The sequence below is a fragment of the Myotis myotis genome, unplaced genomic scaffold (genome assembly GCF_014108235.1).
Source record: "Myotis myotis isolate mMyoMyo1 unplaced genomic scaffold, mMyoMyo1.p scaffold_m19_p_9, whole genome shotgun sequence".
Classification (NCBI taxonomy): Eukaryota; Metazoa; Chordata; class Mammalia; order Chiroptera; family Vespertilionidae; genus Myotis; species Myotis myotis.
The window spans coordinates 7,618,699-8,772,131 of NW_023416401.1; the positions used below are offsets into that span (position 1 = coordinate 7,618,699).

A 1,153,433-nucleotide genomic window follows, 5' to 3' on the forward strand; every position below is an offset into this window, starting at 1 on the left:
GCATCACGTTCCAACTAGCAAAATTCTTAGCTTCTAGGATGATACCCAGATGTGTTCCTGCACAACAGTAGCTCCCTTTTAACACTGGGTAACTCAGCTGTTTTCCCACCTACTTACTATATCAACACAGTCTCCCTTTACGGAAAGATAGGCAGAATAAAATAGAAACTTCCCTATTAAATAATCAAGGGAACATAGAACACCTGGAAATGCATAGTCATTCATATACTAGAGGCCCGGTGCATGAAATTCATGCATGGGTAGGGTCCCTAGGCCTGGCCAGTGATCAGGGCCGATCAGGGGCCTTCCTTCGTTCTGTGCTGCCCCCTGGTGGTCAGCGCACATCAGAGAGATTGATTGAACTCCTGGTCTCTGGGTTGAACTCACAAGGGGACACTTTGCATATTAGCCTTTTATATATATAGATACATACTACAGACATGTAGATTAAAAAAAAAAAATCTTCGTTACTTTTTATTTAGTACTGTTCTAGAACTTTCTTCTCCAAACATGATTAAGCTTGTTGGCTGTCTGAGATGCATCACTGGGGAAGCAAGTCGCTGTTTCCTTGCATCCCGAATAACCCTGGAGGACCAGGCCATGTCTGTGTCCAGTCACCTGAGATGTCGGAAAGCCCTGCTGCACAGCGGCTGCTTAAAGCTTTCTTGATGACAAGTTAATTCTACATTTGAAATATGTGCATTGACAGTTTAAATGGAGAGTTTAATAGACATCCTTGTATAAAATTTTAGCTGGTGACCATGCTGCACGAAGTGGTGTGAGTCTTTTTGACTTCCCAATGTTGTGCTGCCTGCTATTGATGGAACCAACACAGTTTCCACCCGGGAGCAGCCTGCTGCTCCTCCCTCATTGATTTTTGGCTGGTACTGATCACCAGGGAGTCATTGTTAGATTCTCCCGTGGAACAGGGAGAGCGTGCAAGCCCAGTGTTCAGACAGCTTTCATCGCTGAGTAACTTACAGAACCTTTCCACAACCTAATTACACCATGACTCAAGGAAAGAGGATATTTAGTTTGTCTAGCCAGAAAGGAAAATGTACTGAACAAGGCTCCAAAATTGCAACACCAAATGTTTAGACAGGGGTGGGCAAAGTAGCTTGACAGCTGTGAGTTCACAAAACACAGTTTATTTTGTATTATTAATTATTGTATTATTCTCCATATGGCCAACTATAAACCTACCTTTGCCTACCCCTGTATATTCTTATAGATTAGTGTTTTTATGCAATATTTTATTTTATTACATTTATCAGGGTGACATTGGTTAATAAATCAGATGGAAAAAATCAATAAATACATGATTTCACTCATGTGGGATATAAAACTAGATTAGTGTGTTTTTTTAATTGAAAAGTGCTATAGTGATATGGTAAACAGTATAAGAACATGTACAATGAAAATCAAGAGCCCCTTCCACCATGGGACCCCTAACATTTATCCTTAGCGGCGACCACACTGAACAGTTAGTTCCTTGTACACTGCCAGGAATGTTTTATATGCATGTATAAGCATGCATCATTGTGTGAATTTTATGATATATAGTACAGATATCACACATATATAAACAAATACAGAGACAGGCCTGTAATACACACCCTTGTGCAAATATGTTTTAGATCTATATTTAATTTATACATGGTAAAATGTACTCTTTTTGATGTGCACATCCATGAGTTTGAGCAATGCATGGAGTCACGGAAACATCATAATCAAAGTTCAGAACAATTTAATCACTCCGCTCCCTAAAAATTATTCCCACATGCTATCTCTTGTGGTCAAGTTTTCCCTCTACCATTAAGTTCTAGTGCTCACTAATCTGTTTTTCTCCCTATTGCTTTGCCTTTTCCAGAATCCTATATAATAAAGAGGTAATATGCAAATTGACCATCACTCCAACACACAAGATGGCTGCCCCCATGTGGCACAACATGGCCACCAAAAGATGGCCAGCAGGGGAGGGCAGTTGGGAGGGACCAGGCCTGCAGGGGAGAGCAGTTGGGAGGGACCAGGCCTGCAGGGGAGGGCAGTTCGGGGGGAACAGGCCTGCAGGGGAGGGCTGTTAGAGGTGACCAGGCCAGCAGGGGAGGGCAGTTAGGGGCAATCGGGCCAGCAGGGGAGCAGTTATGCATCGATCAGGCCAGCAGGGGAGTGGTTAGGAGGTGATCAGGCTGGCAGGCAGGCGAGCAGTTGGGAGCCAGCAGTCCAGGATTGTGAGAGGGATGTCCGATTGCCCGTTTAGGTGGGATGAAGCCTAAACAGGCAGTCAGACATCCCTTGAGGGATCCCAGATGAGAGAGGGTGCAGGCTGGACTGAGGGACACCCCCGCCCCCTTGGCACAAATTTCGTGCACTAGGCCTCTAGTGTCATATAAATGGAATCATAGCATGTAATCTTTTCAGTCTGACTTGTTTCATTTCACAATATGTATTTGAGATTCATCCATGCTGTACATCTTGGCAGTTTGTTTCTTTTTATTGCTAAATAGTATTTTATTGTATGGCTGTACCACAGTTTATCCATTTCCGAGTTGAGGGGCATCTGGGTTGTTTCCAGTTTTGGTTATGAAGAACAGAGCTGCTACAAATATTCCATGGATAGGTTTTTGTAGAAACAACAGTTTTTATTTCCCTTGGACAAATACTTAGGGGTGGATGCATATTGCTTTTAACCTGATATATTTTGAATATTATTTAATATTAGCATTAAAAACACATGCAACATATATACCTTACAAACCTGCTTCTCTGGAGAGGATGTACTGGTATCGCAGGCTCTCGCTCATCTGTCATTGCCCAGAAATATCCTTGGCATTGAGAGGTGTGAGTTCAATTTTTCTTCTTTCTTTTCTAATTTCCTAAAATGAACAACTATGTATTTTCTATCTAATAATGGGGAAACAACAACAACCTGTGGGTCCAATTTTGAAAGTGAATTTATAAAAGTTATGCTGGCTTAATGTTTTTCAACTCTTTTAAGATTTTGTAACTAAATTCAAGCAGCAGTTTCTTAAGTCTGAGTTGATAAACACAAGCTGCCTAAGGAGCATTTCATTTAAGGTTTTTGCTAATACTGTTGCTCCATGTTGATATAAAAAAAATTCACTTATAAACAAGCTTGGCAAATGTCTCTGACTTGACTGGTTATAGCAATCTGAAAGCATTTCATGCAGTGAAATAATTGGTTATGTGGATGAACGACAGGAAATAACTAACTGGGTGTTTAAACCGTGTGTAAATAGCCATCGTGTGATTTCCCAAGAAGAAAGATAATAACAAACACAGACGGAAGTGTAAATTCAGGAAACTTAATACAAGTTTATAAAGTTCCTTAGCACCCAACTCTGTCAGACTGCTCCCCCTATAAATATACCTGTGGGTGTCTCAAGGCATCTGGCCTCTGATTTATAGGCAATAGCAGAGTAATGAGATTAATTTGAGGCATTTACCATATAAAGTCCCATCATGTTTTTACTTTTGGGAGTTAGAGGGTCCTTGTTAAAGAAAATCCCTGGCATATATTGCCTTGTGTTATGGGCGGAGTGGTGTCCCCCCAAATCCATGTGTTGAAGCCCTAACCCTAGATCCCTAGGATTCTGCTCAGACAGAGCAGCTCTTCCTCGTTTACTCTATGCTTAGCTATCCTTTCATTAAGGGTCATTTTCAGCCCTTATTGGACCATGTGTAGAATTCTCATCTATCTTATGCGTCCTGCTCATGCTGCCCTCTATTTCCAGAGCTTGATCTCTCCTTAGAATTTTGAGAAACTTTCCCATTGATCATCTCTTTCACATTTTCTCAGAGGATATCTTTTATTAGCAAATATGAGGTGGCAAATAATTTTTAGTTCTGACAATAATGGCTTGGTTTCACATTTTATTATTTTGTGTTTGTAGTTTTTAATAAGCACTTGTCTCAACTATTGGAATACCCAACGCCTATAATGTATTATAACTATTAAGGTATATAGAAGCAATGTCTTTGTTCAATTTTTAAAATATTGTTTCCGTTTTTATAGAGTATCAATGAACTCTATAATATCTTGTGTTGTCAGATATTATAGACTTTGGCAGGGAATAGAGTCTAATAAATACTTCTTCATTAATTATAAGGGTGAATAATAAGTTAATAAATGGGAATTAGTGTTAAGGTTTAAATTAAAAGGAAAAAATGCCTTAGAACCACCACTGAAATTACATATACAAATATTGACAATGATGTTATTAATGATCTGATTCTTGGATGTGTGTGTGTGTTACCATAAGCCAGGGTGATCAATCATTTAAGAGTGGAGAGAGATTGGAAGACTTTGACAAGTGGCAGATGTAGTCTGTAAATGTAGTTCTCTGGTAAGTGATCAAAGAAAAATAGAACTATTTTACTCAACCAAAATGGTCATGAAAATCTCCTCTAAAGAGGCAATATTTGAGCTGAGATTTGAAGGATAAGCAGGAGCTATTTCAGCAAAGTAGGAGAAGGGGCTGGCATATACACATTCCAGACTGTTGAGAGAGTTTGGTGAACACATGGGCTGGAGGTAAGCCAGAGACCTGTGGAGATATGGCAGTGGCATGTGGGTAAGACCAGACAGGGCAGGAGGCCACAGTTATGGGGAAGTTCATGCAGGGATCCTGCCTCTATCCTGAATGCAGTGGAAAGTCATCCAAGAGTTTTAATCAGGGAATGAAGATGGTAATTACTGTGGGACTTGGAGAGGAACCAGAGTAGATGAAAATAAATGTGTGCTATAGACTAGTCAAGCAAAAGATGGTGGTAGCTTAGACCAGCACGATGATGAAAAGATGGAGAGGTCTGGGTGGATTAAAGAAATCTATAGGAGATGAAACTCATACAGCTGGGTGAGGAAGGATGTGAGAGACGCCAATGAAGACTCCTCCATTTCTGCTTTGAATGACGGGAATTGTGGTGAGCCATTGACTCTGATGGGAAGCTAGAAGAGAGTCAGGTTCAGGGAAGATCAGGAGGTTTGGTTGTGACCTTGTCTACTTTGACATTTCTATGAGTTACTTAAAAAGAATCAAGTTGGCATTTGGATATGCAGGTCTGTAGCTAAGAAAAGGAGTTTAGGATAAAAATAGGTATTTCTCTATGAGTCTTCTGAAAAAGAGCAGTAAATAAAGCTACAGTTACAAATGAGCTTTTCCAAGGACAGAGCATTGGGTGAGAAGATATGAGAACTCAGGCTGAGTCTTGAAGAACGCTATTATTTGTTGGTGTAAGCAGAAGAGAAAAACTTGGATATTTGGTCAATACACTCAGAGAGGTAGGGGAAAAATCTGGAGAATACTTATAAATGAATCCTCTGAGAGGTAATTTATTTACAAGGGAGTATCAATAAATTTGAATATTATTACAAGTAAGGTAAGATGAATACTAGGGAAAATCTGCAGGCTTTAATGACATGGAGATAGTTGGTGCTGGGGAGATACATAAGCAAAGAGCCAGACTGAAAGTGATTGGCAGTGCACAGAAAGTGAGAAATTAAAAAATAGAGAATAGATGACGGTTTTGAGAAATATGGTTGTGAAAAGGAAGAGAGTCAATTACTAAAAAGGGTTGAAATATTGAGGGATTTTTGCTTTATTGTTTATTTGTTTTAATAGGACAGATTGAGAGCATTTAATAACAGTGTGAAGTTGAATTATAAGAGTAACAGTGTATGTTCCCCAGAAGGAAATAAGTCGACCTTGGATAGGAGCAAGTTGTCCTTGTTCAAAGCAGGAGAGAGAACAGAATGGCTGCTGATGAAATAGGTTTGTATGTTTGGTCTCAGGGAAATGGACATGCTCCTAGCTGAGAGCTTCTATTTTTTTAAGTTAACCTATTAAATGGGTGTTAGAAAGAGAATTTTAAGATTTGCAGTAGACATGTGAAGAGTTTAGTGGGAGAGGTGAGTTGGCCAGACAAACCTAATAGGATTTCTAGATAAAGTGATTGCTTCAATTAAGGATGCTGGGGATTTTTTTTTTTTAAATCTCCCCCTACCCAGGCATTCTAACCTTGTTTTGTGTAATTTTATTAAAGCTCAGCTGTTCAGAGCATAGAGTTGAACCCACCCAGGGTTGGAAGAGAAAAGAAAGTTAGGAATGTACAAGAATATTAGCAACACAAAATAGCAGATCCTCTATAAAATCAACAATCTTAAGAATCATTCCCTCCCCCCACAACCAATGCCTATTTAAAATTTTTCCTCTCCCTTCAAAGTTCTAATTTTTCTCTTCCTTCCATTACCTTCTCAGAATCTGAAAGCCACTCCTACTTTATAGAGAAAACTAGAGGCCCGGTGCATGAAATTCATGCTGGGGAGGGGGTAGTCCCTCAGCTTGGCCTGTATCCTCTCACAGTCCGGGAGCCCTTGGGGATTTCCAACTGATGGCTCCCCATGGGGAGTGGGCCTAAGCCATCAGTTGGACATCCTTACCGCTGCTGCAGAGGCGGGAGAGGCTCCCGCCACCACTGCAGCGCTCACCAGCTGTGAGCCCGGTTTCTGGCTGAGTGGCGCTCCCTCTGTGGGAGTGCACTGACCACCAGGGGGAAGCTCCTGCATTGAACGTCTGCCCCCTCATGGTCAGTGCGCATCATAGCAACTGGTTGTTTCACCATTCGGTCAATTTGCATATTAGCCTTTTATTTTATAGGATAGAAGTGGTCTGACAGAAATTTACCTATTTCCTGAGATCAAACTTTCAAATTTGTGATTAACATGCAACCTGAACTTTATGTAGAAGAGAGTGAAGAAATGAGAGGGGCTGATGAATTGGTGGTCCCTTTCTCCACTTGTTTTTACATAAATATTAATAATCTAATCAAGTTTCTAAAATTCCTTTTAACATAGATTTGCTATTGTTTCAAATAATTAGAAAATTCTCCCACTAATATTTCTACTTATTTTATTTGATCTTTCACTTTCTTATTTTAATGAGTTTTCATGGTAAAAAAAAAAAAAAAAAGAAATGCTTTCAAATAGCTACTATGGATATATGGTTTGGAGACTCCTCTCATGTCCTTGAGTTATGACAGTGACTGCTTAGCTAAGATTTTTAAAGTTGATGCTAATGAGGCCAGGCCTATTTAGTGTCACTCTCCTCCCTGGCTTCTGACTGGCCTTTCTCCTCCAGCTCTAGTCAACTCTCCCTTGTAAACAGACCATCAGTCTCACAGAGGGGTGGAGGAGAGTGGAGCAAATGAGACTAAAAATACATCAACGCTGTAGAAAGAAAATGCAGCTCCCTCAATGTGCTGTTCTTTTTGAAAGAATAAAATATCTTCATAAGTGGTTTAGTGTTTTCAATGTAGCTTCACATCTGTTTTCTGCCAATTTTGAGGTAGAGAAAAGACCATTATTTTTTCCACTGTTCAGATGTGAAATCTGAGATTCAGTGATGTCCAAGGGCTTACCCATCAAAGTCGTATTAATCATGTCTTTAATGTTTGGTATTTCTGATGCTTTGACATCTGGGGCCTTGCTGACCCTGGAAAGACCACCCCTCTCAGGGCTGGACAATTCCTAGAGATAGTAAACAACTCATCTGTGACTGTATTTTCAAATACAAACCAACCCATCCAGAGCCCATACTCCAACTACCACCAGCTTCAGGCTCTCACACTTCACCTACTGAGGGCCAAGTACAAGACACTAGGACAGCTCATCTGCTCCTGGCCTGCTGAAATGATTCATACAAGCCAACCCTAAACCTACTTACTCTTCCTCCCCCATTCCTTCTGGAAGAAAGCACAATAAAGCTCTTGCCTATAGCTTTTCCCGCTCTCTCCCTCTGCCTCCTGACCAACCCTGGTGCTTCTCCTTTGGCTCCCATGTGGCATGTTATGCCCCTCCTCTCAGGAACAAGGGGTCATTTCTAGCAATGCACTATACTTTAAAGTAGTTGTGTGACTTGAAAGTGGTGAAGCCAGACTTAGAATCAAGGTTTTAGATTCTTTACATTTTTACCATTCTACTGAACGTGGGGTGGTGTTGGGGTTGGGGGCAGGGAGGAACCATGTCTACTATTTATTAGATTCATTCATACATTTAAATATTTATATTGGGAAAACCCATAAAATGCTAGGCTGTTGCAAGAAATGAGTATATTATAAAAATCCAGTGGCCCTAACGCTATAAGGACCAAAGACCGGTCACCAGGAGGCTGTGTGCGCAGCGAAGCTTGCGCGGATGGGTGGGGACTTGACTGGGTCTCAGGGCGCAGTGGGACTTGGGGGAGTCCCGCGGTACAGTGGGGTCTGGGGTCCTGGGTCTCGCGCAATTTCCCATGGGTCTGGGTCTCATGCGATTTCATGTGCTGGGTCACTAGTATATTGATAAACTATAATAGACAAAGGGGGGAGGGACAGAAAACAAACAAGTAGATCAACATATGAATATATAATATATAATTACAAATTGTGAGAAGTGCTATAGGTGGAAAGGAGCACTCTAATAATGTATGGTTGTCTGCTTAGATGGGAGGTCAGAGATTTTTTGAGGAGCTAATATCTCACCTATGATTTAGAGGAAATGAAGATCCAGCCAAGCAAAAATAGGATAACACAAAAGCTCAAAAGCCCTTAGAGAAAGATGATATTGGTTTCTCAGAAAATGGAAAGAAAACCAGGGTAGATATAGCACAAGGGAGAATAATGGAATGTGAGACTGAGGAAGTAAGGAGAAGTGAGATCATTTCAGGGTCTTGGGGGATATGGAGTTTGAATTGTTTTGGGTGGACATTGGGAGCTATGGGAGGGTTGTAAGCAAGCGAGTGCCATGATTCCTTCATGTATGTAAAGTTCACATTGACAGCTGTGGAGAATGGATCCAAGAGAAGAGGAAGGCAGGAGACCAGTTAGGAGGCTATTTATATAGATCAGAAAAGATGTGTTGATGGTGACTAGGTCTGAGGTGATGGCTGTAAAGACAGACAGAACGAGATAGATTTAAAATATATTTTTGTGAGGGATTGATTGTGTGTGTGAGGGTGAAGTGAGGAAATCAGAAGGGCCGGGAGTAACTGGAAGGGTCCTGGCTTAAGTAATTAGTCAGATGATGATGATACCATGTGCTCATATGGAGAAGACTGAGAGAGCAAAGTGTGTGTGTGTGTGTGTGTGTGTGTGTGTGTGTGTGTGTGTGTGGTTATAGATGTAATATGGGGGGATGAAGTAGAAATTTAGAATTCTGTTTCAAAAACACATGTCAAGTTTTTGGCATATCTCTGAGCTCTTTCAGTGGAATAGTAATAGTTGCCTATGAATCTGCATTTAAGATATCAGAAGGCTGAGCTAAAATATATTTTGGAAATGAAAGCATAGAGCTAGCATTTCACAATGTAAGAAAGAATAGTTTATCTGGGGCCATGTATAGAGAGAGAAATAAAAAAATTCATAACTGATACTTGAGAAGCTATAACATTTTAAGGTAAAGTTAAGGGGAAAATATAGAAAGGAAGAAATAGAAGTTGCCAGGGATAAATGAAGAAACCAAAAGGTGGACCACTTTGTAAGGTAGGAATTAGCGTTACTTAAAAGACTCAGAAGCTAATCCAACAAGTGATAGAATCAGGATTCAAACTCCGTTTGTCTGAGTTCAAAGTTTCTATTCTGATTGTTCTACCAAGCCTTCTTTTCGAAAACAAAGATAATATTTGATGATTATATATTCTCAATGTTTTCCAAACTTCCAGGTTGTAAAGTATCTCCTGGAATTCTCATTTAAAAAGATTTTCTAATCCCTCTCCTTCTGATTAAAGAAAATTCCCTTTTTAAAAAATCCTGTAGACATAGGTAATTATAGGTTGATAGAAAGATGAAATAATTTAATATAGTTTTGTCCAAACTTGCTGCAATCAGAGAGGTTAAATGACCTGCCAAGGTCACATAGCTAGAAAGAGTTGGCATTTGAACTCAGATCAATCTCATGAATAATAAAGAAATTATCCTCACTAATGCTTTTAATAATATATTCATACCAGAGGCCGGATGCATAAAATTTGTGCAAGGGACTCGGCCCTCACAGTCATGACTTCATCCGGAAGGTCGTTTGGCTGACTGGTCTAATTAGCATATTATGCTTTTATCATTATAGATTAATGCATTTATATATTAATAATTTATTAGTGGTTAAGGCTTTAAAAAAATAAAAACAGATCTCAAATTATGAGTTACATGTTATAAGAAGAATAATACTTTTGTAAAGCATTTGAGGGAAAAAATAAAGTTAAACTATAGAATCAACCAACCAAGAAAAAATAGATTTTCAGTGACATTACATAGAGATATAATTAGACTAAGATAGAAAATGCATTGGAGTAAATACTTTTGTCATTTTTCTTTGACTTGCAAAGTGTGTTAAATTAATAGGAAAAAGAGAAAAAGAGAATAAACAATTTTGTTCTGTTACCTATCAACTAAAACTTGTTTTAACCAAAAGAGTGATTATTTTTATTTGTATTATGTACTGTATTATGTATTGTAGACAATGTACTGTATTAAGTAGACAATGATGCTGATTGTTAAAGCCTAATATGACTAGTAAATGCAGGGTTGGGCAAAAGGAGGTTTACAGTCATGAGCACACAGAATGCAGAGTTTATTCTTGTATTGTGGAAAACCATCCTAAAACAGAGGACAGCCATATGATTGTAATGCCTGTATTTGTATTTATGATCATGATGAAACTTTTAATTGATTAATTTGTCATCATTAGAGAGGTGCATCTAATAATATTTAATGACTCACTAAGTGAATTCCATAGTAAAAAGGTTTTGCAATAAATTGAACAGGAAATCTTTTTAAATGAGCCATCTGATGGTACAACATAGAATAAACAAGTCAAACCTAAATTATTCTACACACATTCTCACAACAGTCACATTGTAAATGGTGATATAGATACAGCCTCGCATTGTGTATAACATTAAATTATTGTCATTAATATTATTTTTATCAGTTTTTTAGCTCTATTGGTTTGTTTTCAATTTATAAATTTGTTTTGAATTTATAGTTACATGAAAATTACAAACATGTTTTTAATGTTTGTACATATTTAACCAATTAATTCCAACATTAGAAGTCCATTATATTTTTCCTCTTACAAGGGGTACCTGTACAATCAGATTTGAGAAATATATATCTATACATATATAATATATATCTTTAATGTGGTTTTATGTCACATTCTTAATTCATAATATCTTGTTTTCCATTTTATATTCATAAAATATTTTACTCAAGGTATTTTCTAAATTGCATTTTCAGACATTTAATGTGTAGGCTTTACAGACCTGTGTTTTTGCAGATAAAGCAAAAAGAAAAGGAATAGTTATTTAATTCTACATTCCCATAGATGTCAAGTCAATACATTCATCATGTGGCTGTTAGCTTTTATTTCACACCCATGCATACTGTCACATGGCCCACAAATCCATAATACAATGGGCCATTGGGAAAGATGAAAAGCATTTTCTTGAGTTCAGCTATTATGGATTCAAAAATCTCAGTTATAGCCAAATTTGTGATTGCTTGTAAATTCAGTGAAGAGATAATTCTTTAGAGATGAAGTTATCTGTCATCTATTCAAATAAAAATGTGAGAAGCCCATAGGATATATTATGTTTAAATGAGAGGTGAAGGAAAGGCAAGAAGTGCTTAAATTATGCTTTAGATAGAATTTGTTATTCTCACCCTTGCATTGTCCCTCAGTAATATAATTCTTTATTAGGGCTTAAAGGAAAAATGTTATTACGTGTTTATTTTCCATTTTTATGTATATTCCTATTCTTGTCCTTTTCTGCTAAAAAAAAAATAATAAAAATCCCATTTTAAATGATGGGAACTACTGAGGAAAGTTGTCCTTGAATCATAATCAGGACTTATATGTGCCCTCTAAGTAGCCCTAATCCTAGTGACAATAGTTCTGCAAATGAGTCTTTTTTCAAGATACTTACCTTTATTGAGGGTAAGAAAGGATATTTTGACCAATTCAGGTAGCATGATTCCAGGATTGTATCCTAACTAGAGGCCCAGTACACGAATTTGTGCATGGGTGGGGTCTGGCTGGCCCGATTGGAGAAGATTGGGGCTGGGTCTGTCTGGAGGAGGAGATGGTGGAAGGTTGGCTGGCTGCCCTGCCCTGATCAGGGCCCAATCAGGGCCAGGCTGGCTGGAGAAAAGGGGCTGCGGGTGATTGGCCAGCGGCCCCTGACCCTGATTGGGGTGGGGGACCCGATTGGGGGTGGGTCTGGCCATGGAGAGGGGCTGTGGGCAATGGGCCAGCCAGCCCTGCCCCTGATTGGTGTTGGGGGGCCGATCTGGGGCAGGGCCATCCAGGGGGAGGGGCCACAGGTGGTAGCTGCTGGCCTTTCCTCTGATTGGAGTGGGGGGGCCATCAGGGTTGGAGTTGGCTGAGGGGAGGGGCTGTGGGCTGATTGGGGTGGTGTGGGCTGACCGGGAGTGGGACCAGCCATGGGGAGGGGCCACAGGCAGTTGGCCAGCCTTCCCTGCCCCTAATCAGGGTCAGGGGCCAATCTTGGGCGGGGCTGGGTATGGGGAGAGGCTGCAGGAGGTTGGCCAGCCTGCCCCACCCCCTATTGGGGTGGGGAGGGCGTTTGGGGGTGGGGAATGCTGGGGGAAGGGGCTGTGGGGGTGTTGGCTGGCCACCCCACCCTTGTTCGGGATAGGACAGGCTGATTGGGAGTGGATCCCGCCAGGGGGAGGGGCCGTGGGAGGTTGGCCAACTGGCCTCACCCCTCATCAGGCCAGTTCACTGGCCGCAGAGGGTGTCATAGTGACTGGTTGTTCTGGTAGTTACAGCATTCCAGTCGCTGACTTTTTATATATATAGATATCTCAGTCATCAGACATTGACCCACTGAATATTACATAGGCAGGAAGTAATAAGTGCTCTCTTCAAGAAACACTTTTCAGTGGTTGCCATGCTAGACTTGCAAATGGATTCCTAAACACAAGAGCAAAAAACTCATCTCAAGGAACACATCCGAGCTGTCACTTTAGATCTCAAAAGCTCAATTCTCTGTTGACCACATTCACTAGGTAGGCCATCTGTAACTGGTTCCTATCTCTTTCTAGTTTCATCTGGCCAGTTAATGTGTCTTTGGCCTGATGCTCCAAGAGCCCTCAGTGCATATAAAAAAACAAACTAGGGGCCCGGTGCATGAAATTTGTGCACTGGGGGGGGGGTGTCCCTCAGCCCAGCCTGCCCCCTCTCACATACTGGGAGCCCTCAGGGGATGTCCTACTGACGGCTTAGGCCCGCTCCCTGCTCCCCTTGGGGAGCGGGCCTAAGCCGCAGTCTGGCCTCCCTGTGAGGCGACCGGGCTGATCAGGGGAAGGCATCACCCAGCTGCTACAGCCACTGCCAGTCACCGCAGCCACCAAGGTGTTTTCATCAACATGGACTCCAGTCCCTTCACCATGAAAAAATGACAACTTTCTTTAGGCATTTTCAAGATGTGTCTTTCATAGGATATGACATTTCTTTATCATTTTTTTTTTTATCCTCACCTGAGGATATGTTTCCATTGATTTTTAGAGAATGTGGAAGAGAAAGGGAAAGACAGAGAGAAACATCAAAGTGAGAGGAACACTTTGATTGGTTGCTTCCTGCACGAGCACTGACCTGGGCCCCATCCAGGGAAGAGCTTGCAACCTAGGTACATGCCCTTGGTCAGAATTGAACCCAGACCCTGTGGTAGGCAGGCCGAGGCATTATCCACTGAGCTAACCCGGCTAGGGCAGGATATGATGTTTCTCAGCCCCTCCAGCTGCAGACCCTCGTTTTTTTCTCCAGGAGTGAGGTAGAAAAACCCTACATCACCTTCTTGGATTCTTATTACCAAGTTACTAAGAATATTACCAGTGGCATACAGGGACCTTAGCCAATAAGCGGTCAGAAAAGGTGTTTTCTCTATAGTTCACACTGATCCCCGGCTTGGCCCCTGCCCAGGCCTAAGGCCTTAGGCCGGGCATTAGGCCTGGCAGGGGACCCCCAGCCCCGTGTGATCACTGGTTCCACCCCTGCCCAGGCCTCAGGCCTCTGGCTAGGGCATTAGGCCTGGGAAGGGGACCCCCAGTCTGCTCCAATCGCCTGCCCAGGCCTAAGGCCTCTGGCCAGGGCCTTAGGCCTGGGCAGGGGACCCCCAGCCCCAGGCGATCGCCGGCTACGCCCATGCCCAGGCCTCAGGCCTCTGGCCAGGGCATTGGGCCTGGACAGGAAACCCCCAGCTTGCTCTGATAGCAGGCTCCACCCCTGCCCAGGCCTCAGGCTTCTGGCCGGGGCAATTGCCAGCTCCGCCTCCCCGGGTGGTGTCTGGCGTTTCCTACCCTGCCTCCCTGGTCCCTGATCTGCGGCCTGGATCCCACGGGCGGTGTCTGGCGCTGCCCGCCCCACCTGCAGTATGCAAATTTAACACCCATCTTTTTTGGGTTAATTTGCATACTCTTCTGATTGGCTGGTGGGTGTAACAAAGGTATGGTCAATTAGCATCTTTGTCTTTTATTAGTGTAGATTGATAATTTTGATTGAGCTGATGGAGAATAATTGCTCTTTTAGATACATTGCAAGTTTAACAAAAATAGTGGGGCTTCAACAGGATGAAAGACATTATATATTTTATACCATGAATGAAACATTTTCTCAGCTGTGTTCATTCAATAGAAAATTATGTATAACCCATTTCAGATGGTGTCCACACACTATACCCATCCAATTGATATCTGGTTTCATTTACCGATTGAGGAAGAGTACAGCAGAAACTCCCCTCACCTGCTCATCTTAGGAAGAAAATCTGAGACACAAAAAGCAATTCAGTATTTTTCCCCTTTATATGAAGTTTTTGACTTGTGAATTCTAGTAAGAGCCCCATCAGAACACAACAATTCAAAGGAACTCGTCCTTGGGCACTTTTTGATTGCTACCTACTTAGATTAAATAAGTGGACACTTCTAGGAAATCTATTTCCGTTTAGTGCTATAGGACTCACACTATATTATGAGATAAAGAGGACTATTTTGAGAAATATAAACTGCAATGACAGAGACGATTTGTTGAACTTAGCAGAGAAAAAAGATTCTTTAAAATGTAAAAGTAGAAAATACACTGTTTGGATTCAATTTTTTTTAATATACAGCTTTCAAGTAGAATTATTTAAAAAAGAATTAAAATATGAGGCCATTCTGTCATATCTTGAATGAGGTGGTTCTGAATTCTTTTCTTGCAGGAACTTTTCTTATTTAACCCTCTTGACTTGCCTCAATTTCCTGCTCATAATACTGATCAATATTATGACCATTGGCTTTTGTTGTGTCCCTGTTGAATGAATTCCTTGCTTTCCTAAGATTTTGGCTTAATTGCTTCCACAAGATTGATGGGTCTTTAAAGATCATTGACTTTCATTTTCAGAGGGCCTTAGAAAGTGTTATCCAGGAATCAGGAGGTTTACGTTTGTGTTTATGTAGCAATAAAAGTTTTGTATCTGCTGTCAGCTTGGTTAGTCACCTGACTTCCTTGAGTTTATGGGTCATTATCCTTATCTCATGGGAGTATGGGGAGCTGTTTCCCACTTCAAGGATTCACCTGTAAATATATTTTTCTTTAACTCTAATATCAGTATTAATAATTTTATACAACTTAATAAATAGTATAATGATACTATAATTACATATTATCTATCTTATATATAAAATTCTGATCAGAACCGGATCAAGCAGGCATTGCCTTGATTGCCAGGGGCAGAGCTGTTGATCTTCAAGTGGTAGGATGAGCTGGCCTCCCCTTTAGCACAGTTTCTAGTTTCTCTTCTCCCGAAAGGCACTTGCTCTATGCTATCAGGCAGTGAATTTACTTCTGAACTCACTCCTTCTTTTCAAAACTTACACTACAGTGTAAATGACCTATGGGCTCCCAGTGCTCTTTTTTCTATGGCATCTAGGGTCTATTAATAGCAGGCAAAATTAAAGAAATTAGAGAATGAGTTAAAATGTTGAATTTCAGACATTAAGACTAGATAACAGATAAGAGGCTTTTCAAGGCCCCTAACCCAACTCCTACTGGTGACGTTTCTCTCTTGATGTTAGCTAACCAGGAGAGCCTTTCTTTTACCGTCCCATTCCAGAGACTTCTAGCTCTGTATTCCATGGAAATGCAGGCCTACCACACCTAACCTGAAACCTTGGAACCCTATGTTTTTCAGAATTATTTATTTCTTTAATCCTCACACAAGGATATTTTTTTTTTTTCCATTGCTTTCTAGAGAGAGTGGAAGGGAGGGATGGGGAGAGAAAGAAACATTGATGTGAGAGAGACACATTGATTGGTTGCCTCCTGCATGAGCCCAGACCCCCAGACTGAGGCCAGGGATGGAACCTGCAACCCAGGTACATGCCCTTGACTGGGAATTGAACCCGTGACCATTGGGAGTGGGGGCCTACTCTCTAACCTCTGAGAAACACAGGCCAAGGCCAGAATTAGTTTTTTTAAAAAAGGTAATACAATGAGTAGGAGGAGTAGAGAGAATTTTTAAGGTAGTGAATCTTCTCTGTATGATTCTCTTATGCTAAAGACATGTCATTATACATTTGTCTAAACCCATAGATTATATAACACCAAGCGTGAACCCTATGAAACTGTGGACTTTGGGAAAAGATGATGGGTCAATGTAAGTTCATTGATTGCAACAACTGTACTGCCCTGGTGTCAGATGTTGACGATGGGGAGGCTATGCATGTGTGGGGCAGGGAGTTTATGGGAAATCACTGCACCTTCTTCTCAATTTTGCTGTGGACCTAAAACTGCTCTAAAAAAGTAAAGTCTATTTTGTAGAAAAGGTAATACAATATATAAGGCATGTATATTAAAAGATCACTAGTAGGGTCTGAAGTAATACCCAGTAATCAAAATAATATCTTTGCAGTGAAAAATATGCTCATTTATGTTAAGTAGGATAAAATAGCTTATAAGTTGCCTCAAGTCAATTCAGGCCAGATTTTGCTGCAAATGAGTTTGCATAAAAGTTACCATAGATGTAGTAGTAATAATAATTGGATTTCTGAGGTTTTTGGATTTTATTGTTATACTCTCACTTTTTAGCTCTTATCTATTTATTGTGAAAGAGAATGCTTACAAATGTACCTTCTTTTTAAAAAATATATATTTTTTTTATTTGAGAGAGGAAGGGAGAGGGAGATGGGATAGAAACATCAATGATGAGAGAGAATCATTAATTGGCTGCCTCCTGCATGCCTCACACTGAGGATTGAGCCTGTAGCTTGGGCATGTGCCCTGACTGGGAATCAAACCATAACCTCCTGGTTCACAGGTCAACAATCAATCCCTGAGCCATGCTGGCTGGGCAGCCTTCTTTCATGAAAAAGTTAGCTTGTCTCATTAAGAGAGTAATTTTTTAAAATGTAAGTATACCTGAGGAGTATGCTACTCCCACAAATCCCTCAGTGTTTTTTCTTTCTTTCTTTCTTTCTTTCTTTCTTTCTTTCTTTCTTTCTTTCTTTCTTTCTTTCTTTCTTTCTTTCTTTCTTCCTTCCTTCCTTCCTTCCTTCCTTCCTTCCTTCCTTCCTTCCTTCCTTCCTTTCTTTCTTTCTTTCTTTCTTTTTTTTTTTTAAGTAACTAATGTCAGTTTAACATTTATGTGCACTGCAGAGGAAAAAGTGTTAGGCCGGGAATCCAGAGACAGGTCTGACTTCTAGTCACAATAGTTACTTCTAGTAACTATTCATTTCATCTGAGAAAAGGTATCTTTTTCACGCATAAAATAAGGATGTTGAATTCAAGCCTATCTCTAAAGTATGTGCTCATAACCTGGGCTTCAGTGTGGCTTCAGGAAGTCTGTGCAACCATTGCTAATTAAAAGCATGTGCATGTGTGTTGGGGTGTGCGTATGTGCCTTAGGGTGAAAGCATTGTAGCCTTCATGAAATTCGAAAAAGAATGCATTCATTTTGTTTCTTAAATTTTTTATGATTTGATAAGATTGAATTTTCATATATCACATTTGCTTGAAACTACTTATATTTGCAAATTATGGCAGCCTTACATGGATGTTTGGTTATTGAGTCAGTGGGGTCCTAGTAATAAAGATATTTCTGTGTTGTAATGGCTGTTAAAATAAAAAGAGAGAAAACAACAACAATTAAGTGACATACTCAGGGTAGTTTGAGGAATGTTTAACAAGGAACTACTTACAAATGTTTATAAAAACAATATATTCTGTAATATATTATGAAAGAAAAAGGATTAATGCCGCATCCAGGGACTGGTAATGGGGGAGAAGGGGTCATTACCACTCTTAGGCCTAAGAGGTAAGGAAGGGGGCCATTACTACAGCCCAAGGAGAGTCATGATCTTGACAGGAGCCATGGCTTCTGGTCTAGGGTTGCAGCTGTTCTTATGTGACCCTTCAGAAAGAGAGCTGGGAAATTAAATGCTCCAGCTGTCATCTCTTCCCTCCCTGGGATTTCTCTCCAGTGCCCTGCAGTAGCCAAACGCCAATGAAGGATGGAGGGAAGGGAATTGGGGGTGTAGGTCAGCTTCCCTAGGCAGAGGAAAGTGGATCTGGATGGGCAAATGGAAGCTGTCCAGCGAAGCGGTGTAGAGTGGATTAGATGCAAACAGCAGGAGCCTGGCGACAGAATCAGTCTTGTCCTTGCTGTGTGACCCAGACCTTCCCTGTGGCTGTTTCCTCATCTATCATCTAAGGGTGATGATACCAATGTACCTGGGAGAGTTGTTTTCCAAATGACTAATAAAAATGAATATAAAACACTGTGCAGATAAAAAGTGCCATATGGATGCTTCACATTCGTGGTTATCGGTTTTTAAGTTCTGTAGGAGGAATGCCAAAAGGAGGGGTGGCTTGTGCCCTGGTCTGAATGGCCCTGAGGCTCCAGCCGGGACTGAGCCAGCTGTGGAGAAGACATTGGCAGCTTCAGGGACATCCCTGCAGGGTGAGATCTGTCCTTTACAGGCCGCGCATAATATGGCGATGGGATACTAGAACGACACTAAATGACCCAACGACAATATCCATCAAAGACTGGTGGAATCAGCTACTCACTTATCCCAATTTTAAATCATGCATTTTTAACCGACTGTGTATGCTACTAGTGATTGCCACGCCAAATACAGATTGCCAAGCCACAGCCTGGGAGACTCTGACTCTGCTTGTGACGCACGGATCCTAGTGTCTCTACAACAAGCTCCCTGGGTGATTTTTATGACCAGGTTGGTTTAGGGATACATGATGAAGACGAACAGGAAAGGCCTTACTGTATCCATTCATTCCTCTCTCACTGAAGGGAATGGTCTGGAGAGAAGAAGCAACGTGTGGGGAGGTAGTTGGTTTATTTCTTATTAAACTGATTCAATTTTCGAATCTAGTGAACATGGGCTGTGTACCATTTGAAGGAGCTAAAAGACTCTGCTTGAAAAGGCCTCTTTTATTTCTCCTGTTCAAAGCCCCCACATCTCACATGACTCATTCTTTTGCATTAGGCCATGGAAGCCTCTTGTTCCAATGCAGTCATTATCTATGAACCAACATCACAGCTTGGACAGGTCACTGGACTGGGAGTTATTGTATTTCTCACCTCTGGTGACCTATCTGTGATTTATTGTATTTCTCACCTTTCATTACCGACCTCTACGGCTCCTGGAACCTCATGTTCTTGCTTTAAAAAAAGGAAACGGATGAGATTATAGTGGCTTTTGGGGGGCTATTTACTTAGTGAAAGTCTTTTGTCAAATGAAAGCTTGTGAAAGACTAGGGTATGTCAAATAAATAAAAGTTTAGTTATTTTAATTAAAAGGAGGGCAGCGGACTTATAAAGAAGTCTATTCTACTTCTTCTCTTGCCCCCTCATTGTTCCCATTGTGTTGCCTCCCCAGAATCTAAGATTCTACCACTCACATTTAGAAAATCATTGCAAAAATGAAATCTAAATTCTGTTCACGTTTAATTTTTCAAGGTTCATTTGGATATATATTAAACTATGAACAACAGTTTTATTTTGAGCCATCAATTCAAAGTAGTTTCTCGTACAACTTAATCATGTAAAATATCCAGATAAACTAGCCAGTAAATAAATATATTTTGATGAAACCTGGGAAATAGGAAAGGAAAATCAGGGTATAAAGAGAAAGACCTGAGCAGGGAGCTGGATGGAAGAGGCTGAGATGCCCTGAAAAGAGTGGAATATAAAGGTAATGGGTTCATTGACAGAGGGAAGGAACTCTAAGGGGGAAATGGGAGTAAATAATACAGTAAAAATAACATCACTGATTATGTAATTTTGTGGATTCCTAAACCATTCACATTCTTTCCCCTTTTGTCTTCAAAACAACTCCTCAATATAGTCATTGCAAGTTAAATTTCAATCTCTTTATCAGAGTGTCCTAATATCAGCACTAGTGACACTTGGGGTCAGAGCATTCTTTGTTGTGGGGCTGACTTGTGTATAGAAGATGTTTATCAGCATCACTAGATGCCAGTAGCAGCTTCTCTCCCAAACTGTGATAACAAAAATGCCTCCAGACATTGCCAAGGGTCCCCTTAAGGGAACACTGCTTCCGGATGAAAACCACTGGTCTACATAAAGTAATCAGGATGCACAGAAGCTATGAGACTTGACTGAAATGACTCTGATGTTTAGGTAGGCCATTTGTTCCCAACCTTTGTTTATTTCCTGTGCAATGTTGTTTGAAAAAACCATTTCTTCTTTTCCTATTTTGCTTACTCTTATATCTGATCGTGATAACAATGATCTCTCCCAACCTTCCATACCCCTTCCAGAAAACACACTCCTGAGACGTATTCTTTTCTAAAAAGAGAAAGCCCTGACTGGAGGGGCAAATTTAGGGCAAGGATGGGGTCAGGCATGTGGTATGCACACCTAGCACTTCTTGCTTGGAGGAATATTTGCTAAGGAATTCAGCCCAGGGCTTTCGAGAGATGCTGGTCTTGACAGTTGATAGATCTATAAAAGAGATTCTTTGGTCTACTATTGATGCAGCTGTCTCGATGCCTCTGTATGTTCCTTCTTTAATATTTTCTGTTGAAACTTTAATAACCATTTAGAGAAATTAGCCATTAGTTTACAAAAGCTCATTATGGTAATGAATTTCTCTACCCAGACACTGATATCGTGGTCTATAATTTTGAACCTTGATTGGACTAGTATTGGAAAAGGAATTTATTGCTTTGAAGAGCTATAGGATCAATATGCTTGGAATAATGTGTTGGGTAACCATGCCAACACAACTTACGTACAAGACTGGAGGGTAAAGTGGTTTTAAAATAATTGACAGAAAGATAATTAAATGTAGTTGTGACAAGACATAAGATAAACGATGATTCACTTGAAGCCCCCTGGTATTTCTTTAGCTGAAAAAAATAACAGGCTAGCATAGCATACATTAAATCTAATAAATGATTCTCAAACAAGGTTTCCTAGAGTATTTCTCTAAGAGGAGAATTTCCCCTTATTTTATACTAGGGGCCCAGTGCACGAATTCATGCACCTTGAAAGGAACTGTGGGCTGTGAGGCTGCGGTAGGCACAGGGGTGGGTCTCGGCCCATCTTCCACACCCCTGCCAGCCCCTCCTGCCATGGCCCCTGGTCCCCTATCTGCTGGCAGCTCTGCTCCCGCTGCCGCTCCCATGCGCTGATGGTGCCAGTCCCGCTCAAACCTTCTGATGGTGTGGAGTGATTGGGGCCAGTGCCAGCTGCGGGTGCGAGCGGGGCTGGTACAGTCAGCGGGTGCTGCCCCGATTGTCCCTCAAGAGCAGGGGGAGGTGGAGAAGCTGTTGGGGGCGATTAGGGCCAGAAGCCACTGCTCACACCCACTGATGGCGCTGTGTGATCTGGACTGGCACCAGGCACCAGCAGCAGGTATGAGCACCGGGTGGGACTGTGGCGTGCAGGAACAAAAAAATTTCAGTAACCACCAGAGGCTCACCCCGATGACAGCGACTGGCGCCTTGGTCTGCTACCCCCAGGCACCTGCTCTACCATCCCATTGCGGCCAATGCCTGCCATGTTCTGCACATGCCCCTTGGTGGTCAGCGCACGTCATAGCGACTGGTTGTTCGGTTGTTCTGCCTTTCGGTCTATTTTCATATTAGCCCTTTATTGTATAGGATTTCCTCTTTTACATTTGGGCTCATCTCATCCATTCTTTTCTCAAGGACTGCAAGGAACTCATTTATTTCCTGATTAAGAGAACAACATGAATAAGCATGCAGGAAGGTCATGGCACTCAGGGTCAGACCCTCAGCATGGTAAGACCATGCTGATTGTTGAACTTTCATTGGTGGACATTCCTCCTGTTCAGTACCTCTCTCCTTTCTGAATAATTTTGTATTTAACAAGATGTTCAACTAGTATCAACCACTTCCAGCAAAGAATTTCCAGAATGCTTTCCTAGGTTGTACCCTATGTGAAAAGTTCAAGCTTAAGGACTCCTATCTCTGGAAGTATATGAAAACCATTTTGGGGTACCCTGGCATGATAATATTAAGTGAATCAATTTCCACTTGCATTCTTTCCTAAAATTGATTTGACTAAGGCATCTGCAATTGAGATGTCAATCAAATTTTCTTTTCCACATTTCTTATCTCCTTCCATCTCACCCATCAGAATCTTACTATGCTTTATTGCCCCTATATGCAAAAACATAAAATAAAAAGGCACAAGATAAAGGAAAAATTTGAAATATTGGTGCCCAGGATATCTCCTTTAATCATTTCCACCAATATCATTAAGAAAAACATTTCCAGTCCTATTTTTGAGTTAAAAACTATTATGCATTTATTTGTTTAGAATAATTGTATACTAACAATAATAATAAAACTCAATCCAGATGAATTTTTGATAACACTATGGAGCTTTAGTGTCAGAGAAAAAAAATATAGCTGTTACAAAGAAATATAATGGGTGCTCAATAAAACTCAAATATAAATAAATATCCTATATAATAAAACCCTAATATACAAATCAACCAAACAGCAGAATGACTTGTCGCTATGACGTGCACTGACCACCAGGGGCCAGACCCTCAATGCAGGAGCTGCCCCCAAGCAAGAGGGAGGTTACTGGCAGCAGCAGCAGAGCGGGGGTGGGGGGGGGGGGGTGGGGGGGTGGGGAGGGTAGGGGGGGGGATGGGGAGGGCTGGCCAGCGGGTGGCGCCAGGCTGCCAGCCAAGGTGGGTGCCAGTGGGGCCCCCCTCCTCGATCACCCCACCTGCCAGTCACCCTACAGTTCGGCCCTGATCACTGGCCAGGCCTAGGGACCCAACCCTATATATTGGGAACAGTTTCTTAGATTTAAAAATTAAAACCTGGCAAGGCTACTCTAACACTGAAAAAACAGGATGATGCAGCGATGACATGCATGGACTCTGGCTTGCACATTTTGTAGTCAGCCCTGATTCTGACACTTATATCTATGTGACAAAGCCAATTACTTAACTTCTCTCTGCTTCAGTTTTTTTCACCCATAAGATGGGGAAAACGGTACTACTGCCTCAGAAGGATCATGTTATGTACTACTTTTTATAATCAGGGCAAAAAAATGTAGCTGCCCATACAACAGCAAGATGCCTTTCACCTGTATGAAAAGTATGGTCACTGGTGCATGTAGCGTCCCGGATTCTGAGAGGGATGTTTGACTGCCGGTTTAGGCCAGATTGGGCCTAAACCGGCAGTTGGACATCCCCCAAGGTGCAGGCTGGGCTGAGGGCGCCCCTGCACAAACTTCGTGTACCAGGTCTCTAGTTGCATTGTAATAAAATGTTGTGGAAGAAATAAAATGAAAATATGATTCTGAGGTATACTGATACAATGTAAAATTGTTAATAAAAATGCATTTATCTAAAATGGTGGTGAGTATCAAATTACTATTGTATTTACATGCTATTGAATATATTTAGAGGAGTGATCTATTACTTTAAAACATTAATAACTACAATATGCTGAAAATTACATCTTCCTTATGATGTATTTGAGCAAAATATTTCAAGCCTATTACTGTATACCATGGACTGCTTCTCCTTTCAAAGCCTTTCTAGTACCCCAGGGATGGACACACTGTTTTCTTAATTAATATCAACTAAAATATTAATTATAGATAAAATGTAACATATTATGACACCATTTGGCTGTTGAGTAGAGTGGGCATTTGCTACTCTTCATATTACATATAATTAGCTTACTCCTCTGCCAATCCTCAAAATTGTCTTTAATAAATCAAATGATTCCTTAGAGAATGTGTCACCTAATTCTTATTTTTTAATTTTAGGTGTTAGTTTTTTACTTTTACTTTTCAGGATTTCAAAAAGGTATAGATTTTATTATTTGAGTGAAGTAAGGCAAAAAGATATCCTCCAATTCTGTTTTTGTTTTTATTTCTTTTCTGTTTCTTTAAAGTCTGAAAGAACTCTATACTTAACAGGACTTTTGTAGAATGAAGACAGTGGGAGATTATGAATTTAAATGTTTTTGGGAAACATTTTAAATTTCAAGGGTCTTAAATGTGACCAAGCAACATGGAAAAAATAATCCTTTCTAAGCATAACTGGGAGTTCTAAGCCACTTCTTAAATATAGCCATGGCTTCATCTATGTAATGACCAATCAGATTACTGATATAATGAAGAGGGCCATAAACATTTTTTCTGTCCTCTCAAGATGTTTTACCTTTATGTGGAAAGGAATAGATGTCTTTAATTTTATGTGCAGCAATAAATTTTCCCTCTTTTCTTTAATTGTGGCCATGAACGATCAAAATTGTGACTGGACTGTGTTTAAATAACATTTTCTATGAGTTCTCTGAGCATTTACTCTTGGGTATGTATGAAATATGGCGGTCTTATATAAATAACCCAGTAGACACTGAGCTACCTGAAGAAAGGCAGCATCTTATAAATCTTTGTATTCCTGGTGCTTCACTCAGCAGCAATATCATAGTAGGCAATAAATAAAATTGTGTTCAATTTCCTGAAGCAACATCTTAACTCCCAGGAAAAAATTTAATATAGCAAATTCATGTCTACCAAAACAAAACTACCCAAATAATTGATGAAAACCATCAGAATCAGTCATATAATTGCTCCAGGATCCATTTTTCAGTTTTACTATATAGACTCACCCCCAAGTTCAAGATGATTGCAAGGACAACTTACAGCTCCCTTTGAAAAAGTACTTGGTGACATACTAGTATATAGCTCAGCTGCTTAAAAGTATTATATTTATCCAAACTGGCAAATAATTCACAGCCAAGGACAATAAAAGTAATCAAAAAGGTTTTAATCCTCACCATTCTCCCTGGCACCCTTCGAAATGAGTCTGTGGCCCCAGAAAGATTGAAGCAAATATATATACATACACATATATCTCCCGTCTGTCTTAGTTCTGCTTGTTCTGAGTAAAGACAAATGTTGTCAACTCTGACCAAATCTAAACTTTGAAAGGGGAGGAAACACTGTAAAATATTTGTATTCTACTGAGGAGAGAGATCTTGTTTGGATCTGCTTATTTTTCCCCCCATAAGATTTTTGTTTGTCAAAACATATTTTCTTGAGTGGCCATAAATTATACTATATAATAGTTTTGGTCCCAAATCCAATCTGTCAGCAGTATGCTCACAGCTGGTGGATCTGTTACATTTTGCTTTTGGCTTGCAGTGTTTCACTTTATTTAAGAGTAACATCAACTCAGATCTGGCACTGGGGCACAGACTTAAGAAACTTGGTGCACCTACGTCCTTCACCCTGCAACCTGGATCTGCTAACTAGATGTGTTGAGTTCTGAGTTTTGCCCCAACTCCCCTCCTCATCCTTCCTCTCTCCCCACTACACACACTTTTTCTTTCTCTCAAATGGCCGTATAATGGGCAGAGCTGGCTGTTACAACTTAATGTTAGTCCACACTCTCGGAAATCTGAGCTTGATGTATGTTCTTCTTATTTAAAAAAGCACACTGCGCCCAGCTGGTGTGGCTCAGTGGCTGAGCATCAGCCTGTGAACCAGGAGGTCACAGTTAGATTCCTGGTCAGGGCACATGTCTGAGTTGTGGGCTAGATCCCCAGTAGAGGGCATGCAGGAGGCAGCCAATCAATGATTCTCTGTCATCATTAATGTTTCTTTCTATCTCTCCCTCTTCCTTCCTCTCTGAAATCAATAAAAAATGTATTTTTAGAAAAGCACACTGCATTCTGCACAGTGTTATGTTGTAAGCAACAATTGCAACCACCACCACAACAAAAATCCCATATAAGGAAGTTCTCTTTTATGCTGAGGGAACCAAAATGAGCAGTCTGGACAAGAGTCTCAGTCCTCAAGAACTAGAATCCAGAAGCTCAAAACCATACTCAGGAGCCAGGCTGGACTAGTGTTCTGAGAAGAAAGGGGCTCTGAGTTTATTTCTCCAATGACACCCGAAGTCATTACTGTTAAATGAAGTTTAAATTCTCTTATAGTTCCAAAAGATCCTGGTAACTTAAGATCTACAATTTGGTGTGGTCAGTGTAGCCATGTCCATGAGTGGACACTTGGTTAGAAAGAACACATCTAGAAAGGTCTCCTCCCTTCTGGTGGCTGAACTGAATGAGTCTCCGCTGAGGAATTTCACCCAACATGGACTGTTCACAGGCATCCGGTGTGGGCACTGACCAGGAATAGAAACAGAAAAGAAATCCTTATGAATTGTCAAAGGGGCTATAGCAGGTAAACGAGCATGCACTTTTGTGATGCCTTAGGATGAGAACTAGATCATTGGTTGATAATCCAGAAATTATTTGTTTAGCCCTGTGATAGCTACTTATACAGAAATATGAAATTTCATCTATTCAGTATTGTTTGGTACAATACATTCATTCCTCCTCTAAATCCAAATAATCTGACTTTATTTTTATATATAAGAAGGTTGTCAATTCTATAGACACTACAAATTTACAATGTACTTGTATTTACAGTGGAGCAGGCAGTAAAATAATTTTTATTCCCATCTTATATGTGAAGAGACTAAATAATGTGTCTGAAGCCACAACATGTCTCATCAAATGCGAAGCTAACACTGGGTGAAGCCTGCACTTATGCCCTCTTTCTTCTCTTCAGGCAGCTTTTCTCAAGGGCTGAATCCCATCGTGCTCAGTTGTACTTGCAGATCCGGACTAGGGCTTGCCCGGATGGTGAAGTGGAGAGCTGACACTTGACGCCATGAATTCCCTTTTTGGTGTGCTCCGCAGGATAAGGCAGGGCCAGGTGTGTTTTTCTGCTTGTAAAGGGCTGTTTGGTCATAAAGACCTATTTTTGGTTCCTTTTTATTTTAATTATTGGTGATCATTCACATTCTTTTCATTTCACGCATGAAAAGTGGTGATAGTTTTCTGTTGACGTCCCTTGAATGGAAAACCCCCTAATGAGCTCTGGCCCTGGGAGGGCAGAGCTGGCTTTGTTTGCTTCCCAGAATCCTTTGCCCCAGTGGAGCTTTCTAGGCTCATTGCTCTTTTAAAGGAGCTGTTAGTGGAGCCTGAGGGCTCTTGAACTTTTGATTCCCGTGGATAGTGAGACGCTTTCTCAGCTTAGCAGGTTCTTTCCACAATTGCTAGACTGTATTTGTTTTTCAATACTAGCAGGCTGGGATATCCAGAGGGGATCTTTGTGTATAATTCAGAAGACAAGTTTTTTTTTTTTCTTTTTTCTTTTTTTCTGCTTGTTGTTTTAGTCCTGTTGCCTTTTTTTTTTTTTTTTTTTTCCCTTTCTCATTTCAATTTGCAGCTATCTTTGCATAAAACACTTGGTGTGTGTAGCTAATGTCTCAGAATGAAAACAAAATGAATGTCTTCAGTTTTTTGTCTCCTTGACAGAACATGATTTCCAGACCAAGAATTCTGCAGTGAGGGGAGATAAGAGTTCATCTTTGTATCTGCTTCACTCCATTCTAATATCCACTTATTACACACTCCTACTTTGAGTGTTTGTGTGCGTGTCCACTATTCTCTACTTTCATAGGCTAAGATCATTGATTCAATTATAGTTTTCATATTTAAGGCAGTAGCTGCTTAAGAAAATAAAATTTCTCTTTTAAAGTTAAATAAATTAAATTTAAAAGTCATTAACTCTATCAGTATACGTAAAATTATTTTTTGGCAAAAGAGGTCATTTCTTCTCTGTTGTTCTGCCAAGCAGTATAAAGAATAGAGTGCTTTTATAAGGGAAGTAGTTGACAAGGAGCATATGCTTGTATGTAAAGGGAGAGACTATTTATTGATAATTTTTGTTTTAAATCACAGTGTCTATACTATAAAGTGAAATGGAGAGGACAGGAAATAAGAGATTGAGGGAGAAGAGAGAGGAAATGTTTTAAAACATAGGCATTAATAACAAATTTGAGGGCTAGTAGGTCCAACAGATCAGAAAATGACTGCCATTGAAAAGATAGTTTGTTGGTCACAGTTCCCAAGAAGTAAGGGGGTGGTGGGAAACATCAGAGTTGATTGGGAGGTGCAGGAAAAGGAAGCAACTGTTGGCAAGAGCCTTCGTCATGGGCAAATAGGGTAGACAGGTTTAGGGTTAGATGGTATAAATCATTTTGGTGGGTTCTGGGGCACCTAGCCCTACTTGTTTGGTACCTAGCCCTGGGGTGATTAAGGTGGGTAGATAGTGGCCCTGAGTATGACAGCCTGATAGATAGGGCAGCTCAGTGTGAGCTCTGGATTGGTTATTTATATTTCAAAAAACAACCCAGTTTTGAGTAAGTTGTTTCCTATGTCTAGGACTTGGCTAGCCCTGGAAAGGGTAGTCCCTTAGGGTAAGCAAGGTCCAAGATTCAAAACAGGAGAATATGGACAATAAAATACCAGGCTCATACAGGGAAAAAGAGCAGGAAGGCTGAAGATAAAAAGGGAAGACACACAAAATCCCCTCTAACATATAAAGATGTTTTAGGAACTTAATATCATAGTGCCAATGAAGAGATCAAGGTTTTCCCTGACATATCCAAGTTTTAAGCATTCCCTCTTCTTGGCCTTCACAGAGCATTTTAAAGTTTTTAGTATAACAACACTTATCATAGTGCTTTATTTCTAATTATTTCTTGGATATCTATGATTTCCATTGAGAAGCTCTGGAAGCTGGTACTTGATCATCTCTGCTATGTAGCAGTTCTAGCACTTTCTGCATCTTTTCAGATGTTTGAAGAAGGAAGGGGAAGGAAAACAAGAGAAATGGAAAGGGAAAAGTAAAGTGATAAAGTTCCGAGGATGGCTAATGTAAGAAGGGACTTGGGACTGAATCTCTAGGGAAACATAAATGACAGAATTATTTTGTAGGGAGGAGGCAAATGGCATGAGTATTGTACAAGTACACAATTTAAATCACCAACGCCATCCAGCTTGGATGATACCTGTGTCACTAACCTTACCTTGTGATCGGTCCTCACCTGACAGTAATTGTAAGACTGGAAAACAAAGATGAAGAGCTCACCATGAGCCAAACTGATCATAGTCTTGAATAATAGGTAGGAATAATGATATTTGAGAATTAAAAATGAGAATGGAAAGCATAATTATGTGTTGAGTTGCAATACTATAATATCAAGAAAGGGATACAAACATGAGTACCCAATGAATCAAGACAGATATCTATGTTTTTCTCTGTTTAGGAGACAGGCTGTGATGCACTGTGCTGAAGACAGACTTTATCAGCAGAGTAATGACAAGGGGCTGACTATGGTAATATCTGCCAACATCAGACACAGTCTGACTGCAGTTTGAAAGAAAGACAGATATGAAAGGAAAATACAAAATCAGAAATTGAGTGGTTTTAGAGGAGGTGGCCTCCTATTGTGAGAAAATAAATAGTACAGGTGTTGACATTGTCCAATTTGCCCACTTAACATCACTTGAGTTCTTGCGATTTCAATTTTCCTATAGACTCAAAGACCCCCGCAGGAGCCTCTCAGGGATCAGGAATAAGTGTTGGGACAACCAAATGAACCCAGCCAAGAGTGATGGGAAGCCAATAAAAAGCTGTTCATGGAAGCATAGACAATAGAACTTATATCCTTTCCCAGTCTGGTGTTTGATCTACTGGTTCTTTTTAGCTTCTGATCTCCGCGGTAGAATCAATAATTGATAACCTATGCCATTGGTGGCAAATAAGTTTATACTTGCCTGTCAACTCCAATGGATTGGTAGAAGCTGCCTGGAGCCTTGCATTAAGTGATATTCTGAGAGCACATTTCAGCTGAGTAGGAAAGAACATTGAGCATCATCTACCATGGACATCGCCATTTTTGATGAGTATTTATCATCCATTTCTGGATACACTCTCCTATATCTTGGGTAGTTACAGTGTTATTTCAGGTGGAAGAATGGGTTTAATGTCTTCTCATAAAATTCCTATGAGAGTTGTAATTCTATTTGATAATAATCCTAGCTAATAAAAGGGTAATATGCAAATTAACCATCACTACATCACAAAGATGGCAGCACCCATAGCCACAAGATGGCAGTGCCCAGTCCTCTCACCCTGCCGGAGTCCTCCAGTCCTGGGGCGAGGAGGCGGGGGCGGCCGCTGAGAGGGGGCAGCGTGAGTGGCCTGGCGGAATGTGTGCTTTGTCGCTGTGGCAAGGCAAGCGTTCCACCCTGGCCGCAGAGGGCCTCTGGCCAGGCCGGCCTTGAAACACTTGCATCATTGCAAGCTGGGCTGAGGGCCCCCCTCCACGCCCTATGCATGAATTTCATGCACCGGGCCTCTAGCAATAATATAAAACATATAAAATTTACCCAGAACTCTTTATACATTTTAAAATAATAGACGAACAGGATCTATGAGTCACATGAAAAATACTTAAAGGTTACTATAGCCTCACTTAAGACCTAAAAATCTACCTGGACAGCCATATAAACTATGTAATTATAATTCCCAATTTCCCTCACTTTTCTGCCTCACTCCACTGACACAAAAATGTTCAAATCAATTCTATATTAATGTAAATTAGTCATTTAAAGAGACAAAATAATTTTTTGAACATAATCTATGTATACTTTTCTGTATAAAATAATATTTCAAAATATATTTTGGCCTTTTTCTAAGTCAATCCAGCTTTCATTCATTTTAGTTGTTTTAGATTTTATCCTTGAAGCTATCAGATAAAGTATGAATAGGTGGAGTTCATACATATCATATAGTGGAACAAAAGAAACATTCATCCAACTGAAAAAATAAACCAATACATGGAAGTAGTGATAAAAGTGAAGATAAGAAATAGACCATTGGGAGAAACCAAGATGGCGGCATAGGTAAAAACCGGAAATTGCTGCGTCCCACAACAACTTCAAAAATACAACGAAAAGACAAAACGGACATCATCCAGAACTACAGGAAGGCTGGCTGAGTGGAAATTCTACAACTAGAAGGAAAGAGAAAAGCACACGTAGACTCAGAGGAGGTGCAGAAGTAAAGTGCAGAGGTACGGAGACTCGAGCGAGCGGAAAGGGGCTGGCACCTGAGGACGCGGCTGTCTTTCTGAATTGGGAGGGAGTCACAAGCTCCCGACTGCTCTGAACTCCGGTTCCAGGAAGTCTCTGGGGACCCAGGACTCATACGGGGAGAAACTGGACTGTCTGTCAGCAGGCAGAACTCCGAACTTGAGGGCGGCTTTCCCTCAGAGGTGCTTGCAGCAATTACCAGGACACTGAGACATGCAGCCCCTTAGGGCAGGGCTGAGGATCCGCCATAGCTGCTGGCCCTGCCCTTTGATTCCCTGAGACCCCGCCCCACCCAGGCTGCGGCAGAGGCTTTTGCATATGAATGCCCCGGCCCTTTGCAACCTGAAAATTACCTAACAAATTGCAGCTGGGCCAGATAGACCCAGAACTTCCAAGAGAAGGCCCAAGGCCCCACATCAGCTTGCATTGCTTCACAGCTGGGCCTCATCTGGGCACCTCCAAACTCCAAAAAAGGAAGGGGAATCTGCAGTTCTCTTCGTAGCTCCTGCTGTGTAACCTCAGGCAGAGGCTAAATTAGCACCTCCTTAGATGCAAGAGCCAGTGTACCCAGTGGTCAGAGTGGGACCATCCAGATTACAACTCCTCAGATCCATAAGGGACACACTCAGGGTGCAGACTCAGTGAGCCCAAAGCCCCATTGAAGCAAGTCTTGCCCCAGAAGGGTGTCTTCAGCACAGAAGTTCTCCCACTTCAGACACAGCTGATTCTCACTGCCAATTGGCCTGGAGGTCAATTCCTCCCAGTGATCCTACAACAATCAAGGCATAACTACAATAAGACTGTGCACAAAGCCCACAAGGGGGTGCACCAAGAGTGTCCACCTCAGGTAACTGGGGAGGATGAGCCACTGGGCCCTACGGGACACCTAGCACACAAAGCCACTCTACCAACACAGGGAAGCATAAAAAATGTGGAGACAAAGAAACAGGTCACAAATGACAGAAATGGAGGAAAGCAAATGACTGTATATAGAGTTCAAGGCCACGTTTATAAGGTTTTTCAAGAATTTTATGGAAACCGCTGATAAATTTAGTGAGACCCTGGAGGATATGAAAAAAGACCAACTAGAAATTAAGCATACACTGACTGAAATAAAGAATAATATACAGAGATCTAACAGCAGACAAGAGGATCCCAAGAATCAAGTCAAAGATTTGAAATACGAAGAAACAAAAAAGACCCAACCGAAAAAGAAAAAAGAAAAAAGATTCCAAAAGTATGAAGATAGTGTAAGGAGCCTCTGGGACAACTTCAAGCGTACCAACATCAGAATTATAGGGGTACCAGAAGAAGAGAGAGGGCAAGATATTGAAAACCTATTTGAAGAAATAATGACAGAAAACTTCCCCTACCTGGTGAAAGAAATAGACTTACAAGTCCAGGAAGCGCAGAGAACCCCAAACAAAAGGAACCCAAAGAGGACCACACCAAGACACATCATAATTAAAATGCCAATAGCAAAAGACAAAGAGAGAATCTTAAAAGCAGCAAGAGAAAGACAGTCAGTTACCTACAAGGGAGTACCCATACAACTGTCAGCTGATTTCTCAACAGAAACCATGCAGGCCAGAAGAGAGTGGCAAGAAATATTCAAAATGATGAACAGCAAGAACCTACAACCAAGGTTACTTTATCCAGCAAAGCTATCATTCAGAATTGAAGGCCAGATAAAGAGCTTCACAGATAAGAAAAAGCTAAAGGAGTTCATCACCACCAAACCAGCATTATATGAAATGCTGAAAGGTATTCTTTAAGAAGAGGAAGAAGAAAAAGGAACTCTTACCATTTGCCACAGCATGGATGGAACTGGAGAGCATTATGCTAAGTGAAATAAGCCAGTCAGAGAAGGATAAACACCACATGATCTCACTCATTTGTGGAATATAATGAACAACATAAACTGATGAACAAGGACTGATCCAGAGACGGAGAGGCATTGATTGGACTGTCAGGCCTTGGAGGGAAGGTAGGGGAGGGTGGGGGTAAGGGGGAAAGATCAACCAAAGGACTTATATGCAAGCATATAGGCCTAACCAATGGACATGGACAACAGGGGTGTGAGGGCATGAGCAGGGGAGGGGGGTAGGGGGTAACGTGGGGATAAGGACACATATGTAATATCTTAATCAATAATATATAAATATATATATATATATATATATATATATATATATATATATATATCTCATTAATATGTCACTACATTTTTTTTGGTGTTATTAGAAAATATCCAAAAATGAGTGACATTTAACACAATAAACCCTCCTGTAGTAATTGGGTACTGTGGGCACATTTGTGCCATTCCTCTACATTATCCACATTCTATCATGATAGGAAATTACTGTAGAATTTTGTGTGTGTGTTTCAATAGAAAACTATACACTGTCTGCAGCATTCACTTCCAAGTTGATTCTAGCCCTGTTCTTTGTCTTTGAACTGTTTTGCAATTATTTATCAATTATGGGTAATGAATGAATATATAAATGCTGCCCTGTTTGGTAGTGATGTTAATTGATTTCCTTCCTTCTGGAAAATCAAGTTTTGTCCCCATTTCCTTATTCCCAATTTATCTTGACATTCCTCTACTCCATATAAATGTTGTGCTCTTTTTATTTTTTCTTTGAACCATTAATAACATCTGCTTGGTTCCTTCATAACAAATGAGTAAAATAAAATCTTTAACACCTGTTCATTTTTATATCTTCACAAAAGTCATGATTTACCATGTTCTGAAAACTACCTTTTAATACCACATTTAGAGGAATAATAGTACCTTCTAGTTTTACTTTTGATCAATTATAAATGAGGTAAAAATTATTGCAAAGATGACAAGTCATTTAAAAATATTTTAAAATTTATTTTAAATAGACTACTACTTCTTCTCCACTTTCTCACCCTCCTTTTCTTCTTCTTTATCAACAGAATCAGTTAAGTTGGACATATGCTTTTTAATGTTAGAATCACAGAGAATTTTTTTGTATAAAGTTAAGGCACTATAAATATTCAAAAAACTTTAAGTCTCTGTTGATTCACGACAGTAAAGGACATTTTACATTGTAAAGTTAACTGTAATCTCGGGGATAGAGTAAAGTGCTAAATTATCTTGACAGATGAATAGTCTGCCAGCTTTGCATTTTGGGTCCCTTTCCAGCCTTCCAGTGACTGCTCATCTCTCTTGGGAGAAACTAAACAGAAGATTTCTCACAAAAGAGAGAAAAAATTCTGAATTCAATTTTAAAATAATGCTAGGGAAAAAAGAAAATGAAATGCCTACACAGCAATCGAGAATAGACAGAAAGACATTAAATTAACAAAAATACCAAGACAAAAAAGAAAGACCAGGCCACTTTCTTTCTGTCCCATTTCCTCACAGAACAAATACGGGATCATACTTGGCATTGGATTCCCACAATGCGGTGTCAAAGGCGAGGAAATACGAGCAAGGCTTGTTTTGTTTTTGTTTCTTTAAAAGCTTTGCTATTTCTCCTTTCCCCACCTGTTCCCTTTAAGTATTAGGGATTCAGGTGGTTCTAACTTTTCTCAAAGTTGATTGGTTTTCTTTTTTTTACATTTAAATTTGTTATTCTTTAAAGTATTACATAAATCTCCTTTTTTTCCCCATTGACCTCTCACCCAGCACATGCCCTCACCACTGCCCCCCCCCCCATCTGTGCCCATTGGTTATGCTCATATGCATGCATACAAGTCATTTGGTTTCAAAATTAAAAAATATATATGTATATTTTCAAGTTAATTTTGATTTCTATAGTTACTTTATATTAAACTCACTATATTTATTTTCTCCCCTCCCCATCTCCTTGGGCCATAATATGAAAAAATTAAGCTTGAACATATTGATTTAATAGACCAATTATTTTCCCCCCAAAGTTGTGTATAGTCAGAAAACTACTTTTAAAGTTGATATTCATAATTAAATTTACCAAACTTTTATTCAACATATATTACAAACTGTTTGGGCCTGAGAACATAGAGTAAAAGTTGCAAGGCCCTTAAGGAGGCATAAACCACTAGCCATAATTCCAACAAAAGGATTGGAGCCACAGGAGGGTTTGAGTCTTTTTTCTTTTAATTTTAATTGTATTCAAAATTTCTTGAATTTGTGACTCCATACTGGGGAAGTAATATCTTTTTAAATAAAATCTTCTGATAAAAAGAATGATTAGATTATCATAAACCTGATCCAAGTAAAAAGAGAGCTCAGAAGAGTGATACTGATAACAGAGAATAATATTCAGAAAAAGAAAATCACAACTTATATAGGTATAAAAATAGTTTAACTCCTATGACATGATATTTTACTCATGATATGAGGGAACTAGAAAAATGTTTAACCTGTTCCAAGGAAAAGTCAATGGAGCACACATTTAGATGGAATAAAGGAATGTTGAGATGAATTGCAATTGGAGACAAAACTGGATTTCCACAGAGTTGGAGGAAGTCCATTAAAATCACTATCAACTGCCTATGACTGAAAAGAATGAACGAATGAAATAATGAACAAAGACAATAAGGACAGCTAGAAACTGATAACTGAGAAGGATGCACTGTAGAGGAAGCATAGTTTTCCATTGAAACACATTTTTTTCCTCTATAGAGGGAAAAGAAGATTATACTAGAACAACATATTAAAACAAATTAATTTCTGCAAATCATTTCTCCTATAGGCTCAGAGTGTCATGTCCATGTAGAAGTGGATACATATAAAGAAACATGGTCAAAGGCAACACAGAGCACAGGAAGCACCTTGGTACATTTGCCCTGCCCAGGTGATATCCCTCCTCTGAAAAATTCCCTCTTCCCACAAGGTATCCAGCATTAACTGTGACCCTGGCATCTTGATCACAGGTGGTAGACCAGATGTCCGCTATTGTCCCCAGCTAAGTCAATTAGATCCTCTCCCAAGAAACATACATGTTGAACTTGATGCCAGATTCTGTTTGGGTTATCTACTTGAATGTAGGACATGCCAACTTGTGGGCTCTATTGTGATGATGTTTAACCACATGCCTAGTGAAGCAATGAAAACTAGTCTCAGAAAAAATGAAGGCAGGAGATTCTCAGAAAGAAGCAGAACAGAGAGACATTTCTGGGTTCCTAATGAACTCCCAGTTCTTGGTCCTAGTCCCTTATGAAGTCCAATGTTGACATATAAGAGAGAAAATAAGTCATCCAAAATGGAAGGTACCTTGACAAAGAGAGTTAGCTTTTAAGCAAAGGGGGGCTATCACATTTTTTAGACCTCAAAATAATTTGTTCAGGTACTCTGCTGTATCCCATTTTTGGTCTGATAAGAAAATTGAGTTTATGACCAAGTAAACTGTAGTGAGTAGGTCAATCAGGATAAAATCAAGGTTTTAAGTAAGGTTACATTTGGCTGTGCTGTGTTGATCATAACTACAGATTTCTGCAATGCCTTCCTTTTTTCTTTATAAAGAAACAAAGATGTTATTTTTGACAAATTGTCTTACTCAGAGATTGTTTTGACCCCTTTTTATTTTATTTTATTTTTAAAACATATTTTATTGATTTTTTACAGAGAGAAAGGGGGAGAGATAGAGTTAGAAACATCGATGAGAGAGAAACATCGATCAGCTGCCTCCTGCACATCTCCCACTGGGGATGTGCCCGCAACCCAGGTACATGCCCTTGACCGGAATCGAACCTGGGACCTTTCAGTCCACAGGCCAACGCTCTATCCATTGAGCCAAACCGGTTTCGGCTTGACCCCTTTTAAATAGTAAATCTATTTACGAAGTCAGAATTTGTGAGACTTTACTAGATAATTATGAAAAATCACAAACGGGGCTAGTTTGAGGGGGTAGTGATCATTCATGAGTAATTTTTAATACCAGTCACTTGAGATTTAACTGAACCTAGAATTCAACTGCTCTTCATTTTGATGATCTTTCTAGTTTTTCCATTCCAGTTGGTCCAGTCCATGATTCTTAGGTATATTCCCACAAAAGGTGACTCTGTCTGAGTAAGCAGAAAAGAATTTTTATTAAAAACATGGACACTTCTGGCTCTCATGGAAGCTGTAGAAAGCCAAGAAGAGCATGGCCTCCAATGAACCACCAAAAGACAGAGAATCTACAATAACAAAACTTTTCTTGCACCCGTTAAAAGCTGAGGATGCGGTGCAACTAACGAGCCTGAGTTCTTGGGAAAGATGAGCATCTCCGAGGACAAACAGGATGTGAGCTCCATGTCTCTGTGGCAGTTGGAGGAAGGCAGGGCCTTCATGCAAATTGTATGAGGAAACTCTGATAGAAAAATTTTCAGTTGATCTAGATGAAAAGTAGTTTTCAGTTGATCTGATTACTGGGAAACCTAGAAATTTCAGTTCAGTAGTTCATTCTGTAGGAGATTGGGAATGAGGTGTAGAGATGATGTTCAATGTTAATGAAAGGTAATACTAGCAATAGACTTGGCTTTGATGGGCTCACATGACCATGTGCATATGTGGAAGTGGAGGGCTATATTCATGGACTTTATTAAGCTAGTAGTTATTATATGCCCCATTCTAATGATTATTTTATTTTTAATTATGGTAAAATATACAAAATATAAAATTTCCCACTTAATAATTTAGGTGTACAGTGCAGTTAATTACATTCATGTTGTGCAACCACCAATCTCCAGAATGATTCCCCTCTTGGAAAACTGAAACTGTCTACACTCATTAAGAGTGACCATTCTAATTATTTTAGAACTTTATTCTCTTGAATTGCTTGATAAAGGGCATCAGAAACAATATATCCTATGCCTTGTGTTCATGCAAATCTGTAATTCTTAGATTACAAAGACAGGCAACGGGCACCAGGTTCAAGGTGTTTGTACCCAATTTGACACAATGTGCTTAATTATTAAAAGGATTCTGATGACAACAGTGATATATATGCAAATATTAAAACCTGACCTCATATTTGACTTCAGGACCAAATTGGAGTTGACTTAGTTAATTTTTCTGTTTGATGAAATAATAACAATAATAGTAATAATAATGATTAGGACTTTGACTTCATGGAGCAACTGGTTTGGATAGGTGCTCCTTATCACATGCTAAGGTTTATGAGCACTGACCTCCCCACTTACTTTTGGGTGATAAACGTGGACTCTCAGATTCACCTAGAGATGCCCATTATTGATTCTTCTGTGCAGGAGACTTTGGGTGACGTTTCCCACATGACATATTCTTGTATGGCAATAAAAAAAATTTCCAAGTTCATTTTCATGCCTACTTTAAGCAATTGTAAAAAACAAAACAAAACAGGTCTCTTTTTCTGCTGCCTTTCCAACTTTAACACTCCAAAGAATGTGGGGTTAAATCAGTTTCACAAAACAGCAACCTGTTGCGAAGGAAATCCTCCAGAAGTGCAAATGGCAAAGGCTTTTTGCTGTTACTCTTCTTAGGCCTAGAAAAGCAATGGGAATAACAAAATTAAGCACCATTGATCATATAATCTTTCTCATCCTTCATCAACTCATGAGACTCTGAAGTTTTAATAGAGGTAAACAAAGTCCCATGTTACTTGCAAGATGAAAATAAACATGTGATAAGAGATGCATATATTCCTCTCATGCTAGAGCAGCAGGAAAGCTGGAGGGGTTTTAATAGATGCTGCTTCTCATGGCATGACATGGATTATTATTCCCATTATCATTTCCTCTTTCATCAGAGGACAACAGGCGGCACTGTCACAGTAGGAGAAAAAGAAGGAAGCAATAAAAATGAATGTTCTTCCTCAGATGACAAGAATTTATCTTGTGCCCTAGCTAGTTTGGCTCAGTGGCTAGAGTGTTGGCCTGTGAACTAAAGGGTCCCGGGTTCAATTCCGGTCAAGGGCACATGCCTGGGTTGGGGGTTTGACCCCCAGTAGGGGGCATGCAGGAGGCAGCTGATCAATAATTCTCTCTCATCATTGATGTTTCTATCTCTCTCTTCCTCTCCCTTCCTTCGTGAAATCAATAAAAATATATTTAAAAAAAGAATTTATCTTGCAAAGTTTGAAATACTATTTGGGTAGAGTAAAAACAAACAAACAAACAAACAAACAAACAAACAAACAAACAAAAACACCAGAAAAAAACACACCAAGGCATTTCCCTGAGAGCATCAAATTAGTTGCATTGCTCCGTAGACACCTTTATGGAAAAACAGTTGAATGTAAAATATTTGGGGCTTTGGTAGGAATGATTTAAACTAGCATTTATTCTTAATTAAATCACACTAATATGCTGAAAATAAGATGGCATAAAGTTGTGTGAATTTCACTGGAAAATGAATGGCTTTGACTGCATAAAAAAGGAGTTGTGCCAAACATTTATTGAAAATAAACAATTAGATGGCAGTAAGTATTTGGAATAAGCAAATCAAACAAATTTGCTACTGGTTCCAATTTCCAATCACATTTGTTAATCCATTCATTTTATACCTTTATATGCAATGCATTGAAATAAGGGTACTTGATGAATGTATATGCAAAAAGCAGGAACAAATGCTTTAACATTCATGGAGAGCTGTGAAATGAATTTGATACCACTCAGGCTTTGTGATAATATTATTCATGCCAAGAGATTTAGAAATTAGCTGGTATGATTCAGTCAAGCCATGGAAATAAAAACCAGCCACATGAAAATAAGCAAATATTGCTCTGAGTTTGCTCTAGCAGGAGAGTTGGCTGTAGTTGTTGGTGTCGTGGCAGAGGCTTGAAGGCAGGCAGAGGGGTAGGAAAGCTTAGTAGTGGAAAAAGGAAAGGCTTCGGGTGCACCCTGATGGGAAGCTGTTGGCCTGGGGAAAGTGGGCCAACCAGAAGCAGGACATCTTGTGTGACTAGAGATGCATATTTGACTTTCCTTGTTGGTCCTAAGTTGGAAGCAGGGACAAAAAACGGAAAGGAAGCTGACTGTTAATTTATCAAGTCCTGGTCATTTGGGGCCAATAGCTACAGGAGTTCTTGATTGGCTTCCTGAATTGTGTCTAGCAGCAACAGCAGGCTGGCTTCCTATGAGTCTGAGTCTGACTTACAGCAGGCTGACTTTCTGGGCTGTTATTATAGATAATGGGTTGGTTTCTGGGGCAGGTTACTCCAAGTTATGGGTCAGAGTTCCATTTTTATGTGGGGTCTGTTCATTGTCCATTTGTACATTCAGTCTCAAAACAAACCAGTATGAAAGACAAAAGGCACAGAGCAAATAAAGTGATGACTTTATTTAGGCTATTACAATGCGGGGGTGGGGGGGGGGCAGGGAGGCATTCATTAGAAAGCAATGCCTCAAAGAAGAGAGAGGAAGCCGGAGCTTTATAAAGGCAAGTAAATAACAGGGTCATTAAGAAGGACGGGACTGCATCTCATTTGAGTTACTGAGAAAGGATGGAGATTGGTCTTATCTTGCAATATGCTAGGGCAGATGGTCCTTTGCTCTTTGCTTCCAGAATACAAGGGAGCAGGGAAATTCATCAACCTTTGTTGCCTTCCAGGGGCACATGGATCTTTAATATCATCACCAGTAAACAGTAGATTGTTGGAAATAATTTAAATGCTTATAAATAATTAGTTGCTTGATCGAATGCTCCCATTTCCCACTTGCCATTGCCTATCTGTTATGTGCTGGTCTTGCCGGAACAAATCCCATAATGTGTTTGTGCTAGAACTGAGAAGAACCCCATCACTTCTGATAGGAGCGACTTGGCCAGGCTCACTTGCACATGTGCACACCTGAACTGGACTTTAACGGATGGCTAGAATGTCGCTAGGTACTGCAGGTGAATAAAATGGAACGCAACACAATTCAAAGCGTAGAGAAGTAGGAAAGCCTTAAGGCTTATTGGGTGGATTGCCAATATGTCATGCCTTTTAAGGATTTTGTGTAAAAAATTTGGCTGAGTTAATCCGGAAAAGTAAAGGGGAAGACAGATTATAGAGGGCCTGAGGAATTTGGATATCAGTTAGCAGACAATGGGGAGCTAGAGAAGATTTGGGGGCAAGGGAGTGGTTCAAATAGGGAGATCGGTTTCAGGCAATGTAGAGGCTCTATTCTTAGAGAGAGACTGATGAGAATTTAGGAAATGTCAAAAAATACTTTGGCCCACAGAAGATAGAGGAGAAATAGTGGCTTTTGAGAGGAAAATGAGGACAACTTCTATTTCTTGCTTATCCAGTTTGCATTCCACTTTCCTCTATTAATAGAACATCAAGTATACTCTTTCTTTTGATGAATCTTCCCTCTCACACTTTCTGGTAAAGTTTAAACTTACTTATTTTGAGGCACCTGTGGGATAAGCACATGGGGATAGATGTCCAGAAGATAGTTTGGTATTTATGTTGAAAACTTATATTTTTGGCCTCAAACTTGCCCTCATTGCCAATTTTCCCTGTCAGTGAAAGGTGCCAGCATATCAAGGTGCCACTTAGAATCCTAGATAATGTTCTTAACTCCTTTCTCTCACAAATCAAATCAATAAAGATGCCTTATTCATTCTACTCAGTAAATAAGATCTGAATCTATCCTTTCTATCGCAACTATCACTTTCAGCCCACCCCCTCATAATCTCTTGAATAAACTTCTGAATCCTCTCTAGATGCTCCACATCCCTCCCTCTTCCCCTCCATCCAATCCCTTCATTAACATTAAGATTTTATTAAAAATACTAGAGGCCCGGTGCACAAACATTTGTGCACTCAGGGGGGGTCCCTCAGCCCAGCCTGTGCCCTCTCGCAGTCTGGGACCCATCAGGGGATAACCACCTGCTGGCTTATCCACAGGAGGCCCGGATGGTGGCAGGGTGGGCAGTGGCTCACTCTATCCCACCCTGCCGCCCTAGGTCACACTCAGGAGGTGTGGATGGCGGCTCACGCTGTCCCGCCCCACCTGCAGTATGCAAATTTAATGGCCATCTTTGTTGGGTTAATTTGCATACTCTTCTGATTGGCTGAGGGGTGTAGCGAAGGTACAGTCAATTAGCATCTTTGTCTTTTATTAGTGTAGATAGATATGATCATGAAATTCCTTTGACCCTAATTTCTCTTATTTTTATTTATTTTTTTAATTTTGTTTTATTGCTTAAAGTATTACAAAGAGTATGTCTCCTCTTTTTTTTCTCCCCTTGACCTTCCCCCGGCCTCCCCTACCCGCCAATGTCTTGTGTCCATTGGTTATATGCATGCATACAAGTTCTTTGGTTGATCTCTTAACTCCCTCTTCCCAACCCTCCCCAGCCTCCCCGCTGTAGTTTGACCCTTGGAATAAAGTCCAAACTCCTTTACACGGATTACAAAGCCTCATATGACCTAGCTCTTCTATAGCACCATCCAGATTTCTCATGTATACCCTTTTCTATCTCTGCTTCATTTATTTCTTTGGATAGGCCTTTTTTTATTGCCAATCTTTTCAATATTATTTTCTATCTTCTAATAATGTTTTTTTCCTCTCCAGATATCCTTCCATCCACATTTCATGACTAATTCTTATTTATCTTTTAAATATTATCTCATATTTTATTCCATTCATGAGGAAAATGAGCCTACAACTTGCGAAGAGGTCAGGGCTAGAGGTATGTAGGCAACAAGGAAAACTCAAAATAGATGGGACTTCTCCAGAAGAGGTTGTGAGGAAAAATAGAAAATTTGCAAAGGTGGCTCCTTGGAGAGTAACAATACTTACTTAATGGAGAGGTAGAACAACACAAAAAGTTGAGGGTAGATGATACGTGATGAGGTATAAGACAAAGCTAGTAATCAACAGAATTAGGTGCATCACTGAGGTATGTTAGGGTTAAGATCTGAGAACTTTGTTCTTCGGATTTGCCAATTAGGAATTGATTGTGATCTTAAAAGAGTAGTATTATCATAATACTTAGGATAAAAGTCAGATGGCAATGAGTTAAAGAGTAAAAATGTGGCAAAGAAGGAGCAATAATGAGTAAAATAATCTTTTGAGAATAAAACTTGACAAAGAATGGGAAGAAAAGAAATACTAGCATTGTATTTTTAGGGGGATGAACATAGGACAAGGATTTGTATATGTGTTGTGAACTAGAGGTAACTTCAATAGGAGCCAGGGAAAAACAGAAGATTAATTTCTTGCGACATGCTCGTACATGGTCTTAGAGTGGTATCTTAAGGCATATAAAACGTGGAAGTCTGAAAGTACAATATGGCTAGTCACAGATGGTGTCTATAATAACCTTTGATATTGGTTTTGGAAAAGAGGCTTCTTTAATATTAATTAAATGGTTGTTTGTGCTATCATGAAAATTTTATTTACTCTGTGATTGTCCCAAAGGTTTGGGCTTTTATTTGTCAAAACAATCTAAATAGGAAATGGTCCATTTCCCTACTTAAATGCTCTCAACTCCTTTTTGCAATTCACCGTAGGCTGGGAAAGGAGAATTAGTATACCAGACTGATATGAAAACATAGCTAAAGCACAGTTACTATTTCTTCTTTCTGGAGTAAGGAAGGACTTGGCCCAAAGATAGAATAGGTTGCCCCAGGAAGTAGTGAGTTCCACATTACTGGGATTGTTCAAGCTTCTGAGAGTCCTTCAGACTGATGATAGGCATAGGTGATTTTTAAAGGCTCTTTCATCCACAGCAGTTTATGAATTTCACATTTCTAAATGACTTTAGTGCTTGAATGCAAGCTACACGCCAAGTTAAGAGTAAATATATGTGAGCTGTTAACAAAATGAGCAGTGAGGTGGAATATTGTCCTTGCAGGCAAGATTTGCCGAGGATAATCTACTCTAAGAGAACTAAGCGTTGATTCTGCTAATGCTTATTATTGCTCTTTTTAGACAGATTTTCATCTTGTGCTTAACTTCTGAATTATATTTTCAAGGAGAATAAGAATATAGGATGAGAGCCTAGTGTTATGGTGTCTGTCTAGATTCTGAATAGTAAATAAAGCTTTATATTCATGGAACATTTCAAAGAAATTGGCTGGGTTCACGTTCCTCGATCTGTATATGGTTGGCCTATGTTGTCATCTCTCCCCATCATTTCCTTGACCCCCTTTTATTTATTTATTCCCTTTTATTTACTTATTTATTTGTCTTTTTTTTTTTTTTTTGGTGCCCTTGACAGGGAATCGAACTGTGACCTCCTGGTTCATAGGTCGACGTTCAACCACCGAGGCATGCTGGCCGGGATCCTTGACCCCCTTTTAAAAATTGATTTTAGAGAGAGGAAAAGGGAAGGTAGAGAGAGGGAGGGAGGAAGGGAAGGAGAGAGAGAAAGAAACATTGATGAGAGCGAAGCATCGATTGGCTGCCTCCTGCATACCCCCAACCTGGGAATGGAACCGGCAACAAGGGATAGCACTCAACCAATTGAGCAACACCAGACAGGCTCCTTGTCCCTTTTGTCATCCACCTCTTTTTAGTTGAGGAAACTGAGTTAGAGTAACATGAATGGTCCAAGGTCATGGAGGGAATCACTGGCAAGAAATCACCTTATACATCAGGAGAAACCATCAATAACACTATAATCAATGATGACTCATCAAGATCCTGTCTTGATGCTGACATTTGGCCTTATGCTCAGTGTTTCTGCATGCCCAGCAGTCTAGGCATATTTTCTACTCAGTACAAATTGAATTACTGCTGATGCCTATACATTATTACTTACAGAATAACTAAACAAATATCACAAGTAATAAAAATCAAGTTTGTGTTTAGAAGGCTCATTTCTCCTTATAAAAAATCAGAATGTTGCCTCTTCTAATAATGAATTCCTTAATATTTTTGTTATACAGAAAAAAGTCTGGTAAATGAGAAAGAACCATGAATTTGAAAAAAAAAAAGTCTCAAATATTTTCTCAGCTTTGTGCCTCATGAAAGTTCACAAAAGGAGCCACAACAAAGAGACACAATTTTTCAGTGAGGTTTATGTATCTAACAGAAAAAAATCAACAAAACCACTCAATAATTTATTTCATCAGTGCAAATATTGGAAAAATATCATCTAATTTGACTTAGGTTTTATCCAGCTGGTTCTATTTTCACTTCCTTTTCTGAAGTAAAAATAGCTTTAAATTTTTACTCTAGGCAACTAAGTTCATTTTAAAGTGAGGTACTTGAACATAATCAAATGCTTAATTAGATATAATATGTTTCTCTCAAGTAAATGGGCATGATAGCGTAGAAAGTTCTATTCTGTTTCCCATCCCTGATCTGAGGAGAAGTCAATGGAATTTAACTTAACAAATATGTATTGAATGCCTACTCTAGCTTCAAACACTAGGCATTCAATGTACAGAAATGGAAGATATAGTCACTGTCTTTAAGGACAACTGTCTCAGGGAGGAATACACAGTCTTGTGAGACAGTGTTTCTTAAAACTCTGAGCCTCACCGATTCTCATTTTTAAAGGAATTTCTTTTCCAAAATTGCATTAATTTTGTTTTGATCTTGGTTGAAAGATCTTGCCAGTTCTGCTTTCTCAGTTTTCATAGAATAACATAAAAGATGGGATCTGAAAATGACTTCATGAGAAACCATGGCAATATGTGCCATAAATGCTCAGTTGTTTATGTTATACTTCGAAACCTCTTAGTGGAACAGCCTTTCTCAACTTAATGTATTTGCATACATTTTGAAGGAAGTCTTATTTCTGAGTGAGTCCACATCTTTTCTTATAAATAATATACATCAGAATATCAGAATGATCAACAGGAAGATGAGAACAAAGATTTTAAATTCCAAGTTTCTAGTATTTTTTTTTAACAGTCCTTGTGAAAATTGGCTGTAGATCTGGGAACAACAGAAAAAGCTGATGAATTTGCATGAAATAAATAAAAATTAGAAGGTTTCTAGAAAAAAGATGGCAAGTTTCCCCTACTATTAGAAGAGATCGTGTCAGGTAGTTGGATATTGACTCTTTCCCAAGACCCGGAAATCAGTATTTACTATATTGCAAATCAGTTCAGTGGTGTTTACTGCACAGCAATAAAACCAAAGATACAAAACTATTTGATGTAGTGCCCTTAAGAAAAAAATGAATTGCTGGGTGGAACTAGCATAAATATCCAAAGTGAAGATTGTTTTGGCTTTTCAAATTCTCTTCCCCTTTGTGTTCTTGCCTTTTCACATGTGGTATTCACGGTGCCCTCTATGGCCCACCAGAGTGTTGGAAGGAGTGAGGAAGCCAAGGGCAAGGTGGCAGAAGACAGCACTTATATCTGTGGGTCCTCAGAGTGAATCTGCCAGCAATTCAGGAGGATGGTAGCCTGGCCTGACCCTTGGATGCTATGCCACAGGCTGACCTCTGGGTCACTGGCTCTCTTGCCATTATACTCAGATGGGTTACTAGGCTCTCACTTCAACAACCACTAAGCCCTTTAGAGTCTAAATAGCAATATGACAAGTCTCCATTCAATTTATAACGTTTTTATGGTGGCCTGTGGCAGCAAAGGATTTACCTAAGGTGGAACTCCCAAATGACCACAACCAACTCCAATGTGAAGGCCAATTTAAAGCCAGTGTTTACAAACTACAAAATGCTTGAAAACAAAATCAAGAAAGATTGATTCTTTGGTTATGAATTTAGTTAGTCCTTACACACTAAATGTATGGATTTTTAAATAGCCACATGGCTTAAACAAAATAAAGCAAGAGAATCCTCTCCCACCAAATCACATAGAAGAGAAATGCCTGGCTTGAAATACCTTCCTTAGGGTTATTCAAATAGTAAGTTTCCAAGTCCATTATTTTTCAAAGGCAGTCTTTCGCGGCAAACTTCTATTTGAAATCTGCCAATGCTCTAGTGGTTTCTTTAATGGTTTTCCACACTGAAAACTGGGGAGTGAGTACTGCCGATGATGCCTGTGTTTTGAGCTATGGTCTCTGAACAAAAATCAGTTACTTCACTGTCTGCTCATCCTGCCTGGAGAATTCTTGCTTCTCTCATTACCAGCTGTGGCAAAGCACACCTATAGCCAACAGTACTTGTTCCACTTTCAGGGGCCACTGGGGAAAGAGTTTCCATCAAGCCATGGCTCAGAAAAACAAAAGTGAGTTATTATTGAATCACAGTTAAGCGTCTTACACTGATACATACCTCCCCTAGAGTTAGGGGATCTTAGAATTTCAGGGCTGGAAAAAACACAAGAAGTGCACAAAATCACAAAGTTTCCTCTTGAATGAGAATTACATGGAGAGCTTGGGAGCAATCTGCATTATGGGAAAAAATATCCCTGGAGCCCAGATGCCTAAACTCAAGGGTGAAAGATCTGTTCGACTTGACTGGGCAGAATGACCCTGGCCATCGCTGGATTCTAGCTCGGTCCACTCCTAGGTCAGCTGCTACCGGGAGGCCACAGCTGGTGGAATGATTAGAATGGTACTTTCTAGAAATGCCTGTTGTCTCACTGGGAACAATGAGCCTTTCCCTAGATTTCCCTTAGTAAGAGATTCTTGTAGGCATGGAGCAAGGCATATTTAGGTTGCAGCATTGGTGTTCTACACATTTGTTCTTTAACAAATGTTACTGAATTCCTATTATGCTAAGTTTTTTTCCAGTCGCTGGGAACACAGCAGTTGACAAAAGAGACAATCCCTGTCCCATGCAACTATTGCAGTAAGAGGAGATAGATGAGTAACAGAATAAATAGTAAGGGATGTAATGTATTAGAAGGTGAAGTATACCAGGTCTAAAGAAAAGAAGAACAGGAATGGTAAAAAGGAAATTGCACAGCGTGGTTGGAGGATCCGCTGCCCCAGATCACGGGAGAGCATGTGGGAATACAGAATCCAGGCTCCACCCCGGCCCTGGTTCTGCATCAATGGCAGTTTTTAAAAAGGTGGTCCAGAGGCCTCCCTGAGAAGGTGTTAGTTTAACAAGACTTGAAGGAAGTGAGAGAAGATGGTATCTGAGGGAAGCCTGTTCCTGGGACAGGGTACAGGATGGCAAAAGGCCCAGAGGTGGGAGCAGGCCTGACCATTGAAGGAACAGTAAGGACACCAATGTCCCTGGAGCTGGGTTAGGGACAGAGAGCAGGGGGAGAGATCAGGGACGATGAGGAGGCTGGGTCACAGAAACCTTGTGGGCCCCTGTTGGGGCTTATGTCTGTCTTCTCAGTGCAGAGACCTTTTAGGTTTTGTGCGTAGGAAAGACATGGATTGACTTATGCTTTAAGAGGTTTCTGATTCTGTGAGAATAGATTGAAATAGATAAGAATGAAAACAAGGAGACCCGATACGAGGCCACCGTACTAATACAGCTGAGACGAGGCGATAGCTTGGAAAATGATAAGAAATTGTCAAAATTGGATGTATTTTAAGGTAAAATTAAGAAATTTACTGATGCACTGGATGTTGGGGACAATTAGAAGAGTCGAAAATGATTCCAAGATTTTGGGCTTGACAATTAATTGCACAGATATTTTTTGCCTATGTAATTACCAAAACAGTTGGGAAAGACTGCAGGCAGGTCAATGGTTGTGGAAGAACAATTGAAAAGCCTCTTAGACATGTTAAGTTTGAAATTAGACATTTAGTTGAAGTTTAAGAGGAACTTGGCTGTTTAAGGATGGAGTTCAAGAGAAAAGTCAGTGCTATAGACACTAATTGGAGGTCTGCTGGGAGCCGGCCCATCCTTGCTGTTTCAAGGGACCTGGCATATATGGCATACTGTTCTTAATATGTTTGCTCACCTTCTTGGCACTATGTGTTTTAACCAAGGTCTCCTCTCTGAGAAAGGTTGTTTCCCCAGGTAGGGATTTTCCCCTGAAGTTAGGGAGGGAATGAAACCTCTTAACTGGGTGCCAGGTGGGTGATTAATCACTTTGACTACGAACAATCATGCTTAAGCTACATAATCTTTATTCCCTGGAATGGAGATAAGAAACACCCTAACCTTTGAAATAGAGATTGATAGGATTGGAATCAACTGGTATAAACACAGAACTAAGAAGACAGAACCTGGAGGCACAGAACCTACACAGAACGTTCTCTAGAGACAGAAGAACTTTGCTGGGGAGAACATGGCAAAAGATCCTGGACTGAACCTGACTACAGAAATTGGCAAGAGAACCTGACTAGAACCTGGTAACTGAACCTGGCTGGAGAACCTGGTGACTGAACCTGGCTGGAGAACCTAGCAAGAGAACATGGACACAGAACCTGGCTGGAGATCCGAAGCAGAACCTCTCTGGAGATCCAGACCAGAACTTGGCTGGAGATCCTGGCTGGAGATCCTGGCTAGGCTGCTGATCAACTGAACACTGTCTCTGTGTCCTTCCTTCTTCGCCAACTCCATCTACACCTTTGGGGACCCCTGGACCCGCTGGGGTTGGACCCCGGCATATGGCGCCCGAACAGGGACCCCTAGGTAAGCCCCACTCTCGGGATGGATAGGACTCCACCATAGGAAGAGGGTGGATAGTCTTTGCCGACTCCATCCACACCTTTGGGGACCCCTGGACCTGCTGGGGTTGGACTCCGGCAGAGGTCCAATCTGAGGGATCAATAAATGTTAATTTTTAAATGTGACCTTTTGGCTTCAACTGAGTAGCATAAGTATTTTAAGACTTTTATCTTTTGGAAAGCAAATCTGTTTCTACCTTCATATTTATTTGTGCTTTCACTCATCACATATTTAAGCATTGCATGTATCTGGCAATGTACTTGTAGGTGCTTTGATTAATGTGCTAGGAGGGGCTATGTTTTCATAGGGTTCAAGGTGGGACAGAGTGAAAAAGAGCCAGAGCCAGAGCCTCATAACACTTGGTGTCAAGTGCATGGTATGGGCTACAGAATAACTTGTAATTGTAGAAAGTGGTGGCACTTTGCACAGTTAACGAGTCAGGGAAAGCTTCTTGGAAGAAATTATATATTGAGATCTTAAGGAAATAGAAATGTAAAGATAGAGGGGAAAACTATACTAGGAAGATAAGAATAATCTAGGGAGAGCTTAGAATTGAGACAGAGTACATTGTATTTATAAAATATAAAATGTTCAGTTTGCTTGGACATAGAGTACAAGGTTGGAGAGTGGTGAGCTAGGGACTGAAAATATAAAGGACCATATTAAGGAATTTGGACTTTATCTTAAGAGTAAAAATAAAGATAAAAGCAACAACAACTTCAAAGCAACTAGTGTTTGTTTTATACATTCAATGTCCAATGCTCAATCTGTGTATGTTTCTCCTCACTAAAATTGGGTTCACCATGTTTCTCATTTTGAAGGAATTTCCCATCAGATCAATATTGATTTTATTATTTTTTATTACCCATGATATGCATATTTATTTCTGTTAAAGTGTCTGGTTGTTTCACTCAGTTGCTGACCTTCAGTTCGGGTGTTGATGCACATGCAGAGATATTTATGAGGATCTGCAAAAGTCAAACTCACTTGTTCCAAATGCTGTGAAATCAGTCCTCTGCTGTTTCAGATAGTTGCAAAATTTGAAGAAACAAATAGAGCCAAGAACAGAAAGGTAGAGACATAAAGCATTATACATATGGAGTTGGAAGATGAAATCAGGTTTAAAAATTCCAGACAACCCAGTTTTCTACCACCTGTTAGCAGCAATTATTGGAACACAGTGTCAAGTCTACTGTCCAGAAACTCAATGGCCATTTATGATACCTCAGGAAGTCTTTTGCCAGAAGTGTGTGGAATGGAGTCACTTGAGATGCCAACAAGTGGGATGAATGAGGAGACATGACTGATAATAAAGCCATGAGAAGAGGCACGTGTGGATGTTAATGCCACATCTGTGGTAGAAAAGGGAGATGAGAAGAGAGAAAGTTGACAGACAGCCTTTAATCTAAGGTCAAGAGGTGAAATTTGCTCTCAGAAGCAATCTGGTCCCAGAAGAGAGGTTGCCAAGGTGAAATTAAATAGTTTAGACTAGTTTTCAAACCAAATTTGGCAGGATCCCTTTATACTGTGCCATGTGCATAGGCAAGTATCACACACAGTGACAAGCTACTAATGTCTTTCTAGACAACTCAAGGTTTCAGGATGCTTGTAGGTAGTGAAATGTAGTGAGTACAATTCTGTCCTTCTTGAATTCACTAACACAGTGTGGGTGCAATCTCAAAACCAGCTGTAGGTAAGAAAAATGGCTTAATCTCATTCAACCTAAGAGTGAGTTTTCTTCTCAATCTTAAAGATAGTTAATATATAAATATACAACTTTTATGTTATAACATTAAAGTGTGAAAATGGCATTAAAAGCAATTAACTTATTCAGTGTACGCTACTTGTTATGTCTTCTTTTTTAAAAAAATTGAATGTATTGGGGTGACATTGGTTGACATGATCATATAGGTTTCAGGTGTGGATTTCTATGTTACAAAAGTCAAATCTTCTCCTGCCATATATTAGGACTCCCTTCTCCCCCAACCCCTTTCCCTTTGGCAACCACCACACTGCTGTTTGTAGTCACGAGTTTCAGTTTTATATCCCACATATGAATGAGGTCATATGGTTCTTAGCTTTTTCTGACTGACTTATTTCACTTAGCACAATGTCCTTAAGGTCCAGTCATGTTGTTGCAAATGGCAGTATTTTTCTAAGTTTTAGCACCCTATCTTTATATTAGTTTCTGTTGCGCATTTTAACAAATGGTCTCTAGAGAGTTTCAGGAGAATTTAAGGAAGTAATAAACGAAAATGACAGTTCCTTTCTGTGGGTCAAGATGGTCTGAGATTTGTAATTTCCCATGAGAATTGTGAAGTTTCTTATCAAGGCCAAAGATGCTAAAAACGCCCATTTATCTAAAAGGGTCAAAATAGCTATCTAATAAGGAAATAGAACATAAAATGTGGGCAGCCTTACATTTAAAAAAATATTGTTTTTGTGTGTGTTTTTACCCTTTGGATTCCCAAATTGACAAAGGTTGGGTAATAGTCAACTCAGCCATAGGAAGCAGAGATAATGTCAGACCTCTCTAATTTTCTTTTATGATGGAGGGACCAGCTTTGTAGATTGGAAAAAGCAATAGGTATAATATATCTTTCCTTCAGGAAGGCTTTGACTTTTCGCCTCAAGATATACTCATAAAGAAGCCAGAAAAAAAACATTGTTCTTTATTGATGTCAGATGTGTGGAGGTCCAAGAGACTAGTTATCAATGATTCAGAGTCAACACAACAGAGCATGTGGAGGGGCTCAGCTCTCCAAATTGGGTTAAAGTTCAAAATGTAGAACAATAGCACCTTATCTTTCCTTAGAAGTTAGGACAATTTGCTTATGACTTAGTGAAATGATGGACCTGAACCTCAATGGAAGAAGTTTGAGTAGGATGCATTCAGTTATTTTTGGAATGATAGCTTTACAAGGCTAGAGAAGAGCAGCTATTTTAGGAAGGAGGATGGAGAGAAATAGATTACTCTTATAAGTAGAATTATGTTACCCAAAAAGAGAAGCTGATGACCTAAACCACAGTATCTTATTTAGCATAGCTTTGTGGATGTAATCAAGTTAAGATAAGGTCCTCAGAGTGAATCCTAATCCAAAATGACCATTGTCCTTATATGAAGAGGACAATGCCATGTGAAGATAGAGACACAAAGGGGGAAAGCTATGTGTGATAGACTGGAAAGATACAGCTGCAAGCCAAGGACTACCAAGGATTTAAGGCCAACACCAGGAGCAAGGATGAGGCAAGGAAGGATTCTACCCAGAGTCTCCAAGAGAATATGGCCCTGCTAATATCTTGATTTCAGACTTCTGGTCTCTAGAATTGTAGAAGAATAATTCTTGTTTTAAGTGACTCATGATGTGGTGTTTCATTATAGCAGTCCTAAGAAATTAATACAGTGACCAACAGCAGATGTTCTGCAAAAGAAAGTCACGGATAGAGGATACCAGAGTACCAACTGGACAACAGAGCTGTAGGGGTCATTCAGAAGTAGTTACCTATTAGCTATGACAAGTAAATCACTTCACTCATTTGGGCCTTAGTTTCCTAAACTTTATAAAGGAGAAATGCTGATGTAGAATGCAATTTGATCAGACTTTTCTAAATAGTATTCTGCTAGGCACATTGTTTAAGGGGATGGGGAGTGCATACTATTTTTTAAAAATTTTGCATAATATTTTCAGGATTTCATAGACCTCTTGCAGCCCAGCACATGGTACCCAGTTTATATCCCTCACTTTAATCAATTCTGTCCCTCTAAAAGCAAGCCTCATGGTTTTTGTTTGTTTTTGCCAAACCATCTTATTTATTGTGAGATTACTATCTTATTACAAAAATAATATTAACTCTAATTCTTCCCTTTAGCTGATTATAATTCTTTCCTTTAGCTGATTATATATATATATATTTTACTTATTTTCCACTTTGAATATACTTCATTAACTTTTTCTTCTTCCAATTGACCTTGAAACAGGCATATTTTCAGTTGCTTTTTATTTATTTATTTTTTAAAATGTATTACATTTATGCAAGCCACTTTAAGATGATACCTTCCATCACCATATCATGGTCATGATGACAATTTCAATCAGCCAGCAGTCTAAAGGGAAGAAACAGAGTCTTTAATGTATTTGATCTTTTGTCTTCTGCCATCCATCTACCTACTCATTCTCCAAGTTCCTGCACAAGGTCACCACTGCCACAGAAATTCTCTTTGCACTTTTTTTTTTTTTTTGCTGCCTCTCCCAGCAGCTATCATCAGAGCTTCAGGTATAACACTTGATCACTTGTATTTTTAGCAACTATTAAAATGTTTCCCATGCCTTTGCAAATGGGTTGTAAAATAATGCTGCTGTTTTGGAAAGGATAAAAAAAAAGGTGAGATTGCCATTCACCATGGCAACTACTGCTGAGGATTTTAATTCCAGCCTCAGTTTTCCTATATGTCACCCCTGGCAGGTGGTGGTAGTATTTCCTGTCTTCCATTCTCTGGAATGAGAAGTCAAGTGTAGGGAAGGAGGGAGAAAAGAAAGAGAAGAGGGAGCTTGTTGCATATTGTGGTCAGTTACTATTAGTAATCTCCAAATCAACAGGAAGGTGTGGTAAAATGCTATAGGGCAGCGGTTCTCAACCTTGGCTGCACATTAGAATCACCTGGGAATCTTTTTAAAATCCTAAGTTCTGGGCCTCATCCTCCGGAAATTCTGTTTCTTTGTTATGAGGAGGCCACAACATTAGTAACAAAGAAACAGAATTTCCAGAGATGAGGCCCAGAAATCAGGATTTTAAAAAGATTACCAGGTGATTCTAATGTGCAGCAAAGGTTGAGAACCACTGCCTTAGACCGAAGGACGAAGGTCATTTGCTGTCCCGGTTAGTGTGAGAGAAGATTCTAAGGCTAATGTCCCAGTCCATCTATTTGAGAGCACTCATTTATTTACTTTGGGGGTTGTTTTTGTTTCTGTTTTGAAATAGGATAAGATCTCTTCTTATATGCAAGATTTCCTGTTGTTGCATCCTACTCAGAAAGAAAAATAGGGGGAATACACCTTCTAAACCCCACAAGTCTTTCTCCTAGAAGGGCCAGATCCCCTTTCCAGTACCATTTTGGTGACCTGAAATTGGACTTTCTTTCCTGAGCCTTTGCCCAGCTGACTCACTTGCAGTGACTTGGATTGTTGTATTGTGATGTAAATGGCAGGATTCCAGAGAGGAGCCCACCCAAGACCACCTTGTAGACCAGGACCCATGCTAGGTACCAGCAGGGGCCCTTCATTGGCATTAGGAGAACTTGGGTGAGTTTCCTTGGAATTTCAGACACCCCTGTTGTTATCAGAGGCTGATTTTCTTTGATCTGTCTTTTTAAAAAATTCCTCAAGTTAGAGCTAAAGGTTAAGGTTGTGAAAAAGCCAGGCTGAGGCAGAACAGGAAGAGAGAATGAATGGCTGGTTTTTAACTTTGTTTTTTCAATTGAAGTTGTTCTGTGGGAGTCTGAATGTGAGCCTAGCTCCTTTGGTTTCCTTGATGTTGGGGGAGCTTACTCCCTCTTGTTGTCCACAGCAAAATGTCTTCCGCAAAGAGGAAGGCCTTTTCGTTGATTGTATCAGGCCCCTCCTTCTTAACATCAACTGATAATAAGCTGTTAGTCACATCTACAGAGTTCCTTCACATCAACACCTAGTTTGGTGCTTGATTAAATGACTAGGGACTGTAGCCTAGCCAGGCTGACATAACAAAAGGACCATCAAAATGTCTATCCTATGTCCTCAGTGATACACCAAATTTGATTAACTTTTTCATGAATCAAACGTGACAATTCCAAGAGATCAAGTCGAAAAGGAGACCTTTTTTCAGTTATCCAGAAAATGTATGAAAAATAAAGTGTGGGTGGTAGAGAAAACATTCTCAGAGAAACATGGTCCCCACTTTGAAAATAAACATCCCTGCTTTGCCTTTTTTTTGTGGTGTTTGAAAATACTTCTGTCTTTATCTCAGCATTAATCTAAGAGCAGGTGGCCATTATCCTGCACAAATGTTCTATTTCACTGACATTATCTTTAAATGATCATCCCAGGATAGACCTCAGAATGAGTTCTAAACTACCGCGTTTCTCCCTCTGTTCCAGAGCCCTTGGAAATTTTATTGGAGTATGTCAGAGGGGATTAATGAAAGCTGTTTCTATTATATTACATTTAAACACAGAGACATGATGGAGGAGTAAACTAACTCATGATAAATAGTGTGTGCTAAGACTTTAATCTGAATTTAAAATGGTGGTTTTCTAATAAATTTATCATGGGCCAGTGTTTTATTGGTCAAGAGGGGATATTATACTGTATATACAAAAAGATAGCATTCCTCCCTGGGTCTAATAAATTTTATTCATTTCAGACATTCATGCGGCCAAATGATGCAAATTTTTTGAGTAAATCAGGTCAGCAAATAAAGATGACAACGAGCTAGTGCTTTTTACCATCTTCTGAAATCAGACTGACTGGCGTATTGGAGGTTGTTCAGGTCTGGTTGCGCTGCGGCAACGCAGCCATTTCATGTATTATTTTCTAATGACTAGAAAGCATAAAATTTTCATTTTTATTCATGTGGATGGCTTGACAAATTTGTACACTCCACAGAAGCTCTTTCCCAGTTTACAGCAAATATTACAATCGCCTGTTAGGAATGTACGGTGCCTCTGCAGGGCGGCATCATGTCTCTCCTTTTGTTTTTGTTTTCTTATTTGTATTCCATGATATAACCACAAAACCAACAGTTCGGAAAGAGTGTTAGCTACCACTTATCGAATACCTATTATTTGCCATTTATCATGCTAAGGGTTTTATAGTCATGTCTCCTCATCCGTTACCATCATTTCTGCATTGTAATTTCCATTTCAGAGATAAAAACATGAAAGCTTAGGGAAGTGCCATCCCTGGCTTCAGATCACACAGCTTCCTGGTAATGGAGGTGGTATTTCAGCTGATAACTGTTAACAAACCCAAATTCTTCTCTTCTGAAATCAGACTTCTCTAGCATCCCATCTGTCAATTTAATTTGTTATTGACAATATGTAAAAATGTACCTTCCAAGGGGAATGGTGATTCCTGAGTCAGGGAACCTTAAGTCATTGTTTCTGAATAGACTTATACCTCAAATTGTGGCAGGATACTAAGAAGCTAGGAAAGTTCCTGGGCAGGTGAAAGGGAAAACTGAGACAAGAAAATCAAACAAGGCCAACCAGTTTGGGGAGCTTGCAGCCAGCTTGTAAATTCCAAGACCTTATCTTCCCCAAACAAGGACACTTGAAAGTAAATGGTTAATACTTCTGCTTAATCAGAGAATACACAACTTAATCAACCTGGCCTGGGAAAATGGAGAACAAAGACCCCAGCTAAACCCAAGGAAAAATTTCACTTGGGGGATATTAGGGCAGGAGGAGGGAAGGGGGAAGGAAAAAGAGGCAAGTTTTATCTTTCTTGCTAAACAAAGAAGTCAGCAGTCTTGGGACTTGCCAAGATAAAATTGCCAGATAGTTCCATAAATTCTTGGAGAAGCCACAACAAAGTAAAAGGGGGGGATATTGAAATCTAGTCTGTTGCCCAAGATATCCGGCAGAAGAACCTTAAAGCCCGTGGACAGAAAAGTATAAAATCCTTAAACCATCCCCAGGTGGGGTACTCAGATTAGCTGGCTGTCCCGCTTGTGCTATATACAAAGTATATACAAAGTATATTTTTAATACATTTGCTTGCCTTAATAAATTTGCTTGCTTTGCTAACAATGCTATTTGGCTGTCACTTGTCCAAAATCTTTCTTACAAGATTGACAGAGGCCAAAGAGGGGGCAGCTCTCTCCCTCAGACCCAGGGGTCTGTGTGCTAACAGTGTAACTGTCTTTATATAACTTAGGCAGAAATACCAAGAACAATCAGAATCACCTTGAGCCTCTTTATGTATTTATTTTTAAAATATACTTTTATTGATTTCAGAGAAGAAGGGAGAGGGAGAGTGATATAGAAACATTAATGATGACAGAGAATCATTGATTGGCTGCCTCCTGTACGCCCCACACTGGGGATCGAGGCCGCAACCCAGGCAGGTGCTCTGACTGGGAATCGAACTGTCACCTTCTGGTTCATAGATCAACGCTCAACCACAGAGCCACACTGTCTGGGCACCTTGAGCCTCTTTAATTTTGACTTTATATTTTGAAATCTAGAACTATTGTGTATTGGTATGGAGGATGTCATTTAAATGATAAGAAATTCACCTTTACACTACATTCACATCAAATGCATTTAAAATCAAATGATATCTAAACAAATTAATTGTGCAATTAATATTGCAGGGCAAATGTTTAGATTACTTTAAAGGACTGTTGATTTTAAGTACTTTAGAAGTAATATATATATATATATATATATATATATATATATATATACACATATTTTAGCTGTGCTCCTTTGAAAGTGGTCTCCTTATTACCCGTCATTAGGCCTATCATCAAAGACTTCTGCTCCACAACTTGTTGACCTTCTTCAAGTTACTACATTTACCTAAAAGTCATTAACTCACCCTCTTTGAAAAAGTCTACAAATGCTTTGGTTTCATACTAATCATGATGATAGTTTCCTCCAAAAGGTTCTAATCAGTGAAGATTTTTCTACATATAGATTACTTAGGTCATAGACAGTGGAGTTTTTTTCTTCACCTCAAAAAACCTTATTTGGAGATCTAGACAGAAATAAAGTCTTGGACTGCATTCAGAAATGACCACTGGACAGATATTTTGATTAATTTCATTTAGTGACATGAGGATTTCTGGATATAAGACCCTGCAGCCACACAACTATTTAAAGACAGCATAATCCAGTCAATGGTGATTATCTTAGGGCACTGTCATTGCCCTCATGACACCAAGAGCATGGAATCATGTGGGAGGTTTACAGTGGGACAGCTCACACCCATCTCAAAAGTCTGCATTAACATAAAACACACACACACACACACACACACACACAAACTTAGTGTTTTGGGTTTCTTTGGATAAATTCCCAGAAGTGGAATTGCTGGGAAAATAAATAAATAAATAAATAAATAAATAAATAAATAAATAAATAACTGAACAGCTTAATTGGTTCATAACAACCATCTTACTTTAACCCATGTTTCATAACCTGTTTCCAAATCCTGTCTTGCAACTTCAAAACTGGTGTACATTTCATCCCATGGTAACGGAAAAGGACAGAGGAAGAAGACAAATATTATAAGAGAGAATAATAGTAAGAAAACATCCCCATAAGTTAGGTAATATTTGTTCTCAAAAGACACATTTTCTTCCTTATGTAATCTTTGAAAATGTATCCACAGGAAGGGAAGAATATCTCAATTACAAAGGCAGTTTTTGGGTCCTTCCTCCTGCCCAGATACACTTCAAAATTACATAGATTTTATATATTAACTATCGATTTTATATATTAAAGATGAAAATAACTTTACAATGATATAACAGGGCAGTAACCCAGTTTGACACATAGGAAAACACAAGCTTTATATTACTGCTTAGTATAAGTTACCAGGGAGATGAAACAGCACCTTGCCAGAAGAACACGGAAGGAGAAATTCTTAACCAGAGGGTATTTAATGCCATGTAGGCACAGATGTGAGAATAACTACATGATTCTACAGGATTTGGAAACAGATTATTTTTCTCTAATAGAATAAACTTTTTATTCCCTCCCAAACTGGAATTTTAATGTAGCTATTTCCAGAAGTACCTAGATATTCATTATGTTCATATGTATTTGGTGGGACATTTAGTCTATAATAATACCCTGCTTTGAACTACACTCCAATGAGATGGAAGAGAAATTGCTATCTTGCACTGTAACTTCTATGCTTTTTGCTGACTGCTATTGCCATTGAGTATCTCAGCTTCATTTCCTAAGTAAATAACTTCGGACTTGTTACTGCTAATTATCTCTCTGCATCTATTAAGTATCCATATTGTGTATTGGTTTTTGACATGAGGGTGTAGTTTGGTTTCCCTTTATGTTTCACAAATATGTCACGGGAAGATTAGCTCAGAGAAAAGACCTGTCATGAGCTATAGAAAAGATGGATGAGTGTGTACATTGACTAGAAAATTCTCAGCTATAGAATTGTCTTATAAAATGAAACTAGATTACCTGTCTATAAGTGCGAACCATTTTGTTTAAAGTTCATAAGACAGCAAAAGAAATTATAGCCAGTTAACTGACTTTTTTTTTATTGCTTAAAGTATTACAAAGGGTATTACATATGTGTCCTTTTTTTTTTTTTTTTTTTCCCCGCCCTTGACAATCCCCTGGCCTCCCCTACCCTCCAGTGTCTTATGTCCATTGGTTATGTGCTGGGAGCCAGTCCATTCTTGCTGTTTCAAGGGACCTGGCATATATGGCATACTGTTCTTAATATGTTTGCTCACCTTCTTGGCGCTGTGTTTTAACCAAGGTCACCTCTCCGAGAAAGGTTCAATCCCCAGGTAGGGATTTTCCCCTGAAGTTAGGGAGGGAATAAAACCTCTTAACTAAGTGCCAGGCAGGTAATTAATCATTTTAACTATGAACAATCATGCTTAAGCTACATAATCTTTACTCCCTGGAATGGAGATAAGAAACGCCCTAACCTTTGGAATAGAGATTGATAGGATTGGAATCAACTGGTATAAATACAGATGTAAGAAGACAGAACTTAGAAGACAGAACTTGGAAGACAGAACTAAGAAGACAGAACCTACACAGAACCTAGAGACAGAAGAACTTCGCTGGAGAGAACATGGCAAAAGATCCTGGACAGAAACTGGCCTCAGAACCTAGAGACAGAACCTAGCGAGAGAACATGGCAAAAGATCCTGGACTGAACCTGACTACAGAAATTGGCAAGAGAACCTGACTAGAACCTGGTGACTGAACCTGGCTGGAGAACCTGGACAGAACCTGGCTGGAGAACCTAGTGAGGGAACATGACTACAGAACCTGGCTGGAGAACCTGGAGAACCTAGCAAGAGAACATGGACACAGAACCTGGCTGGAGATCCGAACCAGAACCTGGCTGGAGATCCAGACCAGAACTTGGCTGGAGATCCTGGCTGGAGATCCTGGCTAGACTGCTGATCAACTGAACACTGCCTCCGTGTCATTCCTTCTTCGCCGACTCCATCCATGCCTTTGAGGACCCCTGGACCTACTGGGGTTGGACCCCAGCAGTTATGCTTATATGCATGCATACAAGTCCTTTGGTTGATCTCTTACCCCCCTCCCTCCTGCCCCCCAACCCTCCCCGGCCTTCCCGCTGCAGTTTGACAATCTGTTTGAGGCAGCTCTGCCTCTGTATCTATTATTCTTCAAAAGTTTATAGTGGTCTCTATTATCCATGAATGAGTGAGATCATGTGGTATTTTTCCTTCATTGACTGGCTTATTTCACTTAGCATAATGCTCTCCAGTTCCATCCATGCCGTTGCAAATGGTAAGAGTTCCTTCTTTTTTAGAGCAGCATAGTATTCCATTGTGTAGATGTACCACAGTTTTCTAATCCATTCATCTACTCATGGACACTTAGGCTGTTTCCAGATCTTAGCTATGGTGAATTGTGCTGCTATGAACATAGGGGTGCATATATCCTTTCTGATTGGTGTTTCTGGTTTCTTGGGATATATTCCTAGAAGTGGGATCACAGGGTCAAATGGGAGTTCCATTTTTAGTTTTTTGAGGAAACTCCATACTGTCTTCCATAGTGGCTGCACCAGTCTGCATTCCCACCAGCAGTGCACGAGTGTTCCTTTTTCTCCACATCCTCTCCAGCACTTGTCGTTTGTTGATTTGTTGATGATAGCCAGTCTGACAGGGGTGAGATGGTACCTCATTGTTGTTTTGATTTGCATCTCTCGGATAATTAGTGACTTTGAGCATGTTTTCATATGTCTCTTGGCTCAGTTAACTGACTTTTTAAGAAGAAATCACATCAACTAACAGCCCCTCCCCCATTTATTCTTGATGGAATGGCTAAACTTAAAGAGATGGACAGTATCCAGTATTGGTAAAGAGATGAAACAACCAGAATTCACACACACTGCTGGTAGGAATATAAGAGTCCTGCTGGTGTGGCTTAGTGGTTGAGCATTGACCTATGAACCAGGAGGTCAGGGTTCAATTCCCGGTCAGGGCACATGCTTGAGTTGCAGGCATGATCCCCAGTGTGGGGTGTGCAGGAGGCAGCCGATCAATGATTCTGTCTCATCAATGATTCTGTCTCATCTATCTCCTCTCCCTCTTCCTTCCTATTTGAAATAAAAAAAAATATTTAAAAATAATAAAAGAGTACAGCTATTTTGGAAAACAGTCTGGCAGTTTCTCATAAAGTTAAACATATAAGTGCCATTTGACCCATATATCTTATGTTCCTAGGTACTTTGTAAGAGAAATGAAAACATATGTCTGCACAAAACCTTGCGTTCAAATGTTTATAGCAGCTTTATTCATAATTGCCCAGACTAGAAAGAATCCAAATATTCAACAACAGGTGAAAAGATAAACAAATTGTGATATTTCCTTTTAATGTAATACTACTCAGCAATAAAAACAAATTACTTATACACACACCAGGCCAGGCCTCAAAATCATTGTGCTCAATGAAAGAGGTTAGACACAAAAAGTACTATGTGTTGCCATTTATATGATATTCCAGAGTAAACCTAATTGCAGAATGCAACCAGAACCTTTCTGAGGCTGTGTGTGTGTGCATGTGTGTGTGTGTGTGGGGGGGTGGGGGGTGGGGGTAGGGTCGGGGGGGGGTGAGAGGGGTGGGATGGGACAGGGCAAATGGATCCTCGTTAGGCTCATAGAAATAGTCTATATCTCAATTGTGGTGGTGCTTACATGGTGTAAAGGTTTGTCAGAACCCATTGGACGGCACACGTAAAAGTTGTGCATTGTATTTTATGCAATTGTACTGGTTTCCTAGGGCTGCCATTACAAAGCACCACAAACTGGTGGCTTACAACAACAGAAACTGACTCTCTCACAGCTCTGGAGGCCAGAGGCTTAAACCAGGGTGAGGGTACCGCCCTGCTTCCTCTGAAGTCTACAGAAGAATTCTTCTCCCTGGGTTCTTCCTAGCTTCCAGCGTGGGGGCCATCCGTGGCTTCCCTTGGCTGTGGCACCGTTACTCCAGCCTACCTACAAAGCTGCCTAGGCTTTTCCTCTGCCCCAATTTCCCTCTTCTTCAAAGGACACCCGCCTTTAGGGCTGGGAACCCCATTTTAACTTAATTATACCTGCATGTACCCTATTTCCAGATAAAGCATCTTCTGTGTTGCTGGGAAGATGTCAATTTTGGGGGACACTATTTTGGGGATACTGTCCACCCCGTACAGCAATTATACCTCATCAAAACTGATTAAGAATACGTAGGGAGCAAAGAGATCTTCTTGAAATCTATTAGTACTTTTGGAAAAGTCAACACTGCCCCAGAATTGTAGACACCACTGGGCACACACCCCAGCTTCCACAATGGAGGCATTCTTTTCCTTAAGGCCTTAATGTCAACGCTCACGGGAAAATCACCTGTGGATCCTTGAATTATTAATTACACTGCCCGATTTTGTTATTAACAAAAATCATTTTTAATAACAGCCACAAGTTTTCTGAAAGCCCAGTAGCTCTGCAGGTTCAAATCCACCTTCTCAGTGCTGTGAATGGCAGCTCTGATTGTCCCCCGCAGACCTCCTGATCGCATCTCAATCCACAGCACAGATAGGGTCAGAGTCACTGGGTGAGTTAACAGCCTTTTCTTCAGCTGAGAAACATTAGAGGGACAGTCAAGGGAAGGTCAAGTAGGGCCGTAGCAACAAAGTTAATGGGAAATTTAATAGCGCCCCATGGTGTCTTCCTCTGCTTCCTGGCACAGGCTCAGTCCTCTCCCTCTCCCCACTGTGTATGTGACCCCACGGAGAAGCTCTGCCCTAGTCATTTGGCACATGTTCACCTAGCAGACGGCATGAGGCAGGAGCACAGTCTTTCAAATCCCAGGGTGCAGGGTACTTGCGTGATGAGCTGGTAGGGGGCTGATAAGGCCGGCAGAACACCCTGAGGAGCTACTGTGAAGAGAATGGTGGAAGTAGTTTTAATGACTTCCTTTTGCTTAAGTAAGAGATAGGAGACAGATCTCTTATGCATAAGCACCATACCAGCGATGTGTATAGCATTCTATAGCTTAGAAAATGATATAAATGTATTTTTTAAATAAGAGATTCTTGCAATAAGATCATGAGGTGAGCAGCTGTTATTGGCCATGTTTTGTGGAGAAGGGCAGGGCATTCATTGACTCATCCAAGCTAGTGATGAAACATCTGGGACTCATGCTTCTGACATGCCTATTGCTACCTTGACTGTTATTGCTTAGATTATGATAGTATTCCTGCAGCCTCATATGGTGCCTCACACAGAGGAGCTGCTCAAGAAATATTTGTGAAGTAAGGAGATGAACTGTCTGCAATGTTCATAATATTTTATGTCCATCTTGAACAAAACAGCACCCTGATATAGGAAACCCTGAGTCGATAAATCCAGCTTTATTCCTAAGTGCCATATGGATGAGGCTCAGGATGGAGGTTGAGCAAATGCTTATTAAATGAGTGAATGGACATTTTTCAAGTGCCCATCTTTTAGAAAAATACATTTCAAGGGTTAAGAATATATAAACAATTCTGTCCCATATGTGCTGCCATGCTTTCCTCTAGGGCCAAACCTATGTGATGTATCACGTTTATTGATTTGCAAATATTGTACCAGCCTTGCATCCCTGGAGTAAATCCCACTTGGTCCTGGCGTATGATCTTTTTAATATATTGCTGGATCCGATTTGTTAGAATTTTGTTGAAGATTTTAGCATCTATGTTCATAAGAGATATTCTCTTTCTTTGTAGTGTCTTCATCTGGTTTTGGAATTAGGATAATGCTGGCCTCATAAACAGAGCTGGGAAGTGTTCCTTCCTCTTGGAGATTTTGGAATTGTTTGAGGAGTATAGGTGTTAGTTCTTCTTTGAATGTTTGGTAAAATGCCTCTGTGGAGCCTTCTGAACCCAGGCCTCTGCTTGCTGGGAGTTTTTTTGGTTACTGCTTCTGTTTCATCAGTAGTTATTGGTCTATTCAGGTTCTCTGATTCTTCCTGATTCAGTGTTGGGAGATTGCATTTTTGTAGGAATTTATCCATTTCATCCACATTGTCCAGCTTGTGGCCATATAGTTGTTTGTAGTATTTTCTTACAATTCTAGAGCCAAATCTCAACACAGCCCTGGAGATTCACCAAATTGGCCAACACTGATGTGCTTCAGTGTTTCTTTTCTCTCCTGTGTGAGGGAGCGCCAGGCCTCACGCAGGGGGAGAGTGACAGGTTCCAGCTTACAGGGAACGCCTCCCTGCAAAGCCCTCTTCACTCTGTGAGTCTGGGCCCCCACCCAGTAAACAGAAGCCACATGCATCCAGGACAGCATCTGTCTCAGGTGCTCAAGCATTCCGAGAGCACGTAGTGGACCATCATGAATGAGTTCTCAAAAGGATGCTAATACGTGAAACTGTGCATGGGATTGAAATTGTGAGCACAGCACACTTCTGACAGTAGCCTTGATCAGAAAGTTCTGAAGTCAAACTGTTCCTCTACTGGCATTTGACATTCAAATACTGAAGAATTCGTGAGCACAAAGCTTCAATACACTTTTATATTTTTCATGGTAGATGATGCTCATTTTGAAGGAGATTTGGAAGATTTTAGCACTCTGGGAAATGCCAATGCCTAAAACTGGGACATTTCCCAGAAAACCAAAAAAAGACATTTTAGGACAAATCTCTGGATGTTTAAGACTCTTCAGTCACTTTAATAATGCCAAGAATGTTCTAGATAGAAACATTTTGGCATCAGTGTCCCCAAATTTTTAAATATAAACAACTTTCTAATCATTTTGCTCTTGCTACTGCCAAATGTGCAGACTCAAATTTTTCCAAATATCTCCTATATTACATGTATGGTTTCATACACTTAAATGTATATTTTTAATTTTTTTCTTCTTTACTCTCACAAGATTTTTTGGTATTTTTATGATATAAATTAGACGTTAATGCATAAAATGCTGAAGTTGACAATGCTGAGATTTTTTTCTACTCCAGACTATTTTCTTCTAGAAAGAGCATTTCCTTCTAGAAAAAGTAACTTGTCAGCCATTTCTCTCTCTCCATCTGCATTCCTTCTCCTTCCTTTCTTTCCAATAGCCCCACCCCCCAACTATGCTGCTTTGGTTGTAGCTGTCTAGCACAAGGCCTTCTTTCCAGGCATAGGTGTGGTCCCTTAGCCCAGAGTGCACCAATCACATTACTCAATCTACCTGCCTGCAGAGGTTGGTCCAAGTAAGGGCACTTCATCAAAGTAGGTCAGAGAGCTCTTCCCAGGGATCTCATTAACAAGACCTGGTGCTCTGGTCTGAGGGTACAACCCAACATTAGCTGCAGATATATTCCTGTCTTGTGGGAACAGCTAACCTAAGGGAGCAGTGTTTGTACTAGGGTCCCTGATGTGTTCTCTAATGTTCTTGAACATTAGCTTATGGGAACCAATACATTTCCCATTATTGCTCAAGTACAGTTTTGATCCCTAGAAACTGAAGAGACCCCACTGGAGTGTTAGAAGTCTTAAAGTTCAAATCAAATATCGATGGATATTCTTGAAGGTTGGTCTAGCAGAGCTTGGTGTCACTTCTAATTTATTCCCTTCTATTGCCCTTTAAATATCATGTCTTGAGGGTCAGGGTTTACGTTTCTATTTTCCTTATTTTTTGATTACCTTCATGTTTTGGATGATAAAATTATTTTGTGTAATTCTGCACAACAGAAGGAGAAAATCTGAAAGATGTTTAAAAGTGTGGAATGGCCCAACCAGTGTGGCTCAGTAGTTGAGTGTGGACCCAAGAACCAGGAGGTTGCGGTTGATTTCTGGTCAGGGCACATGCCTGGGTTTCCGGTCTGATCCCCAGTAGGGGGTGTATAAGAGGCAGCCAATCGGTGATTCTCTCTCATCATTGATGTTTGTATTTTTCCCTCCCTCTTCCTTCTTCTCTCTGAAACCAATAAAAACATATTTTTAAAAAAGAGTAGAATGGCTGTTCTGTGCCACAAACACTTTTTGTATATCCAAAGTTCAAAAGTAACTGCAAATAGCTATTATTTTCTAACCTTTTTACATGAAGAAAGTGATGTTCAGGGGCCCTATTTTTAGAGGCTTACACTCTGAGGTTCATCTATGTTCAAAGTAATTACCTGAAATACTCTCTCTAGTTCACTCTTTTCATCTGTGAAAATATAAGCTAGAGAAGGAGGGAAATTATGGAACTGGGGCATTCTGCATACCTACATATACATATATTTATAGTACATATTTGTAGCAGTGTATTAGTTACTATTCTTTAGGTAACGTTTATCAATATTTAATTATATCTATACTAATAAAAGAGTAATATGCTAATTTGACCAGATATCTTCCAGATTCCTTCTGGACATCCTTCTGGACAAATCTGCAGTGGCTGTGAGGGTCGAGGAGGGTCAGCAGCCTCAGTGGCCAGCAGTGGCAGCAGCAGCAGGATGATGGGGGTGGTGCCTTCCTCTGATTAGCTGGTTGCCTCAGTAGGACATCCCCTGAGGGCTCCTGGACTGTGACAGGGAGCAGGCCAGGCTGAGGGACCCTCCCCAGTGCATGAATTTTCGTGCACCGGGCCTCTAGTATTTATATAAAAAGGCATTTGTAGAAAGGATTAACATAAATTATTCTCCTAGATGAGATACCTTGAGGTGATTTCCAAAACCCTCTGTTTTTATTCTACACCTGATTTTGTTAAGATTTGAAGAAAAATGTTAATTGATAATTAGCTTTTCTCAACATGTGCAAATTAATGTTCCCTTAATGTTTGATGAACCTCCATAAGTGCAAAGTAGATTTGAAGAGCAAGGAGCAGATTAGACAACAGCCATTTCTAAAAGAAGAATAGAACAATAGAGAAAAATAATGTATATCATTGTATGTATAATAATAACATAGAACAATAATAATGACTGATCTTTTTTTTTCAGGACTTAGAACTTCTGAGATAAATACTCTGATACACTTAAATTTTTGAAATGCAATTATAGGTAAAGAAGTTGCAGAAATCAAATTGGTTCCTTTTGGGTTGTTATATAAACACACTAGAGGCCCAGTGCACAAAAATTTGTGCACTCAGGGGAGGGGGGGGCGTGCCTCAGCCCTGCCTATGCCCTCTTGCAGTCTGGGACCCCTCAGAGGATGTCCACCTGCGGGCTTAGGCCCGCTCCCTGGGGGATCGGGCCCAAGCTGGAAGTCAGACATCCCTCTGGCAGCCCGGCAGCCCGGCAGCCCTTGGGGGATGTCCACTTACCAGCAGGGAGCAGACCTAAGCTGCAGTCGGACGTCCTTAGCGCTGCTAAGGAGGCGGGAGAGGCTCCCATCACCACCACTGTGCTGGCAGCCATCAGCCTGGCTTGTGGCTGAGCAGAGCTCCCCCTGTGAGACCACACTGACCATCAGGGGACAGCTCCTGCATTGAGCATCTGCCCCCTGGTGGTCAGTGTGTGTCATAGTGACCAGTCATTCCCAGTCATTCTGCTGTTAGGGAAAATTTGCATATTACCCTTTTATTATATAGGATAGAGGCCTGGTGCACGAGGGGGGGCCAGCTGGTTTGCCCTGAAGGGAGTCCCAGATCAGGGTGGGGGTCCCACTGGGGTGCCTGGCCAGCCTGGGTGAGGGGCTGATGGCTATTTTCAGGCTGGCCACACACCCTTTAGGGTGGGGGGGTCCCCACTGGGGTGCCTGGCCAGTCTGGGTGAGGGGCTGAGGGCCATTTTCAGGCTGGTCAAGCCCCCTGGCGATGGAAGCTCCCAGCCTCTCCTTTTTTTCTTTTTTGTTTTAATTCTGGGATTTATTTACCTTCTATAATTGAAGCTTTGTAACCTTGAGTGGAGCTCAGAGCCAGCCGTGGCAGGCGGGAAGCTTGGCTTCCTCCATCACCAGGGGCAACCCAAGACTCCTGCTTGCTCCAGCTCCGTGGCCACCGCCGGCTGAAAGCAGGTATCTGGGTTTATTTATCTTCTGTAATTGAAACTTTGTTGCCTTGAGTGGAGCTCAGAGCCGGCTGCAGCAGGCGGGAAGCTTGGCTTTCTCCATCAGTGGGGCAACCAAACCTCCTGCTTGCTCCAGCACCGTGGCTGCGGGCCGCCATCTTGGTTGGGTTAATTTGCATATAGTCGCTCTGATTGGCTGGTGGATGTGGCTTAAGGCATAGCGAAGGTATGGTCAATTTGCATGTTTGTCTTTTATTAGTGTAGATGATTTTGAAATCTAATACATCCTTTGGGATCAAAAGTGTCACTAAGAAACCATTTATCTATAAGAAATATCAGCTAGAAAGCACTGAATCCAGATGGTTATAAAGTTTCATTTTAGGAAATATTCAGTGTTAAAGTATATCCATTTTTAAGTGAGTTGCAAATAGGCAGTAAAGCTATTTCATCTTAATTTAATAGTGAACATTTTCCTTCTTGAAACAGAAGCAAAAACTCCAAGAAAAGATCACTTTTTAATTTAACATGAATCAAGTAAGCTCTACAAAAATATAGAAGTATGTCTAAAAATTTTAAGTAAAAGAGAATTATGTACAACGAGAAAGCTCAGTTCAGTCCATTTCCCCATGTCCCCTCCTCCTGGATTGGAGAAGCCTATTTGCCTAAGCATTCAGTTGACCCTTGAACCATTATGCCTGGGTAATGCCAACTCCTGCAGTCAACAGCCCTTGAATAACTTTTGATTTCCCTCAAACTTAACTACAGTTGTCCTTCAGAATACTCAGGTGATTAGTTCCAGGCCTTTCAGTGGCTACCAAGATTGCTGGATGCCCAAACTCCTTTCAGTGGTTCTCAACCTGTGGGTCGTGACCCCTTTGGCGGTCGAATGACCCTTTCACAGGGGTTGCCTAAGACCATCTTGCATATAAGGTATTTACATTACAATTCATAACAGTAGCAACATTACAGTTATGAAGTAGCAACGAAAATAATTTTATGGTTGGGTCACAACATGAGGAACTGTATTTAAAGGGCCAGAAGGTTGAGAACCACTGCCTTATATAAAATGACATAAAAACAAGGAATACAGTCGCCCTCTGTGTCTGCAGACTTTCAACCACAGATCAAAAGCACTGATTTCCATCCTCAGTTGGTTGAGTCACTGGATGGGAAACCTGGGGATACTGAATGGTGACTGTATATTTCTTGAAAAGAATTTGCCTATAAGTGGACACACACATCTACACGTATGCTAAACATTTTACCTATGAAGTTAGAACCACACCCACACTACAAATTTGCTAAATTCCCATCTATATTTTAAAACACGTATATATATATATATATATATATATATATATATATATATATATATATATGTTCACAAATGTCAAGGGGGATTAAGTATAGAGACAAAAAGAACAGAAGTAGCATTCATTAAGCTTTTGGCAAGTATTAGACATTGTACTAGGAGTTTTATATATATTGTGTAATTTAAGCCCACATATACCTATAAAGTAAATGTTATAGCTAATTTTTTGAAACATCCTCTTTAGGGGAGAAATAGGAACAATTTATGACAAATAAGGTGTCACATCTACAAAATTAAAATGCTACTATTGTTAAGATATTTTTTCACCAGAGAACAGTTTTTGCTTGAATAAAAAGAAAAGAAAAGAAGCTGAGGGAATCCATCACATATTCAAAGACTAGTACAAGAATTAAATCCTCAAGAAATATTAAGAAGGTGAGAAATTGTTCTACTGAGGGGTATTTTGTCAAATTCACATAAAGAGTCAGAATAGAAATTAGCTAAGACAGGGACATTAAAGAACTGTCAGTAATTTATGAAGAAGAATGTTAATTAAAACCTGAGAGGAATCTGGGAAAAATAACCTCTGTTATTTATTCCAAGAAATCTTTTGAACTGCTAATGAGAACATTTGGATTATCTCAGGAATAATTGCCTTAGTATTTATTGTGTCAAATTATGAGTTCTAAAGTTAAGGCAAAGGAGAGAGATTAGTCACAAATGAAAGGAAAAGGAATATAGCAATATGGAAATAAGAAATTGCTAAGTAAAAGGTATGTTAGGCTTTGACTTAGGTACATAAAAAGTCGGATAAAACATTGGCTTAGGTAAATAAAACATAGAATAAAACTTGGGTGCTTTAAAAAATATATAGGATTCAGTAATTACCGCACCATCCAGAAAGTTGCTCCTAACAGTCTATCCAAATTTCCCATTTTTATATCTATAGACTCAAAAAAATACACTGGGATAAGAAGGAGGAGGGGGGAAGGGGAGAAAAAGAGCATTATTACCGAAATCTCTTGGCACAATTCAGAAAAAATTTTTTTTACTAACTATATGGTCAATAAAACTTTAAGAAAATGCAATAGATGGACCATCCTCACTATATCGCCAGTAGCTTATGCAAAATTACCTTCAGCTCACAACTAAAATGTTTATGTCAACCAAATATTGAGGCTACTATCACCCTGGCTGCCTCAAAAAGCATCAGGCACACACCTGTTATTTATTTCTTGCTCTAAACTCTCTCTCTCTCCTACACTCATTCATTTACTATAAACTGTCAGAACAGAACTGGAGAGAAAGGGTAAGAGAGGAACTATGAGTGTGGGTACCTTCCCATCTTTCCAGCATTGCAGGCAGAGGAAGAGAAGAGATTGGACATCTGTTTACTCTTGAGCTCTGCTCTGTTTCAGATACTCCACTTGGCAATCAGAGGGCCAGGTAGAAGAAAGCGAGGACATGCTATCAATTTAGCAGTTATACTAGACCAGCCGTGGGCAAACTACAGCCTGCGGGCTGGATCCGGCCCGTTTGAAATGAATAAAACTAAAAAAAAAAAGACCGTACCCTTTTATGTAATGATGTTTACTTTGAATTTATATTAGTTCACACAAACACTCCACCCATGCTTTTGTTCCGGCCCTCCGGTCCAGTTTAAGAACCCATTGTGGCCCTCGAGTCAAAAAGTTTGCCCACCCCTGCACTAGATGAAAGCCAGAGAGATGGCGGGAACGTGGCTGGGATGTGTGCAGGGTAACTGACAGAACACAAGGGGTCAGGAAATGGGCAGCGAGCGATTCCAAAGTACTAGGACTGACACACATTGATCTGAAGAGATCTTCCATTTCAGAGGAAAAGAATAAATTAAAAATACTACCTAAATACAAAATAAAGATAAGACATAACAGGCTCCCAGGATAATTCTTTTACAAAACCAAAAGGAGGCTATTTCATAGGAAACTGGCATTTTTAGATGTTTAAAGTACAATCAACTCTATGAAAGAGAATTGTAATATGATGAAGAGAGAACACGATGGTATAAAAAAGACAACATAAGGAAATGAAGGAGATGGGTAAGAAAAGGAAGAATTGCAAGAAAATTGATGATGCAAGTGCAAAATTAAAACAGTTATTGGAGGCAGAAGAAGACTGAACTTAAAAAAAAAAAGTAGACGCAGTAATATGGCTGACTAACCTGAGGGGATACACAGAATATCTAGAAAAAAAGAGTAATCCCCTTGGCCAGTCTGCCAACCCTGCCCACTAAACTAAAGGGCCCCAGGTTAGACTTCTGGTCAGGGGCATGCACCTGGGTTGCAGGTTTGATCCTTGCCCCAGCCAAGATGTGCTTGTGGGAGGCAACCAATTGATGTGTCTCTCTCACATTGATGTTTCAGTCTCCTCCTCTCTTTCTTGTGAGAATTAACAACCAAAAGGAGTAATCAATGAAAAATTGAAGTTTAAAGATAGAATGAAAATCAGGAAGTATTTTTTTAGCAGTTTAAATTTAAACAATAATTTTCTTCTGTTTGCTGATACCACGGGTCAGAATTTCCAGAGTGGGAGTGATTTGTCGGCTCTGTGATGTCTGGACTCTCAGCGCCTAAAGGCTGCTGCTGATTGACAGCTGGGGCTGGCATCATCCAGAGTTCCATTCACTCACCTGCCTCTTTCGGGGTGGGGATGACTCAAAGGCTGGGATTGCTAAGCAGAGGGCATGCCTGAGGCTGGGCTATGTGCTACACATGGCGGCCTCAGAATTGTCCAATTTCCTCAGAATTGTCAGATGGCCAGGGCTCCAACAGTGAATGTTCCAGCAAACAAGGCAGAGTGTGGCCTTTTATGAAAATTCCTCAGAAGCCATACAGTGTCACTTTGGGATAGATTCATGCAAAAACCCCAGAAAACTAGACCACCTTCTTACACAAGAATAAATGCAAACTAAAGATTTAATGCAGTGGTTCTCAACCTTGGCTGCACATTAGAATCACCTGGGAATCTTTTTAAAAATCCTGATTTCTGGGCCTCATCCTCTGGAAATTCTGTTTCTTTGTTACTAATGTTGTGGCCCTTCCCCATAACAAAGAAACAGAATTTCCAGAGGATGAGGCCCAGAAATCAGGATTTTAGAAAGATTCCCAGGTGATTCTAATGTGCAGCCAAGGTTGAGAACCACTGCTTTAGAAGGACGCCTCTGCCTCACCCAGATGAAATCTCCACTTTCACAGTCAGGGGTTGTGGGGGACTCCTCTTCCAGCCACTGGGGGCCCTCCCTCCCCAGTCCCTTCCCTTCCCAGCCCCTGGCAACTACTGTTCTACTTTCTGTGTCTAAAAATATTCCTCCTGGCCTGTTTCACAGTCTCAGCGTGGCTCTTCTCCACTCCCTAAGTTACAGGTGCCCTGTTCAGGCAGCCTTCAGGTGTTTCTTAAGAGTGGTGGTTCTATAATTAGTTGTAATTTAGTGTGGTCTTGGGAGGAGACAAGCACATCGCTAACCTCAATCAGGAAGTACTTTTAAGAAGTATAGATACACCTTTAAAACACATTAAAAAATGGAACAGATGCATTATCAATGAATTGAAGAAAATTCTATGAAACACCGGCAATGTTAGCCTTTTTGTATTCTAGCTCTGGGTAAATCTCTGAGTATCCACGTTCTTTCAGATCAATTAAATTCACCTGTAATGTGATTTAATACTAATCTCGTTCTTCATTGTAGCATCATAGGATATTTAAGGTAGAGAGCATATTACTCTTTGGCCTCTCCAAACTCCTTCCCATAAAAATATTTGCACTGGAGAGAGTAGTTTAACCCTTCACCTACTCCTCTTTGGGTCAGACCCTGGTAATTCATTTTATTTTTCTTCTAATAAGAAGGTTTCCATGGATAGAATTTTTTATATAAATTGAATATGGGAGTATAATATGTGTGAGATAAAATAGACTGTGGTAAATATGTTGCTTTTATTTCCTGCATATCAATCTTCTTAAATATTTTGGTGTTAACATATTTATATTTCAAGAGTCAGAATAAAATGTTAGCATTTATAGAAGTTGATTCTTGAATATCCCTATATGGAAATTTAAAAAAAATCATGGTAAAACATACATAGCCTAAGGTTTACCATTTTAACCATTTTTAAGTGTCCAGTCCAGTCGAATAGCATTAAGTACATTCCTATTGTTGGACGACCATCACCACCATCCATCTCCAGAATCTGTTTCATCTTCCCAAACTGAGACATACCTAGTAAGCAATTACTCCCCATCCCCTTATCTTCCCAGCGCCTGGCAACTACCGTTCTACTTTCTGGGTCTAAAAATTTGTCTACTCTTGGTACCTCATCTGAGTGGAATCATACACTGTTTGTTCATTGGTTATGGGCTTATTTCATTTAGCATAATGTCTTCAATACACCAACACCAAATAAATGTAATAGTGTAGCATGTGTCAGAGTCGCATTCTCTTTTAAGAGGAAGGCCACCTGTTGTTGGCACAGTCATCCATCTGTGGTGGGAGTAAGAGACCGCACCATGTGTTAGGCCAGTGGGGCCAATCCAGACCTGGGTTTAGCAACCTCGGTACTTGAGTTGTGTCTAGGTAAGAATTCAGAGGCAAGACTCAAACTACAAGAGCGTATTTATTTAGAAAACCACAGAGGTTGCAGTAATTCAGAGAAAAAACGGGCTGGGGAAACGAGCTCTCTTGGAGCTCAGAAGTGAGGAAGGTAAAGGTGAAGCACCTGGGGGTGGGGGTGGAGAAAGCAAAGGGAAAGGCAGGGGTGTGCTTCCAGGAGGTCCCAGGGCACTGGTTCTCAACCTTGGCTGCACATTAGAATCACCTGGGAATCTTTTTTTAAAATCCTGATTTCTGGACCTCATCCTCCGGAAATTCTGTTTCTTTGTTATGGGGTGGGGCCACAACATTAGTAACAAAGAAACAGAATGTCCGGAGGATGAGGCCCAGAAATCAGGATTTTAAAAAGATTCCTAGGCGATTCTAATGTGCAGCCAAGGTTGAGAACCACTGTCCCAGGGGAAGATCTCAATAGGCTATCCACCAGCTTTCCAGGTGTGACCGTTCAGGAGCTGAGTGAACGGTCAGCTCCAGGGCAGGGGTCATAATTCGGTGCGGCTGGCCCTGAGGTCAGCCGTGGCATTGCTGATCTGGTTTTGTTGCTTTTCTGAGCCAGGAGCTGAAATGTAACTGAGGCCTAGATGTTATTTCTGGGAGGAAAGGTAGGGAGGCCAAACTGAATGGCCAGCGATATGGTAGGGGAGGAAAGGTCACCCTGGGGGCCAGGCCCCACTCTACAATTGTCCTTTGCCAGGCACCCCAGGCTTTCCGCCTTCTGTACATGGCCCATCACCCCTGCTCTGCTCATGTCTTACTGCCTATAACAGTAGGCAGTTGGATTATACCTCAGATTGTCTTCATCAGGGGCAAAGGCGCTGGAGTAATTATCAGCTATGGGTAAGATGTGATCAGGCATCGCCAGCTCCCCCGTGCATGTGGGCAAAGCAAGTTCTGGAAGCTTAAGGCTGCTCTCCAACAAAAGGACATGGGCATTGGCTGTTGGGGTTGAAGCATACTGAGCATGTGCATAAAACTGGTCTAAGGATCCAAGCAGAGCTTCTGCCACATGTCAAAAAAGGTAGTATGTATCCTGCGGATAAGAACAGACAGGCTGGGGTAAGGGTCAGGTGAGTTTGTGTCAACCATTTAATATAAAAATACCCCCACACATGACAAAAGAACTTTATATCAAAACTTTATTTATTAAACAAAAAATGCACCATTGGAATACCATTTCTATAAAAAATGAATATGAGACTGTTCTACAGTGATTACAAAACCCCTTTTCCTCGAGTAGTAGTATACAAGATCTTGTAGAAACAGTCATTGTTTTAAACTGTAAGCAAGTCTCCTTTCTCATAGAACAAGATTTACACTTAAATATTGCAATCACTAGTCTAATTTGGTTAACAATGCTAGAGTCTGACAATTTAAAGAAATTCTTTGTAGGCTCAAAATACCTTCTTTCTTTTTTTTCAAAGGTGTTTTGTTGCAACAAAAATTTTCTTTTTCTACGAAGGCTAGTTAAAGCTGTAGTATACCCATTTCTACCACATAAACCTACCGCTAGCACATTAACAATTTGCTTGAATTGCAAAGCCCTTAGTGAGGATGAGTAGCATCGGTCTGGGAAATGCTATCAGCATATTCCGGGTGTGGTGCTGTCTTGTTTGAATGACCCTGGAAAGGGAGGAGGCGGAGATGACGGAGCTTCGGTGGAGGCTTTGCCTGCGCTATCCTCATACTCAGCAGGTGGACAATTCATTCCAAACTGGTCCCTCTAAGACACGGAACACTGCAGCTTTAACAGCTTTATCTACATCCCAACCAGATCTCCTTTTTTTTTCCCCCCCATAAATTATCCAAAAAGAAGCCACTCTAAATAATAAATTAAATATTACTTATAAAAAGTACACCCCATACCCAACCCACCCGGCCCCCAAACAAGCTGACAATTCATAAAGTTCAGAATTGTCAGGTTTCCCCTATAATAATAAAAAACAGCATTTCTCCTCCTCCTCAACATTCCTTTCTTGCCTCTGAAAATACTTTCAACACAGGGAGATCCCTTGGCCCATGCGTCTGTGTTTCTGACATCTTGCAGAGCTTTGCTGCTGTTCTCCTACCAACCCCAAATCATAGGATGACAATGTACGAAGGCTGTCGACTGAGGGCAGGAGGAGAAAGCCTTCAGAGAGTGCCCTCGAAGCACGCCACATGAGCGTTACCCGCAGCAGCCTGGGCAGGGCAGAGGCGACATTCGCTGTTGCTGTGGGCGTGGTGTTGGTCTCCTCCGTCATCACCTCACTGACCAGGAAACACTCAGGCATTTCTCTTCCGAATCAATACCTTTTGGAAACAGCTCGTTGGACGGCAAGTTACACTGAGACATGGGGGCGCCTACTTTTCAATAGAATGGACTATCATCCAAAACTCCTATCTGTGACTTCCCCAGGCATCCAATTTCCTTTAAAACATCAGAATCCAGGGGCAGGCTCTTCTGTCCACTCTTAAAGTGATTTCTGAAAGTTGCTAGAGCAATAGGAATTGTGAGTAAAGTGCTGCTTTGGAATAATTTTTAAAAAGAGAGACTGCAGGTGTGAGTGTAGGAGAGCTTCCGTCGCTCCAGAATGCGGTGGGCTCGGTGCTGGGATACTAACCTGGCCTCTCGGGTGGTCTGCGGTTGCATGAAGCAAACGGTAAGAGGGAGGAAAAGCAATCTTGTCCCATAGCTGTTGCAAAGTTCAGATGATTTTGTTTTCTAAAAACACATCTAAAATTAGGGAATTTTTGTTTTTTTTTTTCAAGACTGAAAAGAGACACTAAAATTATAAGAAATCGGAGTCTGGTCTACAATTTATCTAAAATGGAAAGGTGACTTCTTTATAGAGGACTTTTTTTTGGTCATAATTACAGTCCAACTGCCATGTGTGAGACACTCTATTAAAAGTAGAGAAAACCTGTCCTAGCTGGTTTAGCTCAGTGGATAGAGCATCAGCCTGTGGACTGAAGGGTCCCGGGTTTGATTTTGGTCAGGGGCACATGCCTGGGTTGTGGGCTCGATCCCCAGCAGGGGGCGTGCAGGAAGCAGCTGATCAATGATTCACTCTCATCATTGATGTTTCTCTCTCTCTCCCTCTCCCTTCCTCTCTGAGATCAATAAAAATATATTTAAAAAAAAGTAGAGAAGACCTGAAGATGCTTCTTTAAACAAAGTCAACAGACAGATAAATCCAAAGGGTGGAGAGCCCTGGCTGGTGTGGCTCAGTTGGTTGGGCATCCTCCTGTGCACCAAAGGCTGCTGGTTCAATTCTCAGTCAGGTCACATGACTGGGTTGTAGGCTAAGTCCCAGTAGGGGGCATACAGGCAGCAGCCTATTGATGTTATGCTCTCACATTGATGCTTCTCCCTCTCCCTTCCTCCCTGTCTCTAAAAGAGCAATAAACTATAAAAAAAGGGGGAGGGGATAAAAATGAGGAACCGTCTTCAAGCACAGACTACAAAAGCTTCTGGAAAGACCTGTACTTAGAGATTATTTATTGGAAAAGCCAGTGAGTGCCAAAGCTTGATATGCTTATTTTTTTTCCAGATTGCTCAATTGAATGTGTATTTTATAACACCCAAATGTAAAGTCCCATTATTTAAATATTCTAGAAGCTTCTAACTCTGTTCTACAAGGAGGTAGCTATGACTGGTTTCTTACTGAATGTGAATCACTGAGAAATACTTAACTTTTGGCTAGAGCATCATCCAAACATGCCTTATGCCTTTTGAACTACCTATGAGCTTTATCAGAAAGAAATGCAAAATAAAAATGCTGAAAGCTTTCCAGAGGCGGCTCTTGCCTGACAGGTCAGCACAGGGCAGGGGAGGCCCGAGCATGCTCTGCCAAGGTTTACGGGCTTCTTTTGCAGGGAGAAGGGAGTCCTGGCGGGAGCATTGCTGGATGGCTGTCACGCATCGCCCTATGGGAATCAGATTTAGGAGCTTCAAGGGCCCTGTATGTCATGGGCTAGACTCAGAGTAGGAGCAAAATGGAGGCAATCTTGCAGTATTTCCAGATTTCCTCTTGTCAAGAGATCAGAGGATTGGGAAGTTTAAAAGTCACCTGTAAACTTGGTTAGGCAGTTGGACACAGATGTGAGCTATTTGAGTGGGGAACAGAGTTGTATGGGAGTTGTGGTGAACTCATTGTATATTGAAACCACTGGGTAAATCACACAATAGTCTCGAGATAATTTAAATGGATACTTCCATACATTCACTGCATGGAGCTGAGGCATATTAGCATTGCCGATAATTACTAAAATGAGCCATTATATTTGTTTTGAGAGTATGCATCAGAAATATACCCCCCCACTGAAAACAATGTGCATTTTCGTGTATTTAAAAAAAATGTTATTTCCTAAGGTCAATGACTTTGATTTGAAGAGTCTAGAATTTTGTAAATATGATAGTTGTCTTGATTGTCCAGATACAGCCTACAGATTGAAGATGGGACTCAACCCCTTAAGTCTGAGGTTGGCAGTCTATTACAAACTGAGCATCCAGGGTGCCCTTTCTTGCATGCCAAGTGCCTTGAGTGTTGTGAATATTAGAAAGGGGAAGCCATTCGAGGACCCCAAGAAGGTAAGACTAGCCTACTGAACATTTTCTCTTTTGAAGTAATGAATTCTTTCTGGAGATTCAATATGAAATGCCTTGTTCCAGGTCAGTGGGTCCTACTAAGCGCCCAGATGTTAAATAAGAGTAATATAGCCCACAGAATAACGTCATGTAGCTCTTCAGAAGGACTTCAAGAAAGTCTTAGTAAATGAACAAGCACTCTTGTTGAAGGAACGATTTCACCAATGGACCGGACTTCCTAATGAACAATTTGAACAAGCCCTCTCTCTCTCTCTGACACCAGATCTCCTTCCTGACATAAAACTGTAAAAAAATAATCTGAATTATTACTTCTGTTACAGTGCCATTTTGCTCAAAATAGTTCATTCAGGGATTTGTATATAATTACCCACCTAATAAAAGGAGCTATTAGGTTGTAAAGATTCTATCCTTCCATGCTCTTTTAAAATTATGACCTACTCAAGCTTGAAATCAAAGGCAGAGCTGAAAGGAATAATTCAGCGGAAACTCTCCTATTGGGTTTTCAAGTTGCCTAACTGATAAATATGCAAACTAGCTCTCTTTTGGCGATTCAGCTGCATAAACAGGGATTAATTCCAAATGCAGCTGAAAACTCAGAAACTAAAAGGTTGCACTCAAAATGTTCTTAATTTCACGTAGTTCCAAATGGTTGATAAACATGGCAATAAAAGCTTAAGAATCTAGCTCACAATGAATGCAGCTTTGACAAGCAGCTACCAGAATTAGGAGGTGTCAGAGGTGTCCAGTGGCTTCTTACCCTCTGCTCCTCTCTGACTCTGGGAAGCTGGGAGTGCTGGGTGGGAACTGGGGTGGGGATAGGAGGTTCCCTTGACAACAGGGCCCGTTGGTTGCCACTTACCAATACTGCCCACTCTAAGCCAGTGAGAACTCTGTTGGTGGAAGTGACATCAAGTCACGTGATATTTGAAACTGCCTTCCATCTTCCTTCCCTTCCTCAGGGCCTGTTCTCAAGGAGTCTGTCATTTCTGTAGAAGGTTACATGGACCTTGATCAGGAGGCCATGTGATGTGTGGAGCTGGCCCCCTGGCCCAAGGCTGGCTGCCAAGGAGAACTCAGGGAGGGGCGGGGAGGACGGGGGAACTCTTTCAGCCAGACTCCTGAGGAATATGGCCTTGGTGCATCTTTGAAATGTCATCACAGTGTGGTATGGCCTAAAAGCCACCCAAATCGAAGAGTGTCCTATTACGGCCTTAATCACATAATTACCGTGTGTCTGAGAAGACTGCATTTTTTATCCTCTTACAGGAAATGGACTGCTGCTGTGGGTGCAGACTTTTATGTCCCTGTTCTCCAGACGTAATGGTAAGTGTTAACCACGGGTGGATTTAAGAATACTCGCTAAAAATGGGTGAGTGTTACAGCCACTTGCTAATACCCACCACCTGGGCAAGAGGAATGACCAAGTTACAAAACACAAGCATTTGCTGTCTTTTGTTTGTTTACTTATTGACTTTTTGTGCTGTCAGGAAAACTTCCAATCCTTTGGTGCTATGTCGAGAGAATTCCTGGGGGTGCTTTGAACTTGTAAGTTGCAAATGAAAGAATGACCTCGCACTGGTTTGCCATGGCAGGGTACGGGCTTAAGTAATGCACTTGCATTTTGTAAGACTAGACCTACACGTAAGGAGATGACAGGCCTGGATGAAGGAAACATAAGCATTAGTTGTGGCAGTGAGATCACTGCGGCGGGAAAGACCCAGGACTATTCTTGCAGCTTCAGCTCCGACAGTGCGGTGAGGACGTGTCCTTGTGTTTGTGGAGGGAGCCCATTGCCATCATATTTGAATTCCTGATGCCTGCGCCAGAAGGGATGATTACTCCTCCTCCTGCACTGCTTCAGGTTCTTCTGGAACTGAGTGGTCCTGACGGTTGGCCTGTGCACTGGTGGGAGTTCTTGGACACAGGTGTGCTGTTGATGGGTCATTGATATGCTGCAAAGTTCCCGGAAAATTCACCCCATCTGCCCGGCAAGAGGTGTTAGAAGGCCGAGCCTGTGATGGCATTAAGTTGCTTCATTAGCCCTTCCAAACTTGCCATTTGTTCACTCAAGTCATCCTGTTCGTACACCTGCAGAAAGAATGAGAGAGCAAAGGGTTAGTATAGGTCAGTGGTCAGCAAACTGCGGCCCCTTGAGTGTGGCTCTTCCACAAAATACCACGTGTGGGCACGCACGTACAGTGCGATTGAAACTTCGTGGCCACACTCAAGGGGCCAAAGAGCCGCATGTGGCTCGCGAGCTGCAGTTTGCCGACCACTGGTATAGGTGAATAGCCACACATTCTTTTGTGAAGACAGGGGCCATGTCTAGCTGGTTCACTCTGTATTCTCAAGGGAGACACAGTGGCCCATAATCAGGGGCTGTGCTCAAAATATAATCATTGATGGGGATACTAGTCAAAGGTGGTGATGAATGATTGCAGACTCTTTCACCAGCTTCATCCCTGTAGTGAGGAAAAAGCTTTAGAGTGAAAAAATACCTTGTTTCAAATCAAGATCTAACAATCAATAGCTGTGTGGTCTTGGACAAGTTAGGGGACCTCTCTGATGTATATTAGTATATAGTTTTCTGCTATAAAAGGATGATAATGGCATCTAATTTTATAGGCTCTTCTGAGCATCTTGTGGCATGTTCAGTGCCTTTCATAGTGTGGCACAAGGTACATATTCAGTACATTGGCTCCTTTCCTTTCCAGAGGCCACCATGGGGATCCGAGCAGAATTACACCCCCAGGTTTCTTTTCTTTGTAACACAACCGAGGCACCCTTTTGTGTGGGAACTTGATGGGCTTTGCCTTGACCAATGAAAAGTCTGAGGATTATGGCATCAGTTTATATGTGGGAAAAAAGAATTCTCACCATAAACAGAGTTGGCTATATGCATAGTTGTAAAGGTAGCCTTATGGCAGGATTTTATTGGTGGATAAAATGAAGAGTCTAGACTGCAGGACTCTTAGTGAACATACTCGCCATAGCTGTCACTCACTGTGAGTTACTAGCACCACATCATTAGTAATACCGGAGTATCAGCTATCAGGGATTTGATTCAGTAGGTCTACAAAGGCTTAGAATCTCTCAATCTCCTCTCTCTCGCAGCGTATCTCATATGTTAGTTCCTTGGCCTTCTTTTAAATGTTTTCTCTTGAATTATATTCAGAAACACTCTAGAGTTTTCTAAACTGCTGCCTTTAGGCAACACCTTTTAAAATACTTTCGTAGTACATTTTTGGAAAAAAATGTTGTTCTCTCAAAACTTAGATTATTTTGTCTGCATTGATTTTTCTTTCTGAGTTTTCTAATTTGATTACTTTTTAGCTACTTCATTTTTATGTGTGATTTCTTCTTCTCAATTCCACATTTCTATTGATGATTTTAAGTGAAATCACACACACACAGTAAGTCTTCACTTAATGTCATTGATGAGTTCTGAAACTTTAAGAGAAATCACATATGAAGAAACCAATTTTACTATAGGCTAATTGATATAAACAAGAGTTCAATTCCTATGGCATCTCATCAACATTATAACGAAACAACACTGAAAAAAATGATATTTGAGGACCTGGTATACATATTATATATAAAAATATAATAACATACAAACACACATATATACACTGAGTGGCCAGATTATTATGACCACCCCATCAGTACAATGAAGTGAATTAGTTATGCAAATAATAATAATAATAATAATAAAACCTTGAGAGTATTTGCTTAGGAAGTTTTCAATATTCAGTATTTTTGGAAGTGTCAGTGAAATACTGATGGGGTGGTCATAATAATCAGGCCACTCAGTGTAGATAGCTATTATATAGGTGTGTATGTAAAGTCACACATTCTGTAGCTACCTGCTTGTATTTGTAGGATTGCCTTTAAGTACCAGCAATTTTTAAATTTAATTAAATCCCACATACAATCTTCCCTTAGAGTTCAAACTCTTCATGTTCAAGTGCATGAAAACAGAACAAAACAACAGTCAGAGCAACGATGGGTGCGGTTAATGGAGAGTTCTGGTTGGGTTAGGCTCAATTGCACAGCCTTAGTTCCTGCTTCACGTGACGCAGCGGGAATTTCGGGGGGCAGGTGCCCTTACATTGGCTGGATCCTCTGTTGGTTTGTGGCTCTCCTCAGACACTTCAGGGGCCGTTGGCACAGACACAGGAAGCAAAGGAGACCTTGCCTTCCCAGCCAGCCCAAGAGAGGCCGTCTTCACATGAGTCTTAGGAAGAGCAGGCCCTGGAAGAGAAAACACAGTGACGAAAGTAATGGGTGAAGCAGCCTGGCCATCAATCTCTCAAGCATGTAAGCCCAATCCAGAGGGTGGGCATTGATCTTAGGCTATTGTGCATTCTGTAGTTCACAGATGAATTCTGACACAGAGAGTGGGCTCATTTCATTACTACTAAATGCACGACAGATTCTGATTAGGCGCCTCCCGATGAAGCTCCAATGTCTCATGTAATCTCAAGTGGATTTCAAATCACACTACGAAAGGTTGCCTGGGAGCTTGGGCTGGGCAGCACACCCTAGAAAGTGTCAGGCAAGCTCGTGTGGTGCCAGTCTCAGCTTTGGGCCAGAAAGCCCGGTATAAACCACCTATACAAGCCCCAAGGTGTCTAATAGTACCAGAGAATATGTGTGCAGTTTAAAGAAATCCTTGCTTTGGCCTATAAATGAGTATTACATATTATAGTAAAAAAAAAAAAAAAGTCCTTCATGGCTAACCCGATAGAATCTCATTACTAATTATCTTTAGGAAAAAAGCAAAATATTGTTCTGTCCTGATCATACAGTTTCTCTCAATAAAATACATACCAATGTTCATGCAAATTGTTTGAGGAACTGCTGAGCTACTTCTAGATGACATTTCTGTTTACTGTGAGCAATGGCTACTTTTCTCTTTTGAGTCTGAAATCTGCCTTATGAACCCTGCTTAGCTTATCGCAAGAATATCACCCTGTCCCTATAGCCTAAATAAAAAGTTTACAAGGGCTAGTATACCTCATGTACCTGAGAATTCTCTTTCTTAACACTGTAACCAAGACCTAAGCATAGAAGATATTGAACTAAATCATTAAAAGAAGTTTGCCTCGCCCTGGCTGGTTTGACTCAGTAGACAGAGCATCAGCACACAGACTGAAAGGTCCCAGGTTCGATTCCAGTCAAGGGCACATACCTTGGTTATAGGTTCAATCCCTGGCCCTGGTCAGGGTGCATGCAGGAGGCAACCAATCAATGTGTCTCTCTCATGCTCTTCCCCTCCTTTCCATTCTCTAAAAACCAATGGAAAAATATCCTCGGGGGAGGATTAAAAAAATTTTTTTGCCTCATTTCTATCATCAGTGATGATATTTGAATTCTAATGATTCCAATGGCATTTTCTATATTTAAGGGGGAAAAGTTGTAAGTTGTTTTGGCCATATTTGGGAATGTAATTCCAGTTAATAAAGCTCAAAAATTATTCTATAATCAGAGAAATAGGGGGCATTTGCTTCTTGGGAAAGAAAAAATGCAAACAGCTGGGCCGGCATGGCACAGTGCTTGAACATCAATCTATGAACCAGGAGGTCACAGTTCGATTCCCTGTCAGGGCACATGCCCAGGTTTCGGGCTTGATCCCCAATAGGGGGTGTGCAAGAGGCAGCCAATCAATGATTCTCATCATTGATGTTTTTGTCTCTCTCTTCCTCTCCCTTCCTCTCTGAAATCAATAAAAATATATATTTTAAAAGAAATAATGCGAACAGTCTAGTAGGCTGGCAGTTTTCTATATGCTAGGCAAAATAAATGATAAGTCCTAACAAAAGCACTTTTCTCAGACCATGGCCTACCAAGTAATTCCTTCATATTTACATCCTTTCACTCTTTTCTTCAACTTCAAGGATCAAAAGTCTGCAGTTGGAATGATTTATCACTAGAGGGTGATCTATACACCCTCCAAGTCCTATCCCAACAGAATAATTTGAATAAACATCATTGATTTAATGTGATAAATGCGGTTGTTGGGCTAAAAAAAGACAGCCACATAAATCTGATACTGACTGCTATGTCACAAGACATTTTGGATTTGTCACATATGCTCAGTTTTCACTACCAGTTTTCTCCAGTTGAATAATAGACAAACCTGCATTCTTCCAGAGACTAATGCCAGCTGGTCTTCACTGGATGTGAACTAACCACTTGTATTTTAAGCCTACCTCTATCCTTTTCTCTTTAGTCTCTGACTATAAACATACTGTTCCCGTGTGTTTATAGTCCCAAGCTGTAAACCCAAATACAAAGGCAGGCACTAAAATCCTGGCAGGGATGATAAGAAAGGGACCTCCAGATGCTCTAACATATGCAGTCACATTAATATTGTAGGTGATTAGTTAAGTCTAAGGGTTAAGAATTTAAAGGGGAATTTTCAGAGAGCATTGGGGAGGCTTGAGAATGTATCTATGGAACTCCCACTGTGAGTTGCATTCTCTGATTGACTTTTATATTTCCTTCTAGAATGTTCACAGTGTTCTGCTTACACCTGAGTTTAGTTTTATTGCCATGGAAAGATGCTCCTCCTAGCACACTCCAGAATCACCTCTTCCTTCCCTGTGTTTCATAGGACAGCTGCATTTTAACAACACTTCCTGTGCATGTCTTTTCTATTCATTGTGTTTGCTACAATTTGGACTCAGGGTTCCTGGATGGTGAAGCCCACTTATTTTATTTATTTTTAAAATTTTTAACTAAACAAAACTATTGCTGAAAAAAATATAATTTAACTCTTAACCAAACACATGGACTGTGTGTTTAACATATATTGCAAATCAATTCATTTAACCTAGATATATACAAAGAGAGTGACACAAGCAAATGGCATGAGCATAGCTGATTATATAGAAAATTCAAATTCTGTGCCTTATTTTATACCAGGAAATGTATAAGAATAAAGTTTCTTTTAGACTTCACCAGACTGTTCTAAATAAATTCCTAATATTTATTTGACTACTTTTTTTGTAGTTCTTATTATAAAAATATATTCTGATGATATATTTTCTGTCCAGGATCCTAAACACTTGTGTAGGTTCACAGTGCATATACTGTGCATATGCAGGTTATGCCTTAAGAGCACCATAACTCTAACCCAGTAAAAAGAAGATCATTATAATAATTGATTGTCTCTAGTGTCCAGGCAACAATTATACTTTAAGAAGCTGCTGAGTGTTGAACAATGTACAAGACACAGTGCGTTTTGCAAAAGGAATTGAAGACATTGTCTTGGCTCAAAGACCACACAATGTGTTTAAACCTCAAGTGACTGCCTTTTCTCAAGTAACATTCACACATTCAAAGAAATTTAGAATGCTGAAACCTCGCGGGCTCTTTATTTTGTTGAAGAGAACACGGAGGGCCCTGGAGATCAAGAGATCAAGGTAGAATAAATTTCAATTAAATTCCAGTACAGGAGGAGAATTTAAACACTCTTAGAGCTCATTATTAGCAAGGTTTTTCTAATGTACTATATGCCCTTAAATATTTTTCTTTCCTTTTAATGAATGGAAGTCAAAGAAAAGACTACAAGGAAACTTTCCCAGGAGATATTATTATCAACAGCCAATAAGACAACCTAGGTCTCAAAATGACCTTTTAGTAGAAGGGAACGGACGTTTTAAAACAAAGTTTCTCTTGAAATCATCCTGTGTTGGGAAGCTGACACCAGGACTTGGCTCTTGGGTGAGCACTCACTCTGACCTACACTATGGAGTTATACTGGTATTTGAGTAGCTTCAGCATTTTCTATTCTGAACCCCAGAAGCTTTAAGCTTGGACACTGGCAAAGCCTAGGTCCTTACAAGCCCACCAAGCTGTGCTCTTTCCTTCACTTATGTACAGTAGTTCACCATGTGTTACTGGCCCCTGTCCTGATTTCTGTTCTCCCACTGGTCTGTGAGACATGCCTTTAATCCTTCACCTCATGCCCGAGACCTTATCAGTGGCCTTTCCAAAAGGCTAAATTCTGAACCCATTTTCTACACTATTGAAACCAAACAAATATATATATATATATATATATATATATATATATATATATATATGATAAATGTTCTTCCCATTGTCTGACCGGTCGCTATGATGCACACTCACCACCAGGGGGCAGACGCTCAATGTAGGAGCTGCCTTGATGCACACTTGCCATTTATAGAGAAATGGCAGCTTTAACCTGGCCAACAAAGCAATACTCGGCTTCCCCCAAGTGGGACACAGGCCCTGCCACCACCCTGGAGCAACAGCCCTCTGAATCCCAGCAGAGGCTGCCGAGACTCATGGCCAGCCCAGAAATGGTGGCTGTGGGCACCAGATAATGACATCACATAGCAACTCCCGGCTTCCTCTGCCTAACAACTAGCCTCCTTGCAGTTTCTTTAGCCCAGGAACATGACTTGCTTTATAGCCAGGTGCAAACATTTTACACTTTAACCAAATGTCTGGAAGCTTTTTTTCTGTGCCTCATCTCATTTGATCCTCATTGAAGTCCTGGAGTAGGTAGATAGGAGACTCAGTAGAATACTATTTTCTTTTCATTAGCTGGAAAACGGAGATTTAGAAAGTTTAGAAACTTGACCCTACTGAAAAGAAGTAAGAAATGGTGGACCTTGAAAATGACTTCAGGTTTTCTCATTGCAGAATATAGTCAAACACTGCTGCAGTTAAATATTTTACCCTTTGTTCTTCCTGCGTGATCTACAATAATAATCTGCTTTGTGTTGATATTTACTGTTGTGTTGCTGAAAATTACCTGAAAGAGAAGTTGGGGTGCTTCACTGGGCTGGAAGAAGTTTAGCTAAATCAGAAAGCAGGTCTAATTAAGTAAGTTTATCTATATATATAAAGCTCTCGCTGGCACCAATTACACTTGTGTGTTTCGATCTGTCATTGATCGTGAAATTGGTTGACACTTCTATTGTATAGAGAAAGGGTGAATAGCGATATTAAAATATTTCTTCTAATTAATTTCAATGTGTACAAATTTCGTGCACCGGGCCACTAGTCTTTATATAAAATAACCAGTCTCATGTCGTGGACTAAATTTAAGTGAGAAAGCAGTTTAATCACCTGTCATTTGGAAAAGTAAGTGGTGGCTGGAAGCTTGGTCCAATCTGAAGAGGACATTGGGAATATTCTTGCTGCCCCTCACCTGCTGATGAAGTGCAACTATGGGGAGACCCCTTATCCTGAGTCCATTCCTCTACTGCAACTTCCTGGATTTCAGTTGCACTGGGGCTTGCTTTGTCCCACTTCCTCCATTGCTATTTGGCCTTTTTTACCCTGCCCTCAGAAGTGCATTTAAAAGCCACTTTGTTCTGGAGCCCTGCTCTCCCTTTCTTTGTGTTCTTCTTCTTCATGATGGGCTCTTTTAAGGAATGGTAGCTTTTGCCATACCTGGTGGTGTTTTGATACACTTGAAGAGAGCCATGAAATGAAAACTGTAGCAATTAGAAAAATAACCAAAACGTTTTCTTTAGGGTATTAAATGCTGGTTCTTTGAAGTCAAGAAGTACTAGAATTTTTGACAGCTTCTTGTATTTTTTTTTTTAGATCTAGGGAGTAGCCTACAGAGAAGACTTTGTATATTGACTTCTTTGCTTTGGAAAATGACACTGACATTGATAATTGGTCTAAACATGAATAAGTTAAATGAAACTTCTATCAACTTCAGAGAAATACATCAAAGCAAAAGAAAAGGAAAGACAAAAATTAAAAGAATCCTTTCCATGGAGCCCAACTGCTAATTTAATATAATTTTAGCCTGGCCATCAAGAGTCTCTGTAGTCACTCTCAACTATGAAGACTGACTTCCAAAAGGTGAGCAAGAAAAGCCATGTCACTTTCAGAGTAGAAGGTAAGCAAATGAAAGAGGAGGGATTCCCAATCCAGAAGACCAACTGGTCTTCATGATAAAAGGTTTGTGACTTCCTATATTATTTAGTTTTTCCCCATGATAGCATGATGTGTGTGATCTACACAATACATTCCAAGGAGAGAATGAGTACTCAGGTAAACATCCAAATGTCAGGCAGAGTCCTAGCCTGGGACTGAGGAGATCCAGTCTTACTTTTGTGACTTTGGCCCAGTAGTCTTATTTTTTTGGGTCTCATTTTTTTTATATATCTATAAAGGTTAAACAATTTTTTTTCTTTAAGCTATTAGCTATTAAAATTATATGAGGAAGGAGAATATAGCTATTCTACCTAAACTGAACTTTACTTTAGGATTTCTCTGCTCTCCTAGAGATTAAGGAAACATTAGTTAGTCTATTGGTAAAAATGAATTCAAAGAAATCTCCAGCAAGTGAATCCTTAACTCATAAATTACAATAATTGGATTTTAAAATGGTGTTTTCTAGAAAAAAAGTTCTATAATGTTCTCTTAACATTATTAATGAAAAACCGTATCAACTATGGCTATTTTGCATTCTTATTTCAAACTAACAACCGTGGCCTTCCCAAAAGGCTAAATTCAGTCTTAATATAAACAAGCAGTATTAAATCACTATGAGTATAAATGATCCGTGAGTCATTGAAAAATTTAAATTTACAAATGCTCAATCTGAAAGTGCTATAGAGGTCCCCCTACCCAGCGTGCATATCGAAGATGTGTTACAGGTGACCCTGAGGTGAAACACATAACGTTGATAGGCTAAATAAATGGATTGACACCGATACACAACTAACTGAGCATCGTTTTGGATTCAATGTTATTTTTTCTCAGCAGGACCCCCTAAGGGGGGGATATGAATGATGCTGGAGTTCTGAGCTGGCCAGCAGTTTGCCTCTGAGGTGGATGAGCAGCCTCAGCAGGAATTTACTGTCTTAAGCTTTATTTTCACAGCACAGTTATTAAACACGTCATTTGCTCATTAGGTGCGTAATCCATGGTTGCCAGGTGCACACTCCTGCTAGTCTCCCTGCAGAGGGTTTTCCCTAGTAAACGATTCTTGGTGAGAAACATTAGATTAACCTGCAGTGGGAATGGAGTGAACAGACTCACCGGCATCAAACCCGAGGCCAGTGTGTAGCATGATTTTGTTTTCAATATGAATTCTCTGATCCTTGCCTACATTTTCCTATTTCCTATCTCATTTTCCATTCCTTCGCCCTTAAGAATACAATCAACATGGGTAACTTGGAGGAGGCCTGGATTCTCCTCTCCACTCTGACCTATTCTGTGATGCCTGACAAAGGAAACAGCCTCTCTAGGTCTAGTTTCTATAGAAACTATACTCTTATTCTGACATGTTTTTGTGATTGAGTACCTACTCTCTGTTCAGGCTGTCTGTGGGCATATGGAAGTGTCAGGTAGTTGTGAAGACTTCTCACATGTGAGAAGCTTTTGAGATCCTGAAAGAAATAAGACATGTATAGAGAAAAATTTGTAATACTCTCTACCTTTTCATCGGCACAGGCATTGAACAAAAAGATAGTAGCTGTGTTAAACTAGATACAGTAGCCTCAGGCATTCCTCCTAAGTGAATTTCAAACATAAGTTTTGGCATCAATCTTAAAGCATTTACTCTCCTGTGTGAAGTATATTGTAAGGGTAATAAGTGTATTTAAATGGCAGTTCTGGGAACAGAAGCTTTTGTATTTCATCTGACCTTCCCATTTCTCCTCAAAGACAAAGGGAACACGGAGGATGTATTACTGTGGTGCTCCTGCCCATCTCCTCTCCCTTTCTACTCTTCCCCAGGTGAGGCGTAAGATGTGAGACTGGACTACTCTGGGTGACAAGTAAGGTGACTTTCATTGTGCCATCTCTCTGTGAAGGTGGGAGAGTAGAATTAATGTGCAAAGTTGGTCCCTAAGCAAGTTCTTAAACCTGTCTGCCCTGCGATATAGAAGCCCCCCCAACTCTCTGGCCTTGAACTTTCTGAAGGCTGCATTTCTTAAACACACAAGGCAAGGCCTGACTCCAACAGAGCAAGTCTCTACTCTCTGTTCCAACTCCCAGCGGGTAAGCCCATAGTCCTAACTTCAGGGAAGAGGCCTCCAGCGGCTCCTACCCAGTTCTTCCCGAGGGCCATGATTCTCTTGGGTCCTTGATTCCATTTGGTTATCAGCCCCTTTTTCCTATTATTTCCATGAGCTGGAACTCAGAGAGAAAAAGGGTAAAACTTGCATATCCCGTCCTTTTCCCACAGGTACAATGAACTACAATAAAACATCTTTGCCTACATTGTCCTGTATGTTCTTTCAAACAGGCCTTTTGAAACATATCCTGATGCTCACATCTTGAGATGGAAAAGTCAAAGTTCAAAAAAGATAAGCAACTTGCTCAAAGCCACTCAGCTGGTAAGTGGGGTTTGACTACTTACATTGTTAAAGTAGATGTTCTTCCTTAGACAAAAACAAATGAAAATAAATCTACAACATAGGCATTGATGAAAAGCAAAGGGAAGTGCACAGGACATTCTTAGTGCTTGGAAAGGGAAGGAAAGAGTAAGAGAAGACAACAGTGACAGTGTAGAATGGTGGAGGTGAGTGACAGAATAGAGGTAGAGGAAAAAATCAACATATCGCTGCTCACTTCTCTATCTCGATCTCAGCTAGACTTGTTTCCATCTAAGTGGTGAACCAATGCAAATATAAATGTCATCATATCACAGAAGTGAAGACTTCTGACATCTTGGGAAAGAATAATATAGTACATAGTTTTATAGTTTACCTTTGTTTGACTACTACAAAGGATGAACATTGTGTTCAAATATCTTCCCTTCTTCCTTTTGAGATACTTTCCTGCCCACACTGTTCCCCATTACCTTCTTTTTGCATATACCCCACATGAGATACCTTTCCCACACCCGTGATATAAAATGATATAATAACATAACCTGTGACAAACTCTTAGTACCTTATCATCTTTCCCTTCTTGGATTTGTTTAAAATTTTAAAAATAAATGATAGAAAGGGCCATATAAGAAATGCTTTTCTACAAATGAGTCTTTAGACACAGTTGCACCTGGGTAAAGAAAATGCTCTTGCTTCTTGGGACACCTCTAAAATCTGATGCTGATATTTTTAACATCTTCTTTTTGCTCTAGGCTACAAGTCACCCAGCCTCCCCTCTTGAACAATTATAATCCAATAAGTAATTAAGTTCCTCTCCTGAAGTCATTATAAGATCGAGCAGCCCCAATGATAAAGCCACGACCTTTCTTAGTTCTACCTATTTGTGGTTTGTTGTACCTTCATACCTTTTGGAGTAGGAATCCAAGTTCTTAATGCACTGGGCACATCAGAAGCTACCCAATGGTAACTGAAGAAAATAACAGTTACCAAAATACTGAAGGGGAGGTAGTGACAACTGTATTGGAAACACGAGTTTAATACTATCCCAGATGGCTTTGAATCCATACAAATCCTGTACGCAAAAGGGTGTTTATTTTGCATTTTATAACGAGTAAGAAGAGTCTTAATTAAAGAAGGATTTAAAAAGTGCTAGAACTGATCAATAGTCATCCATGAAATTCATGTTGGGAAAGAATGACTAAGCAAAGGATGAATAAGAGACCCTTCAGAACAAAAACATTGTTTAATGTGTCTTTTTGTCCTTAGGACCGACCACGCCAGTGCCTAATTCATACAGAGCAGAGCTGACATCATACTTTGTGAATTTGTTCTTGGAAATGAGACGGAGGCAGACAAAAGTCACAACAAGCAGATGAGCCTGCAGAACCCTAGCACTCGTAACTCTGCCCGTTCCTGCTGCTTCTTGATTTAGAAACCTCATAGAAGAAGAAAAGTTTCAGGAAAACCACCAACACTCATGAGAAATGAACTCATCAGGACAGTTCTGCATTTCTCCCTTTTTTCTGATGCTTCTCTGGGGTTCCTACACCACATATTAAAAACACCCAAAACAAACCAAAAGCAAAACCACAAACTCAACACTCAACATCTGTTTTGCTTATTGGGAGGCTCCCATAATTAAAGGTAAAAATAAGATTCCATATTATTTCTATTGCTCACTTTAAGAGGTCTACTTTGACTTCCTGTATTTTTTTTTTTTTTTTTTTTTTTTTTTTTTTTTGCATAGGATGTCAAAACCCAGGGGTCTCTCAGTTAATTTCATGGATATTCAAAATCATTTTTAGATAGTTTGTTATAAAAGAGACATTTATATCTTCTGGCCAACTTTATTCTTTAATTTTCTTTCTAACGTTTTCTACCCTGTTTGCAACAAGAAGCAACAAGCTTAAGTACTTATTTACAGTTACTGCAATTCAGATGTTTTGTGCTCCAGGAAGGAAAATTGTCAATCCCATTCTTTATGAAAAATAGGCTTACAACCCCTCCTTTATTATCTTATTTTTGATGATATCCTATTGATCAAACTTCAGAGAAAAACCAGACTCTCAAAGCTTAAAAAGACATATGACACTGCATAAAGTTTCCATATTATCATGAAAACATCAGAAAAATGAAGAAACAGTGTAAATATCCACACTTCAGTTTTCCATGATTTTTAAAATTATGTACTCTGTGTAGAATGTCATCATAGCCTAAATTCAGCCACGTTAGTATGCAATAGAATATATTTTTGGTAAATATTTCATATGCTAGTTATATGTAATAATTTCCACTTTAAAAAATCTATTTTATAAACATCAGAAATATTTCCCTTTATAAAGACAATTTGATCACCACAGAGGATTCTGTTTTTATAGTAAAGCCTTTATTACTCAGAGCCAGATTTTTTAATATCCTGAAATAATTTATTTTTTTCTCTGGTTTGATCTTTAATAGAGGTCATCAAATTGTACACACACTCATATAGGTATAATGACTAACCAGAAATATAACTTCCAGATTACATTCTGAGGTTAGTACATTACCAATTTAACCCCAACTCTTCCAACTTTTACATGTGTATCTGTCACACTGACCAAAGCACAACATGAATAGTATTTTCAAGGCACAAGAGCACTTTAAAAAGCTCAAAGAAACTTAGTCAATGAGTTATGATCATATTATTTTAAATTATTTTCAACTGTGAGAGTTAAACACCATCACCACTTCCGCCCCAAAGGAAACCAATGCCACTGAGGAAAATAGCCAAGAGAGCATTAGCATTTTTAGCACTGACCAACTTCTTTTCTGTAATCTGCTGCCATACTTCTAGGGGTAATCTGCACTTGCATATTGACTATTAGTTTACTCACCATCACTCTCTCGCCACCTGGCTTTTGCTCTCAACCATGTATGTAAATGTCAGATACAAAGGTCATAAATACTCTCATAACCTTTCAGCCTAATGAGTATCTGCCCTATTAACCTCTCTATGGGATTTGTTAGTAATTACGTCTCTTCAGCTCTAAGATTCACAGCAATGTCACTGAAATTGAGATGCTTCTTACAAGTGATTTTGTACAATTACTATAGTTAACTTTTAACATTATACAACAAGATCATCGGTAGACTCCAAAGGCAATGGCATCTTTATATACTTGCTGAAGTGTTTAGAGGTAACGTGAACGGATGTCCACAGTTTTATTTGAAATGCATTAAACATTAAGGTAGGATAGATGAGTAAATATGTGGCAAATAAAATACACAAATTGTTAATTATAGAATGTAGGTGGTGGATATATAGGAGTTCACTGTACAATTTTCCTGAGCATTTGATATTTTTATAATAAAACATTAGAAGCAAAAAAATCGAAGCCATCTTTGAATCAAGGAACTATTATATTTAAAACTTTCCTTTCCTTTAAGTACTCTCCTTTTTTACCTTCTAAAAAATTATACTGTCATTGTTCTCTTATCTCTAGTACCTGGTCTTTACTCCCTCATAAAAATAAAGATTTACCTTAAATTTCAGTTTTCCAATTTCTTATTTTACTTCAAATTCTGTCCCTGGGAGTTGTGATCTAATTCTGTCTACCATATGCCAAAACTCGTACCCCAAACTACTCTTCAGCTGTGACTTCCTTCTTGAGTTCTTAACACTTTACCATATAAACTGTACATTTCCACTTTGATGTCCAACTGACCCAGCATACTTCACTGTCTCCCATTCTCCCATTTCTTTTAAAGAGTAACTTCTCAACTCACTTCCCTCTTTCTGTGTGTTTATAACCATGCTCCCAAAGACAACAACACAGTCACCTTGGACTTCACCTTGTCCCTCACTCTTCATGTCCAATTATTCACTCAGCCGCCTGCTTCTTCTTCTGAAAGATAACCATTACGGCTGTCTCTTCCATCTATTCTCACTGCCATAAATCCGCATCACACAGCTTCTAGCTCAGTCTTGGTTTACCACTGGATCCTCCCACTGCTATGTTTTCACTCACTGTATCCTGCCCTTGGCCAGCGCATTATCTCATAATTACTCTATAAATCACCCTCCCTAGCAAGGCCGCTTTACCTACAGACTCTGAAAACATCTTGTACTTTCTCATCTCTGAGTTTTTACTTACTCTGTCCTTCTTGGTACACTTTTGTGATTCTCCAGCAATCAGGTAAAATAATAAATATTATAACAATGCAGAAGAAGACTTCTATCTTGCCCCTGCCCTTAATAACTGTGACCTTGAAGATGTTATTCAATGCTTCTGTACTCTGGGTTCAGGCCCTATAATTGACTTGACCTACATTATAGAGATAGTGTGGGATTTAAGGAAAAGACATATGCAAAATGGCATTCTCCCAGTCCTTAGTTTATACATAACATAGATTTGGCAACTGATAAACATTTATGCATTATAAAATGATTTCTATTTTGCTCTGAGCTGTCCAGAAATGCAATTTCCTGAAAATAGTCCATTCCCTAAAGATACTAGTTAACTGAGATTTTATTTTTCTTTATCTGCAGTGGAACTAAACGCCAATGAAAAAATCTGACTAATTCTGTCACGCTGGACCAAGAAGAAGAGCTCTTCGAGCCCACATATGGGAAATTATTTATGAGAACAACATGTTTCTATGCAATGCTTCATACTCTTCAATATTCAACATATTTGCAGCAATGAAGTTTCTGAATATTTCACATCTACAAAATGATTGGAAGCTAGTTCTGGAAAAATAGGCTGTAGGCTATCTTATATTGGGGTTAGAAATAAGCCCACATTATCTTTCGGCTTTTGACAATATGTAGATATTTATGCTAGGTATTTATTCTAGAATAAATCTGAAATAAAACTTTCCCCAGTTGGATATGTTGGGCCAACTCAAATATGAAAAAAACATGTGATCAATAGATATTTGGAAAGGAAACTAAAAAATTTTGTCAAAATTAAAACAAATTTTTGGCTGGTAGCTCAATTTTGAAAATGAAATGTATTTCAATAAATACCACTTTTATTCAAAGTGTGTGTATACATTTTTTTGGAACACCCTATATTCTCTTTAAATGTCAGCAATGTCTCACACGTGTTCAATAAGGAATAACCTCTTTTCCCCACTTTCAACAGCTCACTTCCTGCTCCTCACTTCTTACTCTTCTTTGCCCTGCTATTCTCTTTGCAGAAGGTTCGTGCTGGGGACAGCTAAGTGGAAAGTTAATGCTGAGCTCTAGGAAATTCCATAGACTTTGGACACATTAAATTGGCTCATGGTGAGAAGCAATTCAGAAGATGCAGTATTTATGAGAGGGAGTCAGGCATGTTGCCATCAAACCTGTGACCCTATAGGATGTAAATCCTTATTGGGCTTGCGGAGCAAACATGCATAACAGTTGGTGGAGACACAGATGAAGACACTGGAAGGGACAGGCGATTTAATGCAGTTTGATCATTTAAAGCTGCTGGTAGAAGATTGTTTCCTGGCTGCCGGATAAATGTATGATTTGAAAAAGACACGTCCAATTGGAAGAGGCCACGGCTTGCTGGAGACTCAGGAAACAATGCTCAGACCGCTCTGAGCAGCTGTCCTGCTCTCCTCTGCTCACCATGTTGTCTGTCTTGCAAGGGCCCAGGTCATTGGCTCCCTTTCTCTGGTACATGTGCTTGTGATGAAATACAATGCTCAGGAGTTAGACCTTGTTTATACATGGCTCAACACAGCCATGGAACCATTAACATTTACTTTAACCTCCTTCCTCCTGACCTCACTGCTCTTTAATATAAGGCATTGGAGACTCACTGGGCCAAATGTATACAGTCATGTGGTTCCTGATCATATCAAATCAGGACCTCCTGAATTCAGTGCTAACATCGTTAGCCTAATTCAGTGATGGCGAACCTATGACACGCGTGTCAGAGGTGACACACGAACTCTTTTGGTTGATTTTTCATTGTTAAATGGCATTTAAATATATAAAATAAATATCAAAAATATAAATCTATGGTTGCAAATATCAAAAAATTTCTATAAGTGACACGGCACCAGAGTTAAGTTAGGGTTTTTCAAAATGCTGACACGCCGAGCTCAAAAGGTTCGCCATCACTGGCCTAATTCATGGTCACAATCTTTTACTCCTCCTTAAAAAAGATGAAACCAACCCTTTCCAGACTAGATTTTACTTTCCCCATTGATAGTTGTGGGAAATTGCAGCACGAAGAGGTCAAATGACTGACTCGAGGCTGACCCAGCCGATAACCAGGGAGTCGGGCCCTTGGGGAGTCTCATAGTTCTCCTCGGGGGGGTAAGTGCTCTTTCAGTCACAGGTTGCTCTGCCAGAGAAGAGGCCTGGAAAGTGGGCGGAGCTCTCCCTGCCACACTGCAACGCCGCCCTGCCTTTCACCCGCACTGTGGTGAGCATCAGCTCAGACCCGTGTGCACAGGCAGCCCGTCTCTCTCACCCGACTGAGGTACCTCTCCAAAGAGGAGCCAAAAAGGAAAATAAACAGATCACTATGATTTTAAATGCAACACCAACGGAAGCTATAGGTAAAATTAGCAATCTTGGGCTTTAAAGGCTAACACACTACTGTAGTGTAAACTATGCCATTTCTAGTAAAAATCCTGACGCTGGTGATCGCAGAGGTAGAAAGATACAAACAACTGGGGAAGGAAACAGAAAATGTGAAAGAATGTTGAAGAGGGCAATTTGGAGGAGATATGGAAAGAGCAGTCATTTGAAGTTCCATTATCCTTATAAGTCTCTAATATGCAATTATGTCATAATATGTCTCTCATTTTGAAATCAATTAGGCTTACTTATCATTGTTTTTCACACACACACAAAAAGAAGCTTGTTAAAATCCCTTTACCACAAATGATAAAGGCATTCTCTTTGGAGAGCCTTGATGTTCCAGTAAATAGATTCTGGCAATAAGAAAATCAGTCCTGCAAGCCTACGATAATAGTCAACGCTGTAAAACACACAAGATGTTTAACATGGCACTTGAATTCTTTGTTCAGTTTTGCCAGTAGGATCAAAGTTATACACATCCAGAAGGGCAGCTTTAACTGTTCTTACACATTCTTTTAGATGTTATAGGTCATATCTTTAGAAATACTTTGCTGATGGTTAAGTTCTCACTTGATTTTCATATCACAGATTTTTGGTTTTCATTGTGTTAGATTTCTCACAACACATTTTCAATGGTCCATTAACACAGAGCTTTATGTGGACATGTTTTATTTGTTTCTTTCAAAATTTCTCCTTGTTTCCAAGGAGAAATTGGGAAACTATAAAGCCTGACATTAATTGATAAACTATAAAGAACCCTGTCAACTGCTTAAAATCTTTATTCAAATAAAAATCTTTCTTTTATATTATTTCACAAAGCAAAGAAAAATCACAGAGAGAATATCCACTCTTACTTCTGCAACAATTAAGACTGTTAGAGTTCAGTATCTTCTAAAGAGGAAAGACTAATTTCACAGATGAGAATAATCAGGATTGAGGGGAGTAAAATCAATTCCCCGACTGGCATAATGAAGAGATTAATCCTCAAGACTCCATTTCCACGGAGCTGCACACCCTGCTTTTAAGAACAAAGTGGATGCTACTCTTCTCCATTTTACTATGGATGTCATCGCATCTGTTTATTTTCACAAAGTTAAATTATTAAATAGAATTTCCAGGGATGGTGCTTTCATATTGCTTTTCCACCCCATGCAATTTACTTTCACTTTAGCCTGAGGTGTTAGTTATCATTAGGGACACTTAGCATTTTCTAATCAACTGGTCATGGGTCTGGAAATCAATTTATCTTACCTGCATCCATCATCAATATCTAAACTTTTTACTGACTCTCAGGTTGCCTTGTTTCACGTATAATCATCATTAGACTTAAAATTGAAACTTGAATTCAATTTTTGGCTCTTACCTTCATTATTCTATTCTGGAAAACTACACAAATATTGACTGATTCCATTATGTGTGTTTGTATAAAGGTCCCAAGAGTAATGATACATGATTCTGGAACAGTTACGAGCTATTCAACCCCTCTGAATATCTATCTACCTCTGCAGCTATACTAGTGATATTAGTTAAGCCTCAGGTAGGCATGAATTTACTCAGAAATGACCTCAATTAACTATAAAAGGTGACAAAATTAAAGCATCAACCTTATTAATTTCATCTAAGCTGGTTTTTAAAAAGACATTTTGACCCTCAAGGTATTTCATAAATAACAAAATCTATACAGCAGTAGTTAACCATGTGACTTACCAGGTTAGGAAATGGGAAAGGAATATTTTCTCCTTTGAAACAACCTTTTGCTCCCCTTTCCCCTCACCATTCTCTGCTACTTACAAGTCACCACAGTATAACCCAAGGACATTCTTCTTAAATGATATAGTTCAAATTATGGAGCCTACTAAGTAACAAAGTTTTGAAAGATTTTTTGAAAAATTTATTTTATGATTACCTAGATGGCAACTCAATACTTTAACCTTTGAGTTTAATTGTCTATTAAGTTCCTAATTAGCCTCAATTATATAGCCTATATAATAAAAGCCTAATATGCAAATCGACCGAATAGCAGAATGACCGATCGCTGTGACACACACTGACCACCAGGGGGCAGACGCTCAACACAGGAGTTGCCCCCAGCCTGCAGGCCCCAGGCCAGCCAAGGCGGGTGCCAGCGGGGGTCCCCCCCCCATTGCTCCACCAGTCTCCCCGCAGAGGGAGGCTACTGGTGGCAGTGGCAGAGCTGGCTGGCGAGTGGGCAGTGATGGGGGGTGGGGCCGCCCCCTGATCACCCCGCCAGTTGCCCCACAGATCGGCCCTGATCACTGGCCAGGCTTCGGGACCCTACCCATGCATGAATTTTGTGCACCGGGCCTCAAGTATATATATAACCTAGTAATTCTTGGGGTAATATTTTCTTTTATTTTTTAATTGGGCAAAAATTTGATCAAAAGAATTCAAATTGTGACTCAATTGTAGTCATCCAGTCCCTCCTCCCAAAAGCTTTCCTCAATTCTAAAAAATACCAGCCATTCATTTAAAAAATCTCCTTGGCCCTCACATTCTAAGCACAATCTGATAATATTCTCATGTGTCTTAACTTATTTTCACTTTATACTTCCTTCTGCTCATCTTTACTTTTATTATTGGACTCCAAAGCCTTGGCTACCCATAGTGTCTGGTACTGAAAGCAACAAATATCAACTCCCTTACTCCCTACCTTCCTGTGAAGAACTGTGCAGGTTGGTCAGGTGAATTTACGAACATAGGCGCTATTCCAGAGGACTTGGCTAGTCCCAACTCTTGCTATAATGTCTTCACTCCATGTAGTCTCCATGAAGGACTAAAACATTTACTCAAATACTAAACTACATGAACCTACCTGCCACAAGACAGTTCTTGTTGAGGAATATTTAATTAGGATCATTCAAGAAGTCTACTTGTAGAGGAAAAAAAAAAGTCAATTCAAGAATGAGTGTTCACATCACGAAGAAAGTTAAATAAGATCCTTTGTTTCCCTTCAATGTTACATTGTTTTGAGTTCTTTAAATTTTAGCCATTAGCTCAGTTGTTGACCTTGGGCAAGCTGCTTTGCTTTCCAGGCCTCAGCTTTGTTACCTATAAATGAGGCAACAGACGCGTGGCTTCCGCATAAAGAATTCTCTCGAGTTGTTTCTCTCTGAGATTATTAGCAGACTCTTTCCTACATATGGAATGCCATCACAGAGGAAACAGGAATTAATTAAAATACCAAGTAGGTTCCAGAGTCACAAATATTGGTGACATATAAGGCAACTTTAACTTAAATACTTTTTTACCAAGGGATAATTTAGGATGACTAGACCAAAGCAATCACATTTCATCTATGAAAAATATCACTCAGGGATGAGAAGAGGCCAATTTCAAGGAGCTACTAAAACAAAACAAACAAAAAAACCCCACACAGATGAGCTTACACATAAGATGGAATTTGAAAAGGCAGTAGTTTAATTTTCCACCCTAGAATGGATTAGTGTTATTGGTTCCAATACTGCCAGATCAATATACCCCTCGTGCTTAGCTGTGCCAATGATTGATTTGATCTGACGGGCCCGAAAAGTGACCCTCTTGTTTCACTCACTAGAGGATGTCTGATCTCTTGTGACCTCATCCTCTGAGTGAGGTCAGCAGAACAGAACACGCATGGGGCATCCTTGCTGAACACCCCGGACGGTGGCCTACAAGTGGCCCAGGAAAAGCAATTGTATTAATGCATTCAGGTAATTTATTGGCGGTTTTGTGTGATAGCATATTTACTGAAACGAGGCCTGTCATAAAGATCAGGTTGGAGCAGGAACACACGATTTCCCGACCAGCCAGATAAGATAAATCAAGTGCCTTTTCTGTCCCCTGCAGCCACCTCCACCCACTCCGTGTCCTCCGTGCTCAGACAAATTGAAGCGCATGCCACAATTTGCAGAGGGAAAATCAAACTCAATTTCGCAGGACAATGAAGTGAGTTTTGGTCTTGTCATGTCCACTGACATATTGATCCTTAGAAGATTGAAAAGATGAGAATGTTCTAGGGTCTGGCTTTTACAAATAAAAATGGATAGAAATGCAATGTGTACATGAAGGACAATAGAGCATTTATGCAGCTTTGCAAAGATGCAAGAACTCGGGGGCTCATGTTGCAAGACGGCGCACGGTGTAAAAGTCCCTCTCGAAAGGGTCAGCTTTTATGTCCCTTTAGAATTACAGCCCGGAAGACAAATGGTCCCCTAATCCAGGTTCATTTAAAGTGCAGCTGATCATTTCAGCGCTAAAAGGAATTTTCACTGGTGAAGAAAAAAGCCCCACCTTTCCTTGGCCTTTTGTTGAATATGTGTCAGATCTACAGTGCCCTCAGCCCAGCGCTCCATCAAACATTTTCCATTTAGCCTGAAAGGGACGGAGCCAAATCCCTTACATGCCCACCCTGTGATCGGCGAAGTGCTGTGACTGCGGCCTCCCTGAGTTGCATGAAGAGCGCACGGTTATTCACGTCTGTGGAGGAAGCATTAAGAAAGGGAACCACGCCCTTGCCGGTTTGGTTACCCAGATGGAGCCTTGACCTACAGACTGAAGAAGTGTCCCAGGTTCTATTTGGGTCAAGGGCTGCGGGCTCGATCCCCACTAGGAGGCGTGCAGGAGGCAGCCGATCAATGGTTCCCCCTTACCATTGATGTTCCTATTCTTTCTCCATCTCCCTTCCTCTCTGCAATATATATTTTAAAAAGAAACAGAACCGCTTTATTATGAGGTGATGATGAAATTGTAAGAAACACAATGAAACACCCCAGAGTCTAGTAAGCGAAATTTCCAAATCAGCAGGTGAAAGGAAAACAAACAAACGAATAAAACCAAAGGGATGGATCTGTGTTTCCGGGCAGACAGGCTTCAGACTCTATGAAAACAGGGTGGCCTCCTAACTCCCACGTGCTGTGGAAACCCTGCACAGTCCCCTGCCACGCCGTGGACACCATTACTGCGCAATGGGTGCTGCCCTGCGCCTCATATGTAAGTGCTGCAAACAGCTGCGTGTCTGAGTGGAAAGCAACCAGGTCAATGACGCCCGCGAAAAGCCACGCGTGGGAAGGGCAGGGGGAAGGAGCATCTTCATCGATCCTCATTTTCAGGTTTCAAAGCAGAAAGAGCTTCTTATCAGGCAGGATCTTTAAAACATTATAGCGCCGGCCCCACTCGAGAGGAATTACTTGTGTTAAGTAAAGATACATTCATTAGTAATTACGCGGCCTTTTATTGTGAAACGCAGAGAAAATTTCTTTGAGATGTATTTTTTTTTCAGCCGACAAGAGAATGACCTCACTTCATCAATCAGTTTGACTAAAGTAATGATTTTCTTTGAATTAAAATTGGTTGAAAGCTCTAAGTATTTCATTTTTTAGGCTGAGACACATGTAGTTAATGTCACAGCTAATACATTTGTCAGTCAGCTAATTTTCTTTTTCTATTAGAATAAGTAAACATCAGCGCTTTCTTAAAAGCACACTATTTACCATGTGTCAGGCGCAATGCAGGGAGAACTTATTTGAAAATCACGAGGTAGGACATTATGAAATGAACTGGAATCGCAGGCAGACAATGCAGGGGAAGCGTGAAAGGAAAAGGCATTTAACGATTCCAAAGTGCTGGCGGGTGTGCCTCGAGGTGAGTGGGGGAGGGGGCGCTTAGAGGGAAAAGATGAAAACTATAAAATCAAGCCCAAAACGCAGGACACGGAAACTGGAAAATATGAAAGAAGCTATGGCTTTTACGAAAGTTCAAATAAAAACAAGAATGAGAGTGAAACAAAAGAGAGCTCATAAAAGTACGACGAGGATAAAAAGAAAATGAGATCTTGCCCACATGACGTAAGATCAGAGAATGGTTCTTCTTAGATGCTTGTGATTTGGGAGAACAGGTGTAGAGATTGAAGAACAAACTCTATTTCAAAGCTTTTGAAGACATTATATACCCGCTCGTGCTACAGGGTGTCAGATTTTGTTTACGGCAGCTGTAGTATTTTCATAACTAGAAGAAAACAATACCTAGTCAGTAACAATGGCGTTACTTTGTCCTGTCTACTGGCAGGTGCGCTTTCTAAAATTAGAGTTCTTTGGGGTCATTTGTTATCATAGATCTCTGGAGCATGAGGTGATGTCCAAACTGCGTGTTCCAAACCAAACGTGACCACCGCCGGAAAATGTTCATGTAAAATGGACTTCCGAGTATCATTTTAGCTTTTTTTTCCTCTCTGTATAACATAGCTACTAAAAACCCCCACTTTACTTGCAAGTAGAGAGAATAGTTAACAGTACAAAGCGCTATAGCACTTTAGTTTTTGCAATAAAATTATGTTCTTCAGCATAGGATAGTTAAATCTCTTATGTTTCCTTTTAAAATGTGAGTGAAGAAGCCAAAAATAGTAATAATACTGTGAAAAGTTTGTATGGTGACAGATGATTACTAGAATTAGCGGGATGATCACATTAGAAAGTGTAAAAATGTCAAATCATGTACTATATTGTACACCTGAAACTAATCTAATACTGTGTACCAACTATGCTTTCAAAAAGGCTTGTGAAGAAACGGTATTCCTTAACTCAGGATTATTTCAGATGTTTCCAATTTCCTCCTTTTTATCAGTTTTGGAATAATTTAATCTGATAGATTTTTAAATTTTTCTTTTTTTTTAAATGAACACAAACTGAGAGCTACAAATGAGTTCCTAACATTTCAGAACCCGTGTTTTCTGCAAAGAGTAGGAAAGGGTGCATCAACACTCCCTGGCTGAGGAGCCTTAAACATGCTACTTCAATGCCCCGTGTCCCAGCTTCCATATCCGTGAGGTGGGGCTAAGAAAGTAGCTACTCACGAAATTGTTTTGAGGATCGAATGCAGCAGTTAACCTGTGGGTCGCGACCCCTTTGGGGGTTGAACGACCCTTTCACAGGGGTCGCCTAAGACCATCGGAAAACACATATATAATTACATATTGTTTTTGTGATTATTCACTGTTTTAATTATGTTCAATTTGTAACAATGAAAATACATCCTGCGTATCAGATATGTACATGACGATTCGTAACAGTAGCAACATTACAGTTATGAAGTATCAACGAAAATAATTGTATGGTTGGGGGTCACCGCAACATGAGGAACTCTATTAAAGGGTCGCGGCATTAGGAAGGCTGAGAACCACTGCCCTACAGCGAGGAAGTTGGATTCCACACCGGTTCTGACACTCTTTCTGGCCCTGGAAGTCTGCAGTAAGAATCCCCAAAGATGACTATTGACAGGCACCGAGCAGAACTATGAGAGCAGGCGCTGCGCCCTGAAAGGTGGTCTGCAGACTCTCCTGCCTCTAACTCCAGCTTTGGAGTCTAGCCTTAAATGCTGGGACCCACGTGGCAAACGGGAGAATCAGGAACCTTCCCAACATTCCCTAGTGGGCAGACCCACGGCCTGTCTTAAAAGTACTCACCGGGCCTTCAGGATTAGTGACCAACTTTGCACAGGAAGGAAGGGCACGACAAGCCAGCTGCTTTGAAGCCAGCTATGTAAGAGCTGCACCTCACACACCAGTGCCAGGCACGGGCACGTGATCACTGTTGGGAACATACGCTGCATCCGGCCTTCTCAGGAACCCTCATGGACACAGGTAGAGGCACCAAAGATAACACTCTGCAGTGTGACAAACGGGCACTTTACCTGGCTGCGACAGGAGCGGCGTGTAAGGGACTTTCGGTTCGATTGCACTCATTGGCGGAGGTAGCAAGGGGTTAGCAAAGCTGCGGAGCGGGTGCGTTGGCCGGACACAGGCTGTGGGGATGGTCCTGCTTGGCGCCTCCTCGCTGCTGGGATGCTCAGGCTGCGCTGGGGGCAACATGGGTGGAGGTTGGGTGGTTGGTCCTTCGTTCACTGCTGCAATGAAGAAGTGAAAATCCATTCATCATTCCAGGACAAAGCTTGCTTCCTTCCCCTATCCGTGGTCGGCAAACTCGTTAGTCAACAGAGCCAAATATCAACAGTACAACGATTGAAATTTCTTTTGAGAGCCAAATTTTTTAAACTTAAACTATGTAGGTAGGTACATTGTTATTAACTTAATTAGGGTACTCCTAAGGCAGTGATGGCGAACCTTTTGAGCTCGGCGTGTCAGCATTTTGAAAAACCCTAACTTAACTCTGGTGCCGTGTCACATATAGAAATTTTTTGATATTTGCAACCATAGGAAAACAAAGATTTATATTTTTGATATTTATTTTATATACTTAAATGCCATTTAACAAAGAAAAATCAACCCAAAAAATGAGTTCGCGTGTCACCTCTGACACGCGTGTCATAGGTTCACCATCACTGTCCTAAGGCTTAGGAAGAGCCACACTCAAGGGGCCAAAGAGCCGCATGTGGCTCGCCAGCCGCAGTTTGCCGACCACGGCCATAGGTCATCTGAGAGCCCCTGGATCAATGCAGAATGATCTGCGAAGATCTGGCCAGCCTCTTCTTCATGTTACGAGCATCCCCATTCTTCTTGGTATATTCGTGGGATATGATAGCACTGCCCCTTTAAACAACAGGAATAGATCCAGCGAGAAAGGCCTCTATTTTTCAGGAATAGTAGTAAAATATGTACGGCACACACTACATTGCCTGAACTGTCTGGGCGCTGTAATCATAAGTGATGAAGCGAGAAAAAAGAGTTATTTCTCTCTTCATAAGTGGCAATGTCAGTGAAATTCAATGTACCAAACCCAGCTACAGCTGCATTATTATCCAGCAGCCAATATGCCAATTCTTCTGTGATTTACACATGCTATGCCAACTATCAAACACATCCGTTACCGGGTGTTAAAGGCGTTGCTAATAAAATGACATAAATAATACCCCTAGCATTATCTTCCATAACAAAACAGAAGTACATCCAACTAAGAAGTTACACGAGGGACGACTCTGCGGGAACAAGCTGAATGAAGAATGATAATTTTTTCTCTTTTGTAGCAAACCTCGTAATTTGCCGTTAGATTCCTATAGTTGAAGAGGTTTCGCATAGTCATCTGTGACAGCCGTTGGGTATTTGGACAGTTTTGCATAAGGAAACACACCTTTCCCCCCAGAGAACACAGTTGAATGGACTTAAACATTGGCAAGGCAGTGCCCCATGCTGAGGACATGTGACTTGCCTTTATTCATTCAGAGGCAAAGCCAATAGGTCCAAGTGAAACCACACAGGAAAAGAGCTACATGGTAAGTAGAAGTGTTGATAAAGTAAGAGTATTTCTGATTATTTATTTCTTAAGAAAGTTCTATTGGGTAAGTTGAAAAAAAATGCAGTAATAGAAGATAATATCTCACTTCTGAAAAATAAATTTTAACCAGGAACTATTTCAAGATAATTATTTTGTGAGATAATTTTGAGGCAACTCTCTGGGAGGCTCAGTGAGGTCAGCCAAGGGCAGAAGAGATAGAAAGAAAATCTGATAATGCTGAAGGGAGTAGAGATTAAGATAGCAAAGAACAAGACACGCTATTAAAGATATGCAAAAGTGAAATGTGCCTTCAGAGGGGATATGATATTAAAACTCATTTTTCTATATTCAGAAAGGGTTAGAGGTCCTCTGGGTCACTGAGAAGACTCAGGCTCACCCCACGCAAAGATGAGGATGAGGAGATAAAGGGTTGGCTGAGGACAGGATGTAGCAACATAGCAACCAGAGCCAAAAACAGATAAACACTTGAAAACAACAGCAATAACAAAAAAGAGTTCTTCAAAGAAGAAAAATGCAGCCAAGAGAGCAAAGTAGATAGGACTCTGGGGGCAAGAGGAGTTTGAACTGAAGGGCCTCATCCCTAGGCCAGGAAGCCCTGTTAAAAGTGGAGAGAGGGGCACATGCGTACAAAATGGCAAGAGCTGCAGGGAAAACATTAAGGCACATTCTTGTGGTTCTCAGGTAAGAACAGAAGGGATGGGTCTTCAGGTAGGCATTATAGGAGCTACATTCTACATGCCTGCTAGAATGTAAAGGGGAGAGGAACATGTGTGCTTATGTTCAGTCAAGATTGTGTAACCTGTAGGATGAAAATACAGTATTAGAGATAAAGACAATTATAAAGGTTTTAGTCTGGACTGTTATTCAGTCTAAAGGAGAAAATTACCAATGCTCTATTGTCCAAGTGAAAAAAAAAATGTCTCCACTGTAGGTCAGAGAGAAGCAGTGGCTCGGACCTATATGTAGGTCCCTCCTCTTCATTATCAATGGGCTGTTTTTTAAATATATATATATATTTATTGATTTCAGAGAGGAAAAAGGAAGAGAGAGAGAGAGAGAGAGAGAGAGAGAGAGAGAGAGAGAGAGAAAGAAACATCAATGATAAGAAGGAATCATTGATCGGCTGCCTCTTGCACGCTCCCTACTGGGGACCGAGCCCACAATTCGGGCATGTGCGCTTGACCAGGATTGAAACTGGGACCTTTGAGTCTGTAGGCCAATGCCCTATCCACTGAACAAAACTGGCCAGGGCAATGGGCTGGTTTTTGTTAAAGGGTCCATATTATCATATTAAAATATACCTCTCTAGGGAAAGAAAGTTTGGAATTTCCCTCAGAAACCTGCCTTAAGTAATTCCCTCGATCAAAGACGGATTGCAATTAATTCATACCATATTTTAAAAATGGCTTTTTAGCCATTAAGAAAGTATTTCATGAGTTTTTCTTTTCTTTATTCCTGTCATCATATTTTTCTCATCTCTCCTACATTTTTTAAATGAAAGAGATCTATGTTAAAATATTATTGCGGTCATAGCTTTAACAAAATTTACATGCACATTTTTAGTCTGAAATTTAGTTTTTTAAAAACCTCAAGCTTCACATTAATTCTGATGATGTCGCTGAATTTTGGGGGCTGCTCCCATCCTCGTTCTCTTTAACGGCATTCTCATCAGCATCTGATACATAAAGATTCTCTGTGTGCCCAGTCCTCCATGCGCAGGTGTTTGCCTGGCCACCATGATTCCCATCGGAACCACCACGATGCGGCTCTTGACTTTGAGGGGAGGAATGGACAGGATGTAGCAACATAGAAACCAGAGGGACCTGTTCTTTAGTGAAATCAATCCCTACCACCACACATAGGGAAGAGGAACATGCCTAATCTAATCTGCTAGGTGGGGAATGGAAGGGCCCATCCTCCTGACTAAATGTATCAGTGATTCATAAGGAACTGTTTTTGTTTTGTTCAATATGACAATTTTGCTTAATACCTAATACAATGGACAAGGTACAGGATTCCATAGACAAATCACAACTTTTATATTTTTATATGGAGCAAAAGGAATGCTGTTCAGACCTGGCTGACAGGTAAGGCAGGGAGAACACTTAAACAAACACAGTATCATCTGCTCCACTGGAGGGAGGCCCTCATTTTAGATGAGCCCCTTCGGCCAGTCCAGGCACCAGCTCCAGGACGCCTATGTGAAGCAGATTGGCTCACGACAGGACATTAGCTGTGCTAAGAGCTCTGAAAGCAAAGAAAACCTCCATTCGCCCACAAAGTGCAGCCTCCCTGTAATTCAGAGAGTAAAGCAAGAATCAAACATGCCCCAGCAAGGCACTTGTTTGCAAAGGAAGAAATGTTAGAAATACATTGTACAAATAGCACACAATTACACAACGGAGTCAAATCTCAGGGCACTTTATAAAAATTTATGTCAACACATAAATCACTGCAACAGAATAACTGCCAAATATATTGCAAAAATTCAAATGAGGATTTTTCTTTTGTCTGAAATAGCAACATTTGAAAGAAATAAAGCATACCCATGACTCTAGGCAAAGACACTTTGAGACATAAACACCTTTAGGAATGTGCTTCACTCATCAATCTCAGAACAGCATCAGGCAATATTTCTGAGTAACCCCAGCTCCTCACAGCCTAGATTTTTTATAGGAACCTAGAGAAAAATCTATTAACTCCCTTGCACTCCTGGTATTATCTAGATCAAGCCCCATTGTAAGTTAATTTCCAATTTGGGGTAGAGCTGGAGCAGAAAAATAACATAGCAAAAGTTGACCAGCCTTCTAAGACAATGCTCAACTTGAAAGGAACAATGGACATCACCTGACTTTCTCTACTCCTGCTTCAAAGATGAAGAAGTGGGGGTACCAATTTTGTCATGACTTGGCCCCAGGACTATCTATTGGTTGAAGTTTTTTAAAGATAGCACTGCTCCATCTTTTCCACGGACAACTCATTTGCCTATTGAGGCTAAGGTCAAACCTGCAGTGTATTGGTAGGAAAAGAAAATATCTGTCTATCAAAACTGCACAAATTCTGTCGATAGATCACCAAATGCGTGTAATGCGAATACATTATATATTTTCCCCCCCTTACAGTAGGAGAGGCATGCAGCTGTATTTGTGACTTCAGAAAGCAGTGTGTCTCTGGGGGCCGGGTTTCAGTGATTTATTTCTTGTAAAACTCAAAGGTCTTTTGGGTCACTTTGGAGGAAGAGGAGCCTGCGCTTGCACACATTTTTCTTTTCCTATGTGTGCCTTTCGCTGTTCCTCAAGGTGACTAATAAGACATCTCTAGCCAGAGTCATGAGGTGTTTTCTGCTTGAGAGAGAACAGGGATGTTTAGAGTTCTCCAAGGCATTTAGAAACCAATACTGAATGGCTGGGAGTTAACTGTTTCTGACAGTGATTCAGAGAATATTTAGTTTCCTAGAAAAGAGGGTACTTATTTTTTTCTAAGCAATCACTTGGAAACACACATTTGTTCCCATTCCTTTGGCACTGCACATAGCTCTGCTCAAAAGTCCTTGACGAATGACTGAAGACATATTTTTAAAATCCATGACATCTAGGAATAGAAGAATGTCTATGCGTTTGATTTTAGATGAGGTTCAAAAGCACTCTATCAAGAATCCTTTATTTATATAACTTTATATAATTGTTATATATTTTATTATATATTATTTAAAAGTTATATAACTACCTTTTCAATTATATCTACTTTTAAACAAATTAACAAAATAAAATCTACACACGGACTAAAGTTTTTTTTCCTTCCTTTTTTTGTTCCTTCCTTTCTTTCCTTACTAATTTCTCCCTTTCTTAATAAAGCTTATTTTTTAGAGCAGTTTTAGATCCACAGCAAAATTGAATGGCAGACACAGAGGTATCTCTGCTTCCACATATGCGCAGCTTCCCACACTATCCGAGTCCTGCACCAGGGTGGCTCATGAGACTCTAACCACCGACAAAAACAAATTGTGCACTAGTTCTTTTATTGCTTTCTTTTTCATTGAACTCTCACTTTTGGAGTCATTTCCCCCGTGATTCAATGCGACAGTTTTGCATGTTGTACCAAATCAAGAGAGAAGGAAAAGAAGAAATGGGTTACTGGATTTTCCAAAGGAGGCTATGCCTTTAACTAAGGAAAAGAAATTATAGGAATACACTATGAATAAATAAGGTTAATTTTTAATTTAAAAAAAGTAGTAAACTTTGGCTTATACCCGTCTTGCTGGAGTGAACAGATAAAGGTCATTCTATACATCCTTACTACACAAAGTGAGAGAACATAAATGAAATCAAAAGAAAGTAGTAGGAAATGATCCAAAGAGAAAACTAAACTAAAACTAACTCTCTTTTCTGCTGGGGAGAGGACATTTTAAAAGTTGAAAAGGGGACTTGTGGTTCTGAATTCTTTGACTGAAATTACCTTCCTAATTATCCTGGGTTTTAGAAATTTTTAGTTATGGGACTTCCCACATTTTTCTCATTTAATTCCCTCCAACATGGTTTGAGGGACTATTTTTTCTCAAGTTTTCTGCACACAACTCTATTCTGTAGATATGATGTGCAGTGAGAAAAGGGAAAATAAACCCAATTCTCTCTTGGCAGATTTTTGATGCCTTTTAATTCTAACCTTCCTGCATCTAACAATTTATGATTTGTCAGAGATATAGCTTACTTCACAAATATATTTTATTGCTGTTACCATCTTCTCTATTACAAAACATCCTATTTCACATGAGCTGCTGAGTCACCTGTTCTTAACTAAGAGAAGAAAGCCATAAAATCGATTTTAAAATGTGCTTGAAGGGAAAAAAGTCAAATGGTACAGGAAAAATCATCAGGGTATATATAATAGCTTGAGAGTCTCTCCATTCCCACCTTTCTTCAAACAAATGAAATACTACTACCAGGATACAAAATCAATAGCCCCAAATTAATTGCATTTCCATACATCCACACAAATTCTCAGAAAAAATTAAGAATATAATCTCATTTAAGGTAGCATCAAAATAAATGCTTAGGAACAAATTTAGTTAAAAAGGGAAATATCTATACATTGAAAACTATAAGACATTGATAGAAGACATTGAAGAAGATACAAACAAATGGAAAGCTAATCTGTGCTCATCAATTAAAAGAATTAATATTGTTAAAATGTCCATACTAGCCAAGGTGATCTACAGATTCAATGATATTTTTCACACAAATAAAAAAAATTCCTAAAAACTATAGACTCAAACAGCCAAATAAACCTTAAGAAAGAACAACAAAACTGGAGACATCACACTTCCTGATTTCAAACTATATTACAAAGCTATGGTGACCAAAATAGTATGGTGTGGGCATAAAATATAAATCAATGGTATAGAATAGGGAGTTCAGAAATAAGCCCATGCATATATGGCCAATTAATTTGTGACAAAGGAGCCAAGATTATACAGGGTGGGACAAAATTAGGTTTAGAGTTGTTCATATGAAAAATAATACAATAATTAATAAATAATACAAAATAAACTGTATTTTGTATATTCACAATTATAAACCTACTTTTGCTTCCAACCTGTACAATATAAAAAGACTACTATCTTTAATAAATGGTGCTGAGGAAACAAAATTGTCACATAAAAAAATAAAACCAGACCCCTATCTTACACCAAACACTAAAACAACTCATAAAGGATTAAGGCCTTAAATTTAAGACCTGAAGCTATAAAACTCCTAAAAGAATATATAAGGGTAAGCTCCTTGACCTTGGTCTTAGCAATGGTTATTTAGATTTGACACTAAATGTAAAGGCACCAACAATAAGCAAATGAGGAACCACACCAAATTTCAAAGCTCCAATACAGCAAAGGAAACCATGAACAAAATGAAAAGGCAATGTAAGGGGTGGTAGAAAATATTTGGACACCATTTATCTGATAAGGGGTGAATATTCAAAATATATTTAAGAACTCATAAGAACTTGTATGCATGCATATTAGCATAACCAATGGACACAGACCCGGGGGTGGGGGTGAGGGTATGCGGGGGAGTGGGGGGCAATGGGGAGGATAAGGACACATATGTAATACCTTAATCAATAAAGAAAAAAAAAACCAAAACAAAACTATAAAACTACCAATTGTTAAAAGACAAAACAAACAACAAAACTCATGAAACTCAAAAGCAAAAATAATCCATTCAATAATATTTAAAAAGTGGACAGAGGCACTGAATGGACATTTTCCCAAAGAAGACACACAAACGGGCAACCGGTACATGACAAGGTGCTTGGCATCACCAATCATCAGGGAGATGCAAATCAAAACCACAATGAGATATCACTTCACACCTTTTAGAATGGGTCTCATCCGAAAGACAAAAGATGACACATGTTGGTGATGGTGCACTGCTGGTGGGAATGTAAACTGGTGTAAATACTATGGAAAACAGTATGGAGTTTCCTAAAAAATTAAAAATAGAACTACCAGTGGACCCAGCAATCCCACTTCTGGAAATACTTTATCCAATGGAAACAAATATCTATCTCATAGAGATAGCTGCACTCCCTTGTTCATCATAGCATCATTCACAATTGCCAAGATGTAAAATCAAGCTAAGTGTCCATCAATGGATGAATGAATAAAGAAGATGTGGTACTATATGTATTCAGCCTTGAGAAAGAAGGATGCACTGCCCTTTGTGACAACATGGATGGACCATGAGGACATTGTGCTAAATAAAATTCTAAGCACCCACCAAAGCGTCACTTTCCTGAAACATTGAACCTTTGCTTCCCATCATTCCTTATATTGTCAGTTAAGTGTACTGTGGAAAGAGATCCTAGAAAATCAGTCCAAAAGCACGAAGTAGGATCCAAAAGGAATGACTATGTTGGAAAAAAATTCTCCTACCCAGGTCATGGGTAAGTCAATCTTTCTAAGAGATAAGAACATCAAAATGCTACACCTTTGACAAGATACCCGATGGTAGTATTCATTGGTTCCCATTCAAAAACAAAAACAAAATCAAGAGGAAATACATTATACTGACTTTTTCCTGTTCCGAAACCTCGGTCCACTGACAGCGTTGGGAATGGCACAGGCCGGAGTGTGAACTGTGGGTGGGGGTATCCACACGTGGGAGACGGAAGGATTCCTGGGTACTGGGCACTTTCTAGGGTTGGCACAGGAATGGCACTCACGACAGCTGCAACACAAAGATATTAATTTTTTAATCCTATGTATTCACATGACTGGCCATGGAAGTGGCTATATTTTCACATCATTAAACCCATGCATGCTCTTCACAGTATCGTGTAGGTTCTTTACTTGCCTCTTTCCATGAACTCCTTCGCTAGTAATTTTAGAAAAGACAGCCCACTCCTCCAGCCTCTGACTACTAAGACGCATTATCCTGAAGTTTAAAACTTCCCAGGGTTTCAAACAAAGGCATGATAATCAAGCCACCACAGGACCACCTTAAGGCTCCCTGGGTTTTGTTTAACTTTCTTTTCTTATTTTTTCTCATAAGCCAGAACAATGGCATTAAAAATGTTGGGTTGCTCAGAAACTGAATCTATTGTATAGAGTGGGCTGAAGAAATGAGAATTTTCTGTTAATTCTGTGAAAGAACTTAACGCTTTTGAGGGAGAGTCTGGAAACCAAGGCTCTAAGAGTCAGAACCCCAAACCTGTGCTGGGTCTATTCATTGCACTGTTGCCTCATGTTGGCACCTCAAGCTCTGAATTGCTCTGTGACTATAAAAACAAACCTTCTCTTTTTCATAGAGTCTTACTCGACGTGAACGGTGGCCCTAACATGACTAGTAATTTATTTATTTTTATTATCTTAAAAATTATAATATAATGCATGTATATGATTTTAAACATATATATCTTTGAAGTTACTTTGTCACATAAATTCTTTGTTATCTCCAAGCCTGTGTTGGTGAAGTTTTATTCAACAAAAGGAAATGACTTCAACATATAATTAAAGTTGATTTTAACATAAACATTTAAGCTTCTTGATAAATAAAATAGGCCTTTTGCAACTGATGTGATTGATAAGGCCCTAAATAACTGTGCTGATCAAACTGTAAATGTGTATCTTGGCAGGGTTGTGATTTCATGCAGTCATGTGGCAGATATTTAGCAAGCACTCATTCTGTGCTAGGTATTGAGCCATACAGTGTGTGAATATGAAGATGAATTAGGTAATTTGTTCCCTCTCATGTACTTCACAACCTGTTAGAGGAGGGATGATTTGGACTTGATTACCTAAGAAGATGGGGCAGAGCTTGTATACCATAATTAATGCCACAAAAGTGGTATAAAAGTGTTATTCAAATATGAGAAAAGAAACGATCATTTCTGAATGAGGTAATCAGAAAAGAGAGAATCTATGAGATCTGGAATCAGTACCTGCTCTAGTCTTTGAAAGATGCACAGAATTTTGTTAGGTAGCGTTAGGCACTGGGTCATTCCAAGAGGAAAAATGTGTTCAGAAGGAAAAGCAAATTAAAGGCAATGGATATTAGTGGACTGGCAATTAGTCTAGCTCAGTAAGAGACTAGGGTATGCATAACAGAGAAGGGCAGAGCCACAGGAACCTAGGAATGTAGACTCAAACCTGATATGCTGAGGAGTTTGTACTTGTTTATCTTGGTAGACACTGGGGAGCCATGGGGGAGATGTATGGGATGGAATGTCATGTTTAAGTCGTTTTAGGAAGAAACCTGGTAAGAGGGATGCAAAAGTGTCTGGAAGACACACTAGAGATAGGAAGAGTAATTATGAAGCTGTTTGGACAGTTCAGGTGTGAGGCCATGATGAATAGAATAAAAATATGACTGTTGGGAATGGGAAGGTAACCAGGGATTCAAAAGCTATTGTGGAAGGAAAGTCAATGGGAATAGGAACTTACTGGATGTGAAAGTTATATGTGGGACAGAAAGGTGCACAAAGATTCTGAGACACAATGATTTTTGAAAAGAAAGCTAAGTTAGATTGGCACTGATAGAACTCAGTGACAAGAGGAAAGTGACTGGAGGGAGAAAAAATAGGGGCAGCTACATGTACACAGTCTCTCATTGTAGTGAAATGAATGGGAAAAAAGAACAATGGCTTCACAGAATATGACAGCTGGGAGCATAATGATTACAGTGTAGTACTCTGCAGCCAGACCTCTGTGTCCAAAGTCTGGCTCTGACACTCACTCACTGTGTGAATGCAAGCTATGTTCTTAAACTCTCCAAACCTCTGTTTGCTTATCAGTAAAACAGGAATAATAATACTGTCTACCCCATGAGTTGAACACTTGGCATTCGTTATAAATTCCATATATGTTTTTGCACTTACTATGGTACAATGAGAGATATGATATATAGAAGAGATATGATGTATAACAAATAGAAAGAAGCAACCATTAATTCATTCACTTGAGTGAATTGTATCAATTGTGTGCCTACCATGTGCCAGGCTCCGTTCTGGTTATTGAGGACACAAAGTAATCAGAACAGGCAAAATCTCTGCTCTCATATAGATTGCATTAAGATATGGAAAAAAAATAATAAATAAACACAAACATGTAAGCAGGATGGTCATACACAATAAAGGAAAATGAAGCAGAATGACCAAAGGCGCTATGTCAGGCAATGGTCAGGGAAGTCCTGTTTGTAGTAGTGGCAGTTGAATACAGACTTGAACGATATGAGGGAATAACCATATAAATATCTACGAAAAGAGATTCCAAGCAAAGAGAACAGCAAGTGAAAAACCCGAGTTGGAAGGTGCATTATTGTCCAAAAAACAAAGAAGAGGACTATGTGGCTGAAATGGATTACAGACAGGAGTAGCAGGAGATGAAGTGAGGGGTAAGGCCAGAGGGTGAATCACATGGTACCTTGTAAGACATGGTAAAAACGTAGGATTTTGTTCTATATGTGATGGAAGTCAAGAAGGGTAACACAAGGAATACCTTTCAATGTTTGTATATTGAAAGGCTATTGAGAAGTCAACTTACTGTAGGCTCAAGAGCTAAAGGGAAGAAAGTAGTTACAAGCTTATAGCTATAGTCTGTTATCTTTAATAGATAGTGGTGTGTAGGATATGGGCAGAGCAGTGAAAATGGAAAGCAGTGGTCAGATCTGGGACAAGTTTTGAAAGCAAGAACTAAAGATTAAATTTGGAGTGTGAGAAAATCAAAATGAAACTAAAGTTGAATGAGAGTAAATGAATCAATAGTGGTACCATGTATTAAATGGGGAAAATAGTAGGAGGATTGAGTTTGGAGGTGGGGAGAGGAATTATGGAAGAGCAAGGTTTTCATTTTGAACATAGATGGCTTATTAGATAGCCATTTGGAGGTGTTGAGCGAGCATTTGTATAGAAGTTGATGTGGATTCTGGGAAGAGATTAAGCTGGTGATGACATTTGGGATTCATGCGCATTTACATGGCGTTAAGGCCATTGGTACTGGATCATCTGAGAAGCTAGTGTAGATAGACGAGAGAAGCTTGAAGACCAAGCCCTAGTGCACACTCTGACTCTTGGGATTGGGAAGAAGAGGGGGAACAAGTGAAGGATACTGAGAAGGAGCAGCCAGTGGGAGAGGTAGGAAAGCAGGAGCATTTAGTATACTACAACTCAACTCAAAACATATTTCAGAACAAAGAGTGAGAAGCTGTGTCCAATTTTCCTGAGCATCTGAGAATTGATCATTTGATCAATGTGGAAATTATTGATAACCTTGGCAACCATGTTTCAATGGAGAGGGACTGGAAAAAAGGCCTTAAAATGAATAAGGAAGATTAAAAGAGGACAAAAGAAAGTATAGACAACTTTAAAGGAGCTTTTCAAGCAAGGAGAGGAGTGGAGCTTCAGGTGGAGGGGAAAGTGGTATCAAGGGAGGGTGCTATGTAAAACAGGAGTTGTGAGACAATATTTGTATGCTTATTGGAGTTATCATTTGGAGGAGAAACTGATGCTACAGAAAAGGGAGGGAGGGACAGAAGAGTCCCTAAGAGGGTAAGAAAGGGATATCCACAAGAGAAAGAGCCAGCCTTAGGTAAAAGTACAAATAGATTGACTCAATTTGATGGAAAGATAAGGATAGGATTTCTGAATGCTTCTCTTTTCTTACTGAAATAAGAACCAAGGAAATAGGTATCGGGAGTCTGAAAAGTGAGAAAAGATATAAGACATTCATCTTACAAAGTGAGACAATGAATGACTACAGAAACGCAGTGGCATTTCCAAATAGATGGCAACTCACCTTGGATTTGTGGCCATAAATACCCAGTAAGCAGGGTATGATTTTTTTTTTTCTAGAGTCAGCTATTAGGGTATGTAGTAAGAGTTGGCAGAGAAGCTGATTTAACCAGGGTTGTGTTTTTTCAGGTGACACAATCGGGAAGGAGGACCAAAGGAGATGAGGGTGTTTGCAAAGGACTAAAAATAATAAATGATGATGGATTAGAAACCGAGTTTGGATGAAAATGAGGACATGATGTGATGAGGTACACTGGAAACATGGCAAAGTTAATGGATTGGAGGTCACAGTGAAATTGAAGAATTGTTGGCAAGGGGGAAATCAAATAAGTGAGCAAGAAAGTAATAAGGTACTGGAAAAACAGATGATAGAAACTGACATTTTGTAGGGGGTGTGATTATTGCTTTAGTGTGTGACATGGGATTGATATGTTGCAGTGGGAGAGAACCAATATCATTGCAGGTAACATAAGGGAACTAACGGTCTAGGGCACTGGATGGATTGTCTGCATGGGTATTGTAATTACCAAGATTGATCATAGAGGTAATTGAAAGGAAGGGGTCCCCAGATACTAATATCTTCAATAAATATGGGAGTATGACAGAAAACTTCAACAAGAAGGGGATAGTGAATGAGTATCTCTCAATACTTGCTTCAAGGGTGCTAGATTATTTAAGTTTAAAAATTGTACTTACTACATAATTTAAAAAACCTATGAAGGTAATCATTAGAATAAGTTCAATAATATTGACATAAATTTTAACTCTTTTTATGTCTATATATATATATATATATACACACACACACACACATACACACACACATATATATGTGTGTGTGTACACACACACACACCACATATATATATATATATATATATATATATATATGGCAAACAACCCGCTACATATTTAAGAAATTGTAAATATATATACATATATATACACATATATGTACACATATATGTATATATGTATATGTATGTGTATATATATGTATATATATATATTTACAATTTCTTAAATATGTAGCTGGTTGTTTGCCAGAACATTTCATTGTATATAACAAATGCAATAACAGAGTGAAAATTCTGACTTCTAATTATAAATAATACGGTTTTAGTCATTCTTCATGAAGTCCATTTACCCAGAAAGATCAGAGAAAACGTTAATCACTTTTTGATAATTGATATAGAAAAGATACAAAAAGAAACCACTTCATTTCCTCGGTGTGGCACCCATCTTGACTCACCAGGATTGTTGGACTGGGCATCCATAGGAATCATGAGTTTTGCCCGGGTGGCTCGGCGTGCAGCCAGTGACCTCTCCAGCGTGGACATGGAGCTCCCTGCTTCTTCAGTGTCCTGACCTAAAAGAACAATAATGCTCCTGAGAGAGACACTTTCTTCAATGAGTCAACTTTTTACATCATTTCTAGCCAGGCACACCAATGCCTTTTTCATTTTAATGTATTAAGTTGTAACATCTAATGTCTTGTGACCCAAGCAATATACCCTCATTAATAAAATTCACCTTAACCTCATTACCCAGAAAATAACATAGCCAGGACGAAGAGATAAGTAGGAGGAATAGGTAAATGTGTGTCTGAAATAGACTGTCCCACTCTAATCACTCAATCTCACTACGATGCTAGAGGATTAAAGAACAAATTATGACCTCAGCCTTGAGAGCCGAAAGTCTAGCTGGCCACAAGGAGGAATCTTCAAGTGTCACACTGTAGTGCTTAAGGGAACTAAAATGCATTTAATAACTGAATGTGACAGCAAAGTTAGAGACTCTGTGCGAGATATTATTTAAGGTCTAGAAAAGGAATACTCAAAAACTTATCATTGAAAATCAGTAACTGAAGTCCTTGTTAGACAGTCCAAAGTCGAGAAAGTATAGTTATTCAGTTACACATTTAAACAACTACAATATTTTTATTTGGTTTAAAAACCATAGCTACTCATTCTACAAACATATCATGAGTAGACGAAGAGCTTTTCTGATGAGAGCACTTGTTAATTATTCAACTTCCCATAAGCATTTCAAAAACATGAGGACCCACAGAAAGTGAAATACCTTACCACCAACTCTCTAGATTTCTCAGTTATACCTGAACACGGATTGTTCTGTATCATTTTATTAAACATTGGGGGTTTTCTTAAGATCACTTTGTACACCTACAGAGCCTTCAAATAGACTTCATCGAACTAGGCTAGTGATCATATCACATGATTGCATGGGGATGAGAGTTGATCTTCATGGTAATCGAGGCAAAGAAATAGAATTGTCAATGTTTTCACATTTCAAGTGTCCTTGATGTGATTTTTTAAAGCAAGGAATTGACAGCAAATTTATAATCAACTTCCAATTACCCACAGACACAGGGAACTAAGAAGTGTACAATAGCTTCAGCTTTTATTGCCTTGACAAACGTTTTGTTCAAGATTTAACAAAAAGCAATCAATTCATTGAAGCTTCACATTTCAATGTTTCCCAATGGTATCACCTCCTACCTCTTAGAAGTTTCAAATAGCATGGCAATCATAAAAAGCAGGCAACAGGATGATGGGATAGAAAGTAAACCAGGTTAATCAACCACATGTATATCAGATTATTTGAACTATTGGTAAATAACTGTGAATTAGTGGGAAGGTTACCTCCACAAAAGAGGGAGTGGAGAACACCCTGAGGGGTTCTTTTTCTGACGGCAGAGGAGAGAATTACCTGAATGAGAGGTGCTTTTGCTCCCCATTTGGGTTTCTGACTGGCTGTGACTGACTGGTGTGAGCTCTTGGCAACTTTGGATGGGGGTGTCCCTCCCGGTAGGGTCGGTGCCTGATGGCTTCTCGATGTTTTTCATCTCCATCTCCTCATGATGGATCCAAAGATCAGGGGGCCGCAGGTCCTTCTGGCTGCCCTTCCTTTTGCCAACACTGTGGGTGGCCCGTTTCCTATGGAACAGAATTAGAAGGCCAACGTGAGTGCCTCACCTCAATGGCCCTCTCTCTTCTCTGTCAATTCAAGTTAGAAGCCGGGGAAGGAAACAGAAGCACTCCCAGGAGGAAACCTGTGAAAGCCAGGAATTGGCAGGCTTGTGTTGGCCGCCTTTCCCCCTTTCCCAGGAGCGTCACCACGTGGCAGGAGATGTGCTGCTGAATCCCCAGGGTCTCGGGGGCCTGCCAGGGAGCACCTCCCTTCAGCTTCCCCAGCTGCAAATCCGAGCCCAAGCTGACAATGGGTTCGATGGAGCCATATGCCAGTCTTTGGAGTGAGGCATAAGGGAACTGACTGCAGCATCTGCTTAGGAGATAAAGGAAGGAACTGCTTTGAAAAGGCAAATAGAAATAAAAAGGCCAGAGTCTGTGCCAACAGCCAAGGTAGAAGCTTAGATAGAAGGAGGTCTACACCTCCGCTGTATAATTTAACATGCGATCCGGAAGCTTGCTCTTTGTGGACAAAAGATCACATGGGGACGTTCTTAAGAGAAGAAAACGCTTTCCCCTTAGAGCCACTGAGTGTCTGGATTGAAACTCAGTAAGACCCATCCTTCTGAGAAGAGAAGAACACCCTTGGAAGTGTGATTCAAATGCCTCTTATTTGACTCAATAAGAATTTTGGCCCAGCCGGCATGGCTCAGTGGTTGAGCATCATCCTATGAACTGGGAGGTCATGGTTTGATTCCCAGTCAGGGCACATGCCCAGGTTGAGGGCTCAATCCCCAGTGTGCATCTTGCAGGAGGCAGCCAATCGATGATTCTCTTTCATCATTGATGTTTCTCTCTCTCTCCCCCTTCCTCTCTGAAATCAATAAAAAATATATTTAAAAAAAGAATTTTGCAATTGTAAGTTTATTTTTTCAGTGGCTGTCTCTCCTTGAGAGATTCAAATATTCTCTGCATGCTAAGGAAAGTGGCAGGATGCTCATGCTGGCCATTCTCTGCAGCAGGGGTGAGTAAACGATGGCCTGGAGGCAGACCTGCCCACTGCCTGCTCTTGTAAATAAAGTTTTATTGGAACCCTGCGGAGCTCACTTCGCAGTGTAGTGTTGAATAGGTGCAACAAAGACCACAGGTCCCGCCAAGCCTAAAATATGTACTATTTGGGCCTTTTCCAGAAAGTTTTCAACCTCTGTTCTACAGCTTTATATTTTTTAAAAATCTCCACTTGTCGGTTCTCCTACTTTTAAAATAATAATATCTCTTCATAAGGCAAACTTCAGACAGTTAAAATCTAACTTTGGTCACAAGCCCAGAGAAGTACCTCCTTCTCACATCCTTCACTCGCAGGGCTTTGCAAGAATAACTGTTTTTATCATCGCTAAACGGGTCAGACAAACCACTCTCAGGGAAAACTCTTTGTAACCTTGCAAGGCCACGGGGAGTGGCTCTGTTTTCCCAACTACTGAATAAGATGCTTGCCCGTATTAGGTAATTAATAAATGTTTAATGGGGTGATCGGTTACATTTTCCTTAATAGTCTTTCCTTTGTCTTTCTCGAAGCATGCTGATGAGTGTAAAACACAATATCTACCTAGTAGTTTATGAGAAAGACAAGGCAGTGTTTCCTGCTCCAATATTTCCCCCCAAAGCACCTGCATTTTGCTGACTTCCTGGCAGCAAGGTCATACCAACTCCAGAAAATTGCCCCTCTTTGACTATGTGTCAAGAACTCTGCTAAGTACTGGAAATGCAAAGATAGATGAGACATTGGGAGCATAATAAATGTATGAAGAATGGCATGGCTCCTGGGAATTTCTGTGTTTGTGGACTAAGGAGCCTGCACTGGGACATGGTAGGTAGGAAAGCTGAAAAAGCAGAGGGGGCCAAATCACAGGAGGCTGTGCCTTCAATAGGAACATTTTTTAATAATAAAAGTAAGTCTGTGGGGACCTGCAGAAGGAGTTATAGCTCAGGACTCAACATTAGTCAGATGTTACTTTGTATGATGCAGATCACATACTCAGCACATAGTAATTACTTGAATTAAATAATAAGAATTTTTATTATTGACAAAAGTATTTCTTAAGATTTTTAAAAATTGATTTTTAGAGAGAGAGGAAAGGAGATAGAGAGAGAAAAATATCAATGTGAGAGTGAAACATCCACTGGGGATCGAGTCAGCAACTGGGGCACGTGCCCTGAGTGGGAACTGAATCGGCAACCTTTGGGTGCAAGGAACAACACCCAAACAACTGAGCCACACGGGTCAGGGCTTAAAAATATTTTTTGCTAGGCTCTTCCTTGATTCTTTATTGGCTCACCCTGCATATAACCGATTATTACTAAAGGGGTTTCTCTTCTTTTCACTTTTAATCGGTATGCTGGGGAAGTGAATAGGTAAGAACCAACAATGATTGAGTATACATTTTATTTGAATGTGCCCTTCCAAGAAATACAAGACTAATATCATTTCAGAGGTCCTTTTGCCACATTATAATGAATTAGTAAGTTCAAGTTCCCATTCTGTGCTTAGGAATCCTTTGCTCAAATTGTTCACAAGAGGTAGTCATAGAGCTCTGTACTAATTCTCTTGGACACACAGCCATGTATCCAAGATCTGAAAGGAGATTGAGGTGGGAACACTGACCACTGGGAATTTAGGGAGGGCTGTGGGCAGAAAGAAGACCTGAACGGAGGTGAAAAATGATTATAGTTTAAGTAGGAAGAATATGTTGGGAAGTATAAACACCTGACCTGAACCCTCCATCCAAATCCTGCCCAAAGGTTTCTAATTCTCTATAGAGATTATTTTTATTCTACTAACTGCTATTAAAAACAAAAAATGTATTAGAAACCAAGGGAAAATGTGCCTTAGATTCTCAAATAAACCTGGATTTTCTGAGATGGAATTAAGATATTTTGGGGTGCTAAGTGGTTGAGAGTTAAAAATCTCTGTGTGGTAGATACTGAAAATGACAAAAATGTTAAAACTTTGAAAATCAGTGCAAATGACCTAGAGTAGTTAAGATAGAGTAGATTTCCTTTAAGAGTTTAAACATTTGATCCTGAGTAATGAAAGTAATTATTTTGGTCAAGATTTGAATGCATGCTAATATGGAAAACTTGCTGTGTGCCTGACAAATTAAATAGGAGGTGTTAAATTTTATTTACATATTCAAATTTAATGTATTCGGACAAATTGTTGATCATCTACATATGTGATAACTATGTGCCTTGGATTCCCAGGATATTCTCAATGTCAAATATATTGTCTTTAGTACCTATGGATACATTATGACTTGTCAAACCATGTTGTATATTTTGGCCAGAAAAATGTTATGGCTTTAATAAGAACACAGAACACCCCATATCAAGTAAAGCTTTCATAAAATACTTTTTCTATGTTATGACATTCTATAATCTCACTGATTCTAAATGTGTAAAAGGAATCTCTTCAAAGTAGCACACCATTTTAAATTAATAACTAAGAAGAAATAAAAAATTATTTTTATTTCATACTTGTTTGAAGCTAAATGCTGCTATGTGTTTCTATAATATAGTAGTATCTCATGGGGAATTTCAGTTTTTATAGGTAGAGGGGATGATAAAAAGTATTTAGTCCTATTTCTCATTTGAGGAAACTAAGAGGAATTAGCTCTGCCCTTAGGTTTAATTAAATACCATTGATTTAATTACATGAGTGGTAGAATCAGAACTAGATCTTGGGTTCTAACTTCTGTTAGTTATTTTATATCATAACAAATAAAATCTTACAAACTAGAATGTGAGTCAATCAGATAACAGACCTCATTATTATATATGAGGTCTATATGATAAACTATATGAATATGATTAACCATGAATAAAATGCATAGGCATTGACTTGAATGAGATATTACTGATAGTATACACACATATGTTTCAAATCAATTTGAATGTAATTCACGTCCTCCAAGAAAACTTACATTCTCAACACTTCCAGATAGAGAGATAATGAAGGAGTCCATGAATTGGTTCCCTATCTCACCTTATTAATTACATTAAACTCCCATTTTTTTTTTTTTTTTTTTTTTCCTGAGAGCCCTATAAGGGGCAATATTTCTGTTTCAAATTGGAATTGATTTTGCTTTCATCTGCATTACTTAATTTGTTCTAAAAGGCTCAATGGTGGTGGGGTAGGAGTCCTCAATGAAATCAAGAAAAACTAATTTAAAACTCAGAAATATCTAGATGGAGAAACTTTTTTCTCCCTTTCCTGTTAACATATACAAAGAGACAAAAATGAACGGCAATGGTCTGTGACTGAAGAAAGGTATATGCATAAACATGGTGAAAATGTGCCAAATAAATACCGAGAGACTTTGGGAGGAAAAGGAGGCAGCAAGTGCAGGAACTCACAATTTACTTTCTTTGGGTTTTCAGTTATTAATGGAATGGTTTGTTCTTTTGTTCATTCCCTAATTTTAAAAACAAGTCATATACAGAGCTCAGCCTCTACTCATTCTAAATAAAATCTTTAAGTTCTTACCAAGGTGCTTAGTGTGGAATTTAAGATAATTTGAGAGTTTCTCTAAATAGTATCAAATCCCACTTTTGCACATTGAGAAGACTGCCATTTTCTCTCCGCATGAACAAAATATGTCCAGTATTCCAGTTCATTAGGTCAATATCACCCTCAAATATCCTTCTTGCAATGATAAAAATGGAAAACAACACAAAATACCGTGCTACAGATGTTTGAGCTAGCAAATTTAATTTTGCGAATTCACTGATGTTTTTAAAACTATCATGACACAGGCTAAGTTGGGTATGGTACCCTCCCCACTTCCCCTATTGTGGCTCTTCCTCCGCTCTGCCTCAGATGCCCGATGCCACGATGTCCCACCAATCTACACTTGCACAACCCCTTTCTCAGGAATGCTGGACCAAGAGATTGTTTAATGTTTTATTCAAGTACCTTTCTCCCCCCTCCACCCCCACCCCAGAGCCTTACTAAGTGCCCAGCACTCTGGAAACTCTGTGGGTGACCATCAATTCCCAGAATGCTCATGTATAAGACTGGTCTTATTAAGCTCAATTTTCTGATTTCTTGTTTGGACACAATGCACCAGCACACCAGTTTCAAGATAATCAGTGAGATGGATGGAGCTAGATACCAAATTTTCCCTGCATAGATATAAATTAAATACAAAGACTGCATCTATATCCTCCTATGTAACATTCTTCAATATGTACATATTCCTTATCCTGTTTCTAATCACCTCACTTCAAGATGCTGGAAGAGTCACTACAGATCAACAAGTACAGTCACAGGATTTGTCCAGAGAGAAAGGATGAGTTATTAGCAAGGGAAGAGGGAAAATTATTTGCTAGAGAATCTCTCTTAAAACTTTGAAAATCAGTGCAGTGACCTATATATAGTAGTTAAAGTGGAGTAGACTTCATTTAGGAGGCTAAACATTTGCTCCTCAGTACAGAAAAATGCCATGCCAGAAAAAAAAAAATAACAAGGGAAGAGCCTACGATAGCCAATCCAGTAAGACAGTCAGGTGAAAAAGTACTAAATTGGCAAGGATGCAGAGAACAACCAGGAGGTTACTGCTGACTCCCACAATGGACTGGCTGGCACCAGGTTAATATGCTGGTTAGGGGGCATTGCTAGAAGGGGAAAAGTGGAATGAAAACAACCTTTCCACTCCACACTCTGTACTTTGATGTCTCAAGCTCTCCTTGTGCTAGAACCTAGAGCTGCATAATATGAAAATGCTTTAAAACCCTTCAATTATTACTATTTTCTGGAATCAGCATAGCCAGGAAATAGGAACCGTCTTGAATTCCTGACTCTCTCCTCCTCCCTAACTTCTGCCTCCAAAATAAACACTCTCTAGTATTGCAACTGCATTGTGTTTGGTATTCTGCAGATAGTTATTCATGCGATAAGCATTGATTAACTGCCTACCGGCCTCCTTGCCAAAAGTGATAAACACTTTTAGAGGAACACACATCTTCACCCCTTTATAGATAATTGCAGAGAGGGCCATAAGTAGGGACATGGTGAAGCCCATTCTCTAAGTGCGACTTCAGGAACACCTGCTGTCACTTGAAAGAAAGAATCTGGCCTCAAGAAGTAAAATAAAACAGAAATGCAAAGCGGGTCTGCAGGATTCTACTATTCAGTCTGCAAGTCTAGCCCTCACCCAGTTCAGTTAATGGGCCTGGACTGGACAAAAGGCAAGGTCTTGCCCAGGCCAGGAGATAAGGAACATGTGTGAATTATGAAAGAGCAAGGAAGAGAGCCTTCAAAAATAGAACTCAAAAGGATGGTAGTTGGGTCAAGCGTGGACTTCTCTCCCTTTGGGAACCAGCTGTTACCTACTTTCTCTGCTGGGCTGAAGAGCGCCGGGTGCAAGTCACGGCCACGATCGCCACCACCAGCACCGTGATGATGCCAACGGTGACCACAATGATCACCAGCAGGTTGCTGTTCTTCTGAGGAGTGACGCTGCCATGAGGGGGGTGCATCTGGCCAATGGGTGGTTCTGGGAAAAGACAGGCAAATGGAGATCAGGTTTAGGGAGACATGGCAGCCGAGTGTTTATCCATCTCTGTTAAGGATGTGAAGAGTTCCTGTTGTTCTGGGTATGGCTTAAACTGAGAACAAAGCAATGAAAACGGAGAAGAAAGATCTAAATTATCTACCCAAGATAAATGAAAGCTATGCCCACACAAAATCTTATACAATAGCTTTCAGAGTGACATTATTCAAAACAGCCAAAAGTGGGAACCCAAATGCCCATCAACTGATGAATGGATAAACAGGTGTGGTCTATCCACACAATGGAACACTATCCAGCCATAAAAAAGGAAGGAAGTACTGATACATGGTACAACATGCATGTACCTTGAAAACATCATGCTAAGTGAGAGAAGCCAGACACAAAAGGCCACATGTTGTATAATTCCACTTATATGAAATATCTAGATAGGCCAATCTATAGAGAGGAAAGCAGATTAGAATTTGGCAGCAGGTAGTGGGAGAAGTGAATAGGGAAATACTGGGAATGGGTACAGGTTTCCCTTTGGGGCAATGAAAATGTTCTGGAATTACATGGTGGTGGTGGTACCACCTGTGAATATAACGAAAAAGTACTGAACTGTGCATTTTAAAAGGGAGGATTTAAGTTATATGAATTTTATCTGAATTTTAAAAAAGCATTTCGCTATCATCTTGACTAGAAAGAGGGAGGGGAGGAGGAATGCTGCTTAGTTCTATAAGAATTCCAGTGGGACAGGAACCAGAGAAAGCTATGCTTTATAAAAAAGGCGATTTATTTGGTACTATGAAAGATGAACCGTTTGGCACCTATCACTCACGATTTACCTCCATTCCCTTTAAGAAGCTATCTATAAAGCACACTTAATTTTCAACCTGTCGAGAGTGTATGAATCCCATTTAAAAGCAGCCCATGGTTTTGAAAGAGAGTCATAGAGTCCTGATATGAACATTGTCTTGTGTCGCAACAGTACCACATGGTAGACAATATTTAGGCAAAAAATAATAGACCAATAAGACAGTTTTGATAATTTGCTTATGTAAATAAGAATAGCTAATTGACCTTCTAAATTATTTTCTTTAAACCCAAGTCAATGATCAGTCAATCTAATGAACAAAATAGATCCAGAGACATGAAAGCATGGAACAGACTGTGGAATCTCAGAGGAAAGGCGGGTGGGGTGGGTGGGTGGGTGGGAAGAGACCAACCAATAAACTTGTATGCATATATGCATAGCCCATGGGCACGAACAATAGGGGGGTGAAGGCCTGGGGTGGGGTGTGGGGGCAGGCTATAAGGGGTCAATGGGAGAAAACAGGGGACATAATGTAATACGTTCAATAAAGATTTATAAAAAAGAAATACCATGTTCTATGTCATGTTTATCATTTAAAGCTACACATTTATAAAAAATAAATATTAGACTACAACTTTATTTATAAATTAATTTAGAAAGTTGCAGAAAGCAATGACTTTGGATATTTTCCCAGACCTAAGTTTGAAAGTATTTCTTTAATAACCTATCTTAGCTTCCTATACCCCTTGAGCAAAATGTTTAGGCCTTTTGCACGTCAATGTTTTTTTTTCCTGTAAAATGAGAATAATACTTACTGGATACAGTTACTGTCATAATTAAAGAAAACATATACAATGTACCAAGCAACCTTTCAGTGCCTGACACAGAGTAAGTGCTTATAATATCACTAGAGGCCCAGTGGACGAAATTCATGCACTCGGGAGGGGGTCCCCCAGCCTGTGCCCTCTCACAGTGTGGGAGCCCCGTGACTGATCACCCCAAAGAGATAGGCCCTGCTCACCCATCTAGGGTCCTCAGTGGATTGCCCCAAAGAGGTAGGCCAGAGCCGCGGGCCCGCCTCCACACGGCACACGTGGTGTCAAGCCCCCGTCCACCCACGTGCACATGCAGCCCCACCCACCCGCACGTGTCCGCTGCACACGCAGCCTCCTCATGATCGCTCCTTGCGACATGAGGGCGTCTTGGCGTGAGGGCGTGATGATCACATAGGCTTTTATTAATAGAATTGTACTACTGAAATCTATATATAGACTGGTAGCTATGCTGCAAAATGATCACCAGGGGGCAGACACTCAATCCAGGAGCTGCTGAGCTGTGGTGACTTGGCAGTGGCAGTTCCCAGGTGACACACCCCAGAATTGGGCTCCCTCCTCTCTGGTTCTGGGTTGTGTCACCTGCCAGAGACCCCCGCTCACTTCAGACACCCTTCGAACCCTGGCGCTGCCCCAGCTGTGGCCGGCCAGGGAGGGACGGAAGGAGGTTGGCTCCAGGGCATGTCTGGACGACTTGCCCAGTCTGCCCCAACAGCCACCTTCTAATTAATTACCTTTCAATGTGCACGGATCTGTGCACCAGGGCACTAGTATTAAATAAAATGTTGCCTAATTAATAACATCCTATACCATTTGTGGACTTCCAAATTTCAAAATTTTTATAAATAATCCTCAATGTAAAAGATAAATGAACTAAAAAATGAATATAACCACCAACCCAATACTTGACTTAAAATCAAAACACTATCGACAAGTTATCTAAGAATCATTGCTTTTTTGAAAAGACATTCACCTATAGTTAAATAAATTATTGTTGATTCATTATTATTGGAAAAATAATTAGTGCTTGTGTTATAAATTGAACATCAGGGAGACAGGGGACTCCCCAAAAGTTTTTAATAGCACTATCTTGTTAAAAGATTCTGATTATAAATGAAAGACATAGGATTTCCTTGAAATAATTTTACATTTACTACAAAGAAATGGGGCTAGTAATGACAGGTCAGAACTTTCTGTATCATAGTTTTACTTACAACTTAAAAAGTCACTTTACAGTAGTGTCTCAATATGCCCTTTCTGTGCTCAATAAACTAATTGACTGTCATGAATTCACCTTTTATGTGAGAGTTTAGAATGGAGACAGCTGGGGATTTCATGGATTTTTGTTAGCATGGCTTAAATGTAAAGAGTTCATCATTTCTCATAAAGTTGGTTTGAGTTGTACACGGCAGTATGCCTTATGCACATTTTTAAAAACCTTGTAAACTAGAATCTTTCGAATTTCTATTCTCTTTCTCTCTATTCAGGAAGACAACATGCTTCAAGTAAAAATATAGGACTGCTGAGCATCAGAGAGATTATACTGAGATCATTTTCCTCAGAGAGTTAGGGTTCATGAGAACTTTCATATAAATCTTTCATTTCAGTCCTTAATGGCTTCTTCATAAAAGTTCCATCAGTTTAAAAGTTGGCATTTGAGGTCTTGTATTAATTTCCCAATCTCAATTCAAAAGCTGAGTAATCAGATTATCAGACATCAAACCATCAGTTAAGAAAGTCAAGTTTGATGGTGTCTCTGGATACAGCTGATCCTCATTGTTTGGGGGAGTTGTAGTTTATGAAGTTGCCACAAACACTGAATTAGAGAATACTAAGTATTGCTTGTAAAGGAAATACAGGATTAGATTCCTGTATTCCCCCTGGTTACAACATTTTTATCAACCAATTAATATAAAACCTTGTTTTATGTGTGTTTCTGTTTAAGAACACCTTATTTAATAATAATGCTGATTCATTAAATTGAACTCACAGCCAACAGCACCATAACTCATGCCTAATTGGAGTTTAATCAACACATATTTCCCCCAAAAGGCACATCACAGCGTTTTGAGCAGTAAGAGCATAGACATCATTCAGCACCACATTTAGGGGTCACTTTATACAGTAAAACCACCAACAAAAAATACAAAAGTTAACAAAATTGGCACAAAATACATACATCACGGAAAGAACCCTCATTTATGGTCTGAGCGCTGGAACAAGGCCGCGTGTCTCCTTGCCCCATATCAGCTGAGTTTGTGAGCACTGGGCTGCTCATGTATTCAACATGTTCACGAATGACCATAAAAGCATTGCAAGCATTGAATGGGGGGTTAAACATGCATTTTAGCAAGAAGGTGAATTCACAAATACAGAATCTGTGAGTAATGATGATTCACCATATATTTAAACACATCAAAAGGCTACTCCAAATTAGGAAGATTTTTGAAGTTCACAAATCTAGATTCGTGCAGTTCAGAGTTCTGGGAGACAGCCTGACTCAGAAGGGGCAAGGTGACATTTACCACCTCCCAGGCTCAGAGGGGAAGCTGCCTGGTGTGATTCGAAGGCTTGCAAATATCCTCCTGGACACTGTGATTACTTTGCAAGATAATGGATGCAACACACTGACCTCAGGCCCCGCGCAGAGAGTTGGCACTCAACAGACATCATGATGTGGCTCAGTTATTTCATTCTGTGTAAGTTTTCCAAATGAAAGAAAAAGATATTCCTCAGAGTGAAGGTAAGGGAGAGTGGGGGTAAGGGGGAGAGATCAACCAAAGGACTTATATGCAAGCATATAGGCCTAACCAATGGACACAGACACCAGGGGGGTGTGGGCATGAGTGGTGGGGATAGGGGGTAACGTGGGGATAAGGACACATATGTAATAATTTAATCAATAAAAAAAAATAAAAAAATTGAAAATAAAAAAAGGAAAAGATAGGAGACTATGCATCTATTTCTCATGTTAGCATAAGATGTGCATATCCAGGGTCTGAGTAAGCCAGATCTGACTGTTTCACTGAAAACAGTGAGAAAGGAATCCATTTTATTTTAAATCACATGAACATTCCATTTAGCTTTTACTTTCATGATGTTTGATCACCATCAGTGATTTCACACTTTTTCTATTAAATTTAATAAAAGCAAACACATATATTTTATAATCTGATGGGTTTAAAGTTTTGGTAATGATTAGGAAAATTCATTCATTTTTATAATACTTTGTAAGCTTTTAAAAATATTTTATGTTTATCATATTTGCCCTCAAAAACTCTGCCAGAAGCTCACTGGTAGACCTGTACTCTGAGTGCTTGATTCTCTTATAGAAAGCAAAGCCAAGTATTGAATCTGAGAGTCCTGGCTCCTATTTTTTTTTTTAAATATATTTTATTGATTTTTTACAGAGAGGAAGGGAGAGAGATAGAGAGCCAGAAACATCGATGAAAGAGAAACATCGATCAGTTGCCTCCTGCACATCTCCTACTGGGGATGTGCCCGCAACCCAGGTACATGCCCTTGACCGGAATCGAACCCGGGACCCTTCAGTCCGCAGGCCGACGCTCTATCCACTGAGCCAAACCGGTTTCAGCACCTGGCTCCTATTTTTGAGGACCTGGTCCCATTGCCACAATGGCTGGGCCCTAATAGCTACACACTGTCAAGAGGCAGGTAAACAATGCGAACATTAGGTTCACCTGCCCAGTTCTGAGAAGAGACGATCCAATGAGAGTTTCTAGTTCAGGACTGAACTTTTCTCCTACAGCTTCAGGCTTCCCTGGTAACAGTTTTATTATTAGAACACTTTGAACTCAATATATGTCTTAAACATTTTATTGGTCTTTGAATTTGAATTGAAATTCACATGGTATTGATTTTTTTCCGAGCATTTTCCTCTGAAATAAGTTGCCATAGAGTCATTAGCTGGAAGAGATCGCACAGATAATCTAGCTCAATGTTTTCTACAATAAACTATTAATTAGCATTATGGGGGGGAAATTTCCTTAGTCAATTAAGTTAGAAAACATATTTTTTCCTCAAATCTCAGAATTTTGAACATGCTTATCTGAACCGTGCATTGCCAGGAGAGATTGGGCAGGAATGTTAGGGAATGTATCCGATTATTCCAGAAGCAAGAATGGAAGATCCAGTTAGGTGCTGTGGGTATGATGTTGTGATCAAAACATGAAGGGACCTTGGAGGGCATTATGCTAAGAGACATAAGTCACGCAGAGAAAGACAAATGCTGTATGAATCACTCATATGTAGAATCTTAAAAAGCTGAACTCATTGAAGTAGAGACTAGAATGATAGTTACCAGGGGCTAGGGGCTTGGGGAAAATGAGGAGATGGTCAAAAAGTACAAACTTCTAGTTATAAGATGAATACATTCTGCAGACACAATGTACAGTATGGTGATTATGTGGATATATGGCATTATATACTTGAAGTTGCAAAAATAAAGAAAAATGTTGCTAAGAGACTTTAATGTTCTTATTACATAAAATGGTAATTATGTGATGTGAGGGAGGTGTTAGCTAAGCTATAGTGGTCAACATTTTGCAATATCTAAGTATATCAAATCAACACATTGTACACCTTCAATTTACACTATGTAATATATGTCAATCATACTCAATAAGCCTTGGGGTCATAAAAGTATTCAAGCATGCAAAAATAAACTATTTGAGATAAAAAGCATCTAATTTTCATGTAGCCATAGGCCTGCCTAACTAGTTGGACCAGAGAAAGAAAAAAGATGTTACATGTTAAGTGACCTGTCTTTTCGTTTCCTAAAACATGTGCCCTGTCTGGGTCACTGTGACATGAATAGCAAGTCAGGTTACTTTTCCCCTGGGATAAAAGTGGAGCTGTTAGAAAGGAGTTCTGAAAACTGTTTCTGAGCTATTTTTCTGGTAGAGTGGAGAGGGAACAACAGCCAGGCTATGGAACTATTAGTAAGTATTTGTAGGTTCACACCCATTGTTTCACAATAATTGGGGTGCCACTGTCTTTTTGTATATTGTGTGGTCTGAGAACAATTTTCAAATGAGAATATTGTGATTATTCTCCACCTACCTTCCCCCCGCAAACAAAACAAAACAAAACAAAAAACACACAAAAAAACCAGAGTCATGATTTTTTTTGACCCCACTGCGTTTACTACTTACTGGAAAAGACATAGTGAACAAATCATGAAGCAACTAAACATAAAATTACAACTGTAATTGGTGTTTAAAACAAAAGTGAAGTTTACATAGAAAGATGTAATATGAGGACAAAATGGTCATTGGAGGAGGAGGGATGAGATAAAAGGCCTCACCACAGAAGTATCATTTAGGCTGAACACAGGGCATTGCTAGGAGTTAGTTCCTATTTCTCTACAAGGGTAATGAGAGCAGGTCTGGAACGTTGGAAGCAAAAGGGAAATGACACAAAAGGAGAGTAGAACGAGAAATAGGACCCAGTTTATAGAGCTTTGTAGATCACGGTCAATTACCCTAAGTGGAATCACAGAGCATTTAAAGGTTTTCAGGAAGGAACAGACTTGATTTGTATGAAGAAGACATCTCTCCCTGCTACGTGGACCGGGGCTGGTGGTGAAAGCAGAGAGGCCAGCAGAGACAATATGGAATTTCTCCAGGTGAGAGAAGATGCTAGCTTGAACTGAGATGGTGGCCATTACAATCAGACAAAGTGGACAGTTACCCAATATAATTTGAAAGTAAATGAACAAAGCAGATTGCACGTGGGGGAGTTAAGGAAGGAAGTGTCAGCTTCAGGGTTAAGTAATAGTCCTTATGCCTGAGATGAGGGAGAGGAAGTTAGGGCAGGCTCAGTGAGGGCAGACAAATGTTCAGTCTTGAATATGTCAGGGTGGAGATCTTTAGTCATTACAAAGAGGCAGCTAGAGTTTGGCAGTTGGCACACAGATGGAATGTGAATGGAATAGATGTTGTTTTATTGACCTCAACCTTTAAAAATGACTCCACTTTTATTGCAGGGGAAAAGTAACCTGATTTGCTATTCACGCCCATAGATGGAATCCTGGGAGTGGATGCGATCACCAGAATAAAGAGTATAGGTTGAGCAGAGAAGCTCTCAGAAGACTCAGATCTAGTGCTGAAGCAGAAGGGGAGGACCTGGACAAAGAGAAATGAAAGGCCAATCTTTAGTTAACGAAGCACTTCTTTTTTCTCAGAGCTTCTCACGGGACCCGTGTACACTGGAACAACTTTTGGGGAATAGTCATCTAGATCAGTGATTTTCAACTGGGAAGATTGTGCCCCCTCCCTTTCCCCCTAAGCCAGTGGTTCTCAACCTTCCTAATGCCGTGACCCTTTAATACAGTTCCTCATGTTGTGGTGACCCCCAACCATAAAAGTATTTTCGTTGCTACTTCATAACTGTCATTTTGCTACTGTTATGAATCGTAATATAAATATCTGATATGCAGGATGTACTTTCATTGTTACAAATTGAACATAATCAAAGTATAGTGATTAATCACAAAAACAATATGTAATTATATATGTGTTTTCTGATGGTTTTAGGCGACACCTGTGAAAGGGTCGTTCGACCCCCAAAGGGGTCGCGACCCACAGGTTGAGAACTGCTGCCCTAAGGGGAAATTTGGCAATGTCCAGAGGCATTTTTGGTTGTTACCTGGAAGGGGGAAATATGACTGGCATTTAATGGATACAGGCTAGGGATGCTGCTCAACATCCTACAATGCAAATGTACAGGACAGGTCTCAGAACAAAAGATTATCCAGGCCCCAGTGGCAATAGTTTGGAGGTTGAGAAATCCTGACCAGCTTAATAGGTCCTATTTCAGATGAAAAACTGAATTCCAAAGAGTTTAAGTGACATGACTGACAGTCCTAATCCCTGGCAAAGTCAGTCCTAGAACCTGGTTTTGGGATTTGTCTGGGATCCTTAAGATCATTTGGGATAGATATTGGTGGGCAGGTCCTTTTGTAGACTAAAACCTGAGACCCTGGACCACTTCATTGATCTTTCCACAGGAAAAACAACTGTAAAATTTTATCTCTGGACCTTGCCTTTGGCATTCAGAAGTCTGTTGAATGTTTTATAAACAGCTTACCAACCTATGTTGATCATTTCATGCAAACATGGAAAGAGTTTTTGTGTGTATTTTATTTAGATTAGTTTAAGTGGTATTGAGTTCTGAAAAGAATAAAAGTTTTCTAAAACTACAGGACAAATCATGGTATTTTCTCCTAAACACAGAGTACAAGGCGTGTTTTGCAGAATATCTAATATGCTTCTGAATATTAAAAATTAATAACATTGATTTTTAAATAACATTTCACCAAAGTATCAACATAGTTTTCAGCATAATTTTAATTTAGTTTTTAAAGGTTGAGGTCAATATAACAACATTTTTTTGTTGGGTTCATAGATTTCTTAACTAAAGTTACTAATTTTTAAATTATTGGAGGAGCAACCAACAAAAATAAACTGGTGATTTATCATCCTCACTAAGAAAAACATGATGTAATTGAAGTAATTTTCACTATTCTTGTCATTCATACAAACATAAACTACAAAGTCACATTTTACAGAAGTTGAAGATGTTTCTGATTTAAAAATGGGGACTATAATTCAAAACCGAATGCCTCATAAAAATAAAATACTACCATATCACCACATATTGGCTTTGAGTCTACTTGTCATCATAAAATAATTTGGAGACCTCTTCAGTATCCTCAATTTAATTAAGCGCTTCCAACTACAACAGTAAACATGAATTATATCTTTGTTTTTCTTTGTTTGAATTCCATTTTAAAAGGGTGACATGCTGTAGGAGAAAGTAAATGATTGGCTAGGTCTAAATTTGTTTGCACCTGGCTTGAGTGTCCTGACAATAAGCCATTATTCTCTTATAAGGCATTGAAGGATGAATCCAGCAAGGTAGGGAAAGAGAAAACCTCCATAATCCCATCACTCTAAGAGGAGAGGTATGAAATTGGCATTATATGTAAGGTTCAAAAACTCAAATTTTAAAGTGTTCTCATTGATACAGCCTGCCTTTTAAAGATGGGGTGGGGTTAGAGTTTTATCAGTCAGGGTATCATTTGTCCATCTAATTGGAAAATATATCCCCTTCTTCAGACTTAAGACATTAGTAGGATTTTAATCAAAAGCTCTGGTTTTTAGATGTCTTTGCTGATTTGCTTGCAATAGCCCAAACTAAAATCAAATTGCAAATTTGCCATCATTTTTCTGCTGGCTACACAGAAAAGTAGATGAAGTTTGCCTGCCACCATCCCTGTCTCTCTGAGGTTATCAATTCACTTTAGACAAGCAGCCTGTCATAATTTGTTATTCCAGTAGGGATTCTAGAAATATTTCAGGTGCTTTGTTCATCCCATCTATTTAAGAATATCTAAAACTCCATGAGTGATGCAGAAAATTAAGAAGGAATAATGCCAATAATCTAAACTGGTTTCAAGTAACGAATACCATTCGTCTATTTTATCTCCATGACTTTCTCTGGTGAGATAATGTGATCACATTAAATTAATCATAATTACATTTACAATTATATTTCCACTAGGAATATTAAATAAAATGTAAAAAACACAACGAAAGACATTTCTCTCAATTGCTGTCATTCCCTTCATGTAAGGTCTGACTCCCATGAAAAGTTCTTGTTGACTAACCTTAACAGCAAATTTTTCCTAGGTTTCTTTTCAACCAGAGAATTTGTTTTATTTGGAAGGGCAAGTTCAAATAGTCAATACCAAGGTTTTAAACTTGATCCCAAATTAGAATTGCCACATTTAATAATTAAAAATAAAGATACAGTTATCTGAATTATTTCTAGCTTCCTATGTATGTGTACATTGAAAAAATATTACCATGGTTATCCCTTGCAATATTTTTCTTTATCTCATATTTATAGGCAATTAGAGAGGATTCAAGTTTTACTGAACTTCCTGTATGTTTAGGTACTAAGTCTGGCAATTCTATGCAAAATTAAAGTTCTTTAGGACACAGTTTAAGAGACTATAGAGTTCTGTATCTGTGGCTAACGTCTGATCCACCTTTCACACAAGTAACACTGCTCAGTAGTGGATGGAAACTGCTAGAAGATAATGGCTTTTTCCCCAATTATCTATAACAATTATTTCTTTAATTTCCTGGCACTCTGCCTCTTCAAAAAAAAAATTATTCTATAGGCATGCCTTTATCTGGGAATGAATTCCAACTTGAAATCCCCATAGACACAACAGCTCAGAATCTGTTCTGCAGGATGATTCTAAAGGGGAAAAGTTAATTCCCGTCAAATACTCCATCTCAGGGTAACAAATACTACAATTAGGTGTCCACACAATTTCAGCGACAACCTTCTTTTCCTTTCCTCACATGTCGGGGATTTTTCACACTCTCTTTCATCTTTCCTGGGTGCACTTCTCAGCTGTGTCCACCTGGGTAACCCTCCCTCTTTGTCTATTGCTCCTGCAGGGGTCTTTTTCCAATATGTCCCATGTCTCACAGCAAGTACCCTGCATGCAGTGAGGCTTTATAGCATTTCTTACTGAAATGCATGAAGGGTGTTCGGCATATTGTTGAGATTTCGGGATAAAAGTTGAAGGAAGAGAATGACACTTGCAAAGTTTGGGGGAGGGAATTCTATCTAAACCAATCTATGTAGCATGTTCATGGTCTGTTTTCAGTCCCAACACATCCTTCCTCTCATATTTCTTCTGTGAAATCTCCAAAGTGTGTCTCTGTCTATTGGAACCTGGGAACTATCAGAGCCAGGGACTAGCTATAACCGGCCCCTAAAACTCTAATACCTACAAAAGACAGGAATGCTACTAAAGTGAGGGAAGAGTATCTGTGTCAGACACAATAGAAGTGGTGAGGGCGATAGCAACCTGGATAGAATATCCTAGACATAATCTTAGAAAAGCTTGAATGGAATATATTTAGAAAATTTAAATATCAAAGATTGTACTTGTCTGGTTAAGTGATGCATTAGTGACAGGCTATGCCTGGCAACTAGAAGAGTCAACGAAATGTGTACCTGAGTCCACCACTGGCCAGGGGAGAGGGGACACTGAGCCTCTCATGGGAGCATCTGGTCTACTGCCTAGATTATACATATCCTCTTTGGGGAAAGGGATGCATTAGATTGTCATAGTCTATGATAGGAAATAATCACATAATTCACCCCTTTATTCTAATGTTATGGTCAGCAAAAAACTTTTAGATTGCAATTTTGGCTTCTTGCATGGATTTTTTAACAGAAGAACATCCAAATGGATATTTAGCTATTCATTAATCATATTTCTCATGAAAACCTGCTAAAATTGTTAAGTAAATCATTGTGTTATTTTCATAAAACATAGTACTATATAGCAGCAACGATAAATGAAGGAAAGCTATTTGCAAATACATGAATAAATCTTAAAAGCAAATTAAATAATCTCACTCATATGTGGAATCTAATGAACAAAATGAACTGTTCAACAAAATAGATCCAGAGACACAGAAGCATGGAACAGATTGTGGAATCTCAGAGGGAAGGGGGGAGTGGGTGGGTGGGAGGGAGAGAGTAACTAAAGAACTTGTATGCATATATGCATAACCCATGGACACCAACAGTAGGGGAGTGAAAGCTTGGTTCAGGGGGATAGCGGTGGGCTAGAAGGGGTCAATGGGGGAAAGAGGGGCCACATGAAATATTTTCAACAATAAAGGTCTAAGAAAAACAAAACAAACTTAAATATAAGTGCAAGCTGTAGCAGGATAGATATAGTAGGATGTCATTTCCTAAAGTTTTAAACATGTATAATATTACCACAATATTTAGTGGAACATATACACATATGAGAAATATCATATGTGGGAGAGTGGCTACAACATAGTGAGAGATGGAAGGAATGTGAGAGAAGCATGTGAGAAGGTAGAGACATATAAGAGATTTCGATTGCATTGTTGACTATTTTATAACTTAACTTAGGTGATGGGTACATGTGTTGATATCTGTATTTTGAATATACGAAATATGTTTTTAGTAAACCAAGCCAATCAACAATAGCAACAATTTTTTAAGAACCTAGAGAAGGAAGTTATCATATCTACATCGATCCCTGGGAGTTTGGCTAGTATTTATCCAACTTCCCTTAGTTTCTGCTTCAGCAAAACTCAGGACAAGATCCAGAAAACAACTCCAACAGGAGTTCTTCCAGGCAGTTCTAAGATGGCCTCCACCGGGTGATTCTCAAAACCAGGAGTACGTGAATGCTCGTTAGGACGAGCAGAACTAAATGTCTCATCTTGACCACGTGATGGGAAATCGGCTCTAAGGTGCTAGGAGATTTTGAAGAGTAAATGTACTTTAGGCAAACGTACTGGTAATGTTAATTGATGAAACGGATGCGTTTCAATTCAATCTATTGTAGGTATCATCACCTCTCTCTAATAAAATTGGAAACATTTTAAATACACATAACACTTTAAAATTTAGACATTTAAAAGTCCTCTGTCATTTATAAAATTCTCCATGCTTGGGCTTTTCTGACTCTGTTTTGTGTATTTGTCAGCTCTTTTCTGATCGAATATTCTACAGGTTTGCTAATAACTTCATGTTTCTATTATTCCCACTAAATCCCCAAGTCTGGGAATTTTGGAACTTGCAGTCAATAGAAAATGTGCTGCAGAGCTCTAGAATTAAACATTTAATTAATATAACCAATCCAATATAAACTAATTTATATACTTACCATTGAGAGTACTTCTATCAATCAAATTGGTATCAACTGGCCAATAACCTCCATCTCCATGGCGACCTATGTATTGGGAAAGCATATCAGAATGTTAGTGGCTATACAACATGAAAGCACAAAGAAAACAAAGCATACAGACAGGAATAATAAATATTTCAAAATACACCAACAATGAAACATGATTATTTTGGCTACCTCGAAGAAAGCCCGAGGTTGTTAATACCAAAATACCTTGTGAGAATGTTATTTTCTGTGTTAGAATAAAACAAACCAGCTCATGAGAATGGACTGTTAAACAAGCTAAATTCAATTCCTGTTTGAAAAGCTACCCTCCCCCCGCCCCACAATATTCTTGTTAAAAAGTCACTAAAGGTACAACAGCGGTGCTAGTCTACATGTGCTTCCCTGAACAGCTTGGGACAGAAAGGGTGCTCGCTGCTCATGGCTCCAGAGAGGCAAAGCCAAGCTCTCTTTGCTGCAGCAGGTTCTGCCTACACTGTTGCCCATGACATGACTTGGGCAAGCTATCATTATTACTTTACAAGGGACAACACATTTAATCTTATATCTGCGTTTCAGATATAATGTCAACTTGGTGCCTGGAAAGGAGCTATTATAAATGGAGAAAAGCAACCCACATGGTCTGAATATTTCTGACAAACACACCAGGAAAGGAAGAAGCATTGCATTATTGGAAACAGCGCCTCCCATTAGGTGTTCAGCAATTGAAAAATTAGTCTTTAACAGAATTGAGCCAGAAATTAACCAGATATAATTATTCTAATACCTTCATCTTTTCGTACATCTGTAGAGCTATAATTATTTGATTAGATTTTGTGTTCTAGATTTCTATTAGGTACATCATTTATGGAAAGACATTTGGGAGTTGAATTTATATGCAAACACATACAAGAATAGAATTAATTCTCTGTTTTATTTGCTTCAGGGAGTTACTTCTGAAAGTGGTTTTAATCAGGGGATGCTGAGGAAGTCAATTGGGGAGTCAGCTACAGTAATGGTTGTTTCCTCACAGGCATAGATTTTAGCTTTCTTCCAGTCCTACTCTTGAGACCTTCTTTCGCAGACCCAACACTCTTCTTACTAAAGCTTTCCCAAGATCTCATTTTATTTACAAAATAGTTGTGAAGGGCTGACTTGAATTTTGTTAACAGACTATACATTCACAATTTTAAACATTCTTTTGATATCAAGTCGGCGCTGAAGTTAGGATGGCAAGCTTCCAACAAGCAATGCATAAATTAATGCAATCACTTCATATTCTGTTTTCAGCATAACCTGGTACATTTAAAATCTGCTGGCCAATGACTGTGGGTTTATAAAGAAGTGGAGGCTCCTATGTGTGTGGAGGTGGTGGGGTTAGGGAGTGGTGAGAGAAGCAACTGAAATAAGAACCAATTATGTAAATTTTGGTGGGTTGGCTAAAATTTGGACAAGCCTAACCCTTTTCGCCAAACACCTCGCTTGTGTGGCTCAGACACATTTGCAGTTTTCAATGAGCAGAGGATAAGCTTTGCCCACCAGACATTGTAAGATCAATGTCGGAAGAAATGAAGTGAGACAGAAGTTCTGTATAAATACTAAGATGACTTTTCTCAGATCTGAAAGCAACTAGATTGCAAAGCAGTCAGGCAAAGGAGATGCTAACAGGCCCATCACTTAGGCCAGTAAAGCAATAAATGATTCCTGTGGGGAGTAATCCTGTATTGGCTGGAAATTGGGTATAGAGCCTGTGGAGGATTTTCCTTCCCCTCTAGCATCCCCACAAATGTCTTTTTAATGAAGTTTCTCATTCTCCCAGCTAGTTTGTGGGACGATGCAAAAACAAGCCCATAAGCACATCCATATGTTACTTAGGCAGAAAGCTCTATGGGTAGAGCACCCCTTAGATTTAGTGAGGCTATTAATTACATTGTGAATTTCAATACGTAGAAGAAAATCAGATGTCGGGTGGTTCAAGCTTTGAGTAAGATAAATGGACTCTCAAAATGCTTCCTAAATAAGAGGAGGCAGCTTAAAGCTTGAACTTTCTACTCATGGAATCTAGTGCATTGACATTGGTGAACTTTTGATAACTAGATTAATACCATGAAAGAAAATTAAGTAACTCTTAACATACCCAATAGAAAGTACTTTAAAGAAACGTGATATCATCAACTAGTTAGATTGGATTTATGGTAATTTAGAGTTCTTGCACCACTTCGGTAAGGAAACACAAAATTCGCCTCTTGTATATTGATGAGTCTGAGATCCTCTTTATCTAAAGACGTGAGAATCAAATATTAATTTTGTGTGCTATGTTTCTGTTCTCTAAAATGTCCTTTCAATTCCAGGAAGGCATCCTTTATGGGTAAAAAAAGTTTTTTAAAAAGTGATTCTCCCCCTGCTTTAAGGCAAGAACCAGAAAGTGTAAATGAGGAGACACTGGAGACTAAAGAGGATGCTGTTATTGCTGGCAGTAAAAAGCATTGTTAAGGGCTTTTGGCTGTGGATTGAATATTGAATGTATTTAGTTCACTTGGTTAATTTCATAAGCACTGATTTAGGCAAACTGAGGACTAATTAGACTCTAGTACATGGAAAGCCAGTTACTGAAAAGATACATAAAAAATCCCAGAGATCTTAATTTTTTTAATGGAGCATAAAACTGATAAAAATCCATTCAAAATTTATTCAGTGCCTACTGTATGCAAGGCACAGTCCTAGATCCTCAGGGGAGGGATAGTATACAATGATCAATTGGATATGGATCTAGCCATGACAGTTAGAGCTGGTTCAAGGTATCCAGGTCCTATTTAGCCTTAGTCACAATTAATATTAGCTAACTGCAGAGGCTTTTAATTTACTCTGACTTTGAAGATGTAAGAATAAGTTAATTCATCTATTACTATATTTTCATTGTGGTGAGTGCTGTGTATGTAAAATGAAACATTAATGTTTACATTAAACCCCTCCTTCCAGCACACGTGGGCAGATGGAAAATATTTCCCATGACAAAAATGGTATTACTTGCCAAAGATTAATTCAACTGAGATTTCATTTCTACAGTCTTATTTTTTCTGAGTGGATGTTTATAAGTTTAGGGAGGAATAAATGGAAAGTTAATATGCGGAGGACATTGGCAAAAGAGGATGTGGTGTTTCTAATGGACTCTTTAATCCATATTTCTGAATGGGGGTAACAGATGGTGCCCCACAATGGCACCCACATAATCAATCCCAAGAGAAAAAATATGACCCATAATCTAAGTGAAATGGACAGACTTGTCAGCTAACAAATGATCAATATAGATCTCCTCACGGATGCAGAGCACTGAGAGATCTTGATCTTAGAACTATTCTTAGAAAATAATTTGGGTGATAATGAAGAAAATTGCATTGATTTTATATCATGTATACCAGTAGATAAAAATAATCCATTAATGCCACTTGAATACAGTTTCACTGTCTAATACACAGATAATAGCGAGATATATTTAAAGCAGATGGTTTTTCAGAGGCAGGAAAATGTGTCTAAGAGATCAGTTTTTCATGTAGTTGGTAACACTGCTGACTTTGAACAAAGTCATCAGGATGTCTATAAACCAGGCAGCAAAATCATAACCCACACCTAGGATATTTCAAATATATATTAATAAAAATAACTAACAAGCTCTTCTTAATCTTTCCTAAGGTTCAACACAGCGTTTTCAAGTTAACATGAAGGAAAGTTTGTGGATTAAAAAAGAAGAGTAAGGTGGGTAAGCTTAGAAAGCCAGGCAAGGATGAAATAAGAAAACTCCCTATATGCTCTACCAAAGAGTTAGAATTTATCTTGTAGGGGGCAGAGATTCACTGAAGTATACTAAGCAGAAAAGTGACTCAATTAAATATGTATGTTAGTAAGATTATTCTGGCTGAGTTGTGAAGAGCATATTAATTAGAAGAGGCTGTTATAATAAATAGGGTGAGACTAATATTAATTACAAATCCATGAGGCATATGCTATTAGCTCCATTATATAGATGAGTAAACTGCGGTTCAGAAACACTAATTTACTCATTTTATTAAGTGGCTGAAGCTGCCTGACTCTGGTGATTATCTTATCATTATTCGGCGAATTGATAACTAAGAGAAGGAATGGTGAGAGTGTTGGACATAAATTAGAGCACTTCTTAGAGTTGATCCTGGTGTGTAAATGCGAGGGTTTAGGTGAATGGGTGTGACTGGGGGGTGGTAGGTCAATTCTCAATAGGACACACAGAGCAAAACAGACCTTGGAAGAGAAAGGAAATAGTTCAGTCTGTAACCATACAGAGCACTGGGAGAAGTAAAGGTGACACCTGACAAAAGGCATAGCAGAAGTAGACTAATACGGCGAGGAAAACTCTGAGGATGACACACTGAGGCCCTGTCCAGATCTTCCTTTCCCTGCCCCTGCCCCACACGCTCCCATCATCAGTCAATAGTGAATGGGGTTTGCAGGGCTCTGGCTCCAGGGGAGCATGCTGGTCTTCGGTGGCCAGTGTAGACAGTAGCTACTGGATGTGTTGAAAAGTTGGAAAGCCTGACTACTGCTGTGATTGAGCAGAGAAAAACAGCCAAAGCCCATTACCAAATGTGTGTTCATCACAGAGCCCTACGTTGCCCAGTGGGACCCTAGTTGTCTACTGAACGCATCCTGCAAATCTCCTTCTTTGAGAAGCTTCTTGGCCTCTTAATTTCTCCATTTTGGGTTTTCTCGAAATAAAGGTTCCAGTTATCTTTCCCTTTGTGGTCATTTGTGTTGATTCAAATTCTACTCATATATGTAGAGTCCAGCCGTGGGTTTTAAGAGTCTTCTATACTACTTACACACAGTAATTGCCCATCTCAAACCCTGTAATGTACGTATTAGATGGTACCCGCTGGTTTAGCATGTTGAGCTTGGAGTGTTTGTATATTCCTCCGAACTATGTTGCGTGTTTCTTTTCAATGGCCCGGTGGAACTGTGCTTCTTTCTTATGCTTCCTCACAAGCAGCACAGGCCTAGGCAGCGTTACCGGCAAGTTGGCAAAAGTGAGTCCCGTTCCTTTCATACTGCACATTTGACATTTCAAAACCTCATCAGCGCCCGCTGGCTCTGATTTTTCTCCTTTCTGTACTCAGAATTACAAGCAGCTGTGAAATGCAAGTCTATAATTTTCTGCTAACAAGAAATGACAGGAAGGGCGGTGGAGGTCAAGAAAAGAGCACAGGAGGTCAGAATCATCTACCATTGCCTGGATCACAGAGAACTTGTTGTTTTTCTGTTGAACTTTAATTTAACAGATGAAATTTGAAGATACGATACTTTCTCTCTACTGGAAAAATATTTCCCCATCTTTTTCATATCCCCCAAGATCCGTAACGTGTACAGTACCCACAGCCACGGACACTGTCCCTTTGGGTTCTCTGGACTATTCTTTTGATTAGATGACAAAGTCTATCTTTCCAGATGATTCCATGATTGTTTCCCAAAAGACCTGTGTCATCATAATTCAACAAAACACTTATCTGGCATCAATAAATATAATCCATTCACAATTAGAAACTGGACATTCAGGGAGGAAGGAAATGACCATGTGAATCAGACCAGTCATCTGCCATCAAGGAATTTACAACCTGGCCTAGAGTTTGAGAATATAAATAGCAAAGTATAAGAAAATGACTACATAGCAATGAATAAGTCAGATGGTAAGGGCATATAGAAGAATAAAAGACTGCAGTGTATGGATAGATTGGTCATGAGGCTAGAAGAGGGAAGCTGGGGTCAGATAGTCAGGGTCTTGATGTCAAAGAACTGACTCCATTCTGTAAGCAACAGTGAAGCATCATTTTGGAATGTTTTGGAATGAAAATTCAGGAGGTAGAGTCCAGGACTGATAGAAGTGGGCAGGGAATAAAGCTAGGAATGCGGTATTTAACTAAAGAAGGGCATTCAGCAACACAATGAGTCTTACAAAAGGACCTAATTTCAATAATCTTTTGGAGGACTTGTTAACAAAAATGTCTACCTTTCAAGTCTTAGAAAGTTAAAATTATACCATGAATTGTATCAGTTCTTGTGAGTACCGAGTATGTTGTTTTCTTTCCAAGTTACCTATTAGAACATAAAAGCCCCTGCAACATTGACTGAAGCAGCTACTTGCCCACTTGCTGGGAACACGGCTAAACACCCCAAATGCTATGTTTAAAGCACATTATTCATTTTTTTGCCTCTACTTTTCCACCAGTTGTAATTTCTAAAGTTGCAAAATTTTCAACCTGAGGAAAGCACATGTGAGAATAGCTATTTTTTCTTTTTAAAAATATATTTTATTTATTTTTTACAGAGAAGAAGGGAGAGGGATAGAGAGTTAGAAAGAGCGATGAGAGAGAAACATCGATCAGCTGCCTCCTGCAAACTCCCTACTGGGGATGTGCCCACAACCAAGGTACATGCCCTTGACCGGAATCGAACCTGGGACCCTTCAGTCTGCAGGCCAATGCTCTATCCACCGAGCCAAACCGGTTAGGGCCAGAATAGCTTTTTAAAAGGGGTGGAGCAAGCACTTAGATAATAAAGTGAATTAAAACGACACACAATAACAGGGCACAAAGAGGTTTTCACTTTCAATTAAGCATCTCCCACCAAAAGGTGATAAAGGTTTCAATTCTTCAAACAGCAGCTTGGCTACTGGGATCTAAACCCTGCAAAGTTTGGGTTATATCCACTAAATTGCAAGCTTGACTAGGCTGCTTTGGAAACAATTAACATTCTGTTTACTTATGAGATTAAAACCATGGGGGGGGGGGCGGGGGGTGTAAAATGGCAGGGGTAAGTATGTTGACTGAAAACCCTATTGAGGAAAGACAAGGCCTGTAAACCAAATGAGCTTAGTTGAGGCCATTTAGGTTTCACTTCTTGATAACAAAGTAGGAACCAATGAAGTCACTGAATTTCCAGAAATTATACAGTGGTTCAGAGAAGAAATTCTCAGGTTAGTTAGCCTGGGAATGCATCTCGGTCTAACCGTTTACATATGGTGAGAGTTTGGGCAAGTTTTAAGCTCTCTGTGTTTCATGTTCTACCTCTGTAGGGATGTTATGAGAATTAACCATAGTAGAACGTGTGCAGTGCGCCGAAGAGTGACATATCGCAGGAATGGTAAAAACATGAAGTGCTACACTATGCAAAGATGCTATGCCTTTTTTTTCTTAATTCTAATATTAATCCTAAAATTTGATCATCTTAAATCCCGAAAGAAACAAAAAGATAACTTGGGCTGAAGTCATCATTTTAGAGGTGAGGATGCTGAGAGAAGATCAGTACGTGCCCAAAGTCACACAGGACGTCCCAGTGCAGGATGGAACCTCCTGATCCCGTCCAGCTGCCCTGGACCACACACCGTGATTGCTGATGGAAAGCAGAGCATTATGGGCCATGACCAGGATCTACAGGAGAGTAATTCTCTCTCTGCAGTGGGAGGGCCCTTTCCAGCAGGCCACCTTCTTCTGGATCTACAAACTGGCCTCAGAACTTAGGTCTCTTTTTCAGGCCTGGCGTTTTAGATCAACCACTCAAGCTACGGAGAATTAAAGAAACATGAGAGGGCTCAAAGCAAGCATTTTCTTCCTAATTCATCTCAGCAATGCCACAGATTGCGTCATGAAGACTCCTGCCTCTTTAAGGTACCATGTCATGGCAGGCATCGAAACATACATGACTTGTAAATGTTTATGCTCATGGTAAGAATGAACAACTTTCACTCATGCACACTTCAAACAGGAGTCCAATATTTGCGAGTAAATAAAATATAAGGATGTAAAAACAATCTTTTAAGATTAAAAGTTTGATCAAATAATCATTTTTGAGAATTTGTTCTATTTTATGACTATCTTCACTGCAACCTCCAAACAAAAGGATTTTTAAAATACATTTGTGAGAAGCTCTAAAACAGCTCAAGCTAATTGTAGAAAAACAAAAAGCCAAATTTTTAGAAGTTCGCAATGCAAAGACTACAAACTCTGGGAGTAAGAGAGAAACATGTTTGGGTTCCAACTCTGTCCACAAGTGTATTCTCGTGACTTTGGGGAAAACATAACCTTCTGCTTTCTCATCTGGAAATCTGGGAAGACAATCAGCTTTCCTTTTGAAGGAAGATGTTATGAACTGAATTGGGTCGCCCCCAAACCCCACATTCATATGCTTGGAGATATAGGCCTTTATGGAAATAATTAAGGTTAAATGAGGTCATAAGAATGGAGCTATGATCCAATAGGTTCAGTGTCCTTATAAGAGGAAATCTGAGGAGGGTGGGCAGGATGGGGGAGGTCGGTGAGGGGGAAAGAGATCAACCAAAGAACTTGTATGGATATAAGCATAACCAATGGACACAGACAATGAGGGGGTGGGGTGGTGGTAGTGGTGGTGAAGACCAGGGCTGGGGGGCAGGGACAGAATGCGAGAGGACAATGGGAAAAGGGAATATAATTTGTAATACTTTCAACAATAAAGATTTTTTTTAAAAGGGGGGGGGGAAGATTTGAGAGAGCTTATCCTCTGTCACTTGAGGACACGTTGAGGGGGTGTCCCCAATCCAGGAGGAGAGCTCTCCTCCAGACCTTGATGTAAGGCTCCCTGCCTCCAGCCCTGGGAGAAAATCCCCTTCTGTAGTTTAACCCACCCAGTGCTCCTGTTTTGCATTAGCCTCTCAAGCTGACGAGACAGTGGAACTAGAGCCGTTCCCGTGTTTCCCAAGATAAAGAGCCTTGGGGCCCATATATACTCAGTGCTGAGGCTTCTCCCGGGCAAGGTGACGTTAACTTTGACCCAGATTGAAAGCCCTTTGCAAACTTTGTCTGAGATGACTCACAGAGTTGGGAAAAGGAAGGCCAATATTGGGGAAATATCCAAACTTTATAGAGATAGGTTAAAAGCATGTGTGTGTGTCTATGTAGACATGTAACATATATGTGATGAATATACTTGGTGGTTAAAAACAGGGTTTTTGGAACATGACGGTCTCAGTGTGAATCACGGTCTTGCTGCCTGTTAGCTGTGTGTTTATAGCTCTCTGAGCTGCAGCTTCTTCATTACCAAAGTGGAGAGGAGACAGTAATAGGGCCTGCCTAACAGTATTGGTATGAGGCTCTGAGCCAATAGAAGTCATGCTCTAGAACAGGGCGTGATAATAAGGGCTTTCAGAGGGTTCGTTTTAACATTACACATGCACATATAGACACAAACAAATTGACAGTGGTTTCACCAAAATATGGAAAAAATAAAACCTAAAGTGGAACATTGCTATACCCTTTGCCTCTACTTCACATAGGTCATACAATCTCCCTGCCCTGCCTGACCCTCCGAAAAATTAAACTGCTTAATCTCTCAAATCTCATAATTACTTTGGCCACAGATGCCTGGAAGAGATCAGAAAAAAAAATAATTAAGACATGGAACAAGAGATAAGAGCTACAAAAAGGTGGAAGTATAGAGTAGCTTGAGATTAGAGGGTTTAGCAAATAAATGCTAGATAACACCAATTTACAATTACAGAAAGGGAAAGAGTTCCATGTGAAGTCTATCATTTTAATACTGTTATAACTATCACTCAGAAGAACCCCCGCTCCCCCCCACCCTCCCAGCCAATCCACAAATGATTCGAATATAACTGACTTTTCCTTTTCACAGCAATGTTCTTCAGGCAGATTTTCTAATACAAGAAAAAGTTATTGTGACAAGAGCCTACAAAGATACTATTTTAAAACCATTCAAACAATTCTCATTTTCTCTCATATAAGATCAAGTATATTTAGGGTTCATCCTGACTGAGTTAACTTTGACCCAGGGTGCTAATTTTTTTTCTCAGAGGGAATTTTCTCTCCACAGAAATTCAGCACCTGTCATAAATGTAACACAAAATGGGACCATTTCGCTGTGGGAAGGGGCAAACTGGTCTACCAACGAGCACAGTAAAGCATATTGACTGATTTGCTATGTGCTGAGACAGTTTCTTTCCTACTGTTTTCTTCAATCTTAGGAGTATCTTTTTTTTAAAGTAATAAATCTTCTTTAAAAAATATATTTTATTGGTTTTTTTTTTTTTTTTTTTTTACACAGAGGAAGTGAGAAGGATAGAGAGTTAGGAACATCCATGAGAGAGAAACATCAATCAGCTGCCTCCAGCACACCCCCTACTGGGGATGTGCCCGCAACCAAGGTACATGCCCTTGACGGGAATCGAACTCGGGGCCCTTCAGTCCACGGGCTGATGCTCTATCCCAGCCGTGGGCAAACTACGGCCCGCGGGCCGGATCCGGCCCGTTTGAAATGAGTAAAACTAAAAAAAAAAGACCGTACCCTTTTATGTAATGATGTTTACTTTGAATTTATATTAGTTTACACAAACACTCCATCCATGCTTTTGTTCCGGCCCTCCGGTTCAGTTTAAGAACCCATTGTGGCCCTCGAGTCAAAAAGTTTGCCCACCCCTGCTCTATCCACTGAGCCAAACCAGTTAGGGCCTTAGGGGGATCTTTACATTGGGTTATTTTTCACGCACTTGGTCATCAACCCAGAAGACTAATTTTGTTTAGAAATAGTTATTTATATGCTATTTTATATGCCTTCTTCATAAGAATGTAAAGATATTCTTATTACCACTAAATTATATAACATCAGTCCAATAACATCAAATTACAAGTGATTTGAGTTTGACCTAAAATTTAGATCCTATCAATTTGACCAACTGTACACCAGCTGTGACTGAATAAGGTACCACATAGTATATGATAAGTGACAGAATCTTCCGAAGTAATGTTAGATGAAGAAAAAGAACAACTGCTGGACTATATTAACAGACTCAGTCACCGGCAGTCATCCTGGGGAATTCCTTTGTTCCTGATAATTGACCTGATTTCACTGCCAATTTGAAAATCTGAGGAAAATCCATAGGGGGTGTGTGATACAGCAACTGGGGAATAATTTATTCTCTTTTCTTTTTTTTTTTTTAAAAAAAATCCATTTACAAAATATATTTTGGTAGCTTAAGATCATATGAAAAAAAGAGTTAATTGAAAAAATAACAGCAAAAACAATTGAAAGGAATTGAGAGACAATGAAAAGGAAGCGGGAGACAATTGAAAGGAATTGAGAGACAATTGAAAGGAATTGAGAGACAATGAAAAGGAAGCGGGAGACAATTGAAAGGAATTGAGAGACAATTGAAAGGAATTGAGAGACAATGAAAAGGAAGCGGGAGACAATTGAAAGGAATTGAGAGACAATTGAAAGGAATTGAGAGACAATTGAAAGGAATTGAGAGACAATTGAAAGGAATTGAGAGACAATTGAAAGGAATTGAGAGACAATTGAAAGGAAGCGGGAGAAATGAAAGGAATTGGAGACAATGGAAAGGAAGAGAGACAATTGAAAGGAATTGGAGAGACAATTGAGAAGGAATTGAGAGACAATTGACAGGAATTGAGAGACCTTGAAAGGAATGGAGAGACAAGTGGAAAGGAAGCGGGAGACAATTGAAAGGAATTGAGAGACAATGGAAAGGAACGGGAGACTGGAAAGGAATTGAGGGAGGTGACGGGGAGACAATTGAAAGGAATTGAGAGACAATGGAAAGGAAGCGGGAGACAATGGAAAGGAATGTGGGGGACAATGGAAAGAATTGAGAGACAAGGGAAGGAAGCGGAGAATGAAATGAATTGGGAGACAATTGAAAGGAATTGGAGACCATGGAAAGGGAGGCGGGAGACAATGAAAGATTGCTAGAAATGGAAAGGAAGCGGGAGACAATGGAAAGGAAGCGGTAGACCAGTGGAAAGGGAGTGGGAGGATGGAGGGGAAAATGGAAAGGAAGCGGGAGACAATTGAAAGGAATTGAGAGACAATTGAAAGGAAGCGGGAGACAATTGAAAGGAATTGAGAGACAATGGAAAGGAAGCGGGAGACAATTGAAAGGAATTGAGAGACAATGGAAAGGAAGCGAGAGACAATTGAAAGGAATTGAGATACAATGGAAAGGAAGCGGGAGACAATTGAAAGGAATTGAGAGACAATGGAAAGGAAGCGGGAAACAATTAAGGAATTGAGAGACAATGGAAAGGAAGCGGGAGACAATGGAAAGGAATTGAGAGACAATGGAAAGGAAGCGGGAGACAATTGAAAGGAATTGAGAGACAATGGAAAGGAAGCGGGAGACAATGGAAAGGAATTGAGAGACAATGGAAAGGAATTGAGAGACAATTGAAAGGAATTGAGAGACAATGGAAAGGAAGCGGGAGACAATGGAAAGGAATTGAGAGACAATGGAAAGGAAGCGGAGACAATGGAAAGGAATTGAGAGACATGGAAAGGAAGCGGAGACAATGGAAAGGAATTGAGACAATGGAAAGGAAGCGGGAGACAATGGAAAGGAATTGGGAGACAATGGAAAGGAAGCGGGAGACAATGGAAAGGAAGCGGGAGACAATGGAAAGGAAGCGGGAGACAATGGAAATCCATTTATAGAGAAGCTTGAGCACTCCATCGCCCAAGTGGCTACGAATGTAGCATTTCACCTGGTTCAGTTACTTTAAACATTTCTCTCTCCCTAAATATAATTTCAAAAATTAGGATACATGCCTGTAGAAGTTCCAAATTCATTTAAGTTTAAAAAGCTATGAGAGATTGTTTTAATTATTTTATAACAAATAAAAATCCCTACTTCTGTTAGTAAATTATTCCAGCATTGGATTTGGCCAGCACTAATATTTACTTTACCTAAGCAAATATATGCTAACTGCTAATTACTCATCATTTGCTAAGTACTCATCATTTTACAAATATTACTATTTAGTAGATATTAATCTTAGGAAAATATTTTAAGTGGGAGCAAGCAGGTGCAGCTAGGTGATGAATGGGAAAGCTAAGTAACCCTGGTGAGCATTTCTGTGCCTTCATCACGGCTCTTCCTCCCCGTGTGGGACCCTCACCATGTTCTCCTCAGCAGAGGCATGGTATAAGGACCGGAGCTGGACCTGAATATAGGATCATTAACTAAAATACCACTCATGTAGGCAACCTCCTGTTAGTAGTCAGCCTTACCAACCACAGATGCTTAAAATTTAAAAAATATTCTTGTCGAAAAGGATATTTTCCCCAATCAACAAGATAGGACTTTCTGAGACCTGATGCTTGCAAGCAGATTGTGCTGACAGTCGCTATCCAAAGCAGAAGACAAGTCATAGGCTCTGAACCAACAAATAACGAACACAGACTATAACCAGTGGTATTTCCAAATTCTCCCTTCTTTAAAGAATGGAACATCCCCCCAAAATAAAACTCAGAAATATTATTTTGCTCCTCTAACATCCTACTAATCACTCGTAGTGAAAAAATAATGGCATCTTAATTTTTCACTCTCCGAATCATGGTATTCCCAAATTCACATCTCCCTGTGAGTTGATGGATAACTCTCATTTATCCCCATTTTCCTTTGTGTAAAACCATCCGTGTCTCTACACAAGTCAAGCTTTCAGCAAAAGAGTGGAAAGAGGATACAAACCTCCAAGTCCACCCAGCATCCTATTCAAGGAATGAAAGCTCGCTGGCTTCAAAATGAACAACAGCGACGCCCTAAAAAAGCTGACCTCACTTTGTGTTTATTAATTGCAGGAAGCTGGTGGCAGAGGACAAGCACGCATGATTTATGGCGTTTCTCCGCGGAACCGCAGAACTTTAATCCGAGCGCAGGAAAGGGTGCGAGAGCAGCTTGGAAATTATGCCGAGCTTAATTATACTTAATGTGAATTATTCAGAAGTGCACACAGAGACGAAAAATTTATTTCCTACAAAGAAGCTTGACATTTTAATTGGTCCTTCAGAATAGAGACAAAACAATTTCCTCTCAAGAAAATTTACATCTTCCCTATCAGAGCCTCAGCCCCATCCGAGCAGAACTTCATTAGCAGGATTCATTACCGCCCCAGAGTGGGCTCGGTCAGGTGTATGGCCCAGGTGAAAAGAGGAAAACAACACAGTGACTAACATCTCCGACAGACAGGACGGACTCAAGGAGGGAGAACGCGGCAGGGCGAGCCACACATACCTTGGTCGTTAGCCATTTTGTCAGGGTGTTCCACTGCGGGAAGGGGGAAAAGAAACAGTATTAGATTTTGACAGTTCCCGGCAAGAAAGCTGACATTTGAAGTCAACAGTTTCTGTGAGCAAGTTCTTATATCAAGGCCAATGCCCTATGGAAATAAAATTAATAAGGAATCAAGGTTAATGTAATTACTTCTATTAAATAATTAGAAGGAAAAATGAAAATGTTTTTGTTGTATAAACGTGTTCTTAAAAATATGTTATTTGTCACGTTGTTCTAACCATAAACTCAGAATGATCATCATACAAGTCTAATTAAAAACAGGATAACCATAAAAATGCATGTGCTTTCGCCTAGCACAGTGCTCTCTGGGTCCCTTTCTTTTATGTTAATATGTAGACATGTGAAAAGGGTAAACTAGGAAAGGTATCCTAACAAGAAGTAGACTTTCAATTCTGAATGAGTCTTTGAAAAACGCTATTCACAAGTGTTTATTATGGCAAAATTCTACAAACTTTATACAAATTTTATAAATGTCTTTGTATCTTCTCAAGATTAACATTTTTTAATTCGGCAGGCTATCTAATCTAGTAATTTCTAATCAAATCATTACAAGTTAATTTTTGTCTTGACTTTCTCTCCCATTTCTCATTGAAGACTAACGGCACCTCAAAATACATTTTATTACAGTAGTAAGGTGTTTTTGATGACAAGTGCTTTTGATAGGCAACTGAATTAACTGTACTTTATATTCAGGGCTAGAACCTTAATGCAGCTTTTAAGGATGGGCATCATGTAGGAAATGCCATGCTGGTTTTCCTAAGAATGGGGAATGATATGCCAGGATCATATGTGACCACACAATCCAGGAAGGGTAAATGTCTGGTAGCCAGAACAGACATGCTTGAGAAACTACCATACACAGTATCACATATTTAGGGGAGAACTGTTTGCAATGATATAAAACAAACAACAAACAAACAAACAAAAATTTCATCTCATTTTGATTTATCTCTCCCTTTGTCTTTAATTATATATATGCACTGTCTGTAGCTTAAGCAATTTTTAGCAAGGGACAAATAAATGTTATTGTGGACAATCTGATCTCTATTCTTATCTTCTGGATTTGCTTTATTAGCAAATCTGGGCTGAATATTACTTGGGAAACCTTGAATGACTTGAGGAAGGTTATCTACTAAAGAGTATTTCCCAATAATGACCAAATATATTCTAATAGTTACTTTTTATTAAAGGCAAATCAAGGCTTATAAGTATTGTAATTTGTACCTGGACTTTTTAATGGCTTCTGTCATTTGTCAAGAAAATAATGGATTTTGTCACAAAATTCTTTGCAGACTAAAGCTTTTTTTGTATTGTGGTACAGAGCTTTCAGTTCTGTATTTTGGATGGAAGAAGTGCACATTTCAGAATGATGGTTAAGGATCCCCGAGAATACACCATATTCTGCTGCGGAGATGACTCTGTCCTCCACAGAAATCCTCATTGTTCTATTCCATCCATCCTCCCTATGGACAGGCCAACGGGAAGAAGCTTACTTCACTGGAAGAAACAACCATGTGATAGGCAGAGATAAACATGACTCTTACTCATCCTCCGAGGGTTCAACAGTGTGTAGGTATTGTAATGGGGAGGGTCTGGGGAAGGGAGGTGGCTATTTGAAGAATCCTATGTGGTCAAGAATCAAGTTTCAGAGTCTTTTAATTAACATTTCAAGGAAAGAGTCAGATATATCCCCTATACCATGTACATAAAGGGTATAATAACTTAATCCATTTTTAATTATAAATGTCTCTTTAATTAACCAGTGATTACTAATTGAGCCTCCTGTACCTCTCTGGCTGGTGCCTAAAACCAAAAAGGGATAAAACTCTAGTCTCAAGTAGAAAATATGTCAATCTTACAAAGACTGAATATAAGCCTGAGGGCACCTGCCTAAGGGGCATGATTACAACAAAGCACTTGCCTGCTACCCAGTAGACTATCTTGAGCTGCCTCAGCTTCAGGACAATAGGCAAACCTTTCTATTTGTCAAAGTTACACCCTGATGAACAGTGGCCTTATGTTTTGAAGCAGCTTTGGAAAATGAAAATCTTAAATCAGAGAGCAATAGCGTGATTTTGTGTCTTTAGTGTCAATTTGGTTCACTTGGCTTCAAATCTCTTATGATGAGTCATTTATTTACCTTAGAACATTTGTCATCCCAAGTGACACGTAAGATGCATGCATGTGCAATATCAATTATTTAAAAAGATGGGAGATATAAATATTTCTATATAATTTCAAGTGCACTCAAGACATCTAAAACTCAGTGTACTACATATGAGCAGGATCTGCTTAAAAAAACTTTTAATTGGTTATTAATGGAGCATGCCATACCTAGGGTAGACAATATTAAACATTCCAATCAGGATATTAGAAATGATTCTTATGGAATATTATGACTTAGAGCAAATTCCTGAATTCCTTCTTAAAGCTGAAGATCATTTAATAGACGAGTTTAGGACACTGAGGGTAAACAGTACCAAATGAGACAGGGAGTTCATTACACAATCCACAGGATGATTATCCATGTGGGCATGTAAATCCTGTGATAACTCATCATTCTGCTGCTTAACACATTTGGATGCCTTAAGTCGTTTTTAAACCCTCTCTGAGATCTCCAGTTGGCATACGTTGTGAGCATGAAATTAATTTGGCACTTGTCCGCAGATAAAGATGAAGCGTTTGTGAAACATTATCGAGTTACATTTCATGCTCCCTCAAAACGAATAACCAGTTTCCTGTCAATTGCTCATTTGGAATGAAACCTGATTTAGACATGAAGTCCTAAAAACCTGGATAGACAAAGATTACCTCATTTCCTCCTCTCTCCCTCCCAACTTCGAACCTGTCATTAAGAACCGTCACAGGCTCAGGCTGAATGCTTGCTTGTGTGTTCCTGGCAAACTTTCAGATGTGCTATTACCAAATTCAGCTTTTGAATAGCTCACTCACAGAATTCAAAAGGCCACTGTTTATTAGGCTACCGTCCCTAGGAGAATTGAGAAACAGACTATACAATTTTTTCTAACTCTTCTTCAGTATGTCAAATGACTGGGTGAAAATGTGAGACACGTGTTTCTAATTTTTCAGTTGTTTGCCATCATGTAGTATCACGTTTTCAGCCAGATATAGAGGTATAATGTGGTCAGATCCAAGAGCCAAGAATCCTTCCTTAGAACAAGACACATCACTCCTTAAATATCGATCTTTAAATATCAGCTATACAACATTGAAATTATTTTCAATTAATGAATAATAGAGGCCCTTGAAATCATCTGTCCTCCAGAAAAACAATACTCTGCTTTAAAAAATGTGTATGAAGATTATTTTGATGTAGTTACTATTCCTGGGCCTGAGTATTTTTCTATCCTTAACCTGAGTGCTGAACACATAACGATCCTTAAATTGAGTGCTCATTTTCATTCTTACAAGCATGTGGGTTTTCTTCCAATCATTCTGCAAATTGTTGTCATTGTTGCTGACAATAAAAATAAACACATTCATTTTGTTTGAGGTTTTCTACTTTGCCATATCAAAATGTCCTTTACTGTATAAGGACAATTGGTCCTGAAAGAAGATATTTACATTTGGCAAGAGTATGCCATTCACATAATCCAATACTTTTTAATTTTTGTTCCCTTACATAAAAATGGCTAGAGTGTTTCATTATATTTCGAATAGAACCAACATACATGAAATCAATACAAAATTCCTAGGATTATCAGTAAAAAACGTCAAGTTGAAATGTCTGCCTTCTGTTGAAGGCAGAAAATGTGGTGATACAGTAGATCTTCCTAAGAAATGCTGGCTTAAGAAGTAAAAGATACATTTTAATTAATTATTTATTTTTCTTATTGTTTTCTAGTTACATTGAGAAATAATTGACATTTAACACTGTATAAGTTTAAGGTGTGGTGGCATGAGGGTCTTATTTATATATATGGTGAAATAATTACCATAAAAAGTTTAGTTAACATATATGCATATGCCCATGGACACAGACAACAGTGTGGTGAAGGCCATGGGGGCGAGTAGGGACTGGGTGGAGGTGGGCAAAGGGGAGGAAATAGTGTCAACAATAAAACTTTTAAAAAAGGTTTAGTTAACATAAATCATTTCATATAGATAAAATAAAAAATGAAAAAAAATTCTTGTGATGAGAACTCTTAGGATCGACTCTCAACAAAATTCCTCTATATTATACAGCAATTGTTAACTGAAGTCATTATGTTGCACCTTACATCCTTAGTACTTATTTATCTTATAACCGGAAGTTTGTACCTTTTGACTACCGTCCTCCAATTTCACTCTCTCCCTATCCCTTGACTCTCATAACTAAAAAATCTGATCTCTTTTCTATGAGTTTGGTGTGTTTTTGTTTGTTTGCTTGTCTGTTTTTAGATTCCACATGTAAGTGAAATAATAAAGTATCTGTTTTTACCTGTCTGGCTTGTTTCACTTAGCATTGTGCCTTCGAGATCTATCTATCCATTTTGTCACAAATTGTAGGAGTTCCTATTTCTTTGTGGCTGAATAATACTCCATTGTGTATGTATACCACAATTTCTTAATCCATTCAACCGCTGATGGACAGTTAGTTTGTTTCCATGTCTTGGTTATTTGAAATAATGTTCTTATGAGCATGGGGGTGTAAATAGGACATCTAGATAGTGTTTTTATTTTCTTTGAATATATTCCCGGAAGTGGAATTACTGGATGGATCACATAATGTTTTTATTTTCAATTTTTTGAGAAACCTCCATACTGTTTTCCATAGTGGCTGCACCAATTTACAATCCCACCAACAACGTACAGGATTCCCTTTTCCCCACATCATTGTCAGCATTTGTTATCTCTTGTGTTTTTGATGATGGCTATTCTAATTTTTTCTTAAAATATATATATTTTATTGATTTTTTACAGAGAGAAAGGAAGAGGGATAGAGAGTTAGAAACATCGATGAGAGAGAAACATCGATCAGCTGTTTCTGCACACCCCTACTGGGAATGTGCCCACAACCCAGGTACAGGCCCTCGACCGGAATCGAACCTGGGACCCTTCAGTCCGCAGGCTGATGTTCTGTCCACTGAGCCAAACCGGTCAGGGCTATGATGGCCATTCTAATAGGCATGAGTTAATAACTCACTGTAGCTTTAATTTGCATTTTAATGCAATTTGAATACCCATGTAGTCATGCTGCCAACAGAGATGGTAGAAGGGAATTCTTAACAATCCCACAGGAAAAGAGAGGCAATAGCAAAAAAATGATTCAAACCTTTCAGAGTCCTGAAGAGGATGGGATCAGAGAGGGGCCCCACTCCTTTTACATTTCGTGCTTGAATTCGAAAGTAATACATAGTGTCAAGGTTGAGATCCATGATCTGATGAGTAAGACGATCACCACTGATTGTTTCCATAACCCAGTCATCAATTGGTATGTTCTTGTCCAAGGTATAAAACAAGATGTAAGCTGCATAAATAGATGAATGCAAGCTCTGTTAGTAGCCTGCTCTACTACTGCTTCCAAACATCCATGTTTCCCAAGTGTAATTTTCAATAATAATTATATATCCACAATCTATAAACTACAGTTTTGGGTTTGGCAAGTAATATTTTTTTTCATATTGCAAGGATTAAATAAGTAATTGCTTCAGTGTGCAGAACCTGAAAATGGAATAAGATAGAAATAAAAAAATATATGTCATTTAAAAATGTGAAGATTCTGCTGCCTACAAATTCTAATTATTGGTTTATTCTAATATATGCATGACAAAATGTAAAACATAGATAACAACTCTGTATAATTTTTACCATATTCCAATAATGAAAACAAGGAGTATTTATCCTGGCTTATGCTTAAATAATAAAAATGCACTGAAAAGCATAACATGCCATGCTTGTTTACAGTGTCATAAAAGAAACGGTGATGTACGTTTATCGTAATAACTCTGTGAGGCTGGCGGAAGCACTGTTGCCTCCGTTCACAGATGATGAAGTTGAAAACGACCCAAGCTAGGGGTAAAAAAACTAGGATAATATCCTCTACTGTTATGCTGAAAATCCGACACTATTTCCCCTGGTCCGTCCCAACTAGGGAAAAAAAGACAATGTATTTCTGGATAATTGTAGGTTATCTAGTTACTATCTCAAATGTTAATAATCTATCACTGGATAGTATAATTTGCCCTCTGTGTTAGGGGATGTTACTTGAATACTACTAGGGTACTCTGTGGTGATAATCTAACATGCACCCAAGTAAACCCTGTAATATATTAATATTCTAACATTATATTTAGCCAATATGTAAACTAGATTTTATTTAAACACATTAACTCATAATTTTGTATTAGACTATCAGATGAAACTGTACGATAGCTCATCATAGGTGTCTTTGGTCTATGACTATAGTGCCAGCCTCCATTTCTGTTAAAATTCTGCACAGATGGCTACATCAGCTAGGCCACAAATATCCCTAGTTCTATTCTTATACACTGAATATATTCTTTATAAATCATATTTTTAAAAACAGCAGTCTTTGATTGACTGGTTCCTTCCTTTTGAGTCCTGCTTATCTTGTTAGGATTGGGACCCTCACACATAGATCTTTTGTGGTTATATCACAATGTTCTTTGACTCAGATCCACTGTCCTCCCCCAATAACCATGCACACTACCAACATGAAAACACACACACTTCCTCCTGGTGGACTGCAGTGAGGTCTCCATACTATGTTTGTTCCCACCTACCACTTATTCTTCACTCTTTCCATCCAAATTCTACCCATCCCCCAAGGTCTAGTTCAAGCTACATCTAACATATAAAACCTTCCTCTACAGTGATAAATTTTTTGTAGACTTTGCAATACACTTCAGTAAAGTAAAAGAACATTTATATAATTTTTAATCATTTGTCACTTAATACCATATTTAACCTCAATTATGCTTGGGTTTGGAGGGATGCGTTCTAAACAATGAACTGGATCTGTCTTCCTTGTGATTCTGCAGGATTAAGAATTGTTGCAAAGCCCTAACCAGTTTGGCTCAGTGGATAGAGTGTCGGCCTGTAGACTGAAGGGTCCCGGGTTCGATTCTGGTCAAGGGCATGTACCTTGGTTGCGGGCAAATCCCCAGAAGGGGATGTACAGGAGACAGCTGATCGATGCTTCTCATCGATGTTTCTAACTCTCCCTCTCCCTTCCTCTCTGTAAAAAAAATTAATAAAATATATTTTTTTAAAAATAAGAATTGTTGCAAATTCCAAGATCCAGAAATCCACTTCTCTTCAATTCAGATCAATGATAAAAACCTACATGTCTTTTGCTTTAGCTTTCACTTTTCACCAAGTTTAGTGTTTCCCAAATCTGCCTAATTATAAGAATTACCTGGTGACTGGGTATAAGTTACAAAACATAGGTCCCAAGAAAGGGCATTTTGATTGAATAGGTGTGGCAGACAGAGTCTTAGCCCCCCAAAGACTCCCATCTCCTGATAGTCACACTTTTTTGTAAGCCTTTCTGTCTGAGCATAACCAATAACACACAGCAAATATGATGAACTATCATTTCCATGATTGTGTTACATGAGACTCTAACTTCCGTCTTGCCAGCAAACTCTCTCCTATGTTGGCTTTGATGGAACAAGCTGCCAGATGGCGAGGACCACATGGCAAGGAAATGAGGATTGGCTCTGATCAATAGCCAGTAAGAAACTGAATCCTGCCAACAACCACAGGAATTGGAAGCAAATCTTTTCCCCAGTCAAGCTTCAGATGAGACATCTGTCTAGTCTAAAACCTTGACTGCTGCCTTGTATGAACCCTTCAAGCAGAGTGCTCAGCTAAGCTGTGCTTGGATTCCTGACCAACAGAAACAGTGAGATAATGAATGTGTGTTGTTTTAAGGTGCCAAGTTTGTGGTGATATTGTAATCGATAATACAATAGGTTAAATGTAATCCCAGCAATCGGCACCCCAGATGATCTCTGTGTTTAAGCAAGGTCAGGAATCACTTCTTTTGTTGATATGTGGGATCTGTATACTAGTGTATGTGTGGCATTTGTTGAGATGTTGACACTGCAGATATGAATGTCTTAAGATGCAGAGAGTTCAGGGGAAGGTAAAGGGCCAAGGTTAAGAATTCTGCAAAACTTATAAAGGTTGTGTGACTCCTCTCTCTGGTTAATATTAAAATTGGAAGATTATAATTCAAAAGGGATGATGAAGTATCATTGGATAAAATAATTGTTTCTGACTCACAAATATCCATTCATTTATAATTCAGCCCCCATAACAACATCAATAAAATCTGATATTCTTTGAGCCAGAGCATCCCCCATTCTTGTCCCCAAAGAATTATATCTATTGAATATAAGACTCTGATATTTGTAATAGTTTTTTTTTAGCTTTTATTATGTGCATGTCATATCTCTTCAAGAGAATAAAAACATTTCTTTAGTTCAGGAGCTATATCTTATATTACATTTTATTATTCAAAAGAACGAATAAAATATCTTTACATACTAGGTATTGAAACTCACTTATTGAATGAAATCCATTAGCCAGAAAGCATATAAGTTTTATATTCATGACATTTAATAAAACTGTTAAAGTTTTCATGGGATGTTTTAAATGCCCAACACATCTGAAAGTTTGAAGAACTGTGTTCCATCCCAGTCAGCTACACTTTTCCTGAATTTTCTTTATTTATCAAATGAGATTAAAATATTTGCCTTCACAATGCTTTTTTATGTAAACAGTATTCAATTTAGCATTTAGAATGACAATTCTAGAATCAAGTAAGGTTGAAGATGCAAGCATCAGGTTCCGACCATTTCATACTGTATTTGAGCAATTTCCTTATACTGGTAGGCAACTCTATTTTTTAATTTTATTTTTGTAAATTTGAGAACTAATATGGGGAATAGAAACACATTACTTTATTCAAAAGTAAAAATTGGCCAAAGAGAAAGCAAACAATTTCATTTAAATATGTGAGTTTGGTATGATCAGAGGATATTAAATCCAGTATTGAAAGTCTTACCTTATAGATTTCCATATAACCACAGAAGTTGGGATAAATTCATTGGTTTCTCACAACCTTTCTGTATATCTATATTCATTTCTCTGTGTCCAAGTGCTTGTTTTTCTTGATTGTTTCCTCTTACTTTTTTCTACTTCATTTTTGTCTCTTACCCACCACAGCTGGCTATATAATGAAGTTTCATATCCAGTCATGGGTTGTAAGAGCTGGGATTGCTAACCCATCTGAGCACTCCCACATTGGAATAACATTTGTCTAACTACATATAAAATTTAACATCATACATCTGTTAGTGTGACCCTACTTATACAAATAGGTAGTTGTAATTCCAGAAGCAAAGGGTAGAAGTGTTTAATGCCATCTCTCTCCTCTCTTCTGTCTTCTTCCATACTTCTTGTCACTTATTAGTGATTTCCCTCCAAGACTCAGGTAGACTGTGAATCACAAGGAAGACTAAGATGACCCCTACCAACAAGAAGATCTACCCAGTCAGAGCTTTTCTGCTTAAAAAATGATTCTGCTAATCTTGTATATAAACAGATACATAAGGATGGAAGAACCCATTTCTTCCTCCTTTTTGGTCAAAAATAACAGGCAATGGATTCAGGGATACCTGACCTCAAGTCACAGCTCTAACACTGACTGGCTTTGTAACCTTGAACAACTTGCTTAATCTGAGTATATCTCAATTTTATCATCTGAGAAGAAGTTGCTATGAGATAATGCATTTTAAGAACCCAATATGTGGGGATATTTCTATTAAATTACCTTCTACATACTAACTACACAGTAAATGCTCCAGCTAGTCTTCCTTCCTTCCTTTCTATCTCTCTCTTTCTTAATCTTAATACATCTTAAGGAAGTTGTCATATTTGGAAGAGCTGAACTGTTGGTTTCAAGTGAAGCAATAGATTTAATAGCAATTCAATGATTATTCTACCGACTAAATATTTATTCATTACCTACTACATGTTAAGGATATTGTTACAAGGGAGAAGGCATTGGACAAAATCTGAAACCTGCTCTTATAAAATTTTCAGCAGTGTACTATAAGCATTTGATTTTACTTCATGATTACATGTTGAGGAGATGAAAAAGAAGGAGTCAAGATGACTAAATTTCCAACTTATGCAACCAAGTGAACTGTGGAGGCTTTGGAAATGATGGTAATAAAAAAAATACAGGAAATTAAGATTTCAGTGTGAGTGCCCAGCTGGATCCACATTCTTGGATAGTCTTAAAACCTATTACTGAATATAATAGTGCATTATTTAGTTGGTTATGGTGGGTGAGAGAGAGAGAGAGAGAGAGAGAGAGAGAGAGAGAGAGAGAGAGAGAGAGAGAGAGAAAGAAGTGGAGAAAGAGGTGTTGGGGAATAGTATACAATAAGACAGACAAATGGAAATATACAATATGAGGTTTTAATATGAAATTTAAGAGACATTTGTGTTCACTGAAGCTCTTGGTATCATATAGACACTTTTGCAGAGAAAGTAACAAAGAGAATATAGAGAAGCATTGATCAGACCATCAAACCTCAGAGGGAAGGTAGGGGAGGGTGGGGGAAAGGGGGAGAGATCAACCAAAGGACTTGTATGCATGCATATAAGCCTAATGAATGGACACAGACACCAGGGAGTGGGGGCATGAGTGGGGGTGTGTTGGGGGGAAATGGGGGGATAAGGACACATATGTAATACCTTAATCAATAAAGACATTTTAAAAAAGAGAATAAAAAGATCTGAATTCTGGAAGCAACGCTTAAGGGACAGATGGAAGAAATATCTGCTAGCAAGACTAAGCTATAGCCTAGAAGTGGGAAGAAAAATGGTTAGGTGAATTTTACAAAAGTAAAGAGAGAAGAGAATTTGAAGCAACAGGAATTGGAGACACAGAAAAAGCAAGTATAACTTTCATCATTAGATACCAATAATAAGGAACAATCTCCGAAGACCTAACTCTTCCCTCTATCTATCTTGATCTCTGATCTTAAATAATGTTGGATGCTGCATGTATTTAGATCAATGTTTCACAACTAGCCATATTAAAATCACTTGGAAAATACCATGCCCAATCCTTCTTCAGAAAAATTAAATCATAAATCAATTGAAAATCACTGATTTGGACCAGTTGAATACTAAGAAGTTGAAGTACAGCATAATATAATAAGAGTAGGAGCCTGAGTTTTAAATCCTAGCTTGATTCTATCTTGAAATGCAGACTCCATCTCAGAACTAATAACCAGCTTAACTTCTGAATGAATGAACTGGCCAGATCTTTGACAGCCCCGCCCCCCACCTATTCCCTTTAGTGGACTCTGGAATGTGTACAGAGACAGCTGTCTAATCATGAAATTTTCATTAATCCTCTGGGGCAAGGCACCCTTGATTTGATCTATCTCTTGGCTCACCCTGGTGCCAGGGACTTCTGCTATCTGGCCTATTGACCGCCCCCCCCCCCGCCCCCACCCCAACACACACATTCCTTGCCTAGCACATATCTCCATCTCTAAAAAGAGGTTAGTCTAGTGCAGGGGTGGGCAACCTTTTTGTGAATGCGTGCCAAAAACAGCAAAATCTCTGACTCAAAATTCTCCTGCGTGCCAACCCTAATTTTTTGAGAACAAGTTACGCCTACTTGCTATCTCTTAAGGTGAACGTATGTGAAGAACCTTGAAGAAATAATAAAATTCATTCGAGCGACAAAAACACAGTATATGATGATGAAAAATACATTTATTTTTTAATGTATACATGTACACTGATAGTCCGACAGAAAACCTTATGACTCCGTTTGATATTATCAGTGGGACTTTTGCTGCTGCATCACTGATGACAGAGATTTTACATCAGGTTGATATTTCGTGACCTTCAGAGATATGCATCAGCTACTACTTTCATCCGTCAGGCTACTCCTATTATGAGACTTAACAAAATTCATCACTGAGAACAAAGATTCACAATTATAAATGGAAGATTATAAGAGAGGGTTTCATGTGCCAGCAAAAGTTACTGGCGTGCCATGTTTGGCATGCGTGCGAGGGGTTGCCCACCCCTGGTCTAGTGGGTGAAAGATGCGGAAATTTGACCATCCTACAGCCAGGACCAGGTTTCTGTATGTAAGTAAGTACATTCCCTATTAAACTCATTAACTGACAAGCTAGACCTGTCTGACTCATTCTTTGCCTCTTGCTCCTTTGGTATTTGGGAGCTGCTTTGTAAACACAGCCTTTTCACTGAAGACCAGCTGGCTCTGCTGCTTTGTGGTTATTTGATTTTAGGAAAGTCAGTTACCCCAGAGAAGGCCCTCGTCTCTTCATTTCAAAGTGGAATAACTGGAATATATGAACACTTATAATAGCAAAGTGCTTAGCAGAATGCCAAGCATGTAACAAATGCTTAATTCAATTTGAACCACTTTCTTCTAAAATGCCAGTCCAGATCCTTAAGCTGCCAGTTGATGATCAAGGAATTTAAGCACCAGAATTATCTAGGTCTTCTCCCTCACCCTCTTTTCGTTTGTTTAATCGTTTTTGAAGTATACATATTTACAAATTGATGAGCTGGGTACCATGCAAAGCCCATTAGCAAAGCCTCTTCCTTGAGTGGATTTCAAATAGGAATAATAATAGCTCATTTGTTTCTGTACGTACTGGGCATCAGGGACTTATCTAGGCACTTTATTATAATGATTCTACAAAAGAGGTTCTATCCCCATATATTATAGATGAGAAAGTCAGACTCTGGGAGGTTAAATCGCTTGCCTGGGCATCTCTCTCTCAGAAGCTCAGGTTTTCAGTTCTTAACCACCCTGTCCTACTGCTGTACAGATGCAGGAACTTAGGAAGACAAGGAAATAGAAATGCTGGAAGGGAGTACATTCTTCCATAGGCTCACAGGTGCCCAACACACTAGGAAAGAGCTCACATGTTCCTTTGCACTTTCATGGAAACAGAGTGTAACAAGCATGGGCCTTCTGCCTAATGGTCTTCTATTTTGAATATTTTATCATCCTATTTTCTAAAAGGAATTTGGTTGAAAGAATCAAAATATGTATAGGAAGAAGTTGTCTAATGGGCTGTGTGTGTGTGCTCTCCGTTGAATCGAGTCAAAATATCTCAAGCTGAAAATCACAACTTGGCCTTCATAAATGCATACCATTATTAGAGAATGAAGTTTTAGTTGTGGAAGCTATTATGCAACTCTACATAAAATATGTGGGCAAGGTCTCTTACACATACACTGTGATTTTGGCACACTAAATTTTTTGCTTAGATTAATTGCATTTCCCCCCATTTTTTAATCTTGAAAAGCAAAATAAAGCTTCCTTCCAGAGTTGAAAACACATTCTATTGTTTATATTGACAATTTGATGAGATTTACTTAAATAAGAGTGGAGAATTGGGTAGTATATGACTTATTTTATCCTTTAAGAAAAAAAATTCTTTCCACCAGAACTTGTTTTGATTTAGAAAAGTTCTATTTTGTTTTTTTCTTAAACTTATTATCTGTTGATTTACCATATGTTTATAAATAAGTTTGTCACACAATAAAATAGTCATCATGTAAACCAATCAAAATCTACAAAAGTACTGAAATGGAACCAATGAAAACAGATCATAAAGTTGAGTGGAAATAAGAAGAGATTAGAATGAGCCAACCTTCATTTTAAAAAACCTGGCAGAGTGACAACTGAGCATATAAGATTTAGGGAAGATGTTTGTTCCTCTTTTTCCATATTTGTCGGCTCAAATGAAAATTCTATTAGCTAGTGCACTAAGAGCAATTTCCTAGAGAAAACAAGTCTTCAACTTATATTTGCATCGCATTTGGAATTTTCACATATTACCTTCGCATTTTGTAAATTTCAGAAAGTCACTCACTTAAAGCACATGTCATCTGAACTATAATTCCCATGCTTGTCTCTGCATCACAGAATGACTGAATTACTTTGCTAATTTGTAGTAGTGCTATCCACTTCTTGTATGCAAAGAAAAAAGGAGTGACTCTTACACGTGCCCAATCCAATGGTTCAGGTTAATTAGACTATAATGTGCCCATTTTTAGTTATACAATATTTTTTTCATAATGATTATATGCTATGGAGACATCTATTAAAAGACTAGAGTGATCATTTAAATGCAAAACCCCTGGTAGAACTCCATTATATTTTTCATACTAAATTAACATTACAGGCTTCTAATGGATGCTTTAATTAGGCATTGATGTTATCAGCAATATTTGGTAAAATAAAATCTGTCACTGTGAAATATTCATTAAGTACAATTTCTGTCAGTCAACATTAAGTGTTTTCTGAACCTTAGGATTTAAATAAGAAGCTAAAAGCGGGTTTTCAAGCTAAATACATGAAAACCCGCCCAGACAAACCTCCTTTTTCCTATGTGTCACACAAAAATACATGGTCATTAGGTGTCTTTTGTGTTTTATAATTGCCAAACAACCGGCTTCTTCTCAGTCACTCATGCTCAGAGGCATCCCATTAGAAGGTTGTCTTCAGGCTGCACAGACTAAAACAACAAAAGGCCTATGCTAATTGAAGTGCACATCTTTCAGGAAGCAACTCCAATCACACGTGTGTGTGTGTGTGTGTGTGTGTGTGTGTGCGCGCGCGCGTGTGCGCCTAATTGTATGCACCAAAGAATTCCACGGTCAGTGCCCTCAGCGAGGGCAAGAAGAGACCATCAGAAAGGGTCAGGAAGTCAACCAAGATGCTAGACAGAAAACTAATACACAAAAGGCACAAGGAGCGCACTCGGGGTGAGCCATCCCGGGCCCAGCAGAGCAATGCTCAGAATGCAGCTGAGATGCTTACCCGTGATTTTCCCATTGGCTTCCAAGGGAGGCTGCCAGCTCACAATGACAGCACGGGGCTTCCCTTCCCGAGTAATGACTGTCAGATCCTTGGGAGCAGAGGTCGGGGCTGCCGGGGGAACAGAGACAAGGCCTTGTCATCAGATGTGAGAGAAAACAGACATTTATGGGACTTCTAATCACGATGTTGACACTCAGAATCTATCATGCAGTATATCATGCTGATTTTACCATTTACAATTCCTCTCAAGTATTTGGATTAAAGAAGCAAACAAACACAAATACAGAAATGGATGTGTGTTATTTTTCCCGAGGAAGTTTAGTGACTTCCAAAGGAGAAGAGAACATGTGTGAACATGGAGGAAAGACTATAACGTATTTTCAAGTGAGTGCTGCACTGAAAATGTGAGAAGCATAAGAGAACAAACAAATGTGCACATATTTGTGAGATTGACGGCTACATGTCTCCGAGGGACAGAACTCTGTTATGACTGTAGGATTTATAATTGAAACGTCACCTAAGTCTATATTTCCTTAGAAGCCCCTCCTCAAGAAGAGAATGCATTTGAAAACAGGTCAAAGCAACTTGCTTAGGTAACATACCAGTTATCTCCTAACAAGAAGGAGAAGAAATATTTGAAAATAGAGCTGGCAAGGAATCTATGGTATGAAACTAGATGGTATGGAACCCTGCCTTTCTTAGAGCTTTTCCCACCTGTTGGTGAAAGGAAGCAGAATTTGTCACCTCCAAAATATGCCTCTTTGGTATAAGTATTATTTTAGGTGGATGCAACAGCATAGAAACTTCATTTCTTTAAATGACTTTTTCTCCTTTATTTCCTTCCGATTCAAACTGGCTTCATCTAGCACCTGACTCGCCTGCCTCCTTCTCCCTTGCATGGCTTCCCCCTTAATCATAAACCCTCAGGATGAGGAGGTTCTGATCAGCATCAAATGATCTTAGGAACAAAACCTCTGGTCTGTTGACCACAGAGATAGAGTTCCAGTCAACTTAGAGATAATGTCTACACCTCAGTTGTGTTTCAGCTCCAAGCCCAGAAAAGCAGCAAAACCAGACAAAGTGACTTCATGGTTGACCTCAGGACCAGCCACACTGATCAAGGTTCCCTACCCTGGAACCAACCAACCAGTAGAGACCATGACTCTGAAAGGAACACTTGGAAAACTGTGAATGTTGGTGAATCTCTATTCACCAACATTTCCCATGTTGCTTCAGGTAAAAAAAAAAATATTTTTCTTCTCTCCTAGATTATAATTTTCTCAAAGATATAGGCTATATCATCTTTGCTTTTTATACCAAGTCCCTATCTCAGGACCTGACATTTACAAATGGACATAATTGGAAACTCATAATTAATGTCTCAGTTGACTGGACAAGTATTGCCCTATGGTTTGTCTGGTTCTCCTTTTCCCATACTTGACTGTCTTGAAGTTCATGAGTGGGAGGTAAGACTCAAGATTTAGATTTCCAGCCATGGGAATTGTACTGGCCGTTTGTTATTTGGACTGTCCAACATCCCATCCCTTCCTCCTTCGTTAAGAGAAGCACTTGGCTCCTTTCTTTGGGAACAAGCTCTTCTCTGTCATGTGAATTTCGTGACCTTCACCCCACTCTCGCCTTAGCAGTGGGATCCCCTCTTCTGGGAAACAGAATGTTAATAAGAAAGATAAACATATCGGGTCAAACCATTGTGATGGCAACACCCTGAATAGCAGTCCGATAGTGTTCTTCTCCTCTAAAGACTGGGAGTACCTCTGGTTTCTGTCCCTTCCCAAGACCCATTATTTCAGGTGTACTTGCAGTTATTTATTTTACTTAAGCTAACTAGAGTAAAGTATTCATCACCTGGGCAGAATGAAATGTTTTATTTCAAGAATCCTCCTGCCACCTTTGTCTTTATCATGAGCAATTTCAACACAAGTGCCTAGCAATGCAGCCCCTATAGTCTTTATGTTAGTGCAGAATTGGAAGGAAACCCTAGAGTCATTCCATTCACTTCATTTCCTTCTCTCAGTTATAAAACCTGCAGACACTTGTGAATTACTTCTTGCTTCTCATCATCACCTAGAGATCTCATCCACACGCTATTTACACCTTTGTCCAGATCATTATCTGTTTTGACAATCACCCTTCCTGCTAACCACATTTCTGAAAGTTAATATCTTTTTGTCTCACCATTGGAGTGCCTACAAGGTTAGGCAGTTGATGAGAAATCAATAGGGTACATTTATCAAGTCAGATGCTGGTGTGCATTTTATGTTTATGAAAGGGAAAAATGATTGAATTTTTTGCTTAAGAGGAAATTAAACTCCTTGTCTTTCACTCAGGGAAGACCAAATGTCTTAGTGGTTTATATTTCACTCCTTCATCTCATTTTCAGTAAAAAGAAAGAGCAGAACTTTTATTATTCCCATAGTACATAACTCATTAAGCTTGTCTTCGTCTTCAAAGGAAGATGTGCACACTGGCATTCAGGGAAGAATTCGAGGAGAAGGAGTTAATATATGTATACATGTAAAATAGAAGAGGATGTTGAAATTAAATCGGACAAACTAAAAAACTTTGTATAGAAAAAAGTACCCATAAAAATGTAAAAATGCAGTAAACTCTGTGAGGTAACATGGTAGCCAAAGATAAAAATTAGGACTGCAATACCATGGGACAAATTCTAATAGAAAGAGAAATTCAAATTCTCCAGAGAAGAGTTTTGTGATCATATTTAAGAAATTCCTATGATATCACAAAGCCAATCAAAAGGCAGGTGAATCCCCGGCCAGCATGGCTCAGTTAGTTGGAGCACCATCCCACACATCAAAAAGTTGTGGGTTTGATTCCCAGTCAGGGCACAGACCTAGGTTGCAGGTTTATCCCAGGTCAGGGCAAGTTTAGGAGACAACTGATGGATGTTTCTCTCTCACATCAATGTTTCCCTACTCCCCCCCCCCCCCCCCGCCCCGCCTTCCTCTCTCTCTAAAAAAAAATCAATAAAAACATATCCTGGTGTGAGGATTAAAAAAAGCATGTTAAACCTTGTATTCTTCAAATGTTGGATCCCTGTGAGCAATGAATGTCAAGTGCACTGCAGGTCTTTTAAGGTAATAAACTCAACTTTTATGATCCACAGTAAATGTGACTGGTAAAATTTATAGGGAATTGCTTTTACCCCAGGTTTGAACTACTTCAAATTGCATGAAGGTTTTCCATTTTGTTCTCTTATTTCTAAAGAATGAACATGACCACCCAAAACTGCTTCCCACATCGAGCTGAGGTTATTTAGGATAAGAATCCATGAGCCTGCAGTTATAATGCAAGGCTTTATTTTGTACCTAATTTCTTTCCCAAAAAAGTAAATCCCTACCGTGACTGTTGGTCAATGATACAAATGCTTTGGACAGAGAGTTCAATGTCTGCCTTTATGTAAATGCATGAAAAAGAAGATTTCTATTTAGATCCCTTGAGTTAATGCCTCAATTAAAACCAGATTGCTTAATCCATTAGGAATTAATTTTCTTTTTTCCTAAAATGGGGAGGAAAATATTAAATATAAAAGTTCTATGAACTATAAAACTTAAGATATTTTATGTAAAATACAGTGTAATTTAGAGCTGAAAATGCACTAGGTTCCACCTTCCACAGGACCTGGGAAGCACCTTTACCAAATGCTGAAGGTAGAAACTCTGAAGCCAGCCTTCCTTCACATACCTGCTTCGTATGTGGTGGCATGTGCCGTCATGCTCCACGTGCTCGACCTTCTGTTTTTTGTGACCATGACCGAGAACTCGTACATTGTGTTTGGTTTGAGGCCTGTTGCTGTGTAACTCAGGGATGTTGTGTCTTCTGACTATACACGTGGGAAAGAAGCAAAGAGGGGAAAAAATGAACTCTATCGACTTGGTAAATCAAGACATGTGAAAAGACTATATAAAATAAGCCAACAAAAACGGAGTCCAGGGAGCTAGGACACAGCACGGACTTTACTTCCTTCCTGTCAGCTGGTGTACACTGGCTTATTGGACAACCAAACCATGATCCACCAAATCAGGTGTTATGTTGCTTAAAGGGGCCGCAAGCTGACAAATACTCCCAAGTGAGGCAATAACCATGGCAACAAGACCAACTCTGTTTCTTCCTGTCAATTCCCTCGTGAAGGTTATCGGTACAGACTTTAACTTCAATTTATTTATAATAATAATATATATATATATATATTTAGTTTTTAATGTTATGCATTTTACATAGACCATGATAATAAGATTAATATTTATTTCCACTGGTAATAAAACTAATTTTTTAGAGTTCTGCTTATGATTTTTGCAAAGAGGCTTTATGGTGCAAACTTTTAGTGATTCAAGAATCTGACTGTTATAAAGAAAATGGACCAAAGCAATGTTGTGTCATGTGGTTTCTTTCTTGTGTGCATACTTCACATTGAACACACATTTAAATTAGGTCACTGAAGCAACTGTTCAGGAAGGGAACAACAAATTGGATAAATATTAAAACATTCCATTTGTGTTAATATTATTTGTCTTCTGAATCTGTTTTTTTGTGTCTTTTAAACAACAGGTTAAAAATATTTTAGTAGAAAGTAAATTATCTGTCTTTATTGCTTACTCAAAAGATCAAAATGATAATGCAGAAAAAAAAATAGGTCAATGCTTATTTTCCATATGATCAGGCAAATTTATGCCTCTTATAAATATCGATTTATGCTTGGTATATAAATCTTTATCTTCTTCCAGAGTTAAGTATTTACTTTGATGTTTATATTTATTATATTTGTTATATATCTATGTCTAGGGAAGTTCTCTTTCCCCACTGATGTCCTATCGATCTCCTCCCTTACTACTTTAGTGTGGCACATCTTTTTTTCTCTACAATGAATCTTTCTTAGATTATAGCTATGAAAATCCTTCATTTTATTATAAAACCAAATAAATACTTAATGGTACAAATAACATTTTCATGATGTGACCTTTCACCCTATTAAAGCGATGACCTCATAAACATCTATCAGAAGCTCTTCTTTAAAACAGCTGTAAACACACATGCCCTAAATAAATGAAAAATATGTTGTAGACTCGGGAAGATGGATCCCATCAAATAAAACACAAAATGGGCAGCCAGTGTCTGACGTGCTGATATATAACTTCCAATCTTGCCCTCCTTCCCTTTCATTGTGAAGGTCTATAAGTCTTAGAGATGGAAATAGGGGAGAGATGGGACCATGAGAAATGTTTCAGTGAGGAAGGATCACATATCATAATACTAGTCTCTTAGAGCATAGACACCAGTGGCATCTGGAAGGCCACTAAGCAATAATGTCTTTATTTGTGGTTTAGAATGACACATTAGCATTCTATAAATACTATGAAGTCACTGAATTTTCTCAGGAACCTCATGGAAAGTTGCTGCTCGGCATAAAGCGTTAGCCTAGAAGTTTTTGGGAAATCATGGCCAGTTATTTCTTTTGAGCATAGAATACCCAGGTACTGCTTGTCTGAGTATCAGTTTCCTCATTTATAAACAGAGAAAACCATAGCACTGACCTCATGGCGTTATTTAAAGTGTGTAATAAGTCAAGTGAAACATTGTCTGGCGCACGGTATGAAATAAATGTTGGCTACAATATTTCATGCATTGCTTAATGTGCTATATAATTTTAGGTATGTGTTCAATTCTGTTTTGAGTTGTCAGCATCTTGAGGGCAGAGGCAATTATGCATAACTTTGTATCTTCTGTAATACCCATGCGATGTCTGGTAAATGCTAGTTGGTACTCTAGGAATGTATTTGGAATGAAAATTTGTATAAAGCATCAGGTGATTAATCACTTTAGTAGAAAAGAAATTATAGACTCTTTCTCCATTTGATAAAGCCATTTGGAGTTTTGGACAATGACAATAGGAAAATCTGGATTATGGCTTGATTTGGGACTAAATGAGGTAGAAAGGTGCTCCTGTGAGGAAAGCCCTGAATATGGCATCTAGTCATCCTGAGTTCCAGCTCTCCTTTAATAGGGAATTTTTGCCAAGTTATACAACCTACCCAAGTCTTCATAAACACAACTACATACATGTTTAACTATGAAGAAGCTCACTTATTCTTTCTGTAGTGGGTGCGAATATCCCAATCATATAGATGAGAACAATCAGATTAAGTTAAGTGACCTGAGAGGACAGAGTGAGACCAACTCCTGAGCCCGGGTCATGTGGCTCCACGTATGTGTTTTTGCCCTCTATCTTGTGTGTGCCCTGCCTACCTTATAAAGCTGGTGAGTGAGATGAAATAATATCACGACAGTGTTTTGAAAAGTTCAAAGTGCAAAACCAAAGCATTATATGACCACTATTTATAAAATTTAAATTTATTGTATGTTCTTTCTAGTGGATCAGATATGTTCTACAGTTATCCTTGCTCTCCAGCTTACCCAGCTCTTCCTTCTAACCCTTCTTCTTGGGGTGTGGATGTAGACTGTGCATGTGTGAGAAGGGGGCTTGAATATTAGTAATTGAAAGACTTGGATCAGGGAAGATAATGTGGAGAAAAACAGTTTAAATCTTTTTATTTTTTTTATTTCCAAACTCCAACCTATGAGAGAATAGTTTTGGGGTGGGGTCTTGCTTTCCAGGCATTCTTTGTGAAACTCAGTAATTCTGTGTCTGCTGTATTAGTCTATTCATCTGAAATAATTTGCCTCACTCAAGAAATTTTGGAACTCAAACTGTTGTGCAGAGAGCAACCATTGTCCTTCAGAACATTTCACAGAATGGCAAAGTACCCATGGTATTTTTGTGAAATGAATGTAACAAAGTATAGCAATTATGATCATAAATTATTTTAAGTAGCCATTTTAAAGTAAACTTAGAATTGGGAAACCTGTATATAAAAATATTATTTTTAATGCTCTCATGTTTCATTGGTTGTCTTATCTGATAATGTTATCTCTATTCATAGCTCTGTTAAGTATTAAATCTAATACTATAAGGATGTGTATAGGATACTTACAACAATATCTTATATCAGTGACACTAAGGGCTTCCCTGGAGAGTTTTCCAAAAACCTGACCTAGCATGGAGGCAATACCAAAGAGCCCTTTCTTAAAAGAAATGGTTTCAACTAAAAACTGATTTATGATGAAATGTGAATTTTATGCCACTTAAACGTTAAATGCTAGAAGCAAATTGAGCATGGCTGCATGAAGAAAGGCTGACATGAAACTATTGGTCGGATTTTGCTTTATCTCCAGGATTTTACAGTCAGAAGTTCCCAAAGGATATTTTCATCCCCCTGATCACCACTGGATGGAGGCTGGATTAAGCAAGATGGCAGTTTGGTGGAATGAACATTGGGTAAAGTATCATGTGGTCCAAATTCTCTCTGAGAGCAACCTTAGGAAAGTAGTAAAGAGAGGGGATATAAGAAGCTGGAGCACCAGAGTTGAGTTATTGTGTACTTGGATCTTGGGGAATTTATTCTCTTGTTTTTGAAACACCTTATTTATCCCACATCACCAGCCCGTGGGCTTTATATTTTAAATATATTATCTCACTTGAATAGTTTATGAATTCTATAGAGTCTATCTATGGAGCTGAGTGTATTACTCATTCTAAAATTATAAATAATATATTAAGTAACAATGACTAAACCATGTTTAACTGCACAGTTCTAGGGACAAAGTAGGTGTTGGACTATCACTTGTGGATCTCACTTTTGTCTACATTTGTGTACTGTTTGTATATGCCAACATGGTGGCAGGCTTACGTGGTAACAAGATTGTCCTGGTTTATAATGATTTGTTGCAATTCTTGTGGCCGGCTGCCAAGGGATTTAAAATTATTAAGGACAATGCCTCAACTGTGTATCTCAAAGGAGCTCTTAGGGGCTGTGAGATGACTGAGTGATGAGGCAGGAATAAGGAGCCTTGTCTAATTCAGATTAAAGGGGGTGTACATTGTGAGTTTTCTTTATTACATAAGGGTGTTTCAAGGTTAAACAGAGGAGTAGATGCTAATGGCTGAGAGCGTTTTCCAAGGAGGCTATAAAAATCCTCCATCCACGTATCCCCAGTCAGAATCATTGTCAGAGAGATCCTCTGTAACATTAATAAAGTGGCCTTTGGTGTCAATCCAGATTCCAAATGAAAAGAAAGATAAAAATCTATCTAGACAATTAATGTGGAGCCCTGCTATTTTCAAAGGAAAATGTCATTCCTTTACACTGTATTATTTATCTATCAAAATTTTATGTCTATAAACCCAGCATCTGGTGGAATTCAAATACCATTGTGCATCATCTCTTGGCATTTTTCTACCTCGCCTTAGAATTGCTTCCCAAGACGTAATCATTCCTGTGCTACTGAGTTATTAAAATGCTTTGTTTTCCCACTTAGCAGTCACTGCAGCAAAAGGACTCAGAGTCAGGAAGCACATAGAACGATGTATTCAACAAATGACAGCTCGTTTAAAATTCCACGCTGTCAACGCGAACTTCACCTTGTATTTCGTATTTGCAGAAAAGCTGGTCCTCCACCGGACAGTGTAAAGTCGCACTTCGGACGCCTTCTGGTTCTTGGGGACAGAGTTGTCTGCCCAGCTGACCCTCACGGCCTCGTGCGTCAGAGCCACAGCCTGTACACCTACTGGTGGGAGCATGGGGGTGGAGACATCTGGGACCGAGGTGGGGAGATCATCAAGCAAAGGATAATAATCAACTGGGTCAGTGGGATCTGGGTTCCACAACCCGCCAAATGAAACAAACAGATAAATACATAAATGAAAGAGTTAAAAAATAAATACCAGTGGTAACACATCACAATGAGTTAAATGCATGGCAATAATGATGAAAGGGAACATGAGAAGAACAGAAAAAAATACAGTTAATTCAATCGGAAAACTCATCAGAAAGTGTTGCTATATTACAAAAATAACTGTTTTCTATAATGGGCTCAGCTCCTTGGAGTGGTTTTATCAATTTGGCTGCCATTTCTAGTTATATATTTAAAAAGTCCATTTCTTCTTGAAATTTTGCCCATTACTTCTCCAATGATCTGGTATAGACAGCATCAGATTTATAACTATTCAAATAACTTAAAATAACATGATAAAAAGGAGTGTCTGGCTTATATCCTCCTGCAAAAAAATCTGTCCAGCTTATTTTTTAGAATTAGTAAGAGCCCAAGTTTGGGCCTTTTATTTTATACCTCAGACATTTAAATTTGTAATATTTTACCTTTATGTCATGTAATGTGTACTCTCACTAACCAAAAACAAGACGAGCTCTCAGGCTGGGCATGTGACACCATTTGGGGAGATGGGACTTTCTAGAAGGTAGAGAATCAGAAGCAGTGCACACGCAGAATTTAAGTTTTTAAAGAGCCTCGTTCCGAGAGCAGCGGCTACTGGCTGGTTTTGATGATCACTTTGTCCACTGCATTTCACATGCATAGCCCCTACTCATCTCTCTGTTTTCCAATGAATTATTTAGCAGTGTATTGGGCTGTGGTCTTTGGAGCAAAATATAAAACCCCAAAGCAAAAACAACAAAAGGCAAGAAAAAAATAGAGAGAGAAAGAAAAATGTGTGTTTAAAATTTAATGACAGAGCCCAGGCTTTTTGTATTTCCTTTCATGTGTCCTTTTTATGCAGGGCCCCTTTAACGCCAAATGGATTTATGAAACAATGCAGGGGGAGTGCAGACACTGCAGCCTCCGGGAGGGTGCCCAGCGGTCAGCAGGCTGGAGCACAGGTGGAAGGTGCTGTTGCCAGACCGCGGTGGGTGCTGCCCCCTGCGCCTGCTTCTATTCTCAGCTGACTCTCCAAGGAGAATGTTATGCACACGGGAGGCCTACTCGAAAGTACAAACCCCCTTTTGACCAAGCTTATTCATGACTTACCCCACGTGCTGTTTCTTTGCCTAATCTAATTTTGTTGGTACATCTATATTCACTTTATAGCCTTTTGGTGAGCCCAACCGGCGTGGCTCAGTGGTTGAACGTTGACCTATGAACCAGGAGGTCAGGGTTTGATTCCCGGTCAGGGCACGTGCCTGGGATGTGGGCTTGATCCCCAGTGTGGGGTGTGCAGGAGGCAGCCGATCAATGATTCTCTCTCGTCATTGATGGTTCTATCTCTCCCTCTCCCTTCCTCTCTGAAATCAATAAAAATATATATTTTTTTGGGGAAAAAAAGAAATGGTGATACTCAGCTCTGCTATTTCTGAATGTTAGGAGAATATATTTTTTCACAACTTGTTGAGTTTCTTGAAGCCTCAGTTTCACAATGCATCCCTCAAATTCCAAGTAATGCTGTTCGGTGGCACTTATCTGTGGACTTTGATGATGCAAAAATGTCTACCCTTGGGCACATGTGTCTTGACTCTTATAGGGAATTTTTTTTTTTTAAGCATGGTTTGTCATTCTACTTGCCACCTCTTTTACAGCTGCATTGCTTAATGGTCGCTAGTTAAAGAAATAATTCAAATTTAAATTAATTAAAATTAAGTAAAATTTAAAATTCACTTCTGTTGCACTAGCCAATTGCAAGTGCTTACTGGTCACATGAGCCTGGTGCCTTCCCTATTGGACAGGACAGATGTAGAGCATTTCCAACAAAGCAGAATATTCCAGCTGGTAGCAAACACTCCTCTAGATTCATATATGCTAAATATATTGCAAATTATCCTTTTTCTCTCAGGATAGAAATGGAGTAGTCCAATTAAAAACATCTTTGTATTGCTAAAACAACTTCTTTTAATTATTTTATACTCCTGGGTGTCTTATATGCCATTTATTTTCAATGGTTATATTCAAAAGGGTAAAAAAAGTAACAAAGACAAAATATAGCTTCAAGCTTTCTGCTAAAAAGAGAACCCTACTCAATTCCTAATAGATGTTTTGGTCAGAGCCCATGCATTTTTTCAGTCGATATATTTATATTCTAAAAGAGCTATTTTTTTAAAAAAATAACACAGTTTTACATCTGGATTGTACTTCATTTAGACATTGATAAAACGGTTGAGAATAAACAAATTCAAACAACAGACCTCCTTATTCCCTGGCCCTCTCCCTTCTCTGGGCTCAAAACAGCTTGCCCTCATGACAATAGGAAATAAAAGGTTTTATAGTGAAAACGAAGCCCTACCCACCCATCTGACCTGGTGACACTTTCCTCAGCTCTCATTCTGATACATTCCCGATGGGGCGGGCTGCAGAGAGGGCCGGCATCCGTGCGCACACGCGTGCGGGAAGCACCAGGGCCTGGTACTTACTCTGGCCTGAAGCATTTATTGCCTGCGGTTTTTTACTTCTGTTATCCTGGCCTCTTCGCAGGCTGCTCATGGGAATGCTCCGCAGAAGCTCGGAGTCAGAGCATGTGTGTTCTGCAGCCATAGGACAGAGTTTCTCCCAGAACCTTAGCCTTTCCTGCTTGCTTGTCCTTTATTCTCCACGATGCGCAGAAACACAGTGAATCTGCCATGACCAGGACGAGTGCAGGCCCTTCTCTCAGAAAGGGCTGGTTTTAGTCATCCCTCTCCAGCCCCTTCCTGACTTGTCTTCAATAAGAAAATCCCCCACACCATATCTAACTTTGGGTAGCATTTCATTTCTCAGACCCATGAGGATTAGAGTCAGATCAGGGAAAAAACTGTCTCAGCGATCGCTGGTGTTTTAGAAACCACTCGGGGAATGCCATATGCTGGGAATTAAAGACTGACCACCAACACTAAGGGGAAGTGAAGTTAATTACGCCAGAACGGCTCCTTCTGAGCGGCTTCGCTTCAGTTGATTTGAACTCTACTATCTCTATGACTACCACTTGCTGCTCAAAATGTTATTTATTTATTGGTAGCCTAAGTGGCCCTTTTTTGTGGGCTTTAGTTTCGGTAAAAACAATAATAAGAGTTTTAAAAGACTGGCCACAAGTTCAGTTGCCACTTCCACAAGCAGTGGGCCAGTGTCTTTCCTCACAGGCAGGAAGAGGTGACGTACTATAGGAACATTATGGGACGCTCAGGTACAGCCAAAGCCAGCTGTGACCTCTCCAAGAACCTGGCTGCTGGACGGGCAGGAGAGTAAGGGGAAGTGGAAACTCCAGGTCCCGCCCATGAGGTTATCTTGTATTTTACGCTCTGGATCTCCATTGCCTCATCCCTCTATATGTAGGGATAATGTGTTTATTAGGAATGTTTTGAAAGTAGTAATTCTACTTCAAGAAATGCTAATACCTCAATCCTGCTATTTCTGAATATTTTTCATGACATTGAATTTTTTGGAATCTCAGTTTGAGAATGCATCCCTCAAATTTTAAGTAATGCGGTTTGTTGGTATTTACCTATGAACTTATATAACTAAAAAATGCTTCTTGCTGACCCTTCTGGGGAGTCATGAGCTTCTTTGATAACACAATGGAAAATATGTAGTGTCTCCACAGATAACTGTATAGATGGACATATACACAAATTGCACACATCACTTTCGGCAGAATATAGACCTTGAAACCAATGGCCAAAAGGTCAAAGAGACTCTGGAATAACAGCTTAGCCTACTGAATCTGAAATCAATAAAGTGATGCTATGCCCTGGAGACCATCATGTAACTGCTGTGAATCCACACAACAACTGCGTGTTCTCCATGTAGTCGACGAATGGAGCTGTTGAGTGTGGAAAACAAACTGTTTAAAGTTCACATAAATTTAGGTGGTAGCAGCAGTCACCGGCTTCTACTATTTATGTTATGATCCTTTATTCCTGCCTGCCAGGGCTCCACTCTCGGGCACTCAGTGGTTTTCCATGTCCTCTGTGCTCACTATCAAACCCTGCCCTTAGATCCTTTATTCTCATCACCTACACATCGGTGACAGGTTCACTGAGGTCTGAGGGTTGTGGATTTTGAAAGAGGTTGGGGTCAAAGTATTCACTAAAGAGATGTACATCTTGGGTTTTACTTTCAGATTTCAGACATAAGACCACTGGGGTGGTCATGTGACTTTCCGGTGTCCCTGAACAGACCACAGAGGTGTCACTTATCCTGTCGTTTAAAAAGCCCAGCCTTGCTCAGAAATAGTCTTCATAAACAGCTTGGATCTCACTTTCTTACCCATCCTTCCCTCAGTTCTTTGAGCCCAGTTTCTCTTGTGTGGGGCCTTTACAGTCCAGCTCACCTGAGAATTCCCAGAGGAGACACGCCCTGGGCGCAGCCAATCCTTTTACGGTCCAGGGGCCCTGGACACTGTTGATTGACCTGAAGGTCCAACCCAGGAAGAAGGCACTGGGGGGCTCGGCCCAGCCCCTGCACCCCCAGGAGGGCAGGCCATCCTTGTCAAGGAGCCCGAAGGACCTGCAGAGAAGCAAGGGCTCCTCCCGGCATTTGGGGGCCTTTGTGCAGAGACCCTCTCGCCAAAGTGGCATCGCTGGGAGGCACGCTCCTCGGGGGAATGAAGGGTGGTATCAGGGCACCAAAATAGGAAGCCACTCCGAGGAGAGAATGAGAGCTCTCTTTCCCTAAGTCCATGTATAGTTTATAGACTGAACTTCTCTTCCTTCCATTTGAAAACCAGAAAGATAATCAAGCTTGTGTATGCGTGTACACACACGTAGGGCTCGGAACATGACTGCATACATTTCCTGTGTTTTATTTTGCCATCACTCAAACACCGGCTGCTTGTCAGAGCGGGGTTAGCTATGGTGGCTTACCTGTCATAGACCTGGTGGTGGCACTTTCATACAGAGGAACGCCTTCTCCTGCGTTATTGAAAGCTTTTAGGGAGATTACATAATGGGAGCTTGACTCTGGAGAAAAAAACAGAAAGAATACGAACACGTTGATTTATTTAATGCGCTGAAATACGCAGGGTAAAGCAAATCCAGTATAATCTAATAAGTATACTGTGGATTAAAAACAAGTGAGTGTGATTCTGGGAAGAAGGTGGCAGCGCTGACAATGTGCGTCTCTGAGCTTCCGGAATCTTCACATTAGAAGACATTGAACCACTGGATAGAAAAGCGGAGGCATTTGATCATTTTCAGCAACACTAGGTGCTGAGGTGTACTCTCACATCCTCAACCGCAAGTGAGTACAGAGGAACCAACAACCCTCAGGCCTGCACAGTATCCGCTTCTGTGAGAGAGAAATGCAGGGAAACATCCAAGCTGAGGACACGGTGATTTCAGGTCACCAGCAGGCAATGCAGCAAGTGCAGCAGAGCAGTGTGAGGACAGTAAACATAAATCCCGAAATTAGCCCACAGTCTCCCTTTCAGGCCGAGGCTCACACTGAGGACAAACCACAGGAAATAGATTTAAAATTTGAAGCAATAGAAATGAAGGGAAGAGAAAATACATACACAAGTAGGAAAGAGGAACCACCACAAAACTTAGAAAAAAGGTGCATAATTTTTAGTGCGTATAAGGGGTTGGCCAACTTCTCTACAAAGGGCGAAGAGAAGAAATATTTTAGCTTTGTAGAGCACTCTGCCTCCGTCACATATTTGTGTTTGCTTTGTCTGCTTACACAGTACTTCAGACTTCAAATCGATGAAAACCATTCTTAGTTCAGTGGGATCCAAATAAGAACAGGACCTGGGCCAGGCTTGACCCACAGGCTCTACTGTGCTGAGCCAGGAGCCCTAGTCTAATGAAAACAACAGGCGAGGAGCTCTGTGAGTTGAGAAAAGCAAATGAACTTCTGGGAGAACAGGAAAAAGAAACACATGCAAGAAAGCATTAAAAATCTGTTGAGGTTAAATTTCATACAAAATAAAATCAGGAGAATATCATTCCTGTAGACAAGTACACACTCTCTCTCTCTCTCTCTCTCTCTCTCTCTCTCTCTCTCTCTCACACACACACACACACACACACACAGGATAAAAAATACACAAAAAATTGATCAAATCTGCAATTTACTATTTCAAAATGAGCTAACAAACATTAAGAAAATAATAAAATGCCAAAAATGCAAGATCAACATAGAATCAGAAAAAGCTCAGAAACGAATTGGCATAACTCAAAAATTATATACAAGTGAAAAAATAACTTTAGAAATAGAGGGTATCAAGAGGAACAAATAAATAAAACAAGAAGAAAACAAAATGAAAACTAAGTTACTAACTTACAAGTAATCAGGATATTGTTCCCCTGATCCTGAACACTACTAGGAAATGAGTTTTAGACATTTGAAATGACCAGGGGAGATATTGAGCTAACTGGTAAACAATACATTTAATGAATGAAGACTAAGTGAGGGTTAAGAGGGAGCTATTTTATCTTGCAGGGCTACGTATTCTGCTTTTGAAGATATATTACAACCATAGACAACATTAAGAGACAATAGGGATGGCATATGCAAAAATGTTTCAACAATTATTATTTCTGGTGATACTATTATTGTTATTATTCTGAAACTAACATAATATGGGATAAAGCAAATGTGTAATCATAAAAAATTCTAACTCTATCATCCCCTGTGTCCTCGAGAACCGGGTTCTTGATGTGGATGGAACAACATACAGATTTAAAATAGGAAAGGTTAGATAAAGTACTGTGCTCCAAAATTTTAATTAGAAAAACCAGTTTAAACTCCACAGGTATTTTATCACTTTTAGTTCTGTCCACTGAAAAGTTTAGAAACAGACTTAATAACAAAAAGTATCCCCGCACCAAGACTTGGATTTTGAAAACGTATTTCCCTCTGCAAGAAACAAGGGCTTATTGATTCTGGTCTGAGATGACTCCGGCTCATATCAGTTGAGCCTGAAACATCCTGAAGTATCAGATAGAAAGGAAACAACCAGATGAATAGGCTTATGTCAAATGGATTCACAAATCAACCTGAAGGGGCTTCCACAGACCAAAGACGAGGACACTCTGAGCTTCCATAGAGAAAAAAGTTGCAATGGATTAAAGCCCAACAAATACATATAAGTGGATAAATTCATTAAGATATATATATATATCTATATCTATATCTATCTATCTATCTATCTATCTATCTATCTATCTATCTATCTATCTATGTGTGTGTGTAATTCTTATTCAATGTATTGGGATGACATTGGTTAATAAAATTATGTAGGTTTCAAGCACACAATTCTGTAATAACATCATCTGTACATTGTATTATGTATTCAACATCCAAAGTTAAGTCTCTCTTTCTGTCACCATTTATCCCCTTTACCTTCTTCTACCTCTCCCCACCCCACTTTCCCTCTTGTAATCACCATACTGTTGTCAGTGTCTATGAGGGCTTTTGTTTTGTTTTGTTTTTGTTTTGCTTAATCCCTTTGTCACTAGTCGTCAGAGAAATGCACATTAAAACCACCATGAACCCGGTTGGTGTGGCTCAGTGATTGAGCATCGACCTATGATCCAGGAGGTCACAGTTTGATTCCTGGTCAGGGCACATGCCCAGGTTGTGGGCATGATCCCCAGTGGGAGGTGTGCAGGAGGCAGCCAATCAGTGGTTTTCTCTCATAATCAATGTTTCTATCTCTCTCTCCCTTCCTCTCTAAAATCAATAAAAAATATATTTTTAAAATATAATAAAATGGAACTGCCTTACAATCCAACGATTCCATAAAGATATTTTTAAAAATAATAAGAGTTGGTCCATTGTGAGGTTGATAGACGACCAAATTATAATCTTGAAAACTGGGTAAAAACTCAAATATTTAATGTGTCTTAAATAAACTCTGTGCAACCAACTGCATAAGAGGGAAAGCATCTCCTTATAAGTTATTCCAACTTATAAGACCAGTAATAGAATTCAAATACTGCTAGTTTGCAGCCCCAATGAGCAAAGTGGAAACATCTAGATATCATGTTCCTACCAATCAAAAAGCACATGACCCAGTAGAGCAAGCATGTCAAACTCAAAGGCTAATACGGGCCAAATAAATGAGTTTGACATGCTTGCTCTAGAAGAGTCTTGCCAAAAAGATAAAAATGACTTAGTCTGATTAAACCTCTAGATCCAAATGCCAGTTTGTAGGAAATAGAGAAAAAAAGGTTTAACTCCAACTTAAAGCAATTTAGTGAGCTATAGATTTGTTGTCTGTGGTTTTCTGTATCTGAGTTTTATTTTACAATAATAAAGCTTTTAAAATAAGTGAATTTATCTCTGACAGTGTTCTTTGAAAATTGATGAAATTTTTCTTCATAAAATTTTATGGGACCTAAATATTAGAGTTAAAGTTATTGGTATTTCAAAGCACAATAACAGAAGAGCTACAATATAGCAAACAATAAAATAAAATTACATATTATGTAACTAAAGGGGATCTAGTCAGTGAACTACTTCATGTATAAGGGATATTTATTATTTTTTGTTGTTTAAGTAGGTTATTTATAAGAGAGTAGTCAGTCAGCAAGTGTTAAATGCTCTTGGAGGTCCAGGAATGTTTGATAAAAGATGGATCTCTGTGTCAGGTTACAATCATAATTCTGGGCAGAGAAAACAAGAAAAGACTACATAAAATTGAGCAGTAAAGTGAGTGCTACCACTTATGAATACTACATGAGTTTAGAGGTCTAAAAATTAGTGAGGAATTGGGTCATCAAAGGTATGGACTTGGAACTAGGGCTTGAGGTATGAGTAGGATTTAGAGGTAGAAGAATGGTGAACATTTCCTGAAATGTTTACAATACAAGTAGGGAGGTCAACAAGGTACTTTTTTGCTAGGAAACAAGTCCTTTATAGTTATTGGAATAAAGACTTAAGTTTGCTTTGATACATAGGCTTTATCTCGACAACTATCATGCAAAACATTGGCATTAGGTTCAAGCCAAATAAAATTGCCTTTTTTTGTGTCAAACTGCATTTGATTTCACCTATTATACATATACTAAATATGTGCATTTATCTATATTTTTGTTTCTCAAGGGAGTGAGAGAGACAATTAAGAAATTCAAAATTCACATGCTTAGGAGTTAGGGTTTAATTTGTTTTTAAGAGAGAGAGAGAGAGAGAGAGAGAGAGAGAGAGAGAGAGAGAGAGAGAGAGAGAGAGAGAGAAAGAGAGAGAGAGAGAATTTGGCCTCAGTGTATGAGAAAATAGTGCAGAGAGGATGCTTGCCAGTAATTCACCCAAGGAGCAGAGCCACCTCTATTCCTTAGCATGTGGAAGGAAGGCAGTCCCAGTGTTGTCAGATTTTCTGGAAATCCAGATTTTTATGTGAAATCACCAAAATTTTTCAAATGTTGGCAAACAATTTAAATAAACAAACAAACCTGTGCTGGCAAAGTAAATATATATTTCTGGACTGAATCTAAATTCATAGCTACTAAATAGGACCTCAGATCCCTACATATTCATATTCATGCATAAAATGGAGGGGCGGGGGGACGCCTAAACTTCTTTAACCGTAGGATCAACAGCAACAAATTAGAAACTATAATGTGGCAAGGAGGGTAAATAGAAAATAAAGCAGATCTCATTAATGCAAACTGATTAGATTGCTTTCTGTGGCCCTCTCCTGTGCAGATTGGAATTCAGAATGAAGAAAGACCAACTTGATCAGAAACTCTGAACTTCCCGTTCCGTTAACAGCTGAAGAGTGAGCTGGTCAGCGTGGTCCACGAGGCATTGCATTGATGCCTTCACCTCTGCGCCCCACCTCCCACCTGCCCCGTTTATACCTCCTTAGACCACGGATTCCATCAAGGCCTCTAGCATTTCTGCACTATTGGCTTTTAGATCTTTCAGATATTGTTTCTCAGCTAAAAGAAGAAAAAAAAAAGTCCCTTGACTGGTTGATTCTCATTTTCCTGGTTTGAATTTTTGTTGTGACTGGAATTCCAGCGGGTGCACCTCAGCTATGTGCTGTCCGGCTCCTGAGCGGCAGCCACCATTTCTTCATCTCTCTCCCACAGGAAATGTGAGGCGACGGCCATTTCAATACTGACTCTTGCTAAGCCTGAAGCCCGCCCAGTCTCTCATTGTCTGAGTAATGGCAGCTTCTTCCATTGAGGTCAAGCCCTGGTCCAGGGGACCCTGGCGAAGACTGTGAAGCTTTATCATTTACTTGCTGTTGCGTTCAGGAGCTATACTAACTACTAAATTCAGGGAGACCAATTTTAAATTTAAATGAAAAGTGGTAACGGCTTAGCCCCAGGAAAGGTAAACAGATGTGCAATGGGGTGTAACTGGTAAAAGAATGCCAGGCTGGCTAGGGGTCTTGGACACCTTGTGGTCCCGTATTTTCCCGTCGTCAGTATGTAATTGAGGTTCAGGTGAGTTCATTTCTTTCTAAAGTAACACAGAGTGACATGGGAAATAAAAGGACCGGGACAGCTCCATAAGCCTTTGTTGTAGCTTTTTCAGGGTGCTTTTATTTATGCTCTTCATACTCTACCTGCTTTCTGCTCTCCCTGGCCTCAGGATTGTGCTTTTGTCAAACCGCATTTGATCTACTGAGAAAGCAAGAGGATCTTTTCATGTTGCCATAAAGCTTGATCCAGTACTGAATCAGCCTGAATGTCGGCAATAAATATATTAGTCAGTTATTGGTTAATGGTGGACGGAGGACTATATTGCTCTGATCCCCTTTTGTATTGTCATGGAGTCGTGGCACTTGAGTGTGTATTGAGGGAGAAAATGCTTTGAGTCTGTACTGAGGGGGAAAATGCTGTGAGAGTGAATGGGGAGCAAAAGAGAACGAGGGTTTTCTCCCCACACAAAAGAAGGGTGTCATTTACCAGCACACCACTAGAGAGCAATGTGGAGCTATTTTCCTGCACATGCTCAGAGCTCTTCAACTTCAAAACCAGTAAATCACAAAAGAATTGCCTAAAATCGCTCCCTCTATAGAAGCATCAAATGAGCTAAGCACACTTAATATTACCATAATGAATTCCAAATGAATTAATCATTAATTATGGTCAGAGCCCATTGTTCAGAATTAAACTTAGTGACAATTATGACAGTAAATTTATTTTTTGGATTTGCTAAAATGTTGTAGATATGTAGGCTTAAAATGTATCATTTGCCTCTGAAAAATAAAATACAGCAACATTTTATTATTTTAATGTACCCTGAATGAATCATACTGAAATAACTTTTTTTTTTAGATGTCCATGGGAATTATTTTTAATTATGGATATTCTGAGTAATTCAACAGATTTCAAATTATTGACCAGATTTTCATCATAGTCTTTCTTACATAATACACAGACTTGGGATAAAGGGAGCTAAAGAAATACTTAATTCTTTGAGCATCCAAAATAGATGGTTGCTGGCTGGTATCTTCTTTGTAGCTGGGAAGAGAGGGAGGAATAAATGTACTTTTATTGATTATAGGGGCTGTAAAGACAAGCAATAACTAATAGGGAGAATTTTTGGTTCTCCTCCCCAGAGACCTGGTAGGTGATAGGGCCATTATTCTAAGAGTGCGTGTTGAGACTTGCCTAAAGATAGTGAGATGAATGAGTTTTTTTGGGACAGAGGAATGAATCAAGAGGCCTGCAGATAGCTCCTCCAGGTCTAGACCAAGATGCTGCACTGGGTAACAAACCCAGTGAGAACATCATTATTTTTAATTAATATTTTATGTGAGTTAAATGCCACTGGCACGTGCCAGACTGACAGCCCATAGTCCTTTATTCATTACAGATTATGTACGTACTCAGCTCAGTGGCCCCGTCCATGCCAAGTGCTTGTCAGGGCCTGGTCTCCATGTCCCTGCATCTTTTGCCCTCTCTGTTGGCATCGCCAGCACATCAATTAGAGAACATTAGAGTGGTAGCTGCTTTCCTAATGCAGATGCCTGCTCGCTGCAGCGAACCTGGGCTACCACATGCACAAAGCACAGCCCACCGGATCGCCGTCAGCTGGTAAATGCTACTGAACACCTCTGACCTCACTGGATCCAAATCGTGTAATTAAGTCCAATGGGTGGATGGCAAACACAGTTGATTGCACTGATCTCTTTAAAGAATGAGCAATTACAATTCATATTCAAGAAAGATGCAAATTGGAAGCATGGAACAGAGTGTGGAGTCTCAGAGGGAAGGTGGGGGAGGGAGGGTGGGTGGGAGGTAATCAACTAAAGACCTTGCATGCATATATGCATGACCCATGGACTCAGACAGTGGGGTGGTGAGGGCCTGAGGTGGGGGGCGGGGGTGAACTGGAGGGGGCTGATGAGGGGAAAAGGGGGGTATATATAATACTTTTAACAGTAAAGATTTAAAAAAAAGAAAGATGCAATTTATGTAATACATACACTATTCAATTTTACCTCATTACATATACTCTTTTGCAAATGTAATTAGTAGCTAATCTAACTAGTACCCCTTTTTAAAATAGGAACACTGTCCAAATAATGGTCAGATTTATAACATGACTTGTTCATTAATCAATCTTGCAGGTAGTCTGTGTGAGGAAGTATTTGAGTCCAACATAAAGAACTAAGGTACATTTTTATTTAATCTACCAAGGAGGAAATCCGGTAAAAATAAACTTTACAAGAAATATTTCAGTGTTTGGCAGATAGAAGATGCTTAACAAATATTTGTTGTTTGATAAATGCATGAGACCAGAAAAGATAAATTACTTAGCAGGTGTTAAATAACACACCCCCACTCAATCTGAACCTAGAACTCAGATTTGTTGACTCCATACTGCCCATTCTGACATCTGTAGGGTCATTTAAAAATGAATCCAAAGAGATTGTGGCACATTCCCCCCTCCCACTTGCATAGTCACATTCAACTATTCTTCATTCATTCATTTGCTCATTCACTCATCCGTTATCATTGAAGATATTCTGTATGTAAGACATGGTTAGAATTTTTTTTTTAAAGCCTCACTTGCCTTGATGAATGTTTTAATGTAGAAGCTGTATTAGATTTAAAAAAAATATTAGAGCAAAGTGTTCTGAAACCAGAGAGGTTTTATGGAGAAGATGGATGTTTTTCTGACTCTTGATGAAGAAAGGTTGAGGAGAAAGAAGGGAATAAGCAGATGCAAGTGAACAGCTCAGAGTGCTGGTTAGCATCAGAACTTGGAGACCATGACAGTTCCTGTTTCTCCTCCCCCTCCTCCTTCTCCGTCTCCTAGAAGTAATAGTAACATTTGTTGGATGCTTAATTAGGTTCTTGGTTAGCGACCTCACATCCCCTGTTTCATTTAAGTCTTCCCTTAATCCAGTGTCTGGCATACAGTAAGTACTCAGTGTACATTTGATGAATGAATGAATAATTGACTTCTTAATGGTAAGAGGGGGAATTCTAATTCCCAAAGTTCTGCCTCACCCTCTGTACTACTTGCCTTTTACTGAATAAGAGCTGGTGAGTTGAAGAACATTTTGAACAAGTTTCAGACTGCACTTTTAGGGAAATGAATGCCTCAGAGCTCCGCAGCCCAGCAAAGATGGAAAAAGATGTTGAACACGAGTATGCCACAGACAGAGACTACTATAATTGTCCAGGCAAAGGTCACAAGGGCCTGGACTGAGTTGTGTAGGGCAAACGAAGAGCGAAGGACAGGTGTGAATAGCACACTCTGTCGCTCTCTTCAGAAGGACAACGGGGAGAGAAAAATATCAAGGATGACTCCTAGATTTTCAGTTTGATCGTAAGATTTTTTTCATCAGTGATTTTAGTGATGTTATAAAATTGTTAGGACAAGAACGATCATGTCCGTTTTAGAAGTGAAGGCGCTGATGCAGGTGTGATCATCTCAGCCACAGAAGACACAGGAAGAGTTGAGGGCCTTCTGTGTTCTCAGGTTTGCTCCTCCCTCCTTAGTGCCTGGACTAGACGATTTGGGGTTTCCTCTGGACCAGTCTGCAGAGCAGCCTTTGCTCACCCATTAGAACAGAAGACTCATCCCTCACCTGCTTCTGTGGTGAGGTGCTTTAGCAGAGAGCCCCTCAGAGTCAGAGAAACGACTGGGCAAATGCTTCCATTAGGGATCACTGCAGCAGCTTGCAGAGGGAGCCTCAATGAGAGGAGTCCCCAGCAAAGCCTCACATCAGGAAAGTAACGGACACAACATAACCAAACACACAGCTTTCCCCCTCCTGTCCACCTTTCCCAAAGAAAAAGTTGAATTAAATAAAAGACAAGGTGGAAATATTATATGACCACCCAAGGGCTCAATGAATAAGAAACGCAGATGCTGTTCACTTAATTAATTCAAGCAAACAGACCATTGCTTTGGTTTAAAAAGCCAGTCAAACTGACTACTTAGCATAAATAGATCACATAATAAACCATAAATAAATGAACTGTGTTGGTTAGGAACTCAAAGAGGAAGCACATCCTTCTCTTTTACAAAGGATTGCCACCCTTCCTTTTGTCCCACCACCTTCTCCTTTCCTTTTAGTTCCTGGGTCCATTCCCTTCCTTCCTCTCCACTCACTTCCTTGAGTTTCTGGGAGAGGGGGAGGGAGCAAGGAAGTAGAACAGAAAACAAGACATGAAGAGAAAGAATGATGTGAATATAAATAAAAGGGGCTGAGGAAAGAGAGGACTGGGTCCTTGTTTAGGGCCCTTGGCCTCCAACGCTGCCATGCCTTCCTTCACAGGAACCCTATGAAGTGGGCTCAACGAGGTCTACTCCACAGACCAGAAAACACAGGCTTAGTGATCATCATGGAGCTTAGTAAGTAGCAGTGCTCCAATCAAACCCAGGTCTGTCCTATTTGCAAGTCCACCCACGGGTCCTTGTAAAGTCTGAGGAAGGCCATGTGGGCAAAGGCCTAGATGTTTTATACGTTCTTTAAGTGGACCAGTAGAAATATGGCACAAGACATAAATAATTTTTTTGAATCATATATGAGCATTCATTCCAATACTGCTGGCAAGATGTGCTGGGAGCCGGTCCATCCTTGCTGTTTCAAAGGACCTGGCATATATGACATACTGTTCTTAATATGCTTGCTCACCTTCTTGGCACTATGTGTTTTAACCAAGGTCTCCTCTCTGAGAAAGGTTGTTTCCCCAGGTAGGGATTTTCCCCTGAAGTTAGGGAGGGAATAAAACCCCTCAACTAAGTGCCAGGCGGGTAATTAATCACTTTAACTACGAACAATCATGCTTAAGCTACATAATCTTTACTCCCTGGAATGGAGATAAGAAATGCCCTAACCTTTGTAATAGAGATTGATAGGATTGAATCAACTGGTATAAATACAGATGTAACAAGACAGCAAGAGACAGAACTTAGAAGACAGAACCAAGAGAGACAGAACCTACACACAGAACCTACACACAGAACCTAGAGACAGAAGAACTTTGCTGGAGAGAACATGGCAAAAGATCCTGGACAGAAACTGGCCACAGAACCTAGAGACAGAACCTAGCGAGAGAACCTGGCTGAAGAATCTAGAGACAGAACCTGACTACAGAACCTGGATAGAACATGGCAAGAGAACCTGACTAGAACCTGGTGACTGAACCTGGCTGGAGAACCTGGACAGAACCTGGCTGGAGAACCTAGTGAGGGAACATGGCTACAGAACCTGGCTGGAGAACCTGGAGAACCTGGCTGGAGAACCTAGCAAGAGAACATGGACACAGAACCTGGCAAGAGGTCCTAACCAGAACTTTGCTGGAGATCCTGACCAGAACTTGGCTGGAGATCCTGGTTGGCTGCTGATCAACTGAACGCTGTCTCCATGTCATTCCTTCTTCGCCGACTCCGTCCACACCTTTGGGGACCCCTGGACCTGCTGGGGTTGGACCCCGGCAAAGATGGGAGAGCAGCAGGTCATCCACAAAAATCTGCTCTGCCACCCCCCAAGACACAAATAATTTCGGTTCTTCACCATGCCTCACTTTAAGCAGAGCCAAAAGGGAATTTTTCACTTCTTAGTAATGTGTATCAACATCACATAGATGCCATTTAATTTTCACCTTACTTCGTGGTATACTAACATATGTCATGGTAACTATTATTTTACACTTGGATTTTACCTTTCCCTCCAGTGTCTGAGACTTTGTGTGCATGTGTCCACATGTGTGGATATCAAAGTCGCTGGATCAATCTGTCACTCAAGTTCCTGCCTTCATCTGGGCAATGTCTCTTGTTATCTGCATGGCGACCTTTAATTACCCAATATATGAAATAGATGATAGTCAGACATTCAGGTAACATGCAGCCTGCATAAATACATGTGAGTACTTACTTAAAATTATATAGTTGTCATCTCTGTATGTACTGCTGTTTCTGCTTTCTTCATTATATTCAGACTAACTCCCATTTCAGGTAACCCACAAAGTATTGTAAAACTGTTGTCCCCTGGCACTTTCTGGGATGATGTAAATGTTCCATCTCTATGCTACCCATGATGGCAGTCAGTAGCCACATTTGGCTCTTGAGCAGAGCACTGAAAGGTGAGTAGCATGAATGGTGAACTGATTTCTTTCATTTTATTTAATTGGAATATGTTTCAGTTTAAATCGCCACATGTGGATAGTGGCTCCCATGTAGGACAGCACACCTATTCAGAAGTTCTGGTTACCTTTTTCTCCCATGGTGTTGCCATAGTTACTAAAGACTTGTGGACAATGCCCAGGGCAGATGGAGTAGATTCAATATGAGGGTTCCTGTTGCTATTGTTCTCTAACAAATGTGAAACAATGCTCTATGATATCTACTATGACTCTATAGCCTGGGCCAAAGCATAATTTAATAAGTTGAATAAATATATTACTCTTGAAGTTAAAAATAAAGCATTCGCCTTGTATCTGATTCAATTTCTTATACACATATTAATTTCTATCCTCATGGCAATATGATTGCTTCAACTGATAAGACTTGAAGTACTCATGGTTTTTAATTCTGTGCTCTAAATTTTGGATTTCTCATTCAATACTCAACTCAAGAAAAGAGGTCTAGATGGAAAATAACTTTGTTAATAATGGAAAAAGATTAAATTAATGATAATTCAAAGGTGGCTGTGAACTCATTTTTAATCCACGCTTTAATAAAATATGAAAAAATGAAGTTGGAATAATTAGGTAAGAATAAAGACCCAGGGAAAATAACTACCAGTAATAAATGGTACAAGGATTACAGCATTAGGCCATTAGCTCATAAACAAATATAGCCTCTGATGTTAAGTTATCAAGAAAATCAACTAGTATTTTAGTTACCAACTCAGGTTGTCTTGGGATGAGTAGGGAGGAAAGGGAGAGGAAAAAATTAAAAAAAATCAAATGGACTTAAATGAGCTGAGCCAAGAATCAAACAAATGTCAGCATTAACAGTAATAGTCAGCGGATATATGAGAAAAGTAAAAAAAAAAAAAAAAAAAAAATGCTATCAATATCAAAAAGTCAGTGAAATAAAAAGGAAAATAGGTTTATTAGTCCCAGCAAAATAGTTTATGGAATTATAACATTCCTCATATATATTTCTGTTTTAACGGACAACTTTGTACATGATTGCTTTAAAGTGATCTAGATAGTAATACTACTGCCATGTTTGGAAAATTCGGCTGAAAGGCTGCAAGCAAAGAGAAGGAAATAATAGCAGTTTATCCATTTGTGAGGGGACAAGAATCCCAAACAATACTCTAATTATTTTGTTATTCAACAATTTTATTTTATTGGGCATACTTGAAGTAGGAGGGCTATGAACAAAGACTAAGATTTTTTTTCCCTTTGTGAACCTAAGCAATTTTTCCTGCACTGTAATTACTATAATAGAGCTCAAAGTAAAACTAATAAAGTAGTAAGTCTAATTAGAGAGATACTTAAATAATCCAGTGCTAGCTTAAAAGGTGAATAAAAGATATTTTCCAGTGATGAATGTGAACAAGTGATGTCCTTTCTGGGGTTCAAGAGAACAGATATGGTAGGAACTGTATTGGTCACAAATACAATGTATTCATTACGATACAGACCAAGCTGCGTATCATAAAGAAACCCAAATACAGCAGCTTCAGTAAAATAAACATGATAGTGTAAAAGTGACCAGTCCAGCATGGGTCATCTGGCTCTGCCAACCTGTGACTTCCTCCTCTGGGTCTCGCCCAATGTCGTCTCCAGGCCAGTGAGAAGGGGAAGGGCTCGGAGTGCTCACAGGCAAAGCCCAGGATGGCACGGCCGCATTTGCTGAAGTGCACGGGCAGATCTTACTCACACAGCCAGCCGCGATGTAAAGAAGGCCACGCCTGAAACATGCCACTCGCCGGGGGGCCGTGTGTCTTGCTGACATCAGGTAAATGAGTCTAATATCAAAATCACTGCCGTTGGAGGGAACCACGAGAGACAATCCATGGGAAGTTTCTCCAAAAGAGAATGAGATGACTCAGGATGTGTCAGAACAGTGCTCTCTCCTTTAAAGCATACATTGTCCATGGGACAGGGCCTCCTTATTCTCACCGAAGGCAGGTGCCATTTTTTATTTTTATTATTTTATACTTCCAGTGCCTTCTCATCATTTCTGGCATGCAGGAAATAAAAAAACTTTAAAAATGTTTTTTGCTGAATGAATAAAATGACTGGCTAAATGAAGGGAATGAAAGGTGAAAACTTGACATTCAAGAAGATTAAATCTCTCAGCCAAGGTCAAACCGCCGCTGGCTGGTAGCATCTGGGTCCCACCCATATCTATTGGAAGTTTCCTCCTAAGTGATTCTCCTGCGAGAAAGTTCCTGTGATAACGCCGAGTCATCTGCTTGAGAGCAGCTCTTCCTCCATAAGCGGGGACATAAAACCGGTAATGACTCCAGCTTTGTCATTCTGCTCCTTGTATTTCTTTTGTGGGACGTGAAAGATGCTCATGCGGGCCTCGTAAATTCCCCGCGCGCTCGCCCACTGTTCTCAGCCTTTGCGATGCCAGGCGACTCTGTGGTTGACTGATTCTCCAGTAATTCTCACAAGCCTCACCCCGACCGGCTGCATTTTTTGCTTATGATTATAAATGGGAAGGACAACACCTGATGAATGGGTGTTTTAACAAATACTCAATACTAGAACATGCACACATTCCCGGTCTCATCCTTTACCCGTCAGCTGGAACGATTTCTGAACCGATTCCTTCAAAACCCATCAAATCTGGTAATGGACGAAGTGGGCTCTCATCCCGGGGTTTGAGTGTTGGTGCTCACTCAGGAAAGGACACATTTACTGCAGTTTCTTTGTCCTTGAGGGTAGGATTCAGAGAGTTTGCTGACTAGTTAACATAGGACAAATCTCCACCAACATGAGGAAGATACTAGTGAGTGTGTGTCTGTGTGTGTTTATGTGCATGTGGGGGAAGCTGTGTGAGAGTTCAAAACTATGTCTAACACATATATTTTTAATTCATAAAATAATGCGTGTGGGAAATTAAGATGGTAAATCTGGAAAAATTGAGATGTTATGTCATTATTTGCACATATATGTAAAAATAGGAGGTAGGAAACAACTAACGATAATAATAAAAATATTTTCCCCTAAATCACGACCTGTATTTATTTTTACTTTATTTATGAGGAAATCTTTCAGAACAGTTGGGGTTTTTGAATTCTCCATGTCACGTTGCATTTTGTAATATGGTGGATATAGTAGGGCAAACCCTTAGTGTTTGTGATGGTTAAGTGTATGCAACTGCTTGACTGGCCACAGGGTCCCTACATAATCTCTAGGTGCGCCTAGGAGGGCATTTCTGGATGACATCAGCTGGAATGGGTGGCTGAAGCAGAATGCTCTCTCCAGTGTGGGTGAGCATCATCACCTGCCTGAAGGCCTGCATGGAACAAAAGGTAGAGGAAGCAGTAATTCACCCTTTTTTCCTGCCTTACTGCGTGAGCTGGGACATCTTACCTCTTCTTCTCATGCCCTTGGACTGGGATGTACACCATCAGCTCCCTGATTCGCAGGCTCATGAACTTGGACTGAATTACCTTGCTGGCTTTCCTAGGTCTCAAGCTTGCAGATATCTCCTATTGGTTCTGTTTCTCTGGAAATCCCTGTCTAATACAGAATTCTCCCTCTGTCCATTCTCCACTTGTTCCTCAATAAGAAAAATCCATGAAAATCTGATACTCCCATGTCTTGGTCAAATAAAGATTACATTTCCAGTTGAGCTTGCAGCTATGTGCCCATGAGAAAACAGGGATGATTCCTCTTTAAATATGAAATATGAAGTAACAATTTTATAAAAAATATTTGTTAAGTGACTTTATATATTTTCCCTAATAACCTAAAAAAATCTGTCATTCTATCTCTAATTTGGCGATGCAGAAATTGAGGCTTGGAGAGACTTATATTTTTCAATAGTCTTCAAGGTAATAAAAAGAAGGGATAATAATAGATTCAAAGTTAAGTCTATGATTCCAAGACTAGCATTCTTTCTATTCAGCCATAATTAACAATATTGTTTCTCTCTGTGGCACTGGATATATGTTGATTGAGTTGCTGATTTACATTGTTAAACCCCAAACACACTAATGCTCCAATAACTTGGTCTCATTAGCCAAGTAGACTTATCCAGGTAATTCGATCTGGCTATTATTATAATGTTAATGATCTTGAAAAATTGCTTATTATATTTGTACCTCTAATAGGTATCTCTTTAATAATAATAACTACACCTAGTCTGCTCACTGACTTTCAGGGAAACCAGGCAAAGCATTGGTGGGCTACACTCAGATGTAGGAGTAACTCGTTTATAGAGAAAATAAATTGTTCTACTTAGAAGTTATTATATGAGCCATCACTATTCAATTCAAAATATAATTTAAATTAAATATGAATTACATACATTGTCTCTATATTATGGGCAACTCTGCATGGCTGAGGTGGGGAACTTTAGCTGAAAAGTAAGAAAAAGACTTATTAGAACACTCCTAAGGTGTGTGTGTGTGTGTGTGTGTGTGTGTGCCTGTGTGTATGCGTGAGAGAGAAACTCATAGAGAGACATACAGACAAGGAAAGGTAAGGTCAGAAAAGTAAACTTTCAAACTTCTGCAGTTTTAGTGAAAAACAAACAAAAAACTCCCCAAAGAATTCTTCAAGTACTAGATGGCTATGGAGAAATAACTTAGACTTCAGAAAATTAGTTTCAAAGGGGTTGGATCCATTTGCTAGATAATGTTCAAAGATAGCTTGTGCAGGGTACTTAACCTACCAGTATTGTTATTCGGCACAGAGGTCAAGAAATGCTTGTGAGTCAGGAAGTTTGAGTCCAGGTCTGTCACTTGCAAAGAGCTTTGGTGCAAGTCATTTAACTTTTTAAAAAATATATATTTTTATTGATTTCAGAGAGGAAGGGAGAGGAAGAGACAGAAACATCAATGATGAGAGAGAATTATCGATCGGCTGCCTCCCGCATGACCCCCACTGGGGATAGAGCCCACAACCCGGGCATGCTCCCCTGACCAGAATCAAATCCGGAACCCTTCAGTCTGCAGGCTGATGCTCTATCCACTGAGCCAAACCAGCTAGGACAAGTCATTTAACGTCTTAGCCTCAGTTTAACTTTACATAGTTTGTTAATTCATCCATGGCATGCAATAATTACAGCATCTCCTCTTAGGATAACTGTGAGGATCAAATGAGATGATTCATATAAAATACATAGAGCTTGGCACATAGTAAGTGCAAAAATAAGTCATTTATTACCATTCTGATGGTCTGTTGAAGCCTTTAATTATTTGTAATGCACATATTAAGTAAGTTTCCTAAGTGTTTACCACATTCAGCATAAGCATTGATATCTTCTTGTTTTGCCTAGCTGGCGTGGCTCAGTGGTTGAGTGTGGACCTATGAACCAGGAAGGTCACAGTTCAATTCTGGTCAGGGCACATGCCAGGGTTTCGGGCTTGATCTCCAGTGTTGGGCATGCAGGAGGCAGCCAATCAGTGATTCTTGCTCATCATTGATGTTTCTATCTCTCTCTCCTTCTCCCTTCCTCTCTGAAATCAATATAAATATATTTTTTAAAAAATCTTATTTTATTGAACACTATTAATATCAATTATCCTTTTTGCTTTCTCCTAAAGTCTAATATAAAATATAGTTCATAGACAATAAAAGTATAGTGTTCACATTAAAAAAGATTTAAATGTTTATAGTAATACCCTCTTCCAGATTTTGTTTCCTAAAGTTACATGATACTTGTTTCAAAAATAACTTCTTCCTCCACTACACTGATAGAATCTCTCCTCCTCCCCTCCTCCCCAGCCCACTCACACTTGCTCTTCCCAAGACCAGGAGTGCTCATTATGCTCATGTGACAGAGTGAGGAAACCCAGACACAAACTCAAAGTAACCCGACCGGCAACAGAGAAATCGCTGTGATGTGTGCAATGTGTTTGGAACTTCAAGTCGCTTCCGCCTCCATTCAGACAAATAGAGCCACAAGAGAGACAATGTACAATTTCACCCTCCATTGCCAAGCAATGGAAACTCTTACTACCCATCAAAATTTTTTTAAACATATTCCATTTGACAATATGTGTGTCCATGCTTGTGGTTTCCATATGTCATTAAACACACCCCCCTCAATTGTCAAAATAAACAGCTCTAATGTTTCACTGCAAGTTCAAATAATAAAAGATGGTGTGGTCATAATTCAAGAGACTTGAAAAAAGAGAGCATAGCTGAGAACTGAATGATTACTCATGATCACGAGGTGACATGGTAGGAAAGGACTATGGTAGGAATAGGGTCAAGGATAAAAAGAAAATCGCCATGTTTCTGCCCTGATCCTATAACCTCTCCATCAGTACAGTTTTGCTCAGTATTTGTATAACGTTCTCTGATTTCTGCTCAGCAATGACTAACTGGTGTGTAAACCTTGTGAATTAGATTACCATAAAGCTAAAGCACTTACTTTTATTCTTGTGGGTATAATTCCTGGCTCTGTATTTTTTTTTTTTTTAAAGAATTTGATTTGTTTGCTGTAAATGTGGCTTGCTTTCAGGAAAAAAAGGGCTTCTGTGCAAATTCATTGTATTCCATCCAAGTTTCATTTCTGTCTCTTGCTGGAAAACAGAGGCCTGGCCACGTTACAGAAAAGGTAGACAGATGAGCGTGCAATTTGTATGCAGTTTCTAATTTTCTTCTGGACACTGACGTAAGAGGTATGGCTGACCAGCCAGAACACAAAGCCTTCGGATAGCTGAGGTAATATTGCTGTTGATTACGAAGTTAGAACCGTTTCATTCACCTAATTTCACTCCCAAGAATCTTTTCACGTGGCCATTCCCTGTCACTCTATTGGTTTCTTTCACCCATAGCACCGCTTTTGTGTTGGGTTCTTTTTCAATTTTTCAGTTTTTAAGATCGGTCACAATGCTTTAGAGAGTAGATGGCACTGGCTCCAGAATTTCTTTTTTTTTTTCTTTTTAAATTCAGAAGGAGATTGAGAAAAAACAATGAAGATTGAGTCACCTTTTTGTATTGTCTTTTTAGGGTTGCTGGAGCAATTTATACAAACTTGCTGACTTAAGTTTAGAAAACTATTCTCTCTCAATTCTGAAGGCTGGAAGCCTGAAACCAAGGTGGCAGGGTCCACACTGCCCTGAGGATCTAAGGGAGAAGCCTGCTGTGACATTCCTGGCTTCAGGTGGCTGTCCGCAGACCTCCTAGCTGCATCACCCAATGGCTGCCTCTATCTTCACAGGCCTCCCTTCTCTTCTCTCTCTGTCTCTCCTCTGTGTGTCTCTTATAAGGACACATCCCTTGAATTTAGGGCCTACCTAATAATCCGGGAAAATCTTATCGAGAGATACTTAACTTAATTCTACCTGCAAAAGCCCTTGTTCCAAACAAGGTTACATTCACAGGTTCTGGGCATTAGGAGGTGGACATATCTTTTCAGTCCCCTTTCAAACCACTACACCTTACAAAGAGACATAGCTAGGCAATCCATAGTTTCTAAAATGTCACTTCTCTGCTAATTATTAAGAAGGCTATGTTGACATTCACTTAAATGCTTTTAGGAAAAAAAAAAGATCCCTTAGTTTATAACACTATGACTTCTCAGAAATACTCTAGGCTGCCAACACAAATATTTAATCTCTACTAATTAAAGAAGTAGTGTACTCATGCTGTTTAAGGCGTAAAAGCCTGTTTTATTATAGTTTTGCTTTTAGTTCTTACTTACACAAATTAACATACGAAGAAGCAGCAAAAATACAACCCAACTTGCTATGTGTTCTTTCAGTGATTTGTAACATAATCAGCTAGTTCCAAACTACATGACCTTTTGTATTCTTATGAGACAGTAAAATGCTTAGTTTAGGGAGAGGTCATTCCTATTGAGCAAGTAAAATTTGAGATAGCAAATTTCCAAGTATGGTTAAAATGTTCTAAGATTTGGGCTGTGAATAACTAAGGGCCCCTCTCAAATGATGGTGTGAAATAAAGTATGTAATCAGTAAGTTACACATTGGAAATTCTACATGATAACTGATTAATATGTTTCAGGGTAGACATTGCTGGAAATAATAGATTCTATTCAATTGTCGTCTTTAATTTTGTAATTAATCTGTACTAGTCTTATGACTAACATATGTCCCTTTTTGCGATGGAATACTGAATGTTAAAACATCCCCTGCCCCTCACACCCACACCCACACACACACACATGTAGAGAACCTGAAAAACAGAGACATTTTGAGATGCACTATCTAAAGAAGTAACTTGGCATTTTTAAAGGTGGACTTCTTTAAATTCTTAACTATATACATTTTAATTATCTAAATCTTAACTATCTGTCCCACAGGCTGCTCTCCCTGTACCACCACCTTCAAAATAATTAAATGCCCAGGCACAGTCCTAAGAAGGAGAACAAAATTCGTATCTTCACAAGACACATGGCTATAGAGAGAAAGACTGGATGCAAAGACTAGATGGGGAATAAGTCAGGAGTCACTCTGATATGACTCTCCAAAGTAATCAGGGTATCAGAAGATACACTTCAAGTGTCTTTGTAAGACTATCAGGAGCTTCACCTTGAGAAATTCTAGACATGCAACAAAGCATTAAAAGAGAAGTACCAAGGTATAAGGCACAATACCCCAGTACTAGCTTGGATTAATTAAATAATGATCGGTTAGTAACTTTTCTTTTTCATGGCTTTTTAGAACAGACTGTGGTAAGAAGAAAAAGAACTTACCAATAATTATTTTACATAGATAGTCAAGTAGTGACTATCTCACATTATTAAACTGCACATTACAGGGGCCAAGTATGAACATCCAAGACTACCACAATGTAGTTTTAGCTTCCTGCTTTTACCCTGGATTCTGGTTTTCCCAGAACTTTTTAGGATACGAAACATTATTTTCTCGTAATAATGGATATTTGACAATGAGAAGAAAGGCTAGGTGGTGGGTAAGACACTGATTAGCTAAAAAATTGCACACATGTTCTCAGCATTTGGGATTCGACTAGTAACTCAACAAAATACCAATAATACACAACATGAACCCTTAGAATTATTTGGAAGTGGATGAATTCAAGAATGCTCAGAGTTTCAATTTTGTTCCATCCCAAATTATAGTCAGGTTTTCTCTATTCATTATTCCTGCAACTACCTTATATGAATTTTCACTGACAAGTTTTGTTTTTTTTACTAGACCTATGCCTGCCTTGCTTTCCATTGACTTTGTAGTCTTATACATACCACAACATGTCTTTTCCCATAAGAATAAATCCTACCCATCCTTAAAGTCAAAATTCTCTTGCCAATATTTCTACCAACCTCAAATATAGGCTACCTACCAAAGCAAATATTATCCTTGTATAAACATTTTACCTCATTTATTCTTTTCAAGAAATATTTTTATATTTATCGCATAAGACATTGGGAGCCGAGAATATGCCTTGCACTTCTTAGTAACTTTCCCGATTCTCAACATAGTATCTCACACTTAACAGGTACTCAATATGTAGGTATATACAATATAAGTAAGAAATTGAAAAGACATAATATACCAGTTGGTCTTTTAATACAAGATATTTTGTTTTGTATTAACTGTCTGCACTATGGAAAATTCACCCATTTGGTGTTTTGACTTATGTCAGTTAAATAGCCAAGGAAATTTGAAAAAGAAATTATGACTCAGATAATATACATTTTGTTATATTGAATCCATCTACACCTGTAACAGAAAAAGCATTGACACCTACTAATGTGAATTTCAAAGTGATTATGAGTTTGTGTGTGGGGGGGAGGTTGGGGGTTAATGGGGGGGATGAGGACACATTTGTAATACCTTAACTAATAATAATAATAAAAAAAATCTCATATATTTCATGAAAAAAAAAAAAAGAAGAACACATGTTGTTCTTTGGATTCCTTAGAGTTCTTATTCCATTCACAATATTGAGAATATTATAGACATTGGGAAAATAGTATTGACAGGGAGAACCATATGCAGCAAAGGTAAGAGGCATATTCAATCAAACCTGAGATAAACAACAGACATACACATGTTCACACAGAAATTCCGTTTAGAGCCCCCGCATTAAAACTGTCAGAATAAAGTTGTGTTGTAAAATTACTGATATTATCTTAAGAACAAGCAGGGGTTCCCTGTGAAAATAACAAAATTGCAAAATAATAATGAAAACAAGGTAAGTTGGCTTTCTTCTGGAAGTGCTTAAACAGCACACAATAGATGGCTTTCCAATGATCCGCTATGTCCTCCAGAAATACAGCTGGAGTTTGCGTTCACTATTGCCTCACTATAGGTGAACACTCTGAATAAGATATTTGTGAATAAATAAGGGGTAAGTGTATCCTCCCTTTTTATGTTCTTTATCATTGAATGACTTATTTCTATAGGGTTTTCTGATCAGGTTTTTCAAACTTCAGGTCAAAGATTATTTTTCATAATTCTCCTTACATCCTGCTTCAAAAACGACAAAGCAGAATTTGTTAACCAACACCTATAATGTACTTCATTTAAAGGTAATAAAATGTTCTCTACCTGGTGCTTATTCATTTTTTATTCATGAATGTCAGCTATTCTAGAGGCTGCTGAAGTGCATTGATATTTCTGATTTAAAGTGTTCGCATGTCATAAGCTCAAAACTTCTATTTTCCATGCATGATGGAATTATTTTGATGGGAGGGGTGATGCTGAGGTTAACACTGTAATTTACATTGTATTCACTGAACTCAGAATGCACTCTGGGAGATATAAAGGTTCATTTCTCCACAAGCTAGGAAACCTGTTTCTAAGAGCACTCTAGTTAAATTTATCTCCAAAAGTACAATCTGACAGTTAAGATCCATTCTTGATGAGATTGGTGACAGGCATCAGGAAATAGAAGGCAGTTTGACATCTTTGGTACTCTTGAAAAGCTAAAAGTTTTGGCATACTGAAATAATAAAATGACTGCTTAATTGTTTATTAAAGGGCTTCCCTTCTGATCAATATAGATGAAGGGGGAATCAATTTACCTCCTTCCTGGATCAATTTACAAAAACCAAACAGACAAAACATTTTTCGGATATTGGGCATCAGACAGATCAGGTCAGTGGTCTCTGGGAGAAGAGAAGCAAAGTGAACCCAGTGATTTCCCGAGCTCCTCACCTGGGGAAGTTTCCAGGCTGCAGAAGAGAAAGGGGAACCAAGGAGAGCCCAGTGGCTCTGCCACTGAGCAGATAGAGCTGGAAGTCTGAGCGAAGCAAAGCAATTGGAGTTGGAGAGGAAGAAAGCCAGAGAGCAGAGAAATGCACAAAGGGAGCGTTCTGGAGGCCTAGAGGGGCCCCTCTTGAACATTCATCTGAGTGTCTATTGGTGCCTGTTATGGGGGGATTTTCCAAGCCTGGGGAAAGAACCACGGGATATTAGCAAGAAAAAAATATTTGGTGCTCAATGATGGCCAGTAAGTGGGTTCCCAAAAGCCAGTTTTTAAAGAAGTCACATAATTTATGGGAATTTAGGTAGAATACTCAGAAGCAATGGGCTTAATAGTAGGGCAAATTAGCCTTAAGCTATTAGATGGTACCAGTGCTCTAATACCATGTAATAGCTGAAAAGCGAACCTCGAAAGGGTCAACATTTTTCCAAGTAACTTAACTGCATTCTAGAACAAAACTTGAGAACCTTTTTTTAAAAATCACAGAACTCTTCGGCATCACCAAATTAAAAAATGCAATGTCTAAAAAGCACACATGCAAAATGTAGATAATATGCAGTATGTTATACTGCATTCATCTACGTCCGAAAAAAATCAGAAAAATACAATCCATAGCAAGGAGAAATTTTAATAAAATAGATATGGACTCAAAACGACATAGATAAAAGAATCTGTAGATGAGAGCATTCTTTATGTTCAAGAAGGTAGAGGGAAATTTGAGTACATTGACTACAATGTGGACTATATAGGAAAGACCCAAACCAAACTTCTAGAGATAAAAACTGTCGTGTGTAATATGAAAAACATACCAGATGGTATTAAGATTAGAATAGCCACTTCAGGGAAAAATAAGTTGCTTTAAAGACATGATAACTATAAAAAATGAAACACAGACAAAAACGACCGAAAATAAGGAACAAAGAATCAGTGAGCTGTATGCAACCAAAAGCTCCATATGTGTAAATGAAGTCCCCAGCTGAGAGGAGTAAGAGTGGAAAAAAAAACCTACTTGAAAACTAATAGCCAAAAATTTCCCAAATTTTATAAAACCTATGAACCCAGAAATCCAAGAATCTCACTAAACTTCAAGCAGAAGAAACATAAAGAATACGACACTGAGACATCATAATAAAATTGTGTTAAAGTAGCAGCAAAGAAAAAAATCTTCAAAGCAACCACAGAAAAAAGACACACTATGTATATAGGCACAAAGATAAGAATGATTAAGCAGTTTTCTTGGAAACAAGACAATAAAAGAGATATCAAAGTAGAGTAATATCATTAAAAATAGCAAAATAAATAAAATTTATTGACCTAGAATTCCATCTCCACTGCAAATGGTAAAATGAAAACTTTTTTAGATGTACAAAAATTAAAAAATACTATCACCAACCTAACTCCATTACAAGGAAGTCATTCACAAATAAAGGAAAATGATACCAGTCCCAAATCTGGATTAGCACAAAGGAATGAAGAGCACTAAAAATGCTTAACTACATAGTTATATACACAATACATCTTTTGCTTATTATTTGCCCTTTAAAATATTTGATTATTTAAAGAAAGAATAATAGCAATGCATTATAAACTTCAATAATATTTTTTGTGAAGTCAACAGTGATATGTCAAATATACATACTATAAATTAGAAGCAAGCACTAAAGAAGCAAAAGAGTTATAGTTAATGAGCCCACAAGAATGGAACATAAATGATTAAAAATAAGTAATCCCCCCAAAATTCGGAAAGAGAAGTAAAAGGGGCATAAAGAACATATGGGACAACAGACAGAACAACAACAACAACAACAAAAAACCACACACAAATAGTAGGATGGTAGATATAAACCTACTCATATCAATATTAACATTAAATGTAAATGGCCTAAACACCTCAATTAAAATTCAGAGACTGTTAGATTGGATAAAAAAGCTAGACCCACTACATGCTGCCTACAAAAGCCCACTTAAATATAAATACATAAACAGTTTGAAGGAAAAATATGTCTCATGCGAGCCTACAAACAAAAATCAGGCTGGAGTTGTCATTAATACCAGACACAATGCAGATTACAGAGCAAAGGATATCAGCATTGATAAAGAAAAATAGTTTATAAATGATAGAGCAGTTAATTCATCTAGAGGACATGACAACCCTAAATAATTATGCACCTTATAACAGAGTCTCAAATTACACAGGGGCAGAAACTGGTGGAACTAATAGGAAAGAAAAGTATTCACAAGTATAATTGCTTAATAAAGCAAAAGCTCAGGCATCTCTTTTTCTGTTGTTTTTCTTTTCCCCTCGAAGTCAGTCCTAACCTTAGCTCACAGGATAACAATTCCCAGACCTCCATGATTAAACTCTGAGATTCATGCCTGCAGCTATAGCTGTGTTTGATCGGAAATTTTAGGACTGTGCCCTATCTCACTATAGTATTCTGCTGTTGCATTGAAGAGCTATGACTTTCCAGAAGCCCTTGTTTTTTCGTGGGGGAAGTGTGACTTCTCTGCAGTAGTGTGTGCCAGCTTCAAGTCAGGCTCAGATTCGGCCGCAGCTTCCTTTCTCGATTCCGAAAAGCCAGGTCTTTGCTGTTTCTGGCAATATTTATCTGAGTGTCTGAATGGAACATTTAACTCTCTCATTAAAAATTAGCTTTGACTTTTCTTGTTAACTTAGTTCTCTTGCTGTCTTCCCTCATTAGTAATATTGAGATGATACCTGACACTGACAAAATGTAGAGGATGAAGGAATAGACTGGTATCTGTAAAGTACATGGAAGAAATGCACTGAGCCGCTATCCTTGAACATTAAATGACATGGGTAATTAAGAAGAGATTTGGATTATTCTGACCCAACTAAAGTATTTTTTTAAAATACAGAAGATGCAGGAATCGTTTTTGATTGAATGCTTGGATTTAATGTTGGTAGAATGAATGACCACATGGTCCTTTATTTCATCAATTTGATTTTACAAGTGATAACTCAGGTTATAAAACTCAAGATGCAATGTGAAAGGGTTATTAAAAAAGGGGAAATAAAGAGGGGAGACTTTTAGGTTTTTGGTGAAAGATACATATATATTTACTCCAATGAAGCCTTTTCTCCTCTAGTTCAATAATATTATTAATCTTTGCTAAAAGATTCTTCCAAATAGCCTTAGAAAATCCACCAGGTGTAAGACAGTGTGTGTGCTTTGGACCTCGGGGAGTAGAAAATGATAAAAGAGTTACAAATAGAAGAGTATGTATTATTAATGAATCCCCCTGAGCTGTCCTTAAAGATGGCTAGAAAATGCCTGTAGGTTGAAAAGACACTAACCTAAAAAAAAATCATGAAAGATAAAACCATTCTTCCTGATCTATTCTGAGTAATGATCTTAGGAAATGACCTTTCCTCTCCCCGCTCACTCCTCCCTGGCAACCAATGCTCATGCTGAATGACTCTAACTCTCCCACTCAGGATTTTCTCCGCATTCTATTATAGCCCAAACCATTCACATTTTTTGCCTTTCACAACGAACTGAATGTCACTGTGTTGTTTATATTTTTGATTCACATTAATTTTCATAAATAAGTATTTTATATAATTCCATGCATGTGTTGAATGTTCTGAGTTTAGAAACCTAGAACCTTCAACTATGTTTTTAAAACTGTTTGACATAGTCCACTATTTTTAACTGTGTTGATTATAGTCCACTTTTAGGTAAAGAAGATAACATACTTGAATACTACAAATGTCATAGTTTATAAAAACACAATTCAAAGCCTGTATAACTATATTATATACATTTGCTAAACTGCTGATGTACAAAATGGTAAAAAAGAACAATGCCTTATTTACATGTATGTTTTACCTTTAAAAATTGCAAATAACTTGACTTTTATTATCTCAGTATATCTCATACAAATATTGTGAGGTAGCAGCATGCTATTCCACTTTACAGATGAGAAAACTGAAGCTCATAGTGTCCCACAGCCACTGTGCCACCTATGACAGTGATCCATTGATAGAGACAGAATTCAAACCCTCATTTGATACCAATGGATTCTGAACAAATTTAATCATAAATAGAACACCCATTTCCTTAATCTTTTTTTTACTAAGCAGTCTAAAATAAAAATATTTCAAATTAGTATTATAGAAAAGAGATTTTTTTCTTTTAATCTTGATTGTTAAAAGGGTTAAATAGGTCCTCTTTCCCTCCATTAACCTTTAGAAGTAGGCAATACATTTACCTTATAAAATAAATATTTTAATTAAGGCAAGACTTTAATATTTTTGCAATGACAGCAATGCAAATGTTCATACTTATATGTCTTACAAAGATTAACCTCTCCTCCTCTATTAACTCTTTTTAATATCTGTTAACTCCCTAACACCATAAAATAAAGGATCAAAGGTACTCTTTTCCCACATTTCCACTGAAATAAATCACTTTCCCAAGATTAATCATTATGGCAGAGAGAAAAGCATAGATCTAAACCCAGGCTTGAAGTGCCATCCAGTTCCACCTTTATTTACCTTTCATTATGCTTAGACTATATTTTGAAAATATGTGTCCTTTGCAACCATGCCCTCTACTAAACATCATTGAAAAGAGAATAAAAATGAACACAAATAAGAATTAAATATTCATAAAATAACTAAAAATAACTTTCTGTAAGGGGGTTAAACACTTCAAAAAAAGTGATAGTTGATCATTAAAACTCTAAAGGTTTTAATTATGCATTTTTTCTTTCATGGGGTAACATCAAATTCTAAGAACATTAGTTTACTGTATATCTCTGTGAATCCACAACAGTGTTGGTGAAATATTTTAGTGAAGTCTCCTTAAGATATGTGATAGTTTTAAATAAATTCCTAAATATCACAACTCAAGTACTATACTCAGTTGTGTAAGTAAACTAAGGCTGAGTACAATTTGAAGAGAACTTGGATTGGAGAGGAATCAGAAATATATGTAGAGAGGAGTTTGATAACTCTAAGCTACTGGCTTGACTGAAAATTTGTGTGTTTTTTTCATTTTGTTGTTTTACAGTCATAATGACATAGCCATAAAGCTTTATATATAAATGCAAAAGATAAAGGAGGCAATGTGACTAGATAATTCAAGGTTAAAGAAAATTGATAGACTATCTTCCTAGTAAGAAAAATATGTTGACTTTCATTTTATAAGAATTGTTAAGAGTAAAAGTTTCCATTGATCAGTAGAAAAAAGAAAAATGATCTGATATACATGTCATATCTTTATGACACATAAGCAAGGGCAAGGGTACCCACCCCTGTGAATAGTCCTAGATACAATTATCCAATTGAAAATTCAGAGAGGAAAAATGTGTGTGTGTGTGTGTGTGTGTGTGTGTGTGTGTGTGTGTGTTTTATGGATGGATAGCAGACAGAAAAATAGAATTGTTTTAAGAATATATGCTGCAAGCTGAAATAACATTCCAAAAAACAATTTTTCAAGAAATAAAATAATTTCAGGAAATTATTTATTTTCCTTAACAGAATAAACACCACAGGTACTCACCTAACCTCTCGATGGAATAATACCGCTGCTTACTATCCACGCGCACTGTCTCGGCATAAGGGCTTCCAACACCATAACCAATAATGTAACCTCGCACCACGATGTTGGGGTTCAAGGGAGGAGTCCAGCTCATGATGATGCAGTTGGTCTGGGGCCTCACATGAAGAGAGCTTGGCTGGTCAGGGACTTGAGACTCTAGAATTCAGAGAGAGGCATCATCAGCCTGTCTCCCAGGAGAACACACAGCATGGCACAATTCCCACTCAACCAAGACTTAGCATCCTATGCCCTAGATGCTCAGATGGTGTGTTACTTATGGCCCCAGGCCCTCCATGTTTCAGCATGTGAGACATTTTCCATGTTTGCTTTGACTTGCACAGAATTTCTTAAGCACAAGAGGCTACTGAATACTGTCCATTCTTTTTTATTCTAATAGCTTTTCTCTGGGGTTGTTTTTTAAAAATATATTTTTATTGATTTCAGAGAGGAAAGGAGAGAGAGAAAGAGAGAGACATCAATGATAAGAGAGAATCATTGATCAGCTGCCTCCTGCACACCCCTATTGGCAATCGAGCCTGCAACCCAGGCATGTACCCTGACCAGGAATTAAACCTTGACCTCCTGGTTCCAAGGTCGACACTCAACCACTGAGCCACACCCGCCGGGCAGGAGTTTATGATTTAATGGGAACTGCAGACAAGTCAAAAGGCAGTTATAATATACTATTATAAATATTTTAGTAGGTTTAATACCGACACATGTAATCCATTCTTTGATCAAGTAAATATTCTGGGAAGAAATTTAAAAATGTGCCCATCTAAACTTAATAGTCCATTAAGTGTTTTAGCACAGTTCCTAGCAATTAGTAGGTACTCAAAAATATTAGTGATTTGAACCTTATTCAAACTATTTGTGTTCATTATTTCTTTCCTAACTGAAAATGTCTAATGGTAACATTTGTCAAATTATGCAAGAGAATTTGATGATTAAAAGAAATAGTACAGTATATTTTCTCCTTGATGTAATAGCAAAAGGAGATGTGATCTCTTCCAATATTATCTATCATCAACACATACTTCTAGCTTAAGTGATATATGAAAGTGTGTCTTCTATTCAAGTTTTAAAAATAGATACTGTACTAACAGCTTCTCAAAAGATGCTACATTCTAAAGATACATCAACAGAATTTTCTAAAGATGCCTTTTTCTTCAAAGATTCCCATTCGTGAACAAAAAAGAGACACACTATTCTTTGTCCTGAAGAAGCCTGTGATGTAATATGCAAAGGCATTATAAAAAAAACCTCAAAACATGGATATAAACCTTTACAGCAAAACACAATGTCTGTGAAGGATTTTCCACTATAAACCCTAAGTAAAATAATAAGAGAAACGAAAGGGATGGTTTAATATTTAAATTAGCCAGTCAGAGAACGACAAATACCATATTCGTTTATATGTGGAATCTAATGAACAAAATACACTGACGAAGAACACAGAAACAGAGGCATGGATACATGTGTTAGAAGATGGTTCATAGCTCAAAATAGCCCATCTGTGCTCTGCTATTCACTTCTTAATATAAAGACAGAAATGAAGATTTTCCCTAGACTACTAAGTGAGTGAGTTTTCTGCAGCACAGATGATGCTAAAAAGCATGAAAACAGTTACTACTAGAATGAACTATAAAACATGGACTCAGAAAATCCGCTGTGGAAGGTGTGTGACCTGAATACTTCTGGGGGGCTGAAACTGAAATTCGCTACTCAGAAGTACATGAAAGATTTCACAAATACCTCTAGGACAATGAGTGCATATATAAGGCATAGATAAGTATTAAGGCAATTACTGAAATCACTTGAAACCAAAGAATGCATTTGGCCTGAAATATGCTAATTAATGAGGCCCAAAATTTCTACGGGAGTCTGAATTATTAAGATAAGTAGGTCAACTGCCATTCTTGATGATACAATGAAATTATGGATCCTTAGTTTAATTTGTTTCTAAAGAACATTTATTATTCTTTCAGTGGTGATTACAGATTCCCACTAATGAGTAATGTTCACATATAACACACGAGGAAATTTATCAGATTAATCCCTGTGAATTTTCAACAATTACTGTGGACTGCCTATGTGCCAGTCATAGTATTATAGGACTAGGTAGGGGGATATAATTTTGAGAAGGTAAGACCACAAAATAAAAAATGAAAGAATAAACAAGGAAATCATGAGATCTTGGTAAGTGCCAGGCTGTTGGCATAGTAACTGACTTTCCAATGAAGGTATCACCTGGTAGAGTCTAAGGTGAATGATCAGAAAGAGCTAGTCAAGCAAACAACAGGGTGGAAAGCTTTATAGGCAGAGAGAACAACTCTGGAGAAGTCTTATAACAACAGTGAGGTTGGTATGAAAGACAAAACAAGCCCGGCTGGCATGGCTCAGCGGTTGAGCATTGACCTATGAACCAGGAGGTCACGGTTCAATTCCACGTCAGGGCACATGCCTGGGGTTGCGGACTCGATCCCTGATGTGGGGTGTGCAGGAGGAGCCGATCAATCATTCTCTCTCATCATTGATGTTTCTTTCTCTCTCTCTCTTTCTCTCTCTCTCTCTTTCTCTCCCCTTCCTCTCTGAAATCAATAAAAAAAAGATAAAGAAAAAAGAAAAACAAAAAAGCAGAGGGTCATTGTACCTGGATCATAGAGGGTAAGAAGGAAAATGAAGATGAAAAGGGGGCCACCCAATGGGAATGTAAAATGGTGCAGTTACTATGAAAAATATAAAGGCAGCTCTTCAAAATATTAAAAATAGCATTACCATATGATCTTTTTAAGTGTTCAGAATGTAAAATTCCAAATTGACTGACTTTTTTAATTTCAAGCTTAGTGCTCATTGTTTTCATACCTTTGGGCCTCAAAGTGATGCTAATATAAAACCACAACACAAACCAACTGGTTTATCTTATTTCATGCAAACTGTTATTTTGGCACAAGCATGCTTCTCTTTGTCAGTGATTCTAATGACAACCAAAACATTTCTTCTGGCAACTGTATTAGTTTCCCATTGCTGCCATACCTTGTGGTTTACACAAAGAGAGAGAACTCATGACAACAATGGACAACAGTGTGGAGATTGCAGGGGGTGGAGGGGGTGAGTGGAAGTGGAAGAAGAGGACACAGAGGGGATAAACGGTGATGGAAATAATGAAATAAATAAAACTCCGCACATTTATGATGTTATGTTCCTGGAAGTCATAACTCCAGTGTCAATCTCACTCAGGGAGCTAACTCAAGGTGTCAGCAGGGCCACGCTCCTTCCTGAGGCTTTAGAGACCATGCTTTCCTGGCTCTGTCAGCTTTTTCTAGAGATTGCCCACCTGCCTTCCTGGCTCCACATTTCCAAGCTCTGCTTCTCTTGTCACATCTTCCTGTCACTCTCATCTCCCGCCTCCCTCTTATAAGGACCCTCGTGAGTCTATGGAGCCCACGTGGACAACACAGGATAATCCCCACTATCCTTAGCTTAATCACATCTGCCAAATCTCTTTTGTCATGTAAAGGAATATGTTAAAGGACATGGACATTTTGGGGGCAGCCTACCATGACTCACAATACTTCCCTCCCCTTCCCTTCCCTTCCTTCCCTTCCCTTCCTTCCCTTCTCTTCCCTTCTCTTCTCTTCCCTTCCTTCCCCTCTCCTCTCCTCCCTTCCCCTTCCCTTCCCTTTCCTACCTCCCTTCTTTCTCTTCCCTTTTCCCTCCCTCCCTCTCTTCTTTCCTTTTTTCTTTCTATTCTTCATTTTTTTCCCAAGTAGTCAAAAGCTTATTTTTTCTCATTTCTCATTCTTCTGCCAAGAGATATGCCATTTTTCTGAGTCCACTTTTTGAATGAGTTTGACAGTTTTATTGTTAGTGTTCTTTCTGGGTGGTCTCATCATCTTCGATTTTATGAGTACTGTGGAAATAGCTTTATGCATTTCTTCTCGCTTTTTAAAACGAATGAATTTGTGACAATCCCATTTCACTCAATAATTACTTGATCAGGCTAGTAGGGCTGGAAATTAGAGACGGCTCCTAGGTTCATAATTTCTGCTACATCCCATTTGTATTTTCAGGAGTCTCTGCAATGCAAATTCTTGCTAGCCAATCTCCTCCATTTCAGGGTAGAAGTTTAATTTTTAAACTACATTATGATAGATGTGCATAGCAGTTTCTATCTGCTCACTTCAAAATTAGAAAGGGGGGGGGGAAACACAGAGATTCCCCCAGCTTTATTTCCCAGAACAGTGATTTTGAACCTTTTTATCTCATGGCACAAATAAACTAATTACTGAAATTCTGTGGCACACCAAAAATATCTTTTTTGCCAACATGACAAAAAGTAGGTATAATTTTGATTAATTCATACTGGACATCTATTGTTGTATTGGCTGTTGTCACTTACTCATGTGACAATCTAAGGGAAAAAAAGTCAGTGGTCCGAAGTCAGGTATTGCATGTGGGAAGGTCTTGCCGCACCCAGGTGGAAAATCGCTGTACTAGAAGGTACTCTGCTCAACTTCATCACACATTCTCTCAAGCCATTCATTATGCAAGACATTTACGTAAGAACTTTGGGGAATTCTATCAATCTTGCCTTTTTTAAGCTGAAGTTTTGAGGCACAAATTAAATATTTTACAACTTCCCAGCTGTTAGTTATTGCAAACCTGGTTTCAGGCAAACCGGAACAAACAGTGAGGTTTATTCTATAATCACTTTGACAAAACATCCTAATTAAAGGGCAATCCATGAGGAATAGGAGTCTTTCTCTAAGTTACTGTTGATTCTCAACTGCTTAAGCCAAGCAGAGAATGCAGGAGGAAGTCCGGAAGCCACAGGAGACAGAATTGCTTTCCGCTCTCTGCACCAACCGCTGTGTCTGTGCAGCTGATTGCAGGGCTCAGAGTCACCACCTAAGGAGGGGATCACCCCGTTGGGGTTCACCAGGAGACTCCAAAGCCGTGGGGGAAGTAATGCAGCCCAAGGCGCCTAGAGAGGGCTAACACTGCAGTTCCCTTCCAATGCACTTTTTTGGCTACAGCAATGTCTCCCATTTCTGTTGGTTTTCAATCCCTTTTCCATATCCACAATTTATGAAAAATCAAGCAAGTTTAATATCAAAATTTCTGACTTTGGAATGTTTAGAGTTCAAAGCTTTCTAACATTAGCCATGAAAGATTTGGTAGAACTCATTTATATCTTATTTTATGGTTTAAACATATACATGAATAAGTTTGGATGGGATGAAGTGAATATTTTTTTAAAAAATCTCCTTAATATCCTATATAATAAAAGCATAATATGCAAATTGACTACACAGCCAAACATCGAAACGACCATCTGGACGACCCTCTGGGACCATGCTATGACACCCACTGGCGTCAGGCCAGCCAAGGCGGGTGCAATGTGATTGGTTGGGGGCCTGGCCATCACCCCATAATCGCCCCTGCAGAGAGAGGCCCAGGCCACCGACCGGTGGGCTGCGGCGGGTGGGCGGAACCTCCCTCTGTGAGGGAAGCCCGGGTCCCAGGTGCCAGAGGGAAGCTGGTGCTGGCAGCCGGGGGAAAGGAAGGCCTACTCTTGCACGAATTTCATGCATCAGTCCTCTAGTTCATATATATCTTGCAAGCCATCAGGCTGAATTTTCCTTTGGAGTTACTAGTAACCAACTCTGAAGTTGTACACTTGTCCAGATATATTAATTCCCATCAAGATTTATACTTTTTATATTTGAATAACACAGATATAAAAATGAGAGAAACAGGGTGGAGGACAAGAAATTGAAATCATTTTAGGGGAGTATCTCAGTGCAAAGAGGCCACGAGTCAATAAATTGAGAAGGCCTCAGGACCAATATGTCTGGTCCTCTTAATTTCTTACAGCAAGCAAATCATTGCTTTAGAAAGCACATGAAACACCTCTCTCCCACAATCATATTATAAAGTGCCCTGAAATGGCTATTAGGTTCCATTTTGTTTTGAAGGTGAACAATCTCAAATCATAATCATAACAGCACTATGTACAAGAAGTATCAACCCTACTCCCTATCTTCTATTAAGTTTTATTTACCTTTCTGTGATGGTACCTTGCGGGCAAGGTCAGAATTGCCTAAGCAATTATCATCCATATAGAGAAGTAGAAGAATGGGAAAAGAGATAATATTTGAAATGTGTTAAGATAATTGACTGATAACTGAGTAACACTGGAAAGAATGAGGATGCATTTTGAACCAATATTGGCAGAAATAATTTTCCTAAAGGCATTCTTTTAGAAGAATACCTCCTACGCTACCTCACACACCTTCCCTGTATACCTGGTCAACCCCTTTCCCTGAAGTTTCTAGCTCAAGTGTTATTTGTTTTCATGAGGTCTTTTCAACCAGTGCAGCCAATACCTGTTTATCCCTCAAGAGAGCTGCTCCCATCTCTTTCACATCTGTACGTCCCCCTCCCCCCTCTTGGCACACTTGAGGTTCTTAATTATATTTAATAATGACTGCATCACCACTAAATGAAGAAAGGGTGAGGAGGAATGCTGCATTCCTAAAAGGACATTATGAAGCCACGGGCTTGGAAATGTTCCAGCAAATCCAATTAAGCAGCATAGCATAGAGATTCTTCATCAAAATAGATATGTGAATTGGATTATGGTAAGATTGCACGGACATGAAAAGCACGCAGGGAAATAAAAGTTTTGTGCCATCCCGGGAGCTGTGACACTACATTTTAGTTTCACGCAGATTGTGAGTCATTCGAGTGAGGGGAAGGAGCACATGAGTCAAGTGGAGAGCCCCATCCATCCTGGGTGTTTTATGGGACCTTCAGCACCTCTGCCCCATTTGTCTCCACTCCTTCTGGTAAGAGATACAGTCCCTGGGCTTGGGGAAATGATATGACCTCATTTCTTAGAATCCTTTGCCTTGAGTCACTGTCTCCCGTTGCCCCAGGGTCAGTTCCAGAGCATTGGTGGAGGCTCTGCTCGGATAACCTGCCCTGGGCATTCACTCACAAACCTCGTCTGGAGTCTCAGCTCCACAGTTACTTACAAACTTTAAAAGTTAAATAGAAAAGTAAGGTATCTGTATAGCATATCCTAACTGTCTTTTTATTCTTTAGAGAAAACAGATCACATCCTCGTGACTTTAGGACCAGCTATCTTGGCCTCCTTGCCATATGTCTACCACCAACTGGGCTCCAATCTCAGGATGTGGTTTCTTTCTGGTCCTTCTGCCCGAAGGGCTCTTGTCTGACCTAAACACAAGGCTGCCTCCCTCACTGCCTTAAGGTCAGTGCATATAGTTTACCTGTCAAAGAGATCTTCTCAACCCCTACGGTCAAACAGTTCCTAACCACTTTCTATTCCCTCTACCATGCTTTGTTTTTCTTTAGAGCATTTATCACTATCTCTATATGAACAAAATGTATAAATATTGAGAGTAGGGACCTTATTTGTTGTCTTACCCCCATACCTAAAATAATGCCTTTTATAAATAGGCCTTCAAGAAGAAATCCATGTTGAATAAGTAAATACATAAATTAAAGTTCGCTAACCTACTAGGGAAGGGTATTGAGCTTTGTGAATTACCACTGTGTACCTCCACAACTTCTCAATTTATATTGCCTACGACAAGTTAAAGAATAAGTCTATAAACTGTAAAAGCTATTTCCCAAGTAAAACAGAAAAATAAGGCATTTGTATAGCTTAAATAACATATTCTAGGATTCAAGTTATTTTCCCATAAAGTATAATATCACCTCTAGGGTTGTCCCAACTAGATTGGCCCAAGTTTGCCTACTTCTAATACATTGTCTTTGTTTGTTTCTGCCAGAGTGATCTCATCAAAATGCACATATAATTAAGTCACTATTTTAAAAAGCCCATTAATGACTTGCTTAGGAGAAAGCATATTATTGCTTTAATGACATTCCTAGGACAGAGTTCAAGCTCCTTAATTTACTCTTGTCAGATTTAGAACTTATCTCACAAACCTCATCATATGTCATCTCTGTGTTTTAGTCTCGATGGCTTTTTTCCCCCAGGCCCTCAACAGTTCCACTGTCTGTCTTAACTTCATACCTGCATTTACCTTGCCCTCTCTTCTTCCTCCCTCAATTTCTAATGCATGCTTTGACGCAGCTAATTCCTGTTCATTCTTCAAGTCGCAGTTTAAATGCAAATCTTGATTATGTTTGTCTATTTGCTTATCAATCTACCTCTCTATCCATCCTATGTTAATATGATGGACAGGGCCAATATTCAACTGGGTTTGAACTAAAAAATGTCAATTTCCTATTACTTCACCGCGAATGTTTGTCTTTCTTTGTTATACTCTAAGATCCACAAGCAAAAGATCATGTCTTCCTTATTAATTATTATATCCTCAGTGCCTACAGCTTAGTACATTTTCTTTCAATATTCTTTGAATGAATGTGCTGTCCTGTGTCAGTGGTTACTATTATTGTGGAAACAGCATTTGTTTATTATTTTAGAGCTGTCATAATTACTTTGTATAATCTATTCAGTGACTATATTAAAATCACAAATGAGGGTAGATTATTTAGAAAGAGAAAAAAGGAAAGGTCAAAGAGGAGAACAATGAGAAGGAAGAGTTTGCGAAAGAGGAAGGTATGACAGACTTGAGAAAGGGTGATGGAAGAAGAACCAGAACAAGAATAAAAATGAGAAGGGAAGGAGGAAGAGAGAAAGAGGACAGAAAAGGGAAGGAATATAGAACTAATAGGCCTCATAGTAATTTAACTGTCAGTTACTTAGACAGTTGTCTTATGTCATCATATTTTCAATACATATGTATTTCTTATTTTAATCCTTGTCTGATGATATGTTTTTATTGATTTTAGAGAGAGAGGAATTAAGAGAGAGAAACATGAATGTGAGAGGGAAACATCCATATGTGCCCCACTGGGAATTGAACCCTCAACTTTTTGGTGTAAGGGATGATGTTCCAACCAACTGAGCCAGTAGGCCAGAGCCACATGTATTCATTCATTACCATTTTTTCATGGTCCCAGTTTTGATCATCTAGCTTTAAGTTAACAGATCACAATTTCTTTTTTCAAGTACCACTCATTTGCATGAATTTCTACCTCTTTCACTTGTAAGTTGTAATCTCTATAGTATATTCCTGTTTTATTATTTAGATGTTTTTTTCTGTTGTTTTCATTTCTTTCTCTTGATTTTTATTTTCTTATTTAGCTATATGATATTTTTATTTCATAAAACATTTCTCATCTTGCAATTTTGAAAAATTTGCTGATACTTAGTTGTGATTTTTATATGAATCACAATAACTATCAAATCAAGAAAGTAAAGTAGATTGTCCTTTATATAAGAATTAAGTGTCAAATATTAAGAACCATAACATAAACAAATAAAAAATATAAATTGCTGTTTTGCATAAGCATCATAAAACAGCAAAAAAACTATGCAAATTAATTATATTTCATATTATGAGGACTATAATTAACGCATGATTAATTTATATTTACATGGCATTGTTGAAGACTGTACTCAGTAAGGTTTTTTGGTTTTGTATCTAAAGATATAGAAAAAATAAAATATCCCCCATGATGGAGTTCATTAACTTTTTTAAAGAGAGCCTTTGAAGCTGAAGTAGCAAGGAAGATAGAAGTCAGAGTGATAATGATTGAGGAAAGGTCTTACCATCTAGATCATTCTCTGGGGTCTCCGCTGTGTGCCAGTTGGAAGCTGGTCCCGTGCCATTGACTGTCATGGCTGACACTTGAAAACTGTACTGACTTCCTTTCTCCAGTCCTAGCAAAGAGTTTTTCACAAAGAAAAAAAAAATACTGAGTAACTATTTCTAGCTGAGTTTCAAAACTTTAAGTTAAATTTTAACAACTGTAGACATGCTTTATGTTGTTTGTGATGGTTGAGGTAATTATTGTTATTTTGGCCAAAAGATCAGACATATTATAGCAAGAACTCAAATTATTTTTCATATATTCTTATTTATTTTGGTCCAGTTTATAAAAATGTATTCCTGAAAATAGCCTCAGGGTAGATGCAGAATATAAAATATGAACAATGAAGAAATAATCAGAGATAGCAAGGATCATTTTTCCTCACAGTCCGGAAGAGGCCTGCCTATAAATCAAAAACCATCAATCTAAAAATTTATGTCCTCATCATCCATCCAAGGTCAGTGATTATGTTTTATTTGGGCAAAGCAAAAAGAATCCAAAGCTACTGCACTTCAGCAAAAAATATTAGGGTTTTCGTCTCCCAAAACTGTCACAAGGCATACTTTGTTTTGCATTGCTTCCACAATAGAGCATGACACAAGTCTATCTCTATGATAATTAGTACAAATAATATTGTATACTGCAGGCTAATTTTAGAGTACAGGTAGATGAGAGAGCCCGTGGATCATTAGTGTGATATGTGTTAATTTTGTATGTAAATAATTTTCCTTTTAGCTGAATCGCTAGTAGCTCATTAACACAACAAATTACTGTAAAACAGATGACACCTGTCAAAGGAACACGTGACTTTTTTGAGATGTTGAGGACTCAGTTGAAATTGACAAGTCCTTAAATCTCAAGGTGTTGAACAACCATGGTAAAGATAAAGATATAATCCCTCTTTGCTTTTTTTCATTAATCACACATGGCACACACATTTGGTGCCAAGGTAAATTCATAAAGAAAGTACACTACTAAGGAAATGAGGCTTATGTAATGTAGAACATTATGCATTTGCAGATTTTTGCATAGGAGAATGAACACATGTTGGTATTAAGGGGAAGTATAACTTACTACTCAGAGGAGATAGTGTTTTAAGTGATGGATAGGATGGACTTCTTAATGTCAAGAGACAATTGCCATCAATAAATAGTACCATTAGAGAAGACAACTTGATTAACTCGCCCACACAAAGGTATCTATAACACAAAATGTCCTGTTAAGGACTTCTGATTTTATAAAATAGACTGAAGCTCCATGAAGACATGGCCCAAAAATGGTGTTGGTACTGTGGTTTTTGTTATTATTGGTATTTTAACTGTATATCTACAGAACCCAGCCTGACACATGAAGGGCACACACGTAAAACAACTATTGAAAGATTCACTAACACACGAAGAAACTATAATGATAAAATATAATGATAATACCCAGCATCATCAGGAAGGTGGCAAACACATACTTTTGAACATAAGATCTTTGTCATGCCTCATGGTGGCTCACTGCTCACCATGTTTTGTCCTTTGGTTATCTGCTATTTGTTAATATCTGAAACCTTCTTAATGAGCTTTAAGTGCACAATACAGTATTGTTGACTGTAGGCACTATGGTGTAACACAGACCTCTACAACTTACACAACTTGCATAATTGTCACTTTATACCCACTGAACAACTTCTCATATACTTCTCATGTCTCTCCCTTGTCCCTGGCATTCTATACTCTGCTTCTATGAGTTTGACACTTTATATACCTCATGTAAGTAGAATCATGTAGTATTTGTCCTTCTGTGACTGACTGATTTCACTTAGCATGTTTTCCATGTTGTTGCAAATGGCAGGATTTCCTTGTTTTTAAAGGCTGAAGACTATTCCATTGTATGTAGATACCACACTAAAAGACTCCTTTGTCAGTGGACATTTGGGTTATTTCTTTATCTCGGCTATTGTGAATAATGCTGCAGTGAGCCTGGACGTGCAGTATCCTTTCCAGATACGGATTTCAATTCCTTTGATGTATTCCCAGATGTGGGATTGCTGGGTCATCGGCAGTTCGAGTTTTATTTTTTTTTATTTTTTATTTTTTTAAAATACTTTTTATTGATTTCTTAAAGAGAGGAAGGGAGAGGGATAGAGAGTTAGAAACATCGATGAGAGAGAAACATCAATCAGCTGCCTCCTGCACACCCCCCATCGGGGATGTGCCCGCAACCAAGGTACATGCTCTTGACTGGAATCAAACCCAGGACCTTTCAGTTTGCAGGCCGACGCTCTATCCACTGAGCCAAACCGGTTAGGGCAGTTCAATTTTTAATCGGCAGTTCTATTTTTAATATTTTGAGGAACCTCTCTACTGTTTTCAGCATAGTTTTTGCTTTCAAAGTTAATGTTGGTATTAGTGCGTAAATGTTTGAAATATTTTAATATTAATAATCCTCTACAGTTTCATATAACAGCCAGTCATCTAGGGAGCTAAAGACAACAACATTGTATAGCACAGGCTGCATGTAACCAGGAGTCAGGACACCTGTCATTTAGTTGGGCTCATCAGTTTAACTAGTAAACAAATGTTAGCAATGTCAGGCTGTGGGCCTCTGCTACCTTTTCTGTAAAACAAGGAGAATGGGTGAGATAAATGGTATAGTTCCTGCTTTGGTTAGTTCAGGCTCCAATCTGTGTGTGTGTGTGTGTGTGTGTGTGTGTGTGTGTGTGTGTCTGCGCGCGCGCACGTGCACATGTGTTACTCAGCTGCTTCTAACTATAATTTAATTCTAAAAAAAATGTATGGTGTAGGTAGCAATTCTTTTCTTAGCTGTAACAAAATTTCACTGTCGAAAGCTGATTGCCTTCTGCCTATTTCTATCTCCAACAATACTAAGCCCCTTCAAGCTTTGTAATTCTTTTGTTCTATTTCTCATTTCTTACAGCTTATGGCAAGAGACGGTATATTATTCAAACAATATGATACCCCTTTGTTTTCCTAATGTTAACCTTGTTATAAAATGTCTATGCTATTGTTTTAGTTTTTCAGTCCTTGAAGTATCAATGTGTGTTTATCATTGTTTATTCTATCTCAGCCATGAAACACAAGAAAACTCCTGAACTCAATCCCAAACAAGCTTTTCTGAAGAGCTCTCAAAAATTAAAAACAGCATTTTAAAATATAGTTGACAGGGCTTTCCACAATAAACTCATCATTGTGGTTTAAAATCCTTGTTATAACTCGGAATTACTTTGTTATTGCAGATGTCTCATTCTTCTAGAAAAACACACAATAACAACACACACTTGTATAACACACAGAGGTTTGTACAAAAAAGTGTTTGCGTGCCTATACCTGAATATTTATTTATATCATCAAATGAAACATCTGGCATTTCCAATTTTCTAACGGCCAAATCAATAGATCCACGTGTCTTACAGGTATTGAAAATATGGGGTCAAATCCTGTACATTTTAAAGTGTTGTAGATCACCATAGAAAAATCAATTACTCTGCTTACTAGAAAGTGCGTAAGTTATTAACTATATCCTGGGGACAAGTGAAAACCACAGACAATCTACCAGTGTAAGTTCCGTGCTGACTTCTCCACGCTTTGCAGCATTGCAGATATTTCCACAACATCTAGAAATGCAGCAGGCACAAGGGAAGCCAATCCACATAGCAGAGGAAGAGAAGGCAAATGGTTTGTAAAACTTGTTTTTAATGTTTTCAGGGCACAGGGCTATTTTCTGGCTCTTTTTTTATTTCTTTGCTTCAAATTAAAACTGGCACTTGTGCGGCTTTTTTGCAATAAACATCAGTTACAGTTTTAAATATAACTGCTCAGGTGATGTTTGCATTTTATAAGTATCGAAAGGAAGAAAGAACAGTATGAATGAAGGCTTCAAATTTGGAGTCGAGATTCCTACAAAGCTATGCAAATGAAAGCAAGCATTTGTGAGCTAGTCCAGTAACAAGTTGAGCTACTTCTTTGCCGTAAGCTGGAATGATATTAAACCAGAGTGGTGATGGGTTATGTCATGTTGATGTGAAGCGCTGATTGTCACACATATTTTAGATGAATAAAACATGTGGGACTAAATTATTTATTTTTGAATAAACAACGTTTATGAGAGGATGCAATTCACAATAATTGTCCTTGAGAGAAAAATGATAGGAGGTGTCTCTGGTGAGTTGAATAGTGTCCCCCTGAACATGAGAATGTGACCTTCCTTGAAAATAGGACCCCTGCAGAGATAATAAGTTCAAGATTTCAAGGTGAGTCTCTCTGCCCCTCTCCCTTTCTCTCTTAAAAATTAAAAAGCCCTGGCTGGCGGGCTCAGTTGGTTGAGTGTCATCCCAGACATCTAAAGGTCACTGGTTCAATTCCCGGTCAGGGCACAGACCCAGGTAGCAGGTTTGATCCCAGTCGGGGGTATACAGGAGGCAACTGGTAAATGTATCTCTCTCCCTCTTCCTTCCCCTCTCTCTAAAAATCAATACAAACAGATTTAAAATATTTCAAGATGAAATCATCGTGGATTTATGGTGGGATATAGACCATGACGGGTGTCCTTATGAGAAGAGGAGAGGCCATGGAGACACACAGAGGAAGGTCTGCAGAAATGGAGGCAAATCTTTGAGCAATGCACCTATAAGCCAAAGAATGTCAAGGATTGCCAGCAACCCCTGGAGGTTAGGAGAGAAACGTGGGATGAATGCTCTCTCATCACCTGCAAAAGGAACCAATCCTGCTGATGCATTGATTTTTAACTTCTCACTTCCTGAACCGAAAGGAAAAAAAATCTGTTTTAAGCTACGACGTTTGTGGTAATTTATTATGTCAGCCTTGGGACTAATATAGGGTCTTTGGTAGTGAAAAGGCTTATGCTTGCTGTTCTCTGTATAATCATTTTTAAAAAATGATTAGCTATGGTAAATTGTGCTGCTATGAACATAGGGGTGCATATATCCTTTTTGATTGATGTTTCTGGTTTCTTGGGATATATTTCTACAAGTGGGATCACTGGGTCAAATGGGAGATCCATTTTTAGTTTTTTGAGGAAACTCCATACTGTTCTCCACAGTGGCTGCACCAGTCTGCATTCCCACCAGCGGTACACGAGGGTTCCTTTTTCTCCACATCCTCGCCAGCACTTGTCATTTGTTGCTTTGTTGATGACAGCCATTCTGACAGGTGTGAGGTGGTATTGCATCATTGTTTTGATTTGCATCTCTTGATAATTAGTGACTGTGAGCTTGTTTTTATAACTCTTGGCCTTTCTTATGTCCTCTTTCAAAAAGTATCTATTTAGTTCCGTTTCCCATTTTTTTATTGGGTCTATCTTTCTTTTGTTAAGTTGTATGAATTCCCTGTAAATGTTGGAGATTAAACTCTTATTGGTGATAACATTGGCAAATATGTTCTCCCATGCAGTGGGCTTTCTTGTTGTTTTGTTGATTGTTTCTTTTGCTGTACAGAAGCTTTTTATTTTGATGTAGTCCCATTTGTTTATTTTCTCTTTAGTTTCCATTGCCCTAGGAACTGTATTGGTGAAGATATAGCTTCGGCATATGTCTGAGATTTTGCTGCCTGTGGATTCCTCTAATATTTTTATGGTTTCCCGTCTTATGTTTAAGCCCTAAGTGCCCATCAGCAGATGAGTGGATTAAAAAACAGTGGTACATCTACACGATGGAATACTACGCTGTGGTAAAAAAAGAAGGAATTCTTACCATTTGCAACAGCCTGGATGGAACTGGAGAGCATTATGCTAAGCGAAATAAGCCAGTCAGAGAAAGATAAATATCACATGATCTCACTCATTTGTGGAATATAATGAACAACATAAACTGATGAACAAAAACAGATCCAGAGACAGAGAAGCATAGATCAGACCGTCAAACCTCAGAGGGAAGGTAGGGGTGGGTGGGGGTAAGGGGGAGAGATCAACCAAAGGACTTGTATGCATGCATATAAGCCTAACCAATGGACACAGGCACCAGGGGGGTGAGGGCATGAGTGAGGGGGGGCATGGGGGATAAGGGCACATATGTAATACCTTAATCAATAAAGAAAAAATAAAGGAAGAATAACAAGTGAAAGAAATGATTACACCTTCTGTAGAAAGAAAATCCTTTCTGTTTGTCTATCTAGGGAGTCTGAATCTTGATTTGATGTTACTGAGTTTAATGTGACACTTTCCATTTGCAAAAAACACTGCACAAATACTAAAAACGTCACAGCAGCAAGTTCTTTTGGCCATGTGGCTACTGTTCCACACTTATTTTCTGGGCCAACTCACTTCTTAGCTGTCTAGTGGGAGTACACTTGGCTATAGTGGGAGGAAATCTTCAATTTTTGTAACCAAAAGTTGCAATATGACACTAGAGTCTTGACCTTTTGTTTTACACTTTACATATGCAATTAAAAATACATATTTTATTGTTATAAAAGTTAGAAGCAATCACTATTAATATTTGATATCTATTATTCTAAATATTTTCCAATGATTTCATTTTTTTGGTTTATAAATATGGGCTTATATTAATACTGATTGAAAACTAAGTTAGTGATATGTTTTAAATATTTAATATATAATTTAGTATTTTTATATTACTTCATTTTCAATAGATGTACAATACTCCATGATATGATTATGTCCAAAATTTCTAGTTAGCTGTCTATAATTGGATGTTTAGGATCTTTTTTATGATTTGTTATTAAAGTAACAGTGCAAATAGTTAATCATTCTTAGAGTAAAAAACTTTGCCAAAAATATGATTGTTGAATTGGAACAAACTGCTAGAAGTTGGAAACCTAAAATGTATTCTTAAACACACACACACACACACACGTACATACGTATATACATCTGTATATAACATATGCACATTGCTTCCAGAAATATTCTAGAAATTTTATGTCCCACAAGCAGTATATGAAAGCTCGTATTTCTCTTATATGCTTTCCAGAAAAGGGTATCATCATTCATTTTTACCTTTATAACTTTAATCAAAGGAAAATGCTAACTCGTTTTTGTTGTAATTTATATTTCTCTACCAATAAGATTGAACATTTCATCATGCTTATTCGGCATTTATAGTTCTGTAAATTGAATATCCAACCCTTAGTTTTTCTATTGGAATGCTCATAATTAAATTAATTATTTTATAAAAAGAAGTTTATTTTTTGTATTTAATCTCTCATTTGAGGAAAAAAAGGCATTGATTAAGAAAAGTTTCAGGGCTTTAAGTGCCCATATCTATTAAAATATAAGGCTTCCATTAAATTATCCTTAGAGTATTTCTTCTGGACAAACATAAATCTTAGGAATTATACTAAAAATTTTCAGTAAGAATTTACAATTTTGTGATTTCTTCCAAAGGATACTACATGTTCTATTAAACATAATAAAGAACACATCTACCTCACTTCAACTTCAAGTATTTTTACCTACTTCTGGTCATTTCATCAGAGAAAAAGGCAGAGGACCTTGGCTTTTCCTAAGCTTTTTAAATGTACAGTAGAGTACCATGACTTCCACTTAGAGTTAACAATACCTCCCTGAGAGATTTTGTCCAGATATAAAACAAATAATACACTTTTTGGCAATCTACCTTGGAAGCGCTCTCATTATTATGCTAAAATGTTATAGGCATAAAAGCCAAACAACCTGAGGGGGAAAAACAGATTTCTATCAATTTTAAGACTGTAGGCTGAATACGATCTTAAAATGCGCGCGCGCGCGCGCGCGTGTGTGTGTGTGTGTGTGTGTGTGTGTGTGTGTGTGTGTGTATGCATGCTCATGTGGGATGTGCACCTGTACTATGATTGCAAGGGGAAATTTACCAATTACTTACCACAGAAAAGGGAATAAATAAAGGGTTACTTTCTTTCTTCTCCTCTGCAGTAACAGTTTACTTCTGCATTAGCTGTAAGTTATGGGTTTTAGTGTATATTTTGTCCTAGGCACAGTTTCTGTCCCATCTCAGATTGGCTCAACTTCACTCACCAATCCTTGCCATGAGCCACCGTGATTTGCTTTGCTTCTCAAGCTAGTAGGCAAAATTTATGCTCTCAGTGTTATCAGGGCCTGAGTATTGCTGCTACACCAGACCCATCTACCCTCACATAAGTGCTGACTGACAAGGAGAATTCCATGTTTGCACACGCCCTGGAGCTCTGGCATCCCAGGGAGCTGTGTGTAGGTCCAAAATCCAATCTGTCAGTGGATTTTGACTAATGATCAGAAAGAGAGAAACTGCTCACACTTCCCATCCAGCCATTGACTGTAAGACTCACAGTCTCTCAAGAGACACCATATGAGGCCAAGCAAGCTCTGTATTTGTCCTAAACGTGTGGCCAGCTCAATGACATGCCTCCATGATCTGATTTCCCTTCTGCCCTGGCTCCCTTCCCTTGTCCCCTCACTCTTGTTTTCCTGGGCTTGCCCCCCCCCCCCCCTCCAAAGGCCTTAGTTTTGAAAGCCTGCCTCAGCCTCTGTGTTCTAGGAAAGAAACTAGACTGGCATTGTATGACAATAGCTAAAGTAAACATATAATTATTAATTTTATTAAAAATAATCCTCTACTACCTGAAAACTGGGTCCAGTTTTCATAGAGAAGTTTGACCTATGAAGAGTTCTACCAATACTGCAATAAAAGTGAATTTACCTTGATATCTATGAAATGTAGAACAATCTATCTGTTTATTCCCCAAGCTAACCCTTCTTTCCATTTTCCAACACCATTACCACCCAGGAGATTGGGGAAGTGAGACCAAAGTGGCTTAAATTTGGAACCATTTAGTTATTAGCTAAAAGTTTAGAAGTTGCTATATTTAGGTGCTATGTTAAATCAGCAATGCTGAGAAACTAAAATAGATTTAAAAAAATATATGATACACTTATTAAGATGATGATCCAGAAATAAAATATATAGGGAAAGCATTATAGAAAATACCAAGTTCAAAATATAGAGGTTATTCTTGTTCAGACCAACAAATGTCACCTGCCAGGAAAAAAAATGTTCCCTTGAAGTGAGAATGTATTCTATTCCCAAAGCATTTAATTCATCAAAAACTTGTAAGACTACGTCGTGTGAACACTGACCTGTGAACAGGTACCAGAGGTTGTTTGGCTCCAATGTTTCCATCTCGCCCCTGCGGGTCGTCTTCCTGTGTCGAATTTTATAGCCGGTAATAAATCCATTTTGTGTTCCGGATGGAGGAGGCAGCCAGCTCACTTTGATACTCTGAAAAATAACAGATGCAAATTCAAACAGAGACAGGATGGACGACAGAACAGGGTCAAGGAAATGACCCGAACCTACCAGTAAGTATAAAGCTGAGAGGCAAGGAGTGCTGGGGGTTGCCCCTTAGAACCAGATTCAGTGCATTCGTACAATTTGGCAGTATTCCTATTTGTTTAATTTTGACAAAAATGCACTTCATTTGATTGACTACGTTCTTTGGGAGATAAACTAATGAATAAAAAATAATGATATATTGTCTGTGGCTCCCAAAGAACTCATAGCTATAAATATATACAGAATCGTCCATCCCTTATTACCCCCGCCACATTCTTGTGTGTGGACATGTTCTTTGCTCTCATGTGTTTAAGAAAACCAGATTTGATGAAGAAGTATACCTTCTATTTTTATTTTTCAGTGCTCCAAGGTAGTAATAGCAGATATTATCATTATTTAACAATTTTACAAAAAATGAAATTGAGGTACAGAGTGAAATGAATGGGGCCAGAGTCACCTTGTACCGTCATTGGAAGATTACCCAACTGTTGATTCTAACATATGTTTATCCATTCATACTAAAATAAATAATCATAGGGTGTCTACTTGCCAATTCTAATCATCTAAATTCTCCTATAAAATATTCTTGAAAGAAATAAAACTGAATTGATATTAGATTTTAAGCTATTCAATAGGCCTTCCCATAAGTAGCCCTTGGAAAATCAATAAGCATCATTTTCCAAAGATTACAAGCTTATTTTTTCGAAAAGTCAAAATGAATTTCAAATAGGAAATGAAAATACATGTGAAGAGATTAAACCTTAGATCCAGAGGTAAAACTTTATGATTACTAGTTAATGCTTTGCTATGGTGTTGCTGAGTTACCTCTCTTTTTCTCATAAATGTCCTTAATTTCAACGCATATATTGAAAAAGGGAGACTAATTATGCTTAGTATGTCTACCAAGTACTTGTAAATCACTTGATAAGCTTGAAGATCTTAATTATACTAATGATCACATGAGAAATAGTTTTTCACATAAATAATTTTTCTTTATCACATTTGGGGATTTCCAGTGATTGTATAAATTATGCACACATAGCTGATACCTCAATATCAATGCCTACAGCAACTAATTAATAGGATCAGTTATACGCTCTACATACCAAAGGGTAAAGTCTCTCAGTGTTTATTATTTATCTTTGGAAGTAATGATACTATTCATCCTCATATGTGGGTAGAAGCTAAATTTATTAACATCTTTTATGCTTTCTTACTGATTTCAAGCAAACACCAGTAGACTGCAAAACCTTTGATGCTCAAATTCTTTCTGTGCAAATTCTTCTGCACATGATATAGCTAGATGACCCAAGGAATGTTGCTTGGGGAAGTTAAATGAAAGTGTTCAGCTATTCTTTCCTATTGAATGGTCTAATGCATTTCTTTTCTGTATGAGATCTCTTCTGCTAGTGCTCAGTAGCTTACACTCATTGCCCTTCTCTCACCAAGCCACCTACAGCTGTCACTGCTATGGGGACATTCTTGTAACATGACCTAGTCTTCATGGGCCAGTCTGGTAATGATTTTTATTAAAAGTACTTAACACATGACCTTTGACTTTTGAAATATCAATTCTAGTAGCTGTGACTTGACTTTTGGTCCTTTCATTACTTGAGAGGGAGAAATTAATCCTTTTCACTGTTACAGTGAATCAAGGATTATTTTCATTTTTTTTTTCAGATTTGGAAAAACAGAAAAAAATGTAAAACTGAGTTTCTCCAAATTCCTCCATCCCCTCTTTGGTTAGTATAAAAAATGAATTCGCTTACAAATAGCATTGTGGAGAGCAGTCAGGTTTATTGATTTAAAAGGAAATGTGTCATTGGTCTTTATTCCTGTTTGAGATAGTTCCATCCAATTTGATGACACAGTGTTGTTAGGGGCAGAAAGAGAATATTGGTGACTAGCTATTATCCTATATATTAAAAGGATAATATGCAAATTGACCCTAAAGATGGAACAACTGGGAATGACTGGTTGCTATGATGCACACTGACCACCAGGGGGCAGATGCTCCACAGGAGCTGCCCCCTGGTGGTCAGTGTGCTTCCACAGGGGGAGCTCTGCTCAGCCACAAGCCAGGCTGATGGCTGCGAGCGCAGCGACAGTGGCAGGAGCCTCTCCCACCTACCTCCTTGGCAGCACTAAAGATGTCCTACTGATGGCTTAGGCTGGACATCTCCTGAGGGCTCCCAGGCTGCCAGAGGGATGTCTGACTGCCAGCTTAGGCCCGCTCCCCAGATGGATATTTCCTGAGGGGTCCTGGACTGTGAAAAGGTGCAGGCTGGGCCGAGAGACACCCTCTTCCCCCCAGCACATGAATATTCGTGCACCAGGCCTCTGGTTAAGAAATATTAACCATGCTCTATTAACTGTGATCGTTCTGTTCTGATTATAGAAAGCAAATTCTAACCTGGCTGAGAGTTATATGCCCTGGGACATGGGAGCTAACATCAGAATGCAGCCCATCCTCCTTTTCCAAGAGCTGCCCATCATTATGGAAAGAGTCACAACCACATGACTGAAACAATCTAGTCCCTGGAGGCACCCACCCTCTGCAACCCCCAGCCCCAGCCTGCATTGCTGGTTACCTGTAACCATTATACTATGCCTACTTTCCCATGCCTGTAACTCTTACTTTCCCACATAATCTTTGTCTATCTACCCAATATAAGCAGCTGGCTATGGGAAGGGGCAGAGCAGATTTTTGTGGCTGACTTCCTGCTTTCCCATCCTGCTAGCATTATTGGGATAAACGCTCATATAGGATTCAGCCCTGTCTTCGCTTAATTGGCTCAAGTGGTGACAGGCAGCCTGGACCTCTTGGTTATTTGGTTATAGTATTATCCTTTTCATGGACCACATTAATTTATTCCTTCACTCTAGGTGCATATGAGTAGTAAGAAAACAGAAAAAAACAACAACTGATAAACCCAACGCCCCATTTTTTTTTCAGGAACTACATTTCACAACCTTCTCTTTTTAATTCCACATATCCCATCGCACACTGACATTTTGCCTTACTCCCTCTAGAGCAGTGGTTCTCAACCTTCTGGCCCTTTAAATACAGTTCCTCATGTTGTAACCCAACCATAAAACTATTTTCGTTGCTACTTCATAACTGTAATGTTGCAACTGTTATGATTCGTAATGTAAATACCTGATATGCAGGATGGTCTTAGGCGACCCCTGTGAAAGGGTGGTTCGACGGCCAAAGGGGTTGCGACCCATAGTTTGAGAACCGCTGCTCTAGAGGGAACTACAGGGGAAGACAAACTCCTCTCAAAACATGTTCAGTTTCTTTGTAAAGAGCCTTTAAAAAATTTTTAAGTCGTTTTATCTGGAGAGCATTCCCCCAGAGGGAATTGGAGGGCATCATTCGAAAGAAATTCCTTATAGCAAAGAAGGATGCTGTGGCTGAAATATGGCAGGAACTGAAGGATCTTGAAACTAAATTGAAAATCAGTTTTCCACTCTTCTCCTTCTTTCTGTTCTGTACTTCCAATGACTTCTTGAATCTCAAGTAAAGTTGCTTGAAGAATGAAACATGCTTTCAACAAGGCCCTACTTTTATTAAAGAGTGCCCATCAGCACTTTGAAGAACTTTTTTTTTTACTATTATAAACCCCAGCTGTCTTTATTTACCTTCCCTCTGCCAGTGCCCTGGTTCAGGCCTTAATCATTGCTCAAAATATTGCCATACATAACTAATTGATCCGCCTGTCTCCAGTGTCTCACCCATAGCAGCTATTCTCCTTATCAGTAATGAACCACTTAAGCTCTCTAAGCCCCAAAGTTCTCATCTGCAATATGAGCTAACTAGAGGCCCAGTAGATGAAACTTGTGCACTGGGGGGAGAGGGGAAGGGGCTTCCCTCAGCCTGGCCTGCACCCTCTCGCAGTCTGGGACCCCTTGGGGGATGTCTGCCTGCCAACTTAGGCCCGCTCCTCATGGGGTTGGGGACTAAGCCAGCAGTTGGACATCCCTCTTGCAGTCCAAGACCCCTTGTTCCTTATTGCCCACCTGCTCCCTGATCCTTACTGCTTAGCTCACTGCTCCTTAGGGCTGCTGCAGAGGCGGGAGAGACTCCCACTACCGCTGCTGTGCTCGCCAGCCATGAGCCTGGGTTCTGGCTGAGCGTTGCTCCCCCTGTGAGAGTGCACTGACCACCAGGGGGCAACTCCTGCATTGAGCATCTGCCCCTGGTGGTCAGTACACATCATAGCGACCGGTCATTTTGCTGTACTGGTCAGTTAGGCTTTTATTATATAGACTAGGGGCCCAGTGCATGAATTCATGCACCTTGAAAGGAACTGTCGGCTGCGAGGCTGTTGTAGGCACAGAGGCGGGTCTCAGCCCATCCTCTGTGCCATTGCCTGGCCCCTCCCACCACGGCCCCCGGTCCTCTGTCTGCAGGCAGTCCTGCTTCCACCCCCATCACTCCCACACACTGACAGCACCGACCCCACTTGCACCCACTGATGGCGCAGAGCGATTGGGCCAACACCAGCAACAGGTGCAAGTGGTGGCTGCTGCTCCAATCATCCCTCAGGAGCAGGGTAAGATGGAGAAGCCCTCAGGGAAGATCAGGGCAGTTAGCTGCCGCTCACACCCACTGATGGCACCAAGTCACCAGGATTGGCGCCAGGCACCGGCAGCAGGTGCAAGCAGGGCTGGCGCTGGCAGTGGATGCGAGCGGTGGCTCCAGCCTTGGTCTGGTGCCCCTCCTCACCTGCTCCACCATCCCGCCGCAGCCAATGCCCACCATGTTCTGCACATGCCCCCTGATGCTCAGCGCATATCATAGCAACCAGTTGTTTGGTTGTTCAGTTGTGCCAGTTGCTCTGCCATTTGGTCAATTTGCATATTAGCCTTTTATCATATGGGATAACAGCTCTACATCAAAGGATTGTTGTGTGGATTAAAGAAGACAATGGGAGCACACTTGGAAATACCATCAGAGTGTTGATGCATAATATTTATGCAATGAATTGTAAAGACTTCAGGAAGAAAAAAAGGAAGGGAAATGAAAGAGGGTGAATGTGAGAGACCAAGGGATAAAGAGATGGGGAGGGGGTGAGTAAAAAAAGGCAAAAGTGAACAAGGGTAGAAAGAAGCAGGCAAGGCCATTGACAGTAACAACTCTCAGAATGTGGACATAATTATTTGTGTACTGACTGTGGTTTTCTTCTGTATATAAAAGGAACATTGAAAGAGAGATGCTACTCGACAACACGTTTAAAACACCCTTCCTCCCATAATTATGTATTGACCAATTTATTCTACAGAGCACTATTCACATTTCTAATTGTATCCAATAGAAAGTTCAGGCATGGGTGATAAAAAAATAAAAGAGCCAGGTGGCTCAGTTGGTTGGAGTGTTGTTCATTACACTGAAAAGCTGCAGATTCCATTCCTGGTCAGGGCACATACCTGGGTTTTGGGTTCAATCCCCGGTAATGGCTTGTACAGAAACGACCAATTACATGTTTCTCTCTTGCTCGCTCTCTTGGCCCTCGCCCTTCCCAAAAAACAGTAACACATCTACAGGCAAGGATTAAAAAAGAAAAAAAAAAAGAAGCCCTAGGATGGGGTGGAGATGAGAAAAATGCAAAAAAGTGAAGAGATCAAATATATTTTTGGAGGTAGACTTGACAGGACTTGGTGATTTATCAAATGTCAAGTGTAAGGAGGAACAATCATTAAGAATGACTCTTAAGGTTTCAGGCATAAGCAGCTCAATATATGAAAATGCATTTACTGGGACCAGACTGTCTCAAAATAATCCATTTTAAAAAAAAGTTCACTGGACCTGCTGCTGGCATCAATAAATGGCAATTCACAGAGGATGTGGAAACAAGGCAATCCATATTGATAATATTCTAGTTACTGGGGAAGGGCATTTTTTAATTTTATAATTTAAAATAAATAATATCTTAATTTCAAAATTATATAGTAGCAACAATTAATATTTAACCTTTGACATTTATTTAAGTACTTGGTAAATATTTCTATTAATCATCTGAAATCAAATTAAATTTCATCTTGGAATAGAAATTAATTTACTACTGAAACAGTAATTTAAACTCTATTATGTTTATAAACTGTGTGAACCATTTCCAAAAACTGTCTTGCCTTTTTATAAATCCATGTACTGTAAAATACTAACCAGGAATGGATTTGATAAAATGTCAGTAAGATATTATAAAGGTCTCTCTATATTTTTCCTGCAGTTTTATACTATTCTTGCAGACTTGACATATTTTTGCCTCACTATCATAAATATACAATCTCTTATGATCAGTGAAGTTAGAAATTTGGGGAGCATTCTGAAATGGGCATTCTTGAGTTCCTGTAGAACTGTTACTCAAAATGACATAAAGCTATGCTAGCAAATTTTCTGACTGGCTTCCAGACTGAAGTCTGCTAGTAATATGTAAATTTTGAGTAAAACATTTGTGTAATAATAAAATTATGGTTATATATAAACTAGAGGCCTGGTGGACAAAATCCGTGCACAGAGGGGTTCCCTCAGCCCAGCCTGCACCCTCTCCAATCTGGGACCACTTGGGGGATGTCTGACTGCTGGGAGTCGGACATCCCTCTCGCAACTCGGGACTGCTGGCTCTAAACCGCTCAACTGCCTGCCTGCCTGATCGCTCCTAACCACCTCTGCCTACTTGCCTGATTGCCCCTAACCACTCTCCCCTGCCAGCCTGATCACCCCTAGCTGCCTCTGCTTTGGCCCTGTCACCGTGGCTTTGTCCAGAAGGATGTCAGGAAGACATCCAGTTTATCTGGTTTAATTAACATATTACCCTTTATTAGTATAGATTGAGTAACATTTTATTTTAAATAAAATTTTACAAACCGGTCTTAAATTCAGACAAGGAACTGCTTTATTTTATTAAAAAAAATGAAACTGACCTGTTGTAATCTCATTTAATGTTTTTGAGATAATACAAACATTTCTTAATCAATAGGTTTGTTTAGTTTAAAAATAGGCTTCCCTTTGTCTCTGCCCTGGTGGTCTCCTGAGAGTTAGTGCAGTGGGATTCCTTTCCAGAACTTGAGTCCAACTTGACCTACTCTGGAAAAATCCTGCTCTGGTTATGTAATAAGTTAAGCCACACTGGGACAATTTCTCAAGTTGCTCGACTTCAAATCACATACTGCAGCTCTACTGTGATTTGGGGCCCCGTTTTAGTAGCTGGGTTCTCTGCTTTTGCCATGCTAATCTGCCTGTCCATTAAAGACATCTAAGACATGCAGGCCAGATTCCCTCAGAAGCTAGAGTCTTATCAGTCTCGGGCTGGCTGACTACTCTCACAATACTTAATTGCCTTCCTGAACCTAACACTCTGAACTGCCCAAAACTACTGGCCTTCTGAGTCAACACTGGGAGCCCTTTATGGCACCTCTCACCAAGCACAACTATCTATCACTCTGATCCTCTATAGACTGTGACCAGTCTTCCTAAAGGAACATCCCTAATTACCTTACTTACTCCTGGATTTGGGGCACGATTTTCCTGGCACTGGCTTTGAATGTCATACTCATTCACCTCCATAGATCTATCATCTTCAGGTCCATACAAGAGGCATATGTCATTAGAAAAAATTACACACAGTTAGAAATGTCTTCTGGAATATGCTCTGTTTCTTATATATTCCATTTTTTTTATTTGTTAGCTAACTTAAATGGGGCTAAATTTAAATTGATGCTGGGAAATTTCTCTGTGTACTGACTGTGGTTTTCTTCTGTATATAAAAGGAACATTGAAAGAGAGCTGCTATTCAAGAACACATTTGTTGAAATTCTGAGAGCTCAACATTGGCAATTCCAAGTATAAAAAGGGAAGCAAATAACATAACATAACATAACCCCCTTCATTTTAGCTGCACAGGGGACTTGAACCAGTAAATGAAGGTCAAATACCAGGTGTACCAGTTAATAATGTGGATTTTTTCAATAGATGGAGTTACACATATGTTGATATATATGCAATTTGATATGTATGCTATGTTGTTGTATTGACAGCAAGCTTCAAAACTTCCTATGTCAAATTTGCTGAAGGTGTTAACATCATAGATATTTTTACACTTAAAAATATCAATTTTGTGCCAAAAAAGGAGCATTTGAGGGAAGTTTTAATTCATTACTTTATTTTGAAGAAAAGTGCTGCTGAATACTTTGGGAAGCTTATGGTGAGCATGCTCCATCTCAAGATACTTGTGAACTCTGGTTTAAACACTTTAAAAGTGATTTTGATGTGAAAGACAAAGAATGTCCAGGTCAACCGAAAAAGTTTGAAGACCAACAATTACAAGCATTATTGGATGAAGATGCATGTCAAACTCAAAAACAACTTGCAGAAAGATTAAACGTTGCTCAGCAAACAATTTCCGATCATTTACAAGTAATGGGAAAGATTTTAAAGGAAGGAAAATGGGTGCCACATCAACTGAATGAAACACAAATGGAAAACCGAAAAGTCATTAGTAAAAAATATTGCTTCAACAACATGAAAGAAAGTCTTTTTTGCATCAAATTGTGACTGGAGATGAAAAGTGGATTTATTTTGAGAATCCGTAATGCACAAAATCATCGGTTGATCCAGGTCAACCATCAACATCAACTTCAAGGCCAAATCACTTAGTAAAGAAGACAATGCTCTGTGTTTGGTGGGATCAGGAAGGTGTGGTGTATTATGAGCTTCTAAAACCAGGTGAAACCATTAACACTGATTGCTACCAACAACAAATAATCAATTTGAACCACACTTTGATCGTGAAATGACCAGAATGTGCCAGAAAACATCATAAAGTAATTTTGCTTCATGATGACGCACCATCACACACTTCAAAACCAGTTAAAGACACATTAAAAGATCTTGCCTGGGAAGTATTAACCCACCCGCCGTATTCACCAGACCGTGCTCCTTCAGATGACCACTTGTTCCGATCGATGGCACATGCGCTTTCTGAGCAGCACTTCAAAACATATGAAGAAGTGGAAAATTGGGTCTCTGAATGGTTTGCCTCAAAACAAGAAAAGTTCTATTGGAATAGTATCCACAAATTACCTGAAAGATGGAGGAAATGTGTAGCTAGCGATGGACATTTCTTTGAATAAAGCACTTTCGATGTTTCTCTTGAAATTATTGTGTTTTCTTTGATTACAAAATCCACCATTATTAACCAGTACACCTAGTATGTTTCCAAACCTTCACTGTGAGGTCCTCAATCTATCACTGTCTATAGAGGCCAAGAGTACAATGGATACACTGACAATCTGGCATTCTACTAGGCTAGTGTTTTGCATACATATAATGTAACATTTTACAAGCATCCTTCCGTTATTTAAAGATGAGGTTCAGAGTTCTATTAGGAGAAACGTAGGAAATAGCTGAGTGGCCTGTAGAATCTTCTCTAGAGATGTGACTAATTCAACTCTGGTCCCAAACTTACATGCCCATTCTATACAATACATATTAGTTGTCGTTTAAGAATGAACTCCAAATGTTAAATAAAGCTCAAATCCTAGGCTCAGGTGCATGGAAATACACTAGGATCTCCTTAATTCTTATAGCTTTGTGCTCAGAAAATCTTATTAGATGTTCCATCTAGCATGCATCTTTGATTTGTTGTTTAGAGAGAGAACAATGTTCTGCAAATAAAAGATATTCCATAAGTACAATAAGATGGACTGCAGGAAGCATACTCTTCCACTCTCAGCTCTTCATTAACTTGCTAAGTGATGTTAGGAATTGTTTGTCTAAGGCAGAGGTTCTCAACCTGTGGGTCGCGACCCCTTTGGTGGTCGAACGACCCACCCTTTCACAGGGGTTGCCTAAGACCATCCTGCATATCAGATATTTACATTACGACTCATAAGAGTAGCAACATTAAAGTTATGAAGTAGCAACGAAAAAAATAATTTTATGGCTGGGTCACAACATGAGGAACTGTCATTAAAGGGCCAGAAGGCCCCTGACCAGTTTGGCTCAGTGGCTAGAGCGTTGGCCTGTGGACTGAAGAGTCCCAGGTTCGATTCCGGTCAAGGGCATGTACCTTGGTTTCAGGCACATCCCCAGTAGGGGGTGTGCAGGAGGCAGCTGATGGATGTTTCTCTCTCATGGATGTTTCTAACTCTCTATCCCTTTCCCTTCCTCTCTGTAAAAAATCAATAAAGTATATTTTTTTAAAAAAATGGGCCAGAAGGTTGAGAACCACTGGCTAAGGGCATCAATTGTACATGGCACCATCATCCCTAGTTGTTGAGAGATGATCAATGAGAAAAAGGATAGAAACTTCAAAACACTGCAAAAGACAAAGTTCTACACTCTTATTTTGTACTTATTTTGTACTTATTATTATTAGTAGTAGTAGAATGCACATCTGTTTTGAAGTACACAAATGGATGCTTAAAACTGAAGCAATTTTTTATGGGATTCAATACTGAAGACATAGAACTAAATAAATGAATGAGTGATTCTCATTGAGACTAACTTCATGAAACTTCATATGATCACAACTAGATTACACTTCCCCAGAAAACAACTTTCTTTGCCACTCAGAAATCCTTCATTGCAACGTGTGAACAGAAGTGGGTTCTTTATGGCAGATTTCACCATCTTTTGATGGGTGGCCCTTAGAAATAGTACTTTCTCTGTTTGTTACCAAAACTCTATTGGAGTTGATACTCCTATATGTAATTATGGATGGTCTTTATTACTTTAAGAAAAATCAATTAATCTTACCAGCTAGCCAGGCTTTCTTGGTCAAATAGGAAAAATTAACTGAATACTCTTAAACTAACCAAGAAAATCACCCTCACACACAGAGGATAGCTCATCCTAAAGCAAAATAAAGGAAACAAAAGAAAGAGGTAAAACTGGTCTGTACCTAGAATCGTTTTTTTTGGTAAATAAATTCCTGGATTTAAAATTGCATTTTTTCATGTGATAATTTGCTATGCATAGCCTCGTAGTCAGGCCTGTTTGCTTCTAGGTCCTACAAACTGAAAATGCAATTTCAAGAGGGTATTCACATTTTGACAAAATTCCATTACAATAAAGCAATTTGGTTGTTCCCTAGAGTTCATGATAAAGCGATCTTACAAGTAATACATTTCAGAATTTGTCAGTATCAATAGACTTTATTCTCCAGTGCCTAAGACATTCCCTAAATGTGAGTTAGATGTTTAGGGAGGATCATTAACTCTTTCAGATCACTAGGTCCTTTCTCAGGCTATTCATTTCTACTAAACAAAACTGCTAGAAGCGATCTAACAGCCTTGATGGAGGGGCTGAGTTAAAGCCAGCGCACAGACACATCAGGAGAGTTATATGTAAAATTACACCCTCCAAAGGCACAAGAAAATAGACGTGTATATAATTTAAGGCAGGAAATACAGTGTCCACTTATTTCCCACTTCTTTTTTGTTGTGAAATAAAAATGAGCATACTATTTGAGCAGTAGGTGAACGGCATAACTTCAGAATAATTGATTTCACCATATATAAGAACCTAAGGCAAAGAGAGGTGAGTTTAAATGCTGGTTTGTGCCTATGAAAATTCTTTCTCATATGGGGTAAAAGGCATTTATCAAAAATAACAAGGTCTCAGGGTACTGCAATAATGCACTCATTCAACATGATCATAGCACCCCAACTTGGTTGGTAAAACATTATCTTAAAAGTTGTTCAATGCTCAATAAGAGAATAAAAATGTAAGTTTTACACCACCTTATACTTGAAAAATCTCATTAGACCAATAAAACTAGGACCTTTGAAATTACTGTCACAAAACAACCTCTATCTAATATTTGATGGAAGAAATATAATTGTACCATAAATGCGTCTCATCCTATACAGAACAATTCCATTTTTTTTTGCTTTTATGTATATTGAAATGTAGGCATGTCCAATATTCAGGAGTAAACACACACATATGAGTCTTTATGATATAAGGAAATAAAATCTTATCATGAAGCTTTTTTTTTTTAAATGCAGAAGCTGCTATTTAACAGATGCCTGTCTTCAAGCGAACTGTCAAATTAGGCCCTAAATAATTAATCTGTGAAGCCAGCAGGCTTTCCATCTCAGAGCAGCCATCTCAAAGACATGACTTACCATGTAATTACATGGGACATTACAATGTATTTATGAGGTCATTTGTTACAATGTACAGTAATTACAGACTACTTACATAGCTATTTATGTCTCATAAAGTGAAGTGAGACTAAATATTTTAATTGTGCTGGAGAAATACGGGAAAATATTTGAGTTCCAAATGTCAGGTGAGATTATAGGTCAGATTCACATAACTCACGTTAACAGCTGGCCGCTTCATGACTCACAAGGGGTTTGTGGTACTTTCTTGTTGGAAATGAAGGTTTGTGGAATAATTTTTCAAGGATGAAGAGAAATTGCTCTCAGTTCTAATCTTCAGGTAATGCCAGAAGATAGCCCAATAATAGAATTTACTAATTACACTTCACATCCATACCATAAATGTCCAGGTGCCAATTGATTAAAAATAATGTCACGTACAGTAGTTGACATCCCATACAGCTAGGCAGAATAAATTAGCAGTCTTTTTGTTTTCCATTCCTGCGACTTTGTATAAAAATGGTATTTGCTCAAATTTTCAGAGCCCCAATTCTAGAATACACAGCCTAAACCCACTCTCATTTTCTAGAAAAGAGGAGTCTTCAAGTGACATTTTCAATGTGTGCTTTTCCCCCCAAATGTCTTCCTCTTATCTCAGTCTGTACTTGAAAATTCTGACTTAGTCTAACAGGTGAATTATGGCAGCCCAGCCGAGGAGGTTTTCGTGCTTCTTACATCTGAAACACCACTGACATCTGAATAATCAGGTCAGCTCAGTGGTCTCATAATTACATTGCTAATTCTTAAAATTATAATTAAAAAACTTTCTGGATTATTAATGATCTCTTCTCTTTGGATGAATGCCCAAAGCAAATCTTGCTATTATTTACTTGCCATGCTTTATTCATTTATTCATTAAACTTCCAAAATGCTTGCTGCTCTGTTCCTGGCATGGTGCAAGAAGACAGGCCTACTCACCCATTGCACTGGCCTTGAAATGCTTGGTGCTTTCCATGAGGGATTCTGGGATACTGTCGGTAGATTGGCCTTACTGAAATCTGTTCAGCTAAGTAGACATCCCATACGAAGGTCTCTTTTAGGGAGACTAAATTCCGGCTGTATACTCAGAGTTTATGCCTTTCAATTAAGGATGGTTAATATTTGATGAATCATGAAATGCAAATAATATTGCCCTCTGCTTATGCTTGCTAAGCTGCCTCCCATTGATGTGATTCAGTGATTAGAACATATGAAAGGATTTTTAGTTATGATGACATAGGCAAAATATTCCTTTCTAAGCTTTAGCCTGTCTTACGAATTTCAACAATCATTTTTCAAAAGGAATAAATGTCAAATCTTTCTTTGTCAGGTAGATATCCTAACCACCAAATTGCTATAAATATGTGAACTAATTAATTCCTGTATAGACTGATCAGCAGGTTGACAGTGATGGGGACAGCAGCCTCCTGGCAAAACAGGGCTTCTCTCAGTGTTTAATGACTGTTTCATTCCTATGTAATAGGCCCCGAATTTGCCAGATACTCAGGGCCCACAGAGCCATCTGCAGAATGCTGCCTGTTAATATGCAAATAAGCCAATTAAAATTCACAGATTCATTCATCCATTGACCATCCGTCAGGTCAATTCAGATCAACTTTACCAATGTTATTTACACCTGCAGAAAGAGGAGGTCCATTTCCCACTAAAGTCCAGAAAAGCTACTCAGACAGTACATGGCAACATGTTCTCAACACCTTATCCCCATTTTAAAACAGTAAGAGGTCGTTTGCTTTTGAAAAAATAAATGTGGGTAACTATCAATACGCCAATCAGTATTTCAATTAGATATGCAATCGTTATGGCTCTAATTGATTAACAACTAGCAGCACCTGTAGTTGGCTATAATTTTAATTACTGATGACATTATGGCTGATTTACTTAAAAAGATATCTACTAGTCTATGAGCACTACTGGATTATGAAGGGAAATTTTTAAAATTCCAGAATAATTAGTCTATTAAAATTCAGATGGAAGCCAATTCAATAAAATGTGTTTAAAGATTTTTATTTTAAGTTATGTTAGTGAATTTTCCCTAAATTGTACAATGTGGAGAGAAGCTGACCAACGATTGTTTTAATGTAACTCATCAGTTTTCCTAGAAGTTGGGGCAGGAGTTCAGAATAAGCCTTCAGCCATCAGACCATGAGAATGAGAATGAAGTTCCCAGGTAGCCATAGATGACAATAGAGTCCCATTTTAATTTGCTTTATCAAAGAGTCATGGTTTAGAAATTGAAAAGTTTGGTCATCTATTATCATAAATATCACAGTCCAATCAACAGTCATTTTCAAAAGAGATACTAGGTTATTCTTTTAAGGCCCAATGAGAACATAAATAGTCATTTCACATATAAAAGTTTTAAGTCAACTTTTAACTAGAATACCTTATGCACAAATGTTCATAGCAGCATTATTCATAGTAGCAGAAAAAAAGTGGAAACAGGCCAAATGCTCACCACCTGATGAATGGATAAGCAACATGTGGCATATCCACACAATGGAATATTATTTCACCATAAGAAGGGATGAAGTATTAGCACATGCTACAACATAGATGAACTTTGGAAACATTATACTACTTTAAAGAAGCCTCTCACAAAAGACCAAATAATATAGAATTGCATTTATATGAAATGGGCAGAATAGGCAAATCGTGGAGGCAGAAAGTAGATCAGAGATTGTCTGTGGCTGATGCAGGGGGCGGGGTAGGAGAAAAATGAAGGGTGACTGCTAAAAGGCACATGATTTCTTTCTAGGTTGACTAAAATATAAAATTAATTGTGATGATGGCTGTTTATCTTTAAGTGGGTGAATTATATGGTGTGTGGATTCTATTTAAGTAAAGATGTTACAAAAATAATTGTACCACCAAAAAATTAGAATAGTATAATGAACCCAATGTTTTCATCACTTGACTTCAAATTCTCAGTTCATTTTAGTTCTTATACATACCTACTAAACCCTCTCAACTGAGGTTTTATTTAAGAAAAGCTTATATATGTTTATAAAGTGGAGAAACATACAGCTTCTGTGGGTCTTGCTCTAAGTGTGGAGGAAGTATATTTCAGAGAGATGTGAATATAATCCTTTTTATGCTACATCATGGGCACGATGCCCTGTACATATGGTAATTACAAATGTTTGCAGATAGCGATGGTGGCAGATGGGGCTAAATATGGCCTCCAGAAGGCGGCAGTGCCTGGAGCAGCTGGGTCCCACTACACTGCTTCAGGTGCTACCTTTGAGGACATGTAGAGAGTCAGGTACAATCAGGGGCTAAGACATCTGCAAAGGGCTCAGTTGTTTAAGACCTCTAATAAACTCCTGGTTAAAAATGAATCCTACAGAACAGAACTAGATGGCAAACGTGGTTCCAGCTTTCACCGAGTGTATTTTTTTTTTTAAGAGGGGGGAGCGGGGGTACACAGGGTGGAGGCTGGTGAATTATTGCATATAAATGAGTGATTAAACTAGGTATGAAATTTAGAAAAGGACTCAGAAAACTCTTTTATATGCTTATCTATTTGCCTAAGCTCAAGAAAATGAAATGGAAATCAATGTAATATTTTCATGGGCTCTGCGCTCTTCTTGATAGTGCTTACCACAGTTCTAAGTTTCCATTTATTTGTTTGATTATTTGATTAATGTGCTTTTAGCTCCCTAGGACTTAAGATCATAAACTTTTTTTCCTCTTTCTTGCCACAGGATTCCTAGTGTCAACAATGTCTAACATTTAGAATACACTCAATAAATAGTTGGCGAATGAATTAATGGATAAGCATTTTAATGGGAATAGTTCTTGATTTAATAAAATTCTACTTTAAATCATAGTACTTTCTTTTTTTCCTTGTTACCAACATATAAATAGCATTATCGTCATGCTTAGAAGGCATTACAAGAACCTGATTTTGCCTCACCCATGCAGTGATGAAAGAAAGAAATGACAGGAGGGTGATAGCTCTTGAGGAATCTAACAAAAGTTTGAAGGGAAAAAAAAGAAGCATGCTAAAAAGTGAGAGTGTACTTGTGAGGAAGAGAGTGAGCACCTAAAATTAAATAAACTGTAGTGAAAGAAACCAAAACCCTATTTGAACTATGGTTCTCCATACCTTCCACCAGGTGACGTCCTGAGCTCCCTGGAGGAGGAACAGGGATGTGTTGGGGAGGACATGCTGAAAGGAACACGTGAACACAGTCTCAGGAGGAGGGTTGGGTAGAGTAAGCAGGTCACATGGATCTAATGTTCTCGAGCTGGATGCTTATGAAGCAAGGTGGACCTATACAGAACTTTGGCAAAACTTATACGAAAGTTAATGAATAATAAATTTAAGTAAAAGTCAAGCAAGTAATCATCATGGTACAATTTTCTTTTTTGGGGAGTTGTGAAACCACAGATTGGAAAAATATATATTTCTCACAGACACTGGTTACATACAATTGTGATACTGGTTCATGATCTAATTTTTCTTTTCAATTTCTTTTGGTGTGAAGGAAATAGTCGAGGAGAATGATAGAGGAAACATGACCTTCTGGTTATCTTCATATCCTACCTTTAATTTTTTATCTGCACTTACTATCTACTGTTTTTGCTTTCAAAATTAGCCTGAAATATTATGAAAACATCTGGATCTAATCAGCAAACACTTTCTTCCTAAACCACGGTCTTAATTGAAGACACAGAGTCGGAAGCTTACAAAAAAAAAAGGCACGTAATTCTTCCCTGGAATAAATCAGAACGCACTTTTCGGCTGCCAAGCAGATGGCACCCTTTGTTTATCATGTTGCAGACAACCTACAGGTAAACATCGCTACTCCTGAAGCTCAAGGTTGGTCTTATTCATGAATTCTGGCTGAATTATCCTTAATTGTTTTTGCTCAAGTTTTATGATTCATGTGAAATATTGAAGTGCTTGAAGAGAAATATTTCCTCACTCTTGAACTGCCTGCAGGTCACTTGTAGAAACATTCACTTTGCTATAATTAGGTCAGTGTTGGCTTTCTGATTCCTTCCTTTGTGTCTCCTTTTACCCTCCTGTTTATCAGCCAGTTCTGGCAAGATCATGTGATACAGCCACTGGGCATCACTGGGAAAGGCAAGTGACCAGAAGCCACCAGCCAACATTCTACCCGCATTGATTTTCCTTTTTCAGGATTAATGACGAGGGTCATTCAGTGCAGGCCTTTAAATTCTGTACCCGGTGGCATTTGGATAATTAGAAGTCTTTGTGGCTCCCTGAACATGGTCAATAACGAGGCTAAATACTATTGTCTGTGCATCTTATATCTTAAATTGGAAATTAAAATAGAGCTCCTACTTTGCTTTGTTGTCTCTTACTTCAAAGAATCTGAACATTTTGAAAATCAGTCTGAAAGTGGGGGATGGTAGAAAAGGTGTAGAGAGATGTTCACATGCAGAAATAATTAAATTTGAATGTTCCATATTTATATAACATGTTGGTATAATAAATTCCAAAGATAATAAATAACTTTTTTCTATTCAATTTCCTTTATAACAGGTATTTTACAAATGAAGACATCCTAGGCCCATAAAAGTTCCAAGTATGTGAATGAAAGAGCCATGAAGTTAATTATGCAGATATTTTATTATACATAATGCAAAATAGCTGCATGTTTGCATATATATATATATATATATATTGGGGCAAAGGTAGATTTACAGTTGTTCATATAGAAAATAATATAATAAATAACAAAAGAGTAAATTCTATGTTTTGCAGATTCACAACTGTAAACCTACTTTTGTCCCACCCTGTAGGCTACTTATCCCATCATACACCTGTGTGAATTTTTAGATTTTTGTTAATTCTTAATATCAGTTTACTTAAGAGAAATCCCTATTATCCTCTGATCTCCTTTTAAGGAAAAAGAATAAACAAATTACCTGCCACAGTTCCAATTATTTAAGTAAATACAGAATAATTTAACTATGAAACAAAAACCATAGTTACTATTATTTCTCAAAAAAGCAAAAAAAAAAAAAATTACAGCCAATATCCTGGTTATAATAGGCCTTTCTCTCTGCAAGACTTGCCTGGGGACTTCTCAGCAGAAAACTGCTGTCACACAGACTAGCATCGTAGCTGGTGTCTTTACAAAGTGCAGAACAACCTGGAGCCCCACCAGCTACAGCTCTGCCAGTGCGGCTGTGGATCAGCCCTGCTCTGAGGCCTGTGCTGCTAGGGTTTTCTGTAGAGAGAGGGCTTCATTCCTGCAGATGGCCAAAGGATCACCTGGGTACAGTCAATGGAAAGAGGGAAGGTTTCACTGGGAGACTAGCTCACTGATTTTGACTGCCCAGCTGTATCATCCAGCTTGCAGAGGGGAAGAGAGCTGGGGGCAGGGAAACGATTCTTTAACATCCTTGTCAGAAATTGAACGAGACAACCCATTCCACACTGTTTTCTAATTTTGTCAACATTACATATGCCGTCAAGTCAACTATTGGAATGTTGAAGCAGCAGCAACACTGCCGCGCTAGATGAATACTCAGGCCGTGTTCTCATTTGGCAAGCAAACTGGTGAATGAACAGAATAACAAGCATCAGAGCATCCTCTTCATTCAACCCAAAGGCATAGTAAATGCAACCCTATGAGATGGCCCAGTGAGGTGACTGGTGGGGAACCCCACTCTGCAGGCGATGCAGGCCAATGTGTGTCCTGCAGGCCAATGGCAGAAGCGGCTTACAGTTCCATTCCTGGTTACATTCACATTTGTCAATGGCTCAGGCTGTTGCCTGCAATGAAACGTTCCCAGTAAAATAATGATCTCTCGAGAGTTTCCAGGCCTCTGGTAGCCAACTCAGAGAGTGTGCACAGCTAACCAAATCCAGTCTAAGTGCATCAAATACAGAGGCAGCCCAAATCCCCAAAGACTGAATGGAGGTTGAGCCAATGGCCACCTGTATCCCTCAAATGTGTTTTTTGCTATTGTTCCCTTAATTCCTCAGACAGATAACTTCTTATTTGGTTCATTTATTAAAGAAAAAGCGCAGGTCTGCCAACCTCATTTCCCCTCTACCAATCTCAAGGACCTACTAAAGATGGTAAAATACAGTACCTAAAAAAATGTCTTTAGTAATTTAGAAAGGGTGATGAAATATTAATATGTAGAAATTAAAATCAATCTCGGTATCTGTGTTGAAAGTACTGTATTTCTTTGATTATACTTTCAAAGTAGTTTGCATGCACTTAGATTGTCGCGTCTTGTTTCTCTTCTTGTCGGACCGCTCTTTCTTCATGGCCCCTTCTTTTCCGAGTGCCTCGCACTGATGAAGTGGAGTTTGGCCTGAGGTCCTTTGCTCCAATCCCTCTACATATTCTCTCTAGGACCGTTTTTAAATCAGTTTCCATGGCTTCAATTCTCACAACCAATGGGTACCTAGCGAAGCTCTAGTTTGGTTTCAATGCTGATCCAGTCCCAGAATAAAAATTTGAATTGCCTTATCAACATCTTAACCTCAGCATCTCATTAGTACCTTAAATCCAAACCTTCAAAGGTCATGTTTATTCCCAGGGTAATTTCACCATCACTTTTGATGCTTTTCTCTTCCAGACTTCTCTGCACTAAAGCAGGCATGAGGTCTTATTGATTTATTTTGTAGGTATATCTTAGCCCCATCCTTCCGTTCGCCCTGCACAGTCCTCGCCTAGGTTCAGGTCCAACCATCTCTTGCTTGAGCCACACCAATAAACTCTAGCTGTTCCAGAATTTTATGAGGTCTCAAGGCATTAGGCATGTCCTAACATGGAAAGATCACTGAGGAAAAGAGAACATTTAGAGTAATTTGGTATTGCTGTTATTTTCTAAGGAATTCAGAAAACAAATTATTGTTTATTGACTCCACATAAAGCAAGGGCAATAGAGGGTGATTCAGAATTCAGGTATGATGTGTCTAAATTCAAATAGTGATATTCCAAAGTATTTAAAACATGCAAATAAGAACTAAGGGTAGATGTCATTTTTTCTCTGGGGCCTTAACAGATCTATGTAAGGGTCACTGACTTATCTATGGGAACATACTTTATTAAATTTACTGTTTAGTATTGATTAAGGGATCTTAGCTTAGTGAAGTTATAGGCTAACCTGTAGATTTCTGTCCAGTAGAAATGTGAATAATTTCTGTCCAGTGGGGAAGAAAATGTCGGTTTATGGTTTATTACCCCAATGGACATTAACCAATTTAAAAAGCCTCCTGGCAATTTTATTCTAACATTCCTTTATTAAATTGCTCATAAATACCAGGCTTGCCATCTTCCCAGGTCTGTCATTAATTAATGAGAAGAATAAAATGTTTTGGTAAGTTCATTTTGTATTTATATGGGAGTCATATTTTAATGTTTTCAAAGTTATGCTTTATCAATGGCTTTAAAATAACTGATTCTTAAGAAAACTTACATTAGTTCACAAAGACTATATTCGTTTGCATTCCTGATGTAAAGGTATACAAAGCATCATAGCTTGGTTTTGAAAATAATATTGCAGTCAGTAAAATTTGCTCACAGACATCACCAGCGATTACCCTCTAGTTAGTATCTAATATGACACTAGCTCTGGAAACACGATATGATGAAATCTTTGCCATCTCTCTTTGTCCGGCCCTGGATGTGAATTATCCATTGTTCAGCATATCCACCCTGTATCATTTAGTAGCCTTCTCAGCTATCAGATCGACTATGGCAGTGGTCGGCAAACTCATTAGTCAACAGAGCCAAATATCAACAGTACAACGATTGAAATTTCTTTTGAGATCCAAATTTTTTAAACTTAAACTATATAGGTACATTATTATTAACTTAATTAGTGTACTCTTAAGGCTTAGAAAGAGCCACACTCAAGGGGCCAAAGAGCCGCATGTGGCTCGTGAGGCACAGTTTGCCAACCACGGGACTATGGCATTGTTGCAATGCCTGTGTTTAGGTAACCCTTATTTTGCTTAATAATAGTCCCAAAGTGCAAGAGTAATGATGTTGGCAATTCAGATATGCTGTAAAGTGCTTCCTTTAAGGGAAAACGTGAGCACAGTACAATAAGATGTTTTGAGAGAAGCCCCATTCACATAACTTTTACAGCAGTACATTGTTATAATTGTTCCATTTTATTTATTTTAATATTTTATTTTTAAAATATATTTTTATTGATTTCAGGGAGTAAGGGAGAGGGAGAGAGAGAGAGAAACATCAATAATGAGAGAGAATCATTGATTAGCTGCTTCCTGCATGCCCCAAACTGGAGATCAAGCCCACAACCTGGGCGTGTGCCCTGACCAGGAATCAAACTGTGACCTCCTGGTTCATAGGTTGACGCTCAACCACTGAGCCACACCAGCTGGGCCCATTTTATATTTTTATCCTCTTTTTTTTAAAAAAAAAAAAATTAAATCTTTCTTGTTGAGAGTATTACAGATGGCCCCCTTTCCTCCCCTGCCCCTCTCCACCCAGTTCCCACCTCACCCCAGGCCTTCACCACCCTGTCTGTGTCCATAGGTGAGATCTTTGGTTATTCTCTTCCCACACCCGTCCCCCCTTCCCTCTGAGATTCATCAGTCTGTTCCATGTTTCCATGCCTCTGATTCTGATTTATTCACCAGTTTATTTTGTTTATTAGACTTCTTGTTTATTTTTATTTTTATTTATTTATTTTTTGTAAAGGAAGGAAGGAAGGAAGGAAGGAAGGAAGGAAGGAAGGAAGGAAGAAGAGGAGAGAGGAGAGAGGAGAGAGGAGAGAGGAGAGAGAGAGAGAGAGAGAGAGAGAGAGAGAGAGAGAGAGAGAGAGAGAGAGAGAGAGAAAGATAAAAGAAAGAAGAAAGGAAGAAAGAGAAAAGAAAGAAGAAAGGAAGAAAGAAAGAGGAAGGTCCTCAGTTCAGTCCTGACTATGACTTTCTGGGGCATGGCATGGCACGGCACGGCACACCCGGTCGGTCACCGCCAGTGGTGTGGTTTGTGGTCCACTTCAGTCCATCTAATATCTTTCCTGGCTGGGGAGAGTTCCTATGGATCACAAGGACAAACAAACCCAAAGGACGACAAAGTTCAGAATGCACAATTCACGTCTGCCCATTTGTACACGACAAAGCCATCCATAGTGTCTAAGTGACGTGACCTGCATTTTTCATGTCTGGAAAAGAAGTTTCCATTTGAGCTACAGGTCCTGCTTTGTGTTATTTATAATGGATGTGCCTCCATCCAAAGTGGTAGTATCTTTATTTTGATTTTTAGATTCAATTGTTGTTAGATATGTATTTGTTGCCATTTTATTGTTCATATTTTATAAATCTCTTTTTCTTCTTAAATACTACCCTTCAACATTTCATATAATACTGGTTTGGTGGTGATGTACTCCTTTGGCTTTTCCTTGTTTGTGAAGCTCTTTATCTGACCCTCAATTCTAAGTGAGAGCTTTGCTGGATAGGGTAATCTTGGCTGTAGTTCCTAACTATTCATCATTTTGGCACACAATTTAAAACTTGTGAATTGTTTATTTCTGGAATTTCCCATTTAATATTGTCAGGCTATGGTTGCCCATGGGTAACTGACATCACAGAAGAGAAACAGCGGGTAGGGGTGTATAGGTTTTCCTCCACAGCTACAGATACAGCTCAGTGTCTTGATCTCCTTCAATTAGGCTATGCAGCATCAGCAGCACCTTTGGAACATGGATTTTTGCTGGTACCACGTATAATCCCCAGTCCCACTGGAAGCATGAGACATGTGATAAAGAACAGAGATGCAAATTCTGTGACATCCTGTGTCCCACACACTTACTTCCCACCTAGAAATCATACGTAATGACAGCATATAACATTGACTACCCTCTGAGGTTTAAAGGTCCGTTCGATGCCTCTAAGTCTGTGGCAGGGGAGGGTCGGGGAGGGGGTAAGAGATCAACCAAAGAACTTGTATGCATATAAGCATAACCAATGGACACAGACAATGGGGCAGGGGTGGGGTGGGGGGGATGAAGCAGGGGCTGAGAGGCAGGGCAAGCTGGGAGAGGATAATGGGGGGAAAGGGGACATATAGACATATGTGCTACTTTCAACAATAAACAATCTTTAAGAACCACCCCCAAAACAAACAGAAACATTGACTGCCATAGCAATCTGTTCCAAAGAGTATGAAAGGTGAACTTTAAGAAGTAGAATTGTAACTTGATTGGGAGATTCTATACGACCTAGGAATAAGCACAACTATTTAATTTAGCCCCAATACATAATCCATTAGTGATATAGTAAGATTCTTCTGTAGAACCAACAGCAGCTCTCTCAAATACTGTCCTCACCAAATTATATGGGGATTTTTATTTTTTATTATTTTTAAATTTATCCTTATTATTGAAAGTATTACAGAAGTCCCCCTTTCCCCCCCCCTCCCTCAATGACCTCCTCCATCCTGTTTCCACCCCCTCCTCAGGTCTTCCCGGTACTATTGTCTGTCCATAGGTTATGCATATTTGCATATTAGTTCTTTGGTTAATCTCTTCCCGAACTCTCCTTCCCTCTGAAATACATCAGTGTGTTCCATGTTTCAATGTCTCTGGATCTTTCTTGTCCATCAGTTTATTTATTTTTTCACTCCATTCCACATATACGTGAGATCATGTCACACTTGTCTTTCCCTGGCTGGCTTATTTTGCTTAGCATAATGTATGGGGATTTTTGAATCTCTAGTATCAATTTTTATGTGTTTAATTTACCTTAAACATAAGGAAATATATGAGAGTGTGTTTGAAAAGTGAGAGCATAGTTCTCTCTTCTTTTGCCTCATCTGCTACGCCCTTTAGCATTTTAAATACATTTGGAAAAGTCCCTTTTAAACTTATCTTGCAGCTTGTCAATGATGCTTCTCTTACCCACATCCCTAATGAACTCTCTTTCTCAGACCTGCCTGGGGGCCCTATTGATTTCTCTCTCTTACACAACATCATCAGTGGAAAGGAGCTATGTCTGCATGACCATGGAGCAGATGTGCTGGTGCCTCCCAGATGTGCCAGGGCCACATGTGTGATGTGTGGACTCAATTGACCTAACTCATTTGAACAACAGGAGTGAGCCCCTAAAGTGCAGCTGAGTTGAAAAGAAGATTCATATTGAAGTAATGTTTTGTTTTGTTTTTTAAAGAGTAGCTGAAATAGATATGACCCAAGGAGATAAATTATAAGTAAAAAAGTTGTAATGTGTAGAAGAACAATATTTCCCATGGCATAAAAACCCAGTAAATCAAACCCAGAATTTGTGTGCAAGTAATTAGCTCTCAGGCAACACTTATGAAATTTAATATTTAATTTCTAGAGTGGAATTCAATATCAAATGATTTTCTTAACAGAACAAAATATTAATTGAATATTTTGAGGGTTTTTGTTGTTGTTGTTAATCGTCACCCAAGGATTAACATTTTTCCATTGATTTTTAGAGAGAGTGGAAGGCAGGGGGAAAGACAGAGAGAGAGAAACATTGATGTGAGAGAGACATATCAATTGGTTGCCTCACACACTTGCCCTGACCAGGGCCGGGGACTGAGCCTGAAACCCAGATATGTGCTCTTGACTGGAATCAAATCTGCAGGCCAACACTCTGTCTGCTGAGCCAAACCGGCTAGGGCAATATTCTTTAAATTTTAACCAGTTTATAATTTGCTAATCTTACCCATCAAGTTTCATTTGGCTAAAATACTTTAATATAGCCATTTAGTTATGAGTAATATTATATTAGATCATGGTGCAGGTTGGACAGTGCATCTGTACTGGGGACTATACCAATTACCAATGCTAAGAGCACAGAAGGGGCAACTTTCACCAACCTAAAAAGAATTCAGAGGTTCATGTATAATTTCTTATTGTAAAAAGAAATCATAAGGTGATTATTATTCATAAGAGCTCATGCTTTTGGCTCCATGGGACTAAATGAGATTATGGTATCTTAAATATAATCACAGCATCACTACATTTAATTTACAACTCCGTACCACTTGTCTGCATGTGGTTGATCTTGCTGACTCTTGAAAATTCAGGAATAATCAAGCTAAATTATTTCCATTTAGCAATGGATCATTATCCCCCTTTTACTATTTGCTACTGACTCATAATCAAGGTTCAAACCCAATCAATAATTGTGTTCTTTTCTTACTAGATTAATTTACATTCCTGTATCTGTGTTGAGTCTTCTATTTATCTGTACGTGTAGCTTAATTCTTAGAGAATCATATATCAATTTTGTTAATATTTAAATACTCTTTAAGAGGACAGCTTTTCTGAAACAATCAAAATATAACAATATTTAAACTTGCTTTCTAATGAAAATATTAAGAAATAAATTTTACCTCAATCCAGTACAAGGTACTAAATACTCTTATACATACAAAGATATCTTGAAACATACACAGAAATAGAGTTACATTGCAGTGTTTAGAACTGAGTTTGGCTCAGAGTAGGCACTAGATAAGCAATTAATAAATGAATAAATGAATGAATTCCATGAGAAAATGAAAATGACCGGAGATCTAAACAAATGTGACACAAATAGATCCATTACAAATTTATCCTACAGTCAGGGTCATTTGTAATGATAAGTAAGAGAAAAATGCATACATCTTCGAATGGCCATTTTGACAAAGAATAACAACTGATAGTTCCTTGAGAGGAGATGTGTTTTAAAACTGAAACCTGATCTCATGCTCTGATGGAAATCATCATTCATAAAGCATGATCTTACATAGAAAAATTCCATTTATAATCTGCTGTATTCCTGAAATATTTAATTCATGAATCCCATGTTTCCCCTTATTTGGGGATCTAAAAAGTGGGCTGGAGAACATCTGCTCTACTTCTCAGGCTTGTTCGACCTCACGCTGAGTGAACATGCCATCTGATTAACTCAGCTAAAGAGGCGTGTACCGAGTGGACTCAGGTCAGTCCGATCAGTTTCTTGCCTGGGCTAACTACTTGCTTAAACAAATTAACCAGTTAATTCTGCCACAATGCCAAGTCTATCTCTGTAATGAGGGAGTAGTCACTCTGAGGCAGAGAAGATTTAATTAAAGCATCTTATCACAACACAGCAAACTGGGCAGAATTGGTGTGAAGTTAGTGAAGGGTACACAGATGTTCTTTTCCTAAAAAGAAGCTCTAAGTAGAAAATAAGTTGCTGTGTCCATTCACTATGAAAAGAGACAAGGAGACAACGGATTCCCTGGCCTTCTATTAACCCATAGCAATTCTTACTTCACTGAGGCTGACAACCTCAAAAATGGAGCCCAGCGACTCCCAGCTCTTGGTATTTCCATTCTTTGAAATCTCCTCCCCTAGAGTATGGGCTGGACCTACTGACTTGCTTCCAATGAAGGAATACAGGAGAAGTGATGGTTACAAAAAGACTGGGCCCAGCTGGTGTGGCTCAGTTAGATTCCCAATCAGGACAAATGCCTGGGTTGTGGGCTCAATCCCCAGTAGGGGGTGTGCAGGAGGCACCCTATCAGTGATTCTCTCTTATCATTGATGTTCGTATCTCTCTCTCCTTCTCCTCTCCTCTCTGAAATCAATAAAAAAATATATTTTAAAAAGACTTGAGTCACCCTCCCTGGGGTTTGCTCTGAGCGAAGGCAGCTGCCATGTCATAAGCTTCCCTAAGGCGAGGTCCATGTAGTGAAGCACTGATGCCCCCGACCAATGGCCAGCGGTACCTGGGCACAGCCAACTGCCCTGCACGTGGGCTTCCAGGCAGACCCTCCCCTGTCCAGCTTGGCGATGCAACCACAGCTCCAGTCCAACCCTTGGAGACAGCCAGAGGCACTCAGCAAAGCTGTGCCTGGATGCCTGGTTCACAGAACCGGGGAGATAATACATCTGTTGCTTTAAGCCAATACATTTTGGGGTAACTTGCTATGCAGCAATAGATAAATGTCACACGTTGCTTCCTTCACTCCCTCAGTAGTGATAGAATAAGAAATCACCTTCAGCCCTGGTCGGGTAGCTCAGATGGTTGGAGCATCATCTCTTACACCAAAAGTCTGCGAGTTCAGTTCCCAAGTAGGGCACATACCTAGATAGTGCAGTTTGGTCACTGGCTGGGGCACGTATGGGAGACAACCAATTGATGTTTCTCACATCGATGTCTGTCTCTCTCTCTCTCTCTCTCAAAAAACAACTAAAAACATATCCTCAAGTGAAGATTAAAAAATCACCTTCAGATATATATTCAACTGAAATATTGAGTGCCGGGAGCCGGTCCATCCTTGCTGTTTCAAGGGACCTGGCATATATGGCATATTGTTCTTAATATGTTTGCTCACCTTCTTGGCACTATGTGTTTTAACCAAGGTCTCCTCTCTGAGAAAGGTTGTTTCCCCAGGTAGGGATTTTCCCCTGAAGTTAGGGAGGGAATAAAACCTCTTAACTAAGTGCCAGTCGGGTAATTAATCACTTTAACTATGAACAATCATGCTTAAGCTACATAATCTTTACTCCCTGGAATGGAGATAAGAAACACCCTAACCTTTGTAATAGAGATTGATAGGATTGAATCAACTGGTATAAATACAGATGTAACAAGACAGCAAGACACAGAACTTAGAACACAGAACTTAGAACACAGAACTTAGAATACAGAGCTTAGAACACAGAACTAAGAGGCACAGAACCTACAAAGAACATTCTCTAGAGACAGAAGAACTTCGCTGGGGAGAACATGGCAAAAGATCCTGGACTGAACCTGACTAGAACCTGGTGACTGAACCTGGCTGGAGAACCTGGAGAACCTAGCAAGACAACTGGCTACCGAACCTGGCAGGAGATCCAAAGCAGAACCTCTCTGGAAATCCAGACCAGAACTTGGCTGGAGATCCTGGCTAGAGGTCCTGGCTAGGCTGCTGATCAACTGAACACTGTCTCTGTGTCCTTCCTTCTTCGCCGACTCCGTCTACGCCTTTGGGAACCCCTGGACCTGCTGGGGTTGGACCCCGGCAATTGAGGAAATCTGCATTCAATAGTGACTTTCCAGGCTGGAGAAAAGCAAGCACTCATAAGTAGTAAGCAAAATACTCCAGTGTTTTATCTGGACGGACACACACACACACACACACAGGTTTAATCTATCCTTAGAGGATAACTGAGTGGTGAGCAGCAAGATCTCGAGGGCCAAATGGCCTGGATGCAACATGGAGCTCTGATATATATGATAAGTACCCTCCATTGTGCTAGTTATTAAAATATTTTGCCTCAGTTCCAGCAACAGTAAAATGGGTAATAGTACCCACCTCCCACAGTACTGTGAGAATTAAACAAATGAAACAAATGTAATGCACTTATATTTAATGTATTCACAACACCTGGCACTCATTGAGCACTGTATAGGTATCACCAGCTTATTTTGGAAAAGAAATCCCAAAGAGTATGTCTTAAAACTATTTGGTAAATTATTAAGAGTAAAGCCTTAGAAGTATGTTCATTATAAGAGAAAAAACTGAGTAAATGTCCAGAGTTTAAATATGCAGGGGTTAGGGCAATAAAAAAGTACTTAAAGGCTAACAATTGGCACCCATGTACAATATTGTATTTTGGAGTTGTTTTTTGTTTTTTTGCATCATGACACAATGGTAAGCTGTAACAAGTAGTCTTTTGTTTCAAATTTCTTCCCTTTAATCATTTTAGCTTTAATAAAGTTTCCTGGGATGTGGATCCCAGGAAGCAGGTTGGCATTCATCTCTTCAAACAAGTCTTCAAAACAGTCGTTTCGATCATAAGGTTTGCTAAATCCCAGGATGGAGACCATGTAACTAATCACATTTCATTAGGCATTTAAGGGGATTTTTAATATCCAGCTCATCTTATAAAAAAAATCTTCAACTCGACCTGTTTGGCTCAGTAAATATTGTTGATCACGGACTGAAGAGTCCTGGGTTTGATTCCTGCCAAGGGCACATAGGTACTTTGGTTGCAGGTTCCCTGGCCCTGGCGGAGGCAACCAATCATTGTGTCTCTCTCACATCAATGTTTCTCTCTGTCTGTCCCTCTGCCTTCCACTCTCCCTAAAATCCAATGGAAAAATATCCTTGAGTGAGGATTAACTAAAAAAATCAAATAAAAAAAAATCTTCAGCACTTTGTCCCTTTCCCAAATTAAAAAGCAAAGAATCACAAAACCTCCAAATGGGCAGTCTTTATTATTGGTAAGATATCGAGACCAACACTTTCAAGAAGTTATTTGCAAGAGCCTCAAAAGATGTCTCAAATCCCCTTCCGTTTGAAGGCATCTCGGAGCCACGAGCTTGCGGGTGGTACTCTTCTGGGATAAGTGGGTGGATTCTCGACACTGGGAGGGCACATGAACACGGGGATTCTGACCCCCTCCCTCTTGCTCTTCTGCCTGGCTAGAATGAGGTGCACTATGACTGAAATGCTACTTGTCCCTGCCTAGCGTGAACGACCTGTTTTTCCAGCTTGGATTTGTCATTTTCTTATGAATACACCACAGTCTTCCTTACCCCCGCTTTAAAGAAAGTTATTCTTTTATGTTTGTTTGTTAATTCTCACCTGAGGACATTTTTCAATGAATTTTTAGAGAGAGTGGGGAGGGGCAGAGGAGAGAAACATTGAAGTGAGACACTTCATTTGGTTGCCTCCTGTACACGCCCTGACTGGGGCTGGGGTGTGTACAGGAACCAAACCTGCAACCCAGGTACATATCCTTGACCAGGAATCGCACCCACCACCCTTTGGGGCACAGGCTGGTGCTCTCACCATTGCACACACTGGCTCGGCAGCAGGCTATTCTTGTTATATGCCAATTAGGCCTCAATAAAGCTGGGGTGGGGTGTTATTCTTTGCTTCTAAAAGCCTCCTTCCCTTTCATCATTCCAACCCTCAATCTATCCAACACCATCCCTTCTCCTGGCCCAAATCAAAGATGTCCATCTCTAAAACCTCTCATTTCATATGAAGGATGCCCTCTAGAGTCAAGTTAGCCATGTATGATTGTATGATTTCTAGATTTCCAGCCAGATGTGCATTTGGGACTGTTTTTAAATATTTCTCTGCTTCAGTTTCACCACCTTTAAAATAGTACTGACTCTGTGAAACTATTTTGTGAACCAAGAGTATAATACGCACAGACTACTTAGCATCGTGCCTGGCACAAAGCGGGTACTTGGGGACATTAATGATTAATGTTACTGCATTAGTATGCTCACTACTATTATTGGTAACATCCTACGCCTTTCACTCTTCCATTTCTTGCACACAAGAGAATCATCTTCTCATCTGTTTTTTCAACTGGGATGTGGGTAGAGATGGTGGAGAGGGGAAAAGCATAATTAAAACCATCTCATTGGATAGAACTTTGTGCCCAAGGATTATGACTAGATTTTGGTGTAAAATAGAACACTGCTGCCACATTTAGGACATGCAAAGGAAACCTCTGTTGTTTTGGCAAATGCAAGAATGATTAACACATGTGTATTATTAAAGTGCAACCGAGAAGATAAAAACTTCCCTTGTGATTAAAATCATTTTGTAACAAACAAATGGAAACCGCAGTAATTCTTTCATCAAACTGATCCAGCAAGTTAAATCGTTATCCCACGGGCAGGATTCAAGTGCACATACAGAGAAATGCACACATCCGCACACGTCTATCAGAATCATCAGAGATCTGGCGTTTTTGCTGTGGACCATAAACCGGAATAAAACTTGCCCCTGAGATGCCTTTACTATTGAAACCACTTGTCTACTAATGGACAATATTCTTCCCTCTGCAAACGCATTTCTAACGTCAGTGACCTGGAGACCACAGGCTCGCTGGGGCAGCTGCCCTCTATCCCAAAGGCGGGCTTTGCAGACCTGTTCCCCCTGCGCTCATCCATCCTCACCCCGCACAGCCCCTCGCCCCATGCTCTGCTCTTCCGCTGACAGTGGCCGTCCTGCCCCCCATCCTGTTCAAGGTGTCAACGTAAAGACAGAGAACACAGAATGGAAATGAGGCTTCCTGCCAGCAGCGTGACAGCACAATGACCCCTTATAAAAACACGGCTGTTTGAAACCCAAGAGGGTTCAGCAGTGATATGAATCTTGTCATTTTTTAAGGCCACGTAACAAAGGGAAGGAAAAAAGGGAGCGTGAGGGTGGCATTGCAAATGAGGAACTCGAAGGCTGGCGAGTCCTGATTAGATACACTCTTGAGAGGAGCTTATTGAATATGTAAGAACGTTTTCCTTGGAGAAAGGGAGAGAGAGTTCTTAATTTTAATCCCGTGTGCTTAATAAAGTGATAATTCTTTTGATTTTAATTTTATTCATGTGGAAGTACGTTTCCCTTCCTCCCAATATTAATGCGAGGCTACTTTAAACTCAACATATGTCTCACATGTTCTATTTATATGTGTAAATCATGTTAATTCTAATTTGAATTGCTAAAATCTTTTTTTGACAAATCTGTAAAAATCAGGATGCTTCAGGGTCTAGAAAAAATTACCCTCCACCCCATTGAGAACCCCCCTCCAAAACCTTTGAAGAAAGCCAGAGACAACACTTAATATTAACCTTGTATTTTTACTAAATTTACCTCAATAGACCTTCTACAAATTCATTTTCGTTGCCTGTGTTCAAGTGGAAATAAAATATTATAGGTACAATGGTCACTCTCAGCTACCTGTAAATAATATGTTTGCAATATGGTACTCTCAGAGGGGTCCTCAGAACGCTGACTTTCTTGTGCCTGCAAAATAATTATATCTGTGGTTATAATCTAAATGAATCATCTTCCGATGTAACGAGTCTGGGCCAGGTTTGGATTTATTAAGCATTACACTTTGGAAATCTGCTATCCACAGAGTAAATGCGTCTGAGTTATGTCCACTCAACTTGACAACTCTGAAACATACGGCACCGCCCATTCCTCATTAACAAGATGGCATGTGCACTTGGAAATAATCATTTCAAAATGCAAGATCCCAACACTGGCTGAATGGAGTGACCGATGTGAGGCAGTGTGAGATGCAGAATAGGAACATGGACCAGGAATTGTGTCCAGTCCCCGTCTAGTGTATGAGGAAATTATGTCGTTGTGTTTGGTAATAACTATAGCTGGGTTAAGGTACTTCAGAGATTAGGTGGTGAGTTTTGGACAGGAAATAAACATTTTTAAAATTCTTGTCAGGGTTTTTTAGTCTAGCTAAGGTTCTCTAAGTGAGGAATATAAGCAATAATGGCAAAACACAGGAAGCTGTTTCATAATACCCATTTCCAAAGGGGTCCGAGATACACATGTGGCTCTCCTGGGAGCTCTATTGCTCATTCTAGGGTATTAAAAGGAAAATACACAATCGGTCCAGTGAGGGAAAAGCTAGGCTTAGAAGAAAGGGCACTAAAGGCGCTCAGCATCATCAGCCATCAGGAAATGCAGATCAAAGCCACAGTTTGATAGATGCCACTTGAGGCCCACTGGGCTGGGTATAGTAAAAATGACAGCGAATATGTGTTGGCAAAGATGTGGAGAAGTTGGAACCTTCATACACTACTGGTGGGGATTTAAATGGGATCACAACTTTGGAGAGATTATCTGATAGTTCCTTAAAAGGTTAAAGTTGGAGTTATCATGCGACCCAGAAATTCTACTCTTAGGTATCTACTCAAGGAGAAACAAAACATATATTCCCACAAATAGCCACAGTGGCATTATTTATAATAGCTACGAAGTGAAAACAATCCAAATGTCCATCCTCAGAAAAATGGATAAACAAAATGTGGCTTATATCAATACAGTATTCTATTATTCAGCAATCAAAAGAAAAGCACTGCTACATGCTACAATATTACGAACTTGGAAAACATGTTAGTAAATGGAAAAAAGCCAGTCAAAACAGGTAATATATGATTCCATCCTATGTAATAAAAGGCTACTATGCAAAATGACCAAATGGAGGAATGACCTGTAGCTATGGCGTGTACTGACCACCAGGGGGCAGACGCTCAATGCAGGAGCTGTCCCCTGGTGGTCAGTGTGCCAGAAGCCGGGCTCACGAGTGGTGGTGGTGGGCGCAGCTAGTAGTAATGGTGGGAGCCTCTCCCGCCTCTGCAGCAGCACTAAAGATGTCCGACTAACGTCAGTCAGACATCCCCCAGGGGCTCCCAAACTAGACTGCTAGAGGGCTCATGCTGGGCTGAGAGACCCCCCTGAGTGCATGAATTTCATACACTGGGCCTCTATTTTTTTTTAAAAAAAATATATTTTATTGATTTTTTACAGAGAGGAAGGAAAAGGGATAGAGAGTTAGAAACATTGATGAGAGAGAAACATCGATCAGCTGCCTCCTGCCCAACTCCTACTGGGGATGTGCCCGCAACCAAGATACATGCCCTTTGACCGGAATTGAACCTAGGACCTTTCAGTCTGCAGGCAGACGCTCTATCCACTGAGCCAAACCGGTTAAGGCTGGGCCTCTAGTTTATATGAAGTGTCCAGAATAGGCAAATCCACAGAGACAGAAAGTGCATTGGTGGTAGCCTGGGGCTGGGGGCCAGCTGGGGCTGGAGAAGATGGTGACAGTCTGCTAATAGATAAATGATAAAAACTTCTAGAGTCAGACTGTGGTGATGCTTACTGAACCCCATTGAACTGCGCACTGTAAGAGAGTGACGTTTATGGTATGTGAGTTATATTTCAATAAAGCTGTTTTAAAATGGAGAAGAAACAGCATGAGAAAGAGATTGGGAACTTTGGGTTGGGTCTCAGTTTTGCGTAATCTGGAATAAGTCTCTAGTTTCATTTTACCTTTGGCATTGAAAACTAAAACCAAACCAAACAAACAACTAAAAAAATAAAAAAGATAGACTAGGTGAAATGATGTTCTCTAGTTGTTCTAAGCAATGTCTTTATAAATATTCACAGAATACATATTATGTGGCCAGTGCAATATGTGAGAAGTACAATAAAAATGTTTCAAGATAGGCTTGTAAGATTATAAAAATGAGTTGTAGAGGCACACAGAGAAGAAACAAGATAATGTGAAATCAGGTACTTGAAATGCATAGCGATGACTATAAAATAAGCAGAAATTCATAAAAATTCTACATTGGTGTGGATCTGAGGTCACCGACCAGGTGCTTGGTTAAGATTTTGATGGGTGAAAAGAAATGGAGAAGATGCCCCAGAACAGGAAAGAGTATAATTAGGGTCCAGAGGTAGAAACTTGCAAGGCATACAGAACATCCATGAATATACAGAAGCAGGTATGTCCATGAGCAAGAGGCCTAAGGTAGTGCTCAGGTGAATGAATGACGGGTAAAAAGGTGGGGCAAGCAACAAAGGGTCTTTAAAGATAAGTCTAAGCCTAGCTGGGTAGCAAAGTTGTTTAGAGCATCTCCCTGATATACCAAGGTCATGGGTTAGATCCCTAGTCAACGTACATACAAGAATCAACCAATCAATGCATAAATAAGTGGAACAACAATGAATATTTCATGTTTCTGTGTCTGTTTCTGTGTCTCTCTATCACTCTCTCTCTGTCTCTTCCCCTCTCTCTCACTAAAAATCAATCAATAATTTTTTTAAGATGAGTCCAATATATTGAACATAGAAACCTGGAAGAAGAGAAAATATATGTTTTTGTGAATAGGAGCCAATTTTGTGGGGAAGATCATTGGTTCTGGGTTTCTACTTATAAGGAGACCAATAAGCCTCTGCAAGTCCCAGGTAAAAGATCAGAGTTGAGGATGTCTATCATGCAGACTGGTGTAGCCACTATGGAAAACAGTATGGAGTTTCCCCCCAAAGTTAAAGATAGACCTTCCGTTTGACCCAGTGATCCCACTTCTAGGAATATATCCTAAGAAACCCAAAACACCAACCAAAAAGAATATATGAACCTCTGTGTTCATAGCAGTGCAATTTATAATAGCTAAGATCTGGATATAGTGCAAGTGCCCATTAGTAGACGAGTGGATAAAAAAGCTGTGGGACATTTGCACTGTGGAGTACTATGCCGCAGTAAAAAAGAAGGATCCCTTACCCTTTGAGACAGCACGGAGGGAGCAGAGAGTATTATGCTAAGTGAAATAAGCCAAACTGAGAAAGACAAGTATCACATGATCTCACTCATATGTGGAATCTAAAGTATAAAATAAACTGATGAACAGAATAAATCCAAAGACATAGAAGTATGGAACAGACTGTGGAATCTCAGAGGGAAGGCAGAGGTGGATGAGTGGGTGGGCAGAAATTAACCAAAGAACTTACATACATATATGCATAACCCATGGATACAGACAGTAGTGTGGGGAGGCTGGGGCAGGGGAGGGGTGCAGGCTAGAAGGGGTCAATGGTGAAAAAGGGAGGACATCTGTAATACTTTCAACAACAAAGAAAAATTTAAAAATAAAGTCATCAGCATATATAGCCTTGGCATATTTTTCATGATAAATTTGTTTCTAAAACTGTATAACATGTGATCATCTTTACTTTTCCCACTTCCCATTAATATTGGAAGGTCAAGGAAGTAGAAAGGTTAAACTTGCACTGGCTAAGATTCACAAAAATAAAAGTCTGTGGTCAGTTAGGAAGAAGAGAAACAAAAATTGTCTCTAAATGCTCAAAACTTTATTCTCTCTAACAGAAGAAACTTCTTTTGCTGTCAATCTTCACATCTACTTAGAATCTGATAATGATGAGTCTGCCATTTTTCTAGGTTCCCTTTATAGCCAGAGTATTTCTTCAATGCACATTACACTCTTCAGGCTGAAGTTCATCACCCAGAAATTATTTGTGACATGCAAAAATTCACCCTTACCCCTCTAATTTCTCACAGGCTGTCACTTCTATTGGTAATACTGACTCAGAATATCTAGAGCTAATGAAGCCAACGACCTAGCTTCTCATTAGTGAGCATTTGGGAAGAAAAGAAAAATACATTATTTTCCCTCGACCGTATCCCTAATGCCATCCAGTTGCTTCTGACATGAAATGTGCTTAGCTTAGAATGGATCCACTTTCCTACCAGCAAGAGTGTAGGTTTGCTTTCACAGTTCACTTCTGAGGCCATATTAGGAATTACGTGAATAGAAAACACTCAACAAACTCTTGTAAATGAAGATATAATCCTCTTTAAGTAAGAAATCTTGAAACAAAAGTTGTAAGATTTTTACACTCTAAGTATTACACAGTAGTTCTCAAGAATCTTCTCTGAAAGTAGCTATCACTTCTCTTTCAGGAGATGAAAGGAGCTCCTATCACATTGCTTGACTTGAGGGCATATTGCTCTGTCCATGCTGATATTTTCCTCCTCATTCTGTTCAGTGAAAAATGATGAGGATTATTGAGCTAAAGGTAAAGCCATCTGACAACTACTTGATAATGAGCTAAGTGCTGAGCAGCACGTCTTACTTCTGCTGAACTGAAAGGCTGACACCAGTGTTTCCAAATTTAGAAGAGAATCAGGGGTGCCATGGATTCCATCTAGGAGCCAATGGGAGAGGGCCCAACTTTACAGTTACCACTACATCTAAGCCATGGACATACCATGGGGGTTGCCTAGTAGGTACCTAGTAGGTTCTTTTTTAAAAATATATCACTTTACAACATTCTGTGTAAAAGTGTTTGCCGGTAAAAGGAATTTATGAAATATTAGGACAAAGTTAAAGAGGCTTTGCTACCATAAGACCCCTTAGAATATTTTCTATGCTGATGGGATTTGCAAATTTTAAGAGCAAAATATAATTGCTACCTCTGCTAGGGATGCTTTTCTCTTCCTTCCCTATAAGCCCAACCTCTGTTTTTCATTAGACTCATCCCATCCCTCACTTCCCTGGAAAGGCTAACCTGACCATCACAGATTCGGTGAAGATATGCGCTTCCACAGTAGCCCTATTTACCACAAGTAAAGCATACTCCATTTAAAAGAGAGAGAGAGAGAGAGAGAGAGAGAGAGAGAGAGAGAGAGAGAGAGAAATATAGAGAATAGGGTTTTCCAATTACAGTTAGCCCTTCTTTGAGTATATATTTGTGAGTTATTATATTCCAGTTAAAATCAGAGAATGTTCCTATAGAAAGTTTAAATCTTGTCATCTCCAAGTACCTCTCCCTGAAATAAATGGCTGAGGAAGTCAGGTACAGCCTGGGAACAATGCCATCCCAGAGGGAGGCCTCCCACCCTCATCTAATCCTAATGGTCTCTCTCCTAAGTCCCCACCTTCTCATACCATAGGGTTACAACCTATGAATGGAGGGAGGGCACACAAGCCTTTGGTCACCACTTTAGTGAAGGGTGACTCTGAGGCCATTGTATTCTCTCAAGTTTGCTGACTGGGTTCTCCATCTCTGGAAGGAAAAGTTATTTCAGAGCAAAGATCCACAGGAACTGGCTTGTCTCCCGGGTGATCATTTGATGCTAAGGATATTTACTTGATTAAAAAGAAATGTCTGGTCGCTCTCCCCCACACTAAGTAACCATTCATTCTCATAATGAGGGAACACTGGAAAAATCCGTTCACCCATTAGCTTTAAATTTACTCATTTTTTACTTCTGATGCTATATGACTCTTTATGCTAATATGTTTGAAGGATTTCATCTAATCAGACATTGTTTAGACACCTGCCACAGAGCTCTGATTCCTATACATCCTTCATCTCCCTGTCTCAGAAGCAGCATCAGTTTTTAAATGAACTCATTAGTCATGGAGAACAGTGTTGAATGGACAAGTCGGGGGAGGAGGGGTGATTTCTTACATCGCGGTAAATAAAAATGTCATGGATTTATAATTAGCTTCAACCTAACTCCTTAAATCTGTGTGAGAGGTTTCTTAGTCTGAGAAACTTGATCTACTTTTTTTATTTTTCTGGACAACTCCCACTAAGCTGGCTTTGAGAAAGCTGAGGATGCCTTCCCATCAAAAGAACAGTAATACAATATAATTGACATGATGGTTAATTAGCTAATTTCTTCAGAGCACTTGTCAACTCCATAGGGATGGTAATATCAATGCACAATATTGTTATAATGAGACCAAACTGATCTATACCTAATTGGAGGCAACATACAGAAGGTCTGGAGTTAAATACTCCCAAGTGAAGTTGACATTCAGAATCACCTCTAATTTAAACGCTGACTCTGCTATCTAATATCTGAGTAGCCTTGGACAAATTCTTTAATCTTGCTCTGTTTCTATATCTGCAAAATGGAGATATTAGCTATTGCTAGCTCATAGTTTTCTTTTAAGAATGAAGTAAAATAGTAATATAAAGTGCTTACAATCTGCTTGAAATATGGATAAATGTTGGCCATTAATATAGGAATTAGGGATAGATGGTAAGTTTAATAGTTGTGGTAGATTATCAAGACATTCTAGACTCATCTGTCTATGATTGAGTTAAGCTAATTTTTATATCTATTTATAAATTTGCTGGCATACAGTGGTATTTTCAATTAACAAATAGAGAAAAATCAAACATCAGTAAAATGAGTAGTGGATCAGACAACTGATTAGGAGTTGGGAAATATAAGCACTAATCCTATTAATGTCATTGGCTATGTGATTCTGTCCCTTAGTTTCCTCACCTTGTTTTGAGAAAGCAAAGAAGAGTGCTGGATGGGATAAAAAATGCCATACAATGGAAATTATTACTATATACTGAGGTTTCATATATTGAGGTGTCATCCAAGATTTACAATCAATTATGATGTCATTAACTTTTATTGAAGATTGATATAAGTGCTAACCATGTAACCACATGGCTGTATTTTTGGTAAAATATACTTAGAAAGAATCTGTCCATATATTAAATTTCTTTGAAAATTTAGTTCTATGGAAAATGTTTATTTCAATTGTTATGCTTCCTATTGTAGCATATGCAAGGAACAGCATTTATCTCACTTGCTTTACTTTTTGCCTCAGGCAGCAAGAAGCTTAGGATCAAATTTGGTAAAATAAATGAGTAATTAATTCTTCTCCAGATTTCTAGGTCAGAGATCTCCATTTTAGTTTCATCAAATCACACGTTCATTTTATCCTTAATTCCTTCATGGAATAGACTCCAAGTACCTCAAGTTTATATACATGGCCCTTTATTTCATAAATAGCTAATTATGAAAATGTCAAAAACAAATGATTCCATGGAACCTTCTAGCAACATTTAGTATGAGGCTTCTCTCAGAATGGTACCCATCAGATTACTTTAGGATACAATACACACATTGACAATTTATTTCTCTTTATTAACAGCTGATTATAATAATAATTGATCAAATAGAAGACAAACAGACTTGGTTTTACTGAGTGTTATAAGAGAATGTAATAATAGAAAAACATAATAAAACAACTCCGCAAATTGCCTAAATTCCTGAAGCTCATTGTCAACTATGGGCAACGCAACACACGTTCACATCGGGCCTGATAGGCTTCCTAAGCAAGAGAAACTCTGCAGGAAAACTGTGAAATCTCTGTGCTGCAATATTGTACATGCGAGGAATACAAACCATCTCATGAAGATGCCAAACAGAAGCAACAGCTGTCATCCCGATTTTCTATCCACAGAGGAGGGTAAAACAAGAGTGTTCAGGCAAAGGTATCATTGGTTCTGAACTGCCAAAAAACGCCTTCCCTGAAAATTCATACTCAGTTGTCAATTTTTATTGAATTATTCAGATAGTTATCTGTATTTTTATTTCATGATCATACAAGGACAAAAAGGAATATTCCCAATCCCTGCTGGATGGTGAAGGGGGGAACTTTATTTTTTTTTTAAGTCAGCGTCTAATTTTTCCAATTGGCTAGGAATTTTGTATCAGGATGAGGCTTTTGATGTTGAGTATTAGCAACCTCCCTCAAACTGGCAGAAACAGTGCGGAGGGAACTGGCTCCCAGAAGGCTTTCACATGGAATAGGACTCCAGCTCTGGCTTGTGTTCTGACTATTTCCCAGGCTTCATTTTCCTCCACGGAGAGTCTTGTGGTTTCCTTTATGGTCACAAATGAGCTGCCACCAGCCAACAACTAGGACAATGTGTATTCTTAATCACTTCCAGTGGAAGAAAGTGAAAGTGGTTTCTCACTGTTCCCTTTTAAGAACAAGGAAAATCTTTCTTAAACCCTCCCTCCTAATCCTATCCTCAAAGCTCATTGGCTAGAATATGTTCGCAGGACCTTTCTGGAGGTGGTCATTGACAAAGGGGTAGGTTTACCAAACCTGTCATAGACTAATCTGGACCCATCTCTGAAACTTGCACTGGGGTCAAGATCTCCTACACTACATGGAAAGTGTTGAAGAAAGATGCATATGTAATCAAATCCAAGGTGCAGTTAGTTAAGACAAATGGTGGAATGGATACTGGTCAGCAAACAACAATTTATGTGTTTACTCTGTATCTATGGAGCACCTAATGGCAATCCATTTGTCCATCCAGTAAATGTTTACTGAGCATCTACTCTCTCCTATCACTCTACTAAGCCAAGGGGTGCAAAGAGAAACAGTGAATGGGCTGATGTATGTGGATAAAAGGCCAGTGGGTTTGAGAAAGTCAAGAAATCATTAAGCTAGAGTACTGAGTAAAATGGCCACATGAATATTAAAGCACTAAAGTTAAGGACTAAAATGTAGGGAAAGAATTCTGTGACTGTGTTAAGAATAAAAGAAGAAGTTTTTGAAGTTCAAAATACTTTAAAGGAAGCCCTATAAAGCACAACCAAACAAAATAGGACTAATTCCCAAGCAAGAACAGTCTCAAGAGCCAGTCTCCATTAAATAATTGGACAAATAGCTTCAAACAATAAGACTTAAAAATTAATAGCTTATGAAATGATTCAACTTAACCTAATGACTATATCAAACCAGCATTGACCTTCATCTCTTTCTTATGACCCCCCTCCGCTAAAAAAAATACCCCCAAAAGTGCTGGTGTTCATATTATTATATTTCCCTTTAGTTATCTAAATTAATATTATGCTAGACAGCTTCCTATGCTCTTTCTATTTGCTAAACCAAAATATGTAAGTAGATGTAATGTAATGTCAGCTTGTAAAAATAATCTTTACTATTTATAGACACATAAAATTTTGCTGGAAATAGACACATTTGCTGCAAAAAAAAATAAATAAACAATTAAAACAAACACACACATACACACAAAGACAAAAACAAAACAAAACAAAAAACACCTTTCTTTGAAATGTCTCATCTTGTTCTCTTCTCACAGAATAAAATGTTAGATACACGGGAAGTGGAAATATATTACGTATAACCTAGTTTTTCTTCCTGATATCCCATAAATGCCACAATTCCCAGCTTCCCTTATTTAGTTAGATTGAGGGCCATTTGCCTATATTTAAAGTCTATGGAATGTGAGCAGAAGAGAGAGCTACTTCTATGTCCTAAAAATAACCCATGTCACTGCCTGATTTTCAAGGAATCTAACATTTGCCTGATCTAGGCCCAATCTGTCCTTATAGCTTCATGATCCATAATACTCCATTACATAGTCTTTCCATCAGAAAAGTGGAGGGCTCTCTTTTCTCTGAGCCTCCCAGGATCTGCCATTTCTGTGCCTATATCCTTAATGCTTCCTTTATTTAGAACATATAAGTTTCTTGGCTTGACCACCTTGTGAAAGCCACCCATCTTTTCACAGTATATATTGAACTTTCGCCTTATTTTTAAATTAACTTTAGATTCCAAGCTTTGACTGATCTCCATGAATTTGAAAATCCAGGCAGCTGTTGAATTTGTTACAAGCAAAGCACACTTTATGATATCCAGGCTTTAAGGGGTAACTCTTGTTATTCCTCCACTAGAAATGGACCAGAAGAGATCCTCCATGCCCATTCAACTTCTACTCATCATCATGACCCAGATAAAAACCCCACTTTCTCCATAAAGCTGCTATTATGTCAAGCCCCCAAATGCCCACAAAACATGGAGCAGATGCATATGCAGCTTAGCTCAGTAAATCAACAGAATCACAAGAGAAAATCAAACGGTCATTGTTTTAAGCCACTAAGTTTTTAAGTGGCTTGTTACACACCGTGTACCAAAAACTGTTCTGTCCTGGAACACTCGGTTCAAGTCCTGTAACGTTATTCTGAGGGTCACATTGAGCTAATTGGTCACAGGCACCTCCCCACTGATTCTAAGTCTAAGTCCCTGTAATCGCAGACACTAGAATTGGAACATCAACTTTTGTGTTGTATTTGAAAGGGAAATATTTTGCAAGTGCACTTTCACAAAATGAAATGGAAGTAATAAGGTATCAAACTTTCCTTTATGAGGAGAAAGTGGATTGCAAAAGGCTGTTACATCTGCAGCAGCAGAATAACCTGACTGTTCATTGATACAAAATGGTGTATAACACACAGAAGCCAAGTCCTATTTTTCATAATCATAAGGATTATCTCTTGCCTTGTGATGCTTTGCTGAGAATGTTAGGGCATTGTACTTGACAAATTAACCTCAGAGAACAGATCGTATCTTGCTCTCCTTCTCCTAACAAGCTTGCTTGAGGGTTGAATCTACTGCAGATTTCATAGAAAAGAGAAGATTTTTGGATTTTATTTTTTTTAGAGAAACCAGCTGAATCTACAGAATCAGAACATTTATTCTCACCGCTCCACCTCAGCGAGAGCGGCCATGCTATGTACATGGACGTTATCCGGCAAACACTGCATAAACATCTCATTGAAACGGAGAGCCTGAAGCCTGCTTTCAGTACTTTCCAAACTTCCAGGAGTCACAAACTTCCTTGCAGCTTCTTATACCACATGGTCTGCCAGTAAATTATGCCAACTCTTTGTTGAGAGCACAACAAACTGAACCATTATTGGATGAGTGTGCCAAGCTCACACCCTTTGATTACACTGATACGGAAGCTACCAAGAATCGTCAGAGACAGGGTGACAACTGGTCCCTGCCTCGTCCCATTTGTTCTCCTCTGGTTGCTCAGAGAATAACATGTCTCCTCAGTAGGCATTTGAAATGAGCTTCAGCACCTGGCACAAGGAGATCTTTAATACATGATTGCTAAAGATGGCAGCCAAGTGCCAACGCCTTCTTGAACTCTCAGGCTGGGGGTTGATTTGTTTCCCTGTGGTCACTGCAGAAGTGCCTTCCCCAAGCTGTGCTACACGGGGACTCTTCTTTAAGAGAGATTTTCCCCTAGAAAACCTACAACCGAGCCAGAAGCTGTCTTCACACTCCTGGTGAGGACCCAACCCCTCGGCAGCTCACGTGACATTTCCTTCAGTGCCCGGCTCTGAGCCACATTCACCAAAGCAGGACTGCTTTCCTCATCACACTGCTCTTTCTGGAATCCAGAAACACCCGCATCACAAGCGCCAGCTCTCGCCTGAGCAACATGTACACGACAGAACAAGACTCCAGTAGCGAAAATCTGTCATGATGATAAGTGGCTTAAAATGGGCTGACAAAGTGCCAACTTAAAAAAATGACTCTGATAAACTATTTTGTGAGTCTATACATTGCCTTAGAGGAAAATGAAAATCTTAATAATAACAACAACAACAATCTGTGTCTAGGGAAGGTGCACTCCCACCCCCATCCACAATTTCACTTTTGAACATTTCAGTCCAAAAATAGTAAGTGAAGATTTCAGAAATAAACAATTCATAAGTTTAAAATCGCACACTCTTCTGAGGAGCGTGATGAAGTCTTGCACTGCCAGGGGTGGGCAAACTTTTTGACTCGAGGGCCACAATGGGTTCTTAAACTGGACCGGAGGGCCGGAACAAAAGCATGGATGGAGTGTTTGTGTGAACTAATATAAATTCAAAGTAAACATCATTACATAAAAGGGTATGGTCTTTTTTTTTAGTTTTATTCATTTCAAATGGGCCGGATCCGGCCCGCGGGCCGTAGTTTGCCCACGACTGGAGCTGCATCCCACCCACCGTGTGATCACCCCTTTGTCCAGCATCTCCACACTGTGGACACTCCCACCTGTCAGTCACTTAGCCGCGTGGTGATCGACCTGTCTCGGTATGGCAGTGCTTGTGTTCTAGCAACTCTTTCTGACTTCATAATGGCCCCAAAGCACAAAAGTCCATGCTGCCAATTCGGAGGCTCCAGAGGGAAGCTGTAAATTGCTTCCTTTAAGTGAAAAGGTAAAAACTGGGTATTATCTGCAGTTTCAGGCATCAGTGGGGATGTTAAAACACATGCCCTACAGATAACGGGGACTAGTATCCTGTGCGTTTAGAGGCATTGTCGTAATTCCAACAACAATCTTATGAGAGAGAGAACCTAGTATTATCTCATTGTACAGAGATGGTTAATTAACTACAGTAACGAGACACAACAGAAGACAGGGGCTCGATACTGAGTCTGTTTGACACCAAAGCTTTGTATCACTTAAAGATCATTGCCTAATCCATTTTCTACAAATATTCCTACTTAGATTCAGTTGAATAGCTCTATTTCTGACCCTCTCAGCAATAGAACCAGGATTAGTAGCTTTTATTTCTCCACTTAACATATATAAAATTGACTATAACTATGGCAATCACAGACAATCGTTGATCCCGCAGCTGTTATAGCAGATTTTTTATATTACTCAGGGTGGGCTCAGGCCATCTCAGAAATGGGAAAATATTCAGTGTAGGAAACATTAAGGATGGAAGCTTTTCTGTTGTTTTTTATTAGTTTTTAAATATTAACTTTGGTATGTAATTTCATTTAACAACTCTTCCCTTTTTAAAAAGTTCCCAGGAAAAATTCTATATAATAAAACCCTAATATGCAAATCTACTGGATGGCAGAACCACTGGTCACTATGATGTGCACCAACCCAGGGCAGCTCCTGCATTGAGCATCTGCCCCCGAGAGGGAGGCAACTGGCAGCAGTGATCAGGGCTGGGGCCTGCCTGGTGAGCGCCCCGCCAGTTGCCCCACTTGCTGGTCACCCAACAGATGGCCCTGATCGCTGGTCAGGCTTAGGGACCCTACCCTATATATTGGGAACAGTCTCTTAGATTTAAAAATTAAAATCTGGCAAGGCTACTCTAACAATGAAAAAACAGGATGATGCAGCAATGACATGCATCGATTCTGGCTTCCACATTTTGTGGTCAGCCCTGATTCTGTGTGAGAAAGCCAATTACTTAACTTCTTTCTGCTTCAGTTTTTCCACCCATAAGATGGGGAAAATGGTACTACTGTCTCAGAAGGATCATGTTAGGTACTACTTTTTTATAATCAGGGCAAAAAAATGTAGCTGCCCATACAACAGCAAGATGCCTTTCACCTGTATGAAAAGTATGGTCACTGGTGATGCAGCATCTCAGATTGCAAGGGGACACAGGTTGGGCTGAGGGACATCCCACCCCCATGCATGAATTTTGTGCACAGGGCCTCTAGTGTCTAATATAAAAAAAAAAAAAATAAAACTCTGTTATTCATTCTCTGAAAAACAGTAGAAGCATGACTTCTGATTGTGTATTATAGGCTTGTGAGAATGTTTTTCTGATTCTAGAACCAAAATTATAGCTATCTAAATATTTTCACTTCTCTTTCTTCTCTAACAAAAGTAAAATTACAAGCATAGCCTTTCTTGCTCTGCCCTAGTTCTGATTAAAATGTGTTACCATTTTGCTTATGTAGCACTTTCACATGCTAAGATAAAAGGCATAAATTAGAGTATTATTTCATCTCTTGGGTATTGAAAATAAAAGAAATTCTGTAAATCATATGCTCATTTCCAACCTCCTTCAATGAAACCAAGAAAAACCAGAGATCTGTCATCCTAACTCTCTGATTTCTGGGGTGGAATACTAGTGTCCAAAACTTATGAATTCCTCTACCGAAGGAAGGAAATCTAGGAGGTTTTTGTTTGACATTCAGTAGCATTTTTCTTGTTAATCATGTCAAAAACTCTAATCAAGGGGTCCAACGATGTAATAATCCGCTGTGGGCCCTTCTGTAGGTGTATTTCCTCCTCACTGTTATCTCTGTTTGCGAATTCACTCACTTATCAGTACAACAGTCCTCCCTAGTCCACAGCCTCTTCCAAAATGAGCCACTACTAAAGAGCTTCGAGCACAGGACATTAAGAACCAAAAACAAGAAAGAAAACTGTCGTGATTCATGGCTATTTGAGGTTTGAAGAACCAGAAAATGATAGACCTGGGAGGAGCTTTGAAGGGTCATTTCATCTTTTCTGTTTATTGGGCTTTTCTGTCTCCCACTTTCTGCCACTGGGAAATAGAGAATAGCAGTGGGATTTTTGTGAAGGTTAAATAAGACCAGGGGTACAGAATGCACATGGAACCCCAAGGTCCTTTCAACAAATATTCACTGCGTGACTTCTCAGAGTTCACCTTCTGTAGGTAAGTGTCCCTCATAATTGTGGGGTCAGGTTCTCTTCTCTCTCAGCAAACCTCCTACCACAGCATTTTCCAAATTCAGTTTTCCATGATTGGCTGCTTGTCTCACTCCTCCTCTTGACTGTGAGTTCCTTAGTTTTATGTAAGTTTTAGTGTCCACTCCAACTAAAAGGCTCAGATGGAGTACAGAGATCCTCTGCAATGTGAGTCAGTTTGGACAAATCATCACTATCCTCTTGAGTGGAAATAGTAATATTTCAATTCCTTCAGTGTCGAACTTTTTTGTAAGGATTCAGGTGCATAATTATAAGGCTACTGCCTCACTGGTTGTTATATTTGTGAAGGCATTTCCAAAATAGTAATAATCTTATCTAATGTAAGCATGGTAGAGAAATGTAACATTTATCCTCAGAAGGCATCACATTGCATAATGGTGGGGTCCATGATTACCTAGATTTACCTAAAATACCTAGGATCCAGCATAATATATCCCCTATTATAAATTAGGATATTCATTAGAAGAGTAAAAATCAAATTGCCCTAGATACAGTACATTTCTCTATATCGTAAGTAAAAGTAGCTGTCATGAAGAAAATCATCCACAATGTACCCTAGATAGATTCAAAGAATGTAAGAAACACAATTACTTTTCACCACTGACATCTAAGAGTGCTTCCATGTGAAGGTCAAGCATAGTGCTTCATGGGGCTCTTTTAGAACCTAACTGATTTAAAGGTTTTAGACAACTTGCCTTCTCAGGTCTTCTCAGTAAGTGAGATTTAAAGGTTAAACCCAATTGCTAAGTCTTCTCTCTCAGTGGTGGCAAGATAACGATCATCCAGTTGTTTATTTAAATTGATTTTGTGACTAATGTACAATTTTGCAACTATTAGTCTTTAATGCTGTCAGTTCAGTTCATCATATTTTTTTTTTTGTGTGTGTGTGAAAAGAATGCTATTTCTGTTTGGATTTTTATAGTCAATAATGGTTTTGAAAAACCATGAGAATCAGAATTTTAGTTTTCTGGCAACCACTCCTTTTTAAATAAAGTCTTTTTGGACAGAATTTTAATGGAAGTTCTACTGAATGGTTATAGAATTATTAAAACTACGCTCTGGATTATGTGTGTATGCATTGTGATAGCTGGCTGGGAAGTATAGGCTGACTTGTGTCTCCCAGAAAATCCAGTTGTCAGACTTAATGCACACCCCCCATGTATTCAGGCAGGATGACTACTCATTGGCCATGATAGTCAAATCTTTTGAACAAATTAATTCTTTGACCCTCACGTTATTCATTTATTAATAGAGCTACTAAGAACTATCTGAGAATTAAATTTAACTGTGACAAGATCTGAAAAGAACTTTGTCAGAATGCCTAGCCAGAAAAGACATTCCAGAGAACATTAGCCCTGGTCTTGCTTTATCTCAGTCACCCACGTATGCACATATTGGGTAGAAAGTTCTTTTGTTGGCCTCACTTGCTTAATTATGCAGGATAATCAAATGATGTAGATGAACAGAAAGTAGAATAGTGGTTATCAGATCTGGAGGGGAGAAGGAAATGCGAGTTATTGTTTAATGGATATAGAGATTTTGTTTGGGATGATGCAAACTTTCAGGAGTGGTTATGATTATCCAATATATACATGTACTTAATGCCAATGAGTTGCACACGTAAAAATGGTTAAAATGATAAATTTTATATAATGTATGTTTTAGCACAATTTTTTAAAAGGCAAATAATTCTGAAAGAAGGAAGGAAGGTAAGTCCAGTTTTTGTTTATTTGTTTCTGTTCTATTAACTTATGTATGCTCTTATGGTATTGTATAGATACTTCCATACTTTTCTCATTAATCCTTTCAAAAAGAGAGAGTGGATGCTTGAAAGACATGAATCTATGGAAAGGAATGGAGACTTATATTTCTACTAGAGGCCGGGTGCACGGATTCATGCACATTGAAAGGAAATTAATTAGAAGGTGGCCATTGGGTAGGACTGGGTGAGACAGGCTGGACACGGCCTGGAATCAACCTCCCATGGTCCATGCCTGGCTGGCTACACCTGCAGCGATGTTGGGGCTCGAAGGGCATCTGCGGAGTGAGTGGGGTCCCTCTGGCAGGTGGGGTCTCTCAGCCTGGCCTTGAGGGGATCTGGCTGAAACTGGTAGTCTGACATCCCCCGAGGGATCCCAAAGTGTGAGAGGGCACTCTGCAAAGTTGCTGTCGCTTGGCAGCTCCTGTGTTGAGCGTATGCCCCCTGGTGGTCAGTGTGCATCATACCTACCAGCTTTAGCCTTTTATATATGTATATCAGTTCTTTCTCCTTGTAACTCTGTTCAGACTAAAGAAAAATAATTCCAGGTACCACATGCCACTCTAAGAGGTTTATTTTCATTAAAATGAGACAGCAGACATGTTTTCATGGAAGTAATGTGAATTTGTGCCCACATCCAGCAGGGATAATGATTCTTTTAATGACAAGTTACTGGGCCAAATTAAAGGAGACGTGATCGGCAGGCATTAGGAAACTAAGTAATAAATACTAATTGCATTTCTTCCTTTGTATTTTAAAGGGAAAACACCTGAGAAATTCTATTTGATATTCCTTACACAATGTACCCTCTATGTCATGAAGTCACTTGAAATAATGTCATTTGATGCAGTGCATCCCATAACTTTGAATAACTTCATTAACATTAAAATGAAAAGAATGGAAATAGGCTATCCAAAGGGCATCCTTCCTCATACTTATGAGGTTTGTCAAACAAAAATTATGTGACTCTCCCTTTGTTACACATATTTGTCCAGGATAATAAGATGAATATATTTATAAGGGAGAGAAGAGGACAAGAGGAGCAAACCTTATCATTATCAAAAGCTTCAGCTTTAAACCAATCAATATGAATCAAGTTATTATTTTTGAAGAGATTTAGGTACAAAAAAGCACTTAGCTCACTGAGAGTTTGTGAATGAACACCTGTGCTTTTTTTTTTTTTTTTTTTTTTTTTTTTTTCTGGTATAGAACAGAATACACACTAGCTTAGGTGGAGAGCTGACGTTGGAGTTTCAGGTCTGTTACTAAATTGCTGAGGGATTTAGACATGTCTATATTTTACATGGTTTTTAAAATGAAGGGATGACTTTTATCACTAAAGTTGTTCCAAGTATCTCGAGTCACTGTTTAAGAGAATGATGGTTATCTATAGGGTATACTTATGATTTGTGTAATACTTCTTTCTGACCAGGCTTTGTGCTTCTTTTGGAGCCACAAAGAAGAAACAAAACAAAAAAACTGGCAGGTCAATACATTTTAAGACTAGAAAGAAGAGGAAAATATTTACTTCATTTCTGTATCTAGCATTTGTGTTGACCTTTGAAACTATTCCACATACTAGTCATGAAGTTATAAGAACTGGACCAAAGATAATGTGGGAGAGTTTTAAGTAAAATCAGACGCAGTTCAGTAGAAAAACCAGGAAGTCAAGCAGGAGCACAATTTTCATCAACTCCTTTTGTTGTGGCTTTGAATGACAATATTAATAACTATATTGACCCTGAAACTAGAGAAGATAAGACAGAATAGTAACCTATAATAATTACCAAAATAAATCAGCTTCAGCTATTTTTTAAATACATAAAAAACAATTTTTTTGATATAATTTTATTTTGGATGAAAAAGGGCTAGGTCAGTGGAGTTCAATCCCTACATAATAATTGACCTTCTGAATATGGGCCACAGTGTGGATTTGGATGTAAAGCAGAATGCATGTCTGATTAATTTTCTGCATGACAGAGAAATATAGGGAAACCCAAAGGAGTGTTAGATTAATAACTGACATAATGACTATATGGAAAGAACTGGAAAATTTCAACATGATGAAAGGATTAGTCACTCTTTAGGGTCCTTCTGATCTCGTCATTTCAACCATTGTAGGATTTTTCTCTCATAATGCCCATTAATTAGTTTTACTATAGAAAAAGGTAAGGGAGTTCATAGGAGTGATAAGAGATAAATGAGAATAGTTTTAAAGTAAAACAAAACAAAATAAAAATAATCTGAGGGTACTGAATACAGTTAGTCACATGGTCATCCACACAGTCCTGTTTCAAGATAAGGTGAGATAAAGAGGGAAAATGATAAATGGGGAAATGATAAAAGGATCAAGCAGGAGTATTCATGAGGTTAGTCAGTTTATTGAGGGTGAAGACAGTAAAGATCTGAAGTGAGAGGGGAGCTTGGGATGGTTTTAGAGTCTGAGGTTTTGAATGAAAGATCCTTCAAGGGGAAGAAAACAGTTAAGGTCTGGTCTCAGTATGATGGATGAATTAGAGTGGAAGAGAAGATTGCTGGGCATGAAGAAACCAACTGAAGTTGGGTGATGCATCAAATAATTCGACCACAAAACTAGCATCTTACACACTACCTGACACATACAACCAATCTTTATTTACTGATGTTGGATACGCACATAAGGTTCAAGGAACCTTCAGAGGTTGTCATAATGGATTTAATCTGAGTCAAATTGTGATAAAGATAAAGAGGTCTTACTTGCATATGAATCATAAAAGGCTGGCATGAATAGCGTGAAAGACATGCAGTTTGTGGGCAACATTCAAGAAATACTCAAGGGTTTTAGTAGAGAACCAGCTCTATCAGTGAGTCCACAAGATAATGTCACCACTCTAATGACGGCATGAATGTGATTGGAGATTATATGAATGATACTGCCATATTTCAGATTAGAAAGGTATCCTATAGGGATGTTTAATAATCACAGGATAGCTATAAACTATGTATAGGAGGATGACATATCAAATCAGAAGCTGACAAGCAAATGAGAAACATTTGTAGAAACTCAGGATATTTAGCTTGGAGGAGAATCAATGGAGAAAAGGAGGCCTTGACAGACATCTTCAAATATTTAGATTTGTGCCATAAAGAAAGTCACTAGACTCGAAAAATTTGTTCTTTAGAGTCTCAGTAGAAATAATTATGACAAATGAGTGGAAGTTATAGGGAGATAGAGCAATTCACTTTGAATTTGAATTGAGACCTACATATGACAAAAATGGCTGCTCAGAGAGAAAAAATAGGTTCCTGTCAGCAGAACAGTTCAGGCATGAACTAGAAGAAGGTGTTCTACAGGGAACTCATGTATATCAGATGGGTGATTGGAGAACCAGGCTTTTCAGGGCTCGTCAGCATTTATTTTTTAACTAGATGCCCAGTGCACAAAAATTTGTGCACTCGGGGGGGACAGGGGGTCTCTCAGCCCGGCCTGTGCCCTCTTGCAGTCTGGGACCCCTCGGGAGATAACGACCTGCTGGCTTAGGCCCGCTCCCGGGTGGCAGAGGGCAGGCCCAATCCCTAGGTGCAGCCCCTGGTCGGGCTCAGAGCAGGGCCGATTGGGGAGTTGGGGCGCCGCCCCCTGTCATGCACAGAGCAGGGCGGATCGGGAGGTTGCGATGCCACCCCCAGTCACGCTCAGGGTAAGGCTGATTGGGGGGTTGGGGCATTGCCCCCTGTCACACTCAAGGCAGGGTCGATAGGGAGGTTGCGGCACCACCCCCTGTCATGCACAGAGCAGGGCTGATAGGAGAGTTGGGGAACCACATACTGTCACACACAGAGCAGGGCGGATCAGGGGGTTGGGGCGCCGCCACTGTCACACTCAGGGCAGGGCCGATGGGGGGGGGGAGGTTGGGGCGCCACACCCTGTCACACACAGAGCTGCAGGGTGATCGGGGGTTGGGGAACTCCCCCCTGTCACACACAGAGCAGGGCCGATCAGGGGGTTGGGGAGCTCGCCCCTGACATGCACAGAGCAGGGCCGATCAGGGGGTTGAGGAGCTCCCCCCTGTCATGAACAGAGCAGGGTGGATAGGGAGGTTGTGGCCCCGCCCCCTGTCACACACAGAGCCACAGGGGGTTTGGGCGCTGCCCCCTGTCACGCTGATCCCGGTGCTGGGAGGCATATTACCCTTTTACTATATAGGATAGAAGCCTGGTGCACGGTTGGGGGCCGGCTGGTTTGCCCTGAAGGGTGTCCTGATTCAGGGTGGGGGTCCCGCTTGGGTGCCTGGCCAGACTGGGTGAGGGGATGATGGCTGTTTGCAGCTGGTCACACACCCTTCAGGGTAGGGGTCCCACTTGGGTTCCTGGCCAGTCTGGGTGAGGGGCTGAGGGCCGTTTTCAGGCTGGCGGGTGACTGAAGCTCCCAACCTCTCCTTTTTTCCTTTTTTTAATTTTTTTTATTCTGGGCCAGCTTTAGCTCTGAGGCTCAGCTCCAGCTATGAGACCTCCGCTGCTGAAAGCAGGTTTCTGGCCTTTGTTTACCTTCTGTATTTGAAACAATGTTGCGGTCCTGCTGGCTGAAGCCTGGGGTTTTGTTTAGCTTCTATATTTGTTACAATGTTGCTTAGAGTGCAGCTGAGAGGTCGGCAATGCAGGCGGGGAAGTTTGGCTTCCTCCATCAGTGAAGCAAGCAAGCCTCCCTGTTCGGGTCAGCTGCCTGGCTGCCAGCCGCCATCTTGGCTGGCAGTTAATTTGCATATCGCCCTGATTAGCCAATGGGAAGGGTAGTGGTCGTATGCTAATTACCATGTTTCTCTTTTATTAGATAGGATTAACAGAATTAAAATTATAGGTGCGAGAAAAACTCATAGTGATTCTGTTGTGTTTTTTGTTGTTGTTGTGTATGTATGATAAAGAAGACTATAGATTAGTGAAAATTGAATAAACAAAAATTGTTAATACTAAAAGGGCCACCTAACATCATGAGGATTAAATAGATTATTTTGTAAAGCCCGCACACATTTAAACTAATTAATCATAAGTTTTAATCTAATTAATACATCAGAGTTATTTGCTGGACTCTGAAAACTTTCCATCAAAAGTAAAATTCAGAATTGAAATAAGGCTCAAGCTGCTATTTGAAAACATGTTTCCTGGACAAGAGATCTACCGAATCAAAGTGTGTGATGGAGGGTGGGAAAAGGGATTCGTATTTTAAAAGAGCACCTGGCTTAGGGGATTTTCATGTTCCTTACAGCTTGAGAACTGCAGCTCTGACCTTTTCCTCCCTAAAAATAACATCTAGGCCCATAAAAAAAGCAAAACCAGACAAGACAAGTGAAGTCCTGTCTGTCTCAGAATCAGCTACATTATAATGACCCCCTGTCTGCCGGGAGCCGGTCCATCTTTGCTGCTTGACACAGTCGCTGCAGGAAAGAAACATCTGCACAGCATATGTTTCAAGGGACCTGGCGTATATAGCATACTGTTCTTAATATGTTTGCTCCCCTTAGCGCTGTGTGTTTTAACCAAGGTCACCTCTCCAAGAAAGGTTGTTTCCCCAGGTAGGAATTTTTCCCTGAAGTCAGGGAGGGGATGCCTCTCCTAGAAAGGTTGTTTCCCCAGGTAGGAATTTTTCCCTGAAGTCAGGGAGGGGATGAAACTCCTTAACTAAGTGCCAGGCGGGTAGTTAATCACTACAAACAATCATGCTTAAGCTACATAATCTTTACTCCCTGGAATGGAGATAAGAAACGCCCTAACCTTTGTAATAGAAATTGACAGGATTAAAATCAACTGGTATAAATACGGATGTAACAAAACAATAAACAGCAGAACCTCTCTGGAGAACCAGACCAGAACTTGGCTGGAGATCCTGGCTGGAGATCCTGGCTAGGCTGCTGATCAACTGAACACTGTCTCCGTGTCCTTCCTTCTTCGCCGACTCCATCCACACCTTTGGGGAACCCCTGGACCTGCTGGGGCTGGACCCCGGCATCTGGCGCCCGAACAGGGTTCCCTTAGGTAAGTCTCCCCATATTTGGGACGGATAGGACTGCACCGTAGGGTGCTTCAGACCCCCCCCATAGAGAATAAGTAGGGTAAGCGGGTAGTTAGTACAGAACTTAGATTGACAAGATGGGTCATACTGAGTCTAAAGAAAAAAGACTCTGTATTAATCTTTTAACGCATATGCTTACTAGCAGAATTGGAGTTGAGGTTTTTCCCAGTGAGACAGAAAGTTTTATAGAAGAAGTATGTCAATGGCTTCCAGAGGATGGAACTGTTAATTTAAAAACTTGGGTTGAAGTAGGAAAGCAATTAAAGAAACACCATGAATCTGACAAGGTCCTGCCATGTTTCTTTTCCCTCTGGGATTCAATGTGTGACACCTTGGCACCAGAGGCAAAAACGGTTGAACTTTCTCAAAATTTAAATAGTCCCTTGGCTCCACCCAGAGAGGACACATCATCATTGTCTTCAGCTCAATCTAAAAGCAATTTAGCTATGCCTACTGATCGGGAGGAGAATAAATATCATAAACATGACCATTGTTCCTTTCCAGTCAGTAGAGAGGAGAATGGCCCTCCCATTCAAAACAGGCTCCCCAAATTAGAAAGGAAGCCTAAACCAGGTCCTGTGGCTCCTATGAGCTCCATGTCTAAATTTCAAAGGGCAATAAGAGAAGCTGAAGCTAATGGAGATCTTGAATTCTCACTCTGCTTCCCAGTTACATATGAGAATGAGTCTGGTGGGAATAGAAACCCCACCTTGGAGCCTATACCTTACAAAGTACTTAAAGAATTAAAATTGGCCTGCTCTGAATATGGACCTCTAGCTCCTTACACACAAACCTTGGTAGAAACCCTAGCCAGTAAATGGATGACTCCTTATGATTGGTCACAGGTTTGTAAAGCCTGTCTCTCAGGAGGCGATTACTTATTATGGAAAACTGAATATGAAGATCTTGCTAGGAAAGCTGTAGCCACTAGCGAAAAAACCAGAAAAAGAATAACCCTAGACATGATATTAGGAGAAGGTGATTTTAACACGGCTGAGGAGCAAATGAATATGCCCACAGAGGCACTTACCAAAGTAACCAGTTGTGCAGTAAGTGCCTGGAAATCCCTACCTTATACAGCAGGAAAAACCACCACCCTTACAGAGGTTAAACAGAAGGTCGAGGAACCATATCAGGATTTCCTTTCTCGCCTCATGCAGGCAGTCAAGAGAGTAATCAATAACAAAGAGGCAGCCGATATCCTAATCAAACAACTGGCTTTTGAAAATGCTAATAATACCTGTCAGGCTTTATTAAGGCCGATTCGCAGAACAGGAACTATAAATGATTTTATAAAACAGTGTGCTGATGTAAGTCCAGCATTTATACAGGGTGTAGCTATAGCTGCAGCTCTCAAAGGGGAGACATACCCTCAATATGTACAGGCTATAGGACAAGCCAGCAATACTACAGGTAATAAAAGAAATATGAACTGCTACTCTTGTGGCTTATCTGGGCACTTTAGCAGAGAATGCCCAAATAAAAATAATAATACTCAGGCCAGATGGCAAGCTCCTCGACAGCCTGGAAATACATTAGGGAATAATATTAATCCTCCAAAAACCGTTTGTCCCCGATGTCAGAAAGGATTCCATTGGGCAAAGGAATGTAGATCAAAATACCATAAAAATGGTCGGCCTTTAAACTCTACAAATAGCTCCCAAGGAGGTTATATCCCATCACCTCAATCGGGAAACTTGAGAAGGGGCCAGCCCCAGGCCCCTGCAATAATAGGGGCATCAACCTTCAACCCCTTTGCAAATTTCGATCAGTCAGTGACCTCTTCAGGGCAACCCCAGGCAGTGCAGGATTGGACCTCCACTCAACCACCCATGCAGTACTAACCCCAGACTCGCCAGTAGCAGCCATTCCTACAGGAGTGTCTGGGCCACTGCCTGAGGGAACTGTAGGTTTAATATTAGGACGGAGCTCCACCTCGTTACAGGGGATCTTAGTCATCCCAGGAGTTGTTGATGCAGACTACACAGGAGAAATACAGATTTTACTTTCCCCACCCACCACAACTATACAGATTCAGCCCAACCAGAGAATTGCCCAATTAATCCTGTTACCAATACATAAAATAGGGACAGCTGTTACCCAGGAAGCTAGAGGGGCCGGAGGCTTTGGATCTAGTGATGCAGCATTTTGGATACAAGAAATCCATGCTACTAGACCTACAAAAATTTTACAAATTCAGGGAAAACCAATTGAAGGTCTATTGGATACAGGAGCAGATGTTTCCTGCATAGCAGGGAAGGATTGGCCCTCTTCATGGCCCACGCACACCACCTCCACTTCCCTAGTAGGACTAGGCAAGGCATCTAATGTAAAAAAGAGTTCTCAGATTCTAACTTGGGCTGATGAAGATCAACATTCAGGAACATTCTGTCCCTATGTAATTACGACTATCCCCTTTACATTATGGGGAAGAGATATCTTGTCTCAAATGGGAGTTGTGTTATATAGCCCCAGTGATAGAGTAACATCACAGATGCTAGACACGAGATTTAATCCAGGAAAGGGATTAGGAAAGGAAAGTAATACCTCACACTCCTCGACAGGATCTGTAATTGGGGCCATTGCCCTTAGGACTGCTGATCCCATAGTCTGGAAATCGTCACAACCAGTATGGGTTGAGCAATGGCCCTTAACATCTGAGAAAATATCAGCAGCCCGACAATTAATTGATCAGCAACTAGCAGAGGGACATATAGAGCCATCAAATAGTCCCTGGAACACACCCATATTTGTAATAAGAAAGAAATCAGGCAAGTGGAGACTTTTGCAAGATCTAAGAGCCATAAATGCCACCATGGAAGATATGGGCTCCTTACAACCTGGATTGCCCTCCCCTGTGGCAATTCCACAGGAGTATTGTGTTGTTGTTATTGACTTACAGGATTGTTTTTTCACTATACCTCTTCACCCAGCTGATTGTCAAAGATTCGCATTCAGCATACCATCAGAAAACTTTAAACAGCCTTATCAGAGATACCAATGGAAGGTTCTCCCACAAGGGATGAAAAATAGTCCTACATTATGTCAAAAGTTTGTAGATCAGGCATTGCAAGTTATTAGAAAGAAATTTTCAGATCTATATCTTATTCATTATATGGATGATATTTTACTAGCTCATAAAGATCGGGCTACTTTACAGGAAATTCTTACTCAGACCATCCTTGCTTTAGAAGAACATGGTCTAAAAATAGCCCCAGAAAAGATTCAGACTGAACCTTCTTTTTCATACTTAGGCAGAATATTACATACCTCTACTATCACCCATCAGCCTCTACAATTAAGAAAAGATCATTTAAACACATTGAATGATTATCAGAAACTATTAGGTGATATCAACTGGGTCAGGCCATATCTAAAAATAACCACTCTTGACTTAAAACCTCTATTTGACATTTTAAAGGGAGATTCTAACCCTAAGTCTCCCCGACAATTAACTGTAGAAGGAGAAAAGGCTATAGCAAAAATAGAACAGGCCATCAATAAACAGCAACTGCAGTATCTAGATTATTCCAAATCTTGGGCCTTAATTATTCTAGCCACTAAATATACTCCTACAGGATGCTTGTGGCAGGAAGGACCATTAGAATGGATACATTTACCTGTCACTCCTAGGAAGATTGTACCACCCTATCCCTCCCTAGTGGCCACTCTCATTATCAAAGGTAGACGACGCAGTATCGAACTCTTTGGAAGAGAAGTTACTGAGATAATAATACCTTATAAAAGAGAACAATTAGACACACTATTACAATTTGAAGAAGAGTGGCAAATAGCTATAGGTAACTTCCCAGGACAAATTTTACATCATTTGCCAAGATCACCTATATTGCAATTTCTCTCCCTACATCCGTTTATATTTCCTATCAAATGTTCAAAAGAACCATTATCACCTCCTGCCTCCTTAGTATTCACAGATGGTTCCTCTAATGGTAGGGCAGTAACAATCATTGACTCAATAACCCATGTTCAACAAACTCTAGAGACGTCAGCTCAGAGAACAGAGCTTTTGGCAGTCATTTATGCTTTTGAACAATTGCAACAGGTTCCCTTTAACTTGTACACTGACTCTCAATATATAGTTAAATTATTTCCTCATATTGAGACCGCCTCTCTCCCACAAGGAAGAACAGCCATTTTCTCTTTGTTAACTCAGCTACAAACTTGCATTCACAAACGAGAAAAGGCTTTCTATATTGGACATATTAGAGCTCATTCCTGCCTACCAGGACCCTTAAGCGAAGGAAATTATCAGGCGGATTTACTAACTCGCCCAGTAGTTTGTACAGCTCTAGAAGAAGCCCGGCGGTCTCATGCCATTCACCATCAAAATGCTTCTGCTCTCCGTCTATATTATCGCATATCTAGAGAAGCTGCTCGAAGTATTGTGCGTGACTGCGGCCATTGTCCTACTCATTTTCCTAGCCCTACTACTGGAGTTAATCCAAGAGGACTTAGACCCTGTGACTTATGGCAGATGGATATTACTCATGTCCCATCTTTTGGCAAACTTTGCTATGTGCATGTTTGTATTGATACCTTTTCTCATGTTATCCTTGCTTCTGCACGTACAGGAGAAGCCTTTAAAGATGTAAGTCAACATCTATTCCAATGCTTTTCCTACCTAGGAATACCAAGGGCACTTAAAACTGACAATGGGCCTGCCTATACCTCTAGAGCTTTTAAAAACTTATGCTCTACATTCGGCATCGCACATACTACAGGAATACCCTACAATCCTCAAGGCCAAGCAATAGTAGAAAGGGCTCACCAAACTTTAAAAACACAAATTAAAAAATTACAAGAAAATGAGTTTAAATATTCCTCTCCTCATCATGTTCTACAACATGCTCAATTTGTAATTAATATACTAAATGTAGATTCTGAGGGAAATTCCCCGATGTACAGGCATTGGAACCCTGATCTAACTAAACCTAAAGCCCTCGTCAAATGGAGAGACTTGCTTACAGGAGCCTGGAAGGGACCTGATGTACTTTTAACTCGGGGGAGAGGATATGCTTGTATATTTCCACAGGACGCAGACTCACCTGTGTGGATTCCAGACCGTCTAGTCCGACCTTATGTCTCACCGCCCGCCATCTCTGCCTCATCATAGCACACCTGACCAGTGCCCGTCTGCAGCAGATGTGCAGCCCTGAGCTGGAACAATCTGTCCATTGGGAGGATCACATGTGCCTCCGTTTTGTCTTTCCACATGTCCCAGCTTTGCCCCACATCTCCTTTCCTTTTTCCTTTTTTTAAAATCTAACTACTTGTTTGCTGGTTCTTTGGCCTTTCTCCTTCTTTCCTGAACACAGCCTTTTCTAGAATCTCCCTACCCTACTGTTCCAGGAAGGGCATCTCCCTTTTATGCCGTGACTAGGGGTGTTTGGTATATGCCCCATACATGGAGTTGTCTTGGGCCAAGAGCCTGACATCCTGGGCTGAGAAAGCCCTGTTCCAGGACTCTCCTTTGTCCTGTATTGGCCCCTCTTACCCTTGTGTCAAGAGGGACCCTCTTCTTACAATCCAATTGCCCATAGCTGTTGCCTGAGCTCTCTGTTCATGCTGAGGTTGAAGCCGCATGGTGGCTGGTACCATGGATCTGTCTCTGGCCCAATGGCGTAAGCTGGGCCCTCTCTAGAGAAGAAACCTGAGTTCCCTATGATCAATGCCAGAGCCCCGCCAGCAGGCAAGGGGATCCCAAGGCAGTTGCTGGGCATGGAGGCCAGAGGGACATAGGCTATCAAGGAGACAAAACTGAACCTCACATCACCCTACTTGGCCCAGAGATGGCTGGTAGTCAACGACGGGTAAGACTCCACAGGGTGGGGCAACCTAAGACAGGCACAGTCGGGGGCCAGTAGGAGGAAACTTGGGGTGCAACAAAGGTGGGGCACAGACCCCCCTCCCCAATGGTGCAGGGGCTTGAACACTCGGCCCTTCTGAGGAAGGTCTCCTGTCCCCATGGCTGCTTCCTGCTTCCCATGCCCAGCTCAGATCAGGACCCAGGTAAAGACAGAGACTGGCTGACAGCAGCTGCCCTCTCACTGCAACAGGACTTGTTTCCCATTTCTACCTGGGACCACAGGGAAAGGGGAAGCTGAAGGAAAGGGCTGTGTCAGGATGCTGCCTTCTTCCCTTTCTTCTCCCTCTTTTTTCTAAACACTTCCATGCCTTGTAGTTCTTTTGCTTTCTCTTCTTTTTCTACTACCCTCCATTTTCCATATCAGCTGGATCCAGAGGGCACAGCTTACTCCTCCTCGGACATCGACACCACCATCAACCACGGCCCTGATGGACCCTTTGATGCAGCCCTTCAACTTGCTGACGCTTCGGGAAGCCTGTCGCCAGTGACGCCGCCCGCTAGTCAGACCAACAAAGACAACCAAACCAACAACTTGAGGACAGCTGAAATCCCTTGACTGAAGAGGCTGGCAACCTTCTACAGGAATGGGGCTCCTTCTGCGCTCCATCCACTATGCTTATAGCTATGCTCACTATCATTGCTTGCCACTCTTCTTCCCAGACTTAAATGGCCCAATCTGAGAGGTGGCCACTGATTTGCATGCGCTATCATTTAAAAAATAAAAAAGGGGGAATTTGCCGGGAGCCGGTCCATCTTTGCTGCTTGACACAGTTGCTGCAGGAAAGAAACATCTGCACAGCATATGTTTCAAGGGACCTGGCGTATATAGCATACTGTTCTTAATATGTTTGCTCCCCTTAGTGCTGTGTGTTTTAACCAAGGTCACCTCTCCAAGAAAGGTTGTTTCCCCAGGTAGGAATTTTTCCCTGAAGTCAGGGAGGGGATGCCTCTCCTAGAAAGGTTGTTTCCCCAGGTAGGAATTTTTCCCTGAAGTCAGGGAGGGGATGAAACTCCTTAACTAAGTGCCAGGCGGGTAGTTAATCACTACAAACAATCATGCTTAAGCTACATAATCTTTACTCCCTGGAATGGAGATAAGAAACGCCCTAACCTTTGTAATAGAAATTGACAGGATTAAAATCAACTGGTATAAATACGGATGTAACAAAACAATAAACAGCAGAACCTCTCTGGAGAACCAGACCAGAACTTGGCTGGAGATCCTGGCTGGAGATCCTGGCTAGGCTGCTGATCAACTGAACACTGTCTCCGTGTCCTTCCTTCTTCGCCGACTCCATCCACACCTTTGGGGAACCCCTGGACCTGCTGGGGCTGGACCCCGGCACCTGTCCTGGCACCGACCAATCAGGAAAAACCAGGAACCTGAAAGAGCTCACCTAGAATGCTGATGAATATTCTATTAAGACCCTCCCCTAAAATTTCCACCTGCAAGAAAGACATAAATACTCTCAGGACAAAGGACCCAGTGTGCATGCTCTCTCCAAGGCAATTCCCCCCAATCTCTAAGGGGCTCCATGAGACTTGCAACCAAAGGAGCAATGGGCAGTGGCAGCTCATCCAGGGCCAACCCCCTGAACCTGTCTCCAAGGCACCCTTTTCTCTGTGTAGCCCTTCCCTCTGGATGTCCCCATCTCCCATCCCCTTTTCCTTAAATAAATTCAATTTTCTTTAATCACCATCTGAGATGGCTATTTCGCCTGCCCTCCCACCACCGACTTGAACCTTTCAAGCCGAGTGCTGACTCAGCCGCACTCAGCTTCTGTTCCAGGATAGTAGGACAATGAGCTGATCAGTCCCACCTGTAGCTGAGGTTCAGCTTCCTAGAGCTGGCGCCTCATCAACTCAGAACATCGTTGAGTGTATCAAGCAAGTATAATCCAATCATGTCCCAACCACCTATAAACCATAGGCAAGCTCCCTTTATCAAAGGTAGAAAGGTTAATTTCTTTCATAACAGTGGTTCTCAACCTGTGGGTCGCGACCCCTTTGGCGGTCGAACGACCATTTCACAGGGATCGCCTAAGACCATCCTGCATATCATGTATTTACATTATGATTCACAACAGTAGCAACATTACAGTTATGGAGTAGCAACGAAAATAATTTTATGGTTGGGTCACAACATGAGGAACTGTATTTAAAGGGCCAGAAGGTTGAGAACCACTGTTTTATACGAACAGAAACTGTTCAATCTGAGGTGTTGTCATTTCTCAGAATTTCTCATTCACTGCTGTCACTCATGGATGGACGTGGGGAGGTTTCCTGACTGAGAAGCAACCCAGGAGGCTTCTCATTAAACAGGAGGAGCTGAAGTGTCTAGCTAGTGTCTGCCATAGGAATATATTCAACGAGTATGTATAGTTAAACAAACAAATGAACAAACTCATGAAAGAAGGAACCCAAGATTATGATGGAAATAATCTCTAAATTATTCATTGCCTTTTCTCAAATAAAACATTCACATTAAGAGAGCATTTGGATATGTTTTTTCAAATTGACCATGTTTCCTCTAAGAGCCATTATATTTGATTTCATCAAGAGAATTGTGTACATTCATATCTAAATAAAACACAAATATGTATTTTTCTTTCTTTGAAGTACAAAAGGAAAACTCAACTTGGAAATATTAAAATATAAACATCTCTGGAGAATTACGTGCTGATATTACAGCCAGGGACATAGACATATTCTTTGGGACATTTAGATTCATCTGTGCATAAAAGACACAAAGCTACAGTCAGCTTTAGACTTTAAAAAGATGAATTTTATTTAAAGTCGGTCTGAGGCATTTCTTCACATATAAATCCCTTTTGCGTGAGTCTATAACTTTATCCAGGTAAAACTAAAATAGACAACTACTGAAGAGCTACTGCCTCTCAGCTAACATACAACATGGTCTGTCCAGTAGATTTTTCTGAAAGATGAGAAATGTTTAGGTAGGAGGAACTTGAGTTACTACAAAGCAAACAAACAAACAGAAACACAGCATTTCTTATTATTTGCTCTGAAACAAAATTATCTGTAGAAGATACAAGCTCTCCCAATTCTATTAAGATTAGATATGTAACATGACCTTAAGTCAATTTTCTGAAAATATTAAATTGTTCTTCAATACTTTTTAACCTACTATTACATGCTTTTTGATTTTATTTTCAAAATGTAGAGCACTTTTTACATTATGTTTCAGAAACATGAAGATGATACTCTTAGATTCTGTCAGTTTCACATAGTTTTCCAGTGGACGGAGTGATGGATTAAACAGCTTTGGGAAAATAATGGGGGCTATCATTTTCTGTGTGGAAGAGCAACATATGAAATAAAACAAGAAGATTTTAATGTTGGCGTTACTGAGAGTATTCAGATTGCCTCATGTTAGTGGGCTTTTAATTAGATTAAACTAAAATGGATTCAGGGGAGATAAACTGTATTAGATTTAGTTTGGTTTCTAAAGCAGCTATATCTTAAAATAATACTCTCAGGCAGTTGCTCTATTATTATCTGGCAACACCTGCTCTATACTTCTTGTCTAATTCAAGTCCATTTAGTTTAGTTTTATTTATCATTTAAGTTAAGCATGTTTTTTAATAAAATGTATGCCCAGTTTTCTCACTTGCCTTTTTTTCTGAATCTAACCTACATTTCCTAATAGTTCCACACCACAACTGCTGAAACAATGAGAGGTTTTCTTTCTTTCTTTTTTTTTAATATTTTATTGATTTTTCACAGAGAGGAAGGGAGAGGGATAGAGAGTTAGAAACATCGATGATAGAGAAACATCGATCAGCTGCCTCCTGCACATCCCCCAGTGGGGATGTGCCCGCAACCAAGGCACATGCCCTTGACCGGAATTAATACAGCTTGTTGAGCTGTCAGTTTTTGCTCCCTTCACAAACTGTACCTCCTCTGATGTGCTGGTTAGGCTCTTGGGGAGAAATACATAGTTATGAGGGACAGAATCTCCCAAGTAGATTTACACCAGGAAAAACTGAAAAGTCAGGGAAATGTGTTTTTTTTAAATCTCCTTCTTAGCGCTCCTTTCTCAGGACTTACGCCCGTGTTTCCGTTTTCCTCTCACAGTTCTGACGTCCACTTGGTGAGTTAGTCCATCTCCTAGCTTCTGGTCTAGAACTTATTTCTGCCTGAAAAGTAATCCCATTGAGAGCGTAAACCACCTAAAGGCAAAGCTTAATCTGAATTCTTCTTAAAAAATGTTTTAAAATTGATTTTTTTTTAGAGAGAAGAGGAAGGGAGGAGAGAGAAATTGATCAGAGAGAAACATAGATCTGGGTGCTGAGCTGGCAACTGGGGCATGTGCCCCGACTAGGAAAAGAACCCTAGACCAGTATGTGCATGACACTCAACCAACTGAGCTACACCGGCCAGGGCACATTCTTATTTGTGTCACTTCCCTCCTATGGCCCTAAACATAGGGACCAATGTGGCCAAACGACCAACAGGCCAGGCTTGGGTTCCAACCTGCGGGTTCCACTTCCTCCCGGAGGCACTGGAGTACATCACCCAGACTCTCTAAGCCTCAGTATTCTTTTGGGTAAAATGGAGGTCATTTATACAATCCGCTGACCTTATCCATCGCCCAACCTCTGCCCTCCTTTTCTTCCGTAGTTTAGATTCCATGGGTCCTCTTTTTAGTTACTCCCTTGCAAAACCTCTTAACTCACTCCACCCTTTCGTCTGTGGCAAAGACCAAACAGAATAAAACTCAACTTTCTGCCTAACTTAGCCCAGCAACCAAGCAACCAAGCACAGAGAGAAAAACACACACAATTATCGTGGCTAGTTTCACATTAACTTCATGACAACAAATCTCAAATGGTCGGACCACACTGCTTGGCAACCATGACTTCACATATATTGTGATCTCTTTTCTACAATCTGAAATAACGATTTCTCATCTTTTTCCCTGTCTTCAAATCCTCCAAGACTTTGCTCTCTGACAATGACCAATTTTTTGTTGTTAATACTTACCCGAGGATATTTTTCCATTGATTTTTAGAGAGAGTGCTAGGGAGGGGGAGAGAAACATTATATGTGAAAGAGACACACTGACTGCTTGCCTCCTGCATGCACCCTGATGGAGGCGGGGAATTGTGCCTGCAACCGAGGTACATGCCCTTGCCTAGAATTGAACCTGGGACCCTTAAGTTCAAGGGCTAACACTCTGTCTACTGAGCCAGACTTGCTAGGGCTGATGACCATTTTTCATATTTCCTATCATCCCGGCTCCAAATTGCCTGACATAACTGCATCCGCACCCACTCTCTCTGCCTTTGCTCATCTTACCAAGACTGACACATCCTTTCTTTCCAGTGAATGCTGGACACCACATCTCTTGGTTTTCCCCACAATTCTTGCATCTCTTAAATGGGCAGTGTCCGAGATTCAGCCATTTCATTCCTAACTATATTCTCTCTCTGGGTGTCCCTGATCTGACAGTGAGTCCTAAATTTCCATCTCCCAGAATGGCCTGTGACCAGACCTCTAGTCTCACATACCAAGATGTCTACATTGTTGGCATTCCTCATTGTATTTCTAGTAGTTTTCTTAAGTTAAAAATATAAAAAAATAATGTATTTTTCCCATTAAACCATTCTTTTCTCCACTCATCCTCATCTCATTAAACTATCCTCAATCCAGTCAGCTATTTTTTTATAGCAAAAAAAATCTAATATGTAGTGTTGATTCTTCTCCCTTCCCTTTATAACCAACCCTTTAGCCAATCTGATTGGCTCTACATCCAACACATACCATGCTTGATTCCACTATTTTATTCATCTGCTCTGACTCCTGGATCCAGCTAAAATGATCTTATACAGAAGACTCCATTGTCTCCTAATTGGTCTTCCTGTTTGCCCTTTGTCCATTCCCAATAATTTCCCTCACACCAACTTGATCTTTTTAAAAGGTGAGGGACCAATCCTTTTTAAAAAACCCTTTTCATCATCCGCCGAAACCGGTTTGGCTCAGTGGATAGAGCGTCGGCCTGCGGACTGAATGGTCCCAGGTTCGATTCTGGTCAAGGGCATGTACCTGGGTTGCAGGCACATCCCTAGTAGGAGATGTGCAGGAGGCAGCTGATCGATGTTTCTCTCTCATCGATGTTTCTAACTCTCTCTCTCTCTCTCTCCCTTCCTCTCTGTAAAAAATCAATAAAATATATTTAAAAAACAAACAAAACCCTTTTCATCATCCACAGAATGAATCCCAATTTGTGCCACGTTCCCTAAAGCCCCACATGATCTGATCCTGACCCAGCATTCGGTAACCCATTCACATTGCTCTTACTTCAGGTTCACAATCATGTACACAGTTTCCTTCTCAAGCCTTTTGCACTACTCGTTAGCGTTACTTGAAATGATTCCCCTGAGTGTGCCCAAGCCTGGCCCCTTTTCATATTTCTGTCTCAGCTCAAGTGTCCTCTCCTTAAAAGGCCTTTCCCTGACAATGTGATTTCAACTAGGTTCTTCTCTAGCACTTGACTTAATCCTCTTGAGAGAATTTACCATTTTATTGTGTTAGTTGTTAATTTCTTTGTTTGCTTCTCAGTCTACTCTCTGTCCTTGACTGTAAGTAAGCTTCTGGAAAGAAGGACATTGGATCACCATCATGCAGCTTTCTCAGCAATAAGCACAGCTCAAGGTTGGTCTTCCAGCAATTAGTGTAATAAAGAATACTTATAAGGTTGTTATAAGCATTAAATGAAATACTGATTTAATTGCTTCTCACATTTGCTAGACACAAAATACCTAATGAAAAAGTTAGCTATTGCCATTATCATTATTATTATTATTATTATTATTATTAAGTGCTCCTTAAATATGTGTCAAGAATGTTAATTGAAATAACTTATGCTAATGTCTTAATCTTTCAGATGAAGAAGTAATTGTATTTTTAACAGTTGTTTTCAAATGTAAGCAACATTTTAAGCTACATTAGTGAATTGCATTTTCTGCCTTTAGGCAAATGTTTCCACGTCTTTGAAAACAAATCACATGGTTCGTAACTGCTTTCACTTATTGGCAGAGCTAAACCTATTCATGTCTTCTAACTAATAAAGCATCCCAACTATAAGGGAAACTCCCGTGAACTAAATTAAAATCAGGGACATTATAACTAGACCTAAGTTCATTTAATTTAGGCCCATTATTCAACTTCCTACTTTTCAAAAATGTATGACTTGAGGGAAATCTCATTAACCTTCATGGAAAGGCTACAGTGAGCTTTGCCTTCGGAACCAACCAGAAATGGAGCCATTGGAAATGTGTGTGGTGAAGTACAAACTACAGGGCGATATTTAAAACGGGTCTCAGACTCAAAAGAGAAGGTATTCTATGACATCTTTCATTCTCTTCGTCACAATTCTTTACGCAGACATACTAATAGGCTGTGACTATAATAAATTTGCAAGGGCAAAATACAATAACCTCAAAACACAAAAGAGCAAAAACTGAGGTATTTAAGTATTTGATATATGAAAATGAGAACAGTCCAGAAAGTGTTTCTCTAATCGTATTTTCATTAGGAAAAGTTCACATTGACATGGAGAGTTATTCAGGCCTCTCATTTACGCAGGTGCTGTACTATACAGCACAGGTAACTCTCAGGTCCCTCGTCTACAGCTATGCACTTCAAAGACTATAACTATATTCACTTCTAGCTTTCCATTCATTTAATTTATTCTCCCCTCTCGCTCTTTTTTAACTTAACTCTATTTGTATATCTGTTTTAAATTAATTCAGGTGAGAATATCCGATTTGGGGAGGGGAGCTTGCTCAATTCATGGACCACTTTGTTCTTGTTTGGAATATATATGATGGACTTAAGTAAGTTTGAAAAAAATATTAAAGATAGTATTTAGGGTAAAAGTCTTCTGTAGAAAGAAATAATGTGGGTATGGCATAATTAAGTTAAGTACTTCTCACAGACTTTGGTGTCTCTAATAGGGGACTTCATTGCTTGGGAAAGTACCATGAGACTTTAGGAAGAACCCCTCTAAGAATATGCATGATAGTGTGACACAAATATTTTGAATTTCCAGAGTACTCTCTTATTCAACTTATTTATGAAATGTATTTGGTATGATGCATTTATATTATTTAAAAATTTATTATCCAACTTTTTCTTGCTATCCTAAGATCCTTCCCATTCATAGTTTATCCTTATCCATTCATTGTGTTTTCACTGGAAAAAAAAAGTTGGGAACTGTTGACTTATTGCGACTTTCAAAAACAAAATCAAAAGATCACTTTAGGTGAGGAGCTTAGTCTAAATTGTGATGCGATCTGAAACTGAGGCTAATCACCTAGATCATGTTTTCAGAGTTACTCGGGGACAATCCCATGCATGCAGTTCTGGTTGCTTGTTAGTAACTATGACAATTGGCTTTAGTAGATTTAAAAAAAAATCTAAATGGGAGATGTTGGAACAAAAGTATTCTGAAAGCACTATCACTAATGGGAAGTGAGGTGTTTCTTCCTAGCCAATTAGAGCATCTGCCTATGTTTTGACCACTGTGATTCATTGCATCCTTCATTTCCCTGTGGGAGTGAAGATCTAAAATGTTAAAAGTGTTTAATTTCTCTAGTAAGATCAAATGAGCAGGCATTAAAATTGTTGCCCATGACTTTGTTTCCTCGCTCTTTTGTAAAGTCAGTCAGAATGCAGAAAGAATGGTGTGGCTGCCAGGACCAGGAGAACGGGAGGGGATGGGCTCAACAGTGAAGGACAGGAAATTTTAGTTTGAGAAGATACAAAGTTCTGGAGATGGGTAGTGCTGATTGCCACAAAACAATGTGAATATACTCATGTCACTGGACTGTACATTTAAAAATGGTCAAAATGGTAACTTTTACATACATGTTATTTTATCACAATAAAAGTTATCAATTTTTATAAATGTAAGTAGAAAGGGATATATATTAAGATGGCTCTATCCTAATTACAGACTAAATACAGTTTTATTTTTGAGGGAGTCTCATGAATTATTACATGTAGTCTGGATTTTAATATAATATAAAAATGTATATTCAGTTTATCCTAGAATTCTAGACAAAACCAGAAGACTCCATTGTAAGAACCATCAGAAAACATTGCCTTCCTTATAATTATGTTCCTATTTTTGCACCCTCCCAAAAACTGTTTCAGTCATAATTTCCTGGGTATTAGCTATGCTCAAGGAACAGTCACATAATGGATCAATGAAGGGATCAATAAAATAAACATCAGAGATCTACATCTCCTTGAACTGAATTGATGGATAACTGCTCCAGACACCATGTTCAAACAGAAATCTCTGTGTATTTTGATTGAGGACAAATACCAGCATTTGTGAGCATAAACATTATCGTATTTAAATTGTCCATCAGTAAGCAAATGCCAGTTTCTGAGTTATTGTTAAATGGAACCAATCATCTCGGGTCTCCCAGGTGTCTTCTTTATCTGCACTAAATCCATTTCAGAAACTCACTATATTTGTGACGGGAGGGCTCTGAGCTCTGGTTCCAAAAACCTCAGTCCCAAAGTGTGTTTTATAAAGGATTTAGGATGATTCAGAAAGAAATCAAATTATGGTTTTTCCCCCAGAGCTATCTGAGGCCCATGCCTCTGAATAAGATAAAACAGGAAGATGGTCATTTACAGGAAGGTTCCAGAACACCTGTGTGCAGAAATGTTTTCAGGGGGGTTATATGCAGCAGGGAGCAATGTGAATTCTGTGCCCTCTGCACAGTCAAGAGAAGACAACCCAAATTTCAGACAGGAAACCACAGAGGGCCTGCAAATTAACATCTTAACTCACATCGCCTCCTTGTTTTCCCTTCCTCCCTTTTCTCCTTCTCTTCATTTTCACACTTTTGCTCTCAGTACCTAACAAGTGGTATCCCAGATGGAGTCAAATGCAAATGACCCACTCAGCTGTTCACCTGGCTATCACTTCTGTTGAAAAGGGAAGTACCACTCGCCCAAGGACAGGAGAGAGAGGCCTCAGCGCTAAATCCACCCTGTCACACCCCATCTTCAGAAGCATGCCCTCCGAGGTTAGTTACCCCGGGATACAACATTTAGATTCCCTCTGAAATGTTAAAAATGTATATACTAGTATATGCTAAAACATCTGGGGCCAAGATGACCAGTTTGGTGTCTGGAGTTGGAATAGCTGTTTTAGTTCTCCCTTTGGGTAGTGCCTGGTTAAAGGGAATTGTATGGTCACTAAACTAATTTTCAAGTTATTTAAGCATGCCAAGTCCTGCTGACACACAGGGGAGTGAGATGCGTTGAGTCGCAGGAAGAAACCCGCCACAAAATCTACTGCTGCAGAGAAGGCGGCACACACTCCATATAATTGTCGTAAAAGAGCTTCCAGAAATGCAACACGATGACTTCCACACAGATGTTTCTGATTCTCAAGGATAAGGGTTTCAACACTAGAGAGGTGTGTGTGACATAAGGAGAGGAATCCAGTATTCTGCGCTTAAAAAATCTATACCTGTGTGATAATCCATGCCCAGTGGGGTGTGTGTGTGTGTGTGTGTGTGTGTGTGTGTGTGTGTGTGTGTGTTCTTGTTGTTGTTTAAATTTGGGTTTAATATTTTCATTCCTTACAATCACCCTATAGTGTTCAGTTGATAAATGTCTGAGTGTGTCAGTGAAGATCGGTATATTTTAGCTAATATGCTTGTTCCATTTTCTCTAATTCTGTAAAGATAAAATGATTGAGAAGCTAAAAGGTGGAAATACAGTTACTGGTGTTTGGAGCCACGAGAGATTTCAGAGGTGACCTCTCCAACTCTCTCATTTTATCAATGAGGATATAATGTCAACTTTGAAGGGTTGGAATAGGTTAAGTATGAATAGATAAAACATAAATTTTCTCACATGTTTTCCTACTAAACTGTGAGCTCCATAGAGGCAAAGCCTATTCATGGTTTTAGCATTAGACATATGCAGATACAGATATAGATAGATATAGTGTATATGTATATATATTACCTACGATTATATATAACAGTGTGAGAGAGAATCATTGATAGGCTGCTTCCTGCATGCCCCACACTGGGGATCGAGCCCACAACCTGGGCATATGACCTGACAGGGATTTGAACTGTGACCTCCTAGTTCATAAGCTGACATTCAACCACTGAGCTATGCCAGCCGGGCCATAAAAATTTTTCTTAATAAAACAATCACATTTTAAAGTCTATACTGTAAAACATTATTTTTTTCTTATAAAAATATTTGTTGTTGTAAGCAAAATTTTAGTGCAAAAAATAACCATCTTATATTATCTAAACTAGTATCTATAGTTCAAGTCCTTCCTTCAAAACCAAGTTTGTGTTCACATTTACCCTGCAGAAAGGGATCTAGTTTTACCTGTGGTTACAGCTTTATAAGGTACCCACTACACTTCCTTTTCAAGAACAAGAGCACCAAAATTTCCTTTGGTTATTTTTCCTAAATGCATAAGGTACTCTCTGTTCACATACCCTGGATCATAATTTCTTGGTTCAACTGGCTTATAGGTGGCCATAATAGTAGCAAGCAACTATAAATGTGACTTTTCAGTTCTAGCCATCTGTGTGCAAAAATATTATCACCACCAAATTTCCTCATTGCTTATCTATAAAATGGTCAATTATGTTTTATAACTGCAATTTTTAAAAATATACTTTTATTGATTTTAGAGAGGAAGGGAGAGGGAGAGAGAGAGAAACATCAATGATGAGAGAGAATCATTGATCGGCTGCCTCCTGCATGTCCCCTAATGGGGATTGAGTTCGCAACCTGGGCTTGTGTCCTTGACTGAAATCAAACCTGGGACCCTTAAGTCCACAGGATGATGCTCTATACCAGCGGTTCTCAACCTGTGGGTCGCAACCCCTTTGGCGGTTGAACGAACCTTTCACAGGGGTCGCCTAAGACCATCCTGCATATCAGATATTTACATTACGATTCATAACAGTAGCAACATTACAGTTATGAAGTAGCAACGAAAATAATTTTATGGTGGGGGGTTACCACAACATGAGGAACTGTATTTAAAGGGCCAGAAGGTTGAAAACCACTGCTCTATACACTGAGCCAAACTGGCTAGGGCATATAACTGCAAATTTGATATAGATTTACCATATAAATATAACCACAGATTTTAAAATTGGTCTGTTCCTTCTATATAACATAAAAATCCGAAGTGAAAAGAATAACCTAAAAGTCATAATTCTATTAGTCTAAAAGAATACAATACTCATTCAACAATGTTTCTTTTTAAATAAATCATGTTCCTTGAAATGGTATTAGTCAAGAGTATATATTAGTACATTTGAGAACTGTTGTTTCAAACAAAAGATGACTATCAAAATAGAATGTTGTTTTTATCTTTCTCTGCATCAAGATATTGGGAATGATAAAAGAGTGTTTAGATCATCCAGTTTCTTTTCTCTAGGCAACAATCCAAGAAAATAATTTATAATTCCTCAAAAGCTAGGAAATAAGATCACAGAGGGCGCGAGAGGAAAGGAAGAGGCATTCCAGCATCTGGCCAACTGTATTCACTCTGCAAAGCTCCAAGCAAGTTACATTTCCTAGCAGTGCAATGTTCCCAGGTAATTACAAGAGGATGGAAGCAGGAGTGTTTCCATCACATATTATAGAAGAGTATGGGCTGTGATATTTGTGTGTGTGTGTGTGTGTGTGTGTGTGTGTGTGTGTGTGTGTGTAGGTAGGTAGGTAGATGACAGATAGGAAAAAGTCAGTTTTACAATCTAGGAATTCCCTGTTCAGGAAAGTAATAAATCCATATTTAAATACAGTCATCATCCAGGGTCACTCAATAATGCCTCATTCACATTTCATAACAAGATATTCACCCATAGTTGAATAGATTTTTAAGGGATACAAGCACACATATTAAATAGCTTTATATCAATTTCTATGTTGTGTCCTCGAAGAAAGATATGAGGTGGATTAAAATGCTAATAAAAAGGAGTCATTCAAAAAAGAGGAATTACAATATGCTTTCCAAATTTCATTCAATAACAACCTATAATAATTGTAGAAATCTTTTTGACTTTACTTTGGCAATCTCTTAATCTGAGTGGTGCATCTGTAAAACATTTATTGTTGCTGCAAACGATGTCTTTGTTAGGGTGATGTTTTTTCCTGGTTATTTTCCTTTAGCTTATTTTCTCTCCCTAAATTCATTTATTTTCATCCCTTCTAATTTTAAATTTATCTCACTACTTCTTATCCAATACGCTGCCTAAAAATATAAGAGGCTAACAATTTTAAAGACATTTCATGAGCTCCAAAAATTAAATTCATACGAGAGAGGAAAATCTGGTCAAAGTCACCAAAATATGGCTGCATCAGCGATTTTTGCAAAATATGGCAAAGATTTGTACAATGATTGAAGTAATCACTATTGACATTAAGTCGGCCTATTGTATATGTTATGCTACTATTTCCTCATGATAAACCAACAAGGAAGGCATTGCTACCCATACTACACGAATAGAGAAACTGACATTTGATGAGTTTGGAAAGTTTTCTAAGATCACATACAGATACTACAAGGGAAAGCCAGGATTAAACACGCAAGTATGAGTGTCTCGAAGACCCACAGAATTCCCCTGCTGTGTCCAGAGCTCAGAGACCAGTGAGGTCAATCCCGCTCTAAGGCCAGGGGCAGTGAACACAACCAGAGCGCACACAGCAGGTCACAACAGAGTCAAGCCTGACCGATCCTTGTTTGCTTCTCTCTTCTATAGGGTTTGGACTGATTTCCAACCCTGAGACACACTTGAAATAAGATGTTTCTAGAAAACTAAAGTTTGGCAATAGGTTCTTTTTTTCAGCTATAACTAGCCTAACTTAAATCCTTTCGAAATTTATATCCACTTCCCTGGTCAGGAAACATTGGCCACTGGGTGATGTTGCTTCATAAATACAACCTTTTTGGGCCTCACGAATGCCATCACTGTCTATAGACATAAGGGAAGCATTGAGATGGCGATGAAGCATTCAATTCTAATTAATCTTTCAGCAAACAAAGACTTGCTTTATCCCTCTCTTCCAATTGTCCCATTCATTCCTATATTCAAGTGTTTCAGCTTGCATATGATGTCCTATACTTGGGAATATCAGCAAATAGAACTTTTTCTTCCTGGTGGAATAGCCTTTTATTGTTATAACACCTATAAAATTAAGTGTAAAAATATACACATTCTCCTTATAATGAATTCAAGTGTGGTCTAAGAAGATGCAGGAACAATGACACCCTTCTGGACATTTCTTTACGTGGGCACACCATTCACCCTGCACGTGGGTGAGTGAGCAAAGGTCACGTGTCCACAGGTAACAAAACAGTGAACATTTCAACAACTCACCCTCGAATTCACCACTTCCAGCGAGACGTTCTGAGGTGGGGCACTGGGCACTGAAAGGAACAAAACAAGGTGAGATGGTTACTGGCAGCGTCAGGAAAGAGGAGCTGTATCACTCAGAACGGGGTCTTTTTCACAGTTCATCCTGACAAGCAGCTAGGCTGATCCAGGTGGCACTTTCAGATTTTCCTGGAGAGGTCTAAAAAACAACACACCTACATTTGCTTATTTCTACTCGCTTGGTGGGCCAGTTATCCATCTAGGGAGCCCCAAACACTATTAGGCAAGAGAGCACCTGCCGTGACGCCAAACACCGACATTTAATTATAGCTTTCTGGCAATAACCTTCCCAGGAAACCAATAAAAACACACAGGAGGTTTCCTGGAGTGGTTTTAAAGGCTTAAGATGCTGTGCGTTTCAGCATCTGCATGGTTTTAGGATGAAATGTGTCATTCTAATGACCACTTGTGTTGCTCAATCCCTTTAATGCAACCTTTATTATCTCTTAAAAGGTGAAAAGAAGAAATACAACCCCCCCCCCCGTTTTTTTCAGCTGAACGTGATTAAACCCCTCGGTCACAGAGGCAGGTTACCAAATGGCATCTGGTGAGTCCATTCTATTAACAAAGGAGCCGTTTATTTTTCTTTGTGGATCTTCTAGGAATTTTCTTTCTCTTGCCGGCACTTTGATTGCCCCATTCATGAAATAAGGAAGAATATATACAGTTTCCTCCACAACACTTACCATGAATATTTACTATATCAAAAAAGCAAACATTCTAGCATGTGAGGAATTCAAAGACAACCATTCCCTGAACGGCTGTTCTGTGTCAGCCACTATTCTATATGTCTTAGGTGAATCATAAAAAAATAAAGCTCTCTGCCCCACAATAGAAGTAGCAGTCAATAAATGTTTAATATAGATTGATCTGTAAAATGAGGGGTACCTCTCCTTCTTCAGGATGAATAGGTGAATTTCATGGGGAAGAAATGCTCTTAGCATTTTCAATAATTTTTTGTCATGCTCCCTCTTACTTAAACATGAACGATATCTATGTTTTACTAGGTTACTTATGTTTTACCCCAAATTTAATTATTCTATACTCTGAATTTAGCTTCTGAAATATAATCAGCATAATGGTATGATATATGTATTATTATTATATCCTCTAATCTGACACCTAATAAATAACTCAATGATTAAATAAACACATGAGTACTTACTTAAATCTTAGCTCCTGGGCCTTTCTGGATAGGATGGGAATTGTAACCTCTTATTTTGTTTTAATTTTGAACTTGTGTTAGTGTTTGATAAAAGCTATAGCTAATGTAGCTTGTGATAAATTGTTCACTGGACACTTGTTTTTCATGAATTACACCAACAAGTATTTTAAAAATATATTTCATAATTAAAAATAGATGTTATTAATTTGTTTCCATTCATATGATAGTTTTCTTATCAAATATAGAATATTAACCCCACAGGGACCAGAATTTTTGTCCCTTTTGCTATTACATCCCCAGTATCAACAGGAGCCCAGCACATCAGGCACACTCAGCCAATAGGTGTTGGAGAAAAGTTGTAAGGTATTTAAAAATCTTTTTCATATTCAGGGTTTCACAACCAGCTTTTGTCTTGCAATTATTTGATGAAGTTATAGCATATGTCTAGTAAAATGCACAAGTCTTGAATGTATGACTTGGTAAGGTTGTCTGTGTGTTTCCATTTAAACACCACTGAGATGAAGAAACAGAACACTTATAGCCCCTTGGAAAGCTCCCTGGCACCTCTTCCCAGTCAGGCCACTGTTCTGACTTCTACCTCCATCATTAGTTTAGCTCGCTGTGGAGCTCACTAAAAATGAAAGCAGAGTTGTTATTTATCCAGGCTGCATCTTTTGCTCATTATCAGTTTCTTTCATGTTGCAGCATGGAGCAATAGTTTTTGTTTCTGTTGTTTGTTGTTGTTTATTTTTTATTTTTAATCTTTATCTGAGGATATTTTTCCATTGATTTTTAGAGAGAGAGTGGAAGAGAGAGGGAGAAACAGAGAGAAATATCGATGTGAGAGAACTGCATCCATTGGTTGCCTCCTGCAGGAGCTCTGACCAGGGCCCAGGTGGGGAAGGAGCCTGCAACCAAGGTACATACCCTTGACTGGAATCAAACCCAGGACCCTTCGATCCACAGGCCATTGCTCTATCCACTGAGCCAACTGGCTAGGGCTGTTGTTATTTTTATTACTCCATAGTATTACAATATAGTATATGACCATTCCGTTTTACATTTGTCCACTCTACTGACAAGTAATATTTGGACCATGCCCAGTTTGCGGCTCTAAGACTAAATCTGCTTGCTATTCTTGCACATGTCTTTGGATGGACAATTGCACTCACTTCCTTCATTATATACCAAAGAGTAGAAATACTGGCAAAAGTGCAAACCCCAATGGGGGGGTGAAACATATGCTAAGCTTCGATAGATATAAACTTTACCAAAGTGGTTGTACTAATTTACACTCCTACTAAGAATGTAGCAAAGTTCCAGGTGCTTTATATCTTTACCAACATTGGGTATTTTCAATTTTTAAAATTTTAGCCATTTGGTAGGTGTATTGTGTTTTTATTTTTATTTCATTAAATATATTGGGGTGACATTGGTTAATATTATATTCCACATGATATGGTAATATTTACATGTCATATACTAATCATGTTACACCCACTTTTTCACAATTAGTTTCAAAATATAATTTCAGTAACACTAGATGGATTTATGATAGGTGAATGAATTTTGGAGTAAGGAGAAATTTACTTAAAATTACCACACATTTTGTTCTCGGTACCGGTTAATTGATATGTAACCTTCAACTGTCATTTTAATGTAAGTTTCAAAATAGTATTTCCAGAAAGCCAAAAATTAATAAGAGAACGGATACCTATTTGCACTTCTTTTTTAATACCACACTTGATAAATATCAATATTATTTTCTGTACTGGGAATTGAAAGCCACAAAGTCTTAAAAGTGGGTTTATAACAATGGTGTTGATGTATTTTTTCTATTTTTTGGTGATATAAAAATCTCTTACTGTCCATTGATCGCACACTGGCTATTCATGCCTTAGTCAGGAAAGAAAGTAGAGAATTTGTTCTATAGTAATTTTTGTTATTAATTGAGAAAGGCACACACCCATTGGCATAGATTACATTTAGTAAATACTTAGATGCATGTCATGCTCATCTTTTTAGGTGTTTGCATGGATTAGCCCGTTTAATTTTCACATCTCCCTTTTAGTCAAGGAGAAATGAGCTGGCCTGGCGCTGGGAAGCAGGTGACCATTAAATGTGATTAAGTACATATCTATGTGGTGCACGACCTCACCGTACACAGCTTCAGTAGAGGAGAAGACGTCACGCTGAAGTGGAGAGAAGGGGGCTGGGTGGTAGGGAATGGAAGCCAAGAGTGCCGGGTTTTTGTTGGAAACATGACTTGACTGTACAGATGAATGCGGACATGTTCAGGGAGTCCGCGTCAAGAGGGTCATGCAGTTCCCGTTTTCTCCTATCAAATGTATCTGATGGAGAAAAATTGGGGTCCCTTGTACAGCGATGCTTGTTGGGTAAGGATCATGAAATCCTTTGATATAGTGACAGGCATTTTCTAACTCCTAAATTTCTACATTTCCATTATCATTAACATTTCTAAGTGATAATTCTTGGACTAATGAGTAATAATCTATCTTTCTCACTATGACATTTAAAACCTAAGTGGAAAATAAGGCCACAGTCTTACAGTTCAGAGTGTGAATGAAATCTACATAAATTATGCAAAATATTCATTTTCATTTGTTTTTCTTTTATTTTTATAATTATAAGTTGTGAAGTAATTTATTCTGCCAACAAATATTCTGTCCTGTCTTCAATAACAGAATCAGTTGGATGGGCATAAGAATTACATTAAAAATGAAGAGGTGTCACACATCGAACATTTTTTAAAATTGAAATTGCAAATGAGATTTACGCACGTGTCATTGTTGCACTACCCTTAATAGCATGGATGCCCTTCCTCATCCCTCTGATATTGTGTGAAATATAGGCCCAGATACATTCCCAGATTAAAGAATGGTGGATCGGTCAAGGAATCACAAGCTAAAGTCATTTTTTTAAATTCAAAGATTAATAATTTATAGAATTACACATACCAACATGGAAACCAGTGCTGAAAAGAAATAGTTTTGTTGCCTTTTTAATATTCATGGAGGTCACATCTTTGCATTTCTACACCTGCCCGAATTTTCACTGATCCTACATTCTATCCTCATTTGTACTTTATTTTGACTTTTTATTAAATTTCCCATTTCATTTTTATCCATTTCTTATACTAACATTTTCCTCTGCAACTTTTTGTGTAGTCTATCCTCTTTATGAAGTCTTCTTTCTCTCTTTTATGATATTTAAAAAGGTATGTGTAATCTTTCATTTGTTAGCATGGGACAATTAAATGTATATATTTTATATTCAGCTGTAATACTTTCAATGTTGGATTATTTGGCCTAAATTCTTATGCTATACTTTCAAATGAAGGTGAATATGTAGAATTGTCCATCATTTAAAATTTTAATCTACCTTTTTTAAGAATGAGAAATAAAAGCAACATGCCAATGTATATAGTGCAAATACATGTACAAATGTATTTGTGGTAAAAGAAATAAAGAAAAGTGCAAAAAAATCATTTTGAGCTCCTAGGCAGTAGTCACACTTGAAGATCACCTATGAGGCCATCCTGACTTATGAAAGTTTAAATTTGACTGTAAAAGTTTGAGTGAAGTAGCTAAAATTCTAATGTATGCTAACATATGCCATCAAGTTTTAGTTGGGAAACGCTGAAAATGAAATCTCTGACATAGACACCATATTATTTGATTCTAGTGTGAAAGTGACATAAAATATGTGTAAATATGACATAAAATAGTGACATAAAAAAGTGAGATGACAAATATGTGAGTCAAGTGTTACTGGCTGTAACTTACCATCAGAAAGCGTAACCACCGTTACGTCGTCAGTCGAGACTCCGGGCCCATAGCGATTATAAGCTAGGAATCGAAGACTGTATTCCGTGAATTTTTTCAGGCCTTCCAGCTTATAAGACAGTCCATCAACCTCTATATTCTGGAGACATAAAACAACTGTCATTCAGGAGGCACATGGAAGCCGGAATGGCAGCCATTCTGTTTAGTCAGGAACTTGGACATTAGACTGCTACTCTGAAAACCACACTCCGGCCTTAGAATGAACTGTTGTAAAATCCGCTTGTGACACTCACTCCCCCGCTGAAACCCAGCCTCTCTGCAGACTCCTGGTTAAAACAGCACCGTGCTGTTTCTACAGTCATTATGTTCCAATCTGTTTAACGCCACCTAACGCATTGAACAGAGAGGCCACACTGAGACCCTGACAGGCAGGAGGCAGCTATTAAATTCAGGGGAACAGAGCGCTGCTCCTGCACCCTAAGTGGATAGCTCCCCAGGAAACAGTAGACTTCCTTCTTCCCTAGCGGAAACAGGCTCATGTCTCTTAAAACTGACAGAGAGTTTGCCACCGTTTGTATCTGCCTGAATGCTGTGAGGTAGGCTGGGTGCTGCTGTCAGCCCTTCATAGCTGCAGAAATGAGGTGCTGAAGGTCAAGGTCACTGAGCAATCAGAGCCAATTTGCTCCAGAAGACCGATAATTTAGCTCTCTGCTAGGATCCTCTCACTCACATCTATCTTGGGTAACATCATTTTGGGATTTATTTAAATGGATTGGTGATATGCATTATTGAAGAGCTAAAATATGTAGAAAAGTGGATAGAATAGGAAGATGAAACTAAGAGCTAAAGGGCAAGCACAGAAAGTGGAATGAATGATTACATAGGAGGAACTCCTAGTGATTCTTATTTTACAACATGACTTGGGAATTAGAACTATTTCCGAATAAAACTGCTGCAAAACAGGTTTTTAAATGAAAAAACCTTTATCACACAGTTTATGGGGGAGCACGAAGACCACAGTAGGCTTCGGAAACGTCACAATGACCTCAGAACTAGGCTGTCCCAAGGTCACCTCTCTGTCTTTCCCATTTAACTACATACTTGCCTATACAACTTCTCCCACATGAAGCTGAGAATCTGGAAGTAAACATCTCAATAGTCATGAGTCTTAGCCAGTTCTGCTCAGTGGATAGAGCATCAGCCTGCGGACTGAAGGGTCCTAGGTTTGATTCTGGTCAAGGGCACGTACCTCGGTAGCAGGTTCCCCAGCCCTGATTGGAGGCAACCAATCAATGTGTCTCTCTCACATAAATGTTTCTCTGTCTCTCTTTCTCTCTCTCTCTCTCCCTTCCACTCTCTCTAAAAATCAATGGAAAAATATTCTTGGGTGAGGATTTACAACAACATATACAGTCACAAAGGAGAACTGCTGAGTCTCCCTAAGACTCAGTCACTCTTACTTTATCTGAAATCCAACTGGCCTATTTTCAGGTGTCTGTACTAATGACAGATTGGGGGGAAATGTAAGAAGGAGGCAGGTAGCCTTCTGAGTAAGGTAGACTGAAAAAAAAAGTGACAGGTGACAGTCTGATATGGGAAGAAGACAGATATACCATCAAATAGATAAGAATGAAAACAGCAACTTGGGTGATATCATTGACAGTAAGAGAAATCCTCTCTTAGGTTAAGGACTGAAAGTACAAATGCTTTCTGGGACCAGATGGGTTAATACAAATGTGGTTACACTGGCCTGGGCACCTATCTACTCACACAAAACATAGGTATCCTTTCTGATCCATCTCATTACCCATTGGCCTCTCTTAGCACCAGAATTCAATTAAATTGCATAACATTTCAAGTGACAGGTACTTTAAAACTGTTCAGCTATCCAATTAATATGCCGGACACTGGACTAGACATTGGGAGCTTACAAGCGTCTATTTCTCCAGCCCTAGAGCCAAACCAACAGGTGGCAGCAGTGGGACCCATTCCCTCGCCTACCTGTTCCTTCCCAGTGGACACCTCAGTGCAGAACAATCTGTAACCTTGAACTGGGCCATTTGCATAGGCAGGGGGTTCCCAGGTAATGAGAATTGAGGTAGGTGAGGTAGATACAGCTTGCAGGTTTTCTACTGGCCCTGGAACTTGCACTGTGTACAAGAGAAATGGATTAGTACAAGAGGGTTCTCTTTCTCCAAACAATCGGAACGACATCTTTTACAGTTTGAGGAAACTATAGCAACATGTAGTACCTTTAAAACCATACGGAATACGGATATAAAACCATAAAATACACAGTAGTAACATTTTGGAGTTATTTCTCATTTTCATATTCAGAAGAGGACTTATATGCATTTACATTTATTTCATTTTACAGTTGAAGAAGCTGGTCAAGGATAATAGGAGGAAAAGGTGGGATTCTTAATCGAAATTCGTAGTGTGGAGAAAGTTCCACTGTGTCAGCGTGCCTTTGCCTGTGTCTTGCTAATAACTGCGGAGGGGAAAAAGAAACTACCATGAGAATATCTGGACATCTTGGTTCACTCCAATAGACAGCACGGCTATGGATAATTGACCACACTCACTGTCTTTAGTCAGCATTTTAAGGTCTTGCCCAATTCTGGCTCCTTTATATTAATTGCAGGATTTAATTTTCCATTTTATTTTCTAGTATTCCATTTTCTCTCATAACTGTTAACTCAATCAAGGATAAGTAACTTCCGCATTAGAGTAGCTAGACAGCACAGGTCTACATTTACTTCAGCAAACACTGTGTCCGGATGTATTTTCAGATCCAGAAATTTTCAAATGTTAGAAAGCTAACATGGTGGGTATGCAGAGCTTTATGTAAGCTCCCTACTAGAGTCTGTGGTAGTACCCTGTTATCAAATCATGTATTTTCAGCAAATATATGATATTCACACAAACTAGAATTATTAAAGACTATCCATAGTCTAGCATAAGATCAGATCTGGGTACAAAATGCGTTAAGAAAATCCTTCAGATTCCAGCTTTGCAAATTTTGAATTGTGCCTATTTTTTTTATTTGTGCAAATATACCTAAATATGTATGGTTTGTGAATGGTAAATGGAAAATAGCCATGCTATGACAATGTAAAATAAATAAAGTCTTGGCACTGCCAGTGTAACTATGTTAACTTCACACGCCGTGTATGTTCTTGGGTACCACCTAGCTTTGGACAGCTATACATTAAAGGCCCATACTACAGTCCTGCGAGTTTGAACTTCCATAGCAAATTATCATATGAAAACGTGGCTGACATATCTAATGATACCTTTTTAGATTTGCCAGGCACCTGTGTCTCGGGATCATTTTTCAGAATTTGTTCCATGAAACCCAGCCGCCTTAAGGTATTACTGCTCACACATTCATTTGGGGGAAATAAATATATTCATGTCAGAAACACATATTTTATGTCACTTTCACATATTTTCCCACCAGTTGCCGGATCTTGAGAACCATTATTACTGACAATTGCATTCTTTTCACCTTTACAAATGACTGTTAAGAACTTCTTAAAAACTTTAGAAATTATTGTAAACCTACAGACAATTTTAACAATGAATAATACAAAGAACACCCACATTCCCTTTATCCAGATATACCCATTGTTAACACTTTGTTCTATATATTTTATCATTATCCATCTCACTAGACATATGTAGTCTTCCTTTCTATATATATCTATAGATTGCATTATCACCTATTATATATAGATTTTATGTGTAGTGATAAATGCTACCTATAATCTATATAAATACATATTGAGACTATTTATTTATTATCTCTTGATAGGTAGAAAGAATATATATCCATATCTCTCTGTTCAGATTAAGCTGTACACAGCTCTTTACCCCTATAAATTTTAGTGCATATTTCCTAAGAGCTAATGTGTACATGGATACTATAGTTATTAACTTCAGTGCATTTCACATTCATTCAATATTTTTATCTAATCTTCATCTGTATTGCAATTGTGCCAACTGACCCAATGTTGTCATTGATGTAGCATTTCTCTACCTTTCCTCAGCCAGTCTCTTTAGTCTGTTTTAAGCTGAAACAATTCCAGAGCCTTTCTTTATCTTTAAGCCATTTTTATGTTTGAAGACTATAGTCTTTTTTAATTAATAGAATGTTTCTCATTTTGGGTTTGTCTTTGTTTCTTCATGTTGAATTTAGGTTATGCATTCCAGTCAGAAATGAAACATGAAGAGATGTCCGTCCTTCTCAGGGCATCACCTCCAGAGGCACAAGACCTCTCTTAGTCACTTGGATGTGAATGTTGGGTACCTGGTCAAGGTGCTGTCAGGTTTCTCCAGGTGGAATTTACTGCCCACCCTGCACTCCCACCCCGACTCTGACCCCTGCTCCATCACTTCCAGCTAATAAGCAATCTGTGGGGAGATGACTACATCAGGACCAGGTAAATATCATGCTCTTTATCAGCTCCCCTTAGAGTGAGCATCTACTCATGGTTCTTGATGGAATCAACCTTTACCAGGGTGATTACAAAGGTGGTTATTTTTCTATTCAAGCACTTCTTCTGAATTAGCAACTTGGCACTCAGCATTCAATTATAAGCAAGAGCCCATATTTTTCTCTATGTATCTATTATTGTTATGGGGACATGGGTTCCTTCTTTATCATATTCTACAATTCATTATTGTTCTTAATTGTGAGAAAGTACAGGACTTGGTTTGAAAGTCTATAAGGAGGATTCTGCAAAAGGTCGGGTACCTTGCTGAAGGTGGCAGCCCCTACCTTGACTTGTCCAAACAAGTCTGATCCCCTGGGTGTTTTGCTGGAATCTCTATGTTTAGTCTTTAAGACCCGACCTTGCAGAAGCAGGAGCTTTCTCAAGGATACCTACCCTGTTGATTGTATCTAGAGGTTAATTTCAGTTCAAGCTGTTGTTACAATTAAAGGCTAATGAGGCAGGCAATTGGGGCTGTTTTGGTTCCTAAAGCCAAACAAGCCCCTTAGCCTTCTCTTTCACAGAAACATATGTCAGAGTAATCTACTCATCTGCTGCTCAGGGTCTGCTGGTCAGCCCCGGCACTTAACTATTTGGGTGTTTGAATTGTGCCAGATTTGGCCAGTGGAGCCCCCTTTAATCTTCTGTCCTTATGACATGCCCCATCCTTCACAGGAGCACTTCCTTTCTTCCTGGCATAATATATTACAGCTTCATCTTGATCCTGCCCCAGCTCTGGAATCACATTTCTCCAAAAGATTTCTGGTTCTTTTCTCGGGGAATGGAATCTGAGACAAAGGTCAGGGTGTTAGACTGCTCATTGCTGTTTGGCTGTCCTTGCTTCTAGATCCTTTCAGCAATCAGGAAACATATGACAGACAGTGTATATATGTATATACACAAATGCATATGTGCATATGTATACTCAAATATACAGATACATATGTATATCTCTCATGACTCTACAGAGACGCCTCCTATTCTAAGCCATCTCTACATGGTTCATTATTGTGTTCCCTGTTCTTCTTTCATGCATCCTTTCTTCCACAAGTAGACCTCTAGATCCCAAACGGTTGCACTTTGAAAGACATCGTATGAGAGCACCCCATGCTGCTATTCTTCCAGGAAGGGATCATTTGTCTGTGGAAAATCCCTTCTTACACAAAGGGGCCTTCGGTAGACAATACTGACCAACAGGGAGTCTTCCCTGTGTCAAAGCTTATAGTGACACAATTAGACTTAGATTATGATGGAGGCATTTTGCTTCATGGGGAAAAACAAACCGAAGCAAATTAAAAACTTGCCCACTGACATTTTCAACTGGATTTGCAAAGTACAATATTTGAAATAACAACATGAAAATTAAACAATTTGGATGCTTCTATAATTTCACAATGACAAAGCAAACAGCTCATGAGGGAACATTTCTGATTTGGAGTCCTGTTCTCCTAAGGAAGGTAGATGCCAAGGAAAGGAGGAGAACTGAGGCTGAGCGGCCTGCTCTGGCACATGTGAATGTGAGGATTTTGGAAGCTCACAGAGCATATCTGCGCAGCCCAGTGTCGTGGAAAGTATTAACTGAATGAGTTCCTTCTCACTACCCTGTGGATAAAATGAAAGCACACTGCTTACTACTAACATGGCTCATTCTGGGAACGAAGGCTAAAGTTTAAAAATGGCCAAACGCCAAGGCCATCATTCCTTCTGTGTGACGTAACACATTCAAGGGAGGTTTTCCAGGGTAGAAGCTTTTCCAGGAGGACTAGGAGAGAAGTGAGTGTATGGAAGGGGGGAGGGTATTTGAGGATATTCTGCTCATTTGCTTCACTGGAGCACAAGAGGGTAATGGAAAATAATTCAAATTGATTTGAATTTTTGCAGAACAAGACATCTGAGCAACTGGAAGAACGAGCTGAGAGGGTTGCCTGGCAGGGTAGGAGCCGAGGATGCAGAGCCTGCTAAACTAGGACTTGTTGGGGGCATGGGGGTCAGACAGGCCAACCTCACAACCACTTCCATCAGGCCTTGTGGGAAGAAGAGACCACAGGGACATCGACAGCTCAAGGAGCAACCCCACAAGAACAAACATGAGGCCAACTTCCTCCCTGCTGAGCCCAGCCATGGCTGCTAGGGTCTTGGCTCTTGGTTCAGAGAATGGTCAAAAACCTCCACTTAGCTTCCCAAATAATAAGATAAATGCTCTTCTCCACAGGCATAGGCACAATGCTAGGTATACAGACAGTATTTAATAGATGTGTGCCAAGTGAACGACTTTACATACAATTACCAAAGGTTACCGTAAACCACAAGCCTAAAATAAACTATGCAGTCTAACTCATTTGATGTGGTTTATTCAGCATTGTCACTGCAAGTGATCAGAAAATAGTGTTCCCTCAAGACACCTGGTGAGAACTGAAGTTGGTATGTACGCCCATGTTTGTTGTGTGCATGGAGCCTGTGTGCGCTCTGCACAAGGTGTAATTTCTTTATGTGCACATGTAGCTTAGTCACTGATGGGAAAACACCAGGCAGTAAGTCCTATAATTTGGATCCAGTTCACACTGGTAGTGCCTACTCTGATCACTTCTTAATCCACTGACATATTCTTCTCTCTGGTCATTAGATACTATCAGGAAAGAAGTGTGTCTAGGTTTCTAGAATTTCAAGCAGAAAATTTAGACATCAGAATTCAAAAAGGGCATGCAGTTTAAGTACTTTCAAACAACTGTATGGGTTTTCACCAGTTTCCATCCACATGATAACGTTCTATTGGCTGTTCCAATGTTTGCAATTATCTTTCTCTGAGAAAAGACTGCCTTTTACTACTAAATTATTTCCTACTTTAACCTTCTGTTATAAAATAAAATGAAAATATAATAACCTATGCTGTTCTGAGTAAATATAAACATCAAAACATCAAAGAATCACCATCAAATCATATTTTTATCATCTACATAATTATTTATTTTATCCAGACCCAAACACTGCCTGCCTGTGAGATATTCTTCCCCACAGCATTCATGGCTAGAACCAAGACTATTTTTTCACATAAACTATTAAATGCTTACTCTTCTTCACAATAGTGCTATAAATTCAAACTCATAAATTTCTGAACAGTTTTCCTTTGATTTATAGCTTTAATGTAGGTTTGTAGTTAGTATATTGTGTTTTATATTAATTGTGGAGGTATGTTTGTGTATGTATATATGCATGACTATACTTTCTTATTCAGATTCATATCATAAAGTATAGTTAAGAATAACACAGTTTTACATCTGATTTATTATATGCACATTAGAAAGAGAGAGAGAAAGAGAAAAAGGGAGACACAAATGTTCAACAATGGAAATTAGATGTGAAATCAATACAGTTAACGGCATCTGCCTTCCATTTCATCACATCTTAGTATGTCAGTCAAGAAAGGTAATGGGCTTAACTACTCATCATTTCCAAGATGTCTTTAATAATCACCGCTGATACCTTCCTTTGGACAATAATGTTGTGGCAAACTGCATCTAATTTCTCTCCATCTCTATTCAGGTTACCTATTTCTTCAAAGAATGGAAAGATTTCAGAATAGATGCATAATCCATGCAAGTAACTCATCAATCAATGTCAGCCTAACCAACCACCTTTTTAAATTTCAATATTGCGTTTCAGTAGAAAGTCATTATAATACCTGTACCTAAGAACAAATTAAATACGCCAAAGTAAATGAGATGTATTACATGTCACTATTTGCAAGGGGAACAGTAATTTCTGACTATATATAAATTTATAATATATCAGAGTACTTTATAATGAGATCTTATTGCATATTAATCTCTAAAATGGCATACAAACGTTAGCTGAATTTTTATTAAAGCAAGAGTTATCAGACATAGTCATATTGAAGACAAAATGTGTGTGTGTGTGTGTGTGTGTGTGTGTGTGTGTGTGTGTGTGGAGAGAGAGAGAGAGAGAAAGAGAGAATATCATTGTTTAATGAGTTCTAATTGATTAAGATTAGAGTCAGAAGCATAGTTTCTTGTCCCTAATCTACTTATTATAGGAACCAGTCGTTAACATCAACGAATCCATGGACCCCCTGAAATTGTATAAACATTTTCGAGAATGTAATATGTTTATTTTTGGAGGTGTAGGATCCATAGTTCCCATCGTTCTTCAAATGTTAGCTCCCAATGTATTAGATAATATCTCTGCTTTATTTTAGTTTTGAAAACTGGTGATTATTATCAAATCACTTGTAGTGATTGTAAATTACTTCATGATAGAAAATATGGTAATAATTTCACTTTAAAGAGACATCTTCGATTTTTAATAAAATGCTATTGGTTTCCAAAACTGAAATGTATGTGAATAGATTTTTACATTTCATTTTACATTACATTTCATTTTACAAATTACGGTCATTCAAAGACTTCTGAATTCATCTGGTTTAATTCAATAAATATTTTAGGTTTTATAAGATGTTAGGGCTTCTGAATATTAAGAAATCACATGACATATATTAATTAATACCCCCTTTCTCTTGCTCTGTTTCTATTTCAATGTATATCTATCCATCTACTTTTCTGACTTTTCTTTACTGTAATGTGATATTTGTAGAAATCAGACTAAAACCTAAATTATGATTTATCAAATATATAGTTCTAAAAATATCTTGAGAGTTTAAATAATCCCTTCCAAATAAGAATGTGAATATAAGGTATTCTTAGAAAAAGCTTTAGAAGGGTTATGCCACTGTCTTCATAATCCTGCATAAGGCTGATGTCTTTTCACCATTATGCTGATGTTTCTCAGCTGGAAGTCTGAAATGAAGACAAATGTTAGTGTCAGAGAATGTGTAGTTGAACATTTGAATATTTAAAGTCTTTTCTAAATGACTGTGCAGTATAATGTGTCCTACTGTTCCTAAATCATCAATTTAACAGTCACCAAATCCTTTGTTTTAAGAACTACTTTAGTAACAGTGCATTTAAAAATATATGTCTCATGGGTTGTCATTCAAATGACGACCTAGAATTCAGAGGTCTTCAATTCAGAACAGAATTCTGAGGGTGAGTTCACATCCTTCTGCTTTTGTTAACTTAAAAAAGGTTCTTGAGTCCACTCAAAAACACTAGATAGCCAGGGATCTAAGTAATTATCTGTAGAGATCCAAGTAGATTTATACCATGAAGCTCTCTTATTTAAGCAGCACCTTCCATTGCCAGTGATCTCCTCACTGAATCTGCTTCAAATGCGAGGCGTTGCTGAAACTATTTGCATTTATTGATAATAAAGCGCATGCTTTGATTGCCTCTTTGATTTTTTCCTCCTGTAGTTAACAGCTTTAATGATATTTCTATGAAATCTTTTTCTATTCTGCATGGGGAATGCAACATCAAAAGCCTGCAGGCAATGTAATTGTTAACATAATGAAACCCCCTTTTGACTGAACTATAGGTTGTTAGGAGATATGACAGTAATTTGGCAAGGAGAAGGACAAACTATGGGGTACGGTTTCTGTTACAAAACCACATAAATATGACAAGATTTGATTGGAGGAAGCAGTTATTGCCTAATAATTTTACTTTGGGTTTTAATAGGTGCTATCTGCTAACTCACAATATAATCAACTGTGCCATTGTGTGATTTTGTCTGTACAGGTATACCTATAAATCTACACACATATATAACATGTGTGTGATATATATGACTTAACTTACATAGTTCTTCTATAGGCACACATATCTGCATGTATGCTCATACATTGAGTGATGGATATTTTTGACAGCACAGTAGGAAAAACTTTAACAATTCTCTTTGAAGAAACAGTATTGAAAGTAGTCTTCTTGTGATTCATCCTAGAACTCGAAGCAGTTTGATAAAAAAAAGTGATTACAAGAATTGACTTCAAAATAAGGTCTTTTCATTCCACGCGGTTCCTCAGATTTTTCACTAACATAGCCAAGCAGTCATAGTCTTGGCGAAACTTGGAGAGTTCTTTTAATTGCACGTTAGAACACACAGGCACTGCCTAGAGATGTAGAGTGGGTGAAGTACATTTCTGATTTCATAATTGAGGTCTCAAACCATGTAAACTGGAGATTTCTAAGTAATGTCAAAAGCAATTGTTTTTATGATCTAGAATAATTGCTTAAAAGATATCAAACAATAGAGCTAAAAACTTAAAGTTTCAGCCAAATATGCTTAGGTTTCCATATTACTAAAGGCAGTTTGATGTCATATAAACCTCATGAATGGTACTGACATTTTTCCTTTTAAAAAATTTCTCCCCAGAATAGCTTGGGTTTGGTTACTTTCCATTATGTTTAAATTTTTAGATAAAAGTATAAGCTGATTTAAAAAAATAATCATACTTTTTATATGTTTAGCATATAATGCCATCTCCAGTACTATGAAATATTTTATTATGGCTGCCAGAGGGGAGGGGGATTGAGAAGTGGGCAAAGTGGGTGAAGGGATCCAGAGGTACAAACTTTCAGTTATAAAATAAATGTCATCGGGATGGAATGCATAACATGGTGACCAAAGTAAACACTGTCTTGCATATTTGAAAGTCACCAAGAGAGTTCATCTTAGTAGTTCCATCACAAGGAAAATAAAATTCTAAGTTCTTATGGTGACAGATGGTAACTAGATTCACTGCGGTGGTCATTTTGCAGTGGATATGAATATTGAAGCATTATGTTGAGTACCTGAAACTAATATAATGCCATATAACAACTGTGGCTCAATAAACATAGAGAACTGCAGTGATGCGCAAAGGAAGGACAGGTGAGTTCAGGTGTGAAGGGAGAATCTAGTGAGTCAGGACACATGGGTGTGCACGAGACTGATGGGTAATGGCCTTGACATTAGCCTTTCTGGAGCAGAACTTAACCAGTTGGCAAATGGAGAGAAAAACCAGTTTGGGGAAAGCTTCAGATGATAAAGCATTTAAGTAAAATATTATTTGTACTTAAATACTTTATCCTCTGAAGTATTTAATGGCACAATTAATATTATATTGGGGGAAAAACTCACAAGCATGGAATTATTTTCTTTTCTACTTTGTTAGCATTATCAAAATACCAAATAATGTTCTACCAATTTTAGAAAAATGTGATATGTGGATTTAAAACCCCCCACAAAATCTCTTCTCTAATAATAGTGTATCCTTGGGCCAAATTACTTAAACACTCAGCACACTATTTCATCTACATAAGAGGGCTATGATAAGAATCATAGGAGGCTACATAGAAAGTAAAGAGTTCCAAATAATGTGGTGGTTGATATTACTGGTTCCTGAACTTGAGTCCCTTAAACTTCTCCATATTTTGGTTCCATCATCAGACAATTGAAGGAATGAGTATTTGTTCTTGGTTCTCAAGGTTGCTAGGAGAACATAAGGAGGTGATGCATGTAAAAGGGAAATGGGAAGCACAGAATCCCGTACATGCGTAGGGCATGGTCCTGACCTGGATTACGTTTACAAACCATAAACGGCCAAGAGAGTACCTGATAAAGGAACCAAGATCTGCCTGGTGTGTCACAATATCAGATAGAAGTTAAGCCTTTTAACCTCCAAATAAATTCTCTACAGGGTGACTTTTGTTGTTGTCCAGACCATAGATTCTAATTTTTTCCATTGGAAGAGCCTAAGCAGCGAATCCCAGGAAGGGGCAGGCCTCTCACTTACTTCCCACTCATTTGAGACTTGGATATCCTTCCAGGTTGTCTTTCTGTCCACAGAAATATCACTTCTCTGTAGTATGCATCACAGAAACAGTCTTCGGCAAACTCAGTGTTCCCATGGCGATGATGTAACTTTATCCCAGCAACCTTTCTCAAGTTGGCTTGTACTATGGTCAGTGTGGGAAGAATCGATATACAATGTTTGTAGTTTTAATAGAGCAATAAAATGACGTGTAGAGACTGCTTTTATAAAAGAGTTCTGCAGCCATTTATCAGAGGAGAAGAAAGCAGTGATCTTTTTTTAGACAGTCAAGTGAGTATGTTTGTCTACATAATGTCAAAAAGATCCTACCTTAAAGATACCATCTCTTTGGGAAAGAAAATTATTGCTTTTCTATTTCTAGGCTTCAAGAGATAAGATACTGCTTTGGATAAACTGGCTCTTGGGGGAGGGACTATAAGTTAAGGAAGAAATTTAGAACTCTATTCTCCAAGTCAGAGGTCTGGGCTAGTCTGATGCAGGCAATGCCAAGGGATGCCAACTAATAAAGCTCTGGTGACAGAGACTAACAACCCGGAGTGTGGCCTCCACCATCAGAGACCCTCAGTTCAAATCCAGAACCGTCCTCGTGCAGGCGATGTGGCTGGGGTCAAGCTACTACATATCTTGGAGTTTACGTTTTTCTTCTCTTAAAAATGGGGTTAATACCAGTATCCACCTCCTGGGTTTGTTGTGGAGATTAAGGATAAACATTTGGCAAATGACATCTGGCACTATGTAAATGCTCAATACATATTAACTAATTTCTACAAGGTGCTAGGCCTTGTGAGAATTGACCGGGGAAGCAATAAAAACTCTCTTAAAATTTACAGTCTCCTGCAATTCTTTTCTTTCATTTTCCATATACAGCCAGCGGCTTTTCAGGGACATCAGCTAGTCTCCAGATTTTGTGATCATCTATTTTTTTCTCTTCCCACCTAACTTAGCGCCTCTAAACCCACATTTTGGTCTTAGTAGAAATAACTGTCCCAATGGACAGGGAAGACTGTGCTAAGGCACCTTTTGTCAGAGCATTGTGCATGGATGTTGAAGAATGATGCTCCCTTTCACTCTTGAAGCCTGAACAAAGAGGCCCAAGATAAAAAAATCTTTCGTAGCAGTGGCTGCAATAAAAATTCCAGGAACAATGAACCTGGGCACACATCTGACCTTGACAACACTGAAATTAATATTCACTGTGCGATGCCACTGACATTTATCACTGAGAAGCACCTTTAACACCCTTACACATACATGCGCGCATGGGGAAGATTGATAATCGCAAGGGGCAGAAAACCAGGCTGTCCTCTATCTCTGAGACACATCTAAAAGGCTCCCGGACTCTTGACTGAACTACCCTGAGGATTAAGTTTATTTTATTTTCAGTATTCAAAAGATAAGAAGTTTATTAACCACATGGAAGATTTAGGCTTGTTCAGAGATAGCAGCAGGAAGACAAATAGACTTCAGCAGTTAATCATCTCAGGGAAGTTGGACTATGACTTTAAGTAAATCTGAACACAGGGACACTGGTGTGCGGCTCTGCATCCAAAGAATCCTTTCTGTCCTTACCTCCATCTGTCCTGCTTTTATTTTTATTTTTTAAATATATATATATTTTATTGATTTTAGAGAAGAGAAAGGGGAGAGAGAGATAGACACATCAATGATGGGAGAGAATCACTGATTGGCTGCCTCCTGCACACTCCCTTCTGGGGACTGAGCCCCCAACCCGGGCATGTGCCCTTGACTTGAATTGAATCTGAGACCCTTCGGTCTGCAGGCTGATGCTCTATCCACAGCTAGGGCTGTTCTGCTTTTATTTTTATTGGTGCTATAAATTGTCAGACCAATAGGAAAAAAAATGTCTTTGTTGTTCAAAGGCTATTTGTATTGATGTTGGGTAAATCTGCAGTAAAATAAATTAATTGTTAAGTATAAATATATTAGGTAATTCTTGCAGATAAATTTATCTACTCTATTTCAGTAACTCTGAATCTCAATTTAATATTTGATTGACAATATCAATTTAATATCATATTAGCAATATCTGATATTTTTAATGTCTTCTTGACTGCCTTCTAGTTGGGTATAAGACATAAGGGTATATATTAAATCATCACTGTCAATATAAATATTAGTGTGAGACAAAATATTCATATGTACTTTAAAATTTCTAATAGCCACATTGAAAAAGTAAAAATTAAATAAATTTAATTTTAATAACATATTTAATCAAGTATATCTGAAATGTCATCTCTTCAAAACATAATCAATGTAAAAAATTTTAATTTAATTAAATTTATTGGGGTGACATTGGCTAATAAATTATATAGATTTCAGGTAGACAATTCTACAATACATCAGCTGTTTATTTTAGTGTATATTCACCACCCCAAGTCAGACTCCTTCCATCACCGTTATTTGCCTTCTATCCCCTTGTACTTCCCTTTGGCAATCATCATACTGTTGTGTGTGTTCATGAATCTCTTTCTTTTCTTTGCTTATTTGTTAATGTGATATTTTACACTGTTTGTACTAAGCCTTTAATATCCAGTGTAGATTTTATACTGACAGCACACCTCAATTTGGGCAAGCCATATTTCAAGTGCTCAATACCAAACATTACATCTATAGGCAATGCTACCAGGATAATTCAAGAATTCTTCAATTAGAATAGAGGAAAATTCAATATTTCTAAAGTGAGTGTAATTCAAAATTACTATAAGAACATCCTACATAATAAAAGGTTAATATGCAAATTAACCAAACGGTAGAACAACTGGTCACTATGATGTGCACTGACCACCAGAGGGTAGACGCTCAACACAGGAGCTGTCCCCTTACGATCAGTGCTCTCCCACAGAGGGAGAGCCACTCATCCAGAAGCCGGGCTCACGGCTGGCGAGAGCAGAGCGGTGGCAGGAGCCTCTTCTGCCTCTGCGGCAGCAGAAAGGATGTCGGGGAGCGGGCCAAGCTGTCAGTTGGACATCCCACAAGGGCTCCCGGGCTACGAGAGGGCACAGGCTGAGCTGAGGGGACCCCCGCCCCCAGTGCACAAATTTCGTGCACCAGGCCTCTAGTTAAATTATAAAGAAGAGATAGAACAAATCACATTCAAAGTGGTAAAATTAGCAAGATGTTGGCATAATCTAAAGTAAGTCAGTGATATGTTAAATCTATTATTACATTGTTATTTGTACTTAAGTATTATATTAAATGATAAAATACTTCATTAGAAGTAGCATCAATTTTCTCTGGGAGTCCTAAACATTTTTGAGAGGAGCTTAGACTGAACTATAAGTCAACTGGCCCCCCTGAAAAATGTAAGTAATAATTATTATTAGGTAGTAGGAGAGGGTTTTGAATCAAAACAGTGGACTGAGGGTTAGGATCAAGTTAGTGATTTATAACAAGAAGTTCAAATTATGTGCCTAGCATGTTCCTCAGCACAACAGTTAGCACAACTCACTCAGACTGGATGAAGCTCAATCATGTTGGGATTTTTTAAACCTACCCTGGCATGGCTATACTTTCTTACCTAATAAGTATTTTAACTCATTAAAGAATTGTTAAAAGGCGGTTAACTTTCAACTAATTGTTTTTTTCATTTCCCTAAAATAATCAAAGCTAATCTTAGTTTGAACATGCAAGCACACACAAATGAGCTCACCCCCGCGCCCCCCCCCCCACACACACACTTTGTCACACTTCAGCATTGTGGTAGAAATGTTATGCTAGGCTGGAATCCCCACTCTCACACTATTATCTTTTTCCCATTTAATTTTGTCACATCTAAGGTAGGCGTTGGGTTGAGCCATATTTCTTGCTCCCAGGATATTTGACAGGTGTAGGGGATTGCTATGGCAGAAGTTGAAAGAGTTTAAGGTGATGCCACATAATTACTGCTTCAGGTTGTAGCTGTTAAAATCAGAGTCAAGGTGTTGCCATCAATGTCTGGGAGGAAGTGATTATGGGGTTTTTATCAACCGAAGGTCAAACAGTAAAAATCTGAGTGTGTGGTCAGTGTCAGTAAGAGCTCTCACTGGCAGCTTCTGCAAACTCTGTTATTCAAATGATTCCTTGGGCTCCTTGGTTCCCTTAGGGTCACCTGAGCAGTTTGCAGCCCTTAATATTCAGAAAGTGCTTCGTCCTACAGCCTACAAGCTGGCATTAGAACTTCAAAGAGAAAAAAAGGTAAAAACATATCAAATATGATTTTAAGGACTTTCGGGATGCGTCTTAATACTTCTCTGCTTGAGCAACAATCTCTGAGATTATTTTAAAATGAAAAAGTTAGCTTCATAATGAAAAGTAAATAATATTTATTTTTATCATTATTTTTAAATTTCACAGTTTGCCTCAATATGATTACTTGTCATCTTACTTTAACAATATGTCTGATTGGTAGGTGGTATATGTACTAGTTTAAATAGTGTCCCCCCAAAAATTTCATATGTACCCAAAAAGATCTTTGCCTTTAATAAACTAAGATGAAGTCATATTGGATTAGCATTAAACCCAATATGATAGGTGTCTTTATTAAAACAGTGGATGGGACTCATAAACAACTCTGAATTAGGACACTGGATGTAGACCTGGGGTTCCCACCCATGTACTAACCCATCCTATGATTGGCCTTAATCTCTCTGATTTCCAAGTTTATTCCTTGTAAAATTCAGTGACTTGAATCAACAATCACAAAAGTATGTGTAGATTCAACATTATTTTTCAGATAACATTTTGGCTTCTGGATGTCCTGAGTGAATGGAGGATATAAGACTGCAAGACGGGGAAAAGGGTAGTGAAAAAGGATGTTATGAGTCCAAAGGCAAACTCCTCCTTAATTCTGCAGCCTTTGCTTAACCCTGAGCTAGGCTTCTGCCAGTAACATTCTGATGCATCTCAGAGCCATAAGGTGATTCCTCCTCTGGATCATCCCTGCATAGACATCCCATTAGAATCCAATCTCCTGTTTAATGAACACAGGCAAAGTACACACCGGGAAACAAGCTGGTTCTGAGCTAATACTTATCTTGGCACTACCTTGCCCATTTTGGAATGGTTCATTCGAAAATCTTGGCAGCTGGAAGGCTGGGCTGCCGATCTGAGGCCTCCTTTTGTCAATTCTCCTTTCTGTGGCGTTAGCCACATCAAATGATGTCGCTGGCCTGCCGGAGGCTTTCTGAGAAGGTGACTTCTCTGTGATGAATACACCTTTGAGTGTCTTCTGTGCATGGCACTGTGCATATCCCTGCGGTGCATGCCTGAGGGGCACATATGGCACAGATGTTCTACAGTTTACAGCATGGGAATTCGCCCATGTTTTCCAACAACTACTCAGTTTGACACTATTAGAAGATAATAGCAGTTTGTGGCATTTGCTTTTAGTTTTATATTCAAAATATTGGGCATCTTATGTGAGCTCATTGTCTCACTAAATTAATAAAACCTAAATCTATTTAATACTCTAACCTAAAGGAAAAAAAAAAAAAGGAGTCATTGATTTGTCCCCCATAGCACTCCCCTCCCTCACTACACACTCTCCCAGACAGCTCCTTACTCAGTATCTGACCCCAACAATGATCCCACAATTCACTCAGTTTCTGAGGCCTAAAATCATGGAGTAAATATGGCCCTTGTCTTTTCTCCCATCCCACATCCAGCAGCAAGTCTTGTCCCCATCTTCCAAAGGTATCCTGAATTCCACCAGTTCTCAACACCTCCACAGGCCCACCAAAACTTGAGCAACTAACAACTCTTGACTAAACCACATTCACTTTCTCTGGAGTCTCCTTTCTTCCACTTGAGAAATGAAAATTGGATCATGCCCCCGCTCCTGTGTAGATGCCGCTGCACGGAGAATTGAGTCAATGTTTCTTAGCATGGGTTGAAGGTTTTTCACAGCTGGGCCCTGCTGCCTGCTCACTCATGTTTCCACTCTGCCTCCTCCCCCATCCTGGGTCTTGGCTCTTGCTATTTGCTCTGTCTGAAATGTCTCTGCCTAAGATCTTTGTTGGCATGCCTCCCAAATTCACTTAGAGATCCCCTTAAATGGCCTCCTTCATAAAGACTTTCCTGCTTTTCCCTTGTGCAATCACCTCTATCCTCCTCATTCCATATCCCCTTTAGCTGCTCTATTCTTCTGCATCATTTATTTTTGTTTACTGTACCTCTCTATCACTAGAATATAACCCACTGAGGATAAATACTTTGTCTTTATTTACGGCTAGGTTCCCATTGCTGAGAAATACAGGATAGCCCATTGGGGAAACAAGGGCTATTTGTTGAATGAATGAATGACAAGGTAAGGTTCAAAATTTGGAAAGTGAAAGGTGAACTTATGCAGACTAACATATTGACCCATCTGGTGAATTAGCCAAAGGAGGCTTTCTGCTCTTAGAAATCTTAAAGTAGAATAGAAGAGCATTATGAAATAGCCTAAAGAAGGAGAAAGTTTCAAACACATGAAAAACACAGAGACAGAAATGAACAAATTACCTGCAGTGTTAAGGAACAACACAATTGCATGAGAAATAATTAGCATCCAGCAATGGAGGAATGAACAATTATAGGAGCTAGCATTTATTGAGGGCTGATAATGTACCAGAGAATACGCTAAGTATTTTACAGTAATTACCTCATTTAATCATCAGAATAAGCAGTTGAGAGTGTACTGTTGTGTCCCATTTTACAGATTTTCTCTTAGGCTTTACAACATCCCTGAAAGATAACTCCATTTTACATAGGACAACACTGTGATTTGGCAAAGCCAACTTACCCCAGCTAGCAGGTAAGTGAAAGAGGCAGAATTCAAATGCAGCTTGACTTCTGAGTCATTGTTGTGAATCCCCTTTCACTCTCCTTTCATTTGGAAGATCTGGAAAACTGATTATGAGTGTAGGTAAGGTGATAAGGGACAGGTCACTTGCATTGACCATGTCACCATGTTCTACGAGTTCCACCATTTGACATATAGTTGATTAAAAACCCCATTATCATTTTCCTCTCAGTCAATGATGGCAACCTCTGAACTCAGATTTCAAGAACTATGATCTGAAGCAGTAATTGTGTATTATCAACTGAAAGTCTTTCAATTTCAACCCAGGGCAATCCCCTGAACCTGTCCAGTGTTCTGTATTCTGAAATTCTGACCCAACTCAATGGCTATATTAGATGTGATCTGGGTTTCCCAAGGTGGGAAGATTGGGTTGAGAGAGAGAAGAGTTTTCATAGAATAGGGAATATTATGTACTTATCTCCCTAGGTATCTTCCTAATAAACAGACTTAATACCTTTATTAAAACAATATAATGATGCAGGAACATTAAAGTTAGAGGACAATAATTAAAATCACATTATTGTCCTTTTGTGTAGCACATGAGATTTACTATATGTGGCAGCATGCAGAATATAATCTGCAGTTAAAAGAATCCATAAGATAATGACATGAGTTTTACTTAATTTTTGTTGGGTATTACATTAGGTTAGTCAACTATAAATTTCTTGATGTGATAGTTCAAAAATACACTATCATATTTCATAGTAAAACATAAAAATTAACTGTCATATTTCATACTAAAACATATAACTACCCTGTACTCCTAACTTTAGGTTAAAATAAACAGAAAATCAATTTGATTCAGAACAATTTATCTTCCCGATATTTTCATCAAATATTTCATTCCTAATTTCTTTCACATTATCCTGTCTATCTCATTTTACTTTCTATCTCGTACAGCTTATAGAAGCGTTGACACTCAGTAGGTGTTCAGTAAATGCCTATGGGGTGCATAGGTAAAAAAGGGCTCTCATGATGAGAGAATGCATAAATGAATATGTGATCAAAATTCCCTTTTCCCCTCCTGTCTTTATTCACCAGTCACCTTCACCAGCTTCCCGTAAAGTCAGATGTAGCTGAGAGTGACACAGGAAAGCTCAGCTCAGCTCAGCTGTTTTGTCTTTGGAGAAGAGTTTGACTTGGCTGCCCCGCTGGATGATAATATCCCTGAAGATGCTCATGCTCTCTTTTGCTCTAATTCAGTTTAGCAAGTAACCTACTTTCATTTTTATAGGGTATAATCAAAGTAGGCATTTAAACCCAAACAAAACTACTTCTAGGACCTCTATATCCCTGGCTAGATAGCCATATTTCCCCCAAACTTCCCATTATTATGACACTTTCATGTCCTCTTTCTTTGTACTACCTGTTATCAGTGAGAAATACTTAGTTTTTTTTTCCTTTCTTTTAAAAAATATTGAATTTATTGGGGTGACACTGGTTAATGAAATAACACAGGTTTCAAGTGCATTAGCTTTTTTTACTATCTATTTCTCACCAAGCAGGCAGCTGCTCTGGGTGTTTGGTGTACCCCTGGAAGAAGCCTGAATTATGCTTGGTGCTCAGAAGAAATGAGAACAACAGTGAGACAGTAGAAACTGAGGGAACTGAACTTATGCTGTTCCACTACTTAATTCAAGCAACACGTGATCTTTGTCCTTCATCTTCGTGATTTGAAAGATCCTTTCTCTTTTTTTTTAACTAGAAAAATATCTAAGGAACTTTGCCTAACTAACCAGAGGGTCTGTTCAGACTCAGATTATCTGGTCTTTTTAAGAATAAATATTTTTATATGAATTCAATGAATAACACACTTTTCAATATCCTCAGGGGCCTCATCTGTTAAGTATGTTTCAGTGAGTTCTACTTAAAGTAGTTTCCTGGAGAGTCAGGACATTATTTGACTGTTTTATTCCCTCATTCACTAGTCCAGTGTCTGGAGCATTTCTGTCCAATAGGACTTTCTACAATGATGGACCCCTTCCCTGAGCTGTACTATATGGTAGGCAAGAGTCACATATGAACGTCTGAAATGTGCCTAAGATTAAAGAATTAAAATTTTAGTTTTCTACCTACTTAAATTTTAAGTGCTGTTTAACAGCTGAAATGCCTCTAGCATGCTTGAGATATTGAATTTTAAATTTAATTTTACTTCTTCACATTTAAATTTAAATAAATAAATGTGGCTTGTTAGTCCAAAACTTAGGTGGAATGTCAGTGCTTATCTTTATTTCTTTCTACTATCAACCTAAAGCAGCTGTAGGCAAACTACGGCCCGCGGGCCGGATCTGGTCCGTTTGAAATGAATAAAACTGAAAAATAAAAAAAAGACCGTACCCTTTTATGTAATGATGTTCACTTTGAATTTATATTAGTTCACACAAACACTCCATCCATGCTTTTGTTCCGGCCCTCCGGTCCAGTTTAAGAACCCATTGTGGCCCTCGAGTCAAAAAGTTTGCCCACCCCTGTCCTAAAGCCATGTACCAAACAACTGGACCATTGTTGGCTGGTTCACGGTCAACTTTGCTACCATAGTCACCCCAAATATTCACTCAAATCTTCAGGCAGTACAGCTAATAACTGGAAATCAGCTCAAGTGATTAAAAAGTGAGCTGGACAGAACTGTAATTTACTTGATTTGCTTAATTTATAGAATCATGATAAAATAAGTATAAATGATATTTAGTATCTCGGCCACACATTAAGTACAGATCAGATTCTACCTGCATCTTTTAACCAACCAGCTAATCATAAAAAGGCAATGCTGTGATACATTTTATGGGACAGAATGTTTTCTGATCACAAGACTGCCACATGTAGTTAGGGATGTAAAGATGTGCATTAGGTAACATTAGAATACAACCCGGTCTATAATAGCCTGCTAAATTATAGGGAGGGAATAATTAGGGGCAAAGTAATAAACATATATAAGTGGCTTATTATACTAGTATAGCAATCAAGCCAGTTCCAAACTGTCAATAGGTATTATATTAGCCTTTTTACCTTGGTGATTAGCCTGGTGAGTCACCACTATGTTTGCAAGTGCAGGACAGTTGGAATTAAATTTCCATCAACCTTGTTAGGGGCAGGGAACTTCTACTGAGTGCCTACTAGATGCAGCTAAGACTCAGGGGCTTCCCATGTCATCCCATCTCATGTCTACCTCCTGGGAGGAGGAGGAGGAGGAAGGGGAGGAGGAGTAAATAACATCTCCAATATGATGGTGAGAAAACTGGGGCCTCAAGGATTAAGCAACTTGCCCTAAGATACAAGTAGTACATTTTGGAGTCATAATATTCAAAGATGGCTTACTTCTCCCCATAACCACCATAGAGCCCTGTTAGAATGGGGAAAAAAAATCCAAGGCAAGAGGAGCCAAGTAAACATGTCCACTCCTCTAGCTAATGCGCTCTAGAGCCATTTGACTTAGGGGGCTGGCTTTCACGTATCTTTTCAGTGTAAAGAACAGAAGGGACTAAGAATATTACTTACAACTTGGAAATATAAAAAGGTTTTGTGGATAATTGGGTTGTGGCCGAGCAAATAGGCTTCCCATTCTAACTCAAGCCTCCAGCCAGCATGTGGCCCATTTTTACATCGTTCGTGATAACACTGCCGTAACAGCATCTTAAAGGACCCCGCATAATAATTCAAAAATTCTCCACATGTGGTATGAAAAGATTAGACAAGTCTTAAGCAGGCAGGGACTTAAATCCTGCTGATAATACACTGGAGAAATTATATGCCATAAAGGCAGGGGAGGGAGCAAGGGTTCAGCAAAAGGAAGATAGAATCAGGGGACACAAACCTTTCTATAAATCAAGCCGTTCTATTCTGGGTGATTATTTCATAAACTGGGTCTTGGGCTGTTGATCTCTTTAAATGATTATTACAAAATGCATGCGCTTTTGGAAAGAGTCACTGGCTGATTTGTATTTCAGACATATTTTCCATCAGTATTTATTTATTGAGAATATGGTTTTCATAATAGAGTTGATACTTTCAAATAATATGGAAAACTTGAATTCAATTTGTATAAAAGCTATGCAATTTTAGTGTAGCATTACCACATCATATTGGGGAAAACAGTGATAAAAGGAGCTACCAAATGCATACCCAGACGAGAGCCATTTTCAAAAGATAAGATCATTTTGTCAGGGAGAGAAATAATGATGGAAATGTGCCCCCATTCCTCTTGCCTCTAAATTCTGTTATTCTTGTTAAATAACAAAATCAGCCTTTTCACTTCTTCTAAAAACACAGAAAGAATTTGGGAGAGTTCTAGAAAGAGGAGGGAGGGGAATATAGAGAAAGAAGGAGGGAGAAGGAGGAGAAGAAAAAAGGAGAAGAGGATAAGGGAGGGGCCAATAGGAAGTGAACACTGGGTCTCTAGAATGTTCCATCCCCATCAGCAATTGGTGCAGAATTGAGCAAGCTTGGAGAAAATGAAGCGTACCTTAAGCTGGAAATATTTTTAAATCACCAACATGGCACTTTGTGTTAACAACAGAAGATAAAATACACATGCAATACCTATTAATCATGACCACATAATTTATTTATCCTAACGTCTGTAATAAGACAGCAAGAGAGCTGCACAGTACTCTTACTCAACATGAACTGAAGGAGCTGGCTAACTGTTTGAAGGTGTAAAGGATATTCTAACGTGCTGTTTTGGCAGAATTGTTCCTATCTACCTGTTTACTCAGCAAGAGAAGAATTTTCCAATGGCAATTCTCACTGAAGTAGAATCAGGTCACCGTACAAATGAACAATGGCTGTAAAGGAAAGAATTCTTACTCCATCCACAGTGGTATGGACAGAGATGATTTAATAACACAATGCTGGGGTGAAAGGCCAAAATAGAGTGAGCATTCTAAGGCCATTTTCACTGTCCTTAATGAAAAAAATCCAAGGCTCCTTCATGCTTCTAAAGCAGGATGCTCCATTTTCATTTTCTGGCGGAAAGATAACTTACATCAGACAACACTACCAATGAGCCCCGTATTTTATTCAGCCAGGCAGGTAGTTTTTATTTTGTGCCTTATCATCATTTATGCTAATTTTTCAGCAAAGTAAATGCTGACAGAGACCAGCGCCCAGTGGAGTCCTCTGCACAGATTCTCACACTGCGTTTTAAATGAGGAGGAATGGATGATATACCATGAGTGCGGCAGCTGTAATAAAGTGATTATTAGAGGAGGTGGGCATGATGTGATTTAGGCATAAAAAAGGAATTAGATACTATGTCTCAGCCATCACAGGTAATGGGCCCACAGCTATTCTATGCCTCAGTTGGTAATATTTCATTTAACAACTTCTTACAAGATTCCTTACTTTAGTTGTTTTGTTACATATTTAGAATATTTGCTTCCCCAAGAAGCTGCTGATATCCATTAGTGCTGTTGCTTCATTACATACATATGTGTGTGTGTGTGTTTTAATGTGCCTCAGACAGCATGGAACCGTATTAGGAACATACTAGATGTTCATTAATGTAATTATAATGATGTATGTCATTGTTTGTTTTTTATAAAGCTAAATGTGATACAAATAATCACTGACTGATTTTTTTTTAAATTAAGAATACAAAAAATGGCAGAAAAATATTATATCCTGAGTAAATTTTTTTAATGAAATAAAGCATTAAAAGTAGTCACTGCCAAAACAGAAAATACTTTCTTGTCCTTTGTCGTGGAAATTTGGCATAAAAAAATGAGATTAAAAAAAAAAATAACAACACACCACTGTTAACTGATTTCCTAAACTGGATACTTAGAAACTGGTACTTACAGAGGAACAACTAACGTTGCTCAGTATTAGAAAGCGAGGCTGACTACCTAGGATTTTTATCAGAAATGTAATCCTGGCCAGTCAGCCCTAAAAAGTGTACTGAAACCATTCTAGGCATACCATTATGGATTAGAAAGTAAAGAATTCAGAGAAACTGGGTCTTTTGAAATGGAAATGCTTTTAAGTTCTACCACTAGAAAACTAGACACAATTTTTCTTTAGAGAATTTTTGATGGGTAACAGTCTCTCTGTAGACAACATGGCATATACCATTTTTGAAAATGGATATTTTGACCTAATTCTTTTTATTTAACTTTATAGATTAAAAAGGGCAAATACTTATAAAAGTTAACGATTCCATATAGTATAAGATTTATGAAGAGTAAGTCGATAAAGAAACTGATGACACAAATAGTATGTTACCAGAGACACCGTGAAGTGGAAATGGACATTACCGAGTGATTTAAATCCAAACAGCCAACAGAACAAAGCATTCTTAAGAACAGAAACCTGGGAGTGGGACCACCTTTATAGGTACATGACCAGAGAAATTTCATGAGGACCTGAGCTCAGAGGGACCATGCCTGGAGTGTGATTTCATGTCTTGCTGCAGCTGCTTAGTCCTGCAAATTACTTAAAAGAGTTCTGCCTGCAACTCTGCATTCCCTAAAGATTGTCTGCAACCTTACCTCATTAAGGCTTGAAAGATGCTACCTGAAGTTTTATTTCTGTGAGGCAAATATTTCTAAGACTTGTGCTGCTGGCCCACCCCTCTCCCACCCCCCAACTTGTTATCATCTTGTCTTTGTAGCGGTCACCAAGTGGCAGAAAGAATGGAGATGCTGCCAAATGTAGACCATGAGACCAGCACCCTGACGATACATCTGAGCGCACCTGCTCTCTCTTCTTCAACATCTTAAGTTTTAAATAAAATAAGGCTGGCGAACTGCTCATCAGTCATCAATCTTTTCAAAATGACATTAGAAATTTAGTAGAGATCAACATTTTGTTAAGATCAGAAGTATTTTTAAAAGGTACAGCTTGGGGGCTGTTCCTTCATAAAGGGAGAGATCACTGCATGATAAGTTGGCCAAAGAACACTGAGCTACTTCACTCTGTGATCACGCAGCTCAGTAGAGTGGTTTGTTCGCAGACAGTGCGATTGCACAATAGGGATCATCTCTATACATTTCTTGAGTCTCGGTTCCCTCTTGGGAGCTTCTTGAGGGCACTGGGTGCATGTTTAAGTTCTTTACTAAGTCCCTGCATTTAGAAGTCCTATGCCATCGTTATTTTACCTTTGATGCTCCATTCTCATAGACAAACTTGGGAAATCTGAAAAAATCAGTGGAGGAGGCTGAAACCCCATATTGACCATGAAGTGCTGGCAGGTAGGGTAAGTCATTCACTCACGTAGGAAGTAAATACATAGGCTGTATGGAAGGATTAGGCTTTTGTAGTTGTTAAGTTGCCAGTAAGGAGACATGACCCAAGTGGGGAGGCCATTTTGTTAAGAGTGATCTTACCTTTAAAAATCCTTGAGTTAAATACATTGCTTCAAACATCTTCCTTCCATTTCCTCAAGAAATTTCTATGAAAGTATTCAAGGATATGGCTGGAGGAGATAAACACTTTCCAAATGCCACCCTTCCCTTTCATACTCACACTCAGGCTGAGTGGCCACTTTGATGGGTTGCGAACTCTCCCCCGGGCCCCACTCATTGTAGGCCACCACGCGGAAGGTGTACATGGCTTCTGGCTTCAGGTTCCCCACGGTGAGCTGAAGGGACCCAGGCTGGGTCGTATTCAATGCTCGTTCCCTGGGAAATCAAAGTTATAGGGAAAGATTAATCCAACACCCCTACTTTAGCCCGAACCTTAATGTTCAAGAGTAGTGAGGTAGAGAAAAGGTTGCTTCCTTATTTAATGTTGACTCTGGGACATAATCCAAGACCTCTGAGACTTACTACGGGAAACAAACTGAGGGCCTACAAATGGATGTTGCAGGATGACTGGGGATTGCGAGTTTGTGCCATTTCCACGAAACTTGCATATTAAAGTATTTTCCCTTTGACACTTTATAAATTTGAATTTAAACCTTATGACACAGAGCTATTAAAATAAGAAGAAACATCTGGAATGCATTTCATAAGCCTCCAGCTAATGACAGAAAATCAAGGTTTCAATTATTTCACAAATCAATCTTTGCCAGTAATGCCCGCAAATGCATTTCTGCATTTCCTTTCATTGTACACAAGGAAAAGGCAGAGGCTAAGTGTTGACGTGTGTGGAGCATGAGCTCCTGTGGTTATGTGAAGAGCAATTAGTAAATGGAAGTGGGTCCCCTTCTGTGCAGAAACAACAACACGTCTCCTTGCCTTGTTCTTCAAGCACCGCCTACAGGTGTCCAACTCATTTCCCAATTAAAACTTCCTCAATGGTTCCCAACAAATCTACTGATCATGCTGGGATTCATATATACATATTAAGAGAAAATAAACCCTATGGCCCTGTGCTGACATGTGAGAAACAAGAACTACTAAACTACTCTTTAAAGACACACATGATTTTAGATCTTTATACCCTCATTGGCTTCATATAATTGATTGACTGGGTGAAGAGGGAAATCCTTCTAACCTACTCAACTGTTTCTTACCGTTTCTATTTATAGATACTATCTCTTACCTCTCAGTGGAATTATATGCAGGTTTTAATTTTGCCATTTGGTTTTATTTGGTTTTGGGAGATACGGAGAATGAAACTTATTATTTTTTTCTGCCAGAGTAAATTAGGCTTCTAAAAAGAGAAAGACAAAGTTTGAAGGGAATGAATGGTGACTCCTGGGCATATATATTAACTCTAAAATCACTTTGACGGACACAGCAGAGACTGGCTGGCTCATCCTCAACCCATTTCTTCTTCATGTGCTGGACTCTACTTCCCAGCCCCCCTGAAGTCTAAATGAGGCCAAGTGACTGAGTCTAACAAATGGGTTTAAGTGTGTGTGATGTGTGCTGACTGTAAGGCTGGCCTAGAAAAACTACACATACAGGATGGGGCAAAAGTAGGTTTACAAGTGTTCATATGGGGATTAATACAATAATTAATCAATAATAATCTATAATAAAAAACATAATATGCTAATTAGACTGGACAGCTGAACGACCTTCTGGACATCATTCTGGACGTCCTTCCAGACGAAACCACCATAGTGGGGGCTGAGGCTGAGGTGGTTAGGGGCAATCAGGCAGGCAGGCAAGCAGTTAGGGGTGATCAGGCAGGCAGGCAGAGGGGTTAGGGGCAATCAGGTAGGCAGATGAATGGTTATGGGTGATCAGGCAGGCAGGCAGAGTGGTTAAGGGCAGTGAGGCAGGCAGGCAAGTGATTAGGGGTGATCAGGCAGGCAGGCATTCAGGTGAGTGGTTAGGAACCAGCAGTCCCAGATTGTGAGAGGAATGTCCGACTGCCAGTTTAGGCCTGATCCTGTGTGGGATAGGGCCTAAACCGGCAGTTGGACATCCCCTAAGGGGTCTCTGATTGCAAGAGGGTGCAGGCCGGGCTGAGCCCCCTTTCCTCCCCTGTGCACGTATTTCATGAACCAGGCCTCTAGTGCGAGGGTAAACTGTGTTTCACATGCAACTGTAAACCTACTTTTGCCTTCCCCTGTATGGCTTCCTTCATGTTCTCTTCCTACAGCTGTGGGCTTGAGGCAGGTAAGCATGGTGAGCTAGAAAGCCATATACTAATGATGGAGGAAGCAAAGTTTGCATGAATTCTGGAGAGTGTTGTGAGAAGAACTGTCTTCACTCACAAAAATCCTTTATCTATTTTATAGAATCAAAAAGTTTTGAGCCATTATTTGTTAGAGCAGTTAGCATTATTTTATCCAGTACTGCTAGTACATTAAAATATGCACTCTGGGTCATTACCAGGGATTATGGGGAGGGAGGAATGATGAGTACAAAGTTTCAATTAGGGGAGGTGATAATGTTCTGGAGATATAGGGTGGTAATCGTTGCACAAAAATGTGAATGAACTAATGCCACAGAACTCTCTACTGAAAATCATTAAAACTATAAATGTTATGTCATGTAGATTTTACCACAAAGGAAACACACACACACACACACACACACACACACACACACACACATCTTGTATGAATTTGGGTATAGCCCAAGGTTTAGATATTTCTTTTTTTCTTTTTTAAAAATAGTTGTGTGTTTTTTTTAAGTTTTAGAGAGAGAGGAAGGGAGAGGGAGAGAGAGAGAGAAGCATCAATCAGTTGCCCCCTGAACACCTCCTACTGGGCATCTAGCCCACAACCCAGGCATGTGCCCTGACTGGGAATCAAACCGGCAACATCTTGGACAACCAACTGGTCCACACTGTCCAGGACTATATATTTCTTTAGGAGTGCTGTGTTAAGTTGCTTCAAGGATGAATTGTGACATAGTGGGGGAGGGCTTGTGACTATGTGGGATTCAATATTACTCTAAAGTAGGTAAGAGTAAAATCATGAGATCATGGTTCACGTGTCACATGTCACACTGCTCTCTTCTGCCAGACCAAAATTATTTAGGACAATACGTTTCTTTGTAAAAGGAAATCCTCCCAATCAGATTGTAAGCCTTGTGGATGTGAATTTTTGCATCTTATATATTTTCTTTCAGTGGAATAAATTTTATATACATTGTCTAATATAGCCCTTTTATATAGACAGAGTGTTTTTTTTTTACTGTTATTTTGGAGATGCGATGAATTAGTCTATGATCTATTGTGGGTCATTTCCTCTTGTCTAGACCTTCCCACAACATAGTTGTCATTGAAGGTCAGATTTTCATACCAAACTTCTTGGATATCTATAAGAAAAGATGGCTTTCAGAATTGACTTTATTTTCATAACTACTAAATAATTTAGATGAAATAGCTGTGTTCTGGGACATGCTGGCAAAACCCTTTCAACAGGCAGTCTTCAAAGGAAAAAGAAGAGGCAAAAAAATTTGGGTATGCGCAGTAAAAATGCCCACGATCACAGAAGGAAAACATCACTCACACACAAAGGGGGATACCGGACTTCATGACAATGGAGGGAGTGTTAGGTGTCCTCCATCTCCAGCAGCCTCCCACCATATCCCAAATTAACAATAGTCATGAGAAAAATGACACTCACTCATACGGACAATTGATCCTCTCTCAATGTTACATAAAGCGTGAACAAAGGGTCTTTAGAAAATACTTCTTTGGGAGAGATCTGTAAGAATACAATGTAAGCCAATACAATCTGCTTTAGAGAAACATGGCTTCAGAGACAACTCCACGGGCCCTCCTCTAACCATAGGCTGTTCCTGCCCTAGACTGTCCACTAGTTTCTTCAATGTGGGCTCTTAATTTTAAATAATGATTTAACTACATGTGTCTTTTTCTTTCAGAACTCCACTTATCATATCAAAATGGGGTGGCAGCAAAATACTATGTAGACTGCAGAGTGGATTCAGGAGTCTTAATCGGGGTTTGTTGGGCTTCCTCATGAACTTATCTGAGCCTCAGATTGCTCAGATGCTAATTGTTGCCATAAAAATATTTTCCTTAGAGAGTTTCTAAAGAATAAATACAAACCACCTCAAGTAGTAGGAGTGGTGCCTGGTACTCCCTATGGCGTGTTCTCTATATGGTAGTTAGTGCTGTCATTTTTATTATTACTACAAAACACAACCATAACCTCAGAAAAAAAGAAGTGCTCTTGAGTCCAAGAAGAGAACTTTTCCACGAAGTATTCAGATATAGGACTATGAGGAAATAAATTAATAAGAGATACAATCATCATTTTAAGAAAGAAAAATAAACAGATTTAACTGAGCTGTGGGCCTGCCCCCATTTTTTTTAAAATGTTCTGTCAGATAAATTCTGCTTGCAGAGATAAGTTAAATTTTTAAAAAGAAGTGGTCATAGATATTGAACAGGTTCCAATAATGAAAACAGTAATATTTCTAAAAGTGGAGGTTTCGTTGACAGCAAACGAGAAGCTTGTTCTCAGAGTTCCACGACATAGCGGACGCCCTGTCCTATGTGATGTCTGCGCTAGTGTCAGGGTTTGCTACCAGGCTGCTTGGATGCCTCCTCAGGTCCTACTGGAGGAACATCAAACGCTAACAAGATACCAATGCATTCTGGGAAAATGGCACCTGCTGCCACCTGGCCTTTCCCAGAGTTGCCCAGTTACCAGCCCAGAAGATTCACAGGAGGCACCTGATCCCCCCTGTCAGGCTTTCATATCTGAAAGCAAAACCTCGCAAGACATTTCCCTACAAGAAAGTACAACCAGAGTTTGGGAAGGCAGCTCAATCCAGCCCCACACAGGGCAGTGCCAGCCCCTGAAGGGGTTACACATACTAGTAACATGCACATCTATGCAGCGAGGCATTAGGTTTCCCTGCTCCTCCAGGCCAGGCCTCTCTATAAATGGGCAGATAAGCGAGGAGGTTCTGAAGAACAAAGTACAGGAGATGTTAAGACTTTGCCCAATTACTGTGTTTGAGTGTCCTGCCTGTCACTGTCATTGCCCTGACAGCTCCTGGCTTTGCCGCTTCTCAGGATGTTCTCTCCGATGGCTCTGAAAACGTGATGACCCTTCAAATCCGCAGAGCTCGGGGTCACGGTGTCTACTGTCAGACAAAACTTCATTATCCCACTCCTTCCCCCAACTCAGAGTTAGCAGTGTGAGGTTCAGGCAAGTTCAAGGTAAATTGACTGAAGTACAGGGAGTAGGTCACCTGAGCTCTCTAGAATCCCTTCACATGAAATTCATTCCTTGAAAATCCACAGTGTAAGTGCACAACTTGGTCCCCTCCTGCTGGCTGAAACTCTGCAGGCAGCGTGCCCGCTGGCACCTGTACACCGAGACCAAGGGGAGGCCATCTGCAAGCACTTCTGTCCAGTGCTGAGCGCTGGGGGTCACATGGCTGAGCCTCCTTGGGAAAGAACTGCTGTGTTCTAAAAGCACACGCTGTGACCCAGTCACAGTATCGCTGCTGCTTTTCTGAGCTCAGCCTGTAAGTCTTGACCCTTGGAAGTCACGAGTGACACAGGTGGCAGGGAACGTAAACTTGCATAAGTTGTGTGGAGACCTGACCCAAGTTGGGATCCAGTCTCCTGTGCCCGGAACCAGCCCTGCTCTGGCTTGTGCTCACAATGCATTGCATTAGGACAGCTGTTCCTAGTGCTTCTTCACTGATTTCCCAGCTCTTCCTATCTTCCGTTGACAGAGATTCTCTTCTAACATACACACTCGGTTGACTCCATGCCCTCACCTTGAGCGAATTAATTATCATCATCCTATGGTTAACGCAACCTCAGCTCCTTGGCACAAGAGCCAAAGACCTTCAAGCCGTGGACTGACCCTTTACACACTCACCGGCAGTCACCAAGCCTCGCCACACCAGATCGCAGCCTCGCTCCTCTGTCCCTTGTCATCCTGTCTGGCATCAGTTTTGTTCTGTTTCATTCTGACTATCCTGGAGTTCCTTCTCCTGACTCGCAGCTCTTCTTGGGTTTGTGTTTGGCAAAAGCTTGTTCATTATTTAAATGATATCTCCTTGTCATTGGTTCCTACCATTATGTCCTCTGACTCTAGTGCATTGAGCATTCTCTCCTTTGTGCTTTTGTTGCTATTGGTTTGTACGTCTACTCTAGCACATTTCCCATTGCTTTATTAGACACGTCTGTCTCCTTGACTCAATGGTGAATTATTTTAGAAGAGAAGCCGTATTCCATTTGTATTTTATTGACACTCAGCCTATATACCCAGTGAGTCTAAAGAATGGCAATGTTGCTGGTGTTCACAATTTTTTAATTGAATGCATATATAAATGGGAAAATTTTAACAGAAGAATTGCCAGATATCCCCACAGTGTGTGATCGCATAAATGCTCACAGAGCTGGATTCTATCCACGTTCTATCCTAACTTAGTCCCACGGGTGGCCTTGGCATGCCCATCGCCTTCAGTTTCATTATGTGAAAACTGAGAGCATGGGATCTACTCAAAGAAGTCTTTCCAAGCGAATACCCTTCATGGGCAGAGAAAGTCACCCGCATGCTTTTGGTTTTGTTTTTAGCTGAATCCAGCACTTCTGTATGTACATTTCAGAAGTAAACAGAGATTAGAGATTAAGCATGATGCTGCTTTTAGTGGGTCATTTGTAACATGTCTCTAGCACACATTCTAAATAAACACATGTTGTCTTGCCTAAGTGGACCAGGGTGTTCACACTTGTTACAGCTGTGAGGTGAGCAACAAATGCTGCCTTGATGCAGAAGATGCCTAATTAGTTGCTTCAAGGGACAAGGATTCTATTTTGTCCCTTTGTAAGGAAGGAACTCTGTTACTTTTAATGGAGAGATTTTTAACATCTTCTCTTTATTTGCTCCACTTTCATTTGTACTTCCTTAGTGAGAGAAAGAATGGTGCAATGATGAGAAGATTTCAAAACTGAAATACAGAGTTTGCTAGAACAGGGAGTGTTTTTCAAGCTTTTTCATCTCACAGCACATGTAAGCTAATTACTAACAGGTGGTGGCACACCGACACATACATTTTTTGCTGACCTGACAAAAAATAGATATGCTTTTGGTTTATTCACACCGATGACTATGGTGTTGGCTGTTGTCATTTCGTCAGTAGACAATCCAAAGAAAACGAGGTCAGGTACTGCACGTTTTAAAAATCCTTGCGGCACAGCAGCTGAAAATCGCTAGAACAGGAAACAGGCTTCAAAGTGACAGCGGCAATGAAAGTGACAGCCACCCAAATGTCACCCCAGACGCACCCTTTGCAGCCGGTGCTGTCATGAAGAGGAGGAAGGTTCAGAGGTGAGTTGCCACAGACAAAGACCGTGGGGGATGGAGAGCACCCTGGTCAGAGGTATTGCCACTGCACACAGGTTAAAAACTAGGTTTTTTTTTTTCTAAGCACAGTCTGAGAAGCAGGCTTTTAAACATTTTGTTTCCATATAACCTCTGTTTCAGCATCTAGTAAACTTCTAAGAGACTAGTCACATAATAACTACTGCCACAACAAATAAGAAGTTCTTTCCTGGAAAAAAGTTTTGGGTTAAAATTATTTACTCTGTTGGATTTTGGCCAATGTCCCTGTAATAAATCTGACTCACTCTGGGTGATCTTCTAGTTCTGCATTGTTGGTTTTTTTGAGGGGGAGGGGGATGGGAGGGAATCTTATCTTTCTCCATTCCAGTTATCATCGATGTGTAGACACATTCCTGGTCTATATATCAGGCCTGGACTTCTCCTCTGAGCTCCAGGGGCCTATTTTCTGGGACCTGCTTGACAGTCCCCCTTGAATATTGTAAAGGCATGTCAAACCAACAAGCCTGAAACAGAACTGATGCCCTTTCTTCCCAAACCTGGATCTTTCCAGCATCCTTATCTCACTCAGCACATTGCCCCACCATCCACCCATTTACAGGAGCCAGAGACCTAGGAGTTATCTTGAAAAATCTCCTTTTCCTCACTGTGAATGCCCAAGCCATCACCTGGTCCTTTCAGTTTTGTTACCTAAATATCTCCAGAATCTGTTACCCGCTCCCTCTCCACCCAGCCCCCCTTAATCTGACCCAGCATCCTCTCCATCCTAGACTCCTGCAAAGCCTGCCCAATGGCTCCCCAGCACCCACCCACCGCTTCTGATCAAACTTCCACTCCGCAGCCACCATCACCCTCTCTAAATGCAAGTCTGAGTATGGCCTAGACCAGTGGTCGGCTAACTGCGGCCCCTTGAGTGTGGCTCTTCCACAAAATACCACGTGCGGGCGCACACGTACAGCGCTAATGAAACTTCGTGGCCACACTCAAGGGTGTCAAAGAGCCGCAGGCGGCTCGCGAGCCGCAGTTTGCCGACCACTGGCCTAGACAACATGCACGTGCTCCGTGACTTCGCTTACAGAAGCGTGTTCCTTCCCTTTAGCGCTCTCCACTCGGCGTACAGTCAAATAGGCATCAGTAGAATGACCCTCCCAGCACTGTGAAACTGCTTCCAAAGAGACCGCCGGCTCCTCTGTTATTTCAATCGCAGTGCTGGGCGAGTGCATAAAGGTCACTCATTCGTATATGGCATTATAAACGGCATACCTCTTTTTTTTAAATGTATTTTATTGATTTTTCACAGAGAGGAAGGGAGAGGGATAGAGAGTTAGAAACATCGATGAGAGAGAAACATCGATCAGCTGCCTCTTGCACACCCCCTACTGGGGATGTGCCCGCAACCAAGGTACATGCCCTTGACCGGAATCGAACCTGGGACCCTTCAGTCCGCAGGCCAACGCTCTATCCACTGAGCCTAACCAGTCAGGGCAAATGGCATACCTTTAAATACCTGTTCAACCCATTGGAAGAATTAAATCACAGTTTCTCATCCTAAGACCATTTTGAGGTAGAAAGGATGGGACTGACTTTCACTGAGGAGCAGAGTGACAGGAGGGCCATTCCTGCTGAGCCTTAAGCCAGGGCCAGAGTGTGGTGCTTTGGATTCGGAGACGTGCTCTCCTTCCCTCACAACCCACTCCCTTCACCATAACAAGCCTCATCAGCTGCACGGTCCTCAACTCCGCAGAGCAGGGGAAGGACATGTAAACACCATGTTGAAACTCTGCCCGGCCAGCGTGGCTCAGTGGTTGAGTGTCCACCTATGAACTAGGAGGTCACGGTTCCATTCCCAGTCAGGGCACATGCCCGGATTGCAGGCTCCTCCCCGGTGGGCGGTGTGCAGGAGGCAGCTAATCAATGATTCTCTCTCATCACTGATGTTTGGATCTCTCTCTCCTTCTCCCTTCCTCTTTGAAATAAATAAAAAAATGTATATTTTTTTAAAATGACAGAAAATCACCCTAGCTGGTTTGGCTCAGTGGATAGAGTGTTGATCTGTGGACTGAAGGGTCCCAGGTTCGATTCCAATCAAGGGCACATGCCCAGGTTGCCGGTTCAATCCCCAGTAGGAGGCAAGCAGAAGGCAGCTGATCAATGTTTCTCTCTCGTCACTGATGTTTCTCTCCCTCTCTCCCTCTTCCTTCCTCTCAGAAATCAATAGAAATATATTTAAAAAAAGAAAATCCAATGCACAGGGAATTCTAAAGTGAATCCTCCATGTCAGTCATGAAGAGCTGACCTCTACTCCCAAGCAGGGAGCAGAGGTTTCCCGGGGCAGCGTAAAGCACTGTATTGCATACAGCCCTGCACGTGGAAGACCCTGACTTTGTTCTGCCACAGAGTCAGCATGTGACCTTGAGCAAGTCGGGAGCTATCTAGGAGCCCTCCTGCTTCATTTGCAAAAGGAAGATACGAGTCACTTATCTGCCTACCTCACAGGGTCATGGTGGGGATTAAACTGAAAGATGCCCATGAAAGTGTTTTTACTTCTCTCATCTGAACTCCCGCAGTCTTTATATGTAGCACTTTTACCAAATATCTTTTACTTGTATGGTACAGCGAGGAGATCACTGGACTGGAAACCTTGCATTTAAATTCTGATTTTAATATTTACTGGTTGTGTAGCTCTTCAGGCAGTATTTTTGAGGCTTTCTGAACAGAGCAAGGCATGCTCATCTGTAATATGGAGATTATCATTCCTGCTTTATCCGAGGATCAAATGGGCTAATGTTTGTGAAAGTGATAAAGTCCTTTCTAATGATCAATTGGAGAATATCTGCATTCCACTGACGTTCATTTCTAACTGACACCATGATTTGCACATGGCACTGCTAACAAGAATGGGGTGCTTATGGGGCACCAAGCAATGGGCATCTGTCTTAGTCACTTTTTCTTAACTTCATTTAATACTCATCATAACCTGCCATGTTGGGTCAAAGATGATCCCAAGTGCAGAAAGCAAGGCACCAGTAATTGGCCCAAGGCCACACAGCTCGTCACATTCTGAGCCAGGACTGAAACCCAAGCAATTCCATTCCAGAGCCACAGGGCCTTACCCTTTCAGCTACACTGTGCCACACTCCATAAGTAACTTTAGATCACTAAGTGGGAGGTATGATGTTCTATGCATGAATTAAAAAAAGTTTGCTCCTGTAAGTTTTATATGGTAAATAAATGATGCAAATAAACTAATTCATCAAGTCAGAAAATTATTAGAAATAAGCCTACAGAGGAAATTCATGTCATAATTCTAAAAAATATCAAGAGAGCTGGGTTCTTTTCCAGGTTAATCCGTTAGGAGGAAGTTAGGTAGCCACTGAGAGCACCTGCTTTAGAGTCAGGCCTGTATTAAACCCTGGTCCCACCACGTACTAGCTGTGTCACAGAGGTGCGAACTTTTTCCTTAAGGGGGATGTTGTTGTTGTGAGGATTCGATAAGACAACTTCTGTCAGATGCTTAGTCTGGTACCTGGCACTGTAAGTGCTCAGTAAATGCCCGCTCCCGTTATCCATGCTTAAGCTGTGGGCATGATTTCAGCCTCCCCAGAGCATCCGTCTCTAAGTGTTCAAGTAGAAGGAAGTTCAAGTAGAAGGATTCAAAAGATCCCTTTCAAGTCTAATGATTTTTAGGTACTAAGAGGGGATAGATGGATATCTCTGAAGCAATTGTGTTTTGTGAATTCTGACTTTCAGGATCTAAGATTTATGCCTCTCTCTGATGTATGGAGTGAAAGCACCGAGGCGGATGAATAAAAAAATGTTTACTATGGCACTTGCATTTATTGCCACCATTACCTAATCAGGCAGATTCATGATAATCTGAGCCAGAGTAATTTGCCTGACAAAATCATTGCTAATCTGAGGTAAATGTTCAATCTAAGACTTTTAGAAAGCTATTGTGTTAAGGATTTTAGTAAATATGAGCAAACAAGCATCACAGCTCAGAAACAGGTGGTTGAGCATCATCCCAGGCACCCAGAGGTCACTGGTTCAATTCCCGGTCAGGGTACTTGCCCAGGTTTGGGTTTGATTCCCTATAGGGGGCACGCAGAAGGCAGCTGATCAATGTTTCTCTCTCCCATCCACGTTTCTTTCTCTCTCTCCCCCTTCCTCTTTCTCTAAAATCAATTTTTAATAAACATATTTTAATTAAAGAAAAACCCAACAGAGAAAGGAGTCATAAAGTGTCCATTTAGTAATGAGTGAAGGACACAGAGTTGATTCCACAGGTCTCCGAGGTCCCTGCCAAGATGTGCCTCCGCCAGTGCCCCACAGTGTACCTCTAAAGAGAGGGGTGGCTAGGCTGAATTCTCCTGGTGGGTGGCACCTACCTGTTGTCACCTTCTCTGGAGAAAAAGACGGTGAAGGTTTGAATGTTCCCTTTTGCTTCTGCGGGTGGGCGCCAGCTGAGACGGATGAACCGACTGGAAACCAGGACAGGGACCACATCTCTGGGAGCAGAAGGGAGCACACTGGAGCTTGGGATCGCTGAGGAGGAAGGAGAGGAGGTGGTCAGAGGTGTCGGTGCCATGGGCAGACAAAGGGCAGGGAAGCAAAGCAGACCCAGCAGCAAACACAGAATGGCACATCCACACAGATGCTACGGAAATGAAGACAAACCAGGAAAGAAACAGTAAACGGAATTAAAGGTATAACAGGATTCCTTGGGGTTTACGAAAAGGTGGCTAATTAACCGCATATGTAATTTGACTCATATTTCTTCAGTTTCTATTAATCATGAGATCAATGACAATAAGACTAAATATCCTATTTAAGTGTGAAGCGGGGAAACATGACCATGGACCTGCACGTATTGATAAATGCCTCAGGTAACCAAGTAGCTGTTACAGAACCTCATTCCTCTCAGAGCCTGTTTACACTGTTTTGGGTATAATTTGAGGAACTTTCCTATGCATTCCCTAAGACCACAGAAAATTTAAAGAAGCAAATTAAAATTGATGGGAGCTAACAAAAAGTAGAAACTTCTCATGGACTACCTGCTAGTAAGGGAAATGACCAGAAAAAATCCGAGGACACAAAGATAGGCAACTGCACCTATCAAAATTATCAAAATATGAACAATTGTTATTCATAGGAATAACTCAATCATTCACAATTGCAAAACTGGCTTTTTAAACTTTTGGGGCATTGCTAACCTGTATTAGAAGTTTTTGATTGTGTGTGCGTGTGTGTGTGTGTGTGTGTGTGTGTGTGTGAATTCATAACTCACCTTTGCTGGGAAGATATTTTCTTATGTGTTCAAGCCCCCAGGTCTAGGGAATGTGAGTTTCTGGCCCCAAATCACAAGAGCCCATTTTCCTACATTTAATCTTCAGACTGGCTTTTGTGCTCCATTTGTATCCACTTCTTATAAAAGGTAGTCTCCTTCCTTGCATTCTCTTTCTCCGTGGGCTGGGTGCTGGGAACTGCACCCCTGTTAGCTAGAAAACCACTTGGGGGGCGGGGACCATCTCATTTCCCAGTGGTTCCAGAAACATTATCAATTTACAGTACATACAGGTGATACAGAGGGAGAGGTTTTAAAGAACTGCAGAAAGCTTTTGAAGTGATTTCTGGCTCTGCAGCTTCTCAGCCCACATCTTTATTGGTAGAATTTCCCCTGGCTTTCTTGATCAGCACAGCATTAGAAATAAATGGGAGAGTAGCAGGGGCATAGCCAATCTTCTGTGGCAGAGTGGAGAGGGGAGGGTGGAAGGCTGATGCCTGGAAATGCAGCGCCTCTGTCCAAAACATGGGTGATATCAACCCTCTTGACAAAACCCGTTACTTGCATACACCTTGGACAGCGCCAACCAGCACAGTGAAGGGAATTCATCCCCTTCCTCCCTACTCACTGCCTGTCCCCTCCAAGGCTGCTTAACTCACTCATATCTACACTGTCCTCTCCACTGGACAGCGCGAAACCCCAATTGTGTCTCCTGTTCCCGACTCTCTCCCACTCGTCCCTTCTGGGATCCCCGCTCCTGGACAACTTACTTTATCTGCAAGGCCACACTTACAGCCACAGCATCACTCTCTCCCCAGAACTGTCAGGCTCTCCTCCAGCTCCTCTGCTTCCCCTGCCACTCCCCTCCCACACGCGTGTTCTCTGTGCAGCGTCCAGAATAAGCTTGTAAAGGACACATCTGGTCACAGCACTCCACTGTTTATTATCCTCCAGCCTACTCTTTCCCTCAGAAACGCCAAACTTCTCAGTCTGCCTGCTGGCCTGGCTCCTGTTGACCCCTTTTCTTGGTTTGGCTTCCTCCACAAAGAGTGTTAGAAAAGGCCTTCAGTGCACATGCTTTATTTGGAAGGTGATCCCAGGAAACACCCTCGGGGAGTGGGGAAGTGAGGCAGCAGGGAGAGAGCTGGCTGGCAGTTATTGCTGTGGAAACTGAAGGGAGCCCCACTGGGGACTCTGGGAGTCAGGGCGCCACAAGCCTCTGAGCGACCCACTCCTGAAGGAAGCAGGCTGGGGCATTGGCCTACCACCCTGCTCTCCTCTCTCACTGGGGAGGATTCCAGGGAGTTAGCCATCCTGCATGGTGGCCTCGTGCGTTCCTATCACCGCAAAAATACCACCCAGTGCGTTCCCATCGCCGCAAAAATACCACCCAGTGCGTTCCCATCGCCGCAAAAATACCACCCAGTGCGTTCCCATCGCCGCAAAAATACCACCCAGTGCGTTCCAATCGCCGCAAAAATACCACCCAGTGCGTTCCCATCGCCGCAAAAATACCACCCAGTGCGTTCCCATCGCCGCAAAAATACCACCCAGTGCGTTCCCGTCGCCGCAATAATACCACCCAGTGCGTTCCCTTCGCCGCAAAAATACCACCCAGTGCGTTCCCGTCGCCGCAAAAATACCACCCAGTGCGTTCCCGTCGCCGCAAAAATACCACCCAGTGCGTTCCCATCGCCGCAATAATACCACCCAGTGCGTTCCCATCGCCGCAAAAATACCACCCAGTGCGTTCCCATCGCCGCAAAAATACCACCCAGTGCGTTCCCTTCGCCGCAATAATACCACCCAGTGCGTTCCAATCGCCGCAAAAATACCACCCAGTGCGTTCCCATCGCCGCAATAATACCACGCAGTGCGTTCCCATCGCCGCAAAAATACCACCCAGTGCGTTCCCATCGCCGCAAAAATACCACCCAGTGCGTTCCAATCGCCGCAAAAATACCACCCAGTGCGTTCCCATCGCCGCAATAATACCACCCAGTGCGTTCCCTTCGCCGCAAAAATACCACCCAGTGCGTTCCCGTCGCCGCAAAAATACCACCCAGTGCGTTCCCGTCGCCGCAAAAATACCACCCAGTGCGTTCCCGTCGCCGCAATAATACCACCCAGTGCGTTCCCGTCGCCGCAAAAATACCACCCAGTGCGTTCCCATCGCCGCAAAAATACCACCCAGTGCGTTCCCATCGCCGCAAAAATACCACCCAGTGCGTTCCCTTCGCCGCAATAATACCACCCAGTGCGTTCCCATCGCCGCAAAAATACCACCCAGTGCGTTCCCATCGCCGCAATAATACCACGCAGTGCGTTCCCATCGCCGCAAAAATACCACCCAGTGCGTTCCCATCGCCGCAAAAATACCACCCAGTGCGTTCCCATCGCCGCAAAAATACCACCCAGTGCGTTCCCATCGCCGCAATAATACCACCCAGTGCGTTCCCTTCGCCGCAAAAATACCACCCAGTGCGTTCCCGTCGCCGCAAAAATACCACCCAGTGCGTTCCCATCGCCGCAAAAATACCACCCAGTGCGTTCCCGTCGCCGAAATAATACCACCCAGTGCGTTCCCGTCGCCGCAAAAATACCACCCAGTGCGTTCCCATCGCCGCAAAAATACCACCCAGTGCGTTCCCATCGCCGCAAAAATACCACCCAGTGCGTTCCCTTCGCCGCAATAATACCACCCAGTGCGTTCCCGTCGCCGCAAAAATACCACCCAGTGCGTTCCCATCGCCGCAATAATACCACCCAGTGCGTTCCCATCGCCGCAATAATACCACCCAGTGCGTTCCCATCGCCGCAATAATACCACCCAGTGCGTTCCCATCGCCGCAATAGTACCACCCAGTGCGTTCCCATCGCCGCAATAATACCACCCAGTGCGTTCCCATCGCCGCAAAAATACCACCCAGTGCGTTCCTTTCGCCGCAAAAATACCACCCAGTGCGTTCCCATCGCCGCAAAAATACCACCCAGTGCGTTCCCATCGCCGCAATAATACCACGCAGTGCGTTCCCATCGCCGCAATAGTACCACCCAGTGCGTTCCCATCGCCGCAATAATACCACCCAGTGCGTTCCCATCGCCGCAAAAATACCACCCAGTGCGTTCCTTTCGCCGCAAAAATACCACCCAGTGCGTTCCCATCGCCGCAAAAATACCACCCAGTGCGTTCCCATCGCCGCAAAAATACCACCTAGTGCGTTCCCATCGCCGAAATAATACCACCCAGTGCGTTCCCATCGCTGCAAAAATACCACCCAGTGCGTTCCTATCACCGCAAAAATACCACCCAGTGCGTTCCCATCGCCGCAAAAATACCACCCAGTGCGTTCCCATCGCCGCAATAATACCACCCAGTGCGTTCCTATCGCCGCAAAAATACCACCCAGTGCGTTCCTATCACCACAAAAATACCACCCAGTGCGTTCCCATCGCCGCAAAAATACCACCACCAAGAGGCTTGTAGGTGTCCACAGTAAGCAGCAACCATTGGCTCTATTCGTTCAGCAAATGTCCTAGAGCATCTATCCCATGTCAGCCCTTCTGCTAGGCCCGGCAGAACGTGGTCCTCGGCAGCTTGCATGGAGCTCCTGGCTCTTTGGCAGCTCTGCGGCAGAGGGCAGAGTGGAGAGGCGAGGGTGGAAGGTGCATGCTGAGCCAAGAGCAACTCCCTAGGGCCTGGGCACAGGCAGCTCCCACCCATGAGAAACCATATCAGTCACTTAACTCCCACTTTCCTCTTGACTTAGGTGCCTTTCCTTTGGCAAGATGGACCCAAAGCATTCACAAAATATGTATCTACCAGGTACTAATTCATGTCTATAAAATTATAAAGAATGTCTAAAAATCAATAAAATAACGAGGAATCTTATTTTAAAATAAGGTTCAACCTGACAAATAAATGTGCATTAAAATAAAATCTAAAAATGTCTGTCTGAATAAAGTCTATTGAAACAATCTGTCTGTACTCAGTCAGTGTGGCTTAGTGGTTGAGCATCGATCTATGAGCCAGGTGGTCACGGTTTGATTCCAGGTCAAGGCACATGCCCTAGTTTCAGGCTCAATCCCCAGTGTGGGGCGTGCAGGAGGCAGCTGATCAATGACTTTCTCATCATCAGTGATGTTTCTATTTCCCTCTCCCTCTCCATTCCTCTCTGAAATCAATAAAACATATTTAAAAAATAAAACAATCTGAGTAGCAAGACTTTAGAGAGTGTTACTACCTGGTTTTGGCCATGGAGTTCCACTCCCTTACACTCTCAGCTGAAGTCTGTGAGAGTACAGATTACAGAAGTCAATTTGGCAAAATTCTTTAAAATGAAAACTATTCATACCATTTGACTAAGCACTTTCATGTCCATAGCTTTCAAAAATAAATACCCCATTTATCAATGTGCTGATGTGAAATCATTGGACTTTTTCTCAAAATATAATGCCTGCACATTTTATCAGTTTAAAGAAAAGGGAATTCTTACGGACTATTTTTACAAAAGATTTTTTAAACACAAAAGGTGATCAGTGATGATTTTGAAAAATCTTCAGAAAATTTTCAAGTTAGAAAATAATTTTTAAAAAGAACAAGAGAGAAATTTCAAATCCTTTTTGTCCCGAAGCCCCTCCCTTAGAGATGATATCACATCGAAGTGAGTCGGGTTCCCATCCATTCAGGGACCCCAGGAAGGAGGGCAGCGGAGTCTTCTCTCCAGTTCCCCGAGTGCCTCCTCTCAGAGCTGGCCTACACTCGGAGGCACAGAGAGAGCTCAGAAAAGAATTGATCACGGACTCTTTACTTCAATTTAAATGGTCCTTATATGAAAAGGAAGGGACGCATTTTTAACAATGAAATGGCTTCTTGCTTTACACGGGGAAATTAATTTTGTTCTGACTAATCCTCCATGCTTTCTCTCAACAGTAACTTGTCTTCACAGAGGTCTCACTCAATAAGGAACCAATCAGGACTCCTTTTCTTTGCTCTTGGAGGCCTAATCTCCACTCTGGTCCTAATCTCTCTGGCCCATTACTGTTGCCATGGCTACACCCTCTGTTGTCATGGAGAAGAGGAGGCGAATTTGTCACACTCTAACATAGTCTTTTTTTTTTTTAAAGAACCTCTTAAAAAAATTATCAGCAAAATCCAGGAATAAGAGGCGATTTCTGAAGATAATATAAATGGGAAGAATAGATAGTTTTGAAGCAAAAAAACTATGAATAACATTTTTATGATGTCATTGCAATAGCCTTGCTAATAATTATATTATTGGGTTAATTTTTCCGTGAAGCTACATTTTGTCTACATACCAGAGACTTTTGTTCTGTCAAATTTTTACTATGTTATATGAGTATTATTTTATATATGTGCTATTAACAGTATCTGACCTCCACTTCTATGAGGCATATGAAAGATGATAAAATGTATTCACAAAATCACAAAAATATTTAATTTGCATTAAATATCAAACAACCAATAGGTTTTTTCTACTGTCACTCCCCATGTTGTCAACTGAAGTACTATCAGTGTAGCCACCAGGTCAGCTAGATGCATTCTTCCATGTATCTCCTTATTATCTTGAAGATTTAATAAAAATAAAATACAACCAGATAACATTAGTGATGTGACAGGAACATTTAATTGTCCTAAGAGCAAACATTTATTTATTTGCCTTTGGCGTTTTTTTCTTGTTGGTGCTCTCTTGACACCAAACTCTAGCATTTAATGGTCTAATGGAGAAGTAGATAAAATTTAAATTTTGGTTAAAGTTTTTATAGTTAAGAAATTAATTTTACAACCTTACCAAAAAGAAGTGTGGCTGTTTATATCTGAAAATAACAAAATAACATTTTTATAAAGCTTCACGTATTTTCAAATTCAGAGAATCAGGGCCTTTGAGCTAGTGTATTAAGAACCATATAAAACAAAGACAATTTAAAATTTGTGTTTAAAAAAAAGTGATTTGAAACAATATTTCATTTTAAATGAATATGGACTAGATGCTAATAAACTTCAATATTTCATTGAATCTTCCTTTTACATAAAATAATTTACTGAATTAGTATCTAAAAATGAATAACCAATTTTTATTGAATGTCTATCATGTTCCTATTATTATGCTTATAAGAATTATTATTTTTCTATTTTCTATTTTTAAATACATTTTTATTGACTTCAGAGAGGAAGGGAGAGGGAGAGAGAGATAGAAATATCAATGGTGAGAGAGAATCATTCATCAGCTGTCTCCTGCATGCCCCCTCCTGGGGATCCAGCCCACAACCCAGGCATGTGCCCTAACTGGGAATGGAACCTTAACCTTCTGGTTCACAGGTCAACACTCAACCACTGAGCCACACGGCTGGGCAAGAATTATTTCTTTTTAGACCATGTTCTTTTGCCCTGAGAGATTAGGGAACGAAATTGTTAGACAATTATGACATTTGAGACAGTCACTTACATACAAACAAGTTCCACGCCAAATTTTTGGTAGGGTGGTTGTTTAGAAATCATAACTCACTTCTAACTAAACCATTTCTATCCTATTCCCCAAAAAACTATTTATCATTTCATAAATGATCACAGTACTCACACTATGACATTGGATCCCACTTGTATGAGTATTCTGTGGTAAAATCAGTTTATGTATCCAATCACTAATCCATTCAATGCCCATGGAGGAATTATTATGTGTAAGGCACCATGGAAGGCCTGTTTTAATTCATTTCCTAATTCTTCCTGCCTCTGATTCTCCCACAAGGACCAATGTCCTCTCACCTCCAGCATTGCTCCTCCATCCCAGCTCTACTTCCCCAGCTGCCTGGAGCAGGGTGGCCTGAGAAAAATCCAGCGGGAGGTCCTGGAGGCAGGGAGCTAGGCTTGAGGGCTTCCACAGGCTTTCCTTGCTGGCTCTCAGCTCTCCACACTGAACTTGCTCGGTTCCATGATGACCTCACACATTCTTCTCTGCTGCTTCCACGTGCTGCAACCTCAGCTGGAATGCCTCCCTCCAACTGCCTGCTGCCCTGCCCTTCAGATTTCAGTTTAGCTGTCACTCACTGATCCCCACCCTGGCTTAGGTGCCTCTGTCATGGGCTGTTTTAGGACCAGGATAAGTGTCCTCTCAGGATACTTACGACCCTGCACTGTAATGGCCTACTCACTTTTGGGCACCCTTTACTAAATTATATGCTCTGTGAGAGGAGGAACCAAGACTAACCGGTTTACCACTTTAATCCCCAAGCCTAGCACAGTGTGTTTGGAAGCACCGTAGGCATCCAATATATCCTTGCAGTGTGAGCAAAATGAAAGGCTTTGCAAATTTGTGAAATTATAATGATTAGACTTTGACTAGAAAATTCCCTGCCAGAACCCTCTAAATTGGGTACTTGAGAATATGTCTGGGGAGGGACCTGAGCTATTATTGCAAGCTGGTTATGCTAATAATTATAACTCTGCTAATAAATTACATGTACATTTCAAAACTAAACTCAGAAGAAGGTTCCAAGGGAATGTAGGTATGGGGTGTGAATATTTCATTTAGGATCAAATGGAGAGGAGAAAATGTTCTGGAAAGCCAACGATACACTAAAGGATAAGTTGTGTTTAGGCAGCAATAATTCCCCAGACAAGTAATGCTTTCATTGAGAAGATTTTAAGAAAGAAAGCCTGAAACACTGGCTTGGGCTGACCTGTGCCTCCAAGAGGAAAACCTGGGGATCTGATATCAGAAGTCTGATACTTATCCCAGGACCATGCATCAAAGAGAATTGCCAGGCCCAGGCTGTATCCTAAGAAAGATTACCTATGGCCATACACAGGGACAAGGTGAAAAACAAATTCTGGATAATATTATCATATCAGCAGAGGTAGCTGCATCTCTCAGAGTATGAAGTCTTTGCAAGAGACAAAATGAGAAGACAGATATTGGGTAAACTGGTCAACCAACATATGTGTGAATGAATGCTTTTATTCAAATCTGTACATTGTATGCATATGAAAGCATACATTGTATGCTTTTAATAATTTCTTTTTTAAAAATTTATCTTTATTATTGAAAGTATTGCAGATGTCCCCTTTTTTCCCCATTCACCCTGTCTACTCCACACCGCCCCTCCCAGGCCTTCACCACACTATTGTCTGTGTCTATGGGCTATGCATATAAGTTCCCCAGTTAATGTCTCCCCACCCACCCCTGCCTTCCCTTTAAGATTCCACAGTGTGTTCCATGTTTCTATGTCTCTGGATCCATTTTGTTCATCAGTTTATTTTGTTCATTAGATCCCACATATGAGTAAGATCATGTGATACTTATCTTTCTCTGACTGGCTTATTTCACTTAGCACACTACTCTCCAGGTCCATCCATGTTGTCTCAAAGGATAAGAGATCCTTCTTTTTTACAGCTACATGGTATTCCATGGTGTAAATGTCCCACAGCTTTTTTATCCACTCATCTGCTGATGGACACTTGGCTGTTTTCAGATCTTTGCTATTATAAATGGCACTGCTATGAACATAGGGTACATATGTCCTATCTGACTAGTGTTTCAGGTTTCTTAGGATATATTCCTAGAAGTGGGATCACTGGGTCAAATGTCAGTGTCATATTTAACTTTTTGAGGAAACTCCATACTGTTTTCTATAGTGGCTGCACCAGTCTGCATTCCCATCAGCAGTGTGCTAGGGTTCCCTTTGCTCCACATCTTCACCAGCAGTTGTCATTTGTTGATGATAGCCATGCTGACAGGTGTGAGGTGATACCTCATTTCTTTATTTTCACCTTGTTTACTTAGGAAAGTACCTCTTAAAGAGCTCATCCAAGATGGAACAAAGACCACAGGAAGCTTGGGAAGGTGGCTAGTCCCTCATTTATGTAAACACAGACGGATTTGTGTAGAAAACTGTCATTAAACAGAGGGACGTTGGATCCGTTCTCTGACACTCTGCGAGTATTTGAATTGCGAAGTTATTTAGCTTCTCTGAGCTGAAAATTGATTAAAAATCGATTCAAAATATTTAACACGCATGGTTAAGTGCTGGTGAGAAACAGATTGTAAGGGCTCCCCACAGGAACTAGCATATGAGTTGTTTACAATAAATGGCTGTTACTATTTGTCTGTTTTTAGATCCAGGGAGTGGAAAGTCTGTCTTTGCTGGGCCAGTGAGATGATGTCCCGGCTGGAAATCCATAGCCCCTCCTGGAAAGGCTTTGGGAAGAATTTGGGCTAAATCGATAGGTGAAGTAAGCTGGGGACAAGGGTACTTCCTTCATACAAGGACAGGACTTGGTCACTTCAATATCTTTCCAATTTCCTGTACCAGCTGGCAGAGAAAACATCATCCTTTGTTTGCCCTTTTTGTCATCCCACATGCCTGCTCCTACAAGAATATACTTCATTTCAGGCTTCTTTTCTTTCTCTGCACTTCCTTGCTAATCATTGTACCCTTTCCATCTGTCACCATCCAAGGGTCCGTAAGGCCACCTTTAATCACCTCTCCCATCAATGTCTTTTCCTGGCGTCTTTCACCAACTGCAGGATGACTATGCTTTTCCCCAATCCCCAGATCCCTTTGTTTCCATCCTTTCCCTGGAGTTTATGCCTTTGAATTCCTAGTCATTGTTTATCTATTCTCCATGCCCAGGGACCCCAAACGCGCCATTTCAATCATCCTCCTGTCACCAGAGCTTCCTCTAGGGAGAACGGCTGACAAGCTGTGACATCTCCCCTCCCTCCCTCATATGCCTTTATCATCCTTCACCTCATCCCAGCCATATGGTGCTTTGTCCCAGCTGCCATACAACCCTATTCCGCGGCCCGTGAAGAGCATGTGAAGAACACATGCACTGCTGATTCGGATCAAGAGGCTTTAAGAAGGCCGTGCTTTCCTCTTTGGTAGCCAGACAACTACCAGAGTCAAGTAGCAACAAGCTGTGTTGTTAAGAAAAAATAACTGGGTTAGTGCTAGGGAATCTTATTATTATTATTTTGTTAAGTACCTGAATTTTTCCAGCAAGGAACTCAACTAAAGGTACGTTGAAGCCCTAACTGGTTTGGCTCAGTGGATAGAGCATCGGCCTGCAGACTGAAGGGCCCCGGGTTTGATTCCGGTCAAGGGCATGTATCTTGGTTGTGGGCACATCCCCAGGAGAGGACGTGCAGGAGGCAGCTGATCGATGTTTCTCTCTCATCAATGTTTCTAACTCTCTATCCCTCTCCCTTCCTCTCTGTGAAAATTCAATAAAATATATTAAAAAAAAATAAAGGTATGTTGAAGATAATATAAATTAAGTAAAAAGAAGCAAAGGTTTAAGCTACTCCCTTTAGTAGTATAGCACCTTTTAAGAACCACTTTTACTGTTTCAGGATTCCAAGTGACAAAATAAAGTTCCAATCACATTGATGGCTCAGTGGGTTCTCCTAATGGCAAACTTCTAACTCTGTCCATGGGACTTAACATAAAATTTAAATTTACTTACTTAAAGTTACAGCCTGTGTAGCTGTGGGAATGCTCATTGTCAGGGTAGGCTAGATCCAATGTTTGTTCCAATGAAATGTCTCTGAGAATGAGTCTCAGGATGGCAGGTGCGCCAGCGCCGTGTTTCTGATGGACAGGAGGAGAGCGGGTGTGTGCAGAGGCCCTCAGGCCAGGAGTGCATCTGCAGGGCATGGGAGTTTATGAGGCATGTGTGTGCCGTACAGTTGGCTCTCATTTCTAGCTATTCGCCCTTGAATTTTATAGCCATCAAAACAAATTAAAGAAAAATAAAAGTAAAAAACAACAATATAAGAGGGTATAAAACTCAGGTAAGTTATTACTTGTTCCAATTAAGTTTATATAAATAGAACCTATTGCTGCTGAAGCCTCTGCAAGGCGCCAGGGGGCCATAGAGGGAGCATGTATGAAGGATGCTTCCTTAGATCCTTCTTTCATTTTAGCTTTGTCCTTCTAGGTCTATAAACCCCAGGGAGAGAGAGCAGGGAGGCGGAGAGGGTGGGAGAGAGAGAGAGAGATAACAATTCCATCCTTTATGGGAATTTGGTGAACATGGACAGTTTGAAACCATGTAAGTTCATTGCATTTTCTTTTTTTAATGTACTGCAGTGAAGACAATGATAATGAAGCTATATAAACTATAAAAGAGGCTTATTGGCCTGCACCTAGCACTCACACTTCAAATCCATTAAGCAGGCAAACAAAATAACTATCAGAGATGACTTATAGGTAACAGAGACATTATATAATCATAAATTGTGGCCATGCATCCAATACCAGTATTCTCCTTGGCCACTCTAAATAAAACTAGAGTAATTCCTACAGAAAGAATGTTTTTTTAAGTCTTGTTAGAATATGTAAAAAAAAAAAAAAGATCATTAATGTGTTGATTTAACTGATGATCCACATCAATTTGAATTACAGTTGATAAATTTATAGAATAATTCAAAATGTATCATAGCACATGAGAAATTCTGAAATATATATATATTAAGTTTAATTTCTTGTTGCAATTATAGCAAAGCAAAAAATATGTTTTTCCTGTATTCACATGTTCACCCTGATCAAGAAAGAGGTATGATGGCCCTTGCCAGTGTGACTCAGTTGCTTGAGCATTGTCCTATGTACTGAAAGGTAGCCAGTTCCATTCCTGGTCAGAGCACATGGCCAGGCTGCCAGTTCAATCCATAGTCAGGGTGCTTATGGGAAACAACTGATCAATGTTTCTCTCTCACATCAATGTTTCTCTATCTCCCTCTCCCTTTCTCTATCTTTAAAATCAATAAGCACATTTTTTAAACAAAGAGGAATAATGGATGGTATTTTTTTAATATATATTTTTATTGATTTCAGAGAGGAAGGGAGAGAGAGATAGAAACATTAATGATGAGAATCATTGATCAGCTGCCTCATGCACACTCCCAACTGGGGATCAAGCCCGCAACCCAGGCATGTGCCCTTGACTGGAATCGAACCCGGGACCCTTCATTCCACAGTCCAATGCTCTATCCACTGAGCCAAACCAGTTAGGGAGGATGGTATTTTTTATGAAATAAAGAGAAAAGAATTATGAGATGATCTATATTCTCTTTCAGTTAGTAGTTGGGCAAATATCTTCCAGGGTGTAGACAGGTTAATCTCTAAACTCACTAACACTCAGGTTCTATCATGTTAGGAAGCAACAATATCTTCCATTTCTGTCTCTTTTTTTCCTCTTTTGTTGTTTTACTTGTTTCTTTTTTCTCTGAAACTGATTAATCCAAACTTTAGACAGAATTTGGAACCCGATGACAGCCTCAGTATCCAGGCCAGGCATAATAGCTGGATTGAAACATAATACAGTACAGAGGAGTTTGGAATTAGGAAGTTAAAACAATACAGTTCTATGCCAGGCTCACTACTGATTATATGACCTTATTATAATATAAATACCCACTATCTCTATACTTTTTCCAGTGTCAAAACATTGTATGAACATTCCTCTTCTTCTGCCTGACCACAAAATATAGCAGATGGTACCCATCCAATGCTGACATTTACTAAAATGGGCAAGACAGAGGCTGGTGCCTCTTAGCATTAAATTCAAGCATTAACATTCATTTCTATTCAAGCAAAAAGATAGATTGACCTTGCATAGGAAGCCTCAGTGGTGTTAAGATGAAAATTCACACGGAAATATCTCCAAATCTCCAGCAGGCAAGAGGCAGCTCTGACAGCACTGGGCAGGTCTATGGCTTCCTGAGTCCAAGCTGGGCTCTGTCAGGTACTCTCTGTGTGATACCGGGTGAGATGCTTAAAATTTCTCTGTGCCATAGTAAAGAGGGTCAGAAAAAACGTAGCCCAGAATGCAGCGTACAGGAATAAATGTTCAAAAGTCAAAAAGAAAACACCTGGAAACTGCTCAAGAAGAACCAAGGGCAATATGCTAATTAAGCTATTGAAAGGGGTGGCAGTTCTTGGAATATGACAGAAGCAACATACATGAAGAGAAATATTAAAAACATGACTGCATTTAAGCTATAATTTCTGAATGGAAAAGTATAAATGAGACTGAAATATAAATGACAAGCTGAAACAGTATTTTCTATAACACTGCAAAGGATGAACTTTTCTAATATGGAAAGAGATGTCACAAAGCAATGAAACTTACCAAGAAAATAAGATGGAAAGGCAGAGTTATAAAACATGGGCAAGCAGTTTCAGTACATGCAACTTTATTTTTGATATATTTGAAAATTCCTATCGTCATCTCCTCTTTGGAGTAATTATTAATTCCATCAAAAAGAATTATTTTACTATAATGGATGGAAACATAAAAATACAAAATACTGGGGCCTTTCCCTTCGAGAATGTAAAAAATGTGTTGCTCTGCAAATGAAAAGGAAGCCAGCATTCTCACCCCTTTGGTTGTGTGAAGCAAGGAGTACGTACTGTCCTATATTCACAAGTAAATATTTTGACAAGAGAAGAAATTACCTGGACAGAGATCAGAGGTCCATGCCACATACACACGAACATTTTTAAATTCCTAATATGTAGTTTGGGATTCTGTAGCTATTTTGTTATAAGCATGAAGATATGGTTATGGAAGTTGACTAGTTCTGGCCTCTAAGGTTTTTTTCTGACTACAGTTGTGTCTGGGAAGAGACCAAAATATGGTATTTAAATAAATTCACTTGAGGATGACTAGAAAATGAAACGAACAGAAAGGCAAGATGAACTAGAGGAGATGTTTTCCGCTCTCTGTGCCACCCACTTAGGTCATAATCCAAACACCTCAATGACCTCTTCTGGCCCTGCTGGCGTAGCTCACTTGTTTGGAGGGTTGTCCCGCATATCAGAAATGTTGTGGGTTCAATTCCTAATCAGGGCAGGAAGCACCTGATCGATGTTTCTCTCTTACACTGATGTTTCTCTCTCTCTTTCTCCCTCTTCCTGTCTCTCTCAAATCAATAATCATATCCTCAGGCGAGGATTGAGTGAATAAATAAATAACCTCTTCTGGGGTCTAATTCTGTTGGGCACAGATAGGGAATGGGAAGGCTGGGACTGTGAGGGCTTTACTGTTGACCTCTCTCTGAGTAATCAATCTGTGCTCTCAAAGGAGGAGGTCATCCCCCAGGCAGCAGCACGTGGCCACATTGCCTTCTACAGCTATCTAGACCCGTATTAGAGAATTAACAGAGAATGGGATATAATCATGCTAGTCTTAGTCATAGAGCTTATTACAGCCATTAAGAAGAGAATTCAGGAGACAATCAGGAGGCTAGATTTAGTAAGTTGCTTCCTAAGAAAAGAGTTTGGAAAGGAAAAATAGTAAATTCATGGTAAAACCCTGGCAGGCTTTCGCTACTTACCCAAGTGGTGAGGGTTATCATCCCCAATGATACCATGTGGCCATCACAGGTCCCTGATACTATGTGACAAGAAGGGCACCTGACCTCTGTGCCATTCTTTCCCCAAACTCAGAACCCCAATCTAAATCATAAAACAAGGCCCAGACAAACACAGATTGGGAGACAGTCTACAGGAAAACCAGCCAATACTCTTCAAGACAGTCAAGATCCTGAAAAACAAGGCCAGGCAAAAACCGTCACAGAAAAAGGAGACTGGTATGACATGGCAACTAAATCAGGTGGCACACCGCACAGATCCTGAGACAGAAAAATAATATTAATGGAAAAGCTGGTGAAATCCAAATAAAGTCTAGAGTCTAGTTCATAGTAATGTACCAATGTTGGTTTCTTAGTTTTGACCAATACAACTAGTTTATAGGAGCTCTGTAATATCTTTACAATTTTTCTGTAAACCCGAATTTATTCCAAAATGAAAGTAGTATATTTAGGAAAGGGAGGAGGAGCTGTTGCACTAATTACAGTTGATAAGTCAACCCTACTGCTCTTTCTGGTGTTTTTTAAAAAGCTGAGTATGGATTTCTTAATGACAAGGGATAAGGGGATGCTTATCTATTAGTAGTGAGCCATTCATTCTGAGTGGAGAATCAGAAAAAAGAAACAGTATCATGGTTTAGGATTCTCGGTGTGGTCATGACTACCATCTATCAGCCAGTATGAAAAGATTAATCGTGGAGGTTGAAAGGACGTGCACCACCCTGACTTCCAAACACAGACCTGAGAGACAAAGCATTCAGACAGCAACCATCTATCTGGGACGCGTCATCCCATCCAGGACGTGTATGATTCATGCTGATGCTTCTCTATCACCTGCTGCCAGTCTAGCTTTGTATTTTATCATGGGGAGTAATGCATTGGATTCCAACTAGATTCTTGTTTCATTCTATTTTTCAACTTTCATAGCAACTAATAGCTAGTAAAATGAAAGGTGACAGCTTGGAAAGACAGTTTTGCTGAGGTTGGCATGATGAATTCCAAGACAGCATGGACCTGGATAATCACCAAAGTTGTTTGTAACATGGGGAGAGTCACTGGGGTAAGGAGTTGGACATCTGAGAAAGACCAGACATGCCATCAAACATGGTAAGGAGATCAGAAATAATAATAGCCAAGATAATAAAATTTAAAAAATTAGGGGGGGGGGACTTCACTTTTTGTAAATGCTTACCTATGGAGAGGAGGAAAAAGTAATGAGTAGAACAGCTTGCCGAGGGAAGTCTAGAAAACAGAGTAAAATTTACTGAAGGGGAAATGGACATACCAATGACTCAGAAGAAATGACTGAATAACCAGAAGAACCCATAAAATCCAGGCAGTTAAAACAGTATTTCTACAAATTCCCATATCACAGATCATGCCGGTCTAGGTAAGAATGTCACGGATCACTAAAATCTAGGATGAACTTCCCCATAAGTTAATGGGTCCTTAAACATGGCAATTTGTGATTCCAGCAATTCTGCACACCCACTTCAGTTAGCAATCTCAAACTCTTTCTTCTCCAAGACCTTCTCTCATCTCTGACTATTAGCAGTCATGATGCATCATTTTGAATTTCACTTCACACTTGCCTTCACCTGCCCTCTGCTTTATGCATATTGGCTCAGAACATGGTCTAGTTTTGTTGTTAAGAATGCCTACCCCTACATACACTTATTCTCTTACTGTCTCATTCCTTGTATTATAATCATCTCACTATTTCCAGACAATTAAAAACAGAAAATAGCCCTGGCTGGTGTGGCTCAGTTGGTTGGAGTGTTGCCCATACACGGAAAGACCATGGGTTTGAATCCCAGTCAGGGCACACACCCAGGTTGCAGATTTGATCCCTGGTCTGGGTAGGTAGATAAGGCAACCATATAGGAGGCAGCCAATCAATTTTTCTTACATTGATACTTCTCTCCTCTTTCTCTCTCCCTTTCTCTCCTTCTGAAATAAATTTTTTTTTAAAAACCTAGAAAATATAAGTCACTTGGCACTTTCATCATAATTTGTCTCCATAATAAGCAACTCTAAAGAAATATATACATATTAACTCAAGAATCAATGAGTCTGGCAGGTTTTTTTCCAATGGAGCTTTCACCAGGGGCCATGCTGTATAGAAGTGCCGGGAGCCGGTCCATGCTTGCTGTTTCAAGGGACCTGGCATATATGGCATACTGTTCTTAATATGTTTGCTCACCTTCTTGGCACTATGTGTTTTAACCAAGGTCTCTGAGAAAGGTTGTTTCCCCAGGTAGGGATTTTCCCCTGAAGTTAGGGAGGGAATAAAACCTCTTAACTAAGTGCCAGGCGGGTAATTAATCACTTTAAATACGAACAATCATGCTTAAGCTACATAATCTTTACTCCCTGGAATGGAGATAAGAAACGCCCTAACCTTTGGAATAGAGATTGATAGGATTGGAATCAACTGGTATAAATACAGATGTAAGAAGACAGAACTTAGAAGACAGAACCAAGAGAGACAGAACCTACACACAGAACCTAGAGACAGAAGAACTTCGCTGGAGAGAACATGGCAAAAGATCCTGGACAGAAACTGGAGACAGAACCTAGAGACAGAACCTAGCAAGAGAACCTGGCTGAAGAATCTAGAGACAGAACCTGACTACAGAACCTGGATAGAACATGGCAAGAGAACCTGACTAGAACCTGGACAGAACTTGGCTGGAGAACCTAGTGAGGGAACATGGCTACAGAACCTGGCTGGAGAACCGGGAGAACCTGGCTGGAGAACCTAGCAAGAGAACATGGACACAGAACCTGGCAAGAGGTCCTAGGCAGAACCTCTCTGGAGATCCAGACCAGAACTTGGCTGGAGATCCTGGCTGGAGATCCTGGGTAGGCTGCTGATCAACTGAACACTGTCTCTGTGTCCTTCCTTCTTCGCCGACTCCATCCACACCTTTGGGGACCCCTGGACCCGCTGGGGCTGGACCCCGGCATAGAAGCATTTGATTGACCCTCATGATAGTGACTGCAAAATTGTGGGATGTGTGCAAATCTCACGTTATCTTAAGCACGTATTAGGGAGCTTCCCTTTTCACTCTGAATTTGTTATCTGCTGTGAAATATACTTAGAACTGATGCTAAAAGAACCACTTCTAAATTTTTTAAAATATGTTTTTACTGATTTCAGAGAGAAAGGGAGAGGGAGAGAGATATAGGAACATCAATGATAAGAGAGAATCATTGATCGGCTGCCTCCTGCAAGCCTCCCACTGGGGATTGAGGCTGCAACCCTGGGCATGTGCCCAGACCAGGAATCGAACTGTGACCTCCTGGTTCATAGGTTGACTTTCAAACACTGAGCCACCCGGTCAGGCCACTTCTAAATTATGAGTAGATCTTTGAGCTATAGGATACTTGAATTTATTGAATAAATCAATGGCAACACTTTATAGCCTTCTTGGTTTTATACGTTTTGTTGAAATTCCCCTCTCAGGCCTTGACTTTCCAATCTTAAAACAATAACCCACCCCCTCCATCACCACACACTGACACTTCCTCCTTTTCCTTAGTTTGTGTTAGTCTTTATATGAAAACCCATTCTCCTCTCTTGATTATATTAGTTTCCCTTCTTGAATATATCTGCCTGTCTCTTTTTTAAAGCAAATTGAATGGCCCATAGTTTTTAAAATATAAACATGCCATTATTTTTTATAATAATAAGGAAATAAAAATTCATCTACCAAATCCTTTCTATTAACTCAGCATGTTATTGATTTAAGTACTTCTATATTGAGGTATTTGTAAGACACAGGCGCCTTCAACAACCTTCAACAACCACCCCTAACCCCACACCCTCCATTCTTAATTCTGCTTCTCAGTTTGCTCCCATAAAAATGCTTCCCCTATGGAAAAGGCATGCTAATTCCTTTGAATTAGCAAAATAATTTCTGTAAAATAATTCATTTTCACTTCTACCAAATTAATCCGGGTTGAGACCTGAGCCATGCACTTAAGACTGAGCCATGCAGAAAAAGCTTGTTTAATTTAGATTTTAGCATATGTTTTTCAATATATATTTTAAAACTGAGCAAATCTCTTTCACCTAGATTGGAATAGTTTTATGTATAAAAAGCTTCTCTGAACAATCTGAAAGAGATAAAAAGACAGAAAACCTTTTATTTATCTGAATTATGCTCTGTCTTCTTAGACTAAAAGCTACTTCAAAACAAGGTATATATTTAATTCATGAATTTATCCATTCCTTCCTCTATTCACCTGATCATTTTTTCATTCAAAATATTTTGCTGAGTACCTTCCATGTATCAGGCACCATTCTAGCTGCCTTCTGGGAGTTCATGTTCTTTATTTGAATCTTTCTTGGTGACTGATTCTATGTGTTAAACAGAGTAGAAGCTCTAGTGATCACAGGGTGGGGTGGTTGGGCATTATTTCATGTGTTTTTGATCTAGGGGGCGGGGGGAAAGCCACATCTGAGAAAGAAAAGCAGCATAGGACAGTAGTTAAGTATAGATTCCAGAGCCAAATTGCTTCTGCAACATACTAGGTGTTTTCATGCAAGTTACTTTACTGCTCTGGGCCTCAGTTTCCCCACCTATACACTGTGGAAGACTTCTATTACCCGATGCCTAAGACTGCCCTGACAGTCAAATGAGTGAAAGGTCTTATAAAACACATCCAGGAATGCTTGACTCATAAGAAGCACACCATAAGCTTTTGTTAAAGAAAGGAGATGTCCAAGAGGAAAGAACAAGCACAACTAGGAATTAAGTCATGTAATGGTCCCATTAATTCCAACTTCAGCAGTGCACTGCCGTGGACAAACATTTTAATCTTCCTATGATCCTATTTCCTAATTTAAAAGACAAATATGAAAACAAAAATCCCCACTGAAATGAGTCCGAATGACGTCCTGATCTGAGAAGAAAGTGGCATCATTAAATATGAATTAAAAATTCAGAAATTAGGAAGCACTCTGCTGCTTTTTGCGCCATGACTTGTGAATCCCAGGGCAGTGGTTTAGGGGAAAAGAGGAAAGAAAAGAAAAAAGAAAAAACACACAGGCACTGGCCAGAAATGATTTAGTTTGATGAGAAATTGTATCATTACTGGTTTTTGAGTGATCCCTGTATATTAGGTATTGAGCAAATTAGTCCATGCACATTTAGTGGGTTCTACTATAATTTTGCATCATAAGAGGCTTTGAAATGCCTCCAAGGTCACCGATAAAGTGGCAGAAAATGTCTACAAATCTAAGCTCTTAGCTGCAATGATCCCATAAAGTATGCGCAAGTGCAGGAAATATTACACCAACCTCTACTGACACTATCTATAGCTGCCTTTTGGTATTAGAAAATGAATATTAAGTGCTGAGTGTTGTGTACTTGTCATGAAAAAATATGTTTGAAAAAAAGATGCTAAAAGTCATATTTATTAAAAGTCATATTTCTCAGCTTGAAATTATTGATGCATTTGCAGTATTTAGGAGCTTGTCAGAGTTGCAGTTTTATTTTGCTATAAACCCACACGCATATAGTTAGTGTCATCCTTGAAATATTCACTAATTCAATGACAGGATTGTAAATTCTTTCCAGTCTAGAAGGTATAGAACCACCTGTTATTTTGAAAACCTAAACATCATCTACTTAGTACATGATAAAATTAAGAAAGCTACTGCTGTATGAATCACAGATGCTAATTTTCTAGCATAAATATAGAATGATATATTGTGCAATCCTAGCAATTATGTCAGAAATCAGTCTGGAGTAATTCATTAACACCTTTTTCTTTAAAAGAAAAACCCACAAAAAACAGAGGAAGCTGTCATCTGTAACTAATATGATGATCTATGTTACTTTATATTATGTTTGTTTTTTTTTTGTTTTATGAGCAGTCGACAACCATAAGATAATTGAATAGCGAATTATTAAAATACTCAAATTTTTTTATTCAGTCACTGTTCAAGAATGTGGATTCATTTTGCAAATTAAAGGTCTTATCTACTGATGAGGATGAAAGAAATTAGACAATTTTAGAGAGGCACATTAACTCCTTCAGGGTGGGATGCAGCCTGTATGAACATGCCTGGATCTGCTCAAGAGCTATGGTCTGAGGATTTTCTCTAAAAATAAAAGCAACATAAATTAAATCAAGTTTTAAATGTACTCTTAACCCCATTATTTAAAACTGAATAATACACTGCTTAAATTGTTCTGAAATATATTTATAAATTCATTTAAAGATATATCTATGTATTTAGATATATTATTAAAGAATTATTCATTTCAGGAGCCTTCTATCACACAACTGTGAATATACTCTAAGGACACCCAAGTGACCTAAGGAGACTGTACTTCCTCTGGGTGCAATGGGACTTCTAGTCAACAGAATAGGACAAGCCAATTGAGACAGGTATGCCTGTACATTATATGACAAAGGTGAAGAAGCATTCACTCTCATGATTAGGTAACAGCTTGTAAAGCTCAGTGTCAGCGGACTGAAAGGAGAACTTCTGCTGGCTTTGGAAAAGCCGTGCTGTCCTAATAGAAACTGCCTGTGGGGTGGGCCACATGGCAGGACACTGTGAGTGGCCTCTATGACCTGCAGGTGGCCACTGCGTAATGGTTACTAAGAAAATGGGACCTCTGTCCTATCTCCATGGGCACAAAAGCTCTGCCAACAGCCTAGGAGGAGCTTGGTATTGGGTCATTCGCCAGTCAAGCCTCCAGATGAGTCCTCAACCTGACCAACGTCTGGATTGTACCTTGGTGAAAGCCTCAAGCAGAGAACTCAACAAAGTTAGGCTTGGACTCCTGACCCAAGGAAAGTAGGTAATAAATGTATATCATGTAAGTTGCTAAGTTTGTGGTAATTTGTTATGCAGTGATAGAAAACAAATGCAGCGACCTATGAGGTAGGTGAATATGAGAAAACCAGATCAGTTCTTGCTCTCTTCTTTCTGGGAAAGTAGAAATTATCAAGCCCAGAGGAGAAAATCTCAATTGTCTTTCGAATGACCCTTTGGATCCTTAACATTCAACATATATCATGAATATTATCAATTCAATTCCCCATAAGAATATACTGAAGCAATATGAACATTTTCTTTATATGCACAATGATTTAATATTATTAGAGACAAGGCAAATCTATAGTAATTCTCCAAATACTGTTTAAGTCATGAAGTATAGATCTCATTTTTTAAAAACAAGTTTATTGAGGTATTATTTCTATTCAATGACTTGCATCCATTTGATATACATAATTTGATGAGTTCTGACAGATGTATAAAGCCATAAAATTACCATAATCAAGAAACGAATGCTATCTATCAACCCCAAAAGTTTCCAAGTGCCTCTTTGCTGCTATCCACCGTGCCATTCCCTGTTAAACCTGTGATCTCCTTTCAGATTTGAGTTTTCTAGAATTTCACATGGGAACTCACATGTGTGTACTTTTTGTGTCTGGCTTCTTGCACTCAGTATAATGAGGATCCAGTAAATTTTCCCATCATGCTGTGAAACTGAAAACGCAGTATACTTAAAATTCAATATCCTAGAAATCCCTCTTTTGATATAATGACTATAACTGAGAGCATGGCAATGGCAAGCTGTGTCTCTGCTCACACACACATTTGTGCATGCATTATAGGGACTTTACTCTTCATGGGCACAGGATATTCATCATATCTTGTACTTATGTATATCTTAGGACCATAGATATTTCAGTTTCTGTTTGGCTCAAAATGACCAATTCACAGATCATGTTTGTAGGGGGAAAATCCATTGAAAATACAGACTACCTTCATGGTTCTTAGTAATTAACTGACATCAGATACTAGCACAGTCAGTAAGACATATGTCCATGCATAGCCTTTCTATTTCACCAACAGAGATTGCTCTCTCTGCCTCTGTCTTAGCATCAGACCAGCCTGAGCTGAAGAGCTTGGGGACGCCTTTCATAATCAATTAGTCAAGTAGAAAAATGGTGTAAAAACCTGGCTTAAAGATGGAGAACAATTTAGTCACCCTCTAGAGTTCCCTCAGGAAATGAAAGTCTGTTGTTCCATTCAGCTATCTTTGAATGCTGAACAGCATTTTCTTTCCCCATTCATGTAAAAATAACATAAATACATGTGAGAAACTTGGAACTATTTTGGTGAGAAAAGAAAACCATGAAACCTTGCCCAGTCAGAAGCAACTCTCGGCCCTCGGTGGCAGTGCTCCCAACTGTAACCACAACGGAAGAGGAAGAACATATTAAGAACTCCCAGTGGAACTCACAGAAATGGATTCCTACAACCCTGGAGAACTTCATCCAGACTTGGAATGAGGGATGTAAGCAGCAAAATAACATACTTCATTATCTTGACTTCATAAAATAAACATGATTTCTTAGCTGGTATTCTAGCCCTATGATCCTTACGCCACAAACCCTAGTGAAAATGTATCTGTATGATGAATCCTGACTTCCCAAGTTCTTATCTCAGCTCTCCTCCAACCCCCATCTCATGAGCTTAATGTTTCCGGGTTACATCATCTTTGGAAGGAACCTTCCCCAGATTTCCCACCACCATTGAAGCCCAGCTCCAGGAACCGAGAGATTGCCACAGTTTTTGCTTCCGTCATTCCAATACACTGAGAGGCAGAGGTTCAGGGAACATGCCTGGTGAGCAGATCTGGATAATCCATTACACAGGTGTGTCCTCAACAAGCAAAAACACATTCATGAGAGTTCCAGGAATTACGGTTTCCTGGTCAGAAATGTGTTCCAACCACAGAACCACAAACAACTTAGCATGGATGCCACAGAAGGGTGGTGACAGTGAGGACACTGGCGTGAGGGAGAAAGAATAAAGTGCCAGGGAGTGGGAAACAGAATGCCCAGTTTTGCCTCTGATGTTTGCAAATGTCACCTGAGCTTGCTGACGGAGAATGTCACTCTGGCTTTTGCCAGCCCAATCTCTAGCTACAGTGTCAGAAACTGGGTTCCCTATGTATTGCCCTTGAAATCTCTAGGTAAATACACAAAGTAAATCACTGTAATAATACTGACAAATGTAAAAAAAAAATAGTTTCTTTTAACTACAGTCTTCCTATCCCAGAATCAAATTCTGAATTAGGAAATGATAAGCCATTCATTGGGCCCTTAGGTCCTGACCTCCCAACAGGCTAAATAAAGTAAAAATTTGTGTATAAGAATGTGTCACTCAACATAACTCCGAGGGGCTCTGTATCTACAATGACCTGCAAACAAATCTTGTTCATATTTAAGAAAAGTATGAGGCTCTAGCCCTGTGACAGTCTTGAAAAGCACATATGTACACTATTTATATATGTTTGTACATTCTGATCGAGAGACTAATGCATAAGTATTCAGGGTCTAACACCTTCTTCATACTCAGCACATAAATGCTACTTCATTATTATTCAGTTAAATTGAGCTTAGATTTTATAAAACTATAATTACAGTAGAAAAGTTACCACTAAATGACTATAATTAAATGTATGTCCTTCTTTATTAGGAATGACTATCTGTGAAGATATTTAATATACCCTTGCCTTGTCAGCACATAGGCTGATGTTTTGACAAACTTGTGGTACAGCAAAATGTCATTCACTGTAGGTACATCTTTAAAATGCAGACACGCAAAAGAGAGAAGCAGGCTTAACTTCTCTTTTTCACAGGAGGATGACTGATTGACAGTAAATAATTTTATATAGTTCATACCTACCACCCTGCCTGACACCATTCACCTCCTGGTAGTTCATAAGAATGGTCTCTGGTTCTCTGCTGATATCCATGGCCATTTCTCTCAACCATGCTTCACATCCCAAATCACATTTGTTCCTGATATCAGCACGTGATCTCTAAATGTTATTCTCTGTATGACCTTCAGCTCTTCATCGCTGGCATTAGGGCTGCATTCCAGGCCCTGACTTTTGGCTTTATTTTTTAATCCTCACCAGAGGATATTTTTCCATTGATTTTTAGAGAGAGTGGAAGAGAGAGGGAATAACAGAGAGAAATATCAATGTGAGAGAGACACATTGATTGGTTGCCTCCTGCATGAGCCCTGACTCAGACCAGGTCCCAGGTCGGGGACGAGCCTGCAACTGAGGTACATGCCTTTGACCTGAATTAAACTCAGGGCCCTTTGGTCCGCAGGCCAATGCTCTATCCACTGAGCCAAACCGGTTAGGGCCCTGACCCTTGGCTTTATCTAGACTTCTTTTGAAAGAGAGGTTTCCTATTGGAGGAGTTTGGAGACTCATTGATAAATCTTTCAGGTCAGAGCTTTCAACCAACGTTCCCTTCTGTTCACTGTGTTCAGTGAGAGGGAAGAAAGTAGGGTCCAGCTGTAGTTAATGCATCAGGAATTTCTCTCTCATCCCTTTCACAAAGTTTATAAAATCTGTGTGGCCAATGAAAGGGTGGATGATCTTGTTGAGTGGTAGATGAAAATCCCAGAGAAGGAATGATATCCCCTGGGAGGGAACAAGATGTATATGTGCAATTCCAGAAAAGCATCTTAGAACAGAGAGCGTGAAGAGTCCGTTCCACACAGGACTCGGCCCAATTCTGTGGGCTCATTGCTGAATCCTGTAGAAAGGATTCTCAGCAAAAGAGAAGAAAAACAACTAATACAGCTCTTGAATTTTGCACTAAAAACTCAGGGATGTTGTGAATTTACAGCGATTGCATTCAATGCAATCATATTAGTGTGGTTGGTTTTGTATCTGGGATGGCTTTAAGGCCCATCTGGGTCTTCCTAGGAGCCTCCTGAGCATCAACAAACGTGGTGGCACCTGCACTTTGGCAGAGGCTCTGACACCACAGCAGCAGCCAATTCAGAAAGCCAGGGCATGACAAATGCCACATGGTAGCTAAGAGGACGAGTAGATACCCACAGATATGTGGATATTTAGTGGAAGTCAGTACATCCTAATAGAAGGTGAGTACTGCACCTTGCTTGGCTGTTGGCAAAACAGGCTTGACTCTCGCTCACTGTTTAATTACTCTGGTTCAGGTAGTTCTGGGTAAGTGCCCGCCTTGGTCAAGCCTAGTACTGGATGCCTCCCTATGGCGCAAGCACGCACGGCTTGTGAACCTCTCTATAAGGTTCCCCCCACACCTATTAAAGGAAATTAAGTATCAGGTAAATTCTGTGACCTCGGCATAGCCTTCAGAGTCCCTAATTGTAAATCAAAGGAGGACTCTGTTTTCCGAAGAGGAACCCTGGAGTGACAAGCTTGCATCAGAAGTGAGCTCATAACAGAGAGCCGCATGGCGTCCTCACTGTGCTCCGGGTCCTGACACCTCTCCCCTCCGCTCCTCGCATCTCTGCCACATGCCTGCTCAAGCAACAAGGCACTGCTGCCATCAATAACAAACTAAATTGCATCTGACAGCCTAAGCGAGCAAGGTATATATTGGGATAAAGTATCTTTGACTTTTATAATGTTGTCATCCAAGCCATCTACCTGGAAAGGAAGAATAATAGGGACCAAGAGCGGATTAGATTGGAAACAGAAGGAGTAAATGTCACATATCATCCCTCCTCACGTTTCACAGGGTGGAACCTGAAAGCCTGCTAGCCTCAGCTCGTGCTGGAATGAGCTTGTCCTAGCTCAGGACAGCCAATTGTGCTCAACTATCCCCAAGTCAGGGCTCAGCAACCTCAAGTTAACAGCTTGAAATTGGCCTTGGTGACAGTAGTCATACCCTGGAAATTGGTCAATGTTACAAATCACAGATGTTTTCCTTATCATCACATCATGGGTTAGACCCCCTTCCACTCCAGGTTCTCCTGGGGAAATTTACTTATTAAATAATACAAAAGTCAAATGTAATATTGTCTCCATATGCCAAAGTCCTCAGCTTTGGAAGTTGGTGATCATATAAGTACATAAATAGAGCAAGAAGACATACTCTCACTATAAAAGTATCTAAAAATCTACTATCTACTATTGCTATCTACTAAACAATGATGAACTCCATAAATCTTTATCTCAACCAAAATGTAAGGTAGCTAACAGGAACAAGAAGACCATGTTTTCCAAGTTCCCTTAGAGATTACAAAGTTTACACCATCCACTTTGATTCATTCTGATTTATTTTTTTTAAACTAATGGCAAATTTTATTTCTTCAATGCAGATCTCATTCTCCATCTACCTATGATTTTCTCTGTCTCTTCTGAGCTAAGGTAGTACTTGTTATCTGTACTTAATTGAAACCCAGTGCCTATTTCTTTATGACACCTAATTCTTTTGAAATCATGGGTGTGTTCATAAATCTTGATAGCCTGCCCAGTGACTAGCATGCCATAGGCTCTTCATTACATTTGCTGATTGACACATGGGGGAAATTTTCCCTCTGATCATACACATCAACAACCACACACACACACAGCCAGATCATCAAAGTGACACTTTAGGCACATACTCCCTTGGTTGCCTCCTACAATGTCAGTAATTTGCTAGCTTTTACTTTTCCTGTTGTTTCCAATAAGCTTAATTTATAATTTTTTTATTATCTTTGTCAGTGAGTAACAACTTCAGCATCATTCCAAGATACATTCTAAAAATAAGCAATTTGGCCTAGCAATCCTTAAATCTTTGAATATTCTTCTCCAATAGTATTTATTAGTTATTTTTCCTTAACAAATTCTATAATTATGGGTTTTCAAAGCCTTTCGTGAGAGGATAAAGAAAAACCATGATTGCACTTATTTTTATTTTTTTCAAAGACAGGACAAGAAAATTATGCTGATGTTGCAGTTGATTTACATTTTAAAAGGTGAATACATCATTTGTTTGAACTTTACCCTCATAACTCTTATGGTGATAAGAGATACTGGATCCCCCCACCCCCCCCCCCTTCTGAAGTTCTTTTGTGTCATTTTTCTGAAGCAGTCTTTTAAGCATTCTCGAAAATGAACTGAATGGCCCCATTAGGTTTAGCTCTTCAAAAGAAAGAACTAAATTTGCTCTTCATCAGCAAACACTACAGTTTTCCTCTAACTCAATCCCCTGCCAGCCTCAAGTACAGTGTAATTTGAAAGTCATGGGTGAAACCATGTACAACTGAAACTTAAAAACACATTAAGCTCTCAAAATATAGAAATCAAGGAACAAATAAAATATGTTTTAGGAAAGTCGGGAACATCTATAACCAAGGAGGAAAAGATGATGTGTGAAGAATGGCCCAGGACTTAGGCGAGCCCAGAGGACCGATAAACTTAAGTGTATTTGAGACACTGATTCACCCTACAGATGATTCACCCTGCAGATCGCAGGAGAGCCGAGCACCACAGAAGGCTCTGGTCAGGGCGGGGCTGAGAACAGGAGCAGGGTTTGGAATTTTGTGTTCATCACACCCGGTTCTCTCTATTCCCGCTGACACTTAGTACAGTCAAGTGACTGCTTCTCAGCCTATCTGGGCAGGAAAAAGGAGGTACAGCCCGTGGAGAAACTAAAGAAGAAAAGTTCTAGACATGAGGACACAAAATACAGAGAAGGGGAAGAGTCAAGTGTGAGACAGGAAACAGAAAGATGAAGGGAAATCTGCATACTGAACAGGAGGAACACCACACCTCTTTCTCCTACTTGGATCCAGAACCTGAGTACCAGATATACAAACCCAAAGTAGAAGATAATAGTGTTTCTCTCAGGGAAAATTGACCATCACAGAGTAAAGGCTAAAAGAAGCTACTATTTATTATTATTTATTGTGCCGAGCCAGCTCAGCCAAGGGCTCACAAGCCTGAGTGAGGGCGGTGAAGCATGAAGAAGTGACAGACAAAGAGAATAAGCTGAGTCTAGGGCAGTGATGGCGAACCTTTTGAGCTCGGCGTGTCAGCATTTTGAAAAACCTTAACTCTGGTGCCGTGTCACATATAGACATTTTTTGATATTTGCAACCATAGTAAAACAAAGACATGTTTTTGATATTTGTTTTATATATTTAAATGCCATTTAACAAAGAAAAATCAACCAAAAAAATGAGTTCGCGTGTCACCTCTGACACAGGTGTCATAGGTTCGCCATCACTGTCTAGGTGGATCTTCCTGTGCCTGGCTGAGGCCACAGAGAGAGAGAGATCCAGAGGCAAGCTGAGCCGTTATTTTATAGCCAGAGGTAAACAAGGCAGTGGTCACCATAGTTACAATGTTCTTGTGAGTTTCACTTGTTTTGGCAGCACTTGCTGCATCTTCCTCAGCCCATTAGCTTCCCAGATAAGATCTAGGGAGCGTCATAAGGTCAAACCTAATTCTGCCAAGAGGCCTGTGCCCTCTGAGCTGGGACTTGTCTGTGGCTTTGCCAACAGGTCAGTCCAAGGCTTAACCTTATAGCCGTGCCCTACAATTTATTTATTTATTTTGTTAATCCTCACCTGAGTATAGTTTTTCCATTGGTTTTTAGAGAGAGTGGAAGGGCGAGGGAGAGACAGAGAGAAACATCTATGTGAGAGAGACACATCAATTGGTTGCCTCCAGTATGCCCCCGAATAGGGCCGGTATGTGCCCTTGACTGGAATTGAACCCAGGACTCTGGTCTGCAGGCCAATTCTCTATCCACTGAGCCAAACGGGTTAGGGCAGATGCTACTATTTAGAAGATGCTCCCAAAAGACAGATGGCCATCTGATTGTCCTAGAGTGAAGCTTATCACTGGATATCCCTGCCTATAGAGTCAATGTTTAGTGGAGAACACCAAGGCAAACTGTAGGCTTGTTAGTTTGGCCAATTTCAAAAAAGTATGAGAAATAATTAAGAGTTCTACCTGAATTATCCTGATCATCATTATCAACTAGAAGCCAGTTCATTCTTTGGGGGAGCATCTCTCTTTTGACTAAATCCTTCCAGAAATTGGTTGCGGAGACTCACCTCCATCGAGCACATGTTGCATCTGAAAGCGATGAGGCACCGCCTGAAAGATTTTGGTTCCTGGAACACCTCTAAGTGTTCCTCTTTTATCCTTTCCAACCTCAATTCTTTAAAGACAGGGATGCTTGGCATAAGCTATTGGATATATAAAAAATAATTCCGAAACAGACAGCGTGATCTCAATTTATGCTCTTATTTGTAAATTTCCATGTTTGTTTTTCTTCCCAGCGATCTCTACGTGTCAGAATTATGCCTGTCAACTCAAATGCCATAGCAATGCCTTTCTTCTTTAGGATCCCATTTGACCCCAGCATCTGGATGATGCCAGCGTTACAAGAAAATGATGACAACGAAGAACGTGAATTTCAAAATGAATAGTTCTCAGTGATAGATACGAATCAGTGCTCCTTTTTATTCTCCACATATTCTGTATTTATCTGGAACAAACAGTTGGGCAAATAAGATCAGTAGGAAAATCAATGAGCAGCCCATAAGACGTGGTAAAGTCTGAAGAGATCATATTAACTGCTCCTAGCAACAGCTCAGCACAATGCCTCACATAACTGCCACAATGAATAACCCGATTTCAATGACAAATAAAAGGAGAGCACTTCCGAGCTTATAAAAGTTGCATCATCAACTAGGCCTGCCTTCCTCTACCCAGGCAGTGTATTAGCTAAGGAGAGCTGAGACGCTGTAGAAATGTTAGCTTGCCTTCTCAAAAATTCTAGCCATGAATAATATCCCAGAGACTAACACCAAGGAACTGGTCTGCAGTCAGTAACAGATACGTTGATAGTACAACACAAACAAATTCAAGAATCGTGAATTAAAAATCCCCAGTTTGTACAGAATGCGTTTTGAACACTCTGTGGTCTTTTTGGATTCACCCATACTATGGCCTCTACCTTTATGTATCTCACTTCCTCCTCTCCTGTTCACTCACATTTTCCCCTCAGGTCTCTCTAAAACATCTCCACCTCTTCAAGTTCATTGTCTGTGAAGCCCTTTTCTTGTAAGTTCACATATAATGTGTTTCTTCTTGGGCACACTCAACAACTTGCTGTTACATGACCAATGTGTCTCTCCCTCCTGCAACGTAAGCTCCCTGCTGGCAGATGCATCCAATTCCCTCTTGTCGGTGGTATGTTCTCCTATGGGGACTCATATGTCAAGTTACACAATAACAGCATGAAAGGATCATCGTGTCTGGGTGTACAATTTGGGGCTATGCTCCAAGCTGTGCTGGGCTGGGCTGGTTTGAGATGTGCTGCTTGGTGTTCAGGAACCAGAGTGTTGGGACTATAGGCAACTGCGGTACCATGAGAGCTTATCCCACTGACCCACTTGCTTGATGGAACAATTTGGGGTGGGAAATCCCTGGTGGTGGGTTGTTTGGTGGCCGTTTTGAGCCAAACATCAAATCCAGCCAACGTTGGAAGGACCTATCAAAGTGAGTACCAGTAAAGGGAAAAATGTTAGGAGAATAATAACGAGGACACACAATGCCAGGGTATGGGAAGGTGTGGTGAGGGAACCCAATGTAAGAACTTTTCAAGCGAAGAGAACACAAGTTTATTTGGCAGAACAGAGCCAAGATGAAGCTCTGAAGTGTCCTTAAGGCTTAAACAGCACTGTGACAGTCCTGGCCAGTTTTCTCAGTGGTTAGAGTGTTGGATCTAAGGATCTCAGGTTCAATTCCCAGTTAAGGGCATGCACCTCGGTTGCAGGTTCAATCCCTGGCCACCAGTCAGGATGTGAGCTGAAGGCAACCAACTGATGTGTCTCTAGCACATTGATGTTTCTCTCTCACTGTCTCTCTCTCTCTCTCCTCCCCTGTCCCTTCCAGTCTCTCTAAAAATTAACGGGAAAAAATCTCCTCCTCAAGTGAAGATGAAGAAAAAAGAGAAAGTAAACAACACTGTAACAGACAGTCAAAGACTGAGTTGCCTCACATAATGCTGATGAGAGAAGACAAGCTCCGTGGAAAAGGTAACATTTTGCAAAAGAGATAATGAAATAAAACCCCTAACATCACAGAAACTATTGTTTCAGTAAAATCCATGCATCTTTGGCAGATCAGCACTTATTTGTAAAAAGATTATGTCCCTGGAAAGTTTCAGATTACAAATTAAAATAGAGTAGCTTGCTATTCATTAAAACTTTTAGATTAAAAAAGTATCTTATAATACACAAGTGTAACTGATCAATATTAGTTAAAATCTTCAATATGTTCTATATGCTTGGATTCTTTAAAAATGGAGATGATTATGGGGAGACCACCAGCTACTCAGGGAGCTGCAAGAGGCCTAGGATAAAGGTCTAAGGACTGACTTCCCCACCCCCTTCCCCTGGACTTGCTTACAGAGATGGGTCCCTGGACAGGTAACTGCTAATCTGGAAGAATGAGCACAGCCCTTACCTCAGAGTGGTATCATGAGTTCCAAAAGGCGGGGGTTTCCACTCCTTCCCTTGCCATAGAAAGCACATTCGTGAATTTAAGGGAAGATCTTGAAGAACCCAAAAGACTGACATTGCTGATGGTCAACCTGACAGAATTTGAAACTAACTGCATAAAATAAACTATGCACACTTATTTTCATCCTTAGCTTGGAAATGCTTTTCAGAGGATATTAAATATCTACAAATTATGTTTTTAACTTGTTAAGTTTGTTTTTAATCAATCCACTGATTTGGAATCATTAACTGCCCCATTCTAGAGATTGAACCTGTGTTGCATAAAAAGGATAAATCTATATTTCTTTAATTGGACATGACGAGGCACCTTCAACAGCACATCATTTTCACCCTCATCTTATCACCTCATCCTCAGCCACACGGTGCCCTGACTGGTTATCTATCAACTCTTATCCTGAAACCCTGGCAGATGATTCTAATTCTCACCCCACTGAGCTCCCAGATGGAGATGTTTTGCTGTCCTCCTGGGTGAGCTCCCCCTGGTCCTTGCGCAGCTTATTCTTGGAATTCTCCCATCCTTCCAAATGCTAGGCATGTGATGTCCATTAACCCTCCCCGCATCACTGAGCCCTCATTGTACATACAGATATGCAGCATTCAACAGAAAACCTACCAAAGTCAGGAAGAAGAAAGCACCATAGAAAGCAATCTGTTGAGAACCAAGAAAAGAGAAAAGTGTCATCACAGGAACGGAATAAAACCAACAGCCTGGATGGAAACCTTGAGCCAACCTTTTCCTTAAAATATTTAAAACGCCGCATCCAGGGAAGGCACAGTAGCCAGGAGAGCGTCAATGAGCTGTGCGCCCGCTGGAAGTGTAATTCAGCCCAGAGCCGATCATCTGATATGTCCTGGATGCGCCTCACTGACGATTTCATCACCCAGAAAGTAAAGAAAGCAATGAGCGAAATGGCAGCTCGGGACTGGGTCCCGCCAAGGAGAAAGAACAGGGAGATGAGCTGGATGTAAGAAAATGGAGAGTAAAGGGCCGTATCACAGTGAGTGCGGTAATCACCCGTGCAAGGGCGGAGGACCTGGGCTAGACATGAAAATGGTTTTTTAAAGCCGGGAAGAAAGCAATCGGAAGAATGAAATAAAGAGAACCAACAAAAACTAGATTTGCCTTCATCGTCAGAAACTAAAGGAATGTCTTCCCAAGAAAGGGCAGTCCTATTAAAAAATCGTAATTATGCATCCTTAAATTACCTCAAGGGGAGTAAACTGATAAGAATATCATAGGGCTGGTTGCACACAGAATTTTCTAACAAGCTCAGATTTAAAGAAAATATATTATAAAGCCTTAGAGTGATTTTCATGCCTCTGAGAACTGCTTCTGCTTCTCTCTCCAACCTCCCTTTATGCCTCCATGCCCATCGCCAGCCCCCCTCCCTGCCTTGGCCTCCCTCACTACCCCGGTCCCCCTCACTGTCCCAGCCCCGCTCACTCTGTTTCAGTTCTTGAAGGTCCTGCTTTTTACCTTTGTAGGTCTTCATCCATACTGTTCCCCAGTCCTGGATCACTAGCACCTTACCCTCCTCTGCTGCCTACTTCCCCCGATTACATTCTGCGCCTCTTTCAGATCTTAGCTCAAAGGGTAATATCCCAGGAAAGTCTGTATCAGATGCCCTGGGACGTGTATTCTATCAACATCCTCCATTTTACTTTTACATTATATTCTTCCAACACCCTCCACTATATTTATATATTATATGTACATATAAATTATATGTATTTGTAGAAATTATAACAACTTGTTATACATGAGGGGTTTGTTGATTAAAATCTGTCTCCCACACTAGCATATAATCTCTGTGAGGCCAGATGCAATGTCCATTTTGCTCATCACGAGAAGTCCAGTGTCTAGCTCAGGACTCAGCACATATTATACGTGCCTTGAGTATTTGTTTTTATTGTTGTTGATTTCACACAAAAATGACTGAATACCAAAAGTAGATGAAGGGGCACTTGACAAAGATGTGTCCACAAAAGGGAGATTAAAACTGTTAGAATAATGACAAGTAGACTAAAGGTAAAAAAGACCTGATGTTTGCTAAGCATAAAATATTAATACCGGAGAAGTCCTGTGACATTCCCTCTTTAAGGTCAGACCATAGAGCAATTTAATTAAATGCTGAATTGATTCTGACAGTTAAAGGGTCCATTCTAATGGCCTAATAATAGAGCAAAGCTACAATGGTCAATTGTGTTTACTATATGCTTTTCCAAGATAAACTTCTTCTAGAATATTGAATTTTATGGAAGGAAGAACCAACAGAACAAATCTATATCTTAATAAAATTCAGTATTAAAACAACATTAAAACAACAGTTTTCCTGAGACAAAGAGAAATGGAATTGTGACAGAAAAGGTGACTTTGGGGTTAGTTGCTATATGCCTCCATTAATTTTGGTTTATATTTTTCCAGGAGATTATAATGTGTTTGTTTACACTGCTACCAGATACCATAAATCTGGAAGAAGTAAAAAGAGAAAATTCTGCCGCAATATTATGGCCAAAGCTATTTTTACTTCTATTCCAGTAAAATGAGTGCTGAGTGTCCTAACTGTGACCAATTAAAGGCAGAGCAAACAGACCAGCGGTCTTCAGTTTCACAATCTCTTAGACTGAATTTACATGAATGTCAGCTTGAAAATTGAAAAATTTGAAATCATTTACTCAACTGGTCAAAACCTGTGTAGCAATCGGATAAAAACAATTAGAGAAGAAATGATTACGTTTACTTATTACTTCCAAAAATAGGGTTTCCGTGAGGAATTCAGAAGGAAATCTTTACATTGTGTTCTCTCTCTCAAAACAGTTATTGCTGAGAGCCTCAATGTGTTCAGCACTGAGTGAATCCTTGAACTACCCAATAAATCATTTTATGAAGATGTAATAGCTTTCATTGACAGAATTGGACACAGAGTGAGTGAGATTTATAGGGAGACCAGCATTAGGCATACGGTTGGTACCTCAATGCAAGTTACTTAGTTTCTCTGGTTCATAGTTTTTCCCATCAAAAAATGTGTATGAATCACAAAATCATTTATTAAGATTATAAGAGCTAATGCATGTAAAACTATTAATCACAGTGTTGAGCACATAATAGGTGCTCAGTTAATATTTATATTGTATTACATTTTTTTAAAAAAGGAGAAAATGCATAAATTCAAAATGACAGTTTGACTTTTCAAAACAAAGTAGATTTATAAATATTATTTTAGCAGGTGAAATACTCCTAATGAATAGAGACAATGAAAGCATGACTTTAAATCAAAATCAGCCCTAACTGGTTTGGCTCAGTGGATAGAGCATCGGCCCAGGTTCAATTCCAGTCAAGGGCATGTACCTGGGTTGCGGGCACATCCCCAGTGGGGGGTGTGCAGGAGGCAACTGATCGATGTTTCTCTCTCATTGATGTTTCTAGCTCTCTATCCCTCTCCCTTCTTCTCTGTGAAAAATCAATAAAATATATTAAAAAATAAAAATAAATAAATCAAAATCACCAACGATATGCATATAACTGTAAGTTTAAATAATATGCCTGAGAGAAAGGTTCTGTGAATGCTCAGGAATCTGAGGGAGAGAACAAGAAGAATTGTGAACTTGGGTCCAAAATGCAAGTGAGTGGTAACCCATCACTAGATTTGAAATATACCATACAATTGAATGTAACTTTCACACTTAAAAAAATGTTTTTATTGATTTCAGGGAGAGGAAGGGAGAGGGAGAAACAGAAACATCTACTGGCTGCCTCCGGCACGCCCCCTACTAGGGATTGAGCCTGCAACATGGGCATGTGCATTGACCCAAAATCAAACCCTGTCACCTCCTGTTGTATGGGTGGATAATCAACCAGCTGAGCCATACTGGCCAGGGAACTTACACTCTTAAATGCAGCTCATATTATTTTACATGCAGCTTGTTCAAATAATATTTTGTATAAAAGGGGTTAAATGGCCCTTAATTAACCCGTGAAAATATATATCTCTAATAATGTATGTATAAATGTATGTGGGAAGATGGCTTTATGACATCTCACTACCCTTAAATTTTTCACCAGATTTTGCAGAAATTTACACATTTAATGAGGTGTTAAATACCCAATTCATATTTTGCTTCCTTAATAATCAAATATATTTTCTTCCTTAATATTGTCCATAGAATATAGTGAATGGCAATTCCACTAATCGTAAGAGTTTTATTCCAAATGCATTTCTAAAATTTCAGTAATTCTTCTTTGGAGTAACATTCGCGCCAAACAAAAATCTATTAATTTAAAACCAGTTTCTCTTTAAACATTCTAACTTTAACACATTTTCTCTATAGAACATTCTCCCCCCACCCAACCAAGGAGGGGGACAAATGGTGCTGATTAGGAACTGATTAGAAACTGTGATAAGAGCTTTACCATGTACAGATGTAGACTTAAAACAAGTCTATAATTATCAGCAGCATTTTAAATAATTTAGCAGCAAGATGCTTCATGGCTTATGCCTTTATTCTATAATAACATTCCAATATTCATTATTCATAATCATTACTATGCTTATTAGCAGAGCGATCTTCCCCCTGACTTCCTTGTAAATTCAGTTTTGTTGGGCATAAAGGTATGCAGAACATAGAGTTAATCTGCATCATGTAACCTTCCCATTAGTCTAGATATAGCTGCTCGTTAAAAGTTGATTCTTGTGTATATTAAAGAATAAAGCTGCCCTAGTTGGTTTGGCTCAGTGGATAGAGCGTCTGCCTGCGGATAAAGGATCTGGGTTCAATTCTGGTCAAGGGAACATGCCTGGATTGCGGGTTCAATCCCCAGTGTGGGGCATACAGGAGGCAGCCAATCAATGATTCTCTCTCATCACTGATGTTTCTATCTCTCTCTTCCTCTCCCTCCCTCTCTGAAATCATTAAAAATATGTTTTTAAAAAATCTGAATTCTTAAAAAAATAGAATAAGGCAATAGCATTTCATTCAACCAAAGACTGTCTTAACCAATTACAATTTACCTGATGCATTTATTTTGAGGGGTAAATATAATTTTACTTGATAGGGAAAGTTAGAAAAACAAAATAAGATAACATTTCTTCATGGGGCACATTGGCATTGTAAATTTGTAGGTTGGTAAGAGGCAATAAAATGCCTCAATACAGGCTTTGGTGTCAGAGAGATAGAGGCCTAATTTGGACTCTGTCAATACCAGTCATGGTTCTACTTTTCTATGAGGAGGGACAGTGACATTTATTTCATAGAGTTGTTATGAGGATTCAATGAGATGATATGGTTAAAATGCTTAGCACACTGCTCCCTGCATAGAAAGGCCTTAATGTACCATCCCCATTAATACAAGTACCACAACCCTTTAGTGAATTAGTCAACAGTTACAATGATCAGAGACTCAGTAATCCAACTTATGGAAGTCTTCTTAAAGGAATTAATCTTAACATCAAGCACTGAACAATAATCATCTTAGTGAAACAACGGAACACAGCCCAAGTGTCCAAAATTTGCTAAAAGTCAGGTATAGTGTGGAAAAGTCACTCAAATGAGGCTTCTTTAGTTCAGACACCTAAACTTATAGTTATCCTATATAATAAAGATCTAATATGCTAATTAGAAAGAACAGCAGAAAGACCGTCCAGAAAGTCATCTGGATGAAGGCAGGGCTACAAGGGTCAAGGCAGCCGGGCTGTGAGGGATGAGCCCCTTGCACGAATTTCATGCATCGGGCCTCTAGTAAAATTATAAATATTGCCGAAACCGGTTTTGCTCAGTGGATAGAGCGTTGGCCTGCGGACTGAAAGGTCCCAGGTTTGATTCCGGTCAAGGGCATGTGCCTGGGTTGCGGGCATATCCCCAGTGGGAGATGTGCAGGAGGCAGCTGATCGATGTTTCTCTCTCATCGATGTTTCTGACTCTCTATCTCTCTCCCTTCCTCTCTGTAAAAAAATCAATAAAATATATTTTAAAAAAATTATAAATATTCTCATGATGTAGTGTTATTTCTATGATAAAAGTAGTATCTAAACATATACATTATAACTGTAGTTATCCAAAAATATACATAGGATGATTTAGAAGACTATATTGCCCAACATTAATGATAATTATGTTACTGTGATAGTATTTTTAGAAGCCTTCTTTTCCTTTTCTTAGTTCAAAATAGATGTTATAATATGGTTCTACTACACTTATAATAAATGCAATTGAAGCGTTTGAGTGTGCTGACTTGCTTCATCTCAAAAACAAGTGAGGTGGTTCTGATAATGTTGGGTGACCCATATCAGAGATGGCTTGGTAAAGAATGGCCTGTGGTAAGTCCCTCTGGCCACCTGTCAGTGCAGCCTGTGAGATAGGAAGGATTTTTACATATTTAACTGGTTGGAGGAAAAAACAAATGAAGAATAATGTTTCCTGACCTGCGCCAATTACATACAATTCCAATTTCAGTGTCCATAAATAATGTTTTACTGAAACACAGGCTGGTCCATTTATTTACAAACTCTCTAAGGCTGCTTTTGCCCAACGATGACAGAGTCTGAAGTAGGTGCAACAGAGATCATATGGCTACAAAGCCTAAAATATTTCCACATGTCCTTCACAGAAGTGGTTGATGGTCCTTGCTGTAGGGATCACTTTAACTAAAAACTGGTAGAAGCCAGACACACGTAGAGGAATCCGTAGGCCCCGTCCAGTGTGGAGGTTCTCTTATTCTCTGATAGCTGTCTGCATACAAGCAGCAGGTGAGGAGCCACAGATTTAGAAACAGCAAGACAAGTTACACATCCACGGAGCCTCACAGGGCCAAGACAGGGAACCTGGCTACAAACGAGAGGGAAAACAAGAAAGGCCTGAGAGTGAAAAGCATAGACCTTGGTCCTGAAGCTTTTCTGTCCCATCTTCCTCCCTTTTTATTCTTAAAGGAGCTGAGGATGGGCAGTTTTAGTTTGAGCCAAATGGAAATGCTATTCTCTAGGTCAAAAACCATTGGATCCCGATCATTTCATTCAGCGCAAGTAAGTAAACTTTGGGGACAAAACTGCCACGGCAAATTCTGACAAAAGTGATTTGGCCACAATAACTCCCGATTTAGAAATGGATTAAATTATCTCCTATCAGCACATTTTAATGGAAGTTAGGTGCTCTAGATTGAAAATGTTTAAGAAGTTTTGTATTCCAAAGCTTCGATTAGATACTTTCTTTTGACATTTGAAGGACGTATATATGCATCTTACTGGATTGTCATTGATTATGACTTTCCATCTCACACATAGTTCAATGTGAATTTGGTTATTTAAAAGTTCACTTGATGGGCTGGTTGAAAAACTAAACTATTTTGGTCACAAGAGAAAATAAATTATTTCACTTTTTCAAAACTAACTTAATATGGGGAGGTCTGCCCTTTAGGTCTAGACACAGGAATAAGAGAAGTGGGTGAGGTAAGTGTGGACTGTTTTTAACATGTTAGTAATGTATATTAGAAATCAAGGAAATGTGAGAAGTCTTGAATTGTAATTGAAGTAGAGCCTTAGACAGATTAGATTGTTAAGAACAAAGTAACAAAAAGATGGTATTGAACAGAATATTAAGCGCCCTCCTTTACTGTCGAAGGGGGTCAGAACAGGCCTCCCCAACAGGTGGATGGATTATTTGGCATGTGGACTATTTTGAGCTGATGGCAATTGAGATGCACTTAAAATGAACTTTTACCTCTCCCATAAAGAAGTTAAATTGGGGATCTTACACATAATCAGAGTTACTACCAGAAAAATATGTTATGACCTTTCTGTATACAGGGCATATAGCTAATTACTGAACACCTCCTGGTCTTATTGCCCTGTGAATTACCTTCTCTCTTCTGAAGCCCCAGGCCTCTACCTCTTTCCTTGGCTTGATGTTGCATAGATACCTCATTTTACCGTTCTATCTTTGAACCTCTCATGCATGTGGGGTTCCAATATATACAAAATTAAATTTGATTTTCTTCTGTTAATCTGTCTCATGTCAATTTAATTATTAGTCCAGCCAAAAGAACCCTTGAGGGAAAGAACGCTGCAAATCATTTTTAATAATTCTTGATCTAAAACCCAGGAATACTTTCATGATTATGTGAAAAGTTCAATAACGAATAGCTGGAACTATGTAAAAAATAAAATATGAACCTATCCTAGTTGAGAAGAAATTAACTTTGTCAAACAGGGACAAACAAAACCGTTAACTAAGCTTAAATCATTCCATTTGTTGCAAATTTGGCTCCATTTGCATCTTTTACTAAGTAACAGATCTGCAGAATAAAATGTATGATATGTGACTTCATCCCCTGAGGACTCAACTGATCCATCAGCTTATCCTCTCTGGCTTGTTTTTCCTCCTGGAGTAAGAGTTTGTTCTTGGTGTATTACTTCTACATCTCCTACAAACTCAGAGCATGTCCCTGAGATTACTGCGGGTGAACACAATAGTAAAAACTGTCACCACAACATAAGAAGTACTAAAAAAACAGTTTTCCTCAAAGAAAAATGTGACTCTTCCCATTCAAATATCTCATAATGATGTCTAGCAAATACACAATAATTTCCACATTAATTTCAACTTTATGGTACTTTTAATGTCAAAGTACTAAATGTACATATTAAATCCTGATATGGACTTTATCATCAAAGAAAACGTCTGTCCTTTGTATGTGCAAAAGACATAAACGTCTTTATGAGTCAAATGTTCTTTGGTTATCAAAATGCTATCACCAATGTATTTATATTTTTAAGAACTACTGGCCAAATTATAATAATTAGGCAGGTGAATCAAATCTAAGCATGAGAGCCAATGGCCCAGTTTCAACACAGAATTTAGAAAGATGACTTCCAGCCATTTCATTTCACTAGTCCACTATCACAGTCCATTCCCACCCCCCAAACCAAACACACACACACACACACACACACACACACACACACACCCCAACCTTAATGTATTGGGTAAAACATGCAAAACTAGTTCTTAGAAAACTTCATAGATTTCTAGGGCTGGAAAAAATTATGTTAGGTATCATTGTGAAATATTGTCTTTAATTCACATATATTTCTTGTTAATAATATTTTTATTTCATTTTTTTGATGGTAAGATTTCACTTCATTTTACATACCTCAGAAAACCACCATTTGTGTACAACCAAGTAAGTTAGTTTGCTCTCATGGGTCCTACAACAAATTACTCATTCGAGGGCCTACCAATAACCGATGAGGGTGACTTTCAACCCTCTTTCTTGAAAAGTTTATTTCTCCAAATCACTGATGCAATAATAAATATTAAGTATTTATTTAAGGAGGTAAAACTTGAACATTCAATTGCCTACTTGAAATAAGAAAAAAACCTTGGTGTTCATTTCTAGTCGGAGCTTAGCTTGCCGGGCAGAGAGCCACGTCCCATGTTTTGGCATTAATGGCAGTGGGCCTTGATTTCCAAGTTCAAAATAATCAGTGCATTGTGGTTTTTTGTGTGTTGCAGGGAGGGGTGGGGTGAGGAATTTGTTAACCCTCACAAAAAATCCTAATAATATTTTTCCATTGATCTTTTAGAGAGTGGAAGAGTGAGGGAAGGACAAAGAGAAACATCGATGTGAGAGGAACACATCCAATGGGTGCCTCCTGCATGCGCCCCGACCTGTGAGGAGCCTGCAGCCAAGGTGCGTACCCTTGACCTGAATCAAAACTGGTACCCTTTGGTCCACAGGCTGATGCTCTATCCACTGAGTGAGACTGGCTAGGGCAAAATAATGTGTATTTGGACACATTTCTTTCATCAGGTGCATAAAAATTTCTTCATCTGTATTCCACTTGGCCCCAAATAAGTGAGCGGGCTTATTTTTATAAATTTGTGAATCCAACCATGAATGTAATCAAGAAACAAGAGCCAGCAGAAATCTAGTATAGCCCTGGCCTGGTCTTTTCAAAATGATTTGAAGTCCTGAGCTCAGTGTGGCTCATCCGCATGTAAATAAACCTGCATTTCAGTTTGCAAAGACAGAGGCCTCTCCTGCTGCTCCTTTGCCCATTGGCTCCGTGGTGCATTATACAACAGGCTTGACTTTGTGCAAATTGTAGCTTTGATTTAAAAAAAACAAACAAAATCAACCTCAAAACCCATTTCTCAATGGCACGCCAGATTTTAAAATATAATATAGCTAAAGTGGAAAAAAACATCTTTTGAGTTTGTTTTCTACACAAAATTGCTTTTCGTGTGATTTCTGTTAGCATATGCAAGTTCTGATTCTCCCCAGAGTGCATTGCGCAGTTGGCAGTCATTTTTTTCTTTTGGATGTTGTGTATCTTATACAGAAACAACGATCAACTACTTAAAAATCATTTGCATTTTTGACATTCTCTTTTCCAGTCGTTAAGATAAAAAGAGGTTTTCATTAAAAAATGAATTAAAATTTAGAAATAACACATTGCCAAGATCCAATACAAATGTGACTAACTGGTCCTGCAAATGACTACTTGGTAGGACATCATGAACATAAGCATATTATGCAGAAGTTAGGATTCTAAAGGGTCAGAGGATACTAATTTCTACAGGGATATCTATTTGTCTTTCTTTCTATAATTAGCCATTTTAAACATATCTTCAGGTCCACAATTTTAACTTTCAAAAGAAGAAAACATACTGTAAAGTTCCATTTGAAACTTCAAGAAAATTAAAATTTCAGAAAATTCAGAATGTAGAGCAGTAGAGAAAATGTAACACCAATATAGTAAAGAAATAACTCAAAAATATCATTGGCAAGATTTAGTTAAGATCTATACTAATAAAAGGGTAATATGCTAATTATACCAGATGTCTTCCGGACATTCTTCCAGACAAAGCCACGGTGGCAAGGCTGAGGCAGAGGCAGTTAGGGGTGATCAGGCCACAGGAGAGAGCAGTTAGGGGGACCAGGCTGGCAGAGGAGAGCAGTTAGGGGGATCAGGCTGGCAGGGGAGAGCAGTTAGGGCAATCAGGCCAGGAGGGGAAAGCAGTTAAGAGGATCAGGCTGGCAGGGGAGAGCAGTTTGGGGTATCAGGCTGGCAGGAGAGCAGTTAGGGGCAATCAGGCAGGCAGGCATAGTGGTTAGAGGTGACCAGGCAGGTAGGCAGGTGAGCAATTAGAAGCCAGTGGTCCCGGATTGCGAGAGGGATGTCTGACATCCCCCAAGGGGTCCTGGATTGAAGAGGGTGCAGGATGGGCTGAGGGACCCCCCTCCCCATGCACAAATTTCATGCACCAGGCCTCTAGGTACATAATAAAATGAAAGAAATAAGGCAGCATGGCTTAAAATTTAATCAGTTAAAATCAAAAGAAAGGCAAAAGACCCAGACTAGCCAACCCTATATTAAAGGAAAAGAACAAAATTGGAGGATGAATGTATAAAGCTACAGTAACCAAGACAGTGTGCTATTGGTGAAAGAATAGACAAACAGACCAACTTATCTTTACAAAGAAGCAAAGGCAGTACAATAGAGCAAAGACAGTCTTTTCAACTAATGGTTCTGAAAAACTGGACAATCGCATGCAAAACAAAGAGAATGCTTGAATGCATATTTCTAAGGGAAAGATGCTAATCAAAAGGCTGCATACTATATACCAACTACAAGACATTCTAGAAAAGGTAAAATGAGGGTGGTAGTGAAAATATTCATGGTTGTTAGGGGCTGGAGATGGAGGGACGAGTAGGCAGGGCACAGAAGATTTTTAACGGAATTAAAAATACTCTGTATGATACCATAGTGATAACTACATGTTATTATACCCTTGATCAAACCCATAGAAAGTACACCAAAAGTGAACCCTAATTAAACTATAGACTTTGGGTGATTATGATGGTCAATGGAGGTTCATCAATTCTAACAAGCATGCGACTATGGTGGGGGATATCGATAATGGGGGAGCTATGCATGTGTGGGAGCAGCGAGTATACAGGGAATCTCTGTACCTCCCTCTCAATTTCTCTGTGAACATAAAACTGCTTTACAAAAGCCTTTACAAATTAAGAAAGAAAAAGAAAGTTTAACTAGGTTGTCAGTTTAATACCTGGGACTTACTCGCAGTTTGTTGTTAGGACAAGAAAGGCATCTGCTATTGCTACATGAGATGCATCTTTTGATAAACATAAAAGGTGTTTGCATTGATAATTCTAAAAATAATCTACATTCCAAACTTTTCTTACTATAACATGTATCCATTTGACATATGTCAACGCTTACTCCCATGGAATGAAAGAATAATAGGATCTATGGTATGTGAATTATATCTCAATGAAGTTGTTGATAAAAAAAATAAACAGCCCTGGATGGTGTGGGTCAGTTGGTTAGAGTATCATCCTGTGCCCTGAGGGTCTCGGGTTCAATTCCCAGTCAGGGCACATACCCAGGTTGCTGGTTTCATTTGTATGCAACCAATCAATGGTTTTCTCTCTCTCTCTCTCTCTCTCTCTCTCCCATTTGCTAAAATCAATAAAAACATATCCTTGTGTGAGAATTTTAAATAAATGAACAGAGGGAAAGAAGAATAACAGCATGCTTTTGTTTATTTTTTAAGAAAAATGGGTCAGAGTAATAAAAACCATTATGTGGTGTTAAGCCTATGAGATTTCTAAAAGGGAAGTGAATTGGGAAAAATATAAATTTTATAAATTATCATATTAATCATAAAAGTACTCTAAGCCTCTCACTGGTATTGAAATAGAATTAATAAATTATATCTAACTATGTGAAAATGAATCTCCCCTATTCTGTATTTTATTTACTGAGCAGCCTTTGAATAAAAGATTTCCACCCACTGAATTTTCATCCCATATAAATATTTTAAAAACAATAAATATACTTTAACCTTCTCTTTTATATTGTTCTCAAAGAACACACTCTGGAATGTGTTATTTTGGTGGGTTCAGTTTAATTTTTAAAATGTCTTTTAATGGGATTTTTTGAATCACTGGAGCCCTGGAAACTAATTTAAAAGAAAACCTCTCAAAATACTGGTCCAGCATATTTTCGATTCTATAAATCAGTCATGAGCAAGAATCCAAGTCAAAGGGGATCATTTTTTAGGGGATTTTTGAAATGTAATTCACTACTCTAATTTCAATTTTGAAATTAAGTGACAGGTCACATAAGTAATAATGACAAGTATTATGCATAGCGGTTACACAGCTGGATACTGAAAGCGAAAATAGTTTCAAGGCAGTGCAAACAGAGCAGGTCACCATATTCTGTTGCTGTGTTCACTGCCCGGTGATCTTCTGAGTGTGACTAACACCCAGTCCTACCAGCAGAGTCCTGTCAATGTTGGACCTCCATGGGAAGCGGAAGAGATTTCCTTCCCATTTCCAAGGATGCCCTCTGGAACCTAAGAAGCATGTCTCGAGCGCCTTACCCTTATTAGAGGGTAGCTGAAAGCTTATAATTTATAGGTCACAATCATATGTCCATTACATGGTTCAGATAGCCCCCGATAGCCAGATCTGAGTTCAAACTCAAATGCTGCCATTGACTACCTGGGTGACTGGCAAGTTATTGTACCACTTTTAGCTTCCTTTTCTTCAACTGCACGACGGAGGCTCTCTCAGAGCAGTGCTGTGAGGACTGAAGGCGGGAAAAATGAGTAAAAGAACTCAGCAGAGTGAGCATCCACTGAATGTTCATTGCTATTGGTTTGTTCAAAACATGATGGCGAGGAGCGGACTGCTGTAGGAAAATGAGTGTTAGCACAAAAGCCAGCGTTATTTTCCTTCCTCCAGTATGACAGTATCACAATGTTCCAAAAATATTTCAAATATGTTTCTGGCATAACACCGCCAAGATGTGAGACAAGGTTTTACGTATTTGGGGAATTTTCTTCAGTGGTGGCTTCTAAACGTGGGGCTGGAGTCGCTCAGTGCAGCTCGGAAGCAGCAGTGAAAACAATCTCCAGTATCCAGTCAGAACGGGGCTCAGGCTGCGACACAAGGCGTCTCTTCCTTTTTCCCACCTAACACAGCTCAGGAAGGCCAGGAAGACAGTCAGGCACTCAGGAGCGTTTCCAGCAATTCAAACTACAAATTGCAAAACAACTCAAGGGTCTAAAGTCACCGGTGCTTGGCTGAATACCCATTTTTCTCATTTTTTTTTTCCAGATTCATTATCCTTAGAGGTTCTAGAACATTCACTGCAGTCATTCAATGAAGTCCAACAGGGTTACAGAGAAAACTTAGAAAATGGACATACGCCGAAACCGGTTTGGCTCAGTGGATAGAGCGTCGGCCTGCGGACTGAAAGGTCCCAGGTTCGATTCCGGTCAAGGGCATGTACCTGGGTTGCGGGCACATCCCCAGTAGGAGATGTGCAGGAGGCAGCTGATCGATGTCTCTCTCTCATCGATGTTTCTAACTCTCTATCCCTCTCCCTTCTTCTCTGTAAAAAATCAATAAAATATATTAAAAAAAAGAAAGAAAATGGACATACATTCATCCTCTCAGTGTAAATGCTTAGGATTAAGACGGAGGATCTAAACATCATGCAAGGAATTTTTTTCTTCCTCTTGGAAAGCCATTTCATCAAGCGTTTGTACTGTCAAAAGGTAGACCACGTAGATTGCAGAAGCCCAGTTTCTGAAGAAAGCAAACATAGCAAAGTGGGAATTTTTCTGAGTTACTGTTTGTAACTAGGAGGAGAGAGAAGGCAAACCCCAAACTGGCGGCTGATTTAGAATTTCTACTTCCCACTCTGACATCTGGACCAAAGTGGCAAGCATCCTCCTGTGTCACACTGGTCAGGTCTGAAAGTCCCAAAGATTTAAAACTTGCTGATCGCTAAGTCATCTGATTCCACTTAGCCTCCAACCTGCGTCTAAGATAAACAATGGCCTTTTAATATATCTGCATAACAGAGAGAAGGGAGAAAATGCTAACTGTGGGCTTTGTGTTCCTGTCCACACATCTAATGTAGATGATATTGACATGACAAAGAAGCTGTGCTAAATCAGCTAAGAAACTGGGGAGCTGAAAGTCACCTCACTTTATTCCAGAATTACTTTTTATTTGTTTTGTGTGTTTTTTTCCACTTTCCTTCCTGTCCCTAAATTATTGAAAAGTTGAGGTTGTGGCTGGGGGAACAGAAAGAAAACAAGAATTATAGAGGGATTATAGCCAGATACAAACATGTATGCAAACATGTATTCAGGGGAGCATGGGTATGCTTCTCTCCTGTTTAAGTATGTGAATTGGGATTACAGCACCTAAAGAAAAATGATTTGAAGTTTTCATTCAAATAAGAATGATTTGTGTGTGTGTGAAATGTAAGAATAGCTCAACATTTTCAATAGTTTATAGTGAAATATGCATTATTTCCTAGAAGAAACGTTTTCAGATTTTCCAATGATGATTTTCTCAAAGTCCCATCTGGAAATAAGTTACAAATGCATATGCAAATAAAACAAGAATTCTGCTTCCTGTCATGGTGAATTAGATCATTCAAAACAATCTCTCCATTGAGGGCCTCTAGGAATAAAGATTAAAATTTAAAAACAAGTCTGCTTGGAAGCACTGGAAAACAAACAAAAAACAGAATGAAGAATTATTGGGAAATGGAAATAAAAGAGGCAAAAGGAAGTGATTTTAGACTTTAGGACCCATTTTGCTTCACAAGAATTGCTAATTTCAAAGGGTAGTGACTAAGAAGTCCTGAGGATCATACGGCCTTGGACAGCCTTGACGGACTAAGGCTACCAAGATTTGTGTCTAGAACCAGTGAGCAGGTTGCTGAGGGAGCCCTGCTAAACCTTACTAATTTGGGATTACATATACATACTAGAGGCCTGATGCACAAAATTCATGCAAGAATAGGCCCTCCTTCCCCCGGCTGTCAGCACGGGCTTCCCTCCCAGTGCTGGCTTCATCCGGACGGTCATCCGGAAGGATGTCCAGTCTAATTAGCATATTACACTTTTATTATTATAGATATACATATATAGGATATAGATATAAATATAGACATACATGTTAAACCCAATGAATAAAAGTAAAGTACAAGTATGCAGAAGTTTGGACTGAAGATCAGCCTTTAGTAGCTTCAATATCAGCTGAAGGAGATCTATGGCAGAAGCAACGTGAATTCTCTCTGGAGAAAGATAACATCTTCCCAGGTCTCAATTTGCTTTCCTAAACATTTTTGCAGCTATGTTGTCCTGCACACAGTAAGAGCTCTTAGCAAAGTGGGAATAGTGTTTACGAGAATGTAGGCTAACAGCAACTCTCATAAACACTGGTAACCATTTTGGCAAGAGGTTGACCTTATCTCCTGAAGTTGAAAATGTGAAATTTCATATCTAGATATATACCCAACAGAAAATCATGTGCTTATGGACCAAGAGATTCATGTCCAAGTATGTTTGGATCTGCATGATGGCCATGAGCTAGAAACAGTCCACAAACCCATCATCAGTAGAATGAGTAAGTAAATTGGGACATTGATACCATAGAACATTAAAATCATGGATGACTCTCAAACATAATGTCCAGAGAAAAGGCTAGGCACAAGATAATATATATTGTCTGATTCCACTTAAATATAGAACTAAAAAAACAGAACAACTAAAACAGAACAACTAAACTATGATGTTTGGATATGCTTGCGTAGGAACTACACTCCAGTGAAAAGTACGGAAGTGGTTCAATACAATTCAGGACAGTGTCTTCCTATGGGGGAGACAGGGAAGTGATTAGGAAGGTCATAATGGGCTCCTTGGGCAGCTGGCAATGTTCTATTGTTCTATTTCTTGGTCTAAGAGAGTGTGTCTGTGTACATTATCCTGTATAAGGCTTTATTTCATAATAAAAAAGATATAAAAGAAAGCAAACAAATAAAAAGCTATTGCTATAAATTTAAAGTTTTTAAATATCTAAAAAATACTTCAGATTCTACATTTGCATTAAAGTTCATTTCTTTTTCTCTGATGCATTACTCCTCTAGCGATTATCTCCTTGAAGATAGTAAGGGGAGAAGTAAGAAACAGATAAGAAGTGAGTAAGAACCGTAAGATTAATATACATAAGCAACCCAAAATGAAAGTACAGAAGATAAAACTCAGAAATAAAAGATGAAGTAAAACAACAGATTAAACATATATTGAGCATAAATGAATCATAGGAAAATCATAACCCTCCCTCTCATCTAGATTATTATCTTCCAAGTCTACATAGTGGAGCGTGAGGCACCATTAAACTTTATGGCATCATGTCACAGAAAGTCTCTCTTAAAATATGGATATGCTATCTTTGGGAAGTAACATACGATCATCTATAAGCAGTTTAATTTCTTTATCAGATTAGCTAGTCACCTGGAAATACCTTCCCAGTAAGTTCTGATTGAGGAGGAAACATAAACTTTAGTATAAGCTCTTTGAGTTTAGACATTTTTCTCCCCCCAACCCCGCACTTCCATTTGGGATTAAAGTGTGAAGCAAAGATTATAAGGATGAGAGCATATCAATTCAAGGCTGGTCTCTCTAAGGTAGTCATTAGAACTTTTAAAGACCAGGGTTTGGTGCTGCACAAAAGTTCTCTTTAGAAAGGCCAGGACAAGAGGCCAGCTGAAGAGCACAGGAGATGGGAGAAGTGAGACGGACAGTTCTTCTACTTGTATCACATAAGACATGCAGTGGGTCAGAGGGCGCCCTGTACTTATTCTCCTACGTGCCTCAGTGTTTCCTTCTGTTCCTGGCACACTCTGTGGTCTTTAGCCAAGGTTTGAGGCATTTTCTGGAAGTCCTAGAAGGAACTGTCTCCTCTTGTTACATCTTAACTACCAGTTGGCCCAGCCATATCCAACCTACAGCCAAGTCAGCACCCACTGAACAGTTTCTTCAAGCGAGGGAATAACACACCCCAAGTTCCAGCTTACAATGAAATGCCCTGCACAGAACACCCTGCAACAGGCAAGCAAACGTGTCCTGTGAGCAAGCGAGCACCAGGCACACAGCAGACAGCAAGGAGCAGGACGCTGCCTTGCGCAGACGGCAGAATTGGCTAAGAGGCTACCTGCCATTAGCTAAGAATCTAATTTAGGCAGCAACGGGAGATAGAGGGCTTCCCTTGAGTTTTAAGCCATCAGGCTCAATTGCCAAAAAGTTCAATAGAAAGAACAGAAAACAATCTGATGTGTCAGGGATTTTATTAGCTTCCCCTAAGTGATGACTGAGGGCTCAGATATACCCATGAAACTTCCACAGTCAAAATAAAAAAATGACAGAAATCGAATAAAGCCAGGCCAGGGCTTCAAACAACCCTGCTTTGCAGATTACTCTCTCATCTCAGGTCCCAGGGAGGCGTGAAAAAAAGGTGAGCAGACAAAATACCTGCGGCGGCCCTGTGAACATGCTAAAGGGGACATTCGGAAGTTGGTCACAGTAGAGTGACTCTTTCAGGCAGGCTCGATGGCAGGACGCCAGGGTGTGAGACTACAAATTGTCAGGGACTGATAAGAAAATAATCTATTACCTGCAAAAAAAAAAACCCCCATAAAACAACCCCAACCAAAAACATTCTATTTCCCAGGCCCTGAAAATGCCTCCAGTGGTTCTCAACCTTCCTAATACTGCGGCCCTTTAATACAGTTCCTCATGTTGTGGTGACCCCCAATTTCATTGTTACAAATTGAACAAAATAAAGCATAGTGATTAATCACAAAAACTAATATGTAATTATATATGTGTTTTCCGATGGTCTTAGGCGACCCCTGTGAAAGGGTCGTTCGACCACCAAAGGGGTCGCGACCCACAGGTTGAGAACCGCTGCCTTATACAAATGGGATGTGCCGGGGGAGGAAACCAGGATAGGTGAGTGAAATCTGGTAACTTGGTTTATAAGATGCCTAGCTTGTCACTGTTTTGATGAAGTTAAAGTGTGGATAAAATCACAACCCTTTCAAAAACAATCCGCTTATCACAGATATGAGTATCCCCTTTAAACTACATCCTGCTTGTGCGGTCTGGGATCTGATTATAATGATAGACAAACAATAGCCCTCACAGCCTTCCATGTGCCAGGGCCCGTGATACAGGAAGGACCACAGGACAGAGCAAAAGTTGTGGATTCTGAGCGGGATACTCTGGGAATAGGATCAGTAGAGACAGATAAACTCAGAAAATGAATGGCCCTTAGATAACATGAGAACATGTCCATTCCCAGCTGCCCACAAGAGTAGCCTACTGCTCCTGGAATCCCACCCACGCACCCATGAGGTGCCTGGCTTTCTCTGCTGAGGAAATTCCAACTGTTTCCTAAGGAACTTCTTCTGTGGCCAGAAATAGCCTGAGAGAGAACACATTTCCCTGGGACTCAAAGCATTCTAGTTACAGCTTCCTCTCACCCCATTTGTTCAAGATCTGGGATTCTAAAAATGCCAGTTAATACATGAACATAATTAATTTACAAACCTCCAAATGATGCCATTGCTTAGTACAGTATTTAAAATGATGATTGCTAACCCATTAAATGCATCTATGAAAACCAAAATGCATTTACATAATCATAGATGGGGAATTAATGTATCTGTTCTCTGTCTACTCCCATGTGGTTCATTCATTTTGTGTTACAAGGTTAAGCTGAATTTCCTTAGCTCGTCCCCCAGGAGATTTCACAGGCAGGAGCTCTAAAGGGTAAATAAGTTATTCTTCCTGTTGAACACTCAGGCCCAGGTTGTCTGATGACTTAGCCAGAGGACTGCGCTGGGAGTCAGAACAGGAGATTCTAGGCCAAACTCCTCAGCTTACTGACTTGTTAATTGGTCCATATTTCTGAACTGCCATTTGACCTCTAAGGATACTCTGCTTCTAAGATACTCAGATTCTGTGTCTGTTAGTAGAAATCTTCTAGTGATGTATAATTTCTTCTTTAGGATCACCAGAAAATCAAGTAAAAATGTTGCTTGCTTGTTTTTTATTCTGAGGAATGGTGTAACCCATAGTTAAAACTCTATGGTTGTTATGGCACACAAGCACATCTTCTGCATCTACAGCCACTCTAGGTTGGTACTGTGCTGAGCCACACTGGAGCCGAAGCAAGAGGAAACTTAGGTAATTCAAATTCTGTCTTTTATTAAAATTTAAATATTTTGTTTGTCGTGGATTTTCCATTAATTTTAAATTTTTAAAAACTATTGCATAAAAAATGTTCTTATTTACAGAGTGTTTTTACACTTGCATTTTATACCCTCGGCAAGAGCCTCTCCTGCCTCACTCTCAGCACTGTCTCTAGATCATTCCTGTAATCCCACGTTTATTGGTCCAGCTGACACAGAGGCAAATAAATCAACACACTCAAATGCTTCATCTTCCTTTACTTGAGAATATTTGGATTCAAACTGTGGCAGAGGAAATGAACTATTTAATACGCATTTAGTCAGAACCTACTGCCTTCTAAATACTAGCAAGGCTAGATGATATAACTTCTAAAGGATCATGCATTCTATGAAAGTGGTTTTGGGGACAGCTAATTTATCAGTTATGGAAACTCAATTTTAGCACAACTATTAGCTTCAGATTTTCACAGAGAGTTAGTCATAGCATATTATTTGAATGATGTGACTATTTTGGGGTATTTCAAAAACATTCATATTCACGTCAAACAAATGCAAAATAGACTGCTTTAGATCTCACCCCGGTCCTATTCTCTCATGGCTCCCTCTTCTTCCCTGAATCCTTTTTTCATCCCTCATGCTTCTGCTATCACAGGCTGCAGAGGGCGTGTCTGTTGGTCCCATTTCCTCCTGGAAGGAGCTGAGTCCGGATGTCTAGCCCAGGTTATGCTCACACACTAGTACTGCAGGTTCTCCATCTCGTGTTCTTACATTTCAGGCAATTTATTACGGTGATATTGCTCCATAAGAAATCACTGAGCGAATGAATAAATGGAGTGAGTGAATGGATAAAAAAGTAAAAGATAATTAGCAAAACTGTGAGGGAAGCATCCCTAAGTAACCAACCCTAAGCATTACACGTTTTCCAAAATTCTCTCTGAAATTTAATTTTCTCCTTGAGCGGTAGTGATAACACAAAACAATTCAGGCAATTTGTAAAATACATAGATAACGTGGGGCATGGTGCACACAGCCTCTCTTATGCAACAATTTCATGACTTGAAATTCCTAAGGGGATCCTCATGGAATCCTTGAGTGGTCTGCTTTGTCATCACTCATTTTGAAGACCCTGAAGCAGACTAAAGAGTCTAACAGCCTGGATCAGGAAATAGGTGAAAGTGTACTGGCAAGCTGTTAGTTGGGTCAGCATTAAAGGGCTTTATCTGATGTCCATATGCCCACAGCATTGAAAAAGCCAGAGAAATAGACATGGTCTGACCTTTAGATTTCATTGCACCATGATTCACTTTAAAAATCAACTAAGCAGACTGTCTGAGGGAGCAAAGCTCCCTCCCTCATTCACTCACAAGAATACAGCTTGAATATTAGGTTGGAAACACATACACACTTTAAAAAATTATGCAGAGGCCCTTTCATATAATATGTAAAGAGCCTTATTGAGTTTGAAATTGATTCACAAATGTACAAAATCTAGATCTCAGATGCTCTAAGGAATAAAAATACATGGAATGATCTCTCATATCACTTAGAAACACTTTTAAAAAATCAGCCAAAGCCGGTTTGGCTCAGCGGATAGAGCGTCGGCCTGCGGACTGAAGGGTCCCAGGTTCGATTCCGGTCAAGGGCATGTACCTGGGTTGCAGGCACTTCCCCAGTGGGGGATGTGCAAGAGGCAGCTGACCGATGTTTCTCTCTCATCGATGTTTCTAACTCTATCTCTCTCCCTTCCTCTCTGTAAAAAATCAATAAAATATATAAAAAAAATCAGAGTGTTGTTAAAAAAATGGCTTGTGAACAACCAGCTCACTTTAAAAGATATCAAGATGCATATTAAAATGACAATGAGGTGTCACTATGGCTACAATCAACAAATAAACAAATGACAAGTGCTGGGGAGGATGTGAAGAAAAGGGAACCCTAGTACACTGATGGGGGGAATGTAGTGTGATGCAGTCATTATGGAAAACAGAATGGTGTTTCCTCAAAAAAATTAAATATAGAACTTCCATTTGACCCAGTGGTCCCACTTCTAGAAGTTTATCCTAAGAAACCTGAAACACCAATCAGAAAGAATGTATGCACCCCTATGTTCATAGCAGCACAATTTACAAAGCTAAGATCTGGAAACAGCCCAAATGCCCATCAGCAGATGAGTGGATAAAAAGGCTGTGGTATATGTACACCATAAAATACTATTCAGCAGCAAAAAAGAAGGATCCCTTACCCTTTGAGACAGTGTGGAAGGACCTGGAGAGTATAATGTTAAGTGAAATAAGCCAGTCAGAGAAAGACAAGTATCACATGATCTCACTTATATGTGGAATCTAATGAACAAAATAAACTGAAGAACAAAACAGATCCAGAGACACAGAAGCATGGAACAGACTATGGAATCTCAGAAGGAAGGCAGGATGGGTGGGTGGGTGGGAAGAGATCAATCAAAGAGCTTGTATGCATGTATGCATAACCCATGGACATAGACAATAGGGTGGAGAAGGCGTAGGGCAGGGGGTGGGTGCGGGCTAGAAAGGGTGAATGGGGAAAATAAGGGGATGTGTAATACTTTCAACAATGAAACTTTTAAAAAAAAAGAAGACAAGAAAAAAATCTTAAGGGTGAGAGATTTTAAAAAGGATATCAACATTTTGTCATTAAAAAAATAGGAAAGTACAAAAAAAGATAGGAAAGTACTCACTACATAGTGAGTACTGAAAAAGGGATGCTAGCTAGTTTTAGTAATTTTATTTTTATGTGCCTGGGTTTCAAATACGGGCATTTGGATCCATCTTTATACTGAAGCAGTGTCTGAGTCTCTGCCCAGGCCGCCACTTCTGCATCCTTCAATGATAATGAGCGTGGCCGCTATTGACGCAGAACTTGAGGAATCAAAGCTTGGGAGTCTTAAGCTCTCCTGAGAGATTTGCCTTCATGCAGGGCCTGCTTGTGTCTCTGAGTCTGTCATTCCCTGCAAGCAGAGGAGATATGCCCTTTCATTCCCTGCTCCTGGAGTAATTACAGGCGCAGGTAATGGGTCAGTGGGGCGCTTGGGACTCCTTCATGCCAAGAGAAGAGACATCGATGTCAACACTAAAGAAAACAGCCCAGTGACAGGGTCAGGACGCACTCCACTTGTCCTGGGGAATCACCAGGACCTCGATGGCCTCTCCGGTAAAAACAGTGTCTTTGAATCAAGACTCGGCATTTTATCCTCATCCTGGGAGGATGGCTACTGAACAAAGGACAGCAAACATGCCAGGGAAAAGTGAGTTGTTCTCTGTCTTTGTGGACAAGTAGCGATAGGGGAAATCAGATATTTTGAACACACACCTCTGTGTATTTATTGCTCCTAGTAAGCTGGTGTGTGGCTAGCAGTCCGGAGAATTCCTATGTAAAGGTCACCTTGCACATTATGTCAGGGCTAATCAGATTTGGGTTAGCACCGCTGCTAAAGAGTCTCACGTAGGTCTGTGGATTTAGGTCATGTGTCTCATTTTGTTTCCTGCAGCGTCTCAGGGCTCAATCATCAGGGCTAATACAACTAGCTCTTTTCCTCGGCCCCTTGCCGTTGGGACATCACAGCTTCCTTTGGCATCATAAAGGATCATCATGCTTTTCTGACCATCCGGCATTTGAAATGAAGAGACTGTCAAACATTGTTATTTCATTAGGACGGAGACTTTGGAAAATGTAAATTAATATGCATCTCTTCTGATAAACCACAGAGACTTCTTTTACTCCCTTTTAATCTTATGCTTAAGGGCTGGGGGTGGAGGGGTGGATGAAAGCTCCTAAGCTAATGTAACTAATACTCCAATGTCCTCTCACTGAAATCAGGTGAACCCTATGCTATTTCATAGATAAAGATAATTCTACTTATTTAATTCTACTCTCATTGCAATAGCATTCAATAATAACAGAATTTACATTTATTACCTTCTTGCTGTGGCTCTAAAGCCACTTTTGCTGGATTTAAAACCGCCTTCAGGAAGTTACTAGTATGATTCAAGTTCCTTAATTACTATCTATCTTGAAGGATTAAAGGACACATACACCCTGCTCACTTCATTTATCAACAAGTGCCTCACTTTACATCTTAGAATGTATTCAAGATGGAGAAAACTGAATACAGAAGACATATATTTAAACCTAAGATTGTCTACCTTAGCAAATCAACCACTTGGGCATAAAATTAATTATTAAGCAATTTATTATTGAATAAACAAATTAATATAACAACTCTTTTTTTGTACACTAAGTTTTTCTTCCTTCAACCTTGCTAGTATCATGTCGCATAAAAACCATCTGTAGCTTGTGCTTTATCTTTTCTACTTTTCTTTCTTTCTCTGGATATGTATTTCTAAATATATTATTTAACTTTGCAAATCTTTGAGAATATATTTTGTATAAAATGATCCATAGTAAATATTAATATTTTACTTTATTATAGAGTAGTTATGATATTTTTAGCATAGCAATAATGATAATGCTATCTGAGACAAGGAAAATAATAATAATAATTAGCATATCATAAACTGTAGGGCTGATTTTTAAACAATTGCTTGGGCTCTCTGCTTAATCCCTCCTTACCTTCTATCCTTCTTCCCTCTCTTCCTCTTCGTGTCTTTTGGAATAAAGTTAAAGAGGATCTAGAATCCACCATAAGCCTACAAACTTCAATAAAAAGCACAACTCCTTCAATTATATTTCTTTTGATGCCTTTAATCATTATATTGTATAGCCTATATCTTCTCTACCTTTTCATTTTGGGTTCTCCATGAAAACAATATAAGTGTTAAAGTTCTAAAAATAAAAATCATAATATAGAACTAGGTGCCAGCACGACTAGCCAACAAATGCAAATGGAATCTCCACTTTCTAGCCCCTGATACGCTCCACTGGAGATCAGACCAGGTGATTGGTAGGTTCTCCTACACGGCTCACTTGAAAGCTGTGCCTCTCCTTTTTATACAACCACAAACTCGTGAATTTTCATAATAGTATTTCTTGTATATCTCTGTGTATTCATTCTCATGTATTCATTTGAGAGATATTTGTTGAGTGACTACTCTGCACACATTTTATAAGATGAAGTTGCTTGTGTTTGTGGTCAGGCTGACTAAGGCTCTTCCTTGTCCAAATAAAGGTATCCACATGCTATCCCTGGAAAATATAGATATAAATAATTTAAGGATCTTGAGATGGGGAGATCAGCTAAATTATCCAGGTGACCTCAATGCAATCACAGGGTCTTTTTAAGAAGAGACTGTGGGGAAGCCTCAGTAGTAGGAAAACTGACAACAGAAGCAAGAGTTTGAAGTGATCAAAGAAGAGGCCATGAGCCAAGGAATGCAGGCAGACTCTACAAGCTGGAAAGCGACAATAAAACTAAAGAAATCATCCCTGCCAACACCATAACGTTAGCTCAGTTAGTCTAATTTTGGACTTCTAACCTCCAGAACCATAAGATAATACAATTGTGTTGGCTTAAGCCACTTAGTTTGTGTTCCTATGTTACAGCAACAGTTCCATTTTCTAGAACAACTCAAAAACACCATCTGAAAGCCTTTCCCCCATTTATTCTACCAGCAAAGGTAGTTGCTTCCTCCACGATGGACAGAAGATACCCAGGGCAGATAAACAGACCATCCAATCCAGCATCGTCCTGGAGATGAGCGAGCAGCCATCTCTGCATTTTGGCCTGGCACCGAGGAGTGCTCATCTCCTTCAGGCTTTGTCACATGGTTAATCAGATTTCCTGAAAGGAGCACCAGCGATGACTACTGGAATGTATTTATATTCAACCTTCAGAAAAGGCTGCACAGCAAAATGCCCATTCTAATCAGGGGCTTTACAAATAAGTAGAAGTGTCTGATATTTTATTTTCATAGGAAAAAGATAAAAAGGTTTTGTTAAATTCTGCTGCCAAGTATAATTATGATTCGTGTGATAGAAGTTAACTGTACTCTCCAATTCTGTAGCAATAACAACACAATCGTAATATAAGTAATACTAAGCTTTCATTTAATGTAGAGTATTAGAATATATTATCTAAACCAATGTTATTACATTATTAATATCTTCTATAATTTATTAAAGCCAGTAAAGTATACCAATATGCTAAGTAGCCTCAGTAAATATTAAAATGCATAGAAAATCAAGATTAGAATAAAAGAATTAGTTTTTTTATATTTTATTGATTTTTTACAGAGAGGAAGGGAGAGAGATGGAGAGTTAGAAACATCGATGAGACAGAAACATCGACCAGCTGCCTCCTGCACACCCCCTACTGGGGATATGCCCACAACCAAGGTACATGCCCTTGACCTGGAATCGAACCTGGGACCTTTCAGTCCGCAGGCCAACGCTGTATCCACTGAGCCAAACCGGTTTGGCAAGAATTAGGTTTTTTGAAGTTATTCAGCACCCACTGCAAAACTAATAAAGAACAATGAAATCATTGGGATTTCCAGAATAAAAAACAACATTTTATCTAGATACCCTGTGGTCTTTGCTGGATCTCTCTATACACCTCTTAACTGCATGCACTTTTATTAAGACATAAAGGCATCTGAAATTATTCTATAAAAATCCATCAAAGTTCCACTGAACAATTTGTGAGTTTAGTTTTCAGCGGATGTTATGAATTTCACTGCAAATTTGAGAATCCCGCAGGGGTTCTGAGGATTTTGACAACCTAGTGATGTGTTGTCAAGAAATAATACAAGGCAAGAATGCTGATGAATCTTCCACATAGGAAGGATCATAGGATTTCACTCCTATGTGGGATATAAAACTGAAACTCATGGACACAGGCAATAGTATGCTGGTTACCAGAGGAGATGGGGTGGTAAAGGGGAAAGGGGGCCAAATATATGGTGATGGAAGACTTGACTTTGGGTGGTGGGCCCACAGTGCAATATACAGATCATGCATCATAGAAATGTACACTTGAAACCTATATGACCTTATTGACCAATGTCACCCCAATAAACTTAATTAAAAATAAAATTTAAAAAGAATTAGGGCTAAATTTGACAGAATCCTAAAGGAAAATGTAATTTGTAGGTTTGTGATCTCCCAGGTCTAATGCCTTAAAAAGGCAGGCCACCCTTTCTTTCCTTAAAAAGGAAGAAAAATATAGACAGATATTTCAGGACAAAAGTCTGCCAGTCGAGATGATGTCTGTACATATTTTCTTCCACCCACTCATTCAACATCTAAACTAATACAAGTTTTATTACAAAAGTAACCTGCTTTCATCACTAATATTACATCGAATTTATGAGTTATAAGAAGACTTATAAGTCAAATGGATACTAAAAGCTTAAACACTATTCTCATGTTAGCATACCCAGGGGGAAATCTGTAAGTATTACCACAATGGGAAAAAGGTTAATAAGGAATAATAATTCACTGATGGGTTGTTTTTTGTTTAATTTCAATTTTAAGCATTCCCCGTTTATAATTCTGAGGGTGACTTTAATTTTTTGAAAAATTTTAGCACTCAATCCCTCTACCAACATATTCACCTACTAGCTATTCCCTCGGACTGACTCCCTGCTGTTGCCAGGGAAACGGCCAGAAAACAGGAGTTAAGCAGACTCTTTCATCTGGTGGGAGGATGATGGGAATGGATGCGGGAAGTTGAGCAAGGTCAGGCGTTTACCGCTGAATACAAATCTGTCATGCCTAATGGATGAAGCTCCTTAGCTTCTGCGCTGCTGAGGCTACTCCCAGCAGCCAAGGAGAAAATAAAATGCACACTCAAGCATGAATGCCAATCAGCCCTCGCTGGCAGCGCTGATGGATTTCCATGTGCCACAGCAGCTGCATGAGGCTTGGCTATGGATGAAAAGATAAATTAACTAGGTGTCAATAATTATAGGAGGTCAGAACCTAGATCCTGGGGGTATACTAGTAAGATCAGACAGATGGGATTTGGCGGCTCTATCCTGTTGACATGTCCAAGGCTCCCTTCTCTGAGGTCAGAGTTCAAAGTTTGTGACAGGCTCGAATGCATGGAGCTGGGAAGACCCTCAGTCGGTTCAATGATTACTTGCCAGGCCTGACAATCTTTTGATATTTTTTGGCAAATGTGACATGTCTAGGTTTTATTTATAGTGAGAAGATGTGTGATATAATTCTAATAGGCTCTTCAAAATATTTTATTATCAATAATGAAGACTTTATGCAAGCACACTTTATTTTAATGTTAATGTTTATACTAATATTATAGTAATGATATATGTAGTTAATAGCAATAGAGATACTCATATTAAAAATGAAATGAATCTTTAAATCTGTTCATGAAATCCAGTTGCTAGCCTAAAAAATGCCTAGATTGTGTGTGTGTGCGTGTGTGTGTGTGTGTGTGTGTGTGTGTGTTTATATACAACTGAGTAGCAATTCATTTCCTTAACAAGTATTCCAGGGTCTGTAATATATCAGATTCTGTGATGGATACATGAGGAAAATATCAAAAGAGGGATAGAGGTGTAGAGTGATAATTATAAGTAAAATAGATATTAATAGAATTTTCAATATAATCCATTCAAATAGTAGTTAAAGCCGCATTAGAATGACTTCCTAAAAGTTAGATCTTGAGGTTAATGAATTCCAACACAGGCATAAGTAGTTACAGACTCACTTTCTTTCTTATTCTGTCAAAATATCTACCTAGGAGATTTCTATTCCTAAAACATATTGTGGCAATAAAACAAAAACACAAATATTACATCAGATTTATGAGTTATAAAAAGACTTCTAAAATAATATAATGAGTGTATGATGGTATGTTTGGTTTATAATGCCCATTTTCTAATCATGTACTAATTGCTAATTCCTCTAATAATTTATTATGCATTTGCATCTCTGAGGGAGAAGTGAGAAGCAAAACAGAAATTAAGAGTAGAGAATAAAATATTTATATAGTTCAGTTGCATAAAGCATTGGTTCCAAAACTTGCTATTATAAAGTCCACTGAGTTGCTTGTTAAAAGTACAGCTTCCTGGGGATATTAAACTTCACACACACACACACACACACACACACACACACACACACACACCAGAATTCTAATGATAAATATTTTTTAAAATGTATTCTAGTTGTTAACACTAACCCCTCTAAATTTTGAAGTTTAGGAGTTACTTTAATTATCAGTATAGTAGGTCTATGAATAATGAAAATGTTACTCTATAGCTATCTACTAATATAGTAAATCTCCTAAAACTTTCAAAATTCTCATAATAAAGATAGTGCACAGAGGTCTTAACGACCTCAGCTGCCTCCTGCACACCTCCTACTGGGGATGTGCTGGCAATCAAGGTACACGCCCTTGACCAGAATCGAACCTGGGACCTTTCAGTCCGCAGGTCAATGTTGTATCCACTGAGCTAAGCTGGTTAGGGCAAATGTTACTCTCTTGAACATTACCATTCTTTCAGTATTTTAGAGAGATAAAGGGCTATCTGAAGCTTCTTGGATCTATAATACCTATATGAGTTCTAAGTACTTTGAGCATCAAATTTATTGGAAGTCTTTGATTTGCATTTTCCAATTTAACATGCACCCGCTAAGGTAGCTTTGCTCCCTTACGTTTATCCACATGCTGCAGATAGTTGGGGCTCAACTCCTGCTGAGATCGACTCCCTCGACAGATGAGTTACTGCTTCAGGATGTGGAACTGATGCTGGAATTCTGTGCCAACTCCTGACATTAGGACACAGCTGCAGTGGGTGCTGTGAACAGTATGACCCCAGGGCATATGTGGTCTCTAGAGCAAGGCTGTAAATTAATAGTGAAGCCTGACACAGTTTACCCTAAATTTTCCTCAACTCTTAGATGACCTACATAAACTGTGAAAAATCATTAAGCTTAGTGACCTGGTTGAACTGGTTAGGGTAGCCTTAGCATCAGGAAACATCACACATTCCTGAAAACACCAGATCTGGTTTCCTTTTCTGCATTGCACACAGCATGGAGATAATCTCCTGGATGCTGAAAGGGCCGTTTTCATTGTCAGACAGTAAGGGCATCACCAGCCTCATGAGCTGGTATTTAGAGTTCTATTTGCTACTTAAATATTGTCTTTAAAGAGATATGTTTGCTATTAAAAATATTTCTCCAAGTCCTTGCATTAAGGAAAAAAAAATACAGACAAATTAGTATTCCCACTGACATCACAGGTAAGTCAGAGATAACAACTTTTGTTTGAAAAATATTTTCTAAATTTTTAACACCTTCCATAAACGTGAGTGTGTGGGTCAGACCATCAATTCCAGGACGAAAGAGTATGCCAACAGTGGGAGGGAAGTGGTAAGAAACTAGAAGTCAAAGATTCTCAAAACTTACATGTTAGATGCTATTCAAGTTGGAAATTAATAGGAGATAAAGATTCAATTCCTTTGTAGTCATAACAAACGTCAATGGAAAAGAATGATTTAATTGATCAAAAATTAATTGGCACAACCTTACAGAATATGCCTCTGACATAAACATAATTTAAAAATAAAAATGATTTATTAAATAACATAAAATCTGTGTTAATGAAACAATTGGGTAACTGTCTTTATGAATCAAAAGATTTCAAGCACTTAGAAAGTTAGAGCAGAGCTAGTTCCAGGAACTGCCTTCTCCCTGAGTTCCTGAATGACGGGGAGGCTTTCAATTCCTCCCCGGGAATTCTCTTTTTATTTAGAGTAAGAATTACAAAGGGATCCCCCATTTTCATAGTTCCATAACCTTTCTTGTGAAATACCAAGACAGAGTTCTTGGCAGGGAAACTCCTGCATGTTAATAATATAAGACTGCTATTTGCTTGATGCGGTAAAATTCCTATAAGAATTATCCAAGGTGATCAGAATTTAGAGCCAAAATTAATTGCAGGGACTTTCATCCAAATGGTTTCGTGTTCTGCTGTTGCTGTAGCAAATTACCACACATTTAGTGGCTTAAAGTGGTACGTGCTTGTTATTTTATAGTTCTGCAGGCTAGAAAGCTGTCATGGTTCTCACTGTACCCAAATCCAGGTGTTGGCAGGACTGCGTTCCTCTCTGGAGGCTCAAAAGATGAATCCATCTTTTATTTTGTGTTTTTCAGAAATTCTGCCACTTTTGTTAACAGTGCCTTTTATGAAGCCTTCCCTGAGTTAAGTATGCTATTATTCATTTCCTTCTGGGACACTTGTATAATCAGACTCACATTTTAGAGCTTAGAACTTCAGTAGATAAAATTTTTTAAAGAGTTTTTAACTTTTAAAAGCAACAAGTATTGCTAGGTATGTCTTTGAAATTGGCAAAATCATCTGAGGGTGTCTCTCTTCAGCAGTCCCGCCAATAACCCATTTCCAAGACTTCTGGGCCACTTTTATTGCCTGTCCGTCTTCTGCATTGTACCAGTCAGGGTTTGATTAGAGCATTAGGGTCCTGGGGAGGTGGAAGAGGCACAGTTGATTACAGAACTTAGTATTGCACAGTTGTGAGAGCTGGTTATACAGTACAGGCAAAGCTGTTGTTTCTGAATCTGGTCATTCAGCCTGAAGTCATCAGGGCAGGAATTTGGGAAGGAAGATGGATGTAAACTACAGAAATCAAACACAAGATGGAACCTGTAACGCTTAGATGGAGCCCATCAGAACAGGCTGGGTTCCATGCCAATCTCTCATCATCCCCAGGGCAGACTTACATACACACCTGGTCCAGGTATAGAGGGAGTGGAAGCAGAGGTACCGCAGGACCTGGAGGTGCTATTGGCCAGGCTGTTGCCTTGTTTCAACAGATGAGTGAACAGATGAGGGGCAACATGTGTCCTACAGCGACCCCCAAAACAGAGAGAAGTAGGCTACTCCCTCACGTCTACATTGCCAGATCTCAGACAAAACTCCTCATGGGCCCACACTGAGCTAGAACCATGTCGGGAAGGAAATGTGGAGACGTGCTGTCCAGCCTCACTAAACTGACACAGTAGACACCCACCATGTCCATGTCTCTGCCAGTGAAAAACAGTCAACAACTATTTCTGCTTTCATCACTAGAGCCATTTATTTTCCCCTGAAGCCTCAAACATCTGGAAACATAGTAGGGAATTTGTTGACAGGACTACTCCAAATTTTTCTATCAACTCTCTACACATATGTGGACAGAGAGCTAGATTTTACATAAGATTCTCTCTAAGTAGCAACATATTATTATAAATTATTGGTATCTTTATGTCTTGAAATTTACTTTGAATAGGAAAGAAAGTTAGAATGTAGTCATTCTAAAACTACTATGCAAAGAATCTGGCCAGTTATGTATAAGACATTTGAGTCCGTAATATTTTCAGAATATGCAGTCTTCCATGGACGAATCAAATAAATAGTGAACAAAGGGGTCTTATAAATTCCTTGGGTTCTGGTATTCTTGATTGTATTACAAACTTTAGAAGAAACTGAGGGAACAGTCAGTGTACACTTTAATATTGCCAGTGCTCATTTGTGTTGCTAACTATCCCACCCATCCCGGGCTATGCTTCACGCAGCCAGGATTTTCTCACATCAGAAGTGAAGTATTTTCCAACTCGACTCATATCTAACATCTCTTGCAGTAATAACATACGGAATTTTACATGTCTATCTCATCTACTCTCATCCAAATGCCATCATCAAAATACTAATTGTCGCTCCTATTCAGGATAATTGGAAAACATAAAGAACTGAAGCTTAGGGACAGAACATTGTGTTAAAACACAGCAGAGAAAAATCAATGTGATGGTGATGATGATGATGATGATGTGTTTTTCTTTCTTTTTTTTGTCAGTGATGCTTAGGGAAAGTTATTGGAAGAAAAAGTAAAGGTGAAAAGGCTCTCAGAATTGCTCTCTAGTACAATCTGCTCCGTGAGATCAGTGCTACTGGGTAGGCAGATGCAGAGCTCAGTGAAGTGTAGAATTTAAGGATCCACAAAAGCAGATACAAAAAGGAAAATCTAGAAATGAGAGAGTGGAGACCCAGAGAGGCAGACACAAAAGCCAGATATTTCTAGTTAACTAATACCAGACCGGAAACCGGACAATAAAGCTAGGATATGTGTGGAGTTTTTTGTTTGTTTTTATTGATTTTAAAGAGAAGAAGAGAGAGGGAGAGAGAGAGAAACATCCATGATGAGAAAGAATCATGGATCAGCTGCCTCCTCCCCCCTCCCCCTATTGGGGATCAAGCCTGCAACCTGGGCATGTACCCAACCTGGAATCGGACCTGTGACCTCCTGGTTCATAAGTCGATGCTCAACCACTGAGCCATACTGGCCGGGCAGGATGTGTGTTTTTAAAGCAAAACAAACATTTTATACATATTACATAACAACTATGAGGGTGAGACATCCTTAAAGGATCTAATAAGCCAAGGCTGACAATAGAGGTAAACCAAAATATCCATTATACTAGTTCAAAATGTCCTTCATATTGCCTTTATCTAGCAGGCTGCCTAGTGATTCATTAGTGAACAAAAATAGTTACAAAGGCTTTACATATATATTTTTTCTTCTTTTTTTTAAAAATCCTCTTTCCTTGATTTTAGAGAGAGAGGAAAGGAGAAAGAAAGGAAGGCAGCGAGAGAAAAACATTGATCTGAGAGAGCAATATCAGTCAATTGCCTCCTGCACATGCCCCGACCTGGACTAAACCTGCAACTTAGGTTATGTGCCCTGACTGAGAATGGAGCCCTCAACATTTTTGGTTTAGGGGATAACACTCCAACTAACTGAGCCAGGGTGATATATACAAAATGGTTGACACTATTACAGATGTCCCCCACTTCCCCCCCTTTACCCACCTCCACCTAGCCCCCCCACCCCCCACCCCCCGCCATCACCACAGTGTTGTCTGTGTCCACGGGCTATGCATATATGTGCTTTGGCTAATCTCTTCACCTTCTTTCATTTAGTCCCTTCTACCCCTCTCCCTCTGACCTTGTCAGTCTGTTTCAAGTATCCATGCCTCTGACTCTATTTTGTTTATCAGCTTATTTTGTTCATTAGAATCCACATATGAGTGAGATCGTATGGTATTTGTCTTTCTCTGTTTGGCTTATTTCACTTAGAATAATAATCTATAGTTCCTGCAATTTTTACCCTGAAATATATATATATTCCTCCACTATGATTTGTTTTTTTTAAAAAAAAAAAAGCCAGGGTAGGCAAAGTTCTATTGTATATGAAAGTGGAAATTAAGGGAAGTAATATTAGAATATAAAATGATTATAGTGAAAGAGAGACAAGCCTGTTAGGGGGAAAAAAAGTCTCTTTGGAGAGTTAAATTTCAACCCACCAGAAGAAATGATTAATAAGAAAGCTAGATTTAGTCATAACTATATAGCAAGTTGTTGTTGCCATGTTTGCAGTCAGTTTAAGGGGTTGGTTTATCTATTATAGATGTGGATTACACTCATTACTGCATTCAGTGCTTTCTGTTTGAAAAGTGGGTTAGAGACCCACAGACCTGTGCACTGCAGAAATGGGTAAGGACAGGGTGGCTTAAAGCACACAATGGAGAGCCCCATGGAATCTTATACAAAACTAAATCCCCTTTCCTGCTGCACGGAGACCGAAGCTTCTCCTTTGACAAGGGCGGCTGTGATATTAAGCTCTCTCGGCTTATAAAGCACCATTCTCGGTAGCTGGCCTCCCTCGTCTGTGGTGCCTTAGAGAGAGGGAACCAGCTGTGGGCAAACTACGGCCCACGGGCCAGATCCGGCCCATTTGAAATGAATAAAACTAAAAAAAAAAAAAAAAACCATACCCTTTTATGTAATGATGTTTACTTTGAATTTATATTAGTTCACACAAACACTCCATCCATGCTTTTGTTCCGGCCCTCCGGTCCAGTTTAAGAACCCATTGTGGCCCTCGAGTCAAAAAGTTTGCCCACCCCTGGGATAGACAGTGAGAAAGCGTAGACTTCACCAAGGTCAACCCTTCTCTTAACCATCCCCAATCCCCACACTCAAGTTTCCATGTTTCAGGAGAAAGAATAATAATGTGGTGACGCCGTTGAATTTAAATTGGAACAAAGGACGTTATAATGATGAATCTTATTAATCATTCTTGGAATGACAGGCTGATACTCTTGTCCCCATCCAGTCACCAATGACAATTACATCACACTTGGCCACTGGAGAGGGGGAAGGTGGGGGCCTGCTAAGAGAAACCTCTCTGGCTTCATCTTCAGACTTGCAAGGAATTAAACTTCAGAACTTAGCTGCATGCCATTTAGGCTAAGTAATTAATATTTTAATAAGGTAGACATGACTTTCTTGAGAAAGGGAAAGGAGGAATGGAATTCTTTTTTTTTTCTTTTTTGTTTTTCCCCCCTTTAATCCTGTCACTCAGAGATAAGGTGTTTAGTGACTGTTTCCCCTAGAAAGGGCTGGAGATGCTAAGTCACTGTGGGGTGGTTTTTTGTTGTTTTTTTAAATAAATTTTTGTTGATTTGAGGGGTAGAGAGAGGGAGAAAGATAGATACTTCAATGATGAAAGAGAATCACTGATTGGTGCCTTCTGCATGCCCCACACTGGGGATTGAGCCCGCAACCAGGACATATGCCCTTGACTGGAATTGAACCCGGGACCCTTCAGTCCACAGCTGATGCTCCTCTATCCACTAAGCCAAACCGGCTAGGGCATGTTTTATTTTGTTTTAAACTCTAAGTTTTCAAAATATTGGGGTGACAAAATAATCATAGATTAACTTCCTTATCTTTTTTAAAAGAAAAATCCTTTCATTGTAGCAAAAGAAGTCCACACGTAAGTATGTAATTCAAACCTCAGTAAGCAGATGCTCATTTCCTAAAGCAGGCAAGCTGCAAAATCAATTTGTGAACTCGTTACATAAATCCATGTTAAACTATCTAGTCTATATTTAACACTATAACAAGGATACTCAGGGTAAATTAAACGGATTTTATTTCCAGGTGGCGAACAGCCAAAGTTATTCCTTCCACTTCTAATCTATTTCTCAGTCATAATCTGTGTCTGCCACAGACAGAAGGAGAGACAAAGAAGAGAGAGAAGAAGAAAAATGTGATCACCTTTATTCTTCTGATATTTAAGGGCTAATCAAATCAGTAAGTTCTTGGTGGTTATCTTATGATAATGCAAAATCCTTTAACTCATTATTCCAAGATGGCGGTACAATGAGTTCCTTCCTCAAAGCTGGGTACAATATGTTCAGCAAGGAGGAATCATCTCATCAGTAGGAGGAGGATTCAGTTCCATATCATCAAGGAACTTGGGATGAATAACATGACCCTGTCCTACCCTCTCTTAAGCTTGTCATTACCATCAGCAATGCCAACAATTTACAGAATTCCCCTCAGCATCAAAAGCTCCTTTTCAATTCAAATGCAAACTGCTAACCATTTCCTCTTCCATATTATTCTTTGAATTTATACTTCCCTCCATGATCAGAGTGGCACTCAGTTCAGACCATAATTATTTCCCTCTGGGAATATTACAAAATATTCCGCACTCATCTTTCCTCCTGCTTAGATCTATTGAATATGCGCAGCAGAATATTGCTTTTCAGTCAGACTATTAATTTTGCCTGCATTAGTTATAAATGTTTTACTTTCAGGCTTTGAGATCTTTTAAATATTTACCTCCTTTGCTTCATCTCTTACTATATCATAGTTTACACTCAGCATTATCGATTAACATGTAAAATCATGTACTTGCCTTTTGGGTTTCAGACCGCCTGATGAAGAGTTGAGAGTCTGCCCCTGGTAGGCCCTTCTTTCACCAAATGATTGAAATATAAAGACAGGGAGCTTTCAGTGAGCACACATCCAGGCTCTTTTGTCATAATGCACTTAAATCGCTCTTCCTGATCTCCCACCTTTTAAAAAAGTCTTACCCTCACTCAATATATGTTTCTTTTCTTATTGATTTTAGAGACAGAGGAAGGGAGGCAGGGAGGAAGGGGCGGGGGAGAGAGAAATAAGTTGCCTCCCATACGCTTGCCCACCTGGGACCAAACCCTCAACCTAAGTATGTGCCCTAACGGGGAATCAAACCCACACCCTGGTACACAGCGTGACAACCAGCTGAGCCACTGGCCAGGGCTGGTCTCCCACCTTTTGAAAGTAATGGCTTATCCATCTATTCTGTTAAATTAATAATCTAGGGATCATTCCAGATTCTTAACCCATCTGTACTTTTAATAGCAATCTCCATGTTTTGAAGAACTTCTAACATAACTATGTGTTGTAGTAGATGGCCTTATTCTCTCCTGCCTAGCCTACTGAAATACCTTTCTAGTCAATTTTGCTAGTTTCCGTCCCTCATCCTACCACTGGCCACCCAGCTATTATCCACATTGCTTCCAGAGTTGTCTTCCAAAAACGCCAATAGGAGCATGTGGATCTGTTACATCCTAGCCACTGCTATCAAACACAGCCTAGACAAAGAGTCCAATTTTCTTTGCATACTCTGAAACAAATATTCTGTAATCCAGCCCCTGCAGACCTCTCCCATCTTCCTGAGCCATGCATGCTTTCCTGAACATATACAGGATTTCTGCTTCTGTGCTGTTTTCCTAGGCTTTGGGGATCATGCTTCCTCTACCAGCCATTTCTTTGCCCTTCTGGACCACTGGGCAAAATCATATTCATACTTTGAAGTCCATCTCAGCTCAGATGCCACAGACTCAGTAATAAGTTCCTCCAACTCCCATAGAAAGAGCTGCTTAAGCCTCCAGGTGCTTACTCCTGTGTCCTGGATCACATACTCCTGGGACTCATGGCAATGATTTGTTCTTGCTCCAAACTTCCCTATTTGACTACCAGCTTAAGCCACCACTTAGCATCTATGTTATAAAATAGGAGTGGCTTCCTCCAGGATAATGCTTTATGTGCAACCAACTACATACCTGGTATGAGGTTCTATTGTTATTTTTTTGATGTAAAAAGCAAAAGTTTTTGTTTGTTTGTTTGTTTGTTTTTTTACCATTTCTATCAGTTGAATTTCCCTATGGGTCATGTTATCCTTTTCTTGGCCAGCCTGCTAAAGACCTAAACTATCTGATCAGAACTGAGCTCCAAGAGCTCAGATTAAATAATGAGAAGTAAGGCTCACATATGAAAAGAAAGCAGGTGGGCTGCTGTCCTTCTCCAATGTCAGAAATTGGATAAGGAGTCATGAGATCCAAAGGCTTATGTCTGGGCCACTGATTCTCTTATCTCATGTCTCTTTCTATTCATGAAATCAACGATGCAAGAGAAGGGTAAAAAATAAGCTACACACTATTTTTATTTCTTTTTCCTTCTATACTGTTAGGAAAAAAAACTATTTGGAGAAGAATTGTTTTCTCTGTTCAAATTAATCCATTCAACTTTTGTACATTTTCATACATATACATTCAGTTGACATCTTTCAGAACTACAGAATATTTTATGTATCAGGAATATCATTATTTAAATAGGAACTGGGACAGAAAAACATAAGGAAATTTTGGAAACGGGCTTTTCTACTGACTTTTCTTGCTGTATAAGGATGCATGCTTTATTTTGAGCATGGGTTATTTTTTTATTTCAAGTGAATTTTCTTATGTTCTACAATAATGAAATTCAGATAACATCTAAATAAATATGTTTTATCAATATTGGCAGAGGAAACTAAGAATCTACAGTTTCTTTTTTTAAAATATATTTTATTGATTTTTTACAGAGAGGAAGGGAGAGAGATAGAGAGTTAGAAACATGGATGAGAGAGAAACATCGATCAGCTGCCTCCTGCACATCTCCTACTGGGGATATGCCCACAACCCAGGTACATGCCCTTGACCGGAATCAAACCTGGGACCCTTCAGTCCGCAGGCCGACGCTCTATCCACTGAGCCAAACCGGTTTTGACTAGAATCTACAGTGTCTTGGTGGATATTAGTCAATACAAGATAACAAAGACATCTATGCATAGCACACTCTAGTTAATTAGGCTTATTAACTAACTGTGTTGTGTGTGTGTGTGTGTGTGTGTATGTGTTTAAGGAACTGCATTACAGGCTAAAAACCTATGAGTAGATACTTTGTATAAAAGAAAACTTTCCTGTTTAAAAATACTTCTTTTTGTAACCTAGAGCTTTTCACTTAAAGCTGGGAAAAAAATTAAAAAAAAATAAGTGAAAGAATATTTCAAGGCAATAGAAGCCTTGCCATTTGGAATGAAAAGAGGCAATATCGTACTCCTAAAATAGGTTTACAACAAAAAATTATACCTAGAGAACTCTGTATTAGAGTATCTGTATTAGAATTTAAGGAGTATTAATACAAGGAATTAATTTTTTTAATAGCATCTACCATCTCTAATTTGCATTTATTTTTGTGAGTCTTTATATATTCTCAGGATATTTAATAAATATGGAATAATTAATACACCAGTATAAGTAGCTCTGTCTTAATTGCACTTGATAAGATTAATTCTGTCAAACTTATTTTCATTTAAACTATAGATTCCTGGATAGCAGAGATTGTGTGAAACTCACCTTGCCACCACTAAGCAATAACGTCTACTCTAGAACAATGGGAATTTGGACAGAAATCATTTGGGTGGCAAATTTTAGAAATTTTAATTAAATTCAAGGCCTTTGCCTTTATCAATAATCCCCAAACTCATCTGACTAAACTAAAAATATCTGAAATATCATCCAGTTATCTGACTGGGCTCCATGTGGCTCACAGAATGCGGGTGGACAGTCGCATTAGGACAGAATAGCTGAGGCGTTAGGTACAAAAGTCAGACTTCCTGCTAGCTGTGGGGCCTTGATAAGTTGGGTAACTTCCCTGTTTTCTCTCCCACACAATATGTGAAAAACAATTGCATTCTCCTGAGAGGAATCAATTAATATGTGGTTACAAAGCTCTAACTCAGCCTGGTGCCCACCAGTAAAGATTCAACAGTGGTTTTCAAATCCAGCCCCACAACTTTGGCTATTTGATATTGCATGTTATCTGAACTCCATGAAGCATCGTCCCCTAATCTGTACAAAGAAAAAAATAATATAATCTGAACTGGATTGTCGTAGAAATGAATGGAAGGATGCATATAACGTGCTTAGCACAAAGTTCCTGATGCAATAAGGTTCTTGAAAATACTATTCTCGTCTGTGTTTTCTTTTCTTTTGTATTTATATAAATCTTACTCTAAATAGGACTGACTGTAGCTCTGTTGACATGTTGTTTTCCATAAGTTAAAATGGTGCTTGTTTTCTTGTGTTTCTATTTCCCATTAGATTGAAAATACAAAAGCCGTATCTCCCAAGGCTTTCTAACAGTCTCAAGGGGCAGAGAATGCTCCAAGTCATTTATTTGAGGGCTGAAGTCAAAGGCAAACTCATACATTTCTAAAACCCCTGCCATGCTTTAGAATATATTGATTGTTGTTTGATCTCTTTGTATTCATGTATTTTGATTTCTAAAATAAATATATTACAGTAGAGTTTTCATTATAAATATAGATAGATTTATATTTAAATTTTTTTAAAAAGCTAGGACTTTTAAAAGACCAAGCTGTGTTCGCTTGGTATGTAGGTGCACTCAAAGTAAATCACAACCATGCTATAGCCCCACTTAGGAATAGCTCTGAAGGACAGCAGAACAATAAGAGAACTTTTCCTAATGGGCAGAGTATTGGATACAACATGTGATCTACCCTAGATGAAAAAAGAAATGGCCTAACGTAGGAATACATATCTATATCTATATATCTATAGCTACATACAGATACACATATGCGTACACACACACACACACACACACACACACACACACACACACACACACATAGGGTGTTCCAAAAATGTAATATGCACACTTAGAATAATTATAATGGCAGAGTTTATTAAAATATATTTCATTTTCAAAATTGAGCTATCAGCTGCTAAAGTGTGTACTCTGAGGGAGGGAGGGAGGGAGGGAGGGTGGGAGGGAGGGAGGGAGAGAGAGAGAGAGACTTTGAGCAGACTTGGCTAATAGACCAGGAGTCTGCAGGGAGAGTAATCAGAAGATCAGGAACAAGGAAGTTGGGAGAAGAGAGATTGAGGATGAGGATGGGCCTCTGGGACTGAACACCAAGTGCAAAGATCTTTGAGTCACATCTAAACACCAGATTGCATCCTCTCTGAAAGAGGCACTAAATAATTCTTTAACTGGAATAATACAGCCAGTGGAATCAGCCAGGCTCCAGTGGTGATACAAAAGGTGTATTATTGAAGAGGCTAGCAGGGCAGGATGAAACCTACGCATGGCCCACCAGCATGGCTCAAACTCAGCAAAGCAGCTGTTCCTTACCAGCAGCTACCACTACTGCTGAATCTACTAGACACAGTGGCCGTGGGGGAGCAACCAATAAAACACATTCTTCGGGAGAGCAGCTAGCCCTTGGGAGCATGCTGTTTCTATTGGACTCCTTCTACTCAGGAAAGGGAGGAAATTCATCTTGATTAGAATAGACACGTACTGGCTTGTCCTGTACTCAGGACATCAGCCCCAGTACTCTCTGAGAGCTCACAAAGTGTCTGAGCCACCAAGCTGCGATCCTACATGACACTGCAGATGATCACATGACTCACTTTCCAGCAAAAGAGGCATGGGCATGACTCCATGACCCTGGATCCACGAACCCTATCACCTACTCACCACTGAGGACCTGCAGACTTGATACTGAATAAGTCCAGCTTCTTGAAAGAGCAGTTGAGGAATGATTAGAGATAATATCCTAAAGAGATAGACTGCTTTCCTCTAAGGTGCAGACTATGCTCCAAATCAATAACCAGTATATGGTGCCACATCCCCCAAGGGTAGGCTCTGTGGCCCGGGAAGTCAGAGGATGATGCTTCTGTCATTGACCTTTGAGCTATCACTGTTGCCTGACCATTTCAGGCTTCTTGTGCCAAAATAACAGCACCCAAAGCAAGCACAACTACCCAGATGATCAGGAGGAGGGGAGAAACAGGGAAGACTATGATAGGCTCCCAGGTGATCTACTGGAACATCTCCTGATACTCTTTCCCAGTTTTGATGGTAAATGGACTAGAATAGTTTCTATGACCTTCAAAGGCATAGAACTTAGCGCCGTCCACCCAATAAGCCACATAGACCAGCAGAGATATTAGTTTAGGGAGAGAGAAATCCAGAACAAGTAGTAAGAGGAAAACAAGGAGTATCGGTTCCAGCTTTGATATCAGCTGCAGTTACACTGTGTGTGTGTGGGGGGGGGGGGGGGAGGGGGGTGTAGCTTATCCTATTAACCTTCCCTTTTTCCACCCAGGGAATAAGACCAACCTGTACCCTAATATCATTATTTTAATAATACATTGCATGAAGCAAATAGATTTCAGTGGCACAAGGAGGGCCATAGTGAATAGACTGATATACCATCCAGATCTAGTATTCATTCCTCTGCCCTGGAGGGCGTGGCAGTGGCTGCTGGCTCCATCTCAGGTAATTGTCCTCGGCTACAGAGAACCACTTCAGTCAAGGTCACACTCATCTCTGGGGGCAGAGGAGCCTGAGGAGCTATCCCAACTTCAAAGCTTCCTGTGGGATCATCAGAGGCCTTTGTTGTGCATTGGAATCCATTCCTTCACACTGTGTACCTGAGAGCCATTTCACTGTACCTGTCAATGTTGATGTAATCACTCTGTAATCAGTTAAAGATATGCCTATATAATTTTAGCTCTAAATTATATGTTCCTCCTACTAATTATTGTATGGGTATTTTAAAATTCTCTAATAATATGTCAGAAGAACATATTGTGTATGTGTGTGTGTGTGTGTGTGTGTGAACACACATACCTATTACCAAATGGGTGAGTTCTAAGTAAAAGGTAAACATACAACAGGTGCAGGACTGAGTTCTTTCTAATTCTTCTTTTCTAATTCCTTACTATAAAGATTTTTTTAAGAAAGATGTAGAATAACACTCTTTGGTGTGTTTATTACCAAAGTCTGATGTGATCAATGTTTATGAATCTATCAAGTCATTCATATTGTATGAATGTATAGTTATTATGGGTTTCAGGATCTTTCATAGAACTGTAGCATTCATTTCTAATTTCAAAGTCTGCCAGACAGCCATATCCCCTCAATGAAGAACTGAGCTAGATTCCTACTTGCAGCACACCCTCAACGAAGGACAGGGTGGATGACAAGCCTTTATTAGCTGAGAAACCTCTGCCTACATTAAAATGAAATACGTAAGTCAATAAACTGGTGCCGTAAACCTTGCAAACCTCTCCACTAGCAGTCACGGTGAAAGAGACCTTGACCTTCACCTTGTCCATTGGGCTAAAAACCCTAAACTTTGAATGGATACTGTTGTTGAAATATTTATTAAATTTTTTCATGGAGGATGAAAAACTATGCTAGGAGAAAGCTATCGCTGTACCATCCCAATAAATATGCCTGCTATTTTTCTTGAGATGAAACAAAACAACAGAACACTGTAATTGTTAACATTTGTACAGTAATTTACAGCCTACAGGTCCCTTCTACATACATTTATTGCACTAAATCTTTGAGACAATTACCTACTGAATTTTACAGCTAAAGAAATGGAGACTTGGAAAGGTTAGGCAATACCATCCATGATTCTGCTCATAATATTTTCTATATTGCAGTATGTTTTTAAATCTCTATAGGTAAACTAGAGAACAATGTAGAGATTAGATGTGTCCACATCACATATACTAGATAAATATTAGATAACAAAAGATCAAATGACTGGTTTATGCCAAACTTGGGCCATCATTGACCCCTAAGGGAAAGAGTTACTTTGTCACTATTTTTCTACGGGAAAGGAGACTCTGAGGTAGAAAATATCTTTCTTTTATTTTTTTTACCTTAACCTTTGACAAGCAAAAAGCAAAATTAATTTTTCAGTGGATTTAATAAAGTCATAGCCATATTTATTAAAGTTAATAGCCATCCTACAGAAATTGGCTCTGTATCCTGTGAGCTATAGTTAATTACTAAGGGTTGTAAGGGAAACCCTTCTTGGAAAACTGATAGCTAGACATCCCTACATTGGAATTATGTTTCAGAAATACTAAATTGCACTTTTATTCATTTAGACACAATGATGGAAATCTAAAGAGAATTTCTGTAGTTTCAATGGACATCTCAGTTTATGTGAAACTGTCTAATGATTGATTTTCCAGGTTGAGTCCATCAATATACAGGCCCAGGACATGGAACTGACTCTTCTTAATTATTTACAGAACTCCAGGAACAATTTGATCTCACACTAAATACAACTGAGATCAAATTGTTTAAATCATAGTAATGCTTCTCCTATTAAGAGACAAAAATTCAACTTAATTGGCCACCAGTGACTGAGACCAGATTAAGAAGTACATCCCTTTAGCTTTAGTTACATTATTTTTTATAGTTGCTTATGTGGTAATACAATGACAAATCAAATTCTAACAGATCTTGAAGTGTTAAGACTAATTGTATAATTTTTCATTGATTCACATAATTCCACCAAGGTTATCATGTTAAGAGTCAACACTTTAGTAAGAAACACTATAATTAGGTGCAGTTAATATACAATAATTATATGGGTGTGCATACAAATATTCCTCTTGTCCATTTGGATTGCAAGGTATTTTCATATTGATAGGGAACAAGTTACAAAAACAGATGCAAATGACTTCTGATTTGATGCCTCAATGATCATGACTGAATTAAAAACACATTTGCTAATTTTAGGCTCTATGACATACTGCCTTAATAAAATGCTTAAATTCAACATCATTTTTAATCACTAATCTTTTCCAGGGAGGACAGCTCACATTTTTCTAAATGCCTAGCCAATGTATTTCTCATCCTATAGTGGGAAACTACTGTGTTACATTGCTGAAGGAAAGAAACAAAGCCAGAATTAGAAAATATTCAATATTAACATAGGAGACATAATATTTATAATAGAGTCTCTTCATTTGCAATCATATAGCCTTTTGTGCATAGTAGATATGAAAAATATACTATTTCTCCCATGAAAATTTCACCCATTTCTGTCATTAAATTAAAAATATTCCAGACTGCCCAGCCGGTGTGGCTCAGTGGTTGAGCATCGACCTATGAAGCAGGAGGTCACGAGTTCGATTCCCGGTCAGGGCACATGCTGGAGTTGTGGGCTCAATCTCCAGTGTGGGGCATGCACAAGGCAGCCAATCAATGATTCTCTCTCATTATTGATGTTTCTATCTCTTTCTCCCTCTCCTTTCCTCTCTGAAAGCAATAAAAAATATTTTAAAAAATATTCTAGACGACATATGCCACAATCATAGCTGCATTGCTAGCTCCCTGTCCCTCAACTTCCCTGCCCAACAGTTAGGTATTCTGATTACCTTACATGGCAGATGATTGCTAGGAAACGGAATGCTACTCTACAGCTAGAACCAGGAGAGCTAACTCAGAGATAACAGCTTATATTTACTGATCTTTCCTGCCTTTTCCCTTACTCTCCTCCTCCTAGCACCAGACAATTGCTAACATTTCGCCCCAGCTACCAGAGTCTTTTTAATTTAATTACCATCTCCGCCAAACCTGGCTTATTGGATGGTGACTCAGGGTAATTAATTCATTAGCATCTGCTATACCAACTAGATGCTAACTTATTGATTACCTGGCTTGGAAATCTGGCTATTGGAACTTCTTATTCTTGTGACAACATTGATTCTTGACACTTTTTGGCTGGGTTATTCATTGAATAGGGGACTGATTTGAAAAGGGGACATCTTAACCAATGGCCCCCTGCACTAAAATAGATTAACGAAAACAACAATAAAGCTTTCCTTAGTTCTTGGATGAGGTTAGTAGACAACACAAGTGATATAAATCAGTTAAACTATTTTAATTTGCATTCATCACCCCTTACAGAATATAGCAGAGCATTTTTGATGTATATGCAAAGTATACTTAAGTGTTCAGGGGCCATTCTCTGTGTGTGCAGGTGCATGTGTAGGCATATATGGAGAGACAGTAAGCCGTTTGCATCCTTATGTGGGGTTGTAGTGTTATATATATATTTGATAGAACTTCCTGTTGTGTAATATTTTTTTAAAATACCATTGAGTTTCTTTATCTGGACAGCAGGTACATAGCTCACATGTTACAGTGCACATAGTTCAATGTTTTTCCCAAACTAATTTTCTGGAGAGAAAAATAAGTCATTACTGTAATTTAATTCAGTAGATAATGTTTAGTTCCTAAATCACTAATGGCTAAAGAGAGAATCGCTAATTATACAACGAAAGGCTATACTGAAACTTCACTAGGCTTATGTAAATATCCCAACAATGGGCCCTGGCTCCCAGGGGTCACAGGGTGTGCTTCAGGGAGAAGCAGACTGTGGCGGTTGCCAAGAGTAACTCAGCCTCGAGCCTATGCACAGGCCAGAGCTGAATGGCTGGGTAGCGTGGGCCCACAATGTGTCCCAAATACACGGTGGCTGTTTATTGGTAAAGCTTAGCCAGAGAGAGCTCTGTCCTTCCCATCATGGTCAGCCTCAGGGCCGCATTTATACGAGAGCTGGCCTCTCCCATCTGTGCACGCAGCCCACCCTGCACCTCTAAGGAATCAGGGAGCTATTCTTTGAAGACCTGATTGAATAAGGCAGGAAAAAGCAACCCATCCTATATAATAAAAGCCCAATATGCAAATTGACCAAATGGCAGAACGACTGGTGGAACAACCGCTCACTATGATGTACACTGATCACCATGGGGCAGATTCTCAATGCAGGAGCTGCCCCCAGCCTACAGACCCCAGGCCAGCCAAGGCGGGTGCCAGCAGGTCCCCCCGATCATCCCACCGGTTGCTCCACAGATCGACCCTGATCACCAGCTAGTCCTAGGGACCCTACCTGTGCAAGAATTCATGCATTGGGCCTCTAGTCATTTATAAGGGGCCATGTGAGATAGTCACCATGGTGTCCTGTCACACTTTTGGATGTTTGTCTTTATTTTCTTTTACTCTCATTCTAACCCAATGCCAAGTATGAAAAACAGTGACAAAGAGTGAAGAATCTACTGACAACACTTTACCATCTAGATGGAAGAGGAATGCATTACTGAGATTTTCTGAGGCTTCCCCTAGCGAGAAGGTAAAGGATGCTCCTACCCTGGGGAGCCTCGCTCTTTTACAGTCACACAGACCAAATGAATCAGGGCCCTAGTGGAGTGCAAGATGCCACTAATAAAGGGCTGCCTGTTGGTAAGGCTGAAAGCGACACTGAATTTCTATAATTGGTCTATTGAATAAGCCAAACTACTGAAATATTATAAGCATCTACTTTCAAAGACACTTTGTCAGATCTATTTCTTACCTCTGATAGCAACTTGGGACACACACACACACACACACACACACACACACACACACACACGAGAGCTAAATCAAACATTAACCTAATGTTCACTGTAAAATTTCTTCCCATATCCCAGAGTAGGCCTGAGACCAGGAATGGGGAAGGGGTAGTGGGACTATCTGTCACCTGTTTTTTCAGTCTCTTCGATCTATTTTCCCTTCCTCTCCTTATGGCTTTTCCAGGATCAGAGAAGAGAGGACAGAATTAGAATAAAGATACAAAGGCTGTTTTTCTCAACTTGTGCTCTTAAAAATCGACCATTGCAGAAGGTTTCTGCATGCCTCTTTTCTGTGGGGCAGCTCGCCTCCACCTTAGGAATCCATCACTGGATCATTCCTTGAAACAGGCAAGGTATGGTCCAGCTGACCTTGCGCACTGGCTCCCCAGTCCAGCTCCACCTCAGACAGTGACCCTCTAGCCTTCTGGGTGGATTGGGCTCAGCGAGCAGGACCTCTTGGGCAGGGTTCCTTCAAGATGCCTGCAGCCCGGCTCTCTTCCCGTGCAGCTCACGCCTGTGTTCTTCCCACAGGGGGAAGCAGAGCTTATCCCCACAGCTGCCTCCCCCTTTCTCTACCAGCATGTTGGGACGTTCCAGAGAACTTTCACTCAGAATGAGTTGCCATTTCACATTTTTTGCTAGCACCCTAATACACACACTGTTCAAGGGGTTTTCTTAGTGTCTCTACAACTTGACTTGTGGGGGGAGAAGATAGCATGACAATCTAATCCTGTGGATTTCAGCACTTCAGAGAATCCTCATGAGCAATTGACTATAAGATGATCACTGGGACTCTGGTCAGTTCCACAAATCCTAAAAAATTGTATCTCATTCTTTTCTTTAGAAATAGGGGATTACTTACCTTGCATTTTCCTCAGCTTTATGGCCATAGCTGGACATCGATGGTAACCAGAATTTGGGACTCGAGTAGCAGCCAGTATTAACATCAAGGGGGCCCCACTGTCATTGCTAATGAGATGACGCGCAGTTTTTAAACCAGGGCCCACATTACAGACCGTGAGTTTAGAGATTCCTTTTCTCCTACTTATCCGTTACTGCTTCAGCACAAGAGCATGTACTCAGTCACACACATGAAGGCACACTGATGCTTAAAGCACAGTAAGTGGAGAGAGAAGTCTATCAGGGAAATCAGTGATCTCGAACAGAAGTTAATTATCCTTTTTCATACCTAGATAGTTCCTTTACTCACCTTTGACTGTTGCTTTTTTTGTTATAATAAGGAAAAAAGAAAAAGCCATCCTTATAAGCACTAAGAGAGTCTGAGTCTTCAGATATTTGATTAGAGATACACAAAATATAACACCTTGATAGCCACTTAAATTATAGAAACCAAAGAAAGACTATGTTGCCTGGCCAGTGCGGCTCAGTGGTTGAGCATTGACCTATAAACAGTTGGTCACAGTTCAATTCCCGGTCAGGACACATGCCCGGGTTGTGGGCTTGATACCCAGTGTGGGGCATACAAGAGTCAGTTGATCAATAATTCTCTCTCATCATTGATGTTTCTATCTCTATCTCCCTCTCCTTTCCTCTCTGAAATCAATAAAAATATTTTTTTAAAAGAAAGACTGTTTCATACATTTCAGCTACTTTCTACTAAACTCACTGCAGGAAAGATTAAGAAAAAAATATTTTTATGTTCAAGATATTTTTTGACCAACTTTTACCAACTCAAGACTATATATGTAAACATATGTATATATGTTTGTATATATATACATACACACATATATCTTACCTAATAATAGACAAACATGTAAATTAACCATCCTTCCGCTACGGTCACCAGCCAATCAGGAGAGTATGCAAATTAACCCAACAAAGATGGCAGTTAATTTGCATACACAGGGGTGAAGTAGCAGAGCGAAGACTGAAGGCTCCTTCCGGAGCTGTGAAGACTGAAGGCTCCGTCCAGAGCGAAAGCCTGGGTCCCCGGTGCCACAGGAAAATCGGTGCTGGCAGCCAGGGGAAGGGAAGGCCTATTGCACGAATCTCTTCATGCAACGGGCCTCTAGTATTTATATAAAATGCTGAAGAAAAAGGAGATTACAAAAGAGAGGGGAGAACATAGTAATTTAGTGGACATTGTCTTCACAACCAGAAGTACCTATTATTCATGATGATGACTATATCTTACTGGATGGTTATATGTAGATAAATAGATAGCTAAGATATATATCTACTTAGCTATCCATTTAACTATATACATACGTATATGTAATTTGCTAGGAAAAATATACTCTCAACACACAAATGTATAATTTAATTAACTAATTAATTATATAATTTCCAATCAACTGAGAGACAGGGAAAACCATAGGTTTGAGAAGCAGATCATGAATAACTGTAACCACAGGCACCGGAGCAGTTCTCCCTCCTCTTACCAGGCTTAGGGACGATAAGCTGTACACTGGTCTGGGCATTCCCAGCCTCATTCTCAGCCACACACTGATAAAAGCCCTCATCCGACTTGACCACTCCAAGGATCCGCAAGTTGCTTCCTCCCTAGAGAGAAGAAAAGGCAAAGTGAAATATTTTAAAAAGAAAAAAAACTCAAAGAAAAAATGAACATAAACACATTTTTTTAAAAATATATTTTATTGATATTTTACAGAGAGGAAGGGAGAGAGATAGAGAGTTAGAAACATCGATGAGAGAGAAACATCGATCAGCTGCCTCCTGCACATCTCCTACTGGGGATATGCCCGCAACCCAGGTACATGCCCTTGACCGGAATTGAACCTGGGACCTTTCAGTCTGCAGGCCGACGCTCTATCCACTGAGCCAAGCTGGTTTCGGCCATAAACACATTTTAATAAAACTTCACAGAAGAAACAAGAAGGGAGGCCATGAGCATCCCAGCCTCACAGATATGTCCTGTGTCACCTGGGACAGTCAGAGCTTCCGAATACTGTGCTGAATCCCAGGGCATCAACTTGACCTAGTTCTGCAATGAAAAATCTACTTCCCAAAATACACAGCCTCCTCCGTGTCTAAAAGAGCAGTAAACAGGAAACTCTTCTATTAGGTACAGAAGAAGCAAAGGGGAGCAACAAAAGAAATCTCATTCTTTGACTTGTTTTTGAAAGAAGCTGAGGTTCAGCAGCTACTGGAGGGGAAAAACACACACACACAAAGAAACGAAAACACCCCTCTTTGCAGCTTCTAAGGGACAAGAAATCACGGGTAGATATTTCCTAGAATTGTTTATCAAGAAAATATGTCTGAAAATCCTTTTGAAATTTTCATTGCCTTGACATGTACAATTTCGGAATTTGTAGGGGAGCTGGGTGGATATTTTATGCCCATTGCATCCTGTTATATGACTACAATGTTTCACCTTCAGTAATCAATAAATTACAGAAAGCAAGGTTATCATTTATTTCATATAAGTCGAGCCACCATCTTTTTTAAGAATGGATGGTAAAATGAACTGGAGAGAGCATTTAATTATACTAACTCAGTTTATCTTTCATATTAGTGCAAGAATTAGTTCAGTAAGTGAGACGTGTTAAATCACTTTCCCTGAAGTCATTAAGAGATAAATATTACCTCATGGGGAATTCTTAATTGTTTTTAGTCTCTTGGAGTCGGTTCTTGGCTGATTTAAAATTCTTAGATAAAGCTGACTAACTTCTAATTAAAAATTCACATGTAAGTTACTATCTGTGCTAAATGTTACCTGTACAATAGACGATGGCTCTCGGATTTCTGGAGCGATTGGGGAAATATTTTTAAGCACAATTTAATGTGAATGGGGCTCCTACTATACATTTTCTTTTCACCTTAAGAAAAGAAACACTGAAAGAGGTTGGCTGTAATGAGTCATGCTGGGAGAAAGATTATTCAAACTGTAGAAAAACATAAATGTTGCATTTTATCATGTGTCCTTAAGGGCACTCAGTAATTTCTTTTATGTGCAAGTAGCATATATTTTAGGCATAAACAACAAGTTGCCCCTTGGCAGGCCATTTTTAATTCAGTGGTAGTCGAAATAGCATCACACTTAAAGGAACTAATGGATTGGTGTGACATTCAAAAGTTAAAAATTTTCCCTTTCTTACTCTATTCCCAAGCAATTAAACAAATGCGACTAAAAGTGGGAGAAAAATAAGTGGTGATAAAAGTGACAAAAATTTGTTTATGGGTTTATCCCTTAAGAACCCTTATAGTATGGCATAATTCAGGCACGGAGAGGCCATGGAAGTTCCTGAAAGTTGACTGATCATGGCAAAGGGACCCAGCATGGAGAGCCGGGGGGAGGGAGGGGCGGGGGTTGGGGGCAGGGGCAGAAGGCCATGGAGAGGGCTTGAGCCTCAGCCCACAGGGCACCTATGTTCCAGCCCCATTCTATGAGGAGACCTGGCTTAGAAGAACACTCTTTTTTGACAGATGTGAACCCCACATACCTTTCTTTGGCTGCAAACGTTCTTTAACATTTGGAAAGTGTTTCTCATATGTGTATATGTGTGAATTCAGAACCTCCAATGCTAACCGACATCTCAAGGACAGTTTTCATAGAGCATTTACCATTGAGCAGAGAATTCTGCTGGTAACAGTCACAAGAACAACAATAGTATGGCACTGAGCTTTCACTATGAACAGGACAACAACTCAGTGACTAGGGTACCATTGCTCCTATTATCTCCCACAAGGATAGGAACCTAGTGTGTACTGAGACTTAGAGTAAATGAGAACTACTGTTCTTAGCTTTAAAATGTTCAAAATTATAACTCAATGTCAACTCTGGCTTCTCTGCCACGGCCACTACCACCATCACTGTCAGCATCACCCCTGCCCTGTGTACTCTCACGTAAGCTCAGCTGGTCCTAGCTGGAAGGGAAGCTGCCTGTATCACCCAAGTAAGACTACCGCAATCACAGTAGCACATCTAATGAAACTTCATTACAATAGGTAAGTCTCGGCAGTAACAGATAGCTGGCTTCACATAGTCCAGAGCAAGGTCCTAAACTGTTTTCCCAAGAACAGCAATGAGAATACTTGGAAATAAGTACTAAGTCCTCGTTTAAAACCTTGTCTGTTAAAAACAAAAAGGGGTGGGGGAGGCTGGCTTGTGTAGCTCAGTGGTTGGAGTATCCGCTCGCAGGCAGACCAGAGGTCTTGTGTTTGATTCACAATCAAAAGTGTTTCAATCTTTGGCCCCAGTCGGGGTATATGTGAAAGGCAACCAATCTCTCTCTCTCTCTCTCTCTCTCTCTCTCTCTCTCTCTCTCTCTCTCTCTCCATCTCCATCTCCATCTCCATCTCCATCTCTATCTCTCTCCCCCTCTCCCTCCTTTCCACCCTCTCTAAATAAGTCAATGGGGAAAATATTATTGGGTGAGGATTAACCAAAAAGGGAGGGGTCCTGTTTGATCACTCTTTTCAGCTCAAAAATTCTAAGTCCAGCATCATTTGCTTTCTTAGGAGAGTTGTTTTCAACACATCACACCAATGCCAGACAGGAACCTCCTTCCCAGGACAGGAATACACCTGAAAACATAGTCAGTGATGAGTGGGATTGGAAAGCGAATATGAGAAGGGATGTTTACCACGATCTGAAAATAATCACTAGGAATGACCACGTCTCCGTTCTTCATCCAGTTCACGGTGGGCACCGGCTTTCCCGAGACCGCGCACTCAAACTCGATGTCCATGCTTTCATAGGCGTAGAGGTTGGATGGGTGATTTAAGAACCAGGGCGGAACTGTGGAGACAGGGAACAAAAGTGAGTGGCCTGAGGTGTGAATTTGCATGCGAAGGTTTGCACTGAGTTAAAAACACTGCTCTGGGATAGGAAATATTTGTAATTCAAATAATTCCCCTAAACCCTTAGTTTGTTATATAAGAACTACTTTAGAACACATCTATTTATCTATTTCCTTCTCCTCTCACCCCCTCCCCACCACCAAATGCAGTTAAACAGTTTCAGTTCATGGTGTTTTGCCAGAAGAAAAAGAGAGAGAGAGAGAGAGAGAGAGAGAGAGAGAAAGAGGGAAAAAACACTTTTGGAAAAATAACTACACAGAATAAACATTGTGAATATCCAAGTAATGGTATCCAATTGACCTGCCCTGAAAAAGAACATAAAACTATGAAAACTATACTACTGATATAAATAAGGACATGCCGATAGGACTGAAGACAGCCCTGAGCATAGAAGCAGCAGCTTCCTGCCCCTGTAATTCCAGTTTCATTAGGATTTAGTTAATGGGGTAGACTCATGCCCTGTTGACATTGGCTGTGGTAACAGGGTACAAAAAATGACTGTCCCTCCTATGGTGGACACATTGGTATTGTCCTAGCAATTTGTATTATCATTTTCTCAGCATGGTATGTGATATCCTAGTGTGATTTAATGTTTTAATTATCATAATGCTAGTAATTCTGTAATAGAAATTTGCAGCTGAAAGAAATTTACAAATATAATGTAACACACCCTTGCTGATGAATCTCCTAGGTTTGGACCCTCAAAACTCTGCCTGAGAGAGGAAGATTTTAAAAGCAATGTTCATCCTCTTCCACTGGAATCTTAAAGTGATGTCAGAATTGAATATTCATATTGACCCAGGTTATATGCACAGCCCAGTAGCAGCCTTGATCTCCTTTCCACTGAGGACATAAATATGCATTTTTAGTAACCATATATAAAGTTAGCTTGTATTTTTTTGTCATTTTTGTTGTTATGCTCAATGAGTAAGGAGTGCTAATTTTTGCTCCTTTGAGTAACCACCATATTTTTCTCTTTATAACCACAATCAGCAAACCCCCTGATATTAAAGTGAATTTATAATCTTTGATGGGAGAGCTAGTAGGAAGCTCCCAAGATTCAAGTTCTAGTTTTTCTACTTAATGATTTTGAAAATCTCAATCACAATTCTTTCTCTCTCTCTCTCTCTCTCTCTCTCTCCCTCCCTCCGTCCCTCCCTCCCCCTCCATTCTTCCTTCCTCCCTCCTGCCATGCCTTATTTCCCTAAATTTTAATTAAATATTTGGACCTAGAGTACTGAACAACTTTTAAATTTTTAAATCTTTCTCAGTGGAAAATTAACTTAGATGACTTGGCTGGGAGGCAGTAATATTCATAAATTAAAGACATGATAAAAGGTATGTCTGAGAAATTTTCTAAAGCAAATGTATCCCCATTATACACTGGGCTAAATTTTTTCTTTATAAATGGTAATAATATTAGTATGAAACTTTTTACAGTCCCTTTACAATGATCCCAAAAGGTCAGAAATATTTCTTGAATGCCTCTGAGCAAATATATTAGTTGTTTCATTTGGATTGTGTCCTCAATTTTATATCAGATGTTGATTGTGTATTTACTAGCCAATAGTCAATTGCTGGGGTCCAACCCCAGCAGGTCCAGGGGTCCCCAAAGGTGTGGACGGAGTCGGCGAAGAAGGAATGACACGGAGACAGCGTTCAGTTGATCAACAGCCTAGCCAGGATCTCTAGCCAAGTTCTGGTCAGGATCTCCAGCTAGGTTCTGTGTCCATGTTCTCTTGCTAGGTTCTCCAGCCACGTTCTGTAGCCATGTTCCCTTGCTAGGTTCTCCAGCCAGGTTCAGTCACCAGGTTCTAGTCAGGTTCTCTTGCCATGTTCTATCCAGGTTCTGTAGCCAGGTTCTGTCTCTAGGTTCTTCAGCCAGGTTCTCTCGCTAGGTTCTGTCTCTATGTTCTGTGGCCAATTTCTGTCCAGGATCTTTTGCCATGTTCTCTCCAGCGAAGTTCTTCTGTCTCTAGGTTCTGTGTAGGTTCTGTGTCTAGGTTCTGTCTCCTGTTGTCTTGTTACATCTGTATTTATACCAGTTGATTCCAATCCTATCAATCTCTATTCCAAAGGTTAGGGCGTTTTTTATCTCCATTCCAGGGAGTAAAGATTATGTAGCTTAAGCATGATTGTTCATAGTTAAAGTGATAATTACCCACCTGGCACTTAGTTAAGGGGTTTTATTCCCTCCCTAACTTCAGGGGGAAAATCCCTACCTGGGGAAACAACCTTTCTCAGAGAGGTGACCTTGGTTAAAACACATAGTGCCAAGAAGGTGAGCAAACATATTAAGAACAGTATGCCATATATGCCAGGTCCCTTGAAACAGCAAGGATGGACCGGCTCCCGGCAGTCAATGTTTACTGAGAGCTGACCATGCCCAATTTATTAGTCTCCATACTTTTTAATTTTATATTCACTATAATTCTCTGAGGCAGGCCCTTTACTAATTCCAACTCTTTGTTCATTCTAGTTTCTCATCTTGAACTGTTTTCCCTTCCATCTTGAGTCTAGACACCCTATCTATCCTTCAAAAAGGATGTCCTGATTGTTTTTCTTGTAAATTGTTTTCTCCTTTAAGAATACCTGTGGTATTTATTTCACCTGTTTTATAGCAGTAGACGTGGTTACCTTAGCATTAGTTTGTAAGTCCTTGGGGGAAAAGGCTTTATCCCGTGAACATGAAATCAATACATGGCTTAACGTAATTTTGATCATTATGCTATTCTGATGGAGAGTGGACAAATGAAGTTTACCTGGGTTTCCTCTTCTTATTTGGTCTCTTTGTCTTTTTCTGTGATCAGCAGGTGAAGATCTATTCATCCCATTTTATGACTGCTTCCTAGTATTTAGGACCAAGGTATAATAATCACCTTACACCTTTCACAGCTCTGTGGGTCTATAATCTCAACACAAATTGAAATTGGGACTAAAGAGTGAATGTGGCTTATCAATGGCTGTGAATACCTTTCTCCAGCATTTTTCTGATTATGGATTCCTGATGGAATTGCATTCCTTAGATGATGTAATTTTTATTCATTCTCTAAGAGGAGCTCAAATACCTCCTCTTCCTTGAAATTCTGTCTTTCGTGAAGCTGACAATGGATTTTTCTGCTCTTTGTAATGCTCTCTCTGAGCTCAATTTTTATAGAACTTGTAATTTAAGATATCTTTCAAATATATCATTATTTATCAGCTAGATGGTGATTCTTAGAGGGGCCTGCAGCATATGCATTTTTTTTTTAATTCCGTTTGGATATTACATAGTTTCCTCTCTCACTCTGGCAGAAGAAATTGTTTCACTTCTTTAAACTATTTGGTCGGCAGCAACTCTTAATGAGTTAATAAAGATAAAGTTTCATGAATTCAAGTTTATCACATTGTTCAATTTACATAATATTAGGCCACTTTAGAAAATTTCTTAAGACATACAATGTTACAACAATTTCAGACAATATATTGATTTTTTAATACTTTTCTTCTTTGGATGAAATAAAATTCATGTGCATAAATAAATTATCCACATTCCCATCAGACTATGGTTTCTCATGATCTTTTCAAGTACTTATAGTGCATATATAGATCATTATTTTTATTTGGGAGCTGAGGTAAGAAGGAATAATGACTAATATGCAACAGAAATATAGAAAGAGACAATTCTGTTTTTGAATATGCTTCTTATATTTAGAATTGACTAACAGATGGAAGATGGAAGGTACTTCTATACTACAATTGTTAGATTGTACAACTAAACTCTAAATTTGGGTAAAATTTTACTGTAAATTTATTTGTTTTTCTAAGAAGTGTCAATACTGTGGCAAATGACTGGAACTTTGCAGAGTAAAGTTTCTTCTGTAATCTCAGTCCCCAAGCTTACAGGGCTTGGGAGACTCCTGCCTACACAACCTAAAGAGTATGATGGGCATCTGATCGATGCTTCTCTGTCTCTGGGGGTGGGGGGGGTGGGGGGGGGGAGAGATCAACCAAAGGACTTGTATGCATGCATATAAGCATAAGTGATGGATGTGGACAACAGGGGGTGAGGGTGAGGGCAGGATTGGGGGGATGAGGGGACATTGGGGGGATAAGGACACATTTGTAATATCTTATTCAATAAAGGAAAAAAAAAATTACAAAAAAGAGTATGATGAGTTTTATTTCACACTAGAGGCCCAGTGCACGACATTCATGCACCGGGGAGGTGGGGGGACCCCCCTCAGCCAAGCCTGCACCCTTTAGCAGTCTAGGAACCTTCAGGGGATGTCCTACCAATGGCTTAGGCCCATCAGCCAGACATCCTTAGTGCTGTCATGGAGACTGGAGAGGTTCCTGCCATTGCCACTGCACTCACCAGCCACCAGCCCTGCTTGTGGCTGAGCAGCACACCCCCTGTAGGAGTACACTGACCACCAGGGGGAAACTCCTGCATTGAGCATCTGCCTCCTGGTGGTCAGTGAGTGTCATAGCGGCCAGTCATTCCACCATTTGGTCAATTTGCATATTAGCCTTTTATTATGTAGGATAATAAATTTTAAGTAATGTCCCATACTATTCTCTAATCTTATTCAGACATGACTTTTAGTTTTTTTACCTTTAGATATGTTACTTAACAATTATTTTCCAGTTATTTAGGTGCATAAGAAATGTGGGTCAATTTTACAATAGGTCTCTAACACACATAATTAATATTCTCCATAAGACCTTAACTTTGAGACTAAGCTATACATCCTAAAGACTTATTACAGCTCTTTAAAATTGCAAAGTTATGTTTAAATTTATGCAGATGAATGAACAATAGGCAGCACAAGCCAGTCTGGTGAATGATAAAGAATCAAGCACAAGAAAAGATTGGTGAGGTTTTACTGGGGGGAATATGAAAACTGCAGGATCCTTGAGTGGCTGCATTTCTATTTTTTGAGGACCGTGAAAGGCTGGCTCCTTTCCCTGGATCCTAACACCCTTCGCTCCCTCTCCAGGCCTTTGGAGTTAGTCACTTTGTTGTTGAAATAGCGGAGCTAAGACTATTGGTCTTCTCTTGAATGCATATCTGAAGGAAGTGACCACATCAAATGCCTAGAATATGCTTATTGGCCAATTGGGCTACCTCTATATCTCAAATAAAGGTGTTCTTTTAAATTCAGTGCTGCAGCTGTATCAACAGATAATTTCACTTTAAGGAGCCATAGTTTCATATGGAATCATATTCAGATTGGTACAGAGGAAGCAATATGGAATTGAATGTATATTTAGAGAAAACATGTCATAGGATAAAAAATATTCCATATAAATTCAGGCTTCCATGTAAAACTTACCTCAACCAAACCCCAGTTTTAAGGAATTATGTTTCTAATGGACTGCTCAGTTTATAGATTTGAAATTGTTCTCTCAAGTCATAGTTTCAATTCTTTCTGCACCAACTTTTGTTTCCAAAGTATCTTTCAGCTAACTTGATCACTAAATGCATAATCCTCCTTCTCCTTTATTAATAAGGTTCCCAATCTGACACTTATCTCCAGGCTTATTCTTACGTGACAAGTAACTTGAAATCTGCTTAATATTTCTCTCTAGTTTTCTCTTTCCTACCTCCACACCTGTCCTCCCCCATAGGGTTGGTTGTTGAGATTTGCATTTCATTCTCTATTTAAATTGTCTCTCACACATATCTGTCTATACTCTCCTAAAAAAATAGGTTGGGTGAAGTTTGGTTCTAACCTCAAGTGACTAGAATGTGTTCTATATTGAAAATAAAACTACACTTGAGTCTTTTTCTATTAATATTGACTGGGGCTGCCATTATTCTGGAAAAACATGTATTTTTTAAGCTATGGATTTTATTCTTAACATTTTCTATTTATTTCCTGTCTCCAAATGAGTAATAGTTATGGAAAAGCTAAGTGAGGAACACATTAAGAACATAAGAGTTCACTTTTTCTGTTTAATTAATACTAATCACAATAATAGAATATAGAAGCATTAAACTATAAGCTCTTCTACTATAATTGGCAAAGATGATATTTTGTTCATCTTAGAATAATGAAAAATTTAGACCTTTTGATTTTATTTTCCACACCCCACTAGTACTTCTTATTATGAGCATAATAAGCCCAAATAATTTTTTTCCTCCTATGTAAAAATTATTGGCCATGTGCTATGGGGGTGAAGAATATGTGATCATCGTCAACCTTTATTTTCAAGTCTTTTATATATGCTTCAAAACTATTTGAGGTCTCTCCTCACAGTAAATGCAATTTACTGTAGCTCTTCAATGTGCATCAAAATATACACAGAAATAGCTCTGTGTATATTCATCCAGATAAATAATCCCATTAGCCTTCCTCAGTCCCTGCTCTTTCTTAATCAGGGTGGCTTTTTTTTTTTTCTAAATTCAGACTGAGTTTTCTTTTTCTCTTTTTTAATTGTGAAACCTGGAATTAGGAGAATAATGTTGTGAGGCTCAAACCAGTGATAAAAATTTCAGTAGGAATATCTCAAGGTCCTCATTCTATGTGCATATGTTGTGATTGCTATGTCTTTGGAAACTCGATTTGTGTGCTAGCAATAGCCTCCATTTGTTACTGACAACTCTCCAAAAGTTGCTTGTATGTGTGTGCATTTCTATATGTTTGTATGTAAACTGTATGATCATATAGAATACCTATATTTAAAATGCCCACATATACACATCGACACAAAAATATACATCTATACACATATAATTTAGAAACATTTTTCTTTGTCCATTTTTTAAAAAAATATATTTTATTGATTTTTTACAGAGAGGAAGGGAGAGGGATAGAGAGTTAGAAACATCGATGAGAGAGAAACATCGATCAGCTGCCTCCTGCACATCTCCTACTGGGGATGTGCCCGCAACCCAGGTACATGCCCTTGACTGGAATCGAACCTGGAACCCTTCAGTCCACAGGCCGACGCTCTATCCACTGAGCCAAACTGGTTTCGGCACTTTGTCCAATTTTTAATAGGAGCAATGAAAAGAATGAAAACATATTCAGAAAAACAAAATAAAAGTGTTAACTCGTGTGTTATATGATGACATAAATAATTACTATATAAAGGAACTTCTCCAGGTTCCAACACAACATATTGATAGAAATTTGAGAGATATTATTTCCTCTTAGTCAAATGTTTCCTACTATGCCATCTTGGTATTTGAAGTAAAAGGTACGGATATTTTAAAAGTCTAAAGAAATATTGCTGTTGTGCAGGGGAACTATTTCTGTGTATATTTTAATGTACATTGAAGAGCTACAGTAAATTGCATGAGAAAATCATTTTTTTTTTGTTTCTTGGGAATAGTAGATGTTCTCTAAGGGAACTTTTCTGCACATTGAACTGAGAAGATAATGAATTCTAACATATAACTAATTTCCCTCCCCCAATATCTAATAAAATAAAAAGGTATGTCACAGGGCACACACAGAGATACATAAAAATCAACCACGGCAACCAAAAACGAAAAAGTAAAGTCAATTGCAAAAGAAAAAAAAATCAAGACAGACATTTCTGGAGTAGAGCAGAAAGGTAGAGTAGGATTTAGTTCTTTATCTGCTTTTAAACCCAGGAAATTGTCCTGGAGTTTGGGGAAAAGGCTAAGTATTCTCATTAATACCTCCTTACCCGAAGCAATGAAGGACCTAAGACCAGCCTTATGTTTTCCCTTTTCTGAGTGAGGAGAGGCTGGAGTGGCTGCTGGGGAGACACACGGGAGATGAGGCTGACAAAGGTGAAGGCTCTGGGGCTACCATGGCAACCTGAGGACAAGCCCCTTCTCTATGGAAGAGGGTAGGAGACAGCACCTGGCAACACAGCGGGGTGTTCTCCAAGAGACTGTGCCGCTCCTGCTGACCTCGCTCCGTGACCATTCCTGCTGGTTCTTAAAAATTCATAAGCCTGAAGTGTCCAGTCTTCAAACAGGACCCCAAGGGGTCGAAGGACGGGGGGTAACTAAGTCTAGAAGGAACTTCTACCACATTGGAACAAATAGTGTCTGAACAGAGCCACCTACACCTGCCACCTACACCTGAACAAGACAAAAGACATATATCGGAATATAGAAATATACTACAGGCCAGAAATCGAGAGAGAGAGAGAGAGAGAGAGAGAGAGAGAGAGAGAGAGAGAGAGAGAGAGAGGAAAACAAAGCACGCCATCCAGAAGAAAATATAAAAGTAAAGCAGAAGGAAATTCCTCAAGTTGCTTCACACAATCCATTCATTTAATATGAAAATAAACTCAATAAAACTAGAGGTCAAAGACTAGGTGATAAAACAATAGAATAAAATGAAAAGGGAGGTAGGAGACCTAAGAAAACCAATCAGGGACCAAAGCAACGTCATTAGAGAGCCAATACATAAACTAGAAAGCACGGTAACCTAATTGACACCACTAAAAATCAAACTGCTCACACACAGGAGATGAGCTAATCAGTGGATGCAGACGAAAAGGCAATGGGACTGAAGTAATTACAGCAAAACTTGCATGGGAAGAAGACAAGCGAAGATGACCCAACATTAAGCTAACTGGCATTCTTGACGTAGCAAGCCCGCATGGGAACAGAAACTACGTTCACAGATAAAATAATAGGAAATTTTCCCTGAAAAATAAACCTCCATTTTTAGATTGCAAGACTATACCATGTTCTTGGAAAATTGAAAATATATTTATTAATAGTGAGGCATATATTTGAGCTATTGAATCTGGAGAATGACAAATTAGATGAACATTCAGACAGAAAAATCAACAGCAAAATACATCTTTGAGGGGTACATTGGGTTCCCACATAGAACAATCCAATGTCAGAAGACAATGGCGAAATATTACATATGATCGTTTAGCTACAAAGAATATTATATATTATCACTTATCTACAAAGAATATTATATATGATTGTTTATCAACAGTCATATTCTCAACTATGAAAGTGCTTAGAAAATGTAGCACTTCTTAAATATGTCTGATGAAAAAATCCCGGTAATTAACAATATCATCAAAATTAAAAGGTAGGCATTGTGAAAAAGGGGACCAAGGATGGATGCAGAATCCACTTCTATACAGAAATAAAAGTAAAGACAATGGAAACACTGGTTACTGAAGATAATTCCATTGTCAAACACCTGAACAGGCATAACTAATAACATACCTACTCAGACCAGAAGGTGGGGAAATGAGAAGATGAATGAAAATGCTAATCCCTGTTATGAAAGATGTTTTATAGTAGGAATTTCATCAATCATGCCCTTATAAATGAGACATGAACTGAAATCCACACTTGAAACATGGAATGCTGAGATTTGAGAAGATTTTTAATTCACATGGTTTATTTTCACAGAATTAATAGAGTGATTTTTCTAAAAATAACTTTTAAAAAGGACTTTGGGAAGAAATATTCTAAGATGTCACAGGGGTATGGAAGTATGGATATATCTCTTTTCTTCTTTTGTATTTTTAAAATTTCCAATGATTAAAAAGATATTTATTAAAAATCTACCTACTGGGAGGGCTCAACACTCCAGCTTTAAGTAGAAGAACCTTCTAGAAATCCTAAGAGTTTGTGTAAACTGTGCATAGATAAAAATAGAGGGTAAATAAATTTATCCTCCTTTCCCTTTTGAAAAAAAAAATCATTCTCCCCCACTGGGGCTTAGAAGGACTTCAGAGAAATGCTCGCTGCTGGCGACAGAGCACGGAAACCCTAAGGGAAATCACGCGGAGGAAAGGGCAATGCGAGGTTATCGACCACAAATTTGGAGAAGGGAGAGGACGTACAGGATGGCCTGGGCAAACCACCACATGAGAAACAGGAGACCCCTGAACTCGGACTCCTGCTTCCGATGCTACAGGAGGGCAGATTATGAACACTGAGCACCGGACTTAACTTTTATTGCCTTCTAAGTGTTTCCTTGAAAATTTAGAAGATTCATTTGGAATCCATGTGCTCATGATTCTTTGGTGCCCCTTCCTATGTCACTGGGGAGGGGACGGTTGTGATGTTACTCTCCAACCCTTCCATACCTCCAAGGAAACAAGCAGTGTGCTGACCGGCTGTATATACTGAGTTTCCATAGTAACTTACAGCTGCATAAGAACACTCTGCTGCTAAAACAAAGAAAGGAAATCGGCGCCAAGCTTTTTCCAGCTTTAAAATTCCTAGTCTAACATGAGAGTATATATGGCTAATCCAAGGCTGTTCTGCTCAAACAGTTTATATAGAGTAGATATTAAAAAGAAAACACTGGGAAAATAAAATTGTCAGTTTGCTTTTTATTCTGCCATTAAAATAATGGTTAGCTAGAATAAATGCATTGCTTAAAATAATAAATATCAACTTAAGTCTCATAAAAATCAGAAAGCCTCAAAGGCAGGTCAAGGGTAATTGGTGCAATGCCTTGCTGCAAAACGACAGTATTCCTTTCATACACACAAATTATTTATTTTTAAGATTACTTGGTGAAAGGGTACTTCCAGCACTGATTATATTCCAATTTTCAGCTCTATCTGCCTTGGGCATTCTTACTTTTTTGACCTCAAGATACTTAGCTATCACCCTATAGATAAGACCAATCTCCATGGTAATTTCACTGCTTTACAAGTACGGATTTCAGAAACCATGGAAAAGGTGTGTGTGTGTGTGTGTGTGTGTGTGTGTGTGTGTGTGTATGTTTAAGATTTATAAAATCTCTCCACATAGACAACTCATTTATAAACTTGAATGGTTCTCCTACATAGTAAATGAAAATGGCATTTGGGGGCATTTTGCCTAATACTTTAAATCCATGAAGAAATTCTTATAAAATTTGCATGTAATTCACAGCAATCAGTTAGATTTAAAAATTCAGAAGATTTGGTATCAAATTTTAAAATATAATCTATTAAGAACAATGATGAAGGCATGCATTAGATTAAAAACAGCAAAATCTACTATATATTTGACAGCAATTTACATCAAGAGAGATCTAGGAATGTTGTTGACTACTAAGAATTCCACTCTTAAACCTCTGTCCTGAGTCTTATACTTTGGAGGACCCTGCATACCATAAACAAATATATACATATATGTGCGCATGTATATGTGTGCATGCTGCCGTGTTGCGTGAGGAATATCTGGCTGCCTTTATTATTTGGGACCTAGCAGTCCATCCTGACATGGATCAAGCTGTAAACCCAAGCATTCTCTCCTCTGATTAACACTCTTCAAACCTCAGGGAAACCCTTCATCTCCCCCTCTTTGCTCACCAAGTACAAGGGCCAAAATGTAACTCTAAGAAACACTGTGATCTTATATCGTGGTCTTTGTATTTTATGGTGAAATCTTCTTACAAACCTAAGCTCATTGTCCAACTCAGACAAAGACCCTCTTGCTTTTGCTTTATACAACAAGTAATCATGGAAGGCAAAAAGGTACCAACTCCAAATTCTCCTCTGACATGTTTATTAGATGCTTCCCAGCAACCTTATTGTTGGAAGTTAGGCAACTTTCAAAATTCTCCTTTATGGTTCTTGTTCTTAAATGAAATTTTTTAAATTAATTCTTCAATGTATTCTGATATGAACAGGCAAGGATGCTAATAATAACAACAACAACAACAACAACAAGCTCTTTATGGAACATTTTTGAAGCTGTCAGGGCCATTACCTTTCATTCAGGAAAATTTCACAATTTATAGGCATTTTGTCCTGCCTACAGCTGGGCAATCACAGGCCAGGCAGCAGCCAGGTACTGGAGGGGTTAATTGCCATCATAGAATACTGAGTAGATGGGGTTCCATGGAGGAATAACAGGAGTGGATTCTCATTTATCTACACAATTAATTGTTTACTACAATTGGGTAGTGTAAAAGCATCTAATTTAGAGTTACATTAGAATAATGACACTGTTAAGGCATGCATTTTGGAAATAGACCCTCTGAAATGCAACTTTGCCACTCAGTGGTGTAACACATCCCTTTTATGAAAAGTCAACTTGATAGTTAAAAAGTTAGGCAAATCACTTTCAAAATTCTCCTTAGGAAAGAAAACTCATAAAGTGATCTGAAGTTTTTAGGCCACGCAAAAGGGCAACTTCATTGTTTATGTTAATGAGTGGTTCACTTATTCAGAGTACTATGTTTTCAAGAAGAAAATATCAAATAAGTAATCTCTCAAGTTTTGTTCCTGTCTTCTTGTTTTTTAGACTTTTTCTTAGCATTCTCACCCCCTGAACCTTTCAAATTTCACCATATTTAATCTTGACTTATCTCATGAGTTTCAAATTTATAACTAACTGGTGGCTGTGTCCAACTCCATTTCTGCCCAACACTGGCCAGCATTTCCCCTTAGGTGCTCCCCACGGCCACCCAAGCTTTTATTACAATGTGTTTCCATGGTCTATTTCTTCTTCATTGTTTTTCTCATTAGTCTAGTAGTTCCTGGAGGGAAGAAATTATGTTGTTTATTTCTATATCTGCGAGCCTGAGCCAACTTCTATAACATTACAGCAGCTTCATGAAGTTTTAGTAAATTGAATTGAAAACAATATTGATAAAGCTTTAGCTGGCATAAGCATTGCTTGGGGTGCTTTTAAGTCGGCAGAGTCTTTGCCTCCATAATGGCATGTTTGTGGTGGGGCCAAGGGATATGCATTTTAGACCACCACCTCTGCATACTTTTTGGTTTGGGGAGTTCCTAGATCACACTTGGAGAAATTCTGCTTTTGTGGAATACAGAGAAATAGCACTTCATTCAATTTCTGGCCTTACTAATTACTTAGCATTTTGATCACGTATCTCATTTGTAAAACAGGTTATTATATGGAGATTCAGTGAGATAATAAATGGGAAGCACTAAGAGGCACAGTGCTGGGCACATTGTAATTGTTCGGGAATAACATGTATTATTATTATCTCATCAAACCCACTGCTGTGCTTTATCTCTGGCACCCAGCTTATTTACAGATGGTCTCTGACTTACAATGGTTTAACCTAACGATTTTTTGAATTTAAGATGGTGCAAAAGCGATATGCATAATCAACTGCATGAGACATTCAGCAATTTTTATAAAACCGGCTTTGTGTTAGATGAGTTTGCCTAAGTGTAGGCCAATGTGAGTGTTCTGAGCACGTGTAAGCTAAGCTGAGCTAATTCAGTAGGTTAGATGTATTGAATGCATTTTCCACTTTGATATTTTCAACTTACTATAGGTTTTCCAAAATGTAATTGCAATGTAAATTGAGAAGCAACTGTACATTATCCACCCCTGACTTTTTCTTTCTTACATACCCCAAATTTAATCATTGCCAAGCTTTGGCACTCCATCTCTGTAGTGTCTGCTGCCTTTTTTTTAAATATATATTTTATTGATTTTTATAGAGATGAGGGGAGAGGGATAGAGAATTAGAAACATCGATGAGAGAGAAACATCGATCAGCTGCCTCCTGCACACCCCCTACTGGGGATGTGCCCGCAACCAAGGTACATGCTCTTGACCAGAATCGAACCTGGGAACCTTCAGTCCGCAGGCCGACGCTCTGTCCACTGAGCCAAACCAGTTAGGCTCTGCTGCCTTTTTGCTGTCTTTACTGCTATTGCCATTACTATAGTGGCAATGCAATTTAACTTAATTTAGCAAATGCTAACAAAGCATGTACATGTTAGACATTGTGTTAGACACCCAGGATATAAGAACAATATATGTGCCCTCAAGGAATGGACATTCCAATGGGGAAGAGGAAAAATATATTTTTAAAATCCACAGGTTGTTATAATAAATGAGGAGTAGCTTCATTGGGCTGTATAAGAGAAATAAGAAGGAACCACGGGATTTGATAATTTGATGTTCCTGGCGATTAGGATCTAAAATTCACTGGAGTCTCACCAAATAGGAGAAAACAGAGTGGCAGATACCCCAGGCCTGCGATGGGAAACTGTGGTGGCAAGACCCAAGGGGATGCGGCAGAAACTGCTGCCTCCTGGTTGGGACACTAGGGCAGTCATGACGCTCTTTCCAATCTCTACCACAGTGCGGACTGAGTATGATTCATTTGGGTCCTCAGCATACCTCAACCAACAAAAGCACAAATAGGAACTAATTATCCTCTCCATCCCCTTTAAGAATATAATTGGCAAAGAAAGCACAGTATGGACCTTTCCCTCTGGCCAAACTTCCTTATTGAGAATCAATGCTGAACAATATAGGGTCAATTCAAAGATGTTTTGTAGTTCTTATTTTTTGAAACCATAAAAATGGTGGAATTTGCATAAATATTCCTATTTGCATGAAAGTTACTAACTAGATATTACTTGGGGGAGGACACAATTCCCAAGTCACCCCCTTAGAACAACAGTCTTGGTATTGTCCAGAGACGTGGATGTTAAAATAGGATCTACCACTAAGAGTGTAAATAGAGGGTTTGATCAATGGGCTCTGAAGGGGAAAGGTCCCACACTGCTAGATAGAGACACCGAAACTCCCTAATAAATTTATCCAGAAGCTTCTGAGGCTAATGGGATGCATGCAAGATGGATCCGCTACAAAGCTCTGTTTTAGTGACTGCGATATTTCTTCCAGATATTTTCCCCTGAAGTGACAGCTGACTGGGTCATGAATAATTGTATCCCCAGAAATGTTATCTTTTCTAATACAAAGTCTTCTTTTTTTGCATGTTTAAATTTTTTTAAAAAATGTGTGTGTCTACTGATTTAAAGAACAGTCCTGCCTCCCCCAGCTGACTAACCTCTGTCAACATCTCGTCTGAATGATGCTTTGTGAATCTGCCTTTAACAGTGCTAACATGCACAGTGTCACACAGCTGGAAGAGCCCAAGATGAGCGATGACAAAGGCCACTGCAGGTCAGAATTCCGTCCCTGACACTTAGTGGCTATGAGACTTTTGATCAATCAATTCATCTCTCTGAGCCTTGACTTCTATCTGTCAATTGAGCACACGGATAACTATCTAACGAAGGGTTTTTTGAGGATAAGAGAAAACCCAATGAAACTCCTGCTTTAATGATAGTCTATAGATGTCCTGAGCTGAATGTTTGTGTAACCCCCTCCCCGCACCCCCCCCCCCCCCCAGTTTACATGTTGGGAACATTAGAAGGTAATTAGGTTTAGATTAGGCCACGAGCATGGGACACTTTTGATGAAATTAGTGCCCTTTAAAAAGAGGAAGACAGAGAGATCTCACTCTCTCTTCACATGCAAACACAAAGAAGAGCTCATGTGAGCACACAACCAGAAGGTAGCCATCTTCAAGTCAGGAAGAGGCTGATCCCAAGAACTTTGATCTTGAACTTCTCAGCCTCCCAAACTGTGAGATATAAGTGTCTGCTGTTTCAGATACCTAGCTTATGGTAGTTTTCTTAGAGCAGTCCAATAGAAACTGTTGTATACACAGGGTTAATACCAATAATAATCAGTATCCTAGAACATCCAAAAGGAATGGGAACTAATAGATTACTTGTGTCGATTTCCTAACTTTACAAAAGAAGGCATCTAGAACGGGGCTGGTCTGTTACTTTGTTTTATCCCTGGAGCCTAACTTGGTGCCTTATAAATAGTCACTCAAATATTTGTTGACTGGCAAATGAGTACCCGCATCAATAAAAAAATAATAGCACAAATGGTGATGATAATCTGAGGTGTATGTGTTTGCTTTTGCTGTGGGGTTGCCACGGCAATCCTGGCCATCTCTGGAGGCGGATCAGTCTCCAAAGGTGGCGCACCGACACCACGCTTTTTCCTGTTCGCCTCCATTCCCCACCTTTTCCAAGTGCCAAAGCTGTTAGAAAATGCTCGCACAAATCTATCTCATTTCATCTTTTTTAAAAGCCTCCAAAGCGATCGCATCAGTTCTGATTTTACAGGTGAATCAAGTGAGACTCATGGTGACTCAATGGTTCCTTCTATAATGCGAACCATAGTGGAGGGTCAGGACGAGGCGCAGCTCTGCTTGACTGCCAAGGTCATGCTCTCCAACAGCACCATGTGCTTTTCTTACATTATCGTAGGTTTTATTTGTTGCTACCTATTCATGGTACATTCCATACTTCCATGGCTCATTCTTTTAGAGTTGGTAAATTACAGTTCAGCATTTAAGCACCACCTTCCTATTAGCTTCTACTCAAGGCTTAGGAGAAAGACTCTTAGGAGACACTCGAGTCCCTTAAGAGATGCGAAGTGATAACAAAGCAGGCTGTGCAAATACTGTTCATGACCATAAAACAGTAAGACCACCTCTGGTTTTGGTTCTTGCCAGCCCCTCACACACAGGTACGGTGCCACGTTAAAAGGGCATTTCGCAGTCTGCCAGCCAAGTAGGCAATATATGCCGTTGGTCCCAGTTCTGGTTGTTTACTTTTATTTGTATAACTCTCGGGTTTTTTCATCAACTGCTCATTGCCAGTGTCCTTAGCCTGAAATTTGTCACAGGAGGACTTGCTGTCATTTGTACCCGAGTCTACATAAGGGTGCCAAGAAATCAAATCCAGAGATGGTTGCACTTGAAGCTTAATCTCTACCTGTCACGGGGAGCCATTCGGGCATTATTGATTGAGTTGGCAATGCTCCTTTCAGTAAAGGGTCTTTCCTGATGTCTCCAAAATTATTTGCTCGGTTTAAACAGAATGCCAGCTCCCTTGCTTGAAACCGATGAAAATAACTCTGTTTGCTGAGCACTGAAGGATTGATATGAGCGCTGTCCTACTACTGCTACTTGGAAAATGCATATCAAGTTGGAGCTAAACTTTATCTTTCTAAGGAGCTGAAGGATTCAATTATACCCAAGATGGGAAGCAATGCTTGAAAGAACTCTTTTCCCAGACTCTAAAGCATATTTTCAAACAGAGATATTCAGTTCCAATATTGCTTCCTTCAAAAGCTCTGAACACTTCCATTTCTATTTCGCTTTCTGCTGTCTCAAGTTTGCCTACTCCATGCACAATTAAGGAGCAGAAAGAGGGCTGGGACACATGAGCAGAATAACAGATTTATCAGTGCCTTCACCAGTGATTCAGAAAGTTTCTAAAATAGAATGCTACTTATCTAGGGCAGTGGTTGGCAAACTCATTAGTCAACAGAGCCAAATATCAACAGTACAACGATTGAAATTTCTTTTGAGAGCCAAATTTTTTAAATTTAAACTATATAGGTAGGTACATTGTTATTAACTTAATTAGGGTATTCATAAGGCTTAGGAAGAGCCACACTCAAGGGGCCAGAGAGCTGCATGTGGCTCGCGAGCCGCAGTTTGTCGACCACGGATCTAGGGTATTAACAAGCACACACAAACAACATCAGCGTAAATGTAACCTCTGGTTACCTCTGTTGGCTGAATTCATATCATGTATATCAGTTTCACTATCATGAGATACATTTTTTTAAAAACTGAACAATCTAATAAAGTTTCAGAAGGAGTATTATCTGAAATCAGAAAGTTGTAAAATCAGATATGAACAGTTGTGGCTCAACATGTATGATGAACTAAGGGAGCCAGCATATGTCTAGGTTCCGTATTCCTGCATGACATTGTTCAGCTGGGTGCACTTTTATATACTAGTATTCACCTCTTGCTCCTTAGAGATAAGATGAAATATACAAAAATGCAAAACTTGCACTATACTAAATTTCTTCCATGACATATCGATTTCCTTGAATAAATTCACATTTTCACAATAAGCACTATAGCAGAACTGACTAGGTATATATCCTAGTCAATTGTAGTAAAGTTTTTTTTTACAATCAGATATGGATAGGTGTGGCTCAACATCTTCTTAGAAAGTTATTACTAGTATTTGTAAAGATAATACCAAGTGTTTTTCCCCACTCGTGTCTGGCTTCAGGAATTCAAGTGCAGAGGGGGGAAAATTAGGTTTAACCAGGATTGGGTTTTGCCAGTTCAGCTCCCTCTTCCTGCTATATTGGAAGCCTTCCCCACCCACAAACTTTTTCATTTCTAAGAGGTATTATATTCCCTTTTGGGTTAAGTCAATTTGCGAGTCTTCAGAGACTTGCCCCACAAGGAGTCTAACTTCCATGGAGACTGGTTTTGTTACTGGTATAGCAGGCAGAGTGAAGCAGAGAATTCTCAACTCATTAAGAAGCCTTCTGTGAAGAACTGGGTATGCCATTCTATATTTTTTTTAGATTTTATGTGGGTTGCAGAGAAAAGTCAGACAGAGCCAGAGGGAGTTTTCTTGGGGAGTCACCATTTCCACCTCAAGTCTTACTTGAATGAAAATTTTCCTCTATTATTAACTTCCTTCCCTCCTGTCAGCTTCAATGCTCACAGTTCAGCTCAGAAAAGCATCTCAGAGTGTTCTGTGCATTCTGTACCCGGAAGCTCTCACAGTAGCCCACAGAACACTGGATCATTCCCCTGAGGGGTTACCTGTTTTCCTGACCTATTTTTCCATGTGGGTGCAAAAGTTTTCAATGTGGTAAGCTGATATTTTTCTACTTCTACCAATGTAAGTTAGGATGGTAGGTAGTAACTCCACAGACTCACAGATTCCTAACTCATGGACACATTTTTGCATAAAAGACAAGGCACCTATAACTCCAAACTTTCTTCTAAATGGATTCATGCCATGCATGCAAAATATGTTTCTCAAAATACAACCCCATCTATCATGAGAGAAGGGTTAGATCAATAAGTGCTTGTATCGTATCCAAAGAACTGACAACAGGGAATTCAAATGAGGAAAATATACACTGAGTCTGAGGTTGTGCCAGCAATTATCTTCCCCTCAAGTAAAAGGCTTCTAATATATTTTCTTTTCTCTCCCATTTTCCTGAAAATGAATTTGTACAGGGAAAATCAGAAGCAATTTTCTCTTTCTGAGGTTTGGGGGAAGGTTAGGGAGTGTGGAGGAGATTCCAAGTCTTTGCAGCATTAAAAAAAAAAGTATTCCAAAAAGACAAAGGTGTGTTTGTATCATTTCTCTGTAATAACATATTTTTTTCTGGCACCCAAACAACAGAAAAGTTTGTGGCTGACCTTCAGGGCGATGTATGAATTTTTCACAGACAAGCACTTGGTATATTTTCTAGACTATCACATTCTTATATTCCCAGAGCAGTTCCGTGAAAAACATTGAGTTGTCCTTTTTTGAAAAATAACTTAAGAGAATATTAAAATCAGTTAAAGATACACACACACACACACACACACACACACACCCCTATATACTGATTTGCAATTTTCAATATGTTTAAACCCATATTCTGAAAAGTAAAATACCCATTAGGAGCCCTTTCCATGAAAATATCTTCAGAACACTTTAACCTACTAAAAATGTCAATTCTTTAAAAATAATTTGTTTTATAAAGGAGACATATGTAATACCCTTTGTAATACTTTAAGCAATATAAAAAAATAATGTTTTATATCTAGGACATGTAATTTGGGTAAATCCTAATATTATACGCCTTGTGTCCCATTTTTTCTCAAAAATCTGTATGCTTTTTAAACTTGTTTATTCTGTTAACCTTGACTTTTCTTTCTCAACTTAAACTTGATTATTTATCCAAAATTCAAATAAACCAAATGAATCATGTCTACTGATATATATCAAAGTCGTTTCCATTTGATCCAAACCAGTGAGGACTCATAACATGAAAGAATTGTTATCGCATCTCTCACACTCCAGAGATCTGCATTTTTAGCAACTTCTAATAGTATTTCAGAGTAAACAAAAGCTACCTTTAATTATAAAAGTTGGGAAACCCTAATAAACCACACAAAAATACTTTCACAGTGTCCCTAATCTCAGAAAAATTTTATCCAGATTACAAATGATCAAGTGTCAGAAAAGGACTTCATGACCTAATACACAAGCCACGTAGCCCCATTTTCAGATGTAAGACCACCGCTCAGAGGGTGAGAGATAAAATCTAGGTCACCTGATTTCTGGTAGACCAAAATTGGCATTTCACTTCATTTTTTTTCCTGGGAAAGTATTTCAACAGATTTGCTATTGGTAGGTCTCAATGATTTGATGGGACAGGACAACAACAGAGTGCCCTGTTACAAAACATCTCCTTCAGTAATCTGGTGCCTAACAGTCTCTTCAGGAGCATCTGTCCTTTGAGTTAGAGTGGAATCTACTAAGCTTCACCGAGAAAGAAAATGCATATATTAACGTGAGGACAATTATTATAACATAGCCTCTGGCTAGTAACGAGATAGGGTAGGGATCCATAGTAATAAGTCTGAGAATAGCTAAGTTTTCTTATAATTATAGAGAATAATATTTCCAACCCAAACAGCGCCTCCTGTCATGCCTAATGCTAATCCTAAGTGCAAGGTAAAATATTAAGATGGAAATGAAGACATAGGAGCCCTTGTGCTAACAATCAGAGTCCCATTCATTGAGTATCTACTTAGAAGAATCCTCCAGCATTTGTCCTGGGTATACTAATATGGTTAGAAAAGATATCCAGATGTCAGTGTGTGCTTCTCTCCTGGTTTGGTTTTGTGTGTTTTGTTTGTTTGTTTGTTTGTTTTTGTTTTTGAGGGGGTGTTCTTTTTTGGTCTCTCTTAGTCTACAAAGATAGTCAGAACTTTGTGGTTCCTGCTTCAACGGAGGGAGAGTGGGTCTTAGTTTTTGACCAAAAGCCTAAATTCCCCCAAACCACATCCTTTCTTGTCTTTGTTTTAAATCTCAATTTGAGTGGATTGTACTAGACTTTCCAAGAGGATTGAGGAAGAAAAGGAAGTTCTTATATGGTGTGTGTCATGGGCCAATCTAAGGCCCATATTAATGAATTTCTGATTCATTAATATCAGAAAGTATCCCTCTTCAGCTCCAGGAGGATGGCAGAATCTGAAGTGAATGCCTGAAAAAAATATCTTGGCAGGCTGGGTCTAGGAGCCAAGCTTCCTAACATCAGGAAATAACCCAGTTTTCAAATTTAGCACAAAATCAAAGGAGCTACCAACCTGCAAAAGTACAGGCAAGCTAAGATCATAATTATTTGAGAGGAATAAAGGATTATAATACTTGCAGTATCTCTGACTTTGCGTGGCTACACAAAGATAAAGATGACACAGAATTAGTACCTGCCTTCAAGTTAGTCCCAATCTAGTGACAACAATTGATATAGAGGTAGATCCTTTTCATAGAGTTGGTGAAGGCTACAAATCAGGCATTTATAAGTTGGTTTGGGATCATGGAGGAGGTATGACAGACTCAGCCTCGTGCTTATTTCTACCATAATGTACCTCAAAACAGTTTTAGCAGAATGATTTGCATAGGGTAGCCAAGTGGTAAATACTGATTTTGTTCCTTTATGTTGAATTAAGGTAAGTTTCATCCTAGCCAGTTTGGCTCATTGGATAGAGCATCAGCCTGTGGACCAAAGGGTCCCAGCTTTGATTCTGGTCAAGGGCACGACATGTACCTAGGTTGCAGGCACAATCCCCAGCCCCAGGTTTGGGCCTGTGTGGGAGGCAACCAATTGATGTGTCTCTCACATGGATGTTCTCTCTCTCCCCAGCTCTGTGGCTTCCTTCCACTCTCTCTAAAAATCAATGGGAAAATATCGTGGGTGAGGATTAACCAAAAAATTAAAAGAATAAAAAATAAATTGTAAAAAATTTTAAGGCAAGTCTTAGGATCTTGTGAACAAGTGACTCTGTGATAACAAAGCACCAAAGGAGGCGTATTTTAAGCTCTGTGTACCCCACACAGGAGCATGTCCACCCCCACATCTGCATTTCCTTTCTTAACCAAGTACACATAGATGTTGTTGTTTTTAAACTATCGGCAGGTGTCTAAACACCCACATTTGGGGGGGTTTAGTTTATTTCTTTATGTATTAATTGAAAAAGACATAATTATGATTCAGATACATCCCCTCCTCCCACTATTCAGTTGAGTTATAACTTAAATGGAAGAGAAAGAAATGTGAATTTTCTTCCAGGATAAGTAATTTTTTCCAGTTCTAAAAATTCTACACTACATGGCTGAACATAAGGTTGTATAATGAGAATAAATTTGGATTTAATAGCAGTGTGATTATTGTTTGCATCACTGTAACATACTGAAATACAACAGTAGTAGCGTAAGCGTGGTGGGTCATTAGGTATATTTGAATGTCATAAACACTCCAGTGGAATTATTTATTGTTGTTTAATATTGTCTTTGCTGGAAGTTTTCACATTACACTGCAATGAGAAATGGTTAAAGATCAACTTTACAAATGACTAATAAAAGAGCTATTACGCTAAGAAATTGTGGAAGGTTTAAGTCCGCCTAAATTGCAGTAATCATTTAAGGATTTTGAGTTTTAACAACTATCTTCCGTGATTGATAATAGTTTCAGTATATTGTTTCTGACAAAGGTCCTTGAATAGTATGCATACATGGGGTGATTTCATGCAGTGGAGATGCTATTCGTATGATTGTTTCCACTTTTAGTAATTACGTGGGGGATAGAGCCAAGGACATTTAGATGGGGACAGGAGCATCATTAACTGGCAGAGAGAAAAATGTGATTGCTAAATATATTTTTAACGCGAGACTAATTTTAATAAAAGTATCAATTCTCAGGTTACAAAACAAAACACAACAGAGGAAGGGCTGCTGTTGGTGGTACCTAAGGCACACTCTGATCTGGATAACAGCACTTCCAGTTACCAGTTACTGCGCTGTTTGTCTGAGCTGACCCCGCCTGTGCAGGCACCATGAGCGAAGCATTTTCGATGATGCTATGAACTTGAACACATCGTGTATTTCCGACTGGTTACCTGCACTTTGATAAAAATGGCCATTTGCCTTCCTGACTGTTACTATGAGATTACCTTCAAATGTTTCTTAATGTGTCCTTATCGGTATGCCTAAGTATATCACCGTTCTGGCCTCCGCGCTATCTCTGCTGTGGCTAAACAGTCTCTGCCTAAACTGCAAGGCGGTGGTTTTCAACCGGGTGTGCCGCACGGATTTCTCACCCACGCGGTACCTGCCTACTCAGTCAGCGGCACTGACCTCTTTCCCCTTAGATTGCCAGATTAAAAAATGACAACAGCATCACAACAAGAGCATCTGATGTGAGTGAATCAAAATGATACCTATAATTTGGCCAAAAAAATATTTTATTTGCTGTGCCCCAGAATTTTAATAATTAGTTGATGTGCCATGAGATGAAAAGGGTTGAGAATCGCTGCTCAAAGGCCATCTGACAGTCTCATATGAAGCCAGTGGTCCCTCACTTTATAACCCTTGCTGTCTCCTCGGCCAGATTCCCCTGGGAGACTGGGATGGGAAGGGGATCTCTGTTTTTGCCATGAGTCGAAGCCATATGCAGGGGAATGCTAACAACCATAGGAAAGGGAGAAGTGAAGTTGTAAAATAAAATAAAAAGAAGAGAGGGAAGAAGAGAAGCAAACATTAAAAAAAAAAGCAAACGGTTGGTGCTGTGAGCAACTACCTCAGATATGTCCGAATATCTCCAGACGTAGACATTTTACAAAACACCGATTTTCCTGTGTTTTCTCTCCTGCAGGCCCTGAAGGCCCACGCCCTCTCCGGCCCTCTTGGTTGCCATGCAGCCATGTCCATGCATGTTGGCACCTGCCGTGCAGCCTGCTCAGTGCTAGTCCTCTGTCCCATGGACATTGCTCCCTTCCTCTCCTGCTGCCGGCCCCCCACCTTCACAGAGAAATGGCCCCCTGTCTTCAAGCCACGTTCCTTGGACTAAATCCCCCAATCCCGGCTTCAGAATGTAGCTGCATATCTTTAGTGGCCCTGGGCAGGGTTTGATTGAATTATTTCAAGTCATCACACTTGAGTCTTTTTTTTTTTAATCCTCACCTGAGGATATTTTTCCATTGATTTTTAGAGAGAGTGGAAGAGAGAGGGAAAGACAGAAATATCAGTGTGAGAGAAACACATCGATTAGCTGCCTTCTGCACGTGCCCCTAGGTACGTGGCCTTGATTGGAATCAAACCCGGGACCCTTCGGTCTGCCGGCTGACGCTCTCTCCACTGAGCCAAACTGGCCAGGGCTCACACTTGAGTCTTAAATGTGGCTCTGGCATGGACAGTGAACATTTGAGTTTTAGATATGCTACATGCCTGTTTAAGTATAAAAGCAAGAGAGCAGTCTATATACATTCTATCCTTGCAATACCTTCTCAGAGGACATACCATGTAAAATTCTCAAATGCCACTAAACCAAAACATCCCCACCAAAGTTACTCACACAGTCAGTACAAAAGGCTCACGGAGGCCAGGGCGTTAAAATGGAAGGGCAGACGGATAAACTCTGAAATAGCAGCTGATTATCCCCCCCGGCACCTCCTGATCCTTTCTGAGTTTGACTAGCGAGAGAGTGAAACATTTATTACCTCAAGGACAGGATGGTGCAGCTATTTGTAAAGGAAAGGCATGGGTGTTTCAATAAGCTAGCAACTCAGTCACGGGACGTTAGACAGAGAAAACCAAACCCAAACCCAACAGGAGTGCCCTTCTCGCACTGGCTCTGAGTAAAGATGCTCTGTTGCATTGGGAAGAGCAGAGACCTGAAGGCAGAGTGAGATAATCTTAGCCCCTGTCTGCCTGTCCTAAGCACATTGGTCAAGGTTGTGTAGTCAGTTGATCACAAGAGGCCACTAGTATATTAAAAAAGAATAATGTTGCCCAACCAGTGTGGTTCAGTGGTGAGTGCCAGCCTATGAACCAGAAAGTAACGGGTTGATTCCCAGTCAGGCCATGTGCCCAGCTTGCAGGCTCCATCCCCAGCAGGGTGCATTCAGGAGGCAGCCGATCAATGATTCTCTCTCATCCTTGATGTTTCTATCTCTACCTCCCTGTCCCTTCCTCTCTGAAATCAATAAAAAACATTTATTACAAAAGGATAAAATAGAGTTGCCTTTAGAGATGACAGTCACAGAAACAGCTAGAAATTAAGAGGTGACCTTGAGTGCTGGAATGCAGATGTGACACCACCCAGATGAGGACCCAGGCTTCCTACCCCTGGCCTAGGCAGCATGAACCTTCCCTTGTCCCCCACCACACAATACCCCAGGATTAAGAGAGATTAAGTTTCCATCTTCAATAAAATAAAGTGCAGCTAAAAATGATAATTAGGATCAGGTATAAGAAAGCAAGTTATATTTTTGCAAACCTGCGTTTGTGCACTCAGCTTTACACACGGTACATGTGTAATGATTAAGATTAATAGTTGATGGGACTTAGGGGACTGGTATAATAGTACCTGTGAGATGGGAACTGTCATTATGTTATTAGTGTGACTAGGAAAATTGAAGGTTTTAGAGCAACAGTATTTCTGAGTTCATGGGGGGGAAAATGGTTGTGTGTCATCATGAAAAAGAAGGTGAGGAGGATGAAATAGGAAGAGACCCACTTGGAAAATTCCGAGGGCTCAGTCTGAACAGGGGGTTCCAGTGCTTGGGCTGAGGTATAACTGATTACATACAGCTTCCCCTTGCTTAAAGCAAACACTTCTTATGAACACTTGTGTCCAAAAAGTGATAAAATGCGTCTTTATTTTGCAGAAAGATTTACAGCATAATATGTTAAGTAGCATGATAGTGCAGTGAATTTAAAGTATCCAGTATTTTGAAAAGAATTCATCTCCACACACTTTTTAGGTTCAAATTTATTAGAATTGTACCAAGTGATCTATTCCTGTACTCAATCTAAAAGTAAACATCATTAAATCATTCTGATGAGTGATATGGTGATAAAATACTTATACTAATTCAAATACCATTTGGTGAGATGAAAAGCTACAGAAAAAATAGTCACTTGCAATATCTTCAATTAGGATCAGCCAAGTACATTATCATTTTGGCTAACCACAGAAAGAATTTAAGTTTCCTATTGTATTACTAGGACGTGCTATGATATCTTCCCAGAAAGATAAATAGCATCTCAGTGATAAGGTCTATCTAAATGTTGGTTCATTAAGCTAAATAATAATAATGATGATATATTCAATTAACCTACTGTAACCAGTAATTTACAATTAATCAATTAGATAATTGGTACAAATTATCTTCTAATGCATATAATGCATCTTCAATTTGATGGAAAAAACTGTGTCCAAAGGTCACTTCCACTTTCTGTTGTTGCTAAAAAACAATAACATATATAAGCTACACCCATGTTTCCCAATGGTAACTGCAGCAGAAAACACAGGGTGACTCCAAATGATTATATCTTGGAGGCTCTGGAAATGATATAATATCAGGCCATTGCAATCCTGTTTCACAAGTTGATAAAATATATATTTCTATGATATAGAGGGAAGTTCAACAGACATGTGATAAGGCAATAAATTACATGCAAAATCAGAATATCAAAAACTTTCCAACTCAGAACAGATTATAGGATGCTATTATCACCACATAGGTATTTGCCGGGAGCCGGTCCATGCTTGCTGTTTCAAGGGACCTGGCATATATGGCATACTGTTCTTAATATGTTTGCTCACCTTCTTGGCACTATGTGTTTTAACCAAGGTCTCTGAGAAAGGTTGTTTCCCCAGGTAGGGATTTTCCCCTGAAGTTAGGGAGGGAATAAAACCTCTTAACTAAGTGCCAGGTGGGTAATTAATCACTTTAACTACGAACAATCATGCTTAAGCTACATAATCTTTACTCCCTGGAATGGAGATAAGAAACGCCCTAACCTTTGAAATAGAGATTGATAGGATTGGAATCAACTGGTATAAATACAGATGTAAGAAGACAGAACCAAGAGAGACAGAACCTAGGCACAGAACCTACACAGAACGTTCTCTAGAGACAGAAGAACTTCGCTGGAGAGAACATGGCAAAAGATCCTGGACAGAAACTGGCCTCAGAACCTAGAGACAGAACCTAGTGAGAGAACATGGTAAAAGATCCTGGACTGAACCTGACTTCAGAAATTGGCAAGAGAACCTGACTAGAACCTGGTGACTAAACCTAGCTGGAGAACCTGGACAGAACCTGGCTGGAGAACCTAGCGAGGGAACATGGCTACTGAACCTGCCTGGAGAACCTAGCGAGGGAACATGGCTACTGAACCTGCCTGGAGAACCTAGCGAGGGAACATGGCTACAGAACCTGGCTGGAGAACCTGGAGAACCTAGCAAGAGAACATGGACACAGAACCTGGCTGGAGATCCAAAGCAGAACTTCGCTGGAGATCCAGACCAGAACTTAGCTGGAGATCCTGGCTAGAGATCCTGGCTAGGCTGCTGATCAACTGAACGCTGTCTCTGTGTCATTCCTTCTTCGCCGACTCCATCCACACCTTTGGGGACCCCTGGACTTGCTGGGGTTGGACCCCGGCAGGTATTAAACAACCAGATGAGTCGACCACCATCCCTTTCTAATCAGTGGTGTTGCCCACCACCTCTTTTCTCCAGGAGACTAGGATTGAAAGCCTGGGCCCATGAGCACCCAGGGAAGATTCCCACTGGCCCTCAGGCACTCACCACCCATGTGCCTCAGTGAGTACAATGTGGATGGTCTCTCTTCCCACCGGGCAACGTTGTTATGAGGTCAAAATCAAATTATAAACTTACAAATATTTGAGAAATAAGGTGTTTTATCAGTCAGAGTATTGCTGTGTTGGAATTATAGATCCACTTTCTGTTTGACAATGTTTCCTCATCCAGGCTACATATGGGGCTAATTAAAAAGTCTACAGGGTTTAGCAGTGTTGTCATTTTCTCTTTGTTAGAAGACAGACTCATCAGCCTTTTCTGATCAGAGGTGGAGGGGAAGTACTGGAGGCTGAGAGTGATAGACAGTGCAGTGACAGAAAACACACAGAAAGTGTCAATTCATTTTCAGTGTTTGCTAATTAGGTGTGAGTAGCCTTATGCTGGATCACTCTCCCAGTGAATAGGCTGTAGGATAAAAAGTCATGGTACTTTTTTCCTTCTAAGTACCTAGGGAAAGATTGCTTCAGAAATGCTGAATCAATTTCTCTTTTTACAATGAAATCATCAAAACTTATCTATCTTTTGACAACCGGGTGAAAAGAAGTCAAGAGGGATCATACACAATGAAAAAGCTTCACAAATGCATTGAAGTGCTGTATAAGTAAGCATTGCTTACTAAACAGGACAAAAACACAAAACATTTGCTAATAATTCTCCCTCTTCCTTTCTCTCTCTAAAAATCAATAAAAAAATCTTTCAAAAATACAACAATGGCTTCACATTAAAAAGAAACTACACAATCATTTCAGAAGACATAAAAATACATTATTTTACATAATTTATAGTAAAGAAGAGACCAACAAAATTTTATCATGATTTTAAAAAAAATTCTTAAGTGAGTATCGAAAAAAATCTTTAGATTTAGTATTAGAAGTATTCCTGCCTGGCTGGTGTGGCTCAATGGTGGAGCGTTGATCCATGAACTCTGAGGTCAGTTTGATTCCCATCCAGGGCACATGCCCGGGGTGTGGGCTGGATCCCCATTAGGGTACACGCAGGAAGCCCATCAGTGATTCTCTCTCATCATTGATGTTTCTATCTCTCTTTCCCTCTCCCTTATTCTCTGAAATCAATAAAAAGTATTTTTTTTAAAGAAATAGTTAAAGCCATTGAATGAAAATGTCAGGGAAACTCTAGCAGGTAATGAAGTTCCTCATCATTAGAGGGATTCAAGTATTGTCTAGGAGTCTAGCTGTTAAGAAAATCAGCATCAGATGGGGGAGGTGAGGACAAAACATAAAGATAAATGTGATGTAGTATGAGCTGTGCTTTTCTGCCCCACATTGGCAGCTGTGTGGCTTTAGGCTGCACCCTGACACTCTGTGGACCCTAGCTTTCCTATCTAGAAATCACGTATATATTACGCACAATTTCAGAGTGGTTCTGAGAATAAGGTTACTTAACGCATTTAGAGCCCTTTAGAAACTGCAATGGACTATATCAATGTTTGTTGATGCTAATGGTATTGTTATTGGACTAGATGGACCTTTACAATAATTGTCATCAATATGGGTTCTCCGAGGCCTAGTCACTGCTGAGCTGTGACAGTCTTTTCCACGTTGCGTACAGTAGATTTCAGGGCCGTGTCCCTATAAAACAGAAACCAGATGTCCCATTCCCCCAGGTAAGTTTCAGGATGACTTCGTCATGCTGTACCGACTCCTGTGTGTGATCCGCCAATCATCCCAGAGTACAGTATAGTTTTCTAGGGGTTACAGTTAAGAATAAGATACATGAGAAAGACAAATAGCACTGGCTTAAGAATGCCCAGAAAACCATTGTTTGTGTCAAACTAAAAAAAAGAAGTAATGAAGGATTTGGGTAACAATCTTTTAGGTAAGCTCTGGTGACTGGAGGAGAAAAGAAAAATTCTTTTAAGGATGGGATGTCATTATAGACAGAAATTGGGAAAACCTTACAGATCTTTGTAAGAGGTTTTTGCCTTTTGTTTTTAAAGAAAGGGTGAACTGGGGTAGCATGGGATGAGGGTTGCCCAGATGGGAGTTACTAATTCAGGCCATTTATGAATTGAGAGAGGATGTTAGTAGGATAAAAGCAAGTGTTACAATGTAGGACTGAAAAAAAGAGCATCGCTCCCCAGTGAAGGAATGAAAAGCTGACAATGTTTCTTTCTTCATAACATAGCTTTTAAATGATGGCTCAGAAGGTTGTGTCCTTAGAGGGAACATGGATGAAATATAAGGGGAGCATTAAGAAATGTATTTTTATATTATAAAAGAAAGGTAGAATGTTGTATCGATGTTACAGAGTTCTTCATTCCCCCCCATTTTTCTCAATAATGTTTGAGTTCACATTAAAATGAACAGTGAAATAGCACTATCTTCATCAACATTCTATAGTAATTAAATGTATATATGTATGTCACCATAGGTTGTGAGGGCATGGGGACTTCAGAGTTTCTAATCCCTTGATATTAGTCAATTAGTCCTACGTGAATCCTGTGAAAATTCACCTGAAAAGTGATCCTCCAAGCTCAATTGGGGCATCTCATGTGATGAGAACATCATCCTATATAATAAAGAGCTAATATGCTAATTAGACTGAACAGCAGAACAACTGTCCGGACGACCTTCCGGATGAATCCAGGGCTGTGAGGGCCGAGCCCCTTGCACGAATTTCGAGCAAAGGGCCTCCAGTTCTCTAATAACAGACCTTATTCTAGTTTTGAAATGAAAACAGATATTATAAAGATTTTTCTAAACAAAATGTGTCAACGTATTATGTTATATAATAAAGGGCTAATATGCAAGTCGACCGAACGACTGGTCACTATGACACGCACTGACCACCAGGGGGCAGACGCTCAGTGCAGAAGCTGCCCCCTGATGGTCCGTGTGCACCCACAGAAGCACGGCTGGCGAGCGCAGCAGTGGTGGCGGGAGCCTCTCCTGCCTCCGTGGCAGTTGGACATCCCCTGAGGAACTCTCCCTGCCACCCCCCCACACACACACTGAGTGCACAAATTTCATGCACTGGGCCTCTAGTCATATAAATAAAATACATTTAGAGAGGGGAAGGCTATAATGATATTTCCCCCTACTACAAAGGTGGGAGATAAAAGAAAGGAAGTATAGAGTGTAAAGTGGCTTATTTTTTACAACAAAAGCAACAGCAAATTATTAGTGTTATTACTTATGAAAGATGTGCCAAGTTTTTATTAAGAAACAACTACAATCCCTTTACACACTGCAGATAAAGATTTAACATCTAGCACTTCCATATTTCACAGGGCTTAGAAAATTTAAATTGAATTGGTAATTAGAGTGTTGTTATTATTCAAAAGCTGATCAAAGGACTAGAAACCCACTGGAGACCAGTTGTTGTGGAAGAGTCCTTGGTTTAGCTGCCACGAACGGCCAGGTCTGCTTTGCTGAGTCAGTGACAGGTCCCCACTCCCTGTGATTCAGGGGTGACCCTTCTGTCCCTCTTCCTTCCTCTTAGGACATTGATGAGCTCTTTGGCTCAGAGGCGGTTTCTCTTGGCGGAGGTGTGTGGAGAGCATTTGAAAGCTGTTAAGAGCTATGCAAATATAACGTGTGAACAGTAACTACACTGATTGTTCTTATGGGATGATTCTTTGGAATTTTTGAAGGGAAATGTATTTGAGAGATTGCAAAGGAGGCAAACCAAGGTCAAATTCATGAAATCGGTTGTGCCCAGAAAGTATGACAAACCCATTTCTCCAGATACCCAAGATTTCCTGCCCACTAACTATGCTGATACTCATCTTTTATAAAACCTTTTAAACTGTTTTATGAAAAAAAAAAAATAGCCCTGGCTGGTTTGCTTAGTGGTTTGATCAACCGCCCCGGACCAAAGGGTTGCAGGTTTGATTCCTGGCCAAGGGCATGTACCTGGGTTGCAGGTTTAATCCTGAGTCCAGATCTGGGTGTCTCTCTCACACAGATGTTTCTCTCTCTCTCTCCCCCTCCTCTTCCTTCCTTCCACTCTTCCTAAAAAAAAAATATCCTCAGGTGAGAATTAAAACACTGTTTTATTAAGCAGGATAGGCTCAAATTTTGCTCTTAAATTTTTCTGGGAGTCTATCCTTTGCATTCTCAATATGTTTTGGCTCAGTTCTCCACCTTCTCCCCAATCAAGCTATGAAGTACTTGATTACACCTGTGTAATAATCAAAACATCCCTTCGAATGTACTCATCTGAACTAAAATGTATATAAATACACATTTTAGACTGAATTCACCAATAGCAGACGTGAGATAATTCCCCTAACTAGATGGCCAAGGGAAATGTGGGGCACCTGCAATCAGGACAGTAAGGGTTGCAGCCTGGATAGCAGGTTACATAGCAGTTATCAGCACAAACCACACACAAGTGAGGCCTCTGAAGTGCCAGGCACTGCGCTAAACTCTAGAGATACCGCATTCATGCCTCACAGGCTCTGTAGTATTACGGTTATACATCCATTTGGAAATTTAAAATATCAGAAAGGGCAAATAAGTTGCCAAAAGTCACTCCACTGACAAATGGCAAATCACATTTCAAATAGACTTGTGAGTAGCTCCAAGGTCCAGATTGTTAACTTGGATGCCATACTGCTGACATCTGTGGTGTCTGAGCAGGATCTTAGGGAGAAACTTTCCTTTAGAAATGATCTAGAATTAAAGATCAGCTTACTAGGGATTTTTTTTCAATATATTTTATTGAGTTTTTACAGAGAGGAAAAGAGAGAGATAGAGAGTCAGAAACATCGATGAGAGAGAAACATCGACCAGCTGCCTCCTGCACACTCCCCACTGGGGATGTGCCTGCAACCAAGGTACATGCCCTTGACCGGAATTGAACCTGGGACCTTTCAGTCCGCAGGCCAACACTCTATCCACTGACCCAAACCGACCTCGGCGGGATTTTTTTATAAATCTCTGCATATTAGAGTGGTTCCACTAACAGTGCAAAAGAACCCCAGAGAATCTTCATTCTAGTGACACATTCTCATATTTTCACCCATATCATTACAACACTTTTCTAATATATCTATGGTTTCTAGTTTTTACAAAATGTTTTACATAATCACATAAGAGTTGCTAACTTTATTTATTGAGAGCTCACTCTGTTCCAGGCACTAAGTACTTTGTAATTATTAATTTCTAGTTCTTACAACAATCTGAAGAAAGTGACTGTATGATTCTCCTCATTTTACTCATAAGGGGAGTGAGGCAGAGAGGTGAAGCAACTTACCCAAGCTCACAGAACTACTAAGGAGCAGATGGGTAGTCAAGCTCACATACTGTGATTCCAGGGCGTATGTTCTTCACATATCTTTTAATAAGAATATCTAATTTAGTTTTTACCCTTTTTAAAAAACCTTTTATTATAAATGTATATGCATGCTAACTCCTTAATATTTAATTTAGTTTCCTAAAAATATTCTCAAATGTATGCTTTGCAATAAATAAAATACTGTGAACTAAAGAAAAACAACACATTTAGACAATTAATACGTATTAATTGCACACATGGACAACACAGAATATCAACCCTATTAATATAACCTAGAAACACTGAAAAGTATAGCCTTTCCAATATTTTAATTGAAACTTAATTACTGGAACCAATTCTAGAAATTTTAGCCCAAAGAATAATATTGTATGAAGTTATATGTAGGTGAGACCAGGGCCTTTGAATAATGTCCAGATTAAGTCAAATGTAGCCAATATTCTAGAGCTTGCTTTCCCCCAAACACTAATTAAGGTTTTCCAGAACTGTGTAACACCCTTCAAGTCATCCAGGTTCATTTTCCTTGTCAGACCAGGCTACAACTAGACTTAACAGTGAAATGCTTTATTCCCTCATTTATAGGAACGTTTTCAAGATGATGATCTGATTAAAGAAATCATTTGAACTTCAAAGTAGTCAGTTGAGTTTAGTACTGGGAAGTGTTTCAATATATAACCACACAACTTCTTATCCTTTTCTCCATGGGAATCCTTCCTTCAAAGCATCGACATACAAGTTCCTTTAGAATAGCAATTGCCTGTTCAATACTCCTTCTCAGAGGATGATAGGTGTATGATGTTTCACAGTTTACAAACCTGTCACCCTCACTTTACTTCTCAGCTTGCCAGACATAATAGAACAAGATATGATAATAGTCATTAACAGACACATTTGATTCTCTCTGCACAAGTATTCACTCATAGCTCATTCAACTCAATTGCTCTATAGAAAACCTTGCAATTCATGTTCTATATTACTGTGTTTTCAGCTTTCGAAGACCTTTCCATTTTCACAAGTTACACAGAGCACTCCATGCACTGAGAGGAAGGCTTCTGAACTGAGTATTCTTTCTGTGCCTCTTCAGAGACAACCTTCACCTTCACACTCTGCTCTGTGCCCCAGGGGCTGACCTTTCTGGAGGGTCTCACAAATGGACTGACTGCCTTTCCCTCAGACTTTCAGTGGGTCCAGCAATGGGAGGAACCAACAGGAGGCAGGAGAAAGGAACGAAGGTCAGGATGTTTTTTCCCCCGTCCCTCACTTCTAAGCCGCAGCTGGTCATGATGCCTCTCTACCAAAAATCTCCTGTCAGGTGGCCAGGTTCATTACCTAAAGACGATGACAACATAAGCCGAGGGGCTCAGTATTCTCTCCTGTTCACAAAACTCTCCCCCCTTCCTTTTAAAACAGTCCTCTACTCAGTTGCCAGCTAAGGGAGCCAGGACCTGCCGTACAGATTTCCTACCCTTCCACATGAAAATGTTGTTGTCCTGAAAAGAATTTTAATACAAAGTTGCAAGAAGATACAATTTAGGTATTTGTTACAGTTCGCTCTTGGCCTCAATAGATATTGGCAGGTGTTCACCCAAAGCTAATTAGATTGCATTAACATTTACATGGAAGGCTAAGGACTAATAAGTGTGGAGCATACCATACCACATTGATTAAAAATTGCATGCAACCATTTTCTTATTATTATTACTGATTCCAAGTAACTCTTGGTGCAAGTTCAATTTTGAAGAAAAGCAGTCTTGATCAATAACACCTTTATTATATTTACATTATGTTATTTAAAGTGTTGAAAATTCTATTATAAATATTTTAAGCATGATCCATAAAAATATTTGTGATTTGCTAATATATCATTGGTGCTACAATATGGTTCAATGTTAGATTTCTAGAAATAAAAAGCTGAATTTTTTAAAGCTGCTATTACAACTGATGACCCGGGCCAAATTCAAGTTTTGTTTAGTTTTTGGCACAAATTGTCCTAAAATATGTAGTCAGTTTTTTGTTTAATTTAAAGTTTTCACATAAGACTATAAATTTCTAGCTTCTCTTGAAAAATTTGGTTTGGAATACATGGTCCACAACCCACCAAAGCAAGTTACATTGGGGCTAGGTAGGAGTTGTATTACTTAAGCAATGTCTACCATGCTCCCACAGTCCCATCATTCCTTGTTTCTTCTTACAAGTCTGATTCAGCTTTTGTTTTCCTGCATGTGGCCACAATCTGTGGTTACAATCTATGTAGTTTGTGATTCCTGGTATACAGGAAACTGCATTCTCTAATGTGTCCTTGAAAAACACGCTTAATAATTCCCTGTATCTAACCTGGGGATCAGTAAAGGCTCTTTTTCTACAAAGAACCAGATAGGAAATATTTCAGGCTTTGTAAGCCATAGTGTCTCTGATTTGCTGTTGTAGTGTAAAAGCAACCATAAATGCTATGGACACAAATGGCCATAGCTGTAATCCAACAAAAATTGATTTTAAAAATGGTGGATTACATAGTTGGCCATAGTTTTCCATCCCATGGTCTAAAAAAATAGAGAATCTGTAATATATTATTGCAAAAGATAGGATAATATATCCTATAATTTTCATTTCTAGACTTGATGTTTTATAAACAGGAAAGAGAAAGGCTTATGAGTAAGGGAGGTCACAGATCCCGGGATGAGGCTGCTGAGAGTAACCATTAAGAGTGTCTAGACCCAAGGACCCAAAAGCAATGACCTAGATTAGTAATTCAGATCCATATAACTACAAGCATTCTAAGATTGTAACAATAGAAAAGCAATGCACAGCAGTTTCCCGTTCTCTTTAGTTTTTAAGTTATAAAACTTCCTACTTTAGAGCTTATTCTCAGATCAGAAGGCTAATTCTGATGCCTTATCCAAAATTAGGAGGTATTGACTTTTAAATGCCAATGAGCCATACAGGCAAAAGAGAGAAAGTAAGCCTCGATAGCAGTTATAAAATCTATAGGTTTAAATAGATGTTAAAAAGGTAATGCGTTGTAGAGAAGATTCTGAATTTTGGAGTCAGCTATTGAAATATTGACTGCTCTTAGCTATCTTTTTTGTAAAGATGAGATTTTTTGGAAAGAATTGTGCTATACAGTAAAGGACCCATTCACTGCTAAAAGCAGCGGTCAACATTGGTAAGTTATAATTTAAAATTCAGGCATCAGAACCTCTTAGTTCAAATCAAATTGGAGCTCTCCGTGGTTCTGAACTCTAGTTTTAAACATTAGTAAGAAGAAATGGAGTTTCAACAAATAAAATATACCGAAAAAAATATTGTATGAAAAATAGACTTATGATTTAGCCACAAAATAGGATTTGCACCTATATTATATGTGAAAAGTTAAAGTTTGATTATTTTAGTTTTTGTCCTGAGCATCTCTAAAAAAATAAAGGACATACTTTGCTTATTAAACAACTATAGTTTGAATATACACAGGATTACAACATTCCCATTCATTCATACATTTGATGTTCAATAAGTAATGCTGTTTGAGCATATAGAATATTCTAGATATCATATTACTCCATTCTTTTGTATGTCAGGAGAAAAATGAATTACAGATTATGATAGAAAAAGGACATGTCTGGGGACAGTGTCTGAGGAAAAGATGTTTAAATTGGAGTATCAAGAATAAATTAAAACAGATGAAATAAAACTATAGCTGGGGAGGCAAAAGTATTCCTTAAAGAGAGAACAGAATATGTAAACACCCCGGAAAGGAAGAAAGAAAGAAAATAAATAAATAGTGGAGGCAATGAGGTTAGTGAATTATTAGCCCTTAAAGCCAGATTGGGAACAACTAGCCAATCCTTGCAGCTGCAGTTTGGGCAAAGCCAATGCAGAAGAAAGCCTGATGCTGTGGTGTCCCCTACACCCTGATGTCCGTATTCATTTCTATGCAAGTGTTGTTCAGTCAAGAGTTTGTATCATTGTGCTTAGGTAGGATAACATAATGACAGCTTTCAACCCCTTGCATATTCTTAAGCAATTTTACTAACACCAGAAAGTCACATTGAACATTAAAGATCAGCAGAATACAGCTTGTGCCCCTGCGTGAATAAATGCTGGTGGCAGACCTAGTCCCCTAAACACAAGGATTAAGAACAGGTCGTGGAAACAGACTAAAACACCACCAGGCAGGAATTCACACGGGGTAGCTCAGGCGACATGAATCTGAAGAGGTCCCTTCCGCCTGCACTAGCAACAACTCTGTGGAATCTGGAGCGAGTATGTGGCAAAAGGAGCACTGCAATTGTGTTTTGTTGTTGCTGCTGCTGCTGCTGTTGGCGTTTTCTCACACTAAGAGTCAAGAGTCAATGGTGCTACATCTACCAGCAGTAAGTGAATTTACAAGATATGCAGCCATTATATTGAATTTAATTTTTAAACATTGTATGTGTGTGAATGTGTACCTTTTCCTGGGAGTGGTAAGCCTTAGTTTTTACCAGTTCTCTATACCCTTATGGGCCATTGCTGTAAAACTATGCCTTGAATATCATGAATGTAAATAAGATTATTAGCTGTAGCCAGTAACTACAGATTTTCAATTAAGTACAGATATGAAGGAAATTCACAAACTCCTTAGTTTGTATATATCTGTTTCTAAACTGGACTTAGGTAAAATATCAATTAGATAATTGGAGATGAAAACCCTAGAAGAAATTCCACTTTAATAAAGAATGAAGTAAAGAGTTAGGCTTCCTGCCTCAATGATGTGTTCCTTTAGAATGGCTAATTCTTAATTTTAATTTTTAGAGGAAGCTGTTGATGCACAAAGTTACATGTAAATATATTTGCACTCTATGAACCATATCAGTAAAGTGAACATTTGTCCATATTAAACCATAGGACATACCATCACTATTAAATTCCACATGCCAAAACCGGTTTGGCTCAGTGGATAGAGCGTCGGCCTGCGGACTGAAAGGTCCCGGGTTCGATTCCGGTCAAGGGCATGTACCTGGGTTGCGGGCACATCCCCAGTGGGAGATGTGCAGGAGGCAGCTGATCGATGTTTCTCTCTCATCGATGTTTCTAACTTTCTATCTCTCTCCCTTCCTCTCTGTGAAAAATCAATAAAATATATTTAAAAAAAAAAAATTCCACAATGCCTCTCATAAAACCTAAGTAAGGACTTCTGTAACCCATCTTTCAACGCACTCCACAGCGCATTGACATGAGCCAAGCTTTTGGCTGAAGTTGATGAGCTACTTTTCCGTCTCTCATAGAGAAAATCCTTATCAATCAGTGAACATACTTTAGTAAAAAAGTTTGCCATAAATACTTGCCTCAAATTTTTAGTTGCCGATAAGCTCCAAATAGTAAAGGGCAGACACATGAAAAATCTTTTGAAAGCGAGTTTAGTTATCCTTTGCTCATTGCTTCTAAAAATTTGACACAGTTGCAAAACTGTGTGATTTTACTACATTTTCACTTGAAGTTTAACTTAGTCTCAATACGCTCAATACTCTGAATCCGATTATGCAATTAATCAAACAGAAGAAGCAAGTTTTTTCTATATGTTTTGTCTCACTTTGGCCGGTCATGACTTCCAAAAATATGAGGTAACATATTTCACTTCCATTACTTCCAGTGGATAATTAAATGGAAATTCCCATAACAAACATATGTTTGCAGTTTTTATTTGATATTTGATCATAATTATTAAATTATGGAACTTTTAAAGTTATAAGCCAAAGCAAAGGCAAATATTTTAAATGCATTTTTCTAACTATAATCTCAGATCTGCTTCGTCAAAGGGATGTGCCATTTGTTCTGTAGAAGTACAGCATCTTTATCAATGTTTTTAGCGAGAAATACCTGTCTCATTTCTCTGCTTGAAGAGTTTTAAATACTAAATTAAAATTTGCACAGGTTCTGAGTTAAGAGCTTACTTACAACTGCACATAAGGAGTAGTTTGGCCCCCAAACTCTCAATCCCCTCCATACATTTTTTTATTTAAAAGCATTTTTATTGATTTCAGAGAGGAAGGGAGAAAGAGAGATAGAAACATCAATGATGAGAGAGAATTATTGGATGGCTGCCTCCTGCACGCCTCCCACTGGGGATTGAACCCACAACCACCTGCTGGGCCATGCATTTTCAATTTTAATGGAGCTTGAGAACACTGAAAAAATAAGGGGAAATGTGAATAAATTTTTTCTTTTTTTTTAAAATCCTCATCTGAGGATATTTTTTTCCATTATTTTTTTTTTAAGAGAGAGTGGGAGGAGTAGAAACAGAAAGAAACATCAATGTGAGAGAGACACATTGACTCGTTGCCTCCCACACACTGGGATCCAGGTAGCAACTAAAGTATGTGCCCTTGACCGGATTGGAACTCACAACCTTTCAGTCCATGGGCAGCACTCTATCCACTGAGCCAAACTGGATAGGGCTAAATTTGCTTGTTTTTTTTGTTTTTTGTTTTTTGTGTTTTTTTTTTTAAATAGGAGATCCTCTTGAGTAACCTTTTATTTTTTTTCCCAATTAATTTATTTCCATTATTCAGTCATAGACTTAAATTTAACAGTGATAAATTTAACTCTGTGGATTCTCACTCTCAGTTAATTCCACAAGTTTTGAAAAAGTATTCCCCATATATTTTCACATGTTTTGGTGAAAAAGACATGACTTAGTAATGTGCCTGTTTTTACGAAGTATGCTAACGGTTGTAATACTTCATCTGTAGAATGTAATGGAACTTTCCTCATCTGTCATAATGCATAGGGTTGTTTAAAGTACAGCTTTATAATGAATTTTTAAAGAAAATCTGGTAATAACTTCGCAAGTGATATAAACTTAAGTTTTGACACAGTCTCTGTGGACCTCCATAATTGTTTCATAGCTATCTTAAATATGAGTGTTACAAAAGGGACATCTAAAGCCAGCAGCAACTGAAGACAACCTGGTTAAAGTTAATCTACATCAGAAAAAGTCAATAAATTGAGCTAGTGAAAATCTGATATCGCATTTATACTTAAGAGAGCATAAGATTAATGACATTCATACAAGTTGAAAGTTGTTTAATTCACTTAAGTGAATGAAGGTTATGTTCATCCTAAAACTCTTTTCCAAGGTTTTGTCTACTAGTTATATCAGAAAGAGTCCTGTTCATTCTATACTTTGGGTTCACTATACATATAATTTTATAAAGGAATTGAAAATCAGTTATGAATTAACTTTGTAGAACTTATTATTAAGAGTCATTATCCTTGAAATCAGGGCAATAATAGAGAGAAGAAACCTAGTGATACTGTAAAAGCTGAGGGTGTTGACATTCTTCCTATTTTTTATTAAATTTCTGAGGATGATAATTTTATATTTGAATGTTTTTCCCTTAGTAATTATTTATATCCTAATTTTTTATTACTTGGGGAGAAATAAACTTAAAATGTAATATATGGGGTACTCTTTTGATTCCCGAGGGAATTTAATTACATGAAGAACTCAGTTCCTCAATACTGCATTTTGCAGATTTCACCAGAAAGAAGTTTCTGAGCTTCCTTCACTCTGGTCCCCCAAGTATTTTCTCTTTCCACCTTCAGATGCTGGTGCACCTCAGCCATTCTTTTGAAAGTTCTTTGGTAATCCCTAAATCAAATCCCATAATGCTTAAACCATTTGGTTTAAACGTACAGAAACATTCTACTTAACATATCTGCAACTGAAGAGCATAAATAATTATCCAAATGGGCCCAAGACTGCTTAAACTTCAAATACAAGCTTAAGAAATTGCAGTGGCTGACATGCTGGTAAGTGATGCATCTCATTCACTGCAATGGTCTTCATGACCCAGTTTTTGGTCATGTCATCATTACACTCAGAGTATCTGGTATAAAATTAATACATTGTTAAGGATAGGTTGTCTGAAATCAGTGTACTTAAGTGTGAGGTACAGTTCCAGGACTCCCTAAAGATAAATATCATCGTCCACTTCATTATTGTTGTTCTGAACAGAAGTGAACTTGTGCATGTAATGGTACTAAGTATAATCTTGGCATATATAAATATCTGTCTACAATTCTTGTTGTTGTAGTTCATTAAAAAATACAGTAACTCAATTATATATGCAGACACTACATACAACAACTTCTGATTTGTGTATTGTTTCTGTTATTAGCAGAGTTTTTGAGTTTTGCTAGAAAGTGTATGGTGTGACTAAAACAATTCTTTTTTTTTCTTTTTTTTTTTCTGGTATTGCAAAGGTGGACATTTATTAAAGAACCAGTACAGACTCCACACAGGGAGGGGGAAGAGTCCCACAGAAAGGACTCCCACATGGGGAGAGGGAAAGGGTCCCCAACAATTCTTAAGATAGCAATGGATAAGAGTTGTATAGAAAATAAGGGTAGTTAAGCTGAAGAGGAATTAGACTCAGATGTCAACGCCTTTATGTATTTTGTTTTAGTATAATCAATATATATAAAAATATTCTAAATTGTTTCTATGTACTGATAATCAATAGTACCATGCTTCTTTTATTTCTTAAGGAATAATTTACATTTGATAAAATGTGCAAAGCTTAACAGTATAGCTCGATTAATACAGATGCGTGTGTATTTATGAGTCTGTGTATGTATATTTTAGCAAAAATAAGATATAAAACATTTCCACTCACCTAAACTTGTATTGTGCTCTTTTTTAGTAAAATTTGACCCCAGATGTAATCTGTATTCTGACTTCTTTCATGGTCACCAAGTTGGCCTTTTCTCGATCTTCATATAAATAGATTTATACAGTATATGCCTCCATTTTTACTTTTTCTCTCTCAAAAATAATGTACAGGGGTGAGCAAAAATAAGTTTACAGTTGCATTGTGACATTCTTAATGAGGCTATTGTTATAATCATAACCTGCATGTCCTTTTCCATTCAAACTGTAAACCTACTTTTGCCTACCCCTGTATTTGAGATTTATCCACGCTGTAGTGTATGACATTGTTTTCTTACTGTTGTTCAGTGTACTGTTGTTTAGCTCTAACACGATTTATTTATTTTCCTGTTTATGCACACTTGGGTTGTTTCTAGTTTTGTGCCACTATGAATAAAGCTTCTATGAATATTCTAGGAATCATTTTTTGCCTATATGCACTCATATCTCTTGGCTATATACCTAGAAGTAAAATTGCTGGGCCATAAAGAAGGCATATGTGTATTAGAAATTGTCAAATATCTTTCCAAAGTGACAGCTTCATGTTTGTGTTTCCACCAACAATATATGAATATACCAGTTCCTCCACATCCTGCAAACACTTTGCATTGTCAGTCTTTTTAATGTAAGCATTCTGGTAGGTGCAGGAGGGTATTTCATTGTTGCTTAATTTGCATTTCCATGACTAAAGATATTGAGCAGTTTTCCATATTTTTTTCTCCATAATGACAGCATCTATAGAATCCACATTATATTTTTCTTCTTTTTAAAGTTACATATGCAAATATTATGAGTATATGATATAGTCAAAACTGAGTAAATCTGTGTTATATAAATCAACATGGAAAATACGTGAAAGAATCAGAATATCTTGGTAAAAAAAATTAAGGTAGCGCCCTTGAGATTTATGAGTAGGAAGAGAGGGTTTGACCCATTCCTACTTAACTGCACAATGCCTTTAATTCAAATGAATCAAAATTTTTCCCTAAACACATGCAATTAGAAAATGTATTTCTTGATTAAAAACTGCTTTTTACATAGTAAGTTTGTTACAATTCTTTCCATTAATGTACTTTATTAGGAATAAAATTGCATTTAAAGGAATTATAAAGGAACCGATTTATAAGTCTTTAGCTATGCAAGGCTTATTTCTGAACTGAAGATATACTAGTAATCAATCCTCTTTGTAAAGTTAAAAAGATATATTCTTGGGAAGTAAAATTAAAATACTGAATTTGGATAAAAGAGAAAGAAAATATAGTCAAATCTGAAAACATATGGAAAATAAATTATGCTTTTAGAAAAGAAAAATTTTACGTATTAAAATACTTGAGAAAAATGTTCAAAGATTAATTTAAAACAGAATCCCTAAAAAGAATGCTTAAAAATTGTTTTCATTACATGCAAGCATCTCTGAGTATCATAATACTGGCTTCTTTCAATTATATGCAAATAGTTTATTGAAATGATGATCAACACTGATATACTAAAAACTATTATTTACATACTCTTATATGTGCTTTCAGTCAGAGTATTAGTAAAATGAGTTTAGAGAGACCTTTTAAAAAGTCATCTCATCAACATGTTTAATATGTAGTGTGAAATTAATATTACTATTAGTCATTTAATTAAATGTACATTTTAATATCAGTACAATTATTTAGTATCAGATTTGAACATACCCTGAGCATGAGGCCTGTTTTCTTTGAAAATGCTTGGGCTTCATCCTAATATTGTTTAATGACCTTTCAACTTTAGTTTCATTACTAAATCATTTAATTAACAAATCAACGTGAAGTAGCCATTTAAAAAACACAACCACTTTTTCTTATTGATTTCAGAGAAGAAGGGAGAGGGAGAGAGAGAGATGGAAACATCAATGCGGTGAGAGAACCACTGATCGACTGCCTTCCCCATACCCCCTACTGAGGTATGAACCCACAACCCAGGCATATGCCCAACCAGGATTTGAATGGTAACCTCCTGGTTCATAGGTTGACACCCAACCACTGAGTCACACCGGCCAGGCGATGCACAGCACTTTTTTTAAAAAATATATTTTATTGAATTTTACAGAGAGGAAGGGAGAGGGATAGAGAAAGTTAGAAACATCGATGAGCGAGAAACATCGATCAGCTGCCTCCTGCGCACCCCCCACTGGGGATGTGCCCGCAACTAAGGTACATGCCCTTGACCAGAATCGAACCCGGGACACTTCAGTCCGCAGGCCGACGCTCTATCCACTGAGCCAAACCGGTCAGGGCCACACAGCACTTTTAATTGTATTCCATGTATTGTCCACACCTAAAAATAATGTTTGCCATATAACAGAAAGGAGAAAACACCAATTTGTACAATGATGTGCAAAAGAAAAATTCGAAGAAAACCATTCATGGTTCTCTAAATTCTTCCCTACTTCTATTTTATTACTAGAGGCCCAGTGCACGATTCGTGCATGGGGCGGGGGGGTGGGGGGGAAGGTATGGCCGGCCAGCCCGCCCTGATCTCACTAGGTCAGGCCAGGCTGGCCAGGGGAGGGGCCACAGGCAGTTGGCCCACCAGTCCCGGCCCCTGGTCGAACTCCTGGTCGAACTTCTGGTCAAAGGGGCAATTTGTGTATTATCCTTTTATTATATAGGATTATGAAGGTTAATTTGATATTTAAGACTTCTAGGTGCATATCTACTAATGAATATCTCTCTTTTTCCTCAGATAATAGGCCTATCTTTTTTTCCCATTAAAATTTACAAATATTTCATTGTTTATTTGTATTGTAGATTGTATGCCTTACTTATACAGGCAATTACAACAAAAATTAATATACAACTCCTGCATACTACCTACGTCTTACACTCTAAAATAATTTTGAAAAAAATATTAACATTCCTTATTTATTTCTAAAACCCATGTGTTCTGATGACCATTAATAAATTCAAAGCGAAATTGCCATTTACTGAATTTCTCTTCTTTAGATACATATGTAATATTTCCTGTAGTCTCATTACAATGTCCAATGTAAAGGACACATTTTTATTTGCTTACCTAGAATATAATAAATACTATATTATAAATATTATAAATAATAAATTAAGATATATAGATATATGCCTAAATATATTACATACTACATATTATTTAATATAGTATATGTAATATATAAAGGTATATATTATAAATATATCTTAAATATAAACAAAAGATTTGTGTATTGCAATTGCAGATGACATAGCATTATGTACTGTATATTTTACTTTAAACATTCTTACAATGGCTTTTGAGAATACTATTTAATAAGAGACTGATCATATTTGACAAAGAGGTCTGGCTTAGATTAAAATCTGAATATGCAAATAAACATTGGTGTATCTCAAACTTGGCAAGATTAATTCTTTTGACTAATGACAGAGATAAAGAAAGAAAAACAGTGTATTCTATTCTATTAGGATGTGTAATAGTCAAAACAAATTTAGATTAAATTAATTAAAAAAGCGTGGGCATCTTAATTATATCACTGTAGAAACAAAGCAATATCAAGTTACTATTTTCAATCATGACCACAGATCAAATTAGACAGGGCATTTCGTTTCAGAATACTTACACAAACAGATCATGGCGTGAAAGAAGCTTGAGGATGAATTAGATTTTTGCAAAGATTAATTACAACATTAACTAAACTAAACCAAACCAGTATGAGGCAAGATCACAGGAGTGGGTCTAATCAATTTTGAGTGAATTTAAAATAGCAATATTTGATGCATTTGATTTTAAAAACATCTGTCACATGTATTTCCCAGAATTCCTCTTATTACTTCATTGCTGCTACCTGGAAAAGTCACTCTGGATTCAACAAAAAATTCCAGATGTGACTAAACTGATGACAACACCATTGATGTGGAGAGCTAACAGGGCAGATGTTTTGACTGAGTTAGCCTATATTTGAAGCATATTGGGAAGTCAGAACTTTTAACACTGGGTGCCCAGTTAAGAGCATAAGAAAATGTGATTGCTTTTTCAAATTTCCAAATTATCTAACCCAAAACTTTGAACAAAACCTAACAACACTAACTAAACTAAATGCAAAAGAAAATTGATTTTTATCTTGTTACAAAAATATATAGGAAGAACAGACTTACTCCAACATTGAAGACCTATATAATGCAGAAATGGTCACAGGCTCAAATCTCTAACACAGTCTAAGAGTAAGTCACCTATTTGCAAAATTTGAATTTAGATCACTTTAAGATTTCTTATTTTGACTTTATCTCTTTTTTTAAATCATAAATCAGAGCCACCAATACCATTTTACTAATCATATGATCAACATAATGGATTGTTTTGAGATATAAACACAAGTGTGATTAAGCAGAATAAAATACTAATGGTCCATGGTAAAAATGATCCATGACTCAAGTGAAATAACTCAGCAGAGTGCTGGCCATCAATACACATGAAAGTGTGCTCTAAGCCAATTGAAAGAAATTGATTAGCAGAAAACTTTAACCAAAGAATGCAAAGCACATTGCAAAAATGTTAGTATTTATTACAGGCTGATTTCTTACGTAAGGGCCCTAAAACTTCATGTGTGATTCAGATGCCTCCTTTAAGGAATACTACAAATTTTGGTGCCACTTCTTAATTTCAGAGTTGCAATAGTAAGATCTCTCTCATCTTTACATAATATATTTTTAGGTAAATTTGGTTCAAGTAATTATTTAATCATTTCTGTCTGAGTTCCTGGGGGGTCTATTGGTCAAAATCACCTGCATGTGAATTTTCCAAAAAAAGGTTTTAAAGCAGAAAACTGAATGGAAATGACTTCCCAGTATGCTGTGGTCCCTAACATTCACTACTATATAACACTGGATGCTTTTTGTTATTATTCATGTTAACTTCCTGCTTGTATAGGGATCTGAATTTGCAACTTCTGGATTTAAATTTTTTCAGGTAGAAAAAAAATAATTACTATAGATTAAATAGAAATATATAAATATAAATATGTAATTATAATATATACAGTATAACATAATACAAAGTAAATATAATATGTATTCAGAGAAAATAATGGGATCTTTGGTTTCTATTTTTTTCTATATATTTTTATTGATTTCAAAGAGGAAGGGAGAGGGCGAGAGATAGAAACATCAATGATGAGAGAGAAGCATTGACCGGCTTCCTTCTGCATGCCCCCCACCAAGGATCAAGCTCACAATCCAGGCATGTGCCCTAACCTGGAATTGAACCATGACCTCCTGGTTCATAGGTTGACACTCAGTCACTGAGCCACTCTGGTCAGAGCTTTAATTTCTATGCACAAACTTTTAACCTACCTCTGACTCTGGGAATACTTTACTTAAAACTTAATAGTTGATGATCTTGGTTCCAAATTAGATTTCTCTCTCTTATAAACACAGTTGCTACCTCAGCTCTTATTTTGTTCCAGACAATAGATTTTGATGGATTTTTACTATAAGTTGTCTGATTTTTTGCCAAGTAATGGGGCTCTCCATGGAGTTGGCAGTTCAAAGGAAACTAATTCTATTTGGAGTTTGATTGCTTATTTAATTTGCTGATACCCACGTCCAAACTTAGCATCAATTTATTATGAAATCTGTCATTGTCAACTTGGGTTTCTCTCCAACTAACCATATCTTTCTAAATTATCATAGCTGTTATAACTCAACCTCAGTGCTTTTCCAACAAAGGCTAGACATTTAAGCTCCATTGTGCCAGATGCAACTAATTTTGGTCTATATGGGAAGCATGGAGTACATACAAACAATTTAATTAGTTGCTTTATTTCAGCTAGGGATTTTAAATTTTTATTTTTTTGTATGTATATGAGTGTGTTTTTTATTTTTGTTGTTTATAAATCTCCTTGGAATTCCTACAGAGCGGGTCCATCCTCTGCTTTATAGCGATTAAAAGTTTCAGTTGATGGTATATCACATTCTGTAAAGCAATCTCCTTGGAATCCCCAGTCATTACCATTTGCAGAAAGAGGAGGCCTTGAGACATCCTGACCTTGTCATGTCCTATAGGAAGTGAATCAGCTGCAGATATTTATTGACAGGACTCAAGGCTTAAGTGCTTTACGCACCGGAACTGACAAGGTCAGAGCAGCTCTCAGGTAATGATGAAATCAATTCAAACAGCTGTACTTACATGATGGGTTGACATCTGCCTTTGCTTCCTGTCTGGCTTATATGAATGGCCAACCTCTCCAAAAGCCAAAACTAATAATGCACCATTGCACAGTTTCATGTTATCAAACTACTAGCAACATCAGCATACACTTCTGTATTCCTCCGGATTGTTGCATTCAGCATCTCCATCCACGGTGGAGGTAAGTTTATGCTTTTCTGAGGAATATCTCGGTCATAAGAACGTATCGCCAGGACATCATCAAGCTGGTGACATAGGTCACTCCTGACTCAGTCCCCTTCACAAGAACACTAACTAGCAACTATCCAGAGACAAGACACCGCTGTGAAAATCCCAGAACCCAGTGCTGAGGCTGAAGCAGCTCCTGGACCACAGAGTCCTCGAAGTCCATATTGGAAGGATCAGAGGAACAGCTACACTCTGCCACGACCCCTCCTCCGGGCTGGCCACACAGCGAGGACCTCCTGGGCTCATGGTTGCTCCAGTGGGAGAAAGAGAGCCCAAAGTAAATATCCAGTTCCCCTAAAATTGCATAACACCTCCAGGGAAGCCTGGTTAGGTCTTGCCCCACAGAGATACCTAGGGAAAGCTGTGGGGTTCGACCACTGTACAGCAGGTAGAGATGGAGACAGAGGCTGGGACTTGGCAACCAGCCCTTAGATCTTGGCAGACCAAACCTGCTTGCAGAAGCATCCACGTGAGATCCCAGCCAATGAATATGCCCATCTGCAGGGCTGAGCCAGTGGTCCCGTCTGGCCAGGAAGCTCTGCTGGCTGTTCTGCCTGATTCAGGTCTCCAGCCAGTGAGCCATACCGGCTATGGAGACTGTTCTACAGCACTGCCTGGGCAGGGGTGCAGATTCTAGCCCCACCCAACTGCAGAGTATAACCTCTAGTCCTGCCCAACCAGGAAGCCTGGACAGAGAAACCTGGCAGCTCTGAAGCCCACCCGATAGCCCCGAAGGGAGCCAAGCCAACAGCCATACCCTGGCCCTGCATAACCAGGGAGCTTGAGTAGAGAACCTGGGCAGCCTTGGAGCCCATCCCACAGGCCTGCCCTGCAGCAGACCCAGCCTGTGGCCCTGTCTAATGGGAGAGCACAGCGTGTGGCCTTCCCAGGCACGCAGCCCAGCCAATGATCCCTCCCAGTCACAGAGCACAGCCTGCAGCCCTGCCTGGCCACAGAACACAGCCAGTGTGGGTCCAGTCCGGAGCCCTGCTCAATCCTGGAGCTCAAACACTGGGCAGCACAGGGAACACAGCCTGTGGCCTGGCCTTACCAGAGCTGACTTCAGAGCCCGGCTCAATGGTAAAAAATAATAACAATCTCATTAAAAACGAACACACATTTTCCCAAAAGAATATATTCAAATCAAAACCACAATGAGCTATCACCTCTCACCGGTTGTATTTTTTAAACCTTTCATAATCACAAAAGAAACACACACTTAAAATACTCTTCTGCCACACAAAGAAGTGGTTTAAGCAGACTGCAACACACAGAGTAATTCCTAGCAACCTAAAAACTGCTGCCCAAATCTGCTGTGATAAAAAATACACACACATCACATATCATTAATTTATTAAGAAAGATTAATGACATGTTTACCTATCTGAAAATGGGTTATCTCCCCATGCTCTTTACCTATTAAGAAAGATTAATAACAGATGTTACCTCTCTGAAAATAGATTACCTCCCAATGGTCTTTGATATCAAACTATAGAGGAATAAGTTTATTTTAAACATCTGGTGGAAGCTTGAAGTGAAATGTGCTTTTGTACTTATACGTCACTCATATATTTTTGGAGGCTTTACAACCCTCTAAACCACAAGACAGACCCCTTAAAACAGCACTTAAATTAGTCAAACACATTTTTAAATGCTTTATGTTAAATCATTTCATTTTTTATAACACAATGTGTAATTAGACCCATTTTACTTATGAGGAAACTGAGGTTCAATAGGGGTAAGTGACATTTCTAAGTAATAGTAAATAACTGAGCCAATGTTCCTTTAGGACTGTCTGACACCAAACTCCTATTCTTAATCACTGTTCTCTGCTATGTCTCCATAGGTCTGCTTTACTAACCTTATTAGAATTACATTATAGTGTAATCATCAACATTCTATATTTCTGAAATTTGGACATACATTGATGATATTTATATATCATTTCAGTGTGTGTGGAACAAAAGAAGGACGCACAAAAGGAAGAAAGGACAGAAGAAAGGGAGGGAGGGGAGAAGGAAGAAAGGAAGGGAAGAAGAAAGAAAAGAGACAAGAATAATTTCTCTATACACAGTGAAATAAAATTTATGTATATACATATACACCAAGTGGCCAGATTATTATGACCACCCCATCAGTACTTCCTTGGGCCACCTTTTGCCTTCAATACTGTGGCGATTCTTCTTGGCATTGACTCCACGAGATGTTGAAAGGTGATGCGAGGAATCTGACACCATGCCTGATGAATAGCACTGTCCAGTTCTGTGAGATTTGATGGTTTGTGGAACCAGTTGCCTGATGGCTCTTTTTACTTCGTCCCACAAATGCTCAATTAGATTGAGATCTGGTGATTGTGGGGGCCACCTAAGCAAGGTAAAGTCTCCCTCATGTTCTTGAAACCACTCCTGCACAATATGAGCACCACATGACTTTTCTCCAATGCTCAACTGTCCAATCCTTGTGTTCCTGTGCGAATTGGAGACGTTTTATCTAGGTAACTGCAGACAGCAAAGGTGTTTGAACAGGTCTTCGGCTTCCATATCCCATATGATGCAGTGTATGGCTAAGTTGCCTACAAACGTCAGGTGGTCATAATAATCTGGCCACTCAGTGTGTGTGAGTGTGTGTGTGTGTGTGTGTGTGTGTGTGTGTGTGTGTGTGTGTAGTAGGACGTGAATATCAAAGAAGCGTGTGTGTGTGTGTGTGTGTGTGTGTGTGTGTGTTCTTATGGATGGTTTCTGTGATTCTTCTCTTCTAGCTTTTCAAAATCATTCATGAAAGAAAAACTTACCTCTTCCCACCTCAGACTCTAACCACATATTTGAGGCTTAAACTCAGGGTCTACAATAGACACAGAGATATGGATAGAAAGCCTTGGGCATAGCTTCCCTCTTATTCTCTTTCTAAGAAGACAAAGGGGAGTGATTTCCATCGCCAAGCATTTGATAGCTTTCATATTAATGAATCTAGACCTAGGCACACCCCGGAGGAGAGGTCAGAAGCAGCGCATGCATATGATGGGGGAGAGGTAGCTCCACCCCCCTCGCTCTCCTCGGACACACGAGCTCTACCACTGACCCCAGGGTCATGGCATTGGGCTCAGAGTGCATTATAGATCCAAGTGGAAGGGATCTCTTAGTTTAACAGCATTTTCAATCACGTATTGAGTAGTTTGCCTTCAATAATCCATTATTTAATTAAAGAGTAACGATTTCTTCCAGCATTTTAATTAGTTCTCTAAGGTCTGAGCATCTTAAAGCCCAGTTTCTGAAGAAACGGAAGAGCAAGATGCAGCGGGAAGCGTGTCCCATCACCTTCTGAACCTGCAGCCTTTACCCAGTCACGGTACGTTCTACGGCCTTGTTTTCAGCATGTTACCCATTTTGTTTTCCCTCAAGCTCTGCGTCCATGTCTCTTACAAAACACAAACACGAGATATGTCCTAAGGACCGAGTTTCCTTTTCTCCATGGAGGGCCTTGACGGGAAGCTTCTTGTGATGTTGACAGCACAAAAAGAAATGGACTCAAAGGGAACTTGACCAGTTCTATTCCGAGCTTTTATAAAGTCCATGTGCTGATGCCAGTCTTGCCCATGAACACATCAGTGCAAATCTACCTTCTGTCTCCCAACTTCTCCCATTTGTCTTTTCAAGGCAAATGCTGCTTGAAAAACAAATGCTTTTTAAACATCTGTCATGTACTGTTTGTCAGAGTTTTGAGAAAAACAAAATTTTAAAAAAGGCTGTAATGAAAGGAATAATAAGCAAACATGCTCAATAAGAAATGAGTTGCTTTTGAATCTCACCACAAGGCCAAAGTAATTTTGTCTATTGTGAATTACTTGCCCATCTCTGACATTCCTGGTCAGTTTGTCTCTGACAAGCAAAAGCTGTACAGCACGGCCATCTTAACCGGGACAGGAGGCCAGCTAGATTATCCAGAGAGGAAATCCGATTCCTGAGTTGTCAACTGAATGTGCAGCAGAAGTCGTTTATTTTAAAATGCACCATTTTGTCATCATAATGATGATGATGATCATGGCTCCTCCACCCCCTCCCCTGAGAAGACAATATCATTCAGGACAGTCTCTCATGTGGCAGCTCTCATTGTTGTTGCTCTGAAAACACTTTGCTGTATTGTGTGCAGGAGCATAGTGTCAATATATATGCCTAAGTGACCATCCGACCGTTCACCTAGTAGTTATGACGCACAATGACCACCAGGGGGCAGATACTCCAACCAGTAGAGAAGGGAGCCCAATTCCTCGCAGAATCGGCTGTAGGTTAGGTTGCTGCTGGGGCACTGTCAGTCCCAAATCTGCTTCACCCACACCCAGACCCAGAGAGAAGGGAGCCCAATTCCAGGGTGTGTCAAACGCGAACCGCCCTCTCGAAATCCAGGACCCCTTGGGGGATGTTGGAGAGTTGTTTTTGGCCAGATCCCCACAGGCCAGGCTGAGGGACCCCACTGGTGCATGAATCCATGCACAGGGCCTCTAGTATGTACATACCCTGAAAACTCAAAGACATGTTTATGGGGCTAGAGAAGCAGTATTAGCCGTGTCATTAGTTAGTTCAGCCATCTCCAAACAATAAGTGTTAACAAAAATTAACTCCATCTCAGGTCCTGGCCGGTGTAGCTAAGTTGGTTGGTGTGTCATCCTATACAACAAAAGGTCATGGGTTCAATTGCCAGTCAAGTTGCAGGTTTTGGTGGAGGTGTGTGTGAGACAATCAATGCTTCACTCTCATAACTCACTCTCTCTCTCTCTCTCTCTCTCTCTCTCTCTCTCTCTCTCTCTCTTCCTCTCCAAAATCAATAAAAAGCATTTCTTTGAGGATTAAAAATAATAATAAAATAACTGCATCTCAAGAAAAACTATCCATTTCTTTTCTATTTCAGTTATAGCAACATGAAAATAAAGCAATCATTATTTAAATTGTGTCTGTCATAGGGTGAAAGCTAGCAATATATTTTGATGCCTCTAGTAATTTTCTCAGGTTGTGATACAGTGATACAGAGTTTTTGGACAATACAGGTTAATGAAGTTAGAGAACAACCTCTGGAACAGCTGCACAGCTGCATTACATGGCCAGGCTGGTCACACTCATGGACAATCCCAGGAAAAATGACTAAAGAAAAATTAAGAATAAAGATAGGTTTTCCCCAGATCTCACCCAGATAAAATTAATTAACTCTGAATTATAGTATATTATACCTCACTGCTATTGTCTAAGGGGAAAAAAGACAATAAAAAACAAACACAAGTATATGAATTATTTCTAATAAGCTGGGCATATTTTTCCAAGTAACATAATCACACAAGAAAGTCTCTCGTAGGTTAGAGATAGTATTAAAAGGTCACCCAAGAGAAAAAGGTTATATTTTAAATGCAAAATGTGACTCATTGTTTTCATAAATTGCTACCCAGTCAGGCAAAATCTGGAATCCAAAAGGAAAATGTCTCCAGAAGATTATGAACTTTTTTACTCTTATCCATTTTAGGAGAACAACTGATTATGCTAAGTCATAAGAAAGATGGTGGCATCTTGTTCCCTTAAAATGCTGTAATTGGAGGACTGAGAACTCCTTTATATTCATAAAGGTCAGAGCTAGTCCTAAAGCACATTCTTCTGTTAACTTCCCTATAAAAATGAAGGCCCTGTTTAACTGTAAGGGCCTTCCTTCTAGTCTAGTCCATTTTAAATAATATCTCAAAGTCATGAAACCCTCAGGGGTCCAAGAGTGAGCAATGGGGCACATGTGAACTAGCGATAGGCTGGTACGTATTATCAACTATTTTGGTTGGGGGTTGAGGAGGCTAAAGTCCTCTTCAGTAGCATTTGCCAATTTCCTGGGCTTTCTGGTTTCCCGTCATGATGGATTTCAAGCTACCAACATGGAGTTGGGAAGAGATGTGTAAAGACATATCCTTATACAGAATGTCTCTCAGGCTCAATAGATGTAAATCACTTCAAGGACATGCATAATAGCATGATATAGTAAAAATAATTAGAAGATGGTAAGTTTTGAGTATTTATTACCTTGGTTTTCAAATAGTGCATTTAAATGTGAGTCTATATAATTTAACTTTCATGATGGCTTTGTTTAACAATCAGCTTGCAAACATCCTGAACATTTACCAATCGGCTTTCACAAGCTGGCAGCTGGCTGCAACACAGGACTGGTCCTGACTGAGTTTCTGTCCCTGAGTTGTTGGTCTGGCAGATTCTCGACATTAGACTAAATTCGGGCAGCTCATTCCCAACAAAGTGAATGTTCTGGACTCTCATTGTGAAAAGAGAGGGCTGTTCCGAATTTGTAAGCTCCCCGTGGGGAGTCCGATACATATTGTACATATGCAAATCCCTACCACCGATGGCTCATATTTGCAGGGGTTGCTGTTTGCCACTTCCTCACTCCAGCAGCCCCGTTTTAGTGAGCAGGCAAGTAGCCAAAGAATGGCCAACACAGCCTTTAGAGGAGAAGGGGGAATGGTGGGAGCCACATCAAGGGACACTGCCACATATTCTTACAACATTAATTTCCACTCAAGTGATTACAATAAATCTGACTTAGAAAGGAGAAACTGACTGGTTAACCCCTATGGGTATTATATTGGGTTCCCAGGGCTGCAGTCAAAAACTATCTCAAACTGGGTGGTTTAAAACAATGGAAATGTATTTCTCACAGTTCTGGAGGTCAGGAGTCTGACATGAAGGTGTCAGCAGAGCCACGCTCCTTCTGAAACTCTTGGTAGAATCCTTCTTGCCTCCCCCAAACTTCTGGTGGTGGCCACTGAGTCTTGGCATTCCTGGGCTGACAGCCTCATCACTCTAATCTCCGCCTCTGCCATCGCGTGGCATTCTCCCTGAGTGTCTGTGTACCCTCCTCTGAGTACACTGTTATACTTCATTGTGACCTTACCTTAACTAATTACATCTGCAAAAATCCTAGTTACCAACAAGGTCACATTCTGAGGTCCTAGGGTTTAGGACCTTAACATAGCTTTTTGGTGACAAAAGTCAGCCCTTAATAGATGTTAAGTTAATAATTTACTAAATTATGTTTGTTTAATGTCATGTCTCTCACTGTTTTTTAAAAATATACTTTTATTTATTTTAGAGAGAGAGGAAGGCAGAGGGATGGAATGATAGAAACATCGATGAGAGAGAATTGTCAATCGACTGCCTCCTGTACACTCCTCACGGGGGATCGAGCTCACAACCTAGGCATATGCCCTGACCAGGAATCGAACTGGTGACTTCCTAGTTCACGGGTAGATGCTGAACCACTGAACCACACCAGCCAGGCTCTCTCATTGTTTTGACAGGAAGGCTATTTCCATTTAAGAGAGGAAGAAGCTGACTCACTGATAGAAAATTGCTGCAAATCATCCAGGGCAGCAATAGAAAAGCCTACAATTTTGTCAGATTTAAAGGTAGGGCTCTGTTTAAAGCCCAAATTCACTTTCTTCCTCTTGAAGCCCTGTGTCAGGTTTTGCTCTAGCCTATTCTGTGCACGCTCCATCAGCACAGCAGCGCCTTCCAACCACGAGGAAGTGTGCACATCTCCCAGCAAATGAAGTGAAATATTCTACCCCAGAGATCATTTAACCTCATGCATAAAATAGTGCATTGTGCCCCATGTCTTCAGTTACATAAATATCATTAACCTACAAAAACATCCGCTGTTTCTCAGCTGTCTTTAATGTTTTCTGAGCCTGCGATGCTGTTTTATAGCGAGAACCATGCGGTTTTTTAACATAAAGATAAAAACACAAAAACATTACTATCGTTTCAAAACAGGAAACAAGTTTTGAAATGGCTCAGTTAATCTGCAGGATTTTCACTAAACAAATTGGAATGGGCATGAAAAGTCACACCTACAACCTTTAGTCTCTTCACAGTCAACGACATTGAATGCCTACTACGTTCAGAGCCCCAAAATATAGTTGAGTTCAATTATTTCGAAGGTAGGTGTCTAAAAATGTCTCATAAATTGGCCCCCACCACTTTTAGTCAATGATGCTGAAATCTCATTTGATATTGTTTTCTTAATTATTCTTTATTATAGTTAGTGTTTGTTTCCTGACAAACATTTAATCCCTAATTCAGTGTTGTACCTCCCAACAGGCTTCCTTAACAAACAACAACAATCTAATAGATAATTTTAGAACCATATTATATTAGTAAAAGCTATCCTAGGAAAAGACAGTGTCTACATTTGAGATATTCTAATACAAAGAAGGAATCATTGCTGGCAGGCAGTCAGGAACTGAAATGTGACAGACAGGTTGTAGTCAAAGTTTCTGAAATTCTCCACAAAATGTTCTCAAACATTGCTCATGACAATGACTGAAACTCAATTATTCTCTTCTGGCTCCAATTTCCACCCTAAAGCAAGGATCTGATGTGCTGGAGTCCTGCAAGGTGATACCTGGCTTCAGTGGAACGATCTGGGGGCCTGAGCTAAATATCTAACACGGAATCCCACTTCATTTTCCAATAGGTCTGTTGAGAGAAAGCTGCTTCTCATCATGAACTCAAGTCTGCCTCCATGCCACCCCCATATATTAGAAATTCTATTCTCATGTTTAGAGCAATACAAGTTCAGTTCGATTCTATTTTCTACATAAGCTCACCCACTATTTCTCAGTTCTGTTCAGTAGTTTACCGGCTGTCTTCCATGTACGAAGCACTAACCCCTGATAATGAGGATGTAGAGATCATGGAGAGAAAGTCTCTTCTAAGGATCTCAGTCTAGAGAGTTCTGGCCAATAGAACTTTTTACAATTATAGAAAAATTGCATCTCTGCACTGACCAACATGATAGTCATTAGCCCCATGTGGCCATTGAGCATGTGAAATGTGATAGAGCAACTGAAAACTAAGTTTTTAGTGTTATTTAATTTTAATTGCCATATGGCCCATACATTGATAAATGTAATAGTAAATATATAGTTCCAGGCAGAGAAGGTATGAATTGAGAGAATAAGTAGGGTCTGAGTTAGAATTACCCAGAGCAGGTAATGGTTGATGTGGGTCTTTGTGTTTGAACTCAGCTAGGGATAGAGGGGACAAAGAATTGTTAATTCTATATTAATTGAAATTCAAAAAGTCTCTTTCCCCTCCAACTTCCCTCATAGTCCTAAATTGGTAAAAATGTTGTAAAAGACTTGCCAAGAATCTATTTTATTCACTTCTCTCAAAGATGCTTTTTAAAAAGAATTTTCTGTCAATAAATCCAAGTGATTACAAGAGAAAGTAATGAAACTCAAAGGTCTAGATGGCTGCATTTTATAGAAAATCTGATGTGCAATATTAATTTTAACATTTGTAAGAGATTTAAGCAGTATGACTCGTTTTTATACATACTGGCTGCAGCTACCTAGGTCGAGACTTCCTTTTTGTGAACATAACTATGAGTAGATTTGTCAGTGTGGGCCACCATCACCTTGACCATCTGTGTGATAATATGTTTTTCATGTTGTAATGCCTGATCATTCAAAGACAAATGAGTTCATGTCTTTAAAAACTTGGCCTTCTTCAAGGAAACTGCATTTATCCTAATTCAAACATGATACAGAGTGGAAGGTCACATGGCAAAATCTAGGGAATTCCAAGAATGTATAAAAATGAGGACTACCAGTTACTTATTTCTACAAGTTAGATTTTTCAATACTGTCAATAAAACAAAAAAAAATATGTACCCCCAAAATGGTACTGTATGCCCAAAGATATATATAATTTCCTGAGGAGCCCAATAACTCACTTAACCCACCCTTTTATCTTGTTCTAAAGTTAAACATCCCAGATCATAACCTTTTCTGTTCCAAATTTCTATGCCAATTCAGTCACTTGTGTCAAGACTCATTTTACATGAAGAGATTATAGAACTTCAGTCTCCATTTAAATTTGATAGTAATAGCCATTATATAACACTAGAGGCCCGATGCATAAAACTCATGGAAGAATAGTCCTTCCTTCCCCCGGTTGCCGGCACCAGTTTCCCTTTGGCACCCAGGACCCAGGCTTCCCTCAGAGCCATGGCTTCGTCCGGGAGGACTTCCAGTCTAATTAGCATAGTATGCTTTATTATAGATTTGAGGTGACCATTGTTATGAAAGTAAATACTCATTCTATTTTATACAGGAACTAGAGGCCCTGTGCACGATTTCATGTCCCTCAGCTTGGCCTGAAGGGATTGGGCCAGAACCGGCTTTCCGACATCCCCTGAGGGGTCCTGGATTGCAAGAGGTCTCCCTCTTCTCTGGGTCAGGGGTGCGGGTGAAACAGAATCGGGGCCGACAGTGCCCCAGCAGCAACCTAACCCCCAGCTGATTCTGCGAGGAATCGGGCTCCCTCCTCTACTGGTCGGAGCGTCTGTCTCCGGTGGTCATTGCGCGTCACAGCTACCAGGCAAATGGTCGAATGGTCTGATGGTCGCTTAGGCTTTTATATATATACTAGAGGCCTGTTGCAGGAAGATTCCTGCAAGAATAGGGCTTCCTGAGGCCGAAGCGGAGCAGAGAAGGGAGCGAAGCCTGCCGAGGCGGGCTTCCCTCCCATCTCCGCCACCTTGGCTCCCTCCCCTCTCTGCTGCCTTGCTCCCTCCCGTGTCTGCTGCCTCGGCTCCGTTCCCTTCTCCACTGCTTCGCTCCCTTCTGCAGTGCTTGGCTTCCTTCTAGCTGTCTTCAGTCTTTGCTCCGTGCCTGTGTATGCAAATTAACTGCCATCTTTGTTGGGTTAATTTGCATATCACCATGATTGGCTGGTGAGCATAGCGAAGGGATGGTCAATTTGCATGTTTCTCTTTTATTAGTGTAGATAGATTGGAATATTTTAGAATTTCAGTGTGCTCCTCTTATACTTCCTCCCACCCTATGTCCTAGTATATCCATACTTTTGCCAAATGTTCTTGTGCACTGGTGTCAGAGCCCACTTAAAAACACTATATAAAATGGAAGCAGCAAAGTATTTTTCATATCCCGCCTGCCTTTTTTACTATCCCATCAAGCCTCACAGCAACTCTTCAACGTTTTATGGGTCTCAATAGATGTCATAAAATAATTGTCCTTTTATATCAGAGATATTTTCTAATTATTATAGCTTTATTTGCCTTACCTTTATGGAAACTGGGACAATCATGTAGACAGAAAGACACCGATTCCCAGGTTCAGTCCTCTAACAAGATACTGCACCATGCTGAGGATGGTAATGAACTCATTCCTCATGAGATATTTTAAATTAAGTCATCAGAGATAGGGTTCAGGAGAGCCACGTACCCCGAGTTGTACTGATTGATGATACGTTCGCACACTTGTCTAAAATAGCAACTCTCTGTCTCTTGAGAATTAGTAGCTTAGGGAAGCAGTATTGGGCATCTTTAAAAGAAACTATAACATTGATCCAGTCCATAGAGGGAGAGGCACTAGAAAAAGAAACTAACCATAGAAATGCAGAGTAAGAGATGTGTTGCAGGTTACTTATTTAAACATTTTACCACATGCATAAATCCTGTATCCCCACTCCCCTCCCCAAAAGGATTCAAACGGGACCTGCTTACATACCCCTTGAGATGAGACAATACATTCTATTTCTTGATAGGCTAGTTGGAAATTCTCATTTACAGTGAATTGCAATCTGCCTTCCATTTGAACACATTGCATTTAATTCTATTTACAAAATAACTATTTCGGGAGGTGGGCTCCTGTGTTTGCAGTCCTGTACTGAGTATGGTGGTGGTATCCAAAGACATACGAACCACGTGTTCTCCTTCTTCTCTCTGGCAAGGGAGCAAAGGATGCACACGGGAAAGAGGTCCATTGAGAGGCAGTGTAGTGCAGGCTCCCACCGCTCACTTGGGGAGGTATAAGAAGTCAATGTTGGTGTCATACCAAAGCTCATATATTGAAATCCTTTTCCCAGTGTGATGGTATGAGGAGATGGAGCCTTTGGTAGGTAATTAGGTCATGAGGGTGGAACTCTCACGAATGGGATTAGTGCCCTTATAAAAGAGGTCCCAGAGAGCTCCCTCATCACTTTGCCCATCTGAGGACACAGCAGGCAAGCCCTCACCAAACATGAAATCTGCTGGCATTTTGGTCTTGGACTTCCCAGCCTCCAGAATTATAAGAATAAATTTCTGTTTTTATAATCCACCCAGTCTAAGATATTTTTGTTGGCAGTATGAATGGACTAAGGCAGGTGTTTACTTAGGCAAGGTACTTGGCTTCTCAGAACCCACAGATAGTAACAGTATCACCTCATAAAGTTGTTTTAAGGATTAAATTTGCATACAAAATTGGTTAGCAAATTGTGAGACCCACAGCATGCAAATGGTGATACAGGTTACCCATTTGCTACATACCCCTGCATGGGTGATACAGTATCCCATGCAGATTTCATGCTAAAACATCCGACCTTGGGCTATAATAACTTATTAAATGTTACCTATGAAAAAATGGTGGCATTTTTTCCCCATTATATTGAACATTTGTTACAGTTCCTAGCACACAGTGTTAGGTGATGGTCTACTTAATTAATCCAAATCAACATGACTACTCTGGCATCTCACACATTGTGATGCTGCTGAATCGTGGAGGTAGTTGAGAAGCTGGGGTGTTTTACCTTAAAAATTAAATAATGCATTCACTTTTCCTGTAATTTGTTTATATATGAAGCGTACTATAGTAAGGGTCTAGAGGGCAAATGAGAGGACATGGCTGGACATTAAGTTTTGGAAGCGTTCACATAGAAAAGATGGGTGGCATCACTTAGCTCAAGAAACTTTACAGAGGAAAAAGAAGCAGTTCAACTTCAAAGCTGGGGCAACACTAGGGCACTGATGCTTGCAGAAGAAACGCCCAGAAAGCCAAGACACAGACAGCCTTACTCAACTGAATCTTACGTGGCTTACTCTCCTAAAATGCCCTTCAATCAATCAATACGTATGTGGTAGCATCTACTCTTTGCCAGCGTAACTTGGTATTTTGGTGTGTACAAGAGAAAATATAAATAAGACCCATGTTTTAAAGTTTTCAGTCTCCTCCATACACACAATTTAGTTAAAGCAAGAAACAAACAGAGAACATAGGAGACAAGTGGTACTGAGGTGTGTGACTGTATGTGCGTGATTGTCTGCTGCTCTGTGCCACAGACTCTGGAACTGCAGCAGAAGCAACAGAACAGTGTGGGTAAGGAATTGAGAAAGCGTCATGGATGAAATGGTTCTACAATTGAGCCATACATATAGATAGACTGTGACACATAAACTTCATCTTCACAAACGCAAATCATTAAATCCTATCTCCTTGGCCTAACCGGTTTGTCTCAGTGGGTAGAGCGTCAGCCTGCGGACTGAAGGGTCCCAGGTTCGATTCCGGTCAAAGGCATGTACCTTGGTTGTGCGCATATCCCCAGAAGGGGGTGTGCAGGAGGCAGCTGATCGATGCTTCTTTTTCATTGAAGTTTCTAACTCTCTATCTCTCTCCCTTCCTCTCTGTAAAAAATCAATAGCTAAGATTTAGAAACAGCCTAAGTGCCCATCAGCAGATGAATGGATTAGAAAACTGTGGTACATCTACCCAATGGAATACTATGCTGCTGTAAAAAAGAAGGAATTCTTACCATTTGCAACAGCATCGATGGAACTGGAGAGCATTATGCTAAGTGAAATAAGCCAGTCAATGAAAGAAAAATACCACATAATCTCACTCATTTATGGATAATAAAGACCATTATAAACTGATGAACAAAAATAGATGCAGAGGCAGAGCAGCATCGAACAGACTGTCAAACTACAGCGGGAAGGCCAGAAAGGGTTGGGGGCGAGGGTAAGAGATCAACTGAAGGACTTGTATGCATGCATATAAGCATAACCAATGGACACAAGACATTGGGGGGTAGGGGAGGCTGGGGTAAGGTCAAGGGAGGGGGGACGAAAATAAATAAATAAATGAAGAGGCATCTTGAAGGCTAAAAAGAAATAAATAAAATGGGCTTAAATTACAAAAAAAATCAATAAAAATATATTCAAAAAATACTTCTAAAAAATCCTATCTCCTCAGTTTACTAGCTGTATGATCTTGGGCAACTGACTTAACTTGTCTGGGCATCAACGCCCTCATCAATAAACCAGAGAAAATAGTAATTTCTATGAAAGGGATGTTATAAGAATTAAATTAATTAATATGTGACTCATGATTAGAAAAGCAATGGTACATTGAAATGTGTAATGATGTTAGTTATGCTTGTTATTACTCTATTGGCTTGAAATAGAATAATTTTACTATGAATCAGTAATATTCATATTTACTGCATGTCAATTTCTATAGGAACGTTTTCTTGTACAGGATTTAACATATATTGTCCTTCCAATTGTAGCCTCCAAAACATAAACTGATGAATAAGATAGACATTGGGAATTGCATATAGGTGGGAGAATAAAAACACAGTTTTCATTATTAACACAATCTCTTTGGTCATTTTTGCAATTGAAGAAACAAGGGGAGCTTTTAGGATTCTGAATATACTACCTCTTTTATTTAGCACATGAGCGAATGAGGTAGTCTTGAGAGAAAACCAGTATACCAGGAATTAGCATCTTTGGGTTCTAGTCTGGTCTCTACCACTAATTTGCTGTGAGACTGTGGATGAATAAGTTAAATTCTTATACTTAATTTTTTAACTGTAATGTTAGGCATTATAGTTTCTTTCATTATTGCTCAGACGACTTGTGCTGTGAAGCCAATGATGATTTAATATCGCAGAGTGGTACTAGCCCAAGTCTAGGCAGTGTCATTCTGCATCTTGGGTGCTGGGTGATCACAGATAAGCAGCTACAGACCTATCTCCACCTGTAGCATAAGTGGCCAGCTGAGCACTGGGGTTGTGGTCACAGCCCCATCTCCAGTCTCCATATGGATTTGATTGTCTGACATTGTTTTCTGCCACTCCCGTCACAGTAGCTGCCATAGAGTTATCCCAAAGCCAAAGTTGTTAAGTTATGGAAAGTTCAAGCCACATCATAACTTTTGTAATTCCCTTTATTACAAAGAAACCCAGCTTGTCAGAGATGGGAGAAGAGATACTGTGTTCATATGGGACTATATATGTGTTCCCAGAGTTTATATATTATCTATATTGGTTCTATTTTCTAGATTAGAGAAGGCTGCAAGATACAATGTCTTTACTATGTTCAGTGACTAACTTTCCCAAAACTCACAGCAGAGAAACGTTCTTGGTGGGTATATACTTCTAACAAACAAAATTATGTTCAAGGTTCTGAAAATTAAAACTATATTTTAATCAAAGGTAACTTATTTTGAGAGAGGGAAGTTGTATGAACTGAACTCTTCTCTCCCTCTCTGCATGCACTCTATTGAGAGGAAAGCATTTCTGAAGCTTTGGAACCACATTATTTTACGAGGTTCCAAACAGAAAGGATGCTCTGTTATGTGGTCTCTTTAAAAAAAAATTTTTTTCTAGGTATCCAAAGTAATATTCTTGTAGATAATTAAATAATGTCTGCTTGAGTTTTTAAAATTAATCATGTGAACCAAACAAAACAAAACTTGTATTTTCTCATTTACAAGTCAATTCAAACCTAACAGTAAATAATGCATTGCTGTGAGGCCTGACCGTGACCTGCACAGGTACAGTTTATTTTTCAACAGAGGCTGCTTTCATAACATATATACATGTTTCTGGGTTTTTCCTTATACACAATTCACACCTATCCTCTTTCTAATAGAAAGATTGAACTTTTATATGCATAATACATAAACAGGAGTAGCAATTTTTAAGCTAATAGAAACAAACATTTGAGTACAAAATGCTTTTTCATCTCCAATATTTATATCATCATGTTTTTTTTTAAAGTAATTGACTCCTAACATATTATAGATTTTACAACTGCATGTAAAATAATCAAGAACTGAATAAAAACCAAGTTAATGCACCTAATTGAGATGTTTTTCATATTTTGAATGTGTGAATTTTTCTCACAGAACCTCTCTCTCCCTTTGATATCATTTTAGTTATGTCTACAGAGGAGCAATCCTTTCATAACCAGAATAAAAATGTTGATCATTTGAATGTTTCAGTAGAAACTATATATCTCAACAACATGTGAACTTTCTGTTTTATCTTTCTGTACTAAATGTATAAAGAGTAAAGATTGATTTTTAATAATAATACCTGTAAATTTAAAGTATGAATAACATTACATAAACCTCCAGAGTCTCCCCATTTGGTAAGTTAATTTCCATCAAAATTTGTTTACATTATATAGTGCTCAGACTCTAAATCTTTACATTTTATATTCTGCAATGTTCAAGACACGTTAAATTATTTTTAGAACAAGGTAGAGTATAAATAAATAAAACCCCGAGTGCAATATTCATTAAGCAACCAGTAAACACTAAAATACAAATTACCTAAATTTCTCTACTGGCTTAAAAGGTTGTAAATATTGGCAGGTTTGCTGGTTAAATAGCTTGTGCTTTCTTGCTGGGCAATGCTGATAAGGACAGGAAACTATTATGTCGTCAGGAAAAAATGCAGTAGGTTAAGTAATAATTATATGAAATGCATTTGTTCAGATAGTTTGAAGATATTTTTCTTGTTATGTTAATAGAAACAGAATGTGATAAATCAGGAAATTCAGGAGAGACAGTGGGAAAAATGGAAAAGTTTGTGCAGATGGCCCAGTGTTTAGATACCTATGATCACAGGAATGTAGTAAGCTGTATACACAGATGGAGTCAACCAATTTTAATTGAGGACTGTTGAAACTGAACCATTGGGCCCCAGTGCCGATCCTTAGGTATAAACCCCTCTCTGCTTTACATTAACAGTGTTATAAATAGTGAGAAAACATATATGGGAATGGGTGAAGTCTAATCAAGGATCAGGAAACAGATATTTTTCCCAAGTTCCACGTTGGGGATGTTTGAGGTATAGCTTGGCTAGAGTCAACAAATGATAAGGTTACAAGGTCATGGTCTGAGATTGTATTTTATCTTTAAGCCACATTGTTTTGCCATTTTGCCTTTCCTGTTCTGACAGCCACTGTGCATGGATAGATGCAGTAAAACAGACAACAAAGCTCACTGTTCTTGTGGAAACCTGGGCTGCTTTTATGCCTTAATTAGAAGGTTGGCATAGAAAAAAAGTGTAGTAAATAGTTCTTGAGTTTTGTCTTAACTTAAAAATATTGTTTCGGGTGCAAAATACCAGATTTAAGATGTTATTTTACCTCCTTCCAAAATTAGAGGAGACAAATCAAAACAATAAATCTGTAACCATTCTAAAAAAAAAAAAAAATCAGGGATGGCTAGGTCTCAATGGAGCCACGTTTTTTGGACAGGTATCTGGAAGAGAGAAAGTGAGTGGGATCATGTAGATGCTTTACACAAAGCAGGTGAAACAGGCTTTTCAAGGCAAAGCCTGTAAGGAGGTGGAAACTATCCTTAATGACAAAGACCCAGAGATGCAGAGTAAATAAAGAAAGTGGGGCAGGAAAATTAGGGAGGTGTGTCTGATGAATTCCTATGCCAATCCCTCCCTGCCCCCACCATGGTCTGGCACCTGCTGACTCACCATTTTCAGTAACATTTCCACTAATTTCTAAAATTATAAAAATACTCTCTAGGGAAATTTAATGACTTCCATCGGGTGGTCCAAATATTAAGTAATTCGCATTTTTTGAGCTTTCTAACATATTATCCTACTACCTCACCACCCACCCTGTAGTGAAACCAGCCAGGTCACTAACCCATTTGATCAGTCCTAGTTTTCAGTGGACAGAATTTACATAATGACAGAGACATTACTCAATATGCATTTATATTTCCTTCATAAATTACCAAGAACATAGAGCAAATTAACAACACAATGCAAAAAAGAACACCAAAAAAAATTAGCCAAGAAAACAGCCAATCCTAAGAGGCATTGAGATAATATTAGGAACAGAAAAGAACTTTACTATATATTCTTGTTACTGATTTGAGAAATGGTTGCATCTATAAACAAAAACGGTATTATAATAAAGAGAAATTACGAATAAAGAGTTCTTGAAGCTAAATAATCTGTAAGAAATTAAGAAGTCTCATTTATAAAAGGTAAATGAGTTAAAACATAAGAAAAAAGGTTAACAGACATAGAGAATTAACCCAGATGCCAATATCTATCTGATAAAAGTTTTATGAAAACAAGGAATAGAAAATGTAAGGATTGAGAAAATCAAAGGTGAAATAGATGTTAAAAAAATCTCAGAGGTAAAAAAAATACAACATTTTTCAAAATAAAATGGCTATTATGTGGCTGAGTGCCCAGCAAGACACACATGTACTCAAAGCTCAATAAAATGTCTTCAAAAATTCAGAGAACACAAAAAAGCTTATAAAAGGCAAAGTTGTTTGTCTGCAAAAAAATAGACAGCAAATTGGCATTACAATTCTTATCAGCAATGCTGAATGTCATATGACAATAGAACAATGTCTTTAAAAGTATGCGGGAAAATAATTTTGAACTTCAAATTACTTTCAGTCCAATTATTAATTATGGTGGCAAATAAATGGCATTTGAGATGTACAAGGACTCAAAACTTTTACTTTCCAAAGACCTTCCAAAACATTGCTTCTGAATATCAAAAGAGAAAAAAAAAAGTAAAAAAGGAAGTCAAAGCATGAAAGAGGCAGACAGAGATTAAAACATGCAAGCACAACCAAACAATATTGGATCAAGAGTAAAAGAGAAAAAGAAAGAAATCCTGAGATGGCAATCATGGGGAAGAACTAAAAAATTATCAATACAAATTGGAACAGTAATCCAGAGAGCTTGGGGGAGGGGGGGGGGTGAGATGACCTTAAGAAAAATGCTTTTTCATTTTAATAACAGTACATTATTAAGAAATAAGTAATCTTGCCCTAGCCAGTTTGGCTCAGTGGATAGAGTGTCGGCCTGTGGACTCAAGGGTCCTAGGTTCGATTCCAGTCAAGGTTACATGCCCGGTTGTGGGCTCAGTCCCAGGCAGGGTGTGTGCGCGAGGCAACCGATTGGTGATTCCCTCTAATCATTGATATTTCTATCTCTCTCTTCCTTTCCCTTCCTCTTTGAAATCAATAAAAATATATTTTAAAAAGAAAAAAGTAATCTTATTGATGAGGTGGAGATGTGCTAATATTTTTTAAAGACTATAAATGCCATTTCAAAATTCCAGGAAAAGCAAAAAGGCAATTCATAGTCAAACTTTAAGGCAAATTAAAAGTGTTGGTGGGTAAAAGTAGAGAATTTATTTGACTTCCATGCTTGAGAGGCATATGCTTTGAGATAAAGGATTACATTTCCTCTCTGTGGATCCAATTAAAGACTTCACTGTGAACTAAATAATAGTTGTATAATCATAATATGTTGTTTAATTTTTTCAATTTTATGATTAATCTATAATTATGGTTTAAAAGAGCATGCAGTAGTACAGTCAATAGGATACCATAAAGTTGAAGTTTTAAGCAAATGTTTCAATATGCTTAATTAAATATGCAATTTTCTGAACATTATTTTCACATGACCACAATATCTTTTAAAAGCCATTATAATATACCTTTTAAAATATTGTTTTTCCTTAATGAGAAATGTATGTTTAGCTTAATTATCTGTAAATGAACCAAACACATAATGAATATGGAAAAATATGAACTATTTTCTCAAGGTCACTGTCAAACACTGGTAAATTTTCAAGTTTGCAAACGTAGGTACTCCCCACTCTTCAGAGAGACTTTCATTCTGATCACAGGGGAAAAAAACAAAGTCCACAGAGGAGAATTCTATTTCTGTAAAACTTCTTACCAATGTTCAAATTGTAGTATTTTACAGGTAAATTACATTGGTCAATAACTCTCACATAAAATACATCCCATATATCCCACATAAAATAATGTCCTTTGTGATGTTTTGAAATAAGTTATTTATATTTATAGCTAGTTGAAATACTATATTTATAGATACCACCATACCACATTTGCATACATACCCAGGCCTGTTTGAGTACATGTATTTGCATACTGACTCCACAGTGTAAAGATATTTCAATGCCAAGACACCAAAATTGTAAACATTTTGACTGGGAAAACTGTTTTCGCATAGCAAGCCTAACTCAGCTCACTGCCCTATGAAAAAAATTAAGTGCATAAGGCAGTGAAAAACGACCAGACATTTCTTTTCTCCCAGTTGATACATATCTTATTTATTCTTCCTTGTAATGTGTGAATGCTTCACCATGCCCTATTTTGTCTCCTGCCTCAATTAAAATGTAAATTTCTGCAGCCCATCTCTCTAATTCCAAACTGCTCTAGGCAGGGGGATTTAAACTGCTTTTAATAAAATCAACTACAGATGTTAAAAGAAGATTCCTTCCCAAGTCTTTGAAACCTATATATGTGTGATGATATGCTAGGACCTCTATAGTTATGTCTCGGCTGAAAACATTCAGATAAAAGAAAGCGAAGTGATCATTGCATTTTAATATCAACGCATCTGCAAACCCATAGCCAGGGGACTAACCCTCCTTTCCTTTTGGACAATTTCTAGCAATCAATTCTTTTTCTTTTGTAAAAGATAAATATTGGCCACATTTAGAATTTATAGCCTCAAAATGCCACTGACCATTTGCCAGGTAGGACAACAATTTGATAGGTAGGTACAAAATTGAAGTCAAGTTTGCAAAAATGACTTTGGGATTTTCATATTAGCCTGTTGGTCTAACTCTTCAGTTTATCCAGCTGGGTGTCTTGTCCTGTCTTGGTAACCTCTTTGCCCTTTTCCCTGGTGAACTCCTAGCGTTCTCTCAATCTGAACTCCAGTACCGTCTCCTGGAAATAGTAGCTGGGACAGCCAGAGAGGCAATTTGCCTCTTTGCCTCCTTCAACTCTAATTGTCCCTGATTGTTCTTTCACCATTCTAGTAATAATCTGTATTTGAGTAATCACATAATTTCCCATCCAGTTTAGGACACATTAGAGCAGGGATGGGGAAACTTTTTTTTCTGCCAAAGGCCATGTGGATATTTACAACATTCTCTGGCCATACAAAATTACCAACTTAAAAATTATGTTGCTATTTAAAAAAAACAAACTCCTAGATATATTGAATTTCTAGTCCAGCCTTCAGCTGTCTTGGCAGGGCCAGATCAATTGATTGGGCCCTCAGGCCAGATGTTCCCTACGCCTGCTTTAGAGCATGAAAGGGGGACTAACCAGAAAGGAATGGAGAAACAGGTGTAAACCAGGACTCTCCCAGGCAAACCAGGATATGCGGACAATCCGCCAATTACATGGACAGTCTCACATTATTGCTGGATGGCAGAGAGCAGGATGGAAGTTGGAACGTGTCAATGGAGAAGGCATTTCAACCTGTGTGGATGGCATTCGTGGCTCCCTGATGGTATGCTACGTACACAGCTCATAGTTTAGTCATGTTGGAGAGGAGAAAGAGTTTCTACTCTTTTGCCACAAATGCTTAACATTTAACAATAAAACATGTGTTTCTTTAAGCCAGTGGTTAACAACAAGGGGTGATCCCACCCCTCCCACACACACACACCTCTGGGGAGCCATCTGGCAATGTCTGGAGACATTTTTGGTTGGTAGAATTTGGGAAAGTAAGAGGCATCTAGTGGGTAGAGGGCAGGTATAGGAGAGCCTCCTAGAACAAAGAATTCTCCAGACCCAAATGTTACTAGTGCCGATGTTAAGAAATTCAGTGCTGAGCAAGTGATGGATTGTGCAGGCAAGGAGGGCAAAGAGCAAGAGCAGAGGAAATACGCAGAGTTGAGCTTACAGAGCCAACCCTGCAGCCCTGTGTGAAGAAGCCGGCTTGGTGAGGAACACCCACTTCACAACCATCCTCGTCTTGTCATCCCGGGCACTGCTCTCCTTGCTCGTCACTGATGAAATAGCTATGAATAAGAGATGACTCTATGTCTAGATCATCCTCTAAATATTTCACCAGCTACCTGACTTGAATTTCCCAGCTTCTTCCCTTTTTACATCCTTCTTCCCACTACTGCCAGGCGAGCCATCCAGAAGCACTGTGTTCACCATTTGGGTGCCCTGCTTCAACACCCTCAGCAACTAAGTTCAAAGTCCTTCAAGCAGTCTTTCTGAAGCTACCTAGAAAAGCTCTTCTTAGGAGTACCTAACTTCAGCCATACTGTTATAGTATCCATCCTCCAAATAACATTTCCAGCTTCTAACTCTCTGAAGTTTCCTGCCTGGGAATACCTTCTTGCATCCATTTTGTCCTATTTTTCTTCCAAGACTCTACTTAACTTGCACTTCCCCCAAACTCTTCTCTGCCTTGTGCCTCCACGATATGTATTTACTTCATTGCTCATTTGCTCATATTAATCATTATCTATTAATGTGCACATTCCCAGTCTTCCCTTCAAGACAGAAGATACTTAAGAAAAAATATGAATTTCCATATAAAAATGTTTTCTTCAGTAAACTTATTTATGCTAAGTCATTCATAAAGGTTTTAAGACATATTCATTGATCATCTAGGACATTAATCCTTCCACTCGTATTTATTGGTTTTCAATAAATAGATGTTGTTGACAACACTTATGGAGACATATCTATGATTAAATAAACTCCTAATGAGATCAGCTTTCAAAGAAGGCAATTTTTTTCCTGTCTGATTGGAGGGAAAAAAATAGGGCTGCCAACCCCTTGGGAAACAAGTTAGTTTTTTCCCCAGAATATATTCATTTTTTGTTGCTAATCTTCTTCTTATTGCTCAGAGCCTATAAAGATAGGAGAAACTTGGGAGTAGGATTCAGAGACTGAATTAAATATAAGGCTATAGAAAATTGGAAATGTAGCACATGTATAAAAAAGAAAAGAATTTGTTGAAAAGTCTAAAATTTTGGTTAATTGTGCATCAAGTAGTGTTTTTCAAATTGAGTCTGCAGGCATGACATTGTAGGCGCACAAGGTTTTGTGTTTTACAGTTGCTTCATTTTTCAGCCTCCATTGCAAATAGAATCTAAAATGATTTATACCTGTATAAAATAAACTTTCTATTTTGCTAAGATTATTTGCAGTTAGATGTTTCCATGCAATAAGGCTTGGAATCCTTAGCCAATATTTCTCAAAATTGAGAGAGCATATGTTACTGAGGGCCTGAGCATTTCTTTTCTTAAAGAAGCTCTGTATAAACTCAAATTTGGAAAACACTAACTTTTGATATATCTTTATGAGCCTTATTGGTCTACTTAATGAAAAATGATAGCAATATATTTGCACTCTGAAACAATTAGAAGGATTGTGATATATTAATTCAAAAATCAGCTTAGCTTAGCTTTCTTCAACTTTTGGTCTTTTGTATGGCATAGTCAATTCTTGTTCACTTCATGAGTTACCTGTTATATGAGACAAGTGAGGTAAAAGACTTCTTGTTTTATTTTATAACTAGAGGCCTGGTGCACGAATTCATGTGCCAGTGGGGTCCCTCGGCCTGGTCTGCAGGATCAGGCTGAGACCAGCTCTCTGACATCCCCCTAGGGGTCCCGGAATGCAAGAGGGTGTAGGCCAGGCCGAGGGACCCCACCAGTGCACGATCGGGCTGGGGAGGGAGGTGGGAGGTTGGCCACCTGGGGAGGGACCGTAGGAGGGCTCCAGGGCATGTCTGGCCCGTCTCACTCAGTCCCGATCAGCTGGGCCCCAGCAGCAAGCTAACTTACTGGCTGGAGTGTCTGCCCACTCAGTGCACATCAGAGTGAGCAGTTGAACAGCCTTAGCATATCATTAGTATATTACGCTTTGATTGGTTGGCCAGATGACTGCCACTTAGCATATTAGGCTTTTATTATATAGGATGTCTTCTGCAATTTTAACCTCACAATTTTTTATTGCATTGTTTCATTTGAGTCATTGCTAAAAAGAAAACACAGTAGGTGAACCACAATTCTGTTTATCTTTTTCCTCAAGATCTTGTAGAGATTCTAATCACAGTTGTTCCCTGGAACAGGCAAACAGTCATGACAGGTAAAACAAGAGGAGGAAGAGAAGTTAATCATTAGACTTTAATATAACTCTACCTGGGTAACTGAACTCTGAAAATTCTAGAATACAATAGGATCCTGTGGTGGTGGTTTTTCACATCCAAAACAAAGAAATTTTAATGTGTAAATGACATAGGTCCTTTTTAAAAAAAATACAATTATCTCAATCCAATATTTTAAAAAATCAGTTCATGTGTAGACCTGGCCATCTTGCTGCTGCAGGCAGCTGGAGCCCCATGACAACTTCCCAGAGGAAGCAGCTGGGTGAGTAAGACCTCCTCCTTCATTGAATTTCCTAATAAAGAATGCACACCTTTTGGGACTTGCAGAACCATCAACCATCACTCTCCTCCCAACCTTCCTTGTAAGGCAGACAGTTGGAGGTGGTGGGGGCAGATAATTGAATTAAATGCAGTGACTGAACATGAAAGCCGTGCCTAGGTCTCAGGGGATGTCTGTTTTCTGGGGAACTGACAACCCCTTCCCTTTCCAAGTCAGGATGACAGTGACTGGGCTGCCTGTGCGAAGTTGTTGAAGTTGCCCTTTGTAACCAGCTCTGCCTGTGAAGTGAGAGGGGGGAGAAAGTCTGCATTTGGGAATTCATTTGAAGACATTTTTCTTCCAAGGCTCTTCCTGCTTAAGTTTGAAGTGTTATTAATGCAGTTCACATGCTTTCCACAGGCAGGCAGATCCCTGCCAAGCTGACTGGATGTGTTACCCATTGGTCCGCTTCTCATTCAGCAACTGAGCGGGAGCAGCAAACTGTAAATCAATTTCAGACGCCTCATGGGTCACTCCTGACACACGCTATGCAAGAGCCTGGCTTAGGCTATTCTGTAGGGAGGTATCTTTTTACTTGGTACTGACCTGTGCCTTTACTGAGAAGAGGAAATATTAACTGAATTCAATACCTAAAACTTGAAGAATGTGCTGGCTGAGAAAGATGGCTCCATACTGAATGGGTGAGTTAGCAATATCAATGGCTGTTGGAAACGTTGGTGCACAGGAAAGAACACAGTCGAAAGGCTAGCAGACCCTACTTCTTATCTCATGAGGAATGAAAGTAGTCTGGGTAAATATGCCTTCACAACTTTTTGAGACAGATATGCTGTTATTTCTACATCCTCTCCTTTCCTCCTCTCTCCTGGAAAGAGGTAGTCAGTACTGATTCTTTCCCCCACATTCTGGTCTTCCTCCTGCCTTCATCACCATGGGACACTACCTTAACAATGTGTCTCCTATATCTCCCTCCATATTTTGTATTTTCTTGGTTATATTTGAACAGAATGTAATGATATCCAACTCATCCATTTTTAAATATAATAATACTTTTATACTAAGTCACCCTCAAGGTATCACCATAATATGCATTACTTCCCACACAGAAACTACTCAACTTAATAAAGAGATTTGGCAATGTAGCAGGATACAAAATTAACACCCAGATATTGATGGCATTTTTATACACCAATAATGAATTCTCAGAAAGAGAAATGAAACAAACAATCCATCTACCATTGTAACAAAAAATTAAGATACTTAGGAATAAAGTTAACCAAGGAGGTAAAAGACTTGTACTCAGAAAACTACAAGACGTTGAGAAAAGAGATAGAGGAAGATATAAACAAGTGGAAGAATATACTGTTTTCATGGACTAGTAGAATTAGCATCATTAAAATGTCCATACTACCCAAAGCAATCCACAGTTTCAATGCAATCCCTGTTCAAATACCAATGGCATATTTCACAGATCTAGAACAAACACTCCAAAATTTTGTAGGGAGCAAAAACAGATCCTGAATAGTTGCAGCAATTTTGAGAAAGAAGAACAAAGTTGGAGGAATCACAATAACAGATTTCAAGTTATACTACAAAGCCACTGTAATCAAAACAGCCTTGTACTGGCACAAGAACAGGCATATTGATCAATGGAACAGAACAGAGAGCCTAGAAATAGACCCAAGACATTATGCTCAATTAATATTTGACAAAGGAGGCAAAAACATACAGTGGAGTCAAGACAATCTCTTCAATAAATGGTGTTGGGAAAACTGGACAGATACATGCAAAAATTAAACTAGACCACCAACTTACACCATACACAAGAATAAATTCAAAAATGGATAAAAGACTTAAATGTAAGTCGTGAAACCATAAAAATTCTAGAAGAAACCACAGGCACAATCTCAGACATCTCTTGTAGCAATATGTTTGCAGATACATCTCCTAGAGCAAAGGAAACTATGGAGAAAATAAACACATGGGACTACATCAAAATAAAAAGCTTCTGCACAGCAACAGACACCATCAACAAAATGAAAAGCCCACTGTATGAGAGAACGTATTTGGCAATGATACATCTGCTAAAGTTTAGTATACAAAATATAATCACACAACTTAACAAAAGGAAGACAAACAGTCCAATTAAAAATCAGGCAAAGGACCTAAACAGACACTTCTCCAAAGATGACGTACATATGAACAAGAAACATATGAAAAAAATGCTCAGTCACAGATCATCAGGTAGATGCAAATTAAAATGACAATGAGGTATCACGTCACATCTGTCAGAATGGCTACCATCAACAAATCAACAAATGACAAGTGTTGGCCAGAGATGTGGAGAAATGGGAACCCTAGCACACTGCTGGTGGGAATGCAGACTGGTGCAGCCACTGTGGAAAACAGTATGGAGTTTCCTCAAAATATTAAATATGGAACTGCCATTTGACTCAGTGATCCCACTTCTAGGTATATACCCTAAGAGACCTGAAGCACCAGTTAGAAAGAATTTATGCACCCCTATGTTCAGAGCAGCACAATTTACAATAGTTAAGATCTGGAAACAGCCCAAGTGCCCATCAGTAGATGATGGATAAAAAAGTTGTGGTACATGTACACCACGGAATACTATGCAGCAGTAAAAAAGAAGGATTTATTACTCTTTGAGACAACATGGAGGGACCTGGAGAGTATCATGATAACTGAAATAAGCCAGTCAGAGAAAGACAAGTATCACATCACATGATCTCACTCATACGTGGACGCTAATGAACAAAATAAGCTGATGAACAAAATAGATCCAGAGATTATAAAGCATGGAAGAGACTGTGGAATCTCAGAGGGAAGACAGGGTGGGTGGGTAGGTGCGAAGAGATCAACCAAAGAACTTGAATATATATATGTATAACCCATGGACACAGACAATATGGTGTTGAAGACCTGGGTCAGGGAATGGGGACAGGCTAGAAGGGGTCAATGGGGGGAAAGGGGAACATATGTAATACTTTAAATAATAAAGATTTAACTTAAATACAAACAAATAAACCAGAGTGTCTGGGGTCTAAGGTACATTTTTAAAGCTCCCAGGTGATGCTAATGGATAAACAGGGTGGGAACCACTGATCCGGTCCAGCCCCTCATTTTACAGATGGACACGTAAGTCACTTGATTTCAGTTTCCTCTCATTATTTTCCTCAGCAGAAATGACTAACGCTAGCAATGAGGGCTAAGTAAAAAAGGGGGCCTGAAAAACAAACTAAAGACATAGGAAAAGAGTTTATTCTGCGTGAGAAACAGTGACAAATATTTTATCATCCAGACTAGGGCATCTTGAGCTCATTGAAGACAGAAACTACTCTCTGTTGTCACCCCAATGCCTAGAATAGTGATTGGCAAGTCATATATATTTATTTAAAATTTATAAGGAAGAATTAGTGACATTTTACTAAAACCTAAAAGAATAAACCTTAGATAAGAAAAAAGCTTAGGTGCCCTAACTGGTTTGGCTCGGTGGATAGAGTGTTGGCCTGTGGACTGAGGGATCGTAGGTTTAATTCCGGTCAAGGGCATGTATCTTGGTTGCAGGCACATCCCCAGTAGGAGGTGTGCAGGAGGCAGCTGATCGATGTTTCTCTCTCACTGATGTTTCTAACTCTATCCCTCTCCCTTCCTCTCAGTAAAAAAATCCATAAACATATTTTAAAAAAAGAATAAAGCTTAGATAAGAATAACGTGAAAAATTGTATCTCTTTCTATAACTTTTACTTGAAGAGCTATGCACCCTTTACATATAGATTCAGAGGAAAGCTTTGAGCGTTTGCATTTCTAAGACAGCAGAAGCAAGGGTGACTATTATTTCTTTCTTTTAGGAAATGGATTCTCATTTAAAATTTGAATACCAGAGTAGAATCCCCTCGGGAAAAAAATAAATAAATCTTCTTGTGGTTATTTGTTATTTTTCAACTGGAGTGAGATTGGGGGAAAACGTAAAAATATCTTTGGTGACTGAATTAATGGATTTGCAACTGAGTGGAATTTATCATTGAACATAGCTGTAAAGGTTGTTATGAGGCAAATTATATTCCCCAAAATTCATATATTAAAGTCCTAATTCACAATGTATGTAGAGAGAGGACTTTTAAAGAGGTAATTACGGTTAAATGAGGCCATAAGGGTAAAGGGTCCTAATCAAATAGGACAGGTGTCCTTAGAGAAAGAGACACCAGGCCACCCTGAGATTCCCCCGTCTGCAAATGAGAAGGCATGCCAAGCCCTTCACCTTGGATTCCAGCCTCCAGATTGTGAGAATATAATGTCTCCTTTGGACCCACTCGGGTTGTGTACTCCACTATGGCAGCCTTAGCCGACCTCATTCAAAGGTGGACTTTTGTCTTTAGGGTCCGCAATGAGATGGCATAAAGCTAATAATCCCAAACAAGTACCAAGACTCTCTCTGCTTCCAACAGAGACCGTTCCAGGGGTAAAGTGTGAAAAGGGGTAGAAATATGTGAAACAAAATTCCCTGGAAATGAAACCCTATGAACATTTTTCAAGTCCATGGTAAATGTCTGGAGTATTTTGTATGGTCTCTAACTCACAGCAAAATACAATTTCACGTAAACTCACAGCAAGTTAACTATGCTTTTTAAAGGTTACGGTTAAAGACGAGATGCCACACCACTACAATTTCCTCCCGACAGCCTTAGGTCTTCCACTGCAGTCACCACGTCTGGGTTTTGTTTTAAAATGAAAACTGAAAAAAAATTTTAACTGTCTAACCTAGCAAGTGGAAATGACAGGTGGACATATTGGATCATTTGGATTCTCCTCACCAGGCAGGCTCAGATAACACGGCTAGAGTTTATTCTCATCTATTCTCTAGGTCTCCCCGCATTAGATTCCACAGGCCACCCTCTGCCTTTTCAAGCCCAATAATCATTCTTTTTCTTATAAATTCATTTTAGCAGCACTTGTGTTTTGATTGGCTGCGAGTCCTCTGGCACTTATTAACATTCAGTGTGGTTCCGGGCAGCCTCCTGCCATGGCGGCTCCTTCAGCCAACCAAATGCACATTTTCTGTTTGACAATCAACATTTCATGAACAGCGTGTGCTAAAGCTGGAACAGACTTTAATGATGACCTCGTTCACTCCCTCCTCTCACCCAGTTCATATTAGCAACGGGTAAAAGACCCAGGTGCCCTGATTCTCAGGACATCATGCTCCACATTGAGAACATTAGCGGATGCTGTCTTACTTCTAGCTCTGCTTCCTGCCAGGCTCTGCTAAGGTCTACTAAGACCTGAATCCAACGCGGCAGGAAATGTGTGTCAGGGTTGCCCTTACCTGGACACATTTTAACACCCCAAATTCTTAAACTCTGTTGTGTGTGTGTGTGTGTGTGTGTGTGTATCTATCTATCTATCTATCTATCTATCTATCTATCTATATACTATCTAATAAAAGAGAAACATGGTAATTAGCCATACTTCCGCTACCCTTCCCATTGGCTAATCAGGGTGATATGCAAATTAACTGCCAGCCAAGATGGTGGCCGGCAGCCAGGCAGCTTGAAGCGAACATGAGGCTTGCTTGCTTCAGTGACGGAGGACTCCAACGTTCCCTGCCTGCTGCTGCCGGCCTCTGAGCTTGCAGTTTGAAACATTGTTACAAATATAGAAGCTAAACAAAACCCCAGAAACCTGCTTTCAGCCAGCCGGGATCTCAGAGCTGGAGTTGAAACAGTGTTTCGATTAAAGAACCCAAACAAACCAGATACCTGCTTTCGGCAGCGGAGGCCTAAGAGCTGGAGCCAAGCCTCAGAGCTGAAGCTGGCCCAGAATAAAAAAAGAAAAAAAGGAGCGGTTGGGAGCTTCAGTCACCCGCCAGCCTGAAAACAGCTCTCAGCCCCTCACCCAGACTGGCCAGGCACCCCAGTGGGGACCCCCGCCCTGAAGGGTGTGTGACCAGCTGCAAACAGCCATCATCCCCTCATCCAGGCTGGACAGGCACCCCAGTGGGGACCCCCACCCTGATCCAGGACACCCTTCAGGGCAAACCAGCCAGCCCCCACCCGTGCACCAGGCCTCTATCTTATATAGTAAAAGAGTAATATGCCTCCCAGCACTGGGATCAGAGGAGCCGCAAGGCCTCCCGGTATCAGGATCAGCGTGACAGGGGGCAGCGCCCAAACCCCCTGATCGCCCTGCGGCTCTGTGTGTGACAGGGGGCGGGGCCACAACTTCCCTATCTGCCCTGCTCTGTGCCTGATTGGGGGGAGCTCCCCAACCCCCTGATCACCCTGCAGCTCTGTGTGTGACAGGGTGAGGCGCCCCAACCCTCTGATTGGCCCTGCTCTGTGTGTGACAGGGTGCAGCATCCCAACACCCCCCCATGGGCCCTGTTCTGTATGTGATGGGGTAGAGCCATAACCTCCCCATTGGCCCTGCCCTGAGTGTGACAGTGTGCAGCACCCCAACCCCCTGATTGTCCCTGCTCTGTGTGTGACAGGGGGCGGTGCCCCAACTCCCCTATCGGCCTTACTCTGTGAGTGACAGGGGGGAGCTCCTCAACCCCCTGATTGGCACTGCTCTGTGTGTGACGGGGGGAGCTCCCCAACCCCCTGATGGGCCCTGCTCTGTGTGTGACAGCGGGGAGCTCCCCAACCCCCTGATCGACCCTGCTCTGTGCGTGACAGGGGGCAGCACCCCAACCCCCCAATTGGCCCTACCCTGAGGGTGACTGAGGGTGGCATTGCAACCTCCTGATCCGCCCTGCTCTGTGCATGACAGGGGGCGGTGCCCCAACTCCCCAATCAGCCCTGCTCTGAGCCTGACCAGGGGCTGCACCTAGGGATTGGGCCTGCCCTCTGCCACCCAGGAGCGGGCCTAAGCCAGCAGGTTGTTATATCCTGAGGGGTCCCAGACTGTGAGAGGGCACAGGCCGGGCTGAGGGACCTCCCTCTCCACCCTGAGTGCACAAATTTTTGTGCACCGGGCCTCTAATATATGTATATATATATATATATATATATATATATATATATATATAATAGCCTTTAGAACAGTGATGGTGAACCTATGATTCACCTCTGACACGCGAACTCATTTTTTTGGTTGATTTTTCTTTGTTAAATGGCATTTAAATATATAAAATAAATATCAAAAATATAAGTCTTTGTTTTACTATGGTTGCAAATATCAAAAAATTTCTATATGTGACACGGCACCAGAGTTAAGTTAGGGTTTTTCAAAATGCTGACACGCCGAGCTCAAAAGGTTCGCCATCACTGCTTTAGAATGTAGGGTATCTTTCAATTAAAAATACCTTTCATTGGCATCAGGAGTATTAATGCACTAACTTAATTGTTATCTATCTTCTCTACCTATTACACAGAACCATCTGTTATTAAAACACTCACCCATATACACAGCATATGGATGGGCTAATGCTCACACCAAGAAAAGACACTCAATGAATCTTTGAACCACTGAATGAATCTTTAAAACATTTGGGTTTGACACTTACAGAAATGAAAAGTAAGCAGAACTCCAATAAACCGGTTGTTAAAAAATAAAAAGAGTCCTGAAGCTCTAGCCTCCTTTCCCCTCCACTCCTACCAGGTTTTGAACCCCACAGGTTTCCTCTCCAGGCCTCCCAGGGATTGCTCCTGTTATGAGTGAAAATGGTACCTTTCTGACCAGTCAGGAAGCCAGTTCACACATCACTGAGGTCTCCTCCCAGGCTCAGCTCTATGTCTCTGTGAACTCAGAGAGCACAAAGCCCAGGGGAAGGAAGGAAATCCCTTGCTCACCTACTCAGTGATGAGTCTCAGGGTTGGAGCTCTGGGAATAAGAGGGGCAAAGAGGGAGCTATTTTCTTGTAGTCATCAGAAAAAGGGGAGGGGAAGAGCAAAAAGCTACTTTCCCAGAGCACATGTGACTCAATAAGCAAGATAGACAATCAGTATTTTATATGCCACAATTTGAAAATTACATAAAATGTAGATAGTATTATTTAGCATAAACTTGATAAGCTTAAATTGTGATTTAAAATTCACACTAATGCATGTTAGGTTAAAGAAACCTTACCATTTTTATTAATTGGAAAACACTGTCTCCTTGAAAGAAAATGATAAAACAATCATTTTCAATAAAACACCTGTTGACATAACTGTGTCTTCTATAAAGCACATTACATTGAAGATTGAGGTAAAGAAAGACCCCACTGAAGACACATAATGTATCTATTCATCATTTAGTTACCCACCCAACACACATTTATTGAGCAAACACTAGGTTCCAGAACTGTGTTAGCAGAAAACTCTGGCTAAGTGGCCAAGGAGACTATGAATGTTAAACCTGCTCTGTTCCATGTGGGAGCTGAATCAATTTCTCCAGGGCTGGATTATTACCTCCTCCCATGTGCAATGCAGTGGCTGCCTCCTACACAGCCCAGTGCACCCACATAAAATGATACAGAGAAGAGAACCATTCAAAACTATATTCAGTGATCTGTCTAGAACAATGCAAAGCAGCAATAGAGACACAGCCAGCTTAACCCTGAGCACAGAATAAATAGTATGCCTCCTCCTCATCAGCATCAAGTACCATTGAGGAGGGATGGCAGCTTCTCTATCATGAGTCCTCAAAGGTAAGCACATGTGAGCTCAAAGAGCACAGAAAAGAGAGGAAGACATGAACAAGGCAGACTTTGCTTCCTTAGTGCTGGGGATTCACAGTGTTTTGGCTCAGCATCCACATATGTGAATGCACGCATATGCATTTTATTATGTAAACATATCCACCTTGACGTGTTCTTGGAATCAAATCTATCAAAGGATTGCTTTTCAAAGAAACATGGAGAAAGTTTCATGCACACCTATGTATATATCCCTTAGTATAGAAATACGAGTGTTCCGGTGCATGGATTCGTGCACGTTGAAAGACAATTAATTAGAAGAAATATTTTAATATTGCTATTCAAATCTTGCTAATGAAAAGAAAGTAGGATTCTATTGAGTCTCCTATCTACCTACTCCAGGACTTCTGTGAGGATCAAATGAGATGAGGCACAGGAAAAGGCTTCACACACATTTGGTTAAACTGTGAAATGTTTACACCCAGCTATAAAGCTTATTTGTGAAGGCAGGATTTATAACTCAATTTATAAATATCTATACTAATAATAGAGGAATATGAAAATTGTCCAGGATGCCATCACAGTAACAGTAATGACCACACAACAGGCAATGTGGGGCGACCAGGCCAGCAGGGGGGTTAGTGAGGGACGACCAAATGACTGAACAGCAGGCTGCGTAGGATGACCATGCCAGCAGGGGGATCAGTTGGGGGCTACAAGGCTGGCAGGGGGGTCAGTTGGGGGCAACCAGGCCGGCAGGGGAGGCAGTTAGGGGTAACCAGGCAAGCAGGCAGGGGCAGTTAAGGGTGATCAGACTGGCGGGGGGGCAGTTAGGGGCAATCAGACAGGCAGGTGAGCAGTTAGGAGTCAGAGGTCCCAGATTGTGAGAGAGATGTCTGACTGCCAGTTTAGGCCCAATCCTGGGATTGGGCCTAAACTGGCAGTCAGACAACCCCCTGAGGGGTCCCGGATTGGAGAGGATGCAGGCTGGGCTGAGAGGAACCTCCCCCCATGCACTAATTTTGTGCACTGGGCCTCTAGTTGTATATAAGTATAAAGATTCTAAATATATATACTATGCTCAATATATAGATATTCTAAATATATATACTATATATAGTAAATATAAATACAAGTGACTATATATACTAGTATATGTACGTATGTGTGTGTGTGTATATATATATATATATATATATATATATATATATATTTAAATTTTTTTTCTGCTACTAATGCCAACCTATGGCTTTAAATGGGAAGGGAAATGGAAATAACTCCCCAGTCCTACAACTTCTCTTCCCGACATCCCCTAGGCTCATTAGGGTTAATCAATGGACATATTTCCTTTATGTTCATAGATTTTCTCACTGCACAGACCTTCTTTAAACCTGCATGATGCTAAGGGAGGTCTCATGTTCATTTCAAATTAACATCAGCACCTTCATGTGAATTAGTTTCTGAGCGCACCTTCATTCTGGGTACAGAGGGCAATGGGGTTCTGACATGGCCAGGGGTGCAGGCATGTTGTGGAGCACAAGGTACGGGAGGAAGTCATGCCTGGGTGGGATGGGAAGCTATGTGGATATGGGGGCTCCATACCTGGAAGAGATAAGAGGAGGGGGCGGATCTTCCTCCTGAGCATCACTGCCAGGTGTCAGCTCTGAGGAATGCTGGACTTCTCTCTGCCTAAGGAGGTGTGTTCAAGATTAAGACCTGCCTTGGCCTGGCATGGCTCAGTGGTTGAGCATCGACCTATGAGCCAGGAGGTCATGGTTTGATTCCTGGTCAGGGCACACACTCGGGTTGAGGGTTCGATCTCCAGTGGGGGGTGTGCAGGAGGCAGCTTATCAATGATTCTCTCTCATCATTGATGTTTCTATCTCTCTCTCCCTCTCCCGTCCTCTCTGAAACCAATAAAAATATATTTTGGGGGAAAAACAAAAAAAGAAGAGTGAGACCTGAGGGTAGGATCACTGAGTCACTTTAAGTGGATATTGCAGAATGCAACCGAATAAGAAGATAGAAGTGGAAGAATAAAAATTTGAAAACCACCTAGATCCCATCTCCCATCAGAGTGAGTGAGTCCCCGTCACCACCTCCCCCAATCCCACTCCTGTCTATAAGCTCCCCTGGCTGAGGTCTGGAAGACTCCATGTGCGCACACCTACCCCTGTATCTTGCAGTAGGATTGTCAACTTTGCTAAGATGTTCAGACTCCTTTCTGAAGACATTCTATTCCTATCACTTGGATGCCAATTCTACTCTACAGTCAGGGAGTTAGACTTCCGTTGCTAAACAGACCACAGTCCCAAGGGTGCTGAGCAAGCCAATTTTCTGGGCCCAGTTCCCAATGTTCAATCGGCAGCCAGGGAGCTCCAAGGCAGTAAGCTCTGATATGATGGCTAATCACTCAGAATGTAAAGCTCCTGCTCAGGGAATTCTAGGAAGAGTCCATGAGACTCTGGAAGCTGCGCTGAAGGAAAAGGAAAGGCTGGAAAAAGACTGTTTCATTTCCTCCTTGGGCTTGAACAGCTGTCATCTATCTTCAAGTAGGAATGCTTTTATTAAGTAAAAATCTCATTTACATACTATAGAAAGTCGTGGGAAATCAGCAAACAAACAAATTCAGCATCAATTCCTAGCTAATAATCATGACCTTTTCTTTTCCCGGGGAGTCTCAATTCCAAAGAACTCAAGCTTCACAACATTAGCTTTAGGCACCAGACTTTTAAACATGCTCCTGAGAGGAAATGCCGGCTCTTTCTCTGCACAGCGTGTGCTGCTGTTGTCATTCTGCCTGATCATACCCCAAGCTCCACTGGTTTCTAACTACACAGATTAATTCTAAGAGGCTTCAGATGAAGTTGTGTTCCCCAAGGTGGGTTCTACTGATGTTCAGGCTTGAGCATGCCCAAAGAAATTATGTTATTTATGTTTATTTGTTGGTGAATCCTCACCTGAGGGCATTTTTTCAATTGCTTGTCAGAGAGCATGGAAGGGAGGTTGGCAATGAGGAAGGGAGAGCAGGAGAGAGAAACATTGATGTGAGAGAGACACATCAACCGGTTGCCTCCCACATGCGGGGAGTGAACCCGAAACCCGGTGCCTGCCCTTGACCGGGAATTGAATCTGCGACCTCTGTGTGTATGGGCCTATGCTCTAACCACTGAGAAAGTCTGGCCAGCACAGAAATTCTTTTATTAATGGCAAGTAGCCCCTGCTACTCCATTTATAATTTCTTTTTATTCATACATATCATCTGGAAGGTGAAGTTAAATTTGTCACATGTGTTTAGTAAATATCAATGTTCTCTTTGAGTAGTCCTGAAACTTTATAAATGGCATTTATTTCCACCATACTCTGATATGTTTTAAGCTCACCACTTGGGAAAATCTGCATTAGCTAAATCACCGAAGAATAATGCCAACATGTATGCATTAGATATTCGTTTATATTTTGTGCTTTATTTTTTAGTTTGGGGACACTGAATGCACATCTCTAGTCTAAAAACAGGTTTCTATTTTCTCATAAATAAAAATGGTTATCACAGATAAAGAAAACGCACAGTCCTCTGAACTAAGTTTTGATGTTACAAAGGTTTAATAATGCCCCCAGTGTCATTGTAGCGCAGATTCTATTTTAATATAGTCTAAATGTTAGAAAAAATGATTAATTATTCAAAAGATCCAAACAATCAGAATGTCAACATGTACTGAATATAACAAACAGTAAAGCAGGTTGAATGTATTTAAATATTTATGTAACTGTACACCATCGTAGGGGCATTTAATGATTATATGTATTTAAATATTCATATGTACAGACACTCATACATAAATCTCACAAAATCATGGCTCTTTATTATTAATATCTGAGATACCATGTATGATATCAACTCCCTCAAATGTAAGAGCTATCTCATTAGTGTGCATTAAATATTTTCATCTCTGACAACATAATTTTACAAACAAATTTCACTCTAAAAATTCTCCCTATCATTCTCTCATTTATATGAAAAACAGTCATTGAATGCCTGCTGCCCACAAGGCATGGGGCAATGCAGAAGCCAAACCATATGTGTTCTTCTATCCTTCCGAGAAAAGACCGCAGACGCTGGCAGAGGTCAGATTCTGGAGGGTGTGATCCAAATTTAAAGTTTAGAGCACACCCGGCAGAAAATAATAAGTAGTAAACCGATTAATAAACAATAAAGAAAAATACTAGTATTCAATTTGATATTTTGGAGATGTCAGAGACATCTGATGACCTTGTGTGCATGTTTATGCACACCTGGTAACTGTGCGTGCATGTGTGCACACCTGGTAACTGTGTGTGCGTGTGTGCACATCTGGTAACTGTGTGTGTGTGCACACCTGGTAACTGTGTGTGTGTGTGCGCACCTGGTAACCTGGTAACTGTGTGTGCATGTGTGCACACCTGGTAACTGTGTGTGCGTGTGTGTGTGCCCCTGGTAACTGTGTGTGCATTTGTGCACACCTGGTAACTGTGTGTGCGTGTGTGCGCACCTCGTAACTGTGTGTGCGTGTGTGCACACCTGGTAACTGTGTATGCATAAATGTGCACATGTACACAGGGAAATGCATTGGGGGCTAATCTAGTATTCTAAATGAGATGATAAGGTAGTAAACTAGGGAGATTCCAGGAAACTTACAGAAGAGGGGGAAGATTAAGCCATGGCAGGAAGAATTATAGGGAGTAATTGTTGTCTGAAGCAATGGAGAATGGAAGGAAGGGGCAAGGATGAGTCTAGGACAGTGATGGCGAACCTATGACATGCGTGTCAGAGTTGACACGCGAACTCATTTTTTTGGTTGATTTTTCTTTGTTAAGTGGCATTTAAATATATAAAATAAATATCAAAAATATGTCTTTGTTTTACGATGGTTGCAAATATCAAAAAATTTCTATATGTGACACGGCACCAGAGTTAAGTTAGGGTTTTTCAAAATGCTGACACGCAGAGCTCAAAAGGTTCGCCATCACTGGTCTAGGATGATACCTGAGTTTCTACGTTGGTAATTTGGTTGGTGATGGTACCCTTTGTAGAAGTGAAAAATTCAAGAAAGCAGCAGTGCTGGGACAAAGATGATATCTTTATTTTGGGTTTGTGGGGTTTTAGGTGCCCATAGGAAATATCCAGTAGGTGCCGGATAAATTACTAAGATGCTTCTTCCTCTTAGTAAATTTCCATCCATTGACCCCTTGAATTTGCTCTTTGGCTATAAAATCCCCACTTTTCCTTGCATTTGGAGTTGAGCCACATCTCTTTCCCCTACTATGAAATCCCATTGTAGTGCCTGCCCCTACCTTGACTAAGGTCTTCCTTCATATTTTTTTTTTTAAATATATTCCATTGATTTTCTACAGAGAGGAAGGGAGAGAGATAGAGAGCCAGAAACATCGATGAGAGAGAAACATCGATCAGCTGCCTCCTGAACATCTCCCACTGGGGATGTGCCCGCAACCCAGGTACATGCCCTTGACCGGAATCGAACCTGGGACCCTTCAGTCCGCAGGCCGACGCTCCATCCACTGAGCCAAACCGGTTTCGGCTTCCTTCATATTTTTAACAAGTGTCAGCATGACTCACTTTTCTTAACAGTGGGGCCATGGAGAAGGGGCTCCCTGGAACAGCTGTGCGCATGGAGGACACAGCCCAATTGGAAATGGAGAAGAAAAGCCCAGCAACCCTTCCTCTGCCCGCCTACCTGTCTTCTGCAGGTGGCTCCCATCTGACAGCAGCACTAGCAGGCAGCTGCCCAGGGCACCTGTTCGATGCAGTGCCAAGTGGTCAGCCTCGGGGACACATCACGCGGCAGAGATTGTCAAAGGATGGCTTTGGCACAGAATAAACAAAGAAGAATTTGAGATTGTTCAGGCTATTAGTTCTCAAAGGTCTATGGAATGCCCGAGCAACTCAAAAACAGGACAAAATTATATTTGCCCTCTTGGGTGTTTTAAAGCGTAAATAAATAAATGCTCCTCTTCAGTGACTCATTCCTGGAAAACGAATCGTTCAAGTTGTCAGAGAGTATAAGCAATGTCTCTTTATTCGTGGCCATGGAATAGCCCTTGCTCAAACAACTTTTGCTTTAGGGAAAATTTTAGCTTCATAGTAGCAAGCAAAAAAATGTTACATAGGCTTCTGTTTTCCCGCTGGGAAACGACGGATGAATTTTGGAAAGAGTTGCTAGCAGTCAGTCTCAGGTGTTTTGAAATTCCTCAGCAATGAAGAGAAGCAGGTCTGGGTGACAAGCACGCTGTCCTTTATGACACCCCGCAGATGTGAGTGCACAGCGATTTACACAATGTACTAAGGAATGCTCCTGGCTCACAGATTAACTGGTTTGTGAAAGGAAGAGGCTCATAGGTAGTTTGTGCATTGCACTGAGATCTAAACTCAAATGCAAGTCACTGAACCAGTGCATTTAGTGGACAGAGAACTGAATTAAGAGACAGGGAACCTGGGTTTGGGAAGTGATGTTTAACTCTACCACTAAATAGTAACATGATTTCAGCCCAGAAAAGTAAAATTCTTTGTAACAAAATATATTTTCTTTGTAAAAGCCTAAGTTTATTTCCAGTATCCTTTCCAAAATAATGTAAAATATAGATCTAAATTCTAAAGGCATTCATTGAAACAACCAGATACGCTTTGAAGAATAAGTAATGCAGGAAGGGAAAAGAAGAATTACCTTTCTTTGGCTATATTTTTTTCAGGCCATATTTTAAAATCTGACTTTGGACTTCATAGTTTCAGGACCAGAAACATTAAATATATGTAATGTGTACGATCGCATCAGTTACAGGAAAGGGAGCGGAGCTTTGGCCCCGGTCATCAGAACTTTGTCTTTGATAAGATTGTGCAGTGTGGATTTTTAATTTCTTACTTGAGCGACGGAATGTTTCTTTCATGCTTTACTTTTACTTTTCTTCCTTTTTCTCCTTCCTGCCTTCTTTCCTTCCCTCCTTCTTTCCTAACGTTCAAGCATTTTTTTAATGTTTTTCTCAATCTAGCCTAGACCCCCAGTATTAGGTTTGTTTCTCCAAGAGCTTTTTCCTTATAATGATATTACCTGAGATAAGATTGACAAATCACAGCCAACCTTTAAATATTACCTTCTGTGAGAGGCTAAATAATGACACCTCCAAAGATATCCATGTCCTAATCCCTGGAATCTGTGAACAGGTTACAGTGCATTGTGAAAGGCATCAGTGTAGTAGTCGGCAAACGGCGGCTTGGGAGCCACATGCGGCTCTTTGGCCCCTTGAGGGTGGCTCGTCCACAAAATACCACGTGTGGGCGCACACGTCCAGTGCGATTGAAACTTCGTGGCCCATGCGCAGAAGTCTGTATTTTGTGGAAGAGCCACCCTCAAGGGGCCAAAGAGCCGCATGTGGTTCGTGAGCCAAAGTTTGCCAACCACTGGAGGGGTTTTGAGATGAGGAGATTGGCCTGGATTACGCAGATGGGACGAATGTAACCTCGAGGTTTAAAATAGTAAGGAGGCCTGAAGATCAGAGTCTGAGAAAGAGGAGATGTAGAGATGGAAGCAGAGGTCAGAGAGGACAGAAGATGCTACACGGTTGGCTTTGAGGTAGAGGAAGAATCACTAGCCAAGGAATGTAGGCAGCTTCTCGAAGCTGGAAAGACAGGCAACAAATTCTCCCAGAGTGTTCACGAAGCAAGGCAGCCCTGCTGACACCTTAGATTTAGCCCAGTGAAACCAGTATCTGGCTTCTGGCTTTCAGAAATGTAAAAGAATAGAATTATGGTGGTTTAAGCCACTACCTTCATGGCAATTTGTTTAAAGCAATAGTAGGAAGCGAACAGAAATTCTAAGACAATTGTAAATTGAAAGAGAAAAAACAAACAAACAAAAAAACTCCCTCCATTAGTCAAAAAATAAAAATAATTATTTAATAAATATACAATGATTTCATATCCTCTAACAGAAGGTTGTGAAGAAGTGTTTAGAAAATAGTCCCCCAGTCCCCAAACACGACTAAGTCAGCCTTGTGTTCTGTTGACTTGCAAGGTAATAAGCCCACAGATAGCCCTAAACTATGATTCTAAGAAAAAATCTGAGATTAAAAAAAGAATCACAGAGGCACACAGATAGGCAAAAGAATACAAATAACTCTTCTCTCATCATTGGCACGCACCCTCATGAATTCATAAGAATTTCTTAGCATTTCTGTTGGATTTTCTACCATTCCATTTTTTTTTTATTAATAAACATCGCTGTACAAGGCAGGAATTAATTTTTAGATTCAACAATATCAAATGTCTTTTTGTTGTTGTTCACTATAATGTTGGTGAACTATTTCTAAATCCTCCCTTCCTGAATGGAAGTGTACTCATGAAGAATTAGAAGGCAATCGGCCTGGCTCAGTGGTTGAGCATTGACCTGTGAATCAGGAGGCCACAGTTCTATTCCTGATCAGTGTGGGGAGCTGCTATATGGTTAAACCTGGGACTGACCTGTTGGCAAAGTCACAAACAAGTCCCAGCTTAGAGGGCACAGTCCTCTTAAGCATAATTAGGCTTGACCTTATGACGCTCCCTAGATCTTACCTGGGAAGCTAATGGGCTGAGGGAAGTGCAGCAAGAACAAAAACAAGTGAAACTCACAAGAATAGTGTAACTATGGAAACCACTACCTTGTTTACCTCTGACTATAAAATAAAGGCTCAGTTTGCCTCAGGATCTTTCTCTGTGGCCTCAGCCAGGCACAGGAAGATCCACGGAGACTAAAGAGAGCTAGACAGTTCTGAACGCTGTCTCCATGTAAACATTCTTCCCCGACTCCGTCCACACCTTTGGGAACCCCTGGACCCCCGGGGCTGGACCCCAGCAGATCAGGACACATGCCTGGGTTGCAGGCTCAATCCCTAGTGTGGGGTGTGCAGGAAGCAGCTGATCAATGATTCTCTCTCATCATTGATGTTTCTCTCTCTCTCTCTCTCTCTCTCTCTCTCTCTCTCTCTCTCTCTCTCTCTCTCTCCCTTCCTCTCTACCAGGCTTCTTAAATTTAGATTCCAAATAAGGTAATGTGAAATTTACTACAGATGAAAATGGCTACTTATTCACTCTATGCTCTGTTTCTGTCCATTAGAATCTAATGATTACCTTGTGAGGTTATTAAGGTTAGGGATTACTTTTATGCACCTTTTTTAAACAAAATCTCCCAAACACTAAATAAATGTTTTGGGAATTAATCCTTGCATAGACTAAAGTTATACTTGGTAGTACTCATAGGATCTGGGGAAAAAATTCCTAAAGAGAATCAGAAAGATTTGTCAATATTGAACAATGTACACTAGATAATATATGCAATGGCCCAAAGCAAAAATATCATGGTTTAAAATAGAAGTGCTTTTCTTAGGTCAAATGGTTAAGAGTTTTTCCCTTTGCATTTCCACACTTGCCCTTCCATCTGGACTTCATAATATCCCTCATCTCACTCTCTTATTCCCAGGGACCCATTCCTGGTGTGGCCTGTCTTCAAACTGCTGTGTATTTACATGCAGTTTCATTCCTGTCTCGATGATCAGATTGTCCTTGATGCACAGGGCTTTGCTCCACAGTCTAGATTTCTGCTTTTCTCATTAAAGAAATGTGTACTCACTGGTTAATATATGTGTCAATTTAATGCCATTCTCCTCGGAAATAGCTCACACTGGGGCTTTTTAAGAAACAACTTCTTAGCACACAGCATAACAAAATTCCGGAGTGTGCGGTGGTACTGTATCATAAATTTTATGTTACCAGATTGTTAAAGTGCCCTCAATTAACATAAAGCTATGTTTATGGGTAGCTTTGCTCCTGCATGTAGGAAAGTGTGAAATTTTACTGTCCTCTCTGAAGAGCCATTAAACTTCAATTTTATCATACAGTATATATATATATATATAACAGTAGTTTAGAAACTACTTTATTCTTACCACAAAAATATTATAATTGTAAAGTAATATCACTATATGACAAACTACTTACAAGCCTATCATTCACTTACTTCAACTATCAGTTAATCGATAAATTCTTGATTTCTAACACTGCCTTAGAGGTCACAGAAATTGAATGGGACTTTTCTTCTGAGAGTAACTGTGTTGGACGGATAAAAAGAGGCCAATAGAAACAGACAAATTACAGAGTTGAGTTTGTCAATGAAGTCAGTTAAGAATATGAGATGCTATTATAAAGTTGGGCACATTTCGATCCCCTATATCTGTTTTCCAAGGACAGCTGAGAATTGATAGCATTTAAATTGAATATGTCATCTGGATTTTGGAGTCAATGGATAATGAACTATGATGAAGCATGCTGTGTTTTACAGAAGATGATTGAAGAAAAACAGATGAGCTTCTCAAATGGGTAAAATAAAAAGAAGTAAAGAAAGTATGCCAATTAGTACAGTAGAGACAAAAGGCCTAAAGTAACACTAAAAATGTAGAAGTTCAAAGAAATTTGTGACAAGCCTAGAAGTCAGAAGCTGCACAACTCTAAATTTATTTTTGCTAGTAATATAAAGTGTAATGATTTCCATAATTTATTACAAATTTCAAAAAATTAATCCTGGAAATGCTTTGGGTATATTCACTTTATAGGTTTCCCCTCTTTAATCTGCCAATCTGTAACATTTTTTGGGATATGTTATATACAAAAACTAGACACATTCAAAGTTCTATGAGTATGAATCCCAGGGAAGTTTTAAGCACCTATATTAAGTCTGAGGGTATGGCAAAGGAGATTGAGTTAAGGGTGCAGATTGGGAAGAAAGACGTAGAAGAGGGTTGGACAACACCAGCTAATCTCTTGTGGTACACATTGTTCAAAATATCTATTAGGCCTTAAATCATCAAATGCCCACAGGAACACTCTGTGGAATGATTGAGATCCTCTCACCAATATTAAATGTTACATATATATCCCATGCCCGATTAAAGTCCTTGGTAGTAGGGACAATGAATTTTCATTTTTGTTGTTGTTGTTCTTTGGTAATTTCTTACATGTCCAGCATAAATTCAGCAGAGACTGGGTTAGACTCAAGAATCTGTACACATGAAACTCAAAGTTTTAGAGAAGGTATGTAGCTGCACCCAAGAATGAGAATTACTGCCCAAGTACTCCAGCTATTTTTTATCATTCAATTATCAAGAGCCTTATAAAAATAGGCTGCGGTCTCATATAAATCTTCTGAGAGCACATTAATTTCCTTTGCAAACAAGTTACGAAGAGAAGCCAACAAATATAGCTTGTTCTGCTTAGAAATCATTTTATTATTAGTGCTATTATTAATAAATATTATTTATTGTGTATCTTGAATGTTCTAGGCAGAATGATTTAAAAAATTATAGCAAGTGCTTGCAAAAATATCATAAACAGAATTTCATTTTCCATATTTAAAAGTTAAAAACACAAGCATAGAAGCCTCAACAAAACCCATCCAAGAACACACAGCAAGTGAATTCATTGGTTTAAATAACTTCCCATCTTCTGTAAAACTGGGTTACACAGGGATTTTTCTGGGGATGGCGTAATCATGGGTCTAGAAAAGCAAACCAGCTTCTACTTACTTCCCCATGACTTATTAGATTACATGCAGCCAATCACACTCCTTTTAAACTCAGTTTTTACTTTCATTTTTAGTATTTCATTCTCAACCTTCTTATGAATGTAGTCATTTCCTAGAAATCGCTTTTTATTCTGAGAATTAATGTAAACTGAAGATCTCTACTCCCTTATTCTAGCTTCAATGTTTCTCTACTCCTATGTTCTCCATTTGTGGACACTGCCCCTCTTCTTGTCAATCGAGTGAGTCATCTTTAAATCTTGATTCCCCATCCTAAATGTCGATAGCCAGCATGTCCTGTTAATTCTCTCTTTGATGTGCTTACATGTCTTCATTGTAATCATCTCTGCCCAATTCAGGTTATCAATGAGAGATTCCTAAACTTTTGAAGTATTTCCTAACTACTCTTCCTCCCTTCTGCATTTTAGTATCAATCTGTGTCTTAGCCATTTTTCAATATTCTCTTTGAAAATACAGACTTAATTACTGAAAGCTAGAGTTTATTCTTTTTACCGGTAAGATCACCTCCCCACTCCAGGGTTCTCTTACAATGCATTCCCAAGTATATATTCCCCAGTAACACAGTTCACATATCAATAATATTAATAAAAGCAGCTTACATGTGTTCAGATTTAATTGTGAAGTCTGAGATCTATGAAACAATAATTCATAAGCTGGGCTTTATTAAAACTAAAAACTTCTGCTCTATGAAAGATAGTTCAAGATAATGAGAAGACAGGTCAAGGATTGAAAGAGAAATATGCATAAGACACATGTGTTAAAAACTGTTATCTAAATGCACAAAGAGCTCTAGAAACTCACCATTAAGAAAATTAGAAACTCGATTAAAAAAAATGGGCAAAATTATAAGAAAGACACCTAACTAAAGAAGATATAAAGATATCAAGCAAGCATTTGAAAGACATTCAATATCATATATCACCAGGGAATAGCAAATGAAAACAATGAGACATCACCATACACCTATCTGAATGGCCCAAATCCAAAACACTAACACCACCAAGTGCCAGTGAGGAAGGGAACAATAGGGACTCACCCTTTGCTGATGGGGATGCAATATTGCACAGCCAATTTGGGGGACAGCGCGACAGTTTCTTATAAAGCTAAACGATTACCATGTGATCCAGCAATTGTGCTGCTTGGTATTTAGTGACCTGAAAACGTATGTCCACGCAAAACCCTGCACAAGGATTTTAATAGCCGCCCTATTCATAACTGTCAAAACTTGAAAGCAACCACGATGCCCTTCAGTAGGTGAATGGATAAATAAAATGTGGCACACCCAGACAATAGGATATTATTCAGTGCTAAAAGGGAAGGAGCTATCATGCCAAGCAAAGATATGGGAGTAATTTGAAATACATATTACTAAGTGAGAGAAGCCAATATGAAAAGATTACATATTGTATGATTCCAACTATATGACACTCTGGAAATGGCAAACTATGGAGATGTAAAAAGACTCGTGGTTTCCAGAGGTAGAGAAAAGAGAGGCTGAGCACAGAGAAGAGCAGTGAAACTTCTGTGTGGTATTACAACAGTGGATACAGGTCATTATACACTTGTCAAAACCCATAGGATGTACACCACCAGGAATAAACCTTAATGTAAACTATAGGCCTTGGGTGATAATGACATGGCAATGTCAGTTCATCACTTGTAGCAAATGCAGCACTCTGGCGGGGGAGTGTCCATAGTGGAAGTTGGTGCGTGTGTAGAGAACTTTGCAGGACAGGAGAATATGGGAACCCAATGTACTTTCTGCTCTAATTTTCTGCGACCTTAAAATTGCTCTAAAACCTAAAACTTGGTAATTAAAAAAGTAGTAATTAAAACATCCAGGCTAACTTAAGCGGTTCCTCAATTACAGGTTAATTAGAAATTAAAATTAAAGTATACAGTTCTTCCCTGGACATAATGAGTGGACTACAATAGACATAGGAATCTGAGAAAGGAACAAACTCCTTTTGCCCCATTCATGATGTTATTAAGTTAGCCCTAGTCAGTTAGGCTCAGGTCTGCCTGGGGACTGAAGGATCCTGGGGTCAATTCCAGTCAAGGGCAGGTACCTAGGTTGCAGGCTCCAAGTCCTGGCGGAGGCATGAGGGAGGCAACCAATTGATATGTCTTTCTCATATCGGTGTTTCTCTCTGTCTCTCCCTCTCTATTCCACTCTCTCTAAAAAATTCAATGGAAAAAATATCCTCTGGTGAGGATTAAAAAAAATAATCCTATATAATAAAAGCCTAATATGCTAAGTGTCCGGTCGACCAGTCTGCTGTTCAACCAATCAAAGTGCAATATGCTAATGATATGCTAAGGTTGCTCACCTGCTCGCTATGACGTGCACTGACCACCAGGGGGAAGATGCTCCGACCAATAGGTGAGCTTGCTGCTGGGGTCCAGCCAATCAGGACTGAGCAAGATGGGCTGGACACACCCTGGAGCCTTCCCACGGTTCCTCTTCAGCTGGCCAACCTTCCGTGTCACTCCCCCGCCCTGATCATGCAACATTGGGGTCCCTCGGCCTGGCCTGTGCCCTCTTGCAATCTGGAATCCCTGGGGGGATGTCGGAGAGCTGGTTTCAGCCCGATCCCGCAGGCCAGACCAAGGGACCCGCCCCCCTAATGCACGAATTCGTGTACCTGGCCTCTAGTAAGTAAGTAAATATTGTTATTAAATTAATTTAAATAATGCAGCTTTAAAAATTGCTTCTTGAGGGACCATGTGCATAAAATTTGACAATAGTCCCTTAGAAAGAATTGGGTTATTAATCTGCCTTGTAGACTGCAAAATCCGTAGGCAGTCGTCAGACCGGCCTCACATATATGTCCCTATCCTTTCCTGAAAGTGTTCTTCAGACCCACTGGCAAAATAAGTGTTTCCTGCATGAATGTAATTTTAAATGTTTGAAAACTCAGTCTTATTTATTTCATTTTGCCCCAAAAGACTCCTGACAGAACAAAAGAAGTCAGACTGAATTAAATTACATGTGTAAGAAATGGTGAAACGACAAATTAAGGGAAAAAGGGTAATTGTTATGACATTTTACAACTAATATGTTGATTACCTTATCTTCAAATGATCCTGAAAGGAACAAGTAGTAACATGATAATTATCCAGCATATCAAAAGTGGTTATATCATCTGGAATGATCGTTTTGCCACATTTCCTAGGTTTACACCACAGGATGTAGGAGCGCCCCACGGCATTTGAGTTGTGAAGATTTTTGTTGCAAGCCTAACGTTACGTTCTGAAGACAGTGTGACAGCAACTGATGAAAATGAGTAACCCCCATTTTACAGACAGAGAAGTGGGGCAGGAACACAGAGAAGATGGAGGCGATGTGAAAGCTGAAAGAAGAATTCAAGGATCACTAACTACATCACGTGACTGCTCAGGATTTATAATAACGTTTGTGCTGTGTAATTTACACAGATCAGGGCTTCTCAAGATTACTGCTATCACCACCACCAGCCATGGTGTTTTAGCCGAAACGTGCCAACACTCACGAAAGGGTCTCATTGCTTTTGCGAACCCAATAAGCAGGATGGGGGAGGAAGCAACGCCATGGTTCCTATGAAACACGGTTACCTAATGATCATTTTGGAGTCGTGCAGGCACTGTTCTATAGCCTGATGCATCTTCATCTCTTTCACAGTGTTTGAGCCCTTTAGATCCATCAGCTCAAATTTCTGCTCTGAACACACTGAAATGTTTGGTTAAGCTGACAAATTTGTGTGGTAAATACAAGTGCCTGGCAGGAAGCTTTCTGTCTGCTTTAGTCAACGCTTTGAAATAGATCCAGCCAGAACCATTTGTTCAGGAAGCTTTGAAAGTCAGTGATACAAATGGCAAGCTGTACGTTCTGTCTTCCGTGCGTATCTGAATGGCCCGGTGGGTATAGGCAGGCCCCTGCTCTGGGGGGTCCAAAGGACTCACTGGCAAACAGAACTGGCAGATGCAGGGGGAACTTGTCAGGAACCACTCAATGAGTTGTGTGCGCATTTGGACCACGTCAGAGGGACAGCAAGCCCAGAGGAGGCAGCCAGTCCATGCTGTGCATCCATGTCCTACTAGTATTTTAGGTGCCACTCTAACACCTGCCGTGGCAACTGTGGGGGAGGGAGGAGGGCGTGTGTAGACATGGCTTTAAGTCTTGTTATCTGAGTGCTGAGAATGGATGTCCATAATGACTTCGAAATACTTCCCTTACTCACCCATCTGATTATTTATTAATCCACTTATAACTTAACAAATGCTTCAAATCTGCTTTGAAAGGAATGTTGGATGCTGCTGGGGGATGTTGAGCCAGAGATACATTTAGGACCCGAAAAGGGTAAAATCACACGGAGGAGAATGGTGGTAAGAAGCCCGGGAAATGTACAATTATATTTCTATGGGATTTTAAACAAGTGAGAAATTACTCCGGTTGGTTAAGAGTGATTGTTAGTATATAAATGGCTAAATTGGTTCTGTTTATGGGAATGAAACTAAGTTCAGCAAAGACTAAGGCTAGACAGAGTAAAAGGGGTATTTGAACTTAGAAGGACAAGTTTTATACAATAAATGCAAGTGACTGAAATTTGTATGGCCTGTTAACGTCACCAATTGCTTTCACATACCCTATTTTATTTTATGGGATCATCACAACAGCCCTAGGGTATAAGTGGGGAAAATTATTAACCAATTTTACAAAGGGAAAATAAGTTTCCTGTGATATTTACTGACTGTCTTAAGGGCAGGGTAGAAAAATCATACTCTCCCTCTGGGAACCACATGGTATTTTTTCTGATCGTGTGGTTTCTAGTATAGATGGTTAAAGATGTGAGAACTCTTAAAGGTGTTTGGCCTTAGCAAATGGGAATAGGATTTTATTAGAGGGAACAAATTGAATTTAGTTGTACACATTGCTGAACTCTTTGAAGTTCTTTTTAGTAATTATATATTCCTTTTAAAAAACAATAATTAAGAGAAAATATACAAAAAAACATAAAATAAGAAAAGTAAGAACACAGACAAGTTAAGATGCAGAGAAAAGGAAAGGATATATCCATCTGGAATATAAAAAGACTACATTACATGAGCAGGTAGGTATGCCACGTTCAGGGAGAAATGGTCTGAGTAGCTTCATCGTAATATACAGATGTGATCCACTATGAAGGGGTGGATCACCTTCAATACAGGATCAAGTAAACTTCCCCCAAATAATATTCATCTGCATCTACAGTCCAGGTAAATATGCTTATCCTAATGGAAAATTTATCCCATGCCATGTGCACTAGCTGGGCATACTTGAAAAATTCACTGAAAATATCTATACTTAGATATCTTCTCTTTCTCATGAGATTAAAAATATGTGCCTATCTGCCACACTAATAGGAATAACAACACAGATTATAATGATACTTTGCAATTTAAGCGACAATGATATTACATTGAACATAATATAGTATATGATATTACATTGAACATAACATAATATAGAGATGTAAGTACATATTTGGAGAATATATGCATATTTCTAAGTATAGATTTATGTAGCTATTTTATCAATCTAGTTAATTGCCTGTAAAAATTTAATAGTGTTTCTATCTTCTGAGTTACTACAAAAATTAAAACCATAAAAAATCTATACAGTAGAAAATATAAACAAAGAAAAAAGCCAAAATGGTATTCAAATTTAAAAAGAGGTATAAAAATAAGACAGAGAAAATAATCACAACAATAATAATTTGAATGCTTACTCCGTGCCAGGCACTATACAAGTGTTTTAAATTCACTATCTAATCTAAATCTTCATACTATAATATAGCTAGATAACAATACATTATTCAAACCCAAATACTCTATTTCAAATATCTAATGACAATAATTTAAATTATGTGTGACAATAAATATGAATAAGTGAAACACTCCTTAGAAAAGGCAAAGCATTTCAAATTGGTTAGATATGGAATACTTGTGAGGTACCTATGTGCTATTAAAAAACACATCTAAAGAGTCTTTACATACCAAACAAAATAATATTAAAATGTGAAACAAAAAACATTACAAATAAAATGCCATAATTATAGAAATGTAAAATTAGAAAACTATTTAATTTCTGTGTATAATAAACCTGAATATTAAAACGAGATTTTAAAAAGTCTGTAGTCTAAACTTAGTTTGAATATTAAGCAAAAGTCCTACATACTCATAAACTGAATTTAACAGAATATTAGTATTTTCACATTATGATTTTAAAAATGCCTATATTAAATAAACAGTCTACATGGTTAATAGTACAATCCTAGAGGCAGTGAATGCTTTTTTAAAATCAGATAAATGGCCCTAGCCAGTTTGGCTCAGTGGATAGAGAGAGCGTTGGCCTGTGGACTGAAGGGTCCTGGCTTCAATTCCGGCCAAGGGCACATGCCTGGGTTGCGGGCTCAATCCCCAGTTGGGGGCATGCAGGAGGCAGCCAATCAATGATTCTCTCTTATCATTGATATTTCTATCTCTCTCTCCCTCTTTCTTCCTCTCTGAAATCAAAAAAGAAATATATATTTAAAATAAAATCAGATAAATGAAAATTACAAATAGTAAATAGTACAGTAAATATTAATAGTAGATAACTTTGGATAATGAAGCTATGTGTGACTTTTTTAAATCTACTTGTCTGTATTTTCAAATGTACTTATAATTAATGCATACATATTTTTAATAAAATATTTTATTTTAAAAGTAAATATAAATTCATAGATGTCTATGCATATGTGCGTGTGTATATGAGTGTGCAAAACTTTTTTTTTATGTGCAAAACTTTATTACTATTTCAATCTTCAGTTCCTGGACTTTATTTTTCATGAGGATGCCTAGTTTTGGATTTCCCAAAATAATGTCTCTTTTAAACATGAAGAAAATGTCCAGAATAACCTAGGCTTCTCTTTTATACAGCATTTTGAATCTCATTTTCCATAAATAAATAGTTATTTTTATTCCTTATCATATTTTTAGTTTGTAAACTCTTTCATGGGGTCTCATGGGGAACAACATCAATAAATGTACCAACAGGTATACAGGGTGGGGGCAAAAGTAGAATTACAGTTGTTTGTATGGGAAATAACACAATAATTAATAAATAGCAATACAAGAACAGACTTTGTGTTTCTCTTACTCACAACTGTATAAAGAAGTTCTACATTTTCTTTTTTATTGTCATAAAATTACCTTCAAGCTTCAAGTGAGTTCTCCTAGGTAAAGTATTCCTGAATTTGTTGAGCATGTCCATGTTCTATTACCTAATATCTTTATGGACATAAATTTGATGTCCCTTTTCACCTATCATTTTTCAGAACTGAAAATGCCTCATCTGGTCTTACTATTTAATTCCTTTGATCATTTCTGTTAACCTTTCAGGCTTCTTTGACTGTTTTATAGCCTTATTGGAATGCATGGAATAGAACTATGAACTCTACTCCAAGTACAGAAATATTAGTTCTGTTGAAAATTTTAAGACAATTTTATAATACTGGTGTGTTTTTTTTTCAATTTTATCATAGCTATCTCTGGCATTTGGTGGACCTTCTGAACTGCCACTCTACACTGGACTGTCTTCAAGGGACAGTTGACATAGATTCCGATATCATTTTTCTAGACACAGTAGCAGAGAGAATAATTCATTTTATCAGCATAGCTTGAATTATATTTCCCCAGGTACATTACCTTATACTTTCCACAGTGGAAATTTTTCCACTATTTTTTGCCTATTCACACAGCACTGGAAAATGTTCTTGCAGGACCCATCCATCTCACCCATCAGAACAGCATCTGAGTCGTCTGCAAACTTACAGACCTGTTTCAGTGCAGCCATAAAGGCCCTCCTGCCTCCCCACACTCACATTCTTTCAGTCTATAAAACTGGAGTCATGGTGAAGCATTTTTTACTCTACTTTTGGCTTAGTCCAAACTCATGTACTGATACTAATCCTGTGTACCAGACAGGGATTTCAAGAACTTGAGCAAGTGCTACAGGTGAGAAGATCAAGTCCACCTGAATGCTGTCTAGTCTTACTCTGACTCACTGCCCTGCCCTGTCATCTAACCTCGACTGTTTTTCCTTATGACCAATCCCCTCCCTACATTCCCATTTTAACAACAGCTCCACATGTTTGTGCATGGCCTGCTAACCTGACTTTTGTTTTGTGGTTTGATTTTTGAACATGAATGTCTTGCCTACTCTTGTGAATTTCCTGTTTCCTTGGCTAACTGCCAGATTGAGCTTCCTTTTCCTAATGCAGTTGGTTAAAAATTACTTTGAAGGCTTCTTTATATAGTTTCCTGGCCCCAACCCTAGAGATTCTGACCCAGTAGGTCAGGGCAAGGCCAATCATTCTGCATTTGTAACAGGCTCACAATGCCAATGCTGCTGGCACGGAGACCGCACTTTGAGGATTGCACAGCCTCCAGGATGGCCATCTGTGTGCCACTTGCTGAAAGCCATTGCTTGATGGTCCACCTTTCTGACCAGTTCATGTGTGTCATCTTGATGAGATTTTCTACATCTACGGGCCCTATTGCTTCCTCTGGCCACGGTGTGAGAAAGGCAAGCCAATTCTAGTTCTGCTTCCTGAAATCATGACGGTGACGATGATGATAATGAAAATGACAATGACAGTGATAATGCCGATGAACCTCCATTTCCTTACCTTTAAAGTGGAGATGAAAGCAGACCCCCCTTACAGATTTTTTAGGTTAGGAAATAAGAAAGCACATAAGTTGGCCCGGTGCCTGGAACATAAATGGGTGCTCAACGCATGTGGGTTCTGTAAACATCAATACCGATGATGATGGCGGCAATTTATCATTATTTGAACAGATTTATTGATTGTTTGATTAGCTTCTGGGGATGTAATATTGAACAAAACAGAGAAGATCTCAGCTTTGGTGGAGACAAAAGCATTGAATGAGTACACATAATAACGCATAGCACATTGTAATATGTACTACAAAGGAAACAATAAGTGGATGGTGGGATGGAGTCAGTGGGAGAGGCTGATTTCGTCATAACGGACAAGAACACATCGCATTAGATGTGGTGTTTGCAATATGAGTTAGGGCAAAAGATCTACAGACACATATTTTGAGATTGGAACTTGTTTGGTTTGTTCAAAAAAAAAAGGCAGGAGGCCATTACCAGTGGAGCCTGATGAACAGAGGAAGGGTGATGAAGTTAGATAAGTGAACGCAAGCTAAATCCTACAGTGGTTTAGTCTAAAAAATAAAAAGTTTGTAGTTTCTAAGAAGGAATATCCTGTATTCTGATTAACCTGTTAACAAGATCATCCTGGGTGAGAGTGGGTTATAATATGGTAAGACTGGAAGAAAGAGTTAGGTGGTTAGTTAGAGGCCTGCTCCAGGTAACAGATGAAATTATTCGAATTCAGAGTGAAGTAATTCAGGATGAAGGGAAGTCGGGAGATTTAAAATAATTCTGTAGGGCCCAGCCAGCAGGGCTCAATGAATGAGCCTCGACCTATGGACCAGGAGGTCAAGGTTTGATTCCCGGTCAGGACATATGCCTGGTTTCGGCTCAATCTTCAGTGTGGGCTGTGCAGAAGGCAGCCGATCATCATCATTGATTCTCCCTCATCATTGATGTTTCTATCTCTCTCTAACTCTCCCTTCCTCTCAGAAATCAATAAAAATATATTTTAAACAATAATTCTGGAGGTTTAACTGTAATGGATTTAATGTAAGGTATAAGAAAAAGGAGGCACAAAGCTGATGACTGGGTGTAATATATTGCAACACGGAAGCCATATTTATTCAGAAAAGCTCTATTTACTTATTTTGACATTGTTCATATGCATTATATATATAAATGACAAATATTCCTGTCTATCTGAAGCTCACTTAATTGAGAGTATTTATTTTCTGGGTGATTTTCTTAATAACTTACATCGTTAACATTTTTCATAATCTTTGGTAAAGTATAAATAATGGTAACACACTTCCTAAACTCCCTCAGGAAAACCTGTAATATATTCAGCTCAAATTAGTTTTTAAATAATAATAGCTAATCTATAATGCTTCTTATGTACCAGACCTTGGTTCACACCCACGTCCCTAGACTATTTGGTCCCACAAACCAGCACAATGTCTTCATCTCCTCTCCTTAACGTTGCTCCAGTCCCCACTTCTACAACTTTGGTTCAGTGATCCTGTAAGTTATGATAAATTTTGCTCCCCTGCTTAAGTTCTGCTATTCTCAGAGTCATCTGTAATACACGTCTTTATCACAGTATCTTTCTCCTTGAGTTTTCTTGAAATGTCAAGAGATGTCAAGAGATGGCAAGAGCTCTCTCACTGAGGACGCGATCTGAATGAGACTTGCTATTCTGAGTTTGCGCACTTAAAGAGGATGCGTGTTCATGTGCAGGTAGTAACGGTGATAACAAAGCCACTTGCTGGTATCTGCTCTGCTCCAGGCACTGTCCTGGAGCTGCACTGAACGTGTGTTATTTCTGAGTCTGATCTTCATAACAAGTCTGCGGGTTAGCTGTCATTGGTCCATTGCACAGACAATGCATAGAGATCCGAGATGTGTTCATGGCCACTTGCCAGTAACAACCGCAAGGGCAAACTGGGGTAAGTTGAAGGAGTAGAGAGAGGAGAAAGATGCGGCAGGAGGAAGTGAGGATAGGATAGAAGATGAGAGTCATAACCATACAAGTGCTCCTGCTTTTAGGGAGATGCTGATGAGCATGCAGTGTCCATAAAGAATCAAGCCTCAGTGAAGAACACCAATCAGTTTGCTGTGGAAGTGAAAACTGAGAACGACCCTGCTTCTCTCTTTCCATGGAAGAGAGTGAAGGATGGTGAGGAGAACATGGCTATCTTCTTCAGAGGCCAGAATTTCAATTATTAGTATTTTATTGTTTTAAAAGTCAAACAAGGAAAATGTTCCTCTTTTCACGCTGCCTTCCTGAATATATCTACATAATGACCTGGTGAATCTTAATTTCAGAGGTATTTTGCAAGCTAAATTAACATGCCAATGGAGAAATACAATGTTACTTGCACAACCACCACTTCCATCTGATTAACCATCCTTTAAGAATCACACACTCTCTCACACACTCACACACCACAATCCCCCAGCTCGTTTAAATTTTGTTTTCATGCACGATAAATTGGTGATAAAGTATTATTACTGAGCATTCGGCAGTTGAATTCATGAACTATTTTGTCAGTAAGAACATATGCAGGGGAAAATTGAATTATATGATTTAATCACGGGCTAATTATTTTCTTTGCTGGTCCTCTAAAGAAGCAGTGGATGCAAACTCACAAATATCACATTTATTTTTCTCAGCAGGAGGGAAGCGCTGGGCTGTGATTAAAATGGAATCATGTTTTTTCTTGCAGAATGTGTAATGGGTCCGAACTGCAAGAATAAAATATCGACTACACCCATTAACTGTGGTAGAAATCCCATTTAGTGGGGTGGCAGTTTCCATAGAAATGTATATAGTACATTGCAAATATGTATAAGCCAAATCGGTGAAGCTGTACCGATGGTACCAGGAGATTCTTCACCTGAAGCACTCTTTCAGTCTCCAGATAGATGACACTGGGTCAGAAGGAAAATACGTTTTACCTCTTCCACCTTTGTAATTGCACACAGCATTCCCCTAACATTATTAGCCTGTTTGAGATTCTGGAAAGTCCTGTCGTATGTACCTGTTTAACTCTGTTTGAGCCAATATTTCCCAAGTTGAAGGAACCACAGCAAATTTTTGTGTTGTTTGTCTTGTTTGTTTGTTTATTATCTTAGGAATACCTAGCAATAAAAACACCGTCTTGGGAATGTTGGTAAACAAAAAGGTTTATCTTTCATTTTGATGAGATTGTGTAGTTGCTCCACCTTTAATTTTGCCCACTGTGTTCATACCGAACTTGTACCCAAAATATGTTTCATAAGGAATATCTAGCAAAATATCTCTATTAAAATTTAGCACATGATGCCGCATCTTAATTGTAGTGCAGTTAAAACTTCATGCATAAAAACAGCTTTTCTGAACCACCAGAATATTGATAAAATGAGAAAGAAGGCTTAAATCTGAGCATTGTGCACAAAGATTTTTTTTGTCACAAGAAGGATGAAATAAATGACAAATTTCTTCACATACTAAAATTCAACATTCAGGATGAAAACTTAATTCTGAGAGAGAAAAATCTGCATTTTTTACATATTTCTTAAATGTTTAATTCATGCCAACTAGTATGCAGGTTACTAAAGATGTGAAAATAACTCAGATACAACCCCTTCCCTGGAGAAACCAATTTCATGTATATGCGATTACAACTGACCGTATGAATTTCTATGGAAACTGCCTTACCAATGTGTTAAGTGTTAATAGTAGAATTAACGAGAAATTGTGGAAGTGCGGGACAGAGAAAGGGTTACCTCATGGGTGCCCATAGTGTCAGACTTAATGATTAAAGAGCAGTGCGCATACATGACACAGTGTCAGCTTAAGAAAACAAAGCATGAAAAAAGTCTTTTTGAACTCAAACATTCTCACCCACGTAGCCAATGACCTCATGTTGCTTTCAGCAGTTTCTCCATGTGACATTTCACGTAGCCTGTTCCTAGGAAAGGGGTACACCTCACCCCAAACACATATGCCCATAAAAAGTCATTACAACTCAATGATAAAAGGACAAATAACCCAATTGGAAATGGGCAAAGGATCTACATTGACACTTCTTCAACAAAAATATACAAATAGCAAATAAACCCATGAGAAAGAATCAACATCATTAGTCATCCCAATCAAACCCACAATGAGATGCCACCTCTCATTCATTAGACTGGATATAATAAAATAAAGTTAGTTAATAACAAGTGTCGGTGATGATGTGGAGAAATAGAAATACTCATACTCTACTCATACCATGGAAAATGGTATTGTCAGCATAGAAAACTGGTAGGTCCTCAAATGTTTAAAGATAGTTACCACTTGATTGATCAATTCCAATTCTAAGTATATACCCAAGAGAAATGAAAATATAGGTCCACATAAAAAATTGTACACAAATGATTATGAAGAACTAGAGGCCCAGTGCACGAAATTCGTGCATGGGTAGGGTCCCTTGTGACTGCCGTCCACGGCCTCCCTTCCCCAGCTGCCAGCTGCTGGCCAAGGCCTTCCTTTGTTCCACACCGACCCCTGGTGGTCAGCACACATCATAGCAAGTGATCAAACTCCTGGTCAGTGAAACTTCTTAGGGCAGTGGTTGGCAAACTCATTAGTCAACAGAGCCAAATATCAACAGTACAATGATTGAAATTTCTTTTGAGAGCCAAATTTTTTAAACTTAAACTATATAGGTAGGTACATTGTTATTAACTTAATTAGGGTACTCCTAAGGCTTAGGAAGAGCCACACTCAAGGGGCCAAAGAGCCGCATGTAGCTCACAAGCAGCAGTTTGCCAACCACTGCCATAGGGGACACTTTGCATATTAGGCTTTTATATATATAGATTAGTCACAAGAGGCAAAAGGTGAAGATAATCCTAATTTTCAACTAATGAGTGAATACATAATACATGGTATATTTATACAATGGAATATTATTTAGCCGTAAGAAGGAATGAATTACTACAAGGATGAACCTTGACAAAAGTATGCTAAGTTAAAGAGAGATAAGTCACAAAATGGAACATATTCCATGATTTCATTCACATGAAATGCCCAGAAAAGGGAATCTACAGAGAAAGAAAGTTGATTGGTGTTTGCTGGGGGTGTTGGGTTAGGCAGGGGAGGAGGGAGAACAGGAGGATATAAGGGTGATAGCTAAAGGGTTACGTTCTGAGGTGTGAAGATGTCCTAAAATTGGCTGTGTTGAATAGAGTTGCACACATCTGTGATTATACTGAAAAACAGTAAAACATGTATTTCAAATGCAAAATTACAGTATGCAAATCACAGTAAATGGTATCTCAATAAAGTTGTTTTTTTCCACAAAGATTCAGGCAACAAAATTACTGCATTTTAAGTACATATTTGTTGAATGAGTGAATAAATGATTTAAAAATGTACAGATAGAAACTTCAAACGCTTTAACAGAGTTCACTATTTTAAGATATGTTTTCAAGCTAATTTTTTTTTTTTGCCCTTAGGGACACTACCATCAAGTGGTAGTAGGAGCCTTGCTTATATGGTATGAGTTTCCAGTGTATGAGTATCAGTTATTTCCTGCTCATATATATGATGCTATACTGCAGATGAATACATACCTTGCTATGTAAAAATAGCAAAATGATTATACCTTCACATATGAAACAATAAAACAGAAAAATGCTTAAAATGTAAATAAGGGAATGTCATACTTTGCTCTCTAGTCCTTGAGAATTAGCAAGTACAACTGACACTAACTCCTGCCAACTTTAATTAAAACACTTCTGTCTAATTGAGTTTGGTCCTATTACAGATTCAAACTCCTTCTGGGATAATGCATAGTTCTTGTACCTGAGGACAACTTTGGCATGAAATGCCCTTTGACAGCTCTCAGCAGTTTCTCTCCTTCTGTACCACCGATGGTCCATTCACCTTGCTGAGATTGTGAGGGCTAATTAAAATCATGGCCTTAGATTGCCTTTTAATGCTCTGAGTTAGTGCGTAGTCTTTGCCTTTCCCTCTGGGGCCTCTACTTCCTTCCTTGTCTATCCAAGAAAGAAAAAATAGATTCATAACCATCTCAAGGATAAATGCAAAACACTGCTCAAATTGTCTTCTCCAAGAGAAGGAGGGGGGGGGGGGAGGAGTAGAGCTCCACATAGTAGGCCTTCAAATATATTAAACTGCATATAAAACATATGTATTCAACAGAATCTTCTGAACATTATTTTGGATAGAACTTTGGCATACTCTTATGAAAGCTATAATCCCAGATGAGGAATCCTATATCATAAAAGGCCAATATGCAAATAGACCGAAAGGCAGAACCGAACAACCCATCAGTCGCTATGACATGTGCTGACCACCAGGGGGCATGCACAGAACATGGTGGGCATTGGCCACGGAAGGACGGTAGAGCAGGTGAGTGGGGGCGCCAGACCAAGGCAGGGCGCTGGTTGCTGTCATCGGGGTGAGTCTCTGATGGTTACTGAAAATTCTTTGCTCCCGCGTGCTGCGGTCTGCCCAGTGCTCGCACCCGCTGACAGCCTCGGCCCCGCTCACACCCAGTGCTGTGCCAGCCCCAATCACTCTGCGCTGTCAGCGGGTGCGAGTGGGGCCGGTGCCATCAGCACATGGGAGCAGCAGCGGGAGTAGGGCTGCCAGCAGACAGGGTACCAGGGGCCACAGCAGGAGGGGCCAGGTGGGGGCACAGAGGATGGGCCGAGACCTGCCCCTGTGCCCACCGCAGCCTCGCAGCCCACAGTTCCTTTCAAGGTGCACAAATTCGTGCACTAGGCTCCTAGTTTAACTATAATAAGAAAGCAACACAGAGATAAGAAGCAGCAGCTCATAGTTTTGAATTTATAAAATTTAATTCTGCCTTAGGTTAAGCACTTGTATCCTACATTTAGGTCATGAAAAAATTCTAAACTAATTTCAATAAGATCCATTTGGCAATTAGCTCATGAAGGATAATCAATATAAACTTACCTAAGGCACTACTTTTATGAATATGATCATTAAATGTGATGGGTGAGGGGGGTCACTGGTAATAAAGGCCAGTTACAGATAGACATGAAATTTAAGGACTGCTATTAAATCTGAAGCAATGATGTTGTAAACTCAGGAGAGCTCCATTCAAATGAAGAGTTGCACATTAGAATAGAGGGATAAATATGACCTTAATGAATATGTTTTATGATAGCTCTTTTCCATTTCTGACTAAGAATGAGCCTAACACCCAGCATAGGTGTACTCCCAGCACATTTATAAAGGAGGCCATTGAACACCTTGATGGGAAGTGGATGTACCACTTTCTCTCCAAATGGATGGGTCAGTTCACTACTTGGCCAATTACACATGCTCAAAAGTTAGCAACTAATATCATATATTTCAGTAAAAATTATTAAAACTAAAACATATATAAAAATACAAAATCACATCAATGTTTAATTATCATGTTTTCTTTCATTACTAGACACATCCTAGAGTTGATGGGGCATGAATATTTACTTCAACAAGCTTGTTGTAGTAAATTAAATTTATCTAAGAATCGATTAAGAAAAGAAACTTAATTTCCTAATAGCTAATGACATATTTACTATTAAATTGGGACATATTTAAGATGATAGGATCTAAAATGTGAGTAGTACCTGTTACTCAAAAATTACCAAGAAAGGGTGATACTGAAGAAAAGCTAAGACAGGGGAACATTAAATTTATAATCTTATAGCTACACAGAACCTCATTTATAAACCAATAATTTTTTGATTCATTGCTTTTTAAGAAGAACATTATTTTTCCAACTGCCAGGAATTTAAGATTGTCAGTACTAACGATATGTAATAAATATTACTGATATGCTTCTCCATTGTAGCTCATGTCTCTATAAAACCAATGAAGAATCTTTTTTAAAAATATATTTTTATTGATTTCAGAGAAGAAGGTAGAGAAAGAGAGACATAGAAACATCAATGATGAGAGAGAATCATTGATAGGCTGCCTCCTGCACCCCCCTCCCCCCACTGGGGATCGGGCACACAATCTGGGCATATGCTCTTGACTGGAATCAAACCCAGGACCCGTGTTCACTCAGCAGGCCAATGCTCTATCCACTGAGCCAAACAAGCTAGGGCTCAAAAATAGTTTTAACAATATAATGCATAGAACACATATTCTTTCTGTGGTTACATTAGTCTTCTTGAACCCCCATAAGAAACTCCCTGGTTCTGGGTGTCTCAGACAACATAAACTTACTGTTTAAAGTCCTGAAGGAGGTTAAGATCGTGGTCTGGCAGGTTTGGTTTCTGGTGGGACAACTCTCTCCTGGGCTTGCAGACCATGTCCTCTCTGTGTCCTCACCTGTCCTGTTTTCTGTGTGTGCGCTCTGAGAGATAGAGTGCTATGATGCCTCTTCCTCATCTTGTGAAGAAACCATTTCTATTGGATCAGTGCCCCACTCTTATGACATTTAGCCTTAATTACCTCCTTAAAGGTCCTACCTCCAATGACAGTCAAATTGGTGATTAGGGCTTCAACATGTCAATTTGGGGAGAAACAACTCCATCTATGAAAAAACCATGAGTCTCGATGAAGAGCTTGTAACATATTTTGATAGAAAGCTAGATAACTTAGACATGAGGTACATACAATGGTATTTCTTAAGTTTAAATCTCAGATGAGACAGAGAACACACCAGGGATTTGAGTGGTCAAGATAAACAAGCCATGAATGGCATCTGTTTTTAAGTTTCTTATCATCTAGTTGGGAAGAAATCATGACTAGCAGGCTGCAGAAGCACAGAGGAAAGTAAAAAATACAAAATGTTTCACAAATATGGATATCCTATATGTGCCACAAACTGCCATTTTTGTCTGTTCCTAGATTGCTGCCAAAGAAAAATCTGTGCATCACGAGGACGTCATTATATGATGTCTCCATGATCATGAGAATCATGTGTGGATAAGTTGTGGAAAACTTGGGACAAAGAGAGAGCATGAGGTGTTGTAATAGGTGGCACTTCAACTATGCTTTAGGCTTCTTGTAAGGGCTAGAAGAGCATCTTATGGTTTTTTATGTCCGGGACACCCAAAGCTGTGCCTGCTATTCTGAAATACTTCTCTCCAAATTCTGGCACCCAAGCAGACATCAAATCCTATGAAGAAATAATTATCATTCTCTATGAAAGAAAAAGAGGATTAAAGAGACAACTAGCCAAGATGAAACTGCTAATAAGGCACTACTCAAAAACTTTCCTGTGTCTTCCCATTGTCTTTAAGATAAAAATTTAGCCCAGGCAGGGGGGCTCAATGGTTGAGTATGGACCTATAAACCAGGAGGTTAAGGTTCAATTCCCGGTTAGGGCACATGCCCGATTGTAGGCTCGATTCCCAGGAGGGAACATGCATTGAATTTTCTATTTCTCACTCTCCCTTTTTCTCTGAAATCAATAAAGATATATTTTTAAAAAGATAAAAATCTAAACACATTAGGGACACATTCAGGATCTATGCCACTTTTCAGCCACCATCAGAAACTCTTCCTACCAAGATTTTCAGTCACATCAATCACTTCCCCCCCCCATCCCTTGCTTATCTCCAAACCTTTGCCCAATTATTCCTCCTGCCCTGAAAGTTCTCCCCTGCCCCTCCAACCAACCCCAACTTCCATTCTCTCATCTTTGTTGAACTCTTTATCCAGGTCCCTGGACTCCTTCTTCCCCCGACTGTTCTTTGGGTTTTGTTTTGTTTTTAAATAAATATATTTTATTGTTTTTTTTACAGAGAGGCAGGGAGAGGGATAGAGAGTTAGAAACATCGATGAGAGAGAAACATCGATCAGCTGCCTCCTGTACACTCCCTCCTGGGGATGTGCCCGCAACCAAGGTACATGCCCTTGACCGGAATCGAACGTGGGGCCCTTGAGTCCGCAGGCCGAAGCTCTATCCATTGAGCCAAACCGGTTAGGACGGGTTTTTTTTTTTACTAATTGCCCACTTCCTGTCTTTTTTCCTAAAGAGGCTTGGATCTGTGTCATATGGGCCTTTCTGTGTCCACAGAGTACTTAGCAGAGCACACAGAGGCATTCACTCATCCGTTGGTCGCAGCTTTACTACTAATGCTGAGTTTCAGTTGTGTATCTGGGACTGGAACTGTAATTGGATAATTCACTACATACTCAGCCATCCTTTTTATTATTCAAAAGCATTTTCAAAATAAAGTGAGTTACTAACGTGGACTTTTCCATCCCACTACATTAAAAAATGATAGTTTTTAACAGTTTAAACTTCTCCCATGTATCTTCATATGCTGTCTTCTTAACTCCCTTTTAAGATAATGTTCCTAAAACTTTCTGAATAGCTTGGTCTATTATAGTTACATTTTCAGAATCAGTACATTAATGATGGGTTGAGATAATGATATGCATTTAAGAGACTATGGGAATCAATTTTGAAGATACATTTTCTTAAAAATAGAAAATATATGTGAATTGTGTATATGAATGTTGATAACATGTATTATTCTAAAGACACAACCATCAGGCTTAAAGAACATACCTGTCTAAGGTGGACATGCTCAAATCAATGGGGAGAGGCCTCCTGAACACAGGCATTCAGAGAGGGGACCCATGGGAGCCGCTTTCTTAAGGAGAAATTCCTGCAGGAGGAATACCTTCCCCAAAAAGACTTCCTTGAAAAGGTGTTTACTTGGGAAAGTATAAACTCAACCACCATGTGACATGATTAGGCCCCTCACGCCATGAAGCATATGGGGAACTCTTAGATGTGGCTTCAAGTCTTTAATTATGTTCAAAGGTCTGACCCATCAGACTTATTTGTCTCCTACTGACCAGTTTGTGCCAATTAGAGCCAACATTTTTCTAGAAAGTTGATGAGGAAAATCATTGAGGAAAACTACACACAAAGATAAACTTTTTTCTTTAATTTTTTATTTTTATTGATTTCAGAGAGGAAGGGAGAGGGGAAAATAAAAACATCAATGATGAGAGAGAATCATTGAGATGAGAGAGAATCATCTATCTGCTGCCTCCTGCATACCCACTACTGGGGATGGAGCCCACAACCTGGGCATTGCCCCTCACCAGAATCTAACCCAGGACCCTTCAGTCCACAGGCCAATGCTCTATTCACTGAGCCAAACTGGCTAGGGCCAAAGGTAAACTTTCAATAGTATATTGAATAAATTGCTGCGGACCTCTTTAAAATAAATTCCAGAACCCTTTCTGGAAAGTTCAAAAATGTTTTCATTTTCTCATGGATATCAGACCTAATGGCTTCTACTGAAAAGTGGCCTTTCCACCTACCTTCTTGTGTTTGTGTACATGAACAGTGCACAGGAATTATCCAAGGTTGGGCACTTTATTGGTTAAAGATCAAATACATTTTTAACGCATGCATGTATGCATCGATTCAGACAAGGATCAATCTAGACCTAAGGCAGTGGCAAATCTCGCTGTGCATATGAATGTTTGCATGATGATGGAGGTGAGTAGATATAGGGAAAAATGAATATATTTTCAGAAATGGTAATTATAAGTCTTCAGCATAAAGTGGACTTTTTACAAATAAAAATGGACAGACTACTGCTCTGTAGCTCATTATGGAAGTAGTGATTCAAATGAAACAGAAGCTAGAACCATATCAAAGAACCTGGCTCTGCATCTTCTCCAGGACCCCCTCCTTCTCCCCCCCCACCCCCTACCCCCTTCTCCCCACCCCCACCCCCTACCCCCCTGCCAGCTTTATGCTCTGTCTTTTATGAGAATAGAGACTATCAACTCCTCATATCTTCACTGATTCCAAGTTTACATTATGAAAAAATCTTAGTCATAAGGCATTAGAGCAACTGATTGTATACATTTGTGGTGATACTAAAATCCCATTTAAGCCAGACTTCAAACCTTTGTTAGCCTTCCCAAAACCTATGTGGTGCATGTACTCAAAACTTGTTCACCAATAACATATTGATGGATATTCCAATAGGTCATAATCATTAACATAAATGGTTATTTCTTGTTGTTTTTCATCTTCCACTTAAAAGATTATTAAGTTCTATTTTCCAAATAAATTCAGCCCTGCAAGATGAACTTTATATCAGAATAGTCAAAGAATATATCAAATATTTTATTATACTGATACTTATTTTAAAGCCTGAGTAGAACAGTTAAAACAGCATTATAACCACCTCCTGAATTGAATTATGCCTTCTACAATAGTTATAAATTATACGAGAGTTGTAGGGAAATCTTTAAAATGTATACCCAGTTATTAGGAAGATTCAACACACCCCCCCAAAAAAAAAACACCCACGCCCAAAACACCCAAGATATAAACACAGTTCCATCTATTTTTAGAAATTAGTACTGCTTATAATTTACACATTCAATGCATAATCCCATCTAGATTTTTGGAAATAAGGTGATCCAATTAGAACAAAAATGTAGGTCTAAAGCCCACAAAACCAGCAGCCATAAAAAAAAAAGACTTGGTACCATATATAAAATATAATTATTTTTTAAATTTAAAAAAATGACAAAAATACACACATGGAGCATACATAGCATAGTTACTATTCTTCCTATGGAAAGAGTGCCTACAAATAAACAAAATGAAGATGACTATTTCCATAAAAGTAAAAAGGTGAAAAAATGACATTAAAACTATAAAAAGAAAGCTGAATTTAATAGAGATGCAAACTAGAATAAGAAGACTTAATTTTATAAAAATTTTAAATACGCAAATATTGGGGGCTAGGAAAGAATGTACTCATGATGACAGGCAAATTCTTTTTTAAAATATACTTTTATCGATTTCAGAGAGGAAGAGAGAGGGAGAGAGAGAGATAGAAATATCAATGATGAGAGAGAATTATTCATCAGCTGCCTCCTGCACATCCTACACTGGGGATTGAGCCTGCAACCCAGGCATGTGTCCTGACCAGGAATCAAATCATGATCTCTTGGTTCATAGGTTGATGCTCAACCACTGAGCCAGGCTGGCCTGGACGACAGGCAAATTCTTACACTGCTAGTTAGTGAGAGTATAACTGTTTCTGCTTTACTTTTCTTTAAGTTATAAGCAAATAAATAACAAAGATATACTTATAAAAATCATCATCTTAGTGTCTGTTTTTGTTAAGTTAAACTTGGAAACAAGATTATTCTCAATAATAAAGAACGGAAGGATACAAACATGCACAGGAACACACAGAGGAATGTGCATGAATGTCAACATGTGTACAGATATTTCTAGGCTAATTCTGTAGTCTCCGAAATCAGAATTTACATATTTGTCTTAGATACCAATGAGGCATTACATATTTAAATACTGTGCACTCATTTGATATATAATTTGACTTCATGCATTTGCAATTAGAGGCTTACCTATGATCATTATGAATTGTATTGCATACCATAACTGTATTTGCCTTATGATCTGTAATACACCTTACAAGATAATTTCTATGGTAGCCATTCTATGTTACTGTACTTTGATGTTACAAATATAAAATTTTTTGCTTCACCAAAAACTTCCATCTATAATAATAAAGGCATAACATGCTAATTAGACTAGATAACCTCCAGTTGAAGCCAGGGCTGCGAGGGCCGAGCCCCTTGCATGAATTTCATGCACCAAGCCTCTGGTATAAGAATAAATGAAATTGTTGTCATTTTAAAGACAGATGACATTTAAGTTAGAATAACATTACCTCCAAAACCAAAGAATGAAAGTCCTTTGCCTATTCTTAGTTTAATATTTATGGTTTGATCAAGGAATAAACAAGTCCATTGCCTCATCCATCATATGCATTATTACCCTAAATACAGATTAAAACATTTTAAAAATAAACTTTAAGCTCACAAAACAGAATGGATAGCATAATGATATTATGATATGTGCTAGCAGATATAATCAGTGTATCAAATCTTTTCCTTTTTACTGAATAAATTTTCAAGGGCCTATGATTTTTCCTGGGCTCTTTAAAAGGTAAGGAGATTTACTCCAGTGGAAAACTAATTCGAAGACTGGTAGACAATTTTTTGTTGTTACAGAAAAAATGAATTGAAATTCAAATGTTAATGTACTTTCTCCAAACTACATAATTCAAAGAAACTGTCCTAAAAACAATCTGGAGTAGAGATAAAATATGCATCCCATTTGAGTACCTACCATACATAAGAATTATTAATTTGCAATGATAGCCAGTGACCCTTCTTCTTGGAATAATATGAACCCATCTGTGGTCCTAAAATTTCTTTAAATTGGATTCTTGCCATGTAAGTTTTCTTTAGATGTATTTGATTTTTATGATTCACTTGCAAGAAAACATCTACAGTCCTTCCATCTTAACAAAGCAATTTCAGCAACACATCTGAACTTACTCTCAGATACCCTGTCATCTCAAATGACAACTGACTTTTCTATTGAGGTTCATATTTGTCATGCAATTTATCTCATTCACTTCATTTATTTTCCCCAGGTAATGTATTTTGGAATATCGCATTTATTTCTTTAACACATTTGTTAAATAATAATTTTGGTAGTTTTCAGTTGTATCACTGAAATAAAAAGACTACAGTGTGATGAATCTGGATTTTAATCAATGAGCAAGTATTCAAACACTGCATTTAACCCCTATGCAATTAATCAAAGCAGAGCAAGGCTGCAAGTGGAGTATTGAGGGGGCAATTTTCCACTAATAAAAAAAGGAAGCAATTCGGCAATAAGCAGTTGAAGCGTCATGGTGATATATTTTGAAGATTACCATGTAAACTCATTTCAAGCCATTAACTTACCCAAGACGGTAAGCTCTGCAGAAGCACTGATATTCTCGTTTTTATATGTGACAACGCAGGTGTAAGTTCCACTGTCATCATCTGTCACATTGGAGATAAGCAAGTTGCTTCCACCCAATAGTGAATACTTTTTGGACCTGTAAGACATAAGCATATGAAATTAGAGCGTTAACGAACAAACCCATCTATCAACAGGGTACTCAAAGGTTTACATGAACTCCACGAAAATTCAAATTATAAAGCTGAAAAGAAATTCTGTATCATAGGGGCTTGATGGTATGCCAGTTATTGGTGAGAAATTTCTTCAAGGTAAACCACTCCCATTGGAAGGCTGTGTGCAGTGATTGAAGAACTGAAGTAGATTAAACTTGGCACTGTTAGTGCTGCGAAGAATGTATAGATAATCTGGGCCGGTTCTTTCATTTTGGATTTGAAAGCTGCAAGGTCCTGAGAAGTTTTTCCCCACCACGGAGGTCAATGTCCTGTGGTCTCCATCCTACTTATCAGCCTTTGTACAAGGCCCTTTCACACCATACCATTTATTAAATACTAGAGGCCCAGTGCATGGGTCCATGCACGGGTGGGGTCCGACCAGCCTGCTGCAATTGGGGTGGGGTGGGGGCAATAGAGGACGCGGCCAGCCGGGGGGAGGGCCCACAGGAGATTGGCTGACCAGCCTACCCCCCTGGTCGAACTCCTGGTCGAGAGACAATTTGCATATTAGCTTTCCTTTATATAGGATTTAAAGTAAATGACATTTACAGATTAACTTATTGTCTCTGCATCTATCAAACCATAGAAAATAAATGTGTTGAAAAGGAGCATGCCAAACCTCAAAATCAATGAAATTAATTTCTTAAGTGAAACCATTCAATCAAAATGTTTCAGACTAAGTGTTCCATTCTATTTAAGAGTTTATTTTCTAACTATGCCTTAATATTAATGTCCAATGATTCAAACCTGGCCAACTCCTTTTCCTGCCTTATCTGAAATATTCGCTGTAGAGAAGAGAGTGAGAGAGACCATTGGAGCTAAGAAAAGTTACAGAAACCTACTATATTTGAATGTAATATTTTTAATTCAAGAAATGTTGGTTTCTTAAGAAATATTTCATTCTCTATATGCTTCCTTAGGATGAGACCTTTCGAGTATCTTTGCTGAAGACTCTTGGGGGAGAACTATCTCAATGACAACCTGGCTTTAAAAATTTCCTTTTAGAATTGATCTCATGAATTTTGACTATTCCTTGCCCGTTATCTAAGTGGGTAAATGTCTTTCAGATACTGTATGTCAAGGAATGTGGAAAAATATTCAATTATTATCAAAGACCCTGCCCTAACTGGTTTGGCTCAGTGGATAGAGCGTCAGCCTGCGGACTGAGGGGTCCCAGGTTCGATTCCGGTCAAGGGCATGTACCTTGGTTTCAGGCACATCCCCAAGAGAAGGTGTGCAGGAGGCAGCTGATGGATGTTTCTCTCTCATGGATGTTTCTAACTCTCTATCTCTCTCCCTTCCTCTCTGTAAAAAATCAATAAAATGTATTTTTTTTACAAAAGACCCTAATATTTGTAGGTATCTATAAACAGTAGCATATACTTCACAGAAGCCCTTAAGTTACAATACCGGAGCTGGACAACTTCCTCTCCTCGTAACCAGGTGAAGCTCGGGGGAGGGTAGCCGGACACACAGCACTCCAGGACAGCGTCCTTTCCTTCGATGGCTACCACATTGGAGGGTCTTTGCAGGAAATAAAGCTGCCTATGCAATCCTGGGTCTGTGGAGGGAAAACACAGGGTCACATTTAAAAAACAAACAAACATATTGTTATTTATTTCAGAGAGAAAGGGAGAGAGAGAGAGAGAGAGAGAGAGAGAGAGAGAGAGAGAGAGAGAGAGAGAAAGAAACATCAATGATGAGAGAGTCATTGATTGGCTGCCTCCTGCACACCCCACGCTGGGATTCAAGCCCTCAACCAGGGCATGTGTCCTGGAATCAAACCATGACCTCCTGGTTCATAGGCTGATGCTTTGATGCTTGCCGGGGCTGGGCCACAGGATCATATATTTTATGAAAAACATTGCAAAGGTAAATAATGTAGCTCAATCATTTTTGTTCCTAGCAAGATACCGTGATGGAAATGAAGGACCAAACAATGGACAGATGCCAATAAAACTTACAAAATGAATTCCTAAAAGGGTTTTTCTGCCCTTAGTTTCTAAATTATGATATTAAAATACTCTTAGCTGTTGATGACCTCATGGTATAAGGCAAAGGGAAAATCGTGAGACTACAAGGCACTCCTCTGGGCCACAGGCCTTGTTGCTTTGTCATTATTAGAGAACAAGACAAAATTATCAGTGACTGTTCTAAATGTTATGGCTCTAAACTTTCCATAGATGCAGTTTTCCTGCCTCTAATATCTCTTCCACTTCCTTCTGCTTTGTTTATTGCTTCTGTGGATTGGGAAATAAGCAAACATGTTAGAATTATGTTAAATAACACACAGGTGCAGAGAATTAGAATATAGAAGGTATGAGAAAATATCTGCTGTCTTCTCAAAGGAAGTTACACGAAAGTTTGTTTTTCATAATAATACTAGAGGCCTGGTGCACGAAATCATGCACAGGTAGGGTCCCTCCCTCATCCTGGCCAGCGATCAGGGCCAATTGGGGTGTGTGTGTGTGTGTGGGGGGGCGACTGGCCAGGGGGAGGGACCGCTGAAGGTTAGCCAGCCACAGGTGGTTGGCTGTGGAAGTGCACTCACCACTGGGGCAGCTCCTGTGTTGAGCATCTGCCCCCTGGTGGTCAGTGCACATCATAGCAACCAGTTGACCGGTCATTCAGCCGCTTAGGGTTTTATATATAGAGATGTTTGGCTCTTTCTAAGCCTTGTGTTTATTTTTAATTTTTAACAACTTTACAGAGACTGAGACTCTAAATCAATAAAGTGCTCCTGCACCCTTCCACTTCACCCAATGCACCTTCTACTACATAAGCTCTTTATGAATCTTGGGTATTCACTCCTTATCAGATGTATTATTGGCGGATATGGTCTCCCATTCAGTGGGTTGTCTTTTTATTCAGTTGATGGTTTCCTTTACTGTGCAAAAGCTTTTTAGTTTCATGGAGACCGGTTTGTTTATTTTTTCTTTGGTTTTCCTTGTCCAAGGAGGAATATCAGAAAAACTATTGCTACTAGAAATGTCTGAGATTTGACTGCCTGTTTTCTTTTAAGATTTTTATGGTTTCACGTCTAACATTTAAGCCTTTTATACATTTTGCGTTTATTCTTGTGTGTGGTGTCAGAAGAAAATGTTACCTTTGGGCAGAGAAATTTGGTTTCACTTCTCCAAAGATATTTCTCTAATCTAATAAACTATGAAAGTTTTAAGAAAAAAAAAGCTAATAGAAATGTTTTCAATAGGAAAAAGTTCATATGATTCACAACATGGTGATAGATTAACTAGAATCACAAATTGTTCAAGCCCTCCATTCCAGAATCAAAGGTCTTTCTCATGATTTAGATCTGGCCTTTGCCCTGAATCTTGCTTTGACCAATAGATGGTGGTGGGAATTACACTCTGAATTCTGGAGTCAAGGCCTCAAGAGGCCTGAAAGTTTCTTTCTTTCTTTCTTTCTAACTCATTAAATGGAATATTTGGCCCACTTAAGCTTAGTCTGTTATCTGAATTAGAGAAAACTGATCTGCAATGAGTAGGAAAATGAATAATGATGTGAAAGTAGATCTCAAACTGTATGATCTCAGTAACCATGTGTACTCTTAAAATTGATTGAGGACTCCAAACTTTGTTGCTTATGCAGGTTATACCTACACATATTTGCCATATTCAAAATGAGAAAAAAATGAGATATTTTTAAAATAGTTATTTATTAAATATGTATTTACCCATTGCCAAAAATAAGATTAAAAAACAACACCACCCTTGTTCTGGCCAGGGGGCTCAGTTGGTTGGAGCATCGTCCTATATACCAAAAAGGTTGCAGGTTTGATTCCTGGTGGGGAGCAGAAACCTGTAGATAACAGATCAATGTTTCTCTCTCACATTGATATTTCTCTTTCTCTCTCTCCCATCCTCTCTCTATAAAATCAATAATAAATTTTTAAAAACCCTCTATTTTCCAAAATAAAAAATATTAGTGAGAAGAGTGGTAGTACTTTACACAGGGTGGCACAAAAGTAGGTTCCTACATGGGTGTACACAAAACACAGAGTTTATCTTTACAATATCTATTAATCATTGTATTATTTTCCACATGAACAACTATAAACCTACTTTTGCCCTACCCTGCACTTTTGAAAATATTTAAATGAGTGGTTTAATAGGAAATACTAGTAACTAGATTTTTGTGTTACTTCCTGCACTTTGACCTGATATGTTGATTTGGTTGAATTACACTAAAATAACTGACTTCAAACAGATATGCATGGGGAAAGAGAAGTATATTTTAATAGTGTTTTCAGATAATGGTAAATTTTATCCTTTAACTCTAAAACAAAACTCAATACCTAATTTCTTGAAAGTTTATTTTTATGTGGAATCTGGCACCATATTGATAACCATTCTATGCTATCCTATCTAATAAAAGAGAAAGATGGTAATTAGCGTACGCCCGCTACCCTTCCCATTGGCTAATCAGAGAGATATGCAAATTAACTGCCAGCCAAGATGGCGGCCGGCAGCCAGGCAGCTGATTCGAACAGGGAGGCTTGCTTGCTTCAGTGACGGAGGACTCCAACGTTCCCCGCCTGACTTGCCAGCCTCTCAGCTGCAACTCTAAGCAACTATGTTGCAAATATAGAATCTAAAAAAAACCCAGAAACCTGCTTTACTCAGCCGGGCTTCAGCCAGCCGGACCACAACATTGTATCAAATACAGACGGTAAACAAAGGCCAGAAACCTGTTTTCAGCAGCCGAGGCCTCAGAGCTAAAGCTGGCCCAGAATAAAAAAAAAAAATAGGAGCGGTTGGGAGCTTCAGTCACCCGTCAGCCTGAAAACGGCCCTCAGCCCCTCAGCCAGACTGGCCAGGCACCCCAGTGGGGACTCCCACCCTGATCCAGGACACCCTTCAGGGCAAACCAGCCAGCCCCACCCATGCATCAGGCCTCTATCCTATATAGCAAAAGGGTAATATGCCTCCCAGCACCGGGATCAGTGGAGCCGAGAGGCCTCCCGGCACTGGGATCAGCATGACAGGAGGCAGCACCCAAACCCCCTGATCGCCCTGAGGCTCTGTGTGTGACAGGGTGCAGTGCCCTAAACCCCTGATCGGCCCTGCTCTGTGTGTGACAGGGTACGGAGCCCCAACCCCCCGATGGGCCCTGCTCTGTGTGTGACAGGGGGCGGTGCCCCAACTCCCCTATTGGCCCTACTCTGTGCGTGACTTAGGGTGGCATCGAAACCTCCCAATCCGCCCTGCTCTGTGCCTGACAGGGGGCGGCGCCCCAACTCCCCAATCGGCCCTGCTCTGAGCCCGACCAGGGGCTGCACCTAGGGATTGGGCCTGCCCTCTGCCACCCGGGAGCAGGCCTAAGCCAGCAGGTCGTTATCTCCCGAGGAGTCCCAGACTGCGAGAGGGCACAGGCCGGGCTGAGGGACCCCCCTCCCCTCCGAGTGCACACATTTTTGTGCACCTGGCCTCTAGTACTATATAAAAACCCACTGGTCTCTCTTGCACTTTGAAAACATCTTTTACCCATGCATGATTTTGGCACATCAATCAATAGTAATTTGCAATGGTACACTGAGTTAGACAGATCTTCCAAATGCTGAAACACTGCATCATACACTACCACAAAACCTCATCTGCTACCATCACCACCAATCCCATCAAAAGCCCTCAAAATGTTGTGAAGGTGTCAAGTTCCTAGGAGAGGACACAAGTTTTCCAAATTTCTAATTTAGCCTAAAAACTTGAATTCATCCTTGGCACCTAATACTATTTTCCTTGAACTGACTGGCCCACTTCATTCATTTTTGAGAAAATGTGTAACTAATACCCTAGTCTGCATAGCTCCAGTTTTTCTGTTGATTGTCCTCTCAAGTAAAAATGGTGTCCGTGGGAGAATAAGGCAGCTAATTCAGCTGGAAACTCAAATGTCCACAAAAGTGTTTATCCCTCAAAAACCATTGTATCTTCATAGCCTTCATGTTTTGATATGCAGACTATTAAAAAGATGTGTTTTTAAGGATGGAGATATTAATATAATTAATAAATTTTACTGCTTCATCAAAGACATTCTTAAGTCAACATAGAGAAAAACAAAACACACAAAATATTATCTTGAAAATAAGTTTCACCTCAGAGATCTGAAATCCTCTCAAGAAATGCCATAGGACCACACACTGAGAACTGATGTAGACACGTCTCAACAAATTAGCTCTTCTTCGGAGACACTCACGAAACCCATTTCCTTTCAATGTGGGGCTAGTTTTACATGTTTCAAGTAGAAATTGATAAACTAAATTTACTTCATCCTCCTCCCCTTCTTCCTCTTCCTCCTTCTCATCAAAATCAACAACATCATTATTTTTCATTTAGGCCATACAAAACTTAAGTATTCCAAGCCCTGTCTTTGAGCAATAGATTATTAAAAGGTAAGAAACATCTTAGGTCAGATTACCTGGCACATTTACCCACGCTTCACATCATACTCAGAAATAAAAATTCACTGTCTTCAGGGCCCATGTCCTAAAGAGGCCCCAGGAAGGCACACCATGAAGGCAGAGAGAGCATGTTCTGTTTAGAGGCATTTTTATCCCTGAAAACTAGTTTCCATTGGACATTACACTGGCCAAGTTCATTGAGTCTGTGAGGCTATAGCTGGCTCCTCGCTTTCACAGGGTTTCCCAAATGCCCTGGGGCCACACATTTTTGTCTTCCCTCATAGGAAGAGAACAGGATGACTGTATAAATGATCCAAGCTGGGGTATATGTTAGAGTGAAAGGTAACTATAATATTCTGAGACAGTAGGTGTGAAATGCAGGCACACCCTGCGATGACAGTGACTTTCTTTTAATGGGGCCGTGTCCCTAAATCAGCATTACTAAACTTACTTGGCTGAGTCTAAAGAATAACTGAGGCAGAGAGAAATTTAATTATGGACTGTTGGCATCTGTGTCAGCAAGAACATAATACTGGTTTGCACAGCTTAATAACTGTCTTCCTTAAAATAACCAGTACTTGCTTTTGATTCATATGCTTTCCTAACGCAAACGCTTTTTGTTTTCTGATTGGAAATGAAAGGATACTGCCCACTCCAATGGGGTATTCTCTTCGATTTCTTCCCAGGCATAAGAGTTACAAATTAATTTAACTTCGCAGACAGAGTTTCCTGGGTTTCAAGCTCACTTACTGCTTGCTCACCTTCTGGCTTCTTAGCAGCCACATGTAGTTTTCTTTTAGGAAATTCAGCAGGTGCTATGTGTCTTCACACACAAGTGGGTGCTACGTAGCATACCTTACCTGAGGTGTTGGATTTTTTACAAATTGAAGGCAAGACCCTCCAACAGCAAAAAGATTATGACTTGTTTTGTTGTGATCCTCCCTGCATTGCAGTGTTCTGGGACTGTGCTGTGTGCTCCGAGTGAAATATTCCATGAAACTCTCCTAATTCTGTTTAGAGTGTCTTTCATTAAGACCTGCCTAATCACTGGAATCAAAATTTATTTAACACCAAACAGAAACCTCCATGTGGCCAAAAGCCAAGGAGCTCTGAACAGAGTGGGGAAAGGGAGCTATTTCCCAGGAGCTGTTATTCATCGTCTATGATTCTGTTACTTTCCTTCCTCATTTACACCAATTCAGAACTAAATATGACATTCCTTGTCTGTACATACTACTACATCTGTTCATATTTCCTCTTTCTTTTTCCATGTGCTCGCGCACGCACACACGCACACATGCATACACACACATACTGCTAATTGTAGTTAGAGTTTGGAGGAAGAAAGGAGAGCATCTATTTTTATCACTGGCATATGGCCAAATCCCTTCTGTCTCACAGGCACATTTTGAGTCTGTCAGTAGCAGGCCTGAAGGAAGTGATTTTTTCATTTAGATTTTTGTTTCTAAATTTTACAGCTGACAGTTGAATCCCAGAAAACAAATGTTGCTATTGTGATGTGTCAAAATTAATTTAGAGAACCCAGAAATCTTCATAATTTATACAAATGTGTAAAATTACATTTAAAACATTCCAGAAAAGTAGATTTTTTATTCTAACTCCCTTTTTTATATAAAGAATCAATAAAGGTATGCCTGTATATCATGACACAGTGTTTTTTTGTTTATGTTTTTTTATGTTCCAGGAATAAATTGAGGTAAAACAAGACCAGAGGAGGAAGGTGCACAGGCTTGCTCATTCATCTGTGACCTCTGCATTCACTGGGTATAGGTTTGGCTTCTCCGTGCCTTCAGAGAAAGCCTCTGTGTAAGTCAGGGCGGACTGCCTGACCCTTCAGTCACCCCCTTGTCATATGTCTAGTAAATGCGGAGCTGACCATATGCCAACTTCAATAGGTTCTGGGGGAAAGACAAGCTCTCTCCTTTCTTTCTAAGAAATCTTCATTGCTACAGGTGGAGGACAATTTCAGGTATATTGTTTATGCTTGTGACCTTCAGAGAATGGGAATTAAGAGAAGATAGTATAATCAATATCTAACGTCAGTCAAGAAGGATGAAATAGAAAACCTAATGAGGTGGTGAGGGAGAGATCACTAGGGACATTAGAATTATAGCCATGCAAGAAAAATACACTAGGTCCCCCAGTAGTTCAAGTACTTTCAACTTGGAACCCTGGACATTGTTGATGTGCCCCAAAATAGCGCTGGAAAGTCTATTTGAAGACTTATTTTTTTAATTCAAACACTAAACAGAAATTATCTATTTATCCATGTAAGCCAGCTTATGTTTACTAACATATTAGATTGTTTCATCAATGTCATGTGAAACACTGGTTATCTCATGGCAGTTAAAAGACCTGACCTACAGTAATGAATTCCCACATGGCATGATTATCCATCGGCTTCTGTGCTGTGCCAGGCCCTGGTTACCAAAGGGCAAGCTAAGTTATCATCTGGGAGGAGCAAGGACACACTGTCACATGGAACTTGGTTAGCTTTTGTGTGGTCAATTGTATGCGATAAAAGGTATCCTATCTTCTTTGGGTGTGCTTTTGTGACAACATAAATCAAGTTAAAACTATTGTTTTAAAGTTAATCTAAATGTAGTACCATCTCATATCTGATGATACTCTGTTTTGATCTTTAGTTGTTATGTGTCAGCATGGCCTTCTGGTTTTCAGTATCTAGAGTTTGTCTAGCAAATTTTGAACTCTTAAACACTGGGACCATGAAGATGGATTTGGGGATGATTGTGGAATAAAACAATAAATGAGATCCTTGGTAGTGAGGCTGGTTAACAGATAAAGAAACTTAACAGTTTTAGAGGATTAGATGAATTGGTAATGCCTAATAAAGTTCAAATACCAGAAGTCTTGAATTTATCTTCTTATGCCTATTTTCAAGCCAGGCGTCTAGCGGTATTTTATATAGCAAAAGAAATGATACTGATGGAAAGTGAAGGTGGAAATCATGTAACAGTGAGTTACTAGAGAAGAAGTAGTTTCAGGAGACTCTGACTTCTAATAGATGTAAAAGGGAAATGCCTAAATTAGTACTATCGATAAATAGCATAAGTAAATACCAGTAGATAAATGAATACTTAGAGATCTAGAATCAAAATCAGGTAATTCATTATCAGAGAAATAATCTTGACAGGAGAATCAAATTCTTTTTAAAAAAATATATTTTATTGATTTTTTACAGAGAGGAAGGGAGAAGGATAGAGAGTTAGAAACATCAATGAGAGAGAAACATTAATCAGCTGCCTCCTGCACACTCCCTAGTGGGGATGTGCCCGCAACCAAGGTACATGCCCTTGACGGGAATCGAACCTGGGACCTTTCAGTCCGCAGGTTGATGCTCTATCCACTGAGCCAAACCGGTTAGGGCAAGAATCAAATTCTTTAAGACTGGAATTTCTAGAATGCCAAAGTAATTATAATAGCTACCGAGGACTTAATTCCAGGCATTGTACTTGGCCTATTAAATTAAGATTGCATAACCATCCTATAAAATGTATACTATTCTCTATATTTTACAAGATAAAGACTTAGATTAAACTACTTGCCCTAAATTGCATTAGTAGCAAGTTTTAAAACTAAGATTTGTACTGAGTCTGGTGTGAGCCTCCATGATTTTAACAACCTCTACTAATAGTTCAAATTGCGAATTTTAAATATTCATTAATTGATCAAGAATGACTTAATGTGAACTGATTTCATGAGTTATAACAGTCCAACTGCTGACCCCTTCATGCCATCTGGAGTAAATCTATGTAACATATAGGAAACGTGGGCTTCACAAAACCATCTTATCCAACTTAGATCTATAAAAAGCTAAAATACCTAGTTTATAGCATAATATAATAGTTTTCTTGCCCGACCGGCATGGCTCAGTGGTTGAGTGTCAACCTATGAACCAGCAGGTCACAGTTCCATTCCCGGTCAGGACACATGCCCGGGTTGCAGGCTCGATCCTCAGTGTGGGGCATGCAGGAGGCAGCCGATCAATGATTCTCTCTCATCACTGATGTTTCTATTTCTCTCTCTCTTCTTTCCTCTCTAAAATCAATAAAAATGTATTAAAGGAAACTAGCCTACAAAAAGAAAGTGGACAATGGGAAAATCCTTCAGCGCAGTAAAAACATTAGGTATGGTACATAAAACAAGTTAATATGTTAATCTTATTTGCTCTTCACTTTGTTGTTTCTGTTTATCCATATGCATGTTTATGGTATCCATTGCTCAAAAACCTTTAAGAACTTGCAACCGTTAATAAAATGAACAGAATTAAATCTAGTTGATTGGGATTGGATTCAAGGCTTTTCACAGAGTAGGTTCAACCTTTCCTTCTAGACTTATCATCCGCTGCCACCTTTCCGTAAATGTTTCTCCCCTGATGATCTAGAAACGTAAACATCTCTATAAAGACTTTCCAAATTTTCCACCTCAAATTTACTTATTTCTTGTCTGTGTTGATTTGGAACTAAATATGTTTTCCTGAATTTACCCTCTCCTGTCTTATATAATCATATAGCTATACAAATTAGCTAGCTGGCATGATGGTAATTTAAAAACAAAGTATGCATCATTTTTGTTGTCCCCTACAGATCATTATTCTGTAGAAACTGTAAAAACAAATGATAACAAAATAGATTTAATTTTGCAATATAAGCAATATTTAGTCAAACCAAAAAATCTTAATGCACCCATTGAATTAGTAGTCATTCTTAGTGATGACCAAAATAATGAAACTATTTTTAAGCTAAAAACCATAATTTTTCTATTTAAATAATATAATTTTGGGAATGGTTTTTGTTAAAACTTATTTCAATAAAAATATTATGGAGAAAAATTATTTGAAATATACTTTAGCCCAATTTATTCCATCAAAACCAACGACTCTAATTACACAGATATTTAGTTCATGGCTACCCAAGGCCCAGGGTCATCTAATTGTATTTAAGTGGATGAATAATATATTGAATTACAAATTGTTCAATTCAATTAGGCCATTATGAAAACTGAAATATGAGTATGGGCCAGTTATTTTATTCAACCTCGTGTCCATAGCAGATTTATATTTCAGCAATCCAATGTACTACTTGGCACTCAGGAGTAATGAGAGCTGAGTGAAGTGGACTTGACAGTCTCAATGGCCACTTCAGCCCCTCATATACTCATACAGTCTCCACCACATACAATAAGATATTTTAAAGCATCTCAGCTCTTACTGTATTGTTATCAATATTTCAAAAAAGTTCTTTGTGCTTTAATACTAACTTAATGTGCTAAAAATGTACAATTCCTCAGAAGCAAAAGTCTAACTTCTATCTTAAAACATTAATGAATAATTGAGTTTGTTACCAATTTTCCTACCATTGACTGAAACAAATATCCACTGAATCTGGAAAATATTAAGTTATGAAAAAATCTCCTTTAAAACTTTGCAATTTATTTTGTACATAATGCACCACTACCCCAATCCCAATCTCAGTGGAAATTCCACTACTCAGCTTCCATTGAGCCTGAACTCCATCCCCTCCTTTATAGATCACATCTAATATGTTTCCAAGATCTGCCCTAAAATCTCACCACCCATCTTCATTTCTGAATCCCTTGTGATATCACTTTAGCAGCAGCTTTTGGTCAAGTCTTTGAAGGATTACTGCCACATGTTCTACCATATCTTCCTTTATTCCACTTATCTTCTTTACTTGTGTTACTTGTAACTCGTCCTCCTTCAACCCTTCCTATGCCCTATGGTCATGTTAAACAGAATGTGTGCAGTTAAGTTACTCTGAAAAGTCTTTATTTCTCTTTTCTCTATGGTTTCTTATAAATGCTCTTTTATTCCTGATGTATATACATCTCTTGGCCTAGCTACCACTTGTTCTCCAAGACTGACACATTGGTGTTTTTATCTTATGTATCATAATGGCATTGTGCGTTTTAGTCTTTCATAGCACAGTCCATGCTGCTTTGTCTATGTCCCCCTCTAGACAATAGCTGTCTTAGGGCAGTCTTCCAACTTTGTCTTCCTAGCAACCAGCATCATGCCAAGTATATAAGATCCACTTAAAAGTTTTTGAATAAAGTATTTATTTATTCAGTGAATAAACCAAAATTGCTGTTGAAAGACAGCATTTCAAAACAGCTATTTGATTTTTAAAATCTTAATTCAATAGATCTCTATTACTGTGTAATATTAGACACCTGCTATATAAAAGTGGCAACTTGAAATGTATGTCATATAACTTTGAATAAGTACAATAACATATATATCATTTAGAAGTAGATAACTGTATATATACACATACATACAATTTGAATACTCTATATGAACTGTGGTAAAAACAAGTGTTGTATATGCGACTTCTAATTAGCATTTATATGTCAAACTAAAGCAATATAGTCAACTTCCTCACTCAACATGGTACTTAAATGACCATGGAAGAATACATATTTTAAAGAGTGGTAACCATTCAGGTTCCACTTTAATGCTCCTAAATCATGTTAATAATATGACAGGTTTCTGTTTTAATGGACTCTATCATAATGGATTAAGTAAGTGTTAGAATAAAGAATGGGCAATATATGTATGTAATTTATCACTCCCTCAAATTGATACTTCCTTAAATTGGAAATTGGAAGTTGATTCAGAAAAAAATAATCATGATCTTACAAATGAGAGAACCATAAGTGGCAAGTAAGAGGAGCTGGGTGGAATCATTCAGTCACTCATTCTCTTACTCATTTTTGTACTTGTGGCTCTGTATATTTGACCTCTAAATCAACTTGCAAACTTAAGAATAAATGGACAAGCATGCATCCCTTCAGCAGCCCCTTTATGTGACCAATAGAAATGAGACAACCTTATTCAAGTATGATAGTAACATGTGTGTGTGGGTGTGAATGTGGTGTGTGTGTATTTATTACCTTTGCTCATAACTCCTTTTTGAAGTTAATATTATTCAAATAAAACTTGGAGAAAAGTTCTCATTAAATGTAATGAATTCAAAAATTTTCAGTTTCCTCTCAGGTGAGAAAAAAACAGACACCTCCAAAGTATACCAACATATTCGTGATTTAGCCAAATTAACAACATGAAATTTGGCTTTACATAAACCTCCATGGATTACAATGCAAACCTGCATTGATTTACAAAGTGAACAAATAAAGGTAAATGGTGATTTAATGATAATATCTCCATGCCTTTCAAAACTTTCCATTTCAGATTTAATATTTAATTAGTCCAACTATATGCCTTCATACCACAGGGAAATAACCTCTCAGTCATATTAAGATAGTCAAACATATTCTTGCCAATTTTCTATGTAGTGTACCTAAGCCTCCCAGGTGATAGACTTAACAGATGCATTATTCAGGATATGTGAGTATAAATATTTAAAATTTGTACGTATATAATGGATACCTAAACAAACGCATGTATATTTTTGGAATAAATGCTAAATTTGCATCTTTCACTGCCTAGCAGATGGAAGGTAACAGTGTTGCTGATGGCCACTGACACATTTAAGTCAGTATTTCTGTGAATAATGGGGAAAAGATTACACAAAAGAATTAGAAGAGGTTTTAGATATGCCCTTATTAAAGAACCTGTGACTTTCATCAAATTGCCAGTTCACTTTTTAATATAAATCTTTATTGTTGAAAGTATTATATGTCCCTTTTTATTCCCCCATTGCCCTTTGCCCCCTCCCCACAAGCCTTTACCACCCTATTGTCTGTATCTATGGGCTATGCATATAAGCATATGAGTTCATTGGTTGATCTCTTCCTCCCACCACTCTCCCCTGCCTCCCTGTTTGCTTTTGGGATGACAGGAGTGTGACCTTCCACACAGCTGAAGGATTTGTGATAACTACACACAGAGAGCAGAGACAAGGGCCAACATCAATACTTAGATAGAAGTCTGTCATGGTTTCTCAAGTATGTGCCTTCCTGGTGATTCTCACAAGTCTAACTAAACCTTACAAGTGAGACTAAATGAGAAAGTAGTATTATATAGGTATTTAATAGTAGTAGTAATCGGAAGACACAAGGTCCTAGAGAATAGTCAATCCAATCTCTGATTATTTTGGAGAGGAGAATGAGCCTAGAGTTTTAGAGAGTTGCCAGAGAAGAGAAAAAGAGATAAGGAGAGAGGAACAATTTTTCTCATCATAATATCAATCACTCTTCAGTGTAATTATGTATATGTCCATGCCACCCAGAACTCCAATAAGCCAGGTTCCATGTCAGTCTTAGTCATTATATATCCCTAGTACTTAGCACAATGCTTCTCAAAAACAAGTGGATGAATGGGTGAGTAAATACATGTTTAATGTTAACTTGGGGAAGATTCTTAACCTCATTAAACATCACCTTCATGTTTAAAAAATGTTACTAGAGAAAAAATTTTAAAAATACATAAAAATGCTTAGCAATGGGCTTTGCTCAAAGAAACACTCATATATTTATGGAATGACTGAATGAATGAATGTAGCCAAATATAAGGAAAATATCTGTTTCTCTGGAAACTTCAGCTACAAGACATAGACAAATAGGAAAAGCTTTTGGCGTACCTTCATCTAATGGCTCCAAGAAGAAGCGAAAGAGAAAATATAAAACAAAACCCCAATACACAATAAGGAACTTAAAACAAATATATAAACAATTTGTTAAAGGAAAAATGGTTGTTTATTCTACGCTAGAGAATAATCCTAGAAAGAATAAAGAACACTATAAGCCCAGTCGGCAGGGCTCAGTGGTTGAGTGTAGAACTATGAACCAGGAGGTCATGGTCTGATTCCCAAGCAGACCACATGCCCGTGTTGTGGGCTCCATCCCACGTGTCGGGTGTGCAGGATTCTCTCATCATTGATGTTCCCATCTCCACTCCCTCTCCCTTCCTCTCTGAATTCATTAAGAATATATTTTTTAAAAAAAGAGAGAGAGTACTGCAGTACCTGATAAAATCCTGACTTCGGCTTCATTTCCTGTCCTTGAGCTGGCTGGATTGCGGGCTGAGCACCGGTAGATCCCCGTGTCCCCAGGCTGAAGTCTGCTGATCTGCAGTGCCCCAGAGGGCAAGACCACCACCCGGGAGTCGCCCAGGCCCGGAGCCAGGTCCTGCTGGTTTTTCTGCCAGTGGATCGTGGGCATGGGCTCCCCAATGACTTCACACTTGAGTAACACCGTGTCTCCCATGAAGGCCGTGACAGACTCTGTCTGGGAGAGAAACCTCAGAGGTCCTGTGGGAAAAACCAAGAAGGAAGGGTACAGCTTTCAGAGGAGATGAGACAGTCACCAATAGAAATAATCGCATTTGTATTGTGTATAGAAAACTGTATTTTCTCATATTTCATCTCATTTGCTCTCTCATTTTACCACAGTATGTGCCTGGCACTACAACAGTTTCTGGGGCTAAAATCCGATAATGATGCGGCCATTAATCTCTAGAAGTTCACTGTTCTGTTGTTATGGGTTAATAAAAGAGCCTTGTGAAATAAACAGAGAAGACAAGATCATACTCATTGTATACATTAGGAAATGGAGGCGCAGAAAAGTGAAATTCCATAAATAAATTCCCAGTGGTTACGTGGTAATACTGCAAATGAGACTTGCTTCTTTTTGATCCGGGTCCTGTGCTCATTCCGTCATCCCACTTTGAACAAAGAACTATTAAATATGGGATTATGATGAACTGGCCACATGGCATAACCTAGGGCAGCTTCAAGAAAAAAATGGGCGATATTAACCACGGATTATAGTAACAGAGAACAAACTGTGATGGGCTAATGGCTTAAGGCAAATACGCATCCGTATTTGTCAGTTAGGGTTGTGGTGTAGAGAAAAAATGCTAAAGCTGGGGGGGGGGGGGTCAATGAGGAAAAAGGGGGAAAATATGTAATAATTTTTACAATAAAGAATTTAAAAAAAGAAAATGTAGTGGAAAGTGGAAAAAAATAAAAAAACAAACCAATCAACCATCAGTCCCTGGGCACAAGCATTGCTAGAGAAGCCTCCTTCGTCATCGTGATGTTATAATGTGAAAAGGTAAATGATGCTGTAATCCTGCCCTCTGAAACCCCTTTTTTGAACAGATGGATAATTGTGACCCTAAAGCTTTGACCATAAGAACTATTTTTATAATTGCAAATAAACATTATTATATAGACTGTGCCATTACTGATAGATGAACTTTATTTTTAGAGTAACCTCAATTAAGTAATCCTAATTCATTGACTCATGTGCTAATCTTCACAATTATATTACAACACTTCTATTTTCATTTTAATCTTACTCAAAATTTTTTCATTGTATGTGCATTTCAGATAAAGTTTTATTCATATATCAATTTGGGGTTCACGTTCAGTTTTGCTGATCATATTTTATGTAATTTTTATTTTATAGATTTATTTTAACTAACTCAAAATTTGCTAGGTTCAAGTTTAAATTTTATTTAGTCAATGTTTAGTCTATAATAAATTCCATTATATTCTATTTTAAATACTGTTGGTTTTATTTGGGATTTATTGATTTTCACAAACCTAACTTTCCCTACAATATGATGAATATTTTGCTGGAGTGAAAAGGGCAAAGGCAAAATGGTCTAGGGCAGTGATGGCGAACCTTTTGAGCTTGGCGTGTCAGCATTTTGAAAAACCTACCTTAACTCTGGTGCCGTGTCACATACAGGCATTTTTTGATATTTGCAACCATAGTAAAACAAAGACTTATGTTTTTGACATTTATTTTATATATTTAAATGCCATTTAACAAAGAAAAATCAACCAAAAAATGAGTTTGCGTGTCACCTCTGACACACGTGTCATAGGTTCGCCATCACTGGTCTAGGTCAAGACATCATAATTTCATGTGGTCTCCATCACTAACATTTAATTTTGTAACTAATGAAATGTAGTTGGGAATAATGTACTTACATATACAAGTTACATATTTTATACAACATCGGTAAGTTATGAAAATTTCTGAATACTTTTGCATATTCAGATGTATGGTCCTATATAAGTTATGCATGTTAGATAAAACTCTAAATATCTATTTTACATCTGAATGCTGGTGGCATTCAAAATGTTCATTTGCAAATTTCTAGAAATAGAATAAAACATAAAAAGAAAGGGTAATTCAAAATTATACTCAACAATTGGTTCCTTTCTGTAAACTTCTTCTAGCTAAAAGAATCATACACGACACAAAATTGTGTATTAATATAATTAAACTTAATTATATTGATTATAAACTTAATTATAAACTTAATCAGATACTATTCTACATGCTTATTCAATATGCATTCTATGCTGATTTCAGACCTTAATAAACAGGGGTCAGAAATGCCTATTTAAAATTTATCAATGTAGCCAAAACCGGTTTGGCTCAGTGGATAGAGCGTTGGCCTGCGGACTGAAAGGTCTCAGGTTTGATTCCGGTCAGGGGCATGTGCCTGGGTTGCGGGCACTTCCCCAGTGGGGGATGTGCAGGAGGTGGCTTATTGATGTTTCTCTCTCATCGATGTTTCTAACTCTCTATCTCTCTCCCTTCCTCTCTGTAAAAAATCAATAAAATATATTTTAAAAAAAAATTATCAATGTTATGTGTGAAAACTTCAAATAATTGATTATTTAACAGAGTGAGAAATTATGATTCTGTACCTTTTTCTTTTTGTCTGTATAAAGGAAACCCTGCACATCAAAAAGCAATTCTAAGTTTATGAGGCTCTATATGGCTAGAATTAGTGCTCCCAATATTGTGCTGAATTGTAGCACTCACGTCTCCCAATGTTGTACAAACCAGCAATAGTATTAAAAGGAGAAGAAGTTACAGGCTATCAAGTTAGTACTATATTTTCAAGGCATGAGTATGAGCACCCGGTAATGAACACTAAACTCACTGTAGCTCATAAGAATGAAACGCAGTGTCGTCAGAAGAGTCACTTAATGCTCTAATGCAATGCGAACAATTCCTGGGCGTTATCCAGAAGTAGATAAAGGTATAATTTTAACTAGATCCTCATGAAAAATAGTTACCTGCTCAACAAGAGCCTGCCTGTGTATGAGAATAGCCGGGTTCAGGCTCATTGGATCTCATCTGAACCCCTGTGATCACAGCACAAATGGTCTTCCTATCTCTACTCTTTTCTTACCCCAATCCATTCAAACAACGTCAAAAAATCAGTGTTCCTACATCACCCACATTTTTGTTTCACTCAGGAAATTCTGATGCTCCAAAACATTTTTAGTATTGTCTTACACCCGTAATTCTGGTACCCAAGAATCTAGCACAATGTACCGTCTTGGCTCATCTCTACAACTCTTGCAAAATAATTCTCCAATCTAGTGGACCATCCTATGCCCTAAACATGACTTCCTCTTGACTTAATTCTCATGATACTTCCTCCAAAGAGGTATACCCTCTCTCCTAATATATCTACCTATCAAAACTGTAGTCATTCTTAAGATACTGAGTCAAAAAATGTCCATTTCCCTAGGCTTGCTACTAGAGTGCCGGGAGCCGGTCCATGCTTGCTGTTTCAAGGGACCTGGCATATATGGCATACTGTTCTTAATATGTTTGCTCACCTTCTTGGCACTATGTGTTTTAACCAAGGTCTCTGAGAAAGGTTGTTTCCCCAGGTAGGGATTTTCCCCTGAAGTTAGGGAGGAAATAAAACCTCTTAACTAGTGCCAGGTGGGTAATTAATCACTTTAACTACGAACAATCATGCTTAAGCTACATAATCTTTACTCCCTGGAATGGAGATAAGAAACGCCCTAACCTTTGTAATAGAGATTGATAGGATTGAATCAACTGGTATAAATACAGATGTAATAAGACAGCAAGACACAGAACTTAGAAGACAGAACCCACACAGAACCTACAGACAGAAGAACTTTGCTGGAGAGAACATGGCAAAAGATCCTGGACTGAACCTGACTACAGAAATTGACAAAAGAACCTGACTAGAACCTGGTGACTGAACCTGGCTGGAGAACCTGGACAGAACCTGGCTGGAGAACCTAGCAAGGGAACATGGACACAGAACCTAGCTGGAGATCCTAAGCAGAACCTCTCTGGAGATCCAGACCAGAACTTGGCTGGAGATCCTGGCTGGAGATCCTGGCTAGGCTGCTGATCAACTGAAAGCTGTCTCCATGTCCTTCCTTCTTCGCCGACTCCGTCCACACCTTTGGGGACCCCTGGACCTGCTGGGGTTGGACCCCGGCACTAGAGATCATCTCTCAACCCTTTGAATGTCTATGTCACTCACAGATAGCATGACGGAGTTGAGTGTATAAATAAAAGTCCAATAGCTATTTATATGTTTATATGTGTGTATTTTTTGGTATTTTATGTACACAGAGTATATCAAATATCTACTAAAAGAAAGAAATACTTCAATATTTACCGAGGTTCCATGTGACTCTAAATATTTAAATCGAGCATTGCAGACATGCAAATGTTGAGAATTATGTTTGAATACGTCTCCTCGCCCTCCGGCATATTTTGTGGCGTCTGGGGATGCACATTCCTAGGTGCCAGATTACCTGGGGTCACTTCCCCGCTTTACCATTTAACCAGCTGGGTGACTACGCACAAGGCCTCAGTGTTGTCTTTTCCTCTAGTCTAAGCTCCTTTGTCAACAGCCTCATTTAACCCTCACAACAGCTCTTTCAGTATTACTGTCTTCACATTACAGAGGGACTCCAGTGGGAGCAAAACTGATTCAAAGGTTTCCATTATGCATGAATGTTTAAGGAAGTAAGCTTCGGGACTGAATTATTACACTTCCTGAAACACCTTATTTCCCCAACCTAAGAGAGAATATCTCAAGAGGAATTTCTGTTATATATCAGTACCTCCCCACTCCTGCTCCAAGTATATCAGCACAGCACTGGGTAAAAACGGTTATTTAATAAGTACTTTATCTCTAGATTGTCTTATAGGCAGCTTCAGCCTGTTGCACTGTACTATTAAAAAATAGCACACAAACATGTTTTTAGTGCTTTCATGGAGGTCTTTATATTATTGATTTCAGATAGGAAGGGAGAGGAAGAGAGAAATAGAAACACCAATGATGAGAGAATCATTGATGAGTTGCCTCCTGTACAACCCCCACTGGGGTTCGAGCCTGTAACCTGGGGATGCGCCCTGACCATGAATCGAACCATGATCTCCTGGTTCATAGGTGAATGCTCAACCACTTAGCAACACCAGCCAGGCATGGAAGTCTTTCACTGTTGACCTTGTCAAAGGCTGTTTTTAAGAATGACTTGTATTCAAGGTCTCTGCCCTCACACTAGCCTGGCCCAGGATGCTATGCCTGCTTCAGATTTGGCAATGCCTGGACTTGCTGGAAGCATCCCATGTCAACCAGCTTACAGTTTACACACTATCTGCACAGCCAGGGATTAATGAGGATCGGGATCAGTTCAGGAGCCATTCACATCAAAGAACGTGCGGTTTTACATATGGGAAAGCCAGACGCACATTGCAGCTCTGTTTATCCCCCGTCCTAGAAATGATAAACACAGATACTTGTAATTCAAATTTTGTAAGTGACTAATAGTCAGTCAAAGTCTAAGCTTCAGCCTCAGGTTTTATTGATGCCAACTCTCCCGATTATAGTTGTATAGTAAGCATTAGGCGCTCTGAGAAAGCGATGTATAGCCATGATGAGCGTGTCATATAGAAATGGGTCTCACCCTGTTTATTTTGATTTCTGTAAGAGATCCTTCAGTGATTCTCCAGTACTGATTTGAACTCTAAACGGATTCATATATTAGTGTCTATTTATATATGTTATTTTTGTTAAATGTTGCTCAAGGCTTGTTAAACAGCTATAAGCACAATTCTTTTTCTAGAACATTTACTAGGAGAGAGAATATTTTATTTTCAGCTCTTCAATAACACAGTGCTTGAATACCTGGGGTTTAATAGTGCCAACACAGTATTGAAACCCTCCCTTCCTCGGAGACACGTCCTCAGACACAGACAGAACCAATTTTTCCTATATATCTCCTTTGTTGCACTTATTTCAATTGTAATCAATTAACTAGAAAATTAATTTGCTAGCTATCATCCCAGCTAATCTATAAATTTCACAAAAACAGGGCTGGGTCTATTTTATTCTGTACTGTGAATTTTATATATGGCACATAATTCTCCATCAAGTACATGTTGGGTGAAAAAATGTATTACTGGTAAATTAACTAGTTTAGGAAAATATCCCAGACCCTAAACAATGGGGGTTCTAGGAAAGATAGCCACAGGTAGGGAGGAAGAAAGAGAGGGAGAAAACAGGGATTTCTTCATGAAAAGTAAAGCAAACAGCTGAGGCTACATAAATGGCAACCCATCAAGCCTTTCATTTGAAAAGCAATGGCATGGAGAGCAAACCTATGCCTAATGCATCCATGACAATTTTATCTACTCCCATAAATTTAAACTGTGGACCAGGGATGTACATGCAGAATGAGATTTCCCCATCCTCCCTTCAAATCACTGTCCCCAGGAACAAAGTTATCAGCGTCTCAGAGGCAGCCCCCCCCCCCCCCCCCCCCCCCCCCCGCATCTGGGACAGCCTGGGCACAGGCCGCAGCCATCCATCGGGTTCTGGCCAATGCGTATTTCCTCAGGAGCAAGGGACAACCACACTGTTGGCTGTCCCTAGAGCAGTGGAAACGTTAATGACAAAAGCAGCCAACATTTTTCATTTGGGGTTTTCCTTTGTGATGCTAAACAAATGGGGCAAAAAATCACCATGGCAATGAATGAAAGCTGCTAAGTCTGCAAGGACAGCCAATGTGTTAGAATTAAAATCATGAGAACAATAGTCTCCCTCCACCCATGCACCCATGTACCACATGGACTAGGAGAAATCTTCCCATCCAATCCTGACGGTGGGAAAGTTTGACTATCCTCAACATGCACTCTGCTCTCTGAGTCACTTAATTCGAAACTATTTTGCTTTTTAAGCAGAAGTGGAAGTAAAGCATTTCACAGCCCAGGTTTACGCCAAGACTCTCCGCCTCCAGGGAGACCTCCCCTCCACCCACACACTCGAATGGGGGCCTATCCCTTCCTTGAAATTCTAATCTGGAAATGGCACATTCTTCTGCTTTGCCCTCTAGCCTCTTTGCCAGACTATCAGGATCCTCATCTCCTCCTATGGAAGGTCTAATTATTAAGGAATTAAAATTCATTTAATAAAAGGAGACTTATCAATTGGGGGACAGGCTCTGGGGTTGGAAACACGCCTGGCTTCTACACATTCAGCAATGTGGTGAGATTTTACAGCAACTGCCCCAGGGGAGCTGCTGTTAATACCTTGTTTGCTCCAAATGAAAGCCTGAGAGCTGTGTCCCTTCCAAGTCAGACCTTGTTTACCCACCTCCCATTTTCAATTCTCAAATTAGCCCCAGGAAAGAGAATAGAGCTAATCAAAGAGAAGCTCTCTAGATCTGGTGCCTCTTAGTAGCCAGAAGACCAATAAAGGATTCTGGGAATTCATTATAAGCACATTTCTGTCTCTATGTCCCTCTGAGAGTTACCATTTCCATTCTCTATTATTGAAAGGTTTTGTTTGAATTTTAGCTTTTTAATTTTCATGGGAAAATCACAGACTCCTAGGTGGTTGGCTGAAGAGCAGTGGCTCAGAAGTGGCGAGGCAAAACACATCTAGTAGGTGTGCCTGGGGGGTGGTAGCCACACTGGTCCAGTGTGCGAGCTTGTAAGAACCATCATATGGCCAATTAATTAAACATCAAAAGGACGTCATAGAAGAAGTGTGGCAGGAGGAGGAAAACTGCACATTACACAGTCCGTCTGTCTAACTCTGCAAGATTAGGGGCACTAGGAACACATAATGAACTCCTCTCATAAGCAAAAAAAAAAAAAAAAATAAATGTCAGGAAGATATGTCATCAGCTGAGTCTTTCTTAGAGTCGTCTTTGGGGTTTGTCCAATCTAAATGCTATAACGAACTGGTACTCTCCCAGATTCTTGAAGACTGATTATTGCCGGGGTCCAACCCCAGCAGGTCCAGGGGTCCCCAAAGGTGTGGACGGAGTCGGTGAAGAAGGAATGACACAGAGGCAGCGTTCAGGTGATCATCATAGCCGGGTTCTCTTGTCAGGTTCTCCAGCCAAGTTCTGTTCAGGATCTCTAGCGAAGTTCTGGTTAGGATCTCCAGCGAAGTTCTGGTTAGGATCTCCAGCCAGGTTCTGTGGCCAGTTGTCTTGCTAGGTTCTCCAGCCAGGTTCTCCAGGTTCTCCAGCCAGGTTCTGTGTCCATGTTCTCTTGCTAGGTTCTCCAGGCAGGTTCAGTAGCCATGTTCCCTCGCTAGGTTCTCCAGTCAGGTTCAGTCACCAGGTTCTAGTCAGGTTCTCTTGTCAATTTCTGTAGTCAGGTTCAGTCCAGGATCTTTTGCCATGTTCTCTCGCTAGGTTCTGTCTCTAGGTTCTGAGGCCAGTTTCTGTCCAGGATCTTTTGCCATGTTCTCTCCAGCGAAGTTCTTCTGTCTCTAGAGAACGTTCTGTGTAGGTTCTGTGCCTCCTGGTTCTGTCTTCTTCTCAGTTCTGTCTTGTTACATCTGTATTTATACCAGTTGATTCCAATCCTATCAATCTCTATTCCAAAGGTTAGGGCGTTTCTTATCTCCATTCCAGGGAGTAAAGATTATGTAGCTTAAACATGATTGTTCATAGTTAAAGTGATTAATTACCCGCCTGGCACTTAGTTGAGGGGTTTTATTCCCTCCCTAACTTCAGGGGAAAATCCCTACCTGGGGAAACAACCTTTCTCAGAGAGGAGACCTTGGTTAAAACACATAGTGCCAAGAAGGTGAGCAAACATTTTAAGAACAGTATGCCATATATGCCAGGTCCTTTGAAACAGCAAGGATGGACCGGCTCCCGGCAGATTATACCTATGACTTGGAACCAAGTGATCATTTTGGGACCCCCATAATCTCTGGGTGACCAAGTGCCAGTTTAAATGCTGGTCTGTCACAACCTCACCAAGTAGCCTCGCTAGATTTTTGGTCTTCAAGTCCATGGAGTAATTCAAGATTCTCCAAATCATCCTTTTTGATAATAGCCTCCGGGCCTCTGGTAGCCTGCATGGTGGGGAAGTACTGAGCGATCTCTACAACTGCTTTTTTCTACTGCCTGAGAGAGCCTGGGAGTTCTCTAATTTGATCAGACGACCTGTGTGCTTTGATGACACAAGTTCTACAGCTCCATGAGGGCAGCGTGGGCATGGCATCGTAGGGAATTCACATCCAGCATGTTTCCTGAATGAATCATGTCAAAGACCCACTAACAGGGAAGCCGATATCCCAAACACTTAGCAGGAGATTATCCTATTGGTTTCAATAGTCATTAAAACAAGAATCTATTGGGTTAAGATTGTTTCAAACCTTTAATTTAGCATATTATCCAAAAGGTTACATTATATTCTACCTGTCAATGTTTAAACTAAGTGCCAGCTTTTCTTATTACCCGGTAACACTGAATGAATACAGACAGAGGTTGGCAAATGTAGGTTTACAGTTGTGAGGATAAGACACGTGTTTATTCTTCTATTATTTGTTAATTATTGTATCATGTATGCGTATTGCAACTGTAAACCTACTTTTACCCAGCCTATATTGGGCACTGGGTAAGGCAGAGTATATATGGATGAAGTCTAGCCTTTGCATTGCAGTAAGGGGCACTACTGAAGTTCTCTCGCAACATTTTTTACTCTCAGTTTGTTCCAAGGACCAACATCCTCTAAAAATGAATGACTTTTTTTCTGTAGTAAATATGCACTGAGTCCTATATTTAGAATTGGTAGACAGAGACCAAAGGAAGGAGAAACCTAAATGGAGTACAGTTTCAATAGAAGGAGGCAGCAGAGAGAGTAGTGTCAGCTCAAAACCTGTATTTCAGTATATAACTGATTAAACTCAATTTGATAATAGCCAAGAGCCACATCAAATATAGCAAAAGAATTCTGTTTTTTTCCTCTCAGAATTTTAGTTTCTATTTCCTCCCCCATGAAATCAATCTGTAATATGAGAATCAAGAAATCCCAGCAGAAATAATATCTTTGATTAAAGACTTCTGGTGAATCTATTTAATTTTAATTTGGATTTGGAAGTTCCTACTGGGAGAAAATTGAAGCTAATAAAACACATTTGCATCCTATGCACTCGCACAATAAAAATGAAACACCAAAATATTTCTGCTTAACTGTTGAACTTGTGTGATTTTTGTATTCTCTTTTTATTTTATTTTTTTAATATTTTATTGACTTTTTACAGAGAGGAAGGGAGAGGGATAGAGAGTTAGAAACATTGATGAGAGAGAAACATCGGTGAGCTGTCTCCTGCACACCCTCTACTGGGGATGTGCCTGCAACCAAGGTAAATGCCCTTGACCAGAATCAAACCCGAGAACTTTCAATCCACAGGCCAATGCCCCATCCACTGAGCCAAACCAACCAGGGCATGTATTCTCTCTTTTTAGATAAATCTTGATAAAATCAAAACTTTTTAAAGAATTATGAAAATATGGGTTAGCTTGACCCAGAGTAAGCAAATATACCTGACATAATGAGGTATGTATGAGGAAAAACATTGTTTGGCCTCGAAGATCATAGTTTGGTAAGGGTTTCACACTCACCTGGCTCAATGTCCACCACAAGAGTCTGAACTAATCATTTATTCCAACTGATGTTTTTGTGTACTTGGTCCCTAGGCATTATTTTGCTGTAGAAGAATGTCAGTAAATTGGAGAAGAGTAAAGCATCCTTCATGAACATTCTTTAGTTGCGGAATCCTTCTCCTGGCCCAATTGTATTGTCTGATACTTGAAGTAAGGAGGAAGATGGAAAAGGACATGCCTGGGCAGTCAGAGATAAAACTCCCCGTGCTGCTAAGGGAGCCAGATGTGTGTTACAGGTGTATGTAGTTCGAAGTGAAATATTCCTTTAGAGTAGCTTTAAGCCTCAATATCAGAGTTCTTACACACTTTTTATAAAAGCACAAACAAAACGACTTCCAAGTTTATGATCTTATGACCTATGAATGTAAAAAGAAGTCTTAAAGTATGGAGAAGTAGTTCTTAAGAAGAAGCATGGCTCCATCGCTAGAATATAAGCTTTGAAGAGCAGTGTTTGTATATGTGTGAGTAGATGCAGATGCAGACGCATATGTAGGTATATGTGTGAATGTATAGTTATATATGCACAACTATAGTCAAATACACATACCTCTCTTTCCAGTGAATTTATGTATGCATAACACACATCTACCTCACATATATCTTTGCAGAGATATATAGTTAACTATTGAATTTGGGCAAAGCAATCATATTATCATAGTGCATTGTTCTTTGTTGCTAAAGAGTAATTTTATCTTAAATAACTCAAATAATTAACAGGAGATTTTCACCAGTATTATATATATATATGTGGTTTCCCTTTATAAAACATAACACCTTTCCTGCACGTCCTTTCCACTATACTTTTCAAGTTACCAGAGAATTTAGATCTAAAAAAATAAGCTGATTCCAGTTCCATCATTTAGAGAAATGGTTAATAGTCTTATAAATCATAAGCTTGTCCAGAATACAGAACTTTAATATGATTCAGACTCATCAGACAAGATGCCTTATTATTCACACCAAGCTGAACTGCTAATTTTCAGAGACAAATGCACCTGTGGAGAAAGAAATCATATCTTTAAATTGCATTATCCGCTGACAAGACCACATACTGTTTGTCCTTGTTCTTAATACAGAAACCAGAGGGTGTAAATCCCTTCATCTTTCTGTCAGCACTTCCGGCCAGGGTGTTAATGGCCTACAGCCAGGAAGTTGTATAGGCTTCCAGCCAATCAGCAAGGAGACCATTTAATGGGCTTTTCAAACAGGAAGCACAATTCAGGGAGGTGGGCGAGCTCAGTGCTAATGCATTTAGATGGAAACATCTTTTAAATCTCCAATTAAAACAAGGGACAAGCAATCTTAATCCTTTGTGACATAGAGTGGGGAGAAGAGACTCACTTCATTTATTAAGAGAAAGGCTAATTTTACTGATGGCAACTACATTATCAGCATCTCAGCAGATTTCTTTTCAGAGACTAAACCCAGTCTGCCCCTGCCAAGATGAAAGCACTCCGAGTTTCTCCAGAGAGAAGCATTAGACAGGTCTCCTGCTTGTTAAAACCAACACATCCAAGGGAAGACGGTTTTGTCTGGTACACAGGCTGTGAACTGTCTAATTCGGAGACAAATTGACCACATTAATGACGACCAGTAACAGTTGGCTAAGCTAGACTGTGAGGCTGTGGAAATTCACCTTTTGAAATGCTTTGGGGAAAAGGACGTCATAAAATTGAGATAAACTACTGTTTTAAATATCTTGGAAAAGATATTATTTGGTATCCTCAAGGGTTGGATTATTAGAGCAATAAAGATTATATAAGTTGTAAGCAATTTATTCAAACATGTTAATGAATGGGTGGGGAAGTGATCATTGTGGACAAGATCTAAAAATAGAAGTTTATGCAATTGTGTCTTTAAGTCTTAATTGCATAGTATTAAAACTCTGAACATCCTTTCTTTGCCTTTTGCTTGTATTAACTCTTTGAAGCTAAAATGACACATATAGAAAAAACATAATATTAAGTATTAAGCAGCACAAAAGGTAGAAAATAACATGCTTGACTCTCCATTTCTACAAAGATAGACTAATGCTAGCTTAAAAAAAGAAGCCACGGAGACATTTTTCTAAAACGTTAGGAGAAGAGATGGTAAAAGCCTAGATGGATGAGCCTGCTGAATTATGCCGACAAGTTGCAGAGTGAGAGCAGGATTTAGATAAAAGCACAAGTAATCTACAACGTCTTAATTGGAGATAAAACTTAGAGTCAGTGTTGCAACACCTGCTAGGAGCTCCTGTCTGATTCAAAATCTTGCTGTTCTTTCATTTAATCTGGGCAGATCTCCCACACTTACCATGGCCACTCTGTTTCTATCTAGGCCTGCTCAGATTGCACTAGAATAATGGTATTAGGACACCAGAACATTTGGAAGCAAAAAGTCTGTGGCACGGGTCAGCCAACTATAAATCTGTGGGCTAAATTTGGCCTATCATCTGTTTTTGTAGGTCCCGCAAGCTAAGAAGAGTTGAACAAAATAAAGACATTTCATGAAATGTGAAAATTATATGCAACTCAAATAGCAGTATCCATAAAACAAAGTTTAATTGGGACATAGACACACCTCTTTGTTTACTGATTTGTCTATGGCTGTTTCCAAGCTACCAGGACAGTTGCATAGTTGTGGCAGAGACTATATGGGTTGCAAATGTGGAAATATTTACTATCTGGTCCTTTAGAGAAGTTTGGTTCCTTGTCTATGGTAGAGTTGACTCAGGAGTTCTAGATTAACCTGTCCATTTCATGTTCATTTCAGTCAATGTGGTTGGAAGAATCACTTACCTACCTGGCATACCTGAGCTCTATGATCTATTGCACAAAAATAATCACTTTGTATCTTAACATTTCATGCAGGCAGGGCCCCAGAGGGTGCTTGCTCACTTCAAATGGAACTTTTATGAAAAGAAGTAAAAGGAAAAGAAGCAAAGGTTTATGAGACAGTTTTCTTATACTTTCTTTTAGGTCCAATTTGATTTCTACAGCAACTTAGATAGTAACAAGTGATAGAGTATTTGTTAGAGCAAAAATTGTGGAATCCCCTGAACCTAGTATTAGAGAACCTTAAGCAAAGGAGACCTTTCAGTACCCTTATCTCCAAATTGCAATCAATGCAATTTTTCAGGTTTTCTTCCCAAGCCTTCTGTTTGAAATAAATTCAAGGTAGTGTTATAAAGTGATGACTCTACTAGTATGCCCGGGTGTGTGAGTTATAGCTATGAGAGATTTTTTGTTTTGTTTTGTTTGTTTTTCTTATTATTCTTACTAATATTCCCATGGATCAAATAATTTTAAGACCAATTCCTTTTGAAGTCCTTTTAGGTGCTCCAGAACATTAATTTACTTATTCAACGTTTATTGAGCACCTAATATGTGCCAGAAACTTCTCCATTAAGAAAAAGGTAATAAATGAAAGACATAAAACACCCTCCCCTAGTAAAATCTATATACTTTTAAGAGAAATCCGACATTAAACAAATAAATCAGTAAAAATAAAGTCTGAGCGAGGGGACTGAATATCCTGGGGGAAAAACAAGTCAGGAAAGGGAGTTAAGTGTGTGGAGGTTGGGAGCGTTGGCAATTTTAAGTAAAGGAAGCTCAGGAAAAGCTTTACTTAGAACAAAGTTCTCTAAGGGGTGAAGAGGAGACCATGTCATGCTCTGTGGGACCAGACACGTCAACAGAGGCAAACTCACATGCCAAGACCTCAAGGAGGGGGCATTGGGGTCCTATGGAGAGTGCACCATTGAATAAGTCCCCAAACTACTCTAAAGGTCTGTCCAGGTGTGTGAGAGAAATAAAGTTAAGAAACATTTCAAATCTAAGGGAAAAGCATGTTGTATTGTGTACACAAGAGGCAGATAGTGAGGTGCCAGGAGAGAAGCTCATTCTTTCAAGCTCAGAAAATAAAGACGGGGTTTCTAGAAGAGACAGATTTTATAGATTGCTTGGAAGAATGGCTATGAGGCAGAGTGGAAGGAGGGCAAGGCTAGCAATGCACACAATCAGAAAACACTTGTGCAGCACCATCATTAGAGTGGTACTCATTTGGTTTGTGTTGCATGATGAAGTGGATGACAGAGAAACATTAGAAAATTTAGTGGAAAATCAAAGGGAAGAGGGATTGAAGAGGGAGAAGGTAGCTAGTGGAAGGTCAGAAGTCCTGGGGAAGAGATTGTGAGCTTAATACCACCGGCATGAAGGACAAATGTATATACTTTGTCTGCAGAAATGAGGTAAAATACTCAGGAAAGAGAATAAGCACCATTATGGATAATATAGCTTTAACATGCTAAATTGATGCATAGGTTGGGGTGATAGGACATGAGAAAACAGATTCACAGGTAGGTAAATAGGAAATATTATTTGTCTAAATGGTTCAACTGTCTCATAACTTTAACTGACCTTACTTAGTTGACTGGAAAGGACAGATGTCCAAAACTTTCCTGAAGTTTCATGTGTTGGCCTTGGTTAATCAAAGGGCTTCTGTGGACATGGCATAGCTTCATTTGGGTAAAAGATTTCACAAATGGTGGGTCACTCTTGTGCCAGCAGGTATGTTTACCTCTGCAGGCCTGCCTTTTCTGTAGGGCCCAAGCGTTCTAAGTGCTAAAGCTTTCATGCAGGTAGAATGCAGGGCTGGAGGAGTAACCTCAAACTTCCCATTCTACACTCCCCAGTGGCGAGCTGGTCTGCTGACTGATGCATCGTGCACCCAGTGAGCGTTCAATAGCTTTATGTGAATGAATGAGATGCTTTTCCCTCACCATTCTGTACACTATTTACTGCGAGATGGAGAGCAGGGCAATATTTGCAAATGTTGAGGAGACAATTTTAGAGAAAACCTTGACCCTTGAAGGCTTAGGGAATGATCTTGTTGCTTCTGTTTATATAGAAATCGTGTGCCTATTGCAGGGAGGTGGGCTTGGGTGGGACCTGTGGGAAGATGAAAATCTTTTCTTAAGAACTTAAAAGCCAGTGTGCCACGGATTCAAAGAGTAAGATTTGAACATCACAGGAAGTGTTAACATGTTATGAGTAGGCAATCAGTAGGATTAACACAGTTGATCTGGGATAATTTAGAAATTTTCAAAAGGCCGTCTTTCATTGTTCTTACAGTAAGGGCATAATAGTTCATTTCTTTTTTATAACTTTTTAATAAAAGTTCTTCTATCAAAGCATAATAGCTCATTTCTTTTTATAGTCAGTATTTCTGACTTGAAATGATCAGGAGGCCAAATAACTAATAAAGAGTGGTGAAGATTTTTTTAAGTGTCATATAATCACTGAACTCTTCCAACTGATCAAAGCGCTCTCAGCAGGAGCAGTAACCCCTATTAGACAAAATGTAATCACTAGATCAGCGCAATAATACCGGTTCATCCACTTCAGAAACACTGTGGGCATGGCCGACGGCTTTGCCTTGGGGGTTTTTACTTTATTGTATTTCATGGACATGTTGAACATCATCAATCAGGTTAGGGTTAGGCCAAGTACAGGGGTAAGCCTCCTGTTTCTTCTATGAAGCGGTTAAGCATTGGGCCAATCCCAAGTAGACCTCAACAATGGTTAAAGCGAAAGGAGAAGCAAGCCCAGCTCTCACACCAGCTTGTGATCTTGGGGGTAGCCACATCACCAGGACAGGACATTCTTAACATCTGTCCAATGTGGAAAAGAACACTGTATTCGCCCAGACTAGCTTACTGCTATCTTACTAGATTATCATGGTGATTATCCAAGATAAGGCATAGTGGTGCTCATTTGAGAATGGAAAGGAAGATACTTTAATTATGGAAAGTCCCTGGGTTTTGAACACTTGCTCCCCAAAACCTTCCTACAAGCCAGCAAGGGCCCCCTCCAAAGGCTGTGACCTTACACAGAAATCACCCAGGCAGGCTGCCATCCTCTACCGTCTTCCCTATCAGTGAACTCCCATCCGGGACACCCCTTGCCAGCAGTTTTCCAAATGGCTATTAACCTCCAACTTGATATTTAAACTCTCTTGGTCTCCAGCCTCAGAGGGGCCATGTTTCAGGGATAAGGAACTCAGCAGACCCCAAAGAGCTAGAAGAAGCCATTAAAAGGAGACCAGGGACACTGGCAGAATTTTATGCCTCTATTAAGTATTATGCCACCAGGATATGGGTAGGTCTGAGCACCCATTCACAATTACATAGACACATGCTTCTGCGTGTTCTGAGTTACAGATAAAATCTGCTCATAAACTGAGAACTGTCAAGGTCATTAAAATGGTTTTCCTCCTGATTTATGCCACCATCACTGCAGTGACTGCCAGTACTACTTATAATAATCTGCATATTGGACATGGGAACTGATATTCTTGAATTCTAATTCCAGTTCAAGAATTCATTTAAACATTGAGCAAGCCACATCCTATTAATCCAACTGTGAAATGGGTGTGGTAGCCCTACTTCCTATAGGTCATCTTCAGGAAGACTGAAAGCGATTTTTTTTGGTCTAGATTTTAGAGAGAGGAAGGGAGGGAGAGGGAGAAACATCAACCAGTTACCTTCTGTAGGCTCCCTGACCAGGGACTGAACCTGCAACCTAGGTGTGTGCCCTGACCAGGAATCGAACACCACCTCTTGGGGTATGGGACTATGCTCCAACCAACTGAGCCACACTGGCCAGGCCTGACAGTGATTATTTTATTCAGGAAACATTAAAATACTACTTGTATAGAATTGGCCCTTGCTATCTAAATATATAAAAAAGAACAATACTTATTTTCACTAGAAAATCAGAGTGAGATTCCAACAATGTACATTTGTGAAAACAAGCCAGTCATTCCAACTCCCCCTTTCCAGTAAGCTCTTTGGTATTAATTTACATCTTTTGAAAAACTCATGGCCAGCATTTAGTCTAAAAAGGAAGTTCTAATTATGAGGAGATTATTATTTTCTCATTTGCACAGATTTGGCTCATTAGAGCTGTAATCCTTTCCCTCAGCCCACAGAGTGAAAGCAACCCCTTCCTATGATTCTGAGAGTGAAATTGGCTATCTCAATAAAAGTTCAAATCACAGCGATGGGAAGACCTGGCCAATATGACCTTTAACAATAACAAGGCCCACAGAGGAGCCCAATTCTCACATTCCATTTGAGGATCTCCTTAGTAATTGTTCATGAAAGTCACTGGGCTTCATCTTGGCGCCTTCATAAAAATATGATGTTAAATTCAAATTATGCAATATAACACCATGGTGTCTACCCAGCCAAATTCAAATGACATTCAGTTTATGCTTCTCTAATCTCTCCGAGTGCTTCAGTGGGTCATTTATAGAATTGAGTCTTAATGGCTGGAAATTAAATTAGAAAGGAAATATGCATCATGCTTCTACTGCACTAAAATGAAAACTTCTTTTTCTAGTTAAGTGGCCCATTTTTTTCTCTTTTGGATATTAAACAAGAAAAAGAACGAATTTAATGGAGTGATCTTATTAATGCTACACTAGCCCTTTTATTAGCATGTGTCTTTAGAGCAAAGATAGCAAAATGTTACTCAAACATGTCTATATCCTGGAAAAGCACATCCTTCTCACACTACTTCATTAGGCAGTTACTTAGTGCCTGTTTTCTCTTAAATATGCATTTCTTAAAGTTTTCCAGTTGCATTTGACGTATGCTTAATGTGTTTGTTTTTTTCACCAATATCCAATCTGTGTAAGAAGGAATAGGCATAACATCATTTTTTACCTCCCCTCGCTCCCAAATGAAACTGTAATCCACATGTAATGGTGATAAGTCAGTTAAATCACAAAATACTTATGAAGCAGGACAATTAAAAGAGGATGTGAGTAAGTTTAAACATGTGGAAAGGAAGACCTACAATAATAGCCTGAAGAGGAAGAATTGGTAGTTGGGACCATAATTTCATCATATTCACACATAATCTGTTATATAGCTGTTATTCCTAATCTGTGGGCTAAGGAGCCAGAGTTGTTCATGCTTTAGAGTCATGGAAAGAAGTTCTTGAATCAACAAACATATCAATCACTGTTTCACAGCTACTAAGTGCATTCAGGACTATTTTCCAAGAACACAGAGATACTGATATCACCAATAAAATGATTTTTTTTATTAAATTCATAATAATAGATATTGGCACTTTTTTGTTGCTGTTGTTTTTAAATTAGTGGCTATCAAAAGAGTAATTCTATTATTTTGTTATAAAAACTCTTTAAAGTATGTCTTTATAAACCAGTGGTTCTCAACCTTCCTTAATGCCTCGACCCTTTAATACTGTTCCTCATGTTGTGGTGACCCCCAATTTCATTGTTACAAATTGAACATAATTAAAGCATAGTGATTAATCACAAAAACAATAGGTAATTACATATGTTTTCCGATGGTCTTAGGCGACCCCTGTGAAAGGGTTGTTCGACCCCCACAGGGGTGGCGACCCACAGGTTGAGAACCGCTGTTAGAAGACATACCATTTTAAGTTACACACACACACATACACATGTGTGCACTCACAACAGATGTTCCCCAACTTATGATGGAGCTCTGTCCCAATATACCCAACAAAAGTTGAAAATATCATAAATTGAAATGCATATAATACACCTGACCCACCAAACATCATAGCTTAGCCTACCTACCTTAAAGGTGCTCAGAACACCCACATTAGCCTACAGTTGAGAAAAACCACCTAAAAGCCTATGTTATGATGCTTGAATATCATACCACATCACATATCACTAGACCAGGAAAAGACAAAATTAAAAGTTCTAAGAATGATTCCTACTGGATGTGTATTGCTTTTATGTACCATTGTAAAATTGAAATTCCATAGGTCTAACCATCATAAGGTGGAGACCATCTATATTCATACATGTATGATTATATACACACATCACGCACACTATCTAATCTAATAAAAGACAAATGGGGTAATTAACCGTACCTCTGACACACTTCCCATTGGCTAATCAGGGCAATATGCAAATTTACTGCCAACCAAGATGGCGGCCAGCAGCCAGGCAGCTGAAGCGAACAGGAAGCTTGCTTGCTCCAGTGATGGAGGAAGCCAAGATTCCCCGCCTGCCGCGGCCGGGCTCTGAGCTGAACTCTAAGAAACAATGTTGCAATTATAGAAGCTAAACAAACCCCAGATACCTGCTTTCAGCAGTGGAGGCCTCAGAGCTGAAGCTGCAACAGTGTTTCAATTATAGAAGCCAAACAAACCCCAGAAACCTGCTTTCAGCAGCTGAGGCCTCAAGCTGGAGCCGGCCTCAGAGCTAAAGCCGGCTCTCAGCTCCAGTGACAGCCATAGAAAGTAAATAAATCCCAGAATTTAAAAAAAAGGAAAAAAAGGAGAGGTTGGGAGCTTCAGTCGCCCACCAGCCTGAAAATGGCCCTCAGCCCCTCACCCAGACTGGCCAGGCACCCCAATGGAACCCCCACCCTTAAGGGGGTGTGACCAGCTGCAAACAGCCATCAGCCCCTCATCCAGGCTGACCAGGCAACCAAGCGGGACCCCCACCCTGATCCAGGACACCCTTCAGGGGCAGACGCTCCTCAATGCAGGAGCTGCCCTCTGGTGGTCAGGGTGCTCTCACATGGGAGGAGCTCTGCTCAGCCACAAGCCAGGCTGATTGCTGCCAGTACGGCCGTTGTGATGGGAGCCTCTCCTGCCTCCTCAGCAGCGCTAAGGATGTCCGACTGCAGCTTAGGTCTGCTCCTCGCTGGCAAGTGGACATCCCCCGAGGCCTGCCGGACTGCCAGAGGGATGTCTGATTGCCATCTTAGGCCCAATCCCTCGGGGAGCAGGCCTAAGCCAGCAAGTGGTCATCCCCTGAGGGGTCCCAGACTGCGAGAGGGCACAGGCCGGGCAAAGGGACCCCCCCACCGAGTACACAAATTTTTGTGCACTGGACCTCTAGTCTATATATATAAAAGCCTAAGCAACTGTTACGACTGAACATCCAGAACGACTGGTTGACCAGTCACTATGATGCACACTGGCCACCAGGGGGCAGATGCTCAATGCAGGAGTGCCCCCTGGTGGTCAGTGCACTCCCACAGCCAACCTCCTGTGGCTGGCCAACCTCCCCCCAGCCAGTCAGCCCCGATAGGAACCTCCTGTGGCCCCTCCCCACCGGCTGGCCGCCAAACCTCCCGCAGCCCCTCCCCCTAGCCAGCCAACCTCCCGTGGCTTTACCCCTAACCCCCAAAAAGGCAGCCCCAATCCACCCTGATTAGGACTGGGTGAGACGCCCCGATCGTCCTGATCGCTGGCCAGGCCAAGGGACCCCACCCATGCACGAATTTGTGCACCAGGCCATTAATCTATAATATGTAATAATACATATTTAAATTAACAGCTGACAGCATGCAACTGTTGACACCAACCCAAATTTTTTTTTTTATTGATTTTTTACAGAGAGGAAGGGAGAGGGATAGAGAGTTAGAAACATCAATGAGAGAGAAACATCGATCAGCTGCCTCCTGCACACCTCCTACTGGGGATGTGCCCGCAACCAAGGTACATGCTGTTGACCGGAATCGAACCTGGGACCTTTCAGTCCACAGGCGAACACTCTATCCACTGAGCCAAACTGGTTAGGGCCAACCCAAATCTTTTAAAGACTTTTGTTGTCCTGGGCTGAATGACTCCTCTTAACTCCAACCTTCACAGGAATGTAGACTCTAATGTCATTTCAATCACCACCATCATGGCATTTTGCCAGGTTATATACATGTCCCTTTAACAGTAACATATTTCCTCCATCCCCATAACAACTCCATCCTGATAACTTGAGGTACAAGTGATTTTTCCCATTTTACAAGTAAGGAAATGGAGGCTCAAAGAGGTTCATGGAGCTTTGCCTTTGTCCACAGCAGCAAATTCCTAGTAGACTTGGAACGAAAACCTACAATTATCGATTCCCTTCTGCGTGTGGTCTTCGTACCACATCACGGTCACATCCTCACTGACAAAATAAGTTACTGAGTGAATCATTAATGAAAATAGCATTTTGAAACTTTATAAAACTTGTACACAAATAGAGCATATCATTCTATTTACTATTGCATCCGTGATTGTAAAAAGTAGAAGGAGAAAAAAAGTAAAGACAAAAACAAATTTCATTTTAGCCTCTCCAAGCCTTACTCCTCATTCGGATCAAATTATTGGAACCGCCATACTTTGTCAGGGATGCTCTTAGTAAAGATAACAGGTTGGGCCAGGAGAAAAGGTAAATAAAACCTGGAAATGGCCGAGGGAGAGATCAGGCGTGGAGCACAGTGCAGGACGGAGGGAAGTGAGCAGATGAGATGGTTGGGCTGTTTCACAGAGAAGAGCTCCATTCGGAGTGTTAGGGGAGGCCAGACACCAGAGCACGACCCTCCAGTGTCTGCCTGATTCCTAGGGGGTGAATCGCATCCTCGTGCAAACCACCTCTTCATTCCCGTCAGCAAGGAGTTGGGAGGCCGCCTAGACTGTGGGCCTGACCCCAGAAGCCACTTCTGACAGCTTCACTTACGCAACCCAGGTCCTGGCTTTCACTCCTGTGGGGGCCAATTAGCTCTGCTCCGAGAAGGAGCATCACCGCCGGCCTTTGGCAGGCCTCTCGGAAGGCATACACTTCCTTACAGGTCAGGGGAAACACCTTCAGATAGGAAGACACCAAAGATTTTTTTTCTAGCATTACACACAGCCCCGACACTGCTGGTGGGCTTCGTGGATGGATAACTAACACACAGCTTCAATAAGAGTGAGGGCCCCCAATGCAGTGCTGTGTGCTCCAGCTGATACTCAGTCACAAACAGAAGAGAATTAATGGCTGCCTGCAGGATGCCCAGGGTGCGTGAGAGCCTAGCAAGTAAACCGACTGTTTTAGGCATCGGATGCCTGGCTAATGAGTAAGTGATAGGCCTTTTCTAATACTACTCAGTTTCAAAAAATAAAAAAAAAAAAATGTTCCTAAAAGAGTAAAACATGGAAAGAATTCCATAGAAACTTACCAGCGGATTAGGACTGGTTTAGTCTTGATTTTACTTTTTAATAGGCCTAGGAAATGCTAATTCCTCTATTTTCATCTACTCCACCCCACCCCAAAGTCACACCCACCCAAACCATCAGGCCAACCACTCCAAGCGTTTGAGAGGTATTCCATGGTCTGGATATAGGTTCATGAGCACTGGATAAATGAGTGGTTGAAATTTGCCCTCATGATGCAAAATACGATCAAAAGAATCCAAATGAGCCTTGCAGACGGAGTGTTAACGGTGCTTATCCCAGGATGTGAAATCAGAGGCACAGGGAACAGCCCCAAAATCTATCAGAATTCCCTGTCTCATAGCCTGTGCCCAGTGTTCCTCCTCTACAGATGAAAACACCAGCAGAGCGAGGTCAAGGAAGGCCATTAGCTGCAAACAGGGCGGGCGATACTTTGTGTGCTGGGCACGGAGTTCCACACTCCTTACTGCTAGTGCTTTGAGTTTTTACTGTAACGCTTGCCTTGCTTCTTGTACAAAAACCCCAAAGACTGGGACTCGTGCTGCTGAGTTAGTCTGCAGGCTGCATCCGTGCATCATCACTTGCTCATGAGCCATGATACTCACCAATGATCATGTGTGCATGTTGGCCCCTCCCTACCCTGTCTGCTCATTACACCTGTGGCCTTGGTCCCTCGCTCAGGGGCAGTGAGAGCCCCATGTATTGGGATACCAGAATCTCTGCTTCTAGGCTCTGGAAATCGTGCAATTTGCTACTATTTCCTGGGTTGATCAGTCAAGTCCCTGTAGGAAAACAAAGTAAACAGAGCCCTGATGAACAGTGACGGTGTCCCTTGCTACTTCCCATAGCATCTCTGCCACATGTTAGGTCTCCCTAGTTGGCTTTCCTGCAAAATCCAGACATCTGGTTTCCCTGCTACTTACATACCTTGACAGTATATGTACTGTTTCATAAGATGGTTGTGGGATTTAATGGGCATGAGAAGTTGCTCAGTACAATATTTGGCATATAGTAAGCAGTTAGAAATGAATGTTATCTCCTGGAGGCTGATTCCTAACTATTTTAGGTCCTGATGGTACTAGACCATTTTCTTTTGTTAAGTCATTTTTTAAATATATTTTTATTGATTTAAGAGAAGAAGGGAGAGGGAGAGAGAGGTACAAACATCAATGATAAGGGAATCATCGATCAGCTGCCTCCTGCATGTCCCACACTGAGGATCAAGCCCTCAACCCAGGCAGGTGCCCTGACCCATGTGCCCTGACTGGGAAGCAAACCATAACCTCCTGGATCATAGGTCAATGCTCAACCACTGAGTCACACTGACCGGGCTTGTTCATTCATTTACTTACTCCTCTGAAACTGCTTAGAGAGGGTCTATGCTGTGCCCAGCTCTCTGCTAGGCACGGAACTCTGAACCTGACCTTCTGCTGCCTGGTCTATAAAAGCAACATGATATACCAAGCACTAGATGTACCAGCACCTGCCCTGGTCCTGCTCAACTCTGGAGTCTCCTTGCTTGTGCCTTTTGTCTCTACTCGTGTCTGTGCCCAAACTTCACATCACTACGTCTCACTGTCCCCACCCCGCCATTTGGTCCTCTGGGAGAAATTCAAAACATATAAAATCAAATTAAAGGATACAATAAAATGGGAAGTGTAAAGCCAGAAACTTTGGGGCAGAAACAAACGGAGTATTTCAAGAGGTAGAATTATTAACTGTAGTAAAACCATCACTATAACCTTGACTTACTTTTATAATCACTGACTGATTGGCTCTTATTAGACAGTAGTAATAGCACCTGCCACACTGCGTGGCTGTGTGGATCAAATGAGAATACAAATCTACAGATTCCACAGGAGTCATTCGATAAATGCCAATTTCTCAATAATTGTAACTACTAACCATAATAACTCATCGAAATATTCATATGCTGGTTATTTAAGTGACACAGAAAAGGAAAAGATGCTTACAAAATGTTTAAAAAATGACCATCTAAGCAATGAAACTGCATGAAAATATAAAAGCATGATGCCTCTTGAATTATTTGTTTAAGATAAATGTATATGTACCTAAAGGGTCTATTTAATGATAGTAGATTCAATGGATTTGATATACATACTTAACATCCCTAGAAATAAAGAAAACGTGTTTACTTTGTATTGGTTTGCCTGTTTTCATAGAATACTAGGAAATCATCCTGCATAAAGTACTGGGTGTCCACAGATGTTGTTTTGTTTTGTTTTTAGACTTCCCAAATCGTGTATTCTTGGCTTTTTAGCATATGCCATTCTTAAACAGATCGATGAAAGATGAATAATAATCTCACCTTCTTAAAGCCTACTTTTAAAAATTAATATGTAGCCCTAGCCGGTTTGGCTGAGTGGATAGAGCATTGGCCTATGTACCAAAGGGTCCCAGGTTTGATTCCAATGAAGGGCAGTCACCTCGGTGGCATGCTCCTCCCATCCCGGGCCCTGGTCGGGGCTTGTGCAGGAGGCAACCAGTCGATGTGTTTCTCTCACATCAATGTTTCTCTCTGTCTTTCCCTCTCTCTTCCACTCTCCCTAAAAATCAATGGAAAAATATCCTCGGGTGAGGATTAACAAACAAACAAACAAATAAATAAATAAACAAAGTTTTAAAAAAATGAATAATAAAGGTAAAAGTTATATTACCACAAAGCAATATGATGATGTAAAAATAGTACCAATCCTGGATATAAAGAATACAATAAATTTTATTTCTTTTTTTGTTATGCCTGCAAGCCTGATAAGATAGATTCAACATTAATTTTTATAATTCAGCCTCTTTTTCCTTGATATAAAATGTCAATTTTCAGTTAAAGTGCATTGTACCAGTACTGTGCCTGCTATTGAAAGATAAAAATTAAAATCAATCAGTTATTTCAACTACAATAGCCAAAGAAGGATATGTGTTTGTATGGAATTCAAGTTTTGTATCAAAAAAACTATATGTGATGTTTCATTTATTCTACCCACAGTATGTTAGTAAAGTATGATGATTTATCTTATAAGGCAATTATATGGTGTCTGGTTAAAATCCAATTGTAAGATTAAAGTTATAGTAAAGTTGTTTAAGCAACACATCCATTATCATTGTTCATCACTTATTTCCTACTACATGTTTTGCAATATCCAAAAACTGGAATAAGGCCTAGCACAGAATAGGTGCTCAATAATTATATGTTGAATGGATAAATGTTCAACATCTGCTATTATTCTAACATGTCCATTTAGATTCAATTGACCTTCAGCATTAGACTTGACATTGGGACCATTGTCTGGTTCCAGTTTTCCATTTATTAGGAAAGGAGAAGCAGGGTTAAGGGGTGGGGGTTGATTTGCAGAAAATGGTGAGCAGAATAAGCTAAAGTAAAACAATCATGAAAAGGTTATGAGGAGATTTGTAAGGCAGTGATCACACACTCCATATAAAGACAAAAGGGAGGGAGTGACAAAGACTATGGCTAACTGCAGTGTCAAGGGTTTGCCCAGGTCACTGCCAGGCAGAAGGCAGTGGGCTGCTTGGGAACTCCATTGCCTTGGAAATTCTACTTATGACAAACAAGATATTTCCTGGACTGTACACTTTAAGAAAATGTGTACAGTATTTAATAGGTTTGACTAAAGTTATATCAAATAATATATGAGCAAGATATATAAAAATGAAAAAACAGAGTAACATAATCTTAAAGGGGATATATATATGCCAAGCGACCAGAATGCCAGAATGACCACAACAACCAGTCGCTATGACCCACACTGCGGCAGCCAACCGTCCCGATTGGAGTCCTGATAGGCCCCCACAACCTCTCTCTCGTCCCTTTCCCCCTTCCAGCCCAGCCCCTATCGGCCCCCAACGGGGTAGGCCAGTTGAACCCCACCCATGCACGAATTCATTCACCAGGCCTCTAGTATTGTTATAAGTTTCAAATTCCACTTTTAATCCACTGTGGTAGACATTTTGGGGGGAGGCGTGTCACTGTGAGTAAAAATACAATATAGACTTTAAACTATTGATAGATTAAAAATGCACCATTATTATAATTACCTCTTTGTGGACTTCTGCAGTATTGAAATAAAAAGAACAGAAATCCTTTAAAAATCCTTTTGTATTCATTACTAAAAAAATAAGAAATGTAAAAAGAGATAATACTGAAGCTCTGAAATGCCGTAATGTGTTAATGTAGAAAAATTCAAAAGACAAGAGATACAAACTTCTAGTTATAAAATAAGTCATGGGGACATATTGTACAGCATGGTGACTATAGTCAGTAACACTGCTGCATATTTGAAAGGTGCTAAGGGAGTAAACCTTAAGTTCTCATCACAAGAAAAATATCTTTTTTGAATTATCTAAAGTGATGAGTGATAACTAGACTTATTGTGATCATTTCACAATAAGTGTGGCAGTCATTAATTTATATGGCAGAAACTGGTTGAATAGCCATCTGGAATTAGAATGTGTCCAATAACATGAAGTAAAACCTGACCCCAGAAATTACTCTACATTTTCTAACTTGGTACAAATAATATGACTCAAAATTTTTATATAATTTGTCTCATTTCCTCAAGAACGTTTACACAAGTTCTTTTGTCCACAGCATCATCACAAAATGCATATGGGTGAATATAAGGCTGCAGTTAGAGGACAACAGGTAGAGGGCCGGTTTTGTATGAAATAGATGGGAAAATACTTCCAGAGAAACATGAGCCATCCTTTTCTATTCAAGATGCTAAACAATGTTTTCCGTACATCCCAGTCAAACAATAAATCACAATTGAGGACTTAAATGCAACAGAACTTGACTGTGCTGGAAAGCCAACAATGGATTTTCCCCTCTACCACAAGAATAACCAGTGAGATAAGCATGCTTAACAACCAGACATGGTTGGAACCAATAGGTCATGGTTTGATTCCCAGTCAGGGCACATGCCAGGGTTTCAGGCTCGATCCCTGGTAAGGTGCATATAGGAGAGAGCTGACCAATGATTCTCTCATATCATTGACATTTCTATCTGTCTCTATCCCTTCCTCTCTGAAGTCAATAAAAATATATTTGCCCGGCTTGTGTGGCTCAGTGGTTGAGCATCGACCTATGAACCAGGAGGTCGTGGTTCAATTCTCGGTCAGGGCACACACCTGGTTGTGGGCTTGATCCTTAGTGTGGGGCGTGCAGGAGGCAGCAAATCAATGATTCTCTCTCTCATCATTGATGTTTCTCTCTCTCTCTCCCTCTCCCTTTCTCTCTGAAATCAATAAAAAATAAGAAAAAATATATAGTTTTTTAAAAATTTGGTTAAAAAAAGAAAGGGTAAGATTGTAATGCCTATTTTTGAAAAATGTATCTGAGAAGTTAAAGCTAATTACTGAACTAATTACACTTCTCTTGAATTTCTTATACACAAATGATGTGCTCCCAGATTAATTAACTTTACTTCAGAAGAACTGGGAGTGATTCCAAGTTTTGACTGTCTGATTATTCAACTTCCATGGAAAATATTTCTTAAAGCTCTGCCCTTGGGCACATGACATTACAGGCACTTTCATGGGGTGTAGGTAGAAATGCAGAAATAAATTTCTAACTTAGCAGCTGATCTTCCACACTTCATGACGGTGAAATAGACTTCTTTCCTTTCAACCTACATTGATTTCAAGATTCAAGAATAAACCACAACATCGATCTAAGTGCTGTAATCTACAGTTCTATTTGTGTTCAATTTTATGTGACCCAACAGCAACGCTATCTCTCATGACCTGGGATGGTGCGGTGTCCTACCAGACTGGAAACAGATGTATATTTCCTCCCCAAATCAAGTAAATAAGCTGGGAAGCACAGATACTCTCTCTGCTAAACCTCCTAAATGTGAACACTGAAATCAAAAGTTCAGTTCACTTGCTAGTACATAAGAAATCAATATCCCTTTGGCTCCTTCTTCTGTTATAAAATTCTATGCTAGATTTTCTGCCTTGAAAAAAAAAAAAGAAAAACAATCTAATTAACAATCAAGTTATAAAAGTCACTTTTTATGAGCTTTGCTGCTTAGGGACATATTCTGTTGCCAATGATGCCTTAATTTAAAAAAAAAAAAAATCTTGAGATCCTGGTTTGGGAGCAAACACAAATGATGTTACTTCACTTATGAATGTTTGTGCCCGGATCTTTCCAACACTCTCCCCACACAGGTTCGCGGTTACTGGATTTAATTTCAGCTGCTCATCCTTGATTATGAGTAAAGTTTCCCCTGTAGCGTTAGAAATACAGAGATGAAACTGGCCAGTTCCATCCACTGTTGGCCAGATTTGTAAAAATAGGACCAGCAGGGAATCAGTCTTTGTTTTAAAGAGGAGAGAGAGCCTCTAGCTTATTTCCAAGAGGAAAGGGCAACACGTAATTAACTGCGGCAGGCGTGGCCTAGGGCAGTGGGGGAACTTCATGTCTAACAAAGATTTCTCTGGGTAGGACTACTCCTCAGAATTAGGAGGGACTGAGACAGCTTTCTCAAAAAATTCTCAAAAATTCGAATTCTCCTTGAATACATACACACAATATTTGAAATGACTACAAAATATAATTCACCAGCAGGAAGAACATATAATAATGGTATGATGCAGTAATAATAGCTAATATTCTATGGGAGTTTAGAAGAGGCCAGATATTATGGTAAACTCTTTAAAGTATTATTTGACCCCACATGTGCAACATCTCTGAGGGACATGCTATCATTGCTGCCTTCTTCAGAATAAGAACATTTAATCATCAGAAAGGTGTGGCATATGCCTGAGCTCACATTGTAAGTTGCCACACAAAGTATTTGAGTGTGAATATAGAGAAAGTGAAACAGAAATAAAAGCCCCAACATAACTTGATATAAATAGGAAAATACATATAATCTCAAACCATTAGAGAAAGATGAGTAATTGCATAAATGTAGTTGGGACAACTGTGCAGCCATTTGGAAAATATTTATAAAGTCAGAGTCTGCCCACAGCCAGGAAAACATGATACATTCCAATGCATAAAAGATATAAATAGAATTGCAAATAAACGCATAAAACAACTACTAGAATAAACCAAGACTCTTCGTATAGTCTTAGAATGTAGACGGCCATTCCAAATAATACACAAAATTCTGAAGCCATTAAAGAAAATATTTATAATTTAGGTTAAATAACATTTACTTACTCATGTAAATTGACTTGGAAATGAAAACAAAAATAAAAACCATTGGAAAATTAAATCAATAAACCTCCCCCTCTTCTCCTCCCAAATAGAGTCTAGAAACTGTCTTCCTCTGCTTTACCACGTCCAGGTCATTTATAAGACAGAATAATGGGCAGATATTGGTATCAATTCATACAACTAGATTCAAAATATCTCAACTGGAGGAATCTCGGAGATTACTGCATCCTACTTTTTTAAAATATATTTTATTGATTTTTTACAGAGAGGAAGGGGGAGGGATAGAAAGTTAGAAACATCGATGAGAGAGAAACATCGATCAGCTGCCTCCTGCACACCCCCTACTGGGGATATGCCCACAACCAAGGTACATGCCCTTGACCAGAATCAAACCTGGGACCCTTCAGTCCACAGGCCGACGCTCTGTCCACTGAGCCAAACCGGCTAGGGCTGCATCCTACTTTTGTTGTAGAGATGAGAAAGTGTGGCAAGGAACCTATGCAAAGTCATGAAACTAATCAATGCTTACGTCATTCCATGGGGGTATCTGTGCTGTTACAGATTGCTTCCCATTAGCAAAGCATCGCAGAGGGAACCATCTTAATCCAATAGTTTAACCAGGGAAACAGTAATTATTAATGACAGTGTGCTATAAGCTTTTTCTACAAACCAGGTCCATGTAGATGCTTTATATACATTAACCTGTTACAAAAGCTCTATCATTATAGTCCTATGCGGAAATGGAGGCTCCTAGTCAAGATCACGACTCGCAAGCAGAACCAGGACCTGAACTCAAGCAGTTTTTGTTTTGTTTTTATGTTTTTTATTAATTTCAAAGCAGAAGAGAGAGAGAGAGAGAGAGAGAGAGAGAGAGAGAGAGAGAGAGAGAGAGAGGAACATCAATGATGAGAGAGAATCATTGATTGGCTGCCTTCTGCATGCCTCCTACTAGGGATTGAGCCTGCAGTCCAGGCATGTGCCCTTGACTGGAATCAAACCCAGGACGCTTCAGTCCACAGGCTGATGCTCTATCCTCTGAACCAAACTGGCTAGAGCAAGCAGTCTTATTCCAAACTCTACCTCATATTAGAAGCCTGTGAACAGTAGGTATGTGGAATGCTAGCTGAATGTGACCATAGCAAGTTCCATGTTAGTTCCTCACACTTCCCAGATGTCCACAAGAATCATGTTCCATATCTCAGGATACGATGCCCTTCCCTATGCCTCTCCTGACCTTGGCTAGGATCACAGCACTATTTGCTATATTCCCATTATTCTTTTATGAACAATACTCCAGCCTCTTCTCGATTGAAAGAAGACAAGGCAGGAAAACTATTGTCTCTTTGTTGGTCAAAGTTTTACTCCATTAATTTAAAAAGTAAAAGTCAACCTGAAACAGCCTTTACATGTTTGCACTTTTATTCCTCTCCTCTCTTCTTGTATTACTCTCTTGTCAAAGATTAAAGTACTAGATAGATGAGGACTAGGTTCATCATTGGAAAATTGTTCCTATTCCTTATAACCTTGTATTGTTAGTCCTGCTTGGAGCAATTGCCCAATTGGGTAGATGCATTTGGAGGAAAGAGAGAGAGGTCACAGAGATGAACTGATGACAGGGTCTTTGTATATTCATAGAATTGTCATTTGGCAAATTGATGGCTTTATAATTTTCAACTCAAAAGCTAAATTCCATGCATGATTACGGCTATCCTGTTTACTAAATACTGAAATATTTCTGTTCTGATAATCAAATAGCTAATTGCCTGAGCCCTGAAGGGTTGTGATGCCCACATGCCTCAGTGCCTCCATGAACCATCTCAAAATCCAGAAACCAATAGGTCAAGGCCATTTGAGCAGGGAGTTTCCAGATATTGCCCCAGCATAATGGCTCACATTCATTCTAAAGACATTTTGACCATACTTCTGGGTACATAAGTTCAAAGATAAGTCTAAAACCCAGATTCTATGTAGAAAGAGAATGGCTAAGTAGCAAGACTTTCAAATCAAGTCTAAAATGAGATCATAGAACATGTTTCTAGGTACATGATACAGGAGGAAATTCCATGTAAGGACTAGATGGAGAGAAAAATAGTAACAAGATAGAAGGTTCCAAATCGAAAGACCGTCTTGAGTAGAAAGTGTTCTATGTAAGAATGGAGGCATGTTACCTGTAATGTCAGGAATCTACAACATACTGCTCATGTGCTAGAGCTCATACAGGCTGACTTCTGACTACATAGTGGGTCAAAATCCACACACTATTCCCTGCATTTTCACCCTCCCACAGATTTATGTGCCCACCTCCAATCTCAGCCACCCACTTGGTACGTGGAACTCTGCTGAATATCCATCACATACATTTTCAATTCCAATGGCTATTCATCTCCCATTGGAGGTTCCCCATTCCGGTTGAAGCCCAATCATCAGCATTTTCCTACTCCTAGTGTACCACAGCAGAATAGGCGCAGCCGGTTACACCACATCTGAAAGCACCCGCCCTTTTACATGAGACCAAAAGTAGCATCTTCAGGTATATGTGCGGTGGGGGGCTGGGGATGGTTAAAGTTTTACTCTTTGAATCTCAGAGCCTCTCATTAAACTCTTTCCCTTCCACAGCACCATAGTCCACAAATAAACCCAGTGGTACTTTTCTTCAATGCATTCTTTCTGTTAAAGAAATGAGCCAGTGTAGGGATTTATTACCTGCTGAAATCAATCAAATCCCTGGAAAGGACAACTGATATTAATGCCATTACTTCAGCCATTTGCTAGTGCTTCTATTTAAGGATTTATGTTGGTGGCTTTGCCCTATGCCCAATGATGGAGGACCACCATTTTACATGGAACGTGGGCATTTTAATGGAGATTTCCCTGTGTTTGGGGGAAGTTGTGTCTTACTCGGTGCTGGAGCCAGGTTTGCAGCCTGTTTACTCCATAGTTTTGCAAGGTCTTCTTCCTGAGTGATTGAGGATGGATGGCTATGGGAATCACAATGTGATTTCAGTGGGGCCATGGCCGCATTTGGTCCATTGCTGCAGTGCATTATCATGGCTTTTACTATTCGGTCAGGAAAAATTACTGAGATCATCCATTCTATTATCTTTCTATTTCACACCTAAAACTAGTATCAATATAAAGGTCTCTTTTGGGGGTACTTTCAAGTCATGGGAAGGAGATCAATGAAGAAACTAAGTTGATGGGGCAGTTCTGTCTTCTTTAAGATGTGCTGTCTTTTCCTGGTAACTCAAGGGAATTCTGTAGGAAGCTGCTCTCAGACCTCTTCCAGTGCCCGCGTGTAAGCTTTTCTGTGCCTCTCTGTCTGTCTTTCCCCATGGGAACTGGGATGCATCTCAGTGAGCTCATTTTCACTGACACCTTGTCAAGAAGGAGGTTGGTGTTAGCACAGATGAATACCTCTTAGACAGGTCTTTTCATTGTGTTAAGCAGAAAACTACCTTTGTTTAATGGCAATTTCTTCTCTTTTCGTGGCCAAAGCATATTTCTGTAGTTACTTCATGAGATATACCACCTATAAAATACAAATCCTGAACCATTCATTCAAATTCTCTTGTTCAGAGACGCCTGATGGCCAAAATCAGAACTTCTTATCTCACAGATATCATTTGGAGGCTAACATCAAGAAAAAACCTTGCCTTTTTCCAAGTTCACAAGGACTGGACATGAATAAAAGTAGCAACACAGTATGTCTTTTTATATTAATGCATTTGAACTTTAAGCCTACATGGACTTGCTCTTTGTCTTTGGACTAATTTATATTTACTTGCTATACTTCTCTTTTTTTATGATACAGGAATATCAACACTGATCTAAATTTTCCATCATGGTTCTTGGCATATTTATTAGAAAAGTCTTAACAAAAGTTTGTTCTTCTTAGAGAGATACTGTCCATCAAATGATGCCTTTGCCTAACTGGGCATTCCTGTGGTTCAGAAATTGGTGGCACTGGATATAAAGTTAGGGGTATTCTGAGGACTTCCTCCGTTCCAAGCAATGTTCTATGAGCTTTACAACTGTTACACTGTTTAGTCCTCACAATATCCCTATAGGATTGTCACTTTATAAACCAGAAAATTGAGCAGAGAGAGATCAATTCTCTTATTCAGGGCCATATCCACACAGAAAAATCACTTCTGGAAGATGATTCAACCTGGATGCCCCTTACATGTTTTTTGTTTTGCCTCACCTATGCTAGTCCCTAAATAGTAAAAAAAAAATAGTTAAGATCTGTTCCAGCAATCTGCTTCTGGAAACTGGGTTAAATTTTGCATCATAAGCAATTGACGCAACTGAGGCTAACAGGTGTGTAATGTGGGTGGTGTTTTAATAGGCATTAAGTAATAAAAAATGTAATGTATTTTTAAATTATGTGAGACTTACTTTATCTTACTAAATACTTAACTAAAGGAAAATATAGAAATGATGTTAGAAAGCAATGGTGTTTAAGATATTCACAGTTATTGGACACACTTAAATTTAACTTTTAATGATTTTACTGTATAAATTATAAAAATTTCTTTACAATGAAGCACTTTCTTATGATCATTAAGTTTTATCTTTATAGATGGTTGTGAAAAAATTATAACTTCCAGGCTATCTTCCAACATCAATCTTTGTATTTCTCTGTTTCACAGCTCACATTTGGATGCAGGGATAGAACTGCCTTCTTGATATCTCACCAAGTTCTGCTCTCTTGGTGTCCAAATGTACGCACATATAACTATCTTCCATAAGAAACCCTCTCTAGTTAGCAGGTTAAACAGGTTATACATCCTTAAAGCCAAATCAGACTTGAATTCTTTAATTAATAATTAGCAAAATCTATTTAAGCCTTTGCATAGACACAGTACAAAGATTCATATTCTTAGTACATTTAGCTATTATTTGTTCTGGTCTACATATTTTTGGAACCAATGCAATTATTTTATACAATCTTAGAGAAATAATTCACCTCGATGTACTTTGTAAAGTTTCCAAACATGCAAAAATGAGAGGCAAAAATGAGAGGTTCTTGCTACCCTCTTTTCTTTATTTCTCCAGGATCTCTTTTTAGATCTGATTATCCATATACTGAAGGCTCTAAAATGTATGACTTCAGTCCTGACTTTTCACATGAATTCTGGTCTTTTACATTAACTACCAACATGGCATTCCCACTCAGGTATCTAATAAGTACCACAATCTTTTCTTTTTAATCCTCACCTGAGGATATTTTCGCATTGATTTTAGAGAGAGTGGGAGAGAGAGGGAAAGACAAAGAGAAACATTGATGTGAGAGAAACACATCGATTGGTTGCCTCCTGCATGAGTCCTGACCAGGGCCCAGATTGGGGAGGAGCCTGCAACCAAGGTGCATGCCCTTGACCGGAATCAAACCTAGGACCCTTTGGCCCACAGGCTGATGCTCTACCACTCAGCCAAATGGCTAGGGCAAATTCCTCAATCTTAACCAAGTTCAAAATAGAAAGCTTGATTTCTCCAAACTTGCTTCTCCCTAAGTCTTTCCCACTTCAGTTCATCGAAGTGTGTCAGGATGCTCATACCCAAAACCGAGGAGTCGCCCTCCATTCCTGTTTTCCCTAATTTCCTGTCTTTGGGTGCCTTTCCTAGTGGTGGGCCATGAAGGATTATTGTTCAAGTGACTTATTGGGCATGAGCTTTACTGCAGTGGTTCTCAACCTGAGCAGCATCAGAATTGTCTTCAAGGATTATTAAAACAGAATCTTGGACTCCCTCTGCAGAATTCCTAATTAAGAAGGTCTGGGGTGCGACCTAAGAAGTCGTAGCTCCATGTTTCCAGGTAATGTTGATGCTACTTTTCCCAAAACCATTCTTTGAATCCCACTGCTGTAGGGAGATGGTGGATGAAAGGATATGGATAAAGAATGGCAAAAAGCAAAATGTGGTCTCAGATGGAACTGGGTGATGGGCAGAGAGACAACTATAAGTTCTTGGTAGTCAACACTCCCAAAAGCATGACTCTCCAACTAGCAAAGGGTATCTGGACAGGGTACAAAGAGCATCCACCACATCTCCTAAATCCATTTCTCAGCAAGCCTTTTCAGATCCAACTCCAAAATAGGTCCTGAACCTAAGTACTTCTCACTATATCCGCTGCTACCCCCTAGTTCACTATATTATTATCAGCAGATAGCAATTCCTTCCTCAGGTAGAATGGCCTTTATAGGGTTGTATCTAGGACAAGAGCCAAATTCCTTGTATGAAATCTGGATCTGCAGGAGGAAATAATGGCCTTGAGGTTAAATAAGCTATAGCTGCAAATTCAAGGTCAATGTAAGTCAGAACTTCCCATCATTTTCCAGTGTGCTTAGAAGAAAATAAAATGCCCCTCCACCCCCCCAAGGTCAACAAGGCCTTGGGCTCTTCAGGCTCATGGCATTTGCAACTTATTGCTTCCCCTTCCTAAAAGTTTTTCCTCTACCATCACTTCAAACCTCACCACTAACCTTTACAGCACCTAACGTGTCTGAAGTTAACTGGTCTATTAACCTGTTTCCTTATTTACCGTGCCTCTCCCCATGAGAATGTGAGTCCCACAAATGCAGACGTTGATTTCCAGTTCACTGCGGTGCACCCAATTCTTGAAGCATGTTTGGCACATAGTAGGAGTTAAATAAATATCTCTAAGCACACAGATGGATACTGCACATGGTTTGGGTGAAGATGGTATTTTACGTCTTAGCTTTCAATTGCTCTATTGGCTGTAGGCCAGGTTTTTAGTTATTTACTTTCAGGGCATCCATAGAAGGATCTCAAGAATCGGTCTGATCATGACTAATCAGCGTAGTTTATATCTAAGGTCGTTTCTTTAGGACAATGAACATATCTCCGTTTTGACAGCTGGACTATTCATTAAAAAGACAGACCAAGCTGATTAGTTTGACCCACGTTACATTTAGAATGGTTCTACAAATATTGATGCCACTTAGGATTTAGGCACAGTGTTATTGCATCAGTGCCTGGATACTAGCAAGTCAGAAAACCAATCTCCGAAAATGCAATTGTAGCATTTCTCTATTTAGAGCATTGCCTGTTTGCCTCATGGATGAAGACCATGAGGTGAGGCTACAAAATCCAAAGCAAAGCAGGAAATGAAACATTTATTCAGGTACAAGTGCAAACTGTGCCCAGACAGATGTCAGAGCCTGTGGACTGGGATTCAGGAAAGCTTGCGGGGGGGGGGGGGGGGGGGACATCGAGGTACTGAATGTCTGGGCAACACAATGTAACCAATAAAAAGCCATTCTTTTAAAGTCTTTCTTCTAGGGAAATGGGTCTGATCTCCAGAGCAGCAGCACCATCAACATCAGCATTACCTGATTTACTAACACTCTTAATAAATCAGAGCCCACCCCAATAACTAAATAAGGAACCCTGGGTGTAGAACCCAGGGCTCTGTGGTCTAGCATGACCTGCTGGTGATTGTGACGTTTGCTCAAGTTTGAAAACCCACTTTCCAGGGCCAGTGCCAACCTGCTGGTGGAAGGAAGAGGTGAACCACATTCTGGTTAAAGGTACCTGCAACTGGAAGTGCAAAGTTGGAAATGAACTTAGGAGCCTGACATTGTGCTTTTAAGTGGCCAGACAGCCCTCAGGAAAATGCTTTGTCCACGGATTGTATTTTTCATGCATAAACAAGATGGAAAACCTGACCCTCAACAGCACGGCTACCGCTGTACAAACTAAAGGTGGAAAGCACACCAGAAAAGTACAGCATTCTCGGAATGGTGGGTAGCACTGCAATTGGGAGAGATCTGTTAGAACTGGCTCTCAGCATAGGTTTCTAAGCAGTCAGAACCTATTTTGCTAAGTGAAGACGCCCTCGCTGAATTGCCTTAAATACATATGTGATAGTGCACGGCAATGTTGTCAGAGAGGGCTGGTGGGGAGGAGCTGAGTTTCTGAGGAAACACCAATCAGCTCATCAGTCTGCCTCATCGTGCAGTCATTTCCTCTCATGAGGGGTCTGTGGCTGTCACTCATGACGACAGCATGTCAGTGTTGATTACTACAGGAGACAAAGATTTCTCAGGAGCAAAGTGGCACAGCTCACCATATCCAGCCTTTGCTCTCCCCGTGCCTAACTGGTTGGGTAGCTGTAACCTTCTATTGTGATAGGTGACAACTCTAACATTCACATGCAAACACAAAACACATGTGCTTGAGCATATATGGATACACAGGCACATCCGTCACCTTATTTAATAGAAAATTTTGCTTCAGTTAAAAACAAAGGCATTGTCTCACATATTATGGGGTAGTTGGATCCAGTTGTATATTTTCTCCTACTAAATAAGAGGTGTTTATGGAACTGGAATATGGTTAAGGAGATTACCAGCTTCTCCTGCCTTTTAAATCCACAAAGTGACCTCACTATAAAAAAGCCAATATATATTTTCCCATGTGATTCTTACACCTTGATTGAGCCAGGGTAACCTTGTCACTTTCAGTTAAATAAATCAAGTGCAATACCATTTTTACTCAGGCTATTTCCATTCTCAGAATCCTCTTAACACATCCCTCCCATTTCCCCAAAATTGGCCTATCTTCTAAGATCCTCTTCAAAATTCTAGCTTAAGTCCTGCTTTCTCCCAATGTGGTGATGAACTATTTTAGTTCATTTTTCCATCTCCTGAACTCTTATGTCATTTACTGTTTTCCTACAGATGGTTGGGTTTGAGGACCATGGCTTTTATCAGTGTAATAACTAGGAAGTATTTGTTTTGAAAATGCATCCCAAGTATCCATAGAAGTGAACTTGTTACATGGAGGTAATGAATGTGGACTTAGGTGCATGTAAAAGCCACGTGGCAATGAGTTTCATTTTAGTGTAATTAAATCTGAGGCACACTTTCTAGCAGTAATTAGATTCCATAATGTCTTGTCTGTTTAAACCTCACCTGGGATTGTCTCTTTTTATGAAAAATACCTTATAATTATTAAACAAGAGGCTATTTATTCTTTATGCTATGGCAGAAGGAGTATACATATGGCTGATATAAGAGTAATTTCAAATCATTTATGTATAAGTTTACAAATTTAGGAAAGAAATATAGCCCCATTTAGTAATGTTTAGGATTGCCATCTGTCTTTCAGGGGACTAATTCCATTGGACTTGCTTACTACTTTGGTAACGAAAAGATTTTATAAGCACACAAAAAATGGGAAAGTATATGAAACATGTGCCACTTGGCTAGAACTAGTTTCTGTTTGCAAAGCCAATGGCCAATAAAAGGGCAATGAAGTTGCAAATACCTTTTAATTATTCTTGGCAAGTTTCGCCATGAAATGATCATAACAGTAATAGTGGAATAACTGGATCTCATTCCTATTTGCTACTGATGTGCAATAGTGGACTGGGTGTACCAAACTTGCAATTAATTAATTTAGAAGCTGACAAAGTTTTGTGATAAATGTTTAAAAAGTAACCAAGACTACTATTAAGTTAGCAGAGCAGGGCACACTCTCTTGTTTGAGGAGTAGACAGGTAAATGCAGATTTCTTGGCAAGTCGTCTTTGTAATCCTATCACATTCTAAAAGAGGAGTTTGACCCCCAAACTAATAGCACCCGAGGTGAGTTTTCATTTATGAGATTTGTACAGACTGAGGTAAACAGACCCAGGGCGTGCAAGCCAACCGTTGCCTGTTTTGCTTCCTTGGAAGGCCTCACGACTCCATCGTGGGGCTCTTTCCCCCAAGAAACATGTTCAGCCTCCATCTCTCCTGTTACCCAGCATTCCAAGCGGTCACCACAAAGTGATGGGAGTTGTCATGTAAAGTGACACATATTCACTTTTTTTTTTTGAAAGTCTATGCGAGAGGTATAACTAAAAAAGATCAAGCTACAAAAGTAGTTAAAGGGTAGTTTCGATCTGGCTAAGTTCAAACTATTTTTATAACAGATCTTCCCTGTTATGCCAGGAGAAGTCATCAAGTCCAATTCTAAGCTATTTGAGGTTTTCCACTTTCCACATCATTTAATGAGGGTACGCAGGGATCAGGCATTGAACTTACTCTGTTCTATATTCAGATACTCCTTTGGAGACCTCCTGCTGTCTCATGGTTTTAAATACCATCATAACCTGGTGCCTCTTTCAGTTTTGTTTTCAGCCCAGACACTCCTTCCCAAGCCAGACTTATTAACTGACTGTACCATCTCCACTTAAATGTCCAAGCGTGTCCTGCCCTAAAACACAACTGAGCGCCCCCTGAATCTGCCTCTGCAAGCATCCCTCCTGTCTTGGGTGACAGTGATTTCACTCTTCTCATCTCTCGGGACTCGCCAACTGTTACTGTCATTATAGCCTCCACTCTTTCTCTCAGACCCCATATCCCATCTGCTAGAAAATCCTGCTGGGTCTACCTTCCAACCTCAAAATACAACTAGAATGTGACCATCTCTCACCACCTCTACTGTCACCTTCTTTGTCTGAGCTTTCATCATCTCTAATGTGAATTGTTGTTATTCTTAACTGGCCTCCCTGCTTACATGGCTGCCTTCCTGTATCCTAGCACATTGGCCTCCCTGCTTACATGGCTGCCCTCCTGTATCCTAGCACATTGGCCTCCCTGCTTACATGGCTGCCCTCCTGTATCCTAGCACATTGGCCTCCCTGCTTACATGGCTGCCCTCCTGTATCCTCGCACATACAGCACAGGAGCCAGAGTGATATGCTTACGTCAGATTATGGTTCTCCCTCTCTTGGCTTTTCATTTCATACGATGCAAAATCCAAAGCCCTCACAAGAGCTTTCAAGCAACTGTATGTCCTGGCTTTCACTTCCACTCATAGCTTACACCCCACGAATTCCCCACTGCCCACTCCGCTCCAGACCCACTGAGCTCCTTGCTATGCTTTGAACTTGACCATCATGCCTCTACCTTGGAGCTTTTGTACTGACTGTTGCTGGCCTCTGCTTGTTTCCTCTGCCTGGAATATTCTTCTCCCAGAAAGTCCCATGGCTAAATTGCTGACCTCTTTGCCCAGCCAGCATGGCTCCATGATTGAGCATTGACCTATGAACCAGGAGGTCACAGTTCAATTCCCAGTCAGGGCACATGCCCGGGTTGCAGGCTCAATCCCTAGTGTGGGACATGCAGGAGGCAGCCAACCAATGACTCCCTCACATCATTGATGTTTCTATTTTTCTCTCCATCTCCTTTCCTTTCTTAAATCAATAAAAATATATTTTTTTTAAAACTTCCGGGAGCAGGTCCATCCTTGCTGTTTCAAGGGACCTGGCATATATGGCATACTGTTCTTAATATGTTTGCTCACCTTCTTGGCACTATGTGTTTTAACCAAGGTCTCTGAGAAAGGTTGTTTCCCCAGGTAGGGATTTTCCCCTGAAGTTAGGGAGGGAATAAAACCTCTTAACTAGTGCCAGGTGGGTAATTAATCACTTTAACTACGAACAATCATGCTTAAGCTACATAATCTTTACTCCCTGGAATGGAGATAAGAAACACCCTAGCCTTTGTAATAGAGATTGATAGGATTGAATCAACTGGTATAAATACAGATGTAACAAGACAGCAAGATTCAGAACTTAGACACAGAGCTTAGAATACAGAACCGAGAGAGACAGAACCTAGGCACAGAACCTACACAGAACATTCTCTAGAGACAGAAGAACTTCGCTGGAGAGAACATGGCAAAAGTTCCTGGACAGAAACTGGCCTCAGAACCTAGAGACAGAACCTAGCGAGAGAACATGGCAAAAGATCCTGGACTAAACCTGACTACAGAAATGGGCAAGAGAACCTGACTAGAACCTGGCAACAGAACCTGGCTGGAGAACCTAAACAGAACCTGGCTGGAGGTCCTAAGCAGAGCCTCTCTGGAGATCCAGACCAGAACTTGGCTGAAGATCCTGGCTAGAGATCCTGGATAGGCTGGTGATCAACTGAACGCTGTCTTCGTGCCATTCCTTCTTCGCCGACTCCATCCACACCTTTGGGGACCCCTGGACCTGCTGGGGTTGGACCCCGGCCAAAAACCACATAACTTTACATTTGGCCTAACTGCTTTCCCACATAAAGCTGTATGCATTAGAAAAGTCTGTTACTGAACATGTTTTCTCATTTTGGATAGCAGATTCAAGAAAGAACTTGGAGTCAGATCACTGCACTGGTAGGAGCACCTTAGTTCTATTTTCAGTGCCGAAATGAACTGATAATGGACTTTAGATCTATTATTTACCCATCATCTCTAAAGTGAAGGACATATCATGGCCCATCACTGAAGTCTCTCTAATCTTCACTATTGCAGACATCTGTAAATTTGTGAAATGCCTCTAGAGAGAAGGGACAGTATAAATGATTTATATTGATTCACTTTGCAAGGGGGATGGCTAAGTTCAGAAGTAACAAAAAAAAAGAAGAAAAAAGACAATTATTCTATTACTAGAGGCCTGGTGCACAAATTCGTGCACCAGTGTGGTTCCTCAGCCTGGCCTGCGGGATCAGGCCGAAAGCAGCTCTCCAACATCCCCCAAGGGGTCCTGGATTGTGAGAGGGCACAGGCCAGGCCGAGGGACCCCACCAGTGCAGGATTGGAGCTGGGGAGGGACCACAGGAGGTTGCAGCCGGGGAGGGACAGCAGGAGGGCTCCAGAGTGTGTCCAGTCCATCTGGCTCAGTCCTGATGGGCTGGACCCCAGCAGCAAGCTAACCTACCAGTTGGAGCATCTGCCCCCTGGTGGTCAGTGCACATCATAGTAAGCGGTTGAGTGGCCTTAGCATATCATTAGTATATTATGCTTTGATTGGTTGAACAGATGACCAGACACTTAGCATGTTAGGCTTTTATTATATAGGATGGTTCCATAGTCTGAAGGAACCACACAACACAGATCTCAAGAAGTGCTTGGAAGCAGTTAAAATGACACTTTGAAAAGCACATGGGAATTGTGCTTAGATGTGTATATACCTACACATTCAATTATTCATTCATAAAAGTATAAATTTACCAGAATCTGTTCTAGATGCCGGGGTGTAGTAGGTACACCAGACACACACACACACACACACACACACACACACACACACACACTAAAACTGCCTTTATCGGCTTACACTTTGAGAGAGCTTGGTAAAAGAGAGATAATAAGATAATGAGGTAAAATATACTGGTTGTTAAATAAGATAATGAGGTAAAGATATATTAAAGCTATAATGAGAAGTAAAGCAGCAAATAAATGTGGGGTATCTAGAGAAGATAACTTTACTTTAAATATTGTGACCAGGCAGGTGCCCACTGAGAATATGAGATTTCAGTGCACATCTGTAGGAAGTAGGTATAAGCCATAAAAATATCTGAGGAAGGATGCCCCAGGCAGAGCCAACAGCAAGTGCAAAGTCCCAGAGGTGGACCTCCTGCTTCCTAGGTTGATGCTCAACCACTGAAGTACACCATCCAGGCTAAAAGTTATGTTTTTTTGATTTATGAGAAGTTCACTCCTGTATTTCTGAGTAAATTATTAATGAGATCAGTTTAGGAAATGGTTAAATTAAACAAGTATTTTTAAATCCAATGAATCAGACTAACCACCGTTAATCAGACTAGTACTTAATTCAACCTAATACTTTTGCTCATTAGATGAACAAATTCATCTATATTTCATCACCAGACCATAAAGATGGCTGAGATAAAAAACCAACATCATTGTGGGGTGGGAGTGGCAGAGGAGAGGTCAATAGGGGGAAAGGGAGACATATGCAATACTTTAAACAATAAGTAATTTTAAAAAAACTAACACCATCATACTTAGACAATTTTACTTTTCTTAAAACTTTACAGGGTGAACTTCATATATGAGCAAATAATTGTTTAATTCAGAAATTTTAATTATAAGTGGTTATGCATTTATATATCTTACTTATCTTCCTCACTTGAGGAGAATTTCTCTCACAAAATACTAGAGCATTAACTAAAGGAAATGGCTACCAGGGGCTCCAAGCCAAGTGGACTTCATTGCCAAGGTAGACAGAACACTAGATTTTTAATATTTGTATTACATAATTACAACTCCTCTGAGATGAGTTTTTAGTGCAATATCATTTCAGGAACAGGTCTTCCATCAGCTGAAGTCCTCATTAAAACTGGAGTGGTTTTACATCCCAGTTCTCAATGACAAGCAGGCTTATCAAGGTATATTTAGGTAAGGAGAAACTGGAGACTTTAAATACCTTCAAACCAACCATACTGATTAGATCACATTACCTAATCTATTAGTCCGCATATTCCTTTGAATGCTTTCTACTATGACATTTCCCATATCTCTATAAGACTGGGTTATAATTTCTTTGGGTAACATGTAGTTAAGAGGGACAGCAAAAATGCTGGATGGCAATCAGAAGCTAATAAGACGTCAATATTCTGGAACCACGGACCAAATAGAGATTATGCTAAACGGGAGTCAATATAATGTCTTATATTTGTTTCCAATAGCAATTTTAAAAATTCAGCATGAAGGAGACCTGGGGGTGTAGTGAAAAATATCTCAGAGGTGCATTTGGTTGTAAGTAGGATATCAACTGAAGAGTGGTGTGGTTGCCAAGACATAGATGACAGATATTCAGGCTACATGAGTTACAGAGAGCATGAGAAATGAATTATTATACAATTTTATCATACGAAAGATGGGACACAGAATTGAACACATAATTTTTGAGACCTGGTGCAAAATGAAAATGTGGGGATCCTTGTTCAAACCCTATTAGAAATTTCAAGTCAGGGAGGGCAGTGCATCAACCTACACATGGGCCTTTTTAAGGATATGAGAGTCCTGAAAGATTGCACAGGTCACGGGACCATGAAGACTCCCCACTGTGACTTATGTTAAGCCTAAGTGCTCACTACATCCCCTGAAAATTCAGAGAAGAGCAAAGAAAATGTGCAGTTTTAAATCAAGTCACATAAAGAAAGGCTGAAGGAACTAGGGATATTTTCTAGACAAGAAATTAGTAAAATGGGAGTGTCTGACATTAGACATAATAGCTGAACAGCTAATACATAGATTAGGAATCAGATTTTTTCTCCCTGACCCCAAGTATAAAATTAAAATCAATGAGTAGAAAAACATATTTTCACTCAATATAGGTATATTTGTTGTAAACAAGCCCATTTAAAAAAGTATGGAGACCTAGGCATATAATGATTTTGTGGTCACTACAGGTATTCAAACATACTTTGAGTTAGTAGTTAGGCAAGGCTCCAAGGAAGTTGCATAGGAATTCTCTAGTGCAAACTCATTAATTAATGCTAAGCATGATATAGCAAGATTACCTGACACATGTTGAAAAGCTGGTTCCTGCCCCTCTATCCAAAGACGAGGCTCAGGAATATATAGTTATTAAAAGTACTCACTAGAGAACTCTGTTCATAAATATGGGCTAGGAAACTTGGTTCTAGAAGGAATTTATATAGCAAATGACTGAGACAGATGAACTTAAAGGACCTACATAGTATCTCCTTCCTGTAATCCCTAGGTGATCACTGATTATCTCTATCTATCTATCTATCTATCTATCTATCTATCTATCTATCTATCTATCTCTATCGATCTCTAATCATCTATATCTATGTCATCTATATAAGGCATGGAGATTTTTTTTAAAAAATCCATGATGTATATCAAAAATCCAAACTCATTCTGGCTTTTTCAAAAACCATCATCTGCCCAATCCAATTTGGCTCAGTGGATAGAGCATCGGTCTGAGGACCAAAGAGTCCCAGGTTTGATTCCAGTCAAGGGCCTGTACCTTGGTTGCAAGCTCCTCACCGGCCTGGGGCCTGGTCAGGGCTCAAGCAGGAGGCAAACAACCCATGTGTTTCTCTCACATGGATGATTCTTGCTGTCTTTCCCTCCTCTCTCTTCCACTCTCCCTAAAAATCAATAGAAAAAATATCCTCAGGTGAGGATTAACAAAAAACAAAACAAACAAATAAACAACAACAAAACAAAAAAAAGAAAACCGTTATCTTGGAAAGATTAGTTCAGTTATGTTGACATTCAAGTTAATGATTAATCACATAGAATGTTAAATTCATTATATCATGGAATTGCCTCATTTTCTAAAAGTGAAAACACATTGCCCACAATAATCATTATAGATAAATAAATAGATGCAATAGACCATTTTTGAAGAAATTACTCCATCAATAACTAGATATAGATATAGATATAGATATAGATATAGATATAGATATAGATAGGTTTAGATAGCAGAAATTCAGAATGTTTACTTCCTACTTACCAAGGAGAATATTTCAAACTGTTTCAAGCTATGGGTAGTCCCTAAAATAATGAATGGCACTTTACAAGACTGGCAGTTCTTGACAAAATTGTGGTATATTTTATGAAGTTATCTTTGACTTATACGCAGGAATCTTCCAGTTTTCTTTTTCACATTTCTTAGAGATGTGAGGTTAAGCATTTTCTACAACTAACATACTAATTCTGACTTTTCTTTGTATATTGGCAATATGGAGAAGGGCACGTGCAAAGGCTGATATCTAAGACAGGAAAGACCAATCTTACAATTGACGTCACTTGTAGCAGTAAGTATAAGAGTCACCTAGCAGCAAAGAAAAGCTAAAACTGCTCTTAGGGAGAAGGGTAGGACCTATTTTCCCCAGTGTACGCATGTGGACACCTATCCTATCTCTTTGCCCTTACTGCTCTTAAAACAACTTCCTGACACCATTCTCACTTGATAAATGGCATCTGAGTCCTTTTGGCAGAAAAATAGATGATCCATGCCAGAATGAATGCAAAAAATATTGTTTGCTATTGTTTTGTACAATTGAATACAAATCATCTACAAACTTGTGGTAACATTTTTGAAATGGTAGCTTAAAATAGTATCTTCAGTAAAATGGTTTGAATATAATCACCAGAAAAACACGGGACTATACCAACACATTTTATTATTTAAAGTGCTTTTTAAAATAAAAAAGTAAAAGTCAAGGACAAGTTGTAAAAGAATTGGGAAAAAGCGTTATTTGAAACTTTTTTATAGCTTGTGATTTTCTGTAACAATACAAGGGTGGGCAAAAGTAGGTTTACAGTTTTTTGTATGTAAAAATATATGATACAAGCATAAAAAATAATGTAAGAATAAACTGGATTTACAACTGTAAACCTATCTTTGCCCACCCTCATGTTATTATTATTTTTTTTGTAGAGGAAATGTTTCAAACTATAGCTCATCACAACTTTCTCAGTATATTGGCATTTTTAACTATCCACATGACAAATGAGAAGAATGTGAGCAAGGTGCAACTTTTGTCTGAGATAGGTATTAACATTCTAGAATGTAACACTGACTTTCACTCATGGTTGTGTGGGGCAAAAGGACAATTTAGGACTTGTTCACAAGTCTCATCAAACATAAATTGACTTAAAAAACAAACCAAAACAATTATGATCATATTGTTATGGGCCTAGAATTTAGTCGTTGAAACATCATCAGAAATTTTAAGAGCAGAGATACTTCCTTGGAGCATTGCACTGTTTGTACCAATAGGGTCACTAAATTTTAAAATAAAAGCTTAAGTAATTTTCCTACACAATTAATTCTGTATACAAGTAATTATAATATACATTACATATTCTAAATTATGAATTATAATGTATAAGGTATGCATGAAAAATTTATAAAATTAATAGGATAACAAAAAAGGTAAACAAATGTGCAGCTGTTCCTCTCAGTTTTCACATGTCAGATGAAGGTTCATGTAAAATATAAAATTTAGGAGGAATATGAATTGCTTACTTTTATTATTCATAAGAATAATGTAGCACTTTTCTTTAGTAGATCCTAAGCTATTGCATACATATTACCATTTTATCTTTATAAGAACCTTAGGTAGGGTCACGTCCATTTTATTTTTAATATGTATTTTTATTGATTTTAGAGAGAGAGAAGGGGAGAGAAAGAGAAACACTGATGATAAACATCAATGAGCTGCCCCCTGCATGCCTCCTAATAGGGAAAAAAGCCACGACCCAGACCGGGAATTGAACTGATGCTCTTGGTGAATGGGACCATGCTCAACCAACTGAGCCATGCTACACTGGCTGGGCGAGTCATGTCCATTTTAAAAAGGAAGAAGCCAAAATATCGAGTGTAAATTGACCAATATCTCCCAGCTGGACAGTTAAGGTGTGATCCTAGGAGTCTAAATCCATTCTCATTATTGCCCCATAGAGCCTTTCCAGGGAGAGCAGTTCATCCTTAGAATCTTTAAATAAAAACTCACCATAAGAAGTTGCTCATTCAAATATCTTAACTCAAAATAAATATCTCTCTCTATGGTAAATGTTGAAATAGAGCTTCCAGAGAGATTTCTTGTTTCTAATTCTCCATCTAGTAACCGAGTAGCTGGGCACCATCAATAAGTCCTCTAATATTTTGCGTCTTCCATTGCTTATTGCTGAGATGGAGGGTTTTATCATCTCCAAAGCTGCAGCAGCGATAAAGACTGGGCTGAGAGTTTGTCTTTTAAGGCACAAGCATTAGAAACCTTGTAATTCCTTTTGTTTTTTCAAGACTAATATTTTTGAAGTACAACCAAACTCAAGAAACTAGCTATGAAGACACATTTAAAGCGACCAAAAGAACATTTCCCATAACTTCCCAGCAACGGGTCCAACCAGCATCCCGTGATATACATTGGGAGCCCACAGTTAGGCAGCCCTTCCAAGACATTGCTCATGCATGGAGAGAATGAAGAGACCACTTCATGTCCCTGAAGCTCTGTTTACCTTCCGTCACCATTTTTGAAATAGATCTGTCGTCATTCACAAGACATGAGGGGAACTAAAAAAACCCAAAACTTTCTAGTTCTTTTGGAGTCTGTTGGAACTTAAGTCGAGAAAGCACTTTGCCATTTTGCTTTTCATTGAAAACGCGTGTATTTGTCATCTAAATGAGGAAGGAAGTGGCCCACTTTTCCGAGTGTCAAAATCTTCTTGAAAATAAATCAAGTCAGCCAGAGAGATTCACTTAGATGGAAAGGTATCAACGAGCTATCGAGTTGCAATTTACAGCTTTTGAGAGAATGATCTCACTATTTTTTCTCACTTCCATTCTCAGTTTTAGCAAGAATGGCTCCTTATTCCATTTGGTTCCAAGCTTCTCACTCATTTCCCAGATAATACAGGTTGCACAAGTGACCTACAGACATCACACTTTTAATAGTCTGATTCTCATTTCTTTGTCATACGTGTCACTCCCTGTGTGCTGCTCTGTCCTTCTCACAGAGGCCCATTTATCCGTCCCTACGCAGGGCACCTGCTAAAAGCACTTAGGCTCATTCTCAGTAAACACAGATACCGTGGACGAAAATCTTTCAGTCATGAAGTATAATTAAAACCATGATTCTGATTCTTGAATGTTCTGGCTAACACAATTAAAAACTTACTTTCATTTTACTCTTGTTTAAAACAGTTCTTGTGAAATATCTGAGTCTGCTGTATATCACTCCTTAGTAAGTAAAATAAATGCCAGCCTCAAGACAGAATGTTTCTTTGACTTTTAAAGGATGTTGTAATTCTAGAAAAGCTTTGCTTTTCAAAGATAACTACCCAGACAGACACTGGAAGAAATTGGGCCAAACCTGTCTGATTATAGGCCACACTACAAATACATTGCTTAACAATATATTTATTTATTTTATTTTTTTAAAAATATTTTTATTGATTTCAGAGAAGGGAGAGGGAGAGAGAGATAGGAGCATCAAAGATGAGAGATAATCATTGATCAGTTGCCTCCTGCATGCCCTCCACTGGGGATAAAGCCCGCAATCCGGGCATGTGCCCTGACTGGGAATTGAACCCTGACCACTGCGCCACACGCTCCGGGCAACAATATATTTATTTTTAATACAGTATATATTTTCAGTGCATGAAGCAAAGCACCCTAACAGTTAAGACTATTGTATTCACTTATAAATTCACCCAGAATTTAGGAGAGTCCATAGGTTTTCAATAAACATTGACTCAACCTAATTGAAAGTAAAAGGATTATAGGCTCTAGTTATTGAGTTCAATTTTTCCTGTTTTGACTTATTTTCTTGAGGGGAAAAAATATTAAACATCCCAACAGTCTTTGTGTAATTACCTATATGGTTCATTAATGTCAGAACTCATCCTGTACTTAGTCAAACATCCATAAGCACATGTCTTAGGCAAACTGCTTGTGGATGAATTCTTTAAACAAACCACTAAAGGACTCCCCCAGATCTCTAACACCCATTTCACAGCCTTAATACTAAAGGCAGCATTTTTATCTAGAGAAAAAGAAGTGCCACATGGTTGAAATACCAAGTAATTTCACACACAAATTTGTGGATTCCAAAGATGCCCAGTCTCTACCCAAGGTTGTACCTGACAGTCCTGAATGCAGCATTTCAGCTGAATGGTGTCTCCCAATGCTTCGTTTCCTGTTTGCTCAGGGGGGTGAGGCAGGGTTGAAATTTGGGAGGATTTATTGTTTTGATGTATTTCTGGTGTGTTAGCTTACTTATGGTCTAGATGGGGAAAGAATCAAAAATAAGAAAAAGGCCTCCCAGCTCAGCTATCAGCTTCCTCAGAGCTATAAATAGACTTCTTGGCTGCAGCCTGGACCCAGGTGGATTATTCAGGTCAATCGCTGGACGGAGACCTATGGAATAAGTGGGGGATGACAGGGCATGGGGATGATATACTTGGGTAGTTTGCCTTGTCAGCACTTAGCTCAGTATGGAGAGGGCCCAATGCATCGCAGAGGTGTTGTTTGGGGATGAGCCTGAAAATAGGAAAGGGCTTATCCTTTCGTGGTCATAGTTTTACAAAAGCAGCTGAGATTTAGCCTTCTGTTTTCATGAGATACTAACTCAGATTAATGGCTTCTATGAATATGCTTATTTATCCTGAGTCATCTGGAAGTTGGAGCTAAGCTGTGGAGTGCAGAGGACATAGTAGATGGGTTCATTTGGAATCCATGGAAACAAAGAGATTCCAAAGCTCAGGCATCACTGTTCTGGTGCCAGAAAGAATAGCAGTAGGAAGTCTCTGACTCCCACAATCTCGGTATTATTCATAAACTCTGTGTTTATGGCTTCATGCACCTACTATTCAAATCTGTTATGCTCCAAAAATTAATTAAATGACCTAGTATTTAGCACCTAGTTTATACCAAGTACTGTTCTAGATATTGGGGATCCAATAGTCCCCGACACCAGGGATAGAAGAAGGAGAACAAGGGTTATACCACACAGTGCCCTGCTTTGATATTGTAGTGATAAAGAAAGGTAAGAGACAAGCAAAGAGGTTCATAAATAAATATACGTTTAGAGGCCTTCCAATAGAGAAGGAGTAATCAAGAGAGTCAAAGGTTTCTGAGAAGTTGGAAAAAAAAAAAAAGACAGAAATTGACCTTGTATTTATCAAGATGTAGGTCATTGATGACTTTCATGAGATTGGCCTCAATGGGGGGATGGGAGAAAAGCCTTACGGACGGGCATCAATATCAGAATAAGTGACTAAGACGGGAGACAATGGAGAAATGAAAACTACTATAGGAAATGCTTTCAAAAGAGAGAAACATAGACACAAGGTAATACCTAGAGGGGAATATGCTGTCAAGAGATTATTTTTTAATTGGAAGCTATTGTTTTTAGGCTGATGAGAATGATCCAATATGATCCAATATGTGGTGAAATAAATGACACAGGAGGGAGGCAGAGAGGGATGCACCTTGATTGGTGAGAGGGGAAATGAGGTAGAGCATCTATGGAGGCGTTGGTTAGATAGAAGCCAGGAGGGTACTAAGAGGGACACAGAATTCATGGTCATGGACACAAATTAAGTTACTAGGTTTGGCGTTGAGAGAATGAGTAAGAGCATTCTTTCCTGGTTGCTTCCCTCTTCTTGACTATTAAGAAATGAATACAGCAGTAATGCCGGGAGCCGGTCCATGCTTGCTGTTTCAAGGGACCTGGCATATATGGCATACTGTTCTTAATATGTTTGCTCACCTTCTTGGCACTATGTGTTTTAACCAAGGTCTCCTCTCTGAGAAAGGTTGTTTCCCCAGGTAGGGATTTTCCCCTGAAGTTAGGGAGGGAATAAAACCTCTTAACTAAGTGCCAGGTGGGTAATTAATCACTTTAACTATGAACAATCATGCTTAAGCTACATAATCTTTACTCCCTGGAATGGAGATAAGAAACGCCCTAACCTTTGAAATAGAGATTGATAGGATTGGAATCAACTGGTACAAATACAGATGTAAGACAGAACGAAGAGAGACAGAACCTAGGCACAGAACCTACACAGAACGTTTTCTAGAGACAGAAGAACTTCGCTGGAGAGAACATGGCAAAAGATCCTGGACTGAACCTGACTACAGAAATGGGCAAGAGAACCTGACTAGAACCTGGTGACAGAACCTGGCTGGAGAACCTGGAGAACCTAGCAAGAGAACATGGACACAGACCCTGGCAGGAGATCCTAAGCAGAACCTCCCTGGAGATCCAGACCAGAACTTGGCTGGAGATCCTGGCTGGAGATCCTGGCTAGGCTGCTGATCAACTGAACACTGTCTCCGTGTCATTCCTTCTTCGCCGACTCCGTCTACGCCCTTGGGGACCCCTGGACCCGCTGGGGTTGGACCCCAGCACAGTAAGAATGAGGAAAGAGGAAAGAACACTACAGTTTAGAGAAGAGAGAAGAAATTATGACATAATCTTGCAGAATGAGAGAGCATATTTACCTAGGATAGTGATGGCGAACCTCTGACACGCAAACTCATTTTTTTTGGTTGACTTTTCTTTGTGAAATGGCATTTAAATATATAAAATAAATATCAAAAATATACATCTTTGTTTTACTATGGTTGCAAATATCAAAAAATTTCTATATGTGACACGGCACCAGAGTTAAGTTAGGGTTTTTCCAAATGCTGACACACCGAGCTCCAAAGGTTCGCCATCACTGCCCTAGGACATAGAGAGGGATTGCTTCTCTGGGGCGGCCTTGAGAAACAGACCCGGTGTTGGTGGCTTTTCTCCAGGTAAATTCAGCTGTTCAGACCCAGCATGGACAAGGCAGAGAATGGGGCTATCCCTGAATAAAAGCAGGTGCAGATGGCTGCGTGCTCAGCTAAGGAGCTCACGGTGGCCTTTCTTCTGCATGTGCTGACTTTCCCGATGTGGTTACTGATCCCAGATGAACTTAATGCTACTTTGGACCAGAACCTCTGGCCAGCCCCAGGTTGAACATATCACGTCGCTAACTCATTTCTCCTAGGAGACTTTGCAGACCACCTGAAGGGGCAAAATTATCCCATAAAATTCAGTATAATTTTAGGACAGCTCAAAAAGATTTTAGAATTTGTGTGGAAAAAAATATAAATGTGTGGCTTGTTTACAAAAATCCTGAAAATACTTTATATTTCTGATTTAGAGTCTTTATATTTAAATATAAAAATATCTATGTTTATGTCTTAGCCAGTTTGGCTCAGTGGATAGAGCGTCAGCCTGCGGACTGAAAGGTCCCAGGTTCTATTCTGGCTAAGGGCATATGCCCAGGTTGTGGATTTGATCCCCAGTAGGGGGTGTGCAGGAGGCTGCCAATCAATGATTCTCTCTCATCATTGATGTTTCTATCTTTCTCCCCCTCCCCCTTCCTCTCTGAAATCAAGAAAGATACATTTTTAAAAATATAGATCTATGTTTAAATTTTCCAAAAATGCAATTTCAGGAAAGTTTTTATATTTATGTCTGCATGGACATTCATATTAGACAGAAATTTTAAATTTTCTTTAATTTCTGTGGGAAAGTTTCATCATCACCATCACTCATTAAGGCACTTCCTTAGAACTTGGGAACTACAATTACACATATTTTATATTTTGGTCCACTTATTAACCTTCCCACATGTCAAATGCATGGAGAAACTGCTGTGTCTGAGCATTCTTTCACAATGGAATGTCAAGTGGGGTGGTGGAACCAAATGTCTATATACACAGCAGGAAATGTGTTGCCCTATAATGATGGTCACTCCAACATAATGATGGTCACAACATCATTTATGTTGACAACATAAAATGAACGTTCACAAGTTAGTCTTCAAGGAAAATCAGGTTTACTCAGAAACATAGTAGATGAGACGATGCACTCATTAATAATTGACAGCTGAGATCAATCAAAGGGCTTGTAGCATGCATAAAAGCATAACCAATGAACACAGACATGAGGCGGGTAAGGGCATGTGCTGACGGCTGAGGATGGCCAATGAGGGAAAAGGGAGACATATGCAATTCTATCTGCAATACTTTAAACAATAAAGAATTCAAAAAAATAATTGGCAGCTGGGTTATAAGAAAGCAGGTCTTTTATCTTTTTTCCAAGATAAAAAGGTACATGGTCATCTTAGGTCAACTGCACCGTCAATGAGGTCACTTTTAAGCTTGTTTAGATGCCCGACCTCATGAGTCATTATGCTCTTTGCAGACATCATGAGATACAAATACAATAAACTTAAAATAAGCTGATAGGTTCTTTGGGGCTAACTCATGTATTATCTTGCATTTGATTCTAATTTAGACAGGAAGTCACAGATATCAAAACTTCAAGAAAAACAAAACACAGATTTTAAAACTGAAAAAAATAGTATCCACTAACTTCTTTTTCCCCTGAAAACTTAGAAAATGAAACTGTTAGGTTATCAGTGGGATTTTAGGATCCAAAGAGGGAAATCAATTGGTGAGGAGGACAGTTATTAGCTCTATTCTTATTATTTTGGTTTCTCTGCTCAGATTTAGATACTAAAATTCACAATGACCCTTCTCTTATAAATTTTAAATTATAAAATACAATGCTTCATTGCTGTATTAATTTTCCTACCTGTAAATATTTCCATATGAAGACTGTAAACTTCTCTGATGTAAGGGTTGTATCTCCTATCTCTTTTGTAATCCCTATCATATTGAAAAACTTATTTCCCTGACGTGGTAGGTGTAACTCACAAGCCTCTAATTTTCTCCATGATACATCTCTCTACATAAAAGCCTAAGCTACCAATTGCTATGACACACACTTACCAGCAGGGGCCAGACGCTCAACGCAGGAGCTGCCCCCTGGTGGTCAGTGCACTCCCACAGCAGGAGCAGTGCTCAGCTGACAGAAGGGTGCCAGATGCCACAGGGATCACAGCAGAACAGCAGCAAGCCTACTGAGCAGTGGAGGCAGGGGCAGCAGGGCTGGGATGAACGGGAGCAGCACAGTGCTCAGCCTGGGCTCAGGCTCCTCCCCAGCCGCCTGCCACTTCCTGCTTGGGGGATGTTGGATGCTGGTTTCAGCTCAATCCCCACAGGCCACGCTGAGGGACCCCACCGGTGCACGAATCCGTGCACTGGGCCTCTAGTCTTGCAATAATGTGAAGAACTGAATGATGCAAACCCTAGATATAATTGATAGAATTATTCCAATCTCTACCCAACCTTTTACGTCTGTTCTCAAAATAGTCACAGGTATGGGAGTGACAATCTTTTATCATACCAACTTGCTCTGGTGTCCATTGCCTTTTAAGGTCACCTGTGTTGTGCATTTCCTGGCATGTTGTCCCTGACCATTCTGATAGCCTGGTATGTGGTCAGTACACAAAGAATGGGAATATATAATTTAACATACGACTCTTAAAAATAATAGCAATTTTATAATCAACAAGAACCAAGTTTAACAGTATAATAACATTGTTTAAATAAAGTTGATAGGGCAATGCTAATTGTTAGAAAAGTATTGTTTTAAAAGTAAATTCCATAAATTGATCTAGGAGGATAAATTATTAAATATTCTTTTGATAAGAGACTTATCAAAATAAAAAAATAAATGCAAATAAACAAATGTGAGTATATGAGTATGTATGTTTGTATATAAATGTAGGTGTAGAGAGGGAGGGAAGAAGAGAAGGAGGGAGACAGAGATACTAAAAATCAATAAAATATTTACAAACACTATAATGAAATCATTTATAATTATTTTAGGATTATTTTATTAAGATCAATACTAAAGTACTGGTAAAGTGAAAATTACTAATAATGGAATGTCATAGTCATTAAAATCATGTTTTCAAAGAGTTTGTGAGAACTTATAAAATGTTATCAATTGTAAGAATGAAAAATAGAATGCACCAAAAATCAATGTAATGTAAATGCAGCTACTATAACAATAAAGAAATAATCATAGGACATAAATCAAGACATATATTAATACAAAAAAGATTGACTGTTCAGAAATACTAGATAATTTATATTACTACTTTGTGCATGCTAACAATATTATATAATGAGCACGTGTGGCTTTCTAATATAAAAAGGTTATTTTTAACAATGTCATCTTCAATAATTTTAAAAACATAGCATTTGGATTCAGGGAGATAAGGGTCCATTGTATGGAAAAGCTGAATTCCAACTTTAGCTAATACTTTCAGTGTAGATAAACTGGAGAATTGGGGGAAGAAGAACTAGAATGAAATTTGCGCTACACTGGCCATTAAATATGCATACTGTGTGTGGTTAAGCCGTACCCTTTGAGCTACCAGCCTCACATTCCCCACTGTAAATGGAGTGGTAACACCGAATAGTGTGATCACATGTGCAGACTCCATAAAATGCTCAGTTACCCAGAAGGACACACAGCAGAAGTTCAAGAAATGCTAGTTTTAAAACAGGAAAACAAAAGTACAGAGGTTCCAACTGGACATCTGAGCTCAGTATATTGAGGAATTTAGAAACATTGGGCACTTTGCTATAAAATGGAGTAAATAACAGTACCTTCCCCATAGGATTTCAGAATATCACTTACATGAATATACTGAGGTGCTAGGAAAATACCTGACAATGCTAGTGTTCCATAACTGTTACCACCACCATCATCATCATTCATTTATTCATATCATTCATTTATTCATTCACTCATTATTCATTAGCTAGAGGCCTGGCACACAAGATTCGTGCATGGGGGGGGGGGGGGGGGGCTCAGTCCAGATTGTGAGAGTGTGCAGAGCAGGCTGAGGGACCCCACTGGTGCATGATCAGAGCCAGGGATGGATGCAGGAGGTTGGCCAGCCAGAAACCGTGGGAGGGCTCCAGGGCATGTCTGGCCCATCTTGCTCAACCCCAATCGGCCGGATCCCAGCAGCAAGCTAACCTACTGGTTGGAGCGTCTGCCCCCTAGTGGTCAGTGCACATCATAGCGACTGTTTGACCAGTCGATTGTCTGCCTCCTGGTGGTCAGTGCATGTCATAGCGAGCGGTTGAGCAGCCTTAGCATATCATTAGCATATTACACTTTGATTGGTTGAATGGCCAACTGGACGACTGGACACTTAGCATATTAGGCTTTTATTATTAGGATTAGTTGGTTTATCTTCCTCTTACTATAGGAATGCTAATAAAGCGGCTCTGTCTTGTAAATTTGTAAACATTGGTGGCATGTAAGTAGCTCTATATCCAAATAATCCTGAAGCTAAAATCTTCTAAAGCAATTATAGCTGAAGTTGGCAATCTCTTTTCCAAAATGGACATTGTCTTCAAATATTCTTGGAAATATAACATAATTATCTAATAATGAATCATGTTATTACTTTTATTTTTCTTACATTACATTTAACTTTTGTTTTGTGCCTTAAACACAATAGTCATTTAGGAAGAGTTAAACATAATCATGTTATGTTCTAAGCATGAAAATTACTGTATTAGTCAGGCCAGGCTGCTATAACAAAATATCATTGACTGAGGGGCTGAACAGAACATTTTTTTCCTCACAGTTCTGGAGATGTGGTAGTCCAAGGTCCAATGCCAGCTGACTCAGTGGTGAGAGCCCTCCCCTGGGTTGCAGGTGGCTGTCTTTTCACTGTAGCCCTACGTGGTGGAGAGAACCCAAGCTCTGTGTCTCTTCCTCTCCTTACTAGTGCAAGAGCACCAGCTCTGCTGGGTTCGGAGCCTACCCTAATGACCGTGTTTACCTCCTTATAGGCCTACCTCAAATAGAGGTAAATTAGAAGTTAGGGCTTCAACATATGAATTGGGGCGGGGAGCACAAGTCAGTCTATAGCAATTACTTAACTTGCCATTCAATCTTACCCAAATGCTAACCCAGCCGTGGGCAAACTACGGCCCGCGGGCCGGATCCGGCCCATTTGAAATGAATAAAACTAAAAAAAAAAAGACTGTACCCTTTTATGTAATGATATTTACTTTGAATTTATATTAGTTCACACAAACACTCCACCCATGCTTTTGTTCCGGCCCTCCGGTCCAGTTTAAGAACCCATTGTGGCCCTCGAGTCAAAAAGTTTGCCCACCCCTGTGCTAACCAGTCCTCCATTTCATTATAATCATTAAGCCTGTATTTAGTTTTATCTTTTTGGATGTCACTCTCTCGCCATAAAGTCATTCATCTTCTTTGGTTCACAACAGAAACCCCTATGTGATGTCCCTAACCGAAACCATGTTTTTTCTAGTTGCCTAGTTTTACAATTTTGAAATTATCTTTGACCCATCTCCTTTATCATCCATTCCCAACGAGGCACCACATTTTATCGACTCATCCTTTGAAGCCACTGTCAGCAATATCCCTTTGTTTTTATTAACCTCGTGGCCACCTCATTCCTGGGCCCTAATCACTTGATGGATCACTGGGATAGCATCCTGACCTATCTTCCTGCCTGTGTACTCCTCCCTCCAGAGGATCATGCACAGTCAATTACTCTCTCTAATATAACCCCATTTTCATTCTATTACTTGCTGAAAAGTCTACATTTCCCACCGTCCATCATATTGAGTCTAAGAAAGTCTCCTTGGTCTTCTAAAGCCTTTGAGTTCTAATCAGTATATATTTCCAACCACTTTTCAACACAAATCTTCTATAAATTATAAAATATGAGAGAATGGTATCAGAGGTCTGGAGCAAATACTGCAGAATGTGTCCTTAGCCTACTATTATTCACTAATCTTTATTTTCTATACTGACATTTTCTTCTCTGCAGCATCTTCCCAGTAAGACTGCATTTGTCATGGTGTCATTCACAGAAGATCATCAAGTCTAGTCCAACAATGTGTGATGCAAAGATCAAGACAGCACAGAAGGGTCCCTGATGATCACTCTGGGTTTCAGAGAAAATAAGGTGGCAGGGACCAGAGGTCCCCTTCTCTCAGGGGAAAGGCTACGTCCAAGCTCAGCTGCCTGTGGCTTCCTCTCCACAGTAGACGGGATGGCAATTTCCCAAGGGTCACAAGATCCCCACGAGCTGGGCTTCTAGCATCCCAGAAAAATTCTAAGTGCAGGTCCAATGCCAGTCCAGAGTGCTGGCACCAAGCAGTTGGTCCCTTCACTGGTAAGATTGCCCCTGTATATGCCTCTTGGTGCCAGGAGAGATGGGGCAGGCAGAATTCCAGCACTGAAATACAAACCCACGATGCATGTACTGTGGCACATTTCCAGGAGAATGAAAGAATGGGTGACCTGTATATATTAGGATTATTCTGAGAAACAGAAGGTATATATTCATTGTAAGGAACTGACTCATGTAATGATGGAGCCTCGGGAGCACCGTGATGGGGAGGCCGGGGAAGTTGGAGGGAGGCTGCAGCCCAGAGCTGCAGCTTGAGACCCGAGAAGACCAATATTTCAGTCTGAGTCTGAAGACCAGAAAAACCAATGTCGCTGCAGGCAGGCTGAACTTCCTTTTACTCAATCTTTTTGTTCTGTTCGGGTCTTCAATAGATCGGATGAGGCCCATCCACATTAAGGAGGGCAATATATTTCACTCAGTCTACCAATTCAAATGTTAATCTCATTCCGAAGCACTCTCACAGACACACCGGAGTGATGTTTGGCTAAATAGCTGGGCACCTCAGGGCCCAGTCCAGTTGACACATAAAATGAACCATCACACTGCTTTCTTTTCCTTTTACTGACCTCCTATAAGGTATATCCCTTAATCCACGTACCCTCATACAGTCCTCCTTGCTAACTACTATCTTCCTGCCCTTCATTTACCCAAATACATTTACAATACGATGTTTTTTTACAAAAGTTATTGACCTGCTTCTTTTTGGAATTTTTCAATAATTGTTCCATGATTTCTATGACTTTAAAAAAAAAAAAGGAAGGTAAATTTATATCTCAAATAAACAAACAAAAAAAAACCACTCTCATAAATACCTAAGCTGAATACCTATTCCTATTTTTTTCTGTAATATTTCTATTGATTTTTAGAGAGAGAGGAAGGAAAAGGGAGAGAAACATCAATGTGAGAGTGAAACATGAATCAGCTGCCTCCCCCTACCACAGACACACACCCCCTACTGGAAATCGAGCCTACAACACTGGGGCATGCGCCCTGGAACTGAACCAAAACCCTGTGCATGAGACGATGCCCAACCAACAGAGGCACACCAGCCAGGGCACACCGTTCCTATCTTTGACTGAGTATCCATATTCAGTCTCTCTTCTTGCTCTGCTCAAATTTTTTTGGGGGGTCCTGGTCTCAAATAGGGTCTCCATGAGGTCTCTTTGCTTTGGCCATAAATATTAAATATCAGCTAGAAATTGCTGGTTACAGAAAACCACTACTTTTATATGATAGATACTGGAAAACCCTCTAAAGAAACAGGCTTTTTCCTCTCTACCACAGTGACCCAGAAAAAGATTTTCAGAAAGCCCCTCCCTCTTATTTTCTTTCAAACACATCCTTTGTCCGGAGGCCTTCTGTGTCTCACTGTAAATGATCTGATCCTTTCCTGATACATTTTCATCAAATAATTGTTCTGGGCTAGATGATTTTTGTTCTTGAGGAAGCAGTTAGCATATCTATATCTGCCAACGCTAGCAAACTCCTTCCAGCAATGGGCACTCATATTGATATGGCCACCGGTTGGGTTGAGGGCACACCCAAGCCCAAATAGGCACCTTGACATCTTAAATGTCTTAGGCTGGAGGAGTTTGAGAAAACAGCAGAAGCGGGAAGGCCACTGGTCTTCCAACCCTTCACCTTTCTTCCCTGAAACAGTTCATAAAACTCCCAAGTGAATGGTGCTCTCGCTGTCCCAGGAGGGAAGGCATTTTTATCAACAGAGAGCGGAATTTAGGACCAAGAAACCTGTACAAACAAACCTCGTTAAACCAACCCTTATCTTCCTAGTTACTCTTTACCATTTACTTCCTCTAGTCCAAACCCCTTTGTCTTGTCCCCTCTTTACAAATTTACTGCTTCTTTGACTACAAGGTATAAAAACTTCCCATTCTGGTCATTGCTTTGGCATTTCATTCTCTTATAGGCTCCCATGTACATGTAAAACATTAATAATAATTTGTAAACTTTTCTCCTATTAATCTGTCTTTGTCACTTTAATTTTCAGACCCAGCCAGGGACCCTAAAAGGGTTTATGAAAATATTTCCCTCCCCTACACAACTCATTCTCCTCAAAAGTTAACAGCTACCAAGATTAGACATTTGTGCCTAATTACACTAGAAAACCTTAAGGTGAAGCAGCAAGACTGTGCTGGAATCATATGATGTTTTATAGGGAAAAATGTTTGAGTTCAACTTCCTCTCGGAGAACCAAGGAAAGAGAACATTGTTTTATTTAAAGCAGGTACATCCTAAGCCCGTGTGCTGCCTTCATTGCAGTTTCCTAAGTTCTATGTTTCTGTTCTCTACAAAGACCGTGGTGCACTCAGTGAAGACCCTCCATGCTGTGTCATTTCAGGAGACGAGAGTTTCTGCCTTTGATTCCTGGTGATCATTGCTCACACCCACAGAATTCTGGTCAATTGCTCCCGACCTGATACTATCAAACTCTCAGCCCAACAGTGTTCAGTGGGTGTTCAGATCTGTTGAATTTTAATGGTGCTATGCCTTCCAGCACCAGAGCAGCAAGTATGCAGTGCAAGGCAGCTCAGACCTAGACTCCCATTACTGGCACCTACTTAATTAAATGGAAACTCATACGCATTATTTCAGCCTCTGAGTTTCCTGGCACTGTATGGCCTTAGGCTTTGAAAATAAACATGATCTCAGTTTTACCCAGGTTTTGACCATTATTTTTTAAGATGAAAGACTTGGACTTGGATGATACTTTCCTGCCAATTTTTTCTCTTCTCTGGGATTTCAGACCCTAGGTGAGCACAATGAGGGAATTTCTGCCTTTCCGATGTATTCCTTATGCTCTCCTTGAAGACAAACTTTAATAAAGTGAAATATTATTTGTTCTAGAGAAACTTGTCTTCTCTCTTGCCTGAAATAACAATCAGCTTTTCAACCTCAATTTAGAGAAACAGGTATATATATATATATATTTTCAATGTTTTGTACACATATTGATCATTGGGAAGAAAAATAATTTTCTAAGAAACACATGAGGAAAGAGTGCAGACAGGGAATACGTAAAATTGAGTTATTTGAACCCAGCTGCTAAAAGAATTAACATTATGAGGGTTGGGGAATGAGAAGAGATTCCATTCTTGTTCTGCGTAGCCTGGGAATGTAAACATTGTTCAATTTTCCAATCCTGTGTCCATGCCTGGATGTATACCTGGGCTTCCAGGTAACCCTCTAGTCTTACCCTGAAGGGCTCACATATCCAGGCCACCTGACGACCCCCTGCAAGACTCACCTACATGTGTACCTGACATGCATTATCCAGACCCCAGGCTACCTGGCACCCATATTCTGGGCCACCTGGCTTCCATCATCCTGATTGCCTGACTTCTGACTGATAGACATCCTGGAGCAATCCCAGGGCTAAGAAAGAGGACTGGTACTTCTCAAGAACATTTTTTACTGTAAGAACTTTTAACTTTTCGTTCTGTTTTGGAACACTTCTGAGTTTTTGCCTAGCTGTGTTCCAAGTTCGCAAAGTTCCTTGAATCAATCTCTCTCATTTATTTCTAGCAAAGCCTCCAGACCCTTCTTGAGTTGGGATGACAAGAGATATCTTATAAAAATTCTAAGTAGAATACACATAAAATATACAATAAAAGTAATATAGGGAAGGGTAACTGAGATAAGTTATAAATACTCCATTTTTAATTCCACAAATTGTAAAAAAGAAATGCTATAAACTGAATTCAATCATTTTCAGTGAGTCTCTAAAATACTGAGTGATTTTCTCCTAACTTATAAGTCTATTCAGATCTTAGGATAATCAGGCTCTTTTTCTTCTCATACCACTTCCATAGAAGTTGCTGGTTCTGAGTCCTAATCCAATGTACTAATGGCAGATTTTTAAAAGTTGCTGTTCGAAAGGATTTTGGGTTTGCTTAATTCACAAAATACAAAACAAATTAAAATTTCAAAAAGAGCTCCCAGAATGAATTAATTTGGAATTTTGGTTGGCATTCAGTTTTCTCTTTCCTCAGATTCACCAAATGTCTTTCGTTGATAAGATAAAGATAATTAAAAGAATGATTGATGTAAATTATATAAGAGAGCTAGAGCTAGGATTGCAGCAAAAGCATCTTTTAAAAAGAAAATTTGTCTATTCAGATCTTAGATAAAAATAATGAAAAACTATAAAAAAAACATGTTCTCTTGTAATTTACCATATTGTGTGTTTTTTATGCTTAATAAGATTGTGATTGTGCTGGCAGTGCTAAACTCACTTCTTTTCTAATGTAAAAATAAAAGAATCCCACTAGCTACACAATTTAATGCATGAAAATGAATTTATCTGCAAACTAAATAAAAACATTTGTTTTCCTTACTGATTATAGTAAGTTATCAGCACCTCCTCCATATAAAGTGATTTCATTTTCCAACATTAATTTCTATAAGAAAAGTTATTTGCTCAATTATATTTCTTTTAACCAAACCAGTGCTGTTGAGCATGGGCACTTTTGAATCACATCATGACAGCTTTCTTTAAAACTGATTAGTGCAGACATGCAGTTTAAACAGAGCACTGATGAATATCACCCATAATACCTGATCTGGTATTTTCACACATATTCAATACAATCAAAAGTGACAAGAAAAGAAAAGTTGCCATGTAAATGTAGATAAAATCTAGAAATAATCTTATATCACATTATTCATAGGTCAGCATTTTTATTCATAAAATCTGCAAAACACTATAGATCAGCGGTTCTCAACCTGTGGGTCGCGACCCCTTTGGGGTCGCACAACACTTTCACAGGGGTCGCCTAAGACCATCAGAAAACACATATATAATTACATATTGTTTTTGTGGTTAATCACTATGCTTTAATTATGTTCAATTTGTAACAATGAAAATACATCCTGCATATCAGATATTTACATTAAGATTCATAACAGTAGCAAAATTACAGTTATGAAGTAGCAATGAAAATAATTTTATGGTTGGGGGTCACCACAACATGAGGAGCTGTATTAAAGGGTCGCGGCATTAGGAAGGTTGAGAACCACTGCTATAAATGATAACAATTTGCCAGTTTGCAAGTACAGCTGTATGATATTTGCTGATCTCTTGTAGGTATGGGGGCTAAGGTTGTTTTTGTTTTGGGGTTTCAGTTTTTTAAGCGAACTATGCCTTTTTCTCCCCCAAAAGAAGAGCACAGCCTGAATTCTATGACTTTGCACATTTTTTAATGTATCAGCTATTTGCATGTTGCCTCGTCTGTACCCATCACAGTGCTGCCACGTGGGATTCAAGCCTCTTGCTATTTCACCTTTATCGAAGCCCATCCACCTTCCCTTTCAGGTGCTGAATCCACACGCCTCTCTGGGTTCCTCCTGTCTCTGAGCCAGCACCCCAGCACATAGCAGTTTCCCGTTGTCTGCTGGTTTCGATCCCCTTCCTACTTTAGACCTTCCACGTACAGCCTACACACCTGTTATTTCTCCTTTGTCTCTAGAATTGGGTCCATGGGGATGCTTTACTAGCTCTTGTGTCTTATGAAAATGTTAAAAATGTGGTGAATTTTGCTAAACTAAATATATCCTTTTTATCTTAATTAAAGTAAATTTCCTTTTTGGAGACTGTATTCCTTTTATTTTTTGGTTGTTAGAAAGCCCTTTTTTCTTATGAGATAATGATAATGTGTGGTAGCTCTGACTCATTTTTGCCAAGGCTTCTTACTTGACAAAATATAATAATCATAATAATTGTTAATTATTATTTTTTACTAGAATCCAAAACCTTGAATGCTCTAAGGATGTAATCATGTCCTAGCTCTCATTTTTGGCAGCACCTACTGGATCCTCTGCACCCAAACCAGGGTGATATGAGATAATTTGGTCAATGACACCAATTACTGATTAATCACACCACAATACAATTACTCATTGCTTAACATGTGGCATTCACTAGAATCAAGGATTACCAAGGCATAAGCTCTTCTAAACACAAACCTAGACTGGAAAGAAGTGGTTACATTTTTAGTCAAGCCAAGGAACTAATTGGCAAGTCAACTGGGAAGCTCTAAAATCCATGGGTCCAGACCAGCTAAAAATAAAGAAAAATTATAAAATGAGAAAAGACAAAGAATAATATAAAAATCTATAAATAAAATGAAAGAGGAAGTAACAACCAGGGCAGATTTAAGTACACCTTCACTTAGCCAGCAGTCGTCATAAGAATTTCCAAGGTACAATTGAAAGCAAGGAAACCATACAACAGGCCCAGGACCTCTTTGCCTGCTACCAGCAGGTGGCAGCAGACACTCCTTTGGTAATACTCCTATGCATTTATATGGATTTGGGAGTAATTTTCTCCTCCCTTGTCCCTTCCAAAATAGGGAGCTTTTGTTTGCGCCTTTCTGTGTCATACTGGCTTTCTTTTTCCTTTTAAAAATGATAATGTAAAATATTTATATGTTATAAAATAACTTACGGAAGTGTTTTTTCTATTTTGTACTGAAAAACAATACTAGTATATGTATAAAATTGTTTTTATTTTGCATTTTGTTATCCTCTACAAATGTTTTACTTCGGGCTAAGCTTTTGAGCCACTTTTGAAGGGACACAAGAATGCCAAGTGTGCTTGATTGAGCCAGTGAGTCAGAAGTGCAGGCTGTCCCCGCCTCGAAGGTTACCTCCGAGGTGAGTCCTCATGGTTCAGGTACGTGTCAAACCACACCACTCAGTGAAAGCCCCCCAAGGAGAGACAAGATCAACCATCAAACTAATATTCTGAGTGGAGACACCAGAATAAGACCTTTTGGACACAGCCATCCTCTGAGGCGGATGGTGCCCCAAACCTGTGCGTGTACCAGTTTTCATACAGACATCTAAGCTTCAGAAATCCCACACAAAGGGACGCTTGCTGGGGAATGAGTGACTGCAAGATGACAGCATTAGAATTGAAGTTAAGTGTGGATTTTAGCCACACAAAGCGTTAGTGGCCATAGCAACAGCAGAGCCAATGCCCTGAGCCATTGAATGTGGAATCAGTCAGTATGAACACATGAAAGGGGATTGAGGTGGATCTCGGTGGCCTGGACCAAACCGCCAGTGAATGGACTCCATTGCCCATACGTTCTGCGAGAAGATTGAAAAGGGAAGTGTGTAATTGGATATGCCTCACTCACAATAGCAAAACACAAAACCACGTTAAACTCCTAAATCTGCACGGATATTAAAACAGTGTTTTGCAAGGAGGATAAACACCTGTTTCCTGTACAGTCTGTAGAAATACCAACTGTTGTAAGATTATTATGGATCTTGTAAAAGCCAGTCCAGGGGCAACAAAAGAAGAATGTGATGGAATTGATTTATTTCAGGCTGATATTTAATGAAAAGCCAGATCCCGAGGACAGAGTCATAATCATGTTTCTCCTTCTGTTACAGCTTCCAGCATCCTCTTCCTGTGATCCATTACTACACGCATAGCTGTGCTATGGATTTTGATGTCATTATTTAAAAACAACCAGGTTTGTATTTTTGCATGTACATGTATAGCTTTCTCTTTGGAAAAAAAAGGAAAATATGAATGAATGTATTAAAATCAAGCCGAGTCAGGTCACCTGCTGGGACAGGGCTGCGTCTTATAGTTGATCAGGGATACTCGCTGAGAAGGGGCAGCTCATCATCCCATCATGCTGTTGGGCAGGTGATTCACTGGACCCGTGATGTGACAGAAGTTTGTGGATTAAAAATAAAGGAGGTTCACCAAATGTGAACCCTGGTGTAAACAATGGACTTCGGATGAAAATGACGTGTCCGTGTAGATTTATCTGCTGAAGCAAAGTACATTCCAGTAGAGGATGTTGATCGTAGGGGCAGCTGTGTGCATGTGTGATGAGGATAGTATGTGGGAATTCTCCACTCAGTTCTACTGTGAACCTAAAACTGCTTTAAAAAAAACAAACACACCCCAGTCTATTTTAAAAATAAGTAAATAAAGGCAATTCAGAAATGACCCACCATGGCTAATTCCTGGTCTAATCAGGCCAATACCATAAAGGAGGAACTCCTTCTACGTCAATGTCAACAGTTTAATACTATGTTTCACCGATGCCTAAAACTCCTTAATAATCTGCACCTTAATGTCTCTGGTTGTCCCCTCCGAATGTATCTACTCCATGCTGAACTTGGAACCATCTTTTGGTCCACCAACTTTCTTTTCAAGTGGACTTTCAATTAACTATGTAACCCCCATGCTCTCTAGGATGGCCAGTCTCTTGAGGTCACCCCAAAATTGTCTTGGGCCCTCAAGGTTCCTAAATTTCTGAGGATGTCATGGTATCTTACATTCTTGGGGTCTCTTCTATTCCCAACCATGCATTTCTGTTCTTCCTTATGGTAATCCAGATGGGACATAAAACACATTCACCAGTGGGGTAGATTTTACTGAAATTTTTTTTATTGGTAAAATTTAAATCAAATTAATGTAAATAATTTTAGATTGAAAACAGACTTCCCTGTCCGCCTATAACCTTCCATGGGAGACTACCCCCTAGCTCAGCTCACTGTCCTTACCTCACCCCAACTCCCCAGCTCTTCTCTCCCCTCCTACCTTCTCTAGCGTTCTCTTCTCTCCTCTCTTTTTGGGCACAAAACATAAACTCTTACAATTTCTTACCCAGAAACATCTAACCTTCTGTTATTATAGCTGGTTTCCTGCTGACATCTATGCCTGCAGAGTCACACCTTCCAGAAACGCTTATTGAGGTATTTTGACAAATAAGTTCCCTTCCTGAGATGAATTTTGGCGCCAGCTGTTAAGATAATATAACTTTTACTTGGTTATATAAGTTGCACTTTATCTTATTTGTCCTGAAATTACCCCCATTTGAGTTGAAAGGGATGAACAGAAAGAAAGCAAGAGATTATACATTGAATACCTAAAAAATGTTGGGCACTGGGCTAGACATGCTTGCTTATGTTTTAATGTAAATCTTGTAATATCTCTATGAGGGAACTATATTATTATACTTATTTTAGAAATGAAGCAGAGGCTCAGAGAGGCTAAGTATTTTTTTTAAAATATATTTTTAATTATTTCATAGAGGAAGGGAGAGGGAAGGAGAGATAGAAAGATCAGTGATGAGAGAGAATCATTGATCGGCCACCTCCTGCATGCCCCACACTGGGGATGGAGCCAGCAAACCAGGCATGTGCCCTGACTAGGAATTGAACTGTGACCTCCTGGTTCATAGGTCAACACTCAACCACTGAGCCACTCCAGTCCAGCTAAGCATTTTTTTTCTTTTTTTTTAATATATTTTTTATTGATTAAGATATTACATATGTGTCCTTGTCCCCACGTTGCCCTCTACCTGACCCCCCCACCCCCCCCCCGCTCATGCCCTCACCCCCATGTAGTCCGTGTCCATTGGTTAGGCCTATATGCTTGCATATAAGTCCTTTGGTTGATCTTTCCTCCTTACCCCCACCCTCCCCTACCTTCCCTCCAAGGCCCGACAGTCCAATCAATGCCTCTCCGTCTCTGGATCAGACCTTGTTCATCAGTTTATGTTGTTCATTATATTCCACAAATGAGTGAGATCCTGTGGTATTTATCCGCTCTCCAGTTCCATCCATGTTGTGGCAAATGGTAAGAGTTCCTTTTTCTTCTTCCTCTTCTTAAAGAATACCTTTCAGCATTTCATATAATGCTGGTTTGGTGGTGATGAACTCCTTTAGCTTTTTCTTATCCGTGAAGCTCTTTATCTGACCTTCTATTCTGAATGATAGCTTTGCTGGATAAAGTAATCTTGGTTGCAGGTTCTTGCTATTCATCACTTTGAATATTTCTTGCCACTCTCTTCTGGCCTGCATGGTTTCTGTTGAGAAATCAGCTGACAGTCGTATGGGTACTCCCTTATAGGTAACTGACTGTCTTTCTCTTGCTGCTTTTAAGATTCTCTCTTTATCTTTTGCTCTTGGCATTTTAATTATGGTGTGTCTTGGTGTGGTCCTCTTTGGATTCCTTTTGTTTGGGGTTCTCTGCGCTTCCTGGACTTGTAAGTCCATTTCTTTCACCAGGTGGGGGAAGTTTTCTGTCATTATTTCTTCAAAAAGGTTTTCAATATCTTGCCCTCTCTCTCCTTCTGGTACCCCTATACTTCTGATGTTGGTACGCTTGAAGTTGTCCCAGAGGTTCCTTACACTATCTTTATATTTTTGAAATCTCTTTTCTTTTTTCTTTTTCGGTTGGGTATTTTTTGTTTCTTTGTATTTCAAATCTTTGACTTGATTCTTGGGATCCTCTTGTCTGCGGTTGGATCTCTGTAAATTATTCTTTATTTCAGTCAGTGTATGCTTAATTTCTAGTTGGTCCTTTTTCATGTCCTCCATGGTCTCACTATACTTATTGAGGGATTCATTAAATTTATCAGCGGTTTCCATAAAATTCTTGAAAACCCTTATAAATGTGGCCTTGAACTCTATATCCAGTCGTTTGCTTTCCTCCATTTCTGCCATTTGTGACCTGTTTCTTTGTCTCAGCATTTTGGCAGCTTCCCTGTGTTGATAGAGTGGCCCTGCGCGCCAGGTGTCCTGTAGGGCCCAGTGGCTCAGCCTCCCCAGTTACCTGAGGTGGACACTCTTGTTGCCTTGGTTGTTGTAGGATCACTGGGAGGAATTGACCTCCAGGCCAATTGGCTGTGAGAATCAGCTGTGTCTGAAATGGGAGAACTTCTGTGCTGAAGACACCCTTCTGGGGCAAGACTTGCTTCAGTGGGGCTTTGGTGCTCAGGAGTCTGCTCCCTGAGTGTGTCCCTTATGGATCTGAGGAGTTGCAATCTGGATGCTCCTCCTCTGACCACTGGGTACAGTGGCTCCTGGATCTAAGGAGGTGCTAATTCAGCCTCTGCCTGAGGCCACACAGCAGGAGCCACGAAGAGGCTCAGCTGTGAAGCAATGCAAGCCGCTGCGGGGCCTTGGGCCTTCTCTTGGAAGTTCCGGGTCTGCCTGGCTCAGCTGCAGTTAGGTACATTCACATGCAAAAGCCTCTGCCGCAGCCTGGGTGGGGCGGGGTCTCAGGGAATCAAAGGGCGGAGAAAGCAGCTATGGCTGATTCTCCGCCCGGAGTCGCGCGTCTCAATGTCCCGGTAACGGCTGCAAGCACCTCTGAGGGAAAGCCGCCCTCAAGTTCGCCCGCTGCCCGACAGACCGGCTTCTCCCCGTATGAGTCCTGGGTCCCCAGAGACTTGCCGGAACCGGAGTTCAGAGCAGTCGGGAGCTTGTGATTCAAAAAGACAGCCGCGTCCTCAGGTGCCACCCCCTTTCCACGCGCGCGCGCGCGAGCCACCATACCTCTGCACTTCACCTCTGCAGCTCCTCTGGCTCTCAGCGTGCTTTTCTTTCCTTCTAGTTGTAGAATTTGCACTCAGCCAGCCTTCCTGTTGTTCTGGATGATGTCTGCTCTGTCCTCTGCGGTATTTTTCAATTGTTGTGGGAGGCGGCAATTTCCCTGTGTTTATCTATGCCGCCATCTTATTTTCTCTAAGCATTTTTTTTTTTAATTATACATTTGTTTAGTAGCAGAAGCTAGAATTGAAAATTCCTATGATGATTAAAAAATAAGCTTGTGTATCACATCTATTGTCACAAGAAAGAAATGTGGGCAGATAAAAAGTACTTTAATTTATTTAAAAATAGTTTCAGGTTCTGGCTAAAGAACTTATACCTATGTGAGCTTGGGGGAAATAAACAAACTTCTCAGATCCTCATATTAGTTTTTGTAAATATGTTTTTTATTGATTTTGAGAGAGAAAGGGAGGAGAGACAGAAACATCAATGATGAGAGAGAATCATTAGTGGGCTTGCCTCCTGCACTCCCCCTACTGGGGAGTGAGCTGCAACCTGGGCATGTGCCCTGACGTGGAATCCAACTATGATATCCTGGTTCTTAGATCAATGTTCAACCACTGAGCCACATGGGCCAGGCTCATCTTTCTTGCCTATAAATCTCTGATCCTTTTGATCCTGCTGAGTTGTTATATGGATTAGGTGGATTAATTAACATGAAAGTATTTTGTAAACAGGAAACAATATTTTTGGTTCAACAGTGAAGAAGAACACAGATTATGGGCATGGGTGACACTTAGTTTAAATTATTGTTAATATATCAATTACAAATGGTTTGACCTTGGTCACATTATATACCCGTGTCACTTTCTTCATATGCTAAACAGAAATAATGAGTATAAATTACTAAAGTTGTATGCACTAAATAAAATGAAGAATATAAAGTATTTAGCAAAGCCTGACACATGGTGAGATGTGAAAAAAATTAATAATTATTATTATTGTTGTTTTTATATTTTGGAAGTATTGGAGGCGATGGTAGCACTGTCTTCACCAGGGTCCTTTCAAATCATTAAAGGCAGCACCAAACAGAAATGGCAAAGAGCTGTTGAAGAGGAGTAGCTGTGCTCACTCCCATTCCAAGCCTAAATTTTGAAACTCTCCTCTCCCCATTGTCAGGAAAAAACTTTAGACAGTAGATTGTGGGGTACCCAGTCATGTAGGCGAAGATTCACAAATCTGTTCTATAAACAATGTCCTGCAAATGGTGAGTAAGCATCTGTACATTTGTCGTGTGGCCCTTTTACCTGGGAGACCAGTGGCCCAGCAGAAGTTGGGCTCTTACCAATTCACTTAGTTACTTGGATTTGGTCTGGAGGAGTCCTCCCCGGCATCTCACCTCCTAAGCAGTGAAGATTAGTCTCTTCTTTAACGTGGGAAGAAAAGCAGGTGTTACCCTACTGTGATTAGTTTTAAAAGCATATTCAAATAGAAATGATTTCATTGTTATCAGTAGTCATGGTTTTCATAAGCTTTAATGAAACCTCCTCTCTCCTGATGTGTGCTGCTTTGATCTGAGTCTTGTCTGCAATCACATTAGTTTCTCTTGACTGTACTTCTTTGAAGGACTACAATGGCCTCCCAGAGAGATACTGTAATAGCACTTGTTATCAACCTTTAAGTTGGCCACACTCAGGTGTAATCCCAATCACTGATCTAAGACTTCAAAATTATCTATAGACACGCAGAGTAGATCTAAACGGACAAAGAAGTCTTTCCTCACTTCTCTAAGGCTTAACTGCAGAACTGAGATATTAGCCTAAGAGTAAAGCTCTGGATCTGTGTGTGAAGGTTGAACATTTTGGAAACAGGAATAATGTAGGAGGAACTATGTTGCTGGACAAAGCATCAGTCTGAATTAAACTCTCACTTTGTGGGAAACAAACCCAGAACTCCTTCTTTAGGTCCATCAGTTGGCTCACCAGGTTCTTGTGTTTATCTTGCTCCCTTGGAATAACCAAAAAGGAGTATTTCCTCCCACGTCTCTATGAAAAGCTGCTGACTTGTGTGGGGTGAAAAAGTGTTGGCCATAGGGTGTATTCTGAAATGATTCCTCCATTTGAGAAACAGAATTCTCTATCCTTGGGCTATAAAAGGATTATCTGAGTCTGTGGATGTAGAGAAAAACGTTAACTTCTTTAAAATTCTACATTTACCCTGCTGGTGTGCCTTAGTGCTTGAGCATCCGACCTAGGAACCAAGAGATCACAGTTTGACTCTGGACAGGGCACATGTCTGGGTTGCAGCCTATGTCTCCAGTAGTGGGTATGCAGGGGGTGGACGATATATGATGTTTCTCTCTCATCAATGTTTCTTTCTTTTCTTTTCTTTTCTTTTCTTTCTTTCTTTCTTTCTTTCTTTCTTTCTTTCTTTCTTTCTTTCTTTCTTTCTTTCTTCTTTCCTTTCTTCCTTCCTTCCTTCCTTCCTTCCTTCCTTCCTTCCTTCCTTCCTTCTCTCTCTCTCTCTCTCTCTCTCTCTCTCTCTCTCTCTCTCTCTCTCTCAAATGAATAAAAACATATTTTTGAAAATTCTACACTTAGAGGTAACTGTTTAGAAATTTGCCACATATATAGCTCATGCCAATTGATTTATATAAAAATTAGAGGCCCAGGGCACGAAATTTGTGCACGGAGGGGGAGGTGTCCCTCAGCCCAGCCTGCACCCTCTCTAATCTGGGACCCCTTGGGGGATGTCCGACTGCCTGTATAGGCCCAACCCCTGGGACTGCTGGCTCCTAGCTGCTCACCTGCCTGCTTGCCTGCCTGCATGATTGCCCCTAACTGCTTCTGCCTGCCAGCCTGATCGCCCCCAACTGCCCTCCCTGCTGTGACCTGCCTCCTCCGCTGTGACCCACCTCCTCCGTGCTGCACAGAGCTGTAGGACCCCCAGGCCTCACTGTGCAGAGTGGCTGCCAGGCCCCGCCCCCCACTGTGCACACAGCCATCTTGTGGTGGCCATCTTGTGACGACATCGCGTGTGAGGGTGCGAGGACCACCTAGGCTTTTATTAATATAGATATATAAGTACAGATAGGCCTATTCTATTCATTCAGACATTCATTTAGTGAACATGTACTGAATGCAGTAATGTGCTAAACAAGAACAGTGAGATGGAAGAGATGAGTACTGATGGGTTGAAATAGGATAGATGGGAAATACATAATAATCACTATCACAGTTTTAGGTGCAGTGATAGCACAAAAGAGGGGAGTGATATAGACACACACACACACGTGTGTGTGTGTGTGTTTAACCACAATGAGATCCAACCTGCCTGTGGGCAAAAATGTGGTTACTTGTGTGTGAGTAACCCCATTCCTGATATAGGGTCCAGGTGCCTCACAATGTGCCTTCAGGCCAATTCTCGGTTATTTCTGGAAGTCCCCAGGACTTCCTGTCCTGCCCACATGCCTCTGGCTGCCCTGGACTGCACCCAGCCACAGCTGCTGCTGGGCTCTGATTTTATTCAAAGCCTCTGACTGTCCAACTCCTCCTCACCTCGGGCTGAAGGACAGAGATCACCCCTTTCCTTGGAATTAAGAGGTTTATTATGGCTAGATCATCTCCCAGCAGATTTCTCAGCTTTCAGGGTTTTGTACGAATTCCTTCAAGTCATGTGCCCTGTCCTAAAATAAAAATGCATTTTTTAATCTCTGGATAGTTGAATAGGAATGGGTTTAAGTTCCAAAACCCCCTTCATTCCTCTCAGCAATAAACCTCCTCTATTCACCCACATACCATTCCTCCACTAAGAATCCTTGCCCGGAAAAGCAGTGCCTACATGAATGAGGAGAGGCCAGGGCCCAGATGAGAACCACCCAGCCAACCCATGAATCACACAAACATGCTGTTCTAACCACTGGTCGGCAAACTCATTAGTCAACAGAGCCAAATATCAACAGTACTTCTTCAAAATAGACTCGCCCAGGCCAAAAACTGACTTCTGAGCATGGGCCACAAAGTTTCAATCGCACTGTATGCACGCCTGCATGTGGTATTTTGTGGAAGAGCCACACTCACGGGGCCAAAGAGCCGCATGTGGCTCGCGAGCCGCAGTTTGCCGACCACGGTTCTAAACCATTGAGTCCGGAGGTTGTTTGTGATGCAGTAAACACTAACTAATACATTAAGAAAAAAAGAAGAAAAACAAAACTTTGGTCTTTTTACTCCAGTCTGGTCTGCTTGCAGTCTCTCAGGAGCACAAAGGACTTCTGGATACAATGCGACATGTTAATGAAATGTATGTTTTGCTATTTTGAGTGGCCACTGATCCGAAAATGTACGCAGCATCTGTTTGGAGTTGAAAGTTGTATCTCATGAAGACATTTCCAAACTTATTTAAATATGCATTTAATCACACCATCAGCACCATTTTCACCTGAGGACAGCAGTCTATGTACCAAACATATCATTTTCATACTCACCTATACACCTATGCACCTAGAAATGAATCAAGGACTGAAACATACATTGCAAAGGAAAGATGCTGCTCAAACACCACTGGGAATGTCACTTCATAGAGCATCTCCTAGTATTTCTCATTTAAAAAATACACCACATAATAGTATCTTTTCTACTCCATCACTGTTCTTAAGACTGCACACAAAAATCAAATTTTTGGAATATATTTTTGTTAAATGACTCAGTTAATACATCACGTGCCATGCTGCATTTGATTCTTTTACTATAAATATAACCTTTTCTCCTTACTAACTCGCAGTGTTACCTAGGGAACACTTAGACTCACAAGTTTTGCTGATGGTCTATATCGAGTAGAACCCTTGGATGCCTTCTCTCATCAAAAACCTTGCAACACTAATTTTATTAATTCATCAAACGCCACAGGAAAATGAATACCATTGATCATGATACATGTATCATCAGGAATATCCTTTAATCTAATTCAACAAATGTTTATCGACAGTTACTATGACAGCCACTAATGATTCAAAATGAAGAACACTATCCCTGCCCTCAAAGAGTTCCCAGTGAAGTAAAAAAAAAAAACCAACAAAAACAGAGAGAAATAGAGGAGAGAGAGAGAGAGAGAGAGAGAGAGAGAGAGAGAGAGAGAGAGAGAGAGAAAGAGAGAAAATTATTGATCTGTGGAACAAGTAGAATTCAAAATTTCCACAATTCTGTCTTTATGATCAGCCAAACTAGCCATAGATCCTAAGGCTCAATTATAATAGGCACTATTTATTATTTTGGCAATTAGTAAGAGATAAAACAAAGTACCCGGTAAATCAGTAAGTTGGAGAGTTTTATTTCCTGCCCATTGTTAAGAAATGAATAGGATGCTGCAGTCCTCTGTAACAGCCATCCTAGCCCTTTGGCACCAGGACACATACGATGGTTTTTCCAGTGCTGATATGCGGGTTTCAGTTGGGTGTCATAGGAATATTTTGAAAGTAGGGTTAACTTTCCGCATTTGGGTAAAATTGCTAAACTCACTGGATAGAACCTACATTAGCTATAAAGATGCTGATTGACCCTGAGACTGATTTAGGTTCAAATTCAATTTTGCCCGGTTAGTAGCTATGCAATATTGAGAAGTCACATAACCTCGCTTCCCGTCATGTTACATGTATACATGCCTAAGAGCAAACAAGCACCACGCCACAGAGCAAGAAGTACTATTTACCTTTGATCACGTTTCTGATTTTTCTTTCATTTAGGCGTTTACCACTCCCAGGATTTCAGTGCCAAACCCCTGCAACCTGTCACAGCTGATGCAGAGCAGCAGAAACTACTCCATAGACCACAAGTATAATGAAGACCTGTGCTCCGCAAATGCTTACAAATTAAAGTGCCAGGCAGTCCTGGAGCAGCTGGTGTTTTATTCCGGCCGCTTTAGAAATATATGTCGATATTTTTTAAGCTCCACAACACAAGGACATATCATGTCAGTTTGTAATAGCAGCTCCTATTTCATTTCAAATGTTAAAAATGATAGAAAACTTCAGGTCAGGGTTCTTTAACTCTAGCTATAACCTTTTCTCCTTGCTGCTTCCTCCTTTTGTTTCTCTCTCCCCTCTATTCACCCCCTTTATTTTTACCTCCATCACTAAAAGGCTCAAGGACAGACACACACAAAATCCTTCACCTATTAGAATAGCTTCCTCCCAACTCAGAATATCTGCCGTTTCCGGAAAGCACAGCACCATTAACCCTACTTAGAAAGTGTCTGAGGTCCCTCCAAACCAGCCAAAGCTACTCCTCCAGCTGGGATGGAAACGTTTGCCAAGTCTTTGCTATCGACTGATATTAAGTCACTTTTACAAAAATGCTATTGGCCTATAAGGCAAAGTCAAATAGAACCATTAAGGGGTTTCCGTAAAGTCTGATAGTTAGAGGAGTTGGGCATTAGGACTCTTGTTAAGTGACTGTTTACCAGATGCCTGAGAGCAAGGTTTGGCTCCAGAACATCTTTTCAACATTGTATTGCCTTTAACAGAAAATACAGTAAAATACACTCAACATTTTAATGCACATAATTTAACTTTTATAAGGATTCAGGAAGAATTATAGGATCCTGGCAAGCCTCAAATCACATTATTTGCATTAATCTCCATCATATATGCCCAAGGATACCGAGACTGAAATGATGCTGCCCTGTAGGAAGTAATAGCATTTTTAGGTAATTTGAGTTTTCTTTGTGCTATAAAAGTAAAAGCAGAGTACAAATAAATTATTGGTGGTTCTGGATAAATGTAGAATTAAACAGATGTTGAGAGTAGTTGTAAAAGGAACAGGCAGGGATGTCCAACTCATTCAAATTGACAGCTTGTGTAAATTGAATTCCCTGAATAATTATTAATTCTTCACTTATATGTAAAATAGAGTCTAAAGCTTTGGCTTCTCTCTGGAAGTATCTGTAATGTAGGTCTGTTTTTCATCATGACTCACAACATATTTCTAGAAACATCTGAACACTGGGAATCAGTATGGTCTCTTGTTTTTCACTTCCTTGAATCTCACAGGGCACCATCTGTCCAAAGACATTTAAGCCTTTCACCTTTTATGCGGCACAATAAAATAGTAATGATTTACCTTCCTAGGCATATGTGTTACCTGATTCTTCTGGGTAGAGTGTCAGGTTTTAAAATTAAAATGTTTATCAGAAGAACATAATGGGGAATACATTCCCCTCAACTCTTCTGAAATTGACTTTTCTCTTAACAGAGTATTGGGGGTAAAATCCCAACTTTACATATGTTTATTTCTCTTGTCCAGTAACTTAGAGGGGAGAAGGAAGTTCAAATCAAGCCCAGCAGGAGAGAACCAGTTTTCTAGGTCTAGGAAGCCTGACCAAGAGAGGGCAGATCCAGAGATCGATCAGCAATCCAGGACACTACTACAGAGAATACACAGCGGGGAAGGCCGAGATCCGGGGCTCCTATAGTTGGATTAAATGAATGTGCTTGGCCAAAGAAAAGGGTGAAGTTAGGATCAGAGCAGAGGGTTTAGGAATGGACACGGGGCACTAGAGTACCCAAGGTCAGAAGCTGTCTGGTGGTGGGGCTGATAGAAATATAGATCAAAGGAAGGGAGAAAACAAGAAATAAAAGCTCAAATTTCCTGTTTACTTTGAAATAGGATAAAATCTCCTCTCTAAGCAACATGAGAGGTTACTTCCTATCAACCTGTGTACCAGAGCTTTCACAAGAAAATGAAACACCCCCCCTCGCTGGCATTCTCAAGAGGGTATCATCACTTCCCCAGCCTTTAGAACCCTTGCATTTGCAGAAGCCCTGCTGAACGAAACAGGGGTACTTTGCAAAGATCCTCTCTGAAGTGCACCTTCATTTGTAAAGGTCCCTTTGTTTAGGAAGCACCTTTGTGCCGAGTTCTAGAAATGCATTCACTGAAGAGGTCCTTTACTTTTCTGCTTCTGCTCAATTGTGTTTTACCTTGAGGGTCTTAACAGGAAAACAGTCCCTTTTATCATTTCGAGATTCTATTTTAACGAAGAACCCCACGTTGTTTCTTATTGCTGAAGTGTCCCCTGTGTATGAGACCGGTAATAATAGTGATTTAAAAAAGGTCATTCTGTTCAGCTAGCCAACTCTGTAACTATATCCTCATTCTATTTAAAGAACAGAGCAAGGCAAGCCTTCTTCACTCTTTCGCATATGAAGAGATGGGTACAAAAGTGTCAAATTAATGAGAGCTTTGTAGAAAAATGAATATCCATACAATTTAATTCCTAAAAGGCTAAAAAATTGTACTGCATTTTGAGTAGAAACAAAGCCCTCCACTCAGAGACCTCTGCTCTTAAACCTCATACCAGGCCAATGAGATACAATTTTGAGAAAATGAGCAATAATGGAGAGAATGCTGGGGCTTGAAGGACACGTGAAAGGTGGGTTTGAAACTGTGGCTTTGGCAGAAAGACAGTGTTGGAGCTGTTCCTTCATCCTTCCGGCTGCCATTGAGCTCCCGGGGGCAGGCAGCCCCTGGTGGCAGTGACAATGACACTTACATACAATCGGTGTTCTATGAATATTGGCTATGAAATTCAATTCGCCACAATGACTTGCATTCACCAAGATCAGAGCACAGTTTGGTGAATCCCCACCTTTCTAACGCCCAGGGCTGCTTATAGTTGACTCTATATGTGAGAAACGCTCACCTGTCCGAATTCAAATAATGGACTCAGAGACGCAAGTATGATGATATGTCCTCGAGAGTGGTTGTCCATTGGTACAGGCACACCTGGGGCAACGAGCACAGGCAATTTCTATCCTACTGTGTGAGAGCCCCTCCTCCAATTCCTCATTGGCTGAGAACTATGGAGTTTACATACTATCCCATACGTGGCCTAGGTCTTATTGTCTCCTATTGGGTTATTTTAAAAAATGGCCTGAGGCCTTTTCTAGTTGCCTCCATCTCCCTTTGTCTATGGGGAATCTTCCTGGAAAATGTGCTATCAGCCACATACACAGTTCTCATACCCTCTCCCCAGCCCCCTTCCCCACATTCTGTTTGCTCTGGGGAAATTCAATAACTCACTGGCCACACGCTGTTTTTTTTTTCTATGAAGATGAAACATAGAGGCCTATCTCCTACACAGAGACCATATATTTTGAAAGACATTATCTAACCAACAACCTTCATTTCTCATTTTTTTATAAGATGAACATAACATTTCTAAATTTTCAGATTGTAAAGTCCACAACAATACCAAGCTGAGTTATTAGAACTTAAAAGAATTGAGCTAGGTTCCTGGATTCTACCTACCTATTGAATCCCATAAAGAAAACAAGCAGATAAAAATTAAAATTACTCTTTAACGTATCAGGCACTAATACATCTGATATGCTAGTTTCAGATGCCTAACTAACTGAAAGTATGAACTTTAATACAGAAGTTATAGATTTCTGTAATGGTCTTAAAACCAGGCTCTTCCACTGAAATTGTAATTTCCTTTTGCAAAGTTTTCCCAGGAGCTGCTATTCCTTCCAGCAGACCCTGGACGAGGTGGTGGGGAGCTCTCTCCATCAGAAGTATAAAGGGTTCACGGTACTATGGCATGATATCCATAACCATACAGTCAACCCACCATCAAAGAGTTATGTCCATAGCACTCTGGACCCCAAGCAATTGACCAGTTTGCAAAGTTCATTTTCTTGGCAATGAGAATAACTGGCATACACTTGGATGTGTACTGGACCAGGAAATATTCAGGAGAAGCAAGGCAGAGCTAGGCGTAGATCGTGCACCATGACGTCAGTGTTGGAGGCGAGAGATGTGAAAGGAGACGCTAAACAATTCCTTGGACAGTTTCCATTTTCACCGAGTCTTCACCGTAAAGAAAAAACAAATACATCAGAAGACAAACAAAACAAGAACACAGAAACACTGTGATGGATCATATGCTCTGCTGGACTGAAAGCTCCTTGAAGAGAGGGTCTTATTTAATCTGAGCTCTTATCCCTTTAAATGGAGAATGCAGCCAGCTCTGACACTGACCCTAGAGACAGGCTTTTGCCCTTTGCATTAGCGTATTCTTATTAGGACCTTGCATGGTAGTTTCTTTGATGTAGTACCGTAGACATTAACTATCAGCCAAAGGGAAGGAAATGAAAGCAGAATAAATTTTCAACTCTAAACTTATTAAACCTCTCACACAAATCATCACATCACTTGTGCCATAAAGCATGGCTATCCACAGAGAGGCATTTAATCAGGCTCTTTCAGAAACAAATTGCTGGTGCCCCACAATGCACACTTCCAAACCTCTTGCTATTTTTCTCCTGATATTCATGGCTTACTGGCTGTTTTTAATCATGGAACAATGGAATATTCTTGAAAGAATAACTGTTAACATGAAGTTCTTAAACCAAGAAGTGTTCAGTATGAACGGATGAAATTACCATGTACCTAAGTGTTTGTCATTACATTTTAATAAAGAGGATCTGATAAATAATAGCTTCTAATAATAAAAAAATTCAGCTATAGTAAGTAAAAAGAAGATACCACAGCGTATATACCTACACGATGAAATACAAGTGGGGGAGGGTCATAAAGTAACAACATGGTGCTACTTTGCATAAACTTGAGACTATAAACATATTAAGCATTGGTATATTTCAGAACCACCTGGGGAGCCAGTCAAGAAAACAGCCTCATTGAAGTAGGGCAACGCCTGGTATTTTTAGCAAGTTCCTCCAAAAGATTCTGATATATCCAAATTTGAAAAGCACTGCCCTGGGGAATTAATTAAAATAAGAGAGAGAACAGTTCAATGTTACAGGAGGCTTTTGCTCTTGAAGAAATTCCCACCTCCCTCAAAGAGATACAACAGCGCAGAGAAAACTTCCTTGGAGACCTCGCTGGGACCATGTCTCCATCTCTATTCCCACATCAGTGACAGTGAGATGCTCCCAGTGTCTTTGGGTTCTGGGCCCAGCCTCGCCAGTGTTTCTATGAAGAGAAAGTGTCCAGCCATTCTGTCTACTCCTGCAGGGCAGGATAGAAACTGTGACTCCGCCCACCTTCTGGGAGGAGCCTAGCGGCCACCTAGCAGGGGAGCACTAGAGAAATCAGCAGTGCCAGCTAACCAAGGGCTTGGGCATGTTCCCTTTTAATTTGATAAATAATTAACATTTAAAGTTGAAAAGAACTGTAACATAATTAGCAATTTATTTAATATTTTGGATGTTGAATTTATTTGACGTGAACTAGAGTTTTTCCTGGCTGCATTAACAATAGCTGTGCATGGTCTGCACCTCCTGCCTGCTTCAAGGTTGGCACCAGTTCTGCTGATGGGCCGCCCCCGGGTTCAGCTCCTCCCAGATGCTGCTGATTAAATCAGGCCCACTGAGGCTTGAGAGCACACTGGGAAACACGTGAGAACTGCTTTCTGAAAGGGAAAGCAGATGATTCCTTAAACATAGAAAAGCTGAAAGCCACATGTTCCCTGTGTGCGCCCAACGGGAGGAGAGGCTGAGAACAAGGACTATCCTCCCCTCCTCCTTCTGTGGGGATCCTCTAGGGCAGTGATGGCGAACCTGTTGAGCTCGGCGTGTCAGCATTTTGAAAAACCCTAACTTAACTTTGGTGCCGTGTCACATATAGAAATGTTTTGATATCTGCAACCACAGTAAAACAAAGACTTATATTTTTGATATTTATTTTATATATTTAAATGCCATTTAACAAAGAAAAATCAACCAAAAAAGTGAGTTCGCGTGTCACCTCTGAAACGTGTGTCATAGGTTCGCCATCACTGGTCTAGAGGAACCAAAGCAAAGGGTGTGGAAGCAAGATGAGCTCTGAATCCTTTAATACTCGGGGTTTCAGATGGTTATAAAAAGCCTTGCCTACTACAGGCAGAATGTCATCTTTTCCAAATCCAAGATCCCGTGGCTCTCCAATGCCCTACTGTCCGAGTGGTTGCTGTACAGTAATAGCTAAAGTCTTTTGACTCACAATTTGATTACTTGACTCCCAGATAAACAGAGAAGTCCTGGGACCGGGGAATCAGGGGCTTGCCCTCAGTTTCATGTCCTGCAGATCTCTTTTCACTCTTTACTGGTTCAAGTTCAGTTCCTGCCCACACCCATAGTAGGGCACTAGGACACGGTAATACCATGCCCACTGTGAACACCTCAGGGAAGATGACAGACATAGCTTTCCCTGCACTGATGAAGCTTAAGTCCTAGTGGGGTAGGCAGATGCTAAAGAAATAATAAAATTCTGATCTGCAATTGTTGTAAAGAACACTTAAGGCTTGGTGCCCTAATGGTGGTTAGCAGTAAGACCTAAAACATTTAACAGATGTCCCAGAAAAAGTGACATCTAAACAGAGCTCTGAAGAATGAATAGGAATGAGCTTAACCGTGGGGTACTGGGATAAGGGTCTATAGGCGATTACTCCATTCATTGCAATGGGACTAAGAGGGAGAAGGGAGAAAGAGATGGCTGAGTTGAAATTGAAAAGGAAGTCAGATTCCTTGTTTAAACTTAAATTACTTCAAGTCCTTTGGTCCTTTCCTCTTTTTGTTTTTTTAACTGGAGGGCCAGCCTTCCTATTCTAACATTTTTTCATTGGAAAAATATAAGCCACTTGCAGGGTTAGGCATAGCATGACTCTGATAAAAATATGGAATAAAAACAAATACCTTTGTACAGATAAAGGAAAGCATAATAGCATAAAGAATATGGGAATGTGGCTTGGGGTCTGAAAGACCTGGGTTCTGAAATTGTCTTGGAGACAAACTAATTAAACTTCCTGTCCCTCAGCTTCCTATCGGGAGCCACTGCATGCTGGGTGGTTGTGAGGGGGTAAAAATGATGTTCTTAGATAACTGGCACAGAGTTTGTCCTCACACAATAAATACAAGTGTTGGAATTAAACACTGGATGCTTCTCACATTTTAACATGAATTTGATAGCTGCATAAAAATATAATGCAAGCAAGTAGAATTGGAATCATGCTGAATATATACCAGGCAGTGGTAATCTCCTAGAATTCTCTGAAACAACTTAGACCTGATACCACACCTTTTCCCGAGGGCACTCCGCTTTCTTCTACATAGCCTATGGGGGCTCTTTTTGGGAAGCAATGCTAAGTAGTCAATCCTCAAGACATTGCAAGGCCTGATGGCCAAAAGGCAGCATGTATTTTCTCTTCTGTTTCTTCTTTGTTCTTTACTCCCTCTTTTCTGATTATATTTCAAAAAGTAATTCCTTCAGAGATAACTGCAGACATTTCAAAGTGTCAAAAGGATGTCCGTCTGATTAAATAATATTGACTGAAAACCTGAGTGCTAAATATGATAGTGCGTGCGAGCGGACGCAAACGCGCGCACACACACACACACACACACACACACTCACTCACTCACAAATAAGACTTAGCAAAACCCCAGCAAGATCAAAATGGATGTGATGAAGCTTCAGCAAAAAGTCTTACACCATCCGCAAAATAAATGAATGTGAAATAAACAGCCTGGGGACTAAGAATTTTCCAGCCAATCCGGGTCTTCTCTGCAGAGATTTGGAATAAAATACTCCCTGGATAGCAGACAGTCTAGTCTAAAATGCTGTGTATAGTGCAGAGCTCTTCCTGCTTTTTGTACAATGAGGTGAGCGATTAGTGTGGATGTGAGTCTTAGGGATGAGAATCACCAGCCCGGACCTGTGTTGACCACGACTGTAGATGGTCCAGGCCACCACCACCATCGGCGACCTACCACATGTAAGCCTGCTGCCTCCAATTTCTGAGACACAGAGCCAAGTGAAAAAGTATGAAAAGGTTACTGATTACACACTGAGAAATGGATAAACTCATAATTTCTCAAACATGCGAAACACATGTTCCCCAGGTAAGACCTTGCACTTCAAATGTCAGACCAGAGTGAATTCTTAAAGCTGAGTTATAAAGCTCTGGAAATGGAGTTTATAATGAAAATGTTGACAGGCTGCGGGAGCCCTTCTAGTATGAGAAATTTAATATGTCACCGTGTTTTACAAGATTTTACTGGCATAGGAGAAAATTAAAACATTTACCACCCTTCACTTCACCAAATTGCTTGCCTCCTCCAGTGCATAATGCCATGTGGGGGGCTATTTCATTCATAAACATCCTTTTTATTGTCACTGGGCCGAACAGGCACATTCCCGGCTTCACACTCACCTTCCCTCCCCAATGCATGGCCATGATGATGGTGGCGGCATTATCTTGTAACCTTATTCACGTTTTTGAAAGACATGTTAAGTTGTACACATTCTGGTGAAGAGAGGACTGAGATTACTTACATAGCTACACAAGCAACCTAAATAATGCTGGTCATTAAAATATTTTCTGAGAGCCTTTCAAAAAGCCTTTTTTTCTGTTAAAGAGGAACACTCCTACTGTGGATATTTATACAAATTGGGGGGGGGGGGGGCAGAGACTTAGAAAAAAATAGGTGGTTGTTGGAGGAAACATTTTAAATCTCTGGCAAAATAGGATGACCACTTACATTTCTGAACAGAAGGAAGCAACAAGCATGAAATAGGGAGTAATTGTCTAAATCTATTACAAATATTCAAGATTTATATGAAAGCATAGCTGTTAATCCAAGTCAGATCATTAACATAACTCTCTTAACCTCAGTGACATTTTCTGTATCTTTAATGACCATTTACATTCATGATATGCTGAAGGTCAACTGGGGTAACTGGCCAATCTGTAGTTCACATGCCTTCCCAGAAAAAGAAGGAAGAGTCCCAAAGTTTGCTGGTCCGGAGAAAGCTCTTCAGAACCACAACAAACACTATTCAGACTTCTTCTAACTGAGAATTATAGTCAAAAATAAAACCAAATCCCTGAATATTATCCAGATACTTTTAGCGCAGTCATTATTGATCCTTCGGGAAGGGGTGTTAATCCTACAGTGTTGGTGCTAAAAGCGTTAAGCAGGCACAGAGAAACTCACATGTTAGCACGGGCCATCTGGATGTGGAAGACAAGTCTCTGGATGGGAAAGAGGCCAGACAGTCACAGAGCCTGCAGGGCATGAAGATGTATGTCCCCACCCAGGTAAAGAGGCTTCTTCATGGGATGCTCTTTTCCTGTTTGCTTACAGGGTACCTAGCTCAGGCTTCTTCTTAACTTGTAGAATTCTGATACACTTTGACTGGGCAATTACATTGTTAGGCAGATGTCTTTAATGCTACCCTAATTCTCTTATTTTTCATTTATTGAGCTGTTTCTAAGTCTCAGGCCCTCTGCTAAGCATGACTTGATTATCTTCACCAAATGCTATTTTTTTTCGCTTGTTTATTTTATTTTACTTTTTAATCCATAGGCTGCCTCCTGCACCCCCCTACTGGGGATTGAGCCTGCAACCCAGACATGTGCCCTGAATGGGAATTAAACTGGTGACCTCTTGGTGCATGGGATACCACTCAGCCAACCGAGCCACACTGGCTGGGCCCAAATGCCATTTTGATAGTACACCGTATGTAACACCTGGGGAGACTTGGTTTGGACTTAAGGGTAACATCAACCCTGAGTCATTTCATGGAGTGACACCTGCTTCTTAGAAGCCTCCTTCCACAGAAAGCAGGAAACACACATATCAGTATAGGGAAATTCTAGAACGTAGATGTTTCCTTCTAGGCTTCTATATATAAGATTCTCTCAAGTGAGGCAAGCATGGTGGCTGTTTATTAACAATGTCAACCCCTTTCAGTCCAGCGGTGGGGGGGAGAGGGGGAAGGGGGGAGGCAGTAGTGTGGCCGGACCTGCCCTCAGTCCCCCAGCCACCAAGGGCTGCCCGAGGCTCAATAACCAGGGCTGGCTGAGGCTTGCACTGCTGGCTGTGGCAGCAGCAGAGGTGTGATGGGGGCATTGCCTTCCCCTGATTGCCGGGTTGCCAACTGCCCCCGAGGGCTCTCGGACTGTGAGAGGGGGCAGGCAGAGCTGAGGGGACCTCCCCCCCTCCAGTGCATGAATTTTCATGCACCGGGCCTCTAGTTTCTTAATAAAAAACAAATAGACAAATCCCAGGTATGTGCAATGTGCATCTTTGTGCCGGGGGGCAAGTGGGGGATGGGGGTTAAAGGGGAGATTAACTTTATCTGGAGCTACATCTTCCAAACCCAGGCTCCTCCTGGGCTGATAGTCAATGAGAATAACTTTAGAGAAATAGCTACAATATTCACTCATGAAGTGCCCAATGCCCATGGGACCCAAAGGATGCCCCTGGAAGCAGTGGTTGGATCATACTAATTATGTTTTATGTCGTGTTTCTGTCTTCAGAGATGAATTCTCCTTGCAAGAGGGACCACAAAAATCCCATCCAATAAAATCAACCGTCACTGAAACTTAATGGCGAAGCTGTATCGGCTTTATTAATCTTCAACACACTTTCTTAACTAGACTCCTAGTTGGTGAAATCCTCCAGGTGAAATATCAGCAAATGAAATCTTGTGTGCAGCTTTTTTTAAGGGTGGTAAAGCTTCAGGGTTACAATAGAACCAAATTTTTTTGGTATTTTTTTTTTTTTTTTGCAATTTTTAACAATGTGTATAATATAACAAGAAAAGTAAAGGGGTTCCAAATCAAACAGTAGATTTTTATGACTGTGTTATTCTTCATCAGATTTAGGACCTAGAGGCTTAGAAAGTCATCTAAAGGAAAGGTGCGTGAGCATGTGTGTTTGCGTGTGTGCATGCTCTGTATTATGTCTAAATATCTGTGGCTGACCTAGGTTAGTTTATAGAGATAATGTAAATCCAATTGTTTGAAGATCATAATGGGAAATACGCAGACAATAGAATACAGATTCTCCTACACACACACACACACACACACACACACACACACACACACGTCTCCCACCGCTGCCTAAATCTATCACACTATTTAGATGCAATTGCTCTGACCTGAGCTCCCTAAATTCTGAGTTACACACACCACTCCAACACTTCACCACTCTCCCGAAATGAGGGCCCTATTTTGGGTTCCTGGACCCAACTCGCAAGTATGATAGAAGAGGACTCGACACCAGCACCACGCCTCTGAACACTAACTGTGTGTCCTTACAATTCAACTCAATCCTAACAACCAGCAGATCCCACAGGGTAAGGGCTCAGTCCTACGGGACTGCCTCCCCCATCAAAACCCCAGCACTCTGACCTACTGGTTCCCAGCTACTCCTTGAGTTTGATTAATTTGCTGGAGCGGATCACAGAACGCAGAGAAACATTTCACTTACTAGGTCACCGATTTATGACAAAACGATACAGCTCAGGAATAGCAGATGGAAGAGATGCAAAGAGCAAGGAATGCCCTTGGGTGCAGGCACAGTTCTCTCCCAGCGCCTCCACTGATTCATTGACAGGAAGCTCTCAGTATCCCCCCCCCACCTTTTTTTTTTGGCTTTCTTTATGGAGGCTTCATTACAAAGACATGATTAATTATATTATTGAATACTGGTGATTGATTCTACCTCCTTCCCCTTGAACCTTAATGGAGGTCATGGGGGGCCTGAAAGTTCCTGCCCTTTAATCACATGGCCGTTTCCCCTGGCAACTAGCCCCCATTCTTCAACGGGTTCCAAAAGTCACCTAATTAACAATAAGACACCTTATCACTCTCAGCACTTAAGAAATTTCAAGGGTTTTAGGAGCTCCATACCTGAGAAAGGATGAAAACCATATATGTATTTCTTATTATAAGTCATAATATTACAGCCCTGAAGCTCTATAACAGTGATTCTCAACCTTGGCTTCACATTAGAGTCACCTGGGAATCTTTTTTAAATCCTGATTTCTGGGCCTCATCCTCCGGAAATTCTGTTTCTTTGTGATGGGGAGGGGCCACAACATTAGTAACAAAGAAACAGAATTTCCGGAGGATGAGGCCCAGAAATCAGGACTTTAAAAAGATTCCCAAGTGATTCTAATGTGCAGCCAAGGTTGAGAACCACTGCTCTATAAGGTCCAGTTAGAGCAGGTGTTCCCATATCTTCGTAGCATTTAAAAACAAGCCCCAGTTAAAAATCTGTGATGGACTGTGGACACAAAAGGGCTGCTTCTAGTAGGATGCTTTGGATGGTTTTCCAATGTGACTTTGTCCTCTAGGGCTACAGCATTAGGTTTGTCTTTTAATAGAAAGTCTCCAAAGAACTTTCACTTTATTTATATATATATACATATATATATATATATATATATATATATATATATATATATATAAAAAATATAATATATATATATATCCTATATAATAAAACCCTATATGCAAATCGACTGAACCGCAGAATGGCCGGTCACTATGACGCACACTGACTACTAGGGGGCAGATTCTCAACACAGGAGCTGCCCCCTGGTGGTCATGGGCTCCCACAGGGGGACCACTGCTCAGCCAGAAGCCCTGAGCCAGGCTCACAGTTGGTGAGCACAGCGATGGTGGTGGAAGCCTCTCCCGCTTCCGTGGCAGTGCTAAGGATGTCTGACTGTCGGACATTCCCCTGAGGGCTCCCGGACTGCAAGAGGGTGCAGGCCGGGCTGGGGGACCCCTCTCCCCCCTAGTGCATGAATGTATGAATGTCCTGCCTGCACTGGGCCTCTAGTGTGTGTGTGTGTGTGTGTGTGTGTGTGTGTGTGTGTGTGTGTGTAATCATTCTTAGTACACTGTGAAATGAGGCAATAGATTTGAGACCTACTGTGATTATTTATTTGGTATCCAAAACATTTTTCATTGTTGTTTTATGCTAAACTCATGACTCAAGGTTCTTTCATACATACACATTCTAGACATTCTACATCAAGAATATTTGGCTCCTTTGTGTATCTCAATGGCTACCTATTCAGTAGGAATCAACTCTTATTTTAATTCTCACCTCTTCAGAATAATAGTATTAAAAAAATAAGCCCCAATGGAGTCATTTGTGCTAAGCCCCGAGTCAACAAACCAACACAACCAACACTTTATACCTAAAGTAATTGCAGTGTCAGCCTCTCCCAGGAATGTAACCTTTAGCCAGTGGAACGGAATTTCCTGGTCAGCAGTAGTGAGGTCATCTACCTGCTGAGGACACCCTACCTCCTCCTAAGGGAGTAGGACGTGGCCTGAAATAGTCCACTCCTTGCAGGTGGCTCCACCCTCTTCCTCTAAAATAAAAAGCCCTGCCATTTAGTGCAGCTCCTTGTTCTTTGCTAGATATGATGTTGATCCATTCTGAATCTTTCAGTGAAGCACTAGATCCTCAATTTACTAGCTATATTTTGATTTTCAACAGTAGACATATTTAATTAGCCATTATGGGAGAAATGACCAATATATTACACTGCTTATTATCAAATATATAGATATCCATTATAAGTATAAAATTAGACTATTAAAAGATAATAACTTCTTAAAGGAAGATGAGTGTTTTCACTAATGGTATTCAGTACTTTCATCTATATATACTGATCCTGACAAAAAAAGTTTTATGATATAGAGACTATAGACATGAGATTTTCCATGATTTCTTCTTGTTATGTCAGAAATCAGGCCAGCAGGAAGCGACAAGCCAAAGGCATGGGGAGGTTCAGAAAAGGACTATTTATTCAACCACTAATAGCTCAGCGGAGTCCCCTCTAGAGGCTGATGCTGAAAGTGTTGGGGTGTTGCCTTATATACTTCCCTAGGTTCTTTGTCTCCCACATGTGGCATACATACACATTCTAGACATTCTTTCTAGGCTACATGCTAAGCTTCCAGGTATTTCCTGGGCTTTCCACACCCATTGCAGTTCGCTCTGAAGGCCTGTTGCCTAAGCTACAGAGGAGGGCTGGATTCTTTATCTGTGCCTAGGGGGAAGTCTCCAGACCAGACCTTAGGCGAGTGCCATGTGAGCACGCACACAGCCCTCCTTCTCCCCAGCATCTCACTGTCCATCTGCTAAGAAGCCAGGGAGATTACAGAAGCCAGGGGTGTATTTATGGTGGTGCAGCCAAGAGGGGGGTTTTATCTGCTCTCAGACTTGCCTTCTCATTCTAACTTACTTTCTAGAATATTCCCTAAACTTGCTTTATAGGAAAATTTTGTAGGTGACACAAATATCTTGATTCAAAGGTCTTGAGGCAATATTAAACTTAAATAATAAATTTTAGCATAGACATATAAAACATGACAGGAAAAATCAGTACCAGAGACGGGTTCATAAAAGTAAAAATGAATTATTAAATTTATTACCAGTCATAATTTCATCAGAGATTTATAATTATGTCACCTGATCTATCTACTTATCCTGATTTAAGTCTTTGTTAGCCTGACACTTATAAAAAAAAATCAAGCTTTTGTATTCCAAAGGGATCTTCTAAAATTCAAGAGAGGTTTTGGTTACTCCATTGAAATGACAGTACCTGCAAAAATCACACTGTAGCTCCCTTAAGGGTTGAACAAAAGAACAGTGCTCTTAAAATACTGATTTTTTAGAGTGAATAATTAGCTATTTCCATTGCCACATAAATTAGAATTCATAACAAAGAAAAGGAAATGAAAGGTTGAAAGATTTTTTAAAAAGTTATTTTGTTGATGTTTCTACTATAAAAAGCCCTGTCAAATGCTCCTTGCAATTTTTAAAATGTAGATGATGTCTTTTCACTCTGCATTATTTTTAGGAATATATTTCTATGTATAGTATATATTTTATATGTATTTCTATGAATATATTTCTATGTATAAAATATATTTTACTGCAGAGTTAATTGACTTAGGAAGGGGGCAACTAAAGACCTACTTTTACAAATGCAATTCTTTAACTTGAGGGTGTGGGAGTGTGCAAGTAAGTGGGCATTGGGGTAATATTAGTGATTATCCCAGTTTTATTTGACAATAAAATTAAACAAAAATTATAAGATTAAGACACATACACATTACTTATAACACCCCATTTCTTTCTTACACTTTCTCCTGTTTTAACTACAAAACAATAGGAACATTTAGCAAAGTGGAGATAATTAAGAATTATGGAGACAGAACCATTTGTATTAAATTGTTAAATAAAGAACTGTTAAATTCTTGCTTATTGTTTGAGAATAAATAATATCCCTATCTGTTTAAAATGAAAAGCTCTGCTCTGTAACAGAACCTTCCCAAAACAGAAATCTGAGAATATTCAAGGGCCCTGGGATACATTTTCCAAACTGCTTCACTGGGTGAACTTGACCTTCTAGGCAAGATTCTCATATTTGTTCTTGTAGAGAAAAGGAATATGAACATTTTTCCTGCTGTTTCCTTTACACTGTATAACATTTGAGTGACCCGAGGCGGTGTAGTTTATTCTCCCTTCTCTTAATACAAGCTTGTTTTTCTGTTTCCTTTTAAGTAAAAACGTAAAGGTCAGGTTATCATTTCACAAAATGCTCCATTCTACTGAGACGATTCCAGCTTCTCTCACCATAGTGTGCTTTCACTAATTATTTCATAACTCATTTAAATGGGAGGCACTCTGGAAGGGAATACATTGAAACAACTCCTCAAGTAACTAATTATTTTTTTTAAACACGAGAGAATTTTAATTATAATGCCTGTGTTATTTAAAAGCAGAATGCGTCAATTTGCATCTTGAAACATCTACTAGTATTGTAATAGGGAAGAAAAAAAATACACTACTGAATAAAATAGCAACTCAAGGAAAGGCAATTTAGTTGGCCTTTTCTCTTCTTGATTTTCAAGAAATAAATGAAAAAATGTAAACCTGGCCTTTATTATAAAAACACAACTATAAAAGAAAATCAAAATCTTGCCTTAGAAAGCCTATGACGAGGATCAGAATTTGTTACCCCAAAATGTGCCACAGGGGCCAGTGCATTATTTTGAGCTGAAGGCAAACAAGAAAGAAGTGTACTTCTTCCTTAACCACTTGAAAGAATTTTGATAGGGCTTGTGCCCAGAAAGAGCTATAATCAGAGATAACTTTTTATCTGAATGACCTGTCTGTTTGGCAGGGCAGACATCCAATGACCAAACTTCTGCTCTTCTTATCATCTTTCCAATTACTCTCCTCACCTTTGAAGCTTCAGATCCTTATCTTATTCATTAGCATAAATGGCAAACAAGTCTCAATTGCCCCGCTATCCTGGGGTTTCAAATTTTTAGGGGGCTTCCTTACATATGAAATTAAGTTTATTGTTTCCTGTTAATCTGTATTATGTCAATTTAATTATGAGATCAGCCAAAGAACCTAGAAGAATGAAAACAAAAATTTCCTTCCCAACACCTATTTATAAGCTTATTTTAATAAGAGGTGATCTTTTCATGGGACTAAATAAATAAATAAAACCAATTATTATTATTTTTAAATTATTATGTTTATTTCCCCTTAGTTTATATTTCAGAGAGTTCCATTGATTAAAAATAAAAGACTGTGTGGGAAACTATTCAGTGTCCTTAAATCGAGTCCTTAGAGTGAGAAGCAAAATGATAAGGGATTAAGAACATGCCAGAGTTAGAGGACTTGCGTTCCGGTCTCCGCCTGTAGAATGTCATTACATACCTTATTCCAGTTTTTTCTGTCAGTTTGGATACCTATATCACAGATTTTTTGTTAACATTATGAGATAATGCATGCGACTGTACTGTGCAAAGAGGAAATTGCTATAAAAAATCAAGTCATTGGCTTTACTATTCCAGATTTAAATGCTTACAAATTAACACAAGAAGAACCTACCTAGAAAAGGAAAACAAAAAATAGGCCCTACAATGTGTCCTGCAGTCAGTTTTCCTTCACCTGAAGGAGGAGGGGATGCACCCACTCCACCCACAAGAGTGTGAAGACAAGCAGATGCAGCACTTAGGTTCCCACTGCAGTTCTCGTAGCCCTGCCGGGAAGTGGGCAGGCAAGTATCAGTGTGGATCCATGGGTGTGTTGGATGGTGAATGAGCGGTGATAAAAATGAATGAGATGGTACTTTTGAGAGGGCTAAAAAGGGCTAATTCCAATGTAACCCTGATATTTGGGGGGCTAGCAATCTGGATCTGTGCCAACAAGCTCAGTGTACATTCTTGATAACCTATAATTAAGTCATTGCCTCTTCCCCAGAAACTGGTCTTGCAGAACCTGTTACTTAAATGCTCACATTTCACAGAGGCCATAAACTGTGAACGATGCACAGCCCTGGAGGGGGGCGGGGGTTATTAGTGCTGTCGCCGTACCATCAGATATGGCCTGGAGACGCCCAACACCTGGGGCCTTCTTGCAAACCCCGTGAAAAGGACCGGAAGCATAATCCATATTTGAGGGACAAAGACCCCAGAAAGATATAAAAGAGAAGCCCTCTGCATGTTACTTTACTCAGATTTGGGAAGTTATTCTGCTGAGTCCGCTGGTGTATTAAACAGTGTAACTCCTTTTCTCTAAAAGCGTTGCTTGATTTTTCTCTGGTCTTCTGCAACACTTCCATGATTATTCAGAGGAGCTCTGAACTGATCTGGTTTTCTTAAACACTGGCATTGCCTTTTTTTTTTTTTTTTTTGTCCTGGAGGAGATTGGGTTATGTTACATTCCTAGTCTAGCCAACTAACTCCCATGACCTCAGCTTTCATAAATCATTCAGTTGAAAGGCATTAAGGAGTCCAGTTGAGAATATTTCTCAGCATTTTTTTCTGAAATGATAGCACTTGCTTGATCTAGAACTCTTGGTCTGACCAGTGCAAATTATATTGGCTCCATTATAACAGGTCAACTTGTGAAAAATAAATCTTTCAGTCAAACAAATGTTGGTACTGCTTGCCAACACACTGCATAGATTCTATTTGGAGAACTGAAGTCAGGCTTGCCAATTGTCTTCACAGATTACAAAGGCAGATATCTGAGGCAAAGTGACAATATTTGTGGTTCATGATCTGTAGCCTATATGTTTTCCTCCGAAGAAACGTTCCACACCATCACATGAAAATATTAAAAGTTGTCATTTCTGGATAAGTGTAATAACACAATAATAACTATTATTATGTCTGTTTGTACTACTGTTGTCATTGCTTGACAATCTAATCTGCTAAATTTTACAGCCTACATATTATTTAAAAACCACCACAGCCTCAGGAGGTAAGTTATTCTTATATCTGTTTTACATAAGAGAATCCAGAGGCTGAGATAGTTGGCAGTATCTGGAGGAGGGAAGATATGCTTGGCTAGATGCAAGCTCATGTTGATATTGTGAATTAGGAATTAATAGAAATTGGCACATGCCTTTTTGAAAGTAGCATATAAATATTCTAGTACAGACCATCTTCCAATTCTGAAGACCTCAATAGTTCATTAATTTGTAGACTACTGAGATATAAATTAAAGTATTCGAACTCAGTCCATGGAGATTTTGTTCAGAGGTGCATAAACAGGTAAATTTAATTTCATCAAGTTCATTCAAAAAGAAGAAGCCCTAGCCAGTTTGGCTCAGTGGATAGAGCATTGACCTGCGGACTGAAGGGTTCCAGGTTTGATTCCAGTCAAGGGCATATGCCCAGGTTGTGGGCTCAATCCCAGTGTGGGGCATTCAGAAGGCTGCCGATCAATGATTCCCAGTCATCATTAATGTTTCAATCTCTCTCTCCCTCTCCTTTCCTCTCTGAAATCAATAAAAATATATTTTAAGAAAACCAAGGAGAAGTAGAGGAGGAGGGGAGTGAGGGGGATGAAGATGACATTGATAAAAACCTCTCCATTTATGGCATATAATCCCACACCACATGTCTTCCCCGGTAGGACAGTCTGAACAACTACTAAACATTCCCCATGCCTTGCTAGGTGGACAGAGTAGAAGAAGCTTTATAAAGTCCCACCCTGCTTCTCTCCTCAGGCTGTTCTCAATCTAGAGGGCTGAACAGAGGCATCCTGGCAGAGAAATGCTGTACTATCTTAGATAAGAGCTAATTGGATACAAATAAAAGTCCCAAGTTCCAGCCAGGACTGGCCAAGTTGCTTTCATGTGAGATTTAATAGTCCTGGCATTCCTGACTGATAGAACTCAGTTACCAGGAATACCAACAGTCCATAGCCTGTTACCACCGAGATAGTTAACAAGATGTTGGATGGGGTGGAAGCCCTTCCTTTTTCTTTCCTACTCTCCCTCCCTCTTGAGCCAAGTGTTCACTCCGGTTTAAAGAGCACATGGTGGGTCCCTAGGAAATACGATGAATAGTGCATGGCAAGATCATCGCATAAAATGTGCTGATTGGCCGAAACCGGTTTGGCTCAGTGGATAGAGCGTCGGCCTGCGGACTCAAAGGTCCCAGGTTCGATTCCGGTCGAGGGCATGTACCCGGGTTGCGGGCACATCCCCAGTAGGAGATGTGCAGGAGGCAGCTGATGGATGTTTCTCTCTCATCGATGTTTCTAACTCTCTATCTCTCCCCCTTCCTCTCTGTAAAAAATCAATAAAATATATTTTAAAAAAATGTGCTGATTGATTATGAACAGATTTCATTTGCCACATTTCTTTTTATCAAAAGACACTTGGAGAGAGCAAAATGGAAGAGGGGCATTATATTAAATAGGGTCTACATTGCACCTGAAGGTACAGAACAGGTGTTATTTTTTTTTGCTTCCCCCCCACCCCCCCCACATACACCTTTTAGTGGTGACTGGTTTACTGACTGCTAATGCTTTAAAAATGAGATTAAATCAAGCCCATGGTCTTTATTATGAGGAAGATATATGCCCCTTGTGGATTCCAGCAGTTTGGCAATTTTAAGCTCGGCAGACATAACATTGATGTATGCTGTATTGCCAAACAGCACGGTAAGTGTCTAAAACACCGTGAACAGTCTTATTGCCTTGAAATGATACAATCTAATATTAGATTGTAACTCAGTGACTGAACCTGCCAGCCTATCCTTGTACAGAATATGAAAGCCGAAGCCACTTTATTTTAATATCTCACAGGGAAGAAATTGTTCTTCATTTCAGCATTGAAACAGAGAACACGTTAAAAGTAAATCTAGATTGCACAAAAACGGAAACCACAACATATCAGGCCCTTTTCATCAACAGCACAGAAGCATCAGCCTTTTGGAATAGGGCATCAAAATGCCAGTCCAATTCATTCAACGTGGAGGGTCCCCTTAGCACTGTGAGTGACTGCTGGGTGGGATCTGAGAGTCCCGGGATTCCCAAATGAGAGAAAAGCAGATGCACCCTTCCCACTGCGTTTGGAAAACTCTGGGAAGAAAGCAGCTTTTCTCTCATTCTCAGCACTGCTGGCCTTGTTCCTTTTAATCAACCATAATTCACAGAGACTCTCTCAGGCTCCTCCACACTTTCTGCTCACCGATCACATTTCAGACATCGGTCCCTCAAAGGTCCCAGGTGGCCGATAGCCTTAGTTACCATGGTCAGGATGCCACCTCTGTGTCTCCTGCGTAAAGGGGACGTTATGCACCCGTGCTTCAGCTGTCCCTGTCATAGCAGGTGGGGTATCACTAGGTAGGTTGACCTGGAATAAGGGGTTCTCAGGCATGGGACCTTCAAGTGCTAAATCCAGGTCAGTTCAGGTTAAATCAGGATGGTTAGCTACCATGTCCCTCGGTGAGGACCCTGCCCACCGGATCACCTTCACCCAAGTGCAATCTGGTTTACTAGTAACTGAATATGAAAGAGAGTTCTTTATGGGGAAAGGAAGCCACCAATGAGTAGCATGAAGCTGGATTTATGGACTGATTGTATTCTGTGAAATCTAGATTCTTATACCTGACAAAATCACCGCCTTCAGATTTCAACTTCATCACACCTTCACTAGGAGAGCATGGGGAAGGCCTGCTCCTGCCTGACAGCCCTAGTCCATGTTACTGCTGAAAATGAGTCCTCATTCTCATAAGTATTCCAGGTTATAGACTAAATGGGACCTGGGAAAGGAAACCCACGAAAAATGACCAAATAACAGCCTATTGGTTTAATTTTTTACCGATAACTAAAGATTAAGTTTAAAAGTAGCCCTTCAAACCTGTTTATCCATTTGAAGGCCTAAATTTATTTCAGTTAAGATTAATTTGCCTGGCTATATACCTCACATAATTTTTTTTTTAACCAAAGCTTAATTTTTAGCCAAATCTTTATAGAAGTGAGTAAAATTTGTTCTTTTTTCCTGTAGGTCTAACACAGCAAAGGCCAAAAGAAATAATTATGAGCTACCATCTAACCAAAATAAGAGGGACAGAAATACCAATATCCATAGATTCCAGAACATTCAGTTTGGGGTTTTGTTTGTTTTTGAGGGTCTACACCACTTTAAAATATCTAGAATAAAATTTTAAAAAAAATACCATTCATCTAATCACAGTTATTGAGTCAACACATTACCAAGCATTAAGGTATTTGGAAGCACTAATGAAAGTTTTTATATTTGGAAATCTATATGTTGTAGGTGAAGCCATCATCATTAAAATAAAATTCTGGAGGAAACACAACAACAAAACAGAAAATCTGCAAAATTTAAGCAGTAGTGAGGCTATAAAACATAATTAATTGGAAAATTATTCTTCTAATATTTTTATATTAGTAAAACGTCCTCTGGTACACATAAATAGTAAATCAATTTGAGCCTGGAATTGTTTTGGGAAAAACAACAAAGAAACCTACATTGATTGTAGAGATCCTTCTACTGCTTCCCAAATTAATTTATATTAAAAAAAAAAAAAGAAAAAAAAGGCAAGACCATGCGGGAATAAGTACATGCTTTTACATTTTTTCTTTTCTCTTAAAAATATACACCATTTCTGCCAAGATTGTTTTATTATCTCAGCAATAAGGAACGAGAAGAGATGGAGGGAGAGGAGGGGGAGAAGGAAGAATCCATTACCTGCGACTGCGACTTTGGCTGTCCGACTGGTGATGGACCCCGCGTCGCCTACGGAGGCCTCGCATTGGTAAAGGCCCTCGTCTGGCTTATGGTGCCTGGAGTGCAGGACGTTTTGTATCAACAGAGACCCGTTGGGAAGTTGCTGCTTCCTTTCGTCCACCCCCAAGGCCAGGGGGATGCCATCTTTCTTCCACTTGATGACCGGGACTCCTCGGTCGGACTCCGCGGAGCAGTTCAGGAGGACATTTCCTCCCCGCATGGTGATGGCATCCGAAGGTTCCGACAGGAAGTGCAGGGACGTGAAGCCCTTGATCTGGAAACCTGGAGCAGGAAGACCAGGGGGAGAAGTTCATTTACACAAAGAGATTTCCCGTTTACATGCCCTGCCTTTTTTGTTGCTGTCGTTAATCATCACCCCCGGGTATTTCCCCATTGATTTTTAGAAGGAGTGGAAGGGAGGGGGAGAGACAGAGAAACATCAATGTGAGAGAGACACATGGATTGGTTGCCGCCCGCATGCGCCCCAACCAGCACCAGGGACTGAGCCTGCAGCCCAGGTAGGTACCCTTGACCAGGAATTGAACCTGGGACCCTTCAGTCCCTGGGCCGATGTTCTGTCCACTAAGTCAAACTGGCTAGGGTGTCTCTGCTTTTTCTTTCTAAAACTCTTTGAAAAATGTCCCTGAATAAATTAAACTGAAAATCAAGGATTTGGTATTAAAGAAGCCAAAAAAGTACCCAATTAAAGTAACTATAATTAATGAAAGAATTGGCCCAAAGTCTAATAACATGAAAAGTTAAGAATTTATACTAATCCAGGCATGGGCCTCATCACATATCAGTCAGTACTTGAAAATTTAGGCAGAATAAACTAAAATTTTCCAAATGAATCTAGGTATTTTAAAGTAGTAATGGATAGTAGTACAGTAGCTTAGATTTGGGATACTATTCCTATCTCTTCATTCTGATTATAGTATCCATTCGTTCTAAAAAATCTACTCAGACAGGGCGTTTTATTTATAACAACAACAAAAAGACTCTGAACAGAGTGGGGAATGTCATTTAGAACAAAGCTCAGGTGGGTTTTAAAACAGGTAAGTAATCCCACCTGCAGAAACAAGTCAATAAAGCTACTGCCTAAATCACAAGTCCCTGATGTGTCCTAATTTCTAGCCAAATGTTGCTCAAAGCAGGAAAATCTAAGTGAAGATTCTAGGTGGAATCCCCCCAAAAACAGAAGTGAGCAGAAGAAATCACCAGGAGGAAGAGAAAGTCATGTACGAAGCCTGAGGGGGTGGAACAAGTATAATTAAAGAATATTCTTTTCGGCTGACAGCATGGCGTTTGGCAGAATGCTTGTTTGGCGAATCACAGACTTCGAGGGTGTTTCAAGGGGGTCACTCGGTTCACCCTTTGCTCAGACATGCATATACCTAAGTCCTTCCAGTTAAATTACTTTCCATTTCATTTTTAACCATGTCTGGAGGCAGGGGATTCTGCAGTGTCCCTTGGTAGCTTGTCTTCAATATTTAATCATTCTTAGTCTCTAACTGAATTTTCTTGATTCTATTTAATCCCATTTCCCCCCTGAATCACTTAGTGTGAAAATGCAGAGGAGCTAGACATTTCCTTGTAAGAGCTTTTTATACTTTTGAAGAAGCATTTCATTTTATTTAAAAAATACCCACTAAAATATATTTTCGTCTTCTTTTTTTTCCAGAATAACAATCCAACTTCACCAGTTTTCATAATTTTTCTATGATGGGAACAATTTTTTGTCGTGCTTTGAATAAGCTTTTTATTTTTCTATCATTTAAGACAGGCGTCTAAAGTGCTTATGATCAATACTCCCACAAGGGAGTGACCCACACTAGTTCCTTTGGACAGAAGTACTCCTCGCTTTGTGTAGCGCACTGTCCAGTGAAGATAAGCCTGGACACTTCTCACTGTTTCTCCGTGGCATGCTCTTGCCCACCAAACTTTCCTAAACCGTGTATCTGAAGGCTGTGATTGTACTCTTTCTGTTGAGCCTTTCCCAGTGAACTGCATTTTTCATCCCCATACGCTCATTGCATCCAACGAGGCCATTCACCCAAAGAAAGCAGCTGGAACTTTGGTCAAATTAACATCAACTGTAAAATAACAGTGACCATGTAAGTCTACCATCAACGATATTGGTAAATATCCCGAAAGATACAGCCTGGCTCCCTCACTGGCCAATAAGCTCCTCCTCCCCACAGACCCTGATAATGTAGCTCACCCAGGTATTACTGTCCATTCTAGTGAAAAGTAGGAAAAATAGGAGACTGAGTGTTTAGCGCTTGGTCCTGTATGTATTACTTAGAGGTCTTTGATCCAAAAATACCTTCTAAGTCCTCATAACAGCAGTTCCTTCATCTATAAAATCAGGCCTCTGAAGTGTAAATTCAGCATCCAGTGTGGAAACTTGTCAGAACCAGGCTCGGTTGAAGGCATCCATCAAATGAACCCAGCTCTAAGTTGACTGAGATGCAGGCTGAGTTTGCTGTGAATGCCTCCCCCATGTCCACATGCTATCCCCTTAATAAGAAGAGAAACAAGGTAGTAAATGCCTAGCTTGAGATACACCAAGGACAGGAAAACAGAAAGAAGTTCTAGCGTCATTGAATGTCAAGGCATTTTACTAGAGCAATGCCTGCAACTTCTGTACAAGTAGCCTTCATGAGGCAGAAGTAAATTTCGAATTCAAGACCAGGCAAATTGAAAAGCATTTACTACTCTTCTGTTCTTCCTGGGGACTATATCTTTAACAACAAGCTCATTTTGAACACCTTATTTATGTCAGAGAACACGGCATACATTTAACACAGCTGTTTATGACAGCATGGTAACGAGCATCTGTGCCCATTATCACAAATAAAAACTCCACTCCATCTGAAACAAGGAGGCTATGACAGTTTTCAGTGCTATGAGCACATAATTTAGGCAAGTAAAGTAAAGATTAACTTTTCTTCAATACAATTACCCTTGCAGTTGGCTGGTAGTATGAGCTGTGCACTCCTTACAACAATTACATCTTGAAAATATGGCTCTGGAATAAAGATACCTCGCTGCTTTGAGTGACAAGCATCACTTACTTAGTTCTTAGAAAAGATGGACCCAAACAAATAGAATCTGTTGGAGAATAACAGATGTGCCTCCAATTGTTCCCTTTTCAGAGTCCGCCCATGTTAGACACAAGCTGTCTCCACTCCTCGCTGAGGTATTTCCAAAATATCCCACTAATGATGGGGAAAATGAGACATTTTTGGGGGGCTAGCAATCTGAATCAGTGCCAGTAACCTAATGCACATTCTTGTTAGTCTATATAGTTTAGTCACTGCCCCTTTTTTAATTACAGTGGGGCCTTGACTTACGAGTTTAATTCGTTCCGGGACGGAGCTCGTAACTCAAAGTACTCGTATGTCAAATCTTAGAGTGAACGAGTGAGACACGTGATGCTGGGCTGATGTTGTGGCGTTCACTGTGACGTTCGCTGTGCCAACTAGCGGTGGGGTATCTGAAGCTGGCTCGTTACCCGAATTTTTGCTCATAACTCAGAGCAAAAAATCGGCTGAGAGACGGCTCGTATCTCGAAAAGCTCATTAGTCGGAACACTCGTAAGTCAAGGCCCCACTGTATCTGATCCTGCAAGACCTGTTTACCTAAGTACTACTCCCATTTTAGAGAGGCTGTAAACCATGAACAATACAGAACCACCAGACGGGGTTATCAGCACTGGTGCCAGGCCAGGCCTTAAGGTGTGGTCTCACAACCCCCATCCCATCACACAGGGCTTTTTGCAAAGCCCATGAAAGGTCCGGAAGTCTGATCCATATTTGGGGGACAAAGAAACCAAAGGGTATAAAGGGAAAGCTTCCTCCATATTGGCTTGCTCAGGATTTGGAGAAAAACAGTCTCCCCTGAGTCACTGTACCGGTACATGTGAAACATCTGAAAATAAATGGTTTTTTTCCTGTGTCTCCAACTACTCCTGTGTGTTCTTCTGTCGCCTGGTAAATTCTATAACACTAAAACATTACACTGACTTCAATTTAGAGTTTTCCTTGGAGGCATTTTGCCTATCAGTATACATATCTTAATATGAAATGATTTTATCAAATTGTTTCATCCAAGACCCAATCTGAAATCAACTACACTAATTTAATGTACGAACAGAGAAAGAGATGATAAAAGTGAAGATGACAAAGAAGTAAAGCTTGTAGACCAAAAAGCTGTGGCTGGAATTTGGGCATTAGTAGGGTTGATGAGGGTAGAGATCTCTTGGGAAGTGGGTGAAAAAAAAAATTTGGAAAGCAATAGAAGAATGCTTTAGAAAGGACAAAATGGAGCTACTTTACAATTTTATAGAGGATTTGACATTAGAATGACAACGGTGAGAATTTCATCCAGAAGAAGCCTTCGGGAGCAGTTTTGGTTTTGCTCTGTTTGGCTTTATTTTTAAGAGGCCAGTGGTCATTCTGTTGAACCCTCAAATAGTAACATTTCCCAGCCTTGCTTCATAAAAGAAAGGAAAAGTGTCCAATTATGATATGACACTTTATTATCTTGTTTTCCAGAATGACACAGATTTAAAAAAGATTCCTTTTCTTTGAGCCTGCTGTAAAATGACACAGGTAGTATATTCAGGGCAATATACGCAAGAGTACCAAAATCCTATCCACTAAGAGACCTGCATAACTGAGTCTGACACCAGAGTCCATGATTAGAATGAGTGAGTCTCCAGTGCCCTCACCCTCTAATCATTGTCTTGGGAAGATTTCTAAATCTTCAGTATTTAGGCACACAGTCATATATGCATTTTACTAATTGGTATCTTTTCTTAATCTGTGTCAATCTGGAAAAAAAAAAAGTATCATATCCTAATGGGAAACTTCATTTTTTTCTTCTTCTTTTTTGAAAGACAGCAGTTTAAAGGCAAGTACCACCTTACTAACCTTCACTCTTTCCTGAATGAAGATGCAGAGAAGGGCCTACTCTTGTAGGGTGACCCAAAGAAGAAATACTAACATGTGTTTGCTTTCGTGTTGTCGGACATAAGCATCAGAGATAACATTGCCAGGGATATTCCAAGTTTATATTAAGTACCCAGAGACAGAAAATATATTTAATGTATTTTAGAAACTCACCAAAATGATCAAACAACCGTTAGAAATATTTCGGCAAGCTTAATTCCCTTTGTGCTTGCTCTCCTTATGGTTCTCTAGTTAATTTCAAAGACCTTCCAGTCAGAGAGGCAGACTACGTTAGATGGTTTTTTGAAGGTCTGACATTTTATCTACAATATCAAACATTGTTAAAAATTGTGAGAAACAATGCCCCACGGAGTCAGAAATTCCTTCCCAAGTCTAAAATGTAAAAGCTTTTGGTTAAAGCAATAAAAGCTAAAACTGAAATTTACGAAAAGTAACATGAAAGTAAAAAGGAAGTTCCTGCAAAGATTTTAAGATGAAAAAATGTCATACGAATCCCCACCGAACTTGCTAGGCATAATTTTCTCTTTCAAATTACACAAACTTTCACTCGGCGCTGCTGGGAGATTTTGATGATTCCCAAGTCTTGTGAACAACCCAGAAAACTTTGCCATCATTATCTCTTCTTAGAAATAGAGGCTACTGTATCTGCTTATCTTGTGATAAAATAAAGAGATCTCCACTGAAGGAAATTTAAATTATCCTATGGATGATGGCACAGCATTCATTTTCAATTCACCGAACATCAATCACACGTGCATTGTAACGCTGGACTTCTGCCCCAGCAAAAGCCAATAATGCTTGTGAGGCTTTGCAATGAAGTGGGATGTTAAAAAACACAAAACACAAAAACATGAATAAAGAGAACTCCTAACTAGACGTCAACCTCGCAGGGTTTAGGACATCAGAATATAAATTCTGAAACAGTCATTTTCAAACGATAGTCCCCCGATGTGCAAAGCAACAAACACTACCTGGGAACTTGTTAGGAAGGCAAGGTCTCAGGCCCCACCTCAGACCAGCAACTCTGGAGGCGGGGTCCCACAAAATTAATTAGCTTTAATTAATTCATGAAGTAAGTAGCCTTCCAGGGGAGTCTGGCATTCACTGAAGCTTGAGAAGAGCTGTTCCAAAACATCCGGTGGCCTAAACCAGATCATGAGGATCCTTGAGTTCTTCAGACTACCTCGTTCTAACTTTCCAGATTTGGGGAATTTGTGAAAGATGGCTCAGTTCTCCTTCTCAGTAGGGAGATGAAGTTTGGTGTGGACGCAAAAAGGGCCAGATGCTGACTCAGGGTAGGCCTGTGTAGCAGCCTTGCAAACTCAAGAGACCTAAAGTAACCACAAAGAATGGTCTAAAATTAAAAACCTTTCATTAAAAAGCAGTTTGTGGTGGGTAGTCATGTCCTAGGCCAGTATCTTCCTGGACAAAGATCAACCTGGATCTTTACTGAGGCTCCTGCCTTTTTGCATCTAAGATAACAGGTCATTGAAATGCCAGGGTAACTTGTAACCTCCCTTCTGCCAGACCCCTTAGGGCACAACCAAATGCCCTGGCACCAGGATGAGACCACAAATGCCTTCATTGTTATTGTTATCATGTCAATTGTTGACTGTTAACTATCCTGTACCCACCTAAGTAAAAGAAGGCTGTGTTTATCATTTTACTTTTTATCCAATACAAGAGGTCCCCCCACTTTTGCTTTCTCCCGCCTCCCTAATCTATCACCAGTGGACTTCATGTGACCCACTTACGTCTCCTCCTCTGATGGTAAGGTATAAAACAAGGTGAAAACTGCCATTTCCGGAGCAGTCTCCCCCTTCATTGAGGTGCTTGCTTCCTGGCAATTGTGGACAGTTCGGCTCAAATAAACTCACAAAAATTCCTTACCGGTTTGAATGCTTTTATGCTAACAATGAAGATGATCCGGGAAGGTAACTAGTGGAACACCATTTCATATATATCTTATTGTAATTTGTTATATATTCTCTGAGAGGCTGAAGTGGAGAAAGGGCCAAGAAAGTGGGCTGTTGACAATACCTCATTTTTCCTCTACTGTAACCAGCAGTCTACTTGGACCCCCAAATAGTTGCCCTTTAAGCAAAATTAAAATGCCACAGTCTACTGGACATTTAGAAAGCTCCCAGGAATATTCTTTGTTCCTCACACAAGGAGCTATCAAAAGATTTCTTTTGATCAACTACAATAGCCACAGTCCTCTCCCAAAAGAAGCTTCAGTAAATATAGTACTTTTATTTTTCTAAGATTTTTAATTGATTTTTAGAGAGAGAGAAACAGTGATGTGAGAGTGGAACACTGATCTGCTGCCTCCTACACGCTCCCTACCGGGATTGAGCCAGCAACCCAGGGCATGTTCCCTGACCAGGAGTCAAACCAACAACCTTTCAGTGCACTGGTGGACACCCAACCAACTGAGCCACACCCACCAGGCCAGGTTTTTTTTTGGTGTTTTTTTAATATAATATTCTTTCTCAGGTTGCATTTCTCCCATTACACTTTAGCTCTGTGGTCCATTGTAGCCTCTTAAAATACTGGCACTTGAGACATTCATTCTGCTGACTTGCCCTTCAGTGCAGTTTAGGCTTTAGGTGGATAAAACCATAATAGCACTTTATGTGCTACATCTTAAAGTAAGACTTGAACTTCAGCCAGACCAGAGCGAGAAAGTGTAGCTCACCAAAGCACCAGAACTAATAACACTGGGACTTCTGTCAAGTATCAGAGTGTGTGTGTGTGCGTTTCTACTTTGATAAGAGACAGAGTAAAAATAGTTGTCAGAAGGTGTGGTCATCTCTTTAAAACACTGTGTGCATTCCAGCTCTTGCTAGAGATGAACATATTTTAAAGCTGTTACACTTTAAGACGAGTTTTTATTACTAACAAGTGGAAATCAAAAAATGAATTAGGTTTTGTGGAATTTCTTCCTGAATTTAACTGATGCAAGAAAGACTTTCTAGAAAGAAATATAGGTTTGTTTTACTATGGGAATTTATTAAGTATCATTAAAATGTAGGGAAGATTTGGATGAAAATTTTTAAATGTTCAAGTTCCTCTCCCATTACAGTTGCCAGATTTATTAAATAAAAATTAAGGACATCAGTTATATGTTAATTTCAGATAAACAACAAATAAAGTTTTAATACAATCATGTCCTACATAGTTGCATGAAATAAATATTGCATAGGACATACTTGGACTAAAACATGATTTGGTGTTTACCAGAAACTCACGTTTTACTGGGCATTCCGTGTTTCACATGGCAACCTGATGCCCCAGGAAATGGCTTCCTTCCTTCAGATCCTGGCAAAAGTAAGCATATAGTTTATGAGTTCATACTACTCCATTCAGTTCTCACAGAGAAGAGTGAGCTCTTGGGAAGTTTCCCTGATTGAATCAGGAAAAGGGATTTTCGTGTCAGGACACGTGCTGACCTGGACCAACACCACCAAATATCCACAGGTGCCGAGCCTGATAAGTTCTCGACAAAGCGATTCTTCTTTTTCTGTTCCCTTTACAAGACAGGGAGCTGACTTCAGAAATAGAAATACCATCTGCGGAGTTCAAAAAGCAGCTGCCCCCGCAGAAATCTTAGTGCGGCTCCCCATCAGACATTCTGAACACCCTGTTGTTCAGAGGAGATCTGATGTTTTTATAGGGCAAGAAATGTGCGCCCCAGGCAACTGCCTGAGTATCCTCTGGCTAAATCCAATGGAGGAGAAAATGATAAGGGCCAAGTTAGAATGGGGGAATAGCTTCCACACCCCTTTGTAGCTCTAGGAGCTAAACCTGTAACTACAGCTTGGTTTTGCTGTGTGAAACCGGACAGATTGTAATGAGATTGTTTTTCAGCTCAACAGGTAACAAAGGCAGCCTGACATCTAGATGATCACTTCCCAGGCTTCATGCAAAATTAACACTTAAAAGAGAAACTCCGAAATGCTGCTTAATCCGCCCTGGGTTTGAGCCTGCCCCCACTCTCATTTTGGTAAAATGTAAGCTGGTTTTCTCCTCCCTCTGTTTTTCAGCATCGTTCTCAACCCAGGGGGATACATGCCTTGTAATAAGTGCACAGCTGTGCACTGGGGCACTGAGAAAGGTTATCCAGAATATTCTTTAAAAGTATCATCTGAAGAATACCCACTGCACAGGACTATCTCCATCGGGATGGCAGTGAAGAGTGGACAAGCGTTGGAAATGCTGTTAATTGTGAAGAGACCAATTGACTTACTTTCAAAACCAGATTATTAATTGTTACCCATTGCTAAAGTAAGCATATAGTATACCCAAATAAGAAAATATGGACATAAAACCAAATATCATAGTAATTGCTCATAATCTTGTTCACCTGTTAATAGCCGAGAGAGACAGAGAGAGAGAGAGAGAAAAAGAGAGAGAGAATTCCTTCCCTTGCTCTCTTTCTCTTATTATAAAGATTAATCCCATCAATGGGTCCTGCTCCCTTGACCCCATCTAAACCCAATTACCTTTCAAAGGTTCTACCTCCAAACACACACCTTAATTAGATGCTTTGACTTATAAATTTTGAGGGAACACAGACATTTAGTCCATAACAGACATAGACCACAAGTACCTAGGGGACTCTGTAGGGAGACTGAAGAGTAAGTCCTAAGGTGAGAAACGTGACTGACCTTTTCCAGGAGCTGCAGGAAGGCCCGCATGGCTGGGTTAGACTGAGGGAGAGGGGGAACTCAAGGAGATAAGGTCCAGAGATTACAGGGAGGTTGTAGGACCTTGTAAACAAGCAAAATAACTTTGCTTGAACTCTGAGGAAGATGGCAACCTATTGGGAAGCTTTGCTCATATGAGTGAAAAGGTCCAACTTATGATTTAAAAGAGTGGTTCTCAAAAAGAATTGACTTTGACCCCTGGGAGACATTTGGCATTGTCTGGAGACATTTTTGCAGGTCACAATTGGGAACAAGGGTTCTGACATCTACTGGGAAGAGGCAAGGCTGCTGCACATCCTCAGACAGAATTATCCAGAACAAAACATCAATAGTGCTGAGGTTGGGAACCCCTATTTTAAAAGAATCACTCTGGTTGCTGTGCTGGGAAAAGGGGTCATTAGAAGGAGGGAAACCAGTTAGGAGGCTGGTTCCACAGTCTAAGTGAGAGATGATACAGCTTGGACAAAAACACTGCAGTAAAAGTGGTGAGAAACGGTCAGATTCAGGATCCACGTTAAAGACAGAGCCAATGGGGTGGCTGAGAAATTAGATGTGGGTTGTTCAAAAAAGAAAAGAGTTCCAGGCCATTCCAAGTAGATCAATAGAGCAATTTATGTAATTTATATGCAAAAGGGGTCACACTCTTGCCAAAGAACGCTTTCAGCATGAGGGGTCAGGAGACTTGAGTTCTTTGTCTAATGTGTCCCTCCCTGACCCTGTGAGTGTGGGCCACGCCTCTTGGGATCATGTACTCATCAATGAAACAAGGAGCTGGGTAGACAACTTCTAGGAGTCTGCAGTTGAAATATCATAGAGGTCTCTATTAACTTTTCTACTTATGGAACTACCCTCAATTTAGGAGGAAATTTGTTCTATGAAGAGATTTGCTATAATCACCTGTGATCAGTTTATCACGAACTTACACGAGACCACAAAGAGGTGTAGTTACCGAAGGTGCCCAGAGACCAAGAACCCGCCTCATTCTCCATAAAACAGACAGTCTCATCTTTTTTCTTGAAGATAAAAGACTGCAGAGGTCACTCTGGCAGCAAAGCACGAGCTGCTTATTATGATTCATGAGAAATGAAGTACTCATCCTGTGGAAACTGCTGTTACAAATATGAAGGATTAATTCCATAAAGGTCTGACAGGTCCAGGGAAAGCCTTAGATATTCAGCAAATTTCATGGCTGATATTGTGGTATCGAGTCTGATGGGGGACCCATACTGATAAAACATCTGTGTTACCAGAGTCCAATTTTCTCAAAATGGAGGGCAAACAGTGCTTTTCATTAAAATGCTGCCATTCATTTTGTCGTGATATTTACTGTATCTTGTCCCAGCAGCAAGGTGATATTTCCCTACCTAGTCCATGCGTGACATCGAGAAGGAAAACTCACAATGATAAGAGAAATATCAACTTTGGAATTGAGAGCCAGTGAGCTTTCAACTGTTCAGGAAGTCGGAATTTATTAAGGGAGCCTCACAAACAACCTGTCTTATTCAATGGTGATTTAGGTTCAGGGGGATATGGCTTGGAGAGCAAGGGTGACGTCTCTTTACCTCTAGAGCATAACGGGACTTCTTAGCTCAGTATTTGCAACATATGCACAGTCTATGTCAATGCCAGGGTGAAGGCACTATTTATGGAACTCTCACCCAGAGGAAACCAGAAGATAAAGAAAGATGTGTGCTTCTCATTCAAAAAGTGCTTACCGCATGCATGAGTTGGTTGTTTCAGTTTCTAGACATAATTCTACTTAGACCTTCCCGGGAATCCAGTGCTTATCAGGCTGGACCCACCACAGCAGCGGGAGGGAGCCAATGCTGAGGGCACTTTGTGTCCACACAGTGGTTCAGAGTGGAACATAGTGGGCCAAGGAGTAACCCTGCTATGTCTGTATTTCAAAGAGTGTATTATTCAAGTAAATAAAACCACGTTGACACCTGACTATCTGAATGGAACCTTGAAAGTTCTCTAGACTGAATATTTTTTCAAGTGTATTTTTATTGAAATCAGAGAGGAAGGGAAAGGGAGAGAGAGATAGAAACATCAATGATGAGCCCTAGCTGGTTTGGCTCAGTGGATAGAGCGTCGGCCTGCAAACTGAAAGGTCCCAGGTTCGATTCTGCTCAAGGGCACATGCCCGGGTTGTGGGCTCGATCCCCAGTGAGGGACTTGCAGGAGGCAGCCGATCTATGATTCTCTCTCATCATGGATGTTTCTACCTCTCTCTCCCTCTTCATTCCTCTCTGAAATAAATAAAAATATATTTAAAAAATAAAAAAGAAAGAAACATCCATGATGAGAGAGAGAATCATGGATCGGCTGCTTCCTGCAGGACCTCTACTGGGGATGGAGCCCACAACCCGGGCATGTGCCCTTGACTGGAATCGAACATGGGGCCCTTCAGTCCACAGGTCGATGCTCTATCCATTGAGGACTGGGCCAGACTGAATATTTAATATTTAATAAAGCCTTTGTTGGTCAAGTCCTACTACAGACATCAAACAAAGCATAGGGCAAAAGGTTCTCTGGGAGCTGTCTTCAGTACATTGCCATCTGGTGTGATTTCCAGTAATAGCTCAGAACTAGTCATAATTCTTAACCAAATTAAATAATAAACATTCATTCTCCTCAGGTTCTCCTTCTGCAAAGGGGAAACATGGGACAGAAGCCTGTGCAGAGATGGGAAGTCTCACTGAGCAGCGGTGACAGGCCGGCTCTCGGCAGGGACAGCTCTTTCTGCGCCCTCTCCCAGGGCTCTCGTCCCTGCCACACAGCAGGTTCATGGGAATTTCTTCCCTCCGACACTGCAAACTCCAGGGAGCAGAAGTGAATCCGATTTCTCTCCATACTGCTCAGCCCTTAGTGGCCTTTACCTATCTCAGAGGTACTTAATTAGCATCTATTGAATAAATAAAGGTATATACACAAAGACATGAATAATTTAGGAAAATTATCTAAGTCACAGAAAGAGAATCATAACATAGGTGGAAGAAATAGGAACCTAATTCCTCTAATTTGGCTGTGAGTGAGAGATTACTCAATATTACCATCAATATAAATAAAAATTTTCAATATCTATATTGATAATATTTCCTTGCAGGTTCTGAGATAGGGTTGGCCAACTTTTTCTGTTAAAGGAAAGAGAGTAATTATTTTTTCAGCTATGTGGGCCAAGAAGCAAATTTTGATATATTATATAGGTAGAAACCATTATTAAAGAAAAGCAGGCAGAGAGCCAAATATGGCCCTATCCTAAGAAGAGGATGCTGTGGATTCACAGTGCGGGGAATTAAGGTTTGAAGCTGCCACCTGGGCTAGACTCACTATCCCTAACACAGCATTCCTCTTGGGAATGGATTTACCACTTACAAGAGTTTCCACAAAAATATTTGATCTATAGGCTATGCCAGTGATGGCAAACCTATGACACGCATGTCAGAGGTGACACGCGGACTCATTTTTTTGGTTGATTTTTCTTTGTTAAATGGCATTTAAATATATAAAATAAATATCAAAAACATAAGTCTTTGTTTTACTATGGTTGAAAATATCAAAAAATTTCTATATGTGACACGGCACCAGAGTTAAGTTAGGATTTTTCAAAATGCTGACACGCCGAGCTCAAAAGGTTCGCCATCACTGGGCTATGCATACAGGAACTTTTTCACTATAATCTTTCATTTATTCGCACATATAATTAAACATCTATTAAATGCCTAAGTACCTCCCCAATACAGATCCCGTGTTCCTTCCAATAACTCTCTAGTTCAAGTCCACAGACCGATTATCCCATCCTCTCCTCTCCCCTAGCTGCCCCTGGGCACTCCTTGTCCTGTCTAATGTCCCCGCTGCCTGCTGTATGTATTCTGGGAGCTCAGCAGACAGAGTGGTGGGGGATGCTGTGGGGAATGTATTCTTCTCATTCCTGTGACATCCAAAACACATGCTGTTATCATAGCATCATTTACCAGAAGGCCCCAGAGAGAGGGAAAACAGTCTTATTAGCTTTCTTCACCTTGCACGCAGGGAAAGCTGTTCCTTTTGTTTTCTTATTGCAATTAAGCCGCGCAGACCAGCCCACTGGCTGCAGTGCAGCAGAGCCTCTCTCTGGCTTTGAGAAGGTGACAAAGCTCCAGTTAGATGTGATGAGGAACTGGAGGTCTCCTGCACAGCACAGTGCCTGCATTCAACAATGTGCAGTGTTTACTTAAAGGCTTGCTCTGAGGCTAGAACTTAAGTTAAATGTTTTTTAACCACAAAAATTTAGAAAAATAAAAATGGTGGATGGAATATTAAATAGTACAGCTTTTTGTATGTCAATCAGAGGTCAATAAAGTGATTTTTAAAATGGGTATCTCACAGTCCTGAAGAGCCAGGGACTTACAGCATCACTGATGGTACCTTGTGGGTTCCTGAGGTGGTTTAACCACTTTTTATCACTCCTGAATAAGCTTTTATCCAAGAACTTTTCATGCATTTATCTTATGTGACTTTCAACAGATTCCTTTCGCATTGTCTCTAATTGAAAATAAACTCAGTAAGGTTCACAGCAAATAAATGATCTTCTGTGGCATCACCTTAGAAAAGTAACAGCCCGCCATTTATCTAAATAATAAACAGCAGGTTCCCTGAATGACAGAAACTCTAATTCCACCTGAGGGTCCCAGTATTATCGTAAAACACTGAGAAGTAAATTTATACACAATTCCCAGATGAAAAACAAAACCAAGAGCAGAAAATGTGCTGAGTTTACTGAGTGTACTTCACAGGTCTTTATCTCAAATGTGGGCTTCCCCACGATTCGTCAACTGGAGACACTCCCCCCATAACCCGTGAGCCCAAATACATCTGCTTCCTCTCTTATTCTGACCGCCCCTTTGTGGTTCTCACGTAATGCCTTTTAACCTAACATCGCCTCAAGATCAGAAAAGCCAGGGGCTCAACCGATGACACAGAACATGAAAAGAGGGTTACTTTTGGTTATATAACACTTTAATATGTATGATATATAGCAGAACTGTAATTTTAAAAATCATAATTAGTATATATTTTAAATATTAACCAAACCTTTTATTATTGTTTTACATGTAATCAAATAAACTCTCTCTTCCCTTTCCAATTCTTTTTCTCTCCAGTTAAAAAGCATGAAAAAAATGTCCATGCTGTTGCCTAATGAGGGGGTGAATAATATAGACATGAAAGAAGTAACAATGGTCAAAGTCACAGGCAGATCCATTCTCTTGTGCACAGGGTGGTCTGGGGTGTGGGGCTGAGTATTATTCACCACCTTAATTCATGGGCAGTGTTGCATTAGGGTTTGCTAAAGGCTTGTGTTGCAGCCTATGGACACTGTGTAATCACTTTCTCCATTTATTTCTGCTTACGTTTTTAGTAACTTACTTAGAGTTTACGTGGCAGTCTCATTTGATTCTGTTGATCAGATGGAGACTACTAATTTTATTTATCAGCAGATAAAAGGCTCAGAGAGGTTAACCGTTTGACCAAAATCACACAGCTCAGAAGATGATACAGTAATAAAATCTAGGGTTGTCTTCCTTCTAGTCTAGGACTCATTCTTTATCACCTTTCTGCTTCTCATTCATGCCCTTTCTTTTTCTCAGACTATAGAAAATGTATAATACACAGCCAAGGGGGGCCAAACAGCTCAGAGGTGAAATCAATAAAAATGCAGAGTATTGATTAAAATAGTTGATACAGATTCCCCTCTGACTGCTGTGATTCCAGAAAATGCATCAAGCAGGGTTGTGGTGCTGAAACCTTTTGGTCATGTGAATATGTAACCTGGGAAGAGGGACAAAGGCCATAATCCTATGATATCCAAAACCACGTGGTAAAACCGATTTATATGATTATAGATTTTGTCACCCCGTCAGCCCAGAAGGATGAACCTAGAGTTAACACAATGAGTGCTGGCAGGAGAGGGGGTGCTTTCCTGGGCGGGGTCCTCAGGATACAGTCACTGCACTTCCAGCAACAAACAGAAGACCCAGAGTGCCCCGCATGGATGGGGACCAGAAAGAAGGCTGCGGGAGCAGGACCCTATTAGCAAACCTTGACAATTTTCTCCTCGGGGTTGTCCCTAAATCACACACACACACACACACACACACACACACACACACGCCTGAATTCACTCCATCTAACTGATTCTATGAACAAGGTATTTGGTTATCAGAATTTACAATGCTCATACCTCTCAAATTTTGATTTAGTCCAGAAAGTTTGTATTCCTCTAACATACATTAACATCTGAATGACTACTTTCAAAGTCAAGAACTATGCAACTATGCCTAAAATTCTGTTAAAGCTCCTTCCCTGTTTGCTCTTAGAACTGATACACACATCCTAGGTAATAGTGTAAAAAAAAAAAGTGCTCAGTGGTGTTAGTCTCAAGTTAGGAGATTATCTTGCCGTTTTTAACACGTTCCATGAATCACAGGGGAGGAAAGGAAAACGAGTGAACATTTTGAGCTTCCGTTAGTAATTCTTTTTCACTAGGTCCGAAGTTTAGTTCACTAGCTGCAGGCCTCAATTGTAAGCCCTTACTTAAGGGCAAGCGGGTCCCTAAAAATCTCTTTACCGGGCTCGGCGATTGAAGGCATTCATGGATGTGCCCCTCCAAGGTAAAAGTCAGTAGCACAGCTGGTGAAGGTCTTAAAAGTAGCTTTTATCTGGGATTACTGTTGAACTTCAGCCTGTCAATCATTTCATCATCAATGTAAAATAAAGTAAAATTTAACCAAAAAATATATATGACATGAGGACTGGCTAATTATGACATTGTGCATTTTGCTCTTGACTAATTTCAAGTTAAATCACTAGGGCGATCACAAGGATAATCATATAATGTTTTGTACAAATCAGATACTTGTAAGACTTAAGGGAACTTAATTTATAATTATGCCAGGACAAACATAAATTCAAATTGTTTCAGGTACCCTGAGATGTATGGCCTCTAACCATCACTGTTTTAAAGAGGATGCAGATGTTCACAATTGCACTATATATATATTAGAAATCTATTTATTTTTATCTGATAGTGAGAAATCTTGCCAGGTACTAGAAGCATTCAGAATTAATTATATGTAATTACACATTTCTATTTCTGAAATAGTAATACCTGAAATGCTTCTGGTTGTTAGTCAAATTTAGATTTAAAGAGAATTATTGCCTCAGTCTCATCTAAATCAGTGGTTCTCAACCTTCCTAATGCCTCGACCCTTTAATACAGTTCCTCATGCTGTGGTGACCCCCAACCGTAAAATTATTTTCACTGCTACTTCTTAACCGTAATTTTGCTGCTGTTATGAATCATAATGTAAATATCTGATATGCAGGATGTATTTTCATTGTTACAAATTGAACATAAAGCATAGTGATTAACCACAAAAACAATATGTAATTATATATGTGTTTTCTGATGGTCTTAGGCGACCCCTGTGAAAGGGTCGTTCGACCCCCAAAGGGGTCTCAACCCACAGGTTGAGAACTGCCGCTCTAAATGTTGGCTCCTCATCAAAACACATTCCTTTGGGTGGAGATAAGAGGCCAGCGTTTGTTGCTGTACCTCCTGATGGAAGTGGGAAGGCTCCTCAAACGGGCATGGAGCCAGAAATACATGAAAACCAAGTGACTGTAAATGTGATGGGTCTGAGCGAAGGGCACTGGGGACCAACAAGTATCACACCTCCTGTCAGTCTGCAAAGCGACTGTGAGACATGACACAGGACGCATGCTCGAAAGGACAGCAGCCACTTAGTGGCCACTATGAACTCCTTGGCTTTGACCAGGAAGAATAGTGGCAGAATGAGGCACGAGGGCTGGGTTCAGAGGGGAGAGAGAGCCCTGCTCCATCATGTTCAGTGATGCACAGCACTGTGCCTTTCTGCTTGATGGTGGTGGGTGCAATGCTTTGACGGAGATAAATATGTTCAGGAAACCTTGCTGACATGAGCAGCTAACAGCTTAGCATGGCCATAGCTAAAAGCAGGGACATTTATGGAAGACTGACGTGGTAATTTTGGTTGCATTAATTATTAATCTGTAAACATACATTCTAAAAATAAATTCGCATAGGGCTAATGGATCTTCCATTGACCACATCATGGCAGGGTACGGGTAACTACTAGATAACATAAACTCTAATCATATTTTTGAAACTTTTCCTTTGTAGACAGGAAGAAAAGGAGGACCAAAGCTTATCCACTGCATGATTTCACTTCAACTGCTTGGTAAAATTATCATCATTGTGTTGATTTTAGGAAGGAGAAAACTGAGATGAAATAAAATCTATGCAAATTTTGTCCAATGGATGACTTTGAATTTGAAATAATACCTTTGATTCTAACTCCATTTCTGACAGTCAGATTGGTGTCTCTATATCTGGAGTCTGCATTTTTTTTTTTTTCTGCAAAGGGTCAGATAGTAAATACTTTAGAATATGTGGAGCAGCTACTCAATTCCACCACTGCGGCAGGAAAGCAGCCATACACAGTATGGACAGAAATGAGTGTGGCCATATTTCTACCCCCACCCCCACCCTCTACTCCTAAGTAACCATCAACAATGAAAGCAACCAAACAAAAAACTAAAGAATGAATAAAATTACCTAACACACTGATACCTAAGAATATCTTATAATCGTCCTCCTATAATACCTCCAGGAAATAAATCCTGGATAGAAAACTAAATTGTTTATTTTGGCCTTCCTAACCGCTTACAAAGCCCTACCCCACCTCCCACCCACTGGGCATCCAGTGCTTTCCTGGCATCAGGACTCCCTTCTCCAAATGCCATTCAGCCCGGCCCTTCCTGGCTGAATCTTACATCCTAAACCCTTCTTTCTCTGGCTTCCCATTTTTAAAACGTATTCAAAATAGCATCACCTACTGGAGGGGATAATTAATTAATTGTTTTTGTTTGTTTTTTACCCATATTAAGGTATGGCTAGCTAAAACAACTTAATGTGGCAACCTTAATAATTATTGTAGTTTTTATAAAAAAAGTAATTGTAGTTTAATAGTGGCCTATGTTTAATTATGCTTAACTAAATACAGCAACCATTTATTAAGTCTCTGCTAGATATTGAGAGTGGGAATGTTTCTTAACAAAGAAACTGACAACTTAAGCCATAAAAATATTTAGGTTCTAGTAAATCCACTCCTAAGAAGCTACCTCCAAAAAAAAAAAAAAAAAAAAAAAAAAAAAAAAAAAAAACTGAACGCAACAAAAATTACTGTCTAGACAAAAAAAAAAGTTCATTATAACATTTGATATTAGAGCAAATCCAGCTAAAATAGGAAAATATTAACTGTCTAATATTAGGAAACTAGGTGGGTAAATCACAAAACACAAAGACAAAGGTATCTTAGGAAATAATCAAAATCATCACCATGAAGACCAGGGAGAAACATGAAAATGAGCACATGATTGTGGTAGATCAGTGGGTGATTGGTTTGGGGGTAAAATTCCTTTCCAGTTACACCTCAAATAATGTCATGAAGTCAACCACTGACTGCATAGGAAAGACTAGAAAACTGCACTAGTGCTTCAGTGCTCCGTGTCTGGCTAGATGCTGGTATGCACAGAGGAAATAGTCTGTGGCCTCCTCATCTTAAACTCTTCGCTGCGGAGGGAGACGGGGCTGCTGAGAGCACAGCACAGACAAGGCCTCTGTCACCGCATGAATACCCTTCCTGTAAATGCGAACTCTACCGCCTCCGAGAGACACAGGCATGCCACAGCTCTTGCTCATTGTGCGAGTTTTCTTTCATTTCAAAGCCCCCCCTCCCACCCACCCCCACCCCCCATTCCTCAGAGGCCAGTTAGCAATGCAATAAATTAATTTGTACTTTGGAGTGAACTCTTTAATCCTTTTTGTTCTCTCACCTCCCAATCAAACGCACACTCTCCCATTTGCATGTATTACCATAATGAAACATTAATTACGCAGCGTCTAGGATAGGACAAGCAAAGCGCTTCAATCAATCTCAATAACTCGCATCAGGAAGGTGAGGAACGCTGCGCGCCTTATCAGGACCACATAATAGACACAAGCACAGCCTCGGTGCCTGTTGTGGGTGTGATTTATAACTGGCATCTGAAAACAAAAAGCAGAAAATTACAAGGAGGCTAATCAATAACAATTATCTTAATGATAGATGGACAAATTTTATTCTTTTGTTGGGTGGTATTGCCCGGCTCGAGGTTTGTTTGCAAGAGGGGATAAAGATTAAGCAGGGAGCTCCAGCAAACCAATGAGTTTGGAAGATGCCTAATTCCTAGGGGCAGAGAGTTGTTGAATTATCTGATTTCCCTGCAGAAACCGTGAGTTCCCCTGAATGAGAGAAGAGGACCAAGGCCTCCCACACATCTGTCCCCTCACCCCTCTTGACTTTAGTTGGGCCTCCTGGCCTCTCTACACAAAGATGTGTCCCTTTCCTGAAGGCCTGCATTCTGCCAGTGCGTGCCTGGAGGGCCACACTGCATGCTGGTAGCCAGCAACAGCTCTCATGGATGGCTGTTGAGCTGTTCTAGCTAAGAGTTATACAAAAATCAATCCATGAGGGCACCATGTTTGGAACCCAGCACTAGCAGACAGCTTCAGTATCTCGCATACTTTTCAAGAGGTTTTTGCAAACATCAATCATCATTATATATGTACTTGGGCCCATAGAAACCCAGTTCTTGTTCTATTTCTTCTTAGAACCATGGAGGACTGATAAATAAAAAAGAAAAGGACAAGAGATACTATAGCTTGCCTCCAGGCCATGGTTTCTCAATGATGGACAAGTGGCATTTTGGTCTGGATAACTAGACAAATCTTTGCTTTCAGGATCTGACCTGTGCATTATAGGAAGTTGAACAGCATAGCTGGTCTCTACTCACCAGATACCAGTACTCTTGCCACTTTCCTTCCAGTCCTGACAATAAAAAAATGTCTCTGGGCATTACCAACGGCCCCGTTTCGGGGGAGGGGGGACAAGCAGTGTTCTCTAGTTGAGAGCACTGCCCAATGCTCTTCTGTACAAGAATCAGGTGTAACATTCCTTTTTTGTTTTTAAGTATCTTAAGCAAACTGCAAAAGAATGTTTATGGAAAAAATTCATTGAATTATTTTTGAAATAAGGGTTTACTTGGCATTTTAAAATATATATTTTTATTGATTTCAGAGAGGAAGGGAGAGGGAGAGAGAGGAAAACATCAATGATGAGACAGAATCATTGATCGGTTGCCTCCTGCAGGCCCCCTATTGGGGATGGAGCCTGCAACCTGGGCATGTGAACTCCTGGTTCATAGGTTGATGCTCAACCACTGAGCTATACCATCCCGGTTACTCAGCTTTTAAGTAAATACTTGAAGGCATTTATAGAACACAGAAAACCAAGAAAACTAAGTTCTATTCCTGTTGATCCCATCATGACTACATGGTCTTGGGCAATCGATCCTCTTCTTTTTACTAGATATTACTTTCTTCTTCTGCCAAGTGAGAGGCTTGGACCATGCCAGGTCTAACATCTATGCGTCTAACTGAGGAGATTGACTCACATGGATTAGCTCTTTAACCAGGACCCATCACCTGCCTCCCAAGCATCCTACCCAGTGTGGGTGGTTCTTCATTCAACCCTTCCCTCTCTAAGAGCAATAAATGTTTCTCACTGACCTTAGCATAGTGCCAAATTTGAATGCCGCAGGAAGGAAATAGTGCATGCATTAAAGGATGAATATGCAACTCAGCCAACGTGGGGACAGCTTTGTTTCTATGTATTTAAAGAGACAGAAACATCAATGGGGGCATAATTAGAGTTTCTTTAAAGACAGGTATGATCACCAAGTTAGCAAATAAACAACAAAAAAATAGACTACTAAGTCAAGCTCTAATACTAGTATATGTATTGTGCTAAAGCTCTTCCTTTTCCATCCTAACAGTTTTACTCAAGGTAGAAACTATACTTATGAGAAAAAAAATAAATACATGCAATTGTTAAAAATCCAATTTTCCTGAATTTGACCCTAGGAGCAATGAGGTCTCAGAAGCACAGGCTTTCTGATTTGTGGTTCTCAGAGCCCATTAATATTTGTAATCACTTCTCCAAATACACGCCGGTCACATAGATCCCTGGAGAGTCTAGAGACCAATCTGCCTTTCTGGCAGCTGTCGAATCCTTGTTTGCATGAAAGATGCAACAAGTCAATGAAATCACCGTTCAGGACTCTCAGCCCTGTCAACTATTGGCTATTGAGATTCATCCATCCGTAGCCCTCATTTGGCCCTTTCATAACTGATATGTTAGCTTGTGCATTCCTGCAATAGCTCATGTGAGGACAAAGTAAAACAACATGACAGAGACACAACATTATAATTCTCTACATCCAGAGACTCGAATGCCCTTCTTGCCAATATCTTATAGCATGTTCCATTTACAGTGCATTTATCTGAACAAAGTGTTGAGAAAATCATCTTCCATATAGGTTGCACCTGTGTCTCTTCACTGCCTCTCTAGAAGATGCATCAAAATCAAATGATGTTTATATTTTCATATATAACAACCTTGGGAGAAGAACGTCAAACTGCCTTGCCCTAGGAAATGGAGCAGCTACGCAGTGACACCACACAGAGAAACCTTTAGTGTGCGCACTTGGTGAGGTATCTGCCGAGTGTCACTGTACTCAGCTGCCTCTAGAAAGAAAAATAACTTTATTTCTAAGGCCACGGGCACCAAATAATTTCTGTCAGTAACAATTACGGAGTGTTTTCTCAGTAGCTTATGGTACCTTCACAATAGTTCTCCATTTTATTCATTAAAAAAGAGAGAGGGGCTGCCGGAAGCCAGTTCCAGCAGGTCAGCGGGGCTGAATCATCTGGAGGTGGCTGAGGGCATTTCCCCAAACCTGAAAAGGATGCATAAAATGATTGCTTGCTGCCAGACAGCTCAGGGCATTTCAATGTACCTGTTATTGCCTCCTACTGACCAAACACCTGAACAGCTGGAGGCATTTCCTCCAATCTGACAATGCTTCTGTATACAAACCCTGGCCTTTGATGTATATCTACCTTGCCTTAGGAAAAACTGTGTTAATAAATAGCAAGGGGTCCTGAGACAAGGAGAATTTAGTTCCTTTAGCTAAGTCTTCTCTCACTCCCCATAATGCCTTCCAAAATTATGTTTCGTCTCTGGACTCTTATTTAATTTACGCACAGCACCTTCTTCAGATTCCTGAACCCTTCTAGATGCCGGACAAGACCACCTGCATTAAGGGGCAGAACCCACAGTCACAATTACACGGGAAAGACACTTATAAATCCCAGGAACCAAGTCCTCATGCATACAATGGCTATATCATTTCATGTCTACACACCAACACTGAAAATAAAAGCCCTCTAGTCTGAGCCAAGAACCTACCAGGAGTTGGGGGAAAGATGTCTATATTAGGTGGGTAAACCGTATCACTGTAATGAAATGGGACAGTTGAGAAAATAAACAGCTAATTCATGGCAAATGCAAAACCATTCTTTCTCTACAAAATGAAAGCCACGATAAAACTGATGGGCCATGGGTTATGAACACATTGTTCTGGGTTTTTAAAACCATCCTCCAGACATAACCAGACCACATCGCATTCAGTAACCAATGTGTACATGTGGGTCCTGCCCTTCCAACCAGCACCGCCAGCGAGAGGGCCCTCCCGTGTTCCCTGACCACCTATATTCGGTTACACTTCATGAAAACTCACAGCTTCCGGATCTCATTTTCTTTTGATTCAGTGGATTTGGAAATTTCAACATAAAGAAATTAAAATTTGAAAAAAAATAAATAAAACGATCTCTGGGTCATAAACTCACCAGCTCAGCAGTTTTAATGTTTAAAATAAATGTTTAATGTCCGACAGCAGGATTAGGTGATATTACAAACGTGGATCCTCTCTCCATCTGAGGTGCACAAAGCAAACAGGAGGAGGAAAAGCAAGCACAGTAGCAGGGGCCTGGCACCGTTATTCATTACATTGCGGGCTTCCTGTTGGAAGTGCATGTCACCTTTCTAAGTCCTTATACCGATCATCTATGAGCCAACAGTAGTTTCAGACAAGCAAGGGATGTTCCCGTTGACCTCACTAAGAAACATTGCTCAGCCACAGGTATCTTCAAAAGAATCACAATCTTTTCATGACCCAGGAATCATAAGAGGCTGAAGAATATCACCTGCCCACAAATTAGAGACAAGAACATTTTAATTTCCATAGCTAAGCACTGCGGACGTTCATTTCTCCCTGTTTTCTTCTGATCGTGCAACCTGTGATGCAGCAACACACCCACTGCTTCCAGTATCATAACTAAGAGGCGGTTTCTATAAAAACAGGTGAATATGCATTTCACCTTGAGTTACATGGAAGAGGCTCCCATGCATTAGACCCTTAGGAAATCCCCAGGAATTTCCTAGGCAAGAGAAACTTGGAGTGTGGGACGTTTCCCCAAGTTGGCAACTTTCCTTTCCTAAGGATCAGCACTGCTAATGTTGATAACACTAATAGCAGTTTCTGTTGTGGAGTCATTTTTAATCTGCTACTAATTATGTGAAATATCCATTATACATTGTCTAGACCCGTGGTCGGCCAACTGCGGCTCGCGAGCCACATGCGGCTCTTTGGCCCTTGAGTATGGCTCTTCCTAAGCCTTAGGAGTACCCTAATTAAGTTAATAACAATGTACCTACCTATATAGTTTAAGTTGAAAATATTTGGCTCTCAAAAGAAATTTCAATCGTTGTACTGTGGATATTTGGCTCTGTTGACTAATGAGTTTGCCGACCAGTGGTCTAGACTATTCCTCAAATCTGACCTACGATTTAGTGGCTTCATCATCTCCATTTCACAGATGATTAACCTGTGGTTCAGAGAGGCTACAAAACTTGGCTGTCTTCATCCAGCCAGTACCAGGAAGTGGCAGAGCCAGAACTTGAATTTGAGTCTTGTTGACTCTAGAGACTGTGTTGTTGATCAAAGGGTAACATGTGGAGGTGGGAGACCTTAGTTCCAGAGCAAAACATTAACACATAATGTAAAATTTAAAAAATTGGTTATGCCTTATTTAAGATTTCCAAAATAACTAGAAAAAGAGGAGAGATTTATACAAATAATGCTGAAGGACCCAGTGTGTTGGGAGGCTGGGCAAGTGAGGTATATGGAAAATTCTTTAAGAATTATGTCTCCTGCCCTAGCTGGTTTGGCTCAGTGGATAGAGCATAGGGCAATGGACTAAAGGGTCCCGGGTTCAATTCCAGTCAAGGGCACATGCTCGGGTTTCAGGTTCAGTCCCTAGTCCTGATGCATATGGGAGGCAACCGATTGATGTTTCCCTCTCACAGCAACATTTCTCTCTCTCTCTCTCTCTCTCTCTCTCTCTCTCTCTCTCTCTCTCTCTTCTCTCCCTCATTCTACCTCTCCTTCTTCCTTTTTTCACTCTCTTCTTCCCTTCCTTTCCCTTTCTCTCTCTAAAAATTCAATACAAACATTTTAAGGAAGAATAAAAACATTTTCTGACATGCAAAGTTTAAATTCTATCCCTCCCACCAGAAAGGAAGGAATAAAGAAGACATGAGCTTCAGGTAAGCGGTGTAGCAAGGCAGAGGAGAAGAGGAGGGAATCTCAGCATGGTGGTGAAAGGAGGCCCGGGGTATAGTAGCCAGTATCTTATAGCAGCCCGGGGTATAACTGTGCCTGTGGACACAGTTAGAGAGTCTCTGGGAAGGATGCGACTTCCTCTTGAAGAGTGTGCTGTTGTCAACATATTTGAAAACTATTGTCAATAAAGTTTGCTTAAATAAAAGAGTCTCTTGGAGACAGTGCATCAGGAAGAAATGATTGACAGTTATGTCAATAATTGGGAGATTGAAGTTTGTAATGAAGAGATAAGCACATTAAAACTAATGAAACAAAACCAAAGTGTATAAAAGACAGTTGTTAACTCCTAGGGAGGAGTATTGTACTGGAAAGCAAAAGTAACCATAGTATATTCTGATTCGTCATCGTAAACACTGAATATTGAGCTATTCAACATGAAGAGATAACTTTATTAGGAATCTGGGGATGAGGACAGGGCACACACATGGTAGAGAGGAATGGGTGAAGGGGTACAAAAGAAAGTCTGTTCACTACATGTCACAGCAGGAAGTCAGTAGATGAGGCTTAAAATGGAAAAATCAAAAAGGAGCAATCTAAGTATGTACTTACAGATATAAGGAAAAAGTCCTTAAGAATCAGCTAGAGGAATTCAGTGTGGTAACTTCTGGGAAGGGAAGAAGCATTGGGGGGGGCGGGGGGCGGAGGGAAGGAGGCAAGATAACGATGCTTTTAATAACAAGTCTTGCATAACTCCAGAGTTAAGCCATGTGCATGCACAACTTTGGTACCAATGAATGCAAAATCACGACACAATTCTAAGAAGTGATGTGAGGTATTCTGAGGCCAAGGACCAGCAGACATGGAGAAGAATCAGGGTGAAGAGGCACGGATGAGGAGGATCGCTGTGATGATCTTTCCTTAGTGAAAAAGCCCCCCTGCTCGCCTTGGGACCCTGGCCAGCTCTATGCTTACAGACAACCCAGCGTTTGTGTCTCTAGGTAAGAGAGCATCTGAGAGTTAGAAGGTGATTTCACACAATGAGGACTTGTCTCCACAAAACCCAGTGCCAAGCAGATAGGTAAAAAAATGACCTGACCTTTTATACTTGGAGCCAACAGAACTGTAATCTCCCACTGTCCTGTTAAGCACAACGCTTGCTCATAATAACATTATTTTTTAGAATTTTGTGAGCTTGATGGGAAAACAGAAGGAACAGCCCAACATTAAATTATTCACTTGAATGACTTTCCAAATTGAAATCACAAAGATGGCAAGTACAGAGTTGTAACTACACAGGAGCCCATTTGAAATAATTTCAGATCCGCACATTGCCATACGGCTTTGTTGATTTCGGGGGAGGCGGCCCACTCATGTGGATAATGCTATGCAGATGGGGGCAGTGGTGCTGGGGCCCTCTGCCAAGGCCATCTCTGCCCCCATCTACCTCTGGCACCCAGATCCCTTTTTACAGAATCTGTAAGGATTATCCGCCTCTTTAATGGGGCTGGAGGAGCTCAGGTTGGAGTGGAATATGTATACATAACATTAGTTATCCTCCCGAAGAGAGGACTTCTGCTGTGAGGACCATGGGCTACATTGACAAGGTCATTGTGTGCCAAGAAAATGAACCCATTCGCTGTAGTCAGATGTCAGGCTTTTGTCAGCCAATTGCACAGGGGGGCAGGGGAACCTGTGGGAGAGCCCGCCCATGTTCAGTAGCTCAAAGTAGAGTTGTACCTTCATGGCTTCTAATAACAAATTAAATGGCCACATTATTTTCACTGAGAGGAGACATCTTTCCTTATATCTCATCTTAATCTTGCCCCTTTTCACCTGAAATCCAGGTCCTCCAGGGATGGACAGACACAAAGGCTGTTGGCTAAGGCTGCCTCCATTGAGATTTAAAAGGAGTGGGTCAGGCCGGCCGGCATGGCTCAGTGGTTGAGCGTTTACCTATGAACCAGGAGGTCATGGTTCTATTCTGATCAGGGCACACACCTGGGTTGCAGGCTATATCCCCAGCATGGGGATAGCAATGATGAGATTCTCTCTCATCATTGATGTTTCTGTCTCTGTCTCCCTCTCCCTTTCTCTCTGAAGTCAATAAAAAATATTTTTTAAATAAATCAATCAAAGGAGTGTGTCACACAACTTTCTCATAGGAAAAGGGGTGCCTGCTGGTTCAGAGCCAACATGGGCCAATGTTTCCAGGTCTGAGAGACTCGCACTTTCCTGGGAGGACCTTCCCTCCCTGCACTGAAGTCATCTCAGGGCATGGCCGTCTGCATGAGACACATTCTGGACCAATATTCCAAACTGAAATTTACTTTCAAATTTTTTTTGCAGCTCGGGAGCAGACAGACATGGTAAAATCCCCTTCGTTGAACATTTTCGATGACATTCACTCAAAAAGTATTTTCATTTCATCTCTTTAAAAAGTTGATTCTATAGAGAGGATGGAGCTGTACAGGTCTGTACTGCACTGGGCTTACCTTTCAGCCTGGAAATAATCCACTGGGAACCTGCTGGTCAGCGCCAGCAGCAGGAATAGATATGGAATCGTGTTCCCTGGACACGGGTCTCGGCTCTAGCCGCCTGTCACCTCATCCTATTCAGCCTGCTGGTGCCACGTTTTTGTCCCTATCTCGTCTCCATGCATCAACCAGGAAGATCATCCTAAAATAACATTGAGCTTGCATTCCCTGCTTAACCTTTTCTGGGCTTCCCGTTGTAGGGATACCCGATCCCGAATGTGAACCACCATGGGTGTGTGAGCGGACTCCCCACTCTTCATTCTAGGACTTGACCATCATGCCTACCCATAGTGGCCTTCTTTCTGCCCTTTGAATTTTTACCTCCCTGAAATGTTCTTTTCAGATGTATACCATGCTAATTCCCACTCACCTTTTATTTCAGCTTAAATATTATTTCCTTCAGGAAAGTTTTCCTGACAGACCTGCGAATAAAATAGCTGGACCCTCCCCACTGCACCCCCCTACGCCGATATGATTCTCTCTCATAGAATGCTGTATCCACTGCTTCCTTAACAATCAGCAGGGAGAGATATGGTTCTGTGCTTTATAGGTTAATATTAATCTCCCCTCCATGGACCATAAATGCCAGGGGGATGGCTTCTGTCTCTTTATATTCACCACTCCGCACCCAGTGCCGAGTAGAGTGCCTGCGCATGACAGGGGCTCAATGATTATTTGCTGTTCAATGAATGAGTGTATGATCTCTCTCTCTGAGCCCCTGCTTTTCTTGAGAACTGACCTAAAACTTAATTCTCTTACCCCTTTACTTTGCATCTATTGCAGGACCCGACATTTTTTAAATGTTACATTTTTCTTTTCCAGAAAGTGTATGTAGTGGGTTGAATAATATCCTTGCCAAAATTTATATCATTCTGGAACCTCAGACTGTAACTTTATTTGAAAATAGGATCTTTGCAAATGTAATTAAGGATCTTAAGGGGCCATCATCCTGGGATTCAGGTAGACCCCTACATACAGTGACTAGAGGAGAGGACTCAGAGAGACACATACACAAGGAAGAGGGTGTGTGAAGATGGAGGCAGACACTGGAAGGATGCAGCCACAAGCCAAGGAATGCTAAGGAGTGCCAGGAGCCCCCGAAGCTGGGAGAGGCAGGGAAAAGTTCTCCCCTACAGGTCTCAGAGGGGGACTGGGCCTTCCAACATCTTGATTTGGAACTTCTTGCCTCTACAACTGTAAAAAAATAAATATCTGAAGTTTTAAGACGCCCAGTGCATGGTCATTTGTAATGACAGCCTAGAGAACAAACACAGTGTTCTAACGGCAATGGTATCATTCTCTAACCTCTGTGACCTCCTTTCACAAAATTCCTGAAGGAGAAACTGACACAGAGACAAGGACCCATATTTAGTAAGCCGGTTTACAAATGCACTTGCAAACTCACAGAACACAACAGAAAGAGAACCTCGGAATTAAAGGGGTCTGTACAGGTGATGTTGTGCAGAGTCCCTACAAGACATGCACTCTGCAGAGCATCCTTTCCAGAGGGTTCCCTGACCTCTACTAGGAAGTTCACTACCCCTTAATGCTACATGCAGAGGTGGGACTTACAAGGGAAACAGTGTGCATGCCCGGAACCCACAGCAGACTGACTGACACTGCGTTGACTGCTCCAGCTGCCATGTGTCCTAGCAGCTCCAAAGAAGCAAAGCTGCTTCAAAGAGCAGCAACACTGTGATTTAAACGCTGACAAAACCTTGCCCTGTCTTCCTTAAACCGAATTCCAGTTTTGCAAGAAAGAAATAACAGAAACATTATTCAGTAACGTAATTTTCTCTCCGCCCAAATCCCCGTGGCAACTAAACAACAGAGTTCATTTTCATACTTGTGACTAACACCCCAAAGGAGATCAAATCAACTAAGACTTACTGAGCACATTGTTGGGGAGGAAGGGTTATATGTTTTCATGAAGCAAAACAAAAGCTTAGCAAAGTAGGTCAGTTATAGCAGCAAGCTCGATGAATCCTCACAAATTCCACCTGTTCGGCCTGTGGTCAGGTGAGAGCCAGCACCTCCCCAGCATCCCCGAGCTGCCCTCACATCCCCTTCCAGCCACCAATACCCCCAACTCCAGCCACTCTCACCACTTTTAACTCATTACCTTAAGTTGTGCTGTTTTTTTGTTTTGTTTTGTTTTTGTCTTCTTTTCTGTGGTAGAATATACAAAATATAAAACTTGCCATCCTCATCATTTTAAACTGTACAATTCAGGGGCATTAAAAGCTCTGCCTGTTTTGGGATTTGATATACAGGGAGTCACACAGAATGTGCTTTTGTGTATGTTTCGTCCATTTACATCATGTTGTTTCTGAAAAGACAGTAAGTACACGTCTTTTTAAGTGTGTTATCCATTGAAGGACAGCACAGTGAAATTGTCCCATGGAGGCTTAGGGTTAAGGCCCTGGAGACATTGTGTTGCTGTCCATTACACCTGAGTGTAGCGGGGGGCCTCTCGATGACTCCCTGGGCGACCACCTGCATCTGTGGCAGTTTCACGGTCTGTGGTTTCTGAGCTTTCGCTGAAGCCACTGAGGGGGGCATCGTGGCTGCCTGCTTGCTGGGCTGGAGGTTACAGAAGCCCAGATGTGGATGGGCCTTCCCTTTCTGGAACAAACAAGGTGTGGAAATCCTTAATTGAAACCAGACAAAAGTAAGGAGAGACCTGTGATCACAGTGTCGCTGAAATAAAAGCTGCCCCGTACCCTGCGCCGCTGACAGATGGGAGCTGTTCTAAATGTCATGTGACACAGCTCAATGTCCTACTAGAAAACATCTTTATGTAGCTTTATGCGCCCTGTTCTACTAAATATCGCATTGCCTGCTGTGCCCCAGGCTGTGAAATAGCCTTGCTCATTTGTTTACAAATCTGGACAGCTCTTGGCCGACCTTCAGAAGCTCCATTGACTTTTGCTCCCTGGGGCCCTCTTGTGGTCAGTTCTCACCAGGGACAGGATTCATCTCTGGTTTGACACAGAACAGGCAGCCCACACTGGGGTGGGGCCAGAAGTGTCATACTCTGGTTCTCTGTCACTTGTCATCGTGTTCAGATTCCCATCTGCGGGCCCATTCTCTGCTCTGGTTTTGATACCTTGATGCCTTCTTTAAAGAAGGTTAGAAAGCTTTGAGATGGAGAAAGGATCACCTCTGACTCACATAACAGAACGCTCTGAGAAACGGAAGGAAGTAGCATCACATCACGTGTAAAGAGGAAGATGGGGAGCTTGGACATGGTCTTTGTGAGGACTGTGCAAGCACAGAAGACATGGTGATACCTTTGCCAGAATCACCCATACCAAATCCTGTCCTCATCCCTCTTGCCGGTGCAACCTTTCCTGACAGCCATGGAGCCGCACGGACAAGGGCAATTGTGTGGGGCACTTAATTGGGCATCATACTTATTTATCTTCACCATCCGGCACACAAAGGACCTTGCCAAGCACAGGACTCCCACCCTCCATCATCAGCCGCATGTGTGACTACAGAGGTGTCACTGAGCAGCTGCCACCGCCGTGTCCCATTAGGTCTTCAGGAGCTTCCCGCCTGTCCACCAGTGATGTCAGGAGCGCTCCCACCCCCTCACTGTCCATCACAGCATGACAGGTGAGCAGGAGGACAGCATCAGATGGTGGTGCCTGAGGAAGCCCGGGTTCACAGGTGCAGCTGATTGTCAACATGACAGATTGCTTGCTTCATATGTAAAGGAGGGAGGAGAAGAGGGGCCTCCTGGGATGTCAGGGCTCTGCAGCAGGCAGGCACAGCCCGCGGGCATGGGGCAAGCGAGCCAGGGCCTCCAGGGTCCCTGTGGAGGGGTGACTCAGTAAACAGTGACCTGAGAGCAGCTGAAGGCCCCAGCCCAGCACCTGGTCTCTAGTTCTAATCAGGGATCATGGAGTCCCAGAGAGGGAAAGGATGGTGAGATGGCTATGCCACGCTTTCCTTTTCCCCGATGAGGATGCAAAGGCATTGGAGGGAAATTGACATGGATCAGGTCCAGACCTGCGTATCCCCGGGGGCTATGGGGAAAACCCAGATCAGCCGCCTCTGAAGCCAGAACTCCTTCCCCTGCACTTACAGTCTCCAGAGCCAGAAAAAGCAGCTCTCTCAAGCATGAATCAGTACAGAAAGCCAGCGGGTGGCTGGGCGGGGCAGTGGGTTGCACACGTAGACTCCAGGAAAGGGCACGGAACCTCGGCACAGCCAACATACTGGCCTACAGCAAACCCGATGGCGGAGGGCTGTTGTAATTGCGGCCGAGGATTGCAGGGGCTTTCCATGGCCTCCAAAGTGAGCCTGCACGCAGCCCTATTCCATGACGGTATCCCCCGTGATGGCAATGGTTTGTATCACCATTCACGTGGTCTAAATGTCCAACAAAATGAAGAATTAGAGGATTTCACACCAAAAAGAATTCTTACTCTTAAGAAGGGAAAGTGGAAACTGAAGGGAGAAGGGGTTAAATGATGTGTTTCTCCCTCCTATCCATCTTTGCCCCCCTCTCCACAAAAATGAAGAGAGAGAGCAATTGTGACAGAGAATGAGATAGGGAAAGTATGGAGGAAGGGGAGAGAGAATAGAATTATTAACACAGTATCAACTCGGAAAGAGTCCTTAAGTAACATGTAATCATTGAGTCCTTCTAATGGCATAACTGGGACCTAATCAGTAGTCGGTAATGCAGCAGTAGACTCAGAAATGAGAATTCAGAGGAGACTCGTACCCATTAAAGTCTTAAGTCACTCACTCGCCCTCCAGATAGTGCCATTCCTTTTCCCAACACAGTGCTTCCCTTCCAGTTCAGTACACAGCCCTCTTTCTTTTCTAAACAGGCTTCAGACATTGCGATATTCCACAAAGTGTTATGGAGCTAATCTTAAAACTTTACTCCCCTAAATCAACTGCGCTCTTCCTTGCTTGCTCCCCTTCTTGCTTTGTCTGCTCAGCTGGGTTTTATATAGTTATAAATGTGACGCTCCCTGAAATTGTCAAGATAATAATGCAATGTGGTTGAAGTCTCTCCCAGAAGTGTGTTTCCCATGAAACATGGCAGCGGTCCCCGAGGGGTTGAAGTGCTCCCTTGCCTGGACCCTGAGCTCAGACAGGTTGGTTTCGCATTTCTGCTCTGCCTCTTACCAGTAGTGTGTCCTCAGTGTTGCCATCTGGTAAGTGGGCTGGGAACAATCATGGCATTTCATTTACCAGGTCCATCCATTGCAAGGGTTACATATGACACATATAAGGTGCTTTGGACTGTGCCAGGACATAGTGGTGTTTAGAGGTAGGATTTTAGCAGACTACAAGTCCCCAGATGGCAGTTTGCAGTCCTAGAGGCCAGGCAGTCCAATCCTCTGGCCTGCTCACCTAAGTCACTGTTTTCAATTTTTCTTTCTGCGTGAACTTGCAGTGTCGGCCTGCGCTGGCGTAGAGCATGCTTCATTACGCACATCTGGCCAGCGAGAACAGTGCGCCTGCTCGCGTTGCACTCAGCACCGTGCCACATGCAATTAACAGGCTTAACACTTCCATTCTGATGATAATGATGATGACAGTAAAGCACCACTGATAATGGTGAAGAGATGAAAAATAACCTGAAATCCAGAACTTGCCAGAGGAGGGGCCCTCTCTCCCTGGCTCTGGGCCGAACACAATAAAAATATTCATCTCAATCACAGTTGCAATTAAACACTTCCCTGCAGGAAGCTGAACGCGAAAGATCCATCAAGTGCTTGGGGCTGCCCTGGGAGTATTTCCTGTCTTCTCGCTGCAGATGATGCTTCAAGATAGTAACAGGCCATTCGGCACCCAAGATCCCAGGGCTGCCCCGGTGGCCAGGGTGGTGTCTTAAAGCTTTGTCCTCTGCGCTTTAGGGGTTTTTGATGCTCTTCCTTCTGTTCTCTCTTCCTCGTGGTAATGAAAGTTCAGTTTTGAACAGGTCACTGGTTTCCAGGTTTTCCGGAGCTCCTTGGACTCCCTGGCACTTGGCTTTGAACCCGCGCCCAGAGTCTTGTTTTGTACAGCCAGCCTTGTGAGCCCTGCAAGTGGAAGCTTAGCATTCTTCTTCCCCTGCCTCGTTTCTGATGGGATCCGAGTCAGGTAAGTTACAGAGAAGGCATCCCCAGGGAAAGACCTGACCCAGAGAAGCCCAAAGACTTGGGCATCAACTCCCACCAGCCCCGGCCTCTCTGCTGACAGAGCTTCCAGAAACTTCCTGGCGAGGCACAGACATGGTGTTATGCCCCAAGGGCCTCTCTCTACCAAGTAGGAAAATTAATTCAAAAGTCAAAAAGATGGAATGGAGTGAGCTCTGTTTTCCCTTCCAGGACGAAGAATGAGAGTTGGATGAGTCAAGAACAGCCATGGAAATACATTTCAGAGGGTGACCACTTCCCTTCTGATGATGATGATGATGACAGTAACAACGTCACAGGCAAGAGTGTGACACCTGAGGAACTTTCATAGGCTCAGCACCTCATCATTCCAGCCTTCTAAACAAAAGGTCCTCACAGATCTCCCCTTTTCCTTTGCAAAGCAGTTTGCTTCCAGGTTTAAAGCAGACCAAGTAGGATATCAAATAACATATGAATGAAAGGCAACCTGGTAACACTGGAATGCTGGGGTATGAAAATGAAGGAAGCCAGTGTGAGTGTTTCAGAAAACGAAGCTCCTCACTGTGACAATTACTTCCTATGGACTGTTGCTCCCAGATCCAACCCTGGCTATTTGTGGACTACACAGGATGTGTATGGAGTATTTCAGGATTCTTACATGGAACATGGGTAGAGTAATACCTTCTTTGAGGTCAGCCCACCTGCATCGTAACAACTCACTTTTTTTCCATCTTTAAGTTGGGATGGTGACCTATATTTCCTAGGGTGATGATAAAGGCTGAGTAGGGAAGGCGTGTAAATGATTTAATATAGTGCCAGCATCAAAGTGACATTTTTTAAACAAATGATTGCTAATGATAATAAATAGAAGAACAATAAGATAAAATAAATATTATATTGCACATATGTAACAGTATGCTAAATCCCGTTATCTAACAGGGTCATTTAAAAAATTAAGTAGGTGGGAAAGTACTTTATTTGACTTGGATGCCTTAAAGATCCTCCTAGGTGTGTGCAAGACTTGCTGGCGCACTGACATTTAACTATGGTAAAACATGCTTGTATTTAGTAACTCAGACACATAGAGAAGCCAGTGATTTCCCAAACTTGGTATAAACCAAACAGCCCTGAGTGGGACACAGGCAATGCCACAAGGGGTCCCACATGTGTCCTCCAGTGGTTGGGACGGGGCACCTCCATCACCTTCTAAATAAAGGCAGCGAAACCAAAGGAGTTCTGATTCCTAGAGCCCTCCACTTCCTTCCCAGCTTCTAAACCTGCAGGAAGTTTAAAGTCTGAGGGGACACCAACTGCCTTGGTGAGTCCAGTTTAAGCTTCAAAGACTAGAGGTCAAGTCCTACAACAGATTTGTAGTGAATCTGTTATTTCATTTCCCAGTCAACAAACGTTTATCCAGAGCCTTCTGTGTGTCGGGTCATGCTCTTAGCATTGAGCAGAGAGGGAAACAGACATGCATTGGTCCTCTGTCCCCCACGGTCTAAAGAGAGAAAACAGACAACCCCAAGAAAAGAGGATTGTAACATATCTGGAAGTGCGGGGTTATATAAATTAATATAAGGTCACAGAACAGGATGGCTGGCACAGGGGTGGGAGTGTGTATTTTAGACTGGGCAGTTTTCCATCTGCAATACAATCAAGCTTTTAGCTTCCATGTGCTCACTGGCAGAATATTTGGTAATTGGGATTCTGTTAGAGACCAAAGAGTATTTCCTAACCAATCACGTAACGTCTCCTAGAGATAAGCTTCCCTCCTCTGTAAACCTTCATTCCCAGGTAACATCCTCTTCCCCCTCCTCCACCTCAGGATATTGGGGTGAGAGAGAGAAGGTGCCCCTGGGAATAAAATGCATATCTAAGTCATATCTAAGGTCACACCAAAGTAGCTTCATTTTTCCATGTGCTCAATCAAATACTTGTTTATGGGAAAAAATGTGGAAAATCATAGTAAAGTATGAAGAAGAAAATTAAAATCACAATCTCATGCAGCAAGAAGACTACAATTAAAATCTTGGTGTGATCATCAACAAATCAACAAACAACAAGTGTTGGAGAGGATGTGGAGAAAAAGGAACCCTTCTGCACTGCTGGTGGGAATGCAGACTGGTGCAGCCACTGTGGAGAACAGTATGGAGCTACCTCAGAAGACTAAAAATGGAACTCCCATTTGACCCAGTGATCCCACTACTAGGAATATATCCCAAGAAACCAGAAACGCCAATCAGAGAGGATATATGCACCCCTATGTTCATAGCAGCACAATTCACCATAGCTAAGATTTGGAAACAGCCTAAGTGCCCATCAGCAGATGAGTGGATTAGAAAACTGTGGTACATATACACAATGGAATACTATGCTGCGGTAAAAAAAAAGGAACTCTTGCCTTTTGCAACAGCATGGATGGAACTGGAGAGCATTATGCTAAGTGAAATAAGCCAGTCAGAGAAAGATAAATACCACATGATCTCACTCATTTGTGGATTATAGAGAACTACATAGACTGATGAAAAGGGACAGACTCAAAGACTGAGAAACAGCAATCAGGCTATCAATCCCCAGAAGGAAAGTAGGGGAGGGCGGGGGTAAGGGGAAGAGATCAACCGAAGGACTTGTATACATGTATATAAGCCATACCAATGGACATGGACAACAGGGGGATGGGAGCATGAGTGTGTGTGGGGGGGAGGTTGGGGGTTAATGGGGGGGATGAGGACACATTTGTAATACCTTAACTAATAATAAAAAAAAATAAATAAATAAAATAAAATAAAATCTTGGTGTGTTCCCTGCGTGTTTTGGTGGAGATCTCTCTCTCTCTCTCAAGTTCACACTGCATATGATGGATTTTATGTTACATTTGTCCACTTAACATTACATCACAAGTATATTCTCATGTACAACAAAATACTTTGAGGATATTTTAGGCACATAATGTTCTCTCATATAATTATAGCATACTTCTTTAATCAGCCAGTTCCATATGGGTGGCAACCTAGACTACTCCCAAATTCTCACTGTTGTTAAAAATGCGGCTGCAACAGCATATATATAATCATTTCACATCTTTAATTATTTCCTTAAAATAGATTCCAGTGAGAAAACTGGATCAAGGTTGAGGGTAACAAACATTTTTAAGACCTTTGATAAAATTGCCAAATTGATTTCCAGAAACTTGGCCAGGGAACAACAATCTCACGAGCCGCGTCCGAGAATGCGTGCTCCACTACATTCTCAAGAGCACACATGCATTATTCCCCTTTAATTGTTATTTCAACAGTAGAAAAAAACACCTACCTTACTGCTATTAAAAATCTTATTAATTTTTTTATTCACTGAATTGAAAAAGCCTCTATGTATTATTCATTCATATGGTTTCTTTCCTGTGAATAGTAAAATCCACATAAAATTTGACCATTTTTTAATGGAGTTTGAATTGATTTTTTCATTCATCGTGTAACAGTTTTGCTGGATAAGGGTTGTCCAGTTACTCAATGACGGTATTCATCTTGGGAACATATTTAACTGACTGATACCAGAATTTAAAATCAAGTTACCATGGTGGGCGCGTTCTGTAGAAACATTTGGATCTGGGAGAGTCAAAGTTGGTGCTGCGGGGTCACCACTGGGATGAAACTGAAGGTGAGAGCGAAGGTGGCTGTGCCTGGCACAGTGAGAGTGAAGCCAGGAGGGCTGCCTTCCTGTTGCAGGACTGGCCTTGGCCTCTGGGCCTCTGAGCCTCTGCACTCCCCTGAGCAGAACCTTCCCCTGGGACATGCCTTGATCTCTCCATTTCTCTCTTGTTGGTGCCACTCTGCTTTCCCCACCCATTCTAATTTCTATTATTACTTCTTAAACACATCTTAACTAGGTGGTGATTTGGGACTTAGACCACCAGTCTTTCTGGACGACTAGCACTCCACATTCAAACATGACCTTGGACCTGAACAGATCTCAAATAACGATTATGCGATGTACTGGGATTTCATTAGTCCCAGTGTATGTGCGCTGGGACTAGTTATTTAAACTCTCTGAGAGTGAGTTTTCCAGACCAAGTATGTACGTAAGCAAGAAACATTTGACAGAAACCCCACCCTTTCTGTGTGAATGTCATCAGCATGCGCATCACATGGACTGTTGTGTCCAGTGATGGAAACAAGTTTCACACAAGCAGCAAGAATTCTTTCCACCCAAGTCAGCTGCCTTTCAAATACAAAATCTCAAAGCCATATTTTAAAAGGATCAGAATTCCTAACCCTCCTCTAGCTCTCTAGCCTCCTTGCTTCATTTTCTCAGAAATCCATTTTGGGGTCGCTGACAACTTTAATTAACTGGTTTGCAAAGCAGGAATTTTCAGGGATCAAAATTCTCATTAAGATAGCCATCTTCATCTGAGCAACGGCTAACTGTCCACTCCTACCCCTAAGAGAGGGGCAGATATGAAAAGTCCTGAGAAAGCAATGAGACAAGTATTTATGCATGGGGTAGGAACCCCAGGCTCATCATTTTATAGTCCCACTTTGCATAGCATAATTACTTATGCGGATCCCAGGAGAGGATGCCAGGGGCACAGCTGTGGATACAAAACCCAGGATAATGTCACCACCTGGGAATCAAGTGCCCCAAAGCTTCATATTGAGATGCATGAAGGACACTAGAGGCGTGATTAGTCAAAAATTAGGGCCAGAATGGGAATGGCCAGGCTGCTACAGATCCCCCAACTCACAACAACAAAAAGACAAATGAAGAAGATTGGAAAGGCATTCCCAATGTCTTCTACAGCAATAGACACAAAGGGTGAAAAAACAGGAGTAAAACCAAGACATGTGCCTGGGGGCATTCAGGACCTGAAGAACAAGAAAGAATGTTAGTGTGACAAAGAAAGGAAGAGGGCAGCCTGTTTCACAGCACCGCCCATGGCCCTGGTCCTGCCCTGGTGGTAATGGCTGGGAGCTGTTTGCAGGTAGAGAGATCAGGGCATTGACTCCATTCCCCACTTGGCCTCAGCACCTTCCTGTGCTTCCAAAGAAGCTCAGCTCCTGAGCAGAAGCCTCAATCGCCATCCTCAGTGAATAACTTCTGCACTTTCGGGACATGAGAAGGACCTCTCTTACATGCCAAGTATAATTGGAAATGGTCTCTCTATAATTTTCTTTAAAAAGCGACTATAGAAAAATAATTGTGACTGTTGTTGAAAGCCTCAACATTCATTTGTTATGTCAGGACCCCAATTTGTAAGTAAACAAATTGTCAGCTGTTATTATATATATTTTTTACAAATGGGCTATCCATGTTATAAGGGCACAGAGCAGATAATGATCTGCGTTATGTAAAAAATAAAATGTTTCTTCATTGTTAAGGTGACAAATAATAATTACATTTGAATTTTGTCATGCACAAAGGTGGAGGGTTCATGTGGACTTGACAGAAACTTGAAATGATATCACATTATAGTTATAAAACTCTCTCTTGCCTGTGAAATACTTTAGACCTACTTTTAAAAAAAATTGTTACTGATTTCAGAGAGGAAGGGGCAGGGAGAGAGAGAGAAACATCAATGATTAGAGAGAATCCTTGATCAGCTGCCTCCTGCACGCACCCCACTGGGGATAGAGCCCACAACCCGGGCATGTGCTCTTGACCGGAATCAGAACCTGGGACTCTTCAGCCCACAGGCTGACGCTCTATCCACTGAGCCAAACTGGCTAGGGCTAGACCTACTTTTATAGGATCATAGAATATTAGCATTATAAGAGGGGACTAAACAATAAGAAATGTGGTAGGGCCCTAACCGGTTTGACTAGAGCATCGGCCGGCGGACTGAAAGGTCCCAGGTTCGATTCCGGCCAAGGGCATGTACCTTGGTTGGGGGCACATACCCAGTGGGGGGTGTGCAGGAGGCAGCTGGTCGATGTTTCTCTCTCATCGATGTTTCTAACTCTCCATCCTTCTCCCTTCCTCTCTGTAAAAAATCAATAAAATATATTTTTTTTTAAAAAAAGAAATGTGCTAGGAACATCAAAGAAAGTGCGATGGATTGAGCTGGAAAAGTTGAGATCGGCAAGAAATAATAAAGATCCGAGAAGAATAAGGCTTATGCAATCATGCTGTGCCTCCTGGCATATGGGGACTAGAAGCATGAGAAGCAGCCACTCGGAAGGCGCAGTGCTGCATCACATGGAAACCTGGAGGTGTAAAGCCTGTAGTCTCAGCAACATTCTGTAAGGATTCTTCGCTTCTCTTCCTGCCTAAGTGAAAACATGTAAGCTGGTGTGAAGAGGGAAAATGTGCTTCCTCACACATTGTGTTACCATCGTTTACTGCGGTGGCATCTACATGTTTCTGATATTGTTTACTGGGGTGGAGGAAGGCCACCTGCACAGCTTACGTGTGTATTCCTGTGTGCTGGTAGTTGTCCCCTTGAGAAGCAAGAGCAAGAAGCCCAGGGCGATGGCCTTTTAGCACAGTTAATAGAAACCCAACCATTTTCTGAGTTGTTATTTGCTCTGCACTTTCAGAACAGGTAACATTTCAGGTAGTGAGGCTACTGTAGCTCTGGCATCAGTAAGAAGCACTAGATTCTGTTAAATTAAAAAAAAAATAAAAAAGAAACTGCTAACTATATTAGCAAAGTCAAGGTGAAAACACTTGGAAAGATTTTTAAATACAATACAGATGTACATGATTGTATTGAAAAATGGATTTCCACCATCGAGATAAGTCCTTATCAGAAGTCGCCATATGTTGCTTAACTAGAAAATCTCCAGAACAATGCTAGGCATTGATCAGAGGCTATCATAGATACAACACACCATGCCCAACGAACTTTACCATGACAATATCTTTGTTATAAAGAGATGTGTACAGGTTATTTATTAAATCCCTTCGGAGCAATATATAATTATGCACCTGCAATGCTGGTCAATCAATATTATGTACTACTCAGGGTCACCATGCCTGTACTTTACGGGGCACAGCTGTGATCACAATTACTCTTTTCCTGGCAACTCCTAAAGTACTTCCATTTTCAGAATCTTTGAGCTTTCATAAGCTGATTCTGGCAGTTGGCACAGGAAGAATTCATCTATGTCTTAAGATACCAACTGTATTTCTCAGTAATTTTATATGAGAGACTCAACAACTACTCATTGAGATTGGGTAGAAAGTGATGTGTAGGATAGAAATAGTCAAGTTTATACTCTTGCTCACGGGAAAAATATATTCCTATGAAACTATATTAGACAGCCCATATCTATGAGACAATCTTTGAACATGATAGAAAAAAAAAAGCAGCAGAGGCCAGTGGGGAAAATTTTCAGGTAGAAAGTAAAGAAGGTGAGACATAAACTGGATGAAGAATAACGAAAACTTTGATTTGGAAACTATAGAGGGAAGAAATGTATATGTGCGTATATGTGTGTATCAGAAAGAGAATAACGGGAAACAGTAACTTACAGAATACTCACTATATCTGATGAGGGTTTTTTTTTGCATAAACATATTACTGTGAGGCTTAAAATTATAGACTTATCACTAAAAGGAAAACTGAAAAATAGATTTCTCCACACTTAATTTACACATGAGGAAACTCTCAAATTTATCTGAAGTGATAGAGACACTTCAAGGAACAGAATTAACAACTCTGTGAATATACTAAAAAACACTGAACTGTATATGTGAAATGGGTGACTTGTATGGTATGTGAATTATATCTCAATAAAGCTGTTCCAAAAAATAAAATAAGAGACACAACTGGGGATATGGGACTAGAATTTATCTGGTGAATTCCAAGTCAGAGAAAAAAGTAATAATATCTCAATCAAATCATGATACCAAATAGAAAAATTTTAAAACTTAAGAAACTTTTGCACTGCCTCAGACTCCAAGATGCCAAACTTTATCTCTCAGACACCACCAAATATGCGCCATTGTGTCTGCTCACAGAGTTAGAGGAATTCACCACCAACAAAAAAAGCTATATTTCATTTGTCATTTTCCCTAAACCACTGACATTTTGATTAGTGAATTTATGAATGATCAAAAATATCTAAGCACGAGTAACAATTATTTTCCAGTTCTTTCTCCTAAAGGGGCTGGGATAATTATAGTGATAACAACTGACTTGTCAGCATTGCTGCCATCACAGTCAAACCACGGGTAAGAGAAGGGTAGGATCCTGATCGTCAGCTGTCTCAGAGAAAATTACTGAGCAGAGCTCCCCGGACACATGGGATTTCCATATATGATCCCCCAGCAGGAAGCCACTCCTAGCCTGGTGGCTGCTCAGCTGGTTCATGGGTAGGTCTCCAGGACGGCTCTAGGCAGCTTGTACTCTAAGAGCTCTGAGACTCACAGCTATGAAGTTTGCCTATAAACCTCGCAGCCTGCCCTCTTCATTGAGTTTTAAAACTGACATTTCCTCATTTTATATACACACAGACAATTTCACTCAACATTACGTCCTAATTTTGTGAACTTATTTCCCTTTTATAGTTGATTCATAGGGAAGAACGTCCATTCATTTATTTATTCATTCATTTACCCAAGCACATGTAACAAACTCCACATGACTTTGGTAGAGGTCCTAAGGATGGTCATGCCACTCTATTTCCTATGTTCTGGAAGAGTTCCTTAAAGACCCTCACCTTTCATGTAGTGGATACTCTATATTTTTAAGAACCCTGGGACGATGGTAAAACAAGAGGGAGAAGAGCTGCCAGTGGAATTGGAAAAAAGGACCAACTTTGTAGACCATCATCTGATAACCAAGGTCCTCAAGAGAAAGTTGGGACCCTCATTAAATTCAAAAGAAGAAAAATGGAAAAATCTCACGTATTTCTCCTCCCCAATGGATATTCTTTCTTGCTATAGGTCAGCTCTGATGCTGATACATTCTTTAATGAGGCAGAAATAAATTAATGTACTTTCCAAAGTTAAAGAATGAAAGAGAAGTCCAGCTGGCATGGCTCAGTGGTTGAGCATAGACCTATGAACCGGGAGGTCATGGTTCAATTCCCCATGAGGGCACATACTCAGGTTGTGGACTCAGTCCCCATTATAGGGTGTACAGGAGGCAGTCAATCAATTATTCTCTCTCATCATGGATGTTTCTCTCTCTCTCTCTCTCTCTTTCTCTTTCCCTATCTCTCTGAAATAAATATATATATATATATATATATATATATAAATAAAATAATGAAAGAGCTAACAATTTCTGAGAAGCTCAACATTAATGAATCAAGTACAAATGCCAGGGGTTTTTGAACACTGAAGGTATTTCACATTGTTAAAAAGTGGGCTATTATACCTAGGCTGAAGGATTTTGAATAACTTGGTTAACTTTAGGGAGTAAGGAAATGTACTGATTCCCTAAAATAGGTATTTTTCAAATGTCTAATTGTCCTTGGGATTTGGAGAGAACTGCTAAAATTCTAGCTCAAGAAAAAATTGTAAATATTCTCTCTTGTTTTGTGTTTTGAGAAGACTGTATGCTTATACCAGAGCTATGATAAGGTCACTCATGGTTTGTTGCTGCTCAGATATAGTGCTTCCTACCTCTCAGCTGATCTTTGCCCTTGATTTCTAATCACTTTATTACTTTCTAAGGATTTCATTGGATTAATTGCTTGGTAGAACATAGTAGCAGAGCACAAGACACTCAATTCAACCCAGTCCTTTTTAAAGTTTATGAGTGGTACCTAGACCTTGATTTCTATCTTTCTTCCAAAATTAGATTTAATTTCACAGAGCTATGTAAGGTAGGCAATCTTATTGCAAGAGTGTGAATTCAAATTAAACTCAAAACAAAGAGCAGATGATACTCTTTAATTATAAGGAAGAAAAGTATAAGAAAATATAAGAAGGTGCCTGTTACATCTAAAATAGATTCTTAATCATAGTTCCAAAAATGTCTTCCAGAAGGTTTACACAGATGTTCTTCAATGAAATCTCTTGGATCAACTATTATATTTCATATTCAATTTTATGTTTAGTAGAATGGCATCTGCAATTTCCTTATTGAACAGTGCACTTATAACACTAAATACTTTTAAACCCTGTAGGCAAAATCCTTATTCTGAACACAGAATGAATATATTGGTGGTGACATGGAAGGACTTTTGGATAAAAGCTTCAAATAAATATAAAACAAAAATGCAGTATCTTGATAATACACAAACTAAAGGCTATTTACAGGTGTAACTTAAAATAATTATCAGAAATTAATAAATATGGTCTTCAAAAAGTATATACATATATCTAATAAAGAACAAAAATGTAGATTATACAGGGCCATTGGACCCCTTCTGTTTTACTATTCATCTATTTAATCTAAACAAGACAACTGCCCAGAGAATTCCTTAATATATATGGTCTATTCCTTTCCCTTTACTTCTCCTCTTCAACCAAAGCCAGACTGTGGAATATAAAACAAAAAGTAACAAATAACAAACAAAACAAACAAAAACTAGCCCACAGATACAGATAACAGGATGGTGGTTACCAGAGAGGAAGGGTGTATGGGGAGGACGAGGTGGGTAAAGGGAGTCAAATGTATGGTAATGGAAGGAAACTAGACTGTGGGTGGTGAGCACGCAATAGAGGATACAGAAGTTGAATTATGATGTTGTACACCTGCAATTTACATAATGTAGATAACCAATGTTACCCCAATAAATAACAAAAAACCTAGGCTGTCAGCTGGTAGCACAGGTGAACTGGGCTTCTGGAGCCAAGTAAGAGAGGTAAATGGAATCCATGAGTTAATCCCAAACTCAGAGCCAATGGTGAAATAGAAAGACCCAAACAACACTGTTTCAGCTCCAGAATAAAATAACACCCGTCTCTGCTCTGAAGCTACTCATCCAATAGACTCAGCACTCAGGGAGAACTGTGTGCTCTGTGGTATCGGGACTGAGCCTGCGTCGTCTCTCATGAGGGGCAAGACACCCAAGCATCTAGCAGCGGTTCTCAACCTGTGGGTCGCGGCCATCAGAAAACACATGTAGCATTCAGATATTTACATTACGATGCATAACAATAGCAAAATTACAGTTATGAAGTAGCAACGAAAATAATTGTATGGTTGGGGGTCACCACAACATGAGGAACTGTATTAAAGGGTCGCGGCATTAGGAAGGTTGAGAACCACTGAATTCTGGAGCTAAACAGAAGCCCACATGTATTCCAAGGGGATGAAGTAGGAAGACTTATTTGCAATGGAAAGAATTAGCCAAAGCTGCAAGAATGACAGGGATTTGGACTTGGCTCCTGAAATAAAAATAGCATTTATTTTTGAAGTAGGATCAGGCGGAATGATGATATCAGGTTATGAGGGCCTGCAGATGAAAGCCATATTTGAATAAAGCAGATCGCATGGGACTGTCAGGGTCCACTAATGCCAACTCATGGGTTCGCTGCATTGGAAATACTTGAGCCGCTTGAAACTTTAGCTTCTGTAACTTTCCCATTCTGTAAGTGTGGAGTGGGGCCAGGAATCTGCTGCACAGTTAGGATTGAGAATTAACCTCTAAGATAGGAATTAGGATAAATAAGGCCACATTAAAAAGTCAGTTTTCACCAGCCCAAAAAGAGTGTTGGAAGTCCACAGAATCTGGGTTTCATTGAATTAAGAATAGAGGTTCTGCCTGGCCAGCATAACTCAGTGGTTGAGCATTTTTAACCTTGAACCAGGAGGTCATAGTTCGATTCCTGGTCAGGGTACATGCCCGGGTTGTGGGTTCAGTTCCCAGTGTGGGGCATGAACGAGGCAGCCGATCAATGATTCTCTCTCATCATTGATGCTTCTCTCTCTCTCTCTCTCTCTCTCTCTCTCTCTCTCTCTCTCTCTCTCTCTCTCCCCCCCCTTCCTTTCTGAAATCAATAAAAAAATATATTTTAAAAGAATAGAGATTCTAAAAGAATAGAGATTCTTAACATTAGATTGCCCAAGGAAGTCATTTTGACTGCTTTTTAATTTCAATTAGAAAAACAATTATGTATATAAGGACACAATGTCTTAGAATTTTGTGACTTTTTGTACAACATATAAATGCGTTTATTAATAATTGTAGTTACCTCCCCCCTCCTTCATTTCCAGTATATATATATATATATATATATATATATATATATATATATATTATACCTATATTGCCCAAAAGCAGTCATTTTGACTGCTTGGGGGGAAATTTTAAATAATCAAATGACTCTTATTATTGAATTGAGTAAATTTCTTATATGACCAGTTCAGCTCTGTAATGAAATAACAGTTTTCATTTTTTTTTATTACCGTCACATAACATACAAGTACATGATAAATTGTCGATACTTGATAAGTTACAGTTGCTCAATAAGCTAAACTAGCACTTGTTATTCGAATCTTTATGCAGTGATACTTGTTCTAATAAGTTGTTTATTGTATTTCTTTTGTGCCCTAAATTCATGAAAGAAATGTCGGATAGAAGTGAGTTACTGGAAAAGCTAAGGAACAGAAGTGAAGAGTGCGCCGGTATTATTCTTTCACAATGCAGTCATTGTGACTGCTTTTGGGCAATACAGGTATATACTCAGTTTCAGTCTTTCTAGTGTTAATTAATCTATTACATGGTTTTTTGACCTTAACAAAATATTTGGTAAAGTCAGAATATCTCAACTTAGAAATATATAAAGTATTTATGACCTGGAGACATTTCAGGTTGGGCTCCAAACCATTGCAATAAAGTGAACATCACAATAAAGTGAGTTGTAAACTTTTTACTGGGGGAGAGTCTTGCCTTCAGTTTGAGAGAAAGAAAGAGAGAGAGAGAGAGAGAGAGAGAGAGAGAGAGAGAGAGAGAGAGAGAGAGAGAAAGAAAGAAAGAAAGAAACATCTATGAAGCACAATGAAATAAGGTATGCCTGTATTTCTTAAGATCCTTATCCTGAAGGACATCTAAATACCAATTTATGAACTTAGGAATGAAGACTTCTGAGTAAAAGAAGATAATATAAAGACACTCACAACCAGGAAGGTTACCATAGTAGCAAAAATGGTTGACTATTCTAATAATAATGGCTTTCGATTTCCTATCTGACAAAGATATGGTCACTCGGGGGTTGGGGTGAGTTACCTACCTAGGGGTTGAAGGAACCTAGAGGGCTCTTGTCTGTGTCACTAATGGGCAAATTACACTCTCTGCGACTCAGTTTCCTCCTATGTGAGGGCACAATAATGCCTACTGAGATCAAATGATCCGGCGAGTGTCACAAGAAAGAGTAAATCAAAGAACTCCAAAATATTACACGGCATCTGTAAAACCCAGTATATCAAAGGCATATTCAGTTAAGAGTTTCAAGGGAATACTTTCTGACTCCTGAATTCTAGGGAAATCATCCTATTTCCAACCTCATTTCAAAATATGTATTTTTAAAATATGTAAATGGGGCCAGATCCCTCCTGGGACCAGTTGCTCTGCCAGAAGCCCGAATCCCAGGGGCCTCCTGCCGTTGATCCCTCTCTTCCCATGGCCACAAAGAAGGGGGCAGATGCACGGAGGGAAGAATTGAGGGACTGAACACTGAAAACCTCATTTACGATAAAATAAGAGCACATGCCAGTGTAAAGTGTGGGCTGGAGAAGAGCCTTTGTTGAAAACCTATTAAACACAAATCCACATGTTGAAAACATTCCCAAGTTATCAATCTTCCACTAAGACTCATCGAATGCTGACTCCCCACTCCCGCGCTCCTCCTCCACTGGCTAGGCACCCCCAGGAGAAAAACCACTAGTCACTGGTACGTTCTGATTTATGAGTATAAACATGGATATATTCTGATTTAGGAATAGAATCATAAATCACATGCAGCAAACTACTGATTTAAACCCATCTCCCCAAATCTTTTAAGTTCATATTAGGAAAATTAAACCTATCCTCTTGGTGTAATTCAGGGTTTTCTCAAAGGCAGGAGTAGGGCGATTCTATTTGACTTTCTCTACCATCTGACATGAACAGACGACTGTCATCGAATACTTGATGAGCATCAAAAGGCTAGAAAAGTTCAAACAATGATCCACTTAAATAAGGAATCATATAACAAACTGCTGCCTTGGAACTGAATTTGCTCAATTCATTCTCATAAAAGTGATGCAAAGTGGTTATTTTTAATCTCCATTTTATAGCTGAAGAAATTGAGGCTCATGGAGGTTAAGTAATTTGCTTAAGATGCCACAGTTAATTTCTGGCAGTGTCAGAACTATGATCGGTAATGTCTGAAAGAAGAGGAGGCAAGAAAGACACCAGCAGAAATCATTCTTTTCACCCTGCTTTATCAAAGTTTACCGCTGATGCTCCAACTCAGTCTACATGGTTCTTGGCTCACAGAGGACCTGCTGTTCCAAGCGAATCAACCCAGGGGGGAAGCCTTTGAGTCCCCCAGCAGGTGTCACTGCGGTGTGTCAAAGAACAAGTATCTGCCCCAGAAATTACACTATTCCTCAGACTTCTCCCACTTGTAGATCTAGAGAGCTAGTAGAATTATGTACTGTTATAATTAGAAATTTAGATATTTTCCAATAGAATTTCTCAGTTTGTAGACAAAGAAATTGAGGCATAGAAATGTGACTTGCCCAATGTCCCATGCCTAGACTGTCAGGACTAGAAGGCGATTCTCCTGAGATCCACTGAGTTCTGATCCCTTTACTCAGCTCTGCCGTCTCTCATTCTTGTTCTGTGTGGCCACATGGTCCCTATCTAGAGCAAAGCCTACTGCAACTTTCTCTCTTTTTACGAATGGAAAGAACATATGTAGGAAGAAGCATTTTAAAAATAGAAAAGAGTAAAAAAAAAAAAAAAAGAACACTGAGACCTTAATTTCAACACCTCCTCTAAAGCATCTCCATAGTTAACCTTACTCCTAAAACACTAAAAAATTCTAGAGCGAGAAAGGACTGAATCATCTGACCCAATTCTTTCTTTTTCAAACTTCTAATTAAACTCCATATTTTATTCGGAGTTCACTAGTTTTTACACTAATACCCTTTTTCTACCTCAGAACCCAACTGGGGGTCTCACATTGCATTTCCTTGTCATGCCTCAACACTGACAGATTTGTTTTGTTTTTAATCCTCACCCAAGGGTGTACTTCTATTGATTTTTGAGAGAGAGAGAGAGAGAGAGAGAGGGGGGGGGGGGAGGGAGAGAGAAGAGGGACAGGAGAAGAGGAAGAGGGAGAAAAGGAGGGAGGGAGGGAGGGAGGGAGGGAGGGAGGGAGGGAGGGAGGGAGGGAGAGAGATTAATCATTGGGGATTGAACCTACAACCTAAGTATGTGCTCTGAACGGGAATCAAACCCACCACCTTTTGGTGCATGGGATGACATTCAAACCAACTGACTCACACCAGCCAGGGCAAATTTCTGTTTTTGTTTGTTTTTTTAAGCCACTTAGTTTGTGGTACTTTGTAAAGCCAGCCCTCAAAAACGAATACAGAATTGTGGAAGTATATTTCTATTTTTGGATGAGTGAATCTTGACCAGGGGGCTGGCAAGGTGATCTTTAAAGACAAAAAAAAAGCTCCAATATCCCTGCCCACCCCAAGCCTAAGCTCACTTAGTCAACTCTCTTCATCCTAAGAGCAAGGGCATCAGAAAGCGTCCTTGAATGCCTGCCTACAGGGACTGAATGGGCTAGTTTTGCCAACAGAATATTCTCAGGTGCATGGTAGTGACACTTCTCATTACAAATTAATAGATCTGTCTGCAATTTGCTAATGCCAATATCCACTTGAGAGATAGCCCTGCCTTTGCGCTAAGTCAAGTGTGGAGCTCCCAGAGCTGAGCTCCTAACTTCCCGCACTGGTACGCTCACCTCCCTGAGGAGCCTCTGGGAGACACCTGCCAGGCTTTCCGACCAACCCACCATCACACCACACTGTCTCTTCTCTACATTTCTATAGAGGTGATCTGATGTCCCTCTGACCCTTTCTCATGGCATTCTTTATTGACTGAATTAATTGTATACATCGATGTATATGCTGTACTTGTTTTCAAAGAGCCTGAGCTTCATCTCTGCTGCTTAACTACCCATGTGACCTTGTACATAATACTGAGCCCCTAAGAACCTCAGTTTTCCTACTGAAAAAATGGGTACAATAATGACAGCTCTGCCCATATCACTTGGTTCTTGAAGGATCAAATGAATATATGGAATACTGTTAAAATCAAAAGAGAAGTGTAGTTTTAGTATTGTTCTTATAACTATTAACTTGATTTTTTTTTCAATTTCTAGGATCCATTTCTGCAATTTTGTTAATGTCACCACAAAGTAGAAGAATTCATGCAAAATCTCATCATCCTCACATGCGTGAAGCACACTCTCCAAACAAAACCCAACTCCAATGTCCCCTCTGCCATGAAGCCATTCTGCTCCCTCTGCCTACTGCCTCACTTGGTGGGTATTTGTACAGTATGTGTAATTCTCTGCACTCAGCTGTTGAGACTTGAAGGTCAGGAACCAATGCCTTATCTCTATATCCCACAGCATTCAATGCCTTTCACATGCTGGTTGAGTTAATCTGTACCTTCTCCCACATTTTCCCAGAGTCAGGACTCTGAGCGTGGCTGGGCCCAGTGTTTCTGGCTCAGGCTCTCTCAGGAGGCTTCAGTCAAGTGTCAGTTGGGGCTGTAGTTATCTAAAGGCCTGACTGAGATAGACGGTCTGTTCCCTAGCTCACTCGCATGGCCATTGGCAGGGAGCCTCAGTTTCTTGCCATATGGGCCTGTCTACAAAGCGGCTCACAACTTGGCATCTGGAGTCCCTCACAAGGAGTGATGCCAGAGACTGTGTGTGTGTGTGTATGAGAGGGTGGGGAAAGAGCACACACTTCTTTTCATGAACTAATCTCCAAGTCACACGCTATCATTTTTGTTTTATTTGACTCGTTAGAAATGAGCCATAAGGTCCAGCTCACACTCAACAGGAAAGACCTGTACAAGAGTGTGAACGCCAGGAGGCGGGGAGGTAGTCACCTTGGAGGCTGGCTACCTATGGCTGGCTGATGGAAGGGGTCTGTCATGTTTGTCTTTAATTTACTTTCCACTCTGGGCATTTTTTTTTCTTCTTCCAGTCAACACATACTTGACTTCTCTTTTGCTAAAGTGTGCTCAGGAATGCAAATGCAAACCAATCATTAACCCTTGATTGACTCAGAGATGATGATACACAATAAAGAAGCCTAACGCAAAATGAATTATTCAATCACTGTGTGGTCTACCCTCACCTCCACTATTATGTATACATAAGCGATTAAATGGACTTTCACCCAAAATTAACAGAATCTTTTTAGCAAAGTGACACCAATAAAATCTTCAGTGCATGTTAACTGAAATAAGATAGCAATTGGCTTTTATATTTCCTAATTTATATTTTCCATTTCCATTTCCTACTACACCAAACCCAGGCTCCTTTGACTCTTATAGTGAAGAGCCACGCTGCATTTATTATGACCCTAAAACATGCCGGGCACTGTGCTTGAAATAGAAGGTGAGGAAGAGGCAAAAAGGTCCTGCCTTCCTCAGTTTATAAGAGAACAAGCAACACACACTGCAAGCAGTCTCTGGAATCTGATACAACGATATATCTAACCTCATTCACTACTTCACAAGACATGTTTCTCTGTTTACCCAAAGCTTCTCCACATTTTTGAAGGCTATCCAACATAGACTACCCTCCATAAAATTTTCAATGAGCCTGTGCTTTTTTGTTATTTTTAATCCTCACCAGAGGGTATTTTTCCCCCATTGTTTTTTAGAGAGAGTCTGCAGGCTGAGGCTCTGACCACTGAGCGTAACAGCTAGGGCAACCCTGTGCTTTCAATAAACTTCTGCTTCCTTTAATTTATATAGCAAATTAGCACTTAATTATAAACTACCTTGCTTCTTTTCCAAATTTCTCCAGGTGATTTAGTCATATTTCTGTAATAGATGGCGATCTCCTTACCATTCAGGCTCCCCCCAATGCTTGCCAATGGATGGCTAATAAAGATAAAGTGTTTGCTTCCACGTCCTTGACCAAAACTCTGTGCATTGGAATCTGAATAATAGCTTCTGAATTAATATTCTAGGTGCCTAAAGCTGAGTCCAATTTGAATTAAAATTTACATAAATTATTTTAATCAAAATAAATGCACAATGTCTTAATCTTTTCTGTGCTTAGAAGTTATTGAAGAGATTAATAGGTTACTATTGCTTAGTATGGAAGCTTAGCAATGGGAATGTTAAATATTTCATATTTTTCAAAACTATGCAAAGCAGCTAACTATTATTTGCAGCATTCCTTTAGCTAGATTACCTAGAAGAGCCTAAGGTCTTAGGAAGATTGGAGAGTCACACAGATCTGGCTAAGTGAAATTCTAACATTACTGTGTGGAAAATTGCAATACTGCAAGCTTCCATTTTCTCATTCATACAATGAGGATATTAATATTTGCTGTTCAGAGCTATTGGGAAGACTACAATGATGTACCTAAATCAGCTGGCCCAGGACGTAGCTGTGCCTACACCACTTCTACTCATTTTATAATTTCTTTAGGAAATATTGAAACTATATTGACTCAAGGAAGAAAATCTATTGTTAATTACCCAGTACACCAAAACAAACAAACAAAAAAACAAACAAAATTACTGACATTTTCAAACACTTCTTTATTAAACAAAGGTCCCATGGATGAGCAAATATGACAATGCACTCAGGAAATAATGGGCAATTTAGACCCACAGTTTCCTCAGATTTCAGTAGATCATAAAACAGCCTTGAGTCACAGACACTTACAAAGCAGAAAAGCTGAGGGGAAAAAAAGAATGGTCAAAGACAACTGAGGAACCATGAAAATAAAAGCATTGTTCTCTGAAGTTTTTGTTTATCATTTTTCTTTGACTGCAGTAATCCATTGTTATTCTGGATTGCCAGTCTAGTCTTTATTTGAACAGTCACATTGTTTCAACATTGGACCTCTGTTCCACATCCACAATGCCTGTAGATTTATAAAGCCATATAGATTTTAATTGTCATTGCCAATTCTCACGAAACACATTAGTAATAATATTTGGCTTTGAATTTTAGAACTACTTTTGGTTTTGAGAAGTAGTATTGAGAAGTTATCTTAAGATGTGTTTCTAAGCCCTAGCCGGTTTGTCTCAGTGGACAGAGCATTGGCCTGTGGACTGGAGGGTCCCGGGTTTGATTCCAGTCAAGGGCATGTACCTTAATTGCAGGATCACTCCCCGGTCCTGGTTGGGGTGCCTGAGAGAGGCAACCAATCAATGTTTCTCTCTTTGTATCTCTTCCCCTCCCTTTCACGCTCTCTAAAAAAAACAATGGAAAAATACCCTCAGGTTAGGATTAATAACAACAACAAAAATCTGTATTTCTAACTTGTATGTTTATATGTTCCCTAAACTCATTTGAAAAAAATCCATATATTTTAAAACTATTTATTTAATATCCAAAGAGAAAGTCAAGCTGTCTCCATATTTCTTGAGCAAATAAAAATGATTCAAAGTATATTTTAGAACCAATTTTTAGAAGAGTTTTAAAGTGAAAAGTTGTTGGGCTGAGCATCAGCAGGCATGAGTTCCAATTGAATTACAATCTAGAGACTAAGATGAATAAAGGAAGATGGTGGTCGAGCTGATGAGTAGAACCACCACTAGAAAGAAACTTGGAAGAAAATTACACAGAGAGGCAAGATGATCCATGTACTGGGTCTGATAAGAATGGCACGGAGTCACATTCCACAGGTTAGTCCAAACTCTTCTGCTCTTAGTGAGAAATTACAGAGGATTGGAAGATTGGCAGAAACACGATTAAGGGAAGTTCTCAGTGGGGAAGCTTAGAGCTAGGAACTCGGCCTCAAACAGTGGTTGATTTATCTTCAATCCTCTTAAATTTACCCAGCTAGACTCAGGACATTCTTCAAATAATGTGTCAAGGAATTCATGGATCATGTTGAACTTATTCGTTCTACTCAAGTAACTTGCATAGACAGGAAAGAACAAAGGTTGTCCTGTGGTGATAATCTGTTGATCTAATCGGCTCTAGATCTCATGGATTCTGGTAGGATTCTTCTTGGGGATCTTAACTGGGTATTTCTGGGTTTTGAACACTGTTTTTGAAAATGTTGGTGGACCAAGAAGAGGTAACATTATCTCCATTCTAAACATCTATTTGGGAAAATTCACACCTCCTAAGTGTCTCTCCTTTATTACTCACGCAGAACACTTTACATCCAACAATTCTGGCCACCATCATGTGGAGATCTATAGTTTAACTCAATTCTGAAACGATCTACCTGTTCAGAGAACCAGACTCCACAGGCTAAAGGCTCAGTCTAACAATTCTGACCCCCTCCCCACCACACTTTTCAGACACCGATCATAGTCCAGGATTGTTACCTGTGCTTCTCACTGACTAGCTTTGTATCATAGATTCCCATGACTAGATTCTTCAGGTTCAGTTAATTTGCTAGACTGGCTCACAGAACGCAGGAGAACAGTTTACGTAACTAGATTACCAGCTTATTATAAGGGGCATAACACAGGAACAGCCAGATGGAATACATACATAGGACAAGGTATCTAGAAAGGGGCACAGAACTTCCATGCTCTCTCTGAGCCCCATCTCTATGCATTCACCAACTCCGGAAGCTCTCTGGACCCCGTACTTTTGGGATATTTATGAGTGCTTCATCACATGGGCATCATGGATCATTAACTCCATTTCTAGCCCCTCTGCCCGCTCTGGAGAATGGAAATAGGGGCTGAAAATTCCAAGCTTCCAACCATGGATTGGTCTTTCTGGTGACCAGCCCTCATCCAGAAGCAGATCAAAAGAAAGACATCTATCAAGAAAAATATGAAAACTCTGCAGAAAATTAACATAAGGTGGTATGACAGAAGGTTACTTGAGATCAGAAAAGGCCTCTGATAATCTAGGACAGTGGTCGGCAAACCTCGGCTCGCGAGCCACATGCTGCTCTTTGGCCCCTTGAGTGTGGCTCTTCCACAAAATACCACGTGCAGTGCGCACACGTACAGTGCGAAGTTGACTTAAAACTTTAAGTAAAGTTTATTAAGTTAATTTTAGGGAGCGTTGTGGAGTGAAAGAAGATGAAGTGTCGAGGATTGAGAAAGGTATGTTGAGATGGTTTGGACATATAGAGAGGATGAACAAAAGGAGATAGACAAAATAAGTATACAAGACGAGTGTGGATGGGAGAATTGGAAGGGGTCGACCTCAGCAAATGTACCTCAATCAGACTGAGGATGTTTTTAGCAAAGGCCAGCTTAGGAGTACCCTAATTAAGTTAATAACAATGTACCAACCTATATAGTTTAAGTTTAAAAAATTTGGCTCTCAAAAGAAATTTCAATCGTTGTACTGTTGATATTTGGCTCTGTTGACTAATGAGTTTGCCGACCACTAATCTAGGAGAAGGGATTCCCAGACAGGGGAAACAGAAAATGTGAAGGCCCTAATGTAAAAACATCTTCCAAGTGTTCATAAAAGGACATCTAAACAAGAACAATGGGGCTGGAGAAGAGTGAAAAATGGGGAGAGTGGGGCAAGATGGGCTAGAGAAGACTGGGTAGATCATCCTTAAATGACAGTTTAACACGTTTGGATTTTATTCCCAGCTTACAGCAGGAAAAGGCACAATATAAATTATGGTTTTAAAGATTAGTGTAAATAGATTATAAAGAAAAGGTGGAGTCAAAGATGCCAGCTACAGGATTATTTCAGTAGTCCAGGGGAGAGATGACAGTGGTGTGGAGAAGGTGGTGGTAGAGAACAGAAGAGGGAACAGGCCCGAGCTGGTTTGGCTCAGTGGATAGAGCATTGGCCTGCAAACTGAATGGTCCCAGGTTCAATTCCAATCAAGGGCACATGCCAGCGTTGTGGGCTCGATCCCCCATAGGGGGCATCAGGAGGCAGCTAATCAATGATTCTCTCTCATCATTGATGTTTCTATCTCTCTCTCCTTTTCCCTTCCTCTCTGACATCAATAAAAACATATATTTTTTAAAAAGTAAGTGGGAACAGGTGCAGTGTATGTTTTGGATGTCGACCTTCTTGGACTTGCCAATATCTGGGATGGGGAAAAGAGAGCAAACAGGACAGCTTTTATGATTTGTTTTGTTTTATCCCCTGGTAGATAGAGGTGTCTGTTTACATATATGAGTAGGAATCAGGAAGGTTAAACTTGAGAGGGAAATTCACATCTTTCCCATTTTGGTTAGGTGAAACCTAATATATCTTTAAAACCAGTCCATGCTAATTAGCTAGCTGATAATAAGAGGTCAAACGTTTGTTTCAGAACTAGAGAGATCTATTTAGAGTGGCTAAAGAGGATGAATCAAAAGCTCCTTTTAGATTTGTGTTTAAAGTGACTGTCATCCCACTCACCACATCATCTTGACACTGACCTTCAAAAAAATTACCAATTAATCAAATTAATAGGTCAGGGCAAAATTATCAGTGGTAAATATTTATTGGAGGCCAAGAAACGCCTGGTCCTTATCCTGAGGAAGAGAGATGAATAAAAGAAAGGCAAGGTAAAAAACGTAAGCATGGAATAACAAATAGTAAGCTAATCCCCGGTAGCCACCTGCATATTTCATTAGTTAACCCTTTGAAGATATGGACATATTCCATTCTATTGTGTCAGAACATACAAATAATATTGTCCTAAATCAAATTGAACAAGCAAGTGTTGGAACAAAGTCTGTCTTCAGAACATAAGCAAGTTTGCATCTACATAGCAAAAAAAAAAAGTAATTGGAATCACACATCTACCTATTAGCACTTTGAGGAAAAGGTTATAGCTGCAAATGCCAGGAAAGCAGATTTAAAATTTTTGAAATCAATATTCGCTTTGCACAAAGACAATAAATTAACGTGGATTATGATTTGTATCATTAGTAGTTTAAGCAGATAAGCCACCTGCACAACTGAAGGCCTTTTCAAAGTTCTTGTTCTAATTTCCCCCCCTGAATATGTTAAGCGCTTTGGAAACTATGAACACAGCAAGCCCTGCTTAGCCTGCCTCATGCTTTCCCTTCACCCTGAGCTTCAACTGGCACCTGCCAGATGGATGAGTCTGTCCAATCATTACCAGGGACAGTTGGAACACCCTTCTTGACTGATGTTATGCAAAGTGTCAGAGACTTTTGAATCTGATCTTGGCACGACATGATGGAAACCTTCCAAATACGAAGATTGTAGAGAGCGGTACAATCACCACACAAAGGGACTGATGCGTTGCGCATGGAATTCAGGCAATGATTACATATAATTGTATCATTACCATCATTACCTAGAGTGAGATTAATGGAAGCAACTATTCAGCAAAACAAGAAAGAAATTAGCTTTGAAGTAGCATAATGAAAGATTTTAATTGTGGGAAGAATTCAGTCACATTTTAAAATTGCTGGTTGTGATTCCATCAAACTCACTAACCTCAGATCTTCATCACTGCTTCAGTGCATGTGCTTTATTTCATTTGGCCACAAAATAATCAACAAAGGTCAGATATCCATAGACCATAACCTCACTGCAAAACTAATGAACCTACCTGTCCAAAATGGTTGTTAATGAATAGGCAGAGGCAGTGAGAAGAACACCTATTGACAAAGCAAACAAATACATGGGATTTTATTTATTTACTTATTTTGAGTGCCATTAAAATCAACACCCCAGTGGTGCGACCCCTACTAGAAGCCAAACAATGGGGGTATAGATGAGAACCATATATGCTTCATATCAAGCTGAAAATTAGATTATTAGCATCTAAGTAAACAGTCCAATTTTATTCAAATGAATTTATTTACTATACATATAAGAATGCTGTTGGTTGTTTTTCTCACCAAAGTTGGTGTGCATATATTACATAAATATTCATAAGACAAGACTCTTGCTAGTTCCTGACACAGAGTAGACAAAGGGATGGTACTAGGATTCTAAACTGAAGGGGCCTAGACATGTGGAGATGCATGTTCTCTTGGAGGGTCTGAACAGGCTCGGCAGCCTGATACCTGGGAGTGGATCCAAAAACTTAGCTCGATTTCTAAACTTAGACTTGAACATAGGCCATGGTTTAGAAATTATGGAAATATAGACATCAGTTGACTTCAACGTCAACCAATATGAAATCATATGCACATGCTGCCTAAATTGCAATATATATAAAATAAATATGATGCGTTTCTTTGTATTACTTACGTGTTCACTCCAGAAACTCAGAAGAATAAAAAGCTGCATGTCCTGTAAACTGGAAAACAGTACTCATATTGTTCAACCACCCACTATAGAATAACAACTGCTTACCCTGCATATGATACAGTACTTTCCATAGTTTGTCTTTTTTATATATCTGTTCTTCACAAAAGCATAAAGAGGGTATAAAGCAGAAATATAGCTCAAGGTGAAACAGATTCAGGACTTGAAATAATTTCTTCTTATTCTTAGTTCATAACTTTCAAAACCAGCATTGTCAACTTAGAACCATGTGGGATTAAGAGCCAGCTCCAATGATGAAAACCGTCCAGCTTCAGCCACCTCCCCTATGCCTACATGGTCTGAACCACCATCATCTTCTCGCCAACTGCAGTTATTCCCTTACTGGTCCCCTGCTTCTACTCTTTCCTGTTCTCATCTTTTGTGTCCTCTACAGCCAGGTCGATCCTTTAGAATGATGCTCTGATCATGTCACCTCTCTACTTAAAACCCTTCAGTGACATAATACTTGCTCTTCAAAAGACAGAATAAGACCTTAATGTAGTCTACTTTCTTTAGATCTCTATTCAAATGTCAACCTACCCTCCGGACTACTCTCTCTAAACCAGTAACCCTTCTATCCAGTCACTTTCTATCCCTATCACCTGCTTTAGCTTTCTTCATAACACTAACCCTCTGGTATATTCTATGTTTATGGGTTTCATTGTTAATTACCTGTCTTTTCACGGATTCATCAATTTTGTTCACTTCTTTATTTCCAGAATAGTACTCATTGCAAATAGATACATTCTGTCCTTGTCTGGGCTCCTCTAACAGAATACCATGGACTGGGTGCTTATAAAAACTAGAAATGTCTTTCTACAGTTCTATAGGCTGGGAGTCTGAGATCAGAGCGCCAACATGGTCAGGTTCTGGTGAGGTTTGTCTTCCAGATTGTAGACTGCTGATCTTAGGCTGTGTCATCACATGATGAAAGGGGGCTAGGGAGTTCTGTGGGGTCTCTGTTATAAGAGCACTAATCCCATTTATGAGAGCTCCACCCTCATGACCTAGGCATCTCCCCCAGACCATACCTGCTAATACCATTTTATTGAGTATTAGGCTTTCTACATACGGATTTGGGAGTGGAGAGCACAAACAGCAAACATCTACCAGTGGTTCTCAACCTGTGGGTCGTGACCATCGGAAAACACATAGAGCATATCAGATATTTACATTACGATTCATAACAGTAGCAAAATTACAGTTATGAAGTAGCAACAAAAATAATTTTATGGTTGGGGGTCACCACAACATGAGGAACTGTATTAAAGGGTCACAGCATTGGGAAGGTTGAGAACCACTGAGAGACCAAAGCTAAGCCCTGCATGACCTAGCCACCTCCTGATTCCCTCACAGCATGCCCTCCTGCTCTTGGTTCTTCCTCTACCCTCCTTCATATTCCTTGAGTGTTGCGGATTCCTCCTACCCCATGTCTTCTTGTTAAGCACGGAATGAATTTGCATCCAATGTTTGTTTCTCCCACTTGATTATGTTTCATCGTAGCAGGATTTTGTTGTTGCTGTTGTCTTGCTCACTTTTGTGTCACCAGTAACTGGCCTATAGAGGGAATGTCACTTTGATATGATGTTCCTATTTACTTATGTCTAAGTGGGCGATGTGTTATATGGAATTACAATCCATTGATGTTTCCCATTAACCGCTTCATATGCAGAAGTGCCTTGGTAAATTGGGTAACGTTAGGCAGTCCGTAGACTGCTACAAATGCAACCCCATTAGCAGATTGCCCTCTCCATTTGTGTAGTTAGTAATGGTGAGTTTGGAGTGGCTTTCACAAAGTCAAATGCTTTTAGTGGAAATTAACTTAGTAGATTCTCAAAGCTTCTAACATAAACCAAATTGAAAGCATTTATTAACCCTCTAAATTAAAGTGAGACAAAATTAGGCTTGAGATATTTAAAGCAGCATAATTACGGGGTCTTCTTAGGAAGGGAAGGACACCATTCAAACACCATGAAAGTTACATTTGTGTGTTAGAAGCTACCAAAAAGAGCCACTTAGCCCTCCCTTCTGTTGTGACTAGAACAGTCTCCTCCAATTGTCCACTCATCAGACGGCTGAACAAGATGACTGAAAAGAAGGCTTTATTCTAACTCACCCACTACGCAACGACCTGTTCCAGCCCCAAAACAAAGTCGGAATTAGCAGCAACTTTTCAATATTTAATGTATGCTAACAAAGGGGACCAATGAGAAAGTCTTCCTGCTTTGGAGATAGCAAAGCATGACTTATCCATAAACAAACAAACAAATAAATAGATACATAGATAAATACATGGAGAATACATTTTCCACTTCTGAAACATTTTGCCTAATGCCATCCCTATGGAGAAGAAAGAATTCCATTGGTGTCAATCAAAGAGATAGATATTCTTAAGATACGTTCGTGTTTTCAATGGACCATTATCTCCCTGATATCCTGGAAATCAATTGGTATATCTGGACTCTGAAAATATTTGATATATAAAGATTAGTTTTCCGGATTCAGATAGTAAAGGCTAGAGGGTAGAGGAGTGAGGATAATGGTAGAAAAATGGCTATAACGTCAAACTGACTGGTGTTGACAATCAGTTCTGCTACTTGCTGCCTGTGAACTTGAAAACACCATTTAACTTTCTAGACATCAGTCCCCTTCATTGTAAAATGATGATAATAGAATCTTAGTTATAGTATTGTGTAGAAATTAAGTGTGATTATATAGGTTCAGGGGATAATATGAAGTTTGACATAGAGTAAGTCATTAGTAAATATCAATCCCCATCCCAAAGTAATTTATTAGGAGACTCTGGGAGGATTTCAGGCACTGTTGGGTCAATGTTAGAATTAACCAGTAATACCGTTCTCTGTGTTTTAACTATCCATAAGTCATCTAACGGGGCTTTTCCTCAAGCTATATATACTAGGACTATAGATTGTATTTGGTAGACTTAGATTCATGGTAGAATATATATGGTAGATTTAGGAAGGGTAGTGTACTAAGCCAATATTTTTTTAGGAACCTCAAAGACAGGGAATATGAGTTCAGTCACCTATATAATAAAATCAGGGAAGGCAGCTACCTAAATGATATGATCAGCAAGTCCACTCACTCATTCAACATTTACCAGGTTTGTACTATGTGCAAAGCATTGAGTTGGTCCATGGGGATGATGTGAGTACAACTGCTGTGACCCTTTCCTGAGGGAGCAAAGAGACTAAGGGTGGGTGGTACTTAAGGCTAAGTGGTACTTTGTCATACAATAATTCTGTCTCAGCAAAAATGCAAGGAAATGCAGAGGACTTCTCTCCTGTGGAGTTTTCTGCATTTCTGCTAGATCAGAGATACACACCATGGGCCCTGCTTCCCTCTTAGTATTCTGTTACCTAGCAACCTACATGTCTAGGCATTAGGAACATGGGGGCTCTATGAATATACACCCTTACTCTCTTTTAACAACAGATAGGAGGAAACGCAGTGGGGAAAGCAGCTACACATCATCATCAGCAACAAAAACTAGCTTTGAAAAGTTTTCTTGAGAATGAGCACACTATCAAACATCCAATGCTGATTTGCATATAATTTAAATATCTTCCTCAGTGCTTGCTGAAGACCATACTTCCTGTGTTCCTGGGTCTGTTTTAACATATAAAACTTAAAACAAAAGCATAGAAAGAAAAATAAAAAACAAACGAAAACAACAACAAAAAAACCTCACAAAAGTATAATAGTAAAATTAGGTTGATAATTATAATTAAAAACCCCTTCCTATCACCATTAAATAAATGTTTTTTAGAGATTGCCTTTGGTTTTATTTCCAAAAATAACATTCACTTAAGACAAATGGTCATGCCCGGTGAGAACAATATTTCCAAGCTTTCTTGCAGACTGTCAAACTTTTCCACTGAGTTTATACTCCTGGGGTCAATACAGGTCCCCACACCCCCTAATTAAAAATGGAAAAGGAAAAGAGGATGCAATAAAACAGATAATGGCAAAAGCTAAAGTAAGGAAGAAAGGTGGTTGCTATCTGACTGCCTGACGTGGTGAGGAAGAAGAGACCCCCGACCAGCTGGCAGATGTAACAATAGAATCATTGATGAAAGAATGGGCCAAAGGAGAGGGGGGATAATAGAAGAGGCAAGGAATAAAGTGTGAGCACCATGGGGTGGAAGCTGAAAGAAGAAATAATGAAGGCAGCGAGCAGAATCGGTTTCCTAGTGAAAAGGTTAATTAAATCTTTCGTGGCACGAGTTCTTAAAGAACTACTTTTCCGACTGCATGTGTATGTATTCACGTGTGTTCTTTGTAAACACACAGAGACGATAATGATTCTCTTCTAACATCCTTTCACACTGATGCTTCAGCACATGTGTTTTTCTTTTTAAAGGACAATGATTTATTTTTTTAAAGCCTCTTACATGTTGAGTGGGAAGAAATTTAACACTGCTGACCTGCTAATCAATCTTAGGAGCCAGAATTGGTTCTCATTTCATTGTTCTGATCTATTTTCTCCAAAATTTAAAACCAGCAACACAGAAAGCAAACCTCATGTCTCTATTAAAATTAATGGCCAAATGAATGAACTCCTATAAACAATAGAAGAGACGAAACCCACAGGGCTTGGGGGCTTCAGTCCTACTCCAAAGACCGCCAGGCTGACTTCTATGCTGGAGAAATGATTATAGATCATCCCAGGAGGATGCCAGCCAATAAGATGGCAGCAGCGCTATTTGTTTTCTGCCTTTTGTGTGTTTCTTGTGGTTAATCTTCATGCTGTCGCACAGATTCCGGCAGCCCCGGGCATGTTGGGACTCAGGGAGGGAGTGTGCAGTTTCTGATGTCAGTCGAAAGGGCAAACGCTGATGAGAATAATCAAGAACACAGTCCATTCAATGAAGACACGGGATCTCCACCCCTGCTACCCTTTCATGCCCATCTGCATAGTTTATACTCACTCACAGGAGAAGGTAATGCATCCACTAAGTACCTTCCTTTTGTTTGTTCTGTATTTAGCCTTAGCCTTCACTTTAAAAAGTATTTGATTTAGCTTGTTTTCAGGATCCTGGGTACTGTGTTTACAGAAATAATTGCAGTTGATCAGGCTAGCAGTTGTAGGAGCAAAAGTATTAATACACTTGCTCAACACGAAGCCAGTATTCCTAGACCCTCCTGTGCTTAAATAGAATCCTTTCATGTGGAAAATCAAAAACAACAGAGTGCGGCAGTATCTGGAGATAGAGACTTTTTTTTTTTCCTTTTTCCATTTTGTCAGAAAGCAAAGAGAGAGAGAAAGAGAGAATGAATCTGTCACAGACATTTCACTCGGCCATCTAGTCTTATAAGTTGCCAAAGGTTTCATCTCCAAAGAAAGGCATTTCTTCCTTCTTTACCAGTGACAGATGAATTCAGTTTGTCAAAACTGGCAGGATAGATGTTTTTATGAGTCGAATCAAGATGATGATGATGATGATGATGACAGTAGCAACAATAATAGGAACAGTAATAGAAGCAAGGATGGCAAAACAATGCAGCATAGAGTTGGCTACAATAATTCTTCTTGCTGTGCAGCCCATGAAAACTCTTCCAAGTCCCGTGAGCCTCAGCAGAGGCTGAAGAACAGGCACTTGAATATTTAAGTCTTTAGATTCTTATTTAATGTATGCACATTTACTTTCCCATAATTATAGGACAAAGAGTTTTAGCATTGCCCGATGAGCTCTAGTGATATTAATATATGCCCTCTGGATAAAAGGATGGGCAATAATTGTGATTAAAGAATTTATTCAAAGCCAGAAATTTAAAACCCTGGTGTTAACAGATAAGCATTAAAACCTATCTCATAAATTCAATCCATGATGTCATGCCTATCACAGAATGTTGGCTGAATTATTTGCTGTTCAATGTCACGATTTCTCAGAGCTCTTTGAGTTACAGTAAGAAACTAACTAGATCAGTGGTTCTCAACCTTCCTAATGCCGTGATCCTTTAATACAGCTCCTCATGTTGTAGTGACCCCCAATTTCATTGTTACAAATTGAACATAATTAAAGCACAGTGATTAATCACAAAAACAATATGTAATTATATATGTGCTTTCCGATGGTCTTAGGCGACCCCTGTGAAAGGGTCGTTTGACCCCCAAAGGGGTCGTGACCCACAGGTTGAGAACTGCTAAACTAGAGGATGTATTGTGCTCATGTTTCTGTAGTAAGTACTTGGGAAAAAAACAAAGATATGAAAAATGTTTCCTCCCCCCACAAGGCATCTATAAGCTAGTTAAGAAAATAAAATTGATAACCCCCAAATGATTTCAATTCAAGGCAGGAGGAAATCAACCTCTGGGAAGAGCCTGTTGAGTGAGAAAAACAGGTCCCTCTCCACGCCCTGAGCTGCGTGAACTTGCTCAGCAGCTCCCCAAAGAAACCAAAGCCTGGAAAAGGAAGGAAAAGCTAAAAACCCATCTGCCACTAGGTCTAACATTAACTTTGGACAGGACCCTGGTCATATCTAACTTCACTCCGTCTCTGGTGCCCACCACAGAACCAACACTTGTCCTGGCGTCTGTTTAGTCAACTGTAAAATGAACTTAAAATATCCCAATAAAACTCTCTCCTGGGAGCGAGGTCTGGTTTGTGAAACTTACTCAGACACAAGTCAGACACTATGGGCACAAATCATTTACAGATTAGTATAGAATACAGTCGATCGTGCTATGGGATAAAGTATGTATTTGTCTGATTTGCTGTTACTATCAATAGTGGTTATCCTAAAATAGCAGTAAACACCATTTATAAAGCACTTATCATATGATGGATTCCTTATCCAGTAATTTATCTAATTCAATTTAATCCTCTCAACCTCCATGAGGTACCTGTAACTATAACCACACACAGACAAACACAGAGTGGTTAAACCTGAAACTGCAAAGTCTGCTGGTGATAGAAGCCAGTATTTGAATCTATTTCTGCCTCTGACAAGAGGCCCCCTATTGGTAACCACCAATCTAGACTCCTCTGTTAACCATTCTATCTTGGATCTAGAGACTTATGTACCTAGCTCATCCTGCTAAACAATAAAAGTTGATAAAGATATGAATTAAAAATAAAGGACATATTACCCAGTTTTCTAGAGTTGAATCATCTTTAAAGGCCGATGAACATCCTTGGGCAAATAAATTGCTGAAGGTTACCCACGTACATAGTTAAAACTAGATATGGTACCCAGGCGGACTGATTCCTGTCCCAGTCCTCTGTTACCTCTTCAATAACTCAAAGGAAAGAATATGGTTCGCCAAATATGCTAATTATCTAAAAGATTAAACAGAAAGCTCTTTCTATGTCAATCTTGGTTACTGAAAAATCTAAACTATGAGTTAGGTTTCTTGCTTTAGAAAATAAAAGAGAAGAAAATACATTTCTTGGCTTCAATATGCTACAATGGAGATGGTACTGAAGTAGAATTTACTTGTTTTCTACTCTCAACTAGATATTTGCTGTGCAGCTGGGTATATTGTCACATGAAGGCTTCTCAAGGAGTCCCACCTCTGGCTACTCATTCCCTTGTATCAACTCTGGACTTGGATAGGATTTGCTTTGGCAAATGGTACATCAGCAAGTGTGATACAGCTAAGTTCGTGCACTGGAGACACCCATGGCTGCACTGTGAAAGCCCATTCTAATGTCACTTACCTTGAAAGCCCATAGGAGAGAGATGCCCAGCCAGCCCAGCCACTGTCATTGCAGCTGAGCTCAGTCCTCAGCTGTGGGGCCCAGAGCTTAATGAAGACACCACCAGCTGGGAATAAGATTAATAACTCAAGGTAGAAGAGTTTGCCCCATGTGGACTATCCACTTTCAAGAGGACAACGTGTCCTCTTTCATGTCTTCAGTCTTTAGTGGAAGATTAGCAGTGATTAGCTATCGCTTTTATTCATGCATCCTTCCTACCCCGTCGGGCTGCATGTCCTATGTTTCCATCAGGATGAGCGAGATTAAGTGACTCACTTCCAAAAAGTTGTGTGTGTGAAGAGAAAACTAGCAACCTAACAACAAGTACTCCCTAATCCAAGTGATGAAGGTTAACATCACCAGTGACAAGCCTTGCGGATCCATTTACCTCTCAAAGTGACGTTACAGGAAGGACACTTCATCTCTTTGATAGTCTTCCTGATGTTATGAAAACATCACATCAGTCTAAACATGGGATAAACATCAGACAGTCCTAAACTACAGGAAATTCATCAAAGACCATGACTTAACTAGTTATTTGCTGTGCAGCTCCTCAAAATCATTGAGGTCATGAAAAAGAAGAAAAGAGTGAGGAACTAGTCCTGACTAGAGATGACTAAAGTGGCACGGCAGCTAAAGGCCATGTGGCACTCTGAGTTTAACCAGAGAGAGGACATGAATGAACAAACTTGTGACATCCGAATGAAGTCTGGAGTTCAGTTTAAAAATTGGAGAGATGTTTATTGTATAACAAAATGTCATTACATCCTTCCAAGAGATTAAAAATTAAAAGATATTCTTCACTCAAAGGAGAGGATTTCTGCACATTGCCCACACTAAGTAACAAGGTCTTATTATGTATCCAGACCCAGAATATACTACATTAAGTGGAATTGTTATTGAATCAAAGTCCTTCTTCAAAGCTAGTACAAAAAGGTAAAAATTAGGGAAGGCAGGAAAAACAGAGGGAGGGAGATAAAGTGACTTTGTGCTTATATCATTTTGTTCCATCTCTCCCCCTGGACCCACTTCTCATAAAAATTGGAGTACATAGAGAAAAACCACTTATTGCAGTTAGTTGAAAGAGTCAGAGTTGGATTCTAGTTAACGGAGACTTTATCTATTGATATATAATGGTGCTAGCCTAAAATTAAAGTGTATACACTCACATATCACATTTTAATAAAATGATTTCACAGAAATAGTCATTTTTAAATGTTACTATTAAATATGGTTAGGTCCATTTTAACAAGTCACAGATCTTTTAATGTCAATAGCCTGTACTTATCCTTTGTTATCCTGAAGCAGAAACATAGCTGCAGTATTACTGCTTTCTTCCTTCACACAACTATTCATACTAGTTTATCAAAACTGATTTGTTATGACAACATGGTCTGGGATGGAGATAGATAGGATCTAAAAAACTGCACATGAATAAAAGCTTACCCTTGGACAAAGGAGCACCTGGCTCTTTAAATATTCATGAAAATTAGACCATAAGGCCTCTGCTCTGCGGGATGTTGACTCCCTTTTCAAGAGTTCAGTGCTTCAAATGTGATGGTAAAATGTTGGCATACGATATTGAATACTGTGACTGACTAATGCTATTGTGAAGGGGGAAAAGGATTCTGGTGGACAATGACATCATCTGTGCCTTTTGACTTTTTGTCCAAGCATCTTGGAAAGATTTCAGGGAGTGCCCCTTGGCAAATAGCATAAAACAGAACTGACAACGTGAAGGGACAGAGGCAGACAGCCAGGAAGAATGTGTTAATTCCAAACATGTCACCTGGAGAACTGGTCACACGCTCAGTCCTAAGACCAGGGCGATTCCCTTCCAGGGAAGGATCAGCATCCAGTGATGCACATGGTGATCTATTTACAAAACCGATCGTCCCGGATTATGAGCAAGTCATATTTGAGGCCCAAACATTATGTTGCTGAAACCCCAACTTTGAATTTAGGGACCATTATCTTAAGCTTCCCAGCAGAGGTCACTAAGCTAATGATAAATATAAGCTCTGCCATAATATGTCATCACTGTTCCCGTGGACAACATGAGAGGGAAAATATAAATAATATCAAAAATGCTGTTGAGGAAGCTTTGGATGAAAACAAAATATTTCTCAGCAAAAGTGACAGTATTTTACATAGAGATTCAAAACATAATAGGTACATTCTAATGTAATGTTTACAGAGAAGACAGTAATCTACAGCCTGCTGGCTTTAGAATTATATACACATACATTTGGTGTACTATTCAAATGTACAAAAAAGAGGCCTAATGATGAATAATTAACGGTTTTCCAACAAGGATTTTACCTAAATTTTATACTTCAACTAAAGGCCCTGTGCATGACATTTATGCACTGGGAGCGGGGTGGGGGGTCGGGGGGGAGAGTACCTCAACCTGGCCTGCACCCTCTCTCAGTCCAGGACCCCTTGGGGATGTCTGCCTACCGCAGAGGTGAGAGAGGCTCCTGCCATCACTGCAGCACTTGCCATCCATGAGCCTGACTTCTGGCTGAGCAGCACTCCCCCTGTGGGAGAGCACTGAACACCAGGGCAGCTCCTGCATTGAGTGTCTGCCCCTTGGTGGTCAGTATGCATCATAGTGGCCTGTTGTTCTGCAGTTTGGTCAATTTGCATATTAGCCTTTTATTATATAGGATAATTTGAACATAATAGAGGAAATAGCATTCTATTTAGATATACCCTGATTTCATTTAGAACTCATCACTTAAGTCAGTCTTCATCTCCAGAGAGGACATTGGTCGCCTTATTCTGGTACTATATCCCCATATGTGCTATACTCCCTGGCCCTAGAAGGGTTTGCGGCTTGAAATCAATTACATTAATATTCTAAAGAATGAAGGGCTGAGATATTTTACTTGAAAATATAGTTGACTTGAAATCAGCCCTAAATAGTTTCTAAAATGTAAAGGATGATAATGGACAAAAGGGGCTGTGTCATCTTGTCAGCCAATGAACCTGAGGTTTTGTTTTTTTATCAGGATCTAAGAAACTTTGCAAGACAGCCTCTGCTACTGCCCTCACTCTATTCTTTACACTCAATTAGTCTGGCTCCTTGATGGTGGAAGAACACACCAAGCACACTTTCCCCATAACACTCTTCCCAAAGACATTTGGGCAGACAGTTCCATCATCTCATTTCATTGCCTCCCAACTGTTATTTCTTGAGTCCCTCCCTGATCACCAGACCTAAAGAACACTCACTGCTCACATTCCTGTATCATACTTTGTTTCTTCAAAGCACTGTCAACACTTAATGTTGTCTTCTGGGTTTATTTGATATTAACTATGATCCCTGTCTAGAATAATAGATTTATAATCTATGGAGGTGGGAGTTTTAGCTGTTCTGTTTTCTGCTGAATGGTCAGCATCAAGAACTATGCCTGGCACAGTACGAACTTAACAAATATTTGCAAATAAATGAGTAAAGAAAAAGCCAGCTTATGTACCATGTACTCCTCAATCTGGAGGAGGTGAGACATGGGGCATGATCACAAGGCACTTACATCAAGTTGAAGAGACAAGAGCTGAGCACAAACTAATTTGTCAGCTCTACATCTTATTTGAACCAAACCAACTGGCAGTAGAAAGATAAACTGTCCTTAACTTACAGAAAAATAAGCCTTCAGTAAGAATCTGTGGCAACTGATCAGATATTGGTGATAATAGTTTTCATCAAATCTACCATTTTTTGAGAAATCACAGAGAAAAGGCCATATTCTGCCCGACTGTCAAAGACAGAATTTAAGGCTGGGTAGCTTACTGCTCTAAACTCACATGAAATTTCATGAAGTCTGAGGTTCTTATTTCATTTTGTTATTTATTCTTTCATCTCTAAATTCATAGCATCAGACACTTTCAAGATGAGATATCATTCTGTGAACTAACAACACTTAACTTTTCTTCTGCTTTTCTCTTTTCTAGTTATCACAAAAATATAGATATGAAAAAAGCCCTTTTTTTGTTCTTTAACTCCTATCAATAAATCATAGCTTATAATTAGAAATCTCAGTTTTTAGTCTCCTAAATTTCAAATTAAGCATTTGATCCTGCTTTATGTGGAATATAATTGGAAGTTAAAGCAAAAGGGATTGGGGAGGGAGGTGGTCTACTCAAATGTGAGATTCCTTGATAGCATCAAGAATTTTACCTGTTTTTCATTCTCTATACAACCTCTAATCCAACAATAAATATTTAATTAATGCAAATATCCTTGCTTGACTTTCCAGAAAGTTGGCAATCTTACACCTCCCTCCTGCTTTGATGGACTCATTCATTTCCCCCACCCATTCAGGAGAGAAAAATAGTGGGGGAAAACCAAGGGGTTAAAAAGACACCCCTTAATAAATGTGTTTAAGAGCTGACACGTCTTCTTTCTTTTTGCTCCATTAAACTGGCACACACTCAGCATGGCATTGTTCACTTTGAAGTGGTTTGCCATTGTTCTCCCACCAGCCTCTATCAAGGCCTACTGACAGATGACCTATCAAATGCTTCCCCCTTTGTCTTCCAGCATCCTTGCCATCCCTAATTTTTTTTTTTTTTTTTTTTGAAAAGACACAATCTGCTCACCCTCTGGCTCTTCCTCTTCCAGGGGTAGCAGTTGGTAAGCCTGGGCCCTCCCAAAGTCAGGCTGTTATGCAGAGCATGTCTGGATCCCAATGATGTGAGGGCAAGTAGTGCCTAAATCAGAAGATAGTGTTTATAACACTGTCAGGGATAAATTGTTCTTATTTCCTGAAACTGTCATAGAAAGAAGAAAAAAAGGTGCGTGTGTGTGTGTGTGGGGGGGGGGGGGGGGGGGGGGGCGGGATTCTAAGATGAGCTCTGACATCCCTATTGCTCCTTGAAGACAAAGAGCCCTGAAGGTCTCTTGCCAGGTCTGACCAAGGAATTGGCTTACAACAGATGGAACTTCTAGCAGAGCTTTAGAAAATAAAATAAATAAAATACAACTGGCATTGTGGCCAGAAAACAAGTTCCAATTAAAAATAGATAAGCCCGGCCGGCGTGGCTCAGTGGTTGAGCGTCGACCTATGAACCAGGAGGTCACGGTTCCATTCCCGGTCAGGGCACATGCCCGGGTTGCAGGCTCGATCCCCAGTGTGGGGCGTGCAGGAGGCAGCCGATCAGTGATTCTCTCTCATCACTGATGTTTCTATCTCTCTCTCCCTCTCCCTTCCTCTCTGTAAGCAATAAACATATATGTTACAAAAAAGATAAGACAACATCTATCAATAATAACAAACATCATAAATCACTGGAGTATTTGCTCTGAGGCTGCTTGGAGGACATCATATAAACGCCCCACCATTCTTTTAACATTGACTCCACAAATAACTTGTAAATTCACACGTAGCTACTGATAAACAGTCTGTTTGCTTAAAGGTTTCTAGGAACTAACCTCCAAGGAAACAGATTTAAGCCTTTCCAGTGGTTCTCAACCTGTGGGTCGTGACCCCTTTGGGGGTCGAATGACGCTTTCACAGGAGTCGCCTAAATACATCCTGCATATCAGATATTTAAATTACAAGTCATAACAGTAGCAAAATTACAGTTATGAAATAGCAACAAAAATAATTTTATGGTTGGGGGTCACCACAGCATGAGGAACTGTATTAAAGGGTCGCGGCATTAGGAAGGTTGAGAACCACTGCTTTAGGCATTTCGGCTCCAGGAGCTATGCTCACCTTTGAGGAAAACCACACCATCACTTGACCATCTCAGAGATGGTTTGGTTTTTGGAGCAGACTGCTGACTTGCACATAGCACCCTCAACAGAGCCTACAGCTCCCTCCGTTTTCCTTCACTCTTCCTTCCATAAAAATCCCCTCATAACAACCCCTGCCTGCACTGAGGTGTAGATGGTTTTTGAGACTAGAGTCCCCCATCTTCTCAGGCTGCTGGCTCTTGAATAAACCTGCTTTCTTTTCATCATACTCTATTTCCTAAGTATTGGCTTTTGAGTGGCAGAGAGCCAAACCTGCATTCAGTATCAACTATAGCATGCATACTTGACAGGAACTCCATTAACAGGTGGGGTTGAGGCACACCAGCCCCTACTCCCACCAGTTACCTTCAGGCCTGGGAGGCTGGAGTGACTAAAATAGTTTTTCAGATCCTCCTGAACAAAAGTCCTCTGAAGGTCTATCTTTAGCATGAACAGGTATCTGCTCTATTCCATACTCTACCTCGTGTCTGAAATTCCTCTATTTGCCCCTCACCCCAATTTTGACACTCAGATTAAATTTTACAGTATAGTCGCCATCATTTACATAGAAGTCAATTGTTTTCTTATTAAATGACCCACCACACAACCAAATATATAGCCATACATATATACACAGTTATCTGTGGCATAATTTTAAAGTTTTTTCATCAAAATCCTTAGGGATTATCTCTTTTAAAAAGTATTTTCTTTTATATGTTAACCTTCAAATTATAAGCATAAGTCACCCTTAAAATTAACTTCTGTAGCCCTAACCGGTTTGGCTCAGTGGATAGAGCATTGGCCTGCAGACTAAAGGTTCCCAGGTTCGATTCCGGCCAAGGGCATGTACCTTGGTTGCGGGTACATCCCCATTTGGGGGTGTGCAGGAGGCAGCTGAATCGGTGTTTCTCTCTCATCGATGTTTCTAACTCTCTATCCCTCTCCCTTCCTCTCTGAAAAATCAATAAAATATATTTTAAAAAAATAAATAACCAATATTGGAAATGTAGCTTGTATTAAAAAAAAAAATTAACTTCTGTAAAACAGATCCTCTCCAAAGGTGCTGGAAGTGACAGGTCATGATTTTTGGCTAGCGAGGTACTAACAAGTTTTTTTCCAAATTTTAATATTGAGTTGAATTGAGCAATGATACTGTTAACAGGCTATGGAATTTACATAGACAAAAATAAAATTTAAATTGCACTAAATATTTGACTGGCAAAAACATGAGTCATAAATATATATATTTTTTTCCTTTCTGCAGAGTTTCAATTTAAATGTTACTTTTCTGCCTAGCTTTACTCTAAATGGATGTACATATACAAGCAAACCTGTTAGGAGAACAAATTCCAGAACTGCTGTTTAGTGTCAGATCTGACAAGTACTAGTCACATACTGGAAAAGCCAAAGTCTACTGTTAGTCTCTATGACTATTTCCTATTCTCTTTATTTATAAACATCACCAGGTTTTCAACCAAGTTAGAGAAGTGGATGTCAGTGAAGTACATGGTCACTTTCAAACTAATGGTGACTTCATTTCAATAAGCAACCATCGAAGGAACAAGGCCTAGGATTTAACTCTGGACTCCTCTGATAATTCAGGTATTCTAAATAAAGTTTCAGCTTCTTAGCAAGGAAGGGAATGGCTCTCTCCCAATATAAACAAGAAGTGTTTGTTTCGCTGCTGCTGATTTACATGAGAAATTAGGCTTCTGACTTCCTTATATCTGGTTGATTAAATTTAAAGTTTATAGCAAGCAGTAACTACCGGAATGTCACCTAGGCATAAGCTGCTTCATCCCTGCGCTGGATAAGGCTGCATCAGTGAAAATAGGTAGCTATTGTTTTTCAATAGATGGTATACATCTGCCTCCAATCATCTAAACAGTCACAATTCACGAACTTCTGGATGACGTCCAAACTCTTCAAGCACATCTGCTCCATGCACCAGCAAAACGTACAGCAGCTAGTGCAGCACAATTCAACACAACAATTTAAATATTTTATATAATTAATGATATGTAATTAAACTTAATGTAATTACATTTGGGTTCTCTGAGGTACCTATTTTACAATTAGTGTTTCATCAACAAATAGCTTTTCTGAGGCACAGCACAGCTCTGCCTATAGTAGCAATCCATACCCAGAAGTGTCCCTGTTACTTCAACATGCTGTGGAGCAAAACCAAACATTCTAAGTCATCAGCCATCAGCCTTTGATTATGTTAGAAAGAAGTCCATGTGCCAAAACCACATATACACTTGAACACTAATGGCTTTGCCTTCAGCCTGTGAGAAGCTGAAAAGGTGACAAGAAGGCCCAACCACTAGATGACCATTCTCATAACTTTCTAAACACAGTCAATTACCAAGAGGTCCATGAAGAGACGGCTCAACATTCTACAGTCATATCTCAATGGGGCCAATAAAACTGCCTACCGGCCAGCTTTCTTACACACAGGAATTTGATGAGGTGGTAGTGGGAGTAGGGGCTGGTGTGCCTCAACCCCACCTGTTAATGGAGTTCCTGTCAAGTATGCATGCTATAGTTGATACTGAATGCAGGTTTGTCTCTCTGCCACGCAAAAGCCAATACTTAGGAAATAGAGTATGATGAAAAGAAAGCAGGTTTATTCAAGAGCCAGCAGCCTGAGAAGATGGGGGACTCTAGTCTCATATTGTTATGGTTATAATAGCAAGAGATAGAATTGCTAGAATTTTTGCTTTGCAACATTTGGACCATAGAACGTAGGTATGGAGCATGTATAGGATTTTAAAAAATATCCTCTCCCCAGAGGTGCTTGTGTGCAAAAGAATTGGAGTGAATAGGCTCCTTCTCTTACATGGAGGGATCAAGTGTGTAGCTGTCTAGACTAGCTCTCCAGATGCAGTCTTTTGAGACCCATGGCACCTCTACAGGAGTGACCAGTCAACTCTTACTGATTCTTCTCTTATTTCTTGATTTTTTATTTAAGATATTATTTGATGGCATTCTACCCAAAACAGTAACAATATAGTTGTAGTTGTTTTAACGTTGCCTCCCCACATCCAAAACATAATTGTCTTTCTTTCTCTCAGTATAGATGTAGCACAATTATATGTATGTTTATTAATACATTAATATGACATGTCCACTGTAGAGCCCCAATGATTAAATATCCTTTCTTGTACAAGTTTTTATTTTACCTAGGGTTAATGTATTTTTTTGTTTGCCTAATTAACCCCCAACTCTCCTGTTGATCTAGAACCTTTTCCCAATGGAGGTGAACACATCAGGGTTCATTTAGGGGTGCTGCTACTGCCCCACGCCACTCAGTTGTCATCTGGAAGTTCCCCCTCTAGCATCATCCTGAGCATTTTCTTTGCACCTTTCCTGCACAGGACCCTCTCTCCTGGACCACGAGGCTTCGTTGTTCTTGGTTCTTTCCCCATTTGGTAGAGTCACATTCTCATCTAGCTTCCTGTGAAGGAGTGCCTAGGAGGTTTTTTAAGACCTTAATGCTAGAAAAGACTTTACACTTGAGTTCTGGTTGCACACACAATGCTACTTTGAAAATCATTTCAGCCAATACATTGAACGCATCCCTTCATTCTCTTTATCAGTGTTGCTATGGAGAAGTTTGAGTCCACTATGATTCCTTATTCTTTGCATGTGAACTTTGCCCCCCCCCCCCGCCCCCGTCCCCTTTCTGGATATGTTTATCTTGAGGTACTTATCTCTAAAGTTCAGAAATGTCATCACTATGTCCCTTGGGGGGAGTCTTTTTCTTTTATAGTGCCAGCACTTGACATGCCCTTTCAAACTGGATATTCATGTCCTTGAATGATTTTAATAGTTATGTCCTCCCTCTCTGCTTTTTGACTTTTTGTCAGAAATTGCTCTTATTCAGATGTTGACTCTCCTAGAGCAGCATTTCTCAAGTCCATGGGCTTGCAGCATCTGCCTCAACTGAGACATTGTTAGAAACATGCATTCTCAGGTCACATCCCAGACCTTCTGAATCAGAAACCCCAGGGGTGGGCCCAGCAATCTGTACTTCAACAGCCTTCCTGGTGAGTCCGATGCAAGGCAAGTTACAGAATCACTGTCGTAGACTGATCTTCTAATTTGCTTGCTCCTACCTTTTTTTCTTATCTATTTTTCTTCAACATTATCCTCTACTCCTATTATTGTGTTTTTCTTTTCTTCTATCAGGAATACCCAATTTTAATTTTTGAGCACTTTTTCTTATTCTTTGAAAAGCTGTGCCTCTTATTTTATAACTTTCTGTTCTTGTTTATGGTTGTTTCATAGTTTCCTCTCTCAGCTGGCCTGGTGGCAGTGGGCTGGGGAGGAAGGGCATTGGTCTCCAGCAAGAGACACATTCATTTTGATGGGGAAGTGGAGCCCTGGGCAACTTGATTGTCATGGGTGCCAACAAGTCTGTGAAAATAATGTCTTCCCAATGGTCAAAGGAGCAGGTCTTATTCCCTTAGCTTGAGTGCTCGCCAAGCCACACAAACATAAATCTGAAATGTGCCAGCTAAGAAAGCCTAGGAAATACTAAATACTAAAACTTTTCTCCTTTAATATGTGGTTGTAGTCACAGCTCTGCCATCTTGACCCCAGGGATGACACTCAGATTCATTTCAGCCTCCTTTTGTTTGACTCCCAGGTACTGTGAACCTGAACCAGAGAAATGCAGCCGCACGGGTGATCTGAAAGTCAGAAGCAGTCGTGTTGCCTCCCAGAAACAGGCAATTAGATTGTGTATCTGCTTTATGTTCCTGTCCTGGTTGTGTGGACTTGAATTGATTATCACTTGGTCTCTGCATGGATTCTCCCTTTCACAACATTCAATTGCAGGAAAAGGAGGAGAGGAGGTGGGAGAGAAGCATGCACACTAGAGCAGTAGATTCATGGGAATTCCTTTTGCTGCCAGGACAATATGGATTAACTCAGCAATAGTGGGAAGAGATGAGGCAAAATAATTGCCAAGACCATCCTTCACTTCTACATTTAAACACAAGCCCACTAACATATCTAATGACCAAGTAAATATGTGGCAGGATATAGGAGAAAGAACACTGAGGCGGGCTCTAGAGAACCAAGTCCCACTTTTTTCTGCCATGGACTGGCTAGCCAAGGCTTAGAAGGCAAGATCGTCAGGATCATTTTCAAGTTCTAATTCATCCTGAAATGGTTAGACTTGGGCAAATCCCATAGTGTGTGGATTTTCGTGGTCTTACCTATAAAATGGGGATGACAGCCTACAAAATACCCGATAAATTATTCATGTGATTTTCATAATCCATATATTGATATTCCTTAGTATGCATCTCTGATCACTGCTTATGCTGACAGGGATGCAGGGGTATTGTTGCAAGCTTTGGGGTCCCCTCTCCCATCCATGCTTTTATTTTTTAACTATAATTTAACTTTAAAATTTTATTCTAAAACAAGAAGTATATTGGGTTCAGTGGTTCAAAAGCATTTGTGGAGCGTTAGTGACAATGTAAGTGAAACATAATTGGGAAGCAAAATTATTTAATGCATACCACAGTTCAGGGCGCATGTTCAACAGGCACACTTGTCTTGGCCTGGCTCATTTGCTCCCTGACTATATGAGCTCTTATCAGGATGACTTTCTAGATTAAAAATTTAAATAGCTTCACTCAGTGAAGCACTGCATAACACAAATAAAAAGAGGTGCATTCAAGAATACAAGTGAGCTTAGACACCACTGGGCTATGAGATTCAGCTCTCAGGCCTGACCTAGGAAAGGCCATTAGCAGCTTCCTCCAGGCAATGACACAGTTAGGGTACTTGCCCCCATTTCTGTCCTTTGTGTGGAGTCCTGGGGATAACATGGTATTTGGATTATCATTCACTCCACCAGTGAGATATTTATGTCTAAACCATCAACATCAATTCGTTAACTTGTAGCTGCTCCATGGACAAATCCACTAGTAGTAGCAGACTGTGGTCTGGACACTTTACTGAGTTTCATCGTCCTGGCCTTACCTTCTGACCTGGTGGCAGCGAAAGGCAGATGAAACTGCTCTGGCAGTGGTAACATTCTGGGACATTCGTCGAGAGTGAATGATGGCCACAGGCTAGAAGAGTGCCATCTCAGAGAACTTTCTCTAGTTTAGAGATTTTTATCAAGGTATTTTTTTAAATTTTCAAGCAGACACTCACTTTTGCAGGGCAAGTAATTAATTCTATTGAATAACAAATGCTGATTTAACCTCCATAGGGATCAAAGGTCTCTGGTAAAGACAATTAGAAGGAGAGTCATTTTCCAGTCTATAAACTGGTCTTGGATATTCAAATACCAACTGAAATATACTCTGAAGCAATAATTAGCCTCATCCAGAATGGGTGAGCCAGGTAACCTTTTTACCTTTCATGCCCAGTTACTATAAAGAAAACACTTGTTAAAAAAAGCAAAAAAGTCTACTTCTCACCAACTAGAATCCACTTACTTGACGATGTATAGAACTGAAGTGATGAGAGGTGCTCTTTTCAACCTTACCATGCTTCTCAGATTAATTAGGAATCAGCATATTGTAATCATGACAGTGTCTAACTAGAAGATGAAGAGAAGATCCCTTTTAAGTTCTGGGTCGCTGACACAAACGGAAAGTATTTAACCTCTAGATGTGATCACTCAGGCTTCTAAATAAGAGATGGTAAATGGGGTCCATAATGTGCCCAGGGTTATTTAGATAAAAGGCTGCATGTAACGATGGAAGAGCTGGTACAAGAGTATGATGATTTGATCATCTATTCAAAAGTATAAGCCAACGCGGCTTTTCATGAACTGGAGACCTTTTGAGAATTAATCACAACTGGAATGCAAACTCTGAAGAGGAACCTGGTCACCTTTTCTGCCCATGAGCGAGGCGGGGCGGCTGGCTGGGAGAACGATCATCTGAATGAACGTTCCCACCTCCCCCGTAAGTTGGGTGAGTGACACTAAGAATACTCAGCTTACTTCCCTTTGTGATGGATAACTCGAAATCACACTAATCACACCCTGAACATTAAAAAGTACATGGCGAGTGGCTGCTCCTCCTTATAATACAATAAGAGAGAGAAATAGATCCCTGTTTTAATTGGCTGAAACCTGAAGCTAGAGCTTCCTCCAGTCAATCAAATATCTGGAATTACAGGATGCTAATGCTGCAAATGTGATGATTAATTGGTTCTTTCATCATTTCTCACTGTAAGTGCGGAGATCTAGACAGGTTAAGGGGTATGAAAGGGATTTGAGCTAGTACAATGCAGATCATCACACACAATAATTATGAGCCTGGAACGTGTTCAGCAATAAGAAAGAAGAAGGCACAGTCCCTGCTCCTGCGGTGGTCACTATCCCACGGAGAAATTCAGGTACAAATATAGAATCCAATGCAGGCCCTCCCGCCAAGATGGGAGGATGACATGCATCTCTTGGTTTATCAGTGGCGGTTCCAACTGCCCAGCTGTCTGTAACACACTGACGAGGCCCCAAGTGGATCAGATCTGTCTGAAGCAAGACAGGCAGACTGCAGTGAACAAAAACTTCCTATCACTTCAGGCACATCGCAGGCGTCCACGAAGAATGCTGGAGCCCTGCCGATGAACAGAAAATCCCGACTATGAACATCAGACCTGATCCCCTGCACTGAGGAAGCGCTGGCCCTTGCTGAGGGGGCCTCTGCACACTCTTTCTAGCTGAGAGCTCCAGGAAACGCGTCCGGCCCACGCTGAAATGGAGCCGCTGCCACCTGGCACAGCCCAGCATCATAACTTCCAGGGCAATCCTGGGACCAAAGAAGCCAGGAGGAGGAGGGACACTGCCAATAGGAGCATTTGTGCAGCCTGGAAAATTGCACTTGGCACTCACTTCACACGCACTGTGGGGCACCACAGAGAGAGTGTGGCTCAGTGACTCAAGCGCTGGCTCAGAGAACAGCTTGGTTTTCGTCTCAGCATGGACTCAATCTTGCTGCTTTACTGGGTCACTCACGGTGTTCCCCCACACTGTAGTTCCTCCATCAGCACATAAGGGAGAGAAACTAACCCCGGTGTGACCACATGTCACCTTCTGTAAGTACGACGGGCATAGAACAGAGTGTCTAAATATCTCCCCTGAAGAGAATCACAATAGGATGGTGTGCTGTTCGAGAAATCTGAAGAGGACAGTTCTGACCCATCGTGTGTTGATTTATTTATTTTTTTCTAGTAGTCAGGATAGATTTGTACTCAGAATGTCACTCTCTAACCATCTCCTTGGGGGTCTCTTAGGGTAAATTACGGTGCTTGTCAGTAAGACAGATAGAAAAGACAAAGGAAAAAAAATAGACCTTATGTGTATCAAAGTCAAGGCCCTGTTCTTATTTATAAAATGTTTTTGTGAAGAAGGGTCCATTGGCTTGGCCGGTATGGCTCAGTGGTTGAGTGTAGACCTATGAACCAGGGGGTCACAATTCAATTCCGGGTCAGGGTGCATGCCCGGGTTGCGGGCTTGATCTCCAGTGTGAGGCATGCAGGAGGCCCCTGATCAATGATTCTCTCTCATCATTGATGTATCTCTCTCTCTCTCTCTCTCTCTCTCTCTCTCTCTCTCTCTCTTTCTCTCTCTGAAAACAATACAAATATATATATATATATATATATATATATATATATTATATTTTATTGATTTTTTTATAGAGAGGGACAGTTAGAAACATTGATCAGCTGCCTTCTGCACACCCCATATTGGGGATGTGCCCGCAACCAAGGTACATGCCCTTGACTGGAATAGAACCTGGGAGCCTTGAGTCCACAGGCTGATGCTCTACCCACTGAGAAAAACTGGCCAGGGCAATACAAATATATTTTTTAAAAAATATTCCATCATGCATGTGCCTGGAGCCCAGGATTGTGGTAAGTCTCCTTGTTGGCCTGGGTTAGAGTTAGCACTGCAAACTATCCATTTCTCTTTTCATGTGCACGGAAGGCGTTTCATTTGCCTGAAAAGGGACAGCAAAAGACCCAAGGCAGAGGCAATGCTCTCTGTGGGGACAATGTGTGTTGAAAGGGGACACCCATGGGAGGGGAACTTGCAATAGTCAAGTCTTCGTGGCAGTAGAGGATGGCTGTGAGGCAGCGACCTTATCGTCTTGATTATTAGTCTCACAAGATGAGGAAATTCACAGCAGGCACCTTGGCAAGTGGTGAGATGCCTCCCTGCAATGGCCGAGGATGTCCATGAGGAAACTGTACCACTGGGACATGAGGAACCTTGCTCCTGAAGGGGTCCGAGGTCCTTCTTGGGGAACTACAGAAATCAATGTCTTAGGGTCCTTCAGTTACACAGGTGGTAGCTACCTGCTCCCATCAACATAAATATCCCAGATATATAAAACCAAATCAGATTAAGATATGCCTTCCAAAATTGTGTTTCGTCTCTAGACTCTTTAATAATTTACCCTTTCTCCAGATTCCTGAACCCTTCTAGATGCTGGGAAAGACCCCTGACAAATTTTCAGTAAAGGGGAGGGAAGAAAGAGGAATTCTGAACCAAAAGAATAAAAGTAAGCATACATAAGTCTGAAAGAAGGGAATTAAATGTAAGAAACTATCTGTCCAAAGTGGAGGCTGCATGATGAGTACCTTTGGGAGATGAAATTGCACTTTTAGAATAATAGAATAATTAATGCTGCTCACCAGGTCATGTCCTCATTCTCCCTCCATCCTCTTGGGTATCTAATATACTGCTCTATCCAGAAATCCCGACTGACATCCTATAGACATACTAGTAGGTGAAGATGGGATATATTTCTCCTATTTTTTCACATAAGAAATTTCAGAAACAAATAAAATTAGGCCAAGACACAACTCAAGATCAAAACCCACTTGGCATTTTTGCATTCAGTTCTTGCTACCTCTGTATGAGAAATGTCCTTTCAAATGACCATAGTAAGGACTTGTGGAGCTTGGTATTGATTTCATAGTTTACTTTATCATCTTTTGAAAGAAAGCTAGTAATTAGTTTTAGTAACTTCAAATATTATTTACTATATGCATGTATAATGTGGAATATAGAAAGCATAAACACTATGTAATATACAACATGTGAAATGGTACATATATATATATATATATATATATATATATATATATATATCCTATGTTCAAAGGCTGTTAAATCACGTTGTTTACCCATATCTTCAGAAAAAAATCAATCACTGCTACTATCGTGGTAAACAACCTGCTTCCCTATTTATAATGGTCTGGTCCTCTAGCAACTTCAGCACAAAATTATAGCTAATTTGCCTACAAACGTCAGGTGGTCATAATAATCTGGCCACTCAGTGTATATTGACATATTTGGTATATATGGTATATATTGTATATATACATGTATCAATATATTACATATTTTATATAAACATATATTGAATGGAGGGTATGGGCAGGGGAGAAAAGCCTGCTTAGCACTTTTAAAGTCTATACAAAGAATTTCAGAGCTATAGCCTATTTATATTAGGGCCAAAGGGACTAAGTAAAAGTATATCAGTGAAACCTCTTGAAGAAATTTGTGTTTCATTTGTTTTAAATGGACTGTATTATTTTTCTCCAAGATAGAATTTAGATAATTTTATTAAGTTCTCACTGGAGAAACTTTTTGAGTTTTATTTGTAATACAAGTGCCTGTATTTTTTGGAGAAAAAAAAAGTATTAATATGCATATAAAAAATGTATAGGGTTATTTTTAACACCTTAAAAAACAATGGGATGCCCTGGCCAGTTTGGCTCAGTGGATAGAGCGTCAGCCTGTGGACTCAAGTGTCCCGGGTTCGATTCTGGTCAGGGGCATGTGCCTTGGTTGCGGGTCCATCCCCAGTGGGGAGTGTGCATCAATGTTTCTCTCTCATTGATGTTTCTGGCTCTCTGTCCCTCTCCCTTCATCTCTGTGGAAGGTCAATAAAATATATTTAAAAAGGAAAGGAAAAAAAAAACACAAAAAAAGGGTATTTTTGTATACTGAAAGTTTTCTATCACAGGCAAAATAAAACCGTATCATTCCTTCATGGCTTGAATAAAAAACCACACCAAATTATGCTGCAGAAACTATTCGTCCATTTGCCCAAGGTCATAGGAAAAGAGACAATCTTTTTGGTTCAAAGACTCCACTTGGATCACACCATTTTCAATGAAAGCAAGGCATGCTACAGCTTGATTATTAATTTGTCAACACATTAAATAAGATGGGTTTCACCTCCTCGTCAGACTGCCCGACTCAGTGTTCACCATGACAAGTAGGCTTAACAAGCCCCTTGTGTCTCATTGCAGCCAAGCAGAACTGTGTTTTTCATCAATAGCAACTGTGCTTGAATGAACTTTAATTTACTGTTCTGGGTCTATGTTCATGCTTCTCCCCTTTAAAATAGAAAAAAAATAGATATATACATAAAGGCTGATGGGTGTTTAAAGGTGAAGGTGATTAGTGGGTTAATGGGAAAAGTTCAAATTCAATGATCCACTATGACACACCCCCCTTTAGGAGCACTTGGGTCTCACATCTCAGCAAGGATGGCTTTGTTTCTGTAGTAGTGCCTGGAGGATTGAAGGTCGGGTGGCTTATATTTACAGCAGCTGCAGATAAACAACAAAAGCCACTGAGTGAAGCAGGGAAACAGACTCTTCTGATGGGAGGGGGCGGGGGGGGGGGTGCGGGGGCGGGTGACGGGTCCTAGGTTCTGAAGCAACATGAAGCATTTTGATGTTATTGAAGTAATGTTCACCCCTGGGAGTGTAAAGCTTGGGGTCTCTCAGACTTGGGGTTTCCAATTTAAGCCTGAAGAGAGAAGGAGGTGTGCTATGGGCTGAATGGTGCCCCTCTCGACATCCATATGTTGAAGTCCTAACCCTTAGTATCTTGGAATATGACTATCTGGAGTGAAGTCTTTACACAGGTATTAAAATGAACCACAAGGCTGGGCCCTAGTTCAATCTGACTGTTGTCAGTATAAGAAGATGAAATCTGGACACAGAGGGGACACGCCGGGGATGTGTGTGCACAGAGGAAAGAGGCGCTAGGAGATGGCAGGCTGTGCAAGGGTAAGAGCGGCCCCCAAAGAAACCACACCAGCCAGCACCGTGATCTTGGACTTCCAGCCTCCATTACTGTGAGAAGATAAATTACTGTTGTTTGCGCAGAAATTTTGTTATGGTAGCAAACTAAGATGGGGTGTATGGTGATTCTTTGCTGCTCAGTCCTGCATTACCCTAGTTCAGGGTAACTGTTCCATACTGGCTCCCAATCATTCATCGCTAAACTAAGAACTTGGATTAGTCACTGCATCTCACACCCTGTACTGCTTCATTACTGCTCTTGTGATTAGATGTTTTCTCCCTGATCAGACTGTCTACCACTCCGGCCACAATACCTTTCATGTGCTGTAGTAGCAACAATTAATTTGTACTATCTTATTAAAAATACTAGGGGCCCGGTGCATGGATTTGTGCACCAGTGGGGTCCCTTGGCCTGCCCTGTGGACATCCCCCGAGGAGTCCCAAATTGTGAGAGAGTACAGGCTAGGCAGAGGGACCCCACTGGTGCACGATCAGGGCCGTGTAGGGGCCGTGGGAGGGCTCCAGGGTGTGTCCAGCCCATCTTGCCCAGTCCTGATCGGCCGGACCCCAGCAGCAAGCTAACTTGCCAGTAGGAGCATCTGCCTCCTAGTGGTCAGTGTGCATCATAGCGACTGGTCAAATGAACAGTCGGACACTTAGCATATTAGGCTTTTATTATATAGGATGTGGCAAACTTGATACTTTAATGGTGAACACTGGGACTAATTTCAAGGATTCCAAATAAAGGAAACCTTTAGCCTCTGGAAAAGTGGAGGGATAATTCATCCAGCAGGTGGAATCCTGTAGAAGTAAGCCAGGAAAAGTGGTGGCATAAATGTATCCCTTCAAACATGCAATTTAGATTTTATCTATCACCTAAAGAAAAAGAATGCAGGCTTGAGCTCTAAACCTTAAAGAGCAGATTAAAATGCAATAAATTAAAATCTAGCTGCTCTATGTAGTCTCCTGAGCATAAAAGAGGGGTAAAGCTGCCTGGTTAGATATCTGTAGGCTTAGCCTGAGGGGCAGAAAGCAATAATCAACACTTACATTCTTACTAGTGTCAAGGTGAAGGACCTGGAGCAACTGGCATCTGGGGGAGAAGTTAAACAAGGGATAAGAAAGGCAACATTTCAATGTCTGGAATGCTCTTTCTTACCTGGAAAACTCCTACTCATACTTCAACTCCCTAGATCTTATGATCTCCTCTAGCAAATCTCCCCAAACTCTCAGCTCTCCTCCTTCTTGCCTCATCTGCACTTTCAAATCCCACCTCTCAGAGTCAATAGCTCTTTCTTTCCAACCTGACCTTGCTCTGATTCCTTCTGAACACCATTTTCTAGGTCAGTGGTCAGCAAACCGCGGCTTGCGAGCCACATGCGGCTCTTTGGCCCCTTGAGTGTAGCTCTTCCACAAAATACCACGTGCGGGCGTGCACATACAGTGCGATTGAAACTTCGTGACCCATGCTCAGAAGATGGTATTTTGTGGAAGAGCCACACTCCAGGGGCCAAAGAGCCGCATGTGGCTCGCGAGCCGCGGTTTGCCAAGCCGCACTTTGCCGACCACTGTTCTAGGCGATCTTATTTGCAAAGCCTTTACTTATGCCCCCCTTGGTTCTTCCAAACTGAAACCAGCTAATTCCTCCCCTTGTTTTCCATCTTCCTATCTTATCCACCAGCCATAGCAAGTGATCCCTGAAGTCAATTACTGACTCAGCCCCCCTTTCCTGGGACAGAATGAACACCCCATAAGCCCTTGTTGAATGCTGTTGAAAAGAATCAATCAATGAATTTGCTTCGTCATTTAGGAAATGGATAAACAAAATACATTAACTGATATGATGCAACATTCCACCACAGATAAAAGGAGTCAATAGGCTTCAAATTCATAACTTGTTATGTCATATAAAATTGATGATAATGATTGCCTGCGGCCAGGAGAAAGGATAAAATAGGAGACGGTGAGCATTTTATCTTTTCCTGTGTTTTCATTTTTTAAAAAACTGAAAATAATATACTTGTTAACTCAGGGTGATAGGAATATGTTTTTGTTACATTATTCTTTAGACTTCCTGTATTTTAAATTTTAAAGTTAAAAGAGATTTCTCTTCTCTTGAATGCATGGGGCATCTATTTTGCTAAGGTAAAAAACAAACAAAAAAAACCCACGGAACAACATTATGACCTAATTTTGGAATTCAACGGTACTTTCAGCCGGCATTGTCTTTGAGTGGATGGAACACTGCATGAAATTCTGTTTGCTCTGCATCCTCAGCTCCTATATACATAGCTGCTCAATTAAGCACTAGTTGAATAAAATCATACAGACCATCTTGTGCATCTATCAGCCTTTTAAAGATATAATTTAATTAATATAGCATTTGATTAAATGAATCTTTAGCTAAAGTTCCTCCCCTTACTTTGAACAGATTACTAATGAACTCCTGGAATTACATGCAAATGTGTTGTGCAGATAGAACGGTGTGTTTTTCTGCATAGAGACGTGGAAGTAGCAGAAAGGGTGCTGAGGAGAGGGAACAGTAAAGGGTTTCAGAAGATGCTGGTGGTGGCTGGGACAAAGGAACAGGACAAAGGGACAAGGGAACAGAACAAAGGGACAAGAAAGAGAAGGAAGGAGAAAGGAAGACAGAGGAAGGGAGGGAGGGGGAGAGAGAGAGGAATCTAGGGACAGATTTCTCTCTGAGGGAGCTCCTGGTGATGATAATCATGTTTATTATTACCATAACTATGATTCTCAAACTTCAACTATGGCCATTTTTAAGTATTATCTAATGAACTGTGCAGAGTTCTTTACATATGATGACTTCCTTATTTTTTAGTCCTCACATCAATTAGTACTCCAATATTGTATGAGTGCATAACACTCAGCGGGCTCACGTTATACAGAGTGTCAGAGAGCATCAAACCATGGTCAGCTGGGCTCCAGGCTCCAGCCCTTAGCCGCCGTATGACTGTGACACTTGACTGGCTTTTCTCTCTTCTCCCTGGTCATCAGGAATGTTTCACTGATGGCTTCCTCTATCAGCTTTATTAGATTCTCACAGCCAAATTTATAGGGCTACAGACTCAGAGGGTCAGCGGGGCGATATTAATCAATACCGTCCTGCTGTGATGTATGACCAGATATTCATTTACATTTAACTGCCCACCACTAACAGCTAGTATCTTCCAGAAGCTGCGGCTCCCAGAAGGTCAGTGCACTTTCTAAGTGCCTGGAATAGTTGTCCCTACCAGGTAAGAACTTTCCATTGTGGATTCAAAACCCAACCTGGTGTGTGAGCCTTCCTTTGGGGCTATTAGGAGTTCATCCCACCCAGCCCCATTGCTTCCTAAGCTATGATCCAAATTCCAATATTGCTAGAAACAATACAGAGATCAAAAAATATATACCTTTTCAAAGACATGGGATGGAGTGCCCCAACCCATTGCTATCTATCAGCTCAAGCTGCAAATATGAAGTCACTGAATGCCAAGCCAGAGGAGGGGAGCACAGTTGAGTGTTGCGAGCTGAGGGGGGCTGGTTCCAGCACGCCCCTGACTCCAGCTCTCTGTCAGGGACAGCACGGATATCCCTGCCTGCACATGTTCACTCACGCATTCACAGAAGCTGGAAGTCTCTCCCTTCTCTCTGCACATCTCGTTCCTACTCATAACTCAAGATGCGGCCTTAATGGCAACGCTCCCATAAACCTCCGCAGGGTCTTTTACATGGGAATCGATTCTCTCTGAATCCTATCTCCAGGTAACTCTTACTCCATTGTTTCCCTGATATTAATTGAACAAGCCTGCTTTTCCCAGCGCATGCCCTGTACTCCATCCTCTGTTGGTACACAGCCAAACCCCGTCAGCACAGCAGGAGTTGGATCACTGTTCTACCTTGAGAAACATTACAAAGTCTTATCAACAAGTACTTCCCCCCTAAACTGAGAACACCCTCAAACAGGACAGTATTCAATTCACGTTTATATTCTTAGTAAATCATTTGTGCCAGATAAAAATCTAGACCTAGAACTGAACTAGAGCAATGGTATTTGCAAAGTGGCTGATGCAGATATTAAGGACAGAATGGGGGTGGGAGGGGCCCAGCAGCATGGGGTTCCAGACCTACCTGTGTGCTTCTCCCGCTCCAGGCCAGCCTGTGAAAGCTGGGCTTGCACTGGATGTTAGATCAGCACACCAGTGAGCCTCCATTACCACTAGATGGTAAGATGGGACTTACAACATGGCCTTGAGCCATGCCCAGTCTCCTGGCGGGGAAGCTAGACCCACGGGAATGAGGACAACACCCTTTCTGGGCGCTGTAGTGGTGGGTGAGCAGAGGTAATCAGCACGCCAGCTGAACAGGCAGAAGGAATCCCCGACACATGCACAAGATGTTCGCCTCGGTGCCAAACGCTGAAAAGGCGCAGCTGGAGGCTAGAAGCCTGCGAGAACTAGGACCAAGGCCTGGCGTGCCCAAGAGGGAGGCTGAGAGGGAACGCACAAGACAGTGTCTGGCTTGACCAGGGATGACAAATTCTTTACCGTGGGAGGTTGCTATTTTGGAATGTACTTTAGAATAACATATTTTTAAATGAGTGCATGTAAATGGCACAAATTAAAGTGACCCGCCACGAAAACTTCAAAAGACACTTCAGGATGATTACCAAGCTCGCTGAGATTGTATTATAGGGATAAGGCAATGCATGCTGGGTTACTGTGTTAGCTTGATAACTAGTACCTGTTACTCAGGAAACTGAGGCTCAGAGAGGTGAGTGGCTTGCCCAGGCCAGACAAGTTATTGTGTGGCAAATCAATCCCAGGATTGTCCCAATCAAAACCCCTAGCCCCTTTCCACTATATCATCATGCAAACTAGAGCAAAAACAAGGCTCTAAACTACTTCTTTCCCTTTTCTTATGTAGCTCACATAAATCTGAAACCAATTCTGAAAGAGTATGCACCTACCTTCCAAGGTAAATACTTTGAGATATACAGTGGTTCTCAACCTTCCTAATGCCGCAACCCTTTAATACAGTTCCTCATGTTGTGGTGACCCCCAATTTCATTGTTACAAATTGAGCATAATTAAAGCAAAGTGATTAATTACAAAAACAATATATAATTATATATGTGTTTTCCGATGGTCTTAGGTGACCCCTGTGAAAGGGTCATTCGACCCTCAAAGGGGTAGCAGCCCACAGGTTGAGAACCGCTGAGATATAGCATTCATGTGGAAGTAGCTCTTGACTAAGATAAAAAAGGAAGGTCTGTTATAGTCAAGCCTCATATATTTTCAAATAGTGTTGCCATTTTAGTTATAAGTAGAACATGGTGAACTGGGATCATTTTTTCTTGCTATTGCTCTTTCTCTGTCAGGAGCTCACTGACCATGCCGATCTGTCACCTGTAGATCTAGTGCAGGACCCTCGGAGACGTATACTTAAAGTGCAAGAGTTAAAACCTGCCAACAAGCTTTAGTTTTTATTCTTCATGACTCCCATGATGCACCTGGGACTTTCCTCTCTTCTTTGAAATGGGGATAAAAATGTTATCAATGGAGAACAACCTGTTACTACATGACTTTTCATTTTGTTTGTTTGTGTGTTTACTATTGTTTTATAAATTTTCAAATCTAATGATAGCCAGTTATCTTATGCCCTTTGTGGGAGATGCTGAAGAAATCCTTCAGTATTCCTCTGGGCATATGACAAACACCACAGAAGCAAAAATTAGTTGTGAAAGCAGAACACAACTAGTTGGGCAGTTTGTGTGAAAGGGAGAATTGAAATTAATGATGCCAGAACATTCTTTATCCTTTCTGGGCTGAGAGTCAGTGTGACTCCTTCCACAGGGATCTACGCCATGTGCATTTTCCAGTCTTGGGAGCTGCAGTGAACGACTCAGATTGAAAGCTCTCTGACATGCATCACACCAGTGCCCACACGAATCTACATCAAAGTTGATCAACCCTAGTCTTATCTGTACCCACCAGAAAGAAACGCAAATACAATGTCTCAAGAAAACTCAATGAAAGTGCAAAATCAATGGGTAAATTGTCCTCTTACAAAAGCAAATGAACACACAGCAACAGCAATAACAAAATACTTCCCTTTGTTTTTTTCTAAATAGATGATAAATTGGTATTCCAAGGAGATATGGCTCCCTATGCAAACCTGCTATCTATGGAGTCAGTGCAAATACCAGGTGTACTGTTAATAATGTGGATTTTTTTTCAATAGATGGAGTTACACATATGTTGATATATATGCGATTTGATACGTATGCTATTTTGTTGTATTGACAGCAAGCTTCAAAACTTCATATGTCAAATTTGCTGAAGGTGTTCACATCATAGATATTTTTACACTTACAAATGTCGAATTGTGTGCCAAAAAAAGAGCATTTGCGGGAAGTTTTAATTCATTACTTTATTTTGAAGAAAAGTGCTGCTGAATACTTCGGGAAGCGTATGGTGAACATGCTCCATCTCAAGATACTTGTGAACTCTGGTTGAAACGCTTTGCTTAGCCGCATTATTAATCAGTACACCTGGTAAGTATGGTTTTCAGAGCAGTCTGTAAGCTCTCTCAACCACAGGCCACTAATACTTGCACTCATTTGCAAGGGACATGGCGGCTTATGTGGTTTACAGCCTCTGGCTGCACATATAAGCCTGGGAAATTGATATCAATGCAACCCATGGGGTCCGGGAACGCTCATGTGCTTGGCTGTATAACAGACACTTCTGTCTAGTACAGTGGTTCTCAACCTTGGCTGCACATTAGAATCACCTGGGATTTCTGGGCCTCATCCTCCGGAAATTCTGTTTCTTTGTTATGGGGTGAGGCCACAACATTAGTAACAAAGAAACAGAATTTCTGGAGGATGAGGCCCAGAAATCAGGATTTTTAAAAGATTCCCAGGTGATTCTAATGTGCAGCCAAGGTTAAGAGCCACAGGTCTAGTACAACCCAAATGGGCACAAGTTATGACCCTAATACAGCCTAGAGCAAATGACTTCCTGGGAACACACATTATACTATGACATATGACTTACTTCCTCACACAAACTCTGTTCTTCCCCCCTCTCCTTTGTTATGGACAAAAATATATACTTGTAGAAAATAATTAAGATATTTTCTTCACTACAAATCTCCTCTGCACGATTTTCTCTGTTTAGCACAGCAAGAGCCAAAAGTTGGAAGGCACTTCATCCTTATGAGGACAATCAAGATGGAGACTTTGGATATTCCTAGAGGTGGAATGGGGGAAAAATGCATCCTGAGAAGGAGGGCCCCTTTCCCTCCTGTCCTCACACTTTCTTTTCTGTCCTCACATTTCTTTGATCTGGTTTCAAATTTGCAAGGAGAGAAAAACTGTGGCTATGGCCATGGCCATGGCCTGCTCATTCTGCGCTTATTTTCTTATAGCTCCAAACCATCAGGAAGACTGGAGCTGGAGCCACAATTAGATGGTGACTAGGATTTTAGAAATTACAGTCTCAGGAAGAAAATGAAGATTTTAGAACAAAAATTAGGTAGGCAGGTTTCAATGAGTGTTGCTGAAAATGATGAATTACCCCTAACTCTAATATTCCATAATTTCTTCTACTCTTCTTCCTTCTGAGAATAAAATCATAGGGAAAAATGTAAGTATGGTATTTTCTGACTCAAAACCACAAACATTTCCTTGAAAAGGTCAGCTATTGTGCATCCCAGGCACCTGTGGTCACTGGGTCAATAGCCCGAAAGCTGGGAGGCAGAACATCTTCTGTCTGAACCATTTTAGCTCAGCATGCCTCCTCAAATGGCACCCGTGCTCCTTCTAAGAGGCTTCCATTCATCTATAGAACAGTCCTTTTTAATAGGAACTTTCCTTCATGTATTTCTAAAATACACTAATTTGAGGGGTTTGCCATTTTTAATTTCTCATTGAATAATCTAACTTCCCTTGTTCCCAAAGGAAAATAGTTTGAGAAAATCTCTCATGAATTTTATGAAAATTAGGATTTTTTAATTCAACTACAAAAATTGAGAACAAAATGAGCAAGAAAAATCTGGTAAGTGCCACAGTATATTACTTTGAGTTTTGGGGAAAGTGGTGTAAGACAGCAATGGTCTTTGTCCAGAGCTAGTTTGATTCTAGTTAAGAACTAGCACATGAAATATGGGAGCATCTAAGTCAAAATCTCGTTGATTTTTTTGGTAGTCAGAATGGAACATGAGTCAGAAAGAAGAACCTATATAGAAATATTTGAAGAAAAATTTGCCCTGGCTATGCAACTATGGATGGAATGGAATGAAGACAAATCTTATAGTTGACAGAAATGTGGATAACTCAATTGTACTTTTAAAAAATAATTATCCTTATAAATGTATTAAGTCTCCACTTAAAATAATTAATATTTCTTCCAATTTAAATTTTATAGTAATTTTATAGAGAGAGTGGGTGCATTTCATCTTTCTGCCTATTCAAATAGGGTGTCCTTGGGTTTAATTTTAAAAATATTTTATTTACTTCAGAGAGTAAAAATATAGGAGCGATAGAAACATCAATGATGAATCATTGATTGGTTGCCTCCTACATGCCCCGCACAGGAGATTGAGCCCACATTCTGGGCATGTGCCTTAACCAGGACCTCCAGGTTCCTGGGTTGATGCTCAGCCACTGAGCAACACCAGCCAGGTGGGTTTATAATTCTAGACAGTAAACTCAGCATTATCAGTCACTTTTTACCTATCTCAGTGCTGTGTTGGGAGAAAGTTGTTCCTTTTTTTTTAATAGCAGTCAGAATAAATTGCCCTACATCAAAGGGTTGTTGTGAAGCAATGCCTATAGAGATGTTTTAGCTTCTTAGAGAGAGGTGTTATCTGAATCAAAACCTGTGAAAAGAAGAGCTATAGCATTTTCTGACACTGAGAAACTATTTTGTTGTAAAATCGTTTCTAAAGGGAAGAGTGATCTAGATATGAGTTGTCAAATTTAGAGAAGCAGGACAAATCAAGGTGCTAGGAACCACTGGGAATAATATGATCTCCAGTAGGGTGGAGACAATAATTGATTACTAATTTCCATGGCCCCATGTTATAAGAGTGATGCCAAGAGACATTCAATAGAGCTGAATCCTTACATTTCACTGGAGAACTGAGTTACTGGAATAGCTTCCAGTCAGGACAGATAATTTTACAGGGCGCAGCGCATTCCCATTCTAAGCAAAGAGCAAGAAAAGGAGTTTAAGGTGGCTCAAAGGTCTAAAGCCCTCCTCACTACAAGGAAAGATGGAAACCTAAGATGCGAGAAAGCGTCATTTAGCAGGTCAGGAGATCAAAGAAGACACGGCAAAGTGAAATACGTTTTCCAGGTCTCTGCCACTAAATTATGCTGTTAAGTAAAACTAATCTCTCACTGTAATGTAATCTGTAATGATTGTGATTACAATTCTGAAAGTGAACATTCAATCTTTAAGGAACCATCAAAGTAACTCAAGGTTTTAATTATTTTCATGTTTGCTGTGTACTTTTCTAAGGTATTTTTCCCATGCACATGCTACTATTGTCCTGAATTTCAAATGGGAGTAGATTATTCCCATTTCCCCAACACAGGATGTACACTCTCTATGAATATTAATATTTTTCCTAATACTTTTTAAACCAGTCATTAATATGATAAGACTTTGGTAATGAATTTACCAAAATTCCCTACAAATACTACATGTGCTAATACAATAAAATGCGGCGGAAATAATATGCATAATGCATTAGGCTTTGTTACAGATGCCTGCCAAAAATAGTGTTTGGCAAACAATAGCCTGCTTGCAAAGTGCCTAACCGATTCAAATTTATTGCTGCTGATAGACCCGGGGCAAACACAGAGCGCTCTCTGCTCTCCATGCCCTGGGAGACACGGCAGTTCACTGACTGCTCAGATTATCCCTGGAAGCTTCTGGACATCACTGCAATGAAGGAAGACACTTAATGAGATGTTTAATGCCCGGGAGAGTGACTCTCCCAAACAAAGGAATCCCGCGGGTACACGCTGTCATCTCCATGGAGATGACGTCTGGCCAAAGGTCACAGCTCCAGCCAGCTGCCAGGGCAGGGCTGCTCGGGCCCTGCTCTCTGTGGCTCCGTCGGTCTTTTCACCAGGCTGTTCTTTTTGAAAGTGAGAAGCTGAGCCAGCATGAAAGCGCGCCCTTCTCTCCATCTTATTCCAGGTTTGATGTGACTTGGTGCCTCGCTGTTTGGTGACTGCACCTCCCAGCATAAGGGGCGCTCCTACTGCTGTGAGTGGTGGAGTGGTGAGAGGAGACAGGGGCCCTCCCACTGCCTGTAGTCATGGGAGGGGCGGGGAGAGGGGAGCTTTGGACACTAAATCTGCCCGTGAAACCACTGACTATTGCAGCCAATGAATCAAGGTTCACTCGATCGCAAAAAGAACACAAGCTCACCAGTTGTGTTAGGTCATTAGCCTGTGGACGGTTCTCTAAGATGCAAAAAGGGGAAGTGACTGGGCTGAGGGCACACAGCTCATCAGCGGCAGAACCAAGGTGACAGTCCATTCTTCCCAGCCCAGGCTCTTCCGCCAGTGGCACTGGCTTTGCTGCAGAAGGAGAAAGGAACTGGGCATCTGAAGTGCTGGTCTACCTCCTGTGGCACCCCCAGCACCCCTGCCCACTGCTGCTGGTGATGCCTTCCAAGAACTAGAGAACAGAGTCTTCTATGCTGAGGATAAACAGAATGAATGGGTCTGAATGATGAGCCCCAAATGAGCGAAGCTCTCAAATACGTGTTGAGATAGGTAGATGGGGCAATATTGACATTTTAAGTCCTAAAGCCCATATGGTTTCACTTATTTCTTTTTACTTGCAGAAAGATGACTAACTTCTGATTATCTGAAAAATCAAAAGCATCCCTGAAGAAGATCCTGATCAGAAATAAAGAATACGCAACAGTTCAGAAACAGCACCTCAGAAGTGAAACTAAAATCCACCTCAGCGAAAGTGTAGAAATGAGAAGGGCAACAGAGACGATTTAATTTAGTGGGAACGCAGGGAGAGGTGCCATCAATCTGAAGCTTTTAGAAATCTAAACAGCCTAGTAAAGAAGATTGGGCAAACAATAAAAATAAGTAGAAAATTACTGCAAGGTCCGTTAACAGAAAAGAACAAACAGGAGAAGCCCAGCATGCTCACAATCAGAAGGCAGGAAGTAAAGGCGTGAGAAGGCAGGATACATTCACCTGGGAGGATAACAGAAGGAGGGAGCAGCCATAATTGAAATGACTAAAGAGTTTCATTTTAGTTGACATTACATTTGCTGAAACTGTAGCTACCTGAGTGCAACAGGGATTTCAGCTTTGAGGTGGTGGATGACCAAGGTGCTCTCTCAATAGTACATCCGAAATTCGGCTGCCAGCTGCTGGATTGACACTCATGCTCTGGGGCCAGCTTCCCACTGGCTTCTTATTCAGTCCCTGTGCAAGTCAATTTTCAATGAAATACGTAGTAGGCTTTGCAACTGTAGAACATTAGATTCATTCATTCGACACCACAATTTTCAACCCTTTCATCTTGTGGCACACATAAACTAATTACTAAAGTTCTGGGGCACACCAATATATATATATATATATATATATATATATATATATATATATATATATATATATATATTTGCCAATCTGACCAAAAAATAGGTAAAATTTTTATTCATTCACACCTGATGGCTAGTGATGTATTGGCTGTTGTCATTGTTTTACTTGGACAGTCTAAAAGAAGGAGGTTAATGCGCCTGACTAAATAGTCAGGTATTGCAGGTTTTAAAAATTCTTGTGGCACACTGGTTGGAAATCGCCAAATCAACACATTTGTTGATCGCTTAATATGTGCCAAGTACTGTGCTAACCACTGAGGGTAGAGCAATGAGACAATCTGATACAGTGCCTATTTTCTTGGAGAATACACAGAAGTTGGGGAAACAGGAACAAATCCGGACAATAGCATCCTGAGGAAAGCATCCCCCAAACTGAGTAATTTGTTTTCAGAGAGGAGAGCAGCGGCATAGGCTGGGAATTTGGGAAAGACTTCTCCACAGGAATGATGCTGACACTGGAAAGATGAATGGGAGTTACATGGAGGAGTTGGCCTGGGAGATTCTTCCAGGCGCAACTGTATATGCAAAGGCCTTGAGTGAACAACTCCCTGGAGGTAGAGAGGACTTGGCCAGTCGGGAACTGTTTCCTTATCCTAATGCCATTGTCACACACTCAGCTTTCCAAGAAAGGGTGATTGAAGACAATTTAAGAAGTATCTAAAATGCACTTGACCTCACCAAGTCCTTCATTTGACCAATCAATATAGTCAGACATTTCCCCAATTGAGGTGAGAAGATCAGCAAATTTCAAAGCATAAACTAATTTGCACTGAGTTGAAAAACAAGTCACCCAACTTATCTCTCTTTCACACCAACAGTGACCAGATAGTATAATTGAACCTGAGACTGGAAGCCAGAGGGCAGACAAGCCAGGCATACCAATCCCCTGGGAAGTCTTCCTGCTCTGAGGAAATCAGCCAGCCAGACACCAGATCATGAGATTAGGCAAAAGGCTACTCTCACAATAAAGCCAGCATTCCCCACCCACAGACTGAGGACTCCCTAAGCCAGTAAGGCTGGGGAAGAAAAGAGCCATACCTTACTGGAGTATAAACTGGTGGAAACCAAGAAAGAGCCACTGGCTGTGAAAGGTGGTGTCTTTTCTGGATATTATTTATTTTGGAGACCTCTTGTCCAGATAACCAATTTTATTTCCATTTATTCATGTATCCTTCCCCTAAATTTCTTTCTTTCCTTTCTTTTTCTTCCTTTCTTCTTTCTTTTCCTTCCTTCCTTCCTTCCTTCCTTCCTTCCTTCCTTCCTTCCTTTCTTTTCTTTCTTTCTTTCTTTCTTTCTTTCTTTCTTTCTTTCTTTCTTTCTTTCTTTCTTCTTTCCTTCTCTCTCTCTCTCTCTCTCTCTCTCTCTCTCTCTCTCTCTCTCTCTCTCTCTCTCCCCCTTCTTTCCTTCCTTTCCTCCCTCCCTCCCTCCCTCTCTTTATTCTCAAGGCTGTGGCTATCCTGTTGGAATGAGGAATGTTATTTTCCCCCCAATATTCTTATTGATTTTTAGCAAGAGAAAGGAAGGAAGGAAAGGAGAGAGAGAGAGAGAGAGAGAGAGAGAGATGCATGACACATTGATTGGCTGCCTCCTGCATGCCCATTACTGGGGATTTAAGTCCAAAACCCAGGCATGTGCCCTGACCAGGAATCAAACCAGCAACCTTTCAGTGCACAGGACAATGCCCAACCAACTGAGTGATACCAACCAGTTCTGTCATGAGAAATGTTTAATATAAATATACAAATAACAACTACACATTAGCAACAGCAAATGACAGAAAAAAGTGCCCTGTGTGCATTTATTATTAAAGCATTTTATTAGAACACATATAATGCATTCTCTTTCCTCCGGTCAGACTGAGTCCTAGCTGGGTAGCTCAGTTGGTTAGAGCATCATCCTGATACACCAAGGTTATGGGTTCAATCCCATCAGGGCACATACAAGAATCAACCAATGAATGAATAAGTAGAACAATAAATCCATGTCTCCATTTCTCTGTCTCTCCTTTCCTTTCTCTAAAATGAATCAATAAATAAACTAAATTATTTTTTTTTAATTTAAGAAGAAAAAAAATGTTTAAATCCTTCAAATAAGTACAGAGAACTAATGTCCTAAAATACCTGATAGCAGTAAGAAGAGGGGAGGTCTGGGTGTGAGGGGCCTCTTCCCTAGGGTCTACACTAGGGTGGATCAGTTGAACGAACAGCTAGTACTAGCATACTAAGGACACAAAACCCAAATACACAAACGTTTCTAGGTTTCAGAAGCTCCTTCCAGGTTACTGTTTCTAGAACCCTGCCAAGGGAGCACTGTTCCATGGTTACTTGGAACACTGAGTGCGCATCCTTTTAAAGTCAGGTGTGGGTGACCTGCTATGTATAGGGTAGTCAGCTCCCATGAAACAGAGGCTAATGCTTGAGCATCACCTTCTGCAATGCCATCATCTTCTGGTCCAAGTCTTAGCTTCTTGCAGCTTCTTCCTAAAGCTACTGAGAATTAACTAAGTGAATTACAACTGTGCGCAGAGATTTACGCCAAGATTTCCCCTTCATCAAGGTCTGCCTCAAAGCCAATAAACATCAGCTTCATTCTGTTTCATCTAAGCAACACTGCATTTGAGTATATTCATTTTCTGACGTTGTGGCATCCACCACCATGTGTCAGGTACTATGATTCATAATTCCATAAGCATTACCTTAATGAAACTACATATCCACACTGTTTGTTCTCCCCATTTGCAAATGAAGGCGTTGAGGCTCAGTAAAATAAAGCTAATTGCCTAAGACTGCGTCGCCAGAGCCCAGGATCTAAGTGGAAAGACTGAGACGTTGCTTCCTAGGATCTCACACCTATATTATTTAAGTTCTAAGAAATTGGACGCCCGACCTCACAGCCTTTCCTCATCTCAGTGTAGAGCCTCTTACAGGATTAACTTCTGGACTTCCCAAGCACTCACTACGTCTCCATTCAATCATAACTGACTAGGAGTCTAAGGGATATTTGGGTAAGTGCGTTTTTATTATTGTAGAGGTTTCGCTCACATATCCCCTATTAGTTGTTAAATCAGAAATATTTACTCTGTGGTCTCCTCTCACATCATTTGTGAGACTCTCCCATCAACTCTCTGGGGTTTAGAGTTCTATCTCACCAAGACTTGGTAATGCCCACATTTCTATATGGACCTAGTGATAGTTTTCTCAGCTAGAGAAGGAGGAGGAGGAGGAAGAAGAGCAACTGAGGGAGAACAAAGAAAAGAAGACCAATAGCCATGTCAGAAACCTATTTAGCAAAGCCAAAAGATGGGTTGGTGTTTTTCTGTTTGTTTGTGCTGTTTCTTTAAATTATTTTTTTAATTAAATCTTTATTGTTCAGATTATTACATTTGTTCCTCTTTTTTCCCCCCATAACTCCCCTCCTCCCAGTTCCCACCCCACCCTCCGCCCTCACTCCCCACCCACTGTCCTCTTCCATAGGTGCACGATTTTTGTCCAGTCTCTTTCCGCATCTCCCACACCCCTTTCCCCCGCAAGAATAGTCAGTCCATTCCCTTTCTATGTCCCTGATTCTATTATGATCACCAGTTCATTCTGTTCATCAGATTATTTATTCACTTGATTCTTAGATTCACTTGTTGATAGATGCATATTTGTTGTTCATAATTTGTATCTTTACCTTTTTCTTCTTCTTCCTCTTCTTTTTTTTTTTTTTTAAATATATTTTATTGGTTTTTCACAGAGAGGAAAGGAGAGAGATAGAGAGCCAGAAACATCGATGAGAGAGAAACATCGATCAGCTGCCTCCTGCACATCTCCCACTGGGGATGTGCCCGCAACCCAGGTACATGCCCTTGACCGGAATCGAACCTGGGACCTTTCAGTCCGCAGGCCGACGCTCTATCCACTGAGCCAAACCAGTTTTGGCTTCTTCCTCTTCTTAAAGGATACCTTTCAGCATTTCATATAATACTGGTTTGGTGGTGATGAACTCCTTTAGCTTTTCCTTATCTGTGAAGCTCTTTATCTGACCTTCAGTTCTGAATGATAGCTTTGCTGGATAAAGTAATCTTGGTTGTAGGTTCTTGGTATTCATCACTTTGAATATTTCTTGCCATTCCCTTCTGGCCTGCAAAGTTTCTGTTGAGAAATCAGCTGACAGTCGTATGGGTATTCCCTTGTAGGTAACTGACTTTCTTTCTCTCTTGCTGCTTTTAGGATTCTCTCTTTGTCTTTTGCTCTTGGCATTTTACTTATGATGTGCCTTGGTGTGGTCCTCTTTGGATTCCTTTTGTTTGGGGTTCTCTGCGCTTCCTGGACCTGTAAGTCTATTTCTTTCACCAGGTAGGGGAAGTTTTCTGTCATTATTTCTTCAAATAGGTTTTTAATATCTTGCTCTCTCTCATCTTCTGGCACCCCTATAATTCTGATGTTGGTACGCTTGAAGCTGTCCCAGAGACTCCTTACACTATCTTCGTGTTTTCGGATTCTTTTTTCATTTTGCTTTTCCGGTTGGGTGTTTTTTGCTTCTTCGCATTTCGAATCTTTGACTTGATTCTTGCGCTCCTCTGGTCTGCTGTTGGGTGTCTGTATAATATTCTTTATTTCAGTCAGTGTATGCTTAATTTCTAGTTGGTTCTTTATCACAACATCAAGGTTCTCATTAGATTTCTTGAGGATCTCACTACATTTATCGGCGGTCTCACCAGTCTTTTCGAGGGCCTTACTAAGTTTATCGGCAGCTTCTAGACAGTTCTTGAGAGACCTTAAAAGTGTGGTTTTGAGCTCTATATCTTCCATTTCTGACATTTGCATCCTGTTTCTCTGTCTCCGCATTTTTATATCTTTTCTTGGTGCACCCCCTAGTGGTCTTTGTGCGCAGTCTTGTAGTTAAGCCTTGATTGTTGTTGGTAATACCAGGGGTGATTTGACCTCCAGGCTAACTGGCTATCTAAATTATTTTTATTCTGACTTTCTGACTTCTACTACAAATAAGAAGGGTGTCATGCTAAAATCAAAGCTAGAACAAAATACTGAGCAGGACATACTTGTGGACTAATTGACAGACTATGCAAGGTTCTTGCAAAGTACAAGGAATTCAAATTTCTTCCATTTCTTAAAAAGAGAGGGCTCTTTGAAACTGGGCACATTTCCTCCTACATCTCCTCTTTCTCAAATGCTATCATCATAACTGCCAATTTAATGTGTGTTGGTTTTTTTGGTGACACAATTATAAAAAACGGCTTCGGAGAGTGGAAGAAATCCTTACCCAGAATTTGGGTGGTCAAACATCGCCCATGCCTTGGCACCTGGCATCCAGTTCTCAAAGGATTAATGTCAACAACACCTGCAGCCTCATGGGCACATGTAATGGGGTGACACTGAACCCCAGACAAAAAGGCTATAGCTCAGTTTGGCTGGTCTACCAAAGAGAGACAGACTCCATTAATAACGGGGCCGTCTCCATCCTCACGCTGCTCCCTGTCAAACTGACAGGACACTTTCTTCCCCATGGGCCTCTGTTTTCCCTGTTCTTGTCCGGACTCTGAGGCTTCACTTTGGTAAATTGGGAAGCAGGGAGAGGGAGTGGTTATCATTTGGAAGAAAGGCAGATCCACAAGCTATAATGGACCTACAAGTGCACGTTATTAACAAAGTCTGTGCACTAAATGACTGTATAAAGTGACCGCACGCACAGGAAGACACATTTATAATAGGCGCACGTTTTCAGCCAGGGGCCAAGTTTATTGAGAACCAAACACTATATATCAGCATATGGCCACTGAGGCACAACATATTTCAAAGTATAAGAGGCACTGTGTGGTATCCTCTTGCACTGGTTTGCATCATAGTTTCCTAATAATGAACATATTTATGTTTGGAGTTTCATAATAAAAGGAAATTTCCAAGTACATTGCATTTTTTTAAAAAAACACAAAGCAAAGATTTTTGAAGAGTCTGCTCTCGGGGCGTGGGGAACAGTCTCCAAGGTCACCCTAATTAAAATGCTCTCATTTAGAAGGAATTCATAGCAAACGGAAAGAGTGAACCTTTTCCACAGTTGATACAAACTTAAAGGTAGAGGTGGAGCATGAGAATTGGAAAGGTTAAAGGCAAATGCTTTATCTCAGAGAGTTATATAAGCCCATCAAATATCTTACAAGGCAGAGACCTCAAATTATACAAAATGACAAAGTTTCCAGAAAGAAGATGAGAGGGTCAGAGGGAACCGGACATACAGGACACCAGAGAGGTTGCTGAAATGCAGAGAAAAACAGGGACTGAGTGGCCCAGTGCACTGGAGTGTCTCTGGTCAAAGGGAATCCAGAAAGAGTGAGTGGAATGTGTGTGTAACACCAGATGAATGATCGGGTACATTTCCAAACTCCAGCTCAAAGGCCAGGACAGTAGAAATGCACCTGAAAACTACCCTCTGTTCATTCCAAAGCAAGAACTCATTTTCCTACCTGCTCCTCAAGGAGCATTTGGTGGAATGGGATATTTTTATTTCTTCTTATTTTTTACAGAAAGAAGGAGAATGTTGTCTGAGAGGCTAAGGCGGAAAAGCTCATGTAATCCGTGATGACATCACACAACAAAATAATTTTGGTTGCTTCCTCTTTAAATATGCAACACATTATAATCCTACTAGGCCCATTTTCCATTTAAGAAATACCAGGCTCGCCCTGACTGGGTTGGCTCAGTGGATAGAACATCGGCCTGCAGACTGAGGGGTCCCAGGTTCGATTCTGGTCAAGGGCATGTACCTTGGTTGCGGGCATATCCCCAGTGGGGGGTGTGCAGGAGGCAGCTGATCGATGTTTCTCTCTCATCGATGTTTCTAACTCTCTATCCCTCTCCCTTCATCTCTGTAAAAAATCAATAAAATACATATTTTAAAAAAATACCAGGCTCAAGAAGAATTAGTAAATCCTTTGTCTGATTGTCAGTGACTGGAAGGCAGTGTTGCTGTCTCATGCATCCTTACATCCCTGAACTACAAAGGCATCTTATTCATTCCTGGTCTTCAATTTCAGGGCACTGTCCTAGGTGCTCAGAATACAGCAGTGACTAAAAAAGACCTTGTGGCCCTTAGTTCTGAAGGAACAGATGCCCAATAGTCAAATAAAATCACACAGTAATTGCATATTGTGAAAGTGCTATGAAGGACACAATGGGTCCTGTGATAGTAAATTCTTGGGGCTCTACTTAAGATAAAATAGTTAGAATAGACTTCTCTGAGTAGGTAAGATTTAAAATGGGAACTTAGTAAGAAACGACATGAAAAGCTATTCAAACAAGACAAGGACCCTGAAGTGTAAAGCAACTTGGTATTGAAGAACAGGAAAGAGGCGTGTGAGAAGGAAAGACTGAAAAATAAATGGCTAGTATTTGGGGAGGTACAGGTGGGTGCCAGGTCTATAAGGTGTTGTAGGTTTTGATATTAGCTTTCAGATGCAGTGAAAGGTTTTTAGAAGGAAATATTTAGGTTTTATAAAGATTACTCTAATTGTATGTGGAGAAAAAATGGGATTGGCCAGGGTAGGATGAAACAAGGAGAGAGTGAGCAGTTGGCATGGCTGTTGTAATCATTCAGGAGACAGATTAATAGCTTGGATCAGGGAGGGAGGCCTGTAAACAGGGAAATGGAGAGATTGGAGATATATTGTGGAGGTAAAGCTGAAAGGATGTGCTTGTGAATTAAATGTGGGGGAGAGGGAGGGGAGACAGAAGTCAAGAAGGAAGCAAAGTTTTTGGCTTTCCACCCGTGTGACACCTGTAGGAAGAACAGCTTGTGGTGAGAAATCAAGAATTGTGTTCTGGGCAGAGCTTGGGGTTTATGTATCTATGCAGAGATATCAAGGAGACAGTTTGGGAACTTCAAGACTGAGAGGAAAGGGCAGGGCTTTCAGCTTCTAAGTGGCATTTAATACCATGATTCTGACTAAGAGCATATAGAAAGAGTGAATCTACTGAGAAAAGGAGGGGCTCTGTTTATAGCAAATATGTAGGAGTCAGGTATAGGGAACCAGTAGAAATCAGGGGACAAGAATAGCAGATGAAATGAGAGATGGGAGATGGGAGTGAAGCAGTAAAGGAAGCTTTCCAAGGGTAATGTACTAAAGGATGCTGGGATATAAGGCAGATGGGAATGAGGGCTGATACTGGTGTTTAGCATGTGGAGGTTACTGAGGACCTAAGAAGACCTGCTTCCATGGAGTGATGAAGAGGAAGTCTCCTGGGACAGGTGGAGAGCGAATGAGAAAGGGAAATGGGGAAATGGAGACCAGAGGCAGCTCCTTCAAGATGCTCTCTGCGAGGCAATGTCTGTGGTGGGGGATGGAGTCAAGAGGCTGTTATTTTCACATGGAAGACACCAAAAAGCATGTCAGGATACTGATGTAGTAGAGAGGGAGAGATCAATGAAGTAGTACAGGGAGAATGGGAATTATCGGAGTGAAGTCACTGGAGAAGGCACAGGGTTTAGAACTGCAGCTTCCAAGCTGAAGATGGACCTGGATCAGTTGCAGGGTGCACGTTCCACTGTAACAGAAGGAAAGGGAGGGGATACGGGAAGGGCACATAGTGGCTACTCCATGGTTCTTGAGGGAATGAGTGAATGAAGGAATGAGTATATCTGTAATATCAAACTTCTTTCCTGAAATCTGTATGATTTTTTAAGTTTACATCATTCAAAAAATGCTGTGTATCATAGTTCACCTTTCTATGAGTTCACAGAATACTCAGCATAAGCCAGTTGTCACTTCACATGTCTCTGTGTCTTCCTAGTTATACATCTGAGCCTGTGGGTATCCCATCTCCTTAATGGGATAGTGAAGGCCAACTACACTCCTGTGCCTCCCAGCTCAGTCACCACTGCATAGCAGAAGGTCAATAGATGTCTGTTGATTAATTAGAATCTGTTTTCCAAAGTCCTGTCCTACACTACCATGAATAATATTGATGTTGCTTTTGGTTCTAATATTCTGAGATTCTCAAGCAACTGTAAACATGCACTTTAGTCACCAAACCACTAGATATGATTAGAATATCACTGAAACCACTAGCTTCTAATCCTTTAATTTACTCACAAACGTGTTCCAGCAAAAACAGACGGGCCTCAGAGAATACAAAATAACAAACCACTTCTGTTTCAGGGAGAAAAATAAACTCCCAATCACTGCTAAGATGTCTCTCCCCCCCAACCCCCCATAATTGAATGTCCACAACCTTCATTATAATATTGCTGAAGAACTAGCCATTTCTAGCAGCATGATTGGAAGGTAATGAGTCTTTCCATTTCAAAACTATGTAACAAAAGGAGACACTTCTACCAACACTCTCATTGAAGGTGAGTGCAAAAACAGATGAGAAGATCAATTTATATTTTTATTTGAATTAATTTATATCTGGAACTTTAATTACAGGATGCAAGCCTGTGATTAATTTAATTTTTGTTTCCATTTAGGAGGATGTACTTGGTTAACAGAGTGCATTTGGGGGAAAATGCTTTATTGAAGGACCTCACCTGCAGGATTTACATTATGTGCCCTTGAAGTTGAATCCATTGCAGGGTGGGGAGGTGATGCCAACACTATCATATAACCTACTGTTTCTCAGGGAAGCAGCAGATTCAAAAGAAACCTTGTTTGGCTTTCTTGTCATAAACCTCTTTCCCTGTGTATTCAAGGCACACATGTGCCTTGCTGATTAATGCTCAAATCCTTGCTGACATTATGATAAGCTTTAAAGCAATCCTGCTGTAGAGAGGAGAGAGGGCATCGCCTTTTCTTGTACAAAATCTCTTAAACCAGAGTTTTGAAGCAAAGGAAAGGAAGATGAGGCAAAAATGAAGAGGGGAAGACCTGAACATAGTTAAAGGAAACAGGACTTAAGGGGAAAGAATACTACCCAGGGAAGTACCCTTGAATAACCTTGTTTAGAAAATTGTGGAAAATAAGCTAATCTATGTAATCCTGTTAGGAACTGTTTAAGGCTGTAGTCACAGAGAAACTGTAATGAGATTAAACCACATAAGAAAACATGGTTGTCTGTTGCTTGTTGGAAGGACAAAACAAAGAAAGCAGTATAAATGGATAATTATAATATCATGCCTCTCTCCACCCACCCTTTGGAAAGAAAACAATTAGGAAGGAAGATCTCCTGATAATGTAAATGCCAAACTTCAGCCTCTCCCAGCTGCACATCTTCCAAGAGAATGCATGGCTTCCATCATTCATTACCTAAGGATCTTTTTATTATGATGGGAGAATGATGTGGATGTTTAAAGGAAAACACAAGATCTGCTGATTATTCCCTATTACCTGGAGTTTCCTTTCTTACTAAGGAAATGTTGGATGAAAATACTGCATCATCCTTTAGTACTTCTTCCTCACGCCCAACTGCAGCCTCACCCCACAGTTTTCTTTGTTAGTTGCAACTACTCAACTCTGCCATTGTAGCCACAAGCAATAAATAAATGCATGAGTGGCTGCGTGCCAATAAAACTTTACTAATAAAAACAAGTGGCCAGCCTTCAGGCTTAATTGTGCAGACCCCTGGGTTAGAAGATGAGAGAAGTGGAAACAAATGTTAGGGACACCTTAGATGAAGTTGGGGCCCCTGTGTTTTATTTTGAAATGTATTTTCTGTACATGTTCATAAAATTAAAACATGGGTCTGCCACTCATGATACTGGAATCGTGGAAGTGAGAATAATCATGAACACATATTCCTGCTCTGGTCACATTTTGTCATCTAAAATCAAATGTGTCATTGTAGAGAAAACTTGTAAAATAAGGGTGATGATGGAAAATATGAGAAAGCTTCTATCCTCCACATGGACCACAGAGCTGATGCTGGTCATGTGACTTGCTCTATTAGTAAGGAATAGTCGTTTTCATAGTTGAGCCTTGGGTCAGAGAATTGCCTGGGATCTAGTAACAACTGCAAATTCTCAGGACCCAGCAGGTAGGTGCTCCTGGAAAATACAGGAGGTGGCGTTCAGAAATCTGTTCCCAATGCCCTCCAGGTGACCTTGATGCCCGCTCATATTTTAGAATCACTTCCTCTTTCTAGAGAGTCTCCTGTTCCTCTTTGCTGCTAATATCTATGCTCAACTAGAAAAATTGTTATCGGAATCGTGGACATTCCTGTGGAGGACACATGGTCTTCAGTCGGAGAAAGTGAGAAATAACTCAAAACTGTCATCGAAAGTATGTTAAAAAGTATTATTTTGAGCCCCTGATTATAAATTATTTTTAGTCAGAGACAAATTTTGCATTCCATATGCACCTGATTTCTGATTTCTTTCTGCTTAATCTCTCGTCTGTGAGTATGTTGATGGGATGCAAATAGATTTTTATTATTAAGCAAGAATAACAGAATTTGGGAAGCAAATCTATACTACATAAAGTATGTTTTACTCTAAGTCAAAAATTAACAAGTTTGAAATTGGATATTGCTGTGGATGAACTATTTTTCACCTTTATGGCGATGCAAGTAATAATGGATACATAACATGAAGTATGAGTACCTCTTCAGAGAAAAAAAAAAAGTGTGAGAAAGCTTAATTATCAACTCCAAGACAACCCTGGACAAAAGCACAGAGACCTGTAAACATCCAAGTTCACACTGAATTGTGTCCAGATGGAAATAAGTTGCCACACTGTACACACTGTACCTCGAGATATAATAAACAGAAGCTTGTGTGTAATGGGAAATATCCTTTCTTCCTGCAAGCCGAGCAGATGGCATGATTTCCTTCATGCAAAAATGCACTCTCCTTTGCAATGACTCAGCTGCTCTGCCTCTGGCCAAACCCTAAAGCCCAGAAGGCACCTCAGAGAGTGGTTGTAAGGGTTGAGTAGAAGGGAATGCGCCCCCTGGTGTAAGTGGAGGGAGGGAGAGCAGAAAGGCAAGGTTTCCTCACTGAATTTTTATCTAGAGAGCCTTCCTGAGACCTAAACCCTGGCACAGTCCCCCTCCTTTGTCAACCTTCAGAAAGGAGGTCTAATCCTCTTTGCATGTTCATCCCCAGCATAGCTATTTCGCAGTGTGTATTAAGCATCTCACAGTATGGTGGGATGAGATCCATTTCTGCAGGACAATCCTATTAGGGGATAATCGATCAATTCAGGAGGCTAGATGTGCTGCATTTGGAACCCAGCAGTGTCTAAACATATTATCTGAAGTTAAACAAAAGAACGGCCATAGTTAACATTGCCACTTTAAGTGAGAAAGTGGCTCCAGCAGCCAGAAGCCATGCTCTATGAATTTCATCCACAGACACACCATCCCGAAGGCTTTCCGATAGAGTCCTGATCCAGGGTGGTTGTTTCTCCACCCCTTCACCCAGCCTGCTTCTGACCAACACTTGGGTGCAAAGAGCCAGGAGAGAGAAACAGTCATTCTAGGAACAGTCACCCTTGTTAGAGAAGTGTACTTTGATATTCAAAATAAGTAAGGAGCCTGCAGTATAAATGCAGAGACCCATGTAAATCCTATGCTTTAGTTAGAGTTCTCCTTACAGTAGTATTAAGATGACGACTCATTCATTTTGTACTCACAGAGGTCATATAATATAGCTATTTATTTTTATCCAAATAATCTACTTAGGACAGAGGGAAAACATGGCCAAAAGGGATCAGTAGAAAATTTTATATGACCCTAATTGAACTCAAGGTTACTATTCTGAAGAATAATGAAAAATGTTCAAATAAAGAAAAAAATAAACACCACCCCCCCCCAAAAAAAAAACACCCTAAAGTTAAAAATCTGAGCCAAGTCATGCCAGTAACAAAAATTTGGAAAAAGACATTCTCTTCATCAAAGAAACGTGCTGGTTATCTTGTTTATATAACTTTAAGTAGGCTTGTGGAGAGCCCAGCAGGTGTGGCTCAGTGGTTGAGCATCAATCTATGAACCAGGAGGTCACGGTTCGATTCCCCGTCAGGGTAATACCCAGGTTGTGGGCTAGATCCCCAGTGTGGGGCGTGCAGCAGGCAGCAATCAATGATTCCCTCTCATCATTGATGCCTCTATCTCTCTCTTCCTCTCTGAAATCAAATATATATATATATATATATATATATATATATATATATATATATATATACACACACACACACACACACACACACACACATACATACATATTTTAAAATAGGCTTATGGGGAGATTTAGCTAACCAGCAATTTTATCACAAACCCCTTCGGGTAGGTTAATTTACATAGTCAAGACATCATCATCATTTGGTAGTAACTGAGCCAGAATCTCAGGGCCCCATACAATAAGCTATCCTCTGCAGCAATACCAAAAATTTCAAGTCAAACTTTCCAATTACTGTAACTTTCCTCTCCCTTCCCTCAAGTAATAGAAAGCTGGACTTGGACTTAGACGCTTTGTTCAAAACTATCCAACCACTATACTTCATAGATAAGGAGAATAAATGCATGAGAGGTGAAGATGTCTATAAAATTAAGAGCCACGAGTAAATTCAGTCTCCAAATTTAGAGTTTTTCAAAAGAACAGTGGAATTGGGAGCCAGTCCTGGGACTGCCTTAGCCATTTAACTGATTGGTAAATCTGAAAACCAATGAGGATCTCTGTTTCTTTGCATAATATTAAGGTTCGGGGATTCCTTGGCCCTTCAGATGATTCTAGTGAGAAGTAGCCATTTGATCAAAGCATTCTCGTGCCTGGCATCTTCCTTCTAGCACATCAGGTGGAAGTTTTAATAATCAAATCCTAGGCATTAACTTAGGACTGTGGCCGATGCATTTCTCACCGAGAGGTAACTGGCTTCTCAGAGACAACAGTTGTCAGAGAGATGAGTGTGACAGCAGGTCTGCAGAAAACGGATCCACATGCTCTTTCTAGCTTCTTTGACACAGATTCCTTATTCTTAATAAAAGTAAGAATTTATGAAAGAGTAGATCAGGGAAATATTAATGTGACACACCCACCTTCATTTCTGATTTTGATTTTTGAAAGGTCTTTGACAATGTCTTAGGATATATTCCACTAATTTTTTTTTTTTAGAAAGAGGAAGGAAAAGAGGGAGGGAGAGAGGGAGGGAGAGAGAGAGAGATTGAGAATAGAGAAATACCAATCAGTTGCCTCCCTTACATGCCCCTAGCAACCCGCAACCAAGGTATCTGCCCTGACTGGGAATTGGGCCCATAAGCTTTTGGTGTATGGATGATGCTCCAATCAACTGAGCCACCCAGCCAGGGCACAGTGTCTTATTTGATAGCCTAATATTGATAACATTACAGTGCAGTTAGTTGAATTTATAAGTTGAACAACTGAATCCAAATAATATTGGTTAATGAAATCACCAATACACAAGGAGAACATTTCAAACACCGTGAGCTCCAAATGTTACAATTGAAAAGAAAAAAAAAAAAAGCAGAAATATTTTTAGTAACACAGAGCTCTGTCTTTGTCGGGTTCAAGTTCAGAATTTTTATTTTAAAAATGGTCAAATTGATGGATGGCAGAGAAAAAAAATTATGACATGGTCTCTAGCAGCTTTAGCATATCTAGCCTTGAATATTGTGTTTGGAAATTTATCTCAAACAAATTGTCAAACATATTTAGAAAAAACAAAATTGGCAAGACTATCTGTCAATAGATTAAAACACTGGACAAAAAAAAAGATAAAATACTGTAGAGATATATTAAAGACTTACTTTAAGTTAAAAAAAAATAAATTGGATAAATATAACCAAGGGAATCTTGTCTTGACTGTAGTTGAAATGAAAGCTATCTTAGGGAATTTGTTGACCTAAAGTTCTGTCTGAATTAAAAGTCTCAGGGAGCCCTAACCGGTTTGGCTCAGTGGATAGAGGGTCCGCCTGCGGACTGAAAGGTCCCAGGCTCGATTCCGGTCAAGGGCATGTACCTTGGATGCGGGATTCTCTCTCATTGATGTTTCTAACTCTCTATCTCTCTCCCTTCCTCTCTGTAAAAAATCAATAAAATATATTGTTTAAATAAATAAATAAATAAATAAACAAACAAACAAACAAACAAATAAATAAATAAAAGTCTCAGGGAGCCTTGGGAAAGAAGCTAAAACAATAGCTTGTATCAATAAAACACAACCTTGAGAATAAAACATATTACAACACAGCTGGAGAATTATGTCATTTCTGAGCATTGGACTCATATATGGAACCTGAGAGATTAAAGATGGTTCCAAGGAAGTTGACAAGGATAGTGAGAATAAGAGGGCAGTGTTGTTTGAGAAATTGTTGAAAGAAATGGTGTTGTTTAGTTTGTAAAGATAACCTGGTAAATGAGTAAGAACTCTTTACAATATTTGATGAGAAGCTTTGGGGATGATTATTAAATTGTACATATCTAAAAGGAAGCTTGAGAAGGGAGCATTTCTTGATTAAATACAACAGATATTGCTATAGATTGAAGTCTTCAACTAGGGAAGGAGTTATACAAAACCAGTAGTTTATTCTCTTTTTTTTTAATGTTTTTATTTTACCCATAGTTTATTCTGTATCACTCATGCATGGTCATGAAGGAGTGACCATGAATTAAAAAAAAAAAGTTTGATTGATTTGCCAGGAGATTGGACTCTGTGGTTTATAGTTTCTTCCATTGCAGTTTGATGATTCTATGAATAACTTTTCTAAAGAATGGTAGCAGTGGTGGAAAATTTTCCTTCTACCAGGCATCAGGCCAGTGATAATATTTGCTTACAAATGTATAGTAATAGCAAGCCTACTACTTTGGTTTTAAGAATAGTTTATTGATTTTTAGAGAGAGATGAAGGGAGAAGAGAGAAACACTGATATGAGAGTGCAACATTGATCAGCTGCCTCCTGCACCTACCAGGGACCAAGGCCAAAACCCAGGCAGGTGCCCTGATTGGGAATTGAACCGGCAACCCTTAGGTAAACAGGACAGTGCCCAACCAACTGAGCCACACCGGTCAGGGCACAAGCCTACTACTTTAATGGTTAAGGGATCTTTAATATAAAGGGTTATACAATTTTATATTTAACATAGCTATTGAAACTATTTTCCTGTAATTCTTTGCCCAATACCCTGCATGGATTTATTATTATACAATTACATTTCTTATATTAGTTATTTTGTCATACCATGGAGCCAGGCCTTAGGCTATACATAAACTGATCAGATGAATAAGAAGTTGCTTGATCTGGCAGTCAGCTTTTCAAGACCAACTTCATTACATCCTAGCGTCAGACGCTGCTTCAAACAGTAAGCAAAATAAATGCGCTTTCTTTCATGCTTCACTGGCTAACTGTAGACAATGAGGACTAGTAAGATTCACTATCCTCCTTTTTATTTTTATTTTTTGATCTCTCTTAACATCTCCTCTCTGGACTCATCTGTTTCTCCAAGCCACACAACACCGCCTGCCAGATTCCCCTCCCTGAGGCATAACTATGACCATGACATTCACTTAGTCTAATTCTGTTAAGGCCAACACACTGCCTGTGAAAAAGTCATTAGCCCAGCCTGATATTTAGAGCCCTGAATTCAACCTCTAATCAATTTACTTTTCTGGTTTATCTTACAAATCACCTTTACCCATCTGATTCTGCAGTACCCCTTCCCACCTCCAAAAATAAGCCAATGTTCCCTTGCTCCCATACTTAGAGTCATATCCCATCCACAGGCAACTTCCATTTAGAGTACTTTTTCATCATCTTTAACTTCCTCATTTTTTCCCTTCCTTTCAAGGGCAAATAACATCTTTTCCCTAATTGCTCAGCATTTACCTGTTTGTATTTTGAATTAGATGAATTTGTGTGTAATATCCTCTGAGGGATGGGCTGCTTCTGAATGTCCAATAGTCTCTCATTCAAATAGACACTAAAGCAGTGGTTCTCAACCTTCTGGCCCTTTAAATACAGTTCCTCATGTTGTGACCCAACCATAAAATTATTTTCATTGCTACTTCATAACTGTAATGTTGCTACTGTTATGAATCATAATGTAAATAGCTGATATGCAGGATGGTCTTAGGCGACCCCTGTGAAAGGGTCGTTCGACTGCCAAAGGGGTCGCAACCCACAGGTTGAGAACCGCTGCACTAAAGTGAGCCAAGGTTAACCTTGATAATCACAAACTCAAAAGACAGGAAGGCTTTGTTTAGGGGTACTTGGGGTAGCTATTATTTCTTTTTCCCTGTCTAATGAAAACACAATCGGTTTATCAAATTGGCCAAGCCAATGAGGGTACATACAGGAAAAGGCTTTATTTTTCTCCCAACAGTGCCTATTGATAAGTTGCTCTCTCACCTCCCCCTCTCCCCGCCCCCTGCCCGCCCCCAACCTCCCCTTGATGGCATCTTCATGACTTTCTGGTCACATCCAATTATAAAAACAATCTCATTCAGGTAAACGTGTATGATTCACTTTCAGGTATTAAACTATGACAGTCCAGTCTAAATAAAAGTGAGATCTTATACCTGGGCAGCACCCTCGAGGTCATAAAAAGCAGGGAAAGAATGAGAAACTGTCATAGATTGGTGAAGACTGAGGCATAACTGAGTGAAATATGGTGCTATAGTTTGAACTCTAAACAGAAAGAGTTCACTTTATTTGCTTTGGAATATTGTTAGCAGTCAAGCACCAATGCCAGTTTCCTTGTTTTGAAAAACATGTCATATATATATGTGTGAAATATTTTTTAATTAATAAAAAAACAACGGGATATTACATCCAGTTCTAAGATTCTACCCACCCTATTCAAACCTCTTGCCTGAACCACTTTTGCTATCTTTCAATAATGCATGTGGGCTCTTAGCAGGGGCTCCTTAATATTCGAAGACAGCCCATCTCTGATTGTACTCAAACTACTTTGAAAATGAAAGAAGCCCTTTCACTATCCTGTTACATATAGAAAGCGAATTGGTATATATCGAGGTTAGGGTTCACCAGTGAAGAGAGACTTTCTGATAACAAACTTACTATGATCCTAGTTACACAAAAAGATCAAGACACTGCCCTGGGGAATCTTTAAAGCAAGAGGAGCTACTGATTTGCATGACATGAGGTCAGTTCTGCCTAAAGCCAGGGAAGAATTCAACAGCTTCTCAAGGTGCCCTAATCTTTCCTCCTGTTATCTGTGAATGTCATTTTCAAAAAGGGGCATTCCACTATTTTGAATCTTGAAAGGAGAATTGCAAGTATGTCTAAATGACAGAGAAGTTAGGAATGCATGGAGACCTCAAAGGACGTGACCCTAGGGCAGGACAGAGAGAGTCATTTAAATATGGCAGTAAGTGACATCCATTCATCAGGATTTAAGGATCCTCCACAGAATTCTGGTGGTTGCCGCTTATACTCCATTCTGAAGCTCCTTTCCAGAGCGTCGGAGGTAGCTCACACCTCTTGGAAATGCTGCTTTTACTTGGGATTACTATTTTACAATGTAGTTAGTGCTTCAATGATTTGCAGCTATCGACTTTTAAGAGAGATGTGATCACACAGGAAGAACTCTGACATTTCCATGACATTTTCTGATGAAAAGGGGAGGGGAATTATTTCCCTTTCTTTCTTATTTCATTCAATGCTCAGTTACAGATGGTAAAAAAGGGAAAGAGATCATTTTGCCCACCAATAGCATTCCCTGAGTTGCTGTAACTGGACAATCAATGGGTCTGGCTGCCTGTCACTACTTGAGACAGTTAAGCAGAGACATGCGAATCATATGAGCATTTATTCCAATACTGCCGGCAGCATGGGAGAGCAGCAGGTCATCCACGAACATCTGCGCTGCCCCCCACCATAAACCAGCTGCTTGAGTAGAAGGGCAAAGATTACATGGGGAAGCAGACAAAAGGGTATGCCAAATGGGCAGTTTACAGGTGATGCGGGCTGGAGATTTGCAAAGGCCTGTGGGTATGCAAAGGCTGGGGGTCTTCAAAGGGCTGGGGGCTCTGGTTTCTGCAACAAGGTTGTTAATCTTTCCATGATAATAGGCAGCTCCCTGATGGGGAGGATGGGCCGCATTTCCAGGTGAGCTCCCAGGTCCCAGGTGCAACTCCCAGCCAGGTTAGAATGTGCCTTCTTTAATCAGAATAAAACAATCACGGCATGATTACTATTTCTTACAATTATAGCTGGTCCCCAATATTCTATTTCTGCCCCTATTTTTTGCCACTATAGATGGTATGCCCCAATATTTGTTTTTAACTTACTGTTTTCTCAAATATCTTATATTCTCCTGATACCATCATTATAGAGATACTTATGTCAACATGCTGTTAAAATTTGAGACTTTTCAGATATAATATGCTTTATATTTGAGATTTTTATTCACCATGGGACTGTCTGGCCTTGTTTTCATTACTGACAAGGAAAATGTTTGCCAGTTTTCCTTTGTCATTTTTTCCCCTCTCCCTAACATATTTAAAGGAAAATAGGGGGCTGGGGGTCACGATTTCAGGTCTGCAAGGAATGTAGAGCTGAGGTATTGTCATCAAGGTAAATGTCATAATGCATATCTTAGACAAATTGCTAGCATCACTGTCAACCTCAGAAGTAACTTCTATTTCTAGGTGCTTTTCAATGAAAATATTGGATTACTAGGTATCCCTTTCTTTATTCTAATAAAAGCAGGATGCTGACGGATGCTATGTCATCTCCTTCCTTAGAGGTCTTTAGAGAACAATACCCATCTGTTTTGAAAGTTGTACCCAAGAGTTTTGATAGAAGGCTTATGTCGCCTTCAAAGGAGACCTGAACTATTAGTAACTCCTACTACAGTACAGTTTGTCCTTCTCAGCAATTGAGAATCATTTTATTTATAATAATAAAATTAAGTTATATTTCTTAAACATACAGGGAAGTGATTCCACAGACAGGAAATCTGCCAGCCAGTGATAGGAGCAAGGGTTGCCGAAGCTTTAGAGGCTGGCAGAGAAAGAAGGGAAACCAATTTGGAAAGTGTCGGTACTGTATAATCTATTCTGGAACAGTCTGGAATCCATCTGCTCTGAGCTTAACCTTCTGGCACCAACACCAACACACTTCTCAACATTTCTGTTCTAATTGGATAACCATTCCATGTACTCTGGGAACAGCATGATGACAATGTGGGCTTCCCAGGGTTGGGTATGCAGTCATCAGTGTAGGAACCAATGTGTGTCATTCTGTTTGCTCTACACAGTCTCTCCTCCACCTGGATGTCACCATAGATTTCACTGATTAATTAAGGAAACGCGTGGTTCTTTGAAGAATAGAGAAGAAAGAATGAGAGGTTCCAATGAAAGGGTGTTCCAATCAAGCTCACAGCCTGCTTGATTCCTAGTTTGGTGTCCTCTAGATACCAACTCCAGTAAGATGCCTTAAAGGTGTCATCACATGTTTTTAAATAAAATTAAAAGAAAACATTTGAAAAGGCCTTCTTTTATATACATCACTAGAGGCCCAGTGCATGGATTCGTGCACCGGTGGGGTCCCTTGGCCTGGCCTGCGGGAATTGGGCTGAAACCAGTGCTCTGACATCCCCGAGGGATCCTGGATTGTGAAAGGGCAGTTCTCGGGTGACACACCCTGGAATCAGGCTCCCTCCTCTCTGGTTCCAGGTGTGTCACCTGAGAACTGCAGCTGCCAAGTCACCACAGCCCAGCAGCTCCTGCATTAAGCGTCTGCCCTCTGGTGGTCAGTGCACATCATAGCTACCGGCTGGTCGCTTTTGTATATATAGATAACTTTGTTGGGATCATCCCATGAGATACATTATGTGAGAACAATTTTTAAAAACCATAAAAGTGCAGCATTCTTATTACTGACATTTCCCAGAGGAGGAATCCTAGAGAGACCATGACCGGCACTGAGTCTGTCCTGTGTGTAAGGCTAGAAATAGAGAGGACAGAACAGCTCCTATCACTCAACACACTGCACAGATAGGGACCTATTTGTCTCATACTCTCTACATGCAGCAATAGCGGCAGAGTGATCGACAGGCATTGAGGAATCAGATGGGCGACGCCCTGAAACAATATACAATGCTACATGCAGAATGATTTTTAGTTTGTCAACAACAGAAGTGGTCAGCCATTGGCTCATTGAGCCCTCCAGCCAGAGCTATAAAAGAGATCACAGAAGCAAAGTGTTTAAGGTGACTACATGCACTTAGGGGGTACACTTTTAAGAGAAAGGAAATTTTCCAAGATCAAACCCATGTAAGTAACTGCTGGGCATGCAGTGCAAAAGTAACACAATTGTCAAGCTCTAGAGCCAGAAGAAATATGATTAATTCAAGTAATAAAATAAGACCAGGGTGCCTAGAATCAAGAGATCAAGGGAGAGCCATGGGTTTAGAAGAGGTTGGTTAGGGAGGCAGTGGAGGCCTAACCATGTAGGGTCTCCTAGGACAAGGAGAGAGAGAGAGAGAGAGAGAGAGAGAGAGAGAGAGATGAAAGAGACACATCCATTGGTTGCTTCCTGCACACACACCCCATACCCGACCAGGGTCGGGAATTGAGACTGCTACCAAGGTGCATGCCCTTAACCAGGAATCAAGCCTGTGACCTTTTGGTCCTTAGGCAGGTGCTCTAACCATTTAGCAAAACTGGCCAGGGCTATTTTGCCATTTTTTTATGATAAAAATTCCTTTAAAAAATAAGAGTTATTGCCGAAACCGGTTTGGCTCAGTGGATAGAGCGTCGGCCTGCGGACTTTAAGGTCCCAGGTTCGATTCCGGTCAAGGGCATGTACGTGGGTTGCGGGCACATTCCCAGTGGGAGATGTTCAGGAGGCAGCTGATTGATGTTTCTTTCTCATCGATGTTTCTAACTCTCTATCTCTCTCCCTTCCTCTCTGTAAAAAATCAATAAATATAAAAAAAAATAAGAGTTACTTTTATATAATGATGATCGCACTAGCATGCGATGAACAGAGCACTTGCTTTATGAATTGTGTTCTGGTAAAGAGATTTCAATTCATTTGAGTCATTACATCCTCCAGCATTTTTGTCCTTTATCTTCCAAATTAAAATTCAAAACACACAATGTGACAAAGGTTTTTTTCAGGTTCTTTTTCATATGTAAGAAGTGCTCAGAGCTCTATGGCATATCATTTATTGGAAATTCTAGGGCAAAGTTGTTTTAGAAGGAACAACAGAGAGGAATATTTAAAATCAGGATGCTCCCCAAACTATAGCTTGGGTGAAAGCTGATCCTGGTAGGTGCCAAGCAAAGAATTTTGGCCCTGTTCATACCAGACTTCATCCAGTGGAACTACCTGGCCTAGACCCAATTCAACATCATAGCCAAGCCAGAGATGCTTAATAAATGTTAATTACAAGCGGAGCGAGTCGTTGCTTCAGCCGCCCAGCAAATTAGATGAAAGAAGATCAAGACCACTCCTCCTCAGCACCCACATCTGACACTCCTCCAAGCCCACATGTAGAATTACCAACACAGCTAACGTCCCCCTTGGATACATCCTATTCCGCTTCCTTGCCTTTCACCCTCTGATCTGTAGTTCCTGTTTCTAATTCTCTTGTGTGATGGATTGCATTTCCCGAGTTTGTACCTTGCAAAAAAAGGCAGAGCATATTAAACATATGAATCAAATATTCCTTCCTGTCAAAAAAAACAGAAACACACACCTTTGTATTTATTTACATTTGCAGGTAATATGTCTCGATCTGTGCGTGCCCGGATTCATATTTTATTGGAATACGTTGCATTGACTCTCAGTCTGAGAGGTTTGCTTCAAACACTTGCTGGAATCCCTGGGCCTTGCCAGACGCCCAGGAATTCATAGTCAGAGGAAACATGCACCATCGCCTGGTGACAGTAATGAAGTTCTGTGAGTTGTAGGTGCATTTCAGGGCAGATGGTGACACAAAGCAGAGTTGGATTTTTATATATTTGACTCTGCAAGTTTTAGAAATTACCTCCTACGCAGGCGAATTCAATAATTTATTCTTACCCATGATGGTTCATGAGTGCAGTTTAAGGATAAAAGTAGCTACTTTCTAGAAATGCCAGAAAAGTACATCTTTCTCCCCCAGCACATGCAAGCTCCTTAACTTACACTTGATACCTTCCAATGTCAGGTTCCTAACTTCTTCTCCTCCCTGATTCTTAATTACCCACTAGTGATATCAAATCGCTGATGGGTTAACTTCCAGTGAAATCTTTCATATACCTCTATGCCTTTACTCACACAGTTCCCTCTGGTTAAAAGTTTCTATTCTTCAAGTGGCTCAGTCTTCCTCTTTCTTTTTTAAAATATATTTTTATTGATTTCAGAGAGAAAGGGAGAGAGAAATAGAAACATTAATGACGAGAGAGAATTATTAATTGGCTGCCTTTTTCATGCCTCACACTGGGGATCAAGCCTGCAACCTGGGCATTGACCTGACCAGGAATCGAATGGTGACCTCCTGGTTCATAGGTCGATGCTCAACCACTGAGCCACCCAGCCGGGCTTCCTCTTTCTTTAGGATTCCTTCAGGGATTGTCTTCTCCAGAAGGTCTCTCTGCTCTCCTTGGGAAGGCCAAGTCCTTAGTGATCTCATATACCAAACCCATGACCTCTCTGCCTTGGTCCCTCTACTAGCATCTCTAGTTTCTATGCATAGGTTGCAGCCTCCGACAAGTGCTCAAACAAGGTATGTTGTATTTATTTTCAAGTTTCCTTGCTTTGCACATATAAGATGCTCATCAATACTTGTGAGATGGAGCTCCCACTACTTGTAACAGACTATTGGAAGTCATGACTCCTGATTTAGTAAAGAGAATGGGAGGCAGATTGATACAGATCCAAAAGTTTAGAGTTGGGCATGTGGGAGGTGAGGGGGTGGGAATGCAGGAAAAGGGAAGAGATGATCCTGAGACAGAGTAGCAGAACATTCACTTTCCTATAAAGAGGTTCTCCACAAAATATATATTTTTAAATCCTTGAAAATAGGACATGGTGGCTCCAAATAGGCTCCTCAGTGGAGCATGTCACTATCATCCCTGTATTTACACCACAATACACCTGCTTGCCTAATTCTACAACATTATCACTCTTTCCCACTGCTCATCCAATTTCAGGGTCTCAGGTATGACTCCTCCTGAAAACCTGACTCCATTTCTCTGATACCTAGAAATCTAACATTTTTTTGTTTGTTTCCAATGCTTTTTGCTTAATTTTGTACATTATTTCACACTGAATTGATATCCAGTTATTGTAGATTGCAAATACCTGTCCACTATAATATTATAAACTTAAGGGAAGAGATAGCTATTTTAAACTCTATTTGTATTTTCCACAATGCTAGACAGGGTACATGTAAGTGATTTTGTTAAAATCAAAGAAATAAAATCCAAAGTAAAAATGAGATGTGAGCAACATTTTTCAGAGAAGATTCTGAGGGAGACATCTCCTTGCCCCAAGGAATTGTCTGATTTAGATTTGAACTACAACCCACTGTGTGAGTAGGTAATGAAGATTTTATTGCCAAAATGTAAAGCTGTACAAGTACTTAAGACTGCTCATTACCTCCCTGACTTGCCCAATGAGGTCTTGTAGACCCAGTCTTTTAAGTGGTACCCAGATGTGATAGGGGCTTCAAGTGGTCACTTTATGTGGCTCTCTTGTGGGATTTGGGGCATAAAAACAGATATCCTCGTCTTTACAGGTCAGAGTAAATGACATTCTGACCAACGGGCCCTGAGCAGACTTTAAATGCCTTTACTATATACACGCCCAGATGTTTCGAACGCTGAAGTACTAAAGTCATTGGTTTACTGGTAAAAGAAGGGTTTTAATCTCTTAGAAACGAGCTACCTACAGATTTAAATACTTTAGCAAATTTCACGGATTCCACTTTCCATAAACTATTTTCCTATCCTCCTCTAAATAAAACCAACTTTACATGGCAAAAATATATTTTCACTTATCAACTACTTTTTAGTTTTACCTTTTAATATCAGTCTTCATAAAAGAGACTCCACTTTTATTCATTTCCGAAGGTCAGATAAATCATGCATTATTTAGAAATAACAGATTTCAAGTGATAGTGTAAGCAGAAATAGCATGCATGTTTACTATCCAGTGTGATTGCATCTGGACTTCCTAACAAACAACTCCCATGAGAAAAATAACACATTTTTAAAAAACTGCCATCAGTGAATTAGGAATCTATCCAGTAATGCCAAGTACTTAAATCACTAAGAATAGATGTCTATGTTTCTACTATCATCATGACTACATTTCACAAACGTCTGGTTCTCTTCGGATGATGGTGCCTCCCTACACTTATGAAGTTGGTTTGGCCATTGGTCCAATCTGGGTTCACACATTAAACAGCCCATGCTCAACGTTCAAGCCTCTCCCCTGCTATAGGGATCATCGGAGCCCATGTTGAGATGGGGTGCCATAAGATCAAAGCAGACTGGTCATCCCAGCCGCCTTGAGGGACAGATGCCATGGAGAGGTGCATGGCACAAAGCAGGCACCTCATGAGTAAGTAATACATTTTGTTGTATGAAGCCATTGATACAGATGTCAAAACATACAAAACAGCAGCTGAAGTGCCAGAGACTCAGGACAGCTTAGTTTCTAGGAGATAATTGATAGTTATCCTTTCTCGATAATTTCTAATGACACATTCTAGGATAGAATTTTTGGACTACCGAAGAAGGTAATGAGAATGTTATATTCATGTGATAATGTGATTACTTAGGGTGCTTTAATATTGTTCTTAAAAATCAAGTGACAGAAAAAAAAATTGTGGAAGACATCCATGATAAGCAATATTGAAATATTGAAATATTTTCTGGAATCCTGTAGTTTAGGTGAAAATTGCATTCTTTGTATTATGAAAATATAAAAGGTCAGAATAATATAAGCTGTAACATTTTGTTCAGTTTCTTTAATTTGATATAACCGCTAGCCTCAACCACAAAGCACCCAGGTCAGGTGGTATCACTATTGATCGGACTTCAGAAGGAAGCAACTGTGGACTGAGTGCTAAATTAAGTGTAACTGCTTTCTTTATCCTTAACCAGTAACATATGTCCTAACTCAGGTAACTTTCACTCTCTGACATGCCCGTCTAATCCAGCGATTAAGTGTAGCACTGAAGAACTCTAGTAAGAATAGCAATCCCATCCGCTGCAATTAGACAAGGTGGGATCCATTCTCTATTTAGTATCTAATTAGAACACCGATGCGGTACTCTCCCCTATGTGAGGCGGATATTTTGTAAAACCCTCAGTGGATGAATGAAACTGAGGGCAATACCAAACCATATATATATATATCCATATCATGTTTTTTTTCCCTATACATATGTACCTATAATAAAATTTAAAGTACTTTCATGTTTTGGGCCCTTATTAATGAAAATAAGGGGTACTTGAACACAAGCATTGCAATACCACAACAATCAATCTGATCATCAGGACGGCCACTAAGTGACTAGTGGCAACCAGCCCATAAAGTGTGGATACCCTGGACAATGGGATGATTCGCATCCTACGCAGGATGGCGCTGGGTGGTACAGGATGTCATCGTGCTACTCAGAACAGTGCACAATTTAAAACACATGAACTGCTTATTTTTGGAATTTTTTATTTAATATTCTTGGACAAAGGTTGACTGTGGAAGGCAAAACCATGAATAAGTGGGGACTGCTGTATATTGCTGGATGCTACTGTCTACATAGAAATGTAAATTTGTCAAACTCTGGGGTTTTTTATTCCACATTGAGCAGGACTTCTGATTAGACTATTTTCTGGAGTTCTACATTTCCTGTAAAGTGCTACATCTTTTTCTGCTGCTTGCTGCTGCAATAATATCATAACAAATGGCAAGCTAATCTTGGAGACTGGAGAAGCAGTCGCGAAAGCCTAACAAATGCAATGCAGTAGCTTATTAGTTGTAATTGCTGTCTCTTTTCTGGTTTATCTGTGCCACTATAAAAGAAATGTCATCTAACAGTAGGAGAATCACTTCCACTGCCTCTTATAAACTTGTCACTTAGCCTATTTTTACTCCAGAATATTAGAAATATTCTATTAAGAATAGTGATTTTTTTGCAACCTAGGGTTTGTTTGTAATGTGCTTTCTCATGAATTTTCATGTTTATGTCTCAAACAAACCTAATAAAATAAGTTTTATTATTTTCCACCATTTTTGCAGGTAAGGAAATGAGTCTCCGAGATGTTACAGGACAAGGCAGTAACCATGATACAGCTATTAAATAGGAGATTAATGACTCAAATCCCAGTTTTTAAATATCTAAACCTCAGCTCCTCACAGCAAACCATATTGCCTAAAAGCAGATGCCAGTGTGTATTAAATACATGCCAAGAAATATTTATTAAGTGTCCACTTTGGGCTAATCCCTTTGAGGAATACAAACAGGGAACACTAACTAACCTCTGTTCATGAAAAGTATGTAACATCATTGAGGAGACACCGTAATCATGTGGAGCACATCCTATCTATTAAAAGAGAAACATGGTAATTGGCGTACGACCGCTACCCTTCCCATTGGCTAATTAGGGTGATATGCAAATTAACTGCCAGCCAAGATGGCGGCCGGCAGCCAAGCAGCTTGAAACTAACATGAGGCTTGCTTGCATCAGTGACGGAGGAAACCAACATTCCCCGCCTGCCTTGCCGGCCTCTGACCCAGCAGTTTAAGAAACATTGTAACAAATATAGAAGCTAAACAAAACCCCAGAAACCTGCTTTCAGCGAGCCTGGGATCTCAGAGCTGGAGTTGATACAGAGTTTCGATTATAGAACCGAAACAAACCAGATACCTTCTTTCAGCAGCAGAAGCCTCAGAGCTGGAGCCAGAGCTAAAGCTGGCCCAGAATAAAAAAAAAGAAAAAGAAAAAAAGGAGCAGTTGGGAGCTTCAGTCGGCCTGAAAACAGCCCTCAGCCCCTCACCCAGACTGGCCAGGCACCCTAGTGGGGACCCCCACCCTGAAGGGTGTGTGACCAGCTGCAAACAGCCATCATCCTCTCACCCAGGCTGGCCAGGCACCCCAGTGGGGACCCCCACCCTGATCCAGGACACCCTTCAGGGCAAACCAGCCAGCCCCACCCATGCACCAGGCCTCTATTCTATATAGTAAAAGGGTAATATGCCTCCCAGCACTGGGATCAGCAGAGCCGAGAGGCCTCCCGGCACCGGGAACAGCGTGACAGGGGGCAGCGCCCAAACCCCCTGATCGCCCTGCGGCTCTGTGTGTGACAAGGGGCGGGGCCACAACCTCCCTATCTGCCCTGCTCTGTGCATGACAGGGGAAGGCGCCCCAACTCCCCAATCGGCCCTGCTCTGAGCCCGACTAGGGGCTGCACCTAGGGATTGGGCCTGCCCTCTGCCACCCGGGAGCAGGCCTAAGCCAGCAGGTCGTTATCTCCCGAGGGGTCCCAGACTGCGAGAGGGCACAGGCTGGGCTGAGGGACCCCTCCCCCCCAGTGCACAAATTTTTGTGCACCGGGTCTCTAGTTACCAGTATAATAGCCCTGCATAAAAGGCAACAAAGCAAAGTTACAACAGTGACCATAAAATGGGCAATGCTTCACTATCAAGCTTCCACCGCAGCTAGACGTGATCATGGATTGTGTACTTAGATAATGTGTGATAATGTGTGGTATTTGTGATAATATAGGTGATGTATAAAATATGTCATATGGGAAAAGCCCTATAAGATGGAAGTGGAAATCTGGGAGGGGTATGTTTGGTAAAGCCTTTTTCTTACCAATCAGAAAGGACAGGCACAGATGATACAATCCTCATCCATTCCTGATCTTTCTACTTTCAACTCAGAAATGATGAGAAAATGCAAGTGCCACTCTTTGAAACATGAGCTAAAAGACATTGCTTAAATAATTCCAGTATCTCCATTCTTCCAAACTTCTTACTGGTAGGAAAAAACAACCAGTCATTGATTGAGTCCTTGCGGTTTCATACAGTAACTGACACGCATACCAATGATCAGATATTCAGCCCATTCCTGTTCAACACCTAAGAAGATTCCTGACTAGCTGATCATTGGTGATGGGACTGACTGGGTTGGGATAATGAAATTGATGAAGAATGAGACATTCGGTTGGGTTGATGAAATGAACCAAGATTCATATCCTCAAATGCCAAGATGAAACTTTTAGATCTTGAACTGCAGACTTATAAGAAGAAAACACATTCTGAGAAAAGTCATCTAGCAGTGGGGTATGAAGATTGCTAAGCTACTGTAATTAATTAATTAAGAATTTCTCTATTTATTCTTCTTTTTTTTTTTTTTTACTTTTACACATTTCCAAACACTACTGTAAGCCTAGTAATTATTGACAATGAAAGATCAGACCTGATATAAATTATGGCTGAATTTAAAAATTCAGAAGAAATCACGGTTATAATGTTTTAATTACACATACAAAAAAATGAAAGGTAAAAATGAAGAATAGGGCAATCTGCATAAATTAAAGAAAAACTTATGTTCTTTTATGCAAAACACTCTAGCTTAGTTTCTATCTTTTTTAGGTTTTGCTCTTTATTGATTTAAAAATATTATCTTCTAAGGCCTAATATTTGTAGTATTGTTTCCTTTTCTTTTTATTTAACTTTAGATATTTTTTTGCAGGTGTTGTGATATATGTAATGCTTTATCAATTTATGATTTAAGTTAGGAGAATAAATTCTGTGTATGTGTTAACTTCACTATCTTTTCAGGGTTTTGCAAAGGTTTTCATGATTTATAAAATAACATAGAAAACAACTTTTTATTTAAAACTATTTTCTTTTATTTTTTCCCTGATGGCTTTTATTAAATCTATGTTATATCTATCTAGTTTTCCCATCTTGATCGTTTTCCTACCCTCCCTCTTTTTTATTGTCTTTTAAAATGCTGTGTCTATAGAATTTTAGAGCTGGAGGCGATTTAGAGATTACATACTCTCGCTTCATGATCTAATGGATGAGAAAGCAGAGGCCCAAAGCTAGATAAATGAGTGGCCCAAGGTCCCAATTCTAGTCAGCTGGAGTGGGGCTAGCAAAACCACTACATCATAAAAGTTCTTTCCACTTAGACAGTTGTCTCACATTTTAGCATGCGTTGGTTTACCCACAGTAATCTTATCTATCTATATAAAACCCTAATATGCAAATCGACTGAATGGCGGAATGACCGATCACTATGACACGCAATGACCACCAGGGGACAGATGCTCAATGCAGGAGCTGCCACCAGCCCGCAGGCCCTGACCTGTGGTGTGGGAGGGGGTGTGGCCTGCGAGCGGGCAGCGCCAGGCCAGCCAAGGAGGGTGTGAGCAGGGGCCCCTGATTGGCCCGCCGGTCACCCCACAGATAGGCCCTGATCGCCAGCCAGGTCTAGAGACCCTTCCCATGCATGAGAAGCACTGAGCTTTGACTCATCTAAAAAAATCATTAGATGATCTTTTCTTGTCAACAAAAATATATGGCCCAGCCAGTGTGGCACGGTGGTTGAACGTTGACCCATGGACCAAAAGGTTATGGGTTCGATTCCTGGTCAGGATCCATGCTCGGGCTGCAGGCTCGATCCCCAACAGGGAGCAGGCAGGAGGCAGCCAATTGATGTTTCTCTCTCATCAGTGTTTCTATATCTCTTTCCCTTTCCCTTCCTCACTCTCTAAAATCAATAAAACATACTTTAAAAAGAGCAAAAAAGTATTACTTTTAGTATCTACTAATCAATAGGTAGGAAAAAGACCCATCTATGCTCTATAACATGTATAATGTCAGGCAGCACCCTTTCCAACTTTAGGTAACATTTCAGGTTCACTTTGACAAGCCACACTTCTTGATTATGCAAAGCAGATCTAAACAAACAGGTGTGAGGCATATGGGAGGGAGGTGCTCCTTTGTCAAGTGCTGATAGTTAAAGTAAACAAATTATGGCAAATAGTGGACAAAGGTAAGCAACATATTAAATATTATTTGTTAAAGCCTCCTTAAAAAATGTTAAATCTCTGTATTTGCAGCATATTTCCTTAGTATTAATATGAAAAAAGGCAACTCATATCAAAGACATATACTTAAAGAGTTTAACTGGTTCTCTTAGGTATATAGTTTATTTAACTTATGAGTTACTATCGGCAGGTAGAATGTGTATTCTTCCCAGGTGTCACTGATTACTATGTGACAATGACTCAAATTGTCAGCATAATGTTGAAGGGGAAAATGAGCCCTTAAAATATTTTGAAAATTAAAACCTATTTCCATTTTTACAAATCATAAGTTGCTCTTATGGGGAAATAGAAACAGACATTTGAGAAAAATTAACAATAGTTAAGAGATAAGGTAGAAGGCCCTATGTGACCGACAATATAAGTTGCGTAGAAATATACATTTACAAAATGCCCCCATCGTCTGAGTAAAACAAGGCTGTCTATTTTATCCATGGTACCTAAAAAAGCTTTCTATAACCATCGAGACTTTCAGCAAATTATCAAATATCCAAGTTAACACCTTGTGTCCACCAGGAATTAGATATCCCCTTAGGGTCATAAATATGAGGATACTTTCATCTTCAGGATAAAATATATGTTGGGTAGATTCACATGTGCACAGTTATTGCATATAAGATGTGAAACTCCCTCACCTTGCATTTCTTCGCAAAATTACAATGATGAGTATTGATCCAAGGTAAAGGACCTTCACTGAAGAGCAAGTGTTTAGTGCATGGGAGAAGTGATAACATCATAATTTGTTCTGAGGGAAGCTAGAAAGAGTATGGAAGTTACAGAGAAATTATTCACTGAGAACTTCAGGACTTAAATGTTTATCTGACTATGGAATATAGAAGTTCTAGAGTTAATTTTGGTAAGATGTAAGCAAAATAAGTACCAGAACAATAAATACAATTTATGATAATATGGAAATGAAGGAAGATCTAAGAATATAAGCCGTTATGCCACAATAATCCTCCAAGTTTTAAAATGACAACTGGTAATATATAGGGCAGGAGGCTCTGACAGTTTCTGACATGCTGTGGCAGTTTGGCAAGCTCTAATATTAGCTAAAAACCTAAGAAGTCACAAATCATTTAGAGAAGAAAAGTTCACACACATGTGGCACTAAGAGTAAGGAAAAAGATGAAATGACAAACTCCTTCAATTTGTCATTAGAGGCGTCCGAACTAGAAATCAGGATACACAGAGAAAAACTAAATAAACTTGGATTATTGTTTGCAATGGCAAGTAAGCAAAGAAATCTATAAACACTTCTCCACAGGAAAAAGCATGCTGTGAACTACAAAGTTTGATTATAATTTTAGATAAATGTCAAAAATGTGAATCTATGATATGATGACAAATTAAGTGATAAACATGTATGATAAGAGATTTATGTAGGTATGCAAATAAGTAGTCAATAATGTATACTGAGTAGCAGTTTCTTTAAAAATTACTAAGATAATCAGAATAACTTCATCAATTATCAGGACACTCTGGACTTCCTTTTTGAAATATTACTCAGAAGCAATTCTTGACTCACATGTAAAACTTCTCTTTCTGAAGTTTTATTGAACCACCTCCATTTTAATGAAAATGGGATCTCATTTCATAATTTTGATATTGCATAATTTTGGGTTATATTCAAAAATTAAACTTATCCACTGGGGGCAAGAATTTTTAACATATTGAAATTCAAAGAATGTTTTATAAGCTATGAATATTATTTCCATTTAAGTGACAAAAGCCTAATGTGAACACAGAGGGCTATATTTCATAATTTTCAAAATGTCAATTAAAAACTAAGAAGCAAATTCCCCCATTAAAAAAACTAACCATAACCAAAATTTTTTATGAAGAAAATTACGAAGTTTGTTGAAAGTGATGAAGGAAGACCTAAGATACAAAGTAACACATATAATGGTCATCTATAAGAAGACTCAATCTCATAAAGATGTTGACTGTCTTCAAATTGAACAAATCCAAAACAATTCTATTAAAAAGAACATTTAGAATATTTACACTCCCAAATAATGAGATTTCTAATTAAGCTATAATAATGTAGAAATCATGGTACTGTGAAGAGAGTATGCAAATGACCAATGCAAGAGAGAAAAACATCCAGAACTAGGTTCACATGTATATGCAAATTTGAAGTAGGACAGAAGTATAATTGTGGAACAGTGGGGAAAAGATGGTCATTTCAATAAATAGAGCCAGGAAAGTTAGTTCTCAATTAGGAGGGAAAAACAAACAAATAGCAAATCAGATTCAAATTTCACCTTGCATTCAAAACCCCATTTCAGGTCAACTGAAAGCCTAAATGTGAAGAACAAAACTTTGAAACTTTAAGGAAAGAAGTAAACTATAGGAAAACAGTTTAATAACTGTCAGAAAGAAAAAGGTTTATAAACAAAGAAGAAAAAAAAAATTTAAATAAGGTTAAAAAATAAAACTCTGTTAAATTGCTTAAAAGCTGGGCTTTAAGTACCATGAAAAGATAATGGCCTGGTTACCAGAGAAAATAGGGAAAAACAGAATAATTACTTAGGGCAGGGGCAGCAATGCGCAACACCAATGCAGTCATTGCTTATTTTCATATGGCCTGCGAGCTAAGAATGCTGCTTGTGTTTGTACATACTTGGAAAAAGTCCTAAGAAGAAAAATATTTCTTGAACATAAATATATGTGAAATTCAAATTTGGATTATTGGAAAACAGCCACACTTACTTTCATATTATCTGTGGCTGCTTTCATGCTACCATCGCAGAGTTGAGTAGCTGTGATAGAGACCATATGGCCCGCAAAGCTGAAAATATTTACTCTCTGGCGCTTCACAGAATGTTTGCTGACCCATGGTTCTGAAAAGGCCCGTACGGATACATAAACTACTCACAACATCCCTATAGTGACTACCATTTCTAATGCACTTGCTCTAGTCTTTCTCTCTTCTAATGCACCAAGCACACTACTACTCAAGTGATCCACCCAGTCCCCAATTTCATAGTCAACCATATTTAAATTGCTATGTGGGCTACACCTCACAGGAGATAGAGTCTGAGCTCTATGACATGCACAGGAGGTCCTGAGCGGACTCCCCAGGCTTATTTCTGTCCACCACTCACTGCCCACCACCCATTCTATGCTTCATATGTCAGCTGTTAAGAGCTCTGCATTCACAATTTTTTCTTCATGCATCTCCAGGCCTCTGCTCAATTCTTAGACTATATTTTCCTGGGAATGCCTTCCCCAACATATTTACCTATCTAACTCCTTTTTCTAATTCCTTTTTCAAGACTCAGCGGATCTCTTATTTCCATCAAAAATCTATATTGTGGTGCTTAAGTGGAAATATGTGGCCCTTTTCTCTCCTTCCTGAAACCGCTTTCTGCCTCTTATTGATACTTAGCCTCAACATTAACCACAGTTCTTGGCACCATAGTAAATAGAAAAAAAATACATCATAACTAAATGGTATTAATTTTTGTTTTGTTTTATCGCAAATTTACAGATATAAACAGGCCTAGAGAAGTTTAATGTCTCTTTTAAGGGCCACACAAGCTAATGAAAGTAACGAAACTGGCATTTAGGCCAGTTTCACTGAATCCAAAATTTTCACTGACACCAACATATGTGCATTCTCCAATGCCATGCTGCCTAACATGAAGCTGGTCAGACCATGTAGCTGCAAATGTCAAAAGCCAGGAAACAAAGATTTTTTTAAAGAATAAGGAGAAATTAGACTGATGAACAGAATATCCCACTGACTCAGTGTTATTAGAAATCAAACAAGTTTAGATATTCTGAAATATCTTCATGGTCCCTCAATCCTAAAAATAAGCTCACAGGCATGAAACAGAATATTGAGAAGACTCTGGCGCATCTTTCTCAACATACCACTTACAACCCACCAATGATAATGTGCTTTGAGTTCCTACAAACAGTGTCCAAAGAATCAGTTATTTCATTTGTTGCCAACGTGCAGATGAGAGGAGGGTTCACAGGTTTCTGTGGTGCCTGACTTTGATCTTGACTCCCCTAAAGATTGGGGTATTTCACCAGCTAAGCCAAGGGTTCTGCCTCTAACAATTCCCTTTCTTCCCCTTCAGTTGTAGACCAGTTTAGGCAGCTAAAAGATTGAATAGAAAACAAAAATGCTTAAACCACCTAATTGGTGTGATTGCATATTTTCTGCTTTGTGAAGAGTAGTTAGGAGCAATATTGACCCATCACTGCCAGTTGGCAGGGAGATGTCAGGACAGAGCTGCAACAATATTCTCTGTAACGAACCAGCTCTGAATACCAAGTGGAGCAGGCTGGTGGAAATGAAGTGAGAATGAAAAAGGAAAAACACTTCTGATTAACAGCCAATAGCACCAGCTGGGCAGACAGCACAGCACAAGAGGGTCAGCCCCAGCCCTGACAGGTTTGGCAAGGCAACCTCGTTAACAGCAAGATGAAACTTCATTTGCTCACAATTTCATAGGCTCTTGCAAAGACGCCTCCTGCAAATTGACTCTAGGAGATGGGAATGCATTTAGCTAGACTTTTCTGGCAAAAATAGCAAGAATTTCACCAAGTCTTTCCTGGTGTTTGCAAACCTTTGATTTAAAAGTGGAGCACTTGGAAAAACAAAATGGAAAAAACAACAACAGCAACCACCACCACCACGAAGTCCCTATGCCAGCGGTTCTCAACCTGTGGGTCCTGACCCCTTTGTGGGTTGAATGACCCTTTCACATATATAATGACATATTGTTTTTGTGATTAATCACTATGCTTTAATTATGTTCAATTTGTAACAATGAAAATACATCCTGCATATCAGATATTTACATTGCTATTCATAACAGTAGCAAAATGACAGTTATGAAGTAGCAACAAAAATAATTTTATGGTTGGGGGTTGCCACAACATGAGGAACTGTATTAAAGGGTCGCGGCATTAAGAAGGTTGAGAACCACTGCCCTATGCAAAGAGCTAGGGCCTTTAAAAAGTGGCTGAGTGTCCTTGACTAGATGCTCAATTAAATATCCAAGCAGGGAAAGTGAAGCACAAAGAGAAAAGAAAGAACATGGAAAAGGCTCATGGCATTCAGATTTGTGCAGAGGAAGCGTACTAACATCAACCCCCAAAGCAGCCACATAGGAGGAATTCGGCCATTAGCTGTTGAAAATTAAAGGATTTCATTCCTGCAAGTATAGAGAGAGCAACCTCCTTGGCAGTAGAGGGCAGCTGAAAGGGTACCAGGATTTGTTCCCATTCCGATACCATCACTAGCTAACTGGATTCTGTCTTTCTGAGTCATTTTATTGCTCCCGGCTTCAGTTTCTCAACTAGAAAAAGTTAGAGCATTGATTCCAAATCTGCATTTGACTCATGTGGAGGACTAGTTAAAACACAGCCTGCATGGTCCCACCTCCAAAGCTCCCGACTTAGTAGTAGGGCCTTAAAGTTTGCATTTCTAGCCAGCTCCTTGTGATGCCACTGCTGTTGGCCTTGGGATCACACTTTGAGAACTACTGCCTATGAGTCCCACAGTCTCCACAGGTTCAATATGCTCTCAGAACACCATTGGACTCACTGGTGAGCTGATGTAATTTAGATCAACATGTGAAATAGCAACACACAGATTGGTTTACTGCAACACATTCTATTTGAAATATGCTCCCTGGGTGAGTGTGTCTGTAAATCCATTGCAGAATGTGACTTCCATTACTTGGAAATTCTATGGGTAGAAGGCTGCCCTGGGAAGAAGCTCATTATTAGGTGAACACTGAAAATAAATGTAGTGAGCAAGAGACCGGTACCTTCTACATCTATTCCAAAAAGAAGGTCATTGCTGAGTAACCCAAATTAGAGCCAACAGTTATAAAACATACACCATTATAAAAAAGCTCTATCTAGTCTGTACAGATTACAACCCTTTTATAAATTGCCTAGGATAGATCAAAATGCTGGTATTAAATCTACTGTCTTAAGAGACAATTCAAATTATGAATTAAAGGGGAAAACATTTATTAGCTGAGATTTCTTATGGTTGAGCTTTGCATCTCAGAAGCTATAGGTCCTATATACTCCCTGCTCTTGCTAACGGATTCCTATGTATGTAAAATCCAGTGTTTTCAGAGATCCACTTCAGAAATCTGTGCCTTCACGAGTATGTGGATTGAAAAATGATCTCATCCCAACGGGGATAGGATCAATAAGATGAGATTGTAGGTAGTTATAATGAAAACACTATTAGAAACCATCATGGTAGGATAAACTGAGAATTTGTATTTAGGGGAGGCTAACTCCCAAGTACAGGGTTACTCCAGGGCACTGAGTGGAGAGGGTGGGCATGTTTAGAAGTGGATACAGCACATATGCTCAGCCAAAAGCTAGACACTATAGGGGGTGAAGAAGGTATGTAAACAAATTTCCTGGCCGCAAGATGTTGACAGTCTATGTGAGGGAATAATGCTTCTTTAATAAGTTGAATATAATTTGCATTTGTGGAGCTTCCCTGGCACTGAACATATATGCTTGTCTGAATCCTCATGTTTTCTCTGTAAGTGGGACAACTACTGAGTCTGTAGAGATCAAGTGTTGGAATTGAGATTCTTGAAATATTTAAACAGTGGTGCATCATGGGCCATCAGAATGGAAGTGGCCATCAGCAATCCACAGGGCCTTTCCAATGCCTTGAGTCTCGTGTTCCAGGCAGTAGCCCCGACATCTGTGCTAAGGACAGGGTGAATACTTGAAAAATACTTGTGCTTAATTAAGCTCTACCGAGCAAGATACACAGTGAGTCTTTGCCATTTCTCGGGGACCAAAGAGGAGTTTATAACCTAAGGGTTGCTTTTTCTCCCCTGGTTAAAACATCATTAAGCTATTAGGGTAATGGATTCTATGCTGTCGATTACAAGTAGATAAATGTCTCCAAACAGGCTGTTTCTTTAAAAATCAATAGTGAATCCAATTTAGCCAGCATTAAAAATATTCTGTAACTATATCATCAAAACATTAAAAGTTTTAGCCAAACAGCCAAAAGAAAATTTTACCTTTTCAATCATGGAAAATGTCTACCATTGTTTCAAATTAGCTGTATTAAATAAAAAGCATTGATTCTATCAAGAAACTGAACACAGTTATTACTAAGCTTCTATGACATCATAGGGTCATAAAATTTCTTTTTGTTTTTGAGACATTTATAATTTTTCCTAAAAGGCATTATATTTTCATTATAGGAAAAATTAAATGTATTTAACTTAAAAAAATAATAAAATGACCCATTTAAATACCATGCATATGTACAAGCATTTTTGTGTATAGCCTTCCATGCTTTTAATTATTATAAAATAAAACAAAATTTAAAAAACTGTGTAACTTTACAGACTTCCTTTTTTAATCAAATTTATTGGGGGTGACATTGGTCAATAAAATTATATAGGTTTCAATTGTACAGTTCTATAATACAGCTTCTATATATTGTATTGGGTGCTCACCACCCCAGGTCAAGTCTCCTTCCATCACCATTTATTCCCCCTATACCATTTCTACCTCCCTCACCCCCCTTTCCCTCTGATAATCACCATGCTATTGTCTGTGTCTATGAGTTGTTCTTTGTTTATTTGTTTTGCTTAATCCCTTTACCTTTTCACCCAGTTCTGCAAACCCCCTCCCCCTGACAGCGGTCAGTCTGCTCTCTATGAGTCTATTTTGTTTGTTTATTTTGTTCATTAGATTCCACATATGAGTGAAATGCACCCCTATGTACAGCATTACTTACAACAGCCAAGATTTGGAAGCAGCCCAAGTGCCCATCAGCAGATGAGTAGGTAAAAAGCTGGGGCACACTTACACAATGGAATACTACTCGGCCATAAAAAGGAAGGAAATCTAACTCTGTGCAACAGCATGGATGGACCTGGAGATCATTATGCTAAGTAAAATAAGCTGGTCAAACTGCCTTTTTTATTGAAGTTAAACTGACATATAATATAACGTTAATTTCAGGTACACCTCATAGTGATTTGATATTTATATACAGCGTGAAATGATCACACTAAAATCTATCACCAACTGTCACCATAAGAAGTTATTGCAATATCATTGGCTGTATTCACCATGCTGTACATTACATCTCCATGACTTGTTTATAACTGGGAGTTTGTACCTCTGAATCATTTTCACCTGTATCTTCCACTGCCCTCCTCCCTAACCCCTCTGGTCACCACCAGTTTGTTGTTTCCTATAGCTATGAGTCTTTTTCTGGTTGTTGTATTGTTTTTAGATTCCACATATAAGTAAAATCATATAGAGCAGTGGTTCTCAACCTTCTGGCCCTTTAAATACAGTTCCTCATGTTGTGACCCAACCATAAAATTATTTTCTTTGCTACTTCATAACTGTAATGTTGCTACTGTTATGAATCGTAATGTAAATATCTGATATTCAGGATGGTCTTAGGCGACCCCTGTGAAAGGGTCATTCGACTGCCAAAGGGGTCGAGACCCATAGGTTGAGAACTGCTGATATAGAGTATTTCTCTTTGTCTGAATTTTAATCAGCATAATACCCTTTAGGTTCATCCATGTTGTTGCAAATCACAAGATTCATTCTTTTTTTTATGGCTGGCCAATATTTTAGTGTGAGAGTGTGTGCGGACATCACAAGGTTTTTTTATATATTTATGTATTGGTGGACACTTAGGTTGCTTCCATACCTTGGCTATTGTACATAGTGCTGCAGTGAGCATTGTTTACCCTAATGCTTTTGAGGTCCTGAGTTATGCTTCTTTGTGATAACATAAGAGGGCATGTGCTGGGCGGGGGGAGCGGGGGGGTGGCAGTAAGGGAGGTTGGGGGAAGGTCAATTGGGGGGGGGAAAGGAGACATATGTACTACTATTTGTAATACTTTAAACAATAAAAAATAAGTAAATAAATAATACAGCTTAATTTAAAAAACGGAACCAAAAGTAGTGTTTATACAAAATAAAACATATAATATTTAAGCCAATGCATAGAAGGAAGTAATTTTTTACAAGTAGATCCTGGAACATAATATTACTTTTCATTTTTCAATAAAAGCATAATCTTTAAATTGATCTCAGAGCACTATGCTATTTTATTATAGAAAATGTATATTTTAAAAAGGCTTTGTATTTTTACCAAAAGCATGACTGTAAGTCAGGGGATCAAATTAATAAATCATCAACAAATAATTAAGGAAGGAATATGTATTTCCCTCCTATAAACTATTCCCAAATAATTTTTAAAAATTGAGCAGTATCTTACCTATGTTGGATCCACCAAGTAGAATTATACAAAGGCAGCTTGCTTTAACTCCATATATAAGTCCCTAAGAAGTTCTGTTTTCCCTAAGAGCTATTAATTCATCAGTAATTGCTCAAAGGCTCCAACTGATTGGCACTATAAACAGAGGAAGGCTTATACAGTCCTTTCATTTCTGAGCTTCCAAGACTAAGTCAAATGTTACCAGCATGTTATCAGGCAGAAAGGAGAAGACTGGACCAAGCCCACTAAAGAGGCATGACGAAACACTGGGTCGGATGGTCCCATTCTGTGTTGCAGATTGACAAGAAATGCATGAGGACTGTGAATGTGCAGCTTGAGAACATATCTAAACATGGCGCATGGACAGTCTTGCCAGAAAACATCCAAAGGCTTCTGGGAACGTAGACATATAACCCCAAGAGCTTAGAGGGATTTCATTCTTGGGAAGATTTGTTATTTGTGTCATAGAGCACCACATTCATTGTGTGATCATAAACACGAGTTTCTGCACCCATTTTATTTCTGGAATATAGTTATTGCTCAATATCTTATGAGAAGTGTTTGTAGCCCATATTTTCTCTGGAGTTTCATTCTACATATATTTTTACAATAGTTTATTTTGTCTATATGTCTCACTGACTTCCAAGCCCTATGTCCTCTATAAGTTGCTAAAAATTATATGAAGTTTGGAAAAGATATGGTTCACCAGTCACAAATACTGCGATCATTCTTGCATGAATATCCAATTTTCAAAGTCAACCCAGTGCCCAAATTGCTGTTCTGTTGGTTTATATTAACATGGGGATGAGCCAAGAATTATATCACCTGGGATTACCTAACTAATAAGTTAATTTAAAAATGTGGGTGTTTGCTAAGTAAAAGTGGTGAAGGAGATTCTGTGAGTATCTTTGATATGAAACTCTTTAATAGTCTCTCACTGCTTTGATGATAAAGACAAGGCTTCTAAAAGGCTAGAGTGACATCATCAACATGGCACAGAAAAAGAATTGTCTACCATCCTCCCCACAGAGAACACTGATTTCCACAATCCCTCATGGATGAGAGTACCTTTATGAAAGTCTTGGGAAGCTCCAGAATACCTTGGGTGGGAAAAAGAGAGAAAGAAAGAGAAAGAAAGAGAAAGAAGAGAAAGAGAAGAGAAAGAGAAAGAGAAAGAGAAAGAGAAAGAGAAAGAGAAAGAGAAAGAGAAAGAGAAAGAGAAAGAGAAAGAGAAAGAGAAAGAGAAGAGAGAGGAAGAGGGAAGAGGGAGAGAGGGAGAGAGGGAGAGAGGGAGAGAGGGAGAGAGAGAGATAGACCGACCTAAACCTTCGTGTCCTCATCTTCCTTCACCTCTGTCTGCTCTTATTGGGTCTTTATTATATAAGTTCTTCCTGCCAGGTCTTTTTGTATGGGCCTCTTCTCCTCCCTCACAATGTTATTGTGGTCTCAGTTTAAACAACACCCCCAGAAGAAATTTGTCCCTAAGTCCCCAAATATTAAGAGGTACTTATTTTCTTAAAAGATTACTTTTATTGATTTCAGAAAGGAAGGGAGAGGGAGAGAGAGATAGAAATATCAATGATATAGTTTTCCTTCGGGGAAGTAGCACTGTTTGTAACTAGTACTCACTAGTGTAATTATTTGTTTTATACCCATTTTTCCCACTAGACCAGTGGTCGGCAAACTCATTAGTCAACAGAGCCAAATATCAACAGTACAACGATTTAAATTTCTTTTGAGAGCCCAATTTTTTTAACTTAAACTATATAGGTAGGTACATTGTTATTAACTTCATTAGGTACTCCTAAGGCTTAGGAAGAGCCACACTCAAGGGGCCAAAGAGCCACATGTGGCTCTGACCACTGCACTAGACTATAAAAAAAATAAGAATAGACAGCATTTTTATTTTTGTTCACTAGTGTACACCCAGTATCCAGCATAACTACCATTCTCTACTCACTCAATAACATTTATTAGAGTACTGAATTATTGAATAAAAGAAACTTTCATTAACTTTGTGGCCTCTTATAGGCATCCTTACTTAGTGAGTTCAGGTCAAGAGGAAATAAAACCTATAGCCTTCCCGAAGGCTATAGACCCATCACTAGACTCATCAGGCCCCTGAGTAAAGCTGAAGAAATTCACTCTGAGTGGCCAGGTGCGCATGAAGTTGTAAAAACACCTTTCTGCCATTAGGTAACATGGAGAGTGATAGGAGACAGTAAGTGAACATTCACTTAGCTTTTGTCAAAGCTGTATTAGGAACATAGTGTAGAAAGCCCTCAGCATTGTGTAAGCACAACAAAACAAGACACATTTTCTAACAAATGGCTTCATCTTAAGATGAAAACTATCACGAAGGAAAGCTGGAATAGATGATGATGACAAAGAACTGTGGAACAGTTGTAAACGTGAGAGACTAGTAGACCGAGGTGGAGTGTAACCCATAGAACTTGTTTTTAGCACAGCAGAAAAAGGTCCTCTAGCCCAGTGTTCTCTCAGTCTTCCACAGACATTTTAACCCATGAAAAACAAATCCTCTTGGATAACGTTAGATCTTTAGGCATTTCCTTTAAAAATGCAAGAATGGCCTGGCCGGTGTGGCTCCATGGTGGAGTGTCAACCTATGAACCAGGGGGTCATGATTCAATTCCCGGTCAGGGCACATGCCCGGGTTGTGGGCTCGATCCTCAGTAAGGGACGTGTAGGAGGCATCTGATTAATGGTTCTCTCTCATTGATGTTTCTATTTCTCTCTTCCTCTCCCTTCTTCTCTGGAATCAATAAAAATACATTAATTTTTTTAAATGCAAGAATGGTATCGCCAAAGGCCTCTTGTGTGAGTTCGGAAGTAAAGCAGAAAGGATGTCAAGTGCCCCAGCTTTACAACAGCAGGGATCATTCATAAGCTACGCATATGTCACTACCATGTTGGTCGAAAACTGTTAACTGAGATGGCATAAAGGCCAGAGTGGCCCTACCCTGCCTTGAGTAAAAGATCTACTTAAAACATATTCATTAAAGTTGAATCCCTGCTATAAAATATGGAAGGCAAACATATATACGAGATTTAGGCTTATTACTATTCTTTACTAAGAATAGAAATATAAATCATAATAAACTAGGAGATTATTATGCTAAGTGGAATAAGCCAGAGAAAGACAAATAACACATGATCTCACTTATATGTGGAATCTAATGAACAAAATAAACTGATGAACTAAATAGAAATAGAGGCAAGGGTACATGGAACAGACTGACAGCTGTCAGGCTGGACAGGGGAGGGATGACTGGCTGAAAGAAGGGAAACAGATTTGCCAAAGAACATGTATGCATAGCCCACAGACACAGACAGCACTGTGGTGATTGGGTAGAGGTGGGCAAAAGGTGGTGGGAAGTGGAGACATCTGTAATAGCGTCAACAATAAAAATAGAGTAAAACAACAACAACAACAACAACTGGGAGATTTTTAGTTCAAATACTGTAGAAGAGTAGTATTACAATTGATAATATAAATGAAAAAAGAAAAGACTAAATCTGTTCATCGTTCTTCATTTATGCTGATATTAATTATTCAGATTCAATTGAATAGGAATATATTTCTCTACCATGTGTTGGACGCTGGTTGCCATTCTAATTGGACCACCTTAAAGCTGGTACAAGTTGTAGAGAGTAGAATACTTAGGAAGTTGATTAGGCTTTGTTTTCATGTCTACTATCAACTTTAATTATTGGGTGAGGGTGATGGGAATAACTGCCTTCAGCTTAGACCTGTATGTCCATCAAAGGGTACCGAAGTACTCACTCACTTGCCTAGCATGTCATGTCAGAGGATATCTTAGTGAACGCTTCCTACTGACACTTATTTGAAGATCTCCTTTCAACTAAGAAATAACTGGCCACTCCAATGGGGAAATAAAAAAAACACCCTACTGTGTATAATGTGTGTTAATTATGTGTACTACTCAGGCCGAGGCCTCCTTTGGCTATCTCAGCTCTGTCCGACACCCATCTTAGCGACGTGAGTTTGCTTTTTCTAAAATATAAAAAAAATGTTACAGTTGCAAATTTCTATCTGTTAGTGGGGGGAAAGATTTACTCTTACCCTTTCTGCCTGGCCATGTAAAAATACTGGGCTCTAGGGCATGGCTACATATATGAATGAGAGCTTCAACACCTGCACATTCCTGATTCTGTATGCAACTGTCTACTCAAAGCAAACACGCTTCAACTGGCAGGTCTGTGTGCTGTGTTGGTTTCCCAGAAGGCCTTGGTGAAGGTATGTTTTTAAAGCTGAGTTTCAGTGCATTCTTTAAGCATCAGAAAGTGAAGTGAATATTTTTCCAGTAAGTGTGTGCTTTGTAAATTATTCCATCTTAGTGACACTCAGCTATTCAAGACATTCTCTGGGAAAGGGACCTACTATTCTCAAATGCAATTCTGAGTGTTTAGTATGCATCGCATGCTGATGCTGAGTGCGACTGAGAACATCCCTAGGGGAATGTGACGAGCGCCACAAGCCTGGGTTCATGCCCTCGCACCGGTGAGGCACAGTCCCAGGTGACGGCAGGAGTCAGACTCCTGCCTAGAAGAGTGGCTTAGCTGGGCACTTCTGAATCAAGTTCACCTCAGTTTGGATTGCCACTCTGCGTGTATCAGCGATGTAACATCGCTTGAGTCATTAACCTTTGTAGCTCAGCATTTGCCTGCGCAAAATGGGGCATATAATAATGCCTATTTCAAGTAACAGATAATCTGCAAAGTATTTAGCAAAAAGCTTATTAGATAACAAGGACTCTATAAATCACCAACTAACATTAAAAATATATTATATGCAAGATCTAGGCTCCAGTGACCAAAAGTTACTCATTCTCCTTACGTTCTAAAGGACACAGACTATTAGGTAACCCTAAGACTATGAACGGTTTGCTATTCTTTTGCTCTAATGCATTGGATACCTACTATTATTGGGAAAATGTGTGGCAGGGCAGCCACTTACAGATATGTCCTGGACTAAGTGAGCTTACCAGCGTCACTCTGACTTTATAAAAGTGCCTATGGGCCCTAGCAGGTTTGGCTCAGTGGATAGAGGGTCAGCCTGCGGACTGAAGTGCCGCGGGTTTGATCCCAGTGAAGGACACATACCCAAATTGCTGGCTCAATCACCAGTGTGGGTTGTGCAGGAGGCAACTGATCAATGATTCTCTCCCATCATTGATGTTTCTATCTTTCCCTCTCTCTTCCTCTCTGAAATCAATAAAAATACATTAAAAAAATAAATGCCTATGGGATTAAGTTCCTTTTTTTATATACCTTATCAATTGCATTTCTTTTTTTAAATTAAGTTTTTATTGAATTTATTGAGACATTTCTATTCCTACTGTTTGATTTTTCCTGTCATACATTTATTTTTTTCTTTGATGTCACATCACTATTTGCATTGAAACTCCAGCACAGAGAACTCAACTTTAAACTTGGTGTGACTTTTACTTGTATGTGACTATATGTGTACATATGTATCTAAATACTAAAAAAAGATTGTATGGATAAAAATTTCAAATATAGGCAATTTAAAATTATCTGTTAAAAAATCCTAACTGTAACTGCTATACATACATGAGTCTTATGTCTTCATCAATAATTTATTTGCCTTCAGAAGTTTGAGAAATTCTCAGAATCTTTTATTCTGTTGTAATGTTCTTGTTCCTGCGGTATTTAATAACTTTCCTTAAATAGTAAACACCTTAACTAATAATGCTTATTAATTGACTTATTAATTTATTAATTCAAATAATTCAATCCAAAAAGAAAAAAGTAACAATAGGTGTATGCTTTGATTAGGGGGAGAGATTGCTTTGGTGGACACAGCAGGTAATGTGACCAGACAAAACAGTTGTTGGAGTTTCAGAGCTTGTGATATCCTAGAGCGGGGAGAAGGGGCAAGTCCACATGTTTTTTCTTTTAGTTTTTAGCATGAATTAGCAGACTGAGGCCGCTATGCAGGATATTAGAAGAGCAGAAGATTCTTGTTTTTTAATGACAATAAGTTAAGCCTATCAACACAAAGGAGATCAATAGGCTATTTCTAACATGCACTGCATAGTCACTGAAACCTTCGGTCTGAGTTTGGTTCAGCAAAGAGTCAAGATAACTCTTGCTCTCTATTTTCAGAAGATCCAATCACTAGTGAACAACTTAAGCCTGCAAAGAATATGCTTGTCTTAAGATGGATAAAGTAAGGAGCAGAGTTTCACCATGTTTGACATTAATTTCCCTAAAGCCTTGAGAGCTTTGGGAGTTGCAAAGCTGAGTTAACTGTGAAGTCCTCCAGTATGACTGTGTGGAATTCTAGGGAGGGAGAAAGCATATAACAGTCCTTAATCTACAAGGAGGGGCCATAGGCATGGTTTTCAGTCACCTTCCTTTTGCCCCTAGAAATACCCACAGGCTGCAAAGAACAGAGGCACAGGGTGAAATGGAGTGAGCGCAAGGGGGTTAGGCCTTGAGGTCAGCATACGCTCAAACAGCAAACTTCTTATGCAAGACTGATAAGGTGTCAAGCAAATGATTACGTTCATACCACTCTAAGAACAGGAAAACAGACCCCAAATAAAGTCGCTGATGTCAAACCCCACACCACGAACTGAGACTACTACAGTTTTGGCTCTCCCAGAAATTGAATCTTAAACCAGTGAATCAAGAATTGCCTAATCAGCACTAGTCAGGTAGCCTGCCTAATAGACACCCAGCATTTCATAAAGAAAATAACTTTGCAGTAACAACCAACCCACTTTTCTGCCTAATATAACATCCTTGATCCTGTTCCCTTCAGCCTATAAGAGTCTTTGATTTTGTACAATTCCTCAGAGCTCCTTTCTATTTGCTAGTTTGGATGCTACTAAATTCAAATAGATTTTTACTCCATCTCTTAGCATTTTTAATATGTCTCAGTTTATTTTTTAACACCTGCTAGTGTATGTCTACAAGCAATGGAGCCTGCCAACATCAACCAGGTGGACCAGACCAAGGGACTGGTTCCAACAAAGACCCCAAGGGTATGTCATATGGAAGGAAGGATAGCAGTTGTCCTTAGAAGTAAGGGGAGAACCAGACTTCCCTAAGCCCTAAGCTCGTCTTTAAAAACCTTTGGTGAACTTTGCTAAATCTCTCCCTCTTTCTGTCTCTCTCTCTGCCAACAAGGAACAACTTCTCACCCCTATCCTGCCTATTGCAAAGAGGTTCCTAAGAGTCCCAGCAAATTAAGTCATTTAACCCTAGCTGGTTTGGCTCAATGGATAGAGCACTGGCCTGCAGACCAAAGGGTCTAGGGTTTGACTCCAGTCAAGGGCACATACCTTGGTTGCAGGATCCCCCACTGCCAGGGTCCTGGTTGGGGCTCGTACAGGAGGCAACCAATCGATGTGTTTCTCTCCCATCAATGTTTCTCTCTGTCTTTCCCTCTCTCTCCCACTCTCTCTAAAAATCAATGGAAAAATATCCTCGGGTGAGGATTAACAAAACAACAGCAACAAAAAATGAACAGCCATTTGCCTTTGCTTCTGTCAGCTTGGCACTGCCCTCTCTTTTTTTCCTGATCAAGTTAATCTACTTAATATGAAAAGCTGTATCTAATATTCTGATCTGTATCTAAATCTCTCCCCAATGAACAGTCTTCCCAAGATGTGCTGGTGTGCTGATAAAACTCTGGATAGAAACAAAACCAAGTGCTGGGCTAAACGCTGTGTTCCATACCCCTTCCTGGTATTCCACTGACCTTACCTATCTTTGACCCTGTAGGATTCATCACAGGAAGAAAATGAGCCCTCATGGTAGAGCTGGTGTTTTGGCTGGAAAAACGAAACCAGATCTCTTTGTTGAACTTATTGCAATCTTTAGATACCTCGGATTGCTCAAGTTATTACAATTCAGCTACAAAAAAATGCTGCTTCAAGAAACACAAATTTTGAAAACATTCACTATTGGCTTTTCGAGAGTACCAGTAGTATGTAGGCGGGCTTTGATGAAAAATTACACTTTAAAATAACAATACAGGGATGAGAGGGAGTGAAGGAAAAGAAAGAACAAGAAAACAGTTAAGCTAATGGAAACGGGGCATCTCTATGCAAGGTGAGCTATATTTAGAGGTACCTTGCCAAGTGAAAAATATTTTTTAAAACCATTCCTCACATAAACCATATACAGTTAAACCTGAGAACTGTAACAACCACAATTAATACTAACTCCCATTAAGTATTATCCACTTTTCATTCAATTTTGTGACTTATAACTATGATCTTAAATTATCACTCAAATTATAAGGTGTAATAATTATGTTAAACCAAACTCATTAACAGTGGTAAATCTTGCCAAGAAAAGCTCACTATTCAGTCAACGTTTAGTAAGAGGTCAAATGCAAGTTATCCTTTGAAGAGAAATGAATATGCACACGTACATACACTCATCTAAATTTGTATAATTCTTTACACTTTATAAGTGAAGAAACAGAGGAGTTCTTGTTCTTGTCCGTTAGTTCGTTCCTGGTGTTTTTTGGTAAGTCTTCACATGCTTGCTAAGGGGGAGACAGACTTATTTCTGGGAATTTTGCTCCAAGTACATTTTAGAAGGAAGAAGCTGTTTTTATTGCAGAAATGAACAACACATATTTACAAGGTATCTATGTTATGCTAACTATTGTGGGCACTGGAGTGGCAAGAGAGAACAAAGCAGAGAACAAATCGTCACGTCTTCATGGATCTTACCGAAGTATTAGATCTTATTGTAATTGTCCACTTATACAAGAGGTTGTCCCAGGCCCATTTTTAGGATATGTGAGAGCCAACTGCAAAAGACCCCCTTCTGCGTTCCCCATCTCGCGCCTACTTGATGATGACTGCGATGCCATCGGTTATATTCTGAAAGCCGGTTGTTTGGAAACATGTACATGGGACTTGAATCTGATCCTTACACGGCTTCCTGGGACCATGCCACCTATAGCTCACGAGTCCCACCATGAACAACACTGTATTGAAGTGTCAAATATGTCAGGAAGAAGAGGTGTCCCTCTCTTTCTTCCCTCCTTTCTTGGAGCCACTCTAAAACGTCCTCGTCACCGCCCTCCTCTCCAGTGTCAATGTCCCTGCTGGTGCTTAGCAAGAAAAGAGAAGAGTCCCATTTGGGGAACTTGACGCAAAAGCCTGCCCTGTTCTGATTTAGTGAAGCCATCAAAAAAGTCATGTCCCTGTCCTCTCCCGTCTTGCCTTTTAAGTAGCCGCAGGGCGGTGGAGAATTGGGTAGTGAAAATGCGAAGGAAGCCAACACTCCTCCCAGGACAGGCCCCTCTCTGATGGGAAGCTGTGGAGCTCAGGCCCAGCACTGCCATGTACCTGCGTTTCATTAGCTTATTGATTTGCAGCCAAAAAATCAAGTTGCTGCCCATTTCAGCAAGAACTCCTCAGGCTACACAACCAGCAGAACAGAAAGGGGGAGTTTAAAGGTTCTAAATGCTATTAAGCCTCACAACCCATGTACTTTCCGCATTAGCCCGAGAAAACGATGCGTGCCCAGCTAACTGAGAATCAGCTCCCCGGGAAGGTGAAGGGGGACACCCCCGAGGGGCCATTGCCTAATCACACGTGGATGGTGAGACTGGGCCGATATGAGAAACATCCTTCATTAACCAGCTTCCTTTGGAAAACTGCAGACTTGGACGTGGTGGAAATTGGGCTGAAGAATTACAATTAAGCTTAAAGAAGCTAGAGTTCAGAAATGATAACGATGCTGTACTACATCACATGTGTGTATTTATGGAGAATTAATAGAGCGTTTCGATGTTGCCTTGTCTAGCAGGTTATTTACAGCACATTATCCTGATGGACTATAAAAAGGCATAAAAATCTTCACGGGGCAGAAGGTAATGGGACGAGGTGCCTTGGTTTGTACAGTGGGGCCTTGACTTACGAGTGTTCCGACTAAAGAGTTTTTTGAGATACCAGCTATCTCTCGCCAATTTTTTGCATTGAGTTGACAGAGTAACTTGAGTTAACGAGCTCCTTAACGATCTCGGTCTCGGAACGAATTAAACTCGTAAGTCAAGGCCCCACTGTATATTGTTCTCTGGTCTATATTACATACTTTAATGGCCACCAGCAGTTAATTCACCATCTTCTGCCTGGTGAGTAGTTTCTGGCCACAGGAGTACCTTGTATGGGCAAGGGCAGTTAACCTGCAGATCAGAAAGCTTTAGGGTTTCTTCCAACGACATTTCATGAATCTTGTGACTGTAAGAAACAATTTGCAAACTCTCAGTATCAACAGCCTGTTAATCTAGAAAATCACTGCTACCCCTCCAACACATCTTATGGGTTTGCAGAGACTTAGGAGTGAAGAAAAAATGAATATTAAATGCAATAGGAAAAAATGAATATTAAATGCAATAGGAAAGGTGAAGCAACAAAAGTAGAAAAGGGAAGAAAGGTAATCATGCATGGAGAGGTGGGGTGTCATCTATCTCTCTCTCTCTCTCTTTTTTTTTTTTACTAAATATTATTTAGACTTCCACTCATTCCTACACTGAATTCATTTCCTCAAATGCTATATTTATTGAGCTCCAACTACATCCAGAGCTTTAGTGCTGTGATGGGTAAAAAAATAATAATCATCTCTTATATTACAGAGAACTTTGCAGGCTGTAAAGCTCTGTTTCAGCTGTTTCAGCTTACCTAATCTCCACAGCAATATTGTGAATTGGGTATTATTTGCACCATATTTCTGATGATAGAGCTCACATATCTTGCCTAAGGTCGTACAACCAGACCTTACAGAGCGTGACACACCAATTTATGTCTCTGGATCCAACACTCACTCTTAAACAAATCAAACATGAAAATACAATTATTTTTTAAGTTACAATGGATATCCATAGTGCTCAATGAGCCTAGAGGACAGAGAGAGATTCCTTTCAGCTCGAGAGGGAAGAGATCCACGTTTCGTCAAACTGATAAAAGCTTCGGAATTAAACAAATTGAACAGATACTTGAAGAAGGGGTATGAAGTGTTCAAAAATCCCTGAGGTTCATTGGATAGATGTATTCTGATGACGATTCTTTGGCATCTGGTTCCAGTGTGGAGAGCACAGTAGTTGATAAACAGGACTTGGTCTCATCTGGAACATAACTGTACCTGCTTCAGAGTTGCTGCGAGAATTAGAGGGATAGTCCATGTGACAGCTAAAGGGCTACAGAACCATGGTGATGACAACAGTGACAATGGCAGTGATGTCGCTACTGTTTCAGGGTCTCTCCACTCAATATTGGTCAGTGTCTTCCAGGCACCTCCAATCTTACTAAGCTATGCAATAAAACCCTTTTATTTTCAAATGATAAAAAACTGTCTTAAACAACAAAATAATTGATCATTTGGCATAACTTAAAAATACTGTGGTAGAGATGGCTTCAGCTGTAGCTTAATTCAAGGATTGAAACCCAGAGCTTATCATGAAGTTTCTCTCGCCATGTCTCCTCCTCTGAGACATTCATCAGAGACACAGATGTCAGGAGCATCTCTTGTTAGTATCTAGTCTACTTCCCAGAAGTTTAAAAGCTGTCCCTTTTGTCTCTGATTCTCACTGGATCATATGCAGCCATCCCTAAATCAATCATTAGAGTGAGGAGAAGAAGATGCTGTGAGAGACTCTGGCAGATCACATGGTCTACCTGAGTGGGAATGGAGTCCAACCTGAAGCAGAGGCTGAGAGTGGGGAGGCCTGGCTTCCCCGGAGAAAAGCACAATATCTCTACCCCTCCCCCCAAAAAGAGTGAATGGTGGCTGTGAGACAACATATGCCTAATACAGTCATGTCTGTCTTGTTATCAATGAGATATTATTTTCTTTCTTTTTAAAATATTTTTATTGATTTCAGAGAGGAAGGGAGAAGGAGATTAAAATGGAAACATCAATGATGAGAATCATTGATCAGCTGTCTCCTGCATGCCCCCCACTGGGGATTGAGCCCATAACGAGGGCATGTGCCCTGACCCGGAATCAAACCATGACCTCCCGGTTCATAGGTTGACGTTTAACCACTGAGCCACTCCAGCTGGGCTCTTTTCTGACATATATTGAAAAATTGTCCACCTTCCTCTCTTTACTAATCTATAAAATTTTCCAGAATTAATCTATGTACTAAATTAATAATCTATCTATATGAAAGCCTAAGCAACCAAACAACTGAATGACCGTACAACCATTTGACCAATTGCTATGATGCACACTGACCACCAGGGGGCATATGTTCAATGCAGGAACTGTCCCCTGGTGGTCAGTGTGCTCTCACAGCAGGAGTGCCACTCAGCTCACTGACAAGTGCCAGACACCAGGCTAATGGCTGGTGAGCAAAGCTGCGGCAACGCAAGCCTCCCCCGCCTCCTCCGGCAGTGAACTACCCAGTGGTGACGGCAGGTGCAGTGGGGCTGGAATGAGCAAAGCCGTACTGTGCCCGGCCAGGGCTCAGGCTCCTCCCTGGCTGCCTGCCACCTCATGCACTGCGACATCCCTCAGGGGTCCCAGATTGCGAGAGGATGCAAGCCAGGCTGAGGGGCCCCACTGGTGCACAAATCCATGCACAGGGCCTCTAGTTTTTATATAATTTCCCCTCAGAAGAAATATTTATACTCTCTTGTGTTTGTCTCTTCTAAAGTCAGTTGTGCCTTTTAAATTTAATTGCTTCCAGTTTTAATTTACATACTTTTTCTTTTTATTACATTTATTGGGGTGACATTGGTTAATTAAATAACATAGGTTTCAGGTGCACAATTCTACAATACATCAATTGTATACTGTATTGTGTGTTCAGCACCCAAAGTCAAGTCTCCTTCCATCACCATTTACTACCCTCCCCTCCCCCCCCCCACACACACACAACCTTCTCTCCCTCTTTCCTTCTGGTAACCACCATATTTAATTTACATTTTTGATGCACAATAATTCCAAGACATGTGCATCCACAAACTCCTTAGAAGCAGCTGAATATGGAAAGGCAGTGTGTGAGTGCATTTTTACTGGAGGTTTGAGTTCAAACTATGCTCTTAATCTCAAGCCTTAGTTTCTTTGATTATAACACATGTCTAGTATTTGTTCAGCCTACTTCAACATGGTTGCAAAGATTATAAACACACAAAGATGCACACATACACATACTTATACACAACAAAATAAAAGTTAAATCACTATTATTACTGTTCTAGGAGGAAGAAGAAAGAAAAAATACTGTTCTGTTCTCTGCTCTGTAACTTATGATGCTATTTAGGTGATGCTATTCATATTTGAAAGGAGAGTTAGAAAGTAATCTTTAAGGACATTCCAGCTATGATACTCAATGGCTCACTAGTTGCATATTCCAAATGAGCCTTTTTGACAATACTTTATATATTTTTATCATAATAACTGAAATCCTCCTAGTAAAAATAATTACAAAAATAATGGGAAGTCATCATCATAACCCATACCGCACCCCTTTCCCCAGCCAGGACCCTGCCCTGAATGCCTGGGGACAGCTAGGAAGACACAGGCAAGCAGACAGGAAAGGGTAGTGGGCGGTAGGGCAATGCATAGTGACCTACCTTCCTTTCAGAGAGACCTAAGCCTACAAACTAGGTAAGCAAGGTAAAGTTCATGACAGAAACCCTTTCAAACAGGCTATGGGGCTGAAATACTCATGGAAACCAATGGGAGCATCTCATTTCCACTCATAAAATAATGATTACAGTGGCTCCACACACAAAATAAATCCATTGACCCCCTTTTTAAGGAGATGAGTGAATAATGAAATTAATTTCACCTCAAATATATGAACTGATGTTGTTACCATTACAAGATAATCTGCGCATCTATATACAGTTGCCCAAATTACCTAAAGTTCAGTTGTTTAATCACCTGACTACACTTACTTTGTTTTGCGACACACTTTTACAGTAACTCTGTCTCACAGTATACTTTAAGAGGATAGTTTCATAATGCAGGTGCCACAGACCTCTTAACCACCACAACTTAATTGACAGGAAGAAAGAACAAAAGACACTCAAAATAAAATGAAAATAGAGACAGGCATCATAGATAATAAGAGCTATGAAGGATGAGCATTTCATCCACATACAACAGCAACAAATTAAAAAAGACACTAAAAATATCTAAATTCATAATGTTCCTTATCCATCATCAGCTCCTTAATTGATCTTATTTCTGGATCCAAGTTTACGGAGTCTGAGGAATATACTCTTTGCCATGTCTGCCATGATGGTGCCCAACAAACACAACCAGAGGAGTCGCTGTTGCTTTCACCAGAGTTGTATGAACTTGTAAGGGAGAATCTGGACAGGTGAGGAGGCACTAGCATCATTACACTTTGTCCCACGTAAATACTGCCATGCATGTGTAAATAATCAGTTTGGAAGGAATCAAAAAATTGCTTTGGAAGATGGAGATCAAGCCTGAGGGATGTGTGTGAAGCATCATCCTCGTTGCCTTGGTGATAGTCTGGGATATAACGAGTTGATGGCATATAAATCATTCTAACGACATTTTTAGCACCAGTAGGTGAAATCACCTCTTTTCCCCTTACCTGTCATTATCTTCTCTACACCTGCTCAGTCAATGCCCAACTACAATTTTAATATTATGCCTGGCATCTTGAGAAGGTTCCCTCTCTTAAATTTCAAGCAGATGGCCCCACAAGAGTAATCTTTGCCAAGAATATGCCCATTTCCAGTGTAAAGTAGGAGATTCCCTAGAGCTTAGGACCAGGAATAATCTTCCTCCTTTCCTTCTATCCTTCGAGAATGCTCTAGGGACTAGACAAGTCTAGGCTCTGAATTACAAATCCAGCATTGCTTCATTTGAGGGAGTTTGTGGGAAGTAATGAATAAGAAGATAAGAAGAAAAAAAAACCTGTCAAGATGTTATCTGGAAAAGAAAAATGAAATTTCAAGGAACAAAGAAAGGTTTTCAGTGATGTGACAGTTAAAAATAACTACTGAACCATCAACTTAAGGATTCAACTTTGGGATTCTGCTTAAACTGCCTGTTACAAGTGTTAGAAGGGAAACTCTCAAGCAATATTTTATTTCTTTAAAAACAATGTTGTTTATCCAATGGAAAAATACAGCTACCATACTTGAAAGGGCATCATAAACAGCAGAAATTCTAGTTCTTGATAAGCATGTGAAAAGGTGTTCAAGCTCATTTGAGGTTAGTGAGATGCAAATTAAAAGTCACCTTGAGATATTACCCATCTGCCAAATTGGTAAAAATTTAAAATGTCTGACAATGCAGTGAGTGGCTGCTAGCAGGAGCCCCAACTGGAACTATCGTTCAGGGCCAGTGGAAATATAAATAGAAAACATTCAAGATGTACATACTCTATGCACCAGCAATGAGCCTCCTAAATATATAATCTCAAAAAATCCCACCTGAGTGCGTCTTGATTCATATCAGAAAATGCTCAGAGCAGCATTGTCCGTGGAGCGCTAAACTGGAAAACCCCAAAGCTTGCATATAGTATATCCAGAAAATGGACTATTATACAGCAGACAAAATTAAATGCAAGCACACAAAATATGGATGGAACTCACAAATGTAATGCTAAGTGACAGAAGGGCCAGGGACACATAAAGCATGGTTATAAAAACAGACAAAGATATACTATTATTTTTTCAGAGATGAACCAGAGGTAGCAAGTATATGGTGGGAGGGAACACCCGTGGTTCTGGGGCGCTGGCAGCCCTCCGTTCCTGACTGGCTGGCATTTGCATAGGTGTGCTCTTTATTCTCATCCTACGTCAGTGATGGCGAGCCCATGACACGCGTGTCAGAGGTGACACGCAAGCTCATTTGGTTGATTTCTCTTTGTTAAATGGCATTTAAATATATAAAATAAATATCAAAAATATAAGTCTTTGTTTTCCTGTGGTTGAAAATATCAAAAAATTTCTGTATGTGACACGGCACCAGAGTTAAGTTAGGGTTTTTCAAAATGCTGACATGCTAAGCTCAAAAGGTTCGCCATCACTGGCCTACGTGTATGCTGTAGTGCACAACAGAAAAGTCATGCAGCGCCCTTTGTACTTCAGCACCCTGGTTAGCGACAAAGGGCTGAGGAAACTTCCAGACCAGAACACAGCTGCCTCTTGTCCAGAGTCATTTCTAACTTCAGTGTATTTTTGGATTGTGGAGGTCTGCCCGTTCTTCTCTGTATTGCCATTTATTCTCTGTGGGAATAGTCAATAATGACTCTAGTAAGTGAAAAATGACTCCCTCCCAAATATATTCCCCCTGAACAGATTTTTCTACCATGAAGATAACCAACTAATATGTTTGAATCTTAGGTCACATAATTTTTGGACAACCACAACAGGCCAGGTTGTTAAGCCTATAAACAGTGAACACTATAATCATCCCGCCTCCATAATGAGGAAGTTCAGGAGGAAATCTTACTTAGCTTACCCATCTGGATGAAAATCATGAATGCCTCCTTTAATTACTGACTTTTAAGATATGTTTGTTGCTAGAAATATTCTCTTTGCCAGGTGTTACTACTACCGCAGCACATTTCTTCAATGAGCGACTTATCAGGGGCAAAGAGTATACAGAACCAGGGAACTAGGGTATATATAACTCTGTTCTTATATTCCTAAATATACCTAAAGAGATAAACCACAACCAAAATTCCATTTTATAGCATATTTGTGAGGACCACATAGTGTAATGCATGTGACTTACTATGAAGCCATAAATTACTTTGCTTTTCTTATTTTTATTTTACAGGTACTTACTATTATCACTATCCTCCTAAAAAAAATCACACTACAAGTGTAATTTTTCTAGAAGGGTAGGGGAAAAAAAGCAAGTGAGAAATGAATTCAAATAGTCAAAGAACAGTTAGAAATCATATGTGATGGTTTCCAAATCTGTAATTGATCTCAGGAAACAGTAAGAAAACTGCAGTGGATACGCAAACACAGTACGAATTGGGTACAAAATAGAACATTTCATTCCCAGAACTTTTGTGACCAAGTGGATGCCTCAGGGAAAGTGAATGGTCTGAACCCTTGTACTATCTTTCCTTCTTGAATGCAACATAATGCATCTCTAGCCATTAGCACCTTCTCTCTCTGTCACCTGGGTTGGCCTCTTCAATGCATGCACAATTCAAGTAAATGTGTTTTAGTAAATTAGTCTTTCAAAACACTCAGAGTTGTCTAGTAAGTTGTATGTTTCTCTAAAAAAAAATGGAGATAGCTAGAAGCTGGTTCTGGTAAAATGCAATAAAATAGAATTGGTCCAGGAAGATAGAACTCAGTAAAGCTCTCAGCCTCCCACTTTTACAACATTAGCAACAGCAGAAACTGCTAATGCCTCACATGAACAGGTTGCTAAATCCCAGGTGCCTTGGAAAGTTATGACCCTTAATGCTTATAACAACCCCACGAGGGAGGTGCTATTCTCATCCCCATTGTAGAGTCCAGAAATCAGAGCCTGGGGGACTTTAAATGACTTCCTTAAACTCACATGTATGGTAAGTGTAGTATAGCTCACCTGAATTCAGAAGGTCAAGGAGTATTTCTGAGCACATAAAATGTGCTTTATTTTTACAGAAGTCTATTAAAATCTGGAAAGCTATTGGTGTTTCCCTCCCACTCAGCTTATTCTCTTTGTTATTAGCTGATGTGCTGAACAAAACCACCAATATACAATGTTGACAGAAAGAGACAAAATGAGTGACTTCAAGACATTGAACCATGACCACCAGCACCCCAAAAAAGGCAACAGATTTATTTAGGGGAATTCAATTACTTTCAAGACTCGGCGCTATAAACATTTTCCAACTGCATTAAACCTATGATTGCATTGACTGAGCAGGTTGAACTTATTTGAGTGTAATTTCTTCTTATGCTTAAATCAGTCCAGACTTATAATTCACATCCCCCATTCTGGACTCTCCTCCTGTTGGCTCTAAAGAACTATACCATAGCTATATCCAACAGTTTTATGAAGAAGGTTATAATCTTAAGCTGCAGGGGAAAAAGTGTGTTGCTGGAAAGAAATATTGCTAATATTGATGGTGCCATAGAATTCCCACAGATGTTATGAATTCTCTCATCTCAAATACCATTGTGTCACCAATGCCAAAGTAGCACTTTTATTTTACATACACCCGAATTCACAAACACGGGGCTCCACTTTCACACAGTCCTTCTTATAAATGGTTATCCAAAACAGTTATGGGTAAAAAAAGGTCCAACATTTCACAGAGGATGGAAAACAGGGAAAGATGCTATCATCTATCTACTTTCCTACCTACCTACCTATCTGTCTATATATAATTGGGTAAAGTGACTTAAAAATGTTAAACAGCATGGTAGACATTCAAAGATTTGCTGAATGAACAAATGAATGAACGATTGATATGAAGAACACAAAATGTGAGGTAAAGCCAATTGCAGAGATATAAGACTAAACTTCCTGGTTAGCAAGTTGTTAAAGATCAGCATAATGTACTTATAAATAAGAAGCAGACAGGAGACTGAAAGAGAATATAGAAACCTGTGAGCAGAAGTACAGTGGTAGGGTGAACATCTGTTATGGTTCACCTGGCATTATGGGAATTACTGGCTAAAATTACTGGTGGGACTTTCAGAGCTAAAACTGGAATGATGCCTGGCAAACTGGAATGAGGTGATCACCTAGGAGAGAAAGATCTGGGACTCAGAATCCAGGAACCTGAGATCTGGAAACTGTGACACCAGCCTGATCTGGTTACAGATCACTTAACTAAGTGACTTGATTTCTTCATTTATAAAAGGGGAGCAGGCCTGGTTGGTTGGCTCAGTTGGTTGGAGTGTTGTCCCCAAAAGGCCGCGGGTTCAGTTCCTGGCCTGGGCACATAGCTAAGTTGAGGGTTTGATCCCTGGTCAGTGTGCATACGGGAGGCAACAGGTGGATGTCTTTCTCCCACATCAGCGTTTGTCTCTCTCTCCCCCTCCCTCTCTCTCTGAAATCAATAAGCATATCTTCCGGTGAGAATATTAAAAAGGAGGTGGGAAACCATGGGTGAGATCATCTGAAAGCCCTTCCTAAATTTAGAAAATTCTCTGATCAGATATATAAAAAGGTACTGGGCCAGGCCAAGAAATTAAACAGAGAGACACAGAAGATGATCCCACCAGAGATGAACTCAGCCTTTGTGAAAGAAGAGGGAGATATATAGATATATATAGACATATGTATCTATAGATAGATATATATTGATATACATACACAGAGCGCAAATGAAATTCCAAAATATTGAAGATTTTAAGGCATTCTCACACAATTTGATGACTGAAATTGTACTTTAATTAGGGTGTGAGAACACGATTCAAATGCATCTAGTAAGTAAAAACTGCTTATTTTTAAGTCCTTGAAACCTGTTTGCATAGTTTGACTTTAGAAGACATTTCCCTGAGAATGATGTGGCTCAGCAACTCAAACACAGAGGAAAAGACACAAACACACCTTTCTGACCCCTAATTCATCATACCCATGGTCTAGAAGTATGTACCATCATGCATTTATCAACCTTAAATTTATATTAAAAAAAAAAATTAAATATTTTTATGTGTCATTATTAATAGTTTATGTGTTTATTAATAACACCTATTTCTTACATTTATGCTTATTAGTCTATATAATAAAAGGGTAATATGTAAATAGACCGAAAAGCAGAAAGACTGGTCACTATGATGCATACTGACCACCAGGGGGCAGACACTCAACACTGCCCCCTGGTGGTCAGTGCGCTCCCATGGGGGAGCACTGCTCAGCCAGAAGCCCTGAGCCTGGTTCATGCTGGCGAGTGCAGCAGCGATGGAGCCTCTGAGGCAGCACTAAGGATGTCCGACTAACGGCTTAGGTGTGCTCCCCATGGGCCCCCGGAATGCGAGAGGGTGCAGGCCGGACTGGGGGGACCGCCCCCCCCCCCCAGTGCACAAATTCTGTGCACCCAGCCTCTAGTCTTATTATAAAATTATTTGGAGTTTTCCCCAAGGTACAGTGTAGGTGTTCATGTAAACTTTCCCAATACAAGTTCCCATTGCTTCACATACAGTTTCTGTTAAATCTGCCTTTCCTAAACCATAGAGCTTAATAGGTTTCCTGGAAGCAGACACTAAACACTTTTAAGAGGCATTTAATGTGAAGCATTTGTTTACCTGTGGATTCATTATTAATGAAAAGCCAAGCGATGCACAGTTCCAATCAGGCAGACATTAAGTGGATCCGTCACCTGCATTATTAAAATGTACTCTGGGGGACAGGGATTATTCTGCACATGCAATTATTCCTAATGGAGGGGGTTCCCCACCTATATCACTTCCCATAAGAAAGCTTGCTCTTCTTGTTGACCTGTCTAAATGTACACACGAGCCTTGATCTGCCCGGGCTCCAGGCCCCAAGGGAGAGTTGGCGGTGACACAGAGCACTGCTGAGAGGGCCTGGACCCCCCTTCACCTTAGCCTGTTTTTAAAGCAAAGCCCCATGGGTAATAGCACAGCTCAAAGCCCTTGACTTGCAGGTCCCTTGACTACAGCAGGTCTAGAAGCTCCGACACAGTGAGCCCCTGGAGTCTGTATCTACATCGCCGGGAGCTGAATTCTGTCAGGGAACACGCTTTGACTGTCAACAGCTCAGGCCTCAGAAATCAGGTAAAGACAGCCCAAGCCGCCTTGAAATCTCGATTAGGCAGAGTGGGAAAAGCAGAGCGGTGAAAAGTGACACAGGGCAATGGAAAACACCAGTTCTTCCTCTCCCTCTCTGATTTCATAACCACCAGTTCCCACAGTGCATCTCCCCACCTGGCTGATATTTACAGCTGGCTGCCCACTTGTGCTTCGGTTGATTGTCACTGTTTATTGCCAGTCAGCCCTGATGTCTAGGTGGATTGTAAAAGCCTAGAAAGCCCAAATGTTTTCTATGGATTTTCCTCCACAGGACACACACGACCTGATGTCCAGCAATTTATTATTTTCATGCTGCTAAAAATGTTAAAGCCTTCCAAAATGATGCTTTATTGTCTTTAATCATTGTATCTTCTGTGTAGCATATATGTTCTATGTGGGCTTTGACCTTGTCATTGGATTGCCCACTCAAGGGAACCAGTAAATGCATGTCACTAAATCATTTAGACACCTCAATCCTATAGGCTGTGCATGCTGCCAGGTAGGCTGTAACTGTAGACAAATGAAGGGAGTCATTAATGCTTCCATGCCGGGGTCCAACCCCAGCAGGTCCAGGGGTCCCCAAAGGTGTGGACGGAGTCGGCGAAGAAGGAAGGACACGGAGACAGTGTTCAGTTGATCAGCAGCCTAGCCAGGATCTCCAGCCAGGATCTCCAGCCAAGTTCTGGTCTGGATCTCCAGAGAGGTTCTGCTTAGGATCTCCAGCCAGGTTCTGTGTCCATGTTCTCTTGCTAGGTTCTCCAGGTTCTCCAGCCAGGTTCTGTAGCCATGTTCCCTCGCTAGGTTCTCCAGCCAGGTTCAGTCACGAGGTTCTAGTCAGGTTCCCTTGCCAATTTCTGTAGTCAGGTTCAGTCCAGGATCTTTTTCCATGTTCTCTCGCTAGGTTCTGTCTCTAGGTTCTGAGGCCAGTTTCTGTCCAGTATCTTTTGCCATGTTCTCTCCAGCGAAGTTCTTCTGTCTCTAGAGAACGTTCTGTGTAGGTTCTGTGCCTAGGTTCCGTCTCTCTTGGTTCCGTATTCTAAGTTCTGTGTCTTACTGTCTTATTACATCTGTATTTATACCAGTTGATTCAATCCTATCAATCTCTATTACAAAGGTTAGGGCGTTTCTTATCTCCATTCCAGGGAGTAAAGATTATGTAGCTTAAGCATGATTGTTCGTAGTTAAAGTGATTAATTACCCACCTGGCACTAGCTAAGAGGTTTTATTCCCTCCCTAACTTCAGGGGAAAATCCCTACCTGGGGATGCCATATATGCCAGGTCCCTTGAAACAGCAAGCATGGACCGGCTCCCGGCACTTCCAATGACAGAGGGTTCCAAAGTGATCCAGCCTGCGAGGGCTTCCCAGCATGGACCACCTTCCCAGGCTTGAAGCAGAGACTCTGGTATGAATCCACCTCAATTCACATACCTCAGCACCCTCCACTATCCCATCACCCTCTACCTGTTTTGTGCCTATGGCCACAAAGAAATGGCTGTGATGGGTACAGGACCTCTGATGGGAAAGAGAGGTCCATAGTGTCTGGAGCATGCTCACTGGGGAGTAGTTCAAAGCCTATGGAAGGCTAAAATGCTGCAATGAAAATCCAGTGTGTAGTTAGCATTCATTCTCAAGAATAAGATTGAGTGAGGGGTTCCGAGGCTCTCGATTGATTTTCTTAGGCAGGTCGGGAAATAACACCAGGAAATAAGGAGGAGATCAGGGACACTTTGTCTTCCTGTATGAGCAGGTAACCATTAACAACATGAGTACTGAGCCAGGCATGCCCTTTTCTCTGGAAATTATCTGCAATACATAAGGTGATTCCTCTGATATATTAGCTGCTCTCTGACACCTTCAACTCTCCCCACTCCTTCTCTTCTTTCTCTACCAGATTCTTCCTCCTGAACATTTTGAATGTTCAAGTGACACTCTGCACATTGAAGTTTGCGGAGCTGAGTCATGTTCCTTTCAGAGGGTTATGTTCTTCGGCTATCCCTGTGTCCTTGAAAAAAGTCTGTTTTTTACTCAAAAGAGAGAAACTTTTTTTCTGAACCTTGCGACTAATCATGACATAAAAATAAAACCAAGAGTCAACAGAAGTACAGAGAACCTGAGTTACAAGTTACGTTTCTATAGATCTCCTTATCCTGTAGATCAACTCTCAGTATAGCACAGTCCACTGAAAAATATTTAATTAGCCTTATTCCCTAATAACATTTTAATACAACAATGGCCACTGGCCTCCAAACATTTAGATGCTTACCTTGCCAAAATGCATAGTAAAGAAACAGATAGTAAAGGTAACCAGCAAGATGATGACTATTGTTTAAAAACAAAAACAAACACAAGCTCATATCTAAAAAATCTTTAAGAAACAGCAATTTTGCCCTAGCTGGTTTGGCTCAGTGGATAGAGTGCTGGCCTGCCTTCTGATCAAAGGCATGCACATTGGTTGCAGGCTCGATTCCTGGCCCTGGTTGGGGCCCGAAAGGGAGGCAACCAATCGATATTTCTCTCCCTCTCTGTCTCTCCCCCTTCATTCAACTCTCTCTCTCTCTCTCTCTTTCAAAAAAAGAAAAGGAATTTTATGTCACATATTAAATCAGACTACAGGGGACTATCTCTGTGAGTTAAGTACTGTGAGAATAAACAGTTGCTTGTGCTCAGATTTTCAAACACATTCCTAACATCGCAATGAAATCAAAATGGCTTATACAAATGTGAACATCATGTTAACCAGGTTGTTTTAACTTCTACCATGCCTTAAAATTTGTTGTTATTGCAGCATCATTACTAATAAGCCCAGGAACCATCTTATTAAACTGAATCAATGCATTTAAAATATATCCCTCTGAAACACCAAGATATGCTCTATCTAGAGCTTAACATTAAAGTTTTATGCAAAACCAACCAACTACAGAAACATTTCACAGCAAACTGACATTTTAAACTACTATTGGAAGAGGTCTTCAAAACCACCTGATCATCCGCTGGCACAGAGCTGGACGGTGCAGTTGACATTCCTTCCCCCCCGACCCCCACCCCATCCTTTGAATGTGTGCTCTCTTGCCTTTCCCTGCCTCCTGGAAGCTGTCCAAGGATTTAGCCTTGAGATAGATGCGTGGTGTTGAGACTCTCTGAACTGGGTACATGACATCACAGTTAAAGCCCCTTGTGTACATGACTGACATTAAGGTGGCTACATATATCTACTCAGCCTGCGACTCACCAGGGACAAGCTTTGTAAGTTCCCTTGTTTATTAAACCTACCAACCTGGACTGGTCTGCCTACCTCTTTAGTCTCTCCCTACCCTCCACACATGGGGACCAGTTTCAGATTTCACCCATGAAGCTCTGAGGAGGTTACAAACCAACAACCAAACATCTCCTTTGCTTCCAGTATCTAAATATTTCTATACTAATGAGAGAAATGCTTGTTTCCATGTATGCAGGCCAGTGGGGATTTTCACTTAAGTGTCCTTTAATGTTTGAGTTTTTAAAAAATATATATTTTTATTGATTTTAGAGAGGAAGGAAGAAGGAGAGAGAGACATAAATATCAATGATGAGAGAGACTTACTGATCGGCTGCCTCCCCCCCCCCCCCCCCCCCCGGGGCTGGAGCTTGCAACCTGGAATCAAACCTGGGACACTTCAGTCTGCACGCCAATGCTCTATCCACTGAGCCAAACCAGCTAGGGCTTTAATGTTTGATTTTAAGCCACCAGGCAAGCCACAGCAAATGATCCAACAGACAAAATGTGTGCAATTATGGCCAATTCAAAATACCTGCCAGATCATTGGAGGTTAGCTAGCTCTGCAAAGCATGTAATTCAAAATATTTAAATACAAATGATTAATAAGTAAAATGAAATTAGTGATGGCCAACACGTACTGCTTAGTCAATTTAGTAAAAAGTTGCTAGGACTGTCTTAATTGATAAAAATATGAACCCATGTGAGTGTATATGAGTATGTGTGGCTTAACACACATTTCCCTCTCTCTATATATATCTCTATATATAAAAGCCAAAGCAACCAAACGACCGAATTACTAAACGACTGGCTGACTGGTCACTATGATGCACACTGACCACCAGGGGGCAGACGCTCAATGCAGGAGCTGCCCCTTGGCGGTCAGTACACTCCCACAGCCAAACTCCCACAGCCAAACTCCCACAGCTGGCCAACCTCCTGCAGTCCCTTCCCTCGGCCAGCTGGGTACTCAGTGAGCTCCCACAGCCAACCTCCTGTGGCCAGCCAACCTCTCGCAGTCCCTCCCTCCGGCTGGCCGGCCCCCATCAGCCCCGATCACCAGCCAGGCCAAGGGACTCCACCCATGCACAAATTCATGCACTGGGCCTCTAATAATAATAAATAACAATATATAACATAAAATATAAATAATATATAATATATATAAACTGCATTTCATATGTGATAAATTGCATTTAATCCTGTATATTGAGATAGCAATGACAGCTAATAGATGTTGCTTCTATCTTTTTCATAGCTAGCAATTCTTTAATCAACTAGTCAACTATAACACAAATAGTTAATGTCAATCTCAGTCCCCCGTTCTTCCAAGTTCCCCCCCACACTATCTTCTTCTCTTGATTACATTTTGCTCATATTGTCTCCCTCAAGCGTGCCAGGATCATAGTCACTACTAAGACACATCTATTTCCTCCCACAGTGTGTCAGTCAGAAACCTGCATGTATTTGATGACGGAGAGGAAGCTCAACATTGTCAGTGCAGTTTAATGCAAATATCCTAGTATATATTTGATACTCCCCTTAAACAGTTTCTATATAGAAATATAGACTGTTTTTTATACCACCCTGTATTTTTTCTCTTTAAATCTCTAAGTCATGCTTTCCCAAATAATTATACATAATAATAATAACTAACATTTATGCCTGGTCCTCTGATAAACCTTTTACCTCACTCTAACTCTATGAGGATGATAATTTGTACTGTACTCATCTCATAAGTGAGGAAATTGTACAAATCCACAGACCAGGCAAGTCACAGTGCTAGAATTTGAACGCAAGTGTCTCTTACTTGAAATCCTTGCCTCAAATAGCTCCTATTCCTCTTTTATCCATCTCAGCATTCACACACATAAGTACTGGTTGGCTGTGTAGGTGGCAATGAAAGTCCAGTAAATCCTGCTATGATATAGCTTGTTATTACACAGACTTATAAATGATTCAAAACATGTTCTTCAAAATATAACAGCTCCATCATAAAAGCTTGACTTCGCACAGTCAGCACATATGGTAAATGATAGCCCTGTAGCTCCGCATCAGGTAGATATAGCACTAGTTCACATGCATAAGACAATTCCATGATAAGCATTTCTTTCAACCTTAATTGAATTTGAAACATTCATTTAAAAATTTTAAACTTGGACATTTAAAAATATCATTCTATTTTTTTTAATATATTTTTTATTGATTAAGATATTACATATGTGTCCTTGTCCCCACGTTACCCTCTACCCCCCCCCCCCCCCCGCTCATGCCCTCTCCCCCCCGTTGTCCATGTCCATTGATTAGGCCTATATGCTTGCATATAAGTCCTTTGGTTGATCTTTCCCCCTTACCCCCACCCTCCCCTACCTTCCCTCCAAGTCCCGACAGTCCAATCAATGCCTCTCCGTCTCTGGATCAATCCTTGTTCATCAGCTTATGTTATTCATTATATTCCACAAATGAGTGAGATCATGTGGTATTTATCCGCTCTCCAGTTCCATCCATGCTGTGGCAAATGGTAAGAGTTCCTTTTTCTTCTTCCTCTTCTTAAAGAATACCTTTCAGCATTTCATATAATGCTGGTTTGGTGGTGATGAACTCCTTTAGCTTTTTCTTATCCGTGAAGCTCTTTATCTGACCTTCTATTCTGAATGATAGCTTTGCTGGATAAAGTAATCTTGGTTGCAGGTTCTTGCTATTCATCACTTTGAATATTTCTTGCCACTCTCTTCTGGCCTGCATGGTTTCTGTTTTTTATTCTTTATTGATTAAAGTATTACATACGTCTCCTTTTCCCCCATTGACCTCTCCCCTGTCACTACCCCACCCCCCCCTCAGTGGCTGTGTCCATTGGTTATGCTTATATGCATGCATACAAGTTCTTTGGTTGATCTCTTACTGCCCCCCCTCCCCTCACCCTCCCCTAAAAAATATCATTCTGGAATTAAAGTTCAGGAGGTGGAGAGATCACATTTTGCATGTTCACTGCTGAATTCTAGCACTTCACCCATACTTTGTATATATGAATGTATCTTGATGAGAAGTACGCTCATACACACCTAACATATAGTACACACATGAAACATGGAATTATAAATGCTCACTAATTGTCCACCTAATTGTCCACTAATTGTCACCTCTATTTTTTGTGGTGTGGTCATTGTTGCTTCTATTAATAATTTGTTCCTTCTAATTGCTAAGGAGTATTAGACCGTATGGATGTACCATATATTTTTTTATCCACTGACTTGTTGAAGGGCATCTCGGTTGTATCTCATTTGGAGTGATTATAATTAGAGCAGCTATACACAACCGTGTACAAATTTTGTGTGAGCATACTATTTCATTCCTCCAGGGAAAATACTCAAGAGTTGGATTGCTCGCTCATACGTTAAGTGTATTTTTTTAACTTTTAATTTTAAAATACAGACTCATGGGTAATTGCAAAAACAGTACAGAGAGGTTTTGTGCCTCCTGCCTTGTGCTAACAGCTGACAGAATGATTATCAAAACACAATGTTACCCCAATCAATAAACTGACATTTGCACAATATGATCAACTACAGCCCTTACTCAGATTTTACGTTTTTGCCTGTCCCAATTTTTGTTTGTTCTTGGTGCATGTGTGCATGTAATTCTGTGACACTTTATCACATGTATAGATTTGTGGCACCACCAGCACAGTCAAGATCCAGACCTGTTCATCGCGGAAAAGGGACTCACTGCCTCACCTCTATTTTATACATGAGCGATCTGGCCCTAGCTGATTTGGCGCAGTGGATAGAGCGTTGGCCTGCAGACTAAAGGGTCCCAGGTTCAATTCCGGCCAAGGGCACATGCCCTCCTTGCGGGGCTCAATCCCCCCCAGTAGGGGCGTGCAGGAGGCAACCAATCAATGATTCTCTCTCATCATTGATGTTTCTATCTCTCTCCCTTCCTCTCTGAAATCAATAAAAAAATATGTGAAAAAAATAAACATGAGCGATCTCAAGCACAGAGATGCCCAGGAAGGTCTCAGCCTGAACTCAGGCAGCGCTCAGCGATGGAGGCGGATGTGAGTCATGGCTGTCCCTGCCCAGCATGCTCTGCGGCCCTCCCTTGGATCATTTTCACCCAAGACTACACAGCACCTACAATAACCGCTAAAAAGTGTGGCCTGGCAGAGGGTTTTATTAATAGATAAAATTATATTTATTCACTTAATAAATATTTGAGTGACTAGATTAAATTCGTTTTTAAAATACTTGTAGATAGACACTTTTAAATTTTAAAAGGGTGATTGAAACTCTCTCTGCTCTTTTAAGTAATATTAAGTGGAACCTTATGAAATTACAATTTTAAGTAAAAACACAGTGGAATATCACCATTTTAGAGGGTCCAATCTAATTATAATAACAATCCGTACGTAGGTATTACTGTCCTGGGAGTTTTATAGAAGTTAATGATATTCTTAAGCTAACATCATTACAAAAGGCAACTCCTAAATTCCAATGCGTGAAAAGCCAGTGCGCTTTCCTGCGATGCTACTACACGGATTTAGGCATTCCAGCAGTTTTATTGTACTGTTCATTTACAACTTCATCTCTTTTTATGGTAGATGGTATAATTGACAAATAGATCTAAGCCAGGTTGTATCCCAATGTACCCGGCCCTGCACAGGGAGGTCACAGCTGTAAATTCTCTTCGCTGCTACTTCACAGGACTCCCAACCTGTCTGCTTGACCTTCCTCGGGCTCACAAATGTGATTTCCCCATCCAGGCCTCATCGTGAGCTGCTATAGCTGCAATCGCATTTCTGACCAGCCCTGAATAGAGCAGAGACTGTTTTACAACAGGATTTTTTTTTTTCTGTTTTGAGAACAGATATATGTAATTCTGGGAAATGGCTAAAAGTACATAGAATTTAGCCAGGCCCAGTTTAGAAGCTAAGTCTTATACTACAGTCTCTCTAACTACTTGGGTAACTTGTGCAACTAAGTTCAGCTTAACCAGGTAAAAACTCCTTGCTCTTTATGAAATTTATATTTATCTTTTCATTCCGATATTCTTCTCTTCTTCAACCAGTGTGAGAATTCAACTGCTTAGCTTCTCCTGAACTCAGTATCATACTGAAGTCATAGCCTCAGTGACCCATCTTGACACACAGTCCCCTAAGCAATCTGTGCTCTCGTACGGGGAGATGCTCAGACTCTCTGGACTACAAGGAGCATCTCTACCTGGGACCTGGGTAGCCTTCATGGGTGCTGTGCAGTCCCTCCCATTTCACATATCTGTGTGCACATAAATTTCCCTGACTTGTGTCTAGCTGTTATGAAATGCTGAAAGAAATCCTTCACCTCAAAAATACTATAATAAAATGCCCCATACTCTAAGCACACAGATCAATGAAAGAATCATCTCAATTTGGGAGATTTTTCCTCTTGTAATTGAACTGACTGATTCTTAGAATTTCTGTTTGAAAAAAAACAAAAAACACCTCACATATAATTTTTAAAAATGTGTTTCAAAATCTGGAGGACAAAATAATGAGATTACTTCTGACTGCCTCAGTTAAAGAAGAAAAAGATGGTAATGATTAATGCATACTTAGGGATTTTGAATCTCAACAAGAAGACCATTGAAAGAGCTTTAAGAGGAGGGGATTCTTATCTCAAAAATGTATTTCAAAATCATGTCCTCTCCATGGAAAGTGCTTAGAACAGTGAGTATAAAGCAAACAGTACCGTGGATGTGTGTATCAATGAAGTATCTATTCTCCAACCCACTCTCTGCATTTCGTGTGATTTTTTCCTAGTACATTTGGAACCCTAAGTTATTTAAGGGAAAGAAGAAAAGGAGAAAACTACAGTGGATACAAAATCTATACTATTTTGTATAGAATGTGAAAAATTATTAATTTTTTTAAAAAAATTCTTTTCAATGACACTTTCAATGAAATTATTGATAAGCAGCTTTAATTTCAAGCAGGTCACAAGAAACCGAAAAGAGTGCAACAATCTCAAATGGATGAAAACTGACATGAAACACAATGATCAGTACCATGACTCTGCATTTTTTAAACTATTAGGAATATGTTGCATCAGACCATTGATCTACTCTCCTAATGACCTCCCAGAGCTTGGCTGATGCAAGTCCAATGACCAAGACAAGGTGGGCGCTCTCTGGGATTATGGCACAGAACCCTACTGGGTGACACTCAGGCTCTGGCTAAATGACAGAGAGCAGATCCCAATTAGATGTGCCAAGTGGAACCTACAAAGGAAACACTGGGAAGCAGGAAAGGACACTGCGATCTTTGGAAAAGATTATCTTAAAGATAGGCTGGAGTATAGGTACAGAGAAAAACCTAACTCAATAAAAAAAATCCATGCTCTCCTTAATGATGTAGCCCTTATTTTGTACCCACATATAAAGATGTATAGTTAGCATATCCAAGGCATATTCACCAGGGAATAACTGACATTAAACTTAGTGTTCCTAATGATTCCAAAATTTATGTGCAAAGGTCAGCTCTCCCATCCTTATATGCATATGTCTGCTTAAGAAGGAATGGCTTAATCATCCTCCTGGTGATATAAGATACCACAGGGATTACACTAATATTCGAAACCACCCCTCCTTCTGGGTTGAATAAAATGCTTGAGCAGGAACTTGGCAAACTGTCCCCAGTGGCAATTAAATTTTTTAAAGACAGGGCACATGTTCTCCTACTCATGGATTCTGACGACGTGGAGATGAAGATTTGACTTCTCAACCTACATTCATGTGAGGAGGAATAATTGAATGAGCTAACAGCCCCGATGTCTGTAATTAAAGGGAACTTAATATTTATTGTAAAGTAGAAGTTGGCGTTAAAAACCTATATTTACATGTGGTTTTGATTATGCAAATACACTCAGTTTTAGATAACTATACTTGACTTAATTTGTGCTTTGCCCTTTTTTTTCTTTTCCAATCATGCACAGATGCTTTTCAATTACTGAGGGTGCGATGAAGATTGCCACTTCTTAAATGAAGGGCGATGAGTTTCTTTTTCATAAACCGATGTTCGAGCTGGTCAACAGATGTCAGAATTCTATCCTAAAGTTTAATGTGAATCTCAGATGGACTCATAAGGCAGATGCTGACTTCAGAACTCCATTTTCCTGCTTCTGTTTCAAGAAAACGATCAACACTCTCCTTTTCTTGTTCTTTAATATAGCATGATAGAATCAAACCTTGTACTCTTTTTTGCTCGCACTTGACAACATCTATCCCTTCGCTTTTCTCCTGATCATGTTAATATATAAATCACACCATGTGACCCTCTATGTGTAGAGATGCAAAATTACTGCTCACAGAAAGGGGGGAAAAGGAACCAAAATTAACAAATCGTTACCTGGCCAGTCTTCATTCCTTAAAACTTAACAGTCACTTTTCATTTTTTGTTTTCAATTCATTTAAATAAAAGGCTGTGTGGCTAAATAAACCATGGCGATTTCAATATAAGTAATCCAATCCCTTTCCATATGAAGTAAGGGACCTGGGGCCCAGGCAATGATTTTCCTACTGTTCGCTGTCAGTAAAGCTGGCTTAGACTCGCATAGCGATACACATTTATCTCACTTAAAATTCATGTATGTTGCTTCTACAAGAGAACACTTCAGGAAAATGTGAAAAATTATTAATTTTTTTAAAAAAATTCTTTTCAATGATGCTTTCTAAACCCCCTCCCCTCTTTAGTCCAGGGCAGAATTCTAACTGGTCTATGAATCTGGTTTTGCCACATTCAGTATTTTTCTTATGAAATATTATTTGCTTTGATGTCTGTCTTCTGCATGAAATTTTAATGGAAAACTAGGGGTAACAATCACTTAATAAATTATTCTTGATTAACAATCACAAAATAAAACAAACAAAATGTATCCCTAGCCCACTGAGAGAAACCAGTGACAAAAACACGTATCCCCTGAATTAGAAATCGCTTCTGCAATAAGATGGAGAAAAATGTATTGGTTAGCTTAAGGGAAATTAAACAGATAACCCCTAATGTTTGTATAGCACTTTTCAATTTACAAAGCACTAAGCACCCACATTTTCTCATTTAATGTAAACCCCACCACCAAGTGAACATTAACATGGAATTCCATCACAGCTCTACGGATGAGATTCTTTTTTAAAATTATTTTTTCCATCCCTATTTAATCCCTCCATGCCCTCTTCCACCTCCCCCTTCCCCCACAATCACCACACTTTTGTCTGTGTCCATGAGTTCTCTCTTTTCTTCTTTTTGCTCAATATCTGCAGCACCACCATCACCACCACCCCTCCCCCCCATACACATACACATACACACACACACACACACACACACACACACACACACACACGCACATCATGACCAGAGCTCTCTGTCTGTTTGCTTTCTATCTATGAGTCCTATTTTTCCTGGTAGTTCAGTTTGTTAATTAATTCCACATATGAGTGAAATCACATAGCACTTGTATTTCTCTAACAGGCTTATTTTACTTAGCATAACGTTCTCCAGGTGCATCCATGTTGTCGAAAAGGATAAAATGTTCTTCCTTGTTATGGAAGTGTAGTATTCCATTGTATAAATGCACCATAGCCTAAGCTGTCAGTTGGACAACCCCTGAGGGCTCCTGGACTGCAAGAGGGTGCAGGCCAGGCTGAGGGGGCCCCCAGTGCACAAATTTCATGCACGGGGCCTCTAGTGAACAAAATAAAAAGGCAGACTACTCAAAGAGAGAAGACATTGTAAATAATAGATTTGATAAAAGGTTAATGTCCAACAATTATAAAGGACTGGAACAACTTGACACCCAAAACAGTACAATTAAAAAATGGGCAGAGGGCCTCAATAGACATTTCTCCCAAGAGGTCACACAGATGACCAACAGACATATGGAAAGATGCTCAAAGGAAGTAATCATCAGTGAAGTGACAATTAAAACCACAATGTGATATCACCTTCCACCTGTCAGGATGGTTATCATCAGTAAATCAACAAATAAAAAGTGTTGGTACAGATGTAGAAAAAAGGTTACCCTGATGCACTGTTGGTGGGATTGTAAATTAGTGCAGCCACATGGAAAACAGTATGGATACTCCTCAAAAATAATTGAAAATAGGGCTGCATGTGATCCAGCAATTCCTCTTCTGGGTACTTATCCGAACTAAAAAAAAAACACTAATTTGAAAATATACGTGCACCCCTATGTTCATTGCAGTATTACTAGTATTATCCAAGCTATGGAGCAACCTACATCCCATCAACAAATAGATGGATAAAAGAGATGTGAAATATCCTATATAATAAAAGGCTAATATGCAAATTGTCCCCTCGACGGAGAGTTTGACCAGGAGTTCAACCAGGGGGTGGGGCCGCTGGCCAACCACCTGCAGCCCCTTCCCCGGCCAGCCCCACCCCTGATTGGCCCCCATCAACCCGATAGGGTGCGGGGCCGGCCAACCCAACTACCCATGGCCCCTCCCGCTGTCCAGCTCTGCCAATCGGTCCCAATTGGGGTGGGCCAGCTGGACCCTAGTGCATGAATTGGTGCACAGGGCCTCTGGTATATTTATAATGGATTACATATGTGTAATGGAATAGTATTCAGCAATAACAAAGAATGAAATCTTGCCATTCCCAACAACATGGATGGACTTAGAAGGTATTATGCTAAGTGAAATGTCAGACAAAGGCAAATGCCATATGATATCACTTTTATGTGGAATCTAAAAATCACACAAAATAAATGAACAAACAGAACAGGAATAGACCCTAGTTATAGTTGCCAAAGGGAAGGTGGTGAAGGAAACAGGACTTTAAAAAAAATAGAGGAAGAGGAAAGTATACATGTAATCATGAACTAAAAACTTAAAATGTAAAACATACTCAAGATATTTCTTCCTAATCTGCCCAAGATATTGCTTAAAGTTTGACTTTCTGTAAAATATTAACTCCTAAGAAATCATAACTGGAAAAGTTAAAAGCTAACTCTGCCTATACCCATTTGATTAGCTTCATAAATAATAAGCTCCTTCTCTCTCTTTCTCTTTCTCCTCTGCAATAAGGGAAGATACTTGAGATTTATGTGGAAAGCTTTGGCAGTCTTCTAAAATTTACTAGGATGGGAAAATAAATCAAATTTGAGGCTCTCCTTTTTTTCTAAGACAAAGTTATTTGTGACCTAAATAAGTAGTGAGTTGGAGAATCAGGCTGAAATAGGAATTTCTATTATATGTATATTTGCTCTGTATGATTTACATTATTCCTTATGGCGGCAGCTTGGTTTTCACTTTTGATCACTTAATTTGATTTTGATTATCTTGTGTATTTTGTCAGCAGTATGAGCTAGGCTTTATGGCTGTCTAAATTCTTATTGCATGAGAAATGATAGAGGAAATATATTTTATACAAATCCTATCTCCAATAAATTGACGAAGATAGAATAACATATTTTTAATGTATCTCAATAATGAAGTATATTACAAAATGAGTTAAAGGGGAAAAAAGCAGAAGCTTGTTTGGGGCAGCTGAAAGGCTAGTGATCAGGAAGCTAGAACTTTGCTCCTATTTTTGCATTTACTCATTACCTGGCCTTGAGCTAACCACATCTCTCTCATCCTCTGTTTCCTCATCTACCAAACTGGAGATTGGATGAGCTGAGTTTATGTGTGATCATGAAAAATGATAATAGTAAATACGTTTAGAAAAACATTGTATAAAAAGCTCTGTAAACAACCTAAAAGACAGCAGTAAAACATATGAATATATAATATGCTCATACTTTTATTTATAAAGCAAAAACCCAATGCATACAGATATTTGAAATTATTTTCACCAGAATTTTAAAAATGATTGTTTTTAGATAGAGGCATTAGGGGTATTTTTCAAAAATAGTTTTTGTTCTTGTTCTTCTGCTTAAAAGTAATATAATCATTCTTTTTAAAAACCTAACAACAAACAGTGCAGAATTTAAAACAGTAATAACATTTCATAATGATTACATGTTAATTGTTGTTGCTTTAACATTGCCAAGCAAATAGTGTGCACTTAATTTATATTTGCTGAGTGCATTAATGAATTCTTTAAAAATATTTCCAGAGTTTCTATTTAACTGGTGAAAATAAGTTTCATACTTTCTATTTTTAAAGTACACTATCAATATTACCATTATTATTACAAAATAATTATAAGAATTCTTATGGAGCCCGGCTGGAATATTGTATAACAGCTTTTAAAAATCAGAAATTCCCGATTTTCACATTCCTGGCTTCCTTCCAGACTTGCGTCAATCACCTCCTGAATAACTCATTTCACCCAAGATCATAACTAACATAATATAAGTATATGTTACTTTACAAGACAGATTTATCTTGAAGGTTTAGATAATCTAAATGGCATTTTAAATGCATAATGAGGCTTCACATTTAAAGGAACCCTAAGCTCTTGCAACTAAAGAAGCTTCTGTGATGTGAATAATCAAACACTAACATATCTGTTTTATAAATTGCCGTCATACATTGGACTTGAGGAAGTTTATACCTGGCTTTTCCTAAGAAATGGGAGAAATTATTTATAAATATTTGGGAAGTGCTTTTTTTTCTAGTTTGACTTAACCTCTGGGAAAAAGGATAATCAACAAAAACAGCAATGGATTTTAAACTTTTAACTGATGCCAACTCAAAAAAAAAAATTATCCTTACCATGTTAAACACCTCACCCTATGACACAGTGCCAATATCTCTCAGGTTTCTAGGTCTTCTCACTAAAGGCTATTGAGCCCATCCATAATGGAACTGATTTAGTACAAGTTACCAGTGAGTGGATAAAATAGTGATGATAATGAGTCTATGGAGTTTCTTTCTGTCATAATTTGGGAATTGACAGTATCTTCTGGGACACAAGCCCAGCAACAAGAATGGAATTTTTGACCAGCCAAGGTCGAAATGGCCATATGATGTTTAGGAGTTAATATCTAGGGATTGTATCTGTATTCAATCGCTAGAGGTGGTTGCTTAAGTTCCTGCAAAATATTTCAATGAAATCTGATTCAGAATAAATTGAATATTCTTCACTCTAAGGCTATACACCAAAGGATGTAATGACTCAATGAGCTATAGATATCTCAGTATCATCACAAACATTCACAAATGATGCATAATGACTATGGGTAATGGAATGACTCCAGAGTCATCAAGAAGAATTATTAATGAATAATTATAGCACATAAACTTGAAGAGGAATAAATTATTTCTAAAAATACTAGAAATAACACAGGCTATGAGACACTCTTTAAGTAATGACTTGTTCTTTCCCATTAACGTTAAATAATTCAAAACCAGATGCTTCCCTTTTATTTGATATAATTAAATGATAATGATTTTTATATCAGTCTTCTTAGAGCCAAATTACCAAACCAGAATCTCTACTACCAGAAAGTAACCCTGAATATATCTGCTTTATATGTGCAGCACTAATAGTCAGTAACCAAAATCAAGTTTCAAGCACTCACAGTATTCTTTTCGTTGCTATATAATATAGTGTGTGCAAATGAGAAGTAAATAGATCACCTAGTTCATTCTTCTTTCAGCATATAAGGCTCTATTGGCATTGCACAAGAAAAAAAAAAACTGCTTTCTGCTGGTATGTCTATAAATAAGGAAACATCTATTGACTTCAGTGTACATGCTATTAATTCCCCCAGATCATTAATAAATGGAAAATTGAATTGACCTCAACCTTTGCTGGTAGTTTCCTGCACCACACAATCTTGGAAAGGATTTTTACTGTGGATGTTCATTTGAAACTTAGTTAGTCCTCCTTCAGTTTGTGTTAGTCTAAACCTTCTTGGACTTGCAGCTCACATTCAAAATGGTGACTTCGCTCTTAATGGCTCGCCATTTTTTCTTTATAAAATCATATTAATTATCACACAGAGATTTTCAGATATGGAAGAAACTTTAATGGCCATGTAGTTCAACTCTTCCTTGAAAATGGTTTCTTCTGTAAAGTCTTCACTTGATACAACTGGACCATGTTTGGAAGCTAACTCACTACCTCCCACCTTCCCCCTTTTGAACTCATTCGACTTAGGGCAAGCCTCCATTCTGACATTTACCATTTGGTCACTCATCATAGGTCTACCCTCAGAGTCTACCCAAGTCAATGTAAGTCCTTTTCTTCATGACCACTCTTCGTGTGTTTAAGGATAGAAACTATGTCCCCTTAGTCTCCTCCTTGTCAGATCTTAACTACATCTCAGAAATTGGAGGATTACATTCCTTCACCATTGTGACAACAATCCTGTGAATTTGGTTTAATTTGTCTATATGTTTCACTTTGAGTTTGGCATTGGAGATGTGCTCTGGCCAAAACACAGAAGCCTGAGAGCATCCCCTGTATCATTCTGTGTCTGATTCATCTTTATCTATGTAATTGAAATCACTAACTATTATAGTTGACCAACATCAAGCTTGACATCTACTAAAATCCCCAATCATTTATCTAATTTTCCTTTAATACCTATCCTCACCTCAGGCCCTGGGATGCCTATATCTCAAGAACAGTAGCAGGAATCACAGAAGAAGTTTCTGTTATAGCCACTCCTTTTCTTGGATGGAAGGTCCTTCAAGTGGCCTTGAATGATACTTCGGCTACTTTGCTGTAGCTTCCTCATTCCTATGGGTCTCTATTCTCCTAACACTGAAAGTCAAGTTTTCCTTGGTTTGACCTTTTGCACCTGTATCTACCTATTTTCATGTGCCTACCTATCAAACCACCACTCTTTGTAACTTCTATATCTGCGCGTACCCTCCTACTTGATGAGCTGGTTTCTCACTTCATTCTTTGTTTCAGTGATTTATTTCTGTAAGCCTCTGGGATATGATATGCAAAATCTCAGAAAGATCACTTTCATCTTTTCTTTCTGTGACATACATCAATATCTCTCACGTTAAACCAAACTCCCTCAGCTGCATGGTATACAGGTATATCCTACTATAATAAGAGGAAGATATAAACTTTTCTGCAGCTTTAGCATTGGGAACAGAATCTGACACCCAGGGGACATACCTATTGGGATAGTTGAGTTCCAGGGCAGGTCACCAAAGCAGACTGTCATGGCTCTTTCTACAGCTCTTCTATTCGGACTATTAATTCATGCTACAAAGTTTATGTGGGGAGGACAGGGGTTGGAAATGGAAAGGAGACTGTATGACCTTTCAAAAGTTGTTCTAACTGTCTAACATCACTTTGTGAATCTGAGTAGCTCATTCATTATGCAAGGCCTGTTTGTAAATATTGATAGCTTTAGTACTCAAAACTTAGAGCATCTGTCCCCCCCTCTTAGAAAAGAGCATTGTCTTGTCAAAGGAAAACCAAGATTTAAAAATCTGTTAAATCTTACATTGTTTAATAGCACAACTGTATGAGCCAAAGTTTAAGTGTTTTGTCAAAGATAATCATATCAATATCACAGTGTGGGATAGTGCTTCACTAAGGATTGTTTTTCCTTCTGAATTTTCTGTATCCTCTCCTAAATGCACTGCTATCCATTTCATTGACAAGCTGAAGTTCATTGCTACTATTAATATTTCAGAAGTATGATGCCACCTTGCCGCCCCTCTTTCTGTTCTGAGCTCTGCTACATAGATTGTACCCTACAGAGCTGACATTTCAATTAAGAGAACACTCCTGCCAAGTCTCTGCTCGGCCCGCTCTGTCCTGACCTCCATCATTGGCACAGTTTTAGTACTTTTGCCACTGACCACATTTTTTCTTGTTGGATAATTTCATAATACTCTTTCCTTTGACCTTGTTTTAGGATGTACTATGCAGGATTGTTTCTATATTTGAAAGAGAGGGGACTATACATGTAAATTATTTAAATTTCTTCTGCAAGAGATATTTGTCTCTTCTCCCCCACTTACTTATTCAATCATTGATTTATATCAGTGTAGACTACTGGATCACCATTCACATTTAAAAACTCACATTAGGATTCCTTACTCACATAAGGCAATTCTTTCCCTTGAAATTCAAGAGGAGATTTTTTCAGCCCTCATATTTTAATTTCTTCTTCAGATGGTATGATTAGAACTAATGCTCATACCAATTACTATATAGCTCTGAGAATTTTGAAGGACCAGGGCCCAGAGTAATTACATTTAAATTAGGAGACCACATAGTATAGAGTTAGAAGCATGGACTAACTTGCCTGAGTTCAAATTACGGGTCTGCCTTTTGGTTGGTATATGACCTTGGGTAGGTTACTTAAGCTCCCTGTACCTCAGTTTTTCATCCATAAAATGGGGATGATAGTAATAATGTGTGGGGTTGTTATGAAGTTAAATGAGATAACCTATGTAAAGCCCTAAGTGCCTGGAACAGAGTATAAAATCAACATCAGACATAAAAACCACAGTTTATATTTTACACACCAGATAATGTCATGCATGGTAAAAGGTGAAACTCCTAGTTAATAATGCTTGGTAAAATAGAAAATGCTATTAACCAAAGGTGAAGTTAGTGTAACACAGAATGCCCTGGACTAGTGGTTCTCAACCTTCCTTAATGCCTCGACCCTTTAATACTGTTCCTCATATTGTGGTGACCCCCAATTTCATTGTTACAAATTGAACATAATTAGAGCATAGTGATTCATCACAAAAACAATATGTAATTATATGTTTGTTTTCTGATGGTCGCGACCCACAGATTGAGAACTGCTGCCCTAGACCATAGTTACTTACTTATAACTCTAGTATTTCATATACTTTAGTAGGAAAGAAATGAAATCTGAGTAAAACACTCTGCAAAAGAAAAGCTATGTAGACAAAGAAGGTGCTAAAATTGGGACAGGTAGTAGATGGCCTAGATATTGTGACCCAGTCTCCCTTCCAGCCTACTCCTTCTGTTCCATCTCTCCATACATGCATTCAGAGAGAAAACTACAGCATGAAGGAAATCCAGCCGCCTGCTGGTTTCCATAAGTAATGTCTCACCAGGACATAGGCTCTCAGAGTCACTTATGGACTGTCTGTAGCTGCTAGTGCGACATGCTAGAGCTCAGTAGTTGTGTCAGAGACAGTATAATGTAAAATGCCCATTATATTTACTAAATGTTTGCCAACCACTTATTGTCCTAGTGAAACTAATTTACAGTTTCCCACAGAACCCCGCAACATCTCTGCCATTCTCTCTTTGCTCATGTTGTTTCTTCACCTTAAAATGCCCTTCCTTTTATTTTCACAAGTTTAAATTGAACAATGCCAGTGGATCTTGCAAACGTCCCTTTTCCTTGTGAAGCCTACTAAACTTCCAATTCGGAGACTGTATTCACTCGCCCTCCAAATGTCTAAATAGTTATCTCCTGATATACAGTTATTTAGGTAACTGGCTTTGTTCACCTTCACTATTAATATCTTGAGGGCAGAATTTAACTATGTATTTCTATCTCCAAAGTGCTGTATCAACAGGTACTCACTAAACAGTTGTTGAATGCAGGCACGCATGAAGAAGGAAATTGAGTCATTTGGCTAAAAACTGAAGTATGTCCAGCAGTGATCTCCAAGCATCTTCTTTTCCTGCCCTTCCCAGTTTGCAAGAATTCCATAGACAAGGCAGGGCAGGGACTTCATCACTGACAAGATCAAGAATTAAAAAACCTCAAGAAAATATCTGCTACATGTGTAAGCACCAGTGCTAGTCTTAAGGTAGCCCCGCAATTTGGCCAAGAGGGAACCGAGAAAATCAGTTTGTGCCTGCAATTAGATGTCTTGGGTAAGAACTCAAAAATACAGCCACTTCTGCATTAATGCAATGACATTTTATTATTATTATTATTATTATTATTATTATTTCACAGGAATTCTGTTTACCTAATTATTTTACCAATGAGAAACTTTAGAATGACAACATGACTCACACAAGGCAACCTAGTTAGTATCTCACACCTAATCATCTGATCCCAGACTCAGTGCTCTTTTCAATTCACTGACCTGGAAGGTCCAACTGAGCAGTAAGTATCTCTCTATCAGCTGCCCAGATCCTGGCAGACTTCTAAATCGGATCCGTTGTGAGCCATTTGGTAGAAACAAATTTCTTTTGGCTTTCTTTCCCCCAGCTACATGTAGTTCCCATCTGCTTTATAGGTTTACAGAGCCTGAGAATTGGCCAAGTAATAGCCCAAATGTCCACTGAAATAGAGAATAATAACGGTAGAGAGAGCTCCGGACAATGTCACAAGATATCTGGGTCCTGCCCCCTAATTTACAAGGTTGGCTTGTTCTGAGCAAGTCCCTTTCCTGTTCTGTGCCTCCATTTCTCTATTTGCAAAATGAGAGACCAGGCCCAGATGACTCCCACCCTCTATCCAGTGTGAACACTTCATCATAGTGTTACCGTGCTGGGAGGTGGGCACCATTCTGAGAGGTTTCCACACCAGGGGCTGCCAGGGGACTGTGGGTGTTGTCTGAGAATAGCAGGGAGATCTATGCCATCAGGTCTGGCCAACCCAGTCCTTGTTGCCCCCCATCTATGAGAATATATCTGTACCCATGTTCTCTGCAGCAATAACAGCCAACGCATGAAAAAACCCAGGTGTCCCCGGATGGGTGAATGGATAAAGAAAATGTGGTGTGTGTATGTGTCTACACACATATACACACATGCATGTATATACACGCATGTATGTGTATATATACTCATACGCATACAGAGAATAAGGAAATACTGTCATTTGGGTGACATGGATGGATCCTGAGGGAACTATGCTAAGTGAAATAAGCGAGACAGAAATGATAAATACTGCATTTTACCTGTACATAAAATCTGCAATGGAAAAAATCCCACACAAGCTCATAGAGACAGAAGACAGATTGGTGGTTGCCAGAGCCAGAGAGTTAGGGGGTGGATGAAATGGGTGAAAGTGGTCAAAAGATACAAATTTCCAGTTACAAAATGAGTCAGCCATGGAGTTGTGATGTACAACATGGTAAATATAGTGAATATTATATTGCATATCTGAAAATTGCTAAGAGAGTATATCTTAAAAGTTCTTATCACAGGGAAAATAAATTTGTAACTATGTGTGGTAACGGAGGTCAACTAAGTCTTACTGTGATCATTGTTTCACAATATACGCACATAAAATTATGTTGTATACTTGAAACTGGTGTAACATGTCAACTATGCCTCCATTTTTAAAAAAGTCACACTGCCATTGCCCCAAGACATAAAGTGACCAAGCAAACGAGACCACTGACCAGCCTCTGGGTAGCACTGCAGGGGAGTGTCAGGCAGTAAAAAGCCCGTTTCCCTTTAGCAGCTCCTCTCTCCTGGCTCACCTAGACATCCCTACATTTCCAAAAGCAATCTCAGGAATTGCCCTTCAGGTCTCCAATTCCCTACAATCCCCAGGCAGCAGCTCCCAAGCTTGACCATTATCTCACAAACCCCGATAACAAAATCCCAAAAAGTTCCTTCTCATCCAGCTATCATCTTCCCTGCATATTGGATGGGCTGCCTGCTTCCCAGAATGGTTTTTCTTTCCTCCTTCCCTGATCACATACCTCTGGACTGCTAAGCGTTCTTAAAACAGTTCTTAATTGTTCTGTCTCCAACTTGAGCTGCAAGTGCAATTGTAAAGGAATAATGCAGCATAGTATCACTCAGTAACCTAACCTTCATTAAGTTTAATGGGTGATTGCAATGGTTATAACACAGGCTGGAGAAGAAACTTGTTATCTATTGCCAACCTTTTAAGCTTTCCAGAAAACATTCAGTCAATCTGAGGGGAAAGATATTCTATAAAAGAGTGAAAATGGCTCGGCCGGCATGGCTCAGGGGTTGAGCGTGACTTATGAACCAGGTCATGGTTCCATTCCCGGCCAGGGCATATGCCTGGGTTGCAGGCTCCATCTCAGTGTGGGGAGTACAGGAGGCATCTGATCAATGATTCTCTCTCATCACTGATGTTTATCTCTTCCTCTCCCTCTCCCTTCCTCTCTGAAATCAATAAAAATATGTGTGTGTGTGTGTATGTGTGTGTGTGTGTATATTTTTTTTTAAAGAGTGAAAATACATAGTAATATGTGTATTTGCATGAGTATGTGTGTGTATGTGTATATGAATTCCTGGTGATACAGAGACTTATTTTGCAGGAGACTAAAACCCCACAAGTTTTTTTCTTTTGTTCACTCTTCTGAAAACGTGACATGCATAGAAGGGCAGAAGAGAGTGAGACCTAAGGGAGTGAACTGAAGACCCTGCCTGCTGAGCCAGTTGTTCTTGATAGAAGAGGAGACCTGTGTGCCCATGAGCATTTATCACGACAGGAAGCAGGCAGCAGGGGAGGAGCATCTTGTGATGCCACAAGTAAAGGAAAGGAAGGACATGCCAATGGAGAGGACATTAAAAATAGACCCGATGACCTGCTTGCTCCTTGGCTGGTGGCAGGACATTCAGTGCTTCAGTGTAGTTACCCCCAGGTTCTCTTCCCCCAGCCTGACAAAGTGAGGACTGCAGGGAGAGGCAGTGACAGCAGGAGAAAAATCCTCACACTCTCCAGAGAAAACACTGACTTGGCAAGATAAACAAGGTAAGCTGGTGACTCAGTTCACATCCTTGAAGTCTATTTGGGGCAGGGGAGAGAGAAGGATGTCTATGCATCACCTATGTCCCTGTTTGCTCGGCCCCCTGACACGAGAGAGTCTTCAGGAGAAATAGGGGCAACTGTTCCTGTGGCCAGGTTCCTTCCTCACAGGTTCACAGGCTCATGAGTGTCCATACTTTGAAAGGTATGGACCACTGACACTGCGAATCTTTTGACAACTTGGCCTTGACAAAAGGTTCGTGGTGTTCATCAAATTTTGAGAGGGGCCTAGGACCTGTAAGAGTTTCTGAATCACAGCTGAAGCCGGACTTAGCAGTCACTGTAGAAACTGGCTCCCAGGCCGGCCACAGGGGCCAGGAAGTGCCCAGGAGGGTCTGCAGCCCAAGGGGCAAGAGTGCATGAAATCCAGCTCTGCTCTCTCCTCAAGCTTTGCCCTGGTGTAGCTGAGGCTGAGGGGAACTTTTTGTATTTCACTTGCTCAGAGGGGCCTTCGTTTCATAATTCACATGAGTGCCGTGTGGGCTAACAGTGACTGTTACTCTTCCTCTCTTCCTCCACCATCCCCAAGGCTAAGTACCTATCCTGTCAGCCTAAACCTGTGCCATGACCCCAAAATGCCTTTGCTTGGAAAACGGTATCCATTCTGCCCCCGTGCTGTTCAAGGAAGAATATTTTGTTGAGTTGTAGCAATTCACAGTTTGTTCTTAGGCTTGCCTACTGTAAACCGCACTGTCCAAGACAGGGGGAACGGGCCACACATGGCTGTTGAGGGCTTGAATTGTCACTGGTTCAAACTGAGATAAGCTGTAAGTATAAAATGCACCCTGGATTTTAAAGAATTGGAAGGGAGAAAAATTGTACAATATATTATTAGTGATTTCATACTGATTTTATGTTAAAATTATATTTTAAAGGTACCGGGTCAAATAGAATGGTAATACAATAAACATTACCAGTGATTTTTATGTTTTAAAATATGGCCACTGGAACTTTAAAAACTATATATGTTGCTGGGCTCACGTTGTATTTCTGTTGGACAGGGCTGCTCTGAAATATTCTGTCCAGCCTTCACTTTATCCCCCTCCCCTACTCTGTTCGTTTGAAAGACCTGATCAATAAACAACCACTTTTTATGTTCAGATGAAATCTGTCTCTTTTCATTGTCTTCAGTGCTCGGTTGAACTCATGGAACTAGAGGGAGGTAGAGCCCAACCCTCTCTGGCACAGCTGCAGACACATCTCCTATCATTTCTGCAGGATAAATACCCACAACACCTTCAACTCCCTCCCCTGTTGTGTTTGAAATCTCCTTCCAGAATGCTCAATTTTCTTTGGTCTTTTGGACTAGAGTTTGAAAATATAACCTCTTGCCCCTTCAATCCATTAGAATGCTTGATAGTATTTCTTAAACAGAAATTTTGCAGAAGCTGTGGTACCACAACATAAGTGACTCTCTATAGTTATAGTTAGATGCTTTGGTTCTGTGGTTTAACTTAAATTATTTTGGCTAACATTTAATTCAATTTTTAAATTTATTCAAAGCTTCAAAGAAGCATCTATCATGTACTCTAAACATGCCCTTGTTAAATGCTTAAAACTATTTATTCTTTCAATGCTTTTGAAAAAAAATGCATTGAATTAAACATTTTTAAAGTTTTTCAAATTCAGAGGTGGCATCTAAATGAGAGCTTGATTATTCTATAATAAAAACTATTCATATTACATTTTTTTTCAGAAGCTACTTGACCACAGCAATAAAGGTCCTGATATCCATATTTGAAATATAAGGGTAATATTACAATAAAATAAAAATTCAGCTTTATAATGATAAAAATTTCCTTTTAGAAGCAAAATACTTTAAACCAGTCCCTCATCTCTAAGTTACACACTCAGAGCCTCCCAGAGAATCTGGGTACCAGAGCAGTAGGCTCATTTATAAAGAATACAAATATAGAATGATTAGGTTACAATGGATTTGAGAGCCACTGACAATATTTAACAAGAATATCAATGATGAAAGGCCATATCCTGGCTACTTAGCAAGCCTTAAGACCAAAGGAATTCCTCCCTTCTGCCCCACAAACAGAGCAAAACTCGGGTCCCAACCTAATTAAATACCAAAGTTGAAAAGATTCTAATGTTGCCCTAGCTGGTTTGGCTCAGTGGACAGGGCATCAGCCTGTGGACTGAAAGGTCCCAGGTTTGATTCCCAGTGAAGGGCACATGCCCAGGTTGCAGCTCGATCCCCAGTGTGGGGCATGCAGGAGGCAGCCAATCAATGATTCCCTCTCATCATTGATGTTTCTATCCCTCTCTCCCTCTCCCTTCCTCTCTGAAATCAATAAAAAAAAATTTTTTAAAAAAGATTCTAGTGTTTATCTATTCATGCCCTTCATTCTCCAGTTCTAAGAATAACACAAAAATAAAATGACTTTCCAAAGGTAATAGTTAGAACATAGAGGATATGAAAACAGAATTCAATCTTTCTCTTCTCAGGTTGATGAAAGCTATCTACATCACTTGTAGAAAATGAGGGTTAATGTTTTTAATCCATCCAAGAATTTTTTTTTTTTTTTTGGCACTAAAGAGAATCATCAGCAGTGTTGGGGGTAATGTGAAGATATAATTAAAATTGTCTTCACAGTTCTGAGCTCACTTGTTCTTGCTTGATAGAGCAGAAGGAGAAGACCATATGGATACTGAACAGGAATAAATTATGAGTGAGGTGGCCAAGAGTGGCAGAAAGAACACGGCACTGGAGTAATGAAGATCTAGCCCCACCTTTGGCCCCACCCCTTGGGTGCCATGTTATCAGGTTAAGTCTCATCCATAAAGTAGAGACAGTGTCATCTGCTCTGCTTGGCTCATTGGGTGACCACATGGACCAAATGAGGTAATGCCTTTGGAAAGGCATTTAGGACAATAAATATCTGCTCAAGAGTGAGTTGTTGCTTCCAAATTTCTGCTGCCCAATAACTTTCTAGAAGAAAATGCTACTAGCTCCATTTTTTTTTTTTGTGCTGAATTTCTAGGATTTCTATTCAGTTTTTACCAGAGACATTGTCCCTTAATAAATGCCCTTTCCTAGGAAAGTAGACTTCACCTCTCTTTGTAGGTCTTAGCCCTAAGACAGGTCAGCCAGCAGTTTACAAAACAGAAACATGAAGAAGAAAGAAAATTTCTCAGGGAACATGAAAACTTAAGTTGGTGCCAAATCATGACAGATAATCAATATTTAAAAATAAAAACACTCTTTCTAGCACCAAAGTTTATCTTATAACAACAACAAAAGAATCTGATGAGGATCTCCATGGAGACATCCTGATTGATGACAGGAATATTACACCAGTTTAGCTTTCCTTAAAGAAGTGCTAGTGGAACATTAATAAAATCCAATCAAATGGTGAATAATAAATTACAGTGCAGAGTTCACATGTGAATGACTAAGCTGTAGTGGTGAGGAGATGTTTTCAGATATAAACAAACTTAGGGTTAAGTTGGCTCTTGCTCACACTTTAAGCAATGTTTTTATTTATTTTGTGCCCATCAGCACTACACACACACACACACACACACACACACACACACATCCTTTCCTGAGAAATGTAACTAGAGGGAGGTAGAGCCCCACTCAGCTTATCTCAGTTTGAACCAGTGACATTTCACACACACACACACACACACACACCCTGAGAAAAGGAAAAAAATGTGATATGTTGAAAATCCAATATAATCAAGAATAATATTGGTGATATAATAGATGACAGTTTTATATGCAGGATGGTTCAAAGGATCTCTAACAGCCTAAATAGATTCTCAAGTCAAGAGCATGAAGCACAATAACATTCCCATCTTCCACAACTCATTCCTGGGTTCTTCTTTGAGTTTTTTGGAAGCCCAAAACTCAACCTGAAGTGTACCTGCCCTGCTCTCATTCTTTGACATGAGAAAGCAGGCTCCTCTTTTCCCACCACCATTCATCGTTAGCATAACAATAGTGTTCTTAATAAAAAACACAGGAGACATTGGCATAGAAACCAATTAAATTCAACTACTGTTTTCCGGAATCCCATGATAACTCCATTGTGGAAATGAGACTAACACATCTCATAAAAAGAATGAAATCAGAACAACATGTTTAATCTAATAAAGCAATTCAATTTGTAGAATTTATTGGGCTGGTAGTGGTCTAGAAGGAGTAGTTCAAAAACTCATTGTGTGCATGAGAAAACAGAAAGAGGGATGTGTGACATTGACTTGCATCAAGGAGAAGGTGGAAATACATTGTCTTATAGCCTCCCCGAAACCCCCACCTGACTCTGCTTTCCATTGATCTATCCTGCTACACTCATACCCAACCCTTCTCCTTAATATAGTTGAAAAGTGATCCAAACTTCAGGACACTTCTTCCTGCTTTTCCCCATCTTTATTTTCTCTTCCTGTTTACTTCATGCCCCAAATCAAAGGCACTGGGGTTTTGCTGAGCAATCCCTTCCTCAAATACTCAGAGGCTCTCTTCAAATGCCTGCTCCACCCCCTGCCCTCCTTCTCTCTCACACACACACTCTTGAGTTCAATCTTGGTTGCTTCTCATTTACAAAAACCGTTATCATAGTGTCTGTGAATAAAGATGACTCTAATATGTTCCAGATACTTGCTGAAGCACAGCATGAGAAATTTACCTCCAATCCCACACATTAAAGATTAGAGGCCAAGAAAGATGAACCATTACCCATATCAGGTAATGCCTATCCACACTGTAAGCATTCAAGCTCTCCACTTAAATGCAGGTATACTTTCCAAAGAACTGTACCTTTACTGTTTTACTCTAGTCCATTATTCCCAATCAAGATAGCCTTCTACCTGAACATCCTGTATAGCCATGATACCTCTTTTCTTCATAGCTTTACTTGCACCTTTCTTCTTTCTGCAATTATTTTCCTCTTCCATTCTACTTATTCAAATTCTACACTTCCTTCGAGTCTTAATGCATGTTCTTTCTCAACCATACAAATCTCCATGACTAATACAGTCGACAGTTTCCCCCAAGCATTTCACTATACACTGCCTGGTATTACTCCAGAATTGCTAAATGTATGGCCACCTACTAAAAAGGTAAGATAGTAGGGAATCATAGTTCTTACTTTTTAAAAAATATATATATGTATATATATATTTTTATTGGTTTCGGAGATGAAGGGAGAGGGAGAGAGAGTGAGATATCAATGAAGAGAATCATGTCCTCTTGCACGTCCCCCACTGAGGATCGAGTCCAGAACCTGGGCATATTATGTGCCCTTGACTGGAATTGAACCTGGGACCCCTCAGTCCACAGGCTGATGCTCTAGGCACTGAGCCAAACTGGCTAGGGCTCTTACTTTTTTTTATATTCCCCGTTTTTACCATGTGCATTTGGGTTATGGGTTAGTTTGCTTTTTAGAATAAATGCTGCTATTATTACACATTCAATTCAATTGAACAAGTCCCTGTGTTTTGGGATTAAGAAAAGACAAATGAAATATAACATCCTTGCCCTGGTACAGGTAACATTACAGTAAGGAAGGTGGCCTTTCTCAAATAATTAACCCCTAAAATTTCTTCTTAAGATAAAATATCTTCTTGCAATATTCTGTAAATCTATTAGCAACTTGTTGCCATGTAATTGTATGTGTCAGGCCACAGTATACCTCGCTCTCTCTACTAAGAGGACAAAGTTAAATACCTATAATTATTGTGAATAACTCTTCTCTTCAGAAAAAGAACCATACTTAAGACCACATGCCCTGGTGCCACCAAAATTGAAGGGCATTTAGAAAAGAAGACAAGGTAATGTCAAATGAAAAAGAATGCTATGGTTTTAAAATCCAGAGGGTCATTAGCCACCTAGTGTGTACATTTAAAGAAAATAAAGAAAACAATTGGCATTGTGATACAGGAATATTTCCACTGAGTCAGCATAATGCATGAAACATCATATGGCACAACAAAGAAGCGAATACTGTCTCTGGCATCTCAATTCCACTGGAATTACCAAGATTCCCCACTGACCTTTCCCGCTGAACTTTGAGTCAAGATTATTTTCATGGATTCACTTTGAACTTCCTCTTGGGCCTTTGCAGAGAATATTTCATTTAGGAATTCTGAGGACTTGTATCCGGGATTCATTCAACACCCACAAAATCTGGGATTAAAGAAAGAACTCAATATATATATATATATATATATATATATATATATATATATTCAGAGGCATGACTTGAAGAAATCCCCACACCAGTTTACATTCTAACATCAAAACCCCAATTACTAATTAACATATAATTGCTGAAATCAGACTCATTTCCAACTGGAAAGAACAAGAAGCTAATTTTTTACACACATGTCTGTCAAACCCAGGCCAGCCATCAGCCTTGAGGCCACACCAGCCATTATTCATTCATTCATTCATTCATTAATTCACTCAATACACTTTATTCAAAAGCTACAATGCATTTGATACTGATTAAGGCTCTAGGAGAAAACACAAAAGGAGAACAGATGGCCACTGCTACAAAGGCGTTTACAATCAAGGTTAAAAGTTTATAAGAAACTACTAGAGAGCCCTAGCTGGTTTGGCTCAGTGGATAGAGGGTCGGCCTGTGGACTGAAGGGTCCCAGGTTCAATTCCGGTCAAGGGTATGTACCTTGGTTGCAGGCACATCCCCAGTAGAGGGTAGCAGGAGGCAGCTGATCAATGTTTCTCTCTCATCGATGTTTCTAACTCTATCCCTTTCCTTTCCTCTCTGTGGAAAATCAGTAAAAATATTTACAAAAAAAGAAACTACTAGAGAGAAATGATATTAAGACAAGTCAGGAACTGCAGGGAGGAAAGCAACTCTCTGGGGAGTTAGCCTCGCAAAGCTCGTCATATGAGCTGGGCCTTTTGAAAGGGCCACTGGAGACACAAAGGTGAGGAAGATGCAGGTGGCATCCTGAAGCTCCTTCCATTCTAAGGCAACAAGAGATGAAAGGAAACAGACAAACCAACATACAAGGCAGGATTTATTATGGAGTAAAAAAATAAGCAGGCGCTCTAGCTGGTTTGGCTCAGTTGATAGAGCTGTCAGCCTGGGGACTGAAGAGTCCCAGGTTCAATTCCAGTCAAGGGCACATGCCTGGGTTGCAGGCTCGATCCCTAGTAGGGGGCATGCAGGAGGCAGCCGATCAATGATTCTCTCTCATCATTGATGTTTCTATCTCTTCTCTCCCTCTCCCTCTCTGAAATCAATAAAAATATATTTAAAAAAATAAGTAGGAGAAAATATAGCTGGAAGAGAAAAGGAAGAAACAGCTTAATTTAGGAAAGACTTCATAGGTGTTGGTGAAAGTGTATGAAAGCATATATATTTTTTATTGTAAAAGTAGTATGTGATGAGATTTAGAAAAGGAAAAGTAAAAAGGGCAGTGTTGTGGGAGAGAAGAGGATATCACCATCCATGAGATTTGAAAAGTATAACAAATGAAGAAAATAGTTCAGGTGACTCAGTCATATGAACAAGGCAGAAAGGCAGCAGGAAGGGAGGAAGTGACCAGATTTCAGGGTCCTGGGTAGTGGGATGGGAGCTGGAGGAAAGCAGCAGAGGCTGCTGAGAGAGGAGACCTCACAGGCAGGTTGGGAACAGATGTGGAGGTTTGACACTATTCCGGGGATGGAGGAATCCTGGCCAAACCCAGCTGCTGTTGAATGCTGGAAGGAATGTTCAGTTCTGTTTTAGGAAGGCCCTCCTGGTGATGGTTTATAGCCTGAATCCAGGCCAGGAAGCTTGCTCAGGTGGCCTGCACAAAAGTTAAGATTTAGACTTTCAGAAGAAAGGGGCAATCTTGCAATGATGGGCAGAAGACAGGCAATTCTAATACTCCTGGGTAAGAGCTATACTTCATCAGAGATGCAACATGGGATTGTAAGGCAGGAAGAGGGGGTACAAACATCGGGAGACCCCTGACTGGCTTTGAGGAACCAGCATGTGGCATCATCAGTTTCTCATGGGGGAAAATGTCTCTAGGAATCTACATCTTTGTTCTCCTTGTCATATCTTTAATTTTTTCCGGACAAATATTATTTGGGGAGACGAGATGGCTATAGGAGGTCCAAAAATGCATCCACGCTGGGGACCGCAGCTGCTTCCTCTACTGTCACGTTAAGCCTCCAAGTTAGAAACCCCGGGAGATATTTATACCCAGGAAGAAGATTCCAGCTAACTGTGGATTTGCCTCCAGGCAGCAGCCTCAACAGTAGCTGTGTTTACTTTCCAACATTGAATGGAAAACATCATTTAGAAAAAGCTAATTTCCAAAATCCCATCCCAATACAGCCTAATTTTAGAGCCTTTGAAAGCTAATAATTTCAAAATTCTACGCAACCGTTTCTTGTTTATCTTTTGCAGCCCAAGTCTAAATATATCATAAGGAAGATTTTAAATGCGACTAGATCTATGTGTTTACTTATTGCTGCATGCATTTCCTTATTTCCTGAAGCAAAATCACAGGAACTTCTTGCTTCCAGTTGGTGTTTGTCCTCTAGACCTGTGGTCGGCAAACTCATTAGTCAACAGAGCCAAATATCAACAGGACAACGATTGAAATTTCTTTTGAGAGCCTAATTTTTTTAAACTTAAACTATATAAGTAGGTACATTGTTATTAACTTAATTAGGGTACTCCTAAGGCTTAGGAAGAGCCACACTCAAAGGGCCAAAGAGCCACATGTGGCTTGTGAGCCACAGTTTGCCGACCACGGCTCTAGACGGAAGGTAGTTTCCCCATGATAAGATACGAACCTGGGGGAGAAACTCAGATGAAGAAAAATCAGAGTTCCCCATTATACTCCCTAGTGTAAAATGAATCAAATCCAATGACCCCTCACTCCCATGGCACAGGCGCTGCACCCTCCTACAGACAGCTTCTCTCGCTTTAAGGACGATGCACATCAGAGGCACTGCACTAAGACTACACCATTCACGAAGGAACTAATCAGACCCGGTTCTTTAAGGGAGCCTGACTGTCGGCAGCACAGAACTTTAAAGAAGAGATTGTTTTAAAAGCTGCAAACTTCTCTTGTAAAAAAAGTTTTCTCGGGAATTAAGGATTTATTTTTATTTTTTTACAAAACATTAAAATGATCCTTCAGATAAAAGCAAAGTAATACAATAAAAAAGGCATTTTAACTAGAAAGAAAGGTGACACACCCTAGGGGCTGCATAGAATTCAGGGTATTTCCAAAGTCATTTTTGAAGAGGATTCAGGTGTGTGGTTAAGTCAAACAGCAACATTCCTCTGGCCGTTCTATAAGATTGGGAGCTCTAGCAGCATTTTAGACCTTGTTTCCTGGCAATTGTCATCAGTTTTGGCCCAAATCAACTTCATAAAAATCCCCCCACCCTCCCAAAAAAAGGTTGGAGACTTTGTCAGAGATCTGGAATGGAAGCCATCTCCTCCCAAGGAATGTTCAAGCTTCAATATGATAGCCTGAGCTTTATTAAAATCCTTATATTGATAAAACAGAATCCCCTTAGCTGGGTAAGAGAAGACCATCCAGGGAAGCCCACAGCTGAAGTTAAGCTACAGTGAGGAGGAGATCTGAATCAGGAAGAACAGCCTGCTACCTTGTCCATCGGACCCAGCTTCCATTTGACTTTCTTCCACTTTCATGCTCAGAGTGCTTCTCCAAGTTCTAAGCACACCTGTGTGGCTCCTTTCCTCCTCTTTCCCATATGCCATCCGTCCTCCCACCAAGGCCCTGCCCCTTCCTCTGCTGGCCAACCACACCGACCTTCACATGCTGCTAGGAATGCCTTGCTCTTTTGTTCTCCTCTGCCCCAGTGCTTGCCTTTCCCCACTTCTTTCCATTCCCAGCTTAAAGCCACCTTTTCACGGAGGAGCCAGTGGTTCTCAACCTGTGGGTTGCGACCCCTTTGGGGGGTCGAACGACCCTTTCACAGGGGTCGCCTAAGACTGTCGGAAAACACATATATAATTACATATTGTTTTTGTGATTAATCACTGTGCTTTAATTATGTTCAATTTGTAACAATGAAAATACATCCTGTGTATCAGATATTTACATGACGATCCATAACAGTAGCAAAATGACAGTTATGAAGTAGCCACGAAAATAATTTTATGGTTGGGGGTCACCACACCATGAGGGATTGTATTAGAGGGTCGCGGCATTAGGAAGGTTGAGAACCACTGCCCTAGGGCCTTATATTATCTCCTCTGTGCTCTCAAAGCGCTTTCACAAGCTCACACAGCCCCACACTTTGCGGTGTACAATGAGAAATTAATGTTTTTCTGACACCAGGTATTTTGGGCCTATATTGTCCTTGTGCATAGTAGAGGCTCAGCAAATGCTTGTGGAATGACTGAGTCAGGAAAATCCCATGTGCCAATTTGCACAGGATATATTCCTGTCATTTCAAATAGAAAGGCTTTTGTATTATTTTTTAAATACATAATTTTATTGATTTCAGAGAGGAAGAGAGGGATAGAAACATCAATGATGAGAGAGAATCACTGACTGGCTGCCTCCTGCATGCCCCCCACTGGGGAGTGAGCCGGCAACCCAGGCATGTGCCCTGACTGGGAATCAGACCCTGACCCTGACCTCCTGGTTCATAGGTCGACGTTCAACTACTGAACAACACAGGCTGGGCAAGGCTTTGGTATTTTTTATGTTGTGTCCACTTGAACTGTTTTAGATTTTTAAAAAAGCATCCATTTTCCAATAAACCTCCCAGGCAATTTTCCCAAATTAATTCTGGTTTAACAGGGATCGTGCCTTTTATTGGACAGTATATTTTATTAGACATGTTTTCAACATGTAGTTATAAAAGCTCTGCCAACAAGCTTTTCCAAATGCATCAACTTGATTAAAGAGCTGTATTGCAACTGTACACCGGTTACAGCCGTTAGCTGTACAAGAGATGGGGTACAGCGAGGAGGAGGAGTCAGGCAACAACAGGAACAATTGTTTTCTTCTCTCACATTCAATTCGGCTCTGTTTCTAATGGTTCCCAAAGGGGGAAAGCCCAAGTGGATGGTCCACATTCCAGGCTCCCCCCTCCAAGAGCAGCCTTAGGTTAACAGCAAAGTGCCCGATGCATCCAGAAATTGGATCTTGCAATATCAGGCTTTGAATGAAACTTCCATAGTAGGAGATGATGTATGATTACTGTCAGTAGTTCTTTGATTGATTATTGATTGTAATCATATGCTCTCTCCCATGATGGAACTGGCTATAATGCATCCATGCAGTGACTAATAATGCCATGTCCCTCATTTTCAAAGGCAACGTATGCATATTGCCGCTTGAGATAAATTACTCATCAACAGTGGGGGATGGAGAAAAGTGGGAAAGGAATGATTCTAGTTTATTAGTGACTGAATGATATATTGTGTTCAATATCTGTGTTCCAGCTGTACATGATGGGGTTGGATGAAACTCAATGGGGAGCCAACATGTCAGGTAGCCTGCCTACTGGATTCATTGCCAGCAAAGTTAAATGCAATTGACAAGCTCAGTAGAAATTATGTTTCCAAATAAATATTTCACTTGTGTAAAAAAAAATTAATGATCCCTAATGAAGTACCTCAAGTTTAAAATATTTCCCTGGATTGCTTTAGTTAGGAGTCAAAGAAAATAAGTATCAATGATGAATTTTTGCTTTCAATTTGCAATGTAGCACTTAATCATTGCTTTTACTAAATTTGTGACCCTGGCTAGGTTAATTAGCCTTTTGGAATCACAGCATCTACTGTATGCCTAATGCTCAACAAATATTTGTGCAGTGAATGAATGAGTCTTGATCTCTCTATCATAGATGGCTTAGAAAGGAAGTCAGGTTTGCAAACTCAAATTTCTCATAGGCCAAGTGTGTGAATTAATCTAATGGGGTATGAGGAAGCATATAGTAGGGTCTGTAGAGAAGCGGAGGTACTCACATTTTATTTTAAAAATAGACTTAGACAAGTTAAATAAGGCTTCCTGATAGATTTGTTACTTTTTCCATAAGCTTGATTTAATATATGAGCTTCCAGTTTGCCCATCGTGACTTGGATGATATGGTTGTTATGAAATGTATGTGAAAGCCTGCATATAAAGCACTAACAGTGTTTGCTACTTTTAAAAACAGGAGCTAAACTTTAAATAGTATTTTAATATGAAGACATTAGAAAGCATTTTTCTTACTATTAAACATAGCCTTCCATTAGTTCATGAATGGATAAACAAAATGTGGGTCTATCTATACAATAGAACATTATTTGACAATAAAAAGGAATAAAATGCAATACATGCTACAATATGGATGGACCATAAAATATGCTAAGTGAAATAAGCCAATCACGAGTGCCACATAATCACTATATACCTATCAAAGTGGCTAAAATAAAATAATAATTAAAAAACTAAATGCTAGAGAAGACGCAGAGGAACTGTATTGCTCATACATTGCTGATGAGACTTTAACATGATACAGCCACTCTGGAAAATGGTTTGGCAATTTCTTATAAAACTTACATGCAATTACTATACAACCCCAAATTGCATTCACAGGCATTTATCCCAGAGAAATGAAAGCTTATATTCTTGCAAAAGTATCTGTGGAAGAATTTCATAGAAAACTTCGGAAGGCAGGGGGGGTGGTGGGAGAAGGATAAGAGATCAACCGAAAGACTTGTATGCATGCATATAAGCATAACCAATGGACACAGATACTAGCGGGGGTGAGGGCATGAGCTAAGGGTTGGGGGTGGCCAGGGAGAAGTAAATGGGGGGGGGGGAAGACATATGTAATACTTTAAACAATGAAGAATAAAAAGAGAATGTTCATAGCAGCTTTATTTATAAGAGCCAAAAACTTATAACATCACACCTGTCCATTCAGTGGGTAAATGGTTAAACAAACTGTGGTACTTACATGGAATATGGCTTAGCAATAAAAAGTTGATACATGCAGCAACTTAAGTCATCTCCAAGGAATTATGCCAAGTAGAAAAGTCCATCTCAAAAATCAATACTGTTTGATTCCAGTATTTTGAAATGACATTTTGGAAATGGAGAATAAATTAGTGGTCACAATGATTAGGGACAATTAGGGATTATCAAAGAGTAACACAGTACACAAGGATCCCTTTGGTGTTGGAATTCTTCTGCATCTTGATTGAGTAGTGGATACACACACCAACATGTGTCAAAATTGCTTAGAATTGCCCTAGCTGGTTTGGCTCAGTGGATAGAGCATCAGCCTGCAGGCTGAAGGGTCACGGGTTCTATTCTGGTCAAGGACACATGCCCCAGTTGCAGGCTCAATCCTCAGTAGGGGATCAATGATTCTCTCTCATTATTGATGTTTCTATCTCTCTCTCTCTTCCTCTCTGAAATCAATACAAAATATATTTTTAAAAAATTGCTTAGAATTAAATACATAGCCATGCACTTGCACACACACAAGTAAAACTGAGGAAATCTGAATAAGGTGAATGGCTGGTATCCACATCAGTATTCTGGTTCTGATATTCTACAATGAAGCAAGAGCTCACCATTGGAGGGGACTGGGTTAAGGACAGGTAGGACCTTTGTGTACTATTTCTTATAATGTCATGTGAATCTACAATTATCTCAAAATACCTATTAAATTTTAAAGGCCACATATTATATGATCCTATTTTTATGAAGTGTCCAGAAAGGCATATCCATAAAGACATAAAGTACAGACTAGTAGAATGGGGGCTGGAGAGATGGTGGGAAAGATGCGATTGCTAATGTGTGTGGTGTTCCCTTTACGGTGATGAAAATGTTCTGCAATTACATAGTGGTGGTGGTTGCACAGCTTTGTGACTATGCTAAAAGCCACCGACTAGTACACATTTCAAAGATGAATTTTATGTTACATGAATTATATCCCAATCACCCTTGACAGTTTGTCTCCAGGTTCTGAAAGGTAGCCCTCAGAAAAAGAAGACAATAGTACAGAATTTATAAATAACTTTCTTCTCACTCCCACCATCCCCTGGGAAAGAAACATCTTCCCTTCACCTTCATTGAATTACTCATTTGAAAGAATGGCTTCCTACACACATACCCTTCAATCAATGGCGATGCACATTTCTCATATCCCCATTGAGCAGCACCTGAACAGAAATTTCAGCTCCCAGCACATGCCTTGAAAATGCCACTCGCTTTGTTCAGAAAAAGCACTTAAATCCAAACTAGTGCTATATTGTTTTCTGCTGTACAGAATTTGCAACAATGAGTCAAGTTCTAGAACTAATCTTGGTGAAATTTAAAATGTGATCTATCCGTTTTCCATAATTTAGAGAAACAAACAAACAAAAAAGATTAATGAATGCTCAAGAGAATTAATAGATATTAACTCTTTGGTGTAAAATCCTCTTACTAATCATGACACATAATGCATATCCCGTGTGCTTTTGGACCTTATTTCATGAGTGCTAGCATGTGTATTTTCTTCCTAGAATAGAAGAAATTAGAGGATGGACATCACTTATGAATGTAGAGCAATTCTGCACACACGTCCCCAAATGCATGCATAGGCACAGAGGCCATTAGCAGATGCCCTTCATTTGATGATGGCTGTGAGGGGAACTGCGTCACTGCAGAAAGACTGAAGCGGATTCTCCACCTTTTGCGCTGAGGAGGTGAAAGAGTGGAGGTGGGTATGAAAATGACACAAGCTCACAAAAGTCATAGTTGCATAAGCTGGTGGGTTGATTTGAGGGATTTAATTTCTTCCATTAATTTAAGATCAAGAATAAAACCTGGGTCATGCCAGATTATTTCAAAATGTTTTAGGAGGGATGAGTGCAGACACTAAGCCTCCAAAAGTGGTAACAATAGGTAACAACAGGCAGGCGAAACTATAAAAGGGAGGTAGGAGTGTGGGTGCCAAGGGATGTGGTTGAAATATTCTAAGATAGCATATTATTGAGTAATTTTCACAAGCCATGAAGAGTTCAAGCAATACACACATACACACACACACACACACACACACACACACACACACACACACACACACCAGAAAACTCATTAAACTATTGGGACCAAACAGGCTATAGATCAGGGAGCGAGGAAAACGTATTTCAACTGTCTACTTTCAGAACGAGAGATGCTATGAAATATTAAACACCTCTCTAGGGAAATAAATGTGATATTTTTAAATGCCAAATCCAAACCATATTGTAATGAATATATTGCCTCACTTTAAAATACATTTATACTGGTTTATCTTTTGACTACCAAAATTTTTTTAAAATTAAAGTTGGTGTTGAAGGTTTTATTTTTGTTTTGTTTGTTTGTTTTTTTGGCAAATGTAGAAGAGAACTTCAGTGTTTTCGATTGCTTTTCAAGGATTTCTAGTAGCCCCTCTTCCTTCTGGAGACAGCCATAGAAGGACTGCCTCCTTGTAGAGAGAAGCCCTGGTTTTTTGTTGTTTATAGAGGTTACACATTTCAGAACACGTTTTCAGGATTGATATAATACCTGATGACTGTGTGGCTCATCACTTCAAAGGCAGCCCTGGAGAAAAGGAATTTCCTACAAAACAGTCCTGAAAACAGGAGGTTGGTTATAAGCAATGACTGCTCTGGAGTAGATGTTTGAACACAAGCAGGTCACCCCAAAGCTAGTCAAATTAACAGAAATTGCAGTAAATAGCAGAAGATGTTTAGAAGGCCAAGTTGTCCATCTTGTTTACATTCTCTCTTTGTGAAATTTCAGTGTTTCTTTTTTTAAGATATATTTTTTTAATTTTTTAATTGATTTCAGAGAGAGGAAGGGAGTGGGGGAGAGAGAGAAACATCAACAATGAGAGAGAATCATTGGCTGCCTCCTGCATGCCCCCGGACTGGGGATTGAGCCCACAACCTAGGCATGTGCTCTGACCAGGAATCAAACCATGACCTCCTGGTTCAGGGGCCGACACTCAACCACTAGCCAGGGCAAATTTCAATGTTTCCTAATCCTGGGACCACCTCTCTAGGTCTTCTTTCTGGAATCCTATCCTGCCTACTTTGGGGGTCATTAAAGTCAATGAAAATTAACTAGACTGATGTCCGTGGAAGCTGTAATATGCTTGCTCTCCTTCAGGCCTTTGCATCTACTGCATAGTCAGGGAATACTGTCAATACCCTGAGCATTCTTAGACACACACACGGTAAATGTTCAGGGGCAAAGACAGCCAAGATGCATCCTTTTTAGATTTAGGTAATTCATTCATTTTCTCTGAGAAAATATGTTTTGATTCTTAAAGTACGGTAGAACAGGAAGACGACTGAACATAAAGTCCAAACTTCCAGTTCTACCTGCTGAGCCCTTCCTTGGTGCCATTTATTTATTTATCTATTTATTGATTATTTCTGAAGCACTGTTTACTTGGGAGATATCATGAAATACAGATATGACTTAGTTGTACAGAATTTTCTTAATTTAATTTATTTTTCAAGTAAAGTTTAGTGCATTCTGTCTCTATTTTCATAGGAACCCTGCAACAAACAATCCTCCTTTTTCATCTGATAGAGGTGAAACTTACTGAGGAGTGTTTAGTAACTAATCCGAAGTCACACAACTAGAAAGTGGTCGAACTGGGACTTAATGCTCACACTGCTTCACTCTACCTACTGCCTTTCTTGCTGATGAACTTGGACAAATCATTTAACTGCCTCTTGTCCTTCCGTAGCTCCTCATCCATAAAGTGTCCCTGTGTGTGTTTATCAGGTGCATCACCTCTTAGGAAGAGATGATGCTTGTCCCTTCTACTAACATGTGAAAATAGTTGTGAACAGCATGATGATGCAAGTACTTGTAAATAACACACTGCTCTAAAATATAGCACATATTACAAAGCCACTGTTCTCAAAACTGCTTGGTCCTGGCACAAGAACAGACATATAGGTCAATGGAATAGAACAGAGAACCCAGAAATCGACCCGAACCAATATGCTCAATTAATATTTGACAGAGGAGGCAAGAGCATACAATGGAGTCAAGACAGTCTCTTCAATAAATGGTGTTGGGAAAATTGGACAGATTCATGCAAAAAATGAAACTAGACCACCGACTTACACCATACACAAAAATAAACTCAAAATGTATAAAAACTTTAAACATAAGATGGGAAACCATAAAAATACTAGAGTAATCCAAAGGCAACAAAATCTCAGACATATGCCGAAGCAGGATCTTCACCAACACAGCTCCTAGGCCCTAGGGCAATGGAAACTAAATAGAAAACAAACAAATGGGACTACATCAAAATAAAAAGCTTCTGTACAGCAAAAGAAACCATCAACAAAACAACAAGAAAGTCCACTGCATGGGAGAACATATTTGCCAATGTTATCACCGATAAGGGTTTAATCTCCATTTACAGGGAACTCACACAACTTAACAAAAGAAAGATAAACAATCCAATCAAAAAATGGGCAATGGACCTACTTTTCAAAAGAGGATATAAGGAAGGCAAGAGACATATGAAAACATGCTCAAAGTCACTGATCATCTGAGAGATGCAAATCAAACGACAATGCGGTACCATCTCATACCTGTCAGAATGGCTATCATCAACAAATCAACAAATGACAAGTACTGGCGAGGATGCAGAGAAAAAGGAACCCTCTTGCACTGCTGGTGGGAATGCAGACTGGTGCAGCCACTGTGGAGAACAGTATGGAGTTTCCTCCAAAAAACTAAAAACGGAACTCCCATTAGACCCAGTGATCTCACTTCTAGGAATATATCCCAAGACACTAGAAACACCAATCAGAAAGGATAGCAGCACAATTTACCATAGCTAAGATTTGGAAACAGCCTAAGTGTCCATCAGCAGATGAGTGGAATAAAAAACTGTGGTAGACCTACACATTGGAATACTATGCTGCGGTAAAAATGAAGGAATTCTTACCATTTGCAACAGCATGGATGGAACTGAAGAGCATTATGCTAAGCAAAATAAGCCAGTCAGAGAAAGACAAATATCACATGATCTCACTCATTTGTGGAATATAATGAACAACATAAACTGATGAACAGAAACAGATCCAGAGACAGGGAAGAATTGATCAGACTGTCAAACCTCAAAGAGAAGATAGGGAAGGGTAAGGGTTAGGGGGAGAGATCAACCAAAGGACTTGTACGCATGCATGTAAGTCTCAACAGTAGTCGGCAAACTCATTAGTCAACAGAGCCAAATATCAACAGTACAATGATTGAAATTTCTTTTGAGAGCCAAATTTTTTAAACTTAAACTATCTAGGTAGGTACACTGTTATTAACTTAATTAGGGTACTCCTAAGGCTTAGGAAGAGCCACACTCAAGGGGACAAAGAGCCGAATGTGGCTCACGAGCCACAGTTTGCCAGCCATGGGTAACCAATGGACACAGACACCAGGGGGGTGAGGGCATGAGTAGGGGGGAATTGGAGGTAAGGACACATTTGCAATACCTTAAGAAATATCGCATGTTAATAGTATATTTTTTAAATTTTCACTATGTAATATACACAGCATATTTTTATTTCCCTGAACTAGTATATTAGTAAGTTTTAGCTGCATTGAAACTTTAACTATAGCTTTCTTTTTTAAAAAAACATGTTTGTATTGATTTTAGAGAGAAAGGAAGAGAGAGAAAAACATGGATAAGTTGCCTCTCAAATGTACCCTGACCGGGCATTGAACCTGCAACCTGGGTATGTGCCCTGATTAGGAACAGAAACAGCAACATTTAGGTGCATGCGATGATGTTCAACCAACTGAGCCACTCTGGCCAGGGCCAACTATAGCCTTCTATAGCTACTTATTTGTTATATAAATTTGCTAAAATTTTCCATTTGATTGGAGAGGAGGATTAACCATGTTAGTTTCCCAGAAAAGTAAACCAGTTAAGAGGTACATTTGTTCCTTTCTCTGAATCACAGCACAAGAAGTCTGCCTGGAGCAGATATTATCTTTGCATGCACAAGGTGACTTTGGTAGATAAGAAGCTAGAGGTGAATGCCCCTCTTTCTAGGGATAACATATATGATAAGGAATAACTAATATCTGGAAGTCTTTGGCTGAGTGATTATATCAGATGAGCGTTTGAGACTCTGAGGAAGAGCCGATACCAATGGACTTTGAAGAAATCTGGAAAAACTCAAGGAAAAAGCCATGTGGCACTCCTGTACGTACATGCCAACAGTAATAAGAATATGACTGCTCTTCCTCTTACCTTAAGGAAAATGTACCAATCCTAAATGTTAATTAATTTTTGTTAACTATTTAATATTTTCCACTAATAATAATACAATTTAGAAAAGTAAGTTTTTTTTTTTTCTTGGAAAACCAGGCACAAAGATGAGCACTGGAATATCAGTCCACTGCTAATTATCACGGTCAACTGAGAAAACCCATTGCAGTGAGAGGCTAAGCCGCAGAATGCCCACAGCCTCTGGTGTACGCCCTAGGTGTGCATAGTTTTTTATTCATATCAACTTGGCCACAGCTGACTAATAAACATTAGGTTAGTGACCCAAACTTAGCATAGGTGCAGGCTGACCGGCGGCCTAACTGGTGAAAGCTTGTCCTAAATGGGATATTGGTGACTATACCAATCTTAAGTTGAGCAGTCCATAGACTTAATGTAGGAAGCAAAATCTATGAGGTGCTGAAAACTACCAGTAAGTAGAAAACACGAGTAGGACAAACCCAAAGATAAAAAAAAAAAAAAAAAAACTAGTGTAGCATGAGCAGTTCACTGGGGCTGATGGATCTTGAAAGGCTCCATGTCCAGTTGTGGAGTCAGGCTCCTGTCTCTCTGAAACTGCTGTTATGGGCTGGATGTTTTTGTCCCTCCTCCACCCAATTCATATGCTGAAATCTTAACAGCAAATGTGATAGTATTAGGAAGTGGGGCCTTCGGGAAGTAATTTGGTCATGAGGGTGGAACCCTCATGAATGGGATTAGTGCCCTTCTATAGAAGAAAGAGACATTAGCAGGGGTGGGCAAACTTTTTGACTTGAGGGCCACAATGGGTTCTTAAACTGGACCGGAGGGCCGGAACAAAAGCATGGATGGAGTGTTTATGTGAACTAATATAAATTCAAAGTAAACATCATTACATAAAAGGGTACGGTCTTTTTTTTTTTTTTAGTTTTATTCCTTTCAAATGGTCCGGATCTGGCCGCGGGCCGTAGTTTGCCCATGGCTGCATTACAGAGTTCCTTTCCCTCTTCCCACTAGGTCAGGAAACAATGAGCAGTCTGCTGTCTACAACACAAAGAGAACTCTCATCGGAACCAGACTATGATGGCACCATGGTCTTCACCTTCCAGCCTCCAGAACTGTGAGAAATAAACTTCTGCTGTATAAGCCACCCAGTCCCTGGTGATTTTTATAGCAGCTCATATGGACTAAAATATAGTCAGTTCCGATGAACTTGTTATTTGAAACTTGGTGGTACAGATTTTTATAGGTTCTTGGCTAAAACCCAGAAACATGGTCAATATACTTTATTAAAAAAAGTCTCCCATTTCTTAGGCCAGCTGATTAAATCTTGGTTCTTAGCAATTAAAAAAAAAAAATCTAGTGCACTGTATTTGAAATATGCTTGAAACATACTTATATGTTTTATATTTGAAGAAGAATGTCATGAATTGTGCAATAGGTATTTATTAGAGAAGTAATGAGATAAAGGAAAAATGAGAGGAAAGAAAGTTTTAGCCCATGCAGGAGGCTAGTCTACCCCATGACCAGTCCATTACCCCAGTATATTGAGAATTTTAAATCACTGTGGCATCGATCATAAAGTTTCTAACAAGATTCTACATCATCTTTAGCTCTCACAAGGAGCAACAAGATTTTAGAGTTTGAAATTCAGTGGTTTTATTTCTGCTTTGCAAAAGCAGGCGAATTTGCTTTGCTGACCCTTCCTATTAAAGGTAAAATGGGCTGCCTAGAAGCTCATTCTGTGGAAGTAAGACAAATCTCTTGGGGATCAGACTAGTTGCCTTCCCTCCTAGAACTGGCAGAGCCTGGATGCTCTTGACCTAATGCCCTACTGCATGCCAAATAGGTGTAGTCATTTCATTTTCTCGAAAATACTTTTTCCAGCCACAGACCGACCAAAATTAACCTCAGAAAAACCTGAACTTGTGATTGAAATTGAAAAGCTGAGTGTTTATCCAAAAGTAAAATAATGATGGTTGTTGGTCTGGGATTTTCTGCTGAGAGGAGATGGTCAACATCTTTGGCACGTACATATTAATGTACTAAATTGTTACATATGTAAACATTAATAAGCTCATTTAGCAGCCACTGAACTCTGCATTTTTCTAACACATTTCCTTTCATCCTTGCCCTGAAGATAAACATTTGGGGGGGAAATCCATCATTTAAGTGCAATTAAGCTTAATAATTATTCAAACTTGTCATCCATTAATCATGACCAATAAAACATTTCCAACCAATTGCTCATCGGTGGAATTACTAGCTATGCATTTATTATAACAAAAGAACCACTATTTCATGCATTCTACATAAAATCCCTTTGCTTAAAGAGTATGTTTGTTTTTTTCCTCATGATATTCCCCAGCAGACTGAATACATTATGTGAACACCATTTACTGTAGAGTTGAAAAGAGAAAAGAACAAATTGCTCTAAACCTAGTATTCTGTTCTTAAGTTATAATGTTACCTCTCAGTGGTGTTTTGTTCACAGAGAGATTAGAAGTATCTGTAACATGACTCTGTTAATCCAGGTAGATGGAACCCAGGGAAAGCCCTCATTACACATCTGGCAGAATGATGTTGCCCATGTTCAGCAATATTGAGCAAAGATTTCACTCCAGAACTTTCTTTTGCTCCCTGGATAAAAAAGGTATTGATGGGTGAGCTTGGGTCTTTAAACATCACCACCTGCAGGTAATATTCTAAAGATTTATGGCGATATTCAGAAGTTAATGAGTGGAACATAGCCATGATACTAGCACACGGAAAACATTCTACTATATACTTACTTCCATATTACCATCTTTTTCTATTTTTCCTCAATTACATTATTTCTCTGTCTTCATTGTCACCATGCTTAGTAAGAATGTTAAAAAATCTGTCTATGATAACAACTACCAATTTTTTTTTCTATTCACCATTCATTCAGCATTTATTTGTAGATATTTAATTGCTAATCAGCTACTTTTTTAAAAGTCCAGTTACCCTGTGTCAGGCAATAGATCAAGAGTTCACAAGCTTTTTCCGCAAGTGATGAAATTGTAAATCATTTCGGCTTTGTGGGCCATAAAGTCTCTATTACAACTACTCAAATCCAGCCCGAAAGCACATAGGCAGCCATACACACTATGTAAATGAATGTGCATGGTTGTAGCTCAATAAAACTTGACTTATGAAATCCGATGGGCAGCTAGACTTGGCCCGCAGGCCATAGCTTGCCGATCTCTACGACAGACTGCTCTAGATGGGTAGGGTGGACTGTGAAAAGGCTGGAAGATAATCTGAAAAAGTCAACAGTTTTTGCAAGGCCTATTTGGATGATCATATACATTTACCAAAAAGTGCAAAGCAAACCTAGCAACAAATGTAGAATATCTCATAAACATCCAAGTAAGCTAAGCGACACAGAAAGCTTTGTCTTAAATCTGTATGGCAGGGATATCTTGAATGGGGAAATGTGCATTTTTATATGTTGTCTGATTGCCTCCTAAATGCTGGCCACTGTTTCAGGCATTTATAAAGGTAATTTTGCTTTATGCTTATAACAAGCTAGTAAATAGAGCATTATAATTATTTAAATATCCCATTGGGGATCTAGCCTACAACCTAGGCATGTGCCCTGACTGGGAATCAAACCGTGACCCCCTGGTTCATAGGTCAACGTTCAACCACTAAGCCATGCCAGCTGGGCTATAATTTTTATTTTAAAGATGAGAAACAAAGACTCAGAAAAGTTATATATCTTCACACAACTAAAAACTGAGAGAACCAAGATTTAAAATTTATCTAAAACTATATTCCTGCTATGATCAAAGAATCTAAAAACCCCAATTATAACCATAGAAATAATTTGCCTCAGCCTTCCACCAGAATGTGCTATCTGGTACTAAAAATCTAACTTGAAAATGTGCTTGCTGCTTCTCCTCCTCCCGTCCCCAGCAAAGATATTAATATGAAAGGATAGCAGGCATGATCAAAGCTATGAACTCTCTTTGGTTCCACTGATTGTCACCAGAGGGATGAAGTAGGCATATCACCGAGTCAGCCTCAGTAACTGTTTTCTTGAACATAGTTGGAATGCAGTTGTCAGATGTGGTCCTTGCTATCTCTCTCTGAGAAAACAATGCCTGTGTACAGAAAAGCTGGGCCTCCACATATGAAACAATGTATTTCCAAGAAGTTGGGCATAAAATTGAGACAAATCACATTTACCTATAATAGGGCAGGAGCGTCTTCAGGGATCTACAATAATTTTTAAAGTACAGTAGAAACCATTTCAATCATATTCATAATCACCCTCTAATCGTTTTATTAGAAATTTTTTTTTTTTTTGCTATGTCAATGCTTCTCAAAATAAGCTTTATTTAAAACCCAGTGTGTTTCAATCAAAGTGCACTGGAAAGACAGAAAAATACTAAAGAATCCTTTTGGCAGGATTATTTTCACGTCTTTATAGGAATTTCTTTTGTCTTAATTTTTAAGACTATGCAGACATAAGTATACATTGTACTAAATTTTCAAAAGAGGCGTGTCAAGATGTTAATTTTCATCTTGTCTCATGAGTCCAATAGGTTAGCCTATCATTACTTGGTTATTAGAGAAAGCTGGTGTTATAATACCCTTCATTTCCATCTGCTGACAAGACAGTGACATAAGACAATCCAACAGGGCTGTAAAAACTACTAATTGAGAAGAGCAGGAGATATTTATCTTGTTAGTTTCAGGTTCAGTTGTTGTTCCTTGGGCAAGTATGCAGACATCAGAGAACTGAAGTTTGCTCCTTTTTTAATCAGGTTCAAATGACACTATCTAAACGATAATCAAAATCCCTTAATGTTCCTAATAAACAAACTTAAAAATATAATTATAAATTATTGATCCCATGCCAAAAATCTGTCACCAGTGTATAAATCAGCATGAACATATGTTAATGCATAATTCACCATTTGCGACACAGCTTTGTTAAAAAACTGATGAAAATTCATGAAAGAACCCTTCTAAATTAAGTTTCCCAATAATGAGTAACCAGAGGCATTTATAATATAGAGTTAATACAGCTTTTGAAATGAGCTTTCGTGAGTTTTGTAGGACATTTATAGGACATAGTTAAACCTCTAGGTAAACAACTTTACTGCTTTGCATCACAGATGTCTACATTTAACTACTTAACGGGAAGACATTAAGAGGTCATGTGGTTCAATGTTTCCCAAAGCGTGGTCCATGAACCACCTGCATCTGAGTCACCTGTGAGCTTATTAAAGCTGCTCTTCATCCTGACCCGTCCCAGGCTTCCAGAATCAAGAGGTCAAATGAGAGGCCTGGAAATCTGCACTTTCCCCCAAGCACCTCAGATGCTTCTTATGTATAATTCAACCATGGGGAAACTGAGGCCCAGGTCATGCGAGGTCACCTGAAAACCAGTGGCAGGTCTGGAAGGAAAATCCATTATTTCCTTACTCCTCATCCAGTGTTATTCTCCCACCTTTCAGGGAAAAGAAAGTATATATTAGAGATAAATGTGTTGCACATGAGAGCAAATAATCTGTACCAATTTCACTAGAATAGTCAGTAGCCATGGCTAACACATGCTTCCCATTGCCATATCCTATTTTTAGTACCAAAATATATCAACTGATTTAATCCTCACATCAATCCTCTGAGGTATGTACTATTTTAATATCCAATTTACAAATGAGAAACCAGGAGGCACAAAAAGGTCAAATAGGGCAGGACGAGATTAACGAATGCATTTATATGCATATATGCAAAACCCATGGGCAGAGACAATAGGGTGGGAGCAGGGTGGAAAGAGTTAATGGGGGGAAAGTGGGACATCTGTAATACTTTCAACAATAAATATAAATTTTTCAAAGAAGGTTATATAACTTGATGTAGGATTATCCCTTTTCCAGATGAGAATCAACAAGAAATACCACATCTAACCTCATCTTGGCTATTGAAACAGGATAAGGAGGTATTAATATGTTCTTGAGGTAAAACATTATAAATTATCCCTGATCAGAATGTACCTCCAGAAGACTGATCCTCTGGATAAACAAAGTTCTCTTTGAACTATAAGAATATACTTAATTTAATTACTATACACTAATCTAGCTAACAGATGTATATACCTGAGGGTGACTTTTTTTTTCCAATTAGAGTCCTGTCTTCTGAGAGGTGGATGAAAATATATACTATGATAAAGTGTCCGTTGGGATGGACTTGGAGTAGGATTTCCAGATTTAGCAAGTAAAAACTTGAGATGCCCAGTTAAATTCAAATTTCGGATAAATTACCATCAGCGCATCCCAGATATTGCAAGATTATAAATATCTCCTTATACTAAAAGTTATTTATTGTTTACTCAAAATTCAGTGTAATTATGTGGCAACCCCAGCACGAAGGAAAAAAAAAGGCTTTTGTGGAGAGAGTGGGCAGACATGAGCGGGGGCCTCACTACGGACTTTGATGAGCCCCAGGCAGTGGAAGGACACTGCACCTGGGCCACTGGAGGGCACACAGGTGACATCTCAGGACGTGGCCGTTTTGTTTAATGATGGGAGCGTCCAGCTCTGCCTAACAGCAAGACTAGACAAAAATCTCTGTGCAAACTAGTGAATAGGACAAAAATGATGCTGCGGAGACGGGAGGGCTGTGTACATGTTGGTCCTGCCATTGGAATGTCTGCGAGTATCCGTTGACCCTGTCATTATCCTAAGTAGCTGCGCACCATGCCTTGATCTTGGATCTTGCCTTTGATTGTTTAATGATTTCATTACATCTTTCTTTTATTAAATATATATTTTATTGATTTTTTACAGAGAGGAAGGGAGAGGGATAGAGAGTTAGAAACATTGATGAGAGAGAAACATCGATCAGCTGCCTCCTGCACACCCCGTACTGGGGATGTGCCTGCAACCCAGGTACATGCCCTTGATCAGAATCGAACCTGGGACCCTTCAGTCCGGAGGCTGACACTCTATCCACTGAACCAAACTGGCTAAGGGCTCATTACATCTTTCTTAATTTCCCAACAAAGCCACCAGTTTTTTGTGTTTTTTTTTTTAAATGGGGGCATTTTACTTTACCAAGTAAGCTTGTAGAGAATATGCCCTGATTCAGAGTCAGGACTGAGGGTTTTTTCCGTCTTGGTAGATTTTGCCTAAATTATTCATTTATTAATTCCTCCAACAAACATTTATTGAGTACCACCTTAAGTGTGCAACTCTCTTTGCCTGGAGAGGCACTATGAGGATGAGGGCTTGGTGCTCATCTCCTAACCGACATGAAGTTTTTTGATCCCTTTCATAAGCATAGAAGAGAAAACCGTGGTTTATTAATAAACAACCCCCCCCCCCGGGGCAAACCATTCACCTTTTTCTGTTTAGTTTTAAAAGCATGATACCTTTCTTAAAGTAATGTAACCCAAGTCTGGTATACCTTCCCCAATCTAGCACACAGTTTATTTTATTAATTTCCACTTAGCACGAAATAACGAGTTAAATCTCAAAGAAAAATCCTTATCAATCAAGTACAAGCACAGCATGGAGAGACGGTGGGGTAGGTTTCAGTGCATCATAACACAGCAAGTATCAACCCAAAGCGAGCTGTAATCTCATTGCTGGTGGAGGATCCCGTCCTCCATTTGCAAAAAACACAACACCTGTGAGACGCAGCAGGTGCCTCGCAGTCAGCAAGGTGTACCTGTTGCTTTTTGTTTTTCTTCCAAACCAGAGCACCCCAGTCTGAATGTAAGGAAAAAATGAGATTGTCTTCTAGACCGGTGATGGCGAACCTTTTGAGCTCGGCGTGTCAGCATTTTGAAAAACCCTAACTCAACTCTGGTGCCGTGTCACATATAGAAATTTTTTGATATTTGCAACCATAGCAAAACAAAGACTTCTATTTTTGATATTTATTTTATATATTTGAATGCCATTTAACAAAGAAAAATCAACCAAAAAATGAGTTCGCCTGTCACCTCTGACACGCGTGTCATAGGTTCGCCATCACTGCTCTAGCCAAACAAAGTCCCTCAGTATCAGTTTGGACCTGAAACACACCAGCGGTTAAAAAAGAAAATACAATATTTTTTTTCTCAAACAGTCCCTTTTGGTTTGCAAACTTAAATAGCACCTGAAATCCACTTGTTAGAAAAGTCTATAGCCATATTCCTAACCTGCTCGTAAGGCCAAATAGTTTATTCACAGATTTCAACCACGGCGTGAATTCTTATGCATGAAAACAGTACCAACTAAAGCAACAAAACACAAACTATTGTTGTAAGTCACTTTTAACAGGTGAGTTATAGTTATAACATGAAAAGAATATTTTGATTCCCTGATCCTAGAAATTACAAGAAAATTCTAGATTTAAAAAAGTGCCTATGTTAAAAAATGCATAGTAATAGGATAAAAATTACTTTGAACCCAACCTGCAGACCACAATTATTACAGGAGCAAGGCCACAGATAAAAAGAACTAGATCAGCAAGAAGGCTTCTCCCCAGCTCCTCACCCCCAGCCCTGCCCACCAAACACCAAACCAGGGGAGACGGGAAGAGTTTCATAAGCGTGGCCTACCCACAGATTTCTTCTCTGGGATCAGTATCCACCAACTCCCAAATTCTACAGAACTCGAGCATTTGTATCACTCCATTTAGTCATCTACCTTGGTTTCCAAACAGCCACAGAAGGCAGGGGGGTGGGGTGGGAAGAGATCAACCAATGAACTTGTATGCATATATGCATAACCCATGGACACAGACAATGGGGTGGTGAGGGCCTGGGGCGGGGGGGAGGGGTGGAAACCGGCTGGAAAAGGTTAGTGGGGGAAAAAGAAAGACCTATGTAATACTTTCAAGAATAAAGATTAAAAATTTCTTTTAAAAGTATACACATCACCCAAGAGGTTTCTGTTGGGAGGATGGGCAACAGTAAAGGAGGAAACCTTTAGGGAAATTAACATAGATTTAATGACTTGGGGAACAGCCACACATGCTGTGGCCACAGAAAGCCTGTCCCCCAGAAGCGACCTGCACAGGAAACCTCTCAAAGATTCAGAAGTCACCACTCAGCCTCGGTGCTTGTGGGAGGGTCACGGGGCCATGGCTGTGGAGGGCAGCGCGGGGGATTGTGCTTTTGAGGGTCTGAGGGTCTGAGTCCAGACCAGCGGGGGGGGGGGGGGGGGGGTGCGGGGCACTGGCTTTGGGAGGGACCTCTGGCGCCCAGGTAGGCTTGGGGTGCTGTCAACATTAAGACAAATGAATGCAGCTCCAGGCTTGGGACTGCCTCTCTGCCTCTAGTGCAGTGGTTCTCAACCTGTGGGTCACGACCCCTTTGGGAGGTCGAACGACCCTTTCACAGGGGTCGCCTAAGACCATCAGAAAACACATATATAATTACATATTGTTTTTGTGATTAATCACTATGCTTTAATTATGTTCCATTTGTAACAATGAAAATACATCCCGCATATCAGATATATTTACATGCTGATTCCTAACAGTAGCAAAATTACAGTTATGAAGTAGCAATGAAAATAATTTTATGGTTGGGGTCACCACAACATGAGGAACTGTATTAGAGGGTCGCGGCGTTAGGAAGGTTGAGAACCGCTGCTCTAGGGTTATCCTGCGTTGTTTTGCAAACCACTTGCTGGGAAGTGAGTAACCTTTGCAGTTGAGATCCAGCTGAAGGGAGAGAGGAGCAGCCCTACTTACGGCAGGCAGTCTCCTCCCTGGCCTTTGGCCCGGTTCCTGTCCTTCTCCCTCTTCGCTCCGACACATCTGCCCATCACGGCTCACTGAGGTTCTGACGGTTCTTCATCTCCAAGCAATTTCCACTCACTGTGGGCAACTCCCAATTGGAATCGCAATTAGCCAGATGTCCGCCCTCCTGCTCCCTCCTCCTCGGTTCTCCTCTATTTAGTGATCACCGCTGAGGTGGGAGGTGGAGCCCCTTAGGGCTCTACCTTTTAAACCTGCAATGACCCTGAAATCGAGCCAAAAGATTCAGCACCAAGACGCAAACATAACCAAATCCTCCCTCTTTCTATCCTTTTCTTCAAACTTCGCTTTTTCGGTTCCTGCCCTACTTGCCCCTACCCTGTCACCGGTCCCTGATTCTCATTAAACTTCCTCAGGCATCCTCAGTAGGAAAGCTGGTGCAGATGATTAAACCCCTGCGCGTGTTTTCTAAAATACAGTCTCTTTTATTCTCTGTCAGCAAAACCTGTGCATCGTGATCCACTCCTTGGATCTCCTACACCTCCCATCGGCTTCTTTTAAAAAATGGATGTGAATAAAAATACCCTCACTGCGCTGCAGTTCACATTCACAAAGGGGTCTGTTCCTTGAGGCGCGCACGGCCTCACTTTGTAAGTAAACCCCAGGCACAGGAAGCAGAAACCTGGGCAGTCATGTGGAGCGAATAAATAGAGAAGTTGTCGCTCAAAAAGATTTAATCACCCGAGGAGGAAACCTTTCCGCGTATTTTCATCTGTTACCAAAAAATATAATTAGCAAGATGGGTTTTCCGCCACCTACTGAACTGTTCCAACTCAGGGGGCAGGAGCTGAATTCCTGGCCTTCGTTCAGGGTCACAAAGTAATCAGTGCCTCCGATGCTTCCACAGGTGATTAATCTGCCTGAGAGAGAGGTAAGGCAAGAGGGTCTGCCGGCTCGCAGGCGGGGCGTGTACATATTTTCTTAAAAGCAGCTCAAACAAAAACACACTGTAGGGGCCCGTAGTTTATCTCTCCTTCGGCTCTGTTGTCAAACACGCTCAGTTTGCGAGGAAAGAATGCTTTTATAATTGCCAGCACTGTGCACTCTGCCACCTGCAGATACGTCCAGGAGAGTGAGGACTAAAATATCAATATGGATAACTATTTATTATACATCACCCGCCTCCAGTTAAACATGGCACAGTTTTGTTTTAGCTTTTCAGATACACTAAGGTAGCAGGGTTTTGGTATGATTCTTGTCTACTCACCCCGCAACTCCAGAATCTACAAGCAAAGGGATTGTTTCCACAAATTTCTTTAAGCCCCCAAGTTGGTTTTGCCGTGCCATGCCTTTTCACTCTTCTCTATCCTCCCTTATAAGAACTGTCTCAAAGCTCCACCAACTCTGAGTTCCCCCTTTCACCTGGGAAGCCTGCCCTCAACCACTCGCAGCTCCTGGCGATGCTTTGAAGGGTGAAATCACAGACTCAAAGGTGTATACTATGTTCAGTGTTCTCTCAGACTCCTGCACTGCTAGCCTATGGACTCAAACCCTGTGGCTTATCAGTCCTTATTTGTATTTTTGTACAGATTGCTTTCTATTTCTAGGACATTACTTTTATCTTTTTTCAATTTGAAGAGTCAAGAATTTATTAAGGTAATTAGTGTCAGATTTTGAGCAAAAGCAATACTACAATCTGGAATGAGAACAAATGGAGAATATGAGAATGTTCACAGCAGCACTATTCCTAACAGGCAACAAATAAAGGAAGGAAGGTCCATCTATAGATATAAAACCCTAATATGCAAATAGACCGAATGGGGGGGGGGGGGGGCAACTGAACAACCAATTGTTATGGTGTGCACTAAACACCAGGGGGCTCACATGGAACATGGTGGGCCTTGGCCTCTGTGGGATGGTAGAGCAGGTGAGCGGGGTGCCAGACCAAGGTTGGGCACTGGTCGCTGTCATCGGGGCGAGCCTCTGTTAGTTACTGAAACTTCTTTGCCTCTCAGGGCTTCTCTACCTCCCCCTGCTCCTGAGGGGTGATCGGGGCCAGCAGCCACCTCTCGCATCTGCTGCTGGCGATGGCCCCAATCACTCTGCATTGTCAGCAGGTGTGAGCAGGGCCAGTGCCATCAGTGTGTGGGAGCAGCGGTGGTGGGATCAGGGCTGCCGGCAGAAAAGGGACTGGGAGCTGTGGCGGGAAGGGCCGGGCAGGAAAAAAAAGGTACAAATTCAAATTTTAAGGAAACAAATGAACAGTCTTATGCATATAAATAAAGTAAATCACATTTCCAAGTCCCAAACTCAGTGGTTGTCAACTGGGACAAGAAATTATTATCAGGCCCTAAATATCAATAATGGTGAGGTTAAAAACCCAGCTTCAGTAATACTAAATCCTTAACAAGTTCTAAGATGACTTCATATGGAGAGAGAGATATAAAGTCATATTTTGGAACTTATGAACTATTCATATACACTTATATGGATATGTGTATATATGGAAACACGCATATATATATATATATATATATATATATATATTGTATAGTTTTATTAACAATAAATGGATACCCTATATTGATGTGATAAGAGTTAAACTCTGATGAAAGTTTTCTTCAAGGTATTAACCATAATTTTGAACTATGATCTATCTTGTGGAAGAAAGTAGTTAATCTGAGAAATCCAAAAACAAATAAAGCAGGAAGAACAAGTGATACTCATCTATCTGTATAAAACCCTAATATGCAAATCGACCAAACGGCAGAATGACTGGTCGCTATGATGCACACTGACCACCAGGGGGCAAATGCTCAATACAGGAGCTGCCCCCAGTGTGCAGGCTCCCAAGGGCGGCAGTGTGTGTGTGTGTGGGGGGGGGGGGGGGCAGCAAGTGGGTGGCACCAGTCCAGCCAAGGCGGGTGCGAGCTGGGGTCCCGATCACCCTGCAGGTAGCCCCACAGATCGGCCCTGATCACTGGCCAAGCCTAGGGACTCTACCCATGCACAAATTCCATGCATTGGATCTCTAGTAGATTATATAAACTCAAAATACTGTGAAAAAATATGATGCGATAAAATCCTATAGGTTACTTCTTGTCATTCTGACCTCTTGCTTCATCAGCTCTCTGCTCAACAAAATAAACCTCAAGGAACTTTTGTTAGACATTTGTAGAAGTGAGGAGCTAACAGGGAGCCAAACACCACAGGGTCCACCAATGGTCTCCCATATTAGCTTTTTAATTAAAATTAATTAAAAAAATGAAATTAAATATTAGTTTCTTAGTCAGTCAACTAGTCACATTTCAAGTGTTCAATAGCCACATAGGGCCAGTGGCTACTGTATGGGACAGTGAGGATTTAGACTATGTCTCTGCTTAAATAACATGATTCACTCTATAGAATAGCATCTTATTTGTTCTAAAATCTGTCATTTCAAACTTCCAGGAGAAATTTTATACATTAATATTCTATGATTAGGCAATTTTCCCCTCTTTATGAATACTTTCAAAGTTTTTGATTATATCACTTCTGAGTGTTAACATTTCCTGAATATAAATCCTCCAATCTTTTAAAGTCAATTTCCTTTTGAAATCACATAACACCCCCAATCAACTGAGTTACTGCTCTCTGAACCTTCTCCAGCTTTTTTCATATATTTTGTGTCAGTGATCAAACCTGAAAATAATATTCTAAATGTGGCCCAACATTTCCTCAATATAAAGGTGTGCTTTATAATATAAAATTGTCAATATCTAAAGAAAGGATTTATTTTTCTTCAAATAGACTGCAATTGTGAATGTTCTTAGAGAGCAATAAGCTTTAAAGGAGAATTGGATATATTAGTATTAACGATGACGTTTATAAACGTGATTTCCAATTTTGCCCAAAACATGTGCCCTACACTAAAAGAAGAAAACTTCAAGTTTAACACACTGCTGGTAGGTGAGGCATTGTCCTAAGAAGAAACACACACACACACACACACACACACACACACACACACACACACAACAAAAAATCAGTTACCCTCCTTCTCTAAACTAAGAGGGGCATTTAAAAAATACTACCCCCATAGGTTAGAATGAAATAAGCATTTAATTTTCCAATAGCAAAGGCAGACCAAAAACAATGCTTTGATACCAAAAGATGCTTAGAGCAGATTTTAATCCACACGAGAGAGTAAGGGTCTATCTATGGACACATTGCTGGACAAAAGGCCAACTTGCTGGGCCAGGTGCACTGCTGTGCCCTGGGCTGGGAACACGGGACAGATAATACTTCCCATTGCCACTCGCTTAGTTTTTGTTTTGGCAATTGATGGATTAAGTACTGAATTCAGCAGGAGAAACCACTGTCTCACTGCAAGGTGTTATTTGTTTTTTTGTTTTTTTCACAGAAAGGACTGACTACCTCTCATTTTGCTTCAGCCACTATCCTATTCAATCTCTTATCTATGATTCACGCATTAAGAATGCAAATGCTTAATATGTTCATGGCCAAGAGCGTTTTACACCAACCTTCAGGGCAATCATTTCTATACTAATATACTTACAAGCATTGCATTAATATATTTGACTCTGAGAAATTTGAAATGATTAGAAAAATAACATATCAGTGCTTTTCACCAAACTGATGCCTTTGACAAAAATTAATTAGTTCAACCTGATTGGCTCACTGTGATAATAATAATTAGAGGGAGCCAAAGAAAGCCCAGCAGAGTGAGTCTCCTAGGAAAGGTGTGAGATTCCTATTCGGCTCTGAAGGGTTAGAATCTTATCTCACATTAACAAACAGCCTTGGTATATTAGATTTTTTTTTTAACTGTTTGGTCTCCATTTTGCATCTTGCAATATATTATCTTTGAATTGATTCCAAAGCTCTCTTTTGGAATTCTTTATATAGCCACTTCTTCTTGTGAATTAATACAATCCATCACCAATTTGAACTTCAAATGTAATTATTCAAAATATCAATGATATACCTATAACCACTGTCACTTTAAATTCTCCATAAACTTTATTATTCATAATCATTTTTTCAAAAATTTCCTAAAATGAATAATTATATGTATGTCCAGCACTGACAATAGATACAATAAAGAAGCAATACAATATCCAGTAATCATAGTTTCATTAATAGCAGTGCTGAGTAATCTATACCTTGGTAAGAAGCACAGTTTCTTTCAGGGGTGGGGAAGGGTAGGAATTTACAGACTTAAATTTTTAAAAAATCACATAACATTAATCATACTGACTGATACTGAAGTATTATAGATAAACACCTTTGGCTTAATAATTTTTAATATCAGAAAAGATATATTGCTTCATTTGTCCTGAGAACATACAGCCAGAATCTACTACAAAGGTAATAATCACATTACATACTAACCATTTGGTATGGGTATGCATTTTAAGGGTTGTATGAATACCTTATATTTATTACTATATTCCACACAGTTAAACCCTATTATAACATGAATCATGTTTATATGGCTTTGTATCTTCCACAGGTCAACCTCAAACAGTTTTTAAAAAATCTAAAAGATTATAATTCTTATGCATTAAATAAAGGCTTTTATATTGAATCATGGACATTAAAAGGGTATTCCATTATAGCAGGATATTTCCAAATTTTAGCTTTGTTAATTAGTCCTAAAAATGTGTTGGCTAGTCTAGAATTACGTAAAATAATTCATCCACCAAATTATAGAAAATTACAATACTATCTGCAAAACAAAGGGGAACACAAATATTACACTAATACCTTCCTATGGGAATTTGGTATTGCAAGGGCAATAAGGAATGATGGTGCTGGAATCACATTAATAGTTTTTCACTTTTTAAAAACCCTGGCAGGCTGCTCTGTTGACATGGTAATGTAAATGTGTTTCCTTGACACCAAAAGAAATATTTCAATAAAATTGGCAGGTTTTTTGAAATTACCTTTTTAGTACAACTGGTATGCATTAACAAGTATTTCAAAAATATCAAAACTGTTTCAGGATTTCTTTGGGACAAAAACAATGACATTTTGGCAGCATCAGATTTGCCAAGAAGGGTGGTCATCATTCCAATTTCCATTTCATTATTTGTAAGATTTGAATTTTTAAAAGTAAATCCCTCCCGGGACAACTAATATGTCTGTAAGACAGACAAAATAGCTGCCTTCTTACATCTTCGTCTTTCAGGTTGGACTCAATTCTATGATGGATTAGGACAGGGGAAAAGGCAAACTGTAACAGTTTTTGTATTGTTTTAGTCATAATACCCGCTATTCTTTTTAATCCCTCCAGAAATTAGAAAGTGATTAAGTGATCTAAATTTGTACTGACATTCTATGTATAAAACTTCCTTCATGTACATTGGTGAAGATTTACTCTTTTCTTTAAATACATATTTTCTTCTAAAAATAAATGTCTTGAAGAAGAATAAAAGCCTATAGGACAAGATCTGTGTGGGAATTCTGTGTAACCCTACAGTCACGTGAAATGGGCAACTCCTTTCCATTTCTCCCTGTCTCAGGTTACGTATCCGTAACATTGTGGAGATGAATGACCTTCCTCAACCCATGGTGTTTCCTAAAAATCTAATTAGACATGAATATTACATGAAAAACATCAAATGAAGACATTTTAAGATGACAATTGGCTAGAACACTGTTTAAAACCAGATAGAGACCTAAGGAAATCAGCTATTTGTCGAATATTTCAAGAAATTTAATATGTTCAGTTTGCCTCTTATGAAAAGTTGATATATTCTCTTTTCTTTCCTCTCCCTTCTTTTCCCCCTGCAAATAAACAGACTCTTTGTAAAAACTCCTGAGTGTTTTGTGGGTTTTTTTTTAGTTATTTCTTTACATGTTTTTAGCATATTTTAAAAAATAGAAGTCACCCTGGCTAGGTTGTTCAGTTTGTTTGAGCTTTGTCCCAACCCACCAAAGTTGTGGGTTCAATCTCTGGTCAGGGCACATACAAGAAACCAATGAATGCATAAATAAGAAACAAGTCATCGTTTCTTTCTCTCTCTCTCCCTCTTTCTCTCTCTCTCTCTCTCTCTCAAATCAGATAAAAATAGGAGTGCTTTATTTTGAGTATTTCAGAGATGATTCCAATTATTTTGGAAATAAAAGTAAGGCAAATGTTCACTATTGTATAAGGTGTCAGGATAGATGTTACTGATTTCTTTAAACCGGAATTGTTAGGTTGCTGCAGACATGAGTGGGATTTAGGTAGAGAGCAGAAGAAGCAGGCTGCCATCTCCTGCAGGCCTACACTGGGGCCACTTCGGGGGAAGATGGGGAGTGGGGTGGAGCCAACAATATTGGAAGAGGAAGGATGGTAATACCCTCTGCACGTGAACTCTTTATGGTTTTGAGATCTCCCACTCCTGGCTCTTGCTTAGTTTCCTTTGTTCCACATCTCCAATGCATTTTGTCCCAGGAAAACTGAGTCAGCCCAAGCCAGGGGTGCCTAGGCCAGAGATCCCAAGCAATCAGGCATGACTCTGAGGAAAGACCCCAAAGGCTTTGTGCTTTACTCCTGGTTTAACTTAACTGTTTACTGAGGAGTCATAAAAGGTGAATTGACTTGCTTCCTGCTCTCTAGGAATTCAGGGTGGGGGTGGAACACTACAATGAAATTCTAGCCCAGGGGTCCTCAAACTACCGCCCCCGCGGGCCACATGCAAATACAAACATTGTATTTGTTCCCTTTTTGTTTTTTTACTTCAAAATAAGATATGTGCAGTGTGCATAGGAATTTGTTCATAGCTTTTTTTTAAACTATAATCCGGCCCTCCAACGGCCTGAGGGACAGTGAACTGGCCCCCTGTTTAAAAAGTTTGAGGACCCCTGTCTCTAGCCAGTTTCTGGTTACCAGTGTGTCCCCTGCCATCTCAGCCTTATCTTAGTTCTCTTACTTTTCTCTTATTTTACTCACCGCATCTCATCTTACTTGCTTTGACCTTTCCCCACATATACTGCTAGTTGCAAGGTCTCCCTTTAGAACCAAAGAATAAAGTTGTCAAATTCTTGGCTTTTATTGATGGAGGGAAGGAGCTTGGTCCACATATAAGCAGAATACTAGAAGAATAAATGATCCAGGATGTCCAGCAATCATCTCCCTTCTTCTGCCCCTGTACATACTTGGCAAAGATCCTCTGAACTTGAGGTGGGAAGGGGTGGAAAGAGAAAAGAATTAAGAGAAGGAAACAGGAAAATTAGATCTCGGAGACCGAAGTGGGCTGAAGATGTCAACATGAAGGAGGGACAAAAATCAACAAGAGATGGACCATAGATGCTTGGGTATATTTCTGGGCTCTCTATTCTGTTCCATTGATCTATATGGTTGTCTGTTTTTATGCCAATACCACACTATTTTCATTACTTTAGCTTTGTAGTATAGTTTGAAATCAAGGAGTGTAATGCCTCCGACTTTATTCTTCTTTCTCAAGGTTGCTTTGCCATTCAGGTCATAGAAATTTTAGAATTGTTTGTTCTACTTCCATAAAAAGATGCCACTGAAATTTTGATAGTGATTGCATTGAATCTGTAGATAGCTCAAGGCAATATGGAAATTTTTACAACATTATGGCATGCATTTTTATTATTTTTTTCTAAATGTTTTTTATTAATTTTTAGAGAGAGAGGAAGGGAGAGGGAAAAAGAGAAAGAAACATCAATATGAGAGAAAACAATTATTGTCTACCTCCCTCACATGCCCCAACAAGGAATCTGACCTGCAACCTGGGTATGTGCCCTGACTGGGAATCAAACAGTGACCCTTCGGTGCATGGGATGATGCCCAACCAACGGAATCACACCAGCCAGGGCAAGCATACATTTTTAGATCAGCAACATAACACACCTCTAAGAAGGGTGACTCAATTCCAACTTGCCTAAAACATGAGCAACGTGATGAACTTTCACTCTCAAAAGTATTCTAGTTTAGATGATGAATCATACAGTCATTCAACTTCTAATCTCTATTATTTTCATTGCCTTAAAAGTGGAATATTTCACTTTGGTATCAAATAGACACCGATATTCTGGTACAGATTTTTATGTATGTTTTCTTTTAATAAAAGGGAAAACGAGATAATAAAAGATATTTCTCCCCAGTTTGATTTGGCTCTTCAGCCCCTTTGGGTGAAATTGACCCCTTTAAGAAGCAAAGCAGATAACTACATTAGTTTATTTTCCTGAATCAAAATCCCAAATGGCAAGAACATGACAAATGTATGACAAAGGCAAACATTTAGCAGTACAGCACAAACTAAAGAATGCAAATAGGAGGAACTGCAAAAACACTGTTTTGGAATATTTGGAAATTCTCCCAGAGTGTCACTGAATTCACTTCCCCTTCCGATTCTGAATGTCAGATACATACAGCATAAACTCCCTCCTCGGGGCTTTTAGAATATCCCGGAAGAATTATGTAGGCTCCTGACTTGTGCTGTGTAGGCAGAAACATAGACTTTGCATGTGACAGGGCAATAAAGCAAGTACCTGTCAGCTTCCAAATTGGAACCAACAATGAATTGCCTATTTGCAACACTGCTATTTCTACAGGCATGATGCAAACATCCTTTACTCCTGGATAATGGATGGAAGGACCAATTCTGGAAGTGCAGTGGCCCAATGTATTTTATCATAAAAACCCTCCTCTCAGACAAGGATATCTCCCACCTCCACTCCTTGAAGCCAATGTACTTGCAAAATGACAAATTCTTAAAATAGTGTTGGCAATCAAGGAAATTTTAGGATACATAGCTCCAGGGGAAAGGTTGATAGAGATGGACACCACGCCATGGAAATAAAATGAGTTAAGATGTTCTTATTTATATCTCATGGTCTTGGAAATGTATTCAATATTCTTGTTCCTCCGGAGGTGAGTGAAACATTTCTCCTTCTTTGTTTTCTCTGGCATTCCTCTTCTAGATTTCAATTTCTTTAATTCTGAGTTGCTAAAACAGAAAGTCTTAGGACCAAGTTATCCACTGAAATGTCTATAAAGCAAACCATTGCTCAACATGGAGTATAAAAATCAAGTCTCTGAGGTGCTGTATCTTCTAAACCAGTGGTTCTCAACCTTCCTAATGTTGCGACCCTTTAATGCAGTTCCTCATGTTGTGGTGACCCCCGATTTCATTGTTACAAATGGAACATAATTAAAGCATAGTGATTAATCACAAAAACAATATGTCTTTATATATGTGTTTTCCGATGGTCTTAGGCAACCCCTGTGAAAGGGTCGTTCGACCCCCAGGTTGAGAACCACTGTTCTAAACATGTGAAACGTGGAGCCGTGAGTCAGGATCTCAGGGCTTCCCTGACTAAGAACTTTTGTTTAGCCATTCACTTTCCTCCAAGAATCAGTAGATGCTCAGGTAACTTTTACTGCCTAGGGAAGACATCATTCACCTCTTTGACTTTAATTACTTCATCCAGATAATCAAGGTAACCTAGACTACCCTAAGACAAAGAAGAACCATGCATAAATCAGTGGGTGAATGCTGATTAGTCTGTTTTCCATCATATGCTACAGATTAAAGAAACTATAGCATTACCTTAAGCAACAACTAATTAGGAGAGAGATGCAGCCAGACACTGTGTTAGCAACAAATTAGAGAGAAAAGAAAAGGGGCCTCAAACATGATAGGCATGGGAGTAAATGTGGCTCTTCCTTTTTCAGGAGGCACCCACACTACTTCCACTTTCTGTGACTCAGTTTCCCAGCAGTAAAAAGGCAGCTGCCATTCTCAAGAATCCTCCTCACACTGATCCTTGATGATTACATCTGCTCTCCCGTTCCCCAGTGACAGTTCAGAAGACTGAAATGCGACTGGATAGCTATTCTCTTTTTTCACATTACCTTCTGTGGCATAAACTTCTCCTTAAGAGAGACAACAAAAAGGCATTCATTTCTGTGTGATGCATGCAAATGAGGTGTGCTTAGAAGTCCATGCTTGAAACGAATAGAGAGAAAGCGATTGTACATTTCGGGGAGTGCAGTAAATTGATTCTGGCATATCATTTGTTTCACAATTTACTATACTCCAATTCTTTGCCAGATACCTGCTCCATCTTTAATAAAAGAGTCCTGCGAGTCTTTAGGAATAAACATACTGTTGCTTATCATTTCAGCAATGACGAGTAAACCATGCACTTGGCTGAACAGGAACCGATGAATAAAATCTCTAATACAAAATTAGCAACATGCAAAGATTTCCAATAAAGATGCTCTAAGAGATGACTTCTTTTTCCTCATTCCTTTCAATGTTACAGTTATTTGGTCGCATCTGTGACATATTAGAATCAGTGGCCATTAGCCTATTTGTAAAGTTCCACTTTAACTATTTGAAATAATGATGATCATCACAAATTATTGACCATCCATTATGTGCATGTGTCATTTACTTTAAGTACTTTGGAGACATTGCTTAATGCTTTCAATTCTTTAGGAAAACACATAGTTTATCCCCATCTTGCAGGTGAGAAAATTGAGGATCCAAAAGTCTAAGTCACTTGTACAAGATCATACAGAAGTATTCCAACCCTCTCTCCTTCCCGCTGGATTAAACAAAAATAATTTTTTAATCATTTCACCAGCGCTTTAGTATTAAAGAAATGATATTCAAGATCATGTATCATAATTTTAAATGACACAAGTTAATTTTTGATAGAAAATTGTTTTCATCTACAGTTTTTTTTTGCATGGAAAGAAAGGCAGAAAGAATATATCCAAGAAACTGAACTGGAGGCTAAAGAGGCATAGTTATTAGCACAAAAATAATTTCACAAAAATGGAAGCTCGTTTGGCATTGCCTGCAACAAGTATTATGTTTCTAATTATTTCCTTTTTTATTTCTTCTAAATTAGATCCTACAGGACTGCCTGCTTCCTGACGTGATAAATCTGGAATGAATGAAATATCAAAGAGGTGAATTCCTCCCTAGGAGGCCATTCCTTCTGGTTGCTAATACATGGCTTCTCCTCAAAGCACTTTTGTTCTGTGTCTTCTCTTGCCATTCATGAAATCCTTGCATGTGTCCTTACCCCTGGCTGGAGGCTACACTGTTTGTAGGCATTTTTCAAGAACTCAACTCCAGAAGGAAATGCAGGTGCAGCCACTTTGTGGTGAATGTTTGTTACATGCCAAGAATACTTGTGCCCGGTCACCTGCATTTCTCCTTGGTGTGAGCAGAAAACCTAGCAACAATTGTTTCCAGAAGAGCACTGCATGCCTAAAATCAAATAGAATCAGGGATCCTAATGCCAGCTGAACTTACTGAGGAAATAAAAGGGTAGAGGCAGGGAAGTGTTAATTCATGCCAATTTCATCTAAAAGCCAGAAAAGCAGCTGAGAAATATAGGGTTTATGCTGAAGTCATTCACTCTTCCCTCGGGCTCTAAATCGTAACTGTGGCATAGATAACCCTTGAGAGTGATTTATGGGGACTCTACACGAGTCCCCATCTGCTTGCACCATGATCCACTAATGCAAACATTTCCAAAGCAAGTGAGAGAAGCTCTATCTTGGGAGTCATTATAAAGAGATGGGGCAAAACACTAGGAAATCTACAGCAGGGAACAATACAGAATGGTGCCCTAGAGAATCAGCTCACTGTGACCTAATATTGAAGATTGATAGCCGACAATGTTGCAACATTAATAGTAAATACCATGCACTGGAAGGTCTTTGTTAAGCAAGGACCTTGTGTTAAGGATGGCTGCCAAATAGGCCCCTGATGAGGAGAGGGGTGCAGAAAAGGAGAAAGAACACTCCGTCCGAAGGCCAGGGCATGGAGTAGCTGGTCTTATTGCGTCAGAAAAGTAGGTGAAATGGTGAAGGTTACACACGGTAGGCCTGCCCTAGAGCCGAGTCCCCTCCATGTGCCAGATACTACAAAGCACTGGCTCTTCAAAATGAGCCTCTGATGCTTAGTCGCTAATCCCTCCATAAGGAAGACAGATGTACCTTCACACCTCTTCCCCAAGGTGGTGGCAATAGACTGAAAGAATGCTCAGAACCTGAAATCGCCTTCGTGACCTCCCCAAGCAGGAAAGATCGGGCTGTGCCATTTCTAGCTGGTAATCTTTAACTAGTAATCTCAACCAGCAATGGGAACTTGTGTGAGCTCCTGATCCTTGATCAGTACTGTCTGCTTCAAGGAGCTTACACTTTGGTTGAAGGAACGGGATACGTTATAATACATTTATAAGCCTTAATTTAAGTACCAAAAAGAGACTCAGTTAACAAGAGCAAGGGACATCACGGAGGGTGGAGATCATTGTGGGTGGTACGATGAGAAAAAATGGTAGCGGAAACTATGTTGGGCACTTCCATGGACTAAATAGTGTCCCCCCAAATCCATATCTTAAAGCAGTATTCCCTAATGTGGCTGTATTTAGACATAAGGTCTTTATGGAAGTAATTAAGGCTAAACGAAGTCATCAGGGTAAGACCCTGATCTAATAGGATTAATGTTCTTGTAAGAAAAGACACCGTAGTGGGGGAGGGGCAGAAGAGGGAAAGGGGGGGGGGCGGTAAATGGTGGTGGGAAGAGACTTGAATTTGGGTGGTGAGTGCACCATGCAGTATGCAGATGATGTGTTGTTGAGTTGAACACTTGAGACCTGTATGGTTTGATTGACAAGGGTCACCCCAATAGATTTTGTAAAAAAGATAAGACACCAGAGCTCGCCCTCTCCCTCTCCCTCTCCCTCTCCCTCAGCTCCCCATTCCCCTGCCCCTGCCCTCTTTCCCTCTCTCCATCCTGTGAAGACACAGTGAGAATGCTGCCCTGGCTACAAGCAGGGAGGGTGCTCTCACCAGAAACCAACCCTGTGGAACCTCCATCTGGGATTTCCAGCCCCCAGAACCATGAAAAAGTAAACTTCTGTTGTTTAAGTCCTCAGGCACAGTACTTTGATATGTTCGCCTGATAAGCTAAGAGAGGTACTGAGGATCCATAGCATTCCTAAGGAAGGAAAGCAAGGGTGTAACCTAGGTCAGGGGCCCGCACACTACGTCCAATCTGCCACCTATTCTTGTATGGCCTGTGAGCTAAGAATGGTTTACACAGTTAAATGGTTTGTGACATGCGAAAATGAGATACAATTACAATGTCAGCGTCCATAAGTAAATCTGTAATGGAGCAAGGCCTCACACATTCTCTATGCGCTGTCCAGGGCTCCTTCCAAGCTCTCACAGGAGAGCTGAGGAATGGCCACAGACTGTGTGTCCCCCCCCCCCCCCCCCCCCCGAAATCCAACATATTTACTCTCTGGCCCTTTAGAGAAAAATGTCAATCCTGGGTGGAGGGTTCCTCTTCCACTTTAATTTGCATATGTATCTCCTGGGGCTCTGGTTACAGAGAGGGTTCTCATTCCACTCTCTGGGGTGGGGCTGGAGGGGCTGCACTTCCCCCGAGCTCCTGGTGGTGGTGCTGTTACTGTACCTCGGCCACCACATGACTAGGAAGGTTCAGACCATTTTATCAAAGATTCTGCTTTTCATAGAGGAACATCTGTAATAATCTGGTTGGTTGGATAATCAGCACCGATTACTGACAGAATTATCTTGGGATTCCTCCTAAACTGTAAAAAGCAGTCCTTAACAGAGGATGGGTAGGACAAGGACAGAAAGGGAAACTCTGGTTTATGTGTTGGCAATTGAAAGCCACTGTAAAGGAGGCAAACTAAGTCGAAACGGAAAGTTAGTCGGGCCAGTGTAGCTCAGTGGTTGAGCATGGATCTATGAACCAGGAGTTCACGGTTCGATTCCCAATCAGGGCCCATGCCCAGATTGCAGGCTAGATTCCCAGTGTGTGTGTGTGTGGGGGGGGGGGGGGGGTGGAGGGGGGAGGGGGTGTGCAGGAGGCAGTGATCAATGATTCTCTCTTATCATTGATGTTTCTATCTCTCTCTCCCTCTCCTTTCCTCTCTGAAATCAATAAAAATATATATTTTTTTTTATAAAAACTGAAAATTAGAAACTTACATTAAGGTAATGATTCATTTTTTCTATTGACACTGTTCCTTTGATAATTATGTTTCATTATATGTAAAACAGCTTGTTTCCTTTATATGTTATACCCGAATATCTTTTTTTGAAGATGCAAAAAAGGCCAATTCTTTATGGTGTTAACAAGCACAGTTCTCTTTTTAACAAAAGCTGTTAGGGTCAAACATCTAACAGTGAATATTGAGATTTAAACTGATGAGAAACATATTGGACATCACCTGTCAAAGCTCCAAATGCCACAAAATAAATGGTGAGATAGCAGCAGCCTCGGCTCATTGAAATGCAGGCTGTATTCACCGTGATTTCACATGCATGTCCTCCCGCTACTGTCTCCTTAGCAGATGTCAGCAGATCAGATATACAGGGCAGGCAAGATGGAGTGCAAATACCATCACCCCAGGAGTTGCTGACACCCCAACTTGTGAACCACACAGGTGCAAGTGGTTGGGTGAAAATTCACCAGGCAGAGGCCCAACATGTCATGTCAACCACAAAGTAAAACCTGGCATTTTAAGGATTTAGTGCTAATACCTTTCTGACGTCTTAGCATATAGTGCCTCTTCAGCCCCCCTGTAAGACTAGCTATGCTATTTTGAAAAAGTACCAGATATAGAAAAACATACTGCATAGTTCGACATTATCCTGAGTATCAAAGTATGAACAATGAGCTTTACTTTTTGTTATTTTTGTTTATTTATACATTTTTTGATTGCTAATGGCAGCACCAACTCTATGTGTCATCGTTAAACAATTTTATTTGACTTGTATTTACATTATTCATATCCTGTACTTAAAAGAGTAAGGTATGAGGAATGGAACCATGGGGTGCTTCGCGACTTCACCTGAGGTCAAAACAGAGATTGGGTTGTAATCAAGATGAGTAATAACATTGTTACTCCTTGCTAAATCCTTAGTATGTGGTAGGGTGCGTAGCACATTAAAGTGAGATAATATACATAAAGTATTTCTTATAATAAAAGTAAGCAATCAATAAATATATTCTTCTTTAATCATCCTTACAAACATAGGAAGCAGGTTTATCTCTCCCCATTTAACAGCTGGTGAAAGTGAGGTGGAGAGAGACCTAGTACCTTGGTCACAGATAGTAAGCGACTCAGCCAGGGTTGGAATTCCCTGACGCCAGCTGACGATGTGTCCTGAACAATGCTTCACAAACTTCCAGATTGCTAAGAAACGTAGTCAGCCTGCAAAGCCTTTAAAACTCCCCAAACCCCCTCCTCAACTGATGTGCAAAACCCCTGCGGGTTATTTATTTTGTAAAATGGCATTGTTTCGGAATGTTTGCTTCTGTCGGTAATATGGAGTATCCGATAGCCAACCATAGGTCCTGCCAAAACAAACTAGAAACGTTGGGAAAAATACAAACAAACAAAACCTTGCTTAAACGTATCAGATTTTTGCTGAAACAATGAGAACGAAAAGGGTCAAGATTTCAGAAAAAGGAGAACTTTATAAAAGTGAGCCAATGTTCTATAGAAGCCTTTTCATGGGGCTTCTGCAATTCTTGGTGCAGGGAAAGACCCTAAGAAGTCAGGCTTTGCCTGCACAGAGGGCTATAGGTGGGGTCAGAGAACCCACGAGGACTTTTTTGGGGTCTTACGGAGACAGAAATGAAGACTGGCACAGTTAGAGTCCTACTGAGAAGAGGAACGGAAGGCTGAAACAATGTCAGTTTTCTCCTCAAGACGTATGTCAGATTCTGAAGCTTTATGGGAGGATAAAAAGCCAGTAATAAAGCTGCTAGGATGCAGAATAAAGTGTCCTGATAGCCCTTGGCTGATGAAGAGACAGGGATTAGAGTGTGAGACCCATCAGGGGAGGGGTCCCAGTGATCACACCTGGCTCTTTGTTAAAAGCCCTGAAGGACTGCATCCTAGGAATAAAAGCAAGTAAGAGAAAATGCAATTCAGTCATGATTCAGCTTCCACTCTATCTTTCTAGCAGAGAAATAAGTAAAACCTCTGGGCAGGAAGATAACAGAAAATAAATAAACTATATATATATATATATAATATCCTATATAATAAAAGCCTAATATGCTAAGTGTCTGGTTGACTGGTTGGCTGTTCAGCCAATCAAAGTGTAATATGCTAATGATACGCTAAGGTTGCTCATCTGCTCACTATGACATGCACTGACCACCACGGGGAAGACAGTTGACAGGTCGACCAGTCGCTATGACATACACTGACCACCAGGGAGCAGATGCTCAGACCAGTAGGTTAGATTGCTGCTGGGGTCTGGCTGACCAAGACTGAGTGAGACACAGGCCAGACACACCTTGGAGCCCTCCCGTGGTCCCTTCCCGGCTGGCCAACCTCCCACATCCCTCCCTGGCCCCAATTATGCACTGGTGGGGTCCCTTGGCCTAACCTGTGCCCTCTCGCAATCTGGGACCCCTCGGGGGATGTCAAAGAGCCAGTTTTGGCCTGATCTCGCAGGCCAGGCCAAGGGACCCCACTGGTGCACAAATTTGTGCACTGGGCCCCTAAAAAAAAAAAAAATATATATATATATATATATATATATATATATATATATATATATATATAATTTAGCATTTAATTAAAAAGTAATAGACATGACAAGATACAGGACAATATAACTATTTTTTTAAAAAGTTAATAGAAATAGGCCCACAGTGAACCAGGTAATTTATTTCAAAGTTGAAAAAAATAAAGAACAAGTTTCATATAACAGATGCAAAGAATGACTATTTTCACTAGAGAATTGAAATGTGTAAAGAGAATCCAATGAAAATGCTGGAACTATAAAACATAACAACTAATATTAAGAACCCAATAAAAGACTTTATCAGCCAATTAGATACTGCATAAAACAAGGCTAATAAAATGGAGAAAGTCAATAGAAAAGCTCAGCATTTTTTCTTTTAAACTGGAAAATACAGAAAAGTAAATAAAAGATGGTGGGACTCTATAAAATACATAGTACGCTGGTAACTAGAATACTATTGAGAGAGGGAAAAAGAGGCAAAAGCAGTAGCTGAAGACATAATGGCTATTTTCCAAATTGAAAGAGCATTAACTTAATGGCTGGGTTGTAATCAAGATGAGGAATAATATCGCTAAAGAATCTCCGTGAACTCCAAGAAAGACAACACCAACACACACACACACACACACACACACACACACACACACTTAATTAAATTGCCAAAAGCCAAAACCCAGAAAAACACATTAAAAACCGAGAAAACAGACATTTCTCTAAAAGAAAAAAAACAATAAATTTACTACTGGTTTCTCAACAGAAATGATAAAAGTAAAAAACAATAACAATAAAAAACTGCTAACCTAGAATCCCACACCACTCAAACATACACTTACTTAATATGTAAGTAAAGATAAAATAAACACATTTTCAGAATAACAATAAAACAAAATCTGAGTATTTGTGACTAGCAAACCTGAAACAAGCGAATTCTAAGTGGAAGGAAAGAAGGAAATATCAGGTAGAAACAGAAAGGGTAAATAGGTGGGTAACTATATTTCAATGGGGTTAATATCTTAAGGACTTCAGTGTATTTAGAATTAAAGTGCATGACAATAAACAGAGGAGATGGAGGGGCCAATGCAGTTCAACTATTGAAAGGTTCCACCATTATTGATAGCAATAATATGAATTATCATAAATCAAAGGCACACATTGATATCTTGAGGGTATCCACTAAAAAAAAGTAAATAAATATATAACTAATAAGCTATTAGAGTGAAAAATTGATCATCTATAAAATGATTAATTGTACAAAAGCATAAGAAAAGACAAAGGGAAATATCAAAATCACTGAACCAGTAGAAAAATAATGGTAAGTAAATAGATATCAAGCAAAATGCATTTAATACACCTAACCTACCAAACATTTTAGCTTAGCCTCACCTACCTTAAATGTGCTCAGAACACTTCCATTAGCCTACAGTTGGGCAAAAGCATATCGCTGCTGATGTCCAGCATCACAAGAGACTATTGTACCTTATATTGCTAGCCCAGAAAAGATCAAAATTCAAAAGTCATAAAATAGTAAGTCACAAGTCAGGGACCGTCTATATTTTGATTCTATATCTATCTCTAGCTATCACTACGTTTCTCTATTCCAGAGTTGCCTACTTCATATTTTCTCCCAAATGTTCACTACCCCTCAAGTTTCTCTATTAAGATAATCAACATGTTGTATTGCCAAATCTAGTCAACACCCATTTCCTATTCAAACATTCAGAGATATCTGTACAATCTTCCATTCCTTCATTTGTGAAATGATTTACCTCTTTGGTTTAAATAAGCTATTCTTCCCCAGACATCTTCAAATTAATAACTCTACATTGTAAACCATTGCTGAGGTGAAAATCCTATTTCCTACATCTAATATTTCAGTAAGTCTCTCTCTCTCTCTCTCTCTCTCTCTCTCTCTCTCTCTCTCTCTCTCTCTCACACACACACACACACACACACACACGCACACACATCCTGACATATATATGACATATATCCTGATATCTACATGCCCTGCCCATCCATTTCTCTTTCTCTATTGCCACCACCCCAGTCCTGAACACCTCTCATCAGTACCATTGAAACGGCCTCCTCACTGGTCTCCGCTTGAGCTCATGCCACTATATTCCACTCTCTGCAAGCATCTAGAAAATATGTTTTAACTTTTTTATTTAGAAATAATTGCAGATTTATAGGAAGCTGCAAAAATAATACAAAGAGGTTTTCATGTATCCCTCACTCAATTTCCCCAATAGTTTTTTCTTCCATAGCTACAGTAAATATCAATACCAGAAGATTAACAATGACACATAAGTGTGTACAGTTCTATGCCATCTGATCACACATCCACTCACATAACCACTACTACAGGGGAGGAATCTATTTAAAGTTAAAATGATAACAATCCTTCACTTAAAATCCTTTAACAACTTTCCGTTATAGTTAAATAAATATTCAAAATTTGGCTTTGGCCTAGGCCTGTTCCCTGCCCAGTTCTTCACCTTTTCTTGTGCCTCTGGGTCCCTCACCTCCTATGCTCCAGCTTCATGATCTACCTCCTTTCATTCCCGTAATAGGCTGACCTTGCCTGCAACTCACCCCCTTTCTCTTTATCTGAAGTTCTCTTTCCCTAGCTCACCTATTACTCCCAGATCACCCTATAAAATAACTAAGCATGTTCGCTCTCTGCGCCAGGATTTTCTTTCATAGATTACACCACAGTTTGAAATTTTATATGTATCTGTTTGCATGTTTTTGACTTCTGTATTTCTCCTCCACCAGGTGATGAATTCCATTGGGAGGATAAAATGTGGGTTATGATTATCTTCTATTGCTATTACCTGGCACCAAGCACTGACATACAACATATATATAGCAGGTGCTTCGGCTAAGGGATAAATAGAGAGCATAAAACACAACGAGGAAAAAAAGTTAGTGAAACAAAAGAAAAAATTCATGGTCTGAACCATTCTGGAGCCCTTGATGAAAGATTGGACAGGTGTTAAGCAGAACTGAAGCTGCTTGCCTCTGTAGTATGCCCCCTCCTGTGCGTACATAATTCTAATGAATGCTAATTGAATTTACATATGCATCAAGGGGCAAGTAGAGTGCTTTTTTTTGTTTTGCATACAGCTCCTGAACATCAGGCCTAAAAGGCACACAACACTCCTCAGTTTAACACAGACCCCTCCTTTCACTTTAGAGACCCCAGGGAGTCATCAGTGTTGGGCTGGGAATAAAATCCTGTCCCTGTCCTTCAAGAGAAGGTGTGGGGTCTTTAGTCCCTAGTATTTAAAGTCAAATAATCTTGTATTATGCAAACCAAATATTGTCAGTGACGTCCAGCACCAATATGGCTTAAAATATGTATTCCAGACATCACTGAAAAGGGAGGTAGTGTTGTAAAATAAAAAAGATAAAAAAGGCATGTACATAGTTTGAAGACGTGAGCATCTTAAATGAAAGATGAGGCTACCTGAATGGAAAGAGCCCTTCACTTCAAATCAGGTTTCTAGTTCCAGCTCTGCTCCTAACTAAGGCCAGGCATGTTGTCTCTTAGTTGCAGTTTTCTGGCCATTAAAAAAAGAATAGGTTCCAAACTGCAGACCTGTCTAGTCCTTACAAGGCTGAAGCTATTCTCAACCTGAAGCTGTGTTCATAAGCTGCCATATGGCCAGGAAAACAAAAAGAATGAGAAAGGAAAAAATAGACTGCTCCTTTTCTTTGAGTAGGTAATCTCTTTTGCATGAAAAAAATGTCATCTTTTTTATTTGTTGCCTCACTGTAGCAAAGAGAGATGCCATTTTTCCTACTTGTTAAAAGCTCCTATTATAGAAATTGCCAGATCTATTAGTATATCTTAATTATCGCATCTTGTGCTGCTTCTAGCCTCCAGTGGGCCAAAATTGCCATGATTTATGCTTTGCTAACAATGATATTTTTCCATTAGTAAGCAATTAAAGAGCCCAACAGCACGCCTGGGAACTTCAAAAACCAGTCTGAAGGACTGCCATCGCTTTAATTTATATCTGCTCTAATTGTGTTTACAGTAAACTTGTGAAAGAAGAAGACTCTGTCAAAATATGTACCGTGCACACAATGAATGTGGGTAAAGACAGAAGCATTGGTGCTCCACGTCGACTGTAGAAGCAACATGTGACGAGAGAGAGAATGGGCTCAGGCGAGGTCACACCGGCTGATGCGCAGCGTGGGGTCTCGGGAAACTCAGATGAAAGGGACTGTGCTCCAAGGTGCAGCTTCCCTCTCAGGGAGTCCTGTCTGGTGGCCTGACAACTGAAGCTGCTCTTAACCTGGCGCAGTGTGGAGGTGAGGAGCAGCAATCCTTTACATTGAAAGAGAGTGGGGGCCTAGTAACAGAAATGTCCATTGTGAATAAAATCGCTAAAAAGGCAAAGGTCTCCTGCCAGAGTCAGTAGAATCAAGGCCAGGAATTACTGCTTCCCGCCTCCAAGACATAGGCTATTGAGAATCAATCCATCTAATTTGACAGAAAGATTTACTTCTTGTAATTTTGAGGTCTTACCACGTAAGATTTCTCTCTCTCTTCCTTCATGTATCCACTTTTACCTTGCCCCCAGCAGCCTCTCTGTCCTCCAGGTTTACTATCAAAGCCTTACTGTATTTTTCAGAAAAAGAGTATTATATTTAATATGTAAGAATAATTACAGAAAAATTATATAAATTATGATATGAGTATTTCACTTTAAATCTTTTTGAGCCCAGCCATTTTTGCTCAGTGGTTGAGCATCGACCTATGAACCAGGAGGTCATGGTTCAATTCCAAGTCAGGGCACATACCCGGGTTGTGGACTCAATCCCCAACTGGGGGGAGGGGGAGGAAATGCAGGAGACAGCTGATCAATGATTCTCTCTCATCATTGGTGTCTCGATCTCTCTCTCCCTCTCCCTTCCTCTCTGAAACCAATAAAAATATATTTTAAAAAATTTTGACCTACCATATTAAACCCAAATGCTGGTATAAATCTAAACTCGATACTTTTCTTAGGATCACAGAGCATCAGCATCATCTGGGAGCTTGTTTGAATGCAAAATCTCTCCCTATCTCAAACCTCCTGAATCAGAATCGGCATTTTACCCAGGGGACTCCTGGGCACAGTGATGTTTGAGAAACACTGTAATTGAGGGGGAGCAGAGATGGGAGGTCCATGCATCTATCACGGAACTTTAATCATGATACCACAAGGTCCATGGCTCTAAAAACAGATAAAGAAGAAATAGAAGAGCAGGAGGAGGGAGATGAGGGGGAAGAAGAGGAAAACAGAAGAGGAGGAGAGAGGAGAAGGGTGGGAGGGGGAGCAGGTGGATGAGGACAGGACTAGGAGAAGGAGGAAGGAAACAGTGTCTTGCTGAAGTTATGTCACGAAACTCCTCTTTTCCAAATATGCTCCAAATGGAACCAGATCTCTAAGACCACGTTGACAGCAGATATCCTTTCCACATTGGGGCGTGCAGAATGTGGAATGAGCCCCTTTGACCCCAGTCTTACAGATGCCCCCCGCCTGGAAACAGCAATACAGAGCAGGTGGTTTCACTGTTGCTCACAACTTTGCATTTAAATAATCACATCCCAGGGTCTATAGAATAAGACTTGCACAGCATTTCAAAATAAACTCGGGCGGAGCCCACAGATTAAACAGCAGTGGATGACAGTTCAATGCCATTTCGCCTGAAGACTTCAAGAGAACTGAAGAAGCAGCAGTCAAATCTAGTTCATTTATGCATGTTCCTCTCTCCAGTTGTCCTACACCAATGCCATGTTGAACACACTGAATGTACTCATACCTATCCCCCCATCATGCAATTCTACATCAGATAGGAGTCTCATCACTTCCAATAGCACTTTCATATTGAAGGAAGAAAATACTACTTGCATTGACTTTGTTTCCACCTTCTTCTCAAGTACTGCTGCTTTATGAAAGTTTGAGTTTTATTTAGAAACCATTTAAATGGTTTATAAACAGCCATTTCTAATTAAAAGTTATGCTGTGAACTACAAATAATTATAGAGTACTGGAGTATCTGAAAAAATGCAGTTAAACAAAGAGTCTCAAAATAAGGTATACTTGTGAGAATGGTGGTGGAACAAACAAAGAATAAACATAAGACAGTCTTTCATTTTACTTATTTTTAGAGTTTTTTTCTTTCTTTGTTTCCTTAAGTTTATGAAAATATACTGCTGATGAAGAATTAGAGAAACATTTAGTTGGGTTGGAGACAGTTGGTCATATACACAGACATCCAGACCTTGGCCATCATCCCATTTAATGATTAAATATCTCTCATTGCAGAAGACCTCAGGTTCTGAAAGGCTATGTTAAAGGAGACTCATATCCCCACAAACCTAGCCTGGCAATCAGAGGGAAAGGTTTATGTATTTATGTAAGAGCCCTGACAGTGAGAATTTGCTTATTTTTCTAATTAATTTAGTGCTTTTGATTATTTCAACGTGTTTTCCAATATTGTTGGGCACAGCTTCCCAGGGGGACAGAACAGACAGCCAGTATTTTCTCCATTTTATAGACGTGTCAATTGAGGCACTTCTAGGTACAGAGACTCTCAATGCTAAAATGAGGACAAGAATTTAGCTCAGTCTCCCAACTTGCTGCTTAATATTTAAACCTACTAACCTTATCAGCTGCATCTACATTTTTCAATGACCACATTCCCTTTAGATGTCTCAGTCACTGATTGAAATGCTGTTGGTAGTTGCCAAATTTTGTTAAAGTCCATTGGACTGGCTTGATATTTGGAAAATCCAGAGATAAGCAGGTCTCCATCCAGGTAGCCACTAACCCTCCTACTCCATAGCGCAAGTATGGCAGCGTTCAATACAGTTATTAATTCCTATCTATTTAAGGGTTTCTGAGTGGAAACTTTTTATGCCATATCTTAGTTGCACATTCCAAGTCAAAAATTTGAAACTACATCCTGCCTAAAAGAGTTTTTCTTGTTCCCCACAGAGAACAATAGCATATGTTTCTACTGTTGGGGAGATAGTGAATAATTTACCAAATGAGAACATTCTGTAAAAGACACTGTTTTGCTTTGATGTTTTTGTGCAACTGCCACTGACTTTAATGAGAATTACACACATCTGTCATTGGGCAGAATCAAACCCATTATTTATCAAAGCTGAAACCCACCATTTGCCATAAAGTCTTCTTCTAGTCAATAATTAACAGATATAAGACTCACAGATTTGTAGTTCATACTTTATCTTTCTGATGAGTAAAACATGGTGATGAAAGAAAATGAGCCAGTGAGTGATTTTCTGAGCCTGAAAGGATTTTCCTGGTTCCCAGGACTGAATAACTAGATTTTCCATCTTTGGTGATTAAAAGGAAAACAAATAACTTCAGTGATTGTTTGTTTCTTTGGTATCACACCATCTGCCTTAGTAGATGATATAAGTTCATTTGATTTGTTGGTATAAATCAATCACTTTCTATTTTGTGGAATCAGCGGGAAGAAATAATGAGGACATGAGGTCTGGCTGACTATCTTTAGGAATCTGTGACCTTGAACTCTATTCTTGCTTCAAATAGCCAATCAGGAGACCAGATGTATTGGCATCCAATAGACCTGGTTAGAAGTGGAACCCCCGAAAGGCCTAATGGGTCAGAACTTTGGGGTGTCCCCCATTTGTGCTTTAACAAGCTGCCCAGGTGGATCTGATACTAAAGTTTGAGAACCACCCATCTTAACCATATCTACAACCTTGTAAAATAAGTCGCAAAAGAATTACCAGCTTGGAAAGAATGAAAAAGTAGTACTAGTGCTTTTATATTCTTATTTTTCTGCATGCTTCCATTTTGTACCCTAAAAATATATTAGTTATAAAATAAAATATATTTTTCAAATAAAAATTATAATCCTATTTTTTATTACAGTTGACCCTTGAAAAAACCACAAGTTTGAACTGTGCAGGTCCATTCATATACACATTTTTTCCAATAAATACTGTAAGTGTATTTTATCTTTCTTAGAATTTTTAAATAATATTTAATTTATCTTACTATACTAAGAATACATTATGTAATACATAAAATATACACAATATGTGTTAATCAACTGTTTATGTTATAGGCAAGGCTTCCAGTCACCAGTAGGCTATTAGTAGTGAAGTTTTGGGGGAGCGAAAAGTTATACACTAATTTTCAACTGTGCAGGGGTTTGGTGTCACTTACCCTGAATTGTTCAAGGGCCAGCTGTAATTGCATAGGTCATATTTACTACTGAATTATCCCTTTTGGTTTGGAGAAAGATTGATTTGCGTGTTTAAGTACATTCTCTTTCCGCCATCTAAGCAACATTTTCTGCTCTTTAAACTCTAGTTATTTGTTATACTCTAATTTATTCTGTAATTTTCATTAAAATATAATAAAATATGACCAATGAAATACTCATAATACTTGTATAATTGTTTTCCTAATTTCTCTGGCATTACCTACTCTCCGCTATTAGTAAGAACCTGCTGGAACACTCTTTCTAGGTACAAATGTTTAGTAGGAAGAGATTCTGCTCATTTTTAGTATCCCCATGTCTCCTGATACTCGACAAGAGTTGCCACTTGCTTCTAGTACTTTGTAATGAGCATTGGGTGAGTAGAAGCTATTGGTGCCGGTACACAGCCAGACAGTACATAAAAATGTCTAATGATACAATTTATCTCCGAGACCAAAATACAATTCATCGCCTGGAAGAAATAACTCTTTTTGTGCTGCATTCTCAGTGCATTCTGCATTCAAACCTCCTAAAATTCTCTCCGGCAACATTGTCCACATTGCGATGATGGATAACTGGTTTCCAACAGAGCTGTAAGTGATTAGTAATCCGTAAGCATCCGCCTGCTGAGGTAGTCCATGTTTCTTAAAAAATTAAGGACCATTTCCACACTGTCAGAGCTATTATAATCTTTCCTAAGCCTGCAATGTGAGACCTCCTGTCTATTACCATATTTCTTTATTAATTCAAGCTGACTGTCAAGACTTCTCAGCACCTACAGTCTAGTTCCAGAACCATGGAAGAAACTGCATGTCATGTAATGAAAGGGACTGTTGCTGTGATCATACATGCATCAGTTCACTAGTCACCATGGGAGGTCTCCATGCTACAAGTCTCAAAGATCAGAACAGTAGAAGGGGTATCACATCAAGTCACAGGATTTCAGAGACAAAAAGAACCTTTGACATCACCAAAACCAGTTTAAAAAATGGGGATAAAAACATGATCTCCCCCCCAAAAAGCAATCAAATGACAAGAATCTTAGAAACTTAGATGAAAAAGGCCAAAATACCCTGCTCTGTTTGGGGAGCAAAGGGGTGAGAGTTGTGTTATTTCTCTCTGCCCTTGGCAGAGATCTGCTTCTGACACCTTTATAGAATTAGCCAAGCTCAGAAATATCTAGTTTAGTACAACTCCTTATAGCTTACAGATAAGGAAATTAAGGCCAAAGGAGCTAAATCACTTGCCCTCCAACCTCAAACATTATTGATAACAGGATTTGGCCAATTTCTATATATTCTGACTTTCTGCCCATTGATTATCACCAAACAGAAATATGTGCAGATGGAAAGTTCTCCTAGAAAGTAATGCACAAAGATCAAGGATAGAAAATGCATGAAAGTACATAAGAAATTGAAACAACATTACTGAAAGTTCAACATCCAAATAATTAGGAGTCCCAGAAACAGACCAGAATGATAACTGTGCAATCAGAACAGGCTGGCTCTGGAAGAAGCTTCTTCAAAAAGATGACATAATTCATAACTTCCTGGTGTCACTAAATGCTTTAAAAAGAGGTTCAGACAATTACAGATAATTTGGGTTGAATTAGTGGCAACTATGTAAAAAATTAAGCAAATTAAGCAAATGAAAGTTTAGAATGGAAAAGTAAATAAGATTTACAAAAGGTCATAATAGGGTAAATAATGAGTGTTGATCTCATCAAAATTATGATCTAACTGTATTGGAGGGTTATGGATGAGTGTGAGTGGGTGCATGAGTGTGGTTATATGTGCGTGGGGGTGAGTATGGTGGGGCAAAGTGAGAATAAACATACTCATCTTCCATAAAACCAAGTCCCTAAAACTGAAAAAATAAATAGCAACATAAGCATGTTAACTAGAGATATGATAGTAAACATCAAAGGGATCATGGAAATAATTTGAGCCCTAGCTGGTTTGGATCACTGGATAGAGCATCAGCCTGTGGACTGAAGGGTCCCAGGTTCGATTCTGGTCAAGGGCATGTACCTTGGTTTCGGGCACATCCCCAGTAGGGGGTGTGCAGGAGGCAGCTGATCGATGTTTCTCTCTCATCGATGTTTCTAACTCTCTATCCCTCTCCCTTCCTCTCTGTAAAAAATCAATAAAATATATATTAAAAAAAGAAAAGAAAAGAAAAAAAATAATTTGGAAGTTAATTCTGAAGAATAGTAATATTTTTGTAATAATTTAATAAAAGAAATCTAATTAAATTGTTATAATATAATTCATATGGTATCACATTTCAAATAATATTTTAGGTACTTTATAAATCTTGTGGGGAAGGTACTATTATTATTATTATCCCCATTTTGCTGATAAGGACACTGAGGCAACATGGTCCCACAATAGTGTGAGAGTCAGATTTGGAACCTAAGTGGGCACCTGTAGAGTTCCTACATTAATCTCAAAATTTCCTACAAAAGAAAATGTTCATGGGGAGTTGGGCGTACAATTTAAGAAACATTGTAGAACTAGGAGACTTTTAAAATTACATAATAAACATGGAACTTTGGTTTAAAAACATAACCACTGGAAATACTTGGTGGAAGATAAAAGCTGCTTACTCTGCCATTTTGTGTGTGGGGGTTGACTCAGCCTCAGAATCAATGTGAATCTGGGGGTGCACGTGGGCAGGAGTGCAGTGACAGGCGGTGAAGGTTTCCCCGGTAAAAACTTCATCTGACCCACTCTTGGCCACTCCAAGTTGGAAAGCACGTCCCTAGCACTGCCTGTGACAGGCAGGAGGTGGGCAGATGTGTGGACCCCAGAAGAAGGGGGATCTTGGGAAGTTCTTGAAAAACAGCTTTGAGAAAACAGCCTGGTGCACAGCCCTACAGTATTTGCATTCTTGTGTCAATACTTCATTCCCATAGATTGACCCAACATCTGTTTAATCCTAAGAAAGTTTAAGAATTTGAAGAAATCAATTTGCATTAAAATGAAGCAAAATATTTAAGCCTCAATAAATATCTTTGCTTTCTTTAGTTGTGCCTGAGTTTACTTATGAAAATTATCTCCAGTCTATATGAAGTGAGTAAATGAAGATATCCTCATTAAATGTAATAGATTTTTTATTAACTTCTAACATGAAACATTGAGATAAAATCTTTGAAAGAGGAATAAGTTGCTCTCTTGGTAATTTTAAAGAGATTTTTTTCTAAATATTTGGTCAACTCAAAACAGCTATACACAAGAAGGAGGTTTTAGGGTCTGGAAATGAGAATTTTAAAAATGATATTTTTTTAAATCCTAAATACCGCAGTGAATTGGTTAATTTGGTTGGCAATGCAGAAATCCAAATGAAATTAAATGATTATCGTTTCTAAAGCTAGAGACACTTTAGATTTATAGCTGTCAAAGGGGGAATTCAGCAGTGACACTGATTGAGGCCCTAGTTGTACTTCTAGTCATTGGAACGGTCAATCCTTTGTGAGTGTTTATCAGGAATAAGGCGCTGCTCTAACTGCTCAAAAAAATATCCACTTATTCATTTCTCACAATAAGCTAAGATATTGGTATTTTTAATATCATCACTATTTTATTAAAAAATGGCATGGAGAGGTCAATTGGGACTATCAATCTGTTGATAGCTCTAGAACCTGGGATCTCCCACAGTGCATTATTGAGGAGTAGGTTTGCTTGTTAATGTAAAAATGTGGACCCCAAAAGATCTTCAGCAAAAAGTACATATAATCAAGGGACATGAGCTGGTCACTCACAGCTGTATTTCTTGTCTCACTTCATAACTTCAAGGAACATGAGAAGAATCCACATTTTAAGCCAATGAATTATTTTAATGGATACATAGCCAAAGTAGTTGCACGTTTATCTCTATTTAATAAATTGGTTAGTGGTCTTCATTTTTTCTCTTGAATATTAGGCTGATGGAGTCTTGAATAATGAGGATGGTAGAACAGAAAGAGCAAATCTTTTAGATTTAGGCTAACCTGGGTCCAAATCTCAGTTCTGATATTCACTGGCTGTGGGACTTGGGGCAAATTTCTGTTCTGAGTCTTAAGGTTAATAACAAACTTGACTGTGTTGTAAAAAGAACTATATAGAATGTATAGCACAGAGTCAGTGCTCCATTTATGTTAGCATCCTTTATGATTGGTGGGGTCTATTATAAGTATATGGTTTGCTAGCATAAATCTGAGAACAAAAATACTCAAAAATGGTTTCCTTTAGTATTGTTACAGCAGAGTTCAGAACCCAAGAGGAAGAAAGAAAAAAAACAATCCTTAGAGTTTTACTTTAGCATGATAAATCTTCATTTTCTTTCTTGATTTTTTTATATTAGTTATGTTGATACAGAAAGGTCAAATTTAACAGAAAAGTTGTCTGCATTTGTGGTCAAATTACACTTGAATGGATTAGTTCACAACCATAATTTGGAATTAATGTGTGAGGAGGGCACCACTTGAAATAAAATTCACTCAGAATAAGAGAGAGAGGGAGATAGCACATGGCAGGAAGACTGATACACAGTAAAGATGTTACAGATGTCCTAGTAGCTTTGATTGTCTAGAGACATCACCAGAATTATGTCTGAACAAATTACAGGCTACAGAGGAAAAGTTCAAGTTAAGACTAAGGGACTAAGAACAAAGTGCTTAGATTCTCTAAAATGATGAAATGGGGTTTTGATGGTGACTCTTTAAATACAAGGCAGTAACAAAAATGTATATCATAGAAAAACAGTTTGAGAGGGCAGACTAAATCCGTCTTCTTAAGCAATGATGAACTATATATGGTTTAGTGTTTGAAAGGTAAGAATCATTGCACCTTTACAATGAGTCAATTGCTGGGCTAAGCATTGTACATGTTTGTATGCATCATTTAAATCTCACAAACAAGTCTATGAGATAGTTACTATTATCCCTACCATTTTCAAAGGGAGAGACGAGGCACAGAAGTCAGGCTAGTTACCCCAGGATAATACTGCCAGGTGGCAAAGGTTGAACTTTTTAGCAATCTAACACCAGGGCCAACAAGCTTTTCTCCCACACCAGCCAAAATACATCTTCACTGACTTGGTATTGCCCACATTTTCCAGCGCAGTGCCTTCCTTGCATGCAGTAAGTGCCCAGTAAACATTGAATGTTCCTCTTACAGTTAAAGTTATGGGATACTTCTATGAAAATGCACCCATGAGTAATTACTCATAAGCCCTTAAGCAGCGGTTAAGTTATTGGATTAACCTAGTAGAAAATATGGATCTTAGGATCTAGGACAAAGGGAAAGGTAAATGTGATATACGAGAGAAAGATAATGTTCATAATTGTGGGGCACGATTATGAGATACTGGGCACCTTTGACATTCAGTCAAGAAGATAGTCATTTAGGTGGAAAAACAAGATGCTATTCTCCCCCCTATCCTTTATATTACTAGAGGGTGACTGTCCCTTGGGTATAGTTGATGGTTGTGGTACACCACACCCACCCATATCAGTATTAAACTCCTCATGTTTCTGCAAATAGAAACTATCACAATCAAGTCAGTTCCCTTCCAAAATATGAATATTTAAAATATATAAAACAGTCCTGACTGGTATAGCTTAGTTGGTTGGAATGTCATCTCATATTCTGAAAAGTTGCAGGTTCAATTCCCAGTCAGGGCACATGCCTAGGTTACAGATTCCATCCCCATCAGGGATGTATGGAAGGCAACCAATTGCTCTCTCTCACATTGATGTGTGTGTGTGTCTCTCTCCCTTGTCCTCTCTCTAAAAATCAAGAAATATATCCTCAGGTGAGGATTAAAAACAAACAAACAAATAAAATACATAAAACATGAGTCATCAACCACCATGTCTCTATACAACGCAGTGGGAAGACTCTGGTCCACAGGAGAGAAGAGGAATCCAAACTGCAGAGAGAGCCAGAGAATGAAAACACTAGAGTCACACAAAGGCCCGGTCCTCCTCCCTGAGTGCAAGATGCTGCTGGTTCTTCCCAGGGCTTGGTGTTGCTTGGACTGCCGTGGGTATCGTTGGCTCATAAGTCTATCATTTTTGCTAAACTAGTTAAAATTTGGTTTTAGTCACAGATGACTAAAATAGAGGAGCAAACCTTCATAATATCACACTTTCAGCTTGCTCCCTGTTGTTTTCCCCAAGGCATTCCTAAGTGCTGCTTTACAGGATTCTCATGCTTATGGTGCAGGTACTACATGGCCCATCTTACAACCTAAATGTGACTCGTACTTGAGTGAGAAAAATCCCTATTGTGAGTTGTTGTTGTTGTTGTTAGCAGTTATCCCCATAGTGACTATCACAGGAAGTGACTTATCCAAAGTCACACAGTTAAGTAGAAGCAGTCCTGGGACTAGAATGGAAATCTTCTTGCTTCTTCAATGCATTCTCTTCAAGACACTACATGATTTGTAACACATGTGTAAAGGTAAAAGGGAGTAATTAAACTTTATTCCCATTTAAATGAATGATTTTGACTAAGCCAGCATGCTTGCTTAAAAGGCAATGGCAGTACATGACAAATTATACAAATGAAAAGCTTGCCATAATCTGTGTGACATTAAATGAGTAAAGGAAAAGTCTTTGCCTTAGGCTCAAATAGCATTTTACATTGATTTAATTAAACACTGACAGGATCTTTCTCTCTCTCTCTCTCTCTCTCTCTCTCTCTCCTACACACACACACTCTAAGCCTAAACAATCACAAATCTAAATTGCAGGTTCCTTATGCCAACAAGCCAGGTGATTTAAAATAAAACTTCAAATGGTTTCTGTCAGGAATGGAAGAGGACAAAGGGAAAAGAGACAATGTGGCTACGATTGTGGAATATCAAGTCCGATTTCAGCCTTCAGCTGCTGTAGCTCCAAGTACATTATTTTTAGCCTTGAAATTCACAGAAGACAGATTTTGGTTCTCCTGGATCTCGTGCTACGAGGAAGGAAGCTGACTCAGTGGGACCGCTAGCTTGCATTCACCTCTAGATCTTTGCTTCAGTTGTTCTAGGGTTCAGATGTTTCAACAGGGTGCCCAAGTTCTGTCCCAAATAGTACATCCAGACATCAGCTGGAGAAACATTAATATTCTTGATGAAATTATTGCAAATGATTTTCCTTAAAATATGGAAGGCAATAATAGAGAAGGAGGCTATTGGGACTGTAGGCTAGAAACCCTGATTGAAATAAGATTCAAGGATTATACTATTTCCACATAATCTATCTGGCTAGACAAAAATATGTTGTTTTTGGAAATTCAGAATCATTACCTTTAGTTAATATTTATCCTTTGTTCTACAAACCATTCCCTAACCCTGATCACCCCATGTTTTCTTCTTCCCTCTTTTATAATCTCCACAAGCACAAAGCTCAGAAAGACAAAACAATCTCACGAATGGCTGGAATGGTAAAGCCCTTGCTTTCTTGGGTGGTTGGTTAGAAAAAGGACAGTGCTAATCACTCCCTTCCCTTTAAAGAAAAATACAACCTCATGCTACCTCTACCCTCATACTCACAGGAAAACAGCAACAACACAAACACTTAGCTCATACCTTCTGGTATCAACAACCCAATTTTTTTTTCCCCTGTTTTAAGCATAAAAGTAATTATGAGCCCAGCAACAAATATCACATTTTTTACCTTGACAGAAGTGGGAACGATACAAGGGCTTAATGTATTATTTATTATCTACCTCATACACATTATTTGCTGCCACTACCGGAGCTTTGTGTTCATTTTCTTACAAGCAGTTATTTTCATATTAGCTTTACCCTGGCAGTACCTACTGAATTTGAGTGTTTTTAGAACACATTGTATTTTCTGCCTAGACATCAGTAGAAAGGCCTTAAAACATTCCCATAAAGTTGCTTAAGTATTATCTATCTATAGGTATAAAATAAACTACAGACAATGTTTCCTAGCTTTCCACCCAGAATGTGTGCTTATATGTCAGCCTCTTTACTTGTCAACGTGAGGGGTAGGGAGTCAACACCAGAATGATGAAATTACCACCAGCTCCCTTAGAACTTCTCCATATTTTTCAAACTTAAATCAAAGACAGTCTAATGAATAGTATCAGAGGCAGAACTTAGTTTCCTAACCTTTAGACAGACACCAATTCAGGGAATGGGAAGAATTTTAAGGACAAAATGGCGAAGCCAAATAATCAGCAGAATAAATATAACCAGTTTGGGGGTGCCATGTCAATGTTTTCTAAAAAAAAGTTAGAAAGTTATCCCCCGCACTCTCTGAGACAAGAAAGCAGGAGCTACAGAAAGAAGAACCAGCTGGAGGAGTGGAGATCTGAGTTATTTTCCTGGGTCCGTGTCCATCAAGCTGTGTAGTCCCGGAGAATTTACTTACCCTCTCTGGGCCTCCATTTCTCTACACAGAAAATTCTGCAACTCCACATGCATGGCTATTTAGGATGGAGGCCACGGCCTCCTCTAGTTGCAGGTGGAGTCAGCTTCAGTGAGGCCCGTGGGTGGCGGATGTTTTCACTTTCATCCCCAGAGGAGAGCGCCCGCATGGAAAGCCCAGGTAGCCTGCCATGAGTACCCATGACTGTCACAAACGTGAGGCCGTAAGCTAATGCCTCTGACTGATTTAAAACCTGCACGTGAGACTGGGAGAAGGCAGAGAAGAAGCACGCGGAGTTGATTAATTTGGAATTCTGGATATTTTCCCTTTGACTCCCTCTCTTAGTGAGTCTTACACATCTCCTAACCTCTGGAACACCAACTCCAGCCTCCTCCTCCCACCTGCCTTCCACCTTTCAACCAGTAGGGGAGTGTTTTATAAACTGCTTCATTTTTTTCTCTGATAAGCCTATTAGAATTTAAGTTGGAGTGATTTTCTCCTGCTCAAATTGCCCGTGTAGCTTAAGGCTGGGCTGTAGCCCTCCTGAAGTTTCACCATAATTAATCCTAAAAGACCTCACAGCTATAGCAAAGTTTCTAGCAGCATTATATCAATTGATTAGGAAAAAAACAACAACAAAAACATCCAACAAAAAAATGTGGCCTGTGGGCTGAGTTCAGGGTCATTGCTGAACATGAGAAGGACAACAAAAGAATGTGGCAGGAACTTCAGTGGAATCGCCACACACCCCATCTCAAGGGTAACTGGAAGAGAGATTGAGTCTCGGCCAGAACGACTGTGCTGAGGAATAAAACAAGGGCCCTGGAGGAAGATGAGTGACCTTAAGTGAAACATAGAGAAAGGTGATGTGCTACGGGAGATGCCCAATGACTTGCCAAGTCTATCATTTGAGAGTGACTTTAGAGACCAGTGTCATCAGCCAAATGTTTAAAATCGTAGAGTTTTAACTAAGGAAGAAACACAGAAACTCACGTCGTCCTGGTCTTCCTCTACAAGGTGAGCTTCCTGGGAGCCATGGATACCTGTCTGGGGGCTTTGGGCAGCCACATACCTGGAAGCAGGGGCTGAGCCCACAGGTTCTGACTGCTAAGTGTCCTTTCCACCACATGATGGGCCCCTCACCTCAAAGCAGAAACCAGTTTCCAAAAACAACTGAGTCATCTTGTTGATTTCAGACGACACCCTACTTTAGAAACAACTTGATTTTTTGAAAACCATGTTTGCGCATTAATAATGGGCCTTCTAAACGAAACGCTCCAGAAACACAGCTTTGGGTTTTGATTGGAAAGCTTTCCTCATGTGGACAGGAATGCCTGGCCTCCCCTCACTGGAACACGGGGCCTGGGAATGAGGTGAAAAGTCATCAAATTATGAAGGGTCTGTTGTTTTCCTTCTCTTAGAACAGTTTCTGGCATAGGTGCCTCCACCCCTGTAGCCCAATTCTATGTGTACCTGGGGTTTGTCAAATACTGTCCCCGACTAAAAGGTTTATAGGATCTATCCTGTGAGGATGGGCTGCAAACCTGACTTGAGACAAGAAAATTATGGCAATTAACAGGATAGTTGGTATCAAGTTACCCTGAGAACCTTCCATTTCCTTAAAGAGTAAAAACTGCGCTCTGGAAAATGACATTCATTTGTCAGCAGGTCCATCGGATCATATTCTAAGGCAAAAGTAGAATTCAGTGTCAGGCTCCTAATCATCCCCCTCTCAATTCATCTTCCAAAGCACATCCACCGAGTCAGCTACACGGAAACCAAATTTCACAAATCTCCAGAGATATCATGTGTGAGGGAAGGCAATGGCTGTTTGGGACATTCCCAGAGGACCACTGACATGCTACATGATGACTCCTTCTGCAGGCAAATACAGAAAACATATTGTTTCAGTCATGATTTCTCCACTGTCCATATTGTAATTGAATAGCCAAAACCTGAGCCCATGGAACCTGGGTTGTGGGCTATCATAAACACAGTCAAACTAACTCTATTTTTGGATCTAAGTGTTTTGCAATCTCCTCTATTTCTCTAGACCCCAACCAGAAAGATCATTCTATTATCTCTGCCTGAACTGCTAAATACTATCTGTTCCTTTGGCTTAAGGCCATACATGGCCCTTTAAAATACAAATATGTTATCAGAGAAATAAAACATATTAAGTTCCAAAAGGTTTTGTGCATTTTGGAGGCAAATGAAAGCTCATTCCTAGAAACTAGCACAAAATAGGTTTGTAATAAGTGTTAGGGGGAAAATGAAAGGGATGAGTCTACTACAGTAATAACATTGTATATTTGTTCATGAAATTTACTTCCTTCTATAAAGCAGATCTCTGAAAGGGGCTGAGAGGAATCATTTTGATGGGATTAACGAATGGTGGGAATGATCCCCCCTAGAAGAAAAATCAGGGGAATGCAGATGGTGGGCCTGAACAGAGGAGGAAGTTGGTGTAGCCTTGAAAAATGAGGTCCAGGGTCTAGGGACTGTGCAGAAAAGAGAACAGGACAGCAGGCAGTTTTATTCATGAGGGTAAAAAGCATGTTATTCTACCTCTGACTTATTTCACCATAATGTAAAAGAATCCCTATACAAGCTATCTTGTAAAAGTCTATCATGCCTTGCTCAAAAGTCTCTTACAAATTTTCTTCTAGGCTGGACAGTTTGCATTAAGGAAATTGTGTGGATGACAATCTAGTTAATAACAACTTGGGGATACTTAGTATAACCCTACCTGGTCTCATAGCCCCCGTCCAATAGGACAGCGTCCGCAGGGCCTGGAGAAGACCTGGCCTTCCCTCCCTGCTCCCTCAGGAAGCAATGAGGTCATTCTTCTGCAGTGAAAACTGACTTCATCATCGCAGGCTTCTTTTCCGTTTTCTGCCCTTCATGTAAGACAGAATTGCGAACATTTCCGTAAGAGAGAAACAATAATGAAAATTCAAGGTTCAGCAAGGTCACACAAAGCATTCCAACACCACCGAGAATGCCAGTGTTTCATTAGTCCTTTCCATGATTAAAAAGGCTTGGTAGGGCTCCTCCGATTGCACGGCTTAGAAGTAATGTGAGAAGAACATGGTCATTATCCTGATATATAGTTGCCACAGGTTCACTTCCAATAAGCCCCATCTAATTTCTTCTTCCCCGTGCAGGACCGCGGGCTTTTCAGCACAACTCTGAGCTAAGTGCTGCTGAAGCGAGCTTTCTCAGAGGGACAGTTTCTGTTGTTGCTTTTGCTTAGTCTTATCTGGGATGATAGAATGTGATCATGCACCGATGATCAGTTTAGTCTAATCAAAATGGTCAAGCATGAATGATAATGCTTGGCAATGGCACGCACTGATGAAAACGGTCTGCGTGTATTCCCTTTAACATCACAAGAAGAAGTAAGCCAGTGGAGGGAACTGACCTTCTATTTTCAGGGTGAAAACAGTTATTAGAGTAGAGCCCATGTAACCTGCTGCCCCCACAAAAGACAAAGGACCGCCTCCGCACTTGGAGGTCAGCATTCGGGGGAGAGTCTTCTTTTCAAGAGTCTCTGGCAGATTCTGCCTATTTGTTACAAGTGGGCAGTTCTTTAACTTCTACTGTGTTTGTGACACAAAATTAGATTTGAAGACCAGAGCCCCTGCTCTACAGGAGATAAGCATCTAATTCCAGAGACAGTGAGTGTGATAGAAGGATCAGAGGATTCCTAGCTTTCTGTTGTTGTAACACTGTGAGGAAATAGGATATTGCGTCTCCAGTTGGGGAAGGTTTATGTTCTGTGCTGACACAAAGGAACACCTGTGTGGGAAATCACTGGGGTTCCTGACTAAAGTCTTGGGAAGTCTCCCATTGGCTGAGTCCCTGGAAACCCCTCTGAGTCAATGTTTTCTCTCCTTTCATGCTGGGGTCCAACCCCAGCAGGTCCAGGGGTCCCCAAAGGTGTGGACGGAGTCGGCGAAGAAGGAATGACGCAGAGACAGCGTTCAGTTGATCAGCAGCCTAGCCAGGATCTCTAGCCAGGATCTCCAGCCAAGTTCTGGTCTGGATCTCCAGCGAAGTTCTGGCTAGGATCTCCAGCCAGGTTCTGTGTCCATGTTCTCTTGCTAGGTTCTCCAGGATCTCCAGCCAAGTTCTGGTCTGGATCTCCAGAGAGGTTCTGCTTCAGATCTCCAGCCAGGTTCTGTGTCCATGTTCTCTTGCTAGGTTCTCCAGCCAGGTTCAGTCCAGGTTCTCCAGCCAGGTTCAGTCACCAGGTTCTAGTCAGGTTCTCTTGCCCATTTCTGTAGTCAGGTTCAGTCCAGGATCTTTTGCCATGTTCTCTCCAGCGAAGTTCTTCTGTCTCTAGTTCTGTGTAGGTTCTGTCTTCTTAGTTCTGTCTCTCCTGGTTCTGTCTTCTCAGTTCTGTGTTCTAAGTTCTGGGTCTTGCTGTCTTGTTACAACTGTATTTATACCAGTTGATTCAATCCTATCAATCTCTATTACAAAGGTTAGGGCGTTTCTTATCTTCATTCCAGGGAGTAAAGATTATGTAGCTTAAGCACGACTGTTCGTAGTTAAAGTGATTAATTACCCGCCTGGCACTTAGTTGAGGGGTTTTATTCCCTCCCTAACTTCAGGGGAAAATCCCTACCTGGGGAAACAATCTTTCCCAGAGAGGAGACCTTGGTTAAAACACATAGTGCCAAGAAGGTGAGCAAACATTTTAAGAACAATATGCCATATATGCCAGGTCCCTTGAAACAGCAAGGATGGACCGGCTCCCGGCACTTTCACTCTGCAATTCCACCCTCCCCCAACTCCCCTTTTAGTAGGCATTCCTCCAACACACTGCCCTGACCATCCCAGGGCATACTGATGATGTGACACACTTACATATCTTCCTTGATATGACCAGAGATTCGAAAGTCAGGTAGAAAAATCTATAATATTTCAAAGAAAGTTGTGTGTGTGTGTGTTTGTTTTTTCAGTTGCATTCTGGGTCTTCTAGGAAAAATGTTTGCAATTTGTATCTCATCTTAAATTGTCTAGAACTTAATTCCTGCAGAAGAAGAAGCTATTGTAGTCCTACTGGACATATCCTACTTTTGGACATATTTACATAACCCCACAATAGACATACAGGCAACAGAGCAGGGGGACAGTGGGGAAGAGGAGTAGCAGCTGTATGCCTACAGCGCCAGAGGCCACCAAATCCCTGGTCATATCCTGCCTCTTGTAGACAATTTTGATCATCTTCCCAACATTTTTTACGTGATTCTAAATCTTCTGTTTCTTCACGATCAAACACACATTTGACCAGCTGTGACATTGCCATATAATCATTGAATCCCCTTTCCTTTCCCCCTTGAGCACACGACCAGGTACCTCGGCAATTACCTGGGGCCAGTAACTGAAATCTATCCAAAGAAAGTGAGTAAAAGTCATGTGTATCACCTCTAGTCTCCCTGCTCCCAACTTTTCTATGTGATGTCCACCTATTCTTTCACCTGGGGTCTATCGGATGGAGGCAGGGAATCTGATTGAGGACACAAACGTCCTGAAAGCCCTACTTATGCATGGCCATAGGAAGAAGATGCCTGTGTCTCTGAATCACTACATGGACCAGAAAGAGATACACACTGCTTCATATGTGACTGTAACATGAGTCACATAACCTTTACTGCACTAATTCAGCCACTGAGATTTTTTAAAAGTATATTTTATTGATTTTTCTACAGAGAGGAAGGGAGAGCAATAGAGGGTTAGAAACATCGATGAGAGAGAAACATCCATCAGCTGCCTGCTGCACAACCCCCACTGGGGATGTGCCTGCAACCAAGGTACATGCCCTTGACTGGAATCAAACCTGGGACCTTTCAGTCCGCAGGCCAACGCTCTATCCACTGAGCCAAACCAGTCAGGGCCACTGAGATGTTGTTATAGCAGTTAGCATAACCTGATTAACACAATGGCTTAAGTTAGATGAGCATTCAATTAAAGCCATTTTGTTGAACCTGATTTTATCTGCAATTACCAAAGTTTATGAGATCATACTGCTTACCACTATTGTAATTACAAGCCTTCCATTTTTCATTCATTATTATAAAATAAGTATACCTCAATATTAAATAAACACTTCTTTATATGCAAAATTGTTATGTTGTCTAAACTAAATTGTTGTCTACCAATAGCACCTCTAGAAGATGGCACTAGAATGTTTTTATAAGGATGAAGAAAAGCCTAAATTCAGCATATATTAGGTATCTTATTGTTGTCAGTTTACACAACTGTAGGTGTTAAAACTATGCATAAAAAAATCATAGACTATGTATACTGGAAGCATGTCTAGTCCTGAAATAAGAAGATCATTTAAGTAAACACTTTGCTTTTAAAATTATGTCATTCAAAAAACTAACAAAAGTTTAATGTAGCAACATCTATGAGTTTTGTTATAGTTATACATATTTTAATCTTCAAGAATAAGACAACTGGAAGGCTACTAGTCTCCTGAGGGTTATCATACTCCAACTCTACCACTGTTAAAGTCTATTGGCTCTTTACCATGACGGTGGTTGGTTGAGGCAGTCATTTTGCATCAGTTTTATTAATGTAAAAGTTTACATTGCTAAACATATTAATTATCAATAAGCCTTCATATTGGCCTTTAAGAAAACCAAAGAGATTAATGAGAACCACATGCTACTATTTACTTGAAGTTTTGCTTGAAGGCCTGGAATAAAGTTGACCAATAAACCTGATTTTTAGAAACTAGTAATAATTAACAATTAAATGTTTTCAAATAGCCCAGAAAACTTATCCAAGGAAATTGAAAGGCTCGCTTGAGATTTATTTCACCTTCATCCTTGTCTGCGCTCCTTTCTCTCCTTCACTATATTCAGCCTTTTGGAGGGACAATCTTTATGGTTACTACATCATCTCAATTCCCCTTATGAGTTCTAAGTCCAGGTGGTATCTGTGCTCTGTCTGCCTTTTTTATAGTACATAATGTTTCATCTTGTCATTATTTGATTGTTTCACGTTGTATTTATATGCCTGTCTCCTTCACATGACTGTTAGCTACTCCAAGGAAGAGATCTTCCCTTACTCATAGCTACATCCATAGAGCCTGGCATATAGTTGGGATTCAAAAACCTTTGTTGAATGAATGAGCATAACTATATTTCTTCACTGACTATGATGGATATCTATGTATATAAAAATATCATCAAAGCTATATAACTCATCAGAAATTGCTTTATAGGACTGTTCTTAAATCACTCAGAGAGAAGAACCACATAAAGAGTAGGTTAGGACATGGGCTCAACCTCAGGTTGTCCTGGTTTGAAATCCCAGCTCTGCCCTTACTTCCTGTTGGGCAAGTTGATAATCATCTCCAAGCATCTGTTTTCTCATCTTCAAAAAGAAGATATTAATAAAGGCAACTTATAACACTTATAACTAGTGCATATAAAGTGCTTAGCTAAGTGTTTGGCATAAAGATTCAGTAAATATTAGATACATCTTGTTTTTATTATGGAAGCTCAGATGGCACATTGTACAGTGTGTTCTAATTTGAAACAAGACTAAATATAGTCTCATTTTAGCTTAAATTATGACAAAAGAAATGTCATCACTGAATTCTGTTATTTCAGTAATAAAGCCAATATTGCTACTACAGACAAGATAAATATTAGGAGCTCAATCAAGGTCAACACATCTTTTGTGAGGTACAGACTATGACACCCATGTGCAAGAGGCAGAATTGGACTAGAAACAATGGCTCCTAAATTGTTCCCTTGAAACACCCACTCAGTAATATCTCCTGATGCAGCCCACTCCCCTAAATATTTTCAGAAGTTGCCTGAGTTACATTACAATTTTATGTGAGTTTTCATACTGTATCCATGGTTGATTTAACATAAAAATAATGTAGTTATTAGAAAACCCTGTTATATTTATGTTAGATCAACCACAGACATATTAGCCAGGGTCTTCTCGGCATCCTGCTGTATATTCTTGTTCTAGAACAGTGGTTCTCAACCTTCCTAATGCCGCGACCCTTTAATACAGTTCCTTATGTTGTCACCCCCAATTTCATTGTTACAAATTGAACATAATTAAAGCATAGTGATTAATCACAAAACAATATTTAATTATATATGTGTTTTCCAATGGTCTTAGGTGACCCCTGTGAAAGGGTCTTTAGACCCCCAAAGGGGTCGCGACCCACAGGTTGAGAACCGCTGTTTTAGAAGCATGGAACCAGATTAGACAAAAGGTGTAGAGAGCAGTGTTTCTCTGGAAAAGACTTGGAGGCAAGAGACAGACTTGCAACCAACCATGCATCTAGCTTTTTATTTTGTTCAACCACATGAATATCAAATAGTAAGAAAAGACAATTCAATAATTATTTCTGGTAATGTAATTATCAACCAGCATTGAACTAATTTTTATCAACAACAAGCTCACTGGGCTTGAAGAGACAAGCACATGTTATTGTTTATAAAATGAGTATAATTGAAGCTATCTCTTTGTGTCCACAGAAGAATTGAAAGAAATACTGTTTGTGCCAGTACAAGGAGACAGGAAGAGCCATTATCAATTTAAGTTGGTGACAGGGGGTTACTGTTGTGATTGTGCTGGGTCTTGTGGTGATAGACTCTAGGGGAGATGTTTTCAGCATTATCTGAACAAGTCAAGTTACAGGACCTACACAGGATTCCTCTTTTCAAGAAATACCTTGAACAATGGGGCTGGCAATTTAAAAGGACTAAGCTAGTGGCCTAGGCCTGAATGGAACCACTTCAGGGAAAAGGCCCTCAACAGAAGCTCCTTTGTCAGGATAAGGGGCCTAAGCCTCTTTCCACACCAATTGTGATGCCTTGGCCCTGAGGGCTTCACCACAAAACTCTAGGCATGTCAGTGGCAGGAGGTGGCTATTGTGCCTCTAATGACTGTGAGACTCAAGAAAACAGAGCCACAGAGAGCATGAGGCACTTTCTGTGAAAAAGTCCCTTTGGCTTGGCTACATGAAAGGGACATTTATTGACCAAGGGAAACAGGAAGATAAAGTCAGCAGAGATGTGGGTCCTTGGCTGGGAGTTACCTTTACCAGTTCACCTAATCTTTAGGAACCTCTGCCCCACCACTGACTTCTGGAAAATATATTGTCTCAAAGGCAGACTAATTCTTAAAAAAAAAAAAAAAGCCATATTTAGCAATTTCCAGTACTTACTGGGCAGGTATGGGTCCTTCCTAATTAGTGGGTTAAAGTTATTCTAGTTTAGTGGAGGGATGTAAATGGAATGACCAGCTTTTTCTGGAATGCCTTACATTTCCCTAGTTTTAGTTCAGAAATTCCCAGGCAAAATGGCAAAGTTGGGCACCTTAGTCCCAATCAACAATTCCTTGTTGTTAACGTAATACTCAGACCAAAGATGACCACTTGTAAAATTCTAAAGATTTCTTTATATTCTCCTGAAATGATTAAGAAAGGAAAGATGCCAGCAAAAACACGCCTCCAATCATAGCTGCCTCCAAAGAACATCAGTTATGGCACAGGCAGGATTTCTGTTGCTCCAGGAGAGAGCCATTTTGCACAGCAAACTGAAGTATCAGAAATGAAATTTCCATGGGGAGAAATAAAACAGCAAAACAAACAGACAGTGGCAACTGCCTGCCGAAAGTCTCCCTCTGGTTCCACACTGCCTACTCTTTGAAACTCAAGTTGAAAGTGATGCTTTGTGCTACAGAGTTTTAGAATCACTGATGCAGGGACATCTACATGTTCACCTGTTGAATGTGTCAAGTAGATAGTTGCAAATTAAAAATCACCACTTTGTGTCACTGTCCATGTCTGGTGCAGGTCTTATGGGCAGCTCACTAATCTGTAGATACTAATGAATACACTTGCTTAATTCTATAAAACCCAGCTCTTCACACAGAGAGCTTAGTTACACCTCTTCTATTAAAATCCACCTACTGCTGACATCTGAGTATCTTGCTTAAGGCCGCAGGGGACTAAAGCACACACTTTAGATCCTAAGCTCAGATGTCTGGGTGTTCTGATTTCATGCCCAGCTCCACGGCTTTTGATAAATTACATTAGCCACTGGTACTTTCATCTTCCCATTCAAAAAGAGTGTATATAAAAAATCGTCTCCCTACCTAGATGGAATTCAGTGAGCATATATTTAGAAATTCTTTTTGAAGGGAAGAAAACTAAGAATCTTAGGGGAGTAGGCAATTAAATAAAGAGAAGGCCTTTACATTCAATAAGCTGATAATATAGCATAGTTAAGCAGGCACACACACACATCAAAAAGGCAAATTGCAAATAAAATTTCAGTAATTTCACAGAAATTGAAGTTATAAGTACAGAAGAGGACCCACTATAGAAACCTGACTGGCCATTCTGAAGGGAAGCTATGAAGACTAAACACTAAATAGCGGTAAGGCAAACACTTCCAAATGCAGCATTAGATGATCCTTATTTATATCTACATAAAAATGTCAGTCTTTGCTTCATATTGTATAATATTCTCCACCTGGTATAGATAGAAGGTGTAACACAGAAAGAATCTCTACTTCCACTGCTCTGATTATGTCCTCAGCACTTAATATAGTGCCCGGCACAGGGTATGCAACTGAAGAATATTGATTCAGTTCATCCTTCTGCAGATATCTCCAACCGGTGCTTGTGATCAAGGGCTCTGAGTTCATATTACCAGGATAAAATCCTAGAACCAGTACTGAGCAGTCAGTGTGAGACCATGAACAATTTTCTTATAGGCCACTTTCCCCTCACTGGTCAAATGGAGACAGTATTACCATCTAAAAGAGATATTGACCTCAAGCTCTTAGCACAGTCCCTAATACATAGTAAGCACTCAGTGTATGCAAACCATAATGTTTATGTCCCTAAACAAAACATGAATCTGGAGTTCAGAGAAGTGGTTTGAGCTGGAGATGAAAATAGGGATGTCTTAAGCATCTTTAAGCCATGACACTGACGAGCTCACCAAAAGAATAAACATGGCTAGAGAAGAAATCCAAGACTGAACCTTGAGCGATCAGAAAGATGAAGAGATAACAGCAATGAACTACTAAGCAACTCATTGGAAAGGAGGCCAGCTGGGAGAGTTTGGTATCCTGGAAGCCAAGAGAAGAGAGGGTACAAAGAAGGAGGGAGAGATTAGCTGGGTCAAATGAGCTAAGAGGACAATTGAGAATTGAGCATTGGGTGAGTCACTGGGAATTTTAGCACCAGCAGTTTTGATGCAAAGAATGAGGAGGCAAAACCCGACTAGGGTAGGATTGACTAAAATAATAATAAGAGGCGTTAGAGATAAAACAAACAAAACAAAACATCTTCAAGATGTTTTGAAGGACAGGGAAGCAGTGAAATAGGGCAATATCTAGATGGGGAAGCGGGATCAAAAGAGGATGGTTTCGACTATTAGCTTGGGAAAATGCCAGGAGGCTGTGTATTGATAAGAATGACCTAGTAGAAAGGGTAAGTTGATGTGAGTGATAAGAGAATTCTCTGGGTAGAGGCTGATATGAGATTTTGGTTCTATGAGCCTTCTGTAACCACAGGGTAAGTCCAGATTATGACTAATTTATGGGATGCTTCGAGGTTGGGAGTTAAAAACTCATTCACTGATGTGCAAATCTCATGGTTCAGCAGAAGTTGTTAGATCTTAACTGCCCTTTGCATTTTTTAAAGCTCAAGCAATATAATTAGTCCATCCAAAAAGCAATAGTAAAAAAAGACAATTAAATGTTTTTAGTGTTTACACTCCCTCATCCCATTCAAAAGTGAGAGTTTTTAAAATAGCACAGTAGGGTAATCTAACTCTAAGATATTCTAAGTTCTTTAATGGGGAATCTTTAAAAAATTAAAAGTATATAACAAGATGCCTATTTTGGCAAAGATTAAACACTGAGTAAGAGATAATTCAAATTTTTATGTCAGCACCTTTGATATCAAGTAGTACAGTCAAGACATTTTATTGAAGCATATTTGCTTAAATGAATCACTAGTGGTGCATCCTTAAATTATGTAAATTTGGGCCAAGAAGAGCATAGGAGAGGAAATAGGGGGAGAAAAGTATATAAGAGATCTCATAGACATTTACTGTTTCTTTAGTAATTCAAGTTGGTCACAAGGTATAAGGAGGTTCTGTTTCGATAGGAATCCTAAGGATTCTGGGAAGAAGGAAACCCAAGCTCAACAGTCTAAGACTTAATAACAGAATAGTGCACAAGGCACCGCACCTAAGATATGTTATCAGGGGAGGCTCATGAGTTTTCCCAAAATCATATACTTGTTGACAACCCTTGCTCAATATAAAAGCTGTAGGCTCATGGGAGAAAGTGTTATCAGGACACAGCTGACAATGATGGTGCCACAGAAGCAGTCATTGCCAAGGTATGACTGGGTAGGGTGGTCTCAGCTGTGGGGTTTTAAGCAGAACAAATCCTTGTGGTTTTCTGTGGAGAGCACCATGGCTCAGCCAAGATCTGGACCACTAAAGACATCACGAGTAGATATCTGTGTGATAATGTAGCAACTTGTCTCCATCAGTGGCACTGAGTGGCATCATCCAAAGGCTGTAGCGGACTGAACTGATCAGACTGTGGATCTTTCCAAAGTTAACTTTTATATCAAGACAGACCACTTCGACCTGAGTAACTCCTGTTTTCTTCACTCACTCACTCCCTTCCTCCTCCTCTTTCCCTCCTTTTTTTTAAACAGTTGAAATTATAGAGATGGACAAGATCTTTAAAAGGATAGTTAGGATGTCTAATAACAGTTTCCTGGAGACTGAATGAATAATATTCGGCATGTGTGTGTATATATATATACTGAATATACATGCACACACACACACACACACACACACACACATATATATATATATATATATATATATATATATATATACTCAAAAACATAATATTAAGTGAGTGTGATTATATTTATCTTTGAGTTGGTGAAACAAGTCATGTGATCCCTAATTAACCAAATATTTTGAATAAAGGAGTGAACTTATCAAGACCCATATTTAGAAATATTTGTTCCCTTTCTTTTCACTCTCTTTAGCTTAGGCATATTTTTAATTCAGTGCTTCTTATTTGATTATTTGGTGAGATAAACTCTGAGGGTGCTACTAATTAATAGATATTGGCACATTTACAAACACAACATAAAATTATTGTGTAATAGCTCAGAATTTAAAATAACAAAAATAATAAAAGAAGTTTGAGTATTTAAACGTTTGTATCTCCTTTTACTCTGAGTGGCTCCCTGTGCCCACCATGTCTATATTTTGCTCAGTGAATATATTGAATATATCACAAATATTTAACATGTGGCATAAAGATATTTGCTGTGTACTGTTGTATCAAGTAACACTGTATAAAAAATTGCAAAATAGGACTAAATGTGATATGTTCATTTTCCTGCTGCCTGATGAGACACACTCTAGGTAAGATGCCTCTCTTTTGTGATTTCTGTATAACTATTCTATTGCATTAAATTCCAGTCATTCCTTTCTCCTTTTCTTTTGGCACCTCATTTTAAGTCAAAGATTTTCATTGATGATTTTTTTAAAAGCACAATTCATAATTACAAATGATTTCAACTACAATAGCGAAGAGCCTTTTGTGACAAAGAGAAGCAGAAATGAAAAGTGAGTACAAAAAGCCCTCCGTGTGTTGCATCTCCATGAAGTGCAGTATAATAGGATTCTATTCACTTCAATACAAATCAGAAACAAAAATCATGTCTTTAAAAAAAAGTCTGAAAAATAAAAATGCTAGATAAATTCTCTCTGGGAGTAATATTCTTGGGAAACCATGTTGAACATCAAAAACACCTCAGAATTAGTATTAGAAAACAGGATTCTGTCCCCAGCTTTGCAACTTAAAGCTGGTCACCTATGAAATAAGGTGAAGCCAGCTCATTCTTGAGTCAAGTTAAGGTCTAAGAGTCAATGAAATCTATCTATAGGTTGTGTGTGTGTGTGTGTGTGTGTGTGTGTGTGTGTGTGTGTAGGGGGTGGGGTGTACATATATATTTTCTTCTTTAAAATACCACCATAAGCAACTTTTTAATATCCTCTATGTTGCTTAAATTGTTATCTCTTCAAATAGCAGAAAAGTTGAAAATTATGTCATATATTGAAGCCTAGTAAAAGATGAGATATTTTTTAAACCTGAATATCACTAGACATATTTAAAACTATTTTATGTTAACGTTTCAGCTCATATGTAGTTAAGTTGGTACACTACGCAAAGTTATCATAAAAATATGTGGCATTTTGAATATCTTTACTACATCTCCAATGTGTGTTGGGGAAAGAGGCTACTGTCCACCATTACTATTTTGGACAACAATGCTCTCACCAATTTCACATGAAGGCAACAGAAAAGTTGCAGTATACATGAATATACACCTAGTATATATTATAAATATTGATTGACATGAATGAAAATGCAGTATTATGTATACATGTAACTTGAAATACTACTACTAATAATACATCTTATTATGAAATTCATTTGTCATTAGTTTCCATTACCACTGGAATATAACTGATCACCCACTTAAATCTGACACCTGAGTCCTAAGGATAAATCCTCCAGGAGTATTTGAAGGTTTATCCTTAGCTAAATATGATTTCAAAAAACGAGCACCTACAATATATTTAAATAAATATAACCTGGAAATCTGTTCTCAACAGAGAACAAGGAACAGAGTGGCAATTCCCTTTAACTCTGAGACAGAAAAGATTCAGGAGGACAAGTTTCTAGAACCTCAGTACAACTTACAGAGATCCCAACTGAAGCTACTAATCTGAATCTTCTCAGGCAATTTTAATGACAAGACTATACATAAAACCCATACCAACATGTTGAAATAAATAACAAATGGTGGCCCAATTTGGGGCCCAGCACTGTGCGTGCATGTGTGTATGTGTGATTAATCTATGCATTGGTCTGTGCATGTGCACGGGTAAAAGCTCCCTCTCCATGTCACAGTACACCTGCCACTCTCCTTTATTAACAAAATGTGTAACTACCCCCAAATAAGAGATCAGCTAAGCTCTTCTAGAACATGACATATTGAGTCAGCTCAGATTTCAGTATTTCAAATTGTCCCCTGGAATTAATTCACTAAATAACCAGACAGTTAAAGCGCAGATCCATTAGGCTCCGTAGAACACATTTTTTAAATGTTAGTGCCATACAATGAATAGTTGATAAGTGCATCATTAATAAAGCTTGGTGTGACATAATTGATAGGTGGATGTTTAATGACAATGATAAATGATGTAGCACACGGCATCTCCCTGTCCCTCAGTCATCAGGCAAGTCCCCCTGCATCACGCGATGGGCACAATGGGAAAGGCAAAATCAGATCTTCATTAGTGCTATCCACACAGCTTTTCATTACAAGATAAATGATTATGGCCTATCTTTATTAGTTAAGCATGCATTTCTGCAGACCAACGCAATTGAATAAAATGGGCAGTTTTTAAATTATACAAAGTCTTAAATGTTGCAGAAATACACTCCACCTATATTTATTTCATGCATTTAACCACCTACTCTTTTGGGAATGTAAGGCAACTGAATTTAAAATCCTGCTAACCCAGCCTTGGTGGCTCAGTGGTTGAGCATGGACCTATGAACCAGGTGGTCACGGTTTGATTCCCGGTCAGGGCACATGCCCGGGTTGCGGGCTCGATCCCCAGTGTGAGATGTGAGGGAGGCAGCTAATCAATGATTCTCTCTCATCATTGATGTTTCTATCTCTCTCGTGAGCTTTCCCTTCCTCTCTGAAATCAATAAACATTTTTTTTTTTTAAATATTGCTACCTACTGACTGAACTTCACACTCAAGCATATTTTCCTCTACATCTTGCTTTGGGACTGTTGTGATAAACTGATTTGTCCTTTTTTTCAAACAATCACTTCAAATTAATCCTGAATGTATTCCCAGCCTTACAAGGGCATGGGCAGGTCAATTAGACCAGCATTGGTGCTTACAGAAATGAAGTGACTTACATCTTCAGAGAGAATTAGCGGCTACAGAGCAGGCCACTAGAAATCCTTACTTCCCTTGTCACTGAATCACGCATAGGAAAAGAACTAATCGTCCATGCTCAAATATTTGAAGTCCTCCTTTATTTGGGGGTCCGAGGATGCTTGGATGTCAGCTTTCTTTCTAGCTGTTTCCAACAGGAAAATAAGGAAGGTCACTCCAGAAAGGTCAGCTGTTTTCCGTCCCTAAGAATTGATAAAACCCTAGTACCCTCCATTCCTACCCCCCCTCCCATATATAAGGCAAAATTCTGATCTCTCCACAGAGGGACTTCTTAGATTATCAGCTTTAAAGCTTAAAAAACTACACTAAGGAAGGAATCCATGGAATTTTTTCCTTGCTATGACTTTTTCACATTTACAGTTTTCGGAGCAAAAGCTATAAAACAACATCAGTAAATTTCATAATCTTTATAAAAAAAATCATTTTCCAGATACTTTGACATATTGGAGTCCCTGAAAGCAAATAATAAAATCCAGTCAATAAGAAGACATATGTATTCTTAGTGCTCACAAAATCATCTGAGGAAAATTTTGCCAAGTAAAGCAAAATGTGTATGTATAGTATGATCCAGAATGAGGTGCCTAAGATTAATTTGATAATATGAGAGACTATTCTGTCAATGAGCCAACTTTTTCTCCATAATTCCACTATGTATTATTTTTATTTTGTGATCACTAACAGAAATAATGACATTGTTAATTCCATTTTTATTGACTATGGTCACTACAGAGTTCATCAACCCACTGTAGTAACATAAAATAGGAAGCTTGACCCTCACCTTGTCTGAAAGTCTTTTATTTGTAATGTTATCACTTGCATTTATTGGTAATGACTTTGATCCTTTATGATTATGTTATTGATTCTTCAGCATGCCTTTCAAGAGAAGCATTAACAAACATTTAGCTTTGAAGGTGATGCTTTAATTTCAGTTTCTGTTCTTTTTTAAGGACCTTGACACTAACTCTGACCATAATATTTCCAATAGCCATGAAGAGAAAACGCATTTCCATAGTTTATTGCGTGCACTTCTGTTGTAATGGCAAGGCTGCTGGTAATAGAGTATCATAGCATGCAATTCCTACGTGGACTAAAAATTCCACTGGGCTACTCAAATGACTCATTTTGCATTAGTGCAATTGTTTGCAAGTGTGCTTCATCCTAATTTATTAATCTTATTTTCTTCTCATAGCATTGGCCATTAAACTCTATATTATGAATTAAATCTATGAAGTTAAAATTCCTTTATAAAGTTAAGTCCTGCCATGATTTTTATGCTCATTTTGATTCATTTCTTAAAATTTGACTACTAATGCAGATTGAGAGAGAATTCTGATTAGGTGCATTAATTTTTGGTGTTGTATTTCAGATACAGGAATCTCCATCAATATGTTTCAGAGAATCCCTTCTCTCGCATTTCAGCTGAGCTCTCTTTGCTACTTGCCTTTATTCACATCATCTATTCTTCCTCCCTGACCATCCAAAGGCTTCAGGGCCACTGGGTCTTTATTCCACACCTACTTTGAGCTCTCTCTCTTTCTCTCCAGTTCCAAAGCAAATCCAACTCTGTCACTAACCAGCTCCATGGCTGAAGCACACATCTTTGCCTCAGTGAGTAATGGTTTATGCTTGTATAACATGATGCAGCTTGACAAGGACTTAGGGACTCTAAAAAATCAGACCTGGCCCGTGGTCTTTAATTTATAGACAGCAAGACTCATGCAAAAATGAGGACACTTGGTGGAACAGTGACGCATGGCTGTGTTGGAATGCCAACTTCTCTACTTAGTATCTCTGAGATCCTGGGCAGCTTACATAACCTCTTGCCAATGGTTGATCAACTGTAAAATGGGGTTATAAGCTCTGATTCCATAGGACAGGCTATGAAGATTAAAATGAGCAAATATGTTGGAGGTGTTGAGACAGTGAGTGGCACAGTGTAAGTAGACTCAAAGAAGGTCAGCTGTTTTCCAGTCCCTAAGAACTGATCAATCTTAGTATCCTCCACTCCTTCCCCCACTTCCATATATAAGGCAAAATGCTGATCTCTCCACAGAGTGACTTTTGGAGATGTAATTTGCAATAATGAAATATATCAAAAACTTTTTAAAAAGTTAACTTTTTATTTTCTTGTCCCAGTTTTGCTGGGCTCTGAACCAGAACTTTCTGAGCACGAGTTGTGCCATAGCAATGCCCTGTGAACCGGTGACAGGGAGCTGTGCCTCAGTGTGCCGTACCACTAGTACTAGTATAATTACCTGTGTGTGCTGTGACATGAATCACTGTTCTGACAAATTTTTAGATTCTTATTGCAAAAACTTGTATGGCAACCCAGGAAGCCCACCCACATTCGCCCATTCTTGAAACAGAGACCTTCCTCTTCAAACCTGAAAGCATTTGCCTCGGGCTGAATCTGGGTGGGGAATGAGGAGCAGAGGAGGAAATGGTGAAGGCCATGGATCAATACATCCACCCTGCAATATGAAAGAGAATACTGGAGAGAGACATGCTTATGAGTGAGCAATATAGGCTGAGAATAATGTAGAAGTTACTTTCAAATATTGGGGCGGGGGGGAGAGAAGATTGACAATGGAATAAAAATTGCATGAGCATATTAATTTATTGATATTTTATAAGAGCTATGAATTTGCCTGAGGTACATATAAGTAGGGTTTTATTTATATAATATTAGTGGAATATATTTCTACTTAAATAAAATTTCTCAGGAAACTAAACCTCATTGTGCTACATCTCAGGACTTTTGAACATTTATCTATGTTCGGATTTGTTTAGGCATCTGCCACCCCTTCAGTCCAGTCCTGGTGAACCAGCTCATCTGTAGCTTCAGCTTCATGGGTCATGGGAATCAGACCCGATAACCAATTTACTTCCTCCCTGTGTCCACAAACTAGGGCAGGAGCAGGCAATGGGTTCAGAGCTGGCAAACCAGGACATTGCCAGTGGGAAAAGATGAACAGGATAAATTCAAATGTCTTGAAATTTTACAAGAAAAAGAAGAAAAGGGGATAAGGGAGAAGCAGAAATTCAAACGGAAAAGAGGCTTTGAGAGGAGCCCAGAGGGGTGATGACAGACCAAGATGATGAAAGACCAGAATCAGATTTCATACTTAAAAAGAAAGCAGGGACCTACAAAAGAGGTGGGCACAGTGGTGAGTCCACGGGCTGACTCAGTTTCTGACCACTTTTACTTGCAGTTTCTAACCCCGAGGTGCGTGCACAGGTGCACACACACCTTGCTCGTAGAATGTGTTCAGGGGCTCTATTACTTACAAGCAAAAGAGCCCAAGTAAAACGCCAGTCTCGCTGAAATGGATTACAAACCATGTCTTCTTATTGAACAGAGCACGACAAACCTACTCGACCCTTTTCTTGATGGCCCAGGGCCATCATTACTGACAACTACAGGGAGGTGCTGTAACAGTGATGCTTTCTGGGCTGCTGGGCGTGCAAGGCTCTTTATCTCTTCTCTAAATGGCCTCGGAAATGATGCTCTTTGAATCCCTAGCCTCCTTTGTGTGGTTTTTCAATCTCTCCCATTACCATAAATCTGCTTGCCCGTAACAGCTTTCTTTCTAACTTTCTGCTTCTAATCTTCTGGAGGCTGGGAAATAAGATAACCAAGCTTGATGGACTCCGGTATAAAATAAGACTGCAGCTCATGTACCCTGGGTCACCTCTTCAAAATGTGATATCTATATACAGAAAACTCCTGAGATGGAATGAAGAAGGGAGAAGAGACATTCTCTGGATCTGGTGCTGTTCTAAGAGGCTGCTCATTACTTCCCTCAGCCACAATGTCTGATCCCTCCCTCACAACATTCCACAGTGGAATTCTAATGTCTGCATGGTTATTTCAACAATAGTTGCTGCCTCTCAAAGCTTTAGTAACTGAGAAAACAATGTGAATGTCTTTATATTGTATTTACTTAAGATTGGATTTTAAAAGCAAAGTAAGTATATTCAGATCATATTTCTAAAATAAAATTAGATAACCAAATAACTTCTTTGAATTCTTAAAATGATTTTTTATTTTTTTTGTTAATCCTCTTTCAAATGAAACCTTCTCTGCCTAAATGGGTATTGGCTATTCGTAATTCTCTAGGTAACAATAGTGGCACAATTTTCTCAAATGGTGAAATGGTGTTAGATGATTCACTAATTTATAACACATACTGTAGAATAACTACTATGTTCCAACAGTAACTTGGGCCAGGGGAGATGCCAGTGAACAAAATAGACAAGGTACCTGCCTATATGAGGTTTACATTATATTCAAAATACTAAAGGCAATTGTGCTGCAGTCCAGAGAGCTCAGGAAGGCCAGACCTAGCAGATTTTCTCTGAGGTGACATTTCCCCAAATAGTCTAATTTATAGTTCAAACCAGGACACTTATGGGAATAAAAGTGGCATTGTGAATAATTATGCAGGGTCATTAGGCACATGGCTGGACGTTCCCTGGAAAATCAGGTAGATGGTCAGGTCTATAGGTCAATACCCTGCACTTAGTAGATACTCAATAAGCATTTGCTGAATAAGTTGAAATGGTATGAATAAAAGGGGCCATACAACTAAATTATTAATGAAAAGAGCAATTATTCGTTGACTAAATTTTCATGTTCTCTGTCATCCATATAAGCAAGTTTAATAAAATCTTGGTCACTTCCTATCTAGCTTACCATAAAAATGATGAAATAATATGGCTGCTGGCCAACACCTGAAAGCTCACTTAGGAAGATTACATGGACTGAAGGCAGCTCTACTCTATTTAAGTCTTTGTTTGAGACAAGCTTGTTACTGAAATTGTTCCGCCTCACACACTTGTTTCTTTCCCTAGCTGAATATTAACCTTTTAGCTAAGTTCCTCCTAGTTATTCATTCGAATGTGTTAGATTTATCAGAGTACAGTCCCAAATAAGGCTCTAATTGAAAAATAAAGCTCACTCCCAACTGTTCTTCCTTTAACGGTTTGTCAGCCCAAATGTCATCATTTCAGTGCTATTTCCCTTCCCTTTGAACCAGGAGCAAATGCTGTACAGCTATCACTTCTACCTGGGCTTTGTAACTATAATTCAGACCTCACCTATACTAACTCACTAAGGAAACGTTACTGTAAGGGCTCTTACGTGAGCATCCATGCATGTGCATTCTGAAACTGTATGCACGGTCTTGTCTATAAGTGCATATTGTTTTCCTAAGAGAGGTTCCCTAGCTTTTCTCTACTTTTCAAAGGGCTCTGAGATTAGAACTGTCATTCTAAGGAAAGCAACATTATTTTCTCCATTTTACTTTCTATGAAACTATCCTCCAAATTTATTTTATCACATTTGGCAAATCACTGGGGGAAACTAGAGTGAAAGGAATGGATATGAGGTGGGAAGGCAAATGCACAAAGAGTTGCTCACACCATTTAGAATGACCTGGGTAGCTTATCTTCTACATAGAGACTATGTATAAGGATTATGTCCACTCCAATGCATTGCCACCATTCTGATCTGAACACACAAGGCCTCATTTGTAAAGCTCTAATGAAATATGCTGATCTCTAATGAAATGTAGATGAGATGTACGGACCTCTAATGAAATATAGTTTTCCCTTCTTCCTCCATCCACCACCACCACCCCACCCATCTACCCACTTCAATCAGCTGTGGGCAGATAAATCTTAGAAAATCTCTCTCTTTAAAGTCTTTAGAAATCTTCAGTGGATTCCATTTCCCTTGGATAAAATTCAAAATTCTTAGCCAGTCATTAAAACCTCTCCATAAGCTCATCTAACACAATTTCCTATCATGAACATTCTACTTTCTATGAAAGTATGCTCTTCATCCACAAAGAAAGTGTTATTCTACTTCCAAGATTGAACTGGCATATCCCCCAGACTCACGAGATTGAGCTAGCCCATCCTTCAGGGTCCAGATCAGTAGCCCTTCATCTGCAAAATCTGCTCCAAGCACTTAGCACACACTGCAGTCCTGTGCCTCTTGTAGAGTAACTATTTCCTGTCCCAAACCATCAGCACTTAACACATGCTGCCTTGTAGTTATGTATTTTTTTTTAATTTTATGCTCATTTTTCTCAACAATGCTGAAGATTTTTTGAAGGCAAAAGCCATCTTTAGACCACTTTGATTCCCTCACTAGTGTTAGCACTGCTTATCTGCCGATGGCGTTGTTTGAAAACAGTATCACAGGGTTAGAAGAATAAGGGTAGAATGGAACAAGGCAGGGGAATGGGATGGTGGTGTGGTCTTTATTATGAAGGAATTGTTTTGCTTCTTTGAAATCCCTCAGCACGTTAAGGTGTCCCTTGTGTCTCTTCCATCTGTAAGAGATATTTTGTTTGCACAGGAGGACTGGAGTGTTTGAGGTCCTTTTAAGAATATGGAGAAGAGAATTGCTTCAAAATTGTTCTGAGGTTATTACTGTGAACAGTGTAACTCTCTCAGAACTACTCAGACAGAACTGAGAATGGAAACTGGCAAATAGTGCTCCTGAGACTGTAACACAAAAATCAATCAATTGAATTTAAATGTCTCTCTGGGCATTATGCTGAATCTAATATAACCCCACAATTTAAAATTTGAGAGAAGGTTCTGTTCAACTCTCTGCGAAATGAACTGCTAAGGAGATAAGAAATCTCAGCAGGTTTGGCACTAGCACCCTTTTCCATCTGAACGGCAGCAATATGTAAACAGGAGAATGATTCCATGATACTCATAAGCAAATTGCCACAGTAGCATCAATACCAAAAGATAGAGGCAAGGAGGATGCCGGATGACATTATCAATGACACATGAATACAAATGAGCAATACAGATGGAATGAAAGTGTCATAGCCAGATTATGAATTCCTACAGAAAGTGTTTTTTAAAATTACCTGAAAAGAAAAGAAAAACAACATTTCAGATGTATTATGGAGAAGGGCCAATCAATTATATAAGGCCCAAGACAACAGATCTGATGTGATCTGAGGAGGTAGCTAATGGAGTTACTGAAGTTAGAAACAGAAGAAAGCTGGTAAAGCCTCTCTTCGTGTTACAGGTTCACTAGATTGTAGACTTGGGGGACCATGCAGGTTGTAAATAAGCAGTATAAACTGTTTTAAACATCCACAACATTTATGATTTTCTTTTTAATCCAAGTTAAAATGAACATGAGCCTGTTGTATAGGGATAAAAGAGATTTGATTTTATTTTTGTAATATATTTTATTGATTTTTACAGAGAGGAAGGGAGAGGGATAGAGAGTTAGAAACATTGATGAGAGAGAAACATCAATCAGGTGCCACCTGTACACCTCCTACTGGGGATGTGCCCGCAACCAAGGTACATGCCCTTGACCGGAATTGAACCTGGGACCCTTTAGTCCGCAGGCCGAAGCTCTATCCACTGAGCCAAACCGGTCAGGGCTAAAAGAGATTTTAAAGTTGCAGAAAGTGCTGAGGCGGTTACAGGCTACAGCCTTTACCTGCTTCTATTGTAGATATCTCAAGAGTTACCTTCTCTTAGCTGCCACCCTCCCCAACACACCTGCAATGCTAGATTCCCAAACTGGAGGCCAGCGACTAGAAAACCAGGGTTCTGATAACCACCTCAAGGGCTACTCTGAATTTTCATTCCTGAGCAAAGCTTCACTCTGTCTGAGTCTCTTCAGTCCTTTCATTTAATTGAAATATTCCCGACTCACATATTCAAAATCCATTCTTGCGCTAGAGAAACTGAGCATCTGAACATAGTATTACCTTAGGGACAGAATACACACAGCGACACAAGTAGAGGAGTAACAGGTAAGCAATATTTAACATTTGCATTTGAAGAGCACACAATATGTGTGAATATATAAAGTGGATATATTTTTAAAGAATTATGCAGTCTCTTGAATGTTGTTACAGTGTTTTTCTCAGTACTTGTGTCTGCAGAATGATGCTGTGAAGAGGGAGGGAAATAAGTGCAGCTGCAGGATTCTTTATGGATAACCTTCCTGGGAAATCAAATCATCAGTAATACCCCTGCCATTCCGAAACCTACAGGTTAAATCAGAGACTGTGGTAACCACTGCATTCACTGGCAATTGTTATTATTATTAGTTGTTATTAATCTCATGTTGAGTAGAATAACGATAAATTTCCTTGAAAGAAGCTGTTATTTAGGGATTGAACAAAAAAGTTATCTCCTTGCTTTTCTGTTCGTTCTCTCTCTCTCTCTCTCTCTCTCTCTCTCTCTCTCTCTCCTCACATGAGAACATGATTAGAGATAGGAAGGGTGAGAGAGAAACACTGACCACCTGCCTTCTATATGTGCCCAAAATCGAACTGACAACCTCTCAGTGCACAGGACAAGGCTCAACCAACTGAGCCACTCCAGCTGGGACTCTCTTTTTCTCTTTCTTTTTTTCTGCAATAATGTCATTATTACAATTTTTGTCTGGATCTTGCATTTGCCCCTGCCTTGTTTGTCCCACCTTCTCAAAACTCATTCATTGTTTACAACCAAAAAAGAAGAAAAAAGCTTTGTTTTTGTAAATTAAAAGAAATCAGTAGCCTGCTTATAAAATACCCACTGATCCCACTGAGGCCCATTATTTTAGAATTATACTGTGATCCACTGTGTTCATAATTGCTGGATTACAGACCAAATAACTGTCTTTGCTCTTAACCATAATTAAGGTCTACACTTATTCTAATTTGACAATATAGGTTGTCAATTGCTATCTCTCAGGTCACTCTGCCACTGAGTCTAGCTGTCCAGCTAAAGGGTTTCGATGATTTTTTCAAATACATATATTTTTTTATTTTTTTTACTGATTTCAGATTGTAAGGGAAGGGGAGAGATAGATAGAAACATCAATGATGAGAGAGAATCATTGATCAATCAGCTATCTTCTGCACAACCCCTACTGGGGAACAAGTCCACAACCCAGGCATGTGCCCTGATCAGGAATAGAACCATGACCTCCTGGTTCATAGGTTGATGCTCAATCACTGAGCCACACCAGCTAGGCTGTATGAGCTTTTGAGATGAATACTAAGAAAACACTTTAGAGAAGGAAAAGATTAGATTTCAAAACAATAAAACACAAAAGTGCGGTTTACTATCTTTCAACTTTCCCTCCTGTTCTAAATAAAGTCAATTATTCCATATTCAAATGCAAATATAAATGCCAAATAAGGTTAAGTTTGTATTTGTGAAAAGAAAATAAGACTCCTGTTTGCTTCTGCCTCAGCCTTTTAGCTCAGTGCTCATTAAACCAGCTGAGAAAGCCTGTTGGTCACGTCTGGCAGGCATTTATTGGCTTTGCTATTGTTTGTTTTTAACACTCAAATGTGTTATGCTAAAATGAAACATCAGCTAATTTTAAGCTTCTTTGCATAAACATCTTCCAATGACTGAGCTATTTCTAATAAGATTAGTATTTTTTTAATTTAGGGTGTTTGGATTTTCAACATTATATTTTGGTTTATAATTGGAAAATGTGCTAAAGAAAATTAGAAAAACACTTCATTTTAGTGATGAATTCCTCAGGCCACTGACTGGATACACAGCAGGCTGAGGCCTTCCCAACCCTGGAGCAGGCAGCCACTCTCCAGAAGCAGATCTGGGCTGAGGCCAGTATCTTCAGGCTCCTTATGCCCCTCCAGTTGGAAACGTGGGTGTCTGTTTCCTTAGTTTTTCCTTTTCCTCTCCCTTGGCCAGTCAGCAGCCAGATCCTGTGAACTCCACTGCCACAAACCCATCTTCTTCATGCTTCCAAACTACAGCCCTCATTAACTCTAACCTGGTGTATTCAATCCTGGCCCCTTTCTCCTGTCTCCATTTCTCCCCATTCCTATATGTCCTCTGACTCATTTTAGAATAAAAAGGTGATGCCCTCACCCTAGTTACTATCATTAAATACTGCCCCAGTAATTATACAATAAACTCCAAACTCCTCAGCACCGATCTGACAGTCTTTCATGGACTAACCTTTGTCTACATTTCCAGTCTAATCTCCCTTTTCGTTCCATTCTCCACATCTTCTAATCACACCAAATTATCTGAAGTTCTTTAATCAATATATGATTTTCTCCATCCCTTTCTTGTATGAGTGCTGTTCTTTTTGCCTAGAATGACCTCTTTCTTGCCTCTCTGAAAAACTCCTTTTTATTTTTTTTATTGTTTAAATATGTTTTTATTGATTTCAGAGAGGAAGGGAGAGGGAGAGAGAGATAGAAACATCAATGATGAGAGGGAATCATTGATTCGCCACCTCCTGCACATCTCCGACTGGGGATGGAGCTCATAACCTGGGCATGTGCCCTGACTGGGAATCGAACCGTGATCTCCAAGTTCATGGGTCGATGCTCCACTCCTGATCCACACCAGCCGGGCAAACTCCTATGTTTTTCACAAATCTCCCAGGAAAGTCTTTTCTGAGCTGCGCTATGCGAGTGCTATTCTTTGGTGGCTCCACAACAACTAGGTACATCTCAAGATTAGCTCTTTCCACCTTCTTGCAAATATCTCATGTGTATTTGGCTCCCTCCGTTAGAATAGAAGTCCTGGAAAGTCTGGGAATATGAGCCTTTCATAGGGTGTAGTCGATCCTAAATGGATATTTATGGAATAAGTTAATGAGGGCTTGTGAAGGAGTGTTCACAAGGGTAATAGTTGGATATACCTCATGGATCTAATCACAAGCTTGTTTTAATTTTTAGTGTTCCTGACAACACAGTATCACAACAGTGAACATACTAGTGTTCATAGTGACTAGTGACTAGCTGAATGTGACTTGTCAATGAGTTTTGTTCATCAGGATAGTAGCTTTTAATTATTATTATTATTATTATTATTGCTATTATAAAATTAAGATATTAAATTATTACAATTATTACACTAAAGTTCTAATTTTCCATCTGCTTAAAAAAATAAGTCAAGGGATCCTGGGCTTTATTTTCCTCTTACAAAGCATCACCTGAAACTTCCTAACCACTGTTCTCTTTACGTGGGGTGTAAACTTCGCGATTCACCATGCTTCCCTCCTGAGAACGCTGGCCTCTGCTGGCGTGTAGAGCAGTGTTGCTGAGGAGCCCTGCACAGCGGGGAAGTATTTGTGAAGAAGTAAAAACTTTGGGGTCTTTATAGTTGCTTAGCAATTAGAAAGTTCTGCAGTCTTATTCAAACCTATGAGTGTTTTTGGCCATTAGTATCTTAATCTGTGCAAATTACAGCAGGGGCTAGATAAGTCTGTTTCAAAGTCTCAGCAATGCCCATCAAAGGGTGGGGGAGAGTAAAGGAAAATGACAAGGCCCCCTCACTGTATCTAAATGAGAACTACTAATGCCATATATTAATTGGTTCAAAAATGGCATCCATTAAAATAAGTTAGAAAACCACTAAATTAGATAGCATCTAAAGGACATATCAGCTCAAAATCCTTGCTATAACTGTAATGTTTTTTTAAAAATATTGACCAAAAAAATCATATTCTGAAAAACAATTTCAAAATAGAAAAAGAATATAGTTTAGAGACAAAAAATTTTAATTTTTCAAAATAATATAATTATAATACCATCTCTGTATATTGGCAATATAAAATATGTTGTCACTTTATATTGATATATTGGAGGTGGCTATCATTACTTAATATACATGCTAAGAATACTTACCAAACATCGCTAAATTAAGCAGAGAAAAGTTCTAAAAAACTACAAAGGTAATTTTGTGAATCCCCAAACATTAAGATAATATCAAATAGAAAAGCAGCAATGATTAGCAGACATTTTAATAATTTTATGTTCATACACTATTTTAATACTCCAAGAGCTAACTTCTAATACAACTATTTGACCTCTTAATTCACATAATTTCTTAATGTTAACAGTATTTGGTTTTCTTTATCATTCAACAAACATCTATTGAGTTTGGACTCTGCCCAAAGACACATATAATCTTTAATGATGGCCATGGTATAGTAAGAGCTATGTGTTTTGTCTGTCTTCATTTAGGTGACACAAGTGCTCGATTTACCTTCCCTTAAAACCAACAATTACAGGTTGTAATTTTAGCTGGAACATGATTTCTTTGTAGTGTTAGCTCTATCATGAAAACTCTACACAGCTCTAACTGCTCTTGACAGGTGAGAAATAGCAGAAGGACTCATTTTATAATAAAGATTATGAATGTCACTCTGAGATGTTCATGTTAGAATAGAGTTTAGTCTTCCAAAAGGGACAGAGGCATAAAAAAAAAATCACATCCCATAACTGTATTACATTCCTTCTCTAACACTGAATGGACAATGTAATACCAAGCTCTAATAATGCTCATTTGATTGACTCTGGCCAAACAGCCTCTTATCAAGCATAAGCTACTTCCCTATGATGGATGACTATGGTTTATGGTGCACATTTCATTTGCAAACAGAGTCAGAAAATTCCCCTTCACTGACAGAATTCTGATGAAGCCTGCACCAGCATTATTGCACACTAAACTCATTAGAATAAAAAGAAGGAAGGAGTGGCTGAGGCCTAGGGATGATTTGCTAATCTTGTTGTGTGAGAATAATACATTTAATTTTCCTTTGTGGGGCCTGACCCATCTTGAACTTTTGTTTGCTATTACTTGCCAGATTCCCTTAGGTGCTTGGTGTACTTCCTTTTGTACCTTTAAGGTTAAAGGAGGGCAGTAATAAAATCAAACGCAGCTAGAAAATGCCCCTATGGATTCCAATTTTCCAAAGTGATTATGTCAGGTTGAAGAAGATGAAAATGCTGGTGTTTAAAAATTCAACTGTAAGCTCTTTGAGTAAGAGAGAAAAGCAAGAGGATTGTTAAAAGAAATAATTGTGCCTTGGATGTGTTTTTTTGAGTGGTGACTAAAATGAAGGTTAAAATAAAATAAAGAAGAGCTTATCCATAACAACATTTCATAGACAGGAGGGAGGACACCTTGAGAAGCTTGGAAGAATAAAACACAGACTGGGTACTCTTTTTCACGCACAAATCGATACAAACATTTCTCACTCCTAATACCTCAGCCACGCATCCCATTTTTGTGGGCCCCTGTTATTCTCATTCCTGATTCACTAGCACGCAAGGATTCCTGTTTCTTAAAATAAATGGTCTCAGACAAATGAACATCTCTCATGACTTTCCAGCTCCTCGAGTGTCAGTGATAAAAATCAGTGATTTCAAATTCTCCGTAATTTTCACGGGAAATGAATCATAGGAAGATATTATTGACTATTTTCTCATGTCCACAGCCTCAAGGCAAACTCAAGAAACATAAAGGTGTCCACAGATTTGCTATTAAGTCCCTATCAAGTGATTCCCAGATGGCTGTATTCGTACCCATGGTTTATGACAACAGTATATTCCAAGTAGATTTCCACTGTGCTATGAAATTACTTGTACCTTTATGGCTTGTGAATTTACATAGAACACTTATGGAGGATGATCCTCCTGTAGCTTTCCCTTTATTGTGCCCTCAATGAACTTCCTTGAAAGAAGGGTGTAGGCATAATTGCAGCCAAGTCTCATTGGTACAAATCTGTACATGAATCATCGGAAAATGACTGATTTCCCCATATAGCAATGGTGCTTAAGACTCAGAAAGTGTGAAATGAAAAACTTAATGTTCTCCTAACAGTGCAATTTAGAATAATGTCAATATACCACACACTATTTTTTCAAACCTTACATTTAAAAAATAAAATCAAATCACAATGGCGAGTTTCCATTGTGGGAGACATTTACTATGCAATATCAGTCTCTTCCAACTCATCTCTCAATTGTTGAGGGCACTGAGCAAAAGAAACCGCACCATTAAATGTCAGCCCTATAATTCACACTCAATGGGCAGGCAAACAGCCCTTTTCACAGGACTGAAAGCAATAGACGTAGAAGCACTATAAATATCAGGCTCACTTATTAAAAACAAAAAGAAAAAATAATGAAAAGAAAGAAGATCCAGCAGAATCTCACCAAGCTTCTAAGAACTTTCCTTAGAGGTTGTCGCTCTGAAGCAGGTGAGCATGAATGCCCTCTCAGGAGAGCTCTTTATACTGAGAGGGGTTATTAGTCTGAAGAAATTCTCTTGAAGATTCCATTCTTCATAACTAGCCCTGATGAAAGGCAAGGAGGTGGAAAGGATGTGTGTTTCAATTTTGGATCTACTGAGAATTTTGCTTTGAGCAGGGATAGCAACAGCCACATGAAAGAACAAAATTGGGTGCTTTTTATTCCTCGTCCCTTTGGATGTCTCATTCTCCTCTGAAATCCAACTGTGTTTATGCCCCATCTAATCTCCATGTGGTCCTTTCTTTCCTAGAAAAACATCTCTGCTCCATTCTTTAGACTTTTTCATCTTTTATTCATTTGTTCCATCATTTACTTATGGAATAACTAGTTATTTAATATGAAAATTTTTATTGAGAACTCTGTTAGATTCTGTGGATGCAGAGATGAGAAAAGTTATTCTCTGTTGATGGATCCTATCCTGTCAGGTCCCTTAGAGAGCTGTTATTTCATAGATTGAATTAATTTATGTTAAAACTTCAATTAGGCCCTTTTATCTTAAAATACCAACACCCAAACTCCAACCCCAACCTAGATCCTATGTGTCTTGCCTTTGAACCGAAATACAGTGTCTTCTCCCTGGAGTAAATGATGTGGGAACTCTGAACCTGGGGGCAAGGTCAACAATGGCCCATATGCCTCCGCTGAAATAAGGCCATTTTTCATCCTGATATATATTTGAGCCAGAGGCATGAAAACATGGGGGATGATGGAATTAAATCTATGCCCAAAACTGAACTACCACTAATGTGTCACTAAATTCCGGATACATTTTTTCACTGTGAGCTTAGATTTCCTTATTGATACATACTCTCCATCTATATTATTTAATCATTCTCATCAGAGACCACTTACATTTTGTCCTGTGATTAGAGAAACTGTACAAATATCTGTGTTTATTTGTGTGTGTGTTTTTCCCCTGTTGCACTTCCTTAGCCAAACCTGGAAGAAAATTTCTATTAATTTTTTATCTAATTTTCCTCTCTCATCTGGCTCCCACACTTTGTAGGAGCAATCTGAGCTCAATAATTATAAAGAAAATCCATTAGCCTTTGCTATAAAGAAGAATAAAAGTGTTTAGCCACTGCGCACACCTTTGCAATTGATCTTTCCAAGTCTTCCTAGTTTCTGAAGGGTGGGAGTTATGGGTCCCGTGGGCTCACTGCTGTTCAGTCAAGACCATGAGTAATTTACCCATTTACTGCATTAATACATTTTATGGCATTTCAGCAGCAGACTCTCTGCTAGGCTTAGAGGTGGAGTGTGCAGTATGATAATGAAATAGTGGTGCCACTTGGAGATCTGAAGTGCTAAGTAAATACACAGCACCACTTTATTATTGTGGCCTCGTTCTATGTAGGTGTGAAGAATATGCATTTTAATTTATAACTCAATAGAAATAGAGGGCGGGTTTTGAAAGAGATTTTTGTTTATATCAGTGCCCAAATGTGACTTTTAAAAGGTTCCATTTTCACATAATTTTAAAACTCTTGTTTGGAGCAATCGGTGCATCCTGTTTTGAGCCATATGATTAAATCTTGCAGATTCTTCCAAAGAGAAGAGAGTCGGTGAGCTAAGCAGATTATATTAATGGGAAAACTTAATAAACATCTCCTTCCTGGCTCCAGGTGGGCCATTAGAACGGAAACTATCTTTTCTACAACACTCTTAGTAGCCCAAATAACATCTGTTGCAACACCACATACAGAAAGAGTGCTCCAGAATTATCATGATTAAAGCCAAGAGACCCACCAGAGTGGCAGAAATCTACACTGCTCAAGGTCATTTCTGGGCATCACAGATATGGCACCCCAACAACTCTGTGCATGTCAAGAGCTAATGGAGCCATGGAAACTGTATGTGTATGAGGCAGGAAAGTAGGGACATGAGCAGCCAAATCACAAAGAAACTCCAGCCCCTGGGACCCGTTTTTTTGAAAATAAGGGAGAGTTAAGAGTGATGACAGTTTAATGCCATGTAATCAGTGAGTCTATTGTGTCACCATTTTACCCTAAAGCCCTCATCTTGCCATTGGCTCTTAACACTATTATTTGTGAAAATGAGCGAGAGGCTGTCTAGCTTAGAATTTGGCATCTAAATGCTCATTTAAAGCTGACCAGACAAAAATGAAAAATAGGTGACTTCCTCAGATGAGTGACTTCAGGAGGACTTGTAATTTTGCCACTCAGTGGTTAAAATTGTCCCTGAGACCACTGAAATAAGCATAAATAAAACTTATAAACCAATCTTCAGTGATATATCAACAAAATTACAACTGAAAAATAAATCTCATTGATTAATTGTCTTCCTTTTATTACCATGAACTCTAGTTAGGGCAAGTGGTAAAAGCCCTGTTCACCCCAGGTGCCCAATGTGTGTCCATATCCTCAGTCCTGCAAGGACTCTTACTTAAATGGTCTCTCTCAGGACAACAGCCTCTCCTCTGAGGCTGCCCCACAACCTTTGCACTCTTTCTGGCTCCATCTGTTGCAGCCTATTTCCAGCTGCTGTTCAGAGGAAAGGCCAAGCAATTTTGTCCTTAACACATAATTTATCTCGCGGTGGCTATCTCTGCACTGCCAGTGTGCTGAGAGCCCTGGTATGTGCTCCTTCTGGCAAGTGGCTACGAACGAACCTGAGCCAGGCATGTGCTATCTCAGCTTGCCTCCGCTCCGTCGAGTCTTTAAGGACCTCTTGTCCATAAAACTGGCTTTTCTATTTGGCACTTTGACATCTCAGAGACCAGACCATTTCCTTCCCAATATTTAAAACTGTGTTCGAAAGAAAAATAAGTAATGCTGACTTCATCATGAATACATATATACAGCATGCCCCTAAAAATGTCTACGTACTTTCACAGCAGACAGCTCAATTTTGAAAATGAATTGTATTTTAATAAACACTGCCTTTATAATTATTCAAAGTGTGTGTATACATTTTGGGGACACCCTACAGTAGTCCAAGAAGATGGTCTTTGTACAGACAAGATTCAATTTCCAGTTGACAGCAGGCAAATCTCTTCACCACTTAAGAGCATCAGTTTCCCCTTCTGTAAAATGGGGAACTTCATACTTTCTAGAGAAGATAGTTCAGAGGATTCAATGCAGTAGCAGAAAGAGTAGAGCATCTCACACTTCACTGTACACACGAGGCACCTGGGAATCTTGTTACAATGCGGATCATGACTTGGTGGATCGAAGGTGGGTCCCCAGACTGCATCTGGCACAAGCTCTCAGGCAAGACTGATGCTGGGAGCCATGGGCAGCTCACTGAGTAGCAATTATAGAAAGCACTGTGAGACGTCCCACCACAACGTGGCCCTTTGGTTCACTAGGGTCTAGAACAGCAGTTCTCAACCTGTGGGTCGCGACCCCTTGGGGTCAAACGACCCTTTCACAGGGGTCGCCTAAGACCATCGGAAAACACATATATAATTACATATTGTTTTTGTGATTAATCACAATGCTTTAATTATGTTCAATTTGCAACAATGAAAATACATCCTGCATTTCAGATATTTACATTATGATTCATAATAGTAGCAAAATTACAGTTATGAAGTAGCCACAAAAATAATTTTATGGTTGGGGGTCACCACAACATGAGGAACTGTATTAAAGGGTCGCGGCATTAGGAAGGTAGAGAACCACTGGTCTAGAAGAATCTCTCCACTACTGTGTTCATCTCTAATGTCTGTGTCAGGATGCACAGAACCAGCTGATTTCTTTGAGTTAAAAAGCAATGGTGGGAACAGGCTTTCTCGGTGGCACTATAAGTATTACTTGTACATGCTCCGTACTTAGAGATGTCCACTAGCCCTTCTCTTCTTCCTTTGGTCCAGAAGAGCTTTGAGCCACTCATGCCCAGGCTCAGTCCGTGCATTTCCTCTCGCACTAGCCCTTGTGAGAGTCTAGGAGCCGGTCAGTGGTTGTATTAACACGGATCTGAGTGGGTGGTCAGATCCCTGTGTGATGGACATCACAGAGCTCCAGACAGAAATCTGGGTTCAATGAGAAGAGAAAGGAAAGAAACATAATTTCCTGAGGAGTCTGGTTGCTGTGGGTCATCCTAGCTTTGTAAGGCCTGCCTGGTCCTGCTGGCAGGAATGAGAGCCTTTCGTGGAGGTAGAAACATCCTGAGGACTCCCTTTGGGTGGCTGCTCCCTCACTCACAGGTAGAGGCAGACGCTGGAAAAGGCAGAAGAATGACTCAGGAAGCCCATCAGCTTCCTTCCTCGCCATGGGCAGCAAGAGTGATGGTGCTCTTTCCGGGAACATGCCCACCGAGGCCAGAACACACCCCGGCACAGAAAAGGCAAGTATCAATCTCAGAGGCTGGCAACAGGGAAGGTGGCCCAGAGGGAAGGCTGGGAAGGTGGATTGCTTTTGCCGCTGAGACAAATGAGAAAGGCAGCTCCGCTCTCCCGGAGGGTGGAGAGCAAACGGCTGGAGCTCCTAAGCATCTCTGAGCAGTTCCCAGCAGTGACGAAGCTGCGGGAATTACAGAGCATTAGCGTGTGCGGTACCGTCCACCTGGGGCTGGACTGGCAGCCAGGCGGAGCAGAGGCCCTGGAGGCTCACTGCCCACTCCACCCATGAAAAAGACCACTTAGAGGTAGAAAAAGGCCATGCGGGGTACAAGAGGACCCACTGAAGGAAGGCAGAGCTCTTCTCACACACCCACACACCCACACTCACACTCACATACACACACTCACACACACACCCACACACACACTCACACACACACACTCACACACACATACTCACACTCACATACACATACTCACACACACTCACACACACACATTCACACACTTACACATACACTCACACACATACACACTCACACACTCACACACACACTCACACACACATACTCACACTCACATACACATACTCACACACACTCACACACACACATTCACACACTCACACATACACTCACACACATACACACTCACACACTCACACACACACTCACACACACATACTCACACTCACATACACATACTCACACACACTCACACACACACATTCACACACTCACACATACACTCACACACACATACACACTCATACACACACACACACACACTCTCACACACTCACACACACACACACAAGCAAATTGGGCTGGAGTTTCTTGGTGCAGAAAAGCAATCAGTAAGGTAGCAGGGAAAACTGCTGAAGGAGAAATATTATAAATGGTAAAGGCCTGACAGGTTAGCCAGGCAAGAAGGTGAGCAGATTTCACAGGGGGTTGAAAAGGCAAAAATACCAGTCCTGGGCTCCTGGGGCCAGAATCTACATACACAGAGGGAGAGCTCAGCATACCTGAAGACTAACTCCAGTTTGGAAACGGTGCGACATGACCAAATCAGCCAGTCCCCTGGGGGGGGGGGGGGGGCAAGCAAACAAAAAACTAAAATTAACAACAAACCGATGGTGAGCTAGGAGCACAAATATGTGCATGCATAGATTTATCAATAGTATAAGGAATGCACGATAAAATGTGTGGGGGAGACAATGCTATGGAAACTTAGGGGTAGGAGAATCAGAGACCCCAAGAGACGGGGGAACTGGGGAGTGGGGTTATGACTGGGTGACTGATACTTAAAAGAGTTAACATGAAAGTAATGCTCACCTCACTCCAATTTTAAGAGAAAAATTTTAGTGCTATATTTAAGATGCAGCAAATATTAACCAAAAATGTACATAAATTCTTGTGCCTTTTAAAAGTGTATCTGGCTCAGCCAGGTGGCTCAGTTCATTGAGCGTCTTCCCATACACCAAAAAGGCTGCCATCCATTTCAGGTCAGGACACATAACCGGGAATAGATTTCCAGTTGGGGTGAGAGTGGGAGGCAACCAATCTATGTTTCTCTCTCACATGGATGTTCCTCTTTCTATCTCTTTCTCTCCCACCCCCTTTCCTCTCTTTCTAAGATCAATAAACATATCATCGGGTGATGATTAAAAATAAATAAATAAAAAGTGTCTCTGGTCAGAAAAAAATTTTAATCTGCTGGTTTATTAATACTGTCGCATATGCATACAAGCATAAAGTAGAATGGAGAACTAATTTAATTATCTAAAATACCTCATGTAGCATACTACCACTGTTTTATTGTTATATTTCCTCAAAAAATGCTTCTGCAGGGAGTTCAATTTTATGAGTAATTGTAGCTACTTAATGTTTTGCCTAAATCAGGGTTTCTCAAACTGGCACTACTGACATTTTGAATGAGACCATTCTCTTTTTCTTTTTCTTGCAAAAATGTTTAATTAAAAAACAACGACATTAGTATACAGTAAAAGTGTGATGAGTTAAACCAACTGGTGTGGCTTAGTGGTTGAGCATTGACCCATGAACCAGGAGGTCAAGGTCTGATTCCCAGTCAGGGCACATGCCAGGGTTTCGGGCTCGATCCCCAGTAGGGTGTGTGCAGGAGGCAGCTGATCAATGATTATGTCTCTCATCATTGATGTTCCTATTTCTCTCTCCCTTTCCCTCCCTCTCTCTGAAATAAATGAAAACATTGTTTTTAATGTGATGAGGTAATCCTTAGTTGTGGGGCTCTGCTGTGCATTGCAGGGTGTTTAGTAGCATCTCTGGCTTCTACTCACTAGATCCCAACAGCACCCCCTAGTTGTGATAATAAAACTACTTCTAGACCTTGACAAGTGTCCCCAGGGAGGCTGAAATATTCCCATTTGAGAACCAGTAGTCTAAAGAATATCCAATGGCAGCTACTTAGCTAGCTACAGAGGTAAACTCAATGATAACAGCTATAGAGAAATAAAGGACTTCATGCATCACTTAGAAAATGGATTATTTGAATCCCAGCAACAACACAGCACTGGTAACTCTTACGCAGCCAGCTCTGGGCAGTGAACTTCCACTGGACAGAGAGGCCCTGTAGCCTCAAAGGCCAACCCCAGAACACTGCCACCCAGAGGCTGACCCACAAACTGACTCTTTGCTAAACACAAAATAAGGCAGTCTGGGAAACAAATGCGGCTTGCTTTAAAATAAGGACTGTGGTTTACAACACAGAGGAACAGTATATCGTAGGGAAACTCAACACTCTCCTGAATACCTGGCAGGTCTAAGGTGAGCCACACTGAAGAATAGAAGAACCGAAGGACCTTCACTACTGCAATATTTTTTTTTTCTTTTTTCACCTTTTAACTAAGAAACCAATTTTTTTCTTTTTTTTTCTTTTTTTTTCTTTTCTTCTTCTTCTTCTTTTTTTTTCTTCTTTTTTCCATCACCTGATTTTACCCTTTTAATTACTACCTTCTTATTTTTAACCAGTATTATTACTGCTACCATTTTACCATTTTTTTTTAAAGTGCCATTTTATTTTCTCTTTATTTTATTTTGGGATTAGTGTTCTCCATTCTATTTTCATCGTTATATTATTGGTTGTTTCTAGTTTGCATTCATCTCCAGGGAGCTGTTGCTGGAATTTGTTGGGATTAATGGCTGTTCTATAGGAGTATTCTCCTCATATAAAAAAGTCTCTTCCCCTCTTCCACTTCATTCTCTCTTTTCGCTCTTTTTTTTCTTTTCCTTTCTTTTCTCGCTTTTACTTTCCCCCCTCCTTTTTCCCAATTTCATTTTTGCACTCCTTTTTTTGGTCCCTAATTTTCTTTTCTTTTTTCTCTTTTCTCTTTTTTTCTTCCTTCTTCCTTATCCCCTAATTCTCTTAATTCAGGTGGTCACCTTTATTTGGGGTTATTAATATCGTGAATATATTTGTGTATAGTGCCTGGTACGTGGTGCCTTGTTGTGTTGTATTTTGTGCCTTTAAATCAACACAGCAGATCCAAGCAACAGCAACCTCCTGAGCACCACACCCTCTGCTGAGGAACAGCAGCTGTATGTGAAACCTCGCCCCACCAGCCAGAAGAGCCACCACAGCTGTGAACAGCACCCACCAGAGGAGTTGCTGCCAACTGAAGAGCAGCTGCTACCGCAACCGCCCGAAGAGCAACCGCAGACCAAGGAGTCACTGCCACCAAGGGAGCAGCCACTGAATGACTCAACGTCTAGATATGTCAGTGAGATCAAACATGGGTAGACAAAAAAAACCCCAAAGGAAAGAGAAGGAGGACTCTCCAGAAAAGCAGCTAAGTAATACAGAGGCATGCAACATGACAGAAAAAGAATTCAGAATAAGGGTCCTAGAGTGCATACACCGGATGGAGGAAAAAATCGACAACCTCAGCAAGAAGCAAGAAGAAACAGATGAAAAAATCGATAACATATGGAAGAAGCTAGAAGAAACAGATGAAAAAATCAACAACTTAAGTAAGACCCAAGAAGAAATGAAGAGTGATATAGCTGCAATGAAAAACTCCATTGAAAGTATCAACAGTAGACTAGGAGAAGCGGAGGACCGAATTAGTGATTTAGAAGACAAGGAAGCAAAACACACCCAAAACGTACTGCAATTGGAGAAAAAAATGAAAAGACAGGAGGAGAGCCTAAGGGAGCTTTGGGACAACATGAAACGAAACAACATATGAATAATAGGGGTACCAGAACAACAGAAGGATGAACAAGGATTAGAAAACCTATTAGAAGAAATAATATCAGAAAACTTCCCTGAGGTGGGGAAGAAAAAAGTCACACAAGCCCAGAGAGTCCCAAACAAGGTGAACCCAAAAAGACCCACACCAAGACACATCATGATTACCATGGCAAATGTTCAGAACAAAGAGAGAATCTTACAGGCTGCAAGAGAGAGACGGAAAGTTACATACAAGGGATCTCCCATTAGATTGTCAAATGATTTCTCAACAGAAACACATCAGGCCAGAAAAGAATGGGTGGAAATTTACAAAGTGATGCAAAGCAAAGGTCTGAATCCAAGAATACTCTATCCAGCAAGGCTATCATTCAAACTTGAAGGGGAAATAAGAAGCTTCACAGACAAAAAAAGGCTAAGGGAGTTTATCACCACCAAGCCAGCAATGCAAGGAATGCTAAAGGGACTGGTATAAAAATAAGAAATAAAAAGCTCAGAAAGAAAACAGCCACACAAAAACAGAAATGCCTACAAACAAGTACCTTTCAATAATAACTTTAAACGTAAACGGACTAAATGCTCCAAACAAAAGACATCGAGTGGCTGAATGGATAAAAAAACATGACCCATACATCTGCTGTCTACAAGAAACCCACCTCATTAGAAGGGACTCACACAGACTGAAAGTGAAAGGATGGAAAAATATCTTTCAGGCAAATGGAAAGGAAAAGAAAGCTGGGGTAGCAATACTTATATCGGACAAAATAGACCTCAAAGTGAAGGCCATAACAAGAGATAAGGAAGGCCACTTCATAATACTAAAGGGATCAATACAACAAGAAGATATAATCCTGGTAAACATATATGCACCCAATGCAGGAGCACCCAAATTCATAAAAAAACTCCTGGAAGATATCAAAGGAGACATCGACAACAATACAATCATAGTAGGGGACTTTAATACACCACTGACAGCACTGGATAAGTCCTCTAGACAAATAATCAGCAAAGATACAGCAATCCTAAATGACTCACTAGATCAGATGGACTTAATAGACATCTTCAGAACACTTCACCCGAAAGCCAGGGAATATACATTCTACTCAAATGCTCATAGGACATATTCAAAAATAGACCATATATTGGGTCACAAGCAAAGTATCCCCAAATTCAAGAAAATTGAAATCATAAAAAGCGTCTTCGCAGACCACGATGGCATAATATTAGAAATAAACTACAATAAAAACAACCCAAAATACTCAAACACCTGGAAGCTGAATAGCATGCTATTAAATATTGATTGGGTTACCAATGAACTCAAAGAAGAAATTCGAAACATCGTGGAAACTAATGACAATGAAAACACAACAATCCAAAACCTATGGGACACAATGAAAGCAGTCCTGAGAGGGAAGTTTATAGCTCTACAGGCCTATCTCAACAAACAAGAAAAAATGGTAGTAAATCATCTAACTCTACAACTCAAAGAATTAGAAAGAGAGCAACAAGAAAACCCCAGAGTGAGCAGAAGGAAGGAGATAATAAAGATTAGAGCAGAAATAAATGACATAGAGACCAAAAAAACAATACAGAAAATCAATGAAACCAAGAGCTGGTTCTTTGAAAGGATAAACAAGATTGAAAAACCTCTAGCCAGACTCACCAAGAAGCAAAGAGAGAGGACCCAAATAAACAAAATCAGAAACGATAGAGGCGAAATAACAACAGACCCCACAGAAATACAAATGATTGTTAAAAAATACTATGGACAGCTCTACTCCAACAAACTAGACAACCTGGAGGAAATGGACAAATTCCTAGAAAAATACAACATTCCAAAACTCAATCAGGAAGAATCTAAAAATCTCAACAGGCCAATAACTATGGAAGAAATTGAAGCAGTCATCAAAAAGCTTCCAGCAAACAAAAGCCCAGGACCAGATGGCTTCACAGGGGAGTTTTACCAAACATTCAAGGAAGAACTAAAACCTATCCTCCTCAGACTACTACAAAAAATTCAAGAGGAAGGAACACTTCCAAGCTAATTCTATGAAGCCAGCATCACCCTAATACCAAAACCAGGTAAAGACAACACAATGAAAGAGAATTACAGGCCAATATCCCTCATGAACATAGATGCCAAAATCCTCAACAAAATCTTAGCAAATCGGATCCAGCAGTACATCAGAAAGATCATACACCATGACCAAGTAGGATTTATCCCAGGGATGCGAGGATGGTACAATATCCGCAAATCAATAAACGTGATACATCACATAAACAAATTGAAAGAAAAAAACCACATGGTCATATCAATTGATGCAGAAAAAGCATTTGACAAAATCCAACACCCATTTTTGATAAAAGCTCTCAGCAAGGTGGGAGTAGAAGGATCATACCTCAACATAATAAAAGCCATATATGACAGGCCCACAGCCAACATCATACTCAATGGACAAAAACTAACACCATTTCCCCTAAGAACAGGAACAAGACAGGGATGCCCCCTCTCACCACTCCTGTTCAACATAGTACTGGAAGTGTTAGCCATTGCAATTCGGCAAGAAGAAGAAATAAAAGGCATCCAAATTGGAAAAGAGGAAGTAAAACTGTCCTTATTTGCAGACGACATGATATTATACATACAAAACCCTAGAGACTCCATCAAAAAGCTACTGGACTTAATACATGAATTTGGCAATGTAGCAGGATACAAAATTAACCCCAAGAAATCCGAGGCATTTCTATACACCAATAGTGAACTTTCAGAAAGAGAGATTATAAAAACAATCCCGTTTACCATCGCACCAAAAAAATTAAGCTACCTAGGAATAAACTTAACTAAAGAGGTAAAAGACCTCTACTCAGAAAACTACAGGACGTTGAAAAAAGATATAGAGGAAGACATAAACAGATGGAAGAACATACCGTGTTCATGGATTGGTAGAATCAACATCATTAAAATGTCCATACTACCCAAAGCAATCTATAAATTCAACGCACTTCCCATTAAAATACCAACGGCATACTTCAGAGATCTAGAACGAACTCTCCAAAAATTCATCTGGAGTAAAAAAAGACCTCGAATAGCTGCAGCAATCCTGAAAAAGACCAAAGTAGGTGGGATCTCAATACCAGATATCAAGATGTATTACAAAGCCACTGTTCTCAAAACTGCCTGGTACTGGCACAAGAATAGGCATATAGATCAATGGAATAGAATAGAGAGCCCAGAAATCGGCCCGAACCAATACGCTCAATTAATATTTGACAAAGGAGGCAAGAACATACAATGGAGCCAAGATAGTCTCTTCAATAAATGGTGCTGGGAAAATTGGACAGATATATGCAAGAAAATGAAACTAGACCACCAACTTACACCATACACAAAAATAAACTCAAAATGGATAAAGGACTTAAATGTACGACAGGAAACCATAAAAATTCTAGAAGAATCCAAAGGCAACAAAATCTCAGACATATGCCGAAGCAATTTCTTCACTGATACAGCTCCTAGGGCACTTGAAACTAAAGAGAAAATGAACAAATGGGACTACATCAAAATAAAAAGCTTCTGCACAGCAAAAGAAACCATGAACAAAACAACAAGAAAACCCACTGTGTGGGAAAACATATTTGCCAATGTCATATCTGATAAGGGCCTAATCCCCAAAATTTATAGGGAACTCATACAACTTAACAAAAGGAAGATAAACAATCCAATCAAAAAATGGGCAAAGGACCTAAATAGACACCTTTCAAAAGAGGACATTCAGAAAGCCAAGAGACATATGAAAACATGCTCAAAGTCACTAATCATCCGAGAGATGCAAATCAAAACAACAATGAGGTACCATCTCACACCTGTCAGACTGGCTATCATCAACAAATCAACAAACGACAAGTGCTGGAGAGGATGTGGAGAAAAAGGAACACTTGTGCACTGCTGGTGGGAATGCAGACTGGTGCAGCCACTATGGAAGACAGTATGGAGTTTCCTTAAAAAACTGAAAATGGAACTCCCATTTGACCCTGTGATCCCACTTCTAGGAATATATCCCAAGAAACCAGAAACACCAATCAGAAAGGATATATGCACCCCTATGTTCATAGCAGCACAATTCACCATAGCTAAGATCTGGAATCAGCCTAAGTGCCCATCAGTAGATGAATGGATTAGAAAACTGTGGTACATCTACACGATGGAATACTATGCTGCTCTAAAAAGGAAGGAACTCTTACCATTTGCAACATCATGGATGGAACTGGAGAGCATTATGCTAAGTGAAATAAGCCAGTCAATGAAGGAAAAATACCACATGATCTCACTCATTCATGGATAATAGAGACCATTATAAACTTTTGAACAATAATAGATACAGAGGCAGAGCTGCCTCAAACAGATTGTCAAACTGCAGCAGGAAGGCCGGGGAGGGTTGCGGGGCAGGAGGTAGGGGGGTAAGAGATCAACTAAAAGACTTGTATGCATGCATAGAAGCATAACCAGTGGACATAAGACATTCGGGGAAAGGGGAGGCTAGGGGACTGTCTAGGGCGGGGGGATAAAATGGACACATATGTAATACCCTTTGTAATACTTTAAGCAATAAAAAAAATAAAATAAAATAAAATAAAATAAAATAAAATAAAATTAAATTAAATTAAAAAAAAAAAAAGATTTCAACTAAACTTACATGAAGCAACTACAGGGCGTCCCAAAACAATGCATAACACTTTAACAGCTCGATTTTGAAAATGAACTGTATTTTAATAAACACGGACTTTATAATTATTCAAAAAAAAAACAAAACAAAACAGAAAATGGATTATTTAACCACTCAGACCTTTTATGGATTTTCTAAAATCCTCTGATTCTGTAAGATATTCTGCTAATCAATAATAAATAATCAAAATATATATCCCACATTTGATTAGTAGCTCCTGCTTTCCATCTCACTTGTGTCCCCTGGAGCTGCACGTGTGACATGTTTACCACCTTGATTTATGTGATTGTCATACTCAGGTTCAGCTGTCATGGCCCACATCACAGGGAACCTGATAATACTCTCTGCACATAACTATTAGCAAAGGCTACATCCTAAAATATGACAGAATTCCATTTGATCTGTTGTTGTGAAGGGACAAAAATAGGACCGACCCAGTATAAGAGTGTTAGTTATTGTTGATGACAAAATGAAACAATCGGATTTAGCAAAAGTACAGAGTTAAATTTAAAGGACAGGTTAATCTCCTGATTGTTTACAACTGACCTACAATTTTTTACTAGCTTCTTCAAGTACCAGAAAAAACACATTCTGAACTGTTATAATTCATGCAGGGTTCCCTACATGGTTTTGTTTTTGTGATGGATAAGCAGTCTTTAGTGCATCTGAGAAACATTTTTTTAACCACATTATTATGTACTGCAAGAGATGCAAAATTGGACTTGCTGTGCTATAAAGAGCATCAAATTCAGCCAAACTCAGTCCTAGCATCCACCTGACTTTGAGCCTCCATTACTTCAACTGTAATATAGAATGATTAATAACTATCCTGACTTTCTTACAGAAATGGATTCAAATGAATAAATGCATATGAAATCAACATGCATACTATACACATATCAGAAACTGATATATTCAAACACAATTCTGCAATTAGAACTCCTCTGACTCAGGTTTCAATGCAGGCAAAAGAGGTTCATTAAAAAAATATTACTGTGTGTAAAGTAAAATTTCCTATAAAATTTTAATGAATAGAATTTCCTATAAAATTTTCTAGATCTAGATCTCCCAAATATCTGGTTAAGTAAATTGAGGGTATTCAAAATGAATAAAATTCTCATATCATCCATAAACCTCATTAACAATAATGACTCAATTGATTATTCTTACCAGTAATGGTGAGTGAATAATAATACATAAATCTATGATTCTTTTGGTTTTTTTATTTATTTGCCTATCACCAGATAAGGGCCTAAATTACTGTTAGTGGCCAGATGTTAGGGAGCAGAAGGCACTGAAAGATGGACGGTCAGGGAAGAATTATGTTTGCCTGTATCCCTTTCTCAGGTCTCCAGGATGCTCGCCATCTGGTCCAGCATAATCCACAGGTGAGTTCAGAGAGCACACTGCACCTGCCACTCACAGGATGTGGTTCTGACTAGATAGCTTAAAAAAATAGACTAATAGTATATTTAATCATAATGCCCATAAGCGATTATAAGCATTAAACCTCTTTCAGAATTTGACTTGGTTTTAATCCTCAGCCAATTCTCCTTGCATTAAAGAACCATTTATGCAAATGCAACATGAGGCAAAGGGGAGCGATAAAAAGCTGCCTAAGACCTTAGGAATGCCTGCGCTCAGCCTGTCTGTATTACTTGCTTTTGTTTTTATTTCCAGTGAAATGATACTATACATTGTCGAAAGAAATGCTCCCTTACACGAATGCCATCAGAGGGAGTTTCAGCAAAAATCAGCTATGAGAAGGAGGAGGGACAATCCTTTATTTGGTTCCCCTGGAACAGAAAAGCGCACAGTGTCCATGGCATCGGAAGGAGGAAAGCACCTCAAAGCAGCTAAAAGTCCGCCGCTGAGCCCCAAATGTCCTCACACATCAGGGGCGACCCAAGCCAGCGGGTCGCACCTGAAGCTGAGCGGGCCAGACCTGGGCCCATTGGCTCCGTATCAAGAGCGAAGTCTTATTAAAGGAGCAACAAGACCCGGCCACACGTCGGAGATAAGCGCTGGTCAGTGCAACAGGGACCTGAGGACGAGGGGCAGCGACAAGAGCAGGAGTGTTGCGCAGCTTGCACAGAACAGCAACAGGAGAAAGATAAAAGTGGCAGGCCGCGCAGCAAGCCTGTGCTGGCGGTAAAGTGTGTGTGTGGTTGGGGGGAGGGTGGGGAGAGGACCCGGTGGCAGTTCTGACATTTCGGTGCTTTGCTGAAATGCCCTCAGGGTTTGAAGATGTCAGAGTCTGAGGGATGATTCCTCCAGCTGAGCTCCCGCGATCAGGAAGCCAGACGGATGAAAGGACTGGATGCTCCCCCCTTCAGCGCAAAGGGGCAGCAGGAGATGGAGCCAGTGGGCCGGATGCTTCTGGCACACGGAGCTCCTGGGTGCTGACTTGGCCCAGCGAAGAAGAGCCAGTGTCCCGGGAAGGCCGCTGTGGCCCAGGAATTTCGGGTTCAGGGTCAGGCCGAGTGGAGGCATGACTGCCCTCTCACCAGGCTGCCTGCAGGGTGCTCAGCGAGCCTGGCACTGGCCTTTGAACCCCGAGCAGTCAGTCCCCTCTACTTCTAGGAAAACACAGCGCAGTTATTCGCTTTAGGATGAACAATATTTTTTTTAAATGAAGAACACAGGAACACCGCAGTGAGTTTTCCCTGGCTCAGTGCCCGGCACTAACAAACACCTGGTGAACGGATGTGGCAAGGGATGGGCATGACTGGCGCCGCCGGGAAGAACAGCCATTCATTGGGACAAAGAGAAAGCGAGTGCTCCCTTTTGAAAACATTCCCTTCCTTTCTCCTTTTTTCATTTTTTTTTTTTTTTTTTTTTTTTTTTACCTTTGGGTCCACAGCAGTGGTCCGCAGACTTTAGCAAGTATTAAAGTGGCCTGGAGGATTTACCAAAAAATTGCAGCTTGCTGGGTCCCATCCCCAGCATGTCTGGTTTCAGATTTCCCCAGTGTAACTGCATCTCATCAATAGATTGGGGGAGGGGCCCTGGAATTAGCATTTCTAAGAAGTTCTCTACTGCACATGCTGCTGGTCCCAGCCACCCTTTGAAAACGCCTGGTCTACAGTATTAATGGCAGATCTAACTGTGTCTCTACTATGGACTTCAATACGTGTGTGTCTAACTTTTGATAGACTGATCCTCCCCGCCCCCCGCCCAGTTTTGTGGGACGCACCTACACCACTCATTCTGACCACAAACATGAATAAGGAATCTGTAAGCCCTAAAGAGTTCGGCATTCAAAGCTGACCAACACATTCCACAAGCCGTGCCTGGAAGGGCCCGGCATTGCTCTCAGCCGCAGCCTGCGTTCTTCTTAGTGAAGGTTATTTGAGTGGGTTTTCCCCATCGCTGAATTCCACTGTGTGAGTTCTTTCAGCATCGTTTCATTTATGCCTGAACAACTGTATTTCACTCTAACTAAGAAGTCCCTTCCGGCAATCGCATAACTGGGAAGCTTTAAACAGACTGGCTTATGTCACCGAGGTTTCAAATAGTTCCTCCTTGTCATCTGTGTCCTACCTTAGAGAAGCGAATCAGTGAAGAGTGTTGCTATCTTCCTCCACAGATTCCTACCGCAAACCCCATGCACCCAACCACATTCCTCATCTGCCAGGCTGGCTAGCTGTCTCCGGCAAACAGAATCATCAAGTACCTGGCTGCCACAGGCAAGAAGCTTTGAGTCACATTTCACTCTTCCTTCTCCCCGTATCTCACAAACAACTGGCCAAAGTACTTTTGTATTCTGTTTCTAAAATATGTTATAACCGCACCTTTTTTCTCCCTCGTCACTGTTGCTTTAGTCCAGAAATATGTCCTCGCTAACCGGGACACTGCGGCAACACGCTGATTAATCGCGAATCGGCAGTGTCTCTCCATTTTCATTTTACCCAGCTGTGAGCATTAGGTTTCTGAGAGGTGTGTTTCTATTGCCCTCAAGCCTACAAACCTCCCCACCATTCTTGCTACCAAGAGAACAAGGGTCAGGATTCTCTTGGGGGTTCAAAAAGCCCTTCAGGCACAGCCTGGTCCTAGCTCACCTTCTCAGGTATAACTTTCATTCTTTGTATATTTTGCATGCACTTGTTTGCCCTGCTAGATCTGCTTCATGCTCTGCACATCTTGCACCTTTTCCTCTACTTTAAATATTCTTACACACCGTACCCACTGCTCAAATCTGGCAAATTCTCCCATGCCCAGCTCAAAAGCCATTATTTCTTTTTAGCCCCAATACCCTACTGACTTCTGGACTTGATTGAGCAAAATCTGCTTTTGCTTCTACTCTATACACTTCCTACAAGCTGGAACCAGGTTTTAATTATTTAAAGGTGATTTCCAAAAGTAATGTATGCAGTAGCAGAATTAAGGCAGTTACTCGTAATAAACAAATGTTGATCTGAGTTGGAAGAATTAAATCAAGGCTTGTCATATGTGGCTCAATTTGGAAGAATGTTACTGGGATGGAGTGACAGTATTCCCAAATTAGAGAATTAAAAACACAACTATCTTGGGATTGAGATGAAGCTTAGTTGATCAAAACAAATCAGAGGAGCCGTATGTGGATGTGTGTTTTCCCGGCACACAAACACCAAGTTCAAAGAGGCCCATGGCAAACTCATTTATTATATGCAAAGCGTTCGCATGGCCAAATAAAATTCATTAAAATGCTCTTGACATTCTAATATGAAATTTTAAGATGCTTTAGCATCCCAACCAGCAGCAGATGTTTCTTAGAAAATTCCAGGGCTAACGTATACGAGCAGGAAGAGCATGCATTTTGGACCAGCATGAGGGTGTTTAGATAGAATTAAAGCACTAAAGAGATGGCAGGGGCTGGAGATGATGGCAGGAAGGGATTGGACAAAGGTTTTCATCTATCTGCATAATTTTCTCTTATAAATCATGAAAAGTTCAATTAAGGGGTGTTTCAAAGGCAGTCTATTGCTTCTGTGTTCATATGTGTGGATTCACCAGCCACAATGTTAATCCCCCATCATTTCATTAGAGCAGTGGTTCTCAACCTGTGGGTCGCAGCCCCTTTGGCGTTGGAACGACCCTTTCACAGGGGTCGCCTAAGACTATCCTGCATATCAGATATTTACATTATGATTCATCACAGTAGCAACATTACAGTTATGAAGTAGCAACGAAAATAATTTTATGGTTGAGTCCCAACATGAGGAACTGTATTTAAAGGGCCAGAAGGTTGAAAACCACTGCTTTTGCATCCCATGAAAGTTTCCACGGAGAAAAAACAAATAGAGTTGAACTAATAACACACCTAAAAATTGAAGATCCAGAATATTTTGCTTTATCTTGGTGAAGATTTTAAAAAATATAATTAATTAGAATTGTTTCATCTGTCTCCCACAAAATGCCTAGCACCAAGTTTATACTCACCAATAGTTTGGTAACAATATGGCTAATGATAACAATAATAATTTACATCAGTGGTAGTCCAATTAAAAGCATGTTTGATTAAATCATTAAGCTCTAAAAACAGGTGTTTAGTTGATTGTTGCTGGGTCTCAAGCTTCCATATTAAAGCACAAATATTCTCCGTGACAAGTGCAGCTCCCTTGAGCTCTGCCCAAGTCCATTCTTTCCTATGTCTGCTGTAAATGTCCAATTCCCCTTCTAACTGTGAAAGCACCTTGGTTACATTCTCAGCTAATCTCACTATAACACAAACACAAAAATGTATTTTGACACTTTTCCTGCCCTAACATTAACACATTCTCAGAAATCTTCATATAAAGGAGTCAGAAAATAGATTTGTGAAAATGACTTGAATTAAACACAATTCTGCTCACCTCTTGCCATGAAACAAGGCAGCGATGGACATTCTCAGAGAAAGAAACTACAGAGCTGGTAAAAATGCAGAGGCAATTCTGGTGGAGTAAAACTAAGTAACGCGGAAAGGGGTGTGGAGAAAAGATGACAAAATAAAAATGCAAGTCCATTTTAAAAAGAGAGGGGTAAGGACAGCAGCATTCCAAATGCCAGGCCCAGTGGAATGAACACATGAGCCAAGGAGCCAAGACAATTGGGTCCTAGAGACGCGATCTGGGTGAACAAGAGCGTTTTCCTCTTGGTTCCATATCATCTCTGAGAAACAATTCTTTGAGTGCCTCCCATGTTGTGAAAAAAAAAATAGTTTAAATGTTCTCTGATTTCTAGGAGGGAAAAAGGTACTGAGCTATGAGAAAATGAAGAAAGACAGAATGAACATATTGTTAAGTAAGCAGGTGACCTATGGGAATTAACTGGTAAGTGCAAATATTGTCCCTTAGAGGAATCATATCTAAAGCAGGGAATCTCTTGGAACAAGAGTATATTTCTCTTCAATAACTTCAGTCACATCCTTTGTCTGTCATGAAATTGTGTCAAAGGCCTCAAACTCACGTCCTCTATCAGGTAAACCCAAACTTTTGTTTGCTAGAACTGACTTGAATCTGAATGTTATCTATCATCCTTCCTTTCTTCCTCCCTTCTCCCCCATCTTTCTTTCATTCTTTTTCCTTCCTCCCTTGCCCCTCCTCTACCTCTCCCCCCTTTCTCTTTCCCCTTCACCCTCTCTCTGTCTTTCCTTCTACCTCCACCTCCCTTCTTGCCTCCCTTCCCTCTCTTTTTCTTAAAAAATAAATTTAAAGGGTTCTTAAACAACAAACAGAAAGTCAACAGGGATAAATAACCCTGGATGTAGAATAAGAGAAAGAGATATCTTGACCCTCAGGGGCATCATGGATATGAGTTCTCGCCCTGGGCTTGTCAGTAGGTAGCTGTGAGACTTTGGACAAATCACTTCAGCTCTCCGTGTTTTAGTTTCCTCTTCATCACAATGGGGAAATGATATTCGGTTGTCTCTAATTTCTCTTCCAGTTTTAAGTACTTAGCGAAAGGACTAAAAACTTAAATTTGGGAACTAGATCTAGATCATGCTACCAACTTCACCATTCATTTTCTGTATGATCTTGAACATGTTATGCAATTTTTGAACCTCAGTTTCCCTATCTATAAAATGCAAATAAAACAACATCTACATCATGGGATTATTGTCAGAATTAAGTGAGATAAATCATGTCAAAGTGAGATGAAGCATGTCAAGAATTTAGAAGGGTGCCTGACCCATAGTAAGTGCTCAGAAAACCTTAGTTCTAATTTTTAATCATAATTTTTTGTTACTGTGGTGAGAGATAGTTCATCATCTACAAATTCTATTTCTCTGATAGCAGGGGAGTAATGCTATATTCCAAAAGCCGCTTGAAAGAGTAGTGGACATCCAGACCTGTCCAAAACATCCACAGATTTATCTGGTCCACCCAAAAGGTTTTTGAAATTTGATGTCCAAAATGTCCAGGGAGAAATTTGGTCCATGCCAAAAGGTCCTCGATATTTAAACCCTGATCTTTTGCAAGTTGTGAGCCACAAACCACCTACCTGATCCCATATGCCATTTCCAGCTAGTCTATGGCAAGAGAGGTTATTATTGGTAATACAGCCATGGCACAAATATTGGATGAATAAAAATGATAGTATTTTATGTATTAATCCTGTAAACCAAAAATATAACCAATAGTATAGGCTTTGTGAACCCAGGAATGTTTTCTAAGTGTGGATGTTTTTGATGAGATCAAATTCAAAGACCATTTGGCATGGACCAAGTATGTTCGTGAATGTCTCAGTTGGGACCAAATTTCAGTGACCTTTTGGTATCGACCAAATGTCTCAGTGGATATTTTGGCCAGGACCAAACCTGCTTCAAGGATTTAAAAATATAATAATAATTAGCACAAGAACCAAGGTATTTGAAGATCTCTATTTATTCATATGTTGGTAACATGGATCCTCTAAGTCTAAAAAGACTAAAACATATGAACAAAAACTCCTTTCTCAAAATAACTTTTTTAAAATAATAATAATAATAAGCCTTGGATTGCGTGGTTCAGTTGGTTGAGTGTTGTCTCATGCACTAAAAGGCTGCCAGTTTGATTCTTGGTCAGGGCACATGCCCAGGTTGGGGATTTGATCCCTGGTTGGGGTGGATGCAAGAGGCAACAGATTGATGTTTCTCTCTCTCACATTGATGTTTCTTTCTCTCTCTCCCACTCCCCCTTTCTCTTCACCATAGCTAAGATCTGGAAACAGCCTAAGTGCCCATCAGTAGATGAATGGATTAGAAAACTGTGGTACATCTACATGATGGAATACTATGCTGCTGTAAAAAAGATGGAACTCTTACCATTTGCAATGGCATGGATGGAACTGGAGAGCATTATGCTAAGTGAAATAAGCCAGTCAATGAAGGAAAAATACCACATGATCTCACTCATTTATGGATAATAAAGACCATTATAAACTTATGAACAAAAATAGATACAGAGGCAGAGCTGCCTCAAACAGACTGTCAAACTGCAGCGGGAAGGCAGGGGAGGGTAGGGGGGCAGAAAGGGGGTGGGTAAGAGATCAACCAAAGGACTTATATGCATGCATATAAGCATAACCAATGGACATAAGACACTGGGGGGTAGGGGAGGCCAGGGGATTGTCAAGGGCGGGGGAAAAAAGGAAACATATGTAATACCCTTTGTAATACTTTAAGCAATAAAACTAGAAAAAAAATAAAAAATACTAAAATTTTTAAAAATTCCTTTCTCAGAACTATCAGTAGATGTTAGATATTATAAGTCCTCAAATATTTGCTGTGTGGATTTTAAAAATATATATATTTTTATTGATTTCAGAGAGGAAGATAGAGATAGAAACATCAATGATAAGAGGGAATCATTAATTGGCTGCTCCTGCACACCCTCTACTGGGGATGGAGCCTGCAATCTAGGTTAGTGCCCTTGATTGGAATCGAACCCTGGACCCTTCAGTCCACAGGCTGATGCTCTATCTACTTAGCCATACCGGCTAGGGCACTGTGGATTTTTTGTTGCTGGTTGCTGGTATGGTTATTGATTCATTTGGAAAGTTATTCACTTTTCTTTTGGGATTTATTTCTTGAAAAACATAGTCTCTTACTTGGGATAAATAAAATAGACCTTGTTTGGCATTCATCACTTCAGAGGGGAAAGGAAGATTCTCAAACAAATCAACTGGGACACAGTTTTACTTCAATCTGTCAAGCTAAAGTAAGGGATAGAGAAAAAAAGCATGGTAGTAGAACATGCTTTTGTAAGGAGCTTGGCTACTTTCTGCTCTGTTCTTGTGAGGGAAATGAGTGTTTACAATACTGGCTGGAGAATACAGCCTTTTACCAACACCACAGGGTGTTAAGTGTGATAATCAGGCTGGTATGATGCTCAAGAAAAGCTGTTTCAAAACTATATTGTAAACTTAAATCTTGTCATAGATGGCATCTAAGATGAATCTGAGAAATAGGAATTGTTGAGTGCTTCTGTATGAATATAAAAGTTAATGACAATGTCACTTAGATAACAAGTGTGAAATCTTTACTCAAATGTTTAGGATATAAACATTTGATATAAAAAATAGAAAGACACCATGAGGATTGAGGACATTAACCTTTATTGACTAAACTGTATGTGAACAGACAATAAACTTTATTAAATTCTCCCAACAACCATGGGAGATAAGTATTATCTCCATTTTCATGTATGAATACTTTGGGCATCACATGCCAAAGTCACTTAATTGCTATCCAGTGAAGTTGGAATTCAAGCTCAGTCTACCTACCTTCAAAGATTCTGCTTCTCTTTCTGGGACAGTCATAGCATTCCCAGAACTATCCATGAATTATTTTAGGTATGTTTAGTGCATGAGCAATGGAAAAATAGAACTGCCTATTGATAGTCCTTGGTATAGATGAGGCCAAAAGTATTTGCATTATAGCACTAAGTTGAAATCACTACAGACACCAACTGGAACTCTCATATTATCTCTAATTCAGGAAAAGGGCCAGTCTAATGCAGGGAGGCATGAATCACCATGGAGCTTAGGACCCTGTAACATTCAAATATCTGAGGATGATGATAAAGAAAGCTGAAAGAAAAGAGGGGCCTCAGTTTAGCCACACCTGGCTACTTATTCCATCCATACCTCATCGGGAAGATATTAACAATTAACATCAGAACTACATGCATTTTGCTATTATATTATTTTGTAACATAGTTTAAGCTACTGTGGACTATTAGCTTTCTGATACAGAAAAAATCTAGACATGGCACTACCCAACAAGTGGTGGGGAAATGGGGAACAAAATGCAGGAATAAGACAGGAAATAAGGGAGATAATGGGAGATGCATGGGAAAAAAATAGAAAAAATATGATACTTTGGCATTGATCTTAGATTTGATGCAGAGAAGGAAGCTTTCCACCTACTGCTCTATACTAAATCCCATTTAGATGATCTATTCCAGTAGTTCCAATTTTCTCATGTATCTGTGCTCACATTATAAATGAACACAGGTAACGTGGTAAGTGCTCTGCACAGTTTAGAAGCAGCGTGGCCATTTCTCGAATAGAAGGAACTAGACACATCCTATAACTTAGTCGGATTAGAAGTCATCAAGGTCCAATTGGCTCTACCACCACTATCACTCTATGTGGCTCAAATCCAGTCATTTGAATCTTAACTCAGTCATCTATATTTTATCTCATCAAGAGAAAAACTATACTCTACTCCACCGAATGAGTATTCTTCACAAATGCACTAAACATACCTAAAATAATTCATGGTTTTTTCCTGTCTGACACTAGTTCTTCCCCTACAAATCTTGTCCCTTATGGGAGAGGGGAGAGGGATTGGAAGGACTATGATTTAGTGACTGGGCATTTGCCTGTGCCCAGAGCTAGTAAGATAGCAGTGACCAGAACCAACATTTTTCTAGCTTGACCCCCTACACCCCACCCTGATCCCACTGTCTTATCTATAAATTGGTACTGATAGTACCTAGCACTATCACTACCAAAAGGGTTAGGAAAGATAATATTTAGCACACTATCTGATACAGTTAGTGCTTAGTAAATGGTAGCCTTCAATAAATACTTATAAGTGAAGCCAATTTGTCTAGAAGTAGCTCCAATGAAATTCATTGGAAACTTAAAAAAATTGGTAAACAAATTTACATACACATAAACATTCACCATCCTACACAAAGGAGCCCAGGACAAGAATCTACTGAACTCTCACCACTGACTGAGCCATACCCCTTCTAGAAAGAGTGATGAAAACACAAGTCTTGGCCCAGCCGGCATGACTTACTGGTTGAGCGTCGACCTATGAACCAGGAGGTCATGGTCCGATTCCAGGTCATGGCACATGACCAGGTTGCAGGCTGCATCCCCAGTGGGGGGTCGGGGGGCGGGTGTAGGAGGCAGCCAATCGATGATTCTCTATTCTATCCCTCTCCCTTCCTCTCTGAAATCAATAAAAATATATTTCAAGAAAAGAAATAAAGAAACAAGTCTTGGAGGGAAAGAGGTTTGAGGAAAATTTTCTTGCCCTTCACAACATTACCAGAGGGTTATTTTTTAACACACAACTATCACTGTCTTCAAAAAAGTTATCTATTTTTAAAGATTAAAAAGAAGGTCTCAATTTAAACTTGTTCAAGAAATGTGTTCAGTCCAAAAATACATTTTGCTTTAACTTCCCTGCTGTGAATTTTTTTTTTCTTTTAAAAGCAGCTCTTACTCATCAATGTCATAAACCACAACAGCTGAAGGCAGATTTCAGAAGTTTGATGTGAAAACAGTCCATGGCACATATGGATGAACAGAAACTAATTGTCATTTTCTAACCAGAATTTGTTGTCATCCCCACCCTGTTCACTGACACAATGGATTTTTTTCCTGATGGAGAAAGCAGGAGGAGCCCTGCAGATTCCATCTCGGCCATCTCACCCACTGAGTTCATGTCCCTGGGGGGTTAAGGATCTGTGTGGTCAAGAGGCCTCAAGCTGATATCCTCACCATACTAGGATAAGGGGGGGCGGGTGATCCAAATGCTCTATGACCCAGTGGTCAGATCCACCCAGAATCCCTTCCTATCTGTTGGAATTGTTGGAATCAAGGCTTAAATCCCACCATTCTATGAAGATTTTCCAGGTAGCCCAGTGTGGAAACATCTCTTCTGATGAACTCATCCAGCATTGGGTTTTGGCACTGCTTGTGTGCACAGCCTATAGAGTCCTGTAAAGATTACTTGGGCACGTTTTCAGCTTTTCTCATCAAGGATTGTTAGCCACACACAGGCAGGACTGCATCATTTATCTTCCCTTTTCCCACAGGATCTACTACAAAGTCTGGCACATATTAAATTCTATATACATGGGCCCTAGAAAAGGTTATAGGATCAAAATGAACTTTCACTTTTCTGACTCAGCTTGTTAAATAAATTAATGTCACTAGAAGACTCATCTTTTGGCTCAACTCTGTCTTATCTAACATAGGTCTACAAGTTTAAGGTCCTACTACCACATGGACAAGCACTCCAAACAATGGTTAATAGAAGCACTAGGAAGCAGAATAGCCTGGAATTAGCTGTTGACTGACTTTCCTAATTCATAATTCCCTACCTCAATTTCCTGGATTCAGCTACACTGTCTTACATAGTCCACTTCCAGGACATCCACACTGCTTCAGTTATGAACTCACCCTGTTGCCTCTTTCTCACTTCTACCTCTCCCCAAGGTTCTCTTCCAGCTTCACACAGCACTGTGTAGACTGTACATCTGATAATAACTGTGATGAGTGTGAGCAAACTTACTAGGAACTCTCATTTCAGGTTGTGCACCCTTTCTTCCTCTGGGACTATCTACAGCTTTCCCAACTACCATCTGCTGATGAAGCGTGAGGAGGAGGACAGAGGGAAAAGGGTACAGCCACCATTCTAGCCACGTTCTGGACTATGAGCCAGTGAAATAGAGTGGACAATTTTGATGTGATTTTTAAGGCCACGAGTTCCAACCACATGTAAAATATTTCCACATATAACATTATCTCAGGGCTCAGAATTATTTCTGCATATTTTATTCTTTTAAAATATATTTTTTTATTGATTTCAGAGAGGAAGGGAGAGGGTAAGAGATAGAAACATCAATGATGAAGAAGAATCATTGATAGGCTGCATCCTACAGGTCCCACCCTGCAAATGGTGCGCTCACCGGGCATGTGCCCTGAAAGGGAATCAAACCTGACCTCCTGGTTCATAAGTTGATGCTCAACCACTGAGCCATGCCAGCCATGCAGAATTATTTCTGCATCTTTTAGAGAAAATACATTAGAGTATTGTCAGCCTTAATGATATTGTTTTCTCACATTAGCCAATTAATTACCAAAACCTTCTGGAGAAGAAATCAAATATTCATTTGTAATTTGTGTCTATTCATTCATTCACTTTTATTATTGTTTATTTCTTACTTCCTTCTAACCTTACAAAAAATTAAGATTAAAATAAAAAATGTATCATATACATGTTAATGGAGATTTTCCATTTTTTTTTCTGTTTTCCAAAGTTTGCTTTAATATTTTCCAAAGTTTGCTGTAAAACTACAGCACTGAGTCTGTCTTTAATTTCTGATTTACTTATTTATTTTTTCCTGAAAAATATGATAAGAAAAATTCTTAACCTTTGATGAGATAAGATAATGCAGAATGGTTTGGAACCCTTGGCACTACCATAGGTATTAGGGCCTCCCGGGGACACCATTAAGGCCTTAGACAAGCAGGGGTTGAAGTAAGGGCATCAGAAGGAGGGCAGGGGCCATCAGGCAGTTGAGAACTAAAGAAAGAGGCACTACAAGGTTAAGTGAAAAACTGAATCATTCTGTTGATTTCCTTCTCCTGTTCTTAGCAAACACATGAGACCAACAGTCTGAGGGATTAATCAAGAATGCTTCTTGTGCCTGGACCACTCAGTAACTCTTCACAACAAATTCAATGACGCCCCACGTGCCAAGACCAGCTGATTCCCTTCCTTCTGACAAGGTGGGCTCCAAGGAAATGCAGTACATACAATGCTCGGTGCCAGGCCTCAAAAGGGCTGGGTGTGGGCACAGCAGCAGTGAGGCTGGCTTGGGGCAGTGATTACATCAAAGGGACTTTGGGTACCTGGATGCTGGGACCTCCACTGTTCTCATATTTAACAGAGGGGCTTCTAAAGGAAGGGAGCGCAAGAGCCACTGCTCATAGCGAGCTAGGGACAGCTGTCTTTGGGAATGTAACCTGCCCTCCAATCCCCTCTCCCTACCAGCAATAGGGCATTCACCCACCATCAGCCCAATTTCCCATCTTGATTGTGTGTCCAGCCTGTTGGTACACTCAACTGCATTGTTCCTGAGGGGAATGTCTGCTTTCTCCCCTTCTTTCTATTACAGGTTATCTGCTCCAGCATTTGAATTGAAAAGCTATGGTAGTTCACAGAATATAGAATTCTCGATACAGAAACAGTACAGGTTCAATAACTATTGTATGACCCCCCCCCCCCCCCAAGAGAGTCACTATTCAATAGGCCCAGCATTCTCTGTCTTCTGGGCTTGCAGGACTACAGCACTGAGTCAGTCTTTAATTTCTGATTTACTTATTTATTTTTTCCTGACTAACTTTTAATCATCTACATCACATTGTCTTGCCCATACCAGATCCCAACACTCTCTCTCTTAAACTCAATCCTCTTTAAACCTAATTTTCATCCCATCTGTCCTGGCACTCAGAGCCTCACCTTGAGGGAATCATTGATATTTTGCTTTCCAAATATAGGCAGGACTAAATGAAACCTTGTTGAAATAGATATTCATAAAATATTAGTCCTGGGTATGGGGGAAATTACAAATACTGAGTACTTACTAAGAACTAGATGGTCTTTATGTTATATTTCATGTTACATTTAATCCAATACATTTACTACAATAACCTGAGGAAATGGCTCTTATCAGTCCCATTTTCCAAATGAGAAAATGAAGATTCAGAATGGTTAGCTTGTCAAAGGTTATATAAATAGGAAATGGCTAGAGTAGGATTCAAACTTCCAAGTTCATGGCCTTTTCCATTAAAGCCACAATGAGTTTTCCCTAAGGGTTTTCATTTTAGGCCTTTTTTTCAAGAATGCTCTCACTTCTTCACTGAATAAAATTCTTCACATCTTATAAAATGTACTCTGAGCTCTTCAGCTCAAATTTATCTTTCTCTCTCCTGAATTCCTAGTGCATTATATCTGGTCCAGTCATTTCTCATATAGTATTTCTGGCCTTGTATGAGTCATTGATTTTCATGTGTTCTTTTCATCTGATGACCTAATGAGAGATTGATACTTTAGTATCCTCAAGATTCACCAAGGGAGGTTGTCCAAAATTCCATTCCAAGGTTACACAGTCAGCCCTGGAGATGGGCATTTTCAATAAGCATCTTGGTGTTCTGATGCAGGGGGACCAGGGACCACTCTTTAAGAAATGCTCACTGAGGGCCTAAGCTGTTCAAGAATGAGGATCATCTGGCCTTCCTCATGCTGAACCTGGAAGAAGCCCACACACCCTGGCAAGCACAGTCTGGGCATTCTGAACAGTGACATCACGGGACTCACCTCCTGCTTGGAGATGAAATGTTCTCACTTGTGGGGACAGGTCGGGGCCTTGCTCTATACCAGTGATGGCAAACCTTTTGAGCTTGGCATGTCAGCATTTTGAAAAACCTAACTTAACTCTGGTGCCATGTCACATATAGAAATTTTTTGATATTTGCAACCATAGTAAAACAAAGACTTATATTTTTGATATTTATTTTATATATTTAAACGCCACTTAACAAAGAAAAATCAACCAAAAAAATGAGTTCGCGTGTCACCTCTGACACACATGTCATAGGTTCACCATCACTGCTCTATACTCTGCTTCTAATGACTTCTGCCTCTAGATTGCATTCCCTAACTCAGTGGTTCTCAACCTTCTGGCCCTTTAAATACAGTTCCTCATGTTGTGGCCCAACCATTAAATTATTTTCATTGCTACTTCATAACTGTAATGTTGCTACTGTTATGAATCGTAATGTAAATATCTGATATGCAGGATGATCTTAGGCGACCCCTGTGAAAGGGTCGTTTGACCACCAAAGGGGTCGCGACCCACAAGTTGAGAACCGCTGCCCTAACCCTTGTGACATCTTCACTTTGGTGCTTAAATCAGCAGTCTGTCCTCATCAACCCAGCTTTCTGCTTCAGCTTCTTGACTCCATTTGGAAATGCCCTCCCAGATAGTCGTCCTTACATTTCCTCTTGTTCTGCTCAGCTTAACATGCCTTTTGCCCCTATGCAGCCCTAACTCACTCTAACCACAAAGACAGGACTTGTACTAGTGTAATTATCTCTACCGGACCTCCCTGAAGCAAGCATTCCCTCATCATTTCATTCATTTGTATTATTTTATCCAATGACGTCCACTAGGTAAAGGTGGAGAAGCACGACATCAGTGGAATCCTTGTGTTTTTAAAGAAGCTAATGGCAGATGAATTTGGGATTTTTTTCCCTTCTTCCTTAATCTTGCTGTGTTGTAACTGCTAGCCTATGGCGTATTTAATGAATAAAATAAAGGAAACAGACTTGGACAAGTGTGCTCAGCCTCTGACAATCTGTTTGATTATTTATTTTTAAATGTTTTTTTAGATTCTGGGACAAGCAAATTAAAGAATAGCATCTGACAGCTGCTGACCTTTTGGTTTTGTTTGTATTTTCTTAATCTATTTCCTGGGGTCTTGCAGAACCTAGCAGGGGAGAACTGAAGGTAGAAAATGCAGACAGGTTGCTACCTCTCAAGCCAGGCTTTACATTTGAAAGAGCCATTTCCACACCGCCAGCTCAGTCCTATTTCCCAGTGTGGCAGGGCCACGCCTTCTCCCTAATCGCCTCTCTCTGGATGTTCTCACTCTTCTCTCCTTTGTGCTCCCTCACATGTGTGCACTCACCAGCCTGCCTTGCATGTCATTACCATGTACAAGGACATTCCTGCTTCTAGATGACAAACTCCTTGAGGGCAAGGCGCCCGCCTCTCTCATCTCGGCACACCTCAAGTTGCAGGCACAGTGTCATGCTTATGGCACGTGCTCCATAACTGTGTGTCAAATGGAAGTCAGCACTGGCTTCTTGTATGTTGCTTATCATTTTCTCCCTTGAAGCTCAGGACTCATCACAGGAGACGGATGCTTCCCAAAGATTCTCACCAATCCTGAAATCAGAGGCGCTACACCTCTGAAGTCCGGCTTCCTCAAGCCATCACCTATGATGACTGGCAACAGCCAGACACCTTCTGCTTCTTATGCCAGATGAGATATTTGAAAAAATACATCTGACAGTTTCTGATGGCTTGTAGCAGGGCTGAAAACAACCTGACCTGTCCACAGAGGTACAAAAATGTCCTTTTTAAAACCTGGACACTGATCGTGGAGAAAACCTCAGCAACTCTGGCAGCCAGACAACGCCTTCATGAAAGCTCTCGTCAGTCTTTCAGCATATGTGGAATGTAGACTCGCAGATTTTGTTTCTCTCCCTACATGGCTGTAATTGCATTTGTAATTCACTGCTAGAGCTAACAAAAAGGCCAATTTCTTAGTACGGAATCCTCAGCAATCGCAGAAAGATGCCAACTAGTTCCCCTGTCTCTTGCAGCCCAAGATAGTGGAAGAGAGAAGCATAAACCAATTAGCTGTCAGGAGCAATTAATTTCTGCATTTCTCACGCAACACAGAATGAGGAATTTTATAGCACTCCTATAATTAAAGTGAATAAAAATGAATATAGAATTCCCCAAAGACCTATAAGTCACGCAGGTTCCTATGACCATGACATACAGATATTCTCCACTTCGCAGGAGGTTCATGGCTTCATTGGAAATGTCATCCAGACGAGGTCACTCCTTGCTTACCACAGCCACCCATGCAGTTAATCCACCGCTCTGTCCTCCCACTAAGCATCATGAGAGGAGACTCCCGCTGAATTCGTAAGAGAAAGAGGGAGCTGGCCCACCTGCTCTGGCCATGTCAGGGCCAGGAAAACAGAGGGAATTCTGTGCTCAAGGATAGCAAGTCAAGGGGATGGGGCGTAAGAAGAGCTAAAAGGGATGAAAGCTCTGAGTCAAGGAAAAGAGGAGTCATGTTAAAGTCTCTTTTCAAATCTATTTCAAGGCAGAAGAAAGGGCACAAAATCAAGGATACTGCCAGTATCTTCAAGTATTTAATAGATGAAAGGTGCATGATAAACACAAATGGGTGTTTTTAAGCATTGACATGCATGTGGGTGCAATGACTAATCCTTCCATTTGCGGAGCATGTTCCCACCAAGCAGTATGTGTCTCTGTGCCTAAATATCCAGTGTCTCCTGTATGATTATGATGCAAAGGAATAGTGGCTGCAGAGAAAAGATACTGAAACCTGCACATATTTCCCGCAGAACCTCACCAGAACCAGCTGCGAAAAAAATGTTCAAGCCCAAAAGCGTGCCTGTAATCTACACTAGTATGTGATAAAGGACCAGGGTTCTTTTTTTCCCCTTGAGGCAGACTAAGTAAAAAAGTCTCCAAAAGAGCTAAATATACTGATTTTTTAGAATTAATATACACAAAATAAACAAAACTATCAGAACAGAGGGTTCATAGAAAGGTAATATAATTACCCAAGTGCTACTATCAAAAAACAAATTTTATTAAAATTTGATGAAAATAATTCTCTCTATACATCAGAAAAAGAAATGGTAACTAGACAAAAAGAAAAATCAAGTACTTTTACAAAAATATGATCATCTCATACATGTTCTTTATATTAATTAATGTCTTAATCATTTGACATGGCTACAGGAAACAAAATAGATGCAGCTTGTACTCGTATAATTACTGGTTCGTTTCTTTTTCTTTTTAGTATATAGAGTCAGGCTAGAAATAACATCGTAAAAGCTATGAGATTTGCATATTTCTTGGGTAAGCTATTTAAAGAACATTTTTGGGTTCTCTGTGCAGTGACTTTACTAGTCATCTGGGTAGTGTGGATACCATTGTAAAACAGAGAAACCAAGGAAATGATCTTTCAGGGGAAAAAAGGAAATTATAAACCTCTAAACAAACTCAGCTTTCCTGCCAAGACCTACAGAAAGCAATAGAGATGGTAAATGTAAAAAAAATGCCATCTAGGTAAAGTCAACCTATTACCGAACTACTTAAGTTAAATAAGTTAATTGACTCTGCATAAATGCATTGTAGCAATTCTCTTTTACATAGTTAAACCTAGATGAATCAGGTTCTCTAAAATTATGTGAGATGATGCCCTGGCCGGCTTGGCTCAGTGGATAGAGCGTCGGCCTGCAGACTGAAGGGTCCCAAGTTTGATTCCGGCCAAGGGCACATGCCAGGGTTGCGGGCTCGGTCCCCAGTGGGGGGCATGCTAGAGGCAGCCGATCAATGATTCTCTCTCATCATTGATGTTTCTATCTCTCTCTCCTTCTCCCTTCCTCTCTGAAACCAATAAAGAAATATACTTTTAAAAAAATAAAATTATGTGAGACAAGTTGTACTCCAGGATACCTTGTTCCCAGAAAAACATGAACATGAAGTTATCTATTAAATGCAGGGGAAAAAAAGATTCTGCTGAAGAAACACAAAGACAAAGGTTATGGAAAATATTTTCAGTCAATAAAGTCTATCAAAGGGTGTGACAAGTTTAAGAGTGAGGCTGAAAGCTGAGGTAGCCATCAGAAGGAGAAAGCTAGCCAATTTAAATTTAGAACCATGCAGTACAGGTATAAAAATCTCAGGGCACAGCGGTGGTTCTGTTAGAATATCCAACAATGAGCTCAAATTCATTATTTAATAACTATAGCAGTTATTTGTTTTGAAATAAAATAAGTTTTTGGAAATTATCTTAGAAATTTTGCTTTTCATCAAATTGCATTTGTATGTTTGTAAATACATGTCTGTATAACTATGTATCTATGGGTGTTTACAATAGTATTAGATCTCATCCAAATGATGATTTCAGCATTTACCATAGTATATTTTTACTTAAAAAAAATCTTCATTCTATAATATTCAGTTTTTGAGATCAGGAAATATTATTCACCTTATCCCCATATAACAAGGTACATTGCACATGATAAGCTGTAATGAGTGATTAAATAAATGAGTATATAAATACATATACAAACACACAATCATAAAAATACATATATCCATGTATATACTTATTTAGCCATATAAAAGTATGATTATATACTTATTTAGGTATATATAAGTGCCATTATACATTACAATATAAGTGCTATTATGCAAAAGCTTGAGGTGTACAAAAGAGGAAGTACTTCAAGGAAGAAGTGGTATTTGAGTTGAATCCTGAAATAAGAGTCTAACTTGAACAGGCGGAGGGTGCAGGAGGGACTTCAAAGGTAATAGGACACTGCGCATGGACTGAATGCATGACTGTTTAGGGTCTGGTATGGCTACAGAATAAGAGTCACAAACAGCAGTGTGGTGGGTTCCAGAGGGAAGGAGGTAGGGGAAGTAAGGGGTCCTAATAAATGGTGACAGGAGAAGATTTGACTTTGGGTAGTGGGCATACAGTGCAATACACAGATCTTATAACATAGAAACTCACACCTCAAACCTATATGATCATATTGACCAATGTTACCCCAATACATTTAATTTTTTAATAACATATTTTTTAAAATATATTTAATTGATTTTTTACAGAGAGGAAGGAAGAGGGATAGAGAGTTAGAAACATCGATAAGAGAGAAACACCGATCAGCTGCCACCTGCACATCTCCCACTGGGGATATGCCCGCAACCAAGGCACATGCTCTTGACCAGATTCGAACCTGGGACCCTTCAGTCCACAGGCTGACTCTCTATCCACTGAGCCAAACTGATCAGGGCAATACATTTAATTTTTTTTAATATGTTTTATTGATTTCAGACAGGAAGGGAGAGGGAGAGAGAGAGAGAGAAACATCAATGATGAGAGAGAATCATTGATCTATTGATCGGCTGCCTCCTGCATACCCCTTACTGGGGATGGAGCCTGCAACCTGGGGATGTGTCCTTGACCAGAATTGAACCTGGGATCCTTCAGTTCACAGGCTGACACTCTATCCACTGAGCCAAACTGGCTAGGCCCTAATATATTGAATTAAAATAAAACAATAAGTGTTCATTTGTGCAGATGACGGGTAAGCCCAAAATTATAAGCATTTTTTCATCTATTAATCTTAGTTTCATGAAATTCCTGTCAGGTAGGTGGGCTACTGTCCTCATTTGACAGATGAATATGCAGGTGCTTTGGAAGTTGTCTGTAATCATTTAACTAACATGTGGAAGACCTGGATCCCCAACTAAGTAGTCTGATGCTGCATCCACAATGTTAAGTACTTCGCTCTTCATCAAAAGTAAATGAAAGAAGGGAAGTTCCCACAGCTACTGACCGTAGTCAGAGGTAGCCTCAGACCAGCAAGGCAGACCCCATCTTGGATTAACTCTTGTGTGAGAGAAAGCACCTGGGAACTTCTCCCCATGAACAAGAATGGAAACTAGTCAAGGCTCTATTTTTGGGTCCAGAGAACACTGGTTGCCCCAGGTAATGACAGTTTCAGGGTAACTTGCTTTCATATTATGCAGGGTCCAACCTCCTGTATCTGAAGATGACCAAGCCATCTTCATCCAGGACCAACGACTCAGAAACAAAGAAGGGCACAGTGCAGAGACCTCCTGACTGACGCCATGCTGTGTGCAGAGAGACAATAATGTCTAATTAAAGTGGGAAGTCATCCATGGGAATTCTCTTAAAGCAATCGTTGTATGAAATCCCTGAACATTGCCTGTAAGCCATAGTAACGTCTAAATCTTAGAAAATAAGTGTAATGCTCAGAATGTAAAGGAATAATTATAATATATAAGGTGGAGGGGGGTGTTGGAGAGTGCCCTGTACAAACTCCAAAGAAAATTGGCTTGCTTAGTAACTTACTCTACCTTTCCAGAAAATAGCCTAGGACCAGTCATAATATAATTTAAATGGCTGCAGGGTGCTTTAATTATAGGAAGATTAGGGATGAGACTTTTTCTAAAAGCTTTCTGCACCAAAATTTTACTGTATCCTCTATCCAACTATTTTTTCCCAGTGGTTTCTCCCAGAGTTTTGCAACTAATACATTTTTGAGGGGAAACATATATGTTGAAAGGAGTATTTTTTTAGGTATTCTACATCCTCATGACTTTACAAGGCAATGATGTAGCATTACAGAGCTGGCCTTCTGACTGACTGGGATGTCCTGGCAACACTGCTATGCTCAGTTAGAGAAGTCATCAGAGAGTACTTTTAAAAGAGAAATGGTGCCTAGAGATTTAGACTCTATGATCTCTTCGCAATGTCCTATTGATGATCAGTAATGGTATTAACAATTACTCACAGTTCAATTGTTTTTTAGCCTTTATGTATATGTTCTAGTGCTGCACCTTCATATTACCTGTGAAGAAGGCTATCTAGTAACTATCAGTCAAAAAACTGATAAATATCTCATGAATTAGATTTTTCTTTGTTCCCACATGTCACTGTCCAATCTTTAATTGGTCTGTAAAGGTCACTCGGCAGGCAAGTAGCCTTGTTGGGACGTAGACCCCGGCCTCTGTCCTAAATCCAATGTGCTTTCGACCATGATGGGTGGCCTCTCACGGTGAGTAATAAACGTGAGAGTATTAGATTGACATGAAATTTCGGTTTTGTTAGTTAAAAAATACAGTTGATTATCAACTATTTTATATGATTCAATTTGCTACTTTACAAATGTATAAAGATGTGCACACATACAAGTTAATGTGATAAATTGTGGCTGGTTAGCATCATCTATAGACCACTCTTATTCACAATGGAATCAATTGCTTTTGAATAGCATCTCCACTTACAAGGCCATGTACCATGTTGTTACTTGCCCACCTGAGTGTTTGCTCTTATGTAGTTATTCTATATCTGAGGCAGGTGCAAGGCAACGGAAACACATGATACATTCCAAAGGTCTAGGCAATGTCTTATAAGTAGATTGATTTTGCCACCATTTCCTGAAATAATGAACCAAAATATCTCTCTTCTGCAAGAAGTACTTTGTGCTGATGAGCATTCAGAATTGTCTTTGAGGTTATATCCTAAGACATGCATTTGACCTGCATAAACAAAGGTGGGCTGATTTGAGATCTACCTCATTAGAATGACATGAGCCTTATGATTCAACCTAATAAAAACAATACCAGCCCCTCAACTCCCCCAAGTCACTTTATCTGCCCTTTAAAGAGAACTTGAAAGTTTCAAATGGAAAAGGTTTTTACAGAAGCTTTTACAAACCCATTACAAAATGCACACACATTTGGGAAATAAAGGGAAATCCAAAACTTGATAAAATGATAAGTTAGGCTGAGGGATGCTTAGGGTATAAAATTATACTTTTGCTAGAGTCATGTGAAATAGTAAATTCAAAGTTGTCTAGAAGTGCTACATGCCTGATGTTTCACAGGGAATATTAAATAAAAAGCTACACATTCAAACAACATCAGTGTGCAGTCGACTTTTTCATCTGAACTGACAGTTGGAGATCCTAGGGTGTAATTAGATATAAATTAATTTGCAAGCCCCAGTTGCTTTATGGCTCACACCAGGATGTCTATTGCCAACAGGGGCTCATAAAAATATATCTCAGAGGTCTAAAATGGAATTCAAAATTTATAATTTCAGTTCTAATTCTTCATGCATCTGCATTCTACATTTGTTGATGTTCCCTAAGAAAATTCAATGAACAATTTCTCTTTTAAAGACCTTTCCCCAGGAAAAAAAAATAAAAAGATAACTAAGATATCTTCTAACTACTTTTCAATATTAAACTGGCATTGACTCTAATCTCATGTAAGATGTAAAAAAAAAAACAAACAAACAAACAAACAAAAAAACTCTGAATTTTTGACACATACCTTCTAAACTGTATGCATAAAATTTTGTTATTTAGAATATCATTTATTATATGTGATTTATAATAAATCCTAGGTGGCTTATGTATTTTTCATAAACTTACTGAGTGAACAATATTTTTTGTAAGACAGAATATTTATTAACATTTATTTCTAAAAAAAAACACAAAAAACCCAAAACACAAAAAGCAGCAAAGATTTACCCATCGATACAAAATTTACCTAAAAGTATTGGTTAGATTTAAATCTTAGCCACATTAAAATAAGAGTGCAAATAGAGAGGCTAAGGTTGAACAGAATAAAGCAAGAGGCAAACTAAAAACAAATAATCTTCTTTTAATTTACCTCATTGTTTTACAAATATAGCCCCCACCAAAGTGCAAGCACCAAGTAAATGTGGCACAAAAGATCTGAAAAGGAAAGCTGCATACAGAATACACTACTAAATAAAACAAACATTATTTTAAAGAAATTTACTGTTTTCACTTTAGAAAAAATATTTGGAATGTCTGTTTTCAAACCTAACCATTCATACATTCATTTATTCATCCACTAGAGGCCTGGTGCATGAAATTCGTGCACAGGTAGGGGCCTGGCCTGCGATCAGGGCCTATCGGGGCCTTCTGGCTGCCAGCTGGGGCCTCCCTTCCTTCATTCCATGCCACCCCCTGGTGGTCAGCACACATCATAGCGAGCGATCAAACTCTCAGTCTCCCAGTTGAACTCCTGAGGGGACACTTTGCATATTAGCCTTTTATATAGAGAGATTCCTTCAATAAGCTGCATATTGAACATGTATTGTATACATAGATATAATAAGAGAACACAAGAAAACAAATAGTTTCTGTCCTAAATTATTTTACTGCCCCACCCCCCCAATCTAATGGAAAGAGAACATACACAATTGAAACAAGTAAAGACCATTTTTGCTTTAAGGTCTTCTAGAATGTTTGGATATACTCAGAAAATCATCAAGGAAGTAACTGAAGTGTGACCAGGTTCTTAGTATAATTTGAGTTGAATCTTAAAGGAAAAATCCTTTTCCCCTGCACATCTGAAAATATATATCACACACATTTATCTCATAACAGATTCATATTACTCCATGTCACCTCACTCTTTATTTTACTATGTTTCTAGTAAAACTACCCCATATTTATCTCAGGAAAACTCTGCATCTTCAAAGTCAAGGCATAAAGCTTCTCTTTACTCTTGTTTATAAACACCATCCACTGTAGGGTAGAATCAGGATTTGTCAGTCCTAATTTCTAGGAATTGAAATGACAGTAATACTGCAGCAAAAATAATAATTGGTTGCTACTAATCAACCTCCTGGCTGTAGGAGTGACAATTATGTCAGCAAATGTTCCTAAAGGAAAAACTATGGTGAGTGATATTTGAAAAAGGCCATGGTATCAAGCTTAGCAATCCAGTAGGAGAAATCAATAAAAGATATAGCCTGGCTGGCATGTTCAGTAGTTGATTCCTGGTCAGGGCACATACCCAGGTTGCTGGCTCAATCCTCAGTAGGGGGCATGTAGGAGGCAGCCGATAGATGTCTCTCTTATCATTGATGATTCTATCTCTCTCTCCCTCTCCCTTCCTTTCTCTGAAATCAATTAAAAATATTTTTTTTTTAAAAAAAAAGAAAAGATACAAAATGGTGATTTTTTTCCCAATAGCTGAGACAATTCTAAATGAAGTTGTCCATTTGAAAACACGAATACCTTGCATATAACAGAACCACATGCAGACACACACAAACTCAAAAGGGGTTCATGAACAGAAAAATAAATAATCATAAGTTTAGTATTTTTAAAATCACAATGAACCTACCCAAGTTGATTTCTACCCCAGGAAATGCCACTAATGGTCTCAGGGGTTTCCAGGAATAAACCTGTCGGGTGATCCCAAAACTGTAAAACATTTTTTTGTTTTGGTTTAATTTTTCACAATCCCATATGATGGATGATGTATATAAACATACAAGTTATAAAGGAGAGAGTGAAAAGTGACAGGACTCTCTAACACCTTTATCAAGTCTGAATATTTGCTTTCATCCTAAGGACACAGAGTGAAGAGGATCAATCGGGAATGCATGAGAATTTGCAGTCCGTCAGCTACAGCCTAAGTAAGCAGTAATCCTGTTACAGTCTTAGAGGGAAACTCGGACAACCCCAATCTTGACTACAGACTTTAAAGTAGAAATCTATCCATTTTAACTAATCGAAGGAAAAGGGTCAGTCACATTTTTCTTCTTATCTCTACAGTGTGGTGAGAGTAATAGAATGGCACACATTTTCCATGTATGCTCTAGGAAAGGTTATTTCTTCTACCAATTGCACAGTTACACAAATATGATCTTAACATTTGTGGCATTACAGAGGTGTTCACTCTGTGAGAGGAGAGAGGGATATAGTCAAAATACATCACTTATACTCTTATGTTACCTTCCAGGGTGAGTGTCAGAGGTCTGCCATCCCAGGGGATGATGGGTCTTCACAGTCCTCACCCATCTTCTCCAACAAAAGCAGTCAGCCTGACCCATGGAAGGATGAGTTGCCTAATGAGGTCTGCGTATTTTCAATTTATTAAACCTGTACATTAGGAACATCATCATTGCCCTCCTTACTGCATGATAAATCATGTCCCCAGATTGCACAGAAATAATGAACTGACTTTACATTTTGCCTGATAAGCTCATGCATCATTGCACCTCTGCCTGCAAGGTTCCCACCTCCCACCCCTCTTAAGACTTCTGTCTAACTAGAGGACCTGGCCTGTTCAAAAATACTTTTGTTCTTCCAGAAAAAAATGACCGTTTGGAGCCCGTGAAATACACTGTAAATCACAGTGAGAATCAATGCTTACTAATTGTCCATGACTAAAGCCCCACGTAATGTCTAGTGACACCGGGAATTCCACATAATGCCCCGTGTCTCGGTGCACAACACAATAATCAAATATACATTAAAGGAGGCCGCTTTGAAAGACCATCAGGATTGGCATCAAGTGCTGCCCAGGAGGCTTTTCTCAAGTGTGAACTGTGTTATTGAATTAGCAGCAAATGCATTATTTAGGGAAGGGTTATGTTTTGAACATTGGAAAAAGCACAAAGACATTGCTTCCTCCCTCTTTAGTTGGTCTTTTATGAAGAATTTTCTGTTTCATTTTCTTCTTATACTTCTTTCATAGAATTTAGCAAACAATGTAAGGAATATAGGGGAAATTAGAAGAATCGGGGAAAATAAACAGCATTTTTCTGTTATACTGTTTCCTCTGGAAAATGGGCCCCATGCGTACTGATCTATGGCTCTTAAGGAGATATGTTAAAATAGACTCTACCCATAAATTAGAACATAATTGAGATGATAACCAGCTTTTAAAAAAATATGATTCTAGACCTTCAAGAAGCCCCAGAGTGGGCTGCCTTCCGAATGGCAGAAATAATGAAGAACTTGGAACCACTGGAATAGAAATAAGAGCATCAAGGACTGGTCAGCCTCCCCTTGGATCTGCCTCCTTTACAGGGAGACAATGCACAACAGACAAGGACGAAAGACAATCCTGGGATGTGCTAGCTGGTTTGGCCCACCTACAGACATTTCCACAATAGCGTTCTTGTGGGGACTTTAAAAGAATTAGAAAACATATTTGCCTGAGACTCTCAAAGAAAATAGTCAATTGTGTCTTCTCTATCTTCAAAACCTTTCCCAGTGTCTCATTCTTCAGAATCTAATTTCTGATCCCCAGTCAACTTTCCCTTTTACTTATGTGACACCCCAAATTCTGAGCAGTATCCAAAGCAATGGTCTCATACGATTAATGGTGTCTGTTTCCTTAACCAAACCCTTCCATTTGATGATATGGTCTTACGTCACTCCTTCTGCATGAGAAGCACATTACGTCATCAGTTTAGCCTATAACTCAGTAACTGAGCTTCTGTGTTTGCTCCAGTCTCACTTGGACACTGACTATATTGTTCAATCATAATCCTATAGGGTGATAATGAATTAGTGCTTCTTCCAACCACTTTGAAGACAAAAGGCACTATGTGAGCATTCAGGATTAAAACTCATTAGTATTCCTCCTCCTAATGGCAGTCCAAGTTTTCTCCGCTCCCCCAGATATCACTAAATTCTTTCTTGCAAACTCTTTACAAACACTAACTAATTAATGATGCTTCTAGGTGATAAGTACAGTATATAAAGGAGTGCTGTACAAAAAGGAGAGTAGGACATTATTCTCATTAGTTACACATTTCAAAATTTAAAATGCAATAGGAAAAAAGCAGCTTATTTTATAAAAGAAAGAAAGGCAGAAGTAAAAAGGAAAAACCTTTCAGTGGGAAGATTCTGGACTGCAGCCAACACTTAAAAAAGGAGGTGGAATAATGATTCCTTGAAAGTTTCAAGTCACCGCTTCATGTGTACTTCGCTGGATGCTTAAAGGATAGAGAGAACAGAAAGGAAGACAAAGAGGACATATACAAGAGGTAAAAGCAATTGGTAGAAAGGACTTCAGGGAGTTGAAATTGGGCCACAGAGACTCAAATGTGCACATCACTTACTCAAAGGCATCCGAATGTAATGTTCTGATCACCCAACACATACCAGGCCAGATGTATAGTCCCAAATATGTTCAAAATATCCAGAGGGCGCGTCATCACCCTTTCCTACCTCCAAGATAAACTCTGCCATGTATATCATTAATATCAGGTATTTACTTTCCATTAGTATGGAAGTACAAAGCCCAAGCTAAATGGATTTGTAAAGTATCCAGTTGGACATGCCCACATGCCCTGAACTGTACAGGGAACCCCTGACAAGTAACACACCTGCTTCCTAGAAGACCACTCAAGTGAATCACTTTAAGTCACATTTTATGTCCCATAATTATTCTGTTGTAACTTGGAATTTCCTTTCTGAAAAGATACTCCACTTTATAAATGTAACAGGATTGATCATGAAAATAATTGAAAACATGAGTCTATAATTTTATAGAATAGGCAAAATAATTTATGACAGAAAAGCTATGTCATAAACTTTCCCTTTTGGAAGCTCTTCAGCATGTGCCAGCTTTGTTAAGCCTTAAAATGGAAGGTAATGAAGTTTAATTGGAGAACTCTTGTTCTTTTCCTGGTAAATAGACATTATTCATGGCTTTAGGACTTGGAGTGGCATTCCAAATTAGAGCCCCAAATTATTACTGCTGAGTCTACATGCATGAATTTACCTAGGAAAACAATCTCTAAAAGACAAATGCAGAGCCCTAAAGGGTTTGGCTCAGTGGATAGAGTGTCCGCCTGTGGACTCAAGGGTCCCAGGTTTGATTCCGGTCAAGTGCATGTACCGTGGTTGCGGGCACATCCCCACCCAGTAGGGGGTGTGCAGGAGGCAGTTGATCGATGCTTCTCTCTCATCGATGTTTCTAACTCTATATCCCTCTCCCTTCCTCACTATAAAAAAATCAATAAAATATATATTTTTAAAAAATGACAAATGCAGAGGAAGGAGCTCTTTTCACTATTTGTTTGCTCTAAAGGTAGCTGTAGATAGATTCGACTAAGTCCAAAATTTCCAGGATATTTTAAGTTATAGCTTGGTTGGATGTACTTAAGAAGTTCGGATCTGCATCACCAGTTGACTCAATGAAGTTCAGCTTTGTTCAGAGTCCTTAAGGAGTCAGATGATGTATTTTATCTCATCTTCATCTGAACATTGTGAAAGGTTCCAGGTTAAGATGTAATTATCTGGGATGTGAAAATGCTTAGTAGAGGTGGAAAAATAGGAAAGTTTGATTCTGCTGCATCCTACACCAGTAATTTTCAACCTTTTTCATCTCATGGCACACATAAACTGATTACTAAAATTCTGCAGCTCACCAAGAAATATATTTGTTGCTTGTCTGACAAAGAAAATAGGCATAATTTGTTTCATTCACATAAGATGGCTATTGTGTTGGCTATTGTCACTTTTTAATTTGACAATCTAAGGTAAAAGCGGATAGTACCGCAGATTAAATAGCCAGGTGTTGCATGCCTTTAATTTATTGAGGCACACCAGTTCAAATCACTGTTCTATACCATTCAAATTCAGATAGCAATCATCATATGAATGTGGTCAGAGTTATATTCTTTGTGAAGGTGTATCAATGACATTCTGCTGAACTTTCCCAATTATATATTTTTTAATATATTTTATTGATTTTTTACAGAGAGGAAGGGAGAGAGATAGAGAGTTAGAAACATCGATGATGAGACAAACATCGATCAGCTGCCTCCTGCACATCTCCTACTGGGGATATGCATGCAACTCAGGTACATGCCCTTGACCAGAATCGACCCTGGGGCCTTTCAGTCCACAGGCCAGCGCTCTATCCACGGAGCCAAACCGGTTTCGGCCCCAATTATATTAATAACCCTTCTTTCTGAGCTCCAGAGGTTACCAGAATTTATCCACTTTATCCACTGTTTAATAAACAATATTATGCTTTGACTGATCAGATTCTATTTTCCCCCTAAAATATAATTTTGTTGCCCTGGCTGGTGTGGCTTAGTAATTAAAGTGTCAGCCCATGCACTAAAAGGTCCAGGTTCAATTGGGTCAACAAACCTAGATTGCAGATTTGATCCCAGCCATGGTCAGGCCACATGAGGGAGGCACCGATTGATGTATCTCTCTTACGTCAATGTTTCTCTCTTTCTCTTTCCTTCCCCTCCTCCCCTCTCTTCCATTCTCTCTCTAAAAAATATCGATGGAAAAAATATCCTTGGGTGAGGATTAACAAAAAGCAAATAAAATAAAACATAACTTTGATTACAAGGAGTTTTGTTTAAGAAATTATAATGCACTCAAGAAATCATGTACATTTTTTAGTGTCTGCCAAAACTATTAATTTCAAAATCACCATTTTTAGCACAATGGAGTTCTCTATTTTATATTCCTCACCCTTTTGAGTTGGAATCAGGGTTGACATTACTTGTTCTATATTTAGGTTGAAAGGTGTCAAAACAAATGAAGGTATCTTTGGCTTTAAAATTAATTTCACACATTTCGGTTGAGTTCTGAACTGCTAATAATGGGACGTGTAACTTTCAAATATATTCCCATCACAACATGAACATATGATCAAAGAAAGTACATACCATGGTATTTGGGATACTTATTATCCATTCATTTGTCCAACAAATATTTAGTGATCTGCTTTTGGGCTAGGTATTCATTCATTCATTTCTTTAATATATTAATTCATGCTTTAATTTCAAAAATGTATAGTGATACAGCCAATTAATACTTCCTTAAAAAATACTAAAGATATTAATATGGATAAGACAAGTTTCTCAACCTTGAGGAACTCAGAGTACATTGAGCATAATGACATGTAAATAAGTGAAAAAAAAGATACAGTATAATTAAAGTAACCATCTAAAGTCATTATGAAGGTACAGAAAGATATAACAAATATCTCTGTTTCTAGAAGTTAAGGAAGTCTTCTCACAGGGTTTTACCTTTGAGGTAGACCTTCACTAGGCAAGAAGAGCCAGTGACTTAGAAAACAGAATAGATCAGCTGCTGGGGTTCTTGTTCTGGCATTAAGAAGGACTCAGCAATCTGGAGAAGGGCTGTGTGTAACTTAATAAAGAGTCTAGAGATGAAGAATAATTTTGTAAGGCATTTGGGGGTCAGAGGAGCCTAGCTAAAGAAACTAAGATCTCCTGGTCTCAGGACCCCTTGCTTTTTATTAACACAATTTGTCCTAAGGCAAGGTGGAGATATACACTTCAAATGGTAAGGTTTCCTATACACAAGCATTGTCAGAATGGGGGAATTTGCCTATGGCTGTTCAGGTGTTTGACCAGGAGGAGGCAATAACATGTAGATTAAGATGCCCTGAGCTGTATAGTAGCAAGCAATCATTCCTTTTCAGGTTTGGGGAAATGCCCTCAGCCATTCCCAAAAGGTGACAACATATGTGACTCAGCCCTTGTTGAGTCCCCAAGTTCCATCAACCTTTAGATGAAACTCTTGCAGTTATGACATGCTGGAATTGGCTTCCGGCAATCAGCAACTTGGAGTATATGAGATATGATATGATGAAACAGGCAAAGGAGTTAGATAATTATGTCAGGCTTCATGATGATAGGTCTTACCCTCCCACTCTCCCATTAGAAAGTTACATGAACATGTTTAAATAAGAAAATGCATATTTTATGTAGACATGAAGATAATAAATGTGCATTCAGTACCTATTTGTAAAAGAATGTGTAATTCCAGTGGAAAAATGAAGACTTATGATTCCTATCTATATTGCTCATAATGGATGCACTGTTGTGAATGAAAGTTGTTGATTTGTGGAATTGTGGAAGAAGTACGTGTGTGTGTGTGTGTGTGTGTGTGTGTGTGTGTGTGTGTGTGTGTGTAGCTTGGCTCTACCACTGTATTGAAAATTCTTGGACTCTGAATATAAGACCATATATTCTGCTTCTTTGTATTCTTTCAGCATGAATTGTGGTGCCTTTTTTTATACATAGTAGACACTGAATAATTATGTACCAAAAGAAGAGAATAAATATGTTTGCAACCTAATTGGGGATACAGTATTAATACATATAGAAAGTTAAATAACATTACACACGATGTCACATAGCAGTATGCAAGGAAGTGCCTAATGAATGATTGAGGTAGTAATATCTAAGAAGTTGTCATAGGAGGAAAAAAACGAGAAAATAGAAATGAACTTTTCCTTGAAGAGTAAATCAAATTTTGAAAGTAGAGAAAAAATTAGCAGGTGTAAGTAGCTCTAGGATGTCTGTATGAAAATGTTCAAATGTTGTGCTCATTTAATATAACAAAAACTTTGTTTGGAGAATGTGGGTAATGGGACCAAGGCTGTAAAATCTACCTCCTATGGAACTCGATATATCCGTTAGCTCTGTCTTCTTCTATTAAATGAATGTACTCAAAGTTTAAATGTTGTGCAAAAAGGAAACCAGATGACGAGCTATTGATGAGGCTTTATAGGCCAATCCTATTACTGACAAGCAAGCCAATCATCCATTCAAAATACAGGACTTTTTATTCTCTCTTTTCATAATGAAATACTTTTTTCACATTTTTATAAGACAGAAGTTCCATGTCCAGCATAATCATTTGTATCCAGATCCATCTAGAATGAACAGACAGTTTGTAACTAGAAGCTAATACAGACAGAGTGGCTAAATTGGAAGGAAAACATTACACAAATGTAAATAAAGGTGGTGAGCTAGTCATACCATTGCAGGCTCTCATGCAATAGGTCCTGTAATTCTGACAGCCATCCTGTGTGAAGGGCCAATGAATCAGACAAACAGCTATGGTGACTGTGGGCAGCAATAGCCAACGTTAGGTTCCCAGAGAAATTAATTTATATCTGGGTCGGCCTCTAATGGCCACTTTTCATCACATGAAGTAAGCGGGAAAAAGAAGAGGTCAACAGAAAAACTGGTATGCTGCCCTTCATAGGTGAAGGGTCCCAATGAACCAAAGCCATAAGGAGCACTGTAGTGAGGGATTTATATTCACTCACACCGTCTGGAATCACTTATGTAGTCAGCAAAAGCTCCCCACGGTGCTTTCTATGGGCAAGGACCTGTGCTCTAGGGAAGAATTCACCTGTAGATGAATAAATGGAAACTGTCACAGGGGCAGTTCAGTAGATGCTATAGGCCAGCGATTTTCCACGTGTAGTACCCAGGATAGCAGCATCAGATCCCCTGAGCAAAGACATATGTGCCCCTCTGTTCATTACAGCATTATTCACAGTGGCCAAGACAAGGCAACAACAGAAGGGCTCCTCAATAGAGGATTGGAAAAAGAAGATGTGATATATACAGGGTGTCCCCAAAAATGTATACATACTTTAACAGCTGATAGCTCAATTGATGTTTCTTTCTTTTCAGATGTAACCGATTGGAATTAATAATTATTCAAAGTGTGTATACATTTTTTGGGACACCCTGAATATATATGAATACTATTATATATATGAATACTATTCAGCCATTAGAAAAGACATTTTTTGTAGATGACATGATTCTAAAGACTCCGCCAAAAACTATTAGAAATAATAAAACAAATACAATAAAGTTACAGGACATAAAATAAATGTACAAAAATCCCTTGCATTCCTATATACTAAGAACGAAATTTCAGAAAAAGAAATGAGGAGAAAAAAAAGATCTCTTTTGCAATTGCAACAAAAAGGATAAAACACCTAGCAACAAATTTAACAAAGACTGTGAAGGATCTATATACACTGAAAACTGTAAGACATTATTAGAAGACATAAAGAAATGGCAAAACATTCTGCATTCATGGATTAGAGTCTGTGCTTTATGAACTCTGCAGGTGATTCTGCTACAAGCTCAAGTTTGGGAATCTCTACTATGAGCATTTAGGAAAGGAAAAGAATATGTGCAGATAAGCCCCAGTAATCAGCACAACTGAGGTGGCCACAATGGGCAACGTGCTACATCCTTTTCTCTAAAGGAAAACACTGTTCTATGCCCTGATTAATTTATTAATGAGTGCCAACTCCATACTTGGTATTGTTGTGGACATGGGCTAAGGAAAAACAAACAAAACACAGTCCTCTCTTTGAGAATCTTAAAGTCTAGCTGGGCAATAATTAGTCTTTTTGCTCTGACTTCCTTCTGCATGTCAGGCATTAATTTAATGTGTGTTTAGTTACCGTTCATTAAACTGAGATGACCCATCAGTTAAGAAACAACTGCTTGCTTCAATGTACTGATTTTAAATGAAAATTCACTGCTGTTTGCCATTTCATTGCAATATAATAAATGCACTATTCCATTTTACTGAAACTTCTCTATAATAAAAAGGCAACCGCTCTGTTGATTAAATATTAATCCCTCTGGGAGTTGTAAGAACTATAGAAATTGATATTAAATCACAGAGCTTTTTCCTAACAAGGGATGAAGCTGCTCTGGCCATGGCAGGATTTTTTTTTTTTTTTTTTTTTTTTCAGTTGGCTCCGGTCAACTTTCAGGAACTAATAATCCTTTTTAATTAACCTCTAGATTTTCCCTGTATAAAGGTCACCAAAGAGGTTTGAAGAAACTAGCTGGCAGATCCTAATGCTGAGACAGCATCCCGCGACAGCCTGATTGTCAGAAATATTAGGGGTTGCTCCAAATGTTGAATTTTTCTGATTTGCTAGAAACCCTTGCTTCTCCAACAGCCTGGATTTTCTGCCCTTGGTACATGAACATGTTCTTCCGTGTATTTTCAGGTGATAATTGAATTTATTGGGGTGAGAATGGTTAATAAATCATATAGGTTTCAGGGGTACAATTCTATAACACATCACCTGAATATTGTATTGTGTGTTCCTCACCCCAAGTCAAGTCTCCTTCCATCATCATGTTTTCAATCACTGAAGTTGACACATCTGTAGCACTTATTGCTCCCAAACAGAAAAACATGCCTAAGTAAAGTAACATGCATTTGATGGCAGCATTTACTTTCCTTCCTGTCTTAAAGGGTATTAAATAGGGAAACCCAGGAAAGTTCTCAGTTTGCCTGGAATTGTACAATCCACCAGTCTCAATGCCGGTGCTTGCATTTGAGGGGGTCTGATTGATGGACCCACGGGGGACATCTTGTCCCTTCCTCAGAACACACTGGATGTTGGCTTCTTCATGCTCAGTAATCGATTAACTGCATTAGGGATAATGGTCCACCTAGAGATATGTCCTGTCTTGTGTGAATTTGAGGAAATGGAAATATTAACTGTTCTACGTGCGAGGCCAAAGTGTTCTGGACTGTGGAATAGGCTGCATAAGAGAAAAGTAAGAATCAGTGTAGATGATGAAAATAAAATGCCTTGGAGTTCAGGGGGAGCTGTGGCCACTAACAGAACTGATGCCCAAAATCTGAAAGAACCACTTTGGTTCTGATTTGCCAGAATGACAGGACCTTGGACCCAGAATAGGCTTGGCTTAGATAGCTGGACAGAGAACTCCCCCAAAGTCTGTCTGACTGATTTCCCAACTGGACTTCATGTCTCCTCTCCCTGCTTAGAGTTACCCAGAGAGTTTGTGCCCTGGTGATTGGGCGACTCCATTTGCAAAGTCCTCTCCTGATTGCAGTTCTGGCCTGAGTATCTGTGGCTTTCCTGAAGGCACTATGGCTGCATGTCCTCAACCCTGAAGCAACATGAAAGTCCCTGCGTCCCTTTGATGATAGCAGCAAAAGCTCAAAGCCCACTCAACCAGGCAAAAACAAAGGCCACCTACCCAGCAGGGCTGCAGGCACAGTCTGGGTCCTTTGCTTGTCTAAGGAGAATTGTGACCATAATCGCCGGGGGAATCATAGCATCATTGTTTTTTAGACAATAAAAGCCCCTTTCTTCGCCAATAGAATATTTCATCTTCGCCAATAGAATATTTCAATCTAAACATCAAAATATTCTGTTTTGGTCTGGATTTTCCTGTGCTCCTGCAGGGCCTGCCTCCCTTCAATTGCGGTGTTAGTCCTCTGGAAGCGCAAGTTGGCAACCTCAGTGAAAGCAAACAAACACAGAGGATTGTTGTGATTTAAATGCAGTGGTAGCTTGGGCTCACACTGTTGATGAATGTTAGAGGGTGTTGCTTTTCCCTCTCCTGCTTCCCTGTTTATTTTATTTCTGATGACTTAGCCACAGGCTATGTGTCTGGGAATTGGAAGGGAGGACAGTCTCTTTCTCAAAGTGAGTTGGCAATCTGTCAGACATCCTTGCAGCTCTCAAAGTTTCTCGTTAACTATTTTTCAGACAAAACTTCACTTGCAACAGCTCATTTTGGCTGCCTTCTATTTAATGCCACTGTGTCTGATCCATACCTTAGGTAAAGACCTTTTTATTATTAGGAATCCTTAATTTACCTGGAAACCAGTGTTCACTGGGAAACAGTGCCTTTTTTTATATTGTTATTGCTTTCAGAGAGGAAGGAAGAGGGAGAGAGAGATAGAAACATCAATGATGAGAGAGAATCATTGATTGGCTGCCTCCTGCATGCCCCCTATTGGAGATTGAGCCCGCAACTCAGGCATGTGCCCCCAACCAGAATTGAACCCGAGACCCTTCAGTCCCCAGGCCAATGCTCTATCCACTGAGCCAAACCAGCTAGGGCCAGTGCCAATTTGACATAGCCTAACACAGGGTTGTCATCATTAGGATGAGGGCCTGAGAAGCTGCAGGAAATAAGCCCTAAGGGCCTGGCCTCCAAAGTGTATGGCCCTCTGACTCTAGCTTTCTTAAAACTTGGAGTCAGTAAAGAGAATAATCCCAACTCTATTGCAAACAATAACCAAATAAGTGAAACCAGAAGATTAGTGTTATTTCATGGAGCAATAGAAAGATGAGGTCCATGTGCCTTGAATATAGGGTGGAGATCTATCAGGACCGACTCTCTCTAATGGAAGGGCTTAGAGATAAAGTTCTCAGCCTGCATCCTTTGTTTCTAACTCACTGTCTTCTGAAAGGTACTAGATTTAGCCAATGAGGATACATTAGATGGCTGCCAGGAACAGAACAGTAGACAGAGCTCTGTGGGCCACAGAATAAGTCTGATGTGCATTGAGAAGTACCCTCTGAATTGAGAGCTAACATACGCATTTAGGGAAATAGCACAGGTATGTGAAATCATGTGACCTGAATCTAGAAGATTCCTTAGGTTAATATGGTCCACTAATTCTCAATCCTTATGCACATTAGAATCCAGGTGACTGGACTGTGGTTGGGGTTCAACCATCAGTAATGTTTTAAAACGTCTCCAAGGATTTTAATGTATACTCAATTTTGAGAACCATTTTTCTAGAACAGGGGTTTTCTTCAACATCAACATGTTTTAGAACTTCCTTGGAAGTTGTCAAAACATCAATTTCTATACCTTGGCTACAAAGATTCTGATTAGTAGATCTTGGCCAAGGTTTGTGAATTCATATTTATAAGATGCTTATTGGTGATGCTGACCTAGAAGGACAGAGGACCACACTCCTGGTCGATATCTGGCCCAGTAGTACTCAAACTTCACTGTGGATGGAAATTAAAATAATATGTAGTTAACAAATGGATGGCTGGGCCCCACCTCCCGTTTCTGTTTCAAGAATTTGCATTCTGATAAGCTCCCAGGTGGGCCAACATTCTAAGAACCACCGACTTGGATAATTCAAGGATGGGCAAGTACACTTTATAACTATCTAAAGTGCTTTTTCGAACTACACTTGCACTCAGCTTTCTGTGTGATCCCATAAGGTCTAGGTTTAAAATCCTTGATATAGTGAATCTCTGTTATAAATGGGCATATCTTCCTCCTTTAAAAAATGTTTTTATTGATTTCTGAGAGTGAAAGGGAGAGGGCCAGAAGGGTAGAAACATCAGTGTTGAGAGAGAACCACTGATTGGCTGACTCCTGTATACCCTCTACTGGGGATTGAGCCTGCAACCCGGGTGTGTGCCCTGATTGGGAATCAAACTGTGATCTCCTGGTTCATGGGTCAGTGCTCAACCACTGATCCACACTGTCTGGGTTATTCCTCCTTTTTTAACAGATAAGGATATTGGGGTTCAGACTGGAAGTGACTCAACCACGACCATGCAGATATTGGGGGTAGACCTATGATCAGCACCTGCCACACATCCCATCTCAGAGCAAAAGCCCTTGCAAGAGCTCCCAAGACAAAAGAAAAAGGAAGACGCTGGGTGGAAGTCTAGTTTCAGTACTTCCCAGTTTTGCTAGCAGCCCTGACTTCATCACGGAGAGCTGAAGGAAAGGTATAATTATAACAGCTGTGTAAAAAATGTAAGACGATACTAAAGAGAGATGATTCCTTCTAGATCTTCATGTCTGAAGCAGATGCTATTGATATTGCATAATTTAACTCCAATCCTGAAGATTGGAAAATAGAAGTCAACTTTACTATCTTTCCATCTTATGATTTTAGGATTTGGGTCTTTCTCTATAAAAACAAACATCATTATAGCAGGGTTTTTTTGAGCAAATGGGACATACCAAGTTAAATAATGTACACCACCAAGTGCAACATGGTATCACAGACAGCGGTATCAGCAGCAGTATTGTAACAAGCTGCCCCCCAAAACACACACAAACAAAACTCTCAAACCCCTGATATTATTGAGGATCAATGGCATGCTATCTAGAACCCGTTTCCGTCAGAATTTCGTTTTTCTTCTTGTCTCATTGACTTGCACTGTGTGTACAGTGAATGTGAACTGGGTTTATACATACACGACCCATGTACTACCTATAGTCACTTTCTGTGACAATAAATCATTAGACATGACAAAACTCGCAGGCAGTTGCCCTGTCAATTAAAGCATCAACATGTAGAGATGTAGCATCCAAGCTTCCTAATTGGTTGTCATTTTATTTTTTTGATGATGATGATAGTGGCTCACGCAACTGCCACCCTTACAGCACAGATGTAGGAGTTTCTGTTATTAGGCTGTCAGGACCATATTTCAGTTTACTCAATTGCATCTCCAGGACAACTACCCTACTCCGTTCTCTTAACCATCCATCCATCTTCCACCAGGCACTTACTTAGAGCTCCAGGTTCATTCTGAAGCATAATTAATAGGCCAAGAAGGTCCTTATTCACACATAACTGAATGAGCATGTGTGCTCTAACAGGCAGGCAATCTGTATGCCTCATAAAGCAGATTTGATTTTGACTTATTGGTGTCTATGCCAAGAATGCAGGGTTCGATAGTTGACACATAGTGCCATGTTGGCAGCTTTGAAGCTGATACACAGATTTGTGTCTGACATCAGCTGTCCCTGTGGAGCAGTACCCAACACTTTGCCCGCCATGCATCTGTAAGTCACTTTGCAAAGATACAGTGAAAAAGCAGCACGACCGACCATGTGGCAGCACAAGCAGACCAAGAGTATTGCCAGTCACCCTGCCCCCACTGGATCCAGAGAGAAGCCCGAATGGAGCAGGTTGCTTAATCATGATGTTGTGCTCAATTACAATATGGTGCCCATTAAAGTTTGAGCAGTGTCCTCTGTAAATAAGCCAAGTATTTTACTCTCCTCTAATCCCCTCAAATTGGGACAGTATTTGAATCTGCGAGTCACTCTAAATATGGCAAGATGTTAACAGCCATTGACAACCAATGGTCAAAGCAGGCCAAAGGCCCTGGTAGGTTCTTGTCTTCACATCTCAATAAATAAATAAATAAAAATTAAAAAGCAAGTCTGAATTCCTCATCCTTGCCCAGTCCCTTATTCTCATGCTAAAACATCCTGCCTCTAGTCAAACAATTGCTTCAATATTTTTCAATGTGTTCAATTCACATATTCATGTTACAGGATGCAGAGTCACCAAAGGGAGGGAAAGAGATTTGGATCTGTCTTTACTGTGTGTGTGCTTGCTGGCTTTCCTTAACAATAAATACCATCTGATTTTAGATCCTGAGATCCATAGCAATGAAGCAACCTTGCAGGTTCTTATGACTGCCCATTAGCTGTGTGGCAGAGAAAAAAAAATCCCAAAAATGTCCAGTTCCAAGTTGACAATACCACTCACAAACCACTGAGGCTTGGGATTTGTAGGTTAATATCTCCAAGCTTCTGTTCCTGCATCTGCAAAATGAAAATATTACTTTATAATATTGTTTAGGGAATAAAGTAACAGCATTTGTGTACATGGAAGACTGAAGGTACTAACATACATGTACACACACGCACACACACACACGCACACACACGCATACTTTCTGTGATTTGTTGTTCTATTTTTAGTCTAAGCCAAAACCCAAGAAGATGGTAAAACTTTTTTGTCATAAAAGGGAACAAAAATCCACATAATAGGCTGTCAATTCTGATTGTTAAGATGCTAAGTGTTCATTGAGTGAGAGCCCCTGCACTCTGATGGGGAAAATATAATAATGAGAACAATTTGACAATTCCTGACTTCGGCAAGCGAGGAAATAAAGGGATAGAAGAATAACAAATGTTGTGCCTACTGTGATGAGGACTATGATTCTTCCCCAGGTAGGCAGTTGCCAGGTCTCAGGAGGCGGCTTCTTTTCAAACTTCTTCTTTGCAAACTTCTTTTCAAAATATCTTAGGGGGAAAATAGAAATCTAAGACTGCTACCAAACTGGGGTGCCTGCAGGTTGGGCCAGCCTCCCAGGGGCTCAGCACAAGCACAGCTGTGCCTCCCTTGAGCACCCCAAGGTGCTCATCAGAAGAGTGAGAGAGCAGCTTGAGAAGTTGGGGGTGTTGCCCAGCAGAGAGAGCTTCGGAAATAGATCCTTCTACCTCCAGAGTGATTTATGGTCACTGTTCACTACTGAGAAACCGGGAACGAACAGAAATAAATTCACAGAAGAAAAGTCTGTTGTGGAGCCAACAGCTTGAAAATAGGACATGGAGGCCTCACAGAGAGAACATTTGCCCTGTCGGGGATACTTCACTGCCTGGACTTTTAACACCTGGGGTCCAAGTCCCACCTCTGCCTTTACTAAGACTGTGACTTGAGTAAGGCACAGTGAAGCTTGAGCCTCTGTCTCTCCTTATGAAAAAATTTGGGATAATAATCTTTTTGTTTAGAGTGGAAGCCATATGTGTGAAGTGCTTAGCACAGATTAATTCCTCAATACAAGAAAGTCTTGCTTTATTCATTGAATCAACCCATAATCAGCATCAATTAGATATATACTGTGTATTCGACTTTTGTAAAGGGAAGAGGCTCCCTGTTTTTGTGAAATAGACCAAATGGTGGAGAACCCAGGGAGGTATACACAGTTCTCAAGATTTGGTGACTTGATCAGAGAATTAATTTTTGACTTATTATTAGTTTCTACCAAAATGACTCTGCTGCAAAGTAACTTCCACAAGAGCAGCATTTTCCTTTACAAGGCACCCAACGTGTTATGGAAAGTCATGCTGTGTTTGGAATGGCTATTCACCATGTTAGCATAAAGGTATTATGATAAGTCTTTCTTGCCCTGTGCTCTGTAGGATGTTTGGCAACATCCCTACACTCTAGTCATTAGTCCTCAAAAGTATAAGGTTGAAAGATTGAGCAAATAAAAATACAGAATATCTAGTAAAATTTAAATTTCAGGTAAGCAATGAATAATTTATTAGTATAAGTGGGTCCCATGCAACATTTGAGTGTACTTATTCTAAAAATTACTCACTGTTTATTAAAAATTCAAATTTAATGAGGAATCCTGTGTTTTATCTGGCAACCCTCACATCAGAACCTTCCCTGTTGTTACAACCAAAAATATCTCTGGACATTACCAAATGTCCCGGGGGGATGCGGAATCGCCCTCTGATTATTGCCCACTACATAAACAGATTCATCAACAAGATGAAAATGGAAACACAGAGGGACCCTTCAGGTGGGCCAGCCCCATGTGTGCACAATCAGAGGCCAAGCGCTTTTCTGAGAGCTTTCTCCCCTGCCACTTAGAGCAGAGAGCACACGAGTAACACCAGGACAGGACCCCATGTGTGACATGGCTGTCCTCACTCCTGAAATACCCTGGCCAAGAACAATCACTAGCTGTCCGTTGTGAATATTCATTGTCTAGCCAGGGGTGGGCAAACTTTTTGACTCGAGGGCCACAATGCATTCTTAAACTGGACCGGAGGGCCGGAACAAAAGCATGGATGGAGTGTTTGCGTGAACTCATATAAATTCAAACTAAACATCATTACCTAAAAGGGTATGGTCTTTTTTTTTTTTAGTTTTATTCATTTCACATGGGCCGGATCCGGCCCGTGGGCCGTAGTTTGCCCACGGCTGGCTAGACAGTCTTGCCCAAAAGACACCCAAATGCACTTACTTGGGTTTATATCCCAAAATGCCATTTCTTCTTTCCCCTTGGATCACACGTTTAGTAGGAACATAAAGCTGAAAATGCTTGGGAAACTAAAGAATGCTCACCCTTTACGTGTTGAGACGAGAGAGGCAGCTGGGAGTAGAACAAGAGGTCCTTGAAGGAGAAAAGCCCAGAGAGTACACCCTCCCTTATTTCTCCAGGTCAACTGCAGGAAGCCCACACAAGCTCAGCAGCCCCAGTGAAAGCGCTGCTGAGGGAGGCACTGTCCAAAGGGGCCGTTTTCAGCCAGGCCCAAGGGACTGGGGACAGCCGGGTGCACGGCAGTGAGTGCAAGGGCCGCCCTTGGGCAGGAAAATGCTTCTGTGGTGAGAGTTTAATTCGCAACCAGGAAACAATAATTTGGCAGACCCTAAATAAGAAGTCAAAAATCAATTTTCTTGTCAGATCGCTGAATCTTGGGAACTGTGTGCTAAGTAAGACCTTGGTTTATAAACCGTGAATACGTAGCAACCAAATGCCAGGAAGATGCACGGAGCATTGATAGAATTTTAGAGCTGGAAGGGACTTTAGAAAGTCCCTTTTCCCATGTCCACTGCCAACACATGAAAAGCTGTCTTCTCCAGACGCCTCGATCAGCTGAACAAGTATCCGCCCCAAGTCATGGAACAAGCTGGCGGCAGCCCAGGACAGGGCCTCTCAGCCGCCTCCTAGTCCACAGAGCTGGGTATTAGTGTAGGGCCGTGGTCGGCAAACTGCGGCTCGCGAGCCACACGTCGCTCTTTGGCCCCTTGAGTGTGGCTCTTCCTAAGCCTTAGGAGTACCCTAATTACGCTAATAACAATGTATCTACCTATATAGTTTAAGTTTAAAAATTTGGCTCTCAAAAGAAATTTCAATCGTTGTACTGTTGATATTTGGCTCTGTGGACTAATGAGTTTGCCGACCACTGGTGTAGGGTTCTACACGCGGCCATGTTAGTGTAGGTTTCTACACGCGGCCATGGAGGGGAGCACGGCACAGGCTGAGCTCTATGCCGCACCAGGGAGCGCCTCTGGCATAGACCACACTGTGAGCAGCGCTCCTTGGGGTGCATACCCTGTGGTGAGGCACCCACAAAGGTCCCCTGAGGAATATCCTCCGGGATTGCCAATGGGGCAGCGGAGCACGATCGGTATTAGGGAGTCAATAAAGGCATTCACTTCTCCCTCCTAAATACTGGTTGGGTTTTTACAAGCACACACTACTTTCAAATGGAAAGAAAAAAAAGAATCCTTTTGGATGTAACCTGACAGGGGTGGGCAAACTTTTTGACTCGAGGGCCACAATGGGTTCTTAAACTGGACCTGAGGGCCGGAACAAAAGCATGGATGGAGTGTTTGTGTGAACTAATATAAATTCAAAGTAAACATCATTACATAAAAGGGTACAGTCTTTTTTTTTCAATAGTTTTATTCATTTCAAATGGGCCGGATCCGCCCGCGGGCTGTAGTTTGCCCACGGCTTAGAATCTTGCCTATTGCTAGAGAATGCTTGGGAGAGGAGGGTATGCAAGGGGTATGAGAATGAAGTCAGAACAAAAGGACTCTGCATTCCACTGTGTTGGAAAAATTTAAAGGAACTTCTGCCCCTTGGTGTTTGCACTGCCCGTGATGGCTGTGCCCAAACTCACGGCAAGGCTCTGAAGGAGGAGACCCGCTGCTTTAGCTCACATGACACTGGGAATCCAAACTACCCAGAACCCTCTGTGGTTTCCCTTAATCTTCCTCCCCACAATGCCCCTCTCCCCCATCCTGATATTCATTATGTTCTCAGCACTTGCACAACTTCAAGAAGTCTTATCATAGAAAGCAGGCTGCTGGTGGACAGGGCGCGTCTCTTGTAAAACACTAAATCAGTGTTTAGTACATTAAACAAAGAGCGAACAACATGAGCAACAGTCCTTGCAATTGAAGAATCTCCCTTCATGCATCTATTTCAATTAGAAGGACTATTAAAAATTTGAAAAAGTGAGTTTCAGCTGAATGTGATATAATTTGTTACTAATGAAACAAAACATCACAAATCTAACATTAGTTACCCTTCATTTTCTGATTCATTCTGTTCTTCATAATGGAGTTAAACTACTGGGTTTTAATTAGCTGTAATTGCTATAATTTAGGGCATTAGAGCCACTCCCAAAGTGGTGTGTGTGATAGGTACTAGGCTGAAGAGATAGTTTCGACAAGGGTATTGCACATATAATGAATGGTGTGTTTTGCTATCTGATGTACAATGTGCACAACACAAACTATGCATGCATTCTTTTGATATCAGAAATTGTACATGAGACACAAAACGAGCACTGAACATTTAATTCCCCACAATTTCCTCCTATAGTTTCCAAAATCAAGTGTTGTTTCTCCTGCCGAGTACTATTTGGCTACCTTTCCCTCTGCCCCTAAACCACCTCAACCAAGATCTCCCAATACCTATTTCCGGAAATAGTGTGTGCACCTTGGGGTTTGAAAAATCACGGCTCTTCAAGCTAATTAGCTTGGTTAATTAATATATCACTCCATTTCTTTCAAAATTCATTATGTTCACAAAAGGCCTGTTGGACTAACAGAAGACAGATGAAAACAAGTGACTAGGGAACGATTACTCAAGAAAAAACATCATTTACTGACTGAAAAACTAATATGAGGATTACTAGAATCCCCTAATGACTTTCCATCACCACAGGGTCTAAATTTAAAATCCTTTCTGAAGGCAAAAATGAAAGCTATGCCTGTGCTCAGAGTTTAGAACTGGAATTAAATACAGGTCTTCGCCATGGAAAGCACCCTAAAACTGTCACTATTGTTTAGTAATGTCACATGGGAGGTAAGCCAAAATAGTGTTCAAACTGACTCGGGTTTGTGTGCTATTCTGAGAAAGCTACTTCAGCACCCCCCCCCCCCCGACACACACACACAGCCTGTTTCCTCATCTGTGAAATGGGAAAACAGGACTATTCGTGTTGGCTAATATTGAGTCCTGACCATATGCCAGGTACCCAGAAACCACCTCAATGTCTGCGGTGAGCATTAAACAAATCTATATGTGCTACGTGTGTATATAAATGTGTATACATCTATATCTATATACATGCTTAGCATGATCTCTGACACATAGTATACACCAAATAAATGCTATTTTCCAACTAGAAAGTGGCTATTAGAGCAGTAATAATATGTGAATAGGTGATAGGAAAAAGGGAAACTGTCAGCTAAATCAAGTACCACAGAATAATATGTACATATTAAAATCTGATGGGTGGGCAGAATTACAGGGAAGAAAACACACTTGTTTGGTGAGTAGCCAACTTACACTTCAGAGTAAAGTTTCTGAGTTCAAGGAATTTCCATTCTAGGAAAATACTACTGCTGCTGCTGCTGCTACTACTACTACTGCTACTACTAAGGAATTATCTAAAATCATTTATCCACTGAGTGTTTTTAAACTATGGAACTATTTTCCTGGGATGTAGGTTTCTTTGGAAGCTGAGAATGAACTAGCTGCTCTGAGATGCATAATTGCCGAATGAAGACACTGGTTATTTCATGCAACGCCTCCACTCTCTTGGGACAAGACAACAGAGCAGCCAGCCAAGTGCATTCTCCTTTAACCTTTACATTTGCTTTTTCAGGGAAATTTAACCAAAGGTTCTTCATCATTTACATTTAATTTTCCTTTGTTCTACACACTATTTAACATCCTAGAAGGGCAGCTGAGCTTCTATAAAAACCCTCTTGTTCTCAAGAGCTCTAACCTTCAGTTGTGTGTTTTACCACTGTGTTGAGAGCTGAGCCACAAAGTAATTATTTAGAGAACCCATTAATTAAATTAGTCTTCCTGTTACTGTAAACACTGGTATGTGCCTCTCTTTTCATTACCATCGCTTGTCTCTATTATAAGGAAAGTGGACTCCTTCCCTTAAGGATTGAGAAAAGTTTCAGTCAAAGGTGAATGCAGTAAAGTCATTCTGAAGTCCCATCGACAATCTGAGCATAAGCTTTTAGTTTGTTTTATAATTGCCTTTCACTTCTGCTGGTTTTCCAAATGAACTTCAGTGAGTCAATTTCTGAATTAAGCACAAAAACGGAGCTGGCAACTATAATAAAAGGCCTATGTAGTGTTTTCTGAACACTCAACTCCCCCACCTCAACCCCCACAACCCTCACTCTCTCTCATCTTCACTGACTTTACCAAAAGCTTTTAGGGCCTTCACTCAAATTATGGATTTTTGTAACTTTTAACTGCCCTGGGAGAGCCTGAGGACGCTTCCTTCACACCACAAACAATGGACTCCACACGAGACCATGCATTCACGTTTGACATCCACTTGCTCACTAGGGAACATGCTTTCTGAGGTTATTACAAACTTAAAGTATGCCTGAGACAAAGGAAAAATGATTCACACAAAGAGCTTCAGCCAAGACATGCCAGAATTCCAACCCTCCTCCAAAATGAAGTTCATTGTCAACTATAAGTCCTTAGTGTGCAGAGGTTTCTGATGATTGAAGTCATGTGGCATCAATGACTCTTAGTGCTGGGATGGAATTGAGAGTTTTAAAAACATGTGCATTATGCAGTTTACTTACAAGAACTTTATATCTAATTTAAACAAATATGTAATAAATAAAATAATATTTTTAGACATTATCATTATTTAAAAAATAATAATGCAGGAAAGCTTGTAAATAATAAAAGAAGTGATTGAGGGTGGGGAAATTTTTCCTGATCAGAAAATAATTCTTTATAAAGTGCTAGATGACAAACAAATAGGATTTGCCTAGACACACATGGAAGAATGAGTTGGTGCCATTTTTGGCTGAAGGGACACCAAGAAAAAAAAATCCTGGGATAAAATATTCTGTGCTAAACGTAGAGAACCCTGGAGAATGACTAGATGATGATGGAGTAAGATTAGGAAAGACTGGGTGATGCGGTTTGAAATTTTGTTGTATCATACACCAGCATAAACTCCATATTGAAGAGCTAACTATGAAAAATTACAGTAACCATATGAATACAAAGTAACTAGGAAAACAAAGGGATTAGAGAAGAAAAAGCAACCCTTTAATGAAGTAATATTTTCTACATATAAAATTAATGAAAGAAATCATAAACAAATAGATTTTCGCCCCATGAAAATTTAAAACTCCAATATATAAAACTGCTATAAATGAAAATAAAAGACTAGCCAGAAAAGTTAAAAAACAATTTGACACCAAAGTAGCAAAAATAATATCCTTAATGTATAAAAATAAATGCTATATAATAAACATGTAAAATACAATGAGATACAAATAGAAAAAATTTGGCAAAGTATATAATATATAGTTCACTGAAGAAGTAAAGTTGTCTAACAAACATATGAAAAATATAATGAACATAAAAACTTTAACCCCTTAATAATAAAAGACATGCAATTTAAAACATAATAGCATTTCTTGCAGGATGGTTTTTTTTTAATGGTTTATTGATTTCAGAAAGAGGAAGGGAGAGAGGGAGGGAGGGAGAGAGGGAGAGAGAGAGAGAGAGAGAGAGAGAGAGGGATGAAGGAAAAAGTCTGCAACCCCAGCATGTGCCCTAACCTGGAATTGAATTGTGACCTCCTGGTTTAAATATCAGTGCTTAACCACTGAGCAACACCAGCCGGGCATTATCAGACTGTTTCACGTGATGCCTACTAAATGGGTACTCCTATAAACTCAGAATAATTATTCAACTGGTACAACATTTCTGGAGAACCATACACTGGTATGTATCATGAGCCTTTAAGATGTTCATTTTTTAACTTAAGAATTTTATCTTTGGGAATCTATCCTAAAGAATGAATTAGGTAAAACAGGATCTGGCACAATGATGTTCATCACAGTGTCATGTTTAATAATGAAGATCTGTGAATAAACTAGGCAAAATTAAGGACGTGATTAAATACCTCATGCTATGCCTACATAATGGCAGTATATCATGGAAAATACTAAATTCTATTTGTGGAGAATATTTTATGAGAAAACTGATGTGAGAATAATGTTTTGATATAATGATGAGTGACAAACATGCTGAGTGAAGAATAAAGGCTTAGAAGTCAAAGTGCCTAATTTTCAACTCTGAATTTGCCTCCTACACAGATACCTAAATATCACATGTTGTATAAAAATAGAATGTAGTATCTGTGTCTCATTCAATTCACTCTACCTCTTGGGTTCCTCATCTCCATTAAAGTCACCATTAATCTACCCACAGACCCAAGACAGAACCCTAGATGTCATCCTGAATTTCTTAATTTCTATCATCTACCAGGTCAAACTGGTCATCATTGGTTGTGCCCAAAATATCTCTCTAATTTGTTCACCAATATCATTCCAACACAAGAATATTGGTTCACTTCCCCAAAATTTCTAACCTAAATACTTGAAATAGTCCTCAATCTGTCTCTCTGTCTCCAGTTTTATCTCAGTAAAATCTGTCTTATAAATTTTACCAGAATGTTTTCTCTGAAATGGAAATGTGATTATAGCAGCCACTTCCCTGCTTAAGGCATTTTAAAGGTTCTCTGCCATTTATAAGACTAAGTTCAAAAGGTATAGCTTGGCAAATAATGCTTTTGATATTTTGGCTCTTACCAACCCTGTCAGGCTCATCCCTTCAAAAGTAATATGTTTTTCTCTATTTTTGATTTGTATATAAATCATTTAAGTTATGAGGTTTATTATTTTAAGTGGAAAGAAGAAATTAACCTCCTTTACTAACTCTCCCCCCGCCCCCACACACACCCCTACCTGCTTCCTAGGACAGGTTCAAAAATCCAGCATCCTATCCTCCCAGATGTTTCAATCTGTAGTTTAAAATCCTAGAAACACCAATCAGAAAGGATATATGCACCCCTATGTTCATAGCAGCACAATTTACCATAGCTAAGATTTGAAAACAGCCTAAGTGCCCATCAACAGATGAGCGGATTAAAAACTGTGGTACATCTACACAATGGAATACTATGCTTATATAAAGAAGAAGAATTCTTACCATTTGTAATAGCATGGATGGACCTGGAGAGCATTATGCTAAGTGAAATAAGCCCGTCGGAGAAATATAAATATCACATGATCTCACTCATTTGTGGAATATAATGAACAATATAAACTAATAAACAAAAAAAAGAGAGAAGCATCAATAGACCGTTAAACCTCAGAGAGAAGGTAGGGGAGGGTGGGGGTAAGGGGGAGAGTCAACCAAAGGACTTATATGCATGCATATAAGCCTAACCAATAGACACAGACACCAGGGGCAGGTGAGGGGGGGATGGAGGGGGGGGCAATGGGAGGATAAGGATACATATGTAATACCTTAATCAATAAAGAAAAAAAAAAAGAAAAAATCCTTTGAAGCTTCATTAAATCAATTCATTGGTTCACATCACACACTTTAAGTGTAAATCAGAAACCAGTGGTCATTACATGTTGTTAGGGTAAATACTACTTTTAAAAACTGTTTCAATTATATGTGCATCAGAGGCCACAGAAGTTGGAAGCCACTGCTCTATTTGAAGTCCCTCAACATTTTGTAAAACTTTTATTATAGCATGTAGATCATTGTGTCTGTTGACTATCTCTTTCTTTACTAACTGTGTTGCTGAAGAGAGCAAAAAAAGACTTCCTATTCATTTATATGTCACTGAATATATGGATACATACAAAAACATCCTTAGCACAGAGTGCCACTCAGTAGGTGTCCAGGGAAAGTGTACACATACGCAGCATGGAGTTTTGTTAGTTTGGCTACTAGTGAGTCAATCTCAAATCCCATCCAAAGGCATGTACTCCAGAAGGACCACTTAAAAGACAGCATTTATTTGTATCTTTTAAAAGTTGATCCCAAAGCATGGACTAAAGAAACTGTTTTATTCCGTCAAACGATGGCCACTGGCATCAATTCAGCACCAACAGGGATCCTAATCTGGGGTGCAGTGAAGAAGGAAACTCCATTCAGTGCAAACAGCTCAACTGTGCTCCTGCACCAGCTGTGATCACAGTTCAATCGTGTCACCGCTTATACAGTCAGCCTCGGAGCCCAGCTCTTGCCTTGTCGGGTTCTTCAAGTTGCTTCTGCTCCTGCTCTGCAATGTGAACTACGTCAGTGTTCAATTTAGAGCCTGTGCCCAGTGGCATGTATCGAACTTGGCTGCCCGAAGACTTTAGCCTCAGAAACAGTGCATTTACTTGATATGGTTTTATTTTGGCATAGTAAGAGTCTACCCTTAGATCCTGAAAAAACATCCTTTCTACAAGGCTTCACCAACTCCCTTCATCACCTGCCCCTTCCATACTAGTACAGTGGGGCCTTGACTTACGAGTGTCCCGACTAACGAGTTTTTCGAGATAGGAGCCCTCTCTCTCTCTTTCTCTCTCTCTCTCTCTCTCTCTCTCTCTCTCTCTCTCTCTCTCTCTCGGCTGAATTTTTGCTGAGTTGCAAGCTAAAATTCGGGTTATGAGCCAGCTTCAGATACCCCACCGCTAGTTGGCGCAGAGAACGTCACAGTGAACGCCACAACATCAGCCCAGCATCACGTGTCTCACTCGTTCACTTTAAGATTTGACATACGAGTAATCTGAGTTACGAGCTCCATCACGGAAGGAATTAAACTCGTAAGTCAAGGCCCCACTGTATATCCTAAATGTTTAAGCCAGAAATGTCTCATTTACTGTAGGATCAAAGTGTAGTCTTCCAGAAGCCTTTGACAATTTCACAGTGATATCACTACTGTTTAAACATGATTTTATTATTTTTCTTAACGGACGCCCTTTAACTTATGAATTCAGCAACTCTAATTATGCCACTTAAGAAACAATTAGTACCCCCTGCTTCCTTGTCTAATTAATACCTATATTCAAGCTTCTAGCAAAGGTTAGAATACTAAATTGTTCTTTGTTTATAAAAAATTGATCTGAATACATTCCCTGATGGCAGGTATATAGCCTTAGAACAACTCCCTTAATGTCTGGCAAGCACTGAGATTATTTCATCAAAGCTGGAAAAGACTCAAGGAAAATCTTCCATTTCTCCTCGGCAGCAGAGTCCCTGTGCTACAGCCCGATAGCCAGGTGAGAAAGCACAGGTAGCACCATTTCACACATCGCATGTAAGAAGCGACACACAGCATAGACTCACACAATTTTAGATCTGGAATGAAGCTCATAAGTTGTTTTCATTTCATATATCTCAACGTCCTCATTTTATAGGGGTGGGAGCTGAGGCTCAAGGACAGTCTTCATAGTTTCTAAATTAATCTCAGACACTCAAAGAGACATGCAAAGTCTGTGGTTATAACGCAAAAGTCAATGTTCTCCCGCTGACTCTAAATGTCCATCTGGAATGACCACTGATTTTTTTCTTTGCTGATTTCCTATGTACTTGGTTACCATACGCTACAATTTAAAGAGGCCACTTGGTTCATTTGGCAAATGATGCCATGGAGATCGTCAAACTTGAAATTTAATTGTATCTTCTCCTGCTAATTTGCTGGATGGTTTTGAACAACGCTCATTGATCTCAGAGGTAGAAACTTGATTGATATAGGACATTACATAATGACCAAATTTGAAGATTTAAGATAGTCTCAAGTCCAGGGACACCGGGGAGAGATGCAGATGCTCTGGTGGAACTCCAAGACAAAACGCCACCTTTCTAAGCTGCTGTTGAAACAACACTGCTGCTCTTACTTTTTTAAGAGTTTACCAATAATGAACAAAACAGTAACGTGGCAGCTCGTGGTCATTACTGAAGATTCATGAGAAAAATTACTTACGGGAGCCGAAACCGGCTTGGCTCAGTGGATAGAGCGTCGGCCTGTGGACTGAAAGGTCCTAGGTTCGATTCCGGTCAAGGGCATGTACCTGGGTTGCGGGCACATCCCAGTAGGAGATGTGCAGGAGGCAGCTGATCGATGTTTCTCTCTCATCGATGTTTCTAACTCTCTATCTCTCTCCCTTCCTCTCTGTAAAAATCAATAAAATATATATTTAAAAAAAAATTACTTACGGGAATGTTACCCTGTAGAAGCTTTATAAATAAACCTCTCTGATCACAAGTTGATGTGCATTTTACTTGTCACCATGAAGAAAAGACAAACTGGGCATATCTCTAAGTGATCCATTAAAGTTTTGAATGGAAAAATACTCAGGACAGTTATGGATGCTGGCTCCTCTCTCCTGGAAAAGTCATAATTTTAACAGCACAGGAACTATTCATCAACAGCCAATTTAACATCCATGTAGATCAATTGCCGAGGGGAAAAAGATGAAGTTAAACACTTGTTTATAAAACGTCCTTAAGTAAAATTGCTCACTCAAAGAGCATTGCCATAATAATCCGTTCTTTTCCGAAAAGAATTTGATGTTGAAAGAGAGTGTCTTCTTTAAGGACACCTGCAGAGGCGAACAACAGGAGATCGGCTAGTCAGGGCAAGATACAGTTGTTGTCTAACCACCTGGATACTCCAGGCACTGTGATAATGTTCTACATTGACATTATGTTCTTAGTGTTCCCCATACTATTCATTCTCTTTCCTCAACTATTACACATCTGCACCCTGTGTAAATGCTTTGCTTATCATTTCATTTCCGCTAATAAATATTAACTGGGGATATAGCTATCTAAGGTACATGCTAAGTACTGAAGATGACAGCAAGATTCATAAATAATTGAGATGCTATATGGTAAATACTCACTAAATGGTTGCTGAGAAAGTCAATGCATGAATAAATGAATGGAGAAGACGAGAAAGGGAAGTATCCCTTGGGGAACAATCACACAGACAAAAGCACAGAGCAATCAACAAACTGTCGAGAATGTCTGGGGAGTAAAATCAGTTTGTTTTGAGCCCGGAATTTTCTCCATGTTGCCAGGGTGCACCAAGTACACTGTGTGCACCTACTCACACCAGAAACCATCCTATTATTTTTGAGAAATTGAAGTCAATCCTATCTACTCCTGACTGTGCAAATTCAAGTCTATCCTATCTACTCCTTCTCCACTATAATGTTAAAGAACTTGTCAGCTTACTGGGAAGCTCTGCACTCAGGATGAGCCGGAATGGTGTCATTTATTCATAGCTTAACACCACAGCGTGAATTTCTGCACCTTTTAATTGGTGTTTGTATGACACCATCGCAGAATGTTCTTCCAGTTGAGGAACAGAATGTCCTTTCTGAGTCAATGATGAATCTGGGATAAGGCATTAGGTTGTGACTTACAATCCAGACTTATTTTACATGTACCCCACTACGTCCATTAACAGATTGTGTCCAAGCTATCTTCTTACTGATGAAAAAATAAGAAAACTTGAGATGGGGAATTACTTGCCCCAAATCATAGCGAGGAGCCTAATAGGCTCCAGGATCTAGGACTTCCAGAATAAAATACAGTGCTATTTTCACAGTGTGTGAATGATTAGGAAATATAAACTTTTCCCTAAGTTTCTATAGCTCTGATTTAACACTGCTACAGCGGCACTGACCTCGTAAATTTTTCTCCAGTTTGGGATTTGGACCAGGTATCCCCAGGGACACTTCAGATACACCCCCCACCGCCAACCCCAGAACACCTCCATTGCTTCTAAATCCGTTGTTTTTAGCCATTAGATCTTTTTGCATTGCCCTGAATTATCCAAAAAAGGCGAGGTTAATAGACTTCTGACCACACAATGACATTTAAAATGGTGAGACAAGACTTCTATACACAAACCTCTCAAAGTTACATTTGAAGCAGGAAGAGAATGCCAATGAAAGTACAGGACTTCAGCAGTTGATGTACTGAAAAATGACACTTTTGTGTTAAGCAATTAGGAGCAAGCGGAGATTGGTTCTTACAGTCCTGTTCTGAAGCATTATTTGAAATTTCATAATGAATGCTAAGATTAATTATATGATATGTTCGGTAATGTCTCAAGAGAGCAAAATCAGGGCTAATATTTCATTATTTTCCTATATTACTAATGAAAAATTATAGAGCGGATTTGTTTGCTAATTCCTTTGATTTGGAACAAATCTTTAACAGAAGTGTTATAGTGTCACTCTTAAGACTTTTCCACATCTGCTCATATTTTTGCCCTACTCTTCATTGGCTGTGATATCTCATAGCAAAGTGGATCACACACCTACTGCCACTGACATGTAATTCTTAGTCTATGTAGAACTAAGGGTTAGATCAGTGATGGCGAACCTATGATACGCGTGTCAGAGGTGATACACGAACTCATTTTTTTGGTTGATTTTTCTTTGTTAAATGGCATTTAAATATATAAAATAAATATCAAAAGTATAAATCTTTGTTTTACTATGGTTGAAAATATCAAAAAATTTCTATATGTGACACGGCACCAGAGTTAAGTTAGGGTTTTTCAAAATGCTGACACGCCGAGCTCAAAAGGTTTGCCATCACTGGGCTAGATAGAGTTAAACATCTGGATTTATTTTTAATCAAGGTCCTATCCCACACTTCTGTCAAAAGGCAGCCACATACCTCAAAAGGGATCAGGAAGAGCTCAAAAGCCCCAAGGTTCTCTTTCAACAACTTTAAGCCTTTTATCAGATTGTTAATTCTAGGCATGGCATGACATGTAGACAATGTCAGTGTCCCAAGTGGCTAATAAATCAATATGGAGAGGATTTTTAAAAGTGTATAAAACATTTATTTCTGCCTTTCAACTTTCCTTCTCTCATACAAACCTGCCCTCAGGCTGTATGAAATTAGTGTTTTTGGTAAAAAGACATTTTGTTGCCCATCTTTCTAGAACACATGAAAGTACCAGTTCCAAGTTGAGACTCCACAGCCCAAGGAGTCTCAGGCTATTCACTTGAGGCAATTGATTAGGGTTAGCTCAGAGTTGCTGTGTTATTATTGTCTATTTTCTGTTTCTTCACACTGCAGGCTAATCATTTAATTTCTATGGCTCCAAAAGACCATCTCCAGGCTTTCTAATGATGGCCCTATCCATATTCTTAGATTCTTCCCTTGTGTCTTGCCCCTATCATTAATAATGTTTAAGTTGCAGAAATATATACAGCATTTATACTTATTCAAGTAAATATGTCATGAGTACCCAGTTCATTCCTAACACTCTTAGGTACTAACAACAATCAAAAATGAACTGAACCTGGTATCTGTCCATGTGGAGCTCCCAAGGTTTAAAGCAAAGAGTTCAATAACCATTAGCTTGTAACATGAAGTAGGAAGCAAGTCCCAATGACAAATATCCTCACTAGAAACTAAAACCCATCCCTCAGTTCTGTTCAATAAGCTCTACAAGTTTCTAAAGGATAGTCTAAATTTGGAAATGTGATATCACCAAGTGTACCACAAACAATCCCAGGTGAATGGTTCCTTATTGCAAAGTCTGCCACCTATTTGGGGGGAGAGAGAAGAATGTTTGAGAAAAAGAATGACTACAGTATTAGCATCATTCAACCTGCAAAAGCTAAGATCATGGAAGGAGATTGAGAGCCTTATTCAGATGATAAAATACAGTATGGTCCAATTCCCTAGAAAGCACTGAACAAATAGAGAAATAGAAGTTTTGTGTTATGAATAAAAAAAAAATCATATCATAGAAGAAATTCACAATTTCAAAAACATGGCCAAACTGTTCCACCAAAGTCTACAGGTGACTATGTAGAGTCATCTCATTTGCCAGCCACACTACTGTTCATAATGTGCAGCTGAACAATTGCTGATTTGCGGGCTCTATTTATTTGTGAAAGCCCTTCCCAAGGAGAACAGCACAGAACACAGGGACCTGAGACCCACATCACAAGCTCTCACAGGTGTTCAGGACTGTGCAAAACTGTGAGCTCACTCTAGCATGGTGGTTCTCAACCTTCTGGCCCTTTAAATACAGTTCCTCATGTTGGGACCCAACCATAGAATTATTTTCGTTGCTACTTCATAACTGTAATGTTGCTACTGTGATGAATCGTAATGTAAATATCTGATATGCAGGATGGTCTTAGGTGACCCCTGTGAAAGGGTCATTCGACCGCCAAAGGGGGCGCGACCCACAGGTTGAGAACCGCTGCTCTAGCAGTTGACTTTGGTTAAGGTTTATATTGTTGGAGGAGACATGCACATTTACTGGAGAAAAAACAAAAGGTCACTAAGCTGCCTCAATCCACTTTCTGAGCCAAAGTGTTGCTGATACTGAATACACGTATTTTCTCTCATGAAACTCTTTCTCTGGCTGTGTTTACATTTTTTTTTTTTTTTAAATTCAGTCTCTCTCTCTCTCTGAAAAGCAAACCTCCACTGCTGGACAGCTGAGGTCATTGATTATAAGCCACAGGTGTGTTGACAACACAAGCAAAACTGGTGTGGGAGTAGCGGTGCCTACATCTCTAACAAGATAATGGTGTTAACTACAGGTTTTTAGCAAAATGCACTGCATTTCCCACATGAACAACAAATTGTTTCCAACGGCTGCCTCTTCTTTTATCATCTCAGCCTTTGTCATTCCATCCCTTCAGTGACCCAGAAGCTGCCCTGAGCTATGCAAATTGAATGCAGTGCGTGTGCTGCAGCTGTGTTGCTGTTTTAGTTGTGTATTGTCTAACCACTTTGATGTCTGAACCCGGGGCTGAGAACTGGGATGGGAGGGGGGTAGATGAAACAAGCACCCTCATACCCATGCACACATTTACTCAAAACAAAATCTCGCAAACGTTTCATGTCTGACACCTGTGCTACTAAATATCAAAACATGTTGTGGCATACACACCACTAATACAGAGACATATATTCAGGCTCACTGCCATGTAATTAACGGTATCCAGCAGGTCCCCGAATAACTTCCATTTTATTCAACATTGTGTCATAATAATGTTGATAAGATGCTATAAAAATGTAACTCTTTTATGTATCAAGTAGCCTACAGTAAAATTGTTTTCATGATAAGCCATTTCACTTAAAGTTGCAGAACCTGTGGACAATGTTAAGTGAGGACTTATTGCATACCACTGCATAATATACCACTATAAAATTGTTCTAATCTCCACATTGAATGGCTGCTACTAACTCCAAAGGTTCAGAGGACACCCACCAACCCCTCAGTGTATAAGGAGAGCCTCGTGGAATGGGTTAGACTAGAGCTCGGCCCTAATAGCTCAGCCGATGAATAGACTCTCAAAGAGAGAATGAACTGTACCATATGAACTGGAATGATCCAATGGCACACCCAAACCCCAGAAGGCTCCTTCAGCATTAGGGGTAAACAGAGTCTAGGACTATGCAGCCATTACTTTTATGAGACAAGAAGAAGGCTCAATTAGAAACCTGGCCAGTGTGATCTGCTAGATAGTGAGCCCTTTTGGTGGTTGGAGGCAAAACAAATGAGTCTAACTGAAGTAGTTATCACCTCAGTACTTATTGGCTAAGAGCGTAGGAAATTGTCTGACATATTTCTCAAGTTTTCCATCTCTGGGTGCAGAATTTAGTAAAATGGAAAAAACAAAAACAAAACTAAGATGAGTAGAAAAAGGGGCACAATCCAGGTGTAAGGCAGTCTAATTGAGGGCCTTCCAAGCAAGTAGCCTCCTTATTCCTCAGCCTGGTCTGCATTATCATCAAAGCCTTGTCTGGCTCACACCCAAGGTGGGACTAGGCTGAGGTGAAGACAGTGAAAAATTGATGCAGACTTTCATTCCCTGGGATCTAAAACTCCACCAGGTCCCAAATATAACACTACTAGAGGCCTGGTGCATGAAATTCATGCACTGGGATGGGAGGGTGTCCCTCAGCCCGGTCTGCACCCTCACAGTCTGAGACCCCTTGGGGGGATGTCCACCTGCTGGCTTAGGCCCGATGCCCCTGGGGATCGGGCCTAAGCTGGCAGTCAGACATCCCGCTCGCAGTCCGGGGCTCTCACAGTTCGGAACCCCTCGCACCTTACTGCCCACCTGCAGTGGAGGCAGGAGAGGCTCCTGCCATCACCACTGTGCTCGCCAGCTGTGAGCCTGGCTTCTGGCTTAGCAGCGCTCCCCCTGTGGGAGCACACTAACCACCAGGGGGCAGCTCCTGCATTGAGCATCTTCCCCCTGGTGGTCAGTGTGCGTCATAGCAACTGGTTGTACCACCAGTCATTTCTCCATTCAGTTGATTTGCATATTAGGGTTTTATTATATAGGATGAGGAAACTAGTACAAAGCAGGTAGATTCATTCAAACAGTGCTTTTCAGATCAATCCTACTTTCCCATAATTCTGAGATTAATGAATTCCATACATGTTTGTGCACAGCCAGTGAGCAATGGAAAGCCAGCTTCTTGTGGAGGCTAAAAGTCAACAATTTAAGAAAGTGAAAAAGGGCAAACAATTAACATCGTTAGCAACTGAGGAGCACTTTTCTTTTTCAAAGCTCTTAGCAACCTTAATTAATTAAACTTCTTGTGTTTTTTTTTTTCAAATTAATATATATTTTAGGAGATATCTGGGATTGTTCCTCACTTAAACAAACTTAAAAAAATACAAATTACCTCTGGGATATTTAATAGGAGTCACACCGTTTAAGTATCACTTTGAATACCTCTGCTCTAGAGGCAGAAGTGTTATTCTTACTTTAGAATTGCCCCCATCCTAGTCATTCATATATGCAAAGCACCTAGGCCTTGTTCTAATTGCTGAGGACATAAAAATAAATTAATTAAAATACCAGTTTCAAGGTAATACAGTAGTTCCTCGTTATCCATGGTGGTTACACTTTCTCACTGAGTAATATCTGATCAGAGTGGAGAAAGAGGATTTAGTTGCAACCCAATTCAGAATCAGCCAATGAATCACTCCTCCCATTTTATTTCCAGTGCTCTTTCCTTCACTGCTATAGTCTCCCCTGACATTCAGACCATAACTCCCACCCTAGCAATTGTGATTCACAGCAACATTCTGTAATCTCACTGGTCCTTACTGCTCCTCATATCCCCATTTCTGGATGTTTTAAGACAGAGATGAGAATTCTTTCCTTTCAAAGATATTAGCACAATTTTAATTAAATTTTACATAATTTGATGAGTAGTCATGTGTTACTGGCTCATCTTTTTCACTAAACAGTAATCAAAGAACTTGTCTATTGCTGGCAACTACATCCCTACTGCCTCAATACTTGATAAATGAATGAATTAGTTAATGGAATACAATAATGGGAACCACCTTATGGGCAATCTCTGCTCCTCTGGATAGCACTAACACTTGACATTTGCATAGCACTCCTCTTCCAAACATTCAAGCATTGGGCATTACCATATCATTAATCTTCTCAAGACCAGATAGCAAGGAAGGTAATGAGGAATCAAGTTAAACATATATTACTAGAGGCCCGGGGAACAAAAGTCGTGCATGGAGAAGGGGGGTTAAGGAAGGAGGGGCACAGGGGGGGTCCCTCAGCCCAGCCTGTACCCTCTCCAAATCTGAGACCCCTTGGGGGATGTCCGACTGCGGGTTTAGGTCCAAACCGGCAGTTGGACATCCCTCTGGCAATCTGGGACCACTGTCTCCTAACTGCTCACCTGCCTGCCTGCCTTATCACCCCTAACCACTCGCCTGCCTGCCTGATTGCCCCTAACCATTTGTCTACCTGCCTGATCACCCCTGTAACTACTCTGCCTGCCTGCCTGATTGCCCCTAACTGCTCGCCTGCCTGCCTGATAGCCCCTAACTACCTCTGCCTCTATCTCACTGCTGCGGCTTCATCTGGAAGGATGTCTGGAATGACGTCTGGAAGGTCGTTCAGTTGTCTGGTCTAATTAGCATATTATGTTTTTATCATTATAGATGATAGTGAATTAACCTCTAGATATTTTCCAATTCAATCTATTTTCAAACACATCCTATACTTTTTCCCTAAAATGTACAGTCTCCACCAAAAGAGTATGGAATTGGTAAACTATTTCTTCAGAACTTTCAACAACTCAAAGATTTTCCAGTTTGATATAAGTCTTTGGAGAAAAGAGAAAATGGGGACAATAGGTTAAAAGGCTCACCCAAGAGACTCATGCAGGCTCATGATCACATATTATGGCTCAGCAAAGCCTCTGGTCTCTGTCATACTCAGCCAGCTCCAATACCCTACAGCCTGCCCTTTATGTTACACTTCCACCCCTTTGTGCATGCTAAGAAGGGCAAAACCAGGCTCAGTGGATAAAAGGCAGACGGAAAAAACTTAGATCAAGACTAAAGCATACTTTGCTAAAATAACTAATGATCCAAAAGTGAAGAAAAAGGTATAATAAGGCTGTGGGGCCCTGTCACTGGAGATGTCAAAGAGGAAGCTGTAGGATCTTTAAGAGAAATTTTATATAAAAGATGTTTTCCCTTGGCCAAAAGGATAAACTAATTGACTTCCAATTTCCTCAACTCAATTCTTATATATCTTAAAATTTTATAACAATAGAGAGTTAAAATTTTTAAAAGTTAGACAAATATATATATATATATATATATAACTCATTTACTGTGTGTGTGTGTGTGTGTGTATACTAGTATTTAGTATACAAAATATTCAAGTTTTAACAGTAAGTATCTAGGTCAGGTAATAATCTATATGTGTTTTTTTTCTATTTATCTTTTCTAAAGTTTTCTTCATTGAACACAATTACTTTAGTAAATAACACAAAGCAATGAACATTTTACAAATCATTCAACAAATCATAGACCCAGTCATTACATGCTATGTGATTTGTTCTAGGAAGACCCCTTGGGGGTCATAAGGGCAGTTAGTGTTTACTCCACAGAACAGAGGCAAAAAGCATACATGACTAAATCTATGACATTAGCCATCCATAGAGTGAGATTGGAGACGCAGCTGGCCTCATCTTCTCTCAGATCTGAAATCCCCATTGACAGCCACGGAAGACTGACACAGGGAACACCAACCTGCTCAGGTGTCACAGTTTCAGGGAGCCAGTGAAGCACAGGAGGAGCCCAGGGTCATTGGGGAATGGCCAGCATATGGAGGAATTGTGTGGGCAGTCTAGCTGGCAGACTGGAGGGTGCCAAGGTCTCGCAGAATCAGGTGAGGGGATACCTGGCCTTCCAAAGTTTCTGGGGAAAGTCAATATTGATATCTTAGAAGAGAGACTTTGGGGAGCTGATTGGCATAGGCACTGGCCAATCAGAATGAAGGGAGCAGGGCACATTGGAAGATCCTGGGCAGCAAATATTTAGCAACCAGTGAAGATATATTTTAATTGTTTTATAAATCTGAGCATCCATACTGGTACTTGATGATTGACTAAAAATGATTTAAATAATTTGTGTAATTCACCAATAGAACCGAAATCTCTTGCTTTTGACCTGTGCCCCTCCTTAAGTTCTATCACATGTCCTGGATCTAAAAATTACTGGGGATTGTATCTTTGCCTGAAAAATATCTCCGGTGGTAGAGTCCTCTGAATCAAAGATGACAGGCTGACGTAATGGGCAAGGAAGTTTTCTATACACAATAACTGCCAAGAATCTCTCAAAGAAGTTGTAGTCTTCATTGGTTGTGCAATATAAGAGAAAGGAGAAATAAGGGCCTTCGAAGGGTGCCCTTGTGAATCTGATTGCCACTTATATGCTCTCATTTCAAAATATAAGAGGTCTAGAAATAGAAACAGAACCAATTGATTACATAATTCCATTAATTAGTCCAAGCTGAACATGGTCTGAATACAGACTTCATGATGATCTCTGAGTCTCCTATGAGAATAAACCAGCAAAATAAATCCCTAAAAATGCATCTATAGACAAGTTAAGAAAATGTTCTTTTATTTAATGTAAGGGGCTCAAAGAACAAAGAGAAGTTTTGTTTTATTCTGTCCTCGCTCCTCAACTTGGCCATACCAACGGTCATTAGGAAAGATACAGATTTTCTTCTTGAGCATTTGATAACAATAAAACATTGCATTTTCCTTTTAGGTTCCTTCAATGTTCTTAGTTTGAAGGGTTAATACACACCCAAAACAGATACTCAATCATAGATTGTAGATGCTAAGAGAAAAAATAAATAAAACTTTGGGGTAAAATATAAAAAACATTATGGAATGCAAATATCCTCTTCCTGGCCTCCCCTGAGGAATTTATGAAAGTTCACTAAATGGAAATTAGACTGTCCCCCATTGCCCAGTATCTTGTTTTCAACCAGATGACAAGCCAATGTTTGGAATTAGGGTACAGAGAGATGTGATAGGTGATCTCTTGACAGAACTTCAAGGAAGAAATCAACTGCTACCAAGGTCAATCACTTCTCAGCTCCCGGTAGGAAACATAACCATCAGATGTGGATCTGTGGGAAGCAGACAGGCTGGGGCAAGTGGAGCTAACACGGCTAATGACCACCAATTGCCCATCCGTAGGAATGGCCAGGCTTCTGCAAATAGGGCCTGCCATCCCTGGAAGACAGGCACACAGAGGCTGGATCTAGCAGTTCCAGCTTTTGAGATGCCGCTTGACCTTTCCATCCTGAAACAGCTTAGCTTCTGCAAGGAAAAGCCTTTCACAATCAAAATGCCATACACAGCCGCGGGCATGTTTCTTCATTCAATCAAGAGTTTAATTACATTGTTCCTGGAAAGAAAGCAATGCTGTCACAGGATAATCATCAAACCACACATCTCAAGATCTCGAGTAATCCAAGGCCCAAAACATATAGAGGGCGGACAAGTCTATGAAAAATACCCCCAAATGCATCATTTATGGGAAGCTCAGCTTTGATTCATTAAAAAGAAAATTCAGTGCCTTCTAGTTTTACTCCTCAATATTCATCATCTTTATAGGTCAAGTCAGTGGTATGACAAAAGGTGAGATATGATTTCCCCTTCTTCCCAATATTTCTGCAACACACCAGAAACAAAATATTCTTGACCTGATGTTTCCCATAGATTTCAGCACAATAAAAAGCCTCAAGATTGCTTCAAAAGTGGAGATCCAAGTTCCAATGGAAACCACATTCCTCAGGCAGTGGATGATCCATCATTCAAAGTTACTGCATTTGTAATGCCCCCGATGACATTTCTAATCACCCAATCCATTAAAATGCTTGACTAGCAGTTGTATCTTAGTGAACCAAAAAGAAAAGTGGTTTGAATAAGGAGAATATGTTGAAGTTCAATATAATGAAGTAAGATTTCCTTTTAACACCTCTCAACTAATTTCTCATCACCTCTTCACTCTCTAATAATATTTAGATTTGATGTTTTCAGATTAATTCTGATTGGTCCCTTGGATGCTATTTTCCAACAGGACAAAGTTAAAATGCCAAGGAGGAAGACAATTAAATCCTATGTGTTAATGGGAGAAATCTCTGTGATTTGAAAATCTATTTGATAAAAATTGTAGAGAAATGAAAGCATAATGATGCCATGGCCATGAGAGAAATAAAAGAGGAAACCAGCAATACCTTTGTTTTCCTGCCTGCAGAGAGCTGATAGAATCTTAGGCTTAATACACTGTTTTATGAAGAAGTTATCATAGCAAAAATGCCAACCTATATTTATTTCCACCTAAATTTCAAGGGAAAAACATCAATAATTTCTATTGCATCATCATTATCATCATCAAGAACTAACTGAGGGACAGAGGTAAAGAAAATATCTTCTTAGTCATTTCTTTCACTCACCCAATGGTTTCATTAGCAAAAGACATACTGCATTAGCAAAGTAATACCAGGTACATGATTAGTAACAAATTATTGGAATAGAAAGCATAATTCTTCAAAGCACTATGGAGTTGAGTGTCTAGAGCAGCCGTGGGCAAACTACGGCCCGCGGGCCAGATCCGGCCCGTTTGAAATGAATAAAACTAAAAAAAAAAAGACCGTACCCTTTTATGTAATGATGTTTACTTTGAATTTATATTAGTTCACACAAACATTCCATCCATGCTTTTGTTCCGGCCCTCCGGTCCAGTTTAAGAACCCATTGTGGCCCTCGAGTCAAAAAGTTTGCCCACCCCTGCTCTAGAGCCATCAGAGGTATAGGTAGGGCATTTGTGGAGAGAGCTGACTGAAGAGGCCGGATGTCAGCAGCCTTGGGACAGTTATTCTGATCTTGACACTGTTTAATGCAGTCCTCTGGAGCACATTTGAAAGTCTCATGAAAGAGCTATGATGACAAATGTTAAAGTTTCTCTGACAATATTGCTAATTCATGAGCAATTGCAGCTCTTAGAATATGGTAAAGGTTCAAATAGGAAGTATGCTAGTGCTGGGACGATACTTCTCAAACTGTGGCTTGCATGTATCACAGGAAGGGATCTTGTTAAAATGTAGATTCTGAAGCAGCAGATCTGGGATGAAGCCTGAGGTTCTGCATTTCTAACGAGCACCCGTGTGATGCTGATATGGTGGGTCCACACGTTGAGAAGCAAGGCCTTAGGGAATAGTTGGGCATTTCCCAGGCCTTGGAGATAACTTCCTTACCTCGACGTGGAAATAAAAGACAGGCTTGCCGAGCACTTGTCTGTCATTGAAGGTGATCTGCTTTGTGGAGATCATTTTCATCCTATCATGTTCCCTAAATGATATACAAATGTTAGAATTTTTTGCTTTGTTTTGCCTTGTTGTCGCTGTTGTTTTAAGATAACTTACTTACTTGGTAAAAAGAACACAGGACTCAATGTTTCAATGTGACACAAAAATAAACATAACTTCCCTCAAGTTTCACAGTAATTGTGTGGCTGATAGGAAAAGAGACAAAAGACTGAACAAAACCAATGCACACTGATTTACTCTGGAGGGATAGAATTATGGAGCAGTTTCCTTCTCCAACTCACACATTTTCATAATACTGTATTTGAATTTTTACAATAAGCATATATATCTTTTTGGGCAGCATTATAATAAAGATAAGAACAAATATACACCAGACTTTGGCAGGGCCAGAGTTCCACCTGTACATGGCTGTCAGCTCGGTCATCCTAGCAGCACCACTTTGAGTTGCTGTGGCCTTATGGGACACAAATTAGGCTATTGTGTATACCCTTCAAAATTTGTAAGAAAGAGGAAAGAATCAGTTTTAAACTTTTAAGATTTAGGATCACTTTCTCTTCACTATGCATGTAATAGATCAGTGATGGCAAACCTATGACACGCGTGTCAGAGGTGACACACGAACTCATTTTTTTGGCTGATTTTTCTTTGTTAAGTGGCATTTAAATATATAAAATAAATATCAAAAATATAAGTCTTTGTTTTACTATGGTTGAAAATATCAAAAAATTTCTGTATGTGGCACAGCACCAGAGTTAAGTTAGGGTTTTTCAAAATGCTGGCACGCCGAGCTCAAAAGGTTCGCCATCACTGTCATAGATGAATCCACTTACCCATATCTAATCATGAATAAAAGCAATGCATTCCTACCAGCAATCCCAAATTAGTGCTTTCCATTCTAGTAGCTTCAAAATAATAAAATGGTTCAGGAACTGAAGATTTTTATTCAACTTCACCTTTTGCCGGGAGCCGGTCCATGCTTGCTGTTTCAAGGGACCTGGCATATATGGCATACTGTTCTTAATATGTTTGCTCACCTTCTTGGCACTATGTGTTTTAACCAAGGTCTCTGAGAAAGGTTGTTTCCCCAGGTAGGGATTTTCCCCTGAAGTTAGGGAGGGAATAAAACCTCTTAACTAAGTGCCAGGTGGGTAATTAATCACTTTAACTACGAACAATCATGCTTAAGCTACATAATCTTTACTCCCTGGAATGGAGATAAGAAACGCCCTAACCTTTGAAATAGAGATTGATAGGATTGGAATCAACTGGTATAAATACAGTTGTAACAAGACAGCAGAACACAGAACTTAGGACACAGAACTTAGAATACGGAACCAAGAGAGACAGAACTTAGAATACAGAGCTTAGAACACAGAACTAGGAGAGACGGAACCTACACAGAACCTACACAGAACATTCTCTAGAGACAGAAGAACTTCGCTGGAGAGAACATGGCAAAAGTTCCTGGACAGAAACTGGCCTCAGAACCTAGAGACAGAACCTAGCGAGAGAACATGGCAAAAGATCCTGGACTGAACCTGACTACAGAATTTGGCAAGAGAACCTGACTAGAACCTGGTGACTGAACCTGGCCGGAGAACCTGGACAGAACCTGGCTGGAGAACCTAGCGAGGGAACATGACTACAGAACCTGGCTGGAGATCCTAACCAGAACTTCTCTGGAGATCCAGACCAGAACTTGGCTGGAGATCCTGGCTGGAGATCCTGGCTAGGCTGCTGATCAACTGAACACTGTCTCCGTGTCCTTCCTTCTTCGCTGACTCCGTCTACACCTTTGGGGACCCCTGGACCTGCTGGGGTTGGACCCTGGCAACCTTTGGCTTACTTAAGCAAAATCATCATTCCTGACTAAAGGCCTAAATGTTTTTCAAACGAGTTTCCTTGCTGGCACAGCTCTTTTTTTTTTTTTTTTTTTTTTTAATAAAAGCATACAATGGCCCTTGATTTTTATAAAAAAACGATAGAGCATCTCTTTAATAGAAAATCAGGTTATTGATTAATTGATTATATGCTGCTTCACAAATGCCAACTTAAGCACAAGTAAGGAGACACTATTGAATGTTCGTAACTCAAAGGCCGCAAGACCACACTACACGGTTGCATGATTACCGTCTCCTATTTTAATGAAGACACAGCACAGCACTGTGTTGGCCTAATTTACACAATATATCAAAACTATGTGAAATTCCCTTATTCTAGAAGAGGAGAGAAATCACGAACACATATGTGACTTACAGAGCTGTGCCTTGTTGTTCAGGTAGGGAATTAACATTCCAAAGCCGTAGTTAGAATGTTAGGCTTTTATAAGGTGGCAGTGAGTTCTTTTCAAAGGAAATTGAAGTGCATGAAGCTGTCTTATAACTTGTTAGTGAAAACTGTGACATTTGAAAACGATTAACAGAAAATTGAGTTTTTATGTAGGTAGATACTCAACAATCTAGGAATGTCTAAATCATAAATGGCTCCTAGGAAAATATCACCTATTTGGAAAGGAAAGGGGAATATTATAAAAAATAGCAACAATAATATCATAATAATATCTACTCTTTATCTACAAATTACAGCATGCATTCCAGAATGTGTGTTTTAAAGCCAGCATTGGGGTCTACAATTTACTAGCACAACGCCATGGAAGAATTGGCTCGCTTCCTCGTGCCTCACTTTCACTGCCTGGAAAAGGGCATAATATTAGTTCCTCCCTATTGTACTGTGAGGAGTAAATAACTTAATCTGGGAGCACACAGCAGCTGGGCCTGAGTGTGGCTACACATGACAGAAACCCCATTACAGTGGCGGAAAACTCAACAGGCTTCATTCCTCACATACACAACAAGCCCAGAAGGGAGCCGACGCAGGATGGCATTGCTGCTCCAGGAAGTGATCCTGGACTAAGTTCCTCCCTATTTCCTTCTCATTGTCCTTAAGAGGCAACGCAACGCAGCGTGGCTACTCCTACTTCTGGCCTCACGTCTGCTCTCCAGACAGAAAGGAAGAAGCAACAAAGGAGGATGGAAGTGGTTCTCAGATCGCACAGTAAACCTTCTCCAAAACCCCAGGGCGTCTTTCGATTCCATGACATTAGCCAGAACTTTCACATGGCCACTCGGCATCTTGGGAAATAGAGTCCTTTAGTTGGCATTGCTGAGTAAAAAGAAAAATATCCTTTTGATAAATAAGGAACTAGTGGGTAATAAATATTTTTTAAAATTTTTATTGATCATAGAGAAAGAGAGGAATAGGGGGAGAGAGAAAAAAAAGGATTTGTTTTTCCACTTATTTATGCATTCATTGGTTGATCCTTATATGTAACCTGACCAGGCATTGAACCCACAACCTTGGCATATTGGAACAATGTTCTAACCAAATGAGCTACTTGGCCAGGGATGGGTAATCAATATTTTATATGTACTATCTGCCATATCACTTTAAACCACACAGGGTCTCATAAATATTGGTCATTATTATAATTATCGTATAGAAAAGTACAGGGGATTTCAAAGTTAAGTGTGCACAAAAATCACCTAGAAAGCATGCTAAAGTGCTGTTTCCTAGTCCCTCCTGGTCTTCCAACGGGCTGTGATTTGGGTGTGAGGTGGATGGAGCCTGGACTTTTGCATTTTAAAAAGTGCACAAGTTGCCGAAACCGGTTTGGCTCAGTGGATAGAGCCTGTGGACTGAAGGGTCCCAGGTTCGATTCCGGTCAAGGGCATGTACCTGGGTTGCAGGCACATCTCCAGTGGGAGATGTGCGAGAGGCAGCTGGTCGATGTTTCTCTCTCATAGATGTTTCTGACTCTCTGTCTCTCTCCTTTCCTCTCTGTAAAAAATCAATAAAATATATTTTTTTAAAAAAAGTGCACAAGTGGGTGCCCATGCAAATACACTTGGAGAAAAAAAAAAATTAAGAGCTATTGAGACATCATCTACAATTCTCAGAATAGCCCTACAAAAGAAAAATGGTCACCCTTATTTTAGACACGAAGAAACAAGTTTAGTTGGATTAAGTACTCTGTTTCTTGTCCCATTCTTTTGAAATAAGACAGCACTTTTTAAAAATAAAGTTGAATCTTAGAACAGTTTTGAACTTACAGAAAAATTGTGAAGATAGTACAAAGAGTTCCCATCTACCCTACACCAAGTTTCCCCAATTATTAATAACATTAATATAGAACATGTATTAAAATTGAGTCAATACTGATGCATTATTACTTGTTTAATAATGCATCAATATTTTATATAGTTTCTTTTGTTCTTACCTACAGGTTTTTTTTTTTTCCATTCCAGAACTCCATATAAGATAGCATATTACATTTTATCATCATGCTTCCTTAGGCTTCTCTTGGCACTGATAGTTCCTTAGACTAGCCTCATTTTTTATAATCTTGATAATTGGAGGAGTATTGGTCAGGTATTTTGCAGAATGTTATGAAATGGTGTTGTCTGCTTTTTTCCTCATGATTAGACTGAGGTCATGAGCTTGGGAAAGGAAGGTCACAGCGATGAGGTGCCAATTTCATCACATAATGCCAGGGTTCCGTGCGGTAACATGGCTTATCATTGCTGAAGATGGCCTTGACCTCTGGCTGAGGGAGTGTTCATCAGTTTCTCCTCCTTAAAGTTACCCTCCCCCACACTGCATACTATGCTCTTGGGAAGGAAGTCACTGTGCTCAGCCCACACTGAAAAGAGTGGGGGTTATACTCCACCTCCTTGAGAGCAGATTATCTATATAATGAATAGAAATGGAAGTAGTTGACTGCTTCCTAGGTGCCAAGGACTGTGATAATCTTTTAGTGTAATGTATTTTTTTCTACCCCATTCAGGAATGCCTCTCCTAAAAAGCAAACAAACAAACAACAAAAAAAAAACAAACAAACTAGTCTATCTCTGGGATTATTATATAGAAACTAATTATTGACCTATTTTATCTTGTTCCATTTTCATATATGTGAGGTGATAAATGCCCTAGATACATTAGTAACAGAATTTAAAGAGATAGCAAATTCTATAGACTTTACAAATTTGAATTTTACTTTTTGCAGGGTTCCCTTGATTTTTTCATAGAAACTCTGGAATATTGTCAGTAAAATTAGTAATAAAAAGAAGATGAGGAAGGAGAATAAAATAAACTTCTCTGTGGTTAAAAGCTGAGTACTCTCAAATTTAACATATCCTTAACTAAACTTTGTATGTCTTATGCATAAGAGCAATTTGAGATTCTGTTCAAACTTGAGAATAACAATTATATGAAAATCAATTGATTAATGGTATTTATTGAATAATTAATATTCATCCAGCATTATACTAGGCACAAGGAAACATGTGACTTTTAGACATGACTTTTTCAATAAATATATTATCCTCACTGCTACAAAAATAAAAAAAAGGAACTTTTACCATTTACAACAGCATGGATGGACCTGGAGAGCATTATGTTAAGCGAAATAAACCAGTCTGAGAAAGGTAAATATCACATGATCTCACTCATTTGTGGAATATAATAAACATATACTGATGAACAAAAATAGATCCAGAGACAGAGAAACACGGAATGGACCATCAAACCTCAGGGAAGACGGGGGGGGGGGGGGGGGGGGATGGGGGGGGGATAGGGGAGGTAAGAGATCAACCTAAGGTCTTGTAGGCATGCATATTAGCATAACCAAAAGACAGGGACACTGAGGTGATGGGGGCTTGTCCTGAGGGGGGGTGAGAGTGGCCTGGGAGGGGTTGATGGGGGAAAAAGGAGACATATGTAATACTTTAAACAAACAAACAAACAAATAAATAAATAATCCTACCATCTCTAAAAGACATCCCAATCTTGAAAATCAGCCATCTCTAACAGTTTTTTGGCCACATAATTGGCAAAAAAAAGTTAGTTGTAGACATCAAGTTTTACTTTTGCACAGGTTTAGAGGTAAGGACTCCACGACGCAGATGGATATATGGCCAAGGTACACGTTGTTTCTAAACCTCCAAATGGGTACTCATCTTCTCTGGACTTAATAGCCCTTGCTGCCACCCCTCATCATTCTTCCTTCAGACCAACAGCATTTGTCTTGTAATACCCCTGCCCTGCTGAACACACTTCAGTATTTCTCCCACTCCCATCCCTACCCCAGGTGCCTAACTGGGGGAGACCAACCATTCCAGCAAACCTGGGGCTGTGCTATCATTAACCCTGAAAGTCCTGCTTCCTGGGAAAGGTCTTGGTCCCCAGCAAACAGGAACTGCTGGGCACCCTGTAAAAGCTGCAGAAAAAGGGCCAGGCAAGTTCTGAAGCTCTCTGCACTCCTGCTTCTTCTTGCATGTCCCACTCTCAATGCCTGCAACTTTGTTCTTCCTCTTTTCCTTTGATTCTTTCTTGAGGGTTGATCACATTATCTTTCCTAGGCTATAGGGGATAAAATGCATTTTCTCCCTGAGAGGCAGTTTTGCCCTTCTATAAATAGAATTTTACTCTAGGGGGAAAAAACCAGCAGCTTTATATAACCTTTCACCAAAGCCCTCCTCACTTTCTTCTGGGACCAGAAAAGGGCCTACAGTTCATGAGCTAAGCAGAAACTTCTCTCACCAGGAAGAACGCTAGTGATTTTCATTCAGATTGATCCAATCTGCACAGCTGAGCCCCCACGTTGTCTTCTCGTACAGTCTGATCTGAGCATGTGGTTAAGCTCCTTCCTCCCTCAGGCAGTGCAGAGCCAAAGCTCCAACTCCTCGCAGTGAGCCTCTGTCTGTAAACCTTTACTCGTCTTCAATTGCCTCAGGGACACCCCTTCTCCCCTGCCACAGACGCCCAGACAAATGAGCACCTGGTCTGTTTCATGCTCTGAAGACCATTCCCAATCAAAAGGTGAGGCTCAGCATGGGGTCCCCTGGTGGCCTGTCAGGGTTTCACTTTGAGCAGGTGTGTGATTTTAGCATCATACCTGAGAGGAAGAGGAGGGAGGGTAGAGAAGGTCCCAGGCCCCCTGTGGTCCATTCAAGTGACTGTCTTTTTCCCTAGGTCTGAGTATTTTTAAGGATGAAAAGAGATAAAGGGAGGGAGAAATCTGGAATGAAAACCAGCTGGCCTTTTAAAAATGTGACTGCTTTTCTTGAACATTGATGAGAAAAGGAGGGAAAAGGCAGATGAAACACTCAAAGAGCATTTTCAGAGCATTTTCAAGGGCTTTAAATCTCAAGGAAATTAAACATGGCATGGCCTCCAAGAAATATACTAAACCACAAACCAGAAGACTTTGATGTTGGCATAGTTTCCCATCACGATCAGCTCCTCAAGCCAACGCACTTCAGAGAGGTTCAAGCTAAGACTAGACTAGTATGTAGAGAGCATTTTACCATTAACTAGATTTTTAGAAGAAAACAGAAACTGGGTCACTTCCCTCAATGGTTTTCAGTGCCCTAGGGCAATGTCTCTAGGTTGTCTGGGATTCTAATTCAGTATGTCTGGGTGTGGCATGAGTCTGCATTTCTAAAAATTTTGCAAGTGATGCAAAACTGCTGGTTCTCAAACTTGACTGCACATTGGAATCACCTGTAAAGGTTTAAAAAATACTCGTGCTGAGCATCATCTCCGAGATTCTAAATTAATCTGTATGAAGTAGGGCTGGGCATTGATACACAATCAAGGTGGCAGCCCCTCCTCCAGAAATAAGACCCATGAGACGAATTGTACCTGACACTATCCATTAACCAAGCAAGTACTTGCTTCTAGGTGTTTGTGCTGAGTGGGTCTGTAGGAAATGGATGCCGTTGACCAGAGAGAAGTTAATGGGGGAGGTCAGTTTGGATGAGGAATCTGCAGGGGCTGTGTTATATGGTGCCAAGTTTGATCAGTATTGCACTGTGTCAGGTCTTACTTAGCTAAACCTGTTAGCTTCTAAGTCCAGGAAAGGCATTGACCATGGCCTGCTAAACCACAGCAATGAAACTAAGCATGGACTTGATTTCAAAATTGCTGTTGGAGTCTGACTATCTTATTTATTTCTAAGTCTTTAAAATCATCCACTACAACAATGAAATTGAGCAGGGTTCTAGAGTGGCCTCCCTGTGCCTGTGAAATTTTCTATTTGTAAATATTGTCTCAGTATAAATCTAGCCCATATAAAGATAAAAATACTGAAAATAGCTAGGATTCATGATACATTTATTAGATGCCAGGCATTGGAATAGGTATTTTATATATCTCATTGTTGGACTGAGTTTATCTTCAATTTACAGGTAGGAAAAAAGAGGTTATTTTGTCTCTATTTTGCAGATGGATAACTCAACGGCAAAGCCACTAGCTGGCAAGCTTTTCCCCCTGGGCTGTGCCACCTGTCTTATCATGACCAAAGACCACAGGACCATGCAACAGACTCCTTGGCAACCTATAGTGGTAGACCAAGAGTTGCAAGCTCAGTGACTTCTAAATGAACTGTATCTTAAACCTAAGAGAACATTCATCCATAATTTTAAGAAATAGTAATGGAGAGAAAATGTGAAAGAAAGAAGCATATTAGGAAAACAATCAGAAAAAATCTATTTTTAAATCTTAGGTTCATTTTTCCTTTTTCATTCAATAAGAGTGCTCAGGTACACATTTTAAAGGAGGTCACAGGAAAAAGAAAAATCTCATGCCAAACCGTATATAGAAAAGGTAAAGCCCTATTTTCTCTGCTCAGGGATAGCTCCCAAAGAATTAGCCTGGTACACAAGTTTACTAATAATCATTTGCATTTGTCTAGCTCTTTACACTTTTCAAAATCCCTTTGCCTGGGTTACATTTGTTATGTCCACACAACCCTATGAGGTATTTCTACACATATAGGATAGATAAGTTCACAAATTCACATCTAATAGTTAATAAGAATCAGGACAAAGATTGCCTATATAATTTGCTTAAATTTTTGTTTTAAATTTATTGATTGATTTTAGAGAGAGAGAGGAAGGGGGGAGAGAGAGAGTGAGAGAGAGATTGACTTCATTGGCTTGTTGTTCCACTTGTTTATATACTGAGTGGCCAGATTATTATGACAACCCCATCAGTACTTCATTGACACTTCCAAAAATACTGAATATTGAAAACTTCCTAAGTAAATACTCTCAAGGTTTTATTATTATTATTATTATTTGCATAATATTTCACTTCATTGTACTAATGGGGTGGTCATAATAATCTGGCCACTCAATGTACAGTCATTGGTTGATTCCGATATGTACCCTGACCAGGGATTGAACTCACAATCTTGGCACATAGGAATGATGCTCTAACCAATTGAGCTACCTGACCAGGCACAATTTTCTTAAATATTTAAATGATTCTGCTAAGATTAGAAAAAAGACTTTGTCTTGAACTCATTTTAATTCATTCAAACAATATTTAGAGTATGTCTCCCTTATCTCCAAGGGATATGATCCAAGACCCCCAGTGGATGCCTGAAATCCTGGATAGTATCAAATCCTATACATGCTATGTTTTTTTCCCCCGGACATACATTCCTTTTCAGTTAAGGGAAGCACTTTATAGCTTCTCCTTGGCATGTATGAATAGCCAGCATCACTACGCTGGTGCTTTGGGACTATTAAGTAAAGTTAGGGTTACTTGCACACAGCACTGTGATACCAGCACAATCAATTTGACAGCCACGACAGCGACTAAGTGACTAAGGAGCAGGGAGCATCCACAGCCTGGACACAAAGGACAAATAAATGAGTCATGTCCCAGGTGGGATGAAGCAGAACAGAATCAGGCATGCAATTTCAAATTTATGACTTGTTTATTTCCAGAATTTTCCAATTAATATTTCTGGGCCACAACTGACATCAGGTAACTGAAATCACAGAAAGAAAACTACAGATATAGGAGGTCTTTGTACTGAGTACGAGTAGCTACTGTCTGTAAGAGAGGAACCTAAGGTCTTCTCAGGCCTCAGCTGCGCTGTTATCATGCTTAGTAATACTCCTAGCCTTGTATATGCTGATCCTCTTTGAATTCACTGTGCTTCCTCCACTCCAGAGCCTTTGCTATCACTTTTCTTACCCAGCATTCTCTTCCTGTTCCACCCAAGCATCACAACTTTCTCAGGGAAGCCTCTTTCATCTGCTGTGTTATTCTCCTACAATATGTTTTTGTCTTCAAAGCTCATCTCATTTGAAATTATGGATTTAATAATATATTCATTTATTAGCATTTCTATCCCACTAGGCTCAAAGGTCCATCATCATCTGAGCACAGGGTCGTGAAAGGCTAGGGATGTATTTATAGCAACAGGCTGCCAGATCTGCCTGGAAAAACCCTGAGTCCTCATTTGTACCATGCCCATAGCTTAGGGTCAACATGATTGACAACTCTTTACACTCTCTTCTTTTTGTTATTCTTTTGTTTTGGCCAATCTAAGGATACAAGGATGAATGAATTGGCTCTGTCAGCACATCTGGCTAACATTAATATATTAATGATCTAATGCATAAACATTGTAGTTGATATTTTTCAAAGTCGGTCCCACTTTGTAATTGCTTCTTTTTATTTAACGAGTACTTTGTTCTGTCTTGTATCCTGTTTAGCTATGTCTGTGCCTGTCACCTTGACTTGCCAGTAAGCTATTGGAGAACAGAAACACATTTAGACCTTTCATTTAATTCTTTGTAACCCACAGCAAATGTTCAGTAACTATTATCTTGAATCAAATTATTAATCTTATTTGATCCTTATAATACCTCCATGATTTTGTTAGGCATTGATAGTCCTACCAGCTAAAAGAGAACACAATTTTTTTAAAAAAAATGTCTTTATTGATTTCAGAGAGAGGAAGTGAGAGATATAGAAACATCAATGATGAGACAGAATCATTGATTGGCTGCCTCCTGCACAACCCCTACTGGGAATCGAGCCCGCAACCCAGAAATCGAACCATAAACTTCCAGTTCGTGAGTCAACACTCAACCACTGAGCCACACCAGCCCAGCCGGGCAAGAACACACATTTTAAGAGAGGCAAAATGGGTACCCCTGAATGACTGTACAAAAGCTAAAGACTATACCAAATCTACATTTCCTATAAGTGATTTGGAAAAGCTCACTGAGACGAGCACATTCAATTCGGGATCCTTGATTACCAGAAAGATATAAACAAACTAGAAGGAGATCAGGTAGGAAAAAATAAACATGATTAAGCAAGCTCCTGGAGGAGCCTGAGGAAAGAATAAATTAAATATTTATAATCTTGTTAAGTAAAGATTAAGAGGGGAAGCAAGAATGACTTATGGTTGAATTTTCTAACATAGTTCAGTGCAGAAAGACAAAGTGTCAATGAGGAGGGAAAACAGGAACCAAGAGTTGGGTGACAGGAGCAACAGGAAGAACATTTAGCCCAGGACGGTCTAAGGTGAATTGTAAAATAAATTTTTAACAACCAGAACTGATATGCTGCCGAAAAGTTCCCCAAGGGAAATGGTGAACAAACCATCCCTGGAGATGTGTCAAACCAGAGAGAGAAAATAACTAAAAATGGTCCTGCAGGGAACATCTCTGCCCAGACATTAGACATGAAAGGGAAAGCTTTGCAGATTTTCTCTCTAATGTCTATTCTTCTGGGATGCCAGGAGGCTGAGAAAAGACTTGGAACAATGGATTGAGGGCTGGCTCTGGTGCAGGGGGTTTGCTTAGATGCCTCACCCTCGGCTCACATCTCTAATGATGAGTCGACACATGACAGAAGCCACTTTGAGCATATCTGGGGCTTTGTCTCATCCAGGGCCCTTCATTAGGAAGGATGTCACATAGGAAGAGATGAAACAATTCTGAACCCAAACAAAAGCTGGGAGGTGTGCAAGCATGGCTGCTTGCTTGAAACCCGCAGTCACATATGTAACTATGATCCAATATGTGTTTTACCATATTAAAAACATAGCCAAGTTCAAAAGGTAAGATTAGGATTTTTAACTCAGACTTAGCATCTACCATTCTAACTCTATGATTGAGTTATCTTCCAGTACCATGACATTAAAGGGATTTTTAATGTTCCTCAAATTAAGCCTGGCACCCCAGCATCTTGCTTCCCTGTAGGTAATATGCTACAAAGACACATAGTAAACCTAATTGGGCAAGATACTGACAAGATAAGGGTTGATCTAGGTATTCGATAACCTTATAGTAACTAAGGAGCTCTTTTCCAGTTTAAAATGAGTGTACATTCTGGAAAGATGCTTAGGGAAAGTGTGGCCTAAAATAAGCATGACACAGTATCAGGAGACAACTTCCTAAAAGTAAGGTACTAATAACATCTATGCCTAAAGGCAAAAGGTTGCTAAGTAGGAAAATCAGAACAACTACTCATATCATTGATGCCTCAAAATAAATGGCTGCTCAGTTGGAGAAAAAGAATCATAGAATTAGCTTGCTGAAATCACAAAAGGCCATTAAAGTTATGGGAAAAAATGCTCAACCTTATTAGCAATCAGGGAAAAGCAAATTAAAACCACAGTGAGGTACTAATTTATATTCATCAAAATGAGAGAAAACTAAATATAAGACAACACTAAGTATTGGGGAAGACAGGGAACAAAGGGAACTTTCTCCTGGTAGGAGTATTTGTTGCTGCCTCCTAAAGGTAGAGATGCGGTTTCTATGACTCAGCAACTCCACTCCCATATACGTACCCTAGACAAGGTGGTGAACTTGTTCTGGAGCACATGTTCAAGAGTATTTACAGTAGCATGGCTGACAATAGCAAAATACTGAGGTCCCAAAACTCCATCAATGGTTGATTGGGTAAAAGTATGACTAAGTAATATCATGAAATATTATACAGCAGAGAAAAGGACTGAAATGCAGCAATGTGCATCCTCATAGATAAATATCAAGTATTTCATGTTTGGCAAAAATGCAAAGCAGAGAAAATATATATTCATGTTATAATGGTTAAGTATAAACAAAGCAAATAATATGCTAAAGATGCATATGTGTATGGCAAAACTAGAAAAAAGGCAAAGAACACAAAATAAATAAAATTGCTGGTGGATACATGGATATTTGTTTCATTATAATTGTTATTATTATGATCCCAATGTTAGCATTATTAAGTATGCCAAACACTGTAGGTCTAGTATATAGTTCATAATTTAAATAAATCATGTAATGTTGAAACTAGTAATATAAGTAAAGTCATTTGGTCCGCGCTGTCATTTAACAAATAAAAATATGTTGCACATTAAAAAATGGCATACAAAGTAGTATCAGATTTCAGAAATGCTACAAACCAATTATTTAAAACCAATATTTCCTCTAGTGAGGAACATGGGTCCTGATTTAGAATCTCCTCTTTTACTTTAGACACAATTTCAGCAAAGCCCAGCCTCTTAGTTCTCAGAAAATCAAAATTAGAAAAGGGAAGGACTGCTTTGCCAAAGTCGCACAATAGGAGAAGCTCGAGTGGGACACAGGCGAGTAGGTAACAGGCCATTTATACATCAGGAATAAAAATCTCAAGGAAACAAAAGAAGCAGCTCATGGCCATAGCGCAGAAAAATAAACAGCCCTTTTTAATGTCATAGCTTCAGAAATTATCCTATAATATCAGATGATATAATAAATAACTGAGCTACAGCGATACCTTTGGTCTATTAAGTGTAGGTTAACTCAGGTTTATGCAATTAAAAAGGCAGTTAAGTGAGTGGATAAATATTTTTTAAATATATTTTATTGATTTCAGAGAGGAAAGGAGAGGGAGATAGAAACATCAACTGTGAGAGAAAATCACTGATTGGCTGCCTCCTGAATGCCCCCTGGGGATCTAGCCTGCAATCCAGGCCTGTGCCCTGACCTGGAATCAAACTGTGACCTCCTGGTTCATAAGTCAACACTCAACCACTGAGCCACAGAGGCCAGGCTGAATAATTTTTGTTTTACTTTTTTATTTTTGGATAAATATTTTTAAAGACTATGGAAAATTAGTAAAATCTAAAATTGCTGGTGTTTAAGAAGAAACGTTAGTTACTAAAATATTGACTTGGGTAAATAATAGTTATATTAACTGCTCAACTCTTTTTTTTTCTCTTATAAAAAAGTAAAATTTAAGAACATTTTAGATACTAGAATAATGTTGGCATTGATATGCCCTCTTGCCAAATCAAAATACTACACTATTGAGTCGCTGTGTCCATTAGATCCACCGTAAAGATTAAATTAACTCAGTGGAACACGTTTGTCCTAGATACTCACAAGAGTAGATTTCTGGCAAGGACCAATCTTTAAAGGATGAGCCAAGTACAAGGGTAAAGTCCCAAATTGCAATACATCCTCCTGTTTAGTCCTATCATAATAATCACAAGTGGTATCAAGGGCCTTCTTCCCTTGCAACTGTGAAATGACTGAGCAAGCTAGAAGCCACAGAATTCAATTGTGTAACAGGAAGCTAAAGTACATTGCAGAATCAGAAGGAGGTTACAGGCACTGGGCTCACAAAATTTAGCAGAGAAGAGAAACTTTCCCACCCCATGTCATTTTATAAGAATAGATTTTTAAAAATATGATCAATAAATATGGAACGGCCTGTGTGTTTTCAGATTGAACTCAACCCCCTTCATCCCTGAAGAAATGAAAGCTGTGAATATTACCATTGTTTGGAACTATTTATAAAAAGCATCATGTATTAGTATTGCCATTGGCAAACGACCCTCAATAGAAGAGGGGGATATTAAATCATACATGTTATCATGTATTTCAAAACCATACCATTAGAGAGAGTTCCGCCATTTATAAGCCACCAAGGAAAACATATTTACTTAACAGTTGAGTTAAGGGGACCTGTTGACCATTGGGCTTTTTTTAAATCTCTGGCTAAAATTTGTCAAAGAAATTTAGAGCACTAGAGTAATTTTGATCATCAATCAGCTGTCCTATATTTGCACTTGTTAGTGCAGTGCTATGGCAGAGAAATATAAGATAAGGAATCAAGTGTGGTACCAAGCTGTGCTTTAATTTACCCGGGTGCTGCAACTTATAAAGGTGCATAGTGATTTGCATTTTATTTTTTGCTACGACCTACTTGGTAGAAGTAACATGTGACTTTTTTCTTGCACATTATTTTTTAAATTGGCCTACAAGAAAAAGAAGCTGGACTGTTCCTCCATACTTATTGACTAGTTTATTACTTGTTTTATTTGAGATCTTGTTTGGGAGGAAAATATCCTAAATGCTTTGGGTCAGTGCCATGCATTTATAATACCACTAAGAAAAGCTCTGATCTCTGAAAAGTAGTCACTTTGACGAAAATGGAAGTTCCAACCCGGTAACAGCCTCTGGAAGAACCAGTGTGCCTCGTTGGCGCAACCTACTGACCTCTGGTGCTCACATTTCTTCATAATGCCCGTGAGCTCCAGAACTTCAACACTGCCCCCGAGGCCGCCAGCTAGCGTCTCCTATGGTAAGAGCATGAATGGGCTGTCTTGAGAGTCCAGCTTAACCCTCCTCTAAAAGAGGCATTCATGATAATATGAAGATTTGTTTTTAAGGCAAATCTCCATGAAGTGACAAAGCATCATACAGCCAAGTTCAACACCATGCCTGTGGGTCAGGGCCCTGTAGTCACAGTGAGGAAGGCTTCCCTAGGTTGTTGCAAGGGAGGCAGTGTTGATGCCAGACAGTTTAGAGATGAGAGCTGCGATGCTGGAGAGACATGCTGGAGAGAAGCAAGGAGACCGTGGCAGCCTGCAGAACATTTCACTGGGCATCGTGTTTAATTCAGTGTGTTTTAATCAAGAGTTACTAAGATCCCAGGCTATGATTCATGAAGGTATATGACTGCTGTGACCATTCAGGGAGCTCTCCAATCCTCCTCTGGATCATCAGAATGAAAAAAATGAAAAATAAAACCATGAAGGGAAAAGAAAGGACAACTCCACATTTCCATTGTATGAATTGGAAATGTGCATAGTGTTCATCACTTCTCTTTAGGGATTGCAGCACGTTTCCAGAACCAAGTGACTTTTTATCTTTAGTTAATTAATCAAGTAATCCTCAGTGGGCTCATGTCATTATTCTTTTTACTCAGGCAAATTTACATAATACAGTTCATCTAAGATTATCATCTGAGGTAGATAATCAAAAATTTATCATTGGAGCTGGTAGCTGTGTATCAAATCCAAAACAGAGCAATGCATTCCGAATGGGGTGCCAGGTTCTGAGAGCGTACAGGCCATAGCCACGTAAAGTGGGGAAACCTATCGCCAGCCAAGAAGAGCTCCCTCACTGGTGAAATCCCAGTCATTTCCAGGAGTCTCTGTGTGAATAGCACTATCTTAACTCACTCCAAAGTCACACACTTGGGAGCTGGCATGGGGGTGGTGGTGGTGGTGGTGGTGATGGAAATCCTCTCTTAATAAAGTACCTGAAACAATAGCAGTCTATTCTCATAAAGTTATTCTATCTGGTTTCACCTGGCCAGGCTGGCATGGCTCAGTGACTGAGCATCCACCTATGAACCAGGAGGTCGTGGTTTGATTCCCGGTCAAGCCCGGTCAAGGCACATGCACAAGTTGCAGACTCAATCCCCAGTGTGGGGTGTGCAGGAGGCAGCTGATTAATGATTCTCTCTCATCACTGATGTTTCTATGTCTTGCTCCCTCTCCCTTCCTCTCTGAAATCAATAAAATTATATTTTAAAAAAGAAGTTTCACCTGTAAAGTTTAGGATGGCAAATTCTCCAAACAGAGTCTTTGCTTTAAAATGTAACCTTAGGGCCCAGTCTTTTATGGAAAGAAATACTCTGTTCAGAAACTTCAGCACTGTCTGTGAACATGCAACACCACCTAAGGATAAGTGTGAGTGTGTGGTAGTGGTGGTGGTGGTGGGGGAGGGTCAAGATTTAAATCAGGGCTTGTTTCCAAAGGAGGGAGATGGAGATGGTACCAGATGACCCCAACTCGTGCAGCAGAAATTCTCCAGGAGCAAATCACATGCCTTTGAAGACTCTCAGTCTACTGGGAGCACCAAAGAAGAAAGGAAAGCCAGACAGAGAGAAATGTTTCCTCTCCTTAAGCATGTTTTTGAGGGTAACTAGAGTGTTGGAATTCCCTTGGAGTACTAGGGATCCCTTCCCTCTCCAGAAACAAGTAAAAATAACCCCTTCTACCCCTAAATCACTTCCCCAGCCTCTTGCCAAGCTTCCCATTGGCTGAGAAAAGCATCCTCTAGCCTACAAATACCCTGTGCTCTGGGAGAAACTTCCAGTAGGGCTTCCCTGGGGAATGCAGACCAGGGCAAAGCTCTTCCTCTTCAGCGGGAACAAGAAGAAAGTTTGCTGAGAGGTTCACTTGCCAGGGAATAAATGTAAGTCACACATGCTGAGAAATTGTAAATCTCTCCCCAGAAAAAAATGCCTATGGGCGGCTCAAGCCAGCCCAGCTTTTAAGAGCATTAAAGCAAACGCTAAGCCTAATACATTCACATATCACACATGTGGTGACTGTTTCCTATGCTTCATAACTCAGAGGGCAACTGCCGCTGTGTGGGAAATGGATGCTGGACGGGCGGCTGGTGATTTATGCAGCAGCACTCACAAAGGAGTGGCCAGCCAGCCTGCCTGGGAGCCCCGGGTCCTGCCATGCTCCCCTCAACAGCAAGACCGGGTGGGGGCATGATCCAGTGTGTTTGGGGGAGTGAGAAGGGGACAGGGAAGGCAGCAAGCCTCATGTCAGCATGTCTGGGCTACATACACTCTCATAGCATTTTTTCCCAATAGAATGTAACGCAAACATATCTATGAAGAATTAATTAATTCACACGTGTACCTGCTGTTTCATTCAGTAACATCTCATATCTAAAACTTTCATTTCATCTGAGATCCTGGGACTCGGTGTCTTTGTTTGTTGCTCAAGTGAAATACATGAGGAGATAGCATCTTACAAAAGCCAACTAAAAAGCCACCATCCCCTGCCCCCTTCCAGCATCAGGTCTGACACAGTTCAGGGGTGCCATTTGTGAGGCCATTCAGTTTCATAACCATGGACAGCAGCTTCAGATGTGACCTGGGAAATGCAAAACTACCCAGAGTGACTGCTCATCTCCACAATCCTTTGTTAACCATCAGCAAAGTCTTTAAAACACCTCGCTGAATGGGAATTCCCCTGCCAGGAGACACTGGGCCTTAGTAAGGGCACCTCCTACTGGCCCTTTTGAGAGGGAACTCTGCTTTCTCCAGCACCAGTTTCCTGCCATGGACTTGAAATGCAGAAGTGGTTACTAAGAAAAAGAGGGGAAGCAGATAAATGAGCAAAAGACTGGAGTGATTTGAATGAACAATATCTCAAAGCTGCACCCTTCACTTTCCTGGGACCTGTGCAAACTACGTCATAATTCATTTGCAAATAACAGGAAGGAATTTAGAAGTACAGGCAAGCTTAACGATTTAGATCCACAAGCCTTTCCACAGGCAGGTATGTAGAGTTCTGTCAGCCTTTTCAAATACAGGCATGCCTGCTGAAGAAGAAATGAAAATAAACTAGTTATATATGGCCTTCACTCTCTAGACAAGGAACTTCCTGAGAAGAGGGGTGTTTAACTAATTTAGATATTAGTAAATCACATATAAATGTCTCATTTAACTCCACCCTTCCCCAGACAGTCACTTGGGAAATTGCTTTAAAATATTTTAGTATAAATGACACCACATCATTGTCTGTTCTTGCACACCTTGCCTAGTGCAATATTTTCAGCCAATCATTTCCGGCCAAGCCTGGCAGACTTTCCACGGAGCCAGGGATGCCCCCTCTGAGCTTCCCCTCCCCTCCTTGGCCGTCTCCCAAACTGCCCAAGAACGCGCAAGCCAGTCTCCTGGGCGGGAGGAGGGTCCTATTCTCCGCAGCAGCTAGTGTCTGCTGGTGCTGAGGAGGGGTTTTTAAAAGGACACCTACTCATTACTTTGGGGGATGACCCCCCCAACCCCCCTTCCAAAGGAGTAATTGCTGAGAACAAAGCTCTGGGAGAGAGGAGCCGGGAGGAGGGAGCAGCCCAGAGGGAGAGATGGAGCCTGGCAGGCTGCGGGGAGCTGGGATTCAGTAGGTGCACTGAGCGTGAGCACACACACACACACACACACACACACACTAGCACATGCACAGGCAAGCTCGCTGCTCTCGCTCTGATCACAGGACGGAGAGGAGTGAGGGGAGGTGTAGATGGTCAGCCCCCGCTGCTCCTGTGTGGCCGCCCCAGGGTTAGGGAGGCTCCAAGGGGCTCCGCTTCCCGGTCTGAGTCCCCAGCCTCCAGAGAGGCTCCTTCTCCGCTGGCATCCGCAACCCTGGGTGCTGCCTTGAGCAGGAACAAGAAAGCGCAGCTCGGGCTCAGGGCAGCTGGGTGCTTGGCCATCCCCTTTGATTTCCCGGGCGACGGTTGGGACGCTCCTACCCCAACGCCTGGCTCCTGCCAGCCGCTCTCCCCCAACCCCTATTTGGGGAAAGGCCCTTTCCAGGGGATTGGAATACTCAGCCGGCTCTTCCCCACTCCTTCCCCCCCAGGCCCGCCCCCTGTACCTCAGTGCCCATCTACAGGGCGGTGAGGCCCAGCCAAACCAGTGGACATCAACATGCGTTCTTCTGCTCTTTTACAAATTCTCTGTGGCCTTGAAGCCCGGCTCCGGACTGGGAGTCTGCAGCAGCCGGAGCATCCCTCAGACCCCTCTTTCTCCCGCTCTCTCCCATCCAGTCCCCAAACAGTTTTGCCATTTTTAATTAGAAACTGCGCTTGCCAAGCGCCAGCGCCAAGGGGCTGGTGCCCCGGAGAAGCCGGAAGGAGCAGTCATCCGAGTTTGGAAGTGTCCTGGAGACATCGAGGGCTTAGCTGGGAAATGAAACCCACCTTCAAACACATGAAACACGCCTCCTTCCTCCTACAACTCTGTGCCTCTTTTAGGCACCGCAGTCCCCTCCTCGGAGGGACCAGACACGGGAGCCAGCCGTCCCTTTCCTGATTCTCAGTCACCAAACGGAGGCGCATAGAACCACAAGCCGCACAGCCCACCACCACCAATCCGGGCAGCCCCCCTCAGCGCCCCGGGCGACCCGCTCCGCTGGGCCCCGCTGCCCCAGTTCCCCTCCTCCGTGGGTTTCCAGGGGTCTCCGAGGCTTTAGGACTCCAACCGGAGCTTTTCAGCCACGTCCCCATCACCCGCCTCCTCCCTGCCCCGGCTGGCCAGCTCCAAACCAAGGCAAGTATTGGCAAAAGCCCAGAAGCCAGAAGATCAGATTTAAAAACAGCGACGGGGCGCCGCTCTCCCCAGCCGCCAACCACCTCGCCCCCAAACGAAACAAAAACAACAACAGAAGTCTCCCCCGTCTGTCTTTTAGGGGGGGAGGGGGGAGACCAGGCACAGAGCAACCACCGAACAACCGAACATCTTGCTTTCTCCTTCTGCCCCAATTCTGCTACCGGCCAAACGCAGAGGAGAAGGCAAAGGGAAAGGGGGGACACCGGGGGACACGGGGGGACACGGAGGGACACGGGGGAGGGCGGCGAGGAGAAGAAAGGAAAGCAGCCCTTACCGGTGACTTGGAGATGCGCGCCGAGCAGGGTAGCTCCGAGGAGTACAAAAGCCAGCTGGGGTACCCGGGCACAGCCAAGGCTATTCTCCATATTTCAGCCAACACCTTCGGGGCCGGGGGTCCTGGGCAGCGGCGGCTCGCACACACATGCACTCACACACGCATGCACTCATGCACGCACTCCTGCCCGCAGAGCCCCTCTGGCCTCCTCCTCCTCTTCCTCCTCCTCCTCCCCGTCCTCTTCCTCCACCTCTCTCCCCACCTCCCGGCGCCTCTTCTGCTTCCGAAGCCTTTCTCCTGGACCCCTGACAGGTCAGCGGCGAAAAGAGGCAGCGAAAAGTTCCATCCAGCAAAAAGTCCAAGGGAGCCCGAGGCCCGGCAACACCCCAGCAAAGTAACTCAGGGCGCCCGCGGGAGCCGCAGGACGGAGGACAGCGCTCCGCGCGGCTTCCCAGGCATCAACACGCAGACTCTCCAGGAGGGACCCCGGGAGACAGAGGAGAGCGAGCCCGTGCCGGCCGCGGGGGAAAGGGTGCAGGCTGGGTCCCTGTCCTCCGCCGGGAAAGTTGGAGAGAAAAATCCTCCCGGAGCCGGGGTGCGGTTGGCTTTTTCCTCCAGGAGCCAAGGGGACCGCGGAAGGAGCGGCGGGGGAGCGCTCTCACTTGTTACCGGGTGTCCGCCAGCGGGGCGAGCCGGGAGTTGGAGCCGTACTCTCCATTGATCCGGAGGCGTGGAGGGCTGGAAGGGAAAATGTGGAAACAGGAGGGAAACCGAGTGGATCCGGCACAGATTCCACGCCAAGGGGGGTGGGGGCAGAGAGATGAGGGCGGAGAAGGAGAAAAAAGAGCGGTCCTTCCAGCAGCTGCCTGCGCCTGGTCTACATATCAATGAGCAGGGATGCCCTCTGTGGGCAAAGCGTGGGAAGTCACTTTTGTCAATGGAGCCGCAGAATATCCGGAGCGGCTCAGGGGTTTGCCACTCTCTCTCTGGACACTCAGCAGCCCTGTTTGAGCGTGAGCCCAGGTGGGTGCTTAAGCAGAACAAGACGGCCAGGGCTCCCCCTCCTTGGTGCCGTCAGCATTATTTAAGGTAGGACTTTTCAGCTGGAAAGAATCGCTTAATCCCCGCTCCCTTCTAGGACAGGTGGGGAAACTGAGGTTCAAAAACTCAGGGACCAAAGCCAGGCGATTGTTTCCTGACCTAATAGCGAGGGTCTGCTTTTTGCAAGACCTTCATTGGGATCCTCTCTCTTCTGGACGTGATTCAGTGCTCTATTCAACAATTTTTTTAAAAAATAAATTTTATTGATGTTTTACAGAGAGGAAGGGAGAGGGATAGAGAGTTAGAAACATCGATGAGAGAGAAACATGGATCAGCTGCCTCCTGCACACCCCCAGTGATCAGCTGCCTCCTGCAAACCCCCTACTGGGGATGTGCCTGCAACCAAGGTACATGCCCTTGACCTGAATCGAACCTGGGACCCTTCAGTCCACAGGCCGTCGCTCTATCCACTGAGCCAAACCGATTAGGGCTCTTCAACAATTTTTAAAGCACTTATCTGTTCCAGGTACCCTGCTAGCTCCCAGGAAATAGAGATATGAGGTTTAATAAGACTCGGCCTCTCTCCTCGAGGGGTTTGTGATCTGTTGGGAGAAAGGCATAAATGAACCATTATCAAATATAATGATAAATATGATGGCTCATGGAATGAGGAGGAGGTGCTGTGGGAGAACAAGAGGCACTTCTGCAGTCCCTGGAACATGAGATCTCTCTCTCTCTCTCTCTCTCTCTCTCTCTCACACACACACACACACACACACACACACACACACACACAGCAGGCAATTTAGGAAGGGTGAACAGTGAAGCCCTTTCAGAAAACAGTTTTAAGCCGACTTCCTTGGAATATTTTATCTCCATTGCAGAACCTCAAGCTCCCCTGAAAGGAGAGGTTGTATGCCATTTTTCTTTGCACCCTCACAGATCTAACATAGGGTTTGGAATAAAATACCGCACATGCCAATACGTTTTTGCTGAATAAGTGAACTTACAAACAAATAAATTTGGCCAGAAAGGATGATGAATAGAAGCGTCACCCCGGTAAAAGGGTCTGTCTTTTAAGGAGCTGTTCATTGCAGGCTCTCCCCATTCCTTACTGCATTACATTGTCCATTTCTTCCTCTCTCTTCCCCACATGTTCTTGTCACTCTCTCAAATCGATCCATTTCTGAAAGAAGAAAATGCAACTAGCTGTCTCAAAATCGGGGTGGGAGGAGTAGCATGAAAAATGTAGGATGGAATCATCATCAGGAAACGTCCCATGATGTTAGAACTGGACAGTTGTTTCTAGATTCTCAGTCATGTGTGTCCCTTTCTGTCTTGGAAAAGTTAAAAATAAGAAGCACCTGTGATCCTCAAATCAAAACCTTCTTGAAGTAGCTTAGCTGGAGGGGCCCTTTAGTATGGAACGGAACTCTTTGGTGACCCCCAAATTTCTCACACTCTCAGAGTGTCCCTCAGCTGAGGATGAGGTCCCTGGAGGTGCAGGCTGGTGGTCTAGAGGAAGGGTTCTTAACTGGACCTAGAGATCTTTCTGGGAGGCCCCGCTGACAAACTTCAGGAAGTTCATGAATAAGCTGAGATGTTATGAAAAATGACTGACCTCTGTGCAATGTTATTTTTGCTGGGGAGGGAATCTTTAGCTTTCATTCCATTTGCAAAATGAGTTCATGCATTCCCCTACCACATGAGGGAAAGAACCACTGGTTTAGAAGGTATAATATGAGGGAAGAGTTGCAATCTCTTTCCAAGAGAGTCATCGAATCCTCTGTTCCTCTCATCAAAAGATGTCCACAAAGAGTGGGAAGGTAGGAACAAAAATGGTCCATGCTGTTCGAGTCCCTTTTAATGGACACCACTCAGTCTAACGCAGTAATGATTAAGTTACTCTTGACTATAGTCCTTGACTCCTGAGTAGTTCAGGCCATCTGCCCCCTGAATGATGAGCTTCTACAAAAGATCATCAACTTCTCTTCCTCTCAGAGACTCATCTGTTCCCACAGCTCGCTTCTGACAGTTCTCTGTACTCACTTCCCCAGTGCCCTCTCCTTCTGCTGGGGGAGGTGGCTCCAGATGGATTCGGGAGCCTTCTCTTGGAAACAGCTTCAATATTCTCATCCACAGAATGGCAATTTGTATTTGAGAGACACAGCTCCTCCTCATCGCTCTTCTCAGAAGTGTCAGGTCCACCTACCACCTAACCTCCTTATCAGGATAGAAGGAAACCAAAAGTTCAAATACAAAGAGGAGAGTAATGGGAGCCATAGGAAGTAGCTTATTATAATTAATGCTCATCACATAGTCTTTATGACATTTGGTGCTTAGAGTCCCCTTGTGGGGTTAAATCTGATAATAAAATATACCAATACTCAGACACACTTTTGATTTCTGAAAGCAAATTAATCAATGCTTATTATTTCTTCAAACTACATGCATCCTGTTACGTGTGCCTGCATGTGTTTGGGGAGGGTGTCAACAGGAATATTGATTTTCTGAGATTAGCCTAAGAGTATAAGTCAAATTAAAAGCATGTAATTCCTTTGAGGATCCCCGTTATAAAACTGCTTTTCTTATCCTATCTTAATTCAGAAAATTGATTATCTTAGTCTATTTCTATTTCTCTCCCAATATCATGATCTGACTTTAAAATATATTTTCTATAACACATTTTAGAAATTTATTTGCAAAAACACTAACATCTAGTCAAATGGTGTAAGTTAGACTATGAATTTGACTATACTGAACTCAAGTAATATAAACATGGCAATGAATAATTCACCATTCAGTCATTTATTTAAGAAAGCCAATTATTATATTACACATCTGGGCAATGTGATATCGATACAGAATATACAACTATAAATAAGATATGGTCACTGCCTTTGGCTAATTTGCAGTCATGGGTTGAAGGGGTGTATTTTAGTTGACATTTATCTGTTAGTTGTTTTGTTTGTTTGTTTGCACATATTCCACTCTCCCTTGTTTTGGTAACAGGTCTCACATTCTGCTCTGAGGGTACTACGCCTCTACATTCTCAACTACAATGTTGAGGAAGTAGACTCCGAGTCCTTCTAATCATGCAGAGTAGCCTATCTTTCTGATCATGGTGATAAATTCAGATCTAATCAGAGCAAAGGAGACATTTTCTGAGACTTCTAGAAATGAGAAGCTTTCTGTCTCCCATGGGAGTACTTCTAGGAGAAACCTCTTTTCCCTCTGAGCTTCAATGAAGGTATTAACTTAGAAGAAATCTTGGAGCTTTCATCACCTCCCTATGAAGGATCCATCAGGTCCCTATGAAGAACCCCTGGTAGGCAGAATAACCTCCCTCCTCTCCCCTCCAAAAATGTGGATAGAGGTGCTGCTGTTACAAATCCCTGGAACTGTGATATGTTTACCGCATATGGAAAAATGGATTTGCAGATGCGATAAAATTAATAATTCTATATAATAAAAGGGTAATATGCAAGTAGACCGAATGGCAGAACAACCGAACAACCAATCAAATCATAATATGCTAATAATATGCTAAGGCTGCTCAACCACTCGCTATGATGTCCACTGACCACCAGGGGGCAGATGCTCCAACCAGTAGGTTAGCTTGCTGCTGGGGTCCAGCTCAATCAGGACTGAGCAAGATGGGCCAGACACCCCTGGAGCCCTCCCATGGTCCCTCCCCAGCCCAATCATACACCAGTGGGGTCCCTCAGGCTGGTGTGCGCCCTCTCGCAATCCAGGACCCCTCACGGGATGTCGGAGAGCCAGCCCCACCCCACAGGCCACTCCCCTTGGGAGGGAGTCAGACTCAGGGCTCATGGCTGGCAAGTGCTTCTCTAGCAGCACAAGCCTCTTCCGACCGGGACTGATTGGGCATGAGCCCGCAGCAGGCACAGTGGGGCTGAGATGAGTGGGAGCAGCAGGTAGGAGCTGCAGGTGGTGTTGGACTGTGGGTTTCGCCCGATCCCTGCAGGCCACCCAGAGGGACTCCACCCGTGCACGAATTCGTGTACTGGGCCTCTAGTAATCAATAAGAGATTATCTTGGATCATCCCAATGTCATCACAAGGTTTCTTAGAAAAATGGAAGGAGGCAGAAAGTCAGGGTCAGAAAAGGAGATACCGTGATGAAAGCAGGAGTCAGGGCAGAGTGATGCCACCATTTGGAAGGGATCATGGGCCAAGTAGTGGAGGTGGCCTCTGAAAGCTAGAGAAGGGGAAAAAGAGATCCCCACCCCCCCCCCCCCCCCCCCGGAGCCTAGAGAAGGAGTATAGCCCTAACAATTCTAACTCCGTAAAACCATTTTAAAAATATATCCACAACTCTAAGACGGTAAACTTGTACTATTTTAAACTACTGAATTTATGGTAGTTTTAAAAATAGGAGTACTAGGAAGCTAGCACAGATTTTGGTACGATGGATAGAGGTGCTGCTGTTGCAAAAAAATAAAAATAAAACTTTAAAATGTACAGTTGGCATAGGAATTGAGCAAAGGGCAGAAACTGGGAGAACGTTAAGTAACCTAATAGGAAAAAAGTTGCCTTGGATAGACTGCTGGTGTTGGTAGAAAGATGGAACCTAAAGGTGGTGTTTGGGAAAGCTTATAAGGAAATGAGGAACATGTTATTAGAGACTAGAAGGAAGAGGATCCTTGTGATACAGTGGCAGGAAACTTCGCATTGGTGTGTCCTACAGTTATATGGAAAGCAGAACTTATAAGCGATGAATTTGGATAGCAACTGAGTAGATTTCCCAATTGTTAAAGATATGACCTGATAAATTAAACGAGAGAGGCGGAGGAAAAGAAGAACCAGGACTTGATGATTTTGGAAATTATCAGCCTATCCGGATTACAAAAGATACTGAAATTAAGAGAATCATAGTCAAGGAAGTGTGCTCTGGACAGAAAGCTAAGGGGGTGGCTGGACAACCTTTTCCTCATGCCCCAGAAAGGTCAAAAGGTCAGAGCACTCAGGCAGGTGATTAGATGTACCTCCTCTTAGCTATTTCAGCAGAAGCCTGGAGTGGAGAAGGAATCATCCAGGAAAGATCTGCAGAGGAAAATTTTATCTAATGGAGTGACACCAACACATATATGGGAGACCAACAAGGTTCTTGAGAATGTTATAAGAGTGGGAGCTGCCAGCTTAGACTGAAAGAGACAGGATAAAATACAGGAGGTCGTTGGACTCCTAAAATCCTATAGGCAGAACACCAGGCCAGTAAGAGTACTCAGCTGCACATATATGCTACCCATCGTGGAAAAGAAGAAAGGAAGGCTAAGGTCAAGAGCGGGAGGTGTGAAGCTAGAGAGCATAGCCATGGGCCCAGAGGATGGATCCACAAACCACAGAGAATTATGCCCAGGCCTTGAAAACTAATGTTATCTATCTAGTTGAATTCCCAAGTTGCTTAGGATGAGTAATTCTTTTCTTCCACTTCCTCCCTTTGAAACAAGAATGTCTATAGTTAGTTTGCTCTGCCTATTGTACCATTGTATCTTGAAATCAGATAATCTGTTTTCTAGTTTCATAGGTACACAGAAATGTTGACCTTTGAGCTGATACTTAGATGAGATTTTGGGCTCTGAGTTTATGATGTAATGGATTAAAATTTGGGTGAATGTTGGGAAGAGGTGAATGTAGTTTGCATATGGGTGGATGTGAGTCTTCTGGGCCCAGAGAGAGAGAACTGTAGTAAATAAAATCACAGCCCTTGAAAAATGTCCACACACTAGATCCTGGAACCTGGGAATGCATATTTTAAATGGCAAAGGGGATTTTGATGTTATAAAGTTAAGGGTTTTGAGATGAAAACATTATCCGGGGTCCTTAGGGTGGACCCATTATAATAACAAGGGTCCTTAAAAAATATGAAGTAAAAGAAGAATCAGAGTTGGAGAAGGTGGTGTGAGGATAAAAACAGAAGTCCACGTGATGCCATAGCTACAAGGAGTCTACAGGGCGTGGAATGCAGGCTGCCTCCAGAAACTTTGAAAGGCAAGAGGTAGATTCTCGCCTAGAGCCTCCAGAAGGATGCACTCCTCTGGGCACTTTGATGAAACAGTAAGGCCTGTTTTCAGAATTCTGACACCCAGAGCTGTAAGATAATAGATCTGTGTTCTTTTAAGACAAGAACTTTGTGGTGATTTGTTACAGCAGCAGTAGAAAACAACATAGAACAAACTTTAGAATGATAGTGAATAGAAGGAAAGAAACTAAGTTCGTGGTGACAGTGGAACAGTCACTTTGCTTGAAGTCTGCCCTGCCTTTTGGATTTTCCAGTTACAGGAGTCAGCTAGTTCCTTCATTATTTCATCCAGGTTAAGGAGGGTGTCTGCCTTTTACACATATAGGATCCTAAATAGACGAATTGAAAACAAAGTTGATCGTCATTAAGTACACTTTCCCACCATGAGATCTATGGCTTTTATCTAGTTCCAGCTTTGCATGTTGAGTGTTTGAATGGCAGAGGCCATCAAAAGTCTAACTCTGGGTGTGTGATTATATGACAATGAAGGAACGGCTTTGCTTTTAATGATGAGTCAGCAAACCTTTCCCAGTGCTTACTGTATGTGTAAGATAACTTAGCGGTTCAAAGGAAGGACAAGAAAGAGTTCTTACTTTGGGGAGACTCCAGTCCAGACAAAGAGGACAGACATCTTTTATGGCACAGTGCCTGATAAGAGGGGTTACCTGAATAGGGGCGTAGGACGAGAAAAAACCCCAATCATGAGAAAGTCCTAGAGGGCTTATGCTGTAAAAACACCCAAATATTTCCCAAAGTGCAAAGTTACTTTCAAAAAGATGGCTGAATCACTTTACTTTTTAATTTTTAAAGAATAGGAGAGATATTTATGCCTCAAAAATAGGCGTGTCTTTGATTTACATGAAAAAAAAATGGAAGGATTACAGTTATTTCTAATTATAGGCAAGTGAGGATGAAATCAATTCCAGGCGGTATATGAAAATTAATAATTAAATATGTGATTTATAAATACTTAGGAAAAGGTGTAAAATCAGTGGGAGCCGGCATGGGTTCACTTAGAAGAAATCAGTGCAGATTGAAGAAACAACTGCTAAATATCACAGATAGATCATGTCTGGATTTTAGTGAAGCATTTTACGAAGTACTCATGATATTGTTGTAAATACCTCAGTTAAAATATGACCTAAACAATGATATGGTGTGGTAATTCCATAGTAATCATTACTATGGTATTGTATTAATTGGTCAGTGCCAATTAATGCCACTTTGAAAACTGTTCTCCTGTGACTTACCGTAGGGCTCTGCTTCCCTTTGCCCCCAAAACAAATGTTGTTGTATTTTAATTGATACCTAGCAGAGATATTAACAGGCTTAACAAATTAGCCGATAACATAAAACTAGAAGGAATAACTAATATATCTGTGGACAAACTCAAAATTCAAAAGATCTCAGCAGGATGTGACCATGAAATTAATCTAAAAAATAAAAATGAACCAGATTACTTGTAAAGGACTGCATTTACGAACTCTCCACCCCTTCACTCCAAAAAAACTAATTCTACAAATAATTAGAATGAAGGATTTTTACTTCAACTGAGAATGAAAAAAAAATGAGCATTTTAATTGACTTTAAGCTTCATAGGAGAAGACCGTGGATGCCTCCACTGAAAAACCCCATCATGTTACAGCATCTTAGACAGGACGGTGTACCCAAGCCAGGTTGGTAAACACCACTGGGCTCTGCACCCAGCAGCACCCCCTGGTGTTCCCTCTTCAGAGACTTTAATCCAAAATCACATGACTCCCTCCTTAAATACTCCTTCTTCCTTTATAATCCTAGAAATGTGGGTGTCTCCCACTGAGTTTAGAATTTTAAGTTAGTATGAGTCCCAGTAAATATATATACTTTATAGATATTATTTATTTAGTTAGTTTAAATTCCTTATTGTTTAAAGTATTACAATGGTCTCATTTCCCCCCATTGACCTCTCCCCGGCCGCTCTCACCCCCCTAGCACATGCCCTTTATATATTTAGTATTGTATTAACATTTTATCTTAATTTTACATTAATATTATAGATCACACTAAATAATATAATATTTAATACATATTTAATACTTTGGAAACAATTACAAATGGTCCAAATGAACTGAATAGACACACCAAGAAAACGGCTTTGTATGGTCATGTCTGTGGACCAGAAGGAATGAGAATGTGTACCTTGTTACCACTCTGGGAGAGACTGAATTTCATGTGGAGAAGAAGGGGAACATACAGCCCCCGCTTATATGCCTCCACGGTGCCACTTTAGAAACATAACTTCATTTAATCCTCCTAAGAACCTTGTGAAGTATTGTTCTTGCCATTCACAGATGAGGATCCTGAAACTAAGAGAGTCAAAGCTGCCCGCCCAATGTCGCACAGGGAAGAAGTACAAGTGCACAAACCCAAGAAGGCCCAGCTTCATGGGTGCTGGGTCCCCCTCGCTGTGTGTGCCGCCTCCAGCTCCATACAAGGAAATAAGGGCGCCTTAAGAACTAGCTCCTCAGAGAGGCACCACCCCTTCTCTGTAGAAAGCAAACCTTCCTCGGGTGTGGGCTGTATCTTTAGTTACCTCTTGTACTAGAGAAAACTAAGATGCTAGCCACAGAACTCAAGAGGAGTGCCCTGAATAAGTCCTAATAATAGTGTGGGAAATGACCCTGGGCTCTGGGAGATGTTGGCTCAAAATGCTCGACATGGCTACAACATCTGAGCACTAGGAACCAGGATGGATGTTCCTCACCTTCTTTCAACCAATAGTCCCAGCCTCCAGACGAGCACAGGGAGGGCAGAGCTGACTCCCTCTCAATAATCACTGTTCCTAGTTAGCTTCAGGAACGTGAGTCATTTGTTCTATAATAACCTATGGCAATGCAGGGAAAAGCCTTATTGGTTTCCAAGATGGTTAAGAAGCTTTCCTTCTATCTGAGGAAATAGCAAAAGCAAGTTCTTTTGCAAGTAGAAAAGTGTCATTTTTGCAGTTGAATACTCTTGAAAATCAGTACTTTGGTATAACTCTATTCCCCTTCTAGGCTAGTCAGACTGCTGCAGAAATAGCCTGGCTGTTGCTCCAGTGGTGAACTGAGGTTTAATTGAATAATTTCCTGTCTCTGGCTCCACCATGTGAAGTATTGCAGAAGGCCCGACTACTGGCCTTCATCCAGGAGAAAGCTTGTGATGTGTTTTTCCCCCCTTATGTAATGTGGGCTCTCTGAAGTCCACAGCTCTGAGAACTCGTGAGAAAAAAAGAAAAGTTCATTTTTTAAGGCACAGTGGTAAAGGAGGAAAGGGAAACTCAAAAAGCCTACCAAGAAAGACTGAGCTCTGTACTAGCCGTGGAAAGTAACAGGTAAGAAAACGGGAGAGAAATTATACTCACAGACTCCTACAGGAGAAAGGTGAACTGAGAACATTACAAAATCATCATCATCATCAAATCAATGAAAAGACCCAGTGTTCTGCAGGGCGAAGGACAAATATTAGCTTACTGATTTGTTTTTCTTTAACATGTGAAAATACAGGCACATCAACTTCTACACACACTGCCTTTCATCATGAACACATTGAAGGCATCTCCAAATCTGCCAAGTTAGTAGTTTGGGTAGTTTCATGCTTACTTCACAAATAATATAATTTTTTAGACATTATCTTAAGTAATTTACAACTAAAAGGCCAATGCAACATTGGTGGTTAAATTGATGTCTCCACACATCAACTCTCATCAGCAGGAAGCAGGTTTTATGATATTTTCCTTGGAATATTTGGCCTCCTCCCTAAAGGGGATGGAAAAATTCCATGATGCAAATATTTTCTTAGCTTTACAATTTTTTATTGATTTCAGAGATGAATGGAGAAGGAGAGAGAGATAGAAACATCAATGATAAGAAAGAATCATTGATCAGCTGGCTCCTACACATCCCACACTGGGGATCAAACAAGCCAGCAACCCAGGCATGTGCCCTGACTGGAATCAAACCCCTGACCTCCTGGTTCATAGGTCAATACTCAATGACTGAGCCACGCCAGTTAGGCGGTTTACAATTTTTTTTAAAAAAATAACAATAGGAGATGGGTTATCTGAAGACAGTACATCTGTACAATGAACTAAGGCAGAGGCCTTACAATGATGCTGCAGAAAAGACTACTTAAATCCTGAGACTATGACATTTTCAGTGAAAAAAAAATCCAAATTTCCAGGATTGTACAATCCTACTTTTCTAATTAATATACCCCCCCCCATCACACACACATAAACATATGCTATAGCATATGTAGTCCTGGTAGAAACAGCATGGACTTAAGGATCAGTGAAACTTCAGTTCTAGTCAACTCTAGGCATTACATGACTTTTCTTGGGTTAAAATTTCTGAGCCTCCATTTCTTCTTTGTAAAAGAGAGAGAAATATGCTCTGAGCATCGCTGAGCTTCCCGCTTTTATTCTATCCAATCTCTTCCTAACACAGCCGGACTTTTACTCTTCAATATAAATCAGGACAAGTCACTCTATTCAAAACCTTCTCAGTATTCTACATCTGATTCATCTCACTCAAATTCCATTTCATCTTGCTCAATACTCAAATTCTTTACAATGCCGTATAATGACTATACAGACCCAAAGACCTGTGCTCTCTTCTCCCTCACTGTCTGACCTTGCCTCCAGGAAGTCCATTCAGTTACTCCACTACTCTCACCACTGGCCTCCTGCTGTTCCTGACACATGGGGCACCCTCCCACCTCGGGGCTTTTGTACATTCCTTCCCATATATCTGGAGAATTTCTCTCCAACCTCTTTCGGTCTTTTCTCACAATTCACTTTCTCAGGAAAGCCTTTGCTGGCTACCAATCTTATAGAAGGTACCAGAGAAGGAATACAATTTTAAGTCAGATAGTCAAGGAATCAGGAGATTCGTTTGCATTCTTGAGTTATTTTCTCCACCCCATCACTTTTGCTTGTTACTGCTCACTCATCCCTCAGATCTCAATTTAATCATTACTTTCTCAGGAAAACCATAACTGAGAAGATCAGATTCCCCCATTGCAACCGCTCATATCCATGTCCCTCTCCTTCACTGCACTTATTGCAGTGGTGATTTTATAGTTAATGTTGATTAATGGCTATCTTTCACACTAGACTGTGGGCAAGATGAAGATACAGGTTTTGCTCGTCATTATATTCCCAGTGGTGATATAATGACTGGCACATAACAGGTGCTTGAAGAAATAAACACATTGCAATGGCACACAGGGCCTGTGGAAGGAGAGGGTCTGATGTTCTGGGATCCAGGGGCCCAGCCATATTTTAATCTTGTCTCAGCAGACAGCAGATATTCCAGGGACAGCCCAAGTCAGAAAGAACAGTCCTAGGGTAGTAGACTTTGCTGAGGTTGTGTCCTGGCATCAAGACTGGGCAGCTGGCTTGGTCAGTGTTGCTCAGTGGTTGGGCGTCGACCTATGAACCAAGAGGTCATGGTTCCATTCCCCGTCAGGGCACATGCCTGGGTTGTGAGCTTGATCCCCAGTAGGACAAGTGAAGGAGGCGGCTGATATATGATGGTTTCTCATCAGTGATATTTCTATCTCTCTCTCCCTCTCCCTTCCTCTCTAAAATCAATAAAAAAAAAAAGACTGGGCAGCTGGACTGAGCCATAGCACAGCCCTGGCAAATATCTGATCACCAAACTCATCACCGAAGATTGGATAGAGGATAGCAAGACAGAGACCAACTTCAGAGATCAAGTACAGGTGGGACAGGTGGGAGGATCCACACAAGAGAGATGGAAATGGTTATATAAAACATGATGCTTTTTTATTTGGCCATCAAAGTTGTTTATGAAAGGTTATTCATGCTGTGGTACAATTTTCATTATTTAATGTAAGTAGAAACACAGCATCTATAACTACATCTGATTGCCATTGTATTAAAATTAACCGAATAGAAAAAATTAGCATGAAGCATGACAAAAATGTTATTTATAGAACTCCCTGAGCGATGAGGCTATGATGCTTTTTCTCCTTTTCATTGTTCTGAGTAATATGCAATTAACATGGACTACTGTTAAAATTGGGAACACTTGAAAAGGGAGCAGCTATCTGCTGTTTTTGTTGCATACGTCCCTGCATCCTTCTTCAGATTGCTGACCATCCCTCTCCCTATGAAGAACAGAACCTTCTTCATCCTCACCTGAGGATGTTCTTTGGCTGTTGCCCAGTCATGGTGATGTGTTAGCAACGTGACTATGATCCACCCAGAACAGAGAACATGCACAGAGACTGTACTGGGCATAGCAGGATGTTCCTATTGGATCTAAGCTGAAAGGATTCCAGGACTGGAGCTGCCCCCTTTCTTTCACTGTGAGGGAGAGCCTGCCTGGGGATGGGCCACCCATGGAGGGAGAACACAGCCAGGAGAAAGTACTAGTAGCACCCTCAGAACCCTGATAAAATTGGGTAGAAAGTGGTCATATCCCCAGACTTTTCAGTACTAGAACTATCACCTCCTTTTTGTTTATTCAGTTTGGTTTGGGTCTTCTTGCAACCAACAAAGTCATGAGTGACTAGGGAAAATGGCCTTTCCCCATGTGCTTGGGTGATGAGATCAGCGGTGGGACACACATAGGAGGAGGCAAGCCTTCCCAATGCCAAGGCTCTGACTACCACAGGGTTTGTGTCTTCTGAGGAGTCTGAGAGATTGTGAGTGAGCCAGTCTAAACAGCACAAAGTGCAATTGTTACAGTCCCATATCCTGTATCAGTATCACTCAATAGTTCTCACTGAATCAACAAGCAAGCCTTGGTGTTTCCTCCAAATGTACGGTATTCCCCCAAATCATGTCATCTTTCATATTTATAATAACAAAATCCCCATGACATTTTAAAGGTAATGTGAACATAAAAATCACTTTTGTGGATAAAATAGTTAAATTCTCGTTATAATATGTAATTTGTTAATAAGGACTCACATGCATATTTGAAATGACATAAAGGATAAATAATATATTCACTTAGAAATATTCTTTTGCACTCTCACATTTTAGCAATCACATAATCTTCGCATGCATTCTTAACATCAGTGTCTGTGTGCTCACAGGAGTTGTCTCTCCATCAGGCTTACGACTATTTTCAGAGCAATCATGTTCTCACCCTGCTAAGTAGAGATGCAGCCAGTTGAATCTATAGATGGATACCCCAAACCACAAGTGGCCATTCCCAGGGCATTGGAGCAATTTATTTCTCCATTCATTACATAGCTATAGAAACGGTGTCTTCAAAACATACCTGCTTTCAGCATTGCTTTTGTAAAATGATCATTAAAAGGCTTAAGATTGCCTCCAATACAATTTTAAGGTCATATCCTCAGGAATAATTACTAACACCTTTTTAAAAAAGCTAATTATGTCAGCAAACTGTTCAAACAAACAAAACTGTTATTGATTGAGATTAGCTCAGAACTAATATGATTTTCTGAGAGGTGCTCCATTATTCATAATAAAATAATAGAGGAAGTGCTCCTTAATATCTTCAAATGGAGGGTAAGAGAGAACTTTCTTAGGAAAACAATTGTGTTAGCTAGGGGCATGCGTGATATTTTGGGGTATGATTATGAACAGCTTAAGCATGTTCTAGGTCCTTACAGAGCTTAGCATCTGAAAAGTGAACAAATGTCCAAGTAGACAAGTGCAGTTCAGTGTGACAGGTACTCCCAGATGGGAAGTGTCCTGTACTGAGGGGACATAAAAGAGGGATGTCCTATCTGGCCTCCAGAAAGTCAGAAACACTGCCTTAAAAATGGAACAGTTAGGCAGCCCCTAAATAATGCATAGAAATGAACAAATACAACGTGTGTGTGTGTGTGTGTGTGTGTGTGTGTGTGTGTGAGAGAGAGAGAGAGAGAGAGAGAGAGAGAGAGAGAGAGAGAGAGAGAGAGAGAGAGAGAGAGAGAGAAGGGGAGTGAAACGTGGATTGCAGATGGCAGGACAAGGGCAGAATGTTCCATGCACAGACACTAGCATTTGCAAAGGCACAGGTGAAAGAAATACTGCATATTTTATGGTAAACGCTCCATCCTCCTCCTAAAAAATCAACTGGGGGCTGGTTGGAGGGCTTGCTTGTTGTTGTTGTTGTTGTTGTTGTTTAAATATTTCACTATGTTGAGAGCTAGTGTGGACACTGTTGGAAAAACAGAGCCCCGCTTTCTCAAAGCGCTAGGATATTCCAGGACAATATGACATTTTCTTGCCAGATGGGGACACGCTAGAAATAGCAGCATTAGCATCACAGGCCATATTTGCGATCACTCTAAAAGTGCACGCAATTCCAAGATGTTAAATTATTTCAGAGAGCCATGTGAGCCAACCTCGCCTCCTTGTAGGGACAACCTCTTGGCCTGGAGATGCCCCCCAGACCCTGGCTCTGCCCACAGGTCTGCCACACTAATGGCTCAGGACACATCTGCTTTAATCGGAGCTGAGACATGCTTCCTAATCTGGTACCTTCATTCAAAAATATATTATGAGCTTTAACTGTGTGTAAGGAATGGGGCGAAGTGCTATGCAGGACACAAGAGTGGATGGATCATCAAATTCCTGCTGGTCATGAGTTTACAAAGTGAGGGGAAAGGCGCTGTTCTATAATGAATCAGACACACATATATAGTGGATCATTATGTGTTCTGTTGAATCATTTTCTAATTGTTTCTCATAGCCATGAGACTTTAACATTATATCAAGGTATATAAATGTTTTAAAAAACATTAGTGCCCAGCTGGGGTTGCTCAGTGATTGAGCATGAACCTATGAACCAGGAGGTCACGGTTTGATTCCCAGTCAGGGCACATGCCCAGATTGCAGGCTCAACCCCTAGTAGAGGGCATGCAGGAGGTGGCTGATCAATGATTCTCTCTCATCTCATGTTTCTATCTCTCTGTCCCTTTCCCTTCCTTTCTGAAATCAATAAAAATATATTTTAAAAAACATTAGAAATATGCAAAAATAGAGGAACCCCCATCAATTATAGTGTAATAACCATTAAATTGTTTTTAGCCTTTGATGTATCAAATTGGTTTTTAAAAAATGTAAAATGTAGAACATGTCAGCCATTGAACTGACTGGAGACAGAGCTCCTGGCTTGGAGTTCTGCATATTTTCTCGGCCTTAGAAAAGAATAGACCACACCTTTAAGTTTTTGTTAACTGATTTCAACTCTCAAGGCTGGAGAGTTGCGGGCATACAAAGCCAACCAGAAATTTCAAAGCCACCCTGATGGGTGAATGATTTCCCTGAAGGAAATGTGTGTAAGGTAGGAGAAGGGAAGTTGGCCCAGGAGTCTGGAGACCTAGGAGTCAGCCCACTTCTGATCCTGGGCAAGGTCATTGATAAAATGAGGGAGATGACATTGGTTGCACATCAGAATTGTCAGAGATGTTTGTTAAAACTACAGGTTCGTGAGCTCTGTCCAACATGTACTGAGTCACTATCTCCACGGGGTGATGTCTGGATTTCCACACTTTTATAGAATTTTCTAGGAAATTTTATGCAGAAACCCTAGTACTGGGCCACTGACCGATATTTGGAAATCACTGAATTAGATGATCTTTAGAGCTCATTTTGATTCTAATTTTTTTCTGGTCTGGACTCATACATGATCTTTTATAAGCATGCCAAAGTGGAGGCTTAATAAGGACTGGTTTACTGGTTGGTCAAAACACCTAAATTGGTAAATCTATCCTAATTTATTTCTGAGACAGTGAAGCCAGATTCTACCTAAAACTGACCTAGTCTCTCCCAACTGATGAATAAATGCCTTGAGACAGGAATGTTCTTGTTCCCTGACGTAGCTCCCAGGTTGCCACAGGCTCTAAAGGCAGTTTCCAAATTGACTTCCCAAATAGTTCTAAACAAGAGCGATAGAGTTGAAAATAAAACCCTTGACTTGCATTATTATTTAAAAAATGCAATGGGGAAGTACATGGGTTTTGCTTCAGAGGATCTAGACAACCCTTACCCACGGGGGCGGGGGAAGGTTGTCCCAAGACCACCAGTGGGTGCCTGAAACCACAGATAGTGCCAAACCCTATATATACTATGTTACCTCCTATGCAGACATACTTATGGTAAAGTTTAACTCATAAATTAGCCACAGTAAAACATTAACCACAATAACAAATGATAAAATAGAACAATTACAATAATGCACTATAATAAAAATTATGTGAATGGCTTTGGGGCCTTATTCAGTAAAGCGAGGGTGACTTGAACACAAGCATGTGATATGGCAAGGGTGGGTCTGATAACCGACGTGGCTACTAAGTGATTAACAGGCAGGGTGGCGTACACAGTGCGGCTGTGCTGGAAAAAGGGATGATCCATGTTTCAGGCAGGAGGGACAAAGCAGGACAGTACGAGATTTGCTCACACTACTCAGAATGGTGCAAAATGTAAAAACGTATGAATTGTTTATTTTGGGGATTTCCACTTGACATATTTGTATCACGGGTCACCACAGGTAACTGAAATCATGAGAAGTGAAACCACAGCTAAGGGGGGTGGATACTACTGTGGTTAGAGTGATGGCCTTCTTGTTACTAATGGGGTCATCTTAACCTCTATAAAGGATCCAGAGACTTCTAGAAAGATTACTGCACGTGCCTATAACAGGAGCAAGGTGTGCCTCAGGTAAGTTCCCTGAGGGTCACTGGTAGGGTGGAAGCCTCATGTGGAGCGGGATTATTCTTCATAAATGTTCCTGGCAGTGTCTCTAGATCTAATGCAGTGGTTCTGAAATACATGCAATTTTGCCCGCCCCCCGCCCCCTCCCCCTCTGCCAAAGACATTCTGCAATGTCTGAAGAGATTTTTGTGCTACTGCCCTGTAGTGTGTAGAGGCCAAGGCTGCTGCTAAAAACATTCTATGCTGCCCAGGCCAGCTCCCCACAACAAAGAATCCTCTCTCTCATCCTGTCAGCAGTGCCCAGTTTCAGCAATCTGTCTAATGGAGCTTCGGTATGTCTTGCCTTTGTGACCCTGGAATAAAGTGCCAATAACTTCTAGAGTCAAGTCAAGCCTCCGTGGGGAAACTCTTGAGTGGGTCTCCAAAGCTAAGCATCTTGTGCCACCACCTCCCGGCCGGACATGGGGAAAATTAGTTCATTCCTCAGGGCCCCTGCTCACTCATTGGCAAAATGAGGGCTTGGGATTAAATGGGTAAATTTTAAAACATGTCTTTCCATGCCATGGTATTTTGTGAAGGTGTCTCTATAGGGGATACTGTTAAAAGCCAACTTTCCCAAATGCCTGCCATAGGGCAGGTAGTGTTCCAAGCACTTTACAGGTAGTAACTCATTCCAGCTATACATCGCCATGTAGTGACTATTATTGACCACCATTTACAAGTTGAGACACAGAGAAGATACCCAGTTGCCCAAGTTTGCCTCCTCGGAGGTGACAGAGGCAGGATTTGAACCCAGCAGCCAGATACCAGAGCCTGTACAAGGAGCTGGCACGAGTATGCCCTCCCATGAGAGAGGGGACCCAGGAGGGATCAAGCTAGAAGTTCCCTTAACCTCTGCTTCATCCCCAGCAGCATTGCTTTATTTTTCCTCAGATTTCCAAAGGGAGGGAGAGAAAAATGAGGGAAGGAAGGAGGAAGAGAAGGAGAGGAATTGATTAGCACAAATCATTTATTGAACTATATATTTTTAAAAACAACTAGATAATGTGTGATTCCTGAGCTTTCTTTCCATTTTTGTAATTTTGATATTTGAATCACCCAAAATAAAACATCTAAAAATATTAATAATAATGAAAATAATGATGCTTCTAAGATAGCAATGAAAATAACTAGATGTTATATATTAATAGTGATAAGACATTTGACCCAGTAATCCCACTTCTAGGAATATATCCCAAGAAAACATAAACACCAATCAGAAAACAGAAACACCAGTCCCTATGTTCATAGCAGCACAATTCACCATAGCTAAGATTTGGAAACAGCCTAAGTGCCCATCAGCAGATGAGTGGATTAAAAAACTGTGGTACATCTACACAATGGAATACTCCACTGCTGTAAATAAAGAAGGAATTCTTATCATTTGCAACAGCCTGGATGGATCTGGAGAGCATTATGCCAAAGTGAAATAAGCCAGTCAGAGAAAGATAAATATCACATGATCTCACTCATTTATGGAATATAATGAACAACATAAACTGATGAACAAAAATAGAAACAGAGTCATAGAAGCATGGAACTGACTGTCTTAACCTGAGGGAAGGCAGGGGGTGAGGGGAGAAGAGCTCAACCAAAGGACTTGTATGCATGCATGTGAGCATAACCAATGGACACAAGCGAGGGGTGGGATGAGAGCATGTGCTGGGGGTTGGGGGTGGCCAGGGAGAGATCAATGGAGGAAACGGGAGACTTATGTAATACATTAAACAATAAAGAATTTAAATAAAAAATAGTGACAAAGACAATCTTGATTTATAATGACTTTTCTCTGAAAAAACGATAAACCGCATAACCAACTTATGACTAACCCAACATGGAAAAAGTACAAGTTACAAGTTTATGAAGCTATAGAACTTGGGGCTCAGTATCTATGTTTCAAATGGAGTCCTGGCAATACAGATTCATACAAAGTCCCTTTAAACACAAAGCTCCCCTAGTGCATTCAACATTGATTCCATTTACAAAAATTCAATGTATACTAGCCTTTCTAGGAACTCATCTAATGAATACAATGGAATACAACTGCAGGAGCTCATTTGTCTCTAATTTCTCCAAAAGCATTCTTTTCCACATGTTTGAGAGAAACAGAAGCATGATACAGCATCCTGTGTGAGCAGAGAACTGAATGAATGCTACCTGAGGAGATGGATCCACCTTAATGATGAGGATCACAATGACAATGGTAAGTGAGAACTGTCCATGGTCTGAGAATTAGAGGCAACAACTTCTATGTGGAGACAAGCGATCTTATTTATTATTAGGGGTCCCTTGGCCTGGCCTGTGGCTCTCTGACATCCCCTGAGGGCTCCCAGATTGTGAGAGGGTGCAGGCCAGGCCAAGGGACCCCACTGGTGCACCATCGGGGCTGGGGAGGGACTGCAGGAGGGTGGGCTCCAGGGCGTGTCTGGCCTGTCTCGCCCAGTCCGAATCTGCTGGACCCTAGCAGCAAAGTAACCTACCAGTTGGAGCATCTGCCCCCTGGTGGTCAGTGCACATCATAGCTACTGGTTGAATAGTCGAAAGGTCACTGACGGATTTTATATAAATACTAGAGGCCCAGTGCACAAAAATTTGTGCACTCGGGGGTCCCAGCCCAGCCTGTGCCCACTCGCCATCTGGGATCCCTCGGGGGATGTCCATCTGCTGGCTTAGGCCCACTCCCTGGGGGATCAGGCCTAAGCTGGCAGTCAGACATCCCTCTAGCAGCCCGGGAGCCCTTGGGGGATGTCTGCTTTCCAGTGGGGAGCAGACCTAAGCTGCAGTCAGACATCCTTAGCGCTACTGAGGAGGTGGGAGAGGCTCCTGCCACCACCGCTGCACTGGCAGCCGTCAGCCTGGCTTGTGGCTGAGCAGAGCTCCCTCTGTGGGAGCACACTGATTACCAGGGGGCAGCTCCTGCATTGAGCGTCTGCCCTCTGGTGGTCAGTGTGTGTCATAGTGACCAGTCATTCCAAGTCATTCTGCTATTAGGGTCAATTTGCATATTACCCTTTTATTATATAGGATAGATAGACACTCAGCCACCATCATGGTAACTGAGTATTATAAATGGTGTATCCCTTTTCAATTTCCACCACATCATATCAAGATCTCACCATTACTGAGAAATGATCACATTAATGCATTAAAAAATTAAGTATCATAATTTTATGGCTATTTACTGTGGCAGACTGCTGGTTATTTACTCAGTCACCCCGCTTCCTTGTCACACCCCTGCTTCCCAGCTGGCAGGCCTGCTTCTACTACAAGGGCCGGTAAAGCAGTGTATTTGCTTCCCCAAATGGTATTGCTGCCAGAGCACAGGAGAAACACCTCATCCATCAAGAGAGGTCTGCAAAAGGTTTGGGGAAAAAATTCTCCCCTATTTACTTTAGATGTAGCTGTGTAAAGGGGTGAAGACTGGGGCAATCACCATTTTGTAGAAATGAGGTGGAATGACTCAAATAATGAAAACCACTATTTTGAGAGCGGTAGACTGGAGACGGGAAATACCCAGGTGCACCAAGTCTTCCTGGGGGATATGAAAAAGTGTTGCCCTCTCTGTTTAGTGAATGCCATCCGGAAAGTAATCATGACTTTTTCATCACTGCATGCCTAGAACCAAGAGCAGTACCTGCAACTCCCTAAGTACACAATAGATTGCTAAATGAATGTTAAATCAAAAACAGAGGGAAATCATATTCTGAGGCAATTGCTTCAAAAATACTGTCCCCTGAAATTTTCCCAGTTCCCTTTATTGGATAATGAGAACAACAGAATAATTATATTATTCTAATAACAAAATAAAAGTGAAAGGTAAGCTATGGCACATGTCATTTTTTTTTCAGTGCTTTGGTAAATAGTCAGCATACTAAACAGGCAGAGTTGAAGAATCAGCCTTAAATTCCCATGGCAACTTTGTCACTTCCAGTTATGAGGTACCTAGTATGTTGCCCTCCCCCGCACCCCCCTGCCACCCATGCTTCCCACTGCTTCACATTTCCAACAAACAAACAAACAAAAACCCTCAAATGAACTCTGGGCTTGATAGCAAGTAAGAAAACATTTCCTAATTTCTAAGTCCCTATGAAAAATGTTTCACTAATGTAGCTGGTTAAAAGTGTTTAATCTATTTTAACATGAATTTCAAAATGTTTGCATTATAGTCATTCAATACATCCTGTGGCAGAGGGTGAACTACCCCCACAACAAGACCAGAATAAAAGCTATTAAGTTTTATAAACCGAGTCTTCTTCACCTTTGAGGGGTACTATTTTTCTTATTGCTACTTATTTTGCTTCCAATAGGCAGCTGAGAATTGTGCTCTCGTGCTGAGGGGAAGAGGAGGGTGATTTTGAGAGACAGGGAGAACTGGACTTTTGATGCCAGGAATAGAAGACATGAAAGCAGAATGGTGAGGCTGGCAGCAGAAGAGGTAGGGCTGTGGATTTCAGAGGCTGTTGTAGTTCAGTTGGTTGAGCATCATTCCATGCACCAAGAGGTCAGGGCACATGCCTGAGGTTGTGGGCTCAATGCCCAGTAGGGGGCATGCAGGAGGCAGCCAACTGATGTTTCTCATGGATGTTTCTATCTTTCTCTCCTTCTCCCTTCCTCTCTGAAATCAATAAAAACAGCCCTAGCTGGTTTGGCTCATTGGATAGAGCGTCAGCCTTCTGACTGAAGGGTCCCAGGTTCAATTCCAATCAAGGGCACATGCCCAGGTTGAGGGCTTAATCCCCAGTATGGGGCGTGCAGCGTGCAGGAGGTAGACAATCAATGACTCTCATCACTGATGTTTCTATCTCTCTTTTCCCCTCTCCCTTCCTCTCTGAAATCAATAAAAATATATTAAAAAAATAAACATAAAAAATAAATAAAATAAAAACATATAAAATAAAAAAGGTGATCTGGGAGTGGGTCAGGACCTGGAGTGTATGTGGTAGTATAGATCTCACCAACTGACTTCCTATATTAGAAACTGCTGATGGGCTGTAACCAAAACCTGTACCAACCAACTACTCTTTAAATGAGAAGATCTTTACATTGTTAGCTGTGTCTGGTGGGAGAAATGCCGAGAACCTGACAGGCCTTCGTTCTTTTTTTGTCTGGCAACACTGAGATCTCTGACCTTAGGGTCCCATGACACACTGGTAAGACCAAAGGAAATCCTAGCCATCTGGAAAACATACAGAGGAGAGACCAACTGTGAATGCAGGGAACTGAGCTGGGTGGACGGGGCTGAGTCCATGGAGAAAGGAAACTATCATTACATTAATGTTATAGCGCCAAACTCTAGCTCTAAGATGTGTAATTGTAGTAGATCAATGTATTAAAAAATATAGTAGCAGTCTTATTGATTTCTTCATTTTATGAAATCTTACTGCACTAAAAATATCAAATACTTTAACAGTCAGTTCTTTGTTGATTATAACTTGCACAGATCTCTGATAGCCATCTCTTTGTTTCCACAGGCACCACCAAAAGCCTTTGCTTAGCTCCAACATGAACCAAGGACTTACTAGAACTCATCTCCTTGCTTTTAAAATACCCTCCTTTTTACTTTTATTTTTTATTTATTTTAGAGAGAAAGGAAGAGAGAGGAAGAGAGAGAGACAGAATCATCAGTGTGACAGAGAAACATCCATTGGTTGCCTCCTGTACACACTCTGACCTAGGATCAAACCCACAAATGGGTATGTGCTCTGACTGGGAATTAAACCTGACACCTTTTGGTATACAGGATGGTGTTCCAACCGACTGAGCCACATCACCCAGGGCAAAAATACCCTCCTTTTTAATTGACTGTACACATAACAATCAGGTTGGTATTTCAAATGTTCATCTATGATTATATCTCTTTTTTTTTAATATATTTTATTGATTTTTTACAGAGAGGAAGGGAGAGAGATAGAGAGTTAGAAACATCGATGAGAGAGAAACATCGATCAGCTGCCTCCTGCACATCTCCCACTGGGGATGTGCCCGCAACCCAGGTACATGCCCTTGACCGGAATCGAACCTGGGACCTTTCAGTCCGCAGGCCGACGCTCTATCCACTGAGCCAAACCGGTTTTGGCAATTATATCTCTTTTTTGTAAAATATTTTAATATCTTACTGTCAACAGAATTTAATTCAAATTACTTAGGATCTAACCTCCACTTTTCTTATTATCTGATTTTATTTTTATCCACATGCTACCTTACTATTTGGCCCAAATCCATAGCTTAGAGTCTGAACTTAACCCATGCATCAGCATTTTCATGTCACTGCTCATACTTCCCTGCTGTCTGGGGTACTCTCCTTTAATGAGGCACTGAATTGCTATCTTATCCTTCATTATTTCCCCCAAAATCTTCTGGTCATTTCTTGGTCCATAATTAGAAACCAAATTGCCAGATCATGAACCCTTTGGAACACATGGCAGATGTTCAAAAACATTTATGAAAGATAAGAACTTGGCTATTTTAGGTTCTAAACTCTATGTCCCTTGAGGGCAAGAAACACGCCTTTCCTATAATCCCCACTCCCTCCTCTTCCCAGCATCTAGCATGGAGCCTTGCTCACAGAAAGAGCTTCACACCTATGTAAGCAATGCTTATCTCTTTCTTCTACTCTCCCCGAGCATTCATCACAGAACTTTCCATAGAGAAGGTGTTCAATAAATACTTGTTCCAGCCTGGCTGGTGTTGCTCAGTGGTTGAGCATCAAGTTATGAACCAGGAGGTCATGGTTTGATTCCCAGTCAGGGCCCATTCCCGGGTTGCGGGCTTGATCCCCACTGGGGGGCATGCAGGAGGCACCCGGATCAATGATTCTCTCTCATCATTGATGTTTCTCTCTCTCCCTCTCTTTCCTCTCTGAAATCTATAAAAATATATTTTAAAAAGTACTTGTCCCAAACAGGTGACTCATTGTCATCTAAATAACTTAGCCACTGCAAAAAAAAATAAACATAAAAAAGCCATACAGAAAGCCCTGGTGATTCAGGTAGGACAGAAGCAATGTAACTGGTGACATTTTTGAGGCAGATCTTTCCACAGCCAAGGTCACTGTCAGGAAGAACTGCCCCCTGGATGTGTCCTGACACGGAGCTACACACCCACCCAAATCCCGGCACCACCCTTTCCACAAAAGGCTGCTTCTGATGGCTTCTCATTTAAAACAGGATGTGAGCTCTCCCAAATCTGCTGTTTTCCCCAGCTTGTCACGGATTCTCTTGAAGCATCTGTTCTTTACAAACAGTGTGGGTTAATCCCAGGTACACACACTCCTTTTAGACATTGAGAAGATTCTGTGTGGCCCTCCCAACTGCTTCCCCGGCTATATTTTCAATCTATCTCTCCCCTGGCTACCATTTGCGGTTCTCAATTTATTAGTTCCCACCTGCACCCCTATTGTTTAATTAAGAAACTCTTAATTTTTTTCATCCTTTAGTGACTCTGCACAGTTGCAGCATAAATGCTTTCACTGTGATAGTTGCAACAAAATAACACACCAGTCTCTTAAAAAGTCTGGGATGCGAGCCACGGCCCCATGATTTAGATTGGAACACATTTGTCTTATTTCCTCCTGCCCCTTCCCTTCCTCTCCAGGGGCGGCGAGTATCTGCCCATAAATTCTGTGAGCAGAATGCAGCAAGTTTCAGAATTCCATCCTACCTTCAAGGAAACGCTGGCGCATAGAAGGGGCTTTAATGTCTTTGTAGCGTTTCAAATAAGCAACTGTTTGTATCTGGATATTTACCTCTTTGGTTTTCATTTTTGATTGCCCACTTAGTGGAACAATCAATAATCCTGTTGGCCGCACAGAGATATTATTTTACACCCCATTTCCCTCTGCAGCTCTTGGGTCCAATGGAGACAATGTTTGTTTTTATTTTCGTTGTTGTTAAATCTTTAAGAGTCTGAATAAATACTTCTAGGTTCATAATACATAACAAAATAAATATGATTATATTAATAGATGGGCATGCTAGCACTATGGAGATGTTTTTAAATAGCAATTACTTTATATTTTATTTTGGCATGAAAATAAAGGAATAACTCCAAAGATACTAACTTGCAAAATAGATACTGTCATTTCATAACATAAGTATGTTATGTAATTTTTTCCTAAAATATTTCAGAAAAAAAAATCACTGTTGTCTCATTTTTTGTCTGCTCATGGAAGCTGAGCCCATGGTTTTGACAGAATTGGACTGTCTATTCCAGATCATTGAATAATTATTAAATTATTAGTAGTAAAATTGCTAGTTTATTAAATTAATGCATCATTCAATTATGAAAACGGTTTGTGTAGAAAGACACAGTTCAAACTAATGGTACAACTGAGGCATTAGGGGAGAATGTCATGAGAAGCAAGACTGTAAAGAGCTTGCAAAGTCTAGACAAAAGGGAGCTATTGAAAGTCTATAAGAAAAAGCACTTGTGTATATTTCTTGAAATTTGAAAATCATGAATTAGGTCCATCCTCACAAATTTTATCTTTTTACAAACAAAAAATCTCAAACGTGAAGGCGCTTCTGAAACAATTACTAGGCAATGGTTGTAGTTTTGTGGCTTCATTTGCCAGAATAAGGCAACACTGTCCTGCTTTGGAGAGCCATCTGGACCAGCCCATGTTTCTGAAGCGCTTTTATTACTGTGCTTCGGAGAGGTAGCTCCACCAGCAACCCATGTCAGAAACTCGGGTTTTAAATAATCTCAGCAAGGCCCCCAGTGCGCACGGTGCCTGGAGATGAATGTGCACATCAATCCCGAAGGCTGTTTAGTGCTCTGTGTGTTCAGGTGCATCCCAATAGAAACTATGCTCTGCGAGGAGGCCTCCATTTTTATTTGTGAGACTCTCTGTCCTCTAGCTTGTGTCCCTCCAAGATAGATGAGATCAATAGGGTCCAGGAAAGAGTAATAAGGAATGTTAGAGATGGGCAATAAACGAAACCTAAAAAAAAAAAAAAATGCACGGACCTTGGTGAAATAGGAGCATACACTAGAGGAAGCAGGTATATTTTTAAAAGAATCACTTGTGACAGAAAAATCTGCTTACCGTATTCAGGTTTATAATATTTTCTTGCATTCTGCATTCATCGTTGCTAGATATTTTCTAATGCACACCACACTCAAGGTGGACTCTCTTTGTGTTTTCTTCCTAGGTCACTTCAACACATTGCACTAGAGTTTTCCCTTGATAAGCGTGATCAAAGCTTAGCCCCTAGAGAACCTCTTTATGCCCAGTGCAAGGTGTGCTGATGGGAAGGAAACGAATTGATTACAGCCTGTCATTGTACACTAATGACATCAAATTTATCTGGATTTGAGCCTGTTTATGTTTGATTATATATATTTCTTTACAGTTAGATACACATGTAGAGAACCAGGGAAAGTTAAATAGAATGGCAAGTTAAGAGAGAAATGTTATTATGAGAATATGCAGGCCAGCAGTTACTACAGAGCCCACCCATCTCTATAGGGCATTAATAATTCTCAGGGGTAAAATTAAAATCTTACTCTTTTCCACAGAAATATACCTGGTGCATAAACAGATACACAATATATCTGTGGTATTGAAATTTCATGGGAGGGGCATAATTGGGTGATTAGGAAAAATATATACCTTAAAAGGCTTTTCCGGAGGCAATAAAGAGCAGGGAAAAGGTTGAAAAAAAAAATGGTGAATGTGATTAACATTGGGTTGCAAAATCTGTACAAAAGATTCCTGTAAGGCAAAGAAAACTAGGAAATCTAATAAATGTCAAAATTCGCATAGCTCAGGAAGCAACCAAATTCTGGGAGAAAGCAAGCTCTTTTCTAATTTTGCATGACAGAAGGTTCTTTTATGTGCCTTTATTTAGCAGATTGGGGTGAGCTGGTGTCTCAGCAGATTTTCTTTGTTTGCTTCACTTAATTCAATGTCAAAATGCCAATCCTGGAGGTGTGTGGTGGGGAGACATGAACACGAGGCCAGGCAATCCAGTGTGGGTTCTGGGGTGTCTGCCTGAATGCAGGGCTGCAAACAAGACCTCAGATGGGACTGAGCTGCACGGTTCTCAAATGATGATGCGTTCGTGCTGCTTCTCTCGCATGCGCGCTTGAGGACGTCCAGCAGCAGTCAACTGGAGCTGGGATGCTGCGGCGACAACCTGGCATGCAGGTGTTTAATGCTCCGCAGATCTTTCTCACAAGGCAAACAGCTTTGCTTTTATTTGCTTACATAAACGGCACGTGGCTATAATAAAGCGTTCTCAGGACACAGGAAAAATACATGAAAGAAAATGTCACATGAGGTCCCATGATCTTGAGAGTAATCATTAACTTTTTGATTATCATCCTTTTATTAATTTCTCTCTATAAAAGCACATAATTTATACTTACATATACATGTTATGATCTCTATTTTATAAAGCATTAATTTTCCATATATATTTATATCTGTATATATATATATTATGTATATATGTACTATGTGCATATATATATATATATTACATTAATGGAGTTTTATCTGTCATTTTATTTTTTATCCTACTCTATTCTCATTATATATATATATATATATATATATATATATATATATAATCAAACAGATAGTAGTAATGAAACATTTTCATGAAAGTACACATCTTCATTGACCAGTTACATGCCACCTGCTCATGGAAATGGTACTGCCTCACACCACAGTTCAGATTCTCAGGAGTCAGTACGTTAGGAAGGATCATCTTCCCCTTGCTTCTTGCTGTGCAGGGAAACATTATAAACCTAACAAGCAGAACTCCTCTTCTCATAGGACTCATTAAGGGTCTCACTTAAAGTGGAAAGCATGTCTTATCACCAGAGAACCCAGTACAATGCCTGAGCCTCTGACCCTGCGTAGATGCTCAGTAAGTAGAGGACATGAGAAAGCTGAGCAAAGCCCCATGGGGAGGCCACGGGTCTGCATTACTTAGGAGGTGGGGTATTGACAATCTTTTCAAAGAACTAACTAAATCTCTCGTATCTCTCCAGCTCTTGACATCCAGGAAGGCAAGTGTATTCCCATACAGAGAGATTTTCCTCTCTTCATTCTACAAGTCAGTTACCTAGCAAGGCAGGTGTGCTCTGAGAATAGAACTGCGTGACTATAGATCCTTAAATAAAAGCTGTGCCAGCACAGGAGCAGAATGAAGCTTCTCACGCCTTCGCTGCCATGGCGATGTCCTTGATCAGGGACTGGTGGCCGGGTCCAGCTGTAATAATTGAGTTCCACTTTCCTTTGATTTCTCATTAACATGGGAGAGCCATCTTACACAGAAGGTGGAAATACGTCATAGCAGACACTCTGATAAAACTATCTCTGGTCGTCACTTCCGTTTTGCTTCAGTAGACAAGTTTGGATATTTAGAATTCTATTTAATGACTGGGTTCTGGCTTTTGATTTGGCCATTTGTGTATAGTGTAGCATGCACAAGCTCTTTTTTTCTTTTGCATTTCTTTTGTTCCAATGTTTATCTTTTTAGGCTCATATTTTGGTTTTCTAAGAAAACTGGGGGGAAAGGAAACTCCAAACACATAACTGAGAACGAGTTTCATTTTCCTGTGTGCATCTAAAGGGTGCAAAGGTGAGATGCTTATGTCCCTGAATTCTGCCCAAGGGTGTTTAGTTGCAGCTTTTGGAGCTTTAACAAGACAACTCATGTCTCATCCAATGTGACAATACTTAGAGAAATTTTCTATCAGGTCATCTTCAAAGAATTGTAAGGAGTTGGGGAAATACAAACTGGAAAGGTACCCTTATGTCAATTTCAAACCAATAACAGCAAAGCTTAAATAATTCTGCCACATAATACATCTTAGTTTTCAGTCACAGTATGTTCTTCTTTTACTTAAGCATGACTCTGGCCCATCTCCTCTAACTCCACGGACAAAAGAAATGCTTTGATTCAGGTAATGATTTCTCAAGACAGAGAAGAGTCCTCTTACAAACTTTCTTCCTGAAAAGGAAATTAAGGGAGCTGAATTCTGGGAAGTTAGTGATTCGCTTGGTATTTTCTTTGGCTGCCTCCTGAAAAGATTCTGAGAGAGAGAAGGAATAGTTTTCTTACTTTTTACCATTTTAACCATCGATTTTTGTTGTTGGTTTTTTTTGTTGTTGTTGTTGTTTTTTGTTTTTGTTTTTTGAGAGAGAGAGATTAGCTAGTTCCCAGAAAACAAACAGTACTTTTGCTGGTACTATGAAGAAGAACGAACACTTCTCTGCAATTTCCCAGAACAGGCAGAACTTTTTTGAGATGCAAAGACACTTGAGAAGGAGGACAGAATTGCCTTCCCATCATTCCTCCCCCCCTCACCCCCGCCACTGCTCCCCCCTGTACCTCACAGGGAGCAAAGCTCCTCTCTCATTCTTTTTTTTTTTTTAAATATATTTTATTGATTTTTCACAGAGAGGAAGGGAGAGAGATAGAGAGTTAGAAACATCGATGAGAGAGAAACATCGATCAGCTGCCTCCTGCACATCTCCTACTGGGGATGTGCCCGCAACCAAGGTACATGCCCTTGACCGGAATCGAACCTGGGACCTTTCAGTCCGCAGGCCGACGCTCTATCCACTGAGCCAAACCGGCTTCGGCTCCTCTCTCATTCTTAAAAGCCTTTGTGCACACTTATCTCATACTTGCCAAAGCACACCCCTGTCCTTGCTTTAAATCAAGGGTAAGCAAATCTCTCTTCTTGAAAATAAAATTTTCAAAATAAATTTCAGTCACACCTGTTTATTTATATGTTGTCCATGGCTGCTTTTACACCACAGAGCTGAGCAGTGGGGTCAGAGCCCATATGGCAAAGCCAGGAATATTTAGTATGCTGCCGGAAGCCGGTCCATCCTTGCTGCTTGACACAGTCGCTGCAGGATAGAAACATCTGCACAGCATATGTTTCAAGGGACCTGGTGTATATAGCATACTGTTCTTAATATGTTTGCTCCCCTTAGCGCTGTGTGCTTTAACCAAGGTCACCTCTCTGAGAAAGGTTGTTTCCCCAGGTAGGGATTTTTCCCTGAAGTCAGGGAGGGGATGCCTCTCCTAGAAAGGTTGCTTCCCCAGGTAGGAATTTTTCCCTGAAGTCAGGGAGGGGATGAAACTCCTTAACTAAGTGCCAGGCGGGTAGTTAATCACTACAAACAATCATGCTTAAGATACATAATCTTTACTCCCTGGAATGGAGATAAGAAACGCCCTAACCTTTGCAATAGAAATTGACAGGATTAAAATCAACTGGGATAAATTCGGATGTAACAAGACAATAAACGGCAGAACCTCTCTGGAGATCCAGACCAGAACTTGGCTGGAGATCCTGGCTGGAGATCCTGGCTAGGCTGCTGATCAACTGAACACTGTCTCTGTGTCCTTCCTTCTTCGCCGACTCCATCCACACCTTTGGGGACCCCTGGACCTGCTGGGGCTGGACCCCGGCAGTATGCAGCCCTTATGCTCATCGGCTTCTGCTTTAAAGACTTCCACAAGCCCATGTGGAGATTTTCGGAGATTCTTTCAGTTAACTCTCTGGAGTGTTAACGCTGTTTCCTTCACACTTATGACTGTAAGCTCCTCCAGGTAAAGAGCTTAAGGATGTATTTTTAAAATTAATAACATTTATATTTAGAGCATTTTTAGGCTCACAGCAAAGCTGAGTGGAAAGCACAGAAAGTTCCCATACACTCCCTGTTCCCACACAGGCACAACACCCCTCTATTATCAACTCCACAGGGTACATTTGTTACAGTTGAACCTACGATGCAATGACTCATTATTATCACCCAAAGTCATAGCATACATTAGGGTTCACTCTTGGTGGTATACATTCTATGGGTTTTGATAAACATATGATGACATGTATCCAACATGATAGTATCGTACAGAATAGTCTCATTGTCTTCAAAATCCCCTGTGCTCTGCCTATTCATCCCTTCTTACTTTCTAATCCCTGGAAACCACTAACCTTTTCTCCAATTTTGCCTTTTCCAGAATGTCAAAGAGATGAAATCACACAGTATGTAGGCTTTCAGATTGGCTTATTTCACTTAGCCATGTGCATTTAAGGTTCCTCCATGTCTTTTCATGGCTTGGTAGATCGTTTCTTTCCAGCTCTGAATGCTATTCCATTGCCTGGATATATATACTACAGTGAGTTTTCCACTCACCTACTGAAGGATATCACAGTTGCTTCCAAGTTTGGGCAATTATGAACTGATATCTATAGGCATCTATATGCAGGTATGTGTGTGGAAACAAGTTTCAGCTTATTTGGGTAACTACCAAGCAGAGTGATTGATGGGCTGTATAATATAAGTATGTTTAGTTTTGTAAGAAACGGTCATAGTAGTTTCCAAAACAGCTGTACCATTTTGTATTCCCACCAGCAGTGAATGAGGGTTCCTATTCCTCCACACCCTCACCAGCATTTTCTATTGTCAGTGTTCTAGATTTTAACCATTCTAATATGTGTGCAGTGAAATTTTACTGTTGTTTTAATTTGCAATTTCTAGGTGACATATGATGCTAAACATTTTTTATATGCTATATATATTCTTTGGTGAGGTATCAGTTCAGGTATTTTGCCTATCTTTTAATAAGAAGGTATATATATATTTTTAATTGAAATATATTTGAAATATAATATTGTGTAGATTTAAGGTGCACGACATGTTAATTTGATATATTTACATATTATAATAGTAATAATTAACACCTTAATCATGTTACATAATTATTATTTTTTTTTGGTAGTTGGAATAAGTAAGTTCTAGTATCTTAGAAAGTTTGACGATTATAATATTGTTTCTTCTGTTCACTACACTTTATTTTTCTGTTGAGTTTTAAAAGTTCTTTGAACATTTTGGATAATAGTCTTTTATTAAATGTCTTTTGCAAATATTTTCTTCCAGTTAATAAAGGCTCTATATTTGAAAGGTCCTATGTTACTTTCCATATTAAAACCAAATGATTAAACTGGCATAATTTATAAAGTATGAGAATAGACTAAATCAAATACTTTAAAATTATTATTACAAAATTAATACTCTGTACTGTAGAAAATTTAGAGAGAGAATGCACATAAAATTTTAAAATCACTGTTACTATTCAGTGTGCATATAATACTTGCACATCATATATGTTATGAAACATGTATATATCATAAAAATAATGTATGTTATATTTTTAAAGAATTATCAACATGTAGTTATTTACACATTAGCTATAACTGTGATTTTCAACTGGTGTGCTGCAAGAATTTTTAAAACAGGCAATACCTGGTGATTTAGTCAGGGGCATTGATCTCTTTTCCTTTAGATTGTCAAATAAAAAAATGACAACAGTTAACACAACCATAGCTGTTTGATGTCAGTGAATCAAAATTATACCTATTTTGTGTTAGATCAGCAAAAAATATACATTTTTGTGTGCCACAGAATTTTCGTAATTGAAATGTGTGCCATGAGATGAAAAAGGTTGAAAATCACTGTTATAAAACATTGTTTTAAATGAAAGCATAGCATTCTATCTGAGTTGTACAGTAATTTGACTAATTACCATGTTGGCTTATTTTTTCTTATATTTCATCTTTTAATAATATATAAATGAGTATTCTGGAAAAATCTTAACATACATCTTTGAATATTTCTTTAGCATAAGTTTCTAGAAGTGGAATTGTTTACCAAAGCATATAGAAAATTTTAGGGCGCTTGATACATATTTCCAAAAAACCCTCCAGAAAGCTTTTTCTTCTAATTAACACTCTTGGAAACCATCATGACAGTGTTATAAACACCCAAACATTTCACTTTATGAGTTGTACTAACTCATGTCCACTCACTGTGAGATCATTTCTTTTTAGACACAAAGTTATATTAAACACCTTGATATATTCACTGACACTAAGCTTTGAGTCCAAATTAATTTGGCTTGTTATCAAGCACCAAATCGTTTTTAAAGGCTAAGAAGCTGAAAAAAATAGTTAATAGTTAACATTAAAAACAAGTAAACAACCAAAAACAAAACAAAATAAAAGCTGACTCTATATCTGAAGGAGGTCTTAGAAGATGTTCTAAAACAGCGGTTCTTAACCAGTGGGTCGTGACCCCTTTGGCCGTCAAATGACCCTTTCACAGGGGTCGCCTAAGACCATCCTGCATATCAGATATTTACATTATGATTCATAACAGTAGCAACATTACAGTTATGAAGTAGTAATGGAAATAATTTTATGGTTGGGTCACAACATGAGTAACTGTATTTAAAGGGCCAGAAGGTTGAGAACCACTGTCTAAAAGATGCTGTCAATGTGGTAGCCATCCTTAGATTAAGGACACAGTCCTCCAGTATTCACACGTGGAAAATTAACTCCCATGTGAAACTCTAACTCTCTAATATTTGCCCCATGACTTCACCATTCACACCTTTATACACAGTAGGTGCTAACAGGCTCCCTTTAAATATTAAAATTTCTTTCCTTTTGGTGGAATGGGCCATACCACTAGGAGCTTCCTTTGAGAAGCATTGTGGTGGGAAGATCTTAGGGTCAGTCAGAGTTGGAGTCAAATTCTAACTGGTGAATCTTGTAACGTAGAGAATAGCTCAATTTCTTTGCTTGTAACAGAGGCAAAACTACCTACCTCATTAAGATTGTTAAGTAGTTTAAATAAGATACAGAGCATCTACCAGCAGACCTCATTATTTTTATAATTCTCAGCTCTCCATCTGCTTTAGGAAATATGCAAGCTGTGAAAGAAACATGCCCAAAGAAAATTAATGGTACTATATGGAAGCTGAGTCTAGCCTATGTATGTCTTATAACACTTCAGCTTTGCTCAGTGCTAATAATACCTCTCCAGGATAGATGGTTAGTGGAAAAATTCATATTATTAAGGGTGTAACATTGAAATGGGAATTGAATTCAAGCATTTCAGTAATAATAGGATGAAGAACAGAGAAGTTAGAAGCCATGGGTAAGCACTGTATTTTGCCACTGAATGTCAAAGCAATTTTTAGGTATTCTGACTTTTGTCTAGAAGATTTTCCCCAAGATTAGATGGCCTTGTAAAACCACTGCATAAATAATGCTCACATTCTGGTTCCACAGCTGAGTGATGGCTTCTGACTAGAAATTGAATGAACAGTTTAATGGTAGTTCAAATAGTAGCAAATAGTTGTTTGCCAGTTTACAATCACTTATTCTCATTCGCTCTCTGTCATTTTCTGAGCTATGTTGCAGTTAAGAAAGCTGTCATACAAAATGAAAGTGGCTTTTTCAAGCAGGAAACAAATGTACTCTGGCTGGCAGACTGGCATTTAATCATTTAGTCTCTTAGCGTCATTACTCTGCCGCTAGCATAAAACATCCTGCATTGTTTATGGAGGAGGAGATAGGCTGGGAACACCTGCCCTTACCAACTTCTGCACGAGGGTGCCACACAGGTCTTTGTTGTCACACAGAGAAGTGATCTTTCTTGATGTGATATCTGGGTTTGTCAGCAGGGGCAGCAGACTGCCTCCTGGGTCATGGCCCCTGGATTCAAGTGTCCTGGTTTGGGGGAGGGTGTCATAAGGCAGCTCTCACTCTTGGGTTTGGGTTCTGGCATCACCCTCTATGGCAAAGGGATTTGAACCAATTTAAAATAAAAGTCTCCTGGGCTTCTCCCTGAGTCCTCACCTAATTATATAAACTAGTTAACAAATGCAGGCGCCCATGTCTTCTGGTGAGACTGGAAGTAGGAAACATTTCCTTCAGTTTTAGAAAACTCAAGGTTTTCCAAATGATTTGTGTACATCCAGAGTCGTGTCCCCCTGGCCCCCACCATTTCAGCCGATTGGTGCCTTTGGGGAGAAGGAGAGGATATTGATCAAACTCACTGGTGCAGAGTAGGGCCAAATCAGGTATGCCCACACGTGGCCTCTGATCTTCCTGGCATCTCAGAATGAGGTAATAATATTACTGAAGTTCAGTAACAGCAAATTGTCCTCTGGATTCAAGCTCTGTCTTCCAACTACAAGGGTAATGGAGGTGCCTGGTTGCTGAGAGAGCAGTAGTATATTTTTTCTTTCTTCTGATTATGTATATGATGTGCCAGCTGAGATGTTTCCTCCTGAAATCACAGTTCCAATTCCTTTGAGCAGAGGGAACATTTTGATGGATATGGTTACTAGACCAACTTCAAGAAGAAAATTCAAATTTTGTCATTCTCTCCACGCATTACATATGCATATTCATACTCAGACTTTCTCTAAACTTGGCTTTTAGAATAATTCCTGAGGATACAATAGTTTACAATTGTAAATTGTTTCTCAGTAGCGGGCTATCAATACTGCACTAATTTTAGTTACTCCAATAAATTTTAATAAAAAGATGCTCTGCTGTCATCTACTCCACACCATTCAAATTCTTCATTTTCCAATGTGGTATCCACGTGTCCTCTCAGTGCGTTCCATAAGACCCATTTTTAAAGAAGCCAGACTGAAGAAGGTTCTCATTCTTTCTTCTATGCTTTGACACTTGGGGATTTCTTTGTGAGGAGTAATTATGAGAGGCGTGGATAGCATGATCTCCATCCAAACTGCCATTTGGTTCCTGATGGCTACCCAAAGTCCTCCATTTCTTGAAAAATACAAATTAATGTTTAAAAGACCATATAATGGCAAGGAGGATTAACAAATATGAAAAGAGAAGAGACTAAACTGGAAGTATTTCATTTGGAAGACAGTGTAAGACCACTGAAACTTTTGTGAGGAACACACGTATTGAGGATGTATATAATTAGTGGTTGATAGTGTTTCTATGTATATGTCAAAAACATTGATGTAGCCCTGTTATCGGAGAATTGCATGAGTGGAATTTCTCCATTGCTAGTGAGAGTGGGGTTTTTACCATATTTTGAGAAAAAGAATTTTCTAGGACTTACACGGGAGAATAAGTGATTTTTACTTGCATAAAGTTATATCACTTGGTTTCAAAAGTCTCATTTCCCTTAAAGCAGTCCTGGAAAATGTGCAGTGGGGGGCCAAGCAGAGCTACAAGCAAAGCCAGTGTCCAGAGTTTCTGTCCCAGAGTTTCAAGCAGGCTAGCTGTCATCCCTCAGTCCATTATGTGTGTGGTCCACATGGCCCCACACAACATTGTATTCAATTGTTCTGTCCCCCTGGCCCCCAACATTTTTGTATATGGGTGCCTTTGGGTAGAAGGAAATGGATATTGATTAAATTCACCCAAGCAGAGTAATCTCAAATCAGGCATGCCCACACGTGGCCTCTGAACTTCCTGGCGACTCAGGTGGCTCAGAGGAAGTAATACTATTACTCAAGTTCAGTGTTAGCAAATGTGCCATGTGGATGAGTATGGAGCGCGAGAGCACACCCCGGGCAACAAGAGTCCTAAGAGAGCAAGAGGGCCAGGAGAGAGAGCTGCCCTTGTGTAGGAGTTTAAATATCACATCTTCCTGTGTGCAGCGGCCATGCCTACCCGCCAACTACAGCCAATGCCCTGTTCCTAGTGTGGTTGACAAGTAGTCAGTCACCTGCCCTACATCATTCAGACCTTACTGGGCATATGTCTTAATTGCAGCTTCTCTTTGCTTCTTTCCTGTTAATTAACTGATAACTGGGTTAATCACGATGGTATCAGTCTCAGGAGCTGACATTGGCTTAAGATCCTTGGAATTAAAATACGTTATAAGTAAATGAATAGCAGCTGCCTTCAGACCACCGTGTGCCTTTCATTCTTCCCAAGTGAGCTCCCTACAACCCTCTAAACCCAGTTAGATTACCCATCAGAGATGTTAGAAATCCAACTCCTCCAGAGACATCCGGAATATAAAAACAACCTCTATTTCCCCCTTGCAGGAAAGATCAGGATTAATCAATGCCAAGTTTGCAACTGCATTTGTATCTCCACTGAAAGTCAGCACCCTACTGAGCCCTCTAAGGCATAGGAAATGGGAGAAATACCAAGAACGGCTTCACAGTAGAAAGTGAAGAGAAATGTCTTATTTACCAGGTCCCAGGACTCAGCTTGCGGAGCTCAAGTTAAAGCTGTCGCATATTATCAGGAGTTGGTAACAGGTTATTTGCTTCCAGTGAGAAGCAGAAACAGAAAGGCCAGGGAAGCATAAGCTAAAACCGGTTAAAATGAGCTATTTGTGTTATTAAAGTGTCAGGCAGAACGTTGCACCCAGGCAGGATGTTGTGAATCGCCTGGCACCCCCACATGGCAGGGCCATCCTTCCTGCCATGGTTGCGTCTTTCGTCTTCTCATCGCGCAGCCACGTATGGGTCCCTGTTATTCGATCTGGTTTTATTTCCATTCCTTGTGGGAAACTGTTTAATGCCATTGTCACAGCCGACAGTGCCTGGAACGATTTTAATCTTGTAAAACGTTCTCAGTTCCACAGGGGAGTCTGCTTTTGAGTTTCTGCTCTTGTCATGAACGATAAGGGGCCCCCATGCACATCTCTTTCCAACATATTATATTAACATCCCTAACATCTTGGATCATTTTAGCTTTTTGCCATAGCTCATGTGCCTCTAATAGTTAGCAAGTGCATTCTCAAGTTATTTCCGTAAACACATCCATTTTACCCTTGGCATGAAACAGCTGTTTGGACATGGGTGATGGGAAGGGGCTGGAATAATGTGAACAAGCACAACCATACCGCCAAGCAGAATACCAGCAGGAGGGTGGAGCAGTGGGTACGGAAGACACTGGTATAAGGGGATGGGCTTTGGGATCAACAGGATGGGAGACAGGAAGAAGATGATTCCCAAAGGTTTTGGTTAGGCAGGTGCAAAAGTTATCAGAGCTAGTTTCTGGAAACCATTCAGTGTAATTACTCGCTATCATTTCATTAGATAGCAGTGCTTGCACAGATGACCAGAGGCAAAATGCATTTCATTCACTCATGTGTTCATCAGTTCATTTGTCCCTACCTGTATTGTATTATCTATTGGGCTCCTAGTAATCTCTGCAAATATGAAGAGATCTGCAAGGCATGCTCTCTGCTCTCAAGGCTCTCATCCTCTGGGGAGGTGACAGACAGGTGCCTAGAACCCTTTAGTTCATTTTGAGGCATATGTACCCGTGATTAACCAGCAGCGCATTGGATGGGAGTGGTACCTCTACTGACGCCGGGAAAGAGAAAGTGAGAAGAGGGGAGAAAGACAGAGGCGGCGGCAATACAAATGACTCTGCAGAAGATCTGGTGTTTAAGCTGGGCCTTGAAGAATGACTAAGAGGCCACCAGGAAGAAAAGTGAAAGGAAGATTTCAGACAAAGGGTACAAGAGGCAGAAAATGCCAAAGAGTGCTCCTTCCCCTCTTAGTGACTCACCACTCCCTCCTGACACCTTGGTGATGGTGCTGAGCTGCCTAGCCCTCAATGCCAAATCTTTAACCGTAATCTGCACAAAAGGGCACCCATTCTACAGACCAATTCCCCCTTCAAGACCTTGATTCCTGCTCCTTGACAAATGACAAAGGGTATAGAACTCTTTCATCACAGAGTTTTGTAATGGGGCCAGATCAAATGGGGTACAACCTTTTAATCAGGAAAGCCGAGGCAGGACAGCATTCAGCTTGCATGAAGAAAGATCCCCAAAGCATGAAGTGTCACACAGCCGAAGAGGAAGTCAGGCTTATTGTGTTCAATGTCACATGAGGAGTCAGGACAATTAAGAGATGTAGATGGACAGAGTTGAGGGGGGAAAATACAGTGGGGGCAGTGTTGTATCCCAGGAAATGTACAGTTTTCCCAGGACACTAGAAAAAGAAGAAGGAGGAGGAGGAGGAGGAGGAGGAGGAGGAGGAGGAGGAGGAGGAGGAGGAGGGGAGGAGGTGGGGGGGGGAGGAGAAGTGTTATCTTAGCCAGGAGTGGCAGGTAACAGGGCAACCTAATTATAGCTGTCTTAGGGCTTTCCCAGAGTCCGGTCTTTGGGGACTACAAGTTTGGTAGGAGGAATGAGCTAAGACTTGTTCTATATAAATGCAATTGTTTTAGAGTTTCCTACCGTGCTGATATTGTTAGTGGAGTTCTTAAGTATGTTCCTCCTTTTTTAACCCCGGGGGAGGGGGGGGGGCGCGGGGAGTGGCAGAAAGAGCTCTGTCCAATGTCTACATTTGACTCTCCAGCAATACAAAAAAATAAATAAAATAAAATTCAGAAATGCTCCCGAGAGATCACCACTTCTATGTTCTGAAGACATATTGGCATTATAACACCGGGGCGACTTCCTTTCCCAGCGCCATCACTTTACTTGTATTGATAACACACCATAAGCATTGAGCTGACCTTAGTAGGAAAGACTGGATGCTTATGGGGATTCTCGAGCATGCCAGGTTATTGGGATCAGTGGCTACAATAGAAACATTTTATTTGTTGTTATAATAGAAAGTACATAATTGTTATTAGTCCCATGATTCCCTCTGTTGAATCCAAGAGCGCTTGTCTTTACCTGAGACTTCATTACTTTTTTATTCTGCATCGTGTGCTTTATTGATTTTCCTGTTACTATTATTTCCTTCAATAAGCCATTTAAAAATAACATAGATTTTCCTTTTGCTTTTTTTTTTTTTTTTTTTTTTTGGCTCTGCTGCTATCCTCAGCCTTCCCCAGAGCTGAGTGTAGGAGTGTGCTGCCATTTGGCACTGTGCCTCTTTCTCTTGGCCTTCTCTTGTTTATTTTCCCCCATGATACTGTGTGTGGAGATTTGGGGAGATGGGCAAATAAATTACCCTCTTTCTCCTCCTCGTGAGTTTAGTACCAATTGGGGGGGGGGAGGTAATGAGCCCTAAATGGAAATCAAAATGTTAGCCTTGACCTGGCCATTGTGGCTCACTTGGTTGAGCATGGTCCCATGCACCAAAAGGTCACCAGTTCAATTCCCGGACAGGGTACGTACCCTGGTTGTGGGCTCAATCCCCAGTAGGGGATGTGCAAGAGGCAGCCAATGGATGTTTCTCTTTCACATCGATGTTTCGCTCTTTCTTTCTCCCTTCCTCTCTCTCTCTAGAATCAACAAAAAATAAAAATGTCAGCCTTTACTACTGATAAAGCTGGTTATAGAGAGCAGCTCCTGGCTGGTAATAGTCCCTCCGTGAATTAGACAGACATGGCCCTGTAGTCACAGACAGCCCTGGATGACTACTGTCCTCTAAAACATGAGGAGACCCTGTGTGTCTTCACTCTAGGCTGGCGAGAAAGATAACATTTCTCAGATTTATGGGTTTAAGCGTTAAAGGTGCAAATTCATTTAGAAGAGGAACGGAACTGTGTGACTGAGTCAACAATAATTCCCTTGCCCTGCTCCAAACCCTGGTCTTCAGGATGCATGAAGGCCTCTGGTGGAGAGAAAGGAGGCTAAGGGTTGAAACTGAGTGTAGGACTTGTGTAGGATTCGTGGGATATAAGGGGCTCAGAGAAATAACACAGGCACTTACCTGGGGAGCCTCAAGACTGTGCCTCTCAGTTTTTCTCTCTACGTGAACATGTGTCTAAAGTCTTCCTATCAGAGCCCCACCATACGCCATTCACGCTACTCATTCCATTTCCTTTTCTCGCCAAAGACAAAGCCAGGTGACCTGACATGATAAACATTTTATTTGCACACTCAAGTAGTTTTGATCTTTTCCAAAGTGTGGTGTCAATAAGGTGGGCTCTGGAGTCCCACTGCCAACCTTCCCGTCACAGTGCTGTGGTCATGGGGGTGTATTTCACTTCCCTGGGCCTCACTGTCCTCATCCATCGAAAGGGAGAGTGATAGGAACTCCCTCATGACCACTAAATGAGGAAATGCACACAAAGGTCATAGCATGGGGCCTGGGGCAGTGTGCGCACACGCGCAAAATTAAAAAGAATTAACAGCAGGACGATTATTTTAAGAAACAGCATATAGGGACACCAGGGTGAAAAGGCAGGCAAGGATGATATTTACAGGATCTCTCAAAAATGTATACACCCTTTAACAGCTGATAGCTCAATTGGTGTTTCTTTCTTTTCAGATTTAACCCATTGAAATTTATAACGATTCAATATACATATACACTTTGAGGGAACACCCTGTATAATACATTTTACCATATTTTCTTCAAGTCTTTAAAAAAGAAACAGAAAAGTAGAAAAAAGTTGAAATTCCTTCTGTGTATTTTCATCTCTTCTCTCTCTATCTCTCTCTCTCCCTGTCACCCCCAGCTATCTACTAACCTAATGTGACAGTGTATACTTTTGACTACAATATATATATTAGTAACAGATTGGCAATATGTTATGTAGGTCTTTCTGCAATGCTCTCAACAAAAATCACAGTATTTGAGAAATTCATCCACATTTATAAAATAGTTTAAACCCATTAATTTTCATTCTTGAACAATTCATTTATCACTTCTCCTATTGATGGCATTGAAGTTGATTAAATTTCTATATATTCAAACACTGCTGGAATCATTCATGATTGTGTTCCCCTAGACACATAAGCTGGGGTTTTCTTGTAAGATTGTCACAGCAATTTGCATTTCCATCAGGACTTAAATTTTGATGAATGTGTATTTGCATCTCATTTGTTTTAATTCTCACATAGTAAAGTTGTACATACTTTCATTTGCTTACTTCTATGGGCTGCCAATTCCTAAACTTTGTCCATTTTTTTTTTAGTCTTGATTTATTTTGTCTTTTTTATTTGTAGAGATTTTTTAACCTATTCTGATTATTATAGGATTGTTACTTATATGTATTGCAAATATTTTTAACTTTATAGTATTTTTGGAATATAAATGTGTTAAATTTAAAAGCAAGTAGCATTTTTATTCTATCCCTTGTGATTTGTCCTTTTGATAATGAGCCTTTCTATTCTAATATCATAACATTCTCCTATTTTTATCTAAATATTTCAAGTTTGCTCTGTCATATTTAGGTCTTTCATCTATCTGCAATCTACATTAAGGGTAGGGCATTAATTTTTTTTATGTTGTTATTATTTTCCTTTTTTTTTTTTGTAGCCAACTGCTCTAAGCACCATTTATTGCATAGTCCCTCATAATACAAAATGCACTCGTGTGATATACCAAGTTTGAAGATATGCAATGGGGCTGTTTCTGGTTCTTTATTTTCTATTACTCTACATTCTATTCTTGGGCCAGTACTACACTCAGGCAAGAATTTATGTTTCTGGGGGTGAAGGTGGGGTGATAAGTCTCATCACAGTAACTATTCTCTTTATCATCAGCATTTGTTAAAAGTTTTCTATGTGCAAAGTCCTGAGCTACTTCATATACATAAATCATTATTATAGTCAATCTTTACAACAACTCAACGAGGCAAGTATATCTTTACTATAGCAATGAGAAAATTAGGACTTAAAAGAAGTACAAATTTGCCCAAGTTTATAAAGCCAGCAAGCGGGAGAGCTAAGATTCAAACCCAGCTCCATCTAATGCAATGCTCATTCTCTTAAACACCTACGATACACTGTCTCCCTGGACCAGACTTTAGGGATCATCTTGACCAGAAGTTCTTAGCCCTGGCTGTACCTTACAATCACCTGAGGTGCTTTTTCAAAGCACTGATGTTCACACTCCACCTGGCACAGATTAAATAAAAATACCCAGGAATAAAGTTCAGGTATTTGCATCCTTAAAATACTCCCTGGATTCTAATGTGCCCCCAGGGTTGAAAGCCACTCATTTAGTCCTTTTTACATATTTACTCACAAGGAATGGAAGGATCAAGGATGGATTAGAAGTTGCCCCAAATCTCATATTAATTGAATGACAGAACAGGAGCTACAACTCAAGCACTTTTTTAAAAAAGTCCCGTGGTCACTTTATGAAACCAATTGTTTCCACAGCAGTATTTAGGTGGAGTGGTGGCTGAATAAATTCTTCATAAGTCAACAAAAGACCATGTCACAAGTTCCTTACACTGTCACAGTCTGAGGCCCAGGCAAGGAAGGAGAAGAAAGCTGACCAGGACCACCTTGTCCCTATAGGTGCTGGTACTCAACAACTACGTATTTGGATAAAGTCAAGGGACAAGGAGTCTCTTCTCCCACACAAATACACTTATTTGCAATTTTTCCAAATATTGGCTCTCTTGCTTGTTAACAACAAAACTCCCTCTAATACTTTTACTTGATAACTGGAAAATTGCCTCGCAGAAGTATCATACTGACTTGGGTTCAACTGAAGTGTCAATAGTGAATTGTACATCCTTTCCAAGAGCAGAATATTAAAAAGGGGGATAAGAAAGCTCAAACTCACAAAGAAAAAAATAAAAAAGAATCTAAGAACTCAAAAGACAAATCTTATTGGAAGCTTAATATTGCATAGGGTCTCACAAAGGAAGGATATTATGCAGGAGCATGCATATGCGAATTGAAACAGTAACTTAGGTAAAAGTCTTTGAATGAAGATGGGAAGGAAATTTTCTTGTCATTGAGGGGGAGAATATTACCTCTGCTATTTCTTTAACCTTTTTAAATGAAATATTTCAAACAAAAAAAGATGAATTAAATGAACACCTATATGTCAGCATTGCTAAAACATTACTATTAGTATAACTTTATTACTGTTAGTATTATTTTGCCAATCTTGACATACAGTCTTGAGCACTTTCCTTTCTAGATGCTCAGAGTTAGCAACTGTAGTTTATTCCTGAAGAGAGAGTCATGGCTCCAAAAATATGAAGCTCATGCACACGTAAACAAAGAGATGTTAGGGGCATAAGTCTAGCTAGAGGTTTTATTTGACTTATGTTCATTCTGAATTTATACAACCTATTGGTTTGCACATTATACATCAACAGTCAAAACTAGGTTTTATATGCTAAATTTGGTTTTCTCTACATAGCTGATAAGCTAAAATGTTCAGGTGGTACATAGATTTTTCTGACTGCCAACCAGCGGTACACTTTTGGCAGTGTATTTACACAACAGTGTTTGTGTATTTTGAATATTTCATTGCCTTCTGTCTTTAACATTTTATAAAAACAAATGGAAGACAAAAATGCTGATACAAGAAGTGTGGATTGCATAAATCTAATATAGTCGAAACAAAGATGGAAATTGGTCTGAATGCCAAGAGTGGTAAATCAACAAGACACTCATTGGGCTTACGCCAGTCAACTGTTTGCTCAGTTGTGAATAAAAGATAACAAACAGGAACATATTTGAAATTCTAGAAATAAATCAAAGAGATTTGTGTAAAAGACAAAATGCAATTGAGGACATTTTAGCTCTTTGTGGCTGGGTCCATCTCCCCCTACTTTTATAATATGTAAGTTCATTATTTAGCCTTTATACAATCAACTTTGATACACATTATTGAGAATGTGTTATGTACAAAAATAGGCTATTTATTGCATAGCTCTTATAAGTCAAAATAATCTATTCTGTGCTCACAGATATTTTTATTTATTTTTTCTGAATGCTGGGATAAAGGTAACGTAACAACTCTTCTTGGCCTGTAAATTCACACACATACGTACACACATACCACACACACACACACACACACACACACACACACACACACACACATTGGATTTCATTCGGCTGCCCTTAGTTTGCGTTACTTTTTCTCTATCTTCTAACTAGTATATTTTTCTCAAATGTATCATCTAGATTGACCCTTGGCCCATCTAGCCTCGTCATATACCAACAATGAGCTGTGAAGAAGCATGGCTGACATACATGATATAAATCTCAACCATGAAGAGTCGGCCCTCCAGAATCCTTGTTTCTCCTATAATTCATTATGAATGCATCACTGATTATGGCCATATTTTTATATACTAACTTCCCATCCAAGGAAATCATCCAAGAAATTCTTCCCTCCTCCAGAAACTTCATTTTGGAGAATTAAAGGGCAATCCCTCTCTTTAAGAATCTGTTTCATTTATTTCAATTTACTTTGCTTTTAGCAACATGCATGACATATATTAGGTGCCTAATGTAACTCTTGTTAATTCCAAACCTATAAAAATGTTGTTATTCATTCATTCATCAATCCATTTACTTATTCAACATATATTAAATAGGTATGTGTGCCGTTCTCTTGGTCAAGAGAAAGATGAATTAAAACATATCTTCCTGCCTTCAAGAGTCAGTCTACATGGAAGGGGATAATCACATATAAGTGACAAATTTTACTGTAAGGTGGAACACTGCAAATGATACATTTGAGAAAAATATACTAGTTAAAAGATAGAGAAAAAGTAACGCAAACTAGGGGCAGCAGAATGAAATTCGTAAAAGTGGTATTTGAACTGGGCCTTAAAATGACTAGAATTTTCAGTAAGCAAAGAGAAGGAGGCTTCCTTTTCTGGTACTATGGATATTAGAGGTTTAGAGAAACCACTCTCAGTTCAGCATCAAAAATTATTTTAAAAATATATTTTTGACATTGGCTGCACTAGGGATAAAGTAAGAGAATACCATGATAGCAAAGAAAAGAAGACAAGAATAAATCCATGAAAAGAGTGAAGTTGAAGTAGATATTATCTACTGATCAATGATGTTCAGGAATCATGAGGTCTAAGGAGGGCTTGAATAATGGAGCATGGAGAGTTCACAAGTTTGGAACCCTTATGAAATACAAATTTGACATTAAAAGAAACTTTAAAAAAATCCACCCTGGCTGGTGTAACTAAGTGGTTAGAGGATCAGCCCGCACACTGAAGGGTTGTGTGTTCGATTCTCAGTCAAGAGCAAGAACCTGAGTTGCAGGTTCTATCCTTGGGTAAGGATTAACAAAACAACAACAACAAAAAAAAATCATAAACTCAGTTTCCTAAAGGACAACAAATTCAGCATATAAACAAGAGGGGGTGGGGAAGGTGTGCCATAAAGGACATTGGTGTATTTGTGTTTTGGATTTTATTTTAAGTACAGTAGAAGAAAGGGGGAAAGACTGTAATGAGAATTCTCCATTAACAAACCTTCAAGCAGGCTGGGAGCTGAAATTCACACTTCCTTTATAGCCTCCAAAACTACAAGCTGAATATTTAGTTTGAAATAATTCTGGGTAAATAGACTCCCAGGTGACTGACTGACCCATATGCAAACTCAATCTGGAGCAATAAAATTTCAACCCATTAATATATGTATGCATCTATATCTAGAAGCCTATCTAGTTAGTTGAATAAATTAAACTAGATAAATGCATGACAAAATCCCTCAAAATTTGTGAAAAGCAATCATGAAAGAAAAGTTAAAGGCAAAGACAATAGGCATTATTTTTAATATTGTCTTTTGACAATATTCAATATTGCAAAAAGATTCAATAATCAGAGATAAAGGTATTACATGGGAATTTTTCAGAGTTGATGCAAAACACACCATTCTGGAATCCCAACATATCGTGTAAGCAAATAAATAAAATAAAATTTATAATCAGACATATAAAAATGTAATTGCAGAATGTGAAAGGCAATCAGGTCATCTTAAAGAACCAATGGGGAAAGAAAGATCACCTTAAATAACAGTTATACTGACAGCTAATTTCTCAGCAATAATCTTAGAAACTATAAGCAATAGAATTGTATCTCCAAAGAACTAAGATAAATGAACTGTCATCCTAGAAGTCTATGTACAACAAAGCTATCTTTCAAGAATGATGGTGAGACTTCTGACTTCTGCTTACTGTATAAAAATCTGGACAAGAACATCACTCCTATTTTTACAATAAAACTCATTGGAAAATGGCAAATTTACAACTTTTCTCAAAGTTATCAGACAGATGATGATACTGCAGGCTAACTAGATACTGAATACCTTTATTTTTGTGACTTCCTGATATCCACTCTCCCCCCCAACCCCTCACCCCCTGCCTCTCTGGGCCGGACTTACCAATCTTCTATCCTAATTCCTTTTTTCTGTTACTTGGCTGCCAAATGTGTAAACAACCAAAATTTGGTAATAGGCTATTTTTTTTTCTCTATCGAGATGCTCTCTGCAGTATGAACTTATTCAGTCTCATAATTTTGTATATAGTCTGTCTACAATGGCCAAATTCACATGTCTACTCCTAATCTCTCCTCTTGAACCTAAGAAGCATATATCCTACTACCTAAAGGCATCTTGGCTTGATTCTATAATGGGCTTCTCACAATTGGTATGTGTAAGATATAACACTTGGTTTGGTTCCCTCCCAATGCTCTTATTCCTTCTGTTTTCCCATCTTACTAAGTGGGAAATACCCACTTAGTAATTCAGTCCAAAAACAATGTGCTTAGTCCTTGGTTCTCCTCCTTTTATGTCAATATATCAATCAAGTCCCAAGAGCTATTCCTATTAGCTCTGCCTCCAAAAAAAATTCACTTCTGCTCAAACCCACTGCCCCAGTAGAAGTTTCTACCACACTAACCCATTTTCCATGAGACCAAATACTACACAGATTACTGATGAATCAGTGATTAAAGAAATGCACTAGATTCAGGTAAGCCAGATCTGTCATTCAAGGTCAGTAGGATTCTCAGCTGGAAAAGGACACTTGTCAAAATAATAGAGAAGATAGGAGTATAAAAGGAGAACAAAACTAATATTCGTTGAGTAAATATCATTGAGTATCACCAGAAACTATCTTATCTCCTTACATCTCACACCAACCCCAAAAGACAAATTGAATTACTTCCATTTAACGGAAGAAAATGATGTTCCCAAGATCATACTCAGTGGCAGGAATGAAATTTATACCCCAGACTTTTGGGCTCCATTTCATCTCTCCTTTCCATACACAATGGGGCTCTAAATGACACCTCTGTCTTAAATGCATGAGGAGAAAAATTGACAAAATGTATCACCTACTCTATGTCTCCCAGGAGAAGCCACCATTCCTCTGGTAAGTATGACAGCACTAAATGTGTCCCCTCACTTGAAATCCAAAATGAAGGGGAAAAAACTGATTAGAAATGGTTTGGGAGCCTAATTCCATTAGTGGGAATGAAAATTGATACACAACATTGGGTGATCTGCTGGAACAAATAGATTTTTGATTCAGCAGAAACCCAGCTGCTATCATGTTCCGTGTGAACAAGCATGACTCAAATAAGTACGTCCCTTCTTTGTTTTCAGTACATGCTTCCCAGGTTTGCTGCACTTACTGTTAAAGGAGAATCCAGGTTGGAGAGGCACAGAATACTCCCCTGGGAGACACCATGGAATTAGTGGGATAGATAGAAAGGTCACCGAGCTTCAATGAGGGTGAGGGTTGTGTTTAGCAGCTTCCTCATAACTGAGCCTTCTGTGAACAGAGAGGTATTCTGAATGCATAAAGCATCTTGCAGGCCTGAGCCTCAATGTGTACCGCAAACACTAATTAATCCTCCCGGCATCCCCCAGAATGTGAGGAGGCACAGCCCACACCTCACAGATGATGTAACCTAGAAGCAGAGAAGTAAGCCAGTGGCCAGAGGACAGACAGGTCAGTCAGAAGACATCACTGCTGGGATGCCGGGCCCTGAGCCCCAGGGAAGGAAGTCCAATTATGTGACTTCAGCAGGTAAGCCCGAGGAAAAGGGAAGCATGTCCCGAGGCTTACAGAAGGAAAAGCAAGAAATTAACCATGGAGGAGCAGGTAAAAGTCGGCTTGAATTGGGAAGGCAACTCTTGCTCCATAGATTTTTTTTCCAAGTAAAAACAAATATAATCCATGTTATGAACACAACAAAATGGTATTCCATCCCAAGGTAAAAAACAAAAGAAAACCAAGACTGTCTAATTGTGTGACACCAAAAATGAGTAGTTCTGATATATAAGAAATCAATTTCATTCCTGTTCTAAAACTAAGAATCCAAATCCATCTCTCTCTCTCTCTCTCTCTCTCTCTCTCTCTCTCTCTCTCTCTGTTTAGATCTCTTTCTGAAAGGAAAAAGGAGTGAAAGGTTTCACCCAAAAGGAGTGGGAGATGTCATTTATTGAAAAGGCAGATTTCAGGCATACTTGACAAATGACAGCAGTGACATTTTCAGAATCACAAAACGCGGAGCAGGATGCTCACTCGCCTTCTTAGGTGAAATCTCTCCAAGTTGCAAATAGGATTATAAATAAAGTGCTGCCCAAAGGCCAATCACAAAACCATTTTCCATGAGAAACCAAATAGAACAAAAATATCACATTTATGTGTGTATGATATGTTTTACTAGCTGCTACATTAATCTCCAGAAAAGGCGGGCTTAACAACAATATCCAAGGCAGGTTTATTTATTATCAGGGTTCACGCACTCCATGTTCCTCTTACTTAACAACCTAACCCAAATGCCAGACACAGAAGTTATTCCTGGTGCAACATATCATTTAATTCCTCCTGACGGGTTTACTATGCTTTGAAACTGTAAATTCATTCATTAGATAGAAGAGACTTGTTAAGATGGGACATACTGTTTTGGTTGCTTGTGGCAAGGAATGACACTATCTCTTTGAGGTATAGATATAATGCTGAGGTGTAGTCCTGTTTGTATTAATGGGGGGAAATATTGATGACAGCCAGAAAATTAAGGGCTAAAATCAGCAGTGCAAATTCAGTAGCCAGGCAGAGCATGAATTCAGGGGTGGAACAGAAAATTAAAGGTGTACAGATGTGTACTTTACCATAATATAAATAAGGGATCTTATGCCCATTCCTAATTTTTGTAGAGAATAGAGCTCTTATTTGGGTCTCCAGATCTTTCCTCATGTTGGTATTCATCTCCAAGGGATAATTACTTAGGACTTCCTTAGCTCACTTGCCTGCTTTATAAAGTGATACATGTTGGAAAACATCGCATGCATCGAAATGCTGAAGGGAAGATGGCATTGGGAACAAAGAGAACGGGATTAACCAGCAGTTACAGCGCTTCTGGAACATGCCATATCAAGTAAAGAAACTGGCCAAAAGTCACAGAGTTCATAAGCAAATCTAATAGTCAAGCCAAACCTGTGTCATTCCAAAGCACACACTCTTTAAAGTGCAACAACATAAAGCCTCAAAGCACTTGGGTCAGGACTTCTGAATTATTTATAACCAGCCTTGTACCAAAAAGAATAGGAGGTTAACATACAGATATGCCAACTACACAGGAGAATGAACATTTATATGAAAAAAGAAAATGAGATAGGAAAATAAGGACAGGAAATAAGTTAGAGCCTGAAGTCGGCCTAGGGCACACCACGGTGCCAATGATTCTCTTTGATTTGAGCCTCAAATGTGGCTATGAGTTTTCCAGCAGTAAAAATATGCAGGCCACCACATCCTATCTAATAATAGACAAACATGGTAATTAACTGTACTTCCGACACACTTCCCATTGGCTAATCAGGGCAATATTCAAATTAACTGCCAACCAAGATGGTGGCCGGCAGCCAGGCAGCTGAAGCGAACAGGAGGCTTGCTTGCTCCAGTGATGGAGGAAGCAAAGGTTCCCTGCCTGCCGCTGCCGGCCTCTGAGCTGCACTCTAAGAAACAATGTTGCAATTATAGGAGCTAAACAAACCCCAGAAACCTGCTTTCAGCCAGCCAGGTCTCAGAGCTTGAGCTGCAACAGTATTTCAATTATAGAATCCAAACAAACCCAGATACCTGCTTTCAGCAGCCGAGGTCTCAGAGCTGGAGCCGAGCCTCAGAGCTAAAGCCAGCTCTCAGTTCCAGTGATAGCCATAGAAGGTAAATAAATCCCAGAATAAAAAAAATAAATAAATAAAGGAGAGGTTGGGAGCTTCAGTCACCCACCAGCCTGAAAACAGCCCTCAGCCCCTCACCCAGACTGGCCAGGCACCCCAGTGGGGACCCCAACCCTGAAGGGGATGTGACCAGCTGCAAACAGCCATCATTCCCTCATCCAGGCTGGCCAGGCACCCAAGCGGGACCCCCAACCTGATCCAGGACACCCTTCAGTGCAAACCAGCCTGCCCCCACCCATGCACCAGGCCTCTATCCTATATAGTAAAAGAGTAATATGCAAACTGACCCTAACAGCAGAAGGACTGGGAATGATTGGTCATTATGACACACACTGACCACCAGGGGGCAGACGCTCAATGCAGGAGCTCCCCTCTGGTGGTCAGGGCGCTCTCACATGGGAGGAGCTCTGCTCAGCCACAAGCCAGGCTGATGGCTGCCAGTACAGCGGTGGTGGTGAGAGCCTCTCTTGCCTCCTCAGCAGTGCTAAGGATGTCCGACTGCAGTTTAGGCCTGCTCCCCACTGGCAAGTGGACATCCCCCCGTGCCAGGGTCCAACCCCAGCAGGTCCAGGGGTTCCCAAAGGCGTAGATGGAGTTGGTGAAGAAGGAAGGACACGGAGACAGTGTTCAGTTGATCAGCAGCCTAGCCAGGATCTCCAGCCAGGATCTCCAGCCAAGTTCTGGTCTGGATCTCCAGAGAGGTTCTGCTGTTTATTGTCTTGTTACATTCGTATTTATCCCAGTTGATTTTAATCCTGTCAATTTCTATTGCAAAGGTTAGGGCGTTTCTTATCTCCATTCCAGGGAGTAAAGATTATGTAGCTTAAGCGTGATTATTTGTAGTTAAAGTGATTAACTACCCTCCTGGCACTTAGTTAAGGAGTTTCATCCCCTCCCTAACTTCAGGGGAAAATCCCTACCTGGGGAAACAACCTTTCTTGAAGAGGTGACCTTGGTTAAAACACACAGCGCTAAGGGGAGCAAACATATTAAGAACAGTATGCTATATACGCCAGGTCCCTTGAAACATATGCTGTGCAGATGTTTCTTTCCTGCAGCGACTGTGTCAAGCAGCAAGGATGGACCGGCTTCCGGCACCCCCGAGGGCTGCCGGGCTGCCAGAGGGATGTCTGATTTCCATCTTAGGCCCAATCCCCCGGGGAGCGGGTGGTCATCCCCTGAGGGGCCCCAGACTGTGGGAGGGCACAGGCCAGGCTGAGGGCCACCCCCTCCCCCCTGAGTGCACAAATTTTTTTGCACCGGGCCTCTATTCTATAATAATAAAAGCATAATATGCTTATTAGACAGGACGCCTTCAGGGTAACCTTCCAAACGAAGCCGGGGCTGCGAGGGAAGCCCGGGTTCTGGGTGCCAGAGGGAAGCCGGTGCCGGCAGCCGGGGGAAGGAAGGCCTATTCTTGCACAATTTTTGTACATCGGGCCTCTAGTGTTGTTTATAAAAAGCAACCAGAAAAAATCAGATGAATGTTTTTTCCTGCTCCAAGTTCTCATGCAAGTGTGTACGTTAATGAGCAACATCCCCAACCCGGACCTTTCAGGAAACATGATGTCGAGGCCCTTTTCCCCTAAAGTTAGATCAATGGGGCCACATGGAAACACAAGCCAATGGAAGAAACTCTTAGCACAGCATTGCGGACACTGGGAAGGGCCTGGTGCAGAAACAATATTGAATCCAAGCACAGCTCTTCTTAATTATCTGGCCGGATTCAGGGCTAAGTGTTGGAGTATCCAGAAGAATAGAGACAGTTATTATCCATACCCCAACTCTGAAATAAATATTTCCTCTCATACTTGAGGGGTTTTTTTTTAAATGTATTCAGCAGGGTAAATTTAAATGATAATCCTTGATAAGTAGCTGGAGCTCCATAATGCTCTGTGGCCAGTTAATTGTGAATCTACATGTTTCAACAAGCAGAGTCAGAGGTTACAACTTTATGTTGGGCATTAAAGACATCTTGTGAAATGAAAGTGTATTATCTGGAATTAAAATATTATCAGGATTAACATCTTAGTCTGAGTTAGCTCTGCAGATTAGTCATTAGCCAGCAGGGGCCTGAAGATAGATTTGCCAGGATACATACACTTTAAAAAAAAAAAAAATGCCAGAAAGGTTTTTCATCTCTATCGCCAATGCCTAAAACAGTGGCAAAAACTGAGTTTGAATGCAGATCTGCAATATGCTTCTGCATGATTGTCCAGAGAGTTTTAGATGGAGGTTGGAGGTCTAGAGTCAGTGTAGGCATGGCCTGTCTGATGAACTGAAGAGAGGAAGTGCCATTTTAGACCAGACAAGCAAAGGTCTCTGCACTGGGTCCCCCATCTCAGAGGCCCCTACATTTTGGAGAGTCTTTGTTGAAATTGTCTTTCTCCTTCTGATGACTTGGATCCAGCTAGAGCTGGCCATGCCAGGCTCCCAAGTCCCTATTTTTCTCATTCAGAAATCTCTCTGATCCTCTGTCTCCAATTTCGTTATGCATTGGGTCAACTAAATGCCCCAAGATTGATTTATGCTTATGTGGTCATATCAGAGCCCTGAGGTTGAATGCCAGTTATAGGAGGGTAAGCAGGTCATTCTAGTTGGCTGATATGAAATTTCTTTTGGGGGACTGTACAAGATTGAGTTTCCAGAATGGTGCTGACACACTAATTTGGAATGACTGTTACTCACTTTGGATCCTGGACAAGGACTCTGGGATATTGATCACTTACCGCAGATCCTTAGTACTGCTTTTGATCATCCATATTCCAACTACAGGCTGCCTCTTTAGCATTTGAGGGCAATAAGGATAGACTTTGTGCCATGATTTAGGAAGACTCCTGGGAATGTCCACACTTTTCTCCTTCAAAAGCTCTGAGATTATGACTTCCCAACACTAACTGGCCCTTTTAACCCACATCCTCTTTCACCTCTAACCAATACGGTGACATTGTGCTTTCCTAAACTGGTCTGAAACCATGCTGGCTGGAAAAGGACATTCCTTGTGCAGATGGGAATGCGTTTCCTGCTCTGTGCAAGGGACCAGTGCCTCTCCTCCTCATTGGTGCAGTGTGTGGAAGGCCACGGTGCAGTCAGCACTGAAAGGAATTGTTCTAGGGATGCAGTGATGACAGCTTAGTCCAAGGTCAACCACGATTAGGTGTTTTGTTCAACCTTTATACTATAAAATTATGAATAGTAATATTAGCATGTGACTCTCTGTAAGACTTATTTGAGGTTGTCATCAACGATGCATATTAACAACCTCTAAGAGAATCATTAGAAGGCAGTATTCATTGGTGGCTGGATAGATGATGCAGTGTCATGAGTAAATGATAGTAGGGAACCACAAAGGCAAGAAGATCTATATTGTTTCAATAAAACAGGTTTAAAGGGCCATGGCCTTGTGGGTAATAACATCATTTCTAACTTTATCTCACAGGAAAAGATGAAATTAACCAGGAATGGAATGGTGTATTGGATACTGATGAAAAAGAAGCGATAGTTCTTGGACCTGAAGAAGAAGAAATGGTACCTGTAAACTAAGAAAAACTTGCATGTGTGCTGATGGGACAAACAAATGTGTAAGTTTCTCTTTTCTATACATTATTTTAACTCAGGGATTCTGCAACTATGATATTTGATAGTTTGTTCTGCTTGTTTTTGCAAGAGTGATTTATGTTTTTCTAAAGGGTAATAAACAAAGAAGAATAAGTGACAGAGACCATAGGTAGCTCACAAAGCCTAAATCATTTACTATCCAACCCTTTATTAAAAAAAGTTTGCCACGCTCAGTTTTAAATTGTCAGTAAATCACACTTCCTTACATGGGCTCTTGAAATTTGTAATAATTTTTTTAAAAAATAAGTGTTTTCTATTAGAACAGTTTTAGATTTGCAGAAAAATTATGGAGATAATACAGTGAGTTCCCACATACTCCACACCCACTTTCCCTATTAACATCTTACATTGATATGATACATTTATTAAAATTAATGAACTGTTATTAAATGATTCATAATTAACTAATGCCATACTTTATTCAGATTTTTAAAATTTTATCTAAAATCCATTTTTTATGATCTAGGATCCACCCCAGATACCATGTTATATTCAGTCATCACATTCCTTTACTCTTCTCTTGGCTGTAAGTTTCTCAGACTTCCTTTGTTTTCATGACCTTGACAGTTGTGAGGAGTATTAGCCAGTGATTTTATAGAATGCCCCTCAATTTGAACTTGTCTCACATATGTGTCATGGTTATGGATCTTGGGAAAGAAGACGACAAAGGTAAAGTGCTATTCTCATCAGATCATGTTAATATTACTTAGCACTGTTGATGTTGACTTGATGTTGACCTCAATCACCTGGTGAAGTGGTGTTTATCAGGATTCTGCACTATAAACTTACTCTTTTCCCCCCATTGCCATTCTGTACACTGTGGAAGGAAGTCGCTATAGCCAGCCCATCATTAAAAAGTAGGAGACTCTGCTCCACTTTCTTGAGGGTAGACTCTCTGTGTAAATTCTTTGCATCTCTTCTGGATGTGAGGTTGGCATAGTCTCCATTTATTTATTCTTTCATCATTTATTTCAGCATGGACTCATGAATATTTATTTTATACGTAAATATATATGTATTTTGTGGTTATAATCCAACATTACTTTATTTTGTTTCTAAAGATGTTCCATTTTTGGCCATTGGGAACTCTTTCAGTTGTCACATGTGTCCCCTTGATATAATTCCCATCACTATTTTTTGAGCATTTCCTTACTTTCTGGCACTACAAAAGTTGTCAGTTAATCATATATATATATATATATATGATTGTAATATATATTTAGATAGGGGTCTCTAAGAAATATCTGCATGGGTCCCCACACTCTCAAGGCCCAACTATGGACCCTGAAACTGAGGAGAGCCATGGGGAAGGTAGTGGCAAAGCAGAAATTAGAAGGGAGGAGCCAGATAGCTATAAACTCTTTCTGCCAACAGGTCCTTCTCCACAGACCAATTTGTTCACATCAAAAATCCTTTAAACTTTTGCTTTCCAGCTGTTTTGGGCTTGCTGATAACCCGCAGGCTAATATAAATATTACACAATTCTATATTCCAATATTATTCATCTGATTATGTGATGTAGCTCACTGAAAGGTGACATTAGAATTTTAAATAGAACTATTTTTACAAAGAACAATTTGAATATATCTAGGAAATAATACTATCGTTCATTGCAGCAAGTAGGAATGTTTGATTACACTGCCATATGGATATTTTACTTACCATTCAAAGCTAAACCTGGCATTTATTTTTTAAATGTTTAAGTTTTTTATAAAAATGTTTCAATACAAGGCCCATAATTTGTCATCTTCTTGCTTTTTGAAGTTAAAATTTAGACTGTGGTTTAAAGTTAAGCAGCAGAGCAGGAGTCAGAAATCAGGTCTGCTGACCAATAGTGTGGTTCAACATGCTAAGACTTTAGAACATGATATGAAGTCCTTCACGTTATATTAAGAAGTTATTTTATTAAGAGGTTCATTTTCTGGAATTACTGAAACTGATTTCTAATAATACATTGAGAATTTCAATACCTAAACTTTTTATACCAAGACTTTGGATGGCTTTTGGCCATGTCTAAAAACTTAACTCTAAGTTAAAACTATAAAAATTTGCCAGTAGTGAGAAGCCCTAATAGCAATCTCAAAAGAGAGTTTGCAAATATTTGAGGCAAGAGCAAATCATAGGGATAACTCTGTTGCTTTTTATATCAGTTACTGGAGCATGAACCAATATTACAAAACTGCAAAATCTCAGTGGTCCAAAACAATAGAAGGTTATTAATTGCTACACAACCCGCCAGCGCAGGCATTCCTTATTAGTGGGTAGCTCTCCAGGCAATGATTCAGGGACACAACCTCTTCTATCTTGAACTGGTAGCACTGCATCCTCTGAGCCTGAATCCCCTGTACCTGTTGCCAGGGGAAGAGACGGGAGAAGTAGCAAGTGTCCTCAGCTCATCCTGGAACTGACACATTCATGCACTCGCACTCCATTTGTAGGAACTTGTTACTTTGCTTGATTTAGAAGTGAAGGAGTCTGGGGAATTTCTAGAGAGCCAGGTCTGCATTATTGGTGGTAGGGTAGGGGTTTCTGCCATACTTCCAACCTAATAGATTTAGGGAAGAAAACCAACACTGGGATGTCCAAGTTGTCACACTATGTCAGGCATGTTGCTGACACAAACAGCTTAAATTACAAGCCAAAATAGTATACAGGGGTGGGCAAACTTTTTGACTTGAGGGCCACAATGGGTTCTTAAACTGGACCGGAGGGCCGGAACAAAGCATGGATGGAGTGTTTGTGTGAACTAATATAAATTCAAAGTAAACATCATTACATAAAAGGGTACGGTCTTTTTTTTTTTTTTTAGTTTTATTCATTTCAAACGGGCCGGATCCGGCCCACGGGCCGTAGTTTGCCCATGGCTGGTATAGAATGAGTAATTCCATACAGAAGCTAATACTGAGTCATAACTACAGTTATTATAGTTACAGAAAAGTGGGAAATCTTCAAGAATTCCTTCGTTAGTGGACTAACCATCATGTTTTCAAGCAATTAACACTGTTTTTCAAGGCTGCTGTCCTTTACTTTTTCTTACAAATAATGAACAGAATGCCAATCATGGGTCTTGAGGTGGACAGAGGTGTTTACACACAGCTGCCAGGAAGTAGCACTGCAATAGCCATGTACAGTAATGCTCTTGAGGACTTTTTTTGAGTGCTCAGTATCTACCAGGAATAGTTCTTAGCACTTTGCCTACGTCACCACGTCACTTTCTTAACCTACGTCACCTACTTTAATGTTTGTCTCAGTCCTGAGATTGCTACCAGTACCATCATCATTTTACGGAGGAGGTAACTGAAACTAGGAGAGGTAAGCTCCCAGGCCAGGGCATGGCAGGGCCACACTGAGGACCAGGCAGGGTGGCTCTGGAGCTCATATTCTAGAATCTGAAAGTCAAAGCCACGGATTCTGCCAAGAGTGTCAGCACATACAATGTGAAACTGGCTTTCCCTCCTCTTTAAACCTCTAGTTTGTGTGTGTGTGTGTGTTTAAAAAAGACAATATAAGCAAAAATAAACATATTATATGTGATTAAATAATTTGAGATTCCATCTATACACTATCCTAGCATTTTAGTAAATTTGGATATTTTCAATTAAAAATATGAACCATCAGAGATCATGGTCTCCAATATAGATGACGGGGAGATCTGTGTACTGAGATCTGAAAGCCAGGTTTGGCTTGCAGCAATTGGTCTGTCCTCTTTTCAGACATTGGAGGGCCCCTGATGCATTCAGCCAGGCATAGAGTGAAGAAAAATATGTCTTGGTCTCAATTTCACTAAGCGCCTAAGGAGCAGCACAGCTGTGCAAGAGAAAGGCTGATTCCCCTCCAATTTCTTCCCCATCCTCACCTGTTCAAGCTTGGGACTGCTCTTTCTTCAAATCATGTCTCTGCACCAGGAGAGCACTTATGTGTTTGGAAGGGTTGGGGGGAGGGGGGTTGTGAATTTCCACTTTCTCCCTACATGGAAATTTACCTAGTGTCTGGTTGACATTTACTCACAATATGGAAAAGGAGACAAACAGGATCCTAATAGGCATGAAATGTCTAGTATATAGAGTATAGACCATTTTGCTTGGAGGAAAAGGGATTATCCTATTTGGATAACATGATGTCTTTGAACCTTGAAAAGTTATTTAATTCTGTTTAAAACAACACTGATTCAAGAGCACTTCTATATAAAGGAAAATTAGTCAAGTATGATTGCTTTATTTTAACTTAAATCTAATTAAAATTACATATATTTACACATACAAATTGTCAACGAACGTATTTTATTTATAGAGAATGGATCTGATACTTTGAACCAAGAATGCTATTGCTAATGATTCATTTAAGTATTTTCAGGCATGTTCTTTTTCTGATGCATAACAATTTCCAGTGAAAATCATTTGAACAAACCTATAAAATAGGCAGCAAACTGGCAGAGGTGGTGCTGGGCTAATTTTAATGAGGTGCCCATTTTTAAAAGTGTTATCATACTTACACAAATCATTTGTTTCAGTGACATTTGAAACAGCTATTAATGCAAAATTTTACACCTAAAAGCCAAAGTTTACTGGTTTTACCACATTCCTGCGAGTTTTAACAAGCTAAAAATCCACCGTAAATATTGTTCTTCCTAATATGAGACTTTTCATTTCATTCCAGCACATGTAATTGCTGAGATTCAAAAGATTTTAAGCAACAACACTGAGACTCTTCACTCTGCCTTACTGCGTATCTGAGTTTGGTTACATTTAAAAATTCTTCTTCTCCATGATCTTTTTCTTTGTAATTGTTAGCATGGTTAGGACATAAAGTTCCTCTAATTAATGAGCAGAATAATCAGTACTTACTATTTGGAAACTCTGATTCACAGTTACATGGCAAATACAAAAGAAGATGTGATTTTTCTAATGAGGAGATTGCACAAGAGATCGGAAAGAAGCTAGTGGGTTATGGAGAAAGCAGAAACTTTCTCTTTAGATATATTTCACTGATCAGGGAGATGGTTACTCTGGGAGAAATATCACCTGAAGCAGGAGACCTCAAAAGGAACTCAAAGTGGGCTGAAGCTGTGTTCCAAGCGAGGAGCAGGACCTGGGCTGTCTTATGCTCTGATAGTGTGGGTTATGAAGACTCAGGTCTGGGATGTAGCTATCTACGATCCCCTGTTTACAAGAAAATCTTATGTTTCTTCTGGGTCCTTTGATGGGATAAACACTCCTGTTTGATTTGTACACAGATAAATGCTCCAGTTGTGAGGAATATGGGACCAACGGGCAACCAGTAATGGAAATGTTGAACTTTTAAGTCAACATCTGAAAGCTGAATTGAATTGAATCTATTCTGGTCTATAAGAAATTAATCCAATCATTGAAAACTTCAGTATTTAAACTATTACACAAGTAAATGATATGTCATATGTCATTCACCTGAGCTTTTCTCTACACAGGTGTGTGCCTCCTCCTCAACCACCCATAAGGTTGAGATTCACAGTACCAGATGACCTCTAAGGTCCCTTCAAGTAGCACTGTCATATGCCATTGTGATTCTAATTATTTAAAATCTGATGTGACACAAAGCATGTCCCTACTCATTTTTGTTGTTGTTAGTGTTGACATCTAAAACATCTCTGATTCCATTTCCATTCAAATAGATACACCATAAAGGTATATTCAAAATCATAGCAAAAAAACAGACTGCTATCACCTACCTTCCCGCTAACAATGAAAATAAACTTTCATTTTATTCTAGGTGGTTGGTCTGAATTACTTTTCTTTCATACAGACAGTAACAACAAAAAAGAAAGCAAAAACAATTCTTCACTTGCAGTTCTTATGATTGACATTCAGATACACTAGCTGTATACATGAAATCTGCAATGTTAGAGTCAAGCAATTTCCCTTCTTGAGGAACATTCTTTGTTATCTAATGTCTGAAAAGATGCCATTACTAACTCCTGCATCCTATGTCTGCTTGTCCCACTTTCTCTAATGCACATAGGCATTTCCATGTACCATCAAGGATGGTTGCTGACGTGTGTGTGTGTGTGTGTGTTTGTGTTTGTGTTTGTGTGTGTGTGTGTGTGTTTGTGTGTGAAGCTGCAGGAGGAATTGAGTGCTATATTTCAACCTCCAATGCTGAAAATTGCAGGGGAGTATTATAATTAGCACAATTTGTATACACATCTTATTGGAAGTAATTCCATATTATGACTAGTCCAGCTTGTATTACAAACCCATGCCTATGACTAGAGGTGAGGATATAACACTGTGTTTGATAATCCACAGTGACATGGGAGATAGGGTATGGGTTGAAAAGGAAAGCAAATGCCATTTCTGGGAGGAAGAAAGAAAAATATGCTGCACAGACAACAATCCTATATTAATTAGGTGCCCTGGTATATAAAAACATTTATTGAGATACATAGAATAGAAATTGGTCATGTTTAGACTTTCCCAAATTCTAATCCTCTTTTATGAGCTCTACATAGTGAAATTATCATCTCTAGCTTAATATACAAATTTGCTGGTCACTGATGTCTATGATCTATGACATACATGACAAGCACACATGCAGACACAACAAACACACCAGTATAATTTTAATTGTATTTAATTTAAGCTCCCTTCCACTTAAGGCAGTAATTGAGAGCTAATTTTAATTGTTTTAAACTTTTATTTTTAAGTCTTTAAGTATTTTTCCTTGTCAAGTAGGAATATAATTACCTAGAGGAACACATTACCTATTTTTATAAAACCTGAGCCAATCATATTCCTGATGACATTTGTTAGTAACCAGAAAATAAATAAACATAGACCTCAAGCTGACCCCTAAATACCATTATAGTCCCTTTATGAAAGCACCAGGGAAGGGCTTGCCAGATCTGTGAACCTGCTTAAGGATGCTTTCCAAATAGACTGCTTTCTTCATGAAGTGATGTGAGTGGGAGCGGCGTCACCACAACTCTTGGCCCACAGGCATACACTCAAGGAGAACACTCAACCCTCCCTGCACATTAAAATTACCTCAGGGGGGAAATGGCTTGGGCCCAATTCCAGACCCAATTCCTAGAGATGAGTCCTGACCTTAATAAGTTTTAGATGGTTCCTGGTTCCAGTGTGTATTCATGAGAACCATCAGCCTAGTCTTAAGGACTTGAATTCAAATCAACAGTTCAAATGCAAATGTGTCACAGGGTGGTTAGTGCAGAAAGCCCATGTGTTCGAATAATACCACGCTAGTTGTATTTAACTAGGAGCAATTTTGGTCCCCTTGGGGACATCTGGCAATTTCTAGATACATTTTTGGTTGCCACAACCTGGGGGATGCTATTGGATCAAGCAAATAGAGGCCAGTGACGCTGCTAAATGTCCTAAAATATAAAGGTTTACCCTACACAGCAGAGAATTATCCACTCAAAATTTCATGGTGTTAAAATTGAGAAATAGTGCCTAAGCCAAAATAAAACATTAGGTTCAAAAGATAGAAACTAAGGAGTATGAATGTCTTCCCTGGATGTTGGGTGCTGGGAGCCCTTGCAAGCTAATAGGCAGCATGAAGTGTTGCAGATTTGTTAAGATAGATCAGAGAAGGAAACAAGCGGGGAGTTGAAAACTTTACCTATGGTCACTGGAGATAATAGAAGACACCCAGATCTAGGTAATGGTTGCTTGTTTCTCAACCAATTATCAAGGCAACAGAGGCAAATCATCAATAAATACATTTATAATAATTGCATTATGAAGTTCAATTCACACATAAATCCAGAAATTCTAAATTGTTAAGCTGAAGAAAATTAATTATATCAAGCTAATAATAACTGCTTTGAAAAGTTATAGTTTCCCATAAAAGTAGATTTTCATCTTAGGGTATTTTTCCATTAATTTTTAAAAATTATTTTAAAATATATTTTTATTGATTTCAGAGAGGAAGGGAGAGGGAGAGAGAGAAATATATAAACATCAATGAGAGAGAATCTTTGATTGGCTGCCTCCTGCACACCACACACTGAGGATGGAGCGGGCAACCCAGGCATGCACCCTGACTGGGAATTGAACTGTGACCTCCTAGTTCATAAGTCAATGCTCAACCACTGAGCCACACCAGCTGGGCTTCATTGAATTTTTAGAGAGAGTTGAAGGGCAGGAGAGAGAGAAAGAGAGAGAGAGAGAGAGAGAGAGAGAGAGAGAGAGAGAGAGAGAGAGAGAGAGAAACATCAATCTAAGAGAGACACATTGATCAGTTGTCTGCCTCCCGCAAGTGCCTCGACCACGGCCAGGGATCGAACTCACAATCAAGGTATGTGCCCTTGACTGGAATTGAACCTGGGACCCTTCAGTCTGCAGGTTAAGGCTCTATCCACTGAGCCAACCAGCTAGGGCCAGGAAAGAGGTGAGCTTTCTTTCCATCAACACACACACACACACACACACACACACACACACACACACACACACAGGTGTCTGCTCTAGAGATTCAAATTGTGATGGGTGCAGTGGATTTAGCATCTTTTCTTTTATCTGATTTAAAAGCCCTTGCTATTTTTGTAGTTTGAGAAAAACTGAGCATGAGCAACTCTTTTTTTCTCTTCTTTGATCTAAGAAAGTAATGAAAGCCTCATAGACCAACCTACTAATGAAAGACATACAAAACTTAGACAACAAGAAGCCAAAAGCTAAATGGAGATGAAAGTCACCAAATGTATGTCAGTGGTCCGACATTATTGAGGTCAATACGACTGCCCTTATTCAATGCATACACAGAAGGCCTCAACCAGCGCCTCACTGTGACATCAGAAGAGTGGTACATGGAAAAGTATATCTGAGTTTTTGCCTTTCATAAAAATGGCCAAATATCAATGTTGATTAGTTCTGAGGGGCAGAATTTCAGGTGACTACATTTCTTAATATGCTCTCCTAATTTATTACAATGAACACAATTATCTTTTTAATAGTTTTATTTAAGGAAACACCAGTAATCTCAGAATGCTTTCAATGAAGTAATTTTTGTGAACTTATGGTTTAATTACAATAAAACTAATAATTAAGTGACTGGTACATCAAGTAAGTTAGAATCAAAGGAGCATCGGAAATGATGGAAAACGGACGGCTCTAAGGGAGATGGTCTGAAACCCATTCTGCAGGTAAAGGGCCCATGGGGTGAGGAGTGTACGTGGCCAGGGGTGGAGGCTCGTCTGCAGGGCTGTGGGCCATGTTTGTCCTGTTCCTTTCCCCAATCTCCTCTTTTATTACTTCTCATATTTTCCAATATTCCGTTCACATATACTTCCCCAAACCAGCCAATTTCATCTGTTTCCACATTTATTTAAAAACACAGCTTGAAATCGCCTTTAGGAGAAACCTTCTGAAATATTTAGACATTATACAGGGGAGTCTAACTCTGAGAAGCTTCAAGATAGGATCCATGCTTTTTAAATAATCTAGATCCTGCTTGGAAGAATAACTAATTGAGAATAACAAAAAGCCAGGAACCCACAATGCGGCAAAGGTGTATCTAAGTTTCCATTTTCTGGAAGACTGAATGACCTAATTCTATGCATAAACTCTTTTATTTTAGTCAGCATACTACTTACATGTGTTAAATTTATGCAAGTTCCATTATTATCTAGTATGACATTTTTTAAACACACACACACACACACACACACACACACACACACACACACATGCTTATACTTGATTGTTCCAACTACCTGCCATTCCTTATTCTGGTTGCACATAAGAATAATCTAGAGAAAAAACTGAAAATATCAATATTGAACCCCACTATAGATCACTTATTTATTCAGGTTTTCTGAGAGAGTGACCTGTGCATGGTATGTATGAAAAGCTCCCCATGCCTGGCCAGTGTGGCTCAGTAGTTGAGCATTGTCCTCTGAACCAGGAGTTCACAGTAAGATTCCTGGTCAGGGCACATGCCCAGATTGTGGGCTTAATCCCAGTAAGGGGTGTACAGGAGGTAGCCAATCAATGATTCTCTCTCATCATTGACGTTTATATATCTCTCTCTCTCCCTCTCCCTTCCTCTCTGAAATCCATAAAATATTTTTTGAAAGCTCCTCAAATAATGCTAATGCATAGCCAGTGTCCAAAACCATCAAGCTAGGGCATAAAATATTGGGGCAAGAAGTTAGCCTCTGTTTTTATTCAATGTGCTATTGCACAGCACATATATTAAAACAGGTATGCAACATGCTTTGAATATAGTTATCTTGACTTAACTATAGTAATGTAGGTCAGTTATTTTTCAAGGCCTCATAACTAAGATGTAGAGAAAGTGATGACTAAGAAGCATGCTCACCAAAAAGGGGGGAGCTGCCCAAACTCACTATGGTGGTAGTAAAGAAAACAATGGAAGAATGCTTCAATTGCAAAAGGAAACCCTCATTTTTTTTAGGTCTCCAAAACAATAAAGGGTCCAAACCATTCTCTGGGGGCACTGCTCAAGCTTTTTGCTCTATGACATATGAAACTGATTATTTTATATGTATTTTTATTGATTTCAGAGAGGAAGGAAGAGAGAGAGATAGAAACAACAATGATGAGAGAGAATCATTGATCTGCTGCCTCCCACATGCCCCCCACTGGGGATCAAACCGGCAATCTGGGCATGTGCCCTTGATGGGAATCGAACCCAGGACCCTTCAGTCCGCAGGCCGACACTCTCCACCAAGCCAAACCGGCTAGGGTGAAACTGATTACTTTTGACTATAGGTTCCTGTCATCGATAGAGGCAAAATTACCTTTGAATTCTGACCTATTTTTTAAAAAACTTTTATAATAATTCATTCATTCATTCATTTTTGCCATAAGCAAAAGAAAAATTATGCTCTAAGCCCAGCAAAGCCCATGGAAGTGGGCCAAAGCATCCTAACCCATGTTCTTTTTCGTCCTCTGCTAAGCCCTTGAAAAGCATTAGGGATGATTTACAGGACTTTGGGCCAAGCCTTTGCTGCTACAATAATATGCCAGCATAGTACCTTTGGGCCAAATTGAGAGACAGGAAGGCGCCATCTTTGGTGATTTAATCATCTTAGCTTTGGAGCTGCCCATAAAGTCAGTGGGTGACAGCAGGAGGAAAGACAAAAATTGATTGGTCTCCAAGTCTGAATAATGGGCTGCATGAAGCCTCATCTCTAGCAGACCTGATAGGATGAAAACAAGTGTGCTCACTCAGAGAAGATTAATTTGGCAAAAGCTGAACTATTAAACTCTAGTCATCTCTCCATGAGTCCTGGCCTTCGGAAGTTCACCCTAAATTCCCTCCAGGGAGGATTAGTAATCCACAGTCTCCATGAGTCAACTCAGCGCACATTTCACACATTTTCTTTTTACTTTGAGATAAACACAAACCCACAGAGCCTTTCTTCTTAAAAGATTCTGTGAGTCTGGAATTATAAGCAGATTATTATTCTTAGGTTGATGGGCAAGCCCCTCACTAGCATTTCTAAATGGGAAAATGTTTTTGTTGTTGTTGTTTTTACTTTGTAAAGACTTAATTCTAACTAAGAAAAGGATAAGCTGAAGACTATATCCTGCAGGAATCAAAATAAGAATTTGGAGAAAATTATCCTATGTGGTAAATAGTTACATCACAGTTCAATGTTTCCTATAGACTTCAAGCATGAGCATTCAGACCATACAAGCACGTTCTAAGCCAGGTGCAGGGAAAGGTGACGGGGGAAACAAACTGAGGATGGAAGACAGCACAGAGCCCCACTTTTAGCTTGAGGCATGGTCATCTGAATGCTCCTCCACTTCCTGTCCTCTGTTTCACCACTATGACAGAGAACATATTCTTGCTGGAAAGAAATCATCTCTATTGGGCTTTTCGCCTCCAGACTTTCCCCTGTAGATGCCTCCCTGTTCCCGTGACCCCACATAGCTTGGAAATGGCTGTCTCTCCCTGTACCTAACATGAACTTCCCTCTGTATCTGTGTCCTAATCTCCTCTTACAAGGACACCAGTGGTATTGGATTAAGACCCACTAGAATGACCTCATTTTAACATAATCACCTCTTTAAAGACCCTATCTCCAAACACTGTTACATTCAGAGGGACTAGGGGTTAGTACTTCAACATATGAATGGGGGGCAGCAACAATATTTATTGCATTTGACTCCACTCTACAATTTTTCAGAGAAAGATCTAAATCAAAACAAACCTCTTAGTACAATTTAGGTGCCTCTTGGATTAGTCTCCTCTTCCCTCTTTTTTCTTTACAGTCATCACACCCCAACCCCAAGGTTATCACAAGATTTTAACCACTTTGGACAGTATCAGTTTGGGCTAAAATTTGCTTTTAAAGATTAATCCTTTTCCCATGCTTCAGGGTCATGGACTTTAGCCTCTGGACAACTTCTTATTAAGGCTTTTATTTGGCTTTTGACATTTATCTAGCATGATACACCTTGAACTTTTAGCTTACTGTGCATCACACCAAAGGTTATATTTGCCCTTATAAATTCCCTGCTCAAGCCTCAGCTTCCTTTCTCTTGCAGAAAAGCAGAGTGGAAAGGAGAAAAAAGATAACATCCATGTCTGACCATGAGCAACCTGGATTTCAAGGGTAGTTTTCCCTCAGCAAAGAGTTTTCAAGCCAAGACCGGTTTGGCTCAGTGGATAGAGCGTCGGCCTGCGGACTGAAAGGTCCCAGGTTCGATTCCGGTCAAGGGCATGTACCTGGGTTGCGGGCGCATCCCCAGTGGGAGATGTGCAGGAGGCAGCTGATCGATGTTTCTCTCTCATCGATGTTTCTAACTCTCTATCTCTCTCCCTTCCTCTCTGTAAAAAATCAATAAAAAATATATTAAAAAAAAAAAAAGAGTTTTCAAGTTTTCATTGGCCATTTTTCTTTGAGAAAGTTCTCCTTTTACTATGGGCCTTCATGCTGGTCTATGGCTTCATGCCCATGGACCCTGAACGTCAAAAAGCACCACATTTAATCACTTGACATCTGATTTGAACTGGGATTCTTTAAAACAGTTCGATGCAGTTCATTTGCCAACCCATAAGTGAATACAAAAGAAAATGTTACAGATTATGGGGTTCGGTTGTCTGACAACATTCCCTGACACAGGCACACAGTAGATTTTTTTGGCTGGAAAAGGACAGGACGACGAGGAGGAGATTCATCAGATTGTGATGCAACCAGACAAAGACCACAAGGGAACTCTTGGGGCAAAGAGTTTTGGGGCAGAGTAGTGCTGTGCTAGGGGAAATGTCACAGCCCTGTGATGACATCATCTTGCTGAGTTACCGAGGAGACCACTCTGTAAATAGTGTGACTTCAGCTACCACAAACTTGCTTAGTCATTTGCTGAGGGCTTCTCAAAACAGGAGATGGATCTAAAGATGCCTCACAGGCAGAGGTTAGCAGTGACACTCCTCACAGCAGGACACTGTGCCCTCTTTCAAAAGGAAATGTGAACTGTGCCACCCCATCTGCCACACATAGCTTTGAAAAGGGAGATCCAAATGATCTTATTGTTGTGTGTCCTTATTGTCCAAAGTATGGCCTTTTGAGAGTAGAAGGAATAGCTATTAATAATTATATCAGGACTATGGATATATATAATCACTCTACTTATATACCTGTCTAGCTTTACTACTCACATAAACTTTAATTTCCACTCCTAGGAGACTCATCCATGCATCCATCACAATTAATTTCCTCCATGTTTACGAGATATTTACTGTTTATGGAAAAGTCAAACTTGGATGTGCTATGGAGACTGTGCTGAAGGAACACATATGAAAAGCAAAGGTGTTCTTGTGCCCCTCGTCTCGTTTTTCCTACCTCCATGCTGGTGCTAGGGCTGGGTTATGCATTCCACACCCATGACTCTCAACCTGGATTGGTACACTGTAGCTCTGTGAAGCAGACCCCTAAAGTCCCAAACAACTTATATGATTTTATTTCTTAATTTATTACTTTCATTTGTGTGTGTGTACATGTGAGCTGATAACTTGTTTATCCTCAGTCTGTGATATGGAATCACTTGTTAAAGTGATGGAAAAGTCAAACTTGGATGTGCAACCAACAGACAACCCTTCTACAGTGGTTTAATATATAGGCATTTATTTTTCTTCTATAGAACTTGGCAGTTTGGGCTGATAAGACAGTTAATCATGTTACCTCTCATCCTGGAACCTTCTGGTTGTTGGCTTCTGGTGTCATGAAATCAAAATGTTCGTTTGTTTTTGCAGATAGATAATATGTGGTTTATTCATGCATGGAATATTACACAGCATGAGAATAAACCGTGTACAGATACAGTACACACAACTAAAATCTCAAACATAATGTTGAGCAAAAGAAGCCAGATACAACAGAATACACAAGGTTTAATTCTATTCATATAATCTCTAAAAACAGACAAAAGTATTCTATGCTCTTAAAATTCAGGATAGTGGTTACCCTTTGAGTGGTAGTAACTGGGAGGGAGGAGAGGGGGTTCCTGGGCTGCTGGAAGTACTGTTTATTGTTCTGGGTGCTGACTGTATGCATGTGTTCTGTTGTGAAACATCACTGACTTGTTTGTCTATACGTTACACTTCAGGCACTGATTCATTTTTTTCTGTGAAAATGGAGAAGAGAAAAATGTCACAGGGGAAAATGATGAAAGCACATTCTTGCTCAGTCTGTTTTCCTAAATAATTTTCTGGGAAGCCTAACCTAGCAACTTCTATTTATATTTCATTAGCCACAGGATATTTGACCACCTCTGGCTTTAAAGGAGTCTGGGGTGAAGAATCTTTTAATTGGCACATGGCCATCATGAGCAAAAGAAGGGAGAATAGATATTCAGTAGTCAAAACACATAGTACCATCCCTGCATAGAACATGTTATTATATCCAGATATGACCCATTATATAAAGTAAAATCCTCCCGCCCCATCTGTGAATTTTTTTCTTATAATCTTTAACTCACAGGAATGTCCTTTCTTATTCTCTCTTTTCTCCCAGATAATACATCCACATATTTTTCTGAAGCTGAAAAGAGTCATCAGTTATATGGCCCAATTTTCACAACAAATCTGAGTCCCAGATGTGACACGCAGTTGCTTACATCCCAACTGGTTCCTGCCCATCGCTCTAGATGCAACACAACTCAACACTTGCTGGCACATCATCCTCAAATCCTAATTCCTTCTTCTGAATGTTGTCTCTAGAATCTATCCCATTTTGTCAATTGTAGACTTAAAACATTTAAATCTTAAGTTTTTATAGTTTGAGTCATGTACATATAGGGGCAGTAAGAAGGTGTTAATATATTTTTACTTTTGTCATAGTGTTCATATTTTTTAAATACTTAGTCAGTAATTGGCACAAAAAAGGAAATAAACAGACATGTCCAACACAAGCATAAAATAACAGAAGCTTTTGCAAAAATTTAGAAGAAAATTGAGAAAGTTCAGGAAAAAAATAAAATTGTTTTCTTAACTATATCTTGGAAGTGCATCTGAATTATAACACACATATATACACACAGAACAACTGTGACATAAAAGGACAATATTTCTTAGTCTTCTGTAATGTCAAAGTAATTCAAGTGTGCTACAGTGATATGATATATTGTTTTTCACCCTTATGAAATGCTAAGTGAATGGTAAATTAGAAATAGAATTCATATTTGTATAACTCATTTTTAGTGTACCAATTTCTCTCCTCATGCTGTCCTTTTGATCTTTAGAATGTATATTAAAGCCATGCTATTCTTTACAAGTTGGGCAACTGAAGGTGAGAGAAATGAGATTTTCCCAAAGTAATATTTTAAATACTTATATTTTACTTAAAAGTAAAAGAAATATGACCTCTGACAAAATCTGGTTCTCTTACTTACCTCCACTTCTCTAATTCTTGATCTGTTGGTAAAAAAATATATTTGTTTGAGGTTACAAAAATTGTAGAAGGATTTATATTTGATTTTTAGAATGGGGTTTTACTTGTCTCATTTTTTCCAGACTTGGAATATGTTATTGGGAAGAGAAAACATTTTCAGGGGCAATGGTTTAACTAGAGGCTCAAGGCAACAAATTTGCAACTAGACTCAGGTTTCTATTTGTGCTGTATAGTTGGTGGAATGGGTGACATTCATCATGTCACCTACTTTCAATTAAATGCTTCAGTTTTCTCAAGGAGTAAGCCAAGGAGACACAATCACAAACTTGTGATTGATACCTCAAATTCAGAGCTGATCACTTTCCTGTAACTTCCCTAAGGAAAAGACCTTCAAGTCAAGTCATATTGGCTTCATTCTGGCACCTCAACTTACATACTAAAAACTGTTGGAATAAACCGAGATCTTTCATTCTACAATCTGCTTCATTAATCTATTTACTAAGTATTTCCTCAGCCATGAATATGGGCCCTGGGCTCTTCTAGGTGCTGGAAATACATTTAAAAAAATTAGACAAAGCGATAGGCCTGGTAGTGTTTATATGTCTATAAAAGAGACAAGTGAAACACATAAAACTGTTACATGCAACCATGATCACAATAGTAACATGTCATAATGCAAAAGAAGAGAGAAATCTCTTCGGTATAATAGCCAGAGGACTTTGAAGATACTATCCAAACAATGTTCTAAGAAGCATCATGAGGCTATAGTGGAAGGGAAAGAAAGTAAAGTACAATAATGAGCTATAAGAAAATAGAAGATAGGAGGAGAGGTCTCAACAAGATCTGTGAACCAATTTTGTTGAAATAGAAATAAAATAGGGACCTAGTCGGTTTGGCTCAGTGGATAGAGCATCAGCCTGCAGACCAAAGGGCCCCGGGTTCGAAGGGCAAGTATCTTGGCTATAGGCTCTTCCCCAGCCCGGGACCCTGGTTGGGGATCGTGCAGGAGGCAACCAATCGACAAGTTTCTCTCACATTGATGTTTCTCTCTGCCTTTCCTTCTCTCTTCTACTCTTGCTAAAAATCAATGGAAAAATATCCTTGGGTGAGGATTTAAAAAATAAATACATAAAAATAGAAAACATCCTGGAGAATCCTGAAAGCAGACATTGTGTATTACATTTTTGGATTTTTCCAGATGTGTTTCATTTCTCCTGGTATATATATATATATATATATATATATAAAAAAGTCCAGGATGAGGCCACGGACCTACAGCACAGGTGGAGATCTTCAAACGGGTAAGGTCAGGCTATTGGATAAGTTTGCATGAGTAATATGAGTATTAAAGCTGCCATAGATACTGGCAAAAATGGTGATGGAAAGAAAGCATGAACCCAAACCAAAGTTCTCAACACCGTAACTAGGGGATTTTCAAATGACCAGTTATGCCAGATAATCAATGATATAGCTGGGTGGCACACATTGCAGAGGGCAAATTATTTCATGATTATAGAAAATTTATGATCTGGAAATAGCTGAAAAAATTCAAGATCATCACCAGATTTCAATTTATGCATGATGTGAGACTACAAGTGTTTCCTTAGCAGAATACTGAGAAGGAAGAAGGATGGTCTTTGGGAAAGATTCGAGTAGGTTAAGACAAGGAGTTTGAAGAGAGTGAGGAAATCTGTTCAAAACTGAACGTTGTTTCTATGAAGCCTGCCTTCCTGCCGTGACAGGAAAAGTCAGAGGAGAGAAATTTCAGAGCAGCAGCAGAGTTAATATTTGGCTTAATGATCTTGTACTATCACCAACAGACAGGACAAACGGACTATGATGCATGGTTTCTGAGGTTCCAGGAATAAACAAGATAAGGTTCTGAGTATTGCTGTGGTCACATCAGATAATCACCTGCATATATTGGGCTGGAGTTATAGGAGAATGACCCTGAGCTTAGGGATTCCGGAATCTTTTATAAATGGGCGCTAAGCATGTCTAACTTTTTCTCTGGAAGCAAACATTATCTTTGTTACAGTGAACAATAAGCATGTCTCCCTTTGCTTAACAGAGAGACGCTATAGCTTCAAAGGCTGATCATTAAACATCCTTGAAAGAATAGTCTGGACCAGGGGTGGGGCAAACTTTTTGACTCGAGGGCCACAATGGGTTCTTAAACTGGACCGGAGGGCCGGAACAAAAGCATGGATGGAGTGTTTGTGTGAACTAATATAAATTCAAAGTAAACATCATTACATAAGAGGGTACGGTCTTTTTTTTTTTTAGTTTTATTCATTTCAAACGGGCCGGATCCGGCCCGCGGGCCGTAGTTTGCCCACGGCTGGTCTGGACCATAGGGCAGTCAGTACCTCTGCTGACAAGACATACAGAAGAATGAGACCCTTGGAGAACTGTCTTCCAGTATTGGTTTGTGATCTTTTCTCTAGGCTCAGGATTGCTTGAGGATTTCACCTTAAATTCAAACCCCCCTGCAACGCTAACTCAAGGGATTTATCAATATACTGTATGCATGATAAACTAGAATTTAGCTGAGGTTAAATACATGTACGAAACCAAACACAAGTACCTCATTATTGGAACTGTACTGGGTAACTGGTAACAGCAAGATGCAGCTGCACTAGAAACTGGGTGCAAGTCATATAGCAATAAGGAGCTACCCCTCAACAAGATAGAATAGCTAAAGAGATCCAAGAGTTGATGGTTTTCCTGGACTAAGATGGTGTGACCTCACACAAGTTTGTCTTTTGGGGACCATGCATTTCTGAAGTATGCAGTGGCTGGTAAATTTTTGTGCTATACTGCTGTCTTTTTCTGCATGTTTTCTTAATGTCATGTGCCGTCTACTGCATTTCGTGAGTATAAGTGTCAAACTAAACCCAATACTGCTGATCTACTGAGCCAAATAGGCATGACCTTAACTGTTTGTATTCTGGGAGCTATGTACATACTATTTTCAGTATGTAATTCTAATATTCATCAGTCCTCTACTTTATCTCAGGAATAAATGTCCAATCTTCAGCTACTTTATAATAAACAATTTTCCCATCTGTGTGAGATAAGAACTACTACTTCTTATACAGAATTTCCACCAATCCTCCTGTTTTTATTTCCACCTTCATAGAAGTGAAGAGAGCAGAAACCCTCGCTTTGTTCTCAGTCTTAAACAGAGAAACATTAAGTCTTGCACTGTATAGTAGGATGTCAGCTATAGGTGATTTTTACAATGCCATTTGAAAGAATGACAAAGTTCTCTTGCATTTGGATATCGGTAAGAGTTCTCATCATAAATTGGTACTCAATTTTGTATGCATCTGTTGAAATGACCACATTTGTGTGTGTTTATTTTGTTGTATAAGTTTAATTAAATGATTGATTTTCAAAGATTGAACCAACTTTGTATTCCTGGTGTAAATACCATGTGATTATGATGCATTAATATATTGCATATATATTAATATATTCCTCTTAAGATATTGCTGGATTTTATCTTATAATATTCTGCAAAGGATTTTGGCATCTAGGTTCATGGGAGATACTGGGATGTACATTTTTTCTTGAATTGTGTTTGGTTGGTTTAGAGTTTTAAAATATTCCTTGTCTTCTATTTTCTGGAAGAGGTTGGATAAAGGTCAATGGCAATTTTAATAGACTTTAAAACAGTTCACAAGTACAAAGCACTGGTTTTGTATTTCAAAAGTTGGAGGAAGACATCCAGTCATTATTAGTATTATTTCTCCTTAAAATGTTTGGTTTAATTCACCAGTGAATCCAAAGCCATCTGGGCCTGTAGTTTTATTTGTGAAAAAAATTTTAACTACATTTCTATAATAGATATAGAGTGATATATTTTTTAGTGAGCTTTGGTAATTCTTGTCTTTCAAGTAGTTTGACCATTTCATCTATGTTATTATTTTTATTTACATAACGTTATTCATAATATCTCCTTAATATATATTTACTATCTGTAGGATTTGAACTATCTCCCCTTCTATTACAGATAGTTATAAATTGTGTCTTTTCTCTGGCGTGGCTGGAGTTTTATCAGTTTCATCAGTGGTTTCAGAATCAGCTTTTGTTGATTTCATAATTGTTATTCAGTTTAAAATTTCATTGATTTCTCAATGTGTGTGTGTATAACAATTTCCTTCTTTCTGCTCTCTTTGAATTTAATTTACTCTATACTTTCTAGTCTCTTAAGTACTTTAATTATCTTATTGATTTTATTTTTAAAGGTCAATGGCAATTTTAATAGACTTTAAAACAGTGCAAAAGTGTAAAGCACTGGTTTCGTATTTCAAAAGTTGGAGGAAGACATCCAGTCATTACACAGTCTACGAAACATACACTAGTACATTACATAAAAGACTGTAGGATATAAAAAGAACTAAAAACAATCTTCACTGTAAAAATAAGTTAAAAAAATTTTCAACTTAAAGTATCATCTATAGCACAAACACATTGTGCAAATGAAAAACTAAATATATGACATTCTTTTGTGTAGCCAAATAAATTCAGATTGAGACATCTTTTAGGTAGAAAAGTGGCCATTCAGTAAAATTTTTCTCTCTGTCAATGATGGCCCTCGCTTGGTATTTTATGCTTAATGAACAGTTGTATTTCAAACCCTTTTTAAAAACTGTAATAAATACCAAACCAACATAGGAATTCTTTGTAATTTGGGAGTAATGTTGGTAAAAGTCTGGAAAATAAATTCTTAGTGTACAACTTTATAAAGTTGAAAGGCTAGAAGCTTCTGCAGCTTACTAAAGATTATTGATTTTAGAGTTTCTTAGATTTTTAATAAGCATAAAAATCTTCCTGCAAGCATTGTTTTAGCCATAGTCCACAAAATTTGTTACGCTGTATTTCATTTGCATTCAATTCAAAATATTGTTATTTTTATTCTGACCCATGGGCTAGGCAGAAATGTAATGTTTAATTTCAAATACTTGGAAATTTTCCAAGAATCCTGTTACTGATTTTAATGCTGTTGTAAGCATAAAACATATTTTTATAATTTTAATTATTTTCATTAGTGAGATTTTTGCTATGGCCCAGAATATGTTCTATCTTGGTGAACATTCACTGCACATTTTAAAATCAGATATACTCTGCCATTATTTTGGGGAGTGTCATATAAAGTTCATTCATCAAAGCTGTCTGACAGTATTGTTCAGGTCTTTTATATTTGACTAGAGGTGCAGTGCACAAAATTCATGCACTCGGGGGGTGTGTGTCCCTCAGCCTGGCCGGTACCCGTTCAGTCTGGGAGCCCTTGGGGGATGTCCGCTGACCATCAGTCAGACATCCTTAGCACTGCCGCAGAGGCGGGAGAGGCTTCTGCCACCACAGCTGCGCTCACCAGTTGTGAGCCTAGCTAATGGCTGAGCAGCGCTCCCACTGTGGGAGTGCACTGACCACTAGAGGGCAGCTCCTGCATTGAGCATCTTCCCCCTAGTGGTCAGTGTGCATCATAGTGATTGGTCTTTCCACTGTTTGATCGATTTTTATATTAGTCTTTTATTATATAGGATGATTTTCTATTTGTTCCATCATCTAATGATCTAATGAGAAAGTAGTGTTACAGTTTCTCCAACTATATATATATATATATATATAGAGAGAGAGAGAGAGAGAGAGAGAGATATTTTATTCTTTTAGTTTGTTTCTTATATATTTTGAACCAATCTAAAGCATTTCTTAGATGCACATATATTTAGAACAGTTAAGTCTTTTTGATGCATCAGTACTTTATCATTATCTATTGTTCCTCTCTATCTCTAACAATGTTCCATATTCTGAAGTCTATTTTGTATATTAATAGACACTTTCCCTTGCTTTAATATTTACAAGGTATTATCTTTTTTTTTCCCCCTTTTGCTTTTATCTTACTATATGTTTAATTTGAAGTGGGGGGTGTTGATATTATAGTCTTGCTCTTCTAACAGTCTTTGCCTTTTACTTGGAATTTTGGCTAGTTACAGTTAATATAATTACCGATATGTTTGAATTTCAACTTTTTATCTTGTTAGTTGTTTCTCTTTGTCTTATCTTCCTCCTCATTCCTTTTTCCTGACTTAGTTTGTTTTGAGTTTTTTTATAATTTCATATTGGAACTATTAATATTTTAGTGCTTGTTGTAGGGTTTATAAAATTCATTTTTAAGTTATAAAAGTCTACCTTTTATTAATACTATATCACTTCAGATGTATTAAAATATTATAATAATATATTTATATATTTTCTGCCACTGAATACCTACATTGTACTTTGATGTCTATTATAAATCACACAACAAACACAGTTACAGTTTTTCATTAAACACTCAATTAACTTTTTTAAAGACTAAGTATAATATAGGTATATAAATATTATATATATGTATGTATATCTTTATCCTTTTGGGGGCTCTTTATTTCTCTGTGTGAATTCATATTTCTATCTGGTATTATACTCTTTCTCCCTGAAGGACTTCCTTTTAAATATTCTTAATGCAGATATACTGGCAATAAAATCTCTTAGATTTTAATTATCTGAGAAAGTCTTTATTTTTACTTACAATGTTGAATGATAACTTGAACAGAAGTGGAACTTTTCATCTGTATTAGATACATGTAGTATCATAAAATTTAAGAGCTTTAATGGGACCTTAAAAATCCTCTATGACAGTGGTTGTCAGGCATTTTTTTTTTTTGGTGGAATGTTAGAATTTGTGAAAATGGCTCTAAAGGATTAGGAAATAAACAGGAATTTCAAAAACCAAGCTTAGAAAACAGTAATGAAATGAAATAAATTATTGATGGTCATTATCCTATTTATTGGTCACTCTTTAGCACTGATTGGCTATTAATATCAAACAGTTTGCCACCTAAGCATTTAATTTTAAATATTGAAGAGGCAAAGGAATCACACATTCCAGTAAACCCAAATTCTACTTTGGACTATGGCTTCACATTGGGCTATGTCTTTCATTCACAGTAAATCATTCTCCACTTTGTGCTATGGCAAAAGCTCTGTCAAATTCAAATTTCCATAATTTGGATAAAAGTAAAATGCACATTTTCATCAAAATTGAGCAGCACGGCTTTGGAGGACTTTATTTGATAGACAGGGAGACTCACCACTGGAGTCCAACTCCTACGTTTTATAGATGTGCAACAGAAGGCAGGCTAGCATTATATAATAGCAGAACCAACACTAAATGTTAGCCCTCATTGGTCTAGTGCCATTGATTTACAAAGTCAGTGTTCTATAGGGAAATGTTGCCTTCTTTTTTTATTCAGTTCAAAATTCAATGATTTACTACTAAAACGCCTATACAGTTTAAACAAACAGTTTTACTTTTGTTATTATTTTATCTACAACTGGTCTGCAAATGTAGTGGAAACCTAAGAAATATGTTATCACTTCTTCTTTTCATTATAGCTCCCAGGGATGCTAGAATATTGGTCCCATCAGAGTTGATCTATAAATGTGTCAAACTAAATGAATTTTTTCATTGGATTAACATAGACTATCCATGGCCATTTGTATCACACATACATCTATGCAAATAGATACCTATCCACTCGTTTGTTTTAGTACCAATGCTTTGTTAGTACCATCCCAAAGAGTTTGAAATTCTATTCCTATTTGCTTTGTATGTGGGAGTCAGGGTGTCTGGCTCTGATCGTTAACCCAGGAAAGCAAAATCTGTGACTTTGCAAGTGTCTGTATAAGGCACACCACAGTACTGACATCATTAATCATCTAATACACATTATTTTCAATGATGTTGCACTGGATCAATCATCAACCATTAATAATTCAATCACAGACTAAAAAATAATACTGGTTAATTTTGGGGCAAAACTCACTCTCAGGGATTCCTCATTGGCACAAAAATGGCCCTGCCTTATAGTGTGAAGAGGGATGATGACTGATGAGACACAGAGAGAATAAATGAGAAGCAGGATAGGATGCATTCAACCTTCTCTGCGGTCGTGTCACAAAGAAAAATCTTGTCCAAGACCCACATTGCCAGCGATTATCTCATGCCTCTGCCAAATACGGATTATAAAGACCTCACAATGGATTTTAAAGTAACAAAAATCACCCCGTTCCTTTTACTAAATTCAACTACCACAGATTACTGGAAATCTTTCCAATTATGGCTGTAAAATTGAGCATTCAATTGGGAGCGAACAAAGCCTGCTCCACTGCTAATCCTTAGATAATTACAAAAATTCTAAATTGCCTGTCATGTGATTGAAGTAGACACTCATAAGGCAACCGGGTGGTCTTGGCCACTAAAGAGATGGAAATTCAGATGAAGGAGATGCCCCTGTGGGTGTTAGCAAATGCTGAGAAAAAGGACGCCTCTCTTTTCTGTGCTTGTTGACCTTTTGGCTCCAAATGCTCAGTCTCGGGGGCTAAATGCACTTACAATTCTTGCCATCCTTTCTGGATTTTCTCACAAGAAATCTTCCTTCCATGTTCTCCTCTATTCTCTATGCATCTCCATGCAGATTATCAGTCTTGATCCTTTAGGCTGACCTATGTTGGGTCAATTCCCACCATTTTAAAGTTCTACAATCATTAAATAATTTTTTTTTCAAAACTTCCATTTAAGCAAATGTCCCAAAGAGCACCATATATCTATCACATGGGAAGTTTTTATACAGATGAAAGAATTACACAATGATAAACTCCTGGAACACGAGTTACATATCTGACTATCTGAAATTATCAGTCATTTTTACAAGCATTACAAGTAACTCGTTCATACTTTCAGGTTTAAAGATATGAAAACCAGAGCCAGAAAGGTTTATCCATGATTACATAGTCAGGGTTCATCCAGAAACTAGGAATATTTCTGTGCATTTTAAACAAGACTTTCAGATATAGATTTGATTGCACTGATGATTAACAAAACTGAGAAGCCAAACAGGGGATGATTAATTAATCCAGAGATTAGCCACAACTAAAGGTGCTATGGCCCAAAGGCTAGAGAGACAGGGGAAAAAGTGGTGTTTCCGGAACCCAGAAGCCAGTCTTCTGGAAGAATGTAGAACCATGGTGTGGCTTCCCCGTAGGAGCTGGAAGCCTGAAGGAAAGAGTGAAAGGGGTGAAAAGTCCAATCTCATTCCTGTAAGGAAGAGCTTGGAGGGAGACACACCCTGGCTGCTCCCCTACCCATCCCTGCTAGTTCACTTCTCATGCTTGGCATTGGCTGAACCTAGTTGGAAGCTATGCAGCAAGGGGCTTGGTTAAATGGAGTCAGTAAGAAAGGGGGGAGACTTGATATTAGTACAACCAGGCAACGATGGAGTCACAGGGCTAGTGACATAAATAGCTCTGAATAACACTGCAATCATGATACCCCAGAACTCCTATCCTCCTTTTAGACCACAGATATTTCTCTTCTGCCTGTAATTCTACCCTGTAATTCCTGTAGCTCTGACTCCAGGACCTGGATAAATGAACTCCATGAGTCTGGCTCTCCTGTGGTCCTACTGTGTGTGTTACATGTGGCTGAGTTGGCTCCAACTCCCGGTGACTCTGTGAATGACTGATGTCCACAATGGCCTGTCATCAACAGCCTTGCTAAAATCCTGGAGACTCATGCATGTCAATGGCTTTTGAACTTTTTTATTAACTCAGTCCATCGCATATTTGGTCTTCCTCTGTCCCTGCTGCCTTCTCCTTTTCCCAGTACTGTCGTTCTTTCCAAAGAACCCCGCCTTCCCATGGTGCGCCCACGATAGGACAGCCTCAGCTCTGTTACTTTTGCCTCCGGCGATGTTTCAGGCTTCATTTGCTCTAGGACCTGCTTGTTCATCTTTTTAGTGTTTCATGGCATCCAAAGAGCTGTCTTCCGATACCGTATTTCAATTTTTTTTTCCTATGAGTCTTCTTCACTGTCCAACTTCCACATGCATATATAATAATTCAGAATATGAGGCCCCTACCAATATAAGTGAATTATTCTAGAATTTCCACTTACTTCCTATTAATCACATTCATAAATACTTCTCAAAAATTCTGTTTACAGTATCATTAGATCTCTTTCAGGCTTACAAAGCCATCCAGCCCAATGGCCCAGCATCATTATACACTGCTTTTCAATGGCAAATCTTTGGTGCTCTGACTTTACCAAAAAAAAAAAGTCATTTTATCCACACTTTCACCATCCCCCATCCAAAGCTTCTATGTCTCATAAGGTCCTACCACTTCCATGAAGCCACCCATGATTTCTCCAGCCTTCTTGGTCTCCTCTCTTAGTAACCCATACAACATATTAGCATTAGCCACACCATTTAGCAGCTAATAACTTGCTATTATGTAATTGTTTTCTAATTGTCACATGTACATTATTCTTGGCACCCCAACAAAGTTGTAACCTCATTATGAAAATGACTATACCTTATCTCACTTATGTATGCCCTACCTTTTTAGGTTTTTACTGATTACATAATAGGCACTAATACCAGATTATTTTCCTCCATTTGTGTGTGTTCCCAGCATTTAATAGAAATATGCTAACATATTCACTGCCCCATTAACTGTACATGAATAACCTTCACTCCCTCGTCTCTTCCTGTCTACATTCTTTTACCCTACACGATTTAACTCAGTCTCCTTCTTAATCTCCTGGACTCCTGACATGTTATATAATTACCAGCAGTTGTCCAATGCTTCCTTATATTCCCTTATGAATATATGATCTTTCTTCTTCTAGTCTACACATCCTCTTGAAAGCAGGAACCATATCTTAAGTCATCTCTATATGGCTACAGTGCTTTACACAGAGAAGACCAACGAGAATACAGACTGAATTTATTCTTTTTCTATGTGCCACAGAATCTAGCATATAGGAGGAAATCAACAAAATGTTTCTTAAATGAATTAATGATGAAATGAACAATTAAAATCCAAAGCTAGATTGGTTGAAATATATATATTTTAATCCTTACCTGAGGAGTGAGGTTACTTTTTCCATTGTTTTTTTAGAGAGAGTGTAAGGGAGGGGAGAGATGGGAAAATAGAGAGAGAGAGAGAAAGAGAAAGAGAGAGAGAGAGAGAGAGAGAGAGAGAGAAACATCGACATGAGAGAGACATATAGATTGGTTGCCTCCTGCTCACACCTTGACCAGGGAGGGGGGTTGAACCTGCAACTGAGGTAGACCAGGAATAGAACCTGTTACCCTTCAGTCCAGAGGCTAATGCTGTAACCGCTGAAGCAAGCTGGCCAGGGAAAGTTAAAATAATTTTAAAATATTATTCTTTATTAAAATATAGGCATAGGGATCAACTTCAATTTTCAAGAAAGTTCTAGAAATGAAAACCAAAAACTACTGATAAGTTATTTATACTTCAGTAACCTAATTGTGGTTGGCAGTTTCAAATTCTTTCCCTATCAACACTCTAAACAGAGGATCTAAAATTAGAAATCTAGATAAATCTTGGTTTTCTTTCTTCAGCTTCATTTTGGGGACTCTCTGGGGATCCTTCCTGAGGAAGTGTGAAGACTAGAGGAATACTCAAAATGTAAGAAATGAGTAGGTGAAGAAACAGAGGGCCTGAACAGTGTACACACTAGCTGACCACATGGCTGGCATTTATGCCTTGAAAAAAATAACACAAGGAAGTGCTTTACAGGATTAAGAGGGATGGCTGGAGGCACTCATGGAATAATGGGACAGGACCATGGTTCTATTTTGTTGGTTTTCGGAACTGAGGCCGTGATTAAGAAATTGTTTTAACGAGACTCAATCTTATTCTTAGAAGAGGAACAATCTTCTGCACTAAAAGTATCTATCACTCACCCCCTCTCTCACGTCTAATATATCTGCCAAATCAGTCTTTGTAAGCCCAACATTACTCTCAAATGGTAAACAATGGTCAGCCAAGAGCCACAGGAGAATCTGGGGTTGGCCCTTTCTGAAGAAGAGGTGGATCATGGTGGAGACACAAGCAAGGGATGGAGAGAGCACTCTGTTTCCGAAATGGAAAATGAGAGGAGGCTGGACCTAAGTGTTACTTCACAATCGTGCCAGGGATTCCTTTATGCATATACTGACCTGGTTCAAAGTGTCTTCTCTACGACATGTTAAAGAAAGGCAATTTTATTATTTCATCTTTCAATATAGAAAAGAGGCAAAGACTAGACATCACAGAAAATACTTATGCTTCTGGCACTACCATTTCCATATAAAAGACCAGAGATATCAGCAAGTCAGCTTGAGTCTTTGCAAAGAAATCATCAGGCAGACATAACACTGCACTTCAATCAAAGGTGTGCCTCTCCCCTCCGCTCTGTCACCACCTGGAGCTCTGCTCCCCGGGGGCCTGTCTCCAATGAGCCCCTTTTCCCCAACTGGGTTTTCCAGGTTCTTATTGGTTTCACTGGAGCCACTGGTTTAAGGTGGCATTGTGGAATAAAGTATGCTTCCCTTCTTTTTTAAATAAGTACACGTCGCACCTGTATTTCACTTCACATTATGTATGCATTCACATGTGGACGACTCTAGCTAATGCAGTTGATTCTTTTTTCTCTCCTCAAAACCAAATGATTTTGACATTTTGGGATCTCTTCATTTGAGCCCTAAAAATATCACTAAAATTACATTGCTTTTGCTGGGGTAAATCATCATTATTTTGTCTTCAGTTTTAATATTCACTTCAGAGCATTTTGGTGAAGATTACAGTTCAAGCAGAAAACACCACTAACGTTAACTATCTATAATTTGTGACACTCGTTTTGAATCAAGTCAAAAAGAACCCTGTTTAACAGCTCAGTGCTCAAAACTATGGTGGATGTTCCCTGTCTTAATGTCACCACATAAGTAAGGACCTGAAAGTCAGTGGATTCTTACCCCAGAGTTTAGAGTGAATTTAAAAGAGAGAATGAATAAAAGGAGTCTATTTATTGTAATTATAAGAATTGAATATATATCAGAGTTTGCCTACTCCAAACTCCTAATGGAATTCTAGAATTCTAAAACTACCTTTAAAAATATCTTGACAAATTTTCATGCAAGTCCAACTCTTCCATTTACTCTGTCAGAAAGGGAGACCAGCCCTAGCCAGTTTGGCTCAGTGACTAGAGCTTCGGCCTGTGGACTGAAGGGTCCCAGGTTCAATTTCGGTCAAGGGTACATGCCCTGGTTGCGGGCTCTATCCCCAGTAAGGGGCATTCAGGAGGCAGCCAATCGATGATTCTCTCTCATCATTGATGTTTCTATCTCTTGGTCCCTCTCCGCTTCCTCTCTGAAATCAATAAAAATATATTTTAAATAAATAGATAGAAGAGGAGACCGTGACCTCAAAAAGCACTCTACCCAGCTTTAATAGCTCTCTTTAATAGGATGTTTTCCCCATGGTATTGAGCAGAAATCTGCTTCCCTGTAATCTCCACCCATTACTTCTGGCCTCTAGAGTAACAGCAACTAACTCTAATCTTGCTCCCAGATTGCTATCCTGAGAGCATTTAAAGAGTTCTCTCTTTAGGCCTTTTATCTTCTGTTTAGATATTTCTAGTTCCTTTGCGGTGGCTTCCATGCCAAGGAACACCCTAATCACTCTCCTCTGGAAGAATTGCAATTTAGAAGCATCCCTTTACTCGAAACTGAGTTCAATAAACTTTTCAGTTGATTTCTGTCTTCCACTTAGAATGGAGAAAGCTGAAAAAAGCAACAGCCCTATCCACCGAAAACAATAAAACACACACACGGACAGACACTCTGCAAATTGACAACCATCTTGATTCTACCAGAGAGCTAAAGATGCAGAGGCAACAACTAACCCAAAATGTAAGGGAAGACAAGAGCCTCTAAAACAGTGGTTCTCAACCTTCCTAATGCCGCGACCCTTTAATATAGTTCCTCATGTTGTGGTGACCCCAATTTCATTGTTAGTGATTAATCACAAAAACAATATGTAATTATATATGTGTTTTCCGATGGTCTTAGGCGACCCCTGTGAAAGAGTCGTTCGACCCCCAAAGGGGTCGCGACCCACAGGTTGAGAACCGCTAAGAAGGGATGCCAAAACCTGCTTACTTGGAACACATGCTTCCCTGGAACATGTTCGGTGGGACACGATGAACTGGTTAGAAATCAGCTAAGAGTTCAAATAAATTGCTAAGGGCCCAAATGGGGGCTAGGCTGAGAATATAACACCCTGGTGTCAGCAGAACCCCGGATAATGTGGACCTGCTCGCAGATGGCTTCTCCACCTACCGTAGGGTGTTCAAGAGGAAGACTAGAGCAGTGCATATGGAAGAAGGCTCCCTGGTGCGGCAGACAGACAGGAGGAGCAGTCACAACCCCTCCTGGGCCCTCCCCTCACAGAAGGAAAACCTGAAGCCACTGGAGGAAGGGCGCAAATGCAGTTACTTCAGGGCACAGGTGAAGGTTCACTGCATTGTGGGGTGGGGGGTGGGGCAGATAAACAGCGCTCCCCTGCGGCAGTGCAGGGATATGTATGTTCTGCACCCAGGTCTTTAGGGATCTCCTGCCTTGGGGGCAAAGACAGGGTCACGGGGATAAAGAGCCTCAGGGTCTGTGGACAGAGAGCTGTTCTGCTATAATCACTGAGCCATCATTTCTATTGCTTGTTCAGGAGTGGGCAAACTTTTTGACTCGAGGGCCACAATGGGTTCTTAAACTGGACTCAGAAGAAGGAGCTGCGGCCGTGTTTCCCGACGTTGCCATGTTAACACTGCTGCTGGTGAAGGAGCGGAGGGGAGAGCAAGAGAACCCTCCGCTCTTTCGTCTCAGCGTGCCGGATAGAACAGCCCAACGGGCCGGATCCGGCCCGCGGGCCGTAGTTTGCCCACGGCTGCTTGTACTTCTCACCTCAATGCAAAACATCTATGTCATTGGCTCCTGGGAAATTTTTCTAAGAGCTCACTCCTGGCTTTCACCTAGTCATGCTACATGAGGACGCTTTTGAATGGCCGACAATAAATGGGACTTAGACAATCCCTTTACTTCAGGGCTTTGAAAATAGATAATAACTAGAGAAAGGGAGATAAGTGTTTGGGGATTAAAAATTCAACAGCCCTCAGCAGCGTGGCTGTTCTTTTCTTTATGCTAGCTTTCCTCTGAATCTACCTTTTGAATATTGAGATGATGGAGACAGAACGGCACAATCTTCTATCATCTTCCCCTTTCCCTGCCTCTTAGCTGACAGTAAAGGAACACAAGGGTAAGGATTATGCCTGTGCATTCTCTGCAGTGGATGCAGGCGCCTGAGGGCTCAGCTCCCTCAAGGAAAGCCTGATGATTCAGTTTGTAAGGAGAGCAAGCACCCAGCTTCCTACACGGTGCCCATCACATCCTTCTGAACCAGTCCCCGCTGCTGGGCCCCTCTGCTTATGGGGAGAGACTCGGGTTTTGCTATCCCTGTTGTTATCTCAATCAACACTGCCAGCTTCTTTTAGTCTCCCTTTCTCTCCTCCACTCCTTAATGCTGCAAACTGCCGAGGGACTGCCACAATGCCAGTCCAAGTTTACCCCACATGCACTGTTGCATTAAATAAGGGCAAAGACATGTCTAGAGCCTCATGAGAATAAAACATTAAAAAATGAAAAGAGAGATCATTATGGTCCTGTAAAATGCATTATGCTTCTCTCCATCTAATTCCCAGAGCCTTCAAAAGCATGTGATTTGGAAGTCACTTAAGTACAAGGAGACAGGTTGAGGGTTTGTATCACCAGGGAACACTCCTCTTCAATGGTCTAATCACACCCAGGCTGCTGGCCAGGGATTTTAGTTTATTTCATATTGTTTTTATTTATTTTTTCTAACTTCTGGTGTTGGTGTCTTTGTTCCCAGAGTTTGCAATAATGTCTGTTTGAAGAGAAGACGTGAAGAAGGTTGTGATTTACTTCTATGGTTGGGTCAGAAACTGTACCTTAGGTTAGTAAACAAGACACTTCTCTCTCTCCCTCCCTCCTTCCCCACTTACTGAACACCTCCCTGTGCAGAAAAGTGTTTGCGATGCTAGTGACATTGACTAAAGTCAATAGGAGATACAGAAGGGAGTAAAGCAAACCCTTTCTTCTTGTAGCTAAAGAGCTGGCCACAGAGCCCCAGCACCGCTGTGATTATTAGCATACAATTCCCTGCAACAAAACCGCTCCCTGTGCACCAAGCTCCCAGAGGCAGGGCCAGTGTTGTGCTCACCGTGCTGGCTCCAGTGCCCAGCACAGTGCCTGGCAAAAACTGGGCTCCATAAATGCTTCTTGAACGACATGATAAGGAAGTGAGTGGATAGATGACTCTAGAAAATGTTCCACTCACACTTCCTATCATCAGGTCTGGGCTCCTCCAAGTCAACTCTCCGATAACTATTGCATCATGAACAGTTTAGACACACAGATACCACATGGATTAACTGCTAACTTACCTCCACAAGCACCGAAGGGGATTTTCAGCTCTTAGAGACTTTTGGAGACAGTCCACCTCATGCTCAAACACACAAAATTACAAAAATACCAGCAGCACCACTGCCCGTGAAGTGTGAAGGAAGTCCTGCTCAAGTCCAGAACAAAACTTTTCTCCACAGTATCCTAGTTTTCTGTTTGCAGAAGTTGGTAGGGGGTTGAGATTTGGCCAAGAAGGCTTCCCAGAAATGGTAATGTTTGAGGTGGTTCTCAAAAGTTGGGTATAATTGGACTAGACAGAGCCAGAGGAGACTGCACGCCTGTAAGAGCAAGGGATAAGAGCACAGAGATGTGGAAAGGCCTGGAGTGCTGGAGGGAGAAGAGAGGGGCGCAGAGTCAACAGTGAGTGTGCCCAGACTGAACGACTGGCTGCCACACAGAAAAGTGTGCGCTTCCTATGGTAGGTCAGGGGTGTATAGCAGCATTTTAAAGGGAAGAGTGACATGTCTAGGTTCTTAAAAGGTAATTTTAGGGGCAGTGTGCTAGATGCCTGGGTGAAGGACAGCTGGGAAACCAGATATAAGGCTTTTGCAAGAATCTAGAAACATACCCATGTTTGTGTTTGTGTGTGTACGTGTGTGTGTATTCATATGTAATGACATGTGGGTTACCAGAAAGATAAATTCAAAATGGCTCATCTCAGCCTCACTGCACACCTGTAAAATTCTTCCCCATTGATCTATATTCAGAAATGGTGAAGGCATGACAAAGAATCATTACACTCTGTATATGTTTTAATTTACTTCCCAAATAAACATGACAACCACAAATAGCTTCTAATGCTCAGACTGTATAAACCATCTCTCTACTAGTACTGCCCTCCCTCACCAATGGTTTTCCCACCAGAGTTCAGGTGATTCTTACATTATGCAAATCACTTTGACCTCCAAAACAATGTGTTGTTAGAATAATGTGCTCGGGAATATTGTTGTTGTTTTTATGTCTCTCATTAGTACAGAATGATAGCCTAGGGTATTACACATGTTTCTTCTTCTGGTGAAGGTAATTGAGCCACACAATGGGGCCACATAGAATATACAATGACTCAACAAAGGGGGATTATTAAGTTTAACTATACTCCATATGAGTAAGTGGCTTATTTTTTTAATTAGTTTTTATCCTGAAACTTTTAGCTACGTGACAGCCTCCTGAGCATGCAGAAGCAGCCAGCAACAGTCTGTCTCCTGGGCATCCACCGTCAGTTCCCCACTCCACTGTTGGTCTTTTCCCTCCATACACCAGGAGGCGATATTGCATACTGGTTAAGGGTGCAGCATCGGGAGGCTGAGTTTGAATTCCATCTCTACTACTTTTGTGATCATGGCAGCTACTTAAAGTCTATTTCAGTGTTTTGTGTTGCTGTTGTTGTTGTTTAATCTATAAAAATGGTAGCATCTCTCTCATAGGTTTGCTAGCTCACTTGTTTGGGGGGGAATTAGATGAATTTCTATATAGGTTCACAGGCCACACCACTGAAAAACATACATTCTAGTAGGGAGGTAAGACAATAAACAATCACTATAATTAATTTGTAAACTTAGTGTTGTTAGTAAATTGTGATAATGCAAAAGAAGCAGAACAGGGTAGAAGGGATAGAGAATGCTGGGTAGGAAGGGTGGCAAATGTAGCATTAATGAGTAAGGTGGCCAGGGCAGCCTCATTAAGGAGGAAAGATGTGAGGAAATAGTTGATGGAGGGAAGACAGTTATCCAAGTGAACACCTGGGATGAAGGCCCTGAGGCCCTGACCTGGTTCAACCAGCCTGCAGAAGCCAGTGTGGCTGCAGCACCGGGAAAGGGACAGGGTGTGAGAGGTTTGACCAGGCGAGGCCAGATCACTAGAGCCTTCTTGGCCAGGAATGGCCTTTGGCTTCTTGGCGTGAAATGGGTTTGAACAGAGGAATGACAAGATCTGGTTTGCATTTTGGAGGCTGCTGCATTTAAAACCACCTCAGGAGTGAAAGAAGAAGCAGAGAGGCCTTTCCGGAGGTGCTTCATCCAGGTGAAGGACGGTGAGGACTATGTCCAAGTTAGTAGCTCCGGAGTCTGTAGGAAGGAACCAGGTTCTGTAGTTATTTTGAAAGCACGGGATTTCCTAATAGTCCAGATGACTCTCATATGTTTGCTGTGACAAATAAAAAGGATAAAGTTGTCATTAACCAAAAAGCCTATGGAGGGAGAAGGTTTAGTGAGCAAGACCCTGAGTTCAGTGGTAGTAATGCGAAGTTTGAATGGTCTCTTGGACACCTGAGTAGAGATACTGAGAAGACAGATACATGATTCTGAAGCTCCAGGAAGGGGAGAAAAGAAACTGGTCATTATCTGAATATAGACTGTATTTAAAGCCTGGAAGCCTATTGAGATTATCGAGGGAGGAAATAAACAGTGAACAGAATAAAGAAAGGAAAGAAAAAGGAATAAGGCCTGAGCCCAGGGACAGGGAAACTGAAAGATCAGGTATTTAGAAATTCTGCTGAGTCATGAAACTGAAGAGGCTTGGGCTCCAGAGCCCTTACAAAGCCCAGTGATCAGTTCATATAGATCCACGTTTCTCTAAAACTTGCAAGAGATGTTTTGATCACATTTCCATTAAGACCACTGTCTCCACTGCACCCTCTCTCCCTTGCATTGATTGGGCTTTCCTGGGGACAGAGGATCCATGTTTTGAAATCTCTAGGAGAAGGAGGATCGGGGATATATTTCATTCAAATGTATTGGATGTATAAAGATGACTCACAGTCCCTTCTATATAAAATTAGACATTTGCTGTCACAGTCTGAAAATGGCTTCCAGGAGGAGTCCTAACTTCTATGGCGTCAGGACACCAAGGTGCAGGGCCAGACTTATGGTGACTTACAGGTCCCAACATCAGATGCACACAGATAATGGAGGAGAAACAAAGTTTGAAATGTGAGATGCCATTCAGCCTGCCTCTGGGTAAGGCTGGCCTTGTCTACACAAGAATAAGCTTCTGCAAAATTCATACCATTTCCTGTTATCTTTGAGTTTTACTCCTTGTCTTCAGGATACAGACACATAATGGACATTCAGTATAACTATTCATTGGATGCAGAGATTGAAGAGGAAGTGAGACCTAAGGAGGGGGTGGGGACTGAGAGGCTCATATCAAGAGGTCAAAATGTCTGGGGAAGATCACTTAGCTCCAAGATGAGCAGGCAGTTTATTCAACTTGATTTCCTTTCATTATCTTTCATTTTATCATTATCTTGCTCATTTTCACCTTTTCTTTTTCTTAGTCTAGGACAAAGAGCACAATAACTCCAATTAAGCTCACCAGTCCATAGTAAAAACTAAGGCATTTTAAAGATTTGATTTCATAGAGGGAGGGAGAGGGAGAGAGAAATAGGAACATCAATGATGAAAGAGAATCATTGACTGGCTGCCTCCTACGCTCCCCCCACTGGGATTGAGCCCGCAACCCAGGCATGTGCCCTTGACCAGAATGGAACCTGGGACCCTTCAGTTCACAGACCGATGCTCTATCCACTGACCCAAACCGGCCAGAGAAAAACTAAGACATTTTATGTCAGTGAGCATTGCTAATTGACAGTGACTGATACTCTGCTGATACAACACTTGACTATAAAATTAAAAAATACAGCGTTATGAAAAGATTTCTAGATATGTCCATTGAAACAGCACTCAGTTATCATCTAATTCAGAGATTTAAAAGAAACATTTTATAAATAAAATATACCCTTGTAAAATCTGAAAATTTGACTTAGCCAAGGAAAATGCACAGACACGCGCAATTCCACAGTGTTAAGGGGACTGCCCAGAGGCATCGCTTTCTCGGACCCTGCCAGGTGCCTGCAATTTTCACATCAGTCCTTTATTTTCATTAAGCACTGAAAATCTCCCTGCGACAATGCAAAGGTTGCTTGGGAAAGGAAACAAATTAAATCATTAGCGCAGATGAGTTAAAGGCATTAGCCTCACCCTGCAGGCATTGAACAAAGGGTACATAGGATGGATGGCATGGCCTGAAACGTCCTAGAGATCAATACACCTCCTCTTGGTGTGTGAATTTCAAATGTTGAAAAGATTTGGATGCTCACCTGACAGGAGTTTGACTTCTACAAGAATAATCATTTGCTGTATCCTTACTGTGTACCAAGCGCCATAAGAAGCACTTTATATACATTTTCGCCTTTAAACAGCCTTGTGGTGAAAGTGCTTTAATCCCCATTTTACAAACTAAGAAAGTGAGTGTTCAGGGAGGTTCAGTAATTTTTTCTAAGGTTACACAGATCAAGATACATCTGTTTCTCTCAAATTGCAAAGCTGGAGATTTACTGTTCCCATTCACACAGAGGAAAAAATCCATGTAAGACTCACTCTTCATTCACACGCATTTTCAAACAGCTTTGAATTCTATCAATGACAACATAATCATACCTCCGCAGAACAGTTGTGCTGATACATGTCTTCATTCATACCCTCACCACCCTCGCTGAGCCTATGGATTCAAGGTCCTTGTACCTCTCAAGGACACATGGGAATCTGGAACACATCAAATCTTGGGAATCACAACTCTAGATGATGAGCCATTTACGGGTAACTGCGTCCCTTTTCCCATGGGTACAAGGAAGTGAGAAGGCCGCCTCTATGTCTCAAATGGTGAGGTGAGGAAAAGCAATGAAGGATGTACAAAAAGAGTTGAACCCCAAGGCTCTATTTTTTTTCCACTCCAAGACTCTGACTTGAGGGCATAAAATGGCAACGTCAGAGACACTGTTGGAAACTGACTCTCCTCAGGAAACTGAGCGGTGTCAGTGGAAATAAGGTAGGAAGGCCTGGCTGAGGGAAAGGATGAGTCTAATAATACTCATATATGATAAGAGAGAATATATATGGCATGGCCTGTAACTTCAATGAGCTTACAGTGAAGAATTAAGTATCTTCACCCATGAAGACACAGATATCAAGTAATAGCTGAAAAATCGGTTAACAATTCCAGGAGCCACAGCAACTCAGAGATGGGCTGAATCCCTTAGTCTAGTGAGCATCAGAATGGATATGGCTTCTAATAAATAAATGTACTTTATTTCACTGTATGTTCTTCCGCCCATAGGATCTTTCATGGGTATGTTTTTTGAGCTAATAAATAAAGAGTTCTAAGTGGCGAGCAGGAGATTCCCAGGAAGGTATCATAAAGTAGAGCCTGTCCCACTCTGAAAAGCCCAAATAGATTTTTTTCCAGAAAGATTATGTTTAATTAGCTCCCAATTTGCTTCTCGTAACAGAAGGGATTTAACAGTTTATGGTAATAATATGCAAAAGGTTGAAATGCTCTTGAAGCATAAGCCAAAATCTGCCACTGAACAGTGTGAGAAGTTGCTGGTGCTGCTGACTCACAAGGGGAGTCCAAGGAGAGTGCCTGCTCCCCTAACGTCACTTGGAGGGCAGCTGGCAGTGACCTTCAGGTGTCTCTGACAGAACAAGGTCCATGACTGTCCACAGTCAGGCTGCACTGTCCCTGGTGGAAATATACTACAGCCATGGCCAGGCTCTGCAGGGAAGGATACAGTTCTTAATGCATAAATAATTATAATCATAGTAATTCTTAATGAATGCTTATTATGTACTGGGATCTGTTTTGCATAGTTTATATGTACCAACACATTAATTCTTAGGAAACGTGTACGAAGGAGGCATTATTAGCTTCATTTTTGTAAATGAGGAATTGAAGGCCCAGAGAAGATAATAGAGGAGCTAGGACTGGGACCCCAGCAATCAGCCTCCAAAGTCCACACTCCTTATAAATACGCTACAGTATTCTCATGTGTGTACCTATGTCATTAAAAGGGTTAGCGTAAGAATTGTGTGTGTGTGTGTGTGTGTGTGTGTGTGTGTGTGTGTGTGTGTGTAAGGAGCTTTAGAACAGTTCTGTGCACAATATGGTACCCATGTTTGCTTTTAATATTTTTTCTCACTCTAGTCTGCTCCCCCTGTTTTGTGAAGCACTATCTTTTCCTTCTACTCTGGTTCCTTCTCAATCCAACTGACTCCCAGCAACCATACCATGATCAGTGAATGCTTGTTCACGAGCTGCATCTTGTCCAATTGTTCCAGGCAACTGTTAGGACAGGAAGGAGGAGGAGGAGGAGGAACTCGCAAGCACACTGATGATTTAACAACTGTAGGAGGGGACACTCCTGGAACCACTAACACTCCACACAGCTGCCCACACAGAGCTGTGCTGGGTGGACATGAAGTACTCTAGGAAAGCAAGAAGCCTGGAAGTGCCAAATCTGCTCCATGTGTCACAGACATGTTTCTATACTATTTCCCATGGGTGGGAGTTGAGGAGGCTGAGGTGTTAGGACAGACACAAAAACATATGATATGGATTCATGCAAGGGAAATTCCAAGATGTGGGAAGAGCAATCAGAAGCAATCATGGGCAGCTTCATACCACGACAGGGTAGCCACACAGTTAATGAAAAGATTGTGGTAACAGGTGACAGGTGAGGTAATAAATTGACTTGGAGACAGGATGAAAGACAACCCATGTTCATACTTCTAGGATGAATGAAATGATAATCTCTCAAAACCAAAGATACCCAGCCTTGACTCTCCTCTGGTAAGGAAACAGATAATACATCAAAAGACACAGTGTTTTATCAAAGGTTGAGTTATGGGGCTAGTTAGTTCAGAGCAACTCGCTGCAAGTACAGTTGATAGAGGCAAATTACAAAGGAGACCCTGGAAACTGTTGGAACAATATTTTCCGGGCAGTGAGGCTGCTGAGTACCATGTGTGTACCTACATCAATAAAAGGGTTAGCACAAGAATTAACTGTGTGCGTGTATAAGGAGCTTAGAACAGTTCTGTGCACAATATGGTACCCATGTTTGCTTTTAATATTTTTTCTCACTCTAGTCTGCTCCCCCTGTTTTGTGAAGCACTATCTTTTCCTTCTACTCTGGTTCCCTCTCAATCCAACTGACTCCCAGCAACCATACCATGATCAGTGAATGCTCGTTCACGAGTTGCATCTTGTCCATTTGTTCCAGGCAACTGATTAGGACTATTGACGCTTTTGTGCCATGTGAGGAACACTGGTGTTCTGTAACAGAGCCTGACAAATAGAGCTGGAGGAGAAACAGCAGGTGGAACTAACTAAAGAGCAGCCTAGAGCACAAGTACATTGCCTGTGGAGGTCCAAACAAATAAACAAAACAAAACACCAAAACCTGCTTATAAACGTATCCTTGGAAAATAAAAATGTGATCCTTACTCAGACTAAAACCAAGCCCCTTCAATTAATCAATGTCTATGGTAGCTTTTCTGGACTAAACTGACCTACTCTACCAAGTAAAGGCTTATGAGCTGATGAAGCTAATGGAACAGTCATACAAGAAAGATTTTGTTGGAAAAACAGGTTTTTTTTTAAAAGGGGAGGGGAGGAATTTAACTAGGAGTTGGGTACATTATGTTTGGAGAATAGCTTAGAATTCTTACTCTCTCTACTGATTATATATCCCTCCTGCATTATAATTTTGTTTCATCCTATACCCTTTTCATTTTCTCTATATTTGGTAGATATGTGTTTCCTCTTTGGTGAAGAACTTTGTATATTCTTAGTACACATGTGTCAGGAGTGCATAGTTCAGGTAATTTCCTAGACAGCTGATTGGCTGATGCTCCCTATCACCTGTCCTAGACCCATGAGAGAAAGAGAAAATCTTCCCCTCCTGCCTCCTGTAACAATGGTCCCTTTAGTTATGAGACAGACATAGGGCTGAATCTAGAAGAATTATGAATCTGCTTATAATATCTAGAGAGATTGGGGCTATATGAACTTTTTGATGGCTTTATCCTAAGAGTGGTCTCCCAAATGTTGCCTTGGCTAATCGTGGGATGCTGATGTCATGGGATCCAGTGTCTCCTATTAACTTATAAGCCAAGTGGGTATCTACTTAATTATGCTGGACCCCTGGGAAGCCAGGCTTACTAAAAGTGTAAGTCTAATACCTACAAGTCATTTCACTATATTACTGCTGCCATGTGGTAAATTAGAAAAATAAGAATCAATAGTTAGGAGTTATTTTCCTTGCTTCCATTCGCAATATTTCCTTTCACTCTCGTTCTTATGTAGCGGATATTTACAGAACATCAAGATCTTTGCTCAGATGATGATGTCCATCTGCTCCAGCACCTTATTTCCCACCTGAAGCCCTGCTCTCCTGACACTGACGTCACCGGCATTTCTGCTTGGAGCCAATTATAATTAGGGCTCCAGGTGAAAAATTAACAGCAGGAACAGATGGGCCCATAAGAAGCAAAGAGTCTGTTCACATGCAAATTTCACCAGCACTCGAAGATCGAAGAAAACTATGGAACTCAGGAAGGCTCTGCCTAAAATTGATACTTCTGCATAATTTGGAGAGTTTGCGAGTGCCAGTTGCCCTTCCTCAGGTCATTAGGGAACACTTTCCTTCCTGTTCATAGGGGAGGGAGGGCTGCAACCAGGCCATGATAATTTCGAGCTTTGGGCTTTTAGCACAGGATTTGGGTGCATGTCGTACTGCCTAGGTATAAAGAAGTGGGTTTTGGCTTGTTTGCCTCAGAGGAAAGAGCTGCAGCCCAGGCACTGTCAATCTCAATTAGCTCCTTTAAAGAACTTTTGTGTGTGATATAAAATAAGAATGATACAGTCGTGTGAAGTGGAAGGCAGTAATTGCAGACTCTTCTCAGTGGGTGTTTTATGTTATTGGACCCTGTATTATTGAAATCACGGCATTGCTAGTTAAGTATAAAAATATATAAGGTCTTTAGTTAATTTACATGGTTCCTGGAAGCCTATGGGTTCAGTTCAGAATTTCTAGGAATGGGAAGCAAGGGATGACAGGTGTGTGTGAGTCTGGTCTCAGGTCTTTCTGCATTGGTATAGCCCAGTGGTTCTCAACCTTGGCTGCACATTAGAATCACCTGGGAATCTTTTTAAAATCCTGATTTCTGGGCCTCATCCTCCGGAAATTCTGTTTCTTTGTTACTAATGTTGTGGCCCCTCCCCATAACAAAGAAACAGAATTCCCAGAGGATGAGGCCCAGAAATCAGGATTTTAAAAAGATTCCCAGATGATTCTAATGTGCAGCCAAGGTTGAGAACCACTGGTATAGCCCATCAGAACACATCATCCTCATTCTATTCAAACTTCTCTACAAATTGTCACATTGATTGGTTGCCTCCCTCAGGCAATCAGGACCAGGACCGGGAATCAAGCCTACAACCAAGGTACATGCCCTTGATCACATTTGAACCCAAAACCCTTCAGTCCTTGGGCCAACACTCTAACCACAGAGCCAAACCAGCTAGGGCTCACTTTTTCTTTATGGTCTTAGGTAAAAGATCTCAAATTCTTTCCATGTCAGAAAAAGGTTTTGCAGTCAGAATAGACCAAGTTTTGGAATGGCAGTAAATATCCTCAAATCCTGAATGGCTTAATAACAAAGGTGTATTTCTCATGCCTATAATCAATCAGAATTTCCCCAAGGGTTCTGTTCTTTGTAGTTACTCATAAACAGATGAAGGAAGAAACAACAGCCTTGAATCTTGTTAGTTGTTTGTGCCAGAGGAAATGAAAATTAAAAGTCTCAGATATGCAATATATAACAAAATGCTTTAACATGGAAGTAAACTCATCACTTGGGCTTATAATTCACTTGGAAAAAAAAGTTAAAACCATAAAGAAACCAAGAAATGCAATTTAACTATGTGCTCAAAGGTGTATAAAACTGAATGTTGTTGGCAAACTGCATTAATGTTTCCTAAAATACTTAACTTTCCATTTCTCCATGTCCCACAATTCTATGTCCAGACGCAGAAAAAAGATCAGAGTTGTCAATGGAATGTATATCAGATAGGACACACCACAGTGGTTTGTGAGCAACCCATACACTCCAAATTGAAGATCCCAACCTGTCTGTACCAGAAGAGAACCCCAGATACCCAAGAATTCATACAATATCCAACAAATAAAGATTTGAGGGGAAGATTGAGGTACTCTCCAGTTGACGCTGTTCTACCATTCTCTGTTACCACTCACTGAGGAAATCACACATATGATTTGTGCCTCCCTTTGGCATGCGTGTGTGTGTGTGTTAATGGTATAAGAGGACCCATTGCTTATTAGAGTGGGCTTTTCCTCTTGGGATGTCCTCAAAGCATGCAATAAGCAAACATGACCTTCTAAGGACATGCTATGAAGCCGCTTTCTTCATAAAAGCAACTACTGACTCCAAAGTGAAGTAAGCTCAGTGGGTCAAAGTTATGTCCTACTTCAAGTGGTTAAGAAAAGACAAGAGGTAGTTAGACCTTAAGTACCTATTTTGGATCCCTGAAGAGAATCCCATTGTCCAAGTAGCCACAGCCCACTTTGCCTTTTTAAGTCCCCATTTTTGTAACCACACAAAGAATTCAAACATGTTGGAAAAGGAGCCAAATTTCTCATCAGTACTCCAGAATTTTCCTGTCTCTCTCACCCTACCCTTCTATGACAATATCCTTCAGCCATCCCCAGTCCATCTATTTCCTCTTACCTCATTTTCTGTAAAATAATAATAATCTGGTCATTGTGAGTAGAAAAGTCAGGGCACATGATGGTATGTTTGTAAAACTATTAACCATGCAAAATTAGACAAATGAGTGAAGAATAAAATGAAAAATTTTAAATGAAAATGCTTTTCTCTTGGTTTTCTAAATTTTTTAAAATATACAGTCATTGATACAAATATAATTGAAAAAATCATTATGTAATACCAATATGTATGTTACCTCTCAGGCATATTTCCATCTGAAAGATGTTTTGTTTTTTTCCTTTCCTAGTATTATCTACCATATCTTGGTTATCGTAAATAATGCTGCAATGAACATAGGGGTACATATATCTTCTCAAGTTAGTCTTCTCATTTTCTTAAGATAGATACCCAGAAGTGGAAATTCTGGGTCGTATCGTACATCTCTTTTTACTTTTTTGAGGAATCTCCATATTGTTTTCCATAGGGCTTTGCTTGTTGGAAGCTGCACCAGCACTGCATGAAGATTTCCTTTTCTCCATATCCTTACTAACATGGGTTATTTGTTGACTTTTTGATAATCGCCATTTTGACTGGTGTGAGGTACTATCTCATTGTGGTTTTGATTTGCATTTTCCTGTGATGTTGAATATCTAGGTGTCAATCGACAGATGAGTGGATAAAAAAAGATGTGACATACACACACTCACACACATAGCAATATTACACAGCCATAACAAAGAATAAAATCTTGCCATTTGTGACAACATGGATGGATCTCGAGGGTGTTATGTTAAATGAAATGTCAGGCAAAGAAAGACAAATGCAGTAAGGTTTCATTTATATATGGAATCTAAAATCAAAATAAACAAACAAAACAAAAAAAGACTCATAGAAACAGATGAAAGGGTTGGTTACCAGAAGGGAAGGGGGTAGGGAGATGAGTGGAAACGGGTAGGGTAATATAGTCAATAATGTTGGATATGTGTACATGGTGACAGATTATAAGGTATGCCTAACCCTAATATGACCAATATAAGATTGCATACTAACTATACTTAAATCAAAACTAACTAAATAAATAAAATTCACATTATCTGTGAATACTGGCCTCCTCTCTTTCCTTTTGGGGGTAACACTGTGCTACCATGTGAGAAATAAGTTACTGCACAGAGAAACTCAGAGAGGAACAGTGTCAATTTTTCCTACAAACTTTTTCTCTAACTCCTCCCCCAACCTGTACACAGAATATTAGACGATACCTTCTGGAGGAGGACTTCACAATAGAAACGAAGAGTCGCTATACACACAAAAGTGATGCTACACACTCAATCCTTTTTCCCTATTCAGAAATTCACAAGTGGGTAGAGCTATGGCATGTCTGAGAGATCATTTCCAACTCAACTTCTGACTTTTATATACATGGAAGGTGTGGCAGACATTGTAGGTTAGCTAACTCAACATATAATCATAGTCCCTTTCTCCTGCCTGCCTCTGCCAGAGACTGGCGCAGTTCAGTACTTAACTTCCCAGCCTCCCTTGCAGCAGGGATCTTCATGTGATTCTGTCAAATGAGTGTAAGTCTGCTCAGAACTTCTGAGGTCACTTTCCTTTTGCTGATGAGGACAGACACAGAGGGCTGCTTCCCTCCCCTTCTTCCTGCCATAAATGCAGGCCTAATGCATATTGGCCTTTCAAATGCAACTTGCATATTGAAACAATAAGGTGAGGCCAGAAGAATGGCCCTACCTCTATTGGGCTGCCAATGGTCAGATACCTTGTTATATGAGAGAATATCCTTCTATCTGATAAAACTACTGTTGCTCCATTTTTCTGTTTCTTGTAGCTGAATTATTCCATCAGGAAACTGAATTCCAAACAGGTTAAATGATTTAACTAAAGTCATGCAGCTAAGTTATTTCAGAGCAAGGGTTGGAAGCCAAGAATAGAGACTCCCAACTACACTCTCTCTCCACAAACAGCTCCTCAGGAAAGGGCACTTTTCTGCAACTGCAAATGAAAATGGGTTAAGCTGATTCATGAGCCCTCTGCCTATCTTAGTTTTTGGTCAGAAAAAGTTGGAGAAGCACTTAAGGAGAAGAAAACATAAAAACACATCATATAACATAATCTACACTCTCACTATGGGAAACTAAGATAAAGATTATTTTCCTTCTTATCCCCCAAAGCCAATACCTGTATGTATTTAAAATGATCAAAACATTGTTAAAAATGGAGGGAGTTTGAAATTTGAGTCTAGTCTAAATTCTCTGCCTGTTTTCTAGGTATGAGAGTGAGAAAGAGAGCAACCCTAATTAAACTCAGGAGTTCTCCCTTACTGAGGAAATGGTCTAAGTTTATCAGAATGGTTTGATAAGCCTACTTCCAGCACAAAAATTCAGGATCTGAGGAAACATAAACCCTTTCCCCAAGTGTATTAGAAAGGAAGTGAACTGCCCAGAGATGAGGATGGTGGGGGCAGGAGAAAGGCTGACATCTGGGTGAAATCTGGACTTTGGTCAATGAGGAATTGATTTAAAACATTACTGAGAGCTAAACTTCTCTGCATGAGATTTAAGGGAATTTGAAAGAAGCAGAAGAAGGGGTGTTTTGAAGGGACTCTTGGCAGTAAAACTACAAGTCACCTGAGCAACATGTCTGCAGGCTGGGCTTATTGAAAACGAAGACAGTGGAAACGTCTTCGAGGACGGAAGGACGAAAGACTTTTTAAGAGCATGGGTGTCCATGCTGTGCTCCACGTTTACCAGTAAGTGATATCGCGCTGTGCTGACAAATTGCCCCTGTGTCTTTTCTGGCAGTTTGGGAGAGGTGTGCTACAAACACATCCTTAAACTGATGGCACCCTGAAGAGTAGTGGGCGGATGTTACCAAGCCCCTGAAGGCCACAGCATTTCTGAAAGCCACTCACTTCATAACCAAAGGTGGATCCAAATCCTCCAAGGCATGAGCGGCTGTGAAGAAACACACCTTCTCCCCAGATGTGCTAGAAACACAGTGCCTGCCCAGAGAGGCAGATGATGGGAGCATGAGGGAGGCTGACATCTGGGTGAAGTCTAGATACATTAAACAATTAGGCAACATCCCTGGGCCTCATGGCCTTCAGGCCTTCATATTCCAGTAGAAAGCTTACCATTAATGATTTCCAGCGTCCTTTTAAGCTCTGAAACTGCATGAGTTTTGTTTTGAACAACTGTCCTGCTCTATAAATGGCCAGCAAGGAAACATCCCCCAAACCTGGGAATCAAAAGAGCCTGAAGATCAAGTTCTGAGGATGAGACGGAAACAGACAGGTTCCAGGGGGCTGAACCACAGTTCAGAGTTAAGAATCTCCAAGTTCAAAAAATTAGGAGTGAGTCAGCAATCAATCTACAGAACTGGCAAATGAAAGGTGCCCTCCAGAAAAAGAGTGAATGAAGATTAACTTAAGAATCTCTGAAATATCACCCCAGCTATTGAATGGCTTTTTAAGGTAAAGGCTCTGCATCAGCCAGTGCAGAACAAAACCAAGTGAATGAAGAAAAACACCGCAGGGAGAAATAAATGGCACAAGTCCATCGCTTTCATCCCAAGGAAGGTGCCACTGAAGGAATCAAACAGCAATACATTCATTCATATACACATATATGCATTCCATAACTCTAAAAAACATCCATGTGTCTCCAAGGGAAGGAGTGGGCTGTCTTAGCACCTGGAGTTATGGAGAGACAGAAGCAGATGTGCAGCTAGCTAATGGCTTGGTTTCGCTGCCTGCATTGTCCTCTCTTCCTGCCATTGGATCATAGGGAATATTTAGCATAATATATAGCAATGACTCTCTGCCCTCCAGTACATCAGCAGAAAGCAGATATTTACAATTGAATAGCAGTCAGTATGGGGCCCTATGGAGCAGAGCTAAGGCAGCCAGTTCATTATGTACAGTTCCAACAACAGGGCTCATTGTTCCCCTTGTGGATTCTCAGCCATCCTGGCAAGTAAGCAGTCCCAGAAAGGCATCAGAGGGGACCTTCAAATGCTAATGACTCCCTCTGAGCATCCAGACTGACCTCACATATAGACCAGGCAAGCAATTTCCAATATGGCATAATTTCAGGGCCCTTCAAAGAACCTTGGATTAAAAATATCTCTGCTACTGCCTGCTGCCTGTCCCAATGCCTAAAATCTTCTGTAGAGTCGCATCCCCTCCCGATAAGAAGCCATTCCCTGCTGAAAAGCAAATGCACTTAAGGCCAGTATAATCTAATTTCTTAGTGAAAATTCACCAGTCCCTATCAAATTTTAAATCACACATTTTGAGTTGGGCAGGGACATAGGGATCCCTTAGCAAAGCATGGCTCATGGACCCAATCTAGCACAGCACCTGTTCTTTTTTTAAAAAAATATATTTTATTGATTTTTTACAGAGAGGAAGGAAGAAGGAGAGAGAGTTAGAAACATCAATGAGAGAGAAACATCGATTCAGCTGCTTCCTGCACACTCCCTGCTGGGAAGGTGCCCACAACCAAGGTACATGCCCTTGACTGGGATCGAACCTGGGACCCTTCAGTCCGCGGGCCGATGCTCTATCCACTGAGCCAAACCGGTTAGGCAAGCACCTGTTCTTGTAAAGAATGTTTGATATTGACACAGCTACACCCCTTTTTTTAAATATATGATCCGTGCCAGAGTTGAAGAGTTGGTATATTGGTAGAGGTTGTATGGCCCAGAGGAAACTAAAATATTTACTATCTGCCACTTTACTGAGAAAGTTTGCCCAACTTTGATGTAGAGTAACACCCTCATGAGGACACTGAGGCCCAGAGAGGGCAAGGAACATGAGCAAAACTACGGGAGCTATTCCTGGCAGAGCTGAACCATATCCCTGGACTCTCACCTTAGGGTTCTTCCCATTATGTTATATTGTCTCTTTATGGCAGGGGTCCTCAAACTACGGCCCGCCGGCCACATGCGGCCCGTCGAAAACATTTATCCGGCCCGCCAGGTGTTTTTGCCGCTGCTGCCTGTCCTGATTAGCAGCCGACTCGTCCCGGGCCAGCAGTGCGCATGTGTGGAATGTCTGAGGGACAGTGAACTGGCCCCCTGTTTAAAAAGTTTGAGGATCTCTGCTTTATGGTGTCTTTAAAATAAGAACAAAAAGGCCTGAAAATGAAGTAAGGCCTGAGGGGTCTCCTAGGATTTTGTGATTCAGTTTGCTTACTCTGTGGGGTTTTCAGCTATTCTGCAACTGGACACTGTTGGCAGGCCATGAGTTTCCACTGCAGCTTAATCTAGGATGTGGAGATTGAAGAATAAACTCTATTCATCAAAGTGAAAAGCTATGCATTGGGGAATCTTTCCTTTAACGGTTGACCATGGTTCCTTGATCATGATTCAGAGAATCAGAGAAACTCTTCTGATGCCGTGAGCGTCTTCAGTGTGTAAGTGTGTGTGTTAAGAAGCTGAATTGACTTTTAAAAAATTAAATCTTATGCAGAATGTCAATAGGTTAAATGTATAAAATTAGAGATGTTTTAGCAGGTTTCCCTTGCATCAATGTCCTTAAGAACCTAACTAGAAACATAGCACCTTATGGACTACTTTGAGAAAATCCCAACTTACTCTAGTTGTTACCTGAGTCTATACTGTTCTCAGCAATTGGATTTCAAGTCACTATCTGATTGACTCTAGGGAAAAGGAACTCATTATTTCATATACATCACACCCCACACACATTCATCTTATAGTTACACTGATATTATAACTATTCCCTTATTTTTAACTCAAATATCCCTCACTATAACTTCTCTTACATTTTTCTCTCCAACACTTCTCTATGTCTTACTGTTCACAATGTGAGCCTTGAACAAGCAGCATGGACATCAGCTGGAACACGTTAGAAATTCAGAGTCTCAAATTCCATCCCAGGCTTGAAGAATAAGAATATGCATTTTAACAGAATTCCCAAGGAATGCATTTGTACAATAAAGTTGAAAGAACATGGCTATATCACAATAGACTGAAATTCCTTGAAGAAAACTATGAATAATGAAGTTCAATGATCACATTTCAATCAGCTAAGCACCGAATTATTCAATTGTGAAAATAAGTAATAATCAAAACAATATTTATTGAGTGCTTTACTCTATGCTGAATGTTGAGCCAGGAAAGCATTAAGAACATCAAAGGAGGAGAAAAGAGACCCTGACCTCAAGAACCCCCAGCTTAATAGCACATTCAAATGAATGAGCAGTCGTAGGTAATATACAAAGGTATAAATAAAATGCTATAGGATTCCAAATATTGTTTGGACATACTTCTTTGTAGCAATGCCATTTGGGATCAGATATTGTTTTAAATCACCTCATCTGTAGCAACCTGTTACAGCAGCACAGGGAAACTAATACAATAACCAATGCAGGAGGTTGGGAAGATTTAATATGCATGGTGTAAAGGACACACTGGAAGACTTTTATAGAGAAGATGGTTCTGAGAAGGCAGACTAGAACCATACTATCAACACCTTATGGTACTAAATACATTTACTATCATAAATTACTGACAGCTGATTCCTTGGGATAGGAAAAGGAGCGGTAAGTGGAGGAAATAACCTTATTAAATTATGTTAAAACTGACTCTGGTGGCATTCTGGAGCATGGATAGGATGGGGCAGGCAAGGTGTCCTCTGGGAAATTACTGCAGCAGATTGGGTGAGAACTAATAGAAACCTGAGCAAAAGAACCAGAAGGACTTAATTCACACAAGACATTTTTCTCAAGAGGAGTGTGGAGAGAGAAATAAACTTTTCATGCAAGGCAGTGGTGGGTAGGATTGGGGGTGGGGACAATGAGCAGCCAGAAGCAACCAAAGCCACTTAGAACCTCCAAGTATTCCGTGAACAGACCAGCCCACTTCACAATTATGCCAAGCTCTAGACAGCCTTCGTGGTTCAAACAGAGGAGTGAGGCTTATTTGCAAAGAACAGAAGAGGAAACATTTACTTTCACTTATGAGTCAGCTATTCAGTGCAATACTTTGCATTCAAGGGCTTTGAGGAAACAAAGTGTTTAAAGAATTAATTAGTTAGATATACCCAGTTTTACTAAGAAAAATATTTCTAAATAGTTATATGAAAAATCATATTTTGTAAGTTAAATCACAAAAAATATACAAAAGTTAATTAAAAGTCAACTGAACATAGAGGTCTACTTGTAAAACACATTAATGCCTTGATTTAATCTTTGAAAAAATAAAATACAACTTACACTTCTAGAAAAAGCTTCTAAAATACTACTTTTAATTAAGTATGAATTATTAGCGTTTGGATAACATTTTTCTAATTTAAGAATTTAATTATGGGAAAAAGCTTAGGTCATTTTTAAAAATATATTTCTTTTATTGATTTCAGAGAGGAAGAGAAAAATAGAAACATCAGTGGTGAGAGAGAATCACTGATTGGCAACCTCTTGCATGTTCCCCACTGGGGATTGAACTGTGACCTTCTGGTTCATAGGTCAATGCTCAACCACTGAGCAACACCAGCTGGGCTTAGGTCATTTTTAAATAAATCATTGAATTCATTGACTAAATAATTGATTTCAAAGACTTTATTTTTCATATGAAACAATAATAAGAGCACATATCTTATATAGTAAAACCCTAATATGCAAATCGACCAAACAGCTGAAAGACCAGAGGAATGACTGATTGCTATGATGCGCACTGACCACCAGGAGGCAAACGCTCAATGCAGGAGCTGCTCCCAGTGGTGGTGATGAGGGGCAGGGCCAGCAGGCTGGGCCAGGCTGCCAGCCAAGATGGGTGCCAGCGGGGGGAACAGTGGGTTGGAGAGGTCTGATCTCCCTGCCCGCCAGTCACCCTGCAGATGGCCCTGATCCGCCAGCCAGGCCTAGGGACCCTACTCTATACATTGGGAATAGCCTCTTAGATTTAAAAATTAAAACCTGGCAAGGCTACTCTAACACAGAAAAAAACAGGATGATGCAGCAATGATATGCATGGATGCTGGCTTGCACATTTTGTGGTCAGCCCTGATTCTGATACTTATAACTGTGTGACAAAACCAATTACTTTACTGCTGGGGTCCAACCCCAGCGGGTCCAGGGGTTCCCAAAGGCGTAGACGGAGTCGGCGAAGAAGGAAGGACACGGAGACAGTGTTCAGTTGATCAGCAGCCTAGCCAGGATCTCCAGCCAGGATCTCCAGCCAAGTTCTGGTCTGGATCTCCAGAGAGGTTCTGCTTTGGATCTCCAGCCAGGTTCTGTGTCCATGTTCTCTTGCTAGGTTCTCCAGGTTCTCCAGCCAGGTTCTGTAGCCATGTTCCCTCGCTAGGTTCTTCAGCCAGGTTCTGTCCAGGTTCTTCAGCCAGGTTCAGTCACCAGGTTCTAGTCAGGTTCTCTTGCCAAGTTCTGTTGCCAGGTTCTGTCCAGGATCTTTTGCCATGTTCTCTCCAGCGAAGTTCATCTGTCTGTAGGTTCTGTGTAGGTTCTGTCTTCTAAGTTCTGTGTGTAGGTTCTGTCTTCTAAGTTCTGTCTTGTTACATCTGTATTTATACCAGTTGATTCCAATCCTATCAATCTCTATTCCAAAGGTTAGGGCATTTCTTATCTCCATTCCAGGGAGTAAAGATTATGTAGCTTAAGGATGATTGTTTGTAGTTAAAATGATTAATTACCCGCCTGGCACTTAGTTAAGAGGTTTTATTCCCTCCCTAACTTCAGGGGAAAATCCCTACCTGGGGATTGAACCTTTCTCGGAGAGGTGACCTTGGTTAAAACACAGCGCCAAGAAGGTGAGCAAACATATTAAGAACAGTATGCCATATATGCCAGGTCCCTTGAAACAGCAAGGATGGACCGGCTCCCGGCACTTTACTTCTCTCTGCTTCAGTTTTTCCACCCATAAGATGGGGAAAATGGCACTACTGCCTCAGAAGGGTCATGTTAGGTACTACTTTTTATAATCAGGGCAAAAAAATGTAGCTGCCCATCCAACAGCAAGATGCCTTTCACCTGTATGAAAAGTGTGGTCACTGGTACATGCAATGTCCTGAATTGCGAGAGGGATGTCCGACTGCCACTTTAGGTGCGACATCCCCCGATGGGTTCCGTATTGTGAGAGGGCGCAGGCCGGGCTGAGGGAACCTCCCCCTGCCCCCCGTCCCGTGCACAAATTTTGTGCACCAGGCCTCTAGTTTGTATATAGTCCTTTCCAATTTACAGCACTCCCACAAAACCACAATTCTAACTCTGTGCTATGCAACTAAAATTGATTTTTTAAAATAGCATTCTAATGGGGAAAAATAGGATCAATGGATGAAATTGCAGGGAAGCATATTTTGGCTCATTTAGGAAAACTATTAATTGTTAGAAATGCCTCAAATAGAATAGGCTGCTTCACACTGTGGGTTCACCTGAAAGGATCAAGTATCAGCTAAATGACTGTACCCTTGGAAAAGATGTTGGAAGGAGACTTCGGTAGACTTGAGTAGTCAACCTGGTGCACTCTCAAGATTCTTCCCCAATCAAACACATTATGATTCAATGTCAATTTTTATAATGATGTTATAAACTATTAGTTTGTATTATAAACTATTAGTTTGTATATATTAACAGAAATGTAACATCCCAGATCTTATCTGAAAAACATAAGTAATTTTTTTAATGAGAGGCAAAAATAGATAATACAAATTTCCCCATTCTTATTATACCTCCACTCTATTCCTATTAGTCCCAGCTTATTTCTATTATTTCCAACCTCATTCCTGAGATTTACCTCCACACATATCTCCATTCACCTATTTCACTTCCCAAATGCTAGGCAAATTATAACTGAAATTTTAAAAACATATGGAAACCACTCAACAGGAATATTTTCATCTTAAACTGCCCTAAATATCAGACTCTTATTACGCTAAAAGAGCTAAAACACAATGAAAGGATAGAATGAATGTATACTTCCAGGGGACACTAACATTTTCACAGGAGAAAGAGAATTTAGTGCTTTCTTTATTTGCTAGCTTCCTCTTAATGCGTTTGATCCTGAAGTTAATGGACATGTTTTAATCTCTTAAGTGTCTGAGGTGACCCTCTAAGTAGTCCAGGTATACAGAGAGCTATATCTGAAAGGAGTATGTAAAGATGGAAGGTACCAGGCGGTGTTAAATGCCAGGAGACATCTCGAGGACACTGTACCAAAATGGGAAAATCAAATTTTTCAGTAATCGATTACTTTATCTGAATTTTCTATTTTTGAGGTTAAATAGTATTGAAAGTTAGAAAGTTCATATGGCTCAAATTAGGTAAATGAGAAAAGGGGATTCATCTTTGAAGCTACATTTGCATGTAATCTGCACAACTTTATTTAGAAAATATATGTATAAGGTAGCTTTGAGGAGGGTAAACAGGAAAATGCAGCCAAAGATCAGATACTATAAAGTATTAAAACTAAAGATGCAAAGGTGAGAGTGAAAAAAATTTGAATTCTTAGTAATGAAGTGAGAAAAACGAAGCCAGTTATAAGTAGGTGGATTATAGGGTCAGATGTTATGGCTTTAATTGTTTTTTCAGACTTCCTGCTAGAATAACACATTTATCCCTAGTATACTTCAGAAGTTATATGGGAAGACAATATGCATTAATAGCCACAATGAAGGGCTTCCTTGTATCCACACCTTTTGTCAGGAAGCAGGTAGTCCCTATCTGCTCTTTCTGGGCTGGCTGACATCATAATATGGCCCTTCACTTTTCCCTTTGCTGAAGGATGGATGACCACATGGAACAGAGCCTAGTGTCCACGCCAAATTGCAAGCTGATCACAGATGCATAAACAATCCTATCTGAGAAAAATCACGCTCAACTAAAATTTGCACAACTTCTAATGTTTTAAAAAACTTCCCAAAATGTCTCTCATGAGCCACACCAACTAAAACTATTCAAGGAAGGGAAATCTGGGAAACAGTTCCAGCTTTCCTGAAGTCACACACTATAAATCCACCATCGCACAGCCCAAGTTTTGTTTCATTTTCCCTCACTTGCTAACTGATGCAAGATCTTAAAAGGTCAATCGCTGCTTGGGCCTCAAAGAACAATAAATAAGGAGATTCCAGCTGTAATTTTAATTATCTCTGGAAGTCAGAAACAAAGAGCTGAGGTTATTGAATAAATTTAATGGTTTTTAGTTCATAAAGATGACTTTAATATTTAAATATACATAAAGAACTAGTAATTATAAAAATGAAAATTAAGAAGTTAGATAAAAGTAAATCAAGACCCATGTGATAGCTTACTTTCAATAACTTTTTTTTATGCATGTTTCCTCAGAATTTGTTCCTTCCTATTGCCACTCTAAAAATTAATTTCAGTATCTGCTTAAAACCATAAATAACACCAAGTGCAAATAAACACAGTAATTTTTGTTTCTTTGTGTTTTATTATAAGATTCATTCTTTTTTTCTCTCCCTCATCTCCTTATTTCTCCTCTGGACTTTAGGTGTAAGTTAATTATCGCTGCCCCTTATTCATGTTATATTATCTTTTTTTTTTTTTTATCTCAATCCCTCATTATTTTTCTTAATATTTAGGTTTGCTTTGTCACATATCTCCAAGCTTTTCCTTCCTTACTGTATCTTATTTCTCTAAGATGAGTAAAGAGAAAGGATTAATCTCACAGTGAGAATGAGCCTGCGTAAAATGAAAAGCGTTGTCTGAAGAGAGCATTTACATCAGCATTTAGCATCTCGTGTTTGAGTTATACCTGAGCACACACCTAAGCCATCTTTTATGGTTTTTTAATGTTAAATTTTTGAAGTTTCCAAACTTAAAATATAAAGACATGTCCTCAAATTCTTTTAACTTTGAAACACTAGGCTTTTATATAAAGAAAACATGTTTAGGCATCTTAAAGTACATTTTCCTTCTTTCTTTTTCCTGAAAGAAACCAATGGAAGAGCAAGCCTTTCTTTTAAAAAAAAAACACACAACAACAACAAGGAAATAAGACTATTTGGTTGGAAAATTTTTATCCCTAGAGAATAGTATTATGAATTCTAACTACCGGGATCAATTTTATGACCATTATATGACATAGGTGAATACATATAAAGAGAGAAAAGGCTTTTCTTACCCAAATATCTCCGTCACTAAGTGCAAATCTTGGTACTCTGAAATGGAAATAATTTGTTTGAGGGGGACAGGAAGGAAGTCCAAGAGAATGGTAATTTTGGAAAATGAGCTTATTTGGTGGTCTGTGAAAAGGCTTTTCTTGTCTGTACTTACTAGTGAATGTAATTTACTCACCAGCCCTGAAGACCATAGATGGTTCTCATTGGAAACGGCCCTCTCCCTCAGGCTACATGTGTTTGCATAACAGACATGGCGAGTCCTGTAATTCTCATCAGTAGTTTGGCGTGAGATGGGGAAGGGTAAGTACCTGTTTGGGGAGCAGCAAGCAGTTAAGGTGCAGTGGGTCCCATGGTATCCACCCAGATCCTCATTCAGGACTGAGTCACTCATCACTCTAGCTCTAGGTAGCTGATGGCTGACAGCTGATGGTTGGGTTTCTCTATGGCAGCATTTGAGATCAGCCTAGAAAACTATCTCTCTTTCACCCAGGGTCACAGCTTCTCCCAGAAGACAGCTCTCCTCCAATGCCTGGCACATGGTAAGGTGAGGTGATTAGGACTCTTTTCCTTTACTGCACAGGGACCAAAGGCAAATCCCAAGGGTCTATGTGGTCACCTGAAGCACAGGTTTATAGGACATTCCTTTTCATCACTGTTTTTCCTAAAAGCATGCAGGTTTTGCATTATAAACTAGGATATGTCCATTTTAAATTATCTTCCTTCCCCAAATTGCCAACTAAAATGAACATTCCACAAATACCCATTCTGCAGCTTTATGGCTCCAGTTAAATTCCAGCATTTTGAGAAGGGCAGGTAACTGGGTCAGGTGGAAGAGGCTGATTTGGAGCTCAGATCTTCTGTTAGTGATGACTGACACGGGTCTTTAGCATCCTTCAAGGCTTGCATCAGCCATGTTTTCAAGAACCACAACATTCCATTATGACACAGGAAGAATGCCTGTGAGTTGTTTATGGATCACATATGAAGACACTAAATGGAGTTGGGTTTGATTAAAAGAGGTAGCCTGGCACATCATGATCTATGTACTGCTTTTTTTTTTAAATTTCTGTAAGAGAAATTTGGTCAGAATTAGCTTCTGCTGAGTTATGAAACTGGAAGTCTGTTTTCCAACTCCAGCCTCCCCCATTGAGCCCTTGTAGGCTGTTTCCCAAACTGCTATTGCCTCTCCCTGGGGGCTTCCTGCATCTTCCCCTGCCCTACCTGCCTCTGCTTTGTCCACCCTCAAAACACACACACACACACACACACACACACACACACACACTTCTGATACAATGGCTGAGAAGGGGAAGCAGCAGACTATCAAACAATGGGGAAAAGATCCTAATTACCTTTTGTGTTATTAATTTTGGGGACTAGGTGATATCTACATTTGGATTTAATGCCTCTTATCATCTACTAAGGAGATATTCACTACAACAGTTATTTTGAGTTGGAATAGAACATCAGGACAAAAGACAAAGTGACAGAAAGTGTGACCAAAAGCAAAGGAGATAAATGAGGGAAAATACCTCCATTTTGTTCTAATTCTCATAGTAAATCGAAGGGCCTGCCAGGGGCTCACAGTATCCCCATTTAATGTGCTGAAAGTTAAGAAGACTATAAGAGGTTATTAATCCGCCCAAGCCACAATCACACCGCTCTGAAATGTATCTGCGATTCTGAGTCCAGTATTTGTACATGAGTACACCTCTCACTTCAGTTCACCTGTTTTTCAATCAATAATTTACGATGGGTTGTATATGGAAGTGGCCAACTCACTTCCTCACACTGAATCTTATCTTTAAGATGAAGACAATGGGGGAGATGATCGATGAGGTCCCTTTAAGACTAACATTCTATTATTTTTATAGCACAGTTGGGGCAAGCACACACTTCACCTAAGTTCTTCCCCTGGGTTCATTTCTACACTACTTACAATTCCTCCGTGTGCTCTACAGAATTCCCGCAGGCAGTGATGGATGGCCACAACCGGGAGGAGCGATGATGCTCATCTTCCTCCGTCTACGTCTCACCTTGACTGATGGCAGAACACATGCTGCTTAAGACCTGATGGTATGAAGGTGGGAATAGCATGGCCTCTATTAGTTAACAATGATGGTGGATGGTCTAAACTCTGCTCGGCCCATCCAGGAACTTCACCGAGTCAGTCATCTTTTGCTCTGAATAATTTTCTAAAGATGGTTGATATCTCTAAAAGTAAGCCAGAATCTACCTTTGTGTTGAGCACTGCAAACATAAAATTCCTAAATTTATAAATTAAATTTCAAAGAGTAAAATAGATTTATAATGCCATTGTTCTTTTCAGTAAACCTCCTGGTTACTTCCATGCCTAGAATGTTTAATAATAATCTCACTGTGCTCAGGAGACCACCTGCAAAATTGTCCCTGGCTCTGCAGGGACATATCCCTCTCACTAACTTTCTCTTGGGTCACAGATCTGAGTGATTCAAGTTATTTCATGAGGTTTTCTGAGTTTTTGAATAAATGAGAAATTTGTTTCAAAGTTTAACTTTGAAAAAAAGAAATGAGAATCATTCTGTGGTATGAGGAATGAGGTATGTTCTATTATAAATATTCTTAAGGATTTTTAAAAATATATTTTATTGATTTTTTACAGAGAGGAAGGGAGAGGGTTAGAGAGTCAGAAACATCGATGAGAGAGAAACATCGATCAGCTGCCTCCTGCACACCTCCCACTGGGGATGTGCCCACAACCAAGGTACATGCCCTTGACCGGAATCGAAACCGGGACCCTTGAGTCCGCAGGCCGACGCTCCATCCACTAAGCCAAACCGGTCAGGGCTCTTAAGAATTTTAACATTATAAACAAACAGTTTGTGTATAGAATAGCTATTTTTTAAAAATACTGACATCTTGTTCTATTTGCTTCAAAAAATTTGAGGTGTGTGTGTGGGGGGGGGGGGGGAGGGTTACTGCGCTTTGTTAACTTAATTGTTCTCCTGTTTCCTGTGACTTGATTTAGGGAAATTTTCAAACTTCGGTGCTGCCACCACAGTCTTGCCTTTCTTCCGTCATGAGTTTTAAGAGAGCAGGTATGCCCCCCAAATCACTGTGGCTATACAAGACAGGAAATTGCTCTTTGTTCCCGACCTTTGAAAGGCAGTAAGCAAGCTGAGCCCAAAGTAGGCACATTCTTTAATGTCCAGTTCAGTTGTGGGTGATGCAAAAGAACTTCCTGTAGACTTGAGCCATGGGAGAACAAAGGCCTGACAGCCCTCAGAGGCCACAGCCAGTACCTGATAAAAAATATTCTGCAGTGCCAGGAGAGTAGGACTCTCTGGTACCTGTCCAGTAAGGTTTAAACTTGCTATAGACAACTGATGGTTGTGTGTATTCCTTTCTGCCCTTTCCCAACAGAAGTGATCATTGTTCTATTTTGTCCACCTTCCAGCACGCCACTTACATACAAGGGAAGATAATCTGTCCTTCAACCTGAGCCATATTGGAACCCAATGGAGAGACTACTGCGCATCCATGATTCTCAGCGAAGAGACCCCTGCACATTGTCCAGAAGTCCGAGACTCCACACTTGATGGCATAACTGGGTGATACTTTTAAGCTGTCTCCTTCATTATGAGCTTTTCCATACAGAAAGTAGAATATTTTCCATAGAGAAAGGTGAGTGAGACAAATATTTGGTGATGATAAAGATGGGCTATGATAGTCATTAAAGTTATTTATCAAATATTTCTACTTCTTTCTCCACTTCTGGTCAAATGACAGAATTGCATTTCCATGACCCATACGTTGTTACACTAGGTATGGACAATATAACTTTCTTTGGCCGATAACATATGAATGGATGTGACATGTAGCAAATGTGTCAAGGCAGAAACTCTGAGAGCAGGCACCCCATTCACTGCATTCACCTTTTCTTGCCAGCATGTGTCAAAGGAGTCTCTGTCAGCCTGGGTTCCTGGGAGACAGTGATTTGCAAACACTCCTGCCTCTCTACTCTGGTCATCTAACATGATAAAAAAAAATAAACTTTTTATTGGTTAAGTCTCTGAGGGTATGGGGCTCTTTTTCGTTGCTATCAACACCCACCTCATATGTTTGCTGGGAAAATGGAACCTGACATAAACATAAAAGATCTAACAAACAAACTGGCATCTAGCATTGTATTAATTGTAGTCATTATTATAAATGTTACAGCCACCCAAAGACAAAATGCCAACACCTTCAGCAAACTAGTCTGTGGTTTATATTCCCTACTCTTCTCCTGACTTGATAGATTTAATTTTGTATATATACATACTTGTATACACACACAGAGACCATATAAACACACATATACACACACACATATTTCAGGGCCAGATACCACATCTTGTTTATCATAACATCCTTGGTTTCTCTCAGAATATGGAAAGTTCAGTACCAGTATGAAGGTGAATTTTGTGTTCTCCTTGGTTCCAGAGGGGAAAGGCACCCAGGGAGTTTATCACCCAGTATTCTAAAACTATACCTAAGAGTAGAATGGCTGAGAACTTGATGACCTGTTGTGTTTCCTTAACTTGTAGTACGGACAGACAAATACAGGCTTCCATCCAAGGCCTGCCATTTATAATCACAAATACTTAGGCTTGAATTTGGTCTTTATTATGAGTATTATATCCTTGAACATGTTTGTAATCTCATATTGCCCTAATTTCCTCACATATTAAGTAGGCGTAATTCTAGGTATCTCCAGTGCAGCTATGAAGATTAAATGCAATGAGGAATGTAAAGCAACTACAATTAGTGTACACATAATCTGTACATATCATCAATATTACATACTTTCTCCTGTTCCTTCCTTTTACATAACCTTAGGGGAAGTGACTGACCCCTCTCCTGTTTCCCTCTCCTCACCACTAGTGTACCCATAGTCACCTCCATATACAACTTGCCACCTTAGAAAGAGCAGGTAGAATAACCCAGAGGACTGCTTACCTGGGGCTCTCCCCCACTTATTTGTCCTCAGTGGTTCAATATCACTAGGATGTTTGACCACTTATTTTTCTGTTTCTTCACTAGGGAAGTGAGAGGCACCCTGGAATGGTGTCTCATGAGTTCAGAGAACAGAGAAACACAATAATATTTGAAGTATTTAAGTATCTATGTAGATTCATGTATGTATATATAACACCTATATGCACACATATTTGCAAACTTCTAAACATAAAAAGCTAAAGATGCCTGGTAAGTAATCTCAACTATGGAAGACTCTAATTGGTGGTGGGAGGCCAAAATGTGTGCAAATATTCACGGCAACATTATGCCTAATAGTCAAAATGTAGAAACAATTTAAATGTCTATCAGTGGGTGAATGAATACACAAAATGTGATATATTCATACAATGGAATACTACTCATTTTATAAAAAGGATCACACTACTA

General features: G+C 39.9%; 1 protein-coding gene across 1 annotated transcript; it reads right to left on the bottom strand.

The window, feature by feature from the left end:
- Positions 1-78,403: 78,403 nt before the first annotated feature.
- DCC (DCC netrin 1 receptor) lies at positions 78,404-666,425 on the bottom strand. Its single transcript, XM_036322656.1, has 29 exons — positions 666,371-666,425; positions 665,993-666,313; positions 567,421-567,705; positions 553,426-553,576; positions 551,803-551,939; positions 435,692-435,846; positions 432,524-432,644; positions 349,967-350,123; positions 338,363-338,517; positions 313,843-313,991; positions 311,842-311,980; positions 306,814-306,863; positions 231,965-232,106; positions 222,831-222,941; positions 213,113-213,307; positions 184,740-184,835; positions 179,543-179,775; positions 174,751-174,889; positions 171,028-171,135; positions 161,434-161,628; positions 156,099-156,131; positions 141,995-142,060; positions 128,424-128,586; positions 121,833-122,059; positions 120,355-120,471; positions 114,887-115,042; positions 106,261-106,473; positions 83,777-83,919; positions 78,404-81,750 (listed from the first exon to the last, which is right to left on the bottom strand). The coding sequence occupies exons 1-29, from the start codon at positions 666,423-666,425 to the stop codon at positions 81,661-81,663; spliced, it is 4,302 nt and encodes a 1,433-aa protein (XP_036178549.1). The 3' UTR covers positions 78,404-81,660.
- Positions 666,426-1,153,433: the final 487,008 nt, after the last annotated feature.

Excerpts from the sequence above, each read along its gene's own strand:
- DCC (XM_036322656.1), bottom strand. The coding sequence starts at position 666,425 with ATGGGGAAATACCCGGGGGTGATGATTAACGACAGCAACAAAAAAGGC. Across the intron at positions 142,061-156,098 it reads CAAAATGGCTAACGACCAAG|GTCGCCATGGAGATGGAGGT; the intron begins GTATGTGTGGCT and ends CCCAATACATAG. Across the intron at positions 81,751-83,776 it reads CAACAGAGGATCCAGCCAAT|GTGTACGAACAGGATGACTT; the intron begins GTAAGGGCACCT and ends TTCTTTCTGCAG.